This window comes from Panthera pardus, unplaced genomic scaffold (genome assembly GCF_024362965.1).
Source record: "Panthera pardus isolate Hobbes unplaced genomic scaffold, ASM2436296v1 HiC_scaffold_5, whole genome shotgun sequence".
NCBI lineage: Eukaryota > Metazoa > Chordata > Mammalia > Carnivora > Felidae > Panthera > Panthera pardus.
The window spans coordinates 9,016,995-10,170,427 of NW_026526980.1; the positions used below are offsets into that span (position 1 = coordinate 9,016,995).

The following is a 1,153,433-nucleotide window of genomic DNA, read 5'->3' on the forward strand; positions in this document are numbered from 1 at the left end:
CTCAGGTACATTTTCCCATTCACCCCACGAGAGTGGATATGGACTCCCTTAAAGCATTTATCTTGGGAAGCTTCATGGCACATTCAGTAATACTACTAGTTCTCAAAATCTTTCCTTTTTCAAAATAAAAATGTATTTTTTAAATTTTTTTAACATTTATTTATTTTTGAGACAGAGAGAGACAGAGCATGAACAGGGGTGGGGCAGAGAGAGAGGGAGACACAGAATCGGAAGCAGGATCCAGGCTCTGAGCCATCAGCCCAGAGCCCGACGCGGGGCTCGAACTCACGGACCGCGAGATCGTGACCTGAGCTGAAGTCGGATGCTCAACCAACTGAGCCACCCAGGTGCCCCTAAAAATGTATTTTTGAAGTAGAAAAATAATATATGCTTTTCTTTTCAAATACTTTTGGAAGAGGCCTTTAAAACAAGTCAAAAGATGGTTTCATTTCAGTTTTTTACTGAAGCAGGATTTTCTGGCCTCAGTTGTCCCTGTCGGTAAAATGGAGGTGTTTGACTAGGTCAGACTTCTTCTGTGACACCCCATGGATGAGCTGCAGATATTCAGAAATTAATGAAAAAAAGAAACACACATGTGTGCATTTTTTCTGGGAAAGTATGTATAACATTTTTGGATTATTATAGTTCTGTGACCTCAGAACATTTCTCAATCATTGTGCTAGATATTCCTAAAGGCTCTTCCAGAGGAATTGCATTAAAATCTTTATGAAATGTCAGAAGGTACCGTAAACCTGAGGACCAACAATTATTTTTTAAGAGTTGCAGTAGGAGAGTGGGAAAGAGGTGGTATATCTTATAAATTTTATAGCCAAAATTCAGTAGTCTTATCAGTTGACAGAAATTTTAGTTGTTAAAACGCAGTGTTGGGCAGAGTCTGTTCCCATCCACTGCTGGGGAGCAGTGTCACTTGGCCTAATCCTTTGGGGATATAGTTTGGCAAAATGTACGAAGAGCTTTCAGCTGTTTATATCTTTGATCCAATAATTCTCTTGGCCCTGTGACATGGAAAAATAAAGGCTTATGGAAATATATAGCATAGGACAAAAGAATTCTGTAAATTTTAAGATCATTATGGTAGATCCTTCAAATTTTTTTTTATATGTGATAAAATCTGACTTCTCTTACTGATAATAGGATGATTGGAATCTGAAAATGCATTTTTTTTTTATTAACCGAGAGAAAAAATCTATACCAAACCAACAGCTAACCAGTATTATGCCTGTCAATGCAGAGAGCCACTAACGGCATTGCCACTGAATATAGGAGCAAACTACTCTTTCCATCATTATTTACATGTGCCCTGGGATTGCTCGCCAATGCAATTATAGAAGAAAATGAATGAAGGATAAATATTGGAAAGAAGATGGCAAAATAATCATTACTTAAAATGATGGGAATACCTACATAGGAAATCTCATAGAATGAACTAAAAACTGTTACAAATAATAAGAATTCAGTAGTTTGGGGACCTTACATTTTCTTTACCAACAATAGTTGTGTAGGAAACATAATCATTTAAAAATATTTCATTGAAAGTGGTCACCAATGATATAAACCAATTAGCGATAGATAATTGAGATGCAGGACATATTGGAATATATAAAGTGTACTAAATGTTGAAAATGACCACTAGATGTATTCCATAATGGGGTGTCCAGGATTTCTAAGCTAGTTCCTGCTAATGTATAAATTTAACATGAATCCATAAGTTTAACATAAATTTTCATGTGACAAAACTGATTCTGAATTTTATATGTATGAATGAATATGTGAGGGCACACAGAGTGCCATGGGTGAATTTTGTGCCTGTATTCTAATCCACTTAAACTTTTCTATAATAGGTATTTTTTAACCCACGTAGTATTTACTTTTTAAAAATCCTGGGAAACAGGAAGGGAGTGGACATTAGTGACCATGCTGAGTTCCCACTGGCTTTGTGGTTTCAGCGGAGGGGGGGTTACCTTGTGACAGGTGCCATTTCTCATGTGTCACTGGAGAACTTCCAGAAATCACCCATTACTTCCTTACAGGTGGTTATAGCCTCTGATGCTCTTGAAATGGACATCATTTACATAGAAGAGGTCCTCTTAGGCCTAGTCCTTTGCCCTGCCCTTATCCCCCCTGCCATTTACCCAAAAGTTGCACATGGAGAAATACAGCCGTTCTCTGGGTCTGGCCACTGGCACCTAGACCTTAACTCTGGGGATTTTTGAGGCAAGGACAGTGGGAGTCATTGGTAGGCTTTGTCTTGGTCTTTACATCTCTTCCTAGGGATGGTGTTGGGCCTGTGATTTAAGGAAGGCTATAGGGATGCGGTGACCCAAGCTAGTGACAGCAGCTTTCAAGACAAGGGGAGGCTGACTGACAGCATAATAACTGCCTCAGCAACCCAGAGTCAGAACATCAGAGAAATCCAAGTCTGGAAATGTCCTCAGGTATCTAGACTCATCTTGCGTGTGTTTCCCTCCTTGCCTTCATTCAGTGGTTTTTGAACGTTCCTCAAAGGGTTAAACTTGGTGCTGTGTAATTTACGACTTTTGTTTACTTTCTTATTTATTATGCTTTTCCCTTGCTTGAATATAGACTCTGTGCAGGCAGGAAACTATCTTGTTCACTGTCGGATCTTCAGTGGCAGTGCCTGGCACATGGTGGGTACCCTGTGGATATGTGCTGAATGAAGAGTAGTGAAAAAAATAGTTACTACTCCCACAAGCTCACACAGTTCAGTGGGGAAAAAAGCCGGGGGGGGGGGGGCGGGGACTATAAATCCTTATAGTGCAGAGTGATAGTTCTCTAGTTAGGGTGTGCCCAAGGTGCAAAGAAATAGAAGATGGGAAGGCAAAGTCAGCAGGGGATTTCTGAGGAGGAAAGAAAGGGGTGTCTGGTCAGCCTCTTAAAGAGCGAGTATTTATGAGATGATTCAGGTAAGTGAGGGCAGTCCTGGAGGAGAGGTGTCTGGATTGAATTGTGTCCCCTACCCCAATTCACATGTCGAAGTCCTAACACCTCAGACTGTGACTCTATTTGGAGATGGGGGTCCTTAAAAGGTAATTAAGGTTAAATGAGATCATTAGGGTGGGCCCTAGTCCCAGTTGACTGGTGTCCTTGTAAGATGAGGAGATTAGGACACCGACATACACACAGGGTGGACCATAGGAAGATGCAGAGAGAAAAAGGCCATCTATAAGCCAAGGAGAGAGCCCTCAGAAGGAACCAATCTGCTGTCACTTTAATCTTGGACTTCCAGCTCCCAGAACTGTGAGAAAATACATTTCTGTTGTTTAAGCCACCCAGTCTGTGGTTGTTCCAGCAGCTCTAGCAGACTAATACAGGGGTATAGTGAGTGCCCAAGCGTGGGGGTGGGAGAGAGCATGGCTTCTTGGGAGCTCTGACTCTTCTGATGTAACGATAGTAAGTAGTTGCAGGGAGAGAACTACCAGGGCTGGCTGGTAAAGAAAGGAGGAGGGGCAGGGGCTGTCAGACTCATATGCCTGCATGAGTAAAGCAGGCCTGGTGTAGGATGCTAGGGAGCGGTGGGGTCTGTGGTGAACTGGGAGGCACAGGCACCTGTTCCCAGGTAGCGTCCATCAGCCAGAATCAACACGCATCTGCCTCCTTTGGATGGTGCCTGTGCTCTCCAGACCCAGAGGTCCATATTTTTCAAGATAAACCAGAAATCTCAATTTCGATGTATAGTCTTAGGATTTGTAAAAGTTGGCACATAACTTAATATTTTGACTCTGTGAGCCACAGTATGCCCACAGGAGCTGGATGAAGCCTGTAGACTATCAGTTTACAATCCCCGAACTATGTAAGGACTAATTCATAAATAATGTTGCATGTATGCCAAGGAATTTAAATTTTTCCTATTTGACCCGGGGAACAGTTGGTGAATCTTGAGTAAGACAAGTGACTTGGTGGTTGTTTTGAGCAGAGCCCAAACAACCAAGAGATAGCGTACAACCAAACAACTAAGAGATAGCGTACTATCTCTTAAGGGGCGAGATAGTACGTAATTTTGACTCTGTGGGCCACATAGCCTCTTGCAACTACCCAGCTCTGATCTTGGAACATAAAAACATAGACAAAATGTAAGCAAATGGGCGTGACTGTGTGCCAGTAAACTTTATAAAAACAGATGGCTGGCCAGACCTGGTTCATGAGCTGTAGTTTGCTGCTCCCTGGTTTAGAGGGCTGGAGACTCAAATTGGGGGGATGGCTTGAGAGAATAGTTAGGGGATGAACTGAGGCTGCGGTAATGGAAATGGGGAAGATGGGACAGATTGAAAAGCTATTTGGCAGGTAGCATTGCTGATTGATGAGTGGGTCAGTGAGAGAGGAAGAAGAACCACAGGTAATGCCTAGGTTTCTAGTTTGAGAGGGTCAGTTTGAACCCCCCTAGTGGCCATGACCTCCCATGCCACCTCATCCCCCTTTCGGGTAACCCTGATGGATCCCTTCTTCCTGTGAACCCTGACCCATGGGAAGGAACTTCCTTTTTTTTCATTAAAATTTTTTTTAATGTTTATTTATCTTTGAGAAAGGGAGAGAGAGGGAGAGGAAGCGGGGAAGGGGCAAGAAGAGGGAGACAGAGGATCCCAAACAGGCTCCTTGCTGGCAGCAGAGAGACCAATGTGGGGCTTGAACTCACAAACCGTGAGATCATAACCTGAGGCAAAGTAGGAGGTTTAACCGACTCAGCCACCCAGGGACCCCTGGAAGTAACTGCTTATTAGATCACAGGTGTCCTTAGAATCGTCCTGGCCTGCCACAGCTGACATGGAAAACTCCATTCGGTTTAGACCAGAGGCAGTGAGACAGTTTAGCATCTCTTGCCTTCAGGTTATTACAGAGTCTCCGGTCCCTGGTCTTGGAATATGAAAACGGGTCTCTAAACGATTATAGTAACAGGGTGCTCTGTGGGGATCAGGGCACGCCAGCCCTCAGGTTGCCAATTAGCAAATCTCTGTAGGTCCCCACTTTCCAGAACGGTGTGGAAAAAATGTGCTAAATTGTACTCCGAGCAGAGGCGGCATGGCCAGGCCGGAAGTGCACCTACCAGGCGCTGGTTCGTGCCTGCAGAGCCAGGAGCCCACTTTGATGTGCTCCAAGTGGCCGCTAGAACCACTGCGAGACGTCAGGGGATGCTGGACTCTCTCTTTCTTTTCTCTGCCGGAGTCCACAGATACCTTGAGGAAGCAGGAGCACTAAGGAGGATGAGCACAGGCCCTGTTCTGGCACTAATGAATTCTGCTCGCAGGTTTATGGTGTGTGCTGCGGTCGCTGCTGAGAGCTGTGTGCACAGTGGTCCCTGGGCACTTAGCAGGGAGAGGAGGTGAGGGTCTACGGCCTGGTGTGCCACGGGCGGGGCTGCCTCTGACTTTAAAGAAAGTGGCAGAACAGGATTTTGAGAAAGTGGCCCTGGGGGATGAGAGGGAATCTCTGTGGGGGTCAGACTATTTATTTTGAGACCCACCAGGCCTGGTCCTGTAGCCAGAGGTGAATGAGACCTTAAAAATCCAGGAGCCTGATAAGGAGGACCCAGAGATGGGAGAAAGGAGACTCAGGCCTTGATCTCTGTGGCAGAAGCTGAACTGGGGCCATCCACACATTTTATTACCCTCCTAGCTCCTGGAAAGCTGGGTATTATCAGGGGTGCAATGTAATTAATTTTGAGTGTTAGTCATGCTTATGGCTTCATCCAGTTTTTTCCTACCTTTGTTTTTCTCTTCTACCTAATTTTCTCACTTTACAAAATTATCTTTGTAGTTGGGGGTAGATTGGGTAAATCTAAACTGAGGTCTGGGTGTGTGGGTCTGTAACCCACAACCGTCTGTGTACTGAGTGATTTTATAGAGGGAAGCATTCCTCAGCAAGGAAGTTTTGGGTGTTGTGGCTGACACGAGAGGTTCAGGGTCCTCTAGGGGGACCTTGTGATATCTGCTGTTCAGCCTCGCTGAGTCTGGGCTCTCAGGAGAATGAAGGTTCTTATACCAGGGGAAGGGTGCACTGTGGGCATTGGTGCACAGGCAGTGCAGCCTCGGGGCCAAGGCAGCAACAAAATCCAGCGCCCTTACTGGGGGACCACAGGTTGGTTCTGCCTCTGTGACCCTGGAAAGAGAATCACACCATTCAGCTCCTCAGGGGTTTTAGGTAAGGCAGTTGTGTCAGAGACAATCAGTATGCCCATCCCTTCTTGGGAAAGCTAAGCACCAACACCACATCCCCTTCACAGGGAGCCTAATCCATCATCCAGCTCCTGTTGTTTGAACTCCAGCTGTGGGACTAACGTCCTGGGCACTGGAGGAGACACCTGCCATAGGGTCCAGAGAATTGGAACAGCTCTGGTCGACCGTGGGGGTCCATCTGGTAGAGGAGGCAGGCTGTTGGTCTGGGACTGGTAGAATAGGCGGATGGGGGATCATTCCCGGTGGGGCACAATATAATGCGGGAATGGAGGTTGGGTTGGAAAGGGGAGCAGTCTGTTGGCTCCTCCCTCTGTGTGTGCCCTGTCCGACGTGACTTCATAGCTGCTTCGGCCAATAGAATAAGGCGAGAGTAACAACATGCCACTTCCAAGCCTAAGCTTTAAGGGGCCTCCCATGTTCCTGCCTGCTCTTTTGTATCTCCGCCGTGATCATGAGAAGCATATACCTAGGCTAGTCTGCCGGGGCCAGAAGAGGATGAGACACACACACGCACAGGACAGAGCCAGCTCTTCCAGCCAAGCCCAGATTAAATCAGCCAGCCTAGCTGAACCTATAGTGGCCGAACTGCAGATGCATGAGCTACATAAATGCTTACCGCTGCACACCCCTGGGATTTTGTGGTTGTCACTCGGCAGTAAGAGTGTTGTAGCCACAGTTAGCTGACAGAGCAGTGAAGGAGTTGACTAGAATCACCTACTTCTGAAAGGGGGCACTTGCTTCTAAAGTCTGTGTGCACCCGTTTGGGGTTATTTGTATTAGCCTCTTCTCTCTTCCAATAAAAGTTTCTCCAGAGAGATTAAGGGATTTCCTCAAGGCCACACAAGTCAGCAGCAGAATCAGGCTAACGTAGAACACCCCTTACCTCCAGGCCGGGGTCCGTTGTAGCGCATGACCTTCCTATTCCTGATAATCATGCAGAGCGCGTCCTGGAGGTCAGGACAACTTTTCCTTGCAGGTTAGTGAGGTCTTAGGGTTTCAGCAGACACTGACACTCAGCTATTACCCAGATTGATGGGGCTGCTTGCTGTAATGTTTAGCAGCCTCTCCATCAAATAAATGGCCAGAGAGGCTCTTGACGCTTCTAGTGCAAGAGAAGAGGAGCCGATTTCTGCAGCTTTTATAAGGTTGGCCAAACAAGACCCATTAAAGGGATCCATGTGGGTTGAGGCTCTGTGGCTGAATTTTGGGTGTTACCCTGCCCCCACTCACCTTCAGGGTTTTGGAAGTGTGGCCCTGTAGGATAGAAGAAGCAGGGACAGCAAATAACGCAGCCATCTGGCCATGCGAGTCACCCACTCTGACCCTGAGTTCCTTCATTGTCACATGAGCAGCTTTGGTATCTGCAATTCTTTCGTCCAGTGGACACTATGACTGATGGAAGGAAAAAGTGGGAAAAGGATCTAGAGAGAAAATGATAGGTTTGGTGTTGAGGAGGAGGGATTCCCTCATTTCCGTTATTCCCTTTTCATTTCGTTATTTTGCCTTCCCTGTCATTTTGGGATTTTGTCATTCTGGTGAGTGTCCCTTCAAGGATCCCATCTGCTGGTACCGACTTCACCTCTGATACATAGGCCTAGTGGGGTCACCTGGGGGGCTTTTATAAACCGTCATTTCCTTCTGTGTTCTGTATCTAGGTCTCTTCTTTTCTATTTGCTTAGGCAGCAACGTAGACAGGTATTCTGTAAACAAGAGTAGTAATGTATAGTGGTTTAAGAGAGTGGGATCTGGGTGGCCTGAATTCAAATTCAAACTCTGTCACTTACTGCCTGTATGACATTTGGAAAATCACTTCACCTCTTTGTGTCTCAGTTACGAAATCTGTACAATATGGAAGATAATAATAATACTGACCATTAGAGTTATTTTGAAGTGTAATTAATTAGTATATAGAAAGGGCTTAGTATCATGCCTGGCACATACCAAGTGTCTGTTTATAATAATTATTATCAGGGAGTAGGTGATAACTGGGAGAGATTCTATGTGCTAGGGAATATTTTGTGTATTTTGCTTTGTTATTATAAACAAGGTCGAAACAGTAGCATTAGGCAGTCATACCTGATCATAAGGTGGACTCTTTGCCAGAGAGATGGTTGGAGACCCAAGCATGATGAAGAAGAAGGGATGTTGCCGTGTTGACATTTTCACAGTCACAAGAAAAGAAAAGGCCTGGAGAAGCCTGGGAGAAGTCATCTTAGAGGACAGTAATGGAGATCATTAGAAAGTTTGAATCAGTGACCAAGAGAGAATGCATGGAGTCTTATATGCAAGAACTTCTTGGTGGTAGTGACTGCCTGTTATTTCTTTTATGAGTGTTGTCGCAACCAGCATCTATAAATGGAATGTTTGTGAATTCACACTGCTCCACTTGTTGTACCTCTTGGCATTGATTCGTGGAGGAAATTCTTGACCCAGTGATGATGGAGGTCATTCTAGTGGCTTTTGTAGGCTGGCCGGGGTTACTAGCCATGTGACCTTCTTTAATCTTGATTGCTTTCTCTGCTTTCTGGATCACCAAAAAGGGCTGACCTACCTGGATGGACTAAGATATGAAGTCAACCTCTTGTAACAGGGAGCAAGGTCAATGAGTATGTCCTGACCACAAACCCTTCTCTGTGGAAGGAAACTCTGGGCTTGGGAACAGAGAGATTGCCAGGGAATTACATATGGGAGAAGAGAATCCATGAAGAGAGAGGAGTTCAGTCAAGCCCTGAGGTAAGAATGATCATGGCAGCCAAGGAGCTGAAAGACTAGCACAGCTGGGCAAAGAAGGTCTTGAGGAATGCGTAAAGAGTTGAGGCTGGACAGAAAGGACCACGGCTCTGATCAAACCATGGGCCTAGCAATAGAGGGCTGCTTTATGAACAACCCCTGAAATACTTCTCCTAGGTTTAAATTTGAGAGTGGGAAGGGTACTTTTTTTTTTTTTTTTTTTTTTTTGCAAAAGACTTAACCTCATACAACCAAAAGTCATCAGGCTCATTATCATTACTTAAATCATTATTCACTTGCAGTTTGCTGTGGCTGCTACATTTTGCATATGGCAGAATTTTCCTTTTGGAGTTAAATATGCCTAGTAACAGTTTGAGTTTTCATTTGATATTGGGAAAGATTTTATATGAAATGTGCACAATAACCATATGACAAAAAGACATAAAATTTGAGAGGGAGTGTGTGTGTGTGTGTGTGTGTGTGTGTGTGTGTGTGTGTGTCAGTGGTGAGGCTGGCATTGGTGAAGGCAGGGGTGGTTTGGGAAATCTGACTCCATAGAGCTATAAGAAGATAGAGCTAATTCCCGGTCTCAGTTGTATATAACCTTAGAAGCTTCTGGAGTCTCAGTTGGCAAAGAGTGAGAAAATATGGAGGGGCTGAAGGACTCTGACATCCTTGTTATTCAAAGTGTTGTCCACACAGCAGCAACAATGGCACTGTCTGGGTGCTTGTTAGGAATACGACATTTCAGTCCTCATCTCACACCTGCTGAATCAGAATCTGCATTTAACAAGATCCCTGGATGATTCCCACGCATAGTACGGTTTAGAAGTTCTGTGTTATAAGACACTGTTGAAGTGGGAGAGGCAGGAAGGGTCTGTTTGAGTTGGGTGGTGTACATTGGGAAGGCTTGCCTAGTTTGTCAGTGTGGCGTGGACTTCAGAGTGGGCAGACCTGGACTTCTATCCTGGTGCCGCTATTTGCCTTGAGAGCATCTTGGCTTTTTAGAGCCCCAGCTTCCCCATGTATTTGATGGGGACAATAGAACCTAGCATACAGTACTACTGGGAAAACCAAGTAAAGAAATGTAAGTAAAGCATCAGGCACATACCTGAGGGTCAATAAATGGCAATTATGCTGTTCTCACCCCAAGACACTGAGGCTTGTCCTTTCTGAATAGGTGAGCAGTTAGGAGGCCGTTTAATGACAAAAGATAACCAAAATCTGTTGAGCACTTTCTGTGCTACTAACAGTGTGTTAGATAGGGATCTTAGCCTGGAGCCAGGTTGCTTGGTGCAAAGCCTGCCAGGAGACACCTGGCTGGCTCTGTAACCTCTCTGTGGCTCAGTTTCCTCATCTGTGACATGAGGATATTAATACCACCTATTTCTCTGTGAGAATTATAGGAGTAATACATACATGTTCAGTGCTTAAAGAAGAGTCTGGAATATAATGAGTAGTGAATAAACGTTAGCTATTATCAACATACTTATTTAATCCTCTCTGCAACCTCTGGAGGGGAGCATTATTATCCCTATTCCATATTTGAAGAACTACAAGACTAAGGAAGTTGCCTAGGGCCGCATGGCTGGTAAATGGTAGAGCCATGGTTTGAACCCACATCTCTTAGCCTCAGACACCATGAACCTCATCAACTCATAGTTCTATTCTGCCAATGTTCAGAGGCAAGGAGAGTAACCCTGGAACCAGACCAGCTGCCCCAGGAGTTTCTTATGGTAGCAAAGGCAAAACCAAAGGGCATTGGAAGAAATCAAGGTGTCAGTCCCAGAAAACAGAAAGGCAGATTCTCAAAGCACTTGTGCTGGTATTTAATGCATCCCTTTGAAACGCTCTGCTCATAACCTGTCAAGAGCAATTTGGAAACATGTGCTCATGGAGGTGAGCGTTGACTGCTCCCTGACACAGTCTCTTCTATTATATATACAGTGACAGGCACACAGACTCAGCCTGGGCATGACTTATTTACGGGATGGCCCAGCCCCAGCTGAACTAGGTTCAGTGCTTGCAATAGACTTCACCAGAAGAAAGGGAATGCGTGATTTGGGGAGATAATTATTTTTCCAGATGCTCATTAAAAAAAGGGGAGAATTTTCCAATTGCCACTGGCATATAAGAACCATTTTAAATTAAAATTTCAGAATCAAATATATAGAGACATTGTACTAAATTAGAAACCAAGGGTTGGGGTCCATGTAGCCCAGTGTCCCTTTCAGAGTCTAGTCTTGGCTTTGCATCTTACCAGCCAACTACCTTGGGTGTTGCTTCATCTGTCCGAGCCTCACCTTCCTTCCTAAGACCAGCATTCTGATTGTTCTGGGAAGATTAAATGAGGTATCACAGGCATGGAGCTGAGTGCAAAGTCTGGCACACAGTAAATGCCTAATGCCCATCTACTTTTGTCAATAACATTTGCAGGACTGACTTTGTGACCAGGGGTAAGTTGGTTCCTTTTTCAATGCTTCACTTTTTAAAATGAGAAGGTGGGGAAAGATGATTTTTAAGTTCCTTTTAAGTCAGCCCTATTGCATGTTTTTCTTAAGTTCCTTTGTCTTCTGTCCCCTCATGCACAGGACAAAGAATCCATCTAAATGGAATCCATCTCTGCATCTATCATTCATCTGTCTGTCTGGTTGTCTGTCTGTCTGCCTATCATCTATCTATATCAGATGCCCATTTTCTGAGGACTAAGGAGTAATAGGAAAAAGTCTCAAAACATCCCCATTCCTTGAGGCTAACTAAGTGGAGTGTAAACCTGCCATTTGGGTGTTGCTTTTGAACTTGTTACAACTTTTATAAGCACAGTAGAGATCTTGGCCTTGGCTTAATTGCTGGATATTTCATGGTTGTTTGATTTTCTCTGTCTCCATCTTTGTTGACAGTTTGAAAGGAGTGGGCTAAGTCTAAACCTAAGGGTTAGGGTTTTCATAAGGAAAACCACCTGACTATCAAACTACTTCACCAAATGACTAAGGTCTAGCTTTTTTTCCTTAGACCAACATCTTGAAATAAAATCATAATGAATAACACCTTTAAAGTAGGCATATTGCCTAAAATATTTTAATGCATTTGGATGAAATTTATTCTGTAAGAAGAACTAATGGAGAGATGTAATTTCCATGAGTAATAGTTATCATGAATGTTATTATGCTCCCTGGGAGGGAGGGAAGAGGGGAGAGGGGAGGGGAGACCCGAAAGTGTGTGGTTACAAATGACAGTAATTTTCCCTTGCATTTGAGTACTGCTCCACGGCACCCCGAAGCGCTCAGTACAGCCTTTCCGATCTTGTCCTCACAACTGCTTTGTGAAGATGGAATGATTTTCCCATTGTACAGATTGGGCAGCTGAGGCTCTGAGAGGCTGGCCCAAGTTCTCAGACCTGTGGGAAGTGAAGAACCAGGGTTCTCACCTGATTTTCTAGATTCCACAGTCAGTATTCTTTAAACCATAATGTGGCCTTCCCAGCATAAACCTGGTGCAGTGGTTGCCATCCTGCCGCCCACCCCCCACATCCCCACTCCCTCCTCACACCTGCAGTCATTGAGAAGTGGGTTATTTGGTAGACATAATATCCGCATTAATTGGAAACTGTCCCAGAGAACATACTCTTCGAGCAAATTTCCAGAAAGTTGGAACCCATTTTATTCTAAAACTCCATAGGGAAAAAAATCTTTTGATTCAGAGAGCACTTCAGGATCTTCTAAGGCCTGAGCGTCTGTGGTTAAGAGCATCAACCGTTCTTTTAAAATTCCAGGAAACCTTTCTGCTTATTCTGAGTTCCCTGGTTGCTCGTATTCTGAATAAGCAGATGTTTGCTGAACTTGAGCCGCACTCCAAGTAAATACTCTCCCATTGCTGAGGAAGCCTCTTCACTTTCCTCGGTCCCCCTGTGCCTTTTCCAGTTTCTTGCTGTGTTGGCATATGTATTAGTCTTGAGCAGTGCCACTTATTAATTAATTGATTATCTCATTCCGTCAACTACATTAAGCAGGAGGATTTATGACTGAATGAGCTGAGATAATTGCCTGTGGCCAGCCCCCTTCTTGGGCGGAAGAGAAGATATGCTGAGAGCAGCTCGAGGCTGAGGGAAACTGGTTTGGCAGCTCTTGTTCCGGCACCTCTGGAACTCTGTCCAGGCTTCTCCAGGCCACCTGCTCATCCATCCTCTCTAGGAGAGGTCAGGAGGAGGAACGAGAGAGAGATCTGAGAGGGAGAGAGACAAGGTGAAGGAGGAAGGAGAGGGCTTTGAAGGGGAGGGAGGAAGGGAATCCGTGTGCAGGGCAGGGATGCATGGGAGGGAGGGGAGAGTCTATGTGCAGGGATGGGGTGTGTGGCGTCCCCTCCTCTGCCTCCTTCAGAGGCTCTCGTCCTTCCAGCTGGGTGTCCTGCTCTGCATTCCCTGCAGGTCCACTGACAGAATTTTCTGCACAGAGAAGAAGGAGTTTTTATGCAGCATTTATATCCTTGCGGTGCCAGGGTAGTCCTAGGTGGATATACGTTGTGTAAATAAATTTGTTCATCACTTCGGCTGCAAGTGAGGGAGTATATTTCTTGAACAAACTACCCCCCCCCCCAATCTCCCATTCCCACTCCCTGTTTTTGGTAAGGCTTATGTTTGTTTGCTCGTTTGTTTATTTGGTCAGTGTGTCGACCAGTGGTCTGGGATAAGGGAAATAAAGAGGGTGCGAGAGATTTGAATCCTGTTTCTCAAAAGGAAATCATTGTGAAGCTTAAATAGCATTTTGAGAAATGCAGAGAAGGGCACCTATGTCCAAAACCCAAAGAAGGGCTGTGCCTGCATTATGTCTGTGTTCCACAGCGCCACTGTTGGGTGGGCCAAGAAACGAAGGAGGCGTGGGGCTCCAGTGAAGGCAAACTAAGGAAAAAGAGAGACTGCAGGGGTAGATTTCCCAGACTGTGAGTTCTGGTGATAAACGCAGAGCCTCCTGTAGTCTCCCTGGATGTCACCATTCATTCAGCCATCCTCACGGGAAATGAGAACTCGGTCACTTCTATCAGAGCAGCATCTCCTGGAGAACAGGATGCTCCTGGGGATTCCTGGGTGAGCTGAAGAATCATTCAGGTTTTATGTTTGTTTTAATGACTATTAGCAGACAAAATATAGCTAGCACATGGAACCTGTGGCCTCAGCAGTAACATAAAGTGCCCCTTTAAAGTAAATTAAGTAAAAACATAGACTCTCTTTGAAGAGAAATATGAAGCGGCTAACAGGGCAGGTGGCACACGAATATGGCAGAAACTTGTGAGGGTGGTACTTCCCCCTTGTCGGCTGCAGACCATCTTGGAGACGTGCCTGGACACTGCTTCTGCTGTAGAAGCTGAAAGGCCAGGTATTTGCTTTCTGTGATTCCTGGAGGAGTGTGGGCTCTAAACTAAGCTCAGCCAGTACCATGTTCCTTCCTCAGACTTTCAACCTAGAGCGGCTGAAATCATGACAAGGGCTTTGGGGGATGTAGACACACTCTTTACTGAACTCTTCTGAGGTGAGATTTTAACTGTAATTTTGGCTGTTTTCCTGCTATCCTTTCTCATTTTCTTCTTCTTTTCTTTTCTTTTCTTTCTTTTTTTTTTTAGTGTTTATTTTTGAGAGACAGAGCATGAGCAGGGGAGGAACAGAGAGAGAGAGGGAGACACAGAATCTAAAGCAGGCTCCAGGCTGTGAGCTGTCAGCACAGAGCTCGACACAGGGCTCGAACTCGGGAACTGTGAGATCATGACCCAAGCTGAAGTTGGACGCTCAACCGACTGAGCCACACAGGCACCCCTTTACTTTCTCAAACTCTAAGTTTCTATTTCCTCTTTGATTTTGTGAGCTATTGGGTACCCTTCTGATAAGTCCTTTTCTGTTTAAGTTACATAGAGTCCATTTCCGTTGTTTATAACTTTGAACCTAATCCCAGGAGGTGGTCTGTCTAGTGCTTAGAGCACAGATTCTGGAATCAGGCTACTTGGGTTCAAGTCTAGGACCTGCCACTTCCTAGTTGTTGGCCTTTAGGCAGTTTCCTTTTTAAGTTTCTGCTTACCCATCTGTAAAATGGGGATTATAATGGAGTTCACCTCATAGATTCACCCAAGTGAATTACATGAGATCATCATCTAAAATCGAGTCTTTCACAGAGTAGACATTCCATACGTGCTATTGCAGTGACCAGATTTGAAGTGATAGAGGGGTAAGAAAGACTTATTTCAGCCCCTTTGTGTCCACTCTGTTTATTTTGGTTATTGGTTATTGTCTCTTTCTCTTAAGTAGGACATTACATGAGAAGGGATCCTTGTCTGGCCCCCTGATCTATCCCAAATGCCTAAAACAGTACCTGGCACAGAAAAGGTGCTCCATAAATTAACGTCAAAAGTAAATGAATGAGAAAGAACTAGTCTTATTTTTAAATCCGTCTTTTATTTTGCTTTTGGGTTTTTGGGTGGGAGAAGCTACTGTCTAGATGACAAAGAATTCAGGCCAACCAACTTTCATTAAACTAGATGCTGTTTTGTGGAAGAGATAGCTCCCCTTCTACTTCCTTTCACTGCTAATCTTCCTTCTTCCCACAGATCCTTCTTCACGGTTGGTCCATCTTCCCTTTTTCTCCCTCCACGTTCCCAGTCACTCAGTAGAAATTTGTGCAGACTCTGTAGGTCTGTCGTCGGGGTCTGGAGGTCGCTGAACAAAGGGGCAAACCCACGTGAAAATCTCACACTGAGGGAAGAGGCTTTGACCTAAGCTGGCCAAAGCTGCCTCTTGTATTCTCTGGAATAGAATTTATGCACATAAGGCTGTTACAATGAATAGAAACATGAATTCTGGCATCAGACAAAACTGTTTTTTAATCTTTCTACTATGGAACAGTGTGACGACTGTGGGGGATTCATTTCACTTCTTTAACCCCTTGGTGTTTTCATCTGCAGAACAAGGGTAATGGGAGGGGGTGCTCATCCTCCTAGGGAAGTTGTAAGTATTAAATGCAATGATGTACCTCCTTGTAGTCCTGGGTGTTGGGTTGATTGAAGCCCACAGAGAAAAGTATTATTTATTAAGATCTTTCTAATTCATCAGGGCGCCTGACTGGCTCAGGTAGAGTGTGGAATGCTTGATCTGGGGTTATAGGGTCCAGCCCCATGTTGGGTGTAGAGATTACTTAAAAATCTTAAAACATTTTTTTTTCCTCATTCATCTGCTGAAACCCCTTGCCAAAGACTGGGGGAAAGTGTTTATATTTCTAATGGCCAAATACATCTTGGGGAGTCCATTTAAAATTATGGACGATTTTAGCAGGACAGGAATTTTGATGCCTTCTTCCTTCCCACTCCTTGCAAGCACTTTTTTGTGTTAGTGTAATTTGTGTTTCCTCTTTTCTGTGATTTTTTTTTTCCCACCCATTTTGGCATAAGGGAGTTTCCTTATCCAATTAAAGTATTTTTTGACCTAAAGCTTTGGTGGCAGCAAAGTGACATGCTTATCTGTCTTATTCAATAGCAGTCCTTGGCTTCTGGGAGAAATCTGATGATTCTGTTATTCATACCCAGAAATGAGGGTAAATAGTGAGTGTAAATCTTTAGGGATCACAGAAAACAAACTTAACTCTTTCTGGTCAGGGACAGACACAATATCCCACAAGATCATGATTATGTGGGGCTCTGGCTCTGCTCCTGGCTGGAACTTCATCTTTTCCTCTGTTCCATTTACTCTCTTCTCTACTTTTTCCAGCCCCCCTTTATGCCCGCCCCCCCCCCCCCACCATTTGCTCAGTGATGGGTATTTGATCATACTTTTCTTCTTCCATTTGTGTATTTTCTTCCCTCTGCCTTAGATGATTTACCCTTCTCTTTCCCCTTCCATTAATTAACTTCTGTGCATCCTTCAGCTGCCGTCCTAAAATCACATTCTTTGATGTCCTTTTGGTATTGGAAGAAAGGCATAAATTAGTACCAAACAAATTAAGAAAAAGGCGAGGAGTAATTCTGATGGAGGTCAAAATATCTCTTTGTTGAACTAGAAAAGCTGATGTTGGAAAACAGGGCTCATTTCAGTGGATAAGTGTGATTCTTAACACTAAACTCAGGATTAACTGTGCTCACCAGCAGCACTGGCCCTCACAAGAGCCCCAGTGGTAGGCCTGCCTCTGTAAAACTGAAGCATAATATGACCCCAAAAGCACAGTCTGCCAAAGGAAATATACATAAATTGGACTATATCAAAATTTGTAACTTGTGCATCAAAGGACACCATCAACACAGTACAAAGACTCCTTACAGAATGGGAGAAAATATTTGCAAAACCTATCTGATAAAGGGTTAATATTTATTTATTTTAAGTTTATTTATTTATTTTGAGAGGGGAAGAGAGAGAGAGAGAGAGAGCATAAGGAAGGGAGTGGCGAGAGAGAGAATCTGAAGCAGGCTCCACCCTGTCAGCGCAGAGCCTGATTGGGGGCTCAAACTCAGGAACCGTGAGATCGTGACCTGAACCGAGATCAAGAGTTGGACGCTTAACCAACTGAGCCATCCAGACGTCCAGGGTTAATATTTAGAATATGTGAAGAACTCTTACAATACAACAGCAAGCAACTTGATTAAAAAATGGGCAGTGGAGTCGAACAGACATCTTTCCAAAGAAGAGACACTGTTGGCCAATAAGCACATGCAGAGATGCTGAACATCATTCATCATGAGGAAAAGCAAATCTAAACCACAGTGAGATACCATTTGACACCCGTTAGGATGGCCCTTACCAAACAAGAGAGTAGATGTTGGCAAGGGTGTGGAGCACTTGGAACCGGCAGGGCTTCAAAAGGTGCCACTGCTGTTCTCAAAAAATTAAAAATAGAATTGCCACTTGGTACAGCAATTCCGCTTATGTAGATACCCCAAAGAGTCGAAAGTGGGAACTCAAACAAGTATTTGCACATCCATGTTCATGGCAGCATTTTTCAGGTTAGCCAGAAAGGAGAAACAACCCAAGTGTCCATTGATGGATGAATAACTAGATAAAGAAAATGTGGTGTATGCACACAATGGCAAATTATTCAGCTTTAACAGGGAAGGAAATTCTGACACACGCTACGAGATGGATGGACCTTGATGTACTGGTAAGTGAACTAAGGCAGTCACAAAAAGACAAATACTGTATAATTCCACTGATATGAGGTATCTCCAGTAGTCAAACTCATGGAGACTGGAAGTAGAGGTGGCCGTCAGGCCTGTGGGAGGGTAAAATGGGGGAAATATTCAATGGGATCCTAGTTCCAGTTTGGGAAGATGAAAAAAGATCTGGAGATGGACGGTGATGATGGCTGCCCAATAGTGTGAGAGTGCTTACTGCCACTGAATTGTACGCTTAACATGGGTGAATATGGAAAATTTTATGTCATGTGTATTCTGCCACAAGAGAAAGAAAAATGTAAGTGTGAAGGAGCAAAGAAAGCAGATGTTTCTGTGGGGGTGGACTGCTAACAGGAAGGATAAGGAATGGGATCACTAACAGTCCTCTCCACAGCACTCACTGGTGGAGGAGGGTGGAGGGAGGGCAGGACTGTTGCATTAATGCAATTTTCCCTGCTTGGGAAGCAACATAGGGCTGGAGAAGAAGTATCTCCCCAACACCATCCTAAAACCAGGATGTAGTCAGTTTCCCCTGTTTTACTTTTACATAGAACCCCATGTTTTTCCTGCATGGCTCTTAGATCATAATTGTCCATCTGTTTGTGTAATAATTCAGTATAAATCCCTGTTATTAGGTTGAACCATATGAAATTGCCTTTCTTGTAAATGAAAAAATGATTGAATATTGGCAATCTCATGGTTCAGTGCTCAACAGAGAGTAAGCGCTGAGAGCAAAAGAATGGGCTGGTTTAGGTAACACATTCTAGGTACAGGGCTTAGCATGGAACTGGGGTAATGTAGAAGCTTTGCACTTATTATATATACAGAAAGGTCTTAGATCCTGGAACATAATTAGAGCCCTAGCAACATCAGTTTTTATTAATATCATCAATATTAATATTATTGTTATTACTAATGATATAGTAACAGTCACTTGAATCAGAAAGTATTCCTGGGAAACCAGAGGTATACACACACACAAAGAAATAAAAGATACTCAACTGAAATACCACAGGTTTTTTCTTTTTTTACTTTCTTTTCTTTTCTTCCTTTTCTTTTTTCTTTTCTTGTCTCTTTTCTTTCCTTCCTCTTTGAGAGTTGATTGTAAGAGAGAGGGGACACACAGTGACTCTGAATCTCAATGGCAAGGAAAGGTAGTAGGAAATAAAGAGGGAGAGAGTGAAAAGCTTAGTGAAATGCACTCCTCACTACAGAAGAGAGGATCAGTGAGGTGTGGTATTTCTCTGATACCTCACACCTTAGATACTGCTTGTAAAAAATGGACTCAGCCTTAAATAGAATGGGGGGAAAAGTGACACTGAATACAAATTAAAACAGTCAAAATGACAGAAAATTCTGGGGATATGAGCTGGAGCAAACCTACCAAGAAGGAGAAAACACATCACCTGACATGCAGTGGGCATGTAGTGAAAGATTGTGAGATGAATTTGTTGGCACAAAGCAAATTAGCATTTGGAATTTGGGAGCTCAGAGGTTGTCGACATAACCCAGGTCAGCTCGACATAACCCAGGTCAGCTCGAAAACTTCAAGGCATCAAAGGGAATGTGGACGCAGTGTGATACGTGGAAGTCCCTGGAGAGAAAGAGGAGAAGTTGCTCTCTGCATAGCAATATCCCAAATCACCTTGGAGAGATGAATAATGCTCTGAGAGGGATGAAACATGGATGGAACATTCTCCATAATGGTAGTGGCAAATCATAAGGATAGTAACAAGCCTCTTCTGTGCTGGACAGTGTGCTAAGCTCTTTTAGCTCATGGACCACATGACCCAGGTACAACATGCGTCCTGTGTGCCAGACGTCTTTTGTGGTAGCAGAATCCTAAGATGGCGCCCATGACCTCTGACTCCCGGTATAATGTCCTTGATGATCCTTTCCCCTTCAGGATGGAAGGACCTGCAACTTGCTTCTAGCCAACAGAATATGGCAGAGGTGATGGACGCGGTGTCACTTCTTTGGTTAAGCTATGTTATATGGCAAGGGTGAGAATGGTTTCTATGTATTTATTTTGCATTTGTGTAAATGCTAAGAAGAACCGTTGTCACTCCTGCTAGCCTTGAAGAGGCAAGCCACCTCCAGTTCCACAGCCACAAGAAAATGAATTCTGCCGACAATGTGAATGAACTCAGAAGCTGCTTCTTCTCCAGTCAAACCTCCAGATGAGAATGTGGTCCCGCTGATACCTTGACTGCAGCCTAGTGTGGCCCCGAGCAGAGGAGGCAGCTAGGCCGTGTCCAGACTCCTGACCCATGGAAACCGTGAGATAGGAAATATGTGTTATTTTAAGCTATTAAGTGTATGGTAATGCATTACACAACAGCACAAAACAAATATATCTTTTGTCAAAGGATTAGAGCAGTGGCCTAGGATCTGTGATTCAGATATTCCATCCGTCTCCCATGGCAGCCCAACCAGAGTAGGATGAATGACAGTATGAGTTTGGGCCCCCTCCATATGGAATCACCTGTGTCTCGAAAGTCGCTACTTTTCTTGCAGTGCCTTTGAGACATTCTGAGTTCCTTATTCCAGAGTTGTTGTCCCATAGCACTCTCGGCTTTGCTGTCAGATACTTGTCACAGAGAACACTTGCTTCTCCATCTGTTACTGCCACTGAAATATAAGCTCACTGAGGGATGAGACTGGATCTAGCATCTTCAGCATCTAGCCCAGTGCATGGTCCAATAAGTATCTGTTAAGTAAAAACATACGCGTGAATGAGCAAATGACTTAGGGTATGCTGTCAATCAAGGTATCATTAGCCTAGTGATTAAGAATAAGAAGCTGAGATACTGAGAAACCTGCCCAAGGTATCATGACTAGAAAGTGGTGTAGAGCAAGGGTGTGCAAACTGTAGTCTGCCGGCCAAATCTAGGCCATCACCCATTTTTGTACCAACCATAAGAGTATTTTTTTACATTTTTTACTGGTTGGAAAAACCAAACAATAATGTTTCATGATATGTGAAAATTATATGAAGTTCAGATTTCAGTTCCTATAAATAAAGTTTTATTGGTACACAGCCATGCTCATTTGCACAAGCCACCTATTGCCGTATGGCTGCTTTCGTGCCACGGTGATGGAGTTGAGTAGCTATGACCAAGGTCTTATGGCTTGCAAAGCCTAAAACACTTATTATCCAGACTTTCCTGAAAAAGTTGCCTCTGGAGTCAGGCTGTATGGATTGAAATCCCAGCTTATTGCTCTGCTGTATAACATTGGAATGTGACTTAAAGTTTTTGTTTTCTCATCCGTAAAATGGAGGTATAACATTACCGAATTCAGCATTGTGATGAGAATAACTCACAATGTCTATAAAATTCTTGAACCCAAAATAAGTTCCCAGTAAATGTTAGTTAGCATGATCATTTTTCTGTTATGCCATGTCCTGTCCAATTCATGTTAAGAAAATTTACTCTATAAGACGAATATTTATGTTGTTACAGATGGATATCTGGTATTTGTAGATATTTATTGATTATTGTAGTTAAGATTCTGGTGACCAGAATGGGTGGACTCTGTACCCACCATCTTTTGCTAGTCCCTGACGAGCAGAACAATACATTTCCTAGGCGCGTGCGTGCACGTGTGTGTGTGTGTACATAATACACATTGCATTTGGTGGGTGATTCTCTCTATTGGCAAAATGCTATGCTTTGAAAACCTCATGACCAGACAACACTGAGAATTTGGACTCACAGAATGTGATAGGTTCTGGTCCCCAGTATATGGTCATGCAAGCCAACTTTTATGTGACTCTGTCTTGGGAGAGAGTGAGGGAGGGGATAAGGTAGTATTGTCTGTAATAGCCTTCACAGTACCTGAAATTCTTCTCTTGGATATTCATTACTCAATTCTCAAGTTGTTTTAGTTTTTAAAAATATTCTAACTCACCTACTGGAGTGCCACGTATACCACAGATACATATTTTAAGGGAAAATTGGGCAGGGTTGTATACAAATATTGTCATGCTAATGGGTGGTCCAATGGAGGGTCAGTGTCTCAGAAGAAATGAATGTTCTTCAGGAATATCACCTCCCTTTCTTTCCAAGAAGCTCTCATGATGGTTGCCTTTTCAGAGTAAAATAGTCAGAGGCAAAGAGAAGTACTTCCTAGTCGCATCTAGAGTTCTGCTTGGAGTGTTTTGAGAGGTCAGCTCTCATCCATCCCAACAAAGCTGGATCAGTGTTTTCTAAAATTTAGTATGTATAGGAATAATCTGTGGAGCATGTTAATGATGGAGATTTCTAGACCTCAGTCCCAGATTTTTGCAGGCCTGGTGTAGTGGCTTTTTCTTCCTTTAAATGTATCCCAGGTAATCCTGATGGAGTTGGCCACCTCCTCTGGAGATGAAATATGGAGGGTACTTTGAGGAAGTTTGACCTAGGTACAGCTGATTGACTTTCACACTCTGTCAGTTCAACGGTAAGTAGCTAACAATTGGCTTTTGCTAGTATTCCTTTACTGTGATGGGTGACCCCAAAGGTGAAAATGCAGACTCTGTCATTATAGAACCAGTTAGCCCCCGAGTTCTTATAATCTGGATTGTTGGGTATCTAGCCACTGGGCTTTCTGGCCAGATGAGTATACAGTCCAGTGGTCTGTATGTCACTTGGTCAAGCCCTGGTGCCTCTTTTGGTCTTTACATGTGACAGCCGTTGCCTCCTGGTCACTATACTATTCTCCAGAAAGGTCCTCAGAAGGAGAGTTTTGCTGAAGCCATGACCACTGACTTCCATAAAGAATCCCGTCCCAGGGCCAGACTCTCACATCTGGATCTAAAACAGCAAGTGATAGCGCTATAAACTTCAAAATAAAAGATTCCTTGGCCTTAGGCAGGGAAGCATTATAAATCTTGCTGAGAACTTGAGACACTGGTTAAACTCATTATTTGCTGTTCAAGACTCTCCTCTTGCAGTTTTCATCCTTTGTTAAATTTATAATCTCTAAATCCTTAGCCAAGATCCCAGCCTTTAGGGAAGAAGCAGCCGGAAGATTTAAAACTTATCCTGTCCCCCGGGATGTTAATGGTGAAATAGACTTTGGTAATACGTTCTTAATTGTCACCATAAATCAACATCGTACAATATGTTAAGTTTGCCTGTGTAAATTGCTGATTGGAGAGCCCTTTCCATGCTTTGGAGACAGTTGTAACTTAGATGAGACAAGTGGTCTGTCTTTGGGGATGTGGCCTAATAAACATACTAATTCATTCCCTGGTTCCACGCCCTGCTCTTTACCCTGGGAGAAAGTGCCCCCTACTGGCGAGGGAAGAAGCCCCAAGTGCGCAGTGTTGAAGTTTCAGCATACAAAGAGAAGGGCGTTTTTGCCCCTGGGCTACAGTTTTTCACTGAAGTCTTTTGTGCCTTGGTGATTGTTCCTTTAAGTGTGTCCTCTGGAATCTGTCAGCCAGTTTATGCAGTCTTTGAGAATTTCGCAGAGGATATACCGATTATTTATTTATTTATTTTGGGGGGCATGCATTTCCTTTCTGATTAATTTGTTAATCAAACATTTGCTTGCTGCATGCCTCCTGTGTGCACCGTTCTTGGCATGAAGCTGTCGCAAGAGAATAGCATGGAAAAGAACCCCACACTATCGGGGTTCTATTCCAGAGGAGGACAACAGACAACTTATTTTTATAAATGAAAATCTCTTGGGGCGCCTGGGTGGCTCAGTTGGTTAGGCGACTGACTTCGGCTCAGGTCATGATCTCACTGTGAGTTCGAGCCCCACGTCAGGCTCTGTGCTGACAGCTCAGAGCTTGGAGCCTACTTCAGATTCTGTGTCTTCCCTTCTCTTTACCCCTACCCTGCTCATGCTCTCTGTCTCTCTGTCTCTCAATAATAAATAAACGTTAAAAAAAAAAAAAAGAAAATATCTGGTTCTGTGATGAAAATAATAAACACTCTTCACCTTAAAAGAGGCTCTTTTGGGTTGGGTTAAAATAGTCTTATCCAAAGAGTTCAAATCTGAAGCAAGACCTGCATGGAAAGAGGCAGCCAACCACAGCCCCGGGGTGGGTGGGGAGGAGTACAGGCTAAGGAACGGTGAGGAATGAGATTGGCATATTTGATCCAGAGTTCAAGGGCAAACGTGGCTGGAGTATGAGTGAGAGGGACAGTGCAGAGAGATGGGATGGGAGAGAGGGCAGGGGTCAGACTGCAGAGGGCCTCCCACTCGAGTGTATTCTGAGCATGAAGGGAAGCACTCTAGCTTTTGCTGGCATGGTGTGATTTTAATTTAAAAAACCAGTTCATTCTGTAGACAGTGGCCCGTAGCATGGTCAGTGTGGAAGCTGGGAGGTCCACACAAAGACTCCAGAGGTTTTCCAGGCGAGAGGTGATGACCAGGAGGGGAGGGATGAAGTGAGGGCGGAGACAGGATAATGGGGTTGATGGAGCAGATAGATTGGCCATGGGAGGATGAGGGAATGGAAGGAAACCAGAGTGTTGTTTTAGTTTCTGGCTTAAGTAGCTGGAGGCAGGGTGGTGCCTCTTACTGAGGTGGGATAGAGACCCTGGGCTTTTGCTTGGAGTTTTAGCTGGGGGATAGGCACCCTTTTGGCCATGTGGGCTTTAAGGTGCCTAGAAAACATTGAAATCCGGCTGTTGAAGCTGCAGTCATATATGTGCCTGGGGCTCAAGGGACAGGCTAGAGTAAAAACCAGCATGAGTGACGTGAAAGGCTCCCAGCCGAAGGGCGGAAAAATGATAGCTTCCATTAGTACTGGCTTTTTATGAGCACACATGATTAGCCAAGCCCCCCACCTGGCAGGGGCATCGAGGCAGATAGAGCACCGGAGGCTGGAAGTTCAAGCTGTCTCTACTTGTGTAACTGGCATCTTGTGTGCATTCTTTCGTGGTGTTTCCTGTATGCAAATTGCTAATTCATTTTCATTCAGCAAATATTTCTTGGGTGTCCACTGCATACCAGACACTGCGCTAAGCTGTTGGGAGAAGAATATATATGATATGTGTACAAAGCAGGTCAAGATGGGAGGAATACACACACACACACACACACACACACACACCCCGTCTATATGATGCACTGTGTATATAATTGTATTATACCACCTGTGCCCCATTTCATGTCACACATACAGAAGTGTCCCTGCCATCTGGACCTGCCTTCTCAGCTAAGTTGTAGTTGTTTAGGGGAGTAGTTTTATGGGGTCAGGAGACCAAGATTTGGATTCCAACCCTCAAACTTGCTATTTCTATATTTTTGAGGTTAATTTTTTTTTTAAAGCTGTCATATAGTAAAAGTAACGTGTGTCTAGTTTCTATGAACTGTAACACAGGTATGTATTCTTGTAACCACCACCACAATCAGGGTATGGAATGGTTCCATCACCCCAGAAAGTTCTCTCATGCCATTCTTTTGTGGTCATACTCTACCCCCACTCCTGATTAACTACCCTGTAAAGGGCAGGGAGTAATGTCAGGTTATTTCTGAGTTCTCTTCTATGTTTCAAATTCTGTGATCTATGATCCCTGATGATTTGATTTACATGGAAAAGGCCACCAAAAGGTGCCTAACTTGAATGAGAGAAGGAATACAAGGAGAAGCTGAACTCAAAAAAGTATATGGAGTGGGGAGCTGTCAGCAACAGAGATAGCCTCAGGGAGAAGAGGAAACTGAAAGCCTGAGTCCAGGGACAGCGTCCCTAGAATGCATAGCTGTTCTGATAGGGGGGCTGCATTTTTTCCCTGAGCTGTTCCCCAGAAAGCCAGGGCGAGAAACAGGTTGGCTCTCCATGGAGAGGTGAAGCCATGCATGCTTAGAGGTAACCAGGTAACCCCAAGAGAAGGAGAACCCCAAAAGTTCCTCAGACCTTCCCTGTGACATGAACTCTGGAAATAAAAAGTTCAGTGTTAGAAAAATAATTACATTTCTTGCTCATCTCTTTTGCACTCTGATTTTTACCCAAGATGAAGAATAACTTCAGGGGAAAAAGTGACTTCCTTGTTGTTGATTATGAATGTGCTGAGGCAGGAAGTACAAACACATGTAGTAGCAGGGTGATAGAGTAGACTTTTGAGTCTAATGGCAGCATGAAGTTACTAAAAGGCTCTTTCCGCTGCTACATGATGCACAGAAGGGAGAAAGAAAGCAGATTACCCATCACCAGGACTGCTGGTGGTGCTGCGCAGGGTGCACTGGGAACTTCGGTCGGAAGTCAGCGTTTTGCCTTTTCCCTTCCCAGGCTGCTTTCCCTGAATTGTATGGCACATTACACCCTTAAACAATAACAGCTTTCAGGATCCATGATGCATCATTAAATAAGTTAAGGAGCTAATTAAAGGGGGCCCTGTCTCCTTGATTTCATTGTATTAAATCACCTTTGCCCCATTTCAGCAAGTGTTTCCAAGCCAGGAATTTGCCTATAAAATGATCTCACATTAGCCCAGCGTGTTGGGTTTCATTTCCTCTTATGCAATTATCTATTAGTAATTGGAGAAGGCATTACAGCAGAATAAATAATTGAACATAAATTAGACGACGTTGGAGTCACACTTTGGCTGAAGAGAGGTGCAGTGTGTCACGTATTTAAACGCTAAGGGTGCAAAGCACCCTGTCCCTGCAGTCATCCGTCCTATTCTGGTTGCATGGGATTCCCGTGCTTGCATATCCTCTTTTTATAGGTGCCATGCAGACCCTGAAAAGGTTGGACCATATCCTCAAGTGTAAGAGAAGTTGGCAGTAAAGTCAGGGTGTCACCGGCAGAGCTTGAACTGTCTGACAAGGGGCCTCACAAGGTGGCCTTTGTTTTGGGGATAGATTTTTCCTGCATGATCTAGGCCTTCCCAGGCCTAGAAACTTTCTACATCAGCACAGGAGAGCGGAATATTCCCTCAGGTATTGAGGAGAGAACTTGATTTGATCAAGCTTGCAGAAATGGAGGAAGCACACAGATGCCAACATATCCATTTAAAATGAGGGAATATGGCAGCCTGGAGATGAGGTCTTGTGTTCAGTTGTACAGGTAGTGCTTTGTAGAACTCCAGGGGCCACAGTTCTTGCCAAAGGCACACTCTTGTCTCCTGGGCCACACGTTATACCCTTGAAGGCACTTGGTTTTACAGTTGAAGAAATAGATAAATTGGTATATACCTAAGAAATATATTTACCTAGAGGTGGAACTTGGGCTCAGACCCAGGTCTTCTGGTTCCTAGTTCAGTCTTACCTATCACTGCATGTTGACGTTGTAGATTACATGCCATATGACTCCATTTATCTAACTTTTCCAAAGTGACATAATTTTAGACAGCGAGAGGCTAAGGCTTAGAGATGGGGAGGGGTGGGGATGGGGAGCAAGGTGGGTGTAGTTATAAAAGGCCACCACGAGGGATCTCTGGGGTGATGGAAATGTTCTGTATCTTGATGTGATGATGGATACAGGTACCTACACGTGTGATAAATTTGCATACAAATGGGCATAGATAAAGAATGGGGAAATCTCAGTAAGATCAGTAGATGCCATCGCTATAAATACCTGGTTATATTATACTATAGTTTTGCAAAATGTTACCATTGGGGAAGACTGAGAACAGTGTACATGGGGACTCTCTGTGTTATTTGAGTCTACAATGATCTCAATAAAAATTTCGATTAAAGGATAAATGAACTAGGGTTTGCTGTAGCAACATAGATAAATTCCAAGTACGCTATATAGTTTTCTGATGTTTGAAATGTTTATTTAAAAACTCCTTAAAAACATTGGGAAGTTTTTAATATGAAGCTTTTCAAACATATAGAAGAGTAGAAATGACAGTATAGTAGACACCCATATAGCTCCTATCCCTTAGCCTTTGTTAGTATTTTGCCATATTTCACTCAGTCATTTGGAAATAAATACAGACACATAACACTTTACCCCTAACTATGCGACTCTACATCTCCAAAGAATAAGATCATTTTCCTACGTAACCACCATACCATTATCACACCTAACAAAATTAACAGTTCTTTAATATTCTCTGTTAAGTTGGTTCATATTCCAATTCCTGCAGTGGTCTCAAATTGTGTTTTATAACCATTTTTTTAAAACCAGGATCTGAACAAGAATAATGGGTTGCATTTGGTTTTTATGTTTCTTACAGTCCCTTACAGCTAGTGTCCATTTTCATACATTGATTACCATGCCCTTAATAGCCCTAGGACAGCTTTGGGATGGCTGTTCTTTTGGCAGCCACACTCCAAAAGGCTATCTTCAAAAGTCTTCTTTTATGAAGTTCTTTAAAAAACATTTTTTTAATGTTTATTTCTTTTTGAGAGAGAGAAAGAGAGTGAGCGAGCAGGCACACCTGTGCAAGTGTGTGAAAACAGGGGAGGGGCAGAGAGAGAGGGTGACAGAGGATTCAAAGCTGGCTCTGTGCTGACAGCAGAAAGCCCGATGTGGGGCTTGAACTCTCACAAACCGTGAGATCATGATCTGAGCTGAAGTTGGACGCTTAACCAACTAAGTCACCCAGGCACCCCTCTTATGAAATTCTTATTAACACTACCTTATCTTTGTAGGCTGCTATTTACCTTATGAATATATTATCTCATGTGATTCTCTCAGGAACACTGGATACCCCAGTTTTCTCAGTTATAGACTTGAGATAATAGTAGCTTTCACTTCAGGATTAATAAGATATTTCTGATTATCTACACTTCACAGATGGAAGAAACTGAGTTTTAGAGAGGTTAAGTGGCTTTCCCAAGGCCACCATTACTGGCAGAATCAGACTCTTTGGCTCAGTCATCTTTCTACCGTGCCATTTCCAAGGATCCCACAAAGAGAGAAATGGAAGCCACAGTGCTTCACACAGAATTCCACCTAGCAGTTTCTGGAGCTGGACTAACCACCTGCCATCTTTGAAAACATGGCGGACTCTTCTCTTGCTACCGAAGGCAGCAATGGGATTTATGCAACATGGCTAGAGGGCTGGAAGGCCGGGTCCCATCTTCATCTTTGCTTTGAGCCACTGTTTTGGCAGGTGCCCCATCCACGTGCCTACAGCCCTGACTGTTTCTGTGGAAATTGGCCTAGCTTCCAACTGCTAGCACCTGTGTCTCTTTGCTTGAAGGGTCTCTGTCGTCCCTGGAGCCTACTTTGCCCATGCTTGTGAGAAACTGGAAGGGGTGGGAAAGAAGTTAACACTGCTTAGGACCTTTGACAGTTGAAAGTTTGGAAACAATTTCCAGCCCTTTTGGATGACTCAACAGTACATATTCCACGCTGGTCCCAGAGCATGCCAGTATGGCTAAACCCCAGTTGCCCACAGTGGTAACTTACCTGGTAACATCCCTTTTATATTGTTTTCCTTCCCTTCCTTGTCTCACTTCTCTTCACCCTACTCATGTGTCCTTGGATCACCTCCTAATAAATCATCTGCACTTGAATCCTGAATTTTAGGGTTTGCTTCTGGACGAATGCAAATGAAGACACTTCCATAGATCTTTGGCTGGAACCACCAGGAGACATGACTTTTGTTTTCTTGAGCCCACAATTCATATTGACTTACCAGGAAAATGGTTTGGGATAAAAAAACAATTGAGAACCCAGGATGAAAGATATTCTCCCACACATGAAAGCTAAATGGCCCATGCTGTAGAAAGTTATCTGTGGTCAGATCTTGCTTGGAAAGAGAATGAGATCCCTAAGGGAAGGACACCCTTAAAAGATATTTCACCATATCCATTAAGGGAGGCCTATAAATTCTAGAACTACTATTCTGTTTTGGGGGCTTTGCAAGTACAATATTCCCTTTTTTTCCCACTAGGAAAAAAAAAAGCTTGCATAAAACTATGCTTTTAATTAACAACATGTAGTTAAACTAATATTGGTTCATTAGGTAGAGAAATTTTACCAATGGCAAGTTTCACAGGGAGAAAGTACCCATCTGATCTATGTTGACTATAAAGCATCGTTTCTTAAGCAGCTTAGCAGAAGTAAGGCAGGGCAGATTTATTTAGATCGTTAACCCTGGGAAATAAAACTAGAGCCCAGCACAGGGTTTATAAAACGGCCGCCTCACCCACACTGGGGTCCTTTGCTTTCCAGGGGAAGAGAGAAATGATGGAAAAGGTAGGGCATTAGATGGTATATTGCTGTCCAAAGAGCTTTGGCTGGTATGTGTCCCCCTCCAGCTTTATCTTCTTCCTGGTGTTAGTTGGGTCTCGATGTGCATTACAACACATCTCTACCTAGACCTGCCTCTCTGTCCTTGGTTTGGGCGTTTCATTGGCCAGTCTGTGCAGAAAAACGACAATAGGATTTTTGGCTGTATCAACCAGACAGCAGTTTAATAATCATAAATCCCAGGCACATCTACAGCAAGGGGAAATGGAGTGGAATACGATGTGCAAACAGACAGGGGATAGCCTGCCTCTCCCAGGAAGTGCAGGTGTGGTGGGCGGCATAGTGAGGTTAGCTGGGATGGCCACATCTCAGGCTTATTACGTTATTGGCCCTTATGTGCTCAGAATGTTAAAGTCTGACATTTCAAAAAACCTGGTGGTGGGGGGGGGATAATTTTATATTCTGGGGGAATATTTTATATTGCAGAAAACTTTTAAAGCTGGCATAGATCATTCCTATATGCCCCTTACCCAGGTTCTTATATTGTTAAAACCCTACATTATCATGATACGTTGGTCAAAACTGAGAACCCAACATGGCTGCATGACTATTAGACAAACTCCAGACTTTAAAAAAAAACAAAACCAAAAATATTTATTTATTTTTGATGGCAGGGAGGGGCAGAGAGAGAGGGAGAGAGAATCCCAAGCAGGGTCCGTGCTGTTAGCACAGAGCCAGATGCGGGGCTTCAACCCACAAACTGTGAGATCATGACCTGAACCAAAATCAAGAGTTGGACACTTAACTGGCTGAGCCACCCAGGCACCCCCAAACTCTAAACTTTACTCAGATCTTGCCAGTTTTTCCATTCATGTTCTTTTCCTGTTTCAGCATCCATTCCAGGAGACCACATTACATTTTGTTGTCATGTCTCCTGAGTCTCCTCTGGTCCAGTGACAGGTTTTCAAGCTTCCTCTGTTTTATTGACAATTCTGAAGAGTACTGGACAGGCATTCTGTAGACTGTCCCTCAGTCTGGGCTTCTCCTGGTTAGACTGGCATTACAGGTTTTGGGGAAGGATACAAAAGAGATGTGCCATTGCCATGACTGTCATTGTCACGGGTGAAGTTAACCTGATCACCAAAACCTGATTCATTAATATGTGGTTTCCATTTTCAGGGCAGGGGCATGGCTGCTGGGAATGCTTTTTGGGAGCAGGAGTATCTTAGGTAGAGTCAAACAGCACATTCTTGAAGGGGATGAGGACAGTACATCTGGGGCAAGGAGGCACGTTTGTTGATCAGAAAGAAAGATGATTCTGTTGCACTCCTGCCCATCATGGAGCCACTGTAGGCAGTCAGACAACTGGATGTGATACACGAAATAACCATTTTCCAGCATTGGACAAAGGCAGCACGGGTTTGGATGTTCATAGACATTTTATGTGTAATATTCAAAACAAGGAAGAACCCAAATGCCTTTCATCCTGTGAATGGGTAAATGAATAGTGGTAGATTCATACAATGGTCTACTTCTCAGCCACGAGAAAGAATAAACTACCAGTATGTGCAGCAACACAGATGAATCTCAAAAACATTGAAAAGCCAGACACAGAGGAGCCCACGCTGTTTCATTACATTCATATAAATCCTAGAATGGGGAAGTGACTCTATGATGACAGAAAGGACTGACCATGAAAGGGCACTCTTTAGGGTTTTATATTTGATTGGGATGGGGGTTATGTGGGCACATAGATTTGTCAAAACTCATCAGGCTGTACACTTAAGATGAATATATTTTATTGTACATAAGCAATGTAATGTACATAAATAATGATCACCTCCATGATGTTGATGTAAAAAGTAAAAAGAAGAAAACAGAACAGAGTCTTGGAAACTGAAGTTTTTGTGGAAAGTGGTAGAGGAGAGGTCATGGGGAGAAGTTGAGGCCAGGTATGTGAGTTCCTCCAAGTGTGCTGAGTCCTCTGTGTAGGGGGCTCGTGGGGATGGGGCCAGGGACTTAAACCCACTAATAATCCTTCCCAGTTCTCCCTGAGTCTTCCCTAGGTCCCCTTTCACAGCACTCAGTATTAAATATCCCTGTATCCCAGAATGTACAGTGACTTTTGTTTTCTGAATGAGATGGTTAAATACATTTTTAGGGGCCAACTTTAAAATAGCCATTTCTAGAGATGCAGATAAACAAGTCAAAGGTCTACTTACATTTAATTTATTTAGTTCATATGCCAGTTTCAATTTGGGTATAAAATAGTAGCCTGTTTTAGAGCATTGCTCTTTTTATTGTGCTTCCATTTTATGAAGTGATTTCATCTGGACTCTGTTTATGTGTTGGGGCATCTGTGTCTTCACCATTGCCTCACTCACGCAGAAGAGATGTTCTATTAGTGAGCACTGCCTTATGCTCGCCCCTGTGGGGATCTATTTGTCTCCAGGCTGGCTGGCCCTGGACATGGCTGACATACAGGGGTAACAGGAGTGCTTAGTTAGGCAGCTGGCTGTGCAGTGCATTCAGTACTGGAGGGTGGCTAGAGAATCATAGAAGTGTACCCACTTCTCTAATCTGTATGTAGCTTATCCTAAAAGGATGACCTCTCTGCCCAGTAAATTTGGCCAGATTGATCACTTTCAGTTTTGATCACCCAGGGGAAGTCCACTCACATGGTCTGTGAAGCCCAAATCTCTCTTGGCAGCTACTCCTAGAATTTGCTTTGGAGTCTCTGCTATAAAATCAAGATCTGTGGGACAAGCCCATGGCTCTCTGGTGGCCTATTATCTTACAGATAACTGACTAAACTTGACTTTCTGGAAGCCCGGATCAGAAGAGTTTGGGGAGGGACTCTTGTGCCCTTGGGTCAGACCTTTCCTGAATCAGTTATTTGAAGACAGCAGCTAAGGATTGAATAATAATAAGAAATCTCAATAGTGGTGCAATCTTTGTTCAGAAGACCTGGTTTTGAGTGTTGAAATCAGTTAACCATGTAGATAATTCCAAAGAGTTGTACACGTGGGACCAGAAGAGTGAAAAGATAATGTAACTGTACCTGTAAATCAAACCTACACCATACATATACCCTTGTAAATGGTTGGAATTCTGTCACAGGGGCTGAAATCTCTGATAGTGACAGCTATAGTGTTCATTAATTGCTCCCTCCATTTATAAGTAAACACAATGCCCTAGACAATTTGGTATGGTCTGGGGATATAAGAGTTGACAGTTCCTTGATGACTTACTTATGAATGTGTTTCAAGATCCCAGAACACATCAGAGTATTTCATACTCATGTCTTTGCACCTGCTGCCTCCTCTGCTATGGATCCCCTTTTCCTGATACTTCCTCCTCTTTGCCTGACAGGCCCCTACTCATTGTGCAAAAACCCAGTTGAAGCATTATCCATTTTGTGCTATTTTCCCTAAGATCTCCTTGTCACTCTTCTCCATCCCTTGATAGGGATTAATTCCTCCCTGCTCTATGTTGTACTATACCTTATAAGTGCTTCTGTTGTTGTTGTTGTTGTTGTTGTTGTTGTTGTTATTTTGAATTGCAGTTGTGTTTTATTTGTATCTCTCTTTCTCCCAATACACCAGGAGCATCTTTGGGAAGAAAGTGTATTTTTTTTTTCCATTTCTGCATCATAATGCCTAACACTAGGCCCTTAGAAAATGTTATGGCATGGCATTCTAAGTTCAACATCTGGTTGCTTACCCTTGTAGTCTGTTACTAGGAGCTTCAGCGAGGTGACCAGAATCCTACCTGGTAATCCACTTTCCTGTACCCTCTCTTGAGTCCTCAGAGGACCTTTAAGCCTACTGTTTTTGCTACCCCTGACCAAGGTGTAGGTCAAACCAGTCATCCCTCCACCCCAATTACCTACCCTCTCTGCTTCTCAGGAGAATCTGCTGATTTGCTAGCCCCTTGTGCCTTCAGACTTGTCTCATTCTCTTCCCACCAGAAATCCAGTGGGGCAGACAGAAACCCACTGGGGCAGACTGGGACTTTTACCCCCATGTGAGCTCAGAGAAGTTGAGCCATTTGCAAGGTTGTGCACTTAGCAAGTAGGAAGTGGGGATTGAAAGTTGGATTTTCTGATTCCAAACCTAAGCCAAGTGTACTTTCCAGAATGTGAAGGCTCCCTTGTCTACACACATGTATTACATGTATTACATGTGCTATGTATATTGTATGTGCTATGTATTATAGAGGAGGCCGGGAAAGTGGGAAAATATTTCCCAGAGGAACAAGCAGACACATTTAAAATGCAAAGAGACAATACAGAGGCAACATGGAGAATGAAGGAGAGCTAAGAAAGAGAAAAGCAGCATTGAACATTCGGGGCTGGCCTCACTCTCACAGCTGGTGCTTGGCGCTCTTCTGGTGAACATCGACAGTGGCATAAATGACAGTTGCATAACGTCATACAAGGCCACTCTGTGGATATAATGGAGCAAGATAAACACAACACCATTCTCTAATCCTATCTAAGCACAATACAAGACCACTGTCAAAACCATAAAAATGGCTAAGCATCCTTGCTTCCTGGGTTATGGGAGTGACTTCTGCTTCCTTATCAATTATAGCTTTAGGACTACTTCATTCCTCTTGACCTCTAGATAGGATTCATTAAGACGCCCAATCATAGAATTATTATCATCCTCACTTCCTGACACATCCAGTGCAGAGCAAGTTCCTGTTCCCTTGCAACATGTCCCCAATTACACAACACCAGCACAAATCCCACAATAAGTTCCTGCTAATACTTTCTTACTCAGACGCCTCATGGTTCTCCGTGGTGGGGTGGCCATCACCCCCATTGCAGTGGGCCAGTAAACCCAATTTTGCTTGATGAAGTGTGTTCCTGGTGGTCTTTGACTAACGGGCATCAACAAATGGACAAAGAAACAGAAGATGTGGGCTCAGATAATTGTGATTCAAAGGATTTTCACGAGACCTCTGGAAGTCTTTGAATTCCAGTTTCCTCCAAGGATCTTGTCTCCTTTCTGAAAAAGGCTGAGACCCTCTTTTTATTTCTATAAGTTATGGCATAGAACAGGACTTTTCAACCTGGGCTGCCCATTGGAACCACATGGGTACCTTAAAAAACACAGAAAGCTGGGTTCCAACTTCAGAGATCCTGGTTCAGATGGTGTGGGTTGTGGCCTGGGCATCAGTATTTTTTAAAGCTTGCAGGTGAGGCCAAGATGCAGACAGATTTGAGGATCACTGGTGAGGTATGATTTCAGAGCGTGTGTGTGTAGAACAGTGTAAAGGATATCAATATACGCTTGACCACAAGTGCCTATGTGTATGTGATGTCACAAATGTGATAGAGGAGGAACATGTTTACGTGCATTGTGTAAAATGAGGCTCTGTGCGTGCGTGCCACAGTGAGTCAGGCCTCTGTGTGTGAGTGTTGTGCTGTTTGCGCAGCCCTGTGGGAGATAAGGACATCAGATGGCCGTGGGGACCAACTGCACCTGCAGTTTATCATGGAGATGTTAGCTGGAGGGTGTCCATGCCAGGCTCATTGGCAGTTGGGGAGGAGTTGCTAACTGGGGAAATGGGTGGGCAGAGGAGCCCCAGTTAGCAAAGCAGTGCCTTGAGCAGCTGGTGGGAACCTCTAGAAACCCAGCGGTGTGGCGATCAGGTACCAACTTGCAGAGTCAGTTCTTGTGATTCCTGACCAAGTTGAATGAGTTGGCAGGAGGATATTGGGAAAAGATGGAGAACAAGACTCCTCTACCTTCAAAAACTTACCTTCCCAGTTACTTTTGCCTGCAACAGTGGTTGCCAACTTTTGCGGGCATCAGAGTCTCCTGGAGAGATTGTTAAAACACAGCTTGCTGGGCCTACTCCCAGAGCTTTTGATTCTGTACATCTGAGGAGAGGCCTGAGAACTTGCATTCTCACAAGGCCCACGAGGTGCTGCTGCTGCCGCTGCTGCTGGTCTTGGGACCACACTTTGAGAACCACTGGTTCAGAACTGTGGTGTTCAGGTTCATGTGACTGCTCATTGGGCCCACCTGGGAAGGTACCTGTTCCTAGTTCTAATGTCAGACCACTGTAACCAGAATTTCTGTGTGTGTGTGTGTGTATATGTGTATGTGTGTGTAGCCCAAGCAGTGGGAGTTCTCAAAACTCCTCAGATAATTGTAATATTCAACCACAGTTGAAACCCAGCCTGGCAGGTAAGCTTCAAGAAGGCAGACCATGTTGTCTGTTTGTCTCCTTTGTTCACTGGTAGATCTCCAGTAACTGCAAGTTGCCTGTCACCCAGCGGATGCCCAGTAAACATTTGTTGAATGAAGGAGCAAATATTGCATACGAGGTCCCAGCCCTCCAAGACTCAGAGTTTCCTGTTAATTCAGCATTTATCTGAGTACCTTCTGTAGGTAAGGAGGTTTATTAGAGTCCAATTTCTTGCATCTCCACATTGAGATTCTTGAACCGTTGGCTTGCTTTTTTTTTTCTTTTGTGTGTGTGTGTGTGTGTGTGTGTGTGTGTGTGTGTGTGTGTGTGGCAGTGAAGAGCATACAGGGGTTGGATAGCATGGGTCTTGTGGAGCTCTGGAGCTCAGAGCCCTCCTGTCCACGGATACGACTGAGATTTTACCCCCTTTTTTATTGTTGTTGTTGTTTTGGTTTAGCTGTCAGGAAAAAAAATATCGGTGATGAAGAGAGACTAGGCCAACCATTTTCAGGTCCTTGGCTCTGTCATTCCCAGCACCCTGGCCCCAATGACAGGGATATGCTGTCTCTAGCTCAGATTTAGTTCTGAGAAGTTGGATGGGACTTTGTGTTATCAAGACCCATTTTTTGTCAGGATTGATGCCATGTGCCTGGACCTCTAGTTTGAGTTCAGAGCTCCTGTATCATTGTTTATTCTGTTTATTCTTTATCGAACAAATGTACTCATAACTAGGTTTTGTTAGAAAAAGGGACAAATCTAAGGGGGATATATGATTTTATTTCTCTTGCTATGTAAGGTCCTACTAATTTGTTTATTTATTTTGAGAGAGAGACAGAGAGAGAAGGGAGAGAGAGAATCCCAAGCGGGCTCCATGCTCTCAGCCTGGAGCCCAGCGCGGGGCTCAGTCTCACAAACCATGAGATCATGACCTGAGCCAAAATTAAGAGTTGGATGCTTAACCGACTGAGCCACCCAGGCACCCCCAGGTCCTCCTTTTAATGAAGACACCTCCTACTATATTCACTCAGCACATATTATTGAGTGCCTGTAATGTGCCAGACTCTCGGAACTGGATACAGCATGTGAGCAAGACCAGAATCATAGCTAGGTCGACACTGTCCAATAAGACGGTGATAATGAAAATGTCTCATATCTGTATCATCCACTTGAAATGTGGCTGGTGTGACCGGAGAAGAGTTTTTTGTTTTGTTTTATTTGAATTAATTTACACTTAAATTTAAATAGCCACATGTTGTTTATAGTGGCTACTATGTTCAACGAGGCAGGACTGGTGAGTGAGAACAGCATATCATCTAAATGTATGTTGACAGCGTCTATTATGTGCTTGGAAGGAGAAACACAAAGTGCTTTGAGAACATCTATCAGGGGCATGGTATGTCATCTGGGGGAAGAAGAAGGCTTCTGTGGGGCGCCTGGGTGGCTCAGTTGATTAAGCATCCGACTTCGGCTCAGGTCCTGATCTCACAGTTCGTGTGGTCAAGCCCTGCGTCGGTCTCTGTGCTGACAGCTCAGGGCCTGGAGCCTGCATCGGATTCTGTGTTTCCCTCTCTCTCTCCCCCTCCCCTGCTCGTGCTCTCTCTCTCTGTCTCTCAAAAAATAAGTAAATGTTAAAAAAAATAAGTAAATAAAACTTATAAAAGAAGGCTTCTCCAAAGCAACATTTATGATTTTTCCATTCTGCCTAGAACTTCTCACTCTAGAGGTCTCAAAAATATCACTGTGAGGATTAGATGGCAGTTTCATTGTTACATCCCTTTAATTGCCCCTGGTTTCTTTTGTCTAAATAAGGATTCCCCTACCACCCCCTTCTTACTCGTTAGCCCCAGAAAAGCATCTCCATGCAAATAAGCCCAGGAGCCCTGAGTCTGCCGACTGAAACATTTCATCACTGTGTCTAGATGAGTAAAAATTAAAACTTGTACCACGTCGTGTTTATCGGTTATCCTATTATATATGCAGTTTGTTAGTGTAAATATTTTACCATGATATTAAGGATTCTTCTTAATCATAATTATGATGGCTGTCATCATTTTTCATCCTGTGGCTGTAATAGATTTCATCAATTTCCTACCTTTGGCATTTGGGCACTGTTTTCTTTTATCACTATTATAAATAATGCTGTGATGAACATCCTTATGCAGAAATCTGTGTTTGCATTTGTGATTATTTTCTTGGGCGTAGATTCTTATAGGAGAGGAGGATGACTACTGAATCAAAAGCCATGAGGTTTTTTTATTTTAAAGATTTTTGATGCATGTGGCAAAATTCCTTCCTGGGGAGTGTGTACCAATTCATGATTTCTTCAGCAACGAATGAGGATCCTGGTGTATTCTGCTATTCTCTTTCAAAATCACATCAAACGTGTCTGCATGTTGCTACAGAGACTTTATAACCATTATTTGTAGTGGCTGCATGAAGCTTGATTGCAGTGATGTGCTATAATCGTCCTCTCTCAAAAGAGGTTGCTAATTGATGCTGTTCATGCTGGGCTCTCCCTGGCCCTGCCAAATGGAGCGCCTCCATCAAGTCACAGCTGTCTGGAAGCCATCTGGCCCTCCAGGGCTGTTCTGTCAACTTTCCACATCCATGGGCAGCATGTCTTAGGCACATACTTTTCCTTTAATGATACTCCAAGAAACAGGGATTTCTTGGAGCAAAATCCAGCCCACATGGGCATCATTGATCTTTGGCCAGGACAGAAGATATCTCAACTAGGGCCATTCATTTCTGTCTGAAAAGAAAGAGCACTGGAATGAGAGTCAGAAGATTTAGGATAAGACCTGGAATCTTTTTTTCTGGCAATCGGGAGTTTTCTGGTTACAGTGGATAGAAACCTAACTCATGCTACATAAACAAAACAAAAAAAAAAAGGTAATTTATTATTTCTTATCTAGCAGTCTTTGTTATCTGCAGGACATATAACAAACCCTGTATAGACTGCTTTTTCCTATGCATACACACCTATGATAAATTGTAGATCATAAATTAGGCATAGTAAGGGATTGCCACAATAATCATTAATAATAAAATAGGATAATTAGAACAATATATTATAATAAATGTCATATGAATAGGTGTCTCTCCCTCAAAATATCTTACTGTTCGTACCTCCCCTTCTTCTTGTGATGATATGAGATGATATCATGCCCGTGTGATGATGTAGGTCTTGTGATGCAGTGTTTAGGCTACTGTTGACCTTCTGATGATACATAGGAAAGGAAGATCATCTGCTTTTGGTCCGTGGTTGACCATGGGTAACTGGAACCACGGAAAGTGAAACCATGGATAAGGCGGGTGACTCCTGTAAATGAAGATATCAAGAGATTTAGTTTCAGGTGTGGCTGGATCTAGGCTTTCTCATAATGCTGCAGCCTTGATCTTGTTTTCCAATATCTCCATTTTTCGTCTCTCTACATTGGTTCAGAAGACTGTCTTCTTAGAGTCTATCACAAAGATACTCATAAATGCCCAATTAACCATGGCCCATGGGCCATATTTTCCTTGCTGCCTATTTTTCTAAACAGAATTTTATTGAAACAGCCATACTTATTTGTACATGCATGGCCTATGAGTGCTTTTGCTCTAAAACAACAGAATTGAATAGTTGTGACAGAGACTGTATATAGCCTGTGAAGCTGATAATATTTGCTATGTGGTCCTTTACATAAAATTTTTGCTGTCACCTGCTCTAGTAGAAAGGTATTAATCCTTGTTCTCAAAAATTTTTCCATACTTGATCAATTATTAGCTCCCCAGTCACCCTCTCATTGTTGGTTTCATATCGTGAGTTTTATCTAACCTTTTGAATCTTGGGTCCTCTTCTTTGGATATTCTAACTGGATTAGATTGTAGTCATTTTAAAATATTTTCCTTAAAGGGAATCTTGACCCTAATATTAAACCTTGACCCTAAACCCTAACTCTAAAGTTAAATGTTAACACTAACCGTAATCCTCAGAGAACTCTGGGGCTTTGGGTGTGATTAACTATCATCTTAGGATAAACTTCATCAGCCATGCTAGTCAATGGATAATGTGTTTTTTGCAGTGAAGGAGGAGAAATGAGAAGAGTTATATTTACAATTTAAAAAGAAGTGCATTAGTCTTTGGAACGGTTTTGTGTTGCCACAGGCACTTGCAGTTAATTATTTTAAGCAAGTGACACACATGTTCCTTTTATGTCAGTATGTACATACAACACCTGACTCATTTTTCAGAACATTTGTAGAGCTCTCATGTTGAGAACAAGTGCCCCTTAGTGTTTCTGGCCATGTAACAATGGAATTTCATCCCCCCGAATCCCAGTTGATGCTGTTAGGACTGCCCGGCTTAAGTCATGATTTTCTGACATACTGGGTCAACAAAAATGTAAATGGAAACTGTAGGAAAAGAAAGAATATATCCAAGAAGATATAGGAAAGGAGAGAACAAGATGGGAGGGTGGGAAGAATGGGAAATAATCAGATAATAGGCCCCTGTCACCAATCTGATCTAATCGATTCTCTGCTTTGAATTTTTCAATGGCTGCCCAATGTTCACAGCATAAAGGCCAGGGATTTTGATGGCACACGCAGCCCGGCATCTTCTCGCACTATGCTACTCTGGAATCCTGTATTTCACTGCTACATACGTGTATGCAGTTTCCCCAGTGCTCCATGCTCTGTCATGCTTCTGTGCTTTGTCCATGTTCTTCTCTCTTTCTGGAATGCACTTACTCTTTTTATCTGCCTGGGTAAATCTTGCCTGTCCGTCAAGATCCTGCTCAGGTATCATCTTCCATCAGGCTTCCTCTGACCCCTTCCATGCTCCTCCTCTGCACCCCATGCAAATCCATCACACTGCTCATTTCTTCATCCAGCAAGCATTTCCTGAGCTCTGCTCTGTGCCAGGTGCTGTGATAGATGGTGAAGATTAACAGTCAGTATACCTTCTCAATCCAAAGTAGTTGTGGAAACAGATAAATCACCTGGAAACTACCCAACCACGCTGTGATATGGGAGATTCAAAGGGCTGTGGGCCATGCAGGGTGGCAGCCCGCCCCGAGCCTGGGGGCTGAGTATTCTAGGAGGTCCAGCAACACAATGGAAGTGTGAGGGCACAGCAAGAGTTTGAAACCTGGAAAGCATAAAAGCAGTTCAGGAAGGTTTAATTGTGGAGGGAGTTAGGCAGGAGCCAGGTCACGAAGGGCTTTTTTAGCCAGTATTAAGTGTCTGGATTCTGTCCTTAGAGCTGTGGGGAAACCACTAAAAGTTTTAAGCGGGAGAGTCACGTAATCACATCCTGGGTATATTTGTTTTATTTTTGTATCGTCTCCTGCACTAGTAATAATACCAGCTAATGTTACTGGAGGATACCATGAGAAAGATGTGATGTCGAAATCTTTATATAGACCATCTCACTTAAGACTTGTTCCTGTTTTATAAGATAGGTACTGCTGTATTAACTTATTATTTCATCAAGGAGAGATTTGGAGAGATTAATTACCTTGTTAAAAGTCATGCTTTCATCCACTGGAATAATTCTGTACTTTATAATTATCTAAAATTTAAGATATTCATAGTCGCTACTCGAGAGAACTTGGAGCATGCGTTTGCTTATGTGATCTTACTCATGCATTTGACATTCTTAGAACTCTTGTAAAGACTTCATTTCCATTTCATGAATGGTGATCCCAAGAAAGTGATTTGGCCAGGTCCTCCCAGGCATGGCCTCAGTCTCCCTGGAAGCTAGGCTCTTGAGGATTGCTCCTATATATTGCTAGTCTTTATGTCTTTGGCTTTACTGCACAGAAAGCATCTGGCTATAGGGGTTATGGTGGGCATGTGGCTGCATTATTGTCTTAGTACAGTGAATCGAAAGAATAAGGTTCCCTTCTCATCCTTGGGAGAGGAGTGGGCTGGGTGACTGGTGGGGCTGGAGGGATCCCAGAGGCCATGTCCGTTGGTGTGCCTATCTGTTGTGGGTGAAGGAACAGAGCGCCTCAGGTTTGGACAGGTGAGACCCAGTCACCTATGAGTTATAGTTGCTGCATTACAGAGAGCCTGTGCTTTCTTCTTTTAATTCCTCCTTTCTTCTGTTTCCCTTCTTTTTGCCTTTTTGCTTCTTTTTCCTTCCTCATGTTCACCCTCACCAACATGATCACCATCAACAAACACATTAGCATCATGATCACTGCTTATCAAGGTCTCACCGTCGCACCGTTGTCTTTGTCATCCTGATCGCCATCATCATCCTTGTCATCTACCACCACATCCACACCAACACATCATTGTGTCATTGTGGTCTATCTTTGCATTATTGTTTCTGTCATTGTCATCGCCACTGTCCTCAATTCCTTTTCACCGAGTGCTTGCTCTGTGGTGACCACTGTCCTGAGGACTCTACACACATTATCTCACAACATCTACAAAACCCACTTTTTTGCATGGTTATCCTCCTCTTACAGACGACACACCTGTCTCAAAGAGGTGGCATAATTTTTCCAAGGTTGCCAAATAGTCACCACTCTCAGCATTGTCTTTTCGAAAGAATTAAGACTCATCCCAGTGACACCAGAAGTTTCAGTTTATTTTTAGGAATTAAGGAAATTGCAAGATTGGGCTTTTATGCTTTGTGAACTGGAGGCTGCTATGAATCCAGCAAAGGAGATTTAGAGTTATTATTCTCTGGCGACACTTGTTCCCTAATTCAAAAGGGCTGTTCTTCTTTTGACTAATCGTTAAATTTATGTTTATGATTATTATTTCTAAAGGGAAATTTAGAGTTGAACTGTTTCAGATAATAAATCAGAGCCACGATTCAGATGAGGATTTGCCTGATTCCAGTGCCTGCATTCCCAGCCCCTTGCTGTCTGACTCCCCTTGGTGATTATGCCAAATGAAGTCCCACGATTCACAGGCTTATGGTTATCTACCTTATCAGTGCACCTATTTGGCTCCCTATACTGTTAAAGTACCCCACGGCAACCAGGAAATTCTGAATTGGTGGCCTCATCTCCCAACTCTGCCCCTTGTCCTTCCTCAGACATCATCCAGCTTTTATAAGGAGATAGTGTAACATGGTGGAAAGTTGGGAATTCAGATCCTGGCTCTAATACTTACTGGCTGGCTAACTCGTAACACTTTACCTCCATAGTCTTGAATTTCTTCATTCTTCGTGTAAAAAATAGAAATAACACCAACTACTCCATAGAGATGTTGTGGAGCTTAAGTGAGAATCCATATACACTGTCTGACATGTATTAGATGCCAATGAATATTGACATGAACTCACCACAGTGGACTTGCCCTTCCTTCTCTCTTGCCTGCGGAACCTTGCTGAAAGCCTCGTTGACATCTTTAATGTATAGGACGGGGAGGGATCCAGCTGATGGATCTGAGTGGGTCAGTCTATGGCTAGCAGAGAGTTTTTGGCAAGTCAGCTAGCTTGGCTAGGTATCATTTCCCCTGGATTTTAACATCCAGATGTCAGCTACTAACTTATCCTACTCTTTGAGTCCTCCTTCCCACCTCCCACATAAAAATCTACTCAGGTGAGAGAGAATTAAGAAGCCAAGCAGAATTTACTGAAGATGTTATAGTGAGACAGGGAGTGAGTGTATATCACATTGCCCATAGGAAGCACATTGAAAAATCCCCAAGTCTCTTAACACTCACATCACCTGTGTGTCTGTTTTTCCTGACACCCAATGCAGTGCCCTGCATCCCTTCTTTTCTATTATCAGAGCAATTCTTCTCTGCCCCAAACTTGCAAATACAACTCACGACGATGCTTGGCAAAATAAAAGAACCTAAGGGTAACTGTGATCACTGTTTTTCCAAGGCACTTTGGTGTTCTTGTGTTGTGACTTGTGCATGACTTTTGGAACCTCATGCTGTACCCCAAACTATTAATCACAGGGTCTCCTAAACAGATACAGTGCTCTCTTCATGAGTTTATCATTCCAGTAGGTAGGTGGATAAGATCTGGCTCCACTTCATTACATGTAAAATGAGGGTGTTAGTGGATTCCAGACAGCTTCAGCAGTTAAGTCTGTTTATACTCAATAAATTAGGAGCCTTGGGTCCTATTGGGGAAAAGAAATTCCATGGTGGTTTCAATATTTGTTTATACATAAGTCTCTGAATCAGACCCTTCCTGGCTTGGATGTAATTTCCTTGGAAGTGAGCTCAGTATGTATCAGCTCCATATAGTGGAGCTATTCTTATTCTTGTCCCATGCAGACGCATACAAATGAACTTTGGAATTCGGGCCCATTTATGACCTTATTTCTGCTTTTTCTCTCCCTGATCTATTTATTAATTAATTAGTCAGTTGAATAATTATACACATTTATAGGGCACCATCTCTTTGCTAGGGACTGTGTTAGATGTGAGAAATATGGGAAAGAAAGGTAGACACAATGCCTGCCTTTACAGTCTTGTGTGTGTGTGTGTGTGTGTATGTGTGTGTGTGTGTGTGTGTGTGTGTGTGTGTGTGTATGTATACATTAATCAGATAATCACACAAATAAATAAGGATGAAATTGTGGTATGTGCAATGAAGGAGAAGCCTATAATAGGAAATCTATCCAGTTGGAGATGTCAGGAGTTTCCTAACCTGTGCCTCTGTCTCCTGTTTTGAACCCTGACCTCTCTCTGTGGACTTAATTTTCTGTTCTCTGGGAGGTCACAGTGTCTCATTTTGTGAGGTGGGATAGAAAGACCTAAAGAGATAAATGCAAATAATGGAAGTGGCAAGTTCCAAAGGATAATACTGGAAGTGGCACTCACCGAGCCTGGAGGTAATCAGGGAAAGTGTCCTTGAGGAGGTGATGCCTGGGCTGAGTTTTGAAAGGCAATGAGGAGCTAGACCAAGAAAATAGAGAAGGGGAAGAAGGGTGGTCCAGGCAGAGAATATCGCATGAGCAAAGGTTCAGGAAAGAGAAACAACTGTGGTGTAGGTGTAAGTGTGAATACAGGAGATTTCATGGAATGGTGAGCAGTGAGGCTGAGAGGGCAGCATTGGCCAGAACCCCCAATCAGAGCTGAGCTGTCACACAGAACATGATCACAGAATTCTGTACAGAAAGCTGGAATGTCAGCCTTAGCCATCCCAGACATTCAGCCACTTCATTCCAGGCATCTCTTTAAACTCTTATTTGTGGAGCCCCATTTTCTCATGGCTCTTTGTCCAAACATCTCTCCCTACTTAGCCAGGTAATCTGTCCCTTCTCTGACAGTAACAAGGATGTGCATCTTGGGAGAGGCTGCCCGGAGTGGCCAGAATTACTCCAGGGGGCGAGACAAAGGTGGAAGTGTAAATCACACAAGAAATATTGAACTTTGGAAGCCAGTGAACAATAATATGCCACTTTATTCCACTCCTGCCGGAGGTTTATATATGTTACTGTCACTTTTATACTGTTCTCCACCACTGGTAATTTTCTCTCAATCTAATTTTTATTTCCCAAGGGTCTACCAAGGTTAAAAGTGCTGGAAAACCAATGACTATTCTTTTGCCAAGGGATAGTAAATTAAATTAACCATTGCTGGTGGCCACCTCTGGTCAGAACTATTTCTATGTAAATAGGCGTAAACCCCTCAGGGTATTGCTGCAATTATTAGTTGTTCATTCCAGATGTTGACCGTAATATGAGAGGTCATGAACAAAACTGGGAACCGGGGGAGGAATTTTTGCCTGGTCTTACATTATACTGGCTGGCTTTCTATAGCTCAAGCACCACTAGTCAGTGGTGAAACCTTCCCTGCAAGCTTAGTGAGTTGAGAGTCTGAAGGTGAATTTGTTCTTGGTCCCAGACTGACAGTGAAAACAGGAATGGAAGGGTTAAACCCTAATGACTGGACATTGGTTGGCATCTTGCCAGACTCTGTCCAATCAGAACAGTTGAAATTTGCATACTGCTTCCTGGATGGCCAGCATAAATTATTTCAACAACAGACTCCTCCCCTCAAGATGGGAGTGTTCGCAATGATTTTTTCTAGAGAGAGACTCTCTTTTGAGGGACATTTGCAGGAACAAGGAAGCTTCCCACTGAGTGACGGGATGTTTGTGGAAAACATAAGAGCCCTCTATGCCAACTTGTGTTGGTTGTCTTTTCACTGTCAGAGGGTTACAGAGGATTGCTTCAAAATGGCAAGTTCCAGAGCTTCAGTCCATTCCCAGCTCCCTTCTTCCCTTCCTTTTCTTCTCCAGGACTGAAGGGCCTTCATTCTGGCACTCCTCTTTAATCTACTATCTTTCCCTCTATATAACTGAATGATTTCCTGGCTGCCTTCATTATTTATAGCCTGTGTCTTTGCTCTTACACCCACGCAAATGGCTTACTAAATCAAGCCCCCCAAGACAGAAATTAAGGAAGGAAAAGGGGGCTTAATGAAATAAAAGACAGAAGGTAGGAATCGTCTTAGTATCTCAGCCTTCTCTCCATTCTGCCCTTCTTGGCCTAGCGTAGGAATCTCTCAGAGGTCCTGGAAGGTCTACTTCTGGGCCGGATGTTGTTCTTTTAATGGCTCATCTAGATTGAGCGGAATGGTTTATTAATGTCTCCGATCTCTTCTGAAGTATTCTGAACTTACTGAGAGGTGGTTCTTTGAAGACTGGCTGAAGCCTACTCTGTCTCCCCTCCAAGATAGTTCTGAAATAGACACCTGGGGATTTTAGGGCCACATTATCTTGGCCCCAGTAGAACTGTTGTCCTTAAATTTCCCTTAGGCACTGTTCTTGGCTTTCATCAAAGGCTGAGACACTGCTTCAGGGAACCCAAGATTATTCCCTTTATTGAGAATTTTGTCTGTCCTGTCTCTCTGTGGTTCCTTTGGAAGCCCTGTATGAAAAAAGTGTCAGAATTAAGTCCACGTCCTTGTGCATAGTCCAGCCAAAGGAATAGTGGAAGCTGATGTCAAGACAGAATTTGCTTGCCAAATTGTATTCCTTTCTTTGGCTCCATCTTCCTGCAGGAAGGGGTGCCTTCTGCCTTGCATTAGGCACAGTCAGCTTGCCGGCATCCGCCCACAGAGCTGCTTCTACCCATACAGGGGTAAATTTGTTGCTAAACAGCATAAACACACTCTGTGCTCAGTAAGAGGAGCCTATCCATGGGAGCAGTGTGCGGTGTGCGTATGGAGGGTAGGATGTGGGAATGACATTATTAGTTCTTTCAGAGACACTTTGTAGGTTAGTGGTAGCACTTGTTCAAGGGCCAGGAAAAAAAAATGTCTGCATTCCCTGGGGAATCATTTAAGGGCGGGGTTTCCCTTTATACCTTGACTGCCAGGGGGCTCAGAATCAAATGACTTCTTTGGAATAAATGTGTATGGTCTTGAGATGTAAGTCTCTGCGTTATATTTTACCCAATCTTATCCTAACTTATGAGTTCTAACTTCATGTTTCATTTTTACCAAATCAGTATCGTGGATACTCTTTGGCAGCAAATTAAAAAAAAAAAAATGTTATGGCAAAAGACAGTAACCTGAAGAATGAATGGATCCAGATTTTCCCAGGACAGAGTGTTTCCTAGCACACAGGAAACACTTTCACTCCCCTCCCTCCAGTTCCCTGCAGTGTAAGTAGTCTGTCCTTCTGGGCTGGCTGGACCCCTGGAGTGACATGAGGCGCTTCTCATCGCACCTAGTGGTTTGCCCATCCCATGATAAACAGGGCAAATGAGAGTAAATGTCATAATGAATTAAAGGGATGGGGACACTGTTTAACTGACATGAAAACCAAATTCAGTGGGGGAAAATATTTTCCCACAGACATCATAAAATTATTTCAGAAAGAGATTTCTGGTTGGAGGGGAAGCCCCTTTTGTCACTGTCTCAAGCAGAGGAAGCACCCTTCCTTTAGCTGACCACCTCTCTCCTTCACCCCAACAAGTAAGAAACTTATGAGAATGTTCCCCAAAGCAAAATTTCTGCCAAAATTGCTTTAAACACTGAGTCAATATCATTTAATTGTATATCCCTCTGCACAAATCAAACAAACCAGCCAGATACATATGCGCATGACTTTATTCGTACAGGCAGTTTCAGAGTGTTTCTCTCGATACTGGAGAAATTGGTATAAATGAACTGTGGCCACATCCTCCTTTAAATGGTGCCCACGTGTTAGGCTGCAGGGTTCATAAATTAGCCTTTTGGAGAGTTCAATCATAATCGAATATGCTTAATATTCACACATTGTAATTTGAACATTAAAGATCTTGAACAAAGATCATGATCTTGGAAGGTATTGAATTAAAAAAAAATACTCCCCCAGAATTGCATTTATTAGCTCCTGATTTCTGATTTATGTTTCATTAGCCTGTGGTGATAAGTATGGAACCGTATAAAAGCAAAGCACGAATCCCCATTTTGGAACATTAAATCCAGATTTTTGACGATAACCTATTTTTGTGCCTCTATTAGGGGAGCGCCAGCTTGTACCCACATCCAGTTATTAATCTGTGAAATGTTTTCTCTCTGGTGTGTTATGTTCTTTCTAAGTCTGCTGCACTTAACCGTCACCGACTAAGTGGGTTATTAAATGGGAGTGAGAAATGAATCAATCAAGTATATTCAAATGCTCAGTCTCCAGCATTGTTCTTTGACTTCATTATTTAGGCATTAAATTCCGTGCAACACCGGATGTAATTGTCAATATAGAGGGGCTTGATTTGTGGGGGATGAGTTCTCTTTGGCAATTACGGTTTTAGGTTTACAAGCCCACCAGAAATCCTTGCTACGTGATCACACCATTAGCATGGCTTCCGTAATCACATCTTTCAGTGGGATCACAGCTGGCTGTGTTGGGGAGCTGACATTTTCCTTAAGGAATGGAGCTGGGCTTTGCAGAGGTACGTGAAACTGTATGCACACCTGGCCACTGGTTACCCCGTGCCTTGGTGTCGGTTTATCCTTGGTGTGATAAGGCAACTCTTTCGACTCTTTTTACCCAGCTTAGTCAGAAGGAAAAACTTAATGATGCATAACATGAAGAGCCAGGCTGCCTGGGTTTGAATCCTAACTCCATCACTTCCCAGCTGTGTGACCTGTGTGACCTTGGGCAAGATACTTAAACTCTCTGTGCCTCTGTCTTCTTATCTGAAAATGAGGCTGAGGCGCCTGGGTGGCTCAGTCGGTTAAGCGGCCGACTTCGGCTCAGGTCATGATCTTGCGGTCCGTGAGTTCGAGCCCCGTGTCGGGCTCTGTGCCGACAGCTCGGAGCTTGGAGCCTGTTTCGGATTCGGTGTCTCCCTCTCTCTCTGACCCTCCCCCATTCGTGCTCTGTCTCTCTCCATCTCAAAAAAATAAATAAATGTTAAAAAAAAAAAAGAAAATGAGGCTAACACTAGTATTGTGCTATTTTGAGTTCCCTCAGAAGCAGACACGGAGACGGAGATTTGACTATAAGTAATTTATCTCAAAGGTTCAGAGAACATAGGTCGGGGAGTAGGGAAGTGAGACAGGGAAGGGAAGGCAGCCAGAAAGCGTGTATTATTCAGTCAGTTGCCACTGAGGCAGCCCAGAAATCACTCTGGGTGACTCTGGTCGACACTGTATAACCCACAGCTCAGAGTTACCCCCCCGGAAGGATGAGTGAGCTGGGGTATTAGTCATGTGTGGAATGATGTTCCCACGGGAGGAACAGCAGAGTATGTCCCGTGGAAGGGCGAAGCAAGCTTTGGCAGCCCAAGAAAGCCCTGGCAGAGAAACAGGTGCCAGACGCTGGGAATTGGCTTGTGTATCCTGCAGTGATACAAGTGAGGGCCCCCCACCCCCCAGCCCCAGCGTCTGCCTCAAGTGCCTGCCTCCTAGGGTCATGTCGAGGGCTCATTGAGTCCTCCAACTTTATAGAGTTCTCAAAACAGTCAAGCTTTAATAAGTCAGCGTAAGCATTTACTGCCGCCTCCCTCATGGGGTTGGCATGAGCCCTGAACAAATTGCGTAAGTAAAGCCTGAATCGGCACAGTGCCTGGCACAGATCAAGTGCTCAGCAGATGTTTGTGAAACAAAATACCATCCTTTATAGGTCTCTAACTCTGTGCCATTCTTTTATTAGTTTATTTACTCCTCTCTACTGGCCCTTGCTGCTCAGTGTTAGTGGCGTTGTGACATGGAGGCAGTCAGAGGAGTGAAGCTAGCACGTGGAGCTAGCCTCGGGGTCACGGCATCAGAGGCAGAGGCTGGAATTTGGCTGCTTCTCTTACTTGCTTTGAGACCTCGGGCAAGATGCTCAGCTCTCTTGAGCCCTAGTTTTCTCACCTGTGCATTGGGTGTCATAAAAGCCCTTTCTCAAAGGCATGTTGTGAGGACAAAATAAATGAGTCTTGGGAAGGTCTGCAAAGTGCCCAATAAGTAGTAGAGGGCAGCAGTCATCATGTTTATTCTCATTATCAGTAACAGTAGTAATAGAAAGTGGCAGACCCAAGATTTGAACCTAGGTCTGTCTGACCATATCACACGCATTGCATTTGACTAGGTGACCTGATGGGGGTGCTTTAGGAGGTGGAGGGGCAGCTTCAAAAATAGCTCCCAAGGGTCCCCACCTCCTGATATTCATGCCTTTGGGTAATGCCCTCCTCCTGAGTATAAGCTGGCTTCCGATAAATAGATCACCAGAGAAGGGGTGGCATGGCATCTCCCAGGTCAGGTTACACAAAAGTTAGGTTGTCTCCGTCTGGATTGTACTCTCTTTCTCCCTTGCTCCCCACTTTGAAGCCGGTTGCCTTGTCGTGCGCGAACAGTCTGATGGGGAGCCCACGTGGCAACGGCTCTGGCCAACAGCTAGCGAGGAGGTGAGGCCCGCAGTCCAGCTGCACTGAGGAACACGTCAGTGACAGCCACGTGAGTGATCTAGGAAGTGGAGCCTTCCCCGGCTCAGCCCTAGATGGCTGTGGTGCTGGGCAACATCTCGACTAGAGCCTTGTCAGAGACTGAGTTAAAGAACCCAGCTAAGCTGTGTTTGGATGCCTGGCCCACAGAAACCGAGACGATAAACATTGTTTTTCGGCGCTAAGGTTTGGGGCAGTTTATTAAGCAGCAATAGACCGTGAATACAGGACGTATTAATTTCCTCTGAGGTTTCTTCTATTTCACAGAATTGATAATAGTTAATGTACAGGTTTATCTGTTATCCCAGCATGAGTGGGAGTTATAATCCTTAGGTCTGGCTTCTCAGTGTCCTAAAAGGCCAATTCCCTTTTGTTCTAATGGGGCCTTGAGGGAGAAAAGTCAACATTGTCCATTGGCTTCTGGCCTTTTCTATCCATGGAACCGTTTTGTTTGAATCACATGTTTTGGGGAAGGTCCTCTGTGGAACCTAGACCAACAAGATGGTGCCCCGGTGGGAGGAGTAGAGAGTCCTGGAGACTGGTTGGTCCCGAAAGGCTCCTCAGAGCACAGGTTGAAAGCCACTGTGTAAGCCTTATTTTTGAATGGAGAGACCTGGGTAGTAACATAAAGTAAACACACACTCTGATCACCCCCATTTCCCAAGTTGGTGTATACTCTGTGTGCATGGGAACCTGAGCCAGGAAGCCCTGCTCTTAGATGCGAGGTCTTCCAGAGAATCGAGTCTGGTCACTGCATGGATGTCAGGCAGCATGCAGACCCCATTGGGCTCCACTGTCTCTGTCTTAATATTGGAAACTTCCAAATGCTTCAGTGAAGAGAGTGAGAACAGAAATACGAGGCTGTGACTGGAGGGGTTGAGTGGCAACCCAGGAGGGAAAAAGGAGTGGCTCCAAGTGGAAAGGGCTCGCTCCCCCTATTGAATGTGAGAAACTTGGTTCGCTGCAGGTGGAAACATGACCCAAGGACATTTTAGGTGAAGATGCATTAAACAGGTGGATGCAGCATGTGTTTGCTGAGCTTTCCTGAGGGGCAGAGCTACCTAGGGGAAAAGTTCCAGAATATATTCCTGGGTTCCACGTGAGATAGACTGAATAGCAGAATCTCTAGGGTGGGTGACTGACCCACCCTATCGATTACACATGTGCCCTGGATGATGGTTGCCAGGCAAGTGGGGACCCAGGCACACTCATTCCTGGCTTCAGCATCTCTTCATCCATCCACTCATCTTTTCATCTATTTAACCCATCAGCAAAGGGTCTCGTATTTGTCAGGCACTGTAACGGCTGCCAGGAAGTGCACCGAAAAGCGACAGGGAGTCCTTGCCTTTTAGGAACCTGCAGATGGGTGTGGGAACTGGCCAGGAAGAATCCTTGACAAGGTGGCATGATAGATAAATCTGCGACAAGAAAAGAAAAGAGCAAAGGCAACTAATATGTACCGATTGCCCCCACCTGCCTAATTTAATTCTGCTCACTAATTCTTCCTACCTGGTTATTTAAAGTGAAAATAATATAATTTAAATACGTCCTTGCACATTCTCTCTCAGGGATAGTCCTGTTCATCTGACTGTTCCGACGATTTCAAAGGGACACGTGGCCCCTGTACTCCTGGAATTCTAATTAGCAAGCCAGATGTAATTGACTGGATTTTCATACATCCTTTCCCACAGAAGGACTTGGGCCAGAATCTCCGTTTTCCTGCCTGCTGTGTTCCTTCCTCAGTGACAAAAGTATTCAAAAGTACCACCAGCCTCAGGAAATGAGCCCCTTGAGGCAAAATGATTAGTCTTGGCCTCAAACTGCTTTCAAAAGGTTTGCAAACAATACAACTGGAAAGGCTGAGGATCTGGACACATTTCCTTCTTTTTTCCCTTTTTAACAAATGATTGCATCCAACTGTCTTCTGAAGATGAGTATTTCTGCTGGGCAGATTTGCTTTGTAAATTACAGCCTCCAGAGCCTCCTTTTTTTTTTTTTTCTTCCCTTCAGTGAACTGGGAATTAGACATGTTAGCAATCAAATAAAATGTGAGGGCTCTTGACAAGTTGGAATTCTGAGAATGTGGGGGCTCAGAGGTACAGAACGTGGTATCACATTCGTTCGGCACACGCTGGTGGGGATCGTCTGGGGGTGGGGGGATGACGTACCGTGCTAGTGATGGAATCATGTAGCAGTGACCAAGGGAGACGGGCCTCTGCCCCCAGGGGCTACAAGTCGAGGGGTGAGAGAGCTTTCACGTAACTGATAAGAACAGGATCCAAGTGCCAAGATGAAGAAGGCTTGCAGTCAGCAAATTTAGTGAGCATCTCTCCACTCAGTAATGCCAGGCCTGTTTCCAGGTGCAACGAATATAGCCGTGACCAAAACAGATGAAAATCCCTATTTTCATTGTACATTTATTTCTGTCTGTATCTATGCGTATGTGGGAAATACGCACCATGTTTTTCTTACATGTTATTTGTCTGTCAGATGGTGAGTGGTGTGGAGAAAACTTTCAGTCAAGGAAAAGGGGTAAGGAGTGTATGTGTTTTGTGTGCCCCCATGTGTGCGTGTGTGTGTGTGCAGTTTGTGCAAGTACGTGCATATATGTGCACATTTGGTGGAGAATATAATTTTAGATTAGGTAGCTGTATTAGGTTTCTATGTCGCTGAAATAAATTACCATAAATTTAGTGGCTTAAAATAACAACAGTGCATTACATTATGTTTCTGGAGGTTAAAAGTTGGAAATGGGTCAGCAGGCCTGCGTCTCTCCTGGAGGCACTGGGGGAGAGTTCATTTTCTTGCCTTTTCTAGCTTCTGAAGGCCACCTGCATTCCTTGGCTCATGACCCCTTCCTCCATGAAGAAGTGTCCCTTTCTGACCCTGACCCTCTTGCCTGTCTCTTATGAAGACCCTTGTGGTGACATTGGGGCCACCTGGATAATCCAGCCCGAGCTCCTTAATGGCATCTGCAAAGGTCCTTTTGCCACGTAAGGCTCAGGGGATTAGGATGTGGGCATCTTTGGGGAGCCTCGTTCAGTCTATCACAATAGCCACGGAAAACCTCATGGAGTTTTGATCAAGTTCCTGAAGGAGAGGAGGGTGGGAACCATGCAAATAGCTGGGGTGAAGTGTGTCCTAGGCTGAGGGGATAGTAGGCGAGGTCGGAGAGGAACTGGGAAAGTTTGAAGAACAACATGGTGGCCGGGGTGTCTGGAGCAGAGGGCAAAAATGGGGAGAATGGAGTGCATCGGGTCCAAGAACTGATGGGGTCAGTTATGTGTAGTCTTTGTAGAGGAATTAGCTTTTACTCTGAATGAGATAGGGTTCCCACTAGACACTGGGCTTGAGAGCTGTGTTTGTGTGGAGCATCTATGTCAGACTGAGAGGGTGAGGGGCAGGGGATTCTTCTCAGAGGAAAGAAATTATAAACTGAGTTCTGCAGGGTTCCCAGAGATATTACTCTTCATTATAGATAACATTTGGTACATGCTTTGTGTCATCAACTACACTAAACACTTTGTACGTGGACCCCGTGTCATTGTTTACTGCTAAAGGAGTCCCTCACGCCACATGCTGCTTTGTGGCAGATAGATTGATTATTCTTTTACAGAAGGGGAAACTGAGGCAGGAGGTTTAGTATGAGGGCAAATAGCTAGAATTTGACCTGGGGTCCTTCCAGCTCCAGAGTCCAGACTTTTTTGCTCTTCATTTTATTTGGCTGCCTCAACTACTTACTTAGTTGAGTGGGGAATGCAGGTCAGCCTGTGTGACCACTGGTACTTGGGAAGGCGCGAGGCAGGCCCATGTCAGCCTTGCTTTTTTTGTTGTTTTTGGAAATCGGAGTGCAAGGAGCGAGGTAAAGGGAGCAGAAACATATCAGGAGAATCTGGAGCCACTATGTCATGTCCCATTTATCTCTTCATTGGGACACCAGGCAGGGAACGGGCCAGAGGTTGGCACGTCTGTAGTAGGCAGCCTAGGTGAATAACGCTGGGCATGTGCCAGACATACTCATCCGTTGTGTCCTGACTATGTGCCAGGTGCTGGGGGCTCGTGACAGAACAAGACAGACAGGGTCTCTGGTACCATGGTCCCTCGGGTTTGAGTGGAGGACAGACGGTATGCAAATGAGACTAAACACGATGGTGTGATGGAGAATAAGGCGGGGGGGGGGACAATTTATTTATTATTATTATTATTTTTTGTAGTAATGTGATTTATTTTCTGTTTTAAAAATTTTTAATGTTTATTTTTGAAAGAGAGAGAGGGAATGAGACGGGGAGGGGCAGAGAGAGGGAGACACAGAATCCAAAGCAGGCTCTGTGCTGTCAGCACAGAGCCCAGTGCGGGGCTGGAACCTCACAGGGAACTGTGAGATCACGACCTGAGCCAAAGTCAGTGCTCAACCAACTAAGCCTCCCAGGCACCCTATTTTTTTCCTTTGAAAAAAAAAGTTTATTTTTTAATTTAGATTGAGAGAGCCCAGGGGAGGAGCAGAGAGAAAGGAAAAAGAGAATCCCAATCATGCTCCGCACTGACAGGCCAGATGCCAACATGGGGCTCCATCCCACGAACTGTGAGATCATGAACTGAGCCAAAATCAAGAGTTGGATGCCTAACTGACTGAGCCACCCAGGTGCTCCTTCTTTTCTTTTAATATTTATTTATTTTCAGAGAGAGAGAGAGAGAGAGAGAGAGAGAGCACATGTGGGTGAGAGGCAGAGAGAGAGAGAGAGAGAGGGAGAAGGAGGGAGGGAGAGGGAGAGAGAAAGGGGAGAGAGAGAGAGAGAGAGAGAGAATCAGAGAATCCCAAGCAGGCGTCACGCTGTCAGTGCAGAGCCTGATGCAGGCTTGATCCCACGAACCAGGAGATCATGACCTGAGCTGAAATCAAGAGTCATTCCCTGAGCCACCCATGCACCCTGAGAGGGGGCAATTTAGATGGGTGGTCAGGGATAGCCTCTCTGAGGAGGTGACCTTTCTTTGAGACCTGAAGGATAGGAAGCCACCAGCTATGGGAAAAGCCAAGGAGAAAGTGTCCTAGGTGAGGTAACAGCATGCATGAAAGACTTGTGTTAGGGATGAGGTTAGTGGTTGGGAAATGGAAGTTGGCCCCTGGGTTGGGGCTGAGTGAGGAACCACTCTGGAGACCATCGAGCGGACGTCACCTTGCGTAGGCCCCTAACCATGACAGTACATTGGGTTTTGCTGTAGGTGAGGTGGGAAGACCCTTGGAGGTTCAGAGAGGGGAATCGACCTAATCTGATTTACAGGTTAACAGCTCACCCAGGTGTTGGGTAGGAGGTAGTTTGAAAGAAGGGTGAATGAGAGAGCACAGTCATCCTGGTGGCCTGGAAGGTGATGACAGTAGAGGTGGGGCAGAGCAGCTGGATTCCAGAAGTGAGGGGTGAGGGAACAGGAGGAGCCAAGGGTGGTTCTAAGAGTTTTGCTTGAATGACTGGGGAGGACTGGAGGAGAGAGCGGTGTGAAATTGGGGGAGGCGGGGAACAATGAGAATTAGAAGACTCACTTGGAACTAGAAAACCAGATGTAGAAGTAAAGGTATGTAGAGAGACAGAGGAGATGAGCCGGATGAGGTGCAGTTGGAGGAGGCTAAGGAGAAGGTCCACCAGGGCCGTCTCTGCATTCAGCATTTTTGGCCACAAGCTGTGTTTGCCCAGGTGAGAGTCTCCCCCAAGCTCTTCAACTGTGTCATAGTCTCTGGCTTCAAGGAGTGGATGAGGGAGAGGGGAGGAGGACACCTGGCATTTTAAGGCCTTTGGAGAATAAGGAATAATAAAGGCTTGCCTGAAAGATGCTTCCAGAAGCTTCCAGAGGTGGGCTGCACTGGGGACCATTCCCATTCCAGTGGGGAGGCCAACACAAGCAGGTATCCAGTGAACTGAGGGCCCATTTGTTTTAAGATAAGGAACCAGTTCTGTGGGTAAGGCGGGGTGAGGGGGTGGGGATTGTTTACAGCACAAAAAGAAGAGCAGCCTTGGGTAGGAGTTTGGGTTTTCCAAAGCACTTTCTGTTTTTCATTAGAGATGGTTTTCCTTTGTTTAAAAACCTCTTTATTGAAGTATAATATGCAGTCACAAAAACATTTTTACCTAAGTGAGCGGCTCAGGGATTTTTCACAAACTGAATACACTCATGTAACAATCACCCAGAGCAGGAGATAGCACACTTTCCACCATATTTAAATCTCAAACTTTAAAGTATTTTTTTAATTTCAAAACTAGATACTAGAATTAACTGTGTTTTTGAGGTCTTTCCCATCAAGGGCCAAAATCAGGCACCAAACGGCACTTGCGTGAGCTTCCCCAACAGCGTGTGTACAAGGAGTGTGTGCCCTCTTGCTTGGTGCTCCCTTGATTCTCCCTGAGTCCCATATCCCTCATCCATGTTGTGCTCCCTGGTAGGCCATCTGACATACCCAGTGTTCTCAAATGAAACACTAGTATATATGTTTCTTGGGTTCTCTCATTGATCAAGGGCGTAGCCACCTTCTTAGAGCCTCCTCTTTATCCAAAGCATGTAGATGTACATGTGTTACCTTTCCCTTGTTCTAGGTAGAAGCATTACAAAGAACCTGGAGTTTCTGGGAGAAGCCTTGGATTTCTAGGTCTGAGAAAATAATCTGGTGAAGAATGGACTGAATTAGTAATAGGGTCCTTTTAAAATTAATTAATTAATTAATTTATTAATTTGGAGGGAGGGATCAAGGATCCTTTGGCATGCCTCAGTACTTTTTTGTGGGTTTTTTCTTTCCCTCTGAAGTTTGGATGTCCTGCCAGGTAGGTGGCGTGGGGCACTGTAGCATGATGGTAAGGAGCAGGGGCTCTGGAGTCAGTCCTACCTGGGCTCAATTCCTCCCTCCAGTGGTTGCCAGGCAAGTGAACTTGGCATTTTACTTAGCCTCTCTGAACCTCTGTTTTTTTCCATGGGTAAAATGGAGATCAGAAGAGGTACCCTCCTGGGGCTTCTGAGTGGCTCCCTCGGTTAAGTGGTTAAGCATCCAACTCTTGATTTCAGCTCGGGTCATGATCTCATGGTTGGTGAGATCGAGCTGCTCTGGGCAGACAGCACGGAGCCTGCCTGGGATTCTCTCTCTCTCCCTCTCTCTCTGTCCCTCCACCCCACACACTCTCCCTCCTTCTCTCTCTCAGAATAAAAAAAAAAACAAAAACAAAATCAAAGATTAAAGCTAAAAAAGAAGAGATGTCATCCCAAAGGGCAGTTGCGGGGATGGAAGAAGAGATCACATGTGAAGTGTTTGGCGCAGTATTTTCATCACCACTAGAATGATAGGACTGATTATCGTCACCGAAGGGATAATAGTTGTCATTAGAACATTGGTAAACTTATTCTTGTTGTGTTGTTATTATAGTTATTATGACTCATGCCATTTGGCGGGTGATCAAGGTGGGACGTGGATTGAGTGACCTGTCCGCGGCCGCAGGGCGGTGATCGTCCCCTGACTCCTCCGCCAGCGCTCCTTGCACTGAGCACATTTCCGCCATTAAGCACACCCAGGCCCCTTTCCCAGCCCATCTGGTCACGAATGGCAGGTCTGATGAAGCAGCGGGGGCAGCTGCCAGCCTGGGAAGGGAGACTGGGCAACCCTCTGTGCCGGGCATCATTTAATCAGATGACCTCCAAAGCTGGCTTTTTCAGCCGACCATCCGGCCTCCAGAAGAGCAGCATTAAGGAGTTAATGGGGCTTGGCGGAGGCGCCGGGCCATCTGTTCTTAATCACCCAAAGTGCACGAGGCCGAGGGCAGGCTGGTCTGGGGGCGGCTGGGCACTGCCAGCGAGGCTGAGTTGGCTGCCCTCTCTCAGCTGCTTGGCCTTGTGCCTCCCGGCAACCCCGGATTGCAGAGTCCCTCGCTTCACCTTCTCCCTGCTCTCCCACTCCTGGGTGTGAGAAGCAGAAGCTTATATAAGTACCAGAACCCCCTGAGGCAGGGATTCTTGGGCAAGTGACTTATTTGGGGAGAACCCTCAGGAGGAAGCGTGGGCCCTGCCTCCATGCAAGGGGATGAAGAAGCAGTTCCCTGGAGTGGGGGGTGTGCAGCTATGAACCGCCATCAGCCATTTTTCAGAGAAGCTGGGGGAGGGAAGCATCCACCAGAAAGGAAGTCTGGGTAGGGTACCAAGAGGAGGGTGGGGAGCCTATAAGGCAGACCCTTGAAAGACACTTCCCTTTGGAAAGAAACCAGGTCTGCTGTGTGCTTCCCCACGCCTCTCCCGACAGGAAGCTGGATTATGTCCCTCACTCCTCAAGCCCTGATCCACTCTGCTTTTCATCAAAGGCAGATGGAATAGCTGGTTAAGAGAATGGACTTGGGTGGCTCAGTTGGTTGAGCGTCTGACTCTTGATCTTGACTCAGGTCATGATCCTGGGGTCATGGGATCCAGACCCAAGTCAGGGATTCTTTCTCCCTCTTCTTCTACTCCTCTCCCCTGCTCTCTCTCTCTCTCTCATTCTCTCTCTCTCTCTCTCTCTCTCTCTCTCACACACACACACACACACACACACACACACATAAAAAGAAAGAGAATGGACTTGGCGTACAGATTTGGGTCTTCTTTTGGTTGACCTTGGGAAGGACACCTGATCATTCTGTGTCTCAGTCTCCTTGCCTATAAAATGGGAGTGATAGTACTCCCATAAATGGTAAGGAGTACCATTTGGGGCTTTTACCGTCTGGGGCTTTCCATAAAGATTTAATGATTTAATGGTGCTTGTAAATTACTCAAAACATGCTGGTACTTACGAAATTCTTAATTGAAGGTGGTGGAGGGAGTATGATGGTTCTTGTTTCTCTTCTTTCTCTCACTTCCTTTCCCCTCGTCGTCCTCCTCTTTCCTACAAGTATTGCTGCTGTTGATAAGGGTGGTGGTGTTGCTATCACCTGACAAGTTAATGGGCTTGGTTTGGAATGAGGCACAGTTCAGTTTAGGGGAGGAATCCAAACCCGTTCCCAGGTGATGCTGTGGTAATTCTAAGACAATCATGAAAATCCATGTTTGTGTGCATCGTGTATGTGTGTATGAGTAGGGAGTATCCTTGACCTCCCCCTGGGAGCAGAAAGTATCAAGTCAGGCAGCATAGGATTCTTATGTGAGCTTTGTCTCCTATAAGCTGTGTGACATTGGGCAAGTTACTCATCCTCTCTGAGACTCACATTTCCTGTTTTTAAAAAAAGTTTATTTATTTATTTTGAGAGAGAGCAAGTTGGGGAGGGGCAGGGAGAGAAGGAGAGAGAGAGAGAGAGAGAGAGAGAAACCCAAGCAGGCTCTGTGCTGACAGCAGAGAGCCCAATGCAGGTCTTGAACTCACGAACCATGAGATTATGACCTGAGCCGAAGTCGGACATTTAACCAACTGAGCCCCCCGGGTGCCCTGAGACTCAGATTTCTTGTCCATAAAATACTCAGCGTATTGATGATACTGGGAAGATTAAATGAGATGATGCCTTACGCCTGGGTCATGCACACTATGGAAATGATGGCCTGGGCTTGTGTGGTGTTCTGGCACATTGTAGATGCTTAAAAACTAGTTTTTCTTCTCACATTAAATGCTGGTGGATTTGGATTTGATTTGAGTTCCACTGCTTTCTGGCTTGGACTGTGGGCCATTTTGGTTATCTCTAGTGTCAGTTAGCCACAGCTTCAGGCCCCTTAGATTTGGAGGCCGTGGAGTCACCGTCTCTGCTGTGGTCCTTCTGACTGAGGCTGTAACTGCTCCAGGCTGCTGTGTGCTCAAGGTCAGAAAGACACGGGTTCAAAGCCTCCTGTGCCACTTTGTGAATGCTTAATCTTCCTGCTCCTGTGTCTTCATCTGTACAATGGAGCCATTAACGTGTTCTTTTCAGCACTCAGTTCAGCCCAGAACCTGTCTCATGGTGAAAGGAGAGGCCGTGCCAAATGGCGTCATCAGTGATATTGAGGAACTGTCTCTTTGTGCTTGTTTGATTAAAACGCTCAGAACTTTTTAGAGATTCTCAAATGTCAATTCAGTAGGCACTGGCCGCCTCCATGCTCTGGTTGTGGGCTGGCTTCGTTTGCAGCCTTAGAACCTGGCTCATGAGTCCAGCTGCCTGGTGCACATTGCCGGATGGGAAGATGAGCCTGATTATGAGGGAGTGAGTGTTGCGTGGCCCTGTGATTGTGGCCGGGTTTGATGCCTGGGATCCCTGTGGTCTGATAGAGATGCTGCTGGAGATGAGTGTCGGGTCTGTAAGTACAGTGCCGGGGACCTCGGCCAGTGTCACAGCTTGATTGTAAATCCACCACAGAGCTCCGAGTTGCTGTTCCGAAAATGGCATCCCTCCTCTCGGTCTGGCGGGAGCGGACATTGTCATTAGTGCTGTTTACCACATATTTCCAACTTTCCAGTCCTTTGCTAGGATTATGTTTCCTTGTCTACTCAAAAGTCAGATGAGGACATATGACCTGCTGTGGGCTCAGTCAACCCCCGCGGACATGTGGCATGAATGAGAAAGCAGTTTGTTACACATCCCGTTGAGATTTGGGGTTTGCTTGTTACTTCAGCATAATTAATGCGTCCTGACTGATAACAATGGCTGGATGCATACAGAGGGTGGGGACTCTGCCTGACTTTGTGCACTTTTTCCCACTGCCTGGCACATGTAAGCTGTTGATCTGTACCTTGTTGGAGAATGAGAAAAACCTTGGAACCAGCAGATCTAAGTTTGATCCTGGCTTTGCCACTTGTCAGCTTCGTGAACTTTGGGAGTTCACTTAGTTTTTGTAATTCTTAAATGTTCTCATATTTGGAAATGAGAACACCGTTCCTTGCAATGCTACTTTAGGATTTATTCTGATAAGGTGCACGTTTCTGGCACATAGTAGGTCTCCAGTACATGACAGCTAACAAAAATCTTTTGCTTTGAACAGAAAAGGAAGGGAAGGAGGAGAGAGGACTGAGCCTGTATAATAAGTCTTTTCTCCTGTAACACGGAATAGGATGGGGAGGAACTTGTAGGCGGCATTAATGAGAGAATGAGACCCCAGCAGTGAGTGGCTCCAAAAGGGAGGAATGAGGAAAGGGGGATTGGATAAAGCAAGGAGCAGGCAGGTCTTTTTCCCCGGAGTCCGACAGAGCTAATTCAAATGGCACGAAACATCCCCAAATATTTGAGCAGAAGCCATAGCTAGTACGTTTTTAATTACCCTGCCAATAAAGATTCCTGGGCAGAACGGTCTTCGATGCACAGTAATGTTTTGCAATGTTTTTCGTAATTGGGTTAAGATAATTTATTAGAGCACTGACTGCATGTGTTTCAATAATTGCTAAGACTAGAATATTAGCCTTTCCTCCCTGAATGCAAATCACTCCCCACTGGGCCAGAGCATTGGAGGATGTGGTCTTGAATATGCGCATCATTCTGAGACAAATCCTGAGAGCTGGACCACAGAAGCTATGGGCGAATGTTTCTTCCAGGTTCTCTGAACTTCAGGTGCCATGATCAGGGGCTTGTTTTGTGGGCCAGGTCACAGACTGTGGTGGGTTGACCCGTTCCCGTTTCTGTTAAAATTAAGGGAGACTCCAGTGCAGATGGGAGGTGAGGGGAGTTGACCAGAGCCCCCACCGAGGTTGCTAGCAGCTCGAGACACATAGTTAATGGCCAAAACAGGTTTTTCCCTCATCTCTTATTTTCTCTACTGAGCTTTTTGGGGGAACACAATTTAACCCTATTTAAGAGAAATAATCAGCAGAAGAATTAACAGAGGAATTTAGAAGATGAGAGAGTCTTGTCAGGGGAGGGGGCCTGTGTGCAATCAAGATTTAAAGGTAATAAATTTCCTAAGGTTAATTTGGTTTATCTGGCTTGAGCACAGCATGGGGGCGAGTGCAGGGGAGGGGTGGGGAGACAGAGAAGAACTCACTTAATAGAAGCTTTGCATTGTCAGGAAATAACAACAGTAGTGGGAGTTGTATGTATGGAATGTTTATGGGGCCAGACAGCGTCCCAAGCACACTATATGTATGCAATTCATTTAATGCTCACAACAACCCAATGAGGGGAGGTATTATTATCCCCGAGATGAAATTGGGTCTTGGAGAAATGAGGCATGTTGGGTGAGGTGTCCCTTTTTATAAGTGGAGGAGCCAGGGTTGGAGCCAAGAGCTTGGACCCCTGGGCCCCTGTGTTGAACCTACCAGGCTGTGTTGCAGCCACCATTTACTAACCAGTCACTGGGCTTTGAGCGGCAGGCTAGGTCCATTACATGCACTGGTCCATTGAACTGTTGAAACGCTCATTAAGTCGCGTGTCCCTGCGATTTGGAAGATGAGGAATGGAGGTGCAGGATCTGGTGACCTCTGACTAATGGTGAGGCTGACACTGGCTAGAAGGGTGGTGGTGATTTCGAGGGGCCTGGAGAGACATGAAGATGTGAGAGGCAGAGGAAATTTCTCAAAAGTTGCAGACCTAGAAAGATACCTATACCCTCACCTTCCTCATTCATAAAATGGGGGTGATCATTGCACAAGCTTCAAAGGCACTTAGTGCCATGCTTGGCATATGATGGGTGCTTAAATATTGGGCATTAATATTTCTTGTCTGGGATAATAATAATCAGGGTTTTCTGATTACTTAAGAAATGCACAAGAGCAATAATTGGTCACTACCATTTGGAAAGTAGTTCACCCTACATCTCCAAAGAGTAAATAAACCTTTGTATGCATATTCCCAACATGGAGAGATAAAAATAAGGCACACTCTTCCACTCTGGACCCAAAAAAGAGAAAAAAGAGTTCCCACATACCTGTGTTAATTGCAAAATAAACAGAATCTGACCTTTGTTGTTCTACTTTATAAAGTTTTTTAAAAATTATTTTTATTTTATATTTTTGAGAAAGATGCAAAGAGCACAAGGGAGAGGGACAGAGAGAGAGAAAGAGACAGAATCCCAAGCAGGCTCCACGTTGTCCATGTAGATTCTGATGTGAGGCTCGAACCCACTAACTGTGAGATCGTGACCTGAGCCAAAATCAAGAGTCGGACATCCAACCAACTGAGCCGCCCAGGCAACCCTGTTATTCTACTTTTAGATCTCTTGGGGCAGATCTGTTCATGGAAGACAGTGAAAAAGATAAGTAAGAATGGGATTCTGATAGAATCACTTTTCCCACATCAAAATGAATGTTAACAACATCTCCTAGTATTCCCACAACTGTGAAAAATAGGTAAGGAGGAGAGTCAGATACCCATTGTACAGGTGAACAGTGAGGCTTAAAGATGACAAAAGACTTTCTTGTGACCGCAGAGTGACCAAGCGGTAGGACAGAAGCTCACACCTAAGTCTCCTGACTTCATATCCCCTGACCTTTCCCCGTTCTCCCCCAAGAATCCTGGTAGAATGTAGCAGGTCCTGAATTTTTAGCTGAATTTGTTGAATGTCCTCATTCCATCACCGCCCCCACTGTCACTTCACCACAGGACTCATTGCCAAGATAGTCGTCTCCACCCGTCACGGTCAAGATAGTTTTACCAAGTGTCTTCCTCCTTCCTTCCTGAGCTTTTGCATCAGACTCCCCAGGTAAAGGATAGTCTGTATAATAAGAGGACATTATAGCTTCCCCCAAAGTTTCCTAATGGATCATAAATTATGAGGAGAACATTCTTTGCTATGTAATTAATGGAAATTTACCATTTTTAAGCTTCCTCTGGGAAATTTTCCATGTCAAATGAATTTGTTGATGGGACCCGAGAGGGAGGATATCACAACTGCTCCAGTGTGTACTTCTTCATCAGTCGGCTGCTGGAGGTTAAATTTTCAGTCACGTCTTTGGATGGCTTTGATCTCTGATGACAGTGTTAACTCTATTTGCTCCTTGGTATCACTCTGGTATTTTAAAACAGTCTTTTAAGATAGCCTTGCTAATTATTTTGCTGGAAGTTTAATTAAATCTTGTCACAGAGGAATATGCTATCTTGGGGTATGGCTGCTAAACATAAGTCAAATTGCTAAGAAACAGGGAGGCAGAGCAGACATTTATGCATACAAAGAGTGGTGTGGAAGATAGATCTCCTTACTACGGGACGTGGATTTGCAGAAGTTGAAATCCCTTTGTCTGAACCACGTTCACCTTCTGGTGAGAGTGCCAAGTCTGTTTTCATCTTACATTTAGAACCAGACGTGTTGTGATCAACCAATTAATGTTTTTATTTAGTTTTACTCTGGGACCAGAAGTAGAAAAGGTTGCCTTTTTTAGGGGGTGCTCATGGTCTTGGAGGGAGAGGAATATGGAGACAGGTGTGGCATATTATATACAGAAAGCCGAAAGTCCAAGGATATTCACTGTGGCAGTATTGGTAACAGGACAATTCTGGGAAAAGCCTCCAAAAAGAATGAAGCAGGGGCACCTTGGTGGCTCAGTCAGTTAAGCGTCTGACTTCAGCTCAGGTCATGATATGAGTTTGAGCCCCGCATCGGGCTCTGCACTGACAGCTCAGAGCCTGGAGCCAGCTTTGGATTCTGTGTCTCCCTCTCTCTCTCTGCCCCTCCCCTGCTCATGCGCAGTCTCTCTCTTTCTCTCTGTCGCTTTCTCAAAAGTAAATAAATAAACATTTAAAAAAGGAATTAAGTAGATCCAATGTATGGGTGGAATTCATATTTGATATGGAATTCATTCCCTTCAATATAGGATGATTATCAAGATGTGTTTAAGATGAAAAAACGGAGTAAGCGAACAGTATGGAAAAGGGGTTGGCAAAGTTTTTCTTAAAAGGCTGGATAGTAACCTTCGTAGGCTCTGTGGTTTGTATGGTCTCTGCTCGTGTCATGTGAAAACAGCCAGAGACATTACATAAAGGACCAGGCGTGTGTTCCAATTACACATTACACATGCTGAAATTTGAATTTCATAATTTTTTGTATGTCACAAAATATTCTTCTTCTGTTGTTTTTCCCCCACCCCCCAACCATTAACAAATGTAAAAATAATTTTTTACATGTTGGCAATACAAGAAACTGGAGGCAGCTGGATTTGGCCTGCAGGCCATGGTTTGCACACCCTTGGTTGTAGAACATGTTGGCACTTACGTAGAAATATGCACGCAGCACATACACGTATACCTACACACACCAAATTATGATGGGTGTAGTGTTTTTGAAATACTCCTTGGTGATTAATTATTCCCTTAGAAGCCAGGTTTGTTCCTCACGGCATTCCTCGGGTTATGAAAGCTCAGCCATAGCTGATTGCTCCAGAGAAGGAGAGAGCCACACGGAATGGAACAAAGAGGTCATGATTCAACCTTGAATCTCAAAGATGACTTACTTATTTTTCCCCAGTAACTAGCAAGAAGATAATCTTCGAAGCAAAATTTTATGAATAGAGAAAGGTTTTTGTGCATGTGTTTGTTTGTCCTTTCTTTCTAAATTCTAAAAGGCATTTATATGCACCAAGGTACGAGCCTGGCCAGCTTAGAGCAGTCGCAGGACAGGGCGTGTCTTCTGCTTCGTGGAAGTGCCGGGGGAAGCCCCTCTGGTCCCAGAGCAGCGGCAGAGCCAGCGGCAAGGAGAAGGGCGTGTGTGTCTCCAGCGCCCACTCCACGATGGACACATGGGAGATAGCGTTAGAGACAGGAAGATAAGTCTGGGCGCCTTTCAGAACATGGTGGCTCACGCTCCTGATTTCCTCCAGTGCAGAGCGAATATTGTTACAGCCGTGGCTTTTTAATTTGGTAGAAAAACAGTGAGGGAGAAATGTGGCATGAGTTCCCTGCAGCCTGTGTCCAGAGGTTTGCAGGGTGGTGTGGAGATGCCCGAGAGAGACTGTGGACCAGCTGGGGTTAGAGCAAGGAGGTCTCAGAAGGCAGGGACTTTGAATTAAGAGGCAAGTGGCCAGAAGGAGAAGTAGGTCCCAGTATGGTACCTCCAACATCAAGAGAGACCCGCCATCCTTTCTGGAGATACCGGGGACAGACCAGTCCAGTCAAATTGTTGCAGGGACCAGCCCCAAGGGTGTCTGGTGACCTGAGACTTCCTTCTTCTCTTCCTCTGAGAATGCATATATTTTTTCCTACATGCGTGTGACGTCTTGTGGAAAAGAGAAACAGTCCTAATGTAGAGTTTGGCCTTCATCTTTGATTGAATATTTCTCCTAAAAATGGTGAGCCCACTCAAGACTGAAACTTCCTAAGTTGCAGATGTAAACAATTGACATGTTTAGTGTTTTCCACACTACCTAGTGGAGCAGGGTTGTGAGCAAGATAAAATCAGGGAATCTGAAGTTTGCTAGTTTTAAGATTTTTCTTAAGAGCAGTTTTAGGTTCACAGCAAAGTTGGGAGGAAGACACAGAGATTTTTTTCTTTTTCCTCTACTCCCACACATGTCTAGCCTTTGTCATTATCAACATCACTCACCACAGTGGTACATTGGTTACCAAGGATGAAACTATGTCACAGTCACCCAAAGTCTATAGTTTACTTTGGAGTTCACTGTTGGTATTGTACATTCTATGGGTTTGGACAAATTTATGATGACATGTATTTATCATTATATCATACAGAGTATTTTCACTGCCCCAAATGTCCTCTCTGGTCTGTCTGTTCACCCTTCTCATCGACGCCCCCCCCAACCCACCCCGGACAACTATGGATCTTTTGGTCCTTTTCATAGTTTTGCCTTTTCCAGAATGTCATATAGTTGCAATCACACAGTATGTAGCCTTTTCAGATTGGCTTCTTTCATTTTAGTAATATGCATTTAAGATTCCTCCATGTTTTTTCATGGCTTAATAGCTCATTGATTTTTAGTGCTTAATAGCATTCCATTGTCTGGATATACCACAGGTTATTTATTCATTCACCTACTGAAGGACATCTTGGTTGTTTCTAAGTTTCGGCAATTAGAGGAAAATCTGCTGTAAACATCTGTGTGCACATTTTTGTGCGGATTTAATTTTTTAAGTCCTTTGAGTAAATACCAAAGAACTAGATGGCTGGATCATATGGTAAGAGTAAGTTTAGTTTTGTTAGAAACCACCAGAATTATTTACAATAGCCAAAATATGAAAGCAACCCAAGTGTCCATCCACAGAAGAATGGATAATGAAGATGTGGCATATACAATGGAATATTACTCATCTGTTAAAAGGAATGAAATCTTGTCATTTGCGACAAGACCTACAGGATGTTATGGTAAGTGAAATAAGTGAGACAGAGCAAGACAAATACCATATGATTTCACTCAGTGGAATCTAAAAAACAAATGAACAAATAAACAACAACAACCAGACAGAGTCTTAGATACAGAGAACAAATTGGGGGTGGGTGGGTGTGGGGATGGGTGAAATAGATAAAGGAGATTAAGAGGTACAAACTTCCAGTTATAAAATAAGCAAATCATGGAGATGAAAAGTACAATGTAGACCGTAAAGTCAGTAATATTGTAATAGCATTGTATGGTGATGGATGGTGGCTACATGTACCACGGTGAGCATTGAGTGATGCAGAGAATTGTTGGATCAATGTGGTATACACCTGAAACTAATACAACAATGTATGTTAATTATACTTAAAAAAAAAAAAAAAAAAAGGAAACCACTAGACTGTCTTCCAAAGTGGCCGTACCATTTTGCATTCCCATCAACACAGAATGAACATTCCTTTTGCTCCATATCCAGCAGCCAGAATTTGCTGTTGTCAGTGTTCCAGATTTTGGTCATTGTAATTGGTGTGTATAATATCTCATTGTTACTTTAATTTGTATTTTCCTTGATGCTGTGTGCTGTGGGGCATCTATATGTCTTTTTTGGTGAGGCGTCTGTTAAGGTCGTTGGCCCTTTTAAAAAACCGGTAGCTTGTTTTCTTATTGTTGAATTTTAAGAGTTCTTTGTATATCTTAGATGACAGTCCATCAAATACATCTTTTGTAAATATTTTCTTCCAGTCTGCAGCTTGCTTTTCTCAGAGCATTTTCGAATTTTCACGAAGTCCAGCTTATCAATTATTTTTTTCACTGATCATGTCTTTGGTGTTGTATCTAAAGAGGCATCACCATCCCAAGGTCAGCTAGGTTATCCTCTACAAGTTTTATGGTTTTGCCTTGTACTTTTAGATCTATGATCCATTTTGAGTTAATTTTTGTGAAGGTCTGTGTCTAGACCCGTATTTTTTTCGTGTCCACTTGTTTGTTCTAGCACCATGTGTTGAAGGGACTGTCTTTGTGTCGTTTTGCCTTTGCTCTTTTGTCGGAGATCAGTCGATTATACTTGCTGCATTTTTTACGTGAGTTGTAGTGGGTGGAGTTTAATCCTCCTACACATAATTCTATACACCTCCCACATCTCTGGAAATACGGTTTTCTCTTGGTTGGTGGGGGGGGTGAGATCCCAGGGGTCAGGAATTGAGAGAGGACTTACTTCTTTTTTATTCCACCTGGAAATGGTCACTGGGGGGTGCCTGAGTGGCTCATAAAGTTGAGCATCTGACTTCAGCTCAGGTCATGATCTCAGTTTACGAGTTCAAGCCTAGAGCCTGCTTCTGATTCCCTCTCTCTCTCTCTCTCTCTCTCTCTCTCTCTCTCTCTCTCTTTCACTTCTCCACTTGTGCTCTCTCTCTCTCTCTCTTTCAAAAATAAATAAATAAATAAACATTAAAAAAAAAAGAAATGGCCACTGTAGTTCAAGCAGGAGGTGGTGGTAGTCTTTTAGATCATGGTTTGAAGTGTGGAGTCGATTGATTATGTGAAAGCATCCTGATTAGGTTTGTATAATTAAACAGATTGCCTAGTCACTAGTCTAGAAGAGAAGTCGGCAGGGGTAAGAGTTGATGCAGAAAGGTCTTTTGGGAGGATTTTGGCACAGTCCAGGAGAGAGAAGGTGAGGGTCGAACCTGGGGCATCATCGGTGGTATTAAAGAGGAGGCAGGAGATACGGAAACCATTAGGAATAAGCTCGTATCCACGTGAGACAAAGAAGGGTCAGAGAGGGCGAGAAAGCATCCTGATGCAGTGCCCATCTCTTACTACTTGAAAGTAGTTTCAATCTTTACTACATCACTTGCACATGCTGAAAAGGGATTGTGTGCATAATGTACAGCACAGTTATTCAATTTCTCTCTCTCTCTTGCTCCTCCTCTCTCCTCGGTCTCTTCTTTCCTGTATTTCCTCTCTCCATTTCCTACTGTCCTCACAGTGCATGGCAGTGACCCTTATCTCTCATTTCTTCCTTCTCCCCTTTCCAAACTTTCTCTTCGAAAACCTAGTCTCTGCTCTTCTCCACCTCTGGAGCCCTGACTCCCAGCCTTCTGGATCTCTGCCCTCGTGCTAGCCTTCCTGCCTCCTCTCCCTTCTTCAGCTCTGCCAGGCTAAGTGATGCGGAGAACAGGCTGTGTGTCACATTTCTTAGCTGTGCACCCTGGCTCTATAGCTAACTGCTTAAGTGACTCAGGCAAGGACCGTAAGTCTCTAATCGCATACTCCTGTGTGAAAGGGGGAGTGACCACAGTACCTGTTTCACTGGGTTGTTGTGAGGATTTAACGAAATAATACTTTAAAAAGCTCAGCACAGTGCTTGACACATTACAAACTCTGATTAAATGGCAGCGGTGGTAACAATGATCTGGATTGTCCAGGTTAACATAGGAAATGCCCAGATTCAGTCAGCAGCTTCTAGAGCAAAAAAGAAACAAAAGAGAAAACTTCCAAAACAAAATTAAACCAACACACAAAGAGAAATCCTCAAACAGAACAAAACAGAAACCTTTTTACAATGTAAAGTAGAGAAAGGTTCTGAGTACTGGAACATTTAATTGTGTGTTTATTTTTTTCCACTTCTTTTTTTTAAAGATTTTTTAAAATGTTTATTTTTAGAGAGAGAGCGTGAGCAGGGGAGGGGCAGAGAGAGAGGAAGACAGAGGATCTGAAGCGGGCTCCACACTGACAGCAGAGAGCCTGATGCAGGGCTTGAAGTCATGAAACTTGAGATAGTGAACTGAGCTGAAGTCATACACTCAACTGAGCCACCAGATGCCCCCTTTTTCCCACTGTTAAAACATCAGAATGACTCTCTCCCTGTATTATTCCTGCTGCGCAACAAATGAGGCCAAAGTTTTAACCAACACAGTTTTTGAGGTGAGGAATCCAGGAATGGCTTAGCTGGATTCTGTGCTTCAGGGCATCCCACAGGCTGCAGTCAAGATGTGGGCTGGGGTCTCAATCATCCCAAGGTCAGCTGCAGCAGACTGTGCTCCCAAGCCCACCTGGTGGTTTTTGATAGGATCTAGCAAACTCACAGGCTGTCAGACCGAGTCTCAGTTCCTTGCTGGCTTGGCCAGAGGCCATCCTCACGTCTTTGCAGTGTGTGGCTCTTTCCACCAGAGCAAGCATGTGAGAAGAGCCGGAGAGAATAATAGCAAGATGGAAATCACAGTCTTTTGTAACCTAATCACACAGGTGACATCCCATCACTTTCGCCTCATTCTCTTTGTCAGCAGCGAATCTCCTGGTCTGGCTGGAACACAAAAGGGAGGAGGTCACCGGGAGACCGTGTCAGAAGCTGCACACCACGCTCCCCTCCATGATCCTTTCTCCTGTGACCCATCTCTCATTCCTTGCTGTCTCCTAGGAATACATCCTCCTGCCATCTGGGTCCCACTGCACCTGGTCACACTACTGAATATTATTGTCAGATTTCAGGAGCTTCTTTGTTATGATTCCCCCAGGTGCCCAATGAGAAGCTGTCTCCTGTTGCCAGTTTATTTTATTTTATTTTATTTTATTTTATTTTATTTTATTTTATTTTATTTTATTTTATTTTATTTTTTATTTTTAAGTTTATTTATTGTGTTTTTTTGAGGGAGGAAGAGTGAGCAGGATGAGGGGAGAGGCAGAGAGAAAGGGAGAAGGAGAATCCCAAGCAGGCTCCACACTCGATCTCAGGAACCATGAGATCATGACCTGGGCTGAAATCAAGAGTCAGATACTCAACCAACTGAGCCACCCAGGTGCCCCTTCTGTTACCAGTTTAAATCAAGGCTGCTTGAGCTCAGGACAGAGTATGTCCTACTCTAGAGAGAGGCAGGACACGCCAGTGCTACTGCTCATCAGTTTCCTCACTTCCTGTTCTGAAAAAAAAACTGAGGGAATGGCCAATTGAAGGGCCTTTGCATGTTTCTGGAATATACTACACTGCAATTTCCCTCTTCCACACAGATTGGAGATGGGAGAAATGAAGGACGCTTGCGGTGAGAGGCATTGATTACGGTGAATGTGTATTAAGTGCCTATTCTCATTATTCGGAATTACGGTCATATGATGACATTGGTAGCGAGGAGGGAAGATGGGCCTGTCTCTTCTAAAATCAGACTCATTTATTTCCCATTGGGGCTGCTGCTTTGGGGCATCTCCAGTGAATCCAGCACCCCAGCACCAGGAAAGAGGAGTTCTAAGCTGCTATTTCTAATTGGTGCTAATGTAGGGACTGCCCAGACTTGCCCCTCAGTCTTCTAGTCCAACAGCAAAGAACTCACATGCGGTTTGGAACCAGCAAGAAAGGGAGAGACACCAAAGCAGTAGACCCTGAAGCATTTCAATAATGAAAACAAAAACCTACTACTTTGGTTCAGCTTCTAATAACAATATTGGTCAGAGATGCGTTCACCTACAAGTAACAGAAAAGTCCAGGTGACACAGAGTCTAGAGGTGTGTGGTTGCTGGCCTTGGTCCGACGGCTCAGCAATGACAGGCTTTGTAAAATGGAAATAACACCTACTTTATATGGTGGTTGCTAGGAGTAAATCAGGTCACTGGCCCAGCCGTCTATCAATAGAGCAATTTCTGTATTAGCTCTTAGCACTGTGAGTAAATCTGTGCTTGTTTTTTTGTTTTGAGAAAAATTATTTCCTCTGTGGTAAGGTAGGAAAAAAACCCTCTAATATTTGAATTCAGGGAATTAGTACAACGTACCCCATGTGGGGGGTGATTTGGTAGAAGCTTCCAGTCTTGAGAATATAACAGGCAGGGTCTAGTTGGAATGTCTCCGGAAATAAAGTGGGTTACTTCATGTCTCCTCTCTGCCCCAGTTTTTCCAGCCACATTCTTGGGCTTTTTTACCCCTGTTTTTCTAACTCCAGGGTCAGGGGACCCCCCCGGGTGCTGTGCTCTGTTCTCCTGTAGCTGGTTTTCCCCGTCCAATTTTATGTCCTTTTCCCTAGGGGGTACACAGGGAACCATCTGCTTTTCCTGATCCCTGCCCATCTTTGACCCAGGGACGACCCTCCCAATCACTCGGGAAGTGCCATTGTACCTGAGTGCCAAAGCCATTTCAGTGCAATATGATAGTTACAGACTGATGGGACTGTAGTTCCTGAAACATAAAATGTGCTCTGTAGCTGACGAGAAATGGAGCATCATGTGGCCCCAGTCATTTGGAATAACTGAACATGGCGTGTCACGTGAGCTCACTGAAGCACGCAGATTTCAATTAAAGCAAACAAACCAAAAAAGCCAAGAGAAAAGTCCCAGGAAAATGCAGTTTGCAAGTTGTTCAATATTTGTTTTGAATTTCTACGTTATCCCAAATACCATCTTGTAATGAGAGCTCAATTTCCTCTTTTCTGTCTCTTTCCACCTCCCCCCTCCCTCCCTGTCTCCTTGTCTGTTCGCTGGAGGTGAGGCGCGCTCTCTTGATAGCCTCAGGGGTGTCCGACTGATGATGGCCCCATCCTCCTGGGCTCAGCTAGAGGTCCCAGCTGGTTTCCAGCACGAGGGCTGTGCCACCCCTAGGCCAAGCAGCGTCGCTGGCTCTCTTTCTCCCTTTTAAGAGGGTTTCTGCCACTTGGCTGTTTCTGAGACGCTCAGAGGATGCCACTTTTGGTGCAAACACGAGAGAGACAGAGCTGATGAGTTCAAGGCCCTGAGATGGCCCCGCTGGGGAGACGGAGCTGGGGACCAACATAGTACCCAGCCGTGCGGCCTGTGTCCTGTGCTGACCGCGGGTCTGGTGGCCGGTGTGTCCGTTCATCCCACCCTGTGGGTCCACGTATTCTCACTTCCCCTCTTGGTCACCACGGAGTTCCCATCTGCATTTTTAATACCCTCACTGGTGACTCTGATGTCAGGAGGAGTGTGGCACATCCCTGTGAGAGACGCCAGTAGGGAGCCTTGCTACTCGCTGTGGTCCACAGGCTGGCAGTGTCAGCATCACTAGGAGCTTGTTAGAGAGACAGCTGGGACCTCCTGAGGCCAAATCTGCATCTCACTTGTGGCTCCAGGTTATTCTTAGGCACAGGAAGTTTGGGAAGCCCTGAAGCCAGGGTCCTCAGAGGCAGAGCTGTGTGGTTGGCCTCACCCAGGAACTTGTTGGAAATGCAAATTCTCGGGCCCCATCCAGGCCTAGTGAATCAGGAACTCTGGGGCGGGGCCAGCAATCTGGATGCTAACAAGCCCTCCAGAGGATCCTGATGCACATTCCAGTTTGAAAACCAGTGATTTGGAGAAAGGTGGTTTTTTTTTTTCCTTTTCCTTTCTTTCCTTTTTTTTTTTTTTTTTTTTTAAATCTGATTTCTCTTCTGGTGTGCTAATCTGTATCTGACATTTATATCTGTGAATTCAAAGGCTTGACCTTTGAATTACCGTATCAGAGAAGCTCTTTCACTTCTGTCTGCCCCTGCAAGTGTCCAGCCTCCCTGAATAGAAGATAAAGAATTGAATACCACAGGCTGGCTGTCGTTTAGCAAACTCTGGCTCTGTTAGTGTGTCTTCCCATCAAGGATAGTATCTGAACTTCTCTTAGAGTCATTCCCTTGCCCCAGAGTGAAAACAGACAATGACTGTCATCACTAAGTGTTCTCACGGGGAGCCTCTGTTCTGGTGGGGCACAGTGCCCTATGCTGCTCTCAGGAAACACCTCTGCCTCGACCCTGCTCGTGGGATTGTATAATCCACCATGCATAATGCTGCCCCGGGGCCAGTGGAGGGGGGGGCTGTGATGCTGGAGGCCAATATGATGTGTGACCTTGTACCCTCTGACTCACTTCTCTGGGTGTGTGTTCAGAGGGCTGATCTCATTTATCCCAAAAGAATGATGTTCTTACTTATCCTACCTGGAAGATCTCTTCTAAGTACCAAAAGGATGTTTGAATATGTAAGTGCTTTGAAAAGTTAAAACTGCCCCACACAGACACCAAATCCTTGTGAGTGCAGTGTGGTCGGGATGGGAGAAGGAATTGGAGCTTCATGTTTTGAGGGAAGGGAAGATAAGAAAGAAATTCTCTTATGCTTTGAACTTTGACATAGCCATATTTCTTTCCCAGAGTTTATGCCTGAAGACGAACTCTGTTGATGTATTAATTTAATGAAAATTGTATATATTTAAGATGGAAAGCATGATGTTTGGATATACGTATACATACTGAAATGATCACTACCATCAAGCTAATTAACACCTCCATCTACTCACGTAGTTAGCAGCTTTTTATGTGTCATGAGAACACCCGAAGTCTACGCTCTCAGCAAATTTCTAGCCCAGAATACCATTATCATTAACAGTAGTCACTCTGCCGTACATTAGATCTCTGGAACTTATTCTACACAACTGAACTTCGTACGCTTTGACCAACACCTCTTGACCTCTCTTTGTCCTCTCTACAGAGGAGGTCATTGAGGGGGTATGGCCCCCCCTGCTGACCCTCAGGCTGGACCTGAGCGGTTAGAGGCTCCCTAACCCCTCCCCTGTCCTTAGGATGTGAGCTCAGACCACTGTTCTCATAACTGGAGCCATTTCAAGGACACAGCCTTGAGATAATAAGGTGTTGTTGAGACTATCTAGACAATATATGTGACCCCATTAAGGCTTCTGTACTTGAGACTATACTTAGGACTTCTATGCTCGAAACTTGTAAGATTCTGGTGGGCAGGTGCAGAGACATACTGTCTTGCAGCTGCCCCAGGCAAGCCTTGTCCGTAAGTTCTCTTGCTTATTGAAACCTGTCACCTACTCATCCGGAGTGGCCATCTCTTTCTTGAGTCTCTCCTTGTCCTCTGGGTAAAGGCGCCAGTTTATGAACCAACACTCCTATCCTGCAGGCCCTGTTACCCGTCATTTTACTCTGCTTATAGGGGTTTGACTTTTTAATAAAGTTTTTAAATTTTATTATTTTTGTTAGGGGTTTTACCTTTTTTTTTTTTTAATTTTTTTTTAACGTTTATTTTTGAGACAGAGACAGAGCATGAACAGGGGAGGGGCAGAGAGAGAGGGAGACACAGAATCTGAAACAGGCTCCAGGCTCTGAGCTGTCAGCACAGAGCCCGACGCGGGGCTCGAACTCATGGACCGCGAGATCATGACCTGAGCCGAAGTCGGATGCTTAACCGACCAAGCCACCCAGGCGCCCCAGGGGTTTTACCTTTTAAGATTGCACACAGAAGTGAGATATGCAGTATTTGTCTTTGTCTGCTTTATTTCTTTTAGCATAATATTCTCCAGGTTCATCCATGTTGTTACAAGTGGCAGATTTTCCTTCCTTTTTTTTTTTTTTAAGGTTGAATAATAGTCTACTGTATATTATTTACTACTTTTTCTTTATCCATTTATCCATTGATGGGCCCTTAGGTTGCTTCCGTATTTGATTATTGTGAGTGGTGCTACAGTGAACACAGGAATGCAGATATCTTTTCGGAGATACTGATTTCATTTTGTTTTTTTTTCTTTTCTGGATATGTGCCCAAAAGAGGGACCGCTGGATCATACACATATGTAGTTCTGTTTCAAATTTTGTCATCATGTGGGTTTCCTCAGAAGCAGATGCTAGGGCAAGAATTGCAGGGCAGATCACATATTTGGGTGATAATCCCTGGACATGCTTTGGGGGGAGGAGGGTTGGAATGTGAAACAGGGAAGGGAAGGTGGCCAGTAAAGATTGTGTCACCAAGCAGGGCACTGCTGGCATTTAACGCCACTAGGAAACTCTGGGAGCATCTCATATGTGTGTTTGTGCAGCTGCACTGTTTGGTTGCTGCTTCTGGAGCACACAAGTTCACTGGTACTTCTCTTGTGCCTTATGTGGGAGCAGAGCAAGATCCTGTGGCCTCAGAAAGCCCTCCTGCAGACAGGTACAAATGCTAGCAATTGGAGGCCAGTCCTGCTCGCGTTGAAGTTACAAGGCCAGAGGCATGCAGACAAGCCACACATCTCTGCCTTATCTATTTTAAAGGGTTTCTGGACCACTAAGAATCCCAAGCTCCTAAGATGGGAAGGGTACAAGCTTCTTCCCAAATCTTTGGCGTGTACCAGAGTCACCCTGGGGCATTATTACAGTGAGATGCACAGGCTCCCCCCCCACCGTGCCCCTCCGCCAGATTCACTACATCAGGAATCTGTGTGTGTGGAGTCTGGGAAACGATACTTTCGGTGAGTTCTCCAGATCATTCTGACGCACACCAGTGTTGGAGGACCACTGCTTTGGGCTCTGGGTGCCAGGGATGACAGACATGTGATGTATCTCTTGTGGTCTCCTACATGGAATGCCTGCAGCCATCACTAGTCAGTCACAGATCTCTTTCCATTTTGGCCTGAACTTGGCCTCAGGATCCTTCTCAATGCCAGGCAGCCACTTCCAAGGGCAGAATTCCAAGAAGGAGACTTAAGTGGGGAAACTGAGAGAAATCCATTTCTTGAAAAGGCTTAGTTTCATCTCGGGCTTGGCTAAAGGGGACAGAAAGTAGTTTTGGTAATGGTTCAAGGAAAAATAAAAGAGACTGAAGTTAGGACAAGGGTCCAGAGATACCTTCATGGTTTGGGGATGACCAAAGGGGCCACACAGCCTTACTGATGGTGAAGAGGGTGGACAGCATGAGAGCATCTGCCAAACTGGAGGCAGGAGGGCTGTAGAGATACACCAGTGACCTTCTGCTTTCATATCAAGATTCTGGTCCTCTTGCAACAATGTTGGTACTTGTTATGGACTGAATGTTTGTGTCCTCCTTAAGTCACATGTTGAAGCCCTCACCCTAGTGAGATGGTACTAGGAGGTAGAGCCTTTGGGAGGTGATTAGGAGTAGCTCATGTCGTGAGGGTGGAGTCTCCACGACGGGAGTAGCGCCCTTCTAAGAGGAAAAAGAGACACGAGCGTTTCTTCTCTCTCTGCCATGTGAGGACGTAGCTGTAAGGTGGATGTTTTCTGCAAGCCCATAAGAGGGCCTTTATCCAGAATTACATCTCTTGGTACCTTGGTCTTGGACCCCCAGCCTTCAGACAGTGAGAAAAACATCTCTGTTGTTGAAGCCCCCCAGCACGCTGACTAACACAGTACCATTAGCAGAGCCATGGAGATGGTGGGCTCAGGTTTGCAACGTTCCGACCTCTCAGCCTTGTTGCGAGACAGCAGTGATGAAGAGGGGGTTGTTCCAGGTAGAAACATTCTCGATACCACAGCCTCTCATTTTACAGGAGAGGAAACTCCCTTCCAGGGAGATGACATGACATGCAAAGTCACAAAGCATGTTTGTGGCAGAGCCGAGATGTCTGTGCGCGTTCGACACCCAGCTTAATTCCCTTCCCACACACCTGAGTGTTTCTAAAACCTTCAGCTGCGTTTTGGATCTCTGACACCACTCACACAATATTTCCCCAAATAGCATTGAGGTCGACGTCTGCTAATCACAGCCTCCTGGAAACCTTTACGGTGAGATTAGAAAAGGAGTTGAGCGAGGCTCCACAGTCTCCATTGGGGCTGAAAACGTAACATGCAGAGTGGGAAATTAAAACAGGGTCTTTGGGGAGAGAAAAGAGGGAGAGAAGAACCCAGCGTCTCTTATCTTCCTGCCACGTGTGATCTCTGTCATCAGAGCTTTGGTTTTTGATAAGCTCAGCATGTCTTATCACAGCTTTTGACACATGCATCAGTCATTCCCTAAACTGCTCAGGGAGGCACCTCCCTCGCTTTGGATGGCCCTCCCATGGCCTTTTCTTCCCTCCCTCTTTATTTGTTGTGGTTGACATTACATGCAGAGAAGGCCGCTCTCAAAAATACATCTTTTAAATAACTTGTCTTCTAGGAGAGGACGAAAGGGTGCACATCTATGCGTGGGTGCATTGCTGAGAAAAATCCCCTGCCAGATGTCTGAAATCCCCTCCTACCACAGGGAGACTTTGACAAAGAAAAATGGGCCTTGCGTTTGGTGCTTGGATCCAGCCTAGTCACTGAGGCTGCATGGCACATCACAGCCGTGGAAGGGCATGGCCAAGGCGGCCCGGTTGCCATTGATGCTGGATTCCGCAGAAGCCCTGAAGGAAGTCCTGATGAGCCACACAAAAGCCTATATATCATAATTTTTAAATCTTTTGTTCCTTTCTCCAGAAACTAAAAATTTTAGTCAAATATCTTATCACTAGGCAGGGTGCGGGCCTAAAAAAATATTGGTTATTCCCCAGCTTGTGTGACCGATTCTGAGAGCAGCACATTATCATTCTGTAACAGTAAAACATACATACGATTCCATTTTATGCGCTTTAGGGATGGGAGTGTTTAGTGCTTAGTCTAATTGATCAGGTGGGATGGAAAGGCTTTGTGAGCTAATTACCTTCCACATTGGAAACCCTTTATTGGTTGGGTGACCTTTTTGGAAAACCAAGGACAACCAGTGGCCCGTCTCATATTTTTGCTGGAAGAATACTGCGGCCAGAGACAGCAGGAACAGGAAGACTGGCATTGGATGGAAGCATGAATGATATCATTTGTTGTTTCTGTATTTTTAGGTGGTTACTGCTTAATATACAGTGGTGTTTTGTGTTTACTAAGTTACTCTGCATTTCATAATTAGAGATTTACAACATCTTTGAGATCTTGGTAGTGCTGGTATTGATGCGCCTCCAGTGTATAGATGAAACCCTGAGGAAGGACAAGTGACTTGTCTGAGATCGCACAACTGGCAATTGACTGATTTGTAAATTCAACTCAGATCTTCTGAATTGTTTTATTGAAGATCTCAGCATCTTAATTTTCTCTAAGGGTGGATATCAGTTTAATGTTTGCAGATGACCTCTGTTTATGAAAACATTACTGGAATGTGCCTATTAGTTAAATAGATATAAAGGAAATGACCAGTATTCCTGGAGAAAACCATGTGGAGTCATGGATGGTTGTGCATGTTGCTCACTGCACAGTGGTAACATTGAAGCCCAGCCCACGATCTGTTTGCCTAGCCTTGTGTCCTAGGGTGACAAGTGTGCACCCAGAGGAGGGAGTCCTTTGCTCTAACTCACACATGCTCTGTGCACTTGTTCAGTGGTGTACATGCTGGGAGGAAGTGGCCATTTTCTAATTTGCACAAAGATGACCTTGCTCAAGAAGAAGTTAAATGCAGAAGCTATGGCCCGAATTGCTCAGGGTTCCATTTAGTGATGAAATGTGATGTTCTGTTTAGCAGGGCTGCACCTTTGCAAGTTAGAGGGAACTTGTTCCTCTCTAAAAATGGATTTAGGCTGAATGATACTTGAAACTTATTTCTTCATGGGAAATGTGTATGTGTGTTCTTTCCTAGAAGTTTGTTTATGGGTGTTAGGGGTGCAGAATTGTGTTGGGAGGGCAATGTGGTCAGGCCTGCTCTCTTTATCTGAGGCTGGAGGAAGTACTTTGAATATGAACTAGACTACCCCAGGCATAGCCCTTCTGGGCATAGTGAATAGCCCAGACTTTTATTTATCTTTTTTTAATTTTTACTTTTTTTAGTCTTTATTTGGATTCCACTTAGTTAACCTACAGTGTAATATTAGTTTCAGGTGTACATTTTAGCGATTCACCACATCCATACAACTCCCGGTGCTCATCACAAGTGCACTGCTTAATCCCCCCACCCACCTCCCCTCTGGTAACCGTGAGTTTGTTCTCTATGTTAGAGTCTATTTCTTGGTTTTCCTTTCTCTTTTTTCCTCTATGATTGTTTTGTTTCTTAAATTCCACATATGAGTGAAATCATATGGTAGTTGTCTTTCTCAGACTTATTTTGCTTAGCATAATACTCTCTAGCTCCATCCATATCGTTGTAAATGGCAAGATTTCATTCTTTTTTGTGGCTGAGTAATATTTGACTATATTTGATTTTAAATATGTACACACACACATAACCATATCTTCTTCATTCATTTATCAGTCTATGGACATTTAGGCTGTTTCCACAACTTGGCTTTTGTTGATAATGGTGCCATGAACATTGGGATGCATGTGTAGGATAGTTCTATTTTTAAGGTTTTGAGGAACCTCCATACTGTCTTCCAGAGAGGCTGCACCAGTGTGCATTCCCACCAGCAGTGCATGAGAGTTCCTTTTCTCCATATCCTCGCCAACATCTATTGTTTCCTGTGTTGGTAATTTTAGCCATACTGACTGGTGTGAGGTGATATCTCATTGTAGTTTTGATTTGTATTTCCTTGTTGGTGAATGATGTTGAGCATCTTTTCATATGTCTGTTGGCAAGATATCTGTATCTCTTCTTTGGAAAAATGTGTGTGCATGTCTTCTGCCCATTTTTTAACTGTTTTTTTTAGGTGTTGCGTTTGATAAGTTCTTTATAGATTTTGGATACTTACCTTTTATCAGATATGTCATTTGAAAATATCTTTTACTTTTCTGTCAGTTGCCTTTTAGTTTTGATGATTCTTTCCTTCGCTGTGTAGAAGCTTTTTATCTTGATGAAATCCCAGTAGTTTATTTCTGTTGTTTCCCATTCCTCACGAGGCATGTCTAGTAAGAATTTGCTCTGGCCAAGGTCAAAAAGGTTGCTGCCCGTATTTTCCTCTAGGACTTTGATGGTTTCCTGTCTCACATTAGGTCTTGAAACCATTTTGAATTTATTTTTGTGTATGGGGTAAGAAAGTGGTCCACTTTCATTCTTTTGCATGTTGCTGTCCAGTTCTCCCAGCACCATTTGTTGAAGAGACTGTCTTTTTTCCATTGGCTATTCTTTTCTGCTTTGTTGAAGATCAGTTGACCATATAGTTGTGGGTCCATTTCTGGGTTTTCTATTCTGTTCCATTGATCGGTGTGTCTGTTTCTGTGCCATACCATACTGTCTTGATCACTACCACTTTGTAATATAACTTGAAGTCTGGAATTGTGATGCCTCCAGCTTTGCTTTTCTTTTTCAAGATTGCTTTGGCTATTGGGGGTCTTCTTTGTTTCCATATCAGTTGTAGGATAGTTTGTTCTACCTCTGTGGAAAATGCTGTTGGTATTTTTGGCAGGGATTGCATTAAATCTGCACATGGCTTTGGTTAGTATAGACATTTTAATAATATTTGTTCTTCCAGTCCATGAACATGGGGTGTTTTTCCATTTCTTTGTGTCATCTTTATTTTCTTTCCTCGGTGTTTTATAGTTTTCAAAATAGAGATCTTTTACCTCTTTATTATTCCTAGGTACCTTATGTTTATTCCTAGGTAACCTTATGGTATTTGGTACAATTGTTAATGGGATTGATTCCTTGATTTTTCTTGATTTCTCCTGTTTCATTATTGGTATATAGAAATGCAACAGATTTCTGTGCATTGATTTTGTATCCTGTGACTTTACTGAATTTGTGTATCAGTTCTAGCAATTTTTTTGGTGGAGTCTTCTGTGTTTTCTATATATAGTATCATGTCATCTACAAATAGTGTAAGTTTTACTTCTTCCTTGCTGATTTGGATGCATTTTATTTCTTTTTGTTGTCCGCTGTGGCTAGAACTTCAGTGCTATGTAAAATAACAGTGATGAGAGTGGACACGCCTGTTGTGTTTCTGAGTATAGAGGGAAAGCTGTCAGTTTTTCCCCATTGAGGATGATATTAGCTGTGGGCTTTTTGTATATGGCCTTTATGATGGTAAGGTACGTTCCCTGTAAACATACTTTGTTGAGGGTCTTTATCATGAGTGGATGTTGTACTTTGTCAAATGCTTTTTCTGCATTTATTGAAAGGATCATAGGGTTCTTAGGCTTTCTTTTAGTGATGTGGCATAATAACCCAGACTTTTGGAACCACACTGTAAGTATTTTGATGCCTTATCTGGACCTTGGAGGGTGGAGTCTGCTGTGTGGTTAGAGTGGGAATTTCTTCTGAAGGAAGGGTCTGTTCTATGGTCAGCACAGTAGAATGGCATAGAAAAGGCCTTGGGTTGGAAATGTGATGCTTATTTTTATCTGGGGCTTGGGGACGGGGAGAATAGGGGCCTAAATTTGTGCAATTTCCACTGGAGAGGCAGTAATTATAGCGGCAGCCATGAAATCCTCTATGTGAAAAATTTTGGACTTCTCAACTCTTTGGTAAAGATTTGTTAAATTATGGCCTGGTCTTGGTTCGGCTTGGAAGGGGATTAATAGAGGGGCTACTCGGGGTGCCCGGGTGGCTCAGTTGATGGAGGGTCGGACTCCATTTTGGCTCAGGTCATGACCTCATGTTTTGTGAGTTAAAGCTCCACGTCGGGCTCTGCGCTCGCAGCGTGGAGCTTGCTTGGGATTCTCTTTCTCCCTCTCTCTGTGTCCCTGCCCTACTCACACTGTCTCTGTCTCTCTCAAAATAAATTAATAAACTTAAAAAAAATAGATGGGGGGGGCGCCTGGGTGGCTCAGTCAGTTAAGGGTTTCCTTCAGCTCAGGTCATGATCTCATAGTGAGTTTGAGCTCCTGTTGGGCTCTGCACTGACAGCTTGGAGCCTGGAGCCTTATTAAATTCTCTGTCTCCCTCCCTCTCTTTCTACCCCTTCCCTGCTTGCTCTCTTTCAAAAATAAATAAATATTAAAAAAAAAAATAGAGGGGCGTCTCTCTAAGCTTGGAGGATAAAGTTGACACAGAAGTGACTGAATAAGTGCTATCAAATACATCACTCTAAAATCTGTTCCGAAAGCTTTTTGACTCTTTACAAAAGGATTGTCTGAGGGAGCCTCTTGCCAGAATGTTAGCTTTACTGTTGACATAATAGGGAGGCATCATGCTACGATGTTGGAGACAAGTTGGACTGGTTTCAAACACCAATTCTGTAACTTATGAGCAGTTATTAACTTTACAAGCTTCAAATTTCTCCTCTGAAACATGGGATTAACATGGTCGCCTCAAAGGTTTAAGGTGATGCTAATCTTTGAGGATGGGACCTAGTGCCAACCACATAGAGGTGCTCAAAAAATATTAATTCCTTTCTTGTCAGAAAAAGGTCTTTTAAGATAAAAAGGAAGAATTTCCAGTGTTCCTTTAATTATACTAAAAAACAAAAACCAAAACCAGAACAAAAACAAAGCATAATGCTGACTCCATTTAGACCAGGGGTTGGTCAACTTTTTCTATTAAGAGTCAAAAAGCACATCTTTTCTGCTTTGCTGCTCAAATAACTTCTGTTGCACGCACTCCCCTCTGCCATGGTAGCGTGAAAACAACCAAAGACAGTGCGTGGACAAATGGGTATGGCTTTGTCCCAATAAAACTTTATTTATAAAAAGACATGACAGGTTGGATTTGGCTCTTGGGTGTAGTTTGCAGACCCTTGATCCGGACAGTGTTCATCTCAAGACCTCTGTGTAGACTCATAAGTGTTGTCCACCCTCTCATTCCCCTCTTGGTGTCATTTTTGTTCTCCGTTCCTTTTCTTTCTGTGGACAGTGCACACAGTCACTTCTCAGTAAACAAGACTGCAGAGGAGACTCCTAATTTTCAAATAAAATAAAATGACCGAGAGAACAGGGAGGGTGAACGGTTAAGCCCACACACACAGCAAAATGGGTACAGAGCCAGCCTAGCAGCCCCTTCCCAGGCCTGTCCCCTTCAGCATCCATCTCTTCATTTAACCCGCTGACTGTCTCTGCCCTCTTGGGAGCGAGCTGGATTTGAAATGGCACCTTTAGCATATTTTTAAATCTTTTGCCCTACTTTTCCACATTTATCTATGGATGGTAGAAAGTTTTCAAATTAAATGTCACTGCTCAAAGTCAAAAATTAATTAATTAGTCAGTGGCCAGACATGTGCAGTGCCCAGAATGCTTATCAGTCAGCCTCAAAAGCTTTGCTAATTAGAAAGAAGTCAGGGTGGAACCAGGCAGATCAAAGAGCCCAGTCCCTCTCCCTTAGAACTCCCATCACACTGGTCCTGGAATCCTAATCAATTCCACCATTTTATTAAATTCTGTGGGCTGGGTTTTGTTTTGTTGAGGGTACACTTTGCAAGTAGAGAATCATCACATGTATTTCTGGTTTGCAACTACCTCTACATACATCCTTCCATAAAAAAGACTCCTATGCGTCTTTCCAAACACAGTCCAGGATCTAGGATGCTCAGCTCACCCAAGCACACCTCTTTACTCTAAAAACTTGTCCAGCGCCTTCACTTGAGTCAGCATTGGGCTGTGCATATAGCCTGATAGGCATTTTTTTAGGTTAATAAAATTTTATTTCATTCATCACTGATAGCACTTTTTAAAAACAATTTTATCAAGGCATAATTTACATACCATAAAATTCACCTATTCTAAGGGTGCTATTTAATGACTTTTTAGTAAATTTACTGAGTTCTGCAACCACCACTATAATCCAGTTTTAGAACGTTGTTATCACTTGAGTAAAATTCATGTCCATTTACAGTTAATTCCTAATCGCATCCCCAACCCCCTAGCCACCACGCTTCTGCTCTGTGTCTATATATTTACCTTTTGGAGGGCATTTTATATAAATGGAATCATGTAATGTGTGATGTTTCCTTTCTTGCATGTTGTAATATGTATCAGTATTTTATTCTTTCTTACTGCTGGATAATAATTCATTGTGTGGCTATACCACATTTTATTTATCCATTTACATGAACTTTTGGATTGCTTCCAGGTTTTGGCTATTATGAATCATGCTGCTGTGTACATTCACATTGAGGCTGTATTTTTTTTTTTTTTCTTTCTGAGTGACACTCTTGGGTCACAGGGTAAATTCGACCCTTTAAAGAAATTGCTAAACTTTCTTGCCAAAGCAGCTGCCCGTTTTTTACATTCCCATCAGAAAAGTCTGAGGTTCCCATGCTCCACATTTTCATCAAAGCTTGTCATTGTCTTTCTCTTGATAATAGTCATCCCAGTGGGTATGACATGGTACCTTATTGTGGTTTCAGTTTGCATTTCCACAGTGACTTGATAGCTACTTATTTGCATGGAGTGATTTGTACCGGTATCTCCTATTACATATCTGGAAGAATGCCAGGCCTGTGAGATACCTCGCAAGTAAAGGTGTTCTCTGGACTATAAGTTTGGGAAATACTACAAATTTTTTTTACCTGTGTTCGTAGTTACCATATTGAAAGCTTTGGCAAGATCTTCAGTGAAGAAACCAGTCTGAATTTATTGAACTCAGCACTTCTAGATTTATTTGAAATTAGAAATTTTGGGGGCGCCTGGGTGGCGCAGTCGGTTGGGCGTCCAACTTCAGCCAGGTCACGATCTCGCGGTCCGTGAGTTCGAGCCCCGCGTCAGGCTCTGGGCTGATGGCTCAGAGCCTGGAGCCTGTTTCCGATTCTGTGTCTCCCTCTCTCTCTGCCCCTCCCCCGTTCATGCTCTGTCTCTCTCTGTCCCAAAAATAAATAAATGTTGAAAAAAAAAAAAAAAAAAAAAAAAAAAAAAGAAATTAGAAATTTTGTTACCACAGTGGAAATAGGTTTTGGGAAGTGCTAATGTCTGCTCTTTGCTCAGACTCTGTTCTGTGGGTTTAGTGGACCGTGGACTGGTCCTTGCCCTGCAGGCAGCTGACTGGCTTGGAGAGGAAACCAAGGACCCCTTTATCTTTCTGGGGTTCTGTTCCATTTCCCCACATTACTCCCAAAAGCTCCTCTGCCAGGCTTGGATTTCTGCGTTATACGGACTTGGGGAAGGGAGTGGAGAATCTGGCTTGCATAATAGAATGGAAGGTTTTTCTCTGGGTCTTGGCATTGTTTTGGGATAGGAGTGAGGTGAGCTGGATGATGAAAGGAAGGCATGCCTGGTTCTCTGGGGACTCATTCATACCAAGGCTTAAATCGGTGGTTCCCATTTGAAAGGGAGGTCCACCTGGAACCTGTGAATAGACCCCTACTTGGAAAAAGGGTCTTTATGGATGAAATCAAGTTAAGGATCTTGAAATGGGATCATCCTGGATTAGGACAGGCCCTAAATCCAATGACATGTATCTTCTTCTTCTTTTTTTTTTTTTTAATTTATTTTTGAGACAGAGAGAGACAGACCATGAGCAGGGGAGGGGCAAAAAAGAGAGGGAGACACAGAATCCGAAGCAGGCTTCAGGCTCTGAGCTGTCAGCACAGCATGCTGTGCATGCACAAGCAGGGGAGGGGAAGAGAGACAGGGAGACAGAGGATCCGAAGCGGGCTATGTGCTGACAGCAGAGAGCCCAATGTGGGGCTCGAACTTGTGAACCTTGAGCCTAAGTTGGACTGACAAAGGTGGCCTTTCAGTTGCCTACTTCTCAAAACCTGGCAGACAGTTTTCTCTCTGCGGTGCAGGAGGAGCATTGTGGGTGGCCAAGGGGGTAGGAGAGTGGATATGGGGTGGGATGAAAGGTGGTCATTTTGTCCCAGTAGAAAAGCCATCATGTTCTGTTCTTGTAGATTCTCGATCATGGCTCTAGTAACTGCTCAGACAGCAGCCTTTAGGTAGCTACCCGTGACGGTATCTAACGTTTATTTATCACAGCTCTGGCCACAGGATGATGTGCCTTACGCACAGTATTTTTTCTCCCATGATGGCCCTATTAGTGTCCCCCTTTCCTTTAGATGAGGAAGCTGAGGCTTAGAGAGACTAAATGACTTGCCCAAGGTCCCACAGCTACTAAGTGAGGGAGGCAGGATTGCAGTCCAAGTGGCCATGGGGAAAATATTGAAGCTCTCTGAGCCTTGGGTTTTTAATTTGTAAAAAGGAGTTTGACTCTCTTGATATCGAACTTGCAGAGATGTTGTGAGTTAAACAATTACCTGTATCTCTCTCTTTCTGTCTATCTACATAGTGAAGAACTGAACAGTACGTGTCTGCTTGGTACAGAGTAGACACAGAAGAGATGATACTTGATGGTACTCTTATTAAAATTTTTTATTAAAACTTCAGCAGGCTTATGGGGAGAACTGAAATAATTGACCCATACAAATGCCCTGCGTTATTTAAAGAAGTAATGAAGTGTTTTTGAGACCTGCTAGTTTAAAACATTAGTATTGGTTTTTTAATCTGTCTGAGCAAATTGAAAATGGACTAAACATTTGCAGCCAGCCACATGGATACAATTAACAACCTGGCATCCCTCAAAATAGGTGAATTTTATTGATGACTTTTAAGCATGACTTGGTGCAAAAATTACCCATTAAGGTAGCTTCTCTATCTTAGCTTAGAGACGATCCCGACTCCACAAGGCATGGCCCTATGGCCTCCAGTTCCCATTTCAGGGTTGAAGAGATGATGCCTAGAAGGGAGGCAGGAGTAGGTCAGATACTCTGGCAGGTGTGGCAAGAATCAAGTTGTAAATAACTCAGTAAATGTTAGAGAATGGGACATGTGGCATTTGAAATAATAGGCGAGCCTTCTCTGAGCAGTCACTCCTCCTAACCTTTTGGAAAATTACACTGACCTGCATCTTAGCAAAGGGTATTTATCAAATGGAGAGCTGGCTGTACTTCCCGAATCACTGGTGAAAAGGGATTTGCAGTGGGAGGTTTGACATGTGGAAGTCAGGGCGACCTTGGGGTGAGCCCAAGTGGTGTTGGAATTGCTTCCTGTCCAGACTTACATTTTAGGAAAGATCTGAGTGGAGGGAGCAAATCGGACATCTTTTTCCTTCTTGTTGGGATTGTCATAAGCAAAAGGGACCTTGGCCAGCTGGAAGGGGAACGCTCCATCTAACTCAGTGGCCACTACTCAGATTCAGCCCATTGTAGCTATGTGGGAATATAGAACCTGTGTTGCACAACCTTCTGTTTCTTCCCTATTCCCAGCCTCACCTCACTCCTGCCCCACAAGGAAGGCTAGAATTGTAGAATGTACATGTCTCCATTTAAAACTTTGGGAATGGGTTTTTTTTTTTTTTTTAAACATTGTGCTAGCCAACTACATGGGGCTCAAATTCAACATGTTCCTTGCTGTCTGATAGAAAGTAGTTTGTGATCTTGATGCAGTGAACTTAAGTAAATCCAAGCTGGAAAGTGCTTTGTGGGCAGGTTAGAGTAATGTTTCTCCTACTTCGGTTTGGGATCCATTAGGAGATTATGACATTAATTTAGTGGCATATGGTTGCCTTTTTAAATTTCTAAATAGAATGGAAAGTCAGAACGTATTACGTTTATGTGACGGTTCGTTTTTATGTCCCAACTTCACTGGGCTAAGGAATGCCCAGATAGCTGGTCAAACATTATTTCTGGATGTATCTTTGAGGATATTTCCAGAAGAGATTAGCATCTGAATCAGCAGACAGAGTAGAGAAAATTTCCTTTACCAATGTAAATCCATTGGGAGCCTGAGTAGAGCAAAAGGTGGAGAGAGGGCAAAGTCTGTCCCTCTGCTTTGGCTGAGGTGTCATATTCTCCTGTCCTCAGACATCTCTGCTCCCGGTTCTTAGGCTTTCAGACTCTGACAACGATTTACATCATTGGGTCCTGTGATTCCCAAGCTGTTGGACTTAGACTGAAATATACCACCAACTTTCCTTGTTCTCTGACTTGCAGACAGCAAGCTATAGGACTTCTTGGTTTCTACAACCAATTGAGACAATTTCTATAACAAATCTTCATGTCTGTCTATCTTTCTCTCTCTATCTGAATATCTGTCTGTCTCCTATGGGTTGTATTTCCCTGGTGAACCCTAATACATGTTAAATCTAACTAAAATACATCAGAAAAGAACTACAATGGTGGAAGCCAGTAGAAGGACCATCCCATTTAACCTTCCCCCTTCTCCTTAGGTGACCTCTGAGGATCCTCAAAGAAAAATGTGAAAATCATAGGTCTAGGGAATTTTAAGGGCTATTTCTATTGGCACTCTGTGGTTGGAATTCACTGAAGCTACTGTGCTTCTTCATTGAGGAGCAGTGCAGCCTTGTAACAGATGTGGAAAACCTCCTTGTTGAGGCCAGATGTTTGGTGGGAACCAAGAGGGCATGATCCTGCAGCCCTACAGGAATAGAATTTGAATGCTGAGCCCATCCTGGTGAGCAGACCTTGAGAAATGGCTCATGGCATTCAAAGACAGGTGGTAAGTTGTGTGCACTTAAAATGTCATTTGTGGGGGACCTGGGCGGCTCAGTCAGTTAAGCGTCTGACTTCAGCTCAGGTCACAATCTTGAGGTTTGTGGGTTCGAGCCCCGTGTTGGGCTCTGTGCTGATAGTTCAGAACCTGGAGCCTGGCTTACATTCTGTGCCTCCCTATCTCTCTCTGCCTCTTCCCAACTTGCACTCTGTCTTTCTCTCTCTCTCAAAAATAAATAAACATTAAATTTTTTTAAAATGCCACTTAACTGACATAGAGGCTGACCTGTTCATACTGCCCGTCAGAGCAACTCTTTCTCCATATCACATGTGGGCAGAAGTCAGAAGGCTATTTGTTGGAACTCAAGAATGATGGGACCTAGATTCTCTCAACTGGGGGCCATGAGTGTGAAGATAGGAGGGAGGGTCAACTTTCCCCATTCCTTGGATGTTGTCTGGTTGGAGACCCTTCTTCCTTCAACAGCGGTGGGATAAGAGCCTTTTAAGATGTAATTTCCCTTCCCTTAGTTTTAGAAAAGAGGAAATGAAAGCTCAGAGAAGCTACGTGTCTGGAAGCAGAGACTTGAATGATGTCGGAAGTAACTTCTCCCCATCTCTCCTCTTTAGCTCTTGGCTGCCCATTAGCACAGAGCTTTATGTGGCTCTCTTACTCATCAAGCCTTCTCCCTGGGGTTGAAAATGTGGACGCCAATAGATTCCATTTTTTATTTTCATCGTTCAGTTTTAATTATCTTAGAGAGGTTGTTTGGATTTTTTTCCCTCCCGATTCCAAAATTCCTGAGGAAGGGAACTTACTGGCCCAGGTCATTGTAGGAGCTCATCCCTGGTCAGTCACCTAAGGCCAGGGATCTGCAGTGCAAGCCATGGGAGTTCCATTGGGAGCCATGTGGGTGGAGTTGGGGTGAAGAGGCAATTCCGTGAATAAGGATGGAGCTTGGGGAATAGTGTTGGATAGGGAAAAAAAGCAGATATTCACTCTAAGAGCCTATTAGTATTCAAAGTGCCTTACTGTCTCCAGATCTCACTGTAGGACCACATTCGTTCATGAATTACTTTATTCATTCATTCAGCCATTATTTAATGACCTCCTAGAAGGTAACTAATAAGTTGTAACATGTTTCTCAGTTCCAAAGCATTGAGTCAAATTAGAATAAGGACAGAGAGTAGGGAGGGATGGGATGGTGCTAACCAGAGAAAATGGCACATTTTCTCTAAGTGCCTAATATGCTGTGTTATATTCATTTATCTCCCGCCCTTTACCAGGCTGAGTATTGCATCAGGAAAGAAATTCCATCTTACTGATTCTCATAAAATCCTTGGGGAGTCCCTGATACACAGTTAAATGTCATCAGTATGGTGGAGGGGTTAAGAGCTCTGGCTCTAAATCCAGACATAGTGGGTTCAAATCTCTGCTTTTCCACTTCTGACTGTGGGAAGTTATTTAATTTCTCTGTGCTGAGTTTCTTCATCTGTGAATTGGGGATATTGATAGTTCCTGCCTCATAGGGTAGGTGATATCTCCTAGATATGAAAGGAGTTAATATATGTCAAATAATTAGAATAGGGCTGATGAGGGAACTTGAGGCAAACTGATACCCCACACCCCCCCCCCCCCCAGGTGGGATATATGTGACATTCCTCAGGCTCTCCAGGCTGCCCAAGAACAAAGGAAAGGGGAAATCAAATGGTTAACTGATAGAGATCACAGTCAGGCTGGACCTGAGTCTCCATCAGTTTGCAAATGTCTTGATAATCTTGTCAATAGCAATCTTATTAATAGACTAATGTCCAGAAACCTATGGACTCAGTTTCCTGGAGCCCCAACATCACCCTTCCCTCCATAGTGCTGTGGGGAACAAAGACAAGAAGGAAATGGCAGGTAAAATTAAATTTCTTTATAACTTGCAGCCCTTTGACAACTAACTTGAGGCAAATACAGAGTAAAAGATTTCTCTAGGAACCCCCTACCTTCCTAATGTTAATGCCTTACCAGAGGGTAAACAAACTAGCCCAGTTTGACAATAGCCAGGCCTTGGGTATCTTAGGAGTCCTCATTAGCATATCAAAGTCCTTCTGGAGGCCTCCCTTCTGCCTTTACCTCCCCCAACTCCATAGTCTATAAACAGTCACTCTTCATAACCCCAGGGCCAGTTCTTCCTGCCCATGGGTCCTATCCCCTTGCTTTAATAAAATCACCTTTTAGCACCAGAGACTTCTTAAGAATTCTTTCTTGGCCGCCGGCTCCGGAATTCACCATCACTCTGAAACCCCATCAGGGCCAGTGCTTGATAAAATACTGAGTTCTTATGACCATTTATTCCTTGAATTTCCTTGAATTTTTGGCTTTGGGGCTGATGCAGGGCACCTTCTTTCCCTTCTTAGTGCAACAGGGCACAGTCTAAGCCACATTCAGAACGTTATCCAAGTTCATAGTTTCACACAATGCATTTTTCTTGGCTGCCCCCTCACCTGGAGGGCAAGAGGCAATGAAGCAATCAAACTCCAAATAAAAGTTGCAATAGAATTTTCTTTTCCTCTTCAAAGAATCTTTCAGCTGTGGCATTTTGTGCAGTTTCTGCATGGGGGGTATTGATGATGTGCCATATTTCATTATATTCAGCGCTCTACTTTGTGAACAAAGAGAGAGAAGGCCCTGGTGTTGTGCCTGGGGGACACTCTGTTGTCCAAATGGAGAGTATCCAGGTGGAAATGCTACCTGTGGATGGAGCTGGGTTATAGCCAAGAGGGAGACTTCAGCTGCGCTCATCTTAGAGATCTTAGTTTCTGGAATAGTCAGACTGGTAAGACTGGTTTGGGTAAGAAACCTGCCATTGAGTATAGGTTCTAGGACAGGATTTTTCAAACTTTAACATACCTGTGAATCACCTCCATTCTTATTAAAATTCAGATTCTGATTCAGTAGGCCTGGGATAGAGTCTGTGATTCTCTCTAACGGGTGTCCAAGTGAGGGTAAAGCTTGTCTATGGACCACACTTTGAGTAGTGAGGGTATAGCTTATCTCTTAGTCTTCCTGGCTTATTTATATCCTGTTTACTTATTGTGACATTGCCCTTTAAGATTGTCCACTGTGCAGGGCTTGATTATTCCTTTGTTTTTCTATACTAATGTTCTACAAATGTATATATCCAGTCTGTTCCTGAATTGTGGTAACACATGAATTTATGCCAAGCTAGTGTTTCCCAGCCTTGGTACTCTTGACATTTTGGGCTGGATAATTCTTTGTTTGGGGGGGGGGGCTGTCTTGTGCAATGTAGGACCTTTAGCAGCATCCCTGGCCACTACCCTACATGTCAGTAGCCAGTCCTCCCCTGCAAGTTGTGACACCCTGGGTAGAGAACCACTGGGTCAACTCCAAGTTGATGACTTGTGACAACTGATACCACAAGCATATCAAGCATATGCTTGTTCAGACATAGAAATTCATGTGTAAAATGCTTTCGTGTATGTGGTCTTGTGTGAGCCTTGCCAAGGCACAGAGTTTCCCAGCTGAAGGAGCTGAAATTTCATGGTAGAACTGAAACTTGAACCCTGGTGTTCTGGGACCACGCTCTGAGCTCTGCCCACTGAACCGTACTGCTTTTTCTGTGCTTTGTCTGCCTATCTTTGGCTTAGAGACCAGCTGGGCATACTTGGTTTAATATTTTTCCTTACAGGTTATAATAATAACATAATAATCATTATAATATATTCTCATGTGTTTACAAAGATAGAATAGTGCAGTGATTAAGAGCTGTCTGGAACTAGCCCAGTGTCTCTACGAGTTGTTTTAAGTCTCCACATCTTCATCCATTTGGATGCTATAACGTAGTACCACCAACTGGGTAGCTTATTAACAGAAGACGTTTGTCGCAGTTCTGGAGGCTGGGAAGTCCGAGATCAGGGTGCTGGCAGACTTGGTGTGTGGTAAGAGCCTGGTTCCTGATTCATAGATGGCCATCTTTTTGCTGTGTCCTCACATGGTGAAAGGGGCTAGGGAGTTCTGTGGGGTCTCTTTTATAAGAGCACTGATCCCATTTGTGAAGGCTGCACCGTCATGACCTAATCACCTCTCAAAGGCCTCACCTCCTAATATTGTCTCATAAGGGATTAGGTTTCAACACAAGGAATTTGAGGGACACATTCAGTCCGCGGTGCTCTGTGTCTCCACTTAATCATATGTGAAATGGAGATGAGATCTCATGAGATGAGAATCACAGTGGTGATGGTGGTGGTGGTGTTGCCAGGAGGTAGACAAGTGCCTAAGGCCAATGTATATTCATTGACTCATTTGCTGGTTGTTTTGTGTAACTCCAGTGGTTCTTGTCACAGTTTAAGACTTCATGGTGGTCATATCCTACCAGTCTCTTCACTTCTCTTCCAGGATTCTGACTCATGGGCTCCCTCACAAAGCAGCACATGGTTCCATTTTGTGGATAGTTATCCAGCACCCCTAACGACATCCAAAGCAGAGTCTTCAGTTAAACTTTGAATAACAACGTGGCCTGAGGCTGAGTAGAGCCTCCTACTATGTCTCCATGTTATTGAAGACAGTAGATTTATAGGTCAGGTCTGACTTGAGTTACCCATCCAGCTACGGGGATGAGCCCTATAGGCCTGTGGGACACAGACGATAGAAGGAAAGGGATGTCTAGGATGTGTTGAAAGAGAGAGTGGTCAACAGTGGGCTCTACCTCTGGGGCACCCCATCCCTGTCCTTTAGGAAGCCACGATCCGGTAGGTTTTGCCCTCTGGCCACTTATTTTAGTCCTTTCCTCTTTCCTTTGGGGAAAGACAAAGAAACTTCCTTCTCACAAGATCAGAGTGTTGTCCTGTCCTCTATGAGCCAAAGAGGAGATGTGGGATAAAGAGAAGAATCTGCCCTTAACACTCACCTTGTTTTTCAGGAGTGAGGAAATTGACCTCATTTTCCCTTTGCCCAAGTCAATTTTCATCCCTTTGGCATCTTGTTACTATTCACTCACTCGATCATTTAATTGCTTCATCCAGGTGGCTGGTGGGGATCACAACTGCTCCTTGAAGGACCCCCTCTGCTTCCAGCAATTATCCCTGTCTCCCCCTCGGAGCAGTACCATATGCCAGAGTGGGGCTATGAGGGACCTGGGACAGGCTTTAGGAGAAGTTTTAATTTAGTGTCATCATCGAGAGTGATGCCTTTGTGTAAAACGCTCGTGTGGAATCCACATACACACAAGGAATTTTTATTGTCTTTGTTTTTAATACCATCCCATTTTTGTTGTGTGTTTCTCTGAGTCTCGCTATTTTCACGTAGCAGTACCCATGCAACCCTGTTAAAGAATTTTAATGGTATTCTAAGTAATATGGGAAGCTATTGGAAGCTTTTGAACATGGGGTTGTATTTTGTTCTTTAAAAGATGATTCCAGATCAAGTCCATCAGCATCTATGATAAAACGTCCCTAGACCCCAGCCTCCCCACCCCTGCTGAGACCTCTGGTTCTCAGTTTCTTACATCAGCACCCTAGGTTGTCTAGACCCCAGTGCTGCACCGCCCACCCCCCTCGAGATATTCTCACACCCAGAATATCTGCCACCCAGGCACCCTCTCTCCCAAGTTCCATTGCTCACTGTTCTCTTTGTACTCACTTGTAATTCCTATATCTGAAGAACTGATTTCCTTTCAACTCTTCTTTGAAGTCCTAGTCCTTTGAATTATTTTCACTTCTTTTATTCTTGAAGAAAATTCCTAATGGTTGTTTTCATGAGCATCAATAACAGGGAGTTTCCTAATAGCAAATACACCCTGCCAGTGCCATTTCAGTGAATGAGTGAATTTAGAGTTTAAAAGAATCTTAGGGGTCTTATGAGATAATTGCCCAACCTGGGCAGAAATCCATTTTTAGGACTGTTAATGGTCATTAGATTAATAATACTTCCAGAGACTGGAGACTTACTACCTATGAGGCCAGTGTATTTTATCATTGGACAGCCTTGACGGTTAGACTTTTTTTTTTTCTTATATTTTGTCCTTCTTTTAGAGGGAGACTGTTCCCAGTGCCTAACCTAGACTACTAAAATCAGAGCATTCCCATTTTACTTCTTCCTATCTAATTATAATTTCCCCAAACCACGATGACTGGTTTCTCATAAAGCCTATGCTTAGTTTTAAAATTTTTTATAGCTTTATTGAAGTATAATTGACATACAATAAGCAGCACGTATTTAAAGTATAGAATTTTTGAGTTTTGGCTTGTCTGTATACTTGTGAAACCATCATCATGATAAAAATAATGAATATATCCATCACGTCCCTAGATTCCCACATACCCCTTTATAGTCTCGCTTTCCTGCCCCTCCCCTTTCCATCCCCCAGAGAGCCCTGACCCGCTTTCTGTCACTGTAGGTGACTTTGCATTCTCTAGAATTTTATATACATGAAGTCATATAGCATACACCCTTCTTGCCTGGTTAATTTCATTCTGCATCGTTGCTTTGAGATTGATCCATGTTGTTGTGTATCAGTAGGTCATTGTTTTTTATTGCTGTGCAGTATTCTATTGTAATCATACACCCCAATTTGTTTATCTTATTCACTTGTTTAAGCACATTTGGCTGTTTCCAGTTTTTGCCTGCTACAAATAAAGCTTGTATGAACATTTGTGTCAAAAGTCTGTATGAATATACACTTTCATTTCTCTTGGATAAATACTTAAGCCCGGAATGGCTGGACGATACAGTAGGTTTATGTTTAACTTTTTAAAAGCTGCCAGATTGTTTTTCCATGTGGCTGTACCCTTATGCATTCCCATCGATAACGTATGAGAGTCCCAATTCTTCCTCATCTTTACCACTCCACCATGATTCGGTTGGTCTTTTAATTTTTAAATTCTGCTCCTTTTTGGTCATGTGATCTTAGAATCTATTGAACATATCTTTATTTCCCCAGAGGTCTGTGACAGTCTGGCCACCATTTGTGGTGATGAAATTGAATTATCTATTCAGCCCAAATTGTTGCGGCATAATAGGTGCCAAGCCTTGTGTTATTCAGGACACTTGAATGAAGGCAACTGGGTCATTTTCTAGCAAACAATTCCCAGACTGAAGACATGGGTTGTACTGTGGTGCCCACTCAGTGGAGTGTGAGTACATGATGTGTGCTGATACCACAGTTGGTTCATTATTGCTTAGGTAGAGGGTGTAGGCAGCAAGAAACTAGGGAAGGCAAGTCCCTTGGGTGCCATACTAAAGGTTTGGCGATTGAGGAACTTTGAGGAATGACGTGACTGGATCTGCACGTTATAAAGTTCACTCTGACACTGTAAATGGAAGGGTGCTGTTTCTGTCAAAATGCAGGCCCTTCCACATGTCTCTTTGTTGATTTATCTTAGTCCTTAGATTGCCTTAGGTAGCTCTGGAAACTTTGTTTTAAATCTCACACATTTTTGGCTTTAAAAATCAAAACTGCGCTGTGTTTAGGCCCCAACTTCGGTGTTGTGTGAGCAGGACTGGGGTTTTCTGTGGTTTTTCACGCTGTTGGTGCTGAAAGTGAAGGTGTGTTCTTGTACTAAGGGTCTTTGGCGTGGGCTTCCGTGTTACCTGCCAGAGCTCTGCAGGGATGCAGTTTCCTGGGGTGTCCATTCGGCAAGATGCTGAGAGAAGCCACCTGGATAAATGAGGCAGAGTGAGAGGCCAGACTTGGTCTTTTGTCTGTGTGTCTGCAGTGCTGGCATTTAGCAGGACACACTACTCCAGTTGCCCCATGGTTGAGTTGTTAAAAGACTTCCATATTGGTTGGTATATGGCAGCTTCTCTGTGCACCCCAGTGACTGGGGCCCCCCTGCCTGCACAAAAGGGGCCCCAGAATTCTGCTCTGATACAACAACTGGCATCTTTCTGAACTGGTCAATTTCTATACCATGATAGTTATTTTGGTAAAATATTTGAAACTTGTATCCTTTTTAAAAAAACACAGATATGTAACTGAAGGAGAGATTAAGCCAGTCTGATTGAGTATGTATATTGGGCTATGCTGGAGGTGGTACTGAGGTACTTAGAAACTAAAACACATTAGAGTCTTTTCCTAATTCAGCATAAATATTTCACCAATAAACCAGTGGTATCTGAAGGGAAACAGTATCATGAAGAATCACTCAAGCAGATCTAAAGGAACACTTCAGCAATGGTCTATCTTTTGTAGAAACTTAGGAGATTCAGTGTCAGCCTCCCAAGTCAGTGGCTGATTTTTCAGATCACAGGCTGTTTCCTTTCATCCCGACTAGCACTTGTTTTAAAACCCCAGTTAAAGTAATTTTTTTTGTTAACTTCAACATAATTTTCATCACACTTGATTTTTAGACACTGAAATTGCCCATAATTGTGTCTGTCCTATCTCTATGGTAATATGGACAATTATAATGGATTATACTTTTGTTTTCCCGGTCATTTGTTGATGCCTTTTTTGTTGTAAGGATGTGAAAACATAAGGCAATTTCACCAATTACTGGTAATGTTATTCAGATATTTAATTTATTTTCTGCATGCATAATCAGCCATAAATACATTTTAGCTAATGGAGATGACAAGGGTGTAATATAATTTGAGCCCAAACAAATTCAAAATAACATTAGGAAGGAAATACAAAACCATAGGAAGGAAGGAAACAAGGAACTCAATCTGTCTTTAGTTTCTCTTATGCCAGATCTCTTAATGTGGATGAGGTCTTTTGGGTTAATCTGTCCTTTGGGTTAATATAAAATGACGAAAGGGCCCTGTAAAATGCACAGCATGTAGTAGGTGCTTTCTTCCTCTTGAAAAACCTAATGGACTATATATGTTTGGTGTCTGCTATGGATTGAAGGTGTGTGTCCCACCCAAATTTTGTATGTTGCTGCCTGACACCCCATTGGGTGTTAGGAATGGTGTTAGGAGGTGTGGCTTTGGAGAGGTAATTAGGTCATAAGGGTGGAGCTGTCATGAGTGGCATTAGTGCCCTTTTAAGAAGAGACAAGGGAGATGTCCTCTCTCTCTCTCTGCCAAGTAAGAATACATCTGCAGACCAGGAAAAGGACTCCCACCAGATACAGGGTCTGCTGGCAGCTTGATCTTAGATGTAACAGCTTTCAGAATTGTGAGTAAGTGAAGGTTTGATGGTTAAGCCACCCAGGCTATGGTATTTTCGTTGAAGTAGCCCGAACCAACTAACATGATGCTCTTTCCTCTGAGACTGTTCAAACTCTTCCCTCTGCTCTCTAGCCCGGTGGCCAAACCTCAGGGGGCAGGAAGATTGGAACTCCAGTCAGAACTTGAGTCGCTGAGTCTGGACAAAAAGGAAAGGGCAAAAATGGAGCTTCCTCCTTCCCATCCCCAGGAAGTGCCCAGACAACGAAAGCAAACCAGCTCTGACCCCATCTTCCCTCAGATACACATTCTGTCTGAGCGCCCGCCTGAGCGCTGCAGATTCAGTTACGGGCTGCTTTGTGCTTTGCCTTCTTGAGTGTGCACAGGCCTGGGAAGTGCAGGCAGACTTCTTGTCACAGAACACTCCCAGCAGCTGCCCACCTTCTCTCTAAAAACCCTTCCTTTTTGAATACCAATTATGCCAGTGAGAAACTCATTTAGTTGCTAATCTGTCTTTAACACCTGCTAATCTCCATTTCTGTCAAAGGGACTGTGTAACAACTTCCTGGCTGTCTTCCAGCTGGGGTGGCACCAGGGAACTGGGGACGACCAATCCTCAAATCTGGATGTACTCCCATTTTTATAATTCCTGGAAGACCCATGTTGGAGGATTTTTAAATGGTTGCCTTGCCCAGAGGAAAGCGTGTGAATGAATTGTGAGCGTGGGCTCTATGGGCAGGAATGGCTCGCCACCTTCCTGTTGCTCAGCCTTCTTCCTGGTTCAGCAAACCATCCGGGGGTCCCAGGAGCACTAGTGCCTAAATCTGGAGGTCTTGCCTTGCCTTGCCTTAAAAGAAGACGGGAGGGTCACGTCTATATCCTGGAGTGAGGGAAGGTACGGGCATCTGGGGAAGTCTGGGATGGCTTGGCAGGTACAGGGGAGGGTATGGAAAGTTTTCTAATGTGAAAGGAGCATTTTCCTTGCTTCTGCTCTAATTTTAGTAGACGTGCTGCCAAAGCCAGTGCTCCATGCTTCCACTCCAAAGCAGAGGCCGCAGCAGCTGTCTGTGGGCTCACCCTCTGTAGCTGGTTTCTTCTGCTGTTTGCTCTTTCTTCTACACACGCTCCGACAGGAGGGCCTTGATGTCTGTTTCTGTCTTCGGAAATAGATTCATGTATCTTAAGCCTGTCGAACAATTGCATGCCTCAGGGGTGTTACGTGGGAGTGCAGGACCGCAGAGTGGCATCCTCGATCATGCATAACCCAGAAATCAGTGGATGTCTATTTGCCCCTTGACAGGCTTGTTCAAGGAAGGTGTTTTACATTCTGGCTGCATTTTCCGATATCCACACCACTTGGTGTGGCATCTTGTTATTTGTTTGCTGTTTCCCAAAGACGGGAGAGGGTGGTTGAGGGTGTGGGGGGCTAACTGAAGTATGCATTTATAATTCCGGTGTGGCCCGTTGTCCCTGGAGCTGATGCTACGTCTTGTGACCCTTAGGATAGACCTAAGATGAGGAGGTCTTGAGTAGGGACCTTTAACAGATTGGAATTAGAAGAGCTATCCACCCATCCACCACTAGACTTGGGGCTCACAGAACTATTAAAGGAAGAGTGTGAGGCTATATGAGGACATTTTCTGAGGCAGTATTCAGACCTATTGTCTGCCTGACTTCCCAGGTAGTGCTGTCAACCTCAGCGATATAGTTGTGATTACATGGTCCCCAAATCACGGACAGGGTGGTGTTGGCAGTTGGATACAACCTGTGACATCATGGGGGTCTGGCCGATTACACATGGATTGTGATTGCTCTCTTTGGCTGATTTGTTTGGCTGGGTAGCAACTATTTGGAAGCACTGAGTTGCAAATGTGTGTACTTATGTATTATACATATCCGAAATGTTTAATTTTTCAAACACTGTGCTTTTCTGCAGGGAAGAAATCTAAACACTGAACATTTCACTCATCTGAGATAGATCCTGAACTAGACATTTAGAGTACAGGACCTTCTTTTATTCATTGAGATATATAATTAATATACAGGAAAATGCACTGAGTTTTGACAATTCTATACAGCATTGTAACCACCACTCAAAATGACATAGATCTTGGGGCACCTGGGTGGCTCAGTCGGTTAAGTGTCTGACTTCAGCTCAGGTCATGGTCTCACGATTTGTGAGTTCAAACCCCACACCGGGCTCTCTGCTGTCGTCAGAGAGCCTGCTTTGGATTCTCTGTCCCTCTCTCTCTGCTCCTCCCTCACTGGCTCTGTCTCTCAACATGCAGACACAACAACATAGATGTCCATTATCCCAGAAACTCTCAGGCTCCTTTTTAGTAAGTTCCTTCCTCACCTCCCACTGCCAGCAACCATTACTGATTTCTGTCATCTAATCTATTAGGTTTGTCTGTATACTGATTCCATATATATGGTTATTCTTATGGTTTGGATTCTTTTTTTTTTTTTTTCTGGCTTCTCTTGTTTAACCTGCCTGTTTTTGAGATTCATGCATATTGTCATGTGTATTAGTACTTCATTCTTTTTATTGTTGAGTAGTAATAAATACATTATGAGGCTTCAGCATTCTCCAGCTGAGGAGTATTGACATTGTTGCCACTTTTTGACAGTTATCCATGTGGCCAAGAATTTTTTAAAAATATTTATCTAATTTTGAGAGAGAGAGAGAGAGAGAGAGAGCATAGTGGGAGAGGGGCAGAGAGAGATAGGATAGAGGATCCAAAGCAAGCTATGTGCTGACAGCAGAGAGCCCAGTGCGGGGCTTGAACTCCCCAACTGCGAGATCATGACCTGAGCCAAAGTCAGATGCTTAACCAACTGAGCCACCCAGGCACCCCAAAGAATGTTTTCGTACAAGATTTTGACTTAACCTGTTTAAGTTTTTTAAAAAATTTATTTTGAGAGAGAGAGCGAGCGAGTGAGCACGAGCAGGGGATGGGCAGAGAGAGAGAATCCCAAGCAAGCTGCACACTGTCAGCACAGAGCCCAAGTGGGGCTCGATCTCATGAACTATGAGGTCATGACCTGAGTGGAAATCAAGAGTCAGATACTTAACCAATTGAGCCACCCAGGTGCCCTTGAGTAAACATGTTTTCATTTCTTTTGAATAAACACCTAGTTGAAGAACAGATGGATCAGAGGGTATATACATCTGTTTAACTTTTATAAGAAACTGACACATAGTTCTGAAAGTGATGGCAACATTTTTACACTCACACCAGCATCGTATCCTTGTTGTTCCACATCCTTGTCAACATGCGGCATTGTCAGTCTTTTATTTTAGCCATTCTCGTGGGTGTCAATGGCTCATCGTGGTCTTTAATTTGCATTCCCTGAGGAATAATGATATTAAGTCCTTTTTAAAGTGCTGGCTATTCCTATTTTTTCTTTTGTGAAGCATCTGTTAACGCACTTTGTGACTTTTTAAAAATGTGGTTACTTATTTTTTAAATTGTTTTATGTTTTTTTGTATATTCTGGATGCAAGTCCATTGTTATATAGATGTCATACATATATTTCCTAATCTTTGCTTTGTGCTATTCATTGTCCTAATGATGTCTTTTGATGAGTGGAAAGTTTTAATTTTGATGAAGTCTCATTTTTCAAAATTTAATTTTTAGCGTTTGTGTTTTCTGTATTCTGTTCAAAAAAACCTTTGTCTATCTAAGGTCACAGAATATTCTCATATTTTTTTCTAGAAATGTTAGATTTCTCAATTTTATGTTAAGTACACATTCATGTTGAATTAAGTTTTCTTTATGTGGAGAAAAAGGTATCAAGGTTCATTTTTTTCCTACACAGAATTCAGTCACTTTAGCAGATTTGTTAAAAAGGTGTTTTTACAACTGAATTAGCATCTTTAGGGAAAATCAATTGACCATACAAGGGGTCTGTTTCTACATTGTCTTTTCTTTTCCATTGATCTAGTTTTCTATCCTACCATCCTATGAAACTGTCTTGATTACTGTAGCTTTGGGATGAGACTTGTAATCAGATAGTGTTAGTTCTCCAGCTTTGTTAATCTTTTTCAATATTGCTTTGGTTATTCTTGATCTGTAGTACTGCCATTTAAATTTTAGAATTATCTTGTGTATTTGTAATAAGTAACCTGCTGGAATTTTGATAGGAATGATGTTGAATTTGTATACCAGTTTAGGGAAAATGACTGTCTTAACAACAGTAAGTATTCCAATCTATGAACATTGTATAACTCTCCATTTATTCAGTTCTTTACCTTTTCTCAGAAATATTGTATGTTTTTTATAGGTATTTCATATGCATATTTCATTCGATTTATCCCTGCATATTTGATACTTCTGATATTATTGAAAATTATACTGTTTCTCTTTTTTTTTTGAAAGAACCGCAAAGTTTCCAAAAAGTTGTAAGTAGAGAACAAAGAAGCTTCTTCTAGAAGCGTTTGAGAGTAAGTTGTCAACGTGCTATCATATCACCCCTTAGTACTTCAGCATATATTTCCTAAAAGCAAGGGTGTTTCCCTTAATAACCATAATACATGTTGTATTTAGTTGTACTAGTCTAAAATAGTTCCTTGGTCTTTCTTTGATTTTTATGACCATGACAAATTTTATGATTATTTTGTAGGTTTTGGATTGGTCTGATTTTTCTTTTTGATTAGATTTAGGTTATTCATCTTTGGCAGAAATATCACAGAAGCAAGGCTGTATTATTCTTTGTTTTTAAAGTATACTTATTTAATTATATTGAGAGCGAGAGTACAGGGGAGGAACAGAGAGAGAATCCCAAGCAGGCTTTGTGCTGGCAGTGCAGAGACCACCATGGCACTTTGATCTGGTAAACCGTAAGATCGTGACCTGAGCCAAAATCAAGAGTCAGATGCTTTGCCAACCGAGCCACCCAAGCTCCAAGGCTGTATTATTCTTATTACATTCTATCAAGTGGCACATAGTTTCCATTTGTTCCATTACTGATGATTTTTACTTTGGTGTTTGTTTGATTAAGGTGACGTCTATTAGACTTCTCCATTGTAAATTTCCTATTTATCCCTCTATGATAAATATTTGTTTAGTGATATTTTGAGAGTGTCTTATTTTTCATCAGACTTCAAATTTATTCATTTTTGTCACCATAGGTTTGTTTATTGCTATTTTATTTAATAGGACTTGATTCATTAATATCATTCTTTATTTCAATGCTCAGATTGTCCCAGATTTGGCTGATAGGATCACCTTCAAGCTGGTTTCCATGTCTGTTTGACATACTTGCATTGTTCTTTGACTGCTTCCTTGCTTTATAACAAAAAAATGTTCTACGCTCATCTTGTACTTTTCTTTGTTTACACCTGGAATCAGCCAGGTAACCAAGAAGCCCTTAATCCTTTTATTTCAGAATGGTGTTTAACAACCAGTATCTGGGCCTTAGGTATGCTTGTTACTATGTATTTTGTTAATACGGATACCTGTCTATATTTATGGAAAACCACTGGTTTATACGAATGCATTTAATTCCATTTGACCGCAGAGTTCATTCCAATTTTCTTCCTTTTCATATTTGTAAGTCTTTTTATGATAGGGAGAGACCAAACTCCCATTACCCTCAACTTACTTGATCAATCCCCCTGTGACTATCATTCCCCCATCATTCCTGCCACCCCTGTTCACCCTCCTCAGACTCGAACACCTTATGCTGGGCTCCCCTCTTACATGGATGCCCTATTCAGCCTACATGCGCATTGGTGGCCTGACCGTAGCCACTTTCCCCTGTGCAGACAACCCTTTCACTCTGCTCAGACTCTGATATTTCGCAATGGGACAACCTTCTCTTATAAATGTCCTCTTTACTATGCTTGGGCATCAACACCATGTACTGTCCCATACCACCTTACCTCCCTACAGAGATGCCTGTGTTCAGGCCCACCTAATGGCTTTTGGACAGAATTTTTCAGGAAGGAAAGGAGAAAGAAAAAGGAAAGAGCTAGTATGTTTTTAAATTTCAGTTTTCAATGGTTTATTGCTTATGTGTGGTTATAAAATTAATTTTTTATATCAACTTTGTGTCCTGTGTTGAATTTGATAATTAGTTTTAGTGGTTTGTTAGATTAGATTCCTTTGAGCATTCTAAATACATAATCATTTGGTCTGCACATAACTAGAATTTTATCTTTTCCAATCTTTGTACATTTTCTTTCTTCTTTTTATTGCATTGTGTATGATTTCCAGGATATTATTGAATACAGGTGGTAAGAAAAACATCATTGCTTTGTTTTTAATCAGAGGGAGAAGATTAACAGTAACTATGGTAAGACGTATGGTGGTAGCTGTAGGTTTTTGATAGATTTGCTTTACAGCTTAAAGTTTTTTTCCTTATTCTTAGTTTGCTGAGTTTTTTTTTTTTTTTTACCATAAAAAGGTATTGAATTTTTGCATCTATTGGGATCATAATGTGATTTTTATCTTTTCTTTTGCCAATGTGATATATTACATTAATTGATTTTTTGAACGCTAAATCAATTTTATATTCCTAAGATAAATCCTACCTGATCATGATGCATTAACTTTTAAAAATACATTACTGAATTCAGTTTGTTGAGCTTTTCATGAGAATTTTTGCATTTCTTCATGAGATATTTTGATCTGTGATTTTATTTTCTGTAATAATCTTGGTCAAGTGTCAATATCAGGGTTATGGGGACCTCCTAGATGAGTTGGAAAGCATTTCATCTTCTCTTTTTTGAAAGGGTTGTGCAGAATTGATATCATTTCTTCTTTAAATGTTTTCTAAAATTCCCTGGGGACACCATCTGGGCCTGAAGTTTTGTTTATGGCCAAATTTTTGTTTTTGTTCTTAACTGTGAATTCTTATTTCTTTAACATATATGAGAATGTTTAGATTTCTTTCTTTTAATGTTAGGTTTGATAATTTGTTGTTTTTTTCCCCAAGGAATCTGTCTGTTTCATTTAAGTTTTTGAATTTGACTTTAAGTTGTTCCAAAAACTCCCTGACCATTTCACAGTCTGTGTGATGTGTAATGATGTTCCTCTTTTAGTTCCTCTTCTTGGTAATTTATATTTTCTCCTCTTTTTGTTTTCATTCCTGGTAGGATTTTATCAATTTGACTAGTTATTTTAAAGAACCAACTTGTGATTTTATTTATTTTCTTTCATTGTTTTCCTGTTTTATACCTTGTTAATTTTTACTTTTTATGATTTCATCTCTTATGCTTACTTTGTTCTTGTTTGTTAAGATGAAAACTTGTACAAGGATTGAAAAATAAAGGACTAGATTATAAATAGAGACTTTGTGGCCACGTGGTCTCTGTTACCCAGGTTTTTCCATTGCAGTATGAAGGCAACCATAGACAAAATGTAAAAGAACGAGTGTGCCTTTGTTCCAGTAAAACTTTATTTATGAGAACAGGCAGCAAACTGGATTTAACTCATGGCCATTGTCTACTGACTCTTGCCTTAGAATATTGATTTTACAACTGTGTACTTTTCAGGTAATAAGCATTTGATACTATAAAATTTCCTGCCCAGCAATAGCACTGCTAGGAATTTATCCAAGGGATACAGGAGTACTGATGCATAGGGGCACCTGTACCCCAATGTTTATAGCGGCACTCTCAACAATAGCCAAATTATGGAAAGAGCCTAAATGTCCATCAACTGATGAATGGATAAAGAAATTGTGGTTTATATACACAATGGAATACTACGTGGCAATGAGAAAAAATGAAATATGGCCTTTTGTAGCAACATGGATGGAACTGGAGAGTGTGATGCTAAGTGAAATAAGCCATACAGAGAAAGACAGATACCATATGGTTTCACTCTTATGTGGATCCTGAGAAACAACAGAAACCCATGGGGGAGGGGAAGGAAAAAAAAAAAAAAAAAGAGGTTAGAGTGGGAGAGAGCCAAAGCATTAGAGACTGTTAAAAACTGAGAACAAACTGAGGGTTGATGGGGGGTGGGAGGGAGGGCAGGGTGGGTGATGGGTATTGAGGAGGGCACCTTTTGGGATGAGCACTGGGTGTTGTATGGAAACCAATTTGACAGTAAATTTCATATATTAAAAAAAAAAAAAAAAAAAGAAAAAAAAAATTAAAAAAAAAAAAAATTTCCTGTAAGCATGTTTTAAGATACATTTCGTATGTTTTGATATGTGCTAACATGTTCATTATTACTCAGTCCAGATATTTTGTAGTTTTCCTCATCATTTCCTCTTTGATCTGTGAGTTCTTTATAAAGGTGTCATTTACTTTAAAAACTGAGGATTTTTCTAGATAGTTTATTTTTCATTGAATTGCAATTTAATGATGTTGTGTTTAGGGAGTATCTTTTGTATGATATTTTTCCTTTTGTATGGTTTAAAATTTTTTATATTTATGAAATTCTTGGAGAATGTTCCATGTCATTTGACTTCATATGTTTGAAGTTTTGTTTTTAGAGCTAAATTAACACAGAGGACTGCTGTGTTTGAAGAATTGATAGTTACTTACTTAGTTACTTACTTTATTTTACTTATTTATTTATTTATGAGAAAGATAGCGTGTGGGGCAGAGGGGGAGAGAGAGAGAGAGAGAGAGAGAGAGAACTTTTTAAAAAATTTTGTTTAATGTTTATTTATTTTTGAGAGAGAGACAGAGTGTGAGTGGGGAAGGGGCAGAAAGAGGGAGACACAGAATCCAAAGCAGGCTCCAGGCTCTGAGCTGTCAGCACAGAGCCTGATGCAGGGCTTGAACTCACGAACCGTGAGATCATGACCTGAGCCAAAGTTGGATGTTCAACCAACTGAGCCACCCAGGTGCCCCAGAGAGAGAGAGAGAGAGAATCTTAAGCAGGCTCTATACTCAGTGTGGAGCCTGACGTGGGGCTGGATCTCACAACCCTGGGATCGTGATCTGAGCTGCAAGAGTCAAATGCTTGACTGACTGAACCACCCAGGCACTCCTATGAATTCATACTTGAATCATTTTGACATATTCCTTCTTATCTATAGTAGTACTATTTTCTGTAATTCTACTTTGTTTCATATTAGTATTGCCATACTGGCTTCATTATGCTTGATGTTTATATTGTATACCTTGTCTATCAACGTGTATTTTTCTTTATAATTAAAGTCTTTGTGTGTGTGTGTTGTAAACAGCATATCATTATTACATTCCCATCAGCCCAACAGTCTCTGCCCTTTAACTGGTTTTGTTCATTTATATTTAATGTAATTAACAATATGCCTGAGTTTTAGTTTCCCACTGTGATTTTTATTTATCTTTTTCTCTCATTCTTTGTTCTGTTTTCCTTTAGTGCTTCCTTTTGGGTAAATTGAATCTGTTAATATTTTATTTTTTTCTGTAATAAGTTTTAGCTAATCATTTTTAGTAGCATCAAGTAGTTGCTGTGGAGATTACAATGTGCAATTTTAAATGATGACAACCTACCTTGAAGCAACATTAGATCACTTCATACAAAGTATAATAACCTTATATCAGTTAAATTCCAATTGCTTTGTCATACCCTTCTTTCTGTCATCTTATATTTTACTACTATATATATAGTAAGCCTCACAATACATTGTTATTATATGTGCTTTAGTTAATTGTCTTTTAATGAGACTTAAGAAAATGTATTTATATAAAATAAAGGTACTAAGATAAAATGTTTTATATTCAACCAAATATTTAACCCTTTTCTGCTCATTTCTTACTGATTTTCAGAGTTCCTTTTTTTTTTTTTAAATTTTTTTTTTTAATGTTTTATTTATTTTTGAGACAGGGAGAGACAGAGCATGAACAGGGGAGGGTCAGAGAGAGGGAGACATAGAATCTGAAACAGGCTCCGGGCTCTGAGCTGTCAGCACAGAGCCCGACGCGGGGCTCGAACTCACGGACCGCGAGATCATGACCTGAGCCGAAGTCGGCCGCCCAACCGACTGAGCCACCCAGGCGCCCCTCAGAGTTCCTTTTAATTTTATTACCCTTCAGCTTGAATCACTTCTTTCGTCATTTCTTGTAGAGCAAATATGCTAGCGATGAATTCTCTTAGCTTTTGTCTGTCTGAGAATTTCTGTTTCCTTTGAATTTTGAAGGATATTTTTGATTGGTGCAGAGTTCTAGGCTGACTTTTTTTTCTTTGAATACTCTATGGATGTTGGTACATTTTTTTTTTCTGATCTGCATTGTTTCTGCTCAGAAGGCAGCCATCACTCATATAATTTTTTCCATTGTATGCATTCTGTGTTTTATAGCTGGTTGTTTTTTAAGATTTGCTTTTTAGTTTTCTGAAGTTTTACTGTGATAGGCCTACATCTTTCTTTATATTTATCCTGTTTGGTTCTTGCCGATATTCATGGAGTTTCTTTGATATATGGGTTCATATCTTTAATCTTTTTGAGCCATTCTGTTGTTTTCACATCATACATATCCTTGCTTCCTAAATTTCCAGTTACACATATGTTGGACCATTTGATGTGGTGTCACAAATCTCAAATGCCCAATTTTTTTTTCCTATTTGTTTTAAGTAGGCTCCATACACAATGTGGGACTTGAACTCACAACCCTGAGATCAAGAGTCGGATGCTCTACTGACTGCACCACATAGATGCCTCTTCCTACTCTTTTTCTGTTTGTGTTTTAGTTTGGATGCTTTTTATTGACTCATCTACTCATTCACTTTTTTGTCTTCTTTTATGTTTAGTCTGCTCTTCAGCCAATCTAATAAATTATTTTTTCCTCATATTTTATTTTTCATTTTTGCATTTCCATTTGGTTCATTGTGTACTTTGTATGTTTCTGATAAATTCCACATCTTGGCGTGCATCTTATGTATCTTTTCTCCTAGATACTTTGACATTTTTAATCAATTATTTTACAGTCCCCATTTGGTAATGCCAACCTCTGGGCCATCCCTTGATCTGTTTCAATATTTTGTTTTATTTCCTTATCATAATTATATTTCTTTGTTGTTGTTTGGTGTGTTTTGTGATTTTTTTTATTGTATGACGGACATAAAGAAATCATAAAGACTGAAGTAACTAATGCTTACCTCCAAAAATGGATGCACCCTTTCTTATACCAGAGTGAAGGCTGACTGAGTCTGCTCTGTAAATTGAGTCTGGGTTTTGTTGTAGCTTTTATTTGATTTAATTTACCCCCGGCTTCCAATTATCTGACAGTGAGATCAGCACTTTCCAAAGAGTAGGACCTCAGATCTGGGTGCTAGCGAGATGACAAAAATATGTCTGTGGTGCACAAACAAGTTGCCAGCTTTCAGAACTTTGCAGATCTTTCCTTGATCTCTCACCAGCCTACCAGCTTATTGGGTTTCTGCTCTCTTGCTCTCCTGTCCTGCTCCCTACTTTAGCTTAGGCGATTTTTCAGCCCTGCTTTCCTGCCTCTCGGTCTTCTGAGAGTTGTAGCTGTAATCATCATACATAACTAGAATGCCTTTAAGGGAGATTTTATCACATCTGTTCTCTCTTGCCCATTCTTTAATGATTGAAAGTCTGAAATGTCTCAGGGTTTCTCTCAGTTCTCTTTCTTAGTTCAGTGAAATCCAGTGTGCATGGGAAAGAGCTTTGTTTCTACTCTTTTACCTGCCTCTTTATTCCTTTTGGACAACATTACTATTGCATGGGAAGCAGAATGATGCATTTCAGGGGTGGTTTTTCTCACCTCTTTCTCTAATCCTACTTTTGGTGCACAGTTCCCACCAGAACCTTTGAGAAAGTGTTTATTAGATGTGTTGAAACTTGCTCTGTGGCTGGAGCTCCTTAAAATAGTAATTTTTCATGCCAACATTTGCATGGCTGTTAAATTTCTTAGAACTTTGATGTTTCCCCCCATCCCATTCTTTATAGCATCACCAGACATTAGGTTAGTGCTGAGTCTCTTGTTTGTATAAAGGGCCTCTCACTTTCTGGAAGCTAGTTCTTTTGGTGTGCGTGTGTGTGTGTGTGCGCGCACATGTATTCAGCTTTTTGGTATGGCTTAGTGACTTGTTTTGATTCTTGGGGTGCAAACAACTGTGTCTCATGACTTTCCATGCCTGGAATGGAAAGGAACCCACTGACTTTCTCGTAAGTACTAAAATTTCCAGGTAAATTTGAGATACAGCAGAAAAAAGGTTGACACTACAACCTCAGCCAATGTGATACACTGATTACAATAATGGCTTCACTTTTCCATTTGTCCTTGTATCCACAACCTTTACTGTATGACTTTGCTTGTAGCTCCTTTCATAAATAGGTAGACCTTGTTTCCTTTCCTCTAAATCTTGGCTCACCTTGTAAGTTACTTTGGCCGGTAGAATGTGGTAGAACTGACTGTGTCACTACTGAGACTAGACCTCAGTAGGCCTCGTACCTTCTACTTTTTCTCTTGGACCTCAGTCTTGTTGCCATGAATTAGCCTGATGGATGTAGAGATTCGTAGGGTTCAGTCACTCTTTCTCATCCAGCCAAAAGCCAACCAGCTGTAAGACATGTGATGCTTTCCTTGACCAGCTACCTCCCGATGACTTTGCCAGCTGACTGCAGATATAAGATGAAGTCACCCAAGCATTGCTCACATTAGTAGAACGTCCTTCCTTAGCAACACACTCTTGGAGCAATAATAAATGCTTATCGTTGTTATTCAGGAATAGGTAATTGGTACAACTGATACAACCACTTAAGTTTCTTCCCTGCAAATGGAGATTTGAATTATATTCTACTGTAAGTAGTAGGTGGATTTTTTTGTAGTCCTGGAAAGGCCTTTCTGAAGCATCTAGCCATCTTTGTGTTATGAAGAAAACAGAAGTACCTTTTTCAACAGCCAGCATTAGAGTTCCACGTGGTGAGAAATTGTTTTTATTTGGAAAAATACAGTAAAAGCCTTCTTATCTGATATAATTAGAACTGGTAGTTGGCTGGTTAATCTAGCAGAATTAGAGTTGCCTATTAGCCACGAGCTTCCAGCTTTCTTTGGAGAGCAGTCTGTATGTTTTGCAGAGGAAATGGAGAATGGTGGTTGTTTTGAGAAGGTGGATTTAGTGGAGGTTGGTTAGGAATGTTTTTTCTGTAGTTTGTGGCTCCCCTGGTTTTGGCCCTAGAGGGCCTGCGTGGATATTCTCAGAAGGAGTCATTATTATGTATAAAAGTCTGAGTTCCAAATCACAGATGTGGAAATGATGCTCCTTATTCATTCACTAGTGCAGAAGACCTTACTGTATTTTTTTCCAAACAAATAAGGGTTTGTTGAGCTCCCCTGGCTTGTGAGCTTGGTGAGATTAGGAACTTTACTGTGTTCACCCACTATATATTAGTGCCTGGTGCAAATCAGGTTCCATCTGCTGGGTGCATTTAGAAGTAGAAGGATTGAAGCAGTGTGAAAATTAATAAATAAATGCAAATCTGGAAGCCGAGTTTCTTTTTGGGAGAGACCTCCTGTTGTTTAGCGGAATAGACTCCTTGGGTTTGAAAGGTGGTGAGATGTTAGGTTAGGAAGGAGACAGTGAAATAAAGGCACCATGAAAACTGACTTGCATAGGAGATTAGCAGTGATTTAGGAGCTAAGTTGCAGGGAGCAAAGGGAAGGTGTGGAGGAGGAAGGAGAGAGAATGGGGCTGAGCTGCATGGCCCATGAGCATCCTGTTGGCAGGCAGAGAGGCTGAAGGAATTTTAAGACAGCTACACTGTTGACTGTGCTGTGGTATAAAGTCCTCTTCGTTGTCCAAACTTTCAGTAAAAATCTGCCGTGCCTACAATTGGGATTGAAGGGATGGAGACCGGCATTTAGTGACAGTGCAGAGATGGGCAGAAAGTGTGTTTATCCATAAACCGAATGGTCTCCCCTGAACTGTGGGATTCTGAGCTAGAAATGATTAAATGATTGTGACAGTCCTGTCCCGACATCTCAAGAATCTCCACAGAGATGGGGATCGACACTGAGCTTTTCCACAGCATATGGTATGCGGCTTGAGCTAATTTTGTTTGAATTTCAAAGGAATGAGTGACTCAGGGAAGCTGATAACAGGATGGTGCGGGTATCATTTTCAGTATCAAGAAAGCAGCAGACTCTATAGGAGACTGGCAGGTTGATGGGCACATGATACTAGGAATAAGAAAATCTTCTGAGGGGTGCTCAAAAAGAACTTTTTACCTTCATACCCTACTTCTCACTGATATAAATGGATAAAAAGCATAGGGCAACATCCTGCAGCGTTTTTCCTGCTCTAACTTATGCTCCAAATCTATTTTGTGGCTTTAAGTATATGTTTAAAAAAAACCCTATGTATGTATTTTTTTGGTTCTCTGGTTGGAGGTAGTGATTATAGCACTCTTAATTGATAAAGTCTGTGCAAATATTGTTCTCTTTTTTCTCTCCCGTGCAGAGATTTGGATAATGGATCTTTCCAAAGCATTATTCCTCAGGATGTTTTTAGGAACATCACAATTTTAATATTTTTTATGGTTAGAAAATTTTCTCCTTGCCCGCTTCAATATCACTCTGCTTTCTCATGATGTGTCCCCTGGCACGTCAAAGTGGTGCCAGTTCATCACTCTGGAGAGAGATGGGTGAAAGGTAGACCCTCTTTGGGCACCTTTGAAAGAGGTTCAGTTATTGAAGAACTTGGTTATAAGGTCTGCAGTGTGGAAGTCAGACCAGAGCAGGAGCCCTGGAGTTAAAAAAAAAATAAGGTTTTATTCTGGTAGCCTCACCCTTGGCATTTGCTTCTTGGAGTAGGTGACTACCTATCTCCAGGTATTTTTTGATTGAGGAAGCAAGGGAACCCTGGTGTACATTCATTCCCTCCCCCAAAAAAGTCCCAAAGGTCTTACTCTATTCCATCATCAACTGTACAGCCTAAGGTCAAAAGTCTCATCAAAATACCGTCTAAATCAAGTATGGGTGAGATTTGCTGTATGATTTATCTTGAGGCAAGATTCTTCTCCAGCAGTGAATTTGTGAAATAAGACAAGTTTGTGCATCCAAAATACAATGATGGGACAGGCATAGGACAGACAATCCCATTCTAAAAGGGAGACACTGGACAGAAGAATGGGGTGATGGGTTCCTAGAAAATCCAAAAACTAGCAAGGCAAAACCCATTAGATCTTAAGGCTGGAGATAATCTTCTTTGACTTGATGATCCTCCTTCTCGGCCGACCGGGGCAGTAGCATCACCCCCATGGCAGCCCTACCTCCTGGGCTCTGGGTGGAAGCCCTGCCCCCATAGCCCTCTTTAGTGGCCTCACCCCTGAGGCACTGGGCAGGGGCATTCTAGTCTACCAGGCATATGGTAAAGGGTAGCCCTGATGACCCCTGAATCACCTGCAGTCATTCTTGCCATCCCTTGATTCCTGGACTCATAAATCCTAGGTATGATAGAAACAGTGCGATATATTGGATGCTGATTCAGAGTATGTACAGTCTTTTGGAGAACCTTTCTGCAGCCCTGCAAGGTATTGCCACCTAGCTGCCACTATAACTGAGTCTTCAGAGGACCATTCTACAGCTGCTTTGGGATGGTCAGGGCATGGGAAGGCCAGCGAATTCCATGAATGTACTTACAAAACCTGAAACCCAGTCTCCAGCAAAGCAAAGTGACCTGCTCGTGCTCTGTGGCTGCCAGAAGAAAATTAAATTCCCTGTAGAAGGTAATATTGTGCAGAACCTCTACTACTTTTCATATATTGTACTTAATCTGTATAACGAGGTTAGTCTGCTTACCATGTTGCACTACTGTATGTAAATTTTTGGGTCTGGAATATGTGAGTTCGTAGTAGAATCTGAAAGGTGGGGAAAATATCTTCACCTGCACAGCTGTTTGTTTGGTAGGCATAACTATGATTATTGCAAAAAAGGTTAATTCTTGGGGGCCAGAAGATCTCCATCCTAGTTATTATACTAAGTAGCTGGATGACATTGGATTCTCTCTGAGCCTTAATTTTCTCATCTGTAAATCTTCAACAATGATACCTTCCTCAAAGGGCTGTCATAAAGATCAAAATGAGATAGAATCCAAGGGAGTGCTCTGTAAACTCTAAATTATAATGTGATATGTCATCTACAACTCCCCCCTATATTCATGCCACAGAGGCAACAGGAACAAACTTTGTGAATGGTCTTGGATATCATTTTTGCACTATGGGTATAACTCTGCAGGAAATCTTACCAGAATTCAGTGACATATAATAAAACTGCTGATTTTCATAACTTTGTATTATATTAGAATTATTTCAAGGGACTCTTTCATGTTTTGGGGGGGGGTGGTCTTGAGGTTCTTAGAGTAGATGAGATATGTTCCCATACTTTGTTCTCTCACCTTGCAAAACATTATAGCTTTTTCTTGCTTTGAAGTAAGAGTGGGGATCTAGACAGATTCTGATGAAGCTGTGTTAACATGAAGGAGAAGGAGAAGGAAAATAATAATAGCGGCACCAGTATTTGGATTCTTATTATATGTCAGGCACTACTCTAACAACTTTACATGGACTCGTCTAATCTTCACAGCCCTTTGGAGGGTAGTGTTATCCTTCCTTTAAAGATGAAGAATCCCAGGCATGGAGAGGTTGAGTTGCCCTAATTGTTCTGGGTTGAAGGTGGTGGAGCTAATATTTAATGACACATAGATTAATTTAGAGTCTGTGATCCTAGAAACAGGATTACTTGATCTTGATTAAAGATAAACATAAAGAAGGTTCTATTATGAAAGCATAGCATAGCTCAAGTAGATAGACTTTAAGAAGAAGAACCGAAAGAGGAGCCATTAAATCAGTTGGCCAACATGTCTGATTCTCTTTCTTTTTTCCTCGTTTCCTTCCTCTCCACTTTTGGTGAGTTTGCATCTTTCTTCCTTTTACTCTGCAAGCTGGCTTTCTCAGTGTCTGCATCTATTTAATACCATATGGCTGGCTTGCAACTGTAGGTTGTGTTGTTACCATTGGATTTACTCTTGGAGGTTGACTTGTGGCAACATTCCCAATTTCAAATATATGAGAGACAGTTGATGGCTCCAGGTGGTGCCTTCTCATTGTCACTTGCCCTGAAGGGTGGGATGGGGATGGAACATCAAATATAAATAGCATTTCTGGACATCTAATCAAGTATGGAGGCTGGGGTTAGTCCAGGAGAAGGGGGTATTGGTTCACTAGCTGGCCAGGTAGTAAGATATCTATATAGGAGGGATTTAATGGCAAATATTTTATTTTTAAAATAATTGACTTATTGTGCAGCATTCTATGAATTTTGATAGGTCTAAAGAGTTGTATAACAGCCATCATAATCAGAATACAGAATAACCCAAAAAATTTTCTTATGTCATCCCTTTGTAATTACACCCCTACCTTAATCCCTAGCAAACACTATATTATTCTTTGAAGGTTTTCTTGACTAATTCCTGGATCCCCAACACTGTGTCCAAGATGAGGTTGAAATTTTCCTCATAGTTGTGGCATTGACATATATTGGTGCACTGAAACACGTGCTCCCCAAATATTGGTTCAGGAAATGCATTCATGATTTAATGATCCCCACCTTCAGCATGACTCAAATATAGGGCTAGCAGTATTACTGGTTATCTTAATGTTTAGGAATTAATTTATTCAATCAGGGTGCGGGATAATGACCATTTTATGTTATTTATTTTTAATTTTTAATTTTATTTTTTAGAGAGAGAGCATGAGAGCAGGGGAGAGGGGCAGAGGGAGAGACAGAGAGAATTTTAAGCAGGCTTCACCCTCAGCATGGAGCCCGACACAGGGTTCAATCCCACGACCATGGGATCATGACCTGAGCTGAAGTAAAAAGTCAGACAGACACTCAACCACCCGAGCCACCCAGAAACCCTGATAATGTATGTTATTTACACTGATTTTACCATTAGAAAAAAATGTAAATAAGAGACAACACTCTCTGCCCTTCTGTAGCTTATCTTATAGAGGAATGACAGTGTAATATGAAGGTAATATGTAATACACATCAAGTCCTTTATGTCACACAGAAGCTAAAGTTACCATGTTGCTGGTCTGTCACTTACGGGTATCTTCTTCGGTTATCTTCCCCATGGGCTCAGCTGTAGGTTATCATGTTCAGTCCTTCTAAATCTCAAGGTGGATCCTCAGCACAGCATTTAATTCCTTGATTTATGATAAAGAAAAATGGTCCCAAACTTGGGAGTTTGTTCATGATGTAATTCATAACCTTCTACTAAGAAGGAAATTAAGATTTGTGATAAAATGTATAAACATTTTTACGTTAAACTTTAATGAGATTAAGACTTCTTCTTGGAAACTACCTACTCACCTCCTTAGCTGTCAAGGGTCTTATGATCTTAACCCGATGTTCTACATACCTGTACCCAGCCTAACAGTAATGATCTCTCATTCCTCTTCTTCTAAAATGTCCCTCCCAAGGTCAAACAAGATCTCTCGTCTTCTATAGGTTTGTAGTAAAATGTTGATCTATGCTTGTAATTAAATTATCTCATAGGATATTTTAAACTTAAAAAATATCTGCTTCTTAAAGCCTTCTGTCAAAAATAAGAGATGTGGTATGTGCCATCATCATGAAAGATGTTATCATTGAGGAAGATGCCCTGAGTGGAGGGCATATGGGATTTCTCTGTATTGTTTCTTTTATTTTTTTTAATTTACATCCAAATTAGTTAGCATATAGTGCAACAATGATTTCAGGAGTAGATTCCTTAGTGCCCCTTGCCCATTTAGTGCAACCCCCCTCCCACAACCCCTCCAGTAACCATCAGTTTGTTCTCCATATTTATGAGTCTCTTCTGTTTTGTCCCCCTCCCTGTTTTTATATTCTTTTTGTTTCCCTTCCCTTATGTTCATCTGTTTTGTATCTTAAATTCCTCATATGAGTAAAGTCATGTGATATTTGTCTTTCTCTAATTTCACTTAGCATAATACCCTCCAGTTCCATCCACATAGTGGCAAATGGCAAGATTTCATTCTTTTTGATTGCCAAGTAATACTCCATTGTATATATATACCACATCTTCTTTATCCATTCATCCATTGATGGACATTTGTGCTTTTTCCATACTTTGGCTATTGTTGATAGTGCTGCTATAAACATGGGGGTGTATGTGTCCCTTCGAAACAGCACACCTGTGTCCCTTGAATAAATGCCTAGTAGTGCCATTGCTGGATCATAGGGTAGTTCTATTTTTAGTTTTTTGAGGAACCTCCATACTGTTTTCCAGAGTGGCTGCACCAGCTTGCATTCTGATTCTCTGTATTGTTTCTTACAACTGCAAGTGAATCTACAGTCATCTCAAAATAGAAAGTTAAGAAAAGAAAAAAAGGGCATTTTGGCTTTCTCTGCTCTTCCTCATCCATTTCTTCTTTGCTTCTGTGGCATTTTTCTTAGCTGTCCGGAGAGTCACTTCCACTTCCCATTAGGGCCTCTTTTCCTGTCAGTCCTCCTGCTCCTTTCCATCTCTGTGGTATTTTCTTACATATTACAGCTGTGTTGTATAATCATGTATACTCGAGGCTTGTATTATCTCATTATTGAGCTTTATGGCCATAAAAAATGAAACTTGTGCTTTGTGCTTGTCTTTTCCACATAGGAGGTGCTCGTGAAATGTTTGTTGGATTAAATTTTAGAATATCTGACACCTTTGATACCTTTTCCGAGAACTGTACCTCTAAGCCCATATGTAAGGAAGGGGGATGAGGCCTGGAGACTCCCCGGGCTGCTTTTAGAGGAGAATAGACCACTGCTTCCCAAGCTTGACCATTATGTTGGATCTACCTGGGTAGCTCTTAAGAAACACCAATGCTCATCCCCTGGGTGGCTCAGTTGGTTAAGTGTCCAACTTTTGGTATTGACTCAGGTTATGATCTTGTGGTTCATGGGATCGAGACCCACATCAGACTCCTCCCTGAGCCTGCTTGGGATTCTCTCTATCCCTCTCTCTCTGCCCCTCCCCAGCTGGAGCTCTCTCTCTGTCTCTCTCAAAATAAACAAAATAAATAAATATACATAAAAAAAAAGAAATACCAATGCCTATAAGTCATCCCCAGCCATTTTCCTTTAATCAGCCTAAGGTGGGGACATGGTGTCACTGTTTTTAAAAGCTGCCTGGTTTGTCTTTAGTTATAAACCAAGAGATGAAAATATCTCTGATGTTCCTATTAGTTCTCATACTCTAGGGAGACGCCCTATCTAGCTATTCCCATCTCTTAGGAATTAAAAATAAGTCAAAATATATGTTGTACCCTGAATATTCAAATATATTGTAATTTATATTCCAAAAATAAAATTCTGTTAAACAGAATCAATCATTGGGTGATAATATCATGGTAGAATAGATGTTTTGTGCAAAAGAACAGCAATACGTAAAGGAAATAATTTAGATGGAACAAAAAATCTCCCCTGTTTAGTCTAAAGTGCAGCTAGTTTTGAGAACCATTGATCTAGAGCAGTTAAAGTCTTTTTGTCACCAATAGGCTTGAGGGAGAATGTACACTCCCTACCACTAAAAGTGACTGACTCTGGCCAAGATTTTCATCCAGAAGTGGGCATGGGAAATGGCTGAGATAGGGATGTGTAGTTTGAAACAATTCCCTGGGGATTCTAATATGCCCTCTTAAGAAGGCACACTTCCTCTCCATCTACATCCCATTGGACTGTTGGGAGTTTCTGGAACACCTACTTTTTGTGCAAGTACTGACTAATCTCTTCTCTTTACAAGAGGCATCATGGTGTAGAGTGGTTGGAAGCACAGACTCTGAAGTCAGAGCCTGGGTTTGAAGCCCATCTCTACCAGTTGGTAGCTGAGTCAGTTGCTGGAGTTCACTCTGTCTCAGTTTCTTCATTTGCAAAATATGATAGCAATGAAATCTATCTCATAGGATTATTGTCAGCATTAAATAATTCATGGGAAGTACTTAGAGTGGGGTGGATATATGGCAAATGCGCAGTATGTGTAAACTGTTACTTCTTCCTCCTCCTCCTCTTCATTATTGTTTTTGCTGTTGTTTCCACTGTTATGATTTTTCCAGACACCATGTATGCTCAGCGCTATGATGTAGGAGTGATTCAGACTGACTCCCTCTTGCCCTCATGGAGTTCACTGGCGGAAGCAGGTGTTAAAAACAGCACACAGCATTACTGTGCATCATTATTCACTGACCTCTGTACCAAAAGATGGAATCAAAAGTTTAGTTCTCAAAGTGCCCCCTTATATATTCCAGCTGTTATCATGGCAGTGGCTGTGATTAAAGCATCCTGCATTAGATAGAAGGTTTCCACAGGGCTTGACAGCTTTTAGGTTTGCAGGATTTCTTTGCCCCTCACCAGAGAAGAGGAGAAGAGGAGGTTGATTCACACATTCAGCCTTTCCCAGTGCAGGCTTGGCCAGCATGCCCAGATCCCTGACCGAGTCCCCCAGCTGGGGACTTTGCTGGCATGGCTACTCTTTGTCATTAACCCAGCGTGACATTCTGTGCCATTAAACCACTGCACTCCATCCCCAACAAAGTACCTTGGAATGCTGGAGCGTGATTAGTTGGTGTATAAATTGAAGCTGTTGTTTCTTTGTTGTAAGGCCAAGGGTGGGGGAACATTTGGAATGCCATGAAATAGACACCCAGCGGGTTTCATTCTTCATAAGCATGGCACAGTGTTAAATTTTTCAGAGCACTGTGCCTCTGGGCAATCAACATGGGTTTTTCTATCTGAATTTATTGAAAGTATAGAATCACAGAAGGTGATTAACATAAATTTCAACCTCTGTTTCTGCCTGTTGTTGCCTCGTAAGTTGTATGAAAACTTTTTTTTAAATAACTAACCAGACTAGTTGGCTTTGAATCCTGACTGGGCCACTCACTTGGGTGGCCCTGAGCCTATGGCCTCAGTTTCTTTGTTTGTAAAATGAGTATGGCAATAGTACCTACTTCAGAGCATTGTTCTAAGACTCAGTGATTTAATAAATATAAACATAAGTGCTTTGAATAGTTTCTGGCATGTTGTAGGCATCTGATAATTGTCAGCTATTACTTTTATTTAAAAAATTTTTAATGTTTATTTATTTGGCATGGGGGAAGGGCAAGAGAGAGAGAGGGAGAGGGAAAGAGAGAGAATCCCAAGCAGGCTCCACACTATTAGCATGGGGCCTGACATGGGGCTCGATCTCACAAACTGTTAGATCATGACCTGAGACAAAACCAAGAGTTAGACGCTTAACTGACCGAGCTACCCAGGCATATATGATTATTAGCTAGATCTTTATAATTCCTCTTTTTTTCCTGTGGTTAAAAATTTTATTTTTTAAAATATGATTTATTGTCAAACAGAAGACTGTGGGGGAAGGGTAGGGGGAAAAATAGTTCCAAGCAGAGAGGGAGGGAGGCAAACCACAAGAGACTCTTAAATACAGAGAACAAACTGAGGGTGGATGGGGGTGGTGGGGGAGGTGGAAATGGGTGATGAGCACTGGATGTTGTATAATTACTTTTAGAGAAAGGGGACTGGAACTAACATTTATTGAGCTAAGTACTTTGAGCTCCTCATACACAATGCCCCTTTCAGTTTCTCAGATAAGGTAGGAAAAACTTGGAGGGGTAAGGTAACTACTTCAAAGTCAGAACCACCCAAAACGAGGACGTGATGAGACTGTCAGCTCACAGCCAACTTCACAAGTCCATGGCATTGCCTTTTTTGCTGCAGTGCTCAGCATTAAAACATGATTCTAGGCGCTCTCTGTGCACTTGGCTCCTGGGCCTCTGGTCCCCCACATGAGAAGCCACACTCCACCCTTCTGTGAGTTGAAACCTTGAAAAAAGCTGAGAACACCTTAAGTGCACTGTGTGTGTCCACATTTATTTTTCTAGGATTACTACAACCATGTCCGATAAGATCACGTTCAGTGTGTATTACACTGTAATTGTCTCTCTCAATGAGTGGGTAGTTGTAGAACAATTATAGGAAATCTCTTCAGTGTTACAGTTTCTTTCTAAAATGAAAATTTTCTACTAGCAGTGTATCCTTAGAGGTTCATGTGGCCGTTCTGTATTCAGTCGTTTTCCAAGTTTTGTTGTGTTTTTGTCTAAATCCCTCTTGACACGACATTCCTTCTTGGCCCTATCCAACTCTTCACGTTGCAGTCAGAATGAGCTTTCAAAAATGCTTAAGCATCGTCACGCCTCCTGCAAGGAGCTCCTTGCTCTCAGAGCAGAGCCAAATTCTAACCATGGCCCTGTTCACACGTTCCAGCATTCCACTGTGTTCTAGGCAAGGGGTGCAGTGCACACAAAGGGCCCTCGCAACTTTTTTTGTTTGTTTTTAATTAAAAAAATTTTTTTGCATGTGTGAGAGAGAGAGAGCATGCACACGTGAGCAGCAAAGGGGCAGAGGGAGAGAGAGAGAATCTTCAGCAGGCTCCACGCTCAACGCCTAGCTTGATTTGGGGCCTAGTGTGGGGTCTGATCCCTTGACCCTGGGATCATGACCCGAGTTGAGCTGAGCTGAAATCAAAAGTTGGACGCTCAACTGACTGAGCCACCCAGGCACCCCATCTAGCAACCTTTCTAGAACCTTGGTGCACCTCTCCCCTGCTCCTCACCGAGCTGCAATCATACCATCTTCCATTGCTGGTCCCACTTTGGGACTTTGGCATATGCCATATTCTTTGCCTGGAACAACTTTCCACTTTCCACTGTACTTCTTAACTAGTTCTTATCCATTAGTGTTGGAGCTCAAATGCTACTCAGGGAAACATTCCCTGATCACCCCATTAGGGAGAGCTCCTTAATATCCACATACAAAGTGCCCTGTAATTCTCCTTTGAAGTTGAATATCTAATCGCATAGTGCCTTTTGTGGTCTCTCCCACCAGTGCAGAAATTCTGCAAAGACAGACATTTTTCTCTGCTTCATATATTCCCATCCCTTTGCAGAGTAGGTCTTGGATAAATATTGACTGGTGAGTAAATAACTTGAGGGACAGACTGAAATTTTTCTCTCCTAAAAGAGGCTGTGATCTGACTGATAAGCTTTCCTCTCTTAAACCAGGATTTCAGAAGTGTCTAGTGTCTGGAAAGACTTAATCTCATTAACACATGTATTTTGGGGAAAAGCCCACTAAAGCAGGCTGTGCAGCTCAGTCCCTAAGTGTGGCCATCCTTACCCAGGTCTAGAAAATGGAGTTATGTGCAATGGCCTCTTCAGCTGAGTCTCTACTTCAAACCAGCTCTCCAGTATGATTATCTTGCCTTAATATGTACTCGATCTGCCTCTAACAAACTGCTTTAATAATGGCTGCCTCCAGCAGAACATACCTGTAAAGGAGACGTTTTTCCTTGGCTAGGGTAATGGAATCGACCACTGTCATGATTGGAAGAGCTAGGATTAGAGAGATACTGGCTGTCCTTTCTTCCCAGAGTTTGCTTTTGTTGAATCCTTTACTCTTTTTAGGTGATGAAAGTCATTTTTCTTGCATCCCATTTCTTGAGCCATCTGGCAGTAGTCTTGGCCTCCAAAATACACAGGCAAGATGAACTAATTCATCCCCCCTTACAACCTTTTTCCTCACCATGGCTGCCGCCGCACTTGGGTGCTCCAGCTGCTAAGAGCAGATTCATCAATGACTGTAAGTAGGGATGCTAATGTCCACATCATTCACTGCCCTGTGATGGGTGAAAAACGCCTTTAGCTTGAGAGTCATCATTCTTGGTGGATGCTTGGTGGAATTAACTCATGATTCCTTGTCATTTCTGGCCCAATTTCAGAAGAGAGGTTTTTAAGTATTCCAGTGGGATAACAACAAAGATCTAGAAAGTTTAATGATGGTATCTCCCGATACTTTTAAACTCAGGCATCAGAAAAGGGAGGCAGAAAGAAAAAATTGCAACTGGAATTAAAAAAAGAAAAAAACCCAGGTGCAGACAACCAGTTCTTGTTTCCAGAGTTGAAATCCCTGGTATTTAGAGGGTTGTGACACAGTGATGTTCTGTCACAACCATTCTTTCAAGGACAGCATCATGAGCAGGTAATGCCAGCTTTTTCAGCCTGGGTCACATCTGGCAAAACTTCACCCCTTGGCCACCTGGGCTTTGGAAGTGGATTGTGAACATGCCTTCTTAGAGGGAGACAGGGATGTCTGATACTCAGTGTTTTCTGTTGAGGTAAAGAAGTAACAACAGTAACATAATATTTATTAAGTACTTATTAGGCACCGGGAACTAAATGCATTTTATGTCATCCCATTCAGTCCTCCAAAAGCCCTATGAAATCGGTTTTATTATTACTCCCATTTTACAGATGGGATTAGGATTCAGGAGTTGGAAGCTCAGTGTGGGTCAGTAACTTTCCCAGCGGCGCCTTCTAGTGAGTGGTGAAGGCAAGGTTTCGATCCATGTTTGAGAAATTACAAGTCTAAGCTGTTAAGCACTCCTGTGTGCCTTTACTTTATAAAGGTGGCAAATGATAAATCAACCCCATTTGGTCAGGGGACCACTCTCTGACCTTCCTAGTCCCCTCTTTCTAAATCATTCTACCGCTGGGAAAGAAAAGAACTTTCTTTACCAGAGTAATTTCCTATTTTCTATCAGCTAAAATAATTTAACCAGAGGGACAGTTTTTAGTACTGAGAAACCTCAGTACTGAGAAACCTTTAGAGCTGAGAAACCTCTGCAGTTCTTGGTGAATGTGACATCATAAACTGAGGGTAGCGCTCTCTCTCTCTCTCTGTCTCTCTTTGGAATTCAAGGTTGGAGTTGATGTGACGTACAAAGGTGTAAACATAAAAGGCCTCCCTTGTGGAACTGGTTATTTAAAGGAGTATCTTTTTTTTCCCCTTGCTTAACACTGTTGGATATTATGCAAAATCCCTTCTAGAAGAGCCTCCCAATAAAATAAACTGGTTGCTTCCATCTAATGGAATTAGTTTAAAAAATACTATGGGTGATGAGTCTTCATGGCCTCAGACCCTCTGAGACCACAGTCACCATGAGCAAAACCACTGGGAGAGAAGGGAGCCTGGGCTGTTGTATATATATATGTATATATATGTGTGTGTATATATATGTATATATACGCACACATATATGTATATATATGTGTGCGTATATATACATATATATACACACACATATATATATATATATATATAATTAATCACCAGAGGCACTGCACATGGAGTTTAAGCAAAGTGCATTGCCACATGCAAAGCTAAATAATACAAATATGTGTGCCCCACATGAAAATCAGTTTTCTTGATTTGAGCCTCCTTCATGGAATGGAAAGGTAAAACATGATAGCATTAAAAAAAAGTGTTTCTTATGCTTTTTACTTAAAATAGAACTCTTAGGAGTTACAATGGGAAGATACTATGGTCTTTTATGAGTAGTAACACCTGGCCCATGATCTGAAGTGACATCAGTGCAAGCCACAGACTCTGAACTGGGTAACTGCTAAGGAGAGTTTATTAGATCACAGACTTGAACAGTTGAGGATTTGGTGTGATCCTGGGTTGATGTGATGTAATCAGAACCAGTCTTTCTCCATCTCTCGTCTTTGTGTTGACCTCAAGTCCAACAGAAAAGAAAAATGTGTGACCTTGTGGGGGATTTTCCTTGTGGGGGAGAATGCAGCTCATTGGTTCTCATTGTGCTATAGGCTCAGCCCAAACCAATTATAATGGCCACATAGATGTGAGGACCATGTTTGTATTGTGTGTCCACCCCTGGAACTGGAGCTCCCCAAAGGCTATGAACTGAGACAGAAGAGGGAGTGTATTCTTGGAAAAAAATTAGGGTGCTGGTTCCAGAAGTTAGGGGAATAGCTACTAGGTGGTGAAATTAATGAAACAACAACAAACAAATGCATTAGAACCATCCGGTAAGAGAGGGTCATGCTTATAAATAATGGGAAGTTTGGATCTGAAGAGACCATCCAGGGATTCAGGCTTTCACTCAGCAGTGTTTGAAGGATGTATATAGGAGATCTTAAAGAATTCACATGCAGAAATGCAGAAAGTTTAGACTTCGTAAAAAACAAAGAGAATTCACATGCAGAAATGTATTAGAAGTAGCAAATATGATCAGTAAGGATGCGTGATATAAGAAGAATATACAAAAATCAGTTGTATTTATTTACAGTAACATTGAATAATCCAAAAAGAAATTAAGAAAATTTCATTTACAATAGCATCCAAAAGAATAAAATATTTAGGAATAGATTCAACAGAGGAAATTTAAGACTTACACACTGAAAACTAAAAGAAATCATTAGAAGAAATTGAAGATCTAAATAAATAGAAATAAATCTCGTGTTCATTAATTGGAACACTTAATATTGATGTTAAGACTTAATATAATATATTGAAATTCCCCAAATTGATTAAAAAATTCAATGCAGGGGTACCTGGGTGGTTCAGTCATAATTTTGCAATTTGTGGGATCAAGTCCCATGTCAGGCTCTGTGCTGACAGTGTAGAGCCTGCTTCCTCCTTGGGATTTTCTCTCCTTCTCTCTCTGCCCCCACCATCCTATTTGTGCTCTCTGTATCTCTCTCAAAATAAATATATAAATAAACATGAAAAAAAAGTCAGTGCAATCCCTATCAGATTCCCAGATGCATAATTTGACAAGCTGCTCTGAAAATTCACATGGAAATACAAGGGACCCAGAATAGTCCCAGAGTTCATGGCAAAAAAAAAAAAAAAAAAAAAAAAAAAAAAAAAAAAAAAGAATAAAGGAGGCAAACTAAGGTTTCCCTATTGCTAACTTACTATAATGCAGTAGTAATCCAGACAATGTCTATTGGCATGAGGGTAAACATATAGATTCATGGAAGATGACTGAGAGTCTAGAAATAAATCCTTAAATTTTCGACAGTGTTACCATGATAATTATATATAGAGGAAACAATAGTATTTTCAACAAATGGTACTGGGGCACCTGGGTATCCACATACAAAAGAGGGAAGTTGAATTCCTACCTTATACCATATACAAAAATCCACTGAAAATAGTTCATAGATTTAAATCTAAGAGCTAAAGCTGTAAAACTCTTAGAACAAAATAAAGGAATAGATTTTCATGACCTTGTATGTGGCAGTAGTTTCTTAGATACGACACTAAAAGCACAAGCAACTAAAGAAAAAATAGAGTGGACGTTATCAAAATTAAAAACTTTGTGCTTCAAAGGAGACTGTCAAGAAAGAGGAAAGAAAACTCACAGAATGGGATAATATGTTTGCAAATAACATATCTGATAGGGGGCTTCTATTGAGAATTTATAAGGAACTCTTACAAATCAACAATGAAAAGACAAAGATACCAATTTAAAACTGGGAAAAAAATTTGAATAGATACTTCTCCAAAGAAGATACACAAATGGTCTTTTTAAGAACATGAAAAGATGCTCAATATAATTAATCACTAGGAGAATGCAAATCAAAACTATAATGAGATACAGTTTCATACTTGTTGGGATGACTTTAATAAAAAAGACAGTAACATGTGTTGGCTAGGATGTGGGCAAATTGGGACCCTCATACACTGCTGATGGGAATGTAAACTGTACAGTCATTGTGGAAAGCAGCTTGGTAGCCCTTCAAAAGATAAACATAGACTGACCACAAAATCCGGAAATTCCACTTGTAGGTACCTACCTACAAACGTGGAAAACATATGTCCATACATAAGCTTATACATGGATATACATGGCACATTATTTATGGCAGCAAAAAAAGTGGAAATAGCCCAAATGTCCGTCCATTGATGAATGAATAGACAAATTGTGGTATGTCTATACATTGGAATATTATTCAGTCATAAAAAGGAATGAAGTACTCATGTGGCAACATAGATGAATTTCAAAAACATTATGCTAAGTAAAAGCAGTCATACCCAAAAGGCCACATATTTTATGATTCCACTTATGTGAAATTTCCAGAATATAAAATTGAAAGAGACAGAAAATAGATCAGTGGTAGCCAGAGGCTGGGGTGGGGAGAATAAGTGACTGGTAATAGAAATAGAATTTCTTTTGGGGGTGATGAAAATATTCCAGAATTAGATATTGGGTATGGCTGTATAATTCTATAAATACACTAAAAACTATTGAATCATATATTTTAAAAGGGTGAATCATATGGTGTGTGAATTATACATCAGTAGAGCTGTTATTAAAGAAAAAAGCATGTTTGGCGGGGAATCTCATTATTCAATCCAGTGCTGAGAAGTTCAAATGAGTTTTACACACACAGCTTGGAGTCAAATCCTGTCTCCACCTCCAAAGCTGAATTACATCATCTATAAAATGGGGAGCAGGAGAAATGATACCAATATCGACAAAGCATTTGTGAGGCTTAAATGAGGTAGTCTTCATAGAGTTCCTGAAACATAATGAGCAAACAAAAAGTGGAATCCAACAATAAATTTTGAATGCAGTCAGATAAAGGAAGGTTCACCATTTTTAGAAATGAGATTTGGAGGAGATCTGGGTGTTTTTAGTGATACATGCATGGCTCCTGGCCTTGAATATGTTACAGGTGATGGACCCAAGGGCAGCTGCATTCTCCTGCTGAAACCCAGCTCCCATTTCTCTGTGCTCTAACAGGCTCAACAGGAAGGAAGGACACATTTCCCAAACATTCTCAGGGCCTCTGGTCCCTGGCTCAGGGTTGAAGCCAAGAAGTGAATCTCCAGCCATCAGTCTGTCCACCGACCCTTTCATCCCAGTGGTCTCTTTCTCTGTACAGCAGAGACTGCTTCTTGGCCTTGCTCATGGGTGGCGGAATGGGTGGGGCATCAAAGACTTGAGGTGCTCTGGTCCCTATACTCCACTCAGCACAGACATGGGACTAGGGACTCTACAGAGTTGAGGAAGTTCAGGCAAAGAGCATTTGGTCAGGAAAGGAAAAGAAGAAAGTCTAGCTAAGTCTGGATGATTCTACCCCAAGGCCATGTCTTTAAATCAAAGTTAATTGGACATTTACCACAGTTATCTTATTGATTCTAAAATCCATCACGGGTTTAATGACACCTTTTGGGGGGAGGGTATAGGATGGAAGGAGAAGTAATGTTAAATTGTAGACAATTTTATTTTACTCATCAAAATAGCTTTAATTTGTCTTTAAAATTCGGTTCCCTTTTCTTTCAAAACCACAGTCCATTTTGAGTCCAGCCTCTTTGTATTCTGAATCCCAAGCCTCTCCCGAATGACTTTGGGCAGCAGACATTCCCACAGAGTCATCTTGATGTGCTGCTTTTTATCATGACTCCTGCTACTTGACCTCTTTCATGTTCTTAGGATTGATAATATAATTTTGAATCAAAATGAAGAGTATTGGCTTCTCATCTACAGTTTCTATTCAGTGAAAATTGTAATCCTTTAATTGAATTAGATGCTGAAGAAGTTAAAAGGCTTCTCTGAAAAGTCATTGGAACCTTTATGATAGATAGATATACAGCCCCTGACTAGTCCTTCACGGCCCATTAATCAATTAACACCAATCTCTCCTGGCTTTGATAATTCCATGATTTATTATGCCGAGGTATTTGGCGAAGTTAGCATGTGCTCAGCAATGGCAAGATAAAGCTTACTCATCTCCTTAGCAAGTTGGTTTTTTTGTTTTTTGCTTCTCTTACTATCTTTTGACCTTTTTGCTACCCAAGGGGTAAACATTCTTATTTTTAGGAGACTCTTCCTTTATGCATCCAGTGGGAAATAATGGTAGAAGCCAAATGGGCCAGAAAGTCCCTCTCTCTCACGTCCTGGCACCTGGAGTATAGTTAAAGCATACAGCCTTGGTCAGCCAGAAGTTTGGGCCTATGACCTTCAATCTTGAGGATCTTGTAATGGAAACGTCAAGTGTCCAGTGGCAGTGGCAACATTGAGAGCCCAGGGGACCCTGCACTGGGCGTCCAGTGGCGGCTGCATCAGTGATAGCCTCCTAAAAGAATGTTTCTTTAAAATGTTTTGGCTGTTAAACTTCTCTGGGCTTTGCTTATGTTCTGAATCTGGTTGCATGTTCTACCCTGAACATCTGTGAGGGTTTTTTTTCTTTCTTTCTTCTTACCTAGGCCAGGGTTGGCTTCTGATTGTTTTAAGGGTAGCTGGGATTTGTTTTAATTCAGTGTGGTAAAGCACAGAGATATGGAAATGACAGGAAGGAAGAAGTTTTTACTCATTAGTCCCTAGAAACAGGTGCAGCGTGCCATGCAGGGCCACCTGTGGAAATACCAGGGTTGGGCAGAAGGCAGAGGGCCTGGGGGGACAGAGCAGGCAAGAGCCTTTATTGTGGTTTTTACGGAAAAGAGCAGGAGAAGAAGGATAAGCAGGCTTATCTAGTTTGAGTAATTTCAGCAGGTTCTAGGGTGTAGAGGCTGTCCTGCAGGATTGCTGCAAGGGTTCAATAAGGAGATGTGAGCAAAGTGCTTAGAATAGTGTCTGACCTTCTTCACACCATCTTGGATGTAAGACACACACTTTCCTTCATTTTCCACATTTAACATTCTGAAATCAGAACTCTTCCTTAAAATCAAAGTTGGACATCCAGGTTCTCCAATATAAACAATAATATAACAACCACTTTTTCTAGTGTCTGCCTTTGATGCTTTGACATCTTGGGGCCCTCCCAGCACTATCCTAGAGTTAGTAGATGACTGAGAGCATGCCTTTATTATGCAAACCAATTGACTCAGAGCCCAAATCCTTGACTGTCTCCTTTATGGGGCTCTCCACTCTGGGTCACTGTCTGTCTGTTCTCATCACCCCAGGGCCAGGCTTCTCTAACTGCCATGCTTACAACTTCTGTTTTGTGTTTGGTTTTATGGGGAGGAGGGGTTGGTAGATGGGAATACAGAGGCCAGTAGAAAGCCCAGATGCCAGTATAGGGTAGCACTTGGGGGAAGTGACACAGCCATGAGCTCTGTGGGTCCAACTACACAGAAGAGACAGTACCTTGTTTTATTTTCCATGAAAATTTTCTGACAAATCATAAGTCAAGAGAATCCTAAAATGAAGCTCGTCATTATCATCATGGGGTCATTCTTGTTCCCCTTTAATGTCACTCACAGGGTAACCAACCATCCCAGTTTGTCCAGACTTTCCCAGTTTTAGCAGTGATGTCCATTGTCCTGGAATCCCTTCAATACCAGCAGATCAAGGTGAATGGCCACAGTGTGGCTTCCCTCCCCTTGGATGATGTTAAAGCAACTTCCTGATGGTGTACCAGTCTATCCATAAATATTACAGAATGCATCTCTAAAATATAAGGACTTTTCAAAAACATAACTACAGTACCAGCATCATACCTAAAAATAAGTCATTAATATCATAAATATTCAGATACTGTCCACATTTCCTCAGCTATCCTGTGTGTGTGTGTGTGTGTGTGTGTGTGTGTGTGCGCTCACGCATGTGTGCACACATGCAATATCGTTGATTTTATTGAATTAAATTCTGCTTAAGATCCATATACTGCATTACTTTGATATATCTCTTGGGTCTCTTTTAATTTAAGGAGACCATGTTTTTCTCCATTTATCTGTTTTCAAGTTTCTGATTTGTTTGTTTGGTAGCATTTCCAACATCCCACACTTGACTGATTCATACCTGCAGTATCATGGAACATGTTCCTCTATCCTGTCTTTTTCTTGTAAATTGGCAAATTGGTTATATCTAGGTTCAATTTTTGGAGGGAGAGGGGAATTATACTTTATGTGGGCTATCATGTACTCTATAATACATTACATCAAGATGCATACCCATTTTGATTGACTGTCTTTAAGATTTACCAGTGAGTATAGGTGCTGTCATCCTGATCCACCCATAATAAAGTTCTTCTTTAACTTTTTACCCAATTACTTTAGCCACCATTGAAATCATTGCCTAGATCCATTATTTTTTTAGAGGCAGAAAGTGGTGGTATTCTATTTAATTGACAGGAAACACACACAAAAAAACCTTCCATGCTGTTCTGCCATCTTGCCTCCTTCTGAAAGTGGTGGTATTCTAAATGCATCATTCCTTCATTATTAGTTGAGATACTTCTAAAAAAAAAAAAAAAGAATTTTCTTGAGGTTTTTTTTAAAGTATTATTTTGAATTCACTCATGTTTAACATATTTAATTATTTTAATTCATTGTGTATATCCTTCTTTTTCAAGTGAAAATTGAACTACCTTTGATTAGTAGGAATATCTTCTTGGAACCCCTCTTGTATCTTGTGGATTCCAGTGGTCTTTGCTAACTCTCTTGCCTTCTGGTACAGTCTGATGTTTTGGGCTCACATTTTATATTTTTTGGCCACTTCCCCAAAGAGCCCTCATTCCCTTTAGTGGGAAATGGTATTTAGAAACCACAGTCTGGGCTGCGTTACTATTTCCAGGACCTTTATGTAGATAGAGCTAGGAAGTGGGTATTTTTACAAGAAAAAAACACATCATGTGTACCTCCCACTGTCTGCAACTAACATTTAGGCTCAGAGGGCTTATCCAGGTTTTCTGATTCTGTACTTGGGTATTGCTTCCCCATGACAAAATCCTCAGCCCTGGTTACAGCAACATAAATACTCACTTGCTTTATCCTACAGCATTCTTACAACAGTCCCAGAATAACAAAATCAATATTACAACTCAAAAATATGATTTCCGAAAACAACTTGCAATTTCTTTGCAGTTCTTTTTAACCTTAGGCTGTATCCCAGTGGGGACATGAGGCAAATTACTGTATTTTAAAATGGTTTAACATAATTCTTCACTGTTAAGCCACCAACATGATGCACACTTTAGTTCACTTATTTCATTTTGTTTTAGATTTTGAGGGATTGCTTCTTAAAGGTTTGATTTAATTTTATTATATAATTTTGTTAAAATATTGTTTTATAAATATTAAAATAAAAAAACAAATACTTGCTTAAGATGTAAAATATTTGGAACAGACTGTGTTCAGGGAAGTCTAGTGTCCATTCCTCTCCCTTCCACATCATATTTTTTTTACCATTTCCATTAGGTAACTTTTTTTTGTTGTGTCTTCTTTCATTGTTTTTCTTGTTTTTAAGTTTATTTATTTATTATTATTTTTAAGAGAGATTGAGAGAGGAGGGGCAGAGAGGGAGACATAGAATCCCAAGCAGGCTCTGTGCTGACAGTGGGGCTCGAACTCACAAACCACAAGATCATGACCTGGGCCGAAGCAAAGGGTCAGATGCTTAATTGACTGAGCCACCCATGTGCCCCTCATTGTTTTCTTCTATATAAACAAATAAGTATCTATTCATATCTGTTCCCTTTCGTAGTTTGAACAGGTAGCGTTCTGTAATCATCATCCTTTTGCACCTTACTTTTTAAAATGAGAATGCATCCTGGAGATCATACCTTATCACTGTGTAGAAATATAGGAAATTTCCATCATTTGCTGTAGTTATATTCTATAAAGTAGCCATGAACACTGGACCAGAAAATCCTGAATCCTTGCTCCTAGGGGAAATACATGGTTAGATTCCTGTGAGCCTCTGGTCACAAATTTCTTGTCAACCAGTCAATACATGAACTTGTTTTATGTGTGTTTTTGTTTAAAGACCCCTTATTTAATATATATTGTGCATTCATTAACATTGAACTCAGACATTATAACTCATGCCTGAACAAAGCTTATCTAACAAAACACACATATTTTCTCTGCCAGACACATCACAGTTTTCTTTTGCTTAGGACCTCTTGATAATACTTTGGCATTATGCATGGGTATTTCAAACAGTGAAATCACCGAAAAGCACACAAGTGTGAAAAATATGACACTAAATACTGTATAAAGGACACAAGTTTATATATGAGAACTGAAAAAAGAAGGCAGAAAGTTTCCTTATTTGACCCTATCTGGGAATGTACACATCAGACAACTCAATCTTTTTGCTCTTCTGTGCATATGCATCCTTGGGAATGACTATAAAAAGCGCTATCAATATTGATTTGGGGATTACAAATAAATTTTAGCTAGTGGGTTGATTTGCAAATACAGAATTGTAGATAATAAAGAGCAATTGCATTCCCCATTCCTTTTTCACAGTTGCATAGTACTCCACTGTGTGCACATACTGCCTTATTTAAAACTGGTCCCTTATTGATGGACATTTGGTTACTTTCTGGTCTTCTGTGTTACAAATAATGCCGCAGAATAGACTTCTGCATTTGTGCTCTCAGATTTTTGACAACTTCTCCTTGTAATGGAGTTCTTGAAGTGGGATTGCTGGTCAAAGGATAAACGTGTACATGGTTTTTGTAAGCATTGGCAGTTTCCTCTCTTTAATGGTTCTAGCATTCTGCAAGCTCACCAGAGTAGTTGAAAATATCTGTTTACCCATAGTCTCACCAACAGAATATGTTGTCTATTTAAAAAAATTTTTTTTAAATGTTTTTTTTATTTTTGAGAGAGAGTGTGAGCTGGGGGAGGGTCAGAGAGAGCGAAGGAGACACAGAATCTGAAGCAGGCTTCAGGCTCTGAACTGTCAGCACAGAGCCCGATGTGAGGCTCAAACTCACAAAATGTGAGATCATGACCTGAGCCAAAGCTGGACGCTCAACTGACTGAGCCACCCAGGCGCCCCTATTTTTTTTTTTTTATATTAGCCAACCTATATGGTTATTTCAATGTAGTCTTAATTTGCATCTCTCTTATTCTCAGTGACATTGAGCATCTTTGCATATTGCTATGGGGTGCTCGTATTTCTTTTTCTGAATTTTGGGCTTACCTACCTTGTGGGAGGAAACTTCTTACTGGCAGGGAAGGTAGGAAGTAAAGTACTATCAAAGTGGATTTTCCTAATAAGGAGGCAGAGGGATGAAAAACACAAGCAGTGAGTAGGATCCCTGGGACCAAGCAGGCTGTAGTCTTCAAGTGGAAAACATAGTAATAATATCCATAAGGCCAGCTTGATATGCTACAAGGCATTGGGCTCTCAGCCAATGGTCTGAGCTTAAAACATATTTAGTCATGAGACAAGAAGTGTGGGAATGGAAGCTAGATTGGGAAACCATCAGATCTAAGAAGATCTAAGCAGAAGCCTTGCTGTGAATTGGTTCAGTATGGTGGAGAAAGGAGATAATGCAGTTGTATCTCAGAAATCATATTACAGTTAGATTTATTTTCTCCCAGTTAGTAGCTGTCTGATCTTACCCGAGTTGTATCATCTTCCTGAAACTCATTTTTCCCATCTTATAAACAGCAGACGTGGCCTCCTAGAGTTTTTGTGGCAATCAGATGGGGGTTTTGCATCAAGTATGTTGTGCCATGCCCGGTATATACTAAGTAGACAATAAGTGATAGCTAACACCATGACACAGAGGAAACTCCCTACCTTCCTTAGGACTTACCTAAGAATTGAGGGAGGGCAAGGAGTGAAGGGTGGAGGCATGGATGGATGGATCCACCCACAAAGAGCAGGGGTTGCATGAATTGTGCTTCAGGAATAGAAGGTGGATCCTGACACTCTGTAGAGAAGGAACCTTGAGTGGCTTCTTGAAAGGGCACAGTTAGCATTTTCTTTAATGTCTGTGTTGGATTTGAGGTCTTTGCCACCAGATCGAGGCACACTCCTCTTTTTAAGCATACTCTGATTTAGCTCTGGATCAGTTAGTCCTCCCTCATTTCAATCCATTTTTTTGGGTGGTGATGAGATCTCCCTCCCACTTTCCCTAACTACAAGGGAAGACAAGTGAACCCAGTCTAAGTTGGTTCATACTTAGATCTATTCATTTGCCACAGTGGTTAGTTCAGTGGCTAGTTACGTAACCTAGACAGAGCCTGTGAAGCAAAATGAGCTTTTTGCTGGGCCTCCTGAGAAAGAGATTCTCACTCTTTCCACAAGGAACTTGAAGCCAAAAGCATAGAAGTTTTTAAAACATTACAGTTGTCTTTGATCATAATGGAAAAACTTGTTAAAAATAAAAGTGGGGGAGGGGTAAAAGAAAAAGAAAAGAAAATGAAGCCACCATGAGGTGAGTCAAGTTGCGGTTTAAAGAAAGAGGAATTAGGTGTTGTGATACCATTTTAACCCCTCATCAAGCCTTGCCTACAGCTGGTGCAGGTCCTGAAATGTTCAGTTACGTAAGTGAATAAATACCCTTTGTGCTTCGGGTAACGTGGAAAGAGGTTTGTGTGATACCAAATGAAAATTAACTGACAGAGTGACCAATGGTTATTGTCCCCCCACCCCCACCCCAGTGTGTTTAATTTTTAAACACAGAGCATCTCCCATGTGCCAGGCCGCTGCTTATCTTACTAGAAATTCAAAGCATCTTCCAGGTTCCAGGGAAATAGGCCCTAATCTCCAGACACTGAAAGGCTAGGAAACAAGCACAGGATGACTCTTGTATACTAAATTTTTATCCAATCAATTCTACTTTGAGAGGCAGCAGGTGTAACATTTCATTAGTCACCCTGAACTCTGAGATCCTGCTCCCATCTCTGACCTGGCTCCCGCCTGCCGGCACTTACGTGGCCTGTTGAGAGACTATTATTAAGATAGAATTTGTATAGATTATTTTCAAGCTAACAAAAGAATTTCCTTGTTATTTATTCACAGAGCCTAGTGTGTGATATAAATTTAGCCAATTTGAAGAGCCTGACTCGCTGATCTTGTTAGAGAGAGCCAAAGGCTATTGTCTGCTGTTCACACCAAGATAGAGCTCCTGCTGGAAATCTCATTTCTAATTGCAGGAGGGTCAGTTTGGAATGCAGAGAGACCCTGCTTCCTGGGCTCATAGAACATAAGGAAGCAATGTGTTCTGAATCCCCGGAGAGCTTATAACTTCCAGGATGCAATAAAACGGAATGTTCACTTGGTTACCCCTTGTAGAGAGCACCCTGGAATCCCTTGCCTAATGCATATGGCAGAAATGAAATGGGGAACTGGCCAGAAGATATCCCAGAATTGACCTAAGATTAAGCACTAAAAACATGCATGAGACCAGGGGCTCCTTTAGCTCAAGATTTTGGCTCAAGCTACTATCTCAAAAAGTCCCCCTGGGTATGTGTGGTTGTGAGCAGGACAACCTCATAATGGCAGAACTGTTTTGGGTTTTTTTGTTTTTTTTAAATCATGCCAGAAATCCCAAAGTTACCATCCTATTTTAAAAATTATATCTATGCTTATAATAGTGGGTTGGTATTTATATTCTTATATGTTTACTAAAATACAAAATAATATAAAATATTTAAAATAAATATTAAGAAGTGTGAAGAAGAAATAATCATACTAATGAGAGATCATCATCATTTACTTTGATATGCCCTTGAAAAGTGCTTGGCATATAGAGAGCTCTATATTGGTGTTATAATTGTTGGTGTTGCTTACAAAAACCAGCACAAACTGTTTACATTGTTTTGTTTATGGCTTTGTTCCTTTAAAATATTTTTTAATGTTTTATTTATTTTTGAGAGAGAGAGAGAAAGAAAGAGAGAGAGAAAGAGACAGAGTGCGAGTGGTGGAGGGGCAGAGAGAGAGAGAGACACAGAACCCAAAGCAGGTTCCAGGCCAGGCGCCCCTATTTATGGCTTTGTTCCTCTTAACATTGACTTCTTTTCCATGCCTTGGAAAACATTTCCATTGTGTTATTTTCAGTTGCCATGTGATAATTTTCCATTATGTGAATATAGTATAATTTATTTACCTAAATCCCCTATTGGTGGATATTTAAGGTCTCCCCCTCTCTCTCTCCCTGTCTCATTTTCTCTATTAGTTTTTCTAAGTGTGCTATTATAAATTTTTTTTTTAGTGTTTATTTATACTTGAGAGAGAGAGAGTATGAGCAGGGGAAGGGCAGAGAGAGAGGGAGACACAGAATCCAAAGCAGGCTCTGAGGTGTGGGCAAAGAGCCCGACATGAGGCTCAAACCCATAAGCTGTGAGATCATGACCTGAGCCAAAGTTGGATGCCCAGCCGACTGAGCCACCCAGGCGTCCCTCTAAGTGTGCTATTATAAAGAGTACTGTGCTGAACTTTTTTTACAGGGAAAAATCTGTATACATGTTTCTTATAGCTCCCAAGGATAAATGCCTAGAAGTAATTACCTCTGGGTCAAGGAGCATGAGTGTTGTGAGACATATATATTGCCAAATTGCATTCTAGGAGCCTCTCAGTGTTTTATAACCCCAGTATTTATGTTACTTTGGGCACATTACTTAACTTCTCTGAGTCTTAGTTTCTAAATACGAGATAGAAGAATAATAACATCTGTTTGTAATCATCAAAGTGAGGCATTTTATACACACACACACACACACACACACATCCACACAAATGCATTTAAAATGCATTTATATGTATACACATCTCTATCTATATAGCTTCCTATCTACTTTCTATGTACAGTAAGCACAGTGGTGCCAGTGGAAGTGAGCATTACAGTTCTTGACTTGGCCATGCTCTAGCTATGTGGCTCAAGTAAGTCATTTAGACTCTGTTGCCCCATCTGTAAAATGGGAAGAAATGATATCTCACAAGGTTGTTAAGAAGATTAAATGAACTGATATACACAGATGTCCTTTGTCACCTCTTGGCCTTATTCTAAGTATCTTATTTCTTTCTTGGGGTATGGAAACCAAAAGCAGAATAGAGGATGTCTTGTAAAGTATTATTTATGAGGACTGTGGACTGCTTCCAAGGACTTCTTCCTTGATTGAAAACTCTAATTTCCTCATCTCTTCTATCAGGATGCTCAGCAGAACCATGCACTTTGAATTTTTGTGTTCATTTTAGAAATAAACTTATACGTAGATCATGGGATAGCAGGGTGAGGGAAATTGAAATCTTACCTTGTGATTCCAGATGTCATTTTAGAGAAGGGATTGTTACTTTCCAGTCTTCAGCATAAGTCTCTTATATGTAGAGATACTTTCCAGAAGGGTATTTCTGTTGTGTGGGTGGGGAGGGGAAAGGATGAGCTGAAAAAACCCCTATGCCCCAGATTTGAGGTGATGCTGGGATAGATAAGCAAGCAAACAAGCAAAAGAAAACCAGTCCATCGGGGGAGGGAAAAGGGTGCTTAGGAATAATATAAACTTTGGGAGTGTTGGGAATCTCAGGAAAGATAGGATGTGAGGTTGGGAGTACAAGGTAATTTCATCTAGTACTCCAGGAAGGGCAGAGTGACTCTAGATAATTTCTGTTCTTCTTGAAAACGAAGCCACCGTGAATTAGAAACCCAGAGACTTTATCAGAGAAGCACATCCTCTCTATTTTTCTTTGTGTCACCCACGTACAGAATCTTAACACTGAAGGAAACCCCCAGCAGACGTCCCAGTTAAACATGGCAGATTGAACACATCTGATGCTCTCTATTCCTCCCTGGGGACTCCCATGTAAATGACACTGGCTGGTATAAATAGAGTGAGAGATTAAAGTAAGAGAGGAGACAATAATGGTCATGGTATGCCAACCAAGTTTTTTGAGCAATGAGATATGGATCAATGAATGGTAACTAAAGTAACCAAGTACAGAAGACCAAATTCTAAGGGCTTGTCAAGGGGGGACATAAATAAAAATCAAGGGGATTTGGGTCACAGAACCGTAGGAAGTTTCAGGAATTAGAGGTATCGGTATCAGCTCCCTCAGGAAAGGGGATACTGATAGGAGGAGAGTCAGTTGATAGATCCCAGACACCCTACTTCATCCTGGGAAGCCAGGCAGGGAATAGGAGGGGAAAATTAAGAAAAACTGAATCAGGATGGTTCTTTATTCAGAAATATTCAGCACAGAGAGTGGTGAGCGTGTGCCCAGCGCTTTCTCTCAGCTCCTGGACTGTTGGCAGCGAAGACTATTCTTCCCACCGAGGTTAGAAGAATCTTCTTGAAAGAAACAGAAAGAACCCAGGAAAAGATAGCTACAGATACTAACATTTGGGATTATCTCTGGAGAATAACTTGGTCCAGGAGAGTGAAATTCTTTCATGAGTTTCAACTGATGAACTCCATCCATATATCCTCCATTCAACATGTGAGTGGGTGCGTGTGTGTGTGTGTGTGTGTGTGTGTGTGTGTATGTATGTGCATGTTTGCATTTACTTCATTCAAGTGTTAGTGCATTGCAAATTATAGGTAGCCACCTGGGAAGAGTCTTCAGCAGGGTAACACATCTAAAACACACAAGCAGTAAAAGGGAATTTGAGAAAAACAGAGGCAATGCAGGAAGCAGAAGAAAACTTCAAATAAATGGTAATTACGATTCTCACAGAGTTTACAGAAAATAGTTCATTGGTGCAACAAGAGAAGGATGCTATCAAGGGTGAGCTGTAGGAGCACAAGAAACGACTCTTAGGAATTACAAACTATGAAAGATAAGACAAACTTTCAGAAGCATAGTTTAAAGAGAGAGTTCAGGAGATTTCTAAGAAGGTAGAAAAAAAGTCAAAGAAATGCAAATTAGGGAAGATTTCAGGAAAGTAGAGGAATAGTTCAGAAGTTGTATCTATAACTCCCAGAAATTGCAAAGAGAGGAAACAGAAATGTCAGAGAGAAGATTATCAAAGAATGAATGCTGTAAAATTTCCCAGAAGTAAAAGGTATGAAGCTCCAGGCTATAGAGATTTACTGAGTACCCAGTAAAATAAATTTTCAAACTCATTATAAAGCACATCATTTTTAAGTCACAGAATGCTGAGGATGCAGAGATAATCCTAAAAACTTCAAGGAATAATAACAGGTCATATGAAAAGGATTAAGAATAAGGAATTGACATTGGACTTGTCAACAGAAATACTAGAAGCTAGAAGACAATAGATCCATGCTTTCAAAATTATAACCTAGAATTTGATGCCCAAACTGTTACTCAAGAGTGAAGATATAATGAAAACTATTTTTAGACTGTGGAATTGTCAAATCACTATCGTGTACACCTGAAACTAATACAACATTTTATGTCAACTATCCCTCAAAATAAAATTTTTTAAATTTAAATCCAAGTTAGTTAACATATAGTGTAACAATGGTTTCAGGAGTAGAATTTAGTGATTTACCACTTACGTATAACACCCAGGGCTCATCCCAACAAGTGGCCTCCTTAATCCCCATCATGCATTTAGCCTATCCCCCCACCCAACACCCCCACCAGCAACCCTCAGTTTGTTCTCTGTATTTAAGAGTCTCTTATGGTTTATCTCTCTCTCTCTCTCTCTTTTTATCTTATTTTTCCTTCCTGTCCCCTATGTTAATCTATTTTGTCTCTTAAATTCCACATATGAGTGAAATCATATATTTATCTTTCTCTGACTTATTTCACTTAGCATAATACATTCTATTTCCATCCACGTTGCAAATGGCAAAATTGCATTCTTTTTTATAGGTAATATTCCATTATATATATATATATATATATATATATATATATATATATATATACATATACACACACACATATATATGTGTATATATATATATGTGTGTGTATATATATATATATATATATATATATATATATGTATGTACACACACACATACATACACCACATCTTTATCTCTTCATCAGTTGATGGACATTTGGGCTCTTTCCATAATTTGGCCATTGTTTTTTTTATTAATGTTTATTTTTTTAATATGAAATTTATTGTCAAATTGGTTTCCATACAACACCCAGTGCTCATCCCAACAGGTGCCCTCCTCAATGCCCATCACCCACCCTCCCACTCCCTATCAACCCTCAGTTTATTCTCAGTTTCTAAGAGTCTCTTAGGGTTTGTCTCCCTCCCTCTCTTTTTTTTTTTCCTTCCCCTCCCCCATGGTCTTCTGTTAAGGTTCTCAGGATCCACATAAGAGTGGAAACATATGGTATCTGTCTTTCTCTGTATGGCTTATTTCACTTAGCATCACACTCTCCAGTTCCATTCACGTTGCTACAAAAGGCCATATTTCATTCTTTCTCATTGCCATATAGTATTCCATTGTGTATATAAACAACAACTTCTTTATCCATTCATCAGTTGATGGACCTTTAGGCTCTTTCCATAACTTGGCTATTGTTGAAAGTGCTGCTGTAAACATTGGGGTACAAGTACCCTATGCATCAGCACTCCTGTATCCCTTGGGTAAATTCCTAGCAGTGCTGTTGCTGGGTCATAGGGTAGATCTATATTTAATTTTTGGAGGAACCTCCACACTGTTTTCCAGAGTGGCTGCATCAGTTTGCACACCCACCAACAGTGCAAGAGGGTTCCCGTTTCTCCACATCCTCTCCAGCATCTGTAGTCTCTTAAATTGTTCATTTTAGCCACTCTGCCTGGTGTGAGGTGGTATCTCAGTGTGGTTTTGATTTGTATTTCACTGATGAGGAACGATGTTGAGCATCTTTTCATGTGCCTATTAGTACATCTGGATGTCTTCTTTAGAGAAGTGTCTATTCATGTCTTCTGCCCATTTCTTCACTGGATTATTTGTTTTTCAGGTGTGGAGTTTGATGAGTTCTTTATAGATTTTGGATAGTAGCCCTTTGTCTGATATGTCATTTGCAAATATCGTTTCCCATTCCGTCGATTACCTTTTAGTTTTGTTGATTGTTTCCTTTGCAGTGCATAAGCTTTTTATATTCATGAGGTTCCAATAAGTCATTTTTGCTTTTAATTCCCTTGCCTTTGGAGATATGTCAAGTAAGAAATTGCTGCGGTTGAGGTCAGAGAGGTTTTTTCCTGCTTTCTCCTCTAGGGTTTTGATGGTTTCCTGTCTCACATTCAGGTCCTTCATCCATTTTGAGTTTATTTTTGTGAATGGTGTCAAAAAGTGGTCTAGTTTCAACCTTCTGCATGTTGCTGTCCAGTTCTCCCGGCACCATTTGTTAAAGAGACTTTTTTCCATTGGATATTCTTTCCTGCTTTGTCAAAGATTAGTTGGCCATACGTTTGTGGGTCCAATTCTGGAGTCTCTATTCTATTCCATTGGTCTATGTGTCTGTTTTTGTGCCAATACCATGCTGTCTTGATGATGACAGCTTTGTAGTAGAGGCTAAAGTCTGGGATTGTGATGCCTCCCGCTTTGGTTTTCTTCTTCAATATTACTTTGGCTATTTGGGGTCTTTTGTGGTTCCATATGAATTTTAGGATTGCATGTTCCAGCTTCGAGAAGAATGCTGTGCAATTTTGATTGGGATTGCGTTGAATGTGTAGATAGCTTTGGGTAGTATTGACATTTTAACAATATTTATTCTTCCAATCCATGAGCACGGAATGTTTTTCCATTTCTTTGTATCTTCTTTAATTTCCTTCATAAGCTTTCTATAGTTTTCAGCATACAGATCTTTTACATCTTTGGTTAGGTTTATTCCTAGGTATTTTATGATTCTTGGTTGTTTATTTATGTTTGAGAGAGAGAGACAGAGAGACAGAGTGCTAGCTGGGGAGGGGCCGAGAGAGAGGAAGACACAGATCTGAAACAGGCTTCAGGCTCTGAGATGTCAGCACAGAGCCTGATGCAGGGCTTGAACTCATGAACTATGAGATCATGACTTAAGAAGTCAGATGCTTAACCGACTGAGCCACCCAGGCACCCCTGGCTCTTGTTGATAGTTCTGCTATAATCATTGGGGTCATGTGCACCTTTGAATCAGCGTTTTTGTATCCTTTGGATAAATAGCTCATAGTGCAGTTGCTTGGTTGTAGGATAGTTCTATTTTTAATTTTTCTGAGAACCTCTCTACTGTTTTCCACAGAGGCTGCACCAGTTTGCATTCCCACCAGCAGTGCAAAAGAGTTCCCTTTTCTCCACATCCTCGCCAACATCTGTTGTTTCCTGAGTTCTTAATTTTGCCATTGAGACAGGTGTGAGATGGTATCTTGGTGTGGTTTTGATTTGTATTTCCCTGATGATGAGTGATATTGAACATCTTTTCATGCGTCTGCTGGCCATCTGGATGTCTTCTTTGGAAAAGTGTCTGTTCATGTCTTCTGCCCATTTCTTCAGTGCCGATTATTTGTTTTTTTGGGTGTTGAGTTTGATAAGTTCTTTGTAGATTTTGGATACTAATCCAATATGTCATTTGCACATATCTTCTCCCATTCCGTTGGTTGCCTTTTAGTTTTGTTGATTGTTTTTTTTTTTAATTTAAGCCTTTTAATATTCTGACTTTTTGAAGTATAAACATGATACTTTGATAACAGTAAATGTTAACTTTAGAAAAAGACGATCTTTCAGAACAGTTTTTGGCCACGAGTATTTGAAGGTGAACCTTTGGGGAGACACTTCCCCTTGCAACTTTTGCATTCAACAGTCACTGAACCCTGATTTTGTGCCAGATTCTGGTACATATGATGTCTCATGTAGTCTGTATCAGCCCTTCCAGGTGGGCTCTTTTGTCCTCAATTTGCAGAGACTGAAGACTCAGGGAAGTTAAGTAACCTTGTGAGTCAGTCTCAGAGCATGCGTTCAAGCACACAAAACCTCAAAGTCATGCTTTGCCCATCAGCCCAGGCTCCTTTCTGTAGTTGATGTCTGTCTATGCTCCACACTCACCAGAGAATCACAGAATTTTAAATCCAGGAGTCTTACAAATCATCTGGTTCAAAACCTTTCATTTTGTCAGTGGGTAAATTGAGGTTCTGTCTCTGACTGAAGAGACGTGATTATTAGCAGCTGACCTGGCCCAGCTTCTGCAGCTTTTCATCTACATGACACTGTCGACGTTGTAGGGGAAAAGGCAGGAAATTAGGGCTCCTCCGGTGAACAGAAATCACAGCTATTTATTCATCCCCAACAATAACCACATCTGGCTATTTGCAGAAGAGAGAAAAGTGGAATGCCAGCAGTGGAGATTTTATGGGATCTGGCGGTGTGGGTGTGCAGGCATGGTCTTGCTTCCTCTGAACTGTATTTTGTACCCCATGTAACATCCTGGAGAAGTCCTTGTAATCTTCATGAAGTGACATGTGGTGATAGCTCCCTGGGGATGACAGTCTTCCAGGAAAGAGTCACCTGCTTTTCCTAGAGGAGCTTCCTGGCATGCACCCCATTGCAGCATTCCAAAGCAGAAGAGGCCCAAAGTTGAAGCAACAACAACAAAAATCTAATGTCTGTCAAACATCTAGTATGGAGAAACTGTGGCAGGAACTTTATATTCGTGATTTCATTTTATGTCTGGAGCGACCCTGTGGGTACCCTTGTTACTCCCATTTGACAGATGAGAACACAGAGGATCAGACAAGTCAAACTTTTAAGAAGGGTCAGAGCCTGGATAAAGTCTGGGTTATCTGACTGAGGGCTGCCTGTTCTTCACTGGCATGCTGGACAGCCTGTTTCTGTTTCTATCTGTCACTCAAGATAAAACTGTTAAACAAAGCAGAACAATGGGAAGCAGACACCACGGTCTGTGAACTAGACCATCATACTAAGCTCTGCTTATGCCTGTGCCTTTTTCCTGGAGCATCCTTGTTCCCTGAGGGCCTACCTGACTTCCCACCTACCCCCTCGCTCTTCTGCCTGATTGTTTCCCTTTAATCCGTTTATCTTCCTGGGCAGTCTTCCTCACACTCATTAGCCTCCGCTAGAAGCCCACCCTCTTAACATCTCTTGTCACTTACCATCCTGTTTTGTCCTTATTCACTGGGGTGCCTCTTCCGCACCCAGTGAACATGGCTGCAGGGGCTGGAACAAGACTTGTGCATCATCACAGTCTGTGCTGGGTAGAATAGTGACCCACCTCCCCAAGGTAGACCATGTCCCAATTGATGAAGCCTGTCAGCATGTTACTTTCCCAGAGCAAAAGGGTCTTTGTGGACCTTGTGATGGGCAGATTCTCCTGGCTTATCCAGGTGGGCCCGTGTGCCATCATGGGGTCCTTGTAAGAGGGAAGCGGGAGGAGGTCAGAGTCAGAGAAAGGAGAGGTTGAAGTAGTGGCTTTTAAAGGTGGGGGAAGATCCCATGAGCAAGGAGTGCTCTGGGAGCTGGAAGAGGCTCGGTAGTGAGTTCTCCCCTAAAGCCTGCAGGGGCAACTCAGCCCTTTTGACCACTTGATTTTGGGACTCCTGACCTCCAGAACCAGAAGATAGTAAACTTGTGTTGTTTTAAGCCATTCAGTTTGTGGTAATTTGTTAAAGCAACCATAGAAAGGAATATATGGCTCTAAGGCTTCCATACACATAGTAGGAACTTAATAAATATTTTTTCAAGGAGTGAATGAGTCATTTGTAATGCAAGGATTGTGTCTCTATCCCATATGCATCCTCTGTGAGTAAAGGTTTAAGCAGTAAACAAAGGGTGGAAAGGACATTGCTCTGAACACCTGCAGTGGGGATTTTAGTATTATAGCCAGCCAACAGTGGTTTGGGCAGCTTCTCTGTGAGTAAATCCAATAGATTTACTCTGTGACTTGGGAAAACCTGTTTAATCTCTCCGGACCTCTGTTTTCTCATGTGTGAGAAGGCGAAACTCAGTCCAGTATTCTTGCTGACAATGAAGTTCATCAAGACAGATGATGTTATTCAACCAGAATATTCCTCAGAAGACAAGATACTATATAAATACTGGGTAGTGTAGTTGTTGCGTTAATAATAAATATTTAAGAAATAAATCCATGTTTTCAAAAACAAAGCACGACACCCAGAGTTACCTGTCACTTAGGGTTGTGTTCTCTTCCTGAACTAAAACACTTACTGCTTTTAATAGCTTCACTCTTTAATATTCTGTAACTTAAAAAATGGGGCACACGGCTTTAGGATTAAATATTAAAATATTAAATATTAATTTGGACAGCAGAAATCCATCACATACCTGAACCTGCCTGGTTTACTTAGGGTCTCATAGGTGCTCTAAGAAATCTAAGCACTGATCATATTCACTGATGTAATTTCTTTTTTTTTTTTTTTTTTTTTTTTTTTTGCCAGAGACACAGGCACCGTATCCATCTTTTTATTGATCATTTTCAAAGAGTTGAATGAAACAGACCACATACTAGTGTCTGTGCTTGATACAGCCCATCTAGCATGGTGATGCTCGCATGATGAATCTGGAGGTTACATTTTAATAGACATCGCCAATTATTCTGAATGAGGGAGTGGGGCATGCTGTGTCCCCCTGGTCCATGCCTGTTTCCTCTGGACTCCTCATGACAGCACAGCTTTACGAAGCCCGAGTGGCAACCCTGGGCCTGATAGTTGTGTACATTTTGACTGCAGTGGTGGTCTAACAACCCTCTGGTTATCATCGTCATCCAAACTGCAGTGCTCAAGTAAGGCCCCGAGACCCTGTTGACTTGATGGATGAAGTCTGGGGTTTCTGTACCCAAGGAAAACAACTCTGAAGCTGATCTTCACTCTTCTGTCTGCCCTGTCTGAGTGTCAGATCCTTGCTCAGAGACGCAAAGCCTTCCGCCATTCAAAATCCATTCCTGGCAAGTGAGCTGATGCTAATCATTTACAATTCATCCTTTAGGTGAACCGTGCAGTTTAGTGAAAAGACAGAGAGACCTACCTGCACTGTTGAGCTGGGTGAACTAGATTCAGTTATTTCACCTTTGAAACTACTTCCTTATCTCTTAAAGAGGATGGGAGAATTAAGTGTGATAACATTTACATTCCTCATCCGTAGCCATCCACAAGCTGGGAGGTATAAATTGGGTAACGTTTCCATTTGTGATGTGATCAGTGTAATTCTCAACCCCAGTGCCAGCCTGACAATAACTGTGAGTGTGTGTTGGAGGGTGTATGTAGTGGGAGGGGGAAGAAGAAGAGTGATACTCTTCTACGCTTGTGATACTCAACTACGCTTACTCTCTGCCATCCTCGGGCTGGCTTCTCCATTACAAGTCTTCAGTTTACATGCACATGCTCAATCAGTAATCCGAAATGCAACTGTAGTGCCCAGTGGGCTGGGACACCTGAAGTTTCCAGGCTTAGCCACAATCTGTGTACACAATCAGCTCCTATGGCTGTTGAGATCTTGGCATTGAACTGAGTTAACTGATCAAGTTTCCCTGTTATTTCATAGTGAATCATGGGGGACTTTTGTATCTTTTCATGTTGACCAGTCATTCGGGCCATCTTTGCTCATCAGAGGTAGTCTGTTGTCATTGAAACTCAAACTGATAACGGGACCATTCTCCCCATGGGAATTTGCCTATATCCCTCTCCAATAGCCCTTGAACTTCACATCCCAAGGAGTCATAGAATGAGGCGGTCTTTGTCAAACCACAACCGTGTTCTGATAACATATATAAAACATGGCACAGTAGCAGGTACATAATAACTTCCTTCTTACTTCCCTTGGAATACGTTTATAATTACCTTCTTCATTTCTCCATTTCTCAAAAATTTTCCATCCCTCTAAACTCGGGAAAATGCCACCTTGTCGGTGATACTTTCTCTAGGTATTTCAGGTCACAGTTGCCTATTTTTTTCTTTTTTAATTGTTCTATTAGGTAATTCACCTATTTCTTATATAGGTGGTATATTTCTATGCCTTATATTGTCTCATAGTAACAATATTAAATAAATATAGTAAGTTTTACATGTTACACCTTGGACTAAGCCCTTTACATATTTTATTCATTAACAGATTTACTGAGCAAATACCCAAACATCCAGTGTTGCTTTAGGTTGCTAATATGCTAATATGCTAAGGCATGCCTCCTCTCTGTGTTCTTGGATCATATGGTCTTGATCAGCCATGGTTCTTGTAGCTGGTGGCCTGCTTCTGTACGAATCATGAGCTCAGAATGTTTCATTTTATTTTACATTTTTTAAAGGGTTATAAAAAAAAAAAGAGAGAGAAAACTTGCAACAGAGACCTCATCTAACCCACAAACCCTCAACTACTCACTATCTGGCCCTTTATAGAAAAAGTCCACCAACCCCTGGTGATCTCACTTTATCTTTTCAACTATCCTGCAAGACAGATTTTTTTTGTTGTTGTTAAATGTATTTTATTTATGAGGAAACTGAGGCTCCAAGAGGTGAACTTTTTTTTCCCCCAAGACAATTCAATTAATACTTTTCTGAGCTGGCAGTTAAAACTAGAATATGTTTACTTTATTTGGGGCCAATACCTGTTTGTTCATTCTAGACTTGGTGGGAGAGACTAGTGTTCAAATTTTATCTGTGCCCAGGTTAACTCTGGAAACCCTTTCTCCTCTTACCTCCATATTCTTTCTGAAATATTATTAATCCACCATGGTGATCAACCCTTGATGGGCCCAAGAAAAAAGATTTTGAGGAGAAGGTACCATGGTGGTCTTGGAATTCGGGCCCTTAGTAATTAGGGTTCTCTGGGAGGGGATTCTCTTCAGAATCCTCATGCCTAAAAATATAGCAGTCAGAATGTTTGACTTCTTTTTTTTTTTAAGATGATTTTGTCTTTTAATTTGTGTGCCTTTTTTTTTAATGTTTATTTATTTTTGAGACAGAGAGAGAAACAGAGCATGAACGGGGAGGGGCAGAGAGAGAGGGAGACACAGAATCAGAAGCAGGCTCCAGGCTCTGAGCTGTCAGCACAGAGCCCGACGCGGGGCTCGAACCCACAGACCGCAAGATCGTGACCTGAGCTGAAAGTCGGACGCTTAACCTACTGAGCCACCCAGGCGCCCCAGAATGTTTGACTTCTAAAGTACCTCCCAACCTGAAAATTTCTTTCCAGGGATTTATAGCCTTACCCAGTTGGATTGTACACATTTATTTTTATCTCTACAGTGGTAACTGTTGACCAACTGAATAATGGTTAAATGTTATATATTGAGAGGCCATAAAGTCTTATCCATATCTTTAAAAAAGTCTTGTTAATTCCGTTTGTAGGGTTGTTGGCTTTAGTTCATGTTGTTCTAGCTTGTACTTTGTCATAAGGAGGGCAGAGAGTCTAAGGCAACCAGAATGAGTGGGCACCAATTCCTAATGGTGACCATTGAGCCCCCCAGGATATCCCAAACTGACAGCAACTCAGCCTACAGATTTTATTCTGACCCCCAACCAAATTTACATAGGCTGACAGAAAGTGTGTTTTGTGAATTTATAATGGAGGATGTGCTTGCTGGGGTGTCTGACTTGTTCAGATATGACCTAAAATAGTTTATAAGGAGACACTTAACCCATGTATACTTTATAGGCCTTTCCCCAAATCTCATCCTATTATCCTGCCTGGGTCTTGCTTGTCTGGATCAGGTTATTTGAGACCCGAGAGGGAGGTGAGAGATTTGCTGTTGTTTTTTTTTTTTTTTAATTTTTTTTTAACGTTTATTTATTTTTGAGACAGAGACAGAGCATGAATGGGGGAGGGGCAGAGAGAGAGGGAGACACAGAATCGGAAGCAAGCTCCAGGCTCCGAGCCATCAGCCCAGAGCCCAACGCGGGGCTCGAACTCATGGACCGTGAGATCATGACTTGAGTCGAAGTCGGACGCTTAACCGACTGAGCCACCCAGGCACCCCGAGAGATTTGCTGTTTAATGGGAACAGATGATTTGCACTCCCAAATGTTTTTGAGGACAGTGGCTCTCTGTCTGGGCTGAGTATTAGAATCATCTGAGGAGCTTTTAAAAAATGCCAAGGCCTGGGTCTCATACCTAGAGATTCTGGTTTAATTGATTTGGGTGGGCAAACATTTTTAAAGCTCCATTGGGTATTTTAATGTGCATTTGAGTTTGAAAATCACCATTCTAGGGAAAGGCACACATAGTTCGGGTGGCAGCCTAAGTAAGGTATTGAATTCCATATTTAAGATAGAATCAAACTCCTCTGCATTTATGTGAAGATGATATACGTGTAATGTTTTAAATATTTGATCTTACAATGTATAAAGATTTTGTGGATACTCTCAAAGAAAAACTACAGGGTAAAACCTACTTTGCTCCTTTTTTTACTAGCTCATGTTGAAATACCCAGGCAAAGCGGAGGGTAGGTGAACAGAGATGACCATCCTTGACGGTATTTTTAATGATTTATAGAGCTAACCCGGTTTCAGTTGTGTTCATGGCTTTTTTTATGCCATACTTCTGGATAAACATTTCATCTTGTTGTTTTAAAATATGGATTTTTTTTTTATTTGCTAACCCTATAAATTTTGTTTCCTGAGTTGAAATTTCATTTTAGCTTTCTTTTCATGAAATCCCATCCAGCGGCATTTTGGTGAACTACATATATAGACTGTAGGAAAAGAATAGTCTCTTGCATTTGCCACACAATAACATCTGTAATGGTAGAAAAGGCAACTTTTGTGGGTTTCACTATGTGTCTTCCCAGGCTTGGATAAAGGGGTGCTGAAGGCTGGGGCAGAGCAAGATTGATGTTGTGGGAAAATGAATTCTGATCTAGGGAGGTGGGTAGCAGAACTACCCATGATGCCTTTGTAGCATCATCTCCAATTGTATTACCCTTGTAATCAGAAGAAAACAAAAGGAAAAAATGACCAGCACCTCTAATTTTGTGATTCCATCAGTCTGAAGAGGTAGGTCAAGGGCTTACTCAATAATGAGAAATGGCTCCAGCAGCAACCAAGTTTGCGTTCAGAAGCTCCTACGAAAAAGAGTGCTGTGGTTTTGAAAAGGCAGGGATATAATTAAAGGAATGTGCTATTTTTAGAAAAGAGCCCCCAGTGTGACTTGTGATTGGTCCATGTTATAAAGGCATGGCTATAAGGCTGATTGTGGAATCCTGGTCTTCTGTGGAAACAGTAAGGGCTTAGAACAAATCGATATGTACATGATTTTATTCTACAGATGACATTGTTCTTAATTCAATTCAACAAACATTTATTGGGCATTTACTACATCCCTAGGGTGGAGTGAGGCGGTAGGGATAAGGGATGAACTCATAGACCTTGACTTCAGTGTGCTCCTAGCCTGGTAAGGAGGAAATCTGTAAATGACACATCGCCATTCACTGTGTCAAGAGGAGCCTGCATGCAAGGTGCATGGGGAACCCACAGGGAAGGGACGGGTGTGTCTGATTGGTGGAAGGGGGTGGTTGGTCAGGGAGGGATATTTTGGTTTATGGGCCAGAGATACACACGAAGGAGGTAAAAGGGAAAGTGAAGGTTTTATAAAGATGCAGAGAGAATTTAGCAAAACAAATGTCAGAGGCATCATGGAAACTGTAAAATCATCAGGAACTCCCACTGGGTCTCTCTGATTACATAATCTCTTCTCTCTGATTCAGCCCAGCTTCTCCTTTGGCTCATCTGCTTATATATAGGTCTTCCAGCTTGGCCATTAACTCCTTCTTCATGCTCCAGTGCCAGATAACCAGGAAGAGAGGGGTAATTGGCTCAATTAGAGTCATGTGCCTGCTCTCGGCCACTTACCTGAGGCCTGGGAGCAGAGTCACCAGGTAGGTGCTTCGGACTTTTGGCAAAGTAGAGTTGAAAAAGCCACTGTAAAGAAGGAGAAGTGGCAGAATGGTCACTACCTGGGGTCCTAGTCCCCACTGACTTGTTGACACAAACATGGCTTCTAAACCATAAAGTAACTAGGTAAGAAGTGTTTTATACCCATCCACATGTACATGCACAAACTTCGAAGTTATTAACTGTTTAACAGGGCTGAGGAAAGTAGTTTTTGCCATTGTCAATGACGGGGCTCAGCAATGGTTCCACCTCCAATAGAAAAATGGGATAGGTCTCGAGTAGCCTGAGAAAGACTCGAAGCTTTTGTTTTATTCATCACACAGCATGTCATAGAATTGGACTGTGCTGTTGAGGATTCAGTTAGCTATTAACTGAACATCTATTATGTTCAAAACAGTGCAAAGGGCTAATTGTCTCTCCCTTTCTCTCTGCTTCTCCCTCTCTCTTTCTTTGTCTCTCTAAATAAATAAATATCATTAACAAAAAACACTGCATGGGCTATAGTGCCTTTGCTATATGGAGACCATTCTATTTTCTTAGATGCTGTTATGAAACTCCACTTGAAGAAACTATGGCGATTGTTTAGAAGAAAAACTTTGACGAACAGTTTGGTCCACAGTAGAAGCTCCAAGAACTGGGGTAGAGGAGGTATCAGTGAAGTTGGGGCTTTTTAGGAAATCAGGGAGAGAGAAACACAGTTTTTAGACAGTACAGGAGAGTGGACTTTGGTTAAAAGACAGTTCAAAGGGAGATGTTGAACTTGTTTTGCAATATAAATATCTTATTTATCCTATGGAATCTTTAATAAATTTTACATTATTCCCTAATGTATTTATGAGAATAAATTATTTTCAAGGTCCTTTAAGAGGGCACAACAAGGGAGCTCATATTTAGATTACCCAAATATGGAAAAATGCATGGACCCCATTTTCAAATTGTTTATAATGCATAAATGACTGTCATCAGTCCAGGAGAGTGACTGGATTTTCTGGTTATCTGTCAATCTCGTAAGTTAGTTAAAGTATCAAAACAACAAACCACTTGGCTATGGGATCATCTTAGGATCGTCAGAACCCAAAAGCATTGAATAAATATCTGTTTTTAATTCCATACTATTTTAGTGTTGGGAGCACAAAGTGGAAAAAGACAGAGCCCTTCCTTCTGGGGACTCACAGCCTGTTGGTAAAAACAGACGTATAAACATGTAAAAATATAAGACCTAAAATGAATCAATACGATACCGTAATTGAACTTCTATAAAGAAAGACTCATCCACAACATTGACACATTCCAAGGGCAGCAGAAATCCCGAACCAAGTGCATTGAACTCAGAAAGCCCCCTGGTGTGTGATGATTAGTGGACATTTCTGACAGCATCTCTGTTAGCTCTATTGATAACACTTGGGAAAGGTCAAGTTTTGCAAAGACTTTCTGCCCACCAAGAATAGCAAGGAATCGATCGGTTCTGAGCATGAGAACAATGTCGGGACCCAGATGGAAGTGTAGTTGGTATTGTCGGGAAGCTCCTTCCCTCCAATAAATGCCCTGGGAGATCCGCGTACAACTTCTCTAGTTAGACTCTTGGACTCTTTGAATACCTTGGCGCCCCGGTTTTTCGATGGCTAGGTCTTTGGTACCTTCAGTCTAAGCTCAAATGCTAATCATTCAGGAAAACCTTATCGACCACTTACTTAAGGCAGCACCCTTCCCCCATCACTGCATTAATGCCACACCGTTCATTTTCTTTTTAGCCCTGGGTGTAATCTGAAGTCATCTCACATATTATTAGGTTGCTGGTTTACCCCATGGAAAATTTCAGTAAATTTTACATTATTCAGTAGTGCATTTATGAACATAAATTCTTTTCAGGGTCCTTTACAAGGTCATGATGGGCAGCTCATATCTATCCTCCCTCGGTATAGAAAAATGCACGGACCCAGTTCTCAAGTTGCTTACAGTGCACATCTTCTGGCCCCCTCCTCATCCTCTTCTACAAGAGGAAATTGCCCTCTTGAACCAGGTGCGTTAGAAAAGGTCCCACCTTCTTGGCAAGCACAGTTGCGTGAGTTCTGAGCTGGGTGAGTGGATTTCAGCCCCGCCACCCCCACCCCCCCCCCCCCACCCCAGTTTCCTTCTGTGTGCAGTACAGGAACTTCAGAAACATAGACAGCACTGCTGTTTGTCCATATTTGGGATTTGTATTGCTGCTGGCACACAGTAGGTATTTGTTAATATTTAGTAAATGAATGAAGGAAGACCTTCCAAACACTCCATGTTCTACAGCAATATCCTTAATAGGAGAGCACAAAGGAGCCCTTGGAAAGCCTTTCAGACCAGGCTCGACTCCCTTCCAGTCCAGGCAGGGGCAGTCAGAGGCTCCCACTTGGAACACAGCAGCCCCTCAGTAGCGCAGGAACCAACTGAGGAGGACCTTCGTGATTTCTGATACTTCGTAAATGTGTCAACCTCAGGGCTCTCATCGAAGTCCTACTGTCAGCCTTCTTGCCCGGTGACTTTACAGCCCCCCCGTGTGCAGCCTGGTTGGCAGGATTGAAGCCTTCCAAGGGGCACCCCTTACCAGAGGGCCTGGAAGCAATGACAAAGCCAGTCTCCTGCCTTTTGAGAGTAGCAGGATCAAAATCTCGCCCGTGACTCTGGCCCACGTGTGGACGTGCGTTGATGGATCGGCCTGTGGAGATGTGAGGGAACTTTGCAAAATAAAGACAAACCCATGTTCCTTTCCTTGATCCAAACTCAAAATAAGAACATGGCTTTGGCAATTCATTCCCTGCAGAACTGACCTTTGTTTCTTGGCAGAGGCTGCTTCTAAGAATTTGCATGGTGCTTGGAAGAGAAGGGAGAGAGCTTACAGAATGGCTTGCGTTGTTTACCGCAAAGGAGGAAAAGCCAACATGAAAGTGAGCTTGAAAAGGAGCTCTTTTCTAACTAATGCAGCCCCTAGACAGGGGTCCTAAGTTGCAAGAGCAGTTATAAACATGAATCTGAGTCCCCACTCCCAGGGACACAAATGCCATTCCTTTGTACCCTGTTTCTACAACTTACTTCGGGCAAGAATAACAAAGTTCGGGAGGCTGGAAGGCAATTAACGGAACCTATAATTTAAATTCCTCTACTCTTTAGGAGATAAGTTGGGACTACCTCTGGGAAGCCTTCCTAGGTTTGGTAAGTGCCCTTCCTCTATGTCCCCATAAAACCCTCTGAGTTTCTTTATTATTGAATTTGTCAAACTCCATTATAGTTATCTGTTCATGTGTCCAAGAAAAGGATTAAAAAAAAATCTTTAAAGTCAAATGCTTAGCACATTGTCTGGAATAAAATGACATCTCAGTAAGTTCTTAATGAAATAGTCAATGGACCATTCTATTAACAGTTGCTTATTGAACTCATACTATTTGTTGTCCCTTTGCCACGTACTAAGACAGTACACCAGAAATAAAACACACAGTAATAACAGTGGTAGCCATCATTCTGAGTGTCTGTTATGAGTCAGGCACTCTGCTAATTGCTATACAAATAGTTTCTTCATTAATACCTTAAGGCAATAATATGAACTTCATTTCTTAAATCAGAATGAGATCCAGACAGATGAACTTTTTCTCAAAGCCACACAACAGGCAAGAGATGAAGCCAGAATTCGAAGCAATCTCCAAATCCCTTGTTCTTTGATTTGAGGTGGCTTCTCTGACCTTAAGAAGCATGTGATCTGGGGCGGCTAGGTGGCTCTATTGGTTAAGCATCCAACTTGGGCTCAGGTCATGATCTCGCAGTTTGTGAGTTTGAGCTGCACATCGGGCTCTGTGCTGACTGCTCACACTCTATCTCTCTCGAAAATAAATAAACATTACAAAAATTTTAAAAAAACCATGCGTGTGATCTAATGAGGTGCAGGGAGGGAGAGGGTCAAAAGTACAATGTACTTGAAGAACTAGAAAATGGGGAAGTGCCACATTTAAATGTAGAAATGGAGGGCTGCCTGTGTGGCTTAGTCGGTTGAGCATCTGACTCTTGATTTCTGCTCAGGGCATGATGTCATCATTTGTGAGTTTGGGTTCTGCATCTGGCTCTGTGCTGACATTGTGGAACCTGCTTGGGATTCTCTCCTTCTCCCTTTTTGTCTGCCCCTCCCCCATGCATTTTCTCTCTTTCTTTCTTCCTTTCTTTTTCTTTCTTTTTCTTTCTTCCTTCCTTCATTTCTTTTTCTTTCTTTTTCTCTCTCTCTCAAAAATAAAATAAATACATAAAAAGTTTTAAAATACAAAAAATAAATAGAGAAATGGAGAAATGGGAATCAATGAAGCAAGAGTTCTCTGTGGACTAGATTAATCATGCAAAGACATATGGAGGGTCTAGGACTCAGACTTGAAATCAGAATGGGATTTAAATATATGGAGGAGAGAAGGCAGAGTAGGGAAACATATACATTGAGTACAGCAGAGTGTTATTGGTTAAGAGCTTGGAACAGGAGAGCATTCTGGGACTGAATTCTGAATCTGCTACTTAAAAACTGTGAAAACTTTTGGAATTTGCCTAACCTTTTGAGCCTCCCCACCCCTATATGCAACAGAGACATAGTAGCCTGGTATCAGTTAAGAATCCTTTTGTATACAAGTAACAGAAATGATGAAAAATGGCAATCACAAACCTGTATGCAATGAGAATTTGAATAAATATAAGGATGCATATGTGTCTCCAGGTTTGTTCAGAAACTCAGTTGTGTTGTCAAGGGCTCAGACCCTTTCTTTTTTTTATTTTTTATTTTTTTTTAATGTTTATTTATTTTTGAGACAGAGAGAGACAGAGCATGAACAGGGGAGGGTCAGAGAGAGAGGGAGACACAGAATCTGAAACGGGCTCCAGGCTCTGAGCTGTCAGCACAGAGCCCGATGCGGGGCTTGAACTCACAGACTGTGAGATCATGACCTGAGCCGAAGTCGGCCGCTTAACCGACTGAGCCACCCAGGCGCCCCTCAGACCCTTTCTTTATATCTGGTCGACCATTCTCGGCTGTAAGCTTCTCATCCCCATGTGTCACAGATGGCTGCCACAGCACCAGTCATCACATCCACATTCAAGGCAGGAAGGAGGAAGGGAAGCACCAATAAGACATGTCCTTTTCACCAGGAAAGTAAAGCTTTCCCATACACTATGCTTCAGGAATCTCCACCGTTGTATTTTGTTCACCAGAAATGAGTCACGTGTCCGATGCGAGGTGCAGGGAGCACCGCAGAGTGGCTATCTGGTTTATTTTCATTCTGTGTACGTTGTGAGGTAAGCAGAGGATGTGAAGTTTGGCTATGGCTTTTGGGGTAGCCAAACAAGAGAGTCAGCCGCTGCTTCACTGGCCAGTCTAAGGAACAAGGGAAAGAATGCAAGGAGAGGGCAGTAGAACCCTCAACGTAAGCAGTACTTGCTGCTCTGAAAAGCTGTTGCACAAAATAGGCACCACTTTTGCATATTTTATTGCACTCAGAGATGAAAAGCCAGGGAGAGGAATTTGGACTCGCTGCAGTGACATCAGTGGCACTTAAGGAACGTCACATGCTATGCTGAGAACTTTCCACCTTCTCATTGGAGCCTTCTTGGGGCCACGGTAATGGCTTCCGTTTTCAGAGGAGGACGCGAGAGGTGGGGTGACTTGAGGTCCACCTTTAGGGAGCGGCAGAGCAGGCATTTGAGCCCAGGCGGTGGGGCTCCAGGTGCCATGCCAGGTGCTGACCCTTGAGTGATGGAGCGGAACCATGGCGCGGGCTGCCCCGACAGGGTCGGACACGCGGACAGGAGAAGGGAGGAGCCAGAACCCCATTCTCACTGCGCACTGCACTTCAATGCTCGTTTATGTCAGCGCCATATTTCCTGATGGCACAAAGGCATCCTGTTTGTCCTCGGTGATGAAATGAATGTCAGCAGGCCAACCACAGTGACTTGCTCAAATCAGGGAAGAAGAACACAGGTACCTGCAATTGGAGGCCCTAACTGGGGATCCCCTCCTGGGGGAGGACGAGGCAGCTTGATGAGATCTAAGTGTGGGGATGTCTCCTCTTCTCTGCCCTTCCCTCCCCCCCCACCTCTCCCTTCCCCTCCTCCTCTCCCCTCCCCTCCTCTCTCCTCCCCTCCTCTCCCCTCCTCTCCCCTCCCTCCCCCTCCCCACCTCTCCTCTCCCTTCCTCTCCCCTCCCCTCCTCTCTCCTCCCCTCCTCTCCCCTCCTCTCCCTTCCCTCCCCCTCCCCACCTCTCCTCTCCCTTCCTCTCCCCTCCCCTCCTCTCTCCTCCCCTCCTCTCCCCTCCTCTCCCTTCCCTCCCCCTCCCCACCTCTCCTCTCCCTTCCTCTCCCCTCCCCTCCTCTCTCCTCCCCTCCTCTCCCCTCCTCTCCCTTCCCTCCCCCTCCCCACCTCTCCTCTCCCTTCCTCTCCCCTCCCCTCCTCTCTCCTCCCCTCCTCTCTCCTCCCCTCCTCTCCCCTCCTCTCCCTTCCCTCCCCCTCCCCACCTCTCCTCTCCCTTCCTCTCCCCTCCCCTCCTCTCTCCTCCCCTCCTCTCCCCTCCTCTCCCTTCCCTCCCCCTCCCCACCTCTCCTCTCCCTTCCTCTCCCCTCCCCTCCCCTCCTCTCCCCTCCTCTCCCCTCCTCTCCCTTCCCTCCCCCTCCCCTCCCCCTCCCCACCTCTCCCCTCCTCTCCCCTCCCCTCCCCTCCCCTCCCCTCCTCTCCCTTCCCTCCTCCTCCCCACCTCTCCTCTCCCCTCCTCTCCCCTCCTCTCTCCTCCCCTTCTCTCCCCTCCCCTCCCTCTCCCTCCCCACCTCTCCCCTCCCCTCCTCTCCCCTCCTCTCCCCTCCCCTCCTCTCTCCTCCCCTCCTCTCCCCTCCTCTTCCTTCCCTCCCCCTCCCCACCTCTCCTCTCCCTTCCTCTCCCCTCCCCTCCTCTCTCCTCCCCTCCTCTCCCCTCCTCTCCCTTCCCTCCCCCTCCCCACCTCTCCTCTCCCTTCCTCTCCCCTCCCCTCCTCTCTCCTCCCCTCCTCTCTCCTCCCCTCCTCTCTCCTCCCCTCCTCTCTCCTCCCCTCCTCTCCCCTCCTCTCCCTTCCCCTCCTCTCCCATCCCCTCCTCTCCTCTCCCTTCCCCTCCCCTCCCCTCCCCTCCCCACCTCTCCCTTCCCCTCCTTTCCCTTCCCCTCCCCTCCCCACCTCTCCCTTCCCCTCCCCTCCCCACCTCTCCCTTCCCCTCCCCTCCCACCTCTTCCTTCCCCTCCTTTCCCTTCCCCTCCCCTCCCCACCTCTCCCTTCCCCTCCTCCTCCCCCTCCCTTCCCCTCCCCACCTCTCCTCTCCCCTCCCCACCTCTCCCCTCCCTCCCCTCTGTCCTTTCCCTTCTTTCTCTTCCCTTCACTTCTCTTGGATTGATGTAGGTTAGCTTCACTGGGAAACAAAGTCATGATGAGTATTATAGGAACAAGCTTTTCTTACAGGAATTGGACTGCACACAGCTGTGTGAGGAGCTGGGGAAAGGAAGTCCTGGAAAGGGGAGCTAGGGCATCAGGAGAAGCCACTAACCAGCTTGTCTGAAGCACTGGCCTGGGTGGCAAATGCGAGACTCTTGGTACATACAGCTGAAGAAGCAGGACCAGAAAGGGGTGCTCGCCGGGAGCTGTGTGGGGACAGTTGATCGTGTATGGCTGTACCTCTGGGAGTCAGCAGCCAGGCACCTGCCATTGGTTGCCAGGGTCACTGGTCAGGAAGGCAAACTGGCTGTGGCACAGAGGCGAGGGAGGGCAACTCGGGTCTCCCAAGAACATCTGTGTCCCTCACCATATTGGACACAGTGACTTTCTGAGTGTAACTGCAGTTCAATCTCTGCCTTCAAAAACCCCCACAAGTTCTTTTCTTGGGTAGTTTAAACCAGAACCCTACAGGGAAGGTGATTCAGGGAGGCGTAGTTGTCAGCTTAAATAAGGTGACAGTGGCACAAACACAAGAGTCACAGACATATTCAGGGATCAAGGCCCAGAAGAAATTATTTGCCTGACTTGTTTCCAACCTTTGTGCTCCTTCCGGGACCCTGTTTCCTCTGTATGTGCTTTGCAAGAAGCTGGAGGAAGGCAAGGAATGGGAATTTTCTGACTTCTTTATGTTCTAGTGGAATCGCTTACTCTGTTTCACTTCCATTCTCTAAACCCACAAACATGCGGAGTTCTTTCTTAACACAGGACTTTTGCACATGCTGCTCACATTCCCTGGAATGCTTTTCCCCTCAGATCTGCCACGCCTCTTTTGCCTTGCAGCATCTTCTTTGCCAAAACAATTCCTTTTTGGCCCAGTCATGTGCTCCCATAGGGTCTTCCTCTGTTTCTCCTTTATAATTCTTAAGATCCATAATGAAAACACTTTTAAAAAATAGTTTCTAGTGCCTTTCTCCCAAGTAAAATATAAACCACACGGAAGCAAGACAGTGCTTGCTGTATTCAGCTTGGTAGTTCAGTGTCTAGTGTGGTGTTGGGCACAAAGTAGAATCTCAACAGATACTCGTGGAATGATTGAGTAACTGAATGGGTAGGTGAGAGAATGAGTAAATGAGCAAAGGGAGAATCTAAGATGGGCATGATAATGATTCTCATCAAATACAAGACAGGATAGGCTGGCACATAAAAAGGGAAGATCGTATATCCATGTTGCTCTGGAGATTCGAACTCGTGGTGTAGAGTGGTGTTGTTTGGTATTTGGACTTACTGCAGGGAATCTACCAAGTAGCAAGACAGGGATTCACACCCATCCTGTCCCAGTCGCAGCTGTAGGCTTTCTCCTGAGCCATGTCACCTTCTACAGGCCTGTCGACTCCCTGTGCCCGATGACACTCGCTCTGCTCAGGGCTCAAACTGCCATTCACTCAGGCCAGGCTGTCAGCCTGGTGAGAGAAGGCAAGTCCAGAGACCTTAGATGGACACAAGGCTGGCTGGAGCCCCTCACAATCAGGCTCCCAAGTCTTTGCTGGGATTAGCAGTACCTCCAACTCCGTGGAACCCCGGGTGGGGCCAGTATCAGAGGGAAGCAATCAATCATGCCCAATTAGCATGATTATGCACCATGCACGGGGCTGCCCGGAGCCCTGGGCACATCTCCCCCACCCCCCGAAAAATGGCATTTAGCTCCCTAATGGGACCTGCCTTCCATTCCTATCAGTAGCCTGTTAACAATTCCTTAACAACAATGATGAGAATGAAATGCCAGGGTAAGAGAGACAACTGGTGTTTTAACATGTATTTTAATAAATAAACTAATGTTATCTGGCTCCTAGCACAGAAGTGTCTAAACAGTGTTCGGGAGACCTATCAATCAGCTTTCCGTAAGGCAGGGCCCGCTCCCTCCCCCCACCCCCAGGCTTTCAGTTGCCATAGCAACCCCAAACCAGGAGTGGTAGCTGTAAACTTAAAAAATATGACTTTTTCCCAGCCAGCCATGCTTCTCTATCAATACGGAAACCTTTGCCTGAATTCCAAGCGAGTGGGGGATTTTTTTCTCTCTCCAGTCATAAGTCTGACTCAGAATCTATAGCAACCAAAATTAGACTATAAATCATCTTAATGGTGCTTTTCAGAGAATTCTTTACTGGATCAATTCAGATCATACAAGGTGGCAAGCTTCTGAGCCCAGTCACTAATAATGGTCATGTCGGAGATGTATGGCAAGGAAGGACAGGATTGGGGTAGATGCTGTTGGAGTTAATCTCTCCAGTGATTGGCTACCAGACCTCAGGAGTGTGTTCCTACCTTAGCTCAGTCTGCTTTTCAGCTGCTCTCTCGAGCCGTCTCTCCATGAGCTGCCTCAGACACCCCAAAAATAACCCCATCACCTCTGGGATTCTCCAGCATGGCATACAGTTGGTGGTCATAAGACAGCATGACCCAGTAGTCAGATAACAGTGAGATTTAGGCTCCCACTCCTGCCCAGGTTGGCTGTAACAATTAGCAGCTGTTTGAATTTGGAAAATGATTTAACTTCCTGAAGCCTTAGTTTCCTCATCAGTGAAATGGGAAGAACAGTGCTTATTTCCCATGCTGTATGTCACCTGCTAGGTGCTTGGCATATAGTAAATGCCCAAAAAGTGTTTGCTATATAAAGTGTTTGCTTATAAAGTTATAGGATGTAGAATATCAGCCATTGTTAAATCTAAGTGGTGTTCCTTATATTAACCTTTCAACTTTCCTGCATATTAAGGAGAATTTTATAATAAAAGTTGGATGAAAAGAAACACAGAGTCAAAATGGCAATAAAGTAGACCCTCAGCTCCTCCAGTATGGTGCTGAGGGCTTACCATATGCCAGGCACTGTGCCCAATGCTAAGACTGAGGAGGTGACCACGATGCGTGAGGTCCCTTTCCCCATGGAGCCACCATTCTGGTGGGGGAGACAGGAGTGAACTGAAGAGAGAGCTCCTCCCCCAGGGACAGGCCAAAGGACTTGAGGAGCACAGATGGGGCAATGAATTCGGGCCGGGGGCAGATATTTCAAACCTGAGACTCGCAGGTTGAGAGGTAAGGTGGATTAGCCAGGCACAGTGGTGTGGGGGAAGCAGGCTCGTGTTGGTGGCAGACAGGACAGTGTGCAATAAAGCCCTTGGTTTGTTTGAGGACCTGAAACAATGCCTTCTTCTCCCTACCCTGCCCAAATCCTACTGATCTCTCAAGGTTTAATTTTATTCCATTCTCTTCAGTACACATCTGCTCTGTCTGCTCTCTTGCAGGATCTTTTGGGCATAGGGAATGGAATTGAATGCATGATGGGGCCTAACTGGCCCATGGGCTGTAGCTGAAGCTCCTAACTTCAGAGCATATACAGTAGGTACCCCTCAAGTTGCCCTCTGTGAGGCAAGAGGGTTGATCTTTATTGTCCCCACTGGCTGTGGGATTCTGCCAGCTAGATGAGGGGAAGGAGTGTGATCTCCAGTGCAAGGTGGTTTTTGTGAGCTGTGGGCAGGTTTCTGTATAAGGAGAGCGACAGCAAGCCATTAGCACCCAGCATTCATGGCAGCTGGAGCATGGGTGCAGTGCCGCCTTAAAGAGCACCCGCGGGGGGCAGTGACAGCACTTACTCCCACCTATGGTGACTGGACGTGGAGTGCATTGATGGGCAAGATGGACAAGCTCCTTGACTTCATGGCCACACTCGTGCATCTCTGTGTTGTCCCTGGCTGCTGTCCTGCTACAGTGGCAGAGTTGAGTGTTTGTGGCAGAGATCATCTGGTCCGCAAAGCCTCAAATATTTACTGTCTCTCCCTTTGCAGAGAGAGTCTGCCATTCACTGGTGAGAGCTGTCTACCCATGCATCAGGCCAAGCCTAGGCTCTACCTGTGACCACATCCTTCCTCTAGTCTTTCTCATGCTCTCTTATGCTCACTTCCTCCCTTAGAGGCTTTGCTTAGAGGTTCTCCATCAGTAACTCATGTGCCCCCACATCTCTGCCGCAGCCTTTGCTCTGCAGCTACCCATCCAAGATGTAGGCATGCGCTAAATATTTATTGGATGAATACATGGATGGATGGATGGGTGGATGGATGCTTGAGTTGCACAGAGAAGATGACTGGAGTTGGATCAAAGCTTGAGGAGGCATGCCTGGAAAAGGCTGGAGAGGCATCAGGGAGCAGAGCTGGTGGGTCAGATGGTTTCTTAACCCACCCAGGTCTGACTTTGGTTCATACACAGGCCTGTTTCTTGGACAAGTGCCAACTCACACATGTGGCCAAGGAAGCTGTTGTGTGTTACACTGTATAAAGGAAAAATCAAACGAAGGAAGCAACGTTTCCGAGGTCTGCATGGCATCTTCAGGAACTCACTTCTTCTGTGCCCATTCCTAATAGTTGGCTCTGGAGGTCAGAGGACCAATTTTAGTTTATATCCCTAGAAAGGATCACTTTTTTTTAAATGTTTTTTTAAAGTTTCTATATTTTTGAGATAGACAGAGTGTGAGCAGGGGGAGGGGCAGAGAGAGAGGGAGACACAGAATCTGAAGCAGGCTCCAGGCTCTGAGCTGTCAGCACAGAGCCTGACACAGGGCTTGAACTCATGAACCATGAGATCATGACCTGAACAGAAGTCAGATGCTTAAATGACTGAGCCACCAGGTGCCCCAAGATCCCTTTTTTTAAAGTTTATTTATCTTGAGAGAAAGTGGGGATGGAGAGAGAGAGAATCCCATGCAGGCTCCACACTGCCAGCACAGAGCCTTGACGGGTGCTCTAACTCACAGACTGTGAGATCATGACCTGAGCCGAAAGCAAGAGTCAGACACTTAACCAACAAGCTGCCCAGATGCCCTGAAAGGATCACTTCTAAATAGAGCTCCTTGTTAGTAGGAAGGGGTTTCTCAGCAGCCTTGGTCTCCCCATGCCTGGAAGCTTCTTCAGTACCTTCCCATCTCAGCTCCCACCTCTAAGGAAGGAAGAGAGAGTAATATGGGTCACATTTGCTGGGGGTCCTGTGTTTTAAAATGTGCCTCCCTAAGATCCATCTCTCCTGTTCCTTCCATGAATTTGGGTGGCTGAGCTGAGCTGAAGGCCAGCCCAGTCAATCCTCTTGCCGGGACTTGTCCCTCTGCCCCCGTACACACTGGGTGGTCTATCAGGTGAGTTGCATTGGCCATACTCCTAGTATGTAGAGACCCTTGTCGCTGTATCTGGTCAAGATTCCTGTTTGCATTAAGAAGAAGGTAAATGTTAAGTCCATACTACATAAACTAACCTTTCTAGAAAGTCCAGCACTGTAGTGTTGGGCAATGGTCCAGCTAACAACAAAACCTTCTTTGCTTCCTTTTGGCTAAAGTGTTTTGCTTTTAGAGCAGGAGCTCTACCAAGAAGAATAAAAGGTGGGGCAGGACTGGGAACATAATTGGTTCCCTGTCACCAAAATAGCAACAAAAGACATCTTAAATCCTAATAGTCTGTTCTGTTCGGTGGAAGGTAGTATGGGAAGAAAGTGCTTAGGGCTCAGTGTCCTGCTGAATGTGCCCCTTGGCAGGCTCCCTTTTGGAGAGGCTTTTGTTTTCTCCAACCCTGTGATGGGTAAGGTGCTTAGCCGGCCCCTCCAGAGAATGGTGGTGATTTCCCATTGAGGCCTTGGGCACCTCGCAGGATGGGCTTAAATTAGTAGCACTTCATCAGAATGTCTGCCTGCAGCTGGCCACAAGTGCTTTGCTTCCATTTTTGGATCTGCCAGCATACTGACAGTTCCTTGGAGGCATACTCGTTTTCATTTGGAAGTATTTAAAAACAAGCTGTCGGGGAGACCACCCACGCCCTACCCCTAGCCTACTGCAATGCTTGTCTTTCCCGGGGCGCTGGTCGACCTTGTAAAGAGTTGATTTTCATAGTCTCCCTTCCTTATAAAGGGGAGGACTTGAAGGTTCAAGACTCTATGAGTCAGAATGGAGTGAAGACAGCTTCCAGATATGGGGAAGACTCCAAAAGATTCTTCTTTTGCTGGTGATGACAGTGGTGATGTTACTGATACTCGTTCCACAGAGGAGAGAGCAGACGTTCATAGCACAGGTTTAAAGAGGCATGGGACTGCCCGTGCTGTTTGTGGCTCCTCTTATTATGGATGGACTTTGTGCTGGGGACCCAGCCACTAAGTTCTGCCTCGACTCTAACTTTCTACCATGTAAAGGAAATAAGAGTAAGGGCTTTTTGAGAACCAACCATGTACTGGACCCTGTGCTAAGAACTTTGCGTATTATTTCATTCCCACTACAGAGAAGTGCTAGACCCTCTTACAGATGAGAGAACAGAGTCCTGAAGAGGGGATGCGGCCAGGAGGGGGATGAGATGAGATGAGATGAGTCCAACTTTTATCTCTCCACACAAATTATTTTACTGCCCTGTAATAGTTCAGTGGTTCTCCATTAGGGGTTAATTAAATCTCCTGGTTAGAGGCCCAGGGATGCTGCTGAATATTCTACAATGCACAGGACCCCCCCCCCCCCAAAGAATCATCCACTCCCCAATGTCAGTAGTGCTGGGGTTGAGAAATCCCACATTAGTTGAGACATTCTTAACTATTGCTTTTTGACCATCTGTTCAGTGTTGAGTTACATAAAGATGCCTTCAGGTGTTACTTAGGAAAGCTACCTGGGGCAAGTAGTCCCCACTGCCATGTGCAGGAAAAGTACTTTAGTCTAGGCTGGGCACATCAGTTACTCATTCCTGGTCTCTCCCCTGGCCTGCCTTAGAGGATGGAACTTGGGAAAGACTGTCGCCACTGGAGTGGTCATGTAGACACGGTCCTATGCTTCTGTATCCACATGTGAATTAGAACAGGGAGGCCAGGGGAAGACCGGGCCACTTTTCAAAGTCACCCGCTGGATGTGAGGGTGCCCAGATCCACACCCCAATCTTCCGATGCCTAATTCAGAGCATTACTCCACCTGCCATGCTCACACAGGTGTTTTGAGACCTCATTCCAAAGAATATGATATAGCCTCTATCTTCTTCTCTCAGTGTCCCCAAGTGTGGTTCTTACCTCAGTGGCCCCAGTTCTACACCCACAGCCCCATGGGAGGGAGGGACTGGTGTTATGTCCATTTTACACATGGAGATACGGAGGCACACTGAGATGAAGGACATTGCCTAAGATCACACAGTGGAGACTGAGATCCAGAACTGTCCAGTTCTGCTGCTGTAGTGCATTCAGAGTTGCTCAGCCTTGGACGTTTGGGGCGGGATAGTTCTCCATCGCAGGGGCCCTCTTGGGCGTTGTACCATGGTTAGCAGCATCCTTGGTTTCTGCCCACTAGAAGCCAGTAGCATCCCCTCTCATAGACAACAGAAATGCTGTCCCATAGGGGCAGCATCATCCCCAGTTGACAATCACCGGTCCAGCCTTGAGGCCTATAGCATTCTTGCCCCATTTCATCCCTAACAACCAGGTTTCTCATGGTTCTGGGACGTAATACCCACCCCTCCTGAGATATGCTTGTCCATGTTTGTTCTTCCAGAGGTGAGGGCAACCCCTCACCCCACACCTTTTCATTTTCCTCAGATGTGTTAATGTTGGTGATCTAAGAAGCTATTCCCAGGGCATCTGGGTCGCTCAGTCAGCTAAGCGACCAGCTCTTGATTTTGGCTCAGGTCATGATCTGATGTTTGTGAATTTGAGCCCTGCATTGGGCTCTGTGCTATCAGCACAGAGCCTTCTTGGGATTCTCTCTCCCTCCCTCTCCCTGCCCCTACCTCTCTCTCTCTCTCTCTCTCTCTTAAAATAAATAAATAAACTTAAAAAAAAAAAAAGAAGCTATTCCCATGGCCCACTCTGTCCTCATACCATCAATGCCTTTAGCTCATCTTTCCCAAGGCTTTCCACTTGGTGGATCCCCTCTTTCTGACCCGTAAGCCTGCCTGTGTTCCTCACCCTCTCACAGTTACCGCATCCCCCCCCCCCACCTCCCTCATGGAATCAACCATAACACTAAATCGTTGACCTAACCACAGGGGTCTTGGCAACGTTTAAATCAGGTCATATTGCCCCTCTGTGTAAAACTGTCCAGCAGAATAAAATCGCTCAGAATAAAATCCAGGCTCTTTTCTGCAGCCTTCCAAGTCTCATCTGGGTGCAGATTTCCTTTCTCCCTCTCCCTGCTCCCCCTTGCTCACTGCTTCTCGGGTCCCTGGACCATGTTCATGTTCACTGGACACGCCCACCCTAGTTTTACTTCTGGGTGTCTGCACTGCGGGGACCCCACCCTGGAGCACTCTTTCTCTAGATTCTCCCAGATTGGCTTCTGCCTGACACTCAACTTAAATGTCACCTCAGCAGAGAGGTCTCATCCAGTCCCCACTGTAAAGTAGCCCCTGGCTGGTCTCTCCTGCATTGACCAGCATGCCCTTGTTCGCTGGTGTGTGGCCTGCGCATTCACCCAGCTCACCTCTGGAATTTCACTTTTCTGGGAACTGGGGTCTCACTGGTCTTGCCCACCTTCGCGTTCCCAGTCCCTAGAACAGCGCTGGCTCTGGGTTGGAATTAAAATGTGTGTGTGTGTGTGTGTGTGTGTGTGTGTGTGTGTGTGTGCGCGCGTGTTGAGTAAGCCTGTCACGTCAGGTTAGCATGCAGATGCAGATTTCATTAAATGGAGGTTCCTTAGGAATCCTAATTGTTATTATGGGTAAATAAAGCACATGAGTATATATTTGGCTCTCCCTGTCCAGTTTCTTTCCAACTCTTGAGAAGCAGCATGAATAATATATTCTGATTTTTTTTTTTGATTGAACTGTCAGCGTGATTTATTTCAGAGCGTCTTCTTTGCTCTCCCCTTTGTAAATAATGGTGCGTCTGCAGAGCTTTTTGCTAACATTTGTCTTGCTAATTTGCCTAGGGGGTGGGAGGATACTGGCTTTTTTTTTTTTTACCCCCTTATAATGGGTTCAGAGGAGAAATTTTCTGCCTGGCGTTAGGACTCTAAAAGATCAAGGTTATACGGTGCATTGACTCTTTGCTGTTTTACAAGCCAGCTCAGACTCATTTCCCAACTTAAGAATAATTCAAATTGGAAATTACCTCCTTTAAAACTATCAAATTAATGGTACTCCCATTACACTTCCTACCAACCATGTGAACCATGGGGCCCGAGCTGCAGCTGCTAGAATTCTGCGTCAAAGTAAATAATGCACTAACGAGACAGCAATTTCATTCCTCCCCTGGATTTCCCTAGGTAATTCTCTTTTGGGAGGCCAGGTTGGGTTCAGTGCAGATCCCTCTGGATCATCAAGGGTGATTGGAATGAATGTGGACCCCTGAGTATTGAGGATGGTGTTTGTAGTGTGCCGTTTGCTTTCTTGAATTATTGTAATATTTTTGGACTCTCATAGATAACCCCCATGGGGATGGAAAACATGTATAATTGCTGATGGGCTTGTTAGACTGTCTGGAAATATTATGTGAGATTATATATATATATATATATATAATTATACACACACACACACACACACATACGTATGGAGTGCCTCTTCCCACTCACCTTCTTAGTGTTCTCTCTTAGCACTCACATCTCATCAATCAAAATTGTCAATTTTATCTCCTAAAATATTGTTGTTTCCAGACTCTGCTTCCCTAGCATGAGCTCGCAGATGCTCTGCCTGACTAGAAACACGTAGCCTGAATCCTGCTACATTAGGATTGCCCACCGAGCCTCTCACATACACCAGTGCCCAACCCCTAGAGTGTCTTGCTGTAATTGTTCTGGGGCGGGATCCTGTCACTGGATTTCTGTAACTGCTCCCCTGTAGCCAGGGTTCGGAACTACTGCGTTAGACCTCCCTGGCTTCGCTCAGCAAGCAGAGGGATCCATGATAATCCTGCCCAGCAGTGTCGCCCCCTGCTTACAGCTCCCAGTTTCACAGTCTGTGAGAGGTCCCTATGAGTGACTGGACCCTCGCCTGTTTTCTTGTGCATTCCCTGCCCCACATACACATAGTGTATTCCAGCAGAACTGGCTGCTTGTCTTTGCTGAGAAGAGCACATCTGTTCACACCTCTGTGACTTTGCACGTGCTGCTCTCACATCTGGAATGCCCTTTCTTCCCACATCTGCACACAGGTGTTTATTGATCCTTCAAAACTTGCTTGAGCTTTTGCTTCCTCCGAGTGTCTCCTGACCACCCTGTCTCTGATGGTGTCTCATATTTCGTTGTGCTGTTGAGGCTACTGTAGTTGACTTAGATTTGTATCCATCTTCCCTATGAGACCCTGATGGCCTTGTTGGCAAGGGCCACCACATGTGACCTGTCTCTACCACCCTAGTACTGCATACTGTGCTGGGCACACAGTAAATGGTCAGTAAGTACACGGGACTCAATATGTTTCACGTGACCGTCCCGGGGAATATGTCCATCCCTGTACTCTCGTGTGGGATTCCCTCATGTGGGATTCATATGTATTTCCCAGAATACATACCCACAAAGATCCTTGGAGTCAGAAAATTCATGAGCACACTGTATGTGAATTTGTTTTTTAAAAAAAAAGATGGGTCACCCTGGATTGAAATCCTGGCTTTGCTGCTCACTACTCATCAGCTGTGTGGCCTTAGACAAGTTACTTAACCTCTCTGAGCCTCTGTTTCCTTGTCTATGAATAGGGATACTCATACCTAATTCACAGGGTTGTGATAAGGGTTAGAAGATAGGATGTTAGCAAAGTGTCTACCAAGAATCATGTCACAGAATAAGCAGATGTTTCATAAGTGATAAATTAAAGGTCCCTCATCCGTACCTCCTTTACCAGTTTTCCTTTAAGCTTTTGGGAAAAAAATTAATTATTAAGACACAGGGAGAACTATCCTTAAATCGCAGTCATAATCACAGCCAGCATCACTCTGTTCTTGGCACTGTGCTCAGGACTGTATGTCCGCGATACTGTTGAATTCCCAGGGCAACCTCATGAGGGTGGTGCTGCTTTCTTTCCCATTTTGTGACTCAAAGACTGAGGCTTTGAAAACCCATGGAGGTTGAAAAGGGGAGGATGAGAGTCTACACTAGGCTGGAGTTTCATTTCTAGAGCTCATCCACACTGCCTATCCTATCCGCCACCTTCCTTCTGGGGCTCTGTCGGATTTTTTTAGCTGACAAAGAAGAATAATAGAAGGCCCACCTGACTGGTTATCCATATGACATGAATCTGTTGTTCGTTGTATTGTAGCTTCTCTCCTCACGCCAACCCTTGAGAATGAGTCTGGAAGCATTTTGTGCATACCGGCACACGGAACGGTGAATTGACAATACTTCTTCCTAGTGATTAGGGCATGGTAATGTGCGCTGTTGGTAATTAGTGCATTAATGTAGCATGGATTGTATCACTTACGGGGATTGAAAGGAGTGGCAGGCGCAGAGCATTGTTAACAGCTGAAGTTGCAAGCTGTCGGGTGGTGGCATAGTGTGGCTGGTAGGGGGACTCTGGGGAAGTCCGGGGACCTGGCGTCTTGGCCCGGGCCTGCCGCGTACATGCTGTGAGGCTTTGGACATGTCATTTCACCTCTCTGGACTTCAGGTGCTTCACAGGTAAAATGAAAAGATGGGATTCTGGTGTGTGCAGGAGACAGGAGGAAGGAAAGGGGTGATGGTGAACACCTTGGGTAAGAAAAGCCATGGGCTTGGTTGATCCCTTCTTCCCCTGCTGAGACGAGGAACCCCCAGGGAGTGATGTATTTAATCAGTGTGGACTAGGCTGTGCCATAATGACAGGCCAACCCAGAAATTTAGTAGTTTAGCACAACAATGGTTTCTGTGTCACTCATGCAGATTCCACAGCAGGTTAGGCAGCTCTCCAGGGCTACCTTCCCAGTGGTGAGGCGGTGGTGAGTCAGAAATACAAGCTGCTTTGATCTCTGCTGCCACAGGGCACAGATCGCTGGAGCCTGTCACACCGGCTCCTGAATGCTTCAGCCAGGAAGTGACCCAGTGGACTTGCACTCCCATGTCATTGGATGGCCCTCTGCACACAGCCCTGCCCGGCTTCGGGAGGCTGGGAAGTGTGGGGAAGCTCGCGGCCAGCGGCCACGAAGCGAGCGTGGGGAGTGTTTCTGCTACTGGGAATACGGCCGCCTCTGAACCCTTTGAACTGACAGAGTAAGGAGAGGGAGGAAACGAGCACCTTCCTACGTGCTGAGACTGGTGTACATAAATTATCTCATTTGTTTTTCACTCCTCCTCCTCCTGTCATACTCATTTTTCCGTAAGAACTTTGAGTCCCAGAGAGTTGAGTGTGAATGCAGAAACATACACTACTGGTAACTTGCTGAACGTGACTTTCAGCCCAGGTGTCTGATACCAAAGCCCAAGAGCTTTGTACTCCCTGCCAGTGTTTAAATGCAGTTACAGGGATCTCTGAGTCTGTGCGATTGCTGGCTTGTCTCCTCTCTGAAACTCTGTGCCTCTCACGTTCTTAAATGAAACCCCTTGCTAGAATGAGAAACGAAACAAAACTCATTTTGGGGGGATTAGGCTCAGGGTCACGAATGCTGAGTTGCAACTTGCTGAATATGTAGATTTGGTTGTTTCGTCTATTTTCCAATTGACTCGAAATCCTTGCTGCCTTTTCAAAATTCTTTGTGATGTCCTTATAAGATTAGGAGACGTAAAGAGAAGGAGAAGGACTCATTAATCTCACAGTAGCACACAGTGGGTTAAAACAGGGTAGAGGGAGAATCTATGGTTTCAGCAGTCATAGAGAGATGAGAAATAAAATCTGGTCCTCTGGATCCGTTGTCCTTCAGAGTCCAGAGTGCTGACCATTACACCATGGGGCCAGGATCCGTTGTCCTTCAGTGTTGTCCCCAACATAGGCAGCAGTGTTACAGGTGCTAAAGAAAGCATTTTCTTAAGGAGAAGATGTTGCAGAGATCCAGTGCCGTGGACAGCTCCACAGGTGGCAGGAAGCCCCTGGACGTGGTGATACAGTGGTCAGTGCTGAATTCTTGTTGAGTGGACTTCAGGAGAGTGGTGGGAACAAAGACCGGATTTCAAGATAAGTGAATAGGAGGTAAGGAAGTAGAGATGGCAGTGTGGGATAGGCTTTCAAGAAGCTTTCAAGAAACGGGCAGTGATGGGGGGCAGAGCTTGAAGACAAAGTAAGTGCTAATTAAATTCGTTGATTGAGTGGTTTTTTTTAGTTTTTTTAATTTTTTTATTTTTTTTATTTTTGGCTTAGCCAGTTTAGCTCTTAGTTACTTCGTTACTTCCTGTCCATTAGTTTGATTGCTACTTAGGGAACAGGAATTGGTTTTGTCGTTGGCTATTTTAAGTGGTAATTTACGAAGGTCAATCTACTGAAAAAAATCCATATGTGTCACCACGTCCACCAGGGATTATTTTGCAGTCACTTCACTGTTGTGGATGCCGCAGGCCACTGCTTTAAACCATTAGCACAGATAATTAAATGCTGGCTATAACAGAATTCCATTCTTCTGTTATTCGTTACTGTGTTGTGGTTGAGACCATGGACTCTGGAGCTCAGTGGCACCACATAGCTGGACAGGTTATCTCGCCTCTCTGTGACTCCGTTTACTCATGTGTTACAGCGGGGATACTGACGGAACCCGCTGCCTAGGGACATTGGGAGAATTGCACGGGTTAATACGTACGGAAGGATCAGTATACTTGGCATGTAGTAGGTACTCACTGAAATGTTAGCTGTTTTGTAAATACTTACTGAATGCCTACTGCGGATGGGTGTTGTTGGTGGCACTGGGGATGTAAGTGTGGGCCAGATAAATGTGATCCCTGCCTTGGTAGAGCTCACGGGACAGACGATGTTACTGCGAAGTAAACAGGAGATTCCAGAATACCCGAGTCGTGACGCGTGCTCAGGTGGGGTAAGTGCAGAGTATCACAGGGCCTGTGAGGGGCACCTCAGACAGACGTGCGAGTGCGGATGAAACTTCGTGAAGGAGGGGGCTTCCTGGGTGTGTGTGATGAGTTGAGAGGTACTGCCTGTGCCGGGGAACGGGAGGAGCATGCACTCTGGCCCCTCTCCAGTTCCTTTCCCACACTAGTCGGGGATTTTTGTTCAGACACATAACGTGAACCTGCTCATAGGACTTTAATGACTTCCCTTCGCTTTTGGGGATAAGTGCAAACACCCCCCAGCATGGCCTTTAGTGTCCTGCATCAGGCCTCCACCTCTTTTCTGGTCTGTCCTCTCACTAGCTTCTCTGTGCTGTGGCAAAATCTGGCCATTTGTATTTATCAGAGGTGCCAGCTTTCCTCTAGTCCGTGTTTCCTCCCTCCCTGCCCTCTTGCTACATTAATCTCTGCTCACCCTTCATACTTCTGATGATTGGTCCTTTCTCGGTGGCCTCCAGAATGCCCTGGTTGTACCTCCAGGTACTTTTCCATCAGGGCGCACTGCCATTTACGTCCTCTGTGTTGATGCTAACCATTCATGTTTGCCTCCCCCCGTGGGATGTGGGCTCTAGAGAGACATGGATCACGTATGTTTGCACCCCCCTCAAACTCTAGCGCTTTGTACTGTGCTGTGCAGCGTGAGCACCGAGTGGGCATTGTGGAAAGAATGATGAACACTCCTTGAAGGCGAGCACATTTTTAAACCTGCAAATCCAACAAACCCCAAGGCCCATCAGAGACGTTCACTGTCGGATTCTGCAGGCAACCTCGGGGTCTGCCTTCTTGGCGGTGGTGTGGGTGGACAAGGCAGCCAGGTGGAGAGCTGGAGGGCGAGGGGACTCGACAAGGCCCAAATCCAGGGTCTTTAGTGAGGGAGTCTGAATGGATTTGTAGAGCAGGATGGGTGGGAGAATGGTAACCTGGAGCATTAGATGCCCAGTTTTCAATATGTCGACCCTTGTTGTGGGCGCTAAGCTGGGAGGAGCAGTTATCTCTCAGGACCGTCTGTGATGGGAAATTGAGATGGCAGACGTTTGTTATCTTGGCATTGAGAGAGCTTCTGCTGCTGGAACTCACGAGAATAGTGCAAGTGGTTGGGTGAGTCCTGGTGGGAGGAGTGAAAACACTCGAGTCACGCAGCTGGGTTTTAGTCCCTCTTACCAGCTGTGGGACTTGGGGAATTCCTTAGTTTTCTCTGTGTGCCTCAGTTTACACATCTGCAATATGCAGATAATGACATTTACTCACAAAGCTCTTAAAAGGATTAGGAATAAAGTAGGTTAAGTGGCTAGCACAGGACAGGCATTATGATAGGTGCTCAGTAAATGGTGGCTGGTGATTGTCATCACCCTCCCCCTTGTCATTAATTTACCTGAATTCAGAAATTTGCCAGCATAAAAAAAATGTGTAGTGCAAATTATTTTGCAAAAAATACCAAGTCAATAAAACTCACTGCATGTCTGTTTATGTGGGAGGGGCCTGTGCTAACCCTGGGTGTCAGGGTAGCGAAAGACAAACAAGGATTCGACCTCATTGATCTTAGAATCAGTGGTATTTTATTTATTTTTAAAAGAGCTTTTATAATTAAAAGAATTGTTGGGGGAGTGCCTGGGTGGCTCAGTCAGTTGGGCATCCGGCTCTTGATTTCGACTCAGGTCATGATCTCGCGGTTTGTGAGATCGAGCCTCACGTCTGGGCTCTGTGCTGACAGCGTGGAGCCTGCTTGGGATTCTGTCTCCTCTCTCTGCCCCTGCCTTGTTCTCTCTCTCTCTCTCTCTCTCTCTCTCTCTCTCAAAATAAATAAATAAACATTAAAAAAAAATAAAAGAGTGGTTGGGGAAATATATCTATAAAGTTTGAAAAAGTAGAAGGAGGAATTATCAGTAGGCTCAGACTCACTCTTTCAGAAAAGCCATTGTAAACCTATTGGTGTTTTTGACTTCAGTCCCTTAGTGTTTGCTAATTATTTTTACTTAAATATATGGCACAAGTATATTTCTGTGTTGTTGATAATGCTTTGTGTAAGTAATTTTTAATGTCTGCATAATGTTCTATGTAATGGATGAATTTACCAAACCAATCACCTATCATTACGTATTTGTGCATAATGATTTTTTTCCCCCTGTATTTGTAAATGCTTCTTCAGGATAAAGCCTCTGAACTGAAATATTTGGGTAAGAAGTTATGGAGATTTTTAAGGCTTTTGAAAGATGCATAAGCAAGTTCCACTTATGTTTCAGAAAACATTTCTTATAATGTCCCTTTAAAAGGAGATTGAGAATTCTGCAAAAAAGATACAAAGTTAAAGCCAAATTAATCATCATGGCCTAGCTTGGAATGCTAAATATTAATATCCCTCTTTAGCATGTGTGGCATATTATGTACAATTCATCTGAATATAAATAGTCCAGATTGTGACATACATTATTCATGATGAATCAGCTGTCCATGCTCTGTATGGCGCATCACTCAGAAATGCAGTGCTCTTGCTAATTAATCAGCAGGTAGAAATCGGATTGTGGAAGGGGGAGGGAAAGGGTCTAATGTTTATTGAGCATTTATTATGTGCTAGGTGCTTCATATAAATCATCTCACTCAATGAACAGCCCTTGAAGCTGGTAATTGATGGGCCATAGACTCTCCTTCCACTCTTTCTTCGGCTGCCAAGCTCCCCCCTCCTCCACCCCATGCCCTCAGTGGTAGCTTCTACGTGTCAGCATTCAGGCAGTCAGAGAGCTGGATCACAGCATCACTGGAAGGACATTATTTTTCCTGTGACATTAGGACGGTGAGTTGGTGGTAATGAGAAAATGAAGAGCTTGGGAAGAAGGAAAACAGGTCATGCCGTAGTGGCCGAGATAGAAATCCTAGTGGTCAGTTGCCATAAGCTTTTTCCCCTTCATCTGTGGCAACTCAGATGATTTTTCCATCTCCCGTTAACCACTAAAGACCTCTCTACTGCATGTGAGAAGGGACCTAAGGATTCTGCATGGCCCAACCACGCTTTCAAAAATGCTAAATTAGAGTCTTCGGAGAACTCTAGGAAAACAGTGATGTTAGTTCCTGAATACCAGCGTCTTTAATCCTTAATAACTGATTTGGTGGCTTGAGGGTAATTAGCTTCAGTCATATGTGAAAACACAGAAATCTGTGGAATTATGTGCCATTCAATAAAAAACGTGTTGTTGATTTTTTTCATGACATAAAAAGTCATCGTATTTTTGATTAGTTTATGGCCAGTGGAGATGGGGAGACAGGGGGAACCCTCAAGCCAAGTCACAGAGCCTGGCTGTGGCAGCTTGTGCTGGATGTGCAAGTTGCAAGGAGCCAGTTCTCACTTACTTTTGGGTGAGAACACATCTGCAGCTCACGAACCCTAACATGGGACATACGCTTTTTACCTTATTCTGACCACCCTCCAAACTTCTTTCAGCATAAGGCATAGAAAGAGAGGAAATAAAGGATCGGTGGTCGCCAAACCACTTGGGAACCCCTTCGGCACATCTTGAATTGGGAGAGATAGAGATGTCAGACAACAGGTGCATCTAAGTAAACCTGATCTGAGGTCTTGGCCAAGAATGATAGGGTCAGGTCCTCTTCTGCGAGTCTCCCATTGCAGCCAGCCTCTGGAAGGCTGTAGGAAATCTGAGCATGTAATTGGTCCAGGTAGGAGCCTCTCTGCTTCATGTGCTGCCTTGAGGGCAGTGAGCTGTGAGCCCTGGTGAGGAACTTACAAAATGGCAGCACACACAGGCTCTGGTTTTCCGAGTCCTCCAGGAGAGGGAGCCGCTGAGCTTGGGAAGTCCTCTGTGCTCCCTGTGGACTGGAGAATCCTTGACCCATGGCTGCAAAGCATCTTGCTAAAAGCTGGGATGTTTTCACGACTGTTACTGTTGCCACTGCTACTGCTCTTGCTACCACCATTATTACAACTGTCATTGCTGTGTTATTACAGTTACCATTACAATGACTGTTACCATTTAGAGCATAGGACAAGGTCAGATTCTAGCTGCCCCGGCTATCAAATTTGTAATTTTTGTCAAATCTCTTCCCTTTTGTTTCCTTATCTGTAAAGTGAAGTAACCGCGTCTGTTGTACAAAGATGAGGCGAATTTCCAGAGAGAGGGAGGTTGAAGGCCTTGGAAAATCACATAGTGCTGTATAATATAAGGGGATGTTGTTACAATTTAGTTGATCATTTAGGTAAGAATCATTTGCTGTGTTTAACGGCAAAATGAGAAATGTGTGCATGCTAACCCAAAAGTCTGAGTTTCTGCCCCATGAATTTCTGTTAGAGAAACCAGTCACGAATCAATTGCAGCCCAATATCAACCGAAAGCCCAGTTAACTTAGTCATTTATCTTGAGTCTCCAAGCTCTAAATGAGTAATTCATGGGATTTTCATCAAACTAAGCCTGTGAACCTAATGTTCAGCCACACGGCGGAGCCTTCCTGGAGTTCCTGTTTAAGGTTATACACTGCTTGAAGGAGTATTCCCAAAGCTTTGTCCATTTGAACAATGTTTTCGTATCTTTCCGTTAAAAAAAAAAAAAAAAAAAGCCAAAGAAAATGTTCACACCAAATTGTCTGGGGGAGAAGAATGCTCAGCCCTGCACATACATTTGTATGCTATCTTTTATCTGAAAGCAAGTGCTAGGGAGTACACGATTTTCGGCCCCCCCTCCCCCCACTTCACTGTGACTTCCAGGAAACAACAAATTCAACCTCAGCTATAACAGTCTGTTGATCTCATGTTCCTCATGACAGCTGATATGCTCTTTTCCAGATTTATCCCTGATTATCTTTTTTTGCATTGTGTTATGTTTAAAAACAAGGTGTGTTTGGGGGAGAGGGAACACACCTGTCTGCAAGAGTCGTTGCTGGTAATGCCTCAAACATTTCATCCATCCATCCATCCATCCATCCATCCACCCACCCACCCACTCATTCCTTCCTTTCTTCTTCATCCAGTTTCAATAAGACTCTTAAACTTAACAGCTCTGCTCAACAATGTCTAGTCCAGTGTTGTCGTGTTTTTCTGTATTTTTTTGTTTTTACCATCAGGAATCAGATTCCAGAACAGAAAAGCACCTTAAAGATAATCTTTTATTGCTTGTTCAAATTGCATGGACTTCATCATCAGACACACCAGGTTGTGAATGCTGGCTTTGCCATACGATAGGTGTGTAATCTTAAGAAAATACCTGAAACTGCTTGCACCTTAGTTTCCTCATCCATAAAGCAGTGATAGTGACACTCTAAATAGCTAGGTTGTTTGCAATGATAATGATAATTTATGAAAGCACTTAGCATCGTAGCTGGCACACAGAAATTGTACAAAACATGGTAATTACTATATTGAAAAATGAGGAACTAGATGAGGCAATGGGGAAACTTAAAAGATAATTAGTGAATGTTAAATGAATTATTGGACTGAAATATAAATACCCCTGTGTGAGGGTCATGCATATCTACCTATTTTAAAACCTTAACAAGTTCACGTGTTGATTTTTCAGTTTATTGGATGAAAGATGAATACCCATATACCAGCCACCTAGTTTCTAGAATTGTATTTTACTCTGCTTGCTTTATCATATATCCCTCTATCATCTCTTTATCTTCCTTCCTTCCTCATGAGCTTCATTCATGATCTTATATTTTTGATGCATTTCAAAGTAAGTTGGAGGGCTGCCTGGGCACTTCAGTCAGTAGAGCTTCTGACTCTCGATTTTGGTTCAGGTCATGATCCCAGGGTCCTGGAATTGAGCCCCCCATTCGTGCTCTCTTTCTAAAAAAAAAAAAAAAAAAAAAAAAAAAAAGATGTTCAAACTAATTTGCAGCATGCATGCATGCATGTCATTAATCAGAGTTCAATATTTGTTTACAGTTCTTTTTTTCTTGTAAAATTTGCATACAATGAAATGCATAGTTCTTAAGTGTAGCACTAAATGAGTTTTGACGAATATATACATCTGTGTTACCCAAGTCCCTATCAAGACATAGGACATGACTGTCACCCCAGAAAATTTTGGGGAGTCTCTTCCCTGTTAGGCCCTTCTCCTTTCTCCACCAGAAGCAATCACTGTTGTGATTTTTTTCCCGCAGTAGCTTAGTTTTGCGTGTTCTGGTCTCACATAAATGGAATCATATAATATCTGCTCTTTTGTGTTTGACATTGCACTTAGCATAACGTCTGTGAGATTCACCTTTATTGTCGCATGTATCAGTATTTTGTTTCTTTGGTGTTTTGAGTAGTACTGCACTGAATGAGGATTCTAAAGTGTGTTCCCGAGTCTCCTCTTGGTGAACAATGGTGCCAGCTTTGGGCTGTTGTGAATAGAGCTGCTATGACATGCTTGTGCAAGCCTTTTGTGGTCCTGTGCTCTCATTTCTTTAGGACATCTGCCTAGGAGTGGACCAGCTGGGTCAGAGTCTGTTTGTGTGTTTCATCTTATAAGAAACTCAGAACCTTTTACACAGTGGTTGACCCGTTTTACCTTCCCACAGCAATGTATGAGAGTTAGAGTTGCTCTATATCCTTGCCAACATACAGTGTTGTCCCAACTTGAGCCATTCTGCTGAGGGTATAGTCGCATCTCATCCTGGTTCAGAGAGAGGCTTTTATTTTTTGCCACATTTAATAGTATTTGGGCTGCATCTTACAATTTAGGTTGGTCTGCTGCTTATTATTGTCGTTCTTCCCAAAACAAAAGTTCCCATTAAATCCATTGTGCTTGTTCCAGTCAAGAGCTTCTTTTATTGAGGAAATCCCATACTCAGAATATTGCTGCTCTGAGCTTCAACACAGGGACCCATCTCTGTCGTATTGGGTATAGCACGCCAAGGGCTTAGGACAGCGCCTGGCACACGGTAACTGATGAATGAATGGATGAATGAATGAATGAGTGAATGAGCGGTCCCTCCTTGCATTGGACCATTTTGGATCATTTGGGCTTTTCGCGAGGCTTGGAAAACTGAGCATATGATCTCTATTATATTCCCCGGAAGCCCTCTTTCCTAATTATTCTATGCGACCCAGAAGCCCAAAGGAACACATATGATGAATCCCGAGCCAAGTCTGTTGGAAGGTCAAAAGGCCCCAGCCAACTTCATGTAGACTTTAAAGCCCATGTCCAGGTTTCTGGGAGCCAGTCAGTCAGTACTTGGAAATGCTCAAAAGAGTAGGAAACTAATCACTTGGTTTTGATCCATTAGCTCAGCTGTAATGTAGCAGAGCTAATGCACTCATAGGCAGCAGACAGCTTCTCTGGCAGAAGAAAATCGAGAGCGAGCTCCTTTCACTTTTGCGATGAAAATTAAATGTGGAAATAATTCCCTGCTCCTTTTTGGAATATTACTGTGCTATTAACTAGGCTAAGATCATTAAAAAGTAATGACATGAAGTTGCATGCATCATTATTTTAAGAGAGATTGAATGAAAATATGCTGTCGATCTTTTCTGCTTCTTGCCTCATTCCTGGCTTAATAGGCATTGGTAAGGACCCTGTGAACATATATTTTCATCTTAGAGTTATGGCTTTGGCCTTGAAGAAGGGAATCCGGGTCATTAGAAAATGGACCAACAGCTCTCATAACATACCTTCCTGATTTTTTCTTTTAAATCAAGTTTTCATGAGTACAAAATCAAGAGTGGCTCTCAAAGACGGAGTTGCTCTGAAAAGGAATACGAAGTTCACCACAGGCTTGAAAGAAAAAGCACACTTTCCTCATTGATATTTGCAGAAAAAAAAATGTCAGTGGAAAATTACACCGACCCCTTCTTTCAATCCACAGGACCTATTTCTTTTTCACTGGAGTCGTGGCTTCTAATGTCCTGGGCAAACGTAAATTAAGATGGACACTCTACCCCACAGAAACTTAAGAAATTTTACTGACCATGTGGCATGTCTCATATCCAGAATATCTGAAAGCTGTTCTGAAAGAAGGCGAGGGGGTTCTGATTCTGAAGCACAGGCTTTCCTAAAGACATCATGAATTCAAATTGCAATAACTTTTCACATGTCCTCCTCCTTCCTCTTTCCTCCTTCGTCCTTCCTCCTTCCAGCCCATGACAGTAACTACCCCTGTGACCAATGGTGTGGTGGTAGCAGGAACATAACCAGGACTGATTGCAGTATTATCCTTTGTCCAGAGAAGTGTCATCTGTGTGCAGCCTAAATACATGTATGTGACAGGTATGTGACAGGGGAATTAGATGCTGCTCCTCCCCCTCGTCTGGGCTTGGCAGGAAGACTGTAATTGGTTCCCACACCTTCAGATAAGTTTGTTTAACACAGGTGTTCTTTTTTTTTTAATTTTTTTTTAAATGTTTATTTATTTTTGAGACAGAGAGAGACAGAGCATGAACGGGGGAGGGTCAGAGAGAGAGGGAGACACAGAATCCGAAACAGGCTCCAGGCTCTGAGCTGTCAGCACAGAGCCCGACGCGGGGCTCGAACTCACAAACCACGAGATCATGACCTGAGCCGAAGTCGACCGCTTAACCGACTGGGCCACCCAGGCGCCGCAAACACAGGTATTCGAACTGCATGATCTCCGAAGGAAAGGAACAAAGAGAAAATATGCAAAGAAAATGCTCTCTAATGGTGAATGGGCACGGGAGCCAAATCTGAAAGTTTATTCTCCTTTCAAGTTCATGATCAAATCTACGTTAGACCTCCATGTAAATTTTAAAATTATAACCTAACAGGTTGTAGTTACTTCAGTGTTTATTTTCCTCTGTGACAAAGGCAAATATTTTCATTGAGGAGGATTTGGAAAATTCAACCAAGTATATAAGAAGAGAAAATTTGAAGTCTCCATAACACCATCTGTTAGCAGGCATTGTTAGCATTTCGGTGTGTTTATCTTCAGGTTCTCCCCCGCTCCCCCTCACACACCTTTTAGATATTTACATAATTATCGTCAGACCCTGTGCAGAGTTTCATACCTACTCGTCCTTTTTCCTTAACATGCTTGTGTGACAATCTTCTCACATCATTAAAAACTCTTCATGAAACCTAAATGGCCTTGCGAACTTCATACCCAAATTGCGGAGTTTTGCATCATCTTATTTGCACGCACAAGCTCCTTTGTCTAGGGTTTCTATCATACTCTTTTGGAAGTTCTTAGCACTCACCATGAAAACCACACTGATGGCATTTAGTGTTCATTAGAGAGCTTGTCCCATAGCCTGTCCCAAAAGGTAGCCAGAGTTAAAATCTCTTATAGGCACATCTCCAGTAGAGTTCTTCACCCAGATAAAACTGGACTTCGAAGTCAGGAAGTGTTTTTAGACTGGAGAAGTGGGTTCTGTAGCCCCAAAGACCCAGAGGGGCCCTGAGGCAGCACTGGAGCCGAGCACTGGGTTTTTCTGAGTCTGCAGTCTGGCACAAGCAGGAACAAAAGAGTTTGGGACGTGCAGTGCAAGGTTGTTACCTTTTTTCTGGGCGGTCGGTAAGCAAATCGTCGTGCCTTTGAGACTGCTGCTTTGATGGCAACGTGGAAAGACTTCTGTTTTGGAGTCAGATTTGAGTTCTGTTTCCGATGCCACACTTAAAAGCTGTGTGTGTCTGGCCAAGTAGCTTCACCTCTCTGAGCCTCACTTCTCTCGTCAATAAAATAGGGGAAATGACTATATCTACTTCATGGGATAGTTGAGAGAACTAAATGAGATGCTGTGTGCAAAGCTGTCAGCGTGCTGTAAGTAAATGGTAGTACTTGCTCTAGGTTCAGATGATCATTGTCTTCCCCAAGTTCACCCAGTGATGGGGACCTTGAGTAGTGTCATGTACAGCAGCCACATACATGAGCTTGGGAATCAGTCTTCACTTGTAACCCAGTTCTAGCGTGTACCAGCATGTGCACCTGAGGGCTTATTCCCTAGTCACTCTGAAGGTCAGTTTACTTCTATCAAAAAAGTCCATTTAATGAAAAGCATCTTGCTGTGAGGTTGTGAGGAAGGAGATGATACTATGTTCCATAAGTCAAAGGAGGAGCAAGATTTTCTTTAATACAATACCCTGGAATAGCAGGAGTGGTCTTAATGGGAAGGCTAGAGACATGTAAACTGTAAGGAAGAAGGTGAGTACATCTGCCTTCTTACTTTCGCTCTGTTTGCAGCGCTGTAAGTCATGTGTGTGTATGTTTCTGCACATTTGTTAAAATGTTCACTTCTGACGAGCCATACAGCTTTTCGAAATCTGTGCCTGGCCTTCCATTCAGAATCTGGGCATCTGGAAGGGGACATGTGTGTCTTTCACAGGCAATTGGGACATCCTAGTGGGGGCTCTGATAGGGACAAGACAGGCCACTGTGGAAGAAAATGAGGCAGACCTGGTCCCAGGAATTAGATAATTGGAAAGTCTTCCTGGGATAAGTGATTTCGAGTGATTTCAGCAACCATGGAGCTGTTCTCAGCCTTCAGTGGTCATGGGGCTCCCTTCCATTGCTACTACGGATTTTCCTGGGCACTAAGCAAATTTTAATATGGTTCTCAGGATACTCTTTTTCAGAATCATACATCACTTCTGGATAAGTGTCATTCTTTCAAGAACAAGATCAAGAAAGAGAAAAGACTTGTCTAAAACTGTGGCTTAGCTAAGAAGGAATGGCTGCATAATAGGATGGAGTAAATATTCCAAATGAAATATTCATGCATGCAGGAAATAGGATCCGTGTTTAATAAAATGTCCATTCTGGGTTCCAGGGCTCCCCTGCACCTCTCTGAAAATTACGCCCCGTCAGCTCTCCCATGCGAGCATTAAAATATATAATTAATGTTCATTATTAATAATACATTTCTAATTTCCAGTTGCAAAAATATAGCTTTTCCCTCTCTTGGAGGATCACCTATATTTTGTCATTAACATTTTGTCATAAGAGGCAAGAAATGATTTAAATGGACAATAAATCGACAGGCAAGCTGCTGCTTTGGGCTTGGGCCAAACTCTTTGGGGAAGGGCTTCATTTATCACCTGGGGCTTAGCATGGGCTTTCTGCTGATTTATCTGCAAAGGAATGGGAGAGGATCCTGTGGAGGGGTCTTGGGGCCCTGGAGGACTAATGACAGGACCTGGAGTGCCTGGAGAAGTAGCTGTCAAAGCCAGAGCAGCTTCAGCTGACAGTGGGACTCAGTGTCTGATTATTCGTCCACTTCTTGAGAACATATGGCCCCACAGCTCTGTATATGCAGTGGCCTAACCCCACATCTCCATTTGAATGGTTCACTAGCTAGAGAAGCTCAGTTTGAGCCACACTGAATGCTTCTCCTCCAGTGTTTTTCTTCCAAGGTGTCCTGTCTCACTCACGTGATTTCTTGAGCCAGAGACCTGAAGTCCTCCAGTGACATCCTGCTCCCCACCTCCTACAGCCAAATAGCCCCGGTTCCTTTCCAAACACTTCTTCTTCCATTAGTTCCCTAGGTCCCTACAGAAGCCTTTGGGGGCAGGTGGTGCAGGATCTTAATCTTCTTATTTTTTTGAAGATAAGAAACTAAGAGACTCACCCCTAACTACACTGCTAGTTAATGACTGTCAGAATCTAGGAGTTGAGTGGATCTTGGATCAGGAACCTGTTTCCTTCTTTATACCTTACTTCTCTGTTTTCATGCCCCATAAGACTTTGTGGGTCCTCATGGTTGTTCAGCCTTCCCTGCCAGGAAGAATCCTATCCTCCCTCAAGGAGAAAAACACTAAGACAGTGTTTTTGTACTTTGTCGCCATCAAAACTTACCTACCCTGTGTCCCATTCTCTTAGAGATCTTTTTTTGAATTGGCTAATGTTGTAATTAATGTAGATAAGCTGACAGTGATTCAAGGAATTAACCCTTCCTTGGTAACATTTTCAAAATGACATCTACCTGTGCCTTAAATCTATTGACTCCAGATATGAAAGTTTCAGTCCTGACTAGGGACAAAAAAATCTACTGAGGATATATTCAAGGCAGATCTGTGCTAGAGAATTAGATTAAGACTTAGGCACATCATGAGTATTAGTATCTTTCATTTTGACTTTTTGAGGGAAAGCAAAAGAAACAAACAAAAAATAAAACAAAAACAAACCAAACAAAACCAGTGACATTTTAGGAGTAATTGTGTCCCTTTATGAAAAGACAGTCCAGCTCAACACCACTCATCATCAGGGAAATACAAATCAAAACCCGCAATGAGATACCACCTTACACCTGTCAGAATGGCTAACAGTAACAACTCAGGCAACAACAGATGTTGGCGAGGATGCAGAGAAAGAGAATCTCTTTTGCATTGTTGGTGGGAATGCAAGCTGATGCAGCCACTCTGGAAAACAGTATGGAGGTTCCTCAAAAAACTAAAAATAGAACTGCCCTATGACCCAGCAATGGCACTACTAGACATTTATCCAAGGGATACAGGTGTGCTGTTTCGCAGGGGGATGTGCACACCAATGTTTATAGCATGGGATACAGGTGTGCTATTTCGAAGGGACACATGCATCCCCATGTTTATAGCAGCACTATCAACAATAGCCAAATGGAAAAAGCCCACATGTCCATCGATGGATGAATGGATAAAGATGTGGTATATATATACAATGGAGTATTACTCAGCCATAAAAAAGAATGAAATCTTGCCATTTGCAACTACGTGGATGGAACTGGAGGGTATCATGCTGAGTGAAATTAGTCAGTCAGAGAAAGGCGAAAATCATATGACTTCACTCCTATGAGGACTTTAAGGGACAAAACAGAAGAACATAAGGAAAGAGAAACAAAAATAATGTAAAAACAGGGAGGGGGACAAAACAAAAGAGACTCATAAATATGGAGAACAAACTGAGGGTTGCTGGAGGGGTTGTGGGAGGGGGGATGGGCTAAATGGGTAAGGGGCACTAAGGAATCTACTGAAATCATTGCTTCACTATATACTAACTAATTTGGATGTAAATTTTAAAAAATAAAAAATAAAGTTAAAAAGAAAAAAAAAAAAAGACAGTCCACCTGGCCCAATGGAATGATGGTAATCGATGAGTGACCTCAGGATCTTCATTTTTGAATGACTTTGTTGTGCAGTACACATTCTTGCACATAATTTCATTCAAGCTGTACCAACATTTGTTTTGTGGGGCTTTTATATGGATGCAGAATCTGATTCAGAGTAGTTAAGTAACTTGTTCAAGATCACACAGCAGTTCCATGGCAGGGCTGGGGCCAGAATCTAGTTCTTTGGATTCCCAGATACATAGTGTATGGGGGTGGGGAGATCAGCGTGGGAGGGCACTAAAGGAAAAGGTTCTAAAGGTGGATGGTAAGGCTTGGACTGTAGGAGCTGACTCAGACACGCCTGGTTCTAAATGAGGCTGTGCCTACCATATGTGAGCTACGAGATCTCGGGACAAACTGAGGAGTCTCTCAGACCTTTTGTTTCTTACCTATAAAACTGGCACAACTACACCAACAATTCTCCTTCTTTTTAACCTTATAAGGGCCCCCAATTCATGAAGCTATACGAATGTTTGTGAACTCTGAGATGCTGTGCAGATGTCTGGATGCAAAAACATAGTGGGATAACTTTTATTTCTTCAGATGGAGCAGCGTGCATTTGCAGGCACTCTGCGGCAATGGGAAAGAGGAGAAGACAATGAAGAGCTTGTGTTTTTAGCGCCTTGAAATTGTGTCTGTTACAGTGTTTTTTGGCTGCCAGTAACAGAAACCAAGTCTGTGCAAAATGGCAGTTTATAAGACAATGTGAGGGCATCTCAGGATACGTATTCAGTGATTATTTGAGCATTAAATGCAACGTAAGACTAGAAGAAAGGGTGGTAACGTGTTGACAAAATTTGTGGATCAGTGACTCCTTTTCCACATGTCCCACTTCCTGGAGACTCATATTTCTACTCTTTTCTCAATATTACAGAAGGGCTATTTTCTGCTTTTTGTTTTGTTTTTGTTTTTTGTTTTTTTGTTCTTTGTTTTTGTTTGTTTGTTTGTTTGTTTTTGTCTCCAGCCTGGGTAAAAAATGGTTTATTCTCATGCTTATCTAGGAAATATGCATGAGGTAGATTGAGAACTCCTTTTGGCCTTAACGCCCCTTTATAGATTAGTGTACCAAGCTGGGAAATTTTCTACAGAAAACATTTATCTCTATGACCTGGGTGAAATTCTCCAGGTTATAGAGCCCCTGTTTCTTGTAACGGTAGACTGAGCCTCAAAGTATCTGAGTTCCCTTCACGGGATTACCTGGCCCTTTCTCTTTTGAATGGCTCATCACCTAAATAGATGGATTTGGTCCCCTACTTCTGAGATTCTGTCCCCTAGATGGACTTGTAGGGATTTTGGAGTCGTTCTTTCCTTGCCAAATTGGCTAACCTTCAGAGGGTCTATACCCCAACTGCCTGTTTGGGCTGGTTTAGTAATCAGAAGGTCTAAGACCCTCATCCTTTGAGTGGACTGCCCCATTCGAATTAATACCTGAGAACGGATTTGTCTAGTATATCAAAAGTCTGAACCTCCAGTCTCCTTGCTAGAATGGTCCAGCCCTCAACTTGTGAGATTCAAATTGCCTGGAGTCCCTGTGTTCCAAAGTAAAACGTGCTTCTCTAGAGGCAAATTTGTCCTAAATTTGGTAAAGGGGCCTTGTTTCCTAAAGAAAGTGACTGCTTCAGTTGAGCTGTCCTGCAGAGGAAGTTGTAGGATGGAAAAACTTTTTTTCTTAAGACAAAGCTTATTTGTGTGCATTTCTTTCCTTCTTTTAAACCTTTGTGAAGCAACTTCTATTTGGAGATATGCTATAGAGCATTCTGGTGGTTCTGTTGTGTGGGCCTTCTCCGCGGCTGCATCAGTGCTGATGTCTGCTCTTTAACAATTTATGCTGAAATTAACATGTGTTGGCTCACTTGCTGCCGTTATTTCCTATTGTATATTTTGGGAGGAAGCAAAACCTTGGATGCATGTTATAATCGTGGAGCCAAAGATCCGATTCCATCTCTGCTGACAAAATGAGAAATGCAACCTGGTGGGCCAGGAAGATAGTGTTATACATGAACATACTAGACCTTTTGGGGGGTTCTGTGAGGGATGATCTAAAATAGGAATTTACACTTAAAACCCTTAGAGAGGCGGGCAATATTTTTATCTCCTGGCCTTTAAGATGACAAGATCCACCTGGCCCTTATCTCTTGCTGGTTGCCAAAGTGAGCCCCAAACACAAGCAGATGTTACCGTACATGTTCTTAAATTGTGTCTGACAAACCCTGTGATTCTTCAGAAATTCTTTGAGGCTGTTCCTGGGGCAGGGTGTGTGTTTGTGTGTGTGTGTGTGTGTGTGTGTGTGTGTGTGAGAGAGGGGGGGGGGGAGAGAGAGATGGATGCCAAATGGCCTGGGTCTTGGATCCCAACTCCCCTCTATCCAGAGACATTGTTTTTTTGTTTGTTTGTTTGTTTTTTTAATCTGATTTAAATATAGAGTTCTAGATTTCTTATTTTGGAAGAATCTCATGTCAGGTTTTAAGACCTAGAAGCAGACTAGCTTACTTAGGCAAAAAAGGAATTTAGTAAAGAGAATTGAGGGGACATCAAGAAGTTAAAGGAAAGATGGATGGATTTGCAGGCTCCAGGAAGCTTGTACCTGGGAGAGCTCCAGGATCTCACTAGCAGGAATTAAATGGGTTCACTTTTCAGGGCTTCAGTGTTGGGCTTCCCACCAGCTTTCCCGTCTTTCTGTTAGGAAATGTTTTTGGAATTTGTGTTTAAATTCTCAGGAGCAAGAATCTGATTGGCTTAGATTGGAGGGGTAACTGGGTCGAGTAAGTAGGCTCATTCTTACCCATTTTGTAAAAATTTAGGTTGTGTATGGAGAGCAGTGATGAGACTGTGTTGAAATCTACTAGATAAAAGAAGCAGGACCTTGAGATGCATGGAAAGTGATCACATTATGGCACCTTTTTTTGATATTCATCTTCCAGCAACAAATGGTGAAATTTCCCCTGCTCCCCCAGGTTTACCTGCCGCCCGGCTTTGCTAGTAGTACATTAGAGACCTCTCTACTGCTTGGGTATGGAATCCACTGTGTGCCTAGGGGAAAGTGGAAATACCTTCACTGACGTTCTCAAGACAACATGGGAGGAGTAGTTTGCTAAAGGAAGGTTGAGGTGATGTGGCCAAAGGATGTGACCATGGATGCTAGGTGGGACCAAACAACTGTCAGGACGACAACAGAGATGCCGTATGGGAAGGATTTTCTGCTGAGAAGAAGCTCACAGGCCCCTGGGTCTTGAATATTCATGCTAGACATTCTCGGTAAGCCAGTGCTTAGGCCACTGCTTCTTAAAGCTTGGCTCCTGGACCAGCAGCATCAGCACCACCTGGCGTCTTGTTAGGCGTGAAGTTTCTCGGGCTCCACCCAGACCTTCTGAATCAGAAGCTCTGAGACTGGGGCCCAGCACTAGGTTTTAACAAGGTCTGCACGTTTCCGATGCACTCTCAGGTTGGAGAACCAGCAACCTCGCCAATCATTCTGAATGTTAAGCAGATGTCCAGAGATTCCTTTACTCCTTCACTTCCAATATTTGCTTTTTCTTAATACTCCCACCCGCCACCACTGGTTCTGCGCTCCTGGCTCCACAAGAGGAGCTGGAACTCTTGAGAACACCGTGCTCTCCCTAACTTCACATGCAGTGTTGCACCACCACTTCTCTTGCAAGATTTCTGTGGTAAGCTTACTCCGCGGGCCTCAGAAATATCCTGTTATCTGTGGTGGAGGGAATAGTGTCACATCCCAGTTTCCAAAGAATCCCATTTTTTCTCAAAAAAGAAAAGTATGGGGCACCTGGGTGGCTCAGTTGGTAAAGCATCCAACTTTGGCTCAGGTCATAATCTCACGGTACATGAGTTTGAGCCCCACGTCAGGCTCTGTGCTGACAGCTCAGAGCCCGGAGCCTGCTTCACATTCTGTGTCTCCCTCTCTCTGCCCCTCCCCTACTCGCTCTCTGTCTCTCTAAAATGAATAAACATTAAAGAAAAGAGAAGTATGAACATAAGCTTAGGAATTCAGAGGTGTTCAGGAGTTACTTTGACAGGATTAGTTTGCCAAGTACTCCTAGATCACTAGACTGGATGACAGAGAGTGCTCAGTGTGTTCTATACTGCTGAACTTCTCAGAACTTTTAATAAGCTAGAGAGAGCGGAGAATCTCCAAGAAGGGGAATATAGTATATAATTTACCTGAATGCATTTAATTAAGCAGGGCTCATATTCTAGGAACGTATTCTGACTTAGACACTATCCCTAGACACTAGCTGTGACTCCCCCCTCCTAAACTCTTTCGCCTTGTGGAGTGTGCTGGGAATTTTTCTGGTGATTGTTTCTGAAATATTTAATGGTGTCAGTGAAACTTGACATAAGGGTAAAAATTAAGTCTTCCGTCATAAATCTTCCATTCCTACATTCGAAACTTAATGAATGAGTTCGCTGGCCCGAGGGTCAAGAAATTTGGCTTCAAGTTCTGGAGTTAGCCTCCATTTTGCCAGTTGTGGGGATTTGGAGATGAGGGTGTGGGAGAACATCTCAAGGGCTCTGTGCATTTCTAACCCTCCACCAATATTAAAATTCCAAAAGAGGCTATCATGTTTTATGGCATTTGAATTGTAGCAATTTATGGTTAACATTCAACTTTACCTTTTTATACCATTACTGTTTGACATTTGGAGTGCTTAGAACATTCCAATATAGTCTTAGCACCTTTTTACCTCCAAAGCAAATTTCTCTGGACATCTTTAATTGCCTGTTTCTATTCAGAGCAAAATAAAGTAAAATTTAAACTTAAAATCTCTGACCTCAAGCCCCCAAGCAGACTGAATTACCTGTTGTTTTTTTTTTAAATAATAAATTTCGATAGGTTATATCATGCCTCCTGTGTGCCAACTGAGAATTTTTCTGAAGAATTATTTGACCTCAGAGCTGGCTTGAGTTGGTTCCATATCTGATGGGCCCTGATCTGGAGGCTTTGGTCATCCAGGTGCATGGGCTGTTCCATTTCAGATCCTTGGAGGAAAAGCAGTTACTGTTCAGGTCACTTCTCAGAGCTGCACTGACTTGTGGGACTGTCACATGGCCTAGGAGTCACATGGCCTAATTTATTATTGAGCGCTGGCTGTGTGGAGATGAGAGTTTAAGACCATGAACTTTAGGGTTGGGTAGACCCAGATTCAAATTTATCTTTGCTGTCTATAACTTGAGCCATCTCAATGATGTTTAATATATCTTTACACGCTTTGGTGGCAGAGAAACAAGTGTTTTGGAATGCTGGGGTAGAGATTTTTTTTTTCAGGGTGACTGAAGAATTGTCTACTCTTTCCCCTCATTATCTCTGATGATATTGAATTTGGGTTTGAAAGCTTTTTTTTTTTTTTTTTTTTTTTTTTACAAAAGTGTCCTTAAATGGAAGAATATAGTTTATGGTTAGTGAAATTTATTTATTTTGCAGTTCTGATGTGTGCCTTATGAACAGTTAAGGATTGTAGTTAAGAGGGGGACTTTCCGGGGCGCCTGGATGGCGCAGTCGGTTAAGCGTCCGACTTCAGCCAGGTCACGATCTCGCGGTCCGTGAGTTCGAGCCCCGCGTCAGGCTCTGGGCTGATGGCTCGGAGCCTGGAGCCTGTTTCCGATTCTGTGTCTCCCTCTCTCTCTGCCCCTCCCCCGTTCATGCTCTGTCTCTCTCTGTCCCAAAAATAAATAAAAAACGTTGAAAAAAAAAATTTTAAAAATTTTAAAATAAAAAAAAAAAAAGAGGGGGACTTTCCAAATTGGGTGCATGTGAATGTGTACCTTTTAGAGATCCTGGAGCCCAAGGGAGACTAAGCTGAGACATGTTGTAATGGCTCCTGTTCTTTGTGACCACTTTGATTCCAGTAGGTTTCTGTGTCTTTAGCTCAATACATTAGTTACATCAGGCAGAAATGCGGGAGAGAAAGAGGAAGAGAAGGAAAGAGGGATAAATATACATAGATATACAGAGAAAGAGAAAGTGAGAGAGATTCTCACAAACCCATAACCCACCCTAAATGCTTATACATGAGAATATGAATACACATTGTGACCCACATACAGCCAGGACCCTATGTGGCCCTGTCTTGACTAATGTCTCATTTTTATCAGAAACAGAGTTGAAAACAAATCAAAACCTTATTCAAAGTCTTAGAAAATGACAAAGAAGGGAATAAATTCCAATTTCCTACCTATTTCATAAAACTACTCTATTTCTCTGTCTCAGTGTCTCATACTTAGGAATGATTCCTTTTCTCTGTACTGCCCCCAATGTTTCTTGATATATAAGTTAGGAAGCTCTTCTGCTTTTTCCACTTCCCTATCTACTTTAGTATTTTAAAAATTATTTTTATATGTATCAAATAAGCCTTTTTTCTTTACTTTTCTTCCCTATGTACGATCATTTGGATTCTGCCTGGATTAACATTCTTTAGAGAAACAATAGGATAGACATTATATATAGAGAGACACACACACACATCCATATATCATATCTGTATCTATATATCTATACCTATATCTTTATATCTGTATCATCTATATCATCTATATCATCTATATCTATATCTATATCTGTATCTATATCTATATCTATACCTATATCTAATCTATGTCTGTATCTAGAGAGAGAGAGGGAGGCACTTATAAGGAATCAGCTTATACAGTTATGGAGACTACTAAGTCCCAAGATCTGTAGTTAGCAAGTTGGAGACCCAGGAGAGCCAAAAGCACAAATTCCAGTCTGGTTTCAGTTCAAGTTCAGACAAGGCCCATGTCCCAGCTCCAAACAGTCAGGGCCAACCTCTTTCTTCTATTCAGGCCTTCCACTGATTAGGTGAGGGTCATCCACATTAGGGAGGGTCACCTGCTTTACTCAGCCTATCTGTTCAAATGTTAATCTCATCCCCAAACACCCTCAGGGACACCAGAATGTTTGGCCAGATGTCTGCCCCCACTCTAGTCAAGCTGACACATAAAATCAGCCATCACACTTACTAATAAACGGGATTTCCCGAGCTAGAGCAAGATTTGTTCCCCCTTAACAGGCAGGAGAGTTATATTACAAACGGAATTTAACACATCTTTCTTTTAATCCAGTCTCAAAAACTTTACAGGATAGGGGCTCAAAGGAAGGAAGCTGTGTTTTCAGTCATCCTCGCTTTCTTTTAGATTTGGACAGATGCTCATAGGCCGGGTGTGAGACAATGCACAAAACAAAAGAGAAAGAACGGCGAGTCTGCTTTCCAAGACATGCCCCCTCCAGGTGGTTGTGTGGACGAGTGAGTGTTAATGCAGCTTAATGCAGTCAATTGGCGAATAATGGATTACCCTGCACTGTGGTGGGACGGCAGTACGCCCTCTGGATACACACAGAAACAAGACAAAGCCTTTTCCTTGGAGGAGCTCACCTTTTAGTAGAAAAGATAGTCTGGTAAACAGATTTAAAAAGAAAAAAAAACCCAACAATGTGTAAAGCGCTAATTAGAGAGAGATACAAAATTCCCAGAACACAGAGGATGGAGTGACAAAATCCACCTGTGACAAAATGAGGAGACTTTGATCTGGGTTTTCAAGGATGAGTATGTGTTCTCCTGAGAAGGAGAATAACAATGATTTTGCCTCTAGTGTGTTAGGCATCTTCATGTCTTTCAAATTTTCGTGCTAAAATTTTTCACTTAATTTATTCCTTATGAGAGCCCCTAGGAGATGGATATTAATACCCCATTTTACAGATGAAGATACAGGCTCAGAGAGGTTCAATTTTACACAGCAGGGAGGAGGGAAGCCGAGGTATGAACCAAGGATTTTGTGGATTCAACCCCCTAGAAAGGAAGAATTGCAAAGACAGAGTGATGTGAAAGGGCCTGGGTGCACTCTGAACATGTTTTAGGAGTGCACGACTAAGGGTCCCATTGCAGGAAAATCATTCTCTGTGGGGATATGGCCTTTGGAGTTGGAGATGGAGCATTGGATCTGGGAGAAGATAGACGTGGGTGGATGGGACACAGATGGGGATGGGGAAGGCGATCGCTGTGCGGAGTATTAATGGTTGTCTGTCTCTCCACTCATAGAGGTGTGGGTGGGGGTCAGGTTTGTAATTAAGAGTGTGGGGCTCACACGTACCTTATTTGGGTAGTTACAGTACCCAACTCCAGGAACTGTTGATGGGAAAAGGAGACTGTGCATGTAAATTGCTTAACAACATACCCAACATCGATTAATTGCTCAATAAATGTAATTGTTATCATTACTGCCATCCATTCTCTTGGCAGGGTATAGACCCGTTTTCCTAGTGTACCTACTTAGGGAACTTTAAGAATAGTCATCATACATTCTTGGCAGGTTCTCTGTGTGTGTGTCTGTGCAATCATATGCTGTAGATACAGCTGTGCTCTCCAAGGGCCCCTTGTAATTTATGCCCGGCTGCTGGTCTCACAGGCTATTTATATTTGTCCTGCTCTCTTATAAGGCCTGCCTCTGCGACATAATCATTTTTGCAACTCGTCTGCAAGACTGATGAAAGCAAACCCATGTTCATCTGTGTCTGTATGGCAGGTGGAGGTGACTGCAGTCGCCATGGTCATGTGCGGCTCTTCCCCTATGCATGAGGCTGGCGTTGCATATGGGATCTCAGTGGTACTGCAGTTTCCTGGAATGCGGTTAACTAGCCTGCATTTGCCTTGTGCTCATTGCTGTGCCCAGTGCTGCATCACCACACACCCGCGTGCGGATCTTCATAGGGCCCCTTACTGTGTGTTCTTGGGCGATTTCCTTAAATTCCCTGAACTCTGTTTCCCCAACTGTACTGTAGGGATGATATTCTATATCTTGTAGGGAAGTTATGAATATTCAGATAATGTGGTTAAAATATCTGGCATCTCGTAGATATTTAGTGGATGTAAGCAGTTAATCTTACTCTGCACATTCATGCACTGGACTTTGAATTCCCAAGGAAAGGAACTCTATCTCATTAATATTTGTATCCCCAGTGCCTACCACATAGCAGGCACACATGTGTGTTAATTGAGTGAATAATCAACTAAGTAAGGTGGGCATTATCCCCCTGCTTTTTTTATAGGTGAGAAATGGAAACTCAAAGAGTGATAGTCACCACATGGAGGAGAAGGGACCGGAACTTGATTTCTAGAGGACTCCAAAGGCCAAATTCTCTTCTCTGAAACTGGAGTTTTGATTCTGCCAAATTTTGATGAAAATTAGCATTTAGTGCCTTAATCTCTTTCAATTCTGCTTTGTTAAAGGGATGTTAATAAGAGTAACATTTCCTGAACATCTGTGTACCAGGGGCCATGCTGGATATTTTATGAACATTACATTATTGAACTTGCAAGCAAGCAGCAAGACCCAGGTTCCAATCCCAGCTGGTTGAATGCCAAGCTGATCTTTAAATTCTCTTCCACACTCGTGTTTGCTTTAGCTAGAGATGTGGCTCAACATGGGATGAATCTCTGAGATGAAGGATTTCTAGCAGACTTGTTACAAGAGCTCAGGTGGACAAACCCTGAAAGGCAGATGCTGAATCAGAATCAACACATATGTGAGGGTCTCCTTGAGATGTGGTGGTTTCTCCCTCTCTAATTCCACCAGGACTGGGCTGATCTCCATTTACATGCTGGGTGATGGATATGTCCTAAGGCAGAATTATTTATTTAAACCATCAGGTGCACAAATCAGATTTCAGTTACCAAGAAAAGTACATTGTATACCCATTTCTGTAGAAAAATCAGAGAGTAAAAACCTTGATTAACAATCCATATATATCTCAGCTATCCTCCCCCATTGTTGTTACTTGAAAACTTCCCAAGGAGGCCATGGGGGTTTTCCTTGATAGGAAGAAGTCCTTGTCAAGTGCTGAGATGCTTGGAGAGTACTGTAATTCAGGATAATGAAGCTCCTTTACGCTGGCAATTCAAAAAGATAATTACCTGACATTGATTTACTCTTCTTCCTTATTAAAAGAACTCCAATTTTGTTCAGGGTAGAAGTGTACCCAACTAAAACTCTTGATTTCCCAGATTCCCTTGAAGCTAGAAGTAGCCAAATGATACAGACATGGGCAAGGAGATCAAAACAGTTTGCCGGGTGGAACTTCCAGGAAAGTTTCTGCTTTCTTGGTAGAAGGGGGCAGGTGTCCTTTTATTCATTACTGCTACTCATTGGTCATTTTACTCATTGCTACCGCTGCTATTATACATGCGTGTGCATGTGCACACACACACACACACACACACACACACACACACACGTGCATGTTTCCTGCTTGATGTTACTTATGTTGCGGATATGAGGCCTGGGAGCAGAGCAGACCGTAAAGGAAAGCTAAGAGAGCTACAGAGATGCTTATCTTGAGACCATGTGATCACTGAACCAAGTCAGCAGCCTTCTTGTTATATGAAAGGAGGGACCTATTTGTTAATTGGCCATTCTATTACTTGCAGCTGAGAGCGTTCCCAAATGAATTATATGAATTTACTGAGGCATGTCTTATAAGGCCTACCACTTACAGGAGCATGTTGCCTGGTTCTCAGATCACTAGTGTGTGTCCTATAGTAGGGATGGGGGTTGAGGGGAATCAAGATAGCCTGGTCCTCATTTCCTGAGCTGGTTCAGAGTTTTATTTTTGAGTCTTTTAATGAATCTGAGCTTAAGGAGAGAGCCAGGCCCCTTTCCTCCCTGCATTATACATCAGGGAGCAACAAGGTCAATGGGGCATAGAGTGAGCCCATGAAGGAGAACTCTGACAGTCTCTCATATGGATGAAGACTTGGAGATATTTATCAGCCTTTTAAGAGATGTGAATTTCCCAGAGGGAAGGCAATTGGCTTTTTATTTGAGCTATGAGGATGATGGATCCAGAAACAAGAAGCATGGTGGAATGCAGGTATAAATAAAGCTGATCATCTCTGAGGTGGATTCATCAACATAATCTATGAAGACGGCTTGGTTTTTGTGGGAGCTGCCCCTTGCTCATATCACAGTGCTTTCTTAGTGTTGGGAGTGGGGTTTGTAAGCCAGTGAGAACAAATATGGTAATTGGAGAACTTCTATAAAGGGTAGCAAATGAAGAAATGTATCTGTTGCACCATTGACTCTTATATAGATCTGACACATCTATGCAAAGAGCTTTGGGCCATTTGGAAGCCCTGGCAGAACAACCAACTACAGTTGTCTGGGTTGTGCACTGTGTAAAGCCAGGAGGTGCCAGTTGCATAAAATGATCATATGTGACAACCCCATGAGAAGTGCATGGTGATCTTAACTATCTCTGATGCTCATCTGAGCTTTTCTGGCAACTACCCTCATTGACCTTGCTTTTTCCCCCCACTCCTGTTCATTTATTCATCTTCCAATTCAAAAAAAATTGTTTTGAGCCGTTGCTCTATTCCAGACCCCTTGCTAGGGCCTGAGAAAATGATGGCGAAAACAGGCAGATCTGGCCTATTCTTACAAAGCTTATATGCCTAAAAAGGAAGATAAATATTAAACACAGAAATAAATGTAAATATACAGACATGGTTAGCATAGAATGGAGAGGCATTTCATTCTAGGAAAACTTAAAATGTAGAGTTTTCAGCTGGTCTGAAAATCCAGGGACTACTTGAACTGCAGTCTGTAGGACTAATGGAAGTTACTGGAGCAAAGAGAAGGAAAAGCATGCCTGGGTGAGGGAACAGCATGTTCGAAGTCCTGTAGTGGGAGGAAGTTGGCTGAGTGCAGGGGACTGAGAGGAAGCCAGGATGACCAGTGTGGTGTTGGAGAGGGGGTGCTCGCTCTCTAAAACTAATTCAGCTGTCTGGTTTTGAAAACCTGTTTGGACACTCTTACTGCCAGCTGTCCTGTGTAGGTCTGTTTTGCCTCCTTCACATCAGTCTCATCTGAGCCCCCATCATCCAACTCTACCAAGCCACCCACACCACAGGATGGGGCCTCACCTCTCACCTCCCCTTGAGATTCACAGCATGAGAAGCTTGAATATAGCCACAGCACTGTTCTACTCCCCAGCGTCCGAAGAACCCAGGGCTCCCAAAGCATTGTTATTTGTCCAGACGGGACAAGACGGACTGTCCAGATCTTCTCCACTTGCCATCTCAAGTAAAACACTAGGATGCTACAAAACGAAGGCTGGCCTTTCCACCCTTGCTCTGTATCTTAGCTTGCAGACCTCACATTATTTCCATTGCCAGTCCTTTTGGAAAATGAACAGTTGGATGAGCCAGGAGGGAAGGGAGAAGGAGGGAGGGGAAAAAAAGAACACACGAACTCTTTCTTAAGAAATCAGAAGGGCAGTAGGCGGACGAAAGGACTCTGTTTGTTTCTTGCTCTTGGCATGGTGGTCAAGAGCATGGGCTTTGATGGAGCCAGGTGCTCAGCCCAGCTGTGCTGTTTTTTATCCATGTGATTCTAGGCAGAGCTTTCTACTGCTCGGTGTCTGTTTCTTCAACTCCTCAAAAAAAAAAAAAAAAAAGGATGATTATACTTACATTCAAGAGTTGCTTTGAAGATGAACTCAGATAATACAACAGAGCTCTTAGGCACGTGGTAAGTTGTCAGTAAATCGTAGCTGTTATTATATTATTATCATCAACAAGCATAAAGAAGAGAAAGGTAGACTTTTGTTTATCAGAGCAGAAAACTAAAAAAAAAAATTGCTAGAGCTCATAAAAGATGATAGAATAATCTTTTGGGACTGTCAGCATTTTAGACTTCAGACATTGAAATATCAACAGGATGGACCATCTGTCACTGGTGTTGTAGAGAAGATTACCACTTCGAGGGTCCTTCTGTGAGGGATAGTAGAGGAAGGCCATTGTATTAAATCATCAGGGCTTCTCCTTAGCTACCAGATGCTCTGAGTTTTGCCGCTCTTCCAAGAGCTTACCACACTCTGATCTTTGGAGATAGCTTGGCATCATTCCTTCTGTCTGTCTGTCTTATGACATAAACCTAAAAGTCCCAGATGTAGTATTTCTTGGGTAGTGGAAGATCCTCTCAGTTTTTATCTGATGCAGTTTTGAACCTCTCTTGATGGTGATGCTGTCCAATTAGAGAGCCAGGTCTTCTGGGACACCTGGCTGGCTCAGTCGGCTGAGCGTCTGACTCTTGATTTCATCTCAGGTCACTATCTCATGGTTCATGAGTTCAAGCCCTGCATTGGGCTCTGTGTTGACATTGAGAAGCCTGCTTGGGATTCTCTCTCTCCCTCTCTGCCCCTCCCCCACTTTCTCTCTCTCTCTCTCTCTCTCAAAATAAATAAACTTGAAAAAAAATTCTACTGAAAAAACAAGCCAGCTCTTCCTATGCCTAGTGCATTCCTATCAGCATGTTACTGACACGGGAGATCCTGAGCTCTTTGGGCAGATAGATTTGGGTTTGAATCCCTCTAGGCTGGCTGTGTGACCCTGAGTAAGTGGTTTACTCTCTCCGAGCCCCGTTTCCTTATTTATCAGGAAATGATACCCCTGTGTGAGTGCTCTGGTTTGGGGGGAGGTTTAGAGATAATGTCCACATAGTGACTAGCACAATATCTGAAACAGTGTGTGGACTTTCGGACACAGGAACCAGAAATTATAACAATAAACACAATAATAATAGTTAATATTATTGATATTGCTAGTTATTCAACATATTTTTTAAACTATCAAAAGACTGCTTCATTTGAAGCAGCCACAGAGAAATGAATACCTTGCCCTTGGTTGGGGAGAGAACACTGCAGAGAGATGAGAAAGACTTGACTGGCAGAAGTTTGGGGCTCTCTGTGCGTGTGTGTGTGTGTGTGTGTGTGTGTGTGTGTGTGTGTGTGTTTACAAAATTGGCAGTCCTAAAAAGAAGTTACAAGAGTAGCTACCCAGGGAGAAACTGATCACAAAGCCGAGTGTAAGCAAGAATTATGCTTTCCTTCTGTGCTACAGGAGTGCCGCACCCTCTGGGGGCTGCTTTTCATTTGTAATCTGAGTAACTCAGTCGAGCTGCCGACAGCCAACCTTGCATTGATTGGGAACTCTGCAGGGGCGCTTAGGCACCAGGGCACCCCGGGACCATCGTTTCCCTTATTAGTCATCACTCTTCACGGTGAGCGTGTGTGTGTGTGTGTGTGTGTGTGTGTGTGTGTGTGTGTGTGCGCGCGCGCGCATGCACGCATGTGTGTCCGTGTCATAGTGCTGGGACGATTATTCTCGGCCTTTGTGGGACCTGGTGGAGAGAACTGCAGATAAGAGCTCTGTCCAGACGTAGCCTCTGACAGCAGAAGGCCCTGTCCTTAGGCTGACCCCAGCCCCCTATCAAAGGGCCTGCCTGAGAAAGCTCCATGCTGCCCAGAGACTGTTTTAGTCAACACCTGACGTAGACCACTGACTTTTCTTTCTTAGGCCATTTACTAAAAAGGTCTTATAATTGTAAAGATGCATCTCTTAAAACTCAAGTGTTTTTCTCAAGGAAAAGCCTTTCATTTTAAATATACTGATCAGAAGGATAGGACCTCTGTCTTCCAGTCTCTGGAGGAGGGTAGAATCCTAACTTCGATGACAGCCAGCTGGCAGACACAGCTGGCCTAATCTCATTTATCCTGACCAAGCCTTTGTAAATTTCCTCCTCTCTGACTCGGCTGAGCCCCTGCTCCCCCTAACTCTCCCTTCAGAACACCCAGATCGTTTTTGCACAAATGGAATGGAGTCCCGCTTTTCGCCCTGCTGTCAGTAGTTACTGAGTAAAATAGAAAATAAAATCTGTTTTTACCACTTTAATTATTGTCCACTGTGTTTGTCTTGGCCTTGGAAAGGCTCTCACAGGGCAGAGTGGATGTATTTCTTTGATGTCTGGTCACCGGCAGAGGGTCAAGGGATGTTTCTCTTCTTTCTTTCCTGAACAAGAGACTGCGTCAGGCCATTGTGACAGTGCCTGGATATTAACACAATGGACATAAAATGGGAATGATAATAATACCTGCTTAATGAAGTTGTCCTGAGGCTTAATTAAGTTAATGGAGCTAATTGACCTGGAGAAGCAGAGTATTTCAGACTCCTCACCCTCCCCTGGGACGCACTAAGTCTTCCAGGAATCTTACAGCTCTCAGGCACACAGACCCTTTCCTTTGGGGATGTCAGAGAATGTCCCTGGTGAAGGTGAGAGACATGGTATGGTTATCGAGCACTTAAGTATGTGCCAGGCACTAAGCAAGACCCTCTATCCTTTGTCTCAGGTAGGTCTTCCAACAGAACTTCTGTTTGTAAGGTAAGGAGGGAAAAGCAATTTGGCAGATTGGCCACCAGAATTTATCTCTTTTCCCTCTTCTTAAACCCCATCGGAGAGATAGCAGGAAGGAGGGGAGGAATGAGGGAGGGAGGGAGGAAGGTATTATCTTACAAAGAGCACAGAATAGACCAGGAGAGATTTAGATGGATTCTGGGAGGTGGAAAACAGAAAAGGTGATGAGTGGCATCGAAGAACAGAGACAGTTATAACCGGCATTTTGAGGCACAGAGTACTAGGGAAGGCAGGAATGAGTTGGTACTTAGAAACTGTACATGGAGCTTTGACCCTCCCGATCCCCCTGCCCCTCCCTGACACAGTCAGACAACTCCCTCTCCTCCCACCCCTCACCCCTGCCACACGGAAGTAGAATTTCTATATTGATAAACGAGAAAAGCCCAGGACTCTTGGGGTCAACAGGGATAGCAGACAGTTGGAAAGAGAAATGGGAAAACCCTGGGGCCTGTCAGCTCCCTTGTCCTCCTCATCCAGATGCTTGGAGGATTTTTATCTGGAGAAACGGACAGATCCATGAGAAAAGACGTCAAGATACTGAAATCTTGTGGTTCTCCAATGAACAAGCTGACTCACTGCCTCATCGTCTTAGGAGAAGTTTCATCAGCCAACACCATACCCCGCATGCGTGGAACTCACGAAGGGCTTTCTAGAGTCCTCTCTTCAGTCTGATCACCACTCAGTGCAGGAAATCTCCAGGCTGAAAGGGAAAGACCCAAATAAGCAAGAAACAAGGCGAGAACAAGAAAAATGTACAGTATTTAAATAAGGGGAGGTAAATATTAGGAGGATCAGCTAAAGCAGTGGAGAGTGGCTGCCCCAGGGAGCAAGATTCAGGAGCGAGGAGGATTGAAACTGCTGAGTTTCATGGTAAGACTTTTAGCACTCTTTGACTTTTCTTTAAATGTGTGTATTTGGCAAATATAAAATTTAATTTTATAATCTTACGGGAAAGAAATGCTTCCCATTGAACAGAGGAGTCAACGGAGGCTCAGAAGGGTAAGGTGACTGGCCCAGTATGACGGCAGGCAAATCATAGAGCCAGATTCGAACCCACAAGTATCTGTCTTAAAACCTCAGGATGTTGCTCCTTCTCCTGAGTGATTCCGTGCTCGCTATGTAAAAATCAGTTAAAGAAAACCAGCCTCTGACAGGTAACGTTCCCCTTACGAGCCTTCTGTGAGGTCAGTTCGAGTGAGTCGAGTGTTCAGTAAAGTCTTCAAGTCCCTCATTAAGGGAATGAGACTGGGGGCTCTGGGCTGTTCACTGCATGATTCCAGGCACGATCTCCGTTGTGGCCCAGACGGTTATTGCTGCAACTCAATATGGTGGCCCCCAAGGACTCCCGGAAGACAGCAAAGAATGAGAAATCCATGGCCTTAAAATACATTATTGATGTCTGACTGCATTGGGAACCAGGGAGTTTGGAGGCATCCTTTTAGAGTTTTGTTTTTTTCTTTTTTCTTTTTTTTTTTTTTTTCAAATCTCCTTCCTTTTCCAAAATAAATAAATAAAATGGACTCCATGCCAGAAATCCAAATCTTTGTAAGCGTTTCTGTTTCAAGTGTTAGCAGGAGTTTTCATAGTTTGGGTTGCCCCAAGAAATGCCAACCTCTTATTTTCTCTCCTGCCATTAAAGGCAAGCAATGCAGGGCTTCTAGAGGTTTAACCTCTAAGTTGATCAATGAAGACAGTTGAGGAGGGAGAAAGACCTTGAGAAAGACATACTGTGTCTTGATTCAGGGTCTGACAACTCATATGCATTTGGGACTGATATTGGGGAATCCAAGGATTGGTGGCTTTTCTTTTTAGTGGAAAGCACCCTTATCCAGGTCAATTTGGAATAATAATAGTTCTGTTCATCAAAGGCCATCTCTTAGAGGCCTTCTCTGACTGCCTACCTACCCAACCATGGGATAGGTTAGGTGTTTAGGTTTAGGTTTCTATGGAAGCCCTTCTACTTCCTTTTTAGCATGAGTGGTAGCACGAACTGTGCTTAAATGGAATTGTTGGTTTATTTTTCAACTTACTTTCCTGATTATAACCTTTGCAAGGTTAGGGACTGTGCCTGTCTTGTGCAGTACAGTATTTCCTCACCTGGCACACAGCAGCCTTAATAAATATTTCCTGATAGACCAAAAGAATAGAATATTGTAACTCAACGGTACATTCTCCCCAGACCAGTGTTTTTATTTTTTATTTTTCTGAGTGGTATGCCACCTTCCCATCCTTATTACTTAGAATCGCTGAAATGTGACATTCATGCTTAGCAAAGGTTTTTTTTTTGGTCGTTAAAAAAGCAATCCTAGACAATGTGTGTGTGTAGAGTGGGGTGACTACACACGCGTGTTAGAATGACTGACGCAATCTCCATCTGGAGAACAATCATCACTCCCTCAGCCACTGCCACTGAACCCTTTTTCTGAATGCCTCTTGTGTGTATGTGTGTCACCATATCCAGTCTTTCAGCTTTCCAGATCTTAAAAATTCGTTGGGAAATTTCTCTGCTCCATCTGACTTAATCCTTTGTTATAGCAGAGTGTACCAGGACCTCTGTCTTGATATGTCTGTGATCTTGTCCCTTTTCACCAGTCTCAGGCTTCAAGCAGTGAGAAGGGAACTTAATCGTTCTTGTTGGCTGCCATCTTGTTTCTCTCCTCCTCCTCTTTATTTTTCCTAAAATAACTGCAACACTAAGTTGTTAAAGCCTACAACTCATAGCAGAGTTTAGCTAGACAAAAGGCTGATAAGCTCTAAGATAGCTGAGATGCCAAAGAAATTTAATAGTACCCTAATATGGCTTATGAATGGAATGGAATGGGTAGTTACAAGCCTCTTACCACATCTCATGGCTGGAGTGAGTCCAACACATAGGATCTAGAAGGGATTTTAGTGGATAGAAGGTCCAACCACCTCATTTTATAGTTGAAAGGTGCACAGAGTGGAAGTGAGTCCTCCCAAGTCAAGTAAATCCCTTTCAGCAATTGAAGAATGAATTTGGTAATGAGAATAATATTTTAAGATATTATTTATTTGTTTTCATCTCCTACCACAATAATCATGTTCCCAGAGAGCTGTTGTACCATTAGAGCCCCAGGGAAAACAAGAGAAAAAAACCCTTTGGCTCAGAAAAGAGCAGGATAAGATATAAGTGAAATTCTCATAAAAGAAGAAGGATAGAAACCCCCCTTTAACCCCTGGCTCAGAATGGGTGAAACTAAGTAAAAGTGGATGTTGGGAGACACATGGATCCTGCCCATTTCTTTTCAGGATCAAGCCTGGAGGGTAGGTTGGGATTTGGGGACTTGACTCCTCCCTAGCTGCCCCAATATTAATATGGAGACTTCTGTATCAAAGTGATACTAATATAATAAGATTGGAAGGGAGAGAGACAGAGACAGTGACTGGATTAGCATTCCCAAGTGATGTTAGAGTCCTATGTTGTAAAGTGGACCAAGAAATTTTCCTGTGCATCACCGTGGAAGAGAAAGAGTGTAGAGAAGAGTCTATTATTTGGGAAGTTTCCCAGGGTGAGGAAATTACCCTGCCAGTAGGGGCTACCGTACAGGAATCCTGGAGCTGGGGCCTTGAAATCAAGTATATCCAGCCCAATATGGGGTTGAGTCAGAATGTGAGTCCCGACAAAATAAGAAGACAGTCACTGAATTCAGCAGCTCCAGACTTCTCCCTCAGATCCTGATTAGTGATTATCTGGGCACAGTGCATTTCTGCAGAGAGTGGGGAAGCCAGAAGTACGGAAGCACCCAAGGTCGGCCTCTTCCCCTCTCCCCACTGCCCATAATCTATCTTGGGAGTGATCAGGAGAAGAGGAGGGAATTGGGAAGTCAATCTCGTCCAAAAAAAGCGTGCGTTTCATATAAAAATTGTTTACATTATTGAACAGGATCTGGCTTGCTGTATTTGGGCTAAATGTAGAGCCCTCCACTCCGCCATTTACCTACCCATCCACCAAAGGAAGGTGGGAATTCCTACAGAGTGTGATGCTAGTCATAGGAGGTAAATAAAGTACACTTTACATACCTCAGTGTCATGGGAGCATATTGGCCACCCACTTACAGGTTTTCAGTGTCATTGCTGAACTTTCTTATCTGCTTTAATTCAGCCTGGTGCTAACGGCAGGTGCTTACTCATAGGTGCTTACTGGTGAGCCTTATTGGTAAGCCATGGAGATCTTAGGGGTGTTTGGAAAATGAGTAAGTAAAAAAGGGTCATGGATTTAGTCTTTTTGTGAGTGATGTTCTCTATCCCTTCCATGAATAGTGGGTATGATAGACAATTCAATGAAGCCTTCCCTTCCTAGTTGAAGGACAAGTTCATGTGTCCCTATAATAATGATACCTTTGTTCTTCACAGCCTTAGCAGCTGGAGTGATAGTGTCGTTCTTTAATTAGAGGGAGGAATATAAGAATTATTTAACCCAACCCCTTCATCTCACAGGTGGGAAAAGCAAGGCTTTGTGATATAAGGTGGTTTACCCATGGCTACCAAGAAAGTTAACAGCAGAAGCAAGCCCAGAACTCAACGCATCCTAATTCCTGGTGTTCTAGACTAGTCTGCTCTATATTTTGCAACCTTCTCTGTACATAAGAGATCACACCTAAGGAGAAAACCATCTGGTGTACATGAGTGAAGCAGTTGCCACTGGAGGATAAGAGGATGAACTCTGATGACTTCTGGGAACTTTGGTTACTGTCTCACCTCTGAGACTCAGTTCCAGGACACTTTTCCCTTGAGCTTTGGCACATCCAAAACTTGATACCCCTAGGAGAAGAAGCAGCACAGCCACTGGGACTTGAAAAATTCCAAGAAAACACTGACATGTGGATGGCAGGAATCACAGTGTTCTCTTTCTTCTCTAACAGAATCCGCAGGATGCCAAAAAGACAAATGCATTTTTTCTCCTCCAAATTATTCCTCCTACAAATGCTAAGTATCTCCATCTGGGAGACATTTAACATTTCAAGGAGTACTCGCCACGTATCAACTGTCTCCCCAAAATAACTCCCCTTCTTGCTGTAGGAACTGCCAAGATCCAGCCCAGACAGAAGGGAAACAGTGTGTCTGGGAGGCCTCAAGTTAGAGAGCAAGAACAGCCATCCCCTCACCTGGGACCATCCCCTCTTCTCTCTTCAGAGTGTATTTCGATGACACAGAGTCTGGATGTCATTGCATCCCTCTCCTCAAAGGCTGGGTTTCCAGAAAACATTTCCTCCGTGACATCCCGCCACATGATTGTCTCATGTTTCTTCTGACTCCTTCAGTTCATTCAGATACATACAGGAAGTCACATACATTTCCTGATAGACCGAGTAAGAGCGTGTCTCATGAAAGATGGCGGTGATGGGAATATCTGAGCTCTGAATAAGATCCAAGAACTTGTCTTCACCACTTTCCTTTCTGCTCCGCTTGAATTTGCCAAATCCAGCCATGGGGGAAATGAACACTGCACTGACGTCTCCAGGCCATGGATCCTGCATTTATCCATTGCCCACCTCCTGTTTATTTGTTACCTACAGTGTGGTGGTAGCTAGGAGAGAGCCAAGGAGACAGGAGACACACAGGCTTGGTCATCACAGCGTGCTGTGTGACTAAGGGGGGAGGTGTATAAAATATGTCCACAAGTGTCACTGCATCTGGGTAGAATGGTACAGGAAATCCCGCTAAAGGACCATAAGAATGGCAAGAAGGCACTGCCAGCCTTTGTGGTATACATGGCACTTGTCCTAACACCTTTAAGGAGGAGGATTAGAATTTCAACATGTGGAGATCAGTTGAGTGAAAGACGTCTCCGGTGCGTGGAAAAGCTTGAGGAGACAATTCAATGTTGTAAAGGAGTCCGGAGCTGGATTTCATTTATTCATTCCCTCCTTCATTCATTCAGTAAAAGTGACATGTTCTTAGCTCAGAGTATGTTCAGGGCCATAGAGCTAGGACCTGGGCATATGAAGATACATAAAAGATGACCACAAGAGTCTTACCTAGTGGGCGCATCAGAGAAGTGGAGGAGAAAGTGCAGTGTAGGGTGGCAAGAACCATAACCAAACAGAGGTGGGGACTTGCTTCAGGCTTGGGAAGCCAGGAAAGACCTTCTGCAGGGGAAGAAAGCAGATGCCAAAGATGGAACAAGTACTTTCCAAGCAGTGCTTGGCTCTGCAGGCAGACTGGGGGGGGCCACTGCCAGGTGGGTAGGTGGCGAAAGAGTGGAACCTGCTTAAGCTGTTTGCGTTTTCTTAGCACAGGAGTTCCTCCATCCGTGCTTCTGTTTATGGTGATGCAGTGGAAACAGCAAGGCTGTTGATTCACACCAACACTGGGAGTCCTGCTGTCAGCCTGTGACGGGTAGGAAGGTCTAGCTCTGAAATGTGCGGCACTGCCGTTGACCACTTGTTCGCCAGTGTTCTCGTCCCATTTTATGCTGTTGATTCTCTTTTCCTCAGCACGTTGGTCTCGGTTGCCAATGACTTCGTTGAGGGCAGGGAGTAAGCCCTTAGAGCCGTTAGCACAGGGCTGAGTCACATAATAGATGCCCATTGTATACCTGATGACCCATTGTCATGGGTGTGTGTGTGTGTGGGTGGGTGGGTGTGTGTGTGTGTGTGTGGGTGTGTGTGTGGGTGTGATTCCGTGGGGGCTGCAATAGGGGATTGTTCTTGTTTTTGACAGACTATAATATTTCTCCAGCTTTTCTTTTCATTGGTGATGCTTTCTTATTATGTGCAATCCTTTGTTCTCTTATGTATGAATGATAGTTTATTGGCTGGGAACAGAATCTTCTGAAAGGAAACATTTTTAGGTAATGTATGTGTTTATAGGTGGTCCGTGTCAGTGACTTGCCACCAGAACACCTGTCATCAGATGGTTAAAAATTTTAAAAAGTATCTATTTTGAGTTTTTTGTAAACTCAGATATTTGTTAAACCCCTGTGTATCATTTAAAGGGGAGGAAGTATTGCTTTATACCAAACATTTAAAAGTATTGTTGATTATTAAAAAGAAAGAAAAGTTAAAAATAAAAAATCTAGTGTCATTGTTAATATGTTGCTATGTTTGTTGCATATCTTTGTATTCTTTTATGCATGTGTATATATGCACTGTGTGCTTTTAAAAATTAGGATTGTAGGGGCACCTGGGTGGCTCAGTCGGTTAAGCATCCGACTCTTGATTTCAGCTCATGTCATGACCTCATGGTTTGTGGGTTTGAGCCCCACATTGGCCTCTGTGCTGGCAGCATGGAGCCTGCTTGGGGTTCTCTCTCTCTCTCTCTCTCTCTCTCTCTCTCTTTCTCTCTCTCTCTCTCTGTCTCTCTGTCTCTCTTTCTCCCTTTGCCCCTCCACCACTTGTGCTCGCTCACTCTCTCTGTCAAAATAAGTAAACATTAAAAAAAGAAAAAACATAAATAAAAATTATGATTGTTGGTTACATCCTGACTTAGAGGATGCATTTTAAAATACTGTAAGTAGCATGTAGACATTAAATCCTTTTATGTGAACATAATTTTTAATGGCTGCACCGTGCACCATGTGAGAATCTAAGTCTTGAGGGGAGAATCGGAATTAATCCAATCCACAAATAAATACGGAATTTCTGCTTTGATAAGGAGATGCTCCAGTAAGAGTACACGATAGGGGATTTGACATGGGGGTCAGGAAAAGCTTCCACATCACAAGAGGGTGATGACTCATTGGAATCTAAATGATAATTCCAAGTGCCCCTAGCGCGCTAGGCAGGGATGGCATAGATATGGCATGAGAAGGGACTCCCAGGAAAGATGACAGTATGTGCAAAGTACTGGCAACAGGGAATGGGGGACCTTTTGGGGACTTCTGTTGTGTAACTGATTTTCACTGCTTACTTGTATGTCTTTACATCACCTCCTGGCCATCTTACTGACCTCTTTCATTTTCCTGTTGTGTTTTCTAGAGCTACACGCATATTGTTTCCCACTCATCCTAAGACCATTCATGATTTCAGCCTTTGCCGGGAGTCAGGCCCCTTGCCTGTGTCTGCTTGTGTAATCCTCACTGTCCTTTATGGGAAGGGTTCAGTGTTCCTCATACACAGGAAACCCACACTTGTACCAGCCAAGGAATTTACCAAAGTGGTGTTCAGTTGCTAGTGAGTGATGCAGCTGGGATCCAGACCCAACCCTAACGTCATTGTGTGTGTGTGCATCCGGCCTGGCATTAAGCTAACCTTTTTATAATTTTTTTGATGATAAATTTAAAAAAATTATATTTGATTCTCAACCCCTGTACTAAGAGTCAAAGCATCAAGCAATTTCTATTTTCTTTTGTTAAATAGGGAATTCTTTTTTTTATTGTGGAAAGAACACTTAACATGAGAGCTACCCTCTTAACAAATTTTTAAGTGTACAATACAGTGATGCCATGTGTAAGCATACTTTTGTACGGCACATTTCCAGAATGTACTCTTCTTGTAAAACTGCAACTTTATATGTACAAGTTGAACAGCTGCTCACTTTTCCCTCCTCCCCGCAGTGCCCGGAAATCAGCATTCTACTGTTGCTCTGAGTGTGACCATTTCAGATGCCTCATGCAGTATTTGACCTTCTGTGGCTGGCTTATTTCACTTAGCAGAATGTCCTCAGCGTTCATGCGTGTTGCTGCATGTGGCAGGATTTTCTTTTTTCTTTAAGGCTGAATAATATTCCACTGCATATGTAAACACCACACTTTCTTGATCCATTCCTGTCAGTGAACATTTAGGTTGTTTCCGTATCTTGGCTCTTGGAAATCATTCTGCAGTAACATGAGAGTGCATATATGTTTGAGATCCTGATTTTAGAATTTTTTTTTTTTTGGATAAATACCCAGTAGTGGGATTGCTGGATCATAAGGTAGTTCTGTTTGTGATTTTTTTGAGAAACCTCTGTACGGTTTTCCACTCTGGCTGTACCACTTTATGTTCCCACCACCAGTGTGAAAGGGTTACGGTTTCTCCACGTCCTTGCCAACACTTGCTATCTTTTGCCTCTTTGGTAATTGCCATCTAATGGGTGAGACATGATAGCTCGTTGTTTTATTTATTTATTTATTTATTTATTTATTTATTTAACTTCTATTTTAGAGAGAGAGAGACAGAGAGAGAGAGAGGGAGAGGGAGAGAGGGAGAGAATCATAAGCAGGCTCCATGCTCAGTGTGGAGCCTAACATGGGGCTCGATCCTACGACCCTGGGATCACGACCTCATCCGAAATCAAGAGTCAGATGCTCAACCGACTGAGCCACCCAGGTGCCCCATCTCAGTGTCATTTTAATTTGTAACCTAATATTTTGGAGGGTTTTTTTTACTTCTCTTTTTAAATATCTAAACTGTTAAAAAGCAGGGACCTTAATTTTGTCCACGACATTAATGGTTGTGTTTCTGGTGTTTGTAGGTGGGTAAAGAACTGGTTATTGATACCTGGAAGCTGTTCTTTTACAAGGTTAGCAAAGTCTCTATTCCAAGATTTCTGCCTTTTTAAATAAGGCAGAGGTGAATATCAAATTTTGTCAGAAACCTTTTAAGTATTTGATGATGGTCTTTCCTCTTTGACCCACTGATATGATAAATTATGTTAATAGACTTCTAAATATTAATTGACTCCTGACAGTAAATCATCCTTGGTTTCCTGGAGTAAAATCTGCTGGGTCCTGGTGAATTACTCTTCCCAAGCATAGCTGAGTCGGGGTGCTAGTGTTTTATTTTGTGCGTTTATGCCAGTAAGTAAGATTGGACTGAAGCTTCCTCCTTCCCTGTTCGTAGTTGTTAGATCTCAGCAATAGAGTTATGTCAACCTCACTAAAGAAATTAGGACACATTTTCTCTTTTTATTTCTTCTTGAACAAAACATGGGAGTTACTTATTTTTGAAATGTTGAAATAGTTAACATTTAGAATAATTCAGGCCAAGTACCTTCTTCAGAGGTGATTTTTATGTGACTTGTTCAATTTCTACAAAGTTAGTGTTCTACTCCGATTTCCACAGAGTCAATTTTTTATAATTTGTGTTTTCCTAGAACACCATCAATATTACAATTTTCATATTTATTTGGTATATGATTATTATTTATTATACATGGCATTATCTTAAAAATAACTAATTTGTAGGATTTTTAAAAAATTCGCATTTCTCCATAGTGTTGAGAGGCTAACTAAAGCACTGGTCAGAAGTCCGTTGTGGACCAAGGTGGCCAGATTTTAATCTCACCTCTGCTGCTTGCCTCTTGGGTGATCTTAGGCTCACCAGTTCTCTGTTGTCTTCCTCACTTTCTTCATTTGTAAAATGAGGGTAACAATAGTACCCTCCTTGTAGCGTTGTTAATAAGAGTTAACCAGAGCCAGGCACAAAACTAATAATGTTAGCTATTATTCTGTTTTCTAATTTTTTAACATTTCTGTTTAAAAACAAAATGGTATTCAGGTTTATATATTCACTATGCAGGTTATAGATTTGTTTCCATACATTACTGGGTTTTAAAAAAAGTCTCCCCTTCATTTCTTTCTTATACTTTTCTTAGTTTTCACTTCCTGCCTTTGAAAAAAATCTCATTGAGGTGCCTTCCTTAGTTCATTTCTTTTCATCCTTTCTTGTTTAACAATAAACTTTCAGGCTAAAATCTTGGACCATCACATTTTTGTATTCTGTGTCTTCTCAGAAAATTTATTTCTAAGTAATCTATAACCAATGTTTTCATTTTTCTCTTTGACCAACATATTATGTAGGAGAGAGTTTTAATTTGTAAAAGCTTGGGCTTTTCTAGTTTTTGTTTGTTCATTTAGATTTTAAAGAATGTTTTCTGTTATATATGCTCAGAAAATAGCAATTTCTATATAATTTTATATACTTTTCAATATATTCACAGAGAATGTGACTTGAACTACCACTTTTTGTTTTGAGTGTGTGTGATCTAATATTATATAAATTTGAGAAACCATACTAATTGAGCTCTTAAAAGAAGTTTCATTATCTTCTTGGTATAATATTTAAATTTTTTTTACGTTTACTTTTTTTGATAGAGAGAGACAGAGCACAAGTGGGCAAGGGGTAGAGAGAGGAGACACAGAATCCGAAGCAGGCTCCAGGCTCCGAGCTGGCAGCACAGAGCCTGACACAGGGCTCAAACACACAAACAGCAAGATTATGACCTGAGCCAAAGACAGATGCTTAACCGACTGAGCCACCCAGACTCCCCTTCTTGGTGTAATATTTAAAAGTCTTCTCAATCAATCTCATATTATGAACATCCTGTACATTGTTATTTATTTTGGTCTACTTAATGGGTCAAAAACTCTTGAGAGTTAAAATCTCTCAGCACCAAAGTATATATGTTCTCTGTCCCTTGTATTGCTAGGAATTTAGTTTAAGGTATTTAATGATTTCAATAAGTAAGCATTGTGACTGTTGGTGTGCCTTGTACATTGTGTATTTATCAGTATAAAATAATATGTTCTATTTAAGATACTTTACTTGAATTCTACAGTGCCTGACAATCATTTTGTAGCTCCCAGGTTAACTTTGGTTTGCAATAGACCGGCACCTCTTTCATATTTTTTTCTATTTAACCCAAATAAGTAATTTTGTTTTTTAGGTCTGGCCAGTGGAAACAGCATAAAGTTGGATTCAGAGTTTTTTGTTTGTTTCAAGTTTTTAAATTCCAGTTAGTTAACTTATAGTGTAATATTAGTTTCAGGAGTAAAATTTAGTGATTCATCACTTACATACAACACCCTGGTCAGCATGACAAGTGCTTTCCTTAATACCCATAGCCCATTTAGCCCATCCCCCCCACCTCCCCTCCAATAACCCTCAGTTTGTTCTGTGTAATTAAGAGTCTGCTTTATGGTTCACCTCTCTTTTTCCCCCTATGTTCATCATTTCATTTATTTTATTTTGCTTTATTTATTTTATTTTATTTTATTTTATTTTATTTTATTTTATTTTTAATATCAATTCAAGTTAGTGAACATATAAGTATAGTATTGATTTCAGGAATAGAATTTGGTGATACTTCATTTACATATAACACCTGGTGCCCTTCTTAATGCCCATCACCCATTTAGACCATCCTCCCACCCAACACTCTACCAGCAACCCTCCCCTCGTTCTCTGTATTTAACAGTCTCTTATGGTTTGCCTCCCTCTCTGTTTTTTATCTTATTTCATGTTTCCTTCCCCTCTCCTCTGTTCATCTGTTTTGTTTCTTAAATTCCACATATGTGTGAAATCATATATTTGTCTTTCTCTGACTGACTTTTTCGCTTAGCATAATACACTCTAGCTCTATCCATGTTGTTGCAAATGGCAATATTTCATTTTTTGTGATCACCGAGTAATATTCCATTGTGTGTGTGTGTGTGTGTGTGTACACACACACATACACATACCACATCTTCTCTATCCATTCATCTGTCAATGGACATCTGGGTTCTTTCCATAATTTGGCTATTGTCGATAATACTGCTGTTGATAATCACTGGGGTGTGGATATCCCTTTGAGTCACTATTTTTGTATTCTTTGGGTGAATACCTAGGAGTGCATTTGCTGGATCATAGGGTAGTTCTATTTTTAACTTTCTGAGTAACCTCCATACTGTTTTCCAGGGTGGCTACACCAGTTTGCATTCCCACCAGTAGTGCAAGAGGGTTCTCCTTTCTCCACATCCTCAACAACATGTGTTGTTTCCTGTGTTGTTAATTTTAGCCATTCTGACAGGTGTGCATTGGTATCTCATTGTAGTTTTGATTTGTATTTCCCTGATGATGAGTGATGTTGAGCATCTTTTGATATGTCTGTTGGCCATCTGGATGTCTTATTTGGAAAAATGTATGTCTTTTGTCCATTTCTTCACTGGATTGTTTGTTTTTTGGGTGTTGAGTTTTCCAGTCTCTGAGTCTCTGACTTTTCGTTGGGGAGCTTAAAAAAATATGCATTCATTGCCATAAACATGTTTGCTTGGGTTTATTTCTATCATTTGTTTTCTTGTTTCCTCAGTTTTATTAACTGTTCCCCATCCATTTTTTTTTAACTATAGGTGGCATAATAATGAAGTAGTTAAAAAGAAACCTGGAACAGGTCCAGCTCTCTGACTGACTATGGGCATTGTGTCCCATAACCAGGAGTAGTTTGAGGCATAGAGATTGCCTGGAGTGCACCCAGAAAAGTGTGGTCCCAGTAAAAGTTGCAACATATTGCCATATGAGGATTAGATGAAGAATTAGACTGGGGGAAAAGTTGAAGTACTGATTGGAGAGTTAGGGACAGGGAGAGGAGGCAGTGGGGGGCAGAGGGAGGAATGGAGAGATTGGAGTGATTTTGTAGAGCTTCTGGATCAGAATCCTAGGTAATATGTAGGTCTTAGGAAGTCAGAGCTATGAAAAATATTCCAAAATTGGACTCTGTTCCTCCCTACAGTTATGAGTTCACAATCATTAGAGATGTACAAGAAACAACTGGACAACATCAGAATGCACTTTAACTGATTCATATTTTGAGCAGAGGCTGCAACTCATTCATATCTACATCTTTTCAAATTCTGAAGATCTTTAATTACTTGAGAGATAGTGATGTTCATAAGAATTTAGTCTCTTCTAAATTTTTTTAACATTTATTTATTTTTGAGAGACAGAGGAGTGGGAGAGGGGCAGAGGGAGAGGGAGACAGAGAATCTGAAACAGGCTCCAGGCTCTGCGCTGTCAGCACAGAGCCCAACACTGGGCTTGAACCCACAGACCCTGAGATCATGACCTGAGCTGAAGTCAGACGCTTAATCAACTGAGCCACCCAGGTGCCCCTAATTTAGTCTCTTCTAAATTTGAAGTCTTTTAAGCTTCTTATATTTAGATTTAGATTCTATAGAATAGCTTTCAAAAGAAAGTCCTGTGCCCAGGTATCCTGTGTGGATGGGTGGCTTGTATGAAGGTCTGTATTTATACAAATGTACATAGAGTTCTTCACCCTGGCAAAATATTAGAATTGGCTGGGGTGCTTAAAAAATACTGACGTCTAGTTCTCATTCAGGGTGTTTGATTTCACCTTTCTGGGTTAGATCCTGGAGAGCGTTTTGTTTTGTTTTGTTTTGTTTTGTTAACAATCTCTCCAGGAGATTCTAATCTGCAGTCAAGTTAAGCAACATTGGCACAGAGAATGTTACCATTGATTTTCAGTTGGGCACACATGGCAAACATTTGTGATTTGCCTTTGGCACATCCATTTTTCCATTTTGGGGCCACCATCCCTTACTTTGTTTGGGGAGTCATCACTTCTTTCTTTATATCTCTGCAGATTTGAAGGCATTGACTCTGAATTTGGGTGGAACAGGACTGTCAGACTTCACTCAGCCCCACGTTCCCCAGGACTTTTCAAGAGACGTCCTCATTTCAGCTGGATTTCAACCCAGTAGAAGGCTGGAGAAGTGGAGGCCACCCTGGATCCTAAGAAAAGCTGGCACAGAAAAAGGTAGGGTTGAAAGATGGACAGAAACTAAATCCCGATATGACTTGAGCCGTGAATTCAGCCACTCTAGGGTCATCGTGCTCTCCATTTCACAGATGAGGAAACTGAGACTAGGTGCGATTTGATTACTTGTCCCCCAGTGTCAAGACAGGATTTGACTCTATAAGGGTAAAATTTCACAAGTTAGAGAATTTCTGCCCTACTACACCATCACGGCTAGTAAACACGTCATGTCCTCTGAGTGAAACTAAATAATTAAGAATTTTGAAACGAGTAGGTCTGGGTTTGAGTCTGTCAAGGAGATTTTATGCTGTTTTGGCAATGCCTGTGTTGTATGGGATAAATACTTATTTCTGTTTCTCGGGATAAGTCACGGGTTTTGTTTGCTTGGGTTTTTGCTCACTTTCAACAGACAGAGTACTATTACATAAATGGTAATGAGTGTCTCTGTAATTGTCCTCTTTTGCAGATTTTCTTTGGGTATATTCTTGCTGGTTCCCCAAATGTAAGTGCACAGCAGAGAGTATGGAAGGTAGAGAATGCTTTGAAAACATGGGGAGAAGAGAGCCAAGAAGCAGTCAAATGTACACCACAGTCTTTTAGGATGGTGTGTTTTATACTTTGTAGAAGAGCTTTCCTGAGCAATCCCAATAGAGTCTTAAAAAAAAAAAAAACTGAAACCCTGCCAGATAGATCTAGGTGGGCTGGGGAAACTAGGACATAGTAACACCATGTGCTAATAAACCCTTACTGTATCAGTAAGTGACAGGGATGGGATTTGATTTCCAAATGCAGATGCTTTCTTACACTCCACGCCTGCAAAGCACTTCTAATTCCATCACTGTTCCGCTTTGTTGATAACCAGAGTCATTATGAATTTTAAGACGATCAGAGTTATCTTGAAGGTTATCAAGATTTTCTGTTCTTTGGGTGATGTTTATCAGGCTAACCTTGGAACTGCTCAGAAATGGCAGAGTTGTTCTATGAGACGGGGAGCTATGAATCTGGCCTGAGTATTTCTTGAAAAAGAAAGGAAATCGTTTTTAAAAAACATCACATTCCAAGGAGTTCCCCATCTTTCAGACTCGGAGTATCTAATTCCAATAACGAATCAGATGAGAAAGGATATATTCCTATTCTCTCCCAACAAGCACTTTGGTGGGCTCATCTGCTATTCTATAGTGATATTGTCTAACTGTGATGATCCCAAGCATGGCCTTCGTCAGAGCATTTGTGATTCAAAGTCCAAGAAGCAAGTTGAAGCAGTAACACAGCTTACAAACCAATTTAATTACTCTTGACTAGTCACTTGATCAGCTAGCTAGTCAGTGGGATATCATGGTTAACCAAGGAAGAGGCCAAATTAGACCCAGACCCCAGAGGTTGTCTGAATTCCCAGCAGTAAGACTGCTCACCTTTTCTCATCTAATTGCAGCCATCAGTTTAATCCTTAAAGAATTATGTCCAATTGGTTTCCGTCTGTCTGCATTTGTAAATGTCATTCTGCCCAGCATGTGTTGTAAAGATTAGCTGTGCTTCATCGTTTTGTTAGCATGAATCAATAATGTGGGATTCTTGGCTTGCTGAATTTTTGAAGTCATCTGCGAATCAATGTATGCTATTTGTGCAGTACCCCTTATAACATGCTAATTGATATCATTGGATAAAATGCCTCGTTTTGGAAGACAGTTATTGAAAATTTTGAGATTAGCCTTAAGGTTAGCTTACGCTATAGAGGAGACATCCTGGACATGCTGTGTTATGTCATTTTGCTGATTCACACTCATGGAATCCATTCTGGGGGGGGGAGGGGTAGAATCAAATTACCAAAATTCTGCACAGGAGCTTGGTCAAAGAAAATGCAAAACAAAGGTCCCTACACAGAATTTTTGTGGTGGGCCCTTAAAAATATCTGCCAGCGGTTCAAAAACGACTCACTCTTGGAAGATGTAGCAATGGTGCTGGAAATTACATCCTATGAAGAAAGCAGGGGGTTATAATGCATTTCCTGGAAATTGCACCATAAAGGAGGTTCATCTTTCTTCAAAGAGGGTGAAAAGCAAGCAGTACTTATGTGGTAATTCCATAGGTTGTTTAATATTTTTTTTTTCCATCTCAGGAAATTCAGTCAGACGACTTGATGCTCTCCCAAGGCCAAACTCTTCCTAAGCCTGTAGAAATGGGTGTTGATACTATGTTGTTATTAATCAGTAAAAGATGCCTTATAAAAATATTCCAACTTCACTAGTTATAAAAGACAACAATATAATTTATCAAATTAGCAAATACTGAAAAACTATTAAAGCTGCTGAGGATGGGGTGATTCACTGCTGGGTGGTGTGTAAATTATTGCAATCTTTCTGACAAGCCATTTCACAGAAGTATATGAAGGCTGAAAATGATCTTACCCTTTTAGACCTAATAAATCTAGTTTTAGTGAACATTCAAATTTGTAGGCAAACATTTATGCTTAAATATGTTTATGACTGTGTTAATTCAAATAAAAATTGTGGCAGCAATCTAAACATCTAACAAAATGAATGATTGAAATCATTATAGTCTCTCCCTTTGAGAAATTATCCCAAATTCATTTAAATGAGAGTTTGTAAAGAATTTTTAATTTCCTGGAAAAATCTTTAAATGTGATGTTAGATAACCAAACCAAGATATAAAGTCATATGCATGACATCATCTTACCTGTATAAGGAATACATTTTGGGAAAGGTGCTGGAAATTAATATCTTGAGATATTGAGTCATTCATTCTATAAACACATTTGTCAGGGACTACTTTTTCAGACACTGTTCTCGAACCAGAGATTATAGTGATACTAGACAAGTCCCTGCCCTCATGAAACATGAATTTTAGTAGGAGACGTAGGCGCGTGCACGCACGCGCGCACACACACACACACACACACACACACGCACACACACATCAAGGCACTCTCTGGAAGTGATAGTAGTTATAAAGAAAATATAATATGACAATGTTACTTAATGGTGCCAGCAATGAGGGACACACCAGAGGACTTCAGATTAAACGTCATGAAAGCCTCTCAGGAGGTAATCATTAAGCTGACCTGAAGACAGGGAGGGAGAAATGGGAGAATCTGGTCCAAGAGTGTGCCAGGGAGAGGGATGAATAAGAGCAAAGGCAAGGACAGTTGGGTATGTGCTAGAAATGTAAAGAGGAACCGCTGGAGCTTACTGAGTGAGGGCTCAGGAGGCACAGTCCAAAACAAACAGATCTTGGAAGCTAGAGCAAGGCATTTAAATCTCATGTATATGTGAGGAGAAGTCTTGGAGGCCTTTGAGCCAGGGAGTGACTTAATATGATTTACACTTTTAAGGCACTCCTACAGATGCCTTTGGAAATATAATGTAAAGGTCAAGAGAGGAAATAGAGGAACCAGGTTCCCTTTGTTTCAGCAAACCTACTTCTGATAACTTATCATATGGATATAATTGCGTATACAAAAATACAACATAAAAGGCTACTGCAGTATCATTTGTGACAGCAAACCCTGTCGTCAAAAGATAGGTTACTGGTTAAATACATTCTCTTTTAGCCATATAATGGAATACTAAGCAGCTACATAAAGAATCAGGAAACTTGCTCCAAGTATACATATGGGAAGATCTCTAAAGGTATAGGAAAGTGAGAGGAGAACGGGATGCATCATGTGCTCACATGTAAAAACTAAAATTTGGTTACCTGTGAAAGGTCGGGGTGGGAAGGGGCCAACGAAGAGCAAAGGTATATGTATTTTGATATAGTTTGAGTTTTGAATATGTGTCCCATCTATTCAAACAACATTAAAATAGGATATGTGGATTTCAGCAATCCAGGGAGAGATAATGGAGATGCTGAAGTAGTGGCATTGTAGATGGGGAGAAGTTGATAGAATTGGGGTAGGTTCAGTAGATTCTGTCTATGGAATTTGATTAGGGGTTTGATTGTGAGCTGTGAGGGGAAATCAAAGATGGTTCCTAAGATTTTGGTTTGAGAAACTGGATGGTTGTGATAGTTCCAGGACTGGAGTAGAAGGTAGTTTTGGAAGGAAATTCAGAAGTTCTGATTTTTGAGCTTATGTTTGAGTTGATAGAGGCATCCAAGTAGAGATTGGGCAGGCAATTGAACTTAGGAGTCTAGAGATCAAGATAGACATTGGATCTGGAGATGAAAACTTAGGAGGCACCAATATATAGGTGTTTTTTAAAGCCATGGGATTGGATGAGATTATTTAGTGGCTGAGGAGTGTACTCGGAGAAGTGAAGTCTTGGCGGCACTGAGCCCTGTGACAATTACTATTTCAAGTTGAGCCAAAGAGGAAGATCTAGAAAAGGATACTCAGAATGTGGGCTGTGGAGGAGTTAGGAGGAAAACTGGGGTTTTTCAGTGACACAGAAGTTAAGGGGAAAAATGAAGTATTCCAAAAAGATAGTAGTTCTCTACGTCACATGTTGCTGGACAATAAAACAAGAGGTTAGAGAAATGACTGTAGGATTTTTCAATATGATACTCATTGTTGATTTAGAGTGGAGCCACAGTGTGGATGAGTGGTCTGAAGAAATAACATAAGATCAGAAATGAAGAAGTGGAAATGGTGGGGCTCCTGGCTGGCTCAGTTGGTTAAGTGTCTGACTCTTGATCTTGGCTCAGGTCATGATCTCCTGGATCTGCTTGATATTCTCCCCTCCCCCCCCGACCCTTCCACTGATGAAGCTCATTTTCTCTCTCTCTCTCTCTCTCTCAAAATAAATAAACTTAAAAAAAGAAGTGGAAGTGGTGATTAAAAATCACTCTTTTGAGGAGTTTCTGTTTGTCTTGAAAAGAAGCAAAAGGAAGAGGAAATGTCTAGAGAAATTTTGTTTCTTTTCTGTCAGATGAGAAACACTGGGATGTGTTTGTATAAGACTGGGAATGGGATAGTAGAAAGGGAGAAACTGATATTAAGGTAAAAGGGATGATAATTCAAGGATCCCAGACCAGGCAAATCTTTGAGAAGATGAGAGGAGACAGGATCTAGAGCCAAGTGGAAGGGTTGGCCTGTGAAGGAGCCCAGCTCTTTTCCATTGTCAGCGTGCTTGCCACTGGATGGTCAATTTAATGGATTGTTATTGCCTCAGTTCTCCTCATCTGAAAAATGGGGAATATATGGTGCATACCTCGTACGATAAAGTAAATAACAATGTCTAGAAAGTGGCATACTCTCAGTAAATAGCAGGCATTTTTGTTATTATTTTGTTCTATATATTTTTCAGATATTCCCTTTTAAGCATCTGCTACAATAATGTGAAAATGTGTGTTAGTGTTTTGTCTTATATTTCCTGGTCAGTAGGAATAATAGAAATGCAAAAGTGACCCAGAAACCCTCAGCACACTGAGACTTTTTCAGCACCAAGGACAGCAAACTCCATAATAATCAGTTCGCAAGATTTCTGCATAGGATTGCTTAGGGGCCAGTCACTCTTATAAATACATAAAGGTAGGAAGGAAGCAAGCCTTAGATTGAGCCCTGCGGGAAATTCCACTTCCCACTTGCAAAGAACAAGGCTGGGCTTTTTCTTTGTGGTGTTTCTGCCACTTGCACATAGTGCTGGCATTGTATGAAGCACTGCTCCCTATCTCCCGGGAACCCAGTGTGTTTGTGCTGGTTTAGAGAAAACCGAGGGAGAGCAGGGAAATAAGAATCGGTGTTTCAGAGGCAGGCTTACAGGACACCTGCAATGCTGGGAGAATGGCAGATTACATTGGGATGCGACGTGGGCCTGAGTTCTGAATATGTTGACTTTATCTTTTAATAATGCATTTCATTAGGAACAGGGGCTATTGATGTACCCAGCAAACAAAATGCATTCTTCACAGGCAGCCTCACTCTTCGGTAGTTCCTTAAGCAGAGGGAGAAAAAGCAATGCTTGATGACTGTTTCTTTTATTAAAAATTGCCTATTACTGGCTCTGGGGAAGGGAAGGGAACCAAATCTCACCAGCGTCCTGTTTTGAACCAGACTCTTCATCTAATTTAGATCATTTAATTCTCTCACATACCTTTAAGGGAGGCATCAGCCCTGTTTGTACAAGGGAGAAAGCTCTGAGAAGTTTTGTAACTCAAAGTCACACAGCTCATGAGTAGTCAGTTGACATTTGAGCTCAAGGCTTTCTTTCTGTGTTTACTACCTGTTTCTTTGAACCAGGGTTTCTCAACACCAATGCTGTTGACATTTTGGGTTGGATGGGTGTGTGTGTGTGTATGTGTGTGTGTTGGAGAAGGGGCTGTCCTGTGCATTGTAGGATATTTGACATCATCACAAGTACAATATCCTCCCCCCAGGCCCTGCTTGTGATAACCAAAAATACCTGCGGAAATTGCCAAATGTCTCTTGGGAAGCAAAATTTCCCTGCCTGAGAACCACTGGTCTACATGATGCTGTCTAAAGAATGCCTCTGCAGCTCATTGACCAGCAGCGGCTTTCTAGATTGTGATCATAGATCATATTTGTGTGTGCTACATTCATTTTTTTATTCACCTACTCCTTCAGCTGCCTGTCAATACTTTCTGAGTGTCTACTCTAAGCCAGGCACTCTGCTAGGTACTGAGGTGAAGAGATGAATGGATCATAGTCCCTTTCCTTTGGGGCATGCATTCTGAGGATACAGACAGCTGCTCAGGAAGCATAGTGCCAGTGGCTGCTAAGAGAAGAGACATTTATCCTAGTGTAGGGATCCAGGTCTTTGAGAAAAGAATCTACGAGGTATGCAGGGTCCACAGGTTGACCTAAAAGATTACCTTGTCTTATGGGCTTTTGCTTAAGGATTATTGTGAGTTTCTAGTGAATGAATCTTTAGTGACCCAGCTGACAGGATTTTTTTTTTACATATTTTATTTTGATATTAACATACATAAAGCAAAAAGCACATTTTATATGTGCAAAGCTTGAATAATTCTTACATATACTCATACTTGTGTACCCACTACCGTTCAGGGTCAAGATAGAGAATATTTCTATTTTCCCAGAAGTTACTTTTATGCCTCCTGTTCACGAGAAGCCCCCACAGTGATAAATACTGTACAACATCTAGCTAACTTAGTTTTGCCTTTCTTGAGCTTCATATAGGTAGAATCATTACAACACGTTTTCTTTGGTGTCTGTCCTATTTATCTCATCATTGCATTGTGAGATTTATCTATACTGTTGCATGTAGCAGTATTTTATTCTTTTTTATGGCCATATAAAATTCCACAAAGTGAATATTGCCATGATTTATTTATCCATTTTCCTACTGATGAGCATTTAGGTTGGTTTTCAGTTTTGACTGTTATTAACAAAGCTGTCATAAATATTTTTATGTATGTCTTTTAATGGACATGAATATTCCTTTCTCTTGGGCATATACTTAGGAGAATTGTTGGGTTATAGGGTAAGTAAATGTTTAGCCTTAGGAAATACTGCCTGGGTTTTTTCTAAAGAGGCTATACCAATCTGCACCCCAGCTAGCACCTCTTGAGAGTTTTGGTTGCATCGCAGGTTAGCATCGTACATAGCTAAGGCAAATATTTTAACCCTAAGGTTGCAGGAAGCAGGGGATCGATTGGGGGAAAAGATAACAGCACTTTTGTCCCACTGGCTTACTCTCTGTCACCATCCCCAAACCTGGCCACCTAAGGCTCTGGAAGAGAGACTCAGTGGGTCAGAGCCACTAGTGAAGAGGTGGATGAAACTGCTTCTCCAACTGTAAGATACTGCTAAATAACAGCTGGCATTATAGGGGTGAAGAGAGAAATCAGGGTGAGAACATCCACCAGCCTGATTGCTTTTCTGATGCGAGACACACATCAGAGGTTGGTTATCTAAGGCACCGATGGCATTATACAGAGAGCCCTGGGGATCCTGTCTCAGCTCTGCTATGGGACCAAGGAGAATCAACCAATACTCTTTGAGGTCGTTTCCTCACTCACAATACTGCCTGGCCCACCTCCCAGGGTTGCTGAGAGATCAAGTGATAATATGTACATAAAGAATAGTGTGTGCCCGAAGAGACGCCTGTTTTTCCAAGGTTGCACTGTGGCCACCCTGCTTTTGCTCCAGGGATTGGGAGCCAGAGAAAAGCTACACACCATGGTGGAAAGAATGTGAAGCTAATAGCACCCTTAGTCAGTCACCACTGTTGGGTCTGGTTTCCTCCGTTCACCTTTCTGGTCCTGGGTGTCCCTATCTGTGAAATCATGTCTTGGACCTGATCAAGTCTGATGGCATTCCCCTGGAGGCATTGAGAGAATGAGAGTATAAATGACTCCAAATCAGTTCCCATTATTTGCTTCAGACCCCCTTAGCGATAACTATGTTGGCTAACTTTTATTGAGTGCCAGCAACTGCCCTGCGCACTCTGCATGCATCATAGTGTTTATTCCTCACAACCAACCTCATGAGGGAGATGCCATTATTATTCCCATTTTACTGATGAGAAAAATGAGGCACAGAGGAGTTACCTGAAGGCCCATAGCTGGTAAGTATAGGCAGTACCTTAGCCCAGGCAGACTGACTCCTGAGTCAAGTTACTAAGGCTCTGATAGGAGACTTGAATGGGTGGTCCCATCATATGGGAAGAAAAGGAATTTGGCGAAACAATTGAGGACCCGGAAAAAACTCTTTGCTGCTTACTAGCTGTGTGCTCGCAAGCCAGTACCTTCAGCCTACTGGATCTCAGTTTCTTCGTTATTGAAATGGGGCAACTATTTTCTCTCAAAAGGGTAATATGTAGGAATCACTTGGTGCCCAAGATGATAATCAACAACCGTTAGTTCCCATGTCTCTAACACTGTGAAAGTCAAGGTAGAAATGAAGCGTGGCATTTGGAAATGGCCTTACCTTCCATGTCCTTGCCACAAGAGAATGCTCATGGAATAAGGCCAAGCTGAGAGCTGGAGTGCACCGTAATATGACTGAACAGGAAGGAAAACATGAGGTAAACTGGACTTTCATCTTTTATTAAATTCTCCCCCGCTTCCCACCCTATCACTGGAAAATATGGAAAAAATGAAGGAAAGAAGTATCCACAATGTTGGCATCCAGCCCCAACTTCTGTTGACGTTTTGTTGTATTTCCTTCTAATACACTTGCTTTTTAAAAAATACATGAAGTTGTATTGGGTATCAAGTTTTATAGTTTGTGTCCCTGACTAAATAATATTACATGAGCATTTTCCTTTGATAACGGCAGGCTCTCTCTGCAATCATCCTCAAATTAAGCTGTGTGATGTTTCATTCTATCATGAATTTACTTTCTTCCATACTGTTTCTAAATTTTCCATTATTAGAAAAATACTAAAATGAACACGATTTCATATACAAAACGTATCCACGCTTCTAGTCATTTCCCTAAGGCATAGGCATTTTTAAAGGCTCATGATATAAAACAAAAAATAAAATAAATTAAAGGCTCATGACATACATTGCTGAATTGTTTTCTGGACATGTTTAACCAAGTTAATGATTAATGTTTTAACCCAAGGGCATGATAGCTTTCACTTCACTCATGTCAACAATGAGAATTATGGGATTTGGAATCCTTGTTAATTTGATTGTTAATCAAAATCCTTGTTAACTGATTTTAAAAATCTTATCCTGTTATTTTAAATTTACAATTCTTTGACTGAAAGTGTTGTTGGGGCACCTGGGTGGCTCAGTCAGTTGAACATCGGGCTCTTGATTTCGGCTCAGGTCACGATCTCACAGTCATGAGATAGAGTTCCATGTCAGGCTCTGCACTGAGCAGGGAGCCTGCTTAAGGTTCTCTCTCTCTCTTTCTCTCTCTGCCTGCCCCTTTACCCTGCTTGTGTGCGCTCTTTCTCTCTCTCAAAACAAAACAAAACAAAACAAAACAAAAAAGGGTTGTCGAATATTCATATCATTTTTAATTTTTTTAAAAATTTTTAACCAGTTTTTGAATTTTTGGTCTGTTTTTTCTTTTTTTTAAATGTTTATTAATTTTTGAGACACAGAGACAGACAGACCATGAGCAGAGGAAGAGCAGAGAGAGACACACACATAGAATCTGAAGCAGCCTCCAGGCTCTGAGCTGTCAGCACAGAGCCCTATGCGGGGTTCAAACCCATCAACCATGAGATCATGACCTGAGCTGAAGTCGGATGCTTAACCGACTGAGCCACCCAGGTGCCCCTGTCTGTTTTTTAATTTTTCATTTTTATTGTGACATAAATCAGAATCATATGTATGTATGGTTTAAATCATCATCATAATCCAATAAGACACTAATTTCTCCACCGCCCAGCTCATGAAATAGAACATTTCCATACCTTAGAAGTCTCCTGGGTATTCTTCCTATGTGTCTTTCTTTCCTTCCTTCTGAGGTAACTATAATTCTGACACTAGTGGTAATTATTTCTTTGATTTTTCCTTATAATTTTACCACACTTTCATGCATCTCTAAAAACAAAGTTTTGGAAAACTTCATAAAAAAAAGTTTATAAAGAAAAAAATAATCTAAATATCCTTCTCTGGCTTATTTCACCCCAAACTGATATTCATCCATGTTAATATGTATAATAATGTGTTAAGTTTTAACTTCATTTTAACATATGTTGTAAGTACAGTATCCAGATTATTTGATTTCTAAGATTATGTAGCTTTCTTTCACAATTAGAAATTGTTTTATTCTACATGAATATTTTTCTTTTGTGACTCTTTCATTGTTTCAATACCTAGAAGGTTCTCTGTCACCCTTAAGTGGATTTTTTTTTCATTATTTTCTTCTGTTTTGTTGTTCTTTTCCTTTTCTGTCTTTGAGCATTTATGTATGTATTTAACCCACACCATTTGGAATTTATTTTGCTTTATAGCAAGAAATGAACATGTTTGTTTTTGTTAAGTTTCTAACCAGTTGCTTTAAAAAAATTTTTTTTAATGTTTACTTATTTTTTAAAATTTTTTAATGTTTATTTCTGAGAGAGAGTGAGCGCATGAACAGGTGAAGGGCAAAGAGAAAGGGAGACACAGAATCTGAAGCAGGCTCCAGGCTCTAAGCAGTCAGCACAGAACCCAACGCAGGGCTCAAACTCATGAATCATGAGATCATGACCTGAGCCAAAGTTAGATGCTTAACTGATTGAGCCACCCAGGAGCCTCACCAATTGCTTCTTAAAACATTATCAAATAACCCTTCCATGCCAGGTATTGTCTCTTGATTCTCAGCCCATACCTGTCTTTATATATGTTCTATTCTACCCTGCCACAGCTGGGAGCTGAAAACTATATTTCCCAGAGTTCTTTGTCAGCTGGTGTTAGTTTCTGCCAATGGGAGCCAGTCACATGGATTAACAGGTGGGGAAAATGTAAAAGCTATTTTTCTGCTTGCTGCAACAGTAACAGCCAAAATGCAGACTCCCAGGCTCTTGATAATACTACCTTCTATATTTTAATTCTCCAGCCCTGGAAGAGGTAGTGTTCATCTCTTGGCAACACAAGATATACTCCTCTTTGTTCTTCTGGGTTTTCTATATATGTGTAATCAATTCCCTGCATTAAGTCCCTCTCTGTTGGATATACCTGGAGTGCTTTCAGTTCACTTTATCAGTGTATACTGATAAATCTTTTAACTGATTTGCATTGCCAGGTTTATTACATGTATGCATGTGTGTAGGTGTGTGTGTGTGTGTGTGTGTGTCTGTCTGTCTGTGTGTGTGGTGCAGAAGGGAAGAGAGAGAGAGAAAACATGAGAAAATGTATTTGTTTTGGAGCTATATATTTTGGTTCATTGATCTTGCCAATTCGTGCATGCACATATTTATCATTATAATTGTTATAGCTTTAGCATACACTTCAATATGTAGCAGTGAAAATCTTCCCTCATTTTTTTTTCATGTGGTCTTCCCTATTCTCATCTACTTATCAAACTGGGCTTTTAAGAAAAAAAAATTTAAAGGACATTCGATTATGTTCTCCCTACTATAATTTATTTTCCTGCATCTTGGGGATGCTGAGAGTATTGCTTAAGAAAAGCTAACATTGCTTCACTGTGGAGAATCACAGAAACAGTCACACATATACCTGCACACACATAGCACCTCCCTTTCCCACGGGCATAGAGGGCAGTTGTGTATGGGTGCACAGGTGATCAATTATCATGCGCTCAGAGTGGTTCTTCCCTGCCACCTTGGGGTCACCCTACTTGGAGGAGAGGCTGCAGAACTGTCGTCTCTAACAATGAAAGGGGATCTTATTTTCTCTGAGTCAGCCTGACTAACAATACCCAAGGTCAGAAGAGGTATTTCCTGCCAGACCTTGCAATTTCTCAATAATCCTATTTGGGCTCATTGGATGAAATGGCTGTGGGGAAAATGATCTGATCATTACTTTAAACACTGGGGCAATCATAGCAGAAGACGCCTGTGAAACATACTATCTCTGCTTTGGTAACTACTCAAAGGAAGAAAATCGGACAAAGTGCCTTGTAGTGCTTCTCTCTCTCTCTCTCTCTCTCTCTCTCTCTCTCTCTCTCTCTCTCTCTCTTTTGTAAGAGGAGACTCTCATAATATTCTGAAAACACCCCCAAGATCTCCCCAGCAGGCTCCCCTCATGCTCTTCTGTTAAGACTGGTTTGGTTGGAGACAAAGGCTGCCCCCATTTAAGAAGTCCCAGCCCTGGGGAAGCCTCTGGCACTCTCCCCACACTTTTGGCTTTCTGCATGAGACTGCTTTGGAACAAGAAAGCAGGCTCCAAGACCCTCAGGGCTTAGTGCCCTGGAGAGTGGGGCACAGTGAGTGTGAGGAGCAGTGAAACTATTTTAGAGGGAACATGGGGACGGTGCCAAGGCCTCCCTGGCAGGGGAAGCTGTTGAAGGGCAGTGTGACTTTGCACAAACTTGGAGCAGAGTAGGAATCCACCCCTCCCCCCTGCCCCCATTATCGCCAGGAGCTTTAGGGTCAGACTTCCTGGGTTTGAATTCTGGCGGCTGTGCCTCCAACTAGCTGGGTACTTTCTGGGCCTCAATTTCCTTTCTTTTACAATGCTAAAAACAACTATGAGTGTGTCGCAGGCTAGATAGGGTTAAATGAAGTAATTTATGTACGAGCTTAGAATAGTGCCTGGTTATAATAAACAATACATATTAGTCCCCTCTTCCCATCCTCATTCCCCAATCTCCTCCCCTCCAACCTTAACTCGTAGGTGGTTAACTGCCTAGGCTTGGGAGCCAGACTGCCCGGTTCATATTCTGATTCTGCTAATTCCCAGCTGTGTGACTCTCAGTGAGTTGCCAAACCTCTCTGGGCCTTAATTTGTTCTTCTGTAATACAGTTAAATAACAGTACCTCCTCACGGTTATCACTGTGAGGATTGAATTAATTAATTCACGATAAGCACTTAGACCAGTGGATCTCAAAAGGGGGCAAGTTTGCCTCCCAGTGGACATTTGGTAATGTCTACAGACATTCTGGTTGTCACAACTGGTGTGCGGGATATTGGCATATGGATAGAGGCCAGGGACGCTGGTAAATAGTCTGCAGTGCACAGGATAGCCAGCCCTTACTCACAACAAGGAATCATCCTGCCCCAAATATCAAGAGTGCCAAGGTTGAGAAACCCTAATAAGCTGATTTGTGCCTGGGAGTAAGCGCTTTAGTAAATGTTGGCTATCACTATTTGAGCAACAGTTTTGTGCACTTATACTGTGCCAGGAACTGCACATATACATATTCTGGGAATACCAAGACAAATCACCTGCTGGCCCTTCGCTCAAGTGACTCGGTCTGGAGGGGAAGGTAGTGTGAGGCGTTGGGACTGGAACGTGGGGCAGCGTCTCACAGGGGCTTGGTCTCAGAGCAGCTGGTCAAAGAAAGCTCCCCCTTTATTCCGTTGTTCCTGTAGTTTCAGTGGGACACCAGGTAAACAGATAATAGTGATACAGTTTGGTGGCTATTGTGCAGGACTGTACGAACCCACACGGCAAGGCCCGTATTTGAAGAGGTGAAGACAGGTTTCTAAAAGGAGACGATGCTTGTTGCCATCTCATGAAGGGAACGTAGGAATCAGGAAGGCAGAAGTGGGGAAGGGAAGGGCAGAGGAGACCTCACATTACAAGAGGGCAGAGCTATCATTTATTCCAGAAGTGTCTGTTGAGCATTTGATATTCCCAGGCACAGTGGTAGGCTCTGGGAATATAGCAGTGAACCGAGGAGAGTAATTGGTGCCCCTCTGGAGCTTACAGTGTAGTGGTGGGGACTGGATCTAGATAGCAAACAAACACATACGTCATGTGTCAGGTGGTGATGAGTACTATAAGCAGGACAAAGAGAGAGTTTACAGTATTACGTAGGAGAATTAAGAAAGTCCTCAGTGAAGATACTCCCTGAACGATGACCTGAAGAAAATGAAGGGGAGAGCCTGTGGATGTCTGCGTTCCCAGCAAAGCCTTGTGCAAAGGTTCTGAGGCGGGAGCTTTTCTGGCATGTTTTAGGACCAGCAGAAGGATGGCTGGGGGTGAGGGAAAGAAATGGATTAAAGTGGGAGCAGTAGTTAGGTCAAGAAAAAAGTCTTGGATGCCATAGTAAGGAGGATGGACTTTCTTCAGAAGGTGACAGGGCATTCTGTCAGCCATCAGGGAGACACCCAGATATCTTCCATAGCACACTGACCCTGCCTGAAGCACATGGTACTTGTTCAGAGTTTTCTGGGTTGCTGTGTCTCCTGAGTGTTGCTTTAATTACCCAGTACAGTTGTTGGTACCATTTGCCTTCGAGATGCATTCAGTACCTGAAGGCTCTTTTTGTCTCCCATCCTGGTAATGTTTCGTGGTGGCAACGGAGTTCCTAGTTTCAGTCCCAGCCATGTGGCTTCAGGGACATCACTCTGCTTCTTCGAGTCTCAGGTTCCTTACTAAAGGAATGAGGAGACTGCTAACTTCCGTTCTGGCCCCAGGCCTCTAGGGATGCCTCAGAGTTCTTCACAGAAGCCTGTAGAACAATTGCTACAACTTGTGGGGCACTCACTGTGCACCTGGCACGATGCTGAACATTTTACATATACCGGCCCCAGGAGTGCTCAACATGACCCCGGGATGCATGCATTGTTACCACCCCTTTGGAGATGAGGAGACAGAGGCACAGAGGGGCTGAGTGATGTGCCTGAAGTGGCACATGGCTCGTATGTGGCAGCCAGTCCCAGCTCTGTCTGCACAGCCCATACTCTGTGGGCTCCAGCGGCAGAAATCTCAAAGGCGACCTCAGAGTGAGGCTCCCCCAGCGTGTGGCATTCTGCTTCTCCCGTTGGGCTCTCACACCTGCTCCACTGATGTACCTTCTGAGGGGCTCGGAAGGCCTGTCTGGGATCACTGGGGTCTCTTCCGCAAAGTCACAGTCTGAGCACCAGGTCATTGAATAAGGATTGAAGTTTTATCAGGGACTTGAGCAGGAGGCCCCTTTGAGCAGTGAGTCACTGGCTTATTTACGAGGCTTCAGGGGGCAGCCCAGACCCCTCTGGAGGGTTGGTTAAGAGCCAGACTTCAGCATCAGACGCCAGGAGACTCACACCCACAAGAGGGAAAAGGCGGCTGTCACGTCGGCCTTACCACCGTGCACGGTTGCCTAGCAACCGCACGTGACAAACTGCCAACTCAGTGATACAATCGCAGCGGAGAGATCAGAGTAAAGCCAGTTAAAACTTCTGTTTGTTTGTTTGTTTGTTTGCATTTTCCTTTTTTATGGCCATAATTTCATTTCGTCCTGACTGCACTTAAACGCGGATTAAGAAGCCTGCCAGAGGAGAGCGGAACTTGGTGTGTGACCTAGTCCTGTAGCCCATTTGCCTCCCGCGTAGTCAGGATTTAGGCTCATCACGTGCCAGTGTGGAGGGGAGGGTAATGTTATGAAAATGTAGGTTCCTGTACCTGTCTTCGGTACTTAGCTTCTTTAAGAAGTTTCAAATTTGCCTGGATTTAGAGCTAAATCTGGTTTTCATCGCTGTATGTCAGCGCCTTCCCCACTGCCAACTCCAGTACCTAGAAAAATGCCTCCCATGTAGTAAGTGCTCAACACACGACTGTCTGATGAATGTATGAAGCAGACCCCAGGGAAAATGGCCAAGCTGACAGCCCCCTAAGTGAGTCTGATGTCCCTGAGTTGTCAGACGGTAACAGAAACCTTACTATCCTCCACTGGATTTGCTTTTTTTTTTTTTCTGTTTTCATTTTGTCCATCATATCTCTTCAGCTTTGCAGATGGATTTTAAGAGGCAGTAGAAAGGGTCCAACTTTAGACATAAAGGATGAATGGGGGTCGAAAAAAATGTGCCACATTTATTCTCACGGCTTCTCCAAGCTCTGCATCTCCCCTGCTCCCCAATACACTTCTGTCCTGACTCTGTGTTCTTTCTTCTCCATCTGCCCATGGTCACAGCACTCAGACAATATACCTCTTCCTAAGGACCCCAGAGTTGCATAATTACATCATGTAGGCCATTGGTTTTACTTCCATAGTGTCACCTCAGTGGGGAATGTGAGTGAAGGAGATGTGGGAGGCTTGGGCCTTGCTTGTGGAGATATGTATATTTATATATTTATATTTATACATATAGTTTAAAAAAATCTTTTTAATGTTTACTTAAATATTAAAGAGAGAGAGAGGGAGAAAGAGCATGAGCAGGGGAGGGCCACAGAGAGGGAGACATAACTCTGAAGCAGGCTCCAGGCTCTGAGCTGACAGCAGAGAGCCCGACGTGGAGCTTGAACCCATGAAGCGTGAGATCATGACCTGAGCCAAAGTCAGATACTTAATGACTGAGCCACCCAGGCGCCCCAAGGATGTATTTATTTTTGCATAAAAAAGTGGAACATACATTGGTCTAAGACAGAACAATTTATGGTCTATGCCAGGCTTGTTCACTAACCCCCTTTGTGACCTTGGCAGTTCTGAACATCTGGGTCTTTGAGGTGCCTTTTGTAAGATATTCAAAGAAAGAGGTGCTCCCTTCCAGCTTTAGATATTTATGGTTTTAGAACTATGTTTCTCAACCTTTTTAAAAATTCTATTGCTAAGCCATTTTAGACATTTTTTTCCCTATTTCCCCGTGAAATTTTAACACCATAGATACACTGTGTATCTGTTTATGCACTATATGTGTATCTGTGCTATGTATGTAAAAAGCATAAGATTGTTTTGACTTCCCCCTGAAGAGCCAATTTTCACCCCATTGGAGAGGATATAGTCTCCTTTGAGAAAGCATGTTGTAAAGGCCCCAGTCGTTTCCTTTGGCTTCTGGATCTCAGTGGAATGAAAAACTAGTCTGTGCGTGAAAAGACAACACTCATTGGAAAAAAAAAAAAAGACTAAAAACCACTCACTTCTTTTTGGAATGAGGTCATTGTAATCCTTTCTCTGGTACCACTTTCAGAACTCAGCATCTTGCCTGGCCAGTGTCACCTCCCTTATTGTTGGGCCAGCTTGAGCTCACGTTCATACACCATGTACTGGGCGCGTGGTGCGTGCACGGAGACCAGGGGCATGTGATGGTTGATTTTACATGTTGACTTGACTGAGCCCGGGGATGCCCAGATGTTTGGCTACACGTTATTCTGGGTGTGTCTATGATGGTGTTTCTGGATGAGATTAGCATTTGGATTGGTAGACTGAGTGGATTGCCTTCCTCAGTGTGGGTGAGCCTTTTCCAGTCTCTTGGAAATCTGAATAGAACAAAAAGGGGGAGTAAGGGAGAGTTTGCACTCTCTGCTCGGATGTTGGACTTCTCTTGCACTCAGGCTAGAACGGCACTACCAGCTCTCCTGGCCTGCACTTACAGATGGAAGACTGTGGGACTTCTCAGCCGCCATAATCCCATGAGCCGGTTTCTTATGATAAATCTCTTTATATTGGATCTGATTTTCTGGAGAATCCCGACTAATCCAGAGAGCTTGGGGGAAGATAAGGATGCAGAGAGCTAGGTTGTGCTGGCTTTGTAGATCCCTATTTTAGCAGACTTATATTTTGTCTTTCGTACAGTCTCGCCCATCCCTTGTACTCTTTTTCCACACACACTCCCCCCCCCCCCCCCCACAGCCTCTCTGTGCTTTGCTGCTAGCGGCTACCATTTGTGGCTTTCTTCAGAAGATTGCCCTTGGCCTACTGGAACCACCTCAGTACTGGGAACAGCTTGCATCCCATGGGTGGCCTCTGGTCAGTGACTGAGTGGTGAGGAGCACAGGCCCCTAGTCTCTTTGTCTTGATACACAGCAAACTGAGGCGTGTTTATGCCCATAGCTCCGTGCACGGTTGGGCTGGGGATGGGACATAACCTGAAGTATCACTCTTCCTTATCTCCTCGTCCTTCTTCAGCCTTGTCTCCAGTCTCTTGGAAGCACTTCCTTAATGAGTCACATACTCTAGAATCCTGGGCTCAAGATCTGATTCTAGAAGGAGCTGACCAACAAAGGTCATAGTGAGGACTGGGACTTTCTCGTAAGAAAAGTGGGAAAATGCTGTGGTTTTAATGCAGGAGTGAAGTGATTACATTTTAAAAGTCTGTCTCCTAGTCCTAGTCATGGCCTAATTGCATCAGTGTTCCTGGCTGAACTGGGCTTCTGTCTACCCTTCTCTGGAGTGACTGGACAGACCACTTGAATTTTCCATTCTTCAGAAATCAGTTGAGTTTTTGCATACTTGGATTGGTGTGTGTATTTCTGAACCTGGCTGGTCTACTCCTAGGCCTGCATTTAGTGCTCTTTATCCATTTAACAAATACTTATTTACTGTACATATAGTTCCATATATATATGGCCTGCTCCCTATGCATCTAGTCTTTTGACTTCTTGAACCCCAAACTACTTATCTTCAAGCAACCCTCCTAATATCCTAATATCTGGGTCACACATAGTTTTTTGTATCTCTTGTGTGACCATGGTTTTAAGAAAGTTCTAAGCACACTGATAACATGTAAAACAGAGTTTTGACAATTACGAACCTCCTGGGTACATCAGGTGGACCTCACATCGCTTCCACACCTTGTGACTGCATGTCCTACAAGACCGTGCCAATGTCATCAAGTAATATCAGAAGGAACTTTTCTCTGGACATCACTGAAGGGCATTTTGAGAACAGGCTATGCAAATATACTATCAGGATGCTCAATTTATGTTTGTTTGTTTGTTTGTTTTAACTATCAAATAAGCACACCTCTCTAAAAGTCATTACATGAAGTTGACCATGGGCTTTTGTTGCCCTTGTTGGTCTCTGAAGGCTTTATATGAAATAAGAGGGTTTATATCTGTACCAAGGCTTAAAGCTCTTTGGCTAGAGTGCCTGCATGAATTACGAGTATGTTTTTTAAGTTTTCATTTTCCGTAAGGTAAATTCACTTACCACTTATCTCTATCCCCACCTCAGTATTCCGAAATGATTCCACAGTGACCCACAATACGTATTTCCTCAACAAATAGTACACCTTTCCTGTTCAACCCTGTTTTGTCCTGTCGTGGTCTCCTCTTGCGTCATGATTTAGGAATGTGCAGATTCTATCTAATTATTGCTTTCGTGCTGTAGTGCTGCTAGTGTCTTGTTTTTCAGGTAAGAGCACAGCATTAGAACGACAAGCCACTCTGATATGAGTTGACAAATATCCATCAAGACCACGGGGAGAGTGAAATCTTTTTGACAACTCTTTATTTTTCTTTATCTCCGAGTCTTTGGGGGGTAATCTTTCCTTCAGGGAGATCAAACTCTCCCTCCTTCCTTTGCTCCATATGCGAGAATGGGAACCTGGATGGTTTGTAAAGCTCTTTGCAGATATAACTTTTGACAAGTCTGTGAGATATACCTTCCACGAGAGAAAGAAAGATCCTTAGCTGCAGCTTTTTCAGTGATGAAAAATTGCATATACCTATATGCAAGAAGGCCCCCAAATACATGGCGATCGCATTTTCTCCACGAGAAGATTCTCACCTTTCCAGAATTATTAGCCAAATTACAAAGTTTACAGCTGTGGGGTATAGATTATATCATCTCACACCCACCTCTTTTAAGAATAATAACTTTATTGTTTTGTCACATACATACTTTAAATTACACGCAGGATTATAATTTGGAAACGAGGCTTCTTGTTCACTCAACATCTCTGGAAAGACTTTAACTCAAACGTTCACATGCATTGCTTACGTGATTTCCTGTGGTATGACCAGAGCCGGTTCTCAGTGATTTCGGTTTTTCCCAGCATGCCAGCTTTGCCTCCTTCCAAAGTATTAGCAGCTTTATAAATACTATTTTTTTTAAGTTTATTTATTTATTTTGAGAGAGAGAGAGCCAGGGAAGGGTAGAGAATGAAGGGGAGAGAAGATCCCAAGCAGGCTCCACACTGTTAGTGCAGAGCCCGACATGGGGCTCAATCTCAGGAACTGTAGGATCATGACCTGAGCCAAAATCAAGAGTTGGATACTTAATTGACTGAGCCACCCAGGCGCCCCGGAGAGACAGCAGCTTTTTGAGTTCTCATGTGATACTGTAACTAAAAATTGTATTCCAAGCCCCCAGTCCTACTTTATGCAAATTTAGGTTACCTCTTCTTTTATCATGAAAACATAACAAAATACAGAGATATGCGTAAAGCATGCAAATGGTTCAGTGGATAATTATACATTGAACGCTTTTGTCGTAGCCACCCAGACAGAAACATGGGATCAGTACTTCCAGGCACTCAGAAGATCAAAACTCATTTCTCCTCACTGAAGGTAGCACTATCTTGACTTTTGTGATAAGAAAAGCATGAGCAGTTTTGGTTTTTGAAAAATATTTGTCTCTGTATGTCCGCTGGCTGCACGATCCGAGCTCTTAGTCTGTTTTGTGTTAAGTGGCTTTACGGGTTTAATTTGTAACGGTAACCCACGCTTGCAACTAGAAAGGCCATACTCGCAGGAATAATTACTAAATGTGTGTTAAATTTACCTGCTTCCTTGTTTACTGATGCTATCATGGGACCTCAGGAAATACCTAAAGCTAGCATTGAGTAAAGCCTTTTCAAGATAATGTGTTTTCTCACTGAAGTACCTTGTTCTTCGAAGTAAAGTAATTGGCAAATGTGTCCCATAATTTGAGAAACTATAAGGAGACACATATATAAGTTGACTCACACGTTTCTGAGGTCTACTTCTGAGCCGGTATCTTCCATTGTATGAAGGCCTATGAGGCATGTCTTTTTTTTCTTAATTCATGTTTTCTTTAATAATAAAAGATTTCACGTGTGAAAAATAAAAAGGGTTTTTTAAATCTTTTTTTAAAGTTTATTTATTTATTTGGAGAGAGAGAGAGAGAGAGAGCGAGCAGGGGAGGGGCAGGGAGAGAGAGAATCCATGAAGGCTCTATGCTGTCAGTGTGGAGCCCAGTGCAGGGCTTGAACTCAAACTGCAAGACCATGACCAAAATCAAGAGTCGGATGTTTAACCAACTGAGCCACCCAGGTGCCCCCAAAATAAAAAGAATTTGGCACATGCCCATATCCTTACCAATACCCAGATGTCATACATGATGTCATTATGTAATCAATTATGAAAACAAGTAGGGAAAACAGCTTCAAAGTGGTGATTATCTTTGGATGTTGTGTGTGTTATTACATCACAGAGGCTATTCTGCAATTTAACCCAAATGCTATTTTTGAGATTTATCCATATTGTTACATATGGATTTAGTTCCTTAATTTTATTATTTTTAATTAAAAATTTTTTAATGTTTATTTATTTTTTGAGAGAGAGAGAGAGACAGAGCATAAGCAGGGGAGAGGCAGAGAGAGAGGGAGACACAGAATCCGAAGTAGGCTCCAGGCCCTGAGCTGTCAGCACAGAGCCCAACGTGGGGCTCAAACCCACGAACTGCGAGATCATGACCTGAGCCGAAATCAGACGCTTTCCGGATGCCCCTGTTTCCTTCATTTTAAACGCTGTCAACTAATCCATTGTAGAAATAAAATATACTCATATACTCCCCTATTGGTGGACATTTAGGTTAATTTTGTTACAATATTGTATTTATGAAAAATTTCAAACACAGATCAAAGAATTGTGCAGTGAAGAGCCATATACCCAGATTCTGTAACTAATGTTTTGTTACATTTGCTTTTTTGTTCCTTCCACACATCCATCCATCTTTCCTTCCTCTCTCCCTCCCTTCCTCTCTCCCTCCCTTCCATTCTTCCTCCCTTCGCTTCATCCTTCCTTCATTCCATCCATCCATCCATCCATCCATCCGTCCATCCATCCATCCATCCATATTATTTTTGTGATGCTTAAAAAAGGAAGCAAAGGATAGTGTTTTACTGTCTAAAATAAGGATTGGGTGCCTGATCCCAGGGTTTACGAGTTCAAGCCCTGTGTGGGGCTCTGTGCCGACAGCTCAGAGCTTGGAGCCTCCTTTGGATTCTGTGTCTCCCTCTCTCTGCCCCTTCCCCTGCTTGTGCTCTGTATCTCTCTCCCTCAAAAATCAATAAACATTTAAAAATTTTTTTTTACATAATGGTAGGAAGAGAACAAAATAGTTGTTCCCAGCAGTTAGGGATGGGTGGAGGGAGCACAGGAAGGTGACTATGAAGGATGTCATGAGGGAAGTCTTTGTGGTGATGGAATAGTTCTGTACTCTCTGGTGGTGGTTTTGTATATGTACACATGTGATAAAATGACATCAAGCTTTGCATGGGCATACTGCACCAATGCCAACTTCCTGGTTTTGATATTGTCTTAAAGGTATATAAGATGTCACATTGGGAGGGATTGGGTGGTGTGTACATAACACTTCCTTGTACTGTCTTTGTAACTTCATGTGTGCCTATAATTATTTGAAAATAAAAATGTTGGAACAAATGTAAGAGCAGGAATAAAGAGCTAATTTGAAGCCCTAGGCATTATTGTTAAGTCAGGAATGTTGAGATCAAGAGGTGAACAAGTATAGTAAGTTGCTGCGGCCAAGGTCAAAGAGGTTGTTGCCTGTTTTCTCCTCCAGGATTTTGATGGTTTCCTGTCTCACATTTAGGTCTTTCATCCATCTTAAATTTATTTTTGTGTATGGTGTAAGAAAGTGGTCCAGGTTCATTCTTCTGCGTGTCGCTGTCCAGTTTTCCCAGCACCACTTGCTGAAGAGACAGTCTTTTATCCTGTGGATAGTCTTCCCTGCTTTGTCGAAGATTAGTTGGCTGTACATTTGTGGGTCCAATTCTGGGTTGTCTATTCTGTTCCATTGATCTCTGTGTCTTTTTTTTTTTTTTTTTTTTTTGTGCCATGCCATATTGTCTTCATGATTACAGCTTTGTATAACTTGAAGTCCAGAATTCTATGCCTCCAACTTTAGAAGTATAAGAGAAGGGGTCAGCAAGCCAACCATGGCAAAACAGCAAAATGGAAAGAATCTGGGTTCCTGAGGTCCTCACTGAGTCACAAAATCAAGCAACTCTCCTAGACTTCTAATGGAAGATAATACATTTTTCTCTGTTTAAGGCCACTTCACTGATAATAGAGTAATTCTTACTGGTAGAGGAGTTAAAGAAACCAACTTTGCTACCTTCCTGGGATAACATTTTTTAAAGTACAGATGTTGCATTAGGCAGCATTATCTTTGTGTATAGTTGTTTCTCTAGAGATGTGTGTAGGAATCAAATTGTTGCATCATAGAGTGTGAGTATCTTCAACTTTACTACATATTTTATCAATACTAAGAGGCCATCTAATGTAAGTTGCAACAAAATTGCTATCATTTAGAATCTTAAGATGCTGACAGTTATAAAAATGAATCTGGATTTCAGAAATGTTACAATGCAGGAGGTAGGGTCGGTGGGGGGGGGGGCGTGGTGGAGGTTGAGAAGCATCTTAGAATTAATGCAGTGCAGATACCTCTAAATTCCTTTGCAAAGTGCTTGTAAAAACTTTCACTCCCACTGGCAATATAAAAACCTTGATCCTTCCAAACACCTTGATCATTTGATGATATGTTTTTTTTAATTGCAGTTCCCTAAGCACCTTTTCAAAATGTTTATAGTAGATTTATGTTCCCTTTAGTGTAAATTGCTGTTGCCTTTAAAAAAATTTTTTTAATGTTTATTTATTTTTGAGAGAGACAGAGAGAGAGAGAGAGAGAGAGAGAGAGAGAGAGAGAGAGAGAGAGAGAGACAGCGTGAGTGGAGGAGGGGCAGAGAGAGAGGGAGACATAGAATCTGAAGCAGGTTCCAGGCTCTGAGCTGTCAGCACAGAGCCCAATGCAGGGCTCATACTCGTGAACTACAAGATCACGACCTGAGCCGAAGTTGGACACTTAACTGAATGAGCCACCCAGGTGCCCTTCTACTGCCTTTTTTTAAAACTCAATTTTGTGTTACTGACTTTAGGAGCTCTCTATATATTCTAGTTTTTCTCATATTCGGATTGTTTTTGTAGCGCTTTTTTTTGTTGTTTTTTTCTTTTACATTATTCTAATTCTCTCTCTCTGCACTAAATCCACATTCTTTTATCTGGGTTGATAACTGGTCACATCTTACACATATTTCATCTCTGTCCTTATTGAAAACTGTCTTGCCTATTCTTGACTCCAGTGTTTCTTTGTGAATTTTTAGGGTCTGCTTGTTAAGTTATATGAGAGAAAATCTTTGAAATTGCATTGATTGTATAGATTCATCCAGAACATTTTCGCCTCTATTACAGTGTATTTTCCCACCCATGAACCTGGCATATTTCTCCAAATGCTCTTATTTCATATCCTTCAATAGAGGGTTGTGTTTTTCCCCAGAAAGGACTTGGAGATCTTGCATTAGATTTATTTCACGGAATTGTATATTTTGTTTGCGACTATGAGTAAGACATTAAAAATTACATTTCCTAACTTATTATTGGTGGTGTTCAAATGCACTAATTCTATTTGTGTCTATACCCATATATTTTTTTAAATCTAATAGTTTGCATACACATATTTTCTTACATAGATAATCCTATCAAGTGCAAATATTTCTTCAAATGTTAAGGATTTTTCCTACTATTCCTAGTTTGCTAACATTTCTTTTTTATTTTTATTAAAAATTTTTTTAATATTTATTTATTTTTGAGAGAGAGAGTGTGAGCAAGGGAGGGGCAGAGAGAGAGAGGGAGACACCGAATCTGAAGCAGGCTCCAGGCTCTGAGCTGTCAGCACAGAGCCCCACACGGTGCTCCAACTCAGGAACCACAAGATGGTGACCTGAGCCAAAATCGATGCTTAATTGACTGAGCCCCCCAGCCGCCCTACATTCCTTTTTGAAATACATGAATTTATGTGAAATTTTGCCAAATGTTTCTTCTGTCTCTGTGGGGATAGTCATCATTTTTCTCTTTTAGTAGTAATTTATATTAATACATTTTGTAATGTTACACCATCCTTACATTCCTGAAACTAGCTCTGCTTGGTTATGGCTGTCTGTCCATTTCTTATTCTGCTCATGGGTGTTCTTTACCAATGTTTTGTTTAAGATGTTTACATCTAAATCCATGCATGAGATTGATTTATAATTTTCCTTACCTGGCTTTAATATCAAGGGTTATGGGGTTTTTAAAATTTTATTTATTTATTATCTAATTTACATCCAAGTTAGTTAGCGTATAGTGCAATAATGATTTCAGGAGTAGAGTCCAGTGATTTATCCCCTACATGTAACACCCAGTGCTCATCCCAACAAGTGTGCTCCTTAATGTCCCTTACGCATTCAGCCCATCCCCCCACCCACAACCCCTCCAGCAACCCTCAGTTTATTCTCTGTATTTAAGAGTCTCTTCTTATGGTTTGTCCCCCTCCTTGTTTTTATATTATTTTTGGTTCCCTTCCCTTATGTTCATCTATTTTGGGTCTTAAATTACACATATGAGTGAAGTCATATGATATTTGTCTTTCTTTAATTTCACTTAGCATAATACCCTCTAGTTCCATCCACGTATTTGTAATGGCAAGATTTCATTCTTTTTGATCGCCAAGTAATACTCCATTGTGTGTGTGTGTGTGTGTGTGTGTGTGTGTGTGTGTGTGTGTATCACTCTTCTTTATTCATTCATCCGTTGATGGACATTTGGGCTGTTTCCATACTTTAGCTATTGTTGATAGTGCTGCTGTAAACATTGGGGTGCATGTGCCCCTTCGAAACAGCACACCTATATCCCAAATATCAAGGGTTATGTTAGCCTTATAAAATTAACTGCCATCTCTGCTCTTTTTCTGTTCTTTTAAAAATGCTCTTAAGAAAAGGATTCTATGTGGGTCAGATAATTGTTTTGTTTCCTTCTCATTCTTTTTTGTTTTGTTTCATCAAGTTCTGTGCACTTTAGGTACTGTTTCTACTTTCTTTGAATTTACTCTTTATTTTCTGGTATCCCAAGCTAGGTCTTTAGCTCATATTCTGTTTTCGCTTCTTTTGTAATATATGTATTTAAGGCTATTCATTTCCCTTGAAGTACTGCATAAACAGAATCCTGTAAGCGCTCATATTCATCCATTCACTCATTGAACATGCCCCTGCTGTGACTCAGACAATCTTCAGTTCTCTGTGTGCACTGGGAGTACTGTAGTGAATGTAGCTCTTTGACCTCTTAAAGGTTGCATTCACAGAAGAAAAAAAGAAAATACACACAAATAAGTCACGTCAGGTAGTCTTTGAATGATTTAGAAGCACGGTTTTAAATTTGCAAGTATATGGTGCGTTTTTCATGTGCCTGTCCAATAGTTTGGAAGTCTTACTTTTATTTTCTTACGTGTTTTTGGAACATGGTCTAAATTCTATTGATACCTGGTTTCTGACCAATATGGGGTCAATTTTTGTAAATATTTCATGTGGGGCTGGAAGGAACTATATTCTCTAAATCTCAGGTGTAGGATTGTTAATGTTTTGCCGTATTCGACTCATTTCTGCTTCTTGTGTAACCGATCTGGGCTTAACATATGCCCTGACTCTGTAGGATACTTTCAAAGCCTTTACTGCTGTATGACGTTCCCAAGACAGAGTCAGTGGCATATTGCACTAAGCCAGGAGTCCTGAATGCAGGATACAGCATTCACACTATAGCACCATATCTAGTCCTTCATTCGTGGACATTATTAATCAATCATGGAGCTTAACTCCCCAGTCCTGGCAATCATTAATTAATCAGATTTGGCTCATATAATTAAACTTTTTAAAGTTTTGTATTTATCTTGAGAGGGAGAGAGATAAAGCGTGAGTGGAGGAGAGGCAGAGAAAGAGGGAGACAGAGGATCCAAGCACGCCCCACACTGGCAGTGCAGAGCCGATGCTGGGCTCGAACCCACAAACCATGAGATCATGACCTGAAACGAAGTCACCCAGGTACCCCTATAATTAAACCTTTTTTAATAAAAGTGACTGCTTTAGGGGAAGAACACTTGATATTTTGCCCTGGAAAATTTGGCTTTTTCTTGAGACGGCTTTGTCAGTGCATCTGGTAGATATATCAGAACACTGTGGATTATCTTGTGTTGGAATTAGCATTGAAAAAAGCAAATGGATGCCCTACCACATCTCCCCATCAAGCCCATGGGAGATGTTACCTATCCATGCTGCCATATTTCTCATCCAGTCTTAACCCAGCCTCAGAATCTTCCTCACCACAGTGTGCCAGACAAGACTGGCGATTGACTAGAGTTGACATGTAATGTGAAACCTTAGATCAGATTTGAATAATTGCTCCCCTTTCATCCGTGCAACTTTCATTGTTAAAATCAATAGTGGCCCTTTTCCTCCAAAGGAAAAATGGGGACATATTCTTCATATTCATATGAAAAATGTACTCCTTTTCTCCTTAAGTAATATTCTGGAAAGGGATATTAAGTAACTGTGCTGGAAAGAGAATCTTAGTCATGTACTAGAAACAACCAAAGATAGCAAAATCTAATTTCCAAGGATGAAGTTCAAAAAAAGAACAAAATGCAATTCAGCACGGAGAAATATGCATGCTGTCACTTCCCAGTGGTGAGTGTGATAATCTGAAACGGATATTAAAAGGGCATAAGACATCTGGACATCAGAATTGCTGAAACCGAGGGGGAGCATGCCAACTCACTGGGGCTGAGTATAAATCCTTCTCCAGAGAAGATGAGGGACAAAGATAGGTGTGAAGAAGCATCACATCGTAGTGGGAGAACAGGGGTCCCTCGATGAGGCCAGCTGAGCACCAGCTGGGTCGACCTTTCCATCTTAGGCAGTTTCTATATCAGCACATCCTGGATTGGCTTCCAGAACTTCACTAGGTAGTAAAGGACAGGAAGAAGGGTGAAGGGAACATGGGACGAATTTGAGAAGAGAAAACAGAAGCATGCAACATCCATTATGTCCTTGACTGAGTACTTAAGGAAGACCAAAAGACACGAAGCAGTTGTAGTTCATCAAGTGAGAGTGAAGATTAGATATTTCTGGGGATAATCATGCAGTGAAAGGGGTCTTCCTTGAAAAACAGGAACTGAATTAGAGGAGAAATATTCATGTCCCTGCCCATCTAGGGTAGCAAGGGAAGCAGGAAGCAATAAATACAACATCTTTTCTTGGGGCCTTCAAAGTACATCCAGAACAGCCGTTACTCAATAGCCCAGTCTCAGAATTAGATTGAGGCGTGGGCCCCCTTCTTCTGTCTCTAGTTTCTCCATATTTCATGATGTATTTTTGGAAAAAAAATACTTTTAATGATGCCAACTTGCCTCCTTTCAGCACATTAAAAAAGGGAACGATTGGCTGAGGCTGTCATGATGATGGGAATAATTTTGTCGCTGTGCAATTTGGCTCTTGCTCCAAAGTGAAGTGCACATTTTCCTCCAGTATATTTTAAGCTGGAGACTTCTAAGTAAATGGGAGGTGGCTGATTTTATTTCTGTATGCAGCCAGCCTTCACTGGCACGAGCTCTGATTTGGCCCAATCAATTTTGTATTCATGCTGAGAAGCAAGTTGATCAAGTTCAAGGAACATCTGTATGCATTTATCTGGATTGGGTGCAAACATGGGAGCTGCTCCCCTGAAAGGTTCCCAGCCCTCCGGTGACGGCTGCAAGACTCCTGGACAATGACCTTTACAACTCTGGCAATTTCACTCCATCTTTAAATAACCACGGTGGCTCTTTAACGCACCATCTTCTTTGTAATTTATAAGGTTGTTTTTAGGAGTCTAGCTCTGGCAAGTTTGAGAGTTTATTAAGTAAATCTTCATTAGCTGGTTAAATGATCTCCAAAAAGTTATCCAACTGAGTGTGCCAGTGTCGGGTCATCAACCCATATATTAACACGACATTTCCATAGGCACATCTGTCTTGGTCTTCCCTTTCTTTTTATTTCCCCTCTCCTACTGCCATAAATTTTGTGTGCCAGCAGCTCTATGGCTCGAAGAGGGTTGTAAACATCTTCTTGTTCAATTACATCAGGATTTTTCCCTTTATGTCAGCAATTAAATTTATGAGCAAAAAAAAAAAAAAAAAAAAAAGAGTTTACTCTCTAAAACCTAAAGAGGCACAGTCAAGTTCAAAGTAAATAAAAACAGAATGCAATCAACATATAGTTGTAGAGTATAAACAAGGCAGTGGAATCCAAAAGACCTGGCTTCAAATCGCAGTGCCACCAACTGGCTGATTAATTTGGAGGGGAGGGGACTTATCCTTACTCCCTAAATTATAGTTTCCTCCTTTGCAGCGTGGCATGCATGATTGCAATTTCATAGAACTTTTGGGAGAATTAAATGAGATGAAGTACATGAATCAGGCTGTGCAGAAATGGTCAGTCCCTTTGTCCTTTCCTTCTCCATTTGCATAGCAGGCAAGCTGATTGGGTACACGACCTATGGTGTATATAATTTTCTTTATCCAAGGCCTGGGATACAGTAGGTGCTTAGCAAATATTTAACGGAAGGATGAGTGAGTAAGCCAGTTAGCGAAAGGTATTGGGTTTGATTCTTACTCTTGGTTTGGGCAGTGTAGGTTCGGGCAATCTCAATGGATTGAGGCCTTGCTACTGCACGGGTGGTCCTCGTCAGTGGCGCACGGGTATCACGCATGGCCCTCCACAGTGCAACTGAGTCAGAATCTGCCTTAAAGTTTTTTTTAAAACTGCCACTTTACATTTGTTTTTAATTTTTCATTTTATTTTACTTTATTTTATTTTATTTTATTTTTTGCTTTTTAAAGAACTCAGATATAACTCACATATTATATTACTTTTTAAAGAACTCAGATATAACTGACATATTATATTACTTTCAGTCAGAATCTGCCTTAAAGTTTTTTTTAAAACTGCCACTTTACATTTGTTTTTAATTTTTCACTTTATTTTACTTTATTTTATTTTATTTTATTTTATTTTTTGCTTTTTAAAGAACTCAGATATAACTGACATATTATATTACTTTCAGGTTTACAACATAATGACTCAATATATACATTGCCAAATGATCACCACAATAAGTCTAGTTAACATCTGTTGCCACTCATAGTTATAATTCTTTTTATTTTTGTGATGCCTTTTAACAAGATCTCAGGTGACTTGTGTGTACATTAAAGTTTGAGGAGTGCTGGGTTAGAGCCCTTAATTATGAAGCCAAGATTATGAGTTGGTTTCCCAAATCCGCTCTGCCGACGACAGACCATCTTGACCTTGCATTTGGTCTTGAAGGGATCCTGGTGTGGGAACACAGATGAATCTGTGCCAACAAATCCTTCCTGCAACAGAGTGGGAGAAACAGCCGTGGTCATGACAGGTCACCAGGATCAGATTTCCCCTTCATCTGTTGTATTGTAATATCCTCTTAAGTGCTATACTTACATCCAAATCCAATCCAAAGCATGCCAGTGACAGCTAACATCCACTCCTTACGTGGGTCTCGCAGCCACCCATTTGGCGGCTGAGGCTTGGCAGGTCCAGTCACTAATTGGCGAAGGTCACAGAGGTAGAAACGGATATGAGACTCGAGCTCAGAGCTGTCTGATTCCAGGGGCCTTTCTCTCAACAGATCTGCTTCCCTCCCTCCCAGCCAGCCCTCCACACTGATGCCAGGCACCTTCTTAAGGTGCAGCCAGGGAGAGGTCTGCCAAACAGCCTGATGCTGTTTTTTTTTTTTTTTTCTTGGTGTGTCTGCAACGCAAGAAGGCAGACACCCATACCCAGCAATGGCTCAGCTGGAACACAGGACCCTCCTCTGTGTACCCTCTCCTTGCTCTGCCTTCCTTGCTTCATCTGCTTCTGCCCTCCCTTGCAGCTCTGTGCCTCAGCACTTTTCTGATCAGCCCAGCTTCTGTGTACTTGCTCAAGCGGTCCCTCCACCTCGGGGGCCCCTTCCCCCACTCACCCACCTGGCTGACACATGCAGCCAGGCATTTAAAGGTCTCTCTCCCCAGTATTGCTCTCCCTGATGTCCTTAGGTAGACCTGAATTCTTTCTCTTTGGATCATTCTCAAAATAGCTTTTGCGCAATTAAAAAAAAAAAAAAAGTGATTTGCTTCTAAGTTCCCCTTTCCTGCTGATCTGTGAACTTGAGGAGCAAGACCCCACAAAAGGCCGTGCGGTTCAGAGCACGGTGCTGGTGCCAGACCTGGCGGGATGCGAATGCCCCAAGCTGCATGACTTTGGGCAGGATACTTAAACTTCTCTGTGCCTCCGTTTTCCCTTCTGCAAAGTGGAGATCCTCAGAGTCTCTACCTCTTGGGTTTTTGTGAGCACTAACCTAGTTAATACAGGCTTAGAATGGTGCCTGGCACGTAGTAGGTTTCGTCTTCCCACCCCAGCCACCTACGCTGTGCGCGTTCAGAAAGTGATGTTCCAATGGATGAATGAATGTCTCGGGGGCTGCCTTCATTGTCTCTCTCTCTGGCCAGGAAACTCCTACATACATTTTAAAGCTTTAAGAATGGAAAAACGTTTGCCCAAAAAAGTCTCTGTCTCCTTAGTATTTCTAATCTCTTCCCACACATCTTTTCCTGATACAGGAACCTACCTTTGCATCCCTTCATCTTCACTCCCCGGTTGTTTGATTAATGATGGTATCAGTACATTCCTACCCTCATCCCTCACACTTTCCTAAGTCTGTATGAAAACATGCAATTTGCAGAGCTTCTACCCTGTTCGGATAACGAGCAGCCTGGGCTGTGCCCCCAGAGCAGGTCGAGGCGTGACCACAGGTGTCCGCTCCATGGCCTCCTGAAATGATAGGCGGGCTCTGCTGGCTGCATGCAGGTGTATCTGCTGCACCGAACAGCTGGCCTTTATTTCTGTCCATGCTTCCTCTCTCTTCATTTTGAAGGGAAGACAGCCTGTCAAAGCAAACCCGAAGGCGTACTAGCTGCAAGGATTTGAAAGGGCAGGGTTTATATTTTTCTTTGCTTTCCTGGGGTTCTCTGAAGAAGCACAGAGCTATCTTAGTGTTTGGAAAGAGGCGATGTAGCATGGTGGTAACCACAGAGGCTGACTAACCTTGGTTTGAAACCCAAACCTGCTACTTACTGGCTGGGAAGTGTTGGGTAAGTGCTAGAACCTCTGTGAGCTTCAATTTGTTTTTGCCTTTTTTTCTAAACTATAAAACGGTTCTAATTTTTAAGCAAATAGACTTCAGAAGTTAATTCATCATACAAAATACCTAGCACTATGTCTTACCCATAGTCAGAGCTCAGTCTGATTATTTTCAAGCGTATATATGTGTATACACGCACACACACACACATGCATATATAATCACATGTTCTCTTGACACTTAATCAATTCCATTTCTCTTTAATTTAAATATCTTTTGCATAATAACTGTATAATATACGTTTGAACAAATGGATGGATAGAATGAATAGACTCGTGAGAGAAACCGTTTTATGTTGTACGTACAACCCATGTGTCAGTCAGGATGAGCTAAGTTACACTGTAGTAACAAACAGCCCCACCTGTCCATAGCTTGAGCAGAAATCTATCCTGGGTCAGCCAGGAGTTTTCCTCCTGTCTCTGGGACCCATATAGATGAAACAGCCAGTCTGGAGTGTTGCCAGCACCATGGTCGGGGGGAAATGTGCATGGAATATCACATCCTGGGTCTTAACGTTTCCACTCAGAAGTGAAATGTTATATTTCTGCTCAAGTTTTGTTTGAGAAAGCGAATCACATGCCCATATGTAACCTCAAGAGGGTGAGGAGGTGCCCTTCTCTAGGTGCCCCTGGTGAGAGCCGGCAGCGTCTGGTGGAAAGCACTACCCGATGAACCTGTCACACTCTTGTACCCAGCAGACCTCAGCCCATTTTTCGGGTTGTCATCACTAGATGGTATGCAGATGACTAGCTGTATATTAAGACCCCATTTATAAGTACAAGCCATGTAACATTGCAAAGAGAGTGATTAAACCATAATGCCACTAAGTGCTCTTTCTAGGGCTAGCAAAATATGTAAAGGCATTATACAGAGAGTATCACGGCTACATTTCCCTATGCAACAGAGAGCCTATTTACAGCTCAGTTCTGACAGAAGAATAACTACTTCTTCTCACCCAAACACAGTAACCAGCCCTCACTGAGTTCCACAAAAGAATATTAATTCTGCAGGAAAGAATCTAATGCTAAAGAGGACAGAAGTACAGCAATAGGGCGCTTGGGTGAGGGAGCTGATGGGGGAGAGAGAGAGAGAGAAAGGGAGAGAGGGAGGGAGAGGGAGGGAGGGAGGGAGAGGGAATGAGCTATAATACTGCAGCACAATGGGAGGAAATAGCGTCTGCCACAGAAATAAACTACTACGAGTAAATTCAGAACAAAGCTTAGGGCTTTAGAATAAAAGCAAGACGTGATTATTCCAACATAGAATAAAATGATGTGGGGCTCCGATCCCTCAAACCAGACCAGGATAATTCTCCTAGGCTCTCTGATAAAGGGTTCTCATCACTTCCTTAGCAAAGGAGAACTGGAGGCTGAGATCAAGTTGGAGTGTCTGCTTAATCCATATCTCCTTTGGAATGTCCACTTGTCATAGTCCTTACCTGATAGACAGCACTATTTGTACTGTATGATCTACCCTTGTGGTTACAGCTAATCGGACCAGGGTGAGTCCATTTAATCCAAGATGAAGCAATTCAGAGTCTTGTCTCAGCCAATCGGATTTGTTTCTCAAGATTCTAAAGTAAGACAAAGAGAAGATACCTAGGCCACTTAGGCTTTGACTTCTGTAGTGTTTATTCATTCATTCAACTAATTTTTATCAAATGCCCACTTGGGGACACAGGGCTCCCAAATCCAGACTTCACAGAGTCCATTCCCGTTCCACATGACTGTCCTTAATTCGATGTCCCTGGTTATTTATTGAGATTGATAGAAGCATATGTCAACCAATTTGATGGTTCTCCTCCCACAGTCATGCTGTATTATTCCTAATTATTCTGCCATTTTAATAAATTTAAAATTTTAACATTAAAAAAATTTTCCAGGTAGGTACCATTCCATAGAGACATCTGACTTGAGAAGCTGTCTTCTGATCTATTTCAGTGGGAGAATGCAGAGGAGGGAAGAACTCAAGACACCCCACTAGATCCTCTAACTTCCTTACAGAACTCTGCCTTCATTGTTTACCCCCGCATGTTCTGTGTTCCCTGCGCATGAGGGAGCTTCCGGTTTCCCATCCCCCACTCCCTGTCTATCACAGAGCACGTGCACGCCCAACTGCTGGCAGGTGCTGTGGACGTGTGAGAAATGCACAGAGACAAAAGCTAAAATTGGTTGTGCAGAATGCATTAGAGCGAACCCCTGCAGTGGCTGTCAGAAGCTTACACCCCAGATTTTCTGGGGGAGTTCCAACTTAAAATAGCCTGTCTTGCTATCCCCACAGACACTTATTTTTGGCAGATTGTGCATCCCAATTTTTGGTTTAGGAAACACTGTCACTTTACATATACTACACACCCAGACGTACTCTGGAAAGGGTCCTAATCCAGCTGGATTAAGTCACTTTCTCAGTGAGAGAGGCACTGCTCTCATCTTAATGATCTCCAGATTCCTAGAAATAGTCCCTGTATAATGACTGCCCTATACAATGGTTTTCTAAAGGTCCCAAAATTGCCCCCAGATTAAAACCTTGTTTCCCAACAGTGCCATCAGTAACAGGCCTGTAGTTAATAGTGTTCACAGTAGCTGGAATCACTAAGTAATGCTGCCTAATGTGTCTTTTCTATCTCTTCAGGGCACATAATAGATGCTCATTAAAAGACTGATGAGTCAGGGCACCAGGGTGGTGCAGTAGGTTGAGCGTCCAACTTCAGCTCAGGTCATGATCCTCATGGTTCATCAGTTCGAGCCGCACATTGGGCTTTGTACTGAGAGCGTGGAGCCTGCTTGGGATTCTCTGTCTCCCTCTCTCTGCCCCTGCCCCTCCCCACTCTCTTTCAAAAATAAACAAACATTTAGGGGCACCTGGGTGGCTCAGTCGGTTGAGCTTTCTACTTCGGCTCAGGTCATGATCTCGTGGTCCGTGAGTTCAAGCCCTGTGTCAGTCTCTGTGCTGACAGCTTGGAGCCTGGATCCTGCTTCAGATTCTGTGTTTTCCTCTCTCTCTGCCTCTCCCCCACTCATGTTCTTTCTTTCTCAAAAATAAATAAACATTAAAAAAATTTAAAAAAGAAGATTGATGAGTCAGGTGTCCACGCATTAAATGGAATCTTTGAACTGATGAGGCAAACCCCACATACAGACTCTGCTCTTTCTTTCACCTTCCTCTATTGTGGTCATCCTTGGTTCTGTGAATGTGGCTGACCTCAATTCCTGCTTCCTTTTATCTTGCAGTCTTGACCACGTTCATTTTTAGATCTCTGTAAGCTTCCTGGTCAACGAGTCCCATTTTGGTAGTCATGGCTCTTTGGGGTCCTAAGAACAACACCGAGAAGTCAAAAATTGTTGCACTTGGACAGGCAGGTTTTTTTTCCCTATGCACAGAGAATGCATCACGCAGACATTTGGGGACCTCTGTTGCTGTGTGTATGAGAAGCATTTCTGACCAAGGCATTTATAGATCATAAGGAGACCCCAGGATAGCACATACAGTCTTTTTCTGGGAGCATCCTTCCTCAAAATTTCAGCCCTCCCTGTACCCATATATCATCATAGGAAAGAGAATGGGGAGAATGCTATTGAGGTTGCTAAGGACAGTCAAGAATGCTCACCTTCTAAGCTCCGTTTGCTGTGACATGGAGACATATGTTCTGGTTGGTGCATCAGCCCTCAGAGACCCAAATGGTAGAGGATATCATAGCACATGCACCCAGACAATATTAAAATTATTTCAGTTTTTAAACTTTTTATTCACTTTATTTATTTTTTTAATTTTAGTTTTTTAACTTACATGCAAGTCACTTAGCATATAGTGCAACAGTGATTTCAGGAGTAGATTCCCTAATGCCCCCTACCCATTTAGCCCATCCCCCTCCCACAACCCCTCCAGTAACCCTCTGTTTGTTCTCCATATTGAAGAGTCTCTTATGTTTTTGTCCCCCTCCCTGTTTTTATATTATTTTTGCTTCCCTTCCCTTGTGTTCATCTGTTCTGTGTCTTAAGGTCCTCATATGAGTGAAGTCATATGATATTTGTCTTTCTTTAATTTCGCTTAACATAATACCTCTAGTTCCCTCCACGTTGTTGCAAATGGCAAGATTTCATTCTTTCTGATTGCTGAGTAATACTCTGTTGTATATATATATATACTACATCTTTTTTTATCCATTCATCCATCGATGGACAGTTGGGTTCTATCCATACTTTGGCTATTGTTGATAGTGCTGCTGTAAACATTGGGGTGCATGTGTCCCTTTGAAACAGTGTACCTGTATCCCTTGGATAAATACCTAGTAGTGCAATTACTGAGTGGTAGGGTAGTGCTTTTTTTAATTATTCATTTTTGAGAGAGAGAGGGAGACAGAACGCAAGCAGGGGAGGAACAGAGAGAGAGGGAGACATAGAATCCAAAGCAGGCTCCAGGCTCCAACCTGTCAGCACAGAGCCCGACACGGGGCTTGAACTCATGAACAGTGAGATCGTGACCTGAGCCGAAGTCTAATGCCCAACCGACTGAGCCACCAGGTGCCCCAATATTAAAATTATTTCAGTTTTACATTTAAAATCATTCCAAACAATGAGAGTCCCCAGGCAACTTTATTACGGTATTGCCAAAACTTTGGTTGCTTTCGTGCCATTATCATTCATTTTTGATTTATCTGCATTACATAGTAACTAGGATTTAGTCATTTTTAAAAATATTGGCTCAGTTATTTTTTAAAAATACATTTATTTTATTTTATTTTTTAATTTTTTTTTACCATTTATTTATTTTTGAGACAGAGAGAGAGCATGAACAGGGGAGGGTCAGAGAAAGAGGGAGACACAGAATCCGAAACAGGCTCCAGGCTCTGAGCCCTCAGCACAGAGCCCGACGCGGGGGTCGAACCCACGGACCGCGAGATCATGACCTGAGCCGAAGTCGGCCGCTTAACCGACTGAGCCACCCAGGCGCCCCTAAAAATACATTTATTTTAAAAGGAGATGTTGAATTGCATTCATGTTTTATTTCAGTAAAAGTTAGGTTACTTTATTGGGTGCCTGAGTGGCTTAGTCAGTTAAGCGCCTGGCTCTTGACCTCAGCTCAGGTCGTGATCTCACAGTTCGTGGGTTCAAGCCCCATGTCTGGCTCTGTGCCGGCAGTGCAGAGCCTGCTTGGGATTTTCTCCCCCCCACCCCCCACTCCCCCACTCACATGTTCTGTCTCTCTGTCTCTCTCCCAAAATAAATAAATAAACTTAAATTTTTTAATTTGCTTACTTTTTTAAAAAAGGAAACTTCATTTCGAGATTCCAAATGTCAAATCAGTATCCCCTGTCATTAATAGATGGAAAGGAAGGAGTAAATTAAATACAATGATATTTTTACTTACTCTTATGCTAATTGAATAGAATAATTCTTTAAAAAAATAAAGTTTTCTCTTCTCCTTCTGGATGCCCCAGGGTCCTTCCCACCCTGGCCCTCCGTCTACATAAACTCTGAGGCATTAGGTGGGGGAGCTAGGATTTAAACCCAGGCCATCTGCTGGCAGAACCCACGCTTCTCACACCTGAAGCCCAGATCTGGATTCCAAAATATCAGTCCCCACCGAGAAGAGCCCTTTTCTTGGAGAAATGGCCCCTTCCTGATCTGGGACAGGGGGATACAAAGTGAGCCATGGCCATCTACTTGTTGCAGGAAGCAAAGATGTGTCAAAAATGATGGAGATGTGTCAAGCGGGCCCCTGACCCAGTTTTAAGGGACTTGTAATGTCCAAATTTGGGACACTTTTAGCATGAGAAAAGACAGAAGTTGTCATTCTACTTTGTTGATTGTTATACATTGAATGGCTAAAATTTCCTGAGTCCATTGTTGGACTCTTGAGACAGAGAGAGGGAGGGAAAGGAGAAAGGGAGTGGAGAGAGAGAAACAAAGAGAACACCAGCTAATACAGAAGGGGTAACAGAATGACTTAGAAAAAAATATCATTTTTAAACTTGACGTTTGGTAGTTGTTTCAGGCAAGAATTAACAATGGATGCTCCCTCCTCCGGGAGAGAGTTTACTGGGGACAGAAATCTTGTCCAGTGCCCATAAATCACCTGTGGCTGCCTTTCTAAAGTAAAGGGGGTAAAATGTGTCTTCACAATGGGTGATTTGGTACCCCCACCTTAATGTTCTGTATCTCCTGACATGGTGCACTCTGAGGTATAGAGCCTCATCTACAGAGGATCCTTGCCAAAAAGGTAAAACTTGAATCTAATTCAAATTAACTAGAATCTAATTTAACCTGAATCTAATTCAAATTAACTAGAATCTAATTTAACCCGAATCTAATTTAGACCCAAATTCCACTTTACAGAAAGAATAGGGGACAGGGGCACAAATCAAATGGCAACATGGGAAAATGATCAGACAAATTCAGAATGTGGGCCATTCTACAAGACAACTCGTCCAGACCCTACAACAAAAACCACAACAACGGTGTCCTAAATTATGCATGTGTTGGGCACGGGGGACGTGCGGGTAGAGGTATTAGTGTCACTCAAAAGACATAACAGACCACAAACAAATATAGTGTGTGGATCTTGATCAGATAGTGGTTTAAATAAGCTATAAAATGCATTCTTGGGACAAATGAGGAAATTTGAATTTGGAGATTAGGTGTTCTGGAGTTGTATAATAATGATGTGGCTGTGTACAGGAATGCCTTGCTCTTAAGAGGCTGGACTTTTAGTAAAGAGTCATGATGTGTGCAGTTTATTTATTTATTTATTTATTTGTCTGTTTGTTTATTTGCCACGGGTTCAAGATTTTAAAATCTTGACAGATTTGTGTAGATTTAAAAAAAAATTAAATTTTTATTTAAATCCAAGTTAGTTAACACATAGTGTAATAATGATTTCAGGTAATAATCAATTAGTGGTTCATCACTTATATAAGTACCCAGTGCACATCCCAACAAGTGCCCTCCTTAATGCCCATCGCCCATTTAGCCCATCCCCCACCTCCCTTCTTCCATCAACCCTCAGTTTGTTCTCTGTATTTAAGAGTCTCTTATGATTTGCCCCCCTCTGTTTTTATCTTATTTTACTTCCCATCCCCTACATTCATCTGTTGTGTTTCTCAAATTCCACATATGAGTGAAGTCATATGATATTTGTCTTTCTCTGACTGACTTATTTCTCTTAGCATATCTTCTTCTACCCAGTCGTTGCAGATGGCAGGATTTCATTGTTTTTGATTGCCGAGTAATATTCCATTGCACATCATGATGTGTGCAATTTAAATGGTTCAGGAAAAACTGCACACACTTGCATGTGAATAGACCACAGACTGATAGGTAGGTCGACCGAGAGCTGATAGACCAATCATCACAAAATGTTAGCTATTGAATCCAGGTGACCTTTACTGCGTTACTCTTACAACTTTTCTGAATATTTGAAAATTTTCATTAACATCAAGTTTGGAAAAATACAGCAGAATTTGTCCTCTAACGGCCCTTCCCTGCTGCCTGAGGTCAGACAGCAAGGCAGCAGCCCACTGTGCATCTGTCCCCTACAGTCACCTCGTGTCTCACCTCGTGGCCTTCAGGCTGCACATCAGAAACCCGCTGACCACAGCGTTCCCACAGACGAGGAAATGTGCGCAGGCTGTGAAGTGTGATATGATCCCTTCCAGGAGTGATAACTACAGCTCTCAGCTCTCTCTGCTTCTGTGGGGAGCCCACAACGCTCCCCTGTCTTATGGAAAAGCTCTAGCTTGCCGTGTGGCCCTTAGCACCCCTGTTTGGTGGCTGCAGAATCACCCTTGCCGCCGCCCCGCTCTGTATCTCCCGTCTACACTGCAGGTTAGAGAGGGGTTCAGAATCGCCTGGACCCTGTAGCTTCCCTTTCTGAATTGCCCTCCTTCCCTCTGAAGCACAAAGACCTGCCGTGACATTCATTTGCAGAGAATCTGCTGTAAATCTGCCCGATCCCAGACCCGACGCATTGTTACTTGGCAGGTGAGAGGCACATGCCACGGGGCTCCCGGAATTGGAAGTTAAGACCTTGTGTCTGCAGCCTGGATGGCTATCATGAATCTTTCCATAAGAACACTTTCTCCGAGATTAGGTCGCGAGCCATCAAGCATATGCCCTCCCCTCAGTCAGAACCCAGTTGAGCATCCTCGACGAGCCTCTGAGGTCTGGAATTTGGAAGTGTGCTCCTGGCTCTGTGGAAGCTGATGGTCACAGGCCAGTGGAGACAGAGTTCAGTCTGTCACGGGGAGCAAACAGCGGTTGGCACAGCCATTTCTTCCAAAGAGAGGTGCTTTCCTGTTTGCCCTGGCTCCCTCCTGGGCTCTGAGCTTCCTTCTGGGCTGCTCTGGGCCCGCCCAACCTTGCCTTCCGTTCAGCAGCCAGGAAGTCCTGCATGAGATCTGACCTCAGCCTACTGTGCTGTAGCTTGACTCCAGTTCTCTTTTTTCTTTTTTTTTTTTTTTTTTTTGACTCATGTTAATTTTTGGAAGAATTAAATATCATTCCTTTAAACCCTCTTTTAGGGTGACTAACTCATCCTGATTTGCCTGGGGCTTTCCTGGATTGACCACTGAAAGTCCCATATACAAGCAAACTCTTCAGTCCCGGGAAACCAGGATGTTCGGTCATCTTTCCCTCCCTCCCTTCCCCTCTCTCCCTTCCTCCTCCCTCTCTCCTTCCCTCCCCCTTCCCAAGAAGAATCCTTTCCACCTGTTCTGTTTGCTCCATACCAGCACCACCTAGGAGGTGACCGTCAGGGCCAACCACATCAGCACATATGCATTTTCCTGCGACAGGCAGACTGCCCTACCTCAGCCAGTCCTCTCTAACCCTGGGGGATGGTGCTCTGCCTTCTCCACTTGCAGAGGAGAAAACCGAGACTCACTCAGGTCGCGGAACTTAGGTGAGGTCACACAGCTGGAGAGTGGGGGAGTTGGGCTTCTGATGCAGATGAGAGGCCTTGACCCCAAATCCCTGTCGCCCACCCAACTTCAGACACAAGGCCACTGTTGCCTGTGGTTTCCAAGTGGGAGCAGAGTCGGCAGGACCCAAGGGCCGGACGTCAGGGACCTGCGCTCTCGCCAATCCATGTCTGTGTGGACAGAGACTAAAGTCCTGAGTGAAACCCTCAGTCTTCTACACTCTGTCCAGAGCCCTTGGGTCCTGGCCCTGCTCACCTTTCCCTCTTCACCTCCCCACTCCTCCACGTGATGCCTACACCACCCTGAACCACGCTCCTTCCTGCCGTGTGCGGGGGCTCCAACCTCTCCTTCACTCACGTCTGTACAGCCGGTGTTAAACCCTCCTGCCCAGCACCTTCCCAGCGTGCTGCATAGACTACCTGTCTTCACTGGCTCCGGAGCACTAGGTTGAACCCTCCCACTTACACCTAGACTCTCAGATAAGTCTCCTACTCTCTCTGTACCTCAGTTTCCTCCTCTGTCAAATGGGGATGATGGCGAGGGTAAGAGTGGCCTAGGTCTGTAATGGCGTTTATACTCCAGGGGGCAATAAACACAAACGAGGTAATATTAGTAGCAAACACGGACCCAGTGCTCACTCTGTGCCAGGTCCTCACTCTTCTCTGCATACTGTATTTATGAACTCATTTAGTCCTTGCCAGAACTCTTGGGGGTGTTACCTTTCCCACTTTCCCAAAGAGGAAATGGAGGCACAGTGAATAAATGACTAGCCCAAGGTCTCCTAGCTACTGATCAAGTAGCTGGGGGTGGTGTCCTCGATCTTAGACTCGACTCATGGCAATCTGGCAGGCAGGGGAGGAACTGTCTAGGTGGGCAGATCTCAGGTCCTGGTGACTCAAGAGAATTGCCTGCGGATAGTTTTACGAAACGCAGTGCCCGAGCCCTACTCCAGAGCAGTTCAGGGAGGACCTTTGTGGGTAAGCCCAGGCCTCCATATCTGTGAAAGTCTCGGAGAGAGTCCACGCAGTCAAGATTGAGAACCGTCGGTCTTGATGGGGAAGGCATCGCCGGGAGCAGGAGCACGCGTCCACTTCCCGTGGACACTTGTGTCTCTGCGGTCTCCACCCCCACTGCAGCCCTGCCCTGAGTCATAAATGAAGGGCCAGAGCGAGGAATTAAAGCCCCAGTCGGGGGAGGGGGGCTGGAAAGGTTGAAAGCAGCTTTTGCCTCCCGAGTTAACAGCAGCCCCGGAGGGGGCTGAATCAATGCGGCTGCCCGTCAGGCACCCGATGACAAATGACATTCTGAACTGGTATCTCCCCAGATACTTCTAAGCTGACCCTTGGAGATAGCTAATAAAAGACCAACCTGTCTTCCAAGATTAACGACTCTTGGAGAAAGACACAGGGAGGGGGAGTGGGCGAGCGGGGGCTCTGGAAACCTTTGCTGCCCCCAGAGCCCTTCTTGTTGACAGTGAGGAGCCAGAACAAGAGCGGCTGGGGGGCAGAAAACAGGACTGGCTCCATTGTTTATTTACAACCTGCCCTTCTGCTGGGAAGCCCACCTTGGCCTCTTTCCCTGCCCTGGGCCCCTGCCCCGGGCCCCTGCCCCGTGCCGACCAGACTCCCCCCTCTGCACCAGCGCTCTCCATGCTTCTGCCAGAGTCTTGGGTTGCTCTCTGGGACTGCTTTTCCCCCTGTGTCCACTCTCCCCTGAGCTGCCGTCTCCAAGCCTCCTCTGTGCCTCTCTGCCCATGCCCTTCCTAGCTCTGCTGTCTGCCTTCCTCTGTCCTCACTGTCCTCATTTCCCCATTGTGCTTTTCCCAGCTCTTCTTCGGAGTATGTGTGTGTGTGTGTGTGTGTGTGTGTGTGTGTGTGTGTGTTACTTGTGTTTTTCTCTGACTCTCAATCTAGCTCTGTCTCTATCTCTCTCTTCCTTTCATCTCTGTGTCTTCTGTCTCTGTGTCTTCGCTGTTCTCGGCTCTCAGGTATCTGTCTTTATGACTTCTGTCTATTTCTGTCTTTTCCTTGTCTCTCTGTACCCCTCCTGTCTCTGCCCATGTTTGTGTTGGTTTCATGTCCCCTCCCCTCCCTGTCCCTCTCTGTCTCTCCGGCTCCTTATCCTTGCCCTTCCTGGGGCACTTGGTCCCTAGAAGAGGGGCTCCTTTTCATCGGGTATGATCAGTAGTGGGCAGAGCTGGTAATGGAAAGAGGCAGCACCCGCCACCCCCACTCTCCCACCAGTGCCCAGGACCCTCTTGCTGCCCAGTGTATATGAGTGTGTGGGGGGTAGTTCTGAATGTGAACGTGTCCTGCCGTTGCCCCCCTGCAGGCTCCTCATCGCTTTCCACAGCACAGATCAGACCCCTCAGTTCTCACCTTCACTTTGCCCTCCCAGTGTCAGCGAGAAATCCCAAGCCCATTGTGGATTGCACTTAATAGCTAACAGCTCTAGCTACGACGTACTAAATGCATATGGCCTGCCGTGTAATCTGTATGTGTAACTCATTTCCACAATAATCCTGCCACGTAGATACCATCATCCCCATATTTCAGGTGAGGAGACTGGGGGTCAGAGAGGTTAAGACACCTGTCCAAGGTCCCACAGCTAGTGAAAGGTAGAGGCGAAATTCAGACCCATTCTGGTTCGGCCCTTTTCTTTCCACTGAATCTTTCAGCACTGTGCTTTCTCATGAGATAGCCCCTAGCCACATACACCTATTTAAATTCATTTAAATGAAGTAAGATTTAAAATGGAGTTTCTCCATTGCACTTGCCATGTTTCAAGTGCTCCGTGGTCCAAGGTAGCTAGTGGCTGCCATATTGGACAACACAGATACAGCACATTTTCATCCATGCAGAAAGTTGTGCTGGACCGTGCTGTCTTAGATAAACACAGAGGAGTTTTCTGTATCGTTTATTATGGGAGAACAAAAGAAAACCGGATACTGAAATAACCCTGGGCCACTCCCAGGTCCCAGTGCCAGCTACGGGAGGGGCTGCATGGAAGAATGTGGACTGAAACAGTAATCCTGTCTCCAAACACCTATGGGCAACATCACCTGTGCCATGCAAACCTGCCTTTACAGCCCTGTTTATGTCGGGATCACCACTGAGGAACACTCTGCTTTCATGAGGGGGCGGAGGGCTGGATGTGTATATTCTCCTAGAAGGCAGAAAAAGCACAATCTTATGCCAGAAATTGAATTTTCTTATTTCAGCTGGTGTCCAGGGCTTTGAACCCTTCCAAAACATGAGCAGCTTATCTTGTTCTACTCGATCAAAAACATTTCATAATGCTGGCTCCTTCCTCAAGGTCACCTTGAAATCTCTTCCCTGCTCAAAGCATCCTGAATCTTCCTTCCTCTAATAGAAACATTCTTGAAATCTGAGTAAAATGGACTTGCCCAGCCCTGTTCCCTCTCCAAGAAAATTATATCTGGCCTCTCTGTAACAAGTCACTAAGAAGAGGGAAATATTTATAGTTTCTTGACAGCTCACCTATCAGGACAGTTGGAATACCCAGCATCTTCTGGCCCTACCTATACTGGAGATCTTGGCCTCATGCAGATTGCTTTCCAGGGGGCTCTGAACCCCCATGCTTTCTCGGATTGCTCAAGAATGCATTCCCTCCTAAAAAAAAAAAAAAAGAACACGTTCCTTCCTAGAGTTTTCATGTACCCCTGTGCCACTCTGCTGGGCACCATCATTCCTGCCCATAGAGTTCTTCTCCCCTCCTTGCTCTGCCTCCAGGTTGCCTTTAGATGCCAAAGCTAGCCTATGGTCCAGGATGAAACCAAAGCTAGCTTATGGTCTGGGAGAGAACTTTCTCTCCTGTCAGCCCTATTCTGATAACCAGTTAGAAGTGACCCAAGGTAGTGTTGTTTGGCCCCAACATGTTGCAGTGTTTCCTGGAGTCCTTCCTACCGATTTGATTTCTAATAGTGAAGCCTCATGTACAGTGGTTAAGAGCATGTGCTATGGAGCCAGGTGGCCTCAGTTTGAAACCCAGTGCTGCCACTTCCTAGTTGGGTGACCTTTCATAAGTGACTTAACCTCTCTGTGCCTCAGTTTCCTCATCTGTAAAATGGGGATAATAATACCGAACTCCTAAGTGTGAAGACTAGATCTGAGTTGTTACCTCGGTCTGCTCTTGGGGCTTGGAAATGCCTCCTGGGATGGTTTCAGCCATGACCACCAATCACCCTGTGCTTAGATCGCCCCTTCCCCTGACCTCAGAGAAGTTTGGCCCCCAGTTGTTTGCTGCAGCTGACCTTTTTCACCCTGTCTTCCACGAGGCTTTTCCACACCATTCCTACCCTTGAGGAATCTTCTGTCCACTCCCACCCCCCACCATCAGGTGGCTGGATATGCCCACAGATATGCCCCCACATGTTTGAGGTTCAAGGGGGTGGTGGGAGGCTCAGCTCAAGCAGACATGCCGTCTACTCTCTCAGCCACAGACCCCTTCTGCGTTTTAGACATGAGGGAAATGAGGCCTAGGGCAGCGAGGCCACCTGCTTATGCTGACCTTTCTGGTACCCTTCAGAAAGGGTACAACCCACAGCTGCTTTGTTTGGCACAGGATTCCTCTCCCTGCAGACCTCAGGTGGTCTCAGCATGGTGAGTGAAAGCATCGTGAGTCTTGGGAGCGAAGCGTGGACACAGCTGCCTTGGGAGACTTGCCTCTGGCTGTCGTCTGTCCCGTTTGGTCGAGTCCTTCCAGTCTCAGCCTTTTCGATGCATCCGGTTCACCCCGACTGTCCGCGATTCACACCCACTTCACCTTCCTTCCCAGATTCTCCAGCCATCACGAGACTCCTTACTGAGATCTTGACTCCCGTCTCCTCCCCAGCCTTCCCCACCTCTTGCTTGACTGTGTCCAGGTGCTCTCTCCTGTCATTCAAACTCGGCATCTTGCCTTGGACATAGGATCAGCGTTTGCCTACAGCTCAGAAAGGACACTCCTGTTCCTGGCCTGGCCCCAACAGGATAGAAAGACCAGAGTCACCTGCTCCCTCTTCTTTGCATGGGGGAGGACAGCACAGGGAAGGACACAGGGACCCCCTGATTCCCAAGTTTACTCTGACAGTACAACCTCAAGAAGTTTTTCTTTCTTTCTTCCTTCCTCTTTCTTTCTTTCTTTCTTTCTTCCTTCCTTTCTTTCCCCTTCCTTCCTTCCTTCGTTCCTTCCTTCCATTCTTTTGTTGTTTCATTCGTTCTTTCTTTCTCTTTCTTTTTTTTTTTTTTTTACAATAACCTCTAAATCCCTTTCCAGGCTGGAGGGACTCATGACTTTTTATTTAGTATCTACTCTCCCTCTTTCTCGGTTCATTGGCTCCAGACTTATTATCTTGCATTTGTCTGCATTACACTGCCTTTTCCTCTGACTGTCTGAGTCACCCGCTGTAACCCAGGCCAGTCCCATCCCAATCTATTTCTGAGTGTGTGTGCATGCACGTGCATGTGCCCACCCTTGCACTTGATTCCGTTGTTCCCAGCAGAGCAGATCCTCTGATGGAGGTGAAGAATATTGCCCTGAGTATGGGCCACGTTGGACACGTAGTCGGGGGAGGCCTAGTGTCACAGCAACTATACTTCTGCCTCAGTTTCCCGACGTGTAAAATGGGGATAGTTGCTACTTCACAGTTATCGTAAGGACCAAATCAGTTGAATCGTCCAACAGTGTTGGCATGTAATCAAAACTATATGGAAACGTGCTCTCATTGTTGTGTCATGACCACTGTTCAAGAAGTTATGGTAGATGAAGCCCCAGGATTCACAGAAGGATAAAATAATGGCCACCACCAAGTACCCTCTAGATTCCAAGGACTATGTGCTAAGTAGTTCATTTTTCAACAAAGATAAAGCTCCTTATTTCTCTGCCCTGATTACAAGAATAATGCGAATTGTAAGGAGAGATCTATAGAGCTGATTACTCGATAAAACTGAAAAGGACGAGTGCCTAGCAGAGTGTCTCTGATTTACAGTGAGACTTTCATAAATATCCATAAAGTAATGGCAGAACTGAAGGAATGATTAAGGGCAAGGCTATATACACCATCCAGAACAACCACTGTCAGTATTTTAATGTGTGCGTTTCCAGAAGCTTTTCTTTACATAGAGTTATAAACTTCTTTATTCTTGTAGAAAAGTGTAATTATATTGTTCATAATGATTTGTGAATCACTTTTATTCCCACTCACCAATTTATTGTAGTTACATTTCCGTGCCGGTAACTCTAGCAGGAAGGACGTATTGTGTGGCTTCTCCACCATCAGCCACGTCGGAGTAGATGGCTGGGAAAGGGAGTTCCTCAACCATACAGTGTTACCAGCTGTCTAGTTAGGGGGAGAATGTGGGATTTAAGTTTTGAAAACCTATAATAAGCACATACTGGTAATTGTCATGTGTTATTTGAATTATGTGAGTGATAGCAGAAGCACACGCACACAAAGGGGGTATAAAGACCTTTGAATAGCTGCGTGCTGTTCCATTATGGAGGTGCTATATTGTGTTTAATTCCTGTTTGATGGATACTTAGGTTATTTCAAAAGTGTGACCCATTTGGCTAACAGCCATTGATGCATGGAAGAATTTTCTTTTTCTAACTAACTCCGCTTTGTCAAATCTCCCCCTTTTCTGTCACCTAACAGGCTTCCTCAGGATCTCTGACCTAGACCAGGCAGACACGTTCTGGTAGGAAAAGTCTCGCCTCCATCATTAAGACTCTGTCTTGGTCAGCAGCACAGTTTCAATCCCTGTTGAATGCATCCCATTTCATTCCCTTCCTTTCCTTGCCCAGAGTCCTGGACAGCAAGCAGGGAGGGAGAGGGTCACCCCTTTTATAAATATCTCCCATGACCTCCCTTGTGGCTCCCTCCATTAGCTGCAGTGGGGAGGGGAGAAGAAGAAGACACTCACTTCCCCAGCACTGCACCCCTCCAAAAGGTGACCTCATGTCCCTCCCTGTCCTTTTATACTTTCACTGGGGGCGTGGCTAGAAAGGATCTTTGCCCTTGCAATGAAGCCACCCCTCTAACCTAGGGTCTGCTGAAGTTCGCTCCTCTTTGCTTCCAAGCTCCGTGTCGGTGGTGGGACATTGGTAGCTGGGCATCAGCCCCGGTGGGAATGTTTACACCATGGAAGCTGGCGTCATCAGACAGACCACCCTCACCCCGACCCCGGAGCCCGGTGTTAGACACTTACGAGCACGCCACTGCCTCTTACCTGTCCAGCAGGTGGTTGTCACCGTATTGACAGCGTGGGATGCTTACTACCTTTTTGTTCTCAGCCTTTAGAGGCCAATTATAGGAACTTGGGAAACATCACACCTTCATAACAGGCATTTCATATTATAATTGATGCTTCAATGAGCCATTTTTTTTTCTGTTTAACCTGCCCATTTGAGTGATTATTTCCTTTGGCTAAGTTCCTGGAAATGGAAGTGCTGAATCCAAAGGTACGCCTAGTTTAAAGTTTCAGATCCATATGGTTGAGTCGTCCTTCAGAAAATACGTGCCAATTTACACTCCTGTCACCAGCAGGCCTGCCATAACTAAATATGATTTAAAAATATATGTTTTACTTTTGGGGCAAAGGTGCATTTGGTTTTCATCTGTATTTCTCTGACTACCAATCTGCCTGAGTAGTTTTATGGAACATTCATTTATTGATTAATAGCGTTTCCCAAATATCCTCTTCTTTCATGAATTTCCAAAAAGGCAGGCAGGAAGGCCACCAGCAGGTGACGACAGGGGACTAGAGGGCTCCTCTGTCGAGTGGCCCCCTACTTGTCCCGCACCTGTCCTGAGAAGAGCACCGAAGTCTAGGAACCTTTTTAGAGGCCGTGCTTTAATTAAAACCTTTCTACATTATCTATAAAAGCAATTTGGGTAGAATATTGATTCTGCTGTGTGGTTACAGTTCTTATAGGATGTCTTATTCTACCATCTGTGGCTTTCTGGCCATGATAAGCTTCTTTGTAAGGATTCCATCCTCACTCACACTCATATGCCTGGACACACACACACACACACACACACACACACACACCAAGCAAAGGAAAGGGTACTTATGTGACTTTCCAGTTGGGAGTTTATTCATCCAGCAGTCCATTATCTCCCCCACAATCCTAGTTCCCTGAAGAAGTGGATTCTCTACCCTGTTTACTGTGTTAATAACCTCTTCACATAACACAGTACCTTGCCCGTAGCAGGCACTCAAAAGTATGTGTTAAATGAACAGATGAAACTGTTCAGTAAACAGTCACTGAACATCTACACTGCACGGGGCTAGGTGCTAATGGGATTGCAGAGATGAATAAAAACAGCCCTTGACCTCAAGTATCTTGCTGTCTGGTTGGGGAAGCTGGCAGATAAATCTTTGCCCTTTTGGATATGCAGACAGTCTGGCTCTTTCGTGACCCTGCCTTATTCCTGTGTGCACACCAAACAAAGGCACACACACAATCGCGTATGTGTGATTGAAACTCTGAGTGCCCTCCACACATGCATACGTACACCTGTACACCCAAGCCCCCTGTCCGAGCTAGAAATAAACAGGCTGAAGCATTTGCAGCCCAGCCCGGTTTGTTTCCTCTGAGTTCAAAGGAGTTTATTAATTTCAGCCCCTTCATGTGGAACTTGCAAAGCCTCCCAGAGGAGATATCCATAGCAACTGTGGTAACCATCTGAAAAGGAAGATGTTAACCTTTTGGAGCCTGCTGCCCACTTTGCACGTCCCCCTTAGCATATTTACAGTGTGTCTCAGAATCTCTGAAATAACAAGCTCAACTGGGGAGTAGTGAAGTCTGGGGCTGGGGGATGCCTCCCTCATGGAGCCCTGGACCTGTGCCCCACGCAGGCTACTGCCCGATGAGTTAAGCCTGGCACCAGCTGGTATCGGAAGCTGGAGGTAGAGAAGAGGACTGGGATGATGTGGGAATTGGCTTCAGCTTTGCCCCCAAGCTGCAGGCTGAACTTTCTGAAATTGCTAAAAGGTCTCACTTTGGGTCCCACTGCCTCTAACTTGACCTTTTCAACGAGAGTGAAAAATGCTCGGTGCCTCATCTTTGGATCCAGAATGGATTGTTTCTTCGAGCAGGTCAGCCATTTCTTCTCACTTCCTGGCCTTTGGCACACCACCGCAATTTTCTGATCTCATCTTGGGGTGAGGAATTCATTCAAGAATGGCCTCCTTTCCAGCTTGGGGGAGAGGGGAGGATTGAGCCTACAGCGCAGGTTGGGGAGAAGGTGCCTCGTTTCCTGCTCTTGGGGGATGCTTGGTAGAGAGGAGAGGTTTGGGGGCCATGCAGACCTGGGTTCAAACCCCAAGTCCTTTTACATTCTTGCTGTGTATCTGTAAATGAGTTCCTTTTCTCTAAGCCTTAGTTTCTTCATTGGCAGAATGGACATAATGATCTGTCCCTTATAGTCCTATTGAGAAGATTGAAAGGAATCATGCGTGCAAGCAGTTTAGCAGTTGTGGTATACAGTAGGTGCTCAATAAATAGTAGTTGACTTTCTTCCCTGTCTGCCCTGTCTACTACCCTCCACTCTGTGCCGACTCCAGATACAGATATAAGTGAATCCAGCCCTTGAGGGGCTGTCAGTCTAGCAGACCAGACAGATGAGCAAACAATTATGTGACAGTGGAAGGAGTGGCTAATTAGACATGAGGAAGGCAGGGCATCTTCCCAAAAGAGGTGACAGTAACCAAGAACAGAATGACCAAGCAGGCTCAGGAGGGGAATCCATTTCCTGTGGAGCACTAGTTCTCAACTGGGAGCAGCTTTGCCCCCAGGGGACATTGGCAATGTTTGCAGACATTTTTGGTGGTTACAGCTGGTGACAGGTGCTACTAACACCTCATTAGCCAGAAATGCTGCTAACATCCTACAAAGCACAGGGCAGCCCCCGAAACAGATAATTATTCATTCCCAAATGTCAGTAGTGTCAAGTTTGAGAAAACATTGGGTAGAATATCATCATATTCATCATCATAAAAATTATAATCAGTATAATTCTAGGATATCTACTCTGTGCCCAACATGGCCCTAGGGGCATTATTGCATTTACTTCTTATAACCAGAGTATGGGATAATTGTCAGTGACTCCATTTGAGGCTCAGGGAGATTAAGAAACTTGCTTGAGACCTCCCAGAATCAGAAGTCAGGTTTGAAATTCAGATCTGCCTGACTCCAAACCCCACTTTTTTTTTTTTTTAAATCTCTACGTGCTATTTCAAACGTCCATTGTGGAAAGACCTGAGGCTTGCCTTGACCACACACTGGACACGTGGTATGTGAGTAGGTTAGACTGGCTTCAAGCTCCAGGGAAGAGGGACCAGCACAGCCTTTGAAGGTAGCACCTGGGTGCTTTCTTCAGGCAAGAAGACTGACTGGGTCCGTCTAATCCCATGACATTTCTGTGAGTGGAGAACAAGTAGAATGCGGGCAGCTAGTCCTCCGGCCCCATCACTCACAGCCTGAGACAAATTTTGCTGGTGCTGCTGTTGCCACCACTATGCTTCCTACTGCCAAGTCAGCCAACAGTGAAGGAGCGCTCTGTCAGCTGTGCCTTTTATCACTTTATGTCGGTCCGTGTTCCAGCAACCCAGTGGAAGAGGTGTGATTGCTTTTGTTTCACATATACAAAACAGAGGTCTAGGGAACTGTCCGGCATGAGTGGAAAGGCTGGTAATTGAACCCCTGTCATTCTACCAGTGGTTCCCACGGGGGGGAAGACTCCCTCCCAGAGGGGATATTACCTGAATATCCAAATATTATGTGGAGACAGTTTTCACTGTCACAACTGGAGTGAGTGAGTGAGTGAGTGTGTGTGTGTGTGCATGCGCATGCTGCTAGCATCTAGTGGGTAGAGACCAAGGATTGTAAGCATCCAACACCGACAAGACAGCTTCCCACAACACAGAATTTTCCGACCCCAAGTGACAGCTGCACCATGGTTCAGAAACTTGAACTGTACATCTTAAGCCCCTCCTCTGCTTCAAGCGCATTATCTCTTCAGCATGCAGTGGGATTGATAGTTTTCAATTTGTGTTGAATAAATGTTTATTGAAAGTTTCCTCAGGACACAAAACTCTTTGCATCACTCCTGGAAGCGTAGAAGAGCAGCATGAAAGTTAAAAATTCTTTTTTTGACTCATTGTTGACAATGGGGTGACTTTTGTGGCAAAACTATGAGAGAGGCCAAGAACACGAACACTGCAAATCCACCTGTTTATGGCTGTGTGAGGGCATTTTGTTTTTTTTTAAGATGGTAATTGGGAAGGCTAGCAGTGAGCCCTAGTGAAATATTCATGACCCCCATCTAATTTCTAATTCAATTAAAAGGTGCTAATGTAGTTAACTGTGACAACAATTATTTTTGTTAATGAATATATTTAAATGCTTATCAGCAAAGGTGATAAGGAGTGCCCACAAGACCCAGCTACAAACTTGAATTTCAAATTGGTTTCAAAGTTTAAAGGTTGTTTTCAGAAAGCTGTGAACCAAATTCTGAATTTACAAAATGGATAATTTCTGAATTAGCTATTCACTTCTACAGGCAGTCTTCCATTTTCTTGAAGATTCAAGACAGGATTCTCTTAAAGTGCAAGTTCTTCCACTGCATTTGAAATAGGATTTGATTTATAAAAATTCAAATTAGAGTGACTTTGCAAGAACCCAAGGCCAAGAAATGGGGCAAAATCCAGTGTTTGTTGCCAAGCAGAAGACAGAGTTTCTCTGCCTGGGATGTCACAGGATGGATCTATAAATGGCAGTTCTGTTCCGGGGGCCCCTTTCAAGAGGAGTTGAATAGCATCTCATCCTAAAAAGCGAGCTTGTCCTGTGGGATGGAGGGGCGGACAACGGGCGAATGTACCCGAGCTGGTAGACCAGATGTCTAGACTGGCATTTAAACCATGTACTTGATACTGCCTAGTTTTAAATACAGTCATCAAAATGTGAAATTGCCTATTTTAAATTTTACAGTGTTTGCGTGACTTTTAAAAGATAGGTTTCTAGCTTCTGGATGAAAAATGTCTCCTTTCATGTTCTTGATTCTTACTTTCACTGTTCTGCTAGCACCAATAGCTACAATGTTGGGTGTGAGGCCATCTTTGCGACCAACAAATCTGCTTTGGACACTTAATTCCACCACTCACTAGCTGTGTGACATGGGGCAAAACATTAAACCCGTCTGAGCCGGTTTTTTTCATCCATGAAGGGAAGGTTATAATACCTTGCATACCTTGGCAGGCTTGTCGGAGGGTTTAGAGAGGTAACCCCATAGGTAACCCCTGAAGTTAAGTGCCTAGCAACCTAAGTGCCTAGCAGTGTCTTGACATATAAATAAATGCTCAATAAATGATGGTGATGGTGGTGTTAGCACTAGGAGTGGTTGTTGTGGTTGTTGTTAGTCCCAGCATACTTTAATCTCAAAACATCCCTCAGGATAGGGAGCATTATTTTCATTTTATTGATAAAGAGACTGGGACTCGGAGAAGCTTTAGTTACTTGTCCAATGTCACATCATTGGTAAATGGTGGGATTGAGATTTGAATCAGATTGGTTTGGTCCAAGAACATGTTCTGTTCACATAAAGTGTCCCTTCCATTTACATTACATATTTATCTTTCCTCCACTCGACTGAAGTTTCTGTGAATCTTACAAGTCCTGGTATTTCCAATTCGCTTGTGGATCTTTCATTGGCATCATTTGAGAATGACCAGTTTTCACCATTGCTTTGATCAGAGCTCACTCATTTCCTATATTTTTACACTGGTTTCTTCTCTTCAAGACAATGCAGAAAATAGAACAAAAGGTTGTGAGGATACATCAGGCAGTAATGTCTTTGATGCTGTTTGGAGAAAGATCCAGGGTACTGGGCTCTGCATGTAGACCTCATTCTAACTATAGAGACCTCTTGAGTAATGTCTGACATAATTGTTTATAAATCTAGCCCTTCTCCTGAATCTAGTCAAGCTCTAGAAATGTGAAATTCTTTAAAAATTAGGAGTGGGAGGAAAGAGCTAAGACATGAGCATTTGACTGGTGATATTGACTCTGTAAAATGAATCAGCAGAGGACGTCTGGCTCGTGCTCTTGGAAGTCCCAGGAGTAGCCCAGTCTGGAGCTTTCCCTGGAGATCCCAGGAAAGGGAAAGTACATAACATTCAACTGTTTCTGGTAAGGACTTGAGACAGGAGTGCTGTTGGTGTGGTTTACAATGACAAAAGAAGGCTCAAAGACTTGACTTGAAGAAGTCCGCCCAAATGACCCATTGAGAGAGAGAAGGTAGTTTTAAAGCCATTCAGATCTCAACAGCCTGTGAACCTTGAAAACATTATGCAAAGTAAGAGAAGCCACTCACAAGAGAATGCATATTATATGATTTCATTCACATGAAAACTCAGAATAGAAAAATTTGTTTAGACAGGCAGTAGATTAGTGGTTGCTTAGGGCTGTGCGAGGAGGGGGAAACAGGAGTGTGATAGCTGGAACGTTACAGGGCTTCTTGTGGAGATGATGAAAATGGCCTGAAATGGACTGTGGTGATGGTGGCATGTGTCTGTGAAAATACTAAAAACTACTGAATTGTTTACTTTGAATGTGTGCATTGTATGGCATGTGAATTGTATCTAAATGAAGCTGTTTTGAAAACTCTCAATAGCCAACATGGGTAGTCTATTGCCCATGACCATGATCCCTGCTCTCAGTGCCTGTTCATTGCTTTTTCAAAGCTTTTTGTGATCTTGCCTTCCTTATCCTACCAATCTTACCAAATTAATACTCTCCATATGGTCCCAGAGTACCCATAATGATAAATATCTTGAAAGCTAAAGGGTCTTTTTTTGTTTTTAGAGCATGCTGATTCTTCTGATCACCTTAATTTGTTTTTGTATATTTCAGATATACATTTGAAAGTTTAGGGAAATTTATATACTATCACCACCCTAAAACCATCTGTTTTCATACTTTTAAACCTACTCTGGGAATCATTGGAAATTGGGAGAGGAAATCACTTCAGCATTATGTTGAACTTCCCACTCTGTGTCCTCAAGGGAGGCACAGAATAACACGTAGACCTTGGGAGCTCGTTTCCTGACAATATTTAGAAGTTACCACCTGTGAGATCTAGCGAAAATTACTTAACCTCTCTGAGTCTGCTTTCTCAGCTACAGAAAGAAGATAATTATAATACCTCTTGAGTTTGTTGTGTAAATGAAATAAGATGATGTGTATAAATCACTTAACGTAGTAGGCCCTCTGTGGATCAAAGCTATTTATTATAATTGCTGTGGTTATATTACAATTGATTAGAGGGTGTACACCTCTGAAGTTTAATCTTTATGACTTCCTTAGGACCTCTACCCTAGGGAATACCCTGGGAACACACACCTTCTGGCAGACACCCCCTTTCTTGAAGTGACTACCTTTTTAACTCCCCTAGGAATGCAGATAACACAAAGGGCTCTCTGGTAGCCATGACAGGGGTGTACCAGAGAGCTGGAACTTCCTATCGACTGCATCTGTTTAGATGTTGCAGACCCAGAGAGGGCCTGGTAGCCAGAGGTGGTGGTTTCTTACAGAGTGAAAGGCAGACTTACTATCTAGATTTCTGATTCCTCTGGGATGATTGAGCACACATTTCTGAATGGCAGCAGCCCGCTGGAACTGAAAAGCAGCTGCCGCCTTTTACACAGGATGTGCCTCCTCCAGTTTTCTCATCTTTCACCCTTTTCCTTGACTTATTTATGTTACCTGTCTGGTGTCTGGATGCACTTGAGTTTGTGATCCCCAAACTAAGCCTCTGTGATCCCCGTGAATGAATTGCTCATAGTAGTAGATAGCCTTTCTTGGCATCCCTGGAAAAATCACAGTGTATGAGACCACGTATAGGGATTAAGGTGTTTTGTCTAGAAGTATACAGGAACAGGAGCCCAGCTAGGACAGGAAACTGGTTCCAGTCTCCATTCTAGGGTGTATGAGGCTAGGAGATGAAGCTTGTAGGACAGAGAGAGTGTACTATCTCTGCCCAACTTGAGCGCAACATCATCCTTTAATATGTCATCGTTAAATCAAACCCTCTAAGGGGAGATGCCAGGGAATCTGCACTGCTCTCTCCCTTCTTCACTGTGTCAAAAGAGGGTTGACTCTGCAGCTCTGACGGTTGCTGGTGGGTCTCACAGCACAGCTCTGAGGTCCTGTCCTCCTCTCTAGTCCAGAAGCAGATCAGCTCACATTTTAAATTCTCTAATAGAAGCACAAATGAGGTTTATGAACCATTAAACTTAGGTCAGTTTTCCAAAGTCTCAAAAAGCATTTTAAAACAATTAATTACTTTGCTTCACTGGAAACAGATTGCAGACCAGTGCAAGTAGGCAGATGCTGGAGGTGAAGCATTTCACTAAGATGGACAGCGAGCTCCCACCCCAGAATTTTTTGTGGGGGGAGGAGAAGCTTGTTTCTCACATCTACCCCCACCCCAGCCTGGCAATGTCATGATCATTTCAAAGCAAGGTCTGTTTGCATTTTCCAAGCCCCTTTCTTCTTATAGTTTTGAAGAATAACCTTGAATTTTCACTGTGCTTAGGGAATGGGCAGTTCTGAGCAAATAAATGAATTTGTAGGTTAAGAGGAAGATGCTCTTAAATTCTTTCAGTTCTGTTTAAAATTTCTTTTAGAAGCATGAGTCCTCCATTGCTTTGTATTTGGAGAAGCTTAGAAAAAAGCTGATTAACAAGGTACCTACTACGCTGAGCCCGGGGTACAGGTGGAGATGCTGACTCCCTCTTGTAATTTCTCAGGGCTCTTGGAGCAGAAGTCAATGGCCCGAGACCAGGATACGGGGCGAATGACTTCCTTCTTTGTCCCAGCTCTGCTACCATCAATGCTGTGGAGGCTTGGACAAGTCAATTTCCTTATATGAGTCTCCCTCTGTTCTTCTGTAAAATGAATGGATTGGAATGGATCTCAAATTTCCTTTCTAGCCCTGACATTCTATGATTACTTACGAAACTTATTCTGTAGACACAAAAGGCATAAGAAATCAGGCTACTCCTTTCAGTTCAAGATGGCTGATTGAGCACATCTTGACAGAAGAAATATAAGAGCTAGAATAAGTCAGTGGCAGTGTGAGAAAATGGGGAATGTTGCAATCAGCGGGCAAAAATGTTGAGAAAAGTATGGAAGAGATAAAATATATGGCATCAGATTAATGGTGATTCCTTAACAGCCTTTAGGCAACTATAACCCCAAGTAGATAAAAAGGACATGATTGTAAACTGAGTTCTCACAATAGAACTCTGGAGAAAAATCAAAGTCAGAGACAGCAGTCTGGGAGAAGCAATGGTCTCTGGGTAACAGAGACAACAGAATCGTTATACACATTCCTCTTTCAAGAGGGGCTGGCTGCAGCACTCACTGACGGGTTCTCAGTGAAGGCAGTTTTCTATAGAAAGCTGGGACTGGAGCTTAGGTGGCTGGAGAGAGAAATGGGTCACTGCCCAAGTAACCGTTGCTAGATGCAGCTGAGATGGAGAACTTTCAACCAGAAGTCAGGCTTCCTTCCCTCACATCATGAAGGGAAGCTCACATGGATGTACCTCCTCTCCACTCAAAGCAGCCACTTCCACTGTCTGGGGGACAGCGACTGTCACATGGTTGGAGGGAAAACGAGTCAGTGCAGACCAGCACTGCACTGTAGAACAGCCTGCGGTGATAGAAATGCTCTATCAATCTGTGCGGCCAATAGTATAGCCTCTAGCCACATGGGACTCTTGAGCACTTGAAATATAGCTAGTGCAACTGAGGAACTGAATTTTAATTTCAATTTAATTAAAAAAAATTTTTTTAACGTTTATTTATTTTTGAGACAGAAAGAGACAGAGCATGAACGGGGGAGGGGCAGAGAGAGAGGGAGACACAGAATCGGAAGCAGGCTCCAGGCTCTGAGCCATCAGCCCAGAGCCCAACGCGGGGCTCGAACTCACGGACCGTGAGATCGTGACCTGAGCTGAAGTCGGACGCTTAACCGACTGAGCCACCCAGGTGCCCCTCAATTTAATTTTACTTATCAGATCTGAGAGGATGTATGCTCCATACAGAAACCTGAGTTTATTCATAAAGTGCTTTAATGATATAGAATAAATTGTGCATATTAAACTGATTGGTAACATTACCAACTGAGTATGAGGTCTGAATGGGAGAATTAAAAATTAAATAAAAGAGGGTGCCTGGGTGGCTCAGTTATTTAAGCATCCAGCTTTGGCTCAGGTAATGATCTCACAGTTTGTGGGTTCGAGCCCCATGTCTGGCTCTGTGCCAGTAGCTTGGAACCTGGAGCCTGCTTTGGATTCTCTGTCTCTGTCTGTGTCTCTCTCTGCCTCTCCCCTGCTTTCACACTCTGTCTCTCAAAAGTAAATAAACGTTTTAAAAAAACATTAAAAATTTAAATAAAGGATCGACTTAGTGATCAGAAATATCTAACCAAAGCATTCTGCCAACCCCCCAGAGCAATGCCCTGAAAATGACAACACAAAAGCCGACACACGGACAATGGATCCAGGAGACCCAACGTTCATCAAAGAGAGAGCAGACATAATGGAATTAAGGAACAAGCTGAAAAAACAAAACAAAACAAAATGGAAAAACATACAAATAATTGCTGATAGTGCAGTTGTTAAATAGAAGTTAATAAAATAGAAGAGGCATGCCAGAAAACCAAGTATCTAAAATCCATGCATATCTACAGCAAAATATTAATCTTATACCCAAATTCGACATCATAAGATGTGGGAGGTGGAGAGTGGAGGGCAGAAGAGATGAAGATATTCCATAAGGGTTGTGTTTTCAGAGAGGAGGCTCTAGACTACTGCTGACTTTCTGGCATTGCTAAGAAAATAGGATTTGAAATATATTTGTGTTTGTAAAAGTACATCTAAATTAAAATATAAGTATAAAAAAAAGGAAGGTAGTCTTCTATTTCACTGGAGAAATAAAAGCCAGAAAGAATATTTGCTTAATTAGCTAGAAGCTGGAAAGGGTAGCCCTCAAGAAAAGATGAAAAATAAGCAACATAAATGAAGATGACAGAAATAAAGCCAAACATATGGTGATTATAGTAAATATAAATAATTTAATTTCTCCTGTTGAAAGACAAACACTGTTAGCACTTTTTAAAGGAAACATGTTACTTAGGAAACCTTAAATAAAATCATTTCAAAAAAGTTTAGAAATAAAGGATTAGAGAAAGCTATAAATATTGAATTAGGTTAGCAACTATATTTTCTAAGGAAAGATTTTCTTTGTTTAAAGATTATACGTCCCACTGTTTTTCATTCTCGCCCTATCAGAATACTCTTATTTTTGTAAAATGTCACCCTTAGATGAGTTGCTGAATTATTTTGAAAATTTGACTCGTCTCTACTCATTTCTCCTTCTAGAAAGACTTTTTGACACAACTTCTTGTCCAGAAAGTCTAAATTCAGGATTTTCTACCTGTCTCCTCCTACAAAACTCTGTGTTTACAACAGTAACTCAGTAAAATACTCCAGAATGTTAAAGCTGAAATTTCTCCTTCATCTGAGGAACTCCTGATGATTTTTATCCAGAGTTTCTCCTAGATGAGGAAACCCAGTGGCAGAGGGATCAAGAGGCTTGCACAAGGTCATGCCGTAGTTTGTGGCAGAACCAGGGCTAGAACCTAAGTGCAGAGCTCCTTTTTGTTTTAGGTGAGAGAAAACCAAGACAGTCTCCTTTTAATGCCTATCAATGAAAAGTTGAGGATCAGAACTAGGTTCAGATGGCACCTGACCCAGGTATTAAAATTATGCCATCAGAATGAGGTCTCTGTCTGTAAAATGCTTGCTTCTCTATTAGCTTCATTCTCATGTTCCATGTGGTGGCAAATTGCTACCAACTTCACCACCTTTAACTCCAAACTCAAGTCTAACCTTAAAGAACCTGCTAATCTTAACCATCAAAAGTGTCTCTTTGTCTCACTGGCTCAAGTTGAATCGTGTGACCATCCCTGAACCAGTCAGTGGCATCACAGTAATGCTTGCTCCGTTAGGTCTGGCCTGAGCCACATGCACATCCCTAGGGCAGAAAGTGGATCCATCCCCACCCAGAACACATGCGCTGAGAATCAGGAATGTTCCCTGGAGGAAAATCTGGGTGCTCGAAATAGGAAAAGGCTGAATGTGCATTGAAGGGCCAAGTCAAGTCTCCTTCCTCCTGGTGCAATAAGTTTGCAGTGCACCATCACCGAAACGTGTCCAGTCCTCCACTCAAGGAGGCAACTGGCGCTCAACCTCCTCATCCTGTTTCAGGGGCAGGAACAAGCAGGCAGGTGAACTTGGCCTCTTTTTTTTTTTTTTTTTTTTTAATATTTTTCGTTTTGTTTTGTTTTGGAATGCTTCCTAAAGGGCACTAGTGAAGGATGACAGTAGCAAAGCCATTGTTCATTGTTCTGTCATCATCTATTGCAATTTCCAAATCAGCAAAACCAGCGGCTGTCTGGAGTGACAAATCCCTTGACAGATGGGAGCCTTCCTGGTTGCCAAGCAGTAACCCTGCTCCAATCAGTGATTGTGAAAAATCCGTGGAGAATATGGAACCTGAGATAATAATACTCTCAACTCCATATACTTGCAAAATTGGCTTGAGTATCAAGTTCAGACAGCCTCCAGTCCTACAGATGTTGCTTATGGAATGCTTTCAGTCTTGGTAATGCACTTTAGGAAGATATGTAGGAAGGGTGGTACCAAGTATCCCGGCCTGTCTTGGAGCTGGGATTGTATGGAAAGACCTCTGTAGTTTGTGACCACTTAAAAACAGGGGTCTTGTGGAAAAAACAAAACAAAACAAAAAAAACAACACTTTCACTCATCACATTCCCTAGAGAATATCCTCCTCCCTGACTACAATCCTTCGTTTTGTGTGAATTTGAAAAGCATAGCATCTTGCCTACAGGACTGGACATGACCCAGGAACTGGACAATCAGTATTTCTATTCCTTCTGGTTAGGGTGCCTGGACCCAAGTTGGACCCATGAGAAACCAATGAGAAAGGCTTGGAAAAATTACCTTGGAATTTTTATATGGAAAGCTGGAAGGAACAGTTCTTTTTTTTCCCTGGAGTTAAGGTTGTAAATATCTGACCCTATAGCTGTTGGTGATTACAATGAGTGGGGTTTAGAAAAGACATGTGCAGGGAGGGGTGGTATTGGAAGAAAGAATGTCCTCCGCTCCTACTAGTGAGGCATTTGCATACACATTTTCAGTTTTTATCCACAAGCCTCATTAATGGAAGCTTCTCTCTGATTCTGACAATAGGCTTATGCTAAGTCCTTGTGGAGTGGAATAGCCAAACCAGATTTTTTCCTTCTTTCGGTAAAGAAGCTGCCAGCTGCTCTTTGTTCTGGTGGGGATAGATGGTCAATTCAGAGCAGATGTTTATGCTCTCTCTTTAATATGCAGATATATTCCAAACAAACTTAGATTTGAAAACTGTTATAACGAGGCCTTTGGTTTGACTTAGAGGAGCTACCTATATACTCCTCTTTGCGAAGACATGAAGGCCGCTTTGCATATGGAGATCAGGGGTTTTCTGGGAGAGAAGACACTAATGTTCCCACAATACTTGCCCCTGATTATTTTACTTAGGAAGCTCTTGTGGAGAGGACTGGAGCAGACCTGGACAAGATTCAGTGAAAGAGAACAGCACTGGGGCCAAGAATTAAAGTAACCATAAGCAGAGAGAGATGTTAGACCAATGATCTCTGTCTGGCACTGACTCAGGAGACAGTAGTAGAAAGTGGTTCTGGGGATCCAAGATGAATAAATCTTAGAAAGGCTTCTGCTTTAGCATTTCTAGTGTCAGCTCATGTCAGGAATCAATTGTGTGTTAGTTGGTGTGAAGGGCCCAAGCATCTAAGTTTCCTATGTACAAGGAGGTTTTAGAGATGTGGGTAGGGCCACCTCCCTAAATTCCGTTCTCCACCCACACTACAGATAGTAAGTTCAGTACAAATACTGAACTAAGCCACTCTTGGGTGCCCAATGATGTTCTTTCTCTCCATGTCTAATTTCTGGTGCTGATAGACCAAGAGGCTACCCAGGTGGAACAAGTGCCACCCCATGGAAGCAAATGCCTCTTCAGGTGGGACCTTGCACCGTGATTATCATGGTGTGAGATGCGTATGTGTGAATGCATGTGTTGGTGGGTTTTCCTCATTGCAGAACATGCTAACGGTTCAAGTTGCATTCTGTTACCTAAACTTATAGGGCTTGGCCAACGTTTGTAGTCCATAGAATATGTCCCCCATGGCTCGTTGGCTTTCTGTTTGAATACATACAAGTAGTATAATTTGGCACCTGGGATGCTCATAGCTACTGAGTTGGTGGTTGTTTTTAGGAGTTTTCAGGAAAAAATTATTACAAAAAATCTCAAGGATTCATTGTTGATACTTCCAGTTTTAAGTTAAGACTTTTACTTGACCTCTTTTTACTACATCAATATGTCCTCTCTTCCATTCCAAGAATCCTGGCTTTCCAGGGTACAGGGGGTGACGGAATTAGTATTTATCATTATTTCTCACTCATTTTATCCAACCTTACTCACACAATGGTCTTGGAATAACAATACTAATTTATTATTACAGCTGTTATAGTTACTGAAAGTAACTCCACCTCCATTATTTCTATCGAAACCATCAGCACAATTTTGCTATATGCTCTTCTCATGCCCCTCCTTTTTGCCAAGTTTATTGAGATAAAACCTACATATAGGAAAGGTTACCTGTTGTAGGCACACAGATGTATAATCTTGATGTTTAAAAGAAAAAAAACTTATATAGACCCTCCATTCTTAGTAATTGTGCAAATATACATTGGCAGACATGTAGCCATTTCATAGTATGTTTCTCCTTGTGTGTCCTCATTTGTCTTTGTCTGTCTGTATGAGTAGCTATTTGTTTAATGCTCATTAGCCATCATTATGTCACTGGCCCTTTAATTATTTTGGTTGTCTAAAACTCATTCCATAGTAGATTACTCAGAGGGGCTTGTGGGAACAATATTTCTTGAGTTCTTGTGTTTCGATAAGTTTATCTATGCACTTTGTACTTAAAAAATCAATTGTGCCGCATAATAAAATTCCTCAGTGCTCTTTCCCTGAGTATTTTAGATATGTTACTCAATTTTCTTCTGACATAAAGCCTGGCTTTCATTGGCTAATAATAATCTAATTTTCTTTCCCTTTTAAGTTGCATGGTTTTTTTTGGTGCTAGATGCCAAAAGGGTTATTTAATGTCTCAGATCATACTGGAATGTGTGTTGGTATTAATAATCTTGGGTCAGTATTCTCATGCTTGCATTGTGCTCTTTTGAAATCTAGTTTCCAATTACATTTTTATTTCAGGAATGTTTTCTTGAAATAGAGTTTTTGGTATTTCTTCTGTTTTCTCACCTTGGTTTTCATCTTTAGAAATGCCCGTTATCTGTGTGTTCAATCTTCTTTGCCTGTTTTCTTTTTTCCCCCCTTTGCCTAGTTTCAGTATTTGTTACTGTCTCAATTATTCTTCTCTCTAAATCTCTTACATTGAACTTTAGTTTGTTTGTTTTTTTTTTTTTTAACGTTTATTTATTTTTGAGACAGAGAGAGACAGAGCATGAACGGGGGAGGGTCAGAGAGAGGGAGACACAGAATCTGAAACAGGCTCCAGGCTCTGAGCTGTCAGCACAGAGCCCGATGCGGGGCTTGAACTCACGGACTGCGAGATCATGACCTGAGCTGAAGAGGGCCGCTTAACCAACTGAGCCACCCAGGCGCCCCTGAACTTTAGTTTTTTAATTGTGAAATCAGTACAGCATGAAATTTAACATTTGAATAACTTTTAGGTATACAGTTCCATGACATTAAATACATTCACATAATCGTGCAACCCTCACCACTGTCCCATTTCCATAACTTTCTTTATCCTGCAGGACTGAAACTCTATATTCATTTTAAAAAGAATTCCTAGGGCACCTGGTGGCTCAGGTGGTTAAATGTCCAACTTCAGCTGAGGTCATGATCTCATGGTTTGTGAGTTCGAGCCCTGCATCGGGCTCTGTGCTGACAGTGCAGAACCTGCTTGGGATTCCCTGTCTCTCTCTCTCTCAAAATAAATAAATAAATAAACTTAAAAAAATAAAATAAAGAGGAATTCCCATTCCCTACGCCCCCCCCCCCACCCACCTCCTGGCAACCACCATTCTACTCACCGTATCTGCAAATTGAGCTACTCTAAGTACCCCATGTGATCGTTATTATGCAGTGTTTGCCCTATTTTCACTGGCTTATTTCACTGAAGGGAATTTCTTTCCCTTCTAAGGATGACTAATACTTCATTGTGTGGCTCTACCACACTTTGGGTATCCCTTTATCTGCTGTTGGACTTTTGAGTGGATCCCACCTCTTGGCTACGGTGAAGAAATGCTGCTGTGAACACGAGTGTACAAGCACCTGTTTGTGTTCTCCGTTTCTTACTGACTTTTCAATTTTCCCTCCTTCTCACCTTCTGCTTCTTTTGTTCTTTCTGCTTGCCTCTCCTGGGCTCTCTTTTCCTCGGGTCTCTGAGATTCTGCCTCTGTCACTTCCTCGGTCTCCCCCATAGACAAGACTATAAGGCATGTCTTATACCTGTTAGTGGTCTGTCCCCACCCTCCTGTGTTTGGGGATTCAGGGGTATCTTGTTCCCTGGATTTGTTGCAAAATGTTGTCCTTGTGTTTCTAGTCTTCCTAATCGACTTACTCTGTTTTCGTGTCGGGATTGAAAGAGGCTGAAAAACTGAGCTGCCATTGCTACTATCTTCCAAGAATCTCCCATAATTGTTTCTTTTTCTCTTACTTTCTGCTCCTTATGTCTTATTTCCTGTGTGCTCAGACATTTATTACTGTGTGCTGTTCATTTTTCCTGGAAATTTATTTGTGGCAATCCCTTGGGGACTGTGAAAAGGGTGCGTTCTTCCGAAAAGCATTTTCAGTTGTGTTAGCTGGACACCTGGGGGCATAGCCTGCAAATGTGTTAAACCAATTGATGGCTTGGAGTTTTCTGGTCCCCATGGGTTGTCCAATTTTGGCTGTAATTCCTGTGATTATTAGGGCCTTTTACAGAAGGTATTTTTCTCCCTACTGTGCTGAGTACTGAAGAATTTTTCTTGCAGACTCCAGAGCTGGGGGCTATATAGGTGCAGTCATTTTACCTCTGGTTCATCCTTACATGGCTGTTGTAGCTCTTTGGGTCCTGGGTTTTGGAGGTCTTGCACTTAGCTTCCCACTTTGGGAAGGTCCGAGTCCATTGCGCCCCACGAGGTTATGAAAACTGAAGCCTGAGTTCGTCAAGTTTGAGAAATGTTTTCAGCACAAAAATGGTTCAGTACCATGCTTCCCCTTCTGGATTTCTTCCTTCCCTGAGATTTTGCCCTGATAATTCTTCACCAACAGCATTTTTAGTTGTTTTCTGTGGAAAGGCCTGACTTCCACTTGATCAGAAATGGAAGGCCCAAAATAATTTTTTACATGTAAGCTTTTGTAGAAATATTATCCCTTTGTGTGGTCATAAGAACTGTTCTTTCAGCTAAACAGTAGGAACCATGTTAGGTGAGGCTGGGGCATCCAGGCCAAGTACTGGAACCCACAAACATCTAAGAAGGCTTAAGGGAACCAGATCCAACCCAACAACCCAGATCCAATCTACACACAGGACAAGTCCTGTTGAACAGCCTTTTTTAACCTTTCTTCCTACACTGTAGGCACTGGCCAGAGAAGACTCACTTCAGTTTTGAGATGGCATGAGTGTATTTTTCTTAGTTGATACATGACAGGTACATGGGATCTGGAACCAGACTGCCTGGGTTTGAATCCTGGATCCGCTATTTATAGTATTACGATCTTGAGCATGTAAAGTCATCTCTCAAATCTACTTCCCTCACTTTCAAAGGGGACAAAAATAGTTCGTGCTTTATTGCGATGTTCTGAGGATTGCATGTGATAAAGTATTTAACACAGTGCCTGGCACATTTACACGCCCACAGTGAGGACTAATTGTAACCTCAATATCCCCAAAGGGAAAAGTCTTGTGGCATTTTTTCTCTCCGCTCGTTTTCCTCTTTTAGAGGCATACCCCATCCAGCATCTCATACCTTCATCCAGAGGAAGATCTCTTTTGTTTACCACATTTAGTCCTTGCCATAATAAAAATGCTGAACCAAAGTTTTAGGTGTTGAGATGGGAAAGCAATTTGAAAACACAAGGACAGAGTTTTCTGAGTGAATGGGAAGGCATCTGATGGAGCGAAAGAAGCCACAGAGATGAAGTCTTGGGGGTGCTCAAGGGAGAAGACAAAGGTGTGGCTGATGTGAGGGGTGGAGGAGCAGGATGTTGGGAACAGTCCTGTGCATTTAAGGCACTGAGTCATTAATTATTTAACAGTGGTGTATTTGGGTGCTGAAGTCTCATATTTACTGTGCTACTGATCTCCAGAATTCTGCAAACATTAAGTTTGAGTGGGCCCCAGGGAACTGACCCCTGAGCTTATGTCTGAGTTTTCTTATTTCCTGAAGTCTGCTTGTCTGCTCTCTCTTCTTTTTTTACTTCACACCTTAATTCTTACTGTCAAAAGACCCAGTGCCCTTTCGGTAGCTTTGTTGCGATGGTCCCAAACACCCAAGCTTTCTGAACGTCCTCTCCACATCTCCATCCAAACTCCTCTCTCCTGTGAACTATCTGAATTTTCTCTCCCTTGCTAATTTGACAAACATATCATTCTGAAGTGTGGTGTGCTGACAGATTCATTTAGTCTCCATTCTCAGAACATTCTAACGAGGGTTTTCTGGAAAGCTGCTCGCTTCAATCCCAAAGTGGCTTATTGATCCTGTCGTGTGTGTCGACTCCAGCCCTTGCCGGGGAGAAAGGTGAGAAGCAGGCTCACACCATACATTACTGGCGGGAATATAAAATGGTATAGTTACCCTGGGAAATACTTTGGCAGTTTCCTATAAAACTCAACACACAACTGTCTTATGACCTGGCAATTGCACTCCTGGGCATCAATCCCAGAGAAATAAAAACTCAATTTTACACATAAACCTGTATGCAAATGCTTATGGTGCTTTTATTCATGATGCCCCCGCCTGGCAACAAGCCAGATGTCCTTCGGTGGGAAAATGGTTAAACAGACTGTGGCACATCCATACCATGGAGTACTACTCAGCAGTAGAAAGGAGCATATTGTTGATACTGCGACAGCCTAGGTGAATTTCCAGAGAATTATGCTGAGTAATAAATAAATAAATAAATAAGTCTCAAAAGATTGTGTATTTTGTGATTCCATTTAGATAGCATTCTTGAAGTGGCACTCTTATAGGAATGGAGGAGAGATTTGATGGCCAAGGATAAGGAGGGGTGGGGCGGGAGGGCCGTGGGCAAGATGAGAAAAGGGCAATATGAGGGATGCTTCAGGTGATGGGATTGTTGTATGTTGACTGTGTGAATGCCAGTTTCCTGGTTGTGGTATTGTGCTCTAGTTTTGTAACACGTTACCATTGGGGCAAACTGGGTAAAGAGCACGTGAGAACTTCCTATCCTTTTTTATAACTGCATTTGAATCTACATTTATTTAAAAATAAGAATTTAGGGGCCCCTGGGTGGCTCAGTCAGTTGTGTCTGACTCTTGACTTCAGCTCAGGTCATGATCTCAGTCATGAGATCAAGCCCCGCATCGGGCTCTGTGCTGAGTGTGGAGCCTGCTTAAAATTCTCTCTTTCTACCCTCTCTCTGCCCATTCCCTACTCATGTGCTCTCTCTCTGTCTCTCTCTGTCTCTCTCTCTCTCTCTCTTAAAAAGAAAATGCTAACATACACCAAATACTCACAACAGTGAGTGGCACAAGGTCAGAGCTCTATAAGCCTTTGCTATTATTAGTAATGATAGTATATTAATTTGTCAGTTCTGTTTGGTTCCAATCCCACAGATGCTAGAGCTGATCTCTATCTGTGCACATTGAAGATGAGGAAGTCGTTAGGCAGGCCAGCTCCTCTAGAGGCAACCACAGGAAGCCTCTCTAATATCATGGAACCTCCTTGTCGTGAAGTCCAGAAAGCTCATCCCTTTCACTCGGCTCCTTCTTGGCCTCCAGAGGACTTTGCATGCCCTGACAGGCCCACATTGGCCTTCCCAGAAGGCCACAGATGTCTTACGACTCCCAGGATCTGCTGTTTGAGTCCAGAAGGTACAGGGCTCCCTTAGCTTTTGGGAAAGAAAGTTCCCCAGTTCTCTTCTCCCCAGTCCTTCCCAGAACTTTTTAAGCAGAATCCAGAGCTTTGTTTGCTTCTGCCTGTGCCCGGATGATGTAGATACCTTAGGCCCGCAAGTGGAGAACACAGTCTCATTCCGGTTGCCATGCTGAGGAGTGTCTTATCCTCAGAACTTTTCTCTCGCTCCTGTGGTACCATCATGACCCATGTTCCCAGCATCCTCCCTGGCCCTCCCTCTGGAGGACCCTCATGTCTCAGGAATGTTCGTGTTTGGCCTAGTGGTTCCCGATGAGGGCTGATACCATCCACTAAAGAGCAGGGCATTTGGACACAGTGCCGGGCTTTTGGTTGCCCAAATGAAAAGCCACCCTCTCTGCCCACAGAGTGCCTGGCACATAGAAAACAGTATCTCCCTCCTCCCTTTCCTTGGCATTACTGCATGGCTTGTCTCTCTTAGTTGTGCCACATTGCAATATGGTTAAAAAGCCGTAAAGTCTCAGCACACATGAATGAAATGTAGTGTTGACATTAAGATTTTTAATCAAGGTCTTCTTACACCTATCGAATGATAAACATCAGTGTCTCCAGGCTCTGGGACAATTAGGAATGCATTGCACACCTTGCATGCATAAAGGAAAGCTTTTCTTTTCTTCACCAGGCCACATACTCTTAGAGTTAAGAGAACACCAGCTGGGAAGATAGTGTAACTCAGTACAACCTTCATCCTGGCTGGAGGAAGACATTTCCCTTCCTGGTCCCCAAGGGTCTGATCTCACATTCTTTAAACTCATACCAGGATCAAGACCAACAGGGAGCCTGCTGTCATCTCTCTGACATCCTATGCTTCTCCCTTCCTTAAGAACCAAACCAGAATTCAGACTCTTACTCAGTTTAGTCTGGTCCATCTCCAAAATTAGCAGGATTTTCTTCTGGTAGGTGGAAGTTGCCATGTGCATAGGTCTGTAGGTGCTTTTTACCTTCAGCCCCAGGAACTTGCTCTGGAGAGTTTACACAGATGTGAACTCCCCACCCTGAGACCCGGAAAGGTACAGTAAAACCTTGGCTTGTGAGCACAGTTTGTTCTGGAAACATGCTTATAATCCAAAGCACTTGAATATCAAAGCGAATTTTGAAAACCATTGGCTCAGTCGTGATCGTGTGATGTTTGGCATCACGTACTGCTCGCGTTGCAAGACTCCACTCGTTTATCAAGTTAAAATTTATTAGAAATGCTTGTTTGTCTTGTGGAACATTCGCAGAACAAGTTCCTCGCAATCCCAGGTTTTACTGTTGTTTGTCTCTGGAGTTGGAGAGGTCTGCGTTCCTTTTTGAGCTCTGTCGCTTACCTCCTCCCTGAACGTGAGCCCATTACTTGCCTCTCTGAGCTTCAAGGACGTAAACTCTACAATGTGGACATACTTGCTTGGCTAGGTTTGTTTGAAGTTTGAGATCATGCTTATTTAGTTCCTGGTACATCTCTGACACTTCGTGGCCATGAGCTCTAATTATTCATCATAATTAAGAGAGAGAGAGAGAGAGAGATGACAGAGAGCCAAAGCTCTGTGATCATTGCTGACACGTGTAAACTCGATGTCCACTGGGATTTCTTTGTCCTTTAAAATTCAAATGAAATTGGCTTTACCTCCACCCTACATATGGTTGGAGAGCCAGCGTCCCTTCCCATGTCACTAGGACTCTCCGAGACCTGGTGCAGATCAGCCCTTATGCTTCTCTGGTCAGTGTCTTTGTGTTTCTCCTCTCACGGGATTAGGTCAGTTTCAGGCCTACCTCACTGTCTTGCAAGCCGTGTCCACAAAGGGTGAAACCCCAATGTTTTCACTTCAGTTCCCCTGAGATGACATTATATTCATCAGATGATTGGTAAAGTTTTAAGGCAATGGAGTTTTATGTGACAATCCGCCCCCCAAACCCATGCTGGAGTATTAGACATTCCTGCTCCAAAAAAATGCCCTTCAACCACCTGCCGTTGGGCACTTGGCACTGATTACGTTTCTCTCCAGGCTCCATCTTCCCATCCTGGTACTTAATCCCCTCTCCTTTCCTCCTCACTTCTCTTATTTCAATCTAACCGTCCTCTTCCTGCCACCCACCAAATTCCTGCCACCCACCAAATTCCTGCCAACTATACAGAGAGCACCTTTGTCAAGGGAGCCGTCTCCTTCCACATGGATAGTCTTCCTACACAAATGTAGCCCATCAAGGCATTTTCCTAATCAAACATGGTTAACACCCTAAGGGGTTCTCCAGAGCCAGCTGTTAAAATAACATATCTTATTCCACTGCTTGGGAAAAATCAGAAGTACAAATATCTTAGGTCTCTGGGTCAGGGCTGCCATATAAGGTTTTGCAGGTTGTGCACTGCACAAGGATGTCTGGCCAAGAAGATTAAGTAGGGGTCAAAATGTAGCCACTTTTCAGTCTTCAAGTTGTGTGTCCTTGATCAATATTGGGTGCATTCAGAGGAGTACTTTTTCCTAGGTCAACCACTAATGTAGGGAGAGCTTATTCTAATTTTCTACTGGGGCCAGGGGAGTAGTGGCGGTGACAATGGCAATTTCTTCTGATTTGTCTTTCCAGAAGGGGTGCCTCTTTCTCATTCTCATAAGGGTGTATGCGTTAGCAGTGGCCTTGCTTGAAGTCAGGGCTTTTGCAGTCACTGGGTAAGTCAGAGTCCTGAACTGAAGTAACACGGCGTCAGTATCTGAGTGGGAACAGCAGCAGGGCTGTGTCATTTTGAGGGAAAGACATCTGCAGTTCTCCCCAAGCTGTCACTGGGAGTTATCATTTGCATATTAAACAAATATTTAAAATTAGCCATGCAGCAAACAATCAGAAGCTGCATTGCAGACACCATCCCTTCAAAGCAACAGCAGGAACTAAAATGTACCTCCAGGTGTGCACATCTGGATTCAGGGTGGCATGACTGGAGCTGGGATCAGTGGCTATGACAGGTGAACTTGTCAGGTAAGGAGAAGGGAAAAATAAAAATAATAAAACTGTTAATAAAAATGACAAAACTTAGTTTTAAAATGAAATAATAAAATAAAATACGCACTCCTTTATACTCCCGCAATCCCAGTGGGCTATTGGGGGGTTAAATGAGATAATACATTTAGAATAGTGCGTGGCTGCAGTAAGAGCTCAGTAATGTTAGCTACAGCTGTCATTATTCCTAGGGTGACAGCCAGATATTTACAAACTGATCAGAATGGACGACGCCTACAGTCAGCACAGACATTACCTGACCTGATTTGCCTCACTTGATCAAAATGTATCATTCAAATAATAGACCATTGTTTGCGTAGGCTGAGAACTTTGCATGTTTTTATTTTGTCTAATCCTCATGAGAGCCTTGTGTAGTTGGGAATAGCATTACCCCTGTGTTACAGATGAGGGAACAGGCTTAAAGAGGTTAAGTGAGCTGGCCAAAGACACAGTGCGGCCCCTGGGACTCAAGCGGGAGCTCATGTCCTTGGCTTCTCCACGATAACTGTTTCCTCCACTTCTGCTTCAGGCGCTGTGTAAGGACATGCCCACCTTTTTGATTCAACAGGTAAACCCTGTTGGCGATATAGTCACTGTGCCTGGATAAGTACGTTTTTCAAACCACCTTATGCTTTCCTCTGTTTTCCAATTTCCCACGGTTGCCCCACTATTTTTGTAATTGGTAAAAGAGCAATTAATAAAAGAAACAGTTAAATTTAAAGGAGAAAATAAACTGATGCGTCCCGCCCAAACAACGGGACTATCGATTTGTGTCATTAATTAAAATGCTTTCCCGGGCACACACACTGCATATCCATTAGCTCACTCCTTCTTCATGGCGCGTTGGGGTTGGGGGGTAGGGGGAGTGGCCATCTATCCAAATCTGATCGAGATTAAATATGTCAGGGGAAGCGAGTGCTGGGGATGTGCTTCAGCTCCCAAGCCTCCAGGGTCTCCTCTCTCATGCTAATCGTGTTCAGGATTTGCCCTTCTGTGTGGGCAGAAGAAACAGGGAGGACCCACTCTTGTGATGTAAAACTGCTGTTTATTCTTTTTCCAACGAGAACAGCATTTGTTTATTTGTATAATTTAGTGAGCGGAAGGATGGGATGTGTGTGTGTGTGGGGGGGGGGGGGTTGAAAATGTAGATAGAAGGAAAGAAAGAAAGAAAGAAAGAAAGAAAGAAAGAAAGAAAGAAAGAAAGAAGGTTCCCATACTAAGAAACACTGGCTTATTACAGTGAGGGTGATCCCAGGGGTTTTCATGCCTACGAAGCACCCCAGAAGGTTCATCTGTGCTTTGGATGCGGCGTGGGTGGGGAAAGGGAGGACAGATGACTGTTTTTCTGAGCCATGCCTGGGCTGAGCATTTTGGAAGTAATTTCCCATTTATTTCTCATGACCACCCTCCAGAGCACCATTTTACAGATGAGTAAACTGAGATTCAGAGAGTTTCAGCCAGTGGCAGAGCCATGGTTGGGGACCAGAACTGCCAAACCCCAAGGCCCACCCTCTTGGCCGGCATGTTGACAGTCATTTCCAGATCCAGGCCTATCAGCTGGTCCCATCATGGTCACTGAGGAGTTTTGTTAAAGCACATATTCCCAGACTTCCCCTAAGCTCACGGAATCAGAACGTCAATGCAGGGCCCAGAATCTGAATTTTTAACAAGTGCCCCCAAGTGGTTTTGGATGTGACGACAGGCTTATGCTCCAGAATTCTGTCTGAGCAGGGCTGTTTTCGGTCGGTGTGCAGCTGGCACGGTTATCTAAGCTGGTTAAACTCTGAAATACCTCCATTTTGATTGGTAGGTACCGGCTGCCCTGAATCTCTGCCCCCTGCCCTGCCTGCACAGTCCCAGCCACTCACCACTTATGACTTCTCACGACCAAGCCACCGGAAGGCTGTTGGCCCGCTTACTTGGGGTGAAAGCTTACTTGCTGCAGCTTCTGCTTCAGTACTGAAGCTACTGTATCTCCTGATTTGTGGGTGCTCGTGCATAGCTGTTAGCAGATTTTGAATTTCATCCTGAATATGAGTACATGCCCCTGTTTAGATCATCGACTCTGGCCGACACATTTTACATTGCACACAGGGCTTTAGACATAGTTAACTGCTCATTAAATTTAGTGTTTTTTAAATTTTTTAAGTGTTTATTTTTGAGAGAGAGAGACACACACACAGAGTGAGAGTGGGGGAAGGACAGAGAGAGAGGGAGACACAGAATCCGAAGCAGGCTCCAGGCTCTGAGCCCCCAGCACAGAGCCTGATGCGGGGCTCCAACCCATGAACCGTGAGATCATGAGCCAAAGTCAGACGCTCAACTGACTGAGCCCCCCAGGCGCCCCAGAGAGAAAGGGAGCAAAGGATCCTAAGCGGGCCCCGGGCAGACAGCAGACAGCCTGAAGCAGGGCTTGAACTCACGAACTGTGAGATCATGACCTGAGCCAAAGTTGGTGGCTTGACCGACTGAGCCCAGGTGCCCTGAATTTAGTTTTTTAAACAATCGTAACTGTATGATTTTTTTTTTCTTGTATTCACTGTAAGAGGGGCTGATATGGAAGGGGAGGTGGGGGAGGAGGACCCAGAGTTGGTTTCTGGGGGCTGTGCATCAGGGTGGTCTCTGGGGAGACCAGGGCAGAAAAAGAGCCCCAAACTTCGAGGAACTTGGGAAGATGAGAAAGCAGTGATATCGCTGGAAAAGAAAATGGGGTGTTCAGCAGACAACAGGTCCTCAAAGAGACATTTGTTCAATGTTAGGTGAGGGAACATAACAAGAGAATTGCAATTGGGCTCATTTTTCACATAATCTAAAGAGAAGAAAGGACCCGCGGGTAGAAGGATGTCAGTTTCAATTCCGTTGTAGCTGTGGCATGTGGAAAAGACATTAAATTCTCGGGAAGGAACCCATTAAGCCAAATAAACGTCACCATAGCCAAACATTATTGGCTCTCTGACTTCCACAGATAACTTTAGAGATGGTTATTTCCTTAGTTGAGAAATCATGGCCAGGTATTTTCAATGGAAATGAGTTTTGCAACCTCTAACGTGTTTGAGAAAAAGAAATATTTTGACACACCATTCCAATAATAGATAATGCAGAATAATCTCCCGGGTAAATCACCAATGTGGAACAATTTGCTTCATCACAGAAAAGCTTGTTCTCCCCCACCCCCCACCTTTCCTTTCTGGAATGTCTGTACCCTCTCCCATGCTGCTCTCGGTGCTTCAGAGAAGCAATAAGAAATTTAGGATAATGGACTGTAAATGTATCTGTAGCACAGAGCCGCATGTCCGCACTGGTGGCCCGCCCACCAGCTTCCTTGGCACCTGGTCAGACTCACTGCCCAGGGTGTTGCAGTGGAATCTAAGGATGTCTAACTAATTAACCCCTGATTATGGCAAAATGAGGTTTATAATAGAGGAGAGTGTGCCAAAGCTGCATTTGGGAGACTTAGAGAAAAAATAAAACCATAAAACTGTAACCAAGCCAACTCAGAGCATAAGAAAGAAACCACAGCAGAATGCAAAAAGATGACCAGACTATTATTCCCTGCCCCTCAGCTATGGGATTTTTAAGTTGAGGTCAGCTTTGGAAATAAATTCTCTACTCTGGCTACTCAGTGCAAATTTCTAACCATTTTCCTGGCAGGAAAATGAATTCAGTGTTAATTCTTGACCAGAGAGATGATTCCCAAGTAGGTGCTAGTCCCTAAGGAAGAGGAGTACCAAGAGAGAAGGGTCAGTGATGTGCGCGCTGTCTCTGCTTCCTATTTTTCCATCCAGCTCCTCAGTGGCAAACTAAAGGACGTAAGCCTTTTTGGCAAGGAAAGCTTTCTATTGCCTCCTGCAGAAGTGAACCCAGCGTTTTCATGTTCTTTCCACAGCAGTGGGTTGTTGGTGGGAAATGAAGTCATAGGGTTTGCTGATGTCCTAGAAATAACGTGAAGAGATTTTTCAACAAGGAGGCATCCCTAAATGTCCAGAGAAACTGTCAGGGAGCTATCAAGTAAAGATAAAATGTATATGTATAGTTCTGTTCCCAGCCCTCTCAAATACTATGGTTTCCTGTCTGAGAATCAGCAAAGATTTGGGGTTTAGAAGGCCTGAGTTCAAATCTCAGCTTTTCTCTCCTGAGTGATACTGGGAAAATCCCATATTTTTTCTGTACCTCAATGCTCTCAACTGTGAAATGGAGATGACCATTTCTGGCCAAGGATGCGCCAGAGAGTTCAAATCAGAGGGAGGGACAATGGTCTTCTCCTCAGCCTTACCTTACACTTTGTCATCTGCCCGTGACATAACTATGAGAATACCCAGAACCCATAAACTGTAAGGACTAGGCAGTTTGTAAGCTTCCAGGACATACAAGGAAGGAGCGATCCAAGAGATTTCTCTGTCCCCCTGGGGTTTGATCCAACAAATCCTGCTTCCCACTCTTCCCCGATTATAAAACAAAAGCCTCTGTGTCTATCAACTCATGCACATCAATGCTGAGCAGAAAAGAAAGAAAAACTTGCAACATTCGGTGACTGAACATAGTCGGCCAAGACGTCCTGACATTTTTATCATCATCGTGGCCGTCACCATAAATTCCTTATTATTAATGTTGATTGTGGAGACATGCCACCACCTGGCTTTTGGCAGAAGACGGGGGCACAAGTTTCAGAACAAAGAAAAATGATGCTCTGCTCTTCAGAAAAAGTTACATGTTTCAAAACTGAGCACAGAATGAACACATACCTATTTTATATTTTCACCATGAATTTTGTAAGACGAATCACCAGACCAATACAGCACAGTGCTGATTAAACTGGAGGCTTTAAAATAGTGATTTTTACACCTGGCTACACATTAGAAACAACTGAAGGTCTTAAAAAAGAAACAAACGAAAACAAGCAAACAATGTCCAGGCATTCTCCCTACCCAGAGATCCCGATTTAATTGGTGCCAGAAGTGAAGTTTTGATAGATGAGCCTGGTGTGAGTCTTCCCACTGAGCTGTGGCCTGTCTTGTCTGCCTACGTTCATCAAGGCCTGGGAAAAGCACCCCACCCCCATTCGCCTCCAGCAGTCTCTCATATACCTGGTCTCCTCCTTGGGCTCTTCCCCATTTTCCTTCTTTAATGCCAAGGGCACTCTCTCATACCTTACTTCACTCTTCAGGGCAGATCCCTATATCCTATAAAGCAAACACAATTAATTGATCTTTGGGGTTTGTAGTAGATTTGATTATTGGTCTTAATTATTCCCTCCCCTAGAATGGTATTAGGCACCCACCCCCTTGCCATAGTCACACAGTGAGCAGTGTTCCCCTACCCTCTGTCTTTGGGCCACGTGAGTTGCCTTGGCCAATGGATAGTATGAATGGAGACTTGATATGTGCTTGTCTGAGTGGGTTTACTGTCTTATGCTTTCGTCATTGCTGTGGCATAAACCTGCCCTGATGTGTCTGTTGGTCCAACGAGGATAAGAGACATGCGGTTAATAACCTGAATTCAGCTTGCAGCTTGGAGGAAAGCATAACTTAGATCAGCTGAACCCCAGCTGGCCCACAAATCTGTGAACAAGAAATAAATGCTTGTTGTCATATGTGACTGAGTTTTGGCATGGTTTGTGACGTAACATTATTGTGGCGATAACTGTCTGGTGCTAAACCCGTGTCTAAGCACATGGCCTTCAACCATTGGACTTTTCCTACTGTGATACCTGAAGTCATCCTTTGATACCCTCTCAATGTGTGTGATCTCCATTCTGAATCAGCGTCCTCAACCTGCTCACTCCACTTGCTGGCATGTTCCACATCTTTCTGACTTCTGATCCTTGGCTGTGGATGGCCTTATCTTGCTCCACTGAAATTGTGCCCTTAGCTACCCCTCTGATTTTGCCTCCTTTCCTCTTCAGGCATGAATTGCATTTGGTCTTTTTGCTCGCACTGGTTAGACATCTGTTGAGGATGCTGGGACTGTGCAGCCGTTCTGAAAGCCTCAGAGGTGGATCCGTACCTGAGCTCACCTGTTCCTGTGACTGAGATCCAGATACATGTCCATTTCCCCTCGGTTTTCTCCCAAGCACAGAGTGGAGAGGCAATACAACTGGTTAGAGCACAGACTCAGGAACAAATGTGCGTCACCTTCCACAAGCATTTCTCTTTCTTTACCTATAAATGGGGGAGGCCGATGCCAATCTCCTAGGATGGCAGTGAGGATTAATCTATGGAAAACACTTAACACAGAGCTTGGCGCATAGCAAGCACTACATAGGTTTTTGCTATTACTATTCTCCTCCTCCCCTCCTCCTCCTCCCCTTCCTCCTCCCCTTCCTCCTCCCTTTCCTCCTCCCCTTCTGCTTCTCATCCTCCTCCTCCTCTCCTCCTCCTCTCCTCCTCCTCTCCTCCTCCTCCTCCCCCTCCTTCTTCTTCACCTCCTTCATACTACTGCATTCTACTTAAAACTCTCCACGTCCTACTTTGTGATTAGCATACAACATGTGAATAGTCAACCAAGGGGTTGATTTTCTGAAATGCAAGTCGTGGCTTCATGCTGTAGTGTGAGGCTTCTAAATCTGAAGTACACAGTACTGCAGTATCCTATAATGAAGTACAGGATTCTGCTAGCAAGGACTCAGAAGCTGTGGAATAACTATGGTGCAACTTTCTAGAATGTTCTTTTGGCGTGACTGCAAATTATTACAAACACTACCTTTATGTGCTGAAGTTAATTTTTTTAATCTTAATAGCTTCAAGAGAGTTTCTGTTAGGAAAGTAAATACCTGTGTTTACCCAAGGGGCTTTTTAGCCTTGGGATAGATAGTGAGGCCCCTGACATAAGGAGCCAAAACATATAATAGAAGTTAAGGATATATTTGGTTTAAAGTGACAGAAAAATCAACACAAATTGGCCTCAAAAACAAAAGGAATTTCTTAGTTCTTGTAACTAAAAAGCAGGAAGATCTGGTTTTAGATAGGGCTTCATCTAGTAGCTCAAATGATTGTATTAAGGACCCAGGTATTATGTATCCTCTTTGCTTTCTATTTTGCTTGTCTTCATCTTCAGGTCTGGTAGTTTCTCTTTCCCCGGCTCTGACCTCTCTCCCTGTGATACTAAAATGGCCGAAGTAGTTCTCATCTTGCAGTAAATACATTGTCCAGAGGAAAGGAGCATATCTTTTCTGCCATCTCCTCCTTAAGTCCTGGGATTACCTCTCTCTCATTGGCCGAAATTGGGTCTTGTGTTCAACTCTGAACCAATCACTCTGTCCAGGAAGCTAGGACTCACTGATTAGCTTAAGCCAAACACAGCCAACTGCTGTAGTTTGGGCAGTTAATTCTACCCAAACAATAAAACTGAGAAGGAGGGAGAGGGGCATTCCTCTGAGATGCTATTTATGGGAGAAAGGGACAAGGATGTTTGGGTGGTAACCCACAAATGTTCAATACTCCAGCGAAAGAGATGATTGAATAGATTTGTAGGAGATTTAGAAAAGCATTTCATTTTGCACAGATAGAGAAGTAGGGAGAAGAATTACCCATTCTGAAGGGAGGAAGTATAGATAGGTAGATAGATAGATAGATAGATAGATAGATAGATAGATATTTACTGTTCAATTGTGTTTAGGGTTATGATATAAACCCCTTTTTTAAATGTTTTTATTATTTATTTATTTTGAGAGAGAGAGAGAGAGAGAGAACGAATGGGGGAGGGGCAGAGAGAGAGAGGGAGCGAGAGAATCCCAAGCAGGCTCCGGACTCAGTGTGGAGTTCAATGTGGGGCTTGATCCCACAACCGTGAGATCATGATCTGAGCCGAGACCAAGAGCTGGAGTCTCACCTGAGCCACCCGGGAGCCCATATATAAACCCCTTCTTAGTGGTAGGCTGGTGAATGTTTAACAACTAGGTCTCTGGGAACCATATATATTTTAAATTTTACTGATACAGAAGAATATGTAGCATACAATTTACAATGATAGCAAAGTATACACTATTCTTTCCCATATAGCTGATTGATTCCCACAAAATGCTTCCTTGAATTTTGCAGAATTCCTGTATCTATAGCTGATCTGTGCTTGCAATTCAACCATGATTTGACAAAATCGGGCTCTAAATAAATAGTTGATTACGAGTGTAGTTCTGACATGAATGTTGGCTGATATTTTCATTTATGTTGTTGAATAAGATGGAAGAGAAACAAGGGAGACGCGCAAGTCAGAACTTCATTTGTCAGTGATGTGAGGGACTGTTTTGCTGAACTGGGTAGCAATTTTCAAACACTGAAAAAAAAATTTCTTCAACTTTTTGTGCTCGTCACAGATATGACACCCTGAAATTTAATTGGCATTATTAACATATTTTCCATTATGTTTAAAGTCCAGATAATTAACAAAACAATAAATCAAGCCTTGCTTTGTAGCCTTTGCTGCTTTAGGTGGTATAAATACTCCTCTCACAGCCAATTCATTTTATCAGTGTGAAATCAGTAAACACAGAATTGGGAAGAAATGCACTACCAGCCCATTTTTATGGTATTTCTGCCACACAAATATAGTAGGCAAATAACTCCAACAGCACAGATAATAAAATGTAGTGAAATAGTAAGTAACGTTTTTAATATTTATTACCTTTATTAATCATATGGTTTATTTAATTGTGTTTGTATTACTTAATATTTAATAACAGCTGTGTTTAACCACCAGATTGCAAAACCCCTGAAACTTTAATAGCTGGCTCTCGCAAGGCTGTGTGAGACAGGGCCAGCACATCACTGCCCCTCCTACATGCATTCGTCCCTTGTTGTCCCCAAATGATCACCATTAGCGTGTGCCTATGGGAGTGAATTTTAGTGGCAATCAAGTATCGATCACTTTATGTGCATCAAAATGTAGAGATGATATCCACGGGATGATCAAAGAATCCCGAGACGAGTGTGGTGGGAGAAACAATTTAAGGCCCAGAGGTGAACCTAAGGATATGAGCACTTACGCCTACCCCACCAGGTTTTTCCGAAATCCTGGGCAGTTTATGTAAGTTCACTGGCTAGAGCATGGGCTGTTGTAGGAAATGAACAGATATTCTGGAATCAACTAATATCTGGGGTATGTACACACACACTCACACACACACACACACACACACACACACACACACACACACACACACACACCGTTATATAATGCTTATTATTAAGTGGAATCCACAATTACATCATTTTTAGGATAAATGAGAAGATCTCAAAGAAATTCCCCTGTGGGAACCACCCAGGCTGTAAGTTCCAACCTCTTGGGAGCATGTTTCATTCTTCTCTGCTATTTGGGACACCTAGTGCATTTCTCTTCCCTGAAAATGTGTATTTTTCATCTGGTCTTGACATTTTAATCGGACTCCCATGCCTGGCTAGTCATCAGAATCTCCCTGGAGGCAGTTGAAAAATAGGATTCCAGGATCCCACCCTTAGATGTTCTGATTCAGGAGATCGAGCCTAGGGATTGAGAATCAGAATTCCGAAGGCCCTACCCAGGTGACCCAGCCATGTCCAGGGTCTGAGTGACATAGAGGTCTGCCACTCACCGTGTGCCTTGGCACCTCACGTCTCCTGACATTCTCTCAAGCTCTGACAGTCAGGGCAGCGATGGGTGGCAGTGCAGGGTAAGGAGACCTCTCCTGCTCCTCCTCATAGGAAGATCCTTTCCAGCTTCCCCTCAGCCCAGCCCTGTCTGCGTGGCCTTTCCATTTGACAGGAGAAAGAATCGGCTTTGCCTTTTGCAGCGAGACATCCCGATCGCAATACACTTTTAAAATTTCTAACAAGAGTAACTTTTGCTCCCATGTAATTTGCCTGGACCAGAGGGGCTCCGCAAGTCTGACTTCCTTCCAGATGGAAAAAACTTGGTGTGAACTTTCAAATCAGTTTAAAAAATTATTATTAATCTGCCTCATGGAATACACACCATGCTCCTACTAAATGCAGGAAGAGTAAGGGAGCCCCAAGTATGTAATTTAACACCTGAAAATTCCCGAGGATGATTATACCATGGAAAGGAGACATATTGAGGATTGTAAGAAAAGGTTTAATAAAAAAATGTAAATGGAAAGGCCATAAAATTCAAATGAGGCTCATTCCCCGGGTTATAACAAGCTCTGTGCTCAGACCTTGTTAATAGCTTTTTTTTTTTTAATAATTTTATTGTAGCTTCTATTTTTTCTGTTGGTGTAATTAGAGCTTAATTAATTCCCCCCTAAAGGGGAAAAAGAGGACAAAATAGTATTTGATCTGAGACATGTATAGCGGGCAAAGCAATTAGGATCAGCAAGTTACTGTCTGTACCTTTTTTTCCTATGAGGTCTTCTGGGAGGCAGGTGGCTCTGGACAGACACTCCCAGTCCTGCCCTTAGACCAGAGAATCAGTAATGCCAGGTCATGCATTAAGTACCACAGGACTTTATTTAGACAAGAGACCATGCAATTTAAAAACAAACAAAACCCCCACAGCTATAAAAGCTCGCTGCATCAAATCTCTGATAAAAAGAAGGGTTCTTTTTATTTTTATTTAAGTTATTCGCATAAGTACCATATAGTTCAGAGTACCAAAAGCATAGCTCAGGGAGGATACCAGAAGGCACATGGGCTCAGTTATAGCTTGGACATGAGAACCAATCCCAGCTCCTGCACTGAAGCCATGTGACTCTGAAGCCCTCTCTCCGTTCCTTAGACACTTGTAAATTGGGAAGAGCGATGGTACCTAATGGATAGGCCAGTCGCGAGGAGTAAATGGGGTCATGTAATGAAAAGCACCAGGTGTAGGAAGTTGCTAAGTGATAGTATGACTTTGTGTGTGTGTTCTGGTTTCACAATATAGTTTTAGTGGAATTAGTCTTGAGCAGTTCCCAGCGTTAGAATTAATTACCTTCAGCTTGCCTGGCAGTGACTTATGATACCAGGCCTGTTAATGCTACCTCTGGTGGCCTCATAGGCTCAGGAGAAGCCACAGCGGTACAGGCGTGCTAATTAGGGGAGAACCAGTGTGCCCCGGAGCCTGGTCAGTTCACACTCTGGGGTCCAGGGAACAGCATGTTGGAAGCCAGGCAGTTGTGAGACCTGCTGAGTGGCCGACAGTGTTCTATGGTGGGGATGGGGGTCACAAAAGGATAGCAGGAGACATTTGTCTTCCAAAAGCAGGCTGAGGAGCTCCCAGCTTGACTCCAGCATCATGCCAAGGGCTCCATGGTGATGGTGAGAGACAGGCCGAGGGAGGAGCCTGGGCTCCAGTTTCCCAGCATGCCCTGAGCCCAAACTCTAGAACCAGGACTTTGGTCTGCTTTGGGCTCCTGGCTTTTGTGTCCTCGTTTCCTCTGCCCGCAGTGTTCACTTCACCTATTTCGCTGAATGAACGCCTCCTCTTTCTTTCCTATTTCGGCTGGAAGACCAATTCCAGTGTTACCTCCTCCCCGCCCCCCCAGATATTCAACCCAAGACCGCTGTTACAAGCTCTCATGTCTCTGTAGCACTTTCTCTAGGTAAGTTTATGTGATTAAGGTCTGTAAGCTCCACAAGAGCAGAGATCACTGTGTTGTTTTTGCTTATCTTCATATCCTCTATTTCAAGTTCCATTTAAGATTTTTTTAGTCTGCTTCTGACTTTAGTGTCTGCCTGTCCACAGACCTTGGCTTATGGCCACATTACTCCACAACCCACTTCTCCCATCACATCTCTTTTCCTGACTGTGGCACTCCTTTCCTCGTCTTATGACAGACATTGGATCCATCAGGATCATCCAGAATCACCTTAACTCCCTCAATTATATCTACAGTAACCCTTTTGCGGTGTAAGGTAACATTTTCACAGGTTATGGAGATTAGGACAAGGATGTCTTCTTGGGGGTTATCCCTATACTTACCACACTCCCTAAAATGGTCTACAGATTTAGTTCAGTCTTTAATCGACTATCACGGCCAGACTTTTTTCTGAAAAAACTGAAAGGCTGACCTGAAAACCTATATGAGCTAGAATATCCAAAACAATCTTAAAAAGAACAAAGTTGGGCTTACAGTGCTCAATGTCAAAACTTTCTCCAAGGCTACAGTAATCAAGACAGTGTGGTACTGGTATTACAACTAGACCTATAGATCAATGAAATAGAATTCAGAGTCCAGAAATATACCTTTACTTTTATGGTCCATTGATTTTTGACAAAGGTGCTAAGACAATTCAATGGGGAAAAGAACAGTCTTTTCAACAAACGATGTTAGACAACTATATATTCACAAGAATGGAACTAGATCCCTACCTCACATCAAAAATTAACTCAAAATGTCTCATCAAACTAAATGTAAGAGTTGAAACTATAAAACTCCTAGGAAAAAAAAAAAAAACAAGAATATATCCCTGTAACCTTCTGTTAGACAAAGCCTGCTTGTTGTGACTTTAAAACAAAATGACAATGACAAGAAAAAAGATACAAACTGAACTTCATCAAAGTTTAAAAGTTTTGTACCTTGTAAGGACCACATGAAAAAAGTTAAAAGGCAGCCCCCATAATAAAAAATAACATTTGCAAATCATATATCAGATGAGGACCTTGGATCCATAGTATATAAAGAACTTTTACAACTCAGTAATAAAAAGAAACTCAATTTAAAAATGGGGAAAAGATTTTCATAGACATTTCTCCAAAGAAGATAAACGGCCCAATAAGCACATGAATATTATCAGTCATTAGAGAAATGCAAGAGAAAACCACAGTGAGATACAACTGCACACCTACTAAAATGTTTCTAATAAAAAAGACAGATAATAACAAGGGTTAGCAAGGATGTGGAGAAATTAGAACTTTAGTGTGTTATCGGTGGGACTGTAAAATGGTGCAGGCACTTTGGAAAACAGATTGGTAATTTATCAAAAGCTTAAACATGGCTACTGTATGACAGCAGTGATACTCCGAGGTATGTATCCGAGAGATTTGAAGATATAAAAAAGTATGTTCATAAATGTTGACAGAAGCTCTACATACATTAGCCCCCAAATTGAAACAACCCAAGTATCCATCAGCTCATGAATGGGAGAGTCAAACGTGGTGTATCTGTCCCTGTAATATTATTCAGTTATAGAAAGGAAGGGATCACATGCTCTACCATAGATGGACCTTGAAAACATTATGCTGAGTGAGAGAACCCATCACAAAAGATCACATATTTCATGGTTCCATTTATACGAAATGTCCTGAACAAACAGATCCATAGATACAGAAAGTAGAATGTGGTTGCCAGGGACTGGGAAGAGTAAGGGTGTGTAGAGATTGCCTAGTGGGGATGACTTTCTTTTTGGGTTGATGAAAACATTCTGGAGTTAGATAGTAGCGATGAATAACTCTGAGTTTACTAAAACCCACTGAGTCATACACTTAAAAGGCTGAATTTCATGGTATGTGAATCATATCTCAATAAAACCGTTAGGAAAAAAAGAAATTGTAAAATATACTGAATCCAACATAAGGAAGAAACAGAAAGGAAACACACAGATGGACCTAATTAAAAAATAAAAACAAATTGAAGATGATCAACATGAATCTAACTGTATTTAATAATCATATTAAATGTAAATGGCATTTAAATAGATTTTCATGGAAAGACAAGAAGGTCAGTTTGGATTTTAAAGAAAATCAGGACTTAACTATATGTTGGAAATATAAGAAATGCTCTTTAAATACAGATACAGAAATAGGTTAAACCTAAAAAGATAGGAAAAGATATCCCATGCTAACACTATTTTTATGAAGAGTTGGAGCTGTTATATTAGTATCAGAGAAAATAGATTTCACAGCAAAGAATAAAGGTTACTTTATAATACAAGGGGGCAATTACTCTAGAGGACATTTGTGCACCCAGTGACAGATTCTGGAAAGACATGAAGCAAACATTTAGAGAAATGCAGAGAAAGAATTCCACAATTACAGTTAGAAAGTCCCAGCTCCTCTCTCAGTAACTGATAGAACGAATGAATGGAAAATCAGCAAGGATACAGAAAGACTTCAACACCCTGAACCAACTGCACTGAATTAACATTCACAGAACACTCTCCACCCAACAACAGCAGAATCACGCGTTCCTTCTGCCGTGCCCTGAATGTCCACACAGAACACTGAGCATATAGACCATATCCGGGACCAAAACACAAGTTCCCCTGTAGTTAAATTAGAAATGAATAACAGATCTCTGGGAAACTCCGAATTTTGTGGACACTTAACAGCATATTTCTAAGTAAACCATGGGTCAAGGGGAATTGCAGAGTATTTTGAACTGAATGAAAATGAAAACACTGTACATGGGAAGGTCTGGAGTATTGTGAAAGCAGTAATTAGGCAGATATTTGTAGTATTAAATGCCTATATTAGAGAAAAAGGATGGTCTGAAATGAATGATCTCAGTTTGCACCTTGAAATAGAACATAAGGACAAGTTAGACTCAAAGGAAGCAGAAAACATACTGTAAGAAACATCAGAGAATAAACAAATGAAGTAGAAAACAGAGAAAAGCAAGAAAACCAGTAAAACTAAAAGGTGATTCTTTGAGAATATCATCAATCCAATTGATAAACATCTCATCAGACTGACAAGAAAAAGAAGACACAAATACCAATATCAGGAATGAGAAAGGTGATCTCGTTACAGATTCTACACGTATTTAAAGGATAATAAAGTGAATACTGGGAACAACTTTGTGTCTGCAAATTCAACATCCTGGTCCCCTGAAAGACAGAAACCACCAAAGCTCATCTGCAGTGGAACAGATAGCTTGAACAGTGCTATATCAATTAAAATGAAATTGTAGGGGCACCTGGGTGGCTCAGTCGGTTAAGCGGTTGACTTCAGCTCAGGTCATGATCTTGCGGTTTGTGAGTTCGAGCCCCGCGTCGGGCTCTGTGCTGACAGCTCAGAGCCTGGAGCCTGCTTCAGATTCTGTGTCTTCCTCTCTCTGACCCTCCCCCGTTCATGCTCTGTCTCTCTCTGTCTCAAAAATCATTAAACATAAAAAAAAAATTTAAAAAAAATAAAATGAAATTGTAGCTTCAGTATTTCCCACAAAGGGGGTGCCTGGGGGGGGGGGGCTCAGTCAGCTAAGTGTCTGCCTCTTGGTTTCAGCTCAGGTCGTGATCTCATGGTTCATGGGATCAAGTCCCACGTGGGGTCTGTGCTGATGGTGCAGAGCCTGCTTGGGATTCTGTCTCTTCCCCTCTCTCTGTCTCTCTCTCTCTCTGAAAATGAACAAATAAACATTAAAAAAAAGTTTAAAAAATTTCCAACAGAGAAAACTCTAGGTTCAGATGGTATCCTAGTGAACTCTCCCACACATTTTAGAAAGAAATGATACCAGTTCTGCACAAACTCTTCCAAAAAAAAAAAAAAAATTGAAGAGAAAGGAGCACTGCCAAATTCATTGTATGGGTCTAAGATTATTCTGCTACCAAAACTCACCGAAGACATTGCAAGAAAAGGAGAACTGTAGTGAGGTTCTGGTCACTCCCAAGATAGGGTCTGGATGTGAAAATATGGAAGATCCGCCTAGGTAAAAATCCTATGGGACAGTGGTTAAGAGGAAATGCTTGGTCCCATATTCAGGTTCAAAATTCCTTCTGTGATACTTGATCAATTGTGTGACCTTGGGCAAGTTACTTTACCCCCCTGACCCTCATTTTCTTTATCTATGAAGTCAAGGCAGTAACAGGACCTGTGGCTGAGGATTAGGGTGAAGATTAAATTAGATAATATATTGGCAGTGCCCATAAACAGTGCCTGGAGCATAATAGGCAGTTCAATAACTATTAACTGTAACAAGATAATATTCTTGTTAAGATAAAGAAGGCTTATGCCTTTTGTGGTGTGAATAAATGTTTGCAGCCAGTAGTTATTTTTTGATCAATGAAGCCATCTCAGAAATTACTGTTTTTCTTTGCATTTAAAGAAGAATTAAAATCCTCTGCAACCACATAACTTATATAACAACATAACTTATCTGCTCAACAGGAAACAGTGGCCTATTTTTTTCTGTCTTAGGAAGAAGGATTTTTCTGCCTCAGTATAATGTAAAAATTCCTTGTGGCCATTTGTTTCCCTGCTGGCCGAGGACCTGGCTTCCCCACATAGCAGTCACTCAGTTCAAGCAGACATAAAGTCCAGAGGAGTCTTGCTCACCAGAATCTGCTGGTTGACCCAAGGCCCTGTGGTTGACAGCCTTACTTGAGGGGAAACAAACAAACAAACAAGCAAACAAAAAACAAAACCTCAAGAAAACCTGTTTGGAAGAGAGCTTCCCCTGGCTCTGCCCAGAGCCTTGCCCTCCGTATGGCCTGGGTAGTAAAAACCAAGGAATAGCCTTGAGGGTTTATCTTGGTTATCTATGCCTCATACCCAGTCACCAAGGCAGCCAAATGTGAAGTATTCAAAGTTAAAAGGCTCTTCTTCCCCACCCACCCCCTCTGGCCTGGCTACCAGGATTTACACAAAGGACTGGGACCTTGAGCTTTATGTATGATTTGCACCCTTTCCCCCACCCCCCCACCCCCCTCCCCCCTTCCCCCATCACCACCAAATCCTCATCATCTGGTGAAACTGTATTAGGGCCTCCCACCCCAAATGGCAACCTTGGAAAGGACGCGTCTCTTGTCTATGTAAACATGCAAAGCATTCAGACCCGGTTGGGAGTCCACACTCCCACGTGCTTTAGGGACAGGCCTCAGTAATCCACGAGAGGCTGTGTCACTGCCTTCCTCCTGCCCCCGGCAGAGGTGTCCTGCTTGTTATTTTTGCTGCAGGAGTTGGCACCAAGGCGGGAGGGAGACGTGCTGTGTCTGAGGGAGACGACACCAGAGGAAGTAGGCTGGTTTTTGGTTTTGAGGCTCTGGAAGCATGAAGACCCTGCCTGCGTATTCATGAGCCTCAGGAACTGTCCCATGTTCTGAAAAATAGGACTACTCACTCCCCGTCCCGTGGAGAGGACCAAGTAAATCTGTACAGAGAGAGAGAGAAAAAGCCACTCGGGTTATTGGTATCTCTTCCCTGTCCTTTGGGGCTAAGTCAGGGTTTCTTTACTGTAGCACTGTTGACATTCTGAGCCAGAGAATTCTTTGTTGGGAGGGAGGGGCCTGGGCACCGGAGGAGGCTTAGCTCTGTCCTTGGCCTCTCCCCATTAGATTCCCAAGCTGTTAAAACCAGATGCCTCCAAACACTGCTAAATGTCTCCTGGGCAAGGGTCAGGGTGCAGATGTCCCCTGGGGTGCAAAACCCCCTGGGGGCTGAAAATTACTGACTTAAACAGCAACATGGGAATAAAGACATTTCTCATTCGAGCCGCTGTAGCTTTTTCTTAGAAAAGGACGAGAAGGAAGCAAATTCCTTGACGTCATACAACAAACCAGAGGGCGATGGGAGAGGACAGGTAGGTTCGCAACCATCTCTTTAGGATGGCCAAACACTGTCCCAGTAGCAAATAAAGTGCCGGTGTATTTCACTGGAAAAATACAGACTTGGCCTCTCAGGGCTCTCTCCTAAGGGCTGCTCTGGGGGACGCAGAATGACTGAACAATATTTATGAACATCCAGTCCCACCCCCAGGGTAGGGTGGCCAGGAATGCATCACAGACCCAGCAGGCACAGAGCACTCCGACCCAACAGAGGTGCACACAGGGGTCAGTCGCCTCCAAGGAGTTCTCTCCCCTCGAGTAAACATGGCCCCGAGTGGTCAGAGGACAGTTCCTCATCCCTGAACAAGACTGGGAAGGGCCACTGGAGAAATGAGCTGTGAGAAAGGGAGATATGGTCCCCTCCTCCAAACAGAAGTCACCAGGAGGGTGTGGTGCAGGGCGTGGGCTGAGGGTAGCAGATTGACACCAGCAATGAAGGAAGGATGGGGCTGTGGCTGACTGAGGAATGACCTCCCAAAGATGTCCATGTTCAGATCCCTGGACCTGTGAATGGGTTCCCTTCAGGCACATGGGATTTTGCAGATATGATCGAGTTAAGGATCTTGAGGGGGAAATCATCCTGGATGCCCCTGGTGGGGCTGATGAAATCACACGGTCTTTCTAAGAGTGAGGCAGGAGGCCCTGCAATGAAGAAATCAGAGGGAAAGAGAAGGAAAGACTTGAAGATGCTACCTTGTTGGCTTTGAAAATGAAGGAAGGGGGTCACGATGAAAAGGCGTAGGTGATCTCTTGGTAGCTGGAAAGGGCGAGGAAACAGATTCTCCCTCCAGAAGGAACACAGCCCTTGCAAGACCCATTTCAGACTTCTGACCTTCAGGTGGAAAAGATAATAACCTGTGTGTGCTGTTTTAAGCTGCCACATTTGTGATAACTGGTCATAGGACCCCTAGGAAAGAAACATGGAACCCTCCAGAGAATACTCAGAGAGTTCAGGGTTAGAGACCAAGCTTCCAGATCAGCTGAATCACCAAGTACTTGGGGTCCCTATCATCGGAGTCTCATTTTGCTTTGGTGAAGTAACCAGTCCCTAGGTCTCCTCTGTTCTGACTCTATATTCTGTCATTTCACCACCCAGATGACACCCAGCCAGCTGGGGTGACGGAGGCAGGAGCTGTGGGGTCAACCTCAGCCCCTAAGGTATGATTTTCAAAAGGAGAAATCTGACCTTTGTCCCTAGGTCCTGGCATAGAGCTTTCAAAACCTTGGGAATTTCCTGAGTGATGGGGTGTCTCTGTTATTCTTAAGAGGAGTCTCTTTTGACCACACCACAGTTTGTGGTAATGAGGTGACTCTTGCTGGACCCCAGGTGCTTTCCAGTCCTGTGATTTCAATTTTTTTTTAATGTTTATTTTATTTTTGAGAGACAGAGAAGGAGTGGAGCAGGGTCAGGGAGAAGGAGACAGAATCCGAGGCAGGCTCCAGGCTCTGAGCTGTCAGCACAGAGCCCAACACAGGGCTTGAACTCAGAAACCGTGGGATTCTGACCTGAGCCGAAGTTGAACACTTAAGCGACTGAGCCACCCAGTTGCCCTTCCAGTCATGTGATTTAAAGGGTTAGACCCTTCAGTCTCAGGCTTGCTCAGGCCTCCTGGAAGAAAAAACAGCTGGAGACTGAATTCAACCTAGTGGCCAACGATTTCATCACTCGTGTCCAGGTAATGGAGCCTTAGCAAAAACTTTGGACAGGGAGACCCAGAAGACAGCTTCCTGGTTGGTGAACATTTACAGGTACAGGCAGGGTGGTGCACCCCAGCCTTTACAGGGACAGAAGCCCCTGCACACAGGACCCTTTGGAATCTTGTCACCTTATAAATCTCTATATGTCGCTCTTCATTTGTATCCTTTATGATAAAAGATACACATTCATGTGATAAATTAAAGCAAATTTCAGACCATGAATCACTTCCAAATCCTCCTTCCTCTTACCCCTGAAATGCCTTTGTGAAAACCTAGGGTCCTACTGAGTAATTGAAAGGCCACTGGCCTAGGTGATCTGGGATCCCCTTTTCTCTGAGGCAGTGCTGTTCTGTGCTCTCAAAGTCTCATCAACACAGATCTGATTTCCCCGAAGGCCAGTGGCCCCTTCCTGTCTCAAGCAGCTGCAAGGGGAACCAATGGGGAAGTAAGCAGCCTCTTGACTGAGTTGGAAATGAGCCCTTGCTCCTACTCAGGTTCTCCCCGCACACCCCCAAGGTCAAACCTGTGTGGTCACAGAGAGCCCAGCTCTTCATGATCTGAAATAAAATAAATCCTGCTCTTCTCTCCTCCCCCATACAAGGCAGCAGCATACTCTGGCCCTATCTCTGGTAATATCAGGTTTATAAGAACAGTTTCTCACTTTTATTCATTTGAGAATTGAATTAGCTTTCACATTTGCTTCCTCAGCTTCAAAGAACATCTCCAAGCCATCATTTACCACACTATTAAATCGAGGAGCATCTTGTCGGTACATCTGATAATTTGATTCTGAGTGATGTTTGTGTTGTTGCTAAGCATTTTAGCCGGCAACAATAACGTTACAAATGTATGGCTGGGCCTTTTAACTACCAACTCAAAAGAGATTTCAACAACTGCATGTAGCACTGGTAATGAAGAGACTAGATTACTTTAAAAGTTATTATGTTTCAATAGGAGGAACCGGATTCAATTTAAAGATACTCCCAGGTCTGGCCAAAGTAACATCTTTAGTTTCTCATGTGAAACTAGGTAAAAATCGGATGTCGCAGCAGCAGGAAGAATGTCAAGTCCCAGCATATTAAGTAGGTACAGGATTGGCAGCGTAAATTTCCCTGCTTAGTCCAACCTTGTAGATAAGACGTGCCAAGAGTTATAGGGTAGATGGTAAGAACATAGGATTTAGACCCCAGAGAAGGAGGTTCAAATCCCAGCTCTGCTGCTGGCACAAAGCACCTATAGTATTCCATATTCCTCATTTTCCTCTCCTGTAAAATTAGGAAAATAATAATAATGATTTTAAAATAATAATGAGTTGTAGAAGGGATTGCTGTAGATCAAGATTTCTTAACCTTGGTATTTCTTTTTATTATTATTATTATTATTATTATTATTATTGTGGTTGTTTTTTTAATGTCTATTTATTTTTGAGGGAGGGAGGGAGAGAGAGAGACGGGGGGGGGGGGTGGGTACAGAATCAGAAGCAGACTCCAGGCTCTGAGCTGTCAGCACAGAGACCAACGCGGGGCTTGAACTCACAAACTGAGATCATGACCTGAGCTGAAGTCGAATGCTTAACCGACTGAGCCACCCAGGAGCCCCAACCTTGGCATTTCTTAACCTTGGCATTATTGACATGTGGGTCTAAACCATTCTCTGTTGTTGTGGGGACCCATCCTGTGTTTCAAGGGATGTTTAGTTGAACACCTAGGCTCTACCCACTAGCTCCAGAAGCAGACCCTTTCCTCAGTGACAGTCAAAATTGTGTCCAGCCATTGCCAAATGTCACAGGGGGCAAAGTCACCCTGATGGAGGACCATTGGTTTAGATCATGTTTTCAAAGCTCTTAGATGGTGCCTGACAAGCTATAAGGGCTCAGGGATTGGCAAATGTTATTAAGATTTGTTTTTAAAAAACATCTGAGCAGGCCAAATCACTCTAATTAATGCTGGGTTGAGTGTCCTGTCCTCAGGTCTCTGCTGTACTTGCTAGACCACGATTGTCTGTGAATCTAGCTCAGGAGAACATCTGAGGAGATGTGAATTCTGCCAGCTTTTGTGTAACCTGACAGCCTGAGTTCTCTAATCTGCAGGCTTCTAATGCCGAAGTCAACATAGTCACCCTTTTGCTCAAAGCAGACTGTGATCTCTATGGACAAGTGAGGTTGGCCAATGCAATGTGTCTTTCATCCATCCGTCTATCCGTTGATATATCCATTTACTTTTATGGAGTGTCTGTTATATGCCAAGTTTTGTGCCGAGCATTTGGAATACAGTGACTAAGGGCTAGTCTCTGTTTTCTATAAGTTATGGGGTAGCAGGAAACACAGAGAAGTAAAAAATGATTGTACCACAGAACTATGATGGAAGAAAAAAGAGAGAGAGAAAATAAGTTGGCCTTCAGCACAGCCTAGAATGTTAGGGAAAGATTCCTTCATGATAACTAGGTTTTTAAAATTTAGGACCTGGTTTTCCTCTCCCAAAACTGGTTGCAAGGATTTATCTCATATTTAAACCATTTACTTTTCAGATAAGAAAACTCAAGGATAAAGAGGAGGTAACTCTTATACAAAGAAACACATGAATTTGTACCAGAGTTGAGTTCAAGTTTCTTTACATGACAGGTTTCCTTGTAGGAGGGAAGTCAATACAGTAGAGTGAACATGGCCCGCAAAATGTTTTATTCCCTAGAGGAAAATCTGATGATTGCTCCCTGTCTAGTGGGGCATCCTGGAGTGTGTGTTTGACTGTTGAGAGACTAGGATGATCTGTGTTATATTTGTCCATTGCTGGATGTTTCAAAGAGAATGGATTTCTCAACAGGAGGAATCACTGGCATGAAGTGGTCTGCAAGCTCCCGTACACAGTTGAATGGGGCTGAGTGCCTCTCTCGCAGAGGCACTAAAGAGTATGAGTGAAAGTCTTTGTGTTTTAGAAATGTCTCAGCAGCACAAGGGGGGCACTTCGCTCCTCGTGAAACCCAGAAAATGGCCATGATCTGACAGATAAGGCTCTAATAAATGTTTGGTGTCTGAACAAATGAATGCATGAAGGATGAAGAGATGAATAAACAAATAATTGAAACTTGAGGCAAAATGCCCTCCCTGTGTTTAGCACTAGGAGAGAAATGTAGAGTTCACCCATGGTTTTGTCTGTCCAGCCTTGCTCTTTTTCTGGAAACTGCCCCTCCACCTACAAATTCTGTTTGGTTTCCTTTTGAGGGACCATGTTCCCTGCATCTCCAGCCACTGTTAATTGGTCCCCATGTAGGCATGTGATCCAGAATGGACCAATCACAGTACACTACTCTGTACTGGAATCAGCTGATTGGCCCTAGAATGGGCACCTGACCCAAGCTAAGACATTGGGTTCATTCATGAGGACATTTGGACCATCACTAAAGGAAAGAGCTCGGTATCCCTTGGAGGACTGACATCATTAAGTAGAAAACTCAGGAGTTATCAGAGTCCAGTGGTTTTTTTTTTGTTGTTGTTGTTGTTTTGTTTTGGAAAACCCATTGGTAGTGGGAGAGAAGAATAAGGAAATACATAGACAAATGTCTACAGGAAATAAGAAAAGAATCACAGTATGTCTTGAATCCTTGGTTTTACAGTTCCTAAGAGCTCCCCCGAATTCCTGCCTTTACCTTGGCTTGGTTGTCCCATTGTTTCCTGAGATTCCTCAGCATCCTTATGATTCCACTTTCCCTTAAGCCATTTTGAGTTGTGTGTCTGCCCTTCGCAATCTGAAGAGTGCTGGCCGAACACACAGGCCAGACATCAAGATAAGTTCATTTCCTTTGCATGATTTGTCGCCAGTGTGGAGGATCTCGGGCAGGCACACACCGCTATGCTGTAAATCATAAACACAAGGCCCTGGCTTTGCAATAAAGCAACATTCTCCCTCCAGTGCATCCGGTATGCCTTTATAAGAGTAATAGATCAGAAGTTGCTTCGTAACAAAGATGCCAATATTATAGAAGCTCAAGATAGAGAATTTACTGGGAAGAGAATAGTGGTCTATTGACTTGCTACAAATGTTCTGGCTCTGCCGTTATTCAAATATTTCTATTGCCTGGAGTCCTGAATTTTTTTTTTCTCCACTCTGTGAACACTCATCTGTAGCTCCTAAGCGAAGGGAAGAATCTTTCAAGTAAGCCTCCTCTGCCTGTACTATGGTTTGTTTGTTTGTTTGTTTGTTTTTGTTTCTTGTTTTTTTGTAATTCAGTGTAGTTAACAAACAGTGTTATATTAGTTTCAGGTGTGCAGTATAGTGATTCATCACTTCCGTACATTACTTAGTGCTCATCAGGATAAGTGTACTCTTGATCCCCTTCCCCTGTTTCACCCATCCTGCCACCCACCTCCCTTCTGGGAACCATCTGTTTGTTTTCTGCTTTTTAGTTTGTCTCTCCCTCTTTCTTTTCTTTCCTTGTGTGTTTTGTTTCTTAAATTCCACATATGAGTGAAATCATGTGGTATTTGTCTTTCTCTGACTGGCTTATTTTGCTTAGCATTATACTCTCCAGATCCATCCATGTTGTTGCAAATGGCAGGATTTCGTTCTTTTTTATGGCTGAATAATATTCCATTGTATGTATAACCATACCTTCTTTATCGATTCATCTATCCACGGACACTTGAGCTGCTTCTGTAGTTTGGCTATCATAAATAATGCTGCTATAAACATAGGAGTGCATGTATCCCTTTGAATTAGTGTTTTCATATTCTTTGGGTAGTGTGATTCCTGATCGTAGGGTAGTTCTATTTTTAATTTTTTGAGGAATCTCTCCATACTGTCTTCTAGAGTGGCTGCACCAGTTTGCATTCCCACCAGCAGTGCATGAATGTTCCTTTTTCTCCACATCCTCGCCAGCAGTTGCTATTGCTTGAATTTTTGATTTTACCCATTCTGACAGGTATAAGGTGATATCTCATTGTGATTTTGATTTCCATTTCCCTGATGATGAGTGATGTTGAGCATCTTTTCATGTGTCTCTTGGCCATCTGGATGTCTTCTTTAGAGAAATGTCTGTTCATATCTTCTCATTTTCAATTGGATTGTTTGTTCTAGTTCTGTGAAAACTGCTATTGGTATTTTGATAGAGATTGTATTAAACGTGTAGATTGCTTTGGGTAGTATAGACACTTTAACAATATTTGTCCTTCCAATCCATGAGCATGGGATATCTTTCCATTTCTCTGTGTCATCTTCAATTTCTTTCATCAGTGTTTCAGAGTTTTCAGATACAGGCTTTTACCTCTTTAAGTTTACTCCTAGGTATGTTATTATTTTAGGTGCAATTGTAAATGGGATTGTTTTCTTAGTTTCTCTTTCTGCTGCTTCATTATTGGTATATAGAAATGAAACAGATTTCTGTATATTGATTGTATATCCTGTGACTTTACTGAATTAATTGATCTGTTCTAGTAGTTTTTTGGTGGAGTCTTTTGGGTTTTCTATATGTAGTATCGTGTCACCTGCAAATAGTGAAAGTTTTGCTTCTTAATGATTTGGATGCCTTTTATTTGTTTGTTGTCTGATTGCTATGGGTAGGACTTGCCGTACTATGTTGAATAAAAGTGGTAAGAGTAGACATCGTTGTCTTGTTCCTGACCTTAGGGAAACAGCTCTCAGTTTTTCCCCATTGTGTGTGATGTTAGCTGTGGGTTTTTCATGTAAAGCCTTTATTATGTTGCGGTATGTTCCCTGCAAACCCTTTGTTGAGGATTTTTATCATGGATGGATGTTGTACTTTTGTCAAATGCTTTTTCTGTATCTTTTGAAATGATCATGTGGTTTTTATCCTTTCTCTTATTGATGCGATGTATCACATTGATGCCTGCACTATTTTGAATTAATGCTACATTGTGGAAATGGCTGTTCATGATATAATAGTTCATGGCAGTGAATAGCTTAAGTTGCCGATGAATCCACCTAGTCTGGATGCCTCTCTGAATGGAGATAAAATCAACCTTTATCTGCTGCCAACCACTTTTCGGGGCACTGTCCAAATGTTATCTGTCATTTGATTTTCACATCCACACAGGGAAGTATTGGTCTTCCTAATTTGCAGGTGAGGAAACTGAGGCTCAGATGAGTTAAGGAAATTGTCCAGCTGGTCAGCTAAAGGGCAGGGTTTGGAAATTGGGTTGGTCTGTTCCACAGGCCATGTTCTTTGTTTGTTGAGATTCTTCAGGGATATAGAAATACTGCCTGGGAGAGATTCATCGCTTCTCAGCGTTAGGAGTCTTGGTTCATTTAAAGCACTTCTTCTTACTGAAATTTGAACACTATAGGGGAAGAAGGATCCAGGCACAGTCTGCGGGACCTGTAACAACGGAAGCTCTTCCTTACTCTTCTCAACATGGGACCTCTGTGCAAGGAACCTAAAGGTTTTATGAAATAATGGAAGAAAATGTTTGAATACCTATTATCCCATAATTCTGGTCACTGGCTTCTTCTCCCCATTGCTGCTAATATGGCCGTTCTTCCTCCCACTCAAGTGGGTTTAAAGCCCTGGAAACATTTTGCTGGCTTTTTTCTTTCTCCACATTTCTCCTTTGCACCCCATAGCCAAAATGGGACCTAAAAAAACTACAAATCTGCGTGGTATTGCTACTTTGCTTAAAACCCTTCTCACCATGGTGTCCCTTTGCTTTCGAAAGTATCCTGACTTTCGAATAAAGTCTAAGAGCCTGAGTGAGGCTTACAAAGACCTCCACGATCATCCAGGACTTTTCTTGCCTCAGCTGTCCAGCTGTCATTGTTTTGCTTTGCTCTTGCCGTGCCCTAACCCAATTGTATTTTCCTAGCTCCCTTCCTTCTCCCTCTTTGACCCCACCCCCTTCACCCCAGAAGTCCCAGTGGAAAGGTCTTTTCCTCTGAGAAGCATTGTCAGACCCTTGAGACCAGGTTACGCACCTGCTTTATGCTCCAGCGGCACCCTGGGCTTCGTCTTTTGTAACGCCACGTTAGTCCCTATTTTTCCACACCTGTCGTTCTTACTAAACTGCAGAATGATACGCGGCTCTTGTATTCCCAAAGGCAGCCCTGTACTTATCACCTGTAATCACCTGTCTTTTCTTCCCATAGAGAATCTTTGGTATTTGTTGTTTCCTTTCTATTTCTCATCATCCAAACCTTTTCATAGAATTCATTTCATTTCTGGATCTCTTCACTCCAATTCCTTGTGTGAGCTGGACGACCCATTTACCTTCTTAAAACACTGAACTTGAACATCCTTGCTCTGCAGTGTTCATTGACTTGCTTTTGTCTACCCCAAGTATGACAACATAATATTCATAACTTTTCAAATATGGTCCCAGCCTAGGTTTCCAGCCTTAATAGCCAGATTTTTCTTATGAGTCACAGTCCAGCAAAAGACTTTGGTTTTCTTTCTTCCTTTCCTTCTTCTTTCCTTCCTTTGCTTCTCTTCCTTGTACTTCCTCCCTGTCTCCCTTCCCTGCCTTCTCTTTCTCCCTCCCCATCTCCATTCCTCCCCTACATTCATCAAGTAAAGAGTTTAGCAATGGACATCTACTTTGGTGATTATTAACCCCAGCTGCACAAGAGATTTAACTTTTTATGGATGCCTGGACCTCAGTTCCCCCTCCCCCCCGCACCCCTTCCCTTCAGAGAGTCCTGTTTACTTAGCATGGGGTTAGATCGTGCATCATAATTTTTTTAAAGCTTCCTAAGTGATTCTGAAGTTCACTTGAAATTGAAAACCATGTATCTACATTTACCAGGCATACTGGATCGGTTTCTTTCCTCATGGAGTTTCCAGTGCAGTAGGCTGTGGAGTGGTGGTTTTTAATGGGGACACTTTTGCTTCCCACCCATCCACACAGGAGACCTTTGGGCAGTATGAAGACATGTTTGGCTGTCACAACTCAGGGAGGGGTGCTTCTGGCATCTGATGGGTAGAGGTCAGGGGTGCTGCTAAATATCCTTTATTTATTTAAAAAAAAATTTTAATGTTTATTCATTTTTGAAAGACAGAGAGAGACAGAGCACCAGCAGGGGTGGGGTGGAGAGAAAGGGGGACACAGAATCTGAAGCAGGCTCCAGGCTCAGAGCTGTCAGCACCAGAGCCCGACGCGGGGCTCTAGCTCACGAACCACGAGATCGTGACCTGAGCCAAATTCGGACGCTCAACCAGCTGAGCCACCCAGGCACCCCTTCTTTATTTATTTTTAATGTTTTATTTATTTTTGAGAGAGAGAGTGCAAGCAGGGGAGGGTACAGAGGATATGAAGCTGGCTCCGATGCGGGGCTCAGACTCACACACTGTGAGATCATGCCCTGAGCCAGTCAGATGTCCACTGACTAAGCTACCCAGGAGCCCCTAAATATCCTTTAATGCACAGGACAGCCCTGTCCCCCACACAACAAAGAATCATCTGGACAAAAATGTTAATAAATCCAAGGCTGAGAAAACCTACTCTTGAAGGAAGAGTCATTGGTGAAATAATCATGCAAATAAAGTTTAATTTACTAACTGAAATGAGGCAAATAAAGCTAAATATGGGGTGACAGTGTGTGAGAATCACAGGGAGATCTCAACTAGCCTGGTGACACTGTACTTCCTGAGGTAGAGATCTGAAGGAAGGGTATAAATTAATCACTACATGAAGGGGTTGAGATGGGGCAGGGGGCATTTCAGGTGGCCTCCCCAGCATATCTGAGGCTTTGGAAAATTCATATAACTTAGAGAACATCCACTGTGCTGGAGTGCAAAGAAAGGAAAGTAGGTAAGAATTTTAATCTAGATCATCAGAGCAGTGGGAAACATGGAAAGGCAAGAGGGTATCATTATCACCAGATTTGCATTTGAAAAAGTTCATTCTAGTTGGCAAGTGGAAAATGATTGGAATGGGGTAAAAGTGGATGTCCTGAGTCTGGGCGAGGCCTGACACTGGGGCATTGGGTGGGAGAGATACTTGGAGGAGATACTTGGGGTAAGCTTGACGCTTTTAACTTATTCTTGTACTTTTCAGCCTCTAGGTATTTGATGACACCATTTTCTTTCTTTCTCTTTTTTTTTTTATTTTTTTAATGTTTATTTTTGAGAGAGAGAGATAGAGTGGGAACGGGAGAGGGTCAGAGAGAGAAACGCAGAATCCAAAGCAGGCTCCAGGCTCTGAGCTGTCAGCACAGAGCCTGACCCGGGGCTCAAACTTACAAACCGTGAGATCATGACCTGAGCCAAAGTCAGATGCTTAACCAACTGAGCCACCCAGGCACCTCTACACCATTTTCTTTAACTGGAAATACTCTCCCTGTCTATTTGAAACCCTAGCCATTCTTTCCCTACATCCCAAGCCAAACAAAAATCGAAAAGAAACTTCTTACTTACCTTAGTGTCATTGCCTTTGAAATTCTGGGATTCTTTGTACCTTTGAAACAAGCTTTTACTTGTGATGTACAATTTATGTACATTGGGTTTATCTTCCTTATAAAAAGGTAAGGTCTTTGACAGCTGAAATCTGTCTTATTCATCTTCATTTCCTGCACATTTTTCTAGATGTTTAGTTAAGGACTATTTGGTGACGAGAAACAGAATCTTCTCAGACTAACTTAAAACAAGAGTTTCTTTGAAGGGAGACAAGGGTATAGCAGACATTCTTTCTTGTTACCTGCCCAACATCCATCTTCTGGGAACAACACCCCAGTGTGCCTTTGGGTGGTGTCCCTTTGCTTTCTATCCCTTCGTGCTCATGATTTGGGTGAGGCTGATGCCTCTTCACAGTGACTTCTAAGGACGGACTGATTGGTCAACATGTTCCACTCAGTGGCTTAGCTTCTTGGTGGTTGTGACCTAAACTATTCAATGAGCATCAGTCTCCCAATTTTTCTAAACCTACTGGAAATGAGGGGGCACTTTCTCCATTGTGGTTGCAAAGCCAGAACTTCTGAGAGCATTTGGTGAGCCCATCTGAGAAGGAAGCCAGCCGAGAGGAAGGCAGAAACAGGAGACAAAGAAGGAGAGCCCTGTTGACATTGAACACTTGCAGTCATCTGTCTCCGTACTGGCAGCACTATAAGCCAGTACACCCCCGTGTCTCTGGGACTTGCCACTAAAGGACACTGAGTAAAGCAATGGAACGTCATTCTGAATCCAAGGGCAGGGATTTAAGCCATGTCTCCCAGGGACCTGGAATCTAAGAGACCTGGTGTATAGCTCTACCTTAGGGGCATGGCTAGATAGGGGGACACGTGTGTCCCCTCTTTGTGTCTGAGGGTTTATCTGCCCCGTCTTTTTTCTCTCTCTGCATATCAGTGATGCCTTTTTTGAGCCATGCATGTCTCAGAATTGTGTGGCTCTTCAGTGCAGTGCCCATTAGCAGCCACATAGAGTGCCTGAGCCACATTCTCAGTCTCTAAAGCTTATCTAGACTTAGACTTCGTTTCTATCCTTGGCCCAACCTGTGGTCAGGGGGCACAACCACAGGCTCATTATCCTCTCCGCAGGCTCTGTGGGAGCCCACCAAAAGATTGGGAGTGGGGGTACAGCATGCAAAGTGATTAGCATGCCAGCTACATGATTGACCCCAATAGTAAGTACAGATGGAAAGCATTCAGAATTGCACCAGCTTTAACACCAGAGCCTACTGCTTGAAATATCAAGTGATCCCTCCAGCAAAGGGGAGGGCTGTATCCTGACATTTTATTATGAGTCCCGGATAAACTCCAATTACAGCTTCCTTTTGCCATATCCAAGACCCAAAGTTCCATCTGTCTTTGGAGATGTGCATACCAAACACAAGAACCAAGCTGGATTCCCAAACATGGTGCCTTGACCATTCCATACCTGTATCCCTCATCTGTGGCGGAGGTGTGCAGGCCCCCGTTCAGCAGGGGTGCAGAGACCTTGTCCAGTCTCTGGTTAAGAACATTTCCCAGTCTAATGGTCTTATCTGTTTCCTTGAAAAGGAAAAAATATTATGGGGCAGTTACAGAATCCCTGATAACAGATTTTCCGAGGAATCCTCCATAATAGTCCTTGGGAGCCCGAAGTCTCTAGAGCGGGCATAGGGTAGGACCTCAATAACTGTAAGCATCTTCTGTGTATACCTTTTAGTCCTAATATTTCATGATCCCACCTAGGTCACTGGGAATGTTGTTGGGATGAGAGCAGGGACAGGATATGATGCCAGTGTCATATTCTCTCTTTGCTTTGAGCTGGAGAATTTTGCTTGCCTGCCTTCTCTCCTTCCTTCACAGTGTCTCTGGAGGTCCTGCATGTATGGGCTGAAATTTTCTCTCCCAACCTGCTTCAGAGACTGCCAAAGAATCTGGATGGAGGGGCTGCAGAACCGGGGATGAATTGCCAGTCTCTAAAGTCGATACCTGTTCAGAGGCTACCCTGAAAGTGAATGATTACTGGCGGGGATAGCTTGCTGAAATGGGCTGATGAATTGGGACCCATACAGTCACAATAAAGATTGTGATGCTGTTAGGAGACCAGATTAGATTTTTCTGGACTGCAATAGGCTGCAATCATCTTGTTATGTCAGCTTGTTTATTGTTTTGGGTCCTGACTTATTTTCTCAGTGCAAGGTGCATACAAAATAACTCTGCTGTGAGCACTAAAATTATTTGGGTAGGAGACTTGAATCCCACTAGTGTCCCCCATTAATTAGTAGAATGGGTCATCCTAAGGGGACAGTTACCCTGTATTATTCAGGGATGCCTTATCATGGTAGAAATTTCACACCCGGTAAATTGCTAATGAAAATGTCATACTCCCGCTGAGTTTACCTGACATACTATTTATCTTGCCACTGCCATTAGAGATAGAATTACTGTCAGATTTACTACAAAAAACAGAATTGATTTTTAATTAGGGTTTCTAGAACTAAAGGTTAAAGATGGTTTAAAGAAGGGAAGCTGTGGTTTTCTCCGTAAGTATCCCAGAGATTGCTTCCTTAGCCTGGTGAGAGGCCAGAGCATCATCTGCACGGATGATGTTTCACGGTTAACCCTTTATACTTCCCATTGGTACAGGAATGTACACAAACTCCTGTCCATCCCTACCTCCATCCCTTTTGCCAGCCATGGGTGTCAGAGTGTCAAAGTAGAACAGATTGCTTTGGTTTGTGTAACAAGGGTTGCTAAAATTGCAGTCTTTCCTTCACAGGCGATTCGGGGAATACTCCGATAACCTCATGCAGGCATTTCATATACAGGCAATTATAGGAAGATAGATTAGAGTGTCCACAAGAATCATAACTTCCCTTTGCCTGATTTATAAGCCTTATCCTTATTTTTTATAATACCATTTATAACATCAACACCATCTAGACAGCTGTCTACGGGAGTTGGCTTCTCCAAACCATATGCTGGTGCCCGGCTGGCATGGGAGAAAAGATCCTGGAGGCAAGGTCCGTGGGAGAGCTGATCTAAGGGAGAGGTTATGATAAGCTCAGGTTCTGGGGTCAGGCCTGGCTGTGTCCCAGCTCTGCCACTCGTGAGCTGTGTGATTGTGGGCAAGTGGCTTAACCTCTCTGAGCTTTAGTTTCCTCTTCTGTAAATATGGAGTGACAGTCAGTACTTACTACACTGCAGGATTGTCATCTGCAGTAAATGAGCTGAATCTTGTAAATTGATTAGCATTGTACAGGATACATCGTTAGCATTCAGTAAATATTAGCTATCTTGAGAAAAGCAGAATACAGTGATAGAAATCAGAAAACCTTAGGGGGTTTCAGGGGGGGAAATAATTCATTCTCCCAAATATCTGTTCATTTGTATGATGTCAGCAGACACCCACCTCAGATGTAGTCCCAATTATTTTTGCCATGGTGGAAAAAACTCTTTCCACTGCCTTTTCTTCTCTCTTCCCTTAATGTTCTCCAGCTCTTTCCCTGTGGCCAGGCTGAGTGCCGACTTGGCCATCATTAGCCTGTCCTTTCTCACCCTGGTGCTCGTCACATGGAGCCTGGGTCCCTGGTGACCTCTCCCTGTGGTTTCCAGTCTGTGAAGATGAGAATGAGACACTGGAGAAGACAAAGGGCGTCCACTGCCCTCAGCATTATGAGTTAGAAAGCACTGATGCCCTGGGGCAGCAGGAATACTGTGACAACCTCCACACTGCCCTTTGGCTCCTTTCCCATAGGAAGCTACTACGGCTTGCCCCGCCTGACAAGTTCTTTATGCTTTAAACAAAAGAGATTATTGGAAGGAAAGACATGAGTGTCTCAAAGTGGTATTTTGGTACAAAAGGATGTCTTAAAATAGCATCCTTACGCTTCCCATTGGGGCAGGAAGGACCTGAGGAGAGAGAACATTAAGTCTGGAAAAGCCAAAATGATTGCTGGGCATTATCGTCCCCTGATGGGTAAGAGGGCTCTCTTTGAGAAGTGGCCAGGCACTCTGGCTGATGGGCTGCTGGGAGAGGAGGGGACCCCGTGATTAAGTAAAGGGGGGGATGTGCCCTCACAGAGGACAGCACCAGTTAGACCCAGCAGGCTGGAGCTGGTTTAGGCAGTAGGAAGAGAAGAAGGGGGATGGGGTTGTATCGTTACTCTCACACCTGACTTGAGACCCTAGAAACAGTAACAGGGAGGCCCTAAGTGACCGGTCGATGGCTTCTCTCTGGGACCCCAGCCTCTGCTTCTGCGTGCCCTCTCCCTGTTGTCAGATGCATACATCGAGTCCCCTCTGTGTTTCCTGCCCACCAATGGACAGGTGACTGGTAAGTTTTAATGGCCAATCTAGAGGTAAGACGGATTCCCTAGGGGATACAGAAGAAGGGAATTGCATGGCACATCCCACTGTAAGCAACTTAAAACTCCAAGTAGACATGTCTGTTCACCAGATTCCATCTCTGAGAAAGTCTTTCTCTCTTATTATACACCAGGGATCAGTAAACTTTTTCTTAAATGGCCATATATAATAAACATTTTAGGCTTTGCAAGCCAAGAGGCAAAATCAAAGGTATCACATAGGCACTTATCTAACCATTTAAAATATAACCATTAAAAACTGTAACAACCATTCCTGGCTCAGGGGCCATAAAAAATAGAGCTGGATTTGGCTTGTGGACTGTAGTTTGCTGACCTCTGTCCCACATAATTCTCAAATTTCCGCCTCACCATTTTGCACTAATATACCTGAGGCACTTCACATTCTCAGCTCTGCCCCAGCTTGTGTCCAAGACAAACCCAATCCCCCCTAAAACAGTCAGTCCTCACATAGTTAATGGGCTCCAAACAGTTAACAGGAACACACTTGTTTGAAAATGATCAGGGTTATGGATACTTTTTTTTTTTTACCCTGTCATATGAGAAAAGATTGGGGACATTGGTCAAAAGGGACCAGCATCTCAGGGTTTCTGCCCATGAGTCAGTGAAATTAGGTCATGTTTCAAAGTGAGGGTAATGCCTCTTGGTCCGCTCTAAGGGGGACAGGTCCAGTGATTTGTGGAGGAGAGTGAGACCCACTATTGCTATATCCGTGTTTATGTCCAGCTCAAACACGAGGTACATCCATCCATGGGGCAAGATAAGACCCCTTAATGCTGGACTTATTTTTCTTCAGAACCCTTCCAAGACAAATCACCCAGCTACCAAACTACAGAGAAGTCTGGACGTCTGCAGGTGTAGCAGTCAGCAACAACTCAATCATGTATTCATTCATTTGTTCAACAAACATTTATTAGACACCTGCTGTCTTCAGAGATTAAAAAATAAGCAAATGCAACCAGTGAATTCTTGTGGAGCTCAAGTCTAGGTGGGGAAAGAGTTGCTGAAATGGGCAAATGAGAAGAGTCCATTTAGACCAGAAAAATCCTGTGAATGCAATGACATCTGCCCATACTAACCTGTGAGAAGGTGGGAGTAAATGGGAGGCACCTTCCCAAACTGGGGAGGAAAAGAAAGGCTTCCAAAACAAGGGATAGTTAGTCCAGGTAGTCCAAAAGGCAGAGATGAGGGATAGTGCCCAGGACAAGGGCAAGCCTATAAAAGCTTAAGAGAACATAGTATCTCTAAGAAACCAAAGTATTTGGGGTAGAAGGAGTATTTGCACTGTATGTGTGTGCATTGGGATGGGGACAGTGCCACAACAGAGTGGCAAAAGATCAGGCTGAAAGAAAAAAAGGAAAGAATGGAAGAGAAAGAAAACTGAAGGCCCTCTCTGCTTTACTTAGCATTTGTCCTTTCTGCTCAAAGCAATGAGAGACCACTGAGAGACCTAAACAGAAGAATGCCACTTTTGTGTTATTAGATGTGAAAAATGCACAAGTCTTACTGCCCTGTGGTGGCCCAAGCAAGTCTCATCAGAATGAAGGTCAGATTTCTGAGCGTGCACTTCAAGGACCTTTGCAACTTGACATTTCCGGTCTCTCCTCCCCTCTGCCATGCATCTCCAGTGGTAGAACATTTACTCCTTCCCTCAACATGTCAGTCACTTTGTGTTGGTTATCTATTGCTGTGGAACAAACAGTTAACAGCTTAAAAAAAAATTTTTTTTTTTTCGGAAACTATCTCAACTGGTTTCCGAGGTCAGGAATCCAGGAGTGCCTTAGCTCGGTGGATCTGGCTCAGAGTCTTTCATGAAATGGTAGTTAAGATGTCAGCTGGGGCATCAGTCATCTGAAGGCTTGACTGGGGCTGGAGGAGCTGATTCCAAGATGGCGTACTCCATAGCAGTTGACTAAGATGCCTCAGCTCATTACTGGCTGCAGGCAGGAAGCCTCAGTCCTCACCCTGTAGACTTCTCCACAGGGCTGCATTTGTGTTCTTGTGACTTCCCCTGAAAAAAACAATTCAAGAGAGAAAACAAAGAGGAGGCCAAAATACCTTCTGTGACCTAATCTTACACATCCCAATTGTATCTACCGTATTCTGCTTATTAGAAACAAGTCGCTAAATTCTTCTCATTCTCAAGAAAATAGGAATTATGCTTCAACCCTTTAAAGGAAGAGTATCAGGGCGCCTGGGTGGCTCAGTTGGTTAAGTGTCTGACTTCAGCTCAGGTCATGATCTCTAGGTTTGTGAGTTCAAGCCCCACGTCAGGCTCTGTGCTGACAGCTTAGAGCCTGGAGCCTGCTTTAGATTCTGTGTCTCCTCTTATCTCTGCCCCTCCCCTGCTCACACACACTCTCTCTCTCTCTCTCTCTCACTCTCTCTCTCTCTCAAAATAAATAAAAATAAACTTAAAGGGGTGCCCGGGTGGCTCACTTGGTTGAGTGTCCAACTTCGGCTTAGGGTGATGATCTCATAGTTTGTGGGTTCAGGCCCCACGTCAGGCTCTGTGCTGACAGCTCAGAGCCTGGAGCCTGCTTCGGATTCTGTGTCTCCTCTTCTTTCTGCCCCTCCCATGCTCATGCTCTGTCTCTCTCTTTCAATAATAAATAAACATTAAAAAAAATTTAAAGGAAGAGTATCAAAGACTTTGTGGGCATATTTCAAGTCCACACATCATTTAATGTTGATGTCCCTTTCCCGAAGCTAGTAGTTCTCAGCTGCGGATAATTTTTGCCCCTCTCCCCCTGGGGGACATTCGTCAACATCTGGAGACGTTTTTGGCTGTCACATGTGGAGGGGAGTGGTCTACTGACATGCGGTGCTAGAGGCCAAGGATGCTGCTGAACATTGTGCAATGCCCAGGGCAGTCCCTCACAACAAAGAATTACTCAGCCCAAAGTGTCACTAGTGCTGAGTCTGAGAAAACCTGGCCCGAGCTGTTAGCTCTGTGACTTTGGGCAAATTAAGTATTCTCTGTAAGCCTCAGTTTCCTCAGCAACAAGATAGTGAGATAATATAATCCATCTGGTAGAAACATGAGGGAAAGCATGTAAAATACTTATATAGTCAATCAGAGGAGAGCCTTCTCCGTGCCAGGCCCTGGGCTAGATACAGGGAACTTGGAGGTGAACTAGCCAGGTGTGTGCCTGACTTTGTAGCGTTATGTATTTGGAGCTTTAATCATAACACCGGTATTTTAGTGTGATTTATCACACACTGGTCGTTGTTCTGTTTATCTGTGAGAATCTTGGAGAGAGGAGCGGCTCTCTCTCCCTGTCCAGCCCACCTCAGTGCCTCGCAACATGTTTCACACTGACAATGTACTCCATCATGCTCGTGGGATTGCTTTCCACCCGCTCGCTTCTTGAAATGACTACTTTTTATATGATTTTAAGGTGCCGGAGATCGTAAAACGTACAATCTTTTTAATAACAGCTTTCAATTTTGTCGGGGGGGGGGTGGGAAACACTATTAACTGTATGTTTCAATTGTGAGGCACACCCTGATTTGAGAAATGTTAAAATTTAAAAAACAAATGTGCCTCACAAAATTGGGGAAATAATGGTGACGTTCTTTGTGTCCCATACTACTAATTTTGAGTAAAAGCAGCCTGTGTGCCAGTCCTGCCATTATTCTTCCTACGGAGGTGGTGTTAGCCTCGGCATATTAGTTTTCTCTTGCTGTTGTAACAGATTGCCTTCAGTCATGTGACTTAAACAATGCATATTTGTTATCGTACAGTTCTGCAGGTGAGAAGTCCGAGGGAGATTTCACTGGGCCAAAGTCAAGGTGTCTACAGGGCTGTTTTTCTTCTCGAGACTTTGGGGGAGGAGTCTGTTTCCCAGCCCTTCTCCAGCTTCTAGTGTTTACTTGCATTCCGTGGCTCACGGTCCCCATTCTGCATCTGGAAAGCCAGCAATGGAAGATTAAATCCTTCCCTGTCTTCCATAATCACTTCCCCCTCTGCCTCCCTCTTCTACTTTTAAGGATCCTTGTGATTCCATTGGACCCATCTGGAGAATCTGGGCTAATCTCTCTGCCTTAAAGTCAGCAGACTAGCAACTTAATTCTATCTGCAACCCTGATTCCCCTTGGTCACCTCGCCTTATATATTCACAGATCCCAAAAGATTAAAACCTGGGTGTCTTTGGGGGGCATGGTTATTCTGCCTACTATGGTCAGTGATACCAAGAGAATTGCAAAATCCCTTTAGACATGTAAAGTTAGTCCAAACCACATCTCATGACATAGGGAAGTTTGAACATTATGTATAATGTTTATGTATATGTATAATTATACATTATCCAGTTGGATGGGTGAATTCCAGCCACTGCTTTCAAATGGCGGGATCCAGAGAAATATTGCATATCTGTGCTCCTTGCCCCTGGGTGAGTGAGATTCAATCCCTTTCTACATAAGCAAACGGAACCTATAAACCTCAATTTGGCTACTCCATTGTTCCAACATAACATTGCTCAGTGTCGTGAAACGTGACTCTTCAAAAATCTATTATGTGACAAGCTGAGTAGTTTATGACACAAATATTGTATTTTGCACACTTCATTTGCAGTTAAATTATTGAACATCTGACAGCACAGGCCACATTCCGTTTCTTAGTGCAAATCCATTAGAAGGTATTTTGTCGTTGTTGTTGCTGCTGTTAAATTAGGGCTTTAACATTTCCAGACGTGAAGAGTGAATGTATTTTACAATGATTAAAAATCATTTTGTAATTAGATTTGAATGAATAGGGAGTTATTGGAAAAGCTCAGCCTAGTGTTAACTTCTTAAGGAACAATTCCAGGGCACATGTCTTGATGGTGTCTGCTGTTGTAGTCATTTGGCAATTACATAAAAGAGGAAATTAAGGCCAAAGGGGAAACAACCAAAGAGAGTGGAGATCTGGGAGGCAAATCTCCAGGAAGAGTTTAATATGGAATCACTTCTTGAGATAGGTCTGTCTTTGGATTTTTAAAATCCTGAACTTCCCTGTGCTGTCAGTGATTAGGCCATTTGTATTGCCCACAACCAGGGTCGTAACATCAAAGTCTGTTAGGGCTAGGCATTTAAAGCAAATGAAATAAGTGATGCCGGTGCATTATGGTATATTAGGGAGGGGTGGGGACTGTGGAAAATCGCAAAGCACTTGCCTTCTCTAAATGGGTAACTGCTCCTCAGCTCCCACTGATTTTTTTTTAGACGAGTGTGGGAGACCAGTCTTGCCAAATTTTCCAGCTTTTCACAAGAAACCAGGATTCTTTTTTTCCCAAGTTTTTATTTAAATGTATTTATTTTATTTAAATTTATTAAATTAGTTAACTTACAGAGCAATATTAGTTTCAGGTGTAGAATTTAGTGATTCCTCACTTACATATCACACCCAGGGCTCATCACAAGTACCCTCCTTATTCCCCATCACTGATTTCACCCATTCCCCCACCGTCTGGTAACCATCAGTTTGTTCTCTGTAGTTAAGAGTCTGTTTCTCGGTTTGTTTTTCTTTTTCCCCCCACTATGTTTATTTGTTTTGTTTCTTAAATTACACATATGAGTGAAATCAAATGGTATTTGTCTTCGATCGACTTATTTCACTTAGCATAATACACTCTAGCTCGCTCCATCCACATTTCTGCAAATGGCAAGATTCCATTCTTTTTTATGGCTGAGTAATATTCCACTGTATGTACATATCACATCTTCTTTATCCATTCATAGGTCAGTGGACATTTTGGCTCTTTTCATGAAATTTGGCTGTTATTGATAATACTGCTATAAACACTAGGGTGCATGTATCCCTTTGAATCAGTATTTTTGTATCCTTTGGGTAAATACCAAGTTCTGTATCCTTTGGGTAAATAGCAAGTAGTTTAATTGCTAGATCATAGGATAGTTCTATTTTTAACTTTCTGAGGAACCACTACCCCCATACTGTTTTCCACAGTGGCTGCACCAATTTGCATCCCCACCAACAGTGCAAGAGGGTTTCCCGTTGTCTGCATCCTCGTCAACATCTTTTGTTTCCTGTGTTGTTAATTTTAGCCACTCTGACTGGTATGAGGTGTTTTGTTCTGCATTTCCCTGATGATGAGTGATGTTGAGCATCTTTTCATGTGTGTGTTGACCATCTGTATGTCTTCTTTGGAAAAATGTGTATTCATGTCTTCTGCCCATTTATCAACTGAATTATTTGTTTTTTGGGTGTTGAGTTTGATAAGTTCCTTATAGATTTTGGATGCTAACCCCTTATCAAGTATGTCATTTGCAAATATCTTCTCCCATTCCACAGGTTACCTTTTAGTTTTGTTATTTCCTTCACTGTGCAGAAGTTTTTTATTTTGATGAAGTCCCCAATAGTTTATTTTTGCTTTTGAAGAAACCAGAATTACTGATTTTTATTTAAGATCTTTAGATTGCAAAATACAGACTATTACTACAAAAATAATTTTTTAACTATTCACATCAAACAAAATGCATGTATAGATCCAGGATAGCCCAGAGAACATTTGATTTAGATTTCTAGGTTCCAACATACTAATAAGCTATATGTAGTAGCTTGTTCAAAACTGCAAACTTTGAAGTGTGCCCTGTAGTGCAATGAGGTATGGTTCACAGAATAGACTCTTAAACAGCCTATGAACAGAATTGCCTGTTTCAACCTTAGTTTGTGCATCTTTTAACTGTTAATGGCCTTGGGCAAGTTGCTTAACATCTGTCTTCATTTTGGTTTCTTCTCCAAAGAAAACGTAACTAATATCTATCTCATAAAGTTATTGTGAAGGTTTAAAATTAATTCCTATTTAATTCCAGTAGCGACTGAATGTGGGAAGTGTTTGTGTTGTTTTATTGTTGTTGTTAATAATAAGGAAACTAAAAACTTCGCGTTCAGAGTTTAGGTGACCTTCCTCAAGGTCACATCGTGTGACTCTACATTGCCTCCTGTGGGTTGCTCCTGGTGAAGGTGTCATTGACCTTCATAATTGGTTTAAAAGTGGGACAAATCAGTGTGCCTGACTGGCTCAGTTGGAAGAGTGTGCGACTCTTGATCTCGGGGGTTTGAGTTTGAGCTCTACGTTGGGTCTAGAGATTACTTAAATAAAAACAACTTTAAAAAAATGAGGGGCTCCTGGGTGGCTCAGTTGGTTAAGCATCTGAGTCTTGATTTTGGCTCAGGTCACGATCTCACTATCTCTCAGGCCACGTGAGCCAGCTTGGGATTCAGCATGGAGCCTGCTTGGGATTTTCTTTCTCCTGTCTCTGCCTCTCCCACACATGTGCGGAATTCTCTCTCTCTCAAAATAAATAAACATTAAAAAAAAAACTTATTTTAAAAAGTGGGAAAACTGTAAGCCCATGATTTGGATGCTAAGATGCCCAAAGCCTGTTTCATTAACACTTGATAAATAAACCACATGAATACAAATAAATGCCTTTTCCCCTCATTACTGGAGTTTAGAATAAGATTAGAAACAAAATCATGTCACTTGTAATCCTTCAGTGACTCCCTGTAATCCTAAGAGCAAATTGTGATTATTTAGTATGGTTTTGGGGACCCTCCATGATCTGGCCTCTCCCTACCCCGGAACTCTCTGACTTACATTCTTTATTCTAGCTCTGCTGTATTCTCTCTGTGTCCAGGAGGCAGCATATCTTCTTTTGCCTCTAGGAATCGTATTCTTATTACCTTTGCCTGAAACACTGTTAGAAGCCTAGACCTGAGTTAATCACATTCTGTAGCTCAGGAAATATCATCCTATTTGGTCAAGGGATGGCCCTTGTTTTATTTTATTATTCATTTCTTTCTTTCCCTATACACCTCATTCCCAATATCATTTCCTTCGTTCACGTGTTTGATATATGTTTGTAAACATTGTAAAGTACACAGTTATTTTGACTGTGAGTGTATTTTTAATTAACATAAACAGCGTTATGTTATAAATCTCATCCTGAGGCTTTCCTCACTCAACACTGTTTTAAGGTCTGTCTGTATTTCTTTCTGTATATTTAGCTTGTGACTTCCTCATGCTGTATGATTTTCTTTAATCACATTCATTTATCACATTTTAGTTATTCAGTTCTGGCCTAAGGATGGACACCTGGGTTGCCTTCTTGGTGTTAGAAAAAAACTTCAAGGTACAGACTCATCCCTTCATGAATCGATGTGGCAACTCCCCTGGGATGTATACATAGGTGAGACCGATTGATAGGTAACAGGGCAGACACTAACCTAAGTTCACCAAGTCTCGCCAGCTAGCTTTTCCAAATGGTTTTGCCAGTTCACTCTCCCACCAGGAAGAAAGGAGAGTTCCTGGCTCCGTGCTTCCCGGCAATGGCCACCTGTCTAATGTTTTGCCATTCTGATGGGTAGGTGAGCACCTCGTTTTAATTTGCATTTCTCTAGTTATTGAAGAGTGGCAGCATCTCTTCCGATATCATAGAGTTACCCAGGTTTCTCCATATCTGAATCATCTGTTCATGTGTTTTTTTGTTTTGTTTGATCTTTCCCTTGGGTTTCCTATCTTTTCTTCATAATTTACAGGGGCTCCTTGTATATTCTGAATACCTAAACCTTTTTTGATTCTGGATGTTGTAAATGCCTCTCAGTGTCTCTCATGTTCACCTCCCTCTTCCTGGGCTAGCTGACTCCAACTCATTCTTCAGCATCACCCTAGACATCCCTTCCTGCCTGAGCTTCCTGGGTTCTCTGTTATCTGTCTCATGTACACTCCCACAGCCCCCTGCTTCCCCTGTCATATTGCTCATCAATCTGTCAAAATCACCTGTTGGAGTCCCAGCTTCCCCAAAGTGATTGTGAGCTCCCTGAGGCTATAGATCACTTCTTGTTCATTGTGACATCTTCAGTTCCTGTATCAGGGCTTAGACTGAAGGGCCAGGACAAACATTTGTCAGATCAGTGAGAAGTAAACTCATCTATTAAATACTTCCTGTGCATCAGATTTGATACATGAGAATTATAGGCAGTGCTCCATTAAACTACCCCAGTGACCCTGCAGTGGAGAATTTGTTGTCCCCATCTTACAGATGAGGAAACAGAGCTGACGTACAGTCTGTGTTGTCGGGGAGATGGGTAACTACGAGCATTAGCTATTTTCAGCACTGGTTGTATTTTTACGACCCTGTAGCTCAAGCTGCCAAATTAGGGTTTTAGAAGATCTTGCTCAAAGCATAATCATTTATTTGCCCTCAATTATTTTTCTTATTTTTTTGCTTAACATGGCTACAAGAATCCCATGTGGTCTGCCCTTCTCTCCAGCGTCAGTTCTCCCACCGTCACTGCCACCTCTTTCTCCCTAAGTCCCAGGAACACCTGATGCCCTTCTAGTTCCTCAGATGCTATTTCTTCTCTTCAGAGCAGCACTTCTCAACCCTCAATGCAAATACAAATCAACTGGGGATCTTGTTAAAAAGTTCGGATTCTTGTTTTGCTAGATCCCAGGCGGGGTTTGAGACTTTGCATTTCCAGCAAGGTCCCAGGTGATGCTGATACTCTAAGACCATACTCTGAGCGGCTAGAATTTAGAACACTCTTTACTCTATCCTACCTCCCAACTGTTCATGCTTTGGAGCTCAGCTTAAATTCCACTGCCTCAGGGAATCTATCCCTAGTCAGACTAGACCAAGAAATATATCCTCACTGCACTCTGCCCTTGTTTTCTGAAGCTCTTACCACCATCGTATTAATGAGCCACCAGATGAATCATTAAGTGTCTGTCTCCCTAACTCACATACAAGCTTCGCGAGAGAGGGAACATCAGCAGTCTTTGTGTCTGAGCGAAACTTGCCAGTAATGGGATCTCAACAAATATGCGTGGATTAAAAGGACTGGAGATGAATGCCCTAACATTTGATTCAGAGGCCCCATGATGGTGGGTTTTTCACCTCCTTTGGGCTACAGATCCCTCTGAGAATTTGGAGAACTCTATCCCCAGGAAAAAAACAAAAAAGCCTCTCCCAGAAAATAGGAGCATATCAATAAGATTTTCCCCGACCATTGCCCTCCTTTTCAGAAGGTGAAGAACGACGATCCTGTGTAAATATAATTGGGGCGCATCTCTTCTGGGCTCCAGCTGCCCCTTAGATCTTCCTTCCCTCCCTTTTATTTCAGTCGGTCTAATACGGAGGAGCACCATGGGGACTCCTACCATCAACACAGCATTTTTACTTTTTTTTTTTAAGTTCATTTATTTATTTTGAGAGAGAGTGCGTGTGAGCGGGGGAGGGGCAGAGACGGAGGGAGTGAGAGATAATCCCAAGCAGACTCCACACTGTCCGTGCAGAGCCTAGCTGGGGATCGAAAGAACTGAACTGTGAGATCACAACCTGAGCCCAAATCCAGTCGGATGTTTAACCCACTGAGCCACCCAGACGCCCCCGCAGCATCTTCACATCTAAATTCACTGCACAGGCAGTGGTGGAGAGCGCGTAAATGTGGCCCCAGCAAGGCAGTGGTGTGTGTGCTCCTGGGGGAAGGACTAAGTCTTGCCTGATCCACACGTGAATTAGCCCAAATTAACTGAGACTTGACGTGAGCTAGAAATCACTTTACCTGGAAACAGGCTGGTCTTTCACTTGGGCTTTGGCAAATGAACCTGATTCTAGAGCATCTTAGAGACCGGCTTCTCTCATCATTTCTGTGCCTCTGCATCTCCTGGAGACAAATGCCTCGCTCAGGGGACTAGAGTGGATTTCAGGGATGGAGGCACCTGCTTTCACAGGCAGCTCACCAGAGTCTGACACCTGTGGGCGAGAGAGTTAACTTCCCTGCACCTCAGCCTCCACATCTGTAAAATGGGTCCCATCACAGTGTCCTCTGAAGTCCTGGGACATATTTTCAGTGCTGAAACAGTGTCTGCCATTGATACTGCTCTTGCTTTTAAACAGAAGCTTCCTCACTGTGTCCCACTGTCCCTCCTATAATAGAGCCAGCTTACAGGGGCTTGCTTTGCCCTTTTAGGCTGATTATCTAATTTTTTTTGCTCAATTCTCTCCTCCCCGACTTCTGGGGATGTAGTACATTATAATCTGTTATTGGCACTGCTATTTATTTGCAGCCAGGGACATTTTATTCTTTTCCAACTTGTACAAACCTGGGCTTGGCTTCCATCCACAGCCAGACCTAGAAATTATAATGCATTACCAGGTAGGTATTCATTTCCTGGTATTATTCTAAAAGACTTCTGGGGCTCAAGAGATTCTGAGCAGTGAATTTGAGGAAGACACCCTGTAGGTTGCAGTAAAAGCCTGTGCAGGTACTATTTAAGGTGTTTTTTTTTTTTTAAGTCTTTAATATTCGTTCAGAGGTTCAATTATTTACCATGCTAGCTTCAGGTAGAGAGTAATTTGAATATCACTGTTGGTAAGAAACGGGCGGAGGGGAAGGTAGCAGTTTGCAAATCACACAAGTCAGTCTTGGCTTTGGTGACTACCACCAAGATGCAGAAATGTAGGCTTTCTACACTCTATTCCAGGTTATAGTTTATGGATTTTTAAAATAAAATTATACAGGTAATATATTGCTGTCTGTAGGGGTGATATTTAGAATATACAACTATGTGAGACAAGTGATCTAAGCTTAGGCTGGAGCAAGGATCTGGGGACCCCCTGTTGACCCCCTGGGCAACCAAGGTGTTAACTCTGTACCTGCTGGGTCATGGGGAGGCCTGGAGGGCGGGGTAGGCTCCAGGAAAGGGCCTAGGATGGTTAGGATAGTAGCGGACATACTTTACCAACTGGTACAATAATATTTTAGTATTTTAACAACTGCTGTAGCCATGAGCTTGCCTAACTGCTGAATATCAGCCATATTAGTTGTAACATTTCAGTGGTAAGAATATAATGATGAAATGCCCAATCTCCCCCTTCACGTCCCACCTCTCCTTCCTCTGTTACATGCCCCTCTCCCCTGCAGGTTGTTTTCTCATTCAAACACTAGGAACATCTACATCTATGGGCAGATTTTTGTTCTGTTTTGTTTTGTTTCGTTTCGTTTTGTTTTATTTTAATTGTGTCACCCAGAGTGTAATCCCACATTATGAATTGTAATAGCCAACAGTTGTTAAAGCTTGTTAGTTACCAGGCATGGTCTAAGCAGTTTACATAATGAACTCTTCTAATCTCCCCACTGGTCTTCCCAGCCGACAGATGAGGAAACTGACACAGTGAAGTTAGTTACCTTTCAAGCCCATAAATGCTGAATCAAACCCAAGTGGCCTGGCTCCAAACCCCCGCTTTCAGTATCATGAACTAAGCTAGATCAATATGTTACCTGCACTTTCTGTTAAATATCTGATTCATCCCTTTAAATGACTACCTCATATTATCTAGCAAGGTTTACAATATTTCATTAACCCTTTTTCCTTCTGTAGACATTCAGAATGTTCCCCATTCCCCCCTCCCTCTCTCTCCCTGCCCCCCCCCCCCACTCTGCCCCATCTCCTTTTTGCATTTTTCTTTTCTTTTCCTTGTAGGGGGACACTACAAATAGTGCTATAATGTGGTTATGTGTCCTTGTACAGATAAGTCTCTGTACAGCTTTTGTTTCTGGAATATGTACTTCAGAAAAAGGGAATTGCTGGCCCTAATGATAAGGATATTTTGAATCTTAATAAATAGTGCTAGAATTACATTGTAGAAAAGTATATGCGGTTCTAGCCAGCCTCACATGCCTTTCCCATTTCTCCAGACCCTTCCCAGCACCAGAGGCTGTCTGTCTTTCTAATGTTTTGCCAGAGACGGAGGAAGAATGTTGTCACACGATTGTCAAAATTTACATTTTCCTTATTGTCAGTGAAGTTGAGCAGTGTTCATATGTTTAATGGCCTCCTGCTCAAAAATTACCTGTTCCTCTTTGTGTGTTTTGCCCAATTTTAAACTCATTTATCCTCATTCTTATCAGTTCACTAATAGGAAAACTAACCCTTTGTCAATTGTGTGTACTGTAAAGGTTCGATCCCAGTTATCATTGCCTTTTGTTTATATGTGGTCTTTGGTTGAATAAGTTTAAAAAACAATATTTTTAATAATCAGCTTCTCAATCATTGACTTTGTAGCTTCTGGACTTCCTGTCTAGCTTAGGAAGGTCTCCCCCATTCTGAGTTATACACACAGTGTCTCTCCTTATTTCTTTTTCACATTTGCATATTCAGTCTATCCAGGATTGACTTCTGTATCTGATTTGATGTGTGAATCTGTATTTTCTCCAGACGGAGAGCCAAATATACAGTTCTGTTGGTTAAATGAAATGCAGCCTTCCCCGTGTCTCAAGATGCTACAGCCAGGAGTGAGTACAGAATCCCAGAGCTGGAACCTCAGAAAGGCAGAGCCCGGCCATGACTCCTAATCCCTCCCTCCTCTGATTGGCCACATGTTTGGCAAGATCTGGCCCAGGGTCTCCTTGGAAAATGCCTTCCCCAACCATCTGCTCTCTAAAGAAAGTAGGCAATGTCTAGGGAACTAATGGAAAGGAGGCCACTGAGTCTAGACCAAAGGGTGCCCCACCTCCACATCACCCCAAATGCACAGAATTTGGTCTGATTCAGGAAGGCTCAAGCCCAGCAGGCACTCGTAAGGAGAGCATCTGTGAAATCAGATCATATTCTGGACTCCACAGCAACCTGGTGGGAAGGGCACCAGCACCCTGAAAGAGTTTGCATTATGTAGTCAGTTCCTGCCTGCTCTTTGAAATATGCACTGACAGCTACAAACCTGTGTGCAGGTGAGCAGGCAGTGTCTCTCTGCTTTACCTGGGAGCCTGTATAAGCAAGAACGTGGGGCAGGTTTCAGCATGCACATATCTGTAAAAGTTTAGCCAAAGGCTAGAGGCAACTGACCTTTGCCAACCCAACTAGAAAGCTGGGAAACTGGTTTGGCCCCTTTTTCTTTTCTTTTTTGTTATTTTTCTTGTCTCCTCTGCTTCCCTTCCTTCCTCTCTTCCTCCCTCCCTCCCTTTCCATCTCTCATCCTCTCATCTTTTTTGGGAAGATGAGATCCTAGTGATCCCTAGAGAGCTCATCTCCAAGGCAGAGAACCTCAGCAGCCCGGCTATGTGTTTGATCAACACTTGAAGTGCCTGCAAATACTCTTGCTTCTCATTTAAATTTGTATCGATCTCCCAAATGGCAAACAGGCAACCAAAATAAATTACCTAAATAGAGTTAATCAGGAAGGAGCCAGTGCACGAAGAAGAATCTGGTGTTGGTACCACAGATTTTGCTGATGTGGAAAAGCTGCTGGAATGAAATATGTATGCTTTGGACAGAAGAAAATAAACAAAAGTCAGTCCCTGAGAAGTCAGAATTACTGAGAAATGAACCAGGGTCGCCTTGTGCAGAATTGCTCTGTGGATGCCAAGACCTGGAGGTGGGAATACATGGGTCATTAAGGGCTGCCTCCTTCTTGGGAACAGGCCTCAGAAATCCTTTATGGTTAAGGGGAGATCTGCTTATAACAGGTATATGGTTTTGTGTGTGTGTGTGTGTGTGTGTGTGTGTGTGTGTGTGTGTGTTTCCAGATCAAGCAATTTCAAGCTAAACAATGCATGGCATTAGAAAAAAAAAAAAACAGTGGGAGAGCCCAGGTGATAGTTATCTTTTCAGTTTGTGCCTTAGAGCAGATAGCTCTAATTGTTTTTGTCTAATTGTTTTCCTGAATGTGATGGAAGGGAATCATCTCAAGAGAGGGGCGCATGTAATGGAGGCTTTGCTGGTCAGCTTTTGTTCCCCTTCTCGAAGGGGCTGGTTCAGAGGTGGATCCAGTAAGAGTCAACGTGAGTGTTTTGTTTTGCCAACACTGTTTGGGTTTGTTGGCTTATTTGAGCCATTTAGTTGCCAACATCTAAACAATTGGTATATTTGATGTAAAATCATGGCTTCTCTTTAAGAGATCCACTGATTGGTTAACTCTGGGCTGATATCCCCACCAGGCAATAGTCTGCTGATGATGCACAGCAGCCGTCCTCTTCAGATGGGCGAGGGCTTCCAGTTTGCCAAATTCCATACCCGGGCCATATTTACTTGAGTTTCTGACCTGGTCAAAGATAGCAGTTCTATCTAATTTCATTTCACAGCAAGTGTCAAGAATGATGGAGACCTCTGAGGTCCTGAGAAGGGAAGTAACTAGACTAAGGGCACACAGCAAGTTGATAGCATACATGGGAACGGAACCCAGGATATTCTTATATTAACTATCCCAGAGCAGACAGTACTCTTTACATTTCCTGCTAGGGAAGAAAGAGCTGGTTCCCTGAGGAGGCTTCCAAAGGTAATATTCTGTGATGCAATCCACTAAAAGTGGTAATGGTGGGAATTTCAGACCCAGTGGGGTGGTGGATATTTTTAGGCAATGGGACTGAGTGTTCCTCTCTCTAGATGCTTTTCACAGGTGAGTGCCAACTCCTCTTATGACCAGAGTTGAAGTCTGGGCAAATAAAACTCTTCTTTACCTGACTATTTAAAAAAAACAAACAAACAAAAAAAGCTATGAGCCTAGTTGGGATTCTCTTTCTCCCTGTCTCTCTGCCCCTCCTCCAATTATGGTCACTCTCTCACTCTTTCTGTCTCTCTCTCAAAATAAGTAAATACACTTAAAAAAAAAAAGAGCTCTGACAACATCACTCATTCTTTCTGACATGGGTGTGTTCATAAGCTTACAGATGGAAGAAAATTCTGTCTTTATTCATTTCTCCATTCAACTGCTTGTATGTGTTTTTCCACCCCACATTTACTGAGTATTCACTATGTGCCACGTTCGGTGCTAAACTTACGGAGACACAAAGATTGGTCCCTGAAGCTCTCAGTCCAGCTACAGGCTGTAATGCACACACAAAGGAGGACTGACTTCACTGAGAAGGTGAAAGGTTGTTACCAACCTTTCCAGGACAAAGAAGAGGCCATTTTGGGTAGGAGTCAAGAATTAGTAGCTGTCAACTGCCCTAAGAGCCCAGACCCACTTGGGTTGGCCCCAACATTTAAAAAAGTAAATTAAAAAGAATGTGTTTACCACATTTAAAAATTGGAAGATTTCAAATAAAAATCCAGATTTCCAACTTCTCTTTAAAAGTAGTGGATCTAGGGGTGCCTGGATGGCTCAGTCGGTTGAGCGTCCGACTTCGCCTCAGGTCATGATCTCACAGTCCGTGAGTTCAAGCCCCCCTTTGGGCTCTGTGCTGACAGCTCGGAGCCTGGAGCATGCTTCGGATCCTGTGTCTCCCTCTCTCTCTGCCCCTTCCCCACTCATGCTCTGTCTCTGTCTCTCAAAAATGAATAAATGTTAAAAAAATTTTTTTTTAAATAAAAGTAGTGGATCTCAGGGCACCTGGATGGCTTAGTGGGTTGAGTGTCTGACCCTTGATTTCAGCTCAGGTCATGATCTCAAGGTTCATGAGATCAAACCCCATGTCAAAGTCTGTGATGACAGTGTGGAGACTGCTTGGGATTCTCTCTCTCCCTCTCCGCCCCTCCCCCCAATAAAAAAATAAAAATAATGGATCTGGGTTCACATCCTCTTGTGGTGATGTTGCTGAGTGGTGGCTGCTCTTTTTGGAGGGGGCATGCACTCCAGCCCACTATTTCCTATTACATCATTTTTGGCCCCCATCATAAAGTTACATAACTTGGCTGTTCTCTCTAGGGATTTGCATTGGTATTCTCTGATTTAGCATCTCAAAGAACATACAGTGGTCACAGGGAAGAGGTGGGAAAAATGTGTAAGCAGAGGCCCAGAGGTGGGGAACATGTAATGTATTCAGGGAACTGCATGTAGTTTCATGTGGCAGGCAGATGATTGCATGGGACAAAGCATAGGTAGAAATGAAGCAGAAGTGGGCAAAGGACAGATTGCCCATGGAAGGCCCTGTGGGTCATGCAAAAGACTTTGTACTGAGTCCTCTACTCAATGGGAAATCCTTGGATTCTTGGCACTGGAGTGTTATGATGCTATTTGTTCTCAAAAGACCGCTGTGCAACCATGGAATGAATGTAACTGGCAAAGGTGATGAAAGAGGTTGGGAGACCTTTTGGGCAACAATTGTACCTATCCAGGACGGAGATGAGGGATCCAGTAATCTTTAATATATGCCCAGCACGTGTTCATGATAGAGAGATGAATAAGAAAGTCTCCAGGGTCACTTGTTCCTTTTACCAACCAAGAGTCACCATGGTGGCCCTCCAGGCTTCCTGTGGCCAGAGTTCAGCACATGTTCACAGACAGGGCACAACTGAGTACTTCCTTGTCTGTAAAATGCTTTTTGGCAAAGTACATAGGAATTTAGACTTTCTTAGTAGTAATTACACTATAATGCCCCAGGTGCCCCCAGGGTGTACTCAGGGAATTAATGGGCCTACCAGTCTCATTTACTTCTTAGGGTCCCAGGGTCTCCTTCCACAAATGAGCATTCTCAGCGCACTGAATGAGACCCTGGAGGACCAGAAGAATGATTGCTTCTCTCCAAGGTGAGCCAGAGGTGAATATCAGCCCCTGGAGGATGCCTCTGGCCTACTGATTGGGAAATACTGCAGTGACCGAGGCAGAAGGCGCTCCAAATGCAAAGAACATTATTCCAAGCAAACGAGGGAGCTCAGCAATTATTTCCACTCAAAAGTTGATAATGAATAGGCATGTTATTTATTCATTCATTATATGTAGGCAAACAAGCAACCAAAGAGGAAGCCGTCTGGCCATTCTTTTCATGAATCTGTCCCATTTCTGAGTGAAATGTAGGCCATGCAGATGAAATGCTGAACTCTGGAAATAATATTACCCACTCAGGAAGCCATCTTTCCAGCCTTAATTAAAGAAAATCAACAACTTCCATTTGTAGTGGATGATGATGGGAATCAAAGAACTGAAATGCAGACTTGCCAGGCAAGCTGAGTTGGGCTTGGCTGGGCTTGCAGAAGCCTGGGAGCCTCATGAGTTCACTGGAAAGATTGTGCCTTGGGTGTCCAAGAAGCTTGTAGCATCAGCAGTAGCCAAGATACTGCAGAGAATTGATGTTGTTACAGGACACCAAATCTTTTTTGTTGAAGCTTTGGTTCATTCATTCATTCATTCATTCCCTCAAGTTTTTAAAAAGCTTATTTATTTTGAGAGAGAGAGAGAGAACATGAGCGGGGTAAGGGCAGAAAGAGAGAGTGAGAGAGATTGCCAAGCAGTCTCTACACTGTTAGTACAGAGCCCACCACGAACTGTGAGACCACGATCTGAGCCAAGATCCAGTCGGATGCTTAACTGACTGGCTGCCCAGGCACCCCTCACTCCCTCAGGTTTTATTAGTCCATATGCTCATTCATTCATCTACTCAGTGAGCACTTATTGAATACCTACTATGTATTAGGTATTGCACCATGAATATAAAATGCTAAGCAAAAAATAGACATTGTCTCAATTCTGTTATTCTTAAATTTTAGTAGAGATGATGTTTACTAAGTGAATAATCACATAAATATATAATGACAAACTGTAAAAGAATTCAGAGTGAAAACTACAAGGTACTCTGCAAACTTGTACCCAGAAGCTTTAACTGGTGTGGGGGAATCAAGGATAGATACCCTGGGGCATTGACCCTTGGGCTGCAATCCTAAAGAGGTCGGGGTGTAACCGGTTGAGGACAAAGAAGAAGACATAGAACAATCCAGGTAGGGAGAACAGTATGTGCTTATGTGCCAGTATCCAGAAATGGAAGTGAGCATCATCACCAGAGAAAATGCCCCTTGGTTTTGGTTTTGCCTCACCTCTGTATACCAAATAATGGGACTCTATTTAGGCAATTCAATTAGGGACTGTTGATGGGTGAAAACTGTCATGATAGCATAAGGCTTGGTTTGAGTGTGTGGGTTTAGATGCCAAAGAGACTGTTGGGAACCCTGATTTCACTCTATTAACCTCGTAAAAGGAGGACTGAGCTTGCCTTGTTGCAGTAGGAACATGACCTCTGGACCTCCTATCATGTGGGTTGCCTACACCTTGGCTGAAGCCAGTGTTCTAGAGACCTCTCAGGTCTCACGAAAAGCTCCCATCCTCCTCCTCTCTCTGAGTCCGCCAAACACTAGTGCATGAGCTCTGGAGACTCATCATGCAATTAAAACCTGGACCCTCTGCTTGTAAGCTCTGTAACCTTGGGCAAGTCACTTAATCTCAATGTGTCTTAGTTTCCTTGTCTAACAGTTGGGTGCGATAGTAGTGTCTGCCTTAGCATTGGGTGCTGTTGTGAGGAGGGGCTGTATGGAAGCACAGAGGAGACACAAATACTGATGATATTATTATTATTATTACTTAGAGAAATACCTTCATACCCATTTCAGAACCAAGGGAAAGAAGGAAGCTTATGCTGAACATCAAAAAGGATGGATGGATGGATGTGTGTGTGTGTGTGTGTGTGTGTGTGTGTGTTCCATGTTGTTAGGCACAACTGGGAGGTAAACATTCCTGAGACAGGTGTAAAATGTGTGTGCCTCAAGTGATTGTCCTTGGCCATGTCTAATGCAGGGGCCCTTGGGGAACTGCAAAGTCAGGGTGGCGGGAGTCCACAAGACTTGGAGTATTTTAGTAGGATTCTGCTGATGGCATCTGCATTGCAGCTTGTGACTGCATCTGCCATAAGAACACATGCTCCTGAAAGATGGCGCTATTCCCGAACTCTATCTCTTCCATGGCCCTACCCGCTTGGTTCTGCACTGAGTTACTTCTCCCAAGCTGTTCTTTCTGCTCTGAAAGCTCTTTTCTCCTGCTTCCTTTCTTATTCACAACCATCAGGCAACCCCATTCATCTTCCAAGACTGGCTTATGCACCTGCCCCTCCAAAGTATCTCTTGGACTCAACTTCCATACTCTGTCCTCAAAAAGCCAGACATTTTCTTCTTTATTCCTGACTGAAATGTATATATAACTGTCTTGGCATCTGTGATGCTATAGAGTCTTCTTAAATTTGTAAGTCTGTCTCCCAGTGTAGACTCTAGGAACATCCCTATAAGACAGAGCCCTCTTATGTCTCCTTTATGCCCAGGATCTAGCACAATACTTTGCATGCACTTGGTACTTAATAAATGTTGGTTGCATTACTGAACCACTGAAAGGACACGTGAAAATCTATTTTATCATCCCTCGAGTAAGAAAGAAATCAATTAAACCGCTATAAATGAGTGTTTGAGAATGGGGGCTTATTCTCTTTTCAAAGCTCATTTGTGGAATGCTACTCAACAGTTAAAACGGATGGCTCTGATACGTGTAACAGCTTGGATGGATCTCAAGAGAATTATGCTGAGTCAAAAGAAATGTTACATACTGTATGATTCCAAGTATAGAGCACTCTTGAAATGAAACAATAGGGATGGAGACCCGATCACTGGTGCAGAGAGGAGCAGGAGGGAGCAGTGGATATAAAAGGTAGCAGGAGAGGTTCTTCTGATAAGACTGTCTGTTTCCTGACTGGTGGTGGTCACTGGGTCTACTCAGGTGGGAAACACACACACACACAAATGCATGCACATGAAACCAGTGACATCTGACAAAGGGTGGTGAGTTGTATTAATGTCAGTTTCCTAGTTGTGGTATTGCCCTATCGTTATGCAAGATGTTATGATTGGAGAAAACTGAGTGCAGGGCATATGGGATCTCTTTGTGTCTTTCTTATCCCTGCATGTGAATCTTTCACTATCTCAAAATAAAAACGAACACACATACACACCTACACACACATTTACACAGTGAGATCCCACTATACATCCACCTGAATGGCTAAAATTAAAAAGGCTGACCACACCTAGCGTCGGCAGAGATACGGAGCAACCAGAACTCATGCACGCTATTGCTGGGAGTGTTGATTGGTACAGACACTTTGAAAAAAAGGTTGACCGCTTCTTCCCAGGCTGAAAACATACACACCTTACTATCCAGCATTTCCATTCTGACAACAGAAAAACACAAGTATGAGATGATCTGAAGCAGCACATTTCATGATAACTCTACACTGGAAGCTGTCAAATGACCACCAACAGTATGATGGATGAATCATTTGTGACATATATCCGTTGTCTCAGTCCATTTGGGCTCTTAGAACAAATTACCATAAATTGGGCGATTTAAACAAAAGGCATTTCTCTCCCACGGTTCTGGAGGGTGAGAAGTCCAAGATCAAGGTGTCAGTAGATTTAGTGTCTAGTCTAGTAAGGGCCCTCTGCTTGGTTTACAGATGGCTGTCTTCTTATGTTTTCACATGGCCTTTCCTTGTGCAAGCATGAAAGGGGGGGGAGAGAAATCTCCTGTCTCTTCCTCTTTTTATAAGACATTAATCCCCTCTTGAAGGCCCCGCCCTCATTACCTACTGTAACTGTAATTACTTCTCCCAAGTCCTACTGCCAATGGGGATTAGAGCTTCAGCATATGGAGGGGAGAGGGATAGTCCACAGACATTCAGAGCACAGCACGTATGATAGGATAGTATATAGCAATTAGAACAAACAGCTTTCAGCTACATGCATCAGTGTCAATGGATTTCAGAACCGTAACATTGTACAAAAGAAGACAGTCACAAAAAAGACACGCTGTATGATCCCATTGATACGAAGTTCAAAGAAGGCAAAATTAGTCTGTGCTGTTGGAGTCAGTAGGGTGGTTATATGTGAGGGGTAACAACTGGAGAGTGACAGGAGGGAGAATGCTGGGGTTATAGTATTGTCCTGTTTTTTTTTTTTTTTTTAATCTGGGTCCTAGTTATAACAGTGAATTTAAAAATTTGTCTGATTGTACCCTCACGATGTGTGTTTCTTTGGGTGTGTGCATTATTATACTAGAAAAATAAATTTTTAAAGGACAAAAGTGTTGATTCATTCTGTTCCATAGTCACTATTTATTAGGTGCCTACTCTGTCCCAGATACCCTGAGTGCTTGGGACACCCTTATAGATGCAGAAGCCCTATTCTGGGGGATTCAAGTCTCTGGAGAGGCCATTTATTTTCCTTTTCTTTATTTTTCTCTTGCAAAGAGTTCTAAGTATCAGATAAGATCAGGGGAAACTTTTCTGTTAGTGGTGGCTGTGATTTTAATTAGTTATCGAACTAAAAGAACTTGCATAAGAGAGCTCTTTACAGCAGAGCATCAGAGAGGTTTGATATATATATATATATATATATATATATATATATATATATATATATATATATAGTATTTATTGAACTCTAAATCCTGAGTTCCAGCATCCCTCAGATAATTCCTTTTAAGACTTCCTCAAACTAATTTCCAATCAAAAGAAGAAAACATAGTCAAATGTAATTGCTGCAAAAGAAAAAAAAATCCCCTTATTAGGAAATCTGTAGCTGCCTTCAGGAATTCAAAAATAAAAACAGTCAAGTGAAGGAATCTTTGCTTTGCTTCACATGGAAATATCTTGGCTGAGAGGAAATTCTGCATCTGTGTTTTCAGCCCTCAGGCCTGGGTGAGTAGACCCCCAGGACAGATTACCCCCTGCCATTTAAATGAAGGACAGTTCATGGCCTCTGGGACTTGATTTGGTGAAAATGGTGTTTCTTGTCATTCTATCCATAATAATCCTGTAATTTGCAAAACACAGGAGGCATTAAAGCGTGGATAATATCACCTTGCCATGCCAAAGATGGAAAAGAGAATTAATGAGATCAATAAAGCTACTCTCACAGGAAAAATAGAAACGCAGATGGGAAATGGTGGATGGGTTGGCAAGCCTGAGAGAGAGCTGGGGACCTACTGATGGCCCTGTCTTAAAGCCAGGACTGTTCCATGGAACAGGTGAGCTGACCAGCCTCACCGCCACGCCTCCAGCAGAGTCCCACCTTGGCAATGCTCAGGTTTCTGGCCCGGATGAGAGATCAGTCAACAGCAGGTCAGCAGGTATTGGTGGGACACCACCATATGCTTGGCATCAGGCACGCATCGTGGTGATGCTAAGAAATTACGAAATATTGTGTGTTTATCAAGGAGCTTATGTTCTGCTTTGAAAAAAAGTCAGATGCCCTCACCTCTTTTTACACCAACATTTACGTGAACATGTATGACGATAGACATCTGATCAGTAATCACAATTAAAAATGTGTTAAAATGTATCCAGGGCTCGCCAAGAGTTGAGCACACAGGGTTGGCCATCACGGAAAAAGGAAACAAGCATGTGTCCTGATACATGTATTGGGTCTTCAAAGCAAACCTTCGGAAGAATAGATATAGTTGCAGCCACTGTGCAGATGGAAAAACTGAGGCTCTGGGAATTAATACATTTGCTCCAGTTCCCACAGCAAGTGGTGAAGCCACATCAGATTGTAATAAATCTAAAGTCCATGCTTTCTCCCTGTGGAGTATTTCCCAAAGAGAGGCAAGCCCATTTAGGAGGCACCTGGGTGGACATTTTAATTTGTGTACTTGTGCATTAAGGTTAATATGTACAAGAAACATACATAAAACTAGGATAGCAAAGCCCCAATTTCAGATATTACTGCTTCAGATGAGGCTAAAGTATTTAAAAATAATGCAATTTTTAAGAGACATAGCAAGTAAATCATGCAGGTGATATGTATTGAGAACAAAAGCATGAATGACTTTCATTATAGAAAGCACCTGTCCCTGTCATGGGGCGACGAGTGTTTTCTAGGGATCTAGGTAGGAATTGGGGAATTTGGACATTACTAGGACTCACACTTGCCGCCTGAGGCAGAGGGGGCTTCTGGCAAGTGGAGAGGAAGGTCCAGATGATAGGCACAGTGTGGGGTTAGAGTGAGCATGCCCAGCATAAGAGGGGACACCATGCCCAGAGCGTCTGAATCAACATCCGAAACATCCGTATCGATTAGCACCAATACCCAAAAGAGAAGCTCAAGCTTTTCCATACCAAACTGAAGAGACAAGGAACTATGAGTAATTTGAGAACTTAAGGACATTAGTGTGTCATTGGATCAGGAACATGGTCACCTGGGACAGCCTGGTGAGTGCTCACCTTAATGGGCGTGGCAGCTGATCCAAAGGGCAAAGGTAGGGGAGGCGAGGAGGCCCCGCAGCCACAGGCCTGTGAAGTCATCCTTAGGTGGATGCTCATTTTCTACCCCGGGGGATGGTGATGGCCCCTAGTTTGTCACTGCTCCTTCTGAGGTAGCACTTGGAAGACCCATGGGAATGAGGGCAGGGAAGGCAGGAAGGAGAGAGCAAAGGGAGTAAGGAGTTAGAGTCAGAAGGAGAGAAGGATGGCAGGAAAAGAGGGAAGGAGGTAATAGAGAAGGAGGGGTGGGGCGTTATGGAGGGGAAGAGAGAAGGAAGGAAGTGGGGGAGGGAGGGAGAGGAAGGAAGGAAGGGAGGGGGGAACGAACGGAGGAAGGAAGGAGAGCAAGACGTAAGAGGATTGATCCCCAGCAGACTGGCTATGCATTGTCTGTATTCACACTCTCTATTTTTTCTTCCTTCTCTGTCCCCCATCACCACCTCTGAAATTAGCTTCTTGTTGGCAGTTCCACCTTCTCTTCTTACTAATTTCCTTTTTGATATTTTAATTTATTGCATTTCACTGGGACCTCTTTCCCTTTAAGGCATTGTAATTAATGGACCAGTCTAATTTCCTTTGAGACAACATTCTTAATTGCCATAATTCTCACTTATGTCTTTTAGGCATCCCTGTTGGCGTTGATTCATTTTCATTTGCATCCTCAAACTCTTCAATTAGAAATGCACCGTGATCAGGCAGACAGTTTTCCTTCCCTCCACCGCAATGCCACATCGTGGTGTGAGCGAGCTTCGGGGGCCCTGTCTGCCTTTTAACGTCTCATTTATAAATTGAAACTCCTCTCAGTCTCCATGCACATTGGAATTTTTATGAACGTCGGCAAAGAGGCTGGGTTGCTATTATTTTTTTTCATTTTTGAAAAGTCAATACTGTTTTTCAGTAACTTTTTTTGTGGGTGGACCTAACGTTGCTTTTGGCTTCTGTTGCTGCTGCTGCTGCTGCTTTAATTTTTAACCAGTGCTTATGGGATATGGCTTGGCCCCCCAACCTAGTTTGTGTGCCTTGGGTGACAAAGAGTTAGTGGCGAGATTCCCCTTCTTCTCTCAGAACATTGACGCCAGTATGATACTGTGAACTCACATACCCTCCCCTCAGCCCACACCCCTGGCAGGCAGCCCCTGATCCACTGGTCCTCCACTTTTGACATTTTTAGATTATTCTATAAGTGGTAGCTTTGCTGTTATTTTTTCTTCTAGTTTTTGGTGATGCCTGTTTTCCCAATTATGTCTACTTATTTTCAAAGTATCCTTAAACCTACTTTTACATTATAATATTAACATATAGAGTAATATAATTACACTAATATTATTATATTGCACTTTTATTTAATTGTATTCTCCACCGCATACCATGGCACTCTCTTTTCTTTTAAGGAATGTACAAAATAATTGGGGGGGAGGGGAGCAGGACCAAAAAAGAAAATAAAAAAGACTAAGAAGCAGAGAGATAACCATTAAGGTTTCTATGCAGGCTTGACCTCATGGTGGTCCCTCTGCCTCGCCAGCACTTGTATGCAAAGAAGAAGAAAAGAGGTTTGGGCCCAAGCAGAGTAAACTCAACAGTCTCAGCTGTAAGCTGTGTGGCCTTGGGCCATTTGTTTTGCCTCTCTGAGCCTCAGTTGCCTTACTTTTAGAGAGGGGTAACTGTTGCTGTGCCTACCTTAGAGGCTGGGTCGTGAGGATTGAAAGAGTCAGCAGACCCTAAGGGGCTCAGAACCCATGCCAGGCACACACGCACCGTTTCTCAGCCCTGCCCTTGTCCCCACCTCTACAGAGGTTCACCCCTCAGGATCCTTGTCTAAAACCAGCCCCTCAGAGAGGCGGGCCTGTAGGGAAGGCGGTCAGCAGGGACTGGAGATGCGCAGGGCCTGGTCGGCGTTAGAGGGAGATTCCTGTGGTGCCTGGTTTTTCTCCGACACTCACACTGGCCTCCGATCTTATATAAAATCTGATGCCTCTCCTCCCCGCTCCCTCTTCTGATCCCATTCCGAATTGCCCCCGGCCCCTCCAGCATGACCCTGTGCTGCATCCCAGGGGAGACCCACAGAGCTGTTCACACTCAACCGTCCCTCCTTTATGGCAGCACCAGGCTGACTTTGGTGTCCCGGCCACTTTGGTGGCTGCAAAAGTCATTCTCTTTGGTGATAACCTAAGGTGGCTGGTTTTCTTTCCATCCTATCCTGTGGCCCATCCTGTTCTGACTCTGTGATCGAAGCTACTGGAAAAGTCCGGCATCGGCTTTCCATCGTATCTCGTAAAAAACAACGAAATAGATCTTATTTGACTGCTGCTAATGTAATTTTTTTTAACTTTTAATTTTGAAATAGTTTTTGAACTCACAAGAAGTTGTAGGGTCATAGTCACCGGTCTCATTTAATTTTTACAACCCACTTGAAGAGGTAGGCACTATTGCTCTCTGACTGGTGCTGTTATTTTATGGGTGAGGAAACTGAGGCACAGGGAGATCACGCGAGCTGCATAGTCATTGCTACTGGTGGAGCCAGGCTGGGAACCTTGGTCTCTGAAGTACCACCACCAAGAATTCACCTCTTTCCCTTTCTCCTGTAGCAGGGACCCACCCACGCAGCTGCAGGAAACTTCGTGAAAATTCACGAACCCCTCAAGAGTCATGGATTTTTCACTCACGGCGAGACCATGTGATTCCATTCCCTAATTTTACAACTGAGGAAATTGAGGTCTTGCCAGCATTTTGGGCTTCCACAGGGTCACTCCGCAATACAGAGGTCAGCTAGGATTAGAACCTTGGGTATTGGAGCCTTTGATTGCTTTTTACAGAAGTATTCCTTTTCCTGGCTTTATCGGCATATAATTGACAAATAAAGATTGTATATGTTAAAGGTGCACAATGCGGTGATTTGATACACATTGTGAAGTGGTTTCTGTGGTCACGCTAATGAACATGTCCTGCATCACCTCACATAGTTTCATTTTGGTTTTGGTTTTTCTGTCTGTGAGAACAATTAAGATATGCCCTATTAGCAATGTCAAGTTTACAATACGGTGTGGTTAACTGCAGCCACAACGCTGTACATGAGACCTCAAGAACTTACGCATCCTTCAGAATTCCAACTTCGTAGACTTGAACACTGTCTTCGGGGTTTGGGGGGCTTGGGTGAAAATTAAGTTACAGGGCCAGTTACCTTCTTCTGCTTTGGTCTTTGCATGAAAGTTTCCATCATTGGCTCTTGTTTTCCTCGCCCAAATATAGAATTTCTGTGTGTGCGATCAGGATAACCCTGTCATCTTGTGATTAGTCACTAACCAAAGTCACTTCACTTGTTCACTTCATCCCTGCTGCTTACTGTCTTCAGAAAAGCAAAATCAACAGGGTATTAGTATAAAAAAGACATTTATTTTAAGGAATTGCTTGTGCAATTATGGAGGCTGAGAAGTCCAAAGATCTGCAGCAGTTGGCAAACTGGAGATCTCTCTCTCTCACTCACACACACACACACACACACACACACACAAACACACACACACACACACACACCCCTATTGTGTTACAGCCATTGAGATTTGGGTGCTTATTTGTTAGAATAGCTTGTATTACCTTGATTATTACGTGGCATGAAGTCCCATTCATTGTAATCCAAGTGTCCTGAGTAACTAACTCCTGAGCACGTATGTGCCAGGCACGGGGCTGGGGAGTGGAGTTAGGGCACACAAAGCATAGATAGGTTTCCTGCCCTCACAGTGCTTTCGTTGTGGGGTGTGTGGCCCTACTCTGGCCTCTCCCAGTGTCCTGTGCTTCCGTCTCTCATAACACTTACTATGCTTTGTTGTCTCTGTATAATTACCTGCCTAGCCTGTGAAAAGTACGGAACATGGCGTAATTCTGTTTCTGGTACCCTGGTGCCTGAGACACAGTGCGTTTGGTAAATGTTTCATGAATAAATGCACCACCTGCTGTCCTCGTGTTTTGCCCCCTCAACCCCGGTCGGTGGGGAAGGCCCTACCCCGTGTCCTTCTTCACACCTGTGGCTTACTGACTCATCAGTGCAACATAGACTTCTCCCCACAAGTAAGGCAGACTCATTGAATCCAAAGGGAAATTTTATGCCTCACTCAAATGGCTGCCCCCCCTAATGAGAAAATAAAATATTTGACAATTTTCTCCATTGTCCTCCTATTTTCTTTTGGATTGGGCTGCATTTTGCAGTGTTTCTCCTGCTCAGACATGATGAATACCCTTTAAACCAACACAGTGTTATTTGCAAATGAACTTTAAGAGGAACAAAATTGCACAGGGCCAGAGTGGGCTCCAGCAGCAGCTTGGAAAAAACACATTTTTCAAGGTACCAAGCAAAAGGAATTTATCCAATTTAATTTTCAGGTAGGTCTATAAAATTAATAAGTATTCTGACTGAAAAGCATAATTAAACCAACGGTGAATGTAAATGAGGAAGGGAAGTATCGTGCTATGCCTGGAATATCGTTTTGCAAGCGAATGGCCCATACCAAGAAAACAAATTATTAATGCAGCCTTATTTCTCGAGAATATTTGGGGAACCAGGAAAGCTCTCGCTGTTCTGCATAATCATCTTCTTGGGAATGTATGAGCAAAGAACAGCAGGCTCAGCTGGAACAAGCAGTGGTTTCCACAGCACTGAAGCCAAGAGGGGGCTGCCTGCCATCCTTCACATGCAGGGGAAGACCGTTTGAATAAAACCAAAGCCACCCCACTCCCACCCTACGGCCGACACTGTTAGCAGCTGGTTTTGATTATGTCTGGAGGGGAGAGGGGAGGGAGGCAACATGGAAGGTCCAGAGCATGAGTCATGACTGGTCTAAGCCATTCAGACATCTGTTTTTCTTTGCTGGATAGCTTATTTCCCAGCTCACCTTGCAGCTGGGAGCGGCCATTTGGGCCGTCCTGGCCAATGAGACATTAACAGCTATCTGCTGGGACACTCTGGAAAATGTTTCCTCTGTAAGAAAAGAAGAAAGATGCAAAATGGTCTTCACTTCATGGCCTGGCTCTCCCGTCTTCACCTTCTCCTTCCTGTCCTTGAATGCAGCCATGATGCCTGGAGCTGTGGCAGCCATCTTTCAACCACGAGTCAATGCACACGAGTATAAAAAGCCACTATGTTAAAGACTGGAGTCCATACTGAAATGGATGTGGATCTTTAAAGTTTTTTTGTTGTTGTTGTTGTTGCTGGTGGTGGTGGTGTTTTTTGTTTTTTGTTTTAGGTGGGGGGAGCACGCGAGCAGGGAAGAGGCAGAGAGAGAGAGAGAGAGAGAGAAAACCCAAGCAGGCTCCGCATCATCAGTGCAGAGCCCGACACAGGGCTCAATCCCACAAATCATGGGTCATGACCTTAACCGCAATCAAGAGTGAGATGCCTAACCAACTGAGCCACTCAGGCACCCTGGATGTGGATCTTTAATGATGCAAACGAGTTGCTGAACCAACCTTGATGTCTGGCTCCAGTCTTCTTATTAGTGAGGCAAGAAATGTTAATTAGAATTCAGTGACTTATGTTTGGCTGAACATAATCCTACCTCACAGCGACCCCAAATTTAGCCCCTCTGTCATGTCTCTGGAAGCCACCTCCCCCTCGCCAACCTCTCCTCTGCTGCCCAGTTCAGGCCTGCTCATCTTTTATCTGAACTTTTGCTACAGCCTTTTAACCAGTCTCCCTGCCTCCCGGCTCACCCAGACCATCTCCCACATGGTTGCCTGGGTGATATAATACTCTCCCCAGATTTGTGTATCTGACAAACCCCTGTTCCTTCGTTAGGATCCTTTAGGGTCAAGATCAGCACCTCCTCTGAGAATCCATCCCACTTTTCCAGACAAAACCTACTGTTGCCTTCTCTGTTCACATATACAATTCTATTTCCATATGTATTTCAGAGTTCCGTCCTGTCTCCATCCTTCCTCAAACACTCCATGTGCCAGAAAGCATCAGGGCTGATCCCTTCCAATTTTGGCTGCGTGTATTTCGGGACAGATCTGTCTGTCCAGCCATCGCGTGGTCAGACACCACATCATACTCTTTCTGTATCCCCAGCGCCTAGCCGAGGGTCTGGCGCCTTCTAAGAACTCCGTAAACATTCATGGAATAAATCAGCCTCCTAGGAGCAGGAGATAAAGTGGTGAACAAGGCAGCATGGTCTCTACCCTCATGGTCTACAAACTCCAGTTGGAGAGGCTTCAGTAAAACAAAGATTCACAGACACATAGGAGCTTGGGAAGTGTGGGGACGGCTGCCCCCCTTGAAGGGAGAATTCAGAAGTGCCATGAGGATTTCATCTAGACAGTGGGCAAGGGCTCAGACTGGGGCACTTTGAGGAAGCCACTCATGTATGCTGAAACCTTCACAGCCACAAAATGGAAGAAATTGAGTTTTTTCAAAGAGCTGGATGAGTCACCGTGGTCATAGCACAGGGGGAAGGGAGTGAGAGGTAGGAGATGATGTCAGTGGGGCGGGACCACATAAGCCTTGGAAGACCCGCAAAGGATTTGTTTGTTTGTTTGTTTGTTTGTTTTGATATAAAAATATTTCCTTTTTCCATGTTAAAACTGTCCAGTTGTGCCACACATTGTGTACATTTTAAATAAATGTAGTCACATGATCCCAATATATAGGAAACATTGATGATCAAGTTTATCAAATCAGTAATACCTTTCCAGCATCTCTTAATAACGTCCATTCAGCCTGTCTGCTTGCTGGCCTAGATGAGTGGGTGCCTACTTTTTACATGAACTGTGACATAGAACACATTGGTCTTTCATCCGATTTCAGTTTTAAAATAATGATCAGTGGTGAAACTTGGTTTCATTCTTAAAAAGACAAACAAACAACAACAACAAAAACCCTAGTGTTGTGTTTAACAGCTCTGCCTTCCTCCTTCCCTGCAGTCCCTGGAAACCATACATCCATTTCTAGATTTCTGTGAATTTGCTTACGTTAGTTTCCTCAACCAAGCGACATCATGCAGCATTTGTCTTCCTGTGACTGGCACGTTTCACTCAGCATCATGTCCTCCAGGTTTGCTCCTGTTATTGCAAACAGCAGAATTTCCCTCTTTTTTCTAAGGCTGAACACGATGTATGTTGTATGTCTCTAGCACATGTCCTTTATCCACCCACGCGTGGACGGGCACGTAGACTGTCTCCACAGGCGAAGGATTTTTGCTGTTTGTCCCAGTGCAATTGGAAGCAGCTGAAGGGTTTTGAGGAGATGAAGGGACAAGGATGTACTTTATGTTGTAAGATGGTCACCCGTTGGCTCAGCTGAGAAGATACTTGGAGGAAACAAGAGTGGAGCTTGAGGGTGAAGTCAGGAGTCTGTTTCCAGAAAAGACGGCAGCTTGGGTTGGGGCAGGGGGATGGCAGAGGAGCTGAGAGGAATGAGCAGATTGGGGGGAGCTTTGGGAGTGAAAGTGACAGGACTTGGGACAGGTTGGGTATGACAGTTTCAGACCCCCTGGACTCTCTCTGCTCTCACCCTCCTGCCTGGCTGCCTCCCAACAACCTTCCTTGGAAGCAACTCTCCACTCACAGGAGCAAGGTCAAAGAGAAGCCTTTTCCTTCTAGGAAAATCGATGAAACTCATAAACCAGAAGAAAAGAACATATTAAGCCTGCCTCCCTTTCTTTGCACACATCTGTCCCAACAGAAAAGTGCATGTGGTATTTCCCAGTAATTAAGTCATATGGTTGAGAGCAAATGCAAGAGATCATGTAATTCTCCAACGTCTGTTTGCCCTGGACGATGCTTCTCAGCTTCTTCTCCAGCCCCCACAGGAGTGAAGTCTGTGCAGACTGCCGTAAGCCTGCGGCCCAAGCCATGCATCCGTGTTGTAGTGGTTTCCTCTGACCCAGACTCAGTCAGTGCTTCCTGTTTTGAGTGGTTGCCGTGGACCAGACGTGTTCTCAGTGGCTGACTCATATTAACACAGCCACCTCAAGAGGTGATGCTGATAATATCCCCATTGTAATGTGAGGAAATTGGAATGACTCGATAAATATTGGATAATAATGCCACCAACAAACTTTCAATCAGCATCTACAATCTACCGGGTACTCCACTCAGCCCTGAGCATACAAACGTTCTTTCCTTGCAGAAATTCACAGTCCGGCAGAAGAGATAGATAAACACATAACTATCTGAAAATGCTGTGTTCACAGTATGAATAAAATCATATGCAAATATTGAGTTAATAAACATTTTTTTTCTGAGTCAGTAGGAGAGAGGATTAAATCTAACGCATAGATAAGAACTATGTAAACCTGAAAGCACACACAAACAAAGTGAGAAATAGTATTATTGGCAATTAAAAATACTCCTTACCTACATACGCAGAGGAGGAAGAACATTCCTCAGGGGTGAGGGTAAGAAGGCCGGCTTAAGTCCCCTTTGTTGCCATTGTCACTTCCTTGGCTGGTTCAGGAGCGTTTAGAGATGGCCCTTATTAATTCATGCACGAATTGGGGATGATCCATTGAATTCCAAAGTGGTGACCCGATGTTAATAATAACAGTGGCTTCTGAGACCTTTACGAGGGAGGCAAGCAGTTTTACTAGAATTATTTCATTCATTCAGTCAGTCAGTCAGTCAGCCAACAAATACTCATTGGGTGCCATGTTCTAGTCCGGTGCTGATCACTCTGCAAAGTCTAGACAGAACCCATGCTGTCATCACACATATATTCCAGTAAGGAAGATGGACCATGAACAAATAAAACAGTTTATGTTCTGTAATCATTTAGCGTATCTGATGGTGTTGAGCGCCTGCAGAGGAAGGTCAAGCAAGATAAGGAGGGGGTGAGGAGTCCCAGGATGGAGGTGGAACTATTATTTTATGTGGTGTATTTATTTACTAGGGTGTTGATAACAAAATACTACAGGCAGGGTGGCTTAAATATCAGAAATGTATTTTATCACAGCTCAGGAGGCTCACAATCCAAGGTCATTGTGCTGGCAGAATTGGTCTCTCCTGAGGCCTCTCTCCTTGGTTTTCACATGGTGCCCCATCCCCCAGCTGCCTCTTCACATGGTTGTCACTCTGTGCATGTACACTCTGGTCCCCTAATCTCCTCTTCTTGTAAGGTCCTTCACATTGGCTTAGGGCCCACCCTAACAGCCTCATGTTACCTTCATTGCCTCTTTAAAGACCCCACCTCCAAATGCACATCTCCCCATTCTGATGTACCAGCGGGGTCCTTCAACATGCGGATTTTTAGAGGGTACACGGTTCAGTCCCTAACAGGTGGTGAGCGGAGACTTCGCAGAACCTGGAGGAGTGAGGAATCACGTGGACAGTAGGAAGAACATTCTGGCAGAGAATCAGCAAGGGCAGAGGCCCCGGGGTAGGTTATTGACTTGGTGAATTTGAAGATCAGGAGACAGAAGCTACTCAAGCTAATCGAATGATGGCTGTCAGAGAGATAATGGAGGTGTACGAATCCTGTAGTCCATGGTCGAAATGTGAATTTTATTCTTGGCTAAATGGAAAGGATTTGGGAGGGTTTTGAACAGGGGAGTAATACAGATCGCATCACTCTTGGTTTTAAAAGATTACCCTGGATGCCATGCCAGGGGCAACCTTGGGAGGGAAGGGAGAAGAAAGGGAACTAAGAAGCTACTGCAGTAATCTGGGTGAGAGATGAGGTGGCCTGAGCCCAGGGCTTAGCCCTGGAGGTGGTAGGAGGCAAGGTGAGGCAGGGATATGTTTTCAAGTGTGGCTGACAGGACTTGCTGACTGGTTGGATGTGCAAAGAGAAAGAGAGGAGACAGGGAGACCCCAGGTTCTTTGACCCCGACCACCAGAAGCATGGAGCCCCGTTTAGTGAGATGGGCAAGACTGGTGGGTTGGACGGGTGTGGACGGGAAGACCGGCAGCCCATTTAGACACATTTGGTTTGAGATGCCAACGAGACACCCATGCCGAGCTCTGAGAAAGGAGCTTCTGTGGAGAGACCCAGGTCTGGAGGTAGAGCCCTGAGAATCATCAACAAATAAACAAAGACATTAAACCCACAGGACCAGAAAATACGCCGGAAGGAATGAATGTAGACGAAATGAATTCAGAGGGGACAAATAAAATGTGACTTCATTTTCACTCATTCCTAACTGAAATTTGATATGTCCCTCAATTATGAATGAGGGAATAAACCACAGTAATGTTAGTGTAGCCGTGAGCATGTGGCCAACAGGAATCCCGACCAGTTATCATTAGAAGTGATGCAGGTATTTCAAAATATCATTTACATGTATCACTGTTTCAAAATCCGGGAGTCTTTAGACCCACCACTGGATCTCTTTTTTAATGTGTTAATAAATAAGGCCACATATTACCATTTCACACAATCTTTTTATTAAATATTTTGATAACTCTTTCAAGGTAATTAGTTTCTTTGAAATGCAATGTACTTTTATGGATTTTTTAAAAAATCGTTATTCTGACAAGGTCTCTGTAAGCTTCATCTGTCTGCCTGAGGGTTCTAAGCTGCTCTTCCCACCCCCAAAGAAGGTCTCACACCTCTGGTTTCAAGGTCTAAGGATCAACAAAGGAAGTGGAGTTGAGCCAGACCCCCCTCCCCCCCCCGGCTGGTTTACAAAGCTGGTCTCTCTCCCTGTCTTCAGCCTCTCTTCCTGATGACCAAAGTCCTGTTTGGCTGGCCCTCCACTCAGTGCCACTTGGATTCTATATGAGCAAGCCAGAGCCTCTTCGCCCAGTGACCCTGTTTTCCAGGAGGCGGACAAGCATTTATTTATTTTTCTGTTTTTAAATGTTTATTTATTTATTGTGATAGAGAGTGAGAGTGCGTGTGAGCAGGGGAGGGGCAGAGGGAGGGAGAGCGAGAGAGAGAGGAAGAGAGAGAGAGAGAGAGAGAGAGAGAGAGAGAGAGAGAGAGAATCCCGCAGGGTCTGTGCTGACAGCAGGGCTCGATCCCACCAACCATGAGATCATGACCTGAGCTGAAAGCAAGTTGGGCGCTTAACCAACCGAGCCACCCAAGCGCCCCAGGGAGCCAGTATTTACAGACATGTTATACTCATCAGACATTCTTGCAACCTACAAAAAAAGACGCTCAGCCACACCATGCACATTCCCAGGACGACCCTTGCAAAGCATTCAAGTACAGGATTCTAGAGCTGGGGAGCAGAGAATTGACACTCTCGTTGTATTCTTCTGTGGCTTGCTTTCTTGGCGAAGCGTTCGGCGCAGGGAGATCTCCTTAGAGATCATGTTCTGTCTGCATCGATTCCATCACAGGAGGGATGCATCCCTCAAAGAACACATCATGCATTGAAAGGCCACTCACAGAGGTTAAGTTCCTTTCTTCTAGCAGCATCCTCTGTTTTCTCCTGGCTCACTTACCTCCCTTTCCTGGCCCAGGCTGGAGTCAGGCATAGGGGGAGGGGACCCCCAGTGAGAGCTATTTTGATTGTTCTTTTGCAGATTTTCCATCCAAAAACTCGTGGGTGCCATTTTCCCCTCTGCACCTCTGAAAATAGAAGCACCCGAATGTTCAGATCTGCATTTGGGGCCCTGCTGCTTGAGGCCTTCTATCGCAAGGATGCCGTTTTGGGATGTAACAAATGGCTGAATAGATTTTCTTGGCTCACTCCCACTGCCTCAAGGCAGTAGTCAGTGGGGTAGTGCATTTCAGAACATCAGCTGTATCCCAAAAGGAAACCAGAAGTCAGAAAGCATCATCCTGCCTGTATTGCCAGGGAAAGTCTTCATATCTCATTTCCATAGTTTGTAAAAGAAAATACAGAGAAGAGTTTACCGCAAAACATGTATTATTAAGCTTTAAGAAACATTCTGGACCGGCTCTATTTGTTTTTCTCCCATGGGTAAAATAAGGGAACTGATCCCTAGTAAATGAAAGAATGCATATATGAGAGGTGGGGGTTTCATTATGGATTCGCTTTGGCTGAGAGTGGGTGATCTCTTCTCAGGAAAAATACCTTGATAAGTGGGAAAGCGTTCACAGGGCAAGTGTGGAAGGCCTGAGCCGGCAGAAACTCATGTTGATTAAAGACTTGGCTAAACCGCTTGGTCTAGCAACAGACAAGAATTCGGTGAGAAACAGACATGCCCTTTAATACATTATGGAAACTTGTTCTTAATAACCTCGAGGTGGGAGAGGCCTTTCTAACCATTCGTCTTCTCAACAAGTATTTTTAAGTGCCAGGCACTGTTCTGGGCACTGAAACACAGGGCTTTGTCTTCTGGATGACCTCCCACGCATATAAATGGGTGTCGGACCATTTGGAGAAATCTTTGCAAACATAAGGCGTCGGGGACACTACAGGGTGCTTATAAGTTGGCGAAGGAGAGTGAGGCCTTTGCCATCAGCTAGACCTGCCAGGGTTCAAAATCGCACCCACCAGTCATGTCACCTTAGTCAAGTCACTAAGTTCTCTGGGCCTCTGTCACCCACAGAGTTGTTGTAAGAGGCAGGTGACTTAATGGGGGTGGAACACTTAGCATCATAGCACTCGCTCATAATATGTACTTCCCAGTGATAGCTGCTGTTGTTAAATAAAACTACCCGCTGTATTTGTTCCCAGAGAACTTACCCTGCAAAAGTGCGCTTTTATAATAAGCCAGTGTTATTACTGAAGTTCAGTCACTAGAAAATGTTCTTTTTTTTTATTAAAATTTTTTTTAATGTTTACTTATTTTTGAGAGAGAGAGAGAGAATGAGAGCACCAGCAGGGGAGGGGCAGGGAGGGAGACACACAAAACCCAAAGCAGACTCCAAGGCTGTGAGCTCTCAGCAAAGAGACAGAAGTGGGGCTTGAACCCGCAAACCATGAGATCATGACCTGAGCTGTAGTTGGACACTTAACCAACGGAGCCACGCAGGGTGCCCCGAAAATGTTCTTTTCTTTGTTTCCTTACAGCAAGAATCCGCATTGTGTTCATCTGTGTATCCTCTCACGCAGTCCATCATGCATCTTTGGGGGCAATTTGAGTTGTCTTGATGGGGTGGGGGTCCTACTGGCATCCAGTGGGTAGAGGCCGAGGACACTGGGAAACGTCCTACTATGTCCTGTCCACAACATCCCTCTGCAACAAAGAAGTATCTGGACAGAAATGGCATTAGTGTCAAATTTTGAGAAACCCTCCTCTAGGAGGGGTCTAGAGTGTTGACTCACATATGTGTCAAGCCCACCCAGTATGTGTCAAGCACTCGGCTAGTGTTAGAAATACAGTGTGACCAAGAAGGACGTGATCCCCATTCTCGTGGAGATTGCACTTTAGGAAAGGAGAGAGAGTCATTTGCACTAATAATCACGGAGCAATTCTAGCGCAAATCACCCAGGGGTAGGTCAGGTGGCGGAGTCAGAGTGTGCAGTAGCAGAAACGATCCCGGTGTGTGGGAGCCTGGGAAGGCTCTCCGTGGAAGTGGCATTTAGGCCAACACTCGAAGGATCTGGCTGGATTCAACCCATGACCTTGGTGCTCTAATCATTGTATTTTGGGCCCCTGGACTGAGCAGTTCCCTGGCATCGCTATTCACGAAATCACAGTGAGGTGGGAATGGCGTGGCAGTTAAGAACATGGATTCTGGGACCAAATTGCCATGGTTGGTAACCACCTCGGGTGGCTTCTCTGTCGCAGTTTCTTCATCTGTAAAATGGGAATGAAAAGAGTGCCTGCCTCATTGGTCCTCAGTGGAGATTAAAACGAGTAAAATAGTGTAATTAAATAACGGGAAACATTCGTACCATAAATACTACCTAAGTATTAGCGATTATTAACATTAATATTGTCATCTTGGATGAAGGAGCAGGTCTTCTCCACGAGAATCAGCCCCACTCATCTGGGAAATAGTGAGAAAACACAAGACAACAGTGAGCTCATCAATTCACTTCCATTGTTTTTAGAGTGAATTTGGCCGTGTTTCTTTGAAAATGGCAGATTTGAGACTGGAGTGGGACCTACTTTCTTCCCAGAAAAGTGAACAGTCAGTGTGAGAACTGCCGTGGGCACAATGTCAAACAGAGACAAAGACACAAAATCCAACTGTTGTCATGTGGTGGTATTTTCAGACTCCCCTCCTTAGTCTTGATTCTTTAAATCCTTTGTAAACTCACCCAAATCCTCCCTTCTCTGGAGCTCCCACTCCATTAAAACAGGAGTTAAATGTTATTTTTATAGTTGGCATGAAAATACTCTTTAGGGAATTCTTTTTCAGAAAAAATCTTGATAATAAGCTTTAAATATGGAAGGACAGTAAAACAAAGAGACAGATGACCAGGTCTAGACCCCCAGAAATTTTCGTTGGGAGAACTAAGAGATAGGAAAAGGCAAAAAGTTACAGAAAAACATCTGGCAAAAGGGCCAGGAATGGCATTAAAAAAAATCATCAGTAGGGAATAGCTGAAGGATTTTCTAGATCACATGTGCCTAAAAATCAATTTTCAAGTTACTTGCTGGGTAGAAGTCATCCATCACCTCGAACTTCCCTTTAAGACTGTTACACACCCAAATAAATGTCTTTTGTAAATTTTGGACTCAGAAAATCAAAGAACGGTTTCTGGCATCCACATCCGCACTGGCATCCCCAGAGTGAAATTAACAGGAAATTAGAACCAGAGGTCATGGTAAGAATATAAGACTCTGGAATCCGCCGAAATCTTGGAGCAGAGATTAAAATTTCCAGCCCAGTGCGGAATGGAGGGCTTGAGTCAACTGTAAGAGAATAAGGCTGGGTGTTCTCAGCTGACTTGTGAGCCACGTGACCCTCTTCTTTGAAACATTTCATGCATTGATGCATGGATCACTGGAGGAACTAGGTTTATAGACCATCCTTATGATTGTTTGGGGAAGATTAGACATAAAAGACAGTGAAAGTAGTCATTAGGTTCTCAAAACAAAACAAAAGCATAAAAATCTCAACCTAAAAAATTATAAAACAGCCTAGCTAAACCTTCCAAAAAGAAAGGCTTCTTGTTGGCTGAAACAAAGAAGTCAGAAAGGCACAAATAGACCTTGGTTGTACTGATTTAAGATTCACAGTGAATCTTAAACTTTTATTTGCTTCCCCCACCTAGGCTAAACTTTGGTTTGGGGTGCACTAAGTGAGCTTTAAAGAACAGTCCTTGGAGATGTCTTTTGCCTGACTGATCACCCCACGATCAGCTATGTCCTTTTGAGCACTCAACATGATTCAATCCAATCAGCAAATTCTAGAATCAGCAAAATTGTGTAGAAGGAGCATGGATGATTAATTCTGACAGAGCCGAGTTAGATTCTAAGTTCTGTGTGACGATGGGGAAGCTAGCTTAGCCTCTTGGAACCTCAATATTTTCATCTGTCAAGTGGGCATAAGCATACTTACCTTACAGGTTAAGGGACCATAAAGTGAGACCAGAAGAGGGACGTGTGTGTGTGCGTGTGTGTGTGTGTGTCTACAGTTGATTCACATCACGTGTCAGAGTGAGGTACCATAAAGTTGCAAGAACAGCAGTTTAGGTTCCTGCGAGCCTTTGGTCACAACATTTTCATCTGGCAGTCAACACAAGCCTTGGCTATGTGTGTTTCTATTTAAAGACAGCTTATCTAGTATTATTGTCCGAATTTTTAGCCTTGAACCCACTCAGCCAGCAGCACTGTAACTCCTGCCTGTTATCCAGCCTATCTGATGCACCTGCTTTCTCTTGCAAGCACATCACCTCCTTGCACTTTGAAACTCTAGACGGCACTTGAGCACTATGCTTGGGGGACCATTTTGAACAGAGAAATAACGAATAAAAAGTACAAAAATGAAAAAAAACCCACAAAACTCTAGCACTAAACAGACTGGGGAAGGACCCTTGTTTACAACATGAGAAGTGCAGCAAGGCTTGCTCGACCAGAGCTGGAAATGTGCACACTGAGGCTCAGATTGCTCGCAGCTCTTCTCACGGCTGCGAGTGACGGCCAACACACCACATGTATTGAATTGGGGATTACAAATAAATTTTAGTGGGAAGGTGAATTCACAAACACAGAATCTGCAAATCATGAGGACCAACTGAAATGATATAGATGTCCCACACTCCAGTCCTTATAGGCCTTAAGCAGATCTCAAACCCCCAGGCTCAGCCCTTACAGGCCTGACTTTCGTCTCTGTCTTCATTTCCGGCCCCTGGTGAGTTTCTTCTCTTTGAAGTTTGGGTTGGTATTTTTATGTCTTTGCTCTGTGTCACCTTGCCTCCCTGTATGTTTGTAGCAAGAGAGGATGCCATCTGCCTCACCTTAGCCTGATAATTTGTTGGAAATCACGTGTGGTTCATTTTCTCCCTCTCTTACTGCAACTTGTGCCCCCATGGCGATGCTGTGCAAACCCCATCACAGCCCCATGCACGCTGACCCCAAGTGTCCTGGGTCTGCCACTTACGGCCTTTGCACCCCATGTAGGGACAATACCTGTTCCAGGTTTTTCATGACAGAGGCCATGGCACCTAACTAATATCTTCAGTATGAGGGCATCAGGTTCTGGAAAGATCTCAGCTGTGGCCTCATACTCTCCCAGGACCAAACTGCCCACTGCCCCTCTCCCCCCATGACAACTTCAGCCTGGTCTCAGCCTCTTGCCCCAGTCTAGCTTCTCCCCGTGCCTTGGGGTGCATCCTCTGCTGGTGTCCCCATGGTTTATGCTGCTAGCTGACCACAGTCAGAGCCACATGGATCAGCAGAGATATAACCTTGATCCTCAAAGGTGAAAGGACCAGCGCTTCAATCCCTTTTTCCCCAGTCTCTGCCCCCTACGCAACTCTAACCTGTCCCCCATCAGTAACCCTCCAAATTCATTTCCTATCAATGCTATAACAAACGACCTCACGCTTTGTGGCTTCAAACATATTTATTCTCTTGCCATTCTGGAAGTCAGAAATCCAAAATGAGTCTTCCAGAGTTCAAGGCCTGGTGTTGGCAGAGTTTGTTCCTTCTGGAGCCTTGAAGGGAGAATTGTTTCCTTGCCTTCTGCACCTTCTAGAGGCTGTCCTTATCCCTTGGCTCATGGTCCTGCATCACATGGCCTCTTCTCTCTCTCTCTCTCTCTCTCTCTCTTTCTCTCTCTCTGCTTCCATAGTCATCTCACCTTGTCCCTCCCCTGACCTCCTCGCCTCCCTTTTGTAAGTACCCTTGTGATGACATTTAGGGGGCACCCAGGTAACCCAGGATGATCTCCCCATCTCAAGATCCTCAACTTGATCACAGCTGCAGAGACCCCCCCTTGCCATACTAGGGAGCCTCCTGGATCCAGGGACTAGGACTTGGATATCTTAGCGGGGTGTGGAGGGGCATTAATCAGCCCACCACACCCTCCGTCACCTTATAAAGGAGAAGGGGGTGTGAAGGCCGTCAAACTAAAGTAGGACAACGTTTACATGCTGCTGTGTACACCCTGCCTTCAGGGCCAGTGCTGCCTCCTTGGATGGCACCAAAGGCACCACTCAAGTGGTTCTCAGGGATCCAGGGACCTCCCCACCATTGGACCCAGAAGGGCTGACAAGGTTTAAATGGAAGTTTCTCACCCTGTGTTAGTGATCATTATAATAATGTGTCTTACCTTACCCTGAGTCCTGCTGATCAGAAGGTGCAGAATTCTAACAGTAAATGGAACATAAGCATGCCAAGTTTATACATGCTTTGTGTCATTGGGTTGTTCTCAGAAGCCTGTTAGTGGACACCATTCTTCTTCCTGTTTTCTGGATGAGGTACCTGAAGCACAGCTAAGGATCGTGCTCAGAGTTCCTCAGTTATTAACAGTTACATCCAAGAGTGAGAGCCAAGCATTCAGACTCCAGAGCCTATGCCTCCAACAGCTACAGATCATCGTGCTGCCAGGTTCTGCCTCTAACTTGCTGTGTGACCTCGAGGAAGCCACTTTCCCTCTCTGGTCGTAGATTATTAAAGTAGGAGCATAAAGCCAGGTCAGAACTTCTCAACTTTAGCACTTCTGACCTTGGGACCAGATTACTCTTTGTGGTGGAGGCTGTCCTGTGCAGGGTATGACATTTGCCAGCTTCCCTGGCCCCTGCCTGCTAGATGCTTCCCCAACACCCTACTCGACTGTAATAATGACACACGTCTCCAGACGTTTCCAAATATCCCTTGTTTGGAGGCAAAATCTCCCCTGGTTGAGAACCCCTGGGAAGTAACCCATCAGGACTTGCCACACGTACAATATTCTGGTATTTCCTTAGCTTCAAGTTAGAAAATTGCTTTACATTCAAGAAGCTCCCTAGGCAAGCAAGAGTTCAGATGCAATGTGCAAGCTAACCAGTCTTATAAATTAGCACAAACATATGTCAGTGGTAATTAATTAAATACCTCTGTCGCATCACTAATAGCACCAGCTGAGGACAATATTACCATTCACAGAGCACTGCCGCCCATTTCTCAGCTTCACGTCGCGAGAGGTATGAGTGAACAGTTTGTTTAGCGGGTTAAACAAAAGCTGTTGCTTCCTCACTTTGAAGGAAAGGGAGAATGTCCCCCAGAATGGACACGGGGCCTTCTCACCCTCTATTCCTGCCACCTTCCATGAGATCTTCCCAGGGAGCCAGTTTCCAGGCAGTGGCCAAAGGAACTGGTCCTCAATGTTGGCTTCTCCTGTTCCCTCTCCAAGTGAGAGTTTGTTAGCTGCCGAGTTCAGGCTCTCACGTCACGTTATTCCGTAGCAGCTCTCCAGCCCCCTGCTTCTACGTGGTACGTAGATGCTATTTTCTTATTATCTGACATCATCCCCCACTTAAATCAGTGTAGGTTTTCGTTTGTTTGCTTATTTAGTTTTTTGTTTGTTTGTTTGTTTGTTTGTTCGTTTGGAGCATTTTGGAGTTTTATTTGGCTTCGTTTTGTTTGGTGCTGACAGAAGTCACGAAAAACATAGACAAATATCTGAGTCTGTATTCCAAGTCTTCCTACAACTTGTGTGAGCCTGGACACATGGCTTAATGTCTCAGCCTCAGTTTCCTCTCATCTGTAAAATGGGGATAGGAACACTGATCTCAAGGATGGCCATAAAGATTAAATTAGACCGTACCTATTCAGCACCTAGACAGTGCTGGGCAGGTACGAATAGTGCCCTTCTGCCAAAGTGGTTAGCCCACAGGCGAATACTTGGCTTTGAAATTTTCCCTTAGCTTCTGGCTGTCACTGTTGAAGAACAGTGTTAATATACACAAGATGGTTTAAGTCCACACTAAGAGAAGGAAGAGGTGGAATAATCAGCCCCTGAATAATGAGCGTCTGACTACATACTATTGCTTTGGGAAGCACAGCTCCAAAAGGCTGAGTCCACGCTGGCTTTAAGTAGGAAGATGTATCCTTCCAACTTGAGCTCAGAGTGGGAAGCTTTATCACACACATGCTTCACATGCACACATAGTCAGACTGCAAAATCGAATCCCCTGGGCCACCACACTCCTGAATCCGTGGAAAGAGCCAATGTAGTATTCCATAGCATTACATTTGAGGAGGTTAGCATAAGGAGCAAATCTCTGGCCTCTGTTATAATGCTGAATGATCAGCGCTTTGGCTAATGACCACCCCCCCCCCCCCCGCTTTTCTCATCTCCTGTGTCAGTTAGCTTTCACCGGGTTATGCTGTGTAACAAGAAGCCCAAAAATCTCAGTGGCTTACAACAATTCGGTTTTTACCGTCTCCTTATCTGCTGGTAATCACAGGTCAGCTGCAGCTCTGTTCCACATGCCTTCTCTTTCCAGGACCCAGGTTGCAGGAACAGTCCCTATCAAAGCCCAGTGACAGTCATAGGGCAAAGGGAAAGAGCAAGAGAGCTGACGGGAACACACCATCTTAAACTTCTGCTTGAACATGGTTGGCCTTATACCTACAGGTCTGCCACTGGCCAAAGCGAGTCCCGTGGATGAACCTAACATCAGTGGGTCAGCAGAGTATAACCCTCTGACAGAATGACTGAATACTTGGAAGTATACTCCCAAATTGGGGGAAGTGATAGATTATGCTCTAAGCATTCCCAGGCCTTCTCTGATTTTAAACTAATTTTCAATTTTTAGAAGGCAGACTAAGTCAAAGGCTTTTTAAAACTAAAAAATCATTAATTTATTTTTAAAATTCCAGTATAATTAACATACCATGTTATATTAGTTTCACATGTACAGCCTTCATGATTCAACAATTTCATACGTTACTCTGTGCTCATCATGATAAGTATATCATATGTTCTCTATAAATAAGAGTCTGTTTCTTAGTTTGCCTCTTTTTTCCTTGTTCATTTTGTTTTCTTAAATTCCACATATGAGTGAAATCATATGGTATTTGTCTTTCTCTGACTGACTTATTTCACTCAGCGTTATACTCTGTAGATCCATCCATGTTGTTGCAAATGGCAAGATCTCATTCTTTTTATGGCTGAGTAATATTCCACTGTATGTATATATGCTGCATCTTCTTTATCCATTCATCTATCGATGGGCACTTGGGTTGCTTCCATGTCTTGGCAATTGTAAACAATGCTGCCGTACACATAGGAGAGCATACATCTTTTCAAATCAGTGTTTTCATATTCTTTGGGTAAATACCCAATAGTGGAATTACTGGATCATAGGGTCGTTCTATTTTTAGTTTTTGGAGGAACCTCCTCAGTGTTTTCTACACTGGCTGCCCCAGTTTGCATTGCCCCCAACAGAGGAAGAGTGTTCCTTTTTCTTCACAACCTTGCTAACACTTTCATCCTTGCTAATAAAAACACTTTGTGTTTTTGATTTTAGCCATTCTGACAGGTGTGAGGTAATATCTTCTTGTGGTTTTGATATGCATCTCCCTGATGATGCGTGATGTTGAGCATCTTTTCATGTGTCCATTGGCCTTCTGGATGTCTTCTTTGGAGAAATGACTGTTCATGTCTCCTGCCCATTTTTTAATTGCATTATTTGTTGTTTGGTACTGAGTTGCATAAGTTCTTTATAGATTTTGGATATCAACCACTTATCAGATGTATCATGTGCAAACATCTCCTCCCATCCCATCCAGTGGGTTGTCTTTTTGTTTTTTTGATTTTTCCCCCTCTGCACAGGGGCTTTTTGTTTTGGTGTAATCCAGTAGTTTACATTTGCTTTTGTTTCCCTTGCATAAACATATATAGAAAAAATGTTTCTACCGACAAAGAGATTACTGCCTATGTTTTCTTTTAGGAATTTTAAAGTTTCAGGTCTCACAGTTAGGTCTTTAATTTCATTTTGAGCTTATTTTCTTGTATGGTGTAAGAAAGTTGTCCAGTTTCATTCTTTTACATGTAGCTGTCCAGTTTTCCAGCACCATTTGTTGAAGAGACTTTGTCCCATTGCATATTCCTACCTCCTTTGTTGTAGATTAATTGATCATACGATTGCGGGTTCATTTCTGGGTTTTCTATTCTGTTCCATTGAGCTGTGTGTCTGTTTTTGTGCCAGTACCGTACTCTTTGGATCATTACAGCCTTGTAATATAACTTGAAGTCTGGAATTGTGATACCTCCAGTTTTATTCTTCTTTTTCAAGATTTCTTTGGCTATTTGGGGGTCTTTTGTGGTTCCATACAAACTGTAGGATTATTTGTTCTAGTTCTATAAAAAGTGCTGTGGTATTTTGATAGGGGTTTCATTAAATCTGTACATTGCTCTGGGTAGTGTGGACATTTTAACAATATTTGTTCTCCCAAACCAGGAACAAGGGATATCATTCCATTTGATTGTGTCTTCTTCAGTTTCTTTCATCATTGTGTTTTATAGTTTTCAGAGTATAAATCTTCTACCTCTTTGGTTAAATTTATTCCCAGGTGTGTTATTATTTTTGGTGCAATTGTAAATGGAATTGTTTTCTTAATTTCTCTTTATGCTACTTCATTATTAGTGTATAGAAATGCAACAGATTTATGTATATTGGTTTTGTATACTGCACCAATCAAAGGCTCCTTATACACACTATGAGGGGTCCAAAGCTCAAAGTTCCTCTTAAGTATTCTTAGGGTCTGTGGACTCCAACAAGGTTTGTCTAACAGATTTCTAACAGATAACTTATCAATCCCTAAATACTCTTTGTCAGAGCAGGAATCCATTTATGAGAACAGTAATCCATGGTAAAACATCCCTTTCAGGCATCTTTGTGACTTCTAGGTACTTTTAACTGAGGGAGGTCACGATTCCTTTCTAAAATTGCTATGGCTATGATAGACCTCCCATTGATACAAGATGGAAGGACATATACAGAATATAGGATATGCATGCACGTGGGGAGGGATAGGCTCCTGGGGGATACAGAAATGCTGTCACCAGATGGAAAATATGACAGCTAGCCAAAACTCCCAAGTGTGTAAGAAACATCAGTTCTTCCACTGGTTTCTGAGGTTGCTTTCACATCTAAAATGTTACTGATCTACGTTCAGAAACCACCTCCCCCATCCAGACTTCAAATCAATTTCAACATCTTTTTCTAAGTATGATCCAATCATACTGCTCTCCCCCTCCACCACCACTTGGAAGGAAGCTTTCAAACTGTCCTTCATTAATGCTTCTACTTAGATCTAGGACCCTTTTCTTCCCGTTCAGCAATACCCACTCCAAATGCCATCACCCATCTTCCTAGTCATCGGATCTCCCACTTCTCCCCAATGCATTTACCTTGGAAAACTTTGCTGTCCTTGGATGTGTAAGCAAGCCTTTCATAATATTGTTAAAGCAGCAGTCTGAATGCTCACATTGAGCATGCATGCATGGCCTTAGAAGAAAAAACCTTACCCGTCTTCTATGTTATCATCAATAACTATAATGTCGGCTATTTATTGAGTCCCCTATGATGTTCTAGGCTCCGTTCATAATTTTCATTTATTGTATCTACTCTTGAGTACAGGGGAAAATATATTATTACCCCAGTTGAAGAGAGGAGCCAGTGGAGACTCAGAAATGTGAAGCAACTTGCGCAAGTTCACAGATGCTAATAATTGGCAGAGCAGGAATTCAAACTTGAGTTTTGCCCGACCTCACTATCCATGCCTTCCTGCTACCTAGTGTTTCCTTCTACCTTAATGCTTCATGGAAAAGCGTTACGAAGGGCACGCCACCCTGGGCCTGAACAATGCCCATTAAGGAGAACTCACACCTTCCCTGCTGTTCCTGTACACTTCGATTCACTCAACAGACTGAAGAATGGAACTGGAGACACTTAGTCCTCTCCAGACAATAAATCATTGGCTTTTTATCTGTCACCGGCTCGATTTTCCAAAGATTTGTTTTCGTCAGTTTAATGAATTATTGGATCACCTGGAAATTGCTCAGAATTAACCTGTGGCTGACATTAATGGATCTGCAACACAAGTGTCGAGCTCTCTCTAACCAGTCCAATCCATCCTTTTGTGAGGGGGCCGGCTGCCCGGCACGCGGCGATCCGTCCATTTTGCTGCTCTGTCTGCCTGTGTCTACGGACGGCGAGCAGGCACCAGAGGAGTCTGTCAGGAGCCCGGGTACTGCCTGCTGCTTACCCTGCCTGTGCCGGCAGGAGGTGAGAATCCTAATAAATCCCTTCACGACTTGCCACACGATCCCCTGGTTCTCTGAGAAGCCTTTGGCAAGGGTTGGGCTTCTTTGTTAGGATCCACTCTACATCCCCGACTACCCTCGAGCCCTCTTAGCCCTGGTTCCAAGTATTTCCCTAACCCATCCGGTTCTCTCCACCTCCCCCAACACCAACCAGCCTCGTCAAGCTGCCACTACTTGATGCCCGAGTTGATACAAAGCACTCATTCTCCTTGTTCCCACCTCTGCCCTCCAATAACCTGCTGTCCACAGAGCGATCATTTTATATCAAATAATCACATCCACTTTGCTTAACATTCTCAGGGGCTTCACCCTGTGTTTGGAATAAGACCCCACAAGAGCATCCATGACCTGGCTCTGCCTCCCTCCCAGCAGACCTAGGACCTTGCCCTGAGCTCTCACTCGGCCCCAGTCACTTTGGCCTTTGGCCTTGCCACATACCCTACTCATATTTTGGCCTGTTTTGCTCACAGCTGTATCCACAGGACCTATGACAGAACTTGACACACAGCAAGTACTTACTCCATCGGCTTAATTCATCAATCGGTTATTTTCAAGGTCCTAAGAACATTGTAGAGAATGAGGACACAGAGGGCTTCTGACAGCTTGTTAAGGTTTAACAACCAGGGTCAGCTCATAGGAAGTCCCAGCTCACTGTGCTCCCCTACCACTTCCCTTCACCCTCACACTCTAGACTGTTACTAGACTGTCTCTTTGGTCTGGAGAGTTGCCTCTCTAGACCAGAAATCCGCACACTTTTTTTTTTTCTGCAGAGGGCCAGAGAGTGAATATTTGCAGACCATTCATTCTTTGTCCCAGCTACTCAATTCTGCTGTTGTAGTGCAGAAACAGTCATAGACAATATGTAAATGAATGACCTGGTGTGTGCCGGTAAAATTGCCTACCTGCCGTAGGCTGGATCTGGCCCGGTGGCTGTAATTTGCTGCAGTCTGCTTAAACTCTAAGCTCCTTGGGGAACCCTAATACACGGCTGGCCACCATTCAGGGTCTGTTGGAGAAAGTCCAATATGATGGAGGCAAGAATTCACCCAGTGATGTGGAAATCAAGAAAGCCGTCTTCATAGCCTTCCATGTCTGAGACCAGCCTTTCACATCTTGAGCGTTGGAATCAAGTCTGTCTTCCACAGTGGCTTGCCCCACTCACAAGCTGTGCAGCTTGGGACAAGTTACCAAATTGTTTTCCGTCTTTCTCCTATAAAATGGGATGAACTAATCTCTTAGGGGTCTTTAAAAGAGCAAAGGAGATAATGTAAGTGATTTCAGATGAAGTGAGAATCGCCCTTCCCTCCACCCCCCACATGTGCATACATGCATGTATGTAGGCTGGTGCAAAAATGGTTGTGATTGTCACTGTTCAGTTAACAACCTGGCTTTTGTCCTCCTGAGTGATGTTTAGGATCTAGAGTAGCAGCTGAATTCCTCAGGACAATGGAAGGCATTTCTTTTGTGATGCTTTAGGGGAAAAGGAGAAAAATGAGGTAACTGGCAAGGAGAGATTTGGCTGGAAAAAAATAGGTGGTTGAGGGAGATTTTCATCCTGTATGTGGTGTCTGATTGTAAAATCGCTTTCCCTTTACTACCCATGGGATTCCAGTTAAACGTCCTTTTCTTATTACTGCACTGGGTCCGGGGGCGGTGGTGGGGGGAGGGAGGTTGGATCTATTTGTTTTCAGGAGGGGCTAATCTGCACAAAAGCTGAACCCTACTCCTTCTAGGCATGAGCTGAGAACAAATGGCTCTCTTGCCTGGCACATGCTAGGGTCAGTAAATGCTAGTTAGTTCCATTCTTACCTCCCCTTAATCATTTCATCTTTACAAAAAAAAAAAAAAAAAATCATGTACTTCAGACTCTGCCAAAAATCCCTAAGTCTCAAGTACTGGATGTTTGTTGAAGGAAGAGAATAATTCAAATGAGGCTTGCCCGGTAGAGATCCCTCAAGGATACCTAAGAATGGCTCGTAATTAGCATACTCATTCTTAATATATAAATGGATGCTTCTAAAGTGCTGAAGTGTGCTTAAAAGCAATTTGATTATCAGTAGTCACAGCATTCTTTTTGCAACCTTTCCCCCACACATTCACACTGCCTATGGGGAAGTTTTTCCAAAGGGTGGAGGGAACTAGAGACCAGCCCTTGCCAGTATCATCACAAATTACAAATAAATAGTCCTAGCCTCATGCTCCCTGGAAGAGAGAACTCAACCAGGTTCCAATTGTCATTTTTCCTTATGTGAATTATATGATCTTGAGTAAATCACTTATTCTCTCTGTGTTTCAGAATCCTAATAAATTGGAAAAGATCCTGTGCCCATGGATTGGAGGATTTAATATTGTTAGTGTGTCACTATAGCTTTTCCTTGCATTTTCTCACATCGGAACTGTGATTCAGTTCCTGGGTGAAGGTGCTCTAAAAAGCTCTTATTCTTATTTTTTTGTCCTCCCATAATTCTGGAGATAGGCAAACACACACACTATTTAATTTTTTGCTAGTGCTTTAGTATCATATATAAGAATTTTGCTAAATCCAAGATCATGAAAATGTACCCTTGTGTTTTCTGCCAAGAGTTCAATGTTTTTGGCTCTTAAATTTAGATCATTGATCTATTCTGAGTTAATTTTTACCTAAGGTGTGAGGTCAGGGAGTCAAACTATGGCCATGTGGAAATCCATTTGTCCCAGAACCAGTTGTCAAAGAGACTATTCTATTCCCACTGAATGGACGTAACATCCTTGTCCAAAGTCAGCTGACCATAGCTATATGGGTTTATTTCTGGACTCTCAATTCTGTTCCACTGGTTTATATGTCTAGCTTTATGCCAGCACCACACTGTTTTAATTACTATAGCTTTACAGTAAGTTTTGATGGGGAGATATGAGTACTCCCAACATTGTTCTTTTTCAGGATTGTATTGGCTGTTCAGGGCCCCTTGCAAATCCATATGAATCTGAGTACTAACTTTTTCAATTCTGCAAAAAAGGGCCATTAAGATCCGATAGGCCATTAGAAAAGATTTGATAGGCCATTGAATCTATAGATCACTTTGTGTATGTCAACATCTTACCAATATAAATCTTCCAGTCTTTGAACACAGGATGCGTTGCCATTTATTTAGGCCTTCTTTAATTTCTTTCAACAATATTTTTTAGTTTTCAGTGAACAATCCTTCTTGCCTCCTTTGTTAAATTTGTTTCCAGGTATTTCATTCTTTTAGATGCTATTGTAAATGGGATTGCTTTCTTAACGTCCTTTTTGGGATTATTCATTGCAGGGATATGGATACACCATGTGTTCATCTTGTCCCCTGCAACTTGGCTGAACTTGTTCTTTAGTTCTACTAGCTTTCTTTTAGATTCTTTGGGATTTTCTATATCGTGTCATCCATGAACGGAGATAATTTTCCTTCTTTTCCAGTTTGGATGTCCCTCAATTCTTTTTCTTGTCTAATTGCTCTGGCCGGATCTTCTGGTACAGTGTTAAATACTAGGCAGGAAAGCAGGCATCCTTGTTTTGTTCCTAGTTTTAGGGGAAAAGCATTCAGACTTTCACCACTGAGTGTAATGCTAAGTGTGCATTTTTCACAAATGCCTTTTATTGTGTCAAGGAAGTTCCTTTCTGTCCTTTGTTCTCTGAGATATTTTATCATTAAAGTGTGTTGGCATTTTGTCAACATCATTTGAGATGATTATATATTTTTATTCATTCTACTAATCTCATGTATTACACTGATTCATTTTCTTATGTTGAATCACCGTTGCATTCCTGGGATAAATCCCACTTGGCCATGGCATAAAATCCTCAATAATATGTTGTTCAGTTCTATTTGCTAGCATTTATGGATTTAAAACAGTATTTTTTTCTCTTTCTTATTATTTTCTTTCTTTTTTTTTGATATATGAAATTTATTGTCAAATTGGTTTCCATACAACACCCAGTGCTCATCCCAAAAGATGCCTCTTCAATACCCATCACCTACCCTCCCCTCCCTCCCACCCTGCATCAACCCTCAGTTTGTTCTCAGTTTTTAAGAGTCTCTTATGCTTTGGCTCTCTCCCATGCTAACCTCTTTTTTTTTCCTTCCCCTCCCCCATGGGTTTCTGTTAAGGTTCTCAGGATCCACACAAGAGTGAAAACATATGGTATCTTTCTCTGTATGGCTTATTTCACTTAGCATCACACTCTCCAGTTCCATCCACGTTGCTACAAAGGGCCATATTTCATTCTTTCTCATTGCCACATAATACTCCATTGTGTATATAAACCACAATTTCTTTATCCATTCATCAGTTGGTGGACATTTAGGCTCTTTCCACAATTTGGCTCTTGTTGAGAGTGCTGCTATAAACATTGGGGTACAGGTGCCCCTATGCATCAGTACTCCTGTATCCCTTGGGTAAATTCCTAGCAGTGCTATTGCTGGGTCATAGGGTAGGTCTATTTTTAATTTTCTGAGGAACCTACACACTGCTTTCCAGAGTGGCTGCACCGGTTTGCATTCCCACCAACAGTGCGAGAGGGTTCCCATTTCTCCACATCCTCACCAGCATCTATAGTCTCCTGATTTGTTCATTTTGGCCACTCTGACTGGCGTGAGGTGATATCTGAGTGTGGTTTTGATTTGTATTTCCCTGATGGGGAGCGATTAAAACAGTATTTTTAATAAAAGGCAAACACTTGACAATTCCATTGCAGCCATAATGTAATGAACAGTAGTCCATTCTCTCCTGTCTGCCTGTAACTAACTTGTCTCCCTAGTACTAGCACTAGATTTGTACTTTGATGATATGTTTGCTGTATAGAGGGTAGTTTAGTAAAATAGCTGATCTTTTACATCCTTAAGTGTGTGTGTGTGTGTGTGTGTGTGTGTGTGTACGTGAAGCAGCATAGCATAGCAGTCAGCTAGGGACTTTGCTGTCAGAAAGATCTGCACCAAACTGCTGGTTCTGTCACATACCATCCTTGGGAACCTGGACAGTATTTTAGCTTCACTGAACTTCGGTTTCATCACCGGATTATTTACTCTCTAGCTCTCAGAGCTGTTAAAAAAGAAAAAAGCAGATGAGATGTTGTATGCAAAGCACAACACAGTGCCTAACATCAAACAAAGTCTCAATAACAAGAGCAACTCACTTATCAGGATCATTTAGATGTAACAAGTTGTAATTATGTTCTGTTTGAGTATGTTTTCCCCAGGAAGTTAGTTTTTTTCACAAAAACTCTTAACATGACCTTCTGATGGAGGCTATGATTACATCTACCCGGCCAGAGGTACTGTGGAAACAGTTCCATAAGGCCTCCAGATGTGTCCACAGTGTAGACTGAGGGTATCGACATCTCACCCAGATGCTAGGTGCAGAGCCTCAGCCTCAGATTTTCCCTGATGTCCTGCTTTGTCAGGGCAATGGGGGTTCAGCCTTGCCCAGCCTGGCCCTTCCAGGGTGATCGCCTTCCTGGGCCAAGGGAAGGGTGCAATTCCTCATTCAGCCACCAGGTGGCAGATGACCATTCCCAGGAAGGAAGTTTAGGTGGGCGGGTGCCCTGAACCTGAGCCTATTGGAATTTTTTAAAAAAGGTCAGGTATTTGAGCCACAGCCTAAAGTCGCGGCCTAATTACAACTCAGTAGAAGAGAAATGGCTAATGCTGGTGCTTCCTTTGTTTCTCAGCCTTATCTCGAGAAATGGCGCCTTGTTGGGAGTGGACTTCCCTCTCACCATCCAATTCCAGGAGTGGTGCAGTGGGCGTATCCAGAGAACCTTAAATACAGTAGCAAAAATTTCATCCCGGGGCATTTGGACATGCATTTTGCTGGGTAGTGGGGAAGGCTTCGGGGCCCAAAGGCGTTTCCTGATGGGATTTCGGGTACCACCACCAGCTGTGCCAGACGCTGATGCTTCCTCCTGACCCAGGTTTCCTAGAACAGGGGTTTTAACCCTTAATGTGCTAAGGACCCCATCTGCAGCCTGAGGTCACCTACGGGCTCCTTCTTACAATGATGTTTTTAAATGCATAAAGTACACTACATTGCATTACAAAAGAAGCCTGTAGTTTGATCTTAGCTATGATTTCTGTAAGTGAAAAGTCACAGATGTTTCTAATATTATAGTCATTTTTCTTTATATTCATCATTGACTGACATGCTCAATGTTAGGTGGAACTTTGTGACAACCGATAAGCAAATTGTTCTCACCTAATTCACAGACTCCGGAATTCTAGCCACAGATATCTTGGGTCAGTGGATCTCAGGTGAAGAACAAAAACACGTCGTTATTGCTACCACCTTAGGCGTCCTGAGCAGTGAGATTTTGTTGTTTATTTCAGCAATATACATTCCATTTTGCCCCAGTGGAATCTAAGTGAATTGATTCAGAACACATCGCTTATCACCTTTTTTTTAATTATGAGACTGAGAAAAACTACAAGTGCACCTTATGTTGAGGGGAAAATCCATCTAATTGGTATTGAATGGTATCAACAGCTAATTTTTTTAACACAGCAATTCTACATAGAGAAAATTGGTTTAGATGGTCAATGGAAAACAATGCTGTTTTAGGGCTTAATGAGAACAATTCTTCCTTTCCTTAAAAAGTTCTCACTTCGTGGCCAGATTGATATGGCGCTTATCAATTGCCACATTGCTTTTCGTTAGAAAGAAAGAAAGAAAGAAAGAAAGAAAGAAAGAAAGAAAGAAAAGAAAAGAAAAGAAACTTACCTGAAAACTTTTAGCCCTGTGGATGTGTGTGTGTACACATGTGTGAACATGTGTGCATATGTGTGCCTTATATCCCAGACTTGTGATATGGGATGAATAGTTCCATACCTAGTAGAGAAAGCCTTTTGAGATTGTTTCCAAAATAGCTAAAAGAGGGGGAAGATACAAAGAGGCTTGGAAGGGCAAGAGGGCAAAGAGATTCCTCACTCCTGCCTGACTCCCCTGAAATAGCTTCCTTTGTCACATCCATTACGGTGACTTCATATTGTCACAGGTTCCACCCTCAGAACACCAACCTCAGTTTGAAGGATCAAAAAAAAAAAAATTTAAGAGTTGTAAGTGTGTTCCTATTTTGACTTTTCCCTGCCTACGATTCCTTATTGCTTCTCGAAGAGAGCCCTTCCTACTGTTATCTGTAGCACCTCCCCAATGCAAATACTTTGTCTTAAGATAATGCCTGTAGAGTGACTTACTTAACGGTTTGGTGAAGTCAGGGCATATCAGAACCACCTGGCATAAGGTTGGGCTATGGTCACTTCAGTACAAAACCAAGCCAAAAGTTTGAGTGGGTCAAGACAGTCAATCCTAGGTAGAGAAAAAGGAAATGGGCCACCTACAATGATGAAGAATCCATGCCTCTTCTCATTAAGCATGATCCTGTTGGTGTCTTTCCATGTTATCTTCCAGGATTGTCTACACAGAGCATTGAGAGCTTAGCTGAACTTAGACCAAGAAATTTCATGTCTTTATGGATGCTTGCCTCATATGTGTCTACACTCGTGTGTACATCTTCATGTTTGTGTCTTGTATGTGTCTGATGCAGCATGTCTGTGTATTTATGTTTGTGTGTGTGTCAGTGTGATTATATGGCGTATACGGCAATGTGCACTGTGGGTTGAACAGCATGGTAGACATTGCATGGGGCTGAGCTCCAGGATTACACTTTGTATGTTGCTAAACAAATGCCACCAAAGAAAAGCCAGTCGTTCTTAGTATATTCAAAGGCCCGAGATACTGAGAAACTCCCTGAGAAGGAAAACAGAAACCCTGAATCTGTGGAATGTCCTGACACCCCATTTCAATGAGTAAAAGTGACAGAGTTGAGCTAAACTTAAGAGTCTGTCAACAAAACTGTTCTTTTAATATTCTACCAAGCAAAACTATATAATGGTGTTGAATGCAAACTTGGGATGGATTTTTAAGGTAAACATGAGACATTTTGTTGTGTGAATGGACATCATATGGGAAAGTATTAGAGATACAGAAAGTAAGGCTGATTGGTACTAGGCTGGGGAGGGCCTTGAATGCAAAGGTTAAGGCAAATGACCCTGGGGGAACCATCAGGGGCTCTGGCTAAGGTGTGGCACAATGAAGGGCATCTCTGCCATCCCCAGGGTGGTCCTAGCATTGGCCATAGTCCCTGGGTCTTCCTCACAGACCAATGTGGACATATTCTAAAAGGTATATAGTTGAGTTTCTTGTGGAAATGAAACCAAGTCACTGTGAACCCAGCATTCCACTGACTGCTTAACTCCAGGCTCTGCTATGCTCTCATCTTTTTGAATTGCCTAAATGCCTATATATATAATTTTTTTTTGAGAGAGAGAGAGACGTCATGAGCTGGTGAGGGGCAGAGAGAGGAGACACAATCTGAAGTGGGCTCCAGGCCCTGAGCTGTCAGCACAGAGCCCGGCATGGGCTTAAACTCACGATCCATGAGATCATGACCTGAGCCGAAGTCAGATGCTTAACCAACTGAGCCACCCAGGTGCCCCCCTAAACACCCATTCTTATCTATTCATTAGTTCATTTAGCAAACGTATATTAAGGGCCTACCATGTTGGAGGCTTTGTCCTTGGTACTGGGGATTGAGCAGTGAACAGAACAAACCAACAGCCTGTCCTCATGGAGCATTTAATCTAGTTGGGAGAGACACAAAGCATACATTAAACCAGTAAATTATGTACCATATTAGATAGGAATAAGTGCTTAGGAGAAAAAAAGTTGGTGAAGTAGACATGGGAGTTAGGAAGCAATGGGCCATTTAGAACTTTTAAGGAGAGCCATCAGGGAAGGTGGTGTTTAAGGTGAGACCTGAAGACATGAGGGGCAAGCAGATGTCTTGAGAAATAAGAGTTTTAAACAGAGAAAACAGCGCATTCAAAGGCCCTGAGGTAGGTGCTTGTCTGCCTGCCATGGCCAAGGGATTCTGAAGAGGCCTGTGTGGCTGGAGCAGAGTGAATGTATGGAGATTTGGTCAGAGAGGGGATGGAGATCATCCTCAAGACATTGATTCGATCTGAATTCTGCAAAGAGTGAGCTGTGGGAGGTCAGGAACAAAGCTGGCATTCTTCAAAACAACGTCTGGAGCTGCATCCACAAAATGAAGCCACAGTTGCTGGTATGTTTTAGAAAGATGCTCAGAGCCAACCGTGGGCTGTAGTAACACTGGCAAGCTGTGGCAATAAGCTGAGGTCCTGATTTAATTCCCACATGGCCTGGTTGCAATCTCTCTTCACACTGGAGGCTCTGAGCTCCGTGTTCCAGCCTCTGAAACCCCTTTCTCTCCAGAGAGTGGACTTGTCCTCCACCATCTGTTGAATCCAGCCAGCACTGAGAAACCAGAGGGGGTGACCAAAAATATCCAAATCTCTGTTTTCAGGGAAACTATCAGACCCAGGCTCCCTTTTATCCTACCCTCGTTCCATCGTCTTTTCTAACACATCTGGATTTCAAAGGAAATTGAAGCCACTTGTAACCGATGAATCACAGGCACTGAAACCATCGGGTGGGTTTTACACAATCCATTTAATATTTCAGCTTTTTACATTCCAGTCTCTCTTCCCCCTTCCCTTGTTTTCCTAATGTTTTTCCCTCTTCTTCTCCCTCTTCTAAATATTCTCCTATATTGCAGAGACAAAAGGGTTTTGGTTGCTTGGGGATTTGGGGTAGGTTTGTTTGTTTGTTTGTTTGTTTTTTGGCTAACCAGGCACTTTGCCTGCAAAGACTGGATCCCTCCCTCCCTCTTCTCATTGACAGCTCTTAGTATGTCCCCCAGACTCAGCCGTCTGTGGCTTCTTATTCCGTGGGCTCCCTCCCTTGCCGGGAGGCAGACATCTCACCTGTCTCTCACCCCTCCAGGTCTGACTCTGCAGGAGCACCCATAAAGAATAGAGTAAGTGGGGTCATTGCGTATTCCTCTAGAAGGAGTTATGATTTGGCAGAGGGCATTTTTATCACTTTTCTGCAAATTGCCTCAAAAGGAATGCCACTTAAAAACGAGGCAGTTTGTTAATAAGGCAGCACGGAACAGGCTAATTCCAGTCACGACTTGCCTGCTGTGCTCAACTGCTATTTGAAGAGAAATCCTTCTTGCTTTGGAAGTGTATTTGGCATGGTGCGTATAATAAACATCAAGAAACCCTGATTCAATCCAGTTTGGCATTACATGAGAGAAATCCGGCTTGAAAAGATCCCAGAGTAGCTATGGGTTTGGCCTACTCCAACTTAAGGGGTGAGATTTGATGGGCAACAAAAAGTTGTCCTCACCAAAAATACCTCCTTCACCATCATCCCCACTACCACGTTGATTCTCTCCACTCGTCACTCTCAGAGGGCAAACGTGTTCACGTCTCGTTTGTGTTTCCATCTAAACACTTGCACGTCTTTACCAGTGAGACGCTAAGTACTCCACTTAGAACCTTCCGCCCCGCGGTCCTACTCCTCCAGGGCTTATCCAGGCTGGAGGGGATCAGGCATCCTCAGCAATGAGCAGAGGCCAGGAGTCTTCTCAGCCCACCGCTGCCATTGCTTCTCGCAGCCACATGGTGTCGCTGTGGAAGACCGGTTCTGCCCCGCTCACAGACGCTCCACTTGGTAAAACCTAAATCCCAACAGAGGCTGCATTGGTTCTGTGAGAGTCCACAATCCGCTTCCTTGGGTTTTGGCACAGCCAACAGTGTTTCGTGCTCGTTTTGTAACCACAACTCTTGCGATCAGCCATTGTTCTCAGGAGTGCAAGCATCGTGTTAAGGTCTCTGGGTCTCTGGGAGCTTCCTGCATCAGCCAAAACCACACCCAAATATGTCTCCTCTGTGAAGAGACTCAGGGACCCTATTGTTGAACTGAGCACTGTAATTAACACAGCTAGGACTTACCCCTTTCTTTGAAGTCATCTTATTTTAGGGGTCTGGTTGCCCTTCCCTGCTCCTTTGCCATGGTCAGGGCCGCCTGGTCAACCTGGACAACTTGGTCAATAACAACCCCCCCCCCCCCCAAACACACATATGCACACCTAAGTCATGGAGGTACCTGGGCCCAACTGAAAAACTACATGTCCCAGCTTCCCTTGCAGATAGCAGCAGCTAGTGAGATGTGAGGGGAGGCCTTTCGGTGGAGTCATTGGGCAATCACTCTTGATCTTACCCCTTTGCTTCCATTTGGAGGCCAGACTTGTAGAGAGAACCCCAAGAAGCTCTCTTGGACCATGAAGTGGCCCAGAGGATGGAAACCATGAGATAGGGATGTTGGAGAGAAAAAGATAGGAAGACTTTGGGTTTCTGATGACAAAGGAGCTGCTATACTGTCTTAAGTATTTATCTTCTGATTCATCTGTTAGCTGGACCTCTCAAACTTTACTATGCATGCTAATCGACTGTTAAAATGCAGATTCTGGTTTCGGGGGTCTCGGGAGGCCTGGGATTCTGCAGTTCCCACACGATCCCCGATTAGGGTTGCCAGATAAAATACAGAGCACCCAGTGAAATTTGAACTTCAGAGAAACAACAAATGAATTCTTAGTGTAAGTATGTTCTAAATGTCATTGCATGGGATATACTTATGCGAAAAAAAGTTTGTGTAAGTATGATCCAAATCTTGCCTACTGAGCCAACAGGCAAGCTTCCTTTCAGGCGCAGCAAAAATGCATATTGGTTCTCAGGGCCGTAGTGTTCATAGGGCTGGTGGATTTCCAGTGTTTTTGTGTTTTTTTAGTACTGGTGCAAAGAAAAGAAACTCACCCCGTCTAAGTCGGGTTTTAAAAACACATCAGTGGAAAAGGTGTGAGGGGAGCCCTTGACTCCAAGACAAGATGTCCAGCAAGTCCTCAGGAACAGTGGCTGGGGCCTCAGTGGTTGGGGACAAACGAATCTCTCTGCCTCTCTCTGTGGGCTTGAGTTCTGTCCTGCCGTTGCTCCTGTCTCCTCACGATGAACCAGCATCTCCTTTTTTTTTTTTTTTTTTTTTTTTTCCATCAAGTCTCTGATGCACTCCCAGCTTGCCCGGGCTTTTGCCATGACAGCAGCCGCCCCAGTCTTGGCTCTCCTGAAGTAGAAGAGGCAGCGTGGCCTCAAGGCTTGAAGCAGGGACTCCAGGTTCACACGCTGGTGCTGCCGCTGTTGGTACCATGGTGGGGGAGTCGTCATTCTCGCTGCCCGCCAGCTTCTTTGCCTGTAACATAGGGAGACAGTGGTACCCACCTTATAGGATTGCTGTGGGCTTGAAATAAGGTGAAATATGCACAGGCCTTAGAACAGGGCCCAGTGCAAAGTGAGCACTGAACAAATATGTGCCAGGTGTTAGTATAGCACAGCCTCTGACTCCACATTCCCAGGCTCCGGCTCATCTAGTTTAAAATCTCCAGAAGAGGAGGGTCTGGCTGGCTTAGCGCCGAGGGCTTCCAGTGCTGGGGCCGTGAGGAGGCTAATGATGTCTTCAGGAAAAAAAAGCTGAGACCTTGGCACTGTGGGAACACGAAGGAGAATCATCAGCCTTGCCTTATTTGGAAACAGCATCCCAGAGAAGTGACACTGAGCATCTTGCAGAACACAGAGGTTTGCAGGTGGCAAAGGACAAGAACATCCCAGGCCGAGAGGAGACTTTTAAGCATAAAGAACAGAGAAATGTGAAAGAGCTTGATGCCCCTCTTGGAGTTTCCTTAGCAGCACTAAAGACGTGTGATAAGATGGGGAGGTTGACAAGCAAGACAGAGAAGTGTTTTACTGGCAAATGGAGAAGTTTGAACTTCGTTCTGTGGGCCAGGGATGCCAGACGAGAGCCAAGAACCTCTCAAGGTCCTTTATGCCTGATCAGCGGTCCGGGAGTTCACTTTGAGGATTTTCTTAGAAACCTTCTGGTGAGATGACTCAGGACAAGTTGAGGTCACCACTTTGAGCCTTGGTCTTGTCATTGATAATATGGCATTAATAATACTGTCTACCCTATAGAGTTGTGAGGATTAAGTAAATGATAATTTGGCAAGAACTTACAACAGTGCTTGGCACATAGGAATTGCTCAATAAATGCTGATGATTGCTAGTCCTAGTTCACCCATAATTTTAAAATTAGCATATAGGTATTTTTTAGATCATTTGGGCGGCCCACTTATAACCTGCAATGGAATGCACTTACCGTTGCAATGGAATGACAGTGTCCGTGTCCACATTAATATTTATGATCTCACCAGCACTAATTAGCATGTCCTTCACTGTCATGGGTTATTGGGAAAAGAGCAGACATGGAACCGATCCTTAAAGGGTGGCTTTGTTGCAAGTGAGTTTCTAATAGTGTCAGAGTGCGGCATTCGAACAAAGTTATCCTACCTTGTTGAAACTCAGGAAAGGGACCAGAGACCTGAGCCATCCCGGGACCAGCACACAGTGACAAAGGGCCCACGTCGCAGCAGCCAACGTGGTACCCTACTCCCTCCGCCACAGGCCCTGTAGTTTTGGCAAAGCAACCCACCGAATTGATGTTGTTAATTTGAAGTTTCCTGGTTCTGTAGTCTGACTTTTTTTTTTTTTAATTTATAAATTTGGTTTCGCCATTGGATAAGAGCTATGAGCACACGGGGCGTTGATGCTGAGTTTTATGTTGGGACATAGTTAAGCCAACAGTATAGCAAAGATAAGTCACTACTCGCACCTTGCAGTTTTTGTGTCCTTATTGTCAGTCCCATCTGCGAATACTCTGGACAGCCAGGAGGGCGTTGAAGGGCTCTGAGCGGGGGAGTGGAGTGGTTGTGTGTTTCAGGAAGGTCGGGCCTAGGCGAGGGCATGGATGGAAGGATGGCAGGCAAGCTCTGTTGCCTTGGCAATATGTGTTGCTTTGAGAAACTAACAACCTTGTGGAGGTAACCACACTTTTTTTTTTTTTTTTTTTTTTTTTTTACTAGATCTATGTATTTGGAGTAGGGTAGCAGTCGTGGTTTGCCTGGGAGCAGGCAGGTACAGTCACACAAGGGCCCCATGCTCAGGACACCGCATGTGGCTTAATGCTCTGGTATCGCAGTCTTGAAATTCTTACTAAGGTTTCCAGCAATTCCTGCACTTTTCATTTTGCATCGTGTCCTGCGAATTTCTGAGTTGGTCGCTCTTGGAGTGAGGGGGTTTTGGGGACATGAGATGTTCGGTGCTAAAACTAGGACAGGCCTAAGCAACCTGTCTGGCCACCCAAACTGGCACGCAGGGCCAAGCCCAGGAAGAAAGCGGGTTAACTTAGAGGGGCATCTGGTGGCTTTGTTCCCAAGCCCCTGGCTGCTCCAAGGGAGGCACCTGGCAGAGGGTTTGCTGAGACCCCAGGTCTGGATAATGAGCACAGCCAGGTTCCGGGTGTCAGCTCAGAGACACAGGCTGGGAAGTTTCCACAGGGGCGGCTCACTGCAGAGCTGGTGGATGGTGGCGGGGGTTGGGGGGAGGGTACGGGGGAGGCCTGGGACGCAGCTGGATCTCATTTGGCTGGAGTTGAGTGGGATGGGGGAGGAGATGGCGTGGCTCTTTGAAAACTGTTGTGACACCAAAGGAAACAGTATCTGGACACGTCTCCTGGCAGCCTTGCTTTTTCCAAAGCATGAGACATTCGCAGAAATCCCCCACCCACCTTGAGAAGTAAAAGTTGGTCTTCCAAGTACAACAAGAAACCCCAGCAAGATAAGGGCCAGGCACCTTCAAAGCCTGCTCTTGAATTCAGACCAGCCCCTCAGTCTTGTTTAATCCCAGGTAATGGGTGAGGCCGGGAGGAGGAGGGGAAAAAAAAAAAAATAAGTAAACCTTTAGCTCGCCGGGCCCCTGCTCTGGCTGGAACAAGATTCGAGGGAGTCAGAGAAAAGACATGCCAGGGTCATGGGGAGCGACAGACGTAGAAGCCTCGAGAAAAATACCTCTCTGTCATTCTAGTCGCGATTCCTTGCCTTTCCCCAGAAGATACTCATACCCACTCTGCGTGAACTAGAAACAGTTATCCTCTGATCCTCTGAGGTTAGGTCAAAACAGTCTAAAATAGGGAAAGGTTACACGATCCGGTGGGATGCTGGATGAAAACATTAGAATTTCTGCTCATTTTACATTGTTATCTGGTGCTTTTCAGTGGCTCTTTTTTGCATGTGCATTATCATTTGGAAGGTATACAGTTCAACATAGAATTTATAGGTAATTAGTCACCTAACCGGGTGTTTGTTCACTTTTTTTTTGAAGGGGGCGTCCTTGATCAAAAGTATTTGGAGACTCTTGGCTCAGAGGTTGTAAGCCTTTGGAGGTAAAAAAAAAAAAAAAAAGGCTGTAAATTTCTGTTCAGGCTCCCTTTTCCATCCCATAATTGAGCCAATCATGCGGGCTGGCTATGTAGGGCATCAAATAGAGGTAATGAACAGTCACACACGATCGATGTCCCTGTGGTGTCTCCATCCAGGGACGCAGGAGACAGGGAGACACCCAGAAGGGGCCTAACACAACGTTTTTGAATACAAGACGGAGGGTAGGATTTACACACTGGTTAAGGAGTTACCGAGTGGACAAAGAATGGGAAGGTGTTGGAGGCAAAAGCAAGAGCTTGAACAAGATTATGGAAAGAATGGTATCCCACTGTGGTTTTGAGAGCTCAGGTGGTGAGAACGGAGAAGGTTTTGGACAGCCGGTGACTTGGTGTCCAGTGGAGAAAAGACACAGGAGGAAAGGTGCTTTTTCCTAGAACAGTGCCTGGAATGTAGCAGGTGCCCCGTACATATATTTTGTGTTTTTTTATTTTTATTTTTTTTTAATTTTTTTAACGTTTTATTTATTTTTGAGACAGAGAGAGACAGAGCATGAATGGGGGAGGGTCAGAGAGAGAGGGAGACACAGAATCTGAAGCAGGCTCCAGGCTCTGAGCTGTCAGCCCAGAGCCCGACGCAGGGCTCGAACTCACGGGCCGTGAGATCGTGACCTGAGTTGAAGTCGGACGCTTAACCGACTGAGCCACCCAGGCGCCCCAGCCCGTACATATATTTTGAATGAATGAGGAAAAGGATGCATGAAAGACGATCTTGAGTGCCAGGATAAGGACATGGGATTTAACCACAGGCAGTGAGAAGGCACGCTCATAACACTGGCTAGCATCCATTATCTTCAGTAGTTTTGAGGATGGGGGTGATGTGCTCAGATCTTCGCTTTGGGGGAAGAGGCCTATATTGTGCATTGGCTAGAGAGGCACTGAAGTCCAACACGGCATCTGCTCCCGTGGAGCCCAGATTCTGTTGGTGGAGACAGGGGTGGAAAAGACATAAATGCATAGAAAACTAAGGAAGTATGGAGCTAGGAAGGAAGCAATCAGGGTAGTATGAGATCAAATAATGACACTTTGTCATCAGCCAGGCAGAGGGAGAAGAAAAGAGCGGTTCAGGCAGAGGACAAGCCCGTGCAAGCTCCCTGAGTTGAGAAGGGGTCGGCCAACTGGAAAAAGTAAATGACACAGAACAAAACAACAACATCACTACTGTGACTGGCACATTGTAAGTCATATGGAGAGAGTAACCCAAGGTGCTCCTGGGAACAGGCAGGGGCGAGGCCGGGCCAGGAGGGACGGCTTAAGAATTTGATTCTTATCCAAAGAGCAAGAAGGAACCATTGCAGGGTCCATGTAGAGGAGTGGCAAGCTTCTCTTTATGTATTTTAACAGGTGACTTTTGAGTTCATGGGTCGAGATGATTTGTACCTGGATAAAAGGCCTACATCCCCCCTCTCCCCAGACAGTCATGATGTACGTGTATTTGCTAGTAATAGAACTCTGGAGTAAAAGTATATTAACAATATTGAATAGTGCTTTTGCTTGTTTGCTGTGCTTAAGAGGCAGTCCAGAGGTAGGTGATCCCAGAGCTCACTCACCAGCTCAACTCGATAGCTTCTCTAGATTCTCTTGGCCCTTTCCTCATGGTCACAGTTTGGCTGCCACACCTCCAAATATCACATCATCACCCATCAATATACAACACAGAAAGAGAGAAGAAAGCCTTCTCCTTGTAGCTTCCCCCTTTTTACCACCAGGGGGTATATCTCCCAGAAACCTCTCTGCAGATTTTCTCTCTATGGAGATTAGGTCGCTGGCTGTGCCATAGGGAGGCTGGGAAAGTGAGTAGTCACCATGGCCTGCTTCTCTGCTAGCACAGAAGGGCCACTGAGCAGCCAAACAAGAGTGCCTTCCATGACAGCTTCTTGATGGGATGTTTACTTTTCCCCCGTCTTTTTTTGAGACTTTCTGATTGTGAAAAGAAGTTCCTCTTTCTTGCACTGAAGCCATACAGAAACCAAATCATCCAGGCTATAGAGCGATCTGGACCCCTTGAAAGAAGGGGCCAAAGGTGACAGTAAAGCAGTAATCAAGGAGGGAGGGAAGTAAAGATAAGTGTGACTCAACACTGCTTCTCACCTCTTGCCCACATTGCACAGTGGGGATAATTACCGGCTTTGTGCACAGCTTGCTGCAGGGGAGAGAGCACTGGTCTAGGAGTCAGGAGGCATAGATCCTTGTGCAGTCCGTCCTCGACTGGCTGGGTGGCCTTAGGCCAGGCACCACTTGTTTATAAATGAAGTATTTCCTCTAGAAAAATAACATATAAAATAATGGAACAAACATCAAACGTCTGCCCAGCCTGCGGACCACATCATGGGAACCACTAAGACCCCTGGTTCCTCTCCTACAATATCATCCCCATGCCTTTGACTACAATTTGAATTCGGTGCTTCTAATGCCTTGAATTGGAGCCTTTCTAGTACATATTTGTATCCTTAAACAATGCACGATAATGTTTAGTGGATGTCTGAAACTTGGTATAAGATGGTGTTTTACTAACGCATTCTTTGACAGTTTATTTTTTTTCATTCAGTTTGTTGTTTTCTTCCATATTACAGGTGATATGTATACTTGTAGTTGATTCAGTTTCACTGCCTCGTGCCATTGCAGCACTTAAATGTTCTGGTTTATTTATCCTCTCTGCCACTGAGACACATTTGGCATCATTACCATTTGTTTTTACTGTTCCAGCCTGATATTTTTGCATACCTTTCCCTGTGCACACGTATACAGATTCTCCAGAGGGTATAGGTGGAGAATCGCTGTGCAGGCAAAGCACACAATTTAGAGCCACACCCACCAGGACCGGCTCCTAGTTCGGCCACGTACCAGCCGGCATGAGCATGGGCGGTGGGTCCTCTACCCTCCCTCCCCTGGTTCTCCCTCTGCATTGATGATGTTGTTATGAGAAGCATTGTGAAATTATGTGAAATTGTGCCCGTCAAATCAATGCCTGTCGGAAGCCGGGCACAATAGGTTTTATAGTCAGTGGTATCACCCTCCCTTTCCCTTTGTTTTTCTGTATCGCTATCTATAAAATGGTGATTCAGGGTGCCTGGGGGGCTCAGTCAGTTAAGCATCTGACTCTTGATTTCGGCTCAGGTCATGATCTCACAGTCATGGGATCGAACCCCATGTCTGACTCTCTGCTGACAGTGTGGAGCCTACTTGGGATTCTCTCTCTCCCTGTCTCTCTGCTCCTCCCCAGCTCCTGATCTCCCTCTCTCTCAAAATAAACAAGTAAATATTTAAAAAAAAACTTTTTAAAAAGTGGTGATGATATCTCTCAGCTTGCTAACCACCCAGGATCAAAGGGGATAAGGTAATAGGTAATACCTTTGGAAATTTCTGTCCTCATAAGACAGAAACACTCTAATACCAGCCCTATCACACAATTCAGTGTGATATATAAAAGTGCCTCAAAAGTGGAAAACAGGCCTCTTTCACTCATTCGTTTGTTCATTCGTTCATCAGACATTTATTTAAGACACTTTTGGGGCGTGCTGCACACCAGGCAGCAGGTCATCAGAGACTGAAATAGACACAGACACGGACTCTGCATCTTTATGCAAACTGTACCGAACCTACAGACACAGGTAGTGGACACTTAGCACACAAGCAAGTGCAAAATGTGGTGACAGAAAGGAAAAGAACAACTAATAAGATGAGCCAAGAATCATCTGAGCACTTCCTGGGTGTCCTGCCCTGAAGCTCATTCTCACAACAACCCAGGGAGATCGATACTCTTACTGCACAGGTCAGAATCCTGGCAGGAAGCTGGTGGCACCCTCGGGGGGGTAACTGCAGGGAGGTCAGGAAAGGGGATATTTACAAGGTGTAGGCGGGGCTACGGGCAGGGGACCCGAGGCCCCAGAGGCCAACAACCACCATGGGTGCTGAAGCGGCACCACGTGGGCAGTGGGGAGCAATTCCGTGAAGTAAGGACTCTGAGATCCTAATCAGGACCCGAGGGAGGGGGCTGGAGCCATCACCCACCGGGCAGTGAGCCGGGTGACTAAACAGCCTGATCTCCTCTCTGCCTGCCTCTCATTGACTGAATCCAACCAGAGGACACGAGAGCACCACCCATCAGCCCAGTGGAGCCTCTAGGAGTGTGGAAAAGGCGAGCAGAAACTACCCACCACACTGTTGTCCTTATTTACCAATGGGGAAGATAAGGCATGGAGAAAGGGAAAGACAGTCTCAAGGTAAAGGATAATCGAAAGGCAACCTTTGACGTTGCATGATCCAGGATGGCTTCTCTGAGGAGACGTGAGTTAAGACTCTCGGAGGAAAGAATGTTCCAGAGAGGATTTGCACGAGTAGAGTTCCTCAGTAAAGAAAGTTCCAGGTGTGTTAGAGAAACAGAACGAAGGTCAGTTCGGCGTGGCTGCAGTGTTTGAGCAAGGTGGAGAGAGAGAGACTGTTTAAAGGAAAGGGCTTCTTCTTACTGCAAACAAAATCTCCTCCCAAGGATCTTGGCTAGAAGGTCCCTGGTAGCTTGGCTCTCGAATCTGGATTCACAGAGGGCCCGCTGTGGACCCCCGGCTGGTTTCTCTTCACTGGGTCACCCCACTGGTGCGTGGTGACCTAAGAGTGACCACTCCTCAGCTGGAGGTTCATGGCAGGATGCCCAGGCCGGATGGACCAGCTGAGCTTGGCTCGGGGCCGGCAGGACTCTGTGCCTCTTTGGTCAATCCGCTGAGTGATGAACACAGCCTGATGGCACGGGATGTGTTTAAAATGCCCTCCAGGTGCTGGGCCCTATTCTGCATATGGTACCATGAGGGTGCCTCCATCCTCGGCCGGACAGACTCCCATATCGACAAGGGCAACACTTACCGTGAGATGGTACCGACATTGACTTTGGAGTCAACTTTCTCTGTGCGTGAGAAAGGAGCAGACGGAAGGGGGGCAGAGGGCACCTCTACTGTGGGTGCCAGGCGGTTGCTCTGGGTCTCAGTGGCTGATGTGCCACACTTCTGTTCCCACGAGGGGCAAGGCACACTTCTGAGGGAAAAGCAGAGTCTAACACCCGTGTTTGCATGCTGGACTCCAGGTGTGGGCATTATATAATGTGTGTATTTATTTTGGTAGCTTTTATCCAAGCATGCATGTGTATCCATCCAGCCACCTATCTGTCCATGTGTGTATCTGTCCATCGATCTATCAGTCGATCTGTCGATCTGTTATTCCATCCGTTCATCCATCTTTCTATCACAAACAGCCAAATAGGACTAACATTTTCCTCATTCAAGAAACACTTCCAAGCACATTAACTTAATTGCAGACTCACAAAAATCCCGTGAGGTAAGTAAGTACTATAATAATTCCCACTTTAAGATGGTGATATAGAGGCGTCAAGTGTTTACGGAACTCGCCCAATGTCATTGTGCAGCTAGTAAGCAGGAGAGTGGAGATTTAAGCCCCAAAAGACTGGCTCCAAACAAGAGCTCGAAGAATAGTGACCACCTTCACCTCCTCCCCCTTAGATTCAAAGTCATTGCCACTTGGCAATTTCTGCCCTTTCTCTCTCTGTCCACATGCACATACACACACTCTCTCACACACATATACACACAGTTTTCTAAACTATCTGAAAGTAAATTGCAGATTTCATGTTTACCCCCAAAGCATGCATCTTCTAAGAGTAACCTACTCTCCTAGAATTCTGTTTGTTTCTCCCCAGCTTTCTTGAGATATAATTGACATATAACACTATATAAGTTTAAGGTGTAGGGGCACCTAGGTGGCTCAGTCGGTTGAGTGTCCGACTTCGGCTCGGGTCATGATCTTGCAGTTTGTGAGTTCAAGCCCCACGTCAGGCTCTGTGCTGACAGCTCAGAGCCTGGAGTCTGCTTTGGATTCTGTGTCTCCCTCTCTCTGCTTCTCCACCGCTCATGCTCACTTGCTCTCTCTCTCTCAGAAAAAAGAAATATTAAAAAGAATTAAAAATAAGTTTAAGGTATACAATGCAATGGTTTGATATGTGTAGATATTGTGGAATAATTGCCACATTAAGTGCACCCATCACCTCACACAGTAAAGCCTTGGTTTGCAGGTATAATTTATTGTGGAAGCGTGTTTGTAATCCAAAGCACTTGTATATCAAAGCGAATTTCCCCATAAGAAATAATGGAAACTCAGATGATTCATTGCACAACCCAAAAATATTCACATGAAAATGATTACAACACTGTAATGTCATACAAAATAATAAAGAAAATACAAAATATAAACAAAAATAAACAAATTAACCTGCACTTACCTTTGAAACCTTCGTGGCTGATGTGGGGGAGATAAGAGAGAGGAGGGTTATTGTGTAAGACGACTTTCACTATCACTAACAGAATCACTGCTGTCTATTGGCCCAATGGCATCTTTTATTCTTCAGCAGTTTTAACAGGGAACCTACCCAATGATGCTTGCTTTTGTCTCCTTTTGAGGATTTTGCGGAAATTGGCATTGCAATGTTGTTGAACAGATTCATCGCTCACACTGCTACAGCCTTATTCAGGTGGGGCTTTTCTACAGAATTTTGCACATCTCCCTAATCTCATTTGAAGTGAGGGATTCCTCCTCCTTTTTCTCCTCCTCCACTGCAGACAGGATGCAGATGTAGACTTCTTACGAAATCTTACAATTTCGGCCACTCTCATACATCGTTCGTACTTCTAGATGATTTCTTTCTTAACTTGCACTGCAATCATCTCCTTCTTCTTACTGCCTTTCTTTTCAACCTTTATCTACAATGGGAGCCATTGTATACGCTCTCACGGGTGTTGACTACAGTACAGTACTAATAAACTCTTGTCATAGACTGTATTTAATGTAACTGGCAATAAGGCAGCACAGGAAAGGGTCTATATCTGCAGGCAGCCTGACCTAGAACCAAGCAAAGCATTCCTAAGCTTACTCTTGTCTGGAGAAGCAAAGGACGGTCCATAGGGGCTTTGAAGGGACAAAAGATACACTAGTGCCAATTGTGGGCACCTTCCCACATTGTGAAAACTCACCGATATCTGCCAAACACCACAGCCTGAGAACAAGCATCCGAACATGGGAGAAGATCACCCAGAATCCCGCAGTGACAAAGAGAGAGAAGGCCCATTGGCTTAGTGGTGATCATGTGATGTTAGGTGTCACATGCTACTTACATTGCAGGACATTGCTTGTTTATCAAGTTAAAGTTTATCAGAAATGTTTGCTCATCTTGCAGAACAAGTTACTCAGAATCCAAGGTTTTACTGTATATAGTACGATTTAAAAAACTTTTTTTAAATCTTTATTTATTTTGAGAGAGAGACAGAGTGTGAACAGGAGAGGAGCTGAGGGGAGGGAGACACAGAATCCGAAGCAGGCTCCAGGCTCTGAGCTGTCAGCACAAAGCCCGACGCGGGGCTCGAACTCACAAACCGGGAGATCATGACCTGAGCCAAAGTCGGACGCTTAACTGACTCAGGCACCCCTATGATACCATTATTAACTATGGTCACCATGCTGTACATTATATCCCCAGGGCTCATTTATTTATAACTGGAAGACTCTGTCTTTTAACCCCACTCCCCCATTTCCCCACCCACCATCTCTGGCAACCGGCAATCTTTCTGTTTCTTTGTGTTCAGTTATTTTATTTATTTTTTATTTGTTAATGTTTATCTTATTTTTGAGAGAGAGAGAGAGAGAGAGAGACAGACAGAGCAGGAGCGGGGGAGGGGCAGTGAGAGAGAGGGAGACACAGAACCCGAAGCAAGCTCCAGGCTCTGAGCTGTCAGCACAGAGCCCAACGCAGGGCTCCAACTCTGAAACCGCGAGATCATGACCCGAGCGGAAGTCGGACGCTTAACGGACTGAGCCACCCAGGTGCCCCCAGTTATTTTAGATTCCACCTGGAGGTGAGATCATACAGCATTTGTCTTTCCCTGTCTGATTTGTTCCATTTACATACTGCCCTGAAGATTTGTCCATGTTGTCACAAATAACATAATTTCCTGCTATTTTATGGTTGAGTTATACTCCATTGTATATATATATACCACATCTCCATTATGGATTCATATATCCATGGACACTTAGGTTGTTTCCATGGCTTGGCTGTTTTGAATAATGCCACAGTGAACCTGGGGGTGCAGGTATCTCTCTGAGGTAGTGACTTCTTCTCCTTTGGTTATTTACCCAGAAGCGAAGTTGCCGGATGGGGCAGCAGCTCCAGTTTTAATTTTGTGCGGACCCTCCATACTGGTTTCCACAGTGGCTGCACCAGCTTGCATTCCCACCGGCAGTGCACACGGGCTCTCTTTCTCTGCATCCTCACCGACACTTGTTGTCTCTTGTCCTTTGGTCATTGTCATCCTGACCTGTGTGAGGTCATTTCTCATTGTGGTTTCGATTTGCATTTCCCTGATGATGACTGATGTCTAGCATCTTTGCTTGTGTCTGTTGGCCACTTGAATATCTTCTTTGGGAAAATGTCAGTTCAGGCCTTTTCCCTATTTTTAATTGAGTTATTTGGTGTTTCTTTGTTTTTGTTTTGTTTTGTTTTTACTATCGAGTTGTATGAATCTGTGTTCTCAAACCTTGCTAACTACAGATAGAACACTGCCTTGTGATTTCTTTTCAGCTGATGACCAGTTAACCCCCAGGGAAAGATGGACCTTCAGGTGGTTGGGGCCAGTGGAGTAGATTGAGGAGGGCTGGGCAGAGAGCCCCTTGTAAGAGACAAAAAGGAAGTAAAGTCCCGTTTTACTGAAGGTGAACCGTCTCCAGCTGAGTGATTCTGCACTTCTCACCCTGATTATTGAAACCTGCAATGCATGAAGATTTCAATTCCACCCTCTCTTCCCCTGCCTTAAAAATTCAGCTCACTCACTTGCCAGCCCCCCACCAGCATGCCCACAAACCCTCAGTCAATCCTTTGCCTCGGTTGGTTCATCTGGAAATTTCTGTGTTGCTGCTGCAAGGCCCTCAGAGCTGACCCTGTTTCCTTCCTTCAGCATCTTTTATGTTTCCTCAGCCATGAGTGGAATATTTTTCAAGTCCTGTTGGCTGGTTTGTTTGTTTGTTTTTCCCTGCCTCAAGCCCAACTCCTTACTCCTGATTGGTGGTAGGAAAGCCAATCTTTCTGACAGCTGGATAGACCGAAATAGATCACAACCCATAATGGGACCCTACAATAAATAGCTGTACTGCTCTGAGCGATGGCCTCTCTCAGAATGAGTTATAAAGCCGGCTAATGTATTAGCATGGCACGTTTTTACACTCTAACTTCTTCTCAGTGTGTTGTGTTCCACGGGGGACCTCCTGAGCCAAAATACGGCATTTTGCAAAGTCCAGCGAGAGTTATTTGTGCAGAGTTCTCACAAAAGCTCCTTTTTGAGGTTTGCAGGGGGCAGGGGTCTTTGAAGGTGGTAACAACTGTGATAGCAACAGTGGCTTTATCGAGCTCTTACTATATGCCAGACACCGTGCTAAGTAGTTTACCTGCATATCTCATTTAGTCCTGGCAGCGGGTCTCTGAGATCTAGGTACTGCTATTGTTTCTAATTTTACAAATGAGAAAATGGAACTCAGAAAGGGGAAGTCATTTGTCCCGCCCCCAGAGTTTCTGATTCACTATGTCTGGGGTGGGACCCGAGAATTTGCATCTCTAACAGGTCTCCAGGTGATGCTGCTGGTCTGGGGCCACACTCTTGAGAGCCGCTGAGTTTTCGAGCAGCTGCTCTTGTGCCTGGACTGATCCTCACTGCAATTCAGCCAGGAAGTTTCCTTACCCGCATTTGAGATCCCAGGTCCAGAAGAGGGAAGTGGCGTCCTCAGAAGCACACGGGTGTGGCTGACTTCACATCCACCCCTCTGTACACTAAACTGCAGCAGCTTTCTCAACGTCGATTTTAAAGCCCGTGCGTCAAATTGAGAATCCTGGTGAGGGCCTGCCCATCCCTCCTGGCTGTCCTGGAGTCACGGCAAGGAGCCGGAGTAAAGCCTTACAGAGTCACTCACCCTGACTTGGATATTTTGCCAAATAGAGCTTGGGAGGAAGTTCTCGGACACACGCTTCAGTCTGTGTATCTGTGGTCCCTGACTCCCTGTGCCCCACGCCCAGGAATGATGACCCTGTCCCTTCTCAGCACGGCAAACGGCCCTCTGGTGGACTAAAAGAGTTAATGCAATTTCCGAAAGGTTTAACATGGGAAGCACAGGGCGTCAGAACTCCTCTGCGTTGAGGCTCAGTGCTGGCTGTGGCCTGGACTCACCTGAGGCGGGTGAAAAATGCCAACCGTGAGCCCCAACGCCAGAGCTGCCCCTGCCGCTGGGTTTGGGGTTATCTAGCAGCCCAGGCATCCTGTCGTTCAAAAGAAAAGCGTTCCAGGTGAATTCTGAGATCAGCCAGAGGTAAGAACCGCTGGAGCATGAATCAGAATCCCCTGGAGAGCTTGTTAAAACACACATTTCAAAGCTCCACCCCCCCCCCCCCCCCCAGAGATGCCAATTCAGTGAGTCTGGGTTGGAGCAACAGAATTTGCATTTCTAACAAACTGCCGGGTGATGCTGATCCCGCCTTCCAGAACCGGACTTGGAGCCAGCACGCTCATCCATGTCATGTTCAGAGAACCGCTCAGAACCACAGAGGAGTGATTGCTTCACATCACAGAGCCAGTGACTTGCACATTCTGGGTGACAACTCAGCTCGGCTGACTGTAGCCTGAGGCGTGCTTTGCTACTGGGGCTCAGCACCTCCATTCAGCAGACCCTTGCTTATTAAGTGCTTATTAATAAGCACTTGGTGCTACTCTAGGTGCTGGGGGAGGAGGGGTGAGGATGAGAAGGACAGTCACGGTTCCAGTCCTCCCAGAGCTTATGGTCAAGTGAGGCGGCTTCAACCAGGGATGATTTCGTTCCCCTCCTCCCCACCGGGGACACTTGGGAATGTCTAGAGACATTTCTAGTTGTCACAACTGGGACAGAAGGAGAGGGATGCCACTAGCATCTAGTGGGTCAAGGCTAGGGATACTGCTACATGTCCTACGGTGCACAAAAGAGCCCCCTGCAACACAGAACGATCTGGCCCAAAATGTCAGTAGTCCTGAGGCTGAGAAACCCTGGCCCAGTTGGCAAGACAGACATATAAGCTGGTGATTAAAATACACCGGGGGTGACATGTGCGATGGAAGACGTGAGGGTGCTGTTGGATCCAGAGAAGGGGACCTCATCCACGGGTCTGGGGTCTCGGGAGTTCTAGAAGAGGTAATATCTAAGCTGGAAACAGAAAGATGAGTCAAACAAGGCAAACAAGGCAGTAAGTTTGGGGTGCGTAAAGAATGTTTACTTTGGGCGCACCTGGGTGGCTCAGTCGGTTAAGCAGCCAAATTGGGCTCAAGTCATGTTCTTGCGGTTCACGGGTTCAGGCCCCGCATCAGGCTCTGTGCTGACAGATCAGAGCCCAGAGCCTGCTTGGGATTCTGTGTCTCCCTTTCTTTCTGCCTGCTCTCCCCCCCGCCCCACCACGTGCTCGCTCGCTCTCTCTCTCTCTCAAAAATAAATAAAAACGTATTTAACATTTTTTTGAAAAAAGAATGTTTACTTTGTACAAAGGAAACAGCATGTACAAAGAGGAAAGAAAAGCCCCTTGGAGGAGCAGGACTCACAAGTAACCGAGGCACAGAGCACCCATCGATGGGCTTAATACTCACAGCTACTTTATGAGGCAAATGCTTCCATTATCCCCATGTTATAGATGTTGCACCTGTGGCCCCGAGAGGTCAAATGGCTTGCCCCAGGTCACACAGCTCAAAGGTAGTGGAGCTGGAATTAGAACCAGGCATCCTGGCTTCCAGAGTCCCTAACTTTGACGACCCTTCTGCATGTAGACGATAATCCACTCTGTTGGGGCCTGCAGGCAACAGAGCCGGGAGAGTGTCGTGGGGGAGTGAGAGGGCAGGGGACCCGTAGGTGGGGGACAGGCCAGCAGAGACGAACAAGTCACCTGACTGGAGTATCGTGGTGGCAGTAGGAAGCCACAGAAGGGTTTAGCTGGGAAAGGGACCTATTTAGATGTTCGGGGAGTAGTATAGGTCAGGGAAGAAACCAGATTAAGAGTGAGCTCAAGTAGAGAATCCTTTTTAATTCATGACCCTAGAGGAAACCCTGGTCACTTTTGTATTTGAGGGAAAGGTGTGCATTTCTGGGCTTCTTAAAAAACCTGACTGTCCAGTGTCTCTCCCCGAGAGTGTCAACGGCTTGCCTGTTGGCCTGTGATAAAATTAGAACAAAGTGGGAAAAAACGGGCTTCGGTGTTGCATTTCAGAGGCGTCTTCTCCAAGGCTAGCCCCCGAGTATCGTTCAGCTAGCTCGCTAACTAGAAGCTTTAAAGGAACGGAATTGTTTAGTAGTAGAAAAATACAGTTATTAGCTATGATTATAGGGGAATCCGATTGAGCTGTGAATGGGCTCTGCCTGTCTCCTAACTGGCAATTTCAAGCTGCCTCCTCTCCCCAAATTTCAGAAAAGGAGGAACCCAAACCTTGCAAGCGGCTCCACCTTGTTTATTTGTTATTTTTAAACAAATCAAACGGAAATTGATCTGCCTTCTTGGGAACGCGGTAGCTGCCAAATGGCCTGGCTCTCCTGCAGGTTTTCGTGGCGAACACCATCCGTTAGCCGTGATCGCTTCAATTGTGAATAATCAGGGAACTAATTACAGGCCTTGTGGCATCGCCCTCACCAGCAGGTAACATAATTCACTACTAAGTGGGGTGACGATGAGCCTCCTGTGCTTTGGAGGAAGCGGTCATTCCTGGGTAACGTTCCAACACTTGTCTACTCCAGGTGTCCCTGTAGGAACAGGTTGAAGGAGATCGTCACCCACGTGCCCACCTATCCATCCCTTCCTTCTCAACAAATAGTGATTAAGGATTTGCGTTTCAGACACTACCCAGTGGAGCTTATGTCCTGCAGGGTGAGCTAGGCGATAAGTAACTGACTAAAGAAGACCAATCTCGATGGTTATAAGGGCCGCGAAGAAAAGCAAACATCGTATTACCTTAGAACGATGACTTCTCCCGAGAAGCCGCGTCCCCAGAGACCTGACTGATGAGAAAGACGTGGCCCTGCAAAGATCTAGGGGCAGAAGTTTCCAGCAAATGCAGAGGCCTGGCGGAGCAGCAAGCTCCAGGTTCTCTAGGGTAGAAGGCAGCGTTGCCAGAATGGATTCATGGAGGTCATTTCAGCTTTGCAGCCATCGTCCCGAGCTTAGATGCATTCTGAGGGCAGCGGGACACCCTGGAGGGCTTTGTGGAAGAGGAAGGCAGGATCATTGTGAGACCAATGGAGAGAGGAGAACAAGAGTGCATGAAGAGAGACCAGTGACCACACTTGGCTCCTGGTGGCTTGGACCAAGGTGCTTACAGCAGAGATGAGGAGGGCAGGGACCCAGCAGTTGTATGGAGATAGAGCCCCGGCTGCCACATGTTTGGGTGATGATCATCCCAAGGCTCTGGACGCATCGCTGCCTTTCCTCCTCAGACCAGTGGACAGAGCTTCTCTCTACAAAGCCTCTTCTTCCCCACCCAGCATTTCTTAAGCAGCCGCTGTGTACGTGGGTTAGAGTTCCCTTTGAGCACTGTGTCTGCTGTGATACCAATACTCCAAAGCAATAGGCTTTTCTCAGTAGAAAACCTCAGTGGTTCCCATAAAGCCTGCCATATGAATATGAGACAATATACACTGGTTTTGGTTTGGGCTTATTTCTGGGTCACAAGGACCTTACAAGTTCTCATGAGGAGGGATGTGGACTAACTTCCAGGAAAACGCATATGCTCGAGAGATTCATCCATATATCCCCTAAAGACTATCCATGCACAGTCTGGGGGCCATGGGAACCCCAGTAGATTCTCTCCTATCAAGTGACAGGGCACTAACTCCCTCTATCTGGAAAATCTTTAAATAATTCTGCCATTGTTGGTGCTAAGTGCCACCCAGCATGACCGGTCACCAGGAGTCCTTGCCTGCCTGTCATAAGTAATAGAACAAGGGCCAGTGCTCCCAGAGGTGTGTATTATCTCGTCCACTTTCAAATGGAGATACACTGCTACTGTTGACCTAAATGTGGTCATGGGGCTAAAAGAGTCAGGAACCAGCAAGGACATCAGAAGCCGGTCTGAACCCTTCATAGTGTAGTTTAGAGGTCACAAATGTGACCCCAGGGAGCCAGGCATCCTGGCTTCAGGACCCAGCTTCTGTGGTCACTACTTGTGTGAGCTCAGGCACGACAGCATGCTTTCTAAGATTTAGTTTGCTCTAGAAGGGGGAAGGGTATGGCAGTTTTCCCGTGTTTGGGGGAAAATTAAGTAAGACTGTGTCTCCAGTGCTAAGCTCCCCACAGTGGTGGTGGTTATAAGCTAAGAGGTTTTGGGAAGTCAAGGCACTTTGGAGCCTCACGTAACAATGTTCCTTCTGCATCAGGCTGGGTTGGCTGGAGAATCGAACGCGAGAATATATATGAAAACCCCTTTACAATCACAACAGGCAGTGTTAAATTACTGTTGCTCTGAGTGTTTGCTAAGACGTGCTTCTGAAGCTCCCCCACTCAGAAAAGGGACGTTCTATGATTTAAAACAAACCAACCAATAAATAAACTTTCTTTTTAGTCTGTTGCAACATCCTTTGAGATAATTGGTGGCATCCTAAGAAACTGGGGCTGGAAAATTTTCGCCTACACTCATAAAGCAGGTTGAATAAAACGTTTGTTGGACTCAGCTGAGTAGCTGATGAATCACTGCTTAGAACTGGGTGAGTTCCAAAATGTGGTCACATCTGGATTAACTGGAAATGTGCGGAAGGAAATTCTGATCAATTGACTGCTCTGGTTCGAAGTCTCCCCTTTTTGTTCTTGCCCTTGTATTTAAGAGGATTTTTTTTAAAGAGAACTTAAGTCCCCCATCCTTCCTTGTCAGTAGGAACTAGGTGGGGAGGGGAAGCTTTGGTGAATGCAGATCTTCATTGTTGTCAAGGTGATGGCTACTGTCACTGCACAGGGCTGGACAAAGATAGGTCACAGGTTGCATATTCAGGGTGAACAGAGACCGATCCCTAAACATTTGTAGGTCCACGAAATAGAATATTTTATAGCTATTAAAAATCATATTGTAAAGCAACATTCAATGGCAGGAGAAGCTATTATAGACTATGTCCTCCACCCCTGCCCCGCAAAAAGAAAGAATAAAAAGACATGTTGAAGTCATAATTCTCAGTATCTCAGACTATGTCCTTATTTGGAAATAGGATCGTTGCAGATGTAATTAGTTAAGAGGAGGTCATACTGGAGTCAGAAGTCCCTAATCCAATTGGACCAAGGTCCTTATAAGAAGATGGACATGTGAAGACAGAGACACACAGGAGGATGTCACGTATGATAAAGGCAGAGATTGGAGTAAGGCCACTGTAGGCTAAGCAACCTCATGGATTTCCAGCAGCCGCCAGAAGCTGGGAGAGGCATGGTAGGATTCCCCCACAGATTTCAGAAGCATCGGAAGCATTAGCCTCCAGACTGAAACAATACACTTCTGTTGTTTTAAGCCACCCAGGGTTGTTTCGGCAGCTCTAGGAAATAATACTGATAAGTGGAAAAGCAACTGATCAGTGTGCAGAGTATGAGCTCATCTGTATAAAAGTCACAATTATGTAATCGTAAATGACAGGAAGGATGCCCGATACCATGCTAACGGAGGCATCGCCAGGTGGTGAGACCGCAGGTTTAAGTTTTTGCTCATCTTTCTAGTCCATATTTTCTAAATTTTCAGAACAGATTATTAGTATAATAGGGAGAAAGTTTATTTTTTTTACAAGAGAAATAATTGCTCCTGGAACTAGGCTCCCCAAACATACACCTTATATCAAAAAACAGCATATAAAACTTGCTTCCTAAGATCTTAAGCCTTAAAATATCCCCTCTCTCAGTCTATGGCTCTATTGAGAGAGGTGCTGAAGAGAGAAAGGACTTATGCTCTCTCCCTTTTATAATCATTGGCTCCCCACTACCATCTGAATATCACATACAAGTTCTCGGGGTGCCGGGGTGACTCAGTCAGTTAAGCATCTGACTTCAGCTCAGGTCATGATCTCGCAGTTCATGAGTTTGACAGTGCAGAGCCTGCTTGGGATTCTCTCTCAGCCCCTGCCTGCCAAACCTCCCCCCACCCCCGGCCTCTCAAAATAAATAAATAAACTTGAAAAAAACGTAAAAAAAAAGAATGTCCATATAAGGTCTGACATGACCCAGGCTCTGGAAACATAGCCACCCTCCTTTCCCACCCATACTGATCACTTGTACCTTACACACACGCGTGTGCACACACACACATGCATGCACGCACACACACATACACACATACACATACATCACCTCCACATATCGATGTGGTAATATTCTGCCTCATTCCTGAAGGAATCTTATGTGGCTTTCCACATGGCTGTGCTGTGCCTCAGTGCCTTTTCTCATGCTGTTTTCTTTGCCAAAAATGCCTTCCCCATCTGAGTTCCAGTCATCTTTAGATCCTCAGCTTAAATGCCAACTCCTCCAAGAAGACTTCCCTGGTGCCTCTGCCTCATTAAGCTTTTTTGGGAGCTCCTACCTGTGCTATCAGTATCTGGGTGTCCTGATATCCTATCCCTAGTCACAATTGCTGGCTTTCTTATATCTGTCCCACTGCAGTGTCAGCTCCCGGAGAGTAGGAAATACTCCCTGATCATTTTTGTACCAGAGTGCCTGGGCCTGGTACACAGCAGCAATTCAGGAAGTCCAGGTTACAAAAGGCAATAGGATTGTTGGGCTGTGTCGTTTAGAGACTACATCTCTCTGCTCCTACTTTTGTCTCCTACAGCCTATCATCCACAAACCAATAATTTTAATCTAAATAGTATTAGGTCACCCCAGCTTAAAACCTTTGCATGGGTCCCAATTACTCTTAGAATAAAATTCAAATTCCTTGACCATTAAGGTCCTGCAGGACTACCTCTGACAACCCTAACCTCAGCTTATATAGTATATGTACTATAAATACTTGCTGAATGATGACATGGATGGATGGATATGAGATAGGTGGGTGGATGATGATGGATAGGTGGATGGATGGATAGATGGATGGATGGATGGATGGATGGATGGATGGATGGATAGATGGATGGATGGGTGGATGGATAGATGGAAGGAAGGAAGGAAGGAAGGAAGGGAAATTGGGTGGGTGGATGGATGGATGGGTGGGTGGGTGGATGGATGGATGGATGGGTGGATGGATGGATGGATGGATGGAAGGAAGAAAGGAAGGAAGGAAGGAAGGCAGGAAGGAAGGGAAATTGGGTGGGTGGATGGATGGATGGATGGGTGGATGGATGGATGGAAGGAAGAAAGGAAGGAAGGAAGGAAGGAAGGGAAATTGGGTGGGTGGATGGATGGATGGGTGGGTGGATAGATGGATGGAAGGAAGGAAGGGAAATTGTATGGGTGGATGGATGGATGGATGGAAGGAAGGAAGGATGGAAAATTGCATGGGTGGGTGGATGGATGCATGTCCTCTCTTCCATTTATGTGAGTGTAAACTTGCAGGGAGTTCAGCTTCAGTATTGATTTTTCTCTTCAAAGACACTCTTTGAAAACATTCCACAGCAAGAGAAAAGTATGCTTGATTTTTGGTTTTGCCATTTATTGTCATTTGTGAATGTTTTGCTGCCCTGGGACTCAGTTTCCTTATCTTTTTACAGAGCATTAAGCCAGATGATTTAGTAAAGTTCACTGGAGAGTCTTCTCTGGCCAGTGGTCCTCAGGCATCCACACCGGGCCACCTAACTGATGTCTTTCACCTGCTCTCCCATCTCTTCTTTTTGTTCTCCAGCCCCACACTGGGGAAATTCTGGAGAATCATTAAACCTGTTTTTAGTTGACTGATGACGTCAAGGTCTCACTTTTCCTCCCAGTTGCCCATCGAGGTGGAAAGTCAGGTGAAATTAAGTTAACATAAAACTAGCCATTTTAAGTGTATAATGTATAATTATAAGTGTATAATTTTAAGCATATAATTCAGTGGTACTTAGCACATTCACAGTGTCAGGCAACTGTCACCTCCTCCTAGTTCCAAAGCACTTTCATCGCCCTTAGAGGAAACGTCTTTCCCCGTAAGCAGCCCCTCCCATTTCTCTAACCTGCTAACCACGAATCTGCTTTCTGTTGCTATGGATTTACCTATTCTGGATATTTCTTGTAAATGGAATCATACAATATGTGACCATGTTTTTGAAGTCCATCCATGTTGTGGCACATATCAGAACTTTATTCCTTTTATGGCCAAATAATATTCCATTGTATGTTTATACCGCATTTTGATGGACATCTGAGTTGTTTCCACCTTTCGAGCTACTGTGGATAGTGCTGCTATGGACATTTGTTTCTGTTTTCAATCCTTTTGGGAGGGCAATTGCTGGGTTATAGGGTAATTCTGTGTTTGACTTGCTGAAGGACCCAGTCATTGTCCATAGAGGCTGGACCATTTTATGATTTAGCTGCATTTCTAATATGTATCCTGTAGAACCCAAGCTTTGTTCACCGTGGTAGGCTCAGCGTCCAGAAGACTGGCTGGCATGTGAATAGGTCTTTGTTTTCTTCTGAAATGAATATACATGGCAGACTGCGCCTCTGAGGCTTATCTACCTGGGTGAAAATGGTATCTTCAGTGGAAAGCTACTGTCCCATCTTTTCCCTACATCCATGTCCTTCCGATCTAACTCCAGGATAGACAAAATTCTCTCCCAGGACTCTTTGAGAATAGCGCACTTCACTGAAGGAAATCAGGTTTATAGGAAGATGTTTCAGGAAAACTGCAGGTCTCAGAGGACTCAGGAGAGAAGCTTGGCAGAAACAGAAGATGCATGCCACTAAAGAGTGGCCACCGTGACCCATGCCTCACCACACAGACCCCTCCCTACCCCACTTTGCCTTCACTGTCCACCTAGCCAGGCGGAGAGGGAGGACAACCTTCTCTGCTCCAGGGTTAAAGTCAGGGCAGTCAGGGATGGCACCAAGATGATATTCAGCCTTGGGATCTTAATCTCCTGTTGGATGAGAACAGACTTATGACTCCAGGACCAGAATTAGAGCCTGAGCAACTAAGTGCTTTGTGACTCTGCTGAGGCAACAGATCCCTTGGTCCAATTCTGTTAAAACACGTAGTAAATTATATCAGTTGGTAATGGGTCCAGTATGGCAACTGAAGCAAAAACAAAGAGACAGACATTTTACGACTGGATGTTTGTTCTGTCTCGCTTTCTGTCTGCACCTCCTCCCTCCTCTGCCTACACACGTGTGTGTCCCCGTGCACACACACACACACACACACACACACTTAGTGGAGTCCCACGATAGTTTGTTCTTCAGAGATGCTATAAAAAGAATATGGATATTTGAAAGTCAGACAGATCTGTATTAGCATCCCAGAGACCCTCCACTAATTAGCTTTGTGACCCCACACTGCTAACTTTACCTCTCTGAACCTCTATTTCTTCACTTAGAAAATGGGAATCTCAGTAATATCTATGCTAGTCACCATGACTGGCCTGACACATATTCAGTGCTCACCTCCACTTTGTAGAGTGAGCAAGTCTCTCTTTCCATCCCAGTGGGCCTCGATGTCAGTGGGAGGACGGGGCCAAGGACTCCGCATGCTTGAACATTTTCAGAGAGCCACGGCAGCCGTGTCTTGGAAAAGTCATATTGAAAACAGGGCCAGTTTGGAAGTGTTTGGTGATAATTAAAAATCACAAAGAACAACATGTAACCCAGTAGTCTTTGAAATACCCGTTAGCACCAACCGTTAAGGAAAAAGCAAAGAGAGCCACAGCATCGTTCAGCACTCGATTTCAGACCGACACGCTTTAATCTAGCTTTTAAATTTTTAATTATGTTACTCTAATTTTAGACATTAATGAGATTGTGGTGCAGAGTATTTATTTCCATTTCAGGTTGTTTTCTTTTCTTCTCAATCACTCACCCTCTCAACAGTGCAGGGCGCCAGAGCCGGTGAGCTTCCTGGGAACGCTGGCGACTGCTTCCCCAAGTGCCTCTGCCTTGCCGCTCAAGGCATGGTCCGCCCACCGGCACCACCTGGGAGCTGGTTAGAAATGCAGGATCTCGGGCCCCAGCCCAGACCTGCTGAATCAGAATCCCCACTTTCGAAAGATGCCTCCCGGGTGATTCTTGAGTGCGTTAAAGCATGAGAAACACCCCACGTGAGGACCCGTTAGATACCTGGTGATGCTTCTGTGAACAGGGCTGGTCCATGGATCCGTAAGCAGCAGTGGGCTGCAAAAGCTAGGGAAGACCAAGTCATCATTCTGCTAGGGTTTTCATAGTTATTCTCGTGCTTGTTTCAATTTGGCTTGGGGACAGGACACATTCTCCTGAAAAATCCACACCCCATAGTGGAACATCAGTTCTATAACAACACAAGATTGGTTCTATCCCTGTCAGCAGCAGCAGCTGGAGGGTCCCTGGCCAGAATAAGCGCAGCTCACCTTTATTCTGTGCTGACCGTGGGCCTAGCCCTGTTCTCAGTGCTTTACAGGCAATAGCTCATGTGATCCTTGCACTTCCCTGAGAAGTGGGCGCCACTGTTATCCCCGTTTCACAGATGAGAAAACGGAGGCTTACAAGTGTAAGTGACCTTCTCAAGATCACAGCCAGTGATCCCGATTTTGACTGCAGAGCCTGAACTCAGCAGTTTTGTGCCCTGGGGAACTTTCACCCAAGTGAGACCCTGATTCTGTCATCCAGCAAATGTCTGTTGAGCACCTATGAAGTGCTGGGCATGCATGAAGCACTGGGGATCGGATTGTGAATAGAGACCAGAGATTTCACCCCAGGGAGCCTACAGTCTAAGGGAAAACAAGGACATTAACCAGATTATCACATACAGACATATGTGTACATGTATCCTTGCAAATGGGGACAGTACTAGGAATGACGCTCAGTGCTCTAAGGGTACTAGGAGAAGAGACGCACGGTGCCCTAAGGGTGACTGGCAGGGGGATCTGCCTGGTTTGGGTGTCGGGTCGGCCTCCCTAGAAGATCTTTGAGCTCAGGGCTCACGGAGGTGTTAGCTGACAATGGGGCATGAACAGTCCAGAAACAAAAGACAGCATGTGAAAATACCCTGAGGAAGAGGTCCATAGGATGTGTGGAATATCTGAAACGTGGTCCAAGTAAAGGTGCAGGAGGCAAAGGGGATAGAGCTGTCCTAGGAGGGGAAAGAGGGACGGGCCCAACTAGGAGGCCCCTGGAGGCATGCTCATTCATGGTCTCCTTGTCACCACATGGCCCCTCTCAGTGTCCCAGTATGTTTCCCCTCTCCCATCTCACTGTATCCTTGCCCCCTTTCCCCATGCTCCAAGCTTTCCCATCCCCTTCTCCTCTTTGAGGACCTGGCCCTGCTTTGTGACAGCACACATTTGCAGGCGTGTCATCTGGACAGAGGTGGTGCGTATGACAGGAGCCCAGTTCAACAGGGCTGAATTACCTAGCCTCAGGCACGCCTAGATTCAGGTGCTCTATAATGGCATTAGGAATTCCATCTCTCCATCTTTGGACTCTGAGTTCTTGGGATAGCTTCATCTCCATCGTGTTTGATGGCCCCCTCCAACTCTGGACCTGTATATCCCATTAGCTTATTACCAATCAAGAAGACCTCTTTCCTGATGATTCTATGACCTTTCCAAGAAGAAATCCCAGTGGCCCAACTTGTTTGGTATGCCTGTCCCTGAACCATTCACTCTAGCCAGGATATGCTAATGCTTTGGTTTTCCAAGTTAGGGAACCACCCCTGAAGCCCAAGGCTCCTTAAAGCTCTGAAGACAGAATGTGAATAGTGGATATTTTAGGCATGGTGAGCATGGTAGGGACAGGACTAGAGGGAAAAGAGCCATGCCCTTGTGGGTGCCCTTCACCATTTCAGTTACAGTCATCCTCTACTCTGCTCCTAATAGCAGGGGTGACTGAATCACTCTTACAGGAATTTACTCCAATTATAAAATGCCATTGGTTATTTTTAAAATGCTACATTAAAAGTAAACTTGTATCATAGAACACATGCTGGCTTTGGAAATGTCAACATGGTAAGGGCAGCATCTTAGAATCAACAGGGTGGCATTGAGTGCTCTAGTAGGCACAAGGTCTTGGGTGTGGCACCCGGAAAACCCCAGGTAATGAATTCTTGTCTCATCTCCACAGAGTTGCTGCATCCTCTTCCCTCACCCTGCACAATGCTATTTATGATCATTACTAAGGATATATTTGTTATCTACCAAGGATGGAATTTTGTATCTTGGGGTGGAAGAGTAAAGAAGGAGACAGACAGCCCAACAGAAACAGGGAATGGCAGAGACAGACACAGATGGAGAGAGCAAGAAACGAAAATAAATAAATGAATAGTAAGCTTCGAAAGAGTTTAGGGAAGTGCCCCAAGCCCAAGTGGAAAATTAATCAAGATTCCACTTGTAAGTGGATATGGTTCTTGGGCCAAAGGACAGGAAGCACTTTGACCTGGAACCTTTTGAGGAACTGTGGACAGTTCCTCTGCCTAAGAGAGGGGAGAGAAGAAGTGGGGATCAGAGATGGGGATGGGTGCTCTTCTGGGAGCTTTCCCCTCCCCTCTGAGACAGTGCAGATGAACACAGCATCCGCCTCCAGAAGGAACTGCCATGGCCTGGTCATGGAGCATTCGCAGCCAAAACACACATCCACCCCCGTGCTGCTGTTGATAAGACGTTTACAAATTTCGTGAGAGAAAAATGTGGTCATTTATACTGCCACGTCGTAAAGCCTGACATTAGTGGAGCTATTGGAGCCCATGAATCACAGAAGGAGGTAAAAATTCAAATGGATATAAATGTCCATTAATAGTGAGAAAGTGAAATTACACTTCATCCACATCATGGAGAATATGAAGCCATTATAAAAATGAGATAGACCTCTACTGAGTGTCATGGAAAGATCTCCAAGAAAAACGCTAAGTTAAAATAAAAAAGCAAATCACAAACAATACATATAGTATAATTCCGTGTATTTATGCTGCAGGAGCTATCTATGTGTGTAAATGCACAAAGGATCTATGGCAAGCAACACTGGTGATCATCTCCTAGGAGGAAGTGAGCATAGTAGGCTTGGGGTTTCCATAATTTCTTTATATATTTATCTTCTTTATATATTTTCTCCTGTTGGACTCTTTCTCGGTGAAAAGGAAATAAATGACATTGTGTCTACCAGGTGAGAAATAACAATGGAAGTTAGTGCTTTGGGGACAAGGAAAGAAATTACTTAATTTACTCACCTTCAGCCTCATTAGTCACATCCCCACCACCACCAGCAGCACCACTGATACTCCACTTGTGGCCACATTGGTCTGTCTGTGATTCTCCTGCCCAGGCTAGAATACACTTCCTTCCATTGCTCTCCACGATTCTGCTCCATCTACAGGGTTGTTTTCATGCACATTCATTTTGTTCAAAAACATGTAAAATCCGGAGGTGATACTACTACTACTCCAATCACATAATACAGTGTGTATCAGTCAGGATAGGAATGGATATGCTGCAGTAACAAATGACCCCTAAATCGCCATGCCTCAGAACAACAAAGGTTTATTTCTTGCTCACATTTCAAGTTGTCTTCAACTCTGGCATCCAGGGTTAGTCTCTGGAGCAGCTTATATCTGGGATGTTGCTGGTCTCATGTCAAAGGCAAAACAAGATCAGAGTGAGCCACATAATGGTTTCTAAGCCTTCTTTATAGAAGAGAAGAGCCCTAATCATTTCTGCTCAAATTTCACTGACTAAAACAAGCTAAGTGGCCAAGCCTGATGCCAAAAAGTCAAAGAGGTATGATCCTCCGGGGTTGGAGACTTGGATAGAGAGAGGGAAGGAGATACTTGTGTGTGGTTTTCAAAGACTTGAGCCACAGCAAGTATTTCTGGAGCATCTGCTCTGTCCTAGGTGCTACTGTATCATAGGAAGGATATGAATACAAGTCATAATTATAAAAATAGACCCTACAACACCAGATACTGTGCTAAACACATTACATGCAACCACTCATTTCATCCTTACATCACTGTTACTAGAGATGAGCAACCCGGAACTCTCACTGCCCTCCAGGAGCTTACAGTCTTAGGGTATCCTAGGTGGTGTCCAGACTTAAAATACAAAGATTGCTCATGACGCTCTGCTTTTCAAGAATTTATTTATCAACTTAACAATCACCCCTCATATGCAAAAACTGAGTGGGTTTTTAGGATGCTTTACAAGAAACGCCATAGAGTAGTGCTTAAGAATATTGCCAGGACCTTAGTTCTTCCTATGTCTCTATGAGCTCAATGACCGAGGGAGGTGATGCAGCCTCTCAGCCTCCACATCATCAGCTAAAACTGAGCATGATTACAGAGCCTACCCTTTGGGCTGTTTAATCAGCAGGATCTATTGAGCACCTCCTCCATGCCAGACACTCTTCCAGAAATCAGCAATGAGTGAATCATCCATAGGCTTTATTTTCTAGTGGGGGAAGAAAGAAAGGAAACCAACAAATCAATATATAACTTAATGTTAATATAATAAGTGCTATGAAAAAAGATAATAAGGCAGAGAGAAGAGTCTGAGTGATGGGGGTGCTATTTTAAATGCAGTGGTCAGCAGAGACCTAACTGATAAAGTGATATTTGAGCAGAGACCTAAATAAAGTGAGGGACAAACAGGTCACCTGAAGTCCTAAGAAAGCATGGGTCCAATGGAAGAGATGGTGGAAACAAAGTCCCTGAGGCCAGGCTGTGTTCCACTGGGGTGGGGTGGGGGAGAGCAGAGCAGAGGAGGCCCTCATAGCACGACTGGAGCAGGTGAGCATAGCGGAGGATGGCGGAAGTGAGGCAGAGGTTGGTGGACCAGATAAGGACCTCATAGGCCAGGGAAGGGGGTTTTGATTCTGTTCAGTTGTGAAGGTTAAATGTGATAATCCATGGAAAGATGCTTAGCACTGTGGCAGGTGCATAGCAAACCTTCAGCAGATGAATGGATGCCAGAAACTCCTCATCCATTCAGTGACCAAAGATTTGTGGAGGGCCTGCTGTGTGCTAGGTACTGCCCTGGATGCTTGGGACTCACTAGTGCACCTGGCATGCAAGCCTGATTAGAGCACGAGAGCCAGAATGAAATGAATGAATATAAGAAGCAGATAAGTAAGTGATAGAGCACATTAGAAAGTGGTAAGTGCTGTGGATAACTAACCGATAGAGAAGGAGGGTCAGGACGGGGACACTGGGGTACCAGGCTGTGGCACTAAGTACTGTTGATGGTTGAGGAGACCTCACTGAGAAGAAAGACTTGAAATAGGTGAGGGGTTTGGGGAAGTGGATTTCTGGGGGAAGAACATTGCAAGCAGAGGGAACAGCAGAAGGGAGCAAAGACCTGGAAGTAGAGCCATGGCTGGTATGTTTAATGAACACCAAGGATGTCAGGGAGCGGGGGCTGGGTGAATGAGAGGAGAGGAGCAGGGGATGTGGTCACAGGGTTGATGGGGGTCAGGTCATGGAGGGCCTTTGGCTTTTGCTGTGAGTGCCACAGTTTCCACCAGAGGGTTCTGAGAAGGGATGTGACCGAAGGTAGATTCTAACAGGGTGGCTCCAACTGCTGGGTTGAAAAGATACTGGACAGGGGGTGGCTGGAAGCAGGGAGATCAGTTAGGAAGCCGTAGCAGTAATCCAGGTTTGGGGCGGGGGGGAGTGGGGGCGGCGATGGTGGCTGGGGCCCAGTTGGCAGTGGTGGAGATGTGGAGAAGAAATAGGATACTGGAGATATTTTGAAATAGAACCCCTTCCCCAGACCCCTGTCCATTTCCCCCACCCCCAGCACTGTGCAGTTCCTGGCTCAAACAATTGGCAAGAAGAGGAAGCCACCATCAGTGTCCCATGCCTAAGCTCAGGACATCTCATGTCCCTCCACTCACTGCTCTGTTGGATAGCTCCTAGTTATTAATGCCAGCTGTTCCCACCTCTGATGGTGTGGAAGCAATTCTTCTAAGCTCAGATTGGGAATCTGAGGCTGGACATGAGGGAACACAGGATAAAGATGCCAGCAACAGAAAGAAAGAAGCTTCTACATGAGGAGAATCTCTTCTCCCAGTCCTGATCCAGTGCTGTTTTTGGTAGGACTCCCCCCACTTCTACCCTCTTGAAAGTCGTGGAAGACCGATCTTGCCTGGTGACCTGTTCTCATGCAGACATGCATCTTAAGTCTCTCTTTTCAAAAGGAATTAATGTATTCTTATTTTCATATGTTTATTCATTTATTCATTTTGCAAATGGTTTCTTAGGGCCAGGCATGCTGATGAGTGGTAAAAATCCATAATAGGCACAATCAGTACAGCCCCTGACTACATAGAGCATATAATTGAGTAGGGAAATAATTAATTTAAGTAATCCAACCCTTCAGCAGAGGAATGCTGTGGTCAAGAGGAAGTAGGTAGGGGCTGAGGGGGCAGACTTTGGAGTTAACTCCTCGCTGGATGATCTCTTGGGCAAGCTAACCTAACTGCTTCTGTTTTCTCATTTGTGAAATGAGGGATAATTAGATGGCCTATCTGATAGGTTTGTGGATGAATTAAAGGAAATCACATGTATAAAGCTCTTGTGGAATTATCCAGCACATAGGACACATCATGTGGGTGTTAGCTACGATTATTATAAACATGTAATTCAGATTTTGATAATTATATGAAGGGAACATATAGGATATGTATGAAGGTGGAGAGGGTTGAAACTGTAGGTGAATTTAAGGTGAACACTGAAGGATGATAAACTAGCTTTGCAAAAACGTTCAAGGACAAAGTGTTCAAGGCAGAGGGAAGGGTATGATATGGGTGAAGACTCTGGCACGGGGCGGAGGTTGGCCTTTTGGAGGAGTGCAGAGATGGTGGTACAGGGCACAGTGATTCAGCAAAGATGCTCGATCTTTTCCTGAGTCTTAGACACCAGGAAGCAGAAAACAGGGGACTGACCTGAACTGGCCAATGGCAAGCTTAATACCCCAGAGGTTTCTGCCATGGATCCTTGTCAAGTGGTCCTTTCAAAGCCTGTAATTGCCAATCACTGCATGTTTTTGGCCTCTTTTCCTGCTTAGTCTCGGGGGCAGATGCTTCCTAGCACCTGTACCCAGTGCACACCCCTGTGAGCTGATATCTACCCCACCCCAAGGGGTGAGCTGCTGCAGCTATGTTTGTGATATGTGACTTTGACCTCACCTTGGGCTTAGATGATTGGGCTAGAAGGTACAAAATGGGCCAATCGGATCCTCTTCTGGGAATTTACATTTGGATTTAGTTGTTCTTGTGGGCACTTAAATGGAAAGACCATGAAGAGAAGTGGGGTGGCCACACTGGGGTCATGGGCAAGAGAGGCAACAACACTCCTCTGCAAAAGAGGAAAGCAAACAGATTAGCAGAGTGCCGCAGAGAGGAGCGAGAACACGGCTTCAGAATGAGAAGGAGAGAGAACAGAGTTGCCTTAGACCCTGATATATCAGGTCCCAGGTTCTAGACTCTTGGAGCCCAGCCGTGTTCTAGGAGATAAGGCTTGAACACTTGCCATCAAGCTTAAATCGATTTGAGTCCCTTTACTTGGCTTGCAACCCCACACCCTATGAGAAACTCCTTCCTCTCCTTGACCATTCCATGAAATGCCAAGACAGGTACCATTACATTGTTGGACTTCTTCCATCTGGTTAGTGGACAGGATAAGATTTCACGGATGGTCTGTAGAGTCTTCCACTTCCCTGAACCTTTTAAAGTAGAAAATTCTCAGCAGCTAACAAGTGAGTATTGCAGGAAGAAAAAACCCAGGTGAACATGGCAGCCCTTTGTGCATAGATATATACAAACAGCAATACTTCTAGACGGTTTCCCCTAGAATCTCTGCACATACGGTCATGTAGTTGACTGAAACATTTGAAGAGCCATAGGGCACTTAGACATTGTAGGGACAGATCTATCCACAGAGTGCCACTTAGGGGTTTCCTTTTTAAAAATTTTCTCTTCTGGATTAATTTGTTGTGTGATTAATAATAATAGTTCACGTTTATCCATTAATCACAGTGTGCCACATCACTGCTTTGTGTGCTTGACATGAATGGACTTATTTCATTCTCATAGCAATCCTGTTAACTATCAGCCCAATTTACAGATGAAAAAAACTGAGGCACAGAAGATTAAGGAATGCTCCCAGGAACATCTAGAAAATGACAGGACCGGAGTAAATGTTCAGCTCCTGAGCTCCAGAGTCTGGGCGTTCAGCAATTCCACTGCATCTGCCCTGATGCAGAGTTTCACAATCCAAACAGTTGGCCCTGCAGTGGATCTTTATAGTTTTATCATGTTTCTGTCCCTATTTTCTTCCTGTGAGATATTAGAAAGGCTCTTCCCGCAACCCCTCTGCCACTCTGTCATCCTCCCTCCGTCCCAAATATTTGGTAGATATGGCCGATCAACCACAAGGCATTCTTTGCATGTGGGACAGTGGGACCACCAGGGAAATAGTTCACGGAAGGTCATAAAAATAGTAGTTAGCATTTATTTAGTACTTGACGTATGCTGGGGTGTCCCCTCCGCAGTCACTATTTCATTTGATCCTTAAATCTCCCTCACAGGAACATACACGTATTTCCTCCTTTTTTTCAGATAATGAAGCTCAGGCTTAAAAAGATTATGTGACTCAGCCAGGGTCACTGAGCTCGTATATGACAGAGCCAATGTTCAAGCCCATGTCGCATGACACACACATAGACACACACGCAAAGCCTGGACTCTTAACCACAAAGATCCTTGGATCCAAAGCTGGAAGGAAATGCCAGGTAGAAAGCAGCACAACACGGGTCCTCATCTCAGGTCAGTCCCTCATGAGCAGCAGGGACTCATGCGTGAATACGAAAAAGCAGTCTCCAGAAAAAGAGGGACTTAAAACCAAAATGGTTGGTTGATGAAATTTCTGGGGACCCTGAGCACCCACTGGCTACTGGTGGCTCAGCGACATTTGTTTCGACGGGGACTTTTGACGTGGCCTGGTGGTTCCGACCCCACCTCATCACCGCTGGCCCTGATGGCGTCCTCGCCTCCTTACCCACGGGCATAGTGCAGAACAGAAAGAAAAGGGCAGGTTTCACTTGCCAGCCAAGCAAACTGGACTTACAAGAATAGGTGAGAGGTTCCCCCCCAGAGACTCCCAGAAATGGCAACATCGCTGGTAGTGGTGAGCTTTAGGCGGAGGTCGGGATGAATGCCATCGTAGGTATGGGACGGAGCCAGAAAAACACAGTTCTAGGATAGGTGTCCAGGATGATCCAGCAAGTTTTGTCACCTGATGACCCATTAAACACAGAGCACACACCAGTTAAAACAACAGAAGTTTTTTCACCCAAACTTCACATAACACAGTATCATGTGCCAGGCAGCATGGGGCACAGTGCACCCCACCAGAGAAGAGGCAGCACATGCACAGAGAACCCAATTCACGGTGATGCTGTTGGATGAGAGGGATCTCGACAGAGGCAGAGGAATGTAAGATGTCTTCACGTGGTCACACGTGCCAACACTAAGTAAGGGATTTACTGAATCCATTTAGTCCATATACACAAAAACAAAAGCAAAAAACCCAACCAAGCAGAGCAGGTATTAACATCCTTCAGGGATGAGAAAACTGAGGCTCAGAGAGGTGCATTAGGTCCCGAAGGTCACACAGCTAGGAAGCAGTGGTACTGGCTTCCAGATTCACCCAAATCCCTCTGGCTCCTGAGCCCAAGTGTGTGGACACCATGCAGCAATGCCTCTCGTTTGTCAGGTTGTTTCCTCCCTTAAAGTGGGCTCCTGATACGAATGGCCAGTTTCCCTTGGAGAGACTCCACTCACCCCACCAGCTGACAGGCACAGGTGCTGGTTGAGAAGTCACAGCAGAGGTGCAGAGAGGAGAGGAGACACCGCTGTCTCTCCAGAAGCTTCCAAGGGCTTATGCTTATTCCGCAGGTTTCCGTGGGCGAGCTCGATCTGGTTTTCTTTTTTAACAAAACCATAAATAGTTGATGCGGTAAGGCTGACCACCTAGCCGGCCTCTCTGTGGTGGGGTCTGCATCCCAGCCTCGTAGGGCCGGGAGACATCTTTCCGCGGAAAAGAAAATGTCTCAACCACAGAGCTGCCGACACAGCATTTCGTTTCTCTACACAGACAGAGGCAGGAGTCAAGGTGAGCAGACAGGAAGGCCAGACTCTCAGGCTCGGGTTCCTAAGCAGGGGCTTCATTCCAGACACCCTGTCCTACCTGGGGACATGGAATGGAACGAGAGGTACGGTGACGTTGATGCAGGCTTCTGGTTTGCAAACAGAGCCAACCCAGGCTGACTTAAGCTGAAAGGGAAATGTATTAAAAAGTATTATTTAGCTCACAGAATCTCCAGGAGGTGATGTAGTGGATTGAATGGTGGCCCGCAAAAAGGTATGTCCCTATTCTAATCCCCAAAATCCATGAATGTGACCTTATTTGGAAAAAGGGTCTTTGCAGACGGAATGATCTTGAGGGGACAAGATCATTCTAGATTATCCAGGTGGGCCCTAAATCCAGTGACTGGTGTCCTTATAAAATGAAGCTGAGAAGAGTTGACACCCTCAGAGGAGACACAGAGAAAAGAAGAAAGGTGACCAGAGGAGCAGAGGCTGGAGTGGCATGGCCATAACTCAGAGAATGCAAACAGCCACCAGGAGCTTGAACAAGCACAGGACCGATTCTCCCCTAGAGCCTCCTGACCGAATGCAGCCCTGCCCACACCTAGATTTTGAACTTCTAGCGTCCAGAACTGTGAGCGGGCACATTTCTCGTGTTCTGAGACACCAAATTTGTGGTCGTTTGTTACAACCTGGCGAGGACAGGATTTGAGGACAAGGACACCAAGGACAATCTCTAAACTCGCACTGGAGACAGAAGTGGTGCAGCAGAGGCATCCCTTTCCCCACGGTGGGCCCCACGGACCTTACGATGCCAGCTCCGGGATGCTTTACTGAACTTGGGACCCCGCCGTCCCAGGAAGCTGGACGAAAGCCCCCACCATCGCAGGCAGGGTCAGCTTTCAAGGCGAAGCTGTCACCAAGCAATCTGATTGGTGGAAACCAGGTCACATGGTTTTGCTCAGCTGCAAAGGAGGCTGGGAAAGGTTGCGCCTCAGACATAGGAAGGTGCTGGGAAGCCAAACAGGGGCGGGGGGGGGGGGGGTGTCCTCCAGAGGTGGCTAGTCGGGTGGACCTGAATCCTGTTCCCTGATCCCTGCCGCTGATCGGAAATAGCGGGGGGCGGCGTTCCCCAAGTATAAGCAGCCCTAGAACCGTCCTGCCGGGCGAGCGGTGCATAAACGTCTTACACGAGGGGATGGGCAACCGCAGGTGCTGCTTGCCCAATTTCATGGTTGTGGCAGCTGGGTTTGAGGGTTTTTGTTTCACAGAGTTAACTTGTCCTCTGTTGTTGCTGCCTGCTTCCTACTCAAGGCTGTTAAGCAATGTAGGTTGCGTTTAAGGAACTGGCCTCACCATCTCCCACCCCCCGCCGTATCCCCCTCACCCCCTTGGCTCCAGCCCCACTGATCTCTCCGCTGCTTCTGGAACATTCCAGGTACTCGAGGGACACGAGCTTCAGGGCTTGTGCCCATTCATTCCCTCCTGCGTGGAAGTCATTTCCCTTGAACCTGAAAAGGTCCACTATCTCACTTGATTGACCTTCAGCTCTTTGCCCAAATACCATCATTTTTCCAAAAACGAAAGCAAAAACAAAAAGCCTTTCCTGACCACCCAGTTGAAAATAGCAGCCCCATCCCTTTACCCGGCTTTCTTATTAAAAGTTCTTATCATTAGCCAGTGTAAAATGCACAGTGATTAGCCATTGTTGTTGTTGTTGTTTTTACTGTGCCTTGCCCCACCCCCCACCCCCCAACTAGAACAAAAGGTCCATGAGAGGAAGCACTTTTGTGCTTTGTCTAGCTAGGACTGTGTCCCTCGTGCCTAGAATGATTCCTGGCATGTAAGTGGTGCTCAGTGATATCAGTTGAATGCAGAAGTCATATTGTCATTAATAGTTTTATTTTTTCTTTTCCACTAGGATTTAGCCATCTCTAGGAAATGATTCCATCTTCTTATTCTGTATTTTCTGTGGAGCCTAGCACAGTGCTGAGCACATAGAGGCCCCAGGGAATAGTTGTAAGAGGGACAGATGGATGGGTGAGCACATTTGAACTCTTGTAAATCCCAAACGCTTGATGTAAAATGCACGATTTTCAAGGGGAGATTTCTCTGAATGGTGTTTCCTGGCTCTAAGTGGCACCCAGTACAACTGGGTCTCTCTCTGGCTATCTCTGCACCTACAGCAGCCCCTATGGTTTTCTGCTCACAGAGTCTTATTCTAGCATGTAGCAGTCAACATCCATCTCACTCGTATGCTTTTCTTCATTAGCAGAAGAGCTGTCTTTTACCCCAAACAAGAGCTGGTGCTGAATGCCAGTGTAGGAAACAGGTGAAATGGAAAACGCCTGTGGCCGGGGGCATGGGTCCTGTCCGTGTGGCCCCTCCTTGTGGCATCTCTCCAGTAAGCTCCGGGCCTCTCCAGCAGCTCTGGGAACACCTGTATTAATGAGAACAAGGAGTGCCCATGTCTCCTGAAGGTGGCATACAAACATCCCTTTCTTTCTTCTGTCGTCAGTGACCCTCTTCTGGTGGTGTGTCCGGAACTTGGATAATCTCGTGGGAGTTGAAAAGCCTGGCCAGGGGAGTGTGAGTTAGGCCATCCAGACAGCCCAGATGGAGATCGCCGTCTCACTGTCTCCTTCTGTGGCTCAGTCTTGGGTCATTATGAGAATTCGTTGAATACATACGGACGGACAGTGTGCTGTGTTCCAGCATTAAACACGTTGCCACGTCTACACTGGGTGGTTGGGACTATTACTGTCACACCCATTTTACAGATGAAGAGTGAAGGCTTCGGGAGGTGATCTTATGTATCCGGGGGCACAGGAGACAGAGCCTTAGAAACCCGATGTGACTTTCAACCTCTCCCCACAGAGGAAGGAAGAAGGGATGATTTCTTTCACAATCCATGGGTGTTTGTCACTGATTGCTTTGGAGAGTGCTTGACCATTGGCCATAGGCTTCTCAGCCTCATTGGGCTCCCAGCTGGACCCTGCAGGCCCCCGGGAAGTGGTGGCCCAGCCCCCCGACTTACTGAGATTGCAGCTTGGCTGATGGCTGAACCATGGGAACCGCATGCTGAGAAGGAGGTGCTGCTTGCCATGTGGGCCTTGGAGGCCACCTGCCTGCGAGGGCTCTTCCCCCCTCCCCAATGATGGACGGTGCTGGAGCTCAGCCAGGCGGCATCTACTCATCCCCATTTCCGGGCCGTGGGTCTGTGCCAGGCACTGTACTGGGTGCTGGGGACTCTCAGTGAGCAGACAGCCATGGCCAACCAGGCCAGCAAAAGAGAGGGCGGCTCTCAGCCCCCAGGAACCCCCTGGGCTTTGTGCCTTACATGAGGTGCATCGCAGCCCTGACCCTCATCCTCATGGAGCTGATTGTCAAAAGGAGGAAAAATACATGAGTCTACTGAATACACCATTAATGTAAGTGTGACAGGGGAGCCATAGGACTATATAAAAAAAGGAGCCAGGTTAGGGAGAGTGAGGAAGATCATTCCAAAAATGACTTGATATAAGAAAGATGAGCAAGGCTAAAGAATGTGGGGTTTGTATGTGTGTGTGTGAATCTGTGCATGTGTGTGTGCATGTATGGGTGTGTATGCTGGTGTGGATATATGTGGGTGGTGTATGGATGTGTGGATAGATGTGTGTGGATATGGACGTGTGGATGTTGGGATTGTGTGTGTGTGGATTTGTGGGTATACGGGTGTGTGTTTGCATGCGTGTGTGCTGTATGTGGATGGATATGTGTGTGCAGATATATGGATGTGTGGAGGTGTGTGGGTATGTTGTGTGTGTATGAACATGTGTGTGGATGTGTGTGTGTGTGTGTTCTATGGGTATGGATGTGTATAGATGGATATGTGTGTATAGATGGATGTCTGTGTGGATATTTGGGAATTTGTAGGCATGTGTGTATAAATGGGTGTGTGTGTATGTGTGGGTGTATGTATTATATGTGGACAGATGTGTGGATGTGTAGATATGTGGGTTTGTGTGTGTGGATATATGGTGTGTATGTGTTGATGTGTGAGTGTGTGGATGTGTGTGTTTGTGGATCATTGGGTATGGATATGTATGTGGATGTGGATGTGTGTGTGTGTGTGTGTGTGTGTGTGTGTGTGTGTGTGTGTAAGAGAAGAAGTAGGGGCAGAGCCTGGAGCCCAAACTGAGGGCAGAACTCCTAGGAAGAGAAAGTGAGATGCTCCGGGTCCTGAGCGAAGTCCAGTGGGATAGGTGACAGGAGAGCAGTGAGCAAACAGTGGAGCAGGAGGGAACCCCCATCAAAGCAGGCTGCCTTCTGTTCAGTCTCAGAATGTCCTGTGGTCAAGAAAGACAAATCGAAGCCCAAGAAAATCCGGGAGGAATGATCTGTGTCTTTCCTGAAGAACACCTAGCCATACTGAAGTCAGGAGCCCCCAGCCAAACTTGCTGAAATTCTCCACCAGCCATCTTTTTCCAGAGTCCCAAGAGATGCTATGTAGAAAACAGTGTCTTTAAAGGGGGCGGTTGAGTGAGGAAGGGTGTCTGAATGATTCCCCTCTCTTGTTTTTGCTTTAGTTACCCCTAGGTATCTTTTTTTAATGTTTATTTATTTTTGAGGGGTGAGGGAAGACACACACACACACACACACACACACACACACACACACAGAATCCAAAGCAGGCTCCAGGTTCTGAGCTGTCAGCACAGAGCCCGACATGGGGCTCGAACTCATGAACTGTAAGATCATGACCTGAGCCGAAGTCTGACACTTAACCGACTGAGCAACACAGGCGCCCCCCCTCCAAGTGTCTTAAAACAAATTGGATATTTGTTGCTTTTTGAGAGTCAATCAATTGGTAACCCTCATGGGGTCTACATATGAGATTCATTTGTCAGCACACCTCCCTTTGTCTGTTGGTATACCATTGACAGATCATTTTTAATTTTCCTTTTCTGACCTTTTCTACTAACATGACCCTGAAGAGGAGGGTAACCTGATCAGTGTTCCTTTCCTACATTCTGGCTTTCTCCTGCCTGCTGCAGAAAATGAGAATATTTACACAGGACCCTGGGGGCTGTGTTAGGCATCTTGGACTTTTTTCCTAGAAATAATAGGACATCAGTTGAAGATTTTAAACTGAGGAGTGTGATTAGGTTTTTGATCCAAAACAAGAGGATTTTACCTTTCTTGATTCACCGTGAAGTTTTCCCAAGGGCAGCAGACACCGTCTTTCCAAAAACAAGAGACCCTGCTTCTCCCAAGTGGATGCCACCCCCTGCCTGGCCCCATGCTCGGTAGCGTCGTCTTTCCACGCTCTGTCCACGCTGTGGACCAGTTAATTCTGTCTTGTAGGCAGTTGTTCTGGCGGTGTAGGATGTTCACTCGATGCCGCTAACGCCCCTCTGGGTGTGACAACCATAAACGTTTTTGTATTGCCAGGTGTTCTCTGAAAGGAGAGGGCGCAGTCGCCACCAGTGAGAAGCACTGCTCTATGGTTTCATGCTCACATTTTTTTTCTCACCATTTCATGGGACTATCATCTAAATTACATCTGTCAAAGATACATGGAAGCCTCCGTTTCCATGGATATTGACATTAGGGCCTTCCATTTAAGCTCCCGTGGATTTTCTTCTTTCACTGATAAGACGCAAAGCTCTTGCTGACCCTTTAGCCACGTTCTGAGAATCTTGTCCAGCCCCATCCCATTTGCCTGATGGGCCTCTCCTTAACGCAAGTGGGCTCATCTTTCTCACACCTTTGGGGGCTTAATTCATTATGTGGTGGTCATTGAAAGGCTTGGACAAAGAGGGCATTGGGTAGCCACGACATGACAAAGAGTTTGCTGTGTTAGGAAGTCTCAGGCCTTTTATGATTTACTAAAGATGACTCTAGACTCTTAAACTGTTTGAAAATGTAAAAAAAAAATGACCTTGGACAGAAATGATCTCTGGATAACAAGTAAGAGAATTCATATTTCTATAGCAGAAAGCCATCCTGAGTACTCTCCAAAAGGAGATCTATTGTATTTGCTGGGGAAAGGGAGGTTCCGGCACACCCCTGACTGCCTGTCTCATTCATCCACTCCCAACTCTCTCAAAAGCACCAAACTTGGGGGCGCCTGGGTGGCTCAGTCGGCTGAGTGTCCAACTTCGGCTCAGGTCATGATCTCGCGGTTTGTGAGTTCGATCCCCACGTCGGGCTCTGTGCTGACAGCTCAGAGCCTGGAGCCTGTTTCGGATTCTGTGTCTCCCTCTCTCTCTGCCCCTCCCCTGCTCACTCTCTCTCTCCCTCTCTCTCAAAAATAAACATAAAAAAATTTAAAAAAAAAAAAAAACACCAAACTTAGGATTCCACATCCCAGATCCCCAGGCTCACTAATTTCTCCATGTAAGAGGAGCAGGTGACCCGGCTGTCACAAAGTACCTAGGAGGGAACTTGTCGGAGTTCAGTTCATTGGAACAGAAATGACAGAATGTCAATTTCCCTCCTAACTGCATGTCATAGTCAGGAATCAAATAAGCAATTACAGAAGGCTGAATTGAATTCATTTCAAATTCAGATGGGCAGCCTGGACCTAGGATGCTCCACGGAGGGGAAACAGCCTTTCTGACTATGTATACCATAGCAAGCCATCCCCCCCGGGGCCGGCCCAGTTAAAATTGTCACTGGCAGCTTCCCACCTGGCCTTTCCATGTCAGCTCCTGATCTCACATCCCCTGGCTCCACCCAACCCAGAGATGCTGGCTCTGCTGCTGGAATTTAAGGCATCGAGTCAAGGTGTAGGGATGTGACCATGTAAGCCCGGCCCCTTCCAGGGGCTCCTTCCAGGGTCTCCACAGAACACCTTCTCCACTGGTCCTGCCAGGTAACAGGGTGCTCTTTGAAGGTGAGGAAGAGAGGAAGAGAACAAAAAAAAGGGCTCACTATTTTTTTAAATGTCAGTCACTGGATGATACATGGTTAAATAAGCTAATCCATTTTAGCCCATGTAATTCTAAAAATAACTCTGGAATAGCTATGATCGTAATTGTCTCCATTTTTACAAAATCTTACTTGACAGAGAAGGCGCTCACCATATATTTGTGTTCTTCCCTATGTTTCCTCGCCTCCCTTGGTATTAGTTCTGGGCCACGTGACTCATGCTGACAGATGGGCTTTGAGCAGAAACAATCGTGTTACCTCCTGGCAGAGGTAGTTGAGAGGCATCCTCCTTCCTTCTCTTCTGCTCTTGTGGCAGAAACGATCAGTGTTACCTCCTGGCAGAGGTAGTTAAGAGGCCCCATCCTTCCCTCTCTTCTCCTCTTGTGGCAAACGTGGAAGTCCCATGAGCCAAATGGCGCAGAACCAAGATGGTGGAGAGTAGTGTTAACTATGATTATACACTCATATTTGGAAGGGTGCTTAGAAGCCTGATACCTACCCTTTTCTGGCATTCTTGCCAAGTTCATTTCCAACCTCTTATTGCACACTTTTAGTAAGAGAGAACTCACTACCTCATGAGCTATTTCTATGTGGTTATGTTCTGCTCCACTGCTCCTCATTCTACCTAGGGAGCCACACAGATCAAGTATCCTCGCCCATAAACAGGACACCTTTCTCAGTGTTTGGACATAGGTACCCTGTCCTCTGGGTGTTCCTTTTCCCAAGCCTAGTTCTTTAAGCTGTCCCTCTCTCTTGCTCGATGTTGAGAGTTTGTCTTATATGACAAACTGAAAAGCAGATGCCCACAGAGGGCAATTGTTGTAGAAAATGTAAGTCACTCCTTAATGACAGAAACTGGCACTGAGGTGTCTAAATTCCATAAAAGAAAGGATTTATGTCTGTTTGCTTCATTCCCTGTTGTATACCAGAACAGTGCCTGGCACTGAGTAGGTGCTCAATTAATATTTGTTGAGCAAATGAATGAACCAAAGAGTCCTAACTCCCAGTCACTTTTTTTTTCTCTTTCCTTTAAACAATGTAAAGAAATCAACAGTCAGTCGTTAATTCCATGCTAAACTCACACCTTGGAATCCTTGGGCACAAAACACTATAACACAGCTACAGTCAAGATAAAACATGTATCAAATAGCCTGGGCTTATAAGGCACTTAAATTTGGCAAAAAAAGATATAGGTAGATGATAGATAGATAGATAGATAGATAGATATGGAAAGATAAAGAGGGAGGGAGAGAGATATGAGAAAAAATCTTAAAGATGATGGTGAAAGCGTATTTGACCCCCCCCCCACCACCTCTCATTCCCTTTAACTTTAAACTATGTTGAGTCCATACTAAGGCATTTCTCATGGAATTATTCCAGGTGCCTTCTATTCTAATTCTCTCCACCAATATCATGGTCATCTCTAAAGCCTTATTAAGACACATATATTTTGAGGCATACTTCAGTAGGTTGGTTAGTAGCTTCAGGGATTAAAGCTAAGCACAATAACAGAATGTACCTAGCTTTTGACATTAAAATTGTTATTTACATTTGGGGCTTTTTTGCTGTGATGTGGCATTATAATGAAGGTAAACTTTTCTTTTGAAAAGATGGATATGATTCTGGGATAAAAGTGAACGCTGGTTAATAAAACCACAGATAAGTATACCCTTGTATGATGCTGTTGTGCTTAGGCAGTAATTCAAATACACCTGCCTTATTGGGACTCTACTGCTCCCCAGAAGACAAGGCAACATCTGCCTGAGAGAAATATAGTCGAAGAGACGGGTACAGATCCCAGCTATGCATTAACCATTGTGATATGCCTTTTTATGGTGTACAAAATGAGAATAAGATGAAATTCATGTATGCATTTACTTTCAAAAAACAGTCTTGAAACCCCTGATATGCCATGCACTGAAAGTTGAATTGCTTTCTACAATAAAGGGAAGACCAGTCACTAGCTAGCTAGTTATGTGGGCGACTGGGTGGCTGAGTGGATGCATCGATATGTGGGTGGGTGAATGGGTGGATGGGTGGGTGGAGGGATGGACAGCCAGATGAGTTGCAAAGGATGGTACAGAATCTTTGCGTTTCTAGGATCACACACCCCTCCCCCAGCACCCCCGCCCCACTTCATCCAGTAATAACAGTCCAGTATTCCTTAGAGAATCACTGTCCTTGCTCTCTGTCCATATGGTTTATGTGACTCCGACCCGTCCTGGCCAATGAGACCTCTGAGACTGGAGCCCATCAGCTCTAATTCTAGAACTGGGGCAGGCGTGACCTAGAGAGAGGCAACTCTCTCCTACCGGCCTTGGATTTGGGACGCTGTAAGCCTGAGTCTGCTTAGTGGGCTGTGGGGACACACAGAGAGAGTGTGCCTAGGAGTGAAGCCACCAGAGAGGAGAGCAGAGTTGAGAAAAGGGAAAAGTCAAGTGCCGATTAAATTACTTGAACATCTGACTTCTGCCATGCCTGATACGAACACCTGGCTTTTGAATTAATGTGAAATTTTACATCCCGCCTTCTGTTTCCATAATTTTTCTTTTGGTCTCTTGCAATCAAAAGAGTTCTATGTAACACAGATCTGTAAGCCAGGAGAGGGACCCAGTTATTGTACAATGTGCTGGGGAGGATGAAAAGTGGAATTGACGGCAGCATCCCACTCACTACCCGCCAAGATAAGTAACCAGTCTCTGGGCCACGTGTGACCTGCCTAAACTTGGGGATAAAGTCCCTGATCTAATTTCAAACTGAACCATTTGAAAGCCAACTCCATGGGTCTACTTCTCAAATATACCCAAATATTAGCCTTTGGGTGGCCAAAAAGCAATGTCAAATCATTTATTGATGGCCTTCTACTGAACCAAGTAAGCTCAGTTTGAGAATGCCCCCCTTCCTGGCACGGAACTCAGTAAACCTATTTTCACTTTGTTTTATTTTATTTTGCTTTGTTTCATTTTATTTAAACATTTTTAATGTTTATTTACTTTTTTGAAAATGTATGTATTTATTTTTTAATTTACATTCAAGTTAGTTATTGTATAGTGCAACAATGATTTCAGGAGTAGATTCCTTAATGCCCCTTACCCATTTAGCCCATCCCCCCCTCCCTGTTTTCACTTTGAATTCACTTTGAATGAACCAGAAGCATGTGGATGGAAAACATGTTTATTTTCTCCAAAGCAGTCCTGTGTGCAAAAGGTTGCTCAACATTGTTCTTGATAGATTATATTCTCCAAGGGTGTTTTCAGCTTTTAAACTCTGTGCTTGCATGATAAGACCAGAGAGAAATTTCTCTCTGCGTCATCATGTAATATCCTCCAAGCTCAACACAGTGTCTGGCACAGAGGAGATTCTCAGTAAGCATTTGGCAAATAATTAATGAAAAAAAATGTGACCCTTCCCTCATCCCTATCTGCTCACCAGTAGAGAAGTAGAGAAGAATCTTAAAAGGATCTTAGAGTTAGATTCCAAAGTCATCATATGAAGAAACAATCACAGAGAGTCATAATTTCATTTAAAAGCCCTCTTAGATTACCCATGAGGAAGTGGGTAGTTTCTCAGTGTGCCCAACACAGTGCATTTTCCCTCCATCTTGAAAAGACCGCTGTGTCTTAGGCTGAGCAACTGATGACGGGGCTGAGTGGTGTTTAAGGGGATCATGGTGACTAAAAACAGCAGCCTGGCACTGAGCACGGGGAGACTCTCACACTCCTAAGAGCCAAAAGGACAAAAGGAGGGAACTGTAGCCTCAGGTTTTCCTGCTTTCTCAGGCTATGAGTGGGATGAGAATTGAGATAATCTATATGATTTAAAAGATTCTCCCTCCTTTGCCTTGGCCTCCTTCTCTTTCTTCACTCCCTCTCTCTCTTCCCATCCCTCTGCACTCTCTCTCTCTGTCTCTCACTCTCTCGCTCTCCCCAGTACCCACCTCACATAATAGAATTTGAATAACTAAAATATACTTCTTGCTGCAACTATGATGTATTCTTAAACATTCACAAACTAATGACTGTCCTGGTAAATGGCAGAGAAGGGAGATTTCGCTCCATCCCCCGAGGCCCGTCCTAACACAGAACATTCTGTGCTTGATAGAAAGTTTTCTTTGCAAGCTTCTTCCTTGCATATCCCGTTGATCTTGAGGAAGCAGAAAGATCGGAGGGAAATGCCACAAGCCATCTCCACGTTAGATGCTAAAACCACTATGATTCATTCTTTTTCCATCCAAATAAAATCCATGTCTTCCCAGTAAATGTGACGAATGGATATGGCCTTCTCAGGGATTTATGCACATCTTGTGGGCTTTTCCCCCCTTCCCTCTCTTCTTTTCTTTTCTTTTTTTTTTTTTTTTTTTTCATTTTGCAGTGCAACAAAGTTTCACAAGGATGGATTTTATAGAAAATCCATGTCTGCGGATTTATTCAGGTCTTTGTCATAAATTATGGCAACATAGAAGCAGTCTCTTGCTATACAATTCCAAATATTTCAACAAAGCGATTACAATAAAGTCCATGGCTCTCTTCAGCTGGAGTAGGACTGTGAGCCCAGCTGCTCTCCCAGATACAAGTAAGACAAACACGATACAAAAGCTTCCTTTGATGAGAAGGCAAAGCTGGGTTTTGGAAGGAAAGGCAGTCTTTTTCCCCCTGAAGAATACTATGTTGAAATAGAACGATCTTTTTAAAACCCAGATCTGCATCTATGGGGCATGGAAATGACAGAACACAAGACGAAAGGGTTTCCCTGGATGAAACGTGACCTCACCCCTTGATTCATCTTTGCAGTTAATATAACGATCTTTAAAATCGAGTTGCCAAGAATTGGACAAAGTTAAAAAAAAAAAAATCAAGCAAGAAAGCCCAGCAAAGATCATAAGGGATTGTTTAAATGCCTGCTAATTGGGAACCCTGTCATCTCTGACCTATAACATAAACCAGGGGGGTAGGTGCACCACTTTCCTCACCGTTTCTACATAAAAATCGAATGTGAGAATTAAGAATCCCTTTGATGGGCTGTTTGCAATCTGGGCCAACTCTCTGTGGCCATCCAACTCTTCATTCAGTCTCCATGGAGGCCCCGGGGCTGGTCAGTGGTCCAGCTGACCGTCTCACATAGGCAGAGTGGTCCCTTGCATCCTTTCAATGATGCTGTCAGTTAAATTCAGCTTTGGGTGGGAACTTGTGGGTCCTTTCCATTCCAAGAGCTGAAGTTTCATCTGCAGAGGCCGGGATTGCCTGTGTCTTTCACACCTCAACACTAATGCCACCCTTTCCAGAGGCCCTCCTCGGCTACCTTCTCAAAAGAATGTTTTCATGCCCCAGTCACCAGTACCATCCCCCATTTTATTTTCTTCATGGGCTTTAAAGACCTAAACTTCCTCATTAACGTGCCTATTTATTTGTATGTTGCCGCTCTCTTCCCATAGAACCTGAGCTTGAGAACCCGTGTCTGTCTCATTGACCATGGTGGTCACAGTACCTAAAACAGCAGCCGGATCACTGCAGTTGTGGAGAAAAAATGTGGATAAGGGAATGGCTGTCATTTCTAATAATAACTTGTATGTGTGTTTATTTTGTGTAAGCCAAATAAATGAAAACCTGGTATTTTATTCCTAAATAATTTGAAAGATTCTTCGACGTGAAATTCCACCAGAGAATCCCACCGCTGGCTCCACGGGGGCTCGAAGGGATAGTTCCAGCCTCTTATTTAGGAGTGCCACAGGTACAGATGGAAACTCATGTCAACTTTGGGAATTGCCGAGGCTCCTGGTTGGGTCTTCTAGAAGCAGATGTTGAGTTGGAGGCTAGGGTATGAAGTGTTTGTTAGGAATCTACACCTGGAAAAGGTCAACTTTGGCAATTGCTGAAGCTCCTGGTCGGGTCTTCTAGAAGCAGATGTTGAGTTGGAGGCTAGGGTATGAAGTGTTTGTTAGGAATCTACACCTGGAAAAGGAAGGGGCAAGAAGCAGGTTGGAGATGCAGTAAAAAACGGAATCGCAAGGCAGGCAGGTCTTAGCTCTGGAGCAAGTACCAGGTCACACCAGAGTGACCCAAGTGGGTCCTTGGCTCAATCCCCTTTTCACCAAGTCACAGGGTGTGGGCTCACCTGCAGCCTGGATCTCTGCAGCCAAAGCTGACCTTGAAGGAACTGACAGCTGGAGGTGGTTTTCCAGCCACACTCCCTAAAGCTGGGTAGCAAGTCCCTCCTCAAAGGGGCACTTGGACAGGACGCCTCCTCTGGGTACCATTGTTACAGATTTCAAGCTCAAACCTATACACTTTCAGAAGTCTGACCACCGGTGTCCACTGAGTTCCTGCTGTCTTGGAAGATGAGCCACAAATAGTCCAATTCCTAAATTAGAAGTCGCGTCCTGTAAGTGCTTGCTGGCTTGGCAGCAGCAACACTGACATAATTTCACAAATAATGATGTTATCCGAGGCAAAAGTTGCATTAGATCAATTACCACTCTATTTCGGTGCCATCTGAGTAGCTGTCAGTGTTTATTTCAGTTCGCCTATATTTAAACCAAAGCTCTCAGGCTTCTGAACCACAACCATGAACCTACCCTTCCTTATCCAGTCCTTGATAGCATCTGGCTCACATTTTGAACTAAAGACAATGATTTGAATACCCTGCCCCCAGTGTCTCTTCTCAGTTCCCTTTCTTTGTGTCCTTTAATTGGCAGGAGGTGGGGGGGGAGGTTGTTCAGCTACAAAAAGAGTCCAAAACTCAAGGCTCAAAACAGAAAGGAGAGAATATTGTTATTTTAGGAGATTGAAATGCAATTACCTTAAACTGTGAGAGGAGGAGGTTTGGGTTGGATTGAAGGATATTCTCCTAGTGGAGAAGGATGTTGAACCCTAGTGGGTCTGGACTGTCAAGAAAAGTCAATAGCCTAAGACACACATCCACGTGGCTGATGTTATGGGTTGAATGGTGTTGCCCCAGAATTTATATGTGGAAGTCCTAATGCCAGCATTTCAGAATGTGACCTTATTTGAAAAGAGAGTCATTACAGAGGTTGAAGTGTGGTTATTAGAGTGGGCCCTAATCCCTTATGACTGGTGTCTTTTTTTTTTTTAATGTTGTATTTATTTTTTAGAGAGAGGCAGAGAGACAGCAAGAATGAGCAGGGGAGGGGCAGGGAGAGAGTGGGACGGAGGATCTAAAATGGGCTCTACGCTGACAGCAGCAAGACTGATGTGGGGCTCGAACTCACAAGCCATGAGATGATGACCTGATCCCACCTCGGATGCTCAACCGATGGAGCCACCCAGGTGTCCCCCCCCTTAGGACTGGTGTCTTTACAAAAGTGAAGTTTTTTGGACACGGACACACAGAGCAAAGAAGATGTGGAAAGACACAGGAAGGAGAGGCCATCATTATATGGGCTGAATGTTGGTGTCTGTCCCCCCGCCCTGGAATCCCTCCATCCCACAAAGGAAAACCCCAGTCCTCCTCCTGTGTGTCTCCTTTGCTCTCACACAACTACTGCATAACACTTCTGATACCAGATGTGTGGGGACTCTTCCCACACCAAGCAATTCTGCAACACCAGCTGGGTGTGCTGCAACTTAACCCAATGCTGATACTGCGGACCTGGAGGTAGCGTCACATCCTACAAGTTAAGAGCTGAGTCCCACAAGACTGCCTCCCCTCCCCACTTGAGAAGCCAATCACAAGTAGTAGGTCCCCAGATGACCCACAACTTCTGTCCCACTTGGCTATAAATCAGAGGTTCCTATGACCTCCCCCCACTTAGATTCCGTTATTTTCCAGAACAACTCACAGAACATAGGGAAACACTTACATCAACCAGTTTGTTAAAGGGTCTGATAAAGTACACAGGCAGTCAGATGAAGAGATCGATCAGGTGAGATCTGGGAGAGTCCCAAGCACAGGGGTTTCTGTCCCACTGGAATTGGGGTGTGTCACTGTCTCGGTACATGGATATGCTCCCTAACCTGGAAACTCCTAAAACCCATACTAGTTGGTTGATCAAGTAGGCATGATCAATTACTATGTTTCTGCTCCTCTCCCCTCTCTGGAAATTCCAAGCTTCTACTCATGCTTTGGTCTTTTTTTTTATTATTATTAAAAAAATTTTTTTACACGTATTTATTTTTGAGAGAGAGAGAGAGCGCGCGCAGAAGCAGAGGAGGGGCAGAGAGAGAGGGAGACACAGAATCTGAAGCAGGCTCCAGGCTCTGAGCTGTCAGCACTTGAACTCACAAACCGTGAGATCATGACCTGAGCCGAAGTCGGATGCTTAATGAATTGAGGCACGCAGATGCCCCAGTGCCTTGATCTTTCTGGTGACCAGCCCCCATCCAGGAGCCCACCAGCATCACCTCAATAGAACAGAGGATGTCCTAGTGCTCTTACCACTTAAGAAATTACAAGGGTTTTAGGAGCTCTGTGCTAAGAACCAGGGGCAGAGACCCATATATACATTGTCTGTTATGTCATACCTCCAAATATGTTGAAGCCCTACCCCCCCATGTGATGGTATCTGGAGGTGATGCCTTTGTTTAAGCTGCTCAGGTTGTGGCCCTTTGTTAAGGCAGCTCTGGCGAACTAACCCAGCTGGGATAGATCAGGGGAACACTGGCTAGAGGATCCTTATGGATTGCCCCAGTTCCAGGGTGAAAGGTTTGCCGAGTGTCAGGAAGCAGAGAAATTTGGAAGATACAGTCCTGCTGTTGTGGGGGGGACGCATGAGGAGGTAAGAAAAACGCTTCCCTGTGCCTTTTCTCTCCTCTCCAATATCACCTTCACCTTTTCATTCCCTGCCCCCTGGTCTTTGTCAGAATCGATCAAACAGTGGATGTGTGGGCTCTAACACGGGGCTCCCCACAATCCAGTGCCCTCGTGCATGAAATGGGTGCAATAAAACCATTGACGTGGACATGCTGTTCAGAGGAATCAGAAGGCTCATATGTGCGGTGTGTGTGTGGTGCAGGCACATGACAAGTGCTCAGGAAACAGACACCATAACCACCATTACTGTGTCCGCAAGAACTCCACATTATACTTAATCATTCATCACTTTAATTAATGATTAGAAATTATGAGTAATGGGCGGGTCATTATTACATTTGGCAAGCCAAAGTCCTCTTCTAGCTGGTCTGTGACTCCTGGGACATGTCAAGGATTATGTAAGCCTGGGGTCAAAGCCTGGCTCTACAGTTTACAAACGGTGAGGCCCGGGTAAGGGCTTAGGGGGTCTGTAGGGATGGGTGTCTAAGGGGTCCCAAAACACACCAAAAGATGGCACAGGGGTGGGGGGAGGGCACGGGAAATGGCCATCCCAGTGAAGGAGTTGCGTGGGGGAAGAGGGAGGTGGACCCTGTAACTGGGTAGTTTTAAAACATCTGGATGACTTTGGGGAAGAGGCAAGAGGATGACCAGTTGTTTCCTTAACCCTTGCTGACACCCCTCCGGTTGGTTCATATTGAAGATGGAGCTCTTAGTGCTTAGCACCAGACTCCTATGTCCTGATTATCTCTTTGGTGATAAAGATCACAAATATCTTCAAGTCCTCCAAGGTCCACAAAGCGTTCCGACTACAGTGATAGTAATAATTTGGGGTGGTTTTGGGTTCTTGTTTATTTTTCTTTTTGCTTTTGTTGCTGTTTTGAGTCCCATTCTGTGCCAGGAACTTTGGTAACTAACCTCGTTGGACATATTTCTTATTCTCTTCACAATTCCTTAATGTAGACTGTATCTTGGAAAGATAAGAAAATCCAGGCTTCAAGAGGCAGAGTAACTTGATCAAGGTTCCATGGCTAGTAATCCTGTATTAGTTTGCTAGACCCCCATGACAAAGTACTCCAGGCTGGGTGGCTTAAAAAACAAATTTATTTTCTTACCATTCTGGAGGGTGGATGTCCAAGGTCAAGATGTCAGCAGGGCAGGGCTGGTCTCTTCTTGTCTTGCAGGTGTCCACCTTCTCCCTATGTCTTCGGGTGGTTTTCCCTCTGTACATGCCTGTGTCCACGCTTCCTCTTATGAGGACACTGGTCAGATTGGATGAGGGTCCACCATAATGACATCACTTTAACATAATTATCCCTTTAAAGACCCTAATCCAAATGCAGTCACCTGCTGAGATACTGGGGGTTAGGATTTGTACATATGACTTTTTGAGAGACACAACTGAGCTCATAACAACTCCTCTGCCTGTGTGTCTTCAGGTGTAAAACCCATAGCATTGTTGAAGCAGCATGGTTTCTGGTATGGCCTGAATACTAACCTCAGCAAATTATGCTTAGGGAAGCAATCATTTCGTTACTCTGCACCAGGGAGGAAGTCTTAGCCGGGTGCTAATGACCTTAACACTTCTCCAAACCTTGCAGGTCTCTCCTTTGAGCAAAGACTGCTCTCTAACTAACTAGAATGAGAACAGCCTTGCTTATTTTCCCTGTACTTACTTTTCCGGTGATTTTCTAGTCAGGGCAGGGAAAACCAGCCTTCCCTTCTAGGGTGCTGATGTCAAGTTTCCTTCTCAAGTAAATGTACCATTTGAAAAAGAGTGAGTCCATTTATTTTATTTATTTTTTTAAGTTTTTATTTTAATTCCGGCTAGTTAACATGCAGTGTTATGTTAGTTTCAGGTGTATGGTATAGTGATTCAACAATTCTGTACATGACTCAGTGCTCATCACTCAGAGCTCATCACAAGAGTGAATGAACTCTTAATCCCCTTCACCCACCCCCCCACCCTTCTCCCCTCCAGTAACCGTCAGTTTGTTCTTTAGAGTTAAGAGTCTGTTCCTTGGTCTTTCTCTCTCTCTCTCTCTCTCTCTCTCTCTCTCTCTCTCTCTCTCTCTCCCTTTCTCTCTCTAGTATGTTTTCCCTTTTCTTGTTTTGTTTCTTAGATTCCACATATGAGTGAAATCATATGGTATTTGTCTTTCTGAGACTTATTTCACTTAGCATTATTCTCTAGCTCCATCCATGTCATTGCAGATGGAAAGATTTTCTTCTGTTATGGCTGAATAATATTCCATTGTGCGTGTGTGTGTGTGTGTGTGTGTGTATAGATATAGATATAGATATAGATATAGATATAGATATAGATAGATAGATAGATAGATAGATTTAAGTTAAATACATGTATACCACATCTTCTTTATCCATTCATCTGGCCGTGGACACTTGGGCTGCTTCCGTATCTTGGAAATTGTAAATAATGCTGCTATAAACATATAGGTGCATGTATCCCTTTGAGTTAGCGTCCTTGTATTGTTTGGGTAAATACCTAGTATTGCAATGGCTGGATCATATGGTTGTTTTATTTTTAATTTTCTGAGGAACCTCCATACTGTTTTGTACAGTGGCTGCAGCAGTTTGCATTCCCATCAGCAGTGTAAGAGGGTTCTCCTTTCTCCACATCATCACCAACACCTGTTGTTTCTTGTGTTGTTTAGTTTAGCCATTCTGACGGGTGTAAGGTGGTATCTCATTGTAGTTTTGATTTGCATTTCCCCGATGATACGAGATGTTGAGCATCTTTCCATGTGTCTGTTGGCCATCTGTGTGTCTTGTTTGGAGTAATGTCTGTTCATGTCTTCTGCCCATTTTTTAATTGCATTATTTGTTTTTTGGGTACTGAGTTTTATAAGTGTGTCATATATTTGGGATATTAACTCTTTATCAGATAGGTCCTTTACACAGAGCTCTCATTCAACAGGTTGCCTTTTAGTTTTGTTAATAGTTTTCTTTGCTGTGCAGAAGCTTTTATTTTGATGCAGTCCCAATAGTTTATTTTTACATTTGCTTCCCTTGCCTTGGAAGACCTATCTAGAAAGAGGCTGCTATGGCCAATGTCAAAGAAGTTATTGCCTGTGTTATCTTCTAGGAGTTTTATGGTTTCAGGTCTCACATTTAGGTCTTTAATCCATTTTGAATTTGTTTTTGTGTATGGTGTAAGAATCTGGTCCAATTTCGTTCTTTTATATGGAACTGTCCCGTTTTCCCAACATCATTTGTTGAAGAAACTGTTTTTTTCCCATTGGATATTCTTTCCTGCTTTGTCAAAGACTAATAAATCATATAATTGTGGGTTTATTTCTGGATTTTCTATTCTGTTCCATTGATCTATGTGTCTATTTTTTTGTGCCAGTACCATACTGTCTTGATGTATGTAGCTCTGTAATGATGAAGCTCTGTAATATAACTTGAAGTCTGGAATTGTGATGCCTCCAACTTTGCTTTTCTTTTTCAAGGATATTTTGGATATTCAGGGTCTTTCGTGGTTCCATACAAATTTTAGGATTGTTTTTTCTAGTTCTTTGAAAACTGCCATTGGTATTTTGATAGGGATTGCATTAAATGTGTGATTACTTTTGGTAGTACAGAACTTTTAACGATATTTGTTCTTCCGGTCCATGAACATGGGATATCTTTCCATTTGGTTGTGTCATCTCCAATTTTTTTCATCAGTGCCTTATAGTTTTCAGAGTACAGTTCTTTCACCTCTTTGGTTAAGTTTGTTCCTAGGTATCTTATTATTTTTGGTGCATTTGCGAATAGGATTTTTTTTCTTAACTTCTCTTTCTGCTGCTTCATTGTTGGTGTATAGAAATGCAAACAGGGGCACCTGGGTGGCTCAGTTAAGCGTCGGACTTCTGCTCAGGTCATGATCTTGTGGTCTGTGAGTTCAAGTGCCATGTCAGGCTCTGTGCTGACAGCTCAGAGCCTGGAGCTTGCTTCGGATTCTGTGTCTCCCACTCTTTCTACCCCTCCCCAGCTTGCACTCTGTGTCTCTATCTCTCTCAAAAATAAACATTAAAAATTTTTTTAAATTAAAAAAAAAGAAATGCAGCTATTTCTGTACATTGGATTTGTATCTTGTGACTTTATTGCATTTGTTTATCAGTTCTAGCAATTGTTTGGGTGGAGTCCTTGGGGTTTTATGTATATAGTTTCATGTCATCTTCAAATAGTAAAAGTTTTACTTCTACCTTACCAATATGAATGCCTTTTATTTCTTTTTGTTGTCTGATTGCTGTGGCTAGGAACTTGCAGTACCAAGTTGAATAAAAGTGGTGAGAGTGGACATCCTTGTTGTGTTCCTGATCTTAGGGGGAAAGCTCTCAGTTTTTCACCATTATGGATGATGTTAGCTATGAGTCTTTCATATACGGCTTTATTATGTTGAGGTGTGTTCCCTGTAAACCTACTTTGTTGAAGTTTTTGTCATGAATGGATGTTATACTTTGTCAGATGCTTTTTATTCATCTATTGAAATGATCATATGGTTCTCATCTTTTCTCCTATTGATGTGATTGATGTTCATGCTGACTGATTTGAGAGTATTGAACCACCCTTGTAGCCCAGGACGAAATCCCACTTGATTGTGGTAAATGATTTTTTAAATGGATTGTTGAATCTGGTTTGCTAGTATTTCAGTGAGAATTTTTGCATGTATTTTCATCAGGGATATTGACCTATACTTCTCTTTTTTTATGGTGTCTTTACTTGGTTTTGGTATCAGGGTAATGCTGGCTTCATAGAATGAATTTGGAAGTTTTCCCTCCTTTTCTATTTTTTAATAGAATAGTTTAAGAAGAATAGGTCTCAATTCTTCTTTAAAATGTTTGATAGAATTTGCCTGTAAAACCATCTGGTCCTGGACTTTTATTTGTTGGGAATTGTTTGATAACTGACTCAATTTCTTTGCTGGTTATCGGTCTGTTCAAATGTTCTATTTTTTCCTGTTTCAGTTTTGGTAGTTTATATGTTTCTAGGAATTTATCCATTTCTTTTAGATTGTCCAATTTGTTGGGATATAGTTTTTAATAATACTCTCTTATGTTTGTTTGTATTTCTGTTGTGTTGGTTGTCATTTCTCCTTTCTTGTTTTTGATTTTATTTGAGTCCTCTCTCTTTTTTCTTGATGAGTCTGGAGAAAAGTTTGTCAATTTTATTGATTTTTTTCAAAGAACCAGCTCCTGGTTTCATCAATCTTTTCTGTTGTTGTTGCTTTTGTTTTGTTTAGTTTCTATGTCATTTATTTTTGGCCTATATTTATTATTTCTTTACTTCTGTTTGTCTTAGGTTTTGATTGTTGTTCTTTTTCTAGATCCTTTAGGTACAAGGTTAGGTTGTTTAAAATTTTCCTTGCTTCTTGAGAGAAGCCTGTACTGCTATAAAGTTCCCTTTTAGAACCACTTTTGCTGCATCCCAGAGGCTTTGGACCATTGTGTTTGTTTCCATATATTTTTTTATTTCTTCTATTTACTGGTTGACCAATTTATTGTTTAATAGCATGTTATTTAATCTCCATGTATTTCTGCTCTTTTCAGACTTTTTCTTGTGGTTAACTTCTAGTTTCATAGAGTTGTGGTCAGAAAATAGACATGGTGATTTTGATCTTCTTGAATTTGTTGAGGTTTATTTTGTAGGCTAATATGTGATCTGTTCTGGAGAATTTTCTGTGTGCACTTGAAAAGAATATGTATTCTGCTGTGTTAGAATGGACTGATCAAAATATATCTATTAAATCCTTCTGTTCCAGTGTGTCATTCAAAGTCATTGTGTCCTTGTTGATGTTCTGTTTAGATGATCTATTGAAGTGTGTAGGGTGTTAAAGTCCCCTACTATTATTGTATTATTATCAATTAGTTCCTTTGTGTTTGTTGCTAACTGTTTTGTGTATTTGGGGCTTCTATGTTGGGGGCATAAGTATTTACAATTTTTATGTCTTCTTGTTGGATTGTCTCCTTTATTATTACATATTGTTTTTCTTTGCTGTTAGAGTCTTTGTTTTAAAGTCTACTTTGTCTGATACAAATATTGCTACTCTGGGTTTCTTTTGACATCCATTTGCATGATAGATGTTTCTCTATCCCCTCACTTCCAATATGCAGATGTCTTTAGGTCTAAAGTGAGTCTCTTGTAGGCTGCATATAGATGGGTCTTGTTTTTTCAGCCATTCTTTAAGATTGAGTCCATTTAAAGAAACAAAAGTAGTGAGCAGATTAGCATAAGAGTGGTTCATGGAGATGACAGTCTTTCTAAGAGTTCCTATAATGACTAATGGTAGAAAGCCGCTTGTCCCTACTGTAGCCACAGGCGTTGCTGAAACACAGAGAAAGTCCATAAATCAAAGCCTGGAAGAAAAAAATCCCTGAAGTAATGTCCCAGCTGGGGCTGGTAGGGGCAACTTAGGGATCTGGGGCTGAGACTCTATAGTCTTGAGCCAATGTCACCAAGCTGACCCTCTCCAGGAGTGGGTCCTACCTTGGCAATTCCTCCCTTTTCAGCGTTCGGCTTCAGAACCTCACTCTTTCTTCTCCCAAAAGGGGCTAAGAGCTTATCAGCTACAACAAAACCTTGCTTTTTCTTAAACCTTCCCACCAGACAGCTCCAGGATGCTGCCTCTGGTGGTTCATTGCTACTCACCTTTTCACAGATTTTCCCAGAAGCACATGGGGAAGGAGCTTAATGAGACGGGTGGGTTCCAATGTCAGCTTCATCATTGAGCAGTCGCTAGTCTCCAGACAGCTTTCATGACCTCCGCAGATCTCAGTCTTTTCATCTCCAAAATGGGACTAACCATAGCTGGTGGTGACAGTCAAGCGGGAAATCACCTGTACCATAAGCTTCTGGCACCAAGTAAGCACTCAATAAACGATACCTATTATTAGCTTCCCCCAAGGCAGAGAAATGTAAATGTGCACTTGCCAAGTGTTCTGGGAGTATAGCCAAAATCACCCCATCTCAGATGAAAATTCTTCCCAGCCTTAAGTGTGGGATACTACTCTGTAATATATCCATGTTAGTTTTAATGTAAGACTAATGCTTTAAATTATTATCAAGGACAATTAGTGCTCCAAGAAAGTATCCTCTGCCATGAGCCCTCATTCCCCTGAATATAAACAGTCTGAGCTTTGAGAGGCATGCAGAGATTCCCTTTAACTTAATGCTTCTCAACAAAGAGTGATTTTGCCCACAGGGTACTTTTAGCAAAGTCTGGAGACATTTTTGGTCACAATTTGGGGGCAGGGTGTGAATACTACTGACATCGAGTGGGTGGAGACCACACAAACATTGAATGTCTTCCAAACATCTTACAAAGCCAGGATGGTACCCCACAACAAAAAAGTATCTGGTCCCAAATGTCAATAGTGCAGGTGTTCATGCCCCAAGGGCATCCAGAAGGCATTGTTGAAGCAAGACTGGCTGGTTTGTTCTCATTCTTCCCTCCTGCCTCCAATCCCTTGTTCATCCTATCTCTATTATTGTGGCCCTAGGTGTGGAATAATGGAATGTAGCTATTATTGGCAAACTATTTTGAGAAACCCTACTTTAAAATGGCAATGGGGGGTGGGGAGCATTATCACAACAGAAGGTATTTATACTGCCTTGTTTGCCATATCTCTTTAGACCAAACCAGTGACTAAGTGCCCACCAGACACCAAATGCTATCCTGGGTCCACACTGGCCCAATGGTGCTCTGGAGTGACAGAATTCTCTCTCAGGAGATAGCTGTCGTGATCGGAGCCAGAGTTCAGCAAAACCAGGGAGAGGACAGCTGGGCTCTTCCCACCTTCTCTGCCTGTACTCATCTCCCTGTTCTGGGCACTTCTAGCTCTTTTCCTTACTCCCAGGCAAGTTCATATTCTCAACCATCTAGCTAAGATATTGCCTGCTGTGTAAGTCAGTATACTCTGAAGAAACAGAACCAATGGGATATGCCTATATATCTGGAAGGAGATTTACTATAGGGAATTGGCTTCCATGATTATGGAGGCTGGTGAGTCCAGTGTGGGATAGCTTGCTGGAGTCCCAGGAAAGTGTGTGGCCCAGTTCTAGTCCAAAGGCAGTCTGCTGGAGGCCCAACTTTTTGTTCTATTCGGGCCTTCAACTGATTGGATGAGGCCCACCCACATTATGGAGGGTAAGCTGTTTACTCAAAGTTCACCAATTTAAATGTTAATCTCATACAAAAGCACCCTCCAAGTTGACAAATAAGATTAACCACCCCACCTGCTAACTAGGGTGGTGGGGTAAATCATGGGACTCTGACCTTACCCTGACATATGATTATCATGTGTTCCCATCTCAAGCTAACATTGTACGAATGTTGCTGCTACCACTGATGTTATTATTGGTGGTGGAGAAGGGGATGCTAGAAGGAAGAATAGGAGCTCACTTTTTTGGGTCAGCCTGAGGTTTGTTCTGCTGAGCAACATGCTATTTTCTAGAGTAGGGATTGGCAAACTTCAGCCTGATTCCTATTTTTGTGAATAAGGCTTATTGGAACACAGCCATTCGCTTACAAATTGTCTGTATCTGCTTTCATGCTACAATGGCAGCATTGAGTATTAATACAGGGATGGTATGGCCCATAAATATTTACTATCTGGTCCTTTACAGAGAAAGTTTGCCAAAACCATTTTTAAAGGCATGGACTCTATAGTCAAGCTCTCTGGCTTTCATTCCCCACTCCTCTACCTACTGGTTGTGTGATTTGAGCAAGTTACTTAAGCTCTCTGTGCCTCAGTCTCCTCTTCTGTGTACTGGGAATAAAAATAGCATAGTCTTAGATATATACTTGTAAAGTGCTAGTAATGGGGCCCATCTAAATAAGTGCTCCACTGGCTGTTGTATGTAAGTCAATTTGACAATAAATTATAGTAAATAAATAAATAAATAATAAATAAATAAATAAATAAGTGCTCCACAGATGTTGGCTGTCAGTATTATGCTTAGCAGGTATTTGCTTTCCTGAAGGTATGTGAAGGTTGACAGGACCAATTTGGCTGGAGAAGCTATTGGGAAATATTTTTTGAAGGTGGTGGTCAGCAAGAAGAAAGGAATATCAGGAGAGGATTAGTAGGAAGTTTGACATGCAGAAGACAGTGTCAGCCTCTCCTCTCTCTCCCAAGACAATTGCGCTAAATCTGTCACTCATCAGTGCTTTTAAGGGCATATGGGTTGAACGTATATATTACCGTGCTGTTTCCAAGGTGGGCACCAGGTGAGAACAAGAACAGCTCCCAGAAGCTGGTGGCACAGTTTTGTGTGTCCAGCCCCTCCTAGGGACAGATGCAGTCTGCTGGGGTCTCTGGACATGGGTAATTCCTGAAGATCCAAGGGGATATGTTTCTAGCAGTGGAATGTGAGACACCACTACAGGCAGTAGAGAGGAGACTCGGGGAGTACTGAGCCTAACCAGTGCTCACACAGCAAGCATCTACTTTTCCTGATATGGCTGGCCCTAGGCATAAGAAAGTCACCATCACTGTGGCCATTGTAAGCCAGAATTGCAAGTAGCTGACCATGAGTAAAATGGGGTTGGCAGATACATTTTATTTAGCCTAAGCAATGTTTTTAAAAACTGAGCCAGGTTTTAGAAATCTAGGGACTTTGCACACACACATGTGTGCATACACACACACACACACACACACACACACTTACACACGATGTCAATGTCTTCCTTCTCTTGAAACATTAGGAAATGCAACAAGAGCCCCCTTCCCAGATGACAGCAGTTGATGCATATTGGGTATCCTGTGCACTTTGACCCACCCACAGTCCCCACTACTCCCTTTTGTGTTACATCAGGCCCTGTAACTCACTCCTGGTACCTGCTTGACCTCTGTAGGCATGAGTTTTCAAGTTCTATGTTACATGTTTGCTGTAAGGGCCAGGAGAGGGAGAGAGGGTATTTTTTTAAGAGCACAATCTGTAACTGATGAATTCTTTCTTAATAAAGTTCATTTCTGACTAAAATAAAGTTCCTATAGATTCTGGAGTCATGGGAAAGTGGGGCTGAAGCAGTCCCTCACTTTACACATGGGGAAACCAAGATTTAAAGAAATTAATTATTTTATTCAAAGGACTAATGTCCAAGCCCTTTAACTCCTGGTGTATTTGTGTGTGTGTGTGTGTGTGTGTGTGTGTGTGTGTGTGTGTAAGTGTGTAAGAGAGAGGTGGGGAGAGGAAAGGGGAGGGGGAGAAGAGGGAGAGAGGGACATTTGCAGAGAGATAAGAAAGTTATATTGACAAGGGCTGTATAGCAAACCTCTTCTCTTCTGATACAACATTTTTGTTAGTCTGAAAATAGAAATTCCCCCCCCCCCACCATCACCCCTGGAATTATTAAAAAGGAAGTGTCTATTCTTCCCTTCACCTGATCCATTCCTCCTCTCCTAGAATGGAGAAATAATCGTATCTGCTTGGCAAGATTGGGAAGATAGGATCTGAAGGTGAGTTAGCTCATCCCGTTGGGCTTTCTTTTGGGGCACTGGCCTTTTCCCCGGCCAACAGTGACTTATGTAGAATCAGTGTGCCTGGGTCAGGGCTCGGGGCTGGCCTGTGGAGACAGGAGCAGATGTCCACCTCTCTCTGTCTCTACGCCTGGGGCCCAGGACTGTTCTCTTGCAGCCAGTGCTCCTCTTTAGTGGATCCAAGGATCCAGGCTCAGGAGCAGAGACCAGGGAACCACATTGTGGTCGTAGGTCCAAGCCATACCTCCCAGCCCATTGTTACCAATAATAAAGCTAATATGTTAGCCAGCAATTTATTTCTGTGCCTACTTCTCAATTTGTTCATAGTGCAAAGGGAAAAAGGTGGTATTTCTAAATAGCACCTGATAGAGATCTCAAAAGGGACAACAGCCAAACTTCTCTGTGGGTTCATCCAGATCAAGGAACAGGAGCAGTTCAGATGACCTTCAGCAGCAAGGTCAGTGTCTGCTTTGGGTGTATACCACATCCCACATCCTAACTCATTTGCGTTTATCAGTGGTTGTTACCGCAGGCAGTTAGTCATGGGTGAATTACGCCTCTGTGCACAGGGAATTGTAACCAGTTTACCCCATAGACAGAGAGGATGACACTCTGTGTGATGCATACTATGGTTGACCAGTTGGCCGGCTGTTCTGCTTTTATTGTTCTCCATCAAGTTTTTTTCCCTATTTTATTAATTTCTACAAAGAGAGGGAAGAAACGGTGAGTGGTTTGGCAAGCCAGGTAAGAAACCAAGATCCCTGTACATCAGTCACTTCCCAACACTAACCTCTTCAGTTCCCAAGATCATCAGAAACCGTTAGATCTGTTTAACAACAGGGGTTTTTGAGATAGCCCCATTCCTTCCAATGCCAAGGCTAATGGGTTCATGGGATTCGAGATTTCTTGGTGCCTGCCAGTCCTTTGTGTTGAAAAGATATCTTTATTTTTTTAAGTTTATTTATTTATTTTGAGAGAGATAGAGAGTGCATGAGTGGGGAAGGGGCAGAGAGAGAGGGAGAGAGAGAATTCCAAGCAGGCTCCACACTGTCAGAGCAGAGCCTGACATGGGACTTGAACTCAGGAACTGTGAGATCATGACCTGAGCTGAAATCAAGAGTCAGATGCTTAGCCAACTGAGCCACCCAGGTGCCCCAAAAAGGTATCTTTAAAATACATCAACTCAAAAATTCATATGAACGAATGTATCCTAGGGTAACTGCTTACCCTAGTGTAAGCATGGGGTGCCTCTTAATTGCCACTGGTAGTGTAACCATTGACTTCATCCAGAATGTCCCCACCTTCTGCATGGAAAATTTATTTGCCCATCTTGCTCTTACTTCCTTTCTGCAACTTAAGCCATTTAGAGAGGCACTATCTCATTTACACAGACAACCACACATTGTATGATTTGTTTATGTAAAACGTCCAGGAAAGGTAACTCCTTAGAGATAAAATGTAGATTCATGGTTGCCAGGAGCTAGAAGTGAGAACAGGGATTAACTATAAATGGGCACGTGGCATAATATCATTGGAGTGACAAAAATATGCTAAGAGTAGACTATGTTGATGGTCACACAACCTGATAAATTTGCTAAACATTGTTACAGTGGGTAAATGTTATGGTGGAAAATTTATACCTCCATAGAGTTGTTGATGAAAAAAAAAAAAAAGAAGAAGAAGAAAGTGAGGTAGACACTGTGGCAGTTGTGTCTTGCTCACATTCCCAAGACTTTTAGTTTTCATACAGGCTCACTGACTCCACCTCCAATCCTAGAACTCCTTGCCTGGGGCTTTCTCTGGCCATCAGAGCCCACTGTGCCCACATGTGTGGCAGACTGCGGGTACCAGGGAACTCATGTCCCTTGAGAACAGCCCTTGACCACTAACTGCTAGGAATTGGAGTACAAATACCCCAGCTCTCTTGCCTTGTGGGCACATCTTACATGGCATCTCCCAAAGTTCTCCAAGTGGGATTGAACTCCAGTTTCTCATCTTGGTCACTTGCTTGAAGAGATCATTTTATAGGCTTCTTTTACTTCCCCCATCCTGCCTCAATTTCCTACTCTTTCCTTCTGGTGTTTTCTGGGGTCCCCAATGAAATATATTATTACTTCCACTTACATCTTTGTCTCGGGGTCTACTTTTAGGGTAACCCACTGGAGAGGATGTATTGGAAATTGTTAAGAACTAAGAGTTGATTAAACAATTTAAATTGAAGTTAAGCAGTGACCTTGGAGTCTGATTTCCTGGGTTAGAGTCTGAGCCCTACCTTCCTTGCTACTTATGTGACTCTGCCTAAGTTCCTTGGCCCTAAAGTCTCCTATGTCTCATCTGTCAAGTCAGGGTAACCATAGTGTCTATGTGATAGGGACACTGTGGGGTTGCCATGCAGTAGTGCAGCTGGAGCTCTTCACAGAGGAATTGGCACGTAGTAACTGTGTAATAAGATGTAATTATATGTGATTTTATGGGGTGATGACTGGTCCATTAAATAATCACAGACATTTGAACCTGAAAAAAAAAAAAAGGATTGGTTGGATTTCCTGAGGCTTATTCATAGAGTGTTGCCTCTGTAGCCAAGATCATAAAGCTTTGGCCTTGTTGCTTGGGTAACACGAGTACCACCGTCACCAAATGACACTGGCCACTCTGGGGTTGAGCAGAAAGTGGAACAGATGATGCCTTATTGTGTCTTGATGAACAAACTGGATTGAATACTTCTCCAGAGGGACCCATTTAACTAAAGTGATTATCAAAAATTAGTAGAATTAGTTTTACGACCTTCTAAAAAGAAGCGGACATGATCACATTTTATTTGATTCCATGTTAAGCCAGGGTTGCTCATCGGATAGATAAGCAATCTTGCTGTGATTGATTGTAGACTTTAGAAGTCGTTTTCCTTGCCTTAGCCTAGATCCTCATCTGTAAGAAGGAAATAGCAATGCTTGCCTCAGAAGGATATCTTGGAGATTATATGACTCATTTTATGTAAAGAGAACTGGACAAGGTCTAGCTTGTAGCAGGTGGGCAGCATTCACTCTTCTTTTTTTTTTTTTTTTTTTTTTTGAACTCCTCTGTTAATGCTTCTCCAGTGATGCTAACTTGGATAGGGATTTGGTTCCTTCAACCTGTAGGAAATAGAGCATGTGCCAGAGCTTAAGTGACCCTCACTAAACTGGCAGAAATAATCCAGCATACATGGCAAATGCATGGCACATACACCGCCATTTCCCCTTCTACAACAATAGCAGACATTACTAATCGATCATCGCTCTTTTCATTTGAGTTTGGATACAGTCCCAGAATCTTTCCCAGCAGAGCACTCTATGCCACTACTACCAACTGATCAAATTTGGCATGCAAGATGAAAGTTATTTGCCAACTTCCAGTGTCAGCTTAAAAATAATGGAGTTTAGCACAAATTCTGGAACTCAATAAATACTTAATAAGTGGACAACTAAGAGTAAATAAATGCAAGGAGATTATTTAATACTGCCATCGCCTATGTCCTTACTAGCAAACCTGCTCAGAGATCAAGCCCAAATTACTCAGAGTTCCCCCACCTATATTGTGCATCTTTCCTTAGTGACAGAAAGTTTTGGAGAATACCTGGAATACTCATAATTATAGTCCCAAAGGAACATCCTCGGAAAATCTATATATTGGTATGATCTTATCTTGGGATATTAAATCTCCCTGTTACAGCATTTCTGTCCAGCGCTGGCTCCACAGAAACTTCCCAGAAGTCTAAGTTGTCTGAAGAGCTATTCTGGCAACGAAGGAGAAATCCTTAATTGGTAGAACACAGTCAACTATTTTCTGACCAGGAGGCACATCTCAAAACTGTAGGTCAGGAGGCTGTGACTGAGCTGTAACGCAGAAGCTGATGGCGATCTCCTTAGGAAATTGGTTTTAGCCATAGGAGTGATGGCTCTTTTAAAACAAAAAGACCAGCATTGGACATCAAGTCTGCAATTCCTAACATCCCATGCTATTATAGTCACTGCAAGACTGATTCATGGTCCGATGTTTGCTTTTTTCTATTATAAATGTAAAAGTATTCACTATATTTGTATAATTATGAAAATTAAACACATTATAAATGCAAAAAAAATCTGAAAGAGGAAAACAAATTCATCTGTAGATTTGCCACTCAAAGATAGCCAGTATTAAAATCTGGGGTATTTCCGGGGTGCCTGGGTGGCTCAGTGGGTTGAGCGTGGAACTCCTGATTTCTGCTCAGGTCATGATTTCATGGTTCATGGGATCGAGGCCCACATTGGGCTCTAGAGTGACACCATAAAGTCTGCTTGGGATTCTCTCTCTCTCTCTTCCCCTGCCTTCTAAATAAATATACTTTAAAAAATAAAATATGGGGTATTTCCATCTTGTCATATTTCAACACATATTTAAGCATAATTATGCTTGTGTATTACACACAAATATTATATACAAACCTTTATGTCCTGAAGGTTTTTTAAAATTTTAACTATGGGGATGCCTCAATCAGTTAAGCATCTGACTTCAGCTCAGGTCATGATCTCCTGATTCGTGAGCTGTCAGCACAGAGCCTGACATGGGGCTCGAACCACAAACCATGAGATCATGACCTGAGCCGAAGTCGGACACTTAACCGACTGAGCCACCCAGGTGCCCCAGAGCTGCCATGTTTAATCACTGTGCTGTGCCTCAGCTAAGGGAACGCATGCTCAAAATCGTGAGTGATGGCAGAGTACTGATCTCCCATTCAGCTTTCTGACAGTTGACCTATGTGAAGCGGCATATCCCAATTCTAGAAACAAGGAATCTGTACTTTATACCCTTGATGAAGTAGGATACCCTATGTTCTGCAGTTAATAAACAAATGCGGGCTTAGTGGCCTGAATATTTTTAATGGATTTATTGAGATATAACTTACATACTGTAAAAATTCACCTGTTTTGGTATGTTTACACTTCTGCAACGATTACCACAATCTAATTTTAGAGCATTTCCATCAGCCCCCAAAGAAATTATGTAACCCATTAGCCATTACTTCCCATATCCCTCTGCCCCCAGCCTCTGGAAATCACTAAGTGTCTTTCTGTCTCAATAGATTGGCTTATTCTGGACATTTCTTATAAATGAAATCATACAGTATATGGCCTTTTGTGTATGGTTTCTTTCTTGAGCGTGTTTTTGGGACTCATCCATGTGATAGCATAAATCGGTACTTAATTCCTCTATCTTGTGAAATAGCTGTTCAATGTGCCACGAATGTTTTCACCATCCTAGACACCTTTCTCTCTCATTCCTTCCCATTTTATAAGACTCAGTGTGTTCAAAACTGGCTTCCCCTTTCTCAAGTCAAGTGCTGCTAACCTTCTTCTCTTCCTGTTCTACTTCATTCTAGTTCATTTCTCTGTCTCCTCTGAAATTTTCAGTGTTTTGTTTTATTTATATTCAGGACCCTATCCCATCTGGAATTTCCTTGTACTTGATCTAAGATAAGAGCTCAACATTATTTTCTTCCAATGGAAATTTAGTTAAACCACATTACCCTATTGGATTCAAATATCACCTTTGTTATATATTTGAGTTCTCTGTAAGAGGTCTAGGTGAGCTATTTTTTTCTATTCCTAAGCCAGAAATACCACATTTATATGGTATTTGACTTCATGGTATATTCAGAATATCAGTGAAGGCAAGTATGTCCCTGCCATTTATTTATTGGCTATTTTAGAGCATTTCCTTTTCCGTTTGTTCAATCCAGTCTCCTCCTTTCCCTTCCCTTAGCACTGAGAGCAAACTGTTGATATTCTAATCGATACTGGGGATTTTAGTTAATTTTATTAATTTGGGGAAGGCTTGTGTTTTATTTATTTAAATGAATAAATTTATAATAAACTTATTTAAATAAGTTGTTTACATGGTTCTCACTCAAGAACATAGTATTTATTTTCACTTTTATAGATCTTGTTTTATGAAATTCAGTCACATTTTGAAGATCATTTTAAAAATGGTTTTCTTCATATAAGTCCTGAATCTTTTCTTCTTAAGTGGTTTTCTAAGTTATTTCATAGTTGGTGCTGTTGTGACTGGGATATTTTATCCATCCAATTTCTCCTCGTATCTGTTTCAGAGTCATTATTGTTAGTATGTAGAAAAGCTACTAAGATTGTGTAATTTTATTGTTTCCAGTCACTTCACAAATGCTCTCCTTGATTCTACCAGGATTATTGTTTTGCTCTTTTATTTTTCACTAGAGTCAGTTAGTTTTTCTTAGTGCATAGAGCAAGCCATCAGGAAGAAGAGTGTAGGCTCTTCTTTTCCAATACTTACCTGGTTATTTTATTTTCTTGTCTAGATACATTTTCAGAACTTCTGAAATTATTTAAACATTTTAATTGTTGCCATTTTAAAGTGTATATATTTTTGTCCAATGGCCTTCATTATATTTAGGTAACTTCTTCCTTTTAATGTTTTAATAAGATGGTGACTTATCAGGAATGACTGCCAAATTTAATCAAATGGCTTCTCAGCTTCACCTTTAATTTTTTTTTTATGTTTATTTATTTCTGAGACAGAGAGAGACAGAGCACAAGTGGAGGAGTGGCAGAGAGAGAGGGAGACACAGAATCCGAAGCAGGCTCCAGGCTCTGAGCTGTCTGCACAGAGCCTGACACAGGCCTCGAACTCACAAACCGTGAGATCATGACCTGAGCTGAAGTCAGTCGCTCAACCGACTGAGCCATGCAGGCGCCCCATCAGCTTCACCTTTAATATATTGATGTGATTAATGGATTATGTTGATACCTTCCCTGGTTCCTACCTGCCTTGAATTCCTGGAATAAACTCTTCCTGGTCATAACACTTTACTCCTTTGATGCTAGTACCTTATTCAAAGGATTTGTCTTTATTCATAAGTAATATTTACTTATAGTTTTCTTGGCTGGTACTATCTTTATCAACTGTGTTTTAAAAGAATTGAAAAGCTTCTCATTACATTCTATGGAAGAGGTTACCTACCCTGGCTACACTTGAGAACCATCTGGATATTTATACCTGGCACAACACAGACAAATTGGAGAGGAATATCTGGGGGTAAGGCTTGGACAGCATTAGTTTAAAAAAAAAATTACCTGGTGATTTTGTCATTCAGTCAAGTCTGAAAACCCGTGTGTATGATTAGGAATTGTTTAAATAACATTAGAGCAATCTAGTTTTTTTGTTTTTGTTTTTTTTTTTTTAACGTAAGGTTAATATAGAACTCAGCAATGATACTCTCTGATCTGGGGGTCTTTTTAATGCTGTATGTTCCATATCTTTGGTAACTGGTTTCTTCAAATTTGTCAACTTCTCTTGTGTCATTTTAAATATTTTTTCAATAAGCCATTTTATCTCAGTTATCAAATGTGTTGTCATAGAATTGCATATGATATTGTCTTCCATTTCTCTTCTGTTCTGTAACTTTGGTTAAGTGTTTTTTTTTTTAATTTGTTTAATATTTATTCATTTTTGAGAGACAGAGAGAGACATGACCAGGGGAGGGGCAGAGAGAGAGGAAAAGAGTGTGAGCAGGGGAGGGGCAGAGAGAGAGAAAGACACAGAATCTGAAGCAGGCTCCAGGCTCTGAGCTGTCGGCACAGAGCCTAATGCGGGGCTCAAACCCACAAGCTGTGAGATCATGACCTGAGCTGAAGTCGGATGCTTAACCGGCTGAGCCACCCAGGTGCCCCCCCCCCTCTTTTTTTAAAATAAAGTTTATTTATTTATTTTGAGAGAGAGAGAGAATGCCTGTGTGCCTGCAAACAGGTGAGGGGCAGAGACAGAGGGAGGGAGAGAATCCTGAGCAGGCTCTGTGCCATCAGTGCAGAGCCCAATGAGGGGCTTGATCTCACAAACCGTGAGAGCATGACCTGAGCCAAAATCGAGAATCGGACACTTAGCTGACTTAGCCAACCGGGGGCCCAAGTCCTCTTTTTGATAGAACCGTATTTTCTATTTTCTTTAATCAGACATGGCCAGGGGGTTAATCAACAGAGTGACTCAATGTTTGTGTACATTACAAAATGATCACAATTAGTCTAGTTAACACCTGTCCCCATACATAGTTGCAAAATTTTGTTTCCTTGTGATGAGAACTTGTAAGATCTATTTTTTAAAGCAAGTGTCATATATACAATACAGTATTATTAACTATAGTCACCGTGCTATCCATCACATCCCCATGACTTACTTATTTTATAGCTGGAAGTTTGTACCTTTGACCCCCTTCACCCAATCTGTTTTTTTTTTTAAGTGTATTTATTTATTTTGAGAGAGACAAGAGACAGAGACAGCACGATGGGGGAGGGGCAGAGAGAGAGAGAGAGAGAGAGGGAGACGGAGAATCCCAAGGAGGCTCCACTGCCAGCACAGAGCCTGACACGGGGCTCGGACCCACGAAAGTGCGAGATCATGACTTGAGCTGACACCAGGAGTTGGACGCTTAACAGACTGAGTCACCCAGGCGCCCCCAATCTGGTATTTTTAAAAATGAGCTTTTGAGTTTATTTTCCTCTCTGCTACATATGCTTTCTATTCCATTACTTCCAGCTTCTATCATTATTAGTTTTCTGTTCAGAATTTCTTTTAGTTTATTTTGTTCTCATTCTAACCTCCTGGGGTTTATAACCATTTCCCTTGTTGTTTTATTAGTCATTCTTTATAATGAAGGCACTGAAGTCTATTAATTTTCCTCTGACTACAGCTTTTGTTATATTCCATAGATTCTATTACAACGTGTTCTCTTAGTTATTGCTGTAAAAAAGATTGAATTTTTGTTGTCTAGAATTATGCTTCTCAATTTTTAAGTTAGAAAAATAGGTATTTCTAACATTATTGGATTATTATCGGAGAGAATTTGGCTTGAGAAAAATCTCTTTTATTTGTTGAGGCTTTCTTATGTCCACTGTGTATGGCAGATTCCATGGATTTTAGGAAATATATTTATTTTCTGTTAAGGTAAGCATGTTTCTGTATATATCTACTAAATTGAGTTTGTAGGTTGCACAATACAATTTCTCCATGCGTTTACTTATTTTTACTTCTATTTATCTGCTTGATAGGGAAAACAAGTGTATTGATTTCTTCAGATATACATGTATTTATTTTCTCAAGTTCCTATTGTTTTTCTAATGGTGTTCGGTTTTGTACTGAATGCTTGGCATTGCTCTAAGTGTTTTTGTTAGTTTGTTTGTTTAAGTAGGGTTCACATCCAGTGTGGAGCCCATTGAAGGGCTTGAACTCACCACCCTGGGATCAAGACCTGAGCTGAGATCAAGAGCTGGATGCTTGGGGCGCCTGGCTAGCTCGGTGGATTGAGCATCCCATTTGGCTCAGGTCATGATCTCACGTTCATGGGTTAAGCCCTGCGTCAGGCTCTGTGCTGACAGCTCGGAGCCTAGAGCCTGCTTCGGATTCTGTGTCTCCCCCTCTCTATGCCCCTTCCCTGCTCATGCTCTGTCTCTCTCTGTCTCTCAAAAAATAAAATAAAAAGTTAAAAAAAATTTTTTTGAGTCAGACGCTTAACTGGCTGAGCCACCCAAGCGCCCTGCTCCAAGTGCTTGGTACCATGAGCATTATGACCATCCTACGAGAAGGGTGAGATGTCCTCCCAGAAGGAGCAGGGATGGGAAAAAATTTGCCAAATCCCCAGAGTTAAGAAGTAGATTCAAACCAGGGCGCTTTGTATCCAGAGGCTCGTTCTCAACTGTCACCCTGCGTCTGACACGTAGGGCATGACCGACTTTCCTCTCCTGCAAATGGCCCCCCGTTACATGGCTAGTGTGGGTTCCCTCTCTTCTTAGGGACTCTCTTTCTGGAGCTACAATCAGTGGCTCCCATGGGAGGGCCAGACTCAAGCCAGGATAATGATCACCCTTTGCTGAGATGTTTCTGGACTATGACTAAGAAAATGATTCATTCACTGATCCAGCAAAATTTAATTAAACACCTACTATGTGCCAGGTACTTAGTGCTGGGGATAGGGCAGTGAACAAAACAGACAAAACCTACCCTCATGGAGCGTGTGATCTAGTCGGGGGGTGGGGAGGGAGACAGACATCAAACCTAAAACTATGATCAGTGATTTATTTATGAAAGGTAAGAAGTGCCACAGAAAACAACAGCACCAAGTACCAGGCAATCAGGGGTGCTGGCTCGGGCAGTGCAGTTTCATTGGGATGGTCAGGAAAGGCTTAGCTGAGAAGGGGTCCTTTGTGCAGAAGCTTGGCCAAGGTCAGGGGCAGGGTGAGGCATGCAGGTACCCCGGGGGAAGAGCCCTGCATACAGAAGGAAGAGCCAGGGCATTGCAGTGACGTGGGCCTGCCTGGTGTGTCCCAGACCAGAAGGGAGTCGGGCAGGGGAGTAGGTCAGGAGGTGAGAGGTATGCAGAGCTTCCGAGCAGCTTCAGAGTGTGTGAATCTGGTGGGCAGGGAGCACAGGCCTGATTTAGGGCAAACGGGAGACCCTAAGTTAATAGTTTTGCAGCCATGCTGGGAAGGGAACAGAAACTTGGGGAGGTTGCTGGAGAGGGAAGTGGGGCCAAGAGAGGGCTATTTGTGTTTGTTTATGTTTTAATGTTTATTTATTTTTGTGAGAGAGAGAGAGTAGGGGAGGGGCAGAGAGAGAGGGAGACACAGAATCCGAAGCGGGCTCCAGGCTCTGAGCTGTCAGCACAGAGCCTGAGGTGGGGCTCAACCTCACAGACTGTGAGATCATGATGGGAGCCGAAGTCAGACGCTCAACCGACTGAGCCACCCAGGCGCCCCTATTTGTGTTTGTTTTTAACCAGAGAAGTAGCAGTAAGTTTGGATGGTGGAGGGAACAACGAGTTGGATGGAGTTGGAGCCATCCATACGTGGGGTGCGGCCCCCGGGCAAGTGCAGGAGGGGCCCTCCGGCAGGAGCCAGGGTGGTTTGTCCATCAGCACTCACTCAGCACTCCAAGCAGAGGAGTAGGGAAATGAGGCCCAGGCAAGGGCGAAAAGGAGAGGAGGCCCAGGAAGTGGAGGGCATCCGAACATATGCCTAAGGCCCAGAGGGTGTGTGGACTAGCAGAATGTGCGGTGGTAGGGCAGCATCGAGGGTCCACTTGCGGCCCACGGTCGTGGAGGGCGATTCTGTCCCTTTATGGTGGCTGTGGCATGTGACCCTCAGGAGCTGTGGCAACTGTGTTTCTTATACGTGGAGAGCATTGCTCTGCCATGAGAATCACTCAAGTGCTTGGAGAGAAGCAGAGGCAGGGGCTGAAGCACCTGGCTTGCATGTTGGGGTCTCTGGGTCCAGCTCTTCCCAAGGCTTATCTCCATCCCTGGCCTTCGTTTAGGTAAATGGTTCAATGTCACCACACACCTCAGCATACCGGATATGGAAACAGAAACCCACCCTGAGTGGCTTCGATCAGTGGGAGGTTCCCTCTCAGGTTTGAAAAGCAGTTCAAGGGTGGGCCACATACAGCAGATCAGAAAGTATCAGGGACCTAGGCTGCTTCTGTCTTGCTAGCGCATCGTCTCTAGCACTGGCTTCTATCCTCATGGACACAAGCTGGCTGCTGGAGTTCCAGCTATCCTTCCTGCATTCCAGACAGAAAGGGCACTCATCCCACCCAATTTAGCACCCTCTCCCAAAGGATTTCTTGGAAGCTTCACAATGATGTTTACTGCTCTTTCTTAGATCATCCTTAACGACTAGGAAAGCTGGGAACCATTGCTTTGTTTGGGCACACCGTCACCCTAAATAAATCAAGATTCTTGGTCAAGGAAGAAGGGAACAAGGGATATTTCATAGGCAGTCTGCAGACTCCAGCATATTTGATTATGCTTTCAATAAACTACCTTTTCCCTTAAGTCTTTTTGGAGTGGATTCCTGAGGTCTACAAGCAAAAAGATATTCGGAAGACAAGACGCTGAGTAATCCCAGTAGCTAAAATATGGGTTGAGATGGTGCACAACAGAGTCTGCAAACAAGATGGGGACGATGAGTTTGTGAGGACGAGGCTGAACCTACCAATGCAGGGATACGGGGCGAGGTGGAAACTTCAGTCACATGGAAAGCCTTCGACAGGGCTGAGGGTAGATTAATAAAATAAAAGGATATTTGGACCAACGATACTTGTGATTTAATGCAGCAGCTCCTCCCAAGCCTTTTTTTTTTTTTTTTGGTAAGATGGTATCTTTTTAATTTTTTCTCTTTTTTTATGGAATTTTTCCTGACCCATTCCGTATACTACACCACCAGTAAGATGAGTCTTTGTTAACCAGGGTTTGAGAAAATCCAAAATGGCAGAACACCTGCCATGAATTAAGCGGCATTTTTCACTTATACATCCCAATGCATATATATGAAAACAGAGCTCCCATTATTTATTTGCCCAACAGATGATGCTTGGTGTGTGGAAAGAATCACAGCCCTCTAAAAGTCGCGATTTGTGAGACAGCGTATGAAACACTCCAGTGGCCTTCCGTCCATGAGGGAGGGACCAGCCCTGACCCCGCCCATTGTTGTCACTAGCAGAGGGCTCATGGCTCTCTGTTGTTCCTTGTGCACATAAGTAACTGGTCTCAGCCCTGCCTGCCCACGAGAATGTAAGTCCCATAAGGACAAGGCCCAGCTGTGCCCCCCTTCACTGCTGTATCCTCAGCATGAGCACTGTCCTGGGCATCGGGTAGGTTCTCAGTAAATATTTGGTGTAGTCCTGAATACAGGACTTGGCACATAGTAAGTGCTCAATGAATATTAGCTCTATCTCCATTATCATCACCACCACCATTTTTTAATTTTATTTTTTAAAGTTTATGTATTTATTTTGAGAGGGGGGAGTGGCAGAGAGCGAGAGGGAGAGAGAGAATCCCAAACAGGCTCCATGCTGTCAGCACAGAGCCTGACGCAGGGTTCAGTCTCACGAACCGTGAGATCATGTCCTGAGCTGAAATCAGGAGTCAGACGCTTAACCGACTGAGCCAAGCAGGGGACCCTAAACAGTTACTTTAAAGAAAAAGAAAAGATGCCTGCCACGCTGGACCTGGAGTGGGTCCTTCTTTCAAACAGCACAGCGTTGCAGGGTAGGGTACAGGCTGTGAGAGCTCAGGGGTCGGAGGGCTGGTGCCGTGCAAGGTCAGATAATCCTGCAGGCAGTATGGTGGTTTCTGGTTTTTCACGCGTCCTTTCTTCAAGCAGGTGTCTCTTCCTCTCCTCCATCACCCCCAGCCCCGCCCCACACCTGCTACCCTTGCCAACGGCTGGGGGTTCCTTCTGCACAGAATGGATGCCAGCTCCGCTTAGGACCCCTCCTTTTCCTTGCTGTCTTCAGATCTTTTCTGTGGGAAAGTCTGTGGCCAGAGGAAAGTTATTTGCTACCTAGAGCTCCCTCTGCTGATACACCGGGTGGACAATTCCCTGGAAAAGCAGCCTGTGTCAGAAGCACAGCTGGGTGTCTGTCTGGCAGGACGTGCTGCCTGCCTGTGTCTGTGGTCTGACCAGAGACTATTTCCTTTTCTTGGGTGGAGTGGGGGGGGGGGAGGGGGAGTACAGGTGAGGCGTGCTTGTGACCTCACGTGCTTCGGTGGGCCAGGGGTGGCTTTCGGCATCCTGGCTCCTCTGACCATCATGTGCCCAGGGACCACGGTGCTTTGCATGTGCTTGACTGAGAGAATCAGAGATGCCTAGGATGCGACCACGTTCTGTGCATCCTCCCACTAACACTGCCAAACAGGTGACCCATGTTTATGATGTCTGTGTGATGTTGAAGTGAAACCAAGGGAGAGGTGCTAAATTTTTTAAGACCAAAGTCAGGGTCACAACAGAGCCTGGGTCAAAACAGGCTCTAATAAATCAAAAAGAAACAGACACATTAAGATTAAGACAAATTAAGATAAAAAAAAAAAACCCATGTATTTGACTACATTTGACTCTTAGGCTGAAGTTTATCTAAATTCAGAAGGCATGTCATGCCCTAGCTCTCTGGTACCTTCTGTGAGGAGTAGAGAAGGGGAGAGCATTTCTTTACAGACCAGCCTGCCAATATGAGCAGGCTAACATTCCTTCAGTGCTGCCACTGGCCAGTGCCAATATTTTATATGAAATAAAGGACACTCTGTTTTATACTCTACCCTGATCCCTACCCCCCAACAGCCTTAGGACAGAAGTATTATTTTTCTTCATCTTTTATGGACTGGAATAATGAGGTTCGGTAATGTTAAGCAACTTGCGTAAAATCACACAGCTAAAAAGTTGCTCAGATAGTTATGGGTTCTGCGAAGCACTTGTAAGCACCAGGCTCTAATCCACCAGCTGGTGTTTATTCTATGCCTGGAGTTTACTCTGTGCCCTGCACTATGCAAAGTGCCAGAGAGAGAAGAGGTCCTTGCCCTTGGGGGGACTTAGAGTCTTTTGTCAAACTGGAGGACTAGATTTAGTGCTGCTTCCTCCAGGCAGCCTTCCCAGACTACCCTGCCCACCCCCCTCCGATACCTATGGAAACTCATAATTGACACTTTCCTACTGTTTGTTAACGAAATGAAAAATACCTAACATTTACTGAGCACTTATTATGTTCTGGTCTCTATACAAAAACCCTGTATATGCGTTATCTCATCTAGTCCTTCTGAGAAATCTATGAGAAAGGCCCTTTTAATACCCCCCACTTTACAGATGAGGAAACTGAGGCATAGAGAAGGTAAACAATGGATGCCAGAAGTCTCAGTTAAAAAGCAGCAGACCTGGGCACCTTGAGGGTGAAGACCCCTCTTCCCTGATTTCCCTCCTGGTCTCCAGCAGTGCTGGGCACACCCAACAGCTCAGAACTAATTGCTGACCGATCTTCTCTCCCCTCATTTGAAACTGATGATCAAACAAGAAATGGGTGTGGGGTTGTGGAGGGAATCCCACAAATCAGTTGGAACTTCCTTAGAGCTCTGGCTCTCAGTTAACATGAGAATAAGAACCGTATTTAAAAAGAAAAAATTCCTTAGGGAATCTTCTTAATATCTATTTTTCTCTTGCCCAGCGTGGTTCCTGGCGCATAATAGGGTCCAATATATCTGTGTTGAATGACTGAATGAGCTTTAAAAATTCTAAAGAGACTTGCTGCTGTTGTCACGGCTGCTGCTGCTGGAGTATTTCAGCCCCGTCTTCTACATCAAGCTCTGTGTAGATGCTCCAGGTGCTGTCTGTCTGTCTTGGGGCAGGAAGATAATCTCAGCCACCCTAGTAGCTCGCCTTCCTGCCCTCCTATCTCAGGTGATTTTTCATCCTGAAAACCTCACATAAGCTGTTTATGGCATCCATAACCTGCCCAGAGCTTTTAAACCTCTTTCTTGCATGGCTTTTTATGAGTTGAGATAAACAAACAACTCTCTCTCTCTCCAGGGACTGGGAGGCCTGGATCTTTAACCTCACTCTTTCAGCCTGTGGCCCCCAGGGGAGCTGAACCAAAGCATGGGCCCCAGAAGACCATGGTTAAACGTGTCACGTGCAGGAAGCAGATAACATCGTTGCTGTTTAGAGGAAAATGCAGCAGAGACCTTGAAGCAGAGACAGGCTGGAGGGAGCCGATGCCAAGAGTCCCCAGGGCAGCCTCTGATGGGATTGGAAAGCTCTGTTTCGACACCAAGGAAGAGTTCTGGGGACATGACATGATGATGCTGGGGCCCATCTATCTCATCCAATCCATCATTTGGCATTGAAGACACCAAATTATTTGGAGGGGAGTGACCTGCCTAAAGTCATGCAACATCGTGGCCGCATGGGATAGACGATGGTACCTGCCTCTCCTGTACCACTGCCCTCCTGCCCATAAGACCATCATCCCTGTAGAACATCCGGGTGGTTGCAGGGAAGCTAGCTTCTCCCCAGTGCCCACGATGGTGTATGGGACCTCGGCCCAGCTGATCAGCACGTTCCATGCTCCTGGCTACCTTGCTTGGTTAGGGGTGACCTGTGACCTAATACTAGTTCAATCAGAGAGCATCTCTGCACCTTTGAGGAGAATGCTGGGAAACAGTGACCCTCCTTCCTCTGGGCTACAGATGAACAAAGGATACAAGTAGTCTCAGCAACTGATGTTGTGACATGAAGAGAGAGCCTCAGGATGAAACAGACGCCATGAAAGGCAGAGAGCAGAGATGGGAAAGAAAAGGAATTCTAGGTCATCATTCTGAGTTGCTGGATCAAACCTCACCTGATGCCTGATGTCTTTAAAATAATCAGTTACATGATCCAGTCCACTCTATTTTTAAGACAGTTAGAACAGAGATTTTTATTAATGATAACCAAAATACTCCCAAGTGATAAATAGATGACAGAAGGCCAAAGAGCTTGCCTCTTCTTCTATCTCGCTCCTGGTTAGGTGGGCTGAACCCAAAGGGTCTGCCTCTGTGCCTTTCCACAGGCCTGGCCAGGCTACAGATATTCCAAAGGCTGAGTCTAATCTGCAGTTTAGAATCCCGGCTAGCTGGTCGTTTACACTCTCGGTTCAGGGAAGTGGGTTGGCTTGTTATATGGGTCCAGAAAGCATTTTCTAGGAGGTCACTCCCACCCCACCCTCAGGAACCAATAGCACTTTGTGCATCTCTCTCAAATCACACTGACCTCACTGCTTTTTAATGACCAACACCTACATCGGGATCCCCTTTGGACTCCAAGCTTGCTGAAGGGGAGACTAAGCCTTACCTTTGGATCCCTGCACCTGGCCCCGTGTGTGACACAAGTCTGATGTTCACGGATTCTTGACGAGTGGATGAAACCATGTCTTTCCCCTCTCTGCCTCCCTCTCTGATGGATCCTGTTTATTCCTGTACTTTCTTCTCTTTAAAAATTAGGATGAGGTTTCAAAGCACCGCAGACAAGATGCAAAGCATTCGCCCCTGCGTCCCCGATTTACAAACCGGGGATTTGCTCTGCTACTGTCTTCTCATAGTGCTAAGGCCTGTCCGGGACACCCACTCCCTCTCTCTGCTCACCATGGGTTCAGGGCTGCCGTGTATAAAGCCCTGGGCGAGAGGACAAGGGAGGGAAAGAGTGGAAAGACTGAGTCAGAGAAGGCTGGGGATGAAACTTGAGTCCGTTGGGCTCATCAGTCTAAAATCTCATTGACAGACAGGGAAGCTCGGGCCCTGGGAGGAGTCCTCCTCGCTCAAGGTCACGGGGACAGTCCAGCCGGGATGGGAAGGAACTCCACTTTACAAGGCAAGACCCGTGCCCCCAGAAGCTGAACCCCGCACAGACAGGAAGGTAGGCTTCGGGACGGATGGGAAGAAAGACTGGCGGAAGGCTCAGCGGCCAGACCTGGAAGCTTGCAGCCTTTCAAGGTTGAGACACTGCTCCAGTGGGTGCTCCCTTCCCAACCAAAGCCCTCGCTCGCCAACTGGGTTTGGAGTCTCTTGGCTTGTTTGTCCTTAGGGACCAGAGAAGTGACTCAGTGAAGCACTTAGTAAGTACATCGTTGGCTCTGGAGGGTGGGGTGTGACTCAGGAGCCACTCACAGAAACTCATTCATAGCCTCCTCCCTGCCCCTTCAAGCCAGGGATCCAGGGATCCGCCGCGTGAGACCCTCCCGCGGCTCTGACACTCCTGATCCGTTTCTCACGTCTCCACCTGCCCAGCCGTCTGTGTGCCGGTGGAAGACACCTGGACTGCAAACTCCTGGGCGGGGAGTCCGCTCCGCTCAGCGGCCTCCTGCTTGCTTCCCTCGTGGGAGGCAGGGTCTCAGGACCCCCAGATCTCCCTGACCTCCCCTGGATTCTGAGCGGGCCCACCCTCACCCAAAGCTTCCCCTGCTCTTCTGCCCTCCCCTCCCTCCCTGTGTCGTGGAAACTGTCCCCTTCTCCCCCACCCCGCCGCGACTCTTGCGGTGGAGGGTGTCTGACCTCTCTGCTCGCCCCCACCCCCTTCCTTTCCCTCCTCCTCTTTCCTCCCTCGCTCCGCCCCCAGGCCCCGCCCCCTCGCCACCCCGGCCCGCGTTCCCCCCCACACGCCCCCCCCCCCCCGGGCCCCCGGGCCCCCGGCCCGCCACCACCCCCTCCGCCAGCCGAGGGCTGTGTGGGCGCGGGGGGGGGAGCCCCACGGGCCAGGCCCCCGCCCGCCCTGCGCGCCCCCTCCCCGAGCGCGCGCGCCCGGCGGCCCCCTCCGCGGCCTCCCGCTCCCCGCCTCCCCCCGCCTTCCCCTCCTCCTGGTGACGTCCGGGTCCCTGCCCGTCTGAAAACTCCGCGCCGCGGCGGTGGAGGCGGCGGCGGCGGCGGCGGCGGAGGAGGAGGAGCAGCGGCGAGCCGAGGCGGCGGCGGCGGCGGCGGCCCGAGCGCGAGCCCGAGCGGCAGCCGGCGGCCGCGGGAGCCGCGGGGAGCGCGGGGGCGGCCCGGAGCGCCCGGGGTCCCCGCGCCCCGCTCGCCCGCCGCGCTCCGAAGATGGTGGCGGCGCCGTGCGCCCGGAGGCTGGCCCGGCGCTCGCACTCGGCGCTGCTCGCGGCGCTCACCGTGCTGCTGCTGCAGACGCTGGTCGTGTGGAATTTCAGCAGCCTCGACTCCGGGGCCGGGGAGCGCCGCGGGGGCGCAGCGGCCGGCGGCGCGGAGCAGGCGGCCCCGCGCCGGGAGCGTCGGGACCTGCCCGCCGGGCCGGCCGCAGCCCGAGGCGGCGGCGGCGGAGGAGGAGGACGGGGGCCCCCGGCGCGGGCGCGGGGAGGCGGCCCCGGAGAACCCCGGGCGCAGCAGCCGGCCAGCCGGGGCGCACTGCCCGCGCGGGCGCTGGTAAGATGCCCTTTCGGCTCGCGTCCCGGAGGGAGGGGGGTGTGTGTGTGTGAGAGGGAGGCAGCCCCGACCCCACGCCCCCCACGCCCCCCACGCCTCCGCCAGCCCTTGAACCCAGGGCGGCAGACTGGGACTCCCCAAGCCTGCTGGCTCCACGTCCCTTTCCCTGGAAGCCGGGGCGGGGTCCCTGCCGAGGTTCGGGGGCCGTGGGCTGCCCCATCCCGAGTCTGAGGACTGCCCCCTTGGGGTCTGGGGAAGTTGTCTCCAGAGGAGGCGCTTCGGGGGTTTTCGGAGCCTGGCCGGGTTCCCGTTCCCCGTCACTCTTGCTGGGCGCCCCGACTTGCACTGTGCATGTGGGTGTTGGTGCCTCGCTCTCTGTCTGAGTGCGTGGATCGTGCCCGGGCTCCTCAGCCGCTGCTCATGGGCGGTGCTCACAGCATCTCTTCGGGTTTTTGCTGAGCTGAGTGCAGAGAACTCAGGTCCCTGCTTGGGGTCTCCTGGTCTTGTCCTGGCCTCAGCTGGGGTCTGGGATCGGTATCCCACAGCCCCAGCCGACTCCCGGAATCAGGATTCAGCCTTGGGCGCCTGGTCTTACTTCTCGGGCTCCCGTCTGCCATCTCTGGCTGTCTGAGACTCGTGTCTCTACCTTCTCCGTCTCTAACCTTGTACTCTCCCCGGTGCCCTCTCTGACTTTCCTCAGCCTGCTCTCCAGTGATGGGGCATGCCCCCTTCTCCTGGATGATGGTTCTGTTCCCCGTGTCTCCTGTGTAGCCGATTGCCGTCACCACAGCTGTGTGTCTGACCACCTCATCACGACTTCGGCTCTCGTGGGTTTTCTTTGCTTTTCCTTGGGTGTGAACAGTCTGAGCTCTGAAACTGTTTTTTTCTGCAGATCTTCTGGGGCCATCTGGGTGTCTACCTGTTCTGTACCCCCCGCCCCCTTTCTCCAGGGATGTCTTTCACACCTTCTCTGGGCTGTCTTGCTGAGAGCCCACAGAGCTAGGACACACAGGACAGGAGGTCAGAGTCCCCAGCTCTGGGCCAGGCTGTCACTGTCCTGTGGGTGTGAGTGACTGTCTTAAGGAATAACAACGTGCAGGGTGTCTGTCTGTATCTTCCTCATGCCATCTGCCTACAGGGATTCTCCTAGTCCTTGGGGGACATCAGATGCCAGGGGTTAGTTTTAGGATTCTTAGCCACTGACTGAATACATATCTGTGTCGTTCGTCGCTCTGGGAGCCCTCACTGAAGATTGTCTTCAGGCACAGCGTGATGCTTTTTGATCTGTTAAACTTCTTTGGAATCGGCGGCGACCCTCTTTGCCAGAGCGCGGCTTTTTGTGCCTGTGGGCAGAGCAACCCCAGGACGTGATGTGACGGCATTTCGCTAGCTTGTCTGCGTGGGTAGCAGGTAGATGTCTTTCCCTCATTTGTAGAGGTGGGGGGAGACTGGAGTGAGATTCCCGATGGAGAACCAGAACATTCCCAATGTCCTGTGGCCGTTTATTTACAGAGAAGAGTATTCCCAGATGCTGTCTTTGAAACTCCTGGGGTGACTTGAGATATGTTTGGGCAGAAACTCAGTGAGAGGTTCTTTGTGGATTTGGAGCCCTCCCGGAGAGTGGGGTGGAAGAGGGCTCGGGATGTGCACCATTGGCCCGGAATGGGAACGTCTAGGATGAACATGGGGGCATGGGGCTTCCTATAGCCTTTGCATCTGGGGTTCACACAGGCACCAAGAGGTATCTTTGGGTGCAGAGACCACATGTTGAAAAAAGTGGAGAGAAGGAAGGAGGCCTGGATGGCTGATTTCTTCCTGGGTCCTTGACATTTTGAGTACTCTGTCCACACTCCGTGTGTGTGTGTGTGTGTGTGTGTGTGTGTGTGTGTGTGTGTGTGTTTAATGTCCTCCTCTCTTCTCTCTGGGTGTCTACCTGCCGTGGTTAACTGTTACCTCTCCTGGATTTGTATTTTACTTTCTCGGCTTGTCTGTCTCGTCTCTTTCCCCTGCCCCACGTCTACCCCCCTCACCCTGCTAGCTCCTGAAATCACAGCGCAGACACGCTGGATGGAGCCAGGGGTCGGCCCTCCCCTGGCTGTGCCCACCCAGCCCCTGCCCTTCCATGGGGCTCAAGGAGACCAGAAGAGGGCAGGCTGTTCCCAAAGTCCGATGTCGCCTGAGCTTGGGTTGCAGTCTAGGAGAGGACCAAACCTTTTCCAGAGCCCCTAAGGCCCTTGCAACATGTGGTTTCTCTGCAGACCCTGCCAGGGCTGCTGGCGGGATGCTTTGGGGGGGTGGATTCAGGAGTGGGACATGAAAAAGAAAATTCCCTGTGATTTTCCAGGTGGCTCACTTAAAGAGCTGGTGAGACGCATGCTTGGGACATGATGCTTCATCTCTGCGCTCTGTGGAGGGTGGGGCTCGGGCGGGCTGGGCAGGGGGGGTTCTCGAAGGCAGAGGGAATCTGTCCCTCCGCCCCCCCCCCCCCCTTGGTGGTGCTGGTGGGTGTGTCCCAAAGAGTGTCAGGCAAGCATTGCCTCTAGAGCGTTTTCTGAAACAAGACCTTGCTGCTTCCTTGTGCCCATGGCCCCGGAGCTTCCGCACTCGCACCTTCTGTGTCTGGGGAGCTGCGCCCCAGTGGAAGGACATGATTATATTTTTGGTGCATCTTAAGAAGCCAAGAAGAAACACGCTGTTTCTCCAGCAGACAGAGTCAGACACAGCATGAGGATGGCCACAAGATGAGCATATCTAGAAAAGATTTCCAAGCTCCCGTGTCCCCCTCAGCCTCTTCCAAAGCTCTTAAATATTAGCATTATCAGGTGGCTTGCTGCAGAGTTGTGGCCGAGACGCCGATTCCTTTCCTGGGTCTCCAGTAAGCTGTGGATTTGTCTGTCGCCTCAGAATTTATGAAACAGATGGGCTCACTTATCGAGGGAGGAAAAACACTGGGGAGAGTGTCAGAAAGCTCACACTCCAGTTTCTGAATAGACTGGGGAGAAGGGAAAGAGAGCTGTGTGCGTCAATGTCAGGAGAGTTTCTTTTCTTGCCCTTGGCCTCCAGCGAGGCCTCTGGAGGTCCCCACGTTTATTGCTTGTGCCCTTAGATAAACTGCTACTCAGTAAGTTTCATTTAAGGAACCGAATTTTTAATTGCCCTCACACACATGCGTGCTTAGGATGGTGTTTCTGTGTCGACTGACCCCTTTGAAATGTTGATTTTTCGGCAGAAATTCCTCATATTCCACATTGCTCAGATAACTCAGGACTTTTTCAGACCTTGGCAATGACTTTGAAAAATTGGTTTGCAGTATCCAGATCACCTCTGCTTTTAACAGCCTGAGAGGTGTGGCTTCTGTTTTTATCCAAATGTTTCGAGACCAGAGAGAACAGAGGATATTTTATTGATGGTTTGGTTTTTTTTTTTTTTTTTCACACTCTCAATGGGGTTTTATTTTGCTTGAGCAATACATTACACTTTGTATACAGAAATACGCATCATTGAACAATATTTATCTTACTGCAAATGTTGCCATCTGCTTAATCATATACTGGAAAATATTAAATAGAGTAGATAAATAAAAGCAGAAATTATTAGACATGTAGGTGTATGTATGTAATTGTGTATATATGTTTGCTTTCCTTCCAGTCTCCTCACACTTTAGATATTCTCTCTAGTTTATTAGTTTATTAGTTTTCTTTTTTGAGAGAGAGAGAAAGAGAGAGAGCACAAGTGGGGGAGGAGTCAGAGAAAGAGGGAGACACAGAATCTAAAGCAGGCTCCAAGCTCTGTGCTGGTAGCACAGAGCCTAACATGGGGCTCAAACGCGCAAACTGTGAGATCATGACCTGAGCCAAAGCTTAACTGACTGAGCCACTCCGGGCGTCCCTAGTTCTTTTTTTTTTAATCTTCTGAAAGTTTGCATGACAAGATACTTGCTCGTCTGCAAATAAGAAGCCAAGGTGTAAGTCCCTGTTTCCTGGGGAATCATCCAACTTTGATCCATAGGATCCTTTCTTTATAGGAAAGGAAATATGGTGTTTTGAATTATAGCAGACACCTGACATCCTCTGTGTGTGTGTGTGTGTGTGTGTGTGTGTGTGTGTGTTTCCCAGAAAACAAAATATTCTTAAGTATATCTCTGTAGTCAGGGGCTGCCCTCTCACCCAGAGCTATTTATGGTCAGTGGGGCCATAAATCTGCCTGCAGAAAGACGAAAGGTGCACATTGCCAATATAATCGGACGGCAGGCACAAGGTGCACTGTGTAAGGGCTGACCTCCTCTCTGTCTTTTGGTTAATCCTGCCCTAAGACTTGTCACTTAGGAGAACGCTCCCTTCTTTTTCTTTTTCCCTTTGCATTTCCCCATTTCTGTTGACTGTGGTCCCCATCTTTCAGAACCAAGAAGACACTTTGGAGAAAATGAAAAATAAAACATAACCTCAATCCCAACAAACTCCAAGTTCAAAGGAAAAGGCATGGGAGCAGGACAAAAAGTCATAGCACACATGAAAGAGACCTCTGTGAAGTGTCCTTGGGTCTGAGACACCTGGGTTCAAATCTGGCTCTGCTCTTGGCCATCTCCATGACCTTGAGCAAATCATTCTGCTCTGCTCCTCTGAAAAGCTGGGCTGCCTCATAGGGTCATGTGAGGATGAAGTGTATTCATACATGTGAACTGATTGGGGCCTGGCACACGAAAATGCTCAAATGTGAGCTGTTGTTCTTAAAAAGAAAGTCTTAGTATGTTTGAAAATAAGCAATTTTTCGCAATTATTCATTTTCCCATGGAAAGTGGGGTTTGAATGAAATCCAAGGCAGTAGAGTGCGTCCAACACTGCTGTGTGGGCCAGACTTGGAGAAGGATAGAATGTGCTACAGGGAGGAGCACTAATATTTATTGAGTGCCAGCTGTATGCCAAGCATCCTTGAGATGGTTTGCATAAATTATGTTATTAAATGCTCACACACACATGCAAAAAAAAAAAAAAAAACCCACGATGGAAGGAGGCACGATTCAATTTACACAAAATTCTTTGCAAATATTGCCTTACTGTCTAAGCCAGTCTTCCCAGCTCTGTGGGATAGGACTGTTTCTGTTCCCATTTCACAGATGAGGAAACCGGCTCAGAGAGGTGAAGCACCTTCTCACTAAGAGCCCTGTGCTAGGGAGTCCCAGACCTGGGATCCAAACCCGAGTCCGCCTTCTTCCGATGGACCTACAGGTTTCTGAGCACCTTGTGTGTGCGGTTCTTTGAGAAACTCTTCGTGCGGCCAAACTGTTCTTAAAAATCTTGAGACCACTTTTCTCACTTCTCACCGCAGGTTTCCAAAAAATGTGCCGACCCTAGAGGAGGAGGAGGGCTGCAGCTTGCATTGAATCAGACCCCTAAACAATGACACAAATAGGGAATAGGAATAATAATGATAATGACTCTCCAGAAAGCAGTTATAAGGTACCAGGCACTGTTTTAAGCGCTTCTTCTGTATTAACTCATTTATTCCTTCAGCGAATTGTGTTACAGTTGTGACAGTTGTGACAACAGTCATGGTGCTTAATGGAACTAGGCCCTGTTCTGGGTGTTTTACAAACATTAACTCATTTCAATCTCACGCTGCAGAGGAAACTGAGGCACAGGGAGTTTCAGAGACTTTTCCAAGGTTCACAGTTAAAAATGGCAGAGGCAGGATTTAAACCCAGGCATTCTGGGCTCTTAACTCCTCTGTTCCACACCCTCCCTCTTCTAAGCATGTTGAGAAGGTCCCCAACCTTAGAATCACAATGCTTCAAGGAGGCACAGAGGTGGTTGATTCTGTCACAATGCCCAGCCCCAAGCATGGATTTTTATGGTCCTAGAATGGTAGGTTAACACCCTAGAGTGAAACATGCAGCGTCCATACAAGGGTTGAACTTGAACTGCTAAGTTGGCCCAGAGGAAGGAGTTTTGAACTCCGCTCTCTCTAGCCAGGAAAGGAAGGAAGGAGGGTGCAACACAGGGTTCCTTGCCCAGTGGAAATAGCCCTTCATTCATCATCAACGGGCTTCCTGCTTCTGCCCCCACCCAGTTAAACTGCTCTGTGGTTCTTTCCGGAGGAGCCCATGACTTGCCCCCGAGAGCCTGGGCGAGGCAAGGAGGTATCTCTAAGAACATGCAGGTCGATTGTCTCATGGCACTTCCTTCCGCCAACAACAGAAACTACCCGTTTGCCCGCAGATAGTCATCAGGTTGTGCCCCTCTGATACTTGTGGTTAATGTTGCCTCCTCCCCCTACTGGAAGCCAGAGATGTTGAGAAGAGGGAGATAGGGAGGGTGGATGGGTGTCACCTTGACCCGCTCGACACTGGAGTGAGCAGGGAGACTGGTATTATTAGCATCAGGGCCTATGAGCCCAGACAGCCAGCCAGGTGGGGAAGGAGGGCAACTAAGGGCATTTCCAAAGTCTCTTTGGGAGGAAGATCTCCCCTTTCTGGACCCTCTTTGGGCAGTGAAATGGGTTTGTTCTGTCTCTGGCCCAGTTTGTCGCAGCCAGATGACTGCTGGCTTATCTGGGTATCTAATCCAGGCTAATGAGTCTGTGGATTCTAATGACGAGCGTTTCTCCTCCCAGGGAATCCTTTGCTGTAATCCTTGGCCAGGAGAAACACTGGTTAAGCCCAAAGGAGTCAAGCTGATGGGGTGGAGAGGTTGATGCAGGGGTCCTTTCCCCAAGGGGCGTGGCCACTGTAACTGTGATCATAACAGTGAGGAAGGTGAGCAGGATCTCTCTTCGTTGAAAGTTTACCTTACACCAGACCCTGTACAAGTACGAGGAAGACGTGATCTCATGAATTCCTACAAGGTGCCACAGCTCAGTCTCCTCTGTTTTACTGATTACAAATAATAACAACTAAGGCAAGAAGTTGGATGGAAGTTGAACAGCTAAGAAGTGGCCAGTTATAGGAATTGAAGGTTGGTGGTGACTTCACATACTGTGTTCTTAATCTCTGTCCCCAGTTGAGTAAGTCCCTTGTCCCTCCCTCTCTCCTCTCACATCTGTTGATTCACAAGTGCACCTGTGCTTACATCCATCTGTGCATGCATTCATCCATCCATCCATCCATCCATCCATGCATTTATGCATCCATCTATCCATCCATCCATCTATCCATCCATCCATCCATCCATCCATCTATGCATTTATGCATCCATCTGTCCTCCATCTATCCATCCATCCATCCATCCTCCACTCCAACAGTGAGAGCATGGCAGGCACTCTGCCCAGCACTGCCACGACCTTTATGAACAGGACAGATGTACTCCCTGCCCTTGGGAGGATCACTGCAGTGAGCTTCCATCAGGTGAAGGGTAGCGCCATTGCCGATACTCAGGCTATCAACAGAGAGGTTCCTTTCGAATCCTAGCCTAATTCACTGCTGGTTTCACTTCCCCAGAGTGGCCTCTTGCACACAAGAAGAAGGTTTCGTCTGGACAGGTTGGGGGTCAGGAATGGTGTGATTCAGGGGCCTGGAAGCCCTCAAGTCTCCCACCAATGCCCCAAACTGCCTAGCATGAGGTCTGGACTGCTCCACTCATGGGGCTCAAGCTCTTCATATTGCTTAATAAGGAGCCTGGAGATTAGCAGTGAGCTGCCTGAAGGTTGCAAGGGGAGCAGGTGGTCAGAGGCTGTGGGGCCTGGGAGGCGTGTCCTGTGATGTTTGCGGGCCAGAGGGAGTGCTCTGACATTTGGAGTTCATAGCATCTGAACTCCGCCATTCATATCTGTGGGACTCAGATGTGTTACTTCAGCTCTCAGGGGCCCAATTTTCTCATGTGCAATGCACGAACCATGAAGGCACCTACCTGGGAGGGCCTGGTGATGAGGCACAACTCTGGCCCGTGATCAGTGCTCCCGTTTTCATTCCTGATTCGTACCCTTTGGGTAGGTTTTGTTTGGCCACACAGTATATTAAAATAAAAAGGCACTGAAGTTTGAGGATTAAGATATGCTATAAAACGATACGGATTATTGGAATTCCTTTAAAAAGTCACAAGATCTGGCAGTGCGGGGCCCACATTCTTGCTTGTTTTTCAACTGGCCGGGCTGTGGAGGGACTGTTTCTGAGACCCTCCAGATTCCTGAGACCACTCCCCACCCTGCCCCAAGATCTTTTCTTTCCCCTCTTGTATCTGACTGGCCCCTTTAGGCTGCTGAATTTGCAACCTCTCTCTGGAAGATGTCCCTGTTAAAAATAAGTGCCTGTGGTCACCTGTCAATTATCCCCATGCGGTTTATTCACAGCACTTACTTACCTGACTGCTTTTGCTTGCCTTGGGCATGATGGAAGTTCTCTTCCCTTTCTTGCAGTGGGTGAATACTCAGAAGATGCAAATTCTTACAAGGATTAGGCCATTGTGAAGGCAGCAGTCCTCAACATTCTACAAGTCTGGTAAACCAGCACGCGGAGAACGTGCCGTTTTGAATGGCCTGCCTTCCCCGCACAGCCTCGCCCCACAATAGCATGTATCGGGGTGTTGAGGGTTTCCTGAGAGCTGGGCACGGCAGGTGGAAGAGTGGAACGTTCTACTGGAGCACCTTGGCTTGGATTCCAGCACTGTCAGGGACCAACTGTTACTTCTGTCTTTTTTTGTGTGCCTTTTTGGCTCTTCTGTCAGATGATTAAGCCCACTGCCCACCCTGGGTCGAGAGGACCTAATTCGATGAATAGATGAGAATGTGCTTGGTAATCCCTAGGGAACCAGGAACCAGTGAATGAGGGAAATCACTAGAGACTTCCCACCCACCCATCAGTGTGCACGTTAATTCACCAGGTCACTTGAGCTGCCGTGTGCAGGGCACTGTGCAGAGCATGTGGGGAAGACAGACGGGCCTCCACCCTTCATGGACTTGATGGTCGTGGGGCAGGGTGACCCCTAGATAAACAGAAACCAGAAAAAATTTAAAAATCAAATTGTTACAGGGACACCTGGGTGGCTCAGTTGATTAAGCGTCCGACTTTGGCTCTGATCTGTTCTGATCATGACTTTTGTCATGATCTCACAGTTCCCGAGTTCAGGGCCCCGCGTCGGGCTCTGTGCCGACAGCAGCCTGAAGCCTGCTTCAGATTCTGTGTCTGCTTCTCTCTCTGCCTCTTCCCTGCTTGCGCCCTGTCTCTCTCTCTCTCAAAAAAAAAAAAAAAAAAAAAAAATTACCAATTTTTTTAAATAAAAAAAAAAATCAAATTGTTACAGGCGTACCAATGGAAGCAGTTGGGGAACTGAGAGAAAACAGGAGGCAGCCGGTGAGGATTTTTGGAGGGTGAGGTGGATTAATTTTATTTAGTTTTGGTTGATGGACACCTTTTGCCAGAGTAGCTCCAGACTGGTCCCAGGAATCCCAAGTGTGGTTTGCACCCCAGTTCTGATCTGCCAGTGATTAAAGCAGCTTTTTCTTTTTTTTAATATTTGTTTTAAGTTTATTTGTTTATTTTGAGAGAGACAGAGAGACAGAATCCCAAGCAGGCTATGTAGGGTCAGTGGAGAGCCCGATGTGGGATCATGACCTGAGCCCAAATCAGGAGTGGGATGCTTCACTGACTGAGCCACCCCCCTGCCCCTTAAAGCAGCTTTTAATAGAGTTTCTGTCCATATCTCTGCAAAATTTATTCAGTTCTGAAATTTGAGGTATATTCTTTTAAGTGTTTTTTTTTTTAACTGAAATGTACTGCATAAACAAAAGTGCACATTATTCTAAATGCACACCTCAGTGGGTTTTCACAAACTGAACACACCCGAGTAACCCACACATCAGACCATCCACCACAGCCCCCATGCACACCGCCCCTGCTGCTTGGGTGAATGTTTTTAAAACTTGTAATGCTGTTTGTTTCTTTAAACGTGTATTAGGGAAAACATACAAATATAACCATTCAATCAAAATGACAGCTTCAGGGCTCTTACTGCTTAGCATGTGAGTAAAGCAGCGTTTAAGTACAAAAGGTTGGTCACCACGATGAAAATGCGTAAGCGAGAGCACCAAGCCTTAATTGTATCCTAATGATGGCATCCATTTTGGTGGTTAATGACAAGGAAGTGCCCGAATGACCAAACTTTGGTAAATGTCAGGTTAACCCGCGTGAAGACACTTTGTTCCTTTGGTAAACAGCAGTGCCATTTTGTTCTGACGTTTGAGTGGAGGGGATTTAAGTCACACATTAGGAACTGTGCACTGGGTCTGAGCGGAATCTCCCTGATGTTCTCATTTGCTGCCTGTGTCGCTCCTGCAGGAATGGGGCTCCTCCGGCCCGTCTTGGGGACTTGGGTCTGGGTTCTTCATCTGCAGCTCTTAGATTCACGCTGCACGCTGGCCTCGCTTTGACTGTGTATGTCAGCCCCCCATGTGTTGTCACACATGGACTTAACCATGATGAATGCGTTCCCAGATGGGCCTGTAATGACTCCGTTAACTTAACCCCGAATCAAGACTCTCCTGTCCAGAACCAGGGTAGCAGAAACCCAGTACAGCCTGAGTAGCAATTCAGAAGGGCAGCAGAGACAGCTAATCAGTTCATAATGAGCAAGGAGACAAGCAATGAAAAGAGAGCCCAAGGACGGCATGATAGTTTCACAAAGTCTCAGCACTCAACCAGGCTCATGTTAATAAAATAAACAAATGTTTTTGGTCACGGAGAGCTAATGTGTACATTATTTAAGGATAATATTAAAACCAGATTAGATGGGTCAAGTAACACAGTGGTTCCCTCATTAAGCATCTTCTCTTTGGAGATGTGGGAAAGTTGCTCTCTTTCTGTTTTTCTTCTTTCCTTGTGAAATGGGGCTTTATTAATTAGAGATGTAATGGGAAATCTTTTTTTCTTTTCCCCCAGACTAGTGGCTGTTTTCTGTTTATTTTTTAATGTAGGACCATGCTTTGCAGATGTTCTCTTTGAAATAAAAGCCTATTCATTGTCTCTCTTTCTCTCTCTCTTTTATCCCCAGCTCCGAAGGGGCAGCCGTTGTAAAAGACACAAACAGAGAACCCCATTTACTTGTCATCAGGCGGTTACAGAAGATTCCATCCCTGATGTAAAATACTCTCATTACCTGCTTTTTTTCCCCCCTGTAGCCCCATTGAGGGATAGTGTTTGAATTGTTGCATCTGATTCTCTCTTGTTTAGAAGACGAGGTGATGACAGTGAACGGGTTAGAGAAGGTAACGCGGAGGTGGGGCGCATTCACGGAAAACGGCCGGGTTTGCAACTGGGCCTGGCCTGGATTCACTCTTCTGAGGTCAAGAGGCTGACTGCTGTTTTGACTCTCTTTTAGGGTAAAAAAAATAAAAAATAAAAAAAACAAATCACGTGGAGCAAACAAACCCTCTGTTGGAAGGACAGCAGGCGGTATGAACCCCCAACAAGAGTGGACACTTTCTAGAAAATCCCTTTGGGCCACAGATGGAATAAAGGCAGCACTGAATTCTCTTTCTCCTTTTTCTTCTTCTTTTCATTGAAAAATCTTAAATCACTGGCCAACATTTAAGAATCAGGGATTTCAAGCAAACATCGAATTTGGGGTTCCTGTTTAAAAATGTGAAGTTCTGGCCTTCCTTCCCATAGAAGTATACATTTGAGGAAAGGGAGATAGGGCTGCCCCTCCCTACTTAGGGCCCCACTCTCCAGTTTGCCCGTCTCCAACCTGCCCGTCTGCTTTGCTTAATTGTGGTACCTGGAAGACTGCAGTTAGGATTTGAGTGTACGGCTGTCAGAATCACGCTGAAGAGGAGGAAGAGGCCGGTGAGGGTCATTGCTCTGGTAGATTAAACGTTCGCTGGGTTCCTGACGCCGTGCTACACGGCATCTCCTGGGCGATCTCCCCGAATCCTTACAACCACTTTATGACGCTGTCCCCATTCACAGATGAGGAAACTGAGGCATGGAGAGGGTGAAGAATTGCCCAAAGTTGCAGAGCAGTACCCTTGGCGTTTGAACCCAGGCAGTGTGATCAGGGAGCCTGTGCATCAGATGCCGTGCGTGTGATGCACAATGTTTTAACAGAGCAGCTCTGGTTAGGAATTCTTCAGAACAGCTCTGCGGGAGGGTTGGCACTGTTTGTTTGCCCATTGCATGGATAGAAATACCAAGGCCCAGCAGCGAGTGGGTCACCCAGCATCAGACTGTGAGGGAAAGTGCAGAACATGCCCCTCTAAAGCAAGGACAGGCATGGAAACGACTTGGACCTGGGCACTGGGGAGGTTGGCGTCTGGCCGTGGTAGGAAGTACTGTCACCAAAGCTCCCGTCATCCTGGCACACAGAACAGGGCAGGGGGGACGGCCTGTACCCTCTGCCTATCGACTCAGAGCAGAGAGGCAGCATCTGGGGGTAATATTTTGATAAGTTGCTGATTTGTATTAAAATAATAATTACAGCAATCATTACAAGCATGGGTTTCAGGGAGACTCGGCTTCTGGCTGCGAGAAAAAATAATTAACTGCATATTCTCTCAGTCACACGGAAGCCAGGCTTGGCCTTTCTCCTTTGTGTGGGTCCAGCACAGGTTTCGGTGCGGGGCCGAAGGCCACATGTTTTGCCAGGTGCTGTCTCTGGTAACGCGGGTGATGGCAGATTGCCATGCGAGGAGGAACATTCGGCGAACACCATCCTTCCCTACAAACACCAGGGGAAGCAGCCTGCCTGGAATCTGATGGTAGCACCTTCCCTTAAATCAGGAAGCGCACCTCACCCTAGAAGGAAGTAGGATAACAGCTGGAGGAACGGGGATTCAAATCTACCCCGTATTAAGCACTCCAGCACCGACTGGCACCTGACTCTAGCACAGGATTCGTAGCTGATTTCATTGGATGGCTGGATTCTCTTTACGCTTCTGTTTTCGAAGCGGATCAAATGGGCTTGCCTTGATTTTAACAACTTTGCTAAGTTTCTCTTGAAATAGAACACACCTAGTGAAAAGACACAAATCATAAACCAGCTCCACCAGTGGCCATGCTCGAGTAATCGGGACCCGGATCCAGAGCAGAGAGAGTGACAGCTCACCGCCCTTCCGCGCCCCTCGAAGAAATCCTTTTCCTTCCTGCTTCCAGTACCTGCGTCTCCAGGGGGAAACCTTGATCGTGATCTGACCCCGTAGGTTACTCCTGCATCTTTGTAGAAACAGAATCATGCTGTCTGTTCAATTCTGTGCCTGGTTTGTTTTGCTTAGCATTATGTGAGATGAGAGTGTGTGAGATTCTCTCAGAACATGGCAGACTGCAGCCCCCCGAGCCAGGTCCGGGTTGTCTGTTTTTTCACACAGCCTGTGGGCTAAGAATGCATTTCACGTTTGTGAGTGGTTGGGGGAAAAAAGAAATCAAAAATAGAATAACATCTTGGGACATGTGAAAAGTATGTGAAATCTAAATTTCAGGGTGCATACATAAAGCTTTATTGGAACACAGCCACATCCAATTCATTTACATCCTGGCTGTGGCGGATTTGCCCTGTGATGGCAGAGTTGAGTAGTCTGGACCCAGACCACATGGCCCACAAAGCCCAAGGTCTTTACTGTCTGGCCATCTACAAAACCTTTTGCTGACCCGTTTCCTGTACTTGTAACTGCTCGTTCACGTTGTTGTATGGCATGTCATTGTGGACTATAACACAGTTTACATATCCATTCTGTGTATGGGCCTTTGGGAAGTTCCCAGTTTCGGGCAGAGTGCTGCTGTGAGCATTTTCATGCAGGTGTTTTCCAAAAAAAAAAAAAAAAAAAAAAAAATATATATATATATATATATATATATATGTATATATGTATGTATATATATATGTTATGTAAACATTTATGTTAGGTATATACCTAGGAGAGGAGTTGGTTTAAGCATCGCTTTTGTTTTTCATGGCTTGCTTTTCACAAGTGTATTTTAATTCGAGAGTCTTGGTTTTCCTGCTCAGTGATAACTTCTGTGTGTTGAGACTCCAGAACAAGGCTTACTTTCCAGCAGAGTAATTAGGCTTGCAAAATGGAGGGTCCGTAGAACCACCATTCTTTAATGGACTGCCATCCTTCCAGCTCAGTCTTCAAGGATGTTGGGAACATGCCTGACATTAACTGCTTTAGCCGTTTTTGGGAATGGTGCCACCATTTAATTTCTTCTGCTGAAGCCGCGTCGTCCAAATGACTCTTATCTTTATGCGGCAAAACAGGTCTGGCAGAATTAGGCAAGTTTTTCCGATGTCACTTTCTGCTCTGATTGACTTCTGTTTATCTCTTGTTGCTCTGCTTTCCTTGCTGGGAAGCAGAGGAATACGGCTCGATGTCCCCAATCAGATCTCAAGCCCAGGGTAGCGTGTGTCATTTCTCATTGAAACACTGTGCTGAAATGTGCCTTCGGGGACTGCCGACATTGTGCGTGGCCTCAGCCTTGGAGCTAAGACCCCTCACCCCCACCCCCGAGGAGCTGCCTTGTCAGTGTCGTGGAGCAGGCGTGGGTCCTGTGTCTGTTCCTGCCCGCTCGCCCTCTTCCGCATGACGCCCCACTTTTTCTGGCAGAGACACTCCCAGGGTGGGGAGGACAACGTCAGGATTCCCCGGGATCCACCCATCTCTCAGGGTTCCTCGGCACTGCCTGAAAAATGACTTAATATTCTTTCTGGGGCTTGTCGCAAGAGCTGCGTCAGCTTCCTTTTCTAGCCAGCCCACTTTTCCCAGGCGTAGAGTCCTGCTCGCCTATAGGAGCCTGGCTGCTGGCTGTGCCCTGGTACAATGAACCCACTTTAGGAAGCTCGCCAGAGACCTGCTGCTGTGTTAGTACTCCTTTGAGAAGAAAGTTGGATTCAGTGGTGAAGGGGTTAGTGGAATTGACAGATGGTCTCAGCTATCATTTACTGGTATACCTGACTCCGTCTCTGGCAGCCTCAGTTTTAGTCTTTAAAATGGGGCTACAGGGGCACCTGGGTGGCTCAGTCGGTTGAGTGTCTGACTTTGGCTCAGGTCATGATCTCTCGGTCTGTGAGTTCCAGCCCCGCGTCGGGCTCTGTGCTGACAGCTCGGAGCCTGGAGGCTGCTTCGGATGCTGTGTCTCCCTCTCTCTGACCCTCCCCCGCTCATGCTCTTTCTCTCTCTGTCGAAAATAAATAAACATTAAAAAAATTAAGTTAGCTTGTCATTTAAAAAAATAATAAAATAAAATAAAATAAAATAAAATAAAATAAAATAAAATAAAATAAAGTAACATGGGGCTACGCAACATCAGTGCCATTGTGGGTGTGATTCCTGAGTGTGGGATTCCTAGATCAGACACCCTTAATCCTTAAGTATAGTTCTGGGCCCCCCACCAAGTTAATGGTTTGTTTACCTCTTTTATAAAGGTGTGTGTGTGTGTGTGTGTGTGTGTGTGTGTCTGTCTGTCTGAAGCTATGTTTATTCTAGGGGATGGCCTTTTCTTTTTATTTATTTTTAAGTTTTTATTTATTATGAGAGAGAGAACAGGGGAGGGGCAGAGAAAGATGGAGAGAGAGAGAATCCCAAGCAGGCTCCATACTGTCCGCACAGAGCCCCATGTGGGGCTCGATCTCACTAACCGTGAGATCATGACGTGAGCTGAAATCAAGAGTTGAACGCTTAACCTACTGAGCCACCCAGGCACCCCAGCCTTTTCTTTTTAAAGGCTATTGTCTAGATGTGTTAAGATACTGTAATTAAAATTTGAAATTCATTTGTCTTGAGAAATCTAGTAGATTTCAAAAGTAGAAATCTGTCAGGCCACACTCATAAAACAATAAGATACATTTATTTTATTTAAAAATTTTTTTTAACATTTATTCATTTTTGAGAGACAGAGTGCGAGCAGGGGAGGGGCAGAGAGAGAGGGAGATACAGAATGTGAAGCAGGCTCCGGGCTTCGAGCTGTCAGCACAGAGCCCGACGTGGGGCTCGAACTCACGGACCGCGAGATCATGACCTGAGCTGAAGTCGGATGCTCAACAGAGTGAGCCACCCAGGCGCCCCTAATAAGATACATTTAAAACTAGCCTCTCAGAGGCAGTCACTTAGAAATTCAAACAAAGAGGGGCGCCTGAGTGGCTCAGTCAGTTGGGCATCTGACTTCTGCTCAGGTCATGATCTCACAGTTTGTGAGTTCGAGCCCCGTGTCTGGCTCTGTGCTGACACCTTGGAGCCTGGAGCCTGCTTCAGATTTTGTGTCTTCTTCTCTGTCTCTGCCCCTTTGCCACTCTCTCTCTGTTTCTCTCTCTCTCAAAAATAAACATTAAAAAAAAAAAAGAAGAAAGAAAGAAACCTCTTCTAAATAACTGTCAAATCAGAGAAGAAACCAACCTGGAATTTTTGATCATGGGGTGATTAATGCAAATAAGAACACCTCATTTCAAAACCCATGGGATGAGGCTAGCCCTGGGCCCAGAGGAAAATTTATAGCCTATTTCAAAGGCACTTTAGTTTTTGACGTGAAATGTGAAAGATTAAAATGATTAGCACACGAGTCCACTTTTTATTTTAGTTTATTTTTTTAATCATGGAGAATAAACAGAAAGTAGGAAAGGGCCATAAATGAAAATAAAAACAGCAATTCATGAAACAGCATGCAAGTATACAGGCATTGCACTGAGATCCCCTCAGGACTCTGAAGCACAGAGTGTTGGTCTGGTTCCTCCCGGAACCTCCCGGAACCTGGTTCCTCCTCTGCAGTTGTGGAGTCTGTGAATAGGCTGCGGGTTCCTTGTTCCTAAGTGGGTGGTCAGTGCTTGTGTTGAGGCTGTTGGACGAAGGAAGCAGTGAGGAACAAGGGGAGCCCGTGCAGTTCGAAGTTACCTGGGCCAGTGGGTGCGATGTTGTCTCGGAACCTGCCCACATCGAGGCAGAGCAAACCTTGTGTCCTTTTTCTCCTACTGGTCTCCTTCCTCCTGAATAAGGAGGCTGGCTGGGCCTGCCTGGGTCTTGTAAACGCCAGCGTTCTCCTTGTCCTGGTGTTCACTACCTGCCAGGGTTGGGTGGGGATTGGAGAGTGGTCCCTGGGCAGATGGGTAAGAGGCATCTTTCCCATTAAGCACAGAGCTGGCTCCGTGCAGCAGAAAGGGGATGCTGTCCTGGTGAGCAGGGGGTTGACTTCGGTATATTCCCAGCAACATCCATTGGCGATCTCCCAGGTATCGTGTTCTAAAACTTTTACACGAGTACATGGCTGTATAGATTTGCCCCGGGCGTTCACCCGTGCTGTTTCATTCAGCAGATGTCACCGAGGGCCTGTTGTGTGCCAGGCACTATGCTAGAAGCACTGAATAAAACAGGGGCCCTGCCTGCCAGTAGCTCATGTCCCGGTGGAGGGGACCAATCAGTAAAGGAAGGGGTCACCTGGACAGGCTTTTCCGAGGAGGTGACATTTACGAAGAAACAAATAGAAGGTGGTCACACGTAGCTCAGAGGAAGGGAGGGGGGACAGAATATGACCTTCGTGAGCAAGGGCATACACGTCATCTGGGGACGGACAAAGCCAGGGGCTGCAGGAAACTCCTGGCCACTATAAAGTGGTCTCTGACCGGTGCTCCCCGCAGCTCTGTTAGTGGACTCATCCTCCCTGTTGCCCTAAAACCTAAAAACATCAACTGGTTTAGACATTATGTGATTTGGAGGTGGAACCCAGCAGATGAAAAAAGTTGACTGTCAATTGTACAAAACCATTCTGGCTCCAGTGATCCTTCCAGAACTTTTCTGCCGTGACTGCCACTCTCTGTCCAACAGAAACACTCCTGCCTTTGCAGGGGCTTTTCCGATCGCCGTCTGCCCCTTCAGAACGACGTCCCTTTTCTCTCCCTCCACCTCCACATCAGAACTCCCCTGTCCTGTGCTGCATTCTTCTTTTTTTTTTTTTTAATGAAATTTATTGTCAAATTGGTTTCCATACAACACCCAGTGCTCATCCCAACAGGTGCCCTCCTCAGTGCCCATCACCCACTTTCCCCTCCCTCCCACCCCCATCAACCCTCAGTTCTCGGTTTTTTTAAGAGTCTCTTATGGTTTGCCTCCTTCCCTGTCTGTAACTTTTTTTCCCCCTTCCCCTCCCCCATGGTCTTCTGTAAAGTTTCTCAGGATCCACATATGAGTGAAAACATATGGTATCTGTCTTTCTCTGCCTGACTTATTCCACTTAGCATAATACCCTCCAGTTCCATCCACGTTGCTACAAAGGGCCATATTTCGTTCTTTCTCATTGCCATGTAGTACTCCATTGTATATATAAACCACGTCTTCTTTATCCATTTGTCAGTTGATGGACATTTAGGCTCTTTCCGTAATTTGGCTGTTGTTGAAAGTGCTGCTATAAACATTGGGGAACAAGTGCCCCTATGCATCAGCACTCCTGTATCCCCTGGGTAAATTCCTAGCAGTGCTATTGCTGGGTCATAGGGTAGATCTCTTTTTAATTTTCTGAGGAACCTCCACACTGTTTTCCAGAGTGGCTGCACCAGTTTGCATTCCCACCAACAGTGCAAGAGGGTTCCCATTTCTCCACATCCTCGCCAGCATCTGTAGTCTCCTGATTTGTTCATTTTGGCCACTCTGACTGGCGTGAGGTGATATCTGAGTGTGGTTTTGATTTGTATTTCCCTGATGAGGAGCGACGTTGAGCATCTTTTCATGTGCCTGTTGGCCATCCGGATGTCTTCTTTAGAGAAGTGTCTATTCATGTTTTCTGCCTATTTCTTCGCTGGATTATTTGTTTTTCGGGTGTGGAGTTTGGTGAGCTCTTTATAGATTTTGGATACTAGCCCTTTGTCCGCTATGTCATTTGCAAATATCTTCTCCCATTCCATCGGTTGCCTTTCAGTTTTGTTGATTGTTTCCTTTGCTGTGCAGAAGCTTTTTATCTTCATGAGGTCCCAGTAGTTCATTTTTGCTTTTAATTCCCTTGCCTTTGGGGATGTCAAGTAAGAAATTGCTGCGGCTGAGGTCAGAGAGGTTTTTCCCTGCTTTCTCCTCTAGGGTTTTGATGGTTTCCTGTCTCACATTCAGGTCCTTTATCCATTTTGAGTTTGTTTTTGTGAATGGTGTAAGAAAGTGGTCTAGCTTCACGCTTCTGCATGTTGCTGTCCAGGTCTCCCACTGTGCTGCATTCTTGAGCCATTTGATAGTGGCATCCTGCACGCACCCCAGCCTGATGGCATTAACCCAGATCGATGGCAGAGAGAAAGGACAGCTGGCCCTGGGCCTGGTGGCAGTGTCTACACGTCGTGGGGGCTGTGCTGTGTGGGGATCACTTACACACTTTACAAAGCAGATCTGGACTTCCAGGAGTCAGGACACCTGGGGACCAGCCCCGCTCTGTGTCTCACTTTGTGGGGTTTTGGGTAGCCTCTCAGGGCCATTCTGTCCCCATCTTTAAAATGGACTAAGGGAGCGGTGCCTGGATGGCTCAGTCGGTTAAGTGTCCAACTTCAGCTCAGATCATAATCTCACAGTTCATGGGTTCGAGCCCCGTGTAGGGCTCTGTGCTGACAGCTTGGAGCCTGGAGCCTGCTTCGGATTCTCTGTCTCCCTCTCTCTCTGCCCCTTCCCTGCTCATGCTTGGGGTCTCTCTCTCTCTCTCTCTCAAAAATATATAAACACTAAAAAAATTTTTTTTAATGGTCTAAGGGATTTCTGGGTCCCTTACACTCCCCAGTTTTAGGTCTTTTATGGTTTTCTCTGCCCAAGTTACACACCTCTTTCCTCGTTCCAGCCATGACCTTCATCCCACAGAGGGACTTACTAGGAGCCTTACCTACCATGTGTATAGGTGGCTGTTCTCGTGTGATTGTGTGCAGAAAAGGGCCTCATTCCCCCCAGAATCTACCCCCTTCTGCCTGACGATAAACTCCAGTCTCTTAAGACCTTACTGCCATTCCCCATTACCTTCAGAGTTGTTCTCTGGCCCGCTAACTCCGTCAGGGGACCCCCCCAGGGCTAGAACAGTGAATGACACATAGTCGTTGCTCAGTAAACATTTTCGTTTCCTTCCGAAACTGCATGAAAGATCAGATGATGAGATACTCTAAAACCCAGAGCTGTGGAACCCTGCTTTAAAGAGATTTTAAGATCCAAAGGCCAAAGATTCCTCTAGAACTTAGAATCATGTGTTGTTCTGTGGTTTCTTCTCAGCCCCTCAACCATCCCGACAGCACCTTAAGGATCACCGTGTGTCGTTAGTAGCTGATACAGAGGTCTGTGGTTGATGTTGCTGCTGCTGCTGCAGGGTGATAATAATTAAATAATAATAACAGCAATTAATAGCAGGTGCCATTTATTAACCACCCCCCACGTGTCAAGCATTTTACTTTTAATGCTTGCCTGTCATGTGAGCATTGTTGGTCACTGTTTTGTGGAGAGAGGAAGTGGGGCCCAGAGAGGGGAAGTGACTTCCCCAAGGCTGCACAGCTGGTGAGAGGCAGAGCTGCATTGTAACCCAGGCAGGCTGGCCCAGAGCCCACGCCCTTAACCACCAAGTGACCTAATGCTCCATCCTCTTGATGTGATTGCAGACTGGCTGGGACAAGGTGGCGCGGGGGAGGGTCTCCTCTCCCATCTTCTTGCCCTGCCTCTACCCTCCTGTGGGTGGGGGAGGCCTCGGCGGTCCAGGCCTGGCAGGTTTCCAGTCTCCTGCCCTCTTCAGGCTCTCCCGTTCTCCAAGCCCACAGACGGGGCAGGTAAGAGGCTGACTGCTCGGATCGGAGCCTTTACCCAGGCTGGGGCTGCACACTTGTCCCCTCCCCGCCTTGCACAGCTCAGCTGGCCCCACACGGACACATCAGGAGAGCACAGAAGAGAGGCAGGAACGTGGCCTCGCCCTAGGGAGAAGGGGGTGTGCTCTCCAGGCTCAGAGGAACCATTCTGTGTGTGTGTGTGTGTGTGTGTGTGTGTGTGAGCGAGCGGGGACACGGTGTGACATTTGTATGGCACTCTGCTCCCCCTCCCCCGCACATCCCTGTCTGACTTGGGGGTGGGGGTGGGATGCGGTACAAGGGACTAACTAGGCAAGCAGGTGGATTCTGCTGCAGGTTCCCATCCAGGCTCTGTCACTAACCAGCTGTGTTAAGTTTAGGCAAGTTAGGCCGAGTCTCTGTGCCTCAGTTTGTTTCGTCTGTAAAACGAAGGGGTAACGGTGTCTACCATCATGGAGGCTCTTTGGGAGAAAGAGATGAGCCGATACAGGCAGCTCACTTAGCACGGGGCCTGGGCACATAATAACCACCATAAAGTGCTTGCTAGTGTTGCTCCCTCTAGTCTTTGTGGGAAGAGGAGGACAAGGACGAGGATGAGGAACCGGGAGGCAAGGCTGTCGGGTTGTCCGTCCAACCTTCGGAGTGGTAGGGATGGGATCCTGTTCCCAGCTCAGCTGTGAGTGGCCGTGTGGCCTTGATCTAGTCACATAACCTCCTCGTACCTGCTTTCTCACCTAAATTCAAGGCAGTGATTATAACCAGGATGAATTTTACCAGTTGGTGTGCACGTTTCTTTAATGGTTCCTAACACACCCCAGTGTCCCCCAAACTGGTAGGAAATCCATGATGCCTCTGGCAAGCGCACAGGGTCTTAGGATTAAGTAAAGAGGCCACAGTGTCTGTGATGTATGAAGCAAGGCATGAAGGTTTTTGCACGCACCGTTTTATGTCATCCTTACCATAGCCCTGAGGGCTAAGTACTGTTACTCTCCCATTTTACAGACATGGAAGCTGAGGCTCAGAGAGAGCAAAGGTGGCTTGCATGGAATCACGCTTGTTTAAGTGGCAGAACGTGAAAGTCTCTTCCAGGGTGTCGGGTAACGTCCCTCCTCTTCCCGGGACACGAGAATGTGTTCCTGAAGACAGACTCAAGTTTTTTTGGGGGAAAAATGCTAATGGTAGTCTTAATGGTTCGTAAGCCACTGCCAAGTAGCAAATGTCCTTGACCATGAACTTGGCAGGGTGACAGCATGTCTGAGAGACCCTCACGAGTCTGAACACAATGTTTTCAGAGCCCGAAACACTTTGTAAAATAATGTGGATTCATCCCAGAGCCTGGCACAGGGTCTGGAATTCTTGAGCCCTGTTTTCCACTTGGATTAAACTGAGGTCAGATATACTGCCCCAAAGCCCACAGTGAGTCATGCAGCCCCTGATGTCAGGGCACCGCCCAGGGCGGAGGTTGGTAGTGGGCTTTGGGGGTCTTTGGTGACAGGAGGAGGTAAACAGCGGGCTGCCTGGCAGCTTGGAGCAAGGCTGTTGGGCAGAGTCCAGAAATTATCTTGCTAACAGTGACAGTCTATGAGTTTGTGGGAAGCGAGGTCGTGAATAATTGATTGCCGCTAACTGAGTTGTGAAAACCATTTTCGGAGATTCCAATCTGCAGGCTTGCCGAGGGAGGGAGTACACAGGCACGAGGGCTCCCTTGTCCTTCGAGGCCCGGGGACATTCTGAGGCTCCTTCTCATCTGCCCAGTGAGCTCGGCCATGGCCCTTGGACCAGGAGGCAGTGCTGGCGGCCCGAGCCCTGGGGAGGGGCCACCTGTGTGGTGGGTGGGGAGGCCTGGCCTCCCTTCTCTTTGCGCTGTTCCCCGCTGAGGGTCGCTTGAGCCTGCCTTCCAGGTGTCTCAAACTCAGAGCGATCCCTGGGTCTTTAGAAGGGTTCCATGGAGATGCAGACTTCAGGGCCCTCCTCCCACCCCCCTCCTGCCTAAGCAGCTGTAGAACCCAGAGCACATGCAGCGGGAGCATTGTGCTTTCTGAGCATGACATTTTGGGGCCTTTGTAGCCCACCTCGTTTCTAGAAGAGGCAACATTGCCTAGTCATTAGAAACTGAGGGCTTGAATCCTGGAAGCCCTTGCTGTTTGTATGAGCTTGGACCAGTCGTATTCTCTCTCTCTGCCTCAGTGTTCCATCTGTAAAATGGGGATGCCAGTGGTCCCTACTTCAGAAGGGTAACAATTAAATAGGTTTGCTCTTAAACATAAAAATAAATATATGCCTAGATAAAATAAAGCTCCAGCTGTTACCTTATCCGGCCCCCTTACAGCCCTGTGAGGAAGGCAGGATGAGAACGGATGGGCAGATGAGGTGATACAGGCAGAAGAGATGCGGTGTGGTTCCAAAGGCCACACACCACTGGTTTAAAGATGGAGAATTAGTGCTTCTCAGCCTTTTCGTCAGGAAGGTGAGGATGGATGAATCTGGTGAAAGAAGGAGAAAAGATGGAATGAACCAGGAGGAGCCCAGGGTGAAGGTAGGGAGGCCTTGATACTTCTTGTGGGTTTTCAGCCTGGTCTGGTGGACCTCTCTGTTTTAGGCTGCTACATGGTGCCTTTATGTGTTAGAGAAAAGTGCCTACTCTAGGTAGAGGCCTGGCTTGGCCAGAAAACAATGTTTGTGACTAAGAGAGGTGTTCCTTCTTCTGAACAGTGCAGTGCTGGACTGTGGGGCATGGCTAGATTTCTCCCTCACTGGGAACACTGTGCAGTGCCCAACCTGCACAACTGTACATGGTGGCCTTGTATAGGACATCAACCTTTATTCAATAACAGGTGGTCACTTGGCTCTCTCACTTCCAAGCCTAAAGGGCTATTCCAGGTTTCTCCTACCTGTGGGTGCTCACCTGCCTACATTTTCATTCGGGAGTTGGATCAGACTCTCAAGCATCCTTCCAGAAGCTGACATTGTGCACGACATCACCATGAGGTCTGGCACCTCCCAGATTGCTGTCTTCCTGCTAGTGTCCAAACTTCCTAAGAGTCCCCCCTCTTTATCCTGTTAAAAATAAACACCGTTTTCTTCGCTCCCTTCAGCTGCTGAATTGTGCCCTGGAGAGCAAGCGTTTGTGTTTCCTCGCAAAGGCTCCAAAGGGAGAGGAATAAACAAACTGTAAACAGCTGTTTCTCCTCTGGTGACAGGATTCAGACAATAGACCCTCGGAGGGTATTAATCAGTTGCCTTTTCTGTGGAAACTTTGCATTGCGGGGCCGCTGAGGAGCCTCCATGCTGGGTGCGACTTCCTGAACGAGCAGGGGAGCCTCTCGACAGAGTCCTGGGCAGGCCCGGTGGCAGGTGCCACCTCCACACAGCTCCTTGTGGGCCTGGTGCACTTTGCAGACAGATGTCCACGCAGCTGTTGGGAAGGCTCCCAGCTTTGCTCGCCGGCAACCTCTTGACAGGGATCCTTGGGTAGAAAAGCGGCCTCCACCTGACTCCCTTTGTGTGGCCGCCCTCTTGCTTTGAAAATGGACAATGTGCATTCAAATACCCTTCATCCAACAAATATTTATCGAGCACCTGCTCTGTGCCAGGAGGCACTGTGCTAGGTTCTTGCGTTAAGTCGCTGATTGGTACTAAGTTCAAGAGGTATTTATTGAGTACCTACTATATGCAGGCTCTGTTCCAGGTTCTTGGGATACGCCTGTGGACATTTACAAACCGATACCCTTCCTTCATCTATTCATTCCTTGAACTCATAGTCCCAGAAATATTTTCTGAGCACCTGCTACGTGCCAGGCACTGTCCTAGGTACTTGAAGAAAAATAATGAACAAGATGGACAAGGTCCCTACATAGTCTAGCAGCGGAGGCTAGGCCATCAATCATAAATATATAAATAGGATCCGTTCGGGAAGCAGTGCGTGTGCTCATGAAAGTGAAAAAGACATATGTGATGGAGGGGGCGCAGGCTTAGCTGGGATGATGGAGGAGGCGTCTCTGACGAGGTGGGCGTGCGCACACACCTGAACTTGAGGAGGAACCAGCTGAGGAGATAGCTTTCCAGGCAGGGGGTGCAGCAAGGGCAGAGACTGGACCAAATTTGGGATTTATAGAGGTGTCAAAAGACACATCTGCCAGGGAGCACTGAGGGAAGGGAGCTTGCCTGAGATGGGAGAGAGGGAAAGGGTTGGAGGGGTTCACTTGTGTGGAGCTTGGAAACCAGGGCACGGAGTTCAGATTTCATCCAAAACATATGGGAAATCATTGCGGAGGTTAGGGTGGGGAGAACGATCCGCTTTGAGCTTTTAAAACAATCCTTCAGGTCTAGACCTGATGACAAACGCAGTGTGGTTTTCTGGATTGGATCCTGGGACAGTAAAGCTCATTGGTGGAAAACCGGGTGAAATCCAATAAAGTCTGCAGTTGAGTGAGCGAATGGTGTTGCACCGATGTTGACATCTTAGTTCTGCCAGATGAGCCATGGTTAGGCAAGGTGTGCACATTGGGGGAAGCTGGATGAGGGGTAGGCAGCAACCTTCTGGCCATCTTTGCAACTTTCCTGCACGTCGAAAATGATTTCAGAATAAAGTTTTATCGTAAAGATCCGTCTGGGGAATAGGTGCTAGGGGGAGCACTGAAAGAAGGTGAGAGTGGAGTCACAGAGACCAGTGAGGGTCTTCTGGGGTCAACCGGATAAGGGATGATGGCAGGGAATCACGGTGATGATGTGGGCCTGGGAAAGGGCGTCCTCCTTAGTTGAGTGACAGGTCTGCAGCCCCAGCTCTGGAAGATCTTTCCGCCCCTGACTGAAGTCATTCCAATCAGCTCCAAATCAGCTGCTATTTTTTGAGCACCTTCTAGGTGTTGAGGCCCATTCCGCAGATCAAAGTTAGTAATCACATCCATTCCCAGCCAAGATGGCCTCTTATTTACACCTGCTTTTGTGGAGATTACCATCATCACCTTTGGTAATGACTTGGAGTGAGTGAGCGAGTGAGAGTGTGTGTGTTTGTGTGTGTATAATGCCTTACCCCCCACTTAAGGTAACACCCATGGGATCAGGGGGTTAATTTTACTGATCACCATATTTTGAATGTCTGTCATACAACAGGCACTTAATAAATAGTACAAAATATATATTTATGTTATATCAATATACCATACATAAATATAGTAAATCTAGAAGTATTGTAAAACAACACTAATCGTGGCAGTATGCACTTAATTAGCATTTGCCATTTACCAAAAAGATTTTAAGCCCTTGGCTTGAATTTTAATCCTTGCAACTCTTTACAAGGTGACTATAATTTTCATACCCATTTTATGAAAGGGTTTAAGGTCTTTGCTCAAGGTCGCAGAGTCAGGATTTGCACCCAGGCAGTCTGGCTTTGGTGGCCCAAGTCTCTAAATACTAAGCTATACTGCCTGCCATAGAATGGATGTGGAATGAATGGGTAACTTTAATTATCTTTGCTGATTAAAGCAACACATGTTCATTAAGAAAAATTTAGAAAACAAAGATGAACGTGTGAAGAAAATGCAAATCTCCCATAAGTCCGCTCACAGTTTACTTCTGGAAGAGGGTGGGGACCCATGAAATTGCTGTTTTCACAGGAATGAGGCGGTTTCATCTCCTTGGAGAGCATATGGACGCAGACCGCTGGGCTTGGGGTACATGGGGGACTTGGGAAGAGAGCTGCAAAGGCGTTCATCTTACGGAAGGATGCTTCCGCTTCTTCCCAGCATTCCCAGGGGAAGCGGGAAGAGAGCTGCAAAGGCTTATGGGAGGACGCTTCTGCCTCTTCCCAGCATTCCCTGGGGAAGCGGAAGAGAGCTGCAAAGGCTTATGGGAGGACGCTTCCGCCTCTTCCCAGCATTCCTTGATGTGGCCTCTGCCACTTCCTCAAGGCAGGAAAATTGACCAAGCTCACTAAAAATCCAGAGCTATGGGACGTTCGGTATCTAAAAAAAGGACACTCCAGGCAGCCTGTCACAGCTGATGAACCTCCAGGTAGTTGAGCCTCGTCAGCTTACACATTATCTTGCCCAAAGAGTTGGGGCTTTGTGTGGTTCTTTGATGCCAATCTGCCATCAGTTGTAAGTTCTGTGCCATCAATTTGATAACAGCCTTTTGGGGATGGGGAGAGGGGTGCATATTGGGTTTCTCCAGGGAAACGGAAACGATGGGATGCATAGAGACAGAGAAAGCGATTTACTGTGAGGAATTTGCTTGTGCTGTTATGGAGGCTGAGACGTCCCGAGATCTGCAGTCAGCAAGCGGGAGACCCAGGAGAGCTGACAGTGTAGTTCCAGTCCAAGTTCGAATCAGGAGAACGGATGGTTTAAGTTCCAGTTCAAAGGCCGGCAGTCCTAAGAACCAGGAACAGCCAATGTGTCAGTTTGGAAAAAGCCAGTGTCCCAGTTTGAAGATTGTCAGGCTGGAGGAATATTCCCCTTTCCTTGCAGGAGGGTCAGCCTGTTTGTTTTAGTCAGACTTCAACTGATTGGGTGAGGCCCACCACAGTAGGGGGGGGCAGTTTGCTTTACTCAGTCTGCCAATTCCAATGTGAATGGGGCAACGGTGTGAATGGACACCCCGTGGCCCAGTTTATTTAAAATTAACCATCACAGAAGTAGGGGGAGGGTAACAGTTTTGATATTTGGGCTCTGGCAGCTCACTTTTGAGTCATGTGTGGAGGGTTATTGCAGAGAGCTCGATCTTTATCCTCTTTTTGATCTGACTCTATCTTTATCCTCAGCCATTATCTGCCACTTACTCTTGCTGTGGATTTCCTTAGGGAAGACTTAATCTTCTTCATTATCTATTTTTGCCTTTGCTACTTAGAGTACATGATATTTAAAAAAAAAGTCTTAGAATTTCAAATGGAGGCAAGTGTTTAAGAAACTAAAGCAAGTGTCAAAAACTCAAATGCCGTTAAAGCCAGGCAGGTTTGTAGGACAGGTGTAGAGCGATAGGGAGTAGTGTGGACTGTGGCTAATGGAAGAATAAATGCTCTGCCTTAAGTGGACAGTGACTCCTTGACTTCAGCTGCCTGTGGCTATGAGACAATCAGGCCCAGGCTTATCTGCTTTTCCAGGTTTTAAAAGAATCAAGAAGCTTGAATTTCTCAGGGTCATCTGGAATACATATTGGCAACTAATTCAAATTTATTATTTTTTAAAAATGATACCCTGTGTGAACCAAACACAGTGTTTCTTTTGGCTAGATTTGTGCCATAGACCTTTATGTAACTGGCTATGAGTTAAATGACAGACTGATCATAATAAATAATTTAATAAACATCTACCATTAATATAATGTTTACTGTGGGGCACTGGGGGGCTCAGTTGGTTAAGTGACCGACTTCAGGTAGGGTCATGATCTTGCAGTTGGTGAGTTTGAGCCCCACATCGGGCTCTGTGCTGACAGCTCAGAGCCTGGAGCCTGCTTCGGATTCTGGGTCTCCCCCTCTCTCTGTCCCTCCCCTGCTCACACTGTGTATCTCTCTGTCTCTCAATAATAAGTAAATGTTTACATATATATATGTGTGTGTGTGTGTGTGTGTGTATGTATAAATATATATATATAAAATATATATATGTATGTATGTATATATGTAAATAAAATGTTTACCGTGTGCCTGGCACTATTCTGGGTCTCTGGCTACATTATCTCATTCAGTTGTCAGAACAGAGGCAGGCGTGGTGTTCTCCCCATTTTACAGATGAGGGTAAGGTGCACACAGCCACACCTTTAGTAGGTGTGGGAACTTGGCTCTTCTCAATCAATAGCCTTTGCTTTAAGGTTCTATGTGACGCTGACTCTTGTGGCCCTCAAGTGTGAGGCCCACAGCCCCTGGGGATGTCCAGCCTGCCTTCTCACAGATCAAGGCAGAGCGCCAAGTAGGTGATACAAGAAACCGTGTATTTTATTGGGCAGCCATGTGCCACGGACCGTGCCAAGCAGTTTCGAACATAGATGCCTGGAACCCTTGCATTTACACAATGAGGTGGATCTTCTCATCCAGAATCGGCAGATGAGGAGATCAGGTTCTGTCTCTGCTTCCCTAAGCTCACGGCGCTAGCGAGGGGCAGAGGTGGGACTGGAACGCAGGTCCCGCGTCTCTGCGGCCTGTCATCTGGCTCCTTGTCCACAGAATTAAGACCAAAGAATGGGAAGGAGCCGACACAGAATACGGTTGTGCCGACACCTCGAAGTGGATGTGCATCCTCACCGAGACAGTCTTTCAGATATTTACAATTTATTGCTGACTTGTGTGAGTGAGCACATGTCCACAAGGTGATAAAATAGACGTTTGATGGCTGTTTGTGTTTCCCTGTTGAAAATTGTTCTCAGTAAGGTTTTTGTTCTTTGCCTCTTTGTATTAGCTGGCCGGTAACAGTGTCTGTTTATTTCCGTCTTCGCAAAGTTAAGCTCAGGGTCATCCAGTGCCTTCAGATTGTTGACCTAGCTTTGGCTCTAGAATTTCCACTTGTCTTCTCACCTGTCTTGGTCTTAATGAAGTACAAAGAAACTTACCCTCCATACTTTTAGGCTCGTGTTTCCCACAACATGGGATGTTTGTTTTTAACATTATTCGAACTGATTGTAGGCAGGTCTGTATTCACTACCTATTGCTTCATAACAAATGACAGAACTTGGTGGCTTGAAATAATAGATAGTTCTCTCACAGTTTCTATGGGTTAAGGACCTAGGAAAAGCTTAGCTGAGCATTCTGGTTCAAGGCCCCTCTTGAACTTGATTTTCTAAATTTTTCTCCATGAACATGTGTTACTTTAATCAGGAAAGATAAAACTAACCAGCTCATTCTGCCTGTGATTGATGGCCAGAGCTGTAGTCTCATCTGAAGGCTCGACCAGGGCAAGATCTGTTTCTAAGCCCACTCACGTGGTTGTTAGCAAGCCTCAGTTTCTCACAGGCCATCACACTGAGGGCCTCAGTTCCTTGCTGGCAGTTAGCTGGAGGTCTCTGTTAGTTCATCACTGTAGGGCAGCTCACAGCATGGCAGGTGGATTCCCCCAGAGCCAGTGATCAGAAGAATAGAGAGCTTGGGGAAGGAAGCACTTCAGATGGGAGCTGTAGTCTTTTCATAACCAAACCTTGAACGTGAAATACCATCACTCCTGCTGTATTCTCTTTGTTAGACGGGACTCACTAAATCTCGCTCACCTTCAAGGGGCAAGGATTTGCCCAACCAGCAACCAGTATTCAGCCTCCTTTCCGTGACGACCTTAAAGTGGTGTTTGGCCCCAGGGAAGTGATGCTGGAGTCCAGGATGGTGAATTTCACTGTATGGTAAAACCTGGCCAGATTTATGTTCCTGCACATTCTAAAAGGTTCCCCCCATTCCCAAGAACAATTTTCTGTAAGTCGTGCATGGAGAGAGATACTTTAAAGGGGGGATCTGATTCCTTTCTCCCTCTCCTCTCTATCTAAATAACTGTTCCATGAAAAGTACTTTGTCAGTCTCATCGGACCTGAGTGATTTTGTCCCACGTGTCGCTCCGAGAAAGATGTAATTCCTAGTGTTGCAGTCTGGACACAAGTACATGCCAAGCAGTTGTGGGGAAACATTGTGTGCATAGGCTTAATGTGAGACCATTTCCTGGAGTGGCCCCAACAAACATTTGGTACAGATAAAGATCACTTGTCCCCAGATGCCTTTTTTATTTCAGCCAGAGCCAAATATGATTGGAGGCAGAGGACGCTGAGTTTGAAAATCGCATCTCTGTGGCCACATGCGGGAGTTTCGCCCAAGGGAATGCCATTAAAGTGGGAAGGAAGCAGCATGTACCCGACGTGGGCCCAGATGGTCCCACGCTTCTTGCCTTCCTATCTGAGATGTCAGGATTTGGGCAAGCATTTTTTTTTTCCCCTTCACATAATCTTCAGTGTTCTTTGCAGCAAAGTCTAACAAATAAGATGGAAGGACTAGGGGCTCTCAGTTACGTGCCCGTGTTCAGAGTCTGGCTTTGCTGCATTTTCTTCTCTGCAAAATTTAGAACCTAGGGTATTGGCTTGCCACAGAAGGGTCTTGTGAAGATTCAATGAGATAGCACAGGAATACCATTAAGCATGGGCCCGGCACCCAGAAAGTACACAAGAAGTCAGTTACTATTATTGCCGTGTTATTATCAGTCACCTCGGATAGATGGTCTTCCAGACTGTTCTCTGTGGGGAGCACAAATGTTAGAAAGTGAGTGGAATATGTCTTCGTTTCCCTGTGTGACCCAAGCAGTTATGTAAAACCCTACCCTTCTATATCATGAACTTAGAAATTTTACAAAAGGTAGCATGCCAGCGGAGGCTGAACCTGTGTTTCTGAGCTGTTACATAATTCTTCAGTGCATCTCATGTAATCATCATGTATCAAGGCCATGTCTTGGTCCCGTGGTCATTTGCATAGAATCCTTTCTCGTTTCCTACCTCTAAGTCCTAAGAAATTCCTCAGGGTAAATTTCTGCTTTCCATTTTTATAGAATGACCTTGTTCCCAGCCCAGAGCTTAAAAGCTGAGTGTGATTGCGGTAGCTTTAAATAAGATGATCAAATTCAATTTAGCAGACACTGATTGATCCCCTACTGTGCGCCAGCCACCATTTTTAAAGGCTGGTGGGGTCAACATCAGAGCCACAGCAAGCTTCCTTGAAAGGCACGGGTGGCGTCTTGGTTGCTAGTGTGGACCCTGGAGCCAAATAGCCTCGGTTCAGTCCCTCCCCCTCTTCCTGTGGGTGTGACCCTGGGCAAGTCCCTTCGCCTCTCGGAGCCTCTATGTCCTTTCTACAAGGGGGACGTTAATACCCGCCCACCTTTAATTGGAAGTACATGGGGTCATGCATATTTCATGCCTCCTGTGGTACACAAAAATCGTGTAATTGTTGTGCACGGCTTCTGTCCCCAGATGCTCACAGGCACACGGGACAGGAAGAAAATAAAGCCAATGAGAGAATCTTTAGAAGATTAAGCCCTGGAGAGAGGGCCCTGGGGTTTTGGAACCCCGGATTCCCTTTGTACACCAGGGGCCATGCTTTGTCAACTATGCCATTGGGCGTTGGACCCCCGTCTTCTCCCCTGGCCCCCCACTTGCTCTCTGTATCCATCCCAGACTATCATCTGCGGGCAAGGCCTGCCCTGTGCAGCTCACCTGTGGATGCCAGCACCTAGCGTGGAGCTCGGCACGTAGCACAGACTTTGTAAATCTTGGCTGAATGAATCAGTGAAGCCTCCCCAGATTGTTTTTCTCATCAACAGTTTACCTCCGCAAGCCCGGAGGCCAAACTTAGATGTAACCGAAGCCGCTGCCGCCTCCAGACCGATCTGGAGCCTGAAATAGCCCCCAGAACCTCTCGCCGTGTGCACTTCTTCGTATACCGCAGCAGCTGTCTCCTGTTTTAAAAAAAAAAAAAAACCTGCTTGTGTGACAGACAAAGTGACTTGACCCCGAATTGCCAAGTTCCAGGGGCGCTCGGGAAGGAGAGGGTCCCGGAAGGCCAGGTGACACCCCTTCAACTTCACCTGGGTTTCTGGGGGTGACTCACTACCAGCCACCTTCCTTGTGTTTCTGCTCTTGAGCCGGTTGGGTGAAAAGTCGGCGACTGGAGAGCTCCGTGTACGCTTCCAGGACAGGTCCCTGGAGGATGGAAACTGTCCCGAACCTCCTGCCGCGTCAGCCTGCTGCAGCCCCCCGCCTCGTCCGTGTGCCGTGGCCGTCCTGGCCCCCAGCACTGCTCCTGCACAAGGCATCTGACAGGCGGTCCGCACCTTGCTGCCTCCAGCGCCAGTGGCCCGTCCTGCCCCACCAGGAGAGGCCGAGGGACCAATAACCAAGACTGAGCACCCCTGAGCCCCTACATGCAAGGCACCGCCTTCCCACGTCCCTCCTTTCGTGCCCCTGACCACACGCACGTCAGAGTTGCGCATTTTGTTTTGTTCAGTGGTTAACCTGATGGCAAAGAGGGGAGCAGACTTACTTAGGATTCCTAAAGCAGGTCTTTGGCTTCCTCATTTTGTCCTGTAGGTGACTATTCTTTATATAATCCCCCCCCCCCCCAGAAAGTATGTAGACTTTCCTGGTTAGAAACTTAAGAAATACAGAAAAGTATTGTATTGCTAACAAAGCTTCCCTGGCTATTGCCAGAAAAAAAAAGAGGAGTGAGGGGTGAGGTGATTCCTGGAGGGGAACCCCATAGCTCACTGGAGGATAATGACACGCTGTCACCGATTTCTCCGAAGCCTCGTTCTGTGCTTGCCAGAAAGACTTTTCCTAAAACATCACTTGACATTGATAATGATGGAGGCAATCTGTAAAGGTTTGGTTCCACGGGGAGAGGAGAGAGTTTCTAAGCCAGAACAGGTCATTCTGGGGCTGTCCACTTAAATAAAGCCCTGGCTTAGAAAACCCCAAACACGCTAAAGTGGATACTGTAATGGGATTTATGCAATACTCCGCTAAGGGCAAACCCAGCCCCATAAATACATGTCCGAAATTCAATCTGCCAAATGAAATGTTAAAGGCGCCAAATGGATTTCTCAAAAGGATCAGAGCTAAGATGTAGTTTGCCTGCACTTGATAAGCTTATCCAGCTTTGCCACTAGGAAAGAAGAGGGGGGAAAAAAAAGAAAGAAAGGAAGGAAGAAAGAAAAAATGGAGTTAAGGATTTTACTGTATTCTCCAGTATCTTAGATATTTTCTTTTTCAGTGAAAAGGGAGAAAGAGATTATCAGTCCTCTGGCTGTGAAGCTAGTGTTCCTTATCCAAATACCTTCTGGGCTACAAAGGGAATGGTACTAAATCACTAGCTGGGGCCCAAATTCCATTCTTTCAGTCCTAAAACCTCCCCAGAAGGGTTTCTTCTGCACCTGGTAGGCTCAGCTACCTGTGTGTCGCATCCAGAAGACCAAGGTCACGGCCAGACTCTTACATGGCTCAGCTCGAGTCCCACGTCCGAGCCCCAAGTTCTGGCTTTGACTTGGTGCCAGCTGCTGCCACCAAGCGTGTTCATGGGCGATGAAGTGAATTAGGGGAGCAAGCTGTGGCAGGGACCGACAGGATCCTTCTAGACAGCTCCCCCTGACCCGCCCTCTTATTCTTTATGATTTGCATAATCAGCTGGGACTATATCCTCTCCTGCAAGTGACTTCGATTGTCCTGTTTATCTAAAGGAAGAGGTGTCACGATAGTTCCTAATTTCGTGAGATTTTTCCCGTACCATTGGGAGGAAAGCCAAAGCTGTACTGTTGAGTCGGAGTTTTCGTTTTCTTCTGAGAACACGAGAGTGGCTCCTGACATCAGAACGGGATCCCAAAGAGTCACTTTCAGGATGACAGCACGTGTCAAAAAAGAACCATGTCATCTCGGATGAAGGTGTGAGTTTGTGGGTGTTGGTGTATTGGGGGGACTAGCGAATTTGGCTCTCAGCGTGGTGGATTTTCCTGGCCTTTTCTGCAGTACTGCTAGCCACGGGACGAGGCTGTTGCCGTAACTGGCCTCACTCCTGACTCCCCTGGGGCCGAGGCCTCTGCAGGTCAGGTCGCTGGGTTGGGTTGGAGGTCATGGCTGTGGATCTTAAGGGGCGTCTTCACAGGTGTTGCCCTGCCGTGCCCAGATGATGCTCTGACCACAGATGAATTCGGCTCTTGCTGTAAAAATATCAAGGCCCCGGCTCCTGCGTGTTTATTTTCGTCCTCTGACGAGTCAGCTGATGTGCCAATCTCTGGGGTATTTGTCTGGGCCGGAGGCCTTGCTGAAGCCTCATCTGGAATAAACAACAGGTCTTTGGGTCTGTTGCAGTTTATGGGATTCCTGAGTATTTTAAGAACTAGGGAGGCGAAATGTGAAACAGAAAAGGACATAATGGAAACCTTTAACTCTTAAAAAACTTTATTGAGGTATGATTTATATGCCCTAGAAGTCACACGTTTTAAGGGTACTGTCCAGTGATTTTTTTTAGTAAATTCACCAAGCTGTGCAACCATCACCACAATCTAGTTTTAAAACAATTTTATCACACTCGTTAGATTCCTCGCGTCACTCCCAGGCAACTAACTGCTCATCTACTTTCCGCTCCTGTAGGGGCAATAGATTTATGGATTGCGGACATGTGGAAATGGCTTCTTCCACTTAGCATACTGTCCTGGAGGTCTGTACATACTGTGGCGCCCTCTGCTAAATAATACTCCACGGCATGGATATACCGTAGCTCATTCATGCATCGGCTAACGGACGCTTGAGCGGTTTCCCCTTCTGACTCTTGTGAATAACGCCGCCGTAAGCATTCACGTACAAGTCTGCGCGTGGACGTATGTTTGCATTTTTCTTGGGTGTCGTCCCAGGAGTGGGATTTCTGGGTCATATGGTAAATTCGTATTTAGCTGTTTAAGAAAGTTGCCAGACTGTTGTCCACAGAGACTTCGTTGTTCCGCACTCCTACCAGCAGTGAATGAGTGGATCCGTTCATTCTCGGTCTTGCTCTGAGCTGGATGGTGACGTGGGTCAGAAACCACCGCATGTAAAAATCCGAAAATTGCTACCTGCCTGTGGGAACCTGGCCCTCACTGGGATGTTGACAACATTCTAGAAGAGCCTTGATCCCAGTTTCCACATAAGCTTCCTCAGCATGGGGCAGAGCTCCTGGCCCAGAAGCTCTGTCACTAGCCCCCTCTCTCCTCCCCCACTCCAGCCTTGCTGGCCACGCTCCCCTGCAGTCCGTCTCATTCCAGAGAGGATTTGCTTTTATTAAAAAAAAAAAAAAAATGTTCTGTGTCGCGCTGTTGCTAATTTAGCAACTTTAGTGGACAATGTGATTTACCATCCGTGGCCTGCCTTCGAATGGATTCATTTACCTGCATTGATTGGTATATGTCGCTGTTAAGTGCTGCCAGAAAATGCACAGCAGTGCTTAAAAACTGTGTAGCATTCTGCTTTCTGATAATGATTGTTCACTCCATCCTTGATCTCCAATGACATGGTATTCTCCTCTTGAAGGTGGACTTAAATCGCAGAACTCTGTTCCTTGGTCACGAGAAAATGAATTGCTTTTCTGTACCGCGTTCTGCTAAGCACTTCTCAAAATTTGGGTTCTTTGGTAAGTGCTCCTTCTTTTCTCTTTTGGGTACTCTCTCCTTGCTACTCAAAGCGTGGTCCTTGGGTCAGCAGCCTCAGTATCCCCTGGGAGCATGTTGGAAATGTGGAGGGAGTCTCAGACCTCATCCCAAACTTCTAGAGTCAGAATTTCATTTTAACAAGATTCCCAGGTGACGTATATGTGCACCGAAGTTTCAGATGCACTGCCACGGGGCACCTGGGTGGCTCTGTAAGTGAAGCACCCAACTCTTGGTTTTGGCTCAGGTCGTGATCCCAAGGTCGTGGGATGGAGCCCCATGTCGGGCTCCATGCTGCCGTTGTGGAGCCTGCTTGGGATTCTCTCTCTCCCTCTCTCTCTGCCCCTCCCCTGCTCATGTGCATGCACATGCCCTCTCTTTCTCTCACACAAAATAAGCAAACTTTAAAAAAGAGAGAGGGAGGGAGAAAAGTGCTGCCCTGAGTCTGGAGTCAGCCAAAATAAGGCCCTTGGACTGAATCTGGCCAGCTGCAAGTTTTTCTTTAAAAAAAAAAAAAAGTTCTATTAGAACACTGCCACATCCATTCATTCCGTATTGTCTGTCTGTGGCTACTTGGCACCGACTGTGGAGTTGAGGAGACTGACGGAGACCTTATGGGTTGCAGAGCCGAGAATGTTTACTTCCTGGGCCTTTACAGAAAAAAGTTTGCTGACCCCTGCTCTGCAGAAGGCTTTAATTTTACTTTATTTTTTATTTACTTATTATATTTATTAATTACTGGCATTATTATTTACTTATTATTTGTATTTTTTAAAGTTTTGCCAGCTTTTTCTTATTGCACTTTTTTCATTTTACCTTATTTATACACTTTTGGCCATTCTACATCTTTTTTTTTAATTGAGATGTAATTGACACAAAGCATTATATTACTTACAGTCATACAGCGTAATGATTCAGTATGTTTATAGATTGCAGAGTGTTCCCAGTAAATCTGGTTAACATCTATCACTACACATCGTTATCAAAAAAAAAAAAAAAGTTCTGAGAACTTTTAAGGTCTATTCTCTTAGCAACTTCCCAATATACAGTACAGTATTATATACTTCTTTTTTTTTTAATTTTTTTTTTAACGTTTATTTATTTTTGAGACAGAGAGAGACAGAGCATGAACGGGGGAGGGGCAGAGAGAGAGAGGGAGACACAGAATTGGAAGCAGGCTCCAGGCTCTGAGCCATCAGCCCAGAGCCCGACGTGGGGCTCGAACTCATGGACCGTGAGATCGTGACCTGAGCCGAAGTAGGATGCTTAACTGACTGAGCCACCCAGGCGCCCCTATATACTTCTTTTAAGAAAGTAAGTTACGAGTGCCATTCATCCCCAGCCTTTCTTTGCATCCTGCCTTGGTAGGATGAAGTGACAGAAACCAGAACAAACTTAGGCTTTGGGTTTCTGGTCCATGGGCTGGAAAGCTCTGAGGCTCCCTGATTTCTCAGATACCATCGTGCTGGTATGAAGATTGTTCTGGGTGAGCTCTGTTTCATGTCATTCTGTTCTCTGTAAGCAAGAGGATTCACTGTCGGTGAAATGGGAAGGCCATATTATTCCTTTGTAAGGACTTTGCATAGACACTCAGAAATTAGAAGAAGAAGAAGAAGAAAAAACCCTTTGTGAAATCCCAGGATCTGGTCCCGCTGGGAAAACCTAGGGAAAGTGATGACGGGAGGCAGCCCAGAAAGGGAGGAAGCCGGCAGGATTGGCTTTCATGCTCTGCCATCACTGTCTTGAAATTCCTCACCGCTTTTAAACCAGGCACCCCCATCTTTGTTTTGCACCAAAGTGGCCTGGCCCTGGAAGCCAGCGACAGGCTCAGAGGACCCACGCGACAAGCCTTGCATGGAGGAGGAGAGCAGCGTGTGCGGTGTCCTGTCCGCCAGCGGCTGAGCTCTCCTGACCCAGCGACTGCATTGCCGACGAGCTAGCTTCCTCTCCCCTCGCTTTGTGCCAAGGGAAGAAAGACCACTTTCAGTGATTTTCTGAATTAAGCAGTAGAGACGTAAGCCTGCTCGTGCAGAGGGGGTTCAAAGCGAAGTTCGGATTACCTCCAGTTAAGGACGTGTTTGATGCTCACAACTTGAATGTAATTGCTTGCTAAGGACGGAGGCAGCACTTTTTCCTGCAGAGCCAGTGTGAGACCCCGCTTTTCTACGAGGGGGTTTCTTAAAGAAATTGGGCTCCCGTCCTGGCTGAGGTTGAGGTCCCTGGGGACTTCTGAGCGGTTGGGGTTTTCAGGCCACGGGTCACCAGTGGAAGCGTCCCAATGGGGCCACTTCCTCCTGATCCCTGTGGGGAAGAATTTCATCCAGTGACCCTGCAGGTAGCTGATTGAGTCTGAAATAGCAGCCTCCCAACCCAGCAGGGACCAGAACAAGGAACATTGCAGTAATTTCTTTCCTCCTCCCCTCTGAACGATTGTTAATCAGGAGTCTTTTGGAAACAAAAAATAAAAGGAAAGCAAGAAAAAGGAGACCTACTTTGACAAACCCAGTGGAAAACTACTGCTCTGTCTACAGGTCCCCAAAACTACTGCTCTGTCTACAGCAAATGGGTGGTGGGCGGATGGAGGGCTGCAGATGTCTCAGAAGCTCAAACACATCGGTGACCAGAGGGGTTGTTCGCACTTTGCGAGAACAGAAAGGCCATTGGATGATCATAATTGTAACCATAAATAATTCTGTATCTGTTGTCATAGCTGCAGTCATTTATTGAGAGCGTCTACTAGGTGTCAGGTTTTAGGCCACACCGTGCACATCTCCTAATTCCTACAACTGTGTGGCCCGGCTCCATTTTACAGACGAGAAGTCTGAGGCTCTCAAGGTTTGAGCTGGCCAAGAGCATATGGCTGGTAAGGGGCAGGGTCGTGTTTGAGCTGTGTGCGACCATGTCCCCTGCACTTGGGCCGTGTCCCCTGCACTCCCCCGTGATTGCACGGTCCCCTCTGAAGCCACTGCCCTATGTTGTGATGTGGGGAGCTGGAGCATCAGTGAAGTTCTGGAAGGTCTATGCCTAAGCCGTGGGTTCCCAAAGTGTAACTGGGAGGCAGGTGGTAGACAGGCAAACATTTTTTTGTAAGTGTATTTCTTGTATTTAAAGGAAATACATATAACTGCTATATAAAACCTGTGGTTTTAGAGTGAACTAAGAGTTCACTCTCACAACACAAATTAAGAAAAGAAACCGTGAGTCTTTTAAATAAAAATAGCAGTGTGGGTGAGATGCTTGTTTGGCCCGCTGGTTCCACTATTCTGGAAACATCTTGCCTAAGCAGTTGGAACAGCCCTGAATGTTGGGGGGGGGGGGGTTGACACGGAACTGGTTACCCTGACAAGGAGACTTTGTTCTCAGCGGGAAAGAAGTCGTGAGCCAAGTTGTCAGCATTTTGGGTTCCATCGTCCACCGTGATGGTGCTGTCCCCTCCTCTTTCATAGTTACCGTCTTGTCACTTGTTGCCAAAACCCCAGACACTCTCGCTGACTTTCAGAATTGTTCACAAGTCTTAGCAAGAAGCCCTTACCCCAGCCTGTGGGGTTTTTCATCACCTCTGCCTACCGTGGGGTTGTCTTGTGCCAGTCGATAGCTGATGGCGCCTCACTGGCCTCCTGTCTCTGGAATACACCAAGCCCAGTCTTACCTCAGGGCCTTTGTACTTGCTGTTCTTGCTGCCTCGGACTCCCTCCTGCCCCGGTATTTGCTTGGCGGATGCCTTCTTCTCATTCTGGTCTTCATTCTAACATCTGTCTTCTCAGGGGGGCTTTCCTGTTCACCTACTAAGGTCTCCCTCTCCCCACATCTCTTTCTATGCAAATCTTTTTCTGTCAAAGACCAGATAGTAAGTATCTTAGGCTTGAGGACCATATGGTCTCTGTGGCAACTACTCAACTCTGTCATTGTTGTGCAAAAGCTTTCACAGGCAACATGTAAATAAATGGGGGTATTATTTTGCTAACACTCTACTTACAAAAACAGATGGCCAGCTGGATTTGACCCACACAGGCTGTAGTTGGCTGATCCCTGCTCTACTCTACTACCTTTTTAAGAATTGTTGTCATAACATTTATCACTATCTGAAATCATCTTGTTTATTTGTATATAATTTTGTCTCTTTGTATCTACAACGTAAACCCAACAAAGGCAGGAATGTGCCCTTCCTTCCTGTTTAGTTGGTATCCTTAGTGCCTCGCACACAGTGCACACTCAGCAAATGTTTGTTCAATGAATGGATACTGTCACTATGGGATTCCTGCATTCATTTATTCTCCAGACATGTATGGCTCACTTATTCTGCCCCTGGCCTCATATGGAACATTGGAAACGGAGCTCACGGACAAATACGTAGATGCTCATGGGAGCAGGTTATGGTTCGACGTGATGGGCCAGATGGGATGGATAAGTGGCTCTCCATAGCGGGGTATTAACTCTTAGGTGGTCAGCGGTGGCTTCTTGGAGCAAGCAGTGTCTGAGCCGAGCGTGAAGGGGACATTTAGGCTCTCTGGGTAGAGAGGCAGCCTGGAAGAGCATTCATGCACAGGGAACAGCCTGAGCAACGGCGTGGTGGCAGGCACCCGTGTGGCTGTGTGCTGCGGGAAGGAAAAGCCATTCGGGGCTGCTGAGTAAAACCAGTCCAGACGTCACTGCAGGTCAGACGAACAGCAACAGGTGTAAGTTGAGAGTCCGGTTGGATGAGTTCTTGTGAACAATTGACAAAGGTCTTTCTCTGAAATATGGAATTGGGCCCTGCATTTAAATGTGGGCTTTGGTTTCTGTGAACTCAGAGGTTCTATTGCTCCAGAAGCTTAAAAATTCGTAGTCCGTGGATCTGGCTTCTCAGTTGACCTGGCCCCAGTCATCTAGAGTTGGCCGACATTTGCAGGCGAGCTACCCGACATCCTATGTAATTGGTAGGTCTTGGCTCTCAAAATATATAGACGATGCTAATGAGCGGCCTTCCCTGGCTGTCACCCTGCCCTTGTGCGTACACCTAAAACCCATCCGTTGTCAGCAGGGAGTGAAGCACACAGAGAAAGGGCAGCAGATGGCATGGAAGAGTGGGGAATTGCAAGCCCCGAATAAAATTTTATTGAGGTGGGCCAGCCCTGCTGTTGACGAGGCACTTAAAGGGAATTTGTGATTTGCAAAGCCAAAGACTGTTCTTGCTCATCACCCTGGAGAGGGGAAGAATGCCTGAGATGTCGGGGACTCTGCCTCCAACTTCTAAGCCTTGGCCAAGCCCTAATGAGGCCAGAGCCAAGTTCAAGGGTAGAGGCTGATGCTGTCACAAGCCTTGGGGCTGCTGTGACAGGCGAGCCACAGCAGAAGGAAGCAGACCTTCGTCAGCACCTAACAGGCCCTGGGGTGCTGATGGGGTGCACACATACCACGTGTGCACATGGCAGATTCTGTAACATCCACGTTACACTCTTCCTGCCAATAGTTACTTACTATTCTTCTTTATGTTTTTTAATGTTTATTTTTATTTTTAAGAGAGAGCACGTGAGTGGGGGAGGTGCAGAGAGAGAGGTAGACAGAGGATCGATCCAAAGCAGACTTCATAATGACAGCAGAAAGCTCAATGCGGGACTCGCTCATGAGCTGTGAGATCATGACCTGAGCCGAAGTCAGACACTCAACCGACTGAGCCACCCAGGCGCCCCAACATTTTTCTTTAAATGTGCTCACTATTTACTCGGGCTCAGCCTTAAGCTCTGCTATCCATAATGTCATAGTATGAATGAAGCCCATTTTCTTCTTAAATATACCAAAGTAAATAAATAACTGTTAGGGGCGCCTGAGTGGCTCCGTTGGTTGAGCGTCCGGCTTTGGCTCAGGTCACGATCTCGCAGTTTGTGAGTTTGAGCCCCGCGTCGGGCTCTGGGCTGACAGCTCAGAGCCTGGAGCCTGCTTCAGATTCTGTGTCTCCCTCTGCCTGCCCCTCCGCTGCTTGCACTCTGTCTCTCGCATTGTTTCAAAAATAAACATTAAAAAAAATAAAAATGGAAAAATAAATAACCGTTAAAGTTTTTTCAGAAAGGTTTATTCACGAACCACACGGGAGAACCTGTGTGCTGTTGTTTCTAGTGCTTCGGCCTTATCCTCTTCAGTACTTGCGGGTTTGCTAGAAGGTGTTGTTGCCTCCGTTTTGTAGGCGAGGAAACAGAGACCCAGAGAAATTTAGCATCTCACCCAAAGTCACGCGGCTAAGAACCAGCAGAGTCTGGATTTGAACACAGATCTTTCTGGCTCTAAAGTCCCAAGCGATATGCACCCACTTCTCAGAGGACAGAAAGGGAGAATGATGTCCAGACATCCCCTGGATTGGACGGACGGATTTAAAGGTCCTCGGGACAGGCATAAATGGTAAGACTGAGGCCAGTCAGACTTCCTGCCCCTTCTCGGGAGGCAAAGACAGCTTCAGCCACCGACATGTAGAGTCCCGTGGGTGTGGGCGTCAGACTCGCTCACACTGTGAGGATTGTTCCTGGGGCTCCGCCGCATGGCACGGAGAGCCCTTCGTTGTTCCGTGAAACAACCGTAATCAGTGTGGACTCCCACACGAAAGCCCAGGCAAGTGACTGTCCCCACTGCCCAGCAGCCAGGGCAGCAGGAGACCCCTTCTCTGTAGTGGAGATTCATTAGTATTCAGTCCTCACGGAAGGGCCTTGGAGGAAAAAATCATCGTAATGGGTTCTGAATTAGCCCAGCTGCCAGCCACTGGGGAAAGGCCACAGCGAGCAGACTCCGCTGCCCTTGAGCTACCTCAGTGATGGCCTTCTGTCCTGAGGTGGGCGGTTCTGTGGGGTGTCCGTCAACAGGCACCACCCCTGAGTAAGCAGCCCCGATGGGCAGGAGGACATCAGCGTGCAGTTGGGGGGTGGAGCTTGGGGACGGAAGAAGGGGGGACCAGGAAGACCTGGGAAGCCCAGCGAGATCACCAGCAGGGAAGATGGCTATGGTTGGCTGTGGCGATCCCATTTTTCCTTGAAAGTCTTAGCTTTCCAGCATTGAGGTCTCAAATCTGGGTAAGAGCTTGGGGTCACTGCTAGTCTATATGGAACCTTGCAGGGATGATAAAGCCCCCCCCACCCCCTTAGAGGAAGACTAGAGAAAGCATCTCTGGGGGGAAGTGCCAGCCTACCTGGGCAAGACGTGAGGGCCACTGGCTGGATTGGGCCCCTACTTTGCAGTCCACAGACCATGGAGCCACCAACAGGGCCTCAAATGAGAGCTACTTTATGTTTCAATAAAAACAAAAAATACACGTACCAGTTCTTTATTATTGTAAAACAAACTGTCTCAAAACCTGATGGCTTGAAACTGCCATTTTATTTGGTTGCTGGTTTTGTCAGGGTCAGGATTTCAGGAAGAGCTCTGCCGGGCGGTTTGTTTCTGCTCCGTGCGACAGCAGCTGGGGCTGGGTGATCCGTTTCTAGAATGATTTCTTCATCCATATGTTTGCCCTCTTGTTCCTTCCTGAGCTCCTTCTCTCTCCATGTGGCATCTTGTCTTCAGAGCATTTGGCTGTGACTTGATTTTCTCATGGCAGGATGGTCTCAGGGCAGCAACACTTCCAATGTGGCAGCTGGCCTCCAGGAGGCAGGAAGTGGAGACCGCCAGGAAGTGGAGGGCTCCGACTGGAACTGGCACGGCATCACTCCTGCCGTGTGCCGTTGCTCAAAGCGGTCACAGGGCCCGCCCAGATTCCAGGGGCTGGAAAAAGAGGCCCTACCCCTCGTTGGGATGAGGGGGACGGGTGTGTGTGGCAAAGTCACGATGCAGAAGAACGTGTGGGTTGGGTGACGTCGTTGCAGTGCTCTCTGGAGAATACAGCCAGCCACACCTTCATGGCTGGGGGTGGAGCAGATTTAGGTGAAGGAGCTCACCTTCATGAGCAGATTTTTCAGGAGCCCCACAAGGAATTTTCTGGTTTGAGCTCCCCTTTGCTTCCCGTCTAAAGAACAGTGAGAGGCAAGGCACAGGTGTATTGTTTTAAGATAAAAATATATGTGCAGTTCTTAATTCACTGCACACTCTTCATGGGACCCTAATATTTGATCTGAAAGGTTGCTCTGGGGCACTTGGGTGGCTCAGTCAGTTAAGTGTCTGACTTCAGCTCAGGTCATGATCTCACCGTTCATGGGTTTGAGCCCCACGTCGGGCTCTGTGCTGACAGTTCAGAGCCTGGAGCCTGCTTCGGATTCTGTGTCTCCCTCTCTCTGTGCCCCTCCCCTGCTCACACTCTGTGTGTGTGTGTGTGTGTGTGTGTGTGTGTGTGTGTGTGTGTGTATCTCAAAAATAAATTAAAAGAAAGAAAGCTTGCTCTAATAGGGTAAACCAACTTGCAAAGTGAAAATAGCCCCAGGGTGGGCACAGCTCCTGGGGGAGGGACATTGTATGGGGGAGGGACCGTGGTGGTGTCAGGGCACGGTCAGGAAAGCAGCTGGCTTCTGTTTGGTGAGATCCCAAAGAAAAGGCCATCTGGCTTGGACCAGCTCACCTCCCACCCTGGTGTTTAAATCTGAAGTGGGTTTTATTGAGTCAATCAAGAAAGATTCAGTTATTGAAACAGAGGCAAATTCAGGCAGTAAATTGATGTTTTTGATTGAAATTTGCTTCCAAGCCAAGCCCTTGGGTCACTATTGGACATTCGGCTCCTTTTCAAAATATGGTGTAACAAATAACACGCACACCCACTCAACTGAACATTTTGGACCCTCGCTAAAAAAAAATCTGAATAATTAGCCAAGCTAACATTTTTTTTGGATAGTGCTAAACTTTGCAAAGCACTTGGAAATAGATGTTGCATATCAATTATAACTGGAGAGGAGTTACCCTGTTCTTTTGAGGTGTTCCCATGCAAGGGCCCTGAAACCAGAAGGTGTGGTTTACAGCCTCATTTCTGCCCCTTATAAGCTGTGTCCATGGGCAGGTCACTGGTACTTACTGTGAACCTCACTTTCTTCGCCTATAGAATGAAAATGGTTATACCTATTTAATCCTGGAATTGGTTTAAGAATAAAATGATACCGCACTGTTTTTAAAAAGTGCTCTGTGAGTTCAGAAATTCTTCATGCATTGAGCTGTCACTGCTAATAATAGCATGGCAAATTTCTGTTGTCTGAGAATTAACATTAGCCATTTAAAAATTAAATGTATGGAGTCTGTAATTATTTTAAAACACAAAGTTTAAAAAAAGTTAACTGTATAACTCTGATATCTAGGTACAAGCTATGGTTGGAGCGCTACCTTATGTATACCTAAGTTCAATCTCGGCTAACCTAGGTGGTACTTTCTGAAATTAGAGGCTTGATCCTACAAAGACAAGTGAGTAAGGAAGCCATTACTTACAATGTTTTGCTGCTTTGAATAAACTTCACCCAGTAACTGAGCCCTACTATTGAATGGGCCAATAGAAACGAGTGGCTTCCTCTTATTCTAATAGACACAGATTCAGTTATTTATTAACAAATAGTTCATTGAGGGCCTACAAGGGGGCATTTCTCTTGGCCAAGAGCTGCCTCAATGGTTTCCAAACACCACTCTCATTGAACGTTGCTCTTATGAGCTGGTGATAGGCATCTCAGACTCAAATCAAAGGGAGCAGACCTCCCCTCCCCTAGTTTATAGGAGAAAAGGTCGGTGGATCAGATTTTTTTCTATATTAATTTTTTTTTTTACTGTATCTTCTTCTTATATCTTTTGTACCTGAACCTGCCTGCCCATGCTAACATACAGTGAAAAATGCTGTCTGCAGTGTACTATTCAGTGTACTGAAAGTTATTTCCTTTGGAAGCATTGCCTGTTTCATTGGGTCTGCAAACAACATGATCACTCCTAAATTTAAGGACGGCTGGAATATGCAGTGTACCAGGGAGGGGCAGATCTGGCCCTCTGTTTGTGTTTGTGTAAATAAAGTTTTATTGGAACACAGCCATACCCATTCATTTCCATATTGTCTATGGTGCATGCTTTGACCCTAAAGCAGAGTTGAGTAGTTGGAACAGAGACCTCATGGCCTGCAAAGCTGAACATATTTATTATGTGACCCTTTACAGGAAATGTTTGTTGGCCTCCGTGCAATACCACGGTGAGGGCCGGACAACACAAAAGCAAACTGGCTTTTTCACTCTGAACTTCCCCTGGGCTAGAAAGCTGCAGAGGCTACTATCTCGCGACAAGACTCCGTTTGAGAATTCCACTTTTCCTCCAGAACCTATAGCAAATATGACAGGCAGGAAGATCATGTTTTGTTTTGTTTTCATTTGTTTCATTTGATTTTATTAGTTTATCTTATTTTTTTTAATGTTTTCCTTTTTAAGGGAACATTAGGTTATGGTTAAAAAGAAAAGGGAAGGGAGATTTGAATTTATGTAATTTGGTTCAAATCCCACCTCTGTCATTAGTTGACGCATTCCGTTCTTCATTTAATCAACCGGTTATGTACTTACTGAGTATCTAGTCGTCGCTGCTGCCTCAAGTATGTATCCCTAAGGCGTGAACACCTACTTATTGTAGCGGATCCTAGGGCGTCCTGCTTATCTATTGCCGTGGAACAAATTGCTCACAAACGTAGTGGCTTAAACAGTTACTTATTAGCTCTTAAAGTTTCGTGGGCTGACTGGGCTTAGCTGGACGGTTGTCCCTTGGATTTTTTGTGTGTGTTGCAGTCAGATAAGGGCCGGGGCTGCAGTCAGTCATCTTAAGGTTTGGCTGGGCTGGACGCTCAACGTGTCTCGTTCATGCGGCTGGCAGCTGGCGCTGACGGCTGGCTGGGAGCTCATCTGGAGCTGTCGACTAGAGCACATGTGGCTTGGGCTTCTCGCGGAATGATGGCCGGGTTCCAAAAGGACGCTTCCCAAGAGTGAATGTTCCAAGAGTCCCAGCAGGAGCTTTCTTATCACCTAGGCTCTGAGCTCCCAGAACACCCCTTCTGCCCCATTCTGTTGGTCAAACAAGTCACTGAGGCTAGCCCAGTTTTAAGGGGGGAAGAAGACCCCACCTCTCCATGACCGGAACGTCAAAGATTTTGTGGGCATCTTGAATCTGGCAGACAGATGCATACAGTGGGGAGCCAGCAACAATGGCTCTTCTGTGAAAATGTAACTTTTACAAAGTGATAGAGAAAAAGAAGCTCTGATGTTAAGAGAGCTTTTAATAGGGTGGTTTGGTCTGGAGAAGGGCCAGAGAAGGCTGCTTGGGGGATGAATAAGGTGGGATGTGAAGGTTGAGTGCAGTTAGCCAGGTGAAGAAGGGAGGAGAGAGTAATCCAGGCACAAGAAACAATCTGTGCAAATGTCCTGGGGCAGGGCCACAAGAAGACTGGTGTCGCTAGAGCTGAGTGAGTGAGGGGGAATGTGGTAGGAGATAGGGCTTTCTAGCTGGATGCTGCAGGCCACAATTCCTCATCCCTCCTAGCTTCAGTTGTTACCACCTGAGGCTATTGTGAGGCTAAATGAGGAGTAAGTCAGTAAAGCCTTCTTGTGGCTTCTGCTTGTGCTGGATCAAGTGGTGGTTGGGAGGGAGGCGGGTTTAGACTAGGAATCAGTTGGTTTGTATATGAAAGGGGTACCCCTGGCTGACCTTTTGCCATGTGTAAGAACTGGAGAATTGTCCAGCTCTGGGAGGCACCCCAATGCCAGAGCATCAAGAATATAGAAAATATGAAAATATGTAGTTAATATAATCCTCCCTGTGATGCATGGATGCTGGCTGGACAAAGACAGAATCTAAGAGAACACAGTGAGAACAGCCCCGCTCTTTGCTCACGTGTGGACACTGAGAATGTCTCCTGGGAAGTTGTGAGAGAGTGTGGAGCTAGCCCAGGGCCCCCAAAGTACAGGGGTGTGCAGTGGTGATACATATATGTATCTTGTCATCAGAAATGCCACCTCTTTTCTGAGTAGAGCGTCAGGGGCACACCCAGGCCAACTGTTGCCGTGTGTCCCTGTGGGCTGTATGCCGTGAGCGTCTACGGTGTGTCAGGCTCTGGGCTAGGCTTTGGGGGGATAATGGTGAGCATGTAGGCACATCCTCTGGCCTCCTGGAGTTTTTAATTTAGTGGAGGAGACTGAGGTTAATGAGAGTGTGCAAGGGGGGCCTGAACCAGTCTGAGGCACCATGGGGGCCTTCCTACAGAACTGGCATTGTCGCTGAGTTGGGAAGGGTGTTTTGAGAATGCTTGGTGTGGGCTAGAAAAGGGGAAAACAGGATTTAGCAACCATGGAATGCATTTTTCTCCCAGCGTTGAAGGACCTGTGAACACCTCTGTGCAGAGAACTGGGACTGACACCTCCTTTTGGGGGTTCACGTCTGGCCTCTTGTAAGGTTGAGTTTCTCGGGGTGTACTTTTCCTTGTGGTGTATCTAAGCTTGAGTGATAATGAGTTTCAGGGAAAAAGTGGGGAGTATCCCTGTCCCTATTCACCTTCCAGTCACAGCCCATATTAGTCACTGCAGTGAGCTACTGAACACATACGGATATAGCAAACATGGGCTGGATTGCAAATCAGGTGTAGGATTCGAGAGTTTATATATCCCTTCTTCCTTTTTCCCAACAGTAGGACCACCAGGAAAATGAGAGTGCAGCTGGAGAGATCCCCCTGTTAAGGTGTTCCTTGGTTGGGAAAGCAAATGTCATTAGATCCCTTTGGAGCTCCATCAGTTGGGCCACCTTCCAAGATGGTGGATGGTGGTTGACAGGGAGAACCCAAACATGAGAGGAATTTCCATCCGAGTCGGAAAGAACTTTGATTACTTAGATTCCTGAGAGCCTCTCTGCCTTCTCCCTTCTCTGCTCTGCCCAAGAAATGCTAATCTCCAAGTGAGTCCTTCCCCCACTCCAATCCTTGCTATTTGTAAGATTGGAATGTGGTTGTCATGGCATTTAATCTGTTTACACGGGTTTTATTCTGGTCTCTAACTACACGGGGGGCAATGTGCTTGAGTCCAAGCAGAGTTAAGCCTGGAGTCGTGGAATCCTTGGGGTGTGTGTGTGTGTACTTGGACCACCTCACATGGATGCATTTTGCCGTCCACGCCTCTACATCTCCATGCTTTCCTGGGTGCTACTCACATATTGTTCGTGTGAATGATTGCCTTAGACTTGGGCTGAACTGTAGCCATGAGAACGTAAACTCTGCCTCATCAGGATATAGATCTTCAGCTGCAGGGTCTGTGGATAACACTGGAAGGGGGAGAGATTTGGGGACCCAAAGAAGCAACCATGCAAGTACTGTTCACACATAACCTTCAAGCCAAGCTGGTGTGGGGTGAGCAACTGGGCGCCTGCCCATTAAAAACATCATCTCTTACAGCGCGGGAAGATCACGTTCCCCCTGCTTTGTCTACCAAGAAATCTGAATGGGCTTTCGAAAAATAATGGGCCAGTAGAAAGAAAACATCCTTTTCTCCCTCAGCCGCCTTGCCACCTACTGTTGAGAGCCCGGCTGAGAGTCAGCAGTGGATGTCATGATTTAACAGCTGGACCGCCCGTGTACCTAACAGTCAGTAAGATAGGGTTCCTGTTCATCAGACAGAGACCTTGGCCAGCACTAGGTTTTTTTTCTAGAGCCTTTTGGCTTCTTTTGAAGCCAGGTGAGTATTTTGTCATTTGCACAGAACAGAGCTGAAGTGGGACGTTTCATAGTTCCGCTGTCTGACCCAGAGCTATCAGAGATGGGAGGTCTCGGAAAAGTCACCCTCTTGAGCAGTGACCCCCAAACTCAGAGCCAGCCAAGGAGTGTTTTCAGCTGCTCTTAGAAGTGATTTTTCTCCACTCAGTGTCACAAGGCCTGATGGCCAAAAGACTTCTTCAAAAAATAATCAACTTAACTTTCATCGAGTGAAGTGACAGGGATGCCTTATAAGCAATTTTTGGTGGCAGGACATTTTTAGCAGCCCAAGGTGAAACTACCAGTTCCTTGGAGAGTGAGACAATATAATTCAATTTGGATATAATATAATTAATTAATTGGGAAGCAAATTGCATTAAGCAGATAGCTCTTGGCTTTAATGTTGCACTCTATCTGGAAACGAGCACCACGAAGGGGGTTATCATGTTACTATTTTATTTTTTATTATCAACATCAACAGCAGCGACTACAACTGACAAAATTTGTACAAATGTATGTTACAGGCGCTGTGTTGAATGCTTGGCCTGCATGAGCTTGTATAAGCCCCACAACTGGGCTGCGAAACACACGCGACTGTGATCCATGTTCTACGGTGTAGATGACTGAGTTGTCCCAAGACCTCCAGGCCATACGGGCTGAGTTGCAGGGTGCAGACCCAGGCGGTGAGGTTCCGGGGCCCCGTTTCTTCGCTGCTGAGTGGGCAGCCCAACCTCTTCATTACAGTGTTTACAGCAGTCTATGGAATATGCAAGAAATCTCATGCGGTGACAATGATGGCCGGCAACAGCATCAAAGTGTAGTGTACCTGGTGGCCCAGGAATGTCCAGGCACTTTCTCTACTCACTGAGGACTCCTCTGATGCACCTTTCTCATGTGCATTTTTGGATTTCGTGAAGAAGCAAGTGAAATGAGGGAGGCAGCCAAGCACGCTGGCCCGAAGGGGAGCCATTGAGGTATTGGCTTTGGGCATCAGCAGAGGTCAAGGTTTTGGTTCTGTGCCCGACACGGGTAGTGTAAACCCAATAGCAGCAAAGGCAAGGGGGTCTGTGCTGGCCATTCCCATTGTGGTTGGGTCATTGTCTCCTACAGCAGAGGAATCCCTGAGCTTGACTCTGGCTGTCTCAGAGACCCTGTCGGTCACCTGGTAGTATTCAGTGTTCCTTTTGAGTCTGGTCTGCAGCTAAAACCCTATCTTACCCATGCCCTTCGGATATCAATGCGCCAGAAACTATTGAGTACCTCCAGAGGACATTCTTTCTCAATGTGTGACCATCCCTTCTTGACTCCCTGCATGAGGAGGTAGGAAGGTAACTGTGATTCTCAAAGTCAAGAGCACACACATCATTGCTAATTTGCTTAGGCATGAGGGGGCTTGAGGGGCCGTGAAGATATTGGGGGACCCAAGCTGCCAGGCCCTTTGAATTCTTTGGTCTAATGTGTGTGTTTCAATTTTGTCCTTGCCTTCAAATTGCTGGCCTCTTTCAGATCCCTTTCTTATTTTCTGCTTTCCAGTAAACTCCAAAATAGAATTAAATTGCAAGTTGGAAATGGACCTGTTACTCTTTCTAGCTCTGAAGAGGGAGGTTGGGGCACACTTTGGGCAGTTTCCTGCTCTTTCTGTTCACTTTTAGAAGGTGGTTCGGAAGAAGGGCTTTGTAATTTTCATCCTTTTTCCCCACGACCGAGGCTTTCTCCAGTTTTGATATGTGTCATTATGGTCAGATCCTTTGGCCTGGTTTCTAGAACTCAGTCTGGGCCCTGAGTACTATCTAAATATGGCCTCTGAACTCAGAACAAGCCTCAAAATGTCACACGAGGGCCTCCTGATGTTCCTTCCCCCCTAAATTTAACATTTCTTATTCTTCTAGAAGCTAACCACGTGTCAACCAAGGATATTGTGGTCCCCTCCAGCGAGTCTTGAATAAACTAGGGGAATGTTTCCAGTTTGAGGCTGAAAATCAGATACCTGGTTAGGAAAATTCTGAGTGTGCAACTGTGAGCATCCAGGTACGAAACTCAGGACTGAGCATGAGCCACAAGGAAGCCGAGATGGTCTTCTTGACGTCCCGGAGGTTCTGGCTCAGAAGACTTCCTGAGAAGGTGCAGGATGTTCACCTGAACCACTGAGTGAGCTCTTAGCCAGTGCGCGTCACTGGGCCCAGGAGGGGCTTTAAAAAGCCTGATTCTGTTCCTTCCTTACAAAGAAATCTGCATTATTTCCATTTTACAGAGCAGGTAGCTGAGGCCTGGCTTCGAATGCAGACCGGCCTGATTGGCAAGGCTGGCTGCCACAGTGGACTCTGTACGGTGCTGGTTTTAGCCAGGGGCCTGCACACGGCTGGTGAGCAGGCAAGGAAATGGATGAATGAATGAATGAATGAATGAGTGAGGCCACGAGGTTCCAGGCAAGAGGGTGACTTGTGAAAGACTGTATGACCCTTGCAGGAAGAGGCACTCCCTCCTCTTCGGGCCCCAGTACCTAGCCTGTTCGAAGCACACCAAATAATTTTTTAATGAACACTGAACGTATTACTGTTGCATTGACCATTTGGCTTTTCAGCATCTCCCTCTTTGTCCTAGGGACCTTGTGATCTCTTTTGACCCTGAGCGTCCAAGGGCTGTTGGAGAAGTTGGAGTGAACGCAGCCTCTCTTCCCTGAGGCCGCCTTCGCTCCACGTGTCTTCCCATCTGCTTTCCAGATGCGCAAATGACTCATCAGCTCCCCGCAGCTCTCTCAAACCCGCTTTTTGTCTTCTCCGCTCTCTTTCCTAATCTCCTGGGCACAGCTCTTGGCTGCGAGTGATGGAAACCAACCCGGTCTAGTTCAGGCCCCAAGGGGGAATTTGGTGGCTCCCAGATGCTGGTTCACAAGAACCCTAGGAGAGACCTCACTGATGCACGGAGAGGGGACATGGTGTGCCCCAGGTCACACAGCTGTTAATTGGAGGAGGGCTGGGGAGAGCGTGACAGTTTCGAGAAGAAGCTGTGTGAGGGGGGAGACTGTTCTGTTCACCGCTGTGTGTGCCTAAAACAGTAACATGCGGCACATAGTAGGTGCCTACTACACTTTTGCTGAATGTAGAGACTACGTGAATTGGTGAAGTATTGAGACCGTCTCAGGCACTGCACGTAACGGAGAGCTTGTCTGCCTCAGTCTCAGCCTGGGTCTCCGGGCTCAAGAAGGCCCCACGGTGGACAGCCGTCTCTCAGTTCTTGCATCATGCCGTCTCGGCTGACCACAGCAAGCTGTGGCCCCCGAGGAAGATGCCAGAAGTGGAGTTTCCTGCCAAGGGTTTTCTGATGCCATCCCCGTGAATTCCGACTCCCCGGGGCTCCCAGCGGGTGAGAACAAGGGCTGGCTGTAACTGAGCCCCTCGTCTCTGGGTGGGGTGTGTGGTGAATGGAAAGTCAGCCGCTCGGGCCTCGTGGCTTGGCCTCCGCGAGCCGGGATGTTTCATAAAGTGACTTTTCAAGGCCTTCTCCCCTCCGCTGGGCTTTGGCAGCCACACCAACTCTCTAGAACTGAGCAGGCCTTGTGTCTGTTGGGAAGAAAGACGTGAAAACGAGGGCTGGAACGGACTCAGGGCTCCGATTCCAGGAGAAACAGGGCACCGTGTTGTGCTGCTGCGGGTAGCAGAGCCGACAAGCGGCACATTCATTCCTAGGACTGGGTTTCCTCCCTCCATGGCACCAGACCCCCACCCTGCACAGCCGCGGTGAGGACCAGTGGCATCAGCGGCATAGAGAGGTGGCGGGGGGAGCGAGTGAGGCCATTCGTTTGTCCAAGGGAACTTTAAATACCGATTTTCTAAGCCGAGTTCCCCCTCCAGAAAGCTGGGTGCCGGTATCTGCTTTGTATCCTGTGTGAACGGTGCCCCCTGGAGGTGTGCCAGGAGCCGACCCTTGCGTGGAGACAGGGATGCATATGTTCATTGTTGCAGCCCTCCGCGTGCCTATCCGTGCTGTCTCTTGTCATCTGCACCACGTCTGTCTCTCTGGGTAGGCCCGTGTCCTATGTGTGTGGCCACAGCTCTAAAATACCGTGCATCAGTGTGTTCCTGAGGGAGAGAGGCTGCCTGGATTCAAATCATGACCATGTGACCCTGACAGAGCCACTGAACCCAGTAAGCCTTGGTTTTCTCACCTGTACGATGGGGCTGAGAACAGTTCCCACTTCACAGGATAATTAGGAAGGGGAAATGCGGCAGCGCCTGGCCCCAAGTAAGTGGCTGGGAAGTCTGTTGCTGCTACAACAAAACAGCTGTGCTGTTTCAACTGTGCACACGTGTGTGCACGCACACGCTTCCCTGTGCCCTACTTCATGTTGTCAGCTTTGACAGGAATTGTGTCCGTTTTTTCTCTCGATTTCTGAGCAAAAGATCCAGCGCTTTGAGGTGGGAAGTGACAGCATCAGAACCTCTTCTGGTCTCTCTGGGGCTGCACAGCCTGTTCAGTCTCCCATCTGGGCAGGGGAGAGGTGTCCGTCCCTCTCAGTGCCTGGCACCTTCTGCTCACGCATGCTGGCACCCTCCCCTTGAGCTCTCCCCCTCCCCCTGCCCCGCCCCCCCCCCCCTCCCCCGATCTTTCTGAGGCCAGTACAGTTTCCCAGAAGGGCCTTAAAAAATTCTCCAGTCTGGGCACCTGGGTGGCTCAGTGGGTTAAACGTCCAACTTCGGCTCAGGTCATGATCTCACGGTTTGTGGGTTTGAGCCTCGAGTCAGGCTCTGCATTGACGGCTCCAAGTCTGGAGCCCGCTTCGGATTCTGTGTCTCCCTCTCTTTCTGCCCTTCCCCTGCTCGTGCTGTGTCTCTCAAAGATAAATAAACGTAAAAAAAATTTTTTTGTTAACATTCTCCAGTCTGAACTGCAGAATCTCTTTGTCCCTAATCCATACCGTGGACTCTCCTCATCTAGCTCCTGACTCCCTAAGGCAAGCCCAGGGTTTCAGGCTGGGCGTGAGCTCAGGGAGGCCAGGACTCAACAGAGCCCTTGTGTCTGACATAGACATGAGTGTGAGCTGTTCCTGGGTGGGCATCTGGGAGAGGGACTTTCACCTCCTCCTGCATGAACACCCTCTGGGGCTCTTGGTCAGAGACACAGTGGTGAGAGGAGGAGCCCTGGGGAAGAGTCTTAGGTCCAGATCCTTGCTCTACCACTGACGGTGTGACCTTGGGCACGTCATTCGCTCTTTCTGAGCATCAGGTTTCTCATCTGTCAAATGGCTGCAGCTGCCTTGAGGTTGGAGGTTCGCTATGAGGACCAAAGGGGGTTCTTCCCATGAAACCCTCAGAACAATGCCTGGCCTGCAGGCAGTTGTGTTAGCCGCTGTTGGCTTGTCCTCTGTGACTCATCCGTCTTGTCTTGTCTTCATTTATCTCCTTCATGAGTGAGGCCTTCCTCTCGGGGGCTGTGCTGGTGGCCATTTTGTACCAGTCGTTCACGCAGTAGGCCATCAGTAAGTGTTTGGTGACATATTCCATTACCCATTCATTAAAAAAGTAAGATAGGGAAAATAGACACCCAGGTACATAGGATACGACGAGCCTGATGTCGGAAGAGCTTAGCGATGGATAATTTCACCTTCCTTGGAGGTGTTTGCCGTCCCGTGGAAGAAACCATTGCTTTACAAGGGATTCCATGTTCCAAATCCCCCAAATAACGCCCTCCCAAGTTTCACTCTCATTTTTTGTTGCAGTTGATTTTGTATTTCCATGCGTTAACCGTCTTTTAAAAACTTTACCTGTGATCCACCTTTGCAACCCAGAAGCTGTTTTTTAAACGTTGGCTTATTTTTGAGACACAGAGAGTGCGAGTGGGGGAGGGGCAGAGAGAGAGGGAGGCCCAGAACCCCAAGTAGAGCTGGCAGCACAGAGCCCGACGCGGGGCTCGAACTCATGAGCTGTGAAATCATGACCTGAGCTGAAGTCGGACGCTTAACGGACTGAACCGCCCAGGTGACCCCGAGAGCCGTTTTCATGTCTCCACAGTCTCTTCCACCTCACTTCCCAGAAATGCACAGTTTGTCTTTTTCAGATCCACTCAACACCATTTTGTAAACATCGTGGAAGCATTTTGTAGTCTCCGTATTAATCATTCGATTTAGCGTGTGGTTTTCCATTGAGCTGATGTGCCTTCGTGAATGCTACCGTTCCCTTATTGTTCAGTGTTTAGATATTCTTGTTGTTATTTTAAATAAATAACCTGGTAAGTATTTTTGAACATACGGCTTTTTTTTTCTCCCCCCAAGTATTTCCGTACTAAATTTTCAAGCAGGATACAACAGGCCAACAAATATTCCACAAATGCCAGGTGCTCCCAAATGTTGTGGAGGCTGATGTGGTAGTAACAACCACGGCTGACACCCCCTTCGTTGAGCAGTTAAGCCGGGCCTTCTCCTGAGTGCTTAACATGGATTCTTCTATTTTGTCCCCTCAGCTCCTGGAGAGGGAGATGTTATTATTCCCATTTTACAGAGGCAGGAACTGACGCAAAATAGAAGTTGAGTGACCTGCCCAGAAACATAGAGAAGGATGTTACAGGAAGCCACCCATTCCCTGGGTTGTAGAACGTTACAAGTAATTACATCAGCAAGCTCCAAGTTGTCCTGGCCAGGTCTTGGGGAAAATCATAACCACTCCCACCACATTAGTTTGGAAATGCTAAATATGGATCCATAAGTATATCTCCGCATATAAATCTAGGCAGTAATTGAACTTGCCAGAAGTCCCTTCTGACTTTCACGAAGACTGCCCCCGCCCTGCACTGCACCATTCTTGGCACCCGCCAGGCAGAATGGGGGGTGGTTTGAGCAGTTGATCTGAAGCCCTCTTCCCCTTGCTTCCTGTGCCTCTTCCTCTGCGACCTTCCTCCACTCCAGGGTCTTCATATACCATCTCCCTTCCAGCGTTCCCAGCTGTTCTCCGAAACAGCTCATCCATCCTGAGGTTGAGTTGAATATGGAGTTCATTCCAGAGAGAGCTGCATTTGGTCAAGGACTGATGTCCAAGAATTGGCTCTGAATAATATGTTGTAGAAGCATGTGTGTGTATGTGTGTGTGTGTGTGTGTGTGTGTGTGTGTGTGAGAGAGAGAGAGAGAGAGAGAGAGAGAGAGAGAGAGAGAGAGAGATTGGCTGAAAGGGAGGACTGGATTACGGCATCCCCCCACTTGAAACCTTGTCATGGCTTTGTGCTGCGTCTGGAATAAAATCCCCGCTCCCCTGCTTGCCCCTCCTGACTCTTCCCACTGTTCAGCTTTGCGGTCGTCTACACGCCCTCCCCCCCCCCACCCCACCGTCTCTCTGGTTAAGCCTAGCTGGCTTGCTCTGTGTTCTGCATTCAGAAGTTCTATACCTCTTGGCACTGGATGGCTGGCCAGCTCTGGATGAGCCCTCTTCCCTCTGCCAGCGTGGGTTTGCCCTCCTCCTTCCCATCTCAGATCAAGTGCCGCTGGCCGTCCTTACTCCATACCTTGTTTCTTTCACATGTAGCTCTTACTACGAGCTGGCTTTACAGACTGGGTGCTTGTTTGGTTAGTTGAATGTGTGTCTCCCCTACTAGACTGTAATTGGGGGAGGGCAGAAGACGCCACAACGGTGTCATTCACCAAGGCACCTGGCACCTAACATGGCGCCCATGCCCGTCCTTCCAGCCAACATGGCCGCAGACTGGGCAGGCTGTGGGAGCCAGGAGAGTCCAAGGCTGTGGTCCCCCTGTTACAGAATGGATGTGAATCCGAGCGAGGACCCGTTAACTCGATGGCAGCCATTGGGTAAATCTGTTGGCTGTGTCCTTGGTGTTTATATTTAAAGCACAGTCGTTCTGTTTTTTCCTTCGCAGAGAAATGTTTGCTTTATTCTCTGACAGTGTGTATTTTATTGGAACTGAGCAGGAGGATATTGTTGACCGGAGATGTGAACACAGTTTCCAAAGAGACTCTGTCAATGGCTTAAAATTAATAAAGGCTCAGCAGGGGGTGGGGGACAGAGACACTGCTGCCATTTTGTTATGTGGACGACACTACGTTTCTTTTAGAGGCAGGTTAAGGGGAGGAAAATCTGAATTGGCATATCTATAAACAAGTTATTACTTCAGCTGGGAGATAATTTGTTGAGAAAATGCCATTATTTTCCCAATCTAGGTCCCTCGGAGTGTGTGGCCAGGGCACGACGCCGGCTGCCGCTCTCGCATGTCTATGCTGTGAAGTCACCAAGTGGGAGAATGAACTTCAGGTTAAAGCCTGTTTGTTCTCAAATAAATTGAGTTTTCTGTTTTCCACAGCATAATGAAAAGGGAGAAGGGCTTCTCCTCCCTGCTTTCAGTGCCCCATCCCCACCCTCCTCGACTCCCAGGATCCTTCTGGAAGCATCAGAAACTCCTGAGACTCTCGTTGTGCTTAGAAAGACAGGGGGGTGGCGGGGGGACCCGGGTCTTTAGTCTTCATAGGGAAGAGTCTCAGAAAGGGTTTTGAGAGGCTCAGCTCCTGGCTCCATGCTTTCCTGACGCCTTGAAGATATTGTCTGTTATGGGCCGAGTTGTGTCCCCAAGAATACGTGTGTCCAAGTCCTAACCCTCACACCTTAGAATGTGACTTTATTTGGAAGGAGGGTCACTGCCCATGTAATTAGCAAAGGTGAGGTCATCCTGGGATAAGGTAGGCCCCTAATCCAGTATGACTGGGGTCCCTGTAAAAAGGGGAAATTCAGATACAGACACCCATCCAGGGTAGATGCCACGTGAGGACAAAGGTAGATATCGGGGTGATGCTTCTACAAGCTGAGGAATGCCGTAGATGGCCAGGAGACCACCAGATGCCAGGAGGGTGGCACGGAACAGACCTTCCCTGCCAGCCTCAGAAGGAACCAAAGCTACCGACACCTGGATCCCAGACTTGAAGCTCCCAGAGACAATAAATCTCCATACTTTACACCACGCTGCCTGTGGTACTTTGGTATAGCAGCCGTAAGAAATTAATACACCATCCGAGAGCCTCAGCTGACCCACCATCTGCCCACCCTGAATAAAGAACCACTCCCATCCCCTCAAATCTATAGATCCACCCACCCCGTGCCCTGAGTAGGCCCTTGATTCCACCAGTAACTGCCCTCTGTGCTCGCCAGGTACACAGTCTGCCTTGTGTTGTTGTTTCACAGGTACCAGCCTCCCCATGAGACTGTGACCTCAGAAAGGGAACCAGACATCTCTCTGTGACCTGCTTCCACTAGATTTTTTAATCAGTGCTTGTTTGGTTCGTTAGGTTTGTCGATGTTGACCTCTGAGACCTGCCCACTTCTTGTCCTTATTTTTCCGGAGTTTTTACAACCCTTGGCTCACTCTTCCTTTGGTGAACATCTGCTCTTTAATCTGTATGCATCCCACAGAGATCTGAGATCTTGCGTATTCCATAATAAAGCCTCGTTGTGTGTGGAAGAGCTCAGCAAACTGTAAAGTGCCCTAGAAAAACCGTAGTGATGACTGATCCTTTTGTTCGAATGTCTGAAGAGGGCAGTGAATTAGAGGCAGAGGCCCTGGTTCCCGTCAGACATTATCATTTCCCAGCTGGGTATCCTTAAGGAAGTCACTTAGCCTCTCTGAACTTTGGTTTTCCCATCGTAAGGTGGCAGTGATTGACTTGTCTACCTCATGGGTTGGCAGGGTACCAGAGAATATGTGAGACAGGCCTTTGTGGCAATAGAGCGAAGGCCACAGACAAGATCCTTATAAGACAGGGGAAGGATGTGGGTTTGGTGAGGATGATGGTAAGCTAGAGAGTAGGCCCCCATTGAAAGAGGGTTCAGTGGGAGTGTGGGTCCACGGTGTTCTAGATATTCAGAATTTTTAATAGAAGCCAAAAAGGCAGATGATCATGATATGTCTTCCATTGTGTCTTGGGCATTTCTAAGTACCATGAGGGTCATACAAAACAGGTTTATGGACTATTTCTGGCCCCAAGAGCCACCATTTAGTGACTTCCACTATAGAATATGATATAGGTAAGGGTTGGTGGCCTCCTTTCTGTTACTCAAACCTGTGGGTCTAAACATACTCTTTGAGAACTCTGAAAAGCAAGAATTAATACTGGCCAAGGTTGTCACCTTCTCCAGGAAGCCTTCCCTGATCTCATCCCCGCCAATCTGGATTAAATCAGATGTTGGCAATCCTTTTCTTAAAGGACCAGACAGTAAATATTTTAGACGTTGAGGGCCATTCAGTCTCGTTGGCAGCTACTCAACTCTGTGCAGTGCCAAAGCAGCTAGAGATAATAATGTAAATGATGGTTGTGGCTGAGTTCCAATAAAACTTTATTTACAAAAACAGGTCACCAGCTGGATTCGGCCCATGGACTATGGTAGTTTACTGACCCCTGAGCTAGATGCTGCTTTTATGTGCTGTCGTAACATCCAGAACTTAGTCCCTTACAACTAGTCTACTACTAGAACTAAAAATAAAAACATTAACTGAGCACTTGCTGTGCGTCAGGAGCTATTCTAAGCCCTTCATGTGTCTGAACTCAATTCTCACGGCAAGTTTATGTGGAAGGTCCTGCTGCTATCTCCGTTTCACAGGTAAGGGGATAGAGTCTCGGACAGGTTAATCAACTTGCCCAAGGCCACCCAGCTGATCAACAGAGCTGAGCTTTCAGACTGCCAGTAAAGTAAACTCCACTTCTCTGGCTCACCCCATGGACTTGGTCTCTCTTTGGTATCTAGCATGGGGACCGGCTTGAAGGCTGTACTCACAAATCACTGAGTGAGTGACAGGCATTGTTTCAGCCTTTGCAGACCTGTCCAGGAGAGGGATAAAAATAACAATTTGTAGCCATTTCCAGATAGACTGTGACAGTCCGTCTGCTGCGGGGACATGCTGCCAGACTTTTCCTGTTTCTCTTGCACCAAGAATCTGGCAGCTGACTACCGGAGGTGGTTTGGGCTTGCATGGGGCTTGTATGGGGCCAGTTTGAACACCTGGTCCTCTTAGTGGCCCTAAAATCTGACAGACCTGCACCACTACCGGTCTCTCTGTCCCAGCGCTTCGTGAGCCATCACAGCCTCCCGCTGCTGATGGAGAAACTCGAGCGGAGTCTGTCCTTCATCAGGAAACAGATGAGAGTGACATAGAGGACACACTGGGTCTGGGTCCCTCCCAGAAAGGTCTCTGAAGAATTCCATGTCAATATGGTAAATTGATTCTTATTTGAAAAGCCCTTCAGAGATTTCACTCTATTTAAAGAAGTGTCCGATGGGAATCCTCTGTACTGTGCATGATCTGGTTCGTTCCCTGCTGTAGAAGCCTGGCTTCTGTGTAACTGGGGCACCTGTATCGTTCTGTACATATGTCCGAATTTCACGGGTCATAATGAGTAACGATAACGATTACGGTGATTACACTGGGACCTTGCTGTGTGCCAGGCCCTGTGCCAGATGCTTTCTGTACACAGTGTCATTTGACCCTTTCGACTCCTCTGTGGGGTAGGTGCCCCCTTTTTGCCTATGTGTAAACTGAGGCACAGAGAAGCTAACTAGTATGCCAAAAGACACACAGCCAGTGAGTAGCACTGTGAGGACTTGAACTCAGACAGCCCAGCCCCAGGGCCCGAGCTCTTGACCACCCTGCATGGGGCTCCCTCTGATATGCTTCCAGAAGTGGTGTCCTCCTCCGTGCTCTGACACGGAAGCTCTGGAGCATCGCACGTGCTGGCCAACGTCACACCAGAGGTCAGTGAGGACCAGATCTGTTGGTTCTTCCTCCAGAGCAGTTCTCCCAGTCACTGGCCTCCCTGCTGGGATGATTTCCACCCCCAGTGTGGTGGGTGGCGTGGGCCACACCTGGGCCGCCCAGCATCATGGCCACCAGCCGCTGTGGCTATTGCTGGTGGGATGAGAAATTGAGTTTTTAATTTTGTTTTGTATTAATTTTAATTTAAAATGGGATACAGTTATTGGAAAGCTTCTAAATATGTTTGGACCAAGTTGAGTCTGCGAATTTATTTTTTTCACTTGATATTTTTGTGAACTCTAAATACGGAAAACTTGAGAGTCTAAACTGAGATGTGCTGTAATGTAAGAGACACATAACACCCTCTGGATTCACCTGAACCCTTAATGTGCCTCAGCCCTGTTCCCTTCCTACGGTCATTCTTTCATTCATTCATTCAACACACAGGTCTTGGGCACAGCTGTGGACAGATACTGGTGTGCATGCTGACTATGCAGCTGTGAACAAGGTACAACAATCAGAAAGACAAAAAAAGGACATATTAAGATGATAAGTATTGTACGTGAAATTAAAGCAGGATGTTGCAGTGGAGAGGAGGGTGGTCACCAGAGGGGATTCTGGGGAGGTGACATTTGACATGAGACCTGAATGACCAGAGAAGCCATGTGAAAACCTGGAGACAAAGCATCCCAGGCAGAGGGAAAAGGCCTTGGGGCATCAGAGAGCATGGAATGTTCTAGAAACAGAAGGCTGTCGGTAGTAGAGGAAGAAGGAAACGGGGAAGTGACATGAGCTCAAGAAACAGGAGTAATAAGATCCTGGAGGGCTTTTCCATCCAGAAGGAGAAGTTGAGATTTTGTCCCGGGTGAGATGGGAATGTGTACTATTTGCTCTTTTGTGTGTTATTTGGGTTATGACGTTTTTAAAGGTGCCTCCGGCTGCCGGGTGGACACAGGGCCACAGAACGTGCTGGGACTTGGTGGTCCAGATCAGAAGTGGTCAGCTATGGACACTTTTCGGATGTGGGCAGATTCTGTTGGACTTGGCCGTGAATTGGAGGTGGGTTGGCTGCGGGCCATCAAGAGAGGAGTCAGGAGTGACTCCTGCATATTTGTCTTAAGCTGTAGGGTGAGTGGTTCGCCCATTGACTTAGGTACCTCCACATTGCTTCCAGGCCAGCAGTATTGTTTTAATTTCCTTCCTCCTGTGTCTGCGAGTGCCTTTTGGCAGCTGACAAATGTATATATAGCCACGGCCTCATTGGAGACGTCTGTTTTGAGTGGGGAAAGCGGAACTTGTTCCCTTTCATTCTGGTTCAGGGCCCTATTTTCCTTGTAAACCCTTCCCCCCCCCCCCCCAGTCTGTTCCTGCTGATGGAAATGACGTTTGGATTAAGAATAGATCTCTTAAACCTAGTGCTGACTTCCCTGGCATTTTTCCCTCTGCGGGGAGATGCTAAAGATGCGGGAGAAGTGGGGGGTGAAGTGATTATTTAATTGTGTGCAAATGAGAAGTGGCAAATACAGCAGACAAAGGGCAGGACCAGAATTCTGTAAGAGCAACACCTGACATGATTCCATTTCCTGACTTGAGGCTCCAAATGAATTTCTACTTGACTAAAAATACCTCAAGAGCTAGGTGGCAGCTTAAAACGCTGCCGGTAAATTTAAAACAGGCCTGCATGCCACCGACGATAGCGAGGATAAAAAGTTAGCAGAGAACTTTCTGCCACTCATTTTCTTTAACTCCTGGTTCTCCATCCTGTCTGCTGTCTGTTTTGATTCTTGGGGGGAGTTGGGAAGGTGGGTTGTATATTTCATTTCCTTTTTTTTCTTTTAACCTGTCAGTGGCCGGGGGCTAGGTTGATGGTACTTTAGGCATAAGATGTGTCTGGCCTAAGAGAAGATGACGTGACAACATCCTGGGACTGCAGAGAGAGCAATTTCAGTGGGAATCAGTAGCATCATGTGCCTAAGTGGCTAAACAGGCATGCAGTCCCAGGCTACATATTTACCTGCAGCACAGTTCCAGAATGTTCTTTACCTTCGAGCTCTAATAGACAGTCTTCTAGATTATCCTGGAAGTGAACAGTGATTAGCGGAAACTAAAAGCAGCTAGTGCTGAGTTTACTTTAAGCACTTTCACATCGAGTCCACACAACAACCTTCTTGAGTATTGACAGTGTTAAATTTGACCTGAGTGAGCCCTGTGCTCCTGGAAAAGAGCAAAGGAACCTCCACTCTTGTGTGTTCTGCAAAGCACTTACTCCAAAGACCACCCTTCTCCATATGACTCCGTTATGATGCACGGATGCCCCCTTGCTTACCTGTGATGAGGCCAGACACACACCCTCCAAGTTCCCATTCTTTGCCTCTGAAATGACTCACTGTGATCTTGCTCCTGCCAATCAGAACAAAATGCTTGTTAACCAGACAAACTTTGGCGAAGCTTCTCTTCCTTCTTACGGGGTCCCTGTGCTTGGGTCCACCCTCAGCCTGAGCCAGCCCATCTGGGGAATGGGCTGGTTTCAGGCTGAAACATCCTCTCATCTCCTGGATCCCCGGCCCCCCCCCCCCACCTTTTCATCTTGCATCCCCGTAGTTCTGTCTTGTTCACTCCTCCCTAGAAAAGAAAACTCTGGAACTTCAAGAGGCGTGCGGATCCTGTGGTGAGAGCGTGCTCTCCAGCGCAGGAGACCTGGCCCATTATTGCAGGACTTGTGTTCTCCCTTTTGCAGCGATCATTTCACATCGTCTCCTGACGAGTCCAGACTCGTTTTTCTCTGTGACCACACCTGTTGTGATGATCTCTAGTTTGCGAAGGAGGAAGTTGGCACCCAGGGATGTGGTCCGAGGCAGAATGGGGAGCTGTGTTCTCTCTGAACCCAGATTCTTTGCCTGTATGGTTCAGTAGTTACCAAGGCCCTATTTATGAATTTTGGACTTTATCTGAACTCCGGCTAGTCCTCAGTGTGCTTATTATCTAGTTGGGGTATAAGATACTGAGTCCTGGCATCTTGTGTTTCAAAAGTCTGGGAAGAAGCTCCAGCAGGATCCAGATTTCATGTGCACCTGTGTACAGGTGCTAACAGGCCCCCCAGAGAGGACAAGTGGTGGGCTCAGCAACAGAAACAAGCCGGTGGGGCAGTGAGCTCCCAACTTGGATGTTAGGGGAACGGGTACTTGGCTGGGGGAGTGGGGACAGCTGGGTGAGGTGATGTAGACCAGGGGGCAGGGCTCTCCCTGGGAGTCACTGGGTGTGATGTGTGGGGACGAGCAAGAGGGATGAAGGAAAGAGCAGCAGCAAATCGGTGGCCTTGCCCACCAGGCTCCTAACTGCATCTTCTTCTCGGGGCAGTGGGGAGCCACTGCAGGTCTTTAGGCAGGAGAATGTCATGACGGAAATGATAATAGTAATAATGATCGTGCTGATAATAGCTTGCTCCTCCGTGTTTTTATAGCTCCTCTCCCAAGGTGCCCTTCTCCAGAAAGCTGGGAGTGCTTCACAGATGTTACCTAATTAATCACCAGCGCTTCCCTGCCGAGGGACGTAGGGGGTAGCTAATATCCCCATTTTTCAAGGGAGGAAAATGAGGCAGCGAGAAGCTCTCAGGTAGCCCGGTAAGGCACCGGGAGGGGGTCGGTGACAGACTTCCTCTCTCTCTTCACCTCCCAAGCCCGCAGCCCACCTTTGGGGAGCACGGTCCCCCAGGACGGACTGGTCTGTGCTCAGAGTCGTTCTGATGAGAGTATCCCCGGCATTAAGGATGGAGGAGAGAATCTGGACATTGGAGTGTGGGCTAACAACTGAGGGCTGGGTTGAGCTCACATCTGACTTTGTGAGCTCACATCTGAGCTCACACCAGGCTGTGGGCACACCCCGAGTCCTTGCTCTCCTCTTTGTCCTCACAAAAGTCTCTTTCAAGGCATTTATCATCCTTATTATCTATCCTTTGACCTCTTTAGCTGATCTTTTGTCTCCTCCTTGAGGCAAGGATTCTGCCTTTTATAATATAACCTCAGGGCACGGTTCCCATCATACTTGGGCTTGAATTCTCCCTCTGCCATCCACTCCTTCTGGATGAGCCATGTCCCCTCTGTCAGCCTCAGCTTCTTCATCCCTAAAATGATGGTTACAATCATGCCTACCTCACTGGGTTGTTCTGATGATTAGATGAAATGTTGCGGGTCACATGCTCAGCAGTGCTGGTGCATTACAAGCAGTTACTGCATTTAATAAATTATCAGTGTTGTTATAGCAGGGGCTCAAAAACAAACAGGCTGGATTATCGCTCTAAACTGGCTCGTGGATGCAGGCGTGCCTTCTTTAAAGCAATTGATGGACAACTAAAACATTGGGTAGGAATAGATTTCTTTGAAATGGGGTAGTTTCTCTTGTCGACACTCATAATTTTAAGGGAAACATACTCACTTGTTAAATTTCTGGTTGGACCTAATTTAATCATGCTTTTGCCACAGTTCCTGGGCCCTCCACCTCCCCATCAAGTATTTAGTAATCCATAAACAAGGCTTAAACTGCTATTTAAAGCAACTCTGCTGTTAATCCTTTTGTGAGAGCAAATCTGTTTGGAATGTGAATAACCTCCCCCCTGGTCTCCTAGCTCCTCTCTTGGGCTTCCATTGTGTAGATTGTGTAGATTCAGGTTTTACCCCCCCCCCCCCTTTTTTTTTTTCTTTTAAGGTAGGGTCATCCACAAATTGAAAATCTGAGAATCAGAGGTGGGTGAAGGACTGAGTCTTAAGAGCGTCTGGCCCAACAACCTCATTTAAGTCATGGGAGGGGACATCTGGCTGGCTCAGTCCATTGGGTGTCCCGCTCTGGATTTCACCTCTGGTTAAGGTCTCACAGTTCATGAGTTCAAGCCCCATGTCAGGCTCTGCACTGACAGTGGGGAGCCTGCTTGGGATTCTCTCTCTCTCCCCCTTTCTGCCCCTCCCCCACTTGCACTGTCTCTCTCAAAATGAATAAATAAACTCTTAAATAAATAAATAAATAAATAAAGGGAGAATGGGGGCACAGGGAGAGGGAAGCCTTTACACATCTAGGTTGTGGCAAAGTAGAGGCAAAGCCTGTGTCTCCAAAAGTGGTTTTTAGCTGTTACGTGAATGACATTTTTAAAAATTGTCATTTATATATTTATGTATTTTATTTAGGTTTCAGGAGAGGAATTTAGTGATCTAGCACTTAGATATAATAACCAGTGCTCATCCCAACAAGTGCCCTCCTTAATACTCATCACTCATTTATTTAGCCCATCCCCTTACCTACCTCTCTCCATCAACCCTTAGCTTGTTCTCTATCATTAAGGGTCTCTTATGGTTAGTTTCCCTCTCTTTTTTCTTTCCCCTCCCCTATGTTCATCTGTTTTGTTTCTTGAATTCCACATATGAGTGAAATCATAGGATATTTGTCTTTCTCTGACTTATTTTGCTTAGCACAATACACTCTAGCTCCATCCACGTTGTTGCAAATGATAAGATTTCATTCTTTTTGATGTCTGAGTAATATTCCATCATATACGTATCTACACACATACAGAATTTGTCCCGTACACTTTTCTAAGCACTTGCTATTAATTAACTTTACATGTTTTAGCTCATTTGCCCCTATCATTTGGAGGTTGCACTCATTACTGTGTTACAGGTGGGGAAACTGAGGCACAAAGAGGTGAACCCACTTTTACAAGGTCACACGGCTAATAAGTGATGGTCAGTTCCAAAGCACATCGATCACAAGTGCCCCTCGATTGCCTAGATATCTTTCCATAAAGTCTGATATTTTTAATAGACCTATTTCAACAAACGAGAGTTGCCTGGAGACAATACCGAGTTGTACGTGTGCTAGAGAAATAGGCAAGAATCCCGAAACTGTTGTGTAGGCGCTGGTGGTCTGGAAACGGTGCAGGGCACCTTGTATTGTATCAGCGATGCCCTGAGCAAATTTTCAGTAGGGGCCTGATTTTTGCTGCCAAGTGCCGGCTGAAGTGCAAGAACCAGAGAACTGTGCGGAAGCAGACCAAACCAGAGAAGGTCCCTGCCTTCGTGGAGTGTGCAGTCTAGCGGGAGGGAGGGCATAGAACAAATAACTCAGGTGGGAAGTTCTGGGGTGGAAGCAGCCAGTGGGGTGTGAGCGTGTGTGTGTGAGCATGTGGGGGGAAGAGTGGGGGCCCACTTTTACTAGGGCAATCGTTGTCACCTCTCGAAAGAGGTGGCCACACCGCAGAGGAAGCAGAACGGTGACGTGAGCCTCTTTGTCTCTGCATCTGGCTGTATTTCTTTCCGTATCATTCCCTCTTTGCGCCGTGAGCGAATGCGGAGAACTTTGAGGGCCAAGTCTTTTTGCAGCATCTGCGTCTCTTAAGGACCGTGCTCTAAGCTGGAATCAGGAGCTCGTCCAGGCCTCGTCTGATGGAAAGGTTATAGCACCACCTGACACCCCTTTATCAGCTGTAGATTGATAAGCTGTGCCTCGAGTGATTTATTTTTAGCTTTCTACGTGAGAGAGGCAGCAAAGGCATGGTTAGGTTATTATCAAACAGAACCATTTCTTCATCTGTGTCTTTTTTAATGTTTTTATTCATTTATTTATTTATTTGAGAGAGAGAGGAAAAAAAACGTGAGTGGGGGAGGGGCAGAGAGAGAGGAGGAGACAGAGGATCCAAAGCAAGCTCTGTGCTGACAGCAGAGAGCCTAACATGGGGCTTGAACTCACAAACTGTGAGATCATGACCTGAGCCCAAGTCAGATGCTTAACTGACTGGCGCCCCTCATCTGTATCTTCACCTACTGGTGGTGTCAAAGGGAAATCAGGTGGGTTTGGAGTCTATGGATTTTGACTCAAACCCAGAGCTGCTCTCTGACCCTAGCAAACTGCTTTCCTAAGTAAAACAGTGGCAGGTACCTGTTTCTGGCCAGATCCCTTCTCCTTGAGAAGGACCTGGAAAGTTAGATGCCTTCTGAGCAGGGCAGGTAGTGAAAGCAGGTGTGGTGGCCACATGGGGCCTGCTCAGGCGTCCCAGCTCCAGCTGACTGCAGGTGGGGACCCAGTGAGGCCAGATCTCATTTTCCAAGGAAGGCTGGACATTCAGAATTTGAACGTACAGTCTTCCTGAATTTTCGACTTCGGCAACTTAGTTGAAAATGTTTAAAATGCTTTGCAGACTGTGGCGCCTGGGTGGCTCAAGCCGGTTGAGCGTCTGACTTGGGCTCGGGTCGTGATCTCACAGTTCATGGGTTCGAACCCCACATCTGGCTCTGAGATGACAGCCCGCAGTGTGGAGCCCACTTCGGATTCTGTGTCTCCCTCTCTCTCTGCCCCTCCCTTGCTTGTGTGCTCTCTCTCTCTCAAAAATAAATGAATAAACGTTAAATAAATAAATGAATAAAATACTTTGTAGGCTGAAACCAAAATCTCCGTGAGAGTCATAGTCAACTGTTGGCTGACTGGTCGTCAGCCTCTTGTCTGAGGGCCCCTGAGAACCAGGCCTGGCCAGGGAGAGACCAGATGGGTGCAGTGTGGTGGGAAGCAGAGGAGAGGACATGGGTAAACCACTTGTTTACTCAAGGTTGGTGGGACAATGCCTCCTCCTGCGCTCCGATCTGCTCTTGTTGGGATAAGCTGGGCCCAGAGCCGACCAGTTCTTAAGATCTTCCTGAGACCAGCTTCGATGCCTGAGCCATTTGTTGAGCAGCTTTGCCAACGATTGTGAGTGTTTACCAAAGGCTCTGAGCCAGGGCTCCATGCCAAATGCTTCCCATACCTTATTAGCTCAGGTGACCCTCATGCTAAAGCCTTCAGGTAGAACCCCATGCTCTCCCACCTTCTAGATAGGAATTATGGGGCTCCGAGAGGTTAAGACCCTTTGCTTCGGGTCACACAGCTAGAGTCTAGCTGAGTTGGAAAAGTCACCCTGGCCTGTCTCCAGGGCCTGAGATGTTGAAAGATACTCACGACTCTGTCTTTGACATAAGGCAGTTCTTAATTCATCTCTTAAATGTCAATGTTCCTTTTGTTTAAGCCATTCCTCTTATCGCTGCCATTCAAAGTCAACATTTGCTGTGCAGGGACCTCGCGTGTCAGGCACCCTCTTCGCCTCTGGGAGAACAAGGGTGGGTGAGATGCAGGCCCTGCCCATCACCAGTTCTGAGGGTGATCAGTGCCAAGGAGGAAGTAGTCACAAGGTACTTGGAGTTGGTATGGCCGTGGGAGTGAGCCAGGAATGCAGGGGTGGTCAACTTATCTTTGAGAGATCAGGAAAGGATTCAAAGAAAAAAAATATCTGAGTTGAATTGGGAAGGATAAATAAGAATTCTGCAGGTGGGCTGGAGGGAGAAGGCCTTCCTGGGCAAAGGAATGGCCCCGGGCAAAAGCAAGCAGCCGCATTTCCTCTGGGTTTGCCTGGAGGGACTGTCCTACAGGACTGTCCCACTCCCTGCTATCTGCCTGTGTCTTTCTCAGAAGACCCAGCCCTTCTCCTTCCACCAGAACAGAAGCCTCTGCCCCCAGATGGTTGGGAGTGAGCGGACGCATCTCAGAGCAGGCAGTGAGGTGTGCTTTTGTCTTGGGACACAGGATTATGTAGTGGTTTGGAATCTGTCCCCTGGAATCAGACCTCCCTGGGTTCAAATCCCGGCTCTGCCGATGGCTTCACCTCTCTGAGCTTCAGTTTCCTTACCTGGCACAAGAGTAACCCCCTTGGGGGTCCCCAGGAGGTAATGCACTAAAGCACCTTGCATAGGACTTACTGTTTAATTAGTGCACATCGTGGGAGACTATCCTCCCTGGCACCTGTCGGTGGGTGTCCACACAGCTCTCGGCCTTCTGGATGGCTCACAGTGGCTTGAGAAGCCTTTGGATCGGTGGTACACAGAGCTTGGGGCTGCTGAGCTCATCTCCCACGGGCTGTGCTGACTCTCTGCCAGCCTTCCCCCTGGGCCTACTCCCGGCCGTGCTCTGCTGACATGGTGAGACTGTGAGGTCCCTTAGGTGCACGCTGTCCAGCACTGTATCCACCAGACGTGTATGGCTGTTTACACCTAAGTTGATTAAAACCAACAAGAGTTAGAAATTCAGTTCCACAGTGGCACCCGCCACATCTCAAGCAATCAGCAGCCACATGTGGCTAGTGGGCAGCACAGATACAGAACATTTCTACCATCATAGAAAATCCTCTGGGGCCATCTTGGCTTCGACAGTCTCTAGGACCTTAAAACACCTCTTGCTGAAGTGAGCCCTTGGGGGAGCTCTGTGTGTGTCTGCACACCCCAGAGGAGACAGTGTGCCAGGACCCACATTTTTATCTGCCCCTTCCTGGGACCTCATGGTTGGGGCGTCTGGCTGGCTCAGTCAGTTAAGCGTCTAACTTCAGCTCAGGTCATGATCTCACGGCTTGTGGGTTTGAGCCCCACATCAGGCTCTGTGCTGACAGTTCAGAGCCTGGAGTCTGCTTCAGGTTCTGGGTCTCCCTCTCTGTCTCTGCCCTTTCCTCCTCTTGTGCGCACGCTCTCTCTCTCTCTCAAAAATAAATAAACATTAAAAAAAATTTTTTTCAAAGTGACCCCTGTAGCTACAAATCCAGACTGAGAGAGTGCCTAGCACATATTAGGTGCTCAGTAATAATTGAGGGGAGGGGCTTGGCACAGTGAGTAGGAGCACGAATTCTGAAATGACCTGGTCCGAATTCTGGAGAGATGACCTCATTGTGTCTCAGTTTCCTCATCCGTCCAATGGGAAGAATACCAGTGACTGCTTCACAGGCTGGCTGTGGGAAAGTATGAGATAATGGTTATGGCGAACCATGCCTGGTGCCTGGCATGCTGCAAGAGCTCAGGAAATGACAGCTGCAGTCATTATTAGTTGAGTAAATAGATTAATTCCTAGAAGTCTTTGATCTTCCTTCTATAGTGTTTGCCTGGACTTAGAACCGTAATTTCATGGACTGCCAGAGCCAAAAGGTTAGCAATTTTCTAACCCAGATCTCTATTTTATTTTGGTGTTGCCTTTTACTAATTCTCTTTTTTAAAGTTTTATTTTATTTATTTGAGAGAGACAGAGACAGTGTGAGTGGGGGAGGGGCAGAGAGAGGGTGAGAGAGACTCCCAAGCAGGCTCCGCCCCACCAGCACAGAGCCCAGACTAGGGGCTCAAACTCACAAACCGTGAGATCATGACCTGAGCCGAAACCAAGAGTCAGGTGCTTAATTGCCTCAGCCACCCGGAGGCCCCTCATTCTCTCTTAAAGCTGAATGGCATTAGTTTTCCCAAATCTGTGCTGTCCAGCTTTATTGGGGAATGGTTGACTCGTGATAAATTGCACATATTCAAAATGTACAATTGGATGGCTGATGACCCCTCCCCACTGCCCCCTGTCTGATTTCTCTGCGGCACCCTCCTTGGGATGAGCTCACATTTTCCTGTGGTAATAGTTTGCTCAGAAGCCCCGGGGCCTCGATGCCCTGACAGACTGCGCTAACCCCACAGGGGTTTCCCATCTCTCGACTGACCTGAGTTAAAGCTGCCTGTCAGGTGTTGCAGGTTGTGTTAGAAATTAGCCGTTTGGGCTGAGCCTGGGCGAAGCTGCTGCCAGATGGAACCTTTTGAGTATTTTCTTCTATATATAGTCCATGGTGAGCTAACTAAAGTCAGCGGGGTTTATTTTAGGAGGTAACTCCTCGGGGCAGAACGTAGTGTGTCGGGCTGCCTGCTCAGAGGAGCGTTTGCAAGATCGTTAAGACAGACCTCCCGCGGGAAGAGCCACTGGCCTCTGACAGTTCTAGCTCTAGAAGGTACGCTTTTGGCTGCATTCCACTTGGTTTCTGGCAACAGTTTGCAGAAGTGGTTGGGAGCTGTACCCACTGAACGGATGAAGCAGTGAAGACTTAGTCACTTTGCAGCGCACTTAGAATGGTGCATTGGTTGTGATAAAGCTGAGAGCGGACAGAGGTTTCCTGATTCCTTGTTTTGTACTGCTTGTAAAAATTGAGCTCCTTGGAGAGTTCTGTGCATGGAAAAGTGTAACAAGAAAGGGGTGGTCGGCTTTAATCAGAGGTTAGTAGGACGTCGTAGGAAAGAGCTTAGACTTTTGGGGTGCCTGGTGGCTCAGACGGTTGAGCGTCCCATTTCAGTTCAGGTCATGAGCTCACAGGTTCGTGGGTACGAGCCCCGCATCGGGCTTGCTGCTGTCAGTATAGAGCCTGCTTCGGATGCTCTGTCTCCTTTGCCCTCGCATTCTCTCTCTCTCTCTCTCTCTCTCTCTCTCTCTCTCTCTCTCTCTCTCTCTCTTTCTTTGTCTCTCAAATAAACATTAAAGAGCTTAGACTTGGAAGTAAGACCCAGTTCAAATCTCAGCTCTGCCTCCCACTAGCTCTGTGTCACTGGAGCAGTCATTGAATTTTTAGCCTCACTTTTGTCAGCTGTGAACTGGGGCTCTCTGCCTCACAGTGTTGTCCTGAAGGTAAGAATGAGAGTTTCAATGAGTTAGAGCCAAAGAAGTACCTGGCCTGTAATCGATGATTAATCAGTGGCAGCCATTATTGCCTTATTTGAAGGAGAGGAAAGATTCCCAGAAATGACTTCCTTAGAAGGAGGCATTTTATTGAAATATGGTCTAGGATTTTAGGTTCAGTTATGTGGGCAGCTTCACCGAAGGGCCACCTTTTGGAAAACGGCTTCTTTCTGGTGATCTGGCAGAAGAAAACCTTAAGCGGATTTCCCCTTAAGGGCTTGGACTCTTAAGCAAACCCAGTAGATCTAATCAAAATTAGAGAGGTGATTATATTAAAATGGTTATCTTTGTTTAAAAAAAAAACGTATTTTGCAACAAGCGAGCACCCATTTGGTGTGGGAACCACAGTGTCCCTGCCCCTCTCCCCCCACACACTGTCCCTCTCCCCCCACACACTGTCCCTCTCCCCCCACACACTGTCCCTCTCCCCCCACACACTGTCCCTCTCCCCCCCACACACTGTCCCTCTCCCCCCACACACTGTCCCTCTCCCCCCACACACTGTCCCTCTCCCCCCACACACTGTCCCTCTCCCCCCACACACTGTCCCTCTCCCCCCACACACTGTCCCTCTCCCCCCACACACTGTCCCTCTCCCCCCACACACTGTCCCTCTCCCCCCACACACTGTCCCTCTCATGCTGTGCCTGGCAAATGCTTGCTGATGCCATCCATTCACTGAAAATCTATTGAGTGTCAGCTGTCTGGCATGCCTAGGGAGGTAAAAACCCCTCACCTGTGAGTGTCCGTGTTTGACTATTTTCCTTCAACTACGAGAAAATGGCAAAGGAGAAAAAGCACGATGCAACTACTCTGTTCTTTTGAGCCCCAGTGTTTTCTGGGTGTGACAGTCTCCAGGTTCTTTGTAGCTCTTCGGTTCTAGAACTCAGCCGAAGCCAGGAATTTCTTTTGCATGCCCTGCACCTGATTCAGCTCTGATTCAGAGCTGTTTGTCTGGCCGGCACTTCTAGGTGAGATCGTCCTAGGGTGAGTTGAAGTGCTCAAATGCTCAAAATTCGCACGCATCACATGGTGAAGCCAGAAACAGAAAGTAGGGTTTAGGGTTAGGGGTTAGGGTTAGGGTGTCTGGGTCTTGGGGGGTCCCTGAGTATTCTGGTTATCTTTGGAACAGAGGGCTATGGAAAGGATGAACCCCTGGAATGGGATCACAGCTTTCTTCCCACAAAGACCTTCCCCATCAGGATGTGAATCAGGTCGAGGTCTTGAGAGGCTTGTAGGAGGGGGACAATGAGCCAACCAAGTGGTTTTCAAAGTCCTCCAGGGCAGGTAGAAGGCTGGCTGTCTTTGCCCACAGGATTAAACCTTGGTCCCCAGTTGTTACGTACCATGTGATGATGATAACTTTACTTCTTGGAGCCCATGTTTTCTTTATAATACCTGTGGTTGTTGTGGCTAGAGAGACCTATTTGTCCTCGTTTGGGACATCCTGATTTTAGTATTGGACACCCATGTCCTCAGTTTGAGGCGAACTGAATGGGGGTCACATGAGCTATCAAGTTGAAATAAACACAGAGCACACAGTAGCAGTCAGTAAAAGGGAACTGACAGGACATAGGATATAGTTTGATTGTGTGTGTGTGTGTGTGTGTGTGTGTGTGTGTGTGTGTGTGCATGTTGGGGGGTTGCCATTCATCTTTTTCAATATACAAATGCCCCTGGCATTTTCATAAGCCATAGAACTTCAGAGCTGCAAATTGACGTTTGTCTGAGATTGATTTTTTTTTTTTGTCTTTGATTTTTTTTTTTTTTTTTTTTTTTTTTTTTTTTAGACAGAAGATACTTCAGACTTGAATATGCTGCAACATGCCATTTCTTGATTTCCCCTCCCCCCCATGGTCTATAACAATGAGGATTAAATAACTTGTAAAGCTTGGTAGGTAGTAGCAACCTATGGCTTAGACAGTGTGGGATGTGTTATGATCCCTAAAAATGTGAAGTAGAAACCACTTGAAGTTCATCTTGAAAACTTTAACTTTTCAGTGTTGGTCCACTGAAAAGGTTTTCCGAGGTACCTTTACATCCGATTGTGTGAAGCCGTTTAACAATGATCTAGGACGTGGGAGGGAAAGCTGGCTTCTAGGGAGGAGTCCCGTCACTCCCCACATGAACCTTCTCCATCATTCTCTGCTGCTCTTGGCATGAAATCCAAATTCCTTGGAACCCACAGGGTCTGCCTGGCCCGGCCCGGCCCTTTGACCAGGTCCTCCTGTGTCCCCTTATGCCCCTCACCCCTCCACATGCTAGGATTGGGCTGCCTCTCTTTGTTGCTTAAAAGCATTGCTAATGCTGTACTTCGTGCCTAAAATGCTTATGGGCTTTCCCATCTCAAGTGAGCTGACCCTTGTTTATTCTTTGAAGCCCATTCTATTTTACTTTATTTTACTTTGATTTATTGTGAGAGGGAGAGTGTATGTGAGTGGGGGAGGGGCAGAGAGAGAAGGGGGGAGAGAATCCCAAGCAGGTTCTGCACTGTAAGTGCAGGGCCTGATGGGGGGTTTGCACTCATGAACCGTGAGATCATGACCTGAGCCGAAATCAAGGGTTAGAGATTTAAACCACTGAGCCACCCAGGAGCCCCTGAAGCCCATTTTAATTGTCACTCCCTGAAAGAATCGTTTTCATTGCCCGACTAGGTTGAAGTTCCTATGTTTGATGTCCTCCCCACATCCTCCTCTTGGACGGCATTTCCCACAAACAGAACTAAGTCATGAATTTTGTCATCCTTGTTTGATAGATGGTGACTGAATCCATTCACCCCTATTCCATCCAGCTTGTTGCACCCTAGGTGTTTATTGAAAGGGCGACAGTTGTTGAATTCCGCAGGCTTTATGAGAGGCTGTATTTCAGAGTGTTGAGGGGCAGGGCCTCTGGAGCTTGAATTTGATCAAATTCTGGCTCCAGCACTTTGTAGCTGTGTGGCTTTGGGCATCTCCTAGAACCGCTTTGAGCCCAGTTTCCTCATCTGTGAAATAGAGGCTAATAATAGTCTGTGCCTTTATAGGATAGTCAGTGGCTTAGAATAGTGCCTGGCAGGTAGCATATGTTGGTGCTGGTGGTGGTTGTTACCATTCATTCTGTTAGTGGCAGTAATCACCTTGACAGATGGACCCAGCCAGCTTAAGAAAACGGGGAAGGAGAGAAGGTTAATTGTGAGAGGCACGTCACAACTTGGTTTGGTTAGCAACTTGAGCGATCAGAGACGAGTTGTTTGAAGCCTCTGTCTCCTCATCTGTCAAATGGGGGCAGCGTTACCTTCTCCACATTCTCCATTTCACAGTGCCTACTTGGAGGCTTGGTGTGAGAGCTTAAAAGATGGGGTTGTAGATGGCCAAGCCCAGGTCGAAGCACACAGCAGGTGCTTGAGGAAACTCAGCAGTCCCAGTACAGCGAGAAATGGATCAGCAGCTCCTCATATGCAGTAATTAGATGGTTGGAAGCGTGCTTGGGGTCTGAGGAGTTGGGCCTCAAATCTGGGTTCCCATGACAGCCTTTCAGGGAGAGGTCTGCTTCTCTGTGATTTAAAACAAAACAAAACAAAACAAAACAAAATACCACGGATGATCCAAGGTGCTGGTTTTATATGACAGCTAATGAGATACCAGGACAAGTAATTGGAGAATGCATTGCTCACAGACACAATAAATACAGCGATGATTATATATTAGTAGTTCTCAAATGGCTCATAATGCAGTGAGATTGCATGAGGTCAAGAATGTGTTAGAAAACAGATGTTGTTGAGGTATGTTATAGCCTCCAGTGATTAGTTCTTATAGCCCGCACTTTTGGAAAAAATACTTACTTGATGATGATTATGAACCAGACATGATTCCAAGTGTTTTACAAATGTGAATTCAGTCAGTCCTGAGCACAGGCTTCAGTGGCGGGTGTTACTAATGCTCTGGTTTCATATGGGGAAACCAAGGCATCAACAGGTTAAGTAGCTTGTTGAAGGATAAGCAGAGTAAGCCGCCAAGCCAGCGTTTGAATACAGGTGGACCGGTACAGGAGTCCATCTTCTCAGCCACTGAAGAATGGAAATAGGTAATCAAATGCAAAATACTCACTTGACCCTTGAATGGGCCAAGCCAGCTGTCCTTGGTCCTGATACCTACAGGTCTGTCGATTGATGGAATTTGTCTACTGGGTTCTAGAATCCATTGGGAGAGTTGCAGCCCTCCAATTAATGGAAGGTACACAGCCTCTTCTCTCTGCCTGTGACACTGTATGCCCCCCCCATCCCCGCCCCCTTCAAACTCTGTCCTGATACTGATGGTCTTTGATTCAGTTAAAATGTATAAGTGGTTCACCATACCTGCTGAAAAACAGGGTCTTAATTAGCCTTAATTTTTGAAGTCTACAGCTGTAAACTGTGTTGGAAAGATTGAAAAGATTAGTGCACTAGTAATAAGATAATTGTCCCTGAGAAATGCTGTTAGCATGTAAATACAGTTAGCGTGTGAAATCAGCAACTGTAATATTTCCCCCTTTTGGTGTTTAACGATGCTCCTGCATGAATAATTATAACTAAATGCAAAGTGCAGAAATAAAATACTGCATGCTTTCCCTCTTCCTCACGTCACAGCTGAGGAAGAAGTCTGCGGAGTGGGATCTCTGCTGCCATGGCCCTCCCTCCCTTTGCACAGTGGCCATTGGAAATTAGTACTAGGAGTGGGGTGACTTAGAGGCAATTCCCCAAAATTAGGGGTAGCAGGCAAACAAAACTTAGAAATCTCACGGCAGCTTTTTGGAAGGCTTCAAGCGTAAGAGACCACGTGTTCATGCAAGTGAATGCTCACAGATGTTTGCGTGTACGCATGTATGCACGAACACACACACAGACTCAGTCGTATACAGAGCTTGAAGAATAACGGTCTTGGCTACATAGGACAGAAGCAGATGCAGTAAATGTCAACCCACCTTCTTGGACCTAGAAAAGCTGTAATAAAATACGCTGTACCTGCCACCACTGAGGGGCCTGCCCTGTTTGTGTTGAGCTTTTGTAGCCTTGGCTAAATTGGGAACTTGCTTGCATTTTATGATGTCGGTGTAGGTAATAACTTCCCAGGAAACCACAGCTTGCCAGATAAGCTACATATGCCACATGGAGGAACCTCTCTGTTTCTTCATCTCACATGGTGGCCAGTCGGTTGAGTTCATCTGCTTTCTGCTCGGTCTTTGATGCCCAAGGCTCATCTTTGCAGCAGGCACTTGACCTCAGGAAAACCTCCTGCAACTCCTAATTTGGCCGGGTTCTGAGGATTCATCTTTTAAATCCTAACCCTGTGTGGCTTCAGGTACAGTTAGTGTGGGCTCAGTGAAAATGAGAGTGCTGTCTAGGTTGATAGCCACAGGGCTTCAGATATGCGTACAAAGAAGGTAGTCCGGGGTCTTGGGAAAGCAGGACAAGTTGTTAAAATAGTAGCTAGCTGGAAAGGGGACCCTCACCTCTACCGGATGAGGGGACTCAGCTGCAGACGCACTGTGTCGGATGTGTGTTCATCTGTGCTTCTTAGGTCAAACTGTCCTTGGATTTTGTAGCCAAGTTGGCCTTAAGACCAGTCTATGATACATATTCTGTATTTATCTCTCATCCCAGGGCCACCGTTGAGAGTGTTGAGACTTAATAAATCAGATCGCGGAGTTGAGGGCCCATAGCAGCCGCCAGGCCTCCTTCATAAGGGAAGCCTGTCTGCGGGCTGGGTAGCCTGGAGGGCACATGCCCCTTCTAAGGGAGACAGCTGCTTCCCAGATCCATACTACTGGTACCTTAGGGAGGTGATGGATTTGTGTTTCCAAGTCTTAGGGTTTTCTAAGAAATGCCAGGACTTTGCAGTTTTACGTGGGACCTCCCAAATATTAAGTGTTGGCATGGTATTTAACAGTTTGCTTTTGAAAATAATGTACAGGGTAAACAAAACATGTCTGAACTGAATCCTGGTCCATAGGCCCCCAGTTGGCTCTTTGCTACCTGTGCAATAAATCTCTGAAGATGAGGCTCTCAATGTGCCTGCAACACAGGGGCTCCTGCTTGGTCATCAGCAGTGACTATTCCCACATCGTGAATCGGGTCAACTTGAGACTGCAGACTTGAACTGGCCTCTTCTCCAGTCCTTTCTCGTCCTGCCCTGCCCCCTCTGTGCAGATGTCTCAATGAAGTTTGTGGGAAGGAAACACTTACTACCCTGAATAGATCCTACAGTTATGCCAAACATGTCACGCGTGTGAGTGAGCCCCCCCCCCAACCCCGAGTGCCCAACCCCACTGCAGAAAAGCATAAAAATAAAAGGGGATCTTTGTAGACTTCAGGTCAGCCAAATGGCACTGGGCACTGTGGTTGTCTCTTGGGTGCTGATTAGCAGCTTGCTTGGGGGTCTCAGGCTCTTGCCTGACCTTGGCACAGGGTCTGGCAAATTTGGCTTTCTGGGTGTAGAATGGGTCGTTTAAGAAACAAAGCCATTGAGACTGAGTTGAGGAGAGTCCTCTATTCACTGATGAAAGGAGCTCATTGTACACAATCCATGTGCCCTGCCGAACCCCCTTCCTCTGGCCTCCTCCTCCTTTTCCCTGTCCCCCAGCTGGGGCTTTGTCAGTGGGCTACAGGATGCTGTATCCCAGGCTGTGCTTTCTTCCCATTTTCCTGTCTGGGCAGCTCTGGGGTTGCTCCGTACAGAAGGAGAGCTGGGACTCGGAGCCCCTGCGCACGTTCTCGGTTCCTAGGGCCAATTCTGTTGTCGTGGGTGATGAGCGCGCTTCCTTCCGGGACAGCTAGGAACAAACAGCCAGTTCAGAGGCAGCTGCGTGCGATGGCTACGCAGGAAGCCAGAAAACAGTGGTGCTAATAACCTCTTCCTGTTCTGTGCTCTGCACTGAAGCGTCCCCATCACCACCTCCCTGTGTGATCCCACCACCCCAGGAAAAATCAAAGCTATTGAGCTCCAGGTAGAGGCTTGTAAATGAATAAACCATAGTGTTGAACTTACTGTGGATTAGTATAACTTTGATCCTTTTTAGGTGAAGGCATCCCAAACATTGCTTTCTTGGGACTGGAAGTGAGGGTGGGGTCCTGATGAATCAACCATTGAGTGGGTAAAATGGCACAGCGATAAACCCTGGTGGCAAAGATATGGCGGGGTGGTGGGGGGGGGTGGTCACCAACTCGGGCTCGCCCAGGTGGGTGGGGCAGGGCCGTAGCTTAGAGGAGGGTGTGTACCTACCTTAAGGAAGTAGCAACTTTCTCCAGTTCAGCCATGCCAACCAGCATGCCCACTTGGCCAGATCTTTGGACATTCTAAGGAAAGCCATAAATCTGGATGTTCTGAAATCACCCAATCTTTGGGGGTTGGCAACTAGTAGAAAAAAAAATGTAAAAAGCGCTGTGTATCGTTTAAGTCAAACCACACCACATCTGAGTGTTCTGGTTACTTTTTTTTTTTCCTAACGTCTATGAGGATTAGAAGGTTCAGTGGGCCAATCTCTGTGGCTTCTGGGCAACTCATGTAACCTCTCTGAGCCTCTGTTTTCTCCTCTGTAAATTGGCAACAGTACCACAGGGTGTCCGTACTCTGGCAACAGAGGTGAATGTGCATGGCCATCAGGGGCCTCTCACTCTAAGAGCATGATATAAAACCATCTGTTTCCAGACTTGATGGCCATCCTGTGGTAGCCAGGCCTTGAGGATGGGACGAGGATTTATTGAAATAATGTGCATGAACTGCTAAATGTGTTGCTTCATGAGGACTTTGAAAATAGCTGTCCTAATGGCCACCGTCATTGGTGCTGTCACTGTCATCCCCACCGTTGATAACATTAAGAAACCTAGGAGTAGGCCAGGAGGCAGGAAGGAGACCTGAGTCTCTTTGCTCTGAAACCACCTGACTTTGACCTTGACTCTGAACATAGGAACCCTCTGTCTCCTGCATGTTCGACGACCAGCCATCTCTCTTCCGGCCCAGGAAGGAGGCTTCCCTGTTCTGAGGCACAGCCTGGAGTTGGGGGTGTCCCCTCTGCAAGCACTGTGAAGTTCTCCCCTTCATCACCCTGTGCCCAGCATCCTGGGATCAGTTTTCCCCCATGGCTTGAATCAGCGGGTCTGTGTGTGGCATCCTGGAAACACTCCAGACCTGAAACACTGCTGAATTGGTTTTCCCAGAGCTGGGATATGCTATCCTTTGAACAGAAAATGTCCTGGTTAGAGGCTCTTGTGTGGGAGCCGAAGAAGAGAAAATGAAGAAAAGGCAGAAGGGACAAGCATAGAAAATGACTTTGGCAAAAAGGGATGAACCCAGGATTTGGTATTAAGAACTTTGGATTCTAGACCAGGCCCTTAGGACATTCACTTCCCATCTTGAATCTTCTTTTCCTTACCAGAAAATGAAGGGTTTGATTCAAGTCAGGGACAGAAATAATTTTGCATCTCCTAGGACAATCAGAATCTGTTAGTAATGGCTGCCCAGAGGGCCGTATTGAAACTTTGAGGCTGAGTAATTGCTTAGTAGTAGCCACCTTGGGCACTTGGCAGGGAGGCACTGAACACCTATCCTCCACCTCTAAGTCTCCTGGTGCTCAGTCTTGGATTCTGGGTCTTAAACCTGAACTGTTTGCCCGTGGGACAGAAGGCCCACTCAGTGGTGCCAGAAGCTGTAGAGCAAAGCATAGTCTCTCTGGAACTCGCGACAGTGTCTGCGGGACACTCAGTGGCATTGGCTCCAGTGGGCCGTCTGCCATTTTGGTGACCACAGCAAGTGAGTGCAAAATTGGCAGGTGCCACGGCATGTGCCTGAGGAGAAAGCTAATTATCGCGCTGAGCTTGAGCTGTGGCTTGCGTCCACGCGGAGTTCAGGTGGCCAGCTTCAGAAGGACATGGAGCCCTGGAGACAGCTACCAGCACCTCTTGCCCAGCAGTGGTGGGTGGAGGCTGCATTTCTCAGGTTTCTCCTGGCTCGTGGCCTGTCTTGTTTCTGGTCTGAGCTATGAAAAGCCGAACACGACAGAGTGGTAGTAATTGTCCTCCAGAGGAACTGACACTTGTGGCTCGCCCACTGTGCACCAGGACTGAGCAAGGCTCTGCTCCACCATCTGAGTCGGTCTTCACTTTGTCCCTCTGAGAAGGTTGTTGTTAGGATGGTTGCCGTTGTGACAAGTCACTGGCCTGAAGACACACACGAGGAGATGGGAAGGTTACCACTTACTAACAAGTGACTTTGAGCAAATTCCTTTCTCCTCTGAGCTTCGAATGCATCGTCTGTAAAATGGGTCTGTTAATACCTACATTGTTAAGAGGTTTAAATTAGATGGTTCTTACTACCCACTTAGGACAGCGCTTTGTTTTCACTATGAGCCAATGTTAACTGCGCTTCTAATAATTGTTGATACCAGCCATGTGACCTTAGGCGAATTGCCTTAGTGAATGGAGGTGACCGATACAGTTGTTGGCAGTGACCAGGTAGCGATCCAGCCAGAAGCTTTGCTGTCTTGCAGGGACACGTGCAGTGTTGGTAAATCTCTCATTTTCAATTATTTTTTAATGTTTGTTTATATTTGAGAGAGTGTGCCTGCATGAGTGGGGGAGGGGCAGAGAGAGAGGGAGACACAGAATCTGAAGCAGGCTCCAGGCTCTGAGCTGGCAGCACAGAGTCTGACATGGGGCTCAAACTCATGAACTATGAGATCATGACCTGAGCTGAAGTCAGACGCTTAGCAAACTGAACCACCCAGGCACCCCTAAATCTCTCATTTTTTAAAAGAGAAATGAGAAATCTGGATTTGCATGTGAACTATCCTGGTTTTAGAACATGGGCAACAAGGAAAAATCTGTCATCAATATTACAGGCCAAAAAATACCACCTAGCACGAATCATCTAGAGGCCACCAATTGGCCATCCCATGTTAACACTTCCTACCACAAGCCTCTCCTCTTTGAGGTAGGTGTGTTCAAAACCTTATTGTTCGAAGAATTCTAATTCCGTGTGGTTTGCAAAGAATTAAAAAACCTCTTAAGGCATACACAGAACCAAGTGTGTGGTTTAGATACTGGATAACTGTTTATTCTCACAGGTGTTCACACCCACCTGGAGAACCATTGAAGTCCTTCCAGAGTTTCATGCATCTATGGTCTTTTGTAGCTTCCAAGGTGATTCACTAACTCCAAGGCCCCGAACTTCATTTTGAGGTCCTGTGGCTCGGTTCTGGGGTGTGGGTTACAATCTGTGGAAGGAAGGCCAAGTGGTAAAGAGACCTGTAAATTCTTAAAACTTGGAAGACCACAGAGACAGGACAGAGTAAGGAAATTGCACCCAGTTGAAAGGGCCCAACTCTGCACCACCATCTCTCTAAAGCACTGCCGGTGTCCTTGACCTCTCTGTGAGGTTTCTGTTTGCTCAGTCTTTCTTCGAGATGAGTTTGCATTTTCCAACAAGGTGAGGGCTGTGTGATTCTGGCCGGCATCTGTATTCCCAATGTAGCCTTTCTGAGAGAACAAGGGGACTTGTGTGCTGTTGGAATCCCTCCCTCATCGACCAGTGTTGCCTGCCATGCACGTCCCCACCCTTCATCCCAGGAGCCACGGACACATGAGCTAAGCTCCTTGTGAAATCCCAGAGGGACACCTGGCAGAGAAAGTCCCATTGTGTGAGCACCTTCATGGCTGTGAACAAACCCTGAGGAGTCCAAAGGAGCCACTTATCCCTGGGGAAAGAAAGCTGGAAAGATGAAGGTGATGGTCAGGGTTTCCGGGGCAAGAAGGAGGTCATCACCATGTAAGTGGAGAAAAAGGAAGGAGCAGAAAACACCTTGTACCCCACTGTGGATGGAATGGTTTGTCCCCCTAAATTAATTTGTTGAAATCCTGACCCGCAGTGTGGTGGGGGCTGCTGAGGGCAAAGCTCTCAAAAACGGAAGGAGTGCCATTATAAATGAAGACACTGGAATGCTCCCTCAGCCATTCGTCTAGGTGAAGGCACAGCAAGAAGAAAGCTGTCCATGAACTAGGAAGTCCTGCCAGACCCTGAATGCACCAGCACCTTGATTTTGGACCTCTCTGCCTCCAGGACTATGAGAAATACAATTCTGTTTCTAAGTCACCCAGTCTGGTCAGTTAGAGCCCTCAAACACACACACACACACACACACACACACACACATCATGGAAATGTCTAGCGGATGCAGAACGTGAACATCGGAGTTGGATGAACACCTCAGAGTCTTGGTGACTGGCTGGGGATCAGAGGGGACCTATTCTTGGTCTCGCACTAGCTGTCTGTGTCACTGCGGATGCTTCCGGTCTTGAATTACCCATGCTACAGTGCAGGTCTTGTCAAGCTTCAGTATGCATAAGACTCAGCCAAGACTGTTCAATGAAAACGCAGGTTCTTGGGCTCCTGACCCAGAGATCCCGATTCACTAAGTTCATGGTTTTGTAAAGGACCAGGATATTGGTGAAGGTGCCTGTTTCAGGCCACTTGCAAACCTAAGCATCAGTCCTGGCTCCAACCCTTATCAGACCTGTGTTTCTGGGCAAACGATCCTCCCTGAGTTTCAGTTAATCTGATCTGTAAAAGGGGTAGCATGATACCTGCCTTGGCAGAGTGGCAAGGATTTCATGTGCTTGGCACAGAATAAACACAGAAAAGGAGATGGCTAAATTTGCCCGTTTCACTACTGTCGAATGGGATTGGTTCAGCTGGGATCTATAATGAGTGGCCGTGGAGAAGAATTGTGGCTGATTGGTTTGGGGGTGGAGGGGTAGGTCTTAGCCTTCAAAAGCCTGGAAGAAGATGACAAAGAGGAGATAATTTTTGAGCTTTTCAAAATTTGTTTATTTAGATTGAGACAGAGTGAGTGTGAGCCGGGGAGAGACAGAGAGGGAGGGAGAGAATCCCAAGCAGGCTCTGTGCTGTCAGCACAGAGCTTGACGGAGGGTTTGATCCCACAAACTGAGATCGTGACCTGGGCTGAAATCAAGAGTCAGACGCCCACTGAGGCCACCCCGGTGCCCTTGTTTCTGAGCTTCTAACCACACAGCAGACGTTAAAAATAGCTGGTTTTATTAAACATGCATGATCACCTATAATGTCTGTCGTAGCCCACTTCCAAGATGAGGAGGTGACTCTCTATACACATGAACAGTCCAGATTTCCACCTCTTAAGCTAGTGTCCTTATTTATTTGTCCCCTTTAACTTCGAAAACAGTCCTAGACTGTCCTTTCCTTCCTTCCTTGCAGTAGCTCTGTTGGAGAATACAGTCCCACCTATTCACAGGGTGTGGTTGAGAAAAATTAAGCTCACAGAAACTAAGTAGTTTGCCTGAGGTCCGAAATCTACTAAGTGGTTGTTAATCTGCTGAATCGCCAAACCCCAGCACCTCAGAATGTGAAGGTTTGGAGACCGGGCCTTGACAGAGGTAATGAAGTTAATATCAGGCCTGAAGGCTGGGCTCTAATCATTCTGACTGGTCTCGTTATAAGAGGAGGAAATTTTCGATGCACAAGGAGACACCAGAGAGGCTCAGGCATGGAGGGTAGAACATGTGAAGACACAGTGAGAAGATGGGTGTTGGTGAGTTGAGGAGAAAGGCCTCAGCAGAGAGCAACTCTCTTGGCTCCTGGATCTTGGATTTCCAGCCTCCAGAACTGTAAAAATAAACATGTCTGGCACATGGGCCAAGCAGACTAATCAGTGGTGACGTGTGATTTCAGCTGACGGTCTGACCCCGAACCTGCACTCTTCCACTGCGTTTTCCTTCTTTGCCCCATACAGTCCCTTGTTACAAGTGACAGCATCCTTTTGGGTCCTTGGCTTGGCATCCGAATTCCCCTTGCACTTGATGGCCTTGCTTGGTGGTCTCCAGCAGGCAGGAACGCTGTTGGTGAGATTTTGTGTGTTTTAATCTCTGATCCTATAAACAGCTCCCTGCATTTTCTGAGGTACCTGGTGTTTGGTAAAGCACAAACTCCTAATGGGGGAGGCTTCTATTTCTGTCCCCCAGAGGGCTCTCGGGAAGACAGTGCCACACCAGCCTTCTGAAGTGTTCTCCTGGGTGTGTCCGTGCAGAGATTGTACTGCAGGGCCTGGTGCCTATAGCTCTGCTGACTTGATGGCCCCGATGGGGAAATCTGGCTCTGAAGACTTGAGTCACAGTATTGTTGCCTCCACACCAAAGCCATTGCTTAGTACCCAAGAGCAAACACTATCTTAGGAGATACTCAAAGCACAGGAAGGGAACACACTTTCCAATGGCTGAGGCTAAGCTCGAGGCTCACCGCCGGCCAGGGGAGCCCAAAACGTTTGAGGCACGTATGGAATGATCATGAAATGTCTCCTCCTATTTTCTTCATGAAAGTCTAATTGCTTGTTAAAATTAGGCTTTTGGGCTTGCTGAGCTCCAAAGTTTCTGAGCCTGGCTTCCTGGTCTTGAAGTGAGACCGAGTTTCATTTCTCCAGGATCTGTAATCAGACTTCTGCCTATTATTTAAACTGTTAGCTTTGGGAATAGAAGTGTACACAGAGTCCCTTTAAACTCCTTTCTATCTCCCTCCTGGTGCCCACCAGACATGGTGCTAGCTACTGAGTCGGGACTCGGTAAATATGTGTGGATGGATTTGGTGCCCCGCTGTGGCAAAGTGGCTGTGTTTTATTTTTAGTCATGACACGTGTGCTAATTTCCATCAACCGTGTCCACTACCTTTTTTTAAAAAAAGGATGCTAATAGTGGTTAAAGTGCTACTGTTGATTTGCTGTGCGTGTTCTTTCTTTTAGTAGACCTCATCCAGGTTGCAAGATGATTTTTTCTGATGGGGGATTGTGTTCTCCAGTGCAGCTAGTATAAAATAACGGAGCACAGGTTTCTCAAGTACAGGGCCCTGGTGTCCAGTCCAGGCTTCAGTACTGTCTGTGTAACCTTGGGCATGTCACTCAATTTCTCTGGTCATCAGTTGGCTCATTTTGGTAATGAGCATCATGGAGGTCTCTATCTCCTAGGTTTGTTGCAAGGGGTCAGTGGAATGATACATGTCTAGAAGGTAAGCCAGTGTCTGAAACGTGGTAAGAACTCCAGGTATTAGTTATCACTTACTAGTTCTTACTGGTATTGATGATTGTTGGAAACGTTGGTCAACTAATAGGCCCATGGGTTAAAGTTTAAAATAAGCTGGAGAAATGAAAATGGTAATTATCTCAGGGCAAGAGGATTCTGAGAAATCCTGTGACCATTGTTTGTCATGGCATTGGAGTAAATTCGGAGGGACTGGTCCATTTGGCAAAGAGATGAAAGTGACCTCCTATATAGTATGAGGTCTTGGTGGTTGAGAATGTCCTTTGCTTGGTATAACCTACAGCTCATGTGGAGTGTGGCACATAGTAGGTCCTAAATCATAGCTATAAATGGTAGTTAGTTCAGGTTCCTGAGGTTTGTTTGGATACTTGGGGAGAGTAGATAGCATTTTGTTTCCAAGGCTGGACTGTCCATTATGTTTTTGTTCTATTAAGATCAATCTTCAGAAAGTATATCGGTTAGTTACTACCACAATGATGGCTGTATAACAAAGCACCCTGAACTGTGTGGCTTGCAACAACAAGCATGTATTATGTATGTGTCTGAAGGTTGGTTGTTCAAGGCTGGGGTGGGCTTCAAGCTGCAGGTTGCATATAGGTTTGTTCCCTGTGTGTGTCCTCCTCCTTGCACCAGCAGGTTACCTGGGGCATGTTCTTGTGGGGGTAGCAAAAGCACAGGAGATCATGTTCAATCACACAAGCATATTTCAAGCTTCTGCTTAGGTCCTGTTAATCTCCCCTTGGATGAAACACATCAAAATGGCAAGCCCAAGGTCAAGGGATGGGGCAGAACACTCAGCAAAGAAATGGAAAGTCATGTGACTAGAGGGCGTGGATACAGGGAGTGGTGAAGAATGCAGGCCACTAAATCTGTCTGCCTGGTTCCCTATTTGACTTCCCCAATTTAGTCATTGCAATAGATGATATGAAAGGGCTTCCCTTGCTTCAGGCAGTTCCGTCGCCCCAGTATCCACATTAAGATTCTAAAAGCACTCCACTGTAGCATCCGAGCATGTTGCAAATTCCCCTTTGGTCTCCAGGAGCCTTTCCCCTGACAGACAGGAATTTACTCTACTGTAAACCAAAGAGTCCCAGTTTAGACAGACACGATGGATTAGGCAGACAGCATCATTGACCTGGTTCCACTTCGTTAGCCTTTCCAATTAAGGAGGATGTTGCTGAAAGGGAGACCTCACAGATATATTGCCATACCTGGAATCTTCTGGATGGAGCTTCTGTAGGGAGAAGCTTAGGTTTTGAGTGTGCACAGAGGGAGGAGATTGAATTTTTGTTGGCAAGTGAATCCTAAGTGTTAATAACATGGCTGCTTGGGAGTACTCTGTCTGCTTCCTGGCTAGGTCATTAACATGCTGAGTAGATAATACTGGACCCCTGACCATGTGCTGGGAGGATTTCTGATCTTGGAATTCCAAGTAAAGAGCCGGTGCTCTACCAGAATCTAAGTATCAGCTTTGGGTTTTGTCAGTACAGTTGACAAGTTGACAGAGTTTTCTGTGGTTTGCTAAGGACGATCGTTTTCAGGGAAGTTGTTCTTAGGGGTTCAGGATGGCATTCTCCCCTCTCCACCCCTTCAGGATTCTGAGCAGTGAAGCATAAGCCCCAAACAATAGCCAAATGGGCTGAGAAGTACAACTTAATTAATCTGGGCGCACACCCAACACCCCAGTGTGGTTCTTCACTGTGACCTGGCTTTGAGAATGAGGCTCATGTTGGAATCTGAGAGGCAGCTTCTTATCTTCTGGCCAAATCGAGATGGCAGAAACTGAACTTGGGGAGAGACACACAGGCTGACTCGGAGTTGAAGAGTAATGTGGCATGCCCTCACCCACAAAGCAGCATGCCTGAGGCCGGAGTCCCACCCTGTCATAGACCAGGAGGAGAGCCTGGTCTCCCAAAGACAAAAGTGGGTCCTGTCTAGTGTGCCTGACACAGGGAAAATGGAAGAACAGGGTTGCCACTCCCTGTGTGTGAGGATGAAGAGGCTGGTCAGGGGGAGCCCCGTGAGGAATGGCTAAAACACAGAGGCTGCTCACTCGAAAATGCCTCAGCCAAGGTTCTCACCCATATAGCGGCCCCTCCTCACCCTTGGGAGGGAGCTAGGTAAGGGTTTAAAGAGAGAGCCTCTAAAATACTTTCAAGGCTTGAAGGACAAGGCTGCAGTGTCCAGAGAGGGGGAGGAGTATTCCCTCAGTATCTTCCTGGGTCTGAGGAATATTCTGTGCCTGGGTAGAATGTGGAAATTGGAGTGAGCTGTTTGCCTGGTGGTCAGCTTGGAGCCGTAGCCTTGGAGAAATGCTGGGGACTGGATTCAGAGCTAGGATCTGGGGTGGGGGTGGGGTGGGTGGGGAAAGGAACCCTTCATCTTGAAAGAAAACTCAGAACAGACCAGAGCTCAGGGTTACTTTGGCATCGTTATAAAGATACCACAGCGGAATCATTGAGAAAGCAAGTGACCATTCCCCTAGGGTAGGGGTTGAAAATTTTGCCACAGTTTTTTCTTTTCTAATTGTGGTAAGAACACAACAGGAGTTGTACTCTGTGAACACTGCAGTATACACCTAAAATTTTGTTCACTATAACCACAGTGTCACACAGCTGAATGCCAGGGTTTCTACATCTTGCATGAATGAAACTTGACACCTGTTGAATAGCAACTTCCCATTCCTTGCCCCCAGCCCACCTGACACCCACCCTTCCACTGTCTGTTTCTGTGAATTTGACTATTGGAGATGCCTCATGGGAGTGGAATCATGACACTTGGGTGCCCATGCTCGTTGAAGCCATACAACAGCCAAGATAGGGAAAAAGGGTAAACATCTGTTGTGGATGAATGGATCAAGATGTGGTGGATGCGTATAGTGCACTGTTACTCAGCCTTATGTGACAACAAGGATGAACCTTAAGGATGTTACGTAGAGTGAGCCAAGTCAGACCACAGAAGGACAAATACAGCATAATCCCTATACTTGTTTCTTATTCACCGACTAGGCCAGGGGGTGCTCAATTGCATGGCTTCCTAGAAGCCAGTGCTGGAAAATCTCTTGCCTAAAGCAATGCTTCCAAACTGAGTTTGTCCCTCAGGGCCCTAAAATCAAGCCCATTCTCTGTAAGAGGCAGCTTGAGGTTGCTTTACCAGAATCCTGAATCCAGGGTGGTTAAGTTCAGAGCCGACACAGTGCAGACAAAAATAGTCTTTATGTGCTGGGTTTCCTGTTTTCCTTGGAAACCACTTGCTGAAAAACCCTGCCTCCTCCTCACCCATCCCTCCCGCCTCTCGACCCACCCTGCCCCCCACCTAAAGAGTTCATGTTTAATGACCCGCGACATGACCACCAAGCCTTTCCAGTCAATTGGCTTTTGTAGAGAGTGAATGAATAGGACTTTTCTCTGGCCTTTGCTATCCTGAAAAGGCTCTTCCCCAGCCCATTGGAATGTGCTGCGAAAACGGGGAATTAAGCTCTTCTTTTTCTGTCTGTTCCTTCCCTCATTTTTTGTAAGACCAGGCCTTGCCCCCTCATCTGGACTCTGTGTTCCTTGAGGTGTGTTTCTAATCTTCTCAGAGGTCCATTCTCTCCATGTAGAGGATTTGAACACACTTTGAGAGAAGCAGCAAGAGTGCTTTCTTTCCTATTTCCTTACACTTGCACATTCGCATGATCTCCGTGGCAGGTGTCCCCTTAACCTGTCAGTGAGAAACTTGAACCTCCTTAGTCATCTGGGTGTGGGAAGAAGTTAGGGGGAGATTGGGGATTGGGTCAAGCTCTTCTCATGAGTTGTGGAATGGGGAAGACATTTGGGTAGCCCTCCCTGTGGGCTTGTTAGGCACTGAAGAGATGTAGCTTTGTTGGAAAATGTGAACTGGGTTAGTAGGCTCAGTTTCCCCCCCATCACTTACCTGTGTTTTCTCCTCTCTCCCTGCAGGACCCTCATCCAAGTCCACCGATCACCCTGGAGACACAGGTCAGTACCTTCCCCTGATTTTTCTCACTTACCTGTTTCAGCTCTTCAGGGGGCTTGGTGCACCCTCTAGGCTCAGGAAAGCTGGGCAGGCACATCAGACCGTCCTCTTGCCTATTGGGATGTGTGCAAGCACGCACAGGTGGGGACACGTGCCAGCCGATTGTGTGTGCACGCACGTGTGTACTCTCGTATCCGCGTACTCATCTTCAGGGCCTGAAAAGTGACGTCGCCTGTCAGTCTCCCTCCTGCCATCTGGAACATTCCCATGGTGGTAGTGCCTACCTTGCGGCGTTGTGAGCACAGCAGAAAATGGTGTCCATGAAGTTGTCAGTATGTATTAAGTACTGGTGAGGTAGCTTTTGAAACCAATAGACTGTTGCCTTTCCGGCTGGGCTTTAAGGGGAGCTATCTTTGGATTGATGGTTTCCTGGGCTCTGAGGGTTGGTCACACAGAGAGGAGACCAGATGGACTGCATCCAGAGCCCTGTCTGCCCAAGACAGGCAAGCCTGCTGGAACATTGCAAGGCTGTGGAGCAGCGCTGTGGCTGTTTCTGGAGTTGTCTGGCAAGACCCACCTGCCTGTCTCCCTCTCCAGCCTCCTCCATGGGTCCCTGTTCTCACCGATGTCTCTGCCTCAGTCTCCCCTAGGGGAATGAAGGCCCTCCCCCACCCCCCCACTCCCCCGCCCAGCTTCTCCTTACCTGATCAGGAGGGCCAGACACAATGGGCAAAGTGGAGTCCTCTGCCTTCTCTTTCCTACATGTATGTTGAGTTCTGTCGACTTCAGGAATGACACAACAACAGAGCAGGCGGGAAAGAGCATGTGACTTGGGGGATAAGGACCCCGTTCTCTGGCCCTTGTGGGCCATCCTCTGTTCTGGTTCCTCTGAAACTTCTGCCAGTGACCTGTCACCTTAGCCGTGTTTGCCCCATGTGAATCACACCTGTTCCAAGTCCCCTAGAAGTACATTGGCCTTAAATCAACCTAATGTACTTTCAGAAGTGGATTTACTCTAAGCTAATCGTGCTCAGTCAAGGAGATCTTTGACCTCCAGAGGATGTACGACAATGTCTGAAGACAATTTTTTATTTTCTCACCTTGGGGTGGGGAGGTGACTACATCAGGGTAGCAGGTGAGGAGGTAGACTCCAGGGATGCTGCTAAACTTTGGGCAGCACCGGGGCCAGCCCTCCCCCGCCCCCCACACAGAGAACAAGCTGGTATAAAAGGTCAGTAATAACAACGATGAGAAACGCTATCCCGTGGGATAATATTGGTGAAATCACAAGGAATCACATGCTGGTTAGATTTTTTTTTTCCCGCAAAACATTAAGAATTAAACTATTATTCAATAGTTAAATGATTAAATATTAAACGATTAAATAAAAATAAATAAAAATATATAAATTTTAAATATTAAACTATTAAACTATATTAAAATGTTAAGCTATTAGTTAAATATGATTAGTTAAATATTGAACTATTAAATATAAATATAAAATTAAAAACATAAAACTTAAAATACTAAAATACAATTTAAAGGTTCCTTTTGAGTTCCCTCCAAAGTCATCTACGTATACTCTCAGAGCATTTGTTTGTATGCTGTGTTTTGGAAAACAAGGCTCTCCCCAGTCTACTGAGTGGATTACCAGAGAACTTCCACAGTATGTTTTTATTTTTTGTTACTTTTTAATGATTTTTTTAATGTTTATTTGTGAGAGACAGAGCACAAGTGGGAGAGGGACAGAGAGAGAGAGAGGGAGACACAGAATCCGAATCAGGCTCCAGGCTCCGCCCTGTCAGCACAGAGCCTGATGTGGGACTCAAACCCACAAACCAGGAGATCATGACCTGAGCCAAAGTTGGATGCTTAACTGACTGAGCCACCCAGGCATCCCAGGGTGTGTTTAAATGATGGCCCTTCCCTTGATCAGTCCTTCCCCAGAAGAAAACTTGACTCTGCCCCTGGGCAGATGGTCTGTGTCCCGAATTCTAGGAGCCAAATCTTATCTCCCAGGGAGGAGTAGATGTGCCCCAGGTAGTTCTGTCCTTGGCTGTCTTGTGTCCTTTACTGTAGAAACCATCCAGTCAGCAATTAAGAACCTCCATGGGAAAGAACAGTCACTTGCTGATGGCTGATAGCTATGGTGAGAGTGACAGCTCACCCCTACACAGTGACCTCTCCTAGACCCGAACCTGATGCCAAGCCAGCCACAGCACAAGACAGGCTTTCTACGTTGATGCCACGCTATCAGGGAGATGACTCACCTGGGCTCCAGTACCACTCTGTCAGCCCCAGCCGGCTCTTGGGGAGCCATAGGATGTTCTAAGTTTCTATGTTAAAGAGACTCTGGAACCCAACCAAAGTACTAATGTTTTTCTGTAACTGTTGGCACAAGTCCGTGGCCAGATCTTATGCTGTGCTGGGCCCCAGTCCATCCTGGGACTCATGATGGGATCCTGTTCAGCTGCCTGCAGGCAGGTTAGACAAGAGGGACATGGATGGGTTTTCTGGCAGAAAGTGGTGTCCCAAATATTACCCATATGGCAGCAGCGAGACAGCAGATGAGGCTGAGCTTGGAAAACCAACCATGCAGTGGCAAGGGACAGGTGTAGGAAGTCTGGCTCAGTTCCTGCTTCTTTGCTTCAGCTCCCTTTGCTCCTCAGACAGGCATTACCTGGTCCAGCCTGGAGCACAGGTGTCACAGGTAGGGCTTGCCTTTCAGATTCATTGTGAGCTGTGTTTGTACATGACATACCTGTGGCTCAGCTTACTTAGTGCTCGGCCTGTGTAGGAACATTGGGCCACCCAGGGTGTTCGTTGGGTCCTCCCCCAGAACTTGGTGAATCCACCCTCAAGCCCCTGTTCTGAGTTGGGGACCATAGACAAATGGGCTTCTGGAGCCCCTGCAATGCACTTAGCCTGTGGCAGCACCGAGCTCTGCATCTGCTGGCATCAGCATGCCTCACTCTGCCTGATGGCCACGTTAATAGAATGAGGGAGCCTAGTGAGGTTGAAATCCCTGTTGTCAGCTTTCCCTCAGCAGGCTGCTCCTGGGGTGCACCAAGGAAGCCCTGACTTGCCATGGTGGATGCTTCCCTAGTCTCCAGATGGTGGTTACCCAGGAACCAGAGAAAGCCAGTGTGAAAGCCGTGTGAATTTGGTTAGTGGCATTACCACAACCTCTGCTCACACTGACATTGACCATTTGCCGAGAACTGGCTTCTCCCATTATATCTTCACCTCATTATGTAGGTGTTCTCATGATACCCATTTTCCAGATGAGAAACTTAAGGGTCAGAGAGGTTAACGAACGTGCTCAAGATGATGCTGGGAGCACATAGCATCGGTGAGTGTCAAACTGGGGGCCACAGGATAGCACAATCTATCTTCTCAACTTGTATCTTACTGTTCCAGAAAAAACAAGTTGCCTTGACTGGTAGATGTGAAATGGCTCAGGCAGAACTGGAGGGATGGGCTTGATGTATACAACCCAAGGTCTAGATAAAGGGAACGCTTTGCAAAAGTATCCCCAATGTACTTAGATAAATAGGAAGAGAGATGGATGACAGGTGAGTAGGTATGTAGATAAATAGATATAATGCTTTGCACAGTGAGTAATTCTTTGACAGATAGATTGCCACAAGGCTTGTGGATAAAATGGTTTGAGCAATGGAGCCAATAGAAAATTTATTTTAAAACAAAAATGAAATCTCTCCCTGTACATCAGTAGTGTTTTTGACCAATTTAAATGCTCATTATTTGATTCTTTCTCATTGATCCCCAAGATGGCTTATTTCTGAACCCTCTCCAATTTGGCAAGGCTCTTGTCATTTAATTTTAGCTTCTCTGCCTGCCTTATCCCCTCTACCCCCCCACCTCCTGCCCCCACAAACGGCTTCACTGTCAATTAGTTAATGTCCTCTACTCAAATCCTGAAATACCCTGGGAGTTGTAATAAAAGAACTCTTAGTTAGGACAAAGATTTGTCAATCTGGGTATTTGTGAAGTTGGCTGTACTTAGAAGGGAAACAAACCTTCGTTTGCATTGAGAATTCTCGCAGGACCTGAATATCAAGGGCATTAGGAGGAAAAACTCCTGACTGCTCAGTGTTCATCAACCAACCAGGTACTTGAATGTCTTTGATCTGCTCAGTAACTGGGAGCATAAGAGGACTGAGTTAACTACATTCACTGAATTAAAAGATGATGCTGGGGCCATGAGGATTGTGAACAGAGCTCAGGCAGACAGAGAAGTGGGTGGTAAGAAATTAATACTCCAAAGCTACAGCTATGCAAATTCGTTCATCCATTTGCTTACTTACATAGTTCTGGGGCCAGGAAGAGGCCAGGCCTTGTGCTAGATGCTAAAGATACAGCTGTGAACAAGACAGAAAGCTCCCTGCCCATAGAGCACCTGCTCTGGTTGGGGGAGTCAACCAGTGAATTTCTGAATAAAAAAAAATGTGCCCATAATTTCGGGTAGTAATAAGTGAACAGAAATACAGGCAGGTCTGTAAGCAGGAGTGGCTGGGCGCTGTAGAGAAGCTTGTCCAGGGAGCGTTCTCTTTGGACTCGAGTTGCAAGCTCAGGAATGGAGGTTTGAGCTGAGAGCTTACAGTGGAGAAAGAGTTACAGGCAAAGAGACCACAGTGAGAGCATTCTGAACATTTTGCATATTATATCTGGATTCCTATAAAAATAATGCCACTTTTCCTTAGAATCAATTAAAGTGTTAGCTCCTTCGAGCTCCTTCAATGCCTTTGTGTCACTAGAACGTCAAGATGAATAAGGAATTACCTTATCAGGCAAGGGTGAAGGGAAAGGACTGGTAAGGGAGGTGGGGGGAGAAAAGGTGGTCACATTTGGAACCAGCCTGTCAAACTGATGTCCAGTGCATCTTGCCAGGGTCAAAGGAACTTAACAGCTCCTACAGTACTGTGCAGATACTGGGGACTTAGGTAAGAAATCTGGCTTATACTTAGCATTAGCTAATTCGCTGGCTTAAGTTCTGCTGAACTAAAGCCTCCCACGAAACCAGTGGTTCACAACTGGTTGTGAATTTACCCCCCCCCAACCCCGCCCAGGGGACATTTGACAATGTCTTGAGACATTTTTATTATGACGTGGGGGGTGGGGCAGTGCTACTGGCCTCCAGTGAGTAGAGGTCAGAGGTGCTAAATACCCTGCAGACACCTGAGGAAGAATGATCTCCCAAATATCAGCAGTGCCAAGGGTGAGATACCTTGGCACACCCCTCTTGGCTCTGTGGACAAAGATGACCCTGGCCATGGAATCATAACCATGTAGAAAAGTGTAATTCGTTCCTTCCTAGGTGTTGCCTCGTTTATGTCCAAACGTCACCCTCTCTGGTTAATATCAGACTTGTCCCATCTCCAGCCATGACATACTCGTCACCCAGAGTCTCTGGGTCTGTGTTTGCGTGCATAGTCACTGTTGAGTAATGACTCATGCGTGTGAGCATGTGCATGGCGTAGGTAAAAGGGAAAACACCTTTCAGAGATGGTTTCCTGAGAGATTTATGGCTCAACAGTGCAGGGAGTGTGCAGTGTGTTAAAAAAAAAAAAAAAATGAAAATGGAGCTACTTGGCTTGGGTTCAGAGAGGGACTGGCCAAGGCTTGTGGCCTGATGGAGCAGGCTTTGCAAATAACTCGATTTGGAGGCCTGGTTCCTTTTTCTGAGGCAGACCACAGCCTCCTCCATGCAAACTTCTCTCTGTGGAAGCTCTTTGCCGACTTGCAGGATTAAAGCAATTGCTGTCTCCTTGCCTCTCTTCCAGCTCTGGGCTTCGATTAACCTTTTCCTCCGTGGAGAGCGGTTTTTGGAGCAATCAGGGAGCTTTTGAATGGCTCTTACCTGAGTCTCCAGCCCATTAATTCTTATGGTGCCCAGCATCTGTTGAGAGGACAGCGAGACCAAATTGCTTCTCAGCCCATCTGCTTTCCTCCCGCCAGCCTCCTTGGGGGAACAGAACCTCTCTGGAGCAGACAAGGCTGGTTTTGGGACAGGCTGAATCCCTCTCCTATGATCTTTGCTCCTGGCTCTGGTTTGCTGGGTCTTTAATCAGCCCTGGTGGGGAGTGGAGCAGGGAGGTGACCAGCTGGACCACTGCTTGGGCAGAGATAGGCGGGGAGCCTATTTCCTGAGAACGGAAACATTCTCAGGGAGGGTTTGCGGTCCTTGGTCCTGGGCGCCTTACTGGTCTGTGTGACTCAGGGCGAACCATGTGATGCAACATTCCACAAATAGCCAACAAGTTCCCCCAAAGCACAGCCACATGTACTGTTGTGAAAAATAGATCGTGTTGAGATCACTATTCATCCCTTCTTGGTGGGAGCTGACTTTGCCCAAGATGTTGAATGTTTGAGTTTGGCCGTTGACTGAGAACACTTCAAAATCATGACTCTTGTCCACAGTGACTAACGTACCTTGAATATGTTTCTATGTTGTAAGATTTTTTAAGTAGTCGATATACTCAACGTTGGGCTGGAACTCGTGACCGTGAGATAGTTACATGCTCTTCTAGCTGACCCAGCCCGTTGCCCGTTGAATATAGGGTATCATGAGCTGTGAAGTGTGCAACATACATGGATATGTAAACTTACCGTTGTTAGCTAACCTTCATTAAGCACTTCGAGTGGGTTCTGGGCATGTTTCTGAGCAACCTCTTGGTATAGGTTCACTCATGCAGATTTCACAAGTATCCCCAATGGGAGGTGTGTCAACATCATCTCCACTTGACAGACAAACGGGCGCAGAGAGGTTAAGGTGCTTGTCCAGGAGCTAATGGGGAGAGCAGCTATAATTTGAAACTGGCCATCTAGCTTTCATTTGTCAGGTACCACAACCCCATGAGACAGGTACTAATCTTAGCCCATTTTCCAGATGAGCCGACTGGAAGGCCACGGAGACCAAGTTTCCTTTTATTTATTATTTTTTAAATGTTTATTTTTGAGAGAGTGGGCGCGTGTGCACTTGTGAGCTGGGCAGGGTGAGAGAGAGAGAGGCTCCCAAACACGGTTCACGTTGCCAGCACAGAGCCCGGCATAGGGCTCCATCCTGCGAACTGCAGGATAATGACCTGAGCCAAAATCAAAAGCTGGGCCCTCAACCACCTGAGCCACCCAGTTGCCCCCAATTGTTCTTTTAAAGGTAATTTGGTTAGTAAGTGGTAGAGGCTGAATTAGAAACATGATCTCTTTTACTACTTGGTTGCTGAGGATACACATGAAATGTACAGATTGGATGTAGAGATAAGAGGTAGGTATGCAGATACAAACATGGTTGTAGACCTGTGACTTAATTATATACAATATATGTCATGTACAATGCACACATTGTAATGCGTATATCCTAAATCAGATGTAATATATATTACCAACATATAACCATATAGCTAATCTATGTATCTCCAATTTGTAGCATTTCTAATGTGTATACGTATGATGCTGCATGCATGTATCATGTATACACTATAATGTATGATACAGAGGTAAAGGTAGTTTAGATGCAGGTGTAGTTACAGCTAGAGATGGAGTTATCAGTAGAAGCACATACGAGTGATGGAGAACGCTCACTTGGCAACCCCAGGCAGATGGGTCTGGAAACACCTGTCCGTGCGGAGTGGCATGCAGGTGAGGAACCAAACCTCCAGGCTGTGGGAAGGTTTGCCCTGCAGAGGGGAAGCAAAGTGGCGGCCCACAAGGGAGTGGACACTCACATTTCCTTTCTGGCAGGCGCATCTTCTTAGAGAGACTCCTCACACCCCCACTTCAAGCACAGAGTCAGGAGCCTGCTGTGCTGCCCGCTGAGCAACAAGGCAGTGTCGCCAGATTTGCATGGAGTTGCAAGCCAAAGCCTGGGTGAGGAGGCAGTGCTGCTGTTTGGTGGAAATATCAAACGTACCAGTGTGTTTGAAGCTCAGTCTGTCTTCTCCACGGGCGTTTTTGGGCAGGGCTGTGCAAACCAGCGAGCTTCAAAAGAGCAGGGTCCAGTGCTGGAATGTTCAGGCTGGGTTTTGAGGTTCTAGTTAGCAAGATAACTCAGTCAGGAAAATCGCTTTTCACATGAAACGGCAGCCTGATGGAAGTCCAGGCGTATGAGGCACATAAAACTCAACGTCCAGGGCCCAGACTTGCAGAATATCACAGAAGAGGGCCTCCGATGTTCCTTGCTATACATTATTTGCATGTAGGACTTGCTTAAGTACCTCTTTGAGGTGATCTCCTCTCATCCTGACAGCCATGCCCGGGGAGGGGACTCTTGGCCCCCTCCTTAGCAGGTGCAGACCCAGAGGCGTCAAGAAGTTAAATACTTGGTCCAAGACCATCGTGCTCCTGACGTACTGACATGAAGTGTGTTGGGGGTTTCTCCTCTCCCCTCACCCCAGCAGATCCACTGTCAACCTTTCTTTTCCTGTTTTTGGGCCCTCAGAGGCTTGACCTTGATGGATTTCATCAGCGTGACTTCTCATTGCTTCCATTAGGGGGAGGCACTGGCAGGAGATGGGAAGGTGGGATGACAGTGGGTTGGGGGTCATTTTCCATGTGTCTCTCTGTGAGGGCCACAGCTCCCAGAGAGCTGCTATGATAGCTGTATTCTTCAGGATCTGCTAACACCACTCTCCAGGGTGGTGCCAGCTCCCCATTGTGGGCAGCCCTGCTTTGTTTCCCTTAGAAAGGGTTTTGTTATGGGGGAACCTGAGTGGCTCAGTCGGTTGAGTGTCCAACTCTTGATTTTGGCTCTGTTCATGAGCCCAGGGTCATGGGATAGAGCCCTGGGTTGGGCTCCATGCTGAGCATGTAGTCTGCTTAAGAGTCTCTTTTGGTCTGCCCCTCTCTTTCACTGGTACACACATGTACACACACTCTCTACGGAAACAACTGTTTGCTTATTCCCTAGGAGAGTAGTATATGTTTCCTTTGGGAACCCTGCCTTGGACATGAAGCCTGCCCCCACCCCTTTGCTAACACAGCATTGCCGGAGTGAGCGACTGTCATTTCATGCCATGTTTTGGTAAAGTAGGAGTGGGGGTCTATCTTCACGCCAAAGAAAGGTCTCACAATGGTTGCGAGGGAATGGGGAAGCTGTTGAAACTAAATGCCCAGTTGTCAATGGCGTGAGTGTTTTTCTGGGCAGGGCATCGTAGCTGTCATTCTGTTGGTGACAACTCCCCCCAAACAGAGACACGAACATTCTACACACCACTGTGCTAGTAAATCATCCAGGGACCCATGTATGTGAGAAGAGATGTCCCAGGCAGGGGACACTATGCTCTGAGTCTCAACAGTCACTCACACGCATTCTGTCTGTCGTGACTACAAAGCCGGGAAGAGCTGTCTCACCTGGGGAAGGGACTCAGGTTGACGGTAACAACACAGCGGGGGTGGGGAGGGCAGGCCATTGGCTCCTCCCTGTAGCCCACAGCAGACAGACAGACAGAAGACAGATTGTTTCTGCCAGCCAGCACGGCCTTGGCAAACTCTCCCTGTTCACTGTCCTCCTGTCACTCCCAGGAAATACCACCTTTCTAGCCTTTGAATCTGTTTTCTCAGAATTGCTCCTGCTCCTCCCTGAGCCTTCTGTTGCCATTCCTCCAGCCCAACTGGTCCTGTCTGGGGAGCTGGTGAGTCCTCTCCCAGCAGGATGAGGCGGTTAGCTGGCCCCAGCTCCAGCTCAGCACAGCCCTCCTGCTGTGTTCAATTGCCTTCCTGAAAAGGAACATCTTATTAATAATGATAAGCCCTTCTAATTTTCTTCTGGGAACTGTAGCTCTGTTTTTCCACTGCAAGGAAGAGAGGAAAGGAAGGATGGAAAACTGAAGTTAGCTCTGGTGCAGGTGCCAGATGGGTGGGGCCAAGGACAGTGGTGCTGTTTTACTGTCCCAAGAAGGAAAACCCCAGCTAGCTCGATGCAGGAAGAAACTCCAGCCGTTAAGAGAGGCCTCGCTGTCCCAATTACAGTCTGACATTGGTTATGGGGGAGTGGGAGGTGGCTTTTTATTATGTGGCCCAAGATCCAAAGTGATATACGAGCCTGCTGATGGGTATCTCCCACTGGCCTGTCATTGTTCTGGGATTTTTTCTTTCTTTTTTTTAAGCAGGGGGAAAGGGGGTTGGAGGAGTTCTGAGAAATTGGAAAGTAAAGGGGCCTCTAGAAGTCAGCTAGTGGTAAGGAAGGGGCCCAGGGTTAAGAATTTCCAGCAGCTTTCTTAGAAAGTTGGCTGCCAGAACCATCTTAGCTGCCTGAAGGTAGAGGGTGGACCAGGTGTTGTCAATCCTGTTCTTCTGTCTCTAGCCAGTATGTCTTTGAAGGGTCTCCTTTCCCCAGGGCAGCCTCCTTTGTGCAGAGTCGTTCAGCCAAAACACCCCAGATATTTTGGACTGGATCATTTTTCATTGTGGGGGGCTGTCCTGGGTACTGTAAGATATTTAGCAGCACCCCTGGCCTCTGCCTGCTACCCCACCCCATTGTAAGAACCAAAAATGTCTCCAGACGTGGTCACCAGTCTCCTGGTGGCACAATCCACCCCAGCTGAGAACCACTGACCTAAGTAGAGTTTGTAGGGATTGTGTGAAAGTCTGTTGACTGTCTGAAAGGATTGCTCATGAGGGTTAGGTGAAGTCCACTGGCTGAACACCTCCATATAAATGTCACTGGAATTTAAGGTTTTTTTCTCTCAAGTGGCTTCCTATTGGCTGGGTTATAAATAAATTAGCACCTGCCAAGCCTCTGGGGGGTGGGTGAGATGAGATATGGAGGAAAGTTACAATGTTTCTTCTTCGATCCTTTAAAAAAATTTTTAATGTTTATTTTTAATGTTTGAGAAACAGAGTGCAAGTGGGGGAAGGGCAGAGAGAGAGGAGGACAGGGGATCCGAAGTGAGCTCTGTGATGACAGGAGGGACCCTGGACTGTCAGATGACCTGAGCTGCCCAGGCACCCTTCTTCTTTCGTTTGACACCCAGCAAACCCTGAAACACAGGAGGGTGAGAGGCCTTGGTGTGCTCCTGGGGAATGACCTCTCAAGCCGCAGCTTTGAATCACGGCAGCGGGAAGGCTGAATCCCAGGCCTGGCCCTAGAACCCCATCCCCTTGAAGACACAGGCATGGGGCTGGCAGATTTGCCACGGTGTGGCTGTCTGAGGAGGGTGTGGGCTCGCCTGACACCCGGAAATAGTCTGTGGCTTTGGAGCTGACGCTGTGATGGGTTCAAACTGGCTGGTCTTTACTCCTACTTACTGGACTGTCACTGTACTGCATTCGTACAGGCTGGTCTTTACTCTCTTGACTCCATGAAAGAGGCCTGTGTGTCGAGCGCCAGCCTTAAACAACCAGGCTGCTGTGTGCTGTGCTGGCTATTAGGTGTTTACCTGTTAGTTTGTCCTTGGGTGTTCCCCCACCCTGTTCTCCGAGTACGGCTGTGGCTGGAATGTGTTTGGTTTTGATTTTTATTATTTATTAATAAATTTGGGAGGCGGTTGAGGTCTTCTTTGGGTTTATTTTTCATAGTGTTTATCAATAGTACTTTGTATTATTTCGTTATTATGTTATTGATTTAGTTCACTCGTCGAACCTTTTTTGAATGCTTTCTATGTGCCAGATAGTGCTTTAGGAGTCAGAGATACAGCAGTGAGCAAGATAGAAGTCCCTGCCCTCATGAGCTCTCATTCTAGATAGATTACAAATAAGAGATGTGTGTTTATATGTTTATATCAGATACTGACAAGTGTTAAGGAGAAAAGCTAGGCAGGGGAGGGATTACCCTTCACCTTTGGTGGAACCAAGGATAACTTGGAGATCAGGCAACATTCAGGCAGAGACCTCAAGAGTATGAGTGGGCAAGCCCTGGAGAGAGCAGCCAGTGCAAAGGCCCTGGGGTGGGATGTGCTTGGAACGGTCATTGCACCTTAGAAGCAGGAGTGAGCAAGGGAAAAGGGGGGTGAAGGTGCAGGCAGATCATTAGCATCTTGTTCAACTGAGAAAGGCAAGCCTTTGGATGACTTTGAGCAGAAGACTGACATAGCCTGACTTGGTTTGGTGGCCGCTGTACTGAAAGTGCACTATTGTTGTTCAAGAGCAAGAATAGGGAGTTGGGCAAGGGCAGAGGCTGTCAAAATAGCCAGGGCATTGTAGTGGTGGTTTGTACCAGGGTGCTAACTGTGGAGACGCAGAAAAGTGGTTTCATTCTGGATACTTGTGAGGGCAGAGCCACGGAATTTATTGTGGATTAGAAGGATGTAAAGCAATACAAGCACACGATAGAAAGTAAAAAAAAAAATCAAATCAAATAATACAAAGAGTATTCAGTGAGAAGTCGATCTCGCATACCCTTTTCTCCAGTCTTCAGAGGCAGCAACCATTAACCTTTTTCTCGTTTCCTCTCCTAGACCTTCCTTTGCATATTAACACGTGTGGGGTGTGTGTGAGTGTGTGCATGTGTGCGTAGGCAGGGATTTTGTTTCCTTTAACTGGAATCTAATGAAACATATTTTCTAATCACGCATGGTTTCTTTGTATCTTACCCCCATTGGCTATCATATCTGCACACACTGCTCTTCCTTACAATTTTTAACTGTTTTCTGTGTTGTCCAGCTCTCTATCCAGCACTCAGCATGGCGTTAATGTGTAGAAACTGTTCAGTGAGTACAAGTTGAATGAATTATTTTCTCGTGTATGTAACTGATTTCCCATTGGTGGACGTTTAGGTAGTTTCTTCTCCCCCCCACCCCCACCCCCCATCTTAACACTGTCGTTCTCGTACACACGCTTTCTCACAGCTGAGTGGCTAGATCTGTAGGGTGAAGTAGATTTGGGACTGTGAGTCAAAGGGTATGTGCATTTTCCATTTTGACAGTCGTAGCTGAACTGACCTTAGGGAGGTTTCTTCAAATCGACTATCAAAGTGATTTCCTGTTTCCACTCTCAAAAGCACTGGTAATCATCAGTCTTTATCATCTGTGTCAAACTAATGGGTAAAAACACTGTCTTGCTGGTATGATTTGCATTTGATGTGTGAGTGGGGTGGAGCATATTTTAAGAGTGGTATCTGTTGATTAATTTCTTAGCTGCATTTTCCTGGGTTCTAAAAGATGCCTCCTCGGAGACATGATTATTAAGACTGGCCAAGCCAGCTATTGTGCTAAGGACTCGACGTGTGTTAACTCACTTCATGTTGCCATGAGCCCTGCATAAGGAGGTATGGTTCGCATTCTCCCTCCCAGACAATGAAATGGAGGTATGGAGAGGGGTGAGGTCAGTGTTGCCCAAGGTCACGCATCATGTGGAGAGGAAGTAGGGAGCCGGTATTGGGACCTAAAAAGAACTCTTAACCACCATGCCGCGTAGCTCAGCGTATTTGGTAATAGCCGTGACTCTCCTTTAAGGCTTAACCACTCTGGTATTTTGAAAACAAAAGCCTAAGTGTCTCTGGGCTTTGGAAAGCAGATGGATGAGACTCTGGCATGTGGTGGGACCTGGGCTTGAGGCCCCAGCCTGTGCTGGAGACAGAGCTGTGCACTAGGCACCTGGCAGGCATGTGCCATGCAAGGAGACCGTGTCACCTTTTTCATACTAAATCGCACTGCCCTCTGACCAAGTCCCCAGCTGCACGGCAGAAGTGGATCTAGGGGCCAGTTACATACGGAGCTATCAGTAGTTAGAACTGTGCATTGGATCACACAGATGGAGAACAAGATCGAAGACAACAGGTAAATGGGAAGAAGGAAGGAAGATGGATAATATAATATCTCAGTTCCTATTGTAAGAAAATATCCCTGCTATATACTGGCCACTTCTTCAGGTACCGGGCATTGGGACATGAAGGACCCAGGGCGCTGTGCTCGGGGAACTCCCATCTAGAGCATCGTGTTTGAACCTTTCCTGTGTCACAGTCCCCTTTGGCATCCTGAGAAATCTGTGATCCCTTCTCTGAATAATACACATTTTTAATTTTTTGTTTTCTACTCTTTTCTAAAAAATATTTTAAATGTTTACTTTTGAGAGAGAGTGAGAGAGGGAGCGAGTGCACACAAGAGGGGGAAAGAGCAGAGAGAGAGGGAGGTAAGAGACAGAATTCCATAGGCTTTGAGCTGTCAGCACAGAGCCCAATGTGGGGCTGGAACTCAAAAACCTGGAGATCACGACCAGAGCCCAATTCGGATGCTTAACTGACTGAGCCACCCAGGCGTCCCAAAATAACATTGAAATGCAAAAAAAAAAAAAAAAAAAAAAAAAAACCTAGCTGCAAAGGATTACAAGAGAAAGCAGTTGCGCCGAAATACAGCTAGCAAAATATATATAAACATAAAATAAGTGTGGAGCAATTAATGCATTTGCATCTTTACTAACACGTTAAGTAACTAGATTTGGCTGCAGGTCTAATAAGTATCATAATTTTGAGGTAGTGACAAGTGTAAGTAATATTTTCAGCATCTGCTACCAAAGCAGTGTGATAGGAAAATCTCTGTAATTTCCACTCATGTCAGTCTCAGGTCTTGGTAATACCCCTGCAGTCTGGTGCCTGCATTCATAGCTAAAGGACACAGCAAAATTGAGTTAGAGTTAGTGAAAATAATTACGAAAAGGAATATGTATGAATCTAAGACCCCCAGAATTGTCTCTACCGACCGCTCACTCCTCCCCCTCCCCCCTCGCCGAGTCCACGGACATCCCTGCACTTGACAGAAAAACCATTGCAAAATGGTGTATACCTGCTGAATGAAATGGTGAACAGGGTCACCCATGTTATGTAAATGATGTCTTGCCCTGTCCTTTTTTTTTTTTTTTCCCTTCCACCTGATCATTTGTAGTTGAACTGTTGTAAGATAAATGGACTTTTGCTGTTTCTTTCTTGTGGGGTGGTATCGGATCCGTGATGGTATAGGAGGAAACAGGACAACCTGGAAGAATCCCAGAAGGCTTCTCGTTGGAGCTCTTGGCCACACCATGTCCTCAAGGGTGAGTGAGACCAGACCAGGAGAGGCTGGGATGACAGACAGAACATTCCCAGAGAAAAAACAGAGCTGAAATAACGGGTCCTATCAAGAAATCACCAGGGACATCTATCTGGGTGGCTCAGTTGGTTGAGCCTCTGACTTTTGATTTCAGCTCAGGTCATGATCCCAGGGTCACGGCGTCTGGCTCTGCACTGAGCACGGAGCCTGCTGAAGATTCTGTCTGTCTCTGCCCCTCCTCTACTTGGGCGTGCCCGTGTATACTCTGAGTCTCTTTCTCAAATAACATCACACAGTATGAAGGGAACACAGGTGGGGGAGCAGAGAACGGCAAGAGACTGTTGAAGTGGGCACAGGCCCAGATAGCGCCGGGGAGCTTGAGATCGACCTAATGGGCAGTGGGGCAGCACTGAAGGGTTTTGGGCGGGAGAGTCTGAGGTCAGCTTGGGAGGATCGCTCTGGCTGCCACATGGGGAACAGACTGGGAGGCAGGGGACCAGAGAGGCACCTTTAATCCAGAAGAGCCAAGAAGAAGGCCTGATCTGGAGCAGTGACAGAAGGGAGAGTAGGGGATGTATTTGAGGGGCCATTAAAAAGACTGGGCAGGGTAGGATTTGGGCAAGTAAGAGTAGGGCACAAAAGAAGTTAGGATAGGAATGCGTGAGGAAAGGACAAGTTCAGTGGGAAGACGAGGTACTCCCTGGGCATGGGAAGGGGTGCAGTACCTAGTGAGGTTGTCAAGGAACAGGTGGAGTGGAGGAGACCTTCTGGAGCCCCTCACTCTGCTTTCCCAGAACACGGAGCCCTGATAGTGCTGTGGGGGATGGGGGTGGGGGTTGTCCTTGGACCAAGCAATATGGAATCTTGCACCCAGGAGCTTGGGCAGATTTTCAAGTTCAGTCTCCCAGGAATGAATAGAAGCAAAAGGTAGGAAGAATTAAACCACTTTTTAAAAAGAAAAACCTGCACTTTGCAGGGATTTATATGCCTTCCTGGATCTGAATAATAAATTTTTTTACAGCTACAGCTGGTGTTATATACGACCTTATAAAATGCCATGATAGCGTCTAATGAATATCGTATTGCGGAATATATGACTTTTTTTTCCAAGGGCTTTTTAAGGTACTGTCTCTGGCTTGCGTCGGCAGGGAGGCCACACTGCACTCCGTCTGAGAATGCGGGCGAGTGTCTTCGCTGGGACTGATCCTCATTGTCAAGGTTTTCAGGCCCGGAGGAGGCAGCCCCCGGCAGAGACACGGGCGCTGATCTGACACACTAGCAAAAGCCTCCGTGTTTGGGCAGATGTCCCCTCTGCGAGATCAGAGATCAGACCGGCTCTTCCCCCTGTGGAATTGAGGCTGGCTAGACTTGCCTGACCAATTTAGAAGTGGACCTTTCACAAGGCACGTGTGTCTGTCTGGAGACCTGGATGGCCCTGGGAGAAATCACACACTGTCCAGTGGGGCATGGGCTTCCAGTGTCAACATCCTCTCCTTGGCCTTTGACTACACACCTTGTCTCCCTTCCCACCCCCCCTCACCCTGACCTTGGACATCTGCATGTAGAATTACACCACCATCCCGGAAATTGCATTCCTTCCCCAACCCCCACTGCCCCCCCCCCACCTCCGGAAAAATGCGATCAGAGGACAGTGTTGGGAACCAGGAGGATAAGAGGCTGGGGGGGGGGGGGGGGCTCCGGTTAATTGTTACAGGGTTAACTGGGAGTTAGGAGAACACTATTGTTGAAGTCCTTGCTTGTAAAATACTTGCAAAGGGAGTCTGTCCGTGTTCTCAATGTGTTCAATCCATTGCACGTACCTAAATGTCAGCTCCCTCCCTGCCTTTCCTGCTCCATGCACGTCTACTCTTGCACCTTTGTCCCTGCGGTGTACCTCTCCTGGGACGTCTTCCCCACCTCTTCTCCTACACAGATCTTCCCAGCTCACCAGGCAGAGCTCAGGTGTGTCAAATATGAACCGGAGGCGCCCAAGATAATTTCAAGCAGTGTTTGAACAGACTTTAAAGAAATGAATAGCTATTGTTTTCTTTCCTTAGTGACATTCTACCTGTGGCAAATTATATTATTTTTTTTTTAAGTTTATGGGTAATGTTTCCTTTTTCAATTAGTTCATTAAAGAAAAATAGAGCTGAGCTGATTGAAAGAGCTTCAGTAAATAAAGAAAACTGCAGATGCTCCATGGATAGGGCAAAATCAGAAAGGTTAGCAGGTGAAGGACTAATATTTGAGAAGGGTGACTGTGTTCCTTGCTGTCCTGCTTCTGGATTTCCCACTGCAGCAGGTTGGGTCAATTCTTTCATTTTTCTGACCTCCGTTCTCTCCTCATGATGATCTCTGCCTCGCATGAGGGTTAGCCCTCCTTCCTTGCAGGCAGCGGCCTCTGAGCTGTATCAGCTCCATCGATGGTTGATTTTTTTCGTGTGGGATTTGTCACTGCCCCTCCCTGGCTGTTCGCGTCTTTGGGGGTGCCTTTGTGGGCACCATCAAACTCTACCCGTTTCTAAGTGGTTGGCAGTTAAAAAGGCCTTTCCAAAGAAGTATTTTTTGGCTGTAAAGTGTGAGTTCCCTTAAGAGGTGGAGAGACCACCCACTTACCTCAACGCTGAGAAGGAGGCAGGTGATGGGGTCGAGGCCACCTTTCTGCTAGGAAAGACCCTGGCTGTGGAGAAAGGTCTTGGTTGCCCCCTACCACAGATCCTCATGGCTCGTTAATCAGCCCAGGATGTGCTTGTTAACCGTGATGCACCAGTTGGGAGAAGACAGTAGCAGTCATTGACTAATGACCTGTTTGTTACAAATGCCCAGAATCGGCGTTCTCAACAGTCCCTTCAGACTTCGTTCCAAGCCTGTGCTGTCCAGCGTGGTGGCCAGCGAGCTCTTGAAGGGCAGTGAGTCCTGTGAGCTGTGCTTAGGTGTGGATAGTATGAGCCACACCACGTAAAATACTGCTTTGATACTTGTTCATATTGGTCATATGACGAAATGAGACTATGTTGAACATATTGGGTTGACAAGATTATTCAAACCCATCTGTCCCGTTTCTTTGTTTTCTTTTCCTTTTTTTTAAACATGACTCTCGAAAATTTCCAATGAGTCATGTTCTCCCGATGATGAAGGAAAGTGGTCTGGATCAAAGCTGAACCTGGGAAAAGCTAAGAAAACGGTTTTTCTTTTTCAACTGTGCATTTCTCCCTTTTCTGAGCTCAGAGTCTCCTGAGAGGAAGCAAAAGGTGATCTCTGTTAATCGATGGTTCTGGTCCATTGAGTTCAGTTAATCAGGGTTTCGCCTCCCCCCAGGTTTGTGAGCGCTTGCTGCTTTCTTGGGCTTAAGCTACCCCCCCCCCACCCCCCCACCCCCCGCCCTGAATTCCAGGTGGAAGGAAGGGGGAGGTTGCCGATTTGCAACAACAGTCCGTCCTGTGGATGTCTCACCAGGCGTCTGTTTCTCGGGAAGTGCCGTGGCCTGTGAGGGAGTGATTCCTGGCCTTTGGCGGGTTGGCCACACACCCAGCATCCAGCACTGGACCGATGAGATGGGGAGGAGTTACTCACGTACACTGAGCCTGAGGGAGGATGTCACATGCCAGGCAGGGTCATATGGTGGAGGGGAGAGTGCGAGGGCCCGTTGCTCTCCACGATTCCAGGGTCTGTGGGTATCTCCAGGGTCAGTCTTGGTAGTATCAGGAGGGTGGGCGAGGTGACTACAGCTTCCCACAGCTGGGTGAGATTGTCTTGTTGGAATAATCCTGAGGGGCGAAGCCCACTGCTCGGGGACGAACAGGAGCTGCCTGGTCTCTGTGATGGGGAGGGTTGCCGGGCCAGGGGACCTCACCCAGTGGAGAGAAGGGGGCACAGGAACTGAGATTTAGGCTGTTGGAGGCCTTCCTGATTTTCCCCAGATGTTGAGGCAGCACATAATACTGATTGTAGCCCTAACACCACAGTGGGGTGGGGGGGGGGGAAACTAGGTGGTGGGATCATCCTATCTGCGTTTGACTCTTGGCTGTGCTGCTCATTAGCAGTTCACCTCATGGGTCCTCAGTGTGTCTGCCCATCAGTAAAATGGGGATGTGAACATCCACTGTGTGTGCTTGCACGTGGGTGTGTGTATTTTTGTCTATCGGCAGATCGAATACCGCATACACCTATTTCTCTTTTCTAGAACAGTGATTTAATCCCTGCTCCTCTCCCCTCTCCCCCCACACCCCCTGCCTTCAGACAACAACACATCCACGATCAAATCACAAGCAGCATTTAATAAAAAACAGATGTGTGAGTTGAGCCAACTGAGTTCTTGAAGCCAAAGGCTACATCTGGCCCTCCATGTACTATTTCCACTGACTGAATTGAGTTTTGCATCGCCAGAGGCAGACATTGGCTCATTCTGTTTCAGGGCTGAGGAGCCAGGCTGTTAGTTTGTGTAATGCTAAGTGGACAGAGCCTCCGCCCTAGTCCAGACATGGACGTCCATGTTCCAGGGGCTTTACCTTGGCAGAGGGAAGGCAGCTGCGTGGGAGCGAGGCATGCCACAGAGCACGGAACCCCCCGGAGGGCCTTGTGTGCCGTCGCTTGGGTTGCCCCGCCGAGTAAGCAAGCTGTCGCCTTCTTGGCTGACAGGCAGCCTGGCCGGGACCTGATTGAGTATAACACACCCTTAGTGCAGGAGAAGGGGGCATCTGTTGGCTCTTTCCTTCCAGATAGACACAGTGTCTTTGTTCGAAGACAGAAGGTCATCCCAGCCGCTCTAGGGACAGCCCTCCAGTCTCCACGGTGCTCAGACGCCATCTGATAGGTGGGTTGGGGGTTTCGCTGCCCCTTGGTCACTGCCCACCTTGGTGGGGATGTTCTCTGTGGAAACCCCAGCCCTGGTCTCCTTATGGGGCCGTAGGGTCCCTGCTATGCTGAACGTTGCAGGGGACTGAACTGCAGTGGTGTTCTGAGCAGTGTGGGTGGTGACGTTCTGGAATCTGGCAAATGGCCAACAAAATTGCATAATCCCAAGCCTGGAGCACCCTGTTGGTCAGTTCCTTCCAGGGGGTGAATGAACGTGGATGGAGAATTGCAAGAACCTTGGGTCGCCCAGCTCATCTGTTAGCTGTTCGCTGTGATCTGTTTGTATGTGCGAGTGCTTGGCATGTTTGTAAATGGACAGGTGCGTCATGAGCACATGCTTTGTGTCAGATGTAGTTCCTGCTGTCATGGAGCTCACAGTCCATGTGCGGTGTGTGTGTGTGTGTGTGTGTGTGTGTGTGTATTTATGTAAGAGTATTTGCATATATATTTAGTTTTGTGTAGAGTGTCATTAACAGAGCAATGAGCATTTATTGAGCACTCTGTGTACGTCAGACACTGGAGCTAAGGATACTTTTCTCATTTAATCCTCAAAACCACATGGCTCTTTCAACCTATATTGCTGGAACACTGACTATGTACTAGGCATTATGCTGAGTGTTCCACATTCTAAGGTTGAGCCTTCTAGAACTTCTCCTACCATTAACTCTATTTCACACAGGAAGCACCCAAAGCTGAGTGGTCAAGTGCCTTCCCTGGGGTTATACACCCAGTCAGTGGATGTTCCAAGCTGGAACTTGATCCGGGTAGATTTCTCAACGGGCATGTGTGCAGATTGATGTGTGTCTGTACGAGGTGCAGACGCAAAGCTGGCGGTTGCTGGTTTGGAGAGCATACCTTACTCCTCTGGCTACAAAATCTACTTTCGTGAGTTTTTGTTTTCTTACCAGTAAAGCAGCTGGCAACCTCTGTCTCCCCACCTTGTGGAAGATGAGCAGGGGGAGGTTATGAGAAGCCCCTTGATAATAATCCAGAATGGTCATTGGTGACTGAACAGAACCATATGGGTGCATAACCAAGGAAAGAACCACATAGATGAAAAGAATAACTACTGGGTGGGGCAGTTAATTTTTAATCATTCTCCTCTGTTTTCTCTTTGATGTTCCTAATAATCCAGCAAAGTGGGTATTATTATCTCCCATATTATAGAAGAGGGAAACTGAGTCTCAGAGTAGCCAAATGGTAGAGTCATGGTTCGAATCCAAGTCTGGGCCTGTCAGAGCTCATGTTCTTTGTTCTAGACCAAGGGTTGGTAAACTCTTGCTCATGGGCCAAATTCAGCTGGCTGTCTCGTTTTCTAAGTGGAGTTTTTATTAGGAACACAGACACGCCCATTCATCACATACTGTCTATCGCTTCTTTGATCTACAAGGTAAAAGCTGAGCCGTTGTGACAGAGACTATATGGCCTGCAAAACAAAGTCTTGACTGTCTGAGCCTTTACTGAAAAAGCTTGCAAGTCTTTGTTCTAGACTATAAGGTCTGTGATGAGAATATTTTTTAAATTTTTTTCTTTTATTTTCTTCAAGTTTATTTTGAGAGAGAGCACAAGAGTGGGAAAGGGGCAAAGAGAGAGGGAGATAAGAGAATCCCAGGTAGGCTCCACACTGTCAGTGCAAGGAGCCTGATGCAGGGCTAGAACTCACAAACCTGATGCAGGGCTCAATCATGGCCTGAGCTGAAATCAAGAGTCCCGACGCTTAGCTCACTGAGCCACCCAGGCACCTCAAACATTTTTTAAATAGGTGAAAAAAAATGGGGACGGGGGCCGCCTGGGTGACTCAGTCGGTTAAGCAACCAACTTTTGCCCAGGTCATGATCTTAGGGCTTACGGGTTCACGCCTTGCCTTGGGCTCTGTGCTGATAGCTCAGAGCCTGGAGCCTGCTTCGGATTCTGTGTGTGTGTGTGTGTGTGTGTGTGTCGCTCATTCTCTGCCCCTCCCCTGCTCATGCACTGTCTCTCAAAAATGAATAAACATTAAAAAGTTTTTAGGTAAAAGGAAATGCTACAGAATGTAAGCACTGTAAGCACTCACATACATCATATATATGCCTGTGTACGGCCAAACTTGAGCCATCTGGAGCCTTGGGAGAGGAGACCATCTTGATTTTCTCAAGAAAATTAAGTCTTACAAGGGGGAATCTTTCTAAATTATATCACCTGTTTCCCTGCCTTCTGAAACAGAGTGTGTGCTGGGCAAGTGTTAAACTTTCCTTGAAGAAATCTTGACTGCATTTCAAGCACCAGGTTTTGGATTCTGCTGAAAGTGCTAATGACCCCGGAGGGCATCAGGAAGGCTTTCACTTTTTCCCTCAATGGGCCCACGGTCCTTTTTATTTTTGTCTGCCTTTTGATCAGTTTTTCTGCTTTTGTCTTTCTTGCACGCTGTTACTTCTCAGTGCTTTCAGCGTGACTGATTGTGACTCTCAGCTGGCTTTGCTTCTCACCTTTAGAAATCATCAAACTCATTACAGTCCTACACAGAGTAAACAGGTTGTGATCAACAGCCGGGGACACCTGTGTCTCTCTCACTCGCAGCTTCTCAGGAGAGCTGAGTTCCCTGGAAGCAGGGTTTCACTGTGTGTCTGGCTTCCTCCTGCAGCCCAAAGACCGTTTCCCTCTCCATCATGGCCCTGTTGTCCCCGGGTTCAGATTGATAATAACCGAGAAAACAGCAAACCTTAGAAGCAGATGGTGAGCGTGGCTGGCTCCTCACACCTTGCAAAATACCAGGTCTTATCCTCAGGTTTGAGCTTCAATAGCCAGAGCTGACTGTGAGTTACTTTAATCTTGATCACAGATGTTAACAGAGGAAAGGTTCACTGAGTTTGGCTCACTGCAGTGGAATTTAAGACCTGGGAAATGCAGACTTGCCTGCGAAATCCAAGCACAGTTTTATGTCCAGAGACATGTTTTTTTAAAAAAGAAACTGATTGTAATCAAGTATGAAAAGGCAGTTGTCGTTAGTTTTTAATTACTCGACCCGAGAGTATTTTTGTTGACAGGTATGTTATCTACCTTGTGAGTCATTCTTAGTGAAATCTACATGCTTGGTCTGCCAAACTGTTTTAAATCCCCTTTTGTTTTGGTCAGTGGTGCTTTATCTTTTGCCTTCTGTCAGCAGAGCCAGCTTCATGGGCGGGTGGGTACCCTGGGCAGTCACACAGGGCTTCATGCTCAGTAGGGCCCTGCACTTGGTTGAATGCTCTATTGTCACTGTCTTGAAATCCTTAATTTTTTAAAAAATAAGATGCCCTGTGTGTTCATGTTGCCTTGGGCCGTGCAACTTAAGTAGGTGGTCTTGGCCATCATGGAATAGGACGATGGAATATCAAAATAGGAAGGAGCTTACAGATGAACCTTTCAAAGCCCTTCAACCTAAACGTGGAGACTGAGGCCACAAGAAAAATGAAAGTGACTTGGTGAAGGTCACAGGACAGTGAAGGGCAGATTCAGACGAGTGGAAAAGTCCAATTTTGAGGCCCCTCAAGATCACAGGCTCTTTCTCTTACACACAGACAGTGCTTCCTGCTCAGTTCATTCTTGCAAATGAGGAGCTAATTTAATAGTAAACTAAGCACTTAATACTTAGGAATTTAAGTTTGCCACTCATCCCCATTTCCCCAACATGCACAGAGTAAGTAACCAGTTTTGTGTGCACTGTTCAAAAATGGCTGTTGACTACAATGGAGTTCTCATTAATGGCATAAAAATTGGGACGAAACTCTCAAAAATGCTGGTAGTTTTCTTGAGTTAAATATTTGAAAGGCACTTTTTTCCCTGCTTACAAAAGTAGTACATTCTCATGGTTGGAAATTTGGAAAATGACCAAGAAGAAAAAAAAAATCACCATGCTACAGTTTTTTGTATATTTTTTCCTGTCTTTTCCACGATGTGCATTTTATAGATCATCAATCTCAATCTATTCATGTGAACTTTTATGTTCCATTTAACATTGTACTAGGTTAAACCATATGAAATAGCTGTTTTTTATAGGTAAAAAAAAAAGGGTTGAATATCAGCAATTTGATGTTGTACAACCAGATTGCTAAAACATCTCCTTAAATCATAGAATACTCTTTGTAAACGTTGTATTTATTGGATTGTATAAAATTCCAGCATGTGGTTATATATAGTTAGGTAATTTTTATTAGACCATGTGATAATTATATTTTATATAATAATTAATATACTTAAAACCTATATAAATACATGTGAACAACTGTAAGTCACGTTATGATAAAGCTTCTTATTTCTCTGCCTTCATAGATGGAATATTCTTTTAAACATTACTTTCACGGTTCTTTATGTTTAAAAAAAAGTTGATGTTTTTTTAAAAAGCTTGAAAAGAGAAGGAAAGAGAAAAGTCATCATCCTGAAATAGCATCTTTGGTGCATTTCTTTCTGGTCTTTGTTTCCTAGATTTATATGCATTTGAAAACTTACTTTTTTTTTTTCTTTTTTTGGTCACCCACCGACATGTGTGAAGCACTAAATGGAATATTATAAATCTGATGAAGGGCATTTCCAGCGACTCTGGGGCATCTTTTAGAAAAGAGCCCCTCAAAGTGTGGTCCATGGATCAATGCCAAGCTCAAAGAGCCAGTCACTGCCTGCTCTGAGACCCTTTCAGAAATTGAGGGCATGGTGTTGGAAACTTTTATAATAATTGAACATGGACCCAAGCATATCAGCCTGCCTATCTATCTGTCTAACTATTTACTTATTAATTTATTTTGATGCTTCCTTTTTTGTTGTATTTTATAAAACTACCAATCTGCGATGGGGAGGGGAGGAATCTCCCCACAGCTGGATTGAGCCCTGGAGGTAAGCCAGCATATAGGGCTGGGGCACAGGGCAGGACACCTGCTCACCTCAGATCCTAGGCACGCGTGCTGGGCGGGGCTTCTAAAATCCCCGTGATTGCTGTCTTGTGGTGTTTCACTTTATTGTCCCTGTTTGCTGCTTTCACTGAGCATGTCTCTTGTCCTCTTAGATGCTCTTCTTCTACCTCCCTTGACCTTTCTCTCTCATTTTTCCCACTCCCATCTCATGGTAGTGGTAGCAAACCACATTACCATGCTTGCTAGAATAAATTGGGTCTCAGAGAGTGTCTCTGTCTAAAGCAAATAGGCTTTTGTATCCAGCTGTCATGACACATCCTCCTGTAGCTTGAGAATGAGGCTTTTTCTCACTTAGTAGATGTTGGTTGCATTTTAAATGTGAAGTCAGCTGGCTCTGAATAACTTAATGACGTTCTAAGGATAAGCATTTTTTTAAGCTTATTTTGAGAGAGAGAGAGAGAGAGAGAGCGTGCACAGGCAGGGGAGTGGCAGAGAGCGAGCGAGGGAGGGAGAGAGAGAATCCCAAGCAGGCTTCTCGCCGTCAGCACAGAGCCCGACTCAGGACTCGAACCCATGAACTGTGAGATGGTGAACTGAGCCAAAACCATGAGTCGGATGCTCAGCCAACTGAGCCACCCAGGCGCCCCTAAAGCTGGGCGTTTTTTAATGTTAGTTATACTTGGCACCTTCTCTGTCCGTGCCCTCCAGCCTTGACGTGGAGTCCAGATGTGCCTGCAGGTCAACCTGGGCGTTTTGGGGACATGCGTAGTACCCGATCTTGTTCCGTAGCGGGATCCCGCGCCCAGTGGAAGCAGCGGCATGTTGGTGACGCTCTGTTGCCGGTGAGCAGGAGCAGGCGGCCTCGGGCTTTGCAGTGCTTCCTCGGGCTCCGTCAGCCTGACGTCCCCTGGGCGACATGCGCAAGTCCGGTGTCGGGAATGAAGCGAAAGGCAATGACGAAATAACTGGCTTTGGTTAAATAATTTGCTGTTTACGGCTTCTCTGTTTATGAATCAGTTAAAAGCCCTTTTAAGTGAAATTGGATAGACTACAAAGTGTTGGTTTCATGTGTTTTATTTGCAGTTTAATCAGCGTGATCCAGCTGCTGGAGTGGGGAGAGTGGAACAGGATTTTAATTATCCCTGCTTTGCCCGAGTTAGGAATTCCCAATGGTGCCGTCTGTGCGAAGATGCCAAAAACCGCATTGTTCTTTAATTAGCTGTTGTAATTGTTTTAGTCTAATCTCCGTGATTAGCAGCAGCATTAAATACAGCAGGAAGAAAAGGCCTGTCCTCTATGCGCTGCCCCAGTAAACAGAGCCTTTCTCCCTTCTGGAGAGGGATATCATAGAAAATCAATTAGAACTCAACCAGTGTTGATTGGAAAATGATAAAGACCAGCCACCATGAAGAAGGGTTTATGGCCTCTGCAACCAGCTCGCCTGAAGAGCTCCGCGGGTTCTGACGTGTCACAGAGGCGCCTGGACAGGGCCCCACTGGATGGCTGCATCCCTCTCTGGGGATGGGGAGATGGACTGGGCTGGCACCAGCTGTGCTTTTGGCTTCAGATCGTCTGCTTCATGCATTCAACCACAAGATTTTATTGAGCCAGGCGTCATGCCAGGTGCCTGGGGATGCAGGGCTGATCAAAGCAGGTGCAGTCCCTGTCCTCACCAAGCCTATAGTCTAGAGGAAGAAACCGCTGTCGGTCAAACACTTGGACAAGTGCAGGGTTCCTTGTAAATTGTGAAATGCTATGTAGGTGCGGGGTGTGGCGCTGAGAGAGAGTTTAACAAAGATAAATCAACTGGTTAGGAAAAGGGCAGAGAGGGTGTCCTAGCAAAATGAATTATAAGCTGAGGTCCAACGGATGAGAAATAGCTGGACAGAGGGGCCAAAGGAAGGGTGTTTAAGGAAGAGGAAATGTTTTGTGCAAAGGTCCTGAGGCAGAGGGGAGTTGGATTCTTCCTTGCGTCGTTGTCTTAGAAGCGGTAGAGTGTGGTAGGAAGGAACCAGATTCTGGATACATCTCATCAGGTTCAAATCCCATCCCTGCTACTTACAACTGTGTGAAAGTCTTCAAGCGGCTTCACACCACTCTGCCTCAGTGTTCCCAGATGTAAAATGGGTTGGTGATCATGATGAGGATAATGACAGTAGTATCTACTTCACAGAGTTGTTCGGGGGATGAATTAGGCCAGATGGTAAGCATTCAGACAATTAAGCATTGTCTGACATGTGATGAGGCTCAGGAAGTATGATCTGGGGCAGCCCTGATCATACTTTTGTTTGGAATGTAAACAAAAGGGACTAAAATTGAGATGGACTGTGTGCAAGCATGGTGACCTTGGCCTACTTACCCAACCTTGCTGATCCTGCTTTCTTGAGCGTGAAGTGGGGACAGGAGCCTCTAACTCAGAATTGCCTTGTGGTTAAGTAAGATATGTCACCCCCTGGTAGGTGCTCAGAGAATAGTAGCGATTCTGGTTATTCATGAAACATCTGCCTGGCACGGGGCTGGAGGTTGATACTCACTAGTGATGAGTTCCCTTCCCTTTTTCTTTCTTCCCACTGTCAGCCTGCCGCTGTTGTCCTCCCCACCCCCACAGAAGGGATGACTCTGTAGCACACTTTCCCACCCCGACTGGGGCTGTTGACATTTTGGGGTATGGCATTCTTTGCCATGGGAGCTGCCCTGTGCTTTGTAGGATGGTCAGCGGCGTCCCTGGCCTCTACTCACTGGATGCCAGTGAGTACCCTTTCCTCCAAGCCGTGATACCCGGAATGTCTCCAGATACTACCACACATTCCCAAGGGGGGTGGTAGCCGAAAACCACTGATCTAAGCTGGTAGTTTGGGAGTGATCCAGAATAGGGGCTTAGAATAAAAATAGTAAAGGCTGTTGAAGTGGAGAGTAGACAGCAGATAGTGTTGAGGGTTTTTTGAGCATAAGGACTTTACTGAGGTTCTCATTTTCTGCTCCGCATCGGAATCACCTAGGGAGACTGAGAAACTGGCTTGAGCCCTCCCTGTAGAGGCCTGTGTAATTGGTCTGGGGGTCCCCTGGGGGTCAGGGTAACCTAAAGCTCCCCTTGTGATGCTAATGGACCCCCAGGGGACAGAACCGCTGTCCAGTTGAGGAGCCCAACCACCTGTGTGAAAGGTCATGTGCCGTGGAGGGGTGGGGACAAGAATTATTACTCCCACTACCAGATGTCACTTACTCACATACAAGGCACTATTCTTCGCCCTTCACATATGTTAACTCATTTAATGTTGAAAGCAGTTCTTTGAGATAGGTGCTATTACCGTTCGAGCCATTCTAATGGTAAGGAAACAAAGGCACAGAGTGGTTAAGAAGTTTTTCCCAGATCACACAGCTGAAAGTAGTGGAACCAGGAATGGAGCTCAGGTCACCCATGCCCCACGGACCCAGGGGACAGAGTGGGGAAAGAACTGGACACGGGCATTGGGAACAGTGTGCTTTAAGATTCTGCAGAGTGAGCTAGAGGAAGGCCTTGATGTGTGCAGACTGGCAGGAATGCCATGCCGTCATCTGCTCAGTTGTCAAGCCTTTATTGAGCACCTGCTGTGTTCCAGGCATTCTGCTAGGCTCTGGAGATACATGGCCGACCAGGTCAGAAATGGTCCCTTTTCCTTAAGGAGGCCTACAGTCTCCTACTCTGTGGAAGAAACGGGAGAACGGCACACATTTACTATAGAGCTACACGTGGTGGTAATAGGAAAATGAATAAGGAGCTGCTATCAAATATAATGGGGTGGGCTACGTTATACAGGGCAGCCAGGAAAGGGTGAGAGGTGCGAAAGGAGCCCATCACTGGAGGGAGGAAGACGTTCCAGGCAGAGGGAATAGCATATGCAAATTCTCTGAGGCTCGGATTGCTTAGAGCGGCTGAAGACAGGAAGTCCAGTGCGGGAGGGATTAGAATGTAAAGTTAAGGGCTGGGAAAGGACCAGAGACCAGCCACTATCCCATCTAATGATTGAGGAAGAAGGCCCAGAAATTGGGTGAAGATGCTTCATTTTCTCAAGGTCGCACAGCTGGAATTCAGATCTAGACGGTGTGGCCCTGATGTGAGATGTTCTAGAATGGCCCTTGTTTTGCTGGCGTGTTGTGATGTAGGGTTTGGGAGATGGAAGTAAGACAGGGCCCATCCTGCCATGATTCTAAGGCTTTGAGAGGTAGAGAAAACTGAGGCAGGCTCCCCACTGCCCCTTGAACATAGTGGGCATTTAATAAGTCTCTCAGGACCACATCCGTAAAGCTCCAGTTGCTGTGATTGATGTTTTTCACGTATTTCTTGCTGCAGCATTGAAAGTACGCCCTTGACAATAGGTGGACAGTCATTATCCCCATTTTCCCTATGTGAAAACGGAGGCCTAGAAAGTGGGACCGCTCTTTGAGACTCCCCCAGCAAGTTCCCCAGGAGGAACCTCCAGCTGCTATCAACACAGCTCACACTTTCCCCCTGCTGGGTCTCTACTATTTCATCTCGACATTGTCCAAAGCGCCCAGAAGTTCATTCTTTGCCTGTGTAGAATCAGTGAATGAATTCGTGGCTTCGGGTTCTGAATTGCAGTAATGCTTTGGGTCTGCATAACCGACGCCTGTACTCATGCTGTTGCATTTTGCTGAGGCACCAATGTGATCCCTGCATTCAGAGAACAAATCTGTGGCTAGAGAATCGCGTCAGGACACCATACCCTCCACCTCATCAAGTGTTGGCATAGGAGCCTCGGTGCTTCTTAGGAAGTGGTTTACAAAACCAGATAAAACCTCAGCCTTGTGGTGAAATTTGCCCCTCCCCCCAGAAGCCACATGCCGGTGTTATCTTTGGAAGTCCAGCTGACTCAGTGTCCTGTGCTGAGGCCATGTCAGCCAGTGGTTAGGAACCTAGGCTTTGGAGTGACATCAACTGGAACAGTGACTCCTGTTCCCCTTTCATTCTCTCCCGGAGTCATTACTTGGCCTCTGCATGTGCTGGCATGTCTCCAGGCACTGGGTTTCTTGGGAGTCCAAGGTCTCTGATTTCATGGAGCTTAGCGAGAAGAAACAGACTATAAATGCCTAAGCAGACACACAAATATGAAAACTTGAAAGAAGTAGAAAGGTGCTATGGGAAAGATTAAACAGGGTGATGAGATGGGTAGTGGCTCCAGGGGGCATAGGTGATATTTGAGCCCAGCTTCAAGTGATGGGAATAAACCAGACAGATATTCAAGGACGTGGGGAAAAGTACGCCAGGCAGAGGGGTAGCGTGTGCAGATGTCCTGAGGCAGGAATGAGTTTGCTTCTGGTGGTTGAAACCCACTGATGAGTAGGGGTGGGAGGAACTTACAGAAGTTGACAATCTCCTGATCCCATAGGGCCTCATAAGGTCATGATAAGGAGCTTGGATTTTGTTGTTCTTATAAAAGAACATATGAGGTTAGTGAAATACTGCATGTAAATATCTTTACAGTCCCTGGCACTTGTGCTGGGTCCCTAATTATTAGCCATTGATGTCATGATTTATTTATGGTTATTTTTTATTTGGGCATTTATTCCCCAGGCCCCTGCTGTTTCCATCATGAATCTGAAAGATTGCTTTTCCCCTCCGGTCGTAAATGACCCAAGGAGAAGTTACAGCTCAAAGAACCATGAAGAGATGGCATGAGGCAAACACCTAGAGATGGGATCACATCACAATTCGCTGCTGCCAACAACGAGAGCCCCGTTAAGTCGGCCTGAAGTTTAAAAGTCCGTTCTCTCTGAAACCAGTTTCTGCAGAATATTAGCTTTACCCAAAATGCTTCCACTGTTCAAGCCAGCCACATGGAGGGAAAACACGGGCTCAGGAGAAGGCCCGCCCCGCCGCCCCTGGCTCAGAAATCTGCATGCAGTGAAGAAACAGGGTATCTGTCCTTCCACCCCATTCCTGTTCCAGCTGTCATTCAAAACTCAGTAAATACTTGGTGCCAATAACCACTAGTCCCCCAGGCTCATATGACATGTGTAAATATATCTTCTCCATGTGGTACCAAAGACTGAGTCAATAAGCTTAATTTCCTGTGGATTCCACTGTTTGGTTGGCGTAGCCTAGAAAATTGATGAGATAAAGGCTGTGTACTTGGGGGAGGATAGTTTGTGTTGTGAGCTGTGGAACATGGTGGCCATAAGGCCAGCCAGCCAGGTAGGGTCTTGCCGCATCCCCCTTTGCTCTCCTACATGGAGCCGGACTCCAGCTGCAACTTCCTGACCCTCTTCTGATCGTCATCACATTTCTTGTTGGCTCTGTAGCAAGGCACAAAGATCTTGATGCAATCCATTGGTAGGGGTCTTAGGGAGTAAGGTCAGGGAAGGGTCTTGTGATTTGACTCCTGAGCGATTGGATCAGAGGCCCTGGCCTGAGAGTCAGACCTGGGATCCACCAGCAGGTAGCCTGACATCTCTGAGCTCTCCTTTCCTAACCTAGTGGCTCTGCGTTTTCACCAGAATTTATTAAGCACCTGTTATGTGTCAGGCCCTGGGCTATGATGGAGGAGGAGATGCCATGGGAGACACATCTTTGTCTTGGTGGAATACTAGACCTCCTGGTGTAGAGATGGGCCACAATCAACCAAGAAGTAAACCAGACCACAATAATGATGGGCTGTGATTGGGTGCTAAGAAAGAAGCAGGAGAGTCTGGGATTGAGGGAGGTCCTACAAGTCACAGGGGCTTGGGAAAGAGATCTCCCGGGCTGACAGTTACAGTGCCATGCAGAAGTCAAGGGAAGAACATGATGGGCAGATACCCAACGTGACTAATAGATGGGACCAGAAGTGGACAGATTGCAGTGGTGGGAGGGAGAGAAAGTGGCATGGGGTTGAGCTGAACAGAGAGGAGGGTCTAGAGCATGTGAAGCCTTGTGGGTGCTGGGAAGTAGGCTGGGTTTCATTCTAAGGGCTTGCATTGTCTCTTGGGTGGCATTTTGCTGTAGCCTCCGGATAGGCCTCCCCGCTTCTCCCGTTGTATCCCAGCAGGCTATTCTCAGAACATGTCAGAATTGTTCTTTTAAGTCATGAGTGAGATGAGGTCAGGCCTCTGCTTAAAGCCCACCCCTGACTCCTCATGCCGTTTAGAGTATAAGCCAAAGGCCTGATCTTGGCCTGGCTGCCACTGACCTCTGGACCTCCTTATCTCCTGCCTCCTTGCTCACACCTGCCGGGCACATTGTACCAGGAGCTAGCTTTTCTTTTTTCTGTGGCTAAGCTTCCAGGTGTTAGATTATGAGCTATATAATATGATAGGTTCTTTTTTGCTTTGGCCACCAGGAAGCTCAGAGCCTCATCTGATGTCGGTTGGAATCATTCTGTTAGCTGCCGTTTGTAAAGTTCCCATTCCTTCACTGTGGTTATTGATTTTCTGTCTGTATACGGTTTTTCTGGCTTCTGTGTCTTTCATTGCAGCCTTCCCTTTCTGGAATGAGAGGGTATAAATGGTAATTTGGTTTCACGTGATGTCCTCAGTTAATTGTGTGCCCATTTCCCCTTCTATTATGGGTTCATTTGGAGAGTAGATGTATTGATGTCCCTTAAGGAACAGTAACTGGTGGGAATGAGTGGGGAGAACTTCTGGCCATTTGAGGGCAACTGGTAACACATATTCTGGTTTCAAGAATCTAGTGGTTTCTGGGAGGCTCTAAAAATGATGTTGAGTTAGCCGCACGCAGCCTCCTTCTCTGTGGCACCCAAGGGAGTTCCTGTGCAGGTGAGGAATTGACCTGGGAGGCCTCTGGCCAGAGACTGGGCAGCTGCATGGACACTCCAGGACCACAGTTCATTACCTGCGGGCCCGTCGATTCAGAGCTTTCCCCCTAGAATCTTCCGATCCAAAGATCGAAGATGTCCCAGAGCTCCCAAAATGCTTCTGGGCACGAGTGGGCTTCAGAAGTCAAATGAGCACCTAAGGCAATCAGCCAGCTTGGTTTGACCTGCAGAATGTTTTAAAACAGTTGGGTTTCATTGTGTTTCCCTACCCTCCCAGAGTGGATGGACTTAAAACTAATGACCATGACGGATTGGTGGGGCCTACTCAAGGCTGCATTTTGAATCTCTGGACAAAATAGAAGTAAAAGACTTGCTTTAACTTTGCCCCCTCCCATACAGGTCTCTGTAGCTTAACAGTTGGAGATGGATCCTTGTAGCCACACCTATGCTTTCCAGTCAAGGGAACTGAGGCTTGGAGAAGTTCAGACATGAGGCTACTTACCAGACTGTAACAGTTGTTTCACATTTAAGCAAAATCATTCCCCGTGCCATAGTGTCCTTTTCTAAAATTTGCGCCCCCCCCCCCCCCATGAAAGAAAACCTTTTTGCCTAACTACACAAAAAGCATTATAGTAACATTAGCAGAGTGCCACGTTGACAAAGGAAAGAATTCACCCATGGCCCCACCAGTCTGGCTACAAATCCAACGGTGTGTGTGGGTCTGAGCAGACCCTGTCCACGTGCATAGATCATCTTTACATGTTTGTAATCACAGAGAACATTCCCTTCTAAGAAGCCCACCAAGCCATAAAAGCAGCAAAAGGAGGCCTATGTCTGGTAGTCGCTGGCCACTAAGGCGGTGGCTGGAGGCCCTGATCATGAGGGAGGCCTTGTTTGGTGGTGTAAGGCCTTGCTGTGTGTCTTCTCTCCCTACCCTATCCTCCCCTAGCCCAGCCCAGCCCAGCCCAGCCCCTGGGGGCTCAGAGCTTGTCTGACGGGAAGGCTGAACAGCCCAGCCTCCTTCCTGCCTTCACAAACAGGCCTCTGTGGGGTTGCCAGGCGCCAGGGCAGGAGCTGGGATATGGAACAGCAGATTTCTGTCTGGTCCTGATGTTGGCAGACAGCCCAGGCCAGCCCTGCGAACATCACCCGACCAGGTACCTGGGGGCAGATCCAGTGGACAGGGGCGCCTTTGAGCTGGGAGCAAGGCTTCCCAGGGGCCAACAGTAGAGGAGCATCCGTGGCCACCCTCCCCTTTCCCAGCTTCTCTGCTTGGCTCCTGCCAGTGAGGCTTTTTCCCAGACGACAGGGTCCTTCGGGATGGGCCTCTTTTTGCAGATATGCATCCCCCTTGGAAATCTCCCTGATCTGTGAGTTTGCATAAATATCAGAACTTGTTAGAGAAGCAAGACTTCCAGAAGTCAGTTTCTTCCCCCTTCTGCTCCTGCAAGTTATTCTCTCTGTGCTTTGGTTTCCTCATCTGCAAAATGGGATAATAACAGGGTTGTTGTGAGGACTCAAGAGTAACACACCCACACACACACATACACACAAATGTGTGCATGGAAAATGTGAACATGAAATAACTGTGGTCTTAGTTAATAGTATCATAGTGATGTGAATCGTCTGGCTTTAATATTGCAACGCAGTTAAAATTTTTTTTTTTTTTAACGTTTATTTATTTTTTGAGATAGAGAGAGAGACAGAGCATGAACGGGGGAGGGGCAGAGAGAGAGGGAGACACAGAATCGGAAGCAGGCTCCAGGCTCTGAGCCATCAGCCCAGAGCCCGACGCGGGGCTCGAACTCACGGACTGCGAGATCGTGACCTGAGCTGAAGTCGGACGCTTAGCCGACTGCGCCACCCAGGCGCCCCAATATTGCAACGCAGTTAAATAAGATGTCACCATTGGGGGAAGCTGGGTGAAGGAACATGGAACTCTGTACTATCTTGGCAACTGCCTGTGAGTCTATAATTCCCTCTTTCAAACAGTTGGAAAAGAAAGAAAGCTACGTTAATGGAAGTAAGGCCTTGGGATGAGACTAGATGTATGGTAAGCGTCCCAGGAGCGTTAGCTATATGATCGTGACATCTGAGGATGTTTTATTTCCTCCTTGGCAGTGCTGTGTGGGGTGAAGAGGAAGCAGGGCTTCTGTGACCTTGGGGCTCCCTTCCCTCACCTCCCCTCCCCTCCCCTCCACTCCCCTCCCTGGTCTTCTTCCTGCCCTGCCTGGAATCCAGGCACCGATAATGAATGACACAACGTGCATCATGCTTCTTAGTTTGTTCTGTGTGGTGTCCTCTGTCCACATTGCCCCTCTAACCTGTTGTGTGGCAAGCTCTTACTCATCCTCCCAGCTCACACCTCGCTGCTTTGAGAATGCCTTTCTGGGCCTCTCTGAGGACTTCCTTCCTGGACCCCCATAAAGCTGTCAAGTAATGTTTCTCAAAGCTTGATCCAGGACCAACCCCATCATCTTGAACCTGAGTCCTGCCGTACTGCAAACACTGAATCAGAAAGTGGGGGTGAGGTAGGTGGGGTCCAGGGGCCTCCAGATGGTTCTGTCCAGCGCTCTCTAGCCCAGCGCCAATACCCATCACCTGGGATCTGTTCACATACAGATTCTGACCCTGGCCATCTGGGATGGGGCCTGGGATTCTGCATTTCCAACCAACCCCCCAGTTGGTGTTGCTGCTGCGGGCCTCCTGGAGATCAAGGTCCACATCTCGCTTCCAGTAGGAGTTTGGCACTTTGTTGTCAAACCAGTGGGTGGTTTTGCTGGGGCTCAGTGTCCTGGAAGGGGGTGCAGGGCGGGGAGGACCGGTCTTCATCTGTCTGGGGCCAGAATAGGGAAGCTTGCAAGGGAGAGGAAAGAGGTAGGGGCAGAGCAGACACCACACTCCCCTCAGCTCCCTTTTTAATTCTCCTGGGAGGTGTCTGGGAATGGAGCCATGGTATGACCCCTGAAAGGGACGCTCTGTCTAAGCTTGGGGCAAGCTTCTCTCTTCCTTATCCCCATTCGTGAGGTTGTTTATTCCACAAATGTTTACTGAACTGAATAGGAACAAAGACACATCAGTGGACAAAATAGACGCCCTGCCCTCAGGCAGCTTCGTCATCTGGTGGGGACAGATGCCAATTGTTGAGCCAGACTGAAGTGCAATGGGATGAAAGTCCCAGTGTTCTGAGACTGTTTCGCTGTGGGCTTGGCCAGGAAAGGTCAGCAGAATGTCCCTAGGGAAGCGACATTTAAGCTGAAATGAAGAAGTGTAGTCCGGGTAAGAATTAGTGGAGGAGGAGGAGGAAGCAGCATGTGCAAAGGTCCTGGTCTAAGTGGGAACCTGGTAATGACTGGAGAGAATGCTAAGAAGCAAAACAGAGGGTGGAGAAGGGGGCAGGTGGGGGCTGGGCAGGAGCCTGGCCTTGTGGGCTGCAGTCAGAATTCCGTGTGGATCCTCAGCAATAGTAGCTGTGCAAGGGTTTTAAGCAAAGGAGTAGCATCTGATCGGTCTTTTCAGAGGGTTGCTCTGGCTGCTGGGTGTAGGAGGGCTGCCTGCGTGGGCCAGGTAAAGCACAAAGGGATCAGTCTGCATCTGCTGCTCACATCTAGCTGCTGGCCACGGTGGAGCTGCAGAGAAGTGGCCACATGCGAGGAAGACAGAGGACCTGGCCGAGATTGGAGCTGGGATGTGAGGGAGAGGGGGTATTAAGGGAGCGTCCAGTGAGTCTGCTCCGTTGTAGCTCCTTCCTTAAGGTGGGTCCTAGAAGTTCGCGTCTGCTGGTGGTCCTACCCCCAGCCTTTGAGCTCTCAGGTGACCTCTCTCCCTTGCCCCCCCCCCCCCCCCCAGCTCTGCACCTGACCTGTGATTTCTCTTCCTCCCTCCATCGCTCCCTCACCATCTGCCAAAGGGTTAGCTTCAGGAGCTAGAGAGGCCAGGGTTTTCCACCTCTAAGCCTCCAACCGCAAACCCGGGGTAACTCCATACCTCTTACTCTTCCTGACTACAATGGCTCGGCCACACAACAGGAACATTAAACCATTCGGGACTACAAGTACTTCCAGAGAATCCCTTTGAAGGGAGAGTGATGAGAGGCAGGTTGAGTGGTACGGATACTGACTGTGCTATCCACAGACAATCTTCAGGACCAGAAAAATGGATTCTCAGGGAAGTTGCCCGCTTAAGGCAGAGCGCAAACAGTGGGCTTGAGTAAGAGCCACCTGTTTGAGAGAAACCGAGCTGCTGGCGGACAGCCTCTCTCCGCGTCGTCTATCAGGAGTGAAGGTCAGGAGAGGCAGCCAAGGCCTGCTGCCCTGCGGGTCAGCCTGGTTCTGTCGCTCCTCTGTCCCTGCTTCTTTCCAGCATATTTGCTGAGTGAAAGCCTGGCGTGTGTCAGACAGTTTCAGACCAGGGGTTCTCAGAGGCATTTGTGCCCCCCCAGGGAATACTTGGTAGTGGCCAGAGACCTTTTTTGGTTGTCACAGCTGGGATGGGGAGGGAGGGATGGTAAAGGGATGCTGCTAACATTATACATTGTGGGGAACAGCTCCCACAGCACAGAATCCTCGGGCCCCGAGATTTCTAATCCTGAGGCTGAGAAACTCTGCTGTAAGCCCCTCGTACTTCCCTGAGTCACTTCCTCTCCATGGAGCAGATAACATTTTTTTGTTTTTGTTTTTGAGAGAGAGAGTGTGTGTGTGTGAGCAGGGGAGGGGCAGAGAGAGAGGTAGAATCTGGAGCAGGCTCCAGGCTCCAAGCTGTCAATAGAGCCCAATGCAGGGCTTGAACTCAGAAACCATGAGATCATGACCTAAGCTGAAGTCGGACGCTTAACCGACTGATCCCTGATCCACCTAGGTGCCCCAGAGCAGATACCTTTTGGCCACTCTGTGCACGTTAAGCTCCAGGCTAGACATTGGCCTTTTTCTTTTTCTTTTTTTTTGAGTTTGTTTATTTGGAAAGAGAGAGAATCCCAAGCAGGCTCCCAAAACGGGGCTTGATCGCATGAATAGTGTGTGATTATGACTTGAGCCATGCAGGTGCCCCTGGACGTTTGCTTTTCCACAAACCTTCATTTGTTCTTGTCACTTATGTTTGTGCCCACGTATCGATCCTTTGCCTTCATCAACCAAGATGTACTCGTTATCATCAAGGACACGAGGCACTGTGCTAACCAGACTTCACGTTTTATTATGCCCGTGGCAGTTAGGAGAGAGACGTTATTTTCCTTACATAAAATAACACATCCCATTTATTGACCACTTGCTGTGTGCCAGTTGCCGGGAATGATACTGAGTTAGAATCTTCATGGATGGTGACTCTGGCTTAGAGCAGCTGGTATATACCCCCTGGTCTCAACCTTGAAGCTGATGCTTGGATAAGAGAAGAATCTTGTTCGTGTTCATATGCCTAGGAAATGGGAGAGAAGGTCGAGATTGGGATGAGATCTTGGTTGGATGAGCCAGAGTGTTGGCCTGTGTCTTAGCCTTGAACCAGAGCACTGAACCATCTTGTGAGGGTGCCGAAAGAGCTTTGTCTGCACTTGGTTGACTTTGGCACCCTTACTGACATTTTGATCTGGATCATTTTTTCTTGTATGTGGGGGAAGATGCTGTCTTGTGCCCCGTAGGATGTTGAGCAGTGTCCCTGGCTTCTGCATATGAGATGCCAGTAGCACCCCATCCTACTCCCTGTCTCCCAGTGTGACAGTCAAAAACGTCTCCAGAAATTTCCAAATGTTCCCTGGGGGGAGGGGCAAAATGTCCACTCCCAAATTGAGAATTGCTGCCCTAAGGTAAGCAACCTCACCCCACTTTTACAGAAGAGTCAAGTACAGTCCAGAGGGAGAAGTCGGCTGCCCACGTGGCAGCATCTAAAACTCGGCTCAGGTGTCCTAGCCTCCTAGCCAGCATAGAACTCTGGGCATCGGCCACCACTAGGGGATATTGGGTTCGTGGGATGTGTCCAGAGCCGTGGGGCATCCATCCTTTTCAAGCCCCCAGGTCCCTCTGCCCTGTTAGGAAGCCTCTGAGTAACCCCACTGTGGCAGTCCATTGAAGATGCTTAAGAAATGCCACCCCACTGGCTGATGGACGCACTGAGGCTACGTCATGCCAACTGTGGATTAGGGATCACGAGGAGGGGAAACTGAGGTGCAGTTCCTAAGCAGCCAGTGGCAAGCCTTCCCTCTGTTTCCTTTTAAGCCTCTGAATTTTGGAGACTTGCAGGCGTCCCTCCCTCTAGAGACCACCCCCCCCCCCAAAGCAGAGCAAGGCGGAGCATGTTTAACCCCTCACTGCTCACTCTTCAGGGGCCGAGCTGACCCCTACTGGTCTCTCTCTCCAAGAGCAATTGCCCCATTGAATTTCATCCCATCGTAGACCGTGTCTCCTAGGGCGCAGGACGGCCCCTGGGCATGGAAGCAGTCCAAGCCCCGATCAATCCCTTCTTTTATTCAGGGCAGAGTTACAAATGGGCCGGAGTCATTGGAAAGATTTTCCACCTCACTGTGCAGAGAAGCCCTTATGAAAGATGTATTGATGGATCTCCTTGTACCAGGATGTTACTGGCCTCGCAAAGGCAGGAAATAAGTATCTGCTGGTTCTCCTTTTGCCACAAAGACAGTCTTTCAGGTCAGATTTCCTCTGTGCCCGAGCACATTGGCTTTAAATCATTTTGCTGCAAAATATAAATAAAATCAAGAGGACTCCATAATGAATAAGAGAAACACCCTGGTGGTATAGTTTGGACTTCCAGAAAAATAGGGCATTAAAACTACAGGCTCGTAAGACTAACAGATTCCTTGGTCCCAGGCTCTGGCCCGCTTATTTCAAGCGTCCCAAACGAGTAACTGCCAGAACGCATACTGCCAAGAAGAGCAGACCCTCAAGTTCAAGGCTCAGCTCTGACTCCAGCTGTGTGACCTTAGGTCAGTCACTTGGCCTTTTGGGCCTCAGACCCTTCCTCTGTCTAAGGAGGGGGGCCGGAATACACCCCTATCATACAGGTTTGGCTTCATGAGTATAGGGACATTCAGAACACTTGGAAACTCAAACTTGCCAAAGGATATTTTTTTTATTAATTTTTTTTTTTTTGAGAGTGAGCGAGTCTACAAGTGGGGGAGGGGCAGAGAGAGAGAGAGAGGGAGACACAGAATCTGAGGCTGGCTCCAGGCTCTGAGCTGTCAGCACAGAGCCTGGTGCGGGGCTCGAACTCACAAACTGCCAGATCGTGACCTGAGCCAAAGTCAGATGCTTAACTGACTGAGCCACCCAGGCGCCCCCAAAAAGGATTTTTAAAAAATGCCTGTTCGTATCCGATTTTTCTGAAGTCTATCTACTCTATAAAGTGAAACGTCCGTGTACAGAGACATTGCATCTTATCTGGAGTTGAGGTTTGAAAGGGCAAAAGTCCTGTGTCGTCTGTTTTTGTTCTCTCTTGTATATTGTCTCCAGTTTGCTCACTTTTGCCCTCCCAACCACCTGCACTTGAATTCTCCTTGAGTATGCACATGGTGTGTGTCCACCTCTCTGACTTTGCTCTGGCTGCTGGGACCAAGCACTGTAGAGCGGTGGCTTAGAGATAACAGACCTTGATTGCTCAGAGTTCCCGAGTCTGCTGCCGGCTTGGTCCTCCTCCTTCCTAGGCGCTGGTCGCCCACCTCTTGGGGCGTCCTCACAGGGTGGAACGAGGGCCAGGGCGCTGGCTGATTCTGTTCATGATGAATCCACCCTTGTGACCTGGTCAACCTCCTGAAACCCCACCTCCTAACACCATCACATCAGGGGTTAGGGTCTCAACAGGAATTCTTGGGAGACACAAACATTTGGTCCATAACACCCCTGCAGCTAATACAAGAACGCACTTGGTCACTTACCCTGAAAATGACTCCCGTGTGCCAAGGGAGAGTAAAGTCTTCAGCTGTCCCTTGGTTACTCACAGGCTCTCCAGGTTGACTGTATAGTTGTTTCCCCATGTCAGGTGTGTTTGTATCCGTGTGTGTGTTGGGGAAGGGACATAACCGCAGTTCTCAGCCAGAGAGGGCACCCTGTCTCCCTGGCTAGCCTTGGCCTGAGGCCATAAGAGTTGTGGGGAGTCAGACCCCCACCAGGCCCCCCATGGCTGCCAGCTCACCTGGGGAAGGGGTTCAGCACACGGGACTGACGGTTTCTCACACATGTGGGCTTGAGACCCAGCTCTTTTCATCTGGAAATAAAAGTTCTCCCGGTGCACCTGGGTGGCATGGTTGGTTCACCTTTCCACTCTGGCTCAGGTCACGATCTTGTGGTTTGTGAGTTTGAGCCCCGCGTGAGGCTCTGTGCTGACAGCTGAGAGCCTGGAGCTGGCTCCGGATTCTATGTCTCCCTCTCTCTCTGCCCCTCCCCCGCTCGCTCGTGCGCACTCTCTCTTTCTCTTTGACTCTCTCAAAAATAAACACTACACAAAAATCCTCATGAAGCCAGAGTGTGGGGTCTGTGGGGCCTCAAGAGTTATTAATGCTTAATAGACTAACACTTGGTCTCTTGGGTCTTGTTTAGAAAGAAGGTATTCTGTATTACACGTGAATGTTACACATAACTGAAGCTCACCCTGAAAGTGCCCCCCGCACAGTTTGGTTAACCTGTATTCCTGAAGATGTGTGACCCCTTCGGTGCCTTGTAAACAGGATCTGGAGAACAAAATGCTGCCCACGGCCCCATCACCATGATCAGGGATTAGCTGTTGTCCTGTGAGTTTGTGATACCTGAAGGAGGTTTCAAAGTGTACCCTCCTGTCTCCTGTCTCAGACCCTTCCTCTCCTGTCTCTCACTCCAGCGCACATACACATTCTAATCTGTCATCCGCTAGAATCCAGAAGGGCATATTTTTGGAAATCAGAGAAGGTAGTTAGATCAGTGACTGTAGACTTATACTCAGGATGGACATGTGAACTTGAACCCAAGTCTCGGAATGACTCCTCTCCTGTCCCAGGTAGTGAAGCCTCGTGGCACCCTGCCGTGGGGATTGGGATGTGCTTCAGAGTCCACACATCCCTGACCTCCCCCCTCCTCATACAATAGGGACAACTTGTAGGCTCACATCAAGTTGTTAGTGGCCACAGGAGGCACTCGGATGCAGCAGTGAGCATAGCTGGAAGCATGCATGTTGCTTTAAGGGTCAGGTCTTCTTTGTTACCCAGAAGCAGGTGCCCTTTCTTGTCTCAGAATATGGCTTTGTTCTTGGCTAGTTTGTCACAACCCTCGCAGAGAAATGTCACAGCCACGACCTCATTATCCCATTGTCTCCTCTGTCTTTGCAAAGTTTGGGGATGTATGCACAAATACATTGATTTATCTTGAATGCTATGCTAACATTCTGCAGAAATAGACACCTTCTCATTCAGCTTTACTCATCAAGTGCAAAGCAGGAAGCAGGACTGCCTTAACTGGTCCTACAACTTTGATTACCACCCATTCCGTTCCCATGACTTTTTGGAAGGGAGAAAAAAATCTTACCTGTGGATTTACTAGGTTGTTGACAGGTGAGGCTTTTGTACATAGGCTTACCGCAGGTTTATGGCCAAGAAAACACGTCAGCTATTTCAAAGGAGCTGAGCTTGAGTAAGCTGAAATAAAACGTTAGAGTCACCGCTCTCCCCTTCCCCGTCCAAATCCCTGCGCCATTATTTCACGCTGCGCCAGTACTGTGCAAATATAGCATTTCTGTAATCCGTGGGTAACATTGCAATAGGAACAGCTCTGGCATCGAGAGGGGAAAGGTGGGGGATGGGGGGAGACTACTGCCAAAGATACGTGTCTTTGCCCCCGATCTCACACCTTTTCTTCCCTCTACCTAGAGCCCTGTGCTTCCAAACGGCAGCACGCTTTCTCCCTCACCTGTCTTGGGTCCTGGTTCAAAGCTCCTCCTCTGGAGAGGCCTTCCTGACCACCACTCTTAAAATGGTAAACTATCACTGTTGTCTGTCCCATCTGTGCGGATTTGTTTTTCCTCATACCTGTTATTACCAGCCGACAGCTGATACACAGTTACCGTGTGCCTCCCTTGTTCCAGCATGAACTCAGAGTGAGCATAGCTTTGTCTTGTGAACTTTACACACACACACACACACACACACACACACACACACACACACACACTTAGTGCTCCCATATTTTCACAGATCTTCAGTGCCTGCCACATAGTTGGTTCTCAGCAAATATGAATGAACAAGTCAGGTGTCCACATTGACCCTACGATAAGCCTCCATTTCAGAACTGTTGAAATAGTGAAAAAACCCATACTCATCTGAACATCTAGAGAGCATAGGAAAATAGCCTGTAAAGGGCCTCGATTACTTCAATCATAATTATACCCCTTCCTAGAACTGGAATGAAAAAGGCTGCCTGTGTTGTAAAGACACGTTGGCGTTCTTCCTTCCCTGTCCTCCCAGCTGTTGGGAGATCAGTAGTAATGGGCATAAAAAGCATGGCAGTGTCTGTGCCTAGGCTTCCTTCTCAGAGCCTCCTGTGCCTTCTGTCATTTAATCTTCGCACTGGCACGCTTATCGTGCCACGTGTAATAGATGAGAAACCCGGGGTCTCAAGAGGGTGTCAGAATTTTTCTGTTGGTTTAAAAAATGTTTATATACTGACAAATAAAATGTGGGGTTGACAGACTTGCTGTAAAGGGTCTGGCGGTAAATATCTGAAGACTTGTGGACCCTTCAGCCTCTGTCACCACCACTTAGTTTTGCATGGAGCCCGGTGCTCTGTAAGTGGCAGGTCCCGACTGAATGAGTGAGTGAGTGAGTGAGTGAGTGAAGGAACCAGGGAATCAGTTGATGTGCCTGCTAAGACCCTCATGACTAAGCCCCTGCTTGCTCTTTTCCGTCTCCATATACGTACTTCCCTACCTTATGAGACCTCTCCATCTTACATTTTCCAGCCCAAACACCAGTGTCTGCCCTCCCAGCTTCCCTCAAAAGCGCCCGGGAAATTGGGTGATCTAGCCCAATGAGTTCTGTCAGTGGTGGCTTTTTCTGGAACCTCTTGGAGTTAGTTCCTTGAGTTTGTGTTGAACTATTTTTTTTACACTCCTCCTATTTACGTCCTATTCTAGGACGGTTGTATCGCAGTCTACAAAACAAGATGGCGTAAGTGAAAATGAGGCCAAAGGAAGGAAACACAGTGCTGGGGCCTTAACTTAGACTCAGGATTGATAATACCAAGGCCTCGTGATGGGGGAACCAGAGACTGAGCTCACAGCGTTCTGGCAGCCAGCAGGAGAAACAGGTTCACTGCCTTCCATCACCCTGTGTCCAAATAAGTGACAGAGACCATTGTTCACAGCAGGTAGGATTGTTCTTAGTGCCCAGGGCTTTGGACATGTCTCTAGGGAGCCTCCCAAGAAGACACTGTCAGAGCAAAGGACCAGCAGCTCAAGTGGACCTGACGGGAGCTCCAGGCCGTGTGCTATAGCAGTCTCTGGGCTAGACTTGCCATCCTGTACTGGCGCTCAAATGGATGAGGGCGTATTTGGGTTGACCTATCACAACCCGGAATGGATTGTAGGGCAGCTCCCTGAAGCATGTGGTCTTCAAGCACTGTTAGTGTGTCGAGTGGGGGCGCCCAGTCGTGGAGACCAGGTGAAAAGCCTGGCTGTGCTAATCCCTTGGCTTCTTTGGACCTCAGGCTCCTCATCTGAGAAATGAGGCTTGTTACTCAAGTTCACGGCCTGGCATGGTGGGGCATTGGGGGGTGGGGTGGATAAAGAGATGGGGCCTCGTGGCCTCTCATTTCAGCCTGACAGCAGTGTCACAGGTCAGTGTCATCCCCATCTGCTCTCTGCAGCTTTTGAGGACTTCAGACCAGTGTCAGTCAACCTTTTTTCAAGATCACTCTCCTAAGAAGAAAAACATCGTTTAAAATTAAACGCTAAGGGTTAAGATTGATCTGGTAGGGTCAAGCTTTGGAGGATCCCAGACCACTGTAATAGGTTAAGATTCTTTTCACCACCTCTTGGTCTGAGCTAATGTTTGCCCTTTCAGGTGGGGGACACATAAGCCTTGTTGAGAACGTTTGTTCAGATACATTAACTCTTCTTAATAGCTCATTGGGTGGATGAAGAAACCGAGGTCCATAGAGACAAAGTAACTTGTCCGAAGTCCCATTAACTAGTGACTGGGAATTGGAATCCTATCTTAAGGTGGTCTGGCTTTGGACTGTGCTTTTGTGCTGCTCTTTTTAACTCATAGGGACAGGCCACGTCCCCTGTCACAAATCTTGGGGGGGGGGGGGGGTTTGTTTTTTTTTTGTTTGTTTGCTTATCCACATACCCTGTTGATTGTTCCGTCTCCGTGCATATAGAATTCCCTTGTTCTTTTTAATTGCCGCTCGTTTCCATTTGTATCAACAGAGCATCAGTTATTTAACTGGGGCCCCAACCAAGGAAGGCTGGGGTGGATTCCAGTCTCTGGCATCTCAAAACTCTGCGGGAGCAATCCTCCCTTGCCTGCGTGTTGTTTGACTTGAGCACAAGCAACCTTGAAGGTTAAATTCCTAGAAATGGCATCACTGTGTGCTTGCTGAAAGGCAACGTTTGTTGGGAGTGTGGAAGCATCTCCATAGAGCTGCAACTCTTACCCAGCCATCCAAGGTCAGTTCTACCACTTGATTAACAACTAAGCTACTGTTTTGACCCCCAGATTCCGCCTGACCCGGTTTTTGACTTAGACGTGGGCTCCCCACACTGCCACCTTTTATGCACTCGGTCGCCCAGTTCTTCTTCTGTCATCTGGTATTTCCCTACGAGGCTTTGCACAGTTTATTTTTGAACCTCAATTCTCATCTCATTAAACGAAAGCCTAGGCAGCGGGCTTTCATTTCGGTGTGCTGCCTGGGTGCGTGCTTTGAAATGGGTCTGGAATAAAGCAGTGGTGAGGCTTCTCCTAGGGCTTGACACCCACCAGGTTTGGGAGGGCGGTATGGGGAGAAAAATCCTTCCCGTGTCGCTAGTCTCTTTGAACCTTCCTCAAAGAGCAGGATCTCATTCTGCAGACTTTCCTTCTGGCATTCACTTATGCAGGATGGCTGTCCTTTGGCAATCGAGGAAATCCGGCATGAGTGGTCCTGGTTCAGTATCTGCAGGGGTTAAATTAAAAGCAACTCTCCTGGCAGAATCTCTATGGCTGAGCCAATGCTAAATCAGCCCCCATACTCTATGACCCCTCCTAGAATACCATGGATACTCGTGGCGGGTACCTTTAGTCCCTTGGCAGCAGAAATGCCTGTAATTAAAGCCTGCTGCACTGTTAAAATCATCTGAGTAATTAAACCCAATGGTAATGGGTGATGGTTTGTTTTGTAATCTCCTTGAGGAAAGAAAAGCAGGTTAACGGGATGGAGAGGGCTGAGAGGTATTTTCTGCAAGTGGAATCTGCCAGCCTACTTTGTCTGGTTATGAAGTTCACTCCCATCCTGTAAGCTGTTTCGTCCAACTCAGGTTTGCTTATTAAACATGGCAGCCAGGTTGATAATTGCACGTGGCTAGGTTCCATCACGGTGGTGGGGTTACCCAGGCTTTCTGCCTGGAAAATAGTAGGGGCACTGAAATGGATTTAATGTATTCACACATCTGCTCAACAAATATTTACCTGATTTCTGTCATGTAGTAGCTGGGGTTTACGGGTACATAAGGGATGGAACAAAGTAGCTTACATTCTAGTTGGAGGATACACATGATAAGTAAATATATCATGTCCTAGTTACAAGTGACACGGGAAAGAGCCCTAGTAAGAGGGTTAGGGAATGCCTATTTGAGGGGTGAGGGGTGGCTCTCAGAGTGTCTTCTGAACAGTTGGCTGAGGAGTGAACCATGAAGATAAGTCGGGGTGATCTTTTTCAGACATAGTAAGTGCAAAGGTCCTGAGGTAGGCTACAATGTTTCCCTTGGGAAACACTGGTTTAAGATCAACATAGAGCAACACGTGAGGTCAGAGCTGAGGGATATCTCACTGAGCCCCCTTCCCTGTAAGAAAAAGATGAAGGCCAGAGATGGGGAAACTAAGTATCCCGGGGTCCCATGGGTGCTTGTGAAACACTTTTTCAGATTCCTGACTCCCACCGTCATAGTTAACAAAGACTTCGAGGGGCCCCACAGTGGCTGGGAGCGTGTCAGCCAATCTGGTTCAAGGCCCAGTACCTCCGTGTGCCAGCCGCATGGCTGAAATTATTTTGCTTTCCTGAGCTTGACCATCAACTGTAAAATGGGAGCGACTAGAGCAGTGACCTGGCGGCTCTGTGAGGACGGATGAAGAACACGTGGGCGCACTGCGTGGTGTGTAGCTGCTGGGGGCCCAGGCTTCTGAGCGCTGACGAGCATGGCGCCCGCTCGCTTCCCAACCGCGGATGTGCCGCCTCTCCTTCCTCACGAGGCTGTCCCCTGACCCGAACCACATTTTTAGGGGCAGGGACTCTTTTGGGAGGGAGGGGCCTGTGTTGGCCCAGTAGAGATTTCTGGTGGTGGGACACGGAGGGACATGTTTTGGTTTTTTCTCCCGCGAAACGGAGCAGTGATGACTTCGATAGCTGACTTTCCTGCGTGTTATAAGGCCCTGGCCCGACAGTACGTGTGCGAAGTTCAGAGTGTTCTGCGCATGGCGGTATGACTGATACAACTTGGAGAAAGGAGGGTCCCACTCCTTGGCCCAAGCAAGTGGCGTGATGCCTCTGAATCACAGCATCCTTCCATTAGAGCGGGGTACCCATTGCCACCTTGGGTTTGAGAGTTGAGTGAGCTAATAAGTCTATACATTTAGCACAGTGTCTAGTAAACCAGAGTCAGTAAATGGGACTTGTGCCGTCTTCCGTATGCCTTCCCACCCACCCCTCCAAATCCTTTCTCAGGGCTATTCCTGATATTGGCATTTGATTCCATTTTACAGATGAAGAAACTGGGACTCAAAGGGCTTAGATGTTTTAACACAGCCAGGAAGGGAAGGAGCCAGGGACTGAACCCTGATGGTTTGACTCCGGCCAGGAGAGCCTTCCTCTGCCCTTCCCAGTCTCGAATCTCGCTCTGGATTTTTGATGCTTTGATTTGATTGATCTGTGAGCTGGCTGAGGAAAGCCAGATCCTCAGCGACTCGTCCTTCTATGTCTTTGAGCCTAAGGGTCAGCTTGGCCCTGGAGAAATCTTCCCCTCTTGGGCCCCAGCCGACCTCATCCCCAGTGATCCCTGTGGGTGCTCAAGTCAGATCCGCCTCTCAGTTTATTTTCGGAGCTTCGTAGATGTCTTGCATGGCTAAATCCTCCTCCCATGGGGCCCTGGCTAATTAGCCTTTGATTATTCACAAACTCAGAGGCAGGAACAGCGAATGAAGTCCTCCTTGCTTTAATCACCCACATGAAATGATGCAGGGCCATAGGTGTCTAGGAGTAGCTAGGCCAAGACCTGGCAACTGGGAGAGAAAGCTCTCAAGCAGCCACCAGCACGGCCACCACCCTGCCCTCCTGTCTTCACCTGGGGAGAAAAGGATGTTGAGCTGACCTCCTCTGGGGCCCTGTTATATCCCAGTGCCCGATAAACCTGGTTTTTCCTGCTGATTTCAGGGTTTTCCCCTTGGGCGGATCCTGGCCACCCCCTTGTTACCGCAGCCAGCTTTCCAAGAAGTTTCTTCCGTTGTCACCAGGCCAGACGGCAGTTGGCATCCTTTTAGGTTGCACATAAAGTAGGACGTTTCAAAACCCGGAGTTCGACTGTGTGCTTTTGGCAGGAAGAAAGGCCTCTTTTCTCTGTTTTCCTATTCTTCTCTTTTTCCCAACTCTATTAATAGGACAAAGGGTTCGGAAGAAGATGAAACACCTCCTGACTTACCATTTGTGTTACTGTTCATTCATTCAGCACGTAATCTCCACTCACTCAGGGCAAGAGCCAAAAGGTCCTTACGATGGTCTAGACTTGCACCAGGGGATATCTCAGGCCAGGTAATGCTTTGTGGGGATGTCCCGGGCATCATTGGACATTTAGCAGCACCCCTGGCCTCTACCCATCAATACCAGCATCCTCCATCCCCAATTGGGACGACCAAAAATGTCTCCAGACATGCAAGGATGTCCCATGGAGGATAAAATGATTCCCGTTGAGAACCACGGTTCTAGAAGGCTTTATATGATCTAGGCCCCATTCCTTCTCTGACCTAATCTCGTCCTTCTCATCCTTTTACTTTTTCCATTCCTGCTTCCTTGCTCCTCCCCACTGGTGAGGGGAGCCACACAGGGCATGCTGTCACCTCATGGCCTTTGCACTGCACTTCCCACTTCCCTGAAAAGCTCTTCCCCCCGATATCCACACAACCTGTTCACACCCCCACATCAGGTCTTTGCTCACATCACACCCTCTCCTCTCACTTTGAAAGATTGCACCCTTCCCTCCAAGCTTCCTAACCCCCTTCTTGCTCTCTTGTACCCTACTATGCACGTTATTTGTGTGTATTATTATTATTTATTATCTCTCTGTAGTAGACAAAAGGGCAAGCGTTTTCTCTGCCCTGATCACGAATGCCCCCCCCCGCCCCAACCCCTTGGATAACACTTCTTTGGGGATGTGTTTATCCAGTGCCTGTTCTCTGTATGTGCCAGGCATTGTCTGGTCAATGGGAATATAATGGTGAACGTGGCAGATCAGGTTTCTGCCCTGAAGCAGCTCGGAGCTGTCACAATTCAGATCTGAGCTGCCTACACCTGGAGGACAAGTTTTGTCCCCCTCTCAGGGGGAAAAGGAACTTGGAGATTCCTGGGCAGGATGGAGATGAGACAGGGCGCTGCCCCGGGGCAGCCGGTCACAGCGCTGAGTTTGGCGAAGGACATTTCTCTCCATCGGGTCAGCCCTGCTCTGGGTCCCCGCATAGCTGTGCCCCTCCCCGCCTCTCTTGGGCCCTGTCCCCTGGAAGCCCTAGCAGCTCAGTCTCCCACTGGCCCCATTGGTATTCAGGCCGCCCCTCGCTCTGAATAAACAGTGCCCTGCCACCCTCCCTCCAGCAATAGCTTTTGCCTGTGGTCTGGGAGTGTCAGAGCAGTGATAAAAAAAGTGTTGAGTTACCCGCACTCTGCTTATTTTGTACTTTGGAGCAGTAACACGTCTTCAGACGTGTCAGGCTGGCCAGCAAGCCCCTCATCCCCCCCAACCCCAGCCCCACCTTGCATGGAGCAGCCTCAAGACAGCCTCTGAGGTTCCCTGTCCTCAGACAGGCGTCTTTAGCTGTGACACCAGCCAAGTTGAGCCCAGCCCCAGCAACTGGGTTTTCCAGAAACCTTTCCTTCCCTCCCCAATCTGTGTTAGAAACCCCTGAAGAATGGATTCGGAGGCTGTGCTGAGCAGAAGATCCCCTGCAGAGAGCACAGCCTCGGATTCTGGGTAGCTGCTCTGCATTCAACGGCAGGGGTACCCTGGGGACTCCTAATTATTCTGGCCTAAACACTTTATCTCTTTTAGTCTCCTCCTCCAGGTAATAGCTGGCTTTGCCCCATTTTGCAGGTTAGGATAATGGGGTGCAGAGAGGTCAAATAACTCGCTCAAAATCCCACAGCATGTAAGCTGGATCTAACCCCGTTTCTGTCTGAGTCTGCACTAGGAGCACAGCCCCGTCCCGCCGGCTCTCTGCCCTTCACAGCAACCTGGATGCGTTTTCATACATTTCCAGGGTTTCGTACCTCCAGCTGCTTTGTGACTGGCCTTTCTGAACAGTGAACAATGGTCGCTCACGCTGACTCCGAAGAGGGAGATTTTTTTCCCCCTGCTTAAAATCTTTAAGAACCCTCAAGCCTCTGGTTTGGGAGTAAATACATGGCTTTACACCTTGGAAGTGTCACGTTATTTAATTGGTACAACTATCCTAAGGGAGCTACAGTGGCTCCAGTAAGTGGTGGTTGCAGGGACCAACCATTAGGGAGATGGTTGCAGGTCAGTGAAAGGAAAGCTGAAATACTAGTTGCTGGGTGTTAAACAGAGGTTTCTGGGGTTGTCCAGTGGTATTAAACTCAGGGATGGCAGGATATCCTGTCCTGCTGATCACCCCTCTTCCCTCCTGGTTTCCTAGGGTCTCTGCACATCAGCTAGAGTAGCAGATGGGGAATCATATTCCTGATGCCCCGAGCACACGGTTCTGGTAAAAGTCTGCTCTGGAGCCCAGAGCTTGAGGATGGTGGGGGTGGAGGTTGAGGGGCTGAAGTTGGGCCCTGGAAGGCTTGCATGTCTTCAGGGAGCCTGACTCAGTTTACAGCCCTGTTGCACAAAGCCTACTGTGCAGCCAGAGCCCGAGTCTCCTTCCCCACCCATTTCACGAGGCCCACTCAGTGCTTGGGGCTGAGGTCCCCTGGCTCCGCCTGCCATCCTTTGCCAGCAGGACTAGGTAGGGCAGAGAGAGAAGTGGGGAGGGGTCACCTTACTCCCGCATGCCTCGCTTCGTACAGGAAAGGGCTTCAGAAAAACTGTGGCCCCACGGAGAGGACATGAACCCAAATGTGCGTTTCATCATTTACTTCCACTTGAAAGAGCCGTCTCTGCTTCGTTTCCAATTGCTATTCTGACGGTTCAGTCTCCTACCGGAGCCGTTTTAAACTTCTTCATCGGCAGTCTGTGCAGGCGATGCTCGGTAAATAAACACTTGGCAATCGCAGGGAGGCAAGACAGCAGCCAGCTCTTCTGATTCCAGAAGCTTTTCTGCAGAGACTTTGCTGCAGGTCATTTCAGATCAGCTCAGCAGATACAGAGACAGAACTAATACCTGGGAAACGGAACACAGTTAATGGTACTGAAAAATGAAGGGTGATAAAGAGTCTTTACAGTAAAGTGAGGAATCCCATCTGTGACACAGAATCACAAAGCTAATTGTGTTTCCCTCTTTGCATTGCCTGCCAGGGAGCTCCGAGATAGAGTTCTGCTTCTCACAAGTGCCTAGTACGTATGGTAATTTTCTGCATGCTTCCCATGCTCCTGGTAGCAAATTAAATTCTGTATTGGATCTTGTCTCCTGATTCCCTTCCTTACTCCCCGCCCCCCAACCTGCTGTGTTTCGTCTCTTTAGTTTTGGGTCAGTGGAACTGTGTGTTTTGCTTAAGACTTTTTATAAGACAAGGATGCATATCTGTGGAGATAAAAGCACAATTTCCAGCTGTATCTGTGTTTGTATATGTCTTTTACTTAGGCGTCTTTCACCCCTACACCCCACCATTTCAACATACTCCAAATGTGAGGTATATTTTGGCCTTGGTAGCCTTAGGAAGACGCAGCTCAATGGGCTCACGGGGTTCCTGGCCCTGGAACGTGTAAAGACTGTGCAAAATCAAGCTGAGCATGTTCCACCCCAGCCAAATCCTCACCCCTTTGTTGACTCTGGGCTGGAGGCCGGGACCCATGGTCCATTCTTGGCTGTGCCACTGATAGGCTGGTGGGCAGGCTGTTTACTTTCCCTGGACTCCAGTTTCCACATCTGTGTAATGGGAAATAATAATCCCCTGCCTGCCGACCTGAAAGGCCCCATATCTTATCTGATGCTACTCATCAAATGAAAGTCCTCTTAAAACAAGTTTTTCAGAAGGCCCGAGGGTGATTGGGTTATGGTGACAGAGCTGGGGGTGTTGACCGACACCAGGAACTTATCTGTACCTGGTCATAGATGATCCCACAAATAGGATCATTCACTAAGTCAGTTATTTTGTCTTAAGAGAAGCCTCTGAACTCAGATGAAGGGGCTGTGAACTTCAGCTCTGCCTTCACTCATTTGGACCTTTGATCTTGGTCTTCGTTTCTTTGTATCATGGAGGTAATGATGTTAGAAGTGATTAACACCACCTCTGGCACAGAGCGAGTGTGTGTCATTCCAGGGGGTTGACCAATGCACGTTCTGCGGCAAGCTTTGGGCTCTTACTTGGCTGGGTTGGACTGTCTGGGGCACCCCAGGGAAGAGCATTCTGGATGTGGAATGCACTCGTACCTCCGTGCAATCAAGGGACCCTGTTCTATAAGGCATCTCTTTTCGCTTTGTTCTTGGCCTTGGTGGTCATGGCGACCTCCAGACACAGTTCACTCAATGCCAGATGCCGGGACTGAGGCCGGCCCTTCTTGGAAATGGAATTTAACCATAATGAAAAACGAGATGGGCCTCCCTCTACCTTCCTAGATTTGGAACTTTAAAACCTAAAGTCAGTCCAGATAGACATTTTTATTTTCACTTAGGAGGTTGTTGAAATTACGGAAAGTTTGACACGATCCCTGACTTACCTTGGATGAAATTTTCAAGACGTGGCTCTCAGCCTCTAAATTGGATGAGTTCCTTTGCTAAACTCCCAGATCTTTTTTTTTTTTTTTTTTTTTCAGTTGGGAGAAAAATAACAGAGCTCAGAGTCTACTTTGATTGCCAGCAAGGTTCTGTATTCTAAGTAGGGCAACAGAGAAGTGGGCAAGTAAGAGGTGGAGAAAGTGAAATCTTCTGTAACGCTTTATTTTGGGGATGAGGTGGCTAAGTTTCCTTAACCCTGAAAACCTCTGGGATTTCATTTGCTCCAAGCCCAAGTTTTATTCTCTGCGAGAAGTCACCGCAGGCCTTTCCTGCTTCTTAGAGAGAGGGTGCCCCAGGGACTGGGTGTGTGGGGTGATAAAAAAGCTATCTGAGTTACTTCTGCATCACCCTGGATCTTTTTTTGGGGAGGGGGGGGATAAAGTTTTATAGAGCGAGTCAAATAATCTGTAACAACAGAACTGAAACTTTGAAAAAAATGTTCTGAACAGGAGTAATTTGCATTGCCAACTGTCAGAGTGATGATGTTGGGTCTTAGATTTAGAATACAATCATAACTTTTTACAGTTCCCATACCTAGGGAATCTAGAGAGCTATCAACCTAACATTGGGAAAACATATCAGTCAAACTGATTTTTGGAAATGACAGAGATTTGCAAAATTAGGGAGTCGAGTCACACACACACACTGGGGAAACAAAGCCGCTGGGTGTAGAGTTAGTTGTCACATGTCGTGGAGTAGAGTAGAAAAATGGCAGAAGATAATTGAGGGGTTTTACATGGAAATCCTAGAGAAAGGAAAAAAATGAGACACCAAGGAAAGAACGAAGGGTAATGGTGTAGAGAAGTGGTCTAGAGCAGGATGTGGCAGTTTGTAGCTCACGAGCCAAATCTAGCCCTCCTCTTATTTTTGTAAACAAAGTTTTATTGGAACACAGCCACCCCCCACTTGTTTATATGCAGTTTATGACTGCTTTCACTCTGCAATGGCAGAATTGAGTAGTTACAACAAAGAGTACAGGACCTACAAAGCCTAAAATATTTATTAGCTGGTCCTTTACAGACCAGCTTTTGTTGTTGGTTTGTTTTGTTTTGGTTTGTTTATTTTAGTTTGTTTTTTGTCCCCTGCTGTGGATTATCATGGATAAATCCCTAATAATGGTACAGAAACCCTGCTCTGCCACTTACTAGCTAAGTGACCTTAGATAGTAGCTTCCTGTCTCTGCAACAGTTTATCTGGATGATGCTCATTGTATCACTGGGGTGATTAAACGAATCACCCCAGAACCTAGTGGTATAAAACAGTAAGCGGTTTTGTTCTTGATTGTTGCTTCCAGGTCTTTGGGTCAGCTGGAGGTTCTTCAGGGGTCTCAGTGGTAGCTCCTCTGATCTTGGCTGGCTCTCCTGGCTGGGGTTGACATGACTCCTCTGGGCTGCTCTAGAATTGTCTCGACTGGGACATGTGGACTTCCCTCCACATGTTCTTTCCACCCCCAGTAGATGAGCCCAGACTTGTCCACGTGGCAGTAACAGGGTTCCAAGGAGGAGAGCAATAGAGGGACAGAGGGGAAGTGTGCAAGGCGTCTTGAAGCCAAACTTAGACGGAAGCGTGGTCATATTCTTTGGGCCAAGACGAGTTTCCCCTGGGCCGGCCACGTTCCAGGTGTGGGGGAACACACTTCATCTCTTGATGGGAGGAGATGCCAAGTCACATTGTGAAGGGAATGGATATGACAGACCGTTGCTTGGGGCCTTCAGGAAGTCAGTCTCCTATGCTCCTAATAAGCCAAGCTCCAGTAGGAACAAAGAATCATGCCTAGTACTTGACATGGAGGAGGCACGGAAGAAATCCCCGCTGCTGTATGAGTGAGGCTGTGCTCCCAGGGTTCAGCTGGCGATCATCTCATGGCCTTCCTGCTTGGGCCGGGCGCTATTGCTGTACCTGGGAAGGACCGGTAACTGTTACAGGTTCCCTGCTGAAAAAGCATGCTTAATAGAGAACCTCGCACACATTACCCTCCCTCACTCTTAGTCTTTGTAACTAAGTGATCGGTAAAAGTAAACTCTTAGTGTTTTCCCTGCCAGTGAGCAGGACCAGTGTCTCCATTCCAGACAGACTTGTGGTTCCTGTCCCTGGTTTTTTCCTGCAGGCACCCAGTCTCTTTCTCTCCCCTCTTCTCTTCTCTCCTTCCTGCCATGCTTCCCTCTCTCTTTCCCTCTCTCCCCATTACCCTTCCCCTCTTCCTTATTTGACTTCTCTCTTGGGAACATTTAGCAGAGATCCTGGAGTCCAGCGCAGTGGGCCTTTAAGACAAAGCTACATCGGCTCAGCGTCTAGGGCCCTGGGAGCGTCCCCAGCAGCAAGCTCTTGGCTGCAGAAGCCTCGAGCAGAATCCTCGGAATGGCTAAATTGCAGCCTGACAGTGTAGATCAGGAAGGGTCACTGTGCAAAGTGCCTGCCTGATTGGGGCGGGGAGACTGAGCCCCCGCGGTACCCGCTGTAAGGATTGGACATCTGTGTCACAGTGGAGAGTTGCTTTCTGTGAGCCCAGAGTCTTTCTGAGGCTGTGATGAAGTGGTCACAGCTCCTGGGGATGGAAGAGGTCCATTCTGTTCTGGAAGGATCTGCTCCCAGCCACCACACTTGACAGAGCTGTTGCCCCCTCAGGGATATCGGATGGGGCATTTTCTGAGCAGCCTTGGATGCAGTTGAATCTAGAACTGAGTCAAAAAAGAGGGAAATGGTACCTGAGGTGGGTGATGGGACATCTGTAATAATTTAAAACCAGATCCACGTCAGACCTGGATTGGGATCTCATTTCTGCCATTTATTAGCTGGCAATAGTGCTTCTGTGTACGGTTATCCAGGATGTGCACTGCACGAAGGAGTAAGCAAGAACTAAAACTCAGCTTGTACCCTAATTATCAAGACATGCACTTAAACTCAGGACTGAAATTGCCCAGAGTAAGGGGCAATTCTTTTTTTTAATTTTCACAGCGTGAGCGTTACTGGGTGGGTGGCATTGGGAGAATTCAACCTCTCTGAACCTCAGTTGTCTTACCTATAAGACAGAGACAAAGATAGCACCAGAGTCATAAGTTTGTTTGTAACATAAGATATCTGTGAAATGCTTAGAGTAGTATAAAGGTCTAATAAATGGTCACGCCTAGTGGTTAGGATATCAGATGGCCTGGGTTCAAATCCCGCTCGGCCAATTCCTAGCTGTAAAACCTTGGGCAACTTACCTAAACTCTCTCTGCCTCAGTTTATTCATCATTAAACACAGGGATAATGACGGCGATGACGACACCTCCCCGTGGAGTCATTGTGAGGATTAAATGAGTTAATGCATATAAGGTGCTGATTTAGATACCACTTAATATTAGCCTTTATGTAAGCCAGTTCTAGAGCTGTGGTGACCAGGGATCCAAGTGGCTGACCAGTCCATCTGGGTTAGAGAATCTGCCGTGAATAAGCACCCATGGATCCTCGAGGGGGGGTGGTCTGGGATGCCAAGGAAAAGCAGCTTGTATCGAGCTGATGGGCATTTGCACTGCTTGACCAAGACCCTGAGGAGATTCTCTGCCTTGACTCATTTCCTCTAACTCCGTGTCTGCCATCTGCTTCCCTGATGGTCTGGCCAGTACGTACCTACCTCCCACCCACTGCTGCCCACCTGTAGCCGTTCAAGGATGAACGGTTCAAGGTGAAGGGGTGTGACTTAGGGGTTGAAACGTTTCTGGCTCAAATCCCCAGCCATACCAGTTTCTTAGCCACTTGAAGCCTCGGTTTCTTCATCTGTAAAATGGGAATACTAAGAGAGCCTGTGTCACAGCCTTATTGTGAGGTTTACGGCAGATGATGCAGGTTAGGTGTTTAGCACACGCCGGGGGGGGGGGGGGCACGCTGGTTCAGCGCCACACCATTAGCTGGTGGTGGTGGTGTTGGCATAACCCACGTATGGGTCCAGATTTGCACAGGCATGCACACACACACACACACACACCAGGTTTGGGGCTAGACCCTTGGGGGTCATAAACCTGAATGGGTTTTCAGAGGGGCATGTTTGGGTGGAGGTTATACCGTGCTACCCAGTGAGCTGAGTACAGTGTGGAAAGTTCTGTAGCGAGGGGAGGAACAGACTTCTCTAGGAACACAGCTGTAAGACAGAAGGAGGCAGAAGGCAAGAGCCACGTGAATGCTGGCTTGCAGGTGAACAGCTTCAAGGCTAAGGCCACAGCAGAAATCTGAACTTGCAGCCACTCACGTGAAATTCGCAGCCAGGCCTGAATGCTGCTTCTCAGTTCTGGGCACAGACACCCAGCTCCCATTCCGGCAGGGGCCTCCTACTCTGAGACTGTTGTGTGACAGCAGCTGCCCCACGTCAGAAAGGATCGGAGCCCCAGATCTGGTGGGAAATGCCAACGTCATTAATTCTGGCCCTGAGTCACCCGAAGGATGTGGCCAGGGACCTCCTGAGAGCAGATTAGAAGCAGCCCCTCCAGCGCAGGTACCTAAGGCTTCTGGGGCGCTTCAAATTAATCAGCTCTAACCGGTACTTGAGACTCATTAGAATTGTGATTTAGGCCCATTTACTGGTGTGAGATCACAATGGGGTGCTGGGTGATTATGGTCACCCAAGCTTGCAGCCAAAGACTATTAAATAAATTCCTGTCACTTCCTGTTTCACTTGCAACGGTCCCCAGCCCATCCTGGGCAATGCCTCAGGGGGAGAGGCCAGAGCAGTACCTGGGAAAGGGGTTCTCATCCTCCTGGGCTTGGTGAGGGCTACCTGCACCTCTGTCCCCCTGCCCCTCCTCTCTCTCCCTGCGTCTGCGAGTGGTGAGTGTGAGGGCGCCTCCATGCCCCAGCCCCAGGGACCTTTCTGAAGCCTAAGTCTGATCGTGGCGCGCTCCTGGCTCAGAAAGCCTCCCATGGCTTCTTTGAAGGACTTGGCCCCACACGATGTCATAATTTACAACCATTTGTGGCTCTGTTTTTGCTTGTACTGTGTAAGTTCCGTGAGCTTACTTAGTTTACTACCTTGCATCTAGAACATTGGATGTTGCCTAGAAGGTGCTCGAGTATTGGTGAGATGAGTGAATGATAAGAAGTAGTCAAAGTAGAACAGTAGTGATGGTGAAATATAATCGCTGCTGTTGTCTGAGTGCCTGCTGGGTGCCTGTCACTGTGCCGAGCACCTGCCCTACTTTTTCTCATGTGATCTTCACAACAAGCCTATTGAGGCAGGTGCTAGTTCGTCCCATTTTACAGAAGAGGAGCCTGAGGCTCACAAATGCTAGGAGTAACTTGCCCAAGGCCACCCAGCTAGTAAAAGGTAATTCTGTGACTGAGTTCAGCTCTTACGTGTCCTCTGTGTTCAAGTGGAACAGTGAGGACAAGGGGCCATTCTCTCTCTGCTCCCTGCCTGACTTATTGGCACAGGAAGGCCTTACTTCTGTCCACAGGTCACAGCTGGGTCCTGAGGAAGAAGGGGAAGTTGGTGAGACCCTGAGAGTCATAGTCATTGTCAAATGGAAATATTGATGGGGGCACCTGGGTGGCTCAGTCAGTTGAGCATCCCACTCGGGCTCAGGTCATCATCTTGTGGTTTGTGAGTTCGAGGCTTGTGTCGGGCTCTGTGTCGACAGCTCGGAGCCTGGAGCCTGCTTCGGATTCTCTGTCTCCCTCTCTGTCTGCCCTTCCCTGCTCACACTCTGCCTCAAAAATAAACGTTAAAAAAATATTTTTAAATGGAAATACTGATGGAAAAGATGCTGTCGACAGAGAGCGCCATCACCCTATGCAGTGACGGCGGTGGGATTCTCTGCCAGCCCAAGACACATGAAGGATCCAGAAATGGGCCGATGACAGGATTCCAGAGTGCTCTTGGTGCATTTCATCAAGAAGTTGAGCTATGGTTTCTTTGCGAGTAGCAAAAAAGTTTGAGCCATTTGTATATTTTCAAACTGGAGCCTTTTTTCCCCCAAAGGCCAAATTTAAAACTCCACTTACTACTTATGGAGTAGGAAGAACGCAGACATGGGCTTTCAAAGGCTCTAGAATGTCAAGTGAGAATCTGGCTGTCCAGGCAAGCCAGGAGAGAGAGAATGAGCGTGCGTGTGCACATGTGTGCACACATACATTTGTCCTGGACCGTGCTGTACTTGGCATCTTTCTTGACACTCTGCGCACTTCTTCCGTGATGCGATGGGACGGCCCGGCCATTTTCGCTTTGTGTCTTTGTGAGTGGCTGTGACTGCCACCGGCCTTCAACAGAGTTGAAGCTCCTGACAGATATTAAAGAACAATTCACTTATTACAGCTAAACAGAAAAGCATATGGAAAAAGCAAACTGCATTAACATCTGCTGCCTGGTCTCCATCTGCTCCCGTTGGCTTGGCTTTGCCTCCAGACGTGCCAGCCTGTCAGTTTTCCAGGGCCAGCTTCTCCTTCCTTCCAAGCGAGGACAGGATGTGCCCGTCCATTTCGAGCCACTCATGCAAGACCGGCACTTCTTAGGTGTTGTGGAAATGCAGAGAAATGTGTGAAATGCGGGAAGTCGGGAGGTGATGGGCTCTGGAGCTCACACTCTGGCTCGGCTCCTGACTGACTGTGTGGCGTTGGGTGGGTGGCTGAGCATTTCCGTGCCTCAGCGTGCCGGTCTGGGAAATGGGGTTAGCAATGGCAGTAACTGCATCTAAGGATCGGTGTGAGCGTTAGAAATGTGAGAATTCAGGTAAATCCCTTGCAACAGTGGCGTATATAACGTACGTGTGCACCAGATAGTAATTGTGGCTTTCCGCAGAAATACTCACCGCCACCCCCACCTGGTGTGTGTTACTTATCCGGTTTTCTAGAGCCTTGCGCCCTGGATTTGAAATTCTCATTGGACACCGCAGGCAACGGGGTCTTCCAGCCTTGTGGAAGTTCCCCCATTCGCACCTTAAAGACACGGCCCCTTCTCCTGCACCGCTGACCTTGGCGAGGACCAAGCGGGCAGCTCCCAGCACATCATTTCCCGCTGGGGTCACAGAACTGGGTCAGCTCGGGGCCAGCCGGCTGCTTGTGCGTTTCGCCGGCAGCCTCCTCCTCCCACCTGAGCTGATTTTTGCCTCCAGCTAGCAAGACAAACCAAATGTTGTTATTTTAGTATCTGGTAGCCTGTCGGAAATAATTTCTGAAAGCGTTTTCCCTCTTTGTCTGCCCTCCCCCCTTGCTCCCCGAAGCAGCCACCTCCGTGGAGTGGTTAGGACAGGGCAGCTGGCAGCCGCTGGCCGTTGGGAGATCGGGCTGCGGTGCAGTGGTCATTGGGTGCTTACTGGCTGGGGTGCACGGTTGGGGTGCGGGCCTTAGGCAAGTCTCTGTACCTCCTTGTGCCTCAGTTTCCCCACCTTTAACATGGGAGTGTTGGCAGTGTGTGTCTCCATGGGCTTGCCATGAGGTTTGAGTGAGTTAACCCATGCACGGTGCTTAGGACATTTCCTGGTACGCAGTGTGGGGAAGTGGCAGGTGAAGTCACACAGAGGGCTCTGGGTGTGAAGGCAGCCTGACGGGGGGGAGGAGTCAGCATAGCCAGTCCTCGGTCTCCCTGTCTTGGTCACCCCTGTCTTGGGAGACTGGGAAGAGGGGTAGGGGTTTCACTTCCCTTTCTTGCTCCGTAATCTCAGGCATGGCCCATAGTCTTGTGGGATCCTAGAGCATCCGAGTGACAGGAAACCAGAGGGCCGGACTAGTCCTGTGTTTTTGCAAGAGCACTGTGTGGCCCACTGTGGCGTCCAACAGGATTTAGGGGTGCTCCCTGCATATTAAATAACCTTAAACGATCCAGGGAGAACATTCATGCCTTCTCACGTTCCTCACTGTCTTCGATTATACCGGGGAGACTGTCTCAGCTTGGTGCTCGTGTGTCTTTCACACCTGACACTTACACATCTCCCTTTGCAACACAAGCAGTGTGCCTTGGGCTTAGAGCCTTAGGACGGCAGTTTGATCTAGCTGGGGTGGAATAATACCACCTCTTGTTCCTTGGGCTCAACGTTTTAGAACCCATGGCCAGCACCTTTTCTTTTCGCGTTATAAGTACATTTACATGGTGGCCAATTAAAACTACAAGGGGCAATATGGCAAAAGCGTTATAAAATGTCCCACCCCCGCACGACTGGTTTGCGAATGCTTGAACAGGGTTGAGGGAGTGCCACGGAGGTATAGCAGAGTCACTGCTAGGGTGTAGTTCCAGAAGCTTCAGCCCCCATGCCCTCCTCCTGTTCTACCCTCATGTTCACTGTCCCACCTTCCTTTCCTGCGCTGTCTGGGCCCAGCTGACCCTGGGTCACAGCATGACCTGAGACTGTAAGAGCCCTGACAGCTTGCATCTCTGGCTACACTTGGGAATCACCTGGGGAGCTTGGACAAGTCCCAATTCCTGGGTCCCAGCCCCCTAGTACCTCCCTGGTTGCAGCTGGGCATCAGCATTTTTAAAGCCTCCAGGTGATTCTAGTTGGGCCGGCAAAGTTGGGAACCCGGTGGACTAAATGCTGCCCATTCTCACTGCATCGTGCCATCTGTGGAAAGAAGCATCGAGCAGAGCTAAGGGGAGAGGAGGAGGAGCAGAAATGCTAATAAAATATTGAACGAAACCAGCATGTTGCAAAGGGGATATTTACGGCATGGTGCCATTTTGTCAACCTTATAAACACACAAAGCAATACTATATATTGTCTGTGGACACATACCTATTTACTAGAGATATAAACGCATAGCTGTGAAGGACAGAAGTGACCTCTGGGTTGTTGAGAAATGGGAGCTGAGCAGTGGAGACTATGTCAACCCTACCTATAAAGGTTTATTTCTTTAGAGCATTGAATAAAGCGTGGCGGAATTGGTCTCTAGTGGTGTTATATCATTTTTCTTTATTTTTGGTATGTTTTGAAATGTCCTAAGTCAAGAGGATATTAGTTTTTATACTTGTTTGATTAGCATTTATATTAGGAATATATTTCGATCCCTTTTAGAAAACAATAGAAGAAAAACCACTAAAATTTACCACCTCTGTTCTTGAGAAACGTAACAACTTTTGTAAATGTCCTAGGCCACGGGCAGCTTTTTGATCGCAGAACGATGCAGGACGGTGGGGTGAGAGGGAGGCAAGACCCAGGGGGACAGCGGGAGGACAGAGACCCAGGGGTGGAGACGCGCTGACCCCTGGGGTCTGAATGAAGCCAAAGCCTTCAACAATAGGGATGGCTCTGCCCAGCACAGTTGGGGTGCCATCTGCACGACTTTTTTCAGGCCTTGCAGGGCTTTAGTGTCTAGTAAGTGCTGCCACGGACATGCAGACCTTGGCCTCAAGTGATAATCTAGGACGGGAGAAGTGGGGGAGGCCCAGCCTGACCCTCAAGATCTTCTTTGGCGGTCCTACGAACACTCTGAGTGGCCTGGAGGTGGATGAAACCCGACAGACACCGTCAGGAAGCTGGACCCCCCTCTGCACAGGATCTGAAATTGGAGGCTTTTATGCCCCCAGAGAAACTGCAAGCCCCCTGGTTGGGTGTTTCACCCCTAACCAGAGGCAGCTCATTGTTAGTCTTGCATTTGAGGGAGCTGTTTTGTTTGGGAAGTGGGTATGAATTTGAGCTCCAGAGTCACACGCTGTGGTTTAAACCCCCATTCTCCCTGGCCTTGAGCAGCTGTCTTTAGCTCTCTGAGCCTCGGTTTACTCATCTGTCAGAAAAGATAGCCCACTACTAACAGGAATACTGTCAACGGTCTGATTTGTGTTCCAGGCACTGTCCTAAGTGCTCTGCCGGCAATGACTGATTAGCTTCTCTTATCAATCCTATGAGTTGGTTATAGCTGGGAGGTCACAGAGCTTTTAAAAGGCACCTTTTAAAAGGACACAGGTTAGCCCGTTTCAGTGCCCATTCCTCTGACCACTGGTCCACACTGCTTCTTCGTAGGGCTGTTAGGAGAGTCAAGTAGGAGAATACATCACAACAGTTTGAAAGGTGTGTTAGGGAGCAGGGGACTGTATCATAAAATCTTGGGGGTGCCTGGGTGGCTCAGTGAGTTAAGAGTCCAACTTCGGCTCAGGTCATGATCTTGTGGTTCATGAGTTTGAGCCCCGCGTCGGGCTCTGTGCTGACAGCTCAGAAGCTAGAGCCTGCTTCAGATTCTGTGTCTCCCCCTCCCTGTCCTTCCCCTGTTTATGCTCTCTCTCTCTCCTTCTCTCGTTCTCTCTCAAATAAATATTTAAAAAGTTTTTTAAAAAAAATCCTGAACACCTAGTGTCCACTAGGATTCTCTGGGTCTTGACGCTAAGTGTGTGGATATGACAGATGAATTTCTGTCTACTTCCTAAGGCCAACCAGGAGGGGAGATTTCACGGCCTGCCCCCTCCACCCTCACAAACCCCTGGTTCCGAGTTCAGACACTGCCAAACCTCCCCTGAGAGATGAGGCTGGGAAGTTGAGAACACAAGCTTTGGAATCAGACCTGGCCTTGTTCCTAGCCCTGCCCCTTCCCACCTGTGTGACACATAACCTCCTCTCTGAGGCTCCACTTCCTCTTACATCAAGTGAGGATAACATTCCCCATGATAAATGCGAGGGTTAACCGAGGGAGTAAACAGTAGGTGCCCTCCCGTGTAACTTGGGGCTGATGGGATGGCGTGGAGAAGATGCTCAGAGTTACAGGTGATGGAAAGGATCACGAAGCTCAAAAAACAGGCAGCACTCATATGTTGGGGGAGCCTGTGGGGACTTGGACGTCTGGCCTGTATTTTGAAGTCAGCTTGGGAGTCCCGTGTTGCTGACTCACCTCTTAAGTGAGAAGTCCTAAGGGGAATACTGCCTTAAGGGAAGAGGTGACCTACCCTGGGGCAGGAAGTCCGCCAGGAGTCAGGGTGAGATCCTGGAAGGCCCCCAGAAGCCGAGGACTCAGAAGAACTCAGAGATAGGTCCTGTCGAGAGAGAAAGACAGAGGGACAGAGACAGAGCAGCCTCTGCCTTACAGCAAGCAGCTTACACCACTGTAAAGTTCACAGAAAGAGCCATCTAGTGGTCTGAACAGCTGCGGTCCATCGGGTTTCCCAGAACCACCATCTGCTGGCTTTGTTCCGCGAGCTGTTTGAGGATAAAGGGGAGCGAAGTCAAGGCAGGGCTGGTGGTGCTGGGAAAGGTGCACCTGCTCAGCCCCTTGAGTAAGAAGCTTGCCCACCGGCGCCTGGGTGGCTCAGTAGGTTTGGTGTCCAACTTCAGGTCATGGTCTCGTGGTTGGTGGGTTCAAGTCCCGCATCAGGCTCTGTGCCAACAGCTCAGAGCCTGGAGCCTGCCTCTCTCTGCCCGTCTCCTGCTCTCGCTCGCTCTCTCTCTCTCTTAAAAGTTAATAAACATTAAAAAAAAAAAAAAAAAAAGAGCCAGCAGATCTTCTGCCTTGATGGGGGTGGCACATGTCACTTCTCAGAACAGGGGCAAGAGGAGGCAGAAACAACCCTTTGATCTGTAGCCCAGGCACCCGGCCTCTCCACGTCTTTTCCTCATTTTCTCAACTCTGAGACAGGGTAGGCCTGGTTCCTGAACTGGCTGAGATGAGCTCTTCCCGCCTTGGTCCCCTTGTCTTTAAAACGGGTGGATAGGGCCCCCTGGCTGGCTCAGTCCATTAAGCGTCCAATTCTTGGTTTTGTCTGAGGTCAGGATCTGACGGTTTGTTCGAGCCCCAATCTGGCTCTGCGCTGACTTTAAAAAAATAAAAGAATAAATTTAAAATGGGTGGATAAAGACATGTAACCGATGCTCAGCATTGCATCCATAACACATTCTGTTTTTATCTTTTTATGGAGTTGGTAAGCTGGTTGTCTGTCTCCCTGGTACTAAAATGCAAGTGCCCTGAGAGCAGGCATCTGTCTTACTCTTAGATACATTCCTGCTACTTAGAACAGGGACTTGCACACACTTGGTACTCAGTAAATAGGCACGAATTCATGCACAAAAGGTTACCCGCAGATAGAATTTTGGATGGAATGATAACAGCTACCTCCTATCGACTGTTCCTCTGGGCCCTGAGCTGTGCTTGTGCACTGGTTAAGTCAACATAGCTTTTCATCAGCCCTAGGAGGTTTGGATATTATTATACCCATGTTCCCTAGGAAGGAACCAAGGCTCAGAGAGGTTAACTAACTTCCCCAAGGTCACACCGGTAGGAAGTGGCCGAGCCAGGTTTCTAATCTGGAAGAGCAACTCCACACATGACCTTGGAATGCACGCCATTGCAGGGGGCCCTCTGGCGCGTCACAGTGGCTGTGGTTGCCTGCTGGCACGTCGATGCTCAGCACCATTGGAGAGATGGACGTCAGACACGTTTCGTCTGAACGAGGTGACCAGACCTTTCCTTTGGAGGCGTGTCAGTACCTGCGAAAGTTGGTTGTGATGAAGCTTTGCATCTCCCCCTGAAGCGTGGTAGAGACTCGGGCAGGGTCTCGTGAACTGTGTGGTCAAGAATGGTGCCTCCCCTCCCATGGACCACAGCAACCCTCAGTCCAGAGTGCAGCCATCATTTTATTTTTATTCTTTTAATGTTTTATTATTTTGAGAGAGAGAGAGTGTGAGCATTTTTATTCTTTCAATGTATTTATTATTTTGAGAGAAAGAGACAGAGTATGAGCAGGGGGAGGGGTAGAGGGGGTTGGGGACAGAGAATCCAAAGCAGGCTCCAGGCTCTGAGCTGTCAGCACGGCAGGGCTGGAACCCCCAAACTGCAAGATCATGACATAAGCCCGAGTCAGATGCTGAACTGACTGAGCCACCCAGGCACCCTGGCAATCATTTTTCAACAGCTCAGGGTTGGACATTGCTGTCACTGAATCCCCATAGCCCTCCTGTAGGGGTGCCGTTGGCTGTGGCACGCCAGGCCCACCTGTAAACAGGAAGTGTGGAGGGGGACGGCGCTTGCATTTTGCAGGGAGGAAGGCTGCGGGGCAGCAGCCTTCTTAAGGAACATGGCCAACGAAAACTTGGTTGGAAGCCCCTGTCCCTGGCAGGGTGGGCCAAAGCAAACACAGGCTCATAAAGGAGATTTAGGGGGTGGCAGCAGCATATTCATTTGTACCTCTGCATAGTAAAAATAATTTATTGGCAGCCGTCTGGGAAGCTCAGTTCTGAAATCACATGGATGGCGATATCAGGTACCTTTCCCCTTCTCTCTCCCCACCCCAAATGGCTCAGGGCTTTCAGATGAAATAAATTAATTGGCTGTGTGTGTGTGTGTGTGCACGCGCACGTTTGCGCATATATATTTATGTACAGGCGTCTTTATTTATATCACTGGCTCTGTGAGCATTTACATTTCTTCAGAGATTCTGCAGTAATGAGCTTACAAGTGTGTCATTCATTACCCACTTGTGGCAGGGTTTTGGGAGGGGAAAGGGGGCCCGGCAGATGCAAAGGATGGGTTTGAAAGCTGGATGTCTTTCATCAACAGGAGGCCCATTTGTCTCCTTAAGTGCCCCTTTCCTAGAGGACCTGGGTCGGAGAATGTTAAGAGGGTGGCAGCTGGAAGCAGGAAGGCTTCTGGGGAGTCAAGGCAAGAGAAGTAAAGAAGGTGTATGGGAGAAGGAAAGAGCGTGTCAGGGTTTGGGGGTACAGAGCTGGGGTTCATCTCAAGTCATGGAGATGGAATGAGGCAGAAGGACTTGGACCCAAGGACCTAAACTGTTCAAGCAACCTTTTGTCTCCCTGCTGACCCTCTCCTCCTCAGAGATTTCAGCCCACATAGGGATTGATGGCTTTCTTCCAGGGTCTTTGGTGGGGTTGATATCGCCCCCTAGGGGTCATTTTGGAAATCGTGGGGCACTCGTCTAAGGGCCAGCTGTTAATGGCGCTTGGGAGTAGTGAGTGGATTTTAAAACCATACTGCATGATGTGTGGATGTGGGCCTTGTTACTTAATGGCGCCTACCAAATACCTCTCTGGGATTCCCCCGCCAGCTTTACTGAATTCTAATTGAGAAATAAAATCATACTTGAGATGGTTAAAGTATACAATGTGATGATTTAAGTGTACATTGTGAAAGTATCCACCACCCCCACCCCCATTGGAGTTGGTTAACGCGTCATTCTGGGATTTTTAAAAGATAATCTGTGTTGAGTGTTTAGCGCAGGCTTTGGAATAAATGTCAGCAACGATGGTTATTATTAATAAGTTTGCGGTTTGCTGGTCTCTTCTGCCATTGATTTCTTTGTCTGCCTCATGAGCATATGCTCTTTCTTCTCTAGATTGGGGCTGGAAAGTGCTTTTCTGTGAAAGCCTCCTCTCCTCTCCTTGAAACCTAGTCCTTGACGAAACCCACCCATGGCACACGTCCATCCCCACTGCCCTTCACTCCCTGTCCTGTGGTGAAATAATTTACGTGCACGGCCATTTCCCGATTCTGTGCCTGAACTCCACTGACAGCAGGAAGCACATCTTAATTCGCCTTCTTCTCCTTTGCCTCTGCCTTTCCTGGCAGGGAATAGGCACCCAATTAAAGTTCATAGAATGACTAAACCAGTGATTTTCAACCCTGTTAGACCCAGACTCTCTTAATGCAACACATCTTCTAGAATATTCCTTTTATCTATCTTGAAGTGAAATCCATTACTTATCACCTACTTACACTCAACAGCTCTAAATCAGATCAATATCCTGCCCGTGTAATAATATCAAGGATATATAAAGGTAATTTATAATAAAAAATAATAGAGATTTCATTCCATAAAGGATCAGGGGCACACAACAACACTGGACTAGGACTTCTCAAACTTTCATGTGCAGGTGGGTCACCGAGGTGCACTTGTTAAAATGCGGATTCTGATTCTTGTTGGCCCAGGCAGGAGCTGAGTTCCTGCCTTTCTAACAACCTTCCAGAGCTTTCTGCCATTGCCAGCTGAGGGGCCGCACTTTGAGTGACAGGGGGCTAGAAGTCCCATGACGAGGTCAGGTGCCATATGTGGAATCACCGAGAATTCAATGGTTACAAATTCAGGTGTGTTTGTTGATGATGCCTGGCCACAGCTTACATTTGTATGGATGATGTTATTTTCTTAAAGTTATGGTCCAGCTATGAATGATGTAAAATGTCCCCTTGAATTAAACGGTATTTACTTTCCTGGAAAATTCAGTTAGGTTAAAATCATTCCAACCTACTCTGTGCCATATGTAAATTTGAGTTGGGTTCCTGGCTCCAATGATTTAAAATGAGTTGTTGACCTACCGGACATCTTAGAGACATTCAGATGTCCTACAAGATGTAGGACATTTTTTTATTGCTTGGCAATGCGTGTCCCCATGCATTCCTAGGGGTCCGGTGTCTGCCTATCTATCTACTATCAGGAGCATCCCCCGGTCATTGTGGCAACCAGAAATGCCACCATATGTTTTCAGAACATTCCATGAGGGACAGTTTGATTTCCATTGAAGACCCTGGAATAACCGGTTTGGTTAAGGGTTCTAAGATCTTTGAGGCAAGGCTCAGTCTAGATAGTTATCTAAAGATCCTGGGTCCTTGGTTTTAACCAGTCATGCCTCATAGGCTTGCAGCATGCAAGGGACTAAGGGGACATGGGCTGGGGTGGATGGAGACTGATACTCTTTAGTATAGATGTCCCTTCTTGGTGCCACTGGGCCAGTGCTCAGCCTCAAACAGCTGTCACAGATAGAAATCCAAGTCCAGTGATGTCAGCTCCCCTGATGTTTCCAAGAGAGGTTGGAAGTCCAGATTTGTAGATGAAGTCTCCAGCGTTTGAAATGTTGACTGAGGGCACTTGGGTGACTCAGTCTATTAAGCGTCTGACATCAGCTTAGGTCATGATCTCGCAGTTTGTGAGTTCGAGCCCCGCGTCAGACTCTGCGCTGACAGCTCACAGCCTGGAGCCTTCTTCCGATTCTGTGTGTCCTGCTCTCTATGCTCCTCCTCTGCTCACACAAATATTCTTTCTCTCTCTCTGCCTCTCTTTCTCAAAAATGAATAAACATTTTAAAAATTTTGAAATTTTAGTGGGGATTAAAAGCCAAACCGATGAAGACCTTACAGAGCAAACCAAGCATCTGTGCATTTAATGGAACCTGTGGGCACCCTGTAGTGACCTCTGGCTTAAATGAAGGCATGTGCCATCACTCAGGGACTATCCACACTCTGAATGACTGCCCCTCCCCTCCTCGAGGCTACCCCTTGCCCAGCTGGGGACCCTAACCCTCATCCCAGTCTCTGCCATGCACCTGTTACTTCTCCTGACCACCTCCCGCCTGGCTGTCACACCGCCCCCCCCCCCACCCCCACCCCCCGACCTTGAGTGCCTTTGCCTGGTTAACTCAGGCCCTTTCCTCCTGGCTTAGCTCTCCTGTTCGGACAACCTGTCTCGTCGCGAGGTGCTGCTGTTCCTGGACGGGGACAGGGTGTGAGCAGCTGAGGCCCACTAGCATCAGCTGCCACAGAACATGCCCCCAGAGCCAGGCTTTTCCACAGGGGGTGATTTTGCCTCCCGGGGGACATTTGCCAAAGTCTAGAGACATTTTTGGTTTTCACAAGGGGTCTCAGTGGCACCTAATGGGTAGGTCACAGCTGCTGCTAAATATCCTACGGTGCACAAGATCGCCCCCACAGCAGTGTCAGCTGGCCCACATGGCAGCATTGTCATCGCTGGGAAACTGTCGTAGAGGTGCCCAGAAGGCTTGATCATTGACCCAAGACTGGGTTGCTCCTTCCCTCTCTCACTCTCCTCTCTCTCTCTCCCTCTCTCTCTCTCTCCCTCTCTCCCTCTCTCCCTCTCTCCCTCTCTCCCTCTCTCCCTCTCTCCCTCTCTCCCTCTCTCCCTCTCTCTCCCTCTCCCTCCCTCTCCCTCTCTCTCTCTCTCTCTGACATATCTTCTTTCCTTCTTTGCCTTTCCACCTTTGGGTATTGTGGCCTTCAGTATGAATTGATGGAAAGTTGTAATTGCAGGCAAACTCAGGTTCAAACGACATTCCGGAAGGGGCCAACCTTAGAGACCATTTCTTTGCTTTCACAGTTATGAGGCCTCCCTGCAGAGACCCCTGCTGTGTGTTGGGCGTTTTGTTTCAAACTAGTGGTGGTAGTAGTCATTCCTAGAAAGCTCTTCTCACCTTCCCCTCTGTCCTTGCAGCTGATTCACTACCCTCACCTTATCTCTGGCATCTAGCCCTACCCTAAGTCTCCAAATGACCGTGAGCAAGCTTGGCCTGGCCTCGGTTTCCTTATTTGAAGCAGTGCCCACTTTGTCTACAAAGGCTGGATTTCAGCTTTTGTGGGCCATTCTGCCTCTGGCGGGCGTGGCTGTGACCCAGTAGAGCTTCAGAGACAGATGCGTTGTAGGGGGCTGACCCCTGACGTACTTGCTGGGCCTGTTTGGAGGAAGGGATAGGCTGTCCCAAGGGGAGTGCGTAGCGCGGTGCCTGGTGTGTCATCACAGGTGGTCCCTGTTAGCCTGCCCCTGTTTGCTGCACTGCCTCCCTCTTCCTCTGGTCCTGCCCCACCTCTGCCATCATTTCCTACTCCTCCATCTTTCTGCCTACACGTCTGGGTCTCATACTGTCCGACACACAAACAGCCAGAAGAGGTAGGTTCAGATCTTCCCCAGCCACCACTGCCCCGTTCCGATGCCTGGTGGAACTGGAAGAAGCTTGTGGGCCCAGCTGGTGTTGGGCTCTGAGCACGCTTCTGCTGGACTCCCGTACTGGAGTCCAGTCCTCGCTGGATGAGGTATTGCGTACAGGGTTGAGGTCCAGGCCGTGTGGCTTGGGCAGTATCCGCGGTAGACAAAGCCATGAGGACAGATTTTAATTGGTAATAATACTGTGACAGTAGGGTAAGGAGTCGAGCGTGAACCGGACTGCACCTCGAATGCTACAGAGGTGACTGGGCATTTTAAAAGGAGAATGTGGGGAGCCTGGGTGGCTCAGTCTTTTAAGCATCTGACTTCAGCTCAGGTCACGATCTCACAGTTCCTGGTTTTGAGCCCTGCATTGGGTTCTGTGCTGACAACTCAGATCTTGGAGCCTGCTTTGGATTCTGGTCTCCCTCTCAGCCCATCTGCCACTCACAGGCTCTCTCTCTCTCTCTCTGTCTCTCGCTCTCTCTCTCTCTCTCTTTTTCTCAAAAGTAAATAAACATTAAAAAAATTTAAGGGGAGAATGAAGGAATGCTGGGGGGAGGGTTCACAGCCAGGGGTGGGGTGGGGGGAGGGGCTCAGTGAAGTCAGGGAAGGGAAAAACAGCAAAGAGCAGAAAGAGGGAATCAGTCTATATGAAACCCACCTGGGTTTGCTAACTGGCATGTGTCCAGGTTTGCTCCTACCCTCCCAAGGAGGCCAGGACACAGGAACCCTGTCTTCAGGGGTTGGCTAGAACCAACTAAATGCTTCTGGCAGCCCTGAGTTTTCTCAGGTAGGCACGACAAAGGGGGAGGGAGAGGGTATCATCCTCAGAATGTGGCCTTGAGCTGTCAGAAACTGTGTCACTGCTGGTTCCAGGCTTTATAGGCCAAGGTTGAGGCCTAGTTGAGAAGGGGCTCACAGGAAGCCGACTAGAATTTGGTCAAGGAGAAATCTTTCTCAGCAGGTTGCTTTCCTTCCCAGAAGATAGTTCCGGGGCTTCAGGGATCTGGATTCCTGCTGCCTCTCTCCCTCTAAAAGTATTTAACAGCACCCTGTTTCCACTTGACCTAGATTTCTATCTTATGTGTATTTATCGTGTGTGTAAGTAAAGTATAAATCCAAAGGCTTGGCATATAGGGAAACAACGGAACTGAAAAAAGTCCTACGCCTTTAATTTCAGTCATGAGAGATATTTAGAATCGCAAGTATGTATTACCCCAGCATTCTCAAACTTGTTGGTCTGAGGACCCCCATATATTTTCAAAACGTTGTAGACTCTCAGAGAGCTTTGGTTTACATAGATTTTATAGATTATCAGTTATTCCCTGTATATTGATATTTAAACTAAGGCACTCTTAAAATGTTTACTAGTTTACTTAAAATGCCAATGATCCCCCATAACATGTCTGCACAAGTAAACATACAGACTGCACAAGTCTGAAAAACAGGTATGTTTTCCACAACAAAAACACATTTCGTGAAAAGGGGCATTGTTTTGCATTTTTGCAAATCTCTGATGTCTGCTGGATTCTCACATTTGCTCCAGCTTTCAATATGCTGTGATTTCACACCTCGTGTGGCCTCTGGAAAATTCCACTATGTGCTTGTGAGAGAATGAGAGAAAAAGGGAACAGGATGTCTTTGTATTTTGATGGAAATAAGGACCTAGAGATGACTCAGAAGGGTCTCAGGGACCCACAGGAATCCCCAGACCACACTTTGAGAACCACCACGTTAGACCACCATTGTAAGCGTCGACTCCATTGTAATGAATTATAGGTAATACTTCTTAAGCTCTCGGCCTTATTGCTAAATGCATGACGTATATTAACTCTCTTAACTCTCAGAGAGGCCTGCATGAGGGAGGTGCTAGTTAGGTCCATTTTACAGACAGGGAAAGTGAAGGTCACACAGTGTTGTGCCCAGAGCCACCCGCTGAGCAAATGGCAGAGGTCAGATCTGAATGCACTATGCCTCACGTCCCTGTCTTTACCCAAGACTTAGGGCTTGCTCATTAAATGACAGCAAGGTACCAGCTAAAAATGTCCTCCTGCTGCAACTTACTAAGTGCTGAATATATATCAAGCACCATGCTAAATACTCTTTTGTTAAATAGAATTAAATATCAGTGCCACATTACTTACTCTCTGTCTCACCGTTGCAAAGTAGGTCCTCTTACCCCCTTTTTTGTAAATCAGAAAATTAAGGCTCTGAGGGGTAAATCTTGGCCTCTCCTGGGGTTAAGGGGTGAGGGCTGGATTCCAAGCCAGCTCCATCCATCCAGTGCCCTCCTTCCTTATCCCATGCTGTGTTTCCTGTTAACATAACTCAATTCGCTGAACTGAATTCACACCAGGCTTATTATTTAGGGTTCTGTTAAAGAAGGGCCTGCCCATGCCCATCATGGCCCATGGGCTTCTCAGTACTGGCCAGCCAAGCCATGTGCAGTGTATGCCAACGAGCTTGGGCGAGAGGCCTGGGTTAGGTCTATTTGCATTGGCAGCCTGGGTAATTGCGTATTCGAATTGGGTACGACCATGCACACTGCCCCTCCACCATTCATCTACCCTGGCATTGAGGTCCTTTTGGAAGCAGGTGTGGGCTTCTCCCCCAGTGGCCCTCCCAGTGGCCCTGGTCACCCTGGTGATGGGAATGAAGCCTCAGACACTGGGTTCAACAGCAAACCACCAGTCATCTGGCTCTGCGTCTACATGGCACAAAAGGAAGCCATAAACTGGTCGTGATGAGCAAGCGGGTCGGACAGCTTGTCCCTTTGACATCATCTCTACTCCTAATAGCTGCTGAGAGGCAGTGTGGTTTTGGCGGGCATGACCACTGGACCCTGACTACCTGGGTTCAAATCCTGGCTCCTCCCCTTCCTAGATCTAGATTCAGACACGTAACATCCCTGAACCTTAGTGCTCCCATCCAAAACACAGGGAGAGAAATGGAGCATCTTCTTGATAGGGTCATCACGAGGATTACGGGAACTGGTACGTGCAGAGGGGCTTGGGATAGAGCTTCGGACATGTAAGTGCCATATGTGTATTTTCTAATAGATGGCATGTTTCCTCGGCACCTGGCATGTGTCGAGCCCTGTGTTCTGTGTTTCATCAATTTGGTTCCTGGGAGGACAGTGCCAGCCTCAGCCCCCCCGGGTCGGATGAGGGAACTGAGGCACAGAGAGGTGAAATGATGTCTCCCAGATCCAAGGGTCCCTGGACACAATAATCAAGAATGAGTCAGGAAGGAGACATGATGCCCTTGGGAGTATCCATCTCTTTCTCAGTCCCTGATCTCATACAGTCCACGAATGACTTCTCATTGAGCTGGAATGACAGAACTTTGTGAGTCAGTCGTGTTGATGAGTGGCTGATTCAGAGAACGCTGAGGAACGCGTATACAGGACCTGTCATTTTACAGATGAGAAAATTGGACTGTCTCCAAAGCAAGACAGCCACCCGGGTCTTCTCCCGCCCTGTCCAGTGTTCTTTCTCTACAAAAAATAAGAGCTATGGTGTATCAGTGAGCGGGTAGTTGTAAAACAAACACAGCCAGCCCCCTCCACCTCCTTAAAGCAGAAACAAGGGGCCCAGGTTCAGTCAATGGGGTGAGGAGAGACCCACTCTGAAATCGGAACATGGGAAAACCAAGGAGAAACAGACATGGATCCTTAATTCACCTCCGAACAGAAGCCCGGGTCACATAACCTGCCTCTCGGAGCCATACTGGGTTTAGCATATTTCTCCCTGATTGAAATTGGCTCCACACATGCCCAAGGTTGAATAAGAATAGAGGACATTATTGCATTTAATTATTTCTCTAGAATAAAAATGGATTCTAGCGGCAGCCTAGACGTAAGGCATCAGCAGAGCAATTAGAGTTTTGGAGCTCTCAAGCAAACATTTGAATGTACAATCATTGTAATAAGTACATTAAAATAAAATAAGTCAAAGGGTTGCATTTGCATAAATAACTCAAGGTGAGAGTGTTGAATTGGTTAAGAATAAAGGGGACACAGCTAGTTGATCCTAATGAGAAAATAATAACCAATCTGTCCTGCAGGCAGAGACCGTCAGGGGTGAGATGGTTGAGGCCCAGTGCTCATAGGTAGCAAACCTAATCTGGATTCAGTGGTTATTCTTCCTCCTGCTTTGGGTGGCAGGCACATTCTGGAAGTTTTACATAACATTCATCCTCACTAAAATTCCCATGAGGTAAGTACTGTCATCATTCCCGTTTTCAAGATGAGGTGACTGAGGCACAGGGAGTTTGAGTCACTTCATTTCTAGCAGCATGACCTTGGTCAGGTTGTTTAACCTCCCTCTGCCTTCATGTCCTTCCCTCAATTAGGACTACTCCTGCCTGCTTCCGTGGGTGTTTGAGAGGATTCAGGACACAAGGTGTATAAAGGGCCACGGTAGGAGGGGATGTGAGTGCTGAGGACAGGATGGTTATCTTGCTTGTATCTGCCTAGAAACCTCCCACGGTTGGTTTTCATAGGGAAGAGGACCTGGATTTGGATGTCTGGGTCTTGATTCTCTGGGGAAAGAAGAGCAGAGCAGAGAGCTGTTGACCCTTGGTGTGCAGGTGAAGAGTTACTGGGAAGGTCAGGCAGTATCTCACGTCCATCGAGGGATGGATAGAGAAAATGTGGTGTGTACATTCAGTGGAACATTATTTGGCCTTAAGAAAGAAGGAAATCCTGGGGTGCCTGGGAGGGCTCAGTCGGTTAAGCATCCAACTCTTGATTTCAGCTCAGGTCACAATCTCATGGTCCCTGGGATCGAGCCCCACATCAGGATCTGCGCTGACAGTGCAAAGCCTGCTTAGGATTCTCTCTGTCCCTCTCTCTCTGCCCCTCCCCTGCTCATACATGTCCCCTCCCCCCTCAAACATTTTTTTTTAAAAAAAGAGAAGGAAATCCTGCCATATGCAATACCATGGATGGACCTGGAAGACAATGCAAGATGAAATAAAGCTAATCACAGAAATACAAATACTGCATGAGCCCACTTAGGCGAGACAGCTAAAATAGTCACACTCAGCGAATCCATAAAATGGTGGTTGACAGGAGCTGGGGGAGCCAGAAATGGGGAATTGCTAATCAAGTGGCATAAAGTCTCAATTACGCACGATGAATACATTCTAGAGATGTTTCGTACAACATCACACCTATAGGTAGCAATATAGCATCATGCGCTTAAAAATGGGTTAAGAGAGTAGATCCTATGTTAAGTATTCATACCACAATAAAATTTTAAAAAGAACAGAGTGGGTACAAGCCAAGGGAGAATTCATCAGCTACTGTAGAAAGCAGAGGTGACTCCATGAGCCAGGAGATCTCAGACCTCTGAATGACGCCTGGTTGTCATTGAATGTGCCCCTCACTGACCTTTCTGGAAGCTGTCTAGTATCTTTGAACTCTTGATTCCAGAAGACAAATCTTTCCCTTTCCTCTTGCCCTGGAATCTTTTGATTTCCTTTGGCAGCTGTGGAGCGTCTGGGGCCAGGCGGAAGGCCACAGGGAGACACAGAGCCAACCATTCCCATTGTGGGGGCCTCTCTGAGTAGATGACGCATTAATCAGGAGTTATATTAGAATTGATGGTGGCGCCTGGCCCTGATATCACAAATTAACTGGAGGAATCAGATGTTCTCCGATGGTCAGATTAGCTTCATTGATTGCAGTGTTTCCTGTGTCTGGTTTTGTCTGGAGAAGTTCTTCCAGAAAGTGAGAGAGAACGAGAGCTTTTGAAATCGGTGGCTTATGGAGGTTTTCTGCTCAGACTTGTGATCCTCCCTTAATGAGGAAAGAGAGCAACCCCAGAATAACACTTGGGCTGTGTGTGATAAGAGAGGATACACATTGCTGCAAAGACAGAGACTCTTCCGCTTACTCCCACCTTCTTGTTAACTCCTAGAAAACGAGCTTGGGGTCAGAACTGAAATTCATGTTTTCAGACAGCAGTAGTCATCGAACTGATTTTCTGTCAGAGGCAAAACCAAACGAAAAAAGGCACCCCAAAACTGACTCCTGAATCTGAGGACCGCTCGGAGGAAGAAAGCAGCCCAGGTTGGCTCCTGTATCAGTCAGGATGAGTTACTCTGCTGCCGTAACAAAGATCCCCATGAGTCAGTGAGGGAAACAGCACAAGAGTTATGAGAGTTGGTCCCCACTCCACACTATGCTCACTTGGGGATGCCGGACCTTCACCATCAGGAGTGTGGTGGGATGCTATGGAGGAAAGGGGAATGTGGCAAACCGTGCCCTGATTCCTTTCGCTTGTCTTGGCCACAGCATGTTGCTTGGCTGTGCCTGATTTGCAGGGTATGGGGAGTACAGCCCTACCGTGAGCTATGGGGAGCTACCGTGAGGTATGGGGAGTACAGCCCTACCTTTCGTGCTGAGACGAAAAAGAACTGAAGTGTTTGTCAAGAGCCTTATTGGAAAACCAGCCTCCCAAGACCCATTTCCATTCCAGCCTGGGCTAAGATGAACAAAGAGGGAAACCGCCCCTCCACTCCCCGCAGTAGACAAGGGGGAGCTCACTCCTCCTCAGTTTACCTCCCAGCCAAACGGAAGGGGCGGTGCACCGTAGCAAATTGTAGAAGCAGACCTGTGCGATCTCACTTCCTACCCCAGTTGACTTTGGGCAGGCCACTGAGCATCCTCGAGCTCTCCCCCCCATCTTTTGTAAGATGGGAGAAGCGCAGTACCTGCCTTGGAAGTTGTTTTTGAAGGTTGAGTGGCACCCCACATGTCAGGACTTAGTTTGGTGCGTGGCACCTGGTATGTGCTCAGGAAGGTTAGAGCGACAGGCCTCGGCTTCTCTTTGTGTCAAGTGGCAAGGACAGTAATGCTTACGGGGTGACTGCATCCAGGAAGTGATACCTGTGAGCCACTGAGTCTGTGGTGCGTGACTTGTGGAAAGTGCTCAAGAATGTGGCTGAGAGGCTGCTTGGGTTTCTGTGAGGGCCTCTGGACAGGAAGAAGGGAAAAGACCAACATCAGGGGGGTTCACTTAGGTTATAAGAACAGAGGTGTGGTGTCTCAGCAAGAGTGATTTCTTGGAAGAAGTGTGGGGAGGGAAGAAGGGCTGGAAGCAGGGGTCAGAGCTGACACTTTGCCCTTCACGGACCAGGATAGAAGACTTGTGTATCACCAGCAGCTGTGCTGGGACCCAGTACAGACTCCGCTCTCCCTTCTTGGTGGCTGCTTCCTCCTTCCTACTCCTTTACCTCCTGGCTCTTGCTGCCTTGTGGCCCTACTTACCGTCCCTCTTTCTGTGTGACTGCTTGCATCCTGATGAGCCACTGGCCAGACTTGAGATGGCTCCTTGGAGGTGGCATGCGTATTCCAGATCCACGTAGCTGGGCTGGAGTGGATGGGAAGGGACCCTGTGGTCGGAGGTCAGGCTGCAGTGCCCAAGGAGCTGGAGTGATGAGGGTCCACAGGGCTCTATAGCTTCTTGCAAGTGGGTAGGGGAATTGGTAACCCAGGCCATGGGGCCTGCAGCCGAATCCCAGCTTCACCACCAACCAGCTGGGGTACGTTGGGCAAGCTCACGAACGGTCAGTTCCCTCACATGCAAAATGAGAAGACTAGTGATGTCCCGGAGAAATTGGTGCTGGATCCTGGAGAGATGGGGCAAAGGCAACAAGGAGGCAGCCATATGTGACTTCTTTTCCAGACCATTACTAGGCCACGTAGGAACAGTGGGCACAGGGATGTAAACCAAGCCCAGGGGAAGAGGAACCTCCTGAGCCCATACTCCTGGAGAGCCGGTGTCTGCCTACTTTTTCTTAAAAGGCCAGATAGAAATATTTAGGCAGGCCAGAGGGATCGTATTGCAACCATCACTTCTGGTGTTGGAGCGGGAAAGCAGTCATAGACAGTACATAAGCCAACAGTGGTGGCTGTTTTTCAATAAAACTTTATTTACATAAGTGGATGGCACTCAGGATTAGGCCCCCGGGGGCCACAGTTTGCCCACCTGCTAGAGTAGGAGCTGCGTGGAGAACTTCAGCCCACTCACAGGCCCCAGCCCCAGCCCCGCCTCTGCCATTTTGTTTGACCATCTTCTTCCCCGGCAACTGTTAACAGGCACATTTAGGAAAACCGAAGGGGATTCTTCCCTCAGAATTGCTACTGATGGCCATTGTGTTTCTATAGCAACGGGGGTAGATTTATGGAGCCAACTAGCATCGTCTGTGGCTCTAGAGGTCCCCTCTGGGTCTAGCTTTAGAACAGTGGGTACTCTTTTCAGGTTAAGGCCTTGGTAATGGGCTCTATGCAGAAGCAACTTGTTTTGGAAATGATGCAAGGTGTTCGTTGAATGGTACATTTGCTATGAGCTCAAAACGGCCAGGGCCCGCCTAGGCATGGAGAAGCTGAGTTGGGGGCCTTCCTGGAAAGATTCCTAGCAGGCATGTTCTCCAGAAGGACTCTTGGCCTTTCTCCTGACACCCGGTGACTTAATCAGTTCTGCTCCAGGTACAAACATCAGGAGTCGAGCCCAAACACAAGAGTGTTACAGGTTTGCCTCCCCGCCCGGGATTCATTGTAAAGATCATAATGCAACAGGTGCTTTTCCTCCAAAACAGCCAGGACGTCTCTCCCTCAGAGTTCACTCTGGCTCCACCTCATTTCTCGTATGGGTGTAGACCTCTGAGCATGTCCAAAGGAAGTAGATTATATATAATATCCTGCCTATATTTTCTCCCCTTATAACTTTCTTATGACATTCCCAGCCCTTAAATAAACCATCACAGCACTCTCTGCTAGAAGGTAAACAGGAAACTAGAACAGAATATCCAGGATCCAGGGGCAGAAACAATTAAGGAAACTTACTTGAAAGGGAGGCGTGGTTAGTTACAAAGCATTGGGGTCCATGGACATAGCATTTAGACTTTTCAAAGTCTTGGTCCCTAGTTGGAACATCCTTCTATTTCCAGATGGGGAAACTTAGGTCCGGAGAGCAAAGTCTACCTTAGGTTAAGCCCATAGCGAAGGTATCACACGAAACTGGGGCCCAGACCTCCAAACCTATGTGCCCCACTCTCCAGGGGCCAACCTACTTGGCACGACCGCTCAGTGACATTTCTCCTCTGTGTTTCCTCCCGTCTTCTCCAGGATGGCTACTTTTCTCACCGGCCAAAAGAGAAAGTGCGAACAGACAGCAACAATGAGAACTCCGTCCCCAAAGATTTTGAGAATGTGGACAACAGCAACTTTGCCCCTAGGACTCAAAAGCAAAAGCACCAGCCTGAGCTGGCAAAGAAGGCCCCGAGTAGACAGAAGGAGCTCTTGAAGAGGAAGCTGGAGGAGGAGAAGGGGAAGGGGCATCCGTTCCCGGGCAAGGGCACCAACGAGGTGCTGCCTCCTGGTGAGAAAGCCGCCGTGAACGGGAGCCGTGGGAAGGATGTCCCAAGACAGCCCCACAGCAGGAAAAGCGGGGGCAGCTCCCCTGAGATCAAGTATGACCAGCCCCCCAAGTGTGACATCTCGGGCAAGGAGGCCATCTCTGCCCTGTCCCGTGCCAAGTCCAAGCACTGCCGCCAGGAGATCGGGGAAACCTACTGCCGCCACAAGCTCGGGCTGCTGATGCCCAAGAAGGTGACTCGGTTCTGCCCCCTGGAAGGTAAGCTCGAGCCCTGGCTCCGACTCATCCTCCTGCTCAGTGCCGTTCTGCTCCCATTTCTCAGACCTTCTGAGAAGGAGCGCCCTATTTTGCCCTGTTTTTCTTATTTTTTTTTTTAACATTTGTTTAGTTTTGAGAGAGAGACAGAAACAGAGCATGAGTGCGGGAGGGTCAGAAAGAGAGGGAGACACAGAACCGGAAGCAGGCTCCAGGCTCTGAGCTGTCACAGCACAGAGCCTGATGTGGGGCTTGAACCCATAAACCGCGAGATCATGACCTGAAGTCGGATGCTTAACCGACTGAGCCTCCCCGGCTCCCCAGGACCACCCTATTTTCCAAACCCCTGATCAACACAAAAGATATTTTCTTCTGGGAGTGTTTGAATTCTGAAGTTTTGTATAAGAAAAGCTTTGGAAAAATCAAGTTACGTTTGGTTATAGCTTTAGCCAATCGTCATTATGGCAATGGGTAAAAGACACAAAATCAGGGCTGATGTGGAATCCGAGGTGATCACATTCCATAGGGTTCGTTTTCTCTCTCCACAGACTATTGGGATTAAGATTGACACAAATATTACTGTAATTGAATATGATTTGAAAGGTTTCTAATTGGTTACATTGACTTTGGAGGTTCTGCAAAAACAACCTTCCTGTTTTCTCTATCTAAAATTCCTTCCTCTCTCCTTCCCACCATCTGTCTCTCCCCACTTCCCGCCCTGTACTGGGGACTCTTCTATGTGCTGATGGCCAGTGACAAATCAGATGTCTTGCTGTGATACAGGGAGAGGTTGGGGCTATAACAGGTGTTCATAAGCACAGCAGGGTGTGGGGGATGGTTCAGAAGGTGTGAAGTGTTACTCATTGTATTTCTGCACCTGACCTCATGCCCTTGACCAGATCTCATGTGTTTCTTGGTGTGTATTACTTCCTCCAGTGCCTGCAAGGGACAGGCAGTTAGGGAGTGCTCGCTATGTGCCAGGCACTGCACGAGGCACTTAGCATTCTGTTAGCTCATGTTAGCTCATCTCATCTACCATCCTGTGATGTTAGCCCTGTCGTGAGCCTAATTTTTTTTTCCACTTTTTAGGATTCAGGTCAGATAGACAGGAGCCATGTGTGTAAGAGGTGTGAAGGGATATGCAACAAACCCCTTAAGTGTTGGTTCCCCTTTGTGCAGGGTGCAGACAACCTTGGATTTGTCCTCAATGTTTTATCTGTATTTTTTTGAGTTTTCAGTTGTAAACGTGTATGTGGACTCTACTCTCTTTTAAATGGAAAGATTTAAAAAGAAAAGGTTCATTTCTCCCTTGGATTTCAACGCTAGTCTGAGCTGTCCATGCGGTGTGCATTTATATTCCTGATGGCACTTGGCTGATAGGGTGTAGGGATGAATGAGTGGAGGAAGAAGTTTCCAGAATCTTTTGTTTACCGGCACATGACTCAGCAGAGAAGTGTCGGAGGCCTGAGTTGAATGCCCTTCGGTGAAAATAATTCCGGGTACTCCTTCTACCAGGGGCCAACCCTCTGTTTCTGCAAAGGGCCAGAGAGAAAACAGTTGAGGCTTTGCGGGCATACAGTCTCTGTGCCAACTACCCGACTCTGCTGTTGTGGCGCAAAAGGAGCCGTGAGCGATATGTGCACAGAGCACTTAGTTATGTTCCAAGAAGACTCAGTGTACAAAAGCAGGCGGTGGGCAGGCTTTGGCCTGTGGGCCGCAGTGTGCGTACCCCTGCTAGATCCTAATCTCACGTAGTAGTATTTTCCACCCGCTTTGTGCCTTATGTCATTGATTCCTCACAACAGCCCTGGAAGGCAGGTCTGCTATCAGCCCTTTGTATCGATGAGGAAATTGCTCCTGAAAGATGTTTAGGACGTGGTGAGAGGTGTGTGGCTAGTCGAGCTGGGATTGGAACTCGGGTCGAAGAGCCTTTCCCTCGTCAGGAGGCAGAAGGTTTCACTTTAGCTCACACCGTCGGACCTTGAGGATGCCTGCAGCCTGGAGGTGGTATTTCTCAATGCTCAGTAGCCCTTGCAAGGAGCAGGGAGGGCGGTAATGGGGAAACAAGAGAGCCGAAGTGGCCAGTGGAGGCCAGGGGCTCCCACCCTGTGCTGAGACACCCCCAGGGTGGTTGGGCAGCGTGTTTCCCGGGGGTTTCCCGTGGACTCCACTGCGTCAGCCAACATGGCACACCCTCCCGGGACCTCTGAGCTGGTTAATAAGATTGGCATTTAAGAGCCATTGCACACCCAGCCCGGCAATGCATTAATTTGCTGCACCACAGCCTCCCCTTTTGCAATAAATTTACTGTGAATAGACTAATTGCAAAATAACCCTAATTGGGTAGTTATCAATGAACAACTTCCCGTGGAACAAAACGGCTTACAATTAATAGCATTTAAGCCATAAACTATTCTTCTGCAGAAAGCTAAGATGTAATTACACCCCATACGGAGATCGTATTCCCTTTCTGGAAACCATGACACCCGGATTTCCCTCTGCTTAGGAGGGATTTGAGCTTCAGCCTATGGCCCTTTTATTTCCTGCTACATGAGGAAATGGAGGTAGGAGGGCAGGGAGATGTAATATGTGTGTAAATACACATATGTGCACACACGGATGTATGCATGGGGTTTGTCATGTTGCCGAACTCCATATCACCCAGACTTCAGCCAATATGGTGCCGGAAGTTGGATATAATTAGGGAAGCAGTTCTTTTGGGGGGGGGGTGTCTGAAAAACCCAGAGGAAAGGAAATGGGGTTTGAATGTCAACTTTGTAAATGGCTTCTGCTCCTCGCGCCCCCTGCCCCCATCCCGGCCCTTTGACTCTAGCAGCACTCAAGGAAAAGGAAGAGTCTAGAACCCCAGGAGCGGGTTTGCTATCTTTGGGGCCGTTCCTTGCCTTTGTGACTTAACCACTTGGCTCCGCCTCCTGGAGGCAGCACCTGGCATGGCAGCGCATGTTCCCATGCAGAGGAGGGATCCCTATGCCATCCGCTCACAGCCACCGAGAGATCTGTCCGCTCACAGCCTCCAAGAGGGGGATGCATGGATGGTGGGAGATCATCCCGTGGTGGTCTCTCACTGCAGCCGCCAGGCCACCCGCCCGAACCCCTTCTGCAGCCAGGCAGCCCCCACAATTGGCTGGGCTCCCTGTCCCTTCAGCTGGACCTCCTACTGTTTGATGGAGATGAAACCATGTCAGATGGAAGGCTAAGGGTGGCCTGGGCTGGAAAAAGAGGTTTTCTCCAGCCACAGGGTTTTGAATTGCGGTTGTGCCTTTACTAGGTGTGTGAGACCCTAACCTCTCGGTGCCTCAACTTCTTCATCTGTAAGATGGGCACAAAGACTCCTACGCTATCCTCATAAGGATTGCCGGCTGCAGTGGGAGCATGCGTATAAAATGCTTGGCGCGGACGGGGGATAGGCTGTTGGCAGTGGTATAAATGAAGGGAGCATTGAGAAATGGAGCGAATAGAAGGCCTCCTCAATGCTGACTTCCTGTGGCACCCCACCTTGTCTGGCTACCACCCCTCCCCCTACCTCCAGATCTCAGCCCAAATGCCACCTCCTCAGGGAAGTCTTCCTGGACCACATCTCCCCGGGAAGCCCTGACCACAGGAGAGACACTGACCCTGGGGAAGGGCAGAGGTAGTTTTTCTAATAAATGGCTTCCTTGATAAAGACTCTTCAACCTGTAGCTGGCACTCTGGTGCCAGGTGCTAGGTAATGCAGGTTTTAATGCCTCATTACAATTGGAACAATTAAATACCAGGAAGCCCCCTCCAAAGGCCTCATAGGCCTCTAGCCTCCCTCCATCTGGAGTTAAAATACCCCGAGGAAGGACTGCCATCCCCCACCCCAGTCACCCAGGTCTGTCCCGCATGCAATCTCTGCAGTGCTAGGTAAAGCCAGTGGAGCCGTGCTTCCAAAGGCCTTTGCCTTCTGCAGCCTGCACGTTTGGGTGGAGAATAAGCTGGGGAAGATGTGAGACGTTTCCAGAGAAAGCTCTCAGCTGGGAGGTAGGGTGGGCTGCCACCAGACCAGGAACTTGGGCCTGAGCCCCTGGGTGACAGGGCAGTTCCCTGGTGAGTGACAGGCAGTGGGCTAGTCCTTTGCAGTCAGCTGACCAGCCGCGGGGCTGCGAGCATTTGCACCTGACGGGGGAAGCTGGCTCGAGTGTGAGGGCTAGAGATGGACAGAAAGGGGGTTTCCGATAGAAAGGCAACCGTTCAGGGAGCTGACAACGGTCTTTACCCATCAGCCTTTACGGGAGGCCAGAGGCTCTGCACGCATGGGCTTCTGGACGGCGGTAGCCGGCTGCCTGCTTCAGAGTGGCAGATGGCACAGCCAGCTGCGGGAGGGCTGTCTGCTGTCCATCTCTCTGCATCCCAGGGGCAGTGGGATGACTACACAGCACGCATAGCTGGCTTCTAGAAAGCATGGTTGGCAGACTGGCACGGGAGGAAGACGGACATGTGGATGTCAGTTTGGCCAGTCTGAGTGCCCTGGGGCCCATGCCTCAGTTTCCCCACCTGTCAGCCAGAGACCCTGACACCCCCCCACCCCCGCCCAGGATTTTTGCGGTATCCATCACGATGAGGAAATGAGAGAACAGCTGTGGAAGGTTAAAAGGCACCACATATCCCAGGACTGCATAGATCTCCTGCAGTCTGGCTAAGTGGCCGGGGCTGATTTGGTTTTCAAAAGGCCAGATTTGCAGAGGCCCCAGTCAGACCCTTCCGGGGCTCCTGTTGAAGAAGGCACAAAGCCCAGGAGAGAGGAGGTATTTCAGGGGTGGTTCCCTGGGATCAGAAAAACCGGGTCCCGGAGGTGCTTCTTGGGCTTCTCATGGAGGGAAAGAGACCGTGCGGAGTCTAGAGAACATCATCAGCCCTCACTTACGGGGCACCCAGTAGGCAGTGTTGAAAGCCAGTCCTCTGCAAGTGTTGTTTATTGAGGGCCAGATTGTAAATATGAGGCTTTGCAGGCCATATGGTCTCTGTCACAACCACTCGATTCTGCGTGGAAGAGTCAATAGATCAATAAATGACCAGCTGGCTGCGTTCCAATGAAATTTCGCTGATGGTCACCAAAATGTGAATTTCATAAAATTTTCACGTGTCATAAAATGTTATTCTTTTGATTATCTTTCAACCATTTAAAAATGTACCAAAAAGTCTTGTTAGCTCGAAGGCTGTACCGAAATAGGCAGCCAGGGGCTATAGTCGGCCGACCTTTGTTCCAGGACCTGACCCATAGCGGTGAGCAAATGCAGAGAATGCGTTGTTCCTGCGGGGTCTCGACTGGCACAGCTCGCGCCACCGAGTCCCCTGACCTAAGATGGACAGTGACTCTGAGAGGTGTGCCAGGAGATAGCGCCCCCTTCACGGAGCTTCTGCCCTAAAAGGAGAGGCCATAGGTGGCAAGTGAGCCAGTGGGTCTAGGGCCTGCCGTCTAGTGTAATGAAGCCGTGAAGACAAAGCAGAGAGGACAGGGCGGGGACACTTGAGTTAGTTGATCACAGAGGCCTCTCTGAGCAGCAAGTGAGGGCAGTGCCACAGGGGAGAGGAACAGTCCTGGCAGACGGCCTGGCCTGTAGAAGCAGGCAGGGCAGGTGGCAAGGGCGGAGGGACAAGGGGTCGGCCCCAGGGGTAGGACAGGCCATGGCAGGGAGTTTTCACATGTCGTTTTTAGTGACATGGGAGCCGATGGTGGAACTGAACAGTTCTAACATGATCTTACTTCACTTTTTTTTTTTTTTAACTTTATGCTACTTAAAATTTTTTTTAATGTTTATTTTTGAGAGAGCACAAGCAGGGGAGGGGCAGAGAGAGAGGGAGACAGAGAATCCCAAGCAGGCTCCAGGCTCTGAACTGTCAGCACAGAACCCCACGCAGGACTCGAACCCATGAACTGCGAGATCATGACCTGAGCCAAAATCGGACGCTTAACCAGCTGAGCCACCCAGACGCCCCAATTTTATGCTACTAAAGGACTTTGTTTTATTTTATGATAAGAATACTTAACGTGAGATCCACACTCTTCACAAATTAAGGGTACAATGCAGTATCAGTACACGTGGGTGCCATGTTGTACGAAAGATCTTAGACCCAATCTTACTCAGCTGAAACTTTACACCCACTGAAGCCCCTTCCCTGCCCTCCCAAGCACTGGTGGCCACCATTCTACACTGTTTCTATGAGTTTGACTTTTAGATGCCTCATTTAAGTGCCATCGTTCCATGTTTGTTTTCTGTGACTGGCGTAGTTTGCTCAGCATAGTGGCCTCTGGGTGCATCCGTGCTGTTGGACATGGCAGGATTTTTCCTTCCTTTTGAAGGCTGAACAGTAAGATATCACCTCCACACATTTGGAGGGCCATTACCAAAAACGAAACAAGACACTAAGTGTTGGCGAGGATGTGGAGAAATTGGAACCTTTGTGTACTGTTGGCGGGAATGCAAAATGGTGCAGGCACTATGGGAGGTACTATGGAGGTTTTCAAGAAATTAAAATAGACGGTTAAGCATCCAACTCTGGATTTTGGCTCACATCATGATCTCGCGGTTCATGAGTTCGAGCCCCTCATTGGGCTCTGCGATGACAGTGCAGAGCCGGCTTGGGGTTCTCTCTGCCCCTCCCCACTCTCACTCTCTGTGTCTCTCAAAATAAATAAACTTAAAAAAAATAGAACTACCCTATGATTCAATAATGTCACTTTTTTTTTTTAAATTTAAATTCATGTTAACATATAGTGTAGCATTTGTTTCAGGAGTAGATCTTAGTGATTCGTCACTTACGTATAATGCTCAGTGCTCATTCCACCAAGTGTCCTCTGTAATGCCCATCTCCCACCCACCTCCCCTCCACCAACCTTCAATTTGTTCTCTATATTTGAGTCTCTTACAATTTTCCTTCCTCTCTGTTTTTATCTTTTTTTTCTTCCCTTCCCCTATGTTCATCTGTGCTGTTTCTTAAATTCCACATATGAGTGAGGTCATAAGGTGTTTGTCTTTCTCTGATGGACTTATTTCGATTAGCATAATGTCCTCTAATTCCATCCAGGTAGTTGCAAATGGCAAGATTGCATTCTTTTTGATTGCCAAGTAATACTCCATTATATATATATATACATATATATATATATATATATATATATATATATATATGTATATATGTATGTATATGTATATGTATGTGTATATACATATATATATATACCGTATCTTCTTTATCCATTCATCAGTGGATGGACATTTGGGCTCTTCCCATACTTTGACTATTGTCAATAGTGATGCTATAAACACAGAGGTGCGTGTGTCCCTTTGAATCAGAATTTTTGTATCCTTTGGATAAATACCTAGTAGTGTAATAGCTGGGTCATAGGGTAGTTCTATTTTTAACTGTTTGAGGAGCCTCCATACTGTAGAGTGGCTGCACCAGTTGGCAAGAATCTCACTTCTGATCTGATTGTCTTTTAAGGAAGGAGTCAAAACAGAGCAGTTGTGGAGAGGTTCTTACTGGGGTCAGTAGAGGATTTGCTAGCAGGCAGGAGCTATTGGGATTGGCCAGTGGACCAGCTGGGGGTGACTGTCAGTTGGTGCTCTGGCCTCAAAACACAATGACCACTCAAGCCTGATCTTTCAGCAAAGAAATTTATTGAACTCCTACTGTGTGGCAGGCAGTGGTGGCCCACAGTCCCTCAAGACCCACCCCACCCCCCACATTGGGAGGTGAGTTCCAATAGGCCAATCCCGCAATGCCTTGTCCTTCTCAAGCACTGTGGTGTTAATTCCCCACCACTGTCCCAGTCTTGGAATCATAAAGAAAGCCAGCTGCCACCCACAAGGCTTTTTAGAAAGCTAAATATGTAGTTACGGGAAATATCATAAATGGCCCCTTCACCTCCTGCCCACCTCCTCTTCTTCCCCCAGGAACATTCTGCCAGCTGTACGGTTTTGCCACTCACTTTAAAACTTGTCATTAGGGTATGTTTGTTCCCTAACTGCCATGCCTGAAAGCCAAGCTGGAAGGTTTAGGTGCAGAGAGAAGCTGCAAACCATAGCCGCGGAAAGAGCATATTTGAGACCATAGGATCAGGGTTCGATGGATATTTTTTCCCCATTCTTGTGTGCACACAATGACACCTATAGACGGTATTGGATGCGTGTTTATAACCCACATTTGTGGACCACTGCTTGGAGCAGCTTGGTGGAGAGCTAATCGGCTTCCCTTTCATTTGAGGCTAGAGGGAGGCTGGGAACGCAGTGACTGTCCTGAGTTTCTGGATGTTGGCCCAGCCCTGGATGGAGATCAGAGATGCCTACGCCTCAGACCACCCTCCTGTTAGCACTGCCCCTCCCTCCCGCACATTGCACGTGGAGACACTGGTGGGCCAGTCTCTGTCACCAGGAATGTTGCAGGCCACTTGGGATTGCTAATAATTCAGGTTCCACACTTGGCACGTTCCCTTTTTGATACGTTGGAGCAGAATCATGGAGTCTCCTAGCACCTGACACCATGCTGGACATACAGGAATTACCTGTTGCTCGATGAGTGAATGAACCCCTGATACTCCATCCTCTTGCTTTCTTGCAGCTCACTGAGAATTTAGGAGAACCCCAGAGATGTCCTTGGAAATTGGTCCTGAAGATAATCAGCGTTCTTCCCCTTAGCATTCTTAAATATATTTCTTTTGGTCCGCCTAGTGAACGGATTCGTTTCGAGAAGCTACCCCACACCCAGCATGGTGCTAAGTACTGGGATGCAGTAAACGAGAGGAGATCCCACCTTACAGAGCTCACAGTCCTGGGGTGGGGGTGGCGGGCAGACAAGGAACGGAGAGACACAGGGTAACGGCAAACTGCCATATGCGTGGAGAGAGGGAAAAGATCCAGGAAGCCAGAGAGGCTATCCCTGAATGACTTCCAGAAAGCAGTGGACAAAAGGTGGTCAGACATGGGTTTGGTCTCATTGTGGAAGAACATGCTAAGATTAGGAGCAAACCCCAAAAGGAACAGTTTCTAGTTTTGGGATATACCGAGGCCTTTCATTCAACAGCTGTTTATCAAGCGTCCACTGTGCTGGGCACTAGATTTGGGGAGATTCACTTGGAGGGAAAAGAGACAGAATCCCTGTCTTCATGGAGCTTGTAGCCTGTGAAAGGTAGGAGGGTACATCCATGAATCAGATCGCAAGAATAAAAAATCGCAACAGGGACCATCATTTCTGCAGAGTCATGTGGTGGCAGGTCAGTTGGGCTGAGAGTTGAAGGGTGGGAGGAGTTAACTAGGGGAAAGGTGGGAGGGGGAACATTCCGGGCCTAGGGTGCCTTGTGTGCAAAGGCCCTGAGGCAGGAGGAGGCTGTAGGGAGGTTGAGGAACTAACAGTGCTGCTCCCCAGGGAGCTCTGAGTTTGAGCAGGAGGGTCAGTCTGTCATCTTCCCAGCCAGGTGTTAATTCCCAAAATGTCTGGGTTAGATGATTCCCGTCTTTACCTTAAGTGAAGAAGAATGAAACGGAAACGTGTCTCTGAGGGGCAAAGTGAAGTCGTGCAACAGCCAGGGGAAGATCAGCCCCAAAGACAGGCAAGGTTCTGGAAGGCGAGACAGAGGACAGGTGCCGCATCCTCTCTCCAGAGAACTGTGTTCCTTCTGCCTTTGGGGACTGACCCACACTCTTAGCCCTGGGCTCAGGCTGCCCGCTCCTGGGGGACCTCACCTCCTGTGGCACCGTTGTTTCTCATGACACGCAAGGCACAGAGGGAACTTCTCCCTGCAGTAGCGTCCCAGCATGGGACACAGATTCACGCGGGCCCTGTGCCCTGGGCTGCTTCGATCTCAGCAGCTAAGGCACAGTTATGGAAAGGATCTGAACCGGACTGACCTGAAAGATTTGAAAGGCAGCCCCTGCGCCCACTGCCTCAGCAGTAACCGCCTCTGACAGCACATCTGTCTTCCGTAAGCCTCGCTCCTTACCTATGCGGTGGGTTGTTAGATGCCCCCCGCCCCCACCGCCTCTTTGGATTGCTGAATGAGGTACTGTCTTTCAGGTTAGTTATTCCCTCTCTTCAGCCAGCAGATGCTTACCAAGCACCCATTAGAAATCAGCAGCGGATGGTGAGTGTTCTGGAAGCCTCCAGGGTGGGCAGGGTGGACCTGCTTCCACAGCAAGGCAGTTTATGATCCTTTTCTCAGCTTCTGGGAGTATCTTGCTCTGAAACCGCCCCGGGATGAGCCAGAGAATAGCAGTTCAGAGGGCAGCATTCTGGCCTTCTGCGCTGTTTCTTCCCTTGGGTGAAGCTGGCTGTGTGTCAGCCAGCTGGGGCCCAGAAAGCACTGACCTAGTGCAGAAAGAGAGAGCCCATGCCTGTGGATGAAAGTTGTATCCAAGCTGGTCCCTCCCTTTTACACAAACCAACACAACCAGGTTGATTTTGCTCTTCTCTCAAAGTTTTTGGCAGGTAAGGGTAAGGAGTTCCTTCAAATACCGCTTTCTTCTGGAAGTCTCCTGTGATTCCCTCCCCAAGTTTCCATGAGGTGCCCAGACTGTGTTCCCCCAATCATGTTTCTGGTCCCCACTGGAACACATGTTACGCTGGAATCTTCTGTGGTCCTCACTTAGCTGAAGGCCAAATCTCATCTGTGTGTGTGTCCTGTTGGGTTGCCAGCCCTTGCAGAGCCTGGGATGTGTGAGTGCTTATGTCTTAGGCACTTGCTGAGTGCGATTGGAGCGCCTGGGTGGCTCAGTCGGTTAAGCACCCAACCCTTGATTTCAGCTCAGGCAATGATCTCGCGGTTCGTGAGTTCGAGCCCCATGTTGGACTCCGTGCTGGCAGTGTAGAGCCTTGCTTGGGATTCTTTCTCTCCTCTCTCTCTCTCTCTCTCTCTGCCCCTACTCTGCTTGCACACTCTCTCTCAAAATAAATAAACTTAAAAAAAAATTAGCCACTTGCTGGGGCACCTGGGTGGCTCAGTCGGTGTACCGTCCGACTTCGGCTCAGGTCATGATCTCGTGATCCGTGAGTTCAAGCCCCGCGTCGGGCTCTGTGCTGACAGCTCAGAGCCTGGAGCCTGCTTCCGATTCTGTGTCTCCCTCTCTCTCTCTGCCGCTCCCCCACCCGTGCTCTGTCTCTCTATCTCTCTCTGTGAAAAATAAATGAACTTAAAAAAAAATTTAAAAAAACCAACAAACTAGCCACTTGCTAAGTGCCAGGCACACAGGAAAACACTTTGCATGCATCTCATAGAGCCTTCCCCACAGCCCTGGAGAAGAGTGCGTTCCCTCTCCCCATTTTATACCTGGGGAAACTGAGGCTTGGTGAGGTCAGCTGGCTTGCCCAGTGTGACACTTGCAAGTGGCAAACACTGGGTTCAAACTCCATTCTGCCTGACTTCAAAACCCGTGTTTTAGCTTCTCTACTATGTGGTACCTTTAGTACATGTGCATTTGGAATATGTCGAATGACTAATCCAATTCCTCCAGAGATAAAGGGAGAGGCAGAGGAAATGTTAACACCTTTCTCTCGCTGTTCGTTACTCTCCTTCTCTGCAGCCAAAAGGAACAGGGCACTGAGGTCTCTGTACAAGAATCTGTTCTTAAATAATGATGCCTAACCTTTACCTAGGGATTGCTAAATGCCAGGGACTATCCAAAGCATTTTAGCCATATTGAATCATTTGTTCTTGGAACAGCTCTGTAGTCCAGGAAATTGACACACAGAGAGGGAGGAAATCTGTTTAAAATCATACCATCTCCTCAGTGGCGGAGCCAGTCTCTGAGCTCAGAGACTTCAGCTCCAGAGGCAAAGGCGTAACCACTCTGCTGCGCTGCCGGTCTAAGCACCTGCCCTTAGAAGGGAGCCTTGTGCGGTTTAACTTCGTCCCCGAGCTGCAACCTGTCTGTTGCAAAGAGATCCATGCAGTCGGGTAATTCACCTGGTTCTGGTGGTGGCTGATTCCATCCAAGACCCGCAGGATTTGCCCGCGAAGCTTTCCGGGGTGAAAAATAGCCACCCAAGGTTGCTTGCTATTTCTCGACCGGCTTCTAGTGGCCGTGGTATATTTGTGTTAGTGTAAAAATGACAAAGCAATAATTTTTCATTGTATCCTTCAGTCACCCATGAGAGATTGGATTTAGGTCACAATTTATTACCCCGTGGAATTGAATCCAATTTTTAACACCATGTCAGCCATTCTGGTATTAGAGCCTTTTAATGGCTGTGAAATTTATACAATGATAAAGTAATTTAAAACATATGTAGGAAAAGCATCAGGCAAATTGATGTGTATAGAACCCTGTGGTAAAAATTGGATAGGAGATAAACATGGAAAATGGTGATGGATTAGGGAACGGTGCTCGCTTTGATAAACTCTTAATGGTGAAATTAGTAAACTAATTTATTCCTCGAAATTTTGAGGAGGGTTTATGTTGCCCTAAATCAGAAGCAAGGATAAGCCACAAAGTGCAAATTAATAGCTCACCTCCGAGCGTGGTGCGGTGAGAGCAAGAAGCCTGTCTGAGTAAGCAGGAGGCTGCCAGGAGCCTGTCTCTAGGGGTGTTTCCAGCAGCCTGAGAGAAACATGGTCAGAAGACATGGCAATGAGAGGGAAAGCAGATTTTTTTTTTTTTTAATTTTTAAAGCTTGCTCAAATAATGCAGAAAGCGTGTTTGTTGTAATTTCTTGAATTACTCAAGTGGGAGAATATATGTTCTCGTTATTTCAAAAAACAGCACGGCAGATCAAGGGAAAATTGAGCTTGACCAGGCCCCTCTGAGAAGGGAGTGCAAGCACGTTGTTGTGTTCGTTGAGATCTTTAAGTTCAACAGATGCAAAAGTAGAGTTTGTTCTGTGCTGAGGAGAGGGTATCAGTGGTAAGAAACGAAGGTGGAGATCTGGAACTTGCAAAAATAGAGAATCTGGTTTGGGCTGGGAAAACTCAGAAACTATATGAAATGGATACATAGTTCTGGAGCTGGTTTTTTAATTTAGACAAGTGTCTTGTTCTGAGACCTGTATCCCTGTCAGGAGATAGAGGCCTATGTAATTCCTCCCCCCCCCCCCCACCCAAATATAATGTTTATTTTCCCACTGTCTCTTACTGTCTGTATAATTCTTTGTAATGGCTGGTGGTTACTCTGGAGTATAGCCACGCCTTAGTTGAACTAGCCATTTCCCTCACGGTGGACATATACATTGTTGCCACATTTTTGCTATACCGAATGGGTCTTTTTTCGTTTTTCCCCCAAATGGTGCATAATTAGTACCATTCTAGACGCATGGGAAAAAAGTTAATTTGCTGCTTATGATGGCTGCCTCCAGGATATTAGAGCTTAATTTCAATTCTCTTGGGCACCTTGAGTTGAGACTGGCTGTTAGAATCATCCTGAGAAATGCAATTGGTAGGTTAGAAGGCTTGTCTGCTTGAAATTTTGGTAAGTACCCCAAACTGTTTTTGCACAAATGCTGTACCAGCTACAGCAGGATGTTCTATGCTGTATTAGTCACGAACAGAATGTTACAAGTTTCCAGAACATCTTCATCCTCCTAGAGGGGTCGGCTTCCTTCCCAGGAGCTTTTGTCAGACTTCAGATTAGTAACAACTCTACTTCCTCAGCCTCTGAGACCCCAGCAAGTCATTTCCACAACCGTGGATACTGGGTCACAGAGTGCAGCTCCTTAAAACACAGATTCCCCGGCCCGCCCCCAGAGATGCCGATCCGGGTGTATGGGGGCCCCAGGAAGTTGCCTTTCTAAAAACTGTTGCTTCTCCAGAACCACACCTTGAGTAGCACTGACCTGGAGAATACCTGTGCCTCCCAATTCTGCCCTTTCTCCAGGTCATTGGTTCTGAATGGGGGTGATTGTGCTCTTTCCCAGGGGACAGTGGGTCATGTCTGCAGACACAAGTTATCATAAACGGCAGGGGATGCTACTGGCATCCAGTGGGTACAGACCACGGATGCTGCCGAACATCCCACAAAGCATAGAAGGGGCCGCGCAAGCACTTTCCAGTCCAGGATGTCTGTAAGTGTCTCGTTTGAGAAACCCTGCTCTCCTGTGAGCCAGGGCGATGTGTCTGAGGCAGGCTCATGTGTTTTCCTTTGGGCGCTTTTTTCTCCTCTGTGTGGCCAGTTCCCGTTCAGCATGGATGTGTGTATCCCCAGTCTCATTCCTGGGCATGGAACGCATCCACCTTACCGCCGTGTCTTTCTCAGCCCCGCTGATCCCTCACCCCATGAAAGTCCCCCTTCCCAGCCTGAAGAGTCAGTAACCATTAAACACCACCTACTGATCGCTGACTGCTGCCGGGTGGTGTGTGATGTACGTGGAATTGTGTTCAGTTTTAGTCCGCTTGGGTTTGAATTTTGGCTGGCCACTCACCACCACCTGAGCAAGTGACTTTACCTCTGATGATTGACATCCCATTTTGCCCGTGATGTCCCCATTTCTGACTATGGTCCCTGATATAATTACAAATAGCACCGCTTTTCCTCTTAGGAGTTTCCCAGTGTGGGCAGTTAACTGTATGGTCACCGTCATGATAATCACGCTTCTGCCTTTGTACGGTTCTTGTGAGGACCGAATGACCATGTGTGCGGTGTACTGTAGAGGTCCTTGATGGAAGTGAGTCCTTCTGTTCTGGGTAAACATCCAGGAGAAGAGTAAGCAGATCTCAAGATGTTTGTGTATCCATGTTGACAGCAGCCATATTCACAAGAGCCAGAAAGTAGAAGCAAGCCAAGTGTCTGTTGATGGAAAAATAGGTAAGCAAATGTGGTACATCCACATCACAGGGGAATATTATTCAGCCTTAAAAAGGAAGCAGATTGTTTTTTAAGTTTATTTTGAGAGAGGGAGAGAGAGTGAGACAACGTGCGCACACACAAGCAGGGGAGGGCAGTTGGGGGGGTGGAGAGAATGCCAAGCAGTCTCTGTGCTGTCAGCATGGAGGCCAACACAGGGCTTGAACCCACGAACTGTGAGATCATGACCTGAGCCAAAACCCAGAGTGGGAACTTAGCCAACTGAGCCATCCAGGCGCCCCAAAAAGGAAGGAAATTCTGGCGCATGCTATGATGTGGATGAACCTGGAGGACATTAGGCTAAGTGAAATAGGCCAGTGGCAAAAAGACACCATATGATTCCACTTACATGAGGTCCTTAGAATAATCAGATGCATAGAGGCACAAGGGAGAATGGAGAGCTGTTGTTTAATGCATACAGTTTGAGTTTTCCAATTAAAAAAAAAACAGAGGTTGGTTGAACTCACAGTGTGAATGTCCTCAACACTACCGAATTGTATACTTACAATGGTTAAGATGGGGGGCACCTGGGTGGCTCAGTCAGTGAAGCGTCTGACTTTGGCTCAGGTCATGATCTCGTGGTTTCAGGAGTTCAAGCCCAGCCACGGGTTCTGTGCTAACAACATGGAGCCTGCTTCGATTCTGTGTCTCCCTCTCTCTGCCCCTCCCCTGCTTGTGCGCTCGCTCTCTCTCTCTTTCAGAAATAAGCATTAAAAAAAATTTTTTTTTAAATGGTTAAGATGGTAAATTTTATGTTCTATTTATTTTATAATTTTTTTAAAAATTAGCTCTTCTACAAACCTGGATTACATCATGTGAACCTCACTCTAAGTCACTGAGTTGCTCTTCATTTGCCCCATTTTACAGATGAGGATCCTAAGTCAAAGTGTGGCTGGGTGATTTGTTCAAGGTCTACACATAACCAAATCACAGAGACAGTGCCAGAGATTAGACTGTCTGTCTAAGGCAGGGTCCCACAGAAAAGGATTTTGAGGCCTGGATAATGTAGTCCGCCTTGATCGTAGGGTAGTAGGGAGCCAGTGATGGCTGTTGAGCAGGAACAGTGGCATGATCTGATTTATAGTTTGCAGTAGGGATTGGCAGACTTTTCATAAAAGGCCAGATAGTAAATATCTTGGGCTTTGCAGGGCATATTAAGGTCTCTGTCTTAACTGCTCAGCTAGATGTGTAAATAATATGTAGATAAATATGAATGGCTGTGCTCTAATACCACATTATTTACACACGGACTGGATTTGACCTGAGGGCCATAGTTTGCTGACCCTGCTTCAGAGTGAGCTCTCTGGCTGCTATGCCCTTTCAGCTGTGGTAGGTTGGGAAGAGAACTGCAGAAGGCAAGGTACATACCTGCCTTCCCCTGCCCCGTGTAGTAGCCCGGAAGTTGCTAAGAGCCTGTCGGGAGGCAACAAGCCCCCTTGGGTGGCCTATAGGTCCCAACTTACATGCAGCCTCTGCTCTCCCTACTCGTTTTGAAAACTCTTCAGGCACGGGGCCCCTGACAAGGTGATGTGAAGGCCCAGAGAAGCCACACAGCCAGGCCAGGCTTGAAGGAGCCGTGGTCCGGGCTCATGATGCTGGCTTGACAGTGTTGTCTGTTTCCAGACTTTATTAGCATTGCAGCTGGGACCCAGAGAATCTGGAGGTGCTGTTGCCACTGCTTTCTCAGCCTAGACCGCGAAGGGCAATTACCCTGGTTATCCAGGCCTCCTGCCCTCCCCTTGTTTATTGCTGTGAACACAGGAAATGCACTATTAAGGTACACAGAACACTATCAAGGAATTTGACTGTAATTTAAAAGGCTCTATGGGGAGGACCCCAGTGGCTGATTAATAATGCATTTGTAGAGCAATAAAGACTCCAACAGATCAGTGGAGCTCAGCCTCCAGACTTTATTTATGCAGCTAGAATCCTGTGAGGTTCCTCTCTGGGTAGGTGGGGGTGGGAGTGTCTACATTGGGATTTTCTGACTCAGATGATACTTGTAAAATTGAGAATCACAGATTCTACCACTAGAATGGTAGTCAAGGACATGGCTACCAATCCTTGGGGTTCTAGAGTTGAATCCTGGTGCTACCAAGTGCTACCTCTGGAACCTCAGGGGTGCTGTTTCAACCTCTTTGTGCCTCATTCTTCCCATCTGTAAAATGGGACTAGTGATAGTATCTGTCTCCTAAGTCTTGAGATGATGCATATAAAAGACATAACAAAGTACCTAGTACATACAGAGTGGGTGCTCATTCAGTGTTCAGTGATCTCTTACTATCCCCATCATTCAGATTAGTATTCCCTTCTGAGGAGCTTAGGTGACAGAGGCTGGCTCAGGCTTCTTTTTGCTCCCTTCTCGCATCTGACCCAGCAGTGAGAATGTCACTCACTGGTCCCTTTTTCTCCGTCTCCTCCACAGCCTCTCTCGCCAGGTTGCCCACATCTCTTGTGGGGATGCAGAGTACGTTCTTCGCTCATCTCCTCACATCTACTCTGTCCCACCCTACGCCATCTGCCAAGTGACTCTGTGCATCCAGGACATTCTTCCTAAGATGTACTTTGAACTGTGTTGCTCATCTGCTAAAAACCCACCAAAGTCTACCCATTGTACCTAGGGTGACTCTACTCCCTTTGGGGTCCCGTGGGAACCGCCCCACCTCTCTCTCCAGCCTTGTCTGTTTTTATCAACGGTCCTCTCCCCACCATGGCTCACTGTGCCAGGGCCGCCCAGCCTCCTGCACCCCTAGAGAAAGCAGGCTTCAGCCTGAGGCTTTCCCACATTCTGGTCTCCCTGTCCACACCCTCGTTCCCATGTGTCTCCTGGCAAGTTCATATCATTCTTTGGAGCTTAAATCCAGTTATGCTTTCGTAAGGGAAAGTTATCTTTTATAGCATTTGTTCTAGTTAGTAATTTTGTGTGGCTATTTGTTTAACATCTCTTTTCCTAAATAGACTAAAATCTCTAAGGAAGGCAGGTTATGTTTTTATTTTTCAGTACTTAGCCCACCTGGCACAAAGTAGATGCCCAGGATGGATGGATGGATGGATGAACAAATGGATGAAAAGATGAGCCAGTTAGATGGACAGATGGGTGGACAGAGAGATGGCTAGAGAAGTTGAAGTCTGCAGGCAGAGTTCAAGAAACATGGTTTTGGGATAATCTGGGTGGGAAATTAAGGAAGAACAACTGAGAGATTTAAGAATAATTCAGGAGGCAAATATGGCAGAACTTGGCAGCCAGTTGACTGTAGAGATGAAGGCTGGGGAGGAATTGAAGGAAATGCCTGGATTGTTTGTTAGAGAGACTCAGTGCTGTTGATATAACCAGTAGAAGTGGAGAATTTACTGCATCTGGACAGTGGAGCTGATGACTGTTTGTACCTCAGTGCTGTGAAGGTAAATAAGATAATTTATTATTTTGCAAAAGCTGATGGAAGTGAGAGAAACTTCCTACTTGGTCAACTGAATCAGAGCCCAGTTCTGGTGGAACTTTTAAAACCGGAAGAACGGTTGTGCTCACGTCCCAAAGTGGCCAAGCACTCGCAGACTAAGAACAGAAGGGAGGAAGGGGTGGCCGAAGCTCAGTCAGCCATGGGGGCCACCATGGGCCACGAAGACCGGCAGGCATCTGGTCATGCAGGCTGTTGTAGGCCATGAAAGGTAATTTGGAATTTCTTTTTTTTTTTTTTAGTGGGGTCCAATGGCCTCACAAAAATGCAAGCCTGATTTCTCCAACACGGGTCACCTGATTTCTCAGGCGTCGTATAGGACGATGGCCACCCCCATTCACGTATGTATCATCTGTGCCGTTTTCCAGGCTCAAGGGTGGAGTGGAGTAGTCACACCACAGTGGACTACATGGCACCCAGAGCCTAACCTACTTACAGTCTGTCCCTTTACAGAAAAAAGTTTGCCAAGCCCCGTTCTGGGACAAAAGCTCCTGGACTTAACTATGTCCAGTGTAGATTCCAAGACTTGAGAAATTCTCCATTGCCTTCAAAACTGATGAATGGGAATAAATTACAGATACAACAAGGAATGACTAAAACTGCTTTCAGTGGGGTTTCGGTTGACTTTCAGGGATGGGCTGGCTGGATGGAAAGGTGGGAGGAAAACATCCTCCGATTTCACATCATTATAAAAACCTGCCAGCCTAGTTCCTAGATGCACCTACACTCCCTGGAGAGAACCTGCATGAAGGTGGGGTGCCTGACCTATAACAGGTGCTCAAAAAATGTTTACTGAATGGCTGATGAATCAGCAGTGACCTTCAGAGGGGCTTGGAGCTGGCCTCCCACCTGGAGTGTTAGAACACAGACTTGGAAATCGGGACAGAGCCTCTCCAGCTCACGGCTGCCTTTCATTGGACCTATCAGCTAACTTGTTCGGAACAGGCTAAACACTCACTGTCACCTGAGTGACCCCAGAGGAGCCCCCCCAAATTTTGCCAACACACGGCACATAGCATCGACACTGCTGTGGTCTCACAGGAAGTGAAACTGGGCCCAAGTGAATATTGGATCATCATTTTTAAATGCTGGTAAGAAATGCTGATGATTACCGTCTCCGGCTTCTAATTACACCTCTGCGTCTCTCAGGAAGGAAGAGACCTTTTTGCCATAGGCGCACTTCACAGCTAATGTGAAACCCAGCACAGGCTCTGTTTAATTACATGTGCACTTCCTGAAGCCATGACAAAGGTCCTGAAAAACTAATCTGCTGCCTGTCAGGACAAAGGGCATTGATCTTGAACCTTAAACTCCACTGGCATCTTCAGCCAAGACACATCCCTGTGCATGACCAGGGGGAGGGGAGGCGGGAACTGCTATAAGGCACACCAACTGATGTGGGTGAGAACATTGCATCTGGGGGAAGAAACGAATATTTTCTCTACTACATTTGAGCTTCTTTCTCAACTGAGAATGGTGGGGAGAACTACTGAAAGACAGATCTGAGTATGGAGCCCATCTAAGTAATAATAATAATAGGTGATTATTTATTGAGTACGTTATTTCCACCGATGGACATTACACTTTGAGAGGGAGCAAGCTTTATTACCAAACAACATCTTGACACACGCTTGGGTATATAATCTTTTAAATGCCAGAGTTGCATTCACTGGCATGTGGTTCCTCATCCTTTTTTTTTTTTTAAGTTTATTTATTTTGAGACAGAGTAAGCGCACGCGTGTGCATGCTCACAAGCAAGAGGGGGAGGGGCAGAGAGAAAATCCCCAGCAGGCTCCAAGCTGTCAGCACAGAGCCTAAGACGAGGCTCTGTCGCGTGATCTGTGAGATTGTGACCTGAGCCGAAATCGAGTCAGATATTCAACCCTCTGAGCCACCCAAGTGCCCCAGGGGGCTCTTCATTTTATGTTCTGTGTTGAACAGTAGCCTAACTCCTACTGAGTCTCAAATCAGGTCTCTTCCCAGAGTTTCAGAATCCTAAACTCAATTGCTAGGTAAATATTATGGCTTGCACTGTTTCCCCAAAAAGATGTTGTGGTCCAAACCCCCGGTATCTGTGAATGTGACCTTATTAGGAAGTGTATGGTCTTTGTAGATGATGAAGTTCAGTTGAGGTCATTAGGGTGAGCTCCCATTCTAACATGACTGGTGTCCCTATAAAAAGCAAATTTAGGGTGCCTGGGTGGCTCAGTCAGTTAACCATCCGACTTTGGCTCAGGTCATGATCTTACGGTTCATGGGTTCGAGCCGCGCATCAGGCTCTGTGCTGACAGCTTGGAGCCTGGAGCCTATTTCCGATTCTGTGTCACCCTCTCTCTCTGCCCCTCCCCTGCTCATGCTTGCGCGCTCTCTCTCTCTCTCTCTCTCTCTCTCTCTCTCTCTCTCTCAAAGGTAGATAAATGTTAAAAAAAAATTTTTTTTAAAGGCAGATTTGGGCACAGAGATAGACACATACAGGGAGCGTGTCATGGAACGTGAAATGGAGTCGGGAGTGAGGCGTCCATAAGCCAAGGAACAGCAGGAATAGCCAGGACACCATGGGAAGCTGAGAGGGGTGAAGGAATAGACTCTTTCTTACAGCCCTCAGAGGGAATCAACCTCCCTGACACTTTGATCTTGACTTCTAACCTCCAGAACTATGAGACAATACATTTCTAGTGTTGAAGCCACTCCATTGTTGGAGCAGCTCCAGGAAACTAACACAACAGACGTCACCACTGAGAGATGTCCCACTAGCGTCCCACACCCACATCGACTTTGCAACCATCCGCCCCCCCCACCAAATCCAGCCGCGTTTTTGTCTTCTCTGTTTCAGCTGGTCACTCCAGTCTGTCGTTCTAATGAACAGTCCTGGCATCTCCTTTGCTTCTTGATAGCCATTTAGGCTAGTAAATGAAAACAAGGCGTGTGGGCCCTGCACACTGATTCGGCTCATCTTCTCAGGGCCACAGCTGGCATACGGGCAAGCTGGGGCTAGAGGTTTAAACTTGGTGAATTCGTTGCTAATGATTAAAGATTGGAGATCCTCATTTCAGCTTCCAGATTTCTGGCTTCTCTTGGAATTGAAGGGAAAATGTGGCAACCCCAAGCTGGCAGAGCCTCGTGTAGCAACGTTTGTCTGACGTTGAGAGAAGCAGCCTCCTTTTGATGGGATGCGGGTCCTCTCCTTCCTCCATCAGGTTTCTCGCTGAGGCCCGCCTCACTCGTCAGGTTACCTCCTGGCCCCTGTGATCTTGGTGTTTCCAACCCCTGATTACTGCAGTTGAAAAGTTGACAGGGAACCAATTCCAGCTCAGTGGTAAGTGGAGACAAGCTTCCAGAATTTCCAGGATGAAGAGAAATGAAATCACCCTATCAACCAACGTGCCCACCATTTTTTTCTCAGAAGCTCACCCCTCCCTTCGTGACTTTCCCCTCAGTCCCCCCATCAGTATAGCCTCTCATAAAATGATGGAGAATGGTGCACGTGGTTAAAAGTACTGGGATGGTGGCTGTAGGAACTAGGTTTGGACAGAAACTGTTATTTGGAGGACGCTCAAGGTGCAGTTTTACCAACACATTGGATTTTCCTTTTTTTTAAAAATTTATTTATTTTGAGAGAGAGGAGGGAGGGAGGGATAGGGACAGAGAGAGAGAATGCCAAGCAGGCTCCACACTCGGCACAGAGCCCGACACTGGGCTCAAACACAGGAACAGTGAAATCATGACCTGAGCTGAAACCAAGAGTCAGACACTCGCCACTGAGCCACCCGGGTGCCCTGCCACATTGGATTTTCTGTAAACACATGGATGCACTAGGCAAACATGTTTTGAGCCTGAAAGCCCTACGATCAAGACAGACGCATAAAGGAACCCCGAAGAAAGCATTTGCCATAATTCCCCACTCAGGATCCCAAATGCACAATTTCTACCATGATTCAGTCCATCTTTGGGCACCAGAGAACAAGTGAGGCATCATGCCTGTTGTGTGTGTGAAGAGTATTGAGAGGCAATGGGATGGGGTCCTCAGAATTTAGAGCCCATTACTACCACTTTCTAGCAGGTCAGAGGCCTCTCAGAGCCCCATTTGTAAATGAGGCTACTGGTACCTCCCTTTGCAGGGTCGATGGGAGTACTGGGGGAAAAAAAAGTCTACAAAGCACTCAGTGCTGTGCTTAGCACATAGTAGGTCCTCAAAAAGAAAAAAAAAAAAACGAGTCCAGTTATAGTGGGGATTTGCCTTTGCAAACTCCAGGCTGCTTTCAACACACTCAGTAGTATATGTGACTTGAATAGCATTGTCAGATTTGTCTGGGATAAGGGAGTTTTTCTTTCTGGAATCCAGAACTACGTTTAGTTAGGTGTCAGGAATCTCCATTCCCAAATTGAATTGGAATGAGCTATTTTCCACACTCAAACAAGGCAAGGAGGAAAATGGAGCAAGATGACTCCTTTTTTTTTTTCCCAGGGAGTTTCCCCATTTCCCATAATGAAAGATCATTAAAATAACCAGAAGACAAATGGTACCAAATTAATAAAAATGTAGATCAAATGATCCTCTGTTACCTATTTTTGCTCAATTGCAGTTCAGAAATGCATTGATTAAACTGCCAGCAAACCATTATGGTCATATTCATTATGGTAGCATAATCTATTTTATTATGATAGGATAATAACTAACACAGCCTTGCAGACAGACGTTTCTCTGTGGGCTAAGTAATCATTTACTGGGGATCTGCACCAAAGAACACTCAGTTCGTTTTGCTCGCGGTAGAATTGAGCCTTGGAGTTGGGGAGGAGGGAAAAGCAGTTTATTTTCTTTGCATTTATTGCAGGACTTCGCCTGCTTGACTCCCAAGTGGAGGGCACTCCGTTGGCTGCTGTGAAATCTATAATGATCCGGGAGAGATTTTAGAAATGTCAAAAAAGTAGTCAATGAGCTGAGTTTACTAATTTTTTTTGTTTTTGTCTACTCCATACGCAAGAGCTGAGTTGATTGATTTCTCGTGTGCTTATTTATTCATTAAGCTTATTTATTCATTGGGCATTTATTTATCATGCATTAGGCAAATAGGTGATAGGGCTTGGCAGTGTGCCAAGCCCCAGCCATGGAGAGATCAGTATCACGAGACCCCGAGTTGCTCACAGTCTAGCAGGAGAGGCAAGGGCATAACTAAACCGTTATCAACATGCACAGAGAGAGGTGTGTGCACAGATTTGTAAAAGCGAATGTGGGGCGTGATTTTGCCAGTGGTGCAACTGGCCTCAGGAGCGCAGCACCTGGGATGGGGAGTGGCCAGAAGGATGCAGGAGACCTGCCGTTTGCATTTGAATCCAGACTCTGTCACTTAAGAGGCAGATCACTTTCTTTCTTTCATCCCAAGGACCTCCTTTACAAGATGGGGGTGATCACGGGACTCCCCTCCACTGTTGAGACAGATTCCGTTATGAGGATATACTGCCTGTCCTGTGTATGGTTTTGAGTCCTTCAGCAGGGAGAAGCCACTGTCATCAACCTCCTTGTTTGACCCATGATGAAGCTGTGATTTGAGAGAGGTACCTTGCTTGAGGTCTACTCCCAAGTACATGCTCTTAACCAGCATAAAGGTGGCATTTTCACACATGGACGTTCAATGCAAGGGTCCAATGCATGGACGAAATACCTTGAGGGGCCACGAGGACGCAAAAGCCTGGAGCAGGCAGCTGTGGACCATGGCTGACTGAATAACACGGGTCCTGTCGAGAGCCCCAAACCATCTTGCCATGTGAATGACAGGCACAGGCTGGCTCTTGTTTTTAAAAGTAAGAAATCTGAGTTTTTGTATGAAATCTTTTGGTTTAACTGACAACTGTATTTAAAACAAATAAGCAAAACTGAAAGCAAGCCCAACAAAACCTGTCTGGAGGCTAGGCAGGCCCAGGAGCTGGCAGCCCGCAGGCTCCACTTTGAAGCCAGCGTCTCAGCAGGCCGCTTGGTGTGCTGAACGCCTTCTGCCCCGCACCTTCCCACATAGATTTCTGCTTGAAGGACTCTTGCCTGTTTGTGCGGTCAGAAGTCTCTGGCACAGGCTGACGGCAGGGAGCCAGGCTGCTTTTCCAGGCCCCCTCTCTGCTGTGCTCAGTTCTGGCACCCCTTGCTCGCTACTTTCAAGCAGGATGGTCAGGGCCCACTCTGTAATGAAGCTTGTCTTCTGGTGCTGCCCCCCACGCTCACAGTGATTTGAAACTGGGGAAGAGCTTGCCCCGAGGTTTCCTTGAAGCAGGCAGGGATGCAGTCTCCCATGAGTTGTTTCTGTTCTCAGTGGGAGAGAGGAGTTGGAACATTCTGGTGCCTCAGTAATCCACCCCATTCGATGTCAGCCTGCGTATATAAAATGGCCAGTCTGCTTGTGCCAGGGAAGGAGGGAGGAGTGCCCCTCTGCAGGGGCGATGAGTACTGGACAGGAGACAAGACAGGTACAGGAATCCTGATTGCATATGGCAGATGGTAGTATGGTTGAGGCATTAACAAAACGCTGCAAAACACAAATGAGGAAGAATTTTGCCCAGAGGAGGCAATCAGTGAAAGTGTCATAGTCCTTGAGCTAAATTGCTAGGTGTGGATATAATTTCACCAAGCTGAGAGGGAAGAGGAAGGTCATTCCAGATGGAGAGCACGCTGTCACCATCACCAATGCCACCCCCATCCAACATCATCAACCACCACTATCACCATCACCACCATACAACTCTCATTATCTCCATCACCACCATGTGACTGTCATCACCTCCATTACTATCGTTGTCACCACCACATCCACCTTCGCCATCACCACCACCAACCACTGGTATCCTCACCATCACTACTCCATCGTCTCCATTGCCATTACCATCATCTCCACCCTTATCATCACTGCCTCTATCCCCACCTCCACCACTGTCATTGCCACCATCAACTCCACCATCACCATGGTCGTCATCAGTGAATCCTTAGCCAACATCACGATAAAGACCTTTGTTCTATATAATTTGTCCCTCACAACGCTTTAACATGGATACTAAATGGAATTTCATTTAGAGGTGAGAAACTCAAGGCTTAGAGAAATGCAGGGATTTACCAAGGTCACACTGATTATTAGTGTGGCCCCAGATTCAAAGCCAGCTGCCTGACTCCGGAGCCTGCACTCAGTCACTGCCCTTCCCTGCCTCCATATACCGGTGCCGTAGGGGACAAAGGCTTCAGTACATGTGAATGCTTAAGGCACTGCTGGCATGTAGTAAATGCTCAGTAAATGTTAGGTGTTACAGATTCTTTCAGAAGAATGTAGTGGCTGTTGCCTAATCAAAGAGTTTCTGTACTCAAATACATTTAGGAAATACAGGATTAAACAAAGTGAAACAGGTTTTTATTTGGCTGCAGAAATTGTCAGAGCCTTTTAAGCATAAACCCACATTGGGAATCTCTTAAGAAGCAGTGCAGGAATCTTTTCCCTTTGAGCATATTCAAGGCTCTGGTCCCTTGAGAGAAACAGGTCATGAGATAAATAGTCAAGAGCATCAAATTTTGGGGTTAAGTTACATCAGGGTTTCTTAATAGTGGCACTGTTGACATTTTGGACTGAATCATTTTTCATTGTCAAGTGGTACCCTGTGCACTTTGAATGTACTTGAACCCCAACCCAGTGGATGCCACTAGTACCCCTGCCCCAGTTATGAGAGTCCAAAAGGTCTCCAGACATTGATCCATGTCCTCTGGGACACAAAATCATTACCAGTTGAGGGCCCCTGGGTTAGCTTATTTTGAGCTAAAATAGAAAAGATAACAGGATAGACTCTTCTAATTAAGGGTGTGCAGGATGAAGGAAAGGCCACTACTGAGCTGAGGAAAGTAGTAAAAAGAGCTTGGGTGACCTAGAAGAGGCAGTACTTGGGCTGCCAAAGGAGCAGGGGGTCCCTGGAAGGGGAGGTGTGCCCCCAGAGGTGCCAAAGCTTTGGAGAAGAAAGACACCTGGAGAAAACTAGCCCCTGGTTTTTCCACTGGCTTCCCTTGAACAAGCATCTCCAAATGACTAACAGGCAGCGGCCAGACTCCAGGGGCCAGCACACAAGACTCCCCCTGGTCATGGGGGGGAGGCTAGAGAAGCCAATGGCAGGAAATGTGAAGGTAGGAAAATCTGACTTGGTCTAGAGAAGGAAGGAGGGCATGGTGGAGAGGGAACATTTCAAGGGGGGAGTGAGTTGATGAAGATCCAGGAGATGAGGAAGCAGAGGAGGGATCGAGACCATGATCCCAGGACCAGCTGAAGGACCGTGGACGCTTTCCTCTCACTGATGTGTGTCATTTGGGTCAGGGTGTTACTTTCCTGGGGTTGCCATAACAGATGACCACAAGCTTGGTGGCTTTAAACACCATGAATTCACTCTCTCTTTCTAGAGAATAAGCACTGTAGAGGTCAGAGTCTGAAACCAGGTTGGTGGTTCCTTCTGGGGTGTCTGAAGGAGAATCCATGGCTCTCTCCTACCTTCTGGTCGTTACCGGCAATCCTTGGCCTACAGATGCACAGTTCCAATCTTAGCCTCCCTTGTCACTTGGCCTTCTTCCCCACGTGTCTTCAAGTGGAGATCTTATGAGGACAGCAGTCACTGGATTTAGGGCCCACCTTAATACAGTATGAGCTCATCTTAATTTCCCTAATTACATTTGCAGAGACCCCATTCCCAAACAAGGTCACATTCTGAGATTCCAAGTGGATGTGAATTTTGGGGAGATCCTGTGTGACCCATACACCCACATACAGATGATATTTTCTCTAGGGACAAGGTGCGAGGGGCAGAGAGAGAAAGAGGATCCCAAACAGGCTCCATGTTCAGTCTCACAACACTGAGATCATGGCCTGAGCTGAAACCAAGAATCAGACACTCATAACTGAGCCACCCAGGTGCCCCCATACAGATTTTTTTAATGTAAATTAGTAACCATTTTAACAATTGGAATATTGAACATAAGAATCAGTATTTCTGGAATCTTGTGGAAAACCAGAAGATTTACCAACACTGGACTGCATCCCCCATGGCAAGAAGCCCTTAAGAGACCCAGCCCTTAAGAGGTGATCTCTCCTGTCTAGCAGGGTGAGTGGGCTCTTTCTGATTTGCTACTGCCTCTGCCCAGCGTGTTTCTCTTGTGGACTTTGTGTGGCAGCCCTTGTTTGGGCTGAAGTTTGAGATACCCACCACAAGCCCTTCCTCCCTGTGGCCTAGCTCAGTCCTGGGAGCACAGGCCACCATTCTGTAAGTTCATGATGGTCTGATGCAGATCGGAGAGGCCACTCCCTCCCTGATGTGTTCTGACCTTAGGTTTAACCACTGTTGTATTCAACCATCCAGGTCAAAGCACGCAGCGGGGCTCACAGAAGTAGGCCTCCCAAGTTGGCCCTCCTGTGGACTCCATACTAGGACTGGCTGGTCTCCTGGGGTTTCCCTCGCCTGGCTAGAGTTCAGGCCCTTTGCCCCATTGTTTTTTGTGGCAGTTCTGGAATCCCACCCTGTAAGGGCATGGTGCCAAAGGTGAAAGGACACCACCTTCAAAAATCACAGGGATCTGGCTTTGAAACCTAGCTCCAGCCCTAACTGGTTGTATGGTCTTAGAATGAGGGTACCGTCTACTCAGCCCAAGGATTGTGTGCTTGTGACAAATAATGTGTGTGGAGGGCCTCAGACGGCGCCAGGTGTGAAATAGCCACTCAGGAATTGCAGCCATGTAAAAATGATTACCATTCTATTGTTAGATGACTTCCAGCGAGCAGACGGATGGCACACAGTGTTCGCAGGCCAGGGAGGAACAGGGTGGATGGAGAGGGGGGAGGGTGAAGTCTCCCCCAATCATAAGCCTCAGTAGGGAGGATGGCCAGGTTCTGAGTCTCCCATTGGCTGCTTGAAACAGGAAGTCTTCTAAGCAGCAGTGACCTGTCCCTTAGTCTCCACGTCCTCTCGTGTCCTGTGTTCATTTTGTATGCACCGTCCAATGTTTAGGTGATACCTTATTAAACAAGGTTGCCTGCAGCCCTGGCAAGTCACAATGAAGTCAGGAATTAAGATATAGCTTCCTGCATCGTGTAATTGGATTACAAGGATCATACGAATGCCACGTTGCCTATGAAATGTGCAGGGGATTATTCAGTAATGACTTTCTTCTGTCATCCTTCACTAATCCTACCAATCGGGAATAGTTTTAGATTAGCAGAGAACCCCACTGGTAGTAGCTGTCTTTCTCATTTACAGCTGGGCCTCCCTGGGGTTTGGGAAAGGAGGTAGCTGCAGATGATTGACTGGCCAGTGGTGCCAGCTGCCATGGGTAAACCAGTGACTCTGGTCCTTGTTACTCATCTGAATTCCTGCTCCACATACCCAGCAGTCTGTGGACATTTTTACCCTGGGGTCCCACAGGCATCTCAGGGTTCCAGAAAGAACCCACCATCTTTCTGTCCCCAAATTCTCAACATTTTTCCATAAGGAATACCATCCCCAACCTCCGAGTTGCCCAAGCCAGAAACCCAGGGACCTCTATGTTATTGCTACTCCCCTTAAATCCATAAGGTGACTCTCAGTTTTAACTTCTCAACACCTCTTGTGTCCGTCACCTCCTCCCCAACCATCCTGTCCTCCCTGTTAGGCCTTTATCATCTCTCAGGGTATTGCAGTCAGTCCCCTACTCTTCCTCCTGCTTCTACTTCTGCCTCTCTTTAACCTCTCCTTTAAAAAAAAAACAACAAAAAACGATTTCTGGAGTAAGTTTTTAAAAATGTCCTTTTCCTATCACTCCCCCGATAAAAATCCTTCCATCACAAAACCAGTAAATACATTGCACTGTTGGGTCTCTTCTTCCTCCCTGGGCTCAAGCAGACATTGCTAATTAATCACTGTACATTTCCCTACTGAGCAGAACTGGGACTGAGCTTTGCCATGCATTCATTGGCTTTGATATCTCGGAGCTTTCCATCATCTGCCTTCTGCCTACTTGTCTCTTCCCCCACCCTTACTGTGCAACTCACGCCCCAGCAGTCCTGAGCTCTGGGTAGTTATGAGGGGCTCCTACCACCATGCCTTTGTCCGTACAGCTCCCTCTGCCTGGGATGCCCTTTATCACACATGTCTTCCTGGAAAACTCACTCCTCTCAAGTGTCGTCTCTCTGAATCTCCAAGATTTGGATATTTTTCTCTAAATCCCCATTGCCCTATGCCTCCATTTCAGCACTCTCCCTTTGCACTGAAGCTGTTGGTTTGCATGTCTGACCACTGTTTTTGTTTCTTTAATGTTTTTATTTAGTTTTGAGTGACAGAGACAGAGCATGAGTAGGGGAAGGGCAGAGAGGGAGACATAGAATATGAAGCAGGCTCCAGGCTCTGAGCTGTCAGTACAGAGCTCGACATAGGGCTCAAACTCACGGACCGTGAGATCATGACCTGAGCTGAAGTCAGATGGTTAACCAACTGAGCCACCCAGGTGCCCCATTTTTTTTTTGGTTTGTTTTTTAATGTTTATTTTTGCACATGCGTGCCTGAGAGAGAGAATACATGAACACATGCCGAGAGTAGGGGGTGAGGGGCAGAGAGAGGAACAGAGGATCCAAAGCAGGTTCCATGCTGACAGCAGAGCCCGATGTGGGGCTTGAACCCACGAACTGCGAGATTATGACCTGAGCCAAATTTGGATGCTCATCCGGCTGAGCCACCCAGGGGCCCTGTCCACTGGTATTTTTCGCTCCCACGCCAGGGGCAGGGACAGTGAGTGGCCTATGCATCTTAACATCCCCAGCACGTATCTTGGCTTTGCTGTGATCAGTACCTCTGTATCAAATAAGTGATTGACTAAACAGCATCCAATTTTTACTGGACACTTATGTAGTACCCAACATGGAGGCACTCTGCATGAATCTTCGTGCTCCTTCTTAACGTTGCTATAAGGTAGGCACAGGTTTTTCTGCTTTCTATTTGAGGGAGCTGAGGCTCAGAGAGATGAAGTCATTTATCTGTTCAGGGCCACACAGCCGAGGACCCAGGTCTGTCTCAACTGGTGTTCTCCCAGGGCAATGTTTGGAGACGTTTTGGGTTGTCACCACTGAGTGGGGGGTACTCCTGACGTGGGAGCACAGATGAGGTGGAATTCACTTACTCTGCTGGACATCATGCAACGCCCAGGGCAGCCCCCTACTCCCAACAGAAGATGATCCAGCAGCAACGTCGATAGTGGCAAGGGTAAGAAACCCTGCCCTAAGCCTTTTGCTCATAATCATGGCTTTGAACGCCTCCCTCGAGGATGTGTAACTTAAAACTCTCAGTGTTTTTATTGATTTTGATTGCTGCGGCTCACAAACTGCAAAAATACGGGCATGAGGTGCTGCTCTTACTTGGGTTACATCAAGACTGGGCGAGCCAGTGGAGACAAACATCCAGGTGTGCCTTTTCCTAAATCTTGGGGGTTCATCAGTTAAGACATTAGACTGTGACGGCCCCCAAAGACGATAGGTCTCAATACAAGCCCTCTGTCCCTGAGCTGTCACCTCCAAACCCACTGCCTGATGCAGATTTCCAGCAGCTGAAATAAATACATGCAGATTTGGGGGGGAGAGGGTGGGGTGAAGATGCTCACAGGAGCAAGGTAAATAAGTAATTTAGATCAATCCAAAGAGCCTGTGACCCGAATCTGCTTAAGCCACGTAAAATTGGCAGAGGGGTAACAGCACCCTATCCATTTTCATCACCAAAGTTGAACTTTAGTCCTAGTATGCAACTTACCCATGATTCTAGGTTATTTATTATTCATGGGGCATTGTAAGTTACCATAGTCTCTGAGTAATCTTCTTAAGCCTGCCAAAAGAACCGGTGTTAATTGCTTACACTGGAACATATTTGCTGTTGGAAATGTCACACCATAATTATATCCCATTTCACTGTCTGACAAGTAATAGACTAAAAGAAAATTGGGTTTCTTTCTTTTTTTTTTTTTTCCTCCTTCTCCTCCTCCTCCTCCTCCTTGTGATGTGTAAAACCATTCCCACAACCCTTCAGGCAGCAAGCAGGTGGCAAGTTCCTGGACTTGTCAAAAAAGTTAGAAAACTTTCTGGGCGGGCTGATGATAATACAAATGAATATTTGTGGACAGACATGCACACAGAGCCCGTGCCCAGAAAGGCCTGTGTGTGATTTAATGTTCTGCTTAAACTCATGAGAAAGAATGAAATATGGCCCTTTGTAGCAACGTGGATGGAACTGGAGAGTGTGATGCTAAGTGAAATAAGCCATACAGAGAAAGAGAAAGACAGATACCATATGTTTTCACTCTTATGTGGATCCTGAGAAACTTAACAGAAACCCATGGGGGAGGGGAAGGAAAAAAAAAGAGGTTAGAGTGGGAGAGAGCCAAAGCATAAGAGACTCTTAAAAACTGAGAGCAACTGAGGGTTGATGGGGGTGGGAGGGAGGGAAGGGTAGGTGATGGGTATTGAAGAGGTCATCTTTTGGGATGAGCACTGGGTGTTGTATGGAAACCAATTTGACAATAACTTTCATATATTAAAAAAAAATGTAACAAAAAATGTTCTGCTTAAACTCTTAATAATTTTTGAACAAGCTGCCCCACGTTTTCTCTAGCACTGGGCCATGCAAATTATGGGGGCAGTCTTACAAAAGGGGAAGGACCAGGGAAGTGACAGAGCCCACCGGGGTATGGCTGAAGACCAGACAAGAGTTGGTGTAAAAGGAAATGGTGAGAACGTCAAGGACACAGACCGGTTATAAATTAGAAAAATGCGTATACGTGTGTGTTCGTGTTATAAGAATCGGTGCCTTGTGAGGTCATGCAGGGCAGACTGTCTGATCAGACGGCCCTTTCTGGAAGGCTAGTGACCACGTTTGGTAGGCTGAGCTGCTCTTAAACCGGGAGTTGGTCGCCTGTGGCACACAGACTAAATCCAGCCCGCTCTGGTTTTGTAAGTCAGGTTTAATTGGAATGCAGCCACGTGCATCTCTGCAGGGGTTGTCTGTGGCTGTTCTCCCAGATGATGGCAAGGCAGAGTAGTAGTCACGACAGAAAACAGTATGGCCGCAAAGCCCTAACTGTTTACCATCTGGCCCCTTACAGAAAAAGTTTGCTGACTCCTTCCGGTCTTCACCTAGGGGGTGCCTCTCTGTAAGAGGGGCCAGGAAGTGGGGTCCCAGGCAGGCAGCCTCTTCCCCACCTGTAACTATACACAAGAGGGGAGAATGGATTTTGACGGATCACAGGCTGTGTGTGCTACACCCATTTTATAGATTTGGAGGCTGAGGAGGCTTCAGGAGATGAAACCTCTTGCTCACAGCCACAGAGCAAGTAAGTGACTCAACCAGCCCACAGAGAGAGGCCTGCCTGACTTGAAAGTACAATGTACTTGCTGGTTGGGTTTTTTGTTTTTTTTTTCTCTTGAGCTGATACAGACAGACACCTGTCATTTCCCCATTTCCCCCAGCATCCTTTTTCTCTCTTCAAAAAATAAATATGTACATTCTCTCTTTTGTCAATCTTATTCCAGGATCTGACATCATGGTTTTTTGAGTGAGATAGAATATTAGGCGAAGTCAACTTGTGTCAAAAAAAAAAAGATACTATAAATTTATTCTCTAAAGCCCGAGTCAGTTTACACTATGTGCTATGCGTGCCCTGGGCTAGGTGCTTGGGATGTAAGATTGAATATATTGTCCAGGTATAATAAATAAGAAAATTAGTTAATTGGTGACATAAAGTATGTGTTTTCTACACTGCATCAGCTCACAAGCAGTACAGTCACTCAGTGGTGGGGTTGAGTAGGAGTTGCCACACAGTACGACCCTTGGTCCAGGGCACTCTGCTCAGACTGAGGAGGGAAGCGAGCTAAGTCAAAAGTGGATCCTGTCCTCCAGGGGAGATGAGACTTGCACGTGCGAGGTCTGTGTGGAAGGCAGTACCGCTAAAGGGATTTGTTCACCCATTTGCTCACTCAAGAAAGCTACAGTGTTGAGGCCAGTAACTACGCGATCGTGCCTTTGCCAACCTCCATGCCTTGCTTCTCCTCCTGCCGACTGGCTGATAACAGGATGTGAGCAAAGCTGAGAACATCTAGAATGGCTGACAGCTACGAGATGGTTCCTTTCAGCCACACCCTCTAAGTAGGGCATATGGGCTCATCCTCCCACGTATTTTATTTCCATTTTTAATTTAGGGAAACTAGAACCTCACAGAGGTTCTTCTAACTTCTTCAGATCGTGCAGCGAGCAGGTACTGGCCCTAGACCTTCCTGCCTTCACAGCCCAGATGTACAGTCACTGTATTAGGGCAACATTAGCTAATTGACCAAACGGGCAGAGTAATGTATAATGCGTCAGACAGGAAGGAGGTTTACTGGCCCCCCTCCAAGTAGTGATTGACGGCCCCAGGCCCCTTCCATCTTGTGGCTCCACCTTCTCCAGCACATGGCACCCCAGGTGGCCATGCTCTTGGGCACCCAGGGGAGGAAGAAAAAGCAGGTAGGGAGTGAGGGGGAAATATCCACGGGTTAAGCCTAGAACTTAGGCTTGTGACTTATACTTAGCTTTTTCAGCTAAAGCAGAGCCATTTGACAAGATGTAACTGCAGAGGATGCTGGGAAGCAGGTGCCAGTGGATGCCAGGGGAAAACCAGCAGTGGGTTTGATGGAGAGCCTCCACCACTCTGCTTGTTCTACTGCTCTGGTCTTGATTCCCTCACTTTCCAGCTATTTCTAGGCGAGCCAGAGGCCGCTGGCCCTTTTGAAGGACATGTGACCACATACGTGACCACATGGCTCTTTTCTGATAAAAGGGTCACCTTCCACGATGCAGGGAACACATCTCCAAGAAGCATTCCTCTGTTAATGTGGCTGTGTATCTGACAGGGATATGGGGCACGGGGGAAGGCAAGGTTAGTAATTTAGTTGTCATTGGCTGACAGGTTAGTCTTAGAATATATTCCCCGCAATTCAAGGCTTGCAAGAGAGAGGCACTTAACAAATGTCAGCTTCCCGCGCCCCCCCATAGCTGCCTCACACTGACCCTGACACATTCCGAGAGTGTCTCAGCACGATTCCATTGGTGCCTCTCCCCCACCCACCCCCCACTTGGTATTCTTGCCTCTCCTGCCCGGTGAGGTTTCCCCGGGTGTGGCTGCAAATAGTGGCCATCACAATCACCAGAGGAGCTCTGGGAGCTGCATTTTTTCCTAATTCATTTATTTTGAGAGAAACAAAGAGCAAGTAGGGGAGGGGCAGAGAGCAAGAATCCCAAGCAGGCTCCACGCTGTCAGCACAGAGCCCCACGCGGGGCTTGAACTCACGGAACTGTGAGATCCTGACCTGAGCTGAAACCAAGAGTCAGACGCTTAACCGACTGAGCCACTTAGGCGCCCCCTAGGGACCTGCGTGTTTAATGGTACCTTCTTGAGAATCCCTGGCTCCAAGCAGTTCCTCCGCTCCGGAACTTGACATTGGGAATCAGAGGAACCCCGTGGTGGGGGTGGGGCTGCCCTGCGCACCCTGGGATGTGAGGCAGCATCCCTGGCCTCTGTCCCCTGCATATGAGTAGCACCTTCTCACCCAGTCGTGATAACCGAGAACGTCTTCAGACGTTGCTAAATGCTCCCTGGAGGCCCAAATTGCCTCTGGGTTCATTAGAGCGTTACTCACTATGTTTCTGTGTCATAAACTGAACGTTCCTCAGGGACCCATGTTCCCTTCTCTGTCATCCACTCCTACGCTTCTGGGCGAGGTCCTGTGACCGGGTCTCCCTATTACTGGGAGTGATGGTTCACTTCCTGGCTGAGGCAGTTACGCGTGGGTATGAATTCTTCACACGGGTCCCCTTCTCCTCTGTGTGCTTGGTGTCAGAGGACTTGGGGGGGAGTGAAGTAGAAACAGCTTGGGTCCTCAAGTGACCTCTCGGAGGACAGCAGCTCAGCAGGGAGAAATGAACCCTCGTTGGCACCAGCCAGCAATGTGACGAGGAGATGTTAGGGCTGCAGAGCCTTGCATGGCCCTGGGTCACACAGGTCCTGGTGCTAAGGCTTCCCGTGAGAAGCAGTCACCTTCCCTTCCCTTCTTCATCTGTCATCTGATACAGGCTCGTGATGCATTTAAGGCAGAACAGGGTAGGAGCTCTGAAATCACATGAGCCGCGGTTCACAGCCCAGCTTGGCCACCAGCTGTATGATCTCGATCATCTTGCCTGACCTCTGTCAGTCTCCTCTGTAAGATGAGGTTGGTGATGGCTCCTGCCTCCCGTGTTTTATGAGAATGGAATGAAAAACACTGCAACAGAACCAACAGAAAAAACCCAGAGACACACTTGACTCAGTGCCTGGCATGTCGTAAGCGCTCGACCAAACGTTAGCCTTTATGAATGTTAGGTTTCTGCCAGGCTCAGTAGACACATTGTTTCTCGGATCAGCATCTTTAGCAAAGTCCCATTTCTTTCCAATCGATGGGTTCCCATAGCTTTATTGACCAAAGGACTAGTTTCTGTTGATACTGAAAAGGAATGACAGCAAGTGGACAAGGACAGGGACCTCCAGACCACTCTGTCAGAGAAATGTGGATTGGAGGTGATGGTTGCCGACAGCGTTAGAGTCATGATGGAGTCTAACATGAGGGTATACTGGAAGACACTGCAGAAGTAATGTCCATGTTATTCATGAATCCCACGTTTTTTAATGTTTGTTTTTGAGAGCGAGCATGAGCAAGGGAGGAGCAGAGAGAGAGAGGGAGAGAGAGGATCTGAAGTGGGATCTGTTCTGACAGCAGTGAGCCCAATGCGGGCCTCGAACTCACCAACTGTGAGATCATGACCTGAGCAGAAGTCGGACGCTTAACCAGCCGAGCCACCCAGGGGCCCCTCAAGTAGTTCCCATTTAATGCCTGACTGCCTACTGTGTGCCAGGACGCAGGAATAAAAAGGAAAGCCATCTTTGCCCATTTTCTCATGCCTTAAATCTTGAGTCATCCGTTACTTTTAAGAAATAAAAGGAAATAAACAAGCAGGCACATTTCCTGCCCAGGGTGAGGTTTCACTTGTTCGGAAAGACAAGCAGATGGTCGTGTCTGCCCAGGCACACAGGAGGGCATCGAAAATCAGGGCGCACTGGCCCGAGTCCCCTAAATTCGTCCATGCCCTACTGCCCCTTCTCCTCTCGAGCACAGTGCACCGAGTACGCGTGGGTGACCTGGCCTGGGTGACAGCTTGCTCAATTTTGAGTTACGCTTGTGTTTTTTTGTTTTTTTTGTTTTTTTTCCAAATGGCAGTTTCAACAAATTCTACCCACTGATGCATTATTTAACCAAATGTCATTTCTCTGCCTCTCTCATTTAAGTATCATCTGTTAGGTTTACACATTGGTACACCCATGAAATTAACATTACACGTGTTTCCTTTTGGAGCTGACTGAATTTAATTTAATTTAAATTGTTGTCACTGTCGGTGGCCTTCGAAAGCTGTAATAGTGCGGGTCCCCTCTCCTCAAAGGCTTATCTTAACCCCATCCTGTCTCGAAAGCTCCGACTGCCCTTTGCCCTGGAGCTCTCTTGTCCGATGTCTAGGGCATGTTTAAGATGAGTTTTTTATGCCACTTCATTTATAGGGGTTCTTGTTTAGGAGAGGGTATTCTCAGAAGCCCCCTAACTTAGATGCAGCTTCTGAGCCATGGTTGAGAAATCGAGGTGTCCTTGGTCTTCCAGGCTAATCAAGGAAGGTTCACAGGAACGAGAACTCTAAACCAGCACGTTGGGAGACCTGATTCGTACAGATACCATGGCAGAGGGTGGCTATCCCCACCGTGAAGCTATATATGGTGAAAGGCAAGACACAGCATTCATCCCATTCCATGCTCATTTTAGAGACTCGGTGGGAGAGGAAGTGTGTCCGTCTGGTCCAGTGCCGGCCACCCCAGCAGCAAGTATTTGATAATTATTCCCCAAATAAGTGGTCTATCTGTTCTATTAAGTGCTGTTCCCCCCAGGGTGTAGTGCCATCAGACACTCACAATTACTTAACGAATGAATGAATCCGTGCTGTCACGTGCCTAGGAGGCTTAACTTTTTTTCTGTGGTGATTGTAGGGTATGCTAGTGCAGGGTCCTAATCAAGAGCACTGTTTAACCATAGGCTGATAGCTCTTAGTCACTCTCAGGAAGGAGAATGACAAACAGAACAGGTGTCCTCAGTGTAGCAGGAGCAAACCGAAATGAGCTGGGGAGCACGTTTGGCATGGGCTTGGAGGGTGGTATGGGGCGGAGTGATTGTATAATAACAATTTTCATATACTGGAGAGGCTGGTCCACAGCAGAAGCGGTGGTGCTAATCTTCAAAGGCAGAATTAGGACCTACAGAGAAAACCTTCTGGTGGGCGTATTTTGAAAGAAAACAGCTATTGATCAACACTGACCACAAGTATGGCTGGCTGCTTCTTAAAGCACTTAGGTTCCCGTCTTTGGAGGCATTCAAGAAAGAACTGAATGGCCCTTCATCGTGTATTCAATATGTTTTTGTCATTCCACTAGAGAAATTTGAAAAATAAGGGAACGTAAAGTAAAAAGACAAATAACTACAAAAAAAAACAGAAGTCCTTCTCCCTGTTTTTTTCATCCTTCATAGTAAGATTTTTTTACCTCTTAAGACCTTGATACATGGCCTTCCCTTTGCCTGGAATGACAGCCTCTTTACCTGGCTCCCTCTTCCTCATGTTTAAGATGTTGGCTTCACTGTTGCATCTTCAGAAAAGTATAAAGACCGGGTCGGCCTTTGATCCCCTGGCCCCATCTTCTCCCTCCTTTGCATTAAGCCTTTCCTTCATTGAATTCAACACCTTTTGTAAAATAGGTTTGTCTCTCCTTTCCTCCCTCCCCCCTGCCGCCCCCACCCCAGTTAAGTATAAGCTCCTTGAAGATAAATTCAATATGTGTTTTGTTCTTCTATGCATCCCTGGCACCTGGCAGGGTAACTGATCCTAGTAGACATACATTGAATATTTGTGAAGGTAGAGGAAGGAAGGAAGGAAGGAAGGAAGGAAGGAAGGAAGGAAGGAAGGATGGATGAATGAATATCTGTGTTCATTGACACGGAAGAGATGTCAAGGGTATATTGAAACTAGAATGCGTACGACAGAGCAGGATGCATATGATTATATGTAGTGTGGGTGCGTAGAAATACTTGGAAAATCTTCACCAACGTGTAAACAGTGGTGATCTCTAGATGCTTTCATGTGCGAGGGGTTTCTCCCTTTATGTTGCTCTGCATGCTTGAATTTTCTAACAGTGAGTATGTATTATCTGCAAAGAAATCAAAGAAACACCCAGACCAGGCAAAGGAATGACTCTAGACAGGGTTAAACATGAGCTCCCTCCTTGAACCCTAGTGAGGTGCAGCTCCCGAGCATGGCCCCACACCCAGGTGTCACTCACCCTTGCAGGGAAATGGATCTGTTGAGAACCCAAGTGCACTTGGGGGGCTCCCTGTTCCCCATTGCCATGAGCTCTCTAGTACATGGTGGTGGGGTTTTTTAATTTTTTAAAATTCTTTTTGTATTTATTTTTGAGAGAGAGCGTGAGCAGAGGAGGGGCAGAGAGAGAGGAAGACAGAGTCCAAAGCAGGCTCCAGACTCCAAGCTGTCAGCACAGAGCCCAACGTGGGTCTCGAACCCATGAACCATGAGATCATGACCTGAGCCGAAGTCAGATGCTTAACCAACTGAGCCACCCAGGAACCCCATTATACATATGTGTGTGTGTGTATTTGTGTGTGTGTGTGTGTGTGTGTGTGTATGTAATTTTTTTTTTTTGAGACAGAGAGTTATGAGTAGGGAAAGGACAGAGAGAGAGAGAGACAGAGAATCCCAAGCAGGCTCTACAGTCAGCACAGAGCCCTATGTGGTGGCTCAAACTCTCAAATCATGAGATCATGACCTGAACTGAAATCAAGAATCGGACGCTTCACTGACTGAGCCACTCAGGCGTCCCTGATCCGTGTGTTTCACTAGCTATGTCTTCTTTCAACAGAAATGTATTCAGTGTGTCTCAGGTGCTCCTGGCTTTGTCCCCAGGCATCTGGTTAGGCCTTGGAGAGGCAGAAATAAAATAGGCATAGTTCCTGCCCTCTAGGAGCAAAGCCTAATGCTGTGCTGGGTTGACATTTGCTTCCCTTACTGTTGAAATGAACTGGCGGGGTGCCCGGGTGGCTCAGTCGGTTGAGCGTCCGACTCTTGGTTTCACCCCAGGTCATGATGTTGCAGTTTGTTAGTTCAAGCCCCACACTGGGCTCTGTGTTGGCAACACAGAGCCTGCTTGGGATTCTCTCTCTCCCTCTCTCTGAAAATAAATAAACGTTGAAAGAAAGAAAAGAAAAGGAGAAACCATTAGCTGTGGGTTGGTTGGCCAAGAGGATGACTATGCTTCTGGATCCACCCAGTGCTTGTTTCTCAGAAGGCAAGATGGCAAAGTATTCTGTATTCAGGCTGCCTGTATCCACATCCTGGCCCGTAACTCCCTAGCCGTTTGGCCCCAAGCAGTTGACCCACTCCCTCTGTGCCTCAGTTTCCCCATCTGTAAAATGGGGATGGTGGTGGCGCTTCCCTTGTAAGTTCGCTTCAGGGTCTAAACGAAGCGACCCATGAACAAGCTTGGCCGAGTGACCCGTGCACCAACACGAGCCTGTGTGTTTACCCCTGTCCGCACTGTGTGATGTGACAGCATTAACGTGACAAATGGGCAACAATTTGGGGAATGCCCCATTTTAAAAAGAAGGCACCTGCAGAACATATTTATGGTTTATGGTCAGGAGACAGCGTTAATGGCCCATAATGTGATTACTATGAGGATTTTTATTAGGAAAATTCCAACCAATTCGGCATTAATTAACGTACTGTTACTTGAGAGTGTTACTCTTCCAGTCCTTGGTGAGTTGGAGAAAATAAACCTGTTGTCAAAACCCTTACCCTGAGAAGTAAATAAGAGCTGTTCCCTCTTCCAGTGGCTCCATTTGTAATAAAAATAGATGAGTCTCTGCGTTTTTCCACAGCAGTATTTATTGAGCCCGCGAGTGCCTTTAGCAGAGGAGAGAAGGACAGAGATGAAAATGTCAAGCGACAGGAAGGCTCGCAGGAGAACTTGGGAAATGGTAACCTCAGGGTCAAAAAGGCAGGGAGCACGGATGAAGCAGCATTCTCGACACCCCACACCTCAGACCGCAGCACATGGGTCTTGGCCCCACTCCCCCTCCTGTCTGCATCAGGCAGCCGTGCACCGAGCACCATCCCATCTGCGAACCGCAAAATGGGTCCTGCCTGCAGTGTGCACCCCCACCCCCACCCCGCCGCCCCGCCATCCATAACAAGCCTCTTAGGATGGCTCGTCACTCTCTTGCGCTGCAGTCCCTCAGATGGTGCCCAGGACCCTGTGTGATGATGTCTCTTCATGCCAGTCGCACCACGTGCTTTAGCTGGGCATCGGTGTTGCAGCCACCCTGGCCCTCCTCCGTGTCCTGTCATTTACTGCACTGTCTTTCCTCACGGGCCTTGGCACGTGCTGATCCCTCTACGTGGGGACACTGTCCCCTTCCTGTTTACTTAGTTAACTAACTCCTCACTCTACCTGGAGATCTTAGATCTTAGCCCAACAAATGCATCCCCTGCCCTCCTCGAGTAGTGTACTAAGCAGCTCTGGGCACCTTCAACACAAGAAAGTTATTTTCTCATGCTTCTGGAGGCCAGAAGTCCAAGACTGAGGTGCCAGCTGGTCGGGTTCTGGTGAGAGCCGTGTTCCTGACTTGCAGATGACCAGTTCTTGCCGCATCCTCACATGGTGGACAGAATACAAGCTCTTTGCTGTCTCTTCTCACAAGGGCTCTGATCCCGTATGACCAGGGTTCTGCCCTAATGACCCCACTTAATCACCGCCCCCCCCCTTCAAAGTCCATCTCCAATGCGGTCACCTGAGGGTTAGGGCTTTGACGTACGAATTTGGGTTGGGGACACAATTCAGTTCATATGGCGAGCTGGTGTCTGAGGAAAAGGGAAGGGCAGCCCAGCACGGTGAGGAGCAGAAGCAGGGGTTCAATGACATTCAACTAGGTTGCAGCCTCACGGAAAGGGTCACTGGGCGAGCACGGTTGGAAATAAAATTGGAAAGGAGAAGCAAGAACTTGAATGCAGCCCCTCGCGTGTCATGATTTAAGGTGATAGTAATAGGCCACCGTTCGGTTCTCTTCCTGTGGTGGAAACGGTCTGGGGAATATTCAGGTGTTCATTGCCGGTCTTCTCTTCGGGAGAGTCTTCCGCTCCTGAGCCAAGGTTCTCTGTGGCACAGGCGTCGCTCTGTTACCTGCTCCCGTAACTGCTCCTGGTTACGGTTGCTGAGTATCAAACCACCCCATGTAGAACACTGCACTTTTTTATTCCAGTGGAGACTGCAGATCAGGAATTTGAGGCGAGCACAGAGAAGAAGACAGGTGACTGGAGGGACAAAATTGCCCCAGGTTCAGAACCCCTGCTCCGTAGTGTGCACTTCCCTGAGTGATTCCCAAGATTCCTCCCTACAAGGCAGGAGTCAGTATTTGCCCTCGTTTTTGTTTTTTTTCTTTAATTTTTTTTTTAATTTATTTTTTGAGAGAGAGACATAGAGTGTAAGCGGGAGAGGGTCAGCGAGAGAGGGAGACACAGAATCTGAAGCGGGCTCCAGGCTCTAAGCTATCAGCACAGAGTCTGATGTGGGGCTTGAACCCACAAACTGTGAGATCATGACCTGAGCCAAAGTCAGACGCTTAATCGACTGAGCCACCCAGGCACTCCCGCCCTCGTTTTACTGATGAGGAGCTAGAGCGTTAGGTGATAGAACTTGCCCAACCTCACAGAGTCACAGTGGGTGAAAAGCTAAGGTTTGAACCCAGATCTCATGGATTTCAGAGCCAAACTTCTTTCCACTTGGCCATCCCGCCTTGCCAGAGTGACTGTCCATGTTGGCAAGAAGGAAGTAGGCCATCGTGGCCAAGAATCTCCTGCCTCCCCATGGGGTAAGAGGTTCTCAAGCCACAGTCCTACTGATCCCTTTATGGGACGTTGGGAAATGCTGAGGGGACGGGGCATTGGGTGGGACGATGTTAAATGTCTTTGAGTGCATGAGACAACCCTACCCAACGGAAAAGTTGTCTCTCCTCGAATGCCAGTAGTTTGTGTTGAGAATCCCTACTTAAGAAGGGGAGAATAGGTGACCTATTCATTGGTACTGAAACCATCTGAAAGGTTGCTCAAGTACAGTAGGAAGCTGTTAGTTTCCTCGTACAGTTTAGCTTAGGGGTTGTCTTGGTCCTTTGTGCTTTAAGAAAGTACCACAGAGTAAGTGGCTTATAAAGAACAGAAATTGATTGTTTATACTTCTGGAGGCTGAGAAGTCTAAGATAGAGGGTGCCCGTAGATCCGGTGTATGGTGAGGACCTGCTTCCTACACAGCTGTCTTCCCTTTATGTCCTCGCTTGGCAGACTGGTGAGGGAGCCCCCTGAGATTTCTATTATTTGGGCACAGGCCCCATCGCATGTGTGAGCACTCTGCCCTAATGACTTACCTAATCACCTCCCAAAGGCCCCACCTCCTAATATCATCACCTGGGGCATTAGGTTTTCAACATAGGCATTTGGGAGTTGGGGACACAAATCTTGATACCATAGTAGAGGTTAAAAACCCTCATTTTAGGGGCGCCTGGGTGGCGCATTCGGTTAAGCGTCCAACTTCAGCCAGGTCACGATCTCGCGGTCCGTGAGTTCGAGCCCCACGTCGGGCTCTGGGCTGATGGCTCGGAGCCTGGAGCCTTTTTCCGATTCTGTGTCTCCCTCTCTCTCTGCCCCTCCCCCGTTCATGCTCTGTCTCTCTCTGTCCCAAAAATAAATAAAAAACGTTGAAAAAAAAAAACCCTCATTTTAGGGGCGCCTGGGTGGCTCGGTCGGTTAAGTGTCCGACTTCAGCCCAGGTCATGATCTCACCGTCCATGAGTTAGAGCCCCGCGTTGGGCTTTGTGCTGACAGCTCGGAGCCTGGAGCCTGCTTCAGATCTGTGTCTCCCTCTCTGTCTCTCTGCCCCTCCCCTGTTCTCACTCTGTCTATCTCTCTGTCTCAAAAATAAATAAACATAAAAAAAATTTTTAAGCCCTCGTTTTAGTGGCTAACAGAGATTTGAATGCTGGTTTTGCACCTTATGAGCTAGCCAGGTCAAGCATCCGGTCTGAGTCTCAACTTCCTTATCCGTAAAATAGGACTAAGCAGGGTATCTCCCCACACCGTTCTGCTGTAAGAAGTAAATGAAATAATGTCTGTTGAGAAACACTCAGCCTGGGGCCTGGCACACAGCAGTAGCTGTTATCATAATGGCCCTTTCATCCGGATGCCAGGGAAAAGTAACATCAGCAGGATGGACACGAGCTTGCAGGACCGAGAGCAGCATTTTCACAGATGATGTGTAACAGGCAAAGTGACTGGGACCCAGTGAATTGCGGCGAAATGTACCATACGCCATCAATATCTATCCCACCAGTTTCCATTTATTGAGCAGTACATCATTAGAATATCCCTGGGCTCTCGACAATAAAATCAATAAGACGGTTCAGCCATGGGCTGTGGTTTAATAACTCCAGACTTGAATGGAGGGGAAAAAAAAATCAGTGAGCAGGAACATTTCCTGAGTGCTTGGTCGGGGGTGGAGGGAGGCATTTTCTCAGAGTGGGAGGAAAAATAACAGTGAGCTAGGCTTCGGTCTCTGGCGGAGCAGGAGGCCATGGGGATTTGAGGAGGAGTCTGGAGATGTATCTGGGTGTAAAGCTACACCTTGAGACACGTGGTTTTGTAAAGGTGGTTGAAAAGAAAAGAAGGTATCCAGAAGGTGGTTCTCAACCCTGACTGCACATCGGACCCCCTGGGAGCTTTAAAAAATTGCCACCACTGTCACCCACCAAAGTTATTAAATTAGAATTTCTTGGGGCGGAGCCAAAGCATGGATTTAGTTTGTTTTGGTTTGTTTATTAAGATGCTACGGTGATTCTAATGTGCACCCAGGGTTAAAAATCACTAGCCTACTGTGCCTACTTGGGATTTTGTCTCTACCTCTCTCTGTCTCTCCCCCACTCACTCGCTCATGCAATCTCTCTCTCAAAATAGACTCAAAAAAAAAAAAAACAAGAATCACTAGACTAGGCTAGTGATTTTTCAAATGTTAGCTTGCACCAGAATCACCTGGAAGGCTTGTCAAATAAAATGCAGAGGTGCTGGGCCCCATGCCCAGAGTTTCAGAGTCAGAAGCTCTGGGTGGACTGAAATTTGCATTTCCAGTAGGTTCTCAGGTATTGCTGATGCTGATGATCAAAGACCACATTTTTAAGACCTTCTGTTCTACAGCAGTGCTTTTCTATGGAGAGCGATGTTGTCCATTTTCCCAGGGGACATTTGTCAATGAATGGAGACGTTTGGGGAAGGTTCTACTGGCATCGAGTGGGTACAGACCAAAGATGTGACAAAGATGTGCATCCTACAGTGCACAGGAAGACCCTCACCTCCCACAACCGAGGATCTGGCCCCAAGTGTCAGTTGTGCCAAGGTTGAGAAACCCCTTTGGGTCCTGTGGAATCCTGAGCAAAGCTGAGAATGCTGAGGTTCTTCCCAGGCAAAGTCTGCACGTGGAACATGGTATTTGAAGTCAGATCCACTTGTACCCTAATCTCTTTTCCACCTCCTGGCTCTGTGACCTTGAGCAAGCTCCTTCTCCTCTCTGATCCCAGGACAATTATCCACGAATGGGGATAATTTCCATGCGCTGCATTTCTATGAGAGGTAGAAGCCTGTAAAAGAACCTCATGAATGTTAAGTGCCCCACAAATTGGAGTGAAAATCGAAAGGATGGTGTTTGTCAGCACAGCCATGGCTCCGACTCCCTAGCGGGAAGATGGTCCCTCAGAGCCTCCCCTAGAAAAGTCCTGAACAAAACCTGGTTCCCTGAAGCCGGCTGAGAAGGCCAGGAGTGTAGGAAGGACCTGCGAGTCCTTCTGTGAAGTATGGATGGGGCTGCTCGGGCATCAGCCTGTAGCTGGTCTTCACCTCCCCTCATTTGTTTAACAAACTCAGCACGTCCCAGGTGGGGAAGCAGGCCTGTGGAGCCTAATTAATATTCCTGAAGCTTCCTTCACCCCTCAGCCCTCTTCACCATTTTCCCATATCCACATTCCACCTGCCCTATTATTCTCATAATGTTTTCATGGCCAGAGACTCACACTCATTTTTACTTAAGTCAGTTTTTTTTTCAGAGTAATTTTGCATTACTGCTGTAAGTGGAAATCTTGCTATCGCTTGCCATAAAGAGGCAGGAACCACGCAAGGGCATTCAGTGGCATTCAGCGCTGGCCGGTATTCCCTTCGCTTGCCAAAGATGCCGGTCCGTGTGATCCAGCGATTCTGCTTCTGGGGGTAGACCCAAAAGAACTGAAGGCAGGTCTCAGAGGCCTCTCAACACCCATTTCCACAGCAGCGTTACTCTCAAGCACCAAAAGGTGGAGGCACACCAGCTATTCACCTGCCCGTGAGTGGATAAACCGGAATGTGGTCTGTCCTTAACAATGGAAGATGACTCAACTTGAGAAGTAAAGGAAATCCTGCCATCCGCTACAGCATGTACGACCTCTCGGCACATTAGGCTAGAAACCAGACACAAAAGAGCACCTATTCTACGATTCCACTTCGGCGAAATCTCCTGGAGCGGTCACATTCATGGAGACAGAGAGCATGGTGGTCGCCTGGGGCTTGGGGGGAAGAGAGCATAGGAGCTGTGGTTTAATGAGGATTCCAGATGTGCAAGATGGAAAGCCCTGGTGCCAGATGATGGTGACAGTTGCAGGACAGAATGGATGGGCTTAACACTCCTGAATGGTATGCTTAAGCATGGTTAAGATGGTAAACGTTACGCACATTTGGGCACAGTTTGACCCAAAAGGAAGTTCAGGATGCTTGGAGGGCCTTTAGCGGACTCGAAAGAAGGGAGAGGGGCAGGGTCAAGGATGGCTTTGCCGAGAAAGGTTCATTGCTCCTGAGCCCTGAAGGGTGCTGGCCTGGCCATCTTTACCCTTGGAGTGGCGTTCTCCCAGCTCCCCCCTCCTGACTCCATGGTCCCCTTGTGAGACCCTCTCCCCTCCTTCTCCCTAAGTCCAGCTGGTGGTAATTTGATGGCACTGAATTAGCTCCCATGCTGGAGGACAGCTGGGCATTTTCCTGGTTGCTCAGCAAGGGTCCCCAAGCTGCCAAAAGCCTCAAGGAAAAGTGGAGACCCAGCGCTCGGCCAGTTCACCCGATGAGTGGAGACAGTCAGGCCTGCATCCTCCACTTCGGCCTCCTGGCCCCCAAACCTGGGCGAAGCTGCCAGGCTTAATCCACCGGACAGAAATCATTCATTCACTGAGACCTCCACGCTGGGCTTCCACTCTGTGCTGGGCCAAGGCAGAAGGGTGGTGATGGCGTCCTAGGAAAGGTGAAACCTGGCCGTGGCCTGTGGGGAACTGAAAGCTATCAAAAACCGAACTGACATGGTGTCTCTATGCAGGGTTCTGTCATGCGACCATGACAGAGAAGGGAATCCTGCGGTGGGGGATGGCATGGGTGGACCTCGAGGGCATCATGCCAAGTGGGATAAGCTGGACAGAGAAAGATAGATACTGCCTGGTATCACTTACGTGTGGAAACTAGGAAGGAAGGGAGGGACAGAGGGAAAAGAAAGGAAAGGAAAAAGCCAAGCTCCTAGAAATAGTAGAAAAGTGGCTGCAGGGTCTGAGGGATGGGGGAAATAGGGAAAGGTGGGTGCAAGGGTGAAAACTCTGAGTTTTAAGATGAATGAGCTCTGCGGGGCTGATGTAAAACATAGTGGCTGTAGTTGATAACGCCGTATTGTGTAATTGAAATTTGCTGAGAGTAGACCTTAAATGTTCACACACACACACACACACACACACACGCACACAGAAGATAATAAATATGTGAGGTGATGGATGTGTTAATTAACTAGATGGATGGGGGACCCATTTACAGTGTATATCAAAGAACTACAATGTACACTTTATGTATTTCAAAATTTTATGTCACTTATACCTCCATAAAGCTGAAGAGAGACAAGAGGAGGGAGGGCAAGAGAGAAAAAGGAAGGGAAGGGGAGGGAAGGAGAAAGGAAAGGAAAGAAAGAAGAAAGGAAGGAACGGGACAGGAGGTCAGCTCAGGGAAGCCAACCCCACTTTCAGAGAAGGAAGCTTTCTATGCACTGGTGCTAATTCCGTAAGGGTAGGATCCCAGACTATGGAAATTTCATCTCCCTCATCTGGCAGACTGACACACAGGTTTTGGAGCCCGGCAGGCCTGAGTGTTTGTCTTTGTCCTGGCACTCGACAGAGAAGGTGACTTGTCATCAGTTAGTGCCCCCTTGGCCTCAGAATCCTTCATGGTAAGATGGGGTTATCAAAAATTTAAAAAAATTTTTTTGTAATGTTTATTTTTGAGAGACAGACCAAGCACAAACAGGCAGGCGAGGGGCAGAAAGGGAGAGGGAGACACAGAATCCGAAGCAGGCTCCAGGCTCTGAGTTGTCAGCGAGCCCGACGCGGGCCTCGAACCCACAAACCATAGATCATGACCTGAGTCGAAGTCAGATGCTTAACTCACTGAGCCACCCAGGCGCCCCTTGGTACCTGCTTCCTTAGACCTTGGGAGAATGACACCATGCACGGATAGTGCTTAGGACATAGTAAGTGCTCAGTCTACCTAGACATATCATTACTGTTTTGTAAGGGTTAGAGGGGTCAAGGAAGGGAAGTGACTCGCCCAGGGTCCCACGGCTGGATCACAGCAGAAGCAGGATTGGGACCCAGACTTGGGGCCTTTGGTGCACTTGCCCTCACACCCCGGCCAGCTTTCTAGGCACACTGAGAGCAGGACTTCTTTCTGGGCACTGGGCATCTCCCAAGTACTGGTCACCAGAATTCCGCATTGAAGTCTCCCAGTGGGGAAAGGCACCCCCACCCAGGTCTGACAAAGAATCTACCACCGTCAGGGGCTGTCCCCCGAGTGATGTGAATCCTGCCCCTGTGCGGTGAGCCTGCCGCCAGTTGGAAGCCGTGTCCCATCCGTAGTCACGAATCACCACACAACTCCGTGGGGTCGGGGACAGATTGCTCATCCGTCTTTATTTTTCGTGTACATGCTTTATCCTGTTGTGGTAAGAACACTTAACATGAGATCTATCCTGTCAACACATCTTCAAGTGCCCAGCACTGGTCACTCAAGGTACAGCGTTGTGCAGCTGGACCCTAGAGCCTGTTCATCTCGCTGGCCTGAAACTTTGTGCTCATTGCTAGTAATCACCCCCGCCCCAGCCTCTGGCAGCCACCAGCCCACTCTCTGATTCTCTGCAGTTGACCACTCTCACCACCTCACACGCGGGCAATCATGCCATATTTGCCTTTCCACGACGGGCTTCTTTCCCCGAGCATCACGCCCTCAACGTTCACCCCGATGGGAATGAACAACAGTACGGATGCTCCTCAAAAAATAAAAAAATAGAGCTATGAGGAACCATCCCGTTTTACAGAGGAAGAACCGAGGATCAGAAAGGAACTCTGTCTTCCCAGAGTCTCTACCGGGAAACGACAGAGCTGGCCACCGGTGCTGAAGTGCAGCCCACAGCCTCCCAGGCAGCAGGAAGCTGGTCATGATCCAGCTCGGAACCTCCTGACCCGAGTGCCACGTGCGCACAACCTTGTGTCCCGGTGTCTCCCTTCCCAACCCAACCAACCCTCTTATTTGGAACCGAGTCAGAAAGCTGCTTCTCTTGCCGCAGGCCCGAGAGGCCCTCTCAGAGTATAAATAGCATTGAGGGCTTTGTTGGTGAAGCAACTATTCCAATCAAGTGGCTTTTTTGGGTTTGGTTTTTGTTTGGTTGGTTTGGGTTTGGGATTTTTTTATTTTAGCAGTGTCCTGGAAGTTGTATTTATTTTTACTATTTTTTAATGGAGATAGAGTGAACATATAGCATTCGTTCCAGGTGGACACTGTCATTACCTGGTAGTGGGATTCACCGCAAAAGGATCGCGGCCGTAAGTCGTTCCCGTTGGCCGCATTTATTCATCGCGGTGTGAGGCGCACACTGCAGAGGACTCCGGCTGTGGACATTGGCTTGGAAGCTGCCTGTGCACAGCTCTCGGAGCCTGAGAGGCTTCGGGGTTGAGCCTGCAACTGGGCCCATTAAACCAAGCTGGATGCTGATCCTTGTGGATGAACACCCTAGTAGAGATGATGACGGGAACACTGACGACGCGGACGCTCTTGTCTATTGAGCATTTACCGCACGACAGGCACAGTGCCGGGTACCGGACGTGAACATTCACGGGATGCAGGTGCTGTGATTATCACATGCCCATTTTACAGATGGGAAAGCTGGGGCTTGGAGAGCTTGTGTAACTTGTTCAAGGTCTGCCTGACCAGAGGCAATGCTCTTCGGCCCCGCACCTTGTTTCTTCCTCCCAGGCAGTATTCCTGCAAGGTTGTTACCAGCATCACGATATTTGCCCAACACATCGACCCTTGCGAAAGCCGCTTCATCTTCCCCACCTCCCTGGAGCCTAAGCATCACATAGTCCTCGTCTGACCCATGACCGTGATGAGAAACGCGGAGTTTGGGCAACAGGTCGAGTGCAGCACAGATAGAAACTGGCAGGACTCTCCGTGATTCCCTTTGCTTGGCCTTCACACCTGCATCGCAAAAATAGGTTTGATATTCTTTCCCGAAAACGTGGCTTGTTAACTTTGGTCTGAAGTCAGCTTCTCCCGCTGTCCCTAATCACTCTGATTCTTCCACTTACTTCCTGTCTTGTGCCACAGGAACCTGATTACATTGTGAAATGCATCGGGGGTTTTTTTTGTTGATTTTTTTTTTTTTTTTTTTTTTTTAGGAGCTGGGCAGTATTTGGGTCTTAGTCTGTGGAGACACACACGGCTCCGGCCACATGTCGTTATCTGTCCTGCAGCTGAAAGCCAGCTGACATGCTTCTTCGGGAAGCAGCCTTCCCTCTTTTTGTAATGGCGACAGTTTGATGGAGCGTAGTGGCAACGATAGGGCTCTGGCATCACACACTTGCTTCATCCCCAGCACAGCCACGTCCCAAGTGGGACTTGTCTGAGCTCCAGCTTCCTCAGTCATATAATGGAAGGACAGTGACTCTCCTCATAGGGGTTTGGGTAGAAGTAAGAAAAAAAAAATCATGGATAGAAATTGCTTAACACGTAGCAGCACTCAATAAACAGTTTGGTATTAGAATTATCGATTAGGCCTCACCTTTGTTATGTTTCATGATAAATGTAATCCATTTTACCAAATGCAGATAATGCAGAAAAGTATAAATAAGAGAGGAAAACTGTCACGTCACCATATGAACCTCTGTTAATATTTGGGATCATGTCTTATAAAACGTTAGGGGTTATAGACTAGAACTTCTCTTTTGCTTGATATATTATAGACAACAGTCTGTATCAGTATGTATTAATAACACCTCTTAGGTGATTCCTGTTTTGGACCATTATAAACACTATTGAGGTCAAGGCCCCAGGACCTTTGCACTTGCTACACTGGCTGCCAGCAATCCTCCTCATCCCTGATAATAACATGGCTCACTCCCTCATCTTAATCAGAGTTTGTTCGCATATCCCCACATCAGCCTTCCCCGGCCACCATGGCTAAATAAACCCCTTCCCTTAACACGCCTTTGTTCTCTTTTTCATAACCTTTATCACTATCTGCAACTGTATTTTCTATTTGCTTTTTTTTTTTTTTTTATTGGCTTTCCATCCTGCTAGACTAAGCAGCATTCAGGGAAGTACTCTCTTGTGTCCACTAACATGACAAGAACTATGCCTGGCACATTCAAGACACCAGGTGAATGAATAAATGAACAAAAGAGCCTTCTGTATGTAGAGACTTACACGCTTGCCTTCTCCTAACCTTAATTAAGATAGATTCCTGGGGGCGGAGTTACTGGGTCAAGGGCTATGTTTAAAATTATAATTCTTGTGGCCACATCAGTGCTGGCCAAGCCGTGGCAGCTAACCGCCCCCCGCCCCCCAACCTCCCGCCAGCAGCATGGGAGAGAAGGTTTCTCCACTTCCGGCTCGTGCTGGGAATCTCACCACAGTCTGTTGAAGACGTACTGCATAGAAGACTTTTCAGGACCGCAGCCCCCGCAGTGGTGGCCGGGGTGTGGAGGGGGCCACCGCAGGGCCCGTCTCCGCCCTGTCTGCGGTGTGGCTTCTTGTCCTCCCCAGCTCACCCACCTGCCAGCCCCCACCGTGTCAGAGCTGATTGCCGGAAAGGTCATTACAGGAGCCAGGGGCGTGCGACAACAATGGGAAGCTGGTGGCTGGCAGCTGGCAAAGGGCATCGTGTGAACCTCAGCCCTTGGGAGCTGCACCCCCACCCGGCCGCCATGTGGGCACAAAAGTCACTCGTTCCCTCTCTGGTTATTCAGTGAAACGCATCGAGGTCCTACTATGTGCCGGAATGGGGGGCCGTTATGGGTGTGTTTCTGGAGCCAGCCATCCTGCCGCTTTGGGTGGGGCTCTGGGCCTCGGCTCCTGCCTCCGTCACCGGGCCCCTGAGAGAGGCAGAGCTGCCAGGTGAGGGGGCAGCAGGCGAGCCCTGGGGCCTTCTTGCACTCTGACGTCCTGGGGGTTCGTTTGCCTTTGCTCTGAGGGATGCTCAATAGGTGCAGAAGCTCGGTGGACCCGGCTTCTCCATCGTGGCTCCCTCTTTCCTTGTCTCTTCCTGTCTCTCTGTATCTGATTACATGGTTTGTCTCCGTTTATACCTGTGTAGGTCTCTGGCTTTCTCGGCGCTTCCGTGTGTGTTTCTCCCTCCATATGTGGGAGGAAGGGGGCGGTCTTCCTGCCTGCAGCTCTCCCTCCATTTTTCTCTCAAGGGGATTGTGGCCTCTCTGTGTCCCTGCTCCCTCTCTGCATCTGTCTCTCTGTCTTTGTCTATTTCTGTCTGTTTGTCTCTCTGCCCCTCAGCCCTGTCTTCATCCTCCCCTGTGTGTGTGTGTGTCTCCTTTCTTCAGGTATATCAGTTCTTTCCTGCCCACCCCTATCCTCAAAATAGCCAGACTCCAGAGGAACCTGGGGTTTTTTGTTCCCTCTTCTCTTGGTTGCTCCCCACACCAGCTGTCTGACCCGGGGATGGCTTTCAGTCCAGGGGCTCTGTTGCTGGAGTGATAGTGCCTGATTTCCCTGGGGCTCGGTTCCTTTTCTTCAGAAGGGAAGCATTCGCATCTGTGTCTGTCCGTGAATCTGTTCTTCTTTCTAAAACCCTAAAGAAAGTTACGAAAGGTTTTCTTGAACATCAGTGCACAAATCTCTTTAAAGACCAGCACATGGGGGACTCCTGGGTGGCTCAGTCAGTTAAGCATCCACCTTTGGCTCGGGTCATGATCTTTCAGTTTGTGGGTTTAAGCCCCACATCAGGCTCTGTGCTGACAGCTCACAGCCTGGAGCCTGCTTTGGATTCTGTCTCCCTCTCTCTCTGACCCCCCTCCCTCCCTCCCTCCCTCTTTCTCTCTCTCAAAAATAAACACTAAAAACATTTTTTTTTAAAAAAGAAAAATCTGCACAGGGTCTGACGCCAACCCTCTCTGTCTCTCTACCCTCTGATGCCCTGGAGGCAGGTAGAGGTAGCAGACTAGATTTGGGCTTGTGTGTGACCCTGGGGAGACATGCTGTTTTCTCTGAGCCTCACAGGCTGACTCTGCATTCCCCCAGAGCCAAGTAACTCTCCCGCAAACCCGGTCCAGCACAGGCTGATGGGTAGCAGGCCCTCAAGTGACATCAGCTCCTCTGGACCGGAGCAGCGGCTCGTGTCCAGAATGCATTCCTTCCTTCCATTCATTCATTCACCCCTTCAGCAGCATGGCAAGAGATATCCACGGCCAGAGACCACCGGCTGATCCTAGAGGCCCAGGAAGCTGCAGGTGTGGGGAGCTCCAGATCAGTGTTACCCAGACACCTTGGTGTAGGGATGAGCAGTGTTACCTGAGGACCAGCAGGAGCCCCTGCAGAGTGAACTTCCTAGAAAATACGGTGTCGTGGGCCACCTTTAGGCCTTTGAAAAACCACCCGATGAAGTCCAGGTGGTAAAAAGGGGCACAGGTAGCCGTTGTCTCTAAACGTTCCTCCCTTTGTTAAATAGTCTCCAAGGAAGGGAAGGCGAGGTCGCAGCCAGCATGGTGAAGATCAGTATGTTGCCTTTAGGCTGCAGTCATGGGAAGGAGAATATAAGCTTTTCTTACACGTTATCATCTTTTTACTTTGGATTCTCACATTCCTTAGTCCATTCATAATCCATTTGTGAAAACAGGCTCACATCCTACGTGTCTCAGCACTTCAGGCGTTGTCCAGGGCTGGCATGTGGGGGGTTTTAAGGATGCTGGGTGGGTGGGTGGGTGGATGGATGGATAGTTGTGTGAGTGTTTAAAGGGACACGATTCCTCCAGGCATGTCCCTCTCATATAATCACCGGGAAAGCCCAGAGTATTTGTGATTGGTTTGGAGGGAAGATTAGAGGGTGGTTAGGATAACCCTTTCTGGTTGCTGCTCAGTCTGTCTGCAACAAGAGCCAAGATGGTAATTATCCCCAGGATCGCAGCTACTGACTAAATAGCCAAGGAGCCAAAGACGCTGGGATCCACAACGAGTACTTAAAAAGATGGGCTCAGAAGCTTTGAGCTGAACTTCCTAAGGTGCCCCCTAGCTCTGCAGGCAGACCGCTCACCCCTTCCCCACTCCGAGGGCAAGCTGAAGACACTCCTATCCTAAAACAAGTGACCGTTGTCTTCTGTTTGCCCCAGCTGGCTGAGCTCCTCAAAGATAAGGATTTTTTCCCCTGAATTTTATTTTACTGGTACCTAGAACAGTACTTGGCAAAGAGGTACAGGCTAAATTAATATGGCATGAATCACCAAGTTGATAGTTGGAAGAGTGCGGGCATGGGTGATTTGCTTTGAGGATGCTGGGTAAGTGGATGGAAGGATGGTTTTAAAGGTGATGAGTGGATGGATGGGTGCATGGATGAATGGATGCTTGGTTTTCTGGATGATAAGATGTTGAGTGCTGTGCTGGATGGGTTGTCGAATGGTTTGCTGGATGGGTGGTTGGATTTCGATGGATGGATGGATGAAAAGGTAGGATCTTATTGGCCATCGAGAGTCAGCCTCCCACGTAACATAGGAATCCTTCCTGCAGTGCCTATGATAGGCCTTGAATGCATGTCTACCTAGCTAAAATGACTAATTTACAGGCTATTTCATTAAAAAGCAGAATTGAGTAGGGGTTGTTTTGTTTTTTATTTTCTCTTTTAGAGAGAGTGTACATGAACAGGGAAAAGGAGCAGAGGGAGAGAGAGAATCTTAAGCAGCCTCCATGGTCAGCACAGAGCCTGACACGGGGCTTGATCCCACGACCCTGGGATCGTGACCTGAGCCAAAATGAAAAGCTTGACTCTTACCCGACTGAGCCACCCAGGAGCCCCTCTGGTGCTTCCTGTCCTCTCCTCAACTCAAGCAGAATTGTTATAAACTTTTCCAAAGTCTAGGTGTTGTACCGTAGTATATATTAGTGTTTAAGGACGTAGGCTCTGGAAATGGATCCAGGTTTGAATCTCAGCTGAATAATTAAAGCATTGTGACCTTGAATAAACAAATCCCTTAGCCTCTCTAAGCTACGGTTTCCTCACTTGCAAAATGGGAATAATAGCACTATCATGCAGGGTTGTTAAGAGGATTGAGTGAAATAATGAAGGGCAAGGGCTGGTCGGCGCTCAGTGAAACGTATTGTTATTATTATGGACCAAACCAAAATGTACCCTCCTATCGCTTTTTTTTTTTTCCAGCGAGAACCAGATGTGTGCCAGATCCTGTTATAGCATTGAGTGTTCATTGATAAACAACACTGAAATAGCCTCTCATCTCTTGGAGTTTATGTCCTAGTGGAGTGTTCAAACAATTAATAAGTAAACAGATAAACAGTTTCAGATGGTATTAAATGCTATGCAGAAATTGAGATACGGTGAGGTGAAAGAGAGTGATGTGGCTGGTGGCGGCAGGTGTTCTTCTGTTGAGCTGTGAACTAATGACAAGCTACAGCCATGCAAAGATCTAGGGAGAGGGTGTTCCAGGTAACAGGAATAGCCAGTGAGAAGGTCCTGAGGCAGAAATGAAATGGCTCAAGGAAAAGAAAGTAGGCCAGGTAGCAAGGTAGACGGTAAGGCACGCAGGGCGCAGAGGGCCTCAGGAGGTAGGTCACGTAGGCCGTAAAGGCTGGGCCACGTGATCTGGACATCATCCATGTTAATTTCATCCTGTCTTCTGGAACAGCATAGAAGGAGCCGTGTTCATTTGGCAGTCGCTCAGCTTTCCAGTGACAGCGGCAGGCTCCCAGTCTCCAGAGCTCCAGACTAACCGCTCCTGGTTCTGTTTTCCAAGCTGACATCCTGGGACACCTGCAACGTTCTGGGTCTCATAAACCTAGAAGCCAGAAGAAATCAAGTTTGAGCCAAAGGCAGTCAGGCAGAAGATCTCTAGTCAAAATTGTAATGAACTAACCCAGCAGGCTGTGTTCCTCCTTGAAGCCCTGCCCTTGGAGTGTTTGCAAGGGAAAGGAGGAGAAAAGGAATCTTTAAGGCTATTCTAGGGTAAAAGACATATGGAACCATGTAGATGCAGGTGGTTCTGGTCTAGCATCTGGGCTTTCTAAGAAAACCAAGAGATGATGGTGGCTGACCTCCAGCAGGACTGATAGAGCTAACTCAGGCGGGGTCATTAGGATCCCATGACTCAGCAGTGCCTCCTCTGTGTTGGCTTTTCTCTCAGAAAAAAATCTTTGTCCAGGTGGGGATAAATGGGCTCTTAGAGTCTTGCAGTTTTATGTATTGCAGAAGGGGAGCCTCTCTAATCTACTTGTTGCAACAAAAGTCTGAAATTCTGTCTTCTTGGCTAATTAGCTTCTTTGGGTCACACGTCCGTCTCTGAACCGTACACACTGTTCATTGCCAGAGAGATACAGTGTTCTGATTGGCCAGGCCTTAAGCTCTGTGACCTTCCCTGTCACCGATAATGGAGACCCTCCCCATCCATGTAGACTGAGGATGGAGGAGGGGGACGATGCCCCCCAACGTCCTGTATGAGAAAGTTTTCATTTTGGGAGATGACTTAGTTCTAGAGACCTTCTGTGTGACATTGTGCTTAAAATCAACAATACTCTGCTGTGATCTTAAAAGTGTAAGAGGCCAGATACCATATTTTCTCTTCTTACCACAATTTTTACAAAAAAGGGTGCTGTTAGGAGGAGAAGGAAGAGTGGGTGCTTGACAGGCAAAGCCAGCTCATGTATCTTGTGTTTTCCAGCTCAGAAATACCTCCTCCTTCCCCTGCAGTTCAGAGACACAACTCTTACACCTCTCATTTCCTCCCTCCTTGTTCTATAGTTTAATACATGTGCTTAGGTCTCCATCAGCTTTTTTAAAGCTTCTTGGGGTTTGGAACCCTGCCTTTATGGACCTCACGGTCCCCCACATTTGTACCAGGACGTTGTAAGTGTCCACGACAAGCTTAGTTAAGCTGGATTAGGTGTCAGGGCCCGATGTGATGACCGTGCCTTTCAAATAGTCCCCAACTGAAGCATTAGAGAAACTCCCTGTCTCTCACCAAAGAACCTCTGGGCCTCACCCACCTCTGTGGTCTCTTGGGTTGTCCCCAGGCAAAGCCAACAAGAACGTTCAGTGGGATGAGGATTCGGTGGAGTACATGCTGGCCAACCCAGTCAGAATCGCCTTCGTCCTGGTGGTCCACGGCCGTGCCTCTCGGCAGCTGCAGCGCATGTTCAAGGCCATATACCACAAAGACCATTTCTACTACATCCACGTGGACAAGGTGAGGAACTCCTCCCCCGCTTGCCACCCCTTGCTGCCTTTCTTGGCCCGTCTGTCTGCCCCTCTCCAAGCTGCCCTGCCTCTCAGGCAAGTCTGATAGTCTAATCAGCTGCCTCTCCTTGTAGCATTTGGTCTGGGGGAGAGAGAAAGAGAGAGAGAGGCACAGTGTGTGTGTGTGTGTGTGTGTGTGTGTGTATGTGTGTGTGTGTGTGTGTGTGTGTTTCAAAGTCCCCAGTTGTGACTTTAGACTTTATCTGTAAACGTTGTTTTTCTTACCTCTTTTTCCTCACTGCCCCACTGCCCAATACAGTGCCTGCCGCTTTGTGAGCGGGGCTATCCCAGGGGTGGGCACACGTGTCCCAGAAAGGGCCAGATGGTAAATATGGGCTCTACACTCTCTGCTGCAGCAACTCCGCTCTGCAATGTGGCATGAAAGCAGCCATGAGAAATGTATAAATGAGCATGTGCGGCTGTGTCCCAATAAAACTTTATTTATAAAAACCCCGCAGCCGACTTACGCCTGAGGTAGAGGTTTCTGTCGGTCTGCTGACCTGACACGATCATGTCAGTAGTCGACGAGGAAAAACGGGACGCTTGATCACAGCAGGACTTTGGGAAGGTCATGGAGAAGTTCCATCCCTCAACATACACACCAGGTTTAGACACGATCGTACTTCTTAGCTTATTATCCTCAGACCACATGCCTCAGTCTTGTATTAAAAGGCAGCATCCCAGGCACCAGCCCACATAGAGTGAACCATCAGCTCAGAAGTGGGGCCAGGGAATCTGCATTTCAAGTACCTAAAACAAGTTTTTAAAAATAATAAAGTTTCACACAGCCACATAGAAAGACCCTGCAGGCCTGAACGAGTTACTTGGCAAAGTCCAGTATGTTCAGAAGCCCTGTCAACTAGAAGGGAAGGGACAGAAGCCGAGGGGCATGTCTGCGTGTTTTCTGGGCTGCTGAATTGTCCCCTTTTCTCTCCTGGGAAAAGCGCTCTAATTACCTACATCGGCAAGTGCTCCAGTTTGCCAGACAGTATGACAACGTTCGCGTCACCCCCTGGCGGATGGCCACCATCTGGGGAGGAGCCAGCCTCCTGTCCACATACCTGCAGGGCATGCGTGACCTCCTGGAGATGACCGACTGGCCCTGGGACTTCTTCATCAACCTCAGCGCGGCCGACTACCCCATCAGGTAAGGCGGCCTGTGGCCCCAGGCCGGCCTGCGCTAAGGTCTTGGCTTCCTCTTGCTTTCCTTGGTCCGAGCTGTGAAACCAGAGGCAGAGGCACATGGCCGCCGGGCTGGAGAAGCATTCTGCCTCCATGAGATGCTGTGGAGACCTTACGCTTGGGGTCTTCCGGCCTGGGATCTGCACCAGACCTGAGCATCACGGGTGCGTTCGTTCACTCATTCAGCTAGTGTTTATTTACTGAGGGCACGGTGTCCCCAGCTCTGTTCAAGGGTACACAGAAGAGACCACAAAACCCCTACCTGCGGGGAGCTTCCATTCAAGTGGGGGAGACCACAACAAAATAGTACGGTGGCATGTGAGAAGAACAGAGCAGAACGTAGCAGCAGGAGAGAGTTGTGATTTTAATAAGAGTGGCTGGGGAAGTCCTTATGGAGAAGAACAGGAGGAGGGGTGAGTTGCTCTGACTGGGAAAGTGGTCTAGGCGGAGGGAACTGCGGCTGCTGGGAATGCGCCTGGTGTACTGGGGGGGGGGGGGGCACAGTGGGGCTCAGTGTGGCTGGAATGGAGTATGCAAGGGATAGAGAGCTAAGAGATCATAAAGATTCCTGCAGTGACATGATGTTCGTTCTAGAATCTGGGAGTCTCTGGCATGTTTGATTAGAGGCAGGGCAAGGTGTTGGAAAGGGAAGCAGAGTGGAGGAAGGGAGGTCAGTTGTGTTAGGCCCGGCAGAGTCACAGACGTGTGTTTTTGGGCTATTGGACACCCACAGGTCTCTGTGCTTGGTCCCTAACAACTGTTAACAAAACAACGGTTTGCGCACATTTAAAAATTGGGAGGTTTCACGTGAAAGTATCAAACGGCAAGCTATTCTCCAACGTCTGCCCGCTGTGGGCCTGCAGGCTGCCAGCCACGATTGTGTGGAGCTGGTGGGGCGGCCAGCAGCCCTGAGGCACTGAGAAACTGAGATGCCACCAGGAACATCTGTCCCTTGGCCCAAACATTGATCTGCTCTTGAAAATAGGCTGTAAAAAAGGAAACCCCTCTAGACGGGGGGACGGGGAGAGAAGGCAAGAAAATGAAGTGTATTTCCTGCTGGAAGGCAGCTCTTTGCTTGGCTGTGTTGTGTCTTCCAGCCTGATTTATCGGTGGGGCTAAAAAGGAGAAGAGGACAGAGAGCGAAGGGCGGGGGGCCTAACTTCCTCTGGTGGCGCGAGGGTATTGGGTGAGGACAGTACTTTCACACAAGAGTCACATGAAGGCATCTTTTAAAAAAAGAAAAAGAAGGAAACGTTTTTGGGCACGTGGGTGGTTCAGTCGGTTAAGCGTCCGACTTCGGCTCGGTCATAATCTCGCGGCTGATGAGTTTGAGCCCTGTGTCAGACTCTGTTCTGGCAGCTTGGAGCCTGGAACCTGCTTCGGATTCTGTATCTCCCTTTCTCTGTCCCTCCCCTCCTCACGTTCTGTCTCTGTCTCTCTCTCTTTCTCAAAAATAAACATTAGAAAAATTTTTTTTAAAAAGTTATCAGGGCAATTTTCAAACACACATACGTGTGCTGAGAACAGTATGGGGAACCCTCACGTACACATCACCTGGTTTCAGCTGGAATCAGGTCGTGGCCAGTGCTGATGTGTCTGTGCTATCACCCTCTTCCCGCGGCCCCACTGAAGCACTCCCGAGACACCATGTAGTTGTGTGTGTGTTTCCGTATACCTCCCAGAAAGGTAAGTTCTTTTAACCTAACATCCACAGGGTGATCGCACCTAAACCATCATTCTTAATGTCATCAAATATGGAAAGCACACATCCCCAGGAGTTTGGGTTTTGAATCAGGAACCAAATAAGATACAGGCGTGGAGGGATGTTCTCTGTTTAAAGCTAGAAATTGTCTCCATCTCCTTCACGATGCGATTCCTGGTGCCTTCCTTCCATCCTTGGTTGGTGGCATCTCATTGTTGGCTGGGAAGCCCTGGGCCCTGGCGGGAACCTGGGGAAGGCACACTCTTTGGCCAGTTTAGGCAGGGTCCACCTGGCACCCTTGCACCTGAGAAAAATGATCCTTAGAAACATACCTATTTTCTTTTGTTCATAGGATAGCAAGGCAAACAGATTATGAAACATGGCAGGCAGATTCTTACTTATTTACTCATTTGTTCAGATGCCCATTCCACAGACGTTCGTTAAGCAACTCCTATGCTAAGCACTAATTGGGCATTTAGTGAGCAAAAGCGCCCCAGGCCCTACCTGGTGGAGCAGGTCCCCTGCCTGTGAAGGTGGAATTAGAGGCGCCATGCAAGGTGTGAAAGAGCTAGAAAGCAAGGGGATGACTAGGGGGTGGACATGGTCAGAGGTCAGAACATCTCAACTTGCAGTTTTAACTTGAAAACTGAAGGATTAAAAGATTGTCAGGCAAATGAGACAGAGATCATTCTAGAGTAGGCCCCAGATCATTCTAGACTGGGCACTGATGACATATTGAGTTGGATGACTCTTTGTTTTGGGGACTGTTCTGTGCACAGCATGACATTTAGCAGCAGCCCCTGGCCTCAGTCCACTAGATCCAATAGTGCCTTGCCTCCCCACCCCCCCACCGACTCATTTGGGACAACCACCAATATCCCCAGACTTTGCCCAATGTCCCCAAGGGGCAAAAATGCTTTCAGTTGAAAATGCTTCTTGAGAGAACAGTCTGGTCAAGACATGGGTCTGAGATGAACTTGATGCATTTGAGAAATTTATAAATGGATGGAATATAATAAACAAAAGAATGAGGAGATGTGAGTATAGAGAAGCACCGGGCAGGGGTGAGTTAGGACCTTCTCCCTCTGTCTTCCAAGAAAGGACTGAGTTCATATGTTGAGCATAACGTCTAATGAAGTAGACACTTCCTTCAGCTCCCAAAGCAAACCCCTTTTACACAAGGGCAAACTGAGACCCAACATCATGTAAGAAACACATGGTAGATTGGAAACGAGAACCAGTTCTGTCCCATTCCAAGGTTGGTGTTCTTTCTGCTTCCTTGGGGAAGTCAGCCGGGCCCAGAGTGGCGAGATGGCCCCAGGCTACCTGGACCACAAAGCAGGAAACAATCCCATCCCTCAAGCTGGGCAAGGTAGTGGTTGCAGGGAAATGCCTTCAGAGAAGGTCCTTGGAGGTGGAAAGGTCACCTCTTGTCCCAAGTCTGATCATTCCTCCTCTGGACCTCCAATGCAGGCTGAGGTCATCTCAGCCTAGATGAAGTTGTGGCACTCGGCCAGAGACCTCTTTAGGTCCAGTGGGCATTCTTGTGCCCAGGGCCCTTCCCGGGAGACTTCCGCCAGATCTCGAGGCTGCCCCCTAGGGGCCCAGTGTTGCTTTGCCACAACCGTAGACACAACCAGGTCACCTGGGCCAGGGTGTCAGGATCTCTAGCACTTACACATCCCCGAGGGTGGGTGCTCCGAGTCCCATCACTTGGCTTAGGGTTTGAGTCCGTGTTCCGCCAACTTCACTAGCTGTGTGACCATCTGGAAGTAAATTCGGTCTTTGTGAAATCAGGGTAGGGTAAGAGAGCCTAACAAAGTGTCAGGCACTTACAAAGGGCTCAGTAAATGTCAGCTGTTAATTCTTGACCTGAATCCAAGGCTGAACCTCCTATATTTCTGAGGGGCCCAGAAATACTTTCCTAGACCATGTGCCAAACCTATTCTGGGTTCCAGAGAAGGGAGTCTTGGTATTTTTAGCTTCTTTAGCTTTAATGCTCCAGGTCTCTCTGTGCCTCTGTCAGTCTGTCTTTCTCCCCCTCTACCCTCACTGTTGTCATTTCCAGCACCCTTCGCCCCCCACCCCCACCCCCTTCTTCTGCCCACTTCACTTTGCCAGCCTCATGGCCTGAGGTACTTTCTGCATCAAGCACTGCTGGTTCCTCCTGCTATTGTTTCTGGGAAGTCGCCCCACGCAAAAACATATGAATTTTGCAGATGAATGGTTTTATCCTGGGCAACTCTGATAGGCTTTCACTTCCCATCTGCCGCTCCATCTGTAGCTTCCAAAACCACTACTTCTCCCGTCCCAGGAAGGGTGAGCACACTTAGCAGCCTTCTCAAAGGGGCACGAGTGCCCAAGTCAGAAGCTTCTAGGAGGTTCTCAAAACTTCGGGGATTTCTGAGGGCAGAGTCCACCCCACATGGCTAGTCTGAGCCATTCTGTGATTTGACCTCACCTCCCTGTGTCCCCTGCCCAACTCTAACTGAAGGGCCAGACTCTCGGCCTCTCAAGTCATAAAGACTCACTGATCTTTACGGGCTCCTAGCCTTGTTTGGGCCCTGCACACAGACAGCCTGGTTGGAGATTCTGAGCCACTGCCCTGGCCTTGGGGACCGTGCACGTTGCCTCTGCTTTTCGCTTCTCAGTTTGTCCACCTAAGAAAGGGACACAATGTTAGCACCTATTTTATAGGAATGTTAGGAGGGGTCAAGGAAATAGTACATCAAGGGCTTAGCACAGTGCCTGACACATGGAAAATTCTGGATAAACACAGGCTATTCTTATTCCAGCAGTGGAATCATGAGGGCTTCACAGGCAGGACTTCATCATCAACCGAGTTGCTTCCTTTGTTCCCTTTACTGAAGAAAAGACTGGTAAAATATTACTTGAACTCCCATCTCTTTTAAAAGCGGGAAAAGCAAAGTTAGACAATGAAGTCCAAATGTCTCAAGAAAACAGGACAGAACCAACTTGTTTGTGACCGTGAACTGTAGCCCTGTATTTGGAATATGCAAGCTAAGTGTGTTTAAAGAATCCAGACCCTCCTGCTGTGCTGTGATGTGACGTGACGTCCTGGCCCGTGTAGGCTCTGGTTGGTGTTGGTTATGGCTGCAGGGCATGGATGAAAATAGATATTTCAAACGCCGAGGTCCTGCTAGGCGTTGAGTCTTCAAAGGACACGATGGTTTTGTTGAGTATATTGAGCTTACTAAGGCAGGAAACTCCACTAGTTAGTATCCTCTAGTTAGATGGACCTTAGAGACAAAACCAAAAATATTTCTCACTGTTGCTGGTTTGAGCTAGTCGTGAGAGACCCCACACTGTCTATCCTACACTAGGTCCTGTGTCCCAGACAAAGCAGATGCAAACAGAAGGAGGGTTGAGTGTGTCCATGGCCCCTCTGAGGCTTTCTTTCTTTTCTTTTTTTTTTTTTAAGTTTATTTATTTTGAGAGAGAGAGAGTAGGAGGGGTAGAGAAAGAGAGGGAGAGAGAGAAAATGCCAAGCAGGCTCTGCACTGTCCACAGCACGGAACACGATGCAGGGCTCGAACTCACAAACCGTGAGATCATCACTTGAGGCGAAACCAAGAGTCAGAAGCTTAACCAACTGAGCCACCCAGGCGCCCCCAGGGCTCACTTTCTGTCTGGCATGCAGATGTGCATGTGTGCATGCATGTATGTGGCAGGGGAAACAGTACTGAAATTTTTCAAGCTAAATCTGGGATCTACTAATTCTGCCTCTTGCGGATCCGCTGCAGTAAGGTCTAACCCAGTGGGGCCCACCATGTGGCCATGGAAGTTACACCTGACCATAGACCCAAACTGCTGTCATAAGACAGCAGAGCCCCAGGCCAGGAGCGTTAAGAGCAGATCTGTGGTGCCTCAGCAGGAAGCTCCAGCTCATGACAACAGGAACTGGGTGTGTCAGGGACTTCCCTGCTGTTCTAGACCAATGTTTACATAGGACCGATGGAGCCGAACTCACATCCAGATCCAACAAATACCTACTGTGCACCTACTGTGTGTTAGGCCCTCTGCTGAGGCTTTTAACATACACTTTGTCTCAATCCTCATTCCTCAAAATGTAACTTCTCCTGTGTAAGAAAATTTAAGGAGGTTAGTAATAAAACAGAACTTTGAGTAAATTCTGCAGGAAGTCAGACCCTGGGTGATCTTCACAGCACAGGTCCTGCTCAGCCTATGCTTTGAAGTTACGTTAACCAGTACAGATGCCCAGGCATCTGTGTGCAATTGCTTCCCTGCTTTTCATTCTGTTGGTTGCTCAGTGATCTTTCAGTGCTCAAAGAACTCCTGTTGTTAATAGCAAATCGCAACCACAGCAAATGCATATCCCTGGCATAATTCTGAGTGTTTGACATAGTCCCGACAGCAGCTCTATGACGTGCACACTTTCAGTATCCCCATTTTTCAGATGAAAAAACCGAGGCACAAAGATAAGAAATTTGACTAGAAGGATGCGGCCGGTAAGGTGGCAGAGCTTCCCTTTTTTTTTTTTTTCTTTTAATGGGGGCAGAATTCACTTAACGTGTGATAAACCATTTTGAGGAGTTTGATCCCATGGCACGGAGTGCATTCACCACCGCTGTCCGCTTCTAGAACTTTCTTATCATCCCAAGAGGAAACCCTGTGTCTATTAAGTAGTCCCTCCCCATTCACCTTCCCCAACCATTTCCCGTCAACCACTAATCTGCTTCTATGAATTTGCCTTTTCTGGATATTTCATACGAATGGAATCATACGATGTGTGACGTTTTGCGATTGGCTTCTTTCATTTGGCATGTTTTCTCGCTCATCCACATCGTAGCATGTATCAGTACTTCGTTCCTTTTTATGACTGATTTTGCTCTTCGACTGTGTGGATATATCACAGTCTATCTGTTCCTCAGTTGATGGACCCAGAATTCTTAGGGCTGCCCACAAGCCCAGTCTCTTGGCTTGGATTGTGCTGTGTGCCATGAATGGAGGGCCTCGTCTGGCTTAAGAAGTTATGGCTCCATTGCCCGAGACTATACACGGCCGTGGTACTGAGGGACTCAGGGCTGAGTCATGGGGATGCCAGGGCCGGGTGGCAATGATGATCTGGCATATCCCTGTCCACGCAGGCCCAGTGACCTTTCCCACTCAGCCTGGCCCTCCTTGACTGAGTTTTCAGTCTCTGGTTGGCTGAAACAGATTTGGGTTTGAAGGTAGAAAGATGAAGGCCTAGAATCTGAGCATTAAGCGTGCCTCTTTCCTTCCTGAATCATCCAGACCCCTTTTGAAGGCAGCTGAAAACAGACTTCTACTCCCACAATGAGTTCAGGAGATGGGGCTCCTTCTGACCTCCTCAGTCACTCAGTAAATATGTACTGAGCTCCTACTGTGTGCCCGACACTGGGCTGGGCAGCAGGTATTCAGCAGTGAGGGGAAGCATGTTAGACTCTGCCTTCATCAGAGGTCAGTCAAGGGTGTGGACTCGAGCCAGACCACCTCGGTTCAAATCCTAGCCCTTCTGTTCACTAGCCGTGTGAATTTGGACTTGAGAAAATCACTTAATGTCTCAGTGCCTTAATCGCCTCATCTGTAAAGTGGGGATAATAACAGCATCACCCCATATGGTTGCTAAGAGGGTTGAGTTCCTGTGTGTGAAGTGCTTAGCACACAGTAGTGCTGTCCATGTGACAGCCCTTGTTATTAATAGAGGGAAGATGGGCATCAATCAGAATGATGACACAGATGCACATACCATTACAAGGTAAGGCAGGTGTTCTGAAGGGAAGGAAGGGGTGTAAAAGCACCCAGCTAGTGTAGCTCCCCTGAGCTGGGGGCCTGGGACACCCTTTGAAGAGGCAGCATGTGAGCTGAGATGGGCATGATGGGTGTAGTTCCCTAGTAGAGCACGAGGGGTGCCAGGAGAGTGTTCTGAGAAAGGGGTGGCATGAGCAAAGGCCCTGCGGTAGGAGGGACCTTGGCCTGTTTGAAGAGTTGAAAGAAGGCTAATGTGGCTGAAACACAAAGAGCAAGGGAATGCCTTTCTACCAGTGAGGTAGCTCAAGGCCAGTCCCTGCAGGGATTTTGGATCACCTGGTGGGTGGTTTAATTCTTAGCCCTGAGCTGTGTGGTCTTAACGAGGAAAAATCACCTTCACAGTATGAAGAGATCACTTAGGCTGCTGTGGCAGACAGTTGCGGGGGGCGGGGGGGGGGGGGGGGGTGGAGCACAGGTGGGAGTGGAGAGCCCAGCAGGGAAGGAGGTGGTTGCTTCTGCTGACCCCACAAGCACGCCTAGAGAACCCCCGGATGCTCGCCAGTCCTCTCTGGAGGCGGGCGTCCTGGGAGTCGTCACACGCTGCCTGAATGCAAACAGCCAGTCTTCTCATCACACAGAGCCCGGCAGCCGCCTTCTTTTGGGGACCAGGATCCCACCCTGCGCGGAACCGCCCCACTGGGGAGACTCACAGAGCAGGGGCTGGTGCAGAGAAGCCGGCACGCCCAGCGGTCAGGACAGCACTGAGCGTGAGGCAGCCGGGACAGCCTGGTGATTAGTGGGAGGACCATGAAAGAATGTGACTCAAGACCCCTCTTGGTTCATTTGTTTTTAACTATGGCAAAGTACAGTAGCACAAAATTAACCATATTAGCCATTTTTACGTGTCCAGTTTGGTAGTGTTGAGTACATTCCTTCACACTGCTAGGCAGCCAGTCCACAGAGCCCTTTTCATCTTGCACAACTGAAGCTCTGTGTTCCTGATACGACAGGTCCACATTGTCCCCTCCCTGGCTCCTGGCAGCCAGCACTCTGTCTTCTGTTTCTGCAAATTTGACTCCTCTAGGTCCATCCTGTAAATGGGATCATACGGTGTTTGTCTTTCTGTGACTGGCTTGTTTCACGTAGCGTAATGTCCTCAAGGTTCATCCGTGTTGTAGCAGGTGTCCGAATTTCCTTGCCTTTTAAGGCTGAGAAATAATCCACCACATGTATATTTGTACCACACTCTGCTTACCCATTCATCCCCCACTGATGGACACCTGTGTTGTTTCCATCTCTTTTCTGTCGTCAACAATGCTACTGTGAACATGGCTGTAAAAATATTTCTTCACCTCCCGGCTTTCAGGGGGTTCTGGGGGATATACCCAGAAGTAGAATTACTTCTACTTCTGTAGATTGTATGGTAATTCTATTTTTTATTTTTTTACAGCCATTGCACACCATTTTCCACAGCCATGCACAAGGCTCCAGTCTCTTTCTTTACATCCTCGCCAAAATGTCTTATTTCTGGGTTCTTTGATAGTACCCATACTAATAGATGTGAGGTGTTTCTTACTCTTTTTAAGGAGCATAGATTCCTGGAGCAAAGAGCCCTATCACCCTTAGAAGTTTTGAATAGCTGACATAGCTCTCCCTAGAACTGCAGGGAACTGTCTCCCCCACAGGCCACGGCTTTCAAATGATTCTTCTAGAACTTCTTCCCAGCCTCCACCAGTTCACTTCATTTCACACTCCGCTCACCAGTGTCTGGAAACCTGTGCACCCACCACCTCGTCACTCCATCCAGGTCTGCAGAATTCCGCCCCAGCCGTCTCTCTCATGTACATTCCCACCCTCAATCCCCTCCGTCTTGGCCCGTCAGACCCTCCTCGCCACATACCTGGGCCATCAGAGTCCGCCAGGAGGACGGAGGTGCTCCAGAGCCTGAAAATGGGCTGGAGCTTCGAGACCTCGAGAGCTTACAATCTCTGGGAGAAACGGAGATTGTAGAAGTTAAATAATGACAGGGTGCCGTGATGGAGAATAAAAGGGGGTCCTACTTTAGTGTTCGAGGTAGATAAAATGCCTGTCAAGAGTATGTTTAAGCCACGTCCTGAAATGGGGTCCACTATGGAAAAAACAGGAGTGGAGGTGTCAGGCAAAAGGGAACAACATAGGCAAAGTCCCTGGGGCAGAGAACAGCCAGCAGAGCTCAGGAACGAGAGGGAAGAGTAGTAGGGTGGAGCAGAGCAACGGAAGTGGGGAGGGAAAGAAGCAGAGTCTGGAGAAACACACAAGGAGACTTACCAGGCCTGTGTCCCTCTTCCTTCTCCTGCCCACTTACCTCTTCTCTCCCTGCCCTTAGCCTCTGTCCTAGTGTCTTGGGGCTGCTAAAAGAAATTCCCATTGACTGGGTGGCTCAAAACAGCCTGCAGAACCTTACAGCTCTGGAGGCGGGGAGTCTGAAATCAAGGCGTCGCAGGGCTGTGCTCCCTCTGCAGGCTCTAGGGGAGAGGCCTCCCTTGGGGCTCCTTGCCTTGTAGATGCATCATGCCATTCTTTGCCACCATCTTCATATGACCTTATGGGGACATAAGTGGTTGGATTCAGGGCCCACCTTAATCCACTGTGACCTCATCTTAACTAATTATATCTACAGAGACCCTCTTTGCAAATAAGGTCACCTTCTGAGGTGCCAAGTGGATGGAAATTTGGGGAGGAAGGATGCCCTTTGGCCTCCCATGGCCCCTTGCTGGGCCAAGCACATGAGGCAGCTGCCCTGTGAGATGGGCTGATGCTGTCCTGGGTCTCCAGCAGCATCTGGAGCCCACTATGAAGGCAGTTCTTAGGTGGATTCCCTCCTCTCAGCGCCATGTTGGGATGGAACTGGTATTTTCCACTTCCGAATTTCCTTCCTTTTTAAGGGATCCCAGTGTGACCCTCCCTGTGTCTCTCAAAATTCAACAGCCATGTCCCACACATCTACCTACCACGCACCGTGTCCTGGGGGTGCAGCAGGCCGCAAGACAGGGTCCCTTCACAATGAGTACAGTCTCCTGTCACATAGTTCTCAACAGGGGAAAGTCAGGGTTCCACGTGATGTTTGGACATTTTCCTGCAGATGCCTTTAAAATATCAGATTCTTTAAAAACATCACAACGCCACCCAGACCAGTTGAATATAAATTCCTTGTCAGAAGCAAGAATCTGTGTATTTTTTAAAGCTCCCCACATGATTGGAAGACACAGCAAGAGTTGAAAACCACTGATGTCGGAAAGACGTGGTCACTTAATTACAGTAACAAATAGTAAGGTAAATGCTATGATGGAAAATTCTGTAGTAGCCTTAGTACCTTGTGGGAAGTCCTACTTGGGGGCCCAACACCCAGGTCTGCAGGTGTGACCATCTCTTGTTGGCCACTTTCTTGGCATTTAGCCACTTTCACTCTCTGGGTGCTCAGAGATGCACATCCTCTCTCCTGAGACCCTCCGACCCTGGTGTGACGCCTTCTGAGGAAAACTCCGCCCAGATAATGTGCAAGTTGGAAAGGGTGTACCTTCTCAGGCTGTTGTTCATGAGGAAGCTGGAAAGACATGCCGGTAATTATGCCGTTAGCAGGTTTGTTTGCATCTAGTAGCAAAATAATCATTTCCTCAGCCCTGTTATTTCTCAGCCTGACAGAGCGCACTCCTGCCTTAGCAGAAATGTGGTTGGCTTTCCTCTCGCCAGCTGGTCTGGGTTTCTTTCCTGAGCTGCATCTTCGGTTGGACAACCCATCGGGCTCTCTGGGGGAAGGGCAAGGACTGACCCAGAGCATTCCCTGGACAAGCGGAGTGAAGCCCAGGTTCGGAGAGTTCTCATGGGACTTGGTGGAAAAGCACTGAGGCTCTTGAGAAAGCCAAGGGTGGTCATATCACTTTAAAGCGCTGTCTTGGCTACCAGATAAGGAAGGATGTTCTTGCAAGAATAAGAAGTTTGCAGGAAGAAGGGCAGAATGATGTGACTGTTTCACCCAAGGGATGCCGCTGTTTGGCTTAAATACGTTCCAGCCATATTGTCTCTGTGCTTACCATTGTGTTCATTTTTCCATTCTTTGATCACTGGAAAAAAAAAATTCCAAGTCCCAGGGAAAGGTGGTTCGATCTTGCCCCCTATGTCCATTCTTTGCCAGCAGAAGTAGAGCGCTTTGGTCATTCATTCATTCATTCATTCAACACATGCTAAGATCCTTCTGGACACCAGGAAGTGTTGTAGGCAGCACCGTGCGATAGGACTTCAGCGATCGGAATGTTCTATGACTGTGCAGCAGCCACTAGACATGTGTGGCTATGAAGAGCTTGAAATGAAACTTAAAAACAAAAAGAAGAAGGGCTTGAAATGTGCCCTGTGGGGCTGAGGAGCTAAATTTTAAATGTGATTTGGTTTTAATTTGAATGTAAACCAATAGCATATCAAGCAGCACAGGCCTAGGTGATCACGTGGAGTACTGAACAAAAGCAACCAAAAACTCCGGCCTTCACGGCCCTTCCGTTTGTGTCACGGGGCAGAAATACTTCCGCTGGAGAGAAGTGCACCCCTGTCCACAAGGTGAGGGAGACTGGATGCCGCCAGTTCAGAAACCCACGTGGCCTCTGTCCTCTGCCAGTCTGATGCCAGTCTCGTGGGATCCCGGTGTGACTGTGCACTGAATTTCGCAGCGTATGCTCTTCCTAACTCTTCCCTCCCCAGAGCTCAGGGCGTGCTGCTTCTCCTTGGCAGTGGCTGTCTGTGTGCCTGGGGTTGGGACATTTCCCTCCCTGGGCATCTTCCTGCCTGGTGCGTTTTGCATGTGTGCTTCTCAGGAAAGCAAAGCCTTCATTTATGTGGCTTGCCCGCCAGTGGCCGAGAGCAGGGTGGTGTGCGTTCTGGGATGCTCCAGGTGCATCCAAGTACAGTCCGGGAGTTTGGCTGTGAGCCCCGGGTGGTCCACAACATGGGTGATCTGCACCGGCGAGCCCGTTGTTCTTCCACACCCTCCCCCCTCACATCCCCCTGCCGGTAGGGGTTAGTGTCAAGGGCAGTCTGGAGGGACAGCATGTCTTCAGAGGTCAAGTGGAATAAGGGAGGAATGTTTCCGCTCCCTTTTTATTGATGATAGCAGAGGTTTGCATGCGATGGGCCCAAGGGACAGGGTTAAGTTCCAGCCATTGGGATGGAAACTTGCGGGTGGTGGTGGTATTCTTATTCTTATTCTTATTCTTATTATTATTATTATTATTATTATATATTTCCTCCCTCCCCCTTGCTGCCACTCAGAGTCATTGCCCACTGTAGAGAGTGGTCCATAGTGGAGTTTCAAAGTAGATGACCGGTGAGTCTGCCAGACTCTGGGGGTGCCTGGGGTGCCTGGGTGGCCTAGCTGGTGAAGCATCTGACTCTTGGTTTCGGCTCAGGTCGTGATCTCCCAGTTCATGAGTTCAAGCCCCACATCGGGCTCTGTGACGACAGTGCAGAGCCTGCTTGGGATTCTCTCTCTCCTTCTCTCTCTTCCCCTCCCTTGCTTGTACTTTCTGTGTCTCTCAAAATAAATAAATAAACTTAATAAAGAAAAAAGGGATCTGCCAGACTCCCGTAGCTAATCGTAATGCTCATCAGCTAGCATTTTGCCAGTACTGAACCATCCAGGGAATCCCCGGCCAGTGTGTCCTCAACCCCAGAAGGCAGGTGCTGTGGCAGTATCCCATCTTGCAGATGAAGAAACTGAGGCTAAGAAAAGTTAAGGAATCTGCCCCACGTCTCACCCCGGATGGGGATCAGAGCCGGAGTCCGAACCCACACTTCTTCTATCACTAGAGGAGAGACAAGAGCTGAGTTCTTCACCAGCACGTCCTAGTGCACCCAGTGGGCAGCACGGCTCTCCCACGCGTCCTCCCATGTGAGTCCACGTGCTCTCCACCTGGATGAGAGTCCAGGAGGCAGACGTGTCCAGGAGCCAAGAGAGCAGCAGTGCAAGCCAGAGCCTGAACCCAGAGTCGTCCGTGTTCAACAGCTGCCAAGCCCCCATCGCTTTCCGCTTTAGCTCCGCTGGATGGAGGAGGGGTGGGGCAGAGAAGGGCACGAGGCTTAGTGAGTCCGAATGACCTGCCAAAGGTTACACAGCTTGGCAGTGGCCGAGCGGGAATTGGCACGCGGGCTCAGTGACTCCCAAGTGCAGTGTGCTTTGTGCTCCATGAGGTCGCCCAGCGCGATGCACAAGCCCTTGACCCCAGGGGAAGAAGCCAGTCAGACAAGAACTTGAACCCCAGCACGTGGCCGCCGTGGCTAGAGTGGCCCCATTTCCAGATGGGCGCTCTCCCTCTCTGGCCGGTAAAAGATCGGGACTCTACCAGTTGTCTCTGCTCAAGGTATAGACTGAGGAGCCAGCTGTCCTGCATTAGCTGGGACTGCCCTGGCTTTCAAGTTCCTTTATAATCCTGTCCCCTCCTGATTTCACCCTTCAGAGTCTTCCCCTAACTGCTGGACCACGGTGCCTGATGGAACCCTCACTCATTTAAATGTTAGCCTCAGCAAGGCTAATTCAGAAAGAATGGCTGCCGTCCCTCCAGATATGCACAGTTGTTCTACAGCAAAATCTAACCAACGCTGGCATTTTCTGCACCATTCCTCGCTCCGCCAGGGCACATGAGAGGCCCTGTGTGTCGGCCTGACCTGGGCTTGAATCTGTCCCCTGCTGCCTGTATCATCTTGAGACAGGTGACTCCAAGCTTCCTGGGTTTCCATTTTCTCACCTGGAAGAGGGAGGTGATCATGTTACTTGTCAGGAAGCCACGTGAGGAACAGCAGCCACGCGGGGATCCGAGCCCTGCCTCAAGTCCTGCTCTGAAAGCTCTCTGATAAACAAATGGGTTAGAACACAATGGCTCAGGCCTGGCTCCCACCTCCATGGGGGCTCATGTTCATCCCTACCACCATCTGAATGTCAGGACCAGGATGCTCAGCCGTGCCGACGGGCACAGAGGAGAGAGGGGTGCCAGGTCTGCTGGGGAGACCTTCGCTACTGTATCCACCCAGTTGCATGAAGGGAAGAGGCAAGAGAGAAATGTGTGGCTGGTCCTCGCCCCAAGGACTCAGGCACAGCCGAGGTTTGAAGCAAGAAATGGGAGAAAAAGTAGTGGAGTGCAGGTGGGGGCTTTCACCAGATGGTAACCCAGCCCCTGATAACCCTGTCCAAGAAATGTCTCTGGCACTGCATAATCATACCATCAGTTCCTTCTCCTTTTGGGAGAGTCTAGGAAGGAGATGAGCAGATGGGGCCCTAATATGAGAAAGCCAAACAGAGCCCCTTCCCCACAGCCATTTCCTCAGGGTGGCATTATGGCATTGGGAGACACTCAAACACAGGACCTAAGCCAGAGCTGGGCGTTTATTACAGGCGCTCACGAAGTGGTTCTCCTATTATTATCATGCAAGCTAAAAATCCTTCACAGTTCTTAACTGTAGACAAAAAAAAAGCGTGATCTGGCCTTTTTTGTGGTCGTTTTCTTTATTCCTTCCTGTATTTTATCTCTCTGTATCCTTGTACTGCTATTGAAATGCAGACCCAGAGAGAGCGCACACACTTACCTTTGAGGAGATGCGGTGGTCACAGGGAGTCCTGAAGGCTGTTGCCTTGGTCGGAGCCCTGTTGGGATGTGTCTGCAGTTGAGCAAACCTGGCCCCCACTGCCCTGCCCCCCGTAAGGCTGTTTGAAAAGACCCTCCTTGTCGATCAGCCTGCTTGAGCTCAGTGGGCAGAAACACCACTGTCCTTCTCCATTCGGCTTACTCTTGAATCTGTGTTGCTACAGTCTCCTTCAGTTTCAAGGTGGAATGTGCCTTCACAGTTCTACTCCTAAACAAACTCACCGTCCTCACCGCTCCACCCCTCTCCCCAGGCTCAAGTGATACGCCTCTGGCCAACCTGGTGGCCATTGCAAGGCCCCTAGGCAGGGTCAGAACGTGGCTCAGACATCTGGATGGGTCCACAGCCTGAGGGATAGTGTCACGAACAGAAGCCTTTCTCCATCGCCCCTGTCCTTCTGAAGTGAGAAGCCCCACCCAGTCCAGATGGATCATCTGGAACCCGGATTCTGGCCTTGGCCCATTGCCCATAATGCCACATAATCAAGTAGAGGTTGGGGAAAGAGGAAGTCAGTTGGTGCGGGCCAGTTTTCCCAGGGTGAGGGGCCCAGTGGAATCCCACATCAGTGTTTTGCTCCCTTGTGGAGGAAGAATGGAAAGGGTGTCCCCCAGAGCCACCGCCTGCCTCCTGTGTCCTTTACTCCTCCAGAGGATTCTCCCCGGTGCAATTTAATCGTGTCCATCAGTCAACATTACTTGGCAAACCCAGCTAGAGGCGCAAACATCACCTCCCCTTTCTCAACGTAATTGCGCTCTTTGGGATGCTGAATGTGGTTTAAGGCCAAGCAGTTTTTGATTACAGAGTCAATCTTTGTTTAAAAGTTTGCCGCCCTGGGGATGTTTCTAACAAGTTAGTTTAAACAATGCATTCTCCAGGCACCTACAGCTAAATAGTCCCATTAATCCAAATTGCTTTGCCAGGGATGTGGTGGAACCTTGTCCACTCCGGGGTGGCTTCTGCCCGGCTTCATTCACTAGGAGCGACGGCCGCAGGACTGGGAGGCAAGAGCAGCTGCGTGGTCATACACTGACTTACCAGGAGACACCCCTCTGCCAAACGTCCCCACCTCTGTACGTCCAGTCCTGAGTATGTGCGGGGGACTGAGCCAAGTGCTTCCCAAATCTCACCTAACCTCTCAGCTGCCTGGTGAGATGGGACCTTCAGCATCCTCATTAGAGAGAAGGGACATGAGTTTGCCCACCATTGCTCGCTTCCCGTGAGACGGAGCTCGGACTTAAACCCACCCGCATCCTTAACCACAAGCCAGGGCTTCCCAAGTCTAATTCACAAGCCACTTGCAGCGTGCAAGACGATTTAAAGTGGTATGCAGACATTTTTGAAAACGTCGATATTTATTTATATTAACACATACAAGGAAGACCTGACATACCCCAGATTTCTGAGGCTGAAATTTTATTTAAAAATACAGTTGAGGGGCGACCAGGTGGTTCGTTTGGTTAAGCGTCCGACTCTTGACTTTGGGTCAGGTTACCATCTGACATTTCTGGTTCGAGCCCCACATTGGGCTCTGCATTGACAGAGCAGAGTCTACTTGGGATTTTCTCTCTCCTTCTGTCTCTCTCTGCCCCTCCCCCACACTTGCTCTCTTTCTCTCTCAAAATAAATAACCTTAAGAAAGTAAAAATACAGTTGATCCAAATAGGAAAATGTTAAAGCAAATATACAAGGTGTAAGTGGCTCTTCAGTCAATTCCACAAGTATTTATTGAGTGCCTATTGTATGCCCGGCAGTTTTCTGGCTGCTGGGGTATAGCAGTAAATAAAGTATGTTACTGCCGTGCCTCCTTCCATGCTGGTGAGGGAAAGAGACAAGACATCAGCAGGTGGATGGCACATCCAGTGGAAATGTGTCCAAGGGAACATACAGTGTGGATGGAGGAGGGAGGGCCCAAGAAGACACTTAAAAAGGGGGTTAAGGCAACAAGTTGAGAGGAAGGTGTGTGAAGGGTCACAGAGAGAGAAGCACAATGGCAGAGGTCAATCAGCTTTTTTTTTCATAAAGGACCAGGTAGTAATTACATCAGTTTTGTGGGCCAGATGGTCACAATGACACAGTTCTACCGTTGTAGCAATAAGGCAGCCGCAGACCATACATAAGCAGATAGGCTAGGCTGTGTTACCATCAAACTTTATTTACGAAAGCAAGGGCAGACCATTGTTCACAGACCCGTGATCCATACCATTCTGCCAGGTCTCCCACATTTCAGGTCATGGCCTTGCCCAGAACACACAGGTTTCAGCCTCTGCAGATTCGCTTCCCCACCCACCATCTTCCCATGCATGGCCTTTATAGATGGTTCTGCCCACCCAGGCACTGGCGTGCGATCCACTCCTTGCTTCAGATTTCATGACCCTGGACAGAGAAAGAATGGTAAGGGCTTCTGGTAACCTCCCCCAGACCCTGGCCTGGACTCCCACTCAGCCCTGGGTAGCTGAACTTGACACTAAACAATAGTCTCCTTTTACTTTATTTTCCCCAACCTGCATCGCTTACCAGTCCTAAACTGGAGCTGGAGAGCAGTGTGTGAACTACAGCTCCCCCATCCCTGTCTCCTGACCAAGCCAGCCAAGAGGGGATGGGGAGTTTGTTCACAGAGTGTCCTCCATGACTATAGGCCTGTCCAACCTCACATAGTATCCTTCAGCCAGAGAAGATCATACGTTGTTCCCATCAGCCTTCTCTGTACAAACCCGTCAGAAATACCGTGTACCCATTAGCACTGTAATTCACCCTGTGCCACCTTCCTCATTCTGAATCAGAAAGGTTAATGATGTTGAATCCCAAGACTCATTGATTTCAGCACTTACCCCAACTTCCTGCTCCCCCTGAAAGCACAAGACTCGTTTCTCTTTCTTCGGCTGACCTGGCAAGTTGCTGATGAATGCCATGATGCCAGCTAATTCTCCAAGATTGCCCAGAGTGACCAGACCTGTGTACTTGTACCTTCTGTATCTCTGGTTGATCTTGTGGGTCCGGTTCCCCACCTAGATGTGTTTGGGGTCCCTGTCTGTAATCTGTCTCACGAGTCTGCCATAGGTTGCCACGTTGATTTAGGGAGAGAGAAATTTTTAACCAAGACAATGACCACGAAATGCATTCTAATGAAATATCAGCTTTAGGACCTCAGTATTGATTGATTGATTCATTCAGACAGTCAGTCAGTCAATACACACTTGTAGAAACATCCAGCGTGCCAGACATTTGCTAGGATCTGGGGTTATAGCTACCAATAGGGTAGTTAACATCTCTGCCGTCACAGATTTGACCATTAAATAATCACATCTTCACGCCATTGTCAGGAAGGAAGTTTACATGCATATAACGTAGGAAACCACTGTGCATATAACCGTTTCTCTTTTCAGGAGTCAGAGAGAGCTTCCTTGGAGAAGTGTCTCTGAGCTGAGAATTGAAAGGACAGAAGGAATTAACTGGGTGAACAATGGGGCATGAGTGTTCCAAGCAGAGCGGGCTACAAAGCCCTGAGACACGAGGCAACACGGACCATGCATCAGGTCAATAGCGGCTGGTGTGGGCAGGGGGATAAGCACATAGAGAACCGGGCTGGAGAGTTAGGCGGGGCCCAGACAGCCTGAGACCCTGAGAGCCTGAGTTTATCCTAAAAGCAGCAGGTTATCTTGGGAAAGTTTTAGGTTGGAAAGTGCCATGATGAGATTGCCTCAGCTCCTATTCGGTTGTTTGGCATTGGGGGGAAAAGGAAGGAAAGAAGAAAAAAAAGTAGAGAAGTCTACCAGGCTGCTGGAGAAGGAAATATGATAGCGGGTACTTTGTGCGAGCGGATGTGTGCATGATAGCTCAGGTAATTACTTTCCAGCAGGCTATTCCCCCCTGTTGTTTCACCGCTATTATTTCTTCTCTCTTGGGCCTCTCTGCGGCACATAGTGCTCTTCGTCTCCGTGCCTCGAGGGGTTCCTGGGGAGATACTATAAGCTGGAGCTGGACCCAGAAACCCTCTTTCGGTTCTCTGTTTGGCAGAAATTTTCTGGGGCTCGGGCCTTCGGGCATTGTAGGAAAGGGATCAGAAGTGTGCGTGTGGGGAGTCCGCAGAGTCTGAATCCATTCGTCTCGTTTACTGGCCCCAAAAGCTTGGGGCAGGTTGCTCACCCTTGGCACACCTCGGTTTTGTCATCTGTAACATGGACAGCGTCACAGTGCCCCACCGCAGCCTTCGCCCTGAGGATGGAACTTGCAGGGCCTTGCCTGGCACAGAGCAGGTGCTCAATGCACAACGACCGTGGGGTGACCTAGACGGGCCAGTTCGCTAGGTTGACAGTTCCACAAGCACGGCAGTGACAGGTCTTCTGCTGAGGCTGTGTCTCTAGTGCCTGGCACAGTGCCTGGCATGTCGCAGGAGCTCAGCGAGTTCTCTGTGCAGTGAGGGCTGTAGGAGCAGACTGACGGTCGGTGGCCACCCCCTACAACGGCGGCAGGCGGCAGCCCCTGCTGTCATTTATTCCTACGTGGCGGAAGACTCGCTGATCCTTCGTCCCATGTTGTTCGCTTCCACAACTATTAAATGGCATCTCTGAGCTTCTTTGTGGATTGAAGACCAGTGGAAAGGTTTTGTCTTTACTTATTTCTTTCAGCTAGAGGCATTTTCAGATTTTCCCACCATGAAAATGGAAAACATTCCAAAGTGCCAGAGACTCGATTTCAGGAGAACAATGAGCCGTGATGGGTTCTCATAAATCCTCAAGTTGGCTCTGCTGCTTATCCACTTAACTGGAGGTGCCAGCACAGACCCAGGGGGGCCCCCGTGTGGGAGCCCAGCAGGGGGGGACGGTGGCACATCATACTTGCCCGGCCACGGACATCACACTGCTGGCTTCCCTGCAGCCTGGGAGAGGGTCCGGATCCCAAGTGATCTCTTGACGTCGTGTGGCAGGGAACCTAGCTGTCCCCATCTTCCACGAACAGGGCCGGGAGGTAGACGTTGTGCTGTCCACCTTCCCTCCGTTTCCGTGACCAAGCCTTTGTGCCAAAGCCCTGGGACTCTGAGGTCAGGTGGCCGCTTCTGTTACACATGGGCTGTCTGAGCCAGAAGAGGTCATGGAACTTCTTTGTCCCTCCTCATCTGCAAAATGGGTGATAATAATGGCAGCCACCACGTGAGGTCTTTGGGAAGGCACAGTGAGGGTGGACGCAGATCTGGTTCCTGGAGCGCTTGACCTCTGTCCCCCGTAGTTAGCAGCCGCAACAGCCCTGGTACTAGAGAAGCTAGGCCGGCTTGAGAAGTCAGTGTGTCCATTGTGAAAGGAGTCCAGTGCTGCCTCCTTTCTAGGGGAGTTGTGAGGATAAACACGTAGAGTGCACGAAACGTTTACAACACGCCTACCATGGTTGTCATCGGAGCTGTGTGATGATGAACTTTGTTTTTTTCGCTTTGGAATATTGGAGTTCAACCGATAGAAATCACCACGAGTGACACGTGGTACATTCACGATGTGGTGCAACCACCATCACCCCGGTGCCGGACATTTGAGTCATCCCGAAAAGCTAGTAAGCGGTGGCTCTTTGTTCCTTCCTGTCCCTGGGCCCCGGCAATCACCAGTGTGCATGGGTTTACCTATCCCGGATACTTCATATAAATGGAACCCTGTGATATGTGGTCTTTTTGCCTGGCTGGTGTCATTTAGCATGATGTTCACAAAGTCCAGCCACATGGTAGCAGATATCAGTGCCTCATTCTGTCTTACGGCCAAATAATACTCCGCTGTAAGGATGTACCACATTGGGTTTCTCGGTTCACCCTTCCGTGGACGTTTGAGTCGTTTCCGCCTTTTGCTGTTGTGCATAGTGCTGCTGTGAACATTTATATAGAAGTTTTTGTTTCAACACTGGCTTTTCAATTCTTCTGGGTATTATGGTGACTTTTTACTGTATGTGGTTCAACTGCCTAAGAGAGAAAAGGAAAAAATAGTAAGAAGATAAGGTAGGTAAAAAGGGATTCCAGCTTCTGAGGGTTTCCTTTTTTGGCCGACCTCAGCCTTTTAGGGGGCAGCAAGGGCACCAGCTGCAGAGACATTAGTCTGGGCTTTGTTCTCAAGCCCTTGGGCCATGTCAGCACCCCACGGGCTTGGCTTCCCCGGGGAAACACCTGCTGACTGCAGCTTGCAGTGTGGTGTGCCTCGGAAAGCCAGGCCTCCTTGTCCATCCCTCAGAGGTCCTGAGTAACAACAGCTCTGGGATAACCAGGCACTTCCTGTGTGCCGGGTCCTAGGCCAATAAACCTTCACACACGTGATCTCATCAGTTCTCTACCCCCCTCAGACCAGGACACTGAGACTCAGGATAAACTAGCTTGCAAGTTCGCACAGTAGGCTTTAGAACCAGGTCATCTGATGCCGAGCAATGTCCCTGCAGACCAGTGGCACATCTGGCTGTCACTCAGTGGGGCTCGTCTCAGCTGCACCTGCCCATTTATCTATCTGCCTTAGCATGAAAGGGATGCCATGTGAGTTTATGAATTCCATTTCAGGAACCTGGCAGAGCCTTAGGGATTCCATTCAGCGTTTGTCCCTGTAGGTCTTAAGCAACTATTAAGTGCCACACATTGTGCCACCCGCACCTTTCTTAACGGGGGTTCCTTGTGGGAACCTCAGAACACAGAAAATGATCAGAATGGCTCTTTTCTTGATTCTTGCAAGAATGGTCTATAACTAGTACCGTTTGTAATACATGGGAGAAAAGCTAATCCAAGGCATACGGTGGGTGCCTCGAGACACTAGGGGTCAATTCTCACAGAGACTGGTCTCAATCGTCACTGTTCCTCCAACATCTAGAACAGTATCTTGACATGTAGTAGGTGTAACGGTAATGTTTGCTGACTGGATGGATGTGGGATATAGTGATATGAACAAAACAGACCTGCTCCCATCTGGCACACATCGTGTTTTACAGTTTACAACATAAACCTCTTTTACAATCCAAACCATTTGAATATTCAAGGACCAGCACTGGAAAATATTTTATCAGTGATCGATGAACTTGTAATAGTACCTTTCAGCATTATTATATGTGAACAGGTTTTCGGAATAGTCCCAGATGACAGTAAATATTTTTTTTAATTTTTTTAATGTTTATTTGTTTTTAGAGTGAGAGAGAGACACAGAGCATGAGCAGGGGAGGGGCAGAGAGAGGGAGACCTAGAAATCAAAGCGGGCTCCAGGCTCTGAGCTGTCAGCACAGAGCCGGATGTGGGGCTCAAACTCATGAACCCCAAGATCATGACCTGAGCCCAAGTCGGACACTTAACTGACTGAGCCACCCAGGCGCCCCCAAGTATTTTTTTAAGAAACACTCTGTCACTATCAGTCAGGAACACAAGGGGAGTGGACGTAAGGTATTCTCTTTGAGTAAACACCTCAGGAATATCCGGAAATGAATGACTTTTACCCAAAGAGCAGGAAGTCTGAGTTCATAGTCCAATAAAACCTGGGAAAGTTACCCCTCCTTGAAATAGGTCTGTGCGACTCAAAGTGATACCAGTGGTCTAAAAAGCTGAATTCCTATCTAACATCAGAACTCAACACAATTTTTGGCATTTAGGCAATGCTCAAAAATGTGTAAAAGGAGAGCGGAGGAAAGAAGGGAGGGAGGGCAGAAGAAAGGAATTTATTCCCCAGCCCCAATAGTAACACATTTAGTACCTACTAAGTGCTTGCTGTATACCAAGCACCCATGCTAAGTGCTTAACCTCCATGCATCATTCTCTTTATCTTCAAAACAGCCATACAAAATGTGTCCTATCATGATGCCCATTGTTCAGAATGCAAGTGCTCCAGGAAAGTGTTCCCGCCCAAGGTCAGACAGTCTAGTGAGGGTGGAGTTCAGCCAGTCCTGCTACACAGACTTAGTCACCTGCTATACTCTGCCCTCCCTGCCCCTCCCCCCCAAATTAGAATCTGAATTGGCCATCTTCTTTAATCACGTTTCATCTTACATTGTTATTCTACTAAATCTTTTACTACCAATTGAAACTTCTCCCAGTGTGGAAAGTAGGTGACAGATTTCTCTGGAGAAATTTCAAGTGAGCTGTCCTGAGGCCCCACTGGCCAAGTGGAACCTAGCGCTGCCCCAGACGCAGTTTGAGAACCATTCATCTATGTGATAAATTCTCTTTTAAAACATTTCAGAAGCTTTTGCCTCTAGCAACTGCCAAATTACAACCTCAGAGCCTGTGTCCTCTGTTTAAACAGCCTGATTTCTTGTATAACTTCTCATCAACCCTCCAAAATAAATAGGCTTAGAATCTGCGAGGAAAGAAGATTCTGGATGCAGCATGTCCTCGTCCCCTAGAATCAGTCTCTTGAGCCAAGAATCTGTGTCCGCTTGAGGTTTGCAGAGGTGGCAAGACGTTTGCTTTTCCACGGAGGAGTATGTGGCTTCTCTTCTGTGTTCCAATGCATTCGGATCCTATTCCGGAAAGGACAGGCTAGGGGACCTGGCAGGCTGCCCAAGGTGATCCATGACAGTCAGCTGTCCTTTGAGCTCAGTCCTGCTCTGGGACTGAAAGCAGAACTGACCTGACCCTGAAGTTCCAGGGGATGGAGATGCTTGTTGTATCCTGTCAGCCGCAAAATACAGAACCTAGTGCTGGAGAAGTAAGAGGAGTAACAGCAGCCTTAAGAATAGTAGCTACATTGTAGCGTTCTACGGGCTAGGTTACCCAGTCTCGGTGTGTGGCTTTCCCCTGCCCACCATTCAGTATCCTGTCCTACAGCACTCCCAGTGCCTGTGTATCTGTATCAGCCTGGATCTTCCAGTAGCAGGCAACAGTTAATACTGTCGTATTTGACTTAATCGTCACAGCAACCCTATGAAGTAGACATCCTCATCCTCAGTTTTAAAGATGAGGGAACTGAGCTTCAAATCGCAGAAATGACACGCCCAGGGACACGCAGCCGGTAAGTGGTGGAACCGGGACTTGAACCGACATCTCTCTGGTCTCAGGCTCATTATTGTGAACACTCCACACATCAGTATATTTATTGTTGGTGCGTTAGGGATGTCCATCTGGTGAAACTGGAATAGAGAAATTATTATGATGGGTCACTGCTGTCATTTGAGCAAACCCAGGGGAGTGTGGAATGGTGAAAAGAACTCTGTTCTCAGCCATACACGCAGATGGAGAGTTGAGCTTATCAATAAAATTTCATTCAGTTTAGTTCTCATTTATACTCCAGCCTGTTCCCGTTGATGTGACCCTGAGCCAGTTCTTGGAAAGACAATTGGGGGTTAACAGGCGAATATATGGGAAGGATGGTCCCAGCATAGGGAACAAAGGTCCTCATTCTGGAATGCAGTACAGACGGGCTGAGCCCCTCGGAAATGAGCAGGGGGACTCATAGACATCAAGCTGCTAGAATGTGTGTTTCAGGCCTATGCCGGACACTGAGAAAATAAAGATGAACCAGAGAAAGTTCCTGTCATCGGGTAGTTTACAGTCAAGGGACTTGAACATACGTAACTTATTCTGGGCTAGGCACACAGGCAGGTAGGATTAGAAATGTCACACAGCATGATGGAGGTCTGGCAAGTGGTGGGCATGCCTTTCCTCTGGCATTTCGAAGCAAAGGATATGGGGGTTTCTGTTTACTGAGCACCAGCCATGGGCTAGGCGCTATGGGTGCCTTACCCACAACACACAGGTGTCTCAGGTACCATTTTTATCCCCGTTTTGCAGATTAGAAAACTGAGGCTCAGCCAGCTTCAGGAATTTGCTCAAAATCAAATAGCACAAAGTGAAAAAGATCAGGGAGAAATTTCTGCAGACACAGCTTCCGTTGTAGCCAAGTTTTGGTTCTCTCCCATAGATCACGTTTACTCTTAAGATTCAGTCTTTCTGTGTCCTCCAAAGCAGGCCTCTCTTCTTGCCCAAAAGCAAATCAAATAACTGGCTGTAATCAGTCATCGTAAGGGGATGCAGAATTTGGTTAACCAAATGTTCTGCTCATTTGAGATGTCTCGTGGCATATGAGGACAACCAGATTTCAGAAAATTAAAATACAATCAAACAGACTTCACATGCACACACACGCGCTCACACACACAAGGCTGAATGGCAATTTAGTTCTGCATTCATGATTCCAGCAGTGTTCCAGGATCAGGCATGGCCTCCGGGGCGCTGATTCTTGTCAGTTACCTTTCCATTATAGCCGTCTGCAGGAAGGGCTGACATGTTAAGAGTTCCCACTGATGGAAAGTCAGATAAACTGCCTCTTAGAATGGCTTATGTATGTTTAAAATGAAAAATGTGTGTCTTACAAGTGTTCTGTGAAAGCGTTGAGGCTTTGAGAAATGGTTTGCCAGTTCCTGCCAATGCAGTGAGCATGTTTTAATTCTGCATCGGTTTCTCTGGTAACAGAAAGATAAATCCAATCAAAAGTGACTGAGTTTTATTAGCCAGGTGGCTCCCCAGTTTGCTGCCCGGCTGCGTGGAGGGGAAGAGCTGTTCCCCTGGTGTCTCCAGGATGCTCGGTGCCTTATTTCACCTGGCAGTTCACCCCATATCACAGGAATCTACCTGTCTGTCTGCCTTCTCCACTGTCCTCTGCGCTCCTGGAGGACAGAGACCATGACCACCTTATCTACTGCTGTTCCAGGTATCTGGCACCCACCCTGTCAGGGGGTAAGAAATCATGTTTCCAGGAGAGCACAGTTTTACGCGACTTTTCAAAGTCACAGGAAACACAGAACATTTAGAAAACTTCAAATAATGCCAGAGATTCAGCAGCCAGGCCAGCTCACAAACCACTCTATATACCTTGCTAAGGAGTTAAGAGCATTGTTCTACAGGGGACAAAGTGCCACTGAAGGGTATTAAGTAGAGAGGGGATACAAGCAGACTTAGGTTCTAGAAAAATCCTGCAGCTGCTTTCTGGAGGATGGATTAGAGTGGAATCTGAAAGCTGGGGCAGCATTTTATCCAGTTCACTTTTCCCTGGGTACCAACAGTGGCTGTAAGTACGCCCACAGGGCCGAGGAAGAAATACAGTACCTAGGTCTTTCCATACATTTCCCACTGTGTCTTCGCAGAAGTGGGTCTCACTCCTCGTTTTGGCTCTGTAAGATCAATCAGTGATTGCCCTTCTCTTATCTCCAGTGCTTTGGCTCTTGGCTCTTCTGCGGAGAACCCTGAACTTGACCTTTCTTTGTGTTCTGGAATTCTGGCCTTCCTGAGAGATTTCCTAGTAGACAAGAAGACTTGGTAAGGTCCAAGCAAAACCTGCCTGGAGGGTCATGGACAGAGCATCAACAGGATCTCCCCCGCCCCTCCCCAACACCCAAAAAGAAATAAGCCATGTGGAAAAATGGGTTTGAATCCATCTGTGAGCCAGAATGCAGCGAGAGAAACCCAGTGGCTAGGGCTCCGATTTTAGACCAGCGCAGCAGAAAGGCCCACACTTAGGAGGCCGTATCTGTGTCACCTTCTGACATGCAGTGTGTGTTCGACGATGGGTCCCCTTAGAAGGTGGCTGCAGTTTCAGGTGCCTGTTTCCCGCCTGGCTGTCCTTGGAAAGAAACGGAGGGCACTCCTCAAGCTGATCCAGCATGAGGAGATCAGGATTGCAAAGAGTCATGTTTTGGGCCTGGAATGCGAAGGTCCAAGTCTGTAGTCCACCTTCCTGCAAGACTTCAGCCAAGTCATTAAGTCTCTTTGTGTCCTACTTTATTCATGTATCAACTAGTTCCTGTGTGATGGGGGAATTGTGGGTGAAAGGGGGAGGCATAGTTAACACAATGAGCAACACAGGCATGGTTCCTGCAATCGTTACTAAGTGTTTTCTGACTGCTTCACGTTCCCCTCTCCCCCTCCAGTTCAAAGACACAGGGAAAAGCATGTCCAGTAGAGGAAACATTGTGGTCAAAGGCAGGGACATACATACGAGTGAATGACAAAGCTCTCTGCCTTGATGGCCACGAGCCCTGCACGCCAGTGCTCCCCTGGGGCATTTATTAAGAATGACGGCAATTATTTGTTGCACATCTAGTGTCAAGTCCAGGAAGAACAGAACGGAATTAGATCCAGTGCCCACCCATCTCACAACTATAGCCAGGCTCCTGAAAAGTATTGTCCAAGGTGCCCTGCTTGAAAATCCCTGTGCTATTAACAGACAGATGGGCACCAGCTGGAGCAGCTGCCCCGGGCACTGGATAGTTCTGCACACCCCACACCACACACACACGCACACACACACCTCGCTGCCTGACGGAGGCTCATTCCTGTCCCACTGGCTGTTGGTACCATGGGGAAGCAAGAAGGCCCTTGCTAGTCCTGCTTAGCCTGCCAAAGAAGCCCACCAGCCTCCCCAGGAAAACTCCCCCACCCCTTTCATCACCTTTGCCATTTCCTTCCCCCTCCCCATATTCCTGGGAGCCCACTGGCTTGGTTCCTGCGTGATGGTGTGAGCCCCGTCCTGGCTCTGGGCGTAGCCTCAGTCTACGTAGCGTGCCTTTCTAAAAGCAAAGAGACACTAAAAAGTGCCCTTTGCACGAACAATGCCGCATCTGGGAATTGAATCCTACAGAAAGCTATCAGACCCACATATGGGAAAGAGAAACGCTCAAGGAGGTTCCTAGGAGCGGTATCTGTAAGGGAAGCAAACAACATAAATGTCCATCACTAGGAGACTGGCTGTGTCCCTTCCATGAGATTCTGTGTCGCCCTTAGAAGGATGAAGTCTACTTTATGTGCCGATTAGACAGATCAGCATGATAGATCCTTACATAAAAAAGCCATGGACACACATGCTCCCCTTTTTGTAATAACAAGGGCTGTGAGTGTCCCAGCACCTGCTTCATAGGGGTGCCGTGAGCACTAAATGGGTTAACAGATGCAGAGTGCGGTGGAGAGTGGTCCCCACTGCAGGCCCTCAAGTGTTAGATGCTGTTCTTTCTGTTGTTCTTGCCATTAATTGGTCTGTCTTGCTGTGGGCTAAGCTGTAGGATGGTAATTTCAGAAGCATAGGGAAGGGTTACGTGCTTCCCCCAGCATGGTTTTCTGCACTCTTGGGCTCCTCAGAAAAGGACGAGTATGACGTTTTTCTGGGGTCACATGGCTCTCAGCAGACGTGTATGCCACCAGCTCAAGTTGGTTCGCCAGGACCATCTGATATTTATTTAATCTTTTGAGAGAGAGAGAGAGAGCGCATGTGAGCGTGAGCAGGGAAGGGGCAGAGAAAGAGGGAGGGAGGGAGGGAGAGAGAGAGAGAGAGAGAGAGGGAGAGAGAGAGAGTCCCAAGCAGGCTCCATGACCAGCGCAGAGCCCGATGCAGGGCTCCAACGTGAGTTCATGACCTGAGACGAAATCAATAATTGGACGCTTAAGTGACTGAGCCACTCAGGTGTCCCAGGACCATCTGATTTTAAAACTGAAACATCTATGTCCTGGATCCCCTCTCAGGGCTGGACAAACCGGGACAGCTGACTGCTCTCCATATGCCCCTGGTGGCCCAGGTGCTTTAGGAGGTACCCAGATACGTAGTCATTATTGTTTTTCATGTGTAACGGGGGAAAAAAAAACATAAAAATGGTGTATCGGAATTACTCAGCCTCGAAACAGAAATACACATGTTATGACATGGATATCCCTTCAGAACATTGTGCTAAGGGGAAAAATAGTCGCAAAAAGACAAGTACTGTGTGATCCCCCTTATAGGAGGTTCCTGGACTTTGACTCCTCTATGAATGTGTTCACGGAGACAGGAAGCAGAACGGGGGCTGCCAGCGGCTGGGGGAGGGGGAAATGGAGAGTTCTTGTTTTCATGGGTACAGGGTTTCAGCTTTGCCAGATACAAAGCATTCTGGAGGGGTATGGTGGTTGATGGTTGCAGAGCAGTACGAAGGTACTTAATACGACTGAACTTTAACGCGTGAAAATGGTTAAGACGGCAGATTTTCTGTTAGGTGTATTTTACCAGAATTTAAGATTTGTAAAAAAAAAAAAAAAAAAGTACATCACATACTGCAGATATTGTCACATAGGGTAAAGCTGAAGCGCTATTGAATTGAACGTTAAATTGAACATGTGTCTGAAAGAACCGTGCAGATGATAGAGCAGTGGAAGCTGGGGAAACACGGTGTGTTTATTCTGAGCTCACACTGAAGGTGTCTCCACCCTTAGCATGCTCGGCTTGCCCAGTGCCCTGGTCCTCCACCCCCTGCCACCCACACACATTTCTGATCCTCACATGGCCCACCCGCCGCATCCGCGAGGCCTGGATCTGGTGCCCCTGGGGTCTGCACACACCCGGCAGCATCAGCGGGTGGAAGTCTTGAGTCCTGACATTCACAAAAACTCTGTGCTTAGCTTTTGCCTTGCCGGTAGTCGGGAGTACCTCTGGCAGATTCTTCTCAGCATCCTGTATCAGAGAAGGGGGTTCTGGGCCACAGCCTGGTGGGCAGGAGGAACGTAGAGCAGTTGAGGGCTGGCTCTGTGTTGTGCTCTTTCCAAGTGGAGGCTGAGAAGGTCCCCGTTCCCTCCTTGCCCTGTCTCAGGCTGCCAGCAAGCAGGCTCGGCTGTGACCGGGCTCCCGGGTACTAGAGGGACCTGAGAGCTGAGCTGTCCTCCTCCCCCCCAGTTCTGTGTGTCCTCGTGCCCAGAACCATTATGCATCTTAGACACACAGTGTCGAGGTGGCCCCCCGGGAGCCAGTTCCTAACTCCCACACCAGCCAGGAGAGGAGACAGGTCCGTTCGATGGGGCATTTCCCAAACCATGCTCCACAGGGCATCCCCTGGGGCTTAAGCACAGAAAGCTTTCCAAGTTCAAATCTGGCTGGGTCATTATACTGCTGTCTCCAGTTCAAAATGTCTTAAGCTTCTGATATTCAAGATGGCAATAATAATACTATTAAATAACAGCTAACATTTATCAAGGGCTTACTATATGCCCGGTGCTACGGCACAGATCTTCAGGCATTATTTTGTTTAATACTCCCAACACCTGAGGCTTACTGAGACGAAAGTAACTTGCTGCAAGTCCAGGCTTTCAGGAGCAGGCCTTAGGGAAAAGATGAAGAAGGAAAAGAGGAAGAGAATTAACTACCATATTCATGCTTCACTTAAAGCAGCCCTTCTTAAACTTTAAAGGGCACACGCATCCCCTGGGAATCCTGTTAGAATGCAGAATTTGACTCAGTAGGTCCGAGGTGGAGCCTGAGTTACTGCATTTCTAGTAACAGTGGACGGAGGCCGTTCATCCAAAGACCAGGCTCTGAATAGGGGGGCATTTGAGCACCTACACCTGGCATGGAACTCATTCATTCACTTGTTCATTTGTTCACTCATTCATTCACTCGTTGACTCGTTCATTCATTTATTCATTCATTCACTCATTTGTTCATTCCTTCACTCATTCATTCACTCATTCATTTATGCAAACAGTCTAGTAGCAAAGGGCATGACACTCTCTGACATCTGGGTTCAGATTCTAATCCTGATGCTGTGCTTCACTAAGCAGCAATTTTTGAGTCTCAGTTGCCCATCTGCAAATTGGGAATGAAACTAGCATTTTATAGAGTCTTTGTGAATATTAAATGCAGTAAAATGTGGCAAACATCTCCTCCAGGGTCTGGGGCATGGTGGACAATTTCATAAATGGTCGTGGTTTAGAGCTTATTTGAAAAAAAAAATTTAATGTTTATATTTGAGAGAGAGAGACAGAGCGTGAGCAGGGGAGGGGCAGAGAGAGAGGGAGACACAGAATCCAAAGCAGGCTCCAAGCTTTGAGCTGTCAGCACAGAGCCCGACCCGAGGCTCGAACTCATGAGCCATGAGATCATGACCTGAGCCGAAGTCAGACACTTACCCAACTGAGCCACCCAGGCAGCCCCTTTTTTAAAATTTTTGTAATGTTTGGAGTTTATCTATCATTCACTTATTCCCTCATTTCAACAGAGATTTTCACATGGTTCCAATAAGTTTGTTTATATTATAGCCAATTTATTAATTGAAATAAATGACTTATTTATTAAAATAAATCACTTATTTTAACATTTACTTATTTACGTATTTCCACAAAGACATCCCAGTGGCCACGAAGGCTGCCAGTGAGGGGCCCAGAGTCACAGTCATAGAGGAGTGGCTGTGGACGAAGAAACATGTCTCCTAATGGTTTTCACAAAAGGTAGGGACAGGCACAAGTGATGAGTGGTGGGAGCCACTTGGCACATGACTCCACCAGAAGAGGAAGAGTGAGAAACGTACGTGGTGGGGAATGAGGGAGAGAGAGAGAGGCTGGAACTGGGTAAAATGTCAACAGATCGCAAGCTGTTAATTATCTGAGGAGAACTAAATATTATGTAGGCAATTATAGACAGGCGTTGGAAAGCAGTGATAGGAAAAGTTGGGCCCCAGCCGAATTGCGTGTCCCCTTGAAGAAGGGCTGGGAGACTGGTTTCAGTGTGCAGAGCAAGCTTTTTACTCTGAGAGAGAGGGAGAGTGAGGGGGCCGGTGGAGGGAGCCCAGGGAGGGGGAGTTAGGGGTCCCCTCGACCCCGCCAGTCCAGCCAAGCCAGGCACACAGCACTTTGCTTTGAAAGGCAGCCTTACCCCCCCCCCCCACCCCACCCCCGCATTCTCCCTCCCCGGGCTCTGGGCCTGGAATCCGCAGCCCCCTCCCCAGCCGCCCTCCCTCCCCCAAGATGTCATCTTTTGAGACGATTTCATGTGGAAGCATCGCTAAGTAAATTCGCTAAATGCCTATTCATCCCCGTCAGATGGGGACTCGGTGAAGCGGTAAATGTGAAAATGGCCCCAGCTCAGGGCCCTGAAAGGCGCTTTCTGGGGTTGCCAAATGGAGCTGCAGCCACTGACCCTGGGAGGCCTGAGGCTTCTCGCACGGGGGCCCAGGAGCCCCGGCCCAGCCCCTTCAATCCTCCCTCTGAGGCCGCTGAGAGGCCCTATTTATTATTCCTGCTGCCAGGGACCCATTCAGAGGTTAACTTGTCCCCGTATTCATCAGGACTACGATAATGAACTGTCCCAGAGTGGCAAGGGGGTTGGTAAACAGGAACTGCTGAGACACGGAGATGGAATGGGCCTCTTTAGGGTTTGGAAAGAGAGCTTGCTTTCATTTTTTTTTTTATGGGCTGATCTTGTTCCCACCTCTCCCCGCAACTTCGGGAGGCCCTTTGCCCATGGCTGTCTGTAACTTGGTATGAGGCACACGTGGGCTTTACCTTGGAGCATGTGGGCAGGATTGTCCACACACCAGATGCACCGTTTTGCAGATGCGTGGGGTTAGCCACTTGGCTGCGTCCCTGGAATTTCCCTCTGTGTGCCTCAGCAGGGCTTGGCTTGCGTGTTCCTATCAGATTTACCTCAGTGCGGACAGGGGTCTCTCTGCTACCGCCAGAATGGCCGCCTCGGTATTGGTGTTCATTTCAGTAATACGATGGGACACCAGCAGGGCTCGTTTTCACTGCAGCGTCCCTTGACTGCTTTGTGCCCCCTCCACTGGAATTATGAGTTGGTCAGCATGCGTCATCCAATCACTGAATAGGGGCTTGCAGTGGTGCGGCTGCAGGGAGTTGCAGGGAAATGAAGAGGAGTGACGCGTGGGGGCTGCTTAGACCAGATGGTGGCAGGTGGAAGGAGCAAAGCACTTTGCATTTATTGCGCACCTACTATATGCCCTTTAAATATTCCCAGCTTTCCATTCGTTATATATGTACTGAGAGCCTACTGTCTGCTGGGCAGTCATGGGGGTTCAGAGAAGCCTACCACCCAGATGTTAAATCACTCACCCTTGGGTCAGGAGTAGAGCTGGGATCTGCCTCTAGACCTTTCTGCTTCTAGAGCCCAGGCATTGCTTTCTAAGGCACCTACCTGCCCCCCAAAGTTCTGAGAGCCTCCTTTCGGTTCCACGAGTGTCCTTCCTTTCCACCGCCTCCATCTCGTCTCCCACTTTGAAACAATGGTTAACCCTTTCCTTCTAAGTAAAAATTCCTGAGCAGAGCAGATGATAAAGGAGCTATCACTTCAGCACCATTTACCTGTTTGGGTTTATTCAGCAGAAGAGGCGACTGCATTTCTGGCAGATGGAGACCCGTGTGACTGCCTTTTAAAATACTGTCACAGCTGTATGCACAAGCTGATTAGCTGTGACTACACTGCCTGCACCGAGATTGATGGCGATAAATTTGGGATAACAATACTAGGAACGACGTCATCTGTTTCGATCGCAGTTCATATTTTTTAAAGCTCTCTCAATTGGTAGCCCACTGGTTATTCAAGGACTTAGTATTCATTCATCCAGCAACCATTAATGTAGCTCCTACCATGTGCTAGTGAGGAGCAAGTCCCACTAGGTTCTGTCCTGATGGAGCTTACATCATAACATAAACAAGTTTAACATTTGCAGGTGACAATAAAATAGTAATGGAAATAAAGGGTTATGATAAAGATGGGGGTGGGGGAGGCTGATGCCACATTAGGTTGGGTGGCCAGAAAAGGCGTCTCTGAAGAGGTTACATTTGAAAGGAGACCTGGATGATAACAGCAAGCCAGACCTGGAAAGATACAAGGCAGAATTTCCCAAGGACAGCACGTGCAAAGACCCTGAGATTGCTGTGTATCGCATTGAGCTACACACTAATGACTTACTGTTTGCCACGCCCAGTGCTGAGCACTGGAGATTCCAGAACAGCTAAGGTAGTATGCTTATACTCAAAGAGTGTACAGGCTATAGGATAGGTAGGATACAAACACGCCAATTTCCCCTTTTAATGTAGTGTGGTAAGCCTAGGGTGGTGACCCATGAAAGAAGATGCTTTATTAGCCTGTATGGACCTTATTTCTGTGACCACGAAGGAAGCCAAGACTCAGAAAGTGTCCATGGTCTCTGGAGGACCCTGACCTTCCTCTTGGTTTGTTTCCACAGGACGAATGACCAGCTGGTGGCATTTCTCTCCCGATACCGAGATATGAATTTCCTGAAGTCACACGGCCGGGACAATGCAAGGTAGCACATCCTCCCCCTACCCATGTGCAAAATGGAAATGAAAATCTGAGTGATCACTTTGGGGCTTCCTTTGAGGCTAGCCTAGAGGAAAGTAGAGGACAGGAGGAAGGCATGGCTCGGGTGGGCCCCTGCCCCTTCCATGTCGGGTCTGCAGCGGTCTTTCCCGTCAGCCAAGGACAGGGATAATAGTAAATACATCTCTTCTCGTAATAGCCCTTTACGCACCCCCCCACACACACACACACTGAGCACTTTCCTGGGTCCATTATCTCATTATGGCAACACTTTGAGGTAAGTAGGGCAGCCATTGTTCATTCCCACTTTATTGGTGGGATGACTGAGCCCCATAATTTAAGTGATGGCCCCAGATCATTCATTGGGTCAGCCATTCAGCAAACACTCACCCAGTGCCAAGCATGTGCCAGGCACCCTTCTAGAGCTGAACAAGACAAAATCCTCATTCTCATGGAACTTACTTCCTGGTGAAAAAGAGTCTCATTCCAGCATGGAGTTGAGCTCATATATCCTGATTCCCATCCTTTGCCCTCACCAGTGCCTCACTCTTGCTGCCCAAGACATTGGCGGGGATTCAAGGCACCAAGAAGCCCAATCTGGATCCACAAATAGCATGCTGCAGTCCCACTTTCAGCAGAGTCAATATCTCTGTGGCCAGAGATCAGCTACGAGGGATTCAGTCTCAAGCGCCCCCTTTAGGGGAGATCACATGATAGGCCTCACCGTCCTGATGGCAAACACCATTAAAAAAAAACCAGCCCAGATCACTGACATGCTGGCAGCTTTTTCTAGCTTTGAACTCAGACCATAACCTGGCAGCACATGGGATAATTTTAGCTCGTTAATGTGTTTTCTTTGGTTTGGCTCTTGTGTTGGTTTTGTTTTGTTTTAGTTCAAGTGCTCCATTTGAAAATGAATAGCCCCATTTAAAAATAGCAATGTTTCCCAGGCACATCCAGCTCATCTTAAAAGATCCAAAGGTCCACTGACTCTGGGCCTCAGGTTTCTCCTTGGAGGCTATCACCTGGGTCATAGACAAAGCCCGTGTTCTCCTGTCCTCTCCTGTGCCCCTTCCCTACCTGGCCCCCACTGGCATTTCAGTTTGTAGTCTGCTTCAGGCATTCTGTGCAACTGCTGACTGACCTGCCCTCTGGCTGGCTCTGTAACTCAGTTTACCGAGTTACCTACGGCGGGGGGGCGGGGACCAGAAGGTAGCCTTGAGCTCCATCTCCTGAGCTCTCCAGATGTAACCCCAGAATCCTTTGTTGTGTCATTGCCTAAATTCTAACTCTGATTTCATCCAGCTGTTTATAGCTTGTTCCCATCCTACTGACAGCCTGCATTTTTTACATTTAGAAGGAGCCCCCAGACTTGAGGATGCTCTGTAAATCAGCATGATTTACAGATTAGCGTGAGCATGTTCCCACCGCTAAAGGGAGAGAGGCCTGGGTAGATCAAGAATTACAGCCACTGTGTGATGTGTTCCTAATAAGTGCCCTTGCTCCACTGACCTTTTCCCTGTGGGATCCAATTTCATTCTTAGGGCCCCTCAATGCAAAATAAGAATCATTATCCCCATTTGTCAGGAGACAAAAGGGGTTTTGGGGAGTCTAAATGATTTTCCCAAGGTTACACAACTGGTAAGTGTTAGAATTTGAACCCAGTTCTCTGACCCCAAAGCCCATGGGAGCAAGGTAGAGCTGAACAAGATTCCATTCAGGTGTTAGTTATCAAAACTGGCCCAGGTGTTAGTGTCTAGGCCCTTAGGTTACCTCCAGGTAACCTTGTAATATGTGTTTTGTGCAAAGTTGTTTCATCAGAAAGGAGCCCATTGTAATTTGATAGACTTGTGTCTGAATTATTATCCACCCTGGTATTATTATTCCTTCCTAGTTGGTATTTATTCTCTGTCCGCTATTTCTAGGCCCAGTGCTTGGGACTGGGTATGTAGCACAGAGGTTAAAAGCGTGGGCCTTGAGGTTGTACTTCCTGGATCAGAGTCCTGCTCTGCCATGTCCTAGCTATGTTGCATTGGACAGGTGTCTTAACCTCTCTGAGCCTGTTCCCTTACCTTTATAGTGGAAATAACAATAGACCTACACTCTTGGGGTTGAGAGGATTAAATGAGATGCTGCATATAAAGCATCCACCATATAGATGCCCTATGTGATGGTGGTGATGATGATGGTGATGTCATGGCTATGATAAGTGTAGGATGAAAATATTGTGGTGGGAGAAATAAATAGATGGTGTTTGGGCCAGAGTTACCCCGCTGGGTGTGTGAATACCTGTCTGGTGGATGTGCATCAGTAGCTGACAGGTAATACCCACATGGCACAGAACAACATAAAGTTTCCGGCTAAGATGTTGTTGGCACTTCCTGCTAAAACTAAAACCCAAGGATCTCCGAACAGAAAAGCTCCCACATTCCACTACCCAGGAATGAGCCCTTGGCTGGTTTTCTCTTACTTGAATGAATGAAGGGCAGTAATGCAGTATTAATTTCATAGTAAAATGAGCCATTACCTGCCACCCTCTCCTCTCTGTCAGCTGGGGCCTCACCTGCTGATGAGTAACCCTAGCCACTGTGCGTCTTCTGTTGTCCCCTCCCCATCGCACAGAGCTGGGCATGGCTAGGCTTCAGACCCTGCACGGGTGATGTGTTATAAAGGACCCTTGGTGGCAGATGACAGAAACCCAGCTTAAACTAGACTAAGTGGGTAAAGGAAGTTAATGGAAGGAAAACCTTGATCTCTGACTTCAGATATGGCTAAATCAAGCAGTTCAAATGCTTTAATCACACCTAGACTCCGTTCTTTTCTTTTCCTTTTTATTGGGGGGGGGGGCATTTAATTATTTACTATTCCTGGAGCGGGTTAAAGTAAAATAAACACATTAAATAGCCAAGTAGTTCACTGAGGGGGATCTTTTTATTTTTTTAATTGAGATGTAATTGACATATAACATTATGTTAGTTTCAGGTGTATGACCTAATGATTCGTTATTTGTATATATTGCAAAATGATCATACTAAGTCTAGTTGACATCTGTCACCCCACATGGTTACATTTTTTTTCTTGTTGATGAGAACATCTAAGATTTACTCTCTGAGCAACTTCCAAATACACAATACAGTATTATTGGCTATACATCACCTCCCCCCAGCATGTATTTATTTCACACCTGGAAGTGTATACTTTTTGACTCCCTTGTTTAGTTCTATTTTCCTTTGTGTTGTTGGATTTTCTGGCTCCAATGGTGACTTAGTAGCTTCGTTTTAGAGACGGGGAAACTGAGACTCAGGTGAAGTAATTTGGTGAAGCCTACATAGTTACAGCAGTGCTAGGACTCCGGCCCAGGTGCCTGTGTCCCCAGAGCCCAAGCTCATAACCCTTGTATGATGCAGCCTGTCTGTATTCTGGGCCTGCTTTCCTCCAGCATCCTCCAGGATGCTGGGTGGCTTTCAGGCAGCGACTCTGCTTCTCTGGGCTTCACTTTCTCCCTTTGAAAAAAGAAAAGTGGATGAATAAGATGGTCTCCGAAGGCACGTCTCCTTCTGATGCTCTCTGCTCCTGGACCAGCCCTTATAAAAGACATTGTGACAAAGGCAAAGAGTTTAAAAGATCAAACGATGTGGAGGGACCAAAAACAAGCAGTAAGATACAAAATAGGCCACAGGGTGCCTCGGTATTTAGTTCCACGTGGCTCCTAATAGCAGTGTTGACCTTCTGTCCCCATCTTCAGCCCTTGGCAGCCAGTGTGGATTCCCAGCTCCTGCTCCACAGGGATGGCATAAAGGCAAACTAATATTTTAATAGCTGCCAAATTGGTCCTGACTGTTCCTGTAATTAAATGAAGGGGAGTGTTGTGTTCACCATTTCTCCTTGCTTTCCTCCAAAAATAAAGTCGATGCAACGAAAGGCACGCAGCACAGTTACTGTTTTCCCAGTTAGCCTCTGTAGGGTGAGCAGAAGCAGGTGTCCTAAAGCTCACTGAGGGACTAAATATGTCCTTGCAGACTAAATAGGTCCTTGCAGTTACCCTGGAACTCCTGGCTTCTGTTCAGGGAGCATTGGAGAAGTTTACCAAATGTCTGCAACCCGATTGTTGCGGGGGGCCGGCGGCTGGGGGGGTGGTCTGATAGGGGCTAGAAAGGGAAGATCCTTTCCACCAGCCAGAATAGGGTTTCCTCTGACACTTTGTCTGCCTCAGTCCATCTGAGCTCTCTTGCTGATCCAAGGTCCACAGGCCCCCATGCTGAGCCCAGGGACACATTGTGGTACAGGGGCAGGTACATGAACATTGGAGGCCTGGCACCTGTGTTGAAATGCTGGCTTGCTCATGTGATGGCCATAGGACTTCAACAGATGGCTTTGACTCTCCAAGCCTCTGTTTCCTCATCTTTATAAAATGTGAATAGGGAGATGGGCATTGTGGAGGACGGAGTGTCCTCCCTGACCCTGGGAAGGCCCTGAACCACGCACTTTCTGGTGTGTTGTGTCATTCCCACCTCACTTGGCAAGTGAGATCTTCGAGATGAGTACAGCTGAGGCTTACAGAGTTGATTTTACTTGCTTAAGGTTTCACAGCGAGCAGACCACAGAGCTGGGACTGGAACATGGCTCGGTCTGGCTTTTAAGGCCTGATTTTATCACGCCGTGATTCATGACCACATCTGACAGGACCTGCAGTTTTGCCTTTGGGGCGTACAACTGAAAGAGCAGAATCCTGCTAACTTTAAGCAGAAGTATTGTTGAAATGATCAGGAGAGGAAAAGATCAGGTTCTTCCCCTCCTTTCTAGAGTCGGCGTCTCCCAAAGTGTGTTCCCCATCCACCCGTAGCGTGAGAGGTGGATTCAGGTACTTCACAGACAGGAGTGCTGGGAAAGCTAGGTACTGATCGCAAGTGTATCAACAACAATTGATAGAATTAGCCGTCTGCCCCATGGTTTCATAGAAGTTATGCTGAGAATAAGACTCAGTTTAAAAAAAAACAAAAACACCGTTGAAGCTATTCAAGGTTGATTTAGAGAAAATTATTAAGGGAGCTTTCCTGTAAGTGCTATACATAAAGCACTTGGCACAGCAGGTAGGAATCCACACTCTGGATTCTAGGTGTATGACCTTGGCTGAGTGACATCAAGCACCTGTGTGTCAGAGTTGTTAGAAGAATTCAATGGGAGAATATAGGGATAAACTCTTGGAACAATTAGTTGGGCGTGTCAACTTAGTGACAGTGATGATGGAGAAGAATCTTGAAAATGGCATACATATGATTAACATTTTGCAAGCACTCCTCCAATTCTTATGGAAACTAGCATTTGACGGGTAAGAAGGCTAGACCAGTAGGAAACCAGGAGGGGTCCCAGCCCTGAGGTTGGAAGTGACATCAGCAAGTTTCTTCCAGCTGTCAGGTCTGGACCCCACCTGCTCTAAACAGCACTCCCCCCGACTGGGCACCAGAATGACAGCCAGGCAGCTTCAGCAGCCCTTTCTCTCTGACATTGAACTCATCTTCAGACCCACACCTCCCTTGATGTATAAACAGGCAACTGTTTAGCCAATAGTTGGCAAATCCATTGAGAGCCTGGCCAGGAACCTCCTCCAAGCAAATCTGTGCTCAGGAGGCCCTTTGGTGCCAACTTGCTTATCAAGAGATGGGCTCTCTCCCCAGCTGTCTTATAGCACCATGATTGATGTGAGGAGATAATTAATATCTCATTTCCAATGGGGAAAGCAGATTGCATTTCCCCTTTGCTTTTCTTAAACCCAACCAGTGCATTTATCACTGTTTGCATGTTCACTGTATTTAATCCAATTATAGCAGGCATGTCAAAATAAAGCTTTGCGTTGCACCAGCACCCACACAAAGCTGTGTATGCATCTCCTTTCTTGGTCCCCACATGCGTTTTGAGGTCAACTTGGGAACTTTTCTTTTTCCAAAACAATATACATTGAAGTTAGACAAAAGACTAGGACAAAAGTATGTTCAGGGTGTCATCTCTGAGAGGTGGACTTTGGTTTTTTTTTTCTTTGCTTTCTCTTTCTGTTCTAAGTTTTCCATGAAGGACGTGCATTACATTTATAAACAGAACAAAAGGCTGTAAACACTGTTTTTTAAAATGTGTGAAAAATTGTGGAAAACCACTTAGCCTTCAGTGGACCTTTAGCCTCTTGGAAGTAGAAGCTGATTGGGCACCAAGCACCATGAAGACCATATGGCTACCAAGTCAGGGGATTCTGGGTCCCAGGATTTGGGCCCCTGACTTGGCATCTCTTCTCAGTCTTCTTTTTTCTCCCACCCTTGGATACCAAACACAAGTCCACTTTCTTCGCACAAGGCAGTAGTAACAGTCACATGTGAAGGGTTTCCTGTGTGCCGGGGACTGTCCTAAATGCCTTAGTGAGGTTATTTCTTGCAAGTCTCAAAACTACCCCATGATGGAAATGCAGTGCTATCAGGCTCAGTTTTCAGATGGGAGCCCAGAGGCTAGCTAAGTTAAACACACAGATTATAAGTGGGGAGGCTGACTAGAACCCAGGAAATCTGGCCCCAGGGTCTGTAGTCCTAGCCTCTGTATCACGCTGATTCCCTCAGCATGTTCACTGTGGGGCTTCCTGCCATATCCAGGTAGATGATGCATTCCCCCCACCAATCAGGTAGGGTCTGCCTCTCTCGCAGTTGACCTGCTCAGATGTGTCAGCAAGGCTCTCACTCCAGCCACCTTGACTTCTTTCCATTCATTTGAGTTCTTGCACATGCTGTTTTGGTCCCCAGTAAAGCTCTTGCCTCCAGATCTTCAGATGACTGATTCCTCCTCATCCTTGACGTGAAGCTTCAATGCCACCTCGTCAGTGAAGCCCTTCCCCAACAATCTTCACTAATGACGTCTCTGTCTCTTTATTTTCTGCCACTGCGCCCTTGAGTTTTTCTATATAGCACTTATTACAAACATCTAATTACATATTAATGTGTTTTGTGGCTCTTTGTGTCTACTTACTTAGTTATTAAGAGCAGGATTATAGCTCAGTGGCTAAAAGTGTGGGATCCAGAGCCTGACGGCTAAGGTTAGAATCGCACCCTTGGCACTAACCAGCTGTATGGCTCTGGGGAAATTACTTAGCCTCTCCGTGTCTCTGTTCCTTCATTTGTAAAATGAACCTTCATAGGGTTGTAGTAAAGACTAAATGAGAGAATATGGATTTAGTGTGAGGAATGGGATCTGGAAAGTAGCAGGTGCTCAATAAATGGTAGATGTTATTCTATTTTTTATGTCTCTCCCTGGAAGATGGAGAAGGGTAGGGATGATGTCCATCTTGTTCACAACCAGATTCTCAGCACACAGACCTGGGGTAGTGAAGATGCTATCTGGAGCTGCTGAACGAGTGAATGCTCCAAGCCCCCTGTTCTTCCAGGTACTTCAGAGTAGAGGCATAACAGTTGACCCCAGCCTAGGTCAGGAAAGGGGACAATCCAGCCTGGGCCTGAAAGAAACAGCCAGTAGGGTCCCTGTGGAGCTGCCAGACTAGGTCCCAATGAGCTGAATCCTTGCTGACTGGTAGCATGAAAAGATGATGTATTCATACTGCTCGGACAGAATTAGAAAGGTGCCCATGACCCTTGTCACCTCCACTACCACAACCATGGGCATTGCTTATTAAAATAATCACAGGAAATGAAGTTCACGGTTTGTGTGGGGCTCTGGGCTTCTGTCCTTGGTGCTGAAATATCATTGCTTTTCTGGACATAGAGGTGTGTAATTAGTTCTGGAGGTGCCCTGCCCATTCCTGTCTACCAAATCACAGGAGAGAGAAGAGGAGAGATAGAAAATTTAAATTTGTAGCTTGATGAAGGAAAAATATTAAGCATCTTGGTGAATATTTATGGAGCACTTACAGTGTGTTGAGCACTACCCTAAGCCGTTTCTATGTATAATCTCATTTAAACTTTTGCACTAGCCCTCTGAAGCGTTATTATCATCACCATTTTCCATGTGAAGTTACGTGTTCAGGTCGTCCAAGGTTGGTGGCCTACCCAGCACGTGAATTGTGTAGTCCAAAGCTTGGCCCCTGCATTATACAGCTCTTACGTGTCAGCACATTCACATAGCTGGCTGAGTTCATACACTGTGGGCTTTCGTGCTTTGTTACATGACTTTATTTTTTAACTAAAATGCTTAGGTTGTATTTAGGCTAAAGGAGTAATCTGGATTCAGTGACAGATCACTGGACAGGAAAAGAGAAGAAGGGGAGATTTTTTTCCTAGGCTATGTGACTTTGGATGTCTTTGAATCATACATCCTCTCAGTGTGTTGGGTTTTTTTTTTTTTCAATCTATAGAATTAATTATATTAACTGATTGCTAAGATTCCTTCTTACTCAGACACGCTGTAAAATCTGAGGAGCAGAGTTCTTCCTTTTCAAACTCATTATAGGACGAGACAGTTCTGGAATAATTCCACACTCAATGAATATGCCAAGACTGTAGCCAGGGAATTAACTGAATTAAGAGACCTTCATTGTCTGCCTTTTCTGAGATCATGTTCAAAGGCTACAGAAGGTTTCTTAACTGACCTTTTCACACACAGATGAGAATGAGGACCCCTGTCCCCTTCCATCCAATTTCCTTTGATGCTCAGCTGAGTAGAACTTGGTCCCTATGACATCTCAGTAGAATCCATTTAGTTATGACTAAATATAACACAATATGTTCCATATTGTGCCAGTAGAGAAAGTCCCTGGAAGGCAAACCACCCCTCCCTGAAATCCTGGGAGGTAAAACCAAATGCAGTTGATTCCATGTTTGCCCTCAGGTAGTCTGTTCTGAAGACAGAAGTCTTTGTGACGTCTGGCAGGGAGCTCTTCCAAGACCAACAATGAACCCTTTTCTGTCAGTTTTCTCATTTCAGCACCGGGTCTTTTTGAGGTAGTGAAAATTCTCAGATCCTCCCTTTGGATCCTTTTACAAGGACCCTGGCAATCAGGACAGAGCAGTTAAGAGCTTGCATGGATTCATCCAGACCTGGATTCGAGTCCAGGACTGTTAGCTGTGTGACTTTGGGGAACGCCCTTAACCTTCTTGGATTGAGTTCCTTTGTGTCTCAAATGTTTGTTAGAAGAATCAGATACCTGGTTAAGGGCTGCTACTTCCTTATTGAACAATTTCATGGCTTTTACTCCTCCCTTTATTCATTGGCTCAATAAATACTTATTGAGCACCAACTGTATGATAGGTACTAGTCTAGGTACTAAGGATACAGCTTTGAACAAAAACAGGCAAAAAACTCTCTGCCTTCTTGGGACTTACATCTAGTAAGGAGACAGTAAGCTAAATAAATACCTTGTATACAGTGGTACAAATTTTTAAGTTCTATGGAGAAAAATAAAGCATGAAATGGTGGTCACAGATGTGAGGGATTCTGGGAGGGTAAAATTGCTATGTAAGAATGGTTCACTGTGTAATGACTGGCTCAATCCATTGCTGGAATGAATAGTGCTTACTGAATACTTAGCAAGGACCTTTGTAAACCTCATTTGTCAGCCTTTCACAGCTGATTCAGGAGGGTGTCAGCACAGGTGTCATGGAACTCATCTTCCAGATGAGGAAACTGGCATTCCAGAGAGTCAAGCCAACCCCATATCTCCCCATCTGCGAAGATAGAGTCATCATTAGTACCCAGATCCTTTTTTTGTCTGCTCTGAATTCCACCTGTTGACTCGGTTGCCCTCACATAATCAAATCATCTGGAAATGAAACTAAATATAAGAGAGTGTCTTTGGTCATCTTCTGTGTGTTTGGCCCAGTGCTTAAATAAATCTAGTCTCCACCCCTCAGCTAGAGAATCACACACCCTCGACTGCTGAACCAACATTTATGAAAAGGCACACCCAGGTATTTGCCTACTTACCTTGATTTCCAGCCATTCCCTTTTTTAAGAGATGGCAAATGCATAGGGTAGAAAACAGAATGCAAATCACTGTCCAAGCAGTTGATTCCTTTCCCCTGCTAAATACCCAGACTCTGGGCCTCTGCTGCTTTATCCCAGTCCAGATGCCCCTCTTAACCCAGGAACTGAGACCTGGGGGGATTGTTTGTCTCTATTTACTCATAATTAACCAAAGCATGCATTTGCAGCTTATCAGTTTTCAAATGCAAGTAAATATAGCAACCAATCTCCCACCCCATGAATATTTCATTTTGGAGATTACTGCATAAATATTGTATTTTGATATTATGGTCTGGGACATCACATTAAAATTGCAAGACGATGCTATTCTCCCACATAATGGAACACAAAATTAAAAGGCTGGCCTATGGAAAGAAAACTTTTGCATGTCCTCAACACCTGAATTTTGTTTCTTTCTTTCTCTGGGTGAGTTAGTCTTGGCTACCACATAAGTTCTCGTGGAAGTTACCTAAAATTCAAAGGTTTAAGCAGGGTTAAGTGTCTGCAATTTAATATTATTATATAATTAGCACCAGACAGAGCTGAGGTAGGATTTTATTTTCCTAAACTCAGGCGCTTCCTTTAATGGACCCAGTTAGAGCCGAGTTTTGTGTCAGTGGAGTGATACGATAAGTATATTGGAAAACCTTCGAGTGACTCCCAGAGAGAACGTGGCTTTGCTGACAGCGTGGATTTGCACTTGGAAACGTGTTAGGAAGGATACCTGGGAGGGATACCTGGGTCTTCTGGTTGGCTTGTATCCTCTGTGTGTCTGTGGAAAATTTGTCAGCCTTCTCTGGGATCCCATGTATCTGTCTGGAATGCCTGCCCCACCCCCTCTTCCTGGATATAACAGAGTGACTTAGAGAATGTCACAGCTGGGAAGTACCTTACGATTACCTAACCCATATGACTGATGGCCCATGTGCTGGCTTCAAAGCTAGGGATATGTTTTATTTAATCAGAGCACCTTTTTTTTTTTAAATGAATTTGAGTGCTTTTCAAAAACTGCCTTCTCTACTTTGCTGACTCCACCAACCCTGTGGTCTTCTACCCAGCCTGCCTCAGATGCTTCCATTATCCGTCTGACTCCTGTAGGCATTTAATATTACAATCCAGACCTAGCCCAACTTTGGTCATCACTTTCCAAAGTCATGTTACCAAAAGGGAAACTAAGACTCAGGGTCATCACTTTCCAAAGTCACTCAACTGGTTACTGGTAGAGCTGCACCACCATGTAGATGGAAAGCACATTTCAGCAGAATAAGTCAGCAACATAAAGAAGATGTGGTTTATATATACAATGGAGTACTACTCAGCAATGAGAAACAATTAAATCTTGCCATTTGCAACAACATGGATGGAACTGGAGGGTATTATGCTAAGTGAAGTCAGAGAAGACAGATATCATAATGTTTTTGCTCATATGTGGAATTTGAGAAACTTAACAGAAGACAGGGGGAAGAGAAGGGGAAAAAATACTTTCAAACAGAGACAGAGGCAAACCATAAGAGACTCTTAAATACAGAGGACAAACTGAGGGTTGATGGTGGGAGGGGAGGGGGAAATGGGTGACGGGCATTGAGGAGGGCACTGGTTGGGACAAGCACTGGGTGTTGTATGTAAACGATGCATCATGGGAATCTACACCCTAGGCCAAGAGCACATTGCACACATGGTATGTTAGCTAACTTGGCAATAAATTATATTAAAAAATGAAGTAATCAACATTTTTAATACAGTCATCAGTTTTGCTAAGAATTCAGTGGATTACTGAATGCTGAATTACTGATCATGATGCTCAGTGAGTGACCAGTATCTATGGGCAGGTTCTCTCCTTAAGCAGGAGGAAAGTACTGGGGATATGGATTTATTAGTGAGGTTCCACACACTTCCCTCCAGTGGATGCTAGTGGATTTGGGAGGACACACTGGGAGGGATTCTTTGTAGAATTCAGCACGTCCAGCACAATGGAACTATCTGCAGCTTTTATACCCTGAAGTCTGGGCATCACGGTAGATCTTTCCCGAGCCACTGCCTTGCACTGTCCTAGGAACTGTGAGGAAAGCAGAAAGGAGGAATCCAGAGTCAGTTCTAATGATAATAGCATCTACCTGGTGGGGGACTGGTAACTCTAATCTGAAGACATGCAGGTTCAAAGGCCTCTAAGACACATGATGGAGGTGCAGACTGGCATAGTGGAAGAGGGGTATATATGTGCCACGTCCATGGCTATCTGCTTTCTCTAGGGACTGAGATGATTCACATCCATCATGGTAGTGATAAAAGTTTAAGTTGTTCAGGAATGTATAGACTTTTTCAATGGCAAATGACAGAATCCCATTTCAAAATGCCCTAAGCACGTTACTGAGGAGTCCGGGTGAGTCAGGCACAGTGGGATCCAGGGTCTCAAGCATAGTCATCAAGACTGTCCCTCCCTCTCTCTTTTCCTCCCTCCCTCCCCCCCCTCCCCCTCTCTCTTTCCCTTCCTCTCTCTGTTTTCTGTGTTACCTCCACTGTCAAACAGCCTTTGTACTCATGGTGACAGGATGGCTGCCAGCTGCTCTAGGCTTACATTCTCTCAGCTGAAATTGCCGTTGAAGAGCCCTCCTTCCCAGCAGATCCAGCAAAAATCCGGGGCCCAATCTCAGAGTTAGCTTGAGTTACTCACCCATCCCTGAATCAGTTATGGCAGCCAGGCAGATGGAATACTCTGACTGACCAGGCTGGGTCGTGTCACCACTGCTTGGAGCTGGGGGTGGGGCGCAAACCCAAGTTAAGTGAGAGTTAAAGATAGGTGGCTGTCCAAAGTAAAATCAAGGTGTGGTTCTCAGAAGAATGAGGAGTGGATGCTGGGTAGACAGAAACACAGGATGAAGCCTTGGAAACATTATTGTTGGTAGAGAAAGCCAGACCCAAAGAGGCCCCATATTGTATGTGTGAATCTGTATGAAATGTCCAGAGTTGGTAAATCCATAGATACAGAAAGCAGATTGATAGTTGCTAGGGGTTAGAAGGAAGGCAGACATGGAGTGACTACTTATGGGTATAGGGTGTCCTTTGGGAGTGCTTAAATATTTTGAGACTACGTGGGTGACAGTTGCACAGCATGGTCAATGTATTAATGCCATTGAATTACGTGCTTTAAAATGGTTGATTTTATGTTGTATGAGCTGGAGAAGCAGCACAGCCCCTGGATTAGGAGACTATAGTTAGGAGATTATAGGTCCTAGTGAGACAGCACCCTGAGGAACAGCAACATCCTTCCCTCTCCCTTCCCCGCACCAGGCCAGCACAGTGCCTGGCACACAGCAGGTGTGGGTCTCCTACTGCAAAGGAACTGAGGGTTCACGTCAGAAGGCTTGGTTCTAGTTTGGCCCACCTTCCCAACACATCCGTTTTACTAGCTCTTTGATCTTTGGTTTCTGCATCTACAAAACAGGAAGTGCCAATTCTGCTCTGCCCACCTTGCAAATCCCAAATATGTATACACTCCAGAGCAGGAGTTCTTAATCTGGGGTCCTCCGATAGAATTCTAGGGGCCCACAACTTTGGCTGGGAAGAAAGTGATCTTTATTTTCACTGAACTCTAATTGAAATCCAGCTAAATGGAGGTAACAAACCACAACAGTATTCGCGGTAACTGTAAGGAATCACGTATTTTCATATCACTGTGATTGATGCGTATACCTCTAAGTATCATTTATGCTCCCCTCTTCTGCAAAATTACAACAGTTGTTAGACCTGCCACAAGAGCTTGCTATCTCATGTGTTACAAAAGAAACACACACAAATTTGGTGTTTTGAAAAATATTTTGTAATCCTGTCTTTCTTGTGTGAATCTAAAACCATATGAATTACATCATAACTGGGGTTTTGTAATATTTTTAATACTACATATTTAAGGTATACCTTTAAGAGCATTATTCCAAGATGAGCATCCATAGGCTGTATTCACCAAAGTGCTAAGGCTTTCATGGCACGAAAAGGCGATTTCAAAAGTTCCGTAGGGAAGAAGTGGATATAACAGTTGATTGTTGCCATCTACTTGTAGTGGGCAAGCCCCCTAAACCTTCTAAGCTTCAGCATCCTCACCCATAAAATGGGAATATTGACAGTGCTTACCTCATGGGGACATAGGGACCTGTCTCACTTGTGTAGATCAAGTGGCAAACTACACACAGAGCCCCTGGCTCAGTACTTGGCACACAGTAGCAGTGCCTGGGTAGCTCGGTCAGTTAAGCGTCCGACTGTTAGTTTCAGCTCAGTTCGTGATCTCACAGTTATGAGTTCGAGCCCCACATCGGCTCTGTACTGACAGCGTGGAGCCTGCTTGAGATTCTCTCTCTCCCTCTCTCTCTCTCTGCCTCTTGCCCCACTTGTTCTCTCCCTCTCTCTCACATAAATAAACATTAAAAAAAATACTTGGCACACAGTAAGTGTCAATACATGCTTTTATTGACATGACTGTGCTATTTCATTTGGATTCTGTGCACCTCTGGGCTAAGGGCTACTTTGGCTTTCACAGGTTCATCCGAAAACAGGGTCTGGACCGACTCTTCCTGGAGTGTGACGCCCACATGTGGCGCCTAGGGGACCGGCGAATCCCAGAGGGCATTGCTGTGGATGGAGGCTCGGATTGGTTCTTGCTGAACCGGAAGTTTGTGGAGTATGTGACGTTCTCCACAGATGATCTGGTGACCAAAATGAAGCAATTTTACTCCTATACCCTGCTTCCTGCTGAGGTGAGTGTCTAGGGAAAAGTTCCTCAGCAAGGCAAGAGCCAGCTCTAGCCTTTGGAACAAAGCAGATGCTGAATTTTTGCCGAAGGTTTTGCAAAGCAATGCTGGGTCCAATACATAGTCCTGCAAACATCCAGAAGAAGTTGGAGAACTGCATCCGCCACCAGGGTCCTTGCTGTCTTAGCCGGCCTCTGGTATGGAATAGACAGGCATACAACACGGCCACTAGCAGTCCACACAGCATATTTGTGCAAAGTAGAAAAGGCAGCTCTTCCTTAAGACACTTGGCTCCCATTGGTCGTAAAATCATCACAATATACTGATTTTGATAGAACAAGACCCTTCACTGCCATTTTCCAGAAAACTTAAAAAAAAAAAATTGAAACCTCTCAGACGGACAGTGTTGATGGTGTCCCACTAGGGTTGTGCAGTGTGTAACCCTCACAACTGTATATGCCGGCTCTTTCAGGACACACCCACATCAACTTTTGAGAGATCCTCTACAGTCATCAATCATGTAATAACCACTTTTTCAACATGAAGAATCCCTTTTTCAATATTGAGGGTTTTTTTTTTTATTTTTTTAATCATATCATGATAGACATTAGTGTTGGCCTCATCGGTCACAATAGAAATTCCAGTGATCTCAAAGACAAAGAGCCAGGGCTTCTGCTGGACCTGTACTAGCCCCTGCATTGACAGCCATTGGGACTCAACATTTCCTGACAGCTTCTGGAAGCTCCAGGGAGCCTGTCACCACTTTTCAGACCTCAGTGAGGGGAAGGTGTCTTAGTTCAGACTGCTATAACAAAATACAATAGACTAGGTGGCTTTTAAACGACAAAAATGTACTTGTCATGGTTCTGGAGGCTGGAAGTCTGAGATTGGGGTGTCAGAATGGTCAGGTTCTAGCAAGGGCCCTTTTCTGGGTTGCAGATTACATACTGACGGTTTTCATTGTGCTCAATCCCAGAAGGGGCATGGGAGCTCTCTGGGGTCCCTTTTATCAGGGCACTAATACCATTCATCAGGGCTCCACCCTCCTGGCCTAATCACCTCCCAAAGGCCCCTACCTCCTAACACCATCACATTGTGGGGCTAGGATTTCAACCTATGGATTTTGGAGGAGATGCAAACATGCAGTCCATTTCAGAAGCCTGGTTGTGTACAATTGCAGCCTGTTCTGAAACAGTGCCAGCTCCATCTGAAAATGGGGGGTGGGGGGGGTGGACACAGTTCTGAATGTTGCCAGCAGCCTTCTTATCAGACCTGACTGGGGGGTTCTCGATTCAGCTCTCTGGCCTCCAGTTCCCTTTCCTCCTAATTTCTGACTTCAGGAAACTCCAGAGCTGGTTGCCCTTCTGTTGAGCCCATGACACCTCTCGTGAGTGGTCTACCATTTCTTCCTGGCTGTGCCTCAGGCTCAGGCTGTGTGTCTAGGTCAGACAAGACAACGTATCTCATTTGATGGTTTCCACATCCCTCACCAACATCTGGAGCAGTGCCAAGCTGATAGGGTTGACTGCCCACGTCACTCCAGAGGGATGATGGGCTTGTCATCACTGGGCCAGGTTTTACTATTCTGCACACACATTAGGTAATCAGCTTTTAATCCTTTTTCAGCGAAAATCACCTTTTCTCTCAATGTCGATAACCTCCTCATCCATTATCTTCGGGGAATTTCTGTATCATTATGAAAGGACATAGGGTAATTGGTAATTGGGAACTTCTCCCCACTGTTTGATGGAGAATATGTGCCTCTGTGGGCTTGTAGACAATTTAAGCTTAAAATCCAGGTTCATGGGCATATGTCATTTAGCAGCACAGGGCAGCTGGAGTTCGTGGGTGGAGCCTCATTTTGCCCATCCCCCGCTTGAGAAGGGACTGTTTGGAGGCTCTGGTTGTTTTAATCAAGATGCCGTTCATGATGCTGGCTCTATCTCAACCCCGCCCCAGCACACACAGGCACTTAACACTCCAGGATCCATACCTTGCCCTCCCTTCTCCCAGACCACCTCTAGGAAAACAGTTTAGAGTAAATCTAAAGGCTGAGCTATAAATTTATTAGAGGCAGACATGTGTACCCCAACATCTTCCCCCTAGGGAGCAGAGAGCAGGGAGAATTTATCTGCCTGGTATCTGGGGTTGTTATAAAACAGTGTCCAAACAGAAGTCTGCCTGTCTGTCTGTCTCTCTCCCTCTCTCCCTCCATCCCTCCCTCCCTGTCCCTCCTCCCCCCTCCTCTCTCTCGTCTCTCTGGTCTCTTTCTTCACTCTCAGTATTGCTTCCTTCTCAGATTCCTAGGAGAGGTTGGCCAAGAGTTATTGGATTACAAGAAACTAATGGAGCCTGTTTCAGCACCATGGACAGCGAGCAGCCCTGCCCCACCCCTCCCTGTGTTGTAGCCACACCTGTGTGGCTGAGGCAGGAGGAGGGGGGCCTGGGACTGAAACATCCCTGAATCTGGCTTCTTTTACCAAGGGGTGAAATTCTAGAGCATCAGTCCTTGTTCTCTAGATATCTCAGACAGAAATCCCCTTGGTTTCAGATCTGACTATTTGCAAAGCAGGAGGCCTTTTGGCCCAAGGTTTTCTGGAAAATTGTCACCACGTTTCCTCTGGTACCCATGAGTTGACATAACCTGAGGGACTTTTCCTCTCTGCCGGGCAGACAGAGATGTCGTGAACAATAGGAAACGTCTTGCAATCCGATTGTAGACTGCTGGGGAAAGACAGTTTAGAGAAACACTCAGAGCGTTAGACTTGCAAACAGAATGAAGCCACTTGGACAAAACATCCTGTGTAGCCTGAATTGGACCAAGCTGGCAGCTGACCCCATTTGCAGAGAGACCCAATGAGTGTCCAGGAGAGGGGAGTCCCTGCGCAGTCAGGTGGTCCTGGAGGAAGGGAGGCCCCACCACCACCACCACCTCAGCCCACTCGAGGGAGGCTGGAGGAGGTCTCAGGCTGGTCCCTGTCTCCCCGCAGTCCTTCTTCCACACCGTCCTGGAGAACAGCCCCCACTGCGACACCATGGTGGACAACAACCTGCGCATCACCAACTGGAACCGCAAGCTGGGCTGTAAGTGCCAGTACAAGCACATCGTGGACTGGTGCGGCTGCTCCCCCAACGACTTCAAGCCGCAGGATTTCCACCGTTTCCAGGTGAGCCCACCGGGGCCCCTGCCAGCCCCTGGCCCACGCCCTCCCGGCACACGTCCACAGGCCTCTGAGGCCGGGCCTGCAAGTCTTCTCATCTTGCGGTTTCCAGACCTGGGTGTCCGTAGTAACAGTGACAACATCAACTGTGGCCACTAGGTTTTGATCACTTACCCCCCAGGCCACAACAGTTTTAGCCACTTGGCCTGTATTGACTCATGAACCCCACATCAACCTTGTGTGACACATAGTGTATTATTGGCTTTTTTAAAAAATTTTTTAATGTTTGGTTATTTTTGAGGGGGGAGGGGAGGGGCAGAGAGAGAGACAGAGGGAGACCCAGAATCCGAAGCAGTCCCCCAGGCTCTGGCCCGACAGCGGACTCAAACCCATGACCAGCAAGATCATGACCTGAGCCGAAGTCAGACGCTTGACTGACTGAGCCACCCAGGCATCCCAAGATAATATTATCAGTAATCTATTTTAGAGATAGAGAAACCGAGGCATAGAAAGGTAAAAGAACTCGAGGTCCCATAGGGCTATGTATGTTTCCAAATCCATTTCTCTCTACTGCTTTTCAGTTAGAATCCCCTGAAATATTCAGTAAAAATACATTTTTGGGTTCCAAGTTGAGTGTACCCAGGGCAGAGTTTCTCAACCTCAGCCCTCCGAACATGGTAGCTGGATAGTTCTCTGTTGTGGGGTGCTGTCCTGTGCATTGTTGGGTGTGAGACTGCATCCTTGGGTTCCAGCCGCTAGATCTAGCCACACACTCCAGTTAGGAAAACCAAAAATGTCTTCAGACATCGCCAAATGTCCTCTGGGGGCAAACTCACCCCCACTTGAGGTCCAGGAATTTTTATTTTGATGTGTTACACTCTGGAGAATCCTGATGAGCAGTCAGGTTTGCAAAACACCGCGCTCTGTGAACCCAAAGAAGTCAGAAGAGGTAGAAACGTTACTGCCATCACAGTGTCTCGGCACAGCCAAGCGACTTACGGTTCTGGGGGGAGCAGAGGCAGGGGGTCATAAATGCTCCATCTGCTTCCATGAGCCCCAAGGATGCTTGGCGCCCAGACCTCTTTTGGATGGCAGCCTCCTTCCGTCCTGTGTGAGTGCCCGTCCCGCTCCCACCTCACCCCCCTCACCATGCCCTGGCACTTGCTGCTGAGAGGGCAAGCAGAATGCTACAGAGTGGTTAAACACATCACTCTGAGGTCACCAGAGCCACCATGTGGATATGGTATGCTTCTTCCCCAACCACTAACACAGAGGGAGTACAGGTGGGTAACCCGAGCTGAGGCACCCCCGCAGACTCACTCTGACACATAATAGAACCATCCATGGGAGGACACGGCCACCCCCACCCAAGTGGAGCTTCTAGTCTCTTAGCAGGCTCCTCAGCGTGTGGTCCAGGGAGCTGGCATAAGCATCACCAGGGAGCTGTTAGAAGGCTGCAATCTCCACTGCTCTAGCTGGCCTGGGGCAGAATCTGCACATAAATAAGATTCCCAGGTAGAGAAGGAGGCTATTTATGCTTGAGAAGCACAGGAGTAGGACTCTGTCCCATACCAGGCTCTGTGCCAGGACCTCTGTGGGCCTTGGCTTCACTGGGGTAGGCAGCATCCCCATTGTGCACATAGGGAAACTGAGGCACAGAGGGGCTAACTTCATTGTCCGTGGACACAGAGTGGAGTGGCAGGGCTGGAGGTCCCTCCTGGATGCCTCCAGCTGCAGACCTGGGCCTTTTCCATCAAACCCCACTGCCACCCTGGTTTTGTGTCCACGCGGGTGCAGAACACACAGAGGGTTCCATCTCATTATTTGGATTTCCTCAAGGTGCCCACCTAACATCTTTCACCTCTGTAAGCGGTTGCTGCAATAAGTATTCTTTTAGGCCTGTTTTTGGTGGCAGATTAAGAGCTACCCAGGGACCTCTTCAAACCCATGTTAATTTAGGTATGAACTTGGGTGACATTTAACTCCTTTGTCCATGGAGAAAGGATCCACTGAGCAGAAAGAAGGTTGCAGGGGAAATAGCTGACCTATTCAAAAGGAAAAAAAAAAAAAAGATTCCCCCTTTTGTAGAGGACCAACTATTTGCCTCAATGCCAAGGACCTTCATCATTTAGAGCAAATGGCCACGGCAGTTGGTGGGAGCGCTGCCCCTGGTGGCGGCATCTGCGTTCCAGCCCCAGCCTCCCAGGAACATCGTGGTCTCTGGTAAAGACAGCTAACACAGAGACCTCGCACGTGCTCACAGCTATTCCTCTCACAGTAAACAGAGATCAAGAATATCCCCCAACATCTAGAGTCTAAGAAACTGCTGCCTGTAAGGAACTTAGAGTTCTTTTTCAAAGAAGAGTGATAAATATAGAAACGTGCCCTTTTAGAAGATACAGCTGTGAATAAAGAATCACAAGCAGACGAGGGAGGCTGCCGGCCTCTGAGTCCATTCTCTGCCTCGAGAACATGAAGGTCTAGAAGCCCCTCGTAGCAAGCTTCAGGGAGTAGTGATAATAGTCACATAATAATAGCTAACACCGTGTGCCAGACTCTGTGCTTAGTATGTATTTTATTATACCCATTTTAAGGATGAGAAAGCTAAAGCCCTGGGTGATTTGCCCAAAGACATAGTTAGGAAGTAGCAGTGTAAGGATTTGACCCCAAGTGGTCTCCTTTCAGCACTACTGTAAGGTAACTGAACTGAACTTCCCCCCCACCCCCCCAGGGAGAGTGAGAATACTATTAAATACTGTCCATGAACCGCCACAGGGTTCATGAAGCCGAGAAGCGAGGGGATCTTCAGGATAATACCAAGGATGTTTGTTTTCGGGAGCTTCCAGCTTACCCAGCAGCCCAGTCCTAGGATGGCATAGTGGAAAGAGCTTGGGCTTGAGAGTCCTACAGCCGTGTGAGTTTGTATATGAGCTCAGTTTCCTTCTGTGTCAAATGAAACTCATAATCCCTGCTTTGCAGAGTTGCGGATTCGAGGTGGTGATATAACGCAGCATTCGGTGTATATAGTATGTGCTCGGTGTTTTTTATGGTCATTGGTGCTATTAACCCACTGCAGTGAAAACAGTGTTAGACCCAGCTTAAGGTCAGTAATAACACTAGACCATTAGCTCCTCAAGGGAGGGCTAGGTTTTGTTTCCACAGTCCTAGATGGGGGTCACCAAACTACACCCCCTGAGCTAAATCCAGCACACTGCCTGCTTTTGTAAATAAAGTTTTTTTGGAAAACAGCCACACCCATTGACCACACCTGCATTTACTATGTGGCTGCTTTCACACTATGACAGAAGAGTTGAGTAGTTGCAAAGCTGGAAATAGTTACTATGGCCCTTTGTTGATCCCTGCCCAGATATTAGTATAAGACCCAGTAGGTCACAGCGGGCTCAGAATTTTCCTTCTTTATCCTCAACCCTGGATCTTCATCTTGGCTTTGCCATTAGCTTGCTGTATGGCCTTAGATAAGTCCCTTTCCCTCTCTGGACCTCAGTTTCCTTGAAAACTTGGTTTACATACGTGGTCTGTTAATACTGCATCATGGTCACCTGGGAAGCTTCTTGGCCTCCAGATTCCTAAACCTCATCTCCAGAGATGTTGAGTCTGTAGGCCTGGGGATGGACCCCAGAATCTGAATTTTTTTAAAAATGTTGAATTGACTGTGGTATTTAGCCCAGTCAGGCACCATTTACCTTACCCTGGAGTCTTATAAAAGTATCACCCCAAAAACCTGTTAAGAATGTAGATTCCTAAGTCTCACTCCCACAGATTGTTCTGATCAGTACCTCTCGGAGTTCCTTGTGAGTCTGTAAATCAGCTGCAGGGCCCAGGAGGCAGTAGGGAGTAGTGGAGACTATGGCGAGCTGAAGAGGATATGCCCATCTAAAGGGACAGCTGCTTTTCAGCCTTATTATTTTTTATTTTAGAGTGGGCACATAGGGAAGAGGGGGCAGAGGGAGAGAGAGAATCCCAAGCAGGCTCCACACTCAGTGCAGCCTGATGCGGGGCTCGATCCCAAGACCCTGGGATCGTGACCTGAGCCGAAATCAAGAGTCGGACACTTAACTGACTGGGCCTCCCAGGCGCCCCCTTGCTCTCCAGCTTTAAGCAGTCATTCCCATGTAGGAACAGGGGCCTGGATGTTGCCAGATGTATTTCTGTTTAAAGGAAAGCTAAAAGTTGTTTCTGTGAACTCTTGTACTTTTTAAATATTGCCAGCTAATTCAATTTTAAAACACTCTGCTGGACGACTAAAATATATCTGTAGGCTATATTTGCCCCAGACCTTCAGCTAAATGATTCCTGAGATCCATCTCAGCTATAAACATCTAGGACGTCATTTATTTAACAGACATTTAAATGATGCTTACTCTGTGCCCATCATTGCTTTAAATGCTCTCCAAATATTAACTCATTCAATCCTAACACACTTCTGAGGATCTCCACTTTACGGATAGGGAAACTGAGGACAGAGAGGTTAGAAAGTGTCAGAGCTGGGATGTGGATCCAGACAGGGTGGCTTGCCGAGCCCTGCTCCCCAAACCCCCACTCCCTCCCCCATCCCACTCCCTGACACTGCTTTTTTTATCCCATGAGCACAGCAGACAGCCAGGCCCACCTTCTTTGCCCGAAAATTCGAAGCCGTGGTGAATCAGGAAATCATCGGGCAGCTGGACTATTACCTGTACGGGAACTACCCCGCGGGCACCCCGGGCCTCCGCTCCTACTGGGAGAACGTGTATGATGAGCCAGATGGCACCCACAGCCTGAGCGACGTGGCACTCACCTTGTATCACTCCTTTGCCCGCCTGGGCCTCCGACGGGCTGAGTCGTCGCTGCACGTGGAGGGGGAGAACAGCTGCCGGTGAGCCCATGGGTGGGGAGAATCGTCCCGGGGTGCAGGAGGGGCGGGCGGCACAGCACCAAAAGGGGGCACTGCGTGGGGACCTCCACCTCTCTGGGGGCTGTAGCCGCGCACCTCACCTCTCCCAGTCTCCTAGGGCCTGAAAAGCATCTGAACTGTCCGAAGGGCCGGCACTCTTCCACTCTAAGCCACGGTCACTCTTCCGCTTTTTCATAATACCAAGTCTACTGTTTACCTACTTATTCCCTTGCAGCGCGCTCATGTTTATGCTAAGTACGTGTATCTTACAGGGAAGCTTTAGATCACCATGTTGTATAGTGGTGTTTGTCTTAAGTGGAAGGTAACCATGAAAATGCAGAACTTATTTTTTTTTTTTACTTTTTATTACAGAAAATGTCAAGTATATATGAAATAGCAGAGTGCGACCCCATGCTCCCATCGCCCAGTTCTAGCAATCTCTAGCTCAGGGCCACGGTGATTTCCTCTCTTCGCCCTTGCCCACTTACCCTCCTCCCAGATAGTTTGATTGCAGCAAATCCCAGGCGACCTTCCATTTGAGCTATACATATTTTTAATACGTATCTCTGAAAAATAAAGACTCCTTTTTAATACATAGCCATACTATCACTGACACACCTAAAAATATAACCAGAAGCGTCATTAACATGCAGAACTGTTATTTAAGATGTTCAGGTACCGCTTAGCGTCATCTCACCCACCACTAGCAGGTACCAGTTGAGACTTGAAGAAAGAGTGTTCTAGAATATATGCAAAGAAGAGGGGAAGGTAGAAGATCATTCACCCTGGGCCCCTTCCCCTTCGCGAAGCCCTCCAGCCCTGGTCTATTTTGCCTGCCTCTTCTTCCGTACCAGCAATGCGCATTGCAGATGTTTACATAATTGCACCAAGAATTGGGAGCCCTGGTTTTTTTTTTTTTCATTTGACGTTATAATATTCGCCCCCTTTTCCCCATGCCGCTCTGCCGCCTCCCTAATGATAATGATCCTCTTTAATGCCTGCAAGGATTCCATTGAGTAGAAATTCCAGAGTTTGCCTGGTTCTGCCCTTTCCCGTTGCCTTGGCAGTAATGGACCATTGTAAATAATGTTCTGATGACTATCTTTGTGCAGAAAGCCTCTTTTTTTTTTCCCCCTTCTCTTTTCTGATGATTTCCTTAGGATGCATTCCCAGAAGTGCTCATCACTCTCCCTCTCTTTCTTGGTCTGCGTTCTCTTCCTCATCCCACCTCCCTCCTTTAACTACAAAGAGAAAACATTTCTTCTTCTTCTTTTTTTTTTTTTTTTTGGAACAACGGTCTGTCCACACTGAGGCCTCCCCTGGTGTCCCTCCTTGCTCTTCTGTTTCCTCATCTGGGGAGTGGAAGAAGAGAAGAAAGAGGAACTGTCTTGTTCCCTCCAAGCTGCAAACATGGGAGTATCCGCCCAGTGCCTGGTGCATACCCAGCTGGGCTGCAGCAGACACTTCCGTTCTCTCCTCCTGGCCTCACGCTTCGCCTCTCCTCTCCGTGCGAGTTCTGATTGGGTTTGAAGGGAGACCAGCCTGGGTTGGGAGCCCAGGACTGCACTCCATACCTGTTGACCTTGGACAAGTCATTAATCTCTCTGCCTCAGCTTCCTCATCTATAAGATGCACATAGTGTCAGTAAGGTGATGTGAATTTTAACGGAGATCATCTTCAAATGCTGCCTCATGAGCTACGTATCACTGTTACTATTATCATCCCATTTAAGTGTTTTACATGCTAAGTGCTCAGTAAGGACGCATGTCACTGTTGGTATCTCAGTTGCCATTATCGTGAAGCTGCCAAAAGCAGTCAACACTGAGCCCGGTGTGGGAGCTGCACGCTTCGTAGCTGGTATGAACCGCTTCCTCCTTGGCTGTTTCCCTGTGCTCAGCGCCTCCCCGCTTCTTGTGCGGCCCACCCTTCCCCAGTCTTTGAAGGTCACTTTCAAGGCCTCTGTGATGCTCATCTGGGGCTCCCCTAAGAGCCCCACTCCTCCCTCTCCCAAGCGGCCAGTAGCTCAGACTTCCCTCCAACACGCCCACTGCGGATAGGTGCGGTGCCCCGGGTCAAGGTCGTCACCAGTGTCTTTCCCCTCCTGCTAGTTTGGGGACAGGATCCTGGCTTTCAGAGCCACCACATGCATCCCTGTAGGTAACTCGGTGTCTGACTCTGGGGAGGCAAATGTTGTTCAAGAATAGTTTTAGTCCCAGACTTGATGGAATTGATAAGGTAAATGACCGATACGAAATTCCAAAAGACACCCACAATTTATTTAGGGTTGTTGAAATATTCTCCTGGTATTTGTTTGGGGATTAAACAAGCCATCAAGTTGCCTCAGGCCTAGAATCCTTTGGCTTCTACCTCATTTTTTATTATAATAGAACCATTGTGCCTTGCTGTGGGCAAAGCAGATATATTTATGGATATGTGCCTGGAAATAAATCAGGACAAAGGACCCTTATCCCAAAAGGCAAAAGAGAGTGAATTCCTGCCTCTGGGGTATCTGGGGAAATAGCAAATGAAAACTTTATTTCAGGAGTCTCATTTCCTCTGGGCGTCTCATGCAAATTGTCCTTCCAGTCTATAGTATAACCTTTCATAAAAGTAATGTTTATTGATTTTTTTTTCTCATTATAAAATGACACATGTTCATTGCAGAAATTTTTGAAATGGCAAATTGAGAGAATACAAAATAAACAAATACATACATACATACATACATACATACAAGTTTGCTTTTGAGCCACCATCCAGAGATAACCATGTCAGTATTTTAATACAGGTGCTTAAATCCAAATGCTATCCCGAGCCAGAGAATAGCAGGTGTCAGCCAGTGCCAGTCCTCACGGGGCGGGGTGACCATGCCAGTGTGGAGTACCCATGGGCCCTGGTACCAAGCTCCAGCACATCCTTGCCTTCTGGGAATTGCAGACTTGAAGTTGCCAACCAGTCTCCTGATTTTTCAAGAGAAATTAGAAATCCAGATTTTTGTGTGAATCTAAGTTTTTTCAATGCCCACCTTCTTTAAATAAGGAAAACCCCTTTGGGCCAGATGGGATGCATCTGTGGCACCCTTTGGGTCATATCCTGTTGGATTTTGTATATTGTACTGCACCTAATTAAAATGACCTGTCTTGCTGTTTTTAAATTTTTTAATGTTTATTTTTGAGAGAGAGAGAGTGAGTGGGAGAGGAGCACAGAGAGACAGAGACAGAATCTGATGCAGGCTCCAGGCTCTGAACTGTCAGCAAAGAACCCTACACGGGGCTGGAAATCACAAGCCGTGAGATCATGACCTGAGCCGAAGTTGGACACTTGAAGGACTGAACCACCCAGGCACACCCCTCATTTTAGTTTTAATTGCTCAAGTACCATATACAGTCAAGAGGAGGTATCACAGGACTTTTTTTTCAGTTATATATAGGGTTATATGTACCCTAGATGCACCTTAGAAGCCAAAGGTTCAAGAGAAAACCCTTCTAGAATTTTCACTCAATCAACATGCATTTACTGAGCATCTCCCATGTGTCAGGCCCTGTTAGGCACTGGGCACTCGGCTGTGACCCAGACAAACCAGGCCCCTGAATTCAAGGATTTTCCATTCTAGTGTAAAGACAGTACCTCAGCATACCTAACAAAAGCCACATGGTAGCAATGAGTTGGTGACTTAAGATTCAGTGGTCAAGCAAGATCTCTCTGAGGTGGTAACATTTGTGCAGAATGGGACTACAGAGCCAGACGTGCAATGTAACAGGAGAAGAGCATCCCCAGCAAAAAGTTTATCCTGTGCAAAGGTTCCAAGGTAGAAATGAGCTTAGCATGCTCAAGAACCCAAAATAAAGAATCCATGTGGCTAGAAGGTAAAGGGTTGGGACAAAGGGAAACAAAATGAGGCTAGAAGGAGAGGCAGGACCTGGTCAGCCACATGGGGAGGTTGGATTTTATCATAGACATCAAGCAAACCACTTATGGTATTTAAGCAGTGGACAGTGGATATGGCTACTAACAATGGGTTACGGTGGACACAGTAGGAAGGGACAAGCAAGGAAGGTCCTGGAAAGGGCCAGGTAGGGTGTGATGGTGGCTTGGATGAGGATGGATGCTAGCAGTGCATAAGGAGAAGAGAGGATGGATTCAGGTGGGAACAACAGGATTTCTTGATAGAAGGTGAGGGAAGGCAAGCAATCAAAGACTAACTCCTGGATTTCTAGAATGCTTGACCATGGCTCATTTACTTGATCCCTTAGTAGCACCTAGTACCACTGGCCACTCCCTTCTGGAACCACTTTTTTCTCTTGACTCTCATGACAAGCTCTCCTATGTTTCGTCCACCCTCACTGACCCTACCCACCTTACAGAACAAACGTGGACAGACTATCTATTGTAATGATGCCACATAACAAGTCCCAAATTAGTGTTTTGAAAGGATCAGCATTGACACAGCGCTCAAGTGTGTGGGTCAGCTGGGCAGTTTTCCTGGTCTCAGCTGGTGTCTCTTCCGCATCTACAGCCAGCTGCAGGTCACAAGTGGGGCTCTGTTGTCTGTAGCTGAGACTTGTCAGCGGATCTAGGATGGCTTCGGCTGGGATAGTGGGGATGGCTCTGTTCTTGTTCTCCGTGCCTCCTCCCCTGGCAGGCGAGCTCAGGCATGCTCTCAAGGTAGGCACAACAGAGCAAGAGCCAAGTAGAAATGTACAAGACTCTGGAGGCTCTGGCTCAGACCTGGCATGACACCCCTTGTACCACACTCTGCTAGCCAAAACAGATTCAAGACCGAGAACTAGACTGTCTCATTGGTGCAAGGAGACGTACAGAGTCAAATGGAAAAGAGTGTGGAGACAGCGGAGGTGAAGAACTGGGGACATGAATGCAGGCTGCCCCAAGACCCCTCCACAAGTCTAGGCTCTCCACAGTGGCTACCAGCCACAAGCGAGCATTCACGTTTAAATTAACTAAAATTCAAACGTCACCTCCTTAGTCACACTGGCCACGTTTCAAGCGCTCGGGAGTCACAGGTGGCTGGTTGCTACTGTACTGGACAGCAGGGGAGAAAAGCATTCCCATCATGGCAGAAAGTTCGGCAGCACAGTCCAGGGAGGGGGGTTTGTGGCTCCCAGCATCCAGACCCAAAGCGGGTTTGCATAAGCCCTGAATGTTCCACTGGCAATCCCAAGACAGCATAAGCTTTTTTTCTCAGAGCCCTGGAGGCATCCCAACAACAAGACGGTGACTTCGGGAGATGTGTCAACACAGGAAGGCAGCTTCCCTGACCATTATAATTGGACATGAAGACTTAAACTCCTGACTGGAGCCAGAGGGCAGGAAGGACAAGGGGTGGGGCAATGATTTGTGGAATGCTGTTCCCTAGGGGCCACCAGCACCTTCTGAGTGTTATGCTATTAACACATTACAGAGGCCGGCAGCTTTTATTTCATGCGTAGGAAGGACAAAGAGCTGAGCTGTCCACAACTCCCCTCTCTCTGTGCCTCCCCCCCCCCCCCCCCGCCTCCTTGGGGTACCTCTGCTTAGCTTCCCTGCCCCTTTCAGCCGAGAGACCTTGAGTATCAAAGGCATGTGTATTAAGGGGCTACCTGTTTGTGTGTATATCTCTTGGATTGGCAATAGTTTTTAAGGATAATACCCAATGCTGTGGGGTGAGAAGGACAGTGGGAATGTAAATCAGTACAACCTTTCTGATAAAGTTGAACAGCAGACATAAAGAGCCTTTTGGAGATGAGAGAGAGTGATGTTCCAAAAAAGGTTTTTTATTAAAAGATGTTTAATGCAGCATTGTTTAGAATTGCAAAAAAAAACAAAAACAAAAAACACATTAAGCATCCAAAGATGGACTTGCTCTATGACCTATGGCATTACAAGGGAGTGGTGTGTGTGCACACACTCAGAAAAAATCATGTTTTCAGAGACTTTTCAAAGACATGAGATAATGCTTAGGCAATACTATGAAGCAAAAGCAGAATAAAAGCAGAAGGTGTATTATCCCAAATATGTAAGATATATGCAAATATATGTATAGAAAATAAGGCTGAAGGGAAAGACATCAATATGGCACCGTTGGCATACTGTTGTCACTTTCTGGTACCTAGCACCAGAGGATCAATAAATAACTGTGAACTGACATCCTCCATGGGAAGAAGCATCAAAAGTAATAATGTTTATTTTCTTTATTGTGCTTTTGTTCAGTCAGCATGTTTTACATTTATAAACAGCCAAGAAGTCATTTATAGTTATTGGGACCCGAGATACACAGGGAGCAGCTTTCAGGAGGGTGCAAAGGACCATGGTCTGCACTGTGTAAAACGGGGCCTGTTTTTGGAACGGCCCCAGTATGATGGGTAACGCGCTCTGTTGTGAGCCCACACACCTCTGGCCCTACCACATGAGCCCACGTAAGACTGCATCTGTTACAGGTACTACCCGATGGGCCACCCAGCATCCGTCCACCTCTACTTCCTTGCGGACCGCTTCCAGGGCTTTCTGATCAAGCATCACGCTACCAATCTGGCCGTGAGCAAACTTGAGACCCTGGAGACATGGGTGATGCCAAAGAAAGTCTTCAAGATTGCAAGTCCCCCCAGTGACTTCGGGAGGCTCCAATTTTCTGAGGTAGGAGTCCTGTCGTGCTTGTTCGTCTTTTGCGGCCCCCCTGCCGGCCTCTGTTTCCCAGTCTGACATTTGAGGATGGAGATGGAAGAGAAGGGGAGTTGGAGAGCCTGGACGATAGCTAACCCCATACCTACAGATCTTCCAGTGCACGGGAACCGGCATCTTAAACGGGAGGAGGGAGGGAGACAGAGTGTGTGGCCGCTCTCAGTGGTCCAAACTGACCTGAACCCTTGGTCTGTTTTTTTTACCAGTAGAATCCTCTTAATTTTTTATCCTACCCAGTGACTCCTCCTAAACCTGTATTAGCAATAGACAGAACAAACCAGTATCGTAATGAAGTGATGGCATTAGTCTCCTTTTACAGACTGGAAAACTGAGGCCTCTGGAGGGCCAAGAACTTTCTGGATCTTAGCTAGGAAGTGGTAGAGCTCCAAATTGAGCCCAGGTATCTCTGCCCACGTATCTCATGCTTAATGGTGTTTCTGTCTCCCCAATTCCTAGCACAGGGTTTTATTCAAATCAGTCATTGAATGAGTGGATGGATGGATGGATGGATGGATGGATGGATGGATGGATGGATAGATACATGGATGGACAGATGAATTGATAGATGCATGGATGGATGGATGGATAGATGGGTGAGTGGGTGGATGGATGGATGGGTGGGTGGATAGGTGGGCAGGTGGGCCACTGGATAGACAGACAGGTGTGTGGGTACATGAATCCATGGGATGCATTTTTAGTTTTTATTTTGTTTTTTGTTTTTGTTTTTTTGCCCAGCACCACCCTTATGACATCAGCCATACCTGCAGACCCAGTCTGGCCTCTATGTATCCAGCCTCATTTGTTACCACTCTCCTCCCCACTCACACTTCTTGTGTTGTTGTCACACATGCCAAGCTTGTTCCTGCCTCCAGCTTGGCAGATTCTCATCTTCCGGCCTAGAATACTTTCCCCCAGGTTTTCACATAGCTTTTTTTTTGTTATTCTGATCTGCATCCCAATGGTGAACCGTCAGAGAAGCCTTCCCTCCCACCTACATATGCCACAAGAGCAAATTCTCCACTTGACATGTACCTATTTTATTGTTTTCTTTTCTTAGCACTTACCATTTAAACATCATCTTGTTGGTTTCTCTGATCACTTGCTGATCATCCTCGAGAAAGCTGGGACTGTGTTCCCTGTACCCAGCATCTCTAGGTGCTGAATACGATTTCTGAATGAAGGAGTATGTCGACTTGGGTGGGGGATGCCGGAGGAAAGGAAGCATGATCCAGCGTGGTGAGGGTCGCCCACACAAAACTCCAGCACCTGATTTCTGCCTTCCCCATATCAGCCAGGAGCCAGAGAAGGTGATGCATCTCTGGAGTTGAGCAGTCCCAGTGAGCTGGGCTGCTGGGTTAACTACGAAGAGTCTAGTTTTAGAATAGGGAGTATCTTGAAAAAGCTGGGAGTGGGCGGGGATAGGCAGGAAGGATCCCACCTGCTTATACTGTCCCTGCCGGTCCGTCACCAGCCGCCTGTGGCCTACCTGGCCGAGCTGTGCCCTACTGCATGGGGTTTCTTGTTAAGCCACCATTCTCAATTAAGGATCCAAATGGATTGGCTGGATTCAAGCTGCCATGGAAGTCGACTCCATAAATTACCAGCATCAGGGGGCCATTAGACACTGCCCCAGTTGGATCCTGCGCTGGGGGCCCCGGGCGGCCAACTGAAGACATTAACGTCCCATTAACGAGACGGATGCCTGGTGGCTGGGCTCTCCCTGTTTATCAGCCTGCCAGTGGGTAACTGGGCACTTCTGGCGGTGACAAATGAGGTTGGCCACTCAATGGCTAGTGATTTGTGAGGCTTCCTACCATAGGGCTGGTAACTTTGATGTGAGAACCACCAAGACCTCTGGCAGAGCAACAGCGTGTGATGCAGGGGGCCCTGGATTTTGTATTTTGAATTTTTTTCTGAATTCCTAATAATTTATAAGGCAAACAGTATAAAATTGGTAAAAAGAAAGGAGAGAACTGTAGGGAATGCCCCCCCCCCCCCCCGCCTTGTGGCAGCACAGCCCCAGGACTCTGCTCAGGGCCTGGCTCAGAGCAGGTGGCCATTGTTGGGCCATCAGAGGGACTTCTCCATCCCATGGGAGTGCCATGCTGGTGGCTGGCAGAAAAGATGCTCATTGCTTTACAGACAGTCACCAAGTAGCTACAGTGTACTAGGTGCAGAGAGACCACGGTGACCTAGACAGGCTCTTGTCATGGAATTATAGTCAGGTGGTAAGGCAGCCTGTGAGTGAGCAAATAAATGAAGAAAAACATTTCAGCTAAAGAACATAAAACTTCATTCCTGTCCTTGCTGAGGACTGAAGAGGCTGATGGGGACTACTTCCAATGGGATGGTTCATCCAGGAAAGCTTTTCTAAGGAGATTACTGCAGAGCAGCATCCTGTAAAAAAGAACCATCCACTGGAAGACCTATAGCATTCCAAACAGAGAGAAGAGCATGTGCAAAGGCCCTGGGCCTCCAGGAAGGAGCTTGGCACACTCAAGGAGCAGCAAGGCCAGTGTGGCCAGAGCACCGTGAGAGGGAGAGTGGTAGAAGGGAGGTCTCGGAGGGAATGGGACAGATCATGAGGGGGCGCTTGAAGGCCGTGGAAGGAAAGCTCAGATTGTATTTGAAACGCAGTGAGAAGCTCTTAGTGGGTTTGAAGTTGGGGAGCCATATGTTGAACTTGAACAGGCACTTAAATTTGAGTAGTAATCACTGTGTAGTAAGTGTTTATGGGCTTGCACGGTGAGTCTGTGAAAAGATCTTGAAGCCCCAGAGGTTGTGACAGCAGTGGGGTTCCATCTCAGGCAGCCCTGCTCGTGCTTGGGGGAGGCAGCCAGGCTTCTGCCCCCTCTTCTAGGATTGGAAGTGAGATCCACTTCTCCACTGACAGCTGCTGTACAGATCTTCTATCTGGACTATCTTGGTTTTAGAGCTCAGACTTAAGAGAATTGGTCATCCCCCTTTCTTTGGGGAATCTAAGGACACTGGTCTGGAGCGTCCCCACACTGCCCTAAATGGCCACAAAGCCCTTCCTTAAGTAGGACCCCAGTAAGTTTCTGAGCAGTCCTCCATTTGTTAGTGTCTGTGGGAAAGCCAGCGTGTGGAGGGCCTGGTGCATAGGGATGTCCGTGTGCTTGGCCCCTAATTGTTCATGGATAGAGGATGGATGGATGGATGGAGAAAGTCAGACGAGCACCACCATGTGCTCAGTACTGCTTTAGGCACCAGTGATACATCGGTGAACAGGCCAGACACAGCCACTCTCCTCATGGAGTTGGCAGTCCGGAGCTCAGGAAAGAGACACATAAATTAAAAGGTGTAAAACTGTGCAAAAAAAAAACCAAACAAACCCAAAACTGAGAGGGGCAAACACCTAGAGAAGCACCCACCTCGGGGCGCCTGGGTGGCTCAGTCGGTTAAGCATCCGACTTCCCCTCAGGTCAAGGTCTCATGGCTCCTGAGTTCAAGCGCTGCATTGAGCTCTCTCCTGTCAGCACAGAGCCCACTTCAGATCCTCTGTCCCCTCTCTCTGTGTCCTCCCCCTTCCTCTGCTCACGCTCTTTCTCTCTCAAAAATAAACACTTTTTTTAAAAAAGAGACTAGAGAAGCACCAGGGTGGTGCCTCTAACTGGGAAGGCTTCTTAGTAAAGCTGACGCATTGGCTGAGCTCTCTGTGGGGAGTGCGGTCTGGGCAGGAGGACGGTGGGGAAAGGAAGGAAGACTGTTCCAGCCAGAGGGCCAGAAAGAAAGAAAAGGTCAAAGACGAGAGAGAGCCCTCCTCACAGAGGCGCCAAGACATCCAGGTGTCCTGGAGCAGGGGTGAATGGGAGGGAGGCTGGGGGGCGGAGATGAAGCAAGACAGAAAGGGACGAGACCACGCAGGATGGGGATGAGAGACTGGACTTGAGACCAGCAAGGGTTGGATGTAGGGGATGTAACAGGACTGCATTTCTTGAGAAAACTCTCCGAGGCGTGGAGGCTATCTGGAATCCTGCGCGCTCATTCATTCATTTCTTCAGTTAATAGTAGCTGTTTGCTTCCTGCTGTGTTCCAGCCACTGTGCTAGCACCAGGGTCCTCAGGGGGAGCTGATCCACACGGTGGCAGCGGATGCCGCATTATCATCGATCTGGGAGGGCCGGCCACCCCTGCCGAAGTGCCACAGCCATCCCTACCTCCGCTGCCCTTAGGACAGCTCCTCGGTCCCAGTCCGTAGGCTCTTGTGTAAACATGGAAACCTGGAACAAGCTGTGGGAGCGTGCATCCCTGGCAGACAGTAGGCGTCTGGCACGTCTGTGTGAGTGAACTTTTGAATGAGCAAGTGAATGAATGATCAGCAACACAAGAGTGGACTAGAACACAGCCTCTGGGGTTGGACTTCCTGGGTCCCCTTGTTGGCTCTGCCCCTCACTGACCACAACAAGTGACCTCAGTGCCCTGAGCCTCAGTTTTCTCATCTGTAAAACGAGGATAGTGATGGTGTCTCCCCTTCACGGAGCGGAGAGGGTCAAACAAGTGGGTGCACTGGAGCGCTCAGCGTTAAGCCAGTCCCATGGTAAGCTCTTGGGAAGCATGAGCCACGGAACTCTGGGTCTAAGAGAAAGACCAGACGCAGCAACCTGTGGCAAGAACAAGAAAGTAAGCCAGCGCCTGTACATGAGGCATCTTCTCGGGGTGTTGGTGCACCTTCTCATGCACCTGTACCCCAACCCGCACGCACACCTTGGAGATGCTGGTCATGGAAAGACCACAGAAACAGGCAAGCCTTAGAGTGTGCTCATTATCTGCTGACAACATTGCCCACATGCTGTATCTTCAAAAACATGAAGTTAAATCTCCTGGGGGAGCAGAAGACCCCTCGTTTAAATTGGTTTGAAATAGTAACAGCTCAGTATCAGGGATCTGTGTAGTCCATTCATTTCTTTGCGATGTCACTCACTCAGCGATGTGACAGATATTAACCAGACACAGACACCTGCTGTGCACCAGGCATGGTGCTAGGCACCAGGAAAGCACAGTGAAGCAAGCCACAGGGGCACTGAGCAGCAGCGAGAGGACATTTCAGAGGCTCTTCCTGGCCACTCTGGCTGAAGAACAAACTGCAGGTGACTCTAGTGTTAGGAGGGAAGCCAAGAGCAGGCCCCTAGCCAGTCAGAGCCACACAGACACCAGCTCGCTGGCAGGAAGGGTGGGTGTCACAGCCATGTCCCACCCCTAAGGTCTAGCTCTGAGTGTGTTAGGGAGGCCACAGCGGTCTCTTCCCAGGAGAGCCATGTGAACTGCCAGCAATAAGTGAGGCTGAGGGACCCTCCTTTTTCCCAGCTTGTGATAGAGCAGCTCAGAAACCTGAGCTCCATTCATGTTCAGAATGTCATACTAGATGGAGGTGCCTGATCTAGAAGACGGAGAACCAAAGTGGAAACCGCCCGCACCTGCTGAGCAGTGGAGGTATGTGTCCTCGGGATGGCCTGCCAGCAGGCATTGATTGATTCAGTGCATGTTGTGTGTTTTCTTTCCAAGTGTCAAATGCTGTATGAGGCCCAGGAGGCCTAGTGGTTTAATGAACAGACCACAGACTGGGTCCAAATCTCAAATCTTCTGCTTACTACCACTTTTGCAGTCTTGAGCAGGTGACCTCCTGAGAGCTTCCATTTCCTCATCTGTAAAATGGGTGTATGTAGCCCAACAAGCAGGATGGTAGGCCTCTCTGGGACCCTGTATCCTAAATCCGGCTCAGTGATTCCAAGACTCGTTCTCTTCTTTCAGGTCGGCACCGACTGGGATGCCAAGGAGCGGCTCTTCCGCAACTTTGGGGGGCTCCTGGGGCCCATGGATGAGCCGGTAGGCATGCAGAAATGGGGGAAGGGCCCCAATGTCACCGTGACTGTCATCTGGGTGGATCCCGTCAACATCATCGCAGCCACCTATGACATCCTGATTGAATCCACTGCCGAATTCACTCACTACAAGCCCCCTTTGAACTTGCCCCTGAGGCCTGGGGTCTGGACAGTGAAAATTCTTCACCACTGGGTGCCAGTTGCAGAGACCAAATTCCTCGTTGCACCTCTGACCTTCTCAAATAGGCAGCCCATCAAACCAGGTGAGTACTCCTAGTGTCTCTGGGGGTGGAAATAATCCATCCTGGGCGTCTCCCGGGTCTTCTCCCTCAGGCATTGCAGGTGGGGGGCATGTGGGCTGCCTCAGAGAATAGTGCTCTCTGCTTGGCATTTTTCCCTGCTTGTTTGCAAAGAGAGCCTTCTAATTTTCTACCTGCACACTGAGATGATGTCATCTGTGTATTAGGTACCTAATTATTAGATGCTCTCCCACTGGACTTCCAGAGAGCCCTGATTATATTTAAAACAAGATGGGAAATAAACCCAGGCAGATACTGAGTTTTGGCAAATCTTACTTTTTTAAAAATAGTAATTAAAATAGGAAATTCTTTCCATCAAAAATATGATAACACTAGATGAAAAGACTAGTAAGAAAATATTTGCTACACATAAAAAAAAATACATTCAGAATATATAAAGAAATCCCATAAGTCAAACTACAAGCCAGGGGCCGAATCTGGCCCACTCCCTCTTTTTTAAATAAAGTTTTATTGGGACACAGCCACACCCATTTATTTACATATTGTTTATGGTTTCCTTGGGACTACAGTGGCAGCATCGAGTAATTTTGACACAGATTGCATGGCCCACAAATCCAAAACAACCGACTATCTGGCCCTTTAGAGAAAAGGATTGCTGGCCTTTGCTACAAAGGAGAAAGGGGAAAAAAAAAAAAGGACAGGGCATAAATGGCCCACACACATATGAAAAGATGCTCAGCCTCATGAATAACGAGAGCAACGCAAATTAAAAGCAAAAAGAGATCCGATTTCATGCCACTATGTTGTGAAATGTTCGAAGGTTAGACAGTATCATATGATGGAGGGTTGGAGAATAATGGCTTCCCATGTAGTGCTGGCGGGGGGTGGGGCAAAGTGATAAAACGGGTTTAGAAAATGGCATAGCATCTCCTACCAAAGCTGAACACACACCTCCTACTGCCCAGAAATCCCAGCCTAAGGTGTATGCCCTACAGACGTGTGCAGAAGTAGAGCAGAATTGTTCATAATGGCACCAAACCGGAAGCAGTCCAGATGCCCACATTCAGATGCATGAACACCGCGGGGTCTGTTCAGACAGCGGAGCTCCATGCCATGCATTGATCTGGATGAGTCTCTACAACATAATGTTGAGAGGAAAATATCACAGAAGAGTCATAATTAGAGCGCATACATTTAAAGTTCAAAAGCAAGCCAAGCCACCACTACATTATTTCAGGATTCTCTGTCCATAAAAAGCTGTGAGGAAACGAGTTGTTAATAGGAAATCAGGACAGTGGTTCCTGCTGAGCACAGAGAGGGATGTCAGACTCTTAACGTGCCGCCTTCTTTTTCTTTTCTTACCCAGAGAGTTTACTTTTATTTTTCTGTCCTTTCCTCCTCCCCCTTTGATCACTGGGAACATCTTCCTCCCTGCTCAGTCCTACCTCCCAGAGTAACCACTGCCAACACTTTGGTGTTCATCCTTCTAGAGGTTTCTCAAGGCTTCTAAAGCATCAACACACAAAATAAGTCACCCACACATTGCTGGTGTTTGAAAATGGAGTGATACATTTTGGGGTGAAACTTCTCTTTGGACTTAACGAGTCAATATATATAAAGCTACTAGCTGCCTCGTATTCCACTGGGAGAAAGACCCACAATCTATCTTTCATCCCCTGAGTGGACATACAGTTTCTTTCGGTCGTGGTAGGGTTACAGGTAACGCTGCAAAGATTCTTGAAATTGTCTGTGCCCATACAGATACATCTATAAAATAGATTCTTAGAAACAGGATTTCTGGATCTCTCTGTATTTGAAATTGTTGGTCTATATCTAACAGATCAGAAACCCAGAAGCCAAAAACGCACTCCAGCCTCTGGTTAGCTAAACTCTCAGTTCTGGGCTGGGTGCCATTTAGCTGGTGACACAAGGAGAGGGGGACATAGACATGGGGAGGGGTTGCCTGGAATCCTAACAAGGGGGTGTTGAAGTGAACTTGTGTGGGCCTCTTCTAAGTTTCTGTGCTGAGCAAGCAGAAAGATCCAGGCCTCATATTTTCTGGAGAAGGAAATCTGATCCTCCCAGCTCCCCTGGGAAGCAGGCAAAAGAACACATCCAGAACTAGCTGGGCCAGAGCCCACCCACTGAGGGCCCTCAAGTGCCCTCCTGATTAGGTTCACATCTTTAGCATCCCTGAGAGTTCCCAAAGAAAGATGCAGAAGAGAGGGAGAGAAATAGCATTGTCCTCTTTGCTCCACATACACCTGTCGGATATAACAAAGGAGGGGTCCTGAATCTACCTCCTCACCCCAGTAAAATAGCCTGGGGCCTTTAACTGGGTCCTGATTTTTCCAGTTTTTCCTCCTTAGAGTTTCTGAGGATGGCAAGGCTCTTGTAACCCTGCCCAGGAATAGCCAGGGGTCATTGTACCCCACTGGGAGCTGCCCCCCGCCACATCAGCATTTGTGTCTATTAATGATGTTCCAGTGGCAGGGAACACGAAGGTGGGAGCAACGCAGTTTGTAAAATGATTCATCAGGAGTAATTTGCTATTGATGCATCCCTGGTAATCTCGAGAAATCTGATGAGGTGGAATTGAGGAAAATTTAATTATAGAGGCAAGCATCACGGGCTAATGCTGTGATAGCATTTCCCCACATTAACCTCGTTTTTCATCAGGGTTTTCTGCATCACCCATAATACGGGGTTCCCAGCGTTCAGATGTCTGTTAGCTGCTCTTTTCACTTTGCATGCCCTGCCTTTTGTCAGTTCAGAGATCTCCCCACCACCAGCTCTGCAGATGTGGAGGCATGGAGAGGCTCTGGTGGACAGATCAGGACCTGCTGGAGAGAGAACAGGTTTTGTTCTTGGGCAGATGGTTCAGGAGCTACCCGCCCTGTCTGCCAGATTTATAAACACGTTGGGTCCTACCTAAGTCAGCTAAGTCACAGCAAGCCGGGATATATGTTAATGCAGGCTCCTGCCCCTTCTTGTACCTGTTACCCTTGGAGCCCAGCCCCTCTGCTTCTGGGAAGGGGAGGGACGGAGAGGGGATGGAGGGAAGGGAGGGAGGGAGGGATGGATTTTCTTGTCTGCAGTCAAGGCATGTTGTGAATGCCACTAGTTGCAGGTGTATGGGATTTCTTCCCCCTTCGTGAACCTCACTCATGGACCACATATTAGAAAACAGTCTGTGGATTATCTGAGCTCTCCTGGTTGCCAGTGAGGGTGACAGCCACTGCCAAGTGAACAGAAAATGTTTTCTGAATGCCACACTGTCCTATAAGGACATTTCTTAGAACCCTGGCTATCTCAAGCAGGGCAAGAGCTGATTTGCTAAAACACAACTCACCAGAATCACTGGCCCGTGTGTTTTAAGAACCTGTTCTTGTATTTGGCAATAAGTAGGCAATAAGAGAGAACCTCTCCAAAACAGAAGTATCTTGGCTTCTTTCCTTCAGCCCAAACGTGCCCTTTCTGCTTCCCCCATCTTGAAACCCTGGGAAGGAGCCACACAGCCTCCTGAGTGTTCCTTTACTGTTTACAGAGCATATGAACCTTTACCTGAGCCTCTTGCCAGCCCTCGGGGTCAATCTGGTACCAGGAATGAGTATCCAGTTTACAGATGGGGAAACCAAGTCTTTGAAAGACTGGCTTCCAGATGAAAATAAAATTTAAAAACTTAAAACCAGTCTTAAAACCAGCTTCCAGTTGGTTGGATGTGCCTGCAAATAGAGTGTCATGATGATGAGCTTTGGAACCAGCCAGTCCTGGATTGAACCCCTGATCTGTCTCACACGATAGCCACCTGTGTCCCCATCTGTAAAATGGGGATGGCAACACCGGTCCTGTGACTGTGTGAGTGTAGGAGGATTGTGTCCTAAAAACACCAGCCACAGTAACCCTAGCTAAACTTCTTCAAGCACTTAGTACAGGCCTGGCATTGTTTGTGTGCGTGTGTTTGCACCAGATTTTGTCTCGTTTAATTTTAAGTCCATTATAATTAACGTGGTATTCTATAGTTTCAGGTGCACATGTAGTGATTTAACAAATCTATACATTACCCAGTGCTCATCTCGATAGGCAACTCCTAATCCTCACCTAGTTTACCATCCCCCACCCACCTCACCTCTGGTAACCACCAGTATGTTCTCTGTATTTGAGTCTGGTTTTTTGGTTTCTCTTTTTTCCTTCTTGTCTCTTAAATTCCACCCAGGAGGGAAATCGTAGGGTATTTATCTTTCTCTGACTTATTTCACTTAGCATTATACCCTCTAGTTCCATCCGTGTTGTTGCCAATGGCAAGATTTCATTCTTCTCTGTGACTAATATTCCACTGCATAAATACCACTGTACATAAGTTACCTTCTTTATCTTTATGGATAAAGCAGTACTTGGGCTGCTTGCATAATGTGGCTGTTGTAAATAATGCTGCAGTAAACATAGGGGTGCATGTGTGTTTTCAAGTCAGTGCTTTCATATTCTCTGGGTAAATATCTAGAGTGTGAGTGCTGGATTGGAGGGCAGTTCTATTTTTAACTTTTTGAGGAACCTCCATACTGTTTGTGACAGTGGCTGCACTAGCTTGCGTCCCCACCATGAGGCTTCTTTTTCCTCCACGTCCCCAGCAACACGTGCGTGTGTTATAGTCCTCATTCTGACAGGTGTGAGGTGATACCCCATTGTGGTTTTGATTTGCATTTCTCCAAGAATGACTGGTGATGAGCATCTTTTCATGTGTCCGTTGGCCCTCTGGATGTCTTCTGCTAGTTGGATTATTTGGGGGTTTTTTGGTGTTGAGTTGTACAAGTTCTTTCTATATTTGGGATCCTAACACTAGGTGCCTTTTTAAGCACTTAAAAAGAAGTCAACCCTTCTAACCATCACAAAAGGTACTAGGTCAAGGAAACCAGGTGCCCAGTGTTGGTATCAGAATCCACACCCCAAGCGTGTGGGCCGTGGGGATTCAGACCCAGACACCCTGACTGCCATCTTCGCGCTCACGCATGGAGTGCTGCTGTTCAGCAAAGCAGGGCTGTCCTGAGAGACAGCTGAGGTCGACCGACGTGGGTTCAAACCCCCGCTCCGCCTCTCGTTACCTCTGTGATTTGCAGAAAGGCACTTAATGAGGCTTTGTGCTCACTGTTGCCTCTGCCCTGAACGCTCTTTCCTGCCATCTACCTGCGGCTGCTGCTTTCTCATTAACCAGCACTCAGCTCAGCTGTCACCTCACAGAGGCCTGCCTCGCCCCTCTCATCCCAAAGAAACACGCTTGTCACTCTCTAACCCCGGGGCTGCAAGCTTTTACTGCAAAGGGCTACACAGTAAATATTTTCAGCTTGTGGGCCACGTATGGTCTTGATCTGTACTCACCTGTGCTGTGGTAGCACAGAAGCAGCCGCAGACAAGATGTACGCACAGGCATAGCTGTGTTCCCCTGAAACTTTATTTACAACAATACGCGGTGGGCCAGATTTGGTCCAAGGGCTGTAGCTCGCCAACCCCTTGCTCTACCGTCACACCCAGTTTAGTCCCGTTTTGCGTATTGCCGATTGAAATGACCTTGCTTATTTATTGCCATCAGTGTTCCTCCCCTGGGTTGTAATCTTCTTGACCACCTGGTTCACTCCACCACTGGGAGTGGAGCTTGGCACTTAAGAAAAAAGATTTAATGTTGAAGAGAGAGAGAGAGTATGTGTGCAAGCCAGGGAGGAGCAGAGAGAGGAGGAGAGAGTTCCAGGCAGGCTATGCCCTGTCATCACAGAGCCCGATGTGGGACTCGATCTCACAAACCTGGAGATCAGGAGTGGAGCTGAAACCAAGAGTGGGGTGCTCGACTGGCAGAGCCATCCAGCCAGCACTGAATACATCTTTATCACATGAATGAATGAAGGAGTGAATGCCTTGCACATAGGAGGTGCTTTAAATGCTCCACATGAATGTGTGAACTAGTAACTGATGCTGCTCTGGGAACATGTGCTGACTGGAGGGATGAGCTGACAGTGCCCTGCACCAAGCAGGCCCCTGGCTGGGGAAGGAACGTCCCTGTGGTCAGATTCCTCATCTGTGCGGTGGGCGCCACTGACCAACTTCCCGAGCTTGTCCCGTGACTGACGTGGTGACAGACGGTGCTCCGGGCCGTGCAAGGCCCGCAGCCAGCCCCCACTCTGTGGTGCGTCTGACCCTCTAATCCCTTTGCGTTTCAGAGGAGGCACTGAGGCTGCACAACGGGCCCCTCCGCAGCGCCTACATGGAACAGAGCTTCCAGAGCCTGAACCCCGTCCTCAGCCTGCCCATCAGCCCTGCCCAGGTGGAGCAGGCTCGTAGGAACGCGGCCACCGCTGGCGCGGGCCTCGAGCGCTGGCTGGACTCGCTGGTAGGTGGGATGTGGGCCGCCATGGACATATGCACCACGGGCCCCACTGCCTGCCCCGTCATGCAGACCTGCAGCCAGACGGCCTGGAGCTCCTTCAGCCCCGACCCCAAGTCGGAGCTGGGGGCCGTCAAACCTGACGGCCGGCTCAGGTAGCACTGGGCACACGTGAGCCACAGCAGATCTCAAAGGGAAACAGCCAGGGGGGGCCGGTGGCACCTGGCCTCCCACCCCCAGGAAGGGGGGGGGGGTGTCTTTTGTGAGAGGAGCTCTCATGGCTACAGAATGATGGAGAAGGAAGGTGTAGAGGTCAAAGCTGTTTCTGCCGACAACCTGCATTTGGCAAGCTGGGTACTGGGGGCAAGGACTGCTTGGTCCCCGTGCCACAGTGGTCTTAACCTCTTTTGGTTGATCCTCAAAGCCTATATATAGGTTCCTTGTTGTCCCTGCCAGTGACCCAGTCCCCCAGACAAGTGATTCTCAAAACTTTTATTTTGAGCAGCAGACTTTAGTTTACTAAGGGCAGTTAGAAGGGGGAAGTTCAAGGTGCAGTTGAACTCCAGGCTGCTCTGGTTGAAGCCGGGGAGTGTAAGGTTCTTCTCCAAGCACAGCCCACCAGGCCGTCCCTTTATCAGCGGCACCTCCCAAGGTACCTGTCCAGAACCCACAGGCTCTGCAAAAGCCAGATGGAAAAGCACGGCCCAGACCGTGGGCTTGATTGATCTCCAGCCCCCTGCTTGGGCTCATTTTCCTGCTCCTGGGCCGGAGAAGGAGACTGTCTGAGCCTTCCCCCAGCCTTGTCAGGTTGAGTTGTCCTCCTTAGTCACTAGATGAGCAGGAGAGCCTTTTGATGGAACATGGCCAAGGTTCCCCAAGGTGTCACTGCCACAGAGCCAGGGTTCCAGGCCAGCCTCCCTCCCGACTGCCACCGACAGGCTGATGCTTATACGCATCAAGTCTCCTAGGCATTCGTGGGCCCTGGCCAGTGGGAACTTTGGGGACCACGGCCATGAAACTCAGAGATTGTTGGGAGCCAACTCCTGAGCTGGACGGCACAGCAATACCCTCCCGTGCGTGAGCCCTTCCGCCCTGAGGTCCGGGCACTCCAGACCTCTGTGAATCATACCTGCCACCCCCATCCCTGGTGCTGTAGGAATGGACCAGACTTTCTACATCCCTGCAAAAGCATTTCAGATTTGGTTTCTAACTCCATGTCCTTCCTCCTGTGAGGTGCCGTGTGAAAGGGGGAAGCTTGCAGATGTGATTGGTTACTACCTTAACAGCAGTGTTACTCTAAGTGCTCAAGGTGCAGAAACCTGACATCTGAGCCGTGGCTCCAGGCCCCTTCCTCCTCCAGCCCCCACCCCGTCCCCACGACAGGCTTTCTTTGGCACAGGCCCACCCGTGGCTGCACCGTGTTCTGCTGCAGAGTCTATCCTGTGTCTCTGTGCAGTGTGCGTGTGAAGGGAGCAGAGCCCATGCCTCTTGCCCCCAAGCCCCTGCCCCACCGGGCCGGATGTCCTGCGGGCCAGGGAGGGGCTGGAAGAGGGACACTTGCAGTATTTATTATTTATATGTTTTAGTCCATGACTAATAGTAGGTGCTGCGTTTGCAGCTTGTTAGTTATGTTCTCTTACTAACTGAAGCTGCCTTTATTCATGAAAGGCCCCCCCCCCCTTCCCTACCCCTTCACCTCCCTCCCCACGGCCAGTGTCTGTCTATCTCCTGTCTGCTCTGTATTCTTCACGTCCTGAGGGAAAGGCAGGGGTGTTGGACACTATGAGGAGAATGTGTGCCTCAGCATCTGCTGATAGTGGGGTGCCCCTCACGACAATGAAGGCTTCCTCCTTCTCAGGCAGGGTGGGAGCCTGGGCCTCCAGTACTGAACAGGCCAATGACTCCAGTGGAGGGAGAGGACCCAGGGCAGAGCCTGGGACCTTAGCAGGTGACAGAGGGAACCTGACTCCTTGCAAGCCTGGGAAGAAGAAAGATCCAGTTTAGAAAAAGGGGGAGTAGTCGGACCGAGCTGGGAGTTAGCCCCTGTCAAGGGGCTGCAGGGGCTGTGGAGGGTCTTGCTCTGCAAGCCCAGGTCATTAGTCCATGAACTTGAGTGCAGAGGCCTCTGCCACCACCTCTTTCCACCCCAGCCCACCCAGGGAGCCTGCCTTTTCTCCCTCCTGGCAGAGTGGCTAGGAGCGTGTGTTTTCCACAGTGTCCTATGTGGGGCTCAGCCCCATGTCCACACTTGCCCACATTGCTGGCTTTCCCCCCAGAACGAGGGGAAGGGCCAGCTTACTCTGGGCACGATCCACAGCCCCCCTCCCTGCAAGGGATTTGGGATGCCAGGCAGTCAGCCCAGGTGTTTCTTTTGGGTCAGGGAATAAAATAAGCAAAAGCCTAAGATGATTTGAGAAAAGATGTTTCCACAAGAGACACACTAATAGTTGAACTCTCTTTTAATCTAAGAGTGATTAATCACAAGCCCCTGGAAACCCAGTCATAGTTGGAAGGGCAGTGCCTGGGGCACTGAGTCACTGACCAGGTCTGAAGTCACTCATGCCAGAGGCTGGGGCATGCAGTGCGATTTCCCAACCAGCCTGCCCAAGTCTCGCCAAATGGTCTCCAGGGAGGACAGAAAGCATGGCCTAGACCCTGTGGGTCACAAGGGTGCCCTTTCCTCCCTTTGGAAAGAGACCTTTCTGGTCAGATCAAGGCATCATTTGGACTTCATTTCCCCATGGCAGTTTAACTTTTAAAAGGCCAGCACATTCAGAGAGAACCAGCAAGACCCCAGATGTCGGGGGGCATGGGGGCAGGTGGATGCACTGCCTTCATCGTTCCCTGGCTGGTGCATGGACACCGGCTGGAACCTTGATCTCTTTGCCAGGAAGGGGCAGAGTACGGACGTGTAGGGCTTTAGCCTGTCCCTTGACACAGCCCAGTCTATCGGGGACTCAGGACACAAGCTCCCCTACAGCATCCAAGGGGGGATGGAGTAGGAGGGTGTACTGGCAACGGTTGCTGGCTGACACCTGCCGGGTCAGAGCCGTGCTGTGTGGCAGGGGTCCCAGACCCTTCCATCGTGGGGTAAGACAGCATGGTGGCTGCTGCCTGGTTTTGCACGTGAGTATGCAGGCACAGTGCAGTCTTCCCTTGGGGCCAGGGAGGACAGGAAATGGTCCTGGACATCTGATTTTAAGTGTCGGCAAGGCTTTTTCTTTGTTTTGTTGGAGAGAGTGGGCAAAGGGAAATTCCACAGTTCATCCTGGGCACTGCCGGCCCACCTGCTGGCTGGAGAGGTGGTTTACCATGAGGTAGGCAGTGCCCATGTGGAGGAGGAAAAGCGCCACCCTTGGTGAAATCTCACCAAGCGCTCTGAAGAAACCATAAACCTCTTACCAGTCATTCCAACCAGGAGAGACCGTCCTGCAGAGAAGGGTCCCAGGAGGAATGGCTTGTTCAGCTGTCCTAAGATGGTGCTTAAAAAAAAAAAGAATTTGGAGACCTCAGTCGCTGCCCCTTCAACCTAAAGAGGCCCACACTTTCCAGAATTCCTGCCCACCCAGGCAGAGGTGATGGATGACAGGTTGGCTGGGGGGCCCGGGAGGTTGTGTCGCAGCCCAGCTCTCTCCAAGTCCTACATTTGAGCAGCTGTCCTTGCGCACGTTTCAGAAGCCCTGCTTGCTCGCAGGATGCCCTCTTTGCCTCAGTTACCTTACTTTGCCCATGGGTCTACCACAGGCGCTACCTCATTGTGTCTGCTGAGAAGTTTACCTGGGGGAGAAACAATTAGGTGTCCCAAATCTGCTCGAGCTGAATGTACAATCTATGCAAATTCTCTCCCTCTGTTTCCTTCTCTGTCTCTCAAAAGTATTTTTTTTTTTACGTTGCAAATCAGATACTTTATAGACCCTAGACTGAGGGCTTTCATGTGCCACCTGTGTCTGCCCCTCACGTTGTCTTTGGTTCTGTCCTCCCCAAGCCCCACCCAGGGAGAAAGCGGCCCCCCTCCTTCGGGCTGGGAAGCCTCCCCACTGCCTCTGCCCACGGAGTCCCCAGGAAAAGCAGGTTCTGCCCCCTTGCACCTCCATCCCCCTCTCCCATCTCCTCCTTCATTTTCCTTCCCTCACCCCCAAAAGCCTTAGGTTTCTCCTTTTTGAAATGTGGCCTTAAAATTATTTTTGGAAAGCTGACTGCCCTCTCCGTCCACCTTCCACCAACATCCGAGAAGAAGGAGCATCCTGAAGCTTTCACGGCAGCCTCCTAAGCGAGAGGCTGCCCGTCTGTAGTTTGCAGATGCTATACACGTGGCTTCTAAACGCCGTCTTTAAGAGAAGCACTCTTCTGTTGTTCCTGTGGGTGAAACGAAGGCTCGGGTGTTCACGTGAACGTCAGCCCATCCTCCGCGCACACTGCCGAGGTACCCTCTTTCCCCCACCCCCACCCAGGCGTGGTGACTTGGAGGTACTTCGTTCAAGGGTAAAGCAGGAGAGTTTCTCAGTTTCTCTCTTCCTCCTTCCTGCCTGGAAAGTGAGAGCATTAAATATTCCCAGCCAATGGGTCGTGTTCTCAAAGGGATCACACTTGCGCCTTCTGTTGTTCCAGGCTCTATTGGAGGCCAAAGACAACCCTAGGGTTTCATAGGAAATTTACTGGAATTGAGCGCAACCGTCCTTCGAGTCCGTTCTCGGTCTTTTTTTGTTTCTAATATGTTGTCAATAGCGTGTGTTTGGGTATTTTTTTTTTAGAGGCCTCACGATAAGTTATTACTGTCCCCCTCATTTTTTTCAAAGACATGTGGTGATATAGTTTTTAAAAATAACTATTTTGTTATAGATCATGATATGCATAAAACTGTACAGAAATATTTTGTAATGTATTGATTTAAAAAAAATCTGTAAATAAAGTTTAAAAAAATTCCAATGGCACACACCTGAAAGATGTAGATATTTTGCTATTTATTTAAAGGAGTATTTTAAGAGATATTGAACTATCTGAAATTGACGAGTTATCAAAATTCCAATCCTACAAATGCTTTTCCTCAAGGTAGACAGTGATTCTTGGAAATGATTGCACTACCCGCCCATTTTTGCACCTTTTCTGTCTTTTCATTTAGCAGAAAAACAACGAAATTGTGCCTTAGCTGTATTTTTTTGTCTAGGGGAGTTTGTTTCTGTCTGACAAAGCAAAATTTTTTGCAGAAAACAGTGGATGTATTAAATACTGTATCATACCAAAAACACTGCAGGTGTACATAGATGCTTTCTGTCATACTGTGTTTTCAGATGCAGAATTTTAAAATTAAAAAAAAAAATACTGTCTTTACGGAACAGCGGCTTATGGCTTCTCTTCAGCAATATCCCAGGTCTTCGCCAAATCTGGTCCTCTCTCCCCTCCTCTGCTCTGTCCATCCTGTAGTCTGAGGGTGATACTATCAGTTATCCAAAGGGGCACCAACTGGCTGGAATTACCAAGACCACAGGCCTGAGCTGGGCCCCTCCTGGGCAATCCTGGAGGTATGGCTACACTCCCTAATCATCCTGCTCTGTCTCTTGACGAGATTAGGACAGTGCCCTCCTGTATAGGAGTCCCCTGGTTGCAGGAGATGTTGTTAAGGAGAAGCTGCCATTTAAGTGGCCAGGGGTCTTCTCTATCCAAATGGCTGATTGTATAGCAAAGCCGTTTCCCTTTCCTCGCCACACATGCTTGACCACAATTCGCAGACTTCCTGGTGCATAGGTGTGATCCCATGGGGCCAAATTCTGGCCAATGGAATGTGGGTGGAAGGGGCATATTTTGAATCCTCTACATCTGGAGCATTCATTGGCCAGTCTGCTCATTCCTGGCAACCTCACAAAGCCCCCAATTTAAAGGCAGGCAGACTTAGAGTATGTAAGGAGCTAGGCCCCTGATGGTCACATGGAAGGCCATGTGACCAGCTGTTTCTGACTGGTGATGACAATACAACACGTGATGTGTTACACCCCTAAGAACCTGTGTTACACAGGTAGCCTTACCTTAACTGCTAATTCATCCAGAATTGGCAACTGACATCATCTGGGAAAGTCCTTCAGCCCCTTCATTCTACAAGTAAAGGACAGAAACTCGAGTGAGTCAAGTGATTTGCATGAAGCTACCAAGATACGCAATACCAGTATCATGGTCAGAACCAGAACCAAGGTTGCCTATGTAGTCCCAGTGAGACCTCAAGTTGTTAGGAGGACTGGTTTTCTTGGGTTGACCTCACTACCACATCTGTATGTGGCTCTCAAAGGTCATGGACAAAGACAGAGAATGCCCAGGTGGTGCATTCACCCTTCATGATCGTTAAAGGCAGAGCGTGCCACTAAGACCCAGATGGGACTACACAGCTGGAATAAAACAGTCTAGAGACCGTGACCTTAGGGTGGAAGTAGGGGGTATGGTGATGGCATGCACTGACCTCCACACTAAACGATGCCCCATTCAGAACTTCCTGGGAAGATGGCAGAATAAGAGGAGCCTAGATAACAGCTCAGTATAAATAACCCAAAAACACGGGGCACCTAGGTGACTCAGTCAACTGAACATCCAACTCTTGATTTCGGCTCAGGTCCTAATCTCACGGGTTGGTGAGATGTAGCCCTGTGTTAGGCTCTGGAGGGCAGCACCAAGCCTACTTGGGATTCTCGCCGTCTCTCTGTCTGCCCCTTCCCTACTCGCACACAAGCTCTCACACTCTCTCTCCAAATAAACAAACTTAAAAAAAAAAAAAAAAAACAGCACAACCCAAACACTGGCAGAACAGACTCTCCACAGCTAATTGTAGAGAAGGGGCCATAGGAAGGCAGGAAACATGGTCGGGAGCACACTGACCCATGGGGCTGTGTGCAGGAGGCAGGGACACCACAGGCACAGAGAGAGGAGCAGACGTCAGACCTAAGACATGGGGGCCTGCACTGGGAAGATGAATCCCCCTAACATTTGACTTTGAAAACCACAGAGGCCTAACTTCTAGAGGTCTTACGATCAGTCAGGCTTAACATCCTTAACTTTCACAATCAGGTTCAGCTCTGGGAGAGCCAGGAGGGTGATAGGAACCTGAGCCTCCACCCTTAAAGAGACGGAACAACAAACAGCCCATGGAGATATGTCAATAGAAGCAGCAGTTTGAAAAAATGCTTGGGGTATACAAAAAGAGTTATTTACGAAGAGCTTGTCCCAGAGGGACAGAGAACACTGCAAGACTCCTCCAGGAACAGAGGCACCATTTCCCACCCCCGCCCCCCCAGCATAAACACACGGCCACCCGTGGGAACCAGCACAGTGCCAACATCCACCACCTAACTTGACTGCACCATATGCCCCACCACCCGGCACTGTGCTTTGGTGGATCTGCCCCCTCCACACAGGCCCACTTCAATCCCTCTTGCAGAGGACCAGCTGCTCACAAACCTTGCTTACCAGCACCACCCATCCGCCCCTCACACCCCTGCACATGGTGGGTCTGCCCCCCGCCATATGCTCTTGGCAGCAGCCCATCCAAACTGGGGCCACAAGCCCGGCAGTATGCAAGCAGCCCCAACAGAGGCCACCACCACCACTCCAAGGTGACTCCTCCCCCAGGCAGAGGGACAGATGACCACATAAACCAGTCCAACTAACCCAGACAGTGGGCAGGAGGAAGAAATCTTATCTATAGTCCCATCCACCAACCGAAGCTTCTCAGGTGCTACTTCGTCTCTGGCAAATGCCTGGTCTGACTCAACTCAAGCCCAAGGCAGCCCCAGACAGGCCCACTGCCACCACAGGGACCAAACCCTGCCCACAACAGGCAAAAAGCCACTGCAGCTGACTGGACTGAAGGCAAATAAATGTGGCTTAGCCACAACTACATGGCACTTGCAACACATGCAGGAGACACCCCTGAAACACCAGGTTCTGATGAACAGGGGACACTGGACTCACTGCAGCACATGACAAGACCTCTTCTTCTTAAGGCCATCACTTTCAAGAGCAAGGGCCATAGCTGACTTTGCTAACACAGAGAGAAAGACACAGAAAGTTAGGCAAAATGAAGAGAAAGAAGATTATGTCCCAAATGAAAGAACAAAATCACAGCAAGAGAGCTAAACGAAACAGAGGTAAGTAATCTGCCTGATAAAGAATTTAAAGTAGTAGTCATAAAGATACTCACTGGAGGAGCCCCTGGGTGGCTCAGTCGGTTAAGCATCCGACTTCGGCTCAGGTCATGATCTCGCAGTCTGTGAGTTCGAACCCTGCGTCAGGCTCTGTGCTGTCAGCTCAGAGCCTGGAGCCTGTTTCGGATTCTTGTCTCCCTCTCTCTCTGACCCTCCCCCGTTCATGCTGTCTCTCCCTGTCTCAAAAATAAAAAAACAGTAAAAAAAAAATTTTTTTTAAAGAAAGAAAAAAAAAGATACTCACTGGACTAGAGAAAAGAGTGGGGGACCTCAGTGAGACCCTTAACAAGATTAAAAAAAAAAAAAAGAACCAATCAGAGATGAAGAACACAGTAAGTGAAATTAAAAATACACTTGATGCTTGATGGGAGACTTCTCAGGGAAGATGAAAAGAGTAAGAGAACCCTAAACTCATCTCATCCCATGGGTACAACTAGGTAACACTCACATAGGAGCCAATACCCAGAAAAGGACCCAAAGACTTGCTGAACAAACTCCACAACTAATGTGAAGAGGCCACATCAAAGGGGAAGGGTGAAGACTCAGCAGGACCCTAAGCCCCAAGGATCTGACTACCAGAGGGAGCCATAGGAGCAGACACAGGTGAGAAACAGTCTATCACAACAGGGAGCCAGCAAAGGAAAGAGAAATCCCCTAACATTTGGCTTTAAATCACAGGGGCCGATTTTTTTTTTAATTCTTACAACCAGCTGGACATAAAGCTTCCAGGCAAACCTAAAAAAACAGCAAAAACCAGCTGGCTCTGCTCTGAGAGAGCCCAGAGGGCAACAGGCACCTTAGTCCCCACCCTTAGAGAGAGAGCACAACAAATAGCCTGCTATCTCTGCAGTGAAGCAGCAACATGAAAGGCACGTGGGGCTTACAGGAGGGATAGTTGGTTAACTAATCACAGAGTTCCCTGAGGGACTTCTCCAGGAACAGAGAAGCTGGCAGGCACTATTTACCTCCCCTGCTTCTCATCCTAAACACACAACCACCTTCAGGAACCAGTGAGACACCTGGTCTCCAGGGTGGCTGCACATCCCCTGTAGAGGAGGACAAGCACCACCTATTTAAAAATGCACTTCCACCCACAACTTTCAACAGCAAGAGATGTAGCTGACTTTGCTAACACAGAGAAGCACAGAGTCAGGCAAAATGAGGAGAAAGAGAAATCCATCACAAATCAAAGAACAGAACAAAACCACAGCAAGAGACCTAAGTGAACAAGATCAAAGTAACATGCCTGATAGGGAATTTAAAATAATGATCATAAAGATACTCACTGGACTTAAGAGGGGGAAATCAATGATACCCTTAGCAAAGAAAAAACATAAAAAGGAACTCCTCAGAGATGAACAACACAATAAATAAAATTAAAAATACACTTGATGGACCAATAGCAGACTGGAAGAAGCAGAGGAACGCATTAGTGAACTAGAAGAAAGTAATGCAAAGTAATCAAGCTGAATAAGAGAAAAAAGAATTATGCAAAACAAGAATAGGCTTAGGAAACACAGCAACTCCATGAAGCATAACATTCACATTGTAGGGATCCCAGAAGGAGATGAGTGAGAAAAGATGGCAGAATATTTATTTGAAGAAATAATAGCTGAAAACTCCCCAAATCTAGGAAAGGAAACAGATTCAGGTCCAAGAGTCACAGAGATTCCCCCAACAAAATCAACCAAAGGAGGTCCACACCAAGAATGAAAATGGCAAGGGGTGCCTGGGTGGCTCAGTTGATTAAAGCACCTGACTCTTTATTTGGCTCAAGTCACAATCTCATGGTTTTTGAGTTTGGGCCCCATTTCAGGCTCTGCACTGTCATTGCATATTCTTGAGATTCTTGGTCTCCCTCTCTCTCTGCCCTCATCTACTTGCATGCTCGTGTGCACTCTCTCAAAAATAAACTTTAAGAACAAAAAAAGAAAAAGGCTCAAAAAATTGTGATACAGAAACATTTTAAAAGCAGCAAGAGAAAAGAAACAGTTACATACAAGGGAAACTCCATAAGGCTATCAGCAGATTTTTCAGCATAAACCTTTCAGGCCACAAGAGTGACATGATAAATAAAAGTGCTAAAAGGGAAAAATCTACAGCCAAGAATACTCTATCAAGCAAGGCTGTCAGTCAGAATATAAGGAAAGAGAAAGTTTCTCTAACAAAAACTGAAGGAGTTCGTGACAACTAAACCAGCCATGCAAGAAATATTAATGGGGAATCTCAAATGGAAAGACTGTAAGTGACAGTATGAAAAACAGACACACAAAAGCATTAAAGGATAAGTATTTCTACAGAAAAAAATCAGTTGAGGGATTCACAAAAGGGTGTCAAGTATTACACAATATACTTTAAACACGGGGGGAGAGGAGTAAAGAATGGGTTCAAACTTAAGTGACCATCAACTTAATACAGACTGCTGTATGCAGGTGTTACATACAAACCTAACAAACTACAAATCAAAAGCCAATAATACATACCCAAATAATAAAGAGAAAAATATTCAAGTAGATCACTAAAGAAAACCAGCAAACCATGGGAGAGTACATGAGAAGAAAGGATCAGAGAAAAACTACAGAAACCATAGAATAATTAACAAAATAGCAAGAAGTATACATCAATAATTACTTTGCATGTAAATGGATTAAACACTCCAATTGAAAGACAGTGGTTACTGATTAAGACATACAGTGTCAGAGTAGATAAACAAGACTCATCTACATGCAGCCTACAAGAGAGTCATTTCATACCTAAAGACACACTGCAGATTGACAGTGAAGGGATGTAGAAACATTTATCATGCAAATGGATGTCAAACAAAGCTGGAGTAACAATATTTATATGGGACAAAAGAGACTTTAAAATCAAGGCAGCTAGAAGAGACAAAGGAAACTATATAATCATAAAGGGGACAATCTGACAAAAAGATGTAATAATTCTAAATATTTATGTCCACAACACTGAAGCACCGAAATACATAAAACAGTTAATAAAGCAACTAATCAATAGTAACATAATAATAATAGCATATTTTAACACACCACTTATATCACTAGCTAGATCATCCAAACAAACAAACAAACAAAAAAAAAATCAAGGAAACAGTGGCTTTAAATAACCAATTGAACCAGATGGATTTAACAGATATATTCAGAACATTCCATTCTAAAACAGAATACAAATTCTTTTCAAGTGCACACAGAACATTCTCCAGACTAGATCACACTTAGACCACAAAACAATGCATATTTTCTGACCACAACATTATGAAACTAGAAATCAATCAAGAAAAAAAAATCTGGAAAGACAACATATACACGGAGGTCAAATAACATGTTACTAAACAATCAGTGGGTCAACCAGGAAACAAAAGAAGAAATCAACAAGTATATGGAAACAAAAATAAAAACACAAAGCCTTTGTGATATAGCAAAAGCAGTTCTAACAGGGAAGTTTATAGCAATACAGGCCTAGCTCAAGAAGAAAAATCTCAAACCATATATCCTTACACCTATAGGAGCTAAAAAAAAAGAACAATCAAAATACAAAACCACCAGAAGAAAGGAAATAAAGATTAGAGCAGAAATAAATAATACAGAAATTAAAAAAAAACAATAGATCAATGTAACCAGGAGCTACTTCTCTGAAAAGATCAATGTAATTGATAATGCACTAACCAGACAGATAAAAAAAGAAAAAGAAAAAAAGGAGTGAAAAAAAAGAGCAGGAGAAAGGACTCAAACAATCACAAATGAAAGAGGAGAAATAACAACCAACACAATAGAATACAAACAACTGTAAGAGAGTATTATGAAAAAGTATATGCCAACAAACTGGACAATCTGGAAAAAAATGGATAAGTTCCTAGAAACATGTAACCTACCAAAACTGAAAGAGGAAGAAATAGACTATTTGAAGAGACCGTTACCAGCAAGGAGAATGAATGAATTATCAAAAACTGCCAAGACACAAAAGTCCACAACAGGCGAATTCTATCAAACATTTTAAGAAGAGTTAATACCAGTCCTTCTCAAATAATTCCTAAAAATATAGAAGGAAAACTGCCAAATTCATACCATGAGGTGAGTATAATCCAGATACCAAATGCAGGTAACAATACCACTAAAAAAGAGAACTACAAGCCAATTTCTCTGATGAACATAGAGGCAAAAATCCTTGGGGCACTGGGTGACTCAGTCGGTTGAGTATCCAACCAAGCCTCAGGTCATGATCGTGCAAGTTCATGAGTTTGAGCCCCTCATCAGGCTCACTGCCTCAGCCTGTCAGTGTAGAGCCCACTTAGGATCCTCTGTCCATCTCTCTCTGCCCCTCCCCCATTTGCACTCTGCCCAAAATAAAATTTTTTTTAAAAAAAATCCTCAACAAAATATAAGCAAACTAAATCCAACAATACATTAAAAAAATCATTTGAGGTGGGTCCAAGATGGTGGAGCAGTATGGGATTTTTTTTTCTCTCTCATCACTGAAATGCAGCTAGATCAACACCAAATCATCTTGCACAGCTAGGAAACTGATTTGATGATTAACACAACAATCTAAACAACTTCAGTCACAGAACTCGGCAGGCACACAGCATAGAGAGGTGAAGTGGGGGAGAGAGAAGCCGCAGAGGGTAGGGAGCTATTTCTGCTTATGAAGAGAGGACAGAGACAGGGGGGAGAGTATGGGAAAAGCACCACCCGCCTGAAAGCAGCTGGAGAGAAAAAGAATGGACTGAACAAAAAAGGGATAAAGGGACTCCAAGAGACTGAACCAAAAAAAAGGGGAGAAAGGAGAAAGAAGAGTTTTAATTCTATTAAGATGCTATAAACAGTGGAGCACAGAGTCTGAAACTCTGCAGCTCGATACCTGGTGAAGCTCTGGTAGGAAGGGTGAATCCCTAGGAGCATAGTGCAAGATCCAAAAGGTCCTCAGGCCACACAGGGAGAGGCAGTTCCCTCCTGAGAGGACATTTGGGAGAGGCTATGTGGTCTCCACACAGAAAAATGTCCCAGGGGACCCCAGACAATAGACACATTTGCTGGTGTTGGAACAAGGACATTAAGGGTGAAGCCTAGTGGCAGACGGGTGTTCTAATTTACCATAATCCCTGAAACACTGCTGCCAAATGATCGCACCAACTTTTTCTGGGGTGAGCTGACACCTGGCCACAGTCTCTGGCCATCAGCAGCAGCAGAGTCACGTGAACATACCAGGGGGTGGGTGTGTTTGGAAACACAGACCCATCTGAGATAAAATTCAGGAGGGAGGTGTTGCCTGGCAGGCCGATGGCTTGGTCATGGACATTGCAGGATGGGGGAGTGAATGGAAGCTGGAGACAAAGGAGGGGTGTTTGACTGCTGGTAGACAAAGAGCACAGAGTTCTGATACTAGAGAAAGGGTAGCTGGGTGACGCCATTTTCACCTCTCCCTCCCACACATGCACACACATGCCATTAGGACCACAATGATCCATCCCAGTAAACTAAGTAACACCATATAGTGGAGAATGAAGGCACTACACCAAGCCCCACCCAACTGAGCCAACTTGCTCTAGAGGAACACCACACATCTCTCCACCTGCTTAGTTTACTGATTATAAAATGTTTCATGGTTTGACTTCTAGGGGAAACTGGATGGAATTTCAATCATATTTCATTCTGTTCCCTGATCCATCTATTCAATATTTTTTTCTTTTCTTATTCTTGAATACAAAAAAAGAAGAAACTATTTTTATTTTCCGTTTTTATAAGAAAGAATTTTTTTCTGTTATATTTCTTACATTTTTGTAAGTTTTTTAAATTCTATTTTACTTTCATCATTTCATTTTATCCTACCTTATTCTTTTTTTTCAAACATTTTCTTCTTCCTTTTTCTTATCTTTTCCTTCCCTTTTTTCTCTATCAAGCTTCTTTCAACAACCAGAAAAAACACCCGTAGGTGCTAGCATCCTTTCTTAAGTTCGTGTTGTTTTTAACTTTTTAGTTTCTATTTTATTTATTGATTTTATTGATTTTTCTTTCTTCCCTCAAAATGACAAAACAAAGGAATTCACCCTCAAAGAAAGAACAGGAGGAAATGACAACCAGGGACTTAACACAGATAGAAGCAAGATGTCTGAAGCAGAATTTAGAATCATGATAATAAGAATACTAGCTGGAGTTGAAAAAAGCATAGAATCCCTTTCTATAGAGATGAAAGAAGTAAAATCCAATCAGGACAAAATTAAAAATGCTATACCTAAGCTGCAATTTCAAATAGATGCCACCGCAGCAAGGATGGATGAAGCAGAGCAGCAAATCAGTGATAGAGAGGACAAATTTATGGAGAATAATGAAGCAGAAAAAAAAGAGAGGGAAACTAAGGCAAAAGAGCACGCTATAAGAAATAAAGAGCTCAGTGACTAATTAAAAAGGAATAACATCTGAATTATAGGGGTCCCATAAGATGAACAGAGACAAAAAGGGGTAGAAAGTTTAGGTGAGCAAATCATAGTGGAAAACTTCCTAACCTGGGGAAAGACACAGATATCAAAATCCAAGAATGACAAAAAAATCCCATTAGATTCAACAAAAACCGACCATCGACAAGGCATATCATAGTCAAATTCACAAAATACTCAGGCAAGGACAGAATCATTAAAGCAGCAAGGGAAAAAAAAATCCTTAACCTACAAGGGAAGACAGATCAGGTTCACAGCAGACCTAATCACAGAAACTTGGCATGCCAGAAAGGAGTGGCAGGATATATTCAATGTGGTGAAATGGGGAAATATGCATCCAAGAATTCTTTATTCAGCAATGAGGTCATTCAAAATAGGAGAGAGAAAAATTTTCCCAAATAAATTAAAACTAAAGGAGTTCATGACCACTAAACCAGACCTGCAAGAAATTTTAAGGGCGACTCTCTGAGGGGAGAAAAGACAAAAACAAAAAACAAAGAGCAAAAGCAACAAAGACTAGACTAGAAAGGACCACAGGAGCCTGGGTGGCTGAGTCAGTTAAACATCCAATTTTGGCTCAAGAGCCTGGAGACTGCTTCAGATTCTGTGTCTGCCTCTCTGCTCTTCCACCACTCATACTCTCTCTCTCTCTCTCCTTCAAAAATAAACAGGAAGGAAGGAAGGAAGGAAGGAAGGAAGGAAGGAAAGAAAGAAAAGAAAGAAAAGAAAGAGCCAGAGAACACCACCAGAAACTCCAACTCTACAGGGAATATAATGGCAATAAATTCGTATCTTTCAGTACTCACTCTAAATGTCAATGGACTAAACACTCCAATAAAAAGACATAGGGTAACAGAATGGATAACAGAACAAGATCTATCTGTATGCTGTTTACAAGAGACCCACTTTAGACCTAAAGACACCTTCAGATCGAAAGGGGATGGAGAACCATCTATTATGCAAATAGTCTCCAAGAGAAAGCCACAGTAGTGATACTTAACATCAGACAATCTAGATTTCAAAATAAAGACTGTAACAAGAGATGAAGAAGGGCATTGTATCTTAATTAAGAGGTCTATCCACCAGGAAGATCTAACAATTGTAAACACTTAAGCTCCAAAAGTGGAAGAACCCAAATATATAAATAAATTAATCACAAACATACAGAAGCTCATTGATAATAACACCATAATAAATGACTTCCATGACCTACGTACAGCAAGGGACAGATCATCTAAACAGAAAATCAACAAGGAAACAATAGCTTTGAATGACACACTGGACCGGATGGATTTAGCAGATAGATTCAGAGTATTTCATCCTAAAGCAGAATACACGTTCTTCTCAAGTGCACATGGAATATTCTCCAGAACAGATCACATACTGGCACACAAATCAGGCTTCAACAAGTACAAAACAATCGAGATCATACCATGCATATTTTCACACCACAATGCTATGAAACTCGAAATCAACCACAAGAAAAATTTTGGAAAGACAACAAATACTTGAGAACTAAAGAACACCCTACTAAGAATGAATGGGCTAACCAAGAAGTTAAAGAGGAAACTTAAAAAGTACATGAAAACCAATGAAAATGGTAACAGCACAGTCCAAAACCTCTGAGACACAGCAAAAGCAGTCATAAGAGCCAAGTATATAGCAATCCAGGCCTTCCTAAAGAAGGAAGAAAGGTCTGAGATACACAACTTAACCTTACACCTTAAAGAGCTGGAAAAAGAACATCCAATAAAACCACACAACAGCAGAAGATGAGAAATAATAAAGATTCAAGAGGAAATCAATGCTATCAGGGGAACACACACACACACACACACAGAGAGAGAGAGAGAGAGAGAGAGAGAGAGAGAGAGAGAGAGAGTAAGTATAACAGATCAATGAAACCAGGAGCTGGTCCTTTGAAAGAATTAACAAAACTGATAAACCCCTAGCCAGTTTGATCAAAAAGAAAAAGCAAAGAACTCAAATAAATAAAATCAAGAATGAAAGAGGAGAGATCACAACCACCACAGCAGAAATAAAACAATATTATGAGCAATTATATGCCAATAAAATGGGCAATCTGGAAGAAATGGACAAATTCCTAGAAACATATGAACTACCAAAACTGAAACACGAAGAAATAGACAATTTAAACAGATCCATAACCAGTAAAGAAATCGAATTAGTAATCAAAAATCTCCCAAAAAACAAGAGTCCAGGGCCAGATGGCTTTCCAAGGGAATTCTATCAAACATTTAAAGAAGAATTAACACCTATGCTTTTGAAGCTGTTCCAAGAAATAGAAATGGAAATAAAACTTCCAAACTCATTCTATGAAGCCAGCATTACCCTGATTCCAAAACCAGACAAAGACCCCACTAAAAAGGAGAACTACAGACCAATGTCCCTGATGAACATGGATGCAAAAACCCTCAACAAGATACTACTAGCAAACCAGATCAAACAAAACACTCAAAGAATTATTCACCAAGTGGGATTTATACCTGGGATACAGGGCTGGTTCAGTATCCACAAAACAATCAATGTGATACTTCAAATCAATAAAAGAAAGGACAAGAACCACATGATCCTCTCAATAGATTCAGAGAAAGCATTTGACAAAATACAGCATCCTTTCTTGATAAAAACCCTCAAGAACCATACTGCGAGATCATAAAAGCCATATATAAAAGACCCACCGCTAATATCATCCTCAATGGGGAAAAACTAATAACTTTCCCCCTAAGGTCAGGAATACAACAGGGATGTCCACTCTTGCCACTGTTATTCAACAGTGTCGGAAGTCCTAGCCTCATCAGTCAGACAACCAAAGGAATAAAAGGCATCCAAATTGGCAAGGAGGAAGTCAAACTTTTCCTCTTCACAGATGACATGATACTCTATATGGAAAACCCAAAAGATTCCACCAAAAAACTGCTAGAACTGATCCGTGAATTCAGCAAAGTCGCAGGATATAAAATCAATGCACAGAAATAGGTTGCATTCGTATACACCAATAATGAAGCAACAGAAAGAGCAATCAAGGAATCAACCCCATTTACAATTGCACCAAAAACTATAAAATCCCTAGGAAAAAACTTAACAAAAAGGTAAGGAATCTATACACGGAAAACCATAGAAAGCTTATGAAAGAAATTGAAGAAGACACACAAAAAATGGAAAAATATTCCATACTCCAGGATTGGAAGAACAAATATTAAAATATCAATACTACCCAAAGCAATCTACATATTCAATGCAATCCCTATCAAAGTAACACCAGCATTCTTCCCAGAGCTAGAACAAACAATCCTCAAATTTGTATGGAACCAGAAAAGACCCTGAATAGCCAAACCAATCTTGAAAAAGAAAACCAAAGCTGGAAGCATCACAATCCTGGACTTCAGGATGTATTACAAAGCTGTCATCATCAAGACAGTATGGTACGGGCATAAAAACAGACACTCGGACCAATGGAACAGAATAGAGAAACCAGAAATGGACCTACAAATGTATGGCCAACTAATCTTTGACATAAGAAAAAAGAATATCCAATGGAATAAAGACAGTCTCTTCAGCAAATGATGCTGGGAAAACTGGACAGCCTCATGCAGAAAAATTAACCTGGACCACTTTCTTACACTAGACACAAAAATAAACTCAAAATGGATGAAAGACCTAAACATAAGACAGGAAGCTTACAAAATCCTCAAGGAGAAAGCAGGCAAAAACCTGTTTGATCTTGGCCTCGGCAACTTTTTACCCAACATGTCTCTGGAGGCAAGGGAAACAAAAGTAAAAAATCAACTATTGGGAACTTATCAAGATAAAAGCCTTCTGCACAGTGAAGGAAACGGTCAGCAAAACTAAAAGGCAACCGACAGAATGGGAGAAGATATTTGCAAACGACATATCAGATAAAGGGTTAGTACCCAAAATCGACAAAGAACTTATCAAACTCAACACCCAAAAAAAGAATTATCCAATGAAGAAATGGGCAAAAGACATGAATAGACATTTCTCCAAAGACGACATCCAGATGGCCAACTGACACATGAAAAATGCTCAACATCACTCATCATCACGGAAATACAAATCAAAACCACAATGAGATGCCACCTCACACCTGTCAGAATGGCTAACATTAACAACTCAGGCAACAACAGATGTTGGTGAGGATGCAGAGAAAGACGATCTCTTTTGCATTGCTGGTAGGAATGCAAGCTGGTGCAGCCACTCTGGAAAACAGTATGGAGGTTCCTCAAAAAACTAAAAATAGAACTTCGCTATGACCCAGTAACTGCACTACTAGGTATTTATCCAAGGGATAGGGGTGTGCTGTTTCGAAGGGGCACATGCACCCCAATGTTTATAGCGGCACTTTCGACAATAGCCAAAGTATGGAAAGAGCCCAAATGTCCATCAACAGATGAATGGATAAAGATGTGGGATATATATACAATGGAGTATTACTTGGCAATCAAAAAGAATGAAATCTTGCCATATGTAACTATGTGGATGGAACTAGAGAGTATTATGCTAAGCAAAATTAGAGAACTACAAATATGACTTCCCTCATATGAGGACTTTAAGATGCAAAACAGATGAACATAAGGGAAGGGAAGCAAAAATAATATAAAAACAAGGAGGGGGACAAAACATAAGAGACTCCTAAATACAGAGAACAAATTGAGGATTACTGGAGGGGTTGTGGTTGGGGGAATGGGCTAAATGGGTAAGGGGCATTAGGGAGAACACTGGGTATTCTCCACTGAATACCCAGTTGAGATGAGCACTGGGTATTATACACAGGGGATGAATCACTGGAATCTACTCCTGAAATCATTATAGCACTATATGCTAAGTTGGATATAAATTAAAAACTAAATAAGAATAAATAAATAAAAATAAACTGAACTTTAGCCCAGAAAAAAAAATCATTCATCCTGACCAGGTGGGATTTCTTCCTGGTTTTCAAGGGTTGTTCCACATTTGTAAATCAATCAATGTGATACATCACATTAGTAACAAAGTATAAAAACCATATAATCATTTCAATAAATGCAAAAAAGGCATCTGACAAAGTACAACAACTATTCATGCTAAAAACCCTCAACAAAGTAAGTTTAGAGAGAATATATCTCAACATAATAAAGACCACATACAAAACAACCCAAGCAAACATCCGTAATGGGGAAAACTGAGAGCTCTACGCCTTAAGGTAAGAAATAAGACAAGGATGTCAACTCTCACCACGTTTACTCAACACAGTACTGGAAGTCCTAGCCAGAGAAATCAGAGAAAAAAAAAATTAACAAAAGGTATCCAAATTGGTAAGGAAGAAGTAAAACTTTCACTACATGCAAATAACATGATACTATATACAGAAAACCCTGAAGACTCCACCAAAAAAACTACTTCAGCTGATAAATGAATTCGGGAAGGCCCCAAGATATAAAATCAAAGTGTAGAAATCCACTGAATTTCTATACACTAAAAATGAAACAGCAGAAAGAGAAATTACAGTTTTACCATTTACAGTTGCACCAAAAATAGTAAGATACCGGGGCACCTGGGTGGTTCAGTTGGTTAAGCATACAACTTTTGATTTTGGCCCAGGTCATGACCTCACGGTCATGAGATTGAGCCCCTCAGAGCACTTGGCGCACTGCGCATGGAGCCTGCTTAAGATTCTCTCTCCCTCTTGGGGCGCCTGGGTGGCTCGGTCGGTTAAGCGGCCAACTTCAGCTCAGGTCATGATCTCGCAGTCCGTGAGTTCGAGCCCCGCGTCGGGCTCTGTGCTGACAGCTCAGAGCCTGGAGCCTGTTTCAGATTCTTTGTCTCCCTCTCTCTGACCCTCCCCCATTCATGCTCTGTCTCTCTCTGTCTCAAAAATAAATAAACGTTAAAAAAAAATTAAAAAAAAAAAAGATTCTCTCTCCCTTTGTTCCTTCCCCCTTCATGCACATGTGAGTTCTCTTGAGAAAAAAAAAATTGTCAGATACCTAGGAATACACTTAACCAAGAGGTGATAGACCTGTACTCTGAAAGCTATAAAACACCAATGAAAAAAATAAAAAATGACACAAAGAAATGGAAAGACACTCCATACCTTGGAAGAACAATTGTTGTTAAAAAGTCTACACTAGCCAAAGCAATCTACAGATCTAATGCAATCTCTATCAAAATGCCAATAGCATTTTTTTTTTAATTTTTTTTTTTAATGTTTATTCATTTTTAAGACAGAGAGAGACAGAGCATGAACAGGGGAGGGGCAGAGAGAGAGGGAGACACAGAATCCGAAACAGGCTCCAGGCTCTGAGCTGTCAGCCCAGAGCCCGACGCGGGGCTCGAACTCACGGACCGCGAGATCATGACCTGAGCCGAAGTCGGCCGCTTAACCGACTGAGCCACCCAGGCGCCCCGCCAATAGCATTTTTTACAGATCTAGAGCCACCAATCTTAAAATTTGTCCAGAACCACACAGGACCCCAAGTAGCCCAAGTAATCTTGAAAATGAAGAACAAATCTGGAAGTAACACAATCCTCGATTGCAAGATACCCTATCATGCTGTAGTAATCAAAATAGTATGGTACTGGCATAAAAACAGACACATAGGTCAACGGAACAGAGTACAAATCCCAGAAATAAATCCACAGTGTTATGGTCAATTTATCCTCGACAAGAGAACCTAGAATATGCAACAGGAAAAAGATGGTCTCTTCAACAAATGATGTTGGGAAAACTGGACAGCTACATGCAAAAGAATGAAACTGGACCACTTTCTTACACCAGACACAAACTCTCAATGAATTAAGAATCCAAATGTGAGACCTTAGACCATAGAAATACTAGAAGAGAGCACAGGCAATAATTTCTCTGACATTAGCTGTAAGAACATTTTTCTAGATAGGTCTCCTGAAGCAAGGGAAACAAAAGCAAAATTATTGGGAATACATCAAATTAAAAAAAGTTCTACACAGCAAAGAAAATGGAGAAGATATTTGTAAATGACATATCCAATAAAGGGTTAGTGTTCAAAATATATGAACAACTTATACAACACCCAAAAACCCAAATAATGCAATCCAAAATGTACAGAAGACATGAACAGACATTTCTCCAGAGAACACATCCAGGTAGCCAACAGACATATGAAAAGATACTCATAATCAGGGAAATGAAAAATCAAAACTACAATGAGAGGTCACTTCACACTTGTCAGAATGGCTAAAATCAAAAACACAAGAAACAACAGATGTTGGTGAGGATGTGGAGAAAGAGGAACCCTCATGCACTACTATTGGGAATACAAGCTGGCACCACCACTGTGAAAAACAGTAGGAGATTCCTCAGAAAATTAAAAATAGAACTACTCTATGATCCAGTAATCATACTATTGGGTATTTACCCAAAGAATACAAAAGCATTAATTCAGAAGGATATATGCACCTCTGTGTGTATTGCGGCAGTATTTACAATAGCCTAGATATGGATGGAGCCCACGTATCCAATGATAAATGAATGGAGAAAGAAAATGTGGTGTGTGTATGTATATGTACACACACACACACACACACACACACACACACACACACAATGGAATACTACTCAGTCATTAAAAATGAAATGTTGGGGCACGTGGGTGGCTTAGTGGGTTAAACATTCAACTCTTGATCTCAGCTCAGGTCTTGGATCTCAGGGTCATGAGTTCAAGCCCCACATTGGGCTCCACACTGTGCATGAAGCCTACTTAATAACATTTAAAAACCAAAAATTAATTTTTTTAAAAGGGAAATCTTGCCATTCGCAACAACATGGATGAATCCGGAGGGTACAATGCAAAGTGAATTAAGTCAGAGAAAGACTAATACCATGTGATTTCAATCCTATATGGAATTTTAGAAACAAAACAAAGAAAAAAAGAGACAAAAAGAAAACAACAAAAAAAAAAACCCGATTCTTAACTACAGAGAACAAATAGATGGTTACCAGAGGGGAGGAGGGTGAAGGGGGTTAAGAGTGCATTTATCATGATGAGCACTGAGTAAGGTATAGAACTGTTAAGTCACTATATTGTACACCTGAAACTGATATAACACTGCACGTTAATTATACTGCAATTCAATAAAAATAGAAATCAGCTAGAGAAGATAAGTGATTTTGGAAAGATGGATGGTCCAGATCCATTTGCTAAAACCCTCTTTCCATCTGCATTTGCCCAAAGAGACATTCTCAAAAAGAGAGTCTGCCTGCAGGGGGGAGGAAAACCTTCTACACTCTCCACAGGAGGAAGGATCATGGAAGTCTTACTCACTATGGTGTTCGCAGCACTTCACACAGTAAGCCCACGCCATGGGTACTCAGAGTATTTAGTGAATGAACAAGAGAATGAGGCCGTATGTCTTAATTAATATATGGACATGATGAGGTCATTTGTCCAAGATGCGGTCTTGAGAGCCAATATTTAATAAAATTTTGCAAAACATGGGTCACTGTAAAGTCAACATTGATTCTTTTTTCCCTTCATTAAGGACGTTTCTGGGCCTTCTTCATGAAAAGGTTGGCCGGAATGTTTTTCTTGATTTATCTGTCCTGTCACATGTCACCTTTTGTTCAGAGAATAGTAGTGGTTGGTTCAAGTTCATTGGATTAATGGTTTTCAGGAGGTTTTGTCCTGTCTTTTAAACAGAACCGTTTTTCAAACAGAACTGCACATTAAACACCAATATATAAAAGAGAATTAAAAACTGGGGATCTGGGTGTCTCAGTCAGCTGAGCGGCCAACTTTGGCTCCCATCACGATCTCACAATTCATCAGTTCGAGACCTGCATCCCACTGCTGTCAGCTTGGAGCTGCTTTGGATCCTCTGTCCCCCCCGCTGTACTTTTCCCATTCGAGATCACTCTCGCAAATAAATAAACATTTTTAAAAATACAAATACAAACTCCTTTATCAAAAAAAAAGGGGGGTTGGGAAGGCTCCTCCAGTTGAAATGGGAATGAAGCTCTGTGTTAGCAATGCCCCTGCCCCTACTCCCAGTCCCCAGGCGACCCCTGCAGGCTCCAGGGGATGTGTCCCTTTGAAAGCCATGCCTCTGGAGGAGGCATCGAGGCCTTTTGCATGGTTGGCTGAAGGCCTTGCTGCCAGGATGCCAAAAGTTGAGTTCTAGGCCAGCTAGGCCAGTTCTAGGCCATTCTCTCTGAGAATGAGATCCAAGCAAGTGTAATTCACACCTCACCTGGTCTTGAAAGTCGGAAGGCAGAAACAGAACAGAGACTAAAAGGAGGTACGGCTGGCTGGAGGTGAAGGCTTGGAGACTCTTGACCCTGAGTGTTCCTATTTAGTTGGGTGCCCCACTGTTGTGCCTGGAAGCTGCGTGTCGCCTGACCTCCAACGCCAAGTGCTGGCATGAGAACCAAAAGACCCAGGTGCTCTCTAGCCCTGGGTCTGCCACCAATTTGCAGCGTGATCACAGAGCCTCTTTCCCATGGGGCAGCTCAGTCTCCTCACCCACCGAATGGGTAAAGAGCCTTACTGACCACTGAGGTCAAGTTCAGACATGTAGGTACAGAGTCCCAAGTTCCAACTCAACACCCAACACAGAACATGTAAGGTGCCAGCTGCTTACAAAAAGCTGCTCTCAAAATAAATTTTTATTGATTCTAGCTGCGTTAGTCAGGGTTCTCACCGGAAAGCCATAGTAGGCCAACTCAAAGGCATTTATTCAGAAGAGCAATCTATTGGTTCATAGAAGTGCATTAGATACCAAGCACAAAAACAAGACGCAAGAATGACAGTGCCCTCGGGGACTCCAGAACTGGAGACTTCATACTTATGGTCCCCTTTTTCTCCAATTCCACTGGCCCCGGTTTGATTTTATGGTCCCCACCAGACAGCAAATGCCACGTGAGAGAAAGACGACCCCACAGGTCCCAGATGCTTTGTCCTTCAAATTCTAACACAGAAACATCAACATCCTTGGTCCTCATTGCCAAGCAAATGGATCTCACAGGCAAGCTGGGAGCACATGCCTAGCCCTCCAACCTATCACAGGGGCCAGGCACACAACAGGCTGTATTTGGCTGAGTCTGGGTCATATGCCCACCTCTGTGGCCAGGGGATTGGGTGAGAAGCTGTGATTGGCAGCCCCATCTCCATCATACGATCCAATGGAAGAGGAGCTGCTCCCCAAAGGGAGAGGATGATGTGAAAGAGACAAAAACAACAGATGTCTATGCACTTGCCACCACCAACTCCAGGCTCAGGGGGCTTCTCGGCTTGCCAGTCCGATTCCTTTCTGCTCCTCAAGTGCCCAAATTGCCTCCCCCCAGCTCCTAGATAATTCCTTAAGGAGAAGGGTTCCGGACCTGTCTTCAGCAAATCACTTGAAATAAATATCATATGGATAACACAGCTGATTTCACCCTCACTTCCTCACTCGTGGAGTATTTGTGCTCATGGGACAACACGATGGATTTCTCCTTTTCTCCTTGTCACTAGGCACAAGGTTCATTAAAAAGGTCCCTGTAACTCCCCTTCACTAATTATGGTGCATGAGTCTCACCTGAAGCAGCAGCATCTTCCACGTTTCCATGATACCCTCCTCCCGGGATCCCAGTCTCCTCAGAGCTTCCTGCTGCTCTGTGCCCTCAGCACCACCCAGAGCCCTCTGGCCAGCAAACTCCTCTGTGAGGAGGTGGCCTTGCCTTGCTGAGTTGGTGTGTTTGCATCTAAAAACGGAGCTCTTCAGGTCATGATCTCATGGTTCGTGGATTCGAGCCCCGAGTCAGGCTCTTTGCTGACAGCTCAGAGCCTAGAGCCTGCTTCAGATTCTCTGTCTCCTTCTCTTTCTGCCCCACCCCCACCCATGCCCTGTCTCTCAAAAATAAATAAACGTAATAAAATTAATTAATTAATTAATTAATTAAAAAAAAAAAAAACAAAGCTGATGAGGAAAGCACTGGTGAGCCCCGTGGTTAGAAAGCATGGACAGCAGGTAGGCTGGGAGCCGTCACTGCAGATTGGGTGGGACTCTGGAGGAAGAGGAAGAACTTTTTCAAATCACAATTATCAAGACTGAACCCTTTGCTATGAATTTTCCAGCACCTCCTCCAACTTCGGAGTCAGATCATCCTGTGGCCAAATACTGGTTTCATTATGGGTCAGCTGAGTCAGGTTTGGGTCAAGTTTAACCTCTCAGGACCTCAGCCTACCCATCTGTATGTTGGGGATAATAGTTCCTCACAAAGGTGCTGGGAGAATCTTAGAAGAACAGCACATAGGAAATACACAGCCCACTGTCTGCAATTGGGAGGAGGTCAGTAAAGGTCTGCCCCACCACCTTCACACCCAGAGGTAAAAAGCTGGAAGGCAGGGCTAAGGTCTAAATTTTCAGCACAGATTAAAAGGCTTGGCACGTAAGGCAGTGTGCCAGTGTTTAGTGAATGAGTCCATAATCTCATTTCTTCGGGGGTGCTCCATTTAATCTGGTCTCCACAACCATTCTCTGTTTGAAACTTGGTATCTTCCTTAAGCCCCTGTTCATGACAAGGTGCCAACTATCACCTAAACTTCTGATGTTCAGGGGATATTTTCTCCAACACCCTGAACTGATGGAAAAAAAGTACTGCTCCCCAGTCTCTTTGGAGATTCTTGGAAACACTCAAGGTCAGCTAGAGCCCTGGGTTCCACATCCACTGAACTGGTTCATCTTACAGGTCACCCGTCTATTCTTCAGGGGTTCTTGCTCCTTTCTGCACCACACCCCCCTCCCCCACCAGAAGCACCCAAACCCACTGCTCCCCAACGTACTACTGCCAAGATACACAAACCAAAGACTTGACCAGTGCTTTCAGAGAAGGGACTGCAAGATGGCATTTCCAACGATCAGGAATTTAATACTCGATAGCCCCATTCTCAAAAGCCCCAGAAATCTCTCCTCCACCACCATTCGGGCAGTCTCCAGATTCCAGGCATGCTTTGGGCTCCCCATTGCATTTCCAGTCTTTTCTCTCCTTCTGCCTGCTCTCCTCCACCTCCACAGTCCAGCCATCCACTGCAAGTTCTCCCTTGCCAGCAGGAGGGTTAGTCTTTTTAGTCTATTCAGGCATACAACTGTTTGGATCAGGCCCATCCACATTAGGCAAGTTAATCTGCTTTACTCAGTCTATGGATTCAAGTATTAAGCTTACTCCAAGGGAGGGAGCAGACCAGTCCCTCCAGGTCCCACATTCCATACCTAATGAAAACTATAAAGGCAAGTTCTCTCCTACGTTCTATCCTCTCTTAAGAGGGGCTCTGGAGCCAGCTGTGGTAACAATTACCACAAAATACTCCCCTCCACCCGCCCCCAATTATTCTGATTGAACACACTCCCTGGCTAAGTGGTGGCTAAGCACTGGGCTTCATTCCTTGGATAATGCTTTTTTTTTTTTTTTTGTACAACCTTTGGGGTCTCCCACACCACCACAGGAATTATCTCAGCATCTCCAACTTCCATCATGGGCATCTGCTGATTTAACTGGGGATGAATGGTGGGCAGGTAGGTTACAAGGGTCCGAATTTGAACTTGGATGAACTCCAGAATGGAGAATCGTTCAAAACAAAGAACACTCATGCTCTAGGACAGTCCTTCCTGCCAACTTTTGTTTTCCAACCTTGCCTATTCACAATGAGCATCGGCCGACACAAGGCATCTAGGATTTGCTCATCTGATATAGGTACTGGTCCAGACTCAGCTTCCAAGACTGGAAACAGGACGAGGAAAGAACATCACAGGAAATAAAGGACATACAACCCTCCCTAACTGTATCCTAACTTAAAAGCCTGACCTCTATACAGAATTGTTACATCTCTCAGCATATTAGTCAGGATTTACTGAAGAAAGAGACCAATACAAGACATATCCATATACAGAAAATTATAAACTTTATAAGATGTATTAACATAAATAAGGTTACTATCATGTTGTTATTACAAATTAGACTTATTGTTATAAAGAATGGCTTCCCTGATTATGGAGGCCAAGGCTCAAAATCTTCAGTCAGCCAGCTGGAGACCCAGGAGACTTGATGACTGAAGTTCGAGCCTAAGCCCAAAGGCCTGAAAACCAGGAAAGCCAATGATGTGGTTCCAGTCCCAAAGAAGAGCTAATGTCTAACTTCGTGTCTGAAGAGAGGAAAAGACCGAGGTCAAGGCAGTCAGGCAGGAGGTACTCCCCCTTGCCAGCAGGAGGGTCAGTATTTTTAGTCTATTCAGACCTTCAACTGTTTGGATCAGGCCCATCCACATTAGGGAAGTTAATCTGCTTTACTCACTCTATGGATGCAAGTATTAAGCTTACTCCAAAACACCCTCACAGACATATCCAGAATACTGCTAAACCAACTATCAGGGCCCAGTCAAGTGTACAAATAAAATTAACCATCAGACTCAGTTTCCCTTCCTTTGGCATAATACTAGCTACATGGAGGCAATCCTGATGCAAATGGAAAAAAACTAACCAGTGAACATGGGCTTAAGTTCTACCCTTTGATTTATTGGTTTGTGACTTTGAGCTAGCCACTCAACTTTGTAATACACTGTTTCCATGTGTTAAAAACACAAGAAGGAGGAGAGAATCTTACCCACCTTACCTATTAGTAAAGGGTTCCCCCAAGATGAAACCAGGGGCTCTCCACCACAGCCACACAATGCACTTGAATGCAGGTTTTTTAAGTGTTTGTGTCCACACCACACTCCAGACCAATTAAGTCAGATCTCTGGAGGCGAAACCCAAGCATCGTTTTTAAAGATCCCAGGTGATTCTAATGTGCGGTCCAGGATGAGAACCACTGAATTAGGTAGATGTGAAACCTTTCCCCAAATGTGAGGGGTTTTCATTATTGCCCTATGCACTTTCATCAGCCCCAGGAGGTAGGAAGAAAGCGGGCTTGAAACCAGAGATGTCACACACATACATCAGTGCCCCAGGCTGCTAAAATGAGAGACACAGGATCAAAGTAAAATCCAAGGTATTAAGAGAAAACATTTCAATGATCCAAGTCAACTCAATTTTCCCGAAAATGTGACCCTTAGAATTGTGTATCCTCCCAAGAACTGGGAAAAACAGTATAAACACACCATCTAGTCTATTGGCCGGCCTCCAGCCACAGCTGGGTTTCATGAGTTCTCTGGGGTGGGGATGGGGACTCTATCACCCACAACCACCCAACCCTACCTTTCTTCTGGATCCCCCCAGGCAGCTTGGCCAGCTTCCCTCTGGCCATTCCTCATGCCACACAACCCCTTTGTCCATACATGAGGGACCCCAGGCTCGACATTCCAGAGCCAGAGCTAAGAGAACTTACAAGAGATTGGAAGTCTTCCTGTACCCCACAGATGCCTTCTTGACTGTCTTTCCCTGGCATCTCCTCCATCATACTGGGCCAATGAAGGGAGAGGGAGCCCAGCGCAACAGTAGGTAAGCCCAGGACTAGGCCAACGCTGCCTGTGGCGGGCCTCAGGCTGTCCTACCGGCTGCAGTGTCTTCCCAGCTAGGTTACTCGGCTTGTCTGCGAATAGAATCACGTGTTCTAAGACCCGCCTCCACCAAGCACAGCATCAGCATCACCTGGGAGCTTGTTAGGAAAAAAACAGCATCTCGGCTTCCACCCCAGACCTACTCAGAATCCTCATTTTAAAAAAACCCCAGGTGATTTGCAGGCATGCAAAGTTTAACAAACTTGTTAAACCATTTATGTGTCCAGAACAGGTCATTGAGTCATTCAATGGTCACCAAGCACTGTGCAAGGCACTATGGTAGAATCTAGGCATATAACTGGGAACGGAAAGCAGCCCTGATCCTCAAGGCACTCATGGGGAGCCGTGGGGGACAGACAGTGACAGCAGTCTGCCAAATGCTCAGTCAGGGGTAAGTGCAGGATGCTGTGGGGGTGTGGACGAGGGGCACTATGGTAGTTTAAAATGTGCCCACAAATTCTTGGATACTCCTTCTTTCATGAGGTAGAGTTTAATTGTCCTTCCCTTAAGGGTGTATTGGACTTCATGAGTCACTTGTAACCAACAGAATATGATAGAAGCCACAGTATGTGACTTCAGGGCCTGGGACATCATCTTAGCCTATCAGGCTGCTATAAACAGAATACCACTGGGGGGGGGCCTATAAACAACAAAACTTATTTCTCGCACAGTTCTAGAGCCTGAAAGTCCAGGATCAGAGTGTCAGCACAGTCAGGGGCTGGTGAGGACCCTCTTCCAGACTGCAGACTATTATGCTCTTGTAGCCCCACATGAGGGAGAGAGAGCTCTCGGGGCCCCTTTTTTTTTTAAAGCATGGCTCCCATTCATGAGGGTTCCATCCTCAGGACCTAATCACCTCCTGAAGGGCCTCACCTGATGCCATCACACTGGGGGATAGGATTTCAACATACAAAGTGCGGAGGGGAACACAAACATTCAGTCTACTGCCAACATGCAAAAGGCATCGTAGCTTCCTCCCTGCTCTCTCTCAGCCCATCAGTCTGGTGGAAGCTGGCTGCCATGTTGTATGGAGTGAGGGACTGAGGCCTCCTGCCAACAGCTATGTGGCTGAGCTATTTTAAAAGGGATCACCTGGGGCGCCTGCATGGCTCTGTCGTTAAGCATCCGACTTCCATTCAGGTTGTGATCTCACGGTCCGTGAGTTTGGGCCCCGCATTGGGCTCTGTGCTGACAGCTCGGAGCCTGGAGCCTGCTTTGGATTCTGTGTCTCCCTCTCTCTCTCAAAAATAAATAAACATTAAAAAAAATAAAAAATAAAAGGGATCACCCAGCCCTGGTCAAGCCCTAGATGACTGAAGCCCAGGCCAATGTCATGACACCTTGATCCAGAACCACCCAACTTAGCCACCCCTGGAGAATGCTAAATTGGGGTAATTTGTCAAGCAGCAATGGGGAAATAATATAGGCACCTAACTAGATTCTGAAGAGACAGGGAAGGCCCCAAAAATAATCTCTAATTAATCTCTAAGCCAAAGCCTGAAAGATGAGCAGGAGCTGGTCAGGTGCTATGGGCAGGAGAATGTTCCAGAGAGGGCCGCAGCATGTGCAAAGGCCTGCCAGGGAGTGGCGGCACCTCTGCAGGGACTGCCGGTGATTCATATGGCCAAGGGGGACGGAGCTAGAGGATGCTGGAGTGGCCAGCAGGGGCCAGGTTATGCAGGGCCTCGTGCACCATGGACAGAACCTCAGCTATCTTGAGGACCATGTGGGACACGCATCAGCGCAAGAGTGACGCGGTCAGATTCATGCTTTATAGCGTTTATCCTGACGTTGCAGGAAGAACAGGTTGGGAGGGAAGCAAGGTGGGAGGTGGGGAAACCAGAGAACAGGCTGCTGCCGCCATCCAGGTGGGGAATTACAGCAGCTCGGCCTAAGGTGAGGCTCCTGTGACCAGGACATGCTGATTACTGCTTGGAGATGCACCTGAGCAGGGGACCAGAGCCTCTTCTGTGTGCACACATATGCACATTTATGCTCAGGGTTTGCTGGCTGGAAGCATGTCAGCTGAGGTAGGGCTTAGAGGCAGAAGGTAAGGTCACGAAGGAGTGATTATGTATCGGGACACCGGCCAGCACCCCCAGAAACCGAGCGTGTAAAGCAAGAGAAATTTGGATCCTGGAGGCAGCTCCAAGGGAAATGGAGTCCAAGAGGCCTCATTTGGGAGGTGAGGATGGTAAAGGCTCCTGCCTTGCCCCTCACTCTCACAAAAGAACTGTTTGTTTCTCTGTCCACAACAGTCAAATCCATACAGAAAGTAGATTACTGCTTGCCTAGGGTTGGGGGTGGAGGTTGGGGTATAGGATGGTGTTAGCTAAAGCTTATAGTTTCTTTTTGGAGTGATGAAATGTTCTTTTTTTCCCCTTAATGTTTCTTTATTTTTGAGAAAGCAGAGCACACGCACACAAGTAGGGGAGGGGCAGAGAGATAGGGGGACAGAGGATCCAAAGTGGGCTCCATGCTGACAGCAGAGAGCCCAGTGCGGGGCTCGAACTCACCAACCATGAGATCATGGCCTGAACTGAAGATGGACACTCAACCAACTGCACTGCTCAGGCACCCCTGGGATGATGAAATGTTCTAAAATTGTCTGTGGTGGTGACTGCACATATGTGTGAACATACGAAAACCCATCAAACTGTATACTTCCAGGGGTTAATTTCTATAGTATGTGACTTATATCTCAATAAAGCTATTTTTTAAAAAGATGATCTTTTCTTGGTGCACCTGGGTGGCTCAGTCAGTTGAGCGTCTGACTTTGGCTCAGGTCATTATCTCATGGTCCATGAGTTTGAGCCCTGCGGCGGGCTCTGTGCTGACAGCTCAGAGCCTGGAGCCTGCTATGGATTCTCCCTATCTCTCTGCCTCTCTTCCACTTGTGTCTGTCTGTCTCTCTCTCTCAAAATTAAATAAACATTAAAAAAAAATTTTAAGATGATCTTTTCTCATACTTAAGAGAGAATGCTGAAGCACTGGATAGAAATGCTACCTGAAGTCCTATCGTGTATTCATTCAGTTATTGTTTACCTACCTCAGATAGACTGTAAGCTTCATGAGGACAGAAATTTTGTTTTATTCATCACTGGGTCTCCAGAGCCCAGAACGGCCTGACACATAGCAGAACGACTTCCTCAGCAAGCCTTGGAGATGTTTTTTAAATAAGCCACACTTCTCAGAGGTGATGGAAAGGGTTCCTGTGGGGTAAGATTCTATTTCTAATTTCAAAAACTCCCCAAGTACCTCCTGCTTTTTGGCACAAGAAAAGATTCAATGAATAAATGAATGATAGGTAGATCTTGAGAAACTTAACAGAAGACCATGGGGGAGGGGCAGGGGAAAATAAAAAAGTTACAGAGAGGGAGGGAGGCAAACCATAAGAGACTCTTGGATGCTAAGAACAAACTGAGGGTTGATGAGGGGTAGGGGAAAGGGGAAAGTGGCTGATGGACAATGAGGAGGGCACTTGTTGGGATGAGCACTGGGTGTTGTATGGAAACCAGTTTGTCAATAAATGATATTTAAAAAATAAAATAATAACATAAAATGAATGAATGAATGAATGAATGAGCATCTTGACCCAATCCTCAAGCTCGCCAGCATCCAAAGCAAACCCTCTCCTTGTTCTAATGCAAGAAGTGTCCCTCCACTTTTCAAAGGTCTGTGGGGATGATACTGTCTTCCCTAAGAGCAGCTTGGAAGAAAGTGCCAGGGGTAGCCTATGCTATCGGCATCCATGCAGAAAATGAATTCCCAGAGGCCTTGGATCCCTCCGTCACACCAGTGTGCTCCTCTTCCATCTGACCCCATCCCTTGTAAACCAGTTGAGTCAGCACCAATTAACACTTATTAATCCAATTTTCAGGAAATTGGACAAGCAAACCCAGAAGTTCACAGAGCAGAGCGAATTACTGGAAACCAGACTCAAACACCTCTTCTGGCTTCTTAGCCTGCTAAGATGTTAAGGGGCCCCTCCAGTGGGAACTGGAAAGCAGGTAGCTGTTCAGGGTCGTCTTGCATGCAGACGGCTGTCTTACCATCATCAGAGGATTGAGAAATGGGAGGTTGTGTAAGACTAACAGGCCCTTTCACGCTTACGTGGAGCTGGAACTCAATGAATGAGTCACGACACCCCTTCTAGCCAGATGACTCTTGATGCCTGTCTGCACCCACATATCCCCCTGTTCAACCTTGAGATCTGGGCAGGAATGGAATCTCCCATCCGATGGGTGAGGACAAGAAGGCAAAGGTGTTGGCTGCCTCTCTTAAGGACCCAGAGTTAGTGAAGGAGTCCTTGCAGTAAACTGACCGTGTGAATTTTGGAGTCAGACCCAAATCTGAGTACTCATTTGGCCTTTTGCCAATTACTCTCTGCTCTTAGGCTCATCAGCTATCTCCAAGCCTCAGTTTACCCATCTACAAATTAAGCAGCATCTGCAAATTAACGTCTTCGTGTTAAACCAGGTAATGCATATAAAGCATTTATCACAGGGCCTGGCAAAAAGTTATGTTTTTAATAAATAAAAGTATGTTTAAATAATAAATAATAAATCAATGTTTTAGCTGAAAAAGAAATCACTCGGGCCCTTTCTACCATGTGTTAAAAACTCCAACACACCCTGTTCTACTGATAAAAAGCCTTGGACTGTCACACCCCACGCTTTCCCTTCCTTCCCCCAGTTACCCCTACGAAAACCTCACCTCAGATGATCAGATCTGCACTGAATCCGTAACACATACATCTACTCATTCAGGGCTGCTTTCTTGAGCAGCTCCTATATGCCAGGCCCTGGGCAAAGTGCTCATGGTACAAAAATAACAACTTCTACGCCTACCTTCAAGGGCCTTGTGATACAGGATAATACAGGATGAAGGTGCACACAGAAAGTGTAAGAGAACGTCAGAAGATACAACTTCCTGCTGCTCTGACCTGCCCTCATGCCTCGCCGATTGCAAATTCCCTAGTCAGCCCCAACCTCAACCTGCACCACCCCCCCGCCCCGGGGCCGCAGAGAAGCTCATGTGGCCCTAATCCCCCAAACATGGGGCTTTGTCACTGAGGCACTATTCACTCAGTCTTCCAGCTAACACTTACTGAGCGCCTATGAGTGCTAGGAGTCAGGCACAATTCAAAAACACTGGGTGAAAACAGTAATAAGACAGACATGGCCACACTGGAGCTCAGGGTCTGCTGTGGAGGACAGGTGTTAATATAATAAGTGTGCACAAAAATGAAAACTGGCCACTAGGAAGCAGTGTGCGAGAGTGTATAATGGAATAAGCACATATAACAAGAGGGCAGGAGCTGGTCATGAGAAGATGATGCTGGAGCTCAGATGTGATGTATGATGAAGGCTTAATGGGCACAAAGGAAGGGAAGGGTAGAGCCGCCAAGGAGGAGCAAAGCTCGTGACAGGGAGTTCTGCATGCACGACCACATGCACGGCCTGCACGAGGCAGCCGGACCACAGAGATGGGGGTTTAGGGGACAAGAGGTCAGAATGGCAGGTAGAAGCCCAACTATGGCAGACTGAGGAGCCTTGTTGGGATTCTTATCCTCAGAACAATTGGGACCAGAGAAGATCCGTACGAACTGAGGCCTGTAAGGGGAGCTGTGACATGATCATATTTGTGTATTGAGGTGTGGATCTGCTAGGAAGGCCGGTGGAGTGGGCCTAGAGTGGGCACAGGGAGAGTGGTTGGTGATGAAGTTGGGGAGGAGGGCAGATCATGCACAGCTTTGTAGGCCAGTGTGAATTCTGGTCTACATTCACCCAGAAGACTCTGGTCTCTGCTGTGCAGAGGAGAGGTGGAAGGGAGGAAGAGCGGGTGGGAGGTCAACAGTTACTAAGCTACTGTGACAGTCCGGATGGGATATGATGATAGCCTCAACAGGAAGGGGGGAGCAGAGAGGATGCAGGGGAATGGAGAGAAACCGTAAGATTCAGGAGCTATTTAGGACACCACAGGCTTCCCAGACAACCTTCCTGCGACTCAGATGTCCCTGGGAATGGACACATCCGGGGCAGGGAGGAATGAGGCAAGGTGAGTCACCTTGCTAGGATTCAGGAGCTGACCTTGCAAGGTGCTTGTGGACCAAAATGCTTGCTCTGGTCTCAACCTGATACCCTATCAAGCATGTTCCTTATCATCAAGCAGGGGGATCCAGCACTTTGGCTGAACTCAATAGAATTCCCTAGAGAGAAGGCCTCACTCTCTCCTATCCCACTGAGGAATCTCGGGTTGAACTTTGTAAGTATGGAGCCATCAATATAATCAGGACAGATTCCAAAGGCACTAAGTCTGAGCCCATATGCCAGGTTAGCAACAGGCTTCTCTGTCAGAATGACTTCCTCAGTAAGCCTTGGAGATGTTTTTTAAATAAGCCACACTTCTCAGAGGTGATGGAAAGGGTTCCTGTGGGGTAAGATTCTATTTCTAATTTCAAAAACTCCCCAAGTACCTCCTGCTTTTCGGCACAAGAAAACAGATCTCTAGGAAACAAAACGTCTGGAAATGCTGCCGTTGCTGCAGAAATTAAAGTCCTGGGTTCATTTCCTTTCTGGTGAAATGTGATGGATTAATTTCCCTTCCTGAGGACAAATGTTCCTATAAACCAGGGTTTCTCAACTGAGAGCAATTCTGCCCCCCCCCCACTCTCCCCCCTAGGGGACATTTGACAATGTCCTGGAGACATGTGGTTGTCACATGAGGGCGCTATAGAAATCTAGAGAGTAGAAGTCAGGGTTGTTGTTCAATAGCCTACAATTCAAATGACAGCCCATCCCCCACCACACACACACATACATACACACACACACACACACACACACACACACACACGACGAAGGATTATATGGCCCAAAATAGCAGTAGCACCCAAGTTAAGATACTTTATCATAAACCTTGTCTATATCATCTTTTACCATAGCTTTTGTTACACTGAATATAAGGATCATGTTACTCTTGTCCTCTTCCTTCAGCAAATGTCAGATGGACGGACGGACAGATGGATGGACAGATGGATAGGTCATTAAGAATTAATCACTGCATAAATGAACACATGAATGACTAACTTGAATTAACAAGTTAATGAACAAATAGCTAACGTGTATATTTATGATCTCTGTATACTACACACACACACACACACACACACACACACACACACACACGTGTGCGCGCACTTGCTATTATACGCCCTCCATGAGGGCAAGGATTTTTGTCTGTTCTATTTACATCAGTGCCTTCAGCACCAAGCAAAGTGCCTGACACACAGGGTACCCTAACCCTGGATAACAATGTATTAAATTTATGATGTCCCGTAATGTTCTCAGAAAACCAGTGAGGAAGGTACAATTTTTGTTCTCGTGTGACAGATGAAGCAACTGAAGCCCCAAAATGTAAGTCATCCAAGGACATACAACTAGCAAGTGAGAGAGCCCAGGTTCCCACAGGCCCTAAAGGACACTCCTGACTATCACTCAGTATTACCTCACTTTAGAAAGAATGAATGCAAGTCAACTCCTTTCAAGACTTTCCCTGGCTTCCCAGGAAGTTCTAAAGACAAAGCACAGCTGGTCTCTAACCTGTCTCCCCCACCTCCCAATTCCTTTGCCTTCCCAGGTGAAACAGTGATTGAACAAGGATCGCTGAACTTTGGCAAAGAAGAAAAGGTTCGTAGCCCCCAAGTTAGTTCTCTTTGAGGCAGGCAGGCCGGACTCAGAGGAATGTGCTCAAGGAATGATGGTCTTGAGTCTCTTTGTTTCAGCTACAAACTTCAATTGGTTGCTAAGAGACTGTACAAAGGGAGGCCCATTAGAAGCCCTCGGAACCCAGAGCCGTTACATAATACCAGGCCCTTCCTTTATAGAAATGCAAATAATCCAAGTCCAAGCCCTGTCTACAATCTGTGCTGCCTGTGATAAGGGGATTTCTGTGGGGCCCTCAGAAATCCTATCTCATGGGGATGGGCTGTGGAGGAACCAAAGGGTGGCGAGAGGGTTCTTCCTTCCGTGCCACTTCCAAAGGACTTAAATATTAATTAACAGGCAATCCAATCCCCACTACACAATAACCGGATTTTGCACAATCGGTATCCACACTAATTAATTCAATGATCCCAGTGTGTTATTTCCAGCATTGCTTTTCTGGCACTTCCAATCAATAAGCAAGGAGAGCATTTATTTTATGGCTCCAGATGTTGCAGAACCATGGCACTCTCTCATCAGGTTGACTAAGTACCTCTCAATCCTGGAACTATCTCCTGATCTGTGCTTATCAAACCTAATTCAAAAAAGGGGGCCACTAAGAATAAGCAACCTCTGGGTAGCCCTGTACAACCCATGCCAGCTTTGGCTAGAGCTCCTGATTTGGACAAGAACATGGTTCCTGATCAGCGCAGAAAGGCAGGTTTTCTGATTCACGGTTCAAAATGAAAAGATCAGTGGAGCCAGGATAACTCACCCATAATCCCAGCTACCTAACTCATAACTAATCCCGTAAGTAACCCAACTACCTAATCCACGGACATTGTAAGGTGCCTTACAGTCAACGTATTTTAATCCCCACATACTTACAGAGCACCTACTATGTGCTAAACCGTATTGTTAAAAACAAGGCAACAGGCTCAAAATGGCCTCACTTCTGCTGAAGCCCACATCACCAAACTGAGACTTAATTACAGTTTTAGCATTCCCAGAAATGGAATCCTAAACCGGTCAATCAAGAATAGTCTGATCAGCACTAGTCAGGTAATCTGCCTGACAGACCCGTCATCCCCTAAAGAAAAATGACCTTGCAATAACCAACCTGTTTCTTGGCCAAGTATAACTTTCTGTTCCCACTCACTCTGGCCTGTGAAAATAAAGGGAGAAATTCACCGAAATGGAGTTGGGAAAATCAACAGGAGAGGCTCTCATCCCCTACCGCTCGACCTCATTTGCACATCCAAGAGGAAGAGACCACCTTGCAGGTACACACACTACTTCACTCTCCCAGCCCAGGAAGAAAGGTTTCCTCCTGCTCCTGCAACAGCCCAGCCAGTAAGAGACAGTCACGGCTCAGCCAATGAGAAGCCACCATACTTCAAGCTCCCAGTTTAGCCCAATGGGCTTCTTGTTTAGAACACCCCTCCCCACTTCCTCCTTTCTTGTGCGAAAGAGCCTCCTCCCTTGTTCTGCGGACTTACCTTTGATTTTGGGGGTAGCTTGCTTATCCCAGGTTGCAACTCTTTGCTATTCCCTAATAAACCCATTTTCGCTGGTAAAATAACTGGCAGTTTTCATTGTTAAGGTTAACATAGCTATAAAAATCATTTTGTACACCTCCTTAGAGCTCCTTCCCATCCGTTGAATTGGATGCTGCCTGATTCATGAATTTAATAAAGCCAATAAGATCGTTATCATTTACTCACTTGAATTTTGTTTTTTTGACAGCATTCAAGGGGATGAGGTTCTAAGAGCGAACCAGAAAGACGGTATCTCCAGGCTCGCGGAGTTTACATTGTAACAGAGCAGAGAGGTAATATGTTAACAAATGACATCAGTTAATGACAAGGGCTGTGAAGATAATAAAGCACAGTATATGATATAGACAGGGTGTGAGTAGTGGGAGGGCTCATCACCCATCTTGATTCAACCTGTTGTCCTGGCTTCCTTGTATAGATCCCCCTTTCACCCCTGCAAGTGGTCTAGACTGGGCAATAAATTATATGGTCACCTTATAAGTGACCATACAGTGATAGGCTACACTGGACGAGGTGGTCAGGAAAGGCCTCTGTGAGGAGGTGACAACTCTGCTAAGGCCCGAACAGTGAAAATAAGTCATGCCAGCAAGGGCATCCCGGGCTGAAAAAACCCACAGGTGCAAAGCCCGTAGGCAAGCATGAGCTTATCTTACTGGAACAGAGGGAAGGTCAGTGCAGCAGGCCATGGTGAGCAGAAGGGAAAGTACAAGATGAGACCACAGAGATGGACAGGGGTCAGATCACATGGAACCATGAACACCTGCGTGTGGATCTCAACTTTCATTCCAAGTGGCACGGGGAGCCACTGCAAGTTTTAAGCAAAGGGGTGATGCGGGTCAAAATTTTGAAAGATGGCTCCAGCTTCCACGTAGAGAATGGATTTTAAAAGGCTACGAGTCAAAAAGAAGGCTCAACGAGGACGTTATTGCCATGGCTGAGAGGTAGTAGAGAGAAATTAATGGGAATGGACTCGGGCATGTCTTCGAGGTAAAGCTTACAGGACTTACCAATGTGTTACATATACTGGACATGAGAGAAAGAGGAGAACCCCAAGTTTTTTAAGGAGAAGGACTTTTGGACTGGGAAGCATGATGCCTAAGTGCTGAGTGGAGAGGAGACTCCCAGCACCGACCAAATGTAAAGCTAGCGCTGGCAATTTGCTGAGGGATTGCTATGCGCCAGGCACCGCGGGAAGCACTACACACCTGCACCCCACCGAATCCTCACAACAATCCTGAGAGGGTAGACACTGAGGGGGGAGCACAATATGCCACCCCAGAACTGCATCTGTGGCACAAGGATTATTTTAGGTTATTTTTAAGAGACAGCAGACAGGAGAAAATATCAGAAAACGGAGACGTTACCCTTTCCTAAGAGATATCTACACTTATAAGGGAAATCTCCATTTGTAAGGGGGTCTCCCCCTCTGTCCTAGGAAGTGGGTGACTAGATTTCTAGAAGCTCTTGCCAGTGGACAAGGCAACAACTTGCATCTGCACAACACCCTTACCCTGCTTTTCCTGGTAAACTCCCATGACTGGCCTCCCCCTACCTATCCCAACATCTTCTGGTTTTAGCTGAAGATGGTGTCTGAGGTGGTAGTTTGGGTAGTTTTCGTTGGTATCTCTCAATGTATACAGGAGGTATATATGTCATTAAACTTCTCTTTGTCTTTCTCCTGTTAGTCTGTCTTTTATTTCAGGGAGTTGGGGTCTCAGCCAAGAATCTAGAAGGGTAGAATCTCTAGAGGTAGAGCCCTTGTCACAACATTATTTTCCTCCCCTACAACACTAATTGCCTCTATTTCACAAGTAAAGGGAGCAGTCCTCAGAAAGGATACATGATTTGTTAAAGAGACTAAGCTGAGGTTCAAGGATATGTACCAGGGCTCATGTAACATCAAATCCTAGAGAAAACAGGGCATAATTTCCAGTGTGTGTGTGTATGTGTGCATGTGTGTGCGTGTGTCAGCACACATAAACACATGCCAACCCCACTTTGCCCAGATCTAGGATCTTTGCTTTGAAATGATGGATTACCTTTAGCGAACATTTAAGTGACCGGATGGAAATCATCATAGGAAAATGTTACAAGACAATACTTTGGACGAAATTGAGGGAAGGGGGTATCCAAGACTGCACCTTTCTTTCAGATTCTAAAGAACAGGCAACAGTCCAAAAATAACGCTAGAAAACAAAACTCAACCGAGTAAATTTTAAAGACCTTACTGGCTTTATTCAATGATTCACGAACTGGGCAGCATCCAATCTAGCAGCCAAAAAGGAAGTCTGAGGAGCTACAGAAAATGAAAGACTTTTGTAGGCAGAAGAAAGTGGGAACAAAGAAGTTACACTAGACCAAAAAAGTGGTTTGGTTGTGGAAAGGTCACTCTCCTTTAGGGGATGGCCAGGTCTCTCAGGCAGATGACTTGGCTAGTACTGATCAGGCAATTTCTGATTGGCCAGCTTAAGACTCCATTTCTGGGAAAGCTGAAATTGTAATCAAGCCTCGGTTAGCATTAGTGACTCTTTTGGGGCCTGTTGTCTTGTTTTTAATAGTAATACAGCTCAGGAAAGACACCTGGAATGAAAGATTCAGCCTCCAGGACCATGCTGGGATCAGAAGGCTGAAAAGAGAGCTTTCTATCAGGAACTTTAAATTCGCAATGTGAGTGGCACTTTTTCCTTTTGAAATCCCAAGCCCTACTAAAATTCCCCCAACTCTGAAGCAGACAGAACACTGATGTCAGAAAAGGCTTCTGTGGGCCCGACGCATGGACTCAAGCTTGCTTGCTGCTGGGGAATTCCTGCGTCCTGGAGAGTCTGCTCTGCCCACATGAGACTGCCTGCTGCAAACTCATCTGACAGTCTCACCTTAGCAATGCCTGGCTCTAATCCAAACTGGTACTGACCAGTCCAGCCTTCGGTGACAGCACCATCATCTCTCCCAGGGGCCATGTTTCTCCCCCCCGCCATCTGGCAGGGAATTATTTTGTTAGCTGAAATACAATGAACGTTGGGCTCAGGAAGGAGAGGAGAGTATACACCTTGGTCTCAGAGAACAGGAAACTGAATGCTTAGTGTGAGACAAATCCTATTAGCAACAACACGGATCTGTGCAGATTCTGTACAGCGACTCCAAGGACAGACAGGAATGTGACAGGAGAGACGTGCCGAACCTGTCAGGTTAGATGATACAAAATTGATTCACTTTCAATTTCCTGGATGTGGGATCAGTGCTACTGTCCTCACTTGCTTTTAGCCTCAGTGAGACAGTGATGCCAGCCCAGATGTTGTCAAAGTCCTCCCAAAGCATAGTGTTTGCTTTTTATTTTTAATTAAAATACAGCTGTGGTCTCAAGCTATTTTGGAAATGTGTGGGATCGCTCTTGGTTGTCACAATGGTGGGGAAAGGGCACTATGAATACTGAGAAGGTCAGGTCCATGCCATAGAAAGGACAACTTCAGCCCACGCAGAACTGCCCCACATCCTAGCTGGCATCCCAAAGTCTCTCTGTCTGGACCCTCAAGCTGACGAAAAGACTTACTGGTAAATTCGATTTTCCCTATAAATACAAAAGTATTTTTCAGTCATAATTTACACTGAAGCTTCCAGATCCGGGACTAAATGATAAATCTCACTTTGTTTATTCCAAAAGTTTACCAGCCATTGTTCACCGTGTCAGGAACCCCCAGCACTGGTGGCAGTGCCACTCAAAGTATCAGAGGCCCCAACAAAGCACGCCTGCATCAGATGGCTTCAGTAGGCATCCCATTCAAGGCGATTCTAGAGATCAGTGCAGGCACCCGCCTACATTGGTATGTCTTCTGTATTCACAGTCAAGCAGCTACATTTTGAAATACATACTATTTTATGTAAATTACTTTCCTTCCATTCTCCTTTATAATACAGCGAGGTCATTATATTGAGTTTTTATGAAATTAGGTGTGCAAGGGAGCTATGGAATCTATGATTTTTATTTCTGGGTACTAAAGGGCATGTCACAAAATAATAGTTATAAAAAGAGGGCATTGGGTCCGATAGGGCTGAGAAACACAGAAATACAATGAAAAAAAATTTTTTTTATTGAAAAAAGAAAAAAAATCACTCTAGTAAGCCATTTTCAGTTTCTCAATATTCCTTCTCAGCCTTCTTTCCCACACATGCCCACTTTTGAATAGCTGCAATTATAGTTCACAGAGATATATACGTGTAGTTAGAGTTGCCATTAAGGAAACCCATTTTATGGAGGTGGAAACTGAGGCTTAGAGAAGTGACCCATCTTCAAAGAATTTCTGAGTACCCAAGTTTTCATTCTAATTTTGATTCCAAAATGGGCTGTTCCCACACCAAATTCTGTTCTCATAATAATTGTTAGTTTTTGCTCGTGTAAATGAGCCTTGGATGAGCATTTGAAGGAGGGGAGGATGGAGGGGGAGGTACGGGGTAGAAAGTGGAGCACAGGGGTAGAAAGGGTAGCACAGGGGTAGAAAGTGGAGGAGACTGTGGAGGGGAAGGTGATGACTGGGGGACGGGGGGTTGGGATAAAGACAGGAGGACAGAGAGAAAGAGAAGGAAGGGAGCAGGTGAATAAGGCAGATGTTGCTTTTCTACAGGAAGGAAAATGTGATTTCACTCTACAAGTCAACATAAAACAAGGAAACAAAAACAAACGAGACCAGGAGACCAAGACTTGACCCTGATGATCCATGGCAGCTCCTACAGGCAGCAGCGGCCCCTGGTCCTGGCTGAGCGTCAACAGCCATCGCTCCTCGGGGTCGCTCCCGGGTCCACTCAGAACCTCAGAGCTTGAGACTGAAGCCGGGGGCCCCGCAGCCGAGGCCCCCTGGTTCGTGGTGGTCACGGGCAAGCCGGGGTCCTCCACCAGAGACATTAGATGGCAAACTCGTTCATGAGGTTAAGCCTGGGTCTGAGCGCTGAGGTTGGTACAGGGGCTCTTGATGAACGTCATGGTTTTTGGCTGCGGGGAGGCCATCACAGCCGGGCCGGATTTTCTCCCTGGGGGTCCCCGGCTCCTTCAACACTTTGTCGACCTGAGATATTTCCAACCTCCCAGGGAAGGGTGGCTTCCGAGGCAGCAGCCGCCCGAGATGCAGCAACCCTCCCCGCGACGCCCTGTCCAGGGGGGTGGAGCACTCTGGCCTCCAAGCAGCAGCCGGGGGCGCAGAACCCCAAGACCGCGGCGACCAGAGTGTCGGCTTCACTGGGGGCCCGTACACACGCGCCGGCCCAGAGCCCCCCCCCCCCCCCACCTTGAGGACTCCAGCCGGCTGCCTCGGCAGCAAGCTGGGCGCCCGCAGGTTGCGGCGCTTGATCCGGCGGTGGTAGGTGCTCCCGGTGCCTCAGCTGGGCCGCGAGGGGCCTCCGCGGAAGGGAACGGTCCCACCCCCACCCCCACCCCTGCACCGAGGTCGTGCACCGCGGTCCTCCTCACCACGCGGGGCCGCTGCACTAGACGCTCTCCCACGGAGCCCAGGTTGGGTGCCGGGCACCGAGCAGGGCGGCCGCCTCCCTCAGCGCCCAGACCAATAAGCGCTTCTCCTCCTCCCCGTCCAGCCCCTTCAGAGTCTGTTCCCTCTGGGTTCTGGTCACCCTGCACCTGCCCACTTCCCTCTGGGACATGTGCGTGACCCGGGGCCCGCAGCAGCTCCTGTGCGTCGGCGGTGACAAGGCTCAGGCCTCGGCACCAAGTCCTCTTGGGTTAGGGCGCTGTCTGAGGGGTGCCCTCGCCCCTCCCCTTCTTCACTGCCCCCCCCCCCCCCCCCCCCCCCGGTCTCGGGACAGCTGAGGTACTCTTCCATTCTGCCACTGTCCATCATCCCATTCCTTCTTCACTCACGGCTCAGACGAGTGTCAGAAGGGCCCTCCTCCTCCTCTTCATCCTCCTCCCCCTCCTCCACGTGGAAGATTCCACTGACAAGGACTCAGCTGAACTGTCTTCCTTCCACTGTCACTGATATCCTGTGGGTGGGACAGCAGGTGTCTCTTCTCCCAGCTCAGCGGCTGTATTTACTCTGGCTCCGGGGCCACACTCCTCTCTGGCAGGTTCAGAGATGTGCAGTAACAACCCTCCAAGTCCTGCACTGACTGTGCTCCACTCCTTCCACTGCTTCTGCTGCCTCCTCCTCTTGCTTCCTTTCTAACTGCTCAAGGTGGTCCCTTTCTCTCCTGGAATGTTCTCTCGCCGTCTCCTTCCTGTTTTGGCTTTCCCATTGCCAGCCAACTCTGTCCTGTCCTCAATGTCGTTTCTGTGTCCCTGTTCTCCTTTCACTCCAGCATGCTTCCCCCTTCCAAATGGCCACAGTCCCTGCATTTCTCTTTTCCTCTTTCCTGTGATGCTCTTTATCTTTCGAACACATTTGCTGGGGTGGTTTGACAGCCAAAGACTCACCATCCTCCCCTCTGCCTGCTGTGGATCCCCTCTCCTGTCCTGAGCTCCTCATGGCCACTTCTATGTGGGGGGGGGGGGTCCCTCCACTCCCCTCATGTCAAGGCAATTGTGCTGGGAATCACGGTCATCAGAATATCTTAGCATCTTCTCTCTGCTTTTTCCTCCTGTTCCCTCCATCGCTCCTTTACTTGAAGAACCGCATCTAGTTTCCACTTTGCAAGAGTCCTCTTCATCGTTCATCTGAGTTAAAACACCCTGTGTGGCCATCGTTGGTCCCAGAACCTGAGATCAGAACCCAGTTGCTTCCTGCATAGTGCAGATCGAATTTTTGTTAACCAAGCTAAGCTATTTAAGCCATCTTCTGCCATAAGCAAAGGGACAGAAGATGAGTTTCGCAGAAGAATGAAAAGAGATGGAGAGGAGATAAAGGGAGGAGACAGAGGAGGAAAAGGTGGAGGAAGAGAAGGTGGAGGTGAAGAAATGGCAGAATCTAGAAGTAGAATCTTGCCCCAGGGTGCTATTTCTATGTCCAGAGGCAGTCACTTCTCTCGGTGGTGTCTATATCTCCATTTGCATGGCTACCTGACCAAGTGCATACAGTTACGAGTAAGGCCAACCAGCACAACAGACTGGACAGAACTCTGGAAAAGCTCAAAGACCTGTCACAAAAGTGCAAGGGGGGCACGTTCTAACTTCCTTACAGAGACCTCCCAGCTGGGTCCTCCAGGTGCCACGGGCCCGTGTGCACATGCCGGTGTGTATCCTGTGTGCCTTCTCTCAACTCCCCACCCACGCAGAGGCAATCTCGGAGGAAGCCACGGGAACCCACCCATCACCGAGCAAAGCACATGCTGTGGTTTCTCCCCAGCCTACTGTCACTCCTGGGCTCTGAGACAGCCCCGGCCAGACCAGAGGGACGTACGAGGCATTTGTCACTGAGGTCTACTGAATTTTATTAGCAATTTTCTCCTTTTGTTGGCAATCTCACATTGTATATTAGCATTTGTTTTCATATCATATTAGTATTCATCACAAAAGGCTAATCCCATTAGCCCTCTTCACATTGTATTAGAGAAAACAAATAATCGCTTGGTGCCAGTGTGTCTCTGCAGCAAGACTGGTCTTTTCAACTTTTTTTATTTTTTTTTATTTTTGGGACAGAGAGAGACAGAGCATGAACGGGGGAGGGGCAGAGAGAGAGGGAGACACAGAATCGGAAACAGGCTCCAGGCTCCGAGCCATCAACCCAGAGCCTGACGCGGGGCTCGAACTCACGGACCGCGAGATCGTGACCTGGCTGAAGTCAGACGCCTAACCGACTGCGCCACCCAGGCGCCCCAAGACTGGTCTTTTCATCTGCTTTTCTGTTCACTCCAGGTCCACCCTCCTCTCTCTGCCCAGCCACCTACACACAGGGGAGACTCACAGATTCACACCCAATGAACCCATCTGGGCTATTCCAGAGCTGGGATGTGCCCTTCCAAACATTCCCATCCATCCATCCAACCATTCACTCGTTCATTCATGCAACTAATATTTATTGAACATCTACCTGTAGCAGGTGTCACTCCAAATGCGAGAATACAGTGGGGAATAAGACACTACAAAAAAAAAAAAAAAGGGCAAATAAATGTTTTACTCCGGGTTATGGTAAATGTACACAAATTGCAAGGGGATGTTTAAGCAAACTTTTTGAGAGTACTTTGTAATTGTTCACTTGTCAACAAAACGGATATGCCCATTTCAGTGCCTCCATCTTGACCTGTGCATTAAAGCGGGTGCTTTAAAGATCTCTAGCAGGCAGACTTCTGTTAGCTTAGTGTACCGGCTTGAACTTAAAAGAAATCATCCTGCATTTTCCGTAGATATCAATATACACAGGTCAAGATTTGCCTTATTTCAGATTTGTTACTGAACAAGTAAGGTATTTTTAGAATACAATGTAGATATTTATAGGATGCATACAAAATTTAAATAGTTTTTATTTCTTAAAAAACAAACAAACAAACAAAAAAGAGTCTAATGGGGCACCTGAGCCTGGGTGGCTCAGTTGGTTAAGCATCTGACTCTTGATATTGGCTCAGCTCATGATCTCACGGTTGTGAGACTGAGCCCCACATCAGGCTCCACACTGACAGTGCAGAGCCTGCTTGGGATTCTCTCTCCCCTTCTCTCTGTCTCTCCCCTGCTCATTCTCTCTCTCTCAAAATAAATAAATAAACTTTAAGAAAAGAGTATACTTTCTTATACTTTCAGACTATTCTCAAGGTAAAATTGACTGCTCCTCACTTATCAGGCTCAGATGCTTCAGTTATCACAATTTCTGACAAATGCCTCATTTACCAGAACAGCTTTTCAATACTAGGAGTGGTTTTAGAAACCTGACCTTCAGCTGTAGGTACGACACCTGTGGGTCCCCATGGCAATGAAGATGATATGTAAAGATCTGGGTCAGGGGAAGCTTTGCAAACTATAAAGCTTTCTATAAATGTGCATGGCCGTGATCACAAATCATGTCGAGGTCTCATGCCAGGGGAAACATGATGAAGACCAAGGGATCTTAAATGTTTAGTGCAAAGGAAATGTTCAACTGTTTGGTGGACCCTATCTCAGATAAAAACACAGGTTTTTAGATGCATAAAGCAAAACACATAGTATTCAAAAGAAACAGTATATTGAACCACAATCACCACAATACTTTTTAAAATTGTGATAAACCAAAATGTTTATGGAAGCCTTCATCTCATTGAATGACTAGTTGCTCCAGTCATGACTAACATTCTTAAAGAGCTTGTAAAGAAATCACTTATTTCTTAAACATAGATCAAGATAAAGATAAGTCTGGCCCACAAAGTAATGAAGTTGATGAGGAGGAGGAGGAGGATAGTGGTGAGGCTAACTGTGTAGAACGATCTTTTGGGCCCCAGTTCTTCTCCCTTCCCTGTATCTACACTCTTGCTATGAAACTCTGCAATTCCTCCCACAAAAGGGAGGGTGTATTTTGCTACTCTTTGACTTTGGGCTCAACCATGTGACCTGCTTTGGCCAATGGGACTATCAGCAGACATGACACAGGAGGAATGTGTAATGTGCACGTGTGGTTAGGCATACCCCTGTATGACTCTATCATCACTGTAAGAAGAGCTGTCCCTGGGTAGTGGCTTCCCCTTTAGCCTGGGCCCCAGAATAAACACACAGGGATCGGAGCCACTCTATACCAAAATGAAATTGACACTTCTTATTGTATGCCATCGAGACTCTGTAGGTGTTTGTTATGCAGCCACAGCTGACTAACACATGGTGAGTGAGGGCAATGGTGATAATAACAAATTTATTCACTTCTTTTTATAGACAGTTCCTTTTAATAATACTGAGAAGACTGAAAGTACAAGGGCTCTGAATTGTGAGGTCTGACTTGGTTCAAATTCACGTTCTGCAACTGACTGTGTGATTAGGGCATTCATCCTCTCAATCTCAGTGCCCTTGTGTGTAAAAGAATATTTAAGTCACAGTGTAGTCATCTAGAATAACTGAGGTGATGCCCATCAGGTGCCTGGAACAGAGTAAGCACTCAACAAAGCAAGAAGGGTGGGAAGGAAGGAAGGAAGGAAGGAAGGAAGGAAGGAAGGAAGGAAGGCAGGCAGTGTGGGAAGGAGGGAAGGAAGTTCATGAAAACAGCAAGTTCACCTGGAATTGGGGGAGAAGGTCCATAGCTCACACTTCACTTGCCTGACTTCTTTCCCCCCAGCCCACACTCTAGGAAGGATGCTGTGCCCATCCTCCCTGGGCTTCCTGGGGCATATGGCATCTCCAGAACCACACCAGGTGTTCGATGCTTTCACAAGGCTTCTCTTCCTTTTAAACCTGTTGCCACAGGAATAGAGCTCCCGTGCTGGCAAAAGACTGGCAGAAAGAATGAGGAGGGGGGGAAGAATCCACCCTCGTGTATTCTCACTGGGAAATTATCCCTAGCCTTTGATATATTAAAATTGAAGAGCTGTAAATGCCGGTTGTCATGGCGACATTCTGCATGCCGCCCTGCGATTGGTGGTGTAAGTTCACTTTCCTTTGGGTGTTGCAGCCTAATTAACTGTTATTTTTGTCAGTGTGGAGGAAGAGCCCACACTTGAGGTTTTTGGCGGTGATTGCAATGCCTGTGGACTGAGTTAATTTTCACAGACTACAAAGAGAGAAATGGCTGAGCCCCAATCATATTTTTAGTCTCAGGAAAGTTGCCAATGTTTAAGTAAGAGTCAGAGAAAATATTAAGAGCACCCCCCCCTCCCCTTGCAACTTTTCTCCTTGGCAATTTCCATTTCTTTAGCAATCACCCAACTTATTTGGGTTGGAGAAGGGATAGCAGGCAGTAGCTAACCCATCCCGAGAATCGGTCCTTTGTTCCTGGCTCCAGCTGACTCTGCTGCCCCCACCGGACACGCATGCACTTGTGTGCCTGTGCTCACTGGAATGTCTCGTTTTGTGCTGTCATCGCACATAGGCTGGTAGTGCACAGCAACAGTACGTCAGCAAGGCTAGCAGGGACACGCGAAAGCCATCTCATCTACTCCTCTTATCTCTACACACAACTAGGTCATATAATTATGCCGGCCAACCTGGTGGATCCAGCCAATTCCCGAAGGACCTCCGGGAAAGACATTCCATGTTGCCACAAGCCTGAAAACCAGAAAGCGGTCTTGCTGCAATCTAAACCAATTTGTTTTCAATTTTGATTTTTAGATGAGCTGAAGTTAACCTGCGTTACAATATGAATTGCTCAACTCACATTCTCGCTTTCTTTTTTTTTTTTTTTTTTGCTTCCTGCCATGAGTTTTTAGAAATTGAAGTCTCCCTTCTCCTCTTCAGGAAACAGGAAGGCGAGTTTTGCACTACTAGTAATCTGAATTCTGTTCTTAGGAGAAACTAAGCTCCTGAAAAGCCAGATGTAGGAGTGGCACTTGAGGGCTAAAGAATGTAGAGAATGCGGGTGAACACTTGAAATTAATCTGCGAAGAGAGGAAAAGTAGAAGGAATGGTGGACAGGGCCCTAGACACACAAAAAGCTGTCTTAGAAGGTACAGTGGGCATTTTAAAATTCCTTTTGATCACTCTGCTCCTTTGCATATTCTTCCTTTGTTGGGAGGTTTCTCTACTTTAGGACAGAACCTTCAGACTCTTTCCCAGCAGCCTCTGCAGCAAGGGCACAGGCACATGGCACACAAGTCAACTCGGCCAATCAGCTGGGCCTGGGAAAGACTTGGAAATGGGAGCTGGTTGCTGCGGGAATCCACTCTGAAGAGAGGGCCAACAGGAATGCTCGGCTTCCAGAGGCAAGAAAGGCAGAGATTCTTAACAACAGCATCCCATGCCCCGTGCCCTGCAGTCAAACCACGGTGTCTGGCCCAGGGCAGCCAACATGGCAACTCCATCCACCCAAGGCTGCAGTATAATTTCAGGGATGCTCCTGAATCCATGGCCTCCAGTCAGGTTCTCTGGAGATTCCAGAAATGTGCATGAGAAATATCCTTTAACAAAACCTTTCTGCACACATGTGTGTGTCTGATAGAGCTTACTGGGGGTTAGGAGTAGAAGGAGGTTGGCCCAAGGAATTCTTTGGAGAAAGAATGTGCATCAGTTCCCTCATGAAACATGTCCCAGCTCTCATCCAAGAGACCACATTTTGGATTACTTTTGACACTCAGCCGCTGTTCTCTCAAACTAATAGTTACATCAAATTTGGCAAAGCCTCACTTCTTAGAGATCTGGATTTTCTGGCATCTGGGGAACATGAGTTTGGCCCTGAGTTGCGCTGAATCATATGGTCCTTGTTCTAGACTTGCTGACTTGGCTGGCTGAGTCTGAACCTCTCCCGGGTGCTCTGCGTATTGTCTGGATCTATCAACCCTAGCACAGGGCAGGTATTACTGATGTGAGTGATGCAGAAGGGTGGCACTCACTCAGATGTGAATGCCTTGCCAGCATTCTTGGTCTCTTAGGAGTTCCATGTGTGTAGACATCTTCCAGCTTCAGAGGCGGGCCGCTCACGTCCATCAGACACCACACAGGCAGAGATGGAACACATCCCTTTTGTTTCCTTCCAGCTGAGATCAGAGATGCAGATCGGACATCAGAGATGACTTGGCAGAAAGGAGACTTGGGCTGTTCTTAAAGCATCAGTAACACTGGACAAGGCAATGGCCCATGGTACCAATATGCTCAGTGGGAGCCTGCAAAGGGAAGGTAATAAACTCCTTGCCTCATTAAACGAAACAGCGATTTCTGTTGCTGTCAGCTCAGATGCTAACTGATGCACAAGGGCTTGGCCTGTGTTTGTAAATAAAGTTTTACTGGAACACATGCTCATTTATTTACATTTTACCTATAACTGCTCTTGCACTGCAATGGCAGAGGTGAATAGCTGTGACCTTGACTGGCCCACAAAGCCTAGAATACCTATTCTCTGGCCCTTTACAGAGAAAGTTTGCTGACCCTTGGTCGAGGACATTACTACTCAACATGTGGTCTGGGGAAGAGCAGCATCTGGGAGCTTATTAGAAATGCAAATGGTCAGGACCGACCCCAGACCTGCTGAATCAAAGCTCTGGGCGTGGGGCCCATGAATGTGTGTTCTCCCAAGCTCTCAAAGTGATTCTTGTGCACACAAACGTCCAAGGAGCACCATTCGAGAAAGTTTGCACTTCATACTGCACAGAAGTCTGTCTACTTGAAGAAGATGTGGTGTTTCTACTTCTCCCCCTGAAACTACCCCAAACAAAGCTAATGCCTCCTCCCAGTGGCCCTCAAGGGACCTGAAGGCTCATTCCCCAAGGTCTTTTTTCCTCAATAAAGGGACAGTTCCTACACAGCTCAACCATCACCGGCATCCTGGCCAGCTGAGGTACCTCAGCTCATCAGTGCTCCTCTTGCTAGTTGCCTGAACTCTAAACCATAGGTGTTTTTGTGGGCCCAACATAAACGCACCCTCAGGTGGTGAGCAAATACCAGAGTGCTTAAGTACTACGACCACGCAATCAGACAGGTGGATTTACACCCTGGCCTTGCCCTCTCAGAGGCGTGACCTTGGCTGCCTTACTTAATCTCTCCAGCCCACGAAGGGAGCAAAATAATTACAGCATCCACCTCGTGGGGCCATTATGAGCATTAAATGAGATAATGCACAAATACCTGGCTCTTGATAAATGTGGGAAGAGCGATGTCATTATTAACCAGTGGCCCATCACAAGCAAATTTTACATCTTCAGTTAGAGCTGTGTCATCGCCAAAAAGAGAGCAGTAAATGGGCATCTGGCTTGGTACACAAGCTTTTGTGGTCCACTATCATGAAGGGCATTGCCAGCTCTCCGGGTGCCCCCAAAGCCCTCAGCTTCCTTTCCATGGTTTAAGATTTTCCAGCCATAATTCTACTCTACTGCTTTCTGCCGGTTGTCAATTCAGCGCTCTCAGCTCAACAGCTGGTGAGTCTGAACTGTGTGCCGGGCACTGGGTTAAACACCGAGAGACAGAGGTAAGCAAAAGGACTTTCTTCCTGAACCGATCTTGGTATAGAGCCGTGTCTAGCAGAGGAATCCTTCCCTGCCTCCCCCCGCCGGCCCCGAACAAGGTCTTAAGTGGAAACGCACTGAAAAGAGCAACAGAAATGAGAAGGAAGCCGGGTGGGGGTGGGGGGTATCTGAGCTCCCCCCACTGAGCTTCCTCCAAGTCCCACTTCTCAATTCTCTCTAAAAGAGCCTGAGGAGCTGTCCCAGAGTTTTTAGGTATCCGCAGAACAAAAACCAAAGATCACTGGCCCATGAGGTATGGGAAGCGGGAATCAGCCAAGGCTGGGCTCTCAAAGCATTTCCTCCTGTGTGTTCTGTCTCTTGTGTGTCTCTTGAGGAGGTGAAGGGAAATCTTTCTGGTTCTTTGCGAATTCTGTGTCTCCACTTCTGAGCAAGCCTCTCTGAAAGGATCCTTCCATCTTTCCCTATTTTCTGTTCCCTCCAGTGTCTCTCCTCAAACTGCTCTCTCTCTCTCTCCTAGAACCTTTAGACCCCAGAGGATTTGGGAGGCAGAGACGCCTGAAGAGAGGACTGGATATCTGTTGGTTTTGTCTGGTGGGCATCTCTTTCCCCTTCTTCCAGCCACAACACCTGGATCGTGCGGAGAGGGACCCCCACCACCTTTCTCTTCCTCTCAGACTACACCATTCAGGTGGTAAGGACTTCATCCACACTGCCAGGAGTAAGCATGTGACTCGGCCTGGCCAATCAGAGTACCAGACCCCCTGGCCTCAGTGATTGGTTGAATTTGGGCCAGGAGACCCAATCAGAGCTGAGACTACCGAGAGAAAAGCAAAAGCTTCTCTGCGGAGCTTGAGCTGTGAGGTTCTAAAGCCTGGTCCTCCCAGAGACGGTGGAGAGGGAACATGGGTCCCAGATGGGCACATGCCCTTGACCCCACCAGCACTTCATCTCACAGAGTGGGAAGCAGATGCAGGAGGCCAGGGGACCTGACTGACCAGCTCTAAGGGAGGTCCTGCACCAGGGTTTCACTGGTCAAGACTTGTGCAATCATCCCTAAAAAGACATCAGATCTTAGAGCTTAGTAGTAAAGAGGGTGGTGTCTGAAGCCAAGCAGACAAGTCTCTACTCCTGCCTCTGCCGGTCACAGGCTGTTCATGTGAACTGGGGCATGTGACTTCACCTCTCAGAAGCTCGGCTTCCTCCTCCGTACATTGGGGATACTAGCATTTTTGTCGGTGATTGTTGTGAGAATTTACTGAAATCATAAAGGTGATGTGCCATTTCACACTACCTTGTACCTCGTGAACATCCTAACATGTCATTATTAGCTCAGAAAAGAAAACCCAAGAGCAGATACCCAGGTTCCAAGAAGAAGTTTTCCATGGGCTTTGCTGGAATGCTATAGTAGGTGAAGGGATGGGAAGCCGGTTTAAGAAGGAAAAGGGACGAGGAGCCAGCAGCGATGACAGGGATACAGAACCTTAAGAAATGGCTTAAGACTTAGTCTTCAAAGAGCTGCCACTCCCTGACAGTAGCCATTTCATGCCCGACTGTCAGCTTTGACAAGCTGGAAGCGGCCAATCTTTGCCGAAGGGCAGACAGTGTAGCTATCACATTATCATGCTATAAATTAACATTTCACCACGAAACTGGCATTGGAATGCAACTCAAATCCATTCCACCATTGCCTCCTCAGTCTCGCCTTGAAGTTGCTGCCCTCTGATTCTTACCAAGCAGCCAATGAACCCAAGTGGCCGTCACTCGTTCCTGCTGCCAGTGGGGGGGGGGGGCAGGCATGGGGGCCCTCATTCTGCTCATCCCCAAGTAATAACTGGAAACAATGATGTTGCTCATGCCAGTGGCTGGCTCTTTGTTGTTGTCATTGTTGTTCCATTCTTGGCCATTGTTATTGGCTTCTATTGTAGATTCAAGCAGCTTTTGAAAGCACACCCCCTTTCATTTCTCCTCTGCTTTGAAGGGAACAGCTATGCGCAGCCACCAGTGGGGAGACGTTCTTCCTCTATCATTTTACGCTACATTACAACAGAAGTTGCATGACTCCAAAGGATGCTTTTGACTTTAAAGTTCTTGTGATCTATTTGTGCAATACACATGTTAAATTAGAAATTCATTTGTCACTCCCAGATAATAATGTTCAGAATGGTGCTTCCTGCATGAATCATTATCTTCAGCCTGGAGTTGTTCTCCTGATGAATATGCATGAGCCCAGAGAGGGAGAAGGGAGATTTGCACAACCTGTTTCCCCGGAGGAGCCTCAGATGGTTCAGCTCGGTGTTCGGAGTCTGAGCTCCCAGAGCCAAGCCCAGCGTCGACCTTGCCACCCACAGCTCATCCAGTCTTCTCAGAACACCTGCTCCCCTCTGCCCATGGTGAGTGTCCCGTGGCAGCAGGGAGCCCACGCCAGCAGGGAAACGCCACTGCTTGTTCATTCATGAGCCGTGAACAGAGTGGACAACTGGTTGGAAGGCAGCGGAAATGGAAGTGGCCTCCCAGTGGCCTCCAGAAATTCCAGCTGGAGAACTGAGAGGCCATGAGAGGAGCCTGCTGACTCTGCTTCCATGAAGCAAGAATTAGAAACAGGAGCCTACAATGCATCGTGGTGAAATGAACCGCCCTGGAGTCCCCACAGCAGCTTGGTCACACCTGCAGGAACGTGTGGCTTTGGGTCCGTTTCTCAGGACCCAGGCTTCAGACTCTGGAACAGAACTCATTTCCTGCCACGGAGGATGGCTCTTCAGAAAAGCTTGTTCCATCTGGATGGGTTTCACATCCCATCAAAGTTTCTAGAGGCTGAACCTCTCTTGCATCCTCTGCAGTGATCAGAAAAGGTCATAGCAAGGGATCCGCTGCTCTGACCTGGTCCCTGCCCCAGGTGTGACTACAACAAGTTCTGAAATACAAGAGTGCCCTCTCTCCTCACCCAGGGCATCCCCTGCCTTGGGAAGGATTGGGGCAGTTACGGCAGAAGCACAAAGAGAAGGGAGCCATTTCTAGCTTTTGACTCCCCAAATAAGAATAAGGTCTCAGCACCCTTCATGAGACAATAGTCCCCCTCTCGACAGATACATAGACAGATAGATAGATATATACAGAGATATTAGATAAAGACAGATACACACGTATTTGTGTCCTCCAAGGAAACAGAACCTACGTATACATCCTAAATAGGAAATATATCTGTATCTGTAGGCACAGCTCCCTACTGGTTTCATTTCTCCAGAGAAGTATAGTTTTCTGTCTGTCTATTCACGTCCTCTACAGATTGGATGCTGTCCCACCACACTGGTGAGGAAGGTCCTCTCCACAGTGTGTGCCAGTTCACATGCTAATCTCTTCCAGAAACACCCTCACAGACACGCCCAGACAAAATGTTCCACTCGCTGTCTGGGCTTCCCTTCGCCCAGTCACGTTGACACATAAAATTAACCAGCACAGTGGTCACTCTGCAGGGACACCAGCACAGAATACTCAGGGTCAAGATGAGACCCGAGCTCCCACGGTGAAGGCCAAAAAGGTCAGAGGACAACACGTGGACAGAGACCACTTCTCCTTGGCTTTGAAACATCTGAACTTCTTTATGAGCCCAGACACCACCTTCTGGAGGTAGAGGAGAGGGTTCCAGACAGAGGACATAAACCACACAGAGAAGGCTTTGACAGGTGACTGATTCTTTGCCAAGACTGAGTTCACTTGAAAAAATGATGCAAAACCAGTATCTCTTGCACTCCTGTCCCAGGTATCTGCCCACGCCCATCCCGGGGGTGGGGACTTTGAGCACAGCAGGATGGGTTATAAAAAGTGGAGAAAGCAGAGGAAGTTACACAGATCCCGTGTGCATCTGAAGTCTGGCGAGGAAATCCCACATCTCCTGCCAGTGGGGGGCTGGCCCAGGGCTTCAAAGGATCCCAGACAGCACATTCCTACCAGACAAGGCCAGGAGTAGGGCCTGTCGATGCAACAGCCACTGCTTTTTACATCAACGTGCGGTGCTAAACCGAGGAAGGTGACCGTTTTTGTGGGTGGCACGCAACAGGCTTACTATACTTAACTGGCCCGGAATGTTCTTTTTTGTGTTTTCACTCTCCCTAAATGCTGCTCAGGCTAATAGAAGAACGACAAGGCTCTATGATGGGAAGAAGCCCATTAGAAATATTACAGAAGACTCTATAGTTCTGTGGGAGCACAGAGGAAGAGCACATCCATCTGCCAAGTGGACATGAGAGCACTATGTGGCAGAAGGAGTACCTTACGTGACACGTGCTGCATCCTGGCTACTCAGCATAGGGTCCCCGGACCCCTAGCACTGGCATCACCTAGAAGCTTGTCAGAAATGCAGAATATCAGGTCCTACCACAGAGCTACTGGACCAGATTCTGCATTTTAACAAGATCCCCGAGTTATATGAAGAAGAAAAAATAACAAGAGTGGCACTTTACAATGACATAAAGAGGCTAGACACGCTCGGGCCCCTATGATCCCTCCGTGATCCAGCAGGAAACAGCTGAAAGCCCATCAGCCCACCCTCTCAGGGCTCCCGGAGCCTGGGCTGTGTCATGACCTTTCCAGGACATAATCAAACTAAGAGTCCCCTGAGGCACCAAAGCACAAACTGTGAAAATCAGATTTTCCTTTAAATCAAGCCTTACAAAGTAATAAAATAGACTTAGAAATGCCAGAGAATCCTACCTTCTAAGAGACAGGAAACAACACAGAGCCAAAGAAGAACTTGTCAAAGGGAGAAAGAGGTCCAGACCACACACATGCGAGACCAAGAGACGGAAGGAGAGAACGAGAGAGCCAGGCATTGGGGGAGGGAGGAAGAGGTGGTCACAAGGGAGGAGGACTGGAGATGGAGACAGAGGCAGACGGCAGACAGACAGACCAGAGTCAGAAAGGAAACAACACAAAAGGAGAGGAAGAAGGAAACCACCAAGAGACCTTGTTGGACCAACCCTGCTTACTTGTGCTGTCTGAAGCCAATCACTTAAGGACACAGGGAGAAGCCTCACTGATCCAGAACGCAAGGCTCTTTGCTAGGACCTTAGCTCACTTTGTAAGATGTCTTCACCTCATTTCTGGCCATGGCCACCATCCCAACCCAGCGGGTGCCCTGTCCAAACACGTCTTGCCCTCTCACACCCCACGCCTTCCATGCATGATGCCACAGTCCGGCCCGCCCTTCCTGCTTGTCCCAGGGCGGCTCCCCATTTCTGGTCCCAATCCCAGCAACCGTCCCAATTGGCTCCTTGTAGATTGAACTGGTGCATGTACCATTACAATTCCCCTATCACTTCCTCTCTGGGTCCATTGATCTTCCCTGCCTGTACATCTCCTCTATTGGACCGTGAACTCCTTCAGGACAAGGGGTGGTATCTTCCTCAATTCTGCAACTCTGGCACCTACTATGTGCTTTGTCACAGAGTTGGCAGTCAGTAGGTGTTGGAAGAATCGTTTTATTCTTCCTGAGAGGTGTTGAAAGAAAACAGCATCAGAGCCTCAAAGTCAGTGCAATTTTCCTTAGTGCAAATGAGTAGAAGGGCCACCGTCTAGAGCCCACAAAACCAGTATGGGATTAAAACAACCCCATTCTCCACTTCTGTGCCAGGAACAGACGTCACTCATCAATCGGCACACTCCTTTCCCACTGAGCCTGAGCGTGAGCTCAGAACCTCTCCCTGCTGCCAATCACCTCGAGTTAGCTTATTGATTTCTACCATCCAGACATTCAGAAGCAGCAAAAACATCGATCCTGTTGGGTAAAAGCAACATTTTTACACGCTTTAAGCATTCATGAGCACATGCACAGATGCAGGCTGATACCACGACTAACATTTAGTGATCGGTGTGTGCAGTGCTCTGACTACCTCACCTCAAATGATCCTCAAGCAACCTCGTGAGTTTGGGACTACCACCCCCAATTTGCAGATGAGAAAACTAAGTTGCAGACAGATTAAGCGGCTGCCCTAGGTCGGTAAACAGAATGAAAATTTAAAGCCTTGTCTGTCTGACCTCAAGACCGATGTGCTTCACAATTATGCTACAGTGGACAGAAATCTTCGGCAGGAAAAACAAGTTAGGTTATCAGCTTTTGTTTTCATATCCATGTATTTATTTTGAGAGAGAGAGAGAAGGGGAGGGGCAGAGAGAGGAGGAGAGAGAGAATCCCAAGCAGGCTCCGTGCTGTCAGCACAGAGCCCCCCAAGGGGCTCGATCTCACAAACCTGTGAGATTATGAACTGAGCTGAATCAAGAGTTGGACACTTAACTGACTGAGCCACCCAGGTGCCCCTCGTGTCATCAGCGTGTCTCTATCTTTGAAACCTGGTATAAGATTTTGCCCGCTTTATTAATTGATCATCATTAACAGCTGTCACTCGGTTGTCACTGAGTGTTTACCGCGTGCCCAGTGCTGTGCTAAGTATATGTGGATCGCCTCATCTAATCAATCCTCAGTATCATCCTGTGGCAAAGGCTAATCATCAGATGCAGAAATCGAGAGGATTCAAACCCTGCTCCAGACTGCACAGCCGGGAAGAGCCAGGATTTGAACTCAGGCCACTGGACCCCACATCCTGCATCCCTAATCCCCACGCGGGGCCTCCAGTGGGCCCAGCACAGCACTCACCCTGACACAGCCATGAACACGCAGGAAAAAAGACATAACGTACTCCATAACGCATACAAGCTAGAGTTTATTTTTACTTCCTGGTAAAATTGTTCCCCAGCACTGACTTACTTAGCAAAATGTTGGGTTTTTTGAATCCCATCTTTTCGCTTTAAACTAATTGCCATTCTTTGTCTATAATTTTCAAATTCCCATTTTCCACTTCAAACCCACCACGTGCATCCACGTTGACAAGGAGAAGAGATGGGAACAGCTTTTGTAAGTGGGCCTCTTCCGTCTGGCATCCTCCCTCCACCTGCCTGAAGGCAGGAGCCATCGCAGCCTCATAATTTAAGCTCTGTGGTTCCCTGCCATTCAGCTTCATAAAACCACAGCCTTCTCCTCAACAGCAGCATCCTGGTCTTATTCTTTCCAGGGAGATTCAGCTGATGGGGGGTGGGGGAGAAGCTGCAAGTCACGGGATCTGAGCCGAGGTGGTGATCTGGAGTGCGGAATGGCAACCCAGGCTGTGAGAATTCGCAGAGGGAAGAGAAGACGGGGGGTTCTGGGGCACCGCTTTACAACAAACGCATCATTTATTAGGTTACCACCTAAGGAAGCAGTGATGTCTCTTTTCCCCTAGTCTGCTGGAACAGCAGCCAATTGCGTCTTAGGCTCTGCTGAGCTTGTGCAAAGAGGCAATGTAACAAACCAGCTAGGTCCAAATCCAGCTTTGTTCTTTCCCAGCTGTGTGACCTTGGAAAGGTTAGCCAACCTCTCTGGGCTTCACATTTGTCATCTGTGAAACAGGGATCAAGAACCTATAGCAGCGTAAAGGACTTACAACCAGTCTCTGTTGTGTTGGAAACTCCGCGTGAGTGTTGGTCATAAATAGGACACGTATGACACACGGGGTTGATGGAGTGTATCAGAAGTGGAGGTACTGAAGGATCCATGAGAAGTGCAGTCTCCAGAGCAAGAAACGGGGACTCCCCTCTACCATGGCAGCTTAGGAGCAGGAGTCCAGGGGTCCCTCATCATCCTCCCCCAGGACACCCCTCCTCCCTGCCCTTTCCTCACACTCTTATCTTGCCTTGAATGCCAAAGACGGGTAATAAGAATATGTTCGGCCACATCTTAGTATCAGCTTCCTCTTTTTAACAGCCTACGATGCTCCAGGCACTAGGATGGGCAACCGCACGCAGCCCTGCCTTCCTCTGCCCGACAAGGGGGCAGGGCGCATAGGAGTATCTCCGCTGGCTGGGGAGCTGCGAGGTGAGGACCAGGCCAGAGGCACAGGGGCAAACAGCAGAACCCGGTTCTGTCCGCTTTCACACCCCCGTCTGTGCAGGCAGCCTTGCAGTTCGGGTTTCCCTGAGAGCGGAGCCTGAAACATGGGCACGCACGCAGGGGATGTGTCTGCGCAGCGACTCAGGAGCCAGGAGTAAGAGAAGGAGGAGAGAGAGAGATGGAGAAGGGCCGGCCGGCACGAGCGGGCCACGGAGCCGTCGTCAGGATGAGCAAGCAGTGTGCAACCCGGCGAAGCCCCTCCGTGGACCTTGCGGCCGGTGCCTCGGATTCATCCCGGGAAGGATGGGACCTGGCAACTTCTTCACCGACGCCCACTGGTTGAGGGCGGGTGCCGGACACGACCTCCCCACACAATCGGGTCACTTCCCTGCAGGCGCTGAGCCACCTGATCAGAGACAAGCCCAGGTCTAGAAGCACAGAGAGACACCTCGGGCCTGCAGGCAGCTGTCCGCCCCCGACAGCAGGCGAGCCAACACGGGGTGGCCCTGGGCCAAGAGTGTCTGTGACCAGCCCCTTCTCACTCAGCCTCTTCAGATCCTTGGAGACACGGTCTCTACCGGGAGGCTGCACTTTCCGAGGGGGAGGGGCCGCCACAGACTGAGCATCTGCGTGCCCTCAAAACCCGTATGTTGAAACCTCACCCCCAATGTGACAGTGGCGGGTGAGGCTTTGGGGAGGAAGCGAGGTCACAAGAGCGGAGCTCTCGTGAACGGGATTGGTGTCCTGGTGACAGGGACCCCACAGAGCCCCCTCGCCCCTCTGTCATGTGAGGACAACACTGCGAAGATGGCCATCTTGGAACCAGCAAGTGGGTCATCACTAGACAGCCTTGTTGCCAGCAGTGTGACCTAGGGTACAGTTTTTACTTCCAGCCTCCAGAACTGGGAGGAAGAAGCGTCCGTCATTTATGAGCCGCCAGTCCCTGGTGTTTGGTTACAACAGCCTGTGTGGACTCAGAGGCGTGCATACGGTTTTTCCTCCTCACAACCCCCTGGATGACAACAGTATCACCTAAATTTTTCAGTTGAGAAAATAAAGGAGTCTAGATGCCACAGTCTGCCCTTGTGTTGAACAAACAGCCTGGCTTCTAATTCTGTTCTGCCACCAATAGAACCGTAACTGGGGGCAAATTCTCTTAATATGCTGCATTTCCATTTCCTCACCCGCCCATTCTTTTACCAACAAATACCTATTGAGCCCCAAGTGCCCAGCCTGATTCTAGGTACTAGGAATATAACAGTGAGCAAAACAGACCCCCTCCCCCAAATATCTCCAATCTCACTGACCTTACGTTCCACTGGATGAAGACAGACAGTACACAAGAAAAATAAGAAAAATGTTTGCTGTGGGAGCCTGTAAGGGAAAGCACGGAAGGGAGATAAGGAACATGTGGGGCAGGGGGCAATCCATGTCTGGGTGATTAAGAAAGACCTCCCTGAAAGGAGGCATTTGAATAAAGATCCACCAGGGATGCGGGAGGAAACATGTGGCTATCTGACAGAAGGGCTTTCCAGACAGCAAGAACAGCAAGTGCAAAGGGCCGGGGGCAGGAATCTGCCTGGTGTGTTCCAGGAATATCAGGCAGGCTGTGAGGCTGAAGTGGATTGAGCAGAGGGTGTAAACAGGAGATGAAATCAGACAGGGAAGACAGAAAGTGGCAGATTGGAGGCTCTGGGTTTCACCATGTGTGGGATGTGGAACTGTAAAGAGGGTTTGGAGCAGAGAAGTGATGTGATGTGACTTTTATTTTTATAACATCATTCTGGCTGTTAAGAACAGATTGCATGGGTGGGCCACCTGGGTGGCTCAGTTAGTTGAGCGTCCGACTCCAGCTCAGGTCATGATCTCGTAGTTGTGAGTTTGAGCCCCGCATAGGGCTCGCTGCTGTCAGTACTGAACCTGCTTTGGATCCTCTGTCCCTCTCTCTCTCTGTCCCTCCCCTGCTTGTGCTCGCTCTCTCTCTCTCTCTCTCAAAAATAAACCAACATTTTTAAAAAAATTATTAAAAAAAAAAAAGAGCAGATTGCATGGGGGCAAGAGCAGAAGGAGGGATTTTAGTCAGGAGGCCACACAGCAATGAGAGTAACATACACTGGGGGCTGCGGCCAGGGTGGTATCCATGTAGGTAGCAGGCAGTGATGGTTTTGTAAAATGTGCACAGCACTCTCCAGACCTGACGTGCATCATCCTGTCCACTTTTCACGGACACTCACCTGAGGCAGGGATTATCACCTCCCATTTTTACAGAGTAACAGGAAGCTGCGTGCCTGCCCAAGGTCACACGGTGAATCCGTGGTCAGACCAAGCTAAGGACACGGCTATCCTGAATCAGTTCCTTAGGATATGTTCCCTAATCTGATGACCCTTCTGCTGCATTTCGACTGACAGGTTCTACTGTCTGCGAAGGCTCCACTTCTCGAGAAGAGGGCTTCCCAAATGTGCTCTAACCACAAGACCCCCATTTCCAAAGCCAATCAGGACTTGAGAATGAAAATGTTCCTAGCAGATCTGAGACCAAAAAAGAAAGACACAGAGAGAGAGAGAAGCAGAGTGAGGGTAGCCACTGAAAATTCCAGTGCTGTGCAGGCAGGGATCAATTCCTTAGGGTATTTTTTCCCCTTTACTTGAGGTTGTAAGTGGAAACTTAATTAAAAGTGTGACTCGACTCAAAGAGGGGCAGAGAGGATGTGACACTTTTAAAATACCACAGTGTGGGGCTTGGCAATGATTCTGAGAAAATGCCTCCCCGAGACGTCAGGCATCTGCATGCAGGATGATACACAGGGAGACGGGCAAGAAGGAATTTTACCAGCAAATAGGTCATAACGTATAATGGTTGCAAACATTTTATCCAGCCCTGACCACCGCCCGGAGCTCTGGGCTCAGCTCTGGAGCTGGGCACCTGCAGCTCGAACACAGAATCGGCATTTCAAACCTCTAAGTCCAAAACAAGCCCCCAGATCCCACCACCCCAACCTGTTCCTTCCGATGTCTTTCCAACTCAGTGAGCACAGCCACCACCTGCTCAGCGCCTCAAGCAAGAGACCCAGCAGTCATCCTTGACTTCTGTCTCTCCCTTGCCCCTCCGATCCGGGGTCTCTTAAGTGCCACCTGCTCCGCTTCTGGAACATTGATCATCCCTTTAGCCCCACCCCTACTGATAAAAGTCTGTCCCTTGGGTGCCTGGGTGGCTGAGCCAGGTAAGAGTCCGACTTCAGCTCAGGTCATGATCTCTCGGCTTGTGATCTCTCGAGCCCCGCGTCGGGCTCTGTGCTGACAGCTCAGAGCCTGGAACCTGGAGCCTGCTTCAGATTCTGTCTCCGTCTCTCTGTCCCTCCCCTGCTCACACTCTGCCTCTCTCTCAAATATAAAAAAACATTTAAAAAATTTTTTAAAGTCTAGGTGTCCCCACCTCGTGCATGAGGTACTACATACAGCCCCTTTTCCTTGCCCCTCTCCCATCCACCCGACAGCCAGTCTGAGCTGCTTAAAACATGAAGTGTGAACCTGAACAGGTGTCCCCATCTCTCAATGTGTTCAATGGTTTCCCAGGATCCTGAGAATAAAAGGCAATTTAAAATCTGTGTGACCCGGCTGCCAACTTCTCTCTAATCTCTGCTTCTGCAGGGATTATCTCCCCTCCTCATAGCCTTCCCGCCACCAGGTCTCTTTTCTGATCCTTCAGCACATGAAGCCCTTTCCCTCCTCTGGGCTTTGCAGATGCTGTTCCCTCCGCCCATAATGCTTTGGGGTCAGGCAGGCTCGGGACTGGTTTCTTCTCATCCCTGAGCTCTCAGCTCGAATACACACTCTTCTTTGAAAAAGTTTTCACTCGTGATTGTATCTCAGAGTTTCTCAACCTCAGGACTACTGACATTTGAGGCCAGATCATTCTTTGTGGTGGAGCTGTCCTGTACATGGCAGGATGTTTGCCAGTATCCCTGGCCTCTCCGCCCACCACAGGCCCTTAGCACATCCCTTGAAGTTGTGACCACCAACAGGGTCTCAAGGCACTGCTGAATGTCCCCTGGGGAAGGGATGGAGTGGGTGAGTCACCTACCCTTAAGAACTATTTCCCATTCAAAATTTCTCCCAACTGCTGTGCTGTATCTCTTAGCCCTCACACTTAGCATTCTCTGCAGTTAATTTTCGTGTTACTACGTGTTGTCATGTTGCCCTCAAGAATGTAATCTCTGTGAGCACAAGAATTGTGACTGTCTTACTCATAGTTTCATCCCCAGAACCCAGAAGACGTTCAATAAATAGTAAATATTCATTGAATGAGTGAGGAAGAGCTGATATTCATTAAATGCTGATCATGAGCCAGACTCTGTGCCAAGCAATGTTCGTGTATCAGCTCATTTAATGCAGCTAATGAGGTAGATAATGCTATTATCCCCATCTTCCAGGATGGAAAAGTGAGATTCAGAGAGATGAAGTCAGGAAGCAAGCAAAGGACAGAGCCAGGATACGACCCTTGAGTTTATTTCACTGCTGGACTACAATGCCTCCAAATCACCATAGATGAAAACACCAACCACACAACCTTCCAAACTATAAGCTCTTCATTGTTCTAGACTCTTCTTCCTCCTTCCTCCGGGCCCTATCAGTCCTTCAAATCCCCTTAACTGGACCTCACAAACGCTACCTAATTTCAGCCTCTCCTCCCCACCTTGTTGCCTTTGGATTCAAGGGCCTCCTCAATTCACACCTGGCTCTAGGAACAGCTTCCTAAATCTGGCCTCTCCACCGCCAGCCTCTGCCCTCTCTGCCACTTCCATATGGCACCGTGTTCACTTCTCCATCAGCTTAGGTCACGCTCTGGTTCTGAAAATGTCTCTTGACTTCTTGGTGCCGACAAGATCAAGTCCGAACTATTTAATGTGTGCATGGGTGTGTAACTCAATCTCTCTGAGCTTCGGTTCCCTGTCTATAACAACAGACATCTGAAAATAACCTTTTCAGAGAGGTTTTTAGGATTCGATGGGGGAAAGGCATGTGGTAGCTTATAATGGATGCTCAACAGTGTTGATTTCCTTTCCTGCCCTTTCTTCACAATCTGAACCCAACCTGCTTCCTCAGTGTCATCTCCCATCAGTGTCCCAAACCACCTCCCTCTACCTAGAGAACCCCCCTAATTATCCTTCAAATTGCAGTTCAAATGCCTCTGTCACTGTCCAGTCTCCCCCTACTTTCTCTGGCAGAGTTGATGGCCCCTGCTCTGGGCTCTCAGACCTCTACTCCAGCATTTAACATGTCGTGCCTTCCAACACTGTGTTATTATTTGTTTACCTATCCTCCTCCATTAGACTAAGGGCAAGGATATACGTATTTCTGGATCGCCAGTACTAAGAATGGATAAGCACATAGTTTGTGCTCAATGAATTACTATTTTGGAAGTAGGGAGATTGCAACACAATTCTAGAATCACACAAAAAAACTGGCGTCGATGGTGACTCTGCCCCCAATTTGCTGCACAATTTGTATTTCCTTTCCGGACCTTGGTTTTCTTTCTCTCTTAAGAAACGGACACAGGGGCGCCTGGGTGGCTCAGTCGGTTAAGCGTCCGACTTCAGCTGAGGTCACGATCTCGCGGTCCGTTGAGTTCGAGCCCCGCATCAGGCTCTGGGCTGATGGCTCAGAGCCTGGAGCCTGCTTCCGATTCTGTGTCTCCCTCTCTCTCTGCCCCTCCCCAGTTCATGCTCTGTCTCTCTCTGTCCCAAAAATAAATAAACGTTAAAAAAAAAAAAAGAAACGGACACAGTCACAACCCCATAAAACTAAAAGTCAACCACAAGAAAAGAATCTGGAAAGACCACAAACACATGAAGGTTAAATAACATGCCAATGAAGATTGAATGGGTCAACCAAGAAATCAAAGAAGAGAGCCAAAAGTAGATGGCAACAAAAGAAAATGAAAACTTGACGGCCTAAAATCTTTGGGATGCAGCAAAAGTGGTTCTAAGAGGGAAGTTTATAGCAATCCAGGCCTACCTCAAGAAGAAAAATCTCAAACAACCTTGTCTTACACCTACCTAAAGGAGCCAGAAAAAGAACAAAGTCCCAAGCCAGTAGAAAGAAATAATAAAGATTAAAGCAGAAACAAATGAAATAGAAACTAAAACACATACACACACACACACACACACACACACACACACACACACACACACCAGAACAGATGAATGAAACCAGGAGCTGGTTCTTTGAAAAAAATCAACAAAACTGATAAACCTTTATCCAGACTTATCAAGAAAAAGAGAAAGGACTCAAACTCACAAATGAAAGAGGGGAAATAACAACCAATACAACAGAAATATACACAATCATAAGAGAATATTGTGCAAAACACTATGCCAAACTGAACAACCTGGAAGAAATACATAAATTCCTAGAAACAGATAAACTATCAAAATGGAAACAGGAAGTAGAAAATTGGAATAGACTGTTAACCAGCAAAGAAACTGAATAAGTAATAAAATATCACCCAACAAGCAAAAGTCCAAGGCCAGATGACTTCCCAGGCAAATTTTATCAAACATCTAAAGAAGAATTAATACCTATTCTTCTAAAACTATTCCAAAAAATAGAAAAGGAAGAAAAACTTCCGAATTCATTATATGAGGCCAGCATCAACCTGACACCAAAAGCAGATAAAGACAACACAAAAAAAAGAGAACTACAGGCCAATATCTCTGATGCACATAGAGGCAAAACTACTAACAAAATACTAGCAAACTGAATCCAACAATACATTAAAAAATTCATTCACCTTGATCAAGTGGGATTTCTTCCTAGTTTGCAAGGGTGGTTCCATATTTGCAAATCAATCAATATGATACATCACAACAATAAGAGAAAGGAAAAAACCACATGATCATTTCAATAGACACAGAAAAAAGCATGTGACAAAGCACAACATCCATTCGTGATAAAAACCCCCAACAAAGTAGGTTTAGAGGGAACATACTTCAACACAATAAAGGCCACATATGAAAAACTCATAGTAAACATTATCCTTTATGGTCAGGAACAAAACAAGAATGTCTACTCTCACCACTTGTATTCAACATAGTGCTAGAAGTCCTAGCCACAGCAGTCAGACAACAAAAAGAAACAAAAGGCATCCAAATCATTAAGGTAGAAGGAAAACTTTCACTATTTGCAGATGACATGATACTATATGGAGAAAACCCAAAAGACTCCACCAAATAACTGCTAGAACTGATGAATGAATTCAGTAAAGTTGCAGGATACAAAATCAGTGTACAGAAATCCATTGCATTTCTATACACCAATACAGAAATAACAGAAACAAAAATTAAGAAAACAATCCCAATTACAATTACACCAAAAAAAGATACCTAGGAATAAACCCAACCAAAGATATGAAAGACCTGTACTCTGAAAACTCTAAACACTGACACAAGAAATTGCAGATGGCACAAAGAAATGGAAAGACGTTCCATGCTCCTGGATAGGAAGAACAAATATTTTTAGAATGTCAATACGACCCAAAGCAATCTACACATTTAATGCAATTCCTATCAAAATACCAATAGCATTTTCCACAGAACTAGAACAAACAATCCTAAAATTTGTATGTAACCACAAGAGACCCCCAAATAGCCAAAGCAACCTTGAAAAAGAAAAGCAAAGCTGAAGCATCACAATTCTGGGCTTCAAGTTATATTACAAAGCTGTAGTAGTCAAAACAATATGGTACCGGCACAAAAACAGACACATAGATCAACAGAACAATAATAGAAAACCCAGAAATGGATCCACAATTATATGGTCAATTAATCCTCAACAAAGCAGGAAAAAATATCCCATAAGAAAAAGTCTCTTCAACAAATAGTGTTGGCAAAACTGGAGAGCAACATGCAAAAGAATGAAACTAGACCATTTGCTTACACCATGCACAAAAATAAGGTCAAAATGGACGAAAGTCCTAAAATGAGACCTGAAACCATAAAAATCCTAGAAGAGAACACAAGCAGTAACCCCTTTGACATCTGCCATAGAAACATTTTTCTGGATATGTCTCCTGAGGCTAGAGAAACAAGAGCAAAAATAAACTACTGGGACCTCATCAAAATTAAAAGCTTCTGCACAGTGAAGGAAACAGTCAACAAAACTAAAAGGCAACCTGCAGAATGGAAGAAGATATTTGCAAATGATACATCTGATAAAGGATGAGTAACCAAAATATACAAAGAATTTATAAAACTCAATACCAAATAATCCAATTAAAAATGGGCAGAAGACATGAACAGACATCTGTCCAAAGAAGACATCCAGATGGCCAACACATACATGAAAAAAAGCTCAACATCACTCACCATCAGGGAAATGCAAATTAAAACCACAATAAACTGTCAGAGTGGCTAAAATCAACAACAACACAAGAAACAACAGGTGTTGGCGAGGATGTGGAGAAAAAGGAACCCTCCGGTACTGTTGGTAGGAATGCAAAATGCTGCAGCCATTGTGGAAAACAGTATTGAAGTTCCTCAAAAAGTTAAAAATACAGTTCCCTTACGATCCAGCAATCGCACTACTAGGTATTACCCAAAGGACACAAGAACATTCATTCAAAGGGATACATGTACCCCTACGCTTATAGGAGCACTATTTACAATAGCCAAGATAGGGAAGCAGCCCCAGTGTCCAACGACTGATGAATGGATACAGAAGATGTGGTGTGTGTATACACACACACACACACACACACACATATATACATATAATTCAATCTTATTCAGCCATTAAAAAAGAATAAAATCTTCCCATTTGAACTGATATGGATGGATCTGGAGAGTATTACGCAAAGTGAAGTAAGTCGGTCAGAGAAAGACAAATACCGTAGGATTTCACTCATATGTGGAAGCTAAGAAACAAAACAAACGAGCAAAGGGGAAAAAAGAGAAAGAGAGAGACAAGCCAAAGGAAAGATTGTTACCTACAGAGAACACACTGATGGTTGTTACCAGAGGGGTGGGGGTGGGAGGATGGGGGAAACAGGTGATGGGGACTAAGGAGAGCACCTGTGAGGAGCACCACGTGCTGCATCCAAGTGTTCAATCCACATTGTACACCTGAAACTAACATAACACTGTACATAAGCTGATTGGAATGAAAATAAAAACTAAGAAAATACATCACAGAGGAAAAAAAAAAAGAAATAGAGATGGTTATATCTTCCTCAATGGATATAATGAGATGATTAATGTAAAGTATCTAGCATAGGCCTGCACGTGATTAGTGCTCAATAACTAGTATGCCATTATTATTACCCAAATTTATTAATTGCTATACTCAAGAAAACTGGGGTCTACTTTGGAGATGAGGGAAGTTCAAATATTGACACTTGGAACGATTTGGAAATAGAATGAAGCATTGTGTAAACTGAGCCTCAGTAAGGCCCAAAACAATAGTTGTTGTCTATTGGTAGACAAGCGGTCTGAAGAAGTCAGGAAAGACTTCCTGGAAGAGGTGGCATGATGGTCTCCAAAGATGGCCACCACCAATTCCTTCCCTCCTTGTATGTAAGTGCTGCCCCACCCATCAAGGGATGGAATCCACTTCTTCTCCCAGGGACATCTAGGCTGGCCTGCTGACTCAGCAACAGAACGAAAGCAGAAGCAATCCCGTGTCACTTCTGGAACGAGCCCTTAGGAGGCCCGGCAGCTTGTACTTTTGCTCTTAGAAGCAGCCGCCCTGACGCACAGATGGGCAGACTAGACTGCTGAAAAACGAGCTATCACCTGGAAGGAAAGAGGTCATGTAAAGGAGGACTGAGGCCCGGGAAATGTGAGGGAAGCTTCTTGAACTTTCAATCCCCGCCCAGCACTTGAGAAAGCAGCAGAGGGAGAGACATCAGCCGATGCCACACGGGGCCAAAGAATCACCGTGCTGAGCCCCGGCCCAATTCTGAACCCACAGAGGCACGAAAAATAATAAATCATCATTGGCTTAAACCACTGAAGTTGGAGATTATGTGTGTAAAAGCACTAGATAAGATCAACAGGTGGTAATTCGAATACAGGCAGGCCTAACATAGGTGAGAAAGGCCTTCCAAACGGGGAAATGCAACTGAATAAATGAGTCAATCTTAATGGTTCCCCCAGGCCCATCTCCCAGCCTCTCAACCCACTCCTGCTCATCTGCCACACTCCAACCACACTGAAGCCCTCTCAGGCTCTCTTTCAACTTCAGCCTCTGCACCTGCTCTCTGGTCCTCGTCCGGCCAACCATGAGGTCTCAAACATTGCTTCTTTGGGGAAAGCCTCTCCCTTTGTCAAGTCCATACTTCCAGCACATATCACAGTATTGCTCCTGCGAGTCTAATGACCTTACTTCTCCATCGTGATGATTCATTAATTAATGGGAGGAAAGGAAAGCATTTACTGTAGAATGCAAACTAATTAATGAAGAAGGAATAACGGAACTAGGAAATTACCATCTGCAACCATCATAGGGATAACGGACCCAGGCACGAATCATCAACAGATGCTCAAAGGAGAGGGTGAAAGTTTGATGAGGTACAGGAGACTTGCACAGCCTCTGAGTGTACGCCCTAAAATTATTTATTAATTACAAAGGCATGAAAGCAATTTTATAATGGAGAACCCTGGCATACATCACTTTAATCAAGCGATCAAAGTTAACACCCGAGGTGATAGAACAAACCAACTTGGTACACGTACTGAATAATCAGGGAGACGGACACGACATCACTAGTGTAATGAAACCAGAATGTAATCAGGAGGCATCCGATAAACCAAAATTTATGGACCTTCTTACACTTCTCCAAATATGTCAATGTCCTGAAAGACTGAGGAAGCATTCCAGAAGAGTAGATCCAAGAAAACCAAATCCAATGCATGATGCTGTATTGGATCCTGAGCCTAAAAAATATGCTCCAAAGTGTGTTCTTAGAACATCTGTAAATTTTTTTAACGTATATTTATCTATTTTGAGAGGGAGAGAGAGAAAGAGAGCATGAGCAGGCAAGAGGCAGAGAGAGAGGAAGAGAGGGAATCCCAGGCAGGCTCCATGTTGTCAATGCAGACAGAGCCCAACATGGGGCTCGATCCCACACACCGTGAGATCATGACCTGAGCTGAAACCAAGAGTTAGATGTTTCACTGACTGAGCCACCAAGGGGCTGTGCAACATTTGTAAAAATTTTTTTTAATTAAAAAAAAATTTTTTTTAATGTTTATTTTTGAAGGAGAGAGAGACAGAGTGTGAGTGGGGAAGGGGCAGAGAGAGAGAGAGAGAGAGAGAGAGACAGACAGACAGACAGACACAGAATCTGAAGCAGGCTCCAGGCTCTGAGCTGTCAGCACACAGCCTGACACAGGGCTTGAACTCACAAACCACGAGATCATGACCTGAGCCGAAGTCAGATGCTCAACCGACTGAGCCACCCAGGCACCCCAACATTTGTAAAATTTTTAAGAAATTATCTATAGATAATTATATTGATGAATGTTGAATTTTTGTTTACTATACTGTGGTTATTTAAGAGATGGCTCTTGGCAAACACAGTCTGAAGCACATCATGGTAAATGGGGCATGATTGTGACATTTATCTCCTATTGTTAAAAAAATACTAAAGCAAATGTGAGAAAGTATGAACAGTTGGCGAGACAAATACTGGATGATCTCATTTATATGTGGAATCTAAAACAGAAACAAAAACAGGGGCGCCTGGGTGGCTCAGTCAGTTGAGCATCCAACTCTTCATTTTGGCTCAGGTCATGATCCCAGGGTCGTGGGATCGAGCCCTGCATCCAGCTCCGTGGAGAGTATGGAGCCTGCTTAAGATTCTCTCTCCCTCTCCCTCTGCCCCTCTCCCTTGTTCATGCGCTCTCTCTCTCTCTCTCAAATTAAAAAAATACAAAAATAGGGGCACCTGGATGGCTTGGTCACTTAAGTGTCCAACTCTTGGTTTTGACTCAGGTCACAATCTCACGGTTTGTGAGTTACAGCCCTGCGTTGGGCTCTGTGCTGACAGTGTGGAGCCTGCTCGGGATTCTCTCTCTCTCTCTCTCCCTCTCTCTCCCTCTCTCTCCCTCTCTCTCTCTCCCCCTCTCCCTCTCCCTTTCCCCCTGCTCACACTCTCTTTCTCAAACATAAGTAAACTTTAAAAAAATAGATAAATAATAATAAAATAAAAACAAACCAAATTCTTAGAACCTAAGAGATCAAACTTGTGGTTACCGAAGGTGGGGGAAGGAAGGGGGTCAGGAAGGAGGCTCAAAAGGTACAACTTCCAGTTATAATACCTACCAGGGCTGTGATGGCCAACATGATGAGGAGAGCTAATAATGCTGTAGGACATATAGAAAAGTCATTCACAGTAAATTGTAAGAGTTCTTATCACAAGGCAAACACTTTTTTTTTCTTTTATTCTGTCTTTTCTTTTTGTTGTATCTGTATGAGAAGATGGAGGTCAGTGGGACCTACTGTGGTAACCACTTCACAATCTATGTAAACCAAAACATCATGTTGTAGGCCTTCAACTTTTACAGTGTTGTATGTCAATTAATTCTCAATGTAACTGGGCGGGGGGGGGGGGGCGGCGGGGAGGGGAACCAGCTGTGAATATGGTTGAATAGTATACAAAATCTGTACTAGTCTTGCAACTTGCAAGTTTGAAATTGTTTTGGAATGAAAAGCTGGAAAAATAAAGTATCAGGTATCTGGTGGATAAAATACAATGTGATAGGACTATCCTTCCACCAGACTGGCAACAATGAAACAGCTAGATAATACTAGAGGTGGTTAAGGATGTGGAGCAGCTGGAACTTACCCCCACTAGTGGAGGGCTGTAAACTGTTACAGTCACTTCACAAAACTACTTGGCAGCGGTCTGCTAAAGTTGAGCAGATCCTACCCTAGGATCAATTTCATGCTAAATGATAGACCTCACAGATATGGAAAGTCCATCTTTAAAAAAATGTGCACTAGAATGTACTATAGCTGTGGCTATACTTCCTAGCCAAAAAATGGAAACTTGGGTGTCTGGATGGCTCAGTCGGTTAAGCATCCGACTTTGGCTCAGGTCATGATCTCGCGGTTCGTGGGTTCAAGCCTCACATCAAGCTCTGGGCTGACAGCTCAGAGCCTGGAACCTGCTTCAAGTTCTGTTTCTCTCTCTCTCTCTCTGCCCCTTCCTGGCTCATGCTCTCTCTGTCTCTCTCAGAAATAAACATACATACATACAAATATATATACATAAATAGAAACTCAGATCTGATGTGGCATATTCCCCAAATGGAACACTACAGGGCAATGAAAAAATGAATTATTTCTACCCACTAAAACAGAGAGTGAATCTCACAAATATTAAGCAAAATAAATCGGACAAAGATAGTGCATTTGGTATGCATCTATTTACATAAAGTTCAAAAACAAGCAAAAACGAACCTACGGTTGTTAGAAGGTTAGTGGTTAGCCTTTAAGGGAAAACCGGTTAGTGGTGAGAAGTAAACACGAAAATGGTTCTGGAGTCCTGCTAAGGTTTTGCTGATCTGGGTGGTGCTTACATATATGCATCACATTTTGAAAACTCAATGAGCTCTACCTTAATGATTCAGGCACTCTTCTGTATGTGTCACTTTTCAATAAAACGTTCACATGATCAAAGCGTATGTTCCAGGCACTGCTGTTTTCAGTGCTTTCCATGGATTAAATGAGGTTGGCAAATCAGGAAATATGCACAATCAGGTAGCTGTCCCTGCCACATACCCTTCATTTTTACAAGTGGGGAAAGCAAGGCCCAGAGCAGTTAAGCAACTTTCTGAGGGTCACACAGCAAGTGGCTGATCAGAACTCAAATCCAGGTGGTCCAGTGGGCTACAGAGTCTGCATTCCCAGGTGCTCTGTGACACTGTGTCTTACCGAAGAGCCCTCTAGTAGAGAGAGGATCTTCATTCCTTCATCAAAAGGCCTCCGGATAAACCCAGGATGTTAGGAATTATGCAAATGAGCTTAAAGAATCAGAGACTCTGGTAATAAAGAGTTGAGAGAAGAGAGTACCAAACTGACATGTGATAAGGAGGCTGATCTTAATGCCACTTCTCAGTCCTTATTTTCGAAATTAAGATCTGGGGGCGGGGGGGGGGGGGTGAGGAGAGGAGGGAAGAAAACCACCCCAACCATAAAAGGCAGGGTGCATACTCATGAGATGAGATAGTTGAAGAAGTGCTAATGATCCAATTAAAAACTGGAATGCAGCTCTGTGATCCTTGCTCCAATTATCAGTTTCCGAGCCCTGTGATATACTCACCGCAGCAAGAGAAAGCGTAGGGGGAAAAGAAATAATGGTTTGATTCTGTCTTCTTCTACCTATGGCAATAATTTTTGCAATTATTAATGTGTGATTTCTTTGCTGTATGTTTGGACTTCCATCCCGGAGAGATTTCAGGATTTTTTGCCAAGCAGAATGGTGCAGGCTTTGCAGAATCTTTTCATATTCTGTTCAAGTTTCGCCTGGAGAAAGCAAAGGGCTGGACTGGCAGAGAGAACGAGGAAGTCCCTCTAGACACAGGAAGGAGGGTGAGGGTCCCTTGACGAGTGGGAACGTTGGCCCCTACGTAGGACAAGCAGGCAGGAAAATTTGAACTCAGGAAGACAAAGGATAAGAAACACCTCTGGAAGGTGGGCCCCAGGCTCAGAGGCCCTCGGCCCTAAAGCTTGAAAAAGAGGAGAAGGTCCACAGACCACATGAATCCCAGCTCTGAGTCCCCCACACATATGCATCTCAACAAACAGTAAATACACTCAAGGGGTGAGGAAACTCAGTATTGACAGAAAAGTTTGGGGGTGGGGGGGAGAGGATGTTTTGTTTTGTTCACCAATCTAGCAGTTTGAGGGTTTGGGGTGGGGGGTGTTGAATGGAAGTAAGGAAAATAAGGAGTGGTATTTCTTTCACACTTAAGCCTGGGGATTTAGAGGATTTAGATGCCTATCTCCCACCTAAGAAATGAGTGGAAACTACCCATATGGACTCCAAAGAGCATTTTGCATTGAGAAAAATCTCTTGCATAGAAAGAACATGATCTCCTTTGCTTTTCGAGGTGCCTGCTGAATAATTCCTGAAGCCTCACTCTGCTGTGACAAACAAGACTGGCTTGGACCACACATTCCCTTTTCTTGACCTCCAGGTCCAAATGCTCATGAATTCTTGACGTTAGTATTTCTGTCAGGCAGGGCTGTTTGAAGAGGACTTCAAGTTTTAACAAAACTGAATTAAATATTCAACCAAGAGTATCTCCCTCCTGTGAGTAAAGATTTGATTGAAGCCTGTGTGGTGATTGCTGTTATCATCCCACGTTATAAGCCAGGTGTATCAACCAGGATACTTAAATTTACCTAGAAGCCAACTGTTACTGCTACCAGGGGCAGCACAGAACCATTCAAGGACAGAACTGGGTAAAATATGAAAATCATCATGGAAGCTGGAGCCATTAGCCCAGATGTGTAGAAGGCTTGTGGCGATGATAATTACACATCATTAGTGCATTTGCAGAATGAGATCCCTTCTTCCAGCAGGAAAGGAAAATCCACCCAGCGTAGGTGAGCACACAGCATCATGGCAGCCATCCACCACCGTCTGCACTCTGGGAGAAGTGTGTCTTTCCCCAGCTACATTTTCTGAGGATACTGGAACCTTCAGTGAAGGATAATTGGTTAACAGAGAAAAGGGTTGTCGTCTGCGTAGGTGCAACGTCAAAGCTGGTTGGCAGAAGAGGATGTCTTGATTTAAAATGAGGGGTGTCAGCAGGTGTACGTGAACATCATTTGCAAATCCTCGCTCACGTGGACTCAAGGAAGGGAAGGGACAGAGCTGCAGGGCATGGTTTCTCTGGCACTTTCTAGCTGGATGTGTTTGTGCCAATGATCTAAGCAGCCCCCAGTCTCTGTGGAGACAACAACCATGTAGGGATTCAATTCATAGAAGAAACAGAGCTAGTTGGGTGAAGAGTCACAGGCTTCCAGGGCTGTTGATAAAGGGGGGGTTCTGTTTGGGTGCTCTGGGCAGGCAAGATTTGAGTCCTCGCGATATCTCATTTATTGGTGTGTGACCTTAGGTAATGAGTTCACTTCCCTGAACCTCCATACCTTCATCTATAAAATGATAACCTCTCTCCGAACATTATTTGACGATTCAATGAGATTCATGTCAAAGCACATGGCACTGTGCCTCACATACAGTAAATGCTCACAAATATTAGCTATTATTCTCCCCGAAGAGTGTCCAGGGGTGTGTGATATAATGAGAAACAGATATTTGGTCTCTGCCTTCAGTTCCTGACACAGAGCTCCTAAATCCCTTAGGATTTCCTGGGTGACAGGGGCGTCTTTCATGCTAATCAGGTAACTCTCAGCAGGCTCCTAGATGAAGGCCTGGAAAGTCGAAGCTTGGACCTTTCAACCCCATCCCCCACTCATCCAGAGAGACTGAAGTCATAATCGATCATGCCCGTGTGGTAAGACCTCCACAAAAATGCCTAACCGATCGGGTTTGGAGAGCTTCTGGGTGGCGAACACATCCATGAGCCAGGAGGGGGACGCACATCTCCTCCACAGAGACAGAAGCTCTTATGCTCGGGACTTTTTCAGACGTCATCCTATGTAACTCTTCATCTGACTGTCCATCTGTATCCTTTAGAATATCCCTGAGAATAAGCGAGTAAACAGAAGCAGAGCGTTGGCATTCCCCTGAGCTCTGTGAGTTATTATATGAAGGAGAGGGTTAGAGGAACCTCTGAACCATAGCCAGGTGGTCAGAAGTACAGATGACAATCTGGGACTAGCAACTGGCATCCAAGCGAGGGTGGGGGTGGGCAGTCTGTGGGACTGAGTCTTTACCCTTGGAATCTGCTTTCACTCTGGGTTAGTGTCAGAAATGAAGTGTAGGGGCGCCTGGGTGGCTCAGTCGGTCGAGCGTCCGACTTCAGCTCAGGTCATGATCTCACGGTTGGTTCGTGAGTTCGAGCCCCGCGTCGGGCTCTGTGCTGACAGCTCAGAGCCTGGAGCCTGCTTCGCATTCTGTGTCTCCCTCTCTCTCTGCTCCTCCCCCACTCACACTCTCTCTCTCTCTCTCTCAAAGATGAATAAATGTTAAAAAAAATTTTTTTTAAAAAGAAATGAAGTATAGAAGGGGTGCCTTCCTGGCTCAGTCAGTAGAGCATGTGAATCTTGATCTCAGGGTCATGAGTTCAAGCCCCATGTTGGGCACAGAACTTACTTAAAAAGAAAGAAAGAAAGAAAGAAAGAAAGAAAGAAAGAAAGAAAGAAAGAAAGAAAGAAAGAAAGAGAAAGAAAGAAAGAAAGGTATGACCTATTTTCAAAACAAAACAACAACAACAAAAGAACTTAATTATAGGGTACCCAGTTGGTATCTGGAGGGCTAGAGAATTTGTTGGTGTGGGGAAAATGCCCACACACATGGTGTCAGGAGTGTTCTGCGAGTAGAGAAATAGTTTTCCATGAAGTAACATTCCAGCCAGTTTTTGGCTCTGTTAATATGAAAAACGGAAAAGACGAAGTATAGGTATGGAAAGACAAATATAAATGCCCCCTGATTTCCCCTAAGCCTCATAAGCCCAAGGAAAAATGAGGTCATGACTGATGAGAATTCATATTTCCATGGCTCTTGATTTCAAATGTAAAATCCAGGACCTTTGGACCCACCTTAACATTTCACATGGTCTGTTGTGCAAACAGCTCTTTTGCCTTCTTCCTACAGCCCTCCACGATGGAAGGTCAGAAACAAGTCCATGGGGCAGGTAAGGGGCAGACAGGACAACCACAGCCAAGGTGTACTGAGCCCTTACTCTGTGCTTGGCTGTATGCTAAGCCCCTCACATGCTGAACCCTACTGAACCCTCTAAACAATCACAGGAGGTTAGTAGTAATTGTTCTCATTTTTTTAAGTGCATTTATTTTGAAGGAGAGAGAGAGACTGAGCGCATGAGCACAGCATGAGTGGGGGAGGGACAGACAGAGACAGAGAATCCCAACAAGCTCCGTGCGGGGCTCAATCCCACGAACCATGAGATCATGACCTGAGCTGAAATCAAGTCATATGTGTAACCAACTGAGCCACGCAGGTGTCCCCTTATTTTTTAGATGTACAAACTAAGCCCCCCAATTTAAGTAACTGGCCCAAGACCATAGAGATAAGAAGTGAGACCAAGAATGTCTACCCTCAAAGCCAGCAGTCTTTATGATTATGTTGTTCTCCTGAGGTACCTTATGTGTTAACCACCATCTCGACTGCCCCTTACAACTCTATCCCCACTGTGGAAATCAACTCATTCAAATAGATGCCTGATGAAACGGCCCATAAGACATGCTCAAATGCTTTGAATCCAATTGGGAGCCAAAAGTAGGCTCAAAATGAGCCACTACATCCCTTTGACATAAATCAGGTGATTCATAAACAACGGAGAAATTGCAAATGAGCTGAGAGCCCAATGGCTTGCCCCAAATCCAAAAGATGCCATTAAAAAAAAATTTAATAGACCTAGAGCAGTCTACTGGGTAGAGAGGCCATTAATATAAGATAAATAATGGCAGTGAGGTGGGTGAGAACAGGCTCATAAATTCTCACTTGCTTATTAAGGGAGGTATCTTTTGGACTCACATTCATAACATATATGACTGCATATAGATGAATTCTAAATGTATGTTTTCCTTAAATACCAAACACTGGCTGCTGTTCCTCCCTGATGCAGAAAAAATTAAGTCATAAAGGAATGAATTAAGATTCTGTTTACTTTCCTATTATCAAAGAGAATACTTCATAGCTAGAGGGGAACTTAACACTTAACTATGTATTCCAACTCCCTCCTAACATACATGAGAACATCTCCACTGTAGGCCAGAGCAGGATTTCAGGTGCCTCAAAATTCAAACACACTAATGGAGCACAAACACATTTTAATTTTCTCCCTACCACTGACAGCTCCAATCAAGGTATGAGTCTTCTGTTCAAAGCCAACAACTGATTAGCCTTAATGACGAATGGACACAGAATCCTAATTCATATTGATTCCAGCCTCGGGCCTCTGCTACTATTTCAGGCCTGAACTTGCACAGTTATTATCCATATTACAAAGCAGTATTGATTGTTTTCCATCTTCATCTGGAACACCAATTGGCCTATCTTTTGAGGACAGATTTTGTTTTTTGAAGGTCATTTGAAACCATCAGGATTATACATGCTGACTCTAGATAAACCAAATAAATATGGCCTAAGATGATGGAAGAAACCACAGATGTGTTTATCCCAGACCGAAAGAGTCACTGCTTTGTGTCCCAGGAGGCCATATGATTTATGGAACAGCTCCCTGTCCAACATGGTGCCCAGGCCATAGAGTAGCAGAGGCTAAGGGGCCTGTGGCGGGGAGTGAGGGGGAACCTTGTAGCTCCCGACTGTGGCAGAAAGCAGCTGGAAGCTCTCAGCTCCCGTGAAGGGCAGACAAGCGTCCACGAGAACCAGGAGACCGAAGCTGTCCTCATGGTTGGAGGCTGAGGATGTGGACGCACTGAAGTGCCTGCAGACCCACAGCCAGCAGCAGCGGAAGCAAAGGGGACACAAAGCCACGCTAAGTGGGGACAACAGATGGTGACCCTTCTCCCCACTGGCTGGCATGTCCCAATACTGAGGCTTCACTTCACACCAGGAACTTCAGGCACACCTGCTGAGAAGGAAAGAAAGGAACGCGAGGGAGAGAGAAGCTTGGGTCAACTGAGTAATTTCCAAGAGACTGAATCTGAAGCCTGCAGTGACTTCATTTCCTCTAATGCAATCTCCAGCGCGTGATGGAAGTGGATGCTTGAGAGTGAAATTAAATTCAGTTACAGGAAAATAAAGTTCCATTTTCACCCATCTGAGTTTTCTAACTGTGCAAATGCCTGCTGCATAAAATAAGCTGTTAATACCGTCTCTGGCTTAATAACTCTTAGTGGCCGTAGCTTTTGCTATTACTGCTAACTTTTATTGTTGTTGGGTCATTATTATTACGCTATCATCTCCTGGAAGCAGGCACAGTATCTTTGGTTTCTGTATCTCCAGTGTGTATCACAGAATACTCTCCTCCGTTCACACGTTGACAAAATGACTCAGATCCTAAATTTATCCCAGCGAGCACACACTGCTATCGTTTGGAACCGGGCGTCCAGGCAGAAGCCCCACTGGCCCATGTTCCTGAGTGACTGATGAGAGGACTCCAACAAGCAGTGCCAGACAGACAGCAGGGATAAGAAGGAATGTCTGTTGTGCTGAGCCACGGAGATTTCGAGGCTGCCTGTGACCACAGCACAACCCAGCCCATCCTGACTGATGCAAACAGAAATGTGCAACGTATTCAACAAGTCTCCAGTCCGTGAAATGCCCTTTCACATCCTTTACGGATTTAATCTTCACCGTGTGTATATTATAGTCAATGAATCCGAAGCTATGATATTAAAGGATCTGTCTCAGACCACGTAGTCAGTAAAAGACAGGAGCATCCGAGTCCAGAATCCTAGGCAGCCGGACTGCCCCCAAATTGAGCCCTTCTTGTACCTACTTCTCAACCACACAGTTTACTCTGAATTTCACAGGAGATAGCTGTTTGATTTACATTCCTTTGTAAGCAGTCCTAAAGTAAGTAAGGTTTGGGATAGAGCACAAGGAGGGAGAGCTGACAGTTGGAAGAAATCCAGAATAGAAATGAAAAATCATTACTTTAAAATTGGGGGTAACTCATGGAGAGATGAAAAGCGTCCTGCTTTCCTGTAAGTGGAGATCGGATAAAATGGAGATCAGATAAAAACGAATGACAGAAGTCTTGGCAAAAATGTGGAGCCACTGGAACTCCCACACACTGCCAGTGGGAGTGCAAAACACTTCAATCACTCTGGAAAAGAATCTGGCAGTTTGTAATACAATTAAATAGACCCCTACCCTACCCCGACGATCCTGCCGTTCCAGTCCTAGGCTGATACTCAAGAGAAACAAAGACATTTGTCCACGAAAAGATTTGTACAATAATGTTCACAGAAGCTTGATTCACTATAGTTTAACCCCAAGCTAGAAACAATGCAGATATGTCTATGAATAGGAAAACAGATAACTGAGGTATATTCATACACTGTAATACTAATCATCAATAAAACAGAATGAAGTATGGGAAATCATCACACAGATGATTTTCAGAAACATGATGTTGAGAGAAAGGTGGCAGACCCAAAAGCGTATCCGCTGTAGGATATGAGTTTATGTCAACAACAAACACAGACAATGCTCATCTACAGTGCTTGAAGTCAGGCAGTGGCTACATCCAAGGGTGGGGGTACTAACCAGAAAAGGTCAGGAGGAATTTTTCTGAGATGATGAACATGTTCATCACTAGATCTGGATGGTGGCTATACAAGGCATACACCTATGCATAAGCTGTACACTTATAAGATTTGCACATTTTGGGGCACATGGGTGGCTTTGTAGGTTCAGCATCTGACTTCGGCTCAAGGGATGATCTCGCAGTTCCTGAGTTTGAGAGTACGACAGAGTATCAGGCTCTCTGCTGTGAGCAAAGAGCTCGCTTTGGATCCTCTGTGCCCCTCTCTCTCTGCCCCTCCCCCACTTGTATACTAGTGTTCTCTCTCTCTCAAAAATAAATAAACATTAGAAAAAAAATTTTAAATCTTGTGGGCTAAGGCTGAGAGCCAAGTCAGTTTTAGTAACTCATTCCTAAGCGTTATGGAAACACTGAAGTCACTTTTTTCAGACAGCCACCCTGAAGTTCACAGTGAATGGTAGCTGTCAGAAAGGGGAAAGCAGATTTAATTTCCCACCAAAAAAAAGAAAGCAAATTTAACTTTTTTTTTTTTTAACTTTTTTTTAATGTTTATTTATTTTTGAGACAGAGAGAGACAGAGCATGAATGGGGGAGGGGCAGAGAGAGAGGGAGACACAGAATCGGAAGCAGGCTCCAGGTTCTGAGCCATCAGCCCAGAGCCTGACGCGGGGCTCGAACTCACGAACCGTGAGATCATGACCTGAGCTGAAGTCAGACGCTCAACCGACTGAGCCACCCAGGCGCCCCCAAATTTAACTTTCTTATAACTGGAACACTTGGCTTCCCAGCCAGTCTGAGCCCTTGCTGTTCTATAACCCCAGGCAAGTCACTTTTCCTCCCCAAGACTCAGTGTTCTCATCCGCAAAATGGGGATAGTAACTCCTACACCCTCACAGAGTTGTGAGGATTTAAAATGAGAAAGTGTGTAATACAGAAAGCCACATGCAGGCCAACTGCCCGGTTGACTCAACTCACTTTCCAGCTGTTTGCTCAGAGGTTGTGTACACAGAGACTGCATTAAGGGTGAAGACAGGTCCATTTTCAGAAATAAACTCTCCGCGGCCCCCAGCTGGGAGCCTGAATTCACTCATTGACACTGTGGCTATTCAGATGAAGCGAGGTGGAAATAGAGACGCAATGACCCAGCAAATTCTAGAGCCAGGAAGGAAAGCATCAAGGCACACTGGAGAAAAGAAATCAACGGGCTTGGGGCCTGTTTCTGAGGACGGGGGTTGGAGAGGCTGAGTCCGCCATGCTGCCTGCAGTGAAGCTTTCTTCCATCTTTTTCCCACAGAATAAAGACGTGCGCGCACACACACACACACACACACACACACACATTGAATGTCAGCGTTTGGAGACAAGGATGGGACATTCTAAAAATCTAGCTTCGAATCTTGTTTCACATGGACACCCAGATTTCTTCCTTTCTCACTGCCCCAGGGCGGCCTATGCAGAAACTTTCATTCATCCCCTTTGGAAACTCACTGTTGTGTCAGATCTCTTCAGACAACAAAAGGAAATCTGAAGGGCTGCTAAGCAAACTGGTGTGGGAGCAAGCCCCAGAAGGACGGTTGTCAGCCTGGGTCTCTGGTCCTGGCCTGCCCCTAACCTGCCATGTGACACAAGTCACCTCATCTCTCTAGACTTCAGTCTGTCTAGCTATGTAACCCCGGTTGGGAGAAATGAATCATTCCAGCTCAGGTAATTTGCGATTTTCGATTTAAAAAAATTGTTAATGGGGGCTGCCTGGGTGGCTCAGTCAGTTGAGCGTCCGACTTTGGCTCGGGTCATGATGTCACGGTTCATGAGTTTGAGCCCCGAGTCGGGCTCTGTGCTGACAGCTTGGAGCCTGGAGCCTGCTTCACATTCTGTGTCTCCCTCTCTGCCCCTTCCCCTCTCAGGCTCTCTCTCTCTCTCTCTCAAAAATAAATAAAAGTTAAAAAAAATTGTTAACGAAGAAGTGGGAAACTGGCCAATGAAACCATGACTTAAAAAACTGAGTGAGGATATTCTTAATTCACCATTCGCCACTTTTTAAGTCACAAAATGAGATGACAGTGACAGAGCAAGACATGCCTCTTTTGCTCCAAGATGTTACCTCCTTGTGAGGAACAACCACACAATGGTGTCTGCTATTTATTTATTTTTCAGAGAGACAGAGACAGAGCTTGAGCGGGGGAGGGGCAGAGAGAGAGGGAGACACAGAATCGGAAGCAGGCTCCAGGCTCTGAGCCATCAGCACAGAGCCCGATGCGGGGCTCGAACCCACTGATGGTGAGATCATGACCCAAGCCGAAGTTGGACGCTTAACTGACTGAGCTACCCAAGCACCCCTGCAATTCACACTATTTTTAATCCATTCATTTTTCACTTCATGTGAAATTAAATCATTTTCATCTTAATTAGAAATTAAAACATTTTAAAATCCTACTCACACTATTCTGTTAAATGAATGCAACATAATCTGTTTAATGAAGACTCTAAATGTGGACATTGGGGTTGTGTACAATTTTCCTCACCGCCATACACAACCGTGTGGTAAATGTTCATAGCTGATTTCTTGCACATACCCTCCTTTATTTTGTGAGAATGAATTCCTAGCATTGAAATCATGGAGGTAAAATCACATATCTTTTTAAGGCGTTGATACACAGGGCCAGATTTTCTCCCGAAGGTTTTGCTGATTTTCGATTCCATCAGTGCGACACGAGTATGTCAATTTCTCCCACATTCTCCCCATCGGTAGGTATTATCATGTATTGTTACAGATTTATTGTCACATATATAAGTTGCACTTAGTTTGGCCTTTCAAAATTGCCAATTTGTTAATATCGTATGTCACAACAATGCTTCAATGTAAAAACGTTTCCTTTCTGTGTCTTTTCTTTCTATATTAATTTGAAATATCCCTTTACATATGAAGAATATTGTCATTCTGGTCCATCGTGTATGTTACAAATATTTTCCCAGCTTTTCATTCACAAAGCAGTTTTAAAACTATTTTTCTCACAGAAAAATGAGTCTGGTTATTTAAAGTAGCTGCCTTTGTCCCACGTAAGAAAGTCCTTCCTTACCACACGATTTTAAAAAGACTCTCTTGTTATTTAACCTAACACTTTACAGTTTGGTTTTAAAATATTTAAATCTTTATTCAAATGAGTTGCCTCTAGGATACAGTAGACATGATAAACGGCTGGGTTTCAATTTTTACTTTTATATACTTTTGCAACACTGGTCTCTGGACGCTGTAAAGTGAGCAAGCACAACTTCTATCACTTGAATTATTATGAAAAATGTATCACCACCTAGGCTTTTATTCTGGAATCTGATAGGTAGGAATCTCACTTTTGTGGGTTCTCTACATGGCTCCTCAGAGGCCCCAACACCCGTTATTTGACTCCGAGCTGAGATCTGGAACACGTGGTGAAAAAGGCCAGAAGGACATGACAGTGAGGGGAAGCAGTGTGGTCAGAGGTAAGAAAATAGCCAGTCGGTTCTGGAAATTTCAGGTCAATCCATGCGATTCAAGGAAAAGGTGTGGATAGAGTCCTCTCAATTTTTGAGGGCATTTTGAGGAGGATACATTTTAAAAATTCAGACTTCAAGAATTAACATTATCATGGGTTGTGACACTCGTTCCCACCTTCTAGAATTCATAACTATTTAAACATTTGCTATGTTTGCTTTATCTTCTGTTAAGAGAAGAAACAGAACATGATAGAAGTTAAGGTCCTATGGATTATCATTTCCCATTCTACTCTTTCTTCCTGTGTTCATATATTTGATATGCTACCACTTATGTTCCATAAACATACGTATGGAACATAGGGAAACGTAAAGTTATACAGATGACTTTGTGTGTGTGTGTGTGTGTGTGTGTGTGTGTGTGTGTGTGTGTTAAGATTAGGTTTGGCCACAAACCTGAAGTAAACCCAGAAGTAAAGGGAAGAGGGGTCTTTAAAGAGAAATATTTATTTCCCTGTCATATTAAAGTCTTGACAGAGAGTCCAGACCTGATGTGGCTTCTTTATGATATCAAGAACCCAGCCTCCTTCCTATCTTATACCTCCTCCATGCATGGATTCCATTCTAAAATTTATTTCTTGGTCCAAGATGGCTATTCCAGCCCCTGCTATCACATCCTTACTTCAGTCAACAGAAAGGATAGAAGGGGTAGAGAAGAAATAGAAGAAGGAAGAGAGGAGGGTGTTGTGGGTGTCTACCAAAAAGATGTGTTGAAATCCTAACCCCCAGTACCTATCAATGAGACCTTATTTGGAAATGGGTTTAAATGTAATCGAGTTAAGGGGCGCCTGGGTGGCTCAGTCGGTTAAGCGACCGACTTCAGCTCAGGTCATGATCTCACAGTCCATGAGTTCAAGCCCCGCGTCAGGCTCTGTGCTGATAGCTCAGAGCCTGGAGCCTGCTTCAGATTCTGTGTCTCCCTCTCTCTCTGACCCTCCCTCATTCATGCTCTGTCTCTCTCTGTCTCAAAAATAAACAAACATTAAAAAAAATTTTTTAAAAATGTAATCGAGTTAAGATGAAGTAACGTGGGTCCTCATGAGAAGAGGACAGACACAGATTTAGACACACAGGGAAGAACGTCATGTGAAGACAAAGGCAGATATTGGAATGATGTGTCTAGAAGCCAAGGAATGCCAAGGTGTTGCCAGCAACACCCAAAGCTAGGGGGAAAGCATGAGACAGATTCTCCCCTGGAGCCAACAAGAGAGCATGGCCATGCTGGTAGGACTTCCTGCCTCCAGACGTATAAGGGAATATACATTTCTGTTGTTTAAAGCCACTCAGTTTATGCTACTTTGTTATGGCGGCTCTAGGAAACCAGATACAGGAAGCCCATCCCAAGACAAGGAAGAGGAAGGGGAGCAGGAGAGCTGAGAGCTGACCAGCTACCCTGAAGGAAGGTTCTGGGAAGCTGCCAAATCGTAGAGCTCATATCCCACTGAAAGTAGCGAGACATGGTCACAGCTCCCTGCAAGGACATCTTCCTTCCGGATTCCCTGTGCCCAACTCAAATGGTTTTTACAATGGGGGAAAAATGGAAGAACGGTTTTTTCTAAAAAGTTACATCCATGGCATCAACTATGGTGTTCCTTTTGCAACTTAAAAAAAAAAAAAAAACTGGTTTGAAAGCTTTATCCAGGTTGAAATGCAGAGTTCTAAATCACCATATTTAAGAGCGAAATACCAGTCTACCATGCTGATTTACCACCACTAATATTCTAGATACGGTGACGCTTTTTTCATGTTTCTTCTCTTACAAACCTTGCTGTAGTAATGTCATACTATCTCCTGGAACATGGATGGGAGAATTTCCCTAAAGTGTGCACTTACAGGAAGAATGTCCAAGTGTCAGCATATACACATTTTCCATTTTTAAAGGTATTTCCAAATTGTTTTCCATGTATACCCTCTCCTGCAGTATCTCCCACTTTACTACCAACATTTGATTTTATTGGACGTTTTAATTTTTTCCAAAATTATAGGTGAAATAATAAAGTCTACCCATTTTAAGTGTACAGTTAAAGAAGTCTCAACCAGTGCACATCCCCATATAAATACCACCACAACCAGGACACAGAGTATTTCCATCACATAAAGTAATTCCTTCATGCACTCTGAAACAGTCTAAAGCCAACAGATTTGAAAAATGGAGATAAAATGCAAATATATCTTTAAAAACAACTTAGCAAAACTGACAGAAGAAATATCAGAAAATCTGAATGCTCCTTTAGCTAATAAAGAAATTGTATCTACAGTTGTAATCATAATCCATCCTTCCTGCCCACACACAGACACACACACACACACACACACACACACACACACACCCAGCGCAAATGACTTCATTAGTGAATTCTTTTGAGGTAAGGAAGAAAAAAACCACCAATCTAACAAAATTCTTAAATTAACGTATCACTTGAAAACAATCTTATTCAAAATCCCAGCAGGTTTTCCAGTGTAGAAAGTGACCACATGATTCTAAAATACATATGGAAATGCAAATGCAAAGGGTCAACAGAGTAGAGATAATCTTGAACAAGAACAAAGTCGGAGGAAAGCCGTCAGGGGTGTTAGTCACGTTCTGTGCCTTGATCAGGCAGTGGTCTCGTGGGAGTAATCACTTTGTAAGTTTCAATGAGCTGCTGCTGGAGGTTTATGCACGTTGCTTTATGTGTGTTATATGTCACTAAAAAATGTTTACAAAACAAAACAACCTCCACAACAAAACCCTCTATTTGCCAGGAGCAAAGGTTTCCCAGCAAGTCTGCATTACTTACACCTGGCACTTTGGTGGGGTGTATTTCAGCAGTAAAAAACATCAGAGCAGGAATCAGCCAGACTCCCCGTCAAATCTGTCCGTGCTGCTTAAATTGATCAAATGACTTTGGAAAATGGACTGGCAGGTTCTAGCAGTGATGTGGGTACAGCCCAGGACCCTGCAGTTAACCTGGGAGACATACACTCAACATGAATGAGCTACACAAACAGTCAAAAATTTGCAACAACGCAAGTTCTAAGGCGGGGGAGGGGCGCCTGGGTGGCTCAGTCGGTTAAGCATCTGACTTCAGCTCAGGTCATGATCTCGAGGCTTGTGAGTTCAAGCCCTGCATCGGGCTCTGTGCTGACAGCTCAGGGCCTGGAGCCTGCTTCAGATTCTGTGTCTCATTCTCTCTCTGCCCCTCCCCCACTTGTGCTCTGTCTCTCAAAAATAAATAAAAATGTCAAAATTTTTTTTTAATTCAAGTTCTGAGGACGGTCCGACCTTGGGCCAGTCGCTTGACCTCTGTGAGCTCTAGTCTCCACATCTGTCAAGTGGACGTGACAACGCCTAGAGTTGCCTCACAGAACAGGCATGGAAAACACTCAAGACTAGCACCTGGCATGCAGGACGTACTCCATAAACGACAGCTGATATTTTCATTGGCCTCCTAAATATAGACACCATCGTCGGTGCCCCAATAAAGTACAACATGCCTCTCCTGCTACTCCTACAGCCCTGAACTCCCACCCGACCTTGACGTCCACGTTATGTTCACTGAGTGAAACGGCTACGGCAGGAAAGGTTATTCCATTTGAGAAATCTCAGCCTGGCTCTGCACAGAAGTTCCTGGTGGACTAAACGGGGAGGGAGGGGGTGCCGCAGAGCACTGCAGCCCTCCCTGGAAGAGAGCTCGCCCTCCCCTCCCTTGTCTGAGATCACGGCACCCCGATAGGTGGGGCCAAGGCTTCAGGTCACACACCCGGTGCTCACTCCTCCCCCAGGATCGCCAGCCATCACAGAAGTGCCTCTGCTGAGCTCACTCCATCTGGAATCCTCTGGGAAAACAGACACGGATTGTGCACACCACAGAATTAGCCTTTGTATTTCATTGTGTGTCTGTCGAGGCGGTGGTGAACCAGATGTGGTTTTCGGCAGACATGACTTCAAAAGCCGTAAACACACTTATCAGTAAACTGCAGAACACGAGGCAGCCGGCAACAGTCAAGGTCACTGACAGGTGACACGGCAAATAAAGGGAGATTAAAAGCCATGCCTTGTCTGACATGGGCCCATTTGATACTTACCAATGGCAGGATACGGAACACTGCTTACTCTTGATGGGAAGTCATTGAACATAGTGTAATTTCTTGGAAAGTGAGTCCCTGTCATTTTTCTCTGGGGGGAAAAAAAAGGAAAAGAAATAAAACAAAATTCAGGTAGCTCTCTGCCGATGGTCTAGATGTTTTCATTTATGTGTTACTAGCTTTTATGAAGAGTTTGCCACTGGCCAGAGTTTCAGCTAAGATTTTTCCCTTTTTGATCCTCAGGACAAACACATGTATTTATCCTCCTCATTTTAATAATTATTCTTTCTTTCCAGGAGGGGAAACTGAGGCTCGGGTGATTTATGGTAACCTTCCCAAGACAGTCAGTGACCAGCCAAGATGGAACACAGACATTATGTTAGAGCATTTATACGTGATGACAGAGATTTACTTGGGGTGAAGGTGAGTGCATATTAGGAGCACATCTGGATGGCTTGGCTTCCTGGCAGGATGAACAACTGGCATGCACACTGAATCCCACCTATTTTCTGGAACACCATCTTCTCTGCAGTCGAGAAACGTGTGCTGTAAACAATTGCCGGGCATGGTCATTTGCATGCCGGGGCGGTGGAACCCACATCCCTTGATTCCGTGTCTCTATGGGATCAGGGAGGATTTCCGTAAATCAGGCTCTCTTCCATCCCAAATAACACTTTATGTATGCCAAGGAGATGCACTATTTGAAACAGCCCATTTGCCTATTCACGTTCTTCACCCACAAATCTGTTACTAAGTGTAGATTTTTAAAAAACCAGTTTGAGGGATGCCTAGGTGGCTCAGTCGGTTAAGCGTCCGACTCTTGGTTTTGGCTCAGGTCACGACCTCATGGTTTCGTGAGTTTGATCCCTGCATCGGGCTCTGTACTGGCAGCACAGGGCCTGCTTGGGATTCTCTGACTCCCTCTCTCTCTTCCCCTCCCCCACTCATGCTGTCTCTGTCTCTCTTAAAATAAATAAATTAAATAAACTTAAAAAAAAAAAAAAAGCTTGAAAATCAGGTTTAAACCACAGGCCACATCCACTAAGAATAAACCAAATTAAAAGGATAGGACTCTCAGGGCACCTGGATGGCTCAGTCCGTTAAGCATCCAACCCTGTGTTTCGACTCGGGTCATGATCTTAGGGTTCGTGATTTCAAGGTCTGCACCAGGCTCTGTGTTAACAGTGAGAAGGCTGATTGGGATTTTCTCTCTTCCCCTCTCTCTGCCCCTCCCCTGCTCACTCTCTGTCTCTTTCTCAAAAATAAAGAGATAAACTTAGAAAAAAAATTTTTAGTGATAAGACTCTCCAAATATTTGGTGTCCTAAGTAAGTTTGACCCAGACAGACGTAAGCTGGAGTTACCCCTTTGAGTTTTAAATAGATTTGGCCTAAGCTGCCATCCCAAGTCCTGTGAGTCTAACATCCCAGGATTTCTGTGGAATCCTCAGGGTTTATATTCCTCTTGATTCCATCTGCCTATAAATTCCTGATTCCCCTGCCCCCCTGCCGCCCCTGTTCCTCTCCTTGTCACTTACATTTTACATTTTATCTCTCAAGCCTGTTCTCTCCTCTCTGCACTGTGTGGACCCAGAGAGTCATAGCTTCCTTTTCTGGCATTCCTTAATATGTCTGTCATTGTCAACACTTTGAAATGACCAAGAGAGTTTCCTCTGTAGCTCTCATCAACACCTGCCATACTGTGTATTTTTTTTTTTTTTTGCTTGCATTTTTTTCTATCTGCCTCCCTTGGCAGAACTCGTGTGCCATAAGGGTGGTGATTTTGCCTATTGTGTCGTCTCCTGGATCCCCAGCACCTAGAACAGAGAAGCACATAGTGGGGGGCCAATGCAACGTGTTGATGGAGTAAAGCAATCAGCGAAGACACTTTCCATTTAATTAAAGTTTTCTTTTCAGGAGCAGTGTCAACATGATCACCTCGAAGTATAATTAAGTAATTAGGGTGAAATTGTGATATTACAGAGAAAGCAACCCATGGGCAACGTTACACTGGAGAAGAACTCATGATCTGGGCTAGAATCCAAAGACTTCTGCCAAAAAAAAACAAAGTAAAAATACTAATAATTTTAGATCGGCTGGAGGTTGAAATGATCATATGTTGGCTATCTGAGGATAAATAAAATGTGTTATTAAATTAATTTCACCTGTTCGGTTTACTTTTTAATGCGACTATTAGAAAACTTTAAATATGTATGTGACTTGTATTGTGTTTCTATTGGACAGCACTGTTCTAGACTCTCTTGCTTCTCTTACATAGACATATGTGTGCCTATATGTTGTTTGTTCAAATAAGAGCACATTACACTACTGTTTTACACATCTGCTGTCGTTACTTAACAACTTACCAGGAAGATTTCCACACGCCAGGAAAATTAGATTCTCATCGTTAGTGTTAACAGCTCCAAAGTATAACACTGAGCCAGCGCCCCAGAATTTATTTCACCTATAACAGAAATTTTCGAGGCTATTTGTTTTTTTCCTTTTCTTCTCTTCCCTTTTTTCTCTTCTCTTTTTCTCTTTTTTATTGGTACATAATGCCCCGTGACGTTGCATTACTTATGGACTTGTTCCGTTACTTCCCTAGGATAAACTTCTAAGATATATTTAGGGCTCACGGGAAAACCAACTTAGTGACATGCTCCTTGGACCAGCAAATTTATGAACACGGGATACTGTGAGACAAAGCAGCAGAGTGACCTCAAAGGCCTCTGACCAACCGCTTCGAGATTCAGATGCACGTAGCCCCGGGACACAAGGAACAGTGTAATGGGTGGCTGGACATATAGGCCCTGGAGGCAGACAAGCCAGGCTCTGATCTCAGTTCTCTGTCATTTCTAACTGCGTGACTTCCAGGTAGTTTTGTAACCTCTCTGAGCTTCGGTCTCATAGCAAAGAAATAGTAGTAATTGCACCTCCCATGTAAGATTGTTACTCTTAGGACTGAATGAAATGCCATGTGTAATTGTTCAACATGGTGCCCAGCTCTTGGTAAATTTTTGGTAATTATTCACATCTGTGAGATCTTGTTTGGATATGCCAATCAACACACGCATACACGCACACACATACACACATGCATGCACACAGATTTCTGCATTTTAATCATACTCTCCCTTCTCTCAACTACTTTTTTTCAAACAGAGATCTATTTGCTAAAATAAATTGAAATGGGTAAAGAATATGAGGCACAATTTATACTAGATATATCTGCAATTACTAACTCTGAATTAAACATATCCCTTCATGAATAATGAAGCAGAAATAGGCCAAAGGAAAAATGAGATAAGATCTTAAATCCATGTATTTTTAATTGCTTCATTATCTAAAATTTGCTATGAATAGCACTGGATACAGTTTGCTGTTTAAAGCACAAAAAGAAATAAGAATTTTCAGCCAAATCACAAAAGGCTATCAAAAATTAATTTTGTGTGCTGTGATCATTGAAAATGTAAGTGATTTTGAGGCAGAGTGACATTAAAAAATACCATTTATATGCTAATAATAAATGTATTTTCTTCATTTTGATGCAAAATAAATTTTATTTTCATTTTAATGAACTGTAATGAATTATAAGCGTTTTCCTTTTATCTCTGGGTAAAAGTTTGGGACAGATAGCAGAAGGTTGGCAGATGACAGGCAGAAGTTCTGAGAGGGAATGAAAATGGGGCAGGTCCCACAGGCTGGGTACCGAGCTCCTAAAACTGCATGGGAACCTTTGGAGTTGAGGTAGTTTTCTAGGTTTCTAGAAATTTCAAATAGTCAGACTGACCTCAGAGGTGGCCACCTACCCATTGGTGCCATACTAGAGAAAGGTATCTATGAACTATATTGAATTAATCATCCTTTATTTCTTATGTGGAGTGATATTCACATTCTGGAATTTGAAAGAGAGTACAGCTATGGGATTCCTGGCACAGGGAACACTCTCTGAAGGACAGTTTTCAACAATAATATTTATTATTTATCAAAGCCTTACTCTTACCTGGCACTTTGCTAAGTATTCAATCCATGCTTCTCTCTACTCTTCATGACAGCCCTAAGCAGTTAGCATTATTATAATCCCCACGTTACAGACAAGAAAATTGAACCTCAAAGGAGATAAGCCATTTCACAGACTGTCAATTGTGGAGTTTAGATTTGAACTCATATCTGTCTAGGAGTTAAGGGCAATACATTTACTTATGTATAACGTTGACTCCTTTTTAAAAAGAAGAAATAGAAAGAATGTTAACGTTGAACCCAATTAAATGAATTGCAAATGTTACAATTTCAGGCATCCGTGAGAAAAATGCGCATGGGGAGGACAGGAAGAAGGACACTGGGGGGTCCTAGGATGTCACTGTCCATTCTTCCTCCAGGATGCAGGAACCTGTGTGTCCTGGCTAAGTGAAAGCCTAATTAGTTATTTTGCCAGATCTGAAAGGATGGAGTGCCCGAGACTTTCACACACACACGTCGGGGTGCTGGGGAAAAACACCCAGAGCCCTGCTTGGCTGAGAGGCCCTTCATTCTTCACTGAGGAGCTGACACATTAGTCTCTCACATCGGACTTCTTTGAAGTGGGGAGCCAAGATTCCAAATTCATTTCCGTGTCCCCCCTTAGATCTTGGATCGCCTTTGCTGACTTGGTTGTTGATGCTAATTCCCTTTAACCAGGGTCTCTTTAAATGGGACCTTGTGAGTTATGGAGCAGTAATTCACCCCTTCAGAACTAGTGGACCCAAGGCCACAGGCTGGCTCCTATTAAATGGAAAGGTCTGAATTATTATCCTATAATTCACCTCTTGGAAGTGTCTTAATTCAATTACACCGTGTCCCTGAATGACTATTAAAAGAAATAGAAAAAGGGTTCTGGATCTTTTTTGTTACAATCCAAAGTAATTTGCAGGGCCAGGGAGTTCTTCTCTCGAGTTGTTAGGAAATTAAACAAAAAGATGAAAGAAAGTCACCTCTTATCACCTGGCAGGGCTGCACTGTGGACAATCAGTCGTGCTTTAACCCATGGGAACGTGGCAGGGGTCACAGCAATCAAGTGTCTCCTCTGTGACCAACTAAATCCTTCTGATTTATATCATCCCCCTCTTCTGATTGTTGAACTGTCCTCCTAGTAAGTCTGAGTTAAGACATGTTCTATTCTGTTATTACCTACCCCCTAGGACAACGTAAGCCTCTGCATAATAAATGCAGATGGCTAAGGCTGGGTGACCAGACTAGCTTCAAGAGAAGCAAAGATAATCCAGTTTCGGCAATAACCAAAGAACCTGAGATTCCCTTGGGTCTTGGTTTGGGTTCTCCCAGCAGCAGACCCCCGAGACAAGGATTCATACACGCATAGTTGATGTGAGAGGGGAACGCAGTGAGAATGGAGGGAAGGACACCAATTCAGGGTATCGAGTGAGATACTCCTACAGACAACTGAGGTTCAGGCCCGCTGGGGAGCCCTAGGGAATGGTGTGGCGGGGAGCGGTAGGGGGTGGCTGTATTTATTACCGACTTCCCTCAGGCACAGGATGCGAGCTGCTCAGGAAAACGACACATGGGCTAACTTTGTCCCTGCTGTCCTCATGCACTTGAGGCATTTAGGATTCTCATTTGGCCATCCGATGGGCTTTGTTCCACTTCATGTACACGGATATGGTCGAAAACTACAAAAAGCCTTTCTAAAGCTCAGAAACACTCATCCTCAGCTCCAAGCCACATCTATCGGTCAAAAAAAGGTACAGATAAAAGCTTGTACACTTCCAGGCTCAAATCCTCCCGTGGAATCGTGAGCAATTATTATTTGTCACGTGATAGTGAGCAGCTACTACCGAGACACCTGGGTTTCTCATCTACAAAAGGAGGCAGCATTTCCCAGGGTGCTGTGGGAAGCAAGCAACCTTGCTCAGGCCCTTACCTTGGTTGGACGCCTAACACACAAATGACCCCTGTGAGCCAATGGGGTTGGATGAGCCTTTGCTTTGGGGATGGGTGGGAATGCCATTTCTCCTGAATTGGGCAGGTCTTCAGTTCATCCCCCTCCCCCTTAACCTGGTCCATTTCTAACCTTCTGGCCAAGTTTACTTTCATATGCAGAGAGCAGATGGCTCCCAAGAACCTAAGTAGAGATCGCCCTCTGATGACTCACAGACCACATGGAGAGAACATATATGGTTTTAGACATCCTGCATGTTAAAATAAATGAATGTATTTACGACTTCAGATTTCTACTGAAATGTCAAAAGGTCTTGCCATACTCACACTGGGTCCAAATGCCATTCTGCAGCATTGGCTAGACGTGAGGGACAGATACTTCCAGCCTGGGTGAGCCCCCGCCTAGTGTCTCCCAGTTCCCATGACTCCCTATTTCAAATGGCCTGCTTTCTGCCTTCCAATTACCTGCCTGGCCTCTGTAGGCATTTTTGACTTTATAACAACTGTCCTAGTTTTTTTGACCAGAAACAGATGCTCTAGACATACTCCTGCATAACAACAAAGGTCTATCCAAAATGTTGATCTTTCACCTCATTTTAATGAAGACTACTGAAACGCGAGTCATATAATCAGCTATGAATACAGTATGCAGAAGGATGGATGTTGCTGATGCTTAGGATATACTAAGGGGGTGATTCTGGTTTGGAACAAGAAGCTGTGCTCCACCAGCAAGAATTAGAGAACCAGGCTGGGCAGTCATGGGACTGAAGGAACGAACGGGCACAAAGCTACCAATCTCAAACGCGCAGCCCACAGAGATGAGATAAGGCAGGCGCCCGCGCTCTAGTCTAATAGGCTTGTAATTGGCTGATCTCCATCTGCCTCTCGTGAACAGGGCATCCTTTGTACCTGGGGTGGTTATAGACATGGAAATGAGGGGCTGTGGGTGGTGATTACTTAATAAGGAAGAGTGGTGGGCATGCGGTGGAAAATCACTTCTGCGGAAGCATAAAGGAAACAGGTCGGCGCTTTGCGATGTCTGGACGAGAGAGGGCCATCCCTGAGCTTCTGGCCCATCTGCTCATTTTCAGAAAACTTGCTGACCTCACCAACAGATTCCGTCCACGGGCATGTTCTGTTTAGCACAGATTTCCCAACCTCAGCAATTAGTGACATTTGTGGCTGGATCACGCTCTGTCATTGGGGGGTGTCCTGCACATTGTGGGACTGTAGCTGCATCCTTGGCCTCCGTCTCCACCTGTGTGCTGTCTCCTGGTAGTAGCCCCCTACCCAGATATGAAACCACAAATACCTCCAGACATTGCCACCAAGGTCCCCTGGGAGGCAAAAATCACTCCTGGTAAGGAACCACTGGTTTTAGCCTGTGCAGCATTTATTTTTTCAAATGAGTGGACTCTCTTTCAAAATTAAGGACTACCGCTTTAAATTTTAACTTCTGGTCTCTCTAGGAGACGTTCAAATGAGTTAGCAGCACTGGATCCAGCTCCTTTCCTTTCCCTCTACATCTTGGCCTCCATTACCCCTCTAACCCCACGTCCTGTCCTTCTGCCCCACACCAATTCCTCCTCTCTACTCACTCTCCTCCAGTCACACAATTTCCTTTACAGATGTGCTCCTGCCTCAGGGCCTTTGCACTTGCTATTACTACTACCTAGACAGCTTTTCCCCAGATATGAGCTTTTGCCCTGCTCCTTGCTTCCTTCACGTCTTCATCCAAGCATCACTTTCTTGGTGGCCATTCTACCTACAATTTCAACACTTCTCCCCACAGAAAATTCCCTATCCTCATTCCCAATTTTATTTTTTGTCATTAGCATTTATCTAAGAGGTTATATAAGCACCGGTCTTTACTCAACATCTTGATGTTTTTGCATTCATTTTATCTTTTAAAAAATACTTCACTGCAATATTATTTATCACGATCGCTGCGTTTTTTGCCATCCTCTCCTAAATTTTGCAAAGCATGTGCCTCATCTGTCTCACCCTAGTCCTGGCACTATTACATACATTGACTTATTTATCTTGCTTATTGTGTGTCCACCTCCAGCACAATGAAAGCTCCCTGAGGATGAGGCTGTTTTTAATCTACTTTGTGCACTGCATTAGATTCGGGCCTGGTATACAATGTGGGTACAATACATAACTAACAAATGAATTAATGAATTCCTGCCAGTCAATACTTAACTGCTGCTAAGATCCAGAATCCCAGTTTTATTCCTAAATTCAGCCATTCATTCGTTCTACAAACACATACAGGACACCCACTAAGTGCCAGGCACTGTGCTAGGTCCCAGGAAGGAAGAGGTGCGTGAGTTCCACCTGTCCTACAGCTCAGGGCTGGACGGGAGCCAATTACACTTTAGAGAAGTGCATGCTAGGATAGAGAGAAGCAGGAGGGTAGAACTTGAACGTGGAGGAGCTGGGTCACACATCATGCCGTAACCGTGGGAGTAGATGCAGCACAGAAGGTTTCCATCAGCACTGCATGGAAACTAGCACTCTAGTTTCCTGGGACCAAAGTTCTTCCCAAAGATCAAGAGACACAGTCTCTTTTTCCACAAATATTTACTGAGTATTCATTAGCAGCAAATCACTCGTGCAAACCCTACGAATACCAAATAGTTGGAAAGGGGAACCCAACTTAGATTTAGGACCCAACCCCAACTGAGAATCGGTGGAGCTTCCCTGAAGACACAACATTTGAGTACTCTAAAAATGAGCTGACTAAAAAAAAAAAAAAAAAAAAAAAAAAAAATGGAAAGGAGGGGGGCAACCCAGGCAGAGCATAAAGTGCAAAGGCCCTGAGGTGGGAAGGAGCTAACAGCAGACCAATGGCACTGAATTGCAGATGGCAAGGTCTGAGTGAGATGTGATGGAGATGGACAGGTAGGCAAAGGGTAAGTCTTACAGGATGCTTTGAGCACGTTTAGCATCCTGAACTTTATCCGTGGGGTCTGAGAAAAACCATCTGCCCTCAGCCTAGACACTGAGAACCAAAACTACGTTTTACTGTCTACCTGAACATGAATTTGTGCTACTCCTCTGACTTCGTTAGCATGGCTGACCCCCTCCCCCACCCCTCTGGCCCCTGCCAGGAGGCTCCTGCCTGAGCAAATGATCTGATATCCATTATAAGAACTAGAGAAAGGGGCGCCTGGGTGGCTCAGTCGGTTAAGCGGCTGACTTCGGCTCAGGTCACGATCTCATGGTCCGTGAGTTCGAGCCCCACGTCGGGCTCTGTGCTGGCAGCTCAGAGCCTGGAGCCTGTTTCAGATTCTGTGTCTCCCTCTCTCTCTGCCCTTCCCCTGTTCATACTCTGTCTCTCTCTGTCTCAAAAATAAATAAACGTTAAAAAAAAAAAAAGAATAAAGACTCATCAGCTCTTCAGTGGGAAATACCAAGTTTATACTCACGTTTAATCCCTTCCCTCAAATCCACTGCTCAGTATATGCACCAACCCTGAACTCTTGCATTATTGTCCTCACCGAGTCCTAACCAAGCCCCCACTTTGAAATACCCCATCTTAAACTTCCAAGTCTCATTAAATTCTGACCTTGCCTTCCCTGCTCCATCTGAGACCCTGCCACCATTTGGCAGGGTGGGGGTGCTTTTGCTTACCGCCACAGGCGGTCCACCCCTCTCTCTCTCATCAACAGGTTGTGTTTGTGATATTAAGGGAGGGCTTCAGACCCAAGCCATGGAGGAAAGGTGAACAGGGAAATGACAAACAGGTGTAACAAGTCTGACACAGAATGAAGTCCAGAGAACATCTAGAAAGGGAACACTACTTGTAAATGGCATCCGGTTTTTCATAGCCACCTCCAAGCCACCTAAACAATCGGGAAAGAGCAGACAAAGCAAGTGGGGGACAAAGAAAACAAAAGCCAGGCAGGAGGCCTTGGTAAAAAGGGAAGGAAGTCCAGGAACAACGCCACCACACCCGTTGTCCTGCTTCTCTCCAGCAGAACCCAGGCACCAAATTCCTTAAAGATGTTCTTAAGTCACTTGCTTAACATACACACTGGAAACCGCACAGGCTTGGTTTTGTCTTTAATGAGGGGAAACTGCACCATAATTTTGTTTAGTCATTAAAATGCTCTATAGCAAATCTTGTCAACAAGAACAATTTAAAGGATTTTCATCAGTCTTAGTCAATGTCGAACAAGGTAGAGGTACAGCCTCTGCAACGAGACAAGTGAGATGTGAGAGCCCGAGACAGGCGGCCTGAGAGTCCTGCATCCGTTGCTGAGAGCGGTTTCCGCTCCACTTGCTTTTTCTGCTGTTCCAGCTTGCCAGTTTTCACATCCATCACCATGTCCAACTCCGCTTACACATAACAAAGTCATTCCGGGGGGTCTACAGGCATGTGTGTATGTGCACAGGCAAGGACAGGAAGGCAGAAACCAGGAATAGGTGGTATTACCCACACAGCAGGCAGACACTCTCTCTGGATTTAATTGTAAAAAGAAGAATCGTCCCTTACGTGTCTTTGTCTCCCACAAGATGCTACAGTCCATGAAAATCCTGTAAGAATTAGAGACCCCTGAGTGGAGGGAGAGCCCGCGATGCATTGCAGAAAGTGGACCATTAGAGTATCACCCTGATCGACCGTCCAGCCCAGCTCTCTCTCCTGAATGTTACAATGTCAGACACCCATTCACATCTGTACCTGTTAGAACGCTTTTGCCAGCAATGACAAACATCCCAACTCAGACTGGTTTAAATGACATTTTCAAGGAAAGTCACAAAATGGAGTCACTTGTGCTAAGCCCCACATCAGCAAACTAAGATTTAACATGTGACCCACATGCAGTTTCAGCCTCCTCCAGGAATATAACCTTTAACCAGTCAAATTAAAATTATCTGGTCAGCACGAGTGAGGTAATCTGCCTGACACCTGCCTTTCCCCAAAGGAAGGTGACACTGCCTCAAGCAATCTACTCTTTGCCAGAAACTTCCTTTTTTCTTTCCCCTTTTGCTTATGAAAGCCTTCCATTTTATACAGTTCCTTGGAGCTCCTTTCGAGTTTCATGGGACCAAAACTTTTCCCAAAGATCAAGAGACACAACCCCGAAGAGCCAAAGCAATCTTGAAAAAGAAAACCAAAAGCAGGAGGGATCACAATCTCGGACTTCAAGATATATTACAAAGCTGTAATCATGAAGACAGTATGGTACTGGCACAAAAACAGACATTCAGATCAATGGAACAGAATAGAGAACCCAGAAATGGACCCACAAACATATGGCTAACTAATCTTTGACAAAGCAGAAAAGAATATCCAGTGGAATAAAGACAGTCTCTTTAGCAAATGGTGCTGGGAAAACTGGACAGTGACACGCAGAAAAATGAACCTGGACCACTTTCTTACACCAGACACAAAAATAATCTCAACATGGATGAAAGACCTCAATGTAAGACAGGAAGCCATCAAAATCCTCGAGGAGAAAGCAGGCAAAAACCTCTTTGACCTTGGCCACAGGAACTTCTTACTCAACACGCAAAAATGAACTATTGGGACCTCATCAGAATAAAAAGCTTCTGCACAGTGAAGGAAACACTCAGCAAAACTAAAAGGCAACCAACAGAATGGGTTAGTATCCAAAATCTATAGAGAACTTTTCAAACTCAACACCCAAAAAACAAATAATCCAGTGAAGAAATGGGCAAAAGACATGAATAGACATTTCTCCAAAGAAGACATCCAGATGGCCAACTGGGACATGAAAAAATGCTCAACATCACTCATCATCCAGGAAACACAAATCAAAACAATGAGATACCACCTTACACCTGTCAAAATGGCTAACATTAACCCAGGCAACAACAGATGTTGGCAAGAATGTGGAGAAAGAGGATCTCTTTTGCACTGCGGCTGGGAATGAAAACTGGTGGAGCCACTCTGGAAAACAGTATGGAGGTTCCTCAAAAAACTAAAAATAGAACTACCCTATGACCCAGCACTACTAGGTATTTATCAAAGGGATTCAGGTGTGCTGTTTTGAAGGGGCACACGCACCCCCATGTTTATAGCAGTGCTATTGATAATAGCCAAAGTATGGAAAGAGCCCAAATGTCCATTAACAGATAAGTGGATAAAGATGTGGTATATATATATACAATGGAGTATTACTTGGCAATCAAAAAGAATGGAATCTTGCCATCTGCAACTATGTGGATGGAACTGGAGGGTATTATGCTAAGTGAAATTAGTCAGTCAGAGAAAGACAAATATCATATGACTTCACTCATATGAGGACTTTAAGAGATAAAACAGATGAACATAAGGGATGGGAAACAAAAAATAATATAAAAACAGGGAGGGGGAACAAAACATAAGAGACTCTTTAATATGAAGAACAAACAAGAGTGTTACTGAAGGGATTGTGGGAGGAGTGATGGGCTAAATGGGTAAAGGGTTTAAGGAATCTACTCCTGAAATCATTGCACCATGTGCTAACTTGGATACAAATTATAAAAAAATAAATTATTAGATAAAAAAAAAAAGTCAAGAGGCACAGTCTCTTTTTCCACAAACATTTACTGAGGATCCATTAGAAGCAAATCACTCTTGAATACCCTAAGAATGATAAGAAATTATCATTTGATCAAATTGTCACTTAGATGCCCCACCATAATCTTCAGCTGAATGCATCTAAATCAAGCCTCATGACAGAGTCTGCAACATGTGGATTCTGGGACCAGACAGTCTAGATTTGAAATCCCATCTCTGCCACTTACTAACTGTGTGATCTTGGGAAGCCACTTACCCCTGTACCTTAGGCCTCCATTTGGAAAATGAGCATCATGATGTTCACTCCACTCCTGGGTTGCTGAATGATTGTAACCTGTCCAAGAATGGTGCTTAGTAGACAGTGAGCTCCATATGCATTTGAGTCTTATTTAACCCCTGAAAGCCACACCCAAACTTAAATCTCCTTTTGGGATTCATCTCAGAAAATAGCACCACCCTCTGCCCAGGCACCAACACCAGACTAGACTACATCCCACAGTGCTCTCTTTCTTACATTATTTATGACAAATCCAATTTTAAATGGTTATTTGGGGGGCACCTGGGGGACTCAGTCGGTTAGGTGTCTGACTTCAGCTCAGGTCAGAATCTCATGGTTTGTGATTTTGAGCCCTGCGTCAGTCTCTGTGTTGACAACTCAGAGCCTGGAGCCTGCTTCAGATTCTTTGTCTCCCTCTCTCTCTGCTCCTCCCCCTCCCTCCCTCCTATCCTCCCCTTCTCTGTCTCTCAAATATATAAACTTTAAAAAAAAATTTTAAGTAAAAAAACTGGTTATTTGGTTATTATGAGTTTAATGTCTGTTCCTCTCTCCCACTCAACTCTAAGATCTAAGGCAGTTGAGACTCTGTGCCCTGTTTATCAGTGACTGGCACACAGTACTAAATGAACGAGGAAATGAAACATTTGGAGGTCTCATGAACCGTGAACAATTAGAAACTTTTAAGAAGTTATGAAAATTGAAATAGATGATGATACATGGAGTATGATATTGTGATTTGTAATAAGAAATATATATTTGGTCTTCGTCCTCATTTCTGGCATAGAGCTCCTAATACCTTTATAATTTTTAGTGTTAAGAGTGATCAGGTATCTTTTCTTATGTTAATGAGGTAGTTGTTGGGTGTGTCTAAGGATGGGGGCTGGTTGCCAGTAGACCAGCCCTGTGATCAGAGGTTTGAAACTGTCAGTCCCCACTTCCCACGCCCCCCCAACCCAATCCAGGAAAGGGAGAGGGGCTCAAGATTGAGTTCAATCACCAAAGATCAAAGAGTTAATCAATCATGCCTCTGTAAAGAAGCCTCCATAAAACCCCAAAAAGACAGGTGTGGAGAGCTGGGTTGGTGAACATGTGCACCTGTGCCCAGAGAGCACTTGGAAGCTCTGCACCCTTTGCCCACACCTTGCCCTATGTATCTCTTCCATTTGGCCATATCCTTTTATGATGAACTTATGATCTACTAAGCAAAATGTTTCTCTGAGTTCTGTGAGCTGCTCTAGCAAATTTAACAAACCCCAGAAGAGGGTCAATGGAACCTCTGACTTACAGCCAGTTGGTTAGAAGTACAGGTAACAACTTGGGTTTGCAACCGGCGTCCAAAGTGGGCAGAAGGGGCAGAGGAGGACAGTCTTGTAGGACTGAGCCCTTACCCTGTGGGATCTGATATAGACAGTGTCAGAATTAAGCTGAATTGTAGGACATCCAGCTGGTGTCTGCGAATTCTTTGTTGCAAATTCTTTGTTGGTGTGGATCTCTCTCTCTCTCTCTCTCTCTCTCTCTCTCTCTCTTTCACACACACACACACACACACACACACACACACACACACACACCTGATTGGTGACCAGAACTCTTTCAGGGGGAAAAAAATCATTCAATGCTTTGCTTGATGACACAGCCTGGAAAGGCAGAAGAGGTTGTGTGGGTACAACTAAGATTACCTTTGTCTGGTCTGCTTGACTACTTTTTCTTTAGGATGATAGGGAAACAATGCTTAAAAATGTGACTTGAAGCCATTGGACAGGTGGAGATGGGAGAGGCTGGAGGAGGGGGGAAAGGGCACAGTTTCCAAAAGAAGAAGGCTGCCCATGTCATTGGCAACTACATGGATGGAACTGGAGGGTATTACGCTAAGCGAAATTAGTCAGTCAGAGAAAGACAAATATCATATGATTTTACTCATATGAAGACTCAAAGACACAGAACAGATGAACACAAGGGAAAGGAAGCAAAAATAATATAAAAACATAGAGGGAGACAAAACATAAGAGACTCTTAAATGTGGAGAACAAACAGGGCTACTGGAGGGGTTGTGGGAGGCGGGATGGGCTAAATGGGTAAGGGGCACTAAGGAATCTACTCCTGAAATCATTGTTGCACTATATGCTAACTTGGATGTAAATTTTAAAAGATAAAATAAAATAAACATATATATGAAGAAGAAGAAAGAAGAAAGAAGAAGAAGAGGAAGAAGGCTGCCCAGAAGGTCATGTGATGCTTCGGTATTCTGAGTCTTCACCTTTCTTAAGCTAAGGCCGTATCTCCTGCTACTTGCTAGGTGTTTAACCAGATGTCCTTCAGATTCTCAAACCAAACAACCCAAAACTGGAGTCAGTCAGCTTCTCCCCCAAAATGTCCTCTCCTGTGTTTGTGACATTAACATTCACCTAATCACCCAGCACTAATCAAAGAAGTCATTCTTGATTCTATCCTTCTTTCTTCAGCCTCCTCTTGCCCCATTCTCCCCCACAGATATTAGATTGGAATTGAGATTCAGAGTTCTTCCTACGATATCCAGATGGGAAGTTTGAAGAGTTTGCTACAGAGCTTGGCCCAAGACAAGGCTCCATATGTGAGTTCCCTTCTCCGCCAGACAGAACACCCTGTGCTCATGGGCAGGCACCCAGTTGGCCAAGAAAGTCTGTGTTATCCTAAAATTGGGCACCACAGCAAAGATGTCCTGGCCCAATTAAGTTCCTTTCCATTTGTTTATGGAAATTAAAAGATAATCGAGTTCTAGACAGCATTTCCTTTATCTCCCTCAAAGCAGGCTAAAAAAAAAAATCCAAAAACTATCATTGTTGAGCTTTCTCTCCTTACCGTATCTTCCTCAGCATCACAGAGAGACCCCTGACTTGTGCAAAAAGGAATCCGCCCTCTTCCCCACCGCACACACTGTAAGGGCGACAAGTGCCAGTCTGCCTACATGGAGGACCATTCTCTCCTTGCTCAGGAATCTATGGACGTTTACTCAGAGAGCCCCTCAGGTTGTGTCTAGCACATGATCATGAGATAAAGACCAACTCTCTGCTAGAGAGACCACAAATTCAATGCCCTACCAACCTGTCAGCCTCCCCCGCCTCCCTCTGGCCCTAATAACTCTGCTCTGGAAACAGCGACCTTTTATTTTTCACTACCCCCAACAGGTTGTACTAAGTGCCCCTCTCCTTGCAATGTTCACCTGATTAGGGCCACTCTCCCTGCAGACCTCAGCATTATAACATCACTCCATCCTGAACCTTCACTGACCTTTCAAGGGAGATCAGCTCCCCTCTTACATGCTCTTAAAAGCTTCTGTACCTCCATTGTTGGTTTAGATTTATTTGTGTGATTCTTTCACTTATGTCCGCCTCACCCACTAGACTGTACGTTTCTTAGGTTAGGAATCTTGTCAATGTAGTCTCAGAATCTAACACAGCATCTGAACACAAGAGGCATCCCCCAGATTTTTATTTATCTAATCACTTACTATCCAGTAGTTCGATAAACACTGGACACACTTACGTAAATCATATACACACAGTCTAGTCTCAAGAAACCCATGGACCAGTAGAGGAGATGAAAGGAATACAGAAAACTACAGAAGAATGCCATTAAAACGTACACATAAGAAAGGACCTCCTGGGGTGCCTGGGTGGCTCAGTCGGTTACGCACCTGACTCTTGATCTCAGCTCAGGTCTTGATCTCAGGGTTGTGACTTCAAGCCCTACATTGGGCTCCATGCTGAGCGTGGAGCCTGCTTAAAAAAAGGGGGGGGGGACTTTCTAATTTTTTTTAATAGAGGGAACCAAAAAAAGAAGAAATGGGCTGAACCTTGAAGGCTAGATTGGATTTGCACCCAACCAGGAGAGAGAGTAACAACCCCAAGGAGGAAGGGACAATAAGAGAAGGGAAGGGGGGGTGGGGGGGCAGAGCGAGGCAGTGTGGTAAGAATATGCAGAGCACACAAAATCAAAGTGAGATTTTAATGTGAGATTTTAATCTTGGCCAGCTGAGCACGGAGCTTCACCCTCCAGAATGTTCCAGAGGGACTATAAATAGAAGGTTGGCAGATGAGCAAAAGCACCATTTTATCAATGGCCAGAACTCGTAACCTCAACCCAAGTCCTGATAAAGCTGAGCTGGAGCTCAAAGCAGGGGCTTGGAGCCCCCATGCCCCCACCCCCCACCCCCAGGCTGCAAGAAAGAGTTGGGTCTGACCTAGTTTGGGTCTGAGCCTCTATGACAGTAACACCCCCCCCCCCCCGCCCCGTGTCAGCAAACAAGATCTCGAGCCCTGATGGATCCAATCAGCATTCCATTCCCTCAAAGAGGATTGAAGCAGAGGGGATAAGGCAGGGAGAGAGGGGTAGGTGTAGGGAGAGGGGAAAGGGCAGGTACAGAGCCCTCCATGGGGAAGATCATGAGGGACAGAGTTGTTCTTTCTGTTTCTTCCACCAGAGCACCAGTTTGCCTCTTGACCTCTTAATCAAACCTTGAAAGTAAACAGAGACTTAAAAGTCACCTCTGAAAAGTTTCCTACCTTTTTATTTTCATTTATTTATTTATTGAAACTTTTTTTTCTTTTATGGCAAGACCATTCAACAGTAAAGTTCTACCCTCTAAGCAAATGTTTTTCCTCCTAGCAATTTTTAAATGTACAGTACAATATAGACCCTGTGTTGTACAGATCTTCAAACTATCAGACCTCAATAAAGGGGTTTAAAGGAAAAAAAGGGGGGTTCCTGGCTGGCTCAGTTGGAAGAACACACGACTCTTGACTTTGGGGTTGAGTTCGAGCCCCAAAGTGGGTGTAGAGATGATTTAAAAATAAAATCTTTACATTTGCAACTATGTGGATGGAACTGGAGGGTACTATGCTAAGCGAAATTAGTCAGAGAAAGACAAATATCATATGACTTCACTCATACGACGAATTTAAGATACAAAACAGATGAACATAAGGGAAGGGAAGCAACAAATAATATAATAACGGGGGGGGGGACAAAACATAAGAGACTTGTAAATGTGGAGAACAAACAGGGCTACTGGAGGGGTTGTGGGAGGGGGGATGGGCTAAATGGGTAAGGGGCACTAAGGAATCTACTAAAATCATTGTTGCACTATATGCTAACTTGGACGTAAAGTAAATACACAAATTAAATAGAATTTTAAAAATGCAAGTAAAAAATAAATAAAATCTTTAAAAACAAAAAGTAAGCACAGGACATTCATAACTTGAAACAGCTCAGGGGACCTCTGTGAGTGCCCGAGGACTGCCTCTTCCCGGGGCGGAAACCAGAGGCCTCTGGCTTAGCACAAAGACTGCTGCCCTTAACTTCTTTGCTTAAGGGGCACAGGAAAACCCTCTTTCAAACAGAAGAAAAGCTGCTCCTACAATGGGGCAAGGAGCCGGCATCTTTAAAACTGTCTGGGGGCACCTGGGTGGCTCAGTCGGTTGAGCGGCCGACTTCAGCTCAGGTCACGATCTCGCAGTCTGTGAGTTCGAGCCCCGCGTCGGGCTCTGTGCTGACAGCTCAGAGCCTGGAGCCTGTTTCGGATTCTGTGTCTCCCTCTCTCTGACCCTCCCCCTTTCATGCTCTCTCTCTGTTTCAAAAATAAATAAACGTTAAAAAAAATTAAAAAAAAAAAAAACGGTCTGCAGCAGGGGTTGGGGGGGTGGGGTGGGGTGGGGGTTGGTCAGTTAAGCCTCTGACTCTGGGCTTCAGCTCAGGTTGTGATCTCGTGGTTTTTGAGATCAAGCCCTGTGCTGGGCTCTGCACGGAGCATTGAGCCTGCTTGGGATTCTCTCTTCTTCCCTCTCTCTGTCCTTCCCCTGCTTGCACTCTCTCTCCTTCTCCCTCAAAAAAAGATCAACACTAAAAAACAAATAAATAAAAATATAACTATTGGCAGCAGCAGCATTTTTGTGGTCAGTGGACCCCCTCTTGCCTGTTGCTGCCCCCAGACCAGACTCAGCCCAGGGGCCTCTCAACACCATGATGCACACTACACAAGTCGAGGCCTAGCCTCGGATTCAGCCCAGACGCAGCCCATCTTCCTACTCATAACCCCACCTCCCCGCCCACCCTTCTCCTCTGGTCAAGTTTCTTTTACTTACAGCCTATCTTTCACCATCATTGGGTTTTAAGCAACTATGAAGTAAGGATGTGGGTCTTACTTAACTGCATGTTCTCTCCCGTACATCCACAAAACTATTCATGCCAAATTATAATTATTATTTTGCACAACATAGGGCAGTCTTAATTCTGCTACTTAAAGCTGTGAGCTGGGGCAAGCTTAGCTGGCGCTTTCACCGTGTGCCCTCTGTAGGTGGGTGATAAAGGTACCAACTCCTAGAAGTGCGGGAAGGATGAGCTGACATTAGGTGTGAGAAGGAGTCACAGGGACAGCACAGTGAGTACTGGCCATTATGATCAGACACTCAATCGGGGTGTTTATCAAATGGAACAGTTAACAGCCTTCCCTTCTATGGGCTCCGTTTGGCAGGAAATGTGTGTGAAGGTTGAGCCCAGGATGGGGAAGGAGAAGGAGAAAGGGGTAGGAGGAAGGGGGAAGGCACAGGGAAGGCCCCAGGTTTCTTTTACCCAAGCCTATTAGGAAGAAAAACTGTCAACTTGAGTTTGGGGTTTGGAAGAATAGTGAGCACAGAGATAAACGGAGACGTGTCAGTCTTCTTGGAAATCTAGGGCATTAGCTCATTTCCCTTTTAAAATAAAATAGGTCAGCTAAGTGAAATTGTGTGCTCCATCAAAGATATCCTCTGTATGAGTGTGAGGGAGAAAGAAAGAGGGAGAGAGACCCAGCTGGGCAGCTTTGAAGAGAAGGATTTCCCCGAACCCGCGTCCCTATGACAAGACTCTCCTTGTGGGATTTCGTACTATTCACATCTTCTCAGGGGGGAATTTCAGTCATCAAGCAGATCAATCTTCTGCCACCACTTTGGTGTTTGTTTGTTTCAGCAGGGCTCCCTGGTTAATGAAAGAGTCAAAGAGATCGAGCTTCAAACCCCAATTCTGCCATTCACTCTGGGTGATCTTGGACAATTTACCTTGATCTCTTTGAGCCTCAACATCTTCCTATACGACATGGAGTCAATGTGCCCCACGTTGGTAGGCTTTGTGAGTATTAAGTTACCTCATATACATAAAGTGGCGTGCACACAGAAGATGCTAAGATCAAAAGGCAGAGCGCCTGAGTGGCTCAGTCGGTGAAGCATCCGACTTCAGCTCAGATCATGATCTCACAGGTCATGGGTTCGAGCCCCGCGTCGGGCTCTGTGCTGACAGCTGGGAGCCTGGAGCCTGGTTCAGATTCTGTATCTCCCTCTTTCTCTCTGCTCTTCCCCTACTCGTGTTCTCTATCTCTCAAGGCTCTCTGCCTTTTTTTTTTAAAGGCAGCTGCTAGGTAGCAGTAGTAGAGGCAATAACAGCAGCAGTGTGGTAACAACGTAGTGGTACCAGTATTGATAGCTATAAACGTTATTAACAGTAGCCACAGTGGTGGGGACACCTGGGTGGCTCATTCGGTTCAACGTCTGACTCTTGGTTCTGGCTCACGCCACGATCTCACGGTTCCTAAGATCAAGCCCCGCATCAGGCTCTGGGCTGACAGGGTGGAGCCTGCTTGGGATTCTCTCTCTCTCTCTCTCTCTCTCTCTCCTTTCTCTCTCAAAATAAATTTTAAAGAAACATTAAAACAGGAGCAGTAGTGGTCATAGTAACTGCAGCAGCAGGAAGAGACGGAAGAGTGTAAGAGGAATAGTAATAGTCACTTGTAAGTTTCAAGCATTTGACGCCATTTTAGAAATCCCAGACGACCTTCTCACTAATTTAGCACCTAACAAGGACTCAACAGAACTACACTGTGTGCTCCTAAAGTCCCTCATTACAACTGAGTGTCACGCTAAGGACACGAAGAAATGCTGCTTTGTTGTAGCCTGGCACCTGGGTTTATCTTTAAAAGAAGCTGGGGCTGGTTACCAAAAAACATCTCTTCCGGAGGCTGGTAACTTATTTGCAAGTCTGCCTTAAGCACTGTATCCTCTCATCAAGTTCTAAAGGGTGGCAGTGACCTTGGCAAAAATACATGTGTTAGAGCAGATCAAACCCTAGAAAGACAGAAGCGCTGAGTTCTTGAGCTTGAAATCCTCCCTGGCAGACAGCCGCTAACTCTAGTCAAGCGTATCCACTCTTGCAAGACGATAAAACACTTTGAAAAACTGCCTGCCGTTCAACTGTGATCTCAAATCATTTTCTTTTCCCATTGATTCTTTGTTCAAATTTCCAGGGAAACTAATTTGAAAGAAGGTCAGTGTTTTAAAAGGGGGGCTCGTTACCACCTGCATGTCTGGTTCAGGCTGTTTGATGACAATAAAGAACATCGAGAGGTTCTGAGTTGTTTCCTTTCCACCAAAATCACTTTCAGTATGAAAACCATATGTGACCTCAGACCCACACCTATTTATAAATCCGTCTCTCCCAAATGTGTCTGGGAGAATAAGGCCAGCCGGACAGGTTCTGGGGGCACCACTGTTGAAAGGAGATCACAATGGTGATTTCTGCTTGTGTATAACCCATGGTCACCAGCAACCCTGTGGAGCTGACTTTATTCCCTACAGACACGGGTGGCAGAGCGTGAGTGGATCTGGAGGCTGCAGGAAACCTTGTATCTAAAGCCAGGGTTACTTTTTCCCCTTTGTTTTGTTTTTCCTTCCACCTGGCATTCAAGGAGAGGTTGCTGGAAAGAGGGTGAATGTAGAGTGCTTTTGTAACACCTTAAGCAAGGCAACTTCTGAGCCTCTGCTTGGGTCCCAGGAGTTCTGCCTTTCTGTCTCCATCAAAAGTAGTTTCACCAAAGGCTTCTGACATCCCTCTGGAAACAGCGAGCACAGGATAAACCCATGTCTGGCAAGAAGTACATATCTGAGTCCAGAACCCTTCCTCGGATCAGAGCTTACCTTGGCTGTCCTGCTTACTGGAGCTTTCTGCTTTTCTGACACCCTGAACTCTGAACCCAGGCTGCAAGAATGCAAGGCATACCTGAGCAGACTCTCCAGGCTCCATTTCTTGCCTACTTCACAGTGGTCCTTGCTTGACTATTTCATCCTTAACAATTAACTGGAATTTGACCTCTGTGGTTCACTGACATTTTAGGTTTCTTCTGAAAATCTATTCATTTTCTTCCTTCCAGCTAGACTGTTGGTCCAGGCTCTTTCTATTCATCTCTGTCCCATTCAGCCTGTGCCCTGAAGGATCAGGACCCACAAGCTTATCACTTCAGGAGAGCAACAGTGATTGCTAGGAAAGTTCTTGAAATGGCTAAAAATTCGATACCCAGCTAAACCATCGATCAAATGGGAGTCTACAAGAAAGACACTTTTAGACATGGGAAGACCCAAAATATTTCTCTCTCATGCACTCTTTCTTGTGAAGCTACTGAATGGATGTTTTCCACCAAAAAAAGGAATAAATGAAGAAAGAAGCACGGTCTCAGGAATCCAACAAGGCAAACCAGTGACAGTAAGTCTCAGAACAATACTGAGCTACAGACTTCAAGAGTAAACCATCCAATAAGAGTGATCAGAGAGAGACCGTCAAAGCAAAAGAATAGAACCTATAGAATGTTTGGGGATGTGTCCATACATCTGGAAAATTATCGACCAGTACTGACAGAGTAGCTGGGGGATTCAGAAGAAAAGAAATACATAGAGAGGAAACTAAACATAATTTGGCCATGTGGAAAAATTTACATAGTCAAAGTAATGTAAGTACTATTACTGATTTAACCAAGTGTTTTGATATCATTAAACTGAAACATAGTCAACTGAGACATTGATGGGTGAGCAGATAAAGTGGGGAAGTTGATTCAAGAGAGCTAAGCCCTCAACCATCACAACCAGAAGCCAATAAGGAATTTATGAAATTCAGGATTCTAGTAATAGATGTATAAGCATATTACATAAGCATATGGAAGGATATGCCCAAAGAAATAGCTGGAAAAGAAGAACAAGTTATTTCCAGGGAACCAGACTTGATCTATTTCACTATAGGCTTTGCAACATTTTTTTATATTTAACTATGTACATGTATTACGTTAATATATTGAAAAAAGTTTGTTGTTAAAACCAGAAAATCTAGAAAAATATAAAGAAGGGAGTGCAAAGTGCTCACCATCTCACAATCCTCAGATAACCACTATTCATGTTTTTCTGGATTTCCTTATAATCTCATTATGAGCAATTTAAAGAACTGATGTTTGTACACAATATTATGGTTCTCTTATTTTACATTATTTCATCTAATATTATATCTGGGGAATGTTCTCAAGTCATTAAAATTGCTTAAAACATTATTTTAACATCTGCATTATAGTCCATTAGGTAGATTTATAATAATTTACCCAATCAGTCCCTTATTATTGGGCATTTAGGTTCTGTCCAATTTTTCACTTTAATTTTTCTGAAGTGCCACAATGAACATTTTTGTACATAAACCTCTTTCCTCATTTCTGATTATTTCCTTAGCAGTGAAATTACTGGATCAACAATGAGAAAAACAAATATTTAATGAGCAAAAAGCAGTGGAATTGTTATATGAACTTTAAAAAACCCTGCATAATTGTTATAGATTTTTTAAACACTACATTTAAAACATCTTCCTTGAGATGTTCACACCCTGGGGCAAGTCACATCTGCCAACTTTTAGGCAAAACGGCTAGACTGCGGTTGGAAAGGAATGCTTACTTAGACAATGACTTCTGCACTGAGCGATTACGGAGAATAGTTAGCATCATTAAATGATTTGCCCTGGAGCTTCCCCAGCTTTTTTTCCCATAGATTATCCCCAGAGAACATCACTGACTTCTCCAAATTCAGCGGCAGGGCTGGGACTGGAAGCCTGGATTTCTTCCTGACTCCTGGTCTCACGCACCCCATAGCATCACTTGATTTGAATAGGCAAGTAAACACGTAACTCTTACTATCTTGACTGGTCACTGACATTTAAAGATGGACTGATACAACAGACATTTCAGGCAGCCAAAAAGAGTTGTTGGGAGACCTTGAATAATGACTTTCTGAAAGAAAACAATGAGCTGTTGATGGAACCAGAATTTCTGGTTTCATCAAATACAAGGAAAAGAAAGAACTCAATCCTGATTTGGATTATAGAAAGTCAAGTTTACTTATCTGAGGTCTGAATATAAAAGAGAGAAAACCGGGTGTTTCTTAGATGCCTTTTGTTTACAGAATGACCTCAGAGTCTCCACTTGCTTTTTGCTTAGAAAAATATTGTGTGGTAGGTGGTATTATTTTTCCACCAGTCTCCCTTCTTTTCTGCCATGGATCACCGTCAGTGTTTCCAGCCCCATTGAAGTTGGGCCCAGTAACGTGCCTAGTTTTGGTCAACATAATGTGGGCAAATGTGACTGGGTAGGAGTTTAGAGCATCCTTAACCGTGTTTGTGATCACCCTTACTTACACTGCTGTCACCATCCATGACAGAGTATGTACAAGGTAGTATACAAAGAGTAAACCTAAGCTCAGTTTGCATCCTGAAGCATGGCTATATCCTAGCCAACCCACAGACCAACAAGCACAACAATAAGTAAGTAAATGTATAGGACAGCAGAATATATAATTAATTAACACTGTTGCAAAGCAATGAGATTCTGAAGTTGTTTGTCATGCAGCATTGACGCGACAGTAACTGATTAATACACATAGCCTACATTTCTGGGATCTTCCCACCTTCTCTGAGTTAGTGCCATTCTCAGAAAGAGCTTGTTAATATGACACTGCATGAAGAATTAAGGGTGATTTTCCTAAATTATAAACTACGTTACGAGTAAGAGAGTGTTTTATAACACGTTGTTTCATTTAACTCTCACAGCAGAGTATGAAGCCCACAGAGGTAACAGGACTCCTATAAAAGTGACACATTGACTAAAAGGTAGGCCTGGGGCTGGAACGTGAATCAACTCAATTAAGAGAATATCCCCTTCACATACAGGACCACAACAAACAATGATACAAATGGTCCAATGAAATTAAGCTGCTAAGACGTTGACAACAAATACCCTTCAGGAGATTACGGCCAGCTGGAATGGGCAACAAGAATGGCCTGATGTGGTGAGGGAACAAGATTTTCATTAGTAGCCATTTCTTACATTCCTCTGTATTCAGGGAGCAATCCGACACGTCAATGTTATTTGAAAAGCAAACCTTGCATTTCCTAGGGAAACTCTTCCCTCGTGACATGGTGACATCCCAGGTACAGCTCTGTGGCCACATAAAATGTCGCAGTAAACAACTCAATATATATTTCAAACGTTAATTGCCTTCCCAGACCTTGGAATTTCTCACTGAGCTCACTCACAAGTTTTATTGAGGGCATAAAATTTATTGTGTTGACATACCCTTTAAAGTGCTGAATTCATCAAGGCCAAACCAAGCCTGGATGACATTATGAAGAGTGAGTCAAATTTTTTTATTGAAAGTTTCGTTCCGTGCTTCTATTTTACATCACAACCCAAATTAAGCCACTGGAAAAAAAAAAGTGCCAACACTTTTTAAAAGAAATGTAATCATCCTTTTCCAGGCACATTTGCACAGAACTGGAAGGAAGGCACATTATCTATTCCAAAGAAGTCTGGGCCGCGGCAATAAAACAAAGTGATGAGAGACTGTGTTTGAAATGCCTTGGCATGGTAACCCAGAGTCAGAGAGGCCCCTTGAGAGTCTCAGATAAAATGACAAGCTTAAAGGTTTTGCTATGGGACTTCCCGATTTGTTTAAAGAGAAGTTTATTGTTACATGATTCCTTAAACTGATAATTGTTCAAAATTCTGCCTCTGAGAGGCTCTGCTTGCAACTTACATGTGGACATGCCTGGTGGAGAGAGCACCTTAAAATATAAACGACTCCTCAGGGCACCTGGTTGGCTCAGTTGGTTAAGCATCCAACTTCGGCTCAGGTCACGATCTCAAGGTTTGTGAGTTCTAGCCTCACATCGGGCTCTGTGCTGACAGCTCAGAGCCTGGACCCTGCTTTGGATTCTGTGTCTCCCTCACTCTCTGCCCCTCCCCCACACATGTTCTGTCTCTCTCTAAAAAAAAAATAAACATTAAAAAAATTATATATATATACACACACACACATATATATAAACAACTTCAAAAGATAGAGAAAAAGCCTAGCCTTCTGAGCCTTGTGAAGGCCTTAGCGAAGTAAAGAGGGAGATGGAAAAACGAACAGGATGCTTCTAGAATATGTATAAATGGTCCAACCAAATTAGATTGTAAGATGTTGACAATAAATACCATTCAAGGGGTAATAAAAAACACCAGTGAAAAAACAGAGTGACAGAGAGGTACCCAGCTCCCAAGGACAGCAATCAGAAGTCAAATATAGTTTTATTGCCTCAGTTACTTAAACACAAATGTTTATTAAGAACTCTGAAGCCAGACTGCCTGCGTTCAGATCCTGGTTCCTCCACTTCTATGTGGCATCACTAGGTAACTTCTCTCTTTTCTGTCTCAGTTTTACACCTACAAAATGATGACATAATAATACTTTTCTCATAAGATTGTAATAAAGGTAAAGAAAGTTAGTGAATATAGAGTACTTACCATGTTCAACATGTACTAAGTGCTCTGTGCATGTTAATTAGGTTGATGGCATGCTAGGTACTGGAAGAAAAGAAATAAAACATGTGGGGGCGCCTGGGTGGCTCAGTCAGTAAAGCATCTGACTCTCGAGTTTGGCTCAGGTCGTGATCCCAGGGTCGTGGGATCAAGCCCCTTATCGAATTCTGCTGAATGCAGAGTCAGCTTAGGATGCTATCTCGCTCTCACTCTCTCTCTCTGCCCCTCTCCCCCACTCACTTGTCCTGTCTCTAAAATAAATTCTTAGAAAAAGAAATAAAACATTCGAATTTCCTTATAGAGCTTACATTCTAGTAATATAAACAATCTCCTGAAAAGACAATTACTATCCAGCGTGAAAACCTTAGGATGCCTCTTTAGTCTAATGAATAATATTTGCCTAGATACAATGGTATCTGCCCCACTCACCAGTAGAGGAAGGCAAATTCATACTGAGCCACAGATGAACATGCCACTTTGTTATCAGCTGCTGCCTAAGAAATTACCTAAAACATAGTACTTCAAACAACAAGTATTTATTGCCTCACAGTTTCCATTGCTCAGGAACTTAGATATACCTTGGCTGGTTGCCTCTGGCTCAAGGTGGCTCATGCCACAGCATTTAAGCTGTTAGGGCTGCAATGTCACCTGAAGACTCAAGTTGTGGGGGGATGCCTGACCAAGGTCACTCAGGTAGATTTCTGCAGGCCACAGCCCTAAGTCCTTACCATGTGGGTCTCTATGTAGAGATGTTTCATGAGATGGAAACTGGCTTCACCTGGAGTAAGTGACCCAAGAGAAAGAAACAGAGAAACCAAGAGAGAAGCCACAGTCATTTTATAGCATCCCGCCATTTCTGCCATATTCTGTTTATTGAAGTAAGTTGTTAAGGCCAGCCAACATGCAAGGGGATGAAAGAAGCCAATCAATCCATTAGCCAAATGTCCACTCAAATGCCCCCCTTCCAAAGAAGCCTCCTTTGCTACCTAATCAGTGTCATCTCCTGTTGGTCATTCTTAGGGGTTCTGAACCCAATTCCAACATGGGGGGAGAGGAATGGGGGTTTCCACGACATCATCCAACAATGCTCTGACACCAGCTTGGTGTTCTAGAATTCAACTGAATTCTAACACTATCAACCTGGAGACAGCATTAGATCTCACAGGTTAAGGATTTGGTCACACAAGATTGCCCCCACCCCACACATCAGAAGCCAGTCACAAACCCAGGTTGTTACCTCTTCTTCTAACCTACTGTCTATAAATCAGAGGTCCCCATGACCCCTTCACAGGGTTCCATTAATTTGCTAGACTGGCTCACAGAACTCAAGAAACCTGTACACTCCCCACATTACTGGTTTATTACAGAGAGTATTAAAGGATACGAATCAATAGCCAGAAGAGATACAAAGGGTGAGGTATGGGGCACAGAGCTTCCCTTCTTCTCAGGGTGCGCCATACTCCCCAGGTCCCCTCATTAACATAACAGAAGACATCTCTGCTGCCCTCAGGAAACTCCCAGAGTTTCAGGAACTCTGCACCAGAAACAGGACAAGACCAAACACACATTTCTCATCATAAAGCACAATATCCCACTCATTTGCCCATAATCTTGTTTGATTTTCATCATTCCATAACGTCTTATTTCTTTGCTTCTTATCTCTTCCCAGACACTATATTGCAACCTCCATGAAGAAAGGGACCTTATCTATCTCGACCCTTCAGTAAACAGAAAATACTTATCAAAGGGCTGCCAGGATCTTTGTATAAATAAGAGGTACACTTGACCTCAAAGTTCCTGAAATGTGGTTAGAAAGACCGGGGTAGCGTGTAAGAAACAGAAATCGGGGTTTGTGAGATTTCATCTTAAGGTGCTATCTAAGAGGATGAAGAAGCCCCTGGAGGTGGAAGGAGTCAGCGAACTCTTGGTGGAGAAGGAAAATCTGAGCACGTTTGAACAGTGGTCTGGATTTAGTGAGGCAGAGAGATCTCTATTTACAGGAAATATAAGAAATAAAAGAAGGAGTTGGATAGGTAAAGCAGGGTCAGATCCAAGAGCTTGGATAACTAAGCAGGAGACCTAGAGAGAGCTGGAAACCAATCCCAATTCATTGCCAGTAGCTATGCACGGACCAAATGGATGAACAGAGTCATTACATTGCCAGACTTTTTCCAACTGTCTCCAAAAATGGCCCCAAATGAGAAATGCAATATCCACGTCCCTTAAGAATAACTCCCACCCAACTGGTTCCCCCAGCATGAGTTAACATCCTTGAAGATAATCTAATTCCCTTTACTTAGATTTTGTGTTCACCTGGAAACCCAGGACAGTGGAGTTCTCTGAGGAGTCAAACCTAGGACCTGTGGTTGCCCTGTGGCCACTCCCTGTGGAGTGAGGTCAGTCACAGCTATGGCAAAACCACGTGATTCAGAAAGTGAGGGGAAATGATGTCCCAAATGAAAATCGGGGTGTCTCTGCCCAAAGAAGACAAAGGATCCTAGGAAGGCAAAAAACCAACAAAACAGATGTTTACTAAACATACTACCGTGAACTATCCTGAGCAGACCCTGGGTTTCTGAGCACAGTTCACAGTACCACAGACCCACATAAGGGACTTTCACGCAATCAAATGAACACTGGGTGGAAGAACAGAACTCATTTAAACTAAAACCCAGTGACAAATCTCTGGGACCTGGGAGCACCTTTCAAATACCCCCACAAAGAAAGATACATGTTATTTACTGTTATCTCTAAAGAACAGGATCCAGAGTATGGTAGGGAATGGATAGATGTTTGTTATAAATGGCAGAAATCAAAGAGGGAGAGGCCACTTTTACAGATTTTAAAAGACTTAAGGACATTGTATGTACCGCTATACATGTTTTCTCTTCTCTTGGGTAAATAACTGGAAAGAGAGCGACTGGATCTGACGTAGGAGTATGAATCAGTTTGCTATTGCTGCTGTAACTACCACAATGTAGTGGCTTAGAACAACCAAAAGTTATTATCTTACAGTTCTAGAGGGCAGAGGTCCAAAATGTGTTTTACTGGGCTCAAATGAAAATGTTGGCAAGCTTGCACTCCTTCTGGAGGCTCTGGAAAGAATCATTCTCTTATCTTTTTCCAGCTTCTAGAAGTCAAATACATTCCTTGATTCATGGTATGGTCCCTTCTCCCTCTTCAAAACCAGCAGTGTGGCATCTTTAAATCTCTCTCTCTGACCCTCCTGTCTCTCTTTTGTTGGGACCCTTATAGTTACATTGGGCCACCTATTCAGGTAAACTTCCCCCATCTCAAGACCCTGAATTTCATCAGATCTCCAAAGTTCCTTTACCTGTGTAAGGTAACATATTCACAGGTTCCAGGGATTAGCACATGGATGTCTCTGGGGGGGGGGGGGGCATTAAACTTCCTGCTACAGTATATACTTAACTTTTTAGGAAACTGCCAACTGTTTTCCAAAGGGGCTGTACCATTTTACAACCCACCAATAGTTTATGCATGTTCTAGTTCCTCATCCTTGCCAACACTTGGTATGGTCAGTCTTTTTAATTTTAGTATTTCTAATAGGTATGCAGTGGTAACTCATTTCTGATTTTAATTTGCATTTTGTCTAAGTAGAGAGGAATCTGAAACCAGAATTCCTGGTTTTGAATCCCAGTTCTACAAAAAGTGTAACTTCAGGCAGCCCTTAGTCTTGCTGTTCCATTTCCACACCTGTAAATGGGGACATCTGAGAGAGACAGAAAGAGAGTGAGAAGAGAGAGAGAGAGAGAGAGAGAGAGAGAGAGAGAGAGAATCTCAAGCAGACTCTGTGTGGGGTTCAATCTCACAACTGTGAGATCATGACCTGAGCAGAAATCAAGAGTCATATGCAAACCAAATGAGCCACCCAGGAGCCCCAAGAACATTACTTCATGATAATAATATTATAACACCTGTGTTAAAAGAGGTGCATTAAAAGAGCTAACCTGTATTAAAAGAGCTAATTAGGGGCACCTGGGTGGCTCAGTCGGTTAGGCATCCGACTTCAGCTCAGGTCAAGATCTCGCGGTCCATGAGTTCAAGCCCCACATCAGACTCTGGGCTGACAGCTCAGCGCCTGGAGCCTGCTTCAGATTCTGTGTCTCCCTCTCTCTGCCCCTCCCCTGCTTGCGCTCTCTCTCTTTCTCTCTAAAAAAAAAAAAAAGAAAGAAATTTTTAATTAAAAAATAATAAAAGAGCTCACTAATGTTAGCACTTAGAAGAGTGCCTGCATACTGGCAGTGCTCAATAAATGCTAGCAAACAGTAATAACACTACTATTGGTAACTGGTTCTATCCACATATACTCTCAGAACAGGATTTCTCAACCTCCACACCAAGGACATTTGGGGCAGGTAATTCCCTGTTGTGGGAGCTGCCCTGGGCATTGTAGGATATTTAGCGGCATCCCTGGCCTCGCTGTACAAGATGTCAATAGCACACACTCTTCCTCCAAAAGTTGTGACAATCAAAAATGTCTCAACATTGCCCAATCTCCCTGGGAGCACAGAACTGTCCCTGGTTCAAAACCACTGTCCTAGCAACTCCAACTGCAAAGTTGGACGAGATCTTAGATACTAACTATTCTGACGACTTCCAAATTCTTTTGACCACGTTCCATGACCCATTACACATGTAAATGGATGTAGATTTCAACGTATCATGCCTACTGATAAAGGAGATTCTATCTTTTGGAACCACAAGACGGAGGCTGCCCTAGCGGCCTGGCCCACATCACAAACTTAAACCTAAGCCCAAGCTCACTGTCTAGGAACCCTAACATACACCACTCATAGCCTTCCATCTCAGCTTTAGCTAGCTCACCTTACCCTGGAAACGACCTGCTGGGCTTACAAGAAAATCCCTGGCCTCCTGGCCAATTAGGCCCTGTTTCTGTCACTTCTAATGCTCTACATAACTTGCTCTTGCCTAGGAACAGGGCTCCACTGCTGGGAGACACTGTACTCCCCCAATCCATGGCATGTTTTCCCTCAAACAAAGGACTCCAAACTCATGACTAATTCTAGTTTTGTCATAGGACAATATACATATGTATCAAAAGTGTCACAAAACAATACTTACCCCTACTGTGTCCATGTAATACATGCTGATATTATCAATTCTGTTGTTTTGTATTCTATTTCTTTTTTTAAAAAAATACTGGTAAAAGGCCTCTTTAGCTGATGTTGTGATCCACTTAGAGGTCACAACCTACAGGTTGAAAAATACTGACCTAGTCAACTTCATTTTACCAAGGGCCAAAGAAATGTCCAGACCTTTTAGCCCCATGTCCCTCAGGGTAGCAATCAGTGTTTCAGGCTGATCCTCACCACTCGTCCCTCGGACCAAGATTCCATGCAGTACAGGGCAAATCGAGACACCAACTTTTTCCTAAAGTTCAATATATATGATTATCAACCTACACACATTTACATGTGCAGCAGCACATGGGACACGGTCAAAAGAATTTGGAAATCACCAGAATAGGGAATAGCTAAGACCCCTCCCAAATTTGCAATTTGGTGATACTAAGTTGTTTTTAACCAGATGGACACAAGTTGAATTCCACGGGATCAAGACACATTCAAACTGATTCAACATAAACAGCATATTCTTTCTGTCTCTCTCCACTCTACATGGCAAGTGGCACGCTGAGAGGGGCTGGTCTATTTCCCCGCGGCAGGCATTAGCCCCAAACCTGGAGAGCCGCCTGTGCGGGCTCTCAGAAATTTAACACCCAGGCACAACATCGAAGAGGACAGCCAAATCCGGCCCCGAGACAGGACAGGAGTCGTTGGACGGAGAGCTTTTGGGTGTAATCAGCCTATTTATTTTTTTTATAATCGACTACGAAAGAAATCGGAGGGAGGCGGCGAAAAAGACCTTTTCTAAGAAGAGAAGTATTTCCTAAACTAAATTGCTTAGTGTGTTTTTTCTCCAAAAAGTTACTCACCTTAAGTTAATGCTGAATAATAACCGCTGACATTTACTGAGGGCTTGCTACAAGCAAGGCTCTGTGGTACGTCCTTCACGTGATCTCTTCATTTTCTTAAGCATTTTAGGAGACAGGTGGCATTATTACCATTCCCATTCTGTAGATGGAGAAGCTGGCACGCAAAGAGGTTAAATGACTTGCCTTAAATAACATGGCTCTGAGACAGTGAGGGACCATGGGAACGAGCCCCAGGTGAAAGACATTGTGCTGTGCACCTGGAACATTTCTGTTGGTTGTTGTTGTTAAACCGCTTCCCTTACAGAGTGGAAGGAGGTTGCGGCCAGGAGATGACCACTGAGACAAGCTGGACATAACACACAGGACCTCGGCTCCAAAAGGCACCAATGAGCTGCCTGAGTTGTCTGCTAATACCGACCAATCAGAATGAGCCCCTTCCAACCAATCATGACAAGGCTCTTCCAACCAATCAGATGGAGACTGTTTTTTTCCCTTTCCCTCATTAGCATACTGGCGGGGGAGTGGGATCCAGAGCTGGAACTTTCTGTGTTTGAGCGTGGCCTCCGCCCCGGTCCGTTTTGTTGGTGCGGCGTCTTCTTCCAGGTCGAGCTGTAGCCCCAGTAATACCGTGTCTGTACTTTTGATTTTGGGCTCTCGCTGGCCTCTTTTCTATCGTTGTCAGGCCCAAGAACCCGACTATGGCTAACAGCTCCACAGTCGCAATGCTGGGAGTTCAGCCCAGGAGGCATGCGTCTGAAAACACAGGGTGCCTCTTGCATGGGACATCGTCATAGATTAAAGTTACTTGTGTTTGTATGAAATTCAGATGTAATTGAGTGTCCGGTTTGTTGTTGTTTTCATCAGGGAACCCTAAACTCAAGTGGCTTGAACCCAGAGCTCTTATTCTAAGCCCCTCTGGTTTAGAGGGATTGTCACCATCACCTGGGAAATACCTGGAAATGCAAGTCCTCAGGCACCAACCGATAGCTACTGAGTCAGAAACTCTGCGAGTGGGGCCCTAAAATCTGGGTTTTAACACACTTTCTGGGCGATTCCAATGTCTGGGAAACATTGGAGGCTGGTGCTTTCTCATAGATTTTTCATTCAGGCAGGCAGTCATTCAACGCAACTTTATTAGGTGCCCATTTTTTTTTTTTTAAGGTTTATTTATTTATTCATTTTTGAGAAAGAGAGTGTGAGCGGGGGAGGGATGGTGGGGGACGGGGTGGGGACAGAGGATCCGAAGCGGGCCCTGCGCCTATGGCAGAGAACCCTACTCGGGCTCAAACCCATAAACTGGGAGATCAGGACCTGAGCAGGAGGCAGACGCTTAATCAACTGAGCCAACCAGGTGCCCACTTTTTATTCAAAGTCCTCCGGGTCTGAGAATGCCGCTTGTCTTTCTCCTCCCCAAAAGAAAACCACGAAGATGGCACCGTTATTTTCCTGGGCACGTTTGACAAGTGGGGGTTCCTCAGCCCTGATGCTGAGTGGATTTTTCTGTGTGTGGTTAAGATGGGAGGGGGGGTCATTCAGGAGTTCACCTGCTTCTCTTTCTATCAGTCAAAGAAACCATCCTCACTTCCTGCCTGTTGAAAAAGGGCTGAGAATTGGGGTGGTCAAGAGATATAATTGAAGATGGCATTTTTACAGCTGCAACACACACACACACACACACACACACACACACACAATGCCTTTAGGTCTTGCAATTTGCCAAGGGCCAATCACAAGCCTTCAGTAAGGAAAAAAGATTCATTCTAGGAACTGATGTCAAAATCCCTTTTAGAGAGAAAAGGCATCTGTCAGGGCTCCCGGCTGTCAGCCAAGCTGGCGAAGCTCAGAAAGGCAGTCGCTGACCGTGGCACTTGTAGCCAGCACCACAGCGGTTGTGAACAGGCTGGAGGGGCAAGTGTGTGGCTCAAGGATACCATGAACGTGGCCTCCAGCCTGGAACCTTCAGCCTGCCTTTTCACTCCGATTCCTACTTGTCCTGTAGACCTCAGTCTAAACCGGAGCCTCACATCAGGTCTGACCCCACCTTCACTCGGCCCTCACACAGCTCCTTCCTGAACATTATCACAGTCAGGATTAAATCATTGTTGTGCTGGTGCCTGTCTGCCCCAGTCTAGAACAGAAGCACCACCAGGGCAGAGAGGCTGTCCTGTTTGTTCCTGTTGCATTCCATGCCTCTGGCACAATAGTAGGTGTTCAAGAAGTAGCTGTCGAAGGAAACAAGTGAATGAATCCCAACTTAGCCACCCAGTAGATGTGTGACCTTGGCAAGTTACTTGATTTCTCTCTTGAAACCTCAGTTCTCTTACAGACGTGATGAATAAAAATAGTACCTGCCTCGGGTCGCCTGGGTGGCTCAGTCAGTTGAGCAGCTGACATCTCAGGGCTCGTGCGTGCAAGCCCAGTGTTGGGCTCCGTGCTGACAGCTCGAAGCCTGGAGCCTGCTTCAGATTCTGTGTGTCCCTCTCTCTCTGCCCTTCCCCAACTCACATGCTGTCGCTCTCTCTCTCTCAAAAATAAATAAACAATAAAATTTTTTTTAAAAATAGTACCTGCCTCTTAGGTTTACCGTCTAATAGAATGAGGTATGTGTGTAAAAGATAAGCATAGGGCCTTGGCACACAGTAGGTACTGGATAAAGGTCACTCACTGTCACTATCAGCTACATTGGTCAGCCCAGTGCAAAAAGCAACATGAGCACCTAGAACATTATCCGTGACAGAGAACGGGTTCAGTAAATCAACATTAAATAACAGTGCATTTTACATACACGGTCCCTCTTAATCCTAATAGGAAGTGCTATGTCATCAGTATCCTTACCTTCATCCCCACTTGGGAGGCTTAGGGAGTTGAAACTTGCCCAGAAACCCCCACCCCAGGGATCTGCTAAGTGGCTGTTTGTTTATCTGAAAAATAAAATAAAAAACAAACAAAGCAACCCCCTAGCCTTGTTGGTCCCAGACATACCCCACCGGGTAACCACCGCATGACAACAGTGGGTAAAATTCTTCCAAACCCATTTGCCTGGAGCCCATGCATTTAGGAGAACTGTTTACATGTTAAGTGCTCATTTTCACTGCATGACAATGTTGCTGCGCTTCCTGAGGCCTCCTTCCATGCCTTAAGATCAAATCAATGCCAAGGGGCTGAAAGACAGGAGAGAAAAGGAAGGCTGGTGGATTCCATCTTTGTCTCCTGATGGAAGCAAACACAATCAGTTTCCCCAGACTCTGAGCAGGTTAACCGTCTCTGAGTGCTTTAATTTCCTACCACCTTGTTCCTAAGTGCTCTACTTCCCTTTCACAGATGTTAGGTCTGTTCTCTGCATCTGGCAGCGGGCATGATACTCTCTTGATCCCCCTGAGGCCCCTCGGGTTCGTTTCCTCCTCTTTTCTCTTTTACATTCCCCAAACAGAGCAAACACGAAGCATAAATGTTTCCCATGCAGAATGCAGTTAAATCCCTTTAGCCTATATTTTGAATCCACACCCATTAGAGAGTGCGATCATGGCAACCAGCTTAATAGGTCCTGGAGTTTGTGTGTCTATTTCCATTTGTGACTGACATTCACATTCCAGGAGCAGAATTAGTAGCCATCAGTCAAGCAGAAAGTTATCATCAGACCGCACTAAACAAACCCCAACTCCAGGTGGAATCGAGGTTTTTCAATAATGGATGTCAGAGTAATTTAACTAATCGCAAGATTCAGCCTCGCTGAGTGTGTTTTTTCCTCATACATAAGTAAACAGCAATCTGGAAAGATCTGAGTGTGGTGCGAACAAATTAATCTTTGGATAGGAATTTAACCTGTGGAAGTCAACTAAATCCTCTCCAATTCTTTTGAACTGTGTGTTTGTTTCTGTTTCTTTCAACCTGTTTCTTTCAACCTGTGTCACGTTGAGTTCTTTGCCAGGAGTCTGACTTAAGCCCATGATGAAAAGAAAACGGGTAAGGAAAAGAAGGAAGGCGCCCATTTATCCTATTTGATGATTTCTAAAATTATCACCCGTATTCTACTGTCCTAGAAAAGGCTCTTCTCACATTATAATACGCCTCTTGGCCTCTGTCCATTTTTTTACCATGTATATTTGCAGCAGGCAAAAAAGGCAAGGTTTCCCCATAGGTCAGAGGAAGCTATCATTTAGGCACTGCAGTGACTGAAGTTTGAATATTATAAAATGCTCAACCCAGCATGCACTGGGGCAGGTATTCTCCATAGACAATGATGGGTTTTGCTCCTAATTTTACAAATACATCAGCCCTTCTCCCAAGAGATTATGAACAGAAAGAAGCTCACATGGCTTACCCAAAGAGTCTGGGAAAACCAACAAAGAAATATTCCCAGGGTTACATATAAAAAGGAGGAGTACAATAGAACAGCAGAACTGGCCCATAATGAGAATTCCAGACTCATGTTTCTTAAAATATAAGAGAAAAGCACATGGATAGGGATCTAGTGCATTTGCAACAATTCTGAACGTGAGTTCTGGAACCAGGCAAGCCTGGGTTGAATCCAAGCCCTGCCTTTTACTGATTTTGTTGGAGCAGATTACTTAGCCTCTCTTGGCCTTAGTTTTCCCATCTTGGAAATAGGGATAATAACTGTATCTAACCTATGGGATCATTCTAAGGATTTAATGAGATAAGGCCTAAAGTGTTTTAGCCAGGACCCAGACCATAAAGAACCCCAGTACATATTACTTTTTTCACTACCACGTATGGGACTGTTCCAAAAGTCATCTCTGTTGTCGTTTTCATCATATTTATTAATGATATACGGTGGTCCATGAAATGAGAATTTTTTTCCAGTTTTTTTTTTTGAGATGTATTGGGCATACAACACTGCGAATTTAAGGTGTACAACATGATAGTTTGATACACAAATATATTGCAAAATTTTACCATGATAAATTTAATTAACACATCCCGCACCTCACATAATTACCATTGTTGTTATTGTTACGGTGAGAACAGTTAAGACCTACGCTCATAGCAACTTCCAAGTATACACTACTTGGATTATGCTGACTATAATCACCACACTACACGCCGGATCCCCAGAATTTATTCATCTTATAACTGGAAGGTGGTACCGTTTGAACCACATCTTACCATTTCCTCCACATCCCAGCCCCTGGCAACCACTAAACGACTCTCTATTTCTATGGGTTCAGGTTTTTTTTTAGATTCCCTATGTAAGTGAGATCAGACAGTACTTGTCTTTTTCTGTCTGACTTCTTTCACTTAGTATAATGCCTTCAAGGTCCATCCGTATTGTCCCAAAAGGCAGGATTTCCTTCTTTTTTAACGGGCGAATAATGTTCTATGGTACCTACGTACCACATCTCCTTTATCCACCATGTGTCAACGGATACTGGATTATTTCCATGTCTTGGTTACTGTGAGTAATGCTTCAATGGACATGGAAGTACAAAAATCTCAAGACGGTGATTTCATTTTCTTCAGCTATATGCCAGGAAGTGGGAGTGCTGAATCATATGGTCATTCTATTATGGATTTTTTGAGGAACCTCCATCCAGTTTTCCAGAGTGGCTGCACCAATTTACGTTCCCACCAACAGTGCTCAAGGACGCCCTTTTCTCCACATCCTCGCTAACACTTGTTAGCTCTTATCTCTTTGATACTAGCCATTCAGACAGGTGTGAGGTGATACCTCATTGTGGTTTTGATTTGCATTACCTCGATGACGAGTCATGTTGGGCACCTTTTCATGTACTCTCTGGCCATTGTATGTCTTCTTTGGAAAAATGGCAGTTCAGGTCTTTTGCCCATTTTTAAATCAGATTATTGTTTGTCTACTATCAAGTTGTATGAATTCTTTATGCACTTTGGACATCAACCCATTATCAGATACATGCTTTGCAAATACCTTCTCCCTGGAACGAAGAATTTAGGGCCTCAAAGCTTTATAAGAATATTGCCTGAACAGGGGCGCCTGGGTGGCTCAGTCGGTTGAGTGTCCGACTTCAGCTCAGGTCATGATCTCACACCTCATGAGTTCGAGCCCCACGTCAGGCTCTGGTGCTGACAGCTCGGAGCCTGGAGCCTGCTTTGGATTCTGTGTCTCCCTCTCTCTCTGTCCCAACCCACTTGCATTCTGTCTCTGTCTCTCTCAAAAATAAATAAACATTAAAAAAAATTTTTTAAAAAAGAATATTGCCTGAACAGCCAGTGTGGCATGGCTACGGGAAAGAGCCTCAAAAATAAATAAACAGTTTTTTAAAAATGGTATCTATCCTTCCAGTGTGTGTGTGTGTGTGGGTGGGTGTGTGTGTTTGGATATTTTATGATCTCCAAATCTGATTGACTATGAAATGGCATAGTATATATAAAATTTTCTTAAATTTAAATAATTATCTTTACCATCATGTCACCATCTTATGAATAAACTTCGACAACATGTTTTTAACATGGTATCCCATCACATGGGATCATGTACCATGATTCCATGAGGAGCCACTCAAATTTTTGTGTTATCATTGCTACAGTAACAATGCTAGATTGAATGTCTTTGTGAGCAAATTTCTGTGTGAGTCCACTTATTATGACTCTACCCCAAAACACTATGAGTCAGATGGTAGTGTATTTTCAAGGATTATGATTCTTATATCCAACTGTCCCCCAAAAAGATTGGACCAATTCACACCTCTGTCGGCACTGGCCTTGGTCTCCATCCCTACCTCCTTCCACCATCTGAAAGACTAAATTAAAGAGAGGTAAGCACACGCCTCCAAAGAAGTCTGCAGTTTGGATAATGCTAACAGAAACTCTGGGCTTCAGACTGGCTGATTGCCATCTCTTTTGCACGAAGTGATCTGAAATGAATCCACATCTTAATTTTCATCTCATGTGAATCAAAATGACTTTTCCTGGAGGACTCATGCCTTCTGATTTCAAAACTTACTGTGAAACTACAGTCATCAAAATAGTGTTAATGATATAAAGATAGACATGGCATCCAATGGACAGACCAGCTAGCCCAGAAATAAGCCCTCACATATAGAGTCAAATGATTTTTGACAAGGGTGCTGAGTCCATTCAATGGGGAAAGACTGTCCTTCAACAAATGGTCCTGGGACAAATGGGATATCCACAGGCTAAGGAATAAAGCTGAACCCTTATTTTTTAATATATACAAAAATTAACTGAAAATGGATCAAAGACCTAAAGTGTGAGAACTAAAACTATAAAACTCTTAGAAGAAAATGTAGGGGAAAATCTTATAATATTGGATTTGGTAATGATTTCTTGGATATGACACCAAAAGTACAGCAACAACAACAACAAATACATGAATCGGACTTTATCAAGATAAAAACTTTGGTGCACAGGAGTACATGATTAAGAGAGTGAAAAGAGCACCCACAAAATGAGAGAAAACATTTGCAAATCATATATCTGAAAAGGGATTAATACTCAGAATATGCCCCCCCAAAAAGGAAAAACCTCCTACAACTCAACAACAAAAAACAAGCAACCCAATTCAAAGATGGACAAAGGGCTTGAGTAGACATTCCTCCAAAGAAGATAAACAAAGGACCAATAAGCACATGAAGAGACGCTCTACACAATTAGTCCTTAGGGAGATGCAAATCAAAATGCAATGAGAGACCACTTCACACCTACTAGAACAAGCGTGACCAAAAAATGAAAATAACAAGTGTTGGAGAGGATGTGGAAAAACTGGAACCCTGCTGATAGGAATGTAAAATGGTACAGCCACTCTGGAAAATGGCTTTGTGGTTCCTCAAAAAGTTAAGTGTAGAATTACCATATGATCTAGTAAATTCTACTTCTAGGTATATATCCAAATAATTGAAAGCAGGGACTCAAACAGATCCCTGTACACCAGTGTTCACAGGAGTATTATTCACAGTAGCCAAAGGCAGAACAATAGCCCTCAACAGATGAGTGGATAAACAAAATATGATCTAGACATGCAATGCAATGTTATTCAGCATAAGAAGGAATTGAATTCTGACACATGTAACATGCACAAATCTTGAAAATATTATGCTAAGTGAAACAAGCCCGACACAAAAGGATGTATATTGCAGGACTGCATTTCTGTGAGGTACCTAGAAGAGGCAAATTTACAGAGACAGGAAGTAGAATAGAGTTTACTGGGACGTGGGCAAAAGAGGGAATGGGAGATTTAGTGTTTAACAGATAGACTTTGGGGTATCTGGGTGGCTCAGTCGGTTAAGTGTCCACCTTTTGCTCAGGTCATGATCTCGCGGTCCGTGAGTTCTCATCCCGCAACAGACTCTGTGACAGCTCAGAGCCCAGAGCCTACTTCAGATTCTGTGTCTCTCTCTCTCTGACCCTCCCTGGCTCACATTCTGTCTCTCTCTCAAAAGTAAATAAACATAAAACAATTTTTAAATAAAAATAAATAAAGAATAAAAATAAAAATTGCAAAATAAATGACTTTCCTACTGACTGAGAAAGAAAAAATAAACTTTCTCTCCTATACCCAACATGACATTCAGAGGTGACAATCGTAAAGAAGACTTTCTTTAAGGGGCAATACAGCATAACAGTTTAAGAGGGGTAGAATTTACATTCTGATAACCCACGTTCAAATTCCACCTGTGCCCCTTACATGCTGTGTGACTCTGGGCGTCTAGCTGAGCTCTAAGCAACTCACCCAAAGTTGCTGGTAAAATGCCGAGAATATTTGTTCAAACCCAGAAAGTATGAAATATGCTTTGGCATGCTTAGCCCGGGGTCTGGCACACAATTTTAAAATGCAAAAGTAAAATATAATTCTGGTTATGGTTGTTATTGATTGTTACTGTCATTATCATCTTAGGACACTTTGCTTTTCTTGATTACTTATTTTGATTACTTTTCATATCATTGAGGAACATGCTGGATGAAATTAATCATGGGGCATTTTCAACTCTGAAATGGGAAAACCTGATCCTTGTTCCCTTAAACAATACTTTCTAATTATGCAAATTATAGTGTTCCTGGCACTTCCTGATCTCTCTTCAATGAACTTGGTTACTGTCAATTTGGACCTCTTCACTCTCACTATCAATTAAGTAAATTTAGAGAGGATGGTCCTTTAAAGGAGAAGGGACTCGGCAAAGCTAATCCCTAGCTTTAAAAAAAAAAAAAAAAAAAAAAAAACAACTATCTCAAACAACAGAGAAAGCTGAAGGGCTCTGGCCCAAATGTTCAGTCCTCCAGATTCACAGTGGCTGTAAAACCCATGCTGGCTAAGTAGACCCCTCCTTCATGGGATCCATTCAGGTAGCTGCACAAGGAGCTGGCTTTATGCAAATATCAGCCTCTCTGGCTTAGTGATGATATATTTACGGTGTACTAATTCTCAGCACAGCCCTCTCCTTCAGCTAACTGTGCAGAAGGCTTACTTTGAAGGACTCTGAAGGTAGGCTCAGCATTTTCCTTGCAGTGAATTAGGTCCTTCTTGGTCATGGCTTGAGAGGGTTGACTTACTCATGGCTTCTGCATCAAAGTTCAGTTTGGGACCCCAAAACCCTCATTCTAATTTGATCCTGCCACTAACTCCTTGGGTGACCTTGGGCAGGTCACTTAACCATAAATGTGCAGTTTCCTCAGGAGTCAAAGTTCTACCCTGCTGGGTGAAGTAGAAGTCAGATATACACAGGCATTTAGAAAAGCATAAAGTATATACAGTAAAACCTCAGTTTGCAAGTTTAATTCATTCTGGAAACATGCTTGTAATCCAAAGCACATTTATCAAAGAGAATTTGAAGAACCATGGGCTCAGTTGTGATCATGGGACATTCGGCATCATGTACTACTCATACTGCAAGACATTGCTTGTTTATCACGTTAAAATTTATTAGAGAGCACCTGGGTGGCTCACTCGGTCAACTGTCTGACTTCAGTTCAGGTCATGATCCCACGGTTTGTGAAGTCAAGTGCTGTGTCAGGCTCGGTGCTGACAGCTTGGAGCCTGGAGCCTGCTTCAGATTCTGTGTTTGCCTCTCTCTCTGCCCCTCCCCCGCTCACTCTGTCTCTCTCTCTCTCTCTCCCTCTCTCTCAAATAAATAAAAACATTAAAAAACACTTATTAGAAATGTTTACTTGTCTTGCAGAACACTCGCAGAACAAGTTACTCCCAATCCAAGGTTTTATTGCACCCACAAATTTAAGTATTGTGGTCTTTCTCTCTTGAAGAGTGTTGATGCAGATAAAGATCCATGAGAATATTAGAGTTGTAAGTTTTCTCAGAGATTCTAATGGTTCATTTTATAGATAGGAAAACTGAGGTTCAGAGAAGCTAAGTGAGTTTTTCCAAATAAGGGACAAAGTTAGGCTTAAACACTGTCTTTCATGACTTCAAGCGAGGGCTCCATGGGACCCTCCATGGTGTGTGCCCCCTCCCCTCCATTACGTGTCTGACCGTTTTGCTCACACACTTAACCTTGTTCAGCTTGTTCCAGGCATGACATCCTCCTTGCAGACTACACATTATACTACCATGTTTTTTTTAGGGCATTGCACTGACCTTTCTACATACTATTAAAAACATAATCATCCAGAGAGAAAAAAGAGCCCTTGGAAAGTCAGCAATGCGATAGCACACCGGGATGCCTGGGTGGCTCAGTCCATCAAGCATCTGTCTTTGGCCCATGTCATGATCTCACAGTTCTTGAGTTCAAGCCCCACATTGGGCTCACTGCTGTCAGCACAGAGCCCACTTCAGATCCTCTGTCTCCCTCTCTCTCTGCCCCTATGCCACTCATGCTTTCTCTATCTTTCAAAAATAAACATTAAAAAAAAGCACACATAAATTTCTAAAAAAAGAAGAAAGAAAGAAAAGAGGAAGAAAGAAAGAAAGAAAGAAAGAAAAAGAAATTTATTTTCACTAAATGCTTTGGTGAAAGGGTTTGAAGATTAGATTGACAAAAAATTTCCAGAACCGAAAAAAAGACAAAGGAACACAAAATAGGAGAGAATAATTTTTTTTTCTCACAGAGAACCTACATCTGAATAAGAAGAGTTTTAGAAAGAAAACAAACAAAAAAATGGAGGTGAAGAAATTATCCATTAAATAACTTAATAAAGTTCTCCAGAACCTAAGAACATGTGTTTCTGGCTTCAAAAGATTAGCACAATGACCAATGTCATGGAACTTCATGGAAGGTCATGGAATTTCAGAAACTGGCTCAAAATTTTACAAGTTTCCCCAGAGAAAAAGGAGGTCCTATGCAGAGTCAAAATAGAGTGGTTTCAGACTTCTCAACAGCAATCTAAAAACTAGAGAATGGCAGCGTAATGTCTTTAAAATTTTGAGGAAAGTGATCTCTAACCTAGGATTCTATATCCAACATTTACATATAACATCTCCAAAAATAATAATAATAACTCCTTTCTCAGAACCTAGTGAAAGGAGGGCTAACTAAATTGGGAGAATAAATCAAGAACGTTGAACGAGGGCTAGGAGAAATAGGGTATCCTCTATGGAGGACAAAGGGGATGGGCCAGGAGGGTGAGGAAGGAAGATCCAGAACGAAAACTGGTTTCCCTGTGTAGGGAAGCAAAATCTGCCACCCAAAAACGTATCTCTTTGGCATGTGGATAATTTTAAGCTGATGATTTATTTATTTATTTTACATTTATTTATTTTCGAGAGACAGAGAGAGACAGAGCACAAGTGGGGGAGGGGCAGAGATAGAAGGAGACACAGAATTGAAGCAGGCTCCAGGCTCTGAGCTGTCAGCACAGAGAGCCTGATGTGGGGCTTGAACTCACAAACTGTGAGATTGTGACCTGAGCCGAAGTCGGACACTTAACCAACTGAGCCACCCAGGCGCCCTGAGGCTGATTATTTTTAAGAAATAGAAGGCTCAGAAAAAAACTTTGATCTTCTCCCTAAATGCCTAAAAGAATTTAGACAGAGGACCTGCTCCAGGAAGGCAGCTATCACCATAGGTAACTACAGTGTTATATGAAATAGGCAGGGAGAAAGCTAGCAAAATCTGATAGTTAAAATTCCTTTCTGTGTCTCTTTGCTGCTGTATGGCCAAGCAAACACTTGTTCACCAAACACTCTTCTTCACCTTCCTGTGAATTATCTTCCTTCCCTTTGAAGTTCCAGACCCCTACCCCCTTCTCCTCAGCTCTGGAGGCATATAAGCCACAATTGCCTGACTATCTATGGGCCTCCTAGTCTAAAGGGAATCCCATATGTATGCAATTAAATTTGATTTTCTTCTATTAATTTGTCTCACGTCAATTTAATTCTTAGACCAGCCAAAAGAACCTTTAAGGGTAAAGAAAAATTTTTCCTTCCCAACACTGGCCTCAGGAAGAAAGGGGCAGATTTGAAGACCCCAGAAGCTTCAAATTCCTAGAAGGTAAAACTTGATAGCTGACCTGATAAAAATGGATGTCATTACTAGTGAAAAATTGGGGGTTGAATTAGTGACAAGAACATAGAAAATTGAGCCAATTTTTAAAAGGCAAATATTAACTTCACGGGAACTGGTTGCGCAGTAAAAAGGAAAAGATCATAAAATATATATTACACCATTCAACTGTGGAAGATATTTGGCATGATCATGACATAGAAAAAACTGAATATTGAACTATCCAAACTCATTGAGAAAATTCAGAGACGGCGGTGCCTGGGTGGCTCCATCGGTTAAGCATCTGACTCTCGATTTTGGCTCAGGTCATGATCTCACGGTTTATAAGTTCAGGCCCATGTTAGCACAGAACCTGCTTGGGATTCTGCCTCCCTCTCTCTCTGCCCCTCCCCCACTCACTCTATCTCTCTCTCCAAAAAAACAAATATAAATAAATAAATAAATAAATAAATAAATAAAATAAAAATGATAAAAACCCTAACATGCTTTGTTTTTGAGTTTTTTCCCTTGTTTTTGAGTTTTTTCCTTTGTTTTTGAGTTTTTTCCCTTACTGAAACTAATGTTTACCTACATTATTTCCTGTAACACTAAATTCTATTTTCTGCCTGCATAAACCACCTTCCCCCGTGCCCTTGGCACCCCCTCCCGCCCCCACCGGGGTCAAGCACCATTGCCAGGGAGACCTGTCTTTAAATTGAGCAGCAAACAACTTACGGGAGGTTGGCCTTAAAAACACAAACTTACAAAGTGATTCTAAAGTCTCAATTTAAGAGAAAAATTTCCAAGGAGCCTCACTTGGAGAAAGACTCGTTCCGCCACACCAGGATGAAAGGGGAGAAATCTTCTTTAAAATCATTGGGTTTTGCTATAGCTTTCCTCTCTGCTGGCCACCATCTTGTTCGAACTGCTGGAGTCCTGTAATAGCATTCAGAAACTTCACCCTCCCTTCAAATTCAGCACCACAGCAATAAAATTAATGGGTTGAGCATTTTCTTTCTAATAAGTGCGGCAGATATAAATGTCTCAGCCATTTGTCTTTTCAGTGGGGGTTAAAACAACAACAACACTTTTCCAGCATAACGTTGCATTTCTCACATTTTGGTTAACATTATCATTTAAATTGCATCTCACGTGTTACTAGATTAAGGAAGAGGGGCTGTTTGAATAGGTTACACTCGGCTTTTTCATTCACAAGACTGTTTAGAGTCTCAAATCAATTCCAACTGACTTTCTAAAATGTGTTGGAGGAAAAATACATTGTGATAAATAGCAATTCCAGTGGAAATTCCAGGAAGGAAAAAAAGACATTCAGTTTGCTTCAGCAGGAAACTATTCAATTTGTGGAATATGCCTGGCCCTTGTTTTCCTTTATTTTCTTTCCAGTGGAAGGAATTTTAACCATCTGACTGCTCATTAGCATTTCCAAAGTGGGCAAGGGAAAAAGCTTATCTCAGAGGCTTGTTATCTTAGAATAAAATGCCTGTTAGACTAGTCTGTGTATTAGCTCCTTCCCTCAGGCTCTGCCCTCCACCAGCTTTTGAACCCCAGCCCTTCTGCCTGTCTGATTTTGGGCAAGTCACTTTATATCTTTCTAGGTCTCTGTTTCCTCAACTGTAACAATGCATATTATTGACTCTTACTTACTAAGAACAGTATTTTTCAAACTTTTATGATCATGATCCATAATAAGAAATAGTTTACATCAAAGTCCTGAACACACATGCACACAAGTACACACATATACACATACATATGCATACGTGGGTACATATGTATGCACATATCTGAAATTAAAATGGGAGTTATCCATATTAGACGTGATGCGTTCACATAGTTTCTATTCTTTTTTTTTTTCATGTTTATTCATTTTTGAGAGAGAGAGAAAGAAACAGAGTGCGAGAGGGGGAGGGGCAGAGAGAGAGACAGAGAGACACAGAATCCAAAGCAGGCTCCCCAGTTAACTTGGATTTAAAAAGTGGGGGAGGGGGGGCGCACCTTGGTGACTCAGTTGGTTAAGCCCAACTTTGGCTCCGGTCATGATCTCACAGTTCATGATTTTGAGCCCCAAATTGGGCTCTGTGCTGATAGCTCAGGGCTGCAAGCCTGCTTTGGATTCTGTGCACCGCCCCCCTCTGCCACTCCCCCGCTCGAATTCTGTCTCTTTCTCTCTCTCAAAAATAAACATTAAGAAAATAAATCCAACTTAGTTAACACATAGTGTAATAATGGTTTCAGTAGTTTTTATTCTATTTTGGCTTATTCCATGTTTTTAAAGATTTATTTTTGCAACACACTAAATTGATTCTATAACTAATGAATCGTAACCTGAAGTTTGAGAAACACAGATGTAGAGCAGGTCTTGTCAAACTCTGGCCGATGGCCCAAATTGGGCCCAATGCCCATTTGTGTAAATTAAGCTTTTACTGGAACACAGCCATAGCTACTCCTTTATATATCGTGAAAATTAATAAAGGGAAACCCCCAAACTGGAGCTGGGAGGCCAAAAGGGGGAGCTATACCACTCGATGTCAATTACAGGAAGAACTGTCAATTAGACCCGACAGAAAAAAGAACATTAAAGAACCATCAGTTACAGACCCCAACAGGAAAAGATGTACATTGCCTCTCCCCGCAAGAAATCAACCACGCCTGCAACTTGGCCAGTGAACAACTGACATCACCCTACACTCTCACTTCTCTCCAATCTACTTCCATTCAGAGCATCCTCTCCCAACTTCTCCTTCACCACAAAATAATATTCCTCTCGTTTGTTGAACTTTGCTGCTGGTTTAGCTGTAGCCTGCGTGTCCCGAATCTCAATTCTCTGCTATTCCCGAATAAACCCATTTTTGCTGGTAAAATAACTGACTGTTCTGTTTTGAAGGTGAATAGTATGCTTTAGGACTGCTTTCTGGGTACAATGGCAAAGTTGAGGAGTTGCAGCAGAGACTTTTCGATCTACAGGGCTAAAATATTTACTATCTGGCCCTTTAAGAAAAAGTTTGCCAACCCCTGTTTCAGAGGATTAAGGGTAATCCGTTCAAAGTAAAAGGCTGAATACAATGCCTGGCGTAGCCAAGGATCCAATAAATATCTTTTATTATTATTGTAGGTGATGTTTTTGCTCCTACTACTATTATTACAAGTAAAGCTAACTAGCCATGGAAGGAGTTTTCTCATAAAATAAATGTGAGAAACAAGTTTTGCTTTTAAAAAACGGAGGGGAGATTTAAATAAACAAGGAACAAAGACTTTGTGATCTAAGCATCAACTCTCACCCTGAGAATCATTCAATCTCTTTTTCCTGAAGCTTGAGGCACATACATCAGTGCAAACACTTCCCCAAAACGGCATTAGACCTCCTTACTGGCAGGCAAACCAGCAGACCGAAAGAGGTTACACCACATTTCAGCTTTTAAACCCCTCAGATCCTTCCACTGAAGGTGCCCTGATCTTCTTCTCATAGTCATTAGAGAATAAATCTCTGATAAGCAAAGTAAATTAGATGCAGTGACATTCTGCTAATTGAGTCGTCTCCTCTGCTTGGCTGGGCCGGGCTGTTAATTACCAGCTAATCTTATCAATATGGCGGCTGACTGGCTCAGGGAGAAAAGGGTAAAGACCCCAGTTTGCTCCCAAAGTCTCTCATCGGGCAAGGTGGATATCAAACCTGCCAGTCCCACCTGAAACCATCTGAACACTGAGGCCATATGGTTTAGAAGAGCGACAAGACCATCGTTCCAGAATCATGTAGGAGAAGCATAGGGAAATGGCAAGCCTCCAAGTAAATGTTAACGCCAAGAGAGAAAGGGCCAAGATTGCAGATCATGCACTATTAAAGCTGCATTCTCCCCTCTCTCCATCTTGATCAGATTTTATTCCAGTGAAGCACAAGGGCTTAAAGAGAGATAAAAGACTTTAAAATATAAATTAAGTCCTGTTTATTTCACCGCCCTGAACCACACGTGCCAGGTTCTGTCTGAATGTGTTGCCCAGAAAGGCTGAATGGGTTGGCTTTCAGCTGGACGAATGTCTATGATTTGCTGACCTCTGGCAGAAGGGGTCTTGCTGCCAGTCAAATCAAGGCCCCCTGGAAGCCATTAGGTTTTGTCTGAGGATCTCCGCCCCCTCTTCTTTTCAGAATTATCCTGATAACCATTTGTCAGTCTTCCAGAGCCCAAATGAGCACATGGCAAATTAGAGGGATGGGGCAGCAGTTCCTTGCATTTGTCGGAGGCCTTCTCAAAGGTCCCTATATCTAGATTTTATGACGGGACCCAACTGTAAGAGTCTCAGTAAAGTAAAATAAGCCCATCATATGGCAAAGTTAAAATGATTGGTAAGACCTGTATTGGCCAGCGTGTAAGGAAACTGGCAGTCTCACTGTGTTGGAAGGAATGGAAATAGGTAGAGCCTTTTTTTTTTTAAAGGTTTATTTTATTTGGGGGGGGGGAGGAGAGTGAGAGAGGGTGAGAGACAGCATGTAGGGGAGGGGCAGAGAGAGAGAGAGAGAGAGAAATGGTCTGGAGCTGAAATCAAGAGTTGGATGCTCAACTGACTGAGCCACCAGTAGAAGCTTTCTTCTGGAGGGTCTTGCAGGGTGGGACAAGGGGTTTGTGACGTGGCAGGAGATACTAAAATATTAAATGTAGGGGTGCCTGGGTGGTTCAGTCGGTTAAGCGTCCGACTTTGGCTCAGGTCACAATCTCACAGTTTGTGGGTTCGAGACCCACGTCGGGCTCTGTGCTGACAGCTTGGAACCTGGAGCCTGCTTCAGATTCTGTGTCTGCCTCTCTCTCTGCTCCTCCCCTGCTCGCACTTTGTCTCTCTGTCTGTCTCTCAAAAATTAATAAACATTAAGAAAAAAATTTTTAATAAAAAAATAAAATAGAATAAAAAAGGATTTACTCTCTATGTTGTACCTTCTATGAGTCTGGACAAATGTATAACGACAGGTATCCGCAATGATGGTGTCATAAAGAGTATTGTCACTGCCCTAAAAACCCTGTGCTCTCCCTATTCCATCCCTCTGTTCTCTCTGTCCAATCTTTTTACTGTCTCGATTTTTGCCTTTTTTCAGAATACACTATGTAACCTTTTCAGATGGGTTTATTCCACTTAGTAATACGCATTTCAGTTTCCTCCATATCTTTTCATGGCTTGCTAGCTTGTTGCTTTTTAGTACTGAATAATATCCCATTGTCTAGATGCACCACAGCTTATGTCTCCATTCACCTACTGAAGGACATCTTGGTTTCTTTCAAATTTTGGCAATCATGAATAAAGCCGCTGTAAATGCCCGTGTGCAGGTTTTGTGGGACCCATTTACCTCTTAAAATAGTATGTGCTATGTAAGCACGGGTGTGTGTTTAAATCTCAAAAGTATCACACCAACTATTAACAGCGGTTTCTTCCAGAGAAGTAACTGGACATAGTACACAGGGAATGTGAAGAATATGTTTCACTTTTTTACTCTTCATAGCTGTGTGTCAGTGTAATGTTTTTTTCATTGAACATGTATTTGTGAAATCACTTGAAGAGTTAAATTCAAAGTTAAGGGGCCCCTGGGTGGCCTAGTAGGTTACGCATCCAACTTCGGCTCAGGTCATGATCTCGCGGTTCATGGGTTCGAGCCCTGCGTCGGGCTCTGTGCTGTCAGCTCAGAGCCTGGAGCCTGCTTCCGATTCTGCGTCTCCCTCTCTCTCTGCTCCTTCCCTGCTCATGCTCTGTTTCTCTCTTCAAAAACAAAAACTAAACATTTAAAAAATTTTTAATTAAAAGTTAGAGCTGGAAAAAACTAAGATGAAATGAAAATAAAGAGTAATATTTTATGCAAAGCCACAAGAAGTGAGCCTTATGTTTTCATATTCCTCGGCAAATACTCCATAAATATTTGAGTGACTGATCTGAGTTAAGGAAGCACAACTGATCCTCGTTATTCGTGAATTCGGTGTTTGTGAATTTGTCTCCTTGCTAGAGTATATTTGGGACCCCCAAATCAATACGTGTGGGGTTTTCACAGTCATCTATCAAGAAGCATAGGAGGATGCAGGCTCAGAAAGGTAAGAGGAACCCGCCCAGCTCACACCGGCTGGGAAACAGAGTCAAGTCTGGCTGGCCCCAAAGCCCACACACTGGCCACTGTGGGGAACTGCCTCGGTGGAAGAAACACACGCAGGTGTATGTGACAAAAAACATCTTTTAAAGGAAAGGTTATATGGCCTATGCCTTTGGCGTTGGCACAGAGTCTGAATGAAAGTAGGCAGAGGAAAAACAAAACAAAAAAAGAGACAAGGATTCCATGCATACAGTGACAGATGCTCACCCCACGGAAGGCTGGGCAGGTACAAGGAAGGAAGAGGGGAGCTCCGTGGGCACGTCCGCAGCACCCATCTGGGCTGGAGCCAAGTGGGCATCGCCCGTGCTCCACTCTTCACCCTTCCCCACTCCGTCTTCCCATGCAGGCTGCCAGCTTCTGACTGCCAGCATCCGGGCTGCATCCAAGGGCTTCCAGCTGTGCTCCGCCTGAGCACTGGCCCCTGAGCAGCCCTCAGCCGATGGATGGCAAACACTGGACCGTGAACACCCCTCGTCCTTTGGTGGCATGACAGTGAGGCCTGTCTTCAAGTGGCTCCCAGGGGTTCCCAGGGGGACGAAGCCTTAGTTGCTCACAGGGGTAACTGGCTCAGCAACACATGCTGGTTTCTGTAGCTTCCTTGCTCTACTCCCTCTCCCTTACTGGTGTTCCAGGGATCCCTTCCCAAATAAACTGCTTGCACCCAAATCCCTGTCTCAGGTTCTGCTTCTGGGGAAGCAAGTTCAGAACCATCCGCCATCAGTCGTGCGTGGCAGTATAATATCTTGATGTGTTAATTACAGTTCTGTCCTCGTTCTAATGAACAAGTTGGCCTTGTTAAGTTGAACACAGAGAACAATTTTTAGCTTTCCCTCTGTTCTTCTGTAAGCCTCTTGTCATTTTCAGCTAGCACGTCACCCTACACAATAAGTCACAGGGGGTAGCAGGGTAGAAAACAGAAGGAACTCAGGTCCACCCTGGGACTGCTTATCACCAGACTTCTGGTTCTTTAGCCACCGTTCGTTGATTCTTCTGTTACTTGCAGCAAAATGCAACCCCTGCTGATACAAGTTCCAAGATGCTTTCTAAAAGCAAGAGACAATGCCTCAGGGGTGTGCCTGCCAAAAATGCATACATACCCTGTATCCAGTCATGAGGAAACATCAGACACACCCGAAATGAGGATTACTCTACAAAATTACCAGCTGTGATCTGCAAAAATGTCAAGGTGAAGAAACACAAAGAAAGAACCAGGAACAGTTCCAGATTAATGGAGATTAAAGAGACAAGACCTATAAATACAATTTGTGGTCTTAGATTGGGTTCTGGATGGAGACGGGGGAGCAAAAGAGTTTGAAATTCAAATATAAATATGGCATAGGAAATAGTAGGTGTATCAGTGTACCTGACCTTGATAAGTGACATTTGGTTTTGTAAAAGAATGACCTTGTCCTTAGGAAATACACACAGAAGTATCGAGAGGTAAAAAGGCACCCTCAAAGTCTTCAGAAATGTGCATGCGTGTGCACACACACACACACACACACAGATACAGAGAATGATAAGCAAATGAAGCAAAATGTAAAAACAACAGGTGAACCTGGATAAAGGTTATCATCAAAGTTCTTTATGTTATTCTTGCCACAGTTCTTTAAATTCAAAATTAGAGCAAAATAAAAAGTTATCCAGGGGCACCCGGGAGGCTCAGTCGGTGAAGCGTGTGGCTCCTGATCTCAAGGTTGTGAGTTCAAGCACCATACTAGGTAGAGAGATTACTTAAAAATAGAAATAAAAAAAATTTTTTTAAGTTATTCAAAAAATTAGGCACATATTTGCACCTGTGCTGGTGGGGGAAACCTTAGCTTATCTCTGCTTTTTCTCTCTCTCTGGGACTATCAGCGGCTAAGGAAAAAAACCTGAATAACAAGATTCAGGATACAGAGAGAATATAAATTGAAGTAAAACTGTTAAAATGAAGAAATGCTAACTTTTTTCTTTGATGAATAACCCCCTGCCCACAAATGATGTGATTTTGAAGGATCACCCCAGATAGATCAAGAATGATCATGTTTAAGACATTTCTCCAAAGAAGACATCCAGATGGCCAACAGACACATGAGAAAAGATGCTCAACATCGCTCCTCGTCAGGGAAATGCAAATCAAAACCACGCTGAGATATCACCTGTCAGAACGGCTAAATTCAACAACACAAGAAACAACAGGTGTTGATGAGGATGTGGAGAAACGGGAACCTCTCGCGCTGTCGGTGGAAAAGCAAACAGGTGCAGCCACTCTGGAGAACAGTGTGGAGGTTCCTCAAAAATTCAAAACAGAATTACCACATGATCCAGTAATTCCACCACTGGCTATTTACCCAAAGAATATGAAAACACTAATTTGAAAAGAGACAGGCACTCCTATGTTTACTGCAGCATTGTTTACAATAGCCAAGATATGGAAGCAGCCCAAGTGCCCACCAATAGAGAATGGATTAGGAAGAATGACTATTACTCAGTCATAAAAAAGAATGACAACCTGCCATTTGCAACAACATGGATGAATCTGGAAGGTATAATGCTAAGTGACATAAGTCAGTCAGAGAAAGACAAATACCATATGGTTTAACCCCGAGGTGGAATTTAAGAAAAAAAACAAATGAACAAAGAGAGACAAACAAACAAAAAAAAACCAGACTCTTTTTTTTAATGTTTATTTATTTTTGAGAGATTCAGAGACACAGCACCAGCTGGGAAGGGCAGAAAGAGAGAGGGAGACACAGAATCTGAAGCAGGCTCCAGGCTCTGAGCTGTCAGCACAGAGCCCGACACAGGGCTCGAACCCAGAAACCGTGAGATCATGACCTGAGCTGAAGTTGGACGCTTAACCGACTGAGCCACCGAGGTGCCCCATAACACACTCTTAAATAGAGAGAAGTGGTGGTTGCCAGAGGAGAGGTGGATGGGGGGACGGGGGGGGTGGGGAGATGGTGAAAGAGGTGAAGGGGATTAAGAGTACACTTAATGTGATGGCAGTGAGAAGTGTATACAGTTGTTGAACCACTATATTGTGTGCTTGAAACTAATACAACACTGTACTTTAATGGGAATCGAATATACACATACTTATACATCTATATAGAGATACATAGATACATACTCGAATTTTAAAAATAAATAAAATTTTAAAAGAATTAAGAAAGAATGATCATGTTTAAAAACTATTAGTATACTGAGCATTTCCCGTGTATTGAGCTGTTTTATGTGTGTTAACTTGTTTCATTTCATTTCAACCCATTTCATCATTTAGTATATAATTCTTCATCATCAGAGCTATATTTCTAATGTAATTAGTCTAATCATTTAATGTACATTGATAGACATGAATCTATTAATATTTAATTACTTATGCATTAATAAAAGCTAGTATTTTATTGCTCATAATATGTAGTCATTTAATTTACAAAAGTGAAGCCTTGGGGTTGTGTTTTTGTTTTTTGTTTTAATTTTGTTAAAGCCAATAGTTAATGACACTAAGCGCTAACATTTACTGAGCCCTGAGCATGTGCCAGGGATGGTTCTAAGCATTTGACACGCACTATCTCATGATTAAATTAAGGCTTACAGCAACCCAGAAACCAGTACCATAATTATCCCCCATTTCACACTTGGGGAGATTGAGAAACTTGTTCTAATTCACAGAGATGCTACGTGATGGTTGGAGCTGGATTCAAACCCAGATTGATAGGACTTTAGAGCCAGCAAGGAGTAGAGTTGGAAAACACAGATGTGTGTGTGGTGCAGCCATGAGGGTAGCTGACTGAGGTTTAGTCCAATCGGGTGGGTGGGGTGGCCACAGTACCCAGCCCAGAGGAATGAAAACAAATCAGAAGAGGTAAAATCAGGTCCCGTATTTTTCTTTAATTTTTTAAGTGTATTTATTTATTATTGAGAGAAAGAGAACACAACTGGGGAGAGGCGGGGAGAGGCAGAGAGAGACGGAGACACAGAATCCAAAGCAGGCTCCAGGCTCTGAGCTCTCAGCACAGAGCCCTACGCGGGGCTCGAACCCACAGACAGTAAGAACATGACCTGAGCTGAAGTCAGACACCTAACCAACTGTGCCACCTGGAAGCCCCAGGTCCTGTATTTAAAAAAAAAAAAAAATTCTGGAAGCTTCCCCAGTTCAGAATTGCAAGTTACAGACCCATGTGCTTCAGTGTCAGCACCTCCAGAAGGTAGTTTATTTAAATTCTGTTGTACTGGGCTCCTTATTCTTGTCATGTGCAGATTTAAAACCAGCTTCAAAACCACTTCAATCTTTACAATTCTGAGGAACTTCCCAGGGCTTACAGTGAGCCACGTCAATGGTCCTTTCTCCTGAAAGTGCGCTTAAGTTGGTTGAGTCTCTGCAAACCCCACAGGTTCCTAAGGCCTTTTGGATAAAAAGTGGCTACAGATTAAAGCCTAGTTTGTGAACAGTGTCTTTCACAAAAGGCCCTCAAATACTCTGCAGTAATGCTGAGAACGTGCAGTTAACGCATTTAGAATGGATCTTTCATTTCAAGGTAGCATTTTTGCCTTCTTTCCACTCTGCTGGAATTTGTTTCATTATTTATCCTTTGGCTCTGCTCCTCCAAAAAAACTTGTTTTTTTGAAATCTAATCCTATGCCATCCTTCACCCCCCTCCACTCTTCTCCCCCTCCCCTGCCTCCCCCCACTCCACTGCCAATTAAAAACAAAAAAAGAACTATTAGCCTTAAAAAGATTTCCAGTTCATAAAATTTCCCATCCTTTCTGATGTCAAGGCTAAAAAGAACTGGGTAATGATAAGAGCTAACAGTGAACAACGAGCATAATTACCCAAGGGGTCAAAGGGATTTTCCATCTCCGTGAGTTTCCAGCTTCCCTGTGTCTTTTGGGGGTTCAGTTTGCCCTACTTTGGTTTAGACCCGCCCAGCAGCCGCCCGAAGAGCAGGGCTAGGGTGACACCAGGGGGTACCTAGGGCACAAAGTTTAAGGAGACACATACTTTCAGGGTTGTGCAAGTGCCCTAGGCTCTAAGCCCAGCCTTGCCTCATGGTCCCTACCTGCATGGCAAGCACCTGATGAGGTGTTTGGGGTGACAGTGAGGTTCACAGGGTCCAGAGCTGTTGGCCAAGAAAGTATTCTTGAAGACGTCTATTGTGCAAAAAGGTGATTTTGTTAAAGCATGGGGACAGGACCCCGTGGGCAGGAAGTGCTGCCCTGACCATGAGGAGAGACTGGTTGTATACTCTGGAGCTGGGGGGCAGTAAAGTCCAGGGGAAGTTTCCAGTGAGATTTTCATATGCTAAAGAAGCCTCCCAGGATACTGGAGGCTTAGCTCTTGTCAAGCTAGGGTTGTTGCCCCTCCAGCAAAACGTGAACATTAAGACAGCAGGGAGATCCCTGAGAAAAGTTTTACTCTGTAGGCCTCAAGTATCTGTCAATGGGCTGCAGGCTGTAAGGAAATTGAGCTCCAGCTGCCATTTCCTTCTGCCTTTGTTTCCCACATCACTCCCACCCTACTTCTCTGTTCAATAGCCTCCTCAACAGCCAGAGTGAACATTTAAAGTTTATTTATTTATTCTGAGAAAATGAAAGAGAATCCCCAGCAGGCTCAGCACCATCAGCATAGAGCCCAACGTGGGGCTTGATCTCACCAACCAGGAGATCATGACCTGAGCCGAGATTAGGATTTGGCTGCTTAACTGCCTGAGCCATCCAAGTGCTCTAGCCAGAGCGAATGTTTTAGAGGATAAATCTGATCACATCACTCCCCTGATGAAACCCTCTGATGGCTCCCCAGTGCCTGCGGGTTAGAAGATGAACACCCACGAGGTGTTTTACAGAGCCTTTCAGATGGGACTCCTGCCCAGCACGCCCCTCGGGTCTCACGTCCCCCCTACCGCCCACAGTTCTGACGGCTCCCAGCTCCCGGAACCTGATGCATTGTCCAGTCTGGGCTTCACAGCTGCCGCCTCCTGTCACCTGAAACAACTTCTCTGCCTATTTTTTCCAAGCTACCCCCAACTCATTTTCCAGGTGTCACTGGGACACATATCGGAGCAGCAGATTAGGACAGGGGTTGAAATAAAGTCACAGCCTGGCTTTGCCTCCAGCTCTGCCACTTAACTGCAATGACCTTGGGCAAGCTACTTAACGTTCTGGGTTTGAATTCTCTTGCCCATACACTGGTGGCGAAAGGTTCACTCCATGAATTGACAAGGGATGAGAGGCTTTTAAAAGGCGACCCATGTAACATTCTAAGATCTGTACCTGGTACGTGGCTAGCACTTGATGTGTCAGACATCACTATGCCCCCTTCAACAGAGTGAGCCCCAGATCTGTCTGAGAAGCCCCTCCTTAAGTACTTCTGGAGCACCTGTTCTTAATTCCGTCTTCTGTTACCATTATCATGGTAACAGAGAGATTGGGTCTGTCTTGTTCACTGCTGTCCAGCTATATAGTGCCTAACACACAGTAAGTGCGAATAAATACATGTGGAACACATGAGCCAATCGTACAAACGACGGGGCCGCTGCGACAATACCCATCACAGCTCCAGGACGCAAGCAACAGAAGATTTAGAAGAAGCAACAACGTTCTGCTAACAGAATTCACTGCTAAATTTGAAAGCCTCAGTTGTACCAAATATCAATTCAACCAAATGTGAACGGATTGTGTGCCGGCCATTGTGCTCTGCAATAGGAAAACACAAAGATGAAGAAATCTTTGCCCTAAGAGGTGCTTCAAACTCCAGGTCACCGTCTCTCCGCGCTGAAAGAGTGGCTCTGCTGGTCTGGATCGCACAGTTTCAAGAATACGGTATCTTGAAGCAGACGTATCTGGGTTCACATCCCATAGCTTCCTGGCTTGTGAATTGTGGGACCAGAAGCAAGTCATGTCCCGTTTCCCTGAGCTTCAAGGCTTTTCATCTGGAGGAGGCAGAAAAATAGTACCTGTGACAGAGGGTTGCTTGTGTGGAGGCAATGAGAAAACCCACAACGTTCACCTAAGCAGAAGGCGTGGCAGATAGAAAACAGGGGTACGTTTTTATTGTTAGTATTACTGCCGTCCTCAGCCCCTCCCTGGACTCGCTCCAGGTACCCTAGCTTCCGCCCTAATCTCTGCTACCAGCTTGCTTTCTTTTTCTTACTGCTTCAACTTAGAGACAGAAAAATACACATCTGAGCCTCAGAACTACTTGGTACCATGAAGCAAAGCTGAGCTTTTGTACCCAGAAGAGCATCAGGACACTTTTAATATCATGCTAATTGCCAACACGGTGCCACAAGGCAGGCCAGACTTGGGGTTTTGTGATTTTCCTTTTGCTGTTTTTGGAAGGATTCTAAGAATCCATGTCTTAGTATGGCCGGTGGCTCATGGCCCTGTGATAATCCCATGGGGATGACTTTGTCTTCTGTGGCAGATTTTGAAGAAGTTAAAAAGTTTGTTGTCTCTCTCTCTCTGAGAAGGTTCTTCTTTCCTGGTATACAGTATTGCTTATGGAAGGCACAAAAAAAGGGCACAAAAGGAATAATAAATAGGTCTTGCCTCTCATGCTGTCTCTTATTGATTGTTGGTGGGTGTCTGAAGTATCATCTTAAAAAGCACTCTGATGCAGCTTTAGGTTTCTGTGGGAAAGAGCACATTGATTGATTAGTCATGTCTGCCCTGGGTGGGGAATGGAGGCGGGGGCGGGGGGGGGGGGGGGGCAGGTACTGTGCCAGAACTGAACATCTCTAGCTGAAAAGCACTTTTTCCAGATAGACGATTCCATCTCCTCTCCATATTCCCCAGGCTTCTTACTTCTCTCCATTTTACCTTACTGTCTGATTCCACTGCAGTATGGCAGTTCAAAAATCAAGTTACTATTAGTTCAAATTGATTTCTTTTGATTTGAAGAAAAGAAAGCTTCAAGGATGATTCACAGAAGAAGAAAACCCTCTCAGTAATGAAGTAGAGGCCATTCATTGCCAGCGAGATCGATGGACCACCTCCCACTCAGGGCCTCCGATTTCAAAATCAAGATGCTTATTCGACCAACTTCATAATGAGAAGGAAAATAAAAGTAATCATCGTAGCTCAATTTGGCGAACAGGTTCTACTTGCCAGGCATCGTGCCTGCTCGATAATCCTTTAACCTTTAAAAAAGATACATTCCAATGCTAAAACCTTGACAAATGTTGAATTTGGGTGATGGGTGGATGGGAACTGTATTATATTACCCTTGTGTACGTTTGAAATGTTTCACAATAGGAAGTTTTAAACACATGATGCCAGATATTCTGATTTCATTGGTCTGTGAGAATCTGGGCATCAAGTAGCCTAAAAAATGTCCCACAGGTTATTGTTTTGATGACCCTGGTGTGAAATGGTCAGCCCACAGTCGCACAGCTGCTGAGTGGCTGAGCCATAATTCAACCCAGATCAACCTGAGCTCTGAGCTTGGGTCCCTAACCTCCTGTGCTAGATTCAGTCTAATTTTGGGGTGCCTAGGTGGCTCAGTCGGTTGGACATCTGACTTCGGCTCAGGTCATGATCTCACGGTTTGTGGGTTTGAGCCCTACGTCGGGCTCTGTGCTGACAGCTCGGAGTCTGGAGCCTGCTTCGGATTCTGTGTCTCCTTCTCTCTCTGCCCCTCCCCAACTTGTGCTTTGTGTCTCTATGTCTCTCAAAAAAGAAATGTAGATTTGGTCTAATTTTTTTTCAGCTTTATTGAAGTATAATTGACAAAAACTGTACACATTTAAGGTGTACAACGTGATGTTTTGATACATACATACACTGTGAAATAATTACCACAACCAAAGTAATGAGCACATCTATCACCTCACATAGTTACAATTTTTTTATGAGAATAGTTAAGATCTACTTGAGGGCATATTTTAAGCTAACAGTACAGTATTATTAATGACAGTCCCCATGCTGTACGTTAGATGTCTATGGCTTACTCACCCTGCATAACAAACTTTGCACCCTTTGACCAACATCTCCCCACATTCCCCATCTCCCAGCCCCTGGTAACCACTGTTTTTCTCTCTGCATCCATCCTTTTGACTTTTTTTAGATTCCATATGTAAGTGAGATCACGCAGTATTTGTCTATCTGTGTCTGGCTTATTTCACTTAGCGTAAGGTCCACTAGGTTCACCCACATTGTTGCAAATGGCAGGATTTCCTTCTTCTTTAGGCAGAAGAATATTGTTGTATGTATAATACCACATTTCCTTTAACCATCCACCCACCCACCCACCCACCCATCCATCCATCCATCCACCCACCAACACCTGAATTGTTTCCATATTTTGGCTACTGTGAATAATGCTACAGTGGACATGGGAGGGCAGGTATCTCTTGAAGATCCTGATTTCAACTCCTTTGGAACTGTACTCAGAAGTGGGATTGCTGGAACATAGGGCAGTTCTATTTTCAGTTTTTTGAGGAAATTCCATACTGTTTTTCATAATGGCTGTAACTTTTTTGTGGTTAAATATACATAGCATAAATTTTACCATTTCAACCATTTTCCAGAGTACCATTCTGTGGCACTAAATACATCCGCAATGTTGTGCAACCCTCACCACCAATCATCTCCAGGACTTTTCATTACCCCAAGTCAAAAGTGTTATCCATTGAATATCAACTCCCCATTCGTGCCTCCCCCCAGCCCCTGGCAACCACCATTGTACTTTCTGTCTCTATGAATTTGGTTATTCTAGAAATGGAGTATTATTTGTCCTTTTGTACCTTATTTTGTGCCTTACTGTCTGATAAGATCTATCACCTTCAGGGTTCATCAATGTTGTAGCACTTGTCAGAAATTCATTCCTTTTTTAAGGCTGAATAATAAGTATAACTTTTTTTTTAATTTTTAAAAATGTTTTTATTTATTTTTGCGACAGAGAGAGACAGAACATGAGCAGGGGAGGGCCAGAGAGAGAGGGAGACACAGAATCGGAAGCAGGCTCCAGGCTCTGAGCTGTCAGCACAGAGCCCGATGCGGGGCTCGAACCCACAGACTGTGAGATCATGACCTGAGCCGAAGTCTGACGCTTAACTGACGAGCCACCCAGGCGCCCCAATAATAAGTATAACTTTTTAAATAAACATTTCCTGACACTGGCATTGTGGTGATCAATGAAACCTACTTTCTGGTATCAGTCAACGATCTCACAGCCTGGTAGTATGACAGACAGCAATGCATTAAGGTCCTAGAAAATGCACACACAGAGCTCCATGGAAGCTTCCAGTAGAAGTTTCCAGTAACTCTTCCACAGAGTTGCATCACGTTATCCATGGTCATCCATAGGAGCTCAGGTCCCTCCCTGACTGTCCAGAGTAAAATCCCAACTCCACTGCCTTTTAGCTATGAGCTACAGGGCAAGTCACTTCTCTCTGGGGCTCAATTTTTCCATCTGTAAAATCTGGATAATATCCACCTCTGAGTTCTGATCAGGCCTAAATGAGTCAGTCCATGTAAAGCACTTAGAGCAGTGCCTGGCACATTATAAGTGGTCAAAAATGATGTAAATCAATCAACCGATAATACAAAGTAATTTCTGTCTGGGGCAACCTGTAGAGAATATAGCACTTAGGTAGGTTTTTGAAAGGCAAGATTTCCTTAAGGTAGGGTAGCCAGATCAAATACAGGACATCTAGTTCAATTTGAATTTCAAATAAACAACTAACCGTTTCTTAGAAGTCGCAACTACTGGATACTCCTCATCAAATGCTGACAAAAGGCAAGTTTCTGGGATCCCACATATTTGATACCTTAGCATACTTTAGTCACACGGATGAGTGTAAGTGAGATCGGCTGCTTGCTCCTAACTGAGCTGGACAAAGTGGCAAAAGAAAAGAAGAGCTTGAGACTTCAGAGTCAGCTCAAACTCTGCATAAATGACTTGAAAGAAACTCTTACCTCCTGCATCTCTTGTAGGGCTGAGATTGCTGAAATCATCTCGAGAGTCAATGAATTCTAATACAAATTGAATTCATAACCTCACAGGGCGACTGCTGCTCAAGTGAGGGCACTGATTAGGAAGGACTGGAATCCTGAGACTTGCAAGGGGGCACATGAGCAGATCCCAGTGAATCTTGGGACAGGGGCCCCTAAATTGAGCAGAGTCTTTGCCAGACAAGCAGTCCATTCTCCCCTTCCCGTCCACCTCTACTAGTCTGAGGAGGTCAACCCTGCTTTGCTTAAAGAACCTGTGACAGTCTCCCTCGAGGTAGCTGTTTTACAATATACTTCTGATTCTCTTCGAGACCTGACCTCACCATCCCCGTTGGCTTCTAGATCTATGACCACTCAGGTCAGAGCAGGTCCCAAACGGGGGGAGGTATAAACTGTGACCCATGGGGTGGGGATGAGGGAGGCCTACACTCCAAGAGAACTACAGGACTTTTAAAAATTTATACATAGAAACCTGGCAGATTTCATGGGAACAGATATTAAGGGTGTGGGATAATAGTGGAAGGAATATAAATTCCCCAAATTTTCTTTTCTTTTCCCCAAATGTATTGATTTGAGCCCACTGAGTAGAGATTCTGCAGCTTAGAGGGTTAGAAAGAGCTCTAGGGGCACCTAGGTGGCTCAGTTGGTTGAGCATCCAACTCTTGGTTTTCCGTTCAGGTCACAATCTCAGCGTTCATGGGTTCGAGACCTGCATTGCTCTCTGAGCTGGCAGCGCAGAGCCTGCCTGGGATTCTCGCTCTGTCCCTCTCTCTCTGTCCCTCCCTTGCTCTCTCTCTCTCTCAAAATAAATAAGCACTAAAAAAAATAAATACAAGTCTTCGAAAGAAAGAAAGAGAAAGAAAGAGAGAGAGAGAGAGAAAGAATGGAAGGAAGGAAGGAAGGAAGGAAGGAAGGAAGGAAGGAAGGAAGGAAGGAAGGAAGGAAGGGAAAGAGCGAGCTCTAATGGTTTGCTTGGTCGGCTGGCTGGAGCAGGAGGCGGCCCACAGCAGACAAAGCTGGGACACCAGCGCACTGACGGTGTGCTGCAGAGGAAGGCAGAGGGAGGTGTCCAAGGCCCAGGGCTTAGGGAGACTGGAACGCCAGAGTGGATTTATCGTGGAAGACTTGCTCATCTGCCTCAGGAGGGTCACCACAACTGTGAGAAATAAATCAGTGAGGGGAGCCCCAGCATCCTTACAGAGATTTGTGGTCGTCCTTCTCTGTACGTCAGAAATTATGGTGGGAAATGCAGCTAAGTGGGGGATTTCTAAGTGCAGCGGGGACAACGGGATCCTGGGGTGTCGGGGCCCAGTGGCGGCTCTTCATCAGCAAAGGCAAGGTGGGCATGGTTACAGTAAGGGACAGTGGAGTCAAAACGGTCCTCAGAACAGTCAGACACGCAGACTTACAGGGCTGGCCAGCTGATCACAGTGCCGCTGGAAAATAAATACAGGCACAGTCTACTAAATTCTTACTTGATCTGTAGAAACAGAAGAGTTTAGGTCAAGTGAAAAGAAGTCTAAGTTGAATCAACAAAACAGAGTGTGATGGCCCCTCAGTCAATTCCCAGACTTGAGCTAGCTGACAGAACCCGGGAACCTTTGAATGCAAGGGAAGCTTGCACACTGCCCTGCCCCCAATTTGTACTGTTGATCTTTCTCTCGGTCTTCCCCAGAGGGACCTATGACCTTATACCAGGCTGACTGTGCATGGGGGAAAAGGCAAGCATCAGACCTTTTGGGGACTGGCTGTGACTGACACTAATTCCAGGGGACACAAGACCTCACTATGATCCACTAGTCAGAGTAGGGGCTTATGGAGGTCAGGCAATCAGTCAGGAGCTCACCTCCTTTTCACAGTGAATCCTGCGGGTCCCTGGACCCAGCCAGTGGTTTCATTTCTCCACGGCTAGAATGCACAATTGGAATAGACATGTTCAGGAATGGGCAGAATCCCTGAAACTCAAGTCCAACTGGGCATCCTGTATTTTTATTTACTAAGCCTGGCAATCCTACCTGAAGGAAACTCCAGGTGGGGAAAAACACGTAGTGCACAAACATTTCTCTCCGAGGGCAGGAGAATAAAGTTTTGTTAGGAAGATTATGACCCTGAACTGGACCTCAAATGGCAAAAACCGGAGGCCAAAAGATGTGAAGTTCAGGGGAGTGAGGGGCTTGGGAAAAAGTTCTAGAAATTTCACTTTTTATTTTATTATTTTTTAAATAAATGTTTTAATCTATTTTTGAGAGAGAGAGAAAGAGAGAGATGGTGGGTAGGAGGGAGAAGGGCACAGAGGTGGGGACAGAGGATCTAAAGTAGGCTCAGCGCTGAAAGCAGAGAGCTTGATGCAGGACCCGAACCCATGAACTGCGAGCTCGTGACCCGAGCAGAGATCAAGAGTCGGACACTTAACCGACTGAGCCCACTCAGGTGCCCCTAAAATTTCACTTTCAGCCAGGTAGTCCATAGCCAAAACAACCTCCCCAAACCAAATGAAACCTAAGCCAAACCAGACCTCTGCAGTCCTTCCTCAGTTGATTAATTTCTAGGAAGTTCCCTTTACTAGGTCTGCTGATTACAAAACAAATGGTCTGTGATGATTTAGACCGCACAGTGCAGAGCGGAACATTCACATCAAAGGAATTGTATGCTTTGAGCTGACGCAAGAGCCGCCTTTGCGAATTTGCTGCTTGGAGTATGTGCCTTGAGGGTGGGAAGTGTTTAAAGTGCTTGAAGTAGTTTGAACTGGTCGGTTCGGGGGAGGGCCAACCACACGGTCATTTGGTGCTGGATACTAGAAGACCTGCGTGTGCACCTGCCCTCTATCACAGCAATTCCACTTGGACCAGTTTATCCCAAAGCAAAAACCAGCTAACTGCAGGAAGATGCGTGTCCCACGATGTTACTGCAGTGACGATTAGAAGTAGAACCCCAGAAATCCCCTATATTGCTTCTTAAATGGCAAATTGAGTAGTGTTGAAACATGCATACAATGAAATGTTAGGGAGCCATCAAAAAGGTTTGTATGGGATTTTTTTCTTTTTTTTTTGACAGAGGAAAAACGTTCCACATCCATTGTTAAATGAATAAAATTATAAAACTGGATCTAATACGCTCCTCTTTGTGTCTAAAAAGAAAAAGTACACATTCCAAGCAGAAGACAGACAATGGGGAAGAAATTCATAGACACGGATTCTGCGATGGGCTTATGAGGGATCACTGAATGTAGCTTTGGTCTTGTTCTGTACCTGCTTCTCTGTATTTTTCAAGCTCTTCTAAAATAAAGATGGCCTTTCTAAACAATCAAACCAGCTTAAAGGAAATAATACAAAGCTGCCAGGGCCTCATGGGAAGTGCGAAGACACAGACCCTGCTCTTTGACAGCTGTCTACACTGGGAGCTCCTGGGGATGCGTGAGGTTTTGTGAAGGCCGTGATTCCCCAGAGAGTCATTCTTGGCACTTTTCTCCCCTTGTCATATCACCATCGTCTTAATCCCACATCTGGAATACACTTGGCGTGTGTTAAGGAAGTCTTGTGATCCCACTGCGGACTGCCTTACTCTTGGTGTGTCCTTTTCCTGGTCCTCTGTCCTCCATTGCGCCTGAGGTTCTGACAACAGCTTGGGGATGGCTCTCGTCATGCCCACCATGTAGACCGTTTATGGTGTTGCTTTCCTGCTTGTTTTTTTTTTTTTAACCACCCAGTCTGTGTTACTCTTCTCTCCCTCCCTCCCTCCCTCCCTGCCACTTTTCAAATATTTGCCCAACCTGCCACCCATTGCACACTGACTGAGACAACTCAGGCTGGTGGCATTTTCTGGGTTGGGCTCCCGCATCACTTAACCCAGTGGTCTCCATCCTTGCTGCATCTTAGAATCACATGGAAGAGCTTCTTAAAAATACAATGCCAGGGCCCTCCCTCAGAGATTCTGATATACTTGATCTAGGATGGGAGTTGTTTTAAAGTCTTCCCCCAAGCGATTCTAACTCATGGCCTATGGTGAGAAGCCCTGCCTTTGCCCTTAGGCATCTGCAGGTCTAAAAGGAGAAAAGTCTCCAGGGAACCTACTTCTGCACAGGGACTCCCACTGGTCTGTGCTCTGTGCCCAAATGGATCCGACCAGCAAGCCCTCTGCCTCAAATTAACCCCGACAATCAAAAATGTTGCTCTTGCTGCTAAGGCTCTTGTCCAGATCGGAGGCTTGAGTCAGCTGAGAAATTCCCACTTGGCTCATTCCAGGATTGACTGATGTGTATTTTCTCTCCTAAATGCACAGAGCAGCACCCTGTATGTCTCTCTTCTGCTGTCACTCAGCATATCAGGGAGGCTGACAAGAATCCATCCTGCTCTCCCAGAATGCTCACCAGGCTCTGTCAGGTTAATTCCAGCTTTCTTCTCTTCTGCTTCAGGACCTCATCATCTCTTTCCTGGATGTGTATAACAGCCTCCTAACCAGCCTCCCTCTGGTCCCTGCCCCATCCCTGTCATGTCATGCCACAGGGATCTTTCTAGATTCTCTGTCCCCTGGCCATGTCATTCCCTCACATCAAAACCTTGAATAGTTCCTAACCACCTGACTTGTAACACTGTTGATAGAATAATCTTTGTGAAATTAATTGTAACTGTCATATTTTTTGGAGTTCTTACTATGTGCCAGGCACTCAGCGAAGCACATTACATGCACGGGCTTATTTTTCAAAATGTTTCATTACAAAAATGTTCAAACATACAAAAAAGGAGAAAGAATAACATAGGTGCCCACTCTCTTCTCCATAATTTTCAAATTCAAAGATCTCTAAAGTCCAGAAGTTTATCATGCATCTGGTGCTAAAACTCATTTGGTAGAAAAGCTGACCTGAGTGAGCATGAAATGGTGTCTCGATTTAACCCACTTAGTGTGAATATTCAAACATATTGTTGCAGGCATATTAGTATGTTATATTATGGAGTACTCTCTAGACTTTCGTTAAAGGTGTGATACAACATACAGTTGCACTTGAATGCCTTTCCAAAATCTAGAAACATTTGAAATAAAAAACACAGCATTTTTAGAACTGTATGCCTGTACAAGGAGCACCTATGTACCTGCAACAGAGATCAGCAACTCCTCACATTTTGACATACTTGTTTTTTTGTCAATTTATAGATTGCATACAGATAGAGATGTATAAAGATCTAATGATACAGATATATCGATGATACATGTACAGATATAGATGATGCAGATAGATACGATGGTGGTCTCCTCCTAAAAATATATCCATATCAAATCCTTTCAACCTGTGAATGTTACCTCATCTAGAAAAGAATTCTTGGCCAACTAATTTTTGACAAAGCAGGAAGGAATATCCACTGGAATAAAGACAGTCTCTTCAGCAAGTGGTGCTGGGAAAACTGGACAGCGACATGCACAAGAATGAACATGGACCACCTTCTTACACCAGACACAAAAATAAACTCAACATGGATGAAAGACCTAAATGTAAGACAGGAAGCCATCAAAATCCTCGAGGAGAAAGCAGACAAAAACCTCTTTGACCTTGGCCACAGCAACTTCTTACTCAACATGTCTCTGGAGGCAAGGGAAATAAAAGCAAAAGTGAACTACTGGGACCTCGTCAAAGTAAAAAGCTTCTGCACAGCAAAGGAAACAATCAGCAAAACTAAAAGGCAACCGACAGAAAGGGAAAAGATATTTGCAAATGACATATCAGATAAAGGGTTAGTATCCAAAATCTATAAAGAACTTATCAAACTCAACACCCCAAAAAATGAATTATCCAGTGAAGAAATGGGCAAAAGACATGAATAGACACTTCTCCAAAGGAGACATCCAGATGGCTAACAGAAACATGAAAGAATGCTCAACATCACTCACCATCAGGGAAATACAAATCAAAACCACAATGAGATACCACCTCACACCCGTCAGAATGGCTAACATTAACATCTCAGGCAACAACAGATGTTGGCAAGGATGCAGAGAAAGAGTATCTCTTTGGCACTGCTGGTGGGAATGCAAACTGGTGCAGCCACTCTGGAAAGCAGTGTGGAGGTTCCTTGAAAAATTAAAACTAGAACTACCCTACCCCAGCAATGGCACTACTAGGTATTTATCCAAGGGACACAGGTGTGGTGTATCGAAGGGGGACATGCACCCCAATGTTTACAGTGGCACTATCAACAATAGCCAAAGTATGGAAAGAGCCCAAATGTCCCTCGATGCATGAATGGATAAAGAAGATGTGGTATATATATGCAATGGAGTATTACTCAGCAATCAAAAAGAACGAAATCTTGCCATTTACAACTACGTGGATAGAACTGGAGGGTATTATGCTAGCGAAATTAGTCAGTCAGAGAAAGACAAATATCTTATGACTTCATATGACAAATTTAAGATACAAAACAGATGAACATAAGGGAAGGGAAGCAAAAACAACATAAAAACAGGGAGGGGGACAAAACAGAAGAGACTCATAAATATGGAGAACAAACGAGGGTTACTGGAGGGGGTGTGGGAGGTGGGATGGGCTAAATGGGTAAGGGGCATTAAGGAATCAACTCCTGAAGTCATTGTTGCACTATATGCTAACTAACGTGGATGTGCATTTAAAAATAAATTAAATTAAAAATAAGTACAGAAATAAAAAATAAAAGAAAAAAAGAAGTCTTTGCAGATTAAATTCAGGATCTTTATTTTTTAATATTTATTTTTGAGAGAGACAGAGAGAGGGCTCACAAGGAGGGGAGGGGTAGAGAGAGGTGGAGGACAGAAGATCCCAAGCAGGCTCCGCCCTGACAGTAGAGAACCCAATGTGGGCTCGAACCCACAGAGAGATCATGACCTGATCTGAAGTCGGATGCCTAAGTGACTGAGCCACCCCAGTGCCCCTTAATTCAGGAACGCAAGCTAAGGTGATCAACCTGGGTAATTCAGACCCTAAGTCCAATGACAAGTGTCCTCATAAGACACACGCAGACAGAAGAGGAGAGACAGTGTGAAAATGGAAGCAGAGATCTGGGTGATAAGACCACAAGCCGAGGAAAGCCGGGAATATGGGAAGTGGAAGAGGCAAGGAAGGACTCTCCCAGAGAGCCTCAGACCAGGAGTGGCCCTGCCCACATCTTGATTTGGGACTTCTGGCCTCCATAACTGAGAGAATAGACTTCTGTTGTTTCAAGCCACCCAGTTGGTGGCCATTTGCTGTAGCAGCCCTGGGAAATGGATACAGATTTAAATACAGACATAGATACTGACAATGTCGTGGACAAAGGCTGAGCCACTTGAAAGAACTTACAGACCTCAGGACCCTTCACTGCTAAATCCTTCCCTGCCTGCATCTTGTGTAGCCCCCCCAGAGCCCCGTGAGAGACATATACACGTTTTTTTAAACCAACTTATGCAGCCATCGCCATAAATCAGTTTTAAAACATTTCATCACCTTAACACGATCCCTCGTGTACATTTGTTGTTACTTCCCATCCCCATCCCGCATCCCCATCCCCAGGCAACCTCTAATCTATCTTCTGTTCATATAGCTTTGCCTTTTCTGAATATTTCATATAAATGGACCATACAATGTGTGGTCTCTTGTATCCAGCCTCTTTCCCTGAGCATGTGTTTTTTTAATGTTTATTTAGAGAGAGAGAGAGAGAACATATGCATGTGTGTGCAAGTGGGGAAGGGGCAGAGAGGGAGAGAGAATCCCAAGCAGTCTCCACACTGTTAGCGCAGAGCCCAACGCAGGGATAGAACTCATAAACTCAGCTCTTGACCTGATCTGAAATCAAGAGTCTGGCGCGTAACCAGCTGAGCCACCCAGGCACCCCCTGAGCATAGTATTTTTGCGGTTCATCCATGTATCTGTAGATTGTCTCTTTTTATTGTTGACTAGGATTCCACCATATGGATACACCACATTTTGCCTTTCCAGTTACCAACCAATGGACATTTAGGTTTCCAATTTTTGTCTAGCCCATGAAATGTTAACTTGGGGCTAATGGGGAGACTCCATAGCTACCATCAACTCCTTGACATGACATGCAAAATGTATATGTGGGTGGTATGGGTGTGTGTGTGTTTCTTTTTCTGCCCAAGGTAACAAGATGAAAAATGGTCTGAGATCTACTATTGTTCCCATTGCAGAGGCCAGGAAATGGAGGCGTATAAAAAGGATGCCCAGTTCTATTTCTTGCCACTCCTAGAGTCAGAGTCAAAACACGGGAATTGCCCCAGACCTGCGATGGAATGTATGAGCATGCATTCCAGAAGGAGAACTTAGGGAGTCGTGAACCCCAGCAGGAAGAAGGGGCTAAGGGCAGGCAGTGGCCCATGCCTTTGAAAAATAGAAGTTACCACAAGGATTCCCTGCAAGGAAGCATTTAGAAACAAGGAAATTGGGCACCCCTGCCATGCTCAAGCCAACAACAAGAGCTTCAGTGCCTGTAGGAGTTGTGCCTGTCCTACAATCTGATACTCTGTCCTTCCTGCTCCAGGTCGATGGAGTCAGCCAGCATCAGTCAATGAGGTGACTGGGCTAGGGCGGCTGTCTCCTCAGTGGGGACGCCTGCGTTTGTCTGAGCCAGATGACACAGGCAAACAGCATTACTGGGTCAGACGCAATGAGGTAGGAGCTGGCTGGGGAACTAACAAGCTCATAAATTGGAGAGGAATCAGACTATCAGATGGCAGAGGCAGGACACAACACAGCTACCCACTGGAGTCTCTGCCATAACTCAGGGAAAGCATAATATTTTTCCCAGGAAGGGGTCATCTGAAGAGCAAATCAAATCAGGATGCTCATTTAGAGGGGGAATTTATGTCTCTATTAGCAAAGTACCCCACGACACTGAGGAAGGAGCTGGGAGAAGAGGTTGGATCATCTGTGTTTCAATCTTCAAAGAGGGGCTCCCTTGGTGACAAGACCCTTCTGGCACTTGCAAGGAGTGGGAAGCTCAGAAAACCTGGCCAAGGGGCAGTCTGTGAGGTCCCTGAGGGATCCTGTTGGGGGCGTCAAGGAGAAGGTGGGACAAGCCGATGTTCCCCATCACCCCTCAATTTAATCAGGGTAATGAGTTGGTTTATAGAAGAAATTCTGAACAATTTCGCTTAGTATAAAGCATTCTGAAAAAAAATTTTGAAACCCCTATAGCACATCTTTCAGTTAAGCCACTGCAATTGGCAACAGCGTTCATTCAATGATGATAAATGAGCACTTACTGTGTAGAAAGCATTGTGCCGGGTACTGGAGACAAGGTGTGCACAAAACAAGTGTGATCTTTGACCTCTCGGAGTTTTCAGTCTCCCGGGGCACAGAGACACTGGAAAGAATGAATTCACAAAAAATATATATAATTATAAGTTGCCGTAAGTTTGATACAGAGAAGGGTAATATGAGACAGAACACCCGCAAAGAGGGAACAGGGTAGCCAGAGAAGGCTTCTCAGAAGAAAAGACATTTAAACTGAAACCAGAAGTGAGTGGGAATATTTGGAGAAAAAAGATGGATTTGTGAGGAGACCCAGCTGTTTCCTAAAATTCTACAATTTTCTCTGAACAAAACACCCACAGGCAGAGAGAGTAAGGTGACCCCCTAAGAATAAAAAGCCCATATTGTTTTAATTTCTTTTTTTCAATTTTTCTACTAATGGGCTCATTTCCTATAATGCCCAGTGCCAGCACCCTGGATGGCATCAAACACAGTGGAGGACTCAAAGACAATGGCCCTGCGCATGGCATTTGCATGGAGATGCTTCCAGGAACCTCAGGTAACTCATTCATCCATTCATTTGTTCAACAACATTTGCTGTTTATTTGTGATGGGCCAGGGACTGGGCTGGAGTAATGAGAGAGGTGTGAATCCAGATCTCATACACAGCTTAAAACAAAGTAAGGAAAGGCAAGTCAATGGGCAGTATGGGGAGGACACAAGGGACCCTAATGAGGGACTGCGGGTCACAGATTAACAGGTGGAGTGTCCTTGAGAGCATGCACAGTGGTGCCCAGCTACCTGGATCTGAAGCCCAGCTCTGTCACTCCCTGTTTTATCCCAGGTGAGTGGCTTGCCCTCTGTGCATCCCTTTCCTCCCTTTTAAAATAGTACCTCTTCAGATTATTATGAGGTTTGAAGTATTAATATTTGCAAAGCCATACATAGTAAGGGCTATAGAATTGTTTGATAAGTGGATTTTAGCAAGATGGAAATAAATGCATTTTACTTTTTAAAAAAAACTTTACATGTAGAAAGTATAAAGAACTATATAAATATAACTATGTAGTCACCAAAGTTGAGAAAAGTTATCAGATTCATATAAGTGTGTGTGTGTGTGTGTGTGTGTGTGTAGCAACCCTAATCCCTGTGTTCTCTTACCTAGGACACCTCCCTTGCCCATTATTATGAACTTGGTATGTACGTGTCCCTTCTAGTCCATGTTTTTATGATTTATCACCTATATGTACTTATAAACTCAGGTGCCTGGGTGGCTCTGTCGGTTAAGCATCCAACTTTGGCTCAGGTCACGATCTCCCTGTTCAGAGGTTCAAGCCCCGCATTGGGCTCTGTGCTGACAGCATGGAGCCTGCTTGGGATTCTCTCTCTCTCTCTTTCTCTCTCTCTCACTCACTCACTCCTTCCCTCTTTGCCCCTCCCCCACTCGTGCTTTCCCACTCTCTGTCTCTCTCTCTTAAAGTAAATAAATATATAAAATAAAGTGTCATCGTCAGTTCAGAGGGTCAGTTGCAGATTCAGCTTGACCCCATACTGCCAAAGTGCTCTCCACAGTGTTGCACAAGTTTCCAATCCCACCAGCAGTGTGCATTAAAGCATTAAACCTGGATCTTCTCAAGCAAGGTGAAGAACATGAAGCTGTTTCTGTATTCATTTTATTTCGAAGGACCCCCACCTTAGGTGAAAGTAATGACCAAACAGATTAAAATCCATTCACATCCTGCATTTTATGGTCTAAATTTAACTGGCCAACATTCAGATGGATTGGAGCTATTAGCATCTAAAGTGTCATGGCCTTTGTTCCCACATCTTTTGCACTTCCCCACCCTTAAACCTTTGTCCTTTTATCCCCTTCCTGTCTTCCACATTCTTTAGTTTGTATGTGGTTTCTCAGTTAATACATAGCTAATAGCTCTTACTTTTCTTGTGTTTTTAACTGCTTAAGTCTATGTGGATGTAAGAGTGAAAATTCATTTGATGGAAATACTTGCGTATATTTAAAGACCCAATTGCTCCCCTGGAGCTTGTATGCTCAAAGGATGATTAATCTTGGGGAGGCTGGGTGGCTCAGTCAGTTAAGCGTCTGACTTCAGCTCAGGTCATGATCTCCCGGTTCATGGGTTTGAGCCCTCCGTGGGGCTCTGTGCTGACAGCTTGGAGCCTGGAGCCTGCTGCAGATTCTGTATCTCCCTCTCTCTCTCTCTGCCCCTCCTCTGCTCATGCTCTGTCTCTCTCGCTCTTTTGAAAATAAATATTAACAAATTTTTAAAAAGAATGATTAATCTGTGTAATAAACTGATTACTACAGTCACTACACTAAAAACAAAACAAAACAAAACAAAACAAAACCTGGATCTTTTCAGCCTGAAATAACTGTGTCCCAAAATTCTTCCAAAGATATATGGACCTTTACATCCATCTTAGTCTCTTATCCTTACCACATCTTGTGAGACAGGGCTTGAGAGTGCCAGAGGACAGAACTGAGGTGCAGGGGAGTCTCCAGGCTCGTCCACAGCTGTCAGGGTCTTTGAGTGGGAATCAGAGCATCGTGCACTCCTTTCAGTTATGCTGACCTTTAGACCAGTGGTATCTCAGCTGTGTTCCTTAGAGCAACAGGATTCTATGGTGTCATCCGAGTTAAGGGGAGGGGGTCATGAAAAAGAAGGTGGAAAGGGAAGATGACCAGAAAAAATTGTAGGTGCTCTCCCCCAATCTCAGCCCAGGTAGTTCTGCCCTAGCCTGTCTGCCCGCTTAGAAAGACTTTATTTGGGGAAAAAAGAAGAGTCCACTGCTTAAAAAGAGAGGGAAGGGGAAGCCTACATTTATTAAAGAATGTGAATCAATAATTAATAATCTTCCAAAACAGAAAGCACCAACTACTTAAAAAAGAAATTATACCAACTCTCCGCAATCTTTGTCAGAAGATAGAATCTGAGAGGTACATCCTAACTCGTTCTATGAGGTAGGCATTACCCTAAAACCAAAACCAGATAAAGACATTATAAGGAAACTACAGACCAATGTCTGTCATGAACATATACCAATATCTCTTACACAAAAATCCTTAACAAAATATTAGCAAATTAAATCCAAAAATGCATAAAAATTATATAGCATGACCAAGTGCCATTTATCCCAGGTAGGTAAGACTGGCTCAACAGACAAAAATCAACTATGTAATACAATAAAATTAATGTAATCCATTACATCAACCAACTAAGAAAAATCGTGTGATCATATTGATACAGAAAAAGTATTTGGCAAAATCCAATACCCATTCGTGATAAAAACTCTTACTAAATTAGTTTTAGAGAGGGATTCCTTCAGGTTGATTTAAACACCCCCCCCCCACCCCCACAAAAAAACCCTACTGCTAACATCATACTTAATGGTGAGAAACTTGAATCTTTCCCACTAAGATAAGGAATTAGGCAAGTTTATCTTCTCCTACCATTGCTTTTCAATATTATACTGGAAGGTCTAGATAATGTAATAAGGCAAGAAAAGGAAATAAAATGTATACAGCTTCAAAAGGAAGAAATAAAACTGTTTTTGTCCTCAGATGACAGGATCATGTATATAGAAAATGTGAAAGAATCTATAACAAAACAAGACAACAAAAACTCCTGCAATAAGTGATTATGGCAGTGTTTCAGGATACAAGATTAATATACAACAATTAATCATTTTCTTACATACCAACAAGGAACAAGTGGAATTTGAAATAAAAAACACAACACCATTTAAAAAAAAGGAAAAGAGGGGCCCCTGGGTGGATCAGTCAGTTAAGCATCAGACTCGTGATCTCAGCTCAGGTCTTGCTCTCAGGGTCATAAGTTCAAGCCCCATGTTGGGCTCTGTACTGGGTGTGAAGTCTACTTAAACACACACACACCACACCACACACACACACCACACCACACCATTTACAAGTAGCACTCCCCCAAATGAAATACTATGGTATAAATCAAATAGAATATGCACATGATCTTTGAGGAAAATGATAAAACTCCGATGAAAGAAATCAATGAACTAAATAAATAGAGAGAGATTCCCTGTTCATGGATAGACTCAACATTGCCAAGGTGTCAGTTCTTCCCAATTTGATCTAGAGATCCAATGCAATGCCAAAGTTCTGGCAAGTTATTTGGTAGATATTGACAAACTATTTTTAAAGTTTTTATGAAGAGATGAAAGACCCAAGATAGCCAACACAACACTGAAGGAAAACAACATTGAACTGACAGTGACCTATTTCAAAACTTACTATAAAGCCACAGCAATCAAGAAATCCTGTAGCAGTGAGTCACACAGAGAGAGTCAGGACACCAAGGCTTTTCTTTCCATGAAGCAGCTTTATTCGTGCCAGCACGGGCTCAGTGAGCTAAGACCCAAAAGGCCGAGCCCTGAGTGCAGTGGGAGGTTGCCTTTTGTACATTTTTTGCTCCTTTGTCTCCCATATATGGTAACATACAGTCTGAATGGGCAGTCTAGGTTACAGAGTTGGAAGGAACGTCGCACATGTGCACACAGCCAGGTTGTCTTCATTTGTCTTGAGATTTTCACCACATTCATTAGGGTGGGGTTCTACCACAATCCTGCCACCTAAGGGGTATTGCCCTTTCTCCCATGGGAGTTTATTGGAGTGGGTATTTGGAGTTGGGTATTTCCCTTTCCTGGGGTTAGTTATGTTCTGAAAAAACCCCAGGGGTTAGATTCTGGCTAACTAGTTTCTCCTGAGAGGGCAAATTTTGTAAGAATAGAGTGTTCTGGCATATTTTGAAATGGTTCCCTTCCATGCCCTGCACCCCGCCCTTGCCCCCCTCCCCCATTAAAAGCACGGGGGATTTTTCTCCAATGTTTATTGTGAGAAACTGGTCAAGTTCCTGGAGGTAAATCTCACAATACTGTGGGAGCCTTGCTATGAAGTTGTGGGGGGAGGGGACACAAACATTCAGTCTATAGCAAGCAAGTCTATATGATATTGTCTCATTGTTACTTTTAATTTTGATTTCCCTAATGACAGATGATAATGAGCATCTTTTCAAATGTTTATTTTCAATTTGTAATCTGAGGTGCCTGTTCAGGACTTTTGCCCTTTTTTAAAATTGGGTTGTTTTCTTACTGTTGAGCTTTAAGAGTTCATTGTATAGTTTGGATGCTAGACTGTTATGAAATACATGTTTTGAAATTATTTTCTCCTTGTCTGTGGCTTGTTTGATATTCTTTTAGGTAGAAGCTAAGTTTATAAAAAGTGGGTTAATTTAAAGAAAAAATGTTATGAAAATATAGTGAATCCCTATAAGGAACTAAGTACAGATGGTAGTTGAATGTAGAAGAAATCTTTTTTAAAAAAAAATTTTTAACGTTTATTTTTGAAAGAGAAAGAGACAAAGCACGAGTGGGGGAGGGGCAGAGAGAGAAGGAGACACAGAATTTGAAGCAGGCTCCAGGCTCTGAGCTGTCAGCACAGAATCCGACATGGGGCTCGTGAGATCATGACTTCAGCCAAAGTCGGATGCTTAACCAACTGAACCACCCAGGGGCCCAGAATGTAGCAGAAATCTTAGTGGCAGTAAACACATGAACAAAATACAGGAAATGCTCCTTTAGGTTAAAGTGTCTCTGTCTCTGTCAATGTCTCAGGTACACACACTCCGCTTACACAGAATAAGTCAAATTCCACCTCATGGGAATGTTCATGTCTCAGGTAACATTTCGGACCCTGGTTTACAGAGCACAGTTAGATTATTATTCTAGCAGTTTGCACATGTGGGAAGTTAATTATTCCAAGTCTGTAAGAAAGAGTTTTTACCAAGTAGTACATGCAACACATACACACACACTATAATGTAAGTTTTAAATCCAGTTGAAGGTGCAAAGAAAGGAAACTGGTATCTTCATTCAAAAACACAATGTTTTAGTTTAACTGAATTCTTACCCCCAGAAAATGTGTCTTCCATGGATCTCTAAACACCCGAGTTTTCACACTATCTTGTTTCTTGTGAATTCACAGAAGCAAGAAAGGCACATTCCCCCCACATCTTAACAAAAATCCTTGGCATTTCTGAATCAACAGTGGAACAATAGCATGAGCTAAAGCTGGGGGCAGAAGGGAGATAGGTGTGTTCAATGACCTGAGAGAAAGTGGGTGGCCCGACTGTTGTGGGGGTGAGCAGAGAGTGAGATGTTGCCAGGGAGGTGGGCAGGGCCAGTTGTGTGGGGCCTCAGATGCCACTTTAAGCATTTTGAAAGCAAAGCAAAGGTCATCGAAGGAGTAGTGGTGGAGGGGGGGGGGGCGGGGGTGACATGATAACATTTGACTTTCACATTAAAAAAAAAAAAGTAGTTCCTATTCACCATATATTCCTAAGAAGGGTGGTTTCAGGGCTAGAAAATTGGGTCATTGAAGTTGCTTACTGCTTGTCGGAGAAGCAGGAGTTGGAGAGATGCTCCATAGGCCAGAGAGGAAAAAGTAAGACCCAAGTAAGAGAGTATGGGTTAGTTAAATAGTTTATTTCTTGTCTACTTTTTTTCACAAGTACAACTCCACTTCTCTTTCCTGTATGCAAGGTGTATCTGTAGATTATCACACCATCTTGGACACTTTCTAGCATCCTCAATGGAAGCATGCCTTTGCCAACACCTTGGTCTTAGACTTCCAACCTCCAGGACAAAAAGAAAGTAAATTTCTGTTGTCCCAGTTGTCCAATTTATGGTACTTTATTAAGGCAGCCCTGGCAAACCAAGACAGTGGGCGATAAACTGCTATACTATTTGTAGTATTTGGACCTTGGTGATCAACAGATCATGGCTATTTTCCTATCACATTCCAGGTGTTACAGTTACTTCAAAATATAACTTATGCTCATCAGTACTTTAAAATCACAGTTGTTATTGGAGTGCCTGGGTGGCTCAGTCATTTAAGCCCCTGACTCTGGATTTCAGCTCAGGTCATGATTTCACTGTTTGTGAGTTGAAGCCCCACATCTGGCTCTGTGCTGACAGCATGGAGCCTGCTTGGGATCCTCTCTCTCCTTTCCTCTCTGCCCTTCCCCTGCTCTCTCTCTCTCTCTCAAAATAAATAAACTTAATTTAAAAAATAAATAAAATAAAATCACAGTTGTTATTAAACCCACGGCTAAATCATGTTATGTAACACATTAACAAAGGAAGTGCATGTGTTATTATGTCACAATTTGTAAAATTCTTTGAGAACTGTTTATTGGTTTTCTTCATATCCCTATGTATTTTATGTTATGTATTTTAATACATTATTCTGAGAAGGGCTTATAAGATTGCCAAAGGGGTCCCTGGCACAAAACAGATTAAGAATCCCTTCTTTGGGGCACCTGGATGGCTCAGTTGGTTAATCATCTGACTCTTGTCTTTGGCTCAGGTCATGATCTCACAAGTGTGGGATCTAGACCTGTGTCAAGCTCCATGTGCTGAGCTTGGAGCCTGCTTGGGTCTGTCTGTCTGTCTGTCTCTCTCTCTCTCTCTCTCTCTCTCTGTCTGTCTTTCTCTGTCTCTCAAAATAAATAATTTTAAAAAAAGAATCCCTTCTGTTTTTATATTTATTTTTTTGGATAGCACAAGTGGGGAAGGGCAGAGAGAGGGGGATAGAGAATCTGAAGCAATCTCTGTACTGACAGGTTGACAGTGGCCAGCCTGATGTGGGGTTCTAACTCATGAACCTGATCATGACCTGAGCCAAAGTTGGATGCTCAACCAACTGAGCCACCCAGATGCCCCAAGAATCCCTTCTTTAAGAAGAAGAGAAACAGTATAAAGATATGTCTCCACACCTCAGACCCCCCCTTCCCATCCCAGAGTTCTGGGAGGTGGAGGACAGGGCAGGGAGGTAGTGTGTTCAGGGAATTGTTTTTCCAGTTAGAGACTATTATGTGACTAAAAGTGCTGTGCAAATTTGTCCTGATACACAACAAACCAGGTGCAGAGACTTCCCCTACTCTGTCCCCACACCCAAAGGTGGAGGCTTGGTTTATTTCACTTCTGGGTTCCCAGATGTATTAGTCTGGGTTCTTCAGAGAAGCAGAACCAGTAGAAGTCCCAGGATCTGCAGTTGGCAAGCTGTACACCCAGGAGAGCCTGTGGAGTGAGTTCCAGGGTGAGTCTGAGACCAAAGGCAGAAGGCTAATGTCCCAGCTTGAAGGCAGCCAGGCAGGAGGATTTCTCTCTCACTTACAGGAAGCTCAAGCCTCTTTGCTCTGTTTAGGTTTTCAACCGATTAGAGGAGGCCCACCCACACTGAGGAGAGCAATCTGTTTTACTCTGTCCATGGAGTCAAACATTATTCTCATCTGGAAACACTCTCACACACATAACGAGAACAATGTTTGGCTGAATATCTGGGCAGCCCATGGCCCAGTCAAGTTGATGCATAAAGTTAAGCCTCACATCACAGTACGACTAAGCTGTGCTTAGAACACCACTGATGCTCACATAAATATTTGTGGAATGAATGAATGAATGAACAAAAAGTTGTGGTAGAAATATCCAAATGGGGCCAGCTGGGAAGTGGAAAAGCAGCCCAGGACCTAAACTGTCTTCCATGGGGTAGAAGGAACCTCCACACCTGGTTTCCCAAGGATAAGAGGGAGAAGGAACAAGGCTTCGGTTCACTTCTGAGCACACAGTTTGCTTCTGATTGACTCCCTGGAAGCCACAGGACTGCTTACGGCCATGCATGCTAACTAAACCTCGGCGGAGGGATTGTTGGCTGGGCAACCTTTGCACAATGCTGGCCGCCAACATACCAATGGGCAAACATAAGACCCTCAAAGGAGATCCTGGCATTCGATGCAGATTCCACAGACATCAGGATGCTGGGGACCAAACAACAAGGATCTGGCTTACACCAGGAGACTTCAACAAATTCCCCCTGCTCTACATGCCCCGTCTCTCTTCCACACAGGTGCTGCCTCCCAAAGATCCTCAGGGCCCTGAGGGACACGGAGAATGGCTCTCAGGCAGATGACTCATTGGGTCACACGCCCCTTTGAAGGGTGAATCCTGTCTCATTGCTGCCTCCCCCCTGCCTACTGTTAAACTCCTGCACCGGACACATCAGAGGGGTTGGCTGTGAATGATCCAGACTCCAAACCCCAAGAGGCAGAGGACGAAACTTCCTTCAAAGGACTTGAGGAGAGTAAAAAGGCTGTGAAGTCTGCAGATCGCTGTTTGCAACTTCAGGGACGGCAGGAGGAGCCCCACTGAAAACTCTCAGGAAGTGTCACTGAAGCCAGCGGCTGCAAGATAACCAGAGTGCAGGTCGGCGTGGGACCGAAAATCCAAATGTGACCTCATCAGTGATGAAGGAGTGGCTTCCCTCTTTGGGAGGATCCTATTTTCCATGTGACTGCTTTCTTGAAGGTGCCACTTTGCCCAGCCACACCCCTTCCCCCCTCCCCCCACACAGAGGAAAATATTAGCAATAAACTGCACTCTGGAGATTAACGCAGCAGCTGGCATACAGCAGGGCCTGTCCAAGAAGTGAGCAGAGAAGAACACGGGCTGGCCCTGCCACTCCCTGGGCTAGCGCTTTCCGGCCAGTGGTCGCCATAGTAAAACTCGTTCAGCAAAGGGGTAAAGAAAGAGAAAACTGGGTGCAGATCCTTTCGTACAGCAGTGCATTAGAGCCAAGATAAAGAACAGGAAAATGTGGCTGTTGCCACAATCCAGGTGGCAGCAAATCTGTTTCAGTCAAGATCTCTCAGTCTGGGGATAAACTTCAGCAGGATATTTCTCAATCTTCGGGTTTCCTGGCAGTTTGTTCATACTCACTTATATAAATAAGCCATCGGGGCACTGTTATGGGTTGCATTGTGTCCCCCCACCCCCAAATTCATATATTGGAGTCTTAAGCCCCAAGACCTCAGAAGGTGATATATTTGGAGACAGGGTTTTTAAAGAGGTGATGAAGGTAAAATGAGATCATTAGGCGGAGCCCTCATCCAGTATGACTAGCGTCCTTCTAGGAGGAGGAGATTAAGACACAGACACACACACAGGGAGGACCATGTGAACACACAGGGAGAAGACGGCCATCTATTAGCCAAGGAGAGACGTCTCAGGAGAAACCAATGCAGCTGACACTTTGATCTTGGACTTCTATCCTCCAGAATTGTGAGAGAATAAATTCCCAATGTTTAAGCCACTCAGTCTGTGGTACTGTGCTATGGGAGCCCTGGCAAACTCACACAGGGACCCCACAAAAAAGAACATGAGCACATCCTCATTCATCCTCATTATCCATTCAAAGGAGTCCCAGGCAAGATGGATTCCTACTCTTCCCCGCAAGTCTCCAGCCAATTCTGTAATTTCTAAATTTTACTGTCATAGCTCCCCACCCCTCGTTTCAACTTTGACACTAAATGGGAATCCAATTAAAACTTGTCTGTTCTTCAGATCTGCATCCCCACCTGAATGCCTTCCCCACGTGCAAGTCCCAGAGATGCCTCACCTGATGGGGACTGAAGGACTGGAGGAAATGAAGAGATGGTTGGAAGCAGCTCTTTGTACTTATCCATACAGAGCTGGAAAGGCATCAACCATGTGACATTTTCATTCTCTTGGAAATCCCAAGAGACACTGAGGGGCCACTTGTGGTTGTTCCCATCCTACATATGAGAAAGCAAAGTCACAGACAATAGAATAGCTTAAGACATTGTTTTCCAGCCCCTGATGGTAGGCATAGTCTGGTGCTCGCATAAACTTTTGGTGTAAAGGGTTTATGTGTGTGTGTGTGTGTGCATGTGTGCATGCAATGCATATGTTTAAATAGCCACCTAACTGGTGTCTGCATTTCCAGGCTTGGCCACCTCCAATCTCCCTTCCACGTTGAATCTAATGAAGGTTTCTATAGATTATGTCTGATATCATCACTTCCATATTAGAACCTTCCAGTGACTCCCCATTGCTCTCAGGACGAGTTTGAAGTGCCAAGCATAACCAAGAAACCTCTGAAATATCTGACCCTGGCCCCCCACTCAGGCTCCATATCCTTCCAAAGGTGCCGAGCTTCCCTCCCTCTCCTCCCTGGCCTTTCCTCTGGAAACCTCCTTTCTCCACAATTCACCTGGCCAACTCTTTCCCATAGGTCAGTCTCATCTTAGGTAAAACATCTTCCAGGAAGCCCTCCACAATCCCATAAACTAGCTTCAATGTCCCTCTGTGGACCTCCCCTGCATTCCAGCTTTCCTGTTCCTTGTACTGTATTATACTGTTGGCTTGTCAGTCTTCCCTCTGGAGTATCAGCTTGGTAATAATGTCTGTGTCTTGTTCTCTGATATATCCCCAGGGCTAAGTACAGCATGTGGCACACAGGAAATGCTCACTGTATATTGGTTTAAATGAATTTTGAATGGAAGTTAGGTATATGGACATCTGGGGCAGGAGAAAAAGGAAACATCCTCGTTCTTATGTTTGGGCATTTCCATGGGTATGACTCAGAAAGAGAAATGTTAAAAAAAAAATACGCTTTGATTTTGAGTCCAGCAGAGTTTGACCTTAAACCAACTTTCAAGCAGGGAAACTAGAATTCTGGGTCCAGTGAATAATTATTTCCCCTTCCTTATTTACCACTCATATCCCATCATCCAAAACTTAGACATGTGGCCACACATTGCTGCCAGGAAGACTGGGAAATGCAGTCTTTATTCCTAGGTGACCGTATGCTCTATGAACAATCATCTTATGCTGGAAGAAAGGAAGGCTGGATATGGAGGGACAGCTGGTAGTCCTTTGCTCAGCATCCTCAGGTCTCCATGGCAACCTCTCCTACCCACACAGCCTGCACTCTGGGTCAGAGTTCACAGAACCGTCTGGCATGAGTGACAGCAGCAAAAAGCCACCACGCTTCATTCCAAGTCTTCCAGGACCCACTACATGTGACACGAGCCATCCAATGGGAAAACTGGGAAGCCATATATCTTTCTTCAGAGCCCACTGACCCTTTGCATCATCTCTCCCCCCCCTTCCTTTCTCTCCTTTTTTGAAAGTTTATTTATTTATTTTGAGTGGGCAGAGACAGAGGGAAAGGAACCCCAAGCAGGCTCCACGCTCTGTGCAGAGCCCGACAAGGGGTTCCATCTCACCACTGTAAGGTCGATACCTGAGCTGAAACCCAGAGTCTATTGCTTATCCTACTGAGCCACTGAGGCACCTCTCCCCTACTCTTTCTCTTATAGCACATTATCTGCAACTTGAGAGACATCAGGTCTAACAAAATGGTCACTAACTTTGACCCAGCAGACCAGGGTTTGAATCTTGGATAAGCCACTTACAAGATATACGGCCTTAAATATTTAACCTGTCTGTACCTCATTTTCCCATCTGTAAAATGGGGATTATAAGATCTCATGGGAACTGTGTTAAGGACTAAGCGGCTCATAGTAAGAGCTCAATAAATGGCAGCTACTGTTATCACAATGATTCACTTGGTCACTGAGGTCACTGCAGCTGCCTTCCACATAATCACCCAATAAGCAGAGTTTATTAAAAAAGGCTCTGTGCCAGGGTTAAGCCACATGGTTTTCAAAGAATCAATATGTTAAGCTACCCAGCATAAGCAGACAGGCTATAAATAAAATTAGATTTCAAAGACTGTCCCAGATTGGCAGAGACCTCTGTACTCCCTGGTTTATCATTTTTCTGCGTGTTGCTAATATTGCTAATAATAGCAGCGATAGCTGTCATTTGTCAAGGGTCCCCCGTGTGCCAGACCCTGTGCTTTTCGATCCTCACGGTGGACTCAGGAGGCAGGCTTTCTCAGTCTCCTTTCACAAGTGAGGAGACGGCTCAGAGGGGAAAGCGATTTGCCCCAAGTCACCCAGAGCCAGCTTGGTACTCAGATTCAACTCTAAAACAGCATTTTGTATTTATTCATCTGCTCCTTCTTGTACTTCTTTATATAAAAAAAAAAAAATTCCCTCAAAATGATAAGTACAAATCACCTGTTATCACACAACTCTCTCCTCTAGAAGTCTATAATGAAGAAGTAAGTGAGAGCCACCGCCAGGCTTGCCGATCCCTCCCCCGTAGGGAACCACTCTTAGAACCCTGTTCTTCATGCCTATGCAGTTTAATAGTCTTTCCATTGTCATTCCCACTCGCTTTCAAACAAGTCGTTTCAAACAGGAGGAGCTAAAACTGCCAGGTTCAAACCTGCCAGGAAAAATGGCTTACACACCACACTCGCTGGCTTCAGTGGGTATGTTTCTTCCATTCATGTGTTCAGTCACTCATTTATCCATTCAATAAACACCAACCAAGCACCTCACACTCACCAAGAACATCTTAGGCACCTGGAATACAAAAATTAGTAAGATTCAGGCTCTCTCTTGGAGAAATCATTAGCATAGACAGGAAGCCCATTCCCCGTCACAACACAAAAAGGAAAGACATGTAACGTGTCAAAATGAAGGTCAAAATGAGGAGAAAGTCAGGGAAAGAGACACTTGAGTTTAGAATAAGAGGATGCACAGACTACACACGACCAGGGGGTGCGTCATCCCAAGAAGAGGCCAGTAGGAGGGAAGGTAGAGGCTTCTTGTGTGGTTAGGACACCATGGAAGGCAGTGGGAAAGTCACTCCAGCCTTGAATAACATTCCTATTTGACTGCACCTGACCTTTCAAGCTGCTATAGGGCCTCTTCTTCTAGAAGGAAGATAGATGTTCCACTTGTAGACATGTTAGCTACTGAAACTAATATAACACTGTATGTTAACTATACTGGAATTAAAACGAAAACTTATGGATAAGTAAGTAAATAATATGCCAACATTTTAAAATCCATTATTAGGAATATGTGACAATAAGAAGACATAAAGTATTACCAACACGTGCTACAACATGGATGAATCTTGAAAACATTATGCCAGGTGTAAGAAGCCAGTCAGAAAAGGCCATATACTGTTTGATTCCATTTATACAAAATGCCCAGAATAGGCAAGTCTATTGAGACAAAGTAGATTTGCGGTTGCCTAGGGGTAGTGGGTGTTGAGAGGAAATGGAAAGTGACTCTGGGGCATATGGGGGTTTGCGGGGGAGGAGATAAAGGAAATGTTTTAGTATTGATTGTCGTGATGGTTGCACATTTTGTGAATATACTAAAAACATTGAATTGTACACTTTAAATGAATGACTTATATGGTATGTGAATTATGTCTCAATAACCCTTTTTAATTTTTTTAATATTTATTTATTTTTGAGAGAGAGAGAGAGAGACAGAGAGCATGAGCAGGGGAGGGGCAGAGAGAGAGGGAGACAAAGAATCCAAAGCAGGCTCCAGGGTCTGAGCTGTGAGCACAGAGCCTGATGCAGGGCTTGAACCTATGAACTGCAAGATCATGACCTGAGCTGAAGTCAGATGCTCGACCGACGGAGCCACCCAGACGCCCCTTGTTGTAATTGTTACTTTCTCATAACCTCACTTTGGACATAGGGACAAAAAAATCTGCTTTTGAATTTGGGTTACATTGAGAGTCCATTGGCCAGTCAACAACCCAAATCTAGTTTTCTCTTTCCCTGGTTTAATCCAGAGGTTACCTGGAGGACCTTGTCTTCAAACTGCCTCCATCAGAATCACCTGGAGTGCAGGATACAAATGCAGATTCCCAGGCACCATCCAAGCCCAGTGAATCAAAATCATGGGACATGCATCCCAGGAATCTAGACTTTAATTCTGATATGTACCAAAGTTGAAGGACTGTGCTCTACACAATGATTCTTGGCTTGTAACTTCCTCCATTGCATGATGCTGAGCCCCAACCAATTTCTGAGTGCAAACTGATCCCAAATAGACCCAGACTGCTGAGACCACAGATTTACATCAAGACATACCTGATGTGGAAGAATCTCTGTAAAGAGAAATAAAAATAAATGCAAACTAGGTGTGTGACTACTGTAGGTGAAGTGTGAGAGGCAGACAGTCTGAATGGGCCAATGGAAGGCTTCACAGAAAGGCTAAGGACAGAAAGAAGGGGATGGCTAGCTTGTGTTCCAGACGTGCAACTGGCCACATGTAGGATGTCAGTCCCAAATCTGATGAGCTGGATGACCTCAGATTTAACTCCTCTAATCTCAGTGGTGGGTTGGGTCACCTAAGAACATGCCATTCTGTCCCCTTCCAGCCATCAAGATCTTCCCAACCTACAGTACATCCTTCTGACCTCTGTGCCTTTGGCCTCATCACTACCCTTCTCTGAGTTCAATCTCTTCATGTATAAAATGAAGGGTTTGATCCTGATTGTCTAGGGATTCTTTCCCCCCTCTGACATCATGTCATACAAGATCAAATGACCTTTGGGAAATACTGGGATGGTTTCTACTATGGTTTTGACCCCCAGGATTAAAACAAGAAAGGATATGACCTGCATATTTCAAGATCCATTTGATTGAGGTATATTTTACCTCTAATAAAATGCACCCATTTTAAGAGTACATGTTGGTGAGTTTTGACACATACAACCTTTGTTGTTACTGCAATAATCAAGACAAAGAGCATTTCAATATCCCCCCAAAGTTCCCCATGCTCCTTCCTAGACAATCCCTCCTCAGTGTTTTCTATCACTATAGATTGTATTTGTCTTTTCTAGAATTTCATATGCTGAAATAATTCAACATGAACTCCTTTATGTGTAATTCCTAGAGATCCACCCATGTTGTGATGTGCGTGGGTAAAGTCTCCCCTTTTATTACCAGCTCTGTTTTCATGGGCCTGAGAAATGGAGAGCAATCATCACTTCCTAGGAAGCCCTCCACCTCCCCTGACTAAGCCAAACCTGTCATTTGTTCCCACATCCCATGTACCCTAGCACCGTATTCCTTGCCACAAACCTTTTGGTTTCTCCATAGCTGCCCAAGGGTCAGGGAGAAATCTGGGAAATCCAGAAATCTGGAGAAATCCCAGGCCCTGGGAAATCTGAGGTTTGTGGGTGTTTCCACTACCCAGGATGCTGCTACACCATTTATAATGTCCTGGCCTCAGGTTGTAATGTGATGGTCAGTTTATCATTACGTTCTAGTAGTTCCTTCCAGAAGCACTCTCGTGGTTGTATCCACATTCCAAACCCCGGCTTTTGGGATTTGATTTGGGTAATAGCGAGGTTTAGTCTGCTAATGGAAGGTCCCTTCCTCATACCCATTCTCTAGCCAGAATGTTCCATGCAGATGGTCCCTAGTACATATGTGACCTTTCCTGTACCTTGAAGAGGAGACAATAAAGTTTATGGGGCAGAACTACAGCAACAGTCTATGGCTTAGACTGATCATCATGACCTTAGCCTCCCCCAGGAAGTCTGTTCAAGATGTCAGCTTGAGTATTCAGAAGGGCTCTTATCCCAGTCATCCCTGTTGTCATTTTCATGTATTTGTGTGACTGTTTTGTTACTGTCTCTTCCCCCACAGCCTTGCAAACTTCAGAGGTCAGAGCCTGGTCTGTTCTGGCCCCCTCTCCATCGTCAGTGTTCAGCACACTACCTAATACACAGAGGACGACCAACGGGTATGTGTTGCCCAAAACACAGAAGAGGAAGAAAGAAGTGAAAACATAACAGATGGGAAGGAGGGAGGAGGAAAGGAACAAGGGAAGGAAGGAAGGAAGGGCAGATTACATTGTGGGAGTTCTTCCCCATAGCACTTGTAACAAGGTGAACTCTGATAGACAATATCAAGCAGGTCTTTACTTACACTGTCATGGGTTGAGTTGTGCCTCCACAGAAAGATACACTCAAATCCTAAACCCTGGTACCTGTCAGTATGACCTTATTTGGAAATAGGGTCTTTGCAGATGCAACTGAGTTAAGGTGAGGTCGTCTTGAAGGAGGGTGAACTCTAAATCCAATGACTGGTGTCCTCATAAGAAGAGGGGAAGAGACACAGGCATACAGGGGGAGAAGACCATGTGAGGAAAGAGGCAGTGAGTGGGGGGATACGTTTACGATCCAAGAAGAGCTGAGAATTGTTAGTAACATCAGAAGCTAGGAGGAGGCAAGGAAGGACCTTCCTCTAGAGCGTTAAGAGAGAGCATGGCCTGGCTGACGCCTTTGCTTTTGAGTGTCTAGCCTCCAGGATTGTGAGAGAAGAAATTTCTGTTGTTTTAAGCCATCCAGGTGTGTGGTCATCTGCTAAAGCAGCCCCAGGAAGCTAATACGTACACCCATCAAATGAGGTTGTAATTACAACCTGTCTACTGGGCTGTTTCCCCTGCGAAAGGCAGGAGCTACGTGTTGTTCACCTCAGTCACCCCAGTACTAGGACTGTGTGCTACATGGTGGGGTGTTGTTGCTTGGTCTCCATTCACTGAGTGGCCAGGAGGAAAAGAGGGTGGTGGTGGCTCTGTGGGACCCTCTGAGCCTCTCCGGGCATCAGCAGTTACATCTTTTCCATAGGAAACCAGCTCAAGGGCACCACCCTGCCCAAGAGCAGGTAGGATTCCTCCTCCCTGGAAGGAAAAACAAATTCACTTCCTTTCTGAGGCTCCCCACTGTGTCCCACTCCCCAAATACCCCTTCACTGCAGAATGCCTCACCACAAACCTACTCCTGCGTCCACTGAAAACCTTCAAGTCGGCAAAGAGCAGAATAGCTCATCAAGGACCAGGTTTGCAGGTGACTGAGCCGTACTGGGAATCACAGCTCATTTTTAGAAAATAAACTCCAATTAGCAATCTCAGTTGCTTGTTTCATTTCCTGGCTGTTCAAATTTCACGTGTGCTGCCACTGCTGCTGCGGCTGCTGCTGTTGCAGCCACCATCTCTGTGGGGACTTCAAACCTGGAGACCCTGGGGACATGTGTGGGTTCTTCGTTCTTAACCTCAAGAGACCTGCATTCTGGAGAGGTGAGGTCTAAGCATGGAGGACGCGTGACCTCCACACTGATCACCTTGCACGCACCAGGCACCAGGCCACCCCCTGCACACACTCGCGAAACGTGCGATATTGGTCCCATTTCACAGGTGAAAAACTGAGGCTTGGAGAGGTTAAGGCTTCTCCATCTCAAAGAATGTTAGCCTCTTCTCTCCTCCCCCCTCCTCTGCTGTCCAAGCCAGAAGAACGGGAATCATTTTTAACTCTCATACAATCAATTAATAATTCTGCTCCTTTGGCCCACAAACTGGGTCTCAAATCCACACACCTCTCTCCATCCCCACTGCCAATGCTCTGGTCTAGCAAATGATGTCTGATTGCCCAGTGTGCACTAGGCTGTGCCCTGAGCACCTGGGATACATAGAGAAACAAAACTTGTCAAGTCTGGACGTCCAAGAGAGCCTTCGTTCCAGCAGTGTCTTGCCTAGATTATTGGTACATCCTCTAGTTCATTCTTCCTTTTCTCTCCTTCCACAGAAACCATTCTCCACAGTGCAGCTGACTTTTTCAAAATAAAAATATGATCATGTCACCCCCTTCTTACAATTGTCTGCGTGGTTCCTGTTGCTCTAAGGATTAAGGGTTATCCTCCCTAAAATGGTTTACAAATCTCTTTCATGACCTGACCCTCATGATCTCTTTAGACCCAGCTCTCGCTGTTCTCCTCTCTGCCACACACTCCATATCCACTTTCTTCCATATGAAGTTTCCTCAGTTTAATTTGGAGTCTAAGGCACCCCACTCTCTCTAGCCCCTGGCTGCCATATATGCAAGTTTCTTTGCCTGGCATATGGCTCTCTTCTGTTTCCTTCCACTGGGAAGCTTTCCCAGACCTTCCACACTGCTCTGACTACATTAGGGGTTTCTGCTATGTGACCTTCTGGCATCAAGTCTTCCCATATCCTGGCACAGGTCACTCTTTGTTAATGCTGTCTTTGGCACTGGGTTGTACCCTTTGAAGACAGGGATGGGGTCTGCTCTTCTTGTCATTGTATCCACAGCACTAACAGCATCTCTCAGTGTTTGCTTATGGAATGAGTGGATGAATGCATGAATAGTGAAGAAGTAACAGGTCTTAGTCTCATAGCTAGTAAGTGGCAGGAATGGAATTTGAACACTAAACCCCCTCCTCTTAACCACCATCATCCACTGTGAGGGATGTGGTCGGATGTAAATAAAGTGAGTTTTGGGAAGAACATACCATCATTTGTCATAAATCTTTCTAATCAGAAGCAGGGCAGGGAAGTGGATGATACACAGGATATGGTGTGAGTGCTTCATCATCCTGGGTCTAGAGAATGATCAATTTTATCCCCGGTTATCAAGGGAATGGCAGAAACACAGAATACCCAAGGGAGCATGGATTTTAGACATTGTCTTGTCTTTCAGCTCCATGGGAATGTCAAAACTGAGGCTCAGCGTGGAAAGGGATGCCCTCCTCAACTTACCCACTGCAAGAGGCAAATGTAGCCCTAGAATCTCCAATTTCTTGACACCAGATCCCATGCTGATATCATGAGCGTAACTAAACTTGGGGGAAGTCTAAGTGTCTTAGCCATCATAAAGTGGCTCAAACGCAAAAAAAAAAAAATCCTAAATTTTTCCCATGCATCAGAGCTGTGGCTTTGGAGGAGAAATCCTTACTGTTTGATGTAAAATTCCTTTCCAAGGAAAGGAGGAAGGTAAATGAAAGGAAGAATGAATATTGATACAACCCAGGTGAGCACAGCAACCATGGTGGGTCATTTCAGGAAAACCAATGGACGTTTTTAGTCCTTCCCCAATAGGGAAGAGAACGAGGAAGAGAAAGGAAATCCAACCCATGTGTGGGGCTACTTATAACCACTTCCACTGGGAGGAAATTAGAATGGATGGAGGGGTTGGTGGGAAGACTGAGCCAACCCCACCCAGTTACTGTGTGCCAGTCATGCTAAGTGTATCATATGCCTCAGCCCATTGACTTCTCACAACAACCCAAAAAAACATATGTCCATAGTTGTACAACTAGCAGGTACTGAGTGGGGACTGGAGTCTCCTTCAAGCCTAGGGTTCATAAACAATATGCTATGTTGACTCTGGGCCATCAAAATTGTTGGCCAACATCAAATACTGCCTAGTTGGGAACTCTGTCATCTTCCCTACCCAAGGGAAGTCCCAGACAAATTAAGAGTGACTCCCAAGATCCCTCAGAAAACCCTATAATCTGGAAATGCCCAAAGATCAAAAGTATTGAAAAAAAGTACTAATTTCATACCTTCTGGAAAGTTCTCAACCACTGAGAACAAAGAAAACAACCATTAAACATCTACCATGTGCCAAGTACTACGCTTTCCGTATATAACCTCAAATTGTATGTGATTGACCCTGGGAGATCATTATTATCTCCATCTTCATTTCCTCTTTAAAAAAAAAAAGCACCTTCAAAGAGGTCAGGTAATGTATCCAAAGTCAGACAGATGAATTTAGGATTCAAGGCTAGGTCTTCCTGTCTCCAAACTCCTGCCCTTAACCATGATGAGATGCCACAATGCCACAGCACTACCACCAGCCAAATGGTAGCACCTGGGGAAAATACAGTGAGTCTGAGGTCCAGTGTCCTGACTTCTGTGTCTTGACTTTATCTGTCAGAAAGCATCTGCCACCCATGGTGATTTGAAGGTAAAATCCAGCAACTTCAGAACACATGGAGATTTGCACCATGAAAATATAGGCTCTTTTGCTCTGCTTTGAATTATTATTATCCATTGTCCTTGGAGAGATGTGAAGGAGGGAGAGGCAATTTTTTGCTAAGCCCCCAGCTGGAAAAAGACATAACTTGGAATGAGGTGGGGGTGACAGAGTTCACTCCCCTTCCTTCGGCTAAGGCCTCTGCTTTAATTTGCATATATGCAGATTCCTGAGAAGCCACCGTGTAGCTACTAATAGCATTTGCTGACTCTTGCCCTGGAGTGAACTCACCCCTGCTCAAGGCTTCCTGAGTCCTTCACCCTCAATGTTCTCCCTGACACTCATCCTCAGAATCCTTGGTAGGGTTATAACTATAGAGACAGTAAAATCCAACTGTTCCTATGACATCTAAAAACAAAGAATCAGCCCATTTCTCCCTGCCCAGAAATTCCAAAGCAGGGATGTAGCTAGAGTTCCCTGTAGCAACCACAAACCAGGCTGGGGAGCCATTAGGTTAAGCTGTGGCCCTGCAAGCCTCCCTTGGTTTCCTCATATGTAAAACGGGCATAGTAAAGGGGCCTCCTCACAGGATTGTGCTGCGGATTAAAAGAGCTAATGCGTTTAAAGCCTTTACACCAAGACTGGTGCAATGTAAACATTTTCTAAGTGGTAGTGTGGGGCTTGTACAACCCATGTTCAGATAGCTTGGTGGTTAAGGACCTGGACTCTGAAGATGGACGGGCCTGGATTCAAGTCCTAGCAGTTCATTTTCTAGCTGTGTGACACTAGGCAAGTTTTTGACCCCTCTGAATTTATTTCCTCTTCTATAAAAAGGGGGGAGGGGGGAGGGGGGCATGGAGAGAGGAGTACCCACCTCTAAAGTTTGTTCTGGGAATGAAATGAGCAATTATGCCAGGCACGTGGTAAGTATTTGTACTATAGCTCAGGCTCCCTAACAAGATACCACACAGACTGGGTGGCAGATCAACAGACATTAATTTCCTCACAGCTTTAGAGCCTAGGAGTTCATCAAAGTGCTGGAGAATTCGGTTTCTGGTGAGACCTCTCTTCCTGGCCTGCAGACCACCACCTTCTCACGATTTGTGCACCGGGCCTTCCCTCCACGCACAGAGTGGGAGCTGGGTGTCTCTTCCTCTTCTCATAAGACAAAAGTCCTATTAATCAGATTATGGTCCTATTCTTATGATCTCATTTAACCTTGATTACCTATCTGAAGGCCCTATCTTCAAATACTGTCTTACTGGGGGTTAGAGCTTCTACACACGGATTTTAGTGGGACACAGTTCAGTCCCGTAGCTGCAGCCAAACAATGTTAACTATTTTGAGCAGTCCACCAACTGAGGGAGGAAGCTGAAACTAACATACAGAAGTGGAAAGCTGATTACCTGTTTCATCCTCTGCAATCCAAACCACTGCCTCCATTTCCCCTCCAACCACTGAGGGGTAGCTCTGTCACCAATGCATGGATGCTTCCAGTAACTCAGATCTTCAGTGATGCTGTCACCACTCATGGAGAATCTATTTTCTCCTTTCACTACCCTTTTCTAGAGTTCTTTTTACTTCCTTTGGACCAAGTTGAGATGACAACACTCATTCACAGAACTACCTGAGAATCTATTTCTCTGCTTCCAGGAGCTGGTGACTTTGCCAGGAACCAAAATATGTTTCCAGTGGTGGGTGAGGCAGCTGGGGAATTCCTATCTAATACTGGAGAATTTGGGGACCCTAGAGAGCCAGGGATTCCCTAAGAATCCTCAAGGGGAAAAAGAACATTGTGTTAGGTTTCTATTTGCAGTTTTATTAATATATTAGTAACTAATGTTTGTTGAGAACTTACTTTGTGGTATCTACTAAGCAGTGTGTGGGAGCTTTATAGGGGTCATTTCATTCCACTTTGAGAATGGCTCCACTGCATAAGTTCTCAGTGAGGAGAGGGAGAAGAGCCTGTCCTCCCTGGAGACATTTGACAATGTCTGGAGACATTTTTGGTTGTCAAAACTGGAGTTGGGGGTAAAGAGATTGTGATACTGGCATCTAGTGGGTAGAGGCCAGGGATGGGACAGCCCCCCTATCCCCACCCCCACCCTAGGGGAAATAATTACCTGGCCCAAACTATCAATAGTGCCAAGGTTGAGAAAGTCTGCTCTGCAAGATAGGTATTCCTATTTTCCTGTTTTACAGTCAAGAACACTAAATATCAGAGAACATAAGCAATCAGTTCCAAGGCACAGAGCAAGCAGGGTCTGAACACAGGTCTGATGGATTTCAGAGTCTGTCTCTCCAACCCAGACCAGCAGACCACCATGATCATGCATCAAACATAATGTTCTGTCATCATGAGAGCCATCGGTGTCCCTGAGACCCTGGAACCATGTGCAGATGCCCACACTTCATCACAGACGGGATGGCTGAAGCAACTTCCACGGCATGCTTACCCAAGATTCCAAATCATCCTTGATCCAACAGAAGAGATACCTTCCACAAGAGAATAAAAGAAAGCCTGATTCATGAATTTGCCAACGGGTCCCCCACCCCCACCCCCAGCTGCAGCTAATGTAGGTATTTCCAACTATAGATTATGTTGAATCTTGGGGACTGAAAAAAAGAAAATTGGCTTCAGGTGCCAGGCTGATGCGAGCCTGAGTCTGGTAAGGAGAATGACTCCCCCTACCTCTCCATATTCATCCTCATACTTTGGATCAAAAAGTAATTGCCAATTGTTGTCATGTTAAGAGAGAGGTAACTGTGTAGGTCAAGCTTTCTGATTTCTTATTCAGGAAAATTTTCCATTCCCCAAACTCTCAATGAGAAGCCCAAACCTAAGAAAGCTGTGTTGTCAAAAGGGGCTCAGAAAACACAAATGATTTTCTTTAAAGACTCCTTTGTCCATCAGAAAGCAAGCAACTCGATCAGACTAATTATTTCCCAACAAAGACGTGAGGTTTCTTTTCAACATCTGCTTGCTTCTTGCTATCAAAGGAGCATTTAAAAAAAAATGTATCCTGGACAAGGCAGATCAAAAGAGAGGCACGTGTCTGGGGCAAATAATATTTTTTCACATTATTTCCAGTTGAATTTGCTTAAATCTCTCATATTTTACCAGGTGTCGTTATGTGAAATCTTCACCTTGAGTTAAGGCTGGTGAGGGAATAGGAAGGCTCTCTAGTGAGTGGTGCTGGGTAACAGAATGAAAAGGCAAAGACAGGCCCGGGGTGACCGATGAATAAAAGGAACAAGAAAGAAGCAACTGTTTTATCTCAATAATGTTATCGATACTCATGTCTGTATTAGAGATGTGCAGGGACCACACATGTGAACGGGAAGGGGATTATTCCAAAGGAAAATCAATGTCTGGATTAAAATGGGTTTATGAAGTTATGTCAAGTGAGCTTTTTTTTATCTCTTGCCTCAGGATTACCCTCAGAGGCCCCAGTGTATGCAACCATCGGGCCTTTCTCGAGGCATACTTGAGCATCGAGGATTAGCCGTGGGAAAGGGTGAAGTGTCCTTTTGGACAGGGTAATGCAAAAATGGAAATAACCATAGTAAAAGCACTCTTGTGAGCCCTTTGTACGTTTTAGTTTGTGTTGTTCTCCCGATAACTTTAGAAGGGGGGGGGGCATTCTTAACTTTCCACTTACTTTTACAGCTGGAGAAACTGAGGCACAGTGTGTAGGTGCAGGTGTCCTGGTTAAAAGCTGGGGCACGTCTGAAAGTACAGGCTGCCTGGGTTCAGATTCTGATTCTGCATTTGCAAGCTTTGTGATCTTGGCCAAATCAAGGCCAAGTTATCTTTCTGAGTCTGTTTCCTCAATAGTAAAACAGAAATAGCAATGATCACTGTGGTGGTGATGATACTCAGTGAAGGAAACATCCTAGCATTGTTCTAGGCATGAAATGAAATAATCTGAGCTTAGAACCCTGCCTTGCACGGATCACCATGTGCACCATCTGTATGATTCATATTTTTGGAGCTGATGACCCATTCAGAGCTTTTAATTTGAGGAGATGTAGACTTAGTCTGGCGCCATAGAAAGATCTTTATGTTAAAGCAGATCAAGCTAATGCCAGCTCAGCTCCTGTGTGATCCTAGACAACTCAGACTATCTGAATCTCAGATCATGGTGTGTGAAGAAGAGCCTTGTCCAGTAGTGGCCGGGATTAATAATGATTAATTTGTAAGCAATATTCAATGAGTAAAAGGCATTTTTTTTAAACCTCAGAACTCTGGAAGACTTTCTTTCCCTTTTTCTGTCAATCTCTGTCATCAGACTCCCAGCCCTGAGCCAAACCTAAACAATGTCTGGTAGGAGGCCAGGAGTTCATTTTGGTGCCTTGTGTCCATCTTTGGCCACAAGCTCCTAGATGTCTGTTGACCCGCCAGGCCAGTCCTCTCAACCAACCCCTACTGAGTTGGCTTCAGTCTCAGGCTCCTGGCTCAGTTTCCCTATTATCCTCACTTCCCCACTGGATCAGGGTCTTCCCCTATAGAGTTGAGTCTCTGACCAAAAGCTTAGTTTTAGCAGCCCTGGGACCTTGGGAGGCTAGACACTGTCTCCTCTTCCATGTCCCCTAGCCATTAACCAAAGCCCTATATGAAGTACAGAACCCAACGTCACCACCCAACTAGTCAGACAGACAGGAGTTTAAATCCTGGCTCTGGCTGACCAAATCACTTTACCTCTCAATGCCTCAGTTTCCTTACCTGTAAAATGGAGAGAATAAACCACATAAATGATGGCATTGTGGAGGGGATTAAATACATTGCATGTAAAGCATTTAGGACACTGCCTGGTTCATGGTAAACTGTCAGTAAAAGTTAGTGACGTTCTGTGGACACTTGTCATAACTCCACTCTCACATCTGCATTTAGGTCAGGCTCCTAGAACGTCATCTGCAGCATATCCCTTTCATACCAGGCTAGTTTCCTGGCCCAAACCCTTCATACTCCTGACATACTTGCTTTCTTTCAACCACCCCCAGAGCATCACGCCTGGTAAAGTTCCACATTTTACATCTCAGTGTCACCCAGCCTCTCGGAATACATCTAGACTAACTGTATGATTTAGGGACTGCATGGAACTGTCCACATACAAAACTGTTGCCCATTATTAGGAAGACCAATAGGTCTGGGGTGAAAGATGTCCTCAGACCAGGTTCCCCTTCCATCAGCAGAGTAAAGTGGCTTCTCACGGTTCTCCAGAGAGACTGAATCCTCAGAACTCGTTGGGTTGCAAGTGACAGAAACTCAGCCCACTGTAGCTTAAGTAAAATAAGGACTTTAAGTGGCTTCCATGAAAGGTCCAGATGGTAGCCTGGCTTTAAGGAAGACTTGAGGAAATGGCACCAAGAATCTGCTTCTATCTCTCAACTCGGCTGTCTTTCATGTTGACTACAATCTTAGGCAACCTCTCCCTTTTTCAGAGTAAAGATGGCAGTTCCGGGTAATACTACTACTAGGTTGGCATCCCCATGGACAGAGAACCCCATTTTCCCAATGGTTCCATCTCAAATCCCCAAATGGAATCCCATTGGCTCTGACTGGGTCACATGGTCATCCCTTAACCAATCACTGTGGTCAGGGAAATGGTACGTAACCACTGATTACATCTCCATCACACATCCACACCTGGAGCTGGGGAGAGATGGGGTAAACAGCTTCTCTCAAAACACCTGGGCTGAGTGTGGCGACTGTGGAATCCCTTATTCCCAAGGGATAAACAGGGTATCTGATTAGAAGGAAGGAGAATGGGAGGGACCTGGGTGGCTCAGTAGGTTAAGCGTCTGACTTTGGCTGAGGTCATGATCTCACGCTCTGTGAGTTCAAGCCCCACGTCGGGCTCTGTGCTGACAGCTCAGAGCCTGGAGCCTGCTTCAAATTCTGTGTCTCCTTCTCTCTCTGACCCTCCCCCATTCATGCTCTGTCTCTCTCTGTCTCAAAAATAAATAAACATTAAAAAAAAGAAAAGAAGGAAGGAGAATGGATGCTGAGGATGCCTATCACTGGTGGAGAGCTAGAACAACTTCACTAGGGCACTTCAAGCCCAGACTGTAGATTGGTTCAGCTCTACTCCAGGAATGCTCCCGCGGATCAATCGGAGACAAAGCCTATGACTTCAGACGTCACTTAGTATTATTCTCCTCACCAGCAGAGTCACCCTCTTCTTTCAGCTGTCAGTGTTCCACCTCCCAACGCACACCTTGCTGGTGCTAATCTCCCAACCTGCTGCTGACACCTTGTGACTTAATTCCCACAGATGGGTGTCTGCGTTTAAGAGCATGCGTTGTCATTGAAATAACAGGATGCTAAAACCTTTATAAATTGATATGCCAGACAAGAGGGAGGCAAAAATGAATGCTAAGTTTCCTTGCATAATACTCTGTGGGATGTGTTTTTCCCCCTAAGAATATTTTAGCATTAATTAAGATAAACAATGATATATGCTGAAAGACAATTGAATCTGTTCTTGGTTAAAAATGGCCTCGTTGTGTAAAAATAGTACCCAAATTATAGCATATAAAGATGCAGAGGGAAAAATACTGTAAACCTATAACATGATTAAAATAGAAATGCAAACCGGTAATGATGAGGCCTTGAACAAATCTGGGGGAAGAAGGGAAAGATGGGTAAGAAGCAAAATGTGTCATCATGCTTAATTTATTCATCTCCCTCTGGGATCCTCTTTACTGTGCTTCTCTTTAATAATAACTACCATTTATCATGGCATGGTTAACATTTGTTTTCAGTGAAAGTGCGGTTGCTATTATCATTTTATAAGTGAGGCATCTGAGCTTTAGAGAGTTTAAGTCAAGGTCACACAGGTAGGAAGTGGTAGAATCAGGCTTAGAAGCAGGTTAGCTTAATTTACCAGCCAAGTACCTCCCATCTCTCTAGGCTGCCCCACTGCACCCACAGTCTCCTCTGTGTGAGCAAACCCCGCCCCCCTGTTATCTAGCCAGTTAATCTCTTCAGGTTAGAAGGAGCATGAAGTTAAGAGCTCACACATAGCCCATCTATGATGTGCCAGTCACTGTTGTAAGCTTTCGTATGTATCTGCACATTTAATCCTCACCATTGGGAGATCATTACCAGCACTCTCCACATTTTGCAGATGGGGAAAGTTGAATGTTGTGTCCGAGGTCCGACAGTGGTGAGAGTTGGAATCCAAGCCAAGTGATCTGGCTTCAGAGCCCGTGTTCTGAGCTACTGTGCTTTACTGTCTTCTCTTTCCTTTAAGGAACCACTTGTGTCATCTGATGTCACTCCTCCAGCACCATTCTCCCCAGAGTTCTGACAGGGTTGACTGCCTACAGTGTCTGTCTGGGTATATTCTTCTATTTTAGGAGGGGACGTTTTTATGTCTTTGTCTAATAGCTTCCCCGCAAGTCTGAAAATTCCTTGAGAGCCAAGAGTTCCCAGTATTCCTCCTCTCTCCCACTTGACATTCCTTGTTAGTGTCTTGCATGTGAGAGGGGTCTGGCATTGTTTCATGAGGAGGCTGATGAAGGGCAGTTAATTTTGCTTCATTCCATGGCTGCCATCTGCGAGCTGAGAGCCAAGGGGCCATTATCCTCGAGTGGGTCCTTGTATAGGAAAGGGCTGGGGAGGATGAGGGATGGCCTTCCACGAAGCCACCCTCACCTGCAGGAATAATTCAAAGCTGTGGCAAGGTTTCCTCTCAGGTGCAAATTTATTTCATTCACTCATTTCCTCACCTATTCATGCATTTACCCAAGAGTTACTGACCAGCCACCCTGTGCTAGATGCTCTGCTTGGCCCTGGGGTATAAAATGGTGCGTGCAAGCCCATCTCTGCTCATTCAGATGGACAGAGGAATGACAGAAGAGCGGCTGCCAGCTTAGCCAGGGCGTCAGGAAAGCAGCACCAGCGGCTCTTCACTTGTGCCATTTTCAAGCCCTGCAAACTCAAAGAACAGTAACAGGAAATTGAAGGTGCCTCTCGTGTCCCTGCCTTTGCTCATGGTCAGAAGGTGAAGTCTTGTCACATCTGATGCATGAGGTCCACAGCCCTTGCTGCAAAGTTCTGGCTGTAAGGTGGCAGGTTGGAAAGCTCCCTTCTCCTCGCCATCATTTTTGGACCTCCTGAATCAAATCCACGCTTGTTTTTCTTTCTAATGAGAGGATAGTGTGAGCTTCTTCCTTGGCTACCCTTGGCTTCTCCAAGCAAAGTTCTTTTTTCTCTCCACAATGACAACAGCTTTAAAGGATTTTGAGAATCCTATCACTTCCCTTTAAACCCTTTATCAGGTGTCTACTGTGTGTCAGTAAATTTATACTTGTGTTATCTTTCAGATACGTGTTTTTGCCTGCTTAAATGTGGGGAAGTCCATGAACCTTGTAAAAACAATCTGAACCCAAAATGTTACTGTTATTTGTCTTAAATTTCCTTATATGTATCTGTTCTGTTTGAGTTGGTGGTTATATTTTCCCATGTCCTCCTGCCACATAAATGGAACTATCATAAATGGTTTTTTATTGTGCACTCTTACTGTAAAACTTGTATATGTACACACCTCTCTCTTTTCTATATATAATATGGATTGCTTTTTATAATCAGAGACACAATGTTTACCTGAATGTCTGTAGAGCACTGAGCAATAGAGAAATGTGTAAGCAGGACAGGAAAGTTCTGCAACCCTCCTCACCTCTCCAAGCAACCATCACCAGTTTGATGAGAGTTCCTGGCTTCGGGATAGATTTACCGCCATGATTAGGACAAATTAGCCATCCAGCGGTGAAGGTTATAAGGTTACAAGGAAAGAAGGAACTTTTTTTTTTTTTTTTTACTTCCTTTCCATCTTTTTTCTCTTCCCAAGTCAACGATGTTAGGAGGCAAGGTATATCTTCCTCTTGTTCATGTTTATATAAATAGAGGGAAACATGTAATTTTGTCTGTTAACAATGGGGCGGGGTCATTCTGTGTTTTATGAAAAGGGGTCTTATGACATACATTTTCTACATCTTGCTTGTGTCATGAACTAGAAAGCACATGTGGAACCCCCTCCAAATGAACTGATATAGGCTTGATGTGTTTATTTTAAGGGCTGCATAATGGTCCACAGCATGGGGCACCAGCCTGTACTCTTTTCTCCCCAGCTTTTTCCCACTAGAAAGCACCAGGCACAGAACTTCTGGATCTCTCCCTTCCTCCAGCTAGTCTGGAGGTGGAGAAGAGTAGGTAACTCTGTTTCTTTTCTGTTCCCCTTCAGCCTTGGCTTTGGCATTAAAAAGCCCAGAAAAGACTCCCTTTTTCTCTTTGCTGTCATGTGCCAGAGCGAACATAGAACGGCTTGGAGAGAAACCAAGGCAATGAGGATGAAAAGTGAGTGAGGGGAAAAACAGGTTAACATTTAAAAGCTATGCTTTTACCACATGATTCCAATGATTTCATGGCACTGTATGGTACGCAGACGACTTCCCACCTTGTATTCAAAACGCACACTCACACAGCTGTTCTCTCCTCCCTCATCTTTCGACTCAATTTAGCTGTCACTTGTCCAGGACACCTTCGCTGACCTCTCAGGCTCCTCACCTGGCACATCACCCCCATCACCAACATACAAGAAAGTGTTTTGGAAAACAAGTGAGTGAAATCCACATTATTTGGGGGATGCATTTTGTTATAAAAAGTTTCACATTTTTACAGAAAAAGAAACAATAGTATAAGAAATGTCTATAGATCCATCACTGAGAAGCTAAGGATTCTAGCTTACTTAAATTTTTTAATTAATTAATTTTTTGAGGGGGAGGGAGGGAGGGGGGAGAGAGGGGGGGGAGAGAGAGAGAGAGAGAGAGAGAGAGAGAGAGAGAGAGAATACTAAGTATTCTCCACATCCAGCAGGAAGCCCACTCGAGGGCTCGATCTCATGATTGTGAGGTCATGAGCTGAAATCAAGTCAGATGCTTAACTAACTGAGCCACCCAGGTGCCCCAACTCTAACTTATTTTAAAAATTAAAAACAAACAAGCAAACAAAACAAAAACCTCTTACAAATTCTAGCTAATTTTAGGAATTTGTAACATGCCACTTGTAGAACTAATACCAGAACTCACCTTCCCTGCTACTGAAGAACATTGTCAAAGAAAAATCAGAGCTGGGCAGTCATGAAAATAGTAAAAACAGATTTCATTCAGGACTACTGCAAGAGGAGGAAGAGAAACCTCCGTGTGAAACTGGGCTCATCTTGGAATCCAGCATTAACAAGTGAGGATTTATGGCCAAGGAGTAGGCAGGGATGTGAGTAGATAGAAAGTGACAAGGAGGAGGGGCACCTGGGTGGCTCAGTCGGTTAAGCGGTTAAACGTCTGACTTCAGCTCAGGTCATGATCTCACGGTTTGCTACTTGGAGCCCCAGGTCGGGCTCTGTGCTGACAGCTAGGAGCCTGGAGCCTGCTTCAGATTCTGTGTGTGTGTCTCTCTCTCTCTCTGCCCCTCCCCAGCTCGTGCTCTGTCTGTGTCTCTCTCTCAAAACTAAATAAAAACATTTTTAAAAAATTTAAAAGAAGAGAGAGAAAGTTACAAGGAGGAAACATCAGAGGTAAAGGGGGATTTCTGGCTAAACCAACTTAGCAGGACTTTTGCAATACAAATAAACACAGAAGTCCAAAGATCAGGGCCCAGTTGAGAAAATGGTTCAGAGGAGCCTAACATTTGGTCAAGGGCAGTGTCTTTGTCAACCTTCAGGCCACATTCTGGGAGGTGAGATAGTGTGGATACAATTGCATTCATCCAGTCCCTCTTCTTGTAACACTCCCCACTTTTCATTTGGCATCAACCCTCTCCCTACTTTTAGCCCAAGCGATTCAACTGGGCTTCACCTCATGCAGAGATGGGGATGGGAGAACACTTGTCCTCATCCCAAATCAAGAATATCATATGACCCTTCCAAAGCCGGTGATACAGAAGTAAACTTTTGCTAAGAATGCTGGGACTGAGGCAGGCTCTCTGCTGCTCTGAACTTGAAGCTTTGAGAACATAAGCTGAGCATTTCTGGCAGCCATTTTGCCATCAGGAGGAGGGAGCCTGATGAAAACAGGGTTAACATAGAGGAAAGCAGAACTAAGATGGCAAGAACCTGAGTCCTGATGAAACCATTGGGATTCCTAGGTCCAGCAGTGCCTAAAACTAAGTCGGTTACATAGCCAACTGGTATCTTCTGTTACTTGAGTCTGTTTGAGCTAGATTTTCCATTTCCTGCTACTAATGAGTTCTGACATCCATGAGTTAGAAGGGCAAAGAAGGTGTTAACCAGCAACCAAAGGGGGTAGTTTGAACATGCTCTGGCAACATAGATTAGTGCTTTACTAATCTACTAATCTACTAATTAGTGCTGGCAACATAGTGTTGCTTTACTAGGGCATTATAGTTTTAGGGGATGCGTTTGGGGTCCAACAATCAGATGGATGTAGGGGCACCTGGGTGGCTTAGTCATTAAGCATCAGACTCTTGATTTTGGTTAAGGTCACGATCTCGTGGTTCATGAGATCAAGCCCCATGTTGGGCTCTGACATGACAGCATGGAACCTGCTTGGGATTCTCTCTCTCCCTCTCTCTCTCTCTGTCCCTCCCCTGCTTGTGTGTATGTGTGCTCCCTCTCTCTCTCTCTCCCTCCCTCTCTCTCTAAATAAATAAATGTAAAAAAAAAAGAGAGAGAGAGAATTAGATGGAGATAGATGGCAGAACACAGACCTCCTGGCTCCTAGTCCATTATTTTTTCCCCACTCCCCCCTATAAAAGTGGGGAGTGGTCCAAGGTGGGAAAACTTTCCTCATGGAAGTTTCCAAGGCAGTCACACTGCATATCTTTCTCCATTTTCACCATTACTAAACCTCTTCTTCCAGTCAATAATCTTCCTCACCTTCATCAATCTATATTGATCTGGATTTCCTGGCAAGTGCTGGGAGAGGGGCTGACAGAACCCAGAACCAACCACATGCCTGCCAAACCAGGAGAGGATGAATTCAGGGATGCACCCAGCTCTGTGGGCCTCCTTGCTGCCATCCTGTGCAGCAGTTATAGTTCCATGCTAGCTGAATCCCAATCGCCCTCCACAGTGGCATCTGAGCTCTTCGTTATCTGACGGGAGGGATGTAACTGACTGTCTGATGTCCGAATTCAGCTGCAAACTTCCAAGTGGTCATTGTGGCTGGTGCGTTACAACAAGGCAAGAAGGACAAGGGGTGAAACTTCACTCTCAGAAAGGACAGCCAAAACCCAGGTCTACTTTCCCTTTCTGGAACAAGTCAGTTGGGTGTCCACTGGACTCAGGAACGTGTGCCTCTGCGGGGATGCAGGTCTGAAGAACTGAAATCATATGGGCCTGCCTTGGCAATTCTGATGGTCAGCCAAAGCCATGTTGGCTCAAGGTTGTCAGCTCTTCTGTGTCTTTATCATCTGATCCTCTAGATAGAACACAACCTCCCAGGTGAGGGAGTAACTACCATTTCTCTGCTGAGCAAGAAAGGCAAGTCAGTGTGGTGACTAGACCTAGACCTAGACCTAGAGTTAGGTCTGGACCTAGAACATGGACATAGACCAGAGCTAGACCTAGAACTGGAGCTAGAGCTGGACCTAGAATTAGACCTAGAGCTAGATCTGGACAAGGAAAGGACCTGGAACTAAAGCTGGACCGAGACCAGAGCTAGACCCAGAACTAGATATATAACTAGGGCTAGACCTACACCTACACCCAATACCTAGAGCTAGACCTATAAGTAGACCTGGACCTAAAACTATATCTAGACCTGGACCTGGATCTAGACCCGGACCTACAACTGGAGCTACATTAGACCTAGACTTGGGTCCAGACCTAGAACTAGAATTACTCTATCTGTTCATTGGTCAAGACTGGGCAAATGGCCATGGAAAAACTGAAACCAAGATCATCTTCAGAACCAGCTTGGTGACCTCTTCATACTTCATGCAATTACTCTGGCTTTAGCCAGTAGGATTACTGCATCTTTACAAGGAAACCCTCTAGAATATTCTTCTTGAAGAGCAGTTACAAAGTGGTAACAGTTAGGGCTTCCCATTACGAAGAATGCTCTGCCCTGACACAGCCTTTCCTGTGCAACTGAAATCGTGATTCAAAGAAATATGTTCTATCACTCCTTGGTAACTTTCTGACTGATCCTTATATCTTAATCCCTCTTATTCTGACCCAGCTCATAGTAGTTACCTGCCCAAACTACATTTTAATGTTTAATGTATATTAGTACATTTTAGAAATGCTAATGCATCATGTAAACATCAAGTTGAAATGCCCACCTGACCCCTCTCTCAGTCCAGCTGAATGTGGAGTTTTACACTTCCAAGAACGGCCACAAATCTTCTTTGCATCTCTAACCAGATGGAAGCTGTCTCCTTGTGATGCCTTTAAATCCTCACCCCACTAGATACACAACAGTGAGATCACAGTTAAAAGTGTGGAACCACAAAATCCACATTGCTCAGAATGTTAACTACTAAAAGTCACATTGAAACCAGCATAATGAGGTTTTGAAACACACACAGAGCAGTTTCTCCATCCAGCTCTTTCCAATGGCGTACCCAGATGGGCATGATGAAACATGGAAGCAGATCACTCCAGCTAGCTAAGTTCTCTGGCGTCAGAAGGGAGAGAGACCCAAGTTATCTAGAGGATGGAAAGTTATTATAAGGGCAATTGGCAGTGGGATAGGAAACTGTACACAAGTGGCATTGTGAATATGGGTGCCCGGCCTCCCAAGAAAGTGATGTGAATAGTGTCCTAAGCCCTTGTGAGGCTCAGTGGAATGGATGGCCCCTGTGTGTTACAAGTACATGTGGCAAGACATTGCCTTTGAAATCCCTGCCTATGCTCTTCCTTTCACGTGGCTCTTGTTACTCCTTATTCTTTCTTCCCCCACGCTAGCAGCAACTAGGTTCCAAGACAATGATTTATTTAAGGAAGAGGTTGCAGAACAGCAGAGAGAAGACTTTCCACTTCAAACGTCTCATGTTGTAAGTTGTAAAATTTGGGCTCTTAAGCTACAAAAGCACCCCCCCCCATCCCTTTAAAGGAAATGGGGCATAAGTTCTCACCTCCCTGACTGAATGCATTTCTTGAGTCTGGGGGGGAGGGGAGAAGAAGAGCAAAGGCAGCGAAAGGAGCAAAGGCAGTTGACTCTGGAATGAAGGGACCACAGACACCTGCAGAGAGCCCTGTGAGAGGTGCCAAGCCCACCGCTAGAATCCCTCATCAAATGCCTCCTGGAACAAGGACTGTCATGGCCAATCCCAGGAACTGCCCCGAAGCCCAGCTGACCCCCTGGACACTGAGCCTCTGCCATCCTTACTAATGAGTTTAGTTAGCAAACTAAGAAATGAAGGGACAAGAATACAAGTTGGAGCCACTTTTCAAAAAAGAAATGGCTATTAAGTGTTAGCATGCATCGAAAGGCTTGGAGAAACACAGATTGTGGGGCATTGCTGACTCAGTAGGTCTAGGATGTGGCCCAAGAATGTGAATTTCTAACACGATCCCAAGGGATGCTGCTACTGTTCCTTCAAGGGATTCCACTTTGGGAACCACTCCTTTAAAAGAATGTCAAAAAACACACCTGTGAAGCCACGCTGCTGAATGGGTTTCTGCACATCCTCACAACAGCGGATGTTTCTATCTCCAACTTCTGCGTAAGAAAACTGGGGTTCAGAGAGGCAAGGTAACTTGGTCAAGGTCACACAGCCCAACACTAAACTTCAGGTCTCCTGGGCATCCCTCTAGTTCTCCCCCTACCCCACCATTCCACAGTGGGGCTGGGGTGGGACCTCAGGTTTCTGCTGCAGACAGGGTGGGCTGTATGTGCCCAGTTTCCAGCAAAAGCCTTGCTCCCGACAGCTGTAACCCCAGGGGCTGGCCACCACTGCCAGCCCTGAGCACAAGGGAATTACCGATGCCGAGCGGAGGCTCTGCTCCACACGACTATAAACTGGTCTTCCAGGGGACTGTGGACCCCTGCTGCTCCTGTTATTTGAGTTACGTGTTATAGCTCTCAAGGGACAGATTTATCTTGGTTTTACTCACTCTGGAGCACCAGTTTTGCCCACTTAGTGCTTTTAGCTTTATATATCATTATCACACGCTCTGTTCTCCTATCGCAGACAGTTTAGCCCTTTTGGCTTTAATTTCTCTCCTGGTGTTCGTGCCAGGGGACAAAAGGCAAAGAAAATGGCCCTCTGGAAGAGAGAGAAAGGGGACTGGGTTCCCAGCCTCGGCAGCGAGAGCGCTCAAGAGGGCAAACTCCTAGTGTGCTCAGAAGGCAAGCCCCCTTCTTCATTTCCTCATTTGCACAAGGCAGTGTGGTGAGAAGAAAAGAGCAAAGGCTTCACCGCTCTGATCATGGCTATCAAATGCCTCGCCGACAACAATATTAATAGTGCTAAGAGCGAACGCTTCTGGAACGCTCTGCCGAGCACCTCGGTGTTCCATTCGAATCTACTTCCTACTCTGGGAAGGAGATGCTCACAGAGGAGGACATAGAGACACAGAGCCGTGACGTGACTTGTCAGCCACCATGGTGCAGAACTGAGAGCGCTCGGTCCCAAGACTGTTCCTCTTTCACATCCCAGACTCGGAAGGCTGTCCCCCAAACACACTCTCGTCTTTGGTGAAAATGCTGAATTACCTCCAGTTTCAGTGCCTGGGGGATTTGGTCCCACATCTGTCATCTCTGTGGCTTTTTTGTCAGATTTGTCTTTTGCCCTTCAGCACTGGAGAAGGCCAGTCCCTCACATCTGCTCGCGGAGGGTTGTACTCAAACCTTGCAGAGGCCTCCATGGTCAGCAGTCCCCAGACCCAAGAGGGTCCATAGAGACGTTTCTGGAGCCACAAGGGAGCAAAGGGGAAGCCACGTGTGGGAAGGGCTCCCGTCTGCTCCCTTCTTGTTCTTCTCCACCCCCAACACACCCACAACTGCTTCTACAAGAAAGTCTCCATATTTCTCTGTTGGGCATGCTTAGCTTCAGTATAGAAGTTCCAGAAGGTCAAAAGAAAAATTAGAAACCACTGGTTTTGTCCAGCTTTCTTCATTTTCAGATGAGAAGTAGGGAACTCATTTGCTTCTATAGTTGGGACACTTTGGGATCTTGGGGTGCTTACAGACAGCAGAATGTAATGTCTGACCAAGAGAATCTTGGGTGGTCCTCTTGGTAATGTGGCATTTACGATGGTCCAAGTGACAGAACATATCCTTGTCCAAATGTAACTCAAAGAATGAAGTCTTCGGGGCACCTGAGTGGCTCAGTTGGTTGAGTGTCCGACTTCGACTCAGGTCATGATCTCACAGTTCGTGAGTTCAAGCCCCGCGTTGGGCTCTGGGCTGACAGCTCGGAGCCTGGAGCCTGCTTCAGATTCTGTGTCTCCCTCTGTCTGCCCCTCTGCTGCTTGCACTCTCTCACACTGTCTCAAAAATAAATAAACATTAAAAAACAAAAAACAACAAAAAAAGAATGAGGTCTTCACTGAAGTGCTTCAAAGGGAGACCATCTCTCTCCTCACTCCTCATCCACTCCCAACACATCACCCCGAATTCTGACATCTGTATGTCAAGGCCAGAGTGACCTGGAAGGTTACATGGGCATCAACAGCAGTGCTACGTTTGATTTTTAACTTCTGACTAAGCTTTTCCATTTTCCAACTTAGGCATGAAATATGTCTTGATGAAACAGTCATGATGAGACACCCGGAGTTTCCAGAACATACACGAAACATCCTAAACACACTGCCTGCACCTGTCTGGATCTGTAACACTGAGGACACAGGGACAGGGGAGGGCAGCACCAAGGCAGAGTGCATCTTTTGCTTCTGATGCCCCTTTCCCACTCCACGTGGGGGTTGGAAGAGCTGCCGATCAAATGGCACAGCCTCTAGCAACAGGGCAGGTGACACAAGGAAGTCAGATTCTCCCGTCCTGTCATTTGAATCCTGAGCACTTACACAGAGGGAGAGGAGGTGGCTAGGACACGTGGTCACCCTTGACAGCATTCTAGAAGGAGAATCACAAATTCCTGCTGCCAAGATCCCTGGAGGGGCCCTGAGTCCTGATGTCCCTGAGGACTGTTTATTCATCAGCTTCCCAATGTCCTTCTTGTAAACGCCCTTTGGCTATTGTTTATGTCAGAGTTGGTTTCTCTGGCTTGCTGTGACACAAGTGAATAAAACTGACCTGAAGCAAACCTGTCTCCAGATAGGGCTTGCTCAGCTCCATTAATAGGGCATCAAAGATGCAGTTATGCACATCTTGAGCCATGCAAAATTATGACTTAAGAAAATGTCAGCTATTAGGAAACAAAGCAAATTTTGAGGAGTTCCATGTGCAGCTCAGAGTTGACCATGAGTTGAATCTGAATTTCAGCTGCCCCTGTACCAGCTGCCCATTGCTACACAGCGAATCACCCCGAAACTCAGTGGGTTAAAACAGTAAGAATCTACTGTTGTCCATGAGACTCTGGGTCAGCTGTGGTCTATGGTCGGCGGTAGGTCTGGTGGATGGTTTTGCTGTCGGCTGGGTTCTTTCTCACATTTTGGGGGATTGCTGGCAGTAAGATAGGTCACCTGGGCTGTTTTCCACCAGGTCTCTTGTCCTCTAGCTGACTAGCCTGGGCTTGTTCACACAGCAGGGGCAGGTTCCAAAGGAAAGAGAATTACACAAAACCTCTGAGGCCTAAGCTTGGGGCTATCGCTTCTGCAGCATTTGAATACGGCAATCAAGTCCCCAGGCCAGCCCTGATGCAAGGGACGCAGACAAAGGCTCTCGTCTTGGGAGCCGAAGCTGAGTCATGTTGCAGTGGGCAGGGGGAGGGAGAATTGGGACCATCTTTGCCGGCCGTCTACCACACCATGTAAATTTAGTAAGATAGCCTGACGGGAGAGTGGCCCGGAGAGGTTCAGTGGCTCGTCCAAAGTCACAGATGATTTTATGACAGGTATTCTCACCCTTGGCACTACTGACATTTTCAACAGGCTCATTCTCTATTGAGAGCCGCTGTACGGTGCATTGTTTGGAGGTTAGCAAGACCTCGGGCCTCTACTCACGAGATGCTAGTGACAAACAAAATGTCTCCAGGCCTTGTCCAGAGTCTCCTGGGCTGAAATCCCCATTCTCCCAGTAGGGAAGCACGGCCTTAGAGCCAAGACTAGGACTTGCACACTACCTCTGCTCAGCACTAGACTCTTATGAGAAAATAATACCCAACAACCTTCAAACCCAGAAGGGGCTGTGATTGTCACTGCAGTTTGGGATGAAAAAAGCAGCATCCTTCTCTTTCCTCTTGACCTTCCTTCCTTCTTTCCTTTCTTTTTTTAAGTAGGCTTTGCACCCACTGAGGAGCCCAGCATGGGGACTGAACTCACGACCCTGAGATCAAGACCTGAGCTGAGATCAAGAGTCGGGTGCTTAACCGACTGAGCCACCCAGGCACCCCTAGCCTCTTGATCTTTATTTGTTCTTTGCTGGTTCTCCATCGACCCGGACCCCAGGTGCCTGAGAGGCTTCAGACGTGGAACCACTGGGCCACCCTTCCCGTCAGCGCCACCACTCACACTGCCAATTGGACCCGGTTTCCTAAGAGGAAACATTCACCCTACAAGATGCGAGGATGCCCGTTTTCAATCTCAGTTAACTTTTACAGCAGTTTCTCCCATTTGCCGGCCACTCCAGCTGAATGCGAAAGCATTTGCTGTTTCCTTCGCTGGGTATTTTTCATCCTGTGTCAATTAGCACGATGAAGGGAATCTAATAATGATGTATGGGCTGTGCTGGTGCGGCTGACGCTGGCGGCTCTGCAAGAAGGGTGGACTGTAGAGTAGAGTCCCTGCCACGTCCTGTCCCAGACGCTGCCAGACCTGCATCTCTGGGGTTCCTGACAGCACCTGCAGTGATTCATTTCTAGCGCCGTTTGACCCAAGGACAAAAGAAAAACCCAGAGGGACTTGTGTATCCAAACACGTCAGGGCTGAAGGGGACCTAGGGATCATTCTGTCCGACCTCCTCATATACACAAGTCAACTTGACCGCAGAGAGGTCAACTGGGTTGTCCAAGGTCAGCCAACCAGTTAATACCAAATCCAAGCCTAAGTCAGATTTTCTGATACCTAGTCCAATGTTCTTTTTATGCTTTGAACCACATACTGTTTTGCCTTTCTAACCTCTATTTGCCAAACCACCTTATACTTAATTTAAATTCAACAATTACTGAATGCCTTATATGCACAGAGAAATGGTTTCGGGGACTCGGTCCCTTCCTGCAGGAATCTCACAATCTAACTATGGACAAGGGGGTGGGGGAGGAGGAGAAGATAGGCACAAAGATAATTAACATACTAGTCAGAACTTTTTTGGTCCGAGAAAGTGGCCGAGGTGTGGTGGGGGCACAGAGGAGAGAGAGTTGCTCTTTGTCAGAATGAAGGCATGGATTTTGCCCTCTGCAGTTGTCGCTGAAGATAAAATCAATCCATCTTCAAACCTAGTCCACAGTGATGGGAAAGGACCAGGGCTCAGAACCTGGGACATTGACCATTTATTTCCACAGCCTGCACCAGGGACCCGAAATTCTGATAAATTCAGAACTAGCGCCATCTGGTGGTCATATTCGAGAGAGACCGAGAGCATCTCAAAAATTTCCGAGTTTCTGCTGACGATTTCTGTTTAAAAAGTGGGTTGCTTGAATAAAATGACCCCATTTATATAAAATCAAAAAGCTAGATAGGGCTTCAGATAAATGTGTAAGTGATACGTTCAGAAGGAGGTTCACCACAACGTTAAAAGTAGTATCTCTGAGTGATTTGTTTTGACTGATACGTATTTTATTTTATGCACTTGATTTTTTTTAAAAACAATGAACATAGGTCTTTTTTTTAACCACTGAAAATGATAAAAATTATATTCATTTTGGAGGGAAAAAAATCAGTGGAGAGGCTGAGGGTATCTCAGCCCAGAATAAAGCATTGAGTTGTTCCTGTGTGCTGACTAACCTTTAATGGGAATAAAACCAGGCCAAAATGAAACTAAAGGGTAGCTTTGAAGAGGGAAAGCAGGGAGAAGATATCACACAAGGGCAAGAATAATAGCCGCACCAGTAAATAAACACTTTATGCTTATGTAACTCCAAGCAATTTACAAAGTACTTTTAATGATCCTTAAACTCACAAAATGCTCACTCAGCTTCGTAGCATGGAGTAGCTCCACAAAGCTCTGTTCTTATCTCTGTTTGAGCCCTGTCTAAGCTATACTATAATTTATCTACTGAGATCATAATAAATAACACTAAAACTGACTGAACATCGTGTTGATGCCAGCCACTGTGCCAAGAACTCTATATGCGTTACCAGATTCGATCTTCACGACAACCCCATGGGGTATATAGATAGTATGATGATCCTCATTGAATATGGACATCTCACCCACTAACTCATGAGATCCTGGACACCAGACACCATATGGCTTCATATCCTCAGTACCTGTATGGCGGTGCCTGGGTGGGTGAATGGATGGATAGATGGATGGCATGTTAGGAAAAGTACCAAATTAGGAAGAAAAAATTGCACTGAAATGAACCTTTAATGAGCACCTACAGCTTATCTGATGGACTTGTAATTCCTGAGAGTATAACAATGTGTAAGACCAAATTCCATGTCATTCCGTTCATTGGAATAGTGATCCTAGAAGAGAGTCAGGAGGATCAGAATTCCATTATTATTATCATCATCATCATCATCATTGTTATCCTTTTTAAGCTTATGTATTTATTTTGAGAGAGACATCACAGGCAAGGGAGGGGCAGAGGAAGGGAGGAGAGGGAGAGGGGGAGAGGGGGAGAGGGGGAGAGGGAGAGAGGGAGAGAGGGAGAGAGGGAGAGAGGGAGAGAGGGAGAGAGGGAGAGAGGGAGAGAGGGAGAGAGAGGGAGAGAGAGAGAGAGAGAGGGAGAAAGGGGGAGAGAGAGAGAAACAGAGAGAGAGAGAGAGAGAGAGAATCCCTAGCGGGCTCTGCACTGTCAGTGTAGAGCAGGACATGTGGCTTGATCTCAGGAATGTGAGATCATGACCTGAGATGAGATAAAGAGTTGGATGCTTGGGGCGCCTGGGTGGCTCAGTCGGTTAAGCATCCGACTTCGGCTCAGGTCATGATCTCACAGTTCGTGAGTTCGAGCCCCGCATCAGGTTCTGTGCTGATAGCTCAGAGCCTGGAGCCTGCTTTGAATTCTGTGTCTCCCTCTCTCTCTGCCCCTCTCCCACTCATGCTCTTTCTCTCTCCTTCAAAAATAAATAAAAACATGAAAAGAAAAGAGTTGGATGCTTAAATGACTAAGCCCCCCAGGCGCCCCTTTTGTTATTGTTATTAATCAGTTAGAACCTCAATAGGAAACACTCAGTATAGCATAATTTGAAAAGAGCTTGCTACTAATTTCAAAAGTGTAGAAAGGTAAAGTCCAGTGATTCTCAAACCAGCATGCATCAGAATCACCTAGAGGGTTGTTTAAGATGCTGACTGCTGGATCCTGTCCCCAATTTCCAGTTCATAAAGACTGGGGTATGGCCCCCAAATTTGCATTTCTGGCAAGCTTCCAGGTGATGCTGACACAGCTGGTGCAGGGGAACCATCAAGATGGTGAGAGCAATAACCTGGCACCAGCAGCAGAAGAGGATCTGTTACTGTCCCAAGCCAGCAGGGACAAGGAGACAGAAAGTTCAGGAAGTTGCCAGAACTTAGAAGGAGGCAGTCATGGAGAGAAGGCTACGTTGAAAGGAGCAAGCTTTTGGTGGAGGCTAAGAATACCTTTCAGAAAGGGGACTGGGCACTAAACACTGCATCTTCCCACTACTTCCTCCCTCCTCCATCTTCTCTCCATCTAACTGGCCCAACCCAACCAGAACTCATGAGGTTCAAATGGCTCAGGCTCCCAGAGAGAGCACAAGATGGAGACAGGTAGAGTGTGGATCTAGAGGAACTCAGGGAAGACACTCGGGACACGTGTTGAGTTTAAAGTATCAGTGAGACATCCAAGAGGAGATGTGGAGCAAGGAACTGAGTGCAGGCTGAGGCTCAGACAGGAAATCCCGAAGACCACAAAGCAGCCTGCTGGGGCCCAACGGAGATGCCCAGAGGTCCAGGGGTAGATCCAAGTTTGGAGAGACCCCAAGGCATGCTCACAGAACTCAGGAGGCCTGTCCAAAGAGGCACTTGGGGAGGTTAGGACAAGCAGAGAGAAGAATCAAGATGGGGATGAGGCTGGGAGAGAAGACTCAAGTGCAGAAATGGGGCAGGGTGGGTATGGGCGGGTGGGGGAGAAAGAAAACTTGATAGAGCCCCTGAAGCACTGATGTCAAGAGAAAACAACAAAGTGCAATGTCAGAAAACAAATGTGCCTCAACATGGCACCAGTCTCCAGGAAAGTTCCATCCACACAGTTGGTATGACTCACAGACAGCCCCTTATAGAGCTGAGGCACCCTCTTCTCATGCCTTCGATTTCACAATCCCCCCCACACACACACACACCCAGTTCAGTTCCACAAAGCTCCATCAAGAATCTGCTGTTTGCCAACCACTGATTGTGAATTGTTGTATGGCATGTTTTCAAATCTGGGGGACTTTGGAGAATGTCATGTGAACCCCTTTAGAAACTGGGCATCATCAGGAAGACCCCTCCCCTTCAATATCAGTTTTTCATAAGCTTTCTGGTGCTTCAGATTTCACCATTAAAGATTCATTCCTTTGGCTTAAGGCTTTAATCCTCTATTAAATGTAAATCTCACTGGCAAGCCGATAGTGTTTGGGGAATGAGGTCATACATTAAGCCTTATCTATCACTGACACCTCAATGAGAGTGAGTTGACAGTGTTTTCAAGAGCCAGTTTTAATAGGGGAGAAGGGAGATAAATATACAGGTATGGAGGAACTTAGCAGCAAAGGGAGAGACACTCAAGGAGATAGGATCAGAAACTAACATTTATTGAGGCATTATGCTAATGAGAAAAAGAAAAATAGCTACCTTTTACTGACTGCTTAAATGTGTCAGGTTCCATGCTGTGCTTTTTACATATGGGGGGATAATTTACTGTGATATCTGTTTGTGTTTTGTTCTCATTGCTAAAGAATGCTCACAAGATCAAGAGGGATTTTCCTTGCCTCATCTTATGAACAAGCAACCAAGCCTTGGTGTTCTGGGACTGTGCTCCTTCATGTCCAATCAGTCAGGGGACATTTATGTAATAAAATATCCAAATACAAGTGGCTCAAACAATGGACAAACTATCTCATCTCACATAACAGGAAGTCTGGATGTGGGAGTCTCCAGGGTGAGTGATGTCATTAGGATCCCAGGTTTCCCCTCCTTCAGCTCTGTCATGCTCAGTGGTTGCCCTGATCCTTGAACTTGTCCCTTAAGGGTCACAAGATGGCAGCTGCCACTTTAATCATCATGACTCTGGGCCAAAGAAGGGGGGCTTCCTCTTCTGTGTCTTTTCTATAGCTGAAGACTCAGTCCCCTCCCAACTCACAGCTCTGATCACCATGCTCTTGATCCAAGATGGCTCCATCTACATTCTAGGCAGCAGGGTGGGAAAGAAGGAGAAGAAGAAGAAGGAACAAACAGCAGGCCTGAAATGTCTCTTCGAAGTCCCCTGAAGTTTCTACCACCCTTTCCACTTTGATTCCTTTGGCCAGAACTCAGCTACATAGCTACCCCCAGCTGAAAATCAGCCTGATATATGTCAGCCTTACTCTGGGCATCTAGTTATACAGCTAAAAATGCCATTGCATTAAAAAATAGAGAGACTTGATGGTGCAGACAACTAGAATCTCAACCAAAGGAGCCTAAAACATAAATTATGAGACATCCAAAAGGCAGCCCTCTAGTTTTGCTTGGGAGGTAAGAACCTCACTGACAGCAAGGGAAAATAGGCTGGTAAGGGGTGGGATCTGTAGTGAGGAGGTGCATTAAGCATTGGCTTCTCCATATAACTCAAGGGGTATGGAGGTGTGAGGTTTTCACAAGTGATAGAACCTGTATACTGTCTGAACACAGAGCCCTGTGGGATACAAGGGAGGTTGGACAAGATGCCAAGACTTTGACAGAACTGGCAAAAAGATCTGTGGTCAAACCTCTGACTAGAAGAAAATACAGTAGTAATGAGAAGCATCCCTGTGTCCTCAGAGAGGACAAAGACTGGGAGACAAAGTAGGGTAAGTTCAGTGACATCATGAAACACAGGACGCATCAGGAACTCTGGTGGCCCCCAAGGAATGAGGTCCACGCCCCTGCTAATTTTTAAGTCACAACATAAGATCCCTCAATTGTGTCTATCTCTGGGGATTGGCAGGGAATGCCCCTGAACATGCCTGTGATTGAAGGTTTCAACACTCTAGCTAGTGGAAACCAGATTTAATTTGATGTAAAGCAAAATATTTTGGCATTTGTTGCATCAAATACTGTAGAGCAAATTCATAGCTGCTCATTTACACTGTCGTCACAGTTGCAACAATCATATTAGGTCGGTGTTGTGCTCCCTGCATCACAGATGAGGAAACTGAGGTTCTGAGAAGGTGTATCATTTATATACACACAAAAAAAAATGGTTTGCCAGGGCCATGACTCATACCCAGATCTCTGACTCCAAAGCCCATACCAATGGTCTGGCACATACTGAAGGCAAAGGAAAGATAAGGGGTGCCTGGGTGGCTCAGTCAGTTAAGTGTCTGACTTCGGCTCAGGTCATGATCTCGTGGATGATGAGTTCAAGCCCCACGTCGGGCTCTGTGCTGACAGCTCAGAGCCTGGAGCCTGTTTCAGATTCTGTGTCTCCCTCTCTCTGCGCCCCATCCCCACTCATGCTCTGTATCTCTGTCTCAAAAATAAATAAATAAACATTAAAAAAAAAAAAAAAGGAAAGATAAACTTGTAAAAGCAAAAGTTACCAACTCCACCATACTGGCAGTATCCAGCCCGGATCCTGTCTAGAGACAGTCAAGCATAAAGGTAGCATGACTATCCTGGACAAGAGCTGCAATTCCAAGTGACATAAATAAAGCCGGTGCAAGCAAATTAACACTGACGACAATGACTTTGTTGGTTGACAAGTCTCGGAAGTCTGCAGTGCATCTGGCTTCATTTATGGCTAGATCCAGGCTGTCTCTTCCCAAATCCCAGGTCTCCTTCCCACAGATGGCTTCCATTCATAGGTGTGCCATCTGCATGTGATTAAAAGATGGTAGCCAGCAAGGCCAGGTTTATCTTGGACTAGATCGGTGGCCCCAGAAGAAATGAGAACATCTTGTCTCCAGTGGGCTCCATGCTAAGTGCCAAGATTGTTCTCAGGCCTGGAGGCGGTCATGTGCCCAGGTGTGAGCCAATCACGGAAGGCAAGGAGATGGAAGACAACGATCTGAATCATTTCACCACCTCTGAAAGTGACTCTCCAAGGGTAAATCGGGATGATTTTACTGCAGAACAGGAATGAATCTGGGTGGGCAGCAGCAACAGATACTCCCTGCAGAGGACAAAGTAAGCCCTAATGTACACGTGCAGGTGCACACATGTGCGCACATACTCGTACATACGCTCACCTACTCGCGAATCCCAAAAATCAGCTAATCAGGCTCCAAACAGTTCTGGACCTAGTGAGATGAAGTAGAATAAATGCCAAGAGCCACTTGATAGAACTCACTCTCAACAGTCCTCCTTATTGCCTTTTCTCAGTAGAGAAAGTTCCCTCGTAGGCAGCCGGGAGATAAACCTCTTGAACACCTTGCTCACTTCCCCCTTAACATTTGGCAAAAGACAGACTCTCTAGGAAATAGAGCATGGGGACAACCATTCTCTTGCCCGCCCAAAAGCTATCAAACTGGTGGTTTGGGCATATTCCAAAGATGCAGTCGTGAAGGGATAATAGAAATGTGCCTGGATGGGGATGCATTCATGCTTGATTGTGTGGCAGAAAAGGTAGCCTTGTTCTGAACCATCTGCCACCTTGGAAATGACAGTAACAAGACTTAAGCTGCCAGATTGCTTATATAACTCATACATTCACATAGCAGAAACAGAGATGCTATGTAAATCAGTCAAGTGGCATCACAGAAGGTGTATGACAGACATAACCATGTCATTTCCCCAAATAAAAGGATTCTACCTGGCTGCATCAAAGAACAGACACTCCAACTCCTCAGACAGTCTCTGAACTCAGCCCAAATGCCACTCTGCTTTAGGATGAGTCAGGGGATGCCTCCCATTTTTTGAACCTCCTCCGCACCTCTCCCACTGTGTAGGAACTCTCCACATATTCAGCCGATGCTTCTCCCCAGCTCCCTGGTGCCTCTGACACCCAAAACCCAAAAGCTAGGTTTTCACCAAACTGAAATTTTCAGACTCTGGGTTCTCAGAAGAGGTGAACAACAGTGACCAAACTGTCAAATGTGAATAATGTCATTTGTTGGCCTAAAGCAAAATCTACAGTCCATCTGGCAAGTGTTTAGAATCTTTGGATGAGGATTTGACTTGCATGCCAACCTCACTCTTGGCTTCAACTTCTCTTTTCCCCTTTCAGTTGTTCCTTGCTTCACTTTCCTCATCTCCTTATCTTTATTATGGCACAGTCAATAATTGTGCAAGCCAACTTGAGCTCTTTCTAGAAGAAGATGGGCATGCAAATAAACAAATACATTCTCCCGTAGTCCTTTTCCATTCATGGTGCCGACATATACTCAGATGCCTGAGCTAGAAAGATAGCAGCCATCCATCTCTCCTACCACACTTCATCCCCCATCCTGTTCACCATGATTACTATTCTTATACCCAGAAATTTATCAGAACCATCCTGAAGTCTCCATCTCTGCTGCTATGTATGAAACAGCTTTTTAATGGTTCTCTATTTCCAGTCTTGTCCTCTTTCAATCTGTCTTCAATATTGATGCTGGTGAGGTCTACCCCAGATTCAGATCCACAATTTTCTTCTCTGCTCTCAACTCTCCCATGGCCCCTACCACCCCCAAACAATGTTTTCACATTCTTCCAAAAGGCTGTAAGGGGCATCACAAGTAACTTGTGAACAAAAGCAACTCAAATACCAATGTTTGTAAGTAGTTTCCTTTTTTGGGGTATAAATTTGAACAGATTGGAGAGGGACAGGACAGGCATCATTCATGTGAATGTTCACAGTCTCCCCCACACCCCCCCAAATGTACTGGTTTCTTAGGATTGCTGCACCTTGTTACAGCAAGAGACTGGATGGCTTAAACAAGAGAAATTTATTTTCATGCTATTTTAGAGGCTAGAAGTCTAAGATTGAGGTGTTGATAGGGTTGGTTTCTCCCGAGGCCTCTCTTTGGCTTGTATGTGGTTGTCTTTCCTCTGTGCATGTCTGTGTCCAAATTTCCACTTCTGATAAGGACACCAGTTGTATTAGATTAGGGTCTACCTTAATGACCTCATTTTAACTTCATTACCTTCTTAAAGACACTCTCTGCAAAAATTGTCACACTCTGAAGCAGTAGGCATTCAGACTTCAACGTAGGAATTGGAGGCAGGGCAGACACCATCCATCCCCTAACACGAAGGGTATGATAATGACATATGCAATTGCTGTCTGCCCATCTCCTAGTCCCTTAGAAATGGGGATGGTTCCATCTTTCTAGTACAAGAAGACACAGTGGGGGGAAGAGAGAGAAAAGGTGTACACAGCTGTGTTGGCAGAGGGAGGCTATGGAGTGTAATACATGAATGGTAAAAGCATGAGGTTGCTGTGAACTAGGCTTTTGAATCTCCTTTATATTTTTGAGAAATGAGAAAATTACCATTTTGCTTCCCTTGTGGGTGCCATATTAAAAAATCAGCAAGGGAAATAGAGGAGATATAATGAAAATCACTGAGTCTCCTAAGGAGCCCATTAAAAACAATATATGCTGCGTTTTGTGTATGATCAACCCTGCCCGTGAAGGACTGGTTTTCCAGTGAGTCCTTCATCTTGTGTTTAGCACCCAGGTTGTATGGAACACATATCTTTAAGTACTAGAATCCCACTCAGCACAGAGAGGAGCTCATGTTATGGAATTTACATGGAAAACCGACCCTGATGACAGAACATGAACATCCGTCCTCCCATCTCATGCTCTTTGTGTGTGTGTGTGTGCACCACGCAGAGGACGGTGGCATTGGCTCAAGAAGTTTATCTTGTTCGCCTTCCTGTGCATGTCCCCAGCTCCTGCTTTTGTGTGTTCTTTGCTGAGTATGAAGAGATTAATTAGTTTAAGTCAAAATATACGGATGATTCGAATCCACTGTAAAAGGGTTGAGCTATTTGGACATTATATCTGCTGCTGGACTTTATTTCTTTGACCTCCACTCCTCTTCAAGTTCCAAACCTGATGGGTTCAGGCTTTACAAGGACAGTGAAAAACTTCATCTTTTTAACATACTTGCTGGGTAAAGAAAGGGGTGCAGATACCGCCAGTGAGATGGTAATTGTGCATAAGTCTAGACATACCCAAGAGAATACATTACGCAGTAGAATGTTATTTGTATTGTCCAGCTATGGGGGAAACACAAGTTAACCTACAGGATAAATCACAAACTGACCTCATCATGCTCTACCTCTTCAACCATTACCTACAATATACTTTCTGCTCCGGAAACACCAAATCCCTTTTCATTACACACATGCACGCACCTTTTTATTTCTCTTCTCCACTTAGTTAATGACAGTCTTGCCTCCCTGTATAGCTACAAAAATTGACCCAGCACACCCAACTGATATGAATATTATTGCCAAGGTGCACCTCCTCCAGGAATCTTCCTTCGGGTTAGATTGGAAAGCTTCCTCCTATCATGGAACTTAGCACATTGTATTACAAATAGCTGTTTGTGGGTTGACCTGCTCTGATGTTTGTTACTTGAGCCCAAGGGCTACATCTTATTCATTCATTTTTGCATCCCTAACACAGAACCTGGTGCCTGACAAATGTTGGAATCTGGCTAATTGCCCAAACTTCCTCCCTCTGGGATTTTAACCAGTTGGTACCAGACACTAAGGCCACATGACAATCTAAGTAGACTATCATCTTTATCCCTGGCTGGGCAAGGACCATTAACCTCACAACACAAGGTTTCTGGCTAACTGTGTTGGCAGGCATGGCTTACCTAGGCTTGGAGCCAAACCTGGCCTTCCTCCTGTCTCTGCATCCAGCCCTGAAAAAGCGAGGATTAAGAAGGTGCTGAGAAGAAAGAGGTTTTGTCACCGCCATCATCAGTAGAAAGAGCTGATGCTGATAAATGATAAAGCTGGCTAATGTTTGACTTTTTCTAGAAAAACCACGAATTTGGGTTTTTTTTTTTTAACATTTATCTATTTTTTTTTTTTTGAGACAGAGACGGAGCATGAACAGGGGAGGGACAGAGAGGGAGACACAGAATCGGAAGCAGATTCCAGGCTCTGAGCCATCAGCCCCGAGCCTGATGCGGGGCTCGAACTCACGGACCGTGAAATCGTGACCTGAGCTGAAGTTGGGCGCTTAACCAACTGAGCCACCCAGGCGCCCCTGGGGTTTTTTTTTCAATGACAAAACTCATAATGATAACAAAATGTTCTGCAAAGGAACAGGCTTCAGCAAAAATAAAGTGTACTCATTTCATGAGACTCATGGACAAGATTGCATGGGAAGTCAGAAGCTTTGGTGGTTCATATTATCTACTCGGTGTTTTTCTAGAAAATATGAACCAAGTCTGTGGCTGATGGAGGTCACTCTGGCAGCTGTTCCACTCTACCCCATCTAACAGCAAAGCTAAAAAAAAAAAATCAAAACCCCAAAACCATAAAGGAATGGATTGCTAGAGTGGGGATGTCACCATCTGCCTAAGGGCTTATAGATGGCTTTGGACCCTGGTATAAAGAGCAGGCCAAAGCAATGCCATTTAGTGGGTCCATTAGACAAATTTAATGATATCTGTTAAATATGTTTTAAGTGAATCTCCTTCCAAAGTCTATAAGGAGCATTTCTGAGAAAAAGAAATACGAAGGACTCTTACCTATAAAAGGTGTTCGCTTCCTCACCAAAGACGAACACCCACTTTAAATGACAATCTGATGCCATTTCCACCTTACCAGAATTGGCAAGAATTATAATGTTTGATCATATTCTATGTGAAGGAGAAAAGCTCTTTCATATATTATTGATGGAAGAATTAATTGGTATAATCTCTATGACAAGAAATATGTCAATATTGATCAAATTTACAAAAGCGTATAACCTTGGATCCGGTAAATTTGCTTCGAGAAAATTATTCTATAGATATACCTGCAAATGAGAAAGTAATATCCATGGTTATTCATTGTAGCATTGTTAATAAAGACAAAATAATAGAAGGAATCTACATTTACATTAAAGAGAGCATACATAAGTGACTGATGGCATATCCATACAGTGGACTATTATGGAGTAGTAGAAAAGAATTAAGCTTAATTTTATGTACTAATGTGGACGTTTTTCAGTATATATAATACTGGTTGGGGGGAAGGAAATTGTAGAAGAAAATTTATAGTAATATACCACTTATATAAAAATGTATGTGGGTATTTATATAAACGCAGAGGAAAAGTTCTGATTACCAGGGGTGAGGCAGTATTTCTTCAAGGCAACTTATTCATATGAATGTGATTATTACATGGGTGCCCCCTCTGAGTATTGATGTTAGAAAATTGCCCCTGGCAAATATTCCTATAATTGCAGACATTTTTAGAGCTGGAAGAGTCCTTAGAAAGTGTCAAGCCCTTACTCTACAGATGAGTCAACTGAGGCCTGGTTGTTAACCACCAAACCTTAAATAAGAACCCAGGTCTTTCCCAACATGAAAAGGGCACATATCAGAAAGGCTCCAGTCTTCACGTAAAACTTGCCTTTATTATGATTGCTACAGTGTTCTTAAGAGTGCTCCCACCTGCTCTGACCTCACCTCAGCCCCAGGGAAACATTTCCCTTTGCTAAACAGAAGTGAGGCAAGGAAGTTTGTTTCACAAAGGTGAAGGCTGCTTGGGAAATCAAGTATGGTCTTTCTAATAGTGGAGGGTGATGTACCGTCAGTTTAATTCCTATTCATTTGTGGTGCTTATTAGAGTGTCTGAAAATATAAGCTGAGTAATTGGAGCATTAGAATTGATTAATTGAAGTAGGCTTTTGGTGTAAATACACCTGGAGAGATTTTTCAAGGTGGGATTCTCTGCTAAACAGTCGGAGGAATTCAGATCTCTGAACATTGGAATAAGGATTGTATGGTGGTTTTAAAATATGGCTGAGAAAATTTTGACACCCTGCCATCATGAGGTAGGGTCTGTGAGCCCTCTCCTTGAATCTGAATGGGCTCATAACTGTCTCAACTTATAAATTATGGCAGAAGGGACACTATGTGACTTCCAAAGCTATGTCATCAAGAGCCATGAAGCTTCCACTCACTCTTGGAGCCATAAGCCACCATGAAAGAAGTCTGACCACCCTGAGGCTGCCATGTTTAAAGGAAGCCCAAGCCATTGGGAGAGACTACATGTAGGCATTGTAGTAAACAGTCCCAGCTAAGCCTGAATGGTACCTACGAGGAAAGAAGCCTCCAGGTCTCACCCACTGGAATCATTGCTAGCTTTTCAAACCTTGCTTGTACCCTTTACTTTAGGAACAGTAACTCATTGTACCTATGGACCCATTTCTATCTCCAGACTAGGAGATCCTCAGCTACAGAGACCTCTCTCTTCATCTTTAGAGCCCATTACCCAGTACTGGGCCTGGAGCCCATGAACAGCTCAAGACATGTTTGCTGGATGGATGACTGCCTCCACACAGCAATGACTCTCTGCTTTGGGGCCTGGAAGACAAGGCATACTAATCATTAGAGCTGAAAATAATGGTAGAGATTATCTAACTCATCCCTTTAGCTTTACCAGGCCACGAGGAGAAGTGGAAAACCCAAAGAGACGTAGCTGGTTAATGAACCAGGCCCACAGCCTCCACCACATCACCACCAGGGTGCAGTGAACCCAAGTAGGAGGCAGGGAAGCAGGATGGTTATAGACTCTAGAGACCGATAGCCCTGGGCAGAGCTCCCAGCTGGCCATCCTCATTGCTGTGTAGTAGTGGCATTTTCCAGAAGGGAAGACAGGGATCTGACATTTCATATACCATCAGCCCCACCCTACATGAAGAATAAACAGGTTCTTTGGGGTTTCCAAGGTCTGAGCCCTTCCTTTTAGGATCTAAATCCCTGTTGCAGGGGGAAAGCAGTAGAATGAGCTTTTTTGCATTGAATAGCCTTAAACAATGTCTAGAGATACAGAGGAAGAACTACAGAGAAAAGAAAAGGAGAAAGGAAATCTCAATCTAGGGGATTGGCCCTAGGAAGGCCAATGTATAGGCAGTGGTTCTCATCTGGACAACTTTGCCCCCAAGGGACATTTGACCACGTGTCAAGATACTTTGTGTCGTCAAAACTGGGGCTTGTTACTGGCCTCTACTAGGTAGAAGACAAAGATGTTGCCAGACATCCTACAATGCACAGGATGGCCCCCACAACAAAGAACTATCCAGTACAAAATGTCAGTAACACCGAGGTTGAGAAACCATGGGCTAGGGGAAGGACTGTGGGGAAGGGCACCTGTGAGTTTCCAGGAGCAGTGGCCCCAGCTCAAGAACCCACCCCAATGGGAAGGCCCAGAGATGGCTCAGCGGAAACCTGCCCAACCTTGTGATGGGTCTTCACTCTGCCTGTGCTTCAAGACCTTCCCTGCTCATTCACTGGTTCCCAAATGAAGAATGTCCCCAAGCCATGCCTCCAGGGCACAAGCAAGCTGTGGGATACAGGAATAGGGACAGGAAGTAGGATGGGCCAGGGATGCACAGGTGCACTCAAAACTGGGAACATGGACCTCTGTATTACAACAGAAAGCACAGGTAGTAGAGCAGTGTTCTCTGGGCCGGGTTTGTGGCAAGAGAGGTGGTAGAAAATATCAGTAACAGGACTAAGCCAGTGTTTCAAAAAGCATTAAAGCAAAAGCAACTCCGACCACCCGCTAATGATCGTGATTATTTGGCTGCCTGCGAGACGGTTTAAGAAATGATTTGTGAATTTAAATTTTAATTAAGGCAGAAGCCCTTGGGGGCCTCTGGAGTTCAAGCATGAAAAGGGAAAATCTACTGCTGGAAGGAGTGGGCTCAAAGGGCCCTGAGGCCCAGAAGAAGTGTGTGTCTTATACATCCGGTGGTTTAGCAGCCTGCAAGGGAGGCTAAGTTTGAGGTCACTAATCAACACTGGAATCAGGGGTCAGGGCTGGACAACTCAGTGGAACTATGCTCTTCAGTGTTCTACAAAGTTCTTTAGAGTAAATAATAAAAATAAGAAAACATCCAAGTTTTCCACCTCTTTCTTGGGTTCTAAACTTAAAAATGTGCTATAGCACCCACTTTACTAACATGGGACCCAGCAGTGGAATTCCTGGGATCTAGTCTCCTCTCCATCACTGATAGCCTAAGTGATCTTCAACTCTCCATTCATTATGTTGAGTCTTGGTTTCTCCGTATAGGACTAATATTGCTACCCTGGTTACCCCATAGTGCCATTTGGAACCTCCATCCTAAGGGAGATTAAAGCATTTGGAATAGACAACTCTCTGCTGGGTCCACCCAGCTCATCTGATTCTCCCTGAGATCTGTCAGAAGCATCCATTTACTTCTTAAGGTTGCTACAGCAAAGAGAATATGCCCAGCATGAGACAAAGATACAGCCCTGGCCAAAAGAAGGCAGACACACTCTCTCTCAGACTTGACCTTGTTGGATCCTAGAGACACAGGTTCAAGTTCTAAGTCCACCTTAGCCAGTATTTTTTTTTTCACCCTGGTAAAAGACACATAATATTAAATTTACCTTTTTAACCATTTTTAAGTGTACAGTTCAGTAGTGCCCTATGTATTCATGTTGTTGCACAACAGATCTCTCAAACGTTTTCATCTTGCAAAATTGAAATGCTATACCCACTCACACTAATTCCTCTTCTCCCCAGGTCTTGGCAACCACCTTTCTATTTCCTGTTCCTATGATTCTGACTACTTTAGATACTTCATATGAGTGGAATGATGCTGTGTTTGCCCTTTTGTGGATGGCTTATTTCACTTGGCATAATGTTCTCCAGCTTCATCCATGTTATAGCATGTGATTCTTTTTTATGGCAGAACAATATTCCATTCTACACATACCCACACACACACACACACCACATTTTCTTTAAATTTTTTTAAACATTTAATTTTTGAGAGAGAGAGAGAGAGAGAGAGAGAGAGAGAGAGAGAACATGAATAGGGGAGGGGCAGAGAGAGACGGAGACAGAATCTGAAGAAGTCTCCAGGCTATGAGCTGTTAGTACAGAGCCCGACATGGGGCTCGAATCCACAAACCATGAGATCATCACCTGAGCTGAAGACGGAGGCTTAACCAACCGAGCCACCGAGGTGCCCCTACCACATTTTCTTTATCCATCATTTATTGATGGACATTTGTCTTGGTTCCACTTCTTTACTATTGTCACTATTAGTGCAATGAACATGGATGTGCAAATAACTCTTCAAGATGATGCACTTTTTTTTTGCATCTTGGTGCTTTTTTATGAGTTTGGTTTTTTTTTCATGCTATATTATTCTTTATTAAGGCAAAATTGACAAATAAAAATTGTATATGTTTCTGGGAATGCAAGCTGGTGCAGCCACTCTGGAAAACAGTATGGAGGCTCCTCAAAAAACTAACAATAGAACTACCCTACGACCCAGCAATTGCACTACTAGGCATTTATCCAAGTGATACAGGCGTGCTGTTTCTAAGGGACACGTGCACCCCCATGTTTATAGCAGCACTATCAACAACAGCCAAAGTATGGAAAGAGCCCAAATGTCCCTCGATGGATGAATGAATAAAGAAAATGTGGTATATATATACAGTGGAGTATTACTTGGCAATCAAAAAGAATGAAATCTTGCCATTTGCAACTACGGGGATGGAACTAGAGGGTATTATGCTAAGTGAAATTAGAGAAAGACAAAAAACATATGACTTCACTCATAGGGGACTTTAAGAGACAAAACAGATGAACATAAGGGAAGGGAAGCAAAAATAATATAAAAACAGGGAGGGGGACAAAACAGAAGAGACTCAAATATGGAGAACAAACTGAGGGTTACTGGAGGGGTTGTGGGAGGGGGGATGGGCTAAATGGGTAAGGGGCACTAAGGAATCTATTCCTGAAATTATTGTTGCACTATATGCTAACTATTTTGGATGTAAAAATTTTTTAATTAAATTAAATTTAAAAAATAATAACAAAATTGTATGTTTAGGGCATACAATGTGATCATGTAATATACATATACATTGTAAAATTACAATCACAATCAAATTAATTAACACATCCATCACCTTACACAGTTAGCTTTTGTGTGTGTGGTGAGAACATTTAAGACCTACCCTCTTAACAAATTAAAAGTATACAATACAATATTAATAATTATAATCACCATGCTGTAAATCATATCTCCAAAACATATTCATCTTCTGACTGAAAGTCTGTACCCTTTGAGCAATATCTCCCTAACCCTCAATCCCTGGAAACCACCATTCTACTCTCTGGTGCTACGAGTTTGAATCTTTTAGGTTCCAAGAAAATATGGTAAATGTATATACTGGAAGAAAAAAGAAGAAAATCTTGCCATTTGCAACAACAGAGATGAACCTCCTGGATATTATGCTAAGTAAAAATAAGCCAAACACAGAAAAGAAAATACTGTATGATCTCACTTACATGCGGAATCTAAAAAAGTCAAGATTTTGCTTTGAATTCTTTTGGGTATATACTCAGAAATTGAATTGCTTGATCATGTGGTGATTCTATTTTTAATTTTCTGGGGATATTCCATACTGTTTTCGATAATGGCTGCACTATTTTACATTCCCACCAAAAGTGCTCAAGGGTTCCAATTTTTCTGTATTCTCAACACTTGTTATTCTCTTTTCTTTTGATAGTGACAATCCTAATGTATGTGAGGTCACTACAGACAGTTTTGAGACATTCAGTACCCCTCCCTGGGTCTGGATGAGGGAAACCATTTGAATTGGTTTAGAAGATCTTTCAGATTGTTCTAAAACATCTCAGTTAGCCAGTCTTGGTGTAGGGACCAAATGAGATCATGGACATGAAAAAATAATCTTTATCAATTGAGAAGGGCCACGGAGCTGTTCAACAACATATTGTGTAAAGTCGAAGGGAGTACACTTTGTGGTCAGATTCATCAATCAGATCTGCTGACCACATACTGTGTGTGGCATTTTTAGTTTCTTCACCTGTAAGATACAGCTGATAATTCCTGCCCCTCCCCCCACCCTGCACCAGAGGGTTGATGAGAAGACCAGAATAAATCATAGGAGATAACACACTTGAAGCAATCTCAAGAGTGTTATTCCTTGCTAAGAGTGAGAGCTGATACTATTTGTTCCATTAATAAGTGAGGTACATTGAAGCATATACTTCAAATGGGCTAAGTGGATAGCCCATGAATTATATCTACCTAAACTGTTTAAAAAAACAAAACAAAACCAAGTGAACTATAAAGAAACTCTTCAATCAAGGTCCAGCTACTTATGGTCTAAAGGAGACACAGAATCACAGAAAGGACACGGGCTTTGAGAACAGAGAAAACCTGAGCACATTTGAATCTCAACTCAGTTCCCTGGTAACTGTGAGATTTTAACTCTCTAGGAGATTTGTTTGGTTTACTCAAATGGAACACAGAATTTTTTTTAATTGCTTTTCAGGATAATTATATAACACATAATGAATCTGCCTGCCATGTAATCGGTGTTCAGAAATAACTGTTATTCCTGTGTTATCTTTTCCTAAGAAACATGGCCTTCCTGAAGGTGATGGTGTAGCCCAAGGGCAGCCTGACGTAGGAGGAAGAGAAAGAGGTGGGAGAAAAGGGGGTTGGGCGGGGAGACCGGGTTTTGTATTCACAAATACTCTTTTCCCAGAAACAAGCCATTTATCAAAGTACGGGGAGTCTCGTTTACTGTCAAAACACAAGGGCTAATTACATTTGAAGAACAATGGACTACAAGAGCAAAAAAGACAGGGCCTGTTCAATTAATGGGGAGAGAAGGGGGGGGGTCTCTAGCATACAATATTTTGGACATCAGATGGGAATGGTTTAATTAGCCACTGCTACAGACTTTGGATCGTCTGTTGTTCTAGAAGCCATTAGTCATCTGTAGCTTTTAAGCATATCATTTAGACTCCTCATTCAACAAATACTTTTTGAGCACCCGCTACATGTCAAGCACTGTGCTCAACACTGGAGAGACACCACGGTCTGGCAGAAGACAGACAGCTTGGCCCAGTAATAGGAGTCTCCAACTTATTAGGTCTCCAACGGAATTCTAGTCTTATCCAATGCCATACTTCTCTCCTATCTTCCGTATCTCAGTAAAGCCTCTCCATCTGTCTGATTGCTCATGACAAACACTAGGGAGTCATCTGTGAGTCATCTCCTTCTATTAGACCCATTCTGTTGGTTCTGTCACCAGAATAGCTCTTGATGCTCTCCACGCCTTGGTAGGCACATGGTCACTATCCTGGGGCAAGGCACCAGCTCTGTAAGAGCAACTCTTAAGAAAAAAAAAGAGTTTGTGTGTGTGTGTGTGTGTTTATTTTTTGTCTATGCCTGCTTCCTATTGCAACCCAGGTAATGTTTTAAAATGGTGAATCAGAGGGCACCTGAGTGGCTCAGTCAGTCAAGCCTCCGACTTTGGCTCAGGTCAGTATCTTTCAGTCCATGAGTTTGAGCCCCACATCAGGTTCTGTGCTGACAGCTCAGAGCCTGGAGCCTGCTTCAGATACTGTGTCTCCCTCTCTTTCTGTCCTCCCCCACTCACCCTCTGTCTGTCTGTCTCTCTCTCTCAAAAATAAACATAAAAAAAAAACCTTTATAGCCAAAGTATGGAAAGAGCCTAAATGTCCATTGATGGATGAATATGGATAAAGAAGATGTGGTGTGTGTGTGTGTGTATATATATATATATATATATATATATATATATATATATATGTACATGGCAGGCAGATTCATTATGTGTTATATAATGATCCTGAAAAGCAATTAAAAAAAATTCTGTGTTCCATTTGAGCAACCCAAACAAATCTCCTAGAGAGTTAAAATCTCACAGTTACCAGGGGACTGAGTTGAGATTCAAATGTGCTACATATATATGTATATGTATGTATATATATACGTATATATATACGTATATATATATATGTATACGTATATATACATACGTATATATGTACATATATATGTGCATGTATATATGTGTGTATATATGTACATGTATATATATATATATACACGTATATATGCATACGTATATATATATATATATACATATACACACACACAATGGAGTATTACTCGGCAATCAAAAAGAATGAAATCTTGCCATTTGCAACTACGGGGATGGAAATAGAGGGTATTATGCTAAGTGAAATTAGTCAGAAAAAGACAAATATCATATGACTTCACTCATATGAGGAATTTAAGAGACAAAACAGATGAACATAAGGGAAGGGAAGCAACAACAATATAAAAACAAGGAGCAGGACAAAACATAAAAGACTCTTAAATATGGAGAACAAACAGAAGGTTGCTGGAGAGATTGTGGGAGGGGGGATAGGCTAAATGGGTAAGGGGCAAAGGAATCTACTCCTGAAATCATTATTGCACTATATGCTAACTAACTTGGATGTAATTAAATAATTGATTAATTAATTTAAAAAACACTTTAAAGTGATGAATCACATCATGCAATTCCTCTGTTTAAAACCCTTCCAAGTCTTCCTGTTGCTTTTAGACTGGAACCCAGAAACCCTGTTAGGGCTGACAAGCTCCCACGTGGTCTGTCCCACCCAATCTCCTGATTGCTGTCAACACTCAAGGCCCATCAAGCCCTCTCTTGCCTCTGGCCTTTGGTCCTTGCTACTGCCTTCTGCACCTGCTCTTCCTCCATCCATTTCCTAGCCTTGTTCTTTCTCACCTTTCAGGCCTCTGTTGAAATATTACTTCCTCAAAAAGGTTTTTCCTGGCTTCACTGAGTGGCTTCCCCCGATTCTTTTTAGCTCATCACCATATTTATTTGCTGCTCAGCACTCTCTCCATTGACAACCATCTGGCGCATTTACTGGTTCGTTGGACATCGTATTCCCACTAGTCAGTGGGTATCCTGACAGCAGGGACTTTGTCTACTCATGCGCAATTGTACTCCCAGTGCCTGGCACAGTGCCTGGCACATAGTACACCCTTCACAGCTATATATTTGGGTTTTGGAGAGAGAGAGAGAGAGAGAGAGAGAGAGAGAGAGAGAGCAGTGGAAGGGCAGCGAGATAGAGATATGGAAAGAGAGAATCTCAAATAGGTTCCATGTCCAGTGCGGAGCCTGACACAGGACTCAATCTCATGACTGTGAGGTCATGACCTGAGCCAAAATCACAAGTGGGAGGCTCAAATGACTAAGCCACCCAGGCACCCCAAACTCTTAACAACTATTAATTGGCTCAATGAATGAAGGTGGCCATGTGCAGGGCAGTATAAGAGCTTAGGGGAGGACACAAATAATTCTCCGGGGAGGATGGAGCTTTCAACGGAGATGTGTTGTGAACTAGGTTCAAAACATTGACAGGAGTTTTCTAGATCAACAAAGGCAGAAAAGCATGAGCAGGCTGAAGGGTAGAGGACTGAAAAATTGGGAGATAAAATGCATCACAGCCACAAAGAACTACTGAACAGGAGCAAATGCACAGCCACCTCCAGAGAGTGAAATTTCCAGCTAATTCCAAGCACAATCACCACCTCATTCATAGGGTGATGGAGGCAAGATGGTCGGAATAACCCCAAATCACAATCAAAACAAAACGAGAGTCAACTCTCCAATATCTGAGAGTAGGTGATCCTTACTTAAAACATGACAGAGTCCCGGGACTGCCCAATGGGGCTTACGTAGTGGCAAGTGATGAGCCATATTTACTGGTCCCATGGTGTTGGGAAGCAAGGAGTCCATTATGTTGCTGAGCCTTATGGAAGGATAAGCCTTATGGAAGGATGTTCTGTAAACAGAGCATCTGTGATCCAGGCTGGGTTCTGCCCCCCTGCCTCCTGGGAAGCAGCCGTTAGTCCTTACTTAGCTCTTGCCTACATAGCAAGTCCCAGTGGAGGCATGAGCAGGTCTTGAGTCCTGCCTCCTTGTTAATCTGGTTAATCTGCAAACTGGCTGGTCAATCTTAGATAAATAAATGTTGGACACAAGGCTGGGGAGTGGCAAGAACTCAATGGTGCAGAGGCTGCACCATTCTGGCACATTTGGTATGCCAGAAGAAGTATATAGCATTCTATCCTTATATCTGTGGGAGGACGTTAGGCAAGGGGGTGACCTAGATATGATACGAATAGGGTTCCTCTGGCCACAGTGCAGAACTCGGATTGGAAAAACAAACAAAGAAATACAAAAGCAAGTGACCTGAGAAATGAAGCATGGGAAGAAAGACTAGACTTTTGAGGCATATTTAGGAAGTAGAACTAAGGATTTGGGTGATCATTAGATGAGATGAGTAGACACGAAGAAGGAATCTGGGGGTAACACTCAGTAAGTTTATGTCACAGGGCAAATCTAGCGATTAATCAAAATAGGTAGCATCATCAAAAGAATATGTGGATTCAGCAAACTTTCAGTAGACTTTCTCGTTTTCACATTTTTTAAAATGTTTAATTTTGAGACAGACAGAGTGTGAGCAGGGGAGGGGCAGAGAGAGAGGGAGCAAGAGAATCTGACATAGGTTCTGTGCTGTCAGTGCAGAGCCTGGTGTGGGGTTTGGTCCCACAAACCATGAGATCATGACCCCAGCCGAGATCAAAAGTCAGACGCTTAACCAACTGAGACACCCAAGTGCCCCTCAGTTTTCACATTTCTTCTTGGACTTTCATCACTGCAAGGACTTTCTACACTACAAGGATTTCTGGTGGTGGATTTCATTATTTATCCACAATGATCTGCTGGTATTTTATCATTATTTTTTTAATATTTGTTTTTGAGAGAGAGAAAGAGTGGAAGTGGGGGAATGGCAGACCGAGGGATAGAGAGAATTCAAAGCAGCCTCTGCACCATCAGTGCAAAGCCTGACGTGGGGCTTGAACCCACGAACTGCGAGACCATGACCTGAGCCGAAGTTGGATGCGCAACTGACTGAGTCATTCAGGTGCCCCTATCCACAATTATTTGTATCCTGCTCTCTCTTGCCATGCTTCCCACAAGGTAGAGTATCATCGCCACCCTGTTGTCCTTAGGCTTGGTGGCCTGTGTTTTGATCAATAGAATGTGAGCAGATGTGACACTCCAAAGGGAGTAGCTATCTCCAAAGGGAGGTATAAACACGCTCCTGTGGTTTGGTCTTGAGCTTTGCCCACCATGAGAATCACATGCCCCAGGGGTGGCTGTTCCCTGAGAAGACATGTGGAATAAGGCCAGGTCAGGACAGCTCAGGAGAATCCTGGGTAACCTGCAGCTCTGATGTAATATAAGCTGAACACTCACACCTCTGGGATGTGGGGTTGTTTGTTGCTGCAGGAAAAGGTGACCATGAAATTTCCAAAGTCTCAGTGACCACTAGCAAGTGATTTACCGTTTCTGGCTCCTAATTCCCTCACTGGTGAAGTTGTGCTAGATAAATCCAAACTCTTTCCTAGTTCAAAATTGTTTTGTTTTGGTTTTTAAGACTGTGTCACTGTTCCCGATTATAGCACTGTTTGTGGGTTCAAGAATTTCCACTCCCTCCTTCCAATCATATAGGTTAATTAGGCAACATCAACTTACCAAACTCCAGACTGGCAGTTAATGATGCCAAATTAGCACAAGATCAGACCAAAAAGGCCTGGGATAGTTTAAGCTGCTGCAGCAAAACTTCTATTCTGAAGACCCTGAGTTAAAAAAAAAAAAAATCTATAGAGCACAAACCTGCCGCATTCAGCTGCTTCGGTTATTTATACGAGCATTTCCCGATTCAAATTGCATACTCAAATCAAATTTCCCTGGTTTATGCCTTCTTCAGCAATTACTTAAAGGCAGTTTACCTCTCTCTGGAGGAACATAGCAGAAAGGCCTATAGTCAAAATCTCGTTGACTCAGGGAGAGATAAACGAACTTCAGGCCTAGCACTGCACAAGTCACTTTGCCCACGGAAGTGAGTACTGATGGGCCTCCTGGCTGTTTTTCAGCCTCATTGATGGGAAGGCATTTTCTAAGGAGGAGAATGAGGTCCATGGAAATTGAAGGAAAGGGGTAAACATTGAGGGGGAAGGGGGAAGAAGGGACCACCTTCTCTTCATGGAATTCCTTGAGTGGGGGTAAGCAGGCTACAGCCTAAGGCTGTTCCACTCCAATGGGATTGACAGAAATCAAATGCGGAGAGGGAGACAAGGATCATTTCTGCACCAGAAAGGTTCTGGGTCCTTGAAAATACACCCCAAGCAAGATGAACCCCGTTGCAAAACTATGCAATGTGCAAAATTTATCTTCATTGGACTGTCAACTTGTCCTAAATTCACTTTTCATCATTTGGAACGATTCCCTCATCCTTCACCAAAGAGGCATCATTTGTTCATTTACTGCAGCGAGGGCTCTCATTGGTTGGGCCTGGGCCACCTGCTAATCCTCAGACCAGTAACGATGGCCCAGACAATGCAGAGTTCTGACTGGTCAGGTCTGTGTCATGTGCCCATTAACTCATTTCTCTAGTCACTAATTCTGTCTTATATTTCCTTCTCCATTCAGTTGTTCAGCTAGCTGGATCTTACCTTGATTTGCCTGCCTGATATCTATTGCCTTTTCTTTCAGTAATAGCATTCTGGATTTATTTAGGGAAATAGTTCCCCATGGTTCCCACTACATACTGTAGAGGTGAAGACGCCCTCTTTTTCTATTTTTCCACGCTAGAGTTAGATACAGGACACAGATCTGACCCATCAGAAGATCACATTGTCTGGCTTATGGCAATTGGTTTGAAGATGGACATGTGGCCCAAGCACAACCAATGGGCGGGGGGGGGTGGGGGGGGGGGTGCGGAGGGAGGGGTATCTCCCTGGAACCTCTGCTGAAATTACCAAGAAAAAAGAAGGGCAATTCTAATAGCTTACTGAGACTAAGTGAATCTAGACAGGAAACATAAGCACAGATGAAATATTTCTAGTTAGAAAAAAATGTAGTGGAATCAATAGTCAGAGCTGTGACGTTAGTCTGGAATCTACCACTTACTAGGGTAGAAAACCTTGGCAAAGAACATGTCTCCTCATCTGAAAAATGAGGTTGACGATGACTGGTCTTGGGCGTAATAGTCCATGAATATGCCATACCCGCTCCCCCACCCAAGCGGCTGGAAGTAAAGAACGTTGAGATAGATGGTGGAGTTGCAAGACCCAAGTTCCCCAGACCTCTGAGTCACTGTTCAAGAAGTAACGAAGAGCCACCAGAACCACATCTGACTGTGATGTGAAAGAGACACCCATATTTGTTGTATTAAACCAGAAATGTGGGGTTTATTTTACTGCAGCACAGTGGAGCCTAGCCTGACTAACATAGTAATCATCGATTCAGTGATTCACACATAGCTGCAAAGCCTATGATATGAAACCGTTTTGCCAAGATGTGACTTTGAATGGTGTCTTCTGAGGCACATAGAAGGTAACAGCGAAAGCAAATGCTATTGCTGTTGCCCAACATCTATTTCCCAAACATTTCAGTGGCTTGTGGGAATGGGAATATTTGAAATTGGGACTGTTCCTAAAGTCCCAGTAAGTATTCGGGTTATGAAATCCCAATGTGTCACCAGGGAAAGATAAGGGCCAAGATATCAACCATAGGAAGGGGCCAATCTGGACACACCATCCAAGTTAAATGGCATACTGAAGTAGGCAGGCAGAGGTAAGTCACATTAAAAAACTATAAGCACCTAGAAAGAAAAGATAAATGAAGTAACTTGGATGGTAATATCTACCGTAATAGAGAAAATATAGGCATAGTGATTGAAATCATGAGCTTTGGAATTAGTTTAATGCAACAAGTATTAAATGCAAAGATTTAATGCAGTGGGGTTTGAATTCCATTTCTGTTCCTTGACTACTTGAACAAGTCGCTTTATCTCTTAGCCCGAATTTTCTCATCTGAAATATGAGGATTAACAGAGTCCCCACCTAATGGTTTGCAATAAGGATGAAATTTAACGATCCATGTAAAGTGCTTAGTACACAGTAAGAACTCAATAAATTATCATAATGATATTATTGGCATTGTACAGTAATGAGTGGACAAAGAATGATATCTAGAGGAGACAAAGGAATTAAAGGAGAAGGATTATGGTATGGTAGTTGGGGTGGGAACCAAGGGCAACAACCAATGAACAAAGAAAGGGGCAGAGAGGAAACAGTAGACACAAGAGGATACCCAAGAAAAGAGGCGAAGAGCTGGCATCGCAGAAGCAAGACTGAAATCCCCAGCAGAGGGGAGGAAGCAGGAATGAGAGAGAATGTACCAGAAAGAAAAAAGAAACAAAGAAAGTGAAAACGGGCTTTACGCCAGTAGTGTGCAAACCCCAGAAAAAGGAGGAGCGATCCAAGAGGAGGGAAAGAATAGAGACAGCGATAAGAGGGAGAAAAAAAACACAGGATGTCAAGGCAGGAGGGCTGAGAGTTCAAAGGAAGCCTTGAAGGATTAAATAAAAACAAAGAAATGTAAGAGAAGCACAGCTTAGACTAGAAACAGGTGATAGAAATAGCTTTACAACACAGAATGGGAGGAAAAAAAACCAAGAGTGACTACACAGGTATCTGAATTCCAAAAAAGTTTCAGGTTCCAGAAATTTTTTTCATTCCCTTTGGCACAAATTCATTTGGCAGCAAAAGTGGACTTGAGCTGACATAGGGTTATTTATATCCTTTATTTATCCCACATCCCACTTAGCATGAACATTCAAATATTTCACTGCAGTAATGAGCTGATCATGAAGTGTTATCGCAGACACTGCTGGCGTGTGTGTGTGTGTGTGTGTGTGTGTGTGTGTGTGTGTGTGCGCGCGCACGCGTGCGCTTTATGGGGGGGGGATGTATGGTATATACATCACATTATGAGTCTAATTTCCATAGCATTCCAAATTCCAAAACACACACGGCCTCAAAGGTTTCAGATCAGGGTTTGTGGGCTTATACTGGAAAATACAAGACTGGATGTGAAAAGAGAAACTTGTATCTGGTAACGAAGCTGATGAAAACTACCATTTCTTGAGTGTTTGCAACATACCAAAGGCTGGATATGCACTATCTCATTTAATCTCCACAATATATCAGGTCCCATCTTATCTTTCATTTGTAGACATGGTAAGGGAGACTCAGAGAAGGGACTTGCCAAAAGTTTCAACACAACTGGAAAAAAGAAGAAATGGGGATTTGAACCCAGCTGTGTGACTTCAGAACTTGCCCATTTAACCTCCCCCCATTAACTGTAAGAATGGAATTAAGTGTTTCTTAAGCCCTCACCATAAAAGAGCCATTCCTAGATGTGATCTTGCCTAATTTTTTATCATAACTCAGTAAAGATCTATCATTATTCTCCATCAAAGGAGCTAAGTAACTTATCCAAAGTCTCACAGTTAACTAATCTGATACCAAATCTGTTATTCTCTCCATTCATTGTGACAATATAAAAACGAGCTTGTGACAGTCTTGTTCAAAGGAACAGACAGAATAAAGCTGGTGAATCGCTGTCTTTGGAATAAAGATTCTCCAGGATGAAGTCATGGTGCCCAGGCATGGTTGTGGAGCAGGGAGAACTTTGGTCCCCATAGTCTCCATCTGCAACTCCCATCCCTTTAAAAAAATTTTTTTAATGTTTATTTATTTTCAAGAGACAGTAAGAGAAAGAGTGCAAGTGGAGGAGGGACAGAGAGGGAGACACAGAATCCAAAGCAGGCTCCAGGCTCTGAACTGTCAGCACAGAACCCGATGTGGGGCTTGAACTCACCAACTATGAGATCGTGCCCTGAGCCAAAGTCAGACACTTAACTGACTGAGCCACCCAGACGTCCCTTGATATGGACAATTGGCATTTTCTTACTTTGTAGAAATGTAACTCTATTTCAAATCTTCCCTCTAACTCAACTCTGAAGATCATCCTTTATAGAAACCCTGAAATTAGATAGCAGAAATACAAGTGCTAAAAAGCACGTCCTAACACTGGACAAACATTTCCCAGCAGGGTAAAATATATAATAAAAAAAAAATGAGGGGATAAAACAGATGATGGTTAAGATAATGAAAATTCAACAGGAAATGAAGAGCGAATTCTGTGGAAATTCTATCAACTGTGATAATGAGAGAGAATCTACAAACGTTCTTCGTGGTTTTACAAAACTCTGTAAGGCTCAGATCAACAACAGGTGATACAAAACCCAAAGAGCTGGGTCTTTTTGTGGCCTCCATGATGCCAGAGTTTGATCTTGAACAGTCACTCTAACCTTTCTGAATTTGATCAAATGCCCTGTTTCCTGCAGCAAAGCAATTCTTAGCTATATTGTATACTTGTGTGTGTGAGTGTGTTCTCATGTGTGTGCACACACAACACACAAGAGGAAACATTGTCAACTTTTATATTTTGTTAATGTTTCCAATCAGGCAATGTGTGGAACATTTTGAACATGATTTTGAGAGCATGTTTATCTGTCTGAACACTCCAAAACAGTACATTTGCTTCATGCTCTAAAAATAGCAGCATCCACTTCCTTCTGGACATGTTTGCCAAGGCAAAATATTTTGTCTGTGAAGCTATGCCAGTTCCAATGTTCTGAATGTTTCTTTTGATTTCAACAATTTGGCAACAGTGTCTTTAGAGAGCCTGATGGGGATATCAGTCAGGATAAGCTAGTTGAGGCTATGATAACAAACATGCCCAGATCTCACTCACTTAAAACAACCAAAGTTTAATTTCTTGCTCAAAATCCATCCCATGGTTTGGTTGGGGAGGCTCTGCTAATCTTAATAAATTTGGGGTAGGCTGACAGAGCGGCCACCATCTTCAACATTGTCAGCTGCCATGCCAGGGAAGGGGTAAGATCCCTGGAGGGTCTTGGACCAAACACTTCTGCTGGAAGTGGCAAATATTACTTCCACACATCACTCATCGGTCAGGATGACGTAGCAGGTCTCACCTGGCCACAAGAGGCCAGGAAAAGTATTCCAACTATGTGTGCGACAGTGGAGAGAAACAGAAATTTCTGTTGACCAGTAGTAATGACTACCACTTTCTGAACCAATGTGACCTGAACGCCACAGCAACCAAGCCTTGTCCAAGGCAGGCGAACAATTCAAAAGGGTGGTCTGAGACAAACAAGCAAGACAAAACAAAACCCAAACCACGCTGTTTCCAAAGCGTATTTTGTAACTTCACTGTACTTTGAGGTATAATTTGCAACTTACATTACAGATTCTATTCTACTTTATACAATCAGGTCGTGTGCAAGAATAGATTGCATAGTATTGTTCTTCACTTTTTCCTAACAAGGAAAAACCCCACGTAACTTGTTTTTGCAAGACAATTTTTAGGGAAAGATGAAAAATATAGAATTTTTTAAATTTGCATCTTGATATTGTATATTTTTAAGCCTGCATTTAGGAGGGAAAAAAGAAAGTAATCTGAGAAAGGAACTTACATCCGACACCTGAAGAATTACAGGAATAGGCGAGGCAGGAAAAGAGGGAAGACACAGGAAAAAGGAGGGCTAAAATGTGTCTGAAAGGCAACTTTACCAGTAAGTGGATTCTCTCAAACTACAATGGGCAGGGATGGACTTGGGAATAGATTTATTTTACATATAGTTGGTAAATCCAGACTCAGAAGTGGAAAAAAAAAAATCACTTTCTATATTCTATAGCTATGCATTGACACTAGTCGATGTCCCTCAGGTTCTGAGCCCCTATCCCTGTCAGCTGGCAGGAAGTTTAGCCTCTGCTACTCAAGGCTGATACTGAGAAACTAATTTCAGGTTGCAGGGGGTACTAAAGTGTCTCCCCAAACAACAACCCACTTGCCTGCTGCCCAGGTCCCATCTGCTTCAGTCTCTGCAGCACCTTCGGTTCTAAGGGTTGTGTGGTTCACAGATTCCATGCAGGGAGTGAGGATTCTTAGAAGTCTAAGGGCACTCAGTCTCCCTGAGGTCTTGTCACCTCCCAGGAATACTCTAGAAGGGCGGGGTTCAGGGCCTGCTGTTCACTAAACCTGGAGATCCCTCCCCTCCCAGTCTCTAGGAGTCTCTCCTTCCCACCCCACTGCTTCTCCACATACCCCTCTCGCTCTGGGACACGCAGCAGCAATGGACTCAACTTCTATAAAAAGAAGAAACCCCAGTGCTTTTAGACTGCTTCTGCTTATGATGGACAAAAACCCTGAATAATGAGATGACAGAGTATATTGGGGAAAGCAACACTGAGGGGGAGAAAACAGAGAGAAAAAGACCCTGAGGTGGGTGTGGAGACTATGTGACTCTAATGGAGTGAGTGAAGGAGAGAACAGTGGAAGGCAAGACCCAATTAGTGACTGAGTCCAGATTATGCAAAACCAAAAAATTCTCAATAATAATGACTATCATTTATGCAGTGCTAACCAACTACACACTGGGGCAGTTCTAACTTCTCAGAATATCTCTACAGAGTGGCATTATTAACTCCACTTCACAGGTAAGGAAAGTGAGAGTCAGAACAGAATGATTAATTGCCCAACCAAGTGGCAAAACCAAGACTGAAACTCAGGCAGGGGCCTCTAGGATATTAAACACTACACCCTACTGCCTGTCAAAGCAAAACATCATAAAAAGGAAGAAAAGTCAAGAGAATAAGAAGACAAGCCACAGGTTGGGGGAAAATATTTGTAACACACATATCTCATAAAAAGGTAGTGTCCAAAATATACAAAGAACTCCTAACACTCAACAAGAATCAGACAAAATGATTTAAAAATGGGCTGAAGACCTGAACAGACATCTCACCAAAGAAAACATATAGATAGTAAATAAACACATGAAAATCCATTCCACATCATGTTGTAAATGAAAAAAAAAAAATAATGAGATACCACTTCAAACCTATTAACACGGCCAAAATTCAAAACAATGCCAACACTAAATGCTGGCGAGGATATCATGCAATAGTAACTCCCACTCTTCGCTAGCAAGAACGCACAATGGTACAGTCACTTTGCAAGACAGACTGGCATTTTCTTACAAAACCAAACACACTCTTACCATATGATCCAGCAATCGTACTCTTTGGTATTTACTCAAAGAAGTTGAAAACTTATGTCCACACAAGAACCTGCAATAAATGTTTACAGTAGCTTTATAAATAATTGCCAAATCTTGGAAATAACCAACATGACCTTTAGTAGGTGAATGGATAAATAAACTGTGGTACATCCAGACAATGGAGTATTATTCAATGTTAAAAGGAAATGAGCTATCAAGTCATGAAAACACAAGGAGGGATCTTAAATGCACTTTTACTAAATGAAAAAAGCCAATCTGAAAAGGCAACCTTCTTTAGGATTCCAACTATATGACATTCTGGAAAAGGCAAAATTATGGAGACAGTAAAAGGCAAGTAAAAGACGGTAAAAGTGGTTGCCAGAAGTTGGGGGAGGAAAGGATGAATCGGTAAAGCACAGAGGATTTTTAGGGTGGTGAAACTATTGTGTAGCATACTCTAATGGCAATACATGTCACTGCACGTTTGTCAAAATGCATAGAATTTACAGACCTGAGAGTGAATTCTGATGCAAACTATGGACTTTGGGTGATAATGAGGTGTTGATATAGGTTTATTAATTATAATAAACGTCCCACTCTAGTGCGGAATTTTGATAGTAGAGAAGTCTGTGCGTGTTTGGGGCAGGGTGTATATGGGGAATCTCTGTATCTTCTGCAAACCTAAAACTGCCCTAAAAAAAATCTATTTCAAATAATCATTGGGGCGCCTGGATGGCTGTCAGTTAAGTGTCCGACTTTGGCTCAGGCCATGATCTCACGGTTCATGAGTTCAAACCCCCTGTGGGGCTCTGTGCTGACAGCTCAGAGCCTGGAGCCTGCTTCAGATTCTGTGTCTCCTTTTCTCTCTGCCCCTGCCCTGCTCACACTTTGTCTCTGCTAATCATTAAAGGCTGGGAGTGCGAGGTGGGGACCAAGCTCCTTGGAGGCAGGAGAAAAAAGTAGAATATAGGGAGATGGGTACAGATTGATTTTTTAAAAAACACTTCTGTGTTAGGGGTCCATGCATTTGATTTAGTTATCAAATATTCATTGGGTAGCCATACTGTGATAGGCAGTGGTCATAAATCAGTACAGAAGTTACATGAACTTATATTCCACTCCCTTTGAGCATGTGTCATATTCAAATCTTTCAGAAAGAGATTCTCATCGGGCTAATTAATCATAATCCTATATAGAGGCAGGAGGCTCACATGAGGCCACCTTGTTGGCTGCCTTTAACTCAGGTGCCAGCTTCTGCCCAGTCACCTGCGGTCATGACACCAAATATGGCACCTCAACAAGGGACTCAGTGGGGGCTACAGATACAGAGACATTTAGGGTCTTAGAGACACCATTCCAGAAAAAAACTACAGTCTTAAAACTCAGTCTCTGTAACTCTACCCATATTTCTATTTGACAGGAGCTCAAGGAGAAGCATTAAGTTTGGGGGGGGGGGAACACAGACAAACACATAGTTATACAGAATTGGAAAAGCCAACCCCGCAATTAGATTTGAGTTCTTTTACATCCAAGACAAGGCTCCGTTAGTGCCAGTTATGGGAGATGCATTCCGGCCCAATCTCCAGCTTTCAGTACCATCTGCTCCCTTTGTGTGAAAAATTGTGATTTTGTGCAAGGAAAAAATATAAACAGATTTCTAAAAGGTTCCATTAATAAAAGAAACTAAAACGCAAAAGAAAAATTCATCTGATTCCCCCTGGTTCTGATTTATTAGTTGTCAGTGAACCAACAGGGCTCTTGGATGCCTGTGGGGGGCAGGGTGATACTATGAAATTGCTGCCCTGCCCCCCATGCTCCCAGAAGGACCATTTTGCTGGACAGCAGGATTGAATGGCTAGTGTTTCTGGCTTAAAAAAAAAAAAAAAAAAGAATAGTACTCGTTACTCTTCAGCTAGCGGAATGGGGTTTGGTTTTGACCAGCTAAGACCCGTAACAATTTATGTAGCTAACAGTTCCCCAGTATAACTGCAATTCTTCCTTTCCATCTGTTGCTGCTTGATTATTTTATTATTGTCCATGATGCCATCATTTTTGCTGTGGTTCATTTGGCATGAACTAACTCCATTCGCTCTACCACGTGTGGCTTATACAACATCACTGGAAAAACAGCTTGGAGAGCTTGACTGATGGATGTTCCTGAGTATGAATCATGAAATCTGATTTTTAGCAGCTGGTTCATCTTTTCCTTGTGTTGCTGTCCCCTTTCCAAGAGTAATGCAGGGCCTTCCTTAAGCCTTGAGCATAGGGAAGAAAAGTCTAGAGGTCCCATGATCCTTTTAGTTAAGTTCTCATGAGCTTGGAGACATGAGAAGTGACCCTGGTTTATATCTCGATGGCTTGAGCCTTGATAGGAGAAGATTAACTGATGCTGGTCTCAGAGGCTCTGAGTATAAGTAGAACTGCTGTGGGGGCCTGATGGCCAAGTTCAGTGTAAGTCTGGGCAGAGGGATGTTCTCCTTATTGCAGCAGAGGGGCCCAACTCCAGCACACTGCAGGGACAATGGCACATTTGTAGAAGAACCCCAGGGGCCAAGCACCCAGCAGCATGGTGAGGGCCCAGACTTGTCACAGAAGACCCCAGCAGAAAGTTGGTGCCCTCAGTGGGCCTGCTGGAGGTACATTTCAAGAAGAGACTTGGATGAAAGAACCTGAGTGGGACTGTTTCTCATACACATGAGACATCCCTGGGGGACTCGGGGGAGGCCCAGCAGGAGGAAGCAAAGGCAACATGCCTGTATCACCTGGATGTTTATCTTGAAATCACCTTATCTGTGCCAATAAGCTGGCGAGGACTGAGACATGTGGCTTACTGAAGGTAATGTGGGTTATTCATAGTGACCAACCATGTCAGTTAAAGAGAGTAGAGCTTAAGAAATAATACACAGGAGACTTGTTCCACCATGTTGCTCAGTCCCTCTTCTGCCAGGGCAGCCCTCCTAAGGTGCTTTGGGTTATCATAACCCTGTATTTAAATTTTAATTATAACAAAAATTGTCTCCTGTCCAGGAAGGATGTGTGAAAAATCAATCATAAACATTTGCCAACTCACTGCTGAAAAGCTATCTGCTCCAAGAATAGACTCTGGCTCAATCTTGGAAAAAGAAGGTGGGAAAATTTTACTCCAAGACCTCACACCAGGCTGACTGGCAGAGCTAAGCAGACTCTGAATCACCCAGCCTGCTTTTAGCATTCACCAGCTACTCCCAGCCAGGGCCCTTTGACTCCTGGGTTCGACAGAGCAAATCTTGTGGCTGATAATCATGGTACGAGCCACGACTGGACCCCTCCAAATGCCAACACTGTCCGAAAGGTCTCTCTTCAGGACTGGGGATGGCATCACCTTTGACAACTCAAAGGCAATGTACAAAGGTTCGACATTAAGGAAACTAAATTCCTCATTCTGACAAAATCAGCCAGATGCCAACTAGTAGGTGGGAAGCATAAGTTCTCACCACCCGAGAAGCATTAAATTAAGGTTGAGAGGCTGAACTTGGAAAGCCAGCCAAAGCACCATCCCAGGAGGCTGAATTGGGAAATCAATTAGGGGGGAAGGAGAGGAATGGAGACCTGCCACATCTTAGCTGCAGCAGGGAGAGAGGGCGGTTTGACTGACAGTGCTATATTGGTACTATGTAGCATATGTGTGTCTCCACCTCTGTTTTAACTTCATGGAGAGAAAGTGCTAGAGAAGAAAGAGAGACCTTGACAAAGCAGAAGGAAAAATAACTGTCCATAAGAAAACTTCAGAGGAATTAGGGAATTCTAAATGGCAGTTTGGCCAGCAACAAATGGCATGTCCTTGTTCAGGCAGGGCTGGGGCTCTGTACGGACTGACCTGCACTCTTATGACATTTCCTCAGTGTCCAATTGCCAGACTTTAGGGTCAGATGACACCAAGGGGCATTGACTGTGGAGTGGAGAGGGAATGATCATGCTATTTGGACATCACCTTCAGAGTCTCTTTAGATCTTTGTTTGTAACAGCTGAGTCAACACGCCTTAAATAGTGGGAATAAGTTGGACTACAGGAATTCTCCTGGACTCTAAGAAACTGGAGATGTCTTATGGCTATGCCGAACAGCAGGGTCCCTCAAGACCTTGCTGTGCCCCTTCTGAGCAAAGCCTCAGGCTGGTCCTGCACGTGATTGCCACTCCATGTCATATGACACGAAGCCTCAGTCACACCTGATGGGACCAGGAATTAGCACCTGGGCAAATATAGCCCTTTGTAAAATGGAACAAGGGAGACAAGGAGCAGCCAAGGTGGCCCTTCTGCTGTATTCTGGAGAGTGGCTAATTGGTAGAGGCTGCTGTGGGGCACCGCCCAGATCTCTCCTTCAAGATGGAGGCTCTCATTCCCTCAGCTGCTGGGAGGGATGCTAGCTAATGGATCCCAGCTGACTCACTCTCTGGGAATATCCCTCAGTGGAAGGGAGCCACCTCGCCCAAAGTCATGCCCTGCCACGCCCACCCCAAGGTTACCCCACAGCCAGCAATGGGTCAGTGTTCAGGTATAAAGACTCAACTTGCTTGCCTGAAGGGAACAACTGTGAACACTTATCCCAACTCCAGAGTGTGCCATCAGATCAGCTGAGGCCTTTGTTGAGACTGCATGATGGCTCAACTTCTCTGTCTAGTCCTATCGTCCTCATTCCTCCATGGTGCTAACCCTAAACACTCTCCCGAAAAAATCTCTGCAAGGCAAGCCTTCATCTGAGTCCTGTTTCCAGGGAACCAGATTTTAGATGCTGCCCAATATTATCTTCTGTCTTAGGAAGGTTGACTTCAAATTAGATAGAGGGTAGATAGATACATAGATAGATAGATGATGGATGGATAGATAGGGATATAGATTATAGATACATGATAGATAGATAGATAGATAGATAGATAGATAGATAGATAGATAGATAGATAAAGATCGGGGATGAGGTAGAAGGAACGAGGCACACAGAGAAGGAAGGAAACATAAGGCCACGTGGCCATAGAAGACACAAAGTAATAAAAGCCGGGAACATGCAGAAGCCACAAGAGGGAGGAAAAGAAAGGTTAGTGGAGGTATTAGGAGAAACTCCATCATAAAAATAGCACAACTCCATGAGGGTGCATTATCCATTCCTAAAAGGGTGACTACTGGAGCTTTTCCTTCCTTTAAAAAAATTTTTTAAATGGAGTAAGGCACACATAACATAAAATTTACCATATTGGCCTTTAAAAATGTTTTAATGCTTATTTATTTTTGAGAGAGAGAGAGAGAGAGAGATACAGAGCATGTGGGGGGAGGGGGAGAGAGAGAGATAGAGAGAGAGAGAGAGAGAGAGAGAGAGAGAGAATCCAAAGCAGGTTCCAGGCTCTGAGCTGTCAGCACAGAGCCTGACATGAGGCTCAAACCCACAGGGCATGAGATCATGACCTGAGCCAAAGTTGGACACTTAACTGACTGAGCCACCCAGGCGCCCCATCTTACCGATTTTTAAAAGTAAGCTCTACACCCAACATGGGGTTTGAACTTACTACCCCGAGATCAAGAGTTGCATGCTCTACAGAGTAAGCCAGCCAGGCGCCCCTCCCCCCACCTTGCCGATTTTTAAGTGTACAGACCATTCTATGGAGTTTTGAGTTTCCTGACTTCATGAAGCACAACATCTGGAGGGAATCTCTGCCTCTGAAAGGCTCCAACCCAATGCACAAGAGGTAAGAGCAGAAGACAAAGAGGACTAAGGACACATCCTTATTCTGCAACTTTCTGTCAGTGGGACTTTGGGCAACTTAATCAGACCCAATGAGTCTCCATGCTTCGTCTGTACAGGGGGGTTGGGGTTTGCACGATGACACGGTAACTGGGAGACTTGGCCACACAGGTCAGGCTCTGGCGCATACAGGCATGGGACCTGGCAAATTTCTTCCCCTTCCTGAGCCTCGGTTCCCCCAACTGTAAAAGGGGGAAACTACAGTGCCTTCCTCATAACATTGCGTGAGGATCGGATGATGTAATCCTTGCATTCCCAACCCTGCAATTCTTAATAATCGGGAACCGCTTTATTACTGAGCCCTTTTAACTCTGGTTAAAATAGAGTTGAATTAGGAAAATTGTGTGGGTTTTTAAAAGCATTTCTCCAGTGGGAAGGAATAAAGCCAAGACTTAAAGCTCTAGGTAGCAGGAAAGAATTTCAGATAAAACACCGCCCTCCACGTGTTAAAAAGCTGCCGTGGCACAAATCAAGGTCTGCTCTCCCACTGATCATCCTGTTCGGCGGCCATGGCTGGAGGCCAAGTCCAGGATTTACACGGAAGCTTCCTCCCAAGCGTCCTGGCAGGGATTCCTCCCAACCCCAGATTTTGGAGCAATAAATAAGGCTCAGAGGCAAGGACCTGGTAGGGGCAGCTGTCTGGCAGAGTGGGGAGAGCAGGAGGGGGCGCAGTGGGGGTCCAAGCCCGCATCTCTGCTTCCTGTTGTAACCAACAGAATCAAATGTGCCAGAAGACGCCCTGCGTGTCCAGTCTTTCGCCCTCCAACACCTGCTGCCTCACCTGGCTTCTCATCTTTCTGCCTCCCTGGCCCTTCACGGCTTCATACATAAACACGGATGATCACGTCACCAGCGTATCACCCCTGCCATCTCACGTCACCACGTGCGATGGCACAACACCAACCAGCCAGTCTGTCCATATCCACCACTCTCTCTCCTCTCTTCCTCTTTTTCTGTTTCTCCCTCTCCCCGCCTGTCACTCCCTGTCTCTATGTCCACCAGTCTCCCACCCCCTTGCCGTGTACCTCTCTGTCTTGCACCTCTAGCTCAGTGGCTCGGTTCTCTCTGTAGCTCTGTCTCCTTCTCTTTATTTCTTGCTCTTTCTATTTACCTGTCTCTGTCTCTCTTAGATCAGGAAAGACGACAGGTATGTGCTGGGGTCTGGCAAATCCTCGTGCTTGAGGGCCTTGCATCACATGCAGGGCCGACTCGGCCACCTGGTTTCTGGGCTAGAAAGTGCAGAGCAAGGCAAAGGCCACTTCCGGATCTGGTCTTCTGAGGGGCTCAACCCCCCCAGGCCAGTCTGTTCTAGAAAGGGCCACCTTCCCTCTGCCTTCACTGTCAGGATGGCAATGCGAGAATCGAATAGTCCGCGGAGGCCTCTGATGCTTGAATGCCTTGGGTCTGTCCACCCGGCCAGGACGGCAAAGGTAGAGGCAGAGCCCTGCCCCCTTGGGATCCTGCTGGGGCTTCCCAGCTGGCTTCTGTCCCTGACCTAGGCTGCCATTTCTCCAAAGGCACTAAGAGCTACGGAAAGAGAGAATTTGATTTACACGCAGACCTAGGAGTCAGGGGTCTGGAGTTCTCTCGCTGTTCCATTCTGTGACCTGGTGCAAGTCTGCTGACCTCTCTTGAACTCTTATCTGTAAGCTGAGGCTCCGCAGCAAATGTCTGAAACACGGCTGTGGGAGAATCACAGCCAGCCGAGGCCCAGCTCTACCAACAGCTGATAATGAACCAGGATGCCTCTGTACAGCCACGGGTACTGTTAACGCATTGAGATAAGTACCTTAGCGGGTGAAGGGGCTCTCCCGAGCTCCCAAGACCACCCCCTTTCACTCTTGCTCCTCCTCTTTCTAATCCCTCCAAATTAGAAGCCAAAGTATTCCTATGTGGCCCAGCCAGGGGTCTCCCCCACTTTTCATGCGGATCCGGTGCTGTCTGTGCTTTCCAGGTTGTTAGAAAAAAACAATCTGCAGCTTAAGGCGCGGAGTCTATACTTGGTAGTTTGTTGTAGCAGCCAGAGCTGGCTGAGACAGAGCGGTCTAACTCTGACCCCATGGGCTCTGAGTAGAAACGACGTGTATAGCATGTTTATGTTTATGTACTTAATTGCTTCAAGGCAGTCGTGGGAGTGGGGAGCAGCCGTGAGCTTGACTTTCACTGACAATGTCACATGAACAAGAATTCAGCCTTTGTTGTTTTGAATAACTGACATCGATGGTTGCTTATTCCAGGAGCATGACTCATCCTGAAAAATCAGCATTTAATGGTGACAACAACATATAAACATTTTATTTCTTTCATGATAGGTACTCTGGTTGTTCAGAAGTTTGGTATGGTTTGGGTGGTATTTTTTTTTTTGGCATTCTTCTTTGTGTGAGGTTACATTTATTCAGTTCTTACTATGTAACAGATGCTGTGGTTTCTATACATGATCTCAGTGAATCTTCTATGGGAAATCCTTCCTCCTTCCCTCTCTCCCTTGCTTCCTCCCTTCCTCCCTTCATTCCTCCCTTCGTTCCTTCGTTCCTTCCTCCCTTCCTTCCTTCTCTCCTTCATTAAATACGTATTGAGTGCCAACCAGAAGCCAAGCATGGAGAATCCAGTGGTGAAGGACAGAGACATAGATGGCTCTTACCTCATGAAACTTAATCTATTGCGGGGTAGGGCAATGGGGTGGGTTTAACCAAATAATAATAAACAAGTACCCATGTAAATCACAATTGGACCTCTGGGAAAAGGAAAACCCTTCTCTGAATGTGTCTTTCTGCTCCTAGGTCACAAGGGCCTCTAACCCAAACTCAGGGTGGGAGCATCATGTTGGGCAAGCTTCCCCAAGACATTTTCTGAAGTCCGAAGAATTATGTAAGCTAAGTGTAGACTAACAGCATTACTGCTCCATTTTACTGTTGAGAAAACTAATTTTCCTACAGTGATAGCTTGTAAGTGGCAGGACCAATATTAAACCAAGCTCTAGGGGCGCCTGGGTGGCTCAGCCAGTTGAGTGTCCAGCTTCAGCTCAGGTCATGATTTGAATGCTCCTGAGTTCAAGCCCTGCATGGGGCTTGCTGCTATCAGTGTGGAGCCCACTTCAGATCCTACCCCCACCCCCATCTCTGCCCCTACCCCATTCACACTCTCTCTCAAAAATAAATCAACTTTAAAAAAAAAGTTCTAACTCCAAAGCCAATTCCCAATTCCCTTAATCACCATACTATAGATGTAACTTTGTATTCAGTCTAACAGGAGTAGTTCAGTATATAAAAGAATTACTCAGATTTTCAACCACCTTCCTTGCCAGAGGGTACATAAGTCTCAATATTTTCAATAAAACTGGAATTCTTTTGGGTTTTTGGTGTTTCCCAAATCACCCAGCTATGTGAGTATGTAGATGTATTTTAAATGTTTGAGTAAATATACTTGGGGTGGAGTCAAATACACCATTTACCAAGTCACTTAGAAAAGAAATGAAGGGTAAAGAACTCAAGGTACAATCAGTTAAGCCAACAATAAAAATAGCAGTTAGAACCCATTTTTGAGCCACAATCAACACCCCCCCACACACACACACACCCTCCACATCTCTTCAAAACAGATAAGTTAATTCCCAGCTCTTTTCAATTTATATTGTCTATTCTCCAAAGTTCTACAGCACAGCATATCAGTATGGATAATTATACCATGCTTATAAAGCATTTTGTACATAAAAAAAAAATGCTGTTGGAGGAATAGGACAGTTCCTAGCAAAAATAAGGAGGCAGAAATTGTAGGATGGAAGAAAAGGAAGAAAACTGAAAATCAAGATTCCTGCCCAACACACATGCCTCGCTAACCTCAGGCTTTCTGGACTCTGATTGAGGTAATGTGCACTCTCATTAAAGAATGGAAAGGAGAGGAGGGCCTGGGCAGCTCAGTCAGTTGAGTGTCCAACTCTTGATTCTGGCTCAGGTCATGATCCCAGTGTGTGGAATTGAACCCTGTGTCAGACTCCACATTGAGCGTGGAGCCTGCTTGGGATTCATTCATTCATTCATTCTCTCTCCCTCTCTCTCTCTTTCTCTCTCTCCCTCCCTCCCTCTCCCTCCCTCTCTCTGTCCCTCTCCTCTACTCACACTCTCTAAAATTATTTTTTTAACTTAAAAATGTGAAGGAAAAGGAGGAAGAGGAAGAGGAGGAGAAGGAGGAAGAGGAGGAGAAGGAGGAAGAGGAGGAGAAGGAGGAAGAGGAGGAGAAGGAGGAAGAGGAGGAGAAGGAGGAGGGGAGGAGGGAGGAGGAGGAGAGGGAGGAGGAGGAGAGGGAGGAGGAGGAGAGGGAGGAGGAGGAGAGGGAGGAGGAGGAGAGGGAGGAGGAGGAGAGGGAGGAGGAGGAGGAGAGGGAGGAGGAGGAGGAGAGGGAAGAGGAGGAGAGGGAGGAGTGTGAGGAGGAGAAGGAGGAGGAGAGGGAGGAGGAGGAGAGGGAGGAGGAGGAGAGGGAGGAAGAAGAAGAGAGGGAAGAGGAGAGGGAGGAGTTGGAGGGGAAGAGGAGGAGGAGAGGGAGGAGTGGGAAGGGGAGGAGGAGAGGGAGGAGGAGAGGGAGGAGTGGGAGGGAAGGAGGAAAGGGAGGAGGAGAGGGAGGAGGAAGAGAGGGAGGAGGAGGAGAGGGAAGAGGGGGAGAGGGAGGAGTAGGTGGAGAGGGAGGAGGAGTATGTGGAGAGGGAGGAAAAGGAGAGGGAGGAGGAGAGGGGGGAAGAAAAGGGGGAGGAGGAGGGGGGGAAGAGGATAGGGAGAAGGAGGGGAAGAGGGAGGAGGGAGAGGGGGAGGAGGAGGGGGGAAGAGGAGAGGGAGGAGGAGGGGGAGAGGGAGGAGGCGGAGGGGAGGAGGCAGAGGAGAGAGGGGGAGGAGAGAGGGGAGGGGGGAGGAGGAAGGAGGGAGGGGGAGGAGGGAGAGGGGGAGGGGAGAGGTAGGAGGGAAAAAGGAGGAGGAGAGGGAGGAGGGGGAGAGGGAGGAGGGGGAGAGGGAGGAGGGGGAGGGGGAGGAGGGGGAGGGGGAGGAGGGGGAGGGGGTGTAGGGGGAGGGGGTGTAGGGGGAGGGGGAGGAGAAGGGGGAGGAGAAGGAGGAGGAGAAGGGGAGGAGGGGTGAAGGAAACAGGAGGGGGAAGGGGAGGGGGAGGGAGAGGAAAAGGAAGAAGAGGAGGAGGGGGAGGAAGAGGGAGGGGGGAAGAGGAGGAAGAGGGGGAGGAGGATGAAGAGAGGGAGGAGGAGAAAGGGGGGGGGAGGAGAAAGAGGGGGGAGGAGGAGAAAGAGGGGGGAGGAGGAGAAAGAGGGGGGAGGAGGAGAAAGAGGGGGGAGGAGGAGAAAGAGGGGGGAGGAGGAGAAAGAGGGGGGAGGAGGAGAAAGAGGGGGGAGGAGGAGAAAGGGGGGAGGAGGAGAAAGAGGGGGGAGGAGGAGAAAGAGGGGGGAGGAGGAGAAAGAGGGGGGAGGAGGAGAAAGAGGGGGGAGGAGGAGGAGAAAGAGGGGGGAGGAGGAGAAAGGGGGGGAGAAGGAGAAAGAGGGGGGAGGAGGAGAAAGAGGGGGGAGGAGGAGAAAGAGGGGGGAGGAGGAGAAAGAGGGGGGAGGAGGAGAAAGAGGGGGAGGAGGAGAAAGAGGGGGAGGAGAGGGAGTAGGAGGAGGCAATATCCCACAAAAATCAAAAAACTGAGAGCATAGCCATTTTCCAGTTTGGGGGGGGGGTGGCAGTCTTTAGTTACAAGTAACCGAAAATGACATAAGCAGACAAGGAATTTACTAGAAGAAGTGTTCCTGGTAGAAGAAATCATTCATTGTTATTTCCTAAGTGCCCTTCCCCAACTAGACTGAACTGCACCCATGGAATCTTGTGACTGTGTCTTTCTGCTCCTAGGTCACATGCCCTCTCCTTGTCTGTTCCCTAATATTGAAAGAAAGCATCTGCAGAAGGGGTTCCAAAGGAACCCTTTCAACTTCTGAAGTAGGAGGGCGGGGCTTGTGGTTATTGCCCCACAGTGACTGCATCAAAATAGAGACATGAGAGTTCCCCAAAAGGGAGATGGGGTTTTGTTAAGGAAGGCTAATAGAAAACAGAAGGAAGAAGGAAAGAGAGAGAGAGAAAAACAAAGAGAGAAAGGGAGAAAGGGAGGGAGAGAAAGGGAGAGAGAAAGAAAAAGGGAGAAAGAGAAAAAGGGAGAGTGAAAGGGAGCAAGAGAAAGAAAAAGAAAGAAAGAGAAAGGAAGGAAGGAAGGAAGGAAGGAAAAGAAAGAAAGAAAGAAAGAAAGAAAGAAAGAAAGAAAGAAAAGAAAAGAAAAGAAAGAAAGAAAGAAAGAAAGAAAGAAAAAAGGCCTACTTTCAGTTGCTGCTACTTTTACAGATGGGGGCTCAGGGCAGTTCAGCAATCTACCTGCAGACCAGAATCCAACCCCATGTCCACTGGGTTCTAAATCCGGGGCTCTTCCCACTGTCCCACACTGACAATTCACACAATGTGCCCCTCAGTAGCTCTTGATCTGTTGATCTCTTTCTCCAAAAATCAAGTGTAAATGCAGGACAATGGTTTGGTGGACGAAGAACCTAATGTAAGGTTGGCGTGAGGAGAGTAGACAATCCACGCCTCCCTCAACCTAAACGTTGGGCTCCAGGAAGCCCACATCCAAACCATCCTGTGCTAAACTAATCATTCTGCCTTTCTCCTTTTCCCACCGGCTCACGTCACGAATCCTAGCAAGTCCTCTCCCACCGTGCAGCATGACGTTTTATGTGCCCAGAGCACAGAAGCGTCTTGAATGGGTTAGAGGGAGCAGGCACTTCAGACTGGGGAGTGTGAATGGACCCTGCCTTTCAAGAGGGCAGTTGGCAAGCCTGTGTGGAGAGTGTTAGCCTCTCTCCCTCTCTCACCCCACCATTCCAGGAATCTATTCTCAGGAAACCATGAATCACTCAATGTTCAGAACAGAGTTGTTTATGAGACTAAAAATTTAAAACAGCCTAAATGTTAGAGAGATACAAGCAAATGGTTAGTAACTGTAGCTAAGTCTTATGGATGCTTTATTCTGAATATGATGCTGATCCCGTTTTTGGTGACCAGGCAAATGCACCTTACAGACCTCCAGCCAAAGGGAGCTTAATTGACCAAGAGCCGGAGTGCTGCCATGGGAAAGCTAGCACTATGTTGTGTGGAGGCCACCGGTCCCAAGGGCTGCATTTAACCAAAGACTGGGAGCAGCAGGATACCGAGACAGGCCCATCCTGGGGCACATGAGGCTTCTCTGGGAGCCAACATTGGCTCAAGAATTCCCTGACGGCCTTGGGAATCTTCCTTGGACTGCATGACAGTCTAGGATGCTTCCATCCAACCTTCCGTCTCTCTCTCCTTCTCTGGGGGTCAGACTTGCACTGTGGCCTGAAGGCTCCCCTCTCTCTGACTCCACTTGTTTCTTCTATGTGCAAGTCCGCTAATGAAATCTTTCATCCTGTCTAGGCGCCTGCTCCTTGGAGGACTTGAATGAACACAAGAGAGGCCAGAAGTAGCCTGAGCAGTAAGATGGGGATTTGAGACTGTCTCACCTGCTGCCTGGCAGGTGATAAAGATGCCCTCCTTGTTGGTAGATGAGCCACAAAGCGGTGGCTGAACTGCTGAGCATTTCACTGATGGTGACCTGGGAAAATGTCCCAGGGGAAGGAAGTGCTGATAAATGGGGCCAGCAATGTTTACAAGTCAGCAGAGTTGGCTGGTTACTAAGAAGTTGTACTGATGTCCTGCAGAAGAATAATGAGAGACTGAGGCTGTTAACAAATAGTTCATGGCAAAGTGTGAGACCCAGGGAGCTTCTGTGGTAGCTGATGAAAGGGGATTTTGTCTTCTACAAGGGAAGAGAAGACACAGCTGAGCAGCGGACATATGACCTGACTGTTACAGAGTTGCACACCTCCAGAGATGTTTGAGTGCTGGGTCCAGGGTAGGTCTGTCATGTGGAAGTTAGGGACCTGGTTGGGAAAAGCTAGGATCATGAAAGATGGGACAGAGACAGCTGGATAGATTCCCATGAGGTTATGGAGGATATGGATTCTACAAGCACCCCTGGACTCTGTGGGTTTGCAGGGTGGTCCGCCCTTCCCTAGGAAGAGCTCCACTACGCTGGAGAACACTGCAGAAGCTTCTCCCTGATGAGGCAACACGTACTCCTGCTCAGGAGATGCTCCCACTTCCTGTCCTGGATGCCAGGACAGTAATAACTAGGGCTAAATCCCAGGATATATGCTGGGCTTGATGAAGGAGGAAAGAGACTATATACCTAAAGAATTTAAAGAATTATCCAGAACATGTGGCCATGTTGCTTCCCACAGGCTGCCCCCAGCCAGTGCCTGAGCTTGTCAGGGTTGCCAAATCAGGCTTATTTCCTAGAAGACCTTGGATTCCTACGATCAATAAGGATATAGAAATGAGTAGTGCTAGACAGGGAGATAGAGAAATAGGTATGATGTGAGCTCGATTTCCTAGAAAGTACATTCCACACTTAATATGTACAGACACACACAAAGGACAGAAATCCAAGAGAAATGAGCACCTATCCACCAAAAGACATCTTCAAGAATGTTTGTTCTTTATTCATTCATGATAGCTAACAGCTGGAAACAACTCAGAAGTTCATCAGTGGATAAATAAATTGTGGTATCACTTAAAATGGAATATTACACAGCAGTAACAAAGAATATAGCTAACTATATAGTATAACATACAGTTAGAGGTCCATAGATGGATCTCACATAAATGGATCTCACATTTATTCTTTCTGAATAAAAGAAGCTAGACCTTTAGGGATTTTCCATAGGAGTCATTTATATTAAGTTCAAAATCATGGAATCTATGGTGAGAGGACCCAGAATAATGGAACCATGGGGCCAAGGAGGCAGAGAGGTGAGCATTGCCTGGAAAAGGTCAAGAAGGGCAGGGAGTTTCTGGAAATGTGGTTTATCTTGATCTAGGGGGTGGCTACACAGAGAAATAAGTAAAAATTCACTGTATGTTGGATGCTTAAAATTTATGTACTTCCCCACTTACAGCAATGGACAGATCATCTAAATAGAAAATCAACAAGGAAACAATGGCTTTGAATGACACACTGGACCAGATGGACTTAACAGATATATTCAGAACATTTCATCCTACAGCAGCAGAATATACATTCTTCTCCAGTGCACATGGAACATTCTCTAGAATAGATCACATACTGGGTCACAAATCATCCCTTCATGAGTACAAAAAGATCAAGATCATACCATGCATATTTTCAGACCGCAATGCTATGAAATTTGAAATCAACCACAAGAAAAAATCTGGAAAGACAGCAAACACTTGGAAACTAAAGAACGTCCTACTCAAGAATGAATGGGCTAACCTAGAAGTTAAAGAGAAAATTAAAAACTACATGGAAGACAATGAAAATGGTAACACCACAGCCCAAAACCTCTGGGACGCAACAAAGGTAGTCATAAGACGCAGTCATATAGGAATCCAGACTTTCGTAAAGAAGGAAGAAATGTCTCAGATACACAACCTAACCTTACACCTTAAAGAGCTGGAAAAAGAACAGCAACTAAAACCCAAAACCAGCAGAAGACAGAAAATAATAAAGATTAGGGCAGAAATCAATGCCATTGAAACCAAAAAAATAGAACAGATCAATGAAACCAGAAGCTGGTTCTTTGAAAGAATTAACAACATTGATAAACCTCTAGCCAGTTTGATCAAAAAGAAAAAAGGACCCAATAAAAAAATCAAGAATGAAAGAGGAGAGATCACAACACTGCAGAAATACAAACAATAATAAGAGAATATTATGAGCAATATATGCCAATAAAGTGGGCAATTTGGAAGAAATGGCCAACTTCCTAAAAACATATAAACTACCAAAACTGAAACAAGAACAAATAGAAAATTTGAGCAGACCCATAACCAGTAAAGAAATTGAATTAGTAATAAAAAAACTCCCAAAAAACAAGAGTCCAGGGCCAGATAGCTTTCCAGGGGAATTCTACCAAACATTTTATTTAAAGAAAAGTTAACACCTATTCTTTTGAAGCTGTTCCAAAAAAATGGAAATGGAAGGAAAACTTCCAAACTCTTTCTATGAAGCCAGCATTTCCTTGATTCCAAAACCAGACAAAGACCCCATTAAAAAGGAGAACTATAGACCAATTTCCCTGATTAACATGGATGCAAAAATCCTCAACAAGATATTAGCCAACTGGATCCAATAATACATTAAAAGAATTAATCACCATGACCAAGTGGGATTTATATCAGGGATGCAGGGCTGGTTCAATATCAGCAAAATAATCAATGTGATTCATCACATCAATAAAAGAAAGGACAAGAACCACATGATCCTCTCAATAGATGCAGAGAAAGCATTAGACAAAATACAGCATCCCTTCTTGATAAGAACCTTCAAGAAAGGAGGGATAGAAAGATCATATCTCAAGATCATAAAAGCCATATATGAAAGACTCACCACTAATATTATCCTCAGTGGGGAAAAACTGACAGCTCTCCCCCTAACATCAGGAACACAACAGGGATGTCCACTCTTGCCACTATTATTCAACATAGTACTCGAAGTCCTAGCCTAAGCAATCAGACAACACAAAGGTATAAAGGCATCCAAACTGGCAAGGAGGAAGTCAAACTTTCATTCTTTGCAAAAAACATGATACTCTATATGGAAAACCCAAAATACTCCACCAAAAAACTGCTAGAACTGATCCGTGAATTCAGCAAAGTCACAGGATATAAAATCAATGCACAGATATAGGTTGCATTCCTATACACCAATAATGAAGCAACAGAAAGAGAAATCGAGGCATCAACCCCATTTACAACTGCACCAAAAACTATAAAATACCTAGGAATGAACCTAACCAAAGAGGTGAAAAATCTATACATTGAAAACTATAGAAAGCTTATGAAAGAAATTGAAGAAGACACAAAAAAAAGGAAAAATATTCCATTCTCCTGGATTGGAAAAACAAATACTGTTAAAATATCAATACTACCCAAAGCAATCTACATATTCAGTGCAATCCCTGTCAAAATAACATGAGCATTCTTCACAAAGCTAGAACAAACAATCCTCAAATTTGTATGGAACTAGAAAAGACCCCGAATAGCCAAAGCAATCTTGAAAAAGAAAACCAAAGCTGGAGGCATCACAATCCTGGACCTCAAGATGTATTACAAAGCTGTCATCATCAAGACAGTATGGTACTGGCACAAAAACAGACCCTCAGTTCATTGGAACAGAATGGAGAACCCAGAAATGGACCCACAATGTATTGCCGACTAATCTCTGACAAAGGAGGAAAGAATATCCAATGGAAAAAAGACAGTCTCTTCAGCAAGTGGTGCTGGGAAAACTGGACAGCAACATGCAGAAAAATGAACTTGGAACACTTTCTTACACCATACACAAAAATAATCTCAACATGGATGAAAGACCTAAATGTAAGACAGGAAGCCATCAAAATCCTCGAGGAGGAAGCAGGCAAAAACCTCTTTGATCTTGGCCACAGCAATTTCTTACTCAACACATCTCTGGAGGCAAGGGAAACAAAAGCAAAAATGAGCTATTGGGACCTCATCAAAATAAAACGCTTCTGCACAGCAAAGGAAACAATCAGCAAAACTAAAAGGCAACCAACGAAACGGGAGAAGATATTTGCAAGTGACATATCAGATAAAGGGTTAGTATCCAAAATCTACAAAGAACTTATCAAACTCAACACCCCCCAAAAAATGAATTATCCAGTGAAGAAATGGGCAAAAGACATGAACAGACATTTCTCCAAAGAAGACATCCAGATGGCCAACTGACAAATGAAAAATGCACATCACTCATCATCTGGGAAATACAAATCAAAACCACAGTGAGATACCACCTCACACCTGTCAGAATGGCTAACATTAACAACTCAGGGAACAACAGATGTTGGCGAGGATGCAGAGAAAGAGGATCTCTTTGGCACTGCTGGTGGGAATGCAAACTGGTGCAGCCACTCTGGAAAACAGTATGGAGGTTCCTCAAAACTTTAAAAATAGAACTACCCTATGACCCAGCAATTGCACTACTAGGTATTTATCCAAGGGATACAGGGATGCTGTTTCAAAGGCGCACATGCATCCCCATGTTTATAGCAGCACTATCAACAATAGCCAAAGTATGGAAAGAGCCCAAATGTCCATCGATGGATGAATGGATAAAGAAGTTGTGGTATATATACACAATGGAGTATTACTTGACAATCAAAACGAATGAAATCTTGCTTTTTGCAGCTATGTGGATGGAACTGAGGGTATTATGTTAAGCGCAATTAGAGAAAGACAAATAATCTATGACTTCACTCATATAAGGAATTTAAGACACAAAACAGATGAACATAAGGGAAAGGAAGTAAAAATAAGGTAAAAACAAGGAAGGGGACAAAACATAAGAGACCCTTAAATACAGAGAACAAACTGAGGGTTGCTGGAGGGGTTGTGGGAGGGGGGATGGGCCGAATGGCTAAGGGGTATTAAGGAAGACACCTGTTGGGATGAGCACTGGGTGTCATATATAGGGGATGAATCACTGGTAACTACTTCTGAAATCATTATTGCACTATAAGCTAACTAACTTGGATGTAAATTAAAAAAAATATTTATGTACTTTATCATATGAGTGTTATGCTTCAATAGAGTTTAAAATGCAAGAAAAGAGGGTGTCTAGGTGGTTCAGTCTGTTGAGTGTCCAACTCTTTTATTTAAAAATTTTTCTTTAATGTTTATTCATTTTTGAGAGACCGAGTGTGAGCCAGGGAGGTGCAGAGAGAGAGAGGGAGACAGAGAATCTGAAGCAGGCCCCAGGTTCTAAGCTATCGGCACAGAGTCCGATGTGGGCCCAAACTCTCACGAACCATGAGATCTTGACCTGAGCAGAAGTCGGATGCTTAACCTACTGAGCCACCCAGGCACCCCTAGTGTCTGATTTTTTATTTTGGCTTAGGTCACGATCCCAGAGTTGCAGGATCGAGCCCTGTGACGGGCTCCACAGTGAGCATGGAGCCTGCTTAGGATTGTCTCTCCCCCACCCCTCAAATAATAAATACATAAATAAAATGCCAGAAAAAGGAGAGAAAGCAAATACACCAAAATGTTCACACTGGCTCTTTGGCTGATAGAATTAAGAAGAAATTAAAACCCCTTCATCACAAGTTTCTGCATTTTCTAAACTTGCCCCCCAAAAGTGTATTTGTCAGAAAGCAAAAATAATAAGTTATTCTTAAGAAGGCAAATATATCACACAGCGATGCGTCAACTTCACATTGATATCAGACCCTGGGCACTTTGCATGCAAAACTGGTTTCATGAACTGTCTGAGCCACAGAAACATTACTCTTTGTCCTGGTTTTTCCCAATTCATCACAATCCTAAAGCAATAACAGCATTGACAGTATAGTTGAGTAACTCTCCGGATGGTAATGTTCTCTAGAAATTAAAACTTGAGTCTGTAATTTGGAAGCCCAAAGCTATGGTACTTTTAAGTATGTAGCCCCCCTGTATATTATTCCTCACAAAGCATCAACAACACCTCAAATCAACCACAATTATAGACCTGTAAATGCAAAGCCATTATTATGTCTCTGGGCAAATACCTCAATCGTACTTGCATTTTAATAGTTGTTTTCTGATACTGAAGTTGCTAATGCTTTCATTGCCCCTTAATGACTATTCTTAGCAAACAAATTTTGTGCCTTACAATTAGTGATTTTCTTCCTAATTATGGCTTTTTTCAATTTTCACATGAGATGACAAAAAATTCATGTTTTGCCCAAGAACTAGCTTATTAGTTAATGAAAATTTGTCTAATAACAGCCTTTTAGATACCCTGTCAAAATCAAAAGCGGCATTCAAAGAAGAGAGAGGTTGCTTTCATATTAACATTCAAAATTAATTTCTGGGTAGGGGTTGGGAGTGAGATGTAGGAGGCATAATTTCTTCCAAAAAGATTAAAATAGATATTCTTTCTGGAGTCTATAGAATTTAAAATTACTCAATATTTCTCTCTCTCCCCACCCTCCCCCACCTGATGCCTCCCTTTCTCTCTCCCTGCCTTTCTCTCTCCCTGCCTCTCTCTGTCTCTGTCTCTCTCTCTCTCTCTGTCTTCCCACCCCCTCATTTATACCTTTTCCTTCGCCTGTGATATATACCCAGCCCTTGGAATTCAACCTGGTGAATGGGAAAGGATCAATCTCTCAAGTTAGGGTCTGATAATATCGCTATATAAACAACTAATTCTCCACCCAGGATTAGATTATTCAATTTCACTTCCACTCCCATCCACACATCCACCAACACCCCCACCAGCCCACTTCCCACCTTATCCCCCGCCACCACCCCCATCCTGGATGCATTCGGTAATGCAACAATGCTTTTGCGAGCAAGGACACATTATCCTAGGACACATTTCCTACCTGTTCTTTGGCTTTTGAACCATAAATATGGCATGCTGGGAACAGAACAGAATCTAATATTGTCCCCCAAACAAGCATCCCTATTCTCTCTGGCAGACGCAGTCTGGTTCACTTGGCTGGGTTTGTTAATAATATGGAGGGAAAGCGAACTTTATCAAAAAGTAGTGACTCATTTTTCGCATCCAGTAAAATCCATAAAAGATTTAGGCACGACCCAAACAATTTACATCTTTAATATTCATGCCCTAGTCCCAGCCCTGAAATGACATTTAAATACGTCTGGGGAATTTTTGTGCGCTAACTGCCGTGGCCCTCTTCAGAGAGCTTCAAAGACTGGGAGAGAGAGAGAGGAATATTGAGACCTGTTTTTCATTTCAGAGATTTACAAGGGAGCAAATGAAATTCGCTCCTGCTCTCAGACGCCCCTCCTGGGAGGGGAAACATTGTCCGAATCCAGTAAATAATGCCCTCTGTGTCAGCAAAGGCTGTGGTGGATGAAATTAATGTTCAAATGATCCTGAAGTTTCTCAGATGGGTTCTTTTAAAGCAGGGTTTCTCAACCTCAGAACTACTGGCCTTCGGGGCTGGATAATTTTATTGTGCGAGCTGTCTGATCACTGTAGGATGCTTGGGAGCACCCCTGGCCTTCACCCACTTGAGGCCAGCAGCATCCCCCAAGATGTGACAAGCCACAGTGTCTCCAGGCATTGCCCAACGTTCCGGTGGAGAATGGGAAGGGAAGAGGTAAGAAGGAGGACAAAATCTCTGTTGGTTGAGAACCACTCTTTTAAAGACAAAGAGGTCTTTTGTCCCTGCTTTATCCTAAACTCAACGAGTTAACTTGTTTCTTTCCAACTTTTATTCCTTCCAGCATTAAAAAAAATAATAATAAATCAAGATGTAATTGACATATAATACTATGTAGGTTTGAGGCTTACACCATGTTAATCTGATACATATATATTGTTACACTGTCTCACATAGTTATTTCTTTTTTGTGGTGAGAACTATTAAGAGCTAGTCTGTTAGCAACTTTGAAGTCTGTAATACAGTATTTTTTAAAAAAATGTTTATTTGTTTTTGAGACAGAGAGCAGGGGAGAGGCAGAGAGAGAGGGAGACACAGAAACCAAAGCAGGCTCCAGGCTCTGAGCTGTCAGCACAGAGCCCCATGCGGGGCTCAAACCCATGAACCGTGAGATCATGACCTGAGCCCAAGTCGGACCCTTCAATGACATAACCACCCAGGCGCCCCTATAATACAGTATTGTTGACTCTAATTGCTATGTGATGCATTAGATTTCCAGCACTTATTTACTTACTGGTTGCAAGTTTGTACCCTTAAACACATCCCCAATTCCCGTAACCCCCAGTGCCTGGTAACCACCGTTCTACTCTCTTTAGGCTTTTTCACATTCCACGTACAGTACTTGTCTTTCTCTATCTGACTTATCTCACCATAATGCCCTCAAGTTTCAGCCATGTTGGTTGCAAATGTCAAGGTTTTTTTTCTCACAGCTGAATAATATTCCATTGCACATATGTACATCTTGGACTTTTACTGAAGTATGTAACATGCATTCAGAAAAGTACATGAATCTCAAGAGTACAGCCCAATGAACTGTCAAAAAGGGAACACATCTGTGCGAACAGAACCCTCCCTGAACACCTACGCGTCAGCTGATGGAAGAATGGATAAAGAAAATGTGGTATATACATACCACAGAATATTATTCAGCCTTTAAAAAAAATCAGGAAATCCTGCCATTGAAACAACATGGAAGTATCTGGAGGGCATTATGCTAAGTGAAATATGCAGACAAGGACAAGAACTAACTACACAGTATCACTTCTATATGGAAACTAAAAAAAAAAAAAAAAAAAAGTGGTTGCCAGGGGCTGAGATATGCGGGAAACAGAGAGAAGGGGGTAAAAGTTGCAGCTATAAGCTACAACCTGAATAAGGTCTGAGTATTTATGTAAAACATGGTGACTATAGTTGGCAAGAGGGTAGTATATAATTGATATTTGAGAAAATAGAACTTGAATGCTCTCCACAACAACTCTCTTCATGATGTATACAAATATAAAATCATTACAATGTACTCTTTAAATATTTTACGCTTTTATTTGTCAATTACACTTCAATTAAAAAATTTAGAAATTCAGGGGCTGCTGGGTGGCCTCGTGAGTTAAAGCTTCTGACTTTTGGTTTCAGCACAGGTCATGATCGCATGGTTCCTGAGTTTGAGCCCTGGATCAGGCTGAGCACTGACAGTCTTCTCTCTCTCCCCCTCTCTCTGTCCCTTCTCTGCTCATGCTCTCGCTCTTTCCCTCCCCCAAAAACAAATAATTTTTTTTAATTTAGAAATTAAAGCGTAACACCTCCACTCCCTCTCTGCTTTCCTTATCTCCCTCCCTTGCTTAATTATCTCCCTTGAACTTATCACCTTCCAACATACCTTCCTTTTTTACTTTGCTTAATGTCTAAATCTCCCCACTAGAATACAAATGAGTCAAACAGCCACCCAGTTCCGGTGCTTTTCCCACCACACCATGTTCCATGCCTATTCCTGATTCTCCCAGGGCATAGACTTTGCCCATTTTGTTGACTGCTCTCTCCCTTGCACCCAGAATATGACCTAGAATACAGTAGGTGTTCAATAAACATATGGTAAGTATCTGTGTCTCCTGCTTGGCCTTGTCTCCTCCCACAGCAGAATTTCTGCAAAGAAAAACACAATTTTCTATTCCACTTTCTGGGTCCTACAAGCAGCACAAAAAAAAAGCCCTTTTGTTCCAGCAGGGCCCAAAAAATACTGAGACGATCATCTTCCCCAGCAGGCAGTCAGGCTTACAACTGTGCAGACAGGCCAGGAATGACGTCTAACACGGCAGTTGAGGCCAACTGGCCTTCAATGAATGAGATAAAAATCAGTGGGACAGCCAGCGGGGCTCATCCTGAATTACGCAATTTGTTATTGCAAAGTGGGAGTCTGTTTCTCCAAAAGGAAAACAGTCTGGAAAATGAGCAGACCCGTGGACTGAGGAGTATTATCCCAACAGGGGCAAATACCATTCATTCAGCAATGAGCTCTCCCAGCTTTTGAACCACCTGTTGGACAGGACAAAAGACCAAAGCCTGCAGACCACACTGGATGTACCTTGCACATGGGCTTTCAAAGTTGAAAAGTTGTGTGCTGTATTTTTTTTTCAGCCAACCATCAAAGTGTCTTTCATTTGCAGCATGATGCAAATTTCAACTTACAGTTCTCTTGACGCTTTAGAAACCTCTCTCCGCCATCAGTATCCCAAGGGTTCATGGATATTGAGTGTAGTCTACCACAAAAAGACATCTTTACCCTCATGAGAAAAGGGACTCTTATATCCCTACTCTATATGACCTACTCTAATTGGAATTTCTACGGACTCTCCTTCATTCTCTGCCCTGGTGGAATCAGGGCATGGCATTTAATATGATGTGCAAGAATTCCTCCCAGCCCTGGACTTTTTATCTCATCATTAGACCTTTGCAAGTCAACTAACCTCTCTGGACCCTGGTTTAACTAAACGTGTATTATTGCAGTAACGAGAGAGAAATGGTATCAGCTCAAGACAGAGCCAGAATTCAAACCCAGCTCTTGAGGCCCCAAATCCTGTGATCTCAACCCCTACATTACATCTCTTCCTGTGTTCATCTTGGCAAGCTGGTTCTCCCTTCCTCTCTAAAATTTGAGTTTCTCTTCTCTCAGACGACAGACTTTCCCCCCCCCCCAAGTTATATGGACGGTTTTGACAAAGTAACACATTTTCTTCTTTGATATCATCTGAAATAATCACAGTCACTACTGTGTGTCATGCTTCTGATAAGAAAAAAAAAAGGCAAGTGTAAACATTATGTCTTTCCAAGACTCAATTTACACAAGTTACATATTAGATGAAGCAGGCCCAAGAAGGCATTGTGTCTGGAGAAGACTAAGGCGATGTAAGCGTCAGAAAACAGCCCAAGCACAGCTCGGAAAGCTTTAAAAATGGGATGTAGCTGCCAGGGGGTGGGGAGTGTAGACTATGGAACATTCTCCTCTTTTACAATGTCGCTATTTTCTGGTTTAATTAGAATCAGATAGTGTGCAATATAATCATCACCTGATAACATAATTCCGTCAAACATGGAAGAGTAATATTCAAGTGACTGAAGCATGAACATAATTCACCTCAAGCAAGGGAGAGAAATTGGATTAGCAAAATGCCGCCAGATTCACTAATTAATTTGCTATATTATGCATGACAGGAAACAGCATAGAACAGAAAAAAAGCCTGATTTTTCTGAGTTTGGGAGGTAGCACTGGACGTGCTTCCCCATAATTTATTTCTGCAAGGGGTTAATGATTTGATCAAGGGTTGGCTAAAAGGGGATTCCACAGGGTAGAACGAGAACAAAGCAATGAGCTGGTGGAGCCAGTGTACTTATCCACTTAGCAGATGTCAGAATCACTCTGCTTCTTCATTTAAAGGACTCCCTTCTCTGCCGAAGCACTCATCTGTACCCTGCTTCTCTACAAACCCAAGAAATGGGCAAATTAGCAGGTGTGTCCCTTGACCAATTCAGTGTCAGTACAAGTTGACAGTCTCAACTCTGTTGCGTTTCCTCATCTCCTGTCAATGACTGGATTTCTAATGAAGGCAAACAAATAATATCAAATTCTTGTTGTCTTCCCTTGAAGGGACAGACTCTCACAAGGTTGAAATTTTCATTACATCCTTCATCCAACATGTTGATAATGATTTGGATTGAGATCAATAGCAGATGCCTTCAAATTATTTATTTATAACCATTTCACATAGTGTTTAAGATTTAAAAATTTTTTTTTAATGTCTATTCATTTTTTGAGAGACAGAGCATGAGCAGGGAAGGGGCAGAGAGAAGGAGACACAGAATCCGAAGCAGGTCCCAGGCTCTGAGCTGTCAGCACAGAGCCTGACGCGGGGCTTGAACTCACAAACTGTGAGATCATGACCTGAGCCGAAGTCGGATGCTCAACCGACTGAGACGCTCAGGCGCCCCACATAGTGTTTAAGATTTTAAACACTGGATTCTGACAAACCTGGGCTCAAATCTTCTCTCTGCCACTGCATCATCTTATTCAGGTCACTCGTAAGTCATTCTGAGCTTCAATATTCTCATTTGTACACTGGAAGTGTGGTAAGTATATTCACTGCATTAATGAGATAACACTCATCAGGGATTTTGTTGATTAACTGGCCACTTTGTCATTCTGCCATATTGCTGTTTCTGCTGCTGGACACCAAGATGAAAGTGGAATGAACTGGGTACTGCTGGCCTCCACTGAAAATCCCACTAGCACTATTACTCTCCAAAAATGGGATAAGCCCTTCTTCTTTTGTTTGCCACAGCTCAGCAGAGACCACTTTGAGACTTTACAAACTTTGGTGTAATGAAAAGAAAGCAGAACACCAAGACTAACTCCCAACTAGTCAGAGGCTGTATTGTAATTCAACCACATCAATAATGGCATTAAATGTAAATGGTCAAAATATACACACGAATAGACAGGGATTGACAGATTGGATTTTAAAAAGGAAGACACAAATATATGTTGTCCATAAGGAACCTATAAAGACATAGAAAGGTTAAAAGTAAAAGAATTTAAAAAATATATATACAATGCCAGAACTATTCAAAACTGTATGTCAGTCATGTGTGTGTACTCAACAGAAAAGCTTCAAAACACATGAGGCAAAAACTGAAGGAACTGAAAAGAGAAATAGAGGAATCCACAAGTGCACTTGGAAACTTTGCAGTTTCTCTCTCCGCAATTGATACAAGTAGAAAGACAATCAGTATGAATATACAAAACTATCAACAAAGTTAATGTAACTAACATAGAATATTCCATTCCACAACAGAATATGCATTCTTTTCATGTTCATATGGGCCATTCAACAAGATATTCTGATATTCTGGGCTATACAACAAACTTTATCAAATTGAAATGATACAAATTATGTTCTGTGAGAATGACAGGATTGAACTAGAAATCAATAACATAAAGACATCTGAAAAATTTCCCAATACTTGGAAATTAAACATCATTCTAAATAGTCTTTGAATCAAAAAGGAAGGTATACGTAAAACTCAGGAATTATTTTGTGGGAATGCAAGCTGGTGCAACCACTCTGGAAAACAGTATGGAGGTTTCTCAAAAAACTAAAAATAGAACTACCCTAGGACCCAGCAATTGCACTACTAGGTATTTATCCAAGGGACACAGGTGTGCTGCACCCCCATGTTTATAGCAGCACTATCAACAATATCCAAAGTATGGAAAGAGCCCAAATGTCCATTTATGGATGAATGGATAAAGAAAATGTGGTATATATATACAATGAAGTATCATTCAGCAATCAAAAAGAATGAAATCTCGCCGGGGCACCTGGGTGGCTCAGTCGGTTAAGCGTCTGACTTTGGCTCAGGTCACGATCTCATGGTTCGTGGGTTCAAGCCCCGCATCAGGCTCTGTGCTGACAGCTCAGAGCGTGAAGCCTGTTTCAGATTCTGTGTCTCCCTCTCTCTCTGCCCCTCCCCCACTTGTGCTCTGTCTCCCTCTGTCTCAAAAATAAATAAAAATTTTAAACAAATTTTTTAAAGAATAAAATCTTGCCATTTGCAACCATGTGGATGGAACTAGAGGGTATCATGCTAAGCGAAATTAGTCAGTCAGAGAAAGACAAATATCATATGACTTCACTCATATGAGGACTTTAAGAGACAAAACAGATGAACCTAAGGGAAGGGAAACAAAAATAATATAAAAACAGGGAGGGGGACAAAACAGAAGAGACTCATAAATATGGAGAACAAACTGAGGGTTACTGGAAGGGTTGAGGGAGGGGGGATGGGCTAAATGGAAAGGGGGCATTAAGGAATCTACTCCTGAAATCACTGTTGCACTAGATGCTAACTAATTTGGATGTAAATTTTAAAAAATTAAAAATAAAATTAAAAAAAGAAATAATATGGACAGTTTGATTTCTAGCTAGTAATTTTGCCAAGTTTTTACTTGTTATTATCATTTGTTACCGTGGTAATCTGTTCTTTCTTAAGTAATCTGATTACTCTAGTAATTTGATTACTCTAGTAATCTGTTGTTTCTTAATATATCAAGTTATTTAAAATTTTTTAGAGGGGCTGAATATTCAAAGATACACTCTTGGTCTCTCTTTTTTCAAATAAATTGTAATACTCTAATTGCTTATTTTAAAAGTTTGGGTTTTGCTATTGGGATTACATCAAAATAAAAAGCTTTTTCACAGTTAAAGAAACCATCAACAAAACAAAAAGACAGCCCACGGAATGAGAAAAGGTATTTGTAAATGATACCTATGTTAAGGGGTTAATATCCAAAATATGTAACGAACTTACACAAACAACACCAAAAAAAAAAAATACAATTAAAAAATGGACAGAAGCCATGAGCAGGACATTTTTCCAAAGAAGACATACAGATGGCTAACAGACACATGGAGAGATATACTCAACATCACCAATCACCAGGGAAATGCAAATCAAAACCACAGTGAGATATCACCTTATATCTCTCATAATGGCTAGAATCAACAAGAAAGAACAAGTGTCTGGCAAAGACGTGGAGAAAAAGGAACGCTCATGCACTGTTGGTGGGAATGCAAACTGGTGTATCCACTGTGAAAACAGTAAGGAGTTTCCTCAAAAAATTAAAGATAGAATTACCATATGACCCAGTAAATTCCACTATTATTTACCCAAAGAAACTAAAAACATTAATTTGAACAGATACATGCACCCCTGTGTTCATTGCAGCATTATTCACAATAGCCAGATAGCTATGGAAGCAATCCAAGTGTCTGTACATAGATGAATGGATAAAGACGATGTGGTAAATATATATGTGTAATGGAATATTATTCATAGAACAGAATGAGTCTTGCCATTTGCAACAACATGGATGGATCTACATGTAGAATGGATCAAATATAGAATTTAAGAAACAAAAGAAATGAACAAAGAAAAAAAGAGACAACCAACACAGTCTCTTAAATATAGAAAACAAACTGGTGTTTGCCAGGGGGGATGGGCGAATGGGTGAAACTGGTGTAGGGGATTAAGAGTACACTTACTGTGATGAGCACTGAACAATGCATAGAATTGCTGAATCACTGTACTGTATACTTGAAACTAATATAGCACTGTATATTAATTATTATGCTGGAATTAAATAATAAAAAGATAAATAATAATAAATAAGTAATAATAATAAATAAAGATTATTGGATGGCTCAGTTGGTTAAGCATCTGACTTCGGCTCAAGTCATGATATCGCAGTTCATGAGTTCAAGCCCTGTGTCGGGCTCTGTGCTGACAGCTCAGAGCCTGGAGCCTGCTTCAGATTCTGTGTCTGCCTCTCTCTCTCTGCCCCTCCCTGGCTTGCTCGCTCTCTCTCTCTCTCTCTCTCAAAAATAAATAAAAATATTTTAAAAATACAAAAATAAAATAAAAGGTGGCTCATCAAAATTTGTGGGACATAGATAAAACAGTGTTTAGAGGGAAACCTACATCATTAAATATTTATGTTAGAAAATAAGAAAGGTCTCAAATCATGGTCTAAGCTTAAACCTTAAGAAACTAGAAAAAAAAAGAAGAAATTAGGTCCAAGACAATCAGAAAGAAGGAAATACTAAAGATAAATGCAGATCAATAAAATTGAAAACAGAAAAGCAAGAGGGAAAAAAAAAAATCAATAAAACCCAAATGTAGTTCTCTAAAAAGATCAATAAATCTAATAAACCCTAGACGGACTTAATGAGGAAAAAAATGACAGAAAAGACATAACTTCTCAATAACAGGAATCAAAGAGGTGACAGCACTACAGACACTATAGACAGTAAGGTGATTATAAGGGAATATTATAAACAACTTTACGCCAAAATATTCAACCACTTAGATGAATTGGACAAATTCCTTCAACAACACAAGCTCCAAAGCTCACTATACAAAAATCAATTGTATTCTATGTGCCAGTAATGAACAATCTGAAAGTGAAATTAAGATAGTTCCATTCACAGTAGCATCAGAAAGAATAAAATACTTGGGAATAAATGTCACCAAGTATAATACTTATACACTGAGAACTATAATACATTGCTGACATTTATTTATTTTTAAAAATTTTTTAACATTTATTTATTATTGAGAGACAGAGAGAAACAGAGCATGAGCATGGGAGGGGCAGAGAGAGGGGAAGACACAGAATCCTAAGCAGGCTCCAGGCTCTGAGCTGTCAGCACAGAGCCCGACGTGGGACTCAAACTCACAAACAGTGAGATAATGACCAGAGCCGAAGTCGGACACCCAGCTGACTGAGTTGGGCCCCATACATTGATGACAAACATTTTTAAGTATCTAAATAAATGGAAAGGAATTCCATGTTCATGAATTGAAAGACCCAATATTATGATGGTGATTTTCTCCAAATTGGTCTATAGATTCAACATCATTCCTATCAAATCCCAGAAGACTTTTATTTTTTTCAGAAAGCTGATACTAAAATTTAAATGAAAAAGCAAAAAGTCCAGTGGAGCCGAAACAACTTTGTGAAAAAAAAGAACAAAGATGAAAGACTTGAACTTCCCAATTTCAAAACTTATGAGCATTTATGAGATAGCACCAGAAGACATGAAACACCTAGCAAAAAAAAACACAGATTAAGTGCAAGAGCTGTATGCTGAAAATTAGAAATGCTGAGGACAGAAATCAAAGATAACCTGAGTAAACAGAAACATATCTACTCTGCTCACGGACTGAAAGACTCAACATTGTTAAGTTGCTGATTCTTCTCAAGTGTAAATTTAATGCAACTTCAATCAAACTCCCAATAGGATTTTTTTTTTTTGCAGAAATCAACAACCTAGTTCTAAAATTTATATCGAAAGGCATAGGAACTAGCATAGCAAAAGCAATTTTTACAAAGGTGAACAAAGTTGGAGAACTCAAGGTACCTGATTTCAAGACTTACTATAAAGCCACAGTAATTAAAACTAGAATGGTATTGGTGAAGAGATAAACACATAGAACAGGATAGGGAATCCAGAAATAGACCCACACAAATATGGTCAACTCCTTTTTCACAAAGGCACAAAAGCAATTCAATGGTACTAGAATAATTATTGGACACCCATATGCAAAATAATGAATCTCGACCTATATGCTACGTCATGTGCAATAATTATCTCAAAAGGGATCATAGACCTAAATATAAAACCTAAAATTATAAAACTTCTAGAAGAAAACATGGCAGAAAAATCTCTGTAATCTTGGGTTAAGCAAAGATATTTTTAAATGACCTTTTTTTAAAATTAATTAATTTTGAGAAAGAGAGAGAGCATGTGCAGGAAAGAGGCAGACAGAGAGGGAGAGAGAGAGAATCTCAAGCAGGCTCCATACCACCTGTCAATATGGAACCCATCAGCGCAGAGCCAGACATGGGGCTTGAACTCACAAGCTGGGAGATCAGGACCTGGGCTGAAATCAAGAGTCAGACACTTAAAGGGCTGAGCCATTCCGGTGCCCCAAGCAAAGATATTTTAGATATGATACCAAAAGCATAATCCATGAGTAACAAACATTAACAGACCTAACTTGACCAATATTTTAAGATTCTCTTCAACAGACATTGCTAAGAGAATAAAAAGGCAGGCCACAGAATGGGAGAAAATACATGTAAGATCCATATCTGATATCTAAACATACACCAAGAATACATAGAGAACACTTATAACTCAATAAGAAACAACTCAGTAAAAATGGGCCTAAGATTTGAACAGGCACTTCACCAAAAAAAAAAAAAAAAGGGGGGGGGGGACAGCAAATTAGCACCCAAGAAGAAGCTCAGTGCCATTAGCCACGAACTAAAACCACAAGACACCATTACCCACCCATTAGAAAGGCTTTTCTTCTTTTTAACTGACAATACTAGATGTTGGCAAGGATGTAAAGCAGCCGGAACACTTATACATTTCAAGTGGAATGCAATATGGACAGCCACTTTGGAAAGCATTTTGCAAGTTTCTTATAAAGTCCAGTAGACACTTATCATATGATTCAGCAACTGTGCTCCTAGACATTTACCAAATGAAGTAAAAGTGCATGTTTACACAAAATGCTGTCTGAGAACATTCTGGCAACTTTTTCATAGAGACCCGAACTTGGAAACAACCTAAATATCTTTAGGCTGATGAATGGGTGAACAAATTGCTATGCCCATACAATGCACTAAGTCTCAGCAATGAAATGAAAGAACTATTTATACAAGCAACAACTTTCCGAATCTCAAATACTAAGTGAAAGAATGCCATGTGCTGTATAATTCCACTTAAGTGATAGTCTGGAAAAGGAAATACTACCCAGACGGAAGGCAGATCAGTGTTTGCCAGAAGCAGGGGGTAGAGAGGGACTGACTACAAAGACACAAGAGACAATCTGGAGGGATGTCTGAAATATTCCATATCTTACTTGATCGCCACTGGATGTGTTGCCAAAACTCACCCAAAAAAACGTCAGAGGACCAACACTTCTTGACTTCAAAAGACATAAAATAAGGTATGACTTCAAAAGACATAAAAAGACTACCAAAACACATAAAATATGACCTATCTTAAAAAGGTTGAGAGGCACTTAGGTGGCTTAGTCAGTTGAGTATCTCACTCTAGATTTCAGCTCAGGTCATGATCCCAGGTCATGAGATCAAGACCTGATCGAGCTTAGCACGGTGGAGCCTGCTTAAGAGTCTCTGTCTGTCTCTCCCCCTCTGCGCCTCCCCTGCTCATGCTCTCTCTCTCTAAAAAAAAAAAAAAAAAAAAAAAAAAAAAAAAAAAAAAAAGGTTTGAATTTTACAGTATATGAATTTTATCTCAAAAGAAAAAAAGACTGAACTTTACCATGTATAAACTCTATCTCAGTATTTTTTTTTAATGTGATGTCCATTTCTCATTGTACAAAGTAGCATCTAGAACCACGTCTGGCCCATAATAGATACTTAACAAATATTTGTTCAATGGACATAGTCATTATTATAAGAACTGACTTCTCATCATCCTAGACGCGACTGTTTTTGTCTGCTCAGCTCCTCACACCCCACGCTCCTTCTGGTAACAGTGATAATCCAGCCGTCACGAGAACACCATGCACCTTCATCTTTCCTCAGGATTTTTCCCACCTGAAATGAGTGATACAGGTACCTTTTTCCTTTCTGGTCCCAGAATGTGTGTCGGGTCAGCCTGAATGGTCGTCTCCTCCTGGCAGAGAAGTGGGCCCATGGCCTGAGGCTGCAGAGAAGAGGAGAAGCAGAAATGAGAGAGAAGAGGAAAAGAATCTACGGGGTTGACCCCTTGGACCCAGTTGTCCCAGGGCCACACCCACCCCTGTACTTTCCTAGGTGGGGTTACCTGAGTCAGCTAGTTCCCCCCCCCCTTTAAATAAAACCAGTTTCTATCACCTGCTAAGATTGCAAAAACCAGTCCTAACATTAATAGTGAACGTAAGAGCCAACAGTTACGAAATGTTACTCTCCACCAGGCACATTTTACGCACTTACCTCAGTCAACCTTCACCACACAACCCTGTGGGTTAGGCACTCCTTTTACCCAAATGATAGAAAGGAGAGAACTTCGGAACCTCACAGAGGTCCGGCACTTTGTCAAGGTCTCACAATGTGCACCCTTGGTGGAGCCAGTATCCATGTGGCATAGACACCGCTTATTTTCTATACTTTAAGCTGTTTAAGGGGAAAATTAGGAACTTTGAAATCGGCTTACGGCAGCGCTTCTGGGCTGTGGCTGCACAAGAGAACCACCTGTGACACTTTAAAAGCAATCCCATCAGTCAGGCCACACCCCGTGATCAAGCAAATGCAAGTCTTCTGGTTAGGGTCCCAAGTGTTGGTATTTTTTTTTCCCCCAAGCTCCCTGGTGATTCCCCATGTGTGGCCCTGGTCAAGAACCCCCTCCTCTAAGGTTTAGGATTTATCTTTATCACAGAAAACGCTGCATCCCCCTCCTTGCTGTATAACAGAGAGTAGAGATGTGCTTGATCCTCCACCAAATTAAATTGGAATCCAGGATTAAATTGGAATTTCCAGAATTAAACTGGGGTTTCAGTTAAAAACATTTTGAAGGCAGAAAAATAGGACTTCTGTGCAGTATTATATATATATATTATATATTATATAATGTATACATATTATATATTATATATATTATATATTATATAATGTATATATATTATATATTATATTATATATATTATATATATATATATATTAAAGTATTGTTTATTTGGGCCATAAAGAAAGGTAGTCAGAACAGTAACCCTAAATTGTATTAAGCCCCCAATGATGCACAGCTTTTGCCAGTACAGCCAGCTATCAAAACAGGAGAGACACAGGAAGAATATTATCTGAGCCTTGGTGGCACCAAATCACTCCATGTTTGGGTTTTAACACCTGAATCCTGGCTCTGATAAAATAGCTATAGTAATAATAATGTATGTCCCCCAGACAGTGGGGCTTTCAGCCATATTTCCATGCCATTTTCAGGGAGTGTCTAAAAGGACAAAGACTTTTTCTTCGGGGGAGACTTGCAGAAGATACAATTTGGGGTCTGTCACTGCGTTTATCCATCAGTCTGTCAGTGGGTTGTAAGGAACTAATTCATCACTCCATTCTTTTTCTCTTTTCCTGCAAGGAGAGTTGCCAGTGAGGTTCTCAATGTGGCCTTTTAGACAGAAATAAAGCTGTCCTTTTCTCAGAAAAGTGTTTTATTATATTATCTTGATGAGCCTGAGCTACGCTGGATTCTAGCCCGTGGGACAAAAAGGATGGCAGGGTTGAAAACATTAGCTTGCACCTGCTGGAAGTGTTTGGACCCATCTGCGAAGTAGACATGACCTCACACTACCCTTTCAGCTCTATGTCTCCAGACTCATTCTAACCCTACCGAGGGGGCAGCCCCACCCTCAGGCCACTTTCTGTAAAGGTTCTTTCTCCATATGTTAAATTTGTGTGCTTTGGTGGGTAGGAAGTATAATGGCACAGACAGTTGGCGTGGGGGTTAAAAAGACAAGATTTGGACCCAGGCAGTCTTGGGTTCTGTATTAGCCAGCTCCAGTGGCCCTAACCACCTGTGTGGCTTCAACAAAAGAAATTCCTTTTTATTCCTGGAGGCAGGAAGTCCAAGATCAAGGTGCAGTAAAATTTGGTTCCTTGGTGAGAACTCTCTCCTGGCTTGCAGAGAGCCGTCGTCTCTCTATCCTCAGATGGTGGAGGTAGAAAGACCTATGGCTTCTTCCTGCTCTTGTAAATACACTAATCCCATCACGGGCACACCATTCGCAAGATTTCATCCAAACCTGATCACCTGCCAAAGGTCCCGCTTCCAAATACTATCACGTGGGGGTTAAGGCTTCATTACATGTATGAACTTTGTGGGGGGAGACACAAACACTCAGTCCATAACACCCTCTGAGTCTGTATTTATCAGGATTCTTTTCACGGCAAGTGACAGAAAGCCCAGATCAAAACTGGATTAAGTGCAGAAATGACTTTGTTGATTCACCTGAATATCCGGGGATATTCTCGCATGAGGCACGTCTGGATTCAGGGACTCAAATGGTAACACCTGGAACCATTCTCTCGTCTTTCACTTCCTTCCTTGGTGTAGGTTTTATTCTCAGATAGGCTAAGATATCCCCATCTCCTATAGGCTAGCATTCTATAGCCTGAGCCACCCGAGCCAAGAAAAAAAGACAGCATATTCCCTAAATCTCCAACAAAAGTTCCATACCTGGTTCTTATTGGCCTCCTATGCCCATCTCTGAACCAATAAAAGAGGCAGAAGCATAGGATATTCAGACTGGCCAGTTCTCAGGCACAAAAAGCCCCAAGTCAAATCTACTTGAGCTGCATGCTAATGACAAGGGGGGAAATGTTGAATGAGACAGCAGAGGCCCACTACAGAGCCCCAATTTCTTAGTCTATAAAATTAGAAAATGGTAACAAACTTTGAAGACCGCTATGAGAATGCAATTAAATAATGCTGTTAATGAAATACTACATGGCACCAACAGCACCACCTGGGACTAAATAGATTGTTAATTGTGCACACACATGCACACACGTGCGTGTGTTCCAACGTTCTCATTCCGTAAGGACCTGCCCTTGACATACTTGCTTCCCCTTAGCATAGCATAGCAAATGTACGTCTTCTGTAATGCACGGTAGAAAGCATTACTCAGGCATACTGGCCTTCCTGAGGCAAGATGTTCAAATTAATGAGACCTCAGCAAAGATGAGTAACTCTTCCAAAAGGGACACCTCCAGAGTCTCTCAAGAGGGAGAGACCAATGCCCCCTAAATGCTTTGGATGAGGAAGCCACCAGGGTCTCAGGAATTTCCCACTGAAATGTAAACGGACACAGGAAAGGCTTCATCTTAAATGCCAGCTGATAGACCAGTTATCACTCAGCACCCTCAGCAGGGATTCTTTGAAATAGGACTTGACAGACACTCTGGAGGGAGAAGGGAAAGGAAGGCACATAAGGTGATAGCAGAGAGAGAAAAGGGTGCCTAATTTCTGCTTTTAATTTTTCCTGGGGCAGTTTTCATACATTTCCCTGTCAAATCTGGGCTCGTGAGACACTTAGAAGAATGATGGCAGCTTCAGTGAAGAGAGACCCTATGTGCCAGACTCTAGACAAGGCACTCAGGAGTGTGATTTTATTTAATCCCAGCTCCCCCTGTGCCCTACCTGTGTGGCCTTGGGCAAGTTACAGCAGCTCAAGGAGATGCCATTTCTTTTTTTCAGCTGAAATACCCAACGATAATGGGCTAACACGTATTTACTATATACTGGGCATGTTTTTACATGTATTAACTAATTTAAGCTTTATAATATCCCTATAAGTAGTATTATTCCTATTTTAAAAATGAGACTACTGAGGTTCAGAGAGGTTAAGTAATTTGCCCAAGGTCACATGGCTAGTAAGTGAGAGCCCAGATTTGAACATAGATAAAGGCCAAGCTCTTGGTTTCTATATTGCCTCCTAACACTGAACTTATCAAACAGTGGATGCTCAGGAACATAAACTGTTAGTGCTATTTCTCTAGGCTATTAAGGTGTTAATAATAGAGGAAAATTTTTTTCATCAACATTATCATTATTAGAAGTTTCAACAAAGCTATATTCAAAGGTATTCCAAAGGTATTTAATTTGGAAAATAAAAATAAGAGAACAAACTATCATGTGCTATCTACATCGGTAATACTTGGAGGATTTTAAAGCAAGCAATAGAAACCTATCCTAACACATTCAAGAAAGAATGAATTAGTTATTGAAAGGATACTTGAAAGGTCATAGAAATGAACGGGAGAGCTAAATATCTATATGCTAATATATAGACATGGATGGATATATTAATCAAAAATGGGATTAAGATGGGGTAACTCCTTTCATAATGTATATATATTATCAATGTATTTACCATATTCATGATGTATGCTTTAAAGATCTTATAATTTCATCAGAGGGACAGAAGCAGAAACTCATCAACAGTCTCAAACATAAATGACTTTGCTTCAATCACCTCCCACCCCGTGTCTTGGCTCAAGATTCAGATTGCCATGAGAGAGCTCAGATTGCAAAGCGTGGGCCACTGACTCAGCCCTGTAGCCAGGGGGCAGAGTTCGGAGCCCATGCAACACAGGGAAAGGGTAGTTCCCCAAAGGAAGTGACACAGAGCAAACAAAATAGCCAATGACAAAATACAACTACTCCTGTAACACCAAGACTCCTTCTAAGAATGACAGGACTTCATGGGAGGAGAGGTTCCCATCTAAATTTCAGATCATTGGAAGAGCTTCCAGACAGTCAGAAAGGGCTCAAATCACAGCCCTGTTATACTCCGTCAAGAGTCTGAAGTGCCTCAGACCCTCCTTGAGATTCAAGGCCAGAGCTGGCGAAGGACCTTCAAGGTACTTAAGCAGCTTCCCAAGGTGCAGCACCCAGAAGAAAATGCTAACTGGATTTATGGGGCACGTTATTGATAAACCCAATGACCATGTGTCATAATCAGTATGCCGATGGAGAAGCAAATGGCACTAAAGGCTTTGTATTAACCAGACAGACCCTGAGCATGATTTACATGTTGAGTGCAAACTGCTCCCAGGGGTACCCAATATGACAGGTCTAAACTGCCTCTTCTGCCTTTGCTTCTTGACTCCTTTCTCCATGTCTGAAAGGATTCAGTAGGCAGCATGACCTTTACAATGTCATCATTGCCTGTTACATCTGTGCCTGGAACTGGACTTAGAGATGTACAAATAAACCACACCCATGACTATTGCCTTTGAGATGGGACACAGCCACTGTTGGACATTGTTAAAACACTCTGGACGGAGGTATCATTTCCCCTGCCATTTCGTGAGAGCTGCTTTGATGATACAAGTATATAACATTTATTCATGTTTATCCTTCTAATACATATTAATACCCATTAACAAACAGATCATTTGCTAGAGAGTTATGACTACAAAAAATGTGTAAGATGTAGTTCGCACCTTCAAGTTTCTCATAGCCTAGTGGAGATCCAGCTTATTACAAAATGTACCAAAATAGGAGTGAAAAATCCTTGGTTCTTATCCCATTCACACCACTTATCTATCTCCTCAGACTCAAGCATATCATTTACCCTTGGTTTTTTTTTTTTAATGTTTATTCACTTAATTTAAGAGAGAGAGAGTGAGAGAGAGTGAGCAAATGAGAGAGGGATGGAGAGAGAGGGAGAGAGAGAGAATCCCAAGCAGGCTCTGCGCTGTCAGCACAGAACCTTACACGGGGCTTGAACTCACGGATCATGAGATCATGACATGACACAGATCATGAGATCATCTAATCAGGGGTTGGATGCTTACACTTGATCTTAGCCAAAAGGCTGAGAAGCGATAGGGGTTGGATGCTTAAATAAGTCAGTCAGAGAAAGACAGATATCATATGTTTTCACTCATATGTGGATCTTGAGAAACTTAACAGAAGACCATGAATGAGGGAAGGGTAGGGGGAATAAAATAGTTACAAACAGAGAGGGGGCCCTCACTTACCTTTGTTAATCCCCACCTTCCTCATCTAAAAGATACCACTAATAGTAAGTCTATGCTTGTACCAAAAGGCCATTCAGAAGCTCCAACAATGGAGAGCACACAAAATCGTGTGATTCTCTGCACTCTATAAATTCAGAATGATTCTCACATTCACGTTCATTATCACACATTTCTTGAGCATCAATTATTTGCAGACTCATGCCAAAGACTTGAGATTTGAATCCACTGTAGTGCTTTAGCCTTCAAATAAATCTATTCGTATTTTTGTTAGTTAGGTAGGGCTGTATAACAAAACACACTACACACTGGCTGGCTTTCCCACAGCTCAGGGGGCTGGAAGTCCAGGTGCTGGCGTGGTTGGTTTCTGGTGGAACCTCTCGCCTTGGCTTGCAGATGGCACCTTCTTTCTGTGCCCTCACATGGTCTTTTCTCTGTGCACACAAACTCTTGGTGTCTCTTTCTCTTATTACAAGGACAGCAGTCTGTTGGATTAGGGCTCCACCCTTAAAGATCTCCTTCAATTTTACCTCTTCAAAGGCCTTATCTCCAACTATTTTGGGGTTAGGGTTTCAACCTATGAATTTTGAGGGGACACAATTCAGTTCTTGACACTACTTAAATTGACTAAATTAAGTATTATGACAGAACAGGGAGTTGAGGGGGAAGGGACCTTCAACTTTGCCAAGGCAGCAGCTCAACATTGACATCAGAACTCAGAATTTCTCTGCACACCACAGCCCTGCCCTATCCCACAGCGTGGGCTTCATCCCCATCCCACATCGTCTCACTGAGGTGCCTGCCACCAGAAACCAGGGCAGTGAGCCTCTTTAAACCCAGCACAGTGAAGGAGAAAAACTGAATTTCTTTTCCCAGAAGCCCTCATCAAGGCCCTCCTAGCGTTTCATTGGCCCAGATTGGCATGGGCCAGCCCACCCCTGAGCCAATCACTAAGGAGGCAAATGGACTAACCACAACTAGCTTGGATAAAACCACCTGAAGTCAGATGGATTATGTAGAGTTAACTGTGCTTCCTTTCCTCAAGTTTATATTCTAAAGAAAGAAAGGCTAAAGTGTCATCTAAAAGGGGATTCTAGGAAGGTAGATTTTTCTTTTCAATTTTTCTTAACATGTATGCCCACTCTGTGTCCATCTGGCCAAAAAAGACAAAGTTTGGAAGTGGATTTCAAATGAAGAGATGGTTTCATGGGGAAATGAGGCAGCTACATGACAAACTTTTCACCTCTTCACTAGGGGGAGAAAGAAACTCCTTTCTGATCACCTATATGCCAGTCATTGTGTGTGTTATTAGTTCATGATCTCCTTTTATGCTCATACCATACCGAGAACACTGGTAGGATGAACATTACTCCCCCTAAAGCCAAAGCAGAGGCCCAGAACTTCAAAAAAGTGTTCAAGGTCACACAGCTAATGGTGGAATCAGAAGCAGAACCCAGGTGTGTCTGGCTCCACATCCATATTATTTGCAGAACATCATGACAGACTCTTAAAGACAGGTGAAGACTTTCCTGATTTTCTCCCTTTTATAATAGCTACAACAACAGTAATAAGTACCATTTACTGAGCACTCACTACGTGCCAGGGATTGTACAGGATATTAAAACATTATAGCGACAACAACAAAAATGTATGTAGGACTTAAATACACCTCCCCACAAAAGTGAATGCACTGAAGCTTCATGGAGAAAAGCTCTTATAAAGACCATTTTAAAAGACCTGAATAGATTAAGACAAACACTAAGTTCACAAATAGGATAACTTAACATTGTAAGCATATTAATTTCCCCCCATCATTAAACCGTGGACTTAATGCAGTTCTATTCAAATGTCCAGCAGAGTTTTTTGAGGAATTTGAAAAACTGATTCTAAAACATATACAGAAATATAAAAGGCATGAATATGTAAAGTAATTTTGAAAAAAAAAACAGGAATAGTAGTAGGATTCATTTTACTGAATACTAAAACCTATTACTAAGTCACAGTAATTCTTTTTTAAGTGTGGTGTAGTCTTAGGAACAGATAAATAAATCAATGAAGCATCACAGAGATTCCAGAAACAGTCCTACATGTATAGGAGACTTAGCATTATACCCAATTGGGAAAGATTGAATTGTGTGGTAGATTTTGTTGGGAAAATTGATTCCCTGTATGGGAAAAATAAAATTGGATTCCTTCCTTCACACCTGAATGCAAAAGATAGTTTTCACTCTTATGTGGATCCTGAGAAACTTAACAGAAACCCATGGGGGAGGGGAAGGGAAAAAAAAAGAGATTAGAGTGGGAGAGAGCCAAAGCATAAGAGACTCTTAAAAACTGAGAACAAACTGAGGGTTGATGGGGGGTGGGAGGGAGGGGTGGGTGGGTGATGGGTATTGAAGAGGGCACCTTTTGGGATGAGCACTGGGTGTGGTATGGAAACCAATTTGACAATAAATTTCATATAAAAAAAGAAGAAAATGGAGGAAATACCTTTGTGACTTTACAATTGTACAGATTTTAAAGCAAGATCTAAAAAGAGCCAGCTATAAGGGGAAAACGTGAAGTGTTCAACTGCATTAACACTGCGATTTCTGCCCAGAAAAGGACATAATCTACACACTGAACACTTCTGTGGACCACGAGATGTGTGCAATGTCTAAAACTTGGCTGGTGTTGAAATCTACAGAAACCTCTACAACACAGCAGGAAAAAATCAGGAAACCCAATAGAAAAAAGGGTAAAGTCTATGAAAAGAAAATTAATAGAAGAGGAAACACTAATGGCTAACAAGTATATGAAGAGATACTCAACTTCATTAGTAATCAGAGAAAAGCAAATTAAACCAACAATGATACCACTTTACATCCATCATATTGGCAAAAATTACAAAGTCAGAGAACATCAAGGGCTAGGGAGAAGTGTAAACTAAGCAGCCATTCCAAGCAGCAATCTCTCAGTACTCAGGGCAATTAACTGTTCATCTACCCAACAATCCCCGTGGGTGGATATGTGCCTCAGAGAAACTCTTACACAAAACCACAAGGATGCATGCGTGAGACTGTTCACCATAGTTTTCCTTGTGACAGTAAAGACTTTGAAAGTGTTCTTTCATCACTAAGGGAATGGATAAGCAAATCATAGTCTATGCATATGTTGGCCCCCCAGGCCACAGTCAGAAGGTACTGAATTAGATTTACATACGACATGAGGAGATGTCAAAAATACAGTGTTGAGTGGGAAAAAGTGAGGTTTGAGGTAACCTTTAAACCCATAAGTGGGTTTTACCATTTATGTAAATTAGTCAAAGCCAACTCTAGATATTTTATCAATTACATACATAATTGTAAATTAACATATGAAAGGAGAGCTAGAGAAATCTCCATTCCATATGCTAGAAGAAACACTTGTGGTGTGGGAGGAGCGAAAGAAAGAATGGGAGAAGGAGGAGAACATAACGAAAGGAAAGAAAATCGTGGCGAACTCGCTCTGACCAGCAAATCTGAATATATCTACTCTGTGTCCCTGAAGTACCTACCTTGCTCACCAAAAATGAGCACTGTCACATTTAATGCTCACAAAAACCACCATGAATGTAAGTATTGATGTCGGTCCTATTTTTGTTTTAAAAACAGAGAGGGTAGGCAGCTTGTCCCAGGCCGTGGAGCAAATCAGTGGAAGGTCAGGGATCTGAAACAGGCCGTGTGCCTCCGGTTCCTCACACTTAGCATCACTGTCTACCACTCGTGTTCAGAGAACTTCAGTGAAGCTCCATGTGGTAGTGCGTAACACAGTACGAGTCTATTAATTCCCTTGCAGCTGAGCTTTCTTAGTTTCTAAGATGTCCACTAATACAGGCTTATTTTTAGTGGACTAGTAACACCTGACCAAGCAAAACAACTTCAGCTCAACAATTTCACAGCTTCTCCTGAAAAACAAACCCTAAACAAAAACTGTTTCTTGCGGCCCGTCTTTCTGCATGATGCAGCAACTTGTACTGTAGACCATCTTTTCCCAAATAAGTTGCATAAGATTTTCAGTGCCAAGTGTACAGTTATATAAGAGTCAAAATCTATAGAAACTCAATATGCCATTTTGCTTCGCCGTAACGAAAGCTCCCAACAGCAAATTTGTTTTCTGAAATTATATTATAGCAAAAAAAAACGCAGTCTTGAAAGTTCCAGAGAACCAAATACTGGTAGCCTTAGATAATGCCTGGCACATTGTCTGTGTTTGTTAAATGTTAAGTGGATGGGTAAAATTGATGGTTAGGTGGGTGGAGGATGAATGGGTAGATGGATGTGTGTGGGGGGGGGTGGGTGGATGGATGGATGGGTAGATGGATGAATGGCTAGATGGATGGGTGGTTGGTGGGTGGATGGATGGATGTGTGGGTGGGTGAGTGGGTGGATGGATGGATGGATGGATGTGTGGGTGGGTGGATGGATGGATGAATGGCTAGATGGATGGGTGGTTGGTGGGTGGATGGATGGATCAGTGGATAGATGGATGGATGGGTGGGTGGATGGATGGATGGCTGGTGGGTAAGTGAGTAGGTAAATTATATGCATTCTTGACTTCATGGCTGGGATTTTTAGCTAATGACATAACCTACATGTTTCCATGAGTACATGAGGGTGACGACATATTTCACCCCCTCCCCCAAAATGTCCTTGAAACTTTTAGTGCTATTTCCAGCTGCTATTTTCTCTTAACTTTCATGAAACTCATTAATCTGCCAATGACTACTGCAAAAGTACAAGCAGCCTGGAGGATGACAGCAGTGTGACTTAGTTCAAAAGCCAGCCTACGGACCCTGAAGACTTTGGAAATTGTTTCTTGTTCTTTCTTCCCCTGCATTTTTTTTTTTTTTTTTTTGCCTAGTCTTGGTGTTGGGAGAAAAGAGAAGAAAACTCATCATTAGCTTAACAGAATGTCAGTGCTTTCAAACAGAGAGAGCTACATCAGACCCTGGGCTCAGCTCTCATGTTCTTAGATGCCCTGAGAAATGTGTTTCCTTGAGGTGCCCTTTAGAGCTGTCGGTTCCATCTAACAAAGTCCTAGTCTCTGCCTCTAAATATCTAACTTGCTGCCTCCCTCCACACATTGAGCTTGCCTGCCTGCCACTGCAGTGCCCCTTACACTGGGCAAAGTCACCAGAATTCCATTATGAAATACGCCCATGATATAGACCGGGACTCAAGAGACCAGAGACTAAGAAGTGAAAAATTACAATTCGGATTCCTAAAACAATCATTTCAGTTTCCATAAAAGATTTCCCCACTGGAGCCATTTTCACTTGAGCTTTGTCCAGCACCATTAAGCAGTGTTCTGCCTGCTCACAAGTTATAAGGAGCTCAAGAGCAGATTCAGTAACATGCATGCAGCTCCCTTTCATAAAATGTCTGCACCGCTTTCTGCATGGTAATCCACCCCAATGGAGCCTTCATTAACCTATCTATATTGGATGAATGAACATCCCAAAGACCCCTCTCTTCAGCTTATAGAATATCTTTCTCAATTCTCAGTTGAAGCAGGACATTTCAGGATTATAGGATTATATTTTGTGAATGCTAGTTCCTGGCATTGGGTAAGTCCCTTAACCATCCGAAGCCTAAATTTGCTCATGTGTAAAATGGAAAGAAAAATACTCACCTTCCAGAGTTGTTGTGAAGATTTCTTCAGCCAGTCTATAGTTTTTGAGAACCTACTCCTCTAAGCAAGACTCTAGAGTGAGGGAGTGCTGGGGTCCAAAGATAACACATGAGTGTTGAGAGGTCAGGGAGTTCACAGGTGAGAGAGAGACACAAGCCAATAACTACAACGTAGTAAGTGCTAGTGTAGGAAGTAAGAAAACTGGATTTGGAGTCATTCTGTCCTGGGTTGAAATCCTGTTTCCACCACTTCCTCATTGCATGACACTGGGAAACTACTTAAACTTTCCCAACCTCATCTTATCAACGGAGATAATGATACCTCTGTCCTGATTCTGTAAGGATTAAATTAGCTATACTGGTAAAACACCTAGCATAGTGTCAAGACCATAAAAAGTATTAAATAGAAGAATACATTAAGTGTTATGGGAAACTCACAAGATGGACTGAGCACACATGAATGTGCCAAGCATGGTGTCTGATATGCAAAAAGCACATTACAAACGTTAGCCTGTATCGCTGTCTACATCAACTCTCCCATTCAAATAAGGTGATTGCTTAATTTGAGCAAAACAAAGAAAGAACTAGAAATGGACCCAAGATCTTAGAGATGCAAGGCTGGGAGAAGATACCAGTGGCCAGCTGCCAGGAAATCTCATTCTGAATTCTCTAGGGCACAGATAAGCACAACTGCATTCACAAGGAACTACTGAGCCCCCGGGGTAGAGCAGGGGGAGGACAGGGCATAGCACAAATCCCATATCCACAGAGTATGAACATGGGACAACCATGAGTAATTCTAGCAACGACAATTCTTGGAAAGACAGGAGATATTCTGGGCCAAGGCCCTCTGATGAGCTGTGGCCTGGAGCAGGTGCACCTACCTGAAGACAGTCCATTATACAATGGTAACCACTGGAACACGAGAGAAAATAGGGCTGATCTATTATTGTAGACACGGGTGATGCTGCTGTTGCACATGCTCTCCTACATATGAGACTTTACTGAAAGTTATAAAACACAAGTGTTTAAGACTCTTTTGGAGGCAAGTGGCCAACAAAACGGACTTAAGCAAAAAATTAAAATTGATTAGCTTGCCTAATTGATGAGTAAAACTTCAGGCATAATTAGACTCAAGAATTCAAGTGATCTCATCAGGAATCTGTCTTCCTCCACTTCTTGGCTGTCTTTCTCTGTCCTGTCTTCCTTCGAGAGTACTCTTCCCATGGAGAGGGAAGATAACCATAAGCAGGTTTATATCTCATTCTTTAACGAATTCCAATCAAGAAAGTTCTCATTTCCGGTAGTCGTAGTACAAGTCCCAGGATTCTCACTGGCTCTGATTGGTCCACCTTGAGCAAGGATGTTTTGATTGGCCAGGTCTGGGTCATACGCCTCTCCTCGCAGTAGGAATAGAGCTAGCCTCTGTGAACCACCTGCCCTCAAAGGAAAATTGAGATGTTATTACTCTAAGGGTCACAAATTTGTGAACAGGTAAAAACTCCAGATATTGACTACATTTTCCTGCTGTTCTTTTTCTAGGCATCCATAGAACATCTGCAAATATAGGCAGAAGTTAACCAATCTCCTAAGATGTCAGCGGGGGAAAATAGACGAACAGACTCAGAAATGTCATCACGGCAGTTAATTGTGTGAAATTTATCACCCCGATTGATCACACAGCATTTAGCTTTAAGAACACCAAGCCTCCAAATTGCTGGGGTTTTTGTTTTTTTGTTTTTGTTTTTTTTTTTTTACGACTGTGAGGCAAGGTTTACCAAAACTAGCAGATATGACTGTGACTTACAAAATGAGAAAAGTAAACAAGAAACACAATTTGATATGATTTAATAAAAGATTTGTTTCCACCACTTCTCCTGGGAACCTCGGCACATTTTCTTTTTAGAGACAGTTATTATCTCTACCTTTATTGAACAAAGGCATCGGAACCCAGCTGGTGAAGATCTGTAAAGAAAATCATTCTTTTATTAATAAGGCTGTTATTAGCAAGGGAAAAAAATCCATGTTTGGGGGTTTGCACTGAAGTTACAGGCCATTTCAAAGAAATACGGCTGACTACCACCAACATTATTTCAGGCAATTTCATGATCAAATGTCCTATTAGGTTGTTTAAAATTTTTATAGAGACTGTAAATCAGAACTATTTTCTATTTGCCCTAAATATTTAGGTGCAACAGGGAAAGCAGATCAAATTAAAGGGTATTGTGCACATTTTTTACTGGGATCTCCCAGGAATATAAATCATTCCACTTGCAGTCTGGAGTTCCTGGGTAAACATGTTAGTGAGAACAACATTCGATGCTCCTCCAGTGCTCTCATTAAAAGGATGATCTGGACATTAAAACAATAAAAAATAAAAAATAAATGGGGCATCTGGGTGGCTCAGTCGGTTAAGCGTCAACTTTGGCTCAGGTCATGATCTCACGGTTTGTGAGTTCGAGCCCCGCATAGGGCTCTGTGCTGACAGCTCAGAGCCTGGAGCCTGCTTCGGTTTCTGGGTCTCCCTCTCTCTCTGCCCTTCCCCTGCTCCCGCTCTGTCTTTCTCTGTCTCAAAAATAAAACATTAAAAAAAATTTTTTTTAATAAATAAATAAATAAATAAATGGATGATCTGGGTAACAACAGCAGTACCAGGTTCTTCCCCATCTTCAATTTTTTTTTTTTTTGTCAAGATTCAAAGGATACTACTCAAACTCTCCCCAGAGATCCTAGAGGAATAAGTTTTGAACTACTTTATTCCATTGGTTCAGCCCTGAACAATACCACGGGACAAGAATCAGAGGAAGACAGGGGGGACAGACAGAGATCTGTAGACATGCCAGAAGAAATCATTCTTTCTTTTTAGAAACAGAGAGTCAATATCCATCAAATGTTAAGTTGCATATCCCTTGATCTAGCAATTTCTGCTTAGAGATTTAACCTACTGATATACTCACACATGTGCATAAAGATAGATGTTCCAGGGTACTTAATGCAGCCTTGGTTATGGTAGCAAAAGATTGGACATAATCCAAATGTCTTTCAATATGGCTCTGAATAAATAAATTACAGCACAGCCTCACAGCGGAAAACAATGTAGCCATTAAACACAATGAAATGGGCCTCGCTGAACTGAAATGGCACCACCTCTAAGATACATTGTTAAACAGAAGAGAAGAAGGGAGATACAGAGGAACAAGTGTAGTGGAATGCCATTTTCTATTAAAAACATTTTTTTAACGTTTATTCATTTTTGAGAGATGGAGAGAGACAGAGCATGCACGAGAGACAGGCAGAGAGAGACAGGCAGACACAGAATCGGAAGCAGGCTCCAGGCTCTGAGCTGTCAGCACAGAGCCCGACGCGGGGCTCGAACCCATGAACGGTGATATCATGACTTGGACCGAAGTTGGACGTTTAACCAACTGAGCCACCCAGGCGCCCGCATTTTGTATTTTTTTTAATGTAAGAAAATATTTGGTTCTGTATGTTAACTCAACCAGAATTAAAATAAAAACTTAACACTAAAAAAACCAAAATATTTGTTTGTGCACACACAGAATATCTCTGAAAAGAAACCTAGGATTTGCCTCTTGGGAAGGGCCACCCTTATGTTCACTGTTATATCTTTCAGTACTCCTTTTTGAAGTTTTTACCATGTATGCATATGTAATTTTTTAAGTAAAAATTTAGACAAGGGGCGTTCAGTTGGTTAAGCATCTGACTTTGGCTCAGGTCATGATCTCATTGCTCGTGGGTTCAAGGCCCGCATCGGGTTCTTGCTGACAGCTTGCAGCTCGAGCCTGGAGCCTGCTTCGGATTCTGTCTCTGTCTCTCTGCCCTCCCCTGCTCAAGGTCTGTCTGTCTGTCTCTCTTTCTCTCTCAAATATAAATAAACTTTAAAAAAATTATTTTTAAATTTAGACAAAAAGGATAATGGTGCTTTGCAATAAATCTAACAGGAAATAGAAAAGATTTCTTGAAAAAAATTAGCAAAATACTCAGACATACATGAGATTTCTGAAAAAATGGAGAAGTACCTCACTTCCTTGAATACTATGAAAGACTGACTTACTGTTTCCAACCTTTTACTCCTTGCATTACAGAATTAAACATCCTTGTACCTTTGACATTTTCTCACTGTGGGTAGAGTATTCTTTCTGACCCGTGGTTGTCAGTCTTGGTCATGTGACTTGCTATGGCCAGTAGTGTGAGTAGATGCAATGGAAGCAGAGACTTTAAATGTGCCTCTGTGACTCTGCTTGATCTCTTGAACTTCTGCCATCGACCGTGAGAAGATCAAACCTTGCGTAGCCAATGGTCCCAGGATGAGGAGATACATACAACAGACCTGGGCCTGGAATCAAGCAAGCTGATCCAGCAGAGCCCCGCAGAATCACAGCCTACATGCAGACCTGTGAGAAAAATCATTTTCGTGGTAAGCAAAGATTTGGGGGGGGGGGTGTATGTTACACAGTTTTATCACAGCCACATCTGACTGATACAGATGGGAAGACTAACTTACTTGCTTTGGCGCTCTCCCACCTCCTCTAGGAAATTGTTCCCGATTAACCCTACCACCACACAAGACTGTGATCTCTTCACAGCCACAGACAGATCCTTCACGACAGAAACTGTGTGTTATCACTCCCTGTGTCCCTAGACGTCTGCACAATGCCTGGCACAGGATTCTAAAACTTAAAAAAAAAAAAAAAAAAACCTTTCTCTGACCAACCTCTCTAAAGTACTTGCCTGCATCCAACAGTTAGTCAGCATCATATCACACAGACCATTAATCACAATCTGTAATCATCCTATTATTTTGTTATCTTGTCTCTCTCACTGGAACATTAACTCCCCGGAGGAAATGAATCAGTGAATTCCTTACTCTGATTTTTATAAGGCTTCAGACATCTGTTGTGCCACATTCTCCAAATTTCTTAGCCTACCCTTCAAGGCCTTGCAAAAGCTGGCCCCAAACTGTTCCCAGCCCTATCACCCAGTGTTTCCCTTAAGAAATACCATGCAGTCTTTTCACCACCCACACTTTTTCTTCTTCTGAAACATTATCCAAGATATTCCCTCTACAAATTCCCTCTGGTATTAGTACGCTTTCCTACCATTCCTGCTTATCTAAATCCCGACCATTGGTATTATTTGGGATTAGGTTCAGCTATGATTTCACCGTAAAACTCAAAACACCAGTGGCCTAAAAAAGGCAAAAGTTTATCCCTTTTGCTTAATAAATTTAGAAGTAGTCAGAATAGGATTAGAAAGGCAATCTATGGCTTCAGAGGAACAGGATCCTCCTAAGTTATTGTTCTGCACTGGGTTCCTTCCATTCCTAAACTCCCTTCCTGACCCAGAATGGCTGCTGGGGCTCCAGCTATTACATTCTCATTCTCATCATTAGGGAGCAAGAAATATGGAAGAAAAGCATGCTTCCTCCCTATAAAGAAATCTGCTCCCCAGCCCAGGAATCATACACAACACAGTCACTTACATGTCGCCCAACAAAACCTAGTTATGCAGACACACCTAGCTGCATGGGAAATTGTATTAACTAGTTTGATACATCACAAACCACCAAGTCCTAACACAGTAGCTTAAAACAATAAGCATTTACCCACCACATGATTCTATGCGTTGGTAATTTGGGCTCAGTTCAGCTAGGCGGTTTTTGTGGCCTTGGGTGAGTACTCATGTGCCTGTAGTTAGCTGTCTGGTTGGCTGGTCTAGGATGACCTCAGCTAGGAAAGTTTGTCCCTGCTCCAAACAGGCTCCTATCGTCCAGAAGGCTAACTCTGGCTTGGTCACATGATGGTCGGGCAGGATTCCACAAGGGTGAGTGGAGGTATGCAAGGCCTCTGGAGGCCTAGGCTTGGGATTAGCCCAATGTCACTTCCATTGCATTGTACTGAACAAAGCAAATCACAAGTCTGGCTTGGATTCAAGAATGGGGAAAGACTCCATCACTAAACAGGAGGTGCTACCAAGTCACCCTGCAAAAGGATATGCATACAGGAAGGGAAATAATCGTGGCGAGTGTTGCAAGCAAGATTCCAAAGAAGTATTGTCTTTCTTGGGGGTGAGGGGGATGAGCCGGCTAAAAATTAGGTATTCTGTTACGGAAGTAGAGAGGAATGGATATTGGGGAACAGCCTGCATTCTCTATGACACCAACTTTCAAAGCCCAGTTCTAAATGCACTTCCTCCTCCTGGAAGCCTTCCTTGAACCACTGAGCTAGAATTCTGGCCACAAAAGACTATCACTTGTAAGTTTTATGACTCTCTCATAACTACCCATGGAGAGATGTTGGCCCATGAGTATCTGTGGAGAGTGATAGGAGGTAAGCCCTTACCCGTCCTCTGAAGCCACCATGAGCTTGGACACCATCTTTGCTGAGATCCTAACATTTCTGTTGAAACAAGTACCTTTATTATTTGAAAGTAACAAATCTTTTGTTTAAATGGCAGGAGAATAAATTTGTTACTCTTGTTTTCAGCACACCCACAAGAGGAACAAAGAATCCACGTGACCCAAGGATAACAGGTCAAATACTAAAATCTAGAAGGAATCCCTTAGCACCCAGAACATAAATAGATATACACACTCCTCATCAGAAAGGGTGTTGGAACTAGTCTATGGATACGTTAGCATTTTCTTTCTCCCTCTCTAATTCTTTTTCCTCTCTTGATGACTGGAATATAAATCAGTAGCCTAGAGTCCTTCTGGTTAACAAGGTTCTCATTTGGGAGGTTGCAGCCTAGGAGGCTATTAAAAAGAGAAAGAAAAGCTTCTTCTATAAACATTTCCTGCCAGCTGCTGAGGGCTGGAGAGGAGGGGAGGGCACCAGGGTGACAGCACAGAACAGGACCATTAGGGGAAGAAAATCTGAAAAGCAGAGTAAGAAATCTTGGTCCAAGTCTCTGGCAGATGATCCATGAATAGAAGTCTAACACACAAAGAGAACCACCATCCCCCCCGCCCCAGGCAAGACAGACAAGAGGAAAAGAGCCTTCTACCGATCCAAATGGGCCACCGCTGTCCAAAGCACAGCAGAAATCCCTGCAGGTGCCTGCAGAATGTCTTAGAGTAAAATACTTAGGCTTTAGAAGCTGGAGGAGGGGTGGCCTCATGCCTCAGCATCCTCCACCAACTCCTACAATAATGATAATAAGAACCTGCATTTGTTGGGTTATCATTGTGTGCCGGCACCACAATGAGTATCTTACGTGCGTTAATTATCTCCACCAACCTTCGCCACAATGCCACCATGCTGGAGCTACTATTCTTGCCGTTTTATCCACAGGCCTGGTGACGCTCATAATTTGCCCAAGGTCATTTGTTTAAGAAGTGGAAGAGCCACGGTTCGATACCAGTTTCTCTGACTGCACAGGCCGTACTCTTGGACCTCTGCACCATCCTGCCCTTTTATACCGTGACGGAGTGAAAGAGGATGTGCCAGATACTAACAGAGAATTATCTACCTCCAAGATGACCCAGGGGAGGAAAATGCTGGTGGAGACAGTCTTTTTCATTGAAGAAGTCCTCAACTTTGAGAAAAGACATCTGAAAATGCACAAATAAGAATTAGGCAACAACAACAGTGGTAATAAATGGACTAATTATATTGTACCAGGCACTGTGCTATTTTATGGACAGTATCACTTCATCTTTAGCCATAAAAAAATTGATGCTCCCATTTTAGGGATGAGAAAACAGAGGCACAGAGAAGTCACATGGCCAGGATCTCACACCCAAGGACCAGCAGAGCTAGAATTCAAAGGCAAGTCTGAGGCCAAAGAGCAAGCTCATTTCCAGCCCCAAGGTGTCTCCCCAAGCAAGTGGGCGATTCAGTCATTTGCTGCTTCATTTTATCCTTCAAATATACATTAATATTCCCTGCATTTAGACACTGTTTTAATTCCTGATATGGGAAAGGAGCCTAGAAAGAAAACCTTCCTGTTTCCATCTGACTAAAAAAGAACAATTGCTGAGATGAAGAAGGAGTAAGGAAGGCAGACAGTTCTCTGGAGGGGGAAGATGAAAAGTTCCTGAGATCCCAAAATACGTAGTCCGCCCTGACATCCTTGATCAGGAAAAGCAGCTGGAGGATGGCTGACCCGGCAGTGGTTGAGGTGGGAGCTGGGACAGGGTTGGTCGGGGAGAATCCAGGGAAGAAGGGGCAAGAATGGAGTAAGGAGAAGGTTGGGGCCAGGATCGTTTGTGCATGGCTGGGAGATGCTGGTCTCCAAGGCAGCAGGATGTGTCATGGTCACAGTCAGGGTCACTAGAGTCACTGCCTGGATTCAAACCCAGCTCCTTTCTGTACTAGCTCTAGTTATCTTACAGTCCTTTCTCCCCTAAAGTAAGTAAGTAAGTGCCTGACAAGTACCTGACCCCATATCTACTACCTGGTGATTACTACTGTAACGTATCTCCAGGGCTCTGCTAAACCTGGGATTGAAACCAGGAAGGGTGAAGTCTATGGTAGCAATAGGAATAATTAACAACAGTAACTTAATTTTGTCAGTATTAGTTATCTCCGCTGTGTAACAAATGACCCCCAAACTTAGTAACTTAGTAATTATCTCACAGTTTATATTGCTCAGTTTAGCTTATCTGGGTGCCTCTGAGTCAAGATTTCTCCTGAGATTGCAATTAAGCCATCAGACATCGCAGTCTCATTTGAGGATTCAACTGGGGCAATCTCCTTCCCAAGCTTATTTCTGTGGTTATTGGCAGGCCTTGACCCCTTACCACATGGACCTCGCCACAGGACTCATTCATGATATGATAGCTGGCTTCCCTAGAAAGCCATCCTAGAACTAACACCTAAGACAGAAGTAGTTTTTTTTTTTTATAACCTAATTGCAGAAGTGATAGCCCATTACTTCTGCCATATTCAATTCATTAGAAGTCTAGCCCACCCCAAAAGAGAGGATATTATACAAAAACATGAATACCAGGAGGTGAGGATAACTGGGGGCCACTGCCTGGGATGCCTGCCACATGTGTATTCAATAAGACCACAGAAACCTTCAGTCATCCTATCACCTAATCTCCCAACATGAGACCTGCTTTCTCACTGAAAATCATGGTGTAGATTGAGTTCTCCATCGTTCCCAAGAATATGCAATTAAGGTGGAAAAGTGGTTTTCAACCTTTTTGGTGACATAAACCTTTCCCCAAATAAAATCTTTCTCAATATGTGGATGGATAAACATACTGTCTAATATTATAATGTATATGGTATATTATAACATGCTGTTTATATAAAACGGAATACTACTCAGTCCAAATTTTAAAACAGAAAAGAACTACTGATACACACAACACACATGAATGGCCAAATCATTATTCTGAGAAGAATCCTTTTTTTTTTCAATATATGAAGTTTATTGTCAAATTGGTTTCCATACAACACTCAGTGCTCATCCCAAAAGGTGCCCTCCTCAATACCCATCTCCCACCCTCCCCTCCCTCCCACCCCCCTTCAACCCTCAGTTTGTTATTCTGAGAAGAATCCTACCACAGAAGTACATCCTGTATGACTGCATTTATAGGAAACTCTAGGAAAGAAAATATATTGTAATAGAAGTAGATCAGCATTTGCCTGGGACCAGGGCTGGGAATTAATGATTAACTGGGAAGAGAAGCAAGAGAATCTTTGGGGTGACAGAAATGTTCTATATCCTGATTGTTGAATCTCAATGAACTATACACTTAAAATGGGCGCATTTTAATGATCATAAATTACATCTCAGGAGAACTGTTCCGATCACAACAAGGATATGTGTCTATGCTATTATAAATAAATAAAAGGCCTTGGGATAGATCAGTGAGGATAGTGTGTGTCAATCCACAGAATAGAATTAATCCAGTTGTGGGCACTCACTCTCCAAATAAAGTATGAAGAAAATTTGGAGTAGTCTTTCAATGTGGTACTGTGTAAAACCCCTATACACACACACCCCTTTTACCTGCAGTAAAAATCTACCTCAGTCCTCAAATTCTGGAGTAATCTATGATGTGCAAAGGAAAGCCTGGTTTTATAAAGAAATACTTTTCTTCTTTCCTTTTCTTTTTCTCTTCCTTTTTTTTCTTTCTCTGTCAGCTTTTCTCCCTTTATTTATCCCCCCCCTTCTCTTACATCACATCAGACCCTAGTTACTGTTCTGCAGCTTTTCTCCCAATTTGTACCTCTTGGACACCTATACAGATACACCTTATTCTTTTTAATGGCTACATTGTGTTCTGTTGTATGATATCCTAATATGCATTTAGGTAGTACTCTATTGGTAAAAATTTACATTCCTTCCAGTTGGGTTTTTTTTTCTTTTAAACTATTATATTGTCAGGATTATTTGGGACAAGAAGAAATGTCCCCCACTGGCAAAGAAATGCCACTTACCATCAGGAAAGGCCAGCATCTGACCCAATTCATGTAATATCCAGGATATTACCCATTCTGGGCAGGGCCATATTGTAGCCATCATGGAGATGGCCAGGATCCATGGAGGTAGAAGCATCCTATCTGGCCCTCCCCAGATCAACCCCCAACATCCACACAGAAGCCCGAGAAGTGAGAACCCAGCAAACAACCTAAACATATTCTAAAAGTTGTGAAAAGATACAGTGCATTTGAGCTGTTATTAACACCTGATGATACTCATCGAAACCAGACTAATTATCAACAAGCAGCAGGTTCCTTTCACACTCTAAATGTACCAGCTCCATGCAGAAGTGATGGCTAAATTAACCCCACAGAGGCAGCCAGTGGCCTGCTCCTTTCATTTTGCTCAATGTTTAGACTAATTAGTTCTTTCTTCATCAGCTGCTAAGGATAAATAAATGACCAGACAATACATCTTCTTCTACTTGATTGTAAGCTTTTCTGTAGAATATGATGCTAATAATAATGGTCATCTCATATTCAACCATTTACTCTACGTTGTATATTTTACACAGATGATTCCATTGAATTGTATTAATATAATATGGAAGCAGGCACAAAGAACGTAAAGTAGGTGCCCAATGTCATGAAGGTAGCATGGGTGTGCAAGGGACCGTCTGCTCCAAAGCCCCAGCCTTAGAGTAAGATGCAATTGACCTGACCACCAGGAGGACAAAATGATATATAAAGACTTCACTACCGAGATGCCCTAAGACTATGTGTATGTTCCGATGATCAAGCATACTGTTTACCACATAGTAGGTACTCAATAAAATTTGTCACGTGAATGAAGAAAACTGGGAACCCTTATAAATTCTTCTGCGTGTTACAGAAAATGACCCATGGACAAAGAACTGTGATTTGGTTGAAGAAGCTGACTTGTTTTCCTCTCCATAGGCGGTCACATGAGGTGAGTGAGGGTGAGGAAATATACGTGTGCGTAAGCTCATCTGCTTTTCTTTCCAGGCCAACCCTTTCAGAGAAGGCTGACAGAAGCACAAATGCATAGGGAGGACCTAAGAATATTCCACACTCCTTCCCCAATATCACAGAGGGATGTCACAACAAAATATCCTCCAGCGAGAAAGGACAAAAAAATGTAACTATCCAAAATGGAATAAATTAAAAAACATAATAATTCATGAAATTCTGAAACCTTAGTCATGGTTTGATTTATTCTGCAGCCACATAAACATCACAGACTTTTCAACAACTCAGAAACAAAAAGAGTTCTCTCTCTTAATGACGAATAAGTTAAGTAAATCATGGCATAATCATGAAATGCTATGAAGCTATTAAAAAATATAATCAACATATATTTAAGCCTGTTGAAAAATATTATGATAATTAAATTAACAAAATAAACAATAAAACAAAAGATGCAGTATAACCCCATTTTTTTCACAAAATATCAAATAATAAAAAAAAGAGCCTGGAAGGACACCAAATAGAGCAGATTATGAAGAGGTTTTTATGCACAATAAGCTTATGGGTAATTTTATAAGTTTTACCTCACATATCTGTGTTTTTTAATTTTTTTCTCTAGTAAGTATGTACTGGTTGTTGAATTAAAGCCAAATTATATGGAAGCAGCCCAAGTGTCCATGGATAGATGAATGTATAAAGAACATGTGGTATATATACAATGGAATATTACTCAGCCATAAAAAAAGAATGAAATCTTGCCATTGGCAACAACACGGATGGAGCTAGAGAGTATCATGCTAAGCAAAATAAGTCAGTCAGAGAAAGACAAATACCACATGATTTCACTCATATGTGGAATTTAAGAACAAAACAAAGGAGCAAAGGGGGAAAAAAGAGACCAAGGGGCACCTGGGTGGCTCAGTTGGTTGAGCATCTGTCTCATTCTCACCTCAGGTCTTGATCTCAGGCTTGTGAGTTCGAGTCCCATGTCAGGCTCCGTGCCGGGAGTGAAGCCTGCTTGAAAGAGAGAGAGAGAGAGGCAAACCAAGAAACAGACTCTTAACTTTAGAGAACGAAATGATGGTTACCAGAGGGGAGGCAGGTGGGAGAAGGGTGAAACAGGTGATGGGGATTAAAGAGGGCATTTGTGGTGATGACCCCAGAGTGTTGTATGGAAGTGTTGAATCACTATTTTGTAAACCTGAAACTAATATTACACTGTATATTAACTAACTGGAATTTAAATAAAGGCTTAAAAAAATTAAACCTGTTGCGGTGCTGGTGTTTATTTAAATAGAGACCTAGAGAGAAGAATTCAGTCATAGCCCAAAGCAGACCAAGAAAGGCATCTGAAACGGAATATTCAATTAGGCTGTGGAATTGCCAAAGGATCTGAGAGAACTTCACTGGGGACCAGAAATTGCTGAAAATGCTGGAGAAACCTAAAACAATGAGATATCTATGAATAAACCTAACCAAGGAGGTAAAAGATCTGTACTCTGAAAACTATAGAACACTTATGAAAGAAGTTGAATGGAAATGCAAAAGAAATGGAAATGCATTCCATGCTCACAATAGGAAGAACAATCATTGTTAAAATGTCTACACTACCCAGAGTAATCTATGCATTTAATGCAATCCCCATCAAAATACCACCAGCATTTTTCATAGAACCAGAAGAAACAATCCTAAAATTTGTGTGGAACCACAAAGGACCCCAAAACAATCCTGAAAAAGAAAACCAAGCTGGAGACCTCATGATTCCAGACTTCAAGCTGTATTACAAAGCTGTAATCATCAAGACAGTATGGTACTGGCACAAAAACAGACACTCAGATCAGTGGAACCCAGAATAGAGAACCCAGAAATGGACCCACAAATGTATGGCCAACTATCTTTGACAAAGCAGGAAAGAATATCCAATGGAATAAAGACAGTCTCTTCAGCAAATGGTGTTGGAAATACTGGATGGCAACATGCAGAAGAAAGAACCTGGACCACTTTCTTACACCAGACACAAAAATAAATTCAAAGTGGATGAAAGACCTAAATGTGAGAAAGGAAAGCATCAAAATCCCAGAGGAGAACACAGGCAGCAACCTCTTTGACCTCAGCCGGAGCAACTTCTTATTAGACACATCACCAGAAGCAAGAGAGACAAAGGCAAACATGAACAACTGGGACTTCATCAAGATAAAAAGCTTCTGCACAGCGAAGGAAACAATCAGCAAAACTAAAAGGCAACTGACAGAATGGGAGAAGATATTTGCAAATGACGTTATCTGATAAAGGGTTAGTATCCAAAATCTATAAAGAACTTATCAAACTCAACACCCCAAACACAAATAATCCAGTTAAGAAATGGACAGAAGATGTAAATAGAGACTTTTCCAAAAAAGACAACCAGATGGCTAACAGACACATGAAAAGATGCTCAACATCGCTCATCATCAGGGAAATGCAAATCAAAACCACAATGAGATACCACCTCACACCTGTCAGAATAGCTAAAATTAAGAACACAAGAGGGGCACCCGGGTGGCTCAGTCGGTTAAGTGTCCGACTTCAGTTCAGGTCATGGTCTCACGGTTTGTGAGTTCGAGCCCTGCATCAGGCTCTGTGCTGACAGCTCAGAGCCTGGAGCCTGCTTTGGATTCTGTGTCTCCCTCTCTCTGCCCCTTACCCACTCACACTCTGTCTCTCTCTCAAAAATAAATAAACATTAAAAAATTTAAAAAAAAAGAACACAAGAAACTACAGGTGTTGGCGAGGATGCAGAGAAAGGGGAAGCCTGTTAACACTGTTGGTGGGAACGCAAACTGGTGCAGCCACTCTGGAGAACAATATAGAAGTTCCTCAAAAAGTTAAAAATAGGACTACCCTATGATCCAGCAATTGCACTACTAGGTATTTACCCAAAGATTAAACAAATACAGATTTGAAGACGTACACACACACTGATGTTTATAGCAGCATTAAAAACAGTAGCCAAACTATGGAGAGAACCCAAATACCCATCAACTGATGGATGGATAAAGAAGATGTGGGGTGTGTGTGTGTGTGTGTGTATATATATATATATATATATACATACATATATAGTGGAATACTACTTGACCATCAAAAAGAGTGAAATCTTGCCATTTGCAATGGAACTAGGGTGTGTTATGCTAAGCGAAGTAAGTCAGTCAAAGAAAGACAAATACCATAGGATTTCACTCATATGTGGAATACAAGAAACAAAACAGATGAACATAAGGCAAGGGGGGGAAGATAGAGAAGGAAACAAGCCATGGGACTTTTTGAAATGTTTATTTATTTTTGAGAGACAGAGAGAGAGAGAGAGTGAGAGTGCAGGGGAGGGGGAGAGACAGAGGATCTGAAGGGGGCTCTGTGTGACAGCAGACGGTCCGACACAGGGCTCGAACTCACGAACCATGAGATCATGACCTGAGCTGAAGTTGGACACTTAACTGACGAAGCCACCCAGGCGCCCCCATAAGACAGTCTTAAAGATAGAGAATAAATAAGGTTGATGGAGGGAGGTGGGTGGGGGATGGGCTAGAAAAGTGATGGGTATTAAGGAGGCCATTTGTTATAATGAGCACTAGGTGTTGTATGTAAGTGATGTATCGCTGAATGCTACTCCTGAAACCAATATTGTAGTCTATGTTAACTAAGTAGAATTTAAATAAAAATTTTAAAAGAAAAAAAAGAAAATGGTGGAGTAGTTTTTAAAAACTTCACTCTATTGTGATTCACAATAATTCCCCCAAAACTCTGTTATAACTAATTTTAAATATGTCCATAGAACACATGTCACTTGTAGATACCTACAAACACCTAGACACCTGATACGCAGTAGACAAAACAGCCAGTGTTGGCCAATATTTTCCAGTTCAGGTGTCATCTCAGCAGGCTTCCAAAGAACTTTCCTTAGTATATCAGCTCTTGGTTAGCTCTCTAATTGGACAATCTGACCTCCCGCAAAGACTCTAGTACTTGGTTATGCAAAAGAAACAGTTCTGAAAGTCAAGAGAGGTGGCCCAGCTCTGCTATCAGTGACCTTGGGCAAGTCCTTCCCTGTGGTCTCAGCTGGTTGATCTATTGGACCCAAACAATAAGATTCTCTCTTCCAGGAATTTGCAACTTGGAAACCAAGACTGGGAAATGAGACAAGATTAACAGCAGAACTTGAAAGGGAGACCATGAATTCCATCTGTTTCTGAGCTTCCCAGAGCTACGCTGGTATTCTCCTTCCTAAGCAAACTTCCTTCATTCCATGATACCCTACTATCCTGAAAAACCAATGATTGATTTTCCTTATATTAATCAGAGTCCCTCTTGTTACTTAGAACCAGCCCAGACTTTGCTACTGTGGCTCCGACAGAAGGAAGTCCTTCCTGCCCAGCATGAAGGGAATTGGTCAGTCAAGCAAAGGAGTCTGATCCACAGGGAAAGGCTGCCACAGAGAGCAGCTGTCATCCTTGTGCTAAGAAGTAGGGACCCAGCAGGGCAAGCTGTCACATTCAATAAGGATTCTCAGCCAGTCCAGCCATGCTCTCTGAGTATCCAGGCATAAACCTCCCAGGGTGAGGGAACAGAAAGGAGTGACAATGGACATTATGAGTAGTCTACATCTCCTAGCTTCCCATACCTATCTGTGTGCCCACCTGAAGCCACACCTGGCTGACCATGTGCCAGCCATACCCACAGCATTGACTTCTTGCCTCTGAATTCTTTCAGCTGCTTTTGGAATCTCCCTAACACAGTAGTTCTCAACTGGGAACAGTTGTGCTCCCCATGGGACATGGGGAAGTCATGTCTGTGGACATTTTTGGCTATCACAACTGGGGTGGGGTTTTACTGGTATCTGGTGGGTGGATACCGGAAGTATTTGTTTCTTGTTCCTGCTGTAACAAATGATCACAACCTTAGTGGTTTCAAATAACAGAAATAAATTTCTGACAACCCCAGGGGTCACAAGACTAACATGACTTTGCAAGGCTGCTTTCCTTCTGGAGGCCTCCAGGGAAGAATTGGTTTCCTTGTGTTTTCCAGATTCTACAGGCCGCCTACATTCCTTGGCTCATGGCCCCTTCCTCCTTCTTCAAAGTCAGCAGCCATACCACCTTCTCTCTTCCTTCTCTATCATCATATCACCTTCTCTCTTATCAGGACCCCTGTGATAATATCGGGCCCACCTCGATCATCTGGGATAATCTCAAGATCTTTCATTTAAATGAAGGGTTTTGTGTGTTCTTTTTTTTTTTTTTCCATGTAAGGTAATATATTCACAGATGATAGGAATTAGGACATGGACATCTTTGTGGGTCTAGCATTAGCCTGTGTCCCACACCAGGGATGCTGCTAGACATCCTACAGCAAAGAATCATCTGGTTTAAATGTGTGGAAGTTATAAAACCTGCATGCTCTGATACCAGCGTGGGTGGGGTCCCCCACATAATTTCACCTAAAACCACTTTTTAATGTGAATGACAGCTGCAGACACACTATTCCTTGATCCCATCAATCTAAGACACTCCCTAAATTTTAAAATAGTTGCGAAGGTTGTTCAGCCCAAGTATGTAGAAGTTCTGTTTCTCCAAAAAGTTTAAAAACAACAGAAAAAGCCAGTCATTTCTTACTCTTGATGCTTGCTATTCCTATGACTTAGATATGTTTTGGCTTTAAATGTTTGGAAGTTACTTGGGGAAAAAAAAAAAAAAGAATTCTCCAAACTTTGGGACCAAAATGAGAAGCAACAGCGGAAAGCAGCTATTACCAACCCTCTTCCCTGCTAATTTCTTTTTCCTACTCGCTAGAAGCAAACGTCTTTGGGAAGGGGAAGTAAACTAATGTTGGTTCTACATGCACCAGAAGCCAAGCACTGGGCCAGGTGTCTTACAACTATAACCTTCCTGGGTTGCTGTCATTGTTCCCATTTTAACACAAACAAACTGAGTCTCTGAGAAACTAAAAATTTGACTGGAGTTGGGGCACCTGGGTGACTCAGTCGGTTGAACCTCTGATTTTGGCTCAGATTATGACCTCAGAGTTTGTGGGTTCGAGCCCCGTGTTGGGCTCTGTGCTGACATCTCAGAGCCTGGAGCCTCCTTCAGATTCTGTGTCTCCCTCTCTCTCTGCCCCTCCTCCGTTTGCTCTCTCTCTCTCTCTGTCTCTCTCAAAAATAAATAAACATTTAAAACAATTTTTAAAAATTTGACTGGAGTTACAAAGCCATTAAACGATGGAATGAAATGCGGATCTGCACTGCTTAAAGCCTATAGGTTTTTTGGGACAAGATGCTTGATGTTGCTTCCACATTCCACATCAAAATCAGCTTGTAAAACCTTAGTAAAGTGAACAAGAACACCCAAAAGGTAACATAACTTCTCTGCTGAAATAAGACAGGAGTCGGCAAACTTTGTCTGCAAAGGGTCAATCAGTAAATAATTTAGGGTCCGTGGGCCACGTGGTCTCTGTTGCAACTGCTCAACTCTGCCCTCAGAGGGCAAAAGCAGCCACAACGATACATAAGTGAATAGGAGCAGCCGTGCTCCAGTAAGATATTCTTTTTTTTTTTATTTAAAAAAAAAATTTTTTTAACGTTTATTTATTTTTGAGACAGAGCATGAATGGGGGAGGGTCAGAGAGAAAGGGAGACACAGAATCTGAAACAGGCTCCAGGCTCTGAGCAGTCAGCCCAGAGCCCGACGCGGGGCTCAAACCCACGGACCACGAGATCATGACCTGAGCCGAAGTCGGACGCCTAACCGACTGAGCCACCCAGGTGCCCCCCTGTAAGATATTCTTTACAGAGATGGGCAATGACCAGACTTGGACCTGGAGCCATATTATGCGTCCCTGCCCCCGACACCCTTACAGCACTGGTGAGGGTGTAAATCAGTACAATCCTTCCGTAAAGCAGTTCGGCAATAATGACCCAGCAATTCTATGTCCACGACAAGAGGGCAAAGATGTAGATACCAGGTTGTTCTCTGCAGCATTGTTTATAATGGTGAAATAAGGAAGATAGTCTAACTGTCCATCAGTAAGGAGCAAGTCAACAAACCCTGCTACAGGCAAATCATAGCCATGGCCATTAAACATTACAATGTAGATTTACAGTTAGTGACAAAGAAAGAAATCCAAGATGTATTTGAAAATCAGGTCATAAAATATCATATATATACATAATATATACAATAATATTATAATCTATAATATTATATTATATATATTATATATGATATCATTATCTTATATATGTAATAATCTTATAATATATATGTAAAATAATCTTATTTTTATTTAAAAATATGTGTATCTAGATGTGATGGTTAATTGTAGGCATCAGCTTGACCAGGCTAAGCGCTGCCCAGAGAGCTGTTAAAACTTCATTTCTGGGCATGTCTGTGAAGGTGTTTCCAGGAAAGACTAGTATTTGAATCAGCAGACTGAGGAGAAGATGCCCTCACTGGTACAGGTGGGCATCACCCCATTTTTTGAAGGCCTGAATATCCGAATTTAAAAAAAGAAAATATGGAGGAGACACAAATTCACTCTCTCTGCTTGATCTGGGACACCTATCTTCTCCTGCCTTTGAACATCAGTGCTTCATTCAGACTCAGACCAGAATTTCTACCACAGGCCCCCTGATCATCAAGCCTTCAGATTCAAACTGAATCACAGCCCTGGCTTTCTTCATCCTCCAGCTTACAGACAGCAGATCCCAGGACTCCTTAACCTCCATAAATGTATGGGCCAACTGCAATAATAAATCTCTTCTTATATAATCCTATTGGTTCTGCTTCTCTGGAGACCCCTGACTAACACAGTAGACTTCAAAAAAAAAAAAAAAAAAACCAAAAAACTTTAATGATAAATACCAAACGTTTGCAGTGATTATTTCCAGGTGGTAGGATTTCAGCTATTTTTATTGGCTTCTTTATCAATCCTTGTAGCTCCCAGTTCCATAGTGACACATAGTAAGTGCTCAGGAAATATTTGCTGATGAGGTGAAAAAAATATTACCAGTGTGTGCAAGCTAGAGCATCAGGGGTTTCATTTAGATATAAGGGAAGCATTTCCACCATGGTGGGTGGTAAACTCGGAAACATAATTAAAATACCATCTAGAATCATCTTTCCTGAAGATATTTTTTAAAGAAGGGAGTCATCTTATGATCCTGGAATGAGGAAGATTATCCTTAAGTGTGTCACAAATCCAGGAGCCGTAAAAAATATGTATACATTTGATTACATAAAACTTAAAAAAAAAAAGTCTGCAGACTCAAAACCACCATAAGCAAATTCAAAATATAAATGACAAACCAGGAAATGATGTTGGTGAAGCTTAGCAGAGAAGAGGGCTAATTTCTCTAACATGTAAAATCAATAAGAAAGAGAGCAGACCAATAGAAAAGTGGGCAAAAGATAAAGACAATTTGTAAGAAAATAAATACAAGTGATTCTCAAACAAATGCAAAAGTGGTCTACGTTATTCATGAGAGATGAAAATTAAAACTCTACTGATGTAGTAATTTTCACCTATCAGATGGGCAAAATTAAAAAGAACCTGACAAGCCACTGCTATCGATGAAATGTATCAAAATAGACACTCTGAGACATTGCTGGAGATGGGGTGTAAATTGGCACAGCCTCCATGGAGAACATTTTAACAACATCTATTTTAAAAATGTATCATTTGTGGGGCACCTGCGTGGGTCAGTCGGTTGAGCGTCTGACTTGGGCTCAGGTCATGATCTCACTGCTTGTGAGTTTGAGCCCCGCATCAGGCTCTGGGCTGACAGCTCAGAGCCTGGAGCCTGCTTCAGATTCTGTGTCTCCCTCTCTCTCTGCTCCTCCCTCTCTCTCTGCCCCTCCCCTACTTGTGCTCTGTCTCTCTCTCTCTCAAAAATAAATAAACATTAAAAAATTAAGGGGCACCTGGGTGGCTCAGTCAGTTAAGCGTCTGACTTCAGCTCAGGTCATGATCTTGCGGCTTGTGGGTTCAAACCCAGCATCAGCCTCTGTGCTGGCAGCTCAGAGCCTGGAGCCTGTTTTGGATTCTGTGTTCTCCCTCTCTCTGCCTCTTCCCCAGCTCACACTCTGTCTCTGTCTCTGTCTCTGTCTCTCTCTCTCTCTCTCTCAAAAATAAATAAACATTAAATTTTTTTAAAAAAAATTCCTATGTTGAAATCCTAACCCCCAAGTGATGGTTTTAGGAGCTGGGGAGTCTTTAGGGTGATTGGGTCATGAGGGTGGAGCCCTCAGGAGTGGGAGCCGTGCCCTGACACAAGAGACCCCAGAGAGCTAGCTAGCTCTTTTCCCACCATGTGAGGACACCAGGAGAAAACAGCAGTCTGCAACCTGAAAGAGGGCTCTCACAAGAAACTGACTGTGTGGGCACCCTGATCTTGGACATCCAGCCTCCAGAGCTGTGAGAAATAAAGATCTGTTTTTTAAGTCCCCCAGTCTGTGGTATTTTTTAATAGTAGCCTGAGTTACGACAGGAAGGAAGAAAAAAAGGAAGGAATAATAACAACAACAACAACGTTACTGTGCACTGACTGTGAGCCAGGCAGTGGCGTAATGTACTTCGTGCATGTTGACACATTTAAAGTCCTACCATTATTACCAGCATTTCACAGATGAGGAAACACAGGCTCAGGGAGACTAAGCCACCTCCACACAGTCAGCAGGCAGAGCCAGGATTCCAACACAGGTGGTCGGCTTCCAGAACCCATGCTCTCAGCCTCTAGAAGGAAGGAAGGATGGGAAAAAAGACGGAAAGCGGGGGTGGGGGACAGACAATTTTCCCCAGAACCACAGGATGGAGCACTTTACCCTTAAGGGTGGGGCCCCGCCAGGCCAATAAGCCGCCAGTCTTTGGGAAGTTACAAGAACATTCATGAGGATTCTATAATATGTGTGGAATACTTGTAGGCTGACAGTGTGGGACCTCAACAGGAGGACAAAGAGACAGCAGGCTTGAAGCACGACAGCTGCCTTGTCTAGAGGAGCAGGTAACATGCATTGTAGATAAATACACTATCTGATGTGGGTTAATAGGCTTCATTGAATTAATGACGACAGAATAATTACAGCAACAAGCAACAGCAGCAGGGAGGCTGGGGATTCTAACTGAGGATAATTCCAGTGCCAGGAAAGATTGCAAGTTTTGACTTTAGGACCATGGAAACTTCCCTGGGATTGGAGCTTTATTATTTTTCAGCGTTTTAGGTTGGTAGCATCCACCACGACCTGAGCTCTCTGCTGGTAAACAGGAAGTTATGTGCAGGACAGGCAATCTTAATAAAAGAAACAGAAAGTAACGGGAAATAAGAAAAGCAGAGGAGTTGTGATTTCTGCCATCTCTTCTCAAACAGGATTTGGCCCTAATCTTTCAGGTTCGGACTGGATCCTGGAAAGCATAAGAAAATGGGGATTATATTTGGATAATCACAAGAGCAATAAAAATATCTATCATTTATGGAACCCTTACCTCCAGCCAGTCTCTGTGATAAGTACTCTTTATGCCTTAGCCCATTGAATTCCCAAAATAGTTTTATGGAGTGGGAATAAACACATTCCCCTGTTTTATAAGTAAGACAACTGAGGCTCAGAGAAGCAAAGTGACTTGTCTAAGACCACACAGCTAGGAAACTGCAGAAAGCAGTTCTAAGCTAGGGTTAAAAAAAAATCTTTAGGGGAACCTGGGTGGCTCAGTTGGTTGAGCATCAGACTTTGGCTCAGGTCATGATCTCATGGTTCGTGGGTTCGAGCCCCACATCAGGCTCTGTGCTGATAGCTCAGAGTCTGGAGCCTGCTTTGGATTCTGTGTGTGTGTGTCTCTCTCTCTGCCTCTTCCCTGCTCGTGCTCTGTCTCCCAAAAAATGAATAAATGTTTTTAAAAAAAATTAAAAGGAAAAAACAAAGCTTAAGAACTGTGCCCAGAAAAGAGTCACTTCTGAGGGAGAAAGTAGACTAAAGAACAGATCAGAGAGTAGACCTAAGTATAATTGTTGACGAGCATAAATTCTACTTAATTCAATAAGAATCTACTCAACACCTGGCATGGGCCCAACCCAGTGCAAGGTCCCTGTTGTAGACTGTTTTTTCCAAAGATGGCCATGACAATAGCTCCCGTGCCACATGTTCTTATAACATGATCTTGATATTCTCCATGTTCAGTGATGGAGTCTATGATCCCACTCTCTCGGATCTTAGCAAGTGGCTCAATCAATAGACTATAGCAGAAAAAATGCTATTTGACTTCCAGGGATAGAGCATAAAAACTATATGCACTTCCTCCTTGCTTTCTTGGGATGCTCACTCTTGGACCCCAGCCACCATGTTGTGAAGAAGTCCAACCTGCTCATGTGGAGAAACCAGGGGGAGAGGTCACATGAGGATGTTTTAGACAGCTGGATAGCTGAGGTCCCAGCTAACAGTCAACATGAAATAGACATGTGACAAAAGGTGCCTCCCAATGCCTCCAACCACTAGCCATCAAGTCACCCTTAATTCCTGAGTTTTTCCAGCTGAGTCCCCAGACATCATGGAACAGAAGTAAGCCATTGCCTCGGCACCTAGTCTGAATTCTTAACCCATAAGAGCCATGAGAGTAGTAAAGTTGTTGTTTATGCCAGTAAATATTGGTGTGATTTGTTACATAGAAATAGTACCTGGAACAGACCCCACAGAGTAATTTTTTAAGTGTGTGAAACAGGATGTGTCCTCTGTCTAATTTGAAGAACAAGACTCCTGTGACAGGATTTTAATCAAAGGACATGCTTCACAATAGCCAAAAGGTGGAAATAGTCCAAATGTCTATCAACTGATGAATGGAAAACCAAAATGTGGTGTAGTCATACAGTAGAATATTATTCAGCCATAAAACGGAACAAAGGACAGACCCATGTTACAACATAGATGAACCTGGAAAATATTACGTCGAATGAAAGAAGATGGGCACAAAAGGCCACACATTGTATGATTCCAATTATATGAAACATCCAGAGTGGGAAAATCCAAAGAGATAGGAAGTAGATTAATGGTTGATGGAGGGTGGGGGCAGAGGCAAATGAGGAATGACTGCTTAATCGATAGAGGGTTTCTTTTTGGGGTGATGAAAATACACTGAAATTGGTGGTAAGAGTTGAAAAGTCTTGTGAATATCTTTTTTAAGAGGAGTGTGCCATATTAGCTGTTTCTGTGAGAGTTTAAATTCATAAGATCTGGGGGGTCACCCAGAGACTACCAACTCCTAATTGTGAGGATTTGGGGCTCAGATTACACATCTGTAAAATGGGAATAGGAATACTCACAATGGAGGCTGCTGTCAGAATTAATAATTGCCTTGGTGCAAAATGCACTCAAGTGGCATAAACCAAACTAAGGATTTTATGAAAGGAATTGGGGAAACCTCACAGGTCACTAAGAAGAACTTGGTCTCCTAAGAAACTTGAACCAGGAAGCCATCAAAAATCAAGACTGAAGGCACCTGGCTGGCTTGGCTGGTAGAGCACGTGATTCTTGATCTTGGGGTTGTGACTTCAAGCCTTACTTAAAAGCAAACCTTTAGGAGCACCCGGGTGGCTCAGTCCATTAAGCATCTGACTCCTGATTTCGGCTCAGGTTATGATATCAGTGTTGTGAGACCAAGCCTCACATCAGGCTTCACACTGAGCATGGAGCCTGCTTAAGATCTGAAAAAGAAAGAAAAAGAAAGAAAAAGAAAGAAAGGAAGGAAGGGAGAAAGAAAAAAAAGAAAAGGAAAGGAAAGGAAGAAAAGAAAAGAAAAGAAAAGAAAAGAAAAGAAAAGAAAAGAAAAGAAAAGAAAAAAACAAAGGAAGAAAGACTTTTTTTTTTTAACTGGGCTTCACATCCAATGTGGAGCCCAACACAGGACTTGAACTCATGACCCTGAGATCAAGACCTGAGCTGAGATCAAGAGTCAGACACTTAACTGTTGAGCCACCCAGGCACCTCTAAAATAAAATCTTTAAAAAAAAATCAAGACAGATTCTCCCTGGCATACGTGTAATGAACGGCGAGGTGGGGGGATTCTTTAAAATTATTGATGCATAGAAAATCAAGATTTTGCATCATATTTTAAAGGTAATCCATTAGAGTCACTTCGTTATTTGCAAAATAACATTTTTGTAAAGGAGAATTAATTTGAATATCAAATAGTACCCTAGCTGGTAGAGTTGAAAAGTAGTTTAATGATCACAAGCTAAAAGCACAAAATCAACCTCCTGTAACAAATTCAGTTTATGACCTTAGGAGGACAAATAGTCTTTTCTACAACAAACATTTGAACAAATATAGTTTCCTAGAACACATTTTTTGAACCTCAGGATTATAATAAATAACCGAGTCCTAGGGAGTCTTAAAACAAATTTTAAATTGTATAGGCAAGTGATTTCCTATGTTATAGATAAAACTGGAAAGAGGGGCACCTGGGTGGCTCATTCGGTTAAGCGTCCAACTCTTGCTTTCAGCTCAGGTCATGATCTCATGTTTTGTGAGAATGGGCCCTGTGTCAGGCTCCATGCTGAGCATGGAACCTGCTTGGGATTCTCTCTCTCTCTCTCTCTCTCTCTCTCTCTCTCTCTCTCTCTCTCTCTCTTTCTCTCTCAAAAATAAAAAAGTAATAATAAAATAAAATTGGAAAGCAAGTGAATTCTTTGTTGACAGGAGACAAAATTATATATAAACTTGACTAAATTCTTTATAGTGCCTGTCTTAATAATATTCATTGGTCTTCTTTATTACTCTGAAGGGATGATTCTCAGCCCTGGATGCACATTAGAATCAATGGCTATTTCAAAAAAAATACCAGGACTGCACCCAAAAAGTCTGAAAGATCAGTATGGAATAAGGACTGATGTGTATGAGGGACAGCAAGGAGACCATCATGGGGGGAGCAGAGTGAGTCATGATGAGAAGGACAGGCGATGCAGTCACTGAATAAAGAGGCCAGCTCATGTAGGTTTTCTATGCCAACGTGATTTTACTCTAGATTTTACTCTAAAAAAATAGGGAGCCAGGGGGGTGGGGTGCAGGGGGCACTTGGCTGTAAGCCACATAAACCCAACTCAAATCAACCCAAGCAAGACTGAGAAAGTACTGGCTCTTCTAAATCTGTGGACGGGGCTGATACGGTTCAACATTATTCATTCTCTCTCTCTCCCCTCACATGCTTGCTCTGATGAAGCAAGCTGTCCTGTGGAGAGACCATCAAAGCAAGGAGCTGAGGGCAGCCTCTGGCCAACAGCCAGGTAGGAACCGAGGGGCCGTCGGCCCAACAACTCTGAAGGAATTGAATCTTGTCAACAATCACGTGAGCTTGGATGGGGTTCCTCCCCACATCCTTCCCCGAGATGACTGGACCCCCAGGAGACACCTCTACTGCAGCCCATGAGAGACCCTGAGCCAGAGGCCCCAGCTGACCTACACCCAGACTCTCGACCCACGGGCACTCTGTGCCGTTTGAAGCTGCTAAGTTTGGGGGTAATTAGTTAGACAGTAATAGAAAACGAATACAGTGACTTAGACCAGGATGGGGATGGTAAGGATGAAGAGAAATGGGCAAATTTCAAGTATATTTTGGAGGCCAAAGAGGATAGGTCTTAGAGATGAGCTGAATGGTGAGGAACTGGTAATGAACACCAGAATTCTGCCTCCAGAAAGTGTGGCTGCCCCTTGCTGAGACGGAAAGGAACGAGAGATGAATGCGTTTGAAGGAGAGAAAAGAGCTCTCTTCCAACACCTTAGTGGGAGGTGCCTGAAGACATCCAGGCGGGTGAGCTGCGCCCGCCTGGAGCCCAGAGGAGAAGGGATGCCACCCTGCCTCAGTTCCCTTTGCCGCTGCTCTCAGGAAAGTTTTCTAGAACTGAAGTGAGGCCGCCCCACCAGGCAGACCACATATAGATAGATACCTGATCTAGACTGCGCCAGTTCACCCCATTTGGGAACTGAAACTCAGAAACGCTAGGCATCTCTGTTGGCCCTTAAATCAGAGCAATCTGGAACCTCCACTCAGGTGAGCGTCTTTAGCCACAGACAGACACAACACTGCTGAGAGAGAATCAAGTGGAAGTGCCAAAAGAGAAACCCAGGCGGTAAACATGTGCCCCCCCCCCACCCCAAGCAAGAGAAAGGCAGGGGAGAGACTGCCTTGGTCCCTGCCGACCCATCTGAGCTCCAGTGGCACTTTCTGCCTGGGAGTCCCATTAGACATCCACACTTTCTTACAACAAATCCACCTTTGTTCTTAAGCTACTTTGATGGGTTCCTTGCAACCACAAGAGCGGTATGAATAGTTATGTATTTGCACCTGCACATCAGGATTGCCGTGATGACGACCAAATACGAACATGTATTTGGAAGTGTCCTATAAACTGTAAAGCACTATCCAAACAAACAAACAAACAACAAAAACCCAGCTACTGTCATTACTTTAGTTATGCTTAATCCTACTCTTTTAAAAATATCTCAAGATTCACTGAGTACTTGTAATGTCCAAACTTCAAATGCTGGAAAAGCCATAAAAGAGTAGACCAGAGATCTAGAACTGTGCTAACACAAGAGCCACGGGCCACATGCAGCTCTGAAGTTTAAATGAGAGAAAACTCAAAATTCCCAGTTGCACGAGCCACATTCGAAAGTGCTCAGTAGTCACACGTGGCCATGTGGCCACCAACTGGACATTGAATAGATAAAAAACTCCCATCATCACAGAATGGATGGTTTTATTGGGGAAAGCAAACCAACCGGGATTGTGTTCCCACTCAAATCCAAATTTGTAAATAAATCTTTTTTAAAATCTATCATTTTTGAGCTTACCTCGACAGTTTTACTTATACGTACCTTTACAGCCTGTACCATTGGTGTGAGTAAAAATCCCACGCAGGTCCTACCCCATGTGTGAAAGCACTTCTTTTGTTTTGACCTCATTCTAACTTAAACAAATGTCATCTTATTCTAGGTTTCCAGCTACATGAGATTTACCAGCTCCGCCAGGTGGCATCTGAGATTGGGAGTACAGCCGGACTACACTTCTTTCAGAAATCAGACTCATCTTTTCACCAAAAGTGAGCCTTCCTCCACATCCATTCAAAGCGCTCACAGTGAGGAACTCTGTCACCATGCAACAAAGACAGGGCGATGGAAATGACTACTTAAGAAACTGATAAGCCAGCCACAAAGAGGTGTTGGAGTCATGGTAGAGCCCCATTTCATCCAAAACTATTCAGTTTTGACAAGCATCAAATCCTTTTCAGAAGATGATATGAATATTAGAAGCTACATTTTACTGAGCACTTACTATATTGGATCTATTGTGATAAGTGCTTTAACAAGTCTTTTTTAACTTTTTTTAATGTTTATTTATTTTTGAGAGAGAGAGAGAGAGAGACAGAGCGTGAGCAGGGGAGGGGTAGAGAGAGAGGGGAGAGAGAGGGGAGAGAGAGGGAGACACAGAATCTGAAGTAGGCTCCAGGCTCTGAGCTGTCAGCACAGAGCCCGATGCGGGGCTTGAACTCACGGACCACGAGATCATGACCTGAGCTGAAGTCGGATGCTCAACCGACTGAGCCACCCAGGCGCCCCATGATAAGTGTTTTAAATGTGTTACCTCAATCTTCACAGCTATTGTGAGAGGTAGTTATCGTCTCCATTTTAGAGACGAGGGTGCTGATCTCAAAAAGATTCATAACTTGCCCAAATTCACACAGTAAATGGTAGAGCCAAGAATCCCACCAAGGGTCTGATTCCAGAACCGGCAAGAAAAATCACTAAACCAAACTAACATTCTCCTGTCTTGTAATAATGATAAATAAAACCGTAGATCATAAAATCAGGGACTCTGATCTATCTATATGTATACAATGCCTTATACTAAAGTTCTATAAAAGTTTCACAACCAAACAAATTATCAACTATTGGCAGTATTGTCCCTTCACTCAAACCCAAGCAGTAGGACAGATCCACAATAAAACTCTGATTAAGTCTCTTTTTATGGGGCACCTGGGTGGCTCAGTCGGTTAAGCATCCAACTTCGGCTCAGGCTGTGATCTCACCGTTCGTGAATTTGAGCCCCGCGTGGGGCTCTGTGCTGACAGCACTTTGGATCCTCTGCCTCTCCCCTGCTGGTTCTCTCTCTCAAAAAAAAAAAAAAAAAGTCTCCTTTTATAACAGCAGGTGGTCATGATTTTCTTTTTTCTTTCTTGCTTCCTTTTTTCTATCCTGAGGGGAATCATCTGCAAGTGTTTGGTTTAAAGGTTCAAAAACAACATCCACAACTTTGAACAATGGGTTAAAGGAGTTGTCTACAGATGAAATGAACAAAGGAACACGTTATTGAAAAATATTTAAACAAAAATTCCTTCCAGCAATTTTCTTGGGGAAAGTCAATACTGTGACTTAATCTGTTCACCCAAAGCCTACTCATTTAACATTTTACCTCTGTATATGTGTTTTACATAGTTTTCAAAATGCCCTCATATTCAGTATTTCTGTCATTTCATTGCCTCTCTTTCCTTCTCTATAAAAGGAGGCAATGAAGTGCTTATCTCAATATCTGGTCCATAGTTAAGGGCTAGATATGTGGGGCTTTAATGATAGTGCTGTTAATCATACAATCATTCATTCATTCAACGGGCACCAAGGTGGAATAGAGCAAAATGATATTCAGTATTCCATCTACCTGTGATTCTAAAGACCCACTGGAGAATCCAGAATATCTATATATAGGAGCAGTCTATCTATATATAGGACCCTAGCTGGAAGTAGAAGACAGGACTCTTGTCCAGAAGCAGTTATGAGTAAGGGAAGCTGATGGACTGCAGAGGGAACTAAAACCATCCTTGCACTGCCGTTACTTGGTCCTTTTAGGCAAGGCAAGTGCTGTTACTATTATTTGACAGACGGGAACTTTGGAACTGGCAGAGCTTAAGAGACTTCTCAAAATTACAAGATTAAGGGACGGGAAATCAGACTCCCTAGAAGACACTGAGCTGCAGTAGGGTACAGGCTCTGCCCATCTTGTTTAATATCTACCTCAGGGCATGGCACACAATGGGTACTCGTCCTAGATCAGGCTCCCAAGAAGCAAAGCCTCAAACGGGGATTCTTATGCCATGAATAATGGAGGAAGGGAGTGACGGAAACAGGACAGACTAGCAGAATAGGGTGGGTGGATATGGATTCATCAGAAGCCTAGGTTCACTCTGATCCCACAGGGCACATAAGTGACATCACAGAGTTATCCAACTTGAGTCATGGGGCCAGCCTTTTGGATACACTCTCTACTGGCAGTGGGCTGCCCTGAGCGAGGCGGGGGCGGGGGGGGAGTGGCGGTGCAAGCATAACCTCCCAGGCATTTCCAAACACCATTGGCAGAGCTCAATTCCCTGTAAGAGAATTCCTACACTCACAATTCCCTACACCCACAGCAGCTGGGGGGTGGGTGCCTTGACCTCTCCAGTGGGATCTGGGTGGGAAAACAATAACGTCCAGAACAGTGCTCAATAAATACTTGTTGGATGAATGACTCATAACTAGAACAGAATTCTAGTCTCTCCATATGCTTTCCCTATACATACCCTTTCTATACAAGACAGGACTTTCATCCTGCAAAAATTTCATAATCACTGTCTCTAATTCAGGAGCCTTCCCCAGCACAATTCAACAGTATTGAGCACAACTCAGCTGGCAAGGGTCACATCTAACTGGGTCTAATTACCACTTTGGAAGAGGAAGGACATAGCTGTTGAGGTTTTAAGCTGCAAAATAATACCTTCACCCATCAGCCAAGGCCACTACAAATTAATGGTTGCACTGGGGTTTTATCTGACAACTAGATAAAGCCAATTCATGTCAAGGGACCAGAGACATAACATAAAAATTCCCTTGGATTTTTATCTCCCAGAGATGGTATTTGCTTCTCACATTCTTGTACTGCCCCTGGGCTGAGAACTCAAGCTGGGGACCAATATAACTTTCATACGAAGTCGATATTAAAGCAAGAATGTGTGGTATAATCATTACTGGCAGAAGGAGCCGAGCCAGGTCTTTGTACCTTTTTCTTTTAACTACACCCATTCTCCACTCAGCTCACAAATGCCCTGTCTTCCTTGTTGGAGCTTCTACCCAGCCTCCTCCTGCCATTAGGCTGTTCCTCTTTGTCCCAAAAAGTGGCTGTAAGTGGGAAGGTAGACTTGCAGAGGGAGGGTTATGATGCAGTCCTTTCCAAAAAGGAGAGATCTGATTCACTCTCCACACTGCAGCCAGACCAAGCATCTGCAAAACTGCTGATGTAACTCTCCTGCTGAAAACACTTTGATCTTGGGTTTTAAGAATGAGCAATCTTTACTGGATTCCATAGGCCTGATGTAAGGTGGGCCTTACCTGCTTTCCCTCACTCACTACCCTCCAGCCACACTGACATTCTTTCAGTTTCTCAAACATGCTGTTCTCCATCTTGCCACAGGACCTTTGCATATGCTGATCCCTCAGCTGGAATGGTCTCACCTCCAGATACTCTTTCAGATCAGACCTTAAATGGTATTTCCCTGGCTCCTATGTCTAATCCAGATTTGTTCTTGGTTGTCCCCATACTTTTTATTCATAGCACATTATAATTTGTTACTACAGTTTTTTAATGTGTTCTCTAAAGCAGATGTGCCAGAAGAAAGCTCTTATTTTGATGACTATCAAATGCCTATACTTATTTTTCAATCAGTTCTTGGTTCAATGTGGGAAAAGAGCCCATGCCCTCACTTTAGACATGGGTAAACTGAAGCCATGAAAGAAACAATATTTACCTGAGTTCATGTGGTTGGTTGGTTGGTTGGTTGGTCGGTCAGTTGGTTTTTTAAGGAAGTATTGACAGTTATCCTTTGAAATATTCAACCCTTCTGCAAACATCCTGTGTTACCCTCATCTTAACTCTGGGAATTACTGTCTTCCATATTTATTGCCCACCAGGGAAGAGTGAAACTGAGTGAAGAAACACATGGAAGCCTTGTATGGGTCTGCAGATCTTGCTGACATCATCACCAATCTCTTCCATGAATTTCTTCCTTGAACTCCTGAAGTCATCGGATTTCCCATTCTCACTCCCTCCTGACATTACATAGCATATCTTTAAAAATCATATAAAATAAAATAATTGGTCAACATAATGACAATATAGCTAGCCTTTGTTCAGCACTTACTGTAATGTGGCAAGTACCATGCTGAGCATATAACCTGTCTTAATCTCTTGCCCCACAGCCACAGCTCTATAGGGCAGGCTGAGCGGATGCTGCTGTTTTCAGGCGGAAGAGTGTCTTGCCCAGCGTCGCACAGCTGGTGAGTATGACAGCCTGGTTTTATGCCCAGCTACGTCTGCCTCAAAAGTCCATGGACTCTCCATCACATCATGACACTCTGATGTGCCCAGTCCAGGACTGGCACAGAGCCCTTGATCCAATGAGCCACAAGAATGTTCTAGAAGCCCCCCCACACACACACACACTGACAACAGTCTTCCCAGGATATGTGTCTGCCCTCACGATCCAAAATACTCTAGTAGAGCAAGCATCAACCTAGTAAAAATTGAAGGGGTGCAAGGCAAAATCTAATAGCCTTTGTTGAAAATCATCAAAGACACACAAACCCATGTAAAATAAAGGAGCTCCCTCTGTAACCAATGTTCACTGGCTTTTTGACTGCTGAGCATCCATTCCAACATCCTCTTTTTACAGTGATGCTCATTTACGATTTTGAGGCTTTAAACATTTTTTTTTTACTTTGCATACAGTAAAATTCTTGGTGGTATACAGTTCTATGGGTATACAGCACCATAGCACCTGATTAGAGAGCTGGAACTTTCAGCCCCACCCCTGACCTTCAGGGAGGGGAGGGGGCTGGAGATGGAGTTCAATCACAAATGGCCAATCATGCCTATGTATTGGAACCTTGATTTGGAAAAACCCTAAACAAGAGGGTTTGGAGGGCTTCCCAGTTGAGGAACACAGTCACATGCCAGAAGCGTGGCAGACTCCATTTTCACAGGAACAGAAGCCCCTGCACTCAGGACCCCCAGACCTTGCTCTATCTCTCTTCATCTGGCTGTTCATCTGCCTTTATGATAAACTGTAAGAGTAAGGATAGCACTTTGCTGAGTTCTTTGAGTCCTTCTAGCACATTATTGGAACTGAAAGTGGGGGAGGGAACCCCTGCATTTTTTCTAAGTTTTTAAATTTATTTTGAGAGAGAGAGAGCGAGTGTGAACACCAGGGGAGGGGCAGAGAGAGAGAGAATCCCAAGCAGGTTCTATGCTCTCAGCATAGAGTCTGATGTGGGGCTTGAACTCATGAACAGTGAGATCATGCTCTGAGCCAAGACCAAGAGTCAGATGCTTAACCAACTGAGCCACCTGGGTGCCCTGGGAACTCCTGAATTTAAAACTGGCCAGGCAAAAGTGAAGGTAGCCTGGGGACTCCCATTTGTGATTGAAGTGGGGGCATTAACCTGTAGGGTCTTTGGTAACTACGGGTAGATAGTATGATAATTGAATTGCATTACTGGATGCCAGCTGGAGTCAGAGAATCAAACTGGTGTTGGAATGACTATTGGCTTAGGGTTGCAAAGACATCTCACATGTGCCTAATCTGGAAGAGGCATGTTTCGTACTGTTGAGAGAAGCATGAAAGCAGAGGTGGGGCACTGTAAACACTGGGCAACCAGAGGAACAGTTTCAATCCTGGGTTTGTCTCTACTTATGTAACTATGGGCAAATCATAAAACCTCACCAGGGCTCAGTTTATTCCTTGATAAACTGGGAATAATAATAATAATAATAATAATAATAATACTATGGACTCCATACAGCTGTTTGAGACTTGAAGAGGTTAGTAGACCTACAGGGTTCAGGATACTGCCAGGGGCATAGCAAGCCCTCAATAAAAGTGGGTGGTTGTCAGTGTTATTCCTCTTGTTTCTTCCAATTCATTCCCTCTTGAAATTTACCAGAGTAGGTTTCTTCTACCTGAAGCAGAAACACCCGATTGATAGCCCTGCCTCTTTCCTTTGAGCAGAGAGAATGTGATTAGCTAAGCAAGAATGAGATCCTGGGGGGAGGTGGGTTTCTCCAGACAGACAAGATTCCACAGATGTTAGAAGGAGTAAGAAGGAGGAAAGGAGGGAGATCCAGACACACTGTGGTTCCCACAAGGACAGGAGAGACACTCTCCAGCCTCTGCTGGACCAGAAGGCACACTGGTTCAGTCATACGCCTGGGCTCCCGAAGAATATGCTGAGTCTTGGGCAGTGCTTCCAGCCCAGGGACCCACTGGAATCATCCAAGCAGCTCTACGGTATTCTGGTAACTGCATCCAGCCTCGGAGATTCTGACTTCATTAGTTTGGGAGGATGTCCACGGAAGAGGGATTTTTAAAATCTCCCCAGGAGATGCAAAGGTGCTGCCAGGGTTGAAAACCTCCATCTGAGAGGAGGGAGCCAGAGGGCCACCCCGCTGGTATTCACCTCTTCAGAGAAGGGCTCTTGGACTTTAATGAGCACATGAGTCATCTTGTCAAAATGCAGATTCTAGTTCAGTAGGTCCTGGGCAGGGCCTGGGACTCTGCATTTCTCACACGCTACCAGGTGATGCTGATGCTGCAGCTCAAGGACTACACATTGGGTAGCAAGAGTCGAAGTGAAGGCTGTGGGTGTTGCCGGCCGTCGCACGAACACCTCGTATTGCGGCCCCCTTGTCCCTCACAGGGGCCGGCCCGAATGCAGGACACCTGCTGCTTTGGGTTAATCTGCTCAGAACACCTGGGCCTTCCCACAATTTCAAGTCACCCCACTTCTGCCCATTGGGTGGCAGAAGGCATTCTCGGGGCAGAGAAGGAAACAGACTGTGGCTCGGGGCCACCCCATGATGCTCCCCCAGCCCCAAATGCAGTCTGAGACCTCCTAGCCCAGTTGCTTACACTCACCCGTTTCTGCCCAGAGCCCAACTCTGTGCACAGAGCGTCCTCTCGGAATCAACTCACTGAGCCCTCCCCGCCTTTCCTCTGCACCTGAGGCAATTATTACTTGTCATAAACAAGAACTGCCAGCTGTGAGTAGCATCAGCTCGCTGTTCTTAAAATGCCTTCTAATCGGTTCTCTCAGAGAATTCTCCAACCCGAGATGGTTCTGCCCAGCCAATCACAGTGTGGTCCTGGGCCCATGTTTTGATAAGATAATCTGTCATTGTCAGTCAGAGATGCAGGGCTCTGACTGCAGGGAGGGGAGACTGGAGGAGAGAGCCTCCTCCCTCTCTGGAAGTAGGGCTGATTGCTGACTCTCCCAGAATCCTGTCCCTGGAGAGGCTGTGACAAATGTCAACCGACAGGATGAAACCCTCTGTTTCTCAAACACCTGTAGGCCCCTCCCCACCACAGCCTTACTTACGCCCATTTCTTGTTTGTCTCCCAAGCACCATTCAGAGGGAAGGCGGATGCCTTCTAGTAATGAATTATATGTGAGACCAAGAGGGGAAAGTTGGGGGGCATCTGGAGGGATAATGAGAGGCCATCTGTGGTGGTCAGCCTTGAAGATGGCCCCCAGTTAGCCCCACCTCCTGATAGTCTCACCCCTCCCCATGGCACCAGAGTTGGTCTACAGGGTAAGTACAATATGGGCACCTGCTCTCGCTCCTTAGTCACTCCCTCGGTGCCATCACTCACTCGCAACGTTTTGAGGACAATGAGGTAGCCGATGGGGAGATCCGCATGAACAGAGACTAAGACCTGCCAGCGGCCATGTGAATGAGCTTAGAGGCAGATTCTACCCTAGCGGAGCCTTGATTGGGTTGCAGCTCGGGACAGCAGCTTGGCTGCAACCATGTAAGCCAGAAGCACCCAGCTAACCTGCTCCTGGATTCCTGACACCAGAAGCTGTGAGATCATCAACGTTTGTTGTTTTAAGCTTTTCCACTGGGGTTGATTTGTTACACAGCAATAGATAACTCACACACCATTCAAACCAGACCAAACCATTAATACAGTGTGGGTTCTTCTATGGCAAGAGGCAGTACCAATCACTACAAGAGGTAGTAATGGTAACAATAATAACAATAATAATAATAATGGCAGCTAACATTTACATAAGTCCTACTTGGAGCCAGGCACCGTTCTGAGCACTTTGCATGCATTAACTCATGTAATCCTTCAGCTACCTATTATTGTTATTATTATTATCCCTGTCCATGCACTCCAGCTATCAGGAACATGTCTGGAAAGGTGGGTTGCAACAAATAAGATCACACACCATGGGGAACTGTGGTGCATCTCAGAGTGTTACTGGATGCGGGTTTGCTCTGTGCTGCATGCCATCAAAAAGCAGCAGTCGATCCACGCCTGGAGTCAGGAGATACAGACTGGGGCTGTCACTGGGAAAGAAGCAGCACCGCTCCCGTTGCTCAGGACAGAATGTTTGCTGTTTCCGTGGTTTGCACGGCACCCTCACTTTCGTGCTCAGACGCGATGACAGAGCACTTTTATTTTTGTCTCGTGTCATAACCCTGAGTACGAAGTCTTCCCATACGTGGTCCTGTGAAACCCCTCAAGTGGGGAACACCACAGCCTGGCTGCTGGTACCGGGCCAGCCACCAGCCGATCACGGCGTGGCTTCCTTTCTCATCCCCATTTGACAGATGGAAAAATTGAGGCCAAAATAAGTCAGGTAGTTAAAATGTAACGGTTGAAAAAACTTTAGAGCAGAGCTTCTCAAACTGTCAGTAGTTTCGAGCCAGTTTGGTTTCGGTTTTGGTTTGCGTGTTTTCCAATCCACTGTGAGCCGAGATTTTCATAACATACAATATAAATGAATTGTTAGAATAATGATCACGTATTTAGATGTTGCATCACAGTCAAGTTGCTAGAAGAGTTTCTAACCATGTACTCTCAATTTATGTATTGTCTGGCCAAAGACAAATAAAATGGGTCTCCTAGCAGTACATGTCTACGGAGCCTGCTTTGAGCACCTTTGTAGAGGTTGTCTCGATGGAAGTTTTCTCAAACTACATGCATTCGTGCACATTCAGTTTTGCCATGATTGGATAGCACCTCCGGTATTATTTACTTCATGTTAAATATCCTTCTCCTTTATTACCCCCCACCTATTAGAACAGCCACTATCAAAAGAGCAAAACAGTGTTGGCAAAAGTGTTTCCAAAAATTGGAAACAGGTGCACTGTTCATAGGAAAATAAAATGCTGCAGCTGCTTAGTATAAATGTTATCTTGAGAAGTTAATAGAGTTATCATACAATCCAGCAATCGCACTTCTAGGTATTTACTCAAAGAACACAAAGCAGGATGTCAAAAAGCTATTTGCACCCTCAGGTCCACTGCAGCGTTATTCACAATAGCCAAGTAGAAGCAACCCTAATGTCCATCAACAGATGAATGGATAAAGTTTGGTACATACATGCAATCAAATGTTATGCAGCCTTAAAAAAAGAAAGAAATCTTGTCACATGATACAGTGTAGATGAGCCTTAAGAACCTTACGCCAAATGAAATAAGCTAGTCACAAAAGGACAAATACTGTATAATTCCACTCACTTGAAGTCCCTAAAGTAGTGAAAATCATAGAAAAGAATAAAGGTGGTTTCCAAGGGCTGGGGGAAGGAGAAATTAATGTTTGGTGTTTCAGAGTTTCAACTTTACAAGATTAAAAAGTTCTAGAAACCTGTTGCACAGCAATGTGACTATAATTAACAGTACTAAACTGTGCATTTGAAAATATTGAAGATGGTAAATTTAACATTATGTGCTTTTTCACCACAATTTTAAAGCAAAGAAAAAAAGTTCTTCATCCCAAGCAATAGCAACCCCTATCACGTGTTGGGATGGCTTGTTTTTTTGTTTTGTTTTGTTTTGTTTTGTTTTTAAAGTTTATTTATTTTGGGGCACCTGGGTGGCTTGGTCGGTTAAGCGTCCGACTTCGGCTCAGGTCATGATCTCACAGCTTGTGAGTTCGAGCCCCGCGTCGGGCTCTGTGCTGACAGCTCAGAGCCTGGAGCCTGCTTCAGATTCTGTGTCTCCCTCTCTCTGACCCTCCCCTGTTCATGCTCTGTCTCTCTCTGTCTCAAAAATAAATAAACGTTTTAAAAAAAATTTAAAGTTTATTTATTTTGAGACAGAGAGAAAGCATGGGCAGGGGAGGGGCAGAGAGAGAGGGAGAGACAGAATCCCAAGCAAGCTCCATGGAGCCTGCCACAGGGCTCCATCCCATGAACCGTAAGATCACAACCTGAGCCGAAATCAAGAGGCCAATGCTTAACCGACTGAGCCACTCAAGCACCCCATGGTAGCTAGTTTTACATGTTTCTTTTTATATACAGTATTTTAAAAATAAATTCATTATTGACAGAATGTAAAAATGTGTTTTCCATGTACCAATGAAAATCATTTTGCATACCACCTATGGAGCACATACCACACTTTGGGAAACACTGATCTTTGAACCTCCTATTGCTTTAATGCCTACCATCTGAGGCTGAGCAAGAGGAAAGGTTCAGGACCACTCCTGCTTCCAAGAGCTTGTGGTCAGATTGAACAGCTAAAATAACCCAAGGAGGGCAGTGGAGCTTAAAAGAAATCTTAAAAGAATGCCCAAGACCATATTGCCCAAAGCCATCTAAGGATTCATTTCAAAGGGTACCTGTGTGGATCAGTCGGTTGAGTGTCCAACTCTTGATTTCGGCTCAGGTCATGATCTCACAGTTCATGAGATTGAGCCTTGCATCAGGCTCTGTGCTGTCAGCTCAGGATTCTCTCTCTCCCTCTCTATACGCCGCTTCCCCACTCATGCTCTCTCTCTCTCTAAATAAATAAACATAAAAAAAACAAAGATTCAGTGCAAAAAAAAAAAATTCAGTGCAAGACCAGATCTGTTTTGTTCAATGTTCTATACCAAGTAGCTGGCACGTGTCTTGCCCATAGTGGATTCTCAACTAATACTTGTTGGGTTCTATTAAATTACAATAAACAGCGACTAAGTAGCAGAAATCAGTGAGGTACTAGACAGGGTTGCTAACCTGGGGTTTGTAGACGGACTTCAGAGGGTCCATGAACTTGAATGGGAAAATCCCCCATTTTGTGTAACCTCTGATTGTCAGTATTTGCTTCCATTATAAGTGTAGGCAACAAATCACAGTAATATTCATAGTATCTGTCACCAATATAAATCACGGATATTTTAATATCTCATTACAGTTGTTGTAGACATCTCAATATATTGTCTACATGCATCACTAATTGAAATTAAATAGTTATTAGACCCACCACTACATCTTGTTATTTAATGCATTAGTAAAGAGGCATATATTACTATCACAAAAATTTGGTGGTTTCTTTAGAAATTTTGATAACCATATTTTAGGATAATTACAAAAGAAATCTTTTGTAATTTTACACACCTTTATTTCTGCATTTACTTTCTGTGTTGTTCTCTCAAGGACTCTATAGACCTCACTAGATGCCAGAGGTGTCCGCAGCACGCGTGCACGCACACACACACACACACACACACACACACAGAAGATTAAGACCTGCTGTTGGATTGACTCAATCTTCCCAGTGTAGCTGACAACGCACTGGGTTTCAGTGTAGCTGAAACAAACTGAACAGGGAAGCAGCCCATTTCTGCCACCTTTTGGGAGGCAAACACCAACTCACCATCCCAGAGGGCAGTGAATTCACCAGTTAACAGTTGTATAGAGGAACCCCCGGATAACCATCAGGTTCAATGTCCCTGGCTGGCAAGGTCGAGGACTCAGAAAATTTGGTGTTGAGCAAAAACAAACTGACCTCACACCTGTAGGATTCAAAACACGGACTCTGGAGCTAGACTCCCCATGTTTGTATCCCAGTCCCAACAGTTAGGATCTGTGTGAGCTTGGGTAAGTTATTTCACCTGGATGGATCTCACTTTGCTCATTTGTAAAGCAGGAACCACAGAGCCTGATTGTGGTCGGCAGGAAATGGTCCTTTGAAGATGTCCAGGTTCTAATTCCTGGACCCTGTGAATCTGTAAGTTTCTATGGCAAAGAGGAACTAAGGCCACAGATGGAGTTCAGGTCAGCTAACCTTAAAATGGAAAGATTATTCTGGATTATCCAGGTGGACCCAATATAACCACAATATAACCTTAAATATGGAAGCAGGAGGAAGAAGAGAGTCAGAGATTTGAAGATGTGACACTGCCAGATGTGAAGATAGAAGAAGGGGCCACAAGCTGAGGAATGGCAAATGGTCTCTAAAATTTGGAAAAGGCAAGATTCTCTTTTAGAGGCTCCAGAAAAAGTGCAGCCTTGCCAACACCTTGATGTTAGCCAAGTGAGACCCAATTTGGACATCTGGCCTACAGAACTGTAAAATAATAAATTTGTGTTGTTTTAAGCCATGAAGCTTGTGGCAAATTGTTACAGCATCAATAGGAAACTAACATACTATGCAAAGGGGTTTGTGAGGATTAACAAATGAGTTAATTTATATAAAGCCCTTAGAACAGTCCCTAAAACACAATTGGTGTTATATATTATTAGTGTTATCAAAATGACAACTAAAAGTGAAAGAAATTAATCACTTCCAAAACAAACCAGGTCTGTTCAAATCAACCCCTTGCTCTGTTTTAAAATCATGAACTAATATGGGCACCTGGGTGGCTCAGTCAGGCAAGAGTCCAACTTTGGCTCAGGTCATGATCTCGCGATTCATGAGTTTGAGCCCCATGCTGGGCTCTATGCTGATAGCTCAGAGCCTGGAGTCTGCTTTGGATTCTGTGTCTCCCTCTCTCTCTGCCTCTCCTCTGTTTGTTCTCTCTCTCTCAACAATTAAAATAAAATATAAAAAAAAATTTTTAATCATGGACTAATAATGAACTCATGGATCCAGGCATTAATCATACAGCAGCTAACATCACAAAACAAGACATAAACAGACATTAGGTGCCTCCTGATGGACAAACACATGGCCACTAATGAAGCAGTCTTGCCAAAAATGGGGGGGAAAAATCAGACAGAAACCTGATGAAACTTATGGATTCAACTACCAATGTACAGGAAACACAGAAGATAGAAGAACATGTCAAATTACACCATAGAGACATAATCAGCAATATCTAGACTCTGGGAAAGTCTACAGCAATGCTTCTCAAACTTTAAAGTGCATGTAAAACACCTGCAGATCTTGGTAAAATGCAGATTCTAAGCCAGTAGGTATAGGGTAGGGCCTGACCTTACATTTCTACCAAGCTGTCACGTGATGCTGATGCTCACGACCCATGGACCATATTTTGAGTTTCCAGGCTCTGCAAGATATATAATCCATTTTTTCTAGTAATAAAAGAATTGAAGGGGAAACCTACAGATTAAAAGATACACCAACCATTACATAGTTTTACATTTGGGTGAACTGGTAGAGAGATGGAGTCATTATCAAAGATCAGAAATGCAGCAGAGGAAATAATTTGATGAAGTTAATTATTTTAGTTTTTTAATTTTTTTATAATTAAAAAAAAATTTAATGTTTATTTATTTGAGAGAGAGACAGAGCATGAGCGGGGGAGGGACAGAGAGAGAGAGGGAGACACAGAATCGGAAGCAGGCTCCAGGCTTTGCCTGGTCAGCACAGAGCCTGATGCAGGGCTCGAACCCACAGACTGCAAGATCATGACCTGAGCTGAAGTCAGACGCTTAACAGACTGAGCCACCCAGGTGCCCCAAATATTTTAGTTTTGAACAGGTTGCATTTAAAACATTTGTGGTGTAGGGGTTATACACATTCATACAACTGTATCACATGTCTGTAGTCTTTCTCACCAAATCAGAGAGTTGACTGAAGCACTGAGTAAATGTTTTTTTCAAACTAATGGAGCTGCATTGCCCATTCCTTTCAAAGAGAAATTTAGGTCCCAGTCAACTTTCATTGGACACCCAAGCTCTTGGCTCATAACACTTGGTCACAGGGCGGTCTCTATGCAAATCAGAGATGATACGACATGTGATGCCTATGGTCACAGATCCCCCATCACCTAGGAATATTTCAATACCCATCCAACCAGCCCCATTCCAGGAGGCTAATCAAAGGACTGAGCTTTCCATTGAAAGTCTGCAGTAGCACTGACCTATTGGAAAAGAGGGGTTTTCAGAGACTTTACTCTAAATTCCGGCTTCATCAGCTGTGGTTTGGGAAGCGATTTAGGATCCTGGAGACCAGTGAACCTAGATTTGAATCTCAGCTTCTCACTTATTTATTTTGTGGCCTTGGCTGAGTTACATAACCTCTCTGACCCTCAGTATCATCTCTGAAATGGGATTAAAAATAATTATAACCTCCTCGCAGGTTTGTTGTGAAGATTAAATAAGATAATAGAAATAAAATGTTTAATCCAGTGCCTGACAGGAAACAAACACCTAGGAAATTTTCTCAGTTACTGCTGCTGCTACAGTGGCCACTGTCTTCTGACCTTAGGAGAGCCAATGAATTCTTCCGACCCTCAGGAGCCTCTTCTCTAAGAAGGAGTAACAATAACCGACGGAAAGTTTGATGCCTCCCTCTTTTATTTCCTTTCGTTTCCTGTTCAAATATCCCCTTTTCAAAAAAGCCTTCCCCGGCCAGTCCTCTTCCTATATAAAATAGCCCACACTCTCTCTCCATCCCATTATGTTTTATTTTTCATCCTAGGAGCTATCCACCCAATTTATAGTCATTTGTTTAGTGTCTGTCTTCTCTACAAGAGATCAGTACCAAGGGAGTTAGGGACTTTGTCTATTGTGTTCACTGCCTCTCCCCTGGGCCAAGAACAGTGTCTCGTATGTCAAAATGCTCAATACATTTCTTGTAAGATGGATGGATGGATGGAAGAATGAATAAGTGAATAAGAAAGAAACAAAGAAACAAAGAAACAAAGAAAAAGAAAGAGAAGAAAGGAAGGAAGGAAGGAAGGAAGGAAGGAAGGAAGAGAAGAGAAGAGAAGAGAAGAGAAGAGAAGAGAAGAGAAGAGAAGAGAAGAGAAGGAGAAAGGTAAGGAGGGAGGGAAGGATGGAGGGAAGGAGGGAGGAAGGGAGGAAGGGAGGAAGAAAGGAATATGGTCACTACCAACAACAACTACCCAGCCCTGAGTTGCTGCTCAGTGGATATTAGTTTCCTTCCTTCCTTCCAAGGCCAGAAAAATGAAGAGCTCCAGAAATCCTCTTGGGGCACTGGGGGAGGAACTGAGAGGGGAATGCCAACAGACCTGCCTCCTTCCCCCTTCTCCACCAGCCATCATTCTAACCATCAAAACAAAAACCAGACTGCAGGTGCCAAGAAGTCTGTGCATCCCTCATCCCCAGGAAGTCCCTCCTGGTTCTGAAACCCTAACAGAAGCGAGGAGTGACTGCAGCTTGCTGCTTGTAGACAAGAATTCAAGCAGAATTTCAACAGCTGCTCCATTGCTTGTAACCCCAATAAACAGTGTCTGGCCAACCTAATGTGGGGCCATTGAGGGTTAGGGCTGTGCTGCATTTGGGGTCTCAGAAGTAGAAAGTCAACAGGTTTGATGTATGGTGCCATTTATGGCACCTGAAATAGAACATCTGTTACCAGGTTGGCCGCTATCAAATCTTCTTTAATATAACAATACAAGCAGTGGCTGGGTCTTGAATGCCACTTTACAAAGCCAGTGGCCATACAGCAGAACTGTCTTTCCAACGGCTGATCTTGTCACTCCTCTACTGAAAACCCTCCCCTGGGTTCCCATCACGCTAGGAATGAAGTCCAAACTCCTCTCCCAGGGCTGCACCAGGTCCAGCATGGTCCAAGCCCATCCATCCTCTCCCCAGCACATCCTAGGCCATCCTCCTCCTCAGTCACTCCACTCCAGCCACACACAGCCTGTCTGTGTTCCTACAACAGGAGGAATGCGTTGTCCCCCAGGATCTTAGTACTTTTGCTTCTCCTGCCTGCACAGGTTCCTCCTTATCTAGATCTTTGTCCCTGGTGTGCTCTTTTAAAGTAGCCCCAATGCCCACCCCCCCCCCCCATCACCTCAGTCTGTTTCAATACCACTGTAGCACTTGGGCACCCGGGCAATCTGCACTTATGTTGGCTTGTTTCTGTGCATACTTCCTCCTCTCCCTGCCCTCCCCTGGGCCATAAAGTCCCTGCAGGAAAGAACTCTGCCTGCACTGTGTATCCCTAGAATAGTCCCTGAGCACATAGTAGGTGCTCAGTAAGTATTTTTAAAGGCATGAACGTGTTGAGAGTGGCATCCAACACCAAGAGTCAGCAAACTTTTTCTGTAAAGATCCAGATAGTAAATATTTGAGGCTTAGTGGGCCATATGGTCTTGGTCACAACTATTCAATTCTGCCATTGCAGCACAAAAGAGTCAATGACAATATGTAATTAAGTGGGCATGGCATTATTCCAATAACACTTCATTTATAAAATCAGGCAGCGGCCTGGATTTGGCCCATGGAGTGTAGTTTGTAATCCTTAGCTCTAGATCAAGATTCTGAATTCAAGTATACTATCCACACAGTTACTTGACATGATTTTTTTCCCCATATGCTATGACATCCACTGTGTGTTATATAAATATTAAATAAAACTGCATTCTATCTAATTTTGTAACAGGCTCATTCAAGTAAACACATCTTTTTAAAAAATTTTTTTAAGGTTTATTTATTTTTGAGAGAGAGAGAGAGAGAGAGAGAGAGAGAGAGAGAGAGAGAGAGAAGCAGAGAGAAGGAGACACAGAATCTGAAGCAGGCTCCAGGCTCTGAAGTGTCAGAACAGAGCCCGACGCGGGGCTTGAACTCACGAACCACGAGATCATGACCTGAGCCGAAGTTGGATGCCCAACCAACTGAGCCACCCAGGCGCCTCTCAAGTAAACAAATCTTAAGTGCCTGTAGTGCACCAAACACTGGGCTTAGGGCTGAGAATGTAACACTGCAGAAAGCATACCCTGGTCTTGCTGTGTGTAGTCAAGGGGCCACATATGTGAAATCATGATAGTACAACATGAAACATTATAATGGGTGCATCAAGAGGGGTTGGGCCCTCTATAAAGGGTACAGCACCCCTTATATTAGTGGACAGTATGATTCTAGGATAATGGAAACTAAAAAGGATGGTTGGTGTGGAGAATCTTAGGCAATGTTACAAAATTCATGGGGTTCGGGGTGTTTGGGTGGCTCAGTCGGTTAAGTGACCAACTTTGGCTCAGGTCATGATCTCACAGTTTGTGAGTTCGAGACCCACGTCAGGCTCTGTGCTGACAGCTCGGAGCCTGGAGCCTGTTTCCGATTCTATGTCTCCCTCTCTCTCTGCCCCTTCCCCGGTCATGCTCTGTCTCTCTCTCTCTCTCTCTCTCTCTCTCTCTCTCTCTCTCTCTCTCTCAAAAATAAGTAAACATTAAAAAAATTTTTTTAATTAAAAAAAAAACAAAACTCATGGGGTTCCATGAGGCTTAGACAATGTCCCATCAAGGTCTATCTGTATCTGCAAGTGTTCAGTCTTATACTTCCTTAAAATTAACACCAGGCACCACACTTGACCTGTGAAGACAAGAAACCTTCTAGGAGGACCTCGTGCCTAAATCAAGTCCTGAATTAGGGAGGAAAGAGTGCTCTGCTCACAGCACATGCTAAGGCCAAAGATGGTTTAGTCTCTCTGTAAACCAAAGACACTTAACACGACTGGATGAAAGAGGGAGACAGAGTGAAGATGGAGACGGCCGGGCAGGCAGACAAGAGTCACAACATTACGGCATGAGAAGAAATCTGAATTTTATCCTAAGAGCAGGGGGAAGCCTATCAGGGGTTTTCAGCAAAGAAGTTGAAAAACCAGATATGTTTTTTGGAAAACATGATGCTCAGTGTGTCCAGATGATGGACTGGGAGAGAGATACTGGAAACCAGGAGAGGTTTTGCAAAAGGCTTGAATGGTTTACAGCGCCCAAATAGAACTTCAAGACAACTTCTTGTGGAAAATGGAAGACAGCCTATTTGAGGATTTCCACCTGGGACAGGCTTCTCTTTCAAACAAGAACAAGAAACTTCTTAATTTTCCCCCCAAGTCCAATAAGGACCATCAGAAGGATCCAGCTGCCAGGTTTAGAATGAGTTGAGCAAAGCAAAAATGATAGAGAAATAAAACATAAAATGAGACTATTTTCCACTTTGAACAGAGGCCAATAAATTTATGGGAACTTGCAGTTTTCCATGAGTAACAACTGAAGTAGGAAACAACACTAATATCATTATTCTTATGTTAATAATTACATTCAATTGGATTACTTAAGCAGAGGATGCCTTGGGGAGCAAAGACAGTCTAAGGAATTCCATTATCAAAATTTCACTTGTGGCTCATGGTCTCCTTAGCACCACTAATTAATATTCTCTCCCTAAACAAACAAAGATTGAGGAGGTTGGTGAACTACAGAAATATCGCTTATCATAGGAAATGATGGAGAGTACACAAAATAAAAAGACTAGGGTCACACTTGCGATTTTTATCATAATAAAATGCTCCTGAAGAACCACTTGGCAAAATGCACTTGCACCATAATGCCTGGTAAGATTAATGGCTTCAAGACAATTGTAAAATTAAAACAAGTCTCAGGTTCAGTCACTGAATTTAGACATTGGGAAAATACTCATTTTGCTCCAGCCATCAATTCATGGCAGGTTTTTGGTTTTGGTTTGTCTTTTTTTTTTTTTTTTTTTTTTTTTTTTTAATGTGCCAGCATTTGATTCAAAAATTGAGTTTCCTTTATGTCTCGTTCACAATCTATTTCAAATATACACCTGGGGGCACTGGATTCCTGGTACTGGTGAGGCAGCAGCTGATAAGAACACAGGCTTTGTAGTATGAAGATATGGGTTCATATCCTGATTCTGTTATGAACTACATGTGGCCTTGAGCAAGTTACTTAATCTCTCTGCCTCAGTATCCTTATCTGTAAAATGGGGATAATAATTTTATCCAACCTTAAAGAAGTTTAAAGGGTAATTGTTCTAGGGCAACGTCTAGCACCTGGCATATGTTTCAATAAGTGGCAGTTGTTCTGGAATGATTATTATGCTGCATCCCTTCCCCCATTCACAGGAGACCAACAAAACAACCCATTGTGAGTCTGATTCTGCACCAAGGCCACTGGCTTTCAATATATATGTCTTGCCTGAATGTGAATGAATACATGATGCTGGTAACCAGCCACTCCAAATTTTCACCCAGTTTCTAGAATCATCTTACGTTCACTTGTTTAAATGGCAGGTGTGTCTTGTGTGTCAGTTATAACAAGCCCTCTTTGATGGAGTGAGATTACATCCCTGAAAGGGGATGGAGATACCATAGGGCCCCAGACCATTAGCCTTTACAGCAGGGGTCAAATAGGGGAAGGTGCAGCCATTGGCGAAGTGTGGTCCAAGGAAAACTTTTTAAAATCCAGGTAGTACAGGTCTCTTTTGGACTGCGTGTATGTTGCCAATTATTACTAATATAACCATAAAAATAAAAATGCTTACTAAGTGACAGATATTTAGCCTACAGCTCTAAATACATGATCTCATTTAATCCACATGACAGTTCTATCAGGTCTAAATCTAAAATTATTTGGCATTTTATTTTTGGGAAAGTGGAAGTGCAGAAATGTTAAGTAATTCTCCCACGTTACCCAACTAAGAATTCATAAGGTGTTTGGTCCTAAAAACCCAAGTATTTGGCTGCTATGCTATACCTTCCAAGCAAACACAGAGACCCTTAGACAAATGTCATAAGCATATCACCCACTTTAGTTTTGTGTGGTTGCTGAGACACAAGACCACAAATTGTGTGACCTAAGCAACAGAAATATGTTGTCTCACTGTTCTGGAGGCTGGAAGCCTGAGATCCAGGTGTCGGCAAGGCAAGCCAGATTCCCTTTGACACTGAAATCTGTTCTATGACTCTCTCCTAGCTTCTGATAGTTTGCTGGCAATCTTTGGCATTCCTTGATAGTGGATCTCCACCTTCATCTTTACACAGCATTCTCTCTGTGTGCATGTCTGTCTCCAAATATCCCCTCTTTATAAGGACATCAGTTATGCTGGATTATTCCACTCTACTCCAGTATGACCTCATCTTAACTAATTACACATACAAAGACCCTACCTCCAAATAAGACCACCTTCTGAAGTGCTGGGGGTTAGGGGTTCATATAAATGAGAGGGGCACGATTCAACCTGTAATATTATTCAATCCCATCTGTCTTAACTGGTTATTCCTCCATCTTCTGATCCAGGGAATGGGGGAGGGAAACAGGATTTCTACACACTCCCAAACATACTGCAAGATGTAACTCTTCATTCCAAAACCCACAGAGCCATTTATCCCATGTTAGAAAGGAGAACTGAAAAGGGATACAGTGCAAAAGATGTCAAAGCAAAGATAAATGTTTCCTCAGGGGCACCAATTCTCAGAGATTTGAGTAGTAAGTTTTTGAAAAATGGACACATGAGGAACAAAGGTTGAGTTTTGTGAAATCATTGATAACCCCCAAGACAACACCCAGCTTTCCCCCATGATTATAAATGGGGGGATTTGAAATGGAACTTCTATTGTGTGGCTTTCAAAGCCCTCGGTGGCCCAGAAGTAGTGAATCATTTCTAAGGTAAAGCACTTCCTTTGAACTCAGGGGAAACAAAAGTAGGCAGATAAAAAATGATAATGCAGGAAGCAGATTTATGAGCAACTTGAAATCTGAACACTGCTTTTTTATATTCCTTACGATGGACCAGTCCTGTGGCCATGGGGGAATAAGCGCCTAAGATTGAACACCAAAAATAAAATCTCTCAGCATTTCCCAAACTCATACAGGAAATCTCACACAAGCCCCTCCCCAATAAATAATAGATGGGATATAAAATGCAGACTCCTTTGTCTAGCAATGGACATAAGTAGATGAAGTTGTCCATTCTTTCAAGTTATTTCCAGAGCGACAGCCATATGCTGAGTGCTGTCCCAGGTCCTGAAAAGAAATACGTCAAGGAGGATTTACCCATTAGGTGGATCCCAAACTCAGAATAATTAAATCATAGATCTACAAGTGACTTCAGAAGTCATTTATGCAGACAGAGGATGGTAAAGGAGACAGAGGAAGGCATGTGTCTTATATTTGTTTTGTGTCATCTAACAAATTCTTCCCAGCAAACTTTCAAGATGCTGTCTTTCCTGTGAGCCAGTATTATGAATCTCTTTCCGACCATTTTGTAGGAATCCACAGTGACTAAGCTCCTCTTCTTCTGGTTGGGCATAATTTGTACATATATTGCAAGGAACAACCATTTTGCTTTTGAACACCTCCTACCTAAGTGAGGCCAAGGTTATTCAAGGAAGAAGATACTTTCCCTACCTTGGGGACACTAACAGTCCTGTGGATGTATAAAATGCAGATATATAATAAGGTTATTTCCATAACAGAAATAATACAATAAAACAATATTTTATTAGGACATAGGTTGAAAACTGGCAACACCTATAGGTCAGTTCCTGCCTATAGACATTCTTATTTGGCTATGTTTTCCCCCATTCCACCACACCTAACTTCTTATTTTGAAAATTCTCAAGTCTAAAGAAAAGTTCAAATAATAGTATAATTACTATTCAGATATACCTAACACATACATACACATTTTTTTTCTGAACTACTTGGAAATAAATTTCAGACAACAGAATACTTCATTCAGGAATACTTCAGTGTGAATTTCTTAATAATAAGAACATTCTCCAATTTATCCATGATACCATTATCACACTCAAGAAAATAAATAATAATTCCATAATATCATATAACATGTAGTTCATATTCAAGTATCTTTAACAGACAAAAACAATGTCTTATGTAGCTGTTGCCTAGTGTTTTTTTTTTTAATTTGGCGATTTAACATAAGAATCCAAACTTTCAGGGGCGCCTGGGTGGCTCAGTCGGTTGAGCATCCAACTTTGGCTCAGGTCATGACCTCACAGTCTGTGAGTTTGAGCCCTGCATCGGGCTCTGTGCTGACAGCTCTGAGCCTGGAGCCTGCTTCAGATTCTGCGTCGCCTTTTCTCTGACCCTCCCCTGTTCATGCTCTGTCTTTCTCTGTCTCAAAAATAAATATTTTTAAAAATTAAAAAAAAAAGAATCCAAACTTTCAGTTTTCCTTGAAAAATAAGCCCTAAAAACACTAAGCCTGGATTCTCACATGGAAAAAATTAGCTGAAACTGAATCCCCTTTAGATATGACCTATGTTCATTTTGTCACCATCTCTACCACTCATTATTTTCATCAGGCATAACTAGCTGTTGCAGAAATTTCTCTGGACCCCTTATAAAGGGCTCTCCCTGAAATCACAGTGGAGCAAGCTACTACCTCTATCTAGAGGTGCTTCCATGCTAAATTTCGGCCATTCCAACCCTTCTCTTTCAGCTCTGTCTTCTAATACAAACTCCAAATCCTAAAATTTAGTAGACATCTAGTGTTGATGAAGCATCTCAAACACAGTATGTCCAAAACTGATCTTCTCCCCCCTAACCCTATTCCATCCATAGCCTGTCCCATTCCAGATGACAACAATCCCTTCCTTCAGTTCTGATGCCAAACATTTCAGTTATCCATGACTCTTGTCACTCCCACACACAACCTTCATCCAATTCATAAAGAAATGTCATTGGCTCCATCTTAAAAACATATCCCAAACTGGACCACTTCTTTCCACCCCCACTGTTCTCATTCTGGTATATGATCCACCAACATCTCTCACCTGGACTATTTCAATGCCTCCTCTTCAAACATTAGTGCTCTGGTTAAAACCCTCCCATGGCTTCTTATTGCATTCAGTTCAGAATCAAAGTCCTTAAAATGGCCTGTGAGCTTCCACACGATCTTGTCACCCATTACCTTTCTGACCTCTTCTCTTACCCCTCTTCTCAGGCCCTGCCTACTCTGTTCCAGCCACACTGGCATCCTTGTTCCTACTCAAACAAGCCAGGTACTCCAGGGTCTCTGTATTAACTGTTCCCTCTGCCTGTGATATTCTTCCCTCACATATCCACTTGACTCGTTCTTTCACTTCCTTCAAGTCTTTGTTCCATTCTCCCCTTCTCAGGGAAGGCTGTCATGAGCATCCTATTTAAAATAATAACCCATGGGGTGCCTGGTTGTCTCAGTCTGTTAAGTGTCCAACTCTTGATCTCAGCTCAGGTCTTGATCTCAAGGTTGTGAGTTCAAACCCTACATTGGTCTCCATGCTGGGCGTGAAGCCTACTTAAAAAATAAATAAAATAGGCAGTCCCTGAGTCCCAGCCGGTTCCTACCGCAGTCCCGCAGTCGCCCGGCTCCTCTTTCCTTTCAAAATGACAGATGCCGTTGTGTCCTTCGCCAAGGACTCCCTGGCGGGTGGAGTGGCAGCCATCTCCAAGACCGCGGTAGCGCCCATCGAGCGGGTCAAGCTGCTGCTGCAGGTGCAGCATGCCAACAAGCAAATCACCGCAGATAAGCAATATAAGGGCATGTAGACTGTGTGGTTCGTATCCCCAGGGAGCAGGGAGTCCTGTCCTTCTGGCGCGGTAACCTGGCCAATGTCATCAGATACTTCCCCACCCAAGCCCTCAACTTCGCCTTCAAAGATAAATACAAGATCTTCCTGGGTGGCGTGGACAAGAGAACCCAGTTTTGGCGCTACTTTGCAGAGAATCTGGCATCGGGTGGCGCCGCTGGGGCCACATCCTTGTGTTTTGTGTTTCCTCTGGATTTTGCCCGTACCCGTCTAGCGGCCGATGTGGGCAAAGCTGGAGCGGAAAGGGAATTCCGAGGCCTTGGTGACTGCCTGGTTAAGATCTACAAATCTGATGGCATTAAGGGCCTGTACCAAGGCTTTAATGTGTCTGTGCAGGGCATTATCATCTACCAAGTTGCCTACTTCGGTATCTATGATACTGCAAAGGGCATGCTTCCGGATCCCAAGAACACTCACATCTTCATCAGCTGGATGATCGCACAGTCCGTCACAGTGGTTGCCGGGTTGACTTCCTATCCCTTTGACACTGTCCGTCGCCGAATGATGACGCAGTCGGGGCGCAAAGGAACCGACATCATGTACACACGCATGCTTGACTGCAGGAGGAAGATTGCTCGTAACGAAGGGGCCAAAGCTTTTTTCAAGGGGGCGTGGTCCAATGTTCTCAGAGGCAAGGGTGGTGCCTTCGTGCTTGTCTTGTATGATGAAGTCAAGAAGTTCACATAAGTTATTTCCTAGTTTCTTCCCCTGTGAACAGGCATGTTGTATTATATAACACATCTTGAGCATTCTTGACAGACTGTTGGCTGTCTATTTATCAACGGCAACTATTGACTGGTTGAAAATGGGAAGCAATAATGTTCATCTGACCAGTTTTCTCTTAAAGCTATTTCCACGATGACGGGACTCAATTATATTTTTTATTTCAGTCACTCCTGATAAATAAATTTGAAGAAATAAACACTATCCAAAACATTAAATAAATAAATAAATAAATAAATAAATAAATAAATAAAATAAAATAAAATTATAACCCACTGTCCACTGCTCCATGACACTCCCAGTCCCCCTTACCCTGCTTTACTTTTTCTTTTATGCCTGGAACAGATTACCTTCTACATTGTACATATTTATTTATTATGTTTATGCTTTATTGTCTACCTCCCCTCACTAGAATCTAAGGGCCAATTCTATCCATTGATGTATCCAAGCATGTAAAAGAGCATTTGAAATGAGAATGCAAAATGGTGTGACCCTGTGGAAAGCTCTTTAGCAGTTTCTTAACAAACTAAACATAGAATGACCCAATGACCCAGCAATTCCATTCCCCAAAGAACTGAAAATGGACACTCAAACAAATGGTACATGAATGTTCATAGCAGCAATATTCAAAATAGCCCCAAAGATGGAAACAACTCAAATGTCCATCAACAGATGAGTGAATAAACAAATTGCGGAAATACATTAAATGGAATACTACTGGGCCATGAAAAAGAATGGAGAATTGATACATGTTACACAGTAGATGAACCTCAAAAATTTTATGCTAAGTGTGAGAAACCAGACACAAAGGTCTCATATCGTATGATCTCATTTATATGAAATATCCAGAATAGATATATCCATAGAGACAGGAAGCAAATTGGTAGTTACCAGAGGCTGGAGGTAGTAATTATTTAATGGATATGGATTTTTATTGGGGATAATGAAATGTCTTGGAAATAGACAGAAGGGATGGTTGCACAACACTGTGAATGCACTAAATGCCACTGATATGTTCACTTTAGATTGATTCATTGTGTGTTAAATTCATTCAATTTAACCTGTATAAAAAAGAGCAGCTCAAAAAAAAAGGACCTCAATAAATATTTGCCGAATGAATGAATGAATGAACAGGAAACAAATCAGTATGTCTGGCCCTGAAAATAGATAACACTAAAAGGTAGTCTATCAAAAAGCATTTTTTGGAAGTCTGTGGCCCTTTCATCAGCCACATGTAAATCACCCCATTTGGGATGTAAGTAAGCATTGAAGCAGTATTGCCCTGGGGGTCCATGACCATTTTTGGTGGCCTGAGCTGAGTTTTATTACTCTGCTCGTGGAGAACAGGAGACAAAGCCTGGGGTCCTATCAGGGGAAAAAAATCTTCCTGTGTCGGAATTTTCAGAACCTCCTGTTCCTACATAGCTAGAGACATTTCTGACTGCCAGGAGGGAATAAAGCCAGTGGGAGTTAGTCCCATCTGCCTACAGAGGGGCAGGAACATCATCTGTCTAAATACTTCTTCGTCAGAAAGTCTTACAGCTGGAGGCCTTTCCTCACTCTCACTGTGACCTCAGCCTTAGGGCCACATTAAAGAGCATTAATGCCATGGAGAGGGGGAGGGAGGGAGGAGATGGGCTGCCAGACTGGAACTAAATTAAAAATAAAGCTCCCCTTATTAAATTCATAATTATTGTGAAGCTGTGAAATCTTATTTTAAACCTCCGGCTCCTTTCTTTTGTCCAGGGTACAGGCTGCCTGCTTCTGAATCCCTATTTTGCTTTATGGACAATTTCTTTTTAGCATTCTGAGCGTTTAACCTTGAAAAATAGTGTTGTTTTGCTGCTGTATTTTCTGATTGTTAGTCTCCAGGCATCTCTGTGGCATCTTTATAAATCTGCAGGAGCTGGTAAATATTTCTTGCCGACCAGCAGCTGAAATCTGAAAATACCAGCTCACTTTTTAGCTGTCAGGCAATTAATGTAATTCAAAGGAAATGAAAGGTATGGGCAACTGGGACTGCTTTTAATAACAGGAGGGTTTCTGGCTCAGACTTAGAAAGGCAGGAGAGAAGAATCAATAAAAGGCAAACAGAAAGGGTAGAAGAGGGCATGGAGTTCTCCAGAAACATTTTGTCAGCATGCTGGCCAACACCGCTAATCTGTGCCAAGAGAAGCTGATAAATGTAGCCACTGATGGTCAACTTAGAGATGGGCCAACCTTCAAGGCCTAGACTAGGGTACCCATTAGCCTAGAAGATGGTTTTGTACAAACAGAAAGAGATGCCTCAAGAGGGCAGGTAAATCAGGAGAAAATATCCCTTGAGAATGGATTCAGCCCCACACCAGGGCACACAGCTTGATGACCAGAGAAGAACTGCATTTCAGCCCTCTGCCTCCAAACTCATCCCTATAGCACAAAGTTTGTGCCTTTGTGCAGTGCACAAACTGTACAGCTGCATGTAGCAGCCCTATCCAGATCACGTCCCACTTCCTCATCCTTCATAATATTGGTTTCCCATTCTTCCCCGCTAAGTCAAGAATCAACTTGTTAGCTTTGGATCCCAGAGGTGAGAGAAGTGTAATTGGCTATAAAACTTAATGTGAAGAGTTAGACTATGGAGAAGGGGAGGGGGGAATCTCACTCATATGGTGATGCTGTTTCATTTCTCAAAGGAGGGAAAGTCTTTCCTTTTAGTGAGAAATAGACTAGTCATTAAAGGCAGGCATTTTCCAGTCCAGAGAAGGGTAATTCTATCAATGTCTGCCACCTTTCAGATACTTCAGACAGGGTAGTCAAGGTTCTACAATGCATAGGGCAGAAATCACACACTGCTTTATGTAATTGTTGCCTCCCTGGACTGCAGTGTGGATACTGCCCCCTGGAGTTGTACAATATAGCAACCCTGCATCCCATGTGCAGTGCATCTGGGAGGCTCAGGGAGCACACTGGCATACATACTTTGACCTGCCTCCCGAGAGAAAAGCAAGCTTCAAAAACCTCATCCATCAAGGGATGTCTGGGCAGCTCAGTCAGTTAAGCATCTGACTCTTGACTTCAGCTCAGGTCATGATCTCATGGTTTGTGGGTTTGAGTCCCACGCTGGGCTCTGCACTAATATGTGGAGCCTACTTAGGATTCCCTCTCCCCTCTGTCTCTGCCCCTCCTCTCTCTCTCTCTCTCTCCCCCTCTCTCTCTCTCTCTCTCTCTCTCTCTTTCAAAATAAATAAATAAACATTTACAATTTTTTTAATGTTTATTTATTTTTGGGACAGAAAGAGAAACAGAGCACGAGTTGGGGAGGGGCAGAGAGAGAGACACACAGAATCTGAAGCAGGATCCAGGCTCCGAGCTGTCAACACAGAGACTGACGCGGGGCTCGAACTCACGAACTGCAAGATCATGATCTGAGCCAAAGTCAGATGTTTAACAGACTAAGCCATCCAGGCGCCCCTAAATAAATAAACATTTTAGAAAGTATTTTTTCTAAAAACCTGGCCCATCAAGATAAATAGAAAATCATCTAATATGTTTTTATATACCAGCAAACATTTAGACAATAAAACAGTCTATTTACAATAAAATTTTAAAATATCAAAAACCTAGGAATAAACCTAGCAAAAGATGTGTAAAACTGATAATGGAAGTCTCTAAAATATCACTGATAATAATTTTAAAATACCTAAAACAGCTACATGGAGGGATAAACAATGGTCACGGATTGGAGGGCTCTATACTGTAATAAAGTCAATTCTCTGCAAACTGATCTATAGTTCTTTAACACAATCTCCATCGAATCTCCAGTTGAAGTTTTTATGGAAATTGAGCAGCTAATTTTGAAATGTATATGTAAAAGACTAGCCAAGACAATCTTAAAGAGCAATGAGGTAGAAGGGCATACTATACTAGATATTAAGACTTATTGTAATGGTAGAAATTAAGACAGTAATGAGGGCATGAAAAGAGACAAACAGTATCAAGTGTTGTTGACAATTCAGAGCAACTAGAATTCCCATCCACTGCTAGTGGAAGTTCACATTCATAGAAGCACTTCAGAAAACTGTTTAGCAGAATCTACTAAATTTGAACAATGTTTATTTTATGACCCAGCGATTTTCCTGCTAGCTATGATACCCGACAGAACTGGCTACACATGTAAACCAAAAATCAAGCTCAAAGATGTTCATGGCAACACTGTTTTTAATGTCAAAACCTGGAAATAACCACAAATGCCCAACAATAATAAAATGAATAAATAAAATGGTGGTATATTCTCATGATGGAATACTATTCAGCAATAAAAATCAACCAACTATAGCTCCATGCAATTACTTAAATGAATCTCACATTGCTTGATTCCATTTATATCTTTTTAAGTGGCAAAAACTCATCTGTGGTATTAGAACTCAGTATGGAAATTACTTTTGGAGAGAAGGGGACACAACAGTGCTTTGGGGTTGTTGGCTATTCAAGTGTGTTCACATTGTGAAAATATATTGAGCTAAACACTTATGGGTCGTGTATTTTTCTTTCAATATGTTATATTTCATATGAGGACTTTAAGAGACAAAACAGATGAACCTAAGGGAAGGGAAACAAAAATAATATAAAAACAGGGAGGGGGACAAAACAAAAGAGACTCCTAAATATGGAGAACAAACTGAGGGTTGCTGGAGGGGTTGTGGGAGGGGGGATGGGCTAAATGGGTAAGGGGCACTAAGGAATCTCCTGAAATCATTGCTTCACTATATACTAACTATTTGGATGTAAATTTTTAAAAATAAAAAATAAAGTTAAATAAAAAACCATTTTATTTGCACTTGCTTATGGAGACTAGTGATTTTCTTTTTTAAGTGTTTATTTAAATTCTAGTTAGTTAACAGACTGTGGAATATTAGTTTCAGGGGTGCAGTGCAGTGATTCAACACTTCCAAACATTGCTCAGCGATTAATCATGGTAAGTGTACTTTTAATCCCCATTACCTACTTCACCCATCCCCCCAACCACCTCCCCTCTCATAACTATCAGTTTGGTCTCTATAGGTAAGAGTCTATTTCTTAGGACACCTGGGTGGCTCAGTCAGTTAAGCATCTGATGCCCTCTCAGGTCATGATCTCACAGCTTGTGAGTTCAAGCCCCACGTCAGGCTCTGTGCTGACAGCTCAGAGCCTGGAGCCTGCTTTGGATTCCGTGTGTGTGTGTCTCTCTCTCTGCCCCTCTCCTGCTCATGCTGTCTCTCTCTCTCTCTCTCTCTCTCTCTTTCTCTCTCTCTCTCTATCTCTATCTCTCTCTTTCTCTCTCTATCTCTCTCTTTCTCTCGCTCTCAAAAATAAATAAACATTAAAAATTTCTAAGAAAGAGTCTGTTTCTTGGTTTGCCGTTCTCTTTTTCCCTCTTTCCTTGTTTGTTTTGTTTTTTATATTCCACATACGAGTGAAATCATAGGGTATTTGTCTTTCTCTGACCTATTCCACTTAGCATAATATTCTCTAGCTCCATCCATGTCATTACAAATGGCCAGATATCATTCTTTTTTATGGCTGAGTAATATTCCATCATATATATATATATATATATATATATATATATATATATATATATATACCTCACATCTTCCTTATCCATTTTTAAAACCCCTTTCAGAGCCTAAATTTCCATCAACTGATGAATGGATAAAGAAATTGTGGTTTATATACACAATGGGGTACTACGTAGCAATGAGAAAGAACGAAATATGGCCCTTTGTAGCAACACGAATGGAACTGGAGAGTGTTATGCTAAGTGAAATAAGCCATACAGAGAAAGACAGATACCATATGGTTTCACTCTTATGTGAATCCTGAGAAACTTAACAGAAACCCATGGGGGAGGGGAAGGAAAAAAAAAAGAGGTTAGAGTGGGAGAGAGCCAAAGCATAAGAGACTATTAAAAACTGAGAACAAACTGAGGGTTGATGGGGGGTGGGCGGGAGGGGAGGGTGGGTGATGGGTATTGAGGAGGGCACCTTTTGGGATGAGCACTGGGTGTTGTATGGAAACCAATTTGACAATAAACTTCATATATTAAAAAAAATAAATGAATAAAATAAAACCCCTTTCAGAGACCCAATCTGCAAAGTCCACCCAGAACACCCAGGTAGATTTACTGATTCCCAGTTGCTATACTCTCACCATCACTCATCCGTTACAGTAAATACAGCTTCAGAGAACTTCCTGACATGAAAGGTCTTGCTCTTGCTGCAGGCTGACATCACTATTGCTCCCTCCTTCTAGTAGGCAGACTCTGAAATGTCCCCCAGTCATCCCCACCTCTTGGTTTTCATGTCCTTGTGGAATCCCCTCTCTTTTGGTATGGGCAAGACCTGTGACTTATTTCTAAGCAACAGAATATGGCAAAACAGTGATGGGATGTCACTTCCGTAATTCGTTACAGGAGACTGTGTCGGCCACGTTGCTAGCAGACTCTATTGCCTTCTTGGTCTTTGTGCTTTGAAGAAGTGAGTTGCCACAGTGGAGATGCCCACATGGCAAGTGGGCCTCTAGTCAAAAGCCAGCAAAGAACTGAAGCCCTCAGTCCAATGACCCTTGAGGAATTGAATCCTGCCAACAACTACAAGAGCTGTGGATCCTTCCCCTACTTGAACCTTGAGATGAAACCCCAGCCTGGCTGACACTTTGGATGTGGCATGCCGGGGGGGAAGCAGGGGAGGCGGCCAAGCGGCCCCCAGGTTCCTGATGATGGAAACGGTGAGATGACAAGAGTATGTTGTTTTAAGCTGCTAAATCTGGGTGTAATTGCCATGTAGCAATAGATAATTAATATACTCCCCCATTATGAACAATTTCAAAAGATACACATAACTATGCACCTCACAGGAAGAATGCTCCGTGATATTTTATTAATTGTACCCTTATCTGATACTGATTCAACCTCATTCTGCTAACCTGCCTGTGGCCTCTGAGGTTCGCCCTAATTAACTGTGGACTGATTTCGCAAACGAAAGCAAATCATCTCTAAACACGTTCTCTCTTCTTTCTACTTATTTTTTTGATATCCTAATAAAGCAAGCTAAGCTCTGGGAGCTAAGTGGATAATTCTCATGCTATAGATTAAAATTACCTGAGTCACAAAGATAAAATTTGCCCTTTTTAGCTGGAGTTTCTGGCAAGTTGTACCAGGAATGCCATGGTAACTGACACCATTTTGCTAAATCTCTCCCTTAATCTCATTTGTTAATGTAGAAAAATTGCCATCTCCTTTTTCTCTCTCTGAAAAAAGAAAATAGAAATTGAAAGAAACAGGGGTCGCTGGGTTGGAAAAGTAAAATTGGTTTTTGCCTAATTATCCTTATTCACACACTCTTCCCATTTCTTCATGCTTAGCATTTGACTGCCAGCTTCTGTTTCATGTTAGAAAAGCATTTATTGCTCTGGTATTCACCTCTAACACTCCAGCTGGGGATGCCACAGAGCAAGGATCTGCAACCATGGCCCATGGGTCAAATCTGGCCCACCACCTTTTTTATAAACAAAGTTCTATTGAAACACAACCACATCCATCCATTTGCATACTGTCTACAGAGGCTTCTGCACCACAATATCAGAGCTAAATTGTTGTGACAGAGACATATGGCCCCAAAAGCCTAAAATACTTACTATCAGGCTCTTCACACACACACGCGCGTGCGCACACACACACACACACACACACACACACACACACACAATATGTTTGGCCACTGTCATAGAATAGAGAATGGCTATATTTCTTCACTTGGCTGTAGGGCATCACAAGAAACATTAACAGGAAGCAGGAGACATGTGCTCTGGTTCCAGCCTCGTATTCGTGTGACCAGGCCTTTGTCAGCTCCTTTCTCTGAGCCTCAGTTTATCCAGCATAACTTCAGTTACTAGACTGGGTTAGGTTTATTCCAGTTTTGAGCAATATATCAGCTCAAACAACTTTGGGTATAATATGCATGTGAACAGTCCTACTATTTTAACGTAAAATGTAATGGTTTTGTTGTTCTTGCCTTTGTTTATTGCATTACAAAACAAATAATAAACTTAAGTCTAAGCTTGCCTTGTCTCTGAGGAAAAGAAGAACTATTTTCCATTTGGTTATGGCTTTAGGCCACTAACATTTAGTACAAAAGAATCAGAATAGAGGAGGAGGTTTTGTAGAGTAATTTTTTTAATGTTTATTTACTTTTGAGAAAGAGAGAGAGAGCATGTGTGCATGAGTGGGAGAGGGGCAAGAGAGGGGGGACAGAGGATTTAAAGCAGGCTGCAGGCTCACAGCACAGAGCCCAATGCGGGGCTCGAACCCACAAACCATGAGATCATTACCTGAGCCGAAGCTGGATGCTTAACTGATGGAGCCACCCAGGCGCCTTGTGTGGAGTAATTTTAATCACCACTGTTAGCAGCAGCAGCAGCAGCAGCATATACCTTGCACCTACAATGTGCCAGGTACTGTCCTAAGTGCTTTAAATGTTTTAATTCCTTTAAGTTCTTCCAAACATCCTATGAAATCGGTATCATTATTAAGCGCATTTTACAGGTAGGAAAAATGAGGTACAGACACTAACATCTTGCCCAAAGTCACAAAGCTGGTAAGTAGCACACCCAGGATGCAAGCCCCAAGCAGTCTGGCTCCAGACCTTTTCTTATTAATTGCCAAGGAACAAATGAAAGAACACTCCTGTCCTTGATAAAGCGGCTTGAGTGAAAGCACCCGGAAGAGAAGAAATTCCCCATCCGTCTCACCCCCATTCAGACTAGAAGATATGGGGAGGAGAGACGATGGGAAAGAGACCGGAGACTTAGGCAGAGTGGCCAGGACATAAGCAGCCTCCCGGAGATCCTTGTTTCCTGAGTGTGGTCTCCCACCTGTAAGAGGCAGTTTTTGAGTACTCCAGAGCTGTGTGGCCTATAGACAGTCTCAGGCAAGGGACTGCACCAGCTGTCCACCCAGCAATTGCCCATCTCCGCCCAAAGCTTTGCTTAAGCTGACTAACCTAAATGTGGAAACACTCCCTGGACATATGAAGAGTTGAGGTAGTGGGGAGGCCTCTGCAGAGATTTCTGGGGAGCTGAATGGAAACAATTTGGCGACACACTCATCCAAGATGGGACAGTGGTTGTTGGATCCCCAGGACCTCAGGAAAAAAAATTACTGAAAAGATCCTTAGGAATGCCATGAACTCAAACCCAGAATTAAACTGCCAATCATGGGGATTTCAGCAGTAGGAATTCATTCTTACAGCAAATATTTAGCAAGCACCTACTATGTGCTGCACTCTGTGCAAATACTGGCCAAATGGAGATGGCTAAGACTCTTGCACCTCCCAAAGAGCAATGCTCCCTTACCTCCAAGCCTTCGCATAGCCTGATCCTTCCTCCTCCACCTTTCCTGCACTTAGTCACCTGGCCAAATCCTTCTCATAGTCATGATGGTGCTGGGCATAGCCTCCTCCAGGGGGTCTCCTGACCCTACCCTGACACCAGTTTGCAGCCTCTTGCAAGCCCTATCTATGTTCTTTGGCAAGTTTTATTTCCTCTCTGGCTCAGGCTTTTCAACAATAAAATGGGAATAATAATGGCCACATGCAGGGTTACCGAGAGGATGAAAAAAGACAATGAGTTCAGGGCCTCATTCTTTAATTGTTCCCAAATTATGTTGAAATCTCCCCTCCAGATCAGGAAGTGTGTCTAATTCATTCCTGTATTCACAAGCCCTATCACAGGACCTGACACTTAATACATGTTTGATGAACCTGGAAGAAAGAAAGGGAGAGGGAGGCAATCCTTGACTCAAAGATTTCCCAGTGTAAAGGAAGAGATAGACGTGTACACAAAGAATGAGAGCCCAATATATAAAATGTTAGAAAAGAAACATTAAACAGAGTCCCATGGAACCAAAGAAGAAAGAGCCATTGATGGCTGATGGTGGTATTGGGAAATACTTCACAAAAAGTGTGATGGCTGGTGCAGGAGCAGGAGCTTGCCAAGCACAGCGGACAGTCACAGGGCATTCCAGGCAAGGAGAGCAGCGCCGTTGATGATTCCCAGGCACAAAGATTCAGATCTTACAGAGAGTGATGGGTTGAAAAAAGATAATAAGTAGAAGTGTTTAGGAACATATGTCCTTAACGTTGAAATGACATAAAGGGATAAAGATAACCTATTGAAAAGTAGGACTATTTTACCTTTAGTAAATAACATCAAAAAAAAAAAAAAAAAAGCCGAGAACACCAAAGACATTTATCAGTGGTTTTTATATGTCTTAAATTAGCAGCAATCAGTACTATACAACTCATTTTCCATTTGCTGCCTCAAGACCGCAGGAAAATTTTCAGGATCTCCCTCCCCTGCATCTGCAATAAGATGCTTACAAATTCGTTTTGTTTTGTTGCAAATAACATGTATGCTAACAGGCACATTTCCTCTATAACTGTGCATCCATCCAAACGGGTCTTTTCTGATTTTATGACTTGAATTTGTTAACGTAAACCTTGCCCCGCCCCACCCCGAAGGTCCCTCTTGTGTTTCGGAGACATGGAGTTTGTAAAGACCTATTCATCTGATGTCCTAATAGTTGCTGACATTTATCAAGTGCTTAATATGTGCCACGCAAGGTGCTCCATGCCTAAGAACTATTATATCATGCAATCCTCACAGCCTCCCTGTGGATATACAAGCAGTCTGAGAATACCTCTCCTGTGGCATTTATCCTCAAATGACAGAGGAGGAAAGAGAGAATCAGAAATAGGAATGCTGCTAGCAAGTAGCAGAGTCAGGATTTGAACCCAGGGCTGTCTGAGTCCAAAGCAAGAGCTTCCAACTCTGCTTGGCTCAAGGGAGTAGCTCCTTCTCCAACCCCTTCCCAGTACTCAGGATTCTAGAACCTTGCCTGTGCTGGCAGAACCCCAGGCCAGACAGCCCTGGGGCACTCGGCACCTGCTACACATGGTTCAGAACCTCCTCCTGGAGACAGGGGTTTTGGTACCAAAGCACTCTTAAGGACCGGTTGGCATTCCTTCTCTGAGGCTCACTGCAGAATTTCTGCTCCTGCTCTACCATCCGCATTACCTCCTTCTCCACTAGCAACTTCCAGGGTCCTCTTCTCCATTTACACTCAAAGAGGGAGTTCACGTTTGTCTACCTAGAACCAAGATTCCTTTTCCTCCAAGAAAACGGTCAGTGTGTTTCTAGTTTTATGACACAGATGTGAACACACTGTGGCTAAATAGAGGCAGAGATGGGACAATCCCCAAGTGGCGTTATTTATTTGACCTAGATGAAATTTTTTAAAGCACTTACCATGTCTGCACTGTGCTTAGTTCTTTGTGTGCATTAGCTCATGGAACTCTCCCAACTACCATAGGCTGTGGGGACTCTTACAGCCCCATTTTACAGATGAAGAAACTAAGGCACAAGCACTTAAATAACTCGGCTACGGTCCCACAGCAAGCAAGTGGCAAAGAGGGAAAGGTTGCAGAATGATAGGGAAATAAGTAAAATGGTGCTATTCTCTCCTACGATGTTTGTGCTGAGCAGGACAGTCTCCCCTCAAGCAGTTCTTCAAAACACGAATGAGCCCTGGGGAGGCAGATACTCTCCTTCATTGCTAGTGTCCTCATGGAAAGACAAGGTGGCCATATCTATGCAGAATCACAAATGCACGCACAATCTGACCCAGCAGATTTCCACTTCTGGAAATTTATCCCAAATACATGTGAAATCATGCACGTACAAGGTCATCCACTGCAGTGTGTTTAGCCAAGTAATAGTTTGGGACAACCCAGTGTCTATCTGGAATAGACTGGTTATATAAAGTATAGGCAACCTCTACCAGGGTACTATGTGGTTGGAAATCAAAAAAGAAAGCTCTCCATGTGTTGATATGGAAGGATCTTCAGGATATTTAAGTGAACAAGGAACAACAAAAACAAAAAAACTCAAGATGCAGAGCTGTGTAAAGTAAGACTCAAAATTAGTTTTTACGGATATATGCAAATGACAGATACATAAATACGAAAGAAGCTGATTTCTCGTTGGTGTAGAGGGCAATGTAGGAAGAAGAATTTTACTGTTTTTTAACCATGCAAATGTATGATCTATATTCCAAAAAAAATATGCAAAAGAAAATGTATTCCCAAAAAGATGTCCTGAGTTTGGCTAATAAAGTATCTGGATCCAATATTAAAGGTACATTTTGGATTTGCAAGAGGTCTGAGCCTTCCAAACACTGCTTTTGCTGGCATCTTGATCAGGTATTTCAACATCAGACTGGATTGTACATCTCTCTGTCCCAATTACGACACCCATTCCCAAGTGGAAAATTTAGAGATTGATCATTTAAAATTTTTAGCAAAGGGAATGTGGTTATAGTCCTATTTTGTACACCAGATGCTTTTAACTAGCTTATATCCTCTTCCAAATGTTAGTGTTACTGATATGTAAAGGATTACATTAATAGCAGCTACGTGTTAATAATTGATGATCTGTTTGCTTAACGTTCAGTTATTACTTGATGTAAGCAGTCTCTAGTGCAAAATATTCTAAGTTAATAGCTCAAATAAAATTGATCAAGTGAGGTTGGGTGGTTGTTGACTTTTTTTTATCCAAACACTACAGCATTTGCCTAGTTCTTTATCTGTAGTTAAGAATATCTGAGAATATGTATCTGTGGCAATGCTTTTGGTCTACAAAAGCAAAAGCCACCATTACTAGGAAAATAACACTTGCATCCTTAAGTAAAACAGAAAAGCCTAAGACTCCTTGACCCATAAGAGTCTCAGCTCTTAGGATTATTCACACAACAGTCACATCAGAAGTGAGAAAATACCTCCCAGATAAGGAATATGGAGGGAAGTTTCCAAAAGCACCAAAAGATAGTTTCTGCACTCTAAGATGCCATCCTGGTGGTTAGGCCCTGAAGCCCTTCCTCAAAGCCTCAAAGCCCTTCACCCACACACATCTGCAGGACCACCCTCAAACCTGAGCAACAAGGGGCCCTGTGCTGGGCACCCGTGTCACTTGGGCTCTGCATTAGCACTGCCAAAGCATGACCCATCACCCAAAACATCCACTCTCATGAGTAACACCATTCAGGCCCCAGAGAGACACTTCTCCCAGATCTTGACCTCTATCCCCAAAACAGAAGGCAACTGTATCCAAAGGGTTTAAAGGCTTGTGTGTGGTATGGAGGCCAAAGACAGGGATGGGCACAGTTGCAGAGTGCCCAAAAGATCTGAGTGGCAGGAGCACTTAAGTAAGAGAAAGGACAAATTAACTTGCCAAAGACACCCTCTCAGGTGGAGTGAATGCAAAAGATTCTTGAATAGCATAGTACCATTTCCCCGTAGTGCTAACTGCCCAGTTTTGCTTCTCTTTGTGTTCCAATTTGTGGCTCTGGGCCTTTGCGAGAATCAGGAGGGAATTTGCAATACTAGCATATAGTGGCTGAGGAAAATGTGGTATCAAACAATTCATATTATTCTCGGTTTTGTATACGCAGAAGTCTGTGCATAACACAGGACCCATAATACTGACTCTTTTCATTGACAACTGACTGGGCATAGAAAATTAGAATTATAAACAGTGTTTTTTTAATTTTTTAAATGTTTATTTATTTTGAGAGAGAGAGAGAACATGAATGGGAGAGACGCAGAGAGAGGGTGACAGAGAATCCCAAGCAGGCTCCGTACTGTCAGCACAGAGCCTGATGCAGGACTCGAACTCATGAATTGTGAGATCATGACCTGAGCCAAAACCAAGAGCCTGACGCTCAACCAGCTGAACCATCCAGGCACCCCAGAATTATGAATAGTTTTTAAATAAAAATATGTAATGAAATCCAAATGTCCATCAACTGATGAATGGATAAAGAAGATGTGGTATATAAATACAATGGAATATTATTCAGCCACCAAAAATGAAATCTTACCATTTGCAATGACATGGATGGAGCTAGAATGTAATATGCTAAGCAAAATAAGTCAATCAGAGAAAGATAAATATATGATTTCACTCATATGTAGAATTTAAGAAACAAAACAGATGAACATACGGGAGCAGGGGGAGAGAAGAAAGGGAAACAGACCACAAGACACTCTTAACAATAGAGAACAAACTGAAGGTTGATGGAGAGAGGTGGGTGAAGGATGGGCTAGACGGGGGATAGATAGTAAGGAGAGCACTTGTTGTACCAAGCACTGGGTGTTGTACGGATGTGATGAATCACTGAATTCTATTTCTGAAACCAATATTGCACTGGATATAAACTAACCTGTAAAAATGAATTTAAAAATTATTTTTTAATGTAATTAAATTTTCAAAAATTAGATTACAACTTTACCTAAATTTTTAAAATATTTAAATATTTCAAGTGTTCACATTTACTCATAGTTTGTATTTTACCTTTTAATTTTAGTAAGTAATTTTGAATACCTTAGGAAAAAATAACTTTTTTTGAAAACATATAAAAATTAACTTTAATTTTTTAATTTTTACCTTTACTATAATATACTTTGTGGTTGAAATTGTATCCAAATGTTGAGTATCTTGAGTCCAATTATATTTAATTTTAATACTAAATCATGACTGTCAACAGATATAAATTAGTGATAATCTTGGTTATAAAAACAAGTGATTTTGCTAAAGTTAAGGCAAGAAAAAAAAAGTGATGGATTATGTATTTTATGAATAGTATATATGTTTTTTTATCATCCAAACATGTTTATAAAAACAAGTGATTTTGCTAAAATTAAGGCAAGAAAAAGAAAATTGATGGATTGCATATTTTATGAATTATATATATCTTTTTTTTACCATCTAAACATTGCCAGCCAGGGCACCAACAGAATATCTAGAAAGTACCCAAGAATTTGATTATGTTTTGATATTTTGCCAACATTTGATAGTTTGATATTTTGCCAACTTTGGCTCATATAAAAACCTTAGTCTTATTTGAATTTTAAATTTTGTCATCATCAAGGTTTATTTATCAAGCTAGGAAAAAAGAACATATATTAATTTATATTTAAATATGTAGACATACATTATGTAGAGCCTCTATTTGTACTCTTAACCTAGACCCTGAAAATAGGAGGTAAGGACCCACTTATCTGGATCTGTACTACATCTGGGAAAGACGGAGCACCAGTTGTATCCCTGGGCACATTTGCCAAAAGTGCTCCTTTTAGGTAAAGTGTTGATGGAATGGTTATTAAGACTATGATAAAAAGCTATTATGGGAAGCAGTGGGAAGGCAAGAACCAACCTGCTTATTTTGTTTGACATCTATTTATTGACCATTTACTATGTGCTAGGCACTGATTTCGATTCTGGGGATACATCAGCGATGTAAATGCCCTCATGGAAGTCATTTGAGTTGAGAAGGTGAAAAACAAAGATAAATAAGGAAAATACATATTACGTTGGATGATGAAAAAGGCTTAGGAGAAAAATAAAGCAGGGAAAGGGTAGAGGAAGAGTTGGTGAGGTGAAATTGTAGATAAGATGTGCAAAGATTTCCACATGGATAAGATGACTTTGGAGTAAAGACTAGAAGGAAATGAGGAAGGGAGTCATGAGGATATCCGTGGGAGAATGAGATTCCAGGGCAAAGGGAAAAACAAGTGCAAAGTCCCTCAGGCATGAGTGTGCTTGCTTGATATGTTTGAGGACCACCAACGAGTCCAGTGTGGCAGTGTGCATGAGGGAAGAATGGTAGGTGATGAGAACAAAGAGGGAAATTGGCAGGGATACAGGGTGTATTCCACAAGGTCTACAGGTCATAGAAAGGACTTTGGACTTGCTCTGAGTGAGGGAGGAAGCCACCAAAGGGTTTGAGTACAGTAATGGAATGATCTGCTTAGAATGTAGGCATATCTGGGGAGCCTGGGTGGCTCAGTCAGTTAAGTGTCCGACTCTTGATTTCTGCTCAGGTCATGATCTCATGGTTCGTGAGTTCAAGCCCCTCATCAGGCTCCACACTGACAGTAGAGCCTGTTTGGCATTCTCTCTCTCTCTCTCTCTCTCTCTCTCTCTCTCTCTCTCTCTCTCTCTCTCCCCCTGTTTCTGTCCCATCCCTGCTTGTGTGTGCGCTCTTGCTCTTTCACTCTCTAAAAATAAATAAACTAAACCAAAATAAAATAAAATGTAAGCACATCTCTCTATAGCTGATGTGTGTAGAGAACAGATTGCAGAGATATCAGGGCAGAAGCAGACAGACCAGTTAGGAAATCTCTGCAATTATCCAGACAAAGCTGATGGTTACTGAAACCAGGGTGAGAGCAGTGGAGGTGGTAGAAAGCCAATCAGATTTGACATGTCTTTTGAAAATAGATTCTAACAACATCTTGGAGTGGGAGAGGAAAGAATCAAGAATGGATTTGTCTTAAACAAGTAGACAAGGGACTGACCGTTAACTGAGATGGTCACAAAAGACTGACACACCATTTTGGAAAAATGGTGTGGTAACAAGTCGAACCCTACAGGCAGCAGAATAAACTTTGACCCCTTTCTCACATTATCCATAAAAATCAACTCAAAAGTACCATCGATCTAAATGGGCTAAACTATTAAAACTCTTAGAAAAAAGTATAGAAGTACATTGTTATTAGGCAAAGTCTTACTAGATATGACCCCCAAAACACAAGTGACAATAAAACAAAAACAAAAACAGATGTATTGGACTTCAACAAAATTTAAAACTTCTGTGCTGCAAATGATACCATGAAGAAAGTGAAGACAACACACAGAATGGGAAAAAATATTTGCAAACCATATACCTTATAAGAGACGTACGTCCAGAACATGTAAAGAATTCTTACAACTCAATTAAAAAAAAAAAAGACAACCCAACAACAAAATGAGCTAAGAATATGAATCAACATTTCTCTGTAGATGATATAAAATGGCCAATAAGCACATGGAAAGATGCTCAACATCATTAGCCATTAGGGGAATACAGGTCAAAACCACAGTGAGATACCACTTTGCACCTACTAGGACGGTCATAATCAAAAAAAGAGATAATAACTAATGTTGCTAAGAATGTAGAGCGATACAGTTTCACCTTGAAAAACAGTCTGTCAGTTCTTCAAAAGTTTAAACAGAGGAATACCATATGACCCAGCAATTCCACTCCTAGGCACATACCCAAGACAAATGAAAACATACATCCACACAAATGAAAACATATGTCTACACATGTGTACATGAAGGTTCACAATAGCCAAAAGGTGGAAACAATTCAAATGTCCATCAACAGATGAATAGATGAATAAAATGTGGTATGTCCATCCAATGGAATACCATCTGGCAATAAAAAGGAATCAAGTGTTGATGCATGCTCCAACTTGTACGAATCTTGAAAACATTATGCTAAGTGAAAGAAACAAAAGACCATATATTGTAGGATTTCAATTACACGTGATGTGCAGAGCCGTTGAATCTACAGGGACAGGAATTAGATTACTGGTTGCCTAGGGCTGGGAGGTCCTAGAGAAATGGGGAGTAACTGGGAGTAAATAGGTATGGGTTTCTCTTGGGGGAAGAAATGGTTCCAAAATTGATTGTGGTGAGGGTTGCACACCGCTGTGAATAGACTAAACCCCTGGAGTGTATACTGTAAGTGAGTAAGCCGCGTGGTATGTGAATTCTATCACAACACTATAAAACGACACAAAAAGAGAAACATCAGTACAAGAAACAAGGGCAATTCAATGGCTTTGTCTTTGTTATAGCCTGCCTGCTGCCCTCCGACTTTGCCCTTGGCCTGGCTGGCTCCCTTCCTTCATGTCCGCACCCCGCCACCCTAGAAAGAGTGGTTGAAATCCCCCTCTGACCCTCACCACTGTTTAACAGAGGATTAACCTGAACCAAGTGTGTAGGCATTAAATCTAGCCCCGCACATCATTTCCTGCAGATTAGAAAGAGCCAGCGAAGATGAAGTATTGTTCTCTAGGCTAATGAGTAATCCTCATAGACACCATCTTATTACAGTTTGAGGAGCTGTGCCTTTCGGACGAGCCCACCTTATCGATTTACGGGCCCGGCTGGACTTCCTGCTATTAGGTCGCAGGTTTGTTTTGCTCTCCCTCTCCCCACCCTCAAAGCAGTTCCCTTCTAATTCCCTAAAATCTCCGTGCGTGGATGGATGGGGGTGGGGCTCGCTTTGCTAGCCAGCTCTAGGGCTGTGTGTATTAACGGGGCCACGTGCCTGGATCTGGTGGTAGTGGCGGCTTAGACCCTTAAGCTCCTTGCATACGGATGAATAATCACAGATAAAAACTACTTTCAAATATGATTAGGCTCTAACAGAGACAGAGAGAGGCAAGAGGGAGCACAGCTCTCAAAGAGCAAGGAACGAGGCTTCCAGACGCCTAGAATAGGCGATTAAGGCCTCCGCCAGAACCCCTGAGACTTTCCAAGGGAAAATATTACAGTGATTCGCAGCCTCCTTTGCTGCTCCTCTCTTTCCTCGAGCCACTGTCTCCCCCTCCCTAAGCTTTGTGCTACTTCTTTCTGCAGGTTGTTGTTTCCCTCTGGGAACAAGGCAGCTCTCCCTGCTGTGATATCTCAGCTCTTTAATCCAGGCTGCCTGTCACTGACACGCACGTGTAAATCCAGTAGGGTTTTTATTGGCCACGCTTCCTTCTAGCTGATGCTAATGTGTGTTTCTTTACTGAAGTACACGTGTGTTGCCTGTGTCCCCACCATATACAAGCCCAACAATAATACCTAAAACCCAAGCGAGAATTATGTAGCAGCCATGTTAAGCACTTCACATATATTAGCTTATTGAACCTTCATGATAATCGTAGGAGTTAGGAACTATTATTATCCCTTTTTACAGATGAGGAAATTAAACCCCGAGCCTCCAACCCAGTTAACTGGCCCACAAAGCTGAAAATATTTACTATCTTGTCCTTTCCAGAAAAGAATTTGCTAACCCTTAGGCTAGAAATTTCCCAGGACCAAACAGAACCAGGATCCTTCAGGATGTATTAACATAGGGTCCCCCTAGAGCCATTCAACTACCAGTGACCATTAATTCATTCATTCAACAAATATTTATTGAGCACCTACTGTGAGCCAGGCTCTTTGCTAGGTGTTTTGAGTTTACAAGGATAAATGAAACTAGGCAGGTTCCCTGCCCCTTTGGAGCTTAGCTGCTGGGGAGAAGATAGAAATTAGTACAATAATTACATAAATAAAATGGAAAATCCCAAGTGGGATGGGCGCTACAATGGAGACTTCCATGGTGCTTTGAGAATATTCAACAGTGAAATTTTACCCAGACTGGGGTAGGGTGTTTCATCCAGGAAGATGTCCCTCAGGAACTGACGCTGGTTCACCCCAGAAGCCTGAGAAGGAGTAGCTGGGTGAGGAGGAGAGTGATGTGTTCCAGGCATGGTAGTGACAGAAGGGAGCATGGTACACTTCAGGCACTGAAATGGCTAGCATGGTGGAGCTGCAATGGGGAAGGGGACATTGTTCAAGGTGATTTCAGGAGTCAGTCAAGGCCAGAGCACACAGGACCTTCCAGGCCACCTTAGAGCAGGTGCCTAATGTCCAGTGAAATAAGATGACACTTAAGTATGGGCCAGAATGATGGGAAGAGCCAAGCACAGTAAGGCTGCACTGCAGATAAATGGAGCAGCCCACATATTATGTACCGATTCTAGAGCAGGAAATGTGCCTTTACTATGGAAGAACTGGTGTTAACTCTTTAACCCAGGGCTCAAGCTTGGCATCACGAGGAGGGAGACAAAGATGTTTATGTACCTCCTAGCACAACGCAATGTGAAACACATGGCATCACCTGGAAGGATTCTTGCCAAAATGTTTCACCTCAATCTAATCAAGGCTCTGAAGTGAACTTCCAGTGTACAGGGAGATACAAGGGACAGAGGAACAAGTCAAACAACACCAAGAAGAAATGTCAGAGAAATCCTGATGTGGAACATTCTATAAGACACCTGGCCAAGATTTTTCAAAAAGTCAAAGCTTTATACTTCAATTTTAAAAGAATTTTAAGCCAAGCACCTGGGTGGCTCAGTTAAGTGTCTGACTTCAGCTCAGGTCATGGTCTCACAGTTCATGGGTTCGAGCCTTGCATTGGACTCTGTGCTGACAGCTCAGCACCTGGAACCTGCTTTGGATTCCATGTCTCCCTCTTTCTCTGTCCCTCCCTTACTCATGCTCTGTCTTTCTCTCTCTCTCTCTCTCTCTCTCTCTCTCTCTCAAAAATAAACATTAAAAAACAATAAAAATAAAATAATTTTAAGCCAATATCATTTTTTAAAAATATTTTGACAGAGAGAGAGAGAGAGAGAGAGAGAACGACAACATGAATGCACACTTGGGGGAGGGGCAGAGAGAAGAGAGAGAGAATCCCAAGCCAACTCTGCACTACCAGCACCACTGAGCCCAACGTGGGGCTCAATCTCACAAACCTTGAGATCATGACTTGAGCCAAAATTAAGAGTTGGACACTCAACCAACTGGGCCACCCAGACAATATAGCCTCTAAAAGCCAATATCATTTTAAAGAGAGAACTCTGTGAGACCTTCCACATGAAGACATCCACAGATCAGAAAAAAACACTTCTTCAGACCACATTCCTCCATTTTCTGTCAGAAAATATAATCCCTGCATCTCTAGATGACCAATCCTTGTTATTTGCTCCTCAGCAGCCACGATTTTTCAGTGGAAACTAGAACAATGATGCTGACTGAAGGGTCAGACTCTGCCCAGAAAATGGAGAGGTTGGGAATGAGGCCAAGGTTGGTGGCTTCCACTTTCCTTTCGCCCTCAATTTGGGGCTAGAGATTAAGATTGCCACCAATTCGGTTCTTTTAAATTGAGTTTCCTCTTCTGTATTCTCTACTAATGCAAACTTTTGAAGAGGATATTGCTTTGGGGGAGTTTATAACAGCTGTAAAGATCTCTATTAACCGTCCTTTATCAGTGAGATAAAGACCAGCTGTTTCACTAATTGCCCTTAACTGCTTGGGCTTGATTATTAATGAATGCCCTTGCCTTGAGTTCAAACAGCTTAATTAGCTAAAGTTAAGTGTTTCCAATAAATTTACTAACCTATGATAAGCTTTTCTTTAATAGGAAACGTGCAGTTCTTAATTAAATAGAATAATTTACAACCCCACGTCTATTATAAGTAATGGTTGCCCAGTTACCATGTTACCTAATTAGGTGATATTGAAATTCCTCCAAAGGGGAACTGAGGGCACAGTTGAACATGCCCTTGGACAAACCAATTAGTTAGCAGCCCGTCAGCAACGTGCAACATGGAGTTCTGGACAGATCATGGCATTGGCATCTGGATTGGAATCTCCTCTCTGCCACGCACAAGACTCCTGCTGCCTCACCTATAAAATGGGGACCTAATTCCCTGCAGAGCCTATGGGGAGTAGATTGTACAGCGCTTGCAATTATTTATATAAAGAAGAAAAAGACAAGTGAATGCCCTCTTTCAAGTCCTATGGGATGACATCTTTATAGGCAAAATTATTCCCAGGGGAGATATCTGCATAATGTGCACAAAAAACAAACCCCCCAATGTAATCATGAAAACAATCATCTGGTAAAGTCAGGCTGGGGAACTTTCTACAGGATACCTGGCCTATAGACTCAAGACTGTCACTGTCATAAAAAAGAAAGAGTGAAAAACTGTCACAGACCATAGGTGACAGGATTCATGACAGTTAAATGCAATGTGGTACCCTGGATCAGATCCTGGACAGAAAGAGAGCTTTAACAGAAAAAATTAGTAAAATCCAAATCAAATTTGGAATTTAGTTAACAGCAATGTGCCAGTGTCTGTTTCTGAGTTTTAACAAATGTATTTTGGTGATGTCAGTGTAGGGAGGTGGACAGTATATGGGAACTCACTATACTAACTTTATAAATTTCTGTAAATCAAAAATTATTCCAAAATAAAAATGTGTTAAATACTGCTTACCCATTGGATAAGAGGAGCTTAAAAACAGGCTTGTCCAACTGACAAATGGATAAATAAAATGTAGTATACTCATACAATGGAATGTTTTTCAGCCATAAAAAGGAATGATATGCTGTTACATACTACAATGTGGATGAACCTTGAAAACGTGCTAAGGAGAAAGAAGCCAGACACAAAACGTCACATGTTCAATTCCATTTATACAAAATGTCCAGAATAAACAAATCCATAGATACACAGAGAATATTAGTAGTTGCCAAGAGTTGGGGAAGAGGAAAATAGGGAAGGACTGCTTAATAGGCACTAGGTTTTCTTTGGGGTGATGAGAACATTCTGGAACAAGATAGAGGTGATTGTTGCATGACATCGTGAGTGTACTAATGTCATAGGATTATATACTTTGGAATGGTTCAAGTGGTAAATTTTATGTTATGTACATTCTACCACAAAAATTTTTTTTAAATAGTTCTGTCATAATTATTGATATGTTTGGCACAATTTTAAAGGCCTTTCCTTGAGTTTTTCATTGTGAAGCCTCACTTTCTTAGAGAAGAGCCTTGAGCGTATCTCCAAAGGTCTTAACAGGTAACTGTCCTCCATCTGGTGGGAAGGAAACAAGACCAACAGACACTGGTTCTGGGCCAGACCATTGTGGTATTTAAGCCATTCCATGAAACAAATGGTGACCAAAGAATGTGCACTGTCTGCAGGTCACTGGCTGAAAATTTGAATTTGCTTAATAACTGTGCTGTGCCTAAAGGTTCTTTGCGCCCAAAGTCTCTTATAGTTTTGGAATTCATGCCTGTTTGTCTTTCACATTTCTGTAAACATTAAGGAAAATCTTGCTCATCAGAGTACCAAATAAGGTCAACATAAAGGGTGACTGGAGGTTGCCAAAGGTCCAAAGGGCAAGAGTAAAAGTTTCCAGAACATTCCACCCCACCCCCACACAATTGGTCATGCTCAAGGGCCTAGCTACAGATCTCCGGTAAAACCCACTGAGATTTATCTCAGAGGGGGCAATGCCATCTCTAGGACTCCATGAGAACCTCACCTTCAGGCAGAAGACAGGAAGCAGGGGATAAAGAGAGAGTGAAACCTCATCTTGTGTCTGTACTGGGTTGAATAGTGTCCCCCCAAATTCATCTCCTCCCAGAAATGGACAACATGACCCTGTTTGGAACTAGGGTCTTTGCCCGTGTAATTGGTTAAATTAAGATGAAGTCATTATGGAGGATGGTGGGACCTAAATCCAATGGCTGGTGTCCTTGTAGGAGATTTGGACACAGAGACACAGAGGGAAAACAAAGCCATGTGACAGTGGAGGTAGAGACTGAAGTGATGCATCCAAGTCAAGGGCTGCCAGCAACCACCTCAAGCTCAGAAGAGAAAGGATCCTCACCTAAAGCCTTCAGAGGGAGCATGGCCCTGCCAACACCTTGACTTTGGACTTCTGGCCTCCAGAGCTAGGAGAGAATGAGTTTCTATTGTTTTCAGGCCACCAGTTTGTAGTAGTTTGTTATAGCAGCCCCAGCAAACAAATACAGTGCATATAGTCCACGCAGCCTGGGGACCTCCATCTCATTATGATCAAAAAAAGCCGGGGCACCTGGGTGGCTCAGTAGGTTAAGCGTCCGACTTCAGCTCAGGTCATGATCTCACAGACCGTGAGTTTGAGCCCTGCGTCAGGCTCTGTGCTGACAGCTCGGAGCCTGGAGCCTGTTTCAGATTCTGTGTCTCCCTCTCTCTCTCTGCTCCTCCCTTGCTCATGCTCTGTCTCTCTGTGTCTCAAAAATAAATAAAAACAAAAAATAAAAGAATCCAAGGTGGTGTGGCCCTGAGAGAGTATACATCTCCAATGTTGGTAGACCCCAGTGCATTGTTTTAAAGATGGTGTGAGTGGGGCGCCTAAATGGCTCAGTTGGTTGGGCAACCGACTTTGGCTTGGGTCATGATCTCACGGTTTGTGAGTTCAAGCCCCACATCAGGCTCTGTACTGACAGCTCAGAGCCTGGAGCCTGCTTTGGATTCTGTGTCTCATTCTCTCTCTGCCCACCCACCCCCTCACACACCGACTTGTGCTCTGTCTCTCTGTCTCTCAAAAATAAATAAATGTAAAAAAAAAAAATTAAAGGTGGTGTGAGTGAAATGCAAAAGAGGGGAATGATTTAGCAAACATTCTCTGAACTTGATCATGGTTGATGACTGTGAATTCACGAATATACACAGGTAGAGGCATCCAGGCAGCATGATGTTAATAGTTCACCTGGAAGGACACCAGCAATTAATTAGGTTAGTTGTTATTACCCCTGACTGATAGATGAAACCATATCAGGCCTCGAACAAGAAAATTATTTGCTCAAAATCACATCACCATTGTAAATATCATCTGCATTTTTTAAAGTTTCTATTTATTTATTTATTTGGAGAAAGAGAGAAACAGGGAAGGGGCAGAGAGAGAGAGGTAGAGAGAGACTCCTGAGCAGGCTTCATGCTTTCAGCACAGAACCCCCCAGAAGGGCTCAATCTCACAAACTGTGAGATCATGACCTGAGCCAAAATCAAGAGTCAGATGCTCAACCGACTGAGCCACCCAGGCGCGCCTCATCTGCACCTTATAATAAATCCCACCATCACACATTTAGGTAGAGCCTTAAGCATTTTCCAATGTTCATCCCATATTTGTGTCACCCCACAAAGCCCTCACATAAACCATGGAACAAAAAGAAGATGAGAATTTTTATCCCTTTTCTCTGATGAAGCAACTGAGGCCCATAGAAGTTTTTCTTTTTTCTTTCCCTTTGGTTCACCTCCCCAGTCCACTCTCCCTCTCTCTGGTAATCCCTTTTGACAACCTGGCACATTCTTCCAAATTTGTCTCTATATTCAGAGTCGCACACAAATATGTGTATTTACACACTCTGTATAATCCACAGGCATTTGTTATTTCATACACACTTTCCTGGTTCCTGTTTTCTCTTTGTACAATGTGCCATGGAAATCCCTCCAAGGCATCTGGTATTACTCTAATTCATCGTTTTTTAATGGCTGCACAAAATTCTATGGTGTGGATGTCCTGTAATTTATTCAATCATTAATGAGCATTCGCATGTGTCCCCTCTTTTCCAACTACAAACAATGCTGCAATAAATATCCTCTCTACAAATGTCCTCATGGACTAGGGCTTTTTATTTCTATGAGATGAAGTCCCAAGAGAGAGATTGCTGGATCAAAGAATATCTATATTTCTTTTTAACTGCTTTTAATAGAACAAAGCAAGAGGATAAGATTGTGGTTATGTGGGGGAGGGAGGACTTGCAGGGAGCTTTGGTGGTATTGGTGATGATCTGACTGATCCAATTCTTGGGCTCACAAATGCTTATTTTATCTTTTTTGTTTAAATAATTTGCATGCGTTATTACCTATATTATTTTATGTGTATCAAATGTTATATAATGATTTTAAATAATCGCATATTTTAATTGGAACAAACGTGGCCAAGACAGCTGAAGGAATTCTTGTCTTTGCCAAAGATATAAGACAGGAATCCTTTCCCTGCTTCCCCATCGGTAGTAGATAAAAGAAATCTTATCCAGGTTCTCTCCCCCCCCCCCAGAGATTCATCTTATTGTTACTTTAATTTACATTAAAGTAACTTTAATTGTTACTTTAATGTACATTTACATTTACATTTACATAATGACACTGGTGGGTGTGAGCACCTTTTCTGACATGTGTTGTCCATTTGAATGGATATAAATGGCATTTAAATGCTCTAAAAACACTTTCTCATTAAGTAAAAAGGGGAAGGCTGATGCTCATCCTTTTAATCCCCCCTCTCTAAAAGACAAAGCTCAGAATCTTCAAATACCACAAACAAAAAGTTAATCAACATAAATTGGTTCTCCCTCATCTAAATTCCAGATGTCGTGATGACATCAGCAACCCACCGGGAAATCCCCAAATGACACCCAAGACCTCTGAAACACCAGATATAAATGTTACCTTCATATGGGAACTGATGAGACTAACGGATCATGGCCACTGCAAGGTGCACTAGGCTGAATGATTACGTCCCCACCCAAATTCATATGTTGAAATCATAACCTCCAAGGGTGATGGTATTTGGAAGTGGGGCCTTTGGAAAGTGATGATGAAATGAAGGTGGAGCCCTCAAAAACAGGATTAGCGCCCTTATAAAAGAGACCCCAGAGAGCTCCCTTCCCTATTCTACCATGGGAGGACACACAACAGGACTACAACCTATGAATCAGGAAGAAGGCTCACCAGACCCCAAATCTGCCGGCACTTTGATCTTACACATCCCAGACTCCAGAACTATGAGAAATAAATTTCTATTGTTTACAAGCTACCCAGTTTATGGCATTCTCTTTTAGCAGCTCGAATAAGCTGAGATACAAGGTGAGTGTGTCCTTTCCTGCATGAGAGGCTACCTGGCCTCCCCGTGGGGCAATTGGAACCTCTGCCCCCAGTCAGCTGGCTGGTCCCTTCCTACACTTGTCTCCTTGTCCATCCTGGCCCACAGTGGGTGCTGTTCATGAGAGAGCTCTGCTCCTCATCACTCTATGCCTTCCTTTTCTCACTTTACAGCACACCATGGACATCTCTCCAGGAAAACAGCTAAGATCTCATCTGTTTTTAATAGCTGTACAACATTCCGTAGTATAGATATACCAAATTTATCTGGTCATTTGCTGTTGATGGACATTCAGGTTACTTCCAATTTATTTTATTTTTCCTTGTTACAAACAACAGTGTCATAAATTTTCTTACATGTCTATCTTTTCTAACTCTAGGTCAGACTGTGTGTGTGTGTGTGTGTGTGTGTGTGTGTGTGTGTGTGTGTATATAAGTATACACATACACACACACACACATATACATATATATATATATAAACTTTTTTACCATACCCTCTTCAGTGCCAGACGCTATTGACTATTATTGACAAAATCTGAGGGGTTAAGAATGAGAAAGGAATTTCATTGTAATGTTAGATTTGTTTTTAGCTACCTTCCGCATAGAGATCACTTGTAATTTTATAGCTAGAATTTAATTTTTATAGTTTCCCATTCCTTTTAATCAACTAATTTATTTGCTTTTGTTTTTCCTCCTGGAGTTTAGCAATTAGACAGTATGATAGATAACACAGGTTAAAAATTGCATTGATTTTTAAAATTTCCAATTCCCTCTGAATAGCTGATTCCTTGTTGTTGTTTGTAGGCAAGAAGTTGAATCTGATATGGACCCTGCCTGCAATCAACTTACAGTCTTCTAGGAGCATCATGACATATATGAGTAAGTACAACTAATAAAATGCAAATAGCACGGCGTGAGTATAAATGTGGCACTCTGGGGACTCAGAGACAGTTTGGTTTAGACAGTGAGACAGAAAGGCAATGTGAGGCACCAGTCCAATTTTGATATATGGAAATGAGTGGAAAGAAAAGAGCTGCAAAAGAGAGAAACAATGTATCTTTCCTCTTCAAATCCCTGGCCAGGAATAAAAAGAAGTGACCTTGAATTGCAAATATGCATCGACTTTGGGTGACTGCTGGCAAAATGCAGGCGTGGTGGTCCATACTCAATGAATGCATTACATACACATGTCTTTATTCTATGGGATATCAGTCAATTGGTGACAGAAAGTTAAGACATTACATGTTTTCTTGATCTAGCTGTATGACAGCATTGCAGGGAAGTAAGTTTAGTGACAATAGAGAAAGAATGAAAGAGAAAGTGAAGATGTATTCTGATAAACTTCATTCATTCAACAAGTAACAGACTTTAGATATAGGAGATAATATGGTGAGAAAGTCAGCAAAACTGCCACCCAATGGGAGGCTTAGAGCCTAATGGGGAGAATGGATGGGCAAGTAAAGCACTAAAAATAAAGTCTGTCATCTAGCTACTGGTCTTATTATTTTCTTTATTCTGTTTTTTTCTTTGTTAATTTTTTTAATGTTTATTTATTTTTGAGAGAGAGAGAGAAAGAGAGAGAGAGACAGAATCTGAAGCAAGCTCCAGGCTCTGAGCTGTCAGCACAGAGCCCAACAAGGGGCTCAAACCCACAAACCATGAGACCATGAACTGAGCCAAAGATGGATGCTCAACCGACTGAGCCACCCAGGCGCCCAGCAGGTCTTTGTTTCTTAATACTATTTTCCTATACAAGGAACCAGGGCTCCTCAGAGAAGTGGCTGATTCTGAGGCTGGGTGGGGAAAATACAAGATGAGCCTGGAGCATCTTAATAGCGACAAAAAGTAAGGAAGTACTCACAAAAAGGAGGGGGCAAGTCAAGGGAAGCCCATTTTTAAGAGCCCCCCGGTGGCCAAAGCTGGAACAATGTGAGCGACAAAATAAATAATGCAGGATTGGATTATAACCCAAAGTACAAAATAAATATATAGGAGTCCATGCTTGTGTAAACAAATGGCTGAATAAATTAACACATGGAGGAAAAAGGTTCAAATCTTCTGTACAGAAGAATTCCAATATCTATAGATCCCCACCCTCCCAACCTCCAATTTCACTCCCTGGAGTGTGGCTGGACTTAGTAACTGGCTTCTAACAATCATGGAGAACAGCTTGAGTATGAACAGAGAGCATGGTAACCATGCAGTGCAGAACCTGGGAGGCTCCACCTTAACTACATGATCAAGAGAAGCATCGCTCTTGATAAATCATATTGGTGACATATACCTCCGGGCTGTTCTTCCCATAAATCCATTACTTAGTCTAAAATGTGTGAGGTAAGGTTCAGATAAACCCAAAGTGAGACACATTGACAAAATACCTAATCAGTCCTCCTCAAAACCATCAAGTTCATTAAAAACCAAGGAAAGAATGAGAAACCGTCACAATCTGGAGGAAACTAAGGATGTATGAGGACTAAATGCAATGTGGTGGGAATAACCTCAGTGTCCATCAGTGGATGAATGGACATAGAAAATATGGTACCGACATAGTGTGGAATATTATTCAGCCACTAAAAAGGAGAAAATCCTACCATTTGTGACAGCATGGATGGAACTTGAGCATGAGTGGCTAGGTAAAATAAGTCAGACAAAGACAAATACTGTATGATCTCACACATGGGATATAAAAGCATTGAACTAATAAAAACAGAGAGTAGAATGGTAGTTGCCAGGAGCCGGGGAAGGAGGGAGAGGGGGAGATGTTGGTCAAAGGACATAAACTTTCTTTTAAAAAAAAATTGGGGGCACCTGGGTGGCTCAGTCGGTTGAGTATCCAACTTCAGCTCAGGTCATAATCTCGAAGTTGACAAGTTTGAGCCCCACATCGGGCTCTGTGCTGACAGCTCAGAGCCTGGAGCCTGCTTTGGAGTGTGTCTCCCTCTCTCTCTGCCCCTCCCCTGCTCATGCTCTGTTTCTCTCTGTCTCAAAAATAAAGATAAACATTTAAAAATAAATAAATAAATAAATAAATAAATAAATAAATAAAATAAAAATTTTTTTAATGTTTTATTTTTGAGAGAGAGAGAGACAGAGTGCAAGTAGGGGAGGGGCAGAGAGAGAGGGAGACACAGAATCCAAAGCAGGCTGCAGGCTCTGAGCTGTCAGCACAGAGCCCAACATGGGACTCAATCCCACAAACCGTGAGATCATGACCTGGGCTGAAGTTGGACGCTTAACCAACTGAGCCACCCAGGCGCCCCTATGGACCTAAACTTTCTGTTATAAGAGGCATGAGTTCTGGGGATCTAACTTACTACAGTTGACAATACTGTATTGTGTAATTGAAATTTCAGAGTAGGGTTTTAATGTTCTTGCCTGGTAATTACGTGAGGTGAGGGAGCTATTAACTAACATTATTGTGGTAAACATTTCACAATATATATGCATTTCAAGTCATTCGTTGTACACCTTAAACTTTTATAATATTATATACCAATGTTATCTCAATAAATCTGGGAAAAAAAAATAAAAGAAACGTAATGTGGCATCCTGCATGGGATCCTGGACATTAGTGGAAAAACTCGAAATCCAGATAAAGTCTGAAGTTTCCTTTAAAAACAGACAGCTGGATAAAGGCTATTAAAAAATGAGTGTTCAAGGTGCAGTGAGAGGACACACCAGAAGTAACTAGTCAAAACACAAAGATTTCAAAGCAGAATAAAAATTTGGACAGGATTTTTTTCAATGAAACACCCTGTGGTTACTTTGTCTAGAACCAAGCAACAATTATCAAGGTTAACTGGAGTATTTTCTTGTTGTTGCTATCATCATGGTTATTATTTTCTCTCCATTGTGTTTTTTAATCAAAAAATAACATTTATCCGGTATCCTCCTTAGGACTAGTCAAACAGTAGAGAAAAGCACAAAGAAAAACATAATACCCTTCTCCCACCTCCGCCCTCCAGCCAATCCCTTCCTGAGGAAGCAGATTGTGTTATTTTCCACAATCTTTCTGTGTTTATATTAGAAATACAAAAAGTATATGTGGCTTTCCCCCTTTTTTTAACTACAGAAGTGTTATCTTTTTTTACTTTAAATATTTTTTAATGTTTATTTATTGTTTTTGACAGAGAGACATACAGAGCATGAGTGGGGGAAGGGCAGAGAGAGAAGGAGACACAATCCTAAGCAGGCTCTAGGCTCTGAGCTGTCAGCATAGAGCCTGATGCGGGGCTTGAAGCCACGAACCGTGAGATCATGACCTGAGCCATGATCCAACTGAACCAACTGAGCCACCCAGGACCCTCACAAAAATGTTATCTTTACTCACTGCTCTGCAACTGGCTCTTTTCACGCAAAAATCAGGGTGCCTGTGTGGCTCAGTCAGTTAAGCATCAGACTTCAGCTCAGTTCATGATCTGACGGTTTATGGGTTCGAGTCCCGCATCAGGCTCTGTGCTGACGGCTTAGAGCCTGGAGCCTGCTTTGGATTCTGTGTTTCTCTCTCTGCCCCTCCCCCACTCACTCTCTGTCTCTTTCTCACTCAAAAATAAACATTAAAAATAAATAAATAAAATATATCTCAAGGCTGTATCATAAATATCTTCCTAGTGTAACGTATATAAATCTGACTTGTTCTCTCCTTAACTCAATTTTAGTGAGACACAATTTGTATAGAATAAAATGCACCCATATTAAGTGTACAGTTTGCTGATTATGCTTATTACATATGCAACAATGTATATACCTGGATAACTAAAAACACATTATTTATAATTTTTAAAATCCAGGTCTCCAAGAATCTTGCCAAATCCAGTGAAATCACCTGGCTTCTTCCTTGGAATGGAAAGGAAGAAGAGATGGAAATGTCCAGATAATTCTGGGGAATCACCAGCACAGGAAGACTTGCTTCTGACCTCTCAGGTACATTATTTTGAGAACATTCTCATCCCCTAGAACAGTTTTCCATTTTAGCATGGTGCTAGAGTTGCATGAGTTTGGAAAGGTCTAAGGGAGGCATGTAGGCAGGGCGTTGGCTGCAGAAACCTTGTGACTTGTCCCTGAGTCAACATGGAGGCACCAGAGCTAAGGGTAAATGGCGAGAGACACACTGAGTTAAGCAGAGGCCGGACACTTCTCCTCCTGGGGGCTTCTTCCACCACTCCTCATGGACAAGCCTGCCAGATCCCCAGGGCCAAGACCAAATCAACCATACTTCCCAGCACTAATGAAGACCCCAAGGAGAAAGTGGGAACACTGGCCTCTCCCTAAGCTCTCTCTGGAAGCAGGTAGGACAAGAAAGAGAAATGGTCCCAAAAGGGAAATGGATTTTTAAACCAGCTGGATATTTACCTGAAAAAGATTGTTTTACATAGGGAAAAAAAAAAAAAAAACCTTTTGAAACTGGAAGAGACAGATACTTCTAATTGACAAATTTAAATATTTTCCCTTTACTCAGCAGAATGGGGTCTCCTGAGGAAATTTGATGTGGTTAGACCAGCACTGTGCAAAAGAAATAATGCAAGCCACAATTGTAATTTTAAATTGTCTTGCAACCAATACAGTAAAAAAAAAAAAAAAAAAAAAGGCAACTCAGCAATTCCGCTCCTTCATATATACCCAGGAGAAATCAAATCATGGTCCACACAAAACATGTATACAAATGTTCTATCAGCATCATTCACTAGAGCCAAAAAGTGAAAACAAACCAAATGTCCATCAACAAACTGTAGTACATAATAGAATATTATTCCACAACAAAAAGGAATGGAGTACTGATCCATGCTACAATGCAGAAGAACCTTGAAAACATTATGTTAAGTGAAAGAAACCACACACAAAGACTACATAGTATATGATGCCATTTATATGACATATCCAGAAAAGACCAATCCATAAAGATAGAAAGTGAGTTAGTGGTCTCCTAGGGCCAGGAGGGTTGGGGACAACGATGAGCGATTATTAATGGGCTTGGGGGTTTCATTTTAGGGATGGAACTGTTCTAGAGTTGATTGTAGTGATGGTTACACAACGGTGAATATACTAAAAATCAGATTGTACACTCCAAATGGTGAATTATGTATGAATTATATATCAATCAAGCTGTTATTCTAAAAAGATACATAAGATAAGAAGTATATTTTTAATTATTATTATTAATTATTTTAATTATCATTTTAACATGTAATCAATATTTTATAATTACTATTGAGATATTTTATATTCATTTTTTTCTTAACCCAGTGTGTACTTTACATAGGCAACACATCTCAATTCAGATGTTAAATTTTCATTGGAAATACTTGATGCATTTTTAGGTTTCATAAAACTTGCAAGTTAAAAATTAAATGTAGGGGCACCTAGGTGGCTCAGGTGGTTAAGCGTTCAACTCTTGGTTTCGGCTCAGGTCATGATCTCACAGTTTGTGACTTTGAGCCCCGCATCAGGCTCTGCACTGAGAGTGCGGAGCCTGCTTGGAATTTTCTCTCTCCCTGTCTCTCTCTGCGCCTCCCCCACTCACTCTCTCTGTCTCCCTCTCAAAACAAATAAATAAACTTTAAAAAAATAAAAATAAAATAAGTAAACATAGCCAAGTTGTTGCAAAAACACAAGTTTTCCAATAAGTGAATTTAAATAGCATTAGACAGTAAAGTGGATATAGCTATAGCCATGGCTACAGGTATAGACGGATACAGATACATAGAGATATAGATGGGTAGATAAAGGTAAAATAGTTATACAGATACAGGTACATAATTTTGAGTGTGGTGTGTTAAAATCTGAACTATTACATGTACTAAAACGAAAATGAAACTCCTTTCATGGCCTCAAAGCCCTATGTGATCGCCCCACCTTCTCTTATCTCACATCATATCACTCTCCTCCTCTCCCACGAGGCTCCAGCCACACTGGTGTTTTTTACTCCTTGATCACTTATTCCTGCCCATCTACATTTACTATTCCCTCTGCCTGGCACACTTTTCATCAAGATGTTCCCAGACCTGGCTCCCTGCCATCATTCAGGTCTCTGTTCAGATATCACCTCCTCAGAGAGGCATCCGTGACCACCTTATTCAAATGTGACCCCCATCCAGCCACTCTCTAACTCATTATCCTCCTTTTATTTTGTTTGTAACATGTATCACTATTTGAGATTATCTTCCTTATTTTTTCTCTTATTTATTGTCTTTCCCTTGCTACACACACACATGCACACACACACACACACACACTAAGCTTCATGATAAAGGGACAAAATCTGTATTATGCCCTGCCCTATCCCCAGTATCTAGAATTATGCCTAGCATATAGTAGATGCTTAAAATATATACAGCAAGTAAATGAATGAGCCATTCATTCATCAACCATTCCTCTGTTAATAGACATTCAGGTGGTCTCCAATTCAGGTTGATCCTATTGTTGCCTTCTAGAGCTATTAGGAGAACTCATATACAACATATCCTTAGCTACTAACACATATCCTTAGCTACCGATGCCTTTGTTCCTTATAGTATGGATTCCTCAAAGTGTAACTTCTGTATCAAAGCATGTGCTCTTTTTAAAATTTTAACAGATGGGTGCCTGGGTGGTTCAGTCCATTAAGCATCTGACTTCGGCTCGGGTCATGATCTCGCAGTCCAGGAGTTCAAGCCCCGCGTTGGGCTCTGTGCTGACAGCTCAGAGCCTGGAGCCTATTTCAGATTCTGTGTGTCCCTCTCTCTGACCCTCCCCCGTTCATGCTCTGTCTCTCTCTGTCTCCAAAATAAATAAACATTAAAAAAAAAATTAAAATTTTAACAGAAAGTGCCTTTCCTAAAAATGTTGTGATTTACTGTCACACCAGCAGTATATAAAACATTATTTCCTTTCCCACTGTAGATAACATCAACTGTTTTAATAACTTTTTCCAATCTGATGAATATATAATTGTATTTCATTTAAAAGTCAAATGAGGGGCGCCTGGGTGGCTCAATCGTTAAGCGTCCGACTTCAGCCCAGGTCATGATCTCGCGGTCTGTGGGTTCGAGCCCCGCATCGGGCTCTGTGCTGACAGCCCGGAGCCTGTTTCAGATTCTGTGTCTCCCTCTCTCTCTGCCCCTCCCCCGTTCATGCTCTGTCTCTCTCTGTCTCAAAAATAAATAAACGTTAAAAAAAAAAAAAAAAGTCAAATGAAAAATCTTTAAACACAGGAAAGTTGCATATAGCTTCAGATTTTTATTGGTCATTTGCACATCCTGCATTGTGACTTGCCTGTTTACCTCCTCTTGCCTAATTTCCTATTGGGGTGTTTTTGTTTTAAATCAGCTGGCAGTAACTATGAGTATTAGGGATAGTAACTCTGCCATGACTTCTCATTATTTAGAGTTCACCCTGCCTAATGCCTCAGAAATTTTAATGGGTATATGGTCAAATCTGTCAGTTTTTTCTTTTGAGGTTTCTGGGGTCCCCACTTAACTGACATAAATTGACTTGCAATTCTGGGACTAATCTTCACTATTCAGAGAGCTCACTTGGCAAGCCCTGAAGACAGCCCTTAGGGCACAAGCCCATAAATTTACTGCCAGCCATTTCAAGACCCATCTTCCCGATATGTCCATTTCTCTCTCCAGCTGGACTTGGAAATACATCCTTGGAACACAGTTTGGTCAATGGCTGAGGATGCCAACACCTTTTACCGTGAATCTGAAAAAGCAACTGTCACCAGTGCTGTGCTGTGCAGACAAAGAGGAGGGCCCAGAAGGCTGAGAGTGAACCCAACATCCTTGCCAAGACTGGGACCCCACAGATGCACTCTTACCCAACTTTTAACATTTAAAAACTTCACATTTATGAGGGCACCTGGGTGGCTCAGTCACTTAAGCGTCTGACTTGGACTCAGGTTATGATCTCACCGTTTGTGGGTCCGAGGCCCATTTTGGGCTCTGCTAACAGCTCAGAGCATGGAGCCTTCTTTGGATTCTCCGTCTCCCTCTTTCTCTGCCCCTCCCCTGCTCACGCTCTGTCTCTCCCTCTCTCTCAAAATAAATATTTTAAAAAATACCTTTTTTTAAAAAAAAGCTTCATATCTATGATAGAGTTGTAAGAAAGGTCCAACAAGAAGAAAACATGCATCCAAAATTTAGATGTGATGAGTTGTTAACATTTTGCCATATATATATATATATATATATATATATATATATATATATATATATAGTGCTGAACCGTTTGAGAGTAAACTGCAGGTAGTTCAATCCTACAGAGCTTGTCATGTATTTCCTAAGAGTAAGGACGTTGAGCTATAAAATTATAGCTTAATTACCACACTCTGGAGATCTACTATCAATGTAATACTATTATCTAATAATCCGTCCATATTCAAATTTTCCCAATTGTCCCTGTTATGTCCTTTAGAGTGGGATTTTTTGGGGGGTGGCGGGCAGGCCAGGACCCAATCAAAGTTCGCATATCACATTCATTGTGCTTTCCCTTTTATTCTCCTTTCATCTAAACAGCTCTCAAATGTGTTTGTTTGTTCACTTGCTTATTTTTAGGACGTTAATATTTTTGAGAAGTCCAGGCCAGTTGTTTTGCACAATGTCCCTCAACTTGGATTTATTGGATTGTCTCCTCATGGTGATAATTTGGGCAAGAATACTACATAGGTATTTCTGTGACATGCTCAGTGCTCATATCAGGAGGCACATGATGATAAGTTTGATGACTCAGCTAAGGTGGTGCCTGCACAGTTCTCCATTCCCAGGGTGCCTTTACTGTGAATTAATCAGTAATCCGTGGGGAGATATCTTGAGACTGGTATTACACTCTTCTCCAGAATAATTCACCTAATGGTTTCTGCCTAGGTTGCTGATTCCTGCCTGAATCGAGTATTTCCAGGGTGGTTGCAAAATGTGAGTTGGTAAACTCATCATTTCTTCTACATTAATTACCTGATGTCCTTCAGCACTTTCCCCTCTCCCTCCCTCATCTTTTTCTTTCTTAATATCAACATGAACTCATGGATTCTTCTTTAATCCCATGTGTTATATACACTCCATAACTACCATTAGTGATTTTGATGCTCAGATTATCCCAGATTTGGCCAGTGGGATCTGGCTTTGGGCTGGCTCCTGGATTATTGTGACATGCCTCCATCATTTTTTTTAGCACTCCATATTTTCTGATGAACAAAAGATGTTTCAGGTATACCTCGCACCTTTCCTGCCATGACCCTACGATCATCCATTTCTCCAAGGAGCTCTGGTAACTTTTTGTGGACAATGCTATTTAGGAACCAAGATCTGAGCATTAGAAGCGCTCATTGCTACTGGGATGTAATGCTTCAGTAGGACAAAGGCACAGCATGGGAAGTCAGGCCCAGAGTCATCTGGGAACTGTGCCATCAACAGAGGCTGAATGCAAAATTGGAATTAAGTATCACCTCCCAAGTACAGGAAGTATTTGTTGTTTTCAGATGAGCAGCATCCATTCCTCATTCTTCTGATAACAGTACCCCTTTCTCTTTTTGGGGAATTACCTCTCCCATTTGTAAACAGTCATGGCAGGACTGTAGATCAAGGTGCCGTGCACCTCTCCCCATATCCAAGAGGTGGGCACTAAATCCCTAGGGTAGACATATGCCCCGGGACCCAGGGAGGATGCTGAAGAAAAATACTGACATGTTTGAGCAGAAGCGGGTTTGACCACACGTCCGGAGTTGACAAAGCCAAGTGACCTTCAAGGTGAAATTAAACACCCCTCTACAAGGTCTGTTGGTTTCTCATTTAGTGAGAGCCTTTGTCCCACACAGTTGAAAGCTTCCCTGTCTTTGTAGAAAAATTCTGACACAATAGAGCCCATTTCAAACTTCCTTCCCTAATATTGGTTCTTTCGTGCATCCTTTCCACTTCATAGAATTCAGTTGTTTTGACAAACGTCTAGATGGCTAGTGATACATTTTCATCTCCTTCCAAATCCTCGCAACAGATACTCTGCTTGTAAATCAGCATGGCTTTTTTTTCTGAGGAAAAGCTTCTAAAACTTTGTTCATCTTGTGTCAGTCCCTGCAGGGTTTCTTTATTTGCCTGCTTGCTTGTTTTGTGGGGAGCAAAAGAAAAGCCTGAAATCTTGACACTCATAACCTTCAAAAATTATGAAATCCATTTACCTTCCATTTTCCTTTATTTGAATCCTTTTTCCCCCCTCTCTCTTTCTGGTTATTCTTCTAATCTCCAACACATAGATGTTACACAGAATGGTAGATATAGGTGAGAAGAAGGAAAGGAGGGAGGGAGAAAAGAGGAGAGGAAAGCGAAAAAAAGATCAAAGGAAGAAAGATTCTTATACCCCCCAGTGCTTCATAATGTAAAAACACAATAAAATATTTTATATCTTTTGGTGCATGGGTTTTTTGAGCCACACCATGCTTTGACACTAGACTTATTCATGTCAAAAGGACTCGGTCATTGTGGAAGACCATTGCTCTGGGGGATGGGGGAAGCACAGGTGCAAGTGTGCAAAATTGATGGGTGCCACTTGTTTCCTCTAAATGAATAGCGGGAGATTTGTATTTCAATATGGGCCATGAGAATAAAAGTGGTTATTTCAGGGCTACAGGAAATACCAACTGCCAGAGCCTGAGGCATCTCTCTGCCCTGCCCTTATAAATCTGAACTTACAGGACAAGAGGGGTGGATGTTCACTGTTGGATGGCCAGTTTGGCTATATGTGGAAAGAAATGAAACAGTGTGGGGGAGAAGAGGTTCTGATGAAGGTATCATTGGTTTTTCTGAGGTTTGGAGCAATAGACAGACCTCCAACTGGCGGAGGGGGAAGACTGCTTAATTTCCTACTCACTCAAAACCCTTTTAGCTCATCAGACATGTATTGGGGGTTGGCAACATCCAGGAAGGCAAAAATGTGCAGGCACTCAAGCTTTTGCTCATAAAGGGACAAGGGAAATGGCCAACTCTGCTCTGACCAACACAAGAGCTTCCCTTAGTGCCGGGCAGCTTACAGCCAATGGTGCACCACAAACCCTTCACTACCAAGTTTCGGTCCTTAGGCAGACATTATTGTTTCTTCCCTACAGCTGGGGTACTTGTGGTTACCGTAATTTCTGTATGATTTCTGTTGAGGTGTTAGCTTATCCAAGATTGTAGAAGGTGGATTTGAACTTGAAACAGGTAAATACAGGTGTGGCATCACATCAAGCAAGTGCAAAGGAGAGACATTTCTCAGACTCTTGCTACTCCAAATGTGATCTTTACACCAGCAGTGTGGGTATCACCCAGCAGTCTGTGGGAAATGCAATATCTCTGCCCCTCCCCCTCAGACCCACTGAATCAGAATCTGCATTTTAACAATATCTCTGGTGACTCATGTACATGAAAAGTTTGAGAAGCAGTAGCTTAGAACATGGAAGATCTTTGTCATACCAACAGATGAGACTTCGGTCAGGGCATTAACAAGCCAGCTGATATCCAAGCATCAACCAAATGGTCAGGAGCTACAAATGAATAGTGGTACATAAAATGTCACCTGTATCTTGAGTGCGGATGCAATTTCTGATGTGTGAGAGAACAGGCACAAACCCAGACAGCTGAGGACTACATTTTTCCCTACACTGACATTACATCATCCACTCTGTCACCACAACTCTGCGATGTAAGTAGTACAGACTCTCGCACCACCCCCATCTTGCAGGTGGAGTAACTGAGGTTCTCAGAGGTAGGACAACTTTCCCAAAGGCACATGACTCTGGTGAGGTCCAGCTGGCACTTGAACGCTGATTGCCTGGTTCCAGGAAGGAGTCCTTCTACAGATGCTTCTGAGCCAGTGTGATAAGGACCAGGCTGGTTGTGTGACTGAAATGAAATCAGCGTGACGTATGCTTGAAAGGAAACAGGATTTCTCTAGTGGGGAGTTGGGAAAAGTAGATAAGCTGACATGATGCCGACAGCTTCAGATATCAGATCCCGGGTGTCTGGCTCCACAAAGAATTCACCTTCACGTTCATATCCTTCTTAGGTACAAGGGGGAGCTGATATCAACAGGCCATCCCACTGAGACCTAGAAACCATCCAGGACAACATGCATCTCTCAAATCTAGGACAGGTCCCTTCTTTTGACAATAATGGCCTATTTTTTCCACAGCAGGGTGACTAAACTCTTTCCTTCATCTCCAAGTGAGGCTGAAAAAGACCCAGATTTAGAGCTTCTTGCTGATATGAACTAATTTGAACGGAAAACCCATTGTTCAGCCTTGTTTCCTCAGTCACCTGCCTAACCTGATTGTAGTCACTTAGAGAGAAGTTCCCCACAGAGAAACTGAAGAGCTTTGCTTAAAGTAATCAACAGAGACCTTGGGGGCTGTTGCAGACCTCAGGAGACATTTTAGCAACTGTGCCTGGGTACCTTTTCCTCCAGTCCCAATCACTCCTCCTGACATTGTCTGTAAAACTGGACCCTGATGGGCTTCAATAAAAGGGACCACATGGATTCTGAGAAAGAGGTAAGCTGGGGCAGGCTGGAGAACTAAAGGTAGGAAGATCACCATTTTGTGAGCAGAGAACCTTCGCACTTAGCTGGCCTGCCTCTTGGAGTCACTAAATTCCTGTGGGAGGTCAAGGCAGAAGAGAAAGAAGCAGAGTTCCAGGAATGATGTTCAATTAAACTAACTCAGTGTATCACTGGCTCATTTCAGCCTATCTTCAGGACAAACGAGAAAGAAAAGTCACAAGAGAGGGCATAGTATCGATTAGCGGTATCCAATCATGGACTATCTTTGTTCAATGCATCATGATATAAAACAGTAAGAAGAAAAAGAATTCACGAATATAATTTGGAAGCCCTCCTTGGCCTGTAGAATTAAGGTTGGCCAATGTTTTTCTCATACACAGAAGTGGACAGTTTCTCATCATTCCCCTCCTTCCACCCAACTCAAGATCAATGGTTTCCTATGCTTGTGCTTCAGAAAGCAATATCAGCAAAGCAGAAACCACTCTAGGTGTTCCAAACAAAAGAATTGATTACAAAGGTTTGGGGGTGGATGGGAAAACAATTAGAAAGGGAGGGTTTGATAAGCAGAAAGAAGAAGGATGATAATCAGACATCAGAAGCTGTTAATGCTGGGTGCCTGGGTGGCTCAGTTGGTTAAGTGTCTGACCCTTGATCTCAGCTCAGGTCTTGATCTCAGTTTCATGCATTCAAGCCCCACATTGGTCTCCATGCTGAGTGTGGAGCCTACTGTAAAAGAAAAAAATTTTTTTGGAAGAAAAAATAAAAACAGGTTGGATCTGTGAGCCTGCACCCAGTGTAGTGTTGGAGATACTGAGGAATCTCTTCTGGAGTTTTCAAAGGGGGGCCACCTCCTCCAGGGCTAACACTGCACAAAAAGTGCTGTCTCTGCCTTGGATGTTGGAGTCTGGAAGTAATCCACCTCTCCTGTGGCTACAACTACAGAAATTTCCCTCCTTTTCCACCCTCTGATTTCCAGCCAGTGCACCCCAAAAGGAAGCAAGCTGTCAGAGAAGCATAGGACATATAGCATGCAAATTTCCAGCCCCAGAAGTACAGATTATGTGTAGATTATGGAAGGGCTAGTATTTATAACCAGCACAGCAACCAAGCTGTCCTAGGTTGACAGCGCCACCCAATGGCCAGCCCTGGAATCGACATGACCCAATACCTTTTTCCTTCTCAAGGAAAAGGAGAGACAGGTGACCTGCACGTAACTTTAAACTGTGAGCTGAATCAGGTCAGCTCCACATATGTTTGTTCAGAGCCTCAGGCCGAAGGAACAGCAGCTACCCAGGGTATGCTTTTCTATGGTGGGTCATAAGAGTGCAAGAAGGTGAGCAAAACACACAGGCATATTTGAGGTGTCTGTTTGCATCATATCTGCCAAAGTGCCATTGGCCACAGCAGGTCACATAGCCAAAACCAGTATTTTACCATTTCACTGGGTAGTCAGACTGTGCTGCAGGATAGAATATAAACATGAGTGCAACTAAAGTTCAAAGGCAGAGAAGTGCACCCAAGGGAGAGACCGGTGCATGGTTTGCTGAAAACAGACTGCATGCATACAAGGCTCAGCATGGTCCAGCATTTACTTGCAGCAAGAATGGAGATCTAGTGCACAAGCGCCAAGCCTGTGCAATGTGTCAGTCCGCCATGGCCAGTGGATCTGTTCCACACCAACACAGCACTTACCCCCATTTCATGCTGCAGCGGAAGGAACCCAAACCTTCCCACTGGGGTCTGAAATACAGAAAGCCATGGGCGTGCATGAGAGCCACTGGCTCACGTGCTTAAGGAGAACAAGACTACATATCAATCTGGGAACAGAGAAAGATCTTTCTTCACAAGGCCCTAAGCCCAGCATAGACTGTGAGAACTCTGACTCTCGCAGTAAGGAAACGTTCCAGGCTCAAACCCACTCATAAGGCCAAGCTGGGGCCAAATGACCACACACAGGAGACTGCCTTTCCCAACAGCTCAAGTCCTTGAGTAGGGAAATCCACTCCACTCACCTAGTGTACCCGCAAGGTCATATGGTAAAAGAATTGTGATTAATAATCCAATACACCACAGAAGGCAGGAAAAAATCCTGTCTTTGACCCCTCTATTCCTACCTTCTAGTACAAGGTCCAGCATAGAACAGACATCAAGCAATGGTTGTTGAAATTAATAGATTATAAATGGCATGGAGTAATGTGAGGTGTGTATATAACACAGTGATTAGGAACATGAACTTAAACATCACAGGACCTGATTTCAGTGTAAAATGACACAGTGATTTCAAAAAAAGTTTGGGGGTACCTGGCTGGCTCAGTCTGTGGAGCATGTGATTCTTTTCTCTTTTTTTTTTAAATATTTTTATTTATTTTTGAGAGGGAGGGAGGGACTGAGGGGTGGGTGGACAGAGGATCTGAAGTGACAGCTGCAAACCCCCTGCTGGGCTTGAACTCATGAACCCGTGAAATCATGACCTGAGCTGAAGTCGGACCCTTAAATGACTGAGCCACCCAGGCACAAGGGTGTGACTCTTGACCCAGTATGTGTTCAAGTCCCACATTGGGCATGGAGCCTACGTTTAAAAAAAAAAAGAAATTATTGGACCTTTTTTTTAATGCTTATTTATTTAAAAGAGAGAGAGAGCATGAATGGGGAGAGGGAAGAGAGAGGAGAGAATCCAAAGCAGGCTCCACGCTGTCAGCACAGAGCCCAATGTGGGGCTTAATCCCACAAACCATAAGATCATAACCGAAACCAAAACCAAGAGTCACCTAGGCACACCAAACTTTTAAAAAAAAACAACTTTAAATAAAAATAGCTTGGGGGTGCCTGGGTGGCTCAGTCAGTTGGGCGTTTGAGTTCAGCTCAGGTCATGATGTCACGGTTTGTGGGTTTGAGTCTCACATCGGGCTCTGTGCTGACAGCTGGGAGCCTGGAGCCTGCTTCGGATTCTGTGTCTCCCTCTCTCTGCCCCTCCCCTGCTTGTGTGTGAGTTCTCTCTCTCTCTCTCTGTCTCAAAAATAAATAAATAAACATTAAAAAACAACCAACTTGGTAGTTTTTCTGTAAAGTTAAACATAAACCATTAAACCCAGCAACACTACTCTTAGGAATCTACCTTTAAAAAAATGAAGGCAGGGGCACCTGGGTGGCACCGTCGGTTAAGCACCTGACTTCAGCTCAGGTCACCATCTGGCAGTTCATGGGTTCCAGCCCCATATTGGCCTTTGTGCTGACAGCTCGGAGCCTGGAGCCTGCTTCAGATCTGTGTCTCCCTCTCTCTGCCCTCCCCCACTCGTGCTCTGTCTCTCTTTCTCACAAATAACCATCAAAAAAAATGTTTTTTTTTTAAATGAAGGCATACAGCCACACAAGAACATGCATGTGAATGGTCATAGCAGAATCATTCATAACAGCTAGGAAATGGGAATAATCCAAATGTCTATCAGTTGGTAAGTAGATAAACAAATGCAGTATATCCATCCAGTAGAATACTATTCGGTATTAAAAATGAATGAGCTACTAATACTTGCAACCACATGGACGTACCGCTGGATAAATAAAAGAAGCCAGATGAAAAGACCACATATTATATGATTCCATTTATATAAGACGTCCAGAAAAAAGTCAATTCGCAGAGACATACTGAAGATTAGTGGGTTGCCTGGAGCTACAGATGAAAATGCAGATTGCATTCAAATGAGCACAAAGGGATCTTGTGGAGGGCAAATGGAAATTTCTAAAACTGGATTGTAGTGATGGTTGCACACATTGTAAAATTTACTACAAATCACTGAGCTGTACATTAAAATGGATGAATTTTGACAAAGTTAAAATAAGACCTGGGTTCAAATGCTGGCCCTACCACTTACTATCCATGTGACCGAGAGTGAGTTGAATAGTCCTATAACCTCTGTGAGTCTCCATTTCTGTAAAATGGGGACTTAACCGAGGATTGTTGAGAGCTCGATGAGATAATGCATGTGGTACCCTCAACACAGGGCCTGACAGGTGTCTGAGGAGCTGTCATGGAGTTTCTAGCACCTTTTGCTTTTAGGGAAATCACTTCCACTCAGATCAGATCCATCCCAAGTCCAAGGCCCAATCTCACTTTCTGTTTAAGTTGCTGGTTCCCAGATCCCCCCAGGAATATGTCGATCTCTGCCTTGTCCCAAGTCCCTGGTACAAGAATTACTCAGAATATTTCTGGGCCAGAAATAAAAGTATGTCAACTTCACCTACTACACTGCTCCAGAAATTGAAGCTTTTCCAGAATGTTATACTGACATGAGAGAACCCCTGACCAAATATAGACACCTCTTCTTCACCTTTTATTTCACTTTTTTTTTGTTTAATGGAAAAAAAAAAAAAAAGAAGAACCTTGGCTTAGCAAGTCTGGGCTGCCAGGAGCTGACAGATATTCTAAGCAAGTTGCAGGAAACATCCCAGCCTTTGCAATGAACCTTTGGGGAAGGAACAGCCACTGAGAATGTGATTCACTTTAATGACAGCTTCCTGATGAGGGCTCGAACCAGCTGGAGGGTTGGTCAATTTATGACTTCACAGAAGACTCAATAAAAGTCATAAATAAAAGGGCATGTGGATGTGAGTGCACCACACGAAGTCGGGAGGTCCCAGACGACAGAACACAAGGCCAGTAACTCTGATTTGGCTCAAGGTTTATCACCGACGCAATGAAAGGTACAGACCCCGTATGCCAGCCATGCTTGTCGCCCGATGGAAACAGATCGTGCCTAAGGACTAGGGGAGCCATTTCTCAGATTCCTCGGGCCGTGGATCTGCGGATAGGGAGGTGAGGAAAGGCCGCCTTCCCTAATAAAATAAACCCCGGTGCCTCCAAGCTTGACCCTCTTTAAGGATTCTTCTAGGAATGAACAACTGGATGTCTCACCTCCCCAGACTGCCTGACTGTCCATTCAATCCGCTCTTGAAAACCAAATGCTTTGTGTTCACATACAACACAGAATAGCTTCAGAACAGGCCACCTGTTGTACTTCCATTCACTCATATAATAACCCTTATTACTATTATTGCTGATGTCAATAAAATTGATTCTGAGCTGACTTCCCCTCCTGAAATAATACGGACATCAAGTCATTGTTGTGATGGTGAGGGCCACATGAGATAGAGTGAAAAATAAATAAAGAAACAAGCTTCTCAGCACATGCCTGGCACATAGCAATCCTCCAGAACGTGCGGCTGTGGAATTTCTCACTATCCAAACACTTTTCCATGAAAAGATTTAAAATTCACACAGCAGTGTTATGGAGCCTTTCTCTCATGTGGAGGATGTAAGATGTACTAGATACACACACACACACACACACACACACACACACACACACACACACACACACTTTGGGATACTTTATATCCACTTTGTAGATGTGGCTGCTATATAGATGTAGATTATATAGATGTAGATTCTATATAGAGAGAGCCAGATAGTATACAGTGAGGGGACAGGCATGATATGCTAGAGGGTGGTCAGGAAAGTCCTCCCTGTTAAAGTGACATTTGAGTAGAGTCCTGAGTGAAGTGACGGAGTGGGCCATGTGGATATCTGGGCAAAGGGCATTCTAGGTAATGGGAGCAGCAAGTGCAAAGGCCCTGCGGTGGGATCTATCACAATATATTTGAGAGTTGAACAGTCATCGATGTGCAGGAGTAGAGTGAGCAAAGTAGGTCAAGGGAGTAATACCAGACAAAGCCAAATGTCAGGAGCTAGGGCCTACAGGGCAAAGAGTTTGGGTTTTACCCTAAACGTGATGGAAAAGGCAATCAAACATTTTCACCTGAGGAGTATCGTGATTGGATTTACTCCCTCGAAGGACCAGTGAGGCTACCATGTGAAGGGTAGATGATGAAGAGGCAAGGGAGGGAGCAGGAAAGAATGGCTAAGAGGCTACTGGAGTTGTCTAGGCTGGTGACAATGCGGCCCTGAACTGGGGCAGTGGTGGGTGGATCTGGGCCCCACTTTGGAGGTAGAGCAGACAGAACGAGCAGAGGCAGTCGGAGGACTGGGTGGCAGGGTGTGCAAGTGGGAGGAAGGGAAAGGGAGCAAAGGTGACTCCTGGCTCTTTGGTGAGCACCCTGGGAGGAGGATAGAGCCATTCACTGAACAGTAAAGACACAAGAGAAATATTTGGGCTGGAGGGGGTGGGGGGCCAGTGGTGAAATGGGAAATGTTCTGAGTCTGGGTCACACTTTAAGCCATGTCAGTCATTAAAAAATTATAAATAAAAAAATAAAATAACCCATATCAGTCATTTACACCTCGATGGAACTAATTAATAACATCTCCTATTAATTGGGGCTTTTCAGTTCACAAGAAACTTTCATTTTTACTATATTGTACATGACATATTACATAGTAAATAGCATATATAGTGGGTATGGTATATTATACAGATAAAAGTTGCTTAAATACAGCATACATTACATACCATACCTTATTAAATAAAGTGCATATATTACATAGTATATAATATTATAATAGTATAGTATCTATATTATACAAATCTATGTAACACATGGTGTATTATTTATTATACCAATAATATATTATGCTCAGTATAGCATGTAGTATCTCTATTATAGTGTGTGTTGTATGGTGTAATATATCATATATATTATATATTACATTATATACAGTATATATTATAGCATATATAGTATATATTATAGCATATAAATAATATATAGCATGTATGATATATGTGCTATTCATGTTACATAGTATATATGATAAAGAGAGCACGTGTCATATAAACTAGTGCTTATATGCTATAGTGTATATTATATAAACTGTAATATATAATATGCAGTATGCTATGGTATATTTTATATATATATAATATGCTAGCTATTACAGAGTATATTATACATATAGTACATTATGTATAGGTTATTATTTATTATCTCTTTAGGCCTTTAAAGCCTCTAACCTTCCCCCTAATTTCTCTCCCCCACCAAACTGGGAGAAAACAGTCTCAGAAGAGGAAATGACTTTCCCAAAGTCTCAGAGGTGGCAGGACGAGAAGCTGGGGCCCATAGAATTCCACTTTGCCTACATTGATTGCTGTATAAGCTTCAGACCTTTTCACGAGAAAAGTCTTGATGGTAAGAAAGTTTTGCCCTTGTTTATAGAATGTAAATATGCTCCAGATACTATGCCAAGAACTCCTAAATTGTATCTCATTTAACCCTCCCACTGAAACTACCTCTGAGGATATATTTTGTCATGGTTATCTTTCCACAGATGAGAAAACTGAGATTCTAATAGATCGGGGACCTTGCCCAAGGTCACAAGGTTGATGAGGAATAAACCCCCCCACACACAACCGAGCTCTTCACTCACCACAAGGAGGTAACTGAATAGAAAAGCCCAAATGCCGGTTACATCCGTTCAGCTGCAGGAATCCGGGTGTAGCTTCTGCTAAGCCTGTGGAAAGAAATGTACAGTTTTCATGTGACTTTTCCCTTCTGAACTATGTCATCTGTAGTGAGAGAGATCTCCAATTTGGGCTTCAGTGCATTGACTATGTTGCACAGCTAAACCCCCTTGTTGGGGGCGGGGGGGATGAAAATCACTAAAACTGAGCCTGACAAAGAAATGACTAGCACGCAGTTAGCGAGGATGGAGTTGAAGCCCTCAAAGGTGGAAATTACATAAACAGCAGCCTAGATTCCTAAAATGTAGATTTCTCCTATCCCAGTTCTTCAAAAGCTCCAGACGCTTGAAGGAAAATACCTCTAAGTAGACATTTGTTACTTATTTTTCTCTCGTTGCCTGTGCAAACATCCTCCTAAGCTGCACATTTCTCTTATCTTTTTCCTCTCTTCTCTATCACACCAGTTGCCTGGAGCCCTTATTTCTCCATTTTTTTCATCGCTCAAAATTGCACAAAGCTTTCCCAAAGCATTGGTCTGTCGAAACTCATGTATAGTCTGAGATCCTAGCTAGAATTGAGAGGAAGATGAGAAGGAGAGGAGGCAGCGGGGAGCAAGAGCCTGAGTCTAGCCCAGAGAGCCCAGGAAAATGGGCTTTTGCTCAGATAGGTTAATAACATGTGGGTTGCATGAATTTTAAGAACAGGGAAATGTCGCTTTCTAGAAGAACATAGTCTCAGAAATGGTTCCAACAGTTCTCCCCGACATATGTGAATAGAAAGCTACCAGCTCTGGGGGGTAAAGGAGGCCAGGAGCCAACATTTAGTGAGCCCTTACTGTGTACCAGGGCACATTTCCCTAATCCCTATAGCAACCCTAAGTGAGGGATAGTATCACCCCTTTTTGGGGATTGGAAATATAAGTGTTTGTAAGCACTATAACAGCAGGGATTTTGTCTGTCTTTTGTGCCCACATCAGCAGCAGGATGCCCATTGCATAGCAGGTGCTCAGTAAATATTTGGTGAAGGAATGAATGAATGGGTAAACGAATGAATGAATAGACCAACACTTACGGAAATATAGTGTATAGGAAAAATAAAGAACACAACATTGGAGTTGGAGAGGCCTAAGGCAGGATTAGATGCAATAATGCTGATTAGATGAGGTTATAAAGTACTTGTAATCAAGCCCTCTATAAATGGTAGCTGTCTTTATTGTGGTATCATGACAATCAAATCTACACTTGAATTAAATTAATGTTTGATGATGATGAAGAAGAAAGAGGAGGAGGAGGAGGAGGAGGAGGAGGAGGAGGAGGAGGAGGAGGAGGGGAAAGAAGAGAAGATAGGGATGGTCTCAGAAGTATCAGTGGAAAAAAAGATCCTGCCTTGAAATCTTGTAGAAGATGTGAAAACTTGCCAGCGGCCGCCCAATATATTCTTTTTGAATTAGATCAGTCTCTGTAAGGGCTGCCACCTGTCTTGAACTTTCGAGGGACCCAGAATTCAGAATTCTGGCTCCTCCTTTCCCTATTCCAGCCAAGTGCAGTTGGATGAAACATTTATTCCTTCCTCTATCCACGTTGGGAATGACTTTTGAAAGTTTGCATTTGGTCTCTCTCTCTCTCTCTCTCTTTTTTTTTTTTTTTTGTTGTATTTTATTTTTTAATGTAATTTATTGTCAAATGGCTTACATACAACACCCAGTGCTCATCCCACCAAATGCCCTCCTCAATGCCCATCACCCACTTTCCCCTCTCCCCCACCCCCACCCATCAATCCTCAGTTTGTTCTCTGTACTTAAGAGGCTCTTATGGTTTGCCTCCTTCCCTCTCGGTTTGTAACTGTTTTTCCCTTCCCCCTTGGTCTTCTGTTAGGGTTCTCAAGATCCACATATGAGTGAAAACGTGATCTCTGTCTTTCTCTGACTGACTTACTTCACTTAGCATAATACCCTTCAGTTCCATCCATGTTGCTGCAAATAGCAGGATTTCATTCTTTCTCATTCAGGTAGTATTCCATTGTATATATAAACCACATCTTCTGTATCCATTCATCAGTTGATGGACATTTAGGCTCTTTCCATAATTTGGCTATCGTTGAAAGTGCTGCTATAAACATTGGGGCACAAGTGCCCCTATGCATCAGCACTCCTGTATCCCTTGGGTAAATTCCTAGTAGTGTTATTGCTGGGTCATAGGGTAGGTCTATTTTTAATTTTTTTAGGAACCTCCACACTGTTTTCCAGAGCAGCTGCACCCGTTTGTATTCCCACCAACAGTGCAAGAGGGTTCCCGTTTCTCCACATCTCACCAGCATCTATAGTTTCTTGATTTGTTCATTTTAGCCACTCTGACCGGTGTGAGTCTCTTTACAGGCATGCCACACAGAACATATCCAAAATGTCTGGATTGGATGTTTCTCTGATATACTGGTTCTCAACGTATGCTTCGCAAACCAGCAGCATCAACACCAGGTAGGAACTCATCAGAAATGTGAATTCTTAGAGCACCCTGGACATCCTGAATGGGAAGCTCTGAGGGTGACGCCCAGCCATCCGTGTTTCCACAAGCCATCCAGGTGATCCTGATGTCCGTGCATAGGTTTTCAGAACTGCTGCCCAAATGAAAGGCAATTAGGGGAGCCCCAAACTGTCCTCTCCATTTAGTGTGTGGCAGGTCTCTGATCTTCAAAGGAGAGGAGTAGGCAGAAGCAGGTTTGCTGGAGAACAGGTGTCTTCTGTAGCAAAGGGGAAGAACCAGAAAACTCTTGCTCAGTCAACCCCCAATCCTGAACATCTACTATGCCCCAGGAGCTGTGCTAAGTGCCAGGAAAACCATGGTGAACAAGATGTATGATTCCAGCTATCCAGGATCAAACAATGGGTGAGAAGGACCAGAAGCTCACACGCATCACACCGGCAAAGATGGAAAATCTGACAAAACCAAATTCTGGAGAAACAGGAAGCCTCGTGGGTGGATGGTAAGAGTGTACACTGGCACATCCACTCTGCAGAGCAGTTTGGTGACACCTAGTTGAGCTGGAGATGTGCCAACTCTACAGCCTACCAGTTCCGTTCCTGAGTATATACCGTAGGACGGGAGAAGCTCCATCACTTTTCACGAGGAGAGATGTCCAGGAGTGTGTATAGCAGCACTGTTTATGACAGAAGAAAGCTGAATGCCCACTTACAGGAGAATGGGTAAGTAAATCGTGATACGGTTGTCCAGTAGAATGCCATCGTAACCAGTAGTAGTAACAGCAGTAGTGAAATAAGTGAATAAATGGAATAAGTGAAACATAATTTTGATAAATTGAAAAAAATCATAATAGTGGGGAAAAAAGCTAAATCATGAAATGATATGTACAGCAGGATTCTACTCAAAGTTTTAAAACATGCAACACAATACTACATGTTGATAACGGATCATTCATACACAATGAAAAGTATAAAAATATGCATGGAGGGGCACCTGGCTCGTTCAGTCAATGGAGCCTATAACTCTTGATCCTAGGGTCATGAGTTCGAGCCCTAGGTTGGGTGTGGAGATTACTAAAAATAAGAAATAAACTTTAAAAAAATTTAATGTACATGGAATAAAAAATGCATTCTGAGGATAAAGATCATCACTGGGAAGGGAGAGAGAGACAGAAGAAAAGGCACAGGACTGAGATGGGGTCCAGCGGGATGAGATTGTATTTGTTATGCTACATTTCTTAAGCTGAGTGAAGCATAAATGGTTGTTCACTAAATCAGCCCACAGTTTTTTTGTGTGTACCTGGAATAGCTCATAATGGAATAATTTTACATAAGCCACTGCAAGTAGTTAGTAAATAATTATAAATGTGGAAAGCACCATGAAGAGACGACAGGCTGTCATAAGAGGAGACATAACAAATCCCTTTATTTCAACCTTGATTTTTACTTGCCTTCTTGAAAGTCTTACTGTCAGCTGCAACCAGTCATAAATTAGATTTCATTTTTGCTTGTCTATATTCTTTGATTTTCTGACCAAGGAAATAAACCATTTGGATTTCGAGATATGTAATTGATATTTTTGATGGGGGCAGTCAAAATCATTTACAAAAGTTTCTTGGGCATTTCAATGTTCTATATGTCTAACACATACTTGTAAGTATAGACACATTAGATGGTGAGTAGGGAATTCTGGGAGGATCTACATCAAGAAGTCAGCAGCCCTTATTTCTGGTGGGAGTATTAGAAATTTGTATTTGCATCTTAAAGTGACTCCTCATGTTTTCATCAACTCATCCCTTTCTCTTCTTTCGTCTGGAACAAAAACCCTCCTTCTTATGGGAAACCTATTCCTTGTATTTCAAAGGGGACTTGTTTCCACCTTCCTGGCCTCTGGCTCACTAACATGTCTAATCAGAACATTTCATTTGTAGCCACAGGGATTGGCTGATTGGCTCAAGGATGCACATGTGATACATGCCCAGCCAATCATATCCCTCCCTGAGACTCTTCTTTCCAGTAGGGTTCTTCAAATGATGGGAATTAGTCTAGAGTTAGTCGTGTTTACTTTTAGACCTCTTCTGCCTGGAATAGGCAGAAGAAATGGAGAAATGAATAGAGTGAGCAAGACAGCACCTTGCCAGGATTGAGCCCTGGATGTAGCCCTGCCTGACTCATCCCTGGAACAACATCCTTGTATTGATACATTCTCTTGAATCACCTACACCAGGTTGGGATTGATTTCTGACACTTGAAGCTGAACATGTTCTGACTTTTACACTTCTATTTTGTTCCCCTCTATTTTCTACAATTTCCACAATGAGCATGCATCACATGTAGAACATGTTTCAGAATTGAAGAAGAAGAAGAAGAAGAGGAGGAGGAGGAGGAGGAGGAGGAGGAAGGAGGAGGAGGAGGAGGAGGAGGAGGAGGAGGAGGAGGAGGAGGAGGAGGAGGAGGAGGAGGAAAGGAAGGAAGGAAGGAAGGAAAGAAACAGCACATCAGTGTTTATCTGCAGAGGGCTTGCTCACAGACACTTTCCCTCTAAGGTGTAGGCCAAGCCCACCTAATTTGGAGGAGGCCATGGCTTGCTTCTGGCCCATGACCCCCACTGGCTCTTCTGAGGTCTCCAGGCCTGATTCACTGCTTCTTGTTTAGAAGCAGCTCTTTCCCCCTAACCAACAAATTACTGAAAAATCCACCTTTTCCAGCATTCCCCGTTGGTCCCTGCTTTACAGTGATAATCAGTATAAAGTTGGGTGTCTCTTTCCCTGTGGGAGAAAAATTCTATCACGGCATGAAGTGGAGCAGAGTGTGGGTGGCTTTAACAGGGAGGTAGGAAAGCTTATGTAAGTGACATTATTATATGTGATTATATCACCAGGGTAGGAGAAACTCATTCATATTTGGGTGTTATACCCACCATTAAGTTTTAGGCTTATGTGAAATAAAATGATGAAGAAAAGCCATGTTCTCTCTCCTTTGCCCAACCCCAGAATAACATCAACACTTATTCAGCCTTACTTGGTCTGGGCAGTGTTCTAAGCACCTTCCATATACTAAATCCTCATAGCAACCCCATGAGGGGAACTGTCCCCATTTTACAGACAGGCAGACTGAGCTACAGAGATGTCCCAACTTTCCCAAGATCCCGTAGCTGGAAAATGGGGGAGCCAAGACTCCAACCCATGCCGTTCATACCCCACATCCACCTTCTAAACCTCTCAGATAAGTCAACATTGAAGCTCTGTACAAAACCAAAATCAACCAGTCAGATCTCTCAGTTTGGTCAAACACACCATAAATTTGTCAGCAAGAAGGGGGAAAAAACCCACCCAAACTATTTTTGTTTTCTTTTAATTAAATTGACTCCCTGGCTGTTGCAAACCCAGAATATCAGGAACTGTTACAGACAACCTTGTGCGTATAAGGCAGAGATTTCAAACTGGAGGGCAGTAAACCAAATTCAGCCCACAGATGTGTTTGCTTTCGCTGGATCCAGCCATTTTTCAAAATGTTTTAAATAGAGCACGTACTCTTGAGTTTATCACAGTCCCCACCACTGCCTAAGGTATTAGACTTGGTCCACTTGCTTACAGGGAGGGAATCTGAATTAGCAGCGTCTGGTCTAGGGAATGCTTGGTAACAAAAAGAAAACTCTTTTGTTGACTTCAAAAGAATATTTTGGTAATAATAATAATAGCTAAAATGTGTGGAGTCCTTACTCTATGCCAGATCTCATATGAAGTGCCTTGCTTCATTTGATCATAACCAGTCTTGTGAGAGGTTATGGGTGTGGTAACCACGAGAGTGCACCCGCTGGACATGAAATCTACCCACCTCATCAGTGATAGAGCATAGCAGGGAAACTAAGGCAGGCCCAGTCCTAGAAAACACAGGACTCCTCTGACAGCCAACTTGGGACACCTCGACCTTTTTCATACTATGCCGTTCAGACGTTTCCACCCAACCCTCTCTCCTTCCCTCAGGGTCAGACTTTCATCGCAGTCTGACTTCTGTCACATAAATGTTCCACCTAATGAAGTCCTTGCACGTTGCTTCCCAGAGCCTCTTAGAGGACCCAGAGTGACACCGGGGCTCTCCCAAGATCACACAACTAGCAAGTGACAGAGCCAGGATTTCAACCAGGTCTACCCAACGCCACGAGCCAGAGTTCTGAACCATCATCTCAGACCCAACTTGGCCATGGCTCCTATTTTCTCAAACTTCTTGGTTCAAAGTAACCAGAAATCACAATCCGGACCCCAAAGTGGCCAGGGGCAAGAGGGAGAGTTTCAGACCCCAGGGTTGCCGTCGAGTACTAGGAAAGAGCGTCGGCTACTCAGAGCTCAAGGAAGGAGGCACAGGCGACTGGAAAAGGGACATAGTTCTACGCTGCTCTTTTCCCACGGCCCTGTGGGAGACATGGTCCCGCAATACAAGAGCAAGCACTGGACTGAGACTCTGGGAGTGCACCCAGCCTACCCTACAGAGATGCGTCAGCAGCAGGCGGGAGTTGTGACGCAGGGCTCTGGAGCCCATGGAGCATGTTCGTGTCTACCATTATGACATTTGATCCTTAGGTGTCATCATTATATGTGTAAAATCTTTTCACTTTGTTAAATCATTTGCATGTTTAATTGCACCCTTGCGAACTGAGGCGAAATTCACTTTATTAATCATCACTAAATAAACCCCTGCAGCTACTCCACCCCACACGGCTTGGTGTTACACCCGCCTGGTGGGAGTGTCCTTACAGCTTTACTTGTGCGGTCCTCTTCAACACCATCCTTGGACTGCTCTGCCCAGAGTAAATCTTCCCCGGCAATCACACATCCTCTCCTTGCTCCTCCAGACCAGCAGCTTGGGAGAGCGACTGCCTCCAGCCTTGAGTGTCCCTCACAGTCCTCCACACCTGCCTCAGGGTCTGGGTCCTAGCTCAGACTGTTCTCAGACACACGCTTCCCATTTGGTAAGAATCCATCCTTCAATGGTCCCATGATTTGGTGTCACTTTATTTTGTGAACTCTTACATATTACAAGAGAAAACATGATCTACCTTCTTGAACCTACAGATATTTAGGCCCAGAAAGTTGATATAACTTGCCCAAAGAGATCTCTTAACCTGCCATCCACAGTCTTCCCTCCATTCTCTCAACTGCCAAGACAAACATTCTAATGCCCAAATCTGAGCTTACAATCTTCTGTTTAAAATCTGACAGTGATGCCCCGTAACCTATGCCTGTTCCAGTCCTTTGTTTTCCCCAGTAGGACACACATGACAGGTGACATTCATGTGAGCAATACACTCTTTGGGTGTACAATGGAGGAGGCGGGATTCTAATTCCCAGCATACCTACCAGCCCCATCTCTTTCTTTCTCTCTCTTCACAGAAGGACAGGAGAGAAACATTACCAGGGACATATGTCCACATTCATTTTATGTTTCCACTTAGTAAATTGTTGAGAAGGTTCTTTCCAAGAACCATTATCACCCATAAAATGCTTCCCAAGGGGATGCTGCAAACTGACTTTAAGACTTGGACCCAGAAGCTAGTAGGTGCTCAGTAAATGTGGGTTGAATAAAGGCTATGAACAGCAGAAAATGGGAGATAGTGGGGTACAGTGGGCTACCAGACTGTGGCCTAGAGACGGTGAGGAATTGCTGCCTTTATGAAGTACCCAATGACATCAAGTGTTGGGTTTGCAGGACCCAAGCAAACTAAGGCTCAGGGTCCCATTTCCCCAACTGTGGTCACTCAAGAACCGCCATCTATAGATGTGTCATATCTGAGTTTTACCCACACCATTATTTGCTTCACAGATTTATAAAAAAGCAACTCTCACTTCTAAAAAACTAAATACGTTTATTGAAAAATGGAAGCTTTGTAACACTCTTGTAAAAGGAAAACCAATATCATTTGTCATAAGTTGTAAGCAATCATAAAAAATAAATACAGTGAAGACCTCCCCAAAAACTGAAATTTTAAGCAGAGTTCTCTGCTGAGAGCTCTGAGAGGCCTGCTGTCTCTTTACTAAAATAAAAGGGAGAAGGACAGAACAGTGTTACAGCCACACTGCTATCAAATTGAGATATTCTCCTTGGTGCAACCAAGTTACAAGAGAACCAAAACGGGGCTGATGCGTCCCAGATGAGACTTGACTTGAGCACTGGTACGGCCTTAGTGCAAGCCACCATTGCCCCCTAACTCAAAGTGATCCAGGACCAGCAGCCTTGGCACCACCTGGGAGCTTGTTAGAAACGCAGGCTCCACTCTACGGCCATACCACCTTGAACGCGCTCCGTCTCTTCTGATCTTGGAAGCTGAGTAGGGTCAGGCCTGGTTAGTACTTGGATGGAAGAAATGCAGGCTCCAGGGTCAAGGCCCAGAGGCCATGTTTAACAAGCCCTGCAGGTAGGTGATTCCAACGCAGGCTTGAGTTCGAGACCACTGCCCTAGATTACAACCACCTCCCATTGGGTCTACCTGAGTCCACTCTGTCCCCCACCCCACACCCACCAACATTCCCTTCTCCGCACAACCACCAAAGTGATCTTTCTAAAATCATAAATTATACCATCTCATTTCCCTGCTTAAACTCTCCAAAGATTTCCACTGGGCTTAAAATAAAATCCAAAGTTCTTCCTTTTCCTGCAAGGGTCAGAGGCTAACCCCTACTTCCCTCTCTAAAACCTATCTCTTACTACTCTCTTTCCTGGAGCTATGCTTCAGACACTCTGACCTTCTTTAAGTCCTTCAAATGTCCCCAAGAACACTCCTGGCTCAGGACCTTTGCACATACTATTCTCTCTGCCTAGAAAGCCACTTTGCTAGCATTCCCATGGTTCACTCCCTTGCTTCATTCAGTCCTTAATCAAATGCTACCTCCTCAGGAAGCCCCAGACCAGCCCATCAAAAGGCTGCCCGTCTTAGGGTGACCAACTGGGATAATTTATCTGGTGACCAACTTATCCCAGTTGGCCCAGGACTGTCCCAGTTTTAAAACTGAAAATCTGGAGCACCTGGGTGGCTCAGTTGGTTAAGCACCCAACTTCATGAATTTGAACCCCACGTTGGGCTCTGTGCTGACAGCTCAGAGCCTGGAGCCTGCTTCAGATTCTGTGTCTCCCTCTCTCTCTGCCCCTCCCCTACTCTCTCTCTCTCTCTCAAATAAAATAAACATTAAAAAAAAATATTAAAACTGAAAATCCTATGTGCTGGGAACCTCCCTCCATCCCCAGCAAATTGGGACAGTTATTCACCCTGCAAATATCCATCACTCCCTGCCGCTTAACCACACTTTGTTCTTCATCATATAGTCTGTCCATGTCTTTCTCCTTCACTAGACTATAAGGCCCACGAGGTCAGGGAGCTTGGGATATTTGTTCACGGCTGTATTCCTGGCACCTAGAACATTGCCTGGCACACAACTGGCATTTAATTAATACTACTTGACAAAAACATTGGAGGAATGACCGTCCTGGCCTATTTCACCTATTGCTTACAGTTCAGCTGTCTCTACTGTTTGGCTGCAATGAACGAGGCTTTCTTCAGATTTAGAATTATGCCCTTGGGCTAGATTACCAGCCATGGTTTTATTGGGCCAATGAGAACGCCCATGTTTAAGGTTTTGAAAGCCAGTGCCAAACTGTTTTCTAAAAGGGTCAGACCCCCTGCATCCAGTGTTCCTGAGTCTACCTTGCTCCATGCTGGCCAAAGCCAGCATTATCATTGCTAAAACCGTTATGTGGCAAATGTAGCTGTTTGTGGTTTGCATTTCTTTGTTTGCTAGTTAGGCTGATCCTTCCCCCATGTGCTCAGGTAAGTTCATTTCATCTTTTTCCAGTTATCTGTCCACACCCCTTTGCTTGTCTTTCTACCCGGTTTCAGGACTTGTCTCACGGACCTGAGTTCTCTGAAAAATAAAGATATTAGCCCTTTCCCCTCATACACTGAAGGCTTACTTCTTTGCATTTGCTGATCCCTGTGCTCTGTCATATCCCTTCACATTTCTTTACTCTCCTTTTACCTGTTCATACCTCAGTTTGCATTTCTCATTTCACTTGGTTTTAGGCATTTTTCATAGCTAACTATTGAATATCTACTTAGGGGAAGTCTCTTAAGTCTTCCCATCTCACTCAGAGAATAAGATACATTTCTTAAAATCATCTACAAGGCCCTTCATGACCTGCCTCTCCCTTTCCCTTGCCCTCCCTGCTATCACTTCTCTGACCTCAGTTCCTACCATTCTGCCCCTAGATCTCTCCGCTCCAGACAACTTCAAACATACCAGCCATACTCCCACCTCAGGACCTTTGCACATGCTCTTTCTTCTGCCCAGAAGACTCTTTCACCAGGTATCTGCGTACTCCCTAACTCCCTCAGGTCTTTACTCCACTGTCATCTCAATTAGTCCTTTCCTGATCACCTTATCTCAAATTTCAGTCCCTGTAGTAGACAGAATAATGCCTTCCTTAGAAGATGTCCACATCCTGTTCCCAGGAACCTGTGAATATGTTACCTTCCTTCCATAGCAAAAGGAGAGATTGCAAATGTTGCAGATGTGATTAAATAAGGATTCTGAGATAAGGAGATGGCCTGGGTGAGCCAAATAGAAACACAAGGGTACTTATAAGAGGCAGGCAGAAGAGCCAACGTCAGAGAAGGATATATGACAAGGAAGCAGGGGTTGAAGTGATGCACGGCCAAGAACCAAGGCATGCGAGTATCCTTTAGAAGCTGGGCAAGGAAGGAAATGGATTCTCCCCTGGAGCCTCCAGGAGGAACTCAGTCCTGCAGACCCACTGCAGACTTCAGACCTCCAAAACTGTGAGATAATAGATATGGGTTGTTGGGCTCCTGGGTGGTTCAGTCAGTTAAGCCTCTGACTCTTGGTTTTTGCTCATGATCTCAAGGGTTTGTGGGATCAAGCCCTGCATGGGGCTCTGTGCTGACAGCTTAGAGCCTGCTTGGGATTCTCTCTCTCCCTCTCTCTCTCTCTCTCAGAATAAATAAGCATTAAAAATAATAAATAAATAAACAAAACATAAGGGTTCTTTTAAGCTGTCACATTTGTAGTAAGTTATCACAGCAGCCATAACGAACTGATACAGTCCCCAATAACTCCCATCCACCTCCTGCTTTCCTTATTTCTTCTTGGCATTTGTCACTAAGCTCCTATAATTTTACATATTTCTCTTTTTTACTTTTGCCTTCCCCAACAGAATATAAATTCCTTGAGGACAGGGGTTGTTGTCTGTTTTGTTCACAGTGCCTGGCACACATCAGAAATTCAATAGCAGGAAAGCAGATGCAGAAAGCTTCTGTCCCCGTCTAATAGAAACTCTTGGTTAGCTGAGGTTGCTGGAAAGTCATCAGAGTCAAAAGGCCACTCTGGGGAGAACTAGGTCTTGAAGGAGATAGCAGGCACTGAAGGAAGATAAATCTGATATTCTAGAGAACTCAGGGTCACTCCATCCTTCACCTTCCAAACATGTGAGCCACGGGACACAGACAAAGCCTGAATTCCAGACAAGGACTTCCTGGGTTCATATTCCAGCTCAGTTCTGTCCAATACAATTGTATTGCAAATGAGTTACATTGTTTTAAATGTTCCAGTAGCTACATTTTAAAAGTTTGTTAAGAGGTGAAATTAATTTTTAATAATATGTTTTGTTTGGCTTAATAGATCCAACATATTATAATTTCAACATGTAATCAACATTAAAAAAATTATTAATGAGGACCGCCTGGCTGGCTCAGTCAGAAGAGGATATAACTCCTTATCTCGGGGTTGTAAGTTCGAGCCCCACATTGGGTATAGCAACTGTGACAAAAATAAGTAAACTTTTAAAAAATTATTAATGAGATATTTTATATTCTTTTTTTCATATATGCTAAGTCTTCTAATGCCCATGTGTATTTTACAACAGTTTTAATTTGGATGTTAAATTTCCAACAATTGAAGTGAAATGGAATCCCACTAAAACAATCAAGTCGTTTTCACAGAAAAATACACTGCTTCAGTTTTTCAATGAAATGTTAGGGTTAGATATGTTAGTTAGGGTTAAGTAAAATTTTAAATTCCCTCCCGTCTTCACACTAGACACATTTGCTGTGTTCAAGGGCCACATGCAACCAGTGGCTGCCATCTTGGACAGCAATGGCCCCACAGGACAAACACATGCAGGCAATGTGGCCTTGTACACCTTTTATTTAGATGCTCTCTGAAACTCCTTCCATCACCTACAGAACAGGTGATGAAAACAGTAGTTATTTTTAAGGGTTAAATGAAGTTATGGGTGGGAAGTACATGGTACACAGTAAACACTTAATAAACTTAGCTATTTTGACTCTGGGGCATTGTCTTATCTTTCCAAGTGAGGAGCCCCTGCTTAAAAAGAAAGAGGCTGACCTACTACGTGCCTGCCCTGAACTTCAGCAGTTCATCTCAAACTTCACAAGCCTTCGAGGTGGGAGCCATCACCTCCACCAGGCCCACACCCCTGACCCGCCTCTCCCAGGCTGATGGAAGGAGCCAGGCTCCCTCTGGGGGTGGGAAGATGGCTGTCTAACAGAAACCCTCTCGGGAAATGTGGCTCTGCATTTCAGTTAACCTTCAAAGCCCTCTGCCTGGGAGGCTATCTGCTGGCCTTCCTGCTCCTTTGCCCTCTGTCCGTCATGTCTCCCTTCATCCAGCTATGCCTCCCTTCCTCCCTCTCCCCCTTTGCCAGAAGACTCTGGAGCTGTTTATCCAGTCCGTTTAGACCCCACCAAAGCCTAGCCTCAGAGATTTTTCAACATGGTGCTCTTATCATCAGTCAGCTGTCAACTCGAGAGCAAGAACCAAAACTGTGACTATCCATTCACAGCTCCGTCCCCAATACCAGAACACCATAGTAGGTGCTGCACAAGTAGTGTATATGTATATACATTTTTAAAAGTTTTTTTAATGTTTATTTATTTTTCAGAGAGAGATAAACAGAGTGCAAGCTGGGGAGGGGCAGAGAGAGACAGAGAGAGAGAGAGAGAGAGAGACAGAATCTGAAGCAGACTCCAGGCTCTGAGCTGTCAACACAGAGCCCAATTCAGGGCTCAAACTCATGGACCGCGAGATCGTGACCTGAGCTGAAGTCACGATCGTGACCTGAGCTTAACTGACTGAGCCACCCAGGCGCCTTGTATCTACATTTCTTTAAATGTAATGACACTGAGCCCCTTTCAGACCCATGAAAACTTGCATGTTGCTTCCTAAGGGTCAGGGCCAGGATGAGGGTGAGGCAAATGAGGCCCTCTCCTATGGGTGCAAGATTTAAGAGGGCACCAAAAAACCCAGTCATCAAGATAAAGAATATTTTGGTGCAATATTCCAAAAAAAAAAAGAAAACAATAAAAAGGAATGCAGAACTATCCCTGATGACAATAAAAACAAAGTTTTAAATAAAGACAGGGCCACGATTACCCAGTTTTCCTTTTTTTTTTTTAATTTTTTTTTAACATTTATTTATTTTTGAGAGAAAGAGAGAGCATGAACAGTGGAGGGTCAGAGAAAGAGGGAGACACAGAATCTGAAACAGGCTCCAGGCTCTGAGCTGTCAGCACAGAGCCCGACGCGGGGCTCGAACCCACGGACCGCGAGATCATGACCTGAGCCGAAGTCGGACGCTTAACCGACTGAGCCACCCAGGAGCCCCTACCCAGTTTTCCTTTTGCCTCCGCTTCTACAATGGCACCGCCAGGCATGGTCTACACGCTGTCCACACGAACACATTCCACCCTTATGATAACCCTGAGAGGCGAGGACTATTGTCACCCTCCATTTTCAGAGGAGGAAAAGGCGGCCCAGGGAAGTTAACTAGCCTGCCCCGGGTCATTCAGCTCTGAAGTGGCAAAGCCGGGACTTGAACCCAGGCAGTCTGAATTGAGGGACCCAGGTGCGCACTATCCTGTCTGTGGCCGCCCTGACGCAGCTCTGCCCGCTGGGTGTTATATCATTAGATCACACGCTCTGGCCAAAGCTTTGGTGGTTGAGCAGACTGTCATTCCAGTCACAGACTTGCACTGCCCCTGGGCTGGGCTCTGCAGACGCTGAAATAACTACAGAACAGTGCCTGTCCTTACAAGGGTGAGTGCAGGGCTCATCCCAACTGTTCTTAGAGGCCTGGACAAGCACTCCCTGAGGCTGGAGGAGGGCATGACTCATTCGGTTTTAGCCAGGAGGTCACTTGAAACGCAGAGGCATTTCCTGTCTCCCTGTCCTGCAGCAAGTGACGCACCTTTGACAGATGAGCAAGAGGTTGTCACCTGGAGAACACAGAGCGGCAATGTCCCCGTTTGACGTACACAGAAACTCAGGTCACAGTGATTTTTACCAAAGGCACATAACTGACGCAGGAAAGGCCACTCCGTGTATAGTGTCAGTTCTTCATGGGTTATCAAATGACCCTACATTCTTCCCT

The 1,153,433-nt window shown here is 44.9% G+C and overlaps 2 protein-coding genes and 2 long non-coding RNA genes across 7 annotated transcripts; all 4 read left to right on the forward strand.

The window, feature by feature from the left end:
• Positions 1 to 203,104: 203,104 nt before the first annotated feature.
• On the forward strand, positions 203,105 to 453,711 carry LOC109278381 (uncharacterized). Of its 3 annotated transcripts, none has more exons than XR_008419333.1 (3): positions 203,105 to 203,325; positions 216,760 to 216,933; positions 453,339 to 453,711. It is a non-coding gene; the product is annotated as an uncharacterized LOC109278381 (long non-coding RNA). The 3 variants fall into 3 exon arrangements; XR_002085639.2 differs by lacking the exon at positions 453,339 to 453,711 and adding an exon at positions 374,843 to 374,923; XR_008419334.1 differs by lacking the exon at positions 203,105 to 203,325 and adding an exon at positions 210,189 to 210,249.
• LOC128774865 (uncharacterized) lies at positions 320,978 to 322,552 on the forward strand. Its single transcript, XR_008419335.1, has 3 exons — positions 320,978 to 321,186; positions 321,405 to 321,543; positions 322,389 to 322,552. It is a non-coding gene; the product is annotated as an uncharacterized LOC128774865 (long non-coding RNA).
• Positions 453,712 to 459,164: 5,453 nt separating the features above from the next.
• XYLT1 (xylosyltransferase 1) lies at positions 459,165 to 765,174 on the forward strand. 2 transcript variants are annotated; one of them, XM_053894433.1, is made up of 12 exons: positions 459,165 to 459,698; positions 550,392 to 550,430; positions 629,923 to 630,430; positions 687,528 to 687,700; positions 688,695 to 688,897; positions 722,972 to 723,052; positions 737,543 to 737,759; positions 740,744 to 740,920; positions 745,528 to 745,790; positions 752,243 to 752,438; positions 758,252 to 758,585; positions 764,789 to 765,174. In XM_053894433.1, the coding sequence occupies exons 1-12, from the start codon at positions 459,360 to 459,362 to the stop codon at positions 765,109 to 765,111; spliced, it is 2,853 nt and encodes a 950-aa protein (XP_053750408.1). In that variant the 5' UTR covers positions 459,165 to 459,359; the 3' UTR covers positions 765,112 to 765,174. The 2 variants fall into 2 exon arrangements, with proteins under 2 accessions (XP_053750408.1, XP_053750409.1); XM_053894434.1 differs by lacking the exon at positions 459,165 to 459,698 and adding an exon at positions 501,609 to 501,876.
• A 324,992-nt stretch (positions 765,175 to 1,090,166) lies between these two features.
• On the forward strand, positions 1,090,167 to 1,091,352 carry LOC109278384 (ADP/ATP translocase 2-like). Its single transcript, XM_053894498.1, is given in 2 exon segments — positions 1,090,167 to 1,090,379; positions 1,090,382 to 1,091,352. Coding segments are annotated over 2 exon segments (888 nt in total). The 5' UTR covers positions 1,090,167 to 1,090,222; the 3' UTR covers positions 1,091,113 to 1,091,352.
• The last annotated feature ends 62,081 nt before the right edge of the window (positions 1,091,353 to 1,153,433 follow it).

Coding starts and splice junctions, on each gene's coding strand:
- XYLT1 (XM_053894433.1), top strand. CDS start 459,360: ATGGTGGCGGCGCCGTGCGCCCGGAGGCTGGCCCGGCGCTCGCACTCG. Junction 459,699..550,391: donor CACTGCCCGCGCGGGCGCTG/GTAAGATGCCCT, acceptor CTCTCCCTGCAG/GACCCTCATCCAAGTCCACC. Junction 550,431..629,922: donor CGATCACCCTGGAGACACAG/GTCAGTACCTTC, acceptor CGTCTTCTCCAG/GATGGCTACTTTTCTCACCG.